General features: G+C 43.8%; 19 protein-coding genes and 5 long non-coding RNA genes across 53 annotated transcripts; 14 read left to right on the forward strand and 10 right to left on the reverse strand.

The window, feature by feature from the left end:
• Nucleotides 1-534: 534 nt before the first annotated feature.
• Nucleotides 535-4,059, forward strand: LOC307226442. The gene is made up of 3 exons (XR_013843424.1): nt 535-736; nt 1,849-2,210; nt 3,874-4,059. It is a non-coding gene; the product is annotated as an uncharacterized lncRNA (long non-coding RNA).
• Nucleotides 4,060-101,390: 97,331 nt separating this feature from the next.
• On the forward strand, nt 101,391-147,821 carry RANBP3L (RAN binding protein 3 like). Of its 6 annotated transcripts, XR_013843353.1 has the most exons (16): nt 101,391-101,901; nt 116,166-116,272; nt 117,945-117,981; nt 119,885-119,962; nt 120,481-120,555; nt 120,733-120,804; nt 122,097-122,230; nt 125,107-125,189; nt 126,601-126,685; nt 127,263-127,359; nt 129,116-129,249; nt 129,595-129,715; nt 131,230-131,372; nt 132,745-132,931; nt 136,649-136,802; nt 143,757-147,821. XR_013843353.1 is itself a non-coding variant. In XM_079994924.1 (15 exons), exons 1-15 carry the CDS (start codon nt 101,697-101,699, stop codon nt 143,798-143,800), a joined length of 1,602 nt encoding a protein of 533 aa, XP_079851050.1. In that variant the 5' UTR covers nt 101,392-101,696; the 3' UTR covers nt 143,801-147,818. The 6 variants fall into 6 exon arrangements, 5 of the variants coding, with proteins under 5 accessions (XP_079851050.1, XP_079851052.1, XP_079851053.1 ...); XM_079994924.1 differs by lacking the exon at nt 136,649-136,802 and having other exon boundaries at nt 101,392-101,901; nt 143,757-147,818; XM_079994925.1 differs by lacking the exon at nt 136,649-136,802 and having other exon boundaries at nt 101,393-101,901; nt 116,166-116,221; nt 143,757-147,817.
• Nucleotides 147,822-153,458: 5,637 nt separating this feature from the next.
• Nucleotides 153,459-178,697, forward strand: NADK2 (NAD kinase 2, mitochondrial). 3 transcript variants are annotated; one of them, XM_079994957.1, is made up of 12 exons: nt 153,459-154,037; nt 162,738-162,826; nt 165,066-165,154; nt 165,596-165,677; nt 166,676-166,759; nt 169,318-169,454; nt 169,809-169,887; nt 171,553-171,696; nt 173,063-173,118; nt 173,215-173,268; nt 173,631-173,754; nt 174,946-178,697. In XM_079994957.1, exons 1-12 carry the CDS (start codon nt 153,594-153,596, stop codon nt 175,082-175,084), a joined length of 1,521 nt encoding a protein of 506 aa, XP_079851083.1. In that variant the 5' UTR covers nt 153,459-153,593; the 3' UTR covers nt 175,085-178,697. The 3 variants fall into 3 exon arrangements, with proteins under 3 accessions (XP_079851083.1, XP_079851084.1, XP_079851085.1); XM_079994958.1 differs by having other exon boundaries at nt 153,460-154,037; nt 171,601-171,696; XM_079994959.1 differs by lacking the exons at nt 153,459-154,037; nt 162,738-162,826 and having other exon boundaries at nt 165,066-165,164.
• Nucleotides 178,698-179,490: 793 nt separating this feature from the next.
• Nucleotides 179,491-199,410, reverse strand: SKP2 (S-phase kinase associated protein 2). 2 transcript variants are annotated; one of them, XM_079995018.1, is made up of 10 exons: nt 199,193-199,410; nt 195,947-196,197; nt 195,394-195,502; nt 194,749-194,892; nt 193,483-193,617; nt 184,863-184,961; nt 183,237-183,364; nt 182,904-182,955; nt 181,428-181,535; nt 179,491-180,419 (listed from the first exon to the last, which is right to left on the reverse strand). In XM_079995018.1, the coding sequence occupies exons 1-10, from the start codon at nt 199,198-199,200 to the stop codon at nt 180,206-180,208; spliced, it is 1,248 nt and encodes a 415-aa protein (XP_079851144.1). In that variant the 5' UTR covers nt 199,201-199,410; the 3' UTR covers nt 179,491-180,205. The 2 variants fall into 2 exon arrangements, with proteins under 2 accessions (XP_079851144.1, XP_079851143.1); XM_079995017.1 differs by having other exon boundaries at nt 195,394-195,505; nt 199,193-199,407.
• Nucleotides 199,411-200,406: 996 nt separating this feature from the next.
• Nucleotides 200,407-226,669, forward strand: LMBRD2 (LMBR1 domain containing 2). Of its 2 annotated transcripts, none has more exons than XM_079994862.1 (18): nt 200,407-200,838; nt 204,821-205,048; nt 206,481-206,569; nt 207,917-208,012; nt 208,421-208,588; nt 209,327-209,537; nt 209,991-210,065; nt 211,084-211,197; nt 211,828-212,011; nt 212,333-212,514; nt 213,341-213,474; nt 215,826-215,931; nt 218,432-218,529; nt 219,878-219,981; nt 220,643-220,689; nt 221,431-221,536; nt 222,457-222,589; nt 222,811-226,669. In XM_079994862.1, exons 2-18 carry the CDS (start codon nt 204,875-204,877, stop codon nt 222,869-222,871), a joined length of 2,082 nt encoding a protein of 693 aa, XP_079850988.1. In that variant the 5' UTR covers nt 200,407-200,838; nt 204,821-204,874; the 3' UTR covers nt 222,872-226,669. The 2 variants fall into 2 exon arrangements, with proteins under 2 accessions (XP_079850988.1, XP_079850989.1); XM_079994863.1 differs by having other exon boundaries at nt 222,460-222,589.
• Nucleotides 226,670-229,540: 2,871 nt separating this feature from the next.
• Nucleotides 229,541-241,919, forward strand: CAPSL (calcyphosine like). The gene is made up of 6 exons (XM_079995144.1): nt 229,541-229,685; nt 232,756-232,801; nt 234,180-234,316; nt 235,932-236,109; nt 238,159-238,368; nt 239,704-241,919. Exons 3-6 carry the CDS (start codon nt 234,180-234,182, stop codon nt 239,803-239,805), a joined length of 627 nt encoding a protein of 208 aa, XP_079851270.1. The 5' UTR covers nt 229,541-229,685; nt 232,756-232,801; the 3' UTR covers nt 239,806-241,919.
• IL7R (interleukin 7 receptor) lies at nt 241,917-266,749 on the reverse strand. 2 transcript variants are annotated; one of them, XM_079994978.1, is made up of 8 exons: nt 266,621-266,749; nt 262,521-262,656; nt 261,864-262,021; nt 259,468-259,619; nt 257,524-257,680; nt 248,115-248,211; nt 246,800-246,875; nt 241,917-244,551 (listed from the first exon to the last, which is right to left on the reverse strand). In XM_079994978.1, the coding sequence occupies exons 1-8, from the start codon at nt 266,712-266,714 to the stop codon at nt 244,057-244,059; spliced, it is 1,365 nt and encodes a 454-aa protein (XP_079851104.1). In that variant the 5' UTR covers nt 266,715-266,749; the 3' UTR covers nt 241,917-244,056. The 2 variants fall into 2 exon arrangements, with proteins under 2 accessions (XP_079851104.1, XP_079851105.1); XM_079994979.1 differs by lacking the exon at nt 266,621-266,749 and having other exon boundaries at nt 262,494-262,596.
• A 9,143-nt stretch (nt 266,750-275,892) lies between these two features.
• On the reverse strand, nt 275,893-370,616 carry SPEF2 (sperm flagellar 2). Of its 4 annotated transcripts, XM_079994657.1 has the most exons (38): nt 370,467-370,616; nt 366,009-366,111; nt 364,439-364,691; nt 358,474-358,644; nt 355,416-355,556; nt 354,967-355,043; nt 352,219-352,417; nt 351,010-351,198; nt 349,600-349,787; nt 347,596-347,767; nt 341,204-341,423; nt 338,958-339,091; nt 335,821-335,917; nt 333,604-333,680; nt 331,236-331,339; nt 329,105-329,358; nt 327,778-327,880; nt 326,275-326,432; nt 324,814-324,975; nt 322,645-322,725; nt 322,162-322,298; nt 321,170-321,297; nt 320,932-321,070; nt 318,708-318,845; nt 315,843-316,003; nt 314,257-314,431; nt 312,282-312,525; nt 309,267-309,386; nt 307,225-307,363; nt 306,368-306,597; nt 298,053-298,159; nt 295,774-295,956; nt 290,202-290,294; nt 288,405-288,584; nt 285,691-285,933; nt 284,017-284,139; nt 276,859-277,009; nt 275,893-276,134 (listed from the first exon to the last, which is right to left on the reverse strand). In XM_079994657.1, the coding sequence occupies exons 1-37, from the start codon at nt 370,522-370,524 to the stop codon at nt 276,908-276,910; spliced, it is 5,583 nt and encodes a 1,860-aa protein (XP_079850783.1). In that variant the 5' UTR covers nt 370,525-370,616; the 3' UTR covers nt 275,893-276,134; nt 276,859-276,907. The 4 variants fall into 4 exon arrangements, with proteins under 4 accessions (XP_079850783.1, XP_079850784.1, XP_079850782.1 ...); XM_079994658.1 differs by lacking the exon at nt 276,859-277,009; XM_079994656.1 differs by lacking the exons at nt 275,893-276,134; nt 276,859-277,009; nt 284,017-284,139; ... (3 more) ...; nt 295,774-295,956; nt 298,053-298,159 and adding exons at nt 301,267-301,719; nt 301,826-301,949; nt 302,045-302,253; nt 302,344-302,561; nt 302,658-303,805 and having other exon boundaries at nt 335,827-335,917.
• On the forward strand, nt 364,936-392,845 carry LOC307226470. The gene is made up of 2 exons (XR_013843457.1): nt 364,936-365,002; nt 392,545-392,845. It is a non-coding gene; the product is annotated as an uncharacterized lncRNA (long non-coding RNA).
• Nucleotides 392,846-399,862: 7,017 nt separating this feature from the next.
• Nucleotides 399,863-517,267, forward strand: PRLR (prolactin receptor). Of its 8 annotated transcripts, XR_013843350.1 has the most exons (15): nt 432,597-432,801; nt 490,970-491,032; nt 496,664-496,792; nt 499,116-499,248; nt 500,282-500,451; nt 501,860-502,029; nt 502,781-502,922; nt 503,426-503,555; nt 503,688-503,857; nt 505,352-505,518; nt 507,104-507,245; nt 508,002-508,101; nt 508,622-508,691; nt 510,004-512,535; nt 512,597-517,267. XR_013843350.1 is itself a non-coding variant. In XM_079994811.1 (14 exons), the coding sequence occupies exons 3-14, from the start codon at nt 496,735-496,737 to the stop codon at nt 511,018-511,020; spliced, it is 2,469 nt and encodes an 822-aa protein (XP_079850937.1). In that variant the 5' UTR covers nt 399,863-399,972; nt 490,970-491,032; nt 496,664-496,734; the 3' UTR covers nt 511,021-517,267. The 8 variants fall into 8 exon arrangements, 7 of the variants coding, with proteins under 7 accessions (XP_079850937.1, XP_079850933.1, XP_079850932.1 ...); XM_079994811.1 differs by lacking the exon at nt 432,597-432,801 and adding an exon at nt 399,863-399,972 and having other exon boundaries at nt 510,004-517,267; XM_079994807.1 differs by lacking the exon at nt 432,597-432,801 and adding an exon at nt 421,644-421,812 and having other exon boundaries at nt 510,004-517,267.
• On the reverse strand, nt 466,561-476,025 carry LOC307226457. The gene is made up of 3 exons (XR_013843442.1): nt 475,937-476,025; nt 473,443-473,522; nt 466,561-466,664 (listed from the first exon to the last, which is right to left on the reverse strand). It is a non-coding gene; the product is annotated as an uncharacterized lncRNA (long non-coding RNA).
• Nucleotides 517,268-519,408: 2,141 nt separating the features above from the next.
• AGXT2 (alanine--glyoxylate aminotransferase 2) lies at nt 519,409-541,104 on the forward strand. Of its 2 annotated transcripts, none has more exons than XM_079994953.1 (14): nt 519,409-519,541; nt 522,503-522,588; nt 523,177-523,361; nt 525,761-525,884; nt 526,538-526,632; nt 528,438-528,531; nt 529,320-529,413; nt 530,924-531,024; nt 533,493-533,585; nt 534,502-534,634; nt 536,154-536,242; nt 537,084-537,233; nt 538,179-538,277; nt 540,793-541,104. In XM_079994953.1, exons 1-14 carry the CDS (start codon nt 519,448-519,450, stop codon nt 540,904-540,906), a joined length of 1,551 nt encoding a protein of 516 aa, XP_079851079.1. In that variant the 5' UTR covers nt 519,409-519,447; the 3' UTR covers nt 540,907-541,104. The 2 variants fall into 2 exon arrangements, with proteins under 2 accessions (XP_079851079.1, XP_079851080.1); XM_079994954.1 differs by lacking the exon at nt 519,409-519,541 and adding an exon at nt 519,967-520,053.
• A 683-nt stretch (nt 541,105-541,787) lies between these two features.
• On the reverse strand, nt 541,788-564,783 carry DNAJC21 (DnaJ heat shock protein family (Hsp40) member C21). Its single transcript, XM_079994920.1, has 12 exons — nt 563,945-564,783; nt 558,998-559,091; nt 558,293-558,416; nt 557,019-557,141; nt 555,088-555,392; nt 552,685-552,830; nt 551,570-551,657; nt 550,917-551,075; nt 549,771-549,810; nt 547,478-547,668; nt 546,267-546,348; nt 541,788-542,217 (listed from the first exon to the last, which is right to left on the reverse strand). Exons 1-12 carry the CDS (start codon nt 564,039-564,041, stop codon nt 542,044-542,046), a joined length of 1,623 nt encoding a protein of 540 aa, XP_079851046.1. The 5' UTR covers nt 564,042-564,783; the 3' UTR covers nt 541,788-542,043.
• Nucleotides 564,784-566,363: 1,580 nt separating this feature from the next.
• BRIX1 (biogenesis of ribosomes BRX1) lies at nt 566,364-576,378 on the reverse strand. The gene is given in 10 exon segments (XM_079995038.1): nt 566,364-566,741; nt 567,654-567,779; nt 569,192-569,293; nt 571,072-571,164; nt 571,166-571,293; nt 571,572-571,621; nt 572,254-572,324; nt 572,889-572,932; nt 573,547-573,658; nt 576,167-576,378. Coding segments are annotated over 10 exon segments (1,161 nt in total). The 5' UTR covers nt 576,332-576,378; the 3' UTR covers nt 566,364-566,471.
• Nucleotides 576,379-577,591: 1,213 nt separating this feature from the next.
• Nucleotides 577,592-581,664, forward strand: RAD1 (RAD1 checkpoint DNA exonuclease). Its single transcript, XM_079995106.1, has 6 exons — nt 577,592-577,692; nt 578,403-578,671; nt 579,107-579,215; nt 579,315-579,573; nt 579,995-580,093; nt 581,244-581,664. The coding sequence occupies exons 2-6, from the start codon at nt 578,474-578,476 to the stop codon at nt 581,425-581,427; spliced, it is 849 nt and encodes a 282-aa protein (XP_079851232.1). The 5' UTR covers nt 577,592-577,692; nt 578,403-578,473; the 3' UTR covers nt 581,428-581,664.
• Nucleotides 581,665-582,095: 431 nt separating this feature from the next.
• Nucleotides 582,096-600,728, reverse strand: TTC23L (tetratricopeptide repeat domain 23 like). 3 transcript variants are annotated; one of them, XM_079995008.1, is made up of 12 exons: nt 599,650-600,728; nt 599,112-599,188; nt 598,331-598,462; nt 595,768-595,918; nt 593,046-593,205; nt 591,484-591,615; nt 590,339-590,516; nt 588,251-588,359; nt 586,512-586,639; nt 584,811-584,960; nt 583,344-583,426; nt 582,096-582,825 (listed from the first exon to the last, which is right to left on the reverse strand). In XM_079995008.1, the coding sequence occupies exons 3-12, from the start codon at nt 598,439-598,441 to the stop codon at nt 582,747-582,749; spliced, it is 1,281 nt and encodes a 426-aa protein (XP_079851134.1). In that variant the 5' UTR covers nt 598,442-598,462; nt 599,112-599,188; nt 599,650-600,728; the 3' UTR covers nt 582,096-582,746. The 3 variants fall into 3 exon arrangements, with proteins under 3 accessions (XP_079851134.1, XP_079851136.1, XP_079851135.1); XM_079995010.1 differs by having other exon boundaries at nt 595,768-595,891; nt 599,650-600,725; XM_079995009.1 differs by lacking the exon at nt 599,112-599,188.
• Nucleotides 600,729-602,925: 2,197 nt separating this feature from the next.
• RAI14 (retinoic acid induced 14) lies at nt 602,926-709,464 on the reverse strand. 4 transcript variants are annotated; one of them, XM_079994760.1, is made up of 18 exons: nt 709,285-709,464; nt 697,265-697,343; nt 645,706-645,836; nt 625,267-625,355; nt 624,114-624,178; nt 622,773-622,830; nt 621,615-621,685; nt 619,772-619,878; nt 617,283-617,461; nt 616,121-616,149; nt 613,861-613,950; nt 613,221-613,307; nt 611,715-611,775; nt 610,346-610,464; nt 608,297-609,835; nt 607,675-607,824; nt 605,705-605,770; nt 602,926-605,442 (listed from the first exon to the last, which is right to left on the reverse strand). In XM_079994760.1, exons 2-18 carry the CDS (start codon nt 697,298-697,300, stop codon nt 605,341-605,343), a joined length of 2,979 nt encoding a protein of 992 aa, XP_079850886.1. In that variant the 5' UTR covers nt 697,301-697,343; nt 709,285-709,464; the 3' UTR covers nt 602,926-605,340. The 4 variants fall into 4 exon arrangements, with proteins under 4 accessions (XP_079850886.1, XP_079850885.1, XP_079850887.1 ...); XM_079994759.1 differs by having other exon boundaries at nt 709,164-709,422; XM_079994761.1 differs by lacking the exon at nt 709,285-709,464 and adding an exon at nt 708,224-708,362.
• On the forward strand, nt 709,378-743,962 carry LOC307226424. Its single transcript, XR_013843405.1, has 3 exons — nt 709,378-709,493; nt 723,698-723,873; nt 743,204-743,962. It is a non-coding gene; the product is annotated as an uncharacterized lncRNA (long non-coding RNA).
• A 4,993-nt stretch (nt 743,963-748,955) lies between these two features.
• C1QTNF3 (C1q and TNF related 3) lies at nt 748,956-767,090 on the forward strand. 4 transcript variants are annotated; one of them, XM_079995082.1, is made up of 6 exons: nt 748,956-749,006; nt 758,765-758,873; nt 761,925-762,079; nt 763,790-763,919; nt 764,659-764,758; nt 765,492-767,090. In XM_079995082.1, the coding sequence occupies exons 1-6, from the start codon at nt 748,971-748,973 to the stop codon at nt 765,649-765,651; spliced, it is 690 nt and encodes a 229-aa protein (XP_079851208.1). In that variant the 5' UTR covers nt 748,956-748,970; the 3' UTR covers nt 765,652-767,090. The 4 variants fall into 4 exon arrangements, with proteins under 4 accessions (XP_079851208.1, XP_079851206.1, XP_079851207.1 ...); XM_079995080.1 differs by lacking the exon at nt 748,956-749,006 and adding an exon at nt 754,000-754,776; XM_079995081.1 differs by lacking the exon at nt 748,956-749,006 and adding an exon at nt 754,005-754,560.
• A 4,666-nt stretch (nt 767,091-771,756) lies between these two features.
• Nucleotides 771,757-784,046, forward strand: AMACR (alpha-methylacyl-CoA racemase). The gene is made up of 5 exons (XM_079995039.1): nt 771,757-772,284; nt 773,951-774,094; nt 775,412-775,572; nt 778,982-779,168; nt 782,550-784,046. Exons 1-5 carry the CDS (start codon nt 772,035-772,037, stop codon nt 782,957-782,959), a joined length of 1,152 nt encoding a protein of 383 aa, XP_079851165.1. The 5' UTR covers nt 771,757-772,034; the 3' UTR covers nt 782,960-784,046.
• Nucleotides 784,047-785,550: 1,504 nt separating this feature from the next.
• Nucleotides 785,551-804,961, forward strand: SLC45A2 (solute carrier family 45 member 2). Its single transcript, XM_079994914.1, has 7 exons — nt 785,551-786,090; nt 789,084-789,260; nt 793,489-793,808; nt 797,263-797,406; nt 799,500-799,623; nt 801,380-801,588; nt 804,705-804,961. Exons 1-7 carry the CDS (start codon nt 785,643-785,645, stop codon nt 804,933-804,935), a joined length of 1,653 nt encoding a protein of 550 aa, XP_079851040.1. The 5' UTR covers nt 785,551-785,642; the 3' UTR covers nt 804,936-804,961.
• A 6,721-nt stretch (nt 804,962-811,682) lies between these two features.
• RXFP3 (relaxin family peptide receptor 3) lies at nt 811,683-816,269 on the reverse strand. Its single transcript, XM_079996215.1, has one exon. It carries the CDS (start codon nt 815,581-815,583, stop codon nt 814,219-814,221), a length of 1,365 nt encoding a protein of 454 aa, XP_079852341.1. The 5' UTR covers nt 815,584-816,269; the 3' UTR covers nt 811,683-814,218.
• Nucleotides 816,270-833,323: 17,054 nt separating this feature from the next.
• On the forward strand, nt 833,324-956,292 carry ADAMTS12 (ADAM metallopeptidase with thrombospondin type 1 motif 12). Its single transcript, XM_079994679.1, has 23 exons — nt 833,324-833,556; nt 835,898-836,259; nt 871,344-871,515; nt 895,663-895,859; nt 898,659-898,742; nt 899,947-900,071; nt 906,998-907,147; nt 909,142-909,285; nt 911,429-911,573; nt 916,419-916,511; nt 918,196-918,341; nt 919,723-919,892; nt 924,791-924,924; nt 930,189-930,309; nt 932,875-933,119; nt 934,081-934,222; nt 936,232-936,358; nt 942,907-943,117; nt 946,047-947,150; nt 948,606-948,758; nt 950,592-950,765; nt 952,866-953,019; nt 955,566-956,292. The coding sequence occupies exons 1-23, from the start codon at nt 833,430-833,432 to the stop codon at nt 955,724-955,726; spliced, it is 4,641 nt and encodes a 1,546-aa protein (XP_079850805.1). The 5' UTR covers nt 833,324-833,429; the 3' UTR covers nt 955,727-956,292.
• Nucleotides 850,800-864,786, reverse strand: LOC307226450. Its single transcript, XR_013843434.1, has 3 exons — nt 864,730-864,786; nt 863,261-863,330; nt 850,800-851,091 (listed from the first exon to the last, which is right to left on the reverse strand). It is a non-coding gene; the product is annotated as an uncharacterized lncRNA (long non-coding RNA).
• Nucleotides 956,293-962,219: the final 5,927 nt, after the last annotated feature.

The raw sequence follows: 962,219 nt of genomic DNA on the forward strand, positions 1-962,219 counted from the left end.
AGCGCCTGATGTTAGCATGAATTTGCAAAAATACACATTTATGGTTACAGAATCAGTAATCACAGCAATCAAGACATATACAAATCATTTGCAGCAATAATTCTAATTTAAGAGTGCTCGTAGCTCAAAGTTGCTGTTGTAGTAATGACTGTTATAGCTACTCTTTAGCATTTGGGCATTTCTTTGGCAGGAGGGGAGATATTGTCTATTGTGGTGAAAGAAACGAGCTCTGAGAAAATATGCAGATTTGGTAGCAAGGGAAAATGCAGCTTCAGGTTTTGAAAACAGGATGCCAGAAAGTCTTACATGCTGTGTATGCAAACTGCATGTATACACATAGCCTAGTCACAATGGCTGAGGTCATTACAAGCCACTCCATTATGTGGTTTTCTATAAAATACCACATTGCTTTAGATTATCCTTGGCAAGTATGCATCCAGAATATGTGGTAGGCAGACTTTTAGAAAATATTCTTGTTATGATAAGGGAGGAAAATAATTCTTTCATGGACCTGGTAGACTAGTCTGTAGGACAGCAAGATCTTGAATGACATCATCATCATAATCATTTACTTATTTACTTACGTACTTACTTACTTACTTACATACTTGTCCCTCACTCATCTGACTCCGTTGCCCCAGCCACTCTGGGTGGCTTCCAACACAATATAAGCACAAGAAAACATCAGACATTAAAAGCTTCCTGAAACATGACAGCCTTCGGATATCTATGGAAGGTCGTATAACTGTTTATCTCTTTGACATCTGACGGGAGGGTGTTCCGCAGGGCAGGTGCCGCTACCAAGAACGCCCTCTGCCTGGTTCCCTGCAACTTCACTTCTCACAATTGAGGGAACAGCCAGGAAGCCTTCAGAACTGGTGTCTGGGCTGAGTGATGGGGGTGGAGATGCTCCTTCAGGTATATCGGCCATTTAGGGCTTTAAAGGTCAGCACCAACACTTTGAATTGTGCTCAGAAACATACTGGGAGCCAGTGTAGGTCTTTTAGGACCAGTGTTATACGGTCCCAGCCCCTGCTCCCAGTCACCAGTCTGGCAGCTGCATTCTGGATTAGTTGTAGTTTCCGAGTCACCTTCAAAGGTAGCCCCATGTAGAGCACATTGCATTTGTCCAAGCGGGAGATAACCAGAACATGTACCACTCTGGTGAGACGGGTAGGTAGGGTCTCAGCTGGCGTACCAGATGGAAATGGTAGGCAGCTGCCCTGGAAACATAATTGACCTGCACTTGGTTCCCCATCTGTGGAAGCCTCTTCCCAGGGAAACTGGCTAAAAATACACCATCAGAGATGCTTCAGTGAAATGCATGCCTTCTTCCACCATAGCAATAGTGAAATTAAGTACGTAAACTCTGAGGAAGAAGCAGAACATGCCTACATTTTATACTGGAAATAGGGAAAAAGTTCTTAGTCGTGCTAAAAGGAAGCGGTGCCAAATCTTCTTGACATGGCGACATCCCGTTCTTAGGAGCGAAATGCAAAATAGCCCTTAGTCTGCTTAATGTACTAAAATTGAAAAGAGCCTATGAGAGATGAGACAGGCACCTTAGAAAACAGAATTTAAAAGGCAAAGCAATGCAGGGGAAACAAGAGACAAGCTCATTAAAAGTGTTCTATGAAAGCTTGGCTCCAGAAAACCCCCGTCTCCATCCAGTCCTGTCTGCCACCCAGTGTTAGCTGAAAACTTGTGATGTGTTGGCAAGTGATCTTTGAGTGAATCCCATTGAGCAGTATTCCGGACTCACTCCATTCCATACGCTGGGAAATTCCCCCTCCCCGCCCATTGAAAGCAGCCATTCATATGACTCAGGTTTCTCTTTCCTTTCTTTAGAACCAGAATTCAACATCATTAACAAGGAGATAGGCCTACATATGGAGAAAGAAGCAGTTGCCAGAGGGGAGACAAGCATTTCCTCTGCATCAGACTGGTTCTTGAATGAGTCAGCAAGCAGAGGATGAACTAGGGTTCCTCACCTCCAGCAAGTTCTCATCAATGGGAAATGTCCAGCTTTCATGCACGGTCTCGATTCCTTTGTTCCATGTGACCCCCATGCCTGGGATTGCGTGGGTGGCAACAGCCAGAGCCAAGCATCAGTTAGATGTGTGGAGGAACCCTTTTGTGGGTTTACTTCTTGACTTCAGGAGAAAGTTTCCCAACCATTGTTTTGCTGAGGAAGCTCTGCTGCACTGCAAGTGAGTCTGAAATGATTGCATTGAGATGCAAATGAAGTTTGCTTTGAATTTCTTTCGAAGAAATTCCACAGAACTGATGTGCAAAAGCTGCGTACCTGTGAATGGGTGGACTGCTAGCCTAGTAGTCATATAGAAAAGCCCTCACTGCAGTAGCTCCCAATTAGCTAAGTACTGCAGACCCCCTGTTTTCCAAAAGCCAAGCCATGGATCCCCTACTTTTGAAAATTTTGATGTCTCTATGGTAGTTTTTAGGGACACAGGTGGCGCTCTGGGTTAAACCACAGAGCCTAGGACTTGCCAATCAGAAGGTCGGAGGTTCAAATCCCCGTGACGGGGTGAGCTCCCATTGCTCAGTCCCAGCTCCTGCCAACCTAGCAGTTCAAAAGCACGTCAAAGTGCAAGTAGATAAATAGGTACCACTCCGGCGGGAAGGTAAACGGCGTTTCCGTGTGCTGCTCTGGTTCGCCAGAAGCGGCTTAGTCTTGCTGGCCACATGACCCGGAAGCTATACTCCGGCTCCCTTGGCCAGTAAAGTGAGATGAGCGCCACAACCCCAGAGCCGGTCATGACTGGACCTAATGGTCAGGGGTCCCTTTACCTTTTTATGGTAGTTTTTGTTATTTGAATGGTGCCACGGACCTCTTGGGTGGGTTATATGGACCCCCTGGGGCCTGTGGACCACCAGTTGGAAACCATTGCCTTATTGCACTCTTGCTCCGGTACAAGGATGTTGGAGAAGCCAGGCTGACAGCTCACATGGCTGGGTGTTGTGAACAAGTGGTCCCCCATGTGGATGCAGCCATTCCGCGCTGAGAGTATATGTACCTGTGTGCATGTACATAAACATCAAATCCAGGGCTGGCATTAGGAAACTGGGATAAGAAACACACAGAGCACATTGTCCAGATGTGTATAGTAAACTTTTAAAAATGGATTAAATGAATGGAAGTAGTGTAGAATAAAGTAAAATGGGCACCAGCGTTAAAAAAATTACAGTCATCGTACAAACTCCAAAGAGGAAGCTTAAAAAATGTCAAAGGTTAGTTCCTTTTGCTTGCTGCAGCAAAGTTCTTGGACACCCTGAGGGTGATAGATGCAAATTTGATCTGAGAGAAGTAGGAGGACATAAAAGACATCTGAATTGCCTATCAGATTTAGGAGATTTATGCAGATCTCAATGAAAGGAACAGAGGAGACCAAGAGTCACCAACTCAGCCTTTCCAGAGTCACAGGGACACTTGTGTCCATGGGAAGGGATTTTTAAAGATCTTCCGCCCTCTCACACTGTTGAGGGAAGGACATTTGGGCATACCCAGTGGTGTAGCGTGGGTTGTCAGCACCCGGGGCAAGGCAAGTAATTTGCGCCCCCTAACCCGTGGATTTGCGCCCCCTAACCCTAACCCCCAGATGTTGCGCCCGGTGCGGCCGGCCCCCCCTGCACCCCCCACGCTACGCCACTGGGCATACCAAAGGGCAACCATATTTCATTTGATTTATTCATCCTGCATTCACACTGTGCTGAAAAATTCTCTTTTGCTGAAAAAAGAAAATGGTTACAAGAGTCATCACAAGGTGCTGGTGAAATTCTCATGGGTGGGATGCAAAGGTTTTTGTCATGCTTATCTTTCTAGACAACAATCCCTGCACTCCCAAAATTCCATAGAAATCATCAAGTGCTTTGAGAATGAGGCAGACAAAATGGAAGCCTCTTTCCCGGAGGAAGAAGATTTCTGAGTAATTGAAGGGCAGATTTTGGCACAGTGCTATCCAATAGGGAGCAACCCGCAAGTCCCAGTTCGGACAACACCTAAAGCCAAACCTTGACTTAGCATGGCGCAGCAGGGAGAAGCAAAGTAGCTGTGAACACCTATTTGGGAGCCTGCCTGTGGCTTGGCCATTGTTGCAGACTACCCACCAGAATTTGTTCTAGTCTAGTGAACTGCCCTTAGATATTGTGATGAATATAAGTCTAATAAACAGATAAATAAAACAAATGGTTTTCTCTGGATTCTTCACATTTTTTGTTGCTGTACCTTTCTGATCCACTCCATCCAAATGATCTCCAGACACATGTGTAGTGCTATTACAAGATCTTGTAATTTCCCATGGCTTATTGCTAGTCTAAACACCCTCTCCCTTTGGGTTTTTTCTCTCACCCCTGTGAGATCGTCTTACTCCATATATCCCCACCAGACCGCTTTGATCTATGGAACTGGCACCATATAATACTTGTTCTGCATTTGGAGGAAATTGATCTTTTCGTGTGGCAGCACCCAGACTTTAGAACTTCCTGCCTATTGACATCAGCAGGTATCATCATTGTATTCATTTCAGCACCCGCTGAAAATATTTCTGGTTGTTGTTGTTTAGTTGTTTAGCCATGTCCGACTCTTCATGACCCCATGGAGCAGAGCACGCCAGGCACTCCTGTCTTCCACTGCCTCCCGCAGTTTGGTCAAACTCATGCTGGTAGCTTCGAGAACACTGTCCAACCATCTCGTCCTCTGTCGTCCCCTTCTCCTTGTGCCCTCCATCTTCCCCAACATCAGGGTCTTTTCCAGGGAGTCTTCTCTTCTCATGAGGTGGCCAAAGTATTAGGCAAGCATACCCAGATATGTAGAATGTTGACATGTGTTTTAATCCGTCTTTTTAAGTCTGCCCTTGATTTTAATTATTTTTTTTGTAAGTTTTATAGTAAATATTTGTTTTTTAACTCTGTTCACCAATACTTACATGGTTTTATTCTATTTGTAAAATGCTTTGAGGCTTTCTTTTTCTCTAACAATCAGGTGGGATTTAAACTTCACGAAATAAACAAATGACTAAATAGCTGGGCCATCTTTTGCTGGTGCATTTCCACAGCGCTTGATTTGCCTGGTCAGATCTGTAATCGTCATTTTTCAGAAGGATGTTGTAAACTCTTGAAACAGTAGCAATGCCATGAAGCATGCAGGACATCCACAGTGGGGAGGGCCCTAGGTCAGGGTCAGTACATTGGCTTCACCTGCAGACATTCTCATCCTCAGTCCCTAGCATCTTTATGGAGGGCTAGGAGTGTTCCCTTCCTGAAACCTTAACTGCTGCCAGTCAGTGGAAACACTACTGAGCCAGATAGACTAAGGCAGTGCCCTGTCTTCCTCTCCTAAAAGGTCTTTGAGTTCCCTTTTCTGAACTTTCTTTTACATTTCTGAACTGTTTTCTAAGCCCTCCAAATCATTTTAGAACTCTTCCATTCGGTCGAGTGCTCGAGATAAGCACCCCAGAGGCTGCAAGGGCATTCACTGCCCGCAGTGGGATATTGCTCCATTAAAACAACTCTCCCATAGCCCTGCAGTTCTCAGAACTCGTCGCTCCATTCGGGCACCTTTAACACAGCACAATGAAAAGGTTTTCTTTCTTTTCCTTTTCCTCTGAAATGCCCATGAACTACTTCCTGCTGAGAGCCCCACGCTCAGGATGCACAGCGGTGTTCAAAAACAGCACGGGAAATTCCATTATGATTTTTTTTTTTTTTTAAGCAGAATAACTCGCTTCTCGTTCGGCAGCAGAGCAGCTGTGTAAATAGAAAAAGTGTTTGCAGGGCACCACATAGTTATTTGGGGGGCTTTCTTTTGAAGGCATGCTGCGGGTCTTGCATGTGAAATCATCCAGACAGGTTCAATAATAAATACATTTAGCATGTTGGCATGTTTGTGTGTGCATAAACCGAGCATAAATTCAATTATATTAGACTAGAGCAGATGTCACTATTATTTCACAGAACTATACCTGTGTTTTAGTAGCAGGAAGGCAGACCAGTGCTACATGTAGCTCAGTATTGTCTGCACAGCTCTCAAGGGTTTCAGGCCAGAAATATTTCCAGCCCTACCTAGTGGACCTACTTGGGACCTTTTTGCATGGAAAGCAAATGCATTGCAGCCCTCCCATGCCGTCTCTCATATTCTTGTAATTACACTTGTAACCAAAGGGAGGACAGAAGAGACGCCATGGTGCATCTGCAGCAGCACAAACAGCAGCAAGAAAAGAAAACACGTCTTTCCCATGTCAGTCTCTACAGCCACAGCAGGCGCTGCAACCTTGTGTCAGGATTTACAATCTCCCTCTTACACCAAGAGACGGCAAGCTGGCACTTTTATAATGTTCAGATTTATCGATATTTACACAGTAGCTCAGTCCGAGCACACAGCTCAGTCTTCATCACTCGATGGGTCAGTTGAGCCCACTGGAGGGTGGGCTCTTTTCCAACAGGATATACACCATCGGATGCTCCTCCTTCTGTGGGCTTGACACCAAACCTGGACTCTGCCCATCCTCCTAGTAGGAGGAGACTCAGGAGCAGATTGTCCAGTTTGCCCCTCCTCCCCTGAGAGCATGTCTGACAGCTGTGGCCCCTCTGCCTGCTTTATGCTGTCCTGGAAATTTATGACCTGCATTCCAGGAAAAGGAGAGGCTCGCTTCACACTCTATGCATGTGAAGAAAGCAAGACTCCATCTCTTTCTGTCTGCCACCCTCCTTTGTCCTCGGAGCCCTCGCTGTCACTCTGGGAAAGAACGTTGCTGACACCTTGCAACAGTTTGACCTCGGCACCAAAGATGCACTCCTCCATTGTCTCCCGAGATAGACGGATGCCAACAATAACATAAAAATAGTCATTGTGAACCACTTTGAGCATGACTTACACTGGGAAGGTAAAGGTAAAGGGTAAAGGGACCCCTGACCATTAAGACCAGTCGTGAACGACTCTGGGGTTGCGGCACTCATTTCGCTTTACTGTCCAAGGGATCTGGCGTTTGTCCACTGACAGCTTCTGGGTCATGTGGCCAGCATGACTAAGCCGCTTCTGTCAAACCAGAGCAGCGAACAGAAATGCTGTTTACCTTCCCGCTGGAGTGGTACCTATTTATCTACTTGCACTTGACATGCTTTCGAACTGCCAGGTTGGCAGGATACACTGGGAAAGCCACATGTAAATAGTGATGATCCTAACTCAAGACATTGCGGGGAATTTACAGGTTGGCTGCACTCAGCGACCTGGTGGGCCAGGAGAGACTTCTGCAGTGGGCGCTGTCAGGAACCTTAGAATGGGTGAGTCATCTGGGGCAGCCTAGCAATATGATGCTCATACATCTCATAGAGGCATTGTCCTTTCCTCAGTTCCAGTGGAGACCACCAGAGGCAGACTTCCATAGCAGATTGGAAATTTAGGAACATGGTAGCTGGTGTGGATTGATCACACTCAACTATTTAAATATACAGTCAGCACAAAAAGGGGGAAACCAGTAGATTGGAAGGTCAGGAAGAAGACAGGCTGGTCAAAGGCACTGTTGTCATGGGGCAGTGGAACGGGGAGGGGGGCAGATGCCAATAACTTTTCTTGCCATGGTTTGCCCTGTACAAAGTTCATCTAGCATTGATAATTGATTCCATGGACTAATGCTTGCTGGTGCAGGATAATCTCCCACTCAGTTCTTTGAGAGATGGGATAATTGCATGTTTAGAAGAGCATCCAAACACTTGCATTGTGGGATGATCACCCTTCACTAATTTCTACAGAGATGCAATTATGCTGGGCCACCCCATTGAAGCCAATCTTTCCTAGCCCTCGTACAACTGTCCTCTCTCGTCTTCTTTGTCTGTAGGCACAGTAGTGAGTCAAATATCCCTCAAATGAATGTGCAATGACTTTGGATAGTCAGTGATGTTTGTTGCCCTGTTCTTGTCTCCTAGCAAAATCACTACTTTGACGTGGAATGTGCCTTCTTTCCAGCATTGGGATGGTTCTGGTGAAACAGACAGATAAACTAATATAACGAGAAGGAATTTATAGACTCCTACAAGTTGTGTAAAATCTACAGCCAGTCCCATTCAGGTTTAATAATTTTTGGTTTTAGAAGAAGTAACTCGGTGATTTTGAGCTGGGGAAATATATTGTCCTAGAATGTGAGCTGTAATTGTATTGTTTCAGTTCAGATTCTGCTTTTTAGCCATTAATCTGCAAGGTGACCATTGCAACAGTGGTCCATTAGAATGAATGGGGAACTGCTCTACCAAACTTAGTCTGCTCTTAATACCACCCCTACCTTCTTACCTACGGGGAGGGAAGGAGGAGAAATTCATTTCAGTACACATTTAAATCTCTCAAATTCATACTTTCCAAAACAATATGCTAACTGAAACAAAGCTGTATTTCCAAATTCACACTTACCCAAATCTGGACTCCCTCCAGTGCAGGTGTCTAAACAAAGAATATTTACAAAAATGCACATGTTAGGGGAGGAAAGTGCATTAAAATGAATATATTAATGAAAATAACATACAAAATTGTGTTATATTAGGGGAAATTGCTTGCAAAAATGTGTACATTAGTCAAAAGTGCGTATTAAGGTGTGTGACAGGAGAATCCACACTAAAAAGCTGATGAATTTTCATCAGGTTTTTTAAAAAAAAAACAAAATAGTCATAAATTGCTGTAAAATGTGCAGAACTGAATTTAAGACTGGAAAATATAAGAAATGGAGAGAACAGAAATTGACAGATTCCCCTTCCCTTATTTGTGATTCTAGTCAACATTGACCTTCTGCTGACAAGACATTAATTTGCCATAGCCTGCTGCTGACATTTGGCCAGTGCAAACTGCATCTACCTGATATGGATCTAGGAATCCCAAGTTTAGGAATTTGGAGTCAGAGTCACTGGGTCTGAGCAAACCATTGCAAGGTTGCTGCCCAGTGTAAACAAGTGTTGTTATACGCTTTATGCCTGCCATTACACAGTTGATGACCCACAAAGCAAAACTCAGTAGAACCTGAAAAACTTGTTTTGTGATATCCTATGTTCTCCATTTGCCAGGAAGAGTAGCCAGAGAAAGGAAGTCACTGGCTTCTTCTTCTCCAGCTTGTGCTGGGCCCTTCCTCCCCTCTCAGAGGCCACTAGAACCAACTGCTCGGCAAGGGAGAAACCATAAAGCAGCCAGTGAGTTAAATTGTTACCATCAGGCTAGTTTTGAAAAGCCACATGGGACCAGGGCCGGTCCTACCATTAGGTGGAGTGAGCCAACTGCGTCAGGCAGCAGATGCTGAGAGTCAGGGAGTGTTAGGGAGGCACTGGGAAACAGAGCTGTGTGTGTCACGTGGTCTGCCCTGCACTTCTTAACATATGCCTCTGCCCTCAGGTATAATGGAGAGTGCTGTCCTGTTGCCAGGGCTGGAGTAAGGCCCAGCTGGGGGTACATTTAGCTTTTGCTTATTCAATAGAGAGGGGCACCATCTTGTCCCAGGCTGGTCCTGCATGGAACATTGTATTGTTTCAGTCATTTGTTATTTGTTTTCATTGATCATATACAAGCTGTTCTGAGAGCTTGTCACCAAAAGGGTTTGGTAAGAAGGGGGAGGGGCTTTGAAATGTTTATAAAATATATTTAAAGCTTAAATAAATTTAAGTCTAAGGAGAGGTTGATGTTTGCTTTTATTTATATTTCCTGGCTGAAGGTCATCTGAGTAAGGGACAACTTCCTTCCATATGAACCTGTGTATGGTCATTAACGTCACATTTGGAAGTTCTTCTCTGGGTCCCTCTCCCTACATTTTCAGTTTAGGTAGGTAAAGAAGACAGGCTCTCATTTGATGGTTGATCCAGCTCTTCTGCCTGCTGCCTGCATCCCACTGTTAAAATACTGGAAACAGAGATGTTCACATATAGATACACCTGTTTGTTTTTGTTTGTTTGTTTGTTTCAAATATGTATAGGTTGTTTTTCTTCAGAAATGATTGCAAAGCCAAATACGAAGATAAAGCAAAAAAGAATGTGTAAAACAATAAAAATTAAATACCGTATGGAAAACATCAAGTGCTATAAATAATGCAATTTATAAAACATCAAACTCCATAATTCAGAATTCCATTCACTCAGCATACTTACTCGATACCCATGTTAACATACAAATAGAGTACTATATAAATGCAAATATTTCACAATAAATTCCATTTGGGGGAGAAGAATGCTGGTTTTAACTGGAGAAAATCCATTTCTTGATCATTCCATCCCTCAATTAATCATGTCATCATACAAATATGCAGAAACCTGGTTTCTATCAGAAGCATCAGAGGGAGGGTGTTCATTCTGTGCAAAATTAGAAAACACCAAGATGAATGCATCGTGTTTAGGACTGAAACCAGTTCAAATCTAAGGGGGAGCTAGTAGCTGCTATTCAATTTGACTTCTGTGAAGAACTATTTAATGGAGATCAGCGGTTACAGGTTGGCATGACCAATGGAGAATGCTAGAAAGTTTTGATTCCAGTATGAAGGCTATTGACAGAGGTTTGATGAAGTTGGATTATGTGATTGAGGAGTAATTTTACTTTGAACACATTGGGTTTTTTGAAAAGTCTGCATCATCTAGATACTAGATGTCCAAAGAAGTTTTGTCTTAATTCCACCTGTAGTAATAAAGGTAAAGGTAAAGGTACCCCTGCCCGTACGGGCCAGTCTTGACAGACTCTGGGGTTGTGCGCCCATCTCACTTAAGAGGCCAGGGGCCAGCGCTGTCCGGAGACACTTCCGGGTCACGTGGCCAGCGTGACATCGCTGCTCTGGCGAGCCAGAGCTGCACACGGAAACGCCGTTTACCTTCCCGCTGGTAAGCGGTCCCTATTTATCTACTTGCACCCGGAGGTGCTTTCGAACTGCTAGGTTGGCAGGCGCTGGGACCGAGCAGCGGGAGCGCACCCCGCCGCAGGGATTCGAACCGCCGACCTTTCGATGGGCAAGTCCTAGGCGCTGAGGCTTTAACCCACAGCGCCACCTGCGTCCCTACCTGTAGTAATACCCACCAACAATGAATTTAGTGAGACTGGGTCTCAAGAACCTTCCACGAAAACCAAGCCAAGTGTGAAATAATATCTACTTGGTACATTCCATAATAAGTTAAGAAAGAAGTTATGGGGCTTCTTGTTTCTATAGCTTTGTATTATGCAGCTTGCACACTTACCTTCCTGGTATATGTAACATGAGTTTTGCAGGCTGACTAACACTGACTGGACCACATTTCTCTAGGCTTTCTCTTTCCCTTACAACTCTGGGCAACATTCTCAGTCCAGCCATTCAGTTTGCGACTGCCTTGGCAGCAATGATTACTTTGTCTGTCCTACTTTTCATCGTTATTACAAGCCCTTTCATCTCAGTTATTGATTGGGCTTTGAATACGAGGGGGTAAATAGTGATGCAACAGGCTGCCAACTTTTTGTCCTGTGTGTGATAAATGACAAGCCTTTACCATTCAGAGGGTCCAAGAACATTTCAGCTGATTTCTCTGCTGATCTTCCACAGCTTTGGAGAAGGAGCTAGATAAAAGTGTAAGAAACAAAGATCCTGGAGAAGCATGTCAGTCTTACAACAACATTGTTGGGTAGGTTAGGCTGAGAGCATCACAGTTGAAGCTAGGGCTGTATTCACACCATATATTAAAAGCACTATGACACCACTTTAAGTGGTCATGGTTTGTATGGAGTGAAGGTGGCCTAGATCTGGATTAGAGATGGTCGGATCTGTTGGTTTCAGTTCTCTCAAGTTTTTCGTTTTCCATTCTTAAATTCTTCTCTACACATTTCTGCTGCAATTTGCTTATTATTATTATTTTAAATCCCCTTTAAAATTCATCAGCAATGTAGTATGAGTTTCTCCTAATAAACACATTTTTTGGTATGCAATTTTGCCTAATATACGCATTTTTGCAAAGCAGTTTTTCTCTAATACCATGCACTTTTAGAAGGTTACTTTCACAAATACATGCATTTCGATGCACACTTTGCCCTTGTGTACACATTCATGTACACATTACTTGGCTGGGGAACCGCGCTGGAAAATTCAGAGAAATGAGACTTTCAAAGGATGGCTGTTGCAGGGATGTGGCCTGTTGCATTCCCAAAAGCTTCTACAGGTCCACTGCTCCTCAACTCAAAGCATTATTAGCCACAAATGCAGCGAAGTGAGAGCAGGACAGTCATTCTCTCTCACCATCTCAACCACAGTTCCTCACTCTGAGGAAGGACCTGGTGTTATGTACCGAGCTGAATTCTAGAACAATAGGATCCAGAATGCAGCAGTCTGATTGGTCCACAGGAGCCAGCCAATCCAGCTCCAGGTGGAAGTGAATCAGCAACCTGATTGGCCTGCAGGAGCAGCCAATCAAGCTCTTGGATGAAGTGAATCAGCAACCTGACTGGTCTGCAGGAGCAGCCAATCAGGTTCTGGAGGAGGTGAATCCGCAACCTGATTGGCCTACAGGAGCAGCCCAGAATTAGCCAATCACGCGGGGTCCATTGTGTAAATAATGTATATATAGCTAGACGTTTTGGGGGAAATTTCATTCATTGCTACAATGAGCTGAATAAAGAGCATGAAATTCACACTTGACTCTGAGTATATTTCAGACCCCTTCCTCAGCATGTGGCATTGAAGGGTGAGGATGACCCTTTGTAGAACTGAAAATGTGGCGGAGACTGCAGTAGCTTTAAGAAATATGATTTATTCAGATTTTTACACCTTCAGTCTACATGGAGGGAGTCCAGATTTCACAGCATGGTCATTTCAAGAGGGACTTGTTCCCCACACCAGATATCCTTTTTTGTTGTGTGCATTCATGATGATTTGTGCTCATGGTGGTATTGGGGTGGTTAGATGTGATCTGACTTCCAATACTATTTCCACCTGAAGAGGTTTGTGGGATGGACATACTGCTTCCGTTCCAATCTGTGCATATCTCATAATATCCTGCTGTGATGACCTGTGAATTTTCATACCGCAAATATTCTGGAGGGAGGATGTTATGATGCTTTCATTGTGCTATAATGCAGGATAGCCCCTCCAGACAACAGTAATGTGATAACACTGACCACATTCACCCTGTACATTTAATAATAATAATAATAATAATAATAATAATAATAATAATATATTATTTATACCCCACCCATCTGGCTGGGTTTCCCCAGCCACTCTGGGCGGCTTCCAACAGAATATTAAAATACAATAGTCTATTAAACATAAGAAGCTTCCCTAAACAGGGCTGCCTTCAGATGTCTTCTAAATGTACTATGATACCATTTTAAACAATCATGGCTTCCACCAGGGAATCCTGGGAGCTGTAGTTCATTAAGGCTGCTGAGAGTACCCAAAGTTCCCAGGGAAAGGGGATTGATTCTAGAAATTGTAACTCTGGCCAAGGAATAGGGGTCTCCTAACAACTCTCAGCACCCTTAAAAAATAGGGCTCCCAGGATTCTTTGGGTGAAACCATTCCAGTTGAAAGTGGTATCACATACCCTCCAACATTTCTCTAATGAAAATAGGGATGTCCCATTCCATAGTGATAATTTTATACCCTATTTATACCTCACACATCTTACTGGGTTGCCCAAGCCACTCTGGGCAGCTTTCAACATATATAAAAACATAGTATAACACTAAACATTAAAAAACAACAACTTCCCTACACAGGATTGCCTTCAGACTGCGTGGGGGTTGGATAATTCCATACCCTCCAACATTTCTCCAATGAAAATAGGGACATCCTAAGGAAAAGTGGGACATTCCAGGATCAAATCAGAAACTGGGGCGGCTTCTTTAAATCAGGGACGTCTCTGGAAAATAGGGACACTTGGAGGGTCTGGTGTCATAGTGCCTTCAATGTATGGTGTGAATGTGGCCATTTGGGAACCATCACAGAACAATTAATAAAGCGGAATTGTGTGTGAATGGTCTGTTCTTACTCCTGTCAGTGACATATTGCAGAATGCACCCCACCCCACAAAAACCCCACCAGTCCTCGAGTGTTGGGTTGAAATAAACGACAGACGAATGACAAGTGTCATATGGGAGGCATCTCTCGAGCATGTCTCGGGGAGTCCCTTTTATTGAATATTACAGCATTTCCACATATGTGCTTGTTGCTGATTGGTTAACACAAATACAATGCAAGGGTTGCATATAGGCATTAATCATCAATAGATTAAAGGTTGGGAAAGGGAACACAGAATTGGACAGGTATGAAAACCTGCTTATTAAACTATTACTAGTGATTGATATAGCAAGCCTTAAAAGAACATAACTATCACATTCCGTAGATGTGGTTAACCATGCATTGAGAACAGGTCAGGGTACGATGTTTCATGAACTCAATGTGAACTAAACATTCTAGGGTGGGTGAGGAAGGAACGCTTCAGCTTAGAGCGGTTTGCCAGAGTCATGTGCAGAAGCAAAACTTCCCATCACTTGAGGGCCCTCTATGTACATGGGATCTGTTCACAGCTTCAGAGAAATATTTGCAGCTTGGGAATGGATACTCCCTCCCACCCTGCCATGTTTAGCTAATGTGTGAAAATAGCTGTGTTGAATGGGCCACCACTCAGTGTGACCTACCCCCCAGGTTGCTGTGTGTGCTAAAGCAAGTAGTATTGCTTTGTGTGCAGTTTTCTTGTGTAGATATTAATTCTGGAAAAATATATTCCCCCCTTTAAAAAGAAAAAATGGGAAAAAAGATGGAGATTCATGGCTTTGGCTTTAAACAGTCAATATTTTTTAATATTTTCATGAGAAGTTTGCTCTTCCATTGAACTTGGTTAGAATCCAGCCATCTCAACAGCTTGAAAAGGGCTCTCAAAAGCAGGCTTTTATGTGTCTTGGATGGGAGAGCATGTTTCTTTTTTAAAAAAAATTCTTTCACTTTTCACTAATGACAGGAATTGCCCATAGGGCGATTCTCAAACCAAATGGAAGCTTCAGTCACATAACTAATTTGTTTACAATTGCTATGGCAACAAGGGGTTGCATGGCAACTATTAATATACTCACACACTCAGAAAATGCACCAACCAAGTGGATTCTTCTTACAACTGTTCAGAGTGAGCTGAAATATTCAGATTTCTAGCTCCAGACAGTTGGAGCTCTGGTTCCCCATTTTGTTCCTAATGTTGTAACCACCTCCTCCTTCTTTTAAAACACTATAAACTTTTTCAATTTGCATTCATGAGCTAACAAACCGTGGTGGCAAACAAATGTAAATATGAGCATTTGCTTTATGCATGGAGTCACAAGAGTTTTGTGTGTCTTTTGCAGGAAATGTGTGTACTTTTTGTGCATTCTGCAATTAAAACACATTGTGCAGAGTTAAACTATGGAATCTGCCCTCACAAGAGACAATGATGGCCACTGACTGGGATGGCTTTAAAACAGGACTAGACAAATTCATAGTGAATAAAAGTATCAATGGTTAAAGGTAAAGGGACCCCTGACCATTAGGTCCAGTCGCAGACGACTCTGAGGTTGCGGCGCTCATCTCCCTTTATTGGCCAAGGGAGCCGGCGTACAGCTTCTGGGTCATGTGGCCATCATGACTAAGCCACTTCTGGCGAACTAGAGCAGTGCACAGAAACACCGTTTACCTTCCCGCTGGAGCGGTACCTATTTATCTACTTGCAATTCATGCTTTTGAACTGCTAGGTTGGCAGGAGCAGGGACCGAACAATGGGAGCTCACCTTGTTGTGGGGATTCGAACTACCAACCTTCTGATTGGCAAGCCCTAGGCTCTGTGTTTCAGACCACAGCGCCACCCGCATCCCTCGTATCAATGGTTACTAGGTATGATAGGTATGTTCTGCCTCCAGCAGGCTCCTCTTATTTTCCTATAATCTTACAATCTGGTAGAAACCCCTCATATTATATGGGGAAATCATTACGTCCTCTAGGGCTGGGATATATATGTTCCGGAGCACTCTTCTACTAAGGTCCCCCCCCCGCAAGCTGTCACCCCCCTTTGCTTGTGTTTCTTGTAACAGACCACTTGCAACACAGTTATGCACTCACCTCATCATGTTCCCTGTTGAGGGTTTTGTTTTTTGTTTTGCTTTTGTTGCCTTTTCATTCATTTCTGCAGGCTATCAGCTTGGCTGGCTGAGTGCCTACTCTGGTTTCATATAATGCATCTTGATCTGCCTCAAGGGAGATCCATAGTAAGTGAGCAGACCCATCGCACAGCTGTTGACTCGACAAAGTGCTGGCTGATTGCCAGTGAGACTGCAAATTCCTGGAAGCTCTGGAGGATGGTCATATAGCACAAAATACAAGCAGATATTCCTGTGAACAAAAAAACCCAAGCCCTTAAACCCTACCCAGAGTCCAGGGCTGTGACACATTTTGTTTCGTGGTGCAGATCATAACTTTGGGGCAGTGGTGGCTGCTGCCAGTTGAGACTGCAGAGAGTAGGTGAAAGACAGAGCTAACTTAAGGGACATGCCCACCATACATTTAAATCACCATAGTACATTTTACACCACCATGGCTCCCCCCAAAGGATTCTGGGAGCTGTAGTTTATTAAGGATGCTCAGAGTTAATAGATGGCCACTACAGTCATACCTCTTGTTACGTTCGGTTCAGGTTACGTTCTTTCAGGATACGTCCCGCGGCGACCCGGAAGTAACAGAACAGGTTACTTCCGGGTTTCGCCAGTTAATAGATGGCCACTACAGTCATACCTCTTGTTACGTTCGGTTCAGGTTATGTTCTTTCAGGATACATCCCGCGGCGACCCGGAAGTAACAGAACGGGTTACTTCCGGGTTTCGCCACTCGCGCATGCGCAGACGCTCAAAATGATGTCACGCGCATGCGCAGAAGCGGCAACTCGCGACCTGTGCAGTCGCGGGTTGCGTTCTGCTCATGTTGCAAAAGGGTCTCCGGAACAGATCCCGTTCGCAACCAGAAGTTCCACTGTATTCTCCTGACAAGGCTACAGTTCCCAGCTGAACTACATCCTAGCAATGACAGGAGCTATCGGTTCTTGCTGGGGCCCTGTCACCAGCAGCGGAGCAAGCCGGTCAGGTCCCTGGGGTGGTGCGTGTGCCCTGCACCAGGGGCAGGGCCAGCCACTCACGGGGTGGGGCGAGTCGGGGCAGGATGCTCTGTGGGGCCTTTGAGGAGTCTGCCTGCCTCCTCCCACTCAACCACCCTACAGCTGGGGGGAGGCAGAGAGTGGACTGCTTGGGGCAGCGCGGAGCCTGCGGGCGCCCAAGCCACCGTGTCACTCCCAGGAGAGATGCTTGGCTTGGGAATGCTGCAGGCTCCATGGTGAGTGCTGGCCACCATTTTGTCACCCCCCTCAGTGGTGACACCCCGACCGCTCCCCCCTTCTTCTGCCCCTGCCTGTCACTTGCCCATCTTCCCTGTGCTGGTGCCAGACCTGTTTTTAATATTAGAATTCAAACTGTGTTCTCCTTGCTCAATCCTCCCCCCCCCCCACACTGTTGTTCCAACATGCATCACCCGTATCTTTCAGTAACAGATAGATTAACTGAATTTAGACTGATGGCAACGTTTTCCAGCGGGCTGAAGGGTGAGGAGAGCTGTCCAAGTGCTGTAGATTCAGTTGAATAAACAGACTGTATGTTTGAAGCTGGTCTGGCAAGTCTCATGAAAAACTGACAAAAGGTATCAGTACTGACATCCTTGACAGGAGAGCTTTGGCAGAAAGATTAAGCCTTTGCACTATTCATGAGTCATTTTATCCCAGCACCTAGGCGAATCTCGGGATCTCCCCTCTACACATTCGTATCTGTTTGCATTTACATACAATGAGCTTTAAGCACAGAAAGAAACTGTAGATTTGTGGCTCCTAATGCAACTGATTTCAGCCCTAGATAACAACAAAAGGACTACTGTGTGTCTGTCGGCGGCCATGCCAGAACTCTTATCACGTGATGGTGTCACATTTCGAAATCTGATAACCAAGAAGCTGTGTGGGCAAATGTTTTACAGTACCTGATCACTGGATACTCCTCCGGTGTTTTGCCGTAAGTTTGACAATGCACTAACACATTCCCCAATGCACCCTTGCACAAGTACAGCTCAGAACAGCAGACAATAAATAGCCCCATAACTTTGTGGTAGTGCTGGTTTATTCTGCCCACCCCCTTCCTAAGTGAGCTGCTCAGACGTTTTATTAGGATCACAACACAAGTCCAAAGAAACCTTGTAAAAACACCAGAATACCACAAAATTGACCAAGAGAGTCTTTTAAAGGGGATGGCCTTGCTTTTATTGTGTTGAGGGCTAATGTTATGTCTCATGCTTAAGAACACATACTTATGCATGCCCTATTGTTTTCAAAGTGGTTTACTCCTAGGAAAGTGTTCACAGTGGGTGGCACTGTAGGGGCGTGGGTGGTGCTGTGGCTTAAACCACAGAGCCTAGGACTTGCTGATCAGAAGGTCAGTGGTTCAAATCCCCATGACGGGGTGAGCTCCCGTTGCTCAGTCCGTGCTCCTGCCAACCTAGCAGTTTGAAAGCACGTCAATGTGCAAGTAGATAAATAGGTACCCCTACAGTGGGAAGGTAAACGGTGTTTCCGTGCGCTGCTCTGGTTCGCCAGAAGCAGCTTAGTCATGCTGGCCACATGACCCGGAAGCTGTATGCCTGCTCCCTTGGCCAATAAAGCGAGATGAGCGCCGCAACCCCAAAGTCGGCCACGACTGGACCTAATGCTCAGGGGTCCCTTTACCTTTTTAAAGTGTTCACAGTTGTACAGAGCTAAGTCATAATCACCGTAGACCCACTGAAATCAATGCACTTTAGAATATAGTCACATATATTTACTTCAGTGGGTTTACTCAGATTATGACTTAGTTTGACACAATGCTATCTTAAGCAGCAGCATCACTGGCGAGGTAAATACTGGCCTGCCTTTCAGGGTTCTTGTAAGAACTGGAGCACAAGGAGCTGTGTAAAGAACTTAGAACAAGAGAAAGTCCTATGCGAATGTTGAGCCCGAATAATGACTTCAGTAATAGAGGGTGCAATGCTAAGCATATCTCTTTGGAAATAGCTCCCACTGAAAGTAAATCCCACTGAAATCGGTGGAGGCTTACTTGTTTATTTTTTACTATATATTTTGGAAATGACCTTGTTTGTCTGTTGCCTATGTATTTGGACACCTCTTAGGATATTGTAACCAAATTTTGCATGTTGGTTCCTGAGATCAAGGAGCAGGCTTTTATCTATGCTTGGACACAACCAGACGCCATTATGAATCAAGATGGTGGGCTGAACTATTCAAAACTACATTGATTTTTCCACTGATTTCAAAACTTCAGTGATTTTTTAAAAAAGAATTTCCAAGCAATAGTTATATGCTGCTGTCTCTGTATTTGAAGCACCTTACATTAAAAACCACATAGTGAAGAGAACTAATATCATGACATATAAATGTAGTTACAAATATGTGCTCTGCAGAGTAAAAAAATAAATGCATGAACATGCAATGATAACAAATCTCACGGATTACCGAGGGATGATAAAACCTAGGCAATTTTTAAAAACAGATTTGTGCAGAACTCGGATATGCATCATAATTATTGGCATAATAAAGCATACACTTAAAAAAATTAAATCAAAATCAGCATGCCATAAGAAGAAAAACAAATTGTGAAAAAAAGTTTGCAAAGTATGTATCATTACTGTTACACAAAAGAGTTGAATGACACTGGTATGTGTGTGTGTATGTATAACTATATTGAGAGTGTAGTTTTGCTAAGAGAGTAGAATCTCATAATTTCCTGTAAACTGTGGTGTCACGGATAAATGGCAACATGAAACCAAGTAAGTAGATTCTTTTAAAATCCATGTCCTTCAGTAAAATGTGTGTTTGGCTTCCCAATTGCTTTCAGATTTTCTTCTAGCTGTTTAAAGGACAATTAGCAGTAAAATACTCCATTCTTAAGGCCACCAATGGATTAAAGATGAAAAACAATTGAAGTTTGTGTTTAGTATGCAGATCAGATAAGCTCAAACTCAAAAGATGGGCATTAGGATTCTGGGCACCTGGTCTTGCCTGGCTGTGAATAGAAAATGGGGTTGAATGTTGCAGTTCAGTCACTCAATTCTGGTAGTTAATCCTCTTTGTAATGGTCGATTTACATGTTAGAAAAATCTAAAAGACAGGAAGTAAAGAGCCTGGCTTTGAATCTTTGTCTTTAGAGTTTCCCTTTTTATTATTATTATTTTATACAAATTTGTGCAAATGAACAGGAATGATACTGATCTGGTGATGTGTGTGTGCTTTAAAAGGGTCACGATCCAGCAAATGTTTGTAAATCACATTGCTTTCAATGGGAGCATTTGCTTAGATCTCTCCAGCTGAAAACAATGGGACAGAAATATGCCCCTTGGACTGGAATGTGCTCATTCCAATTTAAACATGTTTAATTTAAAAATGTTTAATTCATCTGATTTATTCTTAATACATTTTATTTATATTCCACCTTTCCTCAAAGGAGCTCAAAGCAATGTCAGTGGTCTCCTCCACCCCACTTTCCTCACATTAACCCTGTTATGTAGGCTAAGCTGGGAGCCATGATTAGCCCAGGTATATAAATTTAATAATAATAACCATTAGGGCTTTTTTCAGCTGGAAGTCACCGGAACTCAGTTCCAACACTTCTCAGGTGAAGGCCATTGCAATTATAAGAGAACAAAGGAGGTGTTCATGGTGAGTTCCCGCACTTCTTTTTCTAGAAAAATAGCACTAATAATAATAATAAAAATAAAAATATCGGTCGAAGTTAACTCCACTCACAAAATCTGAGCTTTTTGTTTGTTGTTCCCTCCTAGCTTGTTGAGACAAGATGTCTGTTGTTTCTATCTCTCATCATTATTATACCTTTAAATTGTTTCTGCATGAATAAAGCCTTTGAATTCCAGTAAGTGTTAGCGATTACTTCAATCTAATCCACCCAGGATGCAAGATCTCTTAACACACACCCCTGCTATAGATGTAGCTGCATTACAATTCCTATCATCCCTGACCACTGGCCATGCTGTCTGGCACTCATGGAAGTTGGAGGAGTCCAGCAACATCTGAAGGACCACAGGTTCTGTACTGCTGGTTCTTCTACGAATGACAGTAAAAATCAGTACCGGACCAGCTATGTGGTCTTGTTCATACTATAATTTATAATAATAATTTATTACTTATACCCCGCCCATCTGGCCGAGCCTCCCCAGCCACTATGGGCGGCTTCCAACAGGAGATTAAAAATACATTAAAATACATGATAGTCTCAAGATGGCTGAAGACATAGCGTATCATCTCAGTTTGACCAAGTCCCACACATTACCGAATGAAAAGCAATCCAGAGTTTCCTATTACCTGTCAGGGACTGGACTGAACAGGAGGGATGGAAAACGAGCCTTCGGTCTGATTGGCTAATCTCAGAAGAGGAAGAGGAGTGGGAAGTTTCTCCCGCCCTGTCTCTAGCAGTTTCAGGAAGAGAAGGAGACAGGGATGATGTACAGGTGAATGAGGAATTGCCTAGTTACGTGATAGTGGAGGATGAGGAGGGAGAAGTTAGAGAGCAGATAGCAGAGACCTCCCTGAAGACCCTCCTAGTCCAAAGGCTCACAGGTCCCTCTGCATTCAAGAACAGAGAATGCGGACGGATGTGATTCCTGTAACTTCCCATAGGTTTCCAAGATGTTGTTGAAAACTGAAGAGGAGGGACTCTGAGTAGCCAACATCTCCTATGCGTGGAAACCTGGATCTTCTGCCTTGCAGCCAGATGACTGAATAAAAAGCCATAAAATATGAACTGTTTGTTCTTCTTGACTCTGAGGCTACTGGGGGAGGAGAGGATTCTCCATGCTTGACAATGCTATTCATTAAAGTGGAGCATTCTGAATGATATCAGGAAACTCTGGACTGCTTTTGCTGCACTAACATGTGGGACTTGGAGAGTGGAGTCACCCTGTTCCAGATTACCACCACTCCTTCCATTTCACCTTTCCCTAGATTCCCTATGTCACTCAATGTTCCATGCCCACTAAGCATGCTCCGTCTTCACTGGGCTGTTTTGCTCTACTCACCTTTTAGGGTTCCCCTCTAAATTTGGGTGGTCCTTTTTCAACTCTTGAGTTTTGCATCATCCCAAGCCTCTTGTCTTGATGTGTTGCCATTTTGGCTGCATGAGCAGCAGCACTTACTGTACCTCTGAACAGGAGTAGTGAAGACAACATTTTTAAACCTTATTTTCAACCCAGGCACTGAGGTCCAGCTCCGAGGGCTTTCTGGTGGTTCCCTCACTGTGAGAAGTGAAGTTATAGGGAACCAGGGCAGAGGGCCTTCTTGGTAGTGGCACCCGCCCTGTGGAACACCCTCCTATCAGGTGTCAAAGAAATAAACAACTATCTGACGTTTAGAAGACATCTGAAGGCAGCCCTGTTTAGGGAAGTTTTTAATGACTGATGTTTTAATGTATTTTGAATCTTTTGTTGGAAGCCACCCAGAGTGGCTGGGGAAACCCAGTCAGATGGGCAGGGTATAAATAATGAATTATTATTATTATTATTATTATTATTATTATTATTTATTTCAAAATGTAATGCTCTGGTCTTTATATATTTTCTTTGGTCTTCTGTGGTTCCCTATCCACAAGACCTCAGGGTACACAGGAATATAGAAACACAGGAAGCTGCCTTCATTGGAGTTAGATCATTGTTCCATCTAGCTCAACACTGTTTACACTGACTGGCAATGACTCTCCAGGATTTCAAATAGGGTTCTCTCCCAGCCTTACCTGGAGATGCTGGGGATTGAACCTGGAACCATCTGCACCCAAAGCAGATGCCCAACCAGTGAGCTATGGTCCTCTCTCCAATGTAACTATCAGGCTTCAGGGAATCCGATCTTTTCCCCTCACAGCAGGCTGCCATTAAAGATATACAAGAAGCTCTTACCAATGTATTTTATTCAATGTTCACAGAGAGAGACTTAGAAATGTGGCCTCTCTGGGTAATGGTGTTGCTTCGAGTAAAGCCCCACCCTCTCTGTCTCTCCTACTATACGCCATCTCTATGCTGGCTGATCTGTGTTTTCTGCCTCTGAGCTTTCTGTTCTCCTACTTTCAATGCTTGCTGTGTTCTGGGAGAGGGGGAGTCTGGCATGCTTTCCAAACACACTGAGTCTGTAGGCTGTCTCTCGCTGTGGCGTTTGCCCTCCTAGGTGTGTGACATCATACTGGGTCATAAGGAAAGGGTTAACTAAGTATAAAATGATTAACCAATAGGAACCCAAAGGGAGGAGTTAGAGTTGTTAAGAAGTCAGTCGAGAGTTAGAGAAGAGAGAGGGAGGATAAGTCTGTGGGTTGGGCTAGTCTGGTGGGAGAGAGTGAGAAAATTTGTTAAGACGAGTCAGTTAAACAGTTGAGATAATCAGTCAGAAGGTATTAGGAAGGTATAGGCCGGTAAAGAAACTAAGGTTAAGAAACTGAAAAGAAAAATTATCTGAAACCATCAGCTTATTAATTCTTATAAAATAAACTTGTTTATTTGGTTTAATGTTAACAACTGTCTGGACTCAGTGTGTACCCGAAAGTAACGGGTTAGACCGTCAAACGTCTGGGGACACTGTGTGATCGCCACACTCGCCTAGTGCTTTTTCTTCTTCTTCCTGCTCCTCTCCCAGTATATCCCAGCTTCTCCCCTCTGCAGCCTCTGAGCTGTGACCTTCCGCAAACCACTGCTGCAAATCTATATTGTCTCCCTCTTCGCTGGCAGGTTCAGGCTGAGAAGGTGGTATCCACCATTCCGCCCCTTCTCTGCCCAGTCCCTGACAGTAACAGACTTAATAACACCCAGAATTCATATAGTACACATTCAGAACTCAAGGCAATTCTCAGCATAAAACTCTCATAGCAAGTCTTATAACGGTATTCCAGCATTATTATTATTATCACCATACTGCAGAAGTGGAAGGGACAGACTGAGGCTGAAAGATAGTAGACTGCTCTTGGCCACCGAGTGAAATTGAACTGGTGGCCTTCCAGAGAGCAGCTCATTCTCTGAGCTGCCCCTGCCAATATAAAGGCTGCTATTATAAACAATTGAGCAAAAACAATGACACCCTTCCACATTCTGCTCAATTTCCTCCTCATGCTTCATATCCCTTTCTCTTTTGGTCCCCTCTCTAGAGTTTGGCAAGAGACCTGTGCTCCCATCGCCATAGTAACGGCCGGGACATGTGGTACTCCATGTGTGCAGCATCTTTTAAGAAGGGACAGCGTACCATGGGAACATTACTATTCTGCAAATAGTAATGACGGATCCGGATCCGGTGATCCTCTCCAGTAAAAAAAAAGAAAATGGAAAAGCTTAACCAAAGTAACGTGGGAATCTTCCAGAGAGTGCTTCGTTTCAGCAGTGCGACAGAACATTTGCCTGTCTCTGAACACTGGAGAACACCAGTTTGTGTGTTTTGTACACTCTGCCTTTACTACCAGGGGGCAGATGCCTTACCCCACCCTCTAGCTTTACGATACAATAATCTTTATTGTCATTGTCTCATACAGAACAACGAAATTGAAAAAATCTACATCAGACATTCAAAAACTAACAAGCCTACTATCCCAGCTATCCCAGCCTGGTTAGCCCCCTAAAAACTCTGATACCCCATCATTAAATACAATATACTCCCAGAGAAACTACCTTACACTGCGTTTAAAACCAAAATTGCATTTGGATAGCATTTGGAGAGTCTTTCTAAGTCAGCTGCTTGTCAAAAAAAATGCAGGGCACTTCTGGGTTGAGGCATGAAAAATTGGGAAGGTGGCAGCTAGGTACTTATGTCAACAACTTGTGGGTACTTCTGGATGTGAAGTTATTGGACATTTTTATGTAACATACTGACCAGCTTTCTGCTCATTTAAGTTTTGATGTATGCAAAATTATGTTTATTTTTGTGTGTGTGTGTAATCTTGTACCATTGTCATGTTTTATGTTACATTATTCTACCACTGTGTTTAGATAAGACTGAGGTGAATGTTAGTGGGCAGTTCCCTAGACTGGATGGATAGGAAGTGTTCTGCTCTTGATGAGTTACACCCCCTCTGAAGGAGCAGGTATGTACTCCGAAATCCATTGTATGTCGTTTGAGGCACTGGTGGCTTCAGTGGCACAGAGTGCCTTCCATCAGTTGAGCTTTGAAGTTGTTTTGTCATCTCCAGGAGCTGTCCTAGGTCCTGTAGACCAACAGCCTCCAGCCTGTTATTATGCTGTTGTAACCCACCTTGGGACGCAGGTGGCGCTGTGGGTTAAAGCCTCAGCGCCTAGGGCTTGCCGATCGAAAGGTCGGCGGTTCGAATCCCTGCGGCAGGGTGCGCTCCCGCTGCTCAGTCCCAGCGCCTGCCAACCTAGCAGTTCGAAAGCACCTCCGGGTGCAAGTAGATAAATAGGGACCGCTTACCAGCGGGAAGGTAAACGGCGTTTCCGTGTGCGGCTCTGGCTCTGGCTCTGGCCAGAGCAGCGATGTCACGCTGGCCACGTGACCCGGAAGTGTCTCCGGACAGTGCTGGCCCCTGGCCTCTTAAGTGAGATGGGCGCACAACCCCAGAGTCTGTCAAGACTGGCCCGTACGGGCAGGGGTACCTTTACCTTTTTAACCCACCTTAGATCAGGCCGCAACCCGGTAGAGGTTCCCAGGCCATCTGTTGACGAATCGTGCTGTAGACCCCATACTTCTTGAACCTCTTCACTGCATCCTTATCCCCAAATGGTCCAATACTGGAAATTCTTGAGAAAGGTGAGTCGCTTCCACCCCCAGGCCTTGCTCAAAGTCCTACAAGAACCGAACAGTGAGAACTTTTCTAATGTACAGCCTCATTCTGTCTTCATGAGAAAGTGCTCCCACCAATCATCACAACATGGGCATAATGTGCACAAAATACATTTACAAGCAGTGCCAGATTATGCACAAGTTAAATAAGCTACAGTTTAGGGCAGTGGTTCTCAAAGCGTGTGATGTGCTCTACTGGTGTGGCAGGAGACCATGGGATTCAAGGACAATCAAAGAAACATCTAAACATTTCAGAGTAGTATAGTATAATAGCTACACACACACAACCAGAAACAGTATCCACACCGCTCTTCAAGAGCACTGGCTATTCTTCTACATTTCTACATTATATATTGTTGTGAAATGGGATTTTCAACTGTGACAAACATGAAAGTTCAGAAAAGAGAAAGGCTTCTTTGTGTTGATGACGAGATGAAAATTTGTTTGTCTCAAATAAGACCTAATATAAATGAGATTCTCAGCAAAAGCAAGCCCAAACCTCTTTTCGAGTTTTCCTACATACTTAAGGTACAAACATAAGAGACTCGTTTATAACTATATTTTTGAAATGATTCATGTTCTTCTGTAGTGGCATTGTCTTATATTTTCTGAATGTCTCATGATAATATTATGAAGTGTTCTATGTTATAAAACAAGCACTGCTAAGAGTTGTTTCTTTCTGTTTTCCAATATAATTCTTCTCAATTAAAATTCTGGTGTGGCGCGAGCAAAGTTTTATTCTGAAAGTGTGGCCTGGAGGAAAAAGTTTGAGAAGCAGGGGCCTCTAAATACAATTTAAAAAACCTGAATTACAAGTTTTACATACTTGGTACATGGGAAACTGACACTATCCTTTTCATTGACCTTCCTGTTAAAATAAGATACTCTTGGGGGGGGCGTTAATTCTGTGGGTCCTCTTAAAACGTGACATGCCTTAGGGGACTCAGCTAGATCAGCGATCTCAGCGATATAACATTGTGCCACCAGTTGGCACTGTGGAGTCCTGTTTTTCTCTACCTGTTTTCCCTGTTTAAAAGTACAACGCGTTTAACTGAAACGCTTCTTTGATGTGTCTGGATCTAGCAAGGGTTTCAGCATGTTTTAATCCAGCTTTGGTTACTAGGCTTCAAATTAACATGGCAGAGGTGACTTTGGAAGTGGCTTTGTCCTTAGAAATGGCTATTTATTTAAAGGTAATTGTGATTGTGGCGTTTGCCCTCCTAAGTGTGACATCATACTGGGTTCATAGGGAAAGGGTTAACTAATTGTAAAATGTCCAACCAATGGGAACCCAGGGGGCAGAGTTAACTGTGTATAAGGTTTAAGCACAGAGGGATTTTTTGGGAGAGAGTTAGAGGTAGGGTGGAGAAGACAGTCTGGAGTTAGAAGAGATCGATAAGTCTATGGGTTGGGCTAGTCTGGTGTGAGAGAGTGAGAGAATGTGTTAAGAGGAGTCAGTCAAACAGTTGAGATAATCAGTCAGAAGCTATTAGGAAGGTATAGGCCAGTAAGAAACTAAAATTAAGATACTGACAGGAATATTATCGGAGAAACCATAAACTTGTTAATGTCTGTAAAATAAACTCTTTTTTTTGGTTCACTTTTAACAACTGTCTGGACTCAGTGTTTTACCAGAGAGTAACTGGTTGGTGGTTGGGACGCAGGTGGCGCTGTGGGTTAAAGCCTCAGCGCCTAGGACTTGCCAATTGAAAGGTCGGCGGTTCGAATCCCTGCGGCGGGGTGCGCTCCCGCTGCTCGGCCCCAGCGCCTGCCAACCTAGCAGTTCGAAAGCACCTCCGGGTGCAAGTAGATAAATAGGGACCGCTTACCAGCGGGAAGGTAAACGGCGTTTCCGTGTGCGGCTCTGGCTCGCCAGAGCAGCGATGTCACGCTGGCCACGTGACCCGGAAGTGTCTCCGGACAGCGCTGGCCCCTGGCCTCTTAAGTGAGATGGGCGCACAACCCCAGAGTCTGTCAAGACTGGCCCGTACGGGCAGGGGTACCTTTACCTTTTTACCTTTAACTGGTTGGTGGCAGCGGGGAAGCGAGCACAGTGGTGGCACAGGTATCAATAGACCATTAAACGTCCGGGGACCCTGTGTGATCGCCACAGTGATATAGTTTCTGAAGAACAGATTCTTTCTTGGAAGATTTGTCTCACCCACTCCTATCCTCCCCGATTTTTGCCATTTTTTCCTAGATGGATGGCTTAAACAACATCATTCGAACTTCTTCCCTACTGGCAAGAGTTTTGGCCAGACCTTTTGAACCACGCAAGAGAGAAATGTAAGACTGCAGCATACCACTCGGCCTGTAAATAAATCTTGCATCTTTTATTTAATCTTGTTGGGTTCCTGAAGGTAGATTAGGGAGTGCCCAATCCCACGGGACAGTTTGCATTGATACCGAGACGTGGGATTGGAGCCCTGAGAGGTCACTGCGAGGACAAAAAACAATGCCAGCATGCCAGGACGGTGATTCTCATGGATTAAACTTCAAATGAGCCATTCCCTTCAATTATTGCTGAGTGGAAAATGGCTGCAGCTTGTTCTTACATCTGAGAACAAGATCTCATTTGGAGGGAAGAGGCCTGATCAGTGGCATATATTGGCTTGAGATTTTTTTTTGCTGTTGTTACTGTTTTTTTTAAAAAAAATATATTTTATTAAGGGTTTTCTTGGTTTACAGTGTAAGTGTAATGCCTCGTATTTTTTTTCCCCGTGTAACATTTTTACAAATCCATTTCATTTGTTGAGGCATTAGGGGGAGAAGGAAAAAAAAGAAAAAAAAAGAAAGGAGGGTGGAGGGAGGGGAGATGGATGGGGGTGGGGTCGGGTAGCGGTGTTTCTATTATGCTTAATGTATGTAGTTTGGTGTCAGCGTGCTTGTGTTGTTCACTTGTGTTCCTTTGGTGGTGAGAGAGGTTGGGGTTGGCCTAGGATGTGATTGTTTGTTTGTGATTGGCTGTGGTGATCTTTCTTTTCGTGTGTGAGTGAGGTGGGTGGGTGTTTTGGATCAAGTTAGCCATATTGATTTGTATGCTGTTGGTGGATTATTGTCATTGTCCTGTTGGGCTGTGTATGTGATGAAGGGGAGCCATACTGGGGTGAAGGTGTCTTCTTCTGTTTGTCCCCGTGTCAGTTTCAGTTTATTAGTTAATTTTTCTAGTAGGGCTGTTTCCCATACTATTTGGTACCATTGGTCCATGCTTACTCCTGACAGGTCTCTCCAGTGTCTGGTTATGGTGTTTCTGGCTGCTGAAAGTAGGTGGGTTATGAGTTCTTTGTGGTGTAAATGGGCATTGTTGTCTTGGAAGATGTTTAGTAGGGCCAATTCTGGGGTGAAGTCTAATACTTGCTTTGTTATTTTACATATTTCTTGTATGGCTGTTGTCCAGAATAGTTGGATTTTGGGACACTCCCACCACATGTGAAGGTATGTGCCTGTGGAGGTGCACCCTCTCCAGCATTTTGGTGAGGTTCCTGGGTGTATTAGCGCTAGTTTCCTTGGTGTTAGGTACCACCTGTAGGTGAGTTTCAGTGTGAGTTCTTTTCTTTTCGTTGATATGGATTTAAAGGGGGGTTTGGACCACATTCTGGTCCATTGAGTGGGGTTAATCTCATAGCCTATGTCATTCTCCCATTGTTTTTTGATTGCGTCTAGGGGATTTGCGGGATTTTGGAGTAGTATTTTGTATATTGCGGATACCGTCCCTTTACCATTTCCCTTTGTTGTTAGGAGGAGGTTTTCAAAGGTTGTCAGGGGCCTAGTTGCTGCTGATTTTACTGTTGGGTTGTTTAAGAGGGCATGTAGTTGGTGTTGTGTTAACCAGGGCATTTGGGTGTCTTCTAGTTTGTCTTGTATTTCTTGTGTTGACAAGGGTTTGTTATTTTTATAAAAGTCTATTAGGCGATATAAGCCTTTGGTTCGCCAGGTTTTTATCTGGAGGTTTTGTGCTGCATGGTGGAATAATGGGTGGTACGCCAGGGGGATTAGTGGGGATGGGGTTGGGGATAGTTTGCCTATTTGTGTTTTCCATGCTTTGAGCATGGTCTGTGTGTACCTGTTAAGTGTTGTGGGAATTTTCTTTAGTTTGTTTGGGAGGAGTGGGTATGTTGTGGTGCAGGTATTTTCAATTGTGTCCCTCTCTAGGTGTACCCATTGTTTTGTCTCATCTTCTAGTATGTATGGGATTGTATGACGTATTTGGTTGGCAATGTAATATGCTTCTATGTTGGGGATTCCCCATCCTCCTTCTGAGGTGGGGAGGTGCAGGTATTTGGGGCTTATTCTTGGTTTTTTATGTGAGAAGATGAAAGAGTGTAGTTTTCTCTGCCAACTGCGGAGTTGGGTTGAGGGGATCCAGATTGGGAGGGTTTGGAATAGGTAGGTTAGTTTTGGGAGTGTGATCATTTTGATCATGGCTATTTTGTCTGAGAGAGTGAAATTCGTGTTATTCCATCTCTTTAGGTCTTTGTTAATTTGTCGCCACAGGGGCTTGTAGTTGTGGAGGTACAATTTGTTGAGGTTTCTGGTTATTTGTACCCCTAGGTATCTGAACTTGGTGTGGCAGAGTTTTATTTTGGTGACCTTCGTGAGCTCTTTTTGGGTGTGAGGAGGGGTGTTGAAGCACATAGCTTCTGACTTTGTAAAATTTACCTGTAGGCCCGACACCATTGCAAATTTGTTGAGTTCTCTGATTAGGGAGGTTGCTGTGCTTATCGGGTCTGGTGTTGTCACCATTAGGTCATCTGCAAAGAGCCCTAATTTATAGGTTCTGCCTTTTATTTCCACTCCCTTGATGTCTGTGGCTGCTCGGATGCGGATTGCTAAGGGTTCCAGAGCCAGGATAAATAAGAAGGGAGACAGTGGGCATCCTTGTTTCATGCCTCTTTGGATAGCTATAGTATTAGAATCCATATTGTTAATTCTGCATTTTGCTGAGGCTTGGGAGTATATTTGTTTGAGGATTTGTAGGAAGTTGGGGCCAAATTTCATGTTAGTTAGTACTGCTAATATGTATCTCCACTCTAAGCAATCAAAGGCTTTGAGGATGTCTAAGGACATAATTGTCAATGGGAGTTTCGTTGCCTTGCTGTGTTCGATCAGGTTCAGTAGTTTCCTGATGGGGTCTGTTATATTGCGGCCAGGGACAAAGCCAGTCTGGTCTGGGGCTATTAACTTGTGTAGGAAGATTTTTAGGCAGTTGGCCAAGATTGATGTGAATATCTTGTAGTCTTGGTTTATTAATGAGATTGGGCGGTATGATTCTACTTTGAGGCTGTCTTTTAGTGGTTTTGGGATGGAGACTATTTTGGAGTGGGTCCAGGTTTTGGGGATGGGGCCCCCTTTTATGATGTCGTTGAATAGGCGGGTCATGTAGGGCATCAAGGTTTCTTTGAATTTCCTATAGAATTCTGCTGTGAAGCCGTCTGGGCCCTGGGCTTTGTGTGGTTTCAGGTTTTTGAGGACCACATCTATTTCCTCTGGGGTGATAGGGCTGTCCATGGATTCCTGTTCCTCATCAGTTAGGGTAGGCATGGTCAGTCCTGATAGAAATGTTCTGATTTCCTTCTCTGGTGGGTTATGGGAGGTGTATAGGTTGGAGTAGAATTCTGCAAATTCTGAGGCTATTTCTTTAGGGGAGAATGTTATGTTGCCGTCTTTTTTGGTGATGCAGTGTATTCTTGTTTTGAGTGCTTTTTTCCTACATCTATTTGCTAGTAATCTGGAGTTTTCCCCTCCATATTCATAGAAACGTTGTTTAGAATATAGAATGCTGATCATTGATTTCTAGGGAGTCTAGTTCTCTCCTTTTTTGTTCTATAAGTTTGAGGAGTTTTTTAGATCCTGTTTGTTTGTAGCGTGTTGAGAGGGCTGTGATGTCTTGTTCTATTTTGCTAATTTTTGAGGAGGTTTGTTTTTTAAGGAATGTTTTCTCTTTTATGCAAGCTCCTCTGGTGACCGCTTTCATTGTGTCCCATAGGAGGGGGGTTGTTATATTGTCTACATCGTTTTCCTTGAAGTAGTTTTGGAGGGTTTTTGTGAGACTCTCTCTAATTTGTTTGTTTGTAGTTAGGATGGGACTGAAAGACCATGATGGGGTGGTTTGTGTTCCTTCTCCTATTTTAACGATGACTTCTACTGGGGCGTGATTTGTGATTTTAATGTTACCGATGTTTGTTGATTCCACTGAGGGGATCAGACCCTGTGTGAGTAGAATGCTGTCCAGTCTGGACACTGTATCATGACGTCCCGATTGGAATGTATGGCTGATGTCTCCCGGGTTTTGCTCACCCCAAATGTCGTAGAGACTCCTGTTTTTTAGCATTTTTAGTAACTTGTAAGAGTTCCTAGTTGTTAGGGATTTCCTTCGGAGGAAGGTTGCCCATGGGGTTGTAGGGTGGATATCTTTCAGGGATATACCTTTCATATTTAGATTGAGGTCTCCTCCTAGGATTGCTTCCCCTTCAGAGAAGGAGAGGAATTTGTTTAGTGTCTTCTGGAAGAATTCTAATTGTTTCGCGTTTGGGGCATATATGGAGCCAATTGTCAGTTTGATTTTACCATCTAGTGTCCCTTTAGCGAAAATGAATCTGCCTTTTTTGTCCCTGAGGACTGTTGTGGCAGTGAAGTTCAGGTCTCTACTGAGTATTATGGCTACACCGCGAGCTTTCCCTGAGCCTCGTGCGACCCACTGCTGACTGAAGCGGGGGTCGCTCAGGAGTTTGCTGCCTTTGGGTGGGTTGTGTATTTCTTGTAGGAAGGTGATGTGTGGTTTCATGGTGTTTATGTATGAGGTGATGCGTTTTCTTTTGATGGGGTTTCCCAGCCCCCTCACGTTTAATGTAATTGCTTTTAGGTTAGCCATCTTGCTTATCTATTATGTGGGGCGATTCCCTGCCAACCTGTTCGGGTTGTCTTGTGTCTCTCTCTTCGTGTTGTTTAAAGAACCAGTGGGGTTGCGCTGACCTAGGGTGTGGTGGGTGGGGGGCTAATGGGATTAGAGTAAGATTTGGGTTAAAGAGTAGGGGGTAAGTTGTAGAGAGTTTCCTATATGTAGTCATATAGGTGTTTGTTTGGGGTATTTTGGGCCATCTGGCATTTAGCCGGTTGGTCCTAGGTCTCAGCTGGTGTGGAAGGCCGTGTTCAAGGACAGGCCATCCCCCCTGTTGCTGTTGTTACTGTTGAATGGTTTCTTTAAATGTAAAGGTTCATCATTGTTCCACCCAATGTGTATGTCTTTAAGGGGCCAGAGCAAGGTCAAGAGCAAATAATGAGACCCAGTCTTACAGCTGTGAAACATAGCAGGTGCTGCTGAGTTGCATTGATTAAGCTGTGTCAGCAATTGGGTGTAGTATATAAGGAGCAGCACCTAGCTCTCCCATTACCCTGGGGGATGGGTTGGTGGTTGGGTCATGTTTGTTTGTTAATGTATTTAGTGTAAAAGGAGTTTTTGTTTTTCTTATTAAAACCTTGTTTAAGTTATTTTTGAGTCCCTTTTTAATGCATGGTCTCCCCAGCAAGCTCTCTGCAGCGCTAAAGGTAAAGGTAAAGGTAAAGGTACCCCTGCCCGTACGGGCCAGTCTTGACAGACTCTGGGGTTGTGCGCCCATCTCACTTAAGAGGCCAGGGGCCAGCGCTGTCTGGAGACACTTCTGGGTCACGTGGCCAGCGTGACATCGCTGCTCTGGCGAGCCAGAGCCGCACACGGAAACGCCGTTTACCTTCCCGCCGGTAAGCGGTCCCTATTTATCTACTTGCACCCGGAGGTGCTTTCGAACTGCTAGGTTGGCAGGCGCTGGGACCGAGCAGCGGGAGCGCACCCCGCCACAGGGATTCGAACCGCCGACCTTTCGATCGGCAAGTCCTAGGCGCTGAGGCTTTAACCTTTAGCGCCACCTGCGTCCCATCTCTGCAGCGCTACCAGACTGCAAATAGCCAACAGTTACTATTTTCTTTGCTGGCTTAGAGAGAAAAATGGGCATTAAGCAACAACAACAAGAAGAAAGGAAAGTGTTCGATGTACTTGTCATTTTCTCTGGAATCTAAAGGATAGAATAAAGTACTCAGCCTAAATCCCCTGCCAAAATTAGGAAGCAACAAGACACGGAGGCTGTGGGAAGCTCAAAATGTCATTCGGCACCTGGAAACAGAGTTTTGAAGACATGTTTCAGTGCATCACTCTCATGACAGGATTGGTGGCAAGGTATCTGAAGGTGGAAAGAGACTATAGTTGTAAAGTGTGCCCCTGAATTCCAGTTGCTGGAAATCACAAATGAGGAGAATGCTTTTGTTAATTAATCCAGAATGCGGCAGCTAGACTGGTGACTGGGAGTGGCCGCCGGGACCACATAACACCGGTTCTGAGAGATCTGCATTGGCTCCCAGTACGTTTCCAAGCACAATTCAAAGTGTTGGTGCCGACCTTTAAAGCCCTAAACGGCCTCGGTCCTGTATACGTGAAGGAGCGTCTCCACCCCCATTGTTCAGCCCGGACACTGAGGGCCTTCTGGCGGTTCCCTCATTGCGAGAAGTGAGGTTACAGGGAACCAGAGAGAGGGCCTTCTCAGTAGTGGTGCCCACCCTGTGGAACACCCTCCCATCAGATGTGAATAAGCAGCTATCCTATCTTTAAAAGACATCTGAAGGCAGCCCTGTTCAGGGAGGTTTTTAACATTTAATGCTGTATTGTTTTTAATACTTCATTGGGAGCCACCCAGAGTGGCTGGGGATGGGCGGGGTATAAATAATAAATTATTATTATTATTATGCTCAGGTCCTGCTTTTAGGACCACGATGGGCCATTGGCCTGATCCAGCAGGTCTCTTATTACATTCTCCAAGAGAGTTGAAGGTATCGTAACTGATACCGACATACCAAAGGAGCAGAAAATACTTTTTATAAAATAATAATAATAATAATAATTTTTATTTATACCCCGCCCTCCCCAGCCAGAGTTGGGCTCAGGGCGGCTAACACCAGTAAAATTACAGTAAAAACATAATGGGGGGGGGGGAACCAATTTAAAATACAGGTTAAAATGCAATTTAAAATGCAGCCTCATTTTAAAAGTAGCCCATAGATCAAAACCAGAAGGGGAGGGAAACACAAGGGTCAGACTGAGTCCAAACCAAAGGCCAGGAGAAACAGCTCTGTCTTGCAGGCCCTGCGGAAAGATGTCAAGTCCTGCCAGGCCCTAGTCTCTTGTGACAGTGTTCCATCAAGTCGGGGCCAGTACTGAAAAGGCCCTGGCCCTAGTTGAGACCCATCTAACCACCTTGCGACTTGGGACCTCCAAAGTGTTGTCATTTGTGGACCTTATGTATGCAACAACAGCTGCATAGATGCTACTGGCCCAGAGATGGAAAGAAGATGAAGTCCCTACCAGAGAGGAATGGCAAACCAAGCTGATGTCAAAATGGCAAAGCTGACTGGAAAGCTCAGAAACCAAGAAGACAAAAACTTCAAGAAAGACTGGGGGGGGGGGATATGATTTATTTACGAGACCATTGAAAGCAGATGAAACACGAGCAGGATTTTAACAACACTTGTAATGTAACAAACACTATGGACAACATATATATGGATCATGAAATAATATGCAGTTGAAAACACTGACACTAGGATCCATGGAGGGGATGGTGGGAAGTCTGACGATTCAGAGGAATCTCTAAATATGATTATGTATTTGGTATTGTTACAACTTTACTTTTGTAAAATCAAATAATTTTTTTTTAAAAAAGAAGGTATCGTAACTGAAGCACTGCTACCAATGATACATGCATTCATATCGACACTCCCACTTTTGTCTCTTCTCTGTCAAATAGGTTTTGCAGGTTTCTGAAGCAGCAGAAAACCCTGCCAAACCTGTTTGTCCATCTGATATTAGCAGGGTGAGTTAGGTTGGTTTCTATTTCCCTCACTGAGCAGCAAATGCATGTCACAAGACAATGTTTACATTCCACAGTTCAAGTTACTGTTGGATTCCCACGGGAATGGGAGACTGGATGTGACGTACACTGGTTTCCTGTTTCTTTGTTCCGTTGTTTTCTTTGTAAAGAGAAAGTTGCTCTCTGCTCTCACAGAGGCAAGATGTACATTTGTGTGTTCTCTGTATAGATGAGAAATAAAAACTAGCATGTAGCACGATACCTGCTTATCCTTTCGTCTGCGAACTACACTCTGCTATACCAGCTCCAGATGGGCCGGAGCTGGACAAACTAACAAGTTATACAGTGGTACCTTGGGTTACATACGCTTCAGGTTACATACGCTTCAGGTTACAGACTCCGCTAACCCAGAAATAGTGCTTCAGGTTAAGAACTTTGCTTCAGGATGAGAACAGAAATCGGGCTCCGGTGGCACGGCAGCAGCAGGAGGCCCCATTAGCTAAAGTGGTGCTTCAGGTTAAGAACAGTTTCAGGTTAAGTACGGACCTCTGGAACGAATTAAGTACTTAACCTGAGGTACCACTGTATACACAACATGCAACAATGCTGTCAGGAGCGCCTGGATGTGTGGGCTGCTCTCCAAACTGTGTGAACCACCAAACTGCAGGTAGCAGCTTCTTCATTGAGTACTTCCAGGCTGTGGGTGGACCCTGCCGGCCCCCAGAATGGCCACTGGATCCTACTGGGGATCCCCCTTACCATTCCATTTAAGCCTTACTGGAGCAATATGGTCTACCTGAGTTCTGGTGTGCTCCCATATTCTTGGTTATTCTACAAGCCTGCCTCCTGGCTTTCTCCTCGGTCCTAACTTCTGCCTTTTCCTTCAGCCCTGACTTTTAGCTTCCTCTTTGACCCAGCGTTCTGGTTTGTCCTTGGGTTCCAACTTAGTTCTTCAGGCCTGGCGTCTGGCCTTTGGTTCCTGCTCCACCTCAGACTGCAGCCCAACAACAACAACAGCAACAAAATTTATTAGTTATATCCCACCCATCTGGCCAGGCCTCCCCAGCCACTCTGGGCAGCTTCCAACCGGGTATTAAAAACACAATAAAATATCAAACATTAAAAACTTCCCGAAACAGGGCAGCCTTCAGATGTCTTCTAAAAGTCAGATAGTTGTTTATTTCCTTGACATCTGGTGGGAGGGCATTCCACAGGGTGGGCGCCATTACCGAGAAGGCCCTCTGCCTGGTTCTCAAATGCTTCTTTCGTACCATTTCCAGCTCTCTGAAATAACTATGGTCAGCTCTGTCCTTAAGAGAAGAGACCAACAAATGAATAATGAAATGAAGGAACTCTAGACATATGTCAAGAAATCGCTGAGGCACAATGCCGCCACCCCCCATCTCAGGAGTAGGAATTCGAACCCTGTTGCTGAAGGGTTACTGTTCTATTTTCTATACCACCCCTTCCATTTACATTTCCTAATGCTGTTGGATAATTACCGAAATCACACAGAGTACTTAAATGATTAATTGAAAGGATTAAAGGGGGATTACATGTGTTTAAGTTATTAATATATGTAAAGTGCCTGAAGATTTATTATTTTTTTTTAGAAAAAAAGACATATGAAAGTGCTTAGCAAACTGCATCTTATTCTTAGTTACAGGATAAGCAAATAATATGTAACAGTCTCCGAGCTTTTTTCTGCAAGCAAGGGGGATAACATCTCTCCTCACACTTTTTTTTATGTGACACCTGAGATTCTCTTACTGCAAGTTCTGTGCCAGATTCTGCACAAATGCAGCAAACACTCAGTGCAAAGCCTGCATCAGAAATTCAGTTTTATTATCTCAACTCTTCCCCATTTCTTTCCATAATAACAATAAAAAACAATGGTTTGATAATTCTTAATGACACCAGTAGTGTAGCGAAGGGAGAATTCAGGGGAGTGCAGCTTTTGAACATGTTTCTTTTTTTGGAGGGGGGCCCCTCAGTGTTTATGTCATCTGCTGCAGCACCGGGATAACTGATGTATCCTCCCTCCTCTGACAAGGGAATGAGATGATAATGAAGCTTTCAAGTTTGTCTGTGACAGAACAGCAAAGAAGAAACCGGAGAAAGAGGAGAAGAATTAAGCAGAGGCTGGATAAATCTTTCCTTTTCTTTGATAGGGTTCCTACTTCATGCTAGCAATTTAAATACTACTTGAAATACTATTTGCATTTCTAATTTAAAGCTCGAAGTTGCACTTCAGCTGGCTGTCAGGTGTGTGTGCAGGAGCCAGGCCCTGTGACCAATAGGACTCTGCAGGACTAGTCTGTTCTGAAGAGGCAAGGCGTGGCCACACAGGTGAGGTCGATTGGTCACTCACAGCACCTGGTGGCAAGAGCTAGGAAGGGATATAAGGTCAGCATTTCATTTCAGCTCTTTGCCACAGCAACACACTCCCTGCCTTGCTGCGTTTGGGTTCTTGCTTCCTGATCCTTGAACCTCGGCTTCTTGACTCCCTGCTTCTTGATCCTCGGACCCTTGACTTTGTGCCTCCTTGCTTCCTGAACCTTGGCTTCTTGTTTTTTTTTTTTTTAAATAATTTTTATTCGTTTTTCAAACAGATAATAAAAACAAAACAAGACAAACAGAAGAAAAACAAGAAAATCAAAGCACACAAAACAATTAGACCAATATAGCTTCAAAGTCATCATTTCATACCCTTCTTTCTTTTGACTTCCCCATACTTCCCCATCCCTGCATCCTTGTTTAGTGATTCTTTAGCAACCCTTAAGTCAATTATCTTAATTCCCTTTCATAAAGTTTCCTTTAGTTTTTTAGTTACTGCTGCAGTTCTTTACCTCTTACCCCCTGACATCTTAACATTCCTCAATTTTGCAATAGTTTTTGAGATATATTTTAACTGAACCTTGGCTTCTTGACTCCCAGCTCTCTGACCCTCAGACCCTCCAGACTGGCTTCTGGACCTCCTGTTCCTGCTCCCACCCCGCCATCTTGCCTCCGGTCCCGACGTCCTCAGCTGGGACTTCTACCGCCCGTGACCAGACCGTGACACCGGCTGAAGCTCTTTCCTGAAAGCACAGCCTATTTTACAGGTTGCCATATTTCAAAAAGTGAAAACCTTAAGATATAATAATCAAGAGAGCAGGCTAAACCTTTCAAAACTGCACTGATTCAGGACCAAATTTTGCATGATGCTTCCTGAGACCAAGGAGCAGTTTTCCAGCTATGTTTGGATACAGCTGGGACCATTTTGAATCAAGGTGGCAGACTGAACTTTTTAGTTAAAAAAATCAGCTCAGATTTTTTGCCGTTGTTCCTTAGACTTCCTGAGCAATGCCAGATATGAGGTTGCTAGTATATAATGGATCAAATAAGCAGCCATTTTGGACCCTCTCTGGGAACATAGCTATGGGAATTGCCATGATGAACTTAGAAAAGTTGACTAAGCCATTACTGAATGGTACCATTAATATGTGCTACGTTTATTTTGATGGCCAGTATTTCCCCCCCCTCTAGCCTTTTAATGAAACATCTCTGCAGGTATGAACACATTGAGTGCATGGGAGCAGGATCTTGTCTGCTACACCTGCTCGCCATATGCAATCTTTTGCAAGTATCACGTGACCAGAAGACATATTTCCTGTCCATGTGCAGAATTTAAGGAATATAAGCTGCATGGAATTTAAGGAGTATAAGCTGCAGTGGAAGACAGGAGTGCCTGGCGTGCTCTGGTCCATGGGGTCACAAAGAGTCTGACACGACTAAACGACTAAACAACAACAACAAGCTGCATGGATATAAACGGCTGGGTGGAGGAAGCCTATTGCCCAGGGGTCTTCTGCAGGGGTAGGTGGGCTTCAATCTTCCACCAGCAGTTTTTTCTTGAAGCATCTCTTTAAATCTCTGCTATTCAGTCTGGTATTCAGAAATGGTAGCTGAAACCAGATATAGCTGAAGGCTGTGATTTCTGCTGTTTAACCCAATTTAACAGTGGGGATAGAGGATGTTTTGCTTGGGTTATATAAGCCTTCCCTTACCTGGTGCTCACCAGATGTTTTGGATAACAACTCCTATCATCCCTGAGAAATGGTCTTGGGGTTGGTGGAAAGTATAGCCCAAAGTTATCTGGTGCAGTCCAAAGTTAATCATGATAGGTTGGAGTTATTTCACATTATGCATCAAAAAACGAAGATCATGGCCACTGGTCCCATCACCTCCTGGCAAATAGAAAGGGAAGAAATGGAGGCAGTGAGAGATTTTACTTTCTTGGGCTCCATGATCACTGCAGATGGTGACAGCAGCCATGAATTTAAAAGACGCCTGCTTCTTGGGAGAAAAGCAATGACAAACTTAGACAGTATCTTAAAAAGCAGAGACATCATCTTGCCAACAAAGGTCCTTATAGTAAAAGCTATGGTTTTCCCAGTAGTGATGTGTGGAAGTGAGAGCTGGACCATAAAGAAGGCTGATCGCCGAAGAATTGATGCTTTTGAATTCTGGTGCTGGAGGAGACTCTTGAGAGTCCCATGGACTGCAAGAAGATCAAACCTATCCATTCTGAAGGAAATCAGCACTGAGTGCTCACTGGAAGGACAGATCCTGAAGCTGAGGCTCCAATACTTTGGTCACCTCATGAGAAGAGAAGACTCCCTGGAAAAGACCCTGATGTTGGGAAAGACTGAGGGCACAAGCAGAAGGGGACGACAGAGGACGAGATGGTTGGATAGTGTTCTCGAAGCTACCAGCATGAGTTTGACCAAACTATGGGAGGCAGTGGAAGACAGGAGTGCCTGGTGTGCTCTGGTCCATGGGGTCACGAAGAGTCGGACGCGACTAAATGACTAAACAACAACAACATCATTAATCGTGTATTGCAAATTGTTGCTTTCTGCTCTGTCCTTTGGCTAACACAGTTGTTGAATACGTCCCGACTCTTGAATAAAACTTTTAACAATTAGGACCAAAATCAACATTTTTTAAAAAAATCTTTCTGCAGATTTCACTGGCATTCTGGGAAATAAGCACCTCTGGAGCAAAAACTGTGTGCCTTGCAGAATGACTAATTTACTGAGACACTGTGGGACTCTGGGCAGCAAACTCTGCTGAGGGGTAATGAGACAGTCTTTGTCTCTTATGACTAATGATGAAGGCCATTCACAACAAACGTCCCCACTTCAGTTCCGTTCCTGTCACTCACTCACACGCACTCACAGCTCCCCATTTCCTGCCGCTAAAGAATGCAAGGACTCTACAGATAACCATTTGCTGTGCACCAAACAGAGGCACTGGCACTGAAGAGAAAATCTATCAATTTCAGTGTCTCTTTAAGTTCTATTTTTTCCAGTCTTAAATCCAGTTCTTCACATTTCTGCAACAGTATGTGATTTTTATAATTTTTATTTTTAAGAAAATGCTCACGACACTTCTTTGGCATTTTAGTACAGATTTCTCTTAGTAACCACCTTTTCGTATGCAGTTTTGATTAATATACACATTTTGCAAGCCATCTTCTGATAATATAATGCATTTCTGTATGCCATTTACACTAAAATGTCCATTTTTATGCCCACTTTTAACTAAGGTGTACACGCTGAAGGACTGCATCAGAAAATCCGGAGAAGTGGAAATTTTGAAGGAGAGCTGTGTTTCTGTCTGTATTTCTGTTCAAGAAGTGTGAATTAGGGCAAATGGTTAAGACAGATAGTAGAAGACACTTAATGGATCCATTCAATTCTAAACTATTTACAAACTTACCTAATCTTTTATTGCATTATTCCAGGGTCTCAGGCAGAGATCTTACTTCTCCTGTTCTGTGGAGGAGTTCAGACAGTCTTCAAAGGCAGCCCCACATACAACACATGGCGGTATCATGGCAAAATCTGCCATGCCAACTCAATCTCAGCAACTCATTGCTCAGAGAAGCCACTGAGCTCCATACCCACCTATGGGCCAACCAAGCACTTCCTGCATTCCAAATCTGGACTGCCTCTCCAGCTGTCAGAACTGAACTTGCCAGCATACAGGTCTAAGTGCCTGGCATTCTACCCATTCTCTAGCTGGATCTCAAAACAGCTACCTAAACCTGCCATTTATATGCCAATAGCTCTTTTGCATTAGCTGCACCTGCATGGCATGACTGTTTTGCAGAAAGCACACTGGCCAAGATCGCAGAGAAGCGAACCCAAGAAAGGGAATAAGGCCGAGGGGGTTGTTATCAGTTTTGTGGGGGCAAATGAAAGACCATGCAAAAGCCTTTTCCCCATACTTGGCTAACCAAAGTTAGCTTTTCACTCTGTGTTTGTGTGTGTTAACAGAGCAAATATTCATTCAACCTAATTCTCAATGGCTTATTATCAAGCATGTACAATATAGATAAATATGAAATACCTCAGGTCTGGGCTTGCCAAATTTTTGTTCTGCCACCAAGGGAGCAATGCTAAGTATGAGATGCCAGCATAAGTTTTTTGTTGTTAGAGCATTTATTAATTTTCCAATAAAAATATCCAATTAACATATCAAATCATAATCCAATAAAAATAAAAAACTGAAATAAAAAAAGATCAAATTGTCTTCCGAATTGTAATTTTGATTTTACGGCTTCCCACAGTCTCAACCTCGAAGCATATCCAAATCTCAGTCCTGCCTCTCATCGATATTTCCATATCTCGATTTTATCTCTCCAAGGGATGCCAGCATAAGTTAAGTTAAGCTGGCTTAAGTTAAATTGGCATAAAGTAGATCCGAACTCCATTCATAAGTGGGGCTGCTGCTGCCTTAGACTGAGCCTGGCAGAGGGAAAACAAGTTTTTAAAACTGGGTTTGACTTATACCACCCGTTTTGCTGGAACACCCATTTATTCAGGTCTTATTCACATAAATCCCACCTGTGTTGGCTCAGGCATGGCTGAGCTGAGCTGAGCAACTTACAACAGGTATCTCTGGGTGAGAAATATGGCTTCAAGTTACAAGAAAGGAGATTCTGACTAAATGTCAGGAAGAACTTTCTGACTGTAAGAGCTGTTTGACAGTGAAATGGACTCCCTTGAGAGATTGTGGGCTCTCCTTGGGGGGTTTTAAGCAGAAACTGGGTGGCCATCTGTCATGGATTCTTTAGCTGAGATTTCTGCATTGCAGGGGGTTGGACTAGATGACCCTCGGGGTCCCTTCCAACTTTACAATTGCATGATTCTGTGAGTCAGGGTTGGGGATTTGCATCAGCACAGCCTTGCTGAGCCGTGAACCTGCTGGCTGAGATGGAGAGCAGCTATATCCTAACTCCTGGGAGATCTAGGGTTAGAATCACATCCTAAATCTATAAAAGTCCTCACCCTTTTCTGCATGAGGACTCCACTGTGCATGTTGCATAAAGAATACAATTTTGGTAGCATCCAAAGGGGGATTTTCATTTGTCACGAAGCTGCCACGGATGTATTAGGGTTTGCTGTCCCTGGTTTTGCAAAAATCTGTGCACATTATGACCAACTTTGTTTCCTTTATTAGCTAAGGTCAGGAGCTGCCTACTCAAAGAGACAGCCAGAATTATAAATATAGCAAGTGATAAATTTTATGGCTTGCTTTTCAGCCTGGAGGGTGGTTTTTTGTTTTTTGTTTTTTTTTAAGGTCGTGGGTATTGGCAAAAGCCAGGGCTTGGTTAACAGCACATAAGCGCCACCTTCAGGTAAGACAAACTTGAACAAATATAATTTTAAGATTGGTTTATGTGTATGCAGTGGGCAGAGTGTTGAATATGGGAATAAGAGTCCTGGATTTAGGTACACACTAGTCTTTCGGCACTGTGGGTTAAACCACAGAGCCTAGGACTTGCTGATCAGAAGGTCGGCGGTTCAAATCCCCGCGACGGGGTGAGCTCCTGTTGCTTGGTCCCTGTTCGAAAGCACGTCAAAGTGCAAGTAGATAAATAGGCACTGCTCTGGCGGGAAGGTAAACAGCGTTTCCGTGCGCTGCTCTGGTTCGCCAGAAGTGGCTTAGTCATGCTGGCCACATGACCCGGAAGCTGTACGCCGGCTCCCTCAGCCAATAAAGCGAGATGAGCGCCGCAACCCCAGAGTCACGACTGGACCTAATGGTCAGGGGTCCCTTTACCTTTACCTTTTTAGTATTTCATACCTGGGAAAGACCTGTGTGATATCCCCCACCCACATGTCTATGGGTCTCTAAATGTTTCATCAGTGCTGGATTTGGGAGTAGCACCACTAGATTTATGGACCATGTCCAAAGGTATAATTTTATTCTGGGCTCAGCTTGTACAAATAAATTCTAATGTTCAGCAGCCATTTCCCCCCCACATACGTGCAAATACAAAGCATTACCCCAAATGTTGTGAGGGGATAAAATACAAACCAACTTTTTTAAAAGATTGTAAATCTTGGAAAAGGAAAAAAACAAAAAACACTATTGTTAGAGGGATATAGAATACTACAAGCAACAGCTGATGTGAATACCTAAAGTGAATAATATGAACAGCTAATGTGAATCAACCTGTCTTTGAGAGAAAATGCTTATAAGATATTATATCAAACAGGAATTATCTCCCTGTTAGAATTGTGCGTAGGGAAATGTATCCCAATGTTTCTGATTTACATTCAAGATGTGGTGGAAGAGCAGGTACCTTTGCCCACATTTGGTGGGAGTGTACTTTGGTTATAAAATAGTGGCTGGATCTCCCACATATTAGGCATATTAGGTTATGAAATCCAACACAATCCACAACCAGCCCTTTGGGACTAGTAAAAAGAAGAGTTAAAAGAGATCACATGGTGATGGTTATGCACATGCTAGGATAGTCTACTTATTTTTAGCCAAAACATGGGAAATGGCTCTTTTTAACCTATGGAGAAGGAAAATGTAAAATGGCATGCTGATGAATAAGGCCACCAGCTATAAATATTTATGTGAAAAAGGAATGATTGAAAATCTGGACTTTACCCAATTTCAGAACTGACACAAACTTAAAGATTTAGCACCAAGGATATTTTAACAATGTGATGAAATCAAGTAGCTAGTATGGAAACTGTGTTGCGTCCAATACTGCACAAGCAGAAGGCAAGCTGGTGAGATGGACCTTTCCCTTTCTCTGCTTTTCTGTCCCCTGTGCCTTTTGAACAGACTTTCCAGAGAATTTGGGAGAACCTAGCAACTCCATAGGCCATGCCTTACAGGGCTCCAGTGGGGAAGGAAATGGCCATTTCCTTGCAGTCTTGCGTTCCACTGGCAGGCTTGGCTTCCACGTGGATACACTGGGTCAGGATTGAATTTTAAATCACTTTAATTCGATGATCTTGGTTAACATGTTTTGACACTGGTTTCATTCTCTTGAGTTTGGGTGTGTGTGTTTTTACCCTAACGTTTTTGGCAATTTTGCAGGGTGAGCTTAGTGAAAAACTGCCTCCATTGTGCTCCTCTAAAAGACACCTGAGTGTGTGCCCTGGCACAATCCCCAGAATATGCAGCAAGGCCCAGCAGCTTCGCGGCAGGCAAATTGCTGTGGGAAAAGTTCTGTGAAAAGTAGAAAGTTGGATAAGAACCACCATTGAGGGTGTCCGTCTCAAATCATTAAAACTGTAGTGATTGCATGAGAAAACACCGAAGTTCTGTTTTGAGAGCTTGATTTATTGGCTTTATGATAATTTCAGAAGATACAGTGAGTATTTGCAGGATGTTTCAAGAAACTGCAAAATGTGAGATCCATGGCTGGGAAGACCCAGCTTCAGTTCCCCACACAGGAAGGAGGGACACAGAAGGGCCTTGGATGAAGGGCATAAGGTTTGGGTTGGTTCATATGGGGAGAGGCAGTCCTTAAGGTATTGAAGTCCTGAGCCATGTGAGGCTTTGTAAGTCAGCACCAGCACTTTGAACTGGGCCCAAAAATGAACTGGCAGCTAGTGAAGTCGAACCAGGATCTGTGCTATATGCTCAACTCATCCTTAATCCCTTATGCCAGTGTGGTGTAGTGGTTAAGAGTGGTAGATTCGTAATCTGGGGAACCGGGTTTATGTCCCCGCTCCTCCACATGCAGCTGCTGGGTGTCCTTGGGCTAATCACACCTCTCTGAAGTTTCTCAGCCTCACTCACCTCACAGAGTGTTTGTTGTGGGGGAGGAAGGGAAAGGAGAATGTTAGCTGCTTTGAGACTCCTTCAGGTAGTGATAAAGTGGGATATCAAATCCAAACTCTTCTTCTCTTCTTATGTTTGGCTGCATAAAACCTCCCATAACCATACATTGAAAGCACATTGAAAGCACATCAGTTCCCCCAAATGAATCCTTAGAACTGTACTTTACTAAGGGTGCTGGGAACTGTAGCTCTGTGAGGAGTGAATTACAATCCCCAGGATTCCTTAGTGGCGATAATCTGCTTTCAATGTGCTTTCAATGTATGTACGTATGTGTACACAACCAAAAAGACATGCTCAGCTCCTTGAAAGAAGCGCAGAATGTAGCATACAAAATTTTACCCATGTTTTGCTTTCGTTGTAAAGAACAGTTAGCTCTGCTGAGCTGGAATCCTACGTCTCACCAGCATAACGTCAGAGAAATATCCCAGGCATTTTTCTGTGGGGCTGTGAAATAATAAGCAGTTATAATGACTTATGAAATGCTGCGTCCTATGGGGAAATGTCTTTGAACTGCGAACAAGCAGAGCACACTTGGCAGCACAAAAGAGGTTTTAAATATTTCAGCAAACAGGCGCGCACCAGGGAGCAGCTCCTCAAAGGCACCAGCCACTAAAGAGGCAGGCAGCAGGAGGAGGAAAGCCCTCTTCCACGTTGCACAGACAGCGAACATGATTTTTACGGCAAAGCTTTTCATTCGCTTAACAGGTTTGTTTGTTTTTTTCGCTTGCAAAGAGCAGATGACTTAAATTACTGGGGCACCGCTTAGGCGGTTTGTGTTTTTGCAGGTGGTAGGAAGAAAGCAAAGGTTCCAGGCTGAGCTGAAGAAAGCGAAAGATCTTCTTTTCCTCTCTCATGCTGATACTGATTGAAGTTTAAAGGAAGTAGCAAGGAAAGTTCAGAGAAGATGAGCTCAACTGTTATATCAACTGTGATGGTCACTGTATGTTGCATCATTTATTTTTCTATTTTTTTTTATACCTATATCTCATTTTTGCTTGGACAGCTAACATTCATTTCCCCAATGGGCTCCTATGCAGAGACACTAATCTATCCTTGCAGCAATTATGCTTGCCACATTGACTGCTCTGGGCTGTTTTCTGGATGGGTTATACATGTTATTTTTTCTTTTTCTTTCATATTGCATTGCATTGCAGTTTACATAACTTCCTGCCTCTTTCCCCCTTGTTTATATGCAGTTTTATCCCTGCCCCACCATACTCCAGTGTCTTTCTTCTTTCAGCGATAAAAGGTAAAGGTAAAGGTAAAGGTACCCCTGCCCGTACGGGCCAGTCTTGACAGACTCTGGGGTTGTGCGCCCATCTCACTCAAGAGGCCAGGGGCCAGCGCTGTCCGGAGACACTTCCAGGTCACGTGGCCAGCGTGACATCGCTGCTCTGGCCAGAGCCAGAGCCAGAGCCGCACACGGAAACGCCGTTTACCTTCCCGCTGGTAAGCGGTCCCTATTTATCTACTTGCACCCGGAGGTGCTTTCGAACTGCTAGGTTGGCAGGCGCTGGGACCGAGCAGCGGGAGCGTACCCCGCCGCAGGGATTCGAACCGCCGACCTTTCGATCGGCAAGCCCTAGGCGCTGAGGCTTTAACCCACAGCGCCACCTGCGTCCCTCTTTCAGCGATAGGACGCAACATATTCCTGAATTACTACAGGAGGAAATGATGTGAGTGTGCTACACTCAGTGCTCTCTGGTACAGGAGATTCACACTATTTCTGAGATGGGCATTAGTCTAGATTGCACAACTCAATGTCAAGATCTGCAGAGTCCTGGCATCCCGTAAGCCAGTTTAAGTTACTGGTACCTGTGCATGCATACAGTGCATACAGTGGTACCTCGGGTTACAGATGCTTCAGGTTACAGACTTTGCTAACCCAGAAATAGTACCTTGGGTTAAGAACTTTGCTTCAGGATGAGAACAGAAATCACATACTGGTGGTGTGGCGGCAGCGGGAGGTCCCATTAGCTAAAGTGGTACCTCAGGTTAAGAACAGTTTCAGGTTAAGAACGGACCTCCAGAACGAATTAAGTTCTTAACCCCAGGTACCACTGTGCATGTATGTAAAGCAAACAGTGGGCAGTAGAAGAGGAAAGTGATTAACTACATCGGATCACATGACCTCCAAATCACATTGGAATTAGTCTAAATTGCAATATGATGCCCCAGAGGTTCATCAGGTGCTCAAGGTCCAGTTCTGGGCACCACAGTTCAAGAAGGACACTGACAAACTGGAACGTGTCCAGAGGAGGCAAACCAAAATGGTCAAAGGCCTGGAAACGATGCCTTACGAGGAACGGCTAAGGGAGCTGGGCATGTTTAGCCTGGAGAAGAGGAGGTTAAGGGATGATATGATAGCCATGTTCAAATATATAAAAGGATGTCACATAGAGGAGGAAGAAAGGTTGTTTTCTGCTGCTCCAGAGAAGCGGACACGGAGCAATGGATCCAAACTACAAGAAAGAAGATTCCACCTAAACATTAGGAAGAACTTCCTGACAGTAAGAGCTGTTTGACAGTGGAATTTGCTGCCAAGGAGTGTGGTGGAGTCTCCTTCTTTGGAGGTCTTTAAGCAGAGGCTTGACAACCATATGTCAGGAGTGCTCTGATGGTGTTTCCTGCTTGGCAGGGGGTTGGACTCGATGGCCCTTGTGGTCTCTTCCAACTCTATGATTCTATGATTCTATGATTCTAAGGTGGATGATTGCCTGGTACAGGGATTTCTGGTACAGGGATTCCTCCATGGCTGTGAATTTCATGCTCTTTATTCAGCTCATAGTAGCAATGAATGAAACTTTCCCCAAAACGTCTAGCTATATATACATTATTTACATAATTGGCCCCACGTGATTGGCTAATTCTGGGCTGCTCCTGCAGGCCAATCAGGTCGCTGATTCACTTCCACCTGGAGCTGGATTGGGTGGCTTCTGCGGACCAATCAGACTGCTGCATTCTGGATCCTATTGTTCTAGGATCCAGCTCAGTACATAACAATGGCCTAACTTAGAATTTCTCATGTAGCCCCCTCTGTCCTAATTTTCAGCTATCAGGTCAAGTTGCTTTTATTCTTGAAGACGTTTGGTCTGTTGGATGAGGTAGTTTTAAAAAGCCGATCCCCTGTCTTTGTGGTCCCCTCCCCCCCAGCAGCTCCTCTCTCTGAAGTTTTCATGGTGCTATTCATCATTATTTTGTTGAGGTTTTGCCCTCAGTGCTGGACCTCAGTGTCCAGGCAGAATGATGAGGGTGGAGATGCTCCTTCAGATATATTGGACCGAGGCCGTTTAGGGCTTTAAAGGTCAGCACCAACACTTTGAATTGTGCTCGGAAACGTACTGGGAGCTAATGTAGGTCTTTCAAGACCGGTGTTATATGGTCTTGGCGGCCGCTCCCAGTCACAGTGTAGCTGCCGTGTTCTGGATTAGTTGTAGTTTCCGGGTCACCTTCAAAGGTAGCCCCACGTAGAGCACATTGCAGTAGTCCAAGCGGGAGATAACCAGAGCATGCACCACTCTGGTGAGACAGTCTGCAGGCAGATAGGGTCTCAGCCTACGTACCAGATGGAGCTGGTAAACAGCTGCCCTGGATACAGATTTGACCTGTGCCTCCATGGACAGCTGTGAATCCAAAATGACTCCCAGGCTGCGCACCTGGTCCTTCAGGGGCACAGTTACCCCATTCAGGACCAGGGAATCCTCCACACCTGCCCGCCTCCTGTCCCCCAAAAACAGTACTTCTGTCTTGTCAGGATTCAACCTCAATCTGTTTGTTGTTGTTGTTTAGTCGTTTAGTCGTGTCCGACTCTTCGTGACCCCATGGACCAGAGAACGCCAGGCACTCCTGTCCTCCACTGCCCCCCGCAGCTTGGTCAGACTCATGCTGGTAACCTCGAAAACACTATCCAACCATCTCGTCCTCTGTCGCCCCCTTCTCCTTGTGCCCTCCATCTTTCCCAACATCAGGGTCTTCTCCAGGGAGTCTTCTCTTCTCATGAGGTGGCCAAAGTACTGGAGCCTCAGCTTCACAATCTGTCCTTCCAGTGAGCACTCAGGGCTGATTTCCTTCAGAATGGAGAGGTTTGATCTTCTTGCAGTCCATGGGACTCTCAAGAGTCTCCTCCAGCACCATAATTCAAAAGCATCAATTCTTCGGCGATCAGCCTTCTTTATGGTCCAGCTCTCACTTCCATACATCACTACTGGGAAAACCATAGCTTTAACTATACGGACCTTTGTTGGCAAGGTGATGTCTCTACTTCTCAAGATGCTGTCTAGGCCTGTCATTGCCCTTCTCCCAAGAAGCAGGCGTCTTTTAATTTCGTGGCTGCTGTCACCATCTGCAGTGATCATGGAGCCCAAGAAAGTAAAATCTCTCACTGCCTCCATTTCTTCCCCTTCTATTTGCCAGGAGGTGATGGGACCAGTAGCCATGATCTTCGTTTTTTTGATGTTGAGCTTCAGACCATATTTTGCACTCTCCTCTTTCACCCTCAATAAAAGGTTCTTTAATTCCTCCTCACTTTCTGCCATCAAGGTTGTGTCATCTGCATATCTGAGGTTGTTGATATTTCTTCCAGCAATCTTAATTCCGGCTAGGGATTCATCCAGCCCAGCCTTTCGCATGATGAATTCTGCATATAAGTTAAATAAGCAGGGAGACAAAATGCAGCCTTGTCGTACTCCTTTCCCAATTTTGAACCAGTCAGTTGTTCCATATCCAGTTCTAACTGTAGCTTCTTGTCCCACATAGAGATTTCTCAGGAGACAGATGAGGTGATCAGGCACTCCCATTTCTTTAAGAACTTGCCATAGTTTGCCATGGTCGACACAGTCAAAGGCTTTTGCATAGTCAATGAAGCAGAAGTAAATGTCTTTCTGGAACTCTCTAGCTTTCTCCATAATCCAGCGCATGTTTGCAATTTGGTCTCTGGTTCCTCTGCCTCTTCTAAATCCAGCTTGCACTTCTGGGAGTTCTCGGTCCACATACTGCTTGAGCCTTCCTTATAGAATTTTAAGCATAACCTTGCTAGCGTGAGAAATTAGTGCAATTGTGCGATAGTTGGAGCATTCTTTGGCACTGCCCTTCTTTGGGATTGGGATGTAGACTGATCTTCTCCAATCTTCTGGCCACTGCTGAGTTTTCCAAACTTGCTGGCATATTGAGTGTAGCACCTTAACAGCATCATCTTTTAAAATTTTAAATAGTTCAGCTGGAATACCATCACTTCCACTGGCCTTGTTATTTGCAGTGCTTTCTAAGGCCCATTTGACTTCACTCTCCAGGATGTCTGGCTCAAGGTCAGCAACCACACTACCTGGGGTATATGAGACATCTGTTTCTTTCTGGTATAATTCCTCTGTGTATTCTTGCCACCTCTTCTTGATGTCTTCTGCTTCTGTTAGGTCCTTTCCACTTTTGTCCTTTATTATGGAAATCTTTGTACGAAATGTTCCTTTCATATCTCCAATTTTCTTGAACAGATCTCTGGTTCTTCCCATTCTATTGCTTTCCTCTATTTCTTTGCATTGCTTGTTTAAGAAGGTCTTCTTGTCTCTCCTTGCTATTCTTTGGAAATCTGCATTCAATTTCCTGTATGTTTCACGATCTCCCTTGCATTTTGCTTGCCTTCTCTCCCCCGCTATTTGTAAGGCCTCATTGGACAGCCACTTTGCTTTCTTGCATTTCCTTTTCATTGGGATGGTTTTCGTTGCTGCCTCCTGTATAATGTTACGAGCCTCCATCCATAGTTCTTCAGGCACTCTGTCCACCAAATCTAAATCCTTAAACCTGTTCCTCACTTCCACTGTGTATTCATAAGGGATTTGACTTAGATTGTATCTTACCGGCCCAGTGGTTTTTCCTACTTTCTTCAGTTTAAGCTTGAATTTTGCTATAAGAAGCTGATGATCTGAGCCACAGTCAGCTCCAGGTCTTGTTTTTGCTGACTGTATAGAGCTTCTCCATCTTTGGCTGCAGAGAATATAATCAATCTGATTTCGATGCTGCCCATCTGGTGATGTCCATGTGTAGAGTCGTCTCTTGTGTTGTTGGAAAAGCGTGTTTGTGATGACCAGCTTGTTCTCTTGACAGAACTCTATTAGCCTTTGCCCTGCTTCGTTTTGATCTCCAAGGCCAAACTTGCCAGTTGTTCCTTTTATCTCTTGACTCCCTACTTTAGCATTCCAATCCCCTATAATGAGAAGAACATCCTTCTTTGGTGTCACTTCTATAAGGTGTTGTAAGTCTTCATAGAATTGGTCAATTTCAGTTTCTTCAGCACCAGTAGTTGGTGCATAAACTTGGATTACTGTGATGTTAAAAGGTCTGCCTTGGATTCGTATCGAGATCATTCTATCATTTTTGAGATTGCATCCCAGTACAGCTTTTGCCACTCTTTTGTTGACTATGAGGGCCACTCCATTTCTTTTACGGGTTTCTTGCCCACAGTAGTAGATATGATGGTCATCCGAACTGAATTCACCCATTCCCGTCCATTTTAGTTCACTGATGCCCAGGATGTCAATATTTATTCTTGCCATCTCATTTTTGACCACCTCCAACTTACCCATGTTCATGGTTCTTACATTCCAGGTTCCTATGCAATATTTTTCTTTACAGCATTGGACTTTCCTTTCGCTTCCAGGCATATCCGCAACTGAGCGTCCTTTCGGCTTTGGCCCAGCCGCTTCATCAGCTCTGGATCTACTTGTACTTGCCCTCCGCTCTTCCCCAGTAGCATGTTGGACGCCTTCCGACCTGAGGGGCTCATCTTCCAGCGTCATAACTTTTATATGCCTGTTGTCTTTGTCCACGGAGTTTTCTTGGCAGGGATACTGGAGTGGCTTGCCGGTTCCTCCTCCAGGTGGATCACGTTTGGTCAAAACTCTCCACTATGACCTGTTCATCTTGGGTGCCCTGCTCGGCATAGTTCATAGCTTCTCTGAGTTCTTCAAGCCCCTTCGCCACGGCAAGGCAGTGATCCATGAAGGGGCTCAATCTGTTAGCAGCCATCCATCCTCCAACCGCCTCCAGACACTCACACAGGACCTTCACCGCCTCAGGGTAAAAGGTGGGTAATCAGTCATCATCATAATAATACAGGCAGACTCCGCAAAGCATCTGCCACTCATTTTGCTTTTCATAATGGAAGTTGCATCATCCCAAGTTAGCAAGGCGGGCAGCCTTGTCTAGCTGGTAGCATACAATCTTGTCTCAAATTACACAACTGCCAGCAGGTGTCAGTCTTTCCTTTCTGAGTTTTTGAAAAGCTTACCAACTTACTTCCCCAAAGTCTTAGCTGCCTGCATAGAACCTGCATAAAACCAATCAAACAAAATGATTCACATGGTGCCTTCATGACATACCTTCTTATCTCAGGCCTTCGGCTAGCAATCTATAGCCTTTTAAACTGGGGGGGGGGATTGTTTTGTTATTATGTATGCAGTGTTTTTTTCTGGGGGTGGTGGTGGTACGTAGGGGTACACATATCCCTAAACATTTTGTAAATCTTTGTACTTTTGTTCATTTACTGTATTTATTTTTCCCTATTTGAACTATAAAATGGTGATTTTCTTGGGTCAAAATGAGAGTACCCCTAAACATTTTTTTTAGAAAGAAAGCACTGATGCTATCAGTGCTGGATTTATGTATACGCTAAACAAGCTATAGCTTAGGGCCCCACTCTCTTGAGGACCCCCCAAAAAATTAAAGGAAAAAAACCCCTGGATGTACATTTCCAAAATATAAGTTAAAAAACATATAAAATAAAACCTACACACAGTAACAGTGCTTTCTGTTGTGGATGGACCTATTAGGTCCATAAATTACCAAATAGCATATATTCAACACAAAAAACAGCGACAATTTGTTGTTGACCAAAGACAGCTGGACATATAAAGGGCCCCATTACCTTCAGTAGCTTAGGGCTTCATCAAACCTAAATTTGGCCCTGGGTGTTATGCATTCCCCCACCTATACTTTATATGGCCCTGTGATCCTCAGATTAAGGGTGATAAATTTAATTAAAAACCTTATTTTTTGGTGCATCCTAATCCTTTTTCCTTTACTGGGAAACTCCAGGGAGACTTAATTCAGCAGATCCCACCATTTTAGAAACTGGTAGTTGAGAGCAGAGTAAAGGTAAAGGTAAAGGGACCCCTGACCATTAGGTCCATTCGTGACCGACTCTGGGGTTGTGACGTTCATCTTGCTTTATTGGCCGAGGGAGCCGGTGTGGCCAGCATGACTAAGCCGCTTCTGGCAAACCAGAGCAGCGCACGGAAATGCCGTTTACCTTCCCGCCAGAGCGGTACCTATTTATCTACTTGCACTTTTATCTACCTTCCCGCCAGAGCGGTACCTATTTATCTACTTGACGTGCTTTCGAACCGCTAGGTTGGCAGGAGCAGGGACCGAGCAACGGGAGCCCACCCCGTCGCGGGGATTCGAAGCGCCGACCTTCCGATCAGCAAGCCCTAGGCTCAGTGGTTTAGACCACAGCACCACCTGCATCCTTGAGAACAGAGTACTTTTGCCTAAATGCGAGTTCTTCTGCATTTTTGTATGTGTGGCAGGGAGAGGTTTTCTTTAGTTCCTCCAATCTGTGTCACTAAGGGCCAGATATGCAACATATGTCTGAGACCAATGGGTGGCTACTGAAGGCATGTCTTTTCTGGGTCTCTCTTTCATTACAGCATCTGGGCTATGGAACACCTTCCTGGGGGAGATTCATGGGCCCCCATCACCGCCTGCCATCTGGCAATTAGTGTCGACCATCTGCCTCTCCTGGAAGGCTTTTTGACATAAGCCGAACCTGACTATTGTTTGCTGACCTGAATGTGAGCTGATGTCACAGTGGCTGTGGCTGTTATTGCTAATGACATTTTCATTTGCCCATTTGTTTTATAAAGTATTTTATTGGGTTTTAAATCTGCATCAGCCACCTTTGCCTGGGGTATGTGTGCTTTAAGTGGAAAACCTGAATACAATTTTTAAAAATAACAACAACAATATCCTTCATTCTATGATTTTTATTATTTATTAAATTTATATCCTACCTTTCCTCCAAGGAACTCAAAGAGGTACAGTGGTACCTCGGGTTACATACACTTCAGGTTACAGACTCCACTAACCCAGAAATAGTACCTCAGGTTAAGAACTTTGCTTCAGGATGAGAACAGAAATCGTGCTCCATTGGCACAGCGGCAGCAGGAGGCCCCATTAGCTAAAGGGGTGCTTCAGGTTAAGAACAGTTTCAGGTTAAGAACTGACCTCCGGAACGAATTAAGTACTTAACCCGAGGTACCACTGTATTCATGGTTTCTCCCCCACTCCCCATTTTATTCTCAGAACAACTCTTTGAGGTAGGTTAGGCGAAGCTAAGAGACCAGGCGAGTGATTGGCCCAAGGTCACCCAATGAGCTTCATGGCACAGTGGGGATTTGAACCCTGCTCTCCGAGGTCCTAGTCCAACACTCTAACCACTGCACCACACTGTCTCTGTTGCTGATCTCCTCCCCAAAACTTCTGAGCACCACTCACCATCTGAAACATTTGTCTGCTGTACCAGGGCCAGGCCGAACAGGTATTAGTTATCCATAAAAGGTAAAGGTAAAGGAACCCCTGACCATTAGGTCCAGTCGTGACCGACTCTGGGGTTGCGGCGCTCGTATCGCTTTACTGACCGAGGGAGCCGGCGTACAGCTTCCGGGTCATGTGGCCAGCATGACTAAGCTGCTTCTGGCGAACCAGAGCAGTGCATGGAAACGCCGTTTACCTTCCTGCTGGAGTGGTACTTATTTATCTACTTGCACTTTGACGTGCTTTCGAACTGCTAGGTTGGCAGGAGCTGGGACCGAGCAACGGGAGCTCACCCCGTCGCGGGGATTCGAACCACCGACCTTCTGATTGGCAAGTCCTAGGCTCTGTGGTTTAACCCACAGCGCCACCCGCGTCCCATAGAAACAGGGAAAATGAAGGGCAGGGGAGAGTTTCTGAACTGGAAAATTCCGTTTTCCTGGCATCCCACTGGGATTTCTCTTACGTTTTTGCATTTCCTTGATCCTCGTGGACTTATAATTACTACTGCTTAGACTCTAAATCCCAATTAGAGCAAGAATGCCTGTGTGCTGGCAAATGCCCCAGCTTTCCAATTGTCTCTGTGGAGATTCTAGGGATGCCTTCATTCATATCAAACAGGTTTGCAGGCTTTGGTGCATTCTGATGGCATCCTTGCTTGGGTCTGAAAGGCTCCTTTCAAAGATTTACTGAATGCTCCACAATGAATTTCCACAAGCGTGTCCCTAGTTCTTTAATGGGTAGCGGCATTGCTTTATCTATTTGAAACAAAACTTGTAAACTACTCCCAAGGTCTTACCCCAACCATACCTTTCAAGCACTATTGTAACACTTTGTACCATTGTGTGGTTTGTTAAAGGTGCTCAGCACTGTAGCTCTGTGAGGCCAGCACCTTTAAGGAACTACAGGATTCCAAATGACTCTGAGAGTGGTTTAATAGTGTCACATGGAAGATGGAGGAAGCTGGTTTTCTCCTGCTCCTGAAGGCTAGGACCTGAGCCAATGGCTTCAAGTTACAAGAAAGGAGATTCCAACTAAATATCAGGAAGAAGATTCTGGCAGTAAGAGCTGTTCGACAGTGGAACAGGCTCTCTCGGGAGGTTGTGGTTTCTCCTGCCTTGGAGGTTTTTAAGCAGAGGTTGGATGGCCATCTGTCATGGATGTTTGAGTTGAGATTCCTGCATTGCAGGGGGTTGAACTAGATGACCCTCAGGGTCCCTTCCACCTCTACAACTCTTTGTTGTTGTTGTTGTTGTTGTTTAGTCGTTTAGTCGTTTAGTCGTTTCCGACCTTTCGTGACCCCATGGACCAGAGCACGCCAGGCACTCCTGTCTTCCACCGCCACCCCCAGTTCGGTCAGACTCATGCTGGTAGCTTCGAGAACACTGTCCAGCCATCTCATCCTCTGTCGTCCCCTTCTCCTTGTGCCCTCCATCTTTCCCAACATCAGGGACTTTTCCAGGGAGTCTTTTCTTCTCATGAGGTAGCCAAAGTATTGGAGCCTCAGCTTTACGATCTGTCCTTCCAGTGAGCGCTCAGGGCTGATTTCCTTCAGAATGGATAGGTTTGATCTTCTTGCAGTCCATGGGACTCTCAAAAGTCTCCTCCAGCACCATAATTCAAAAGCATCAATTCTTCGGTAATTAGCATTCTTTATGGTGTACAATTCTACAATTCTATGTATGGCAGGGATGTGCCCCAATTTCACTCTGATGGCATTTCTGTTTAGCAGGAGTTCACAGGCAGCATAACAGGAGTCTGCCCATTTGCTTTTTGATCCTATGCAATAAGCCACGATTACCTCTCCACTTCCCCTTCAAATGTGGGTCCACCATGTGCCCTTACTACTTCACTAGTTTGCCTGCCCCACAATGTTTCGGGGCGCTGTTTTTTTTAATTGCTGCAATACATTTAAACAATCTGCAGCACCAATTGTTATTATTATTTCAAAAACACAAATGGCTTGTTTTTAAACTGGAAAATCACTCTGGGGAGATTGCTTTGTGATATCACAAGTTCTTAACCAATCAGCACTCCTGAAAAAAAGCCCCTCCTACTTTGAGGTGGCAGAACTTGTTCACCCTGTGCTTGATCCTCAGAGAAAGATTGTATGTGAGACAACAACATTGGTTTCCGTTGTGGTGTAATACCTGTTTGTGTTTAGCGCAGGTCTAGAATTTCCCTTATGTAATGTACCAGCCCTGCTACCTATTCTGGTTGTTTGAAGATTGCTGTTGTTGATTTATAGGCAGCTCATTTATTCTACTTAGATGTGCTATTATAATATCTATAAGTGACACAGTGGTATACATGCTCACAAGAATATCTGCACTGCCAGTGCCAATTCCCTCCCTCCCTCCCTCCCTTCGGTTATGCCAAAGTGATGGCATGAAGCATTGCCCTTGCTCTTATTTGGCTTGGTGACATCATTACATTGCCAAGCCAATTAGCTATGGGAGGAATTCAATGTCACATTAAGGCGATAATTCTGCCGGGGCAAGCAGATGGTACGATCCTCCCTCACTTCCTTCAGTGTGCTGTTTAAAGGATTCTCCTGGCCCTCCCCAGAGCCAAAATCAAGCGGGAGGGGCACAGAGGGGAGGAATGCCCCATTGCGCAAGCGGTTCCACTGGCTCGGCTTCCTGGCTGATTCCTGCCCTATATGCAGCATTATCACAAGCCAAATCAGAGCAAATCTTGCCCTCAACTCTGCCCACATCATCAGCACCCCCTGGAAAAAACCCTCACTTTGCTGCACACCTTTGTGCCATGGTGTGAGGATAGGAAGCTTCTCCTGCATTTGATCTCGCTGTGACAGCAGCAGAACATTGCCCCCCACATACGTCATAAACTCCATATCATCCTGATCTTTTATTTCCCTTCTCATCCTTCCCCCTCCCCTTTTATGAAGATCACCCGCTCTGAGACCCCACAGCTAATTCTCCCCTGGCCTCCTTACTGGCCCAAGTAGGACCAATTCAGCTAGCTAGCCCTGGGGATTATCTAATTGATTTTTGAATTTTATTGTTATTCATGTTTTTATACTGTATTTTATGCTGCTTTTATAACTAAGTGTTTTAAAGTGTTTTAAATTTGTTGTTAGCTGCCCTGAACCCAGTTTTTGAACCAGGAAGGGTGGGGTATAAATAATTTATTATTATTATTATTATTATTATTATTATTTATTATCATAGTCTGACATGTGGTTTTGAGTCCCTCTGGGCCTGCACCCCTGACGGGTGCTGGTTTCACACACACACACACACACACACACACACCGTGTACGCCTCTGCACATCATGAAGCAAAGGGGAAACAGAAATCCTGCTACGCAGCAAAAGGGAGTGCCGATATCTGCAAAGTACTCTGGGCTTATTATGCAGAGAGGCGTAACTTTGCCAGGGGGTGACTGTGTGTGTGCTGAATCTTCCAGCATGGGGGTCACTGCCTTGGGGTGTACAATGATTTGTTTCTCTGCTGATTCTGGAACGGGGTAGTTCCAGACTCATTTAGGAAAGCATTCTACCTGAAACAGAACTTGTGGCTTTTTTTTTAGAACACGCAAAGCACATTGATTCACCTCCATTCCCACTTGCGTCCCTCACTGTACTAGTGAGATGCAGTCCATCTGGTTAAGTAATAAACAGAACACCCAAATGATCCATCGACAAAGGATATTTCCTATTTTACAGAGGGGAGGACAGCAGCCTGAGAACATAGCAAGCTGTGTGAAAGGGGTGGTCTTCTGCATCCTTCACCCAGGCAGGCACAGCCTCCGCTTCCACCATCTGTAATTCTGCAAATATGTACTTTGTGACCCCATAAAACTCCAGGAAAGCACAAAAACAAAAAGTAGTCAAAAAGCTGAGAAAGATAATGTGACCCAGCATTCCAGGGTGTTTATGTAGAGACCACACACATGCATAGGCACCCTATCTGATGGGTATAGCTTGTTCCACTTACCAAGAAAGCACACAGTGGAAATTTCCACTGCAAGTCACAGCCCATCCCCAGCATTTAACCCTAAACTTCCTGAGCTGTTGCAACTCGAGTGATGGTTGAAAAGCACAACCTTTGCTTTAGTAAAGATAATGATTTGCAACCCATTTTTAATCTAACCTTCGCAGCTGACCAATAATAACATCATTTTTAATTATTTTTTTTTTTTAAAAAAATGAGATGTACCCTTTAGCTGTGATGATCTGAACCAGCTTAGCTACTTTCCACCACTCAGCTCTCCTCCCCGCTGCCATGGTCAAAATTGCTTTATACAGATATAGCTCTTAACTGCAAAAAAAGAAGCTTGTTGGGATTCATCCGGCAAAATAACACAGTGATGATTTTATTGTGAACATGTGTACCACTCTATTATTAACTGATATTATGATCACTGTACTTTGCTACAGCACCATGTATGGCACAGGATAAGAAGATAAAGAACATAAGAAGAGCCAGTGTGGTGTAGTGGTTAACAGCGGTGGACTCGTAATCTGGTGAGCCAGGTTCGCTTCCCCGCTCCTCCACATGCAGCTGCTGGGTGACCTTCGGCTAGTCACACTTCTCTGAAGTCTCTCAGCCTCACTCACCTCACAGAGTGTTTGTTGTGGGGGAGGAGGGGAAAGGAGAATGTTAGTCGCTTTGAGACTCCTTTGGGTAGTGATAAAGCGGGATATCAAATCCAAACTACTACTCTTCTTCTTCTTCTTCTTCTTCTTCTTCTTCTTCTTCTTCTTCTGGATCCAGCCAGTGGTACGTCTAGTTTGGCATCCTGTTCTCATGTGATCTGACCACAAAAAGACTCTCCTACCCTGTGGTTTCCAGAAACTGCTACACAGAAGCATCACTACCTCCAACCATGAAGGCAGAGCATAGCCACCAGCCAACTAGCCATCAATCGCCCTCCCCTCAGGTGCAGACTCTGGCCTTTCCATTTTCAGCAGTGCCCCTTGCCAGTCACCTTCCGTTCTGCTCAATTCACTACATCAGGTGGAGTACAGGGTCAGGTTTAAGGTGCTGGTTTTGACCTTTAAAGCCCTATGCGGCCTAGGACCCATGTACCTAAGGGACTGCCTCCTTGGTATGCCCCACGGAGGACCTTAAGGTCCACAAATGACAACATTTTAGAGGTCCCAAGTCGCAAGGTGGTTGGACTGGTCTCAACCAGGGCCAGGGCCTTTTTAGCCCTGGCCCCGACTTGGTGGAACGCTCTGTCACAAGAGACTAGGGCCCTGCGGGACTTGACATCTTTCCGCAGGGCCTGCAAGACAGAGCTGTTCCACCTGGCCTTTGGTTTGGACTCAGTCTGACCCTTATGTTTCCCCCCCCTTATGGTTTTGATCTATGGGCTATAGTCATACCTCGGGTTACAGCCGCTTCAGGTTGTGTTTTTTCGGGTTACGGACTACCGAAACCCTGAAGTACTGGAACAGGTTAATTCCGGGTTTCAGCGGTCGCAAATGCGAAGAAGCGCTAAATCACGCTTTGCGTGTGCACAGAACTGCTGAATCGCAACCTGCGTGTGTGCAGACGTGCAGACGCGGGTTGTGAATGCTACGAGTTGCGAACGTGCATCCCTCACAGATCACATTCACAACCCGAGTGTCCACTGTATTATTAAAATGAAGCTACATTTTAAATTGTATTTTTAACCTGTATTTTAAATTGGTTCTCCCCTCATTATGTTTTTATTGTAATTTTACTGGTGTTAGCCGCCCTGAGCCCGGCCTTAGCCGGGGAGGGCGGGGTATAAATAAATTATTATTATTATTATTATTATTGGTCTGATCCAGCAGAGATCTTCTAAGTGGAGGCTGATCCATTTGGGCAAATGGGCTGCTCCCCCCACCAACCTCAGTCCTTCCCCAGCCTGCCTCCACCTGCCTGCTTTCTTACTTATTTACAACTAGGCCAGGGGGTGACCCTACATGCCAGATTCCTCCTCCTTAGTCTCAGTGCTGCCCTTGTAGAACTCAGCAGGAAGGAGGGGCACAAAACTAGAACTAGTTTGGATTGCCACTCCTTGGCTCTGGCGCCACCTACTGTTGGCCTCCATGCTTTCTACCCTACCCGTCCCAATGAGGACTGGTCTCATATTCTCATCTAAACTGTTGGGTTCCATAAGAAGCCGTGGTTGTTGTTTATTCAAGTGTTCCAATTATCCCCCGATCAAATCGAAGAGCCAAGAAATTTGTGACGCTCCTTTTCGCTTCTCCCTTATATGAAGCTTTTCATTCAATTAAAATGAATGGACATGCATGGATTAAGCTAGGAGATTAAGCTGGTGGATTAAGCTAGGAGAATGGGCAGGAAAAAACAGCTTTCCACATCACTTTCCCTACCTGGATGTAAATGGGTGCACATATATGGTTCTTCTTCTTCTTCTGCTGCTGCTGTTGATGTTGCATGTTCAGATGATTTTCAAGAAGCCAGTGGTAGTGCTGGCCAGCTGTCTAGTGGTGGGTGGGGCTGGATTTAATCTCCTCCCACTCTCCCAACCCCACCAATTGCCAGTTTCTAGGAAGTTGGTCATCCACCTATTGGCTGTTGCATGCATGCTTGTGTACATAATTGGATAAGGCCAGGGAAGGGTATCCCTTCTCCCATGGCAGAAGTCATTCTCAGCATTCCTTTCATAATCTGGGGAAGGAAGGAAACACTGGCTTGGCAAATCAGATGTATCTCCCCCCCCCCATTCAGTCACACCTTCTCCTTCTCCTCCTTTATCTCATCACATTTCCCTTTTCAGTGCAAATTGTGGTTAGTGTTGTGAGGGGTGGGGTGGGGACCTCTGTTAGCTTCAGTTCACCAAATTCCTGGTTTTTCCAATATTAAATTCAAATCTCCACATTTCTGCAACAATTTGCAATTTACAAAAACCCTCATGAAAACTCATTAGTGTTTTAATGCATTCTAATAAACATATATTTGTATGCAATGCTGACTCATACACATTTCTGCAAAGCAAATATATTTTGTATGTTATTTATAATAATAATAATTTATTATTTATACCCCACCCATCTGGCTGGGTTTCCCCAATGGGTTTCATTCACATGTGCATTTTAATGCACACTACACAAGTATATGCATTTGTGTACACATCAACTGAGTGGAAAACTGCATTACAAAATTCGCAGGAGTGCAAATTTCAAAGTATGGCTGTGTTTTGGCTCATGTATTGTTTCAAAAGGTGTGAATTTGCTAGGTTTGCCTTTAACTGAATTAGATTCCTGTACCATCTCTGGTTGGGACTGCACTGAATTAAATGCTGCCATTCGAAAGCATTTAGGAACATAGGAAGTTGTCTTATATTATTGAGTCAGTCCATTAGCCTATCTAGGTCAGTATTGTCTACACTGATTGGCAGCAGGTCAGAAGGGTTTCAGGCAGAAGTCTCTCCCAGTTCTGCTAGGAGGTGCCAGAGATTGAACTAGGAATCCTTTGCATACAAAGCAGATACCCTACCACTGAGTATGGCCATTGAACACACTGTGTCTTACTTCCAAGTAAACATGCACAGGATTGTACTGTTAATTTCTCAGGCCAAATAGCATGTGCATTGCAATCCATAGATTTGCCATTATTAGGTAAAGGTAAAGGGATCCCTGACCATTAGGTCCAGTCGTGACCGACTCTGGGGTTGTGGCACTCATCTCGCTTTATTGGCTGAGGGAGCCGGCGTACAGCTTCCGGGTCATGTGGCCAGCATGACTAAGCCGCTTCTGGCGAACCAGAGCAGCGCATGGAAACGCCGTTTACCTTCCCGCCGGAGTGGTACCTATTTATCTACTTGCACTTTGACGTGCTTTTGAACTGCTAGGTTGGCAGGAGCAGGGACCGAGCAACAGGAGCTCACCCTGTCGTGGGGATTCAAACCGCCAAGCTTTTGATCAGTAAGTTCTAGGCTGTGTGGTTTAACCCACAGCACCACCCGCGTCCCTTGCCATTTTTACCAAATAATATAATACCATTGGGAGGTTTTTGCTCCCAGAAATATTACTAGCACTTGATGCTTTCTGCAATATAGATTTTATATCCACAGGGTTTCTTGTTTTAGTATGCAGCTGGACACAAAGTGTGATAGGGACAGTATGTACACAATTATATAAGGGCAGAATGTTCTCAGTTTCCATACTTAGAACAAAGTGCATAAAAAATATTAAAAAACCTTTTTAGCCAGAACCTCCTGTGCTGCACCTTCATCTTCAGGCTAGTAAGGTTTCATCACATCCTTGTAAATAACCTTAAATTGCTCAATGTTTGTGCGCACCTGTCAGTTACTGAACTAAGGCAGATAAATAAATGAATCCTTATCATACAGTAGAGAACTACTAACGTATATGAGAAACTGCCACCGATTCAGGGTCCAAGCAAGAAAAAAGCAAAGTACACTTTGTGTCGGTTTGGCTTTTCTTTTAAGTACGGGGTTTCTGATGGAGAAGCTCTGCAGTCGAAAAATCTGCTTTAAAAATACAAAACTCCCAAGCTTTATATTTGCAGACTCAATTTGCACTAGCTGGACACTTGATCCCCTTTGCAAAGTGGAAAGTTACAGGTATGCCCAGCACTTATCAGCCTTCCCAGTGAGATCAGGGAAATAGCATGCCGTGCACCGGCTATTCTTATAAACTTGAGCAAACAAAGCAATCACTTGTAAAATGTTTAGAACTGGGTCAAACTTTTCAGCCAGTGAGCACTGTCCTGGCCCCTCTGCCCTGCGTTTTCTTTTTTTTCTTTTTCTTTCTTTATTTCTGGCATTCACTGAGAATTGGGGGGCGGGGGGAACAGAATCAGGAATTCAGCCAAAGGCAGTACATTTCGGATGAAAATCATGAAAGCAAATTTTTGAACCTTTCCCAGACAAAACGTTTTAACATGGTGGTCGAGGGTGGGGGGAGGGAATCAAGTTGCTTAAACTTCTTAGGGAAAAAATAGCTAAATTCAGAATAGGGTGGGATTGCATTGTTTAAAAAGTATCAATCTCTGTTGTGCAGCTTTGAAAAGATTGAAGGAGGGGTGACTGAGCACCCCTAAAACCAATTGTTTGTTCCTTTCTTTTGAGGATATTACTAAGATAGTAAACAGTCCACACAAGAAGAATTTAGTCTGCTTCAAAATATACTGTACAGAAGTATCTATCAATATAGTTAGCAGAAGCAGCTGTAGAGGACAAAACCCTGCCAGGCTCAGGCAGGCAGGGCAGAGGGTGGTAGACAAGCCTTCCACTAGATTTCTGACAGACCTCCCCTTCACCACATTTCCCCCCACATTGGCTTAGGTTTGGACACAAACTAGTCTGTGAAACCATGGTTTGCTGCAGGTTTTACAAACCATGGTTGTAGTTAAGCACAGTGAACCACTCATTTATTGTTCACATTTCTATCTTCTGCCTTTCTGCAGAACAACCAAGGTTGACATCTGCATTGCACAAACCATGGTTAAGGCAATTTCCTCCAGCCGTTCTGCTTCAAAGGTGACACGCAAGCCTCCATGGTTTCCCCCCTCATGTACGCAACAAGGGAGGCAAGAGTCTTAATAGCACAAGGATGGAAGAATGAGGAAATCCCAACCAAAGAAGAAACTGATGGACTATGTGGAATTGGCGAAATTGAAACACAAACTACTTGATAAGGACAACTGTGACTTTAAAGAAGAATGGGAACCTTTTACAAAGTACTTAAAGAAACAACAAAATGAACTGGACTCCTTGGCAGGTTTTGAATAAACATTCACAAACTCTTTATTGGTAATATATAGATAGATAAGTTAAGAATCTTTACAATTTTATAATATGCAGAGAATAACATGTGTTGGAAAATCAGAGAGAGGAGCTGAGGGAAATCTGGGGGGGGTTTAAGAGGGGGGATTCTTCTTGGGGGGGAGGGGGGAAGATGAAAATGGGGGGGAAATGTGGATGATGTATTTGTGATAAACTGTTATGTTGAAATTCCTAATAAAAAAATATTCAAAAAAGGAAGAAGAAATTTTAACCAAAGTTAGGGAAGAAAAACATCACTGTTAGTACCAGCTGGTTCAGTGGCATGAGTAGGACTGCATTACTGACCTGGCTTCCCAGTGGTGAACACTGGTTACCAAAGAGGAATGGGGAACTTTGGGCAAGGCAGTAGGGAGCTTAGCACGGGGTGGGTGAGGCACATGGGTTGGTTCTGCTGCATCTACACCATGCCAAGCTCCCTGTTGCCTTGCTCCTCTACCTCTCCATAACTGTCTGTGGCACAGCTGAGAAGCCAGCTCAGCTATGGAGTCCCACCCACTCTGGCTGCTACTGGTTAAGTGTTATGGATGCAATAGACCCAGATCCTTTGAGCAGAAACCATCTACAAATGACTCATTCAGTCTTTATGGAGCGCTGAGGACCTTCTGGCAGTTCCCTCACTACGAGAACCAAAGCTACAGGGAACCAGGCAGAGGGCCTTCTCAGTAGTGGCGCCCGCCCTGGGGAATGTCCTCCCATCAGATGTCAAAGAGAAAAATTACTACCATACTTTTAGAAGACATCTGAAGGCAGCCCTGTTCAGGGAATTTTTTAATGTGTGACATTTTAATGTATTTTTAATCTTTGTCGGAAGCTGCCCAGAGTGGCTGGGGAGACCCAGCCAGATGGGCGGGGTACAAATAATAAATTATTATTATTACTATTATTATTATTATTATTATTATTATTATTATTATACTGCTGGTTCCAGGATCTGTACTCTGGTCTCACTGACCAGTTTCATTCCACGTTCTTACAGCAGATCTGGTCAACTTGCAACACACCAAGCCAAACACAAGCCTACCAGCCGAATAGCAGACCACCTGCCATGTATCAATAGCAAGCTTTGGCTGGGTGTCCAGAACGGAAAAGTGTGTATGTGTGTCAAATTCAGGGCAGGCTAACTGGTGGGCTGGTTTTAGGGTAGCCTGACTGCTTTGGCTGCACTGGGTGCAGCGCTGCCACAATCATGCTGTAGAATGGAGCACAAGTGGCTGGGAGTGAATTTTAGCATCACACGGGGTGCTGCTGAAATTTGAGAACCCTAAGTCTGCCGCTGACCGTGTTTGGTTTGGAGGGTCACATGCTGTACAGAATGCCCTGTGGCTGGCAGTGGACAAAACTATCAATTTAGGTTTCTTTCGGTTCCTCATTTTCCCAATCTTATGTTCAGTTCTCCAGATTTCCATGTTTTTGTGAATTAAAACAAAAACTCACCAGCGTTCTAAAGTGCATTTCCCCTGAAACACACATTTCTGTAAGCAATCTTCTGCAATAAAAGGCATTTTCATGGTATTTTTGATAATATATTTCACTTTGTGCATGCTTTCCGCTTAATATATGCATTTTTTTTTGCACTCGTTTGGTCAGAGAAGTGCACCAAAAAATTCAGAGAAGTGCGCATTTAAAGGATAGCTGCATTTCAACCTGTGAATTGTTTTTGGAAAATGTGCTTTAGGTAGGTTTGCATTAAATTGTTTTGCTCTGGAAATGCCAAGCTATTCTTTTGTAGAGAGGCATGGGACTGCTGCCATCCCATCATGCCTCTTTCCTTTTTTGTATTGTTTTTGGTTTTAATGTTTAACAGGATGTGATTTCATTGTGTCCCCTGCCTCTCACATTCCTGGCTGTCAGGAATCTGGAAGATGCACAGTGTCACTGCATGCATGTTGTTTATTTTAATTTACTTACCGAACTAAGTCCTAGTCCAATATTTTAACCACTGCACCACACTGGCTATCAAACTTACAGTGGGAAACAATACAGTGTTTCAATGGGAAGGAACATGGAGAAGAGACTTGGGCTGGAAACAGTCCTGTGTCTTAGAATATCTGGTTTTGCCCCTCTAACCAAAGCAACAACAACAACAACAACCACCGTAATTGGAGTGGCAGGTATAGCTAGGTCTAGAGAAAGTGGTATGTTAGGAATGCTAATGACAGCAATTAAGAATGTGCCAAATATCAAAGGAAATGAGATGATATCTTCATACAGGGCATGAAGTGGGATATGGAGTGAAGGTGTAATTAACCTCTTTGATGTTTACCAGGATGTCTTAATTCTTCTTAGAAGTGATATAGCAGGTTTAGCTACTGGCCTAGAATGCCAGGCCAAATTTGAAAAAGAAAGTTTGATCCAAAACCTACTGGAGAGTAGGTGGGTGGGAGGGAAGGCTCTGGTTATCTGGCTTCCCGACGTAAAGGTTGCTGCCAGTAACCAAGACAGAGAGGGGCAAGGCAATAAGAAGATTGGCAGTGTGCAGGGGTGAGAGGAGTGGGTTGGCTCTGCCGCTGTACCCGCACCGCACTGCCCTTCCAGCACCTTCTATTCCTGGTTACCTGCAATACCTGGAGATGCCAGGATTTGAACCTGAATCTTTTCACATGCAAAGCGTGTGTGCTGGTCCTGGGGGCTAACCAAGAGGTGAGGTCCCAGTCCAGTCTGAGGTCGATGGTGCGGTATGGAGGCTGTCCGTCAAAGCTGTAGCTGGGTCCAAGGCAGGGAGTCGGGTGGGGTCAGGAACTCTGGCAGAAGAGCAGGACAGGGTCAGGCAGGAACAGGCTAGCAATAATGTTCCTCCCGCAACCTGGGACTGGGGCTGGCTGGCTTTTATCTGCCCCGAGGCATAGGGCGGCCCCGGTCCACAGGTGACTTGCATCTCCTGGCCCAGAGGCGAGCACTCCCCCTGCAGGAACTTAGTTCCCTCCGCCTCTCTGCCCTGAGCCTCTGCAGCTCAGGAGAGGCTGGAGGGCTACCGGACCCAGAGGCAACCTGCTCTTCCTCTGACGGGGCTGAGAGTGGAGCACCTGCAGGCAATGGGTCCTCCATCACCTCAGGGGCCAGAGCAGACTCATCTGGTGACTGCACCTGAGGATCCAGCACAGGTGAGGACCCTTCAGGCTCAGGCCCCAGCCCCGGCTCAGCTGGTTCTGGAGGTGGGGACTCCTGTGCAGGCTGGGACTCCTCAGGTTCAGCTCCTGAGTCCGAATCCCAGGCCATCACAGCGTGTGTTCAGCTGCTGAACTATGACTCTTCTGTTTTGCTGGATTTTATACAGGGGAATGACCTTGCAAACCAAACCTACAGGCCATGGAATTTACATGTGTAAAGCTTATGCAAATGTCATCTTCCGTGAATGACTTCTACCAGGCTAAGGTGTCCCATTGACACATTGCCCAAAAGGAGGAAAAGCATCACAAAAAGAGGGTGCAGATTTGCACAAAATTTACCTATGTTAATTTACATGCATGGATGCACATTTATAAACAATTGCTATCATTTAAATGGAAATATATTCACCATTGTGAGGAAGATCGTGACCAGGCGGCCTGCATGCCTGCTCAGTCTGTTGTTCGAGTGCTCACTGTTGAAGGCAGCCTTTCACCAAAGAAGACTCCTTCAAATAGAGGGTTGTCCTCCAAGCTCAAGAGACATAGCCATTCTAATTGAGTCACCTTGGCTGTGGTATAAATGGAAAGATGGCAGGATTTCAATAAAACAAGCAAACAAGTGTTGACTGCTGATGACTCGCATCAAGGCCGCCTCTTCTCTACCATCTTACAGTTCTGGGCCATAGTTCTAGAGGGAGAGAATTCCAGACACACCTTTCTAATATTGGAAAAGGAAGATGTTTTGTGACGTGTGTGTGTGTGTGTGTGTGTGTGTGTGTTTGAATCCCACTGCTTGCATTTCCCTATTTCTCATTCCTATTGAAAACTATCGAACATGAAAGAAAATTCATGGAGGGTGATGTGGCTGCGGTTGTTCTGATTGCCAGGGGAAATGCAAAATTCTCTCACTCCTACTCCTAAGTCCTCAGTGTGGGATGGGTTTTAATAGGTAGGAGAGTTAATTGCAGTTTATCCATCCAGGCACCCACGTATGTGAGTTGAACAGAGTTTAAATCCCCATCCTTAGCAGCAAAATTTAAGCATAGGAATAAGGCTGTGAAGCCTTCTTTTGAACAATACTAACTATGAAGTAAGCTGCTTCCCTGTTTCCTTACCCTGTTTAACAAAGAATCAGACAACAGACTGAAAAGTAAGTTTAAAATACGATTTACTTACTCATAGTCTGGCATTGGTTCTCAGCTACAGTAGCAGTAAAAACTACACAGGTAAAATATATTTGCAATAAAAACAGGCATGAGCTGCAGCAAATGGAGGACATGTCTGCCCCCATCACTGGTCAAAGGAAGGGGCGGGGGAGGAACAGGAAATACTTGGTCGATTCTTTCCGCTCAAGAGAGGAGAGGAAATGACATCACACAGAGCTCTCTCTACCAATTACATTTCTACAGTCTAAGTCTCTGCCTGTCAGCAATACAGCTCTATGATCATTAGCTCCTAAACATATTAACAAGCAAGAATTGTTGGATTTGACTGCAATCTCATCCTTTAGCCCTCTTCTTAACTCAGGAAACTTCTCCCCAGCCATGTTCTCTCCCACGGTTTCTCTCCCATGCCTTGGGCTTTCTCCAGGACACCCTCATTGCCATTCCACACCCTCCTGCTCTTTCGTGCTGCAGTGCTAAAAACTCTTCCTCTCTGTAATGTGGGATGAAAGGGGTGGTGTCTATTCATCCCATATTCCAGAAAAGAAAATACTCAGGGCTCTGGACAAATTGCCCTCTGACGGGTCTAACCTCCTCTTCCTCCTCTGTCAGTGAGGCCTGGTGGTGGAGGGCAGCAGCTTTCCTAAGTAGTAGTAGTTTGGATTTGATATCCTGCTTTATCGCTACCTGAAGGAGTCTCAAAGCGGCTCACAATCTCCTTTCCTTTCCCTTCCTCACCCACAACAAACACTCTGTGAGGTCAGTGAGGCTGAGAGACTTCAGAGAAGTGTGACTAGCCCAAGGTCACCCAGCAGCTGCATGTGGAGGAGCAGGGAAGTGAACCCAGTTCACCAGATTACGAGTCTACCACTCTTAGCCACTATACCACACTGGCTCTAGCTGCCAGTTTAATTTCTCACTCTGACTTGGAATAACACTAAGGTGGGAAATTTAAATGGTGGTTAGATTTAAAGAACAGGCAGGCAGGCATCAGCAGTGGGCCTTGCCCAGGGTGCTGATACCAGCTCTGCAACTATTGCAGAATGGGTAGTAGCGCAGAGCTTGGAGTAGGTAGGAAAGGAACAGAGGTTCACAAGCACAGTAACTGAGCTTGGCTGCAGAGCCAGGTATACTGATGTGTAAAGCCTGAGAAACATTATCCCCAGAAGTCCCCAGTATTCAACCATGAGAGTCATGGATACAGCAGAACCAAGGGTATATCAAGAGATCTATGCTTTGAAGACCTGTACATCGCAATGGTGTGGTTTGGAGTGCAGGTGAACCAACTGAAGACCCTCCCAATGTCAACACCACTGCTAGATCAAGGTAACTTGCTCAATTCCCAGCTAGGAGTTTTGCCTGGCAAAGTGGAGCAGAGTGACAGCTGTGAAGACTGATGGCTCTTTTGAAGCCAGCCAGGATTTTGATAAATGGAAAAATGTGATTGTTGCCCCTCCCCCTCCTTTTTTTTATGTGTAGGTGAGTTTTGCTGATTGACAGCTCTGCTTACCCTCTTGATATCTACGCATGACCCTCACTCCTAATGGAGAACCTTGGCTAAATGATCAAATGGACTTTTCCACCGTGGTTTCTCCCTCTCAAAAATATCAGTGCGGAATGATGAACATTTAAAGCAAGTGATGCTTGTGGGTCTGAGCACATTGCGGCGCATGCATTTTTGCAAGGCAATCTCCCCTAGTTTAACACATGTAGATGCATTTTTCTATGGATTTCTTTGCTGGAGATATAGTCGTACCTTGGGTTACAGACGCTTCAGGTTATGCGATTTTTGGTTGTGCACCGCGCCGAACCCAGAAGTACCAGAATGGGTTACTTCTGGGTTTTGGCGCTCACGCATGCGCAGAAATGCTAAATCATGCTTTGCGCATATGCAGAAGTGCCAAATCGCGACCCATGCATGCGCAGACGTGGCGCTGCGGGTTGCAAAAGTGCCTCCCACGCGGATCACATTCACAACCTGAGGTTCCACTGTATATCAGTATACCACAATGTTTAGCTGGTGGTATATTGTGATGTTGAAAACCAGATATCGCCCAGCCCTGCAGGATAACTGCATTTGGAGAACTTTGCATTTTGAAGGATGGTCTGTGCATTAATCTGCATATTATTTCAATAAGTGTGAATTAGGTAGGTACACCTTTAAATGGAAGTGGGGTCAAATTTCTCTAGCGTTCCAAGTTCTCTGCTCCCATGGAGGTGGGAGAAAAAACAGGCATGGCTTCTCAGCTGATAACTCCATCTGCCCATTTCCTGTGCTGTCCTGTCTTCCACCTCCCTCCCTCACCTTGTGCATTTCCAGATATTGCAGGTGGTGAAGATGACCATATACATTTCTGCTGCTGGGGTACCAGCTTGGGAGGATGGGAAGTGCAAGGTGTGCAGGTGGGCTCAGAAGCAGTAATGGCTGAGGATGCTGCTGAGCCTCTACCCCCAGCATCCACGGCCAGAAGTGGCAGTCTCCCTCTACCCAATGGTAGGGTTGGCCCTGGACTTCAGTGGGACAATACTTCCAGGTAAGTTTATTTCGGAGTTCAGCCTGGCACTTAACCCACCTTTGTATGACAAGCTCAACCTGATTAAATGCCCACTTCCATACAGTTGACAAAGGTACAGTACACAAGCCCTGGACTTCTGTGCAATTGTTAATTTCATATATAATTCTTCCTCCCTCTTTTTCTCTCTCCTCCAGCTGCTTGAACAACCTTCTAGGAATAAAATGGGCAAAGCCAAGACTCATAAAAGCTAAAATTTTAAAATAATAATTCAGGAATAGATTTTAGTTATTTAATCCAAGAAGCCCTTTCTGTGACCTAGTTGTGTGTGAGAGTTTTAAAAGAGTTATTATAAGGACACCAAGTAAATAATCTTTTCAGCTTATGCTGAGTCATAATGTTAACATTCATATCTGAACATTGAATTGATGGTTAATAGGATCTTGATACAGATAATAGGTAAAGGCACAGGTACCCCTGACCATTAGGTCCAGTTGCAGACGACTCTGGGGTTGTACGCTCTTCTTGCTCTATAGGCCGAGGGAGCCGGCGTTTGTCTGCAGACAGCTTCCAGGTCATGTGGCCAGCATGACTAAGCCACTTCTGGTGAACCAAAGTAGCGCACGGAAGCGCCGTTTACCTTCCCACCGGAGCGGTACCTATTTATCTACTTGCACCTTGATGTGCTTTCGAACTGCTAGGTTGGCAGGAGCAGGGACCGAGCAACGGGAGCTCACTCCGTCGCAGGGATTCGAACCACCAACCTTCTGGTCGGCAAGCCCTAGGCTCTGTGGTTTAGAACACAGCGCCACCTGCATCCCTTGATACAGATAATAATCTGCCCCTAATCTAGCACAGGGTTAGAAATGCAAAACTGCCACCAAACTCCATGGGATTTAATTTAATGAGCTGGCTGGGGAGAGCATAGAGGAATGGCTCTTCCAGATAACCTCTTTATTCAGCAGCCATCCTGATTTCCTTGCCCAAAATTTATGTACAGTGGTACCTCAGGTTACATACGCTTCAGGTTACATACACTTCAGGTTACATACGCTTCAGGTTACATACGCTTCAGGTTACAGACTCCGCTAACCCAGAAATTGTGCTTCAGGTTAAGAACTTTGCTTCAGAATGAGAACAGAAATTGTGCTCCGGCGGCGCGGCAGCAGCAGGAGGCCCCATTAGCTAAAGTGGTGCTTCAGGTTAAGAACAGTTTCAGGTTAAGTATGGACCTCCGGAACGAATTAAGTACTTAACCCGAGGTATCACTGTAGTGGTTATGCAGTGGTTAGGCTATGGGCACCTCCAGCTGTTCTGGTTGTTCATTCATGATGATTTGTGAACATGTGATGATATTGTCTGCAAAATGTCCTTTATAAAAAGAGAGACAGAGAGAGAAATGAATTTGTTGCACTAGGGAAATAAAGCCTTTTAATCCGCTTTACTTGCCCAAATCTAAAATTCCAGTATATGCCTGGATCCCTCCTGCAAAATATTGGCAGTCAGGAAGCACCCAAAGACAGAACAAAATGCATCTTTCTTCAACTTCCGGTCGGCGCCAGCGCTGAATGGCGGCTCTCTCCCCGATCTCCGGAGAGAGGGCTGCTTCGCGAGTTCGGGTCTGACCGCTACGGCGAAGCGGGGACCCCTAAAATCACAGGCGCGGAAGCCTGTGAACAAGGAGACTCGGTGGGCACCTTTTGCGCCCCCCTTTACTGCAAAAGAGCCTTTTTAAAGGCTCCGGAGGAGCATCGGGGGATCGTGCGGTGCTGAGAGTCGCTACCCAGCCCGTGAAGTGAAGCCGCGTCGCCATAAGCGGAGAGCGCCGATTCCTTCCTGAAATTTGGACTGAAATTGAAATACCCGTAAGTAGGATTGGGAAACCTACTGGGATCATAAAAAAAGTTTGAAATTTGGCCGAAAACGGGGGGTAAATAAAGGAAGTCTGCCTCCCCCGGTTTGCATGACTTTTAAAGCAATGGAACTGGAGAGCTGTAATTGAAGGAAAAATAACTTTGAACTTTTGAATTACCTAACTTTGGCATTGAACTTTAACTACCCCTCCAGCAAGCAGGAGCAGGGGGGGAAGAAAAGGAAATTTGGCTTAACCTGCGTGAGAGGAAACTTAAGTGATTAATTTCTGCTGTCTCTGACTCTGGGAACGGACTGCCTGGGTGAAGCGCTTTGACAGGAACTGTCTGACAGAACCTGCTGTAAAGTGGAGAGCTTATAGTCATAATTTTTGGGACTTTACAGATACAATCTTTGGAACTTTATAGAAATAAATATTGTTGCGCTCTTTCTCCAAGAGGGCTTTTGGTTTCTTTGTTTCTCCTACTTATTGGATACAATGTACTGCTCCCTCTAGAGGGCTGAAAGGCTACAGTTTGTAACATAGACTGTCAAATAAAAACAAGTCACTGGATTTTTCCATTTAAGAGCTGTTCCTGTGGGAACGACCTTGGGACATGAGTGGTTCCGCAGAAGACATAACAACAAGATCTAAGGCTAAAGCTGCACAAAAGAAAAGAGGCTCAATATCAGGCTTAGCCGGACAGGAGAAAGGAACAAACGTATTCATGGAATCAGTGACTCAAGCATTACTTAAAATAAATGAATCTTTAGAAAATCTGACCAAGCAGAGTACAGAGAATACCAAACAATTGACAGAACTTACAACAAAATTGGACTTGAACACAAAAAGTATTACATCTAACACAGAGACCATAAATAAATTGGTTCAAGAAAACGCTACAATTCGAAAAATTGCAGAAGAGGCTAAAGCCACTGCTGAAAACACACAGGAAAGACTAACACCAGTCTGCAAGAAGTTGGACCAACATGAGGCGGCCTTGTCTTTGTGGGAGATGCAGAGGAAAGAGAGGAATTTGAGATTTAGGTTGGTCCCTGAAAGTGAAGGGGACAACCTAGTGGACTTTCTCACAAAAGAGTTATCAGAATTTTGGCAGGTAAATCCAGAGGGAGACGACTTTAAGATAACAACCGCCTTCAGATTGGGCAGAAGGCAAGGCAGGAAGATCCCAAGGGACTGTCTGATAACTTTGAGATCCAAAGAGGAAAGAGATAAAATTTTAAATTTACATTACCAGAGAACCCTTCAGATCGGAAATGCTACTGTTCAAATATACAAGGACATCCCAAAATACATTTTGGAGGTAAGAAAATATTTTAAGAATCTGGTTGACCTGCTGAAGCAGAATAACATACCTTTCAGGTGGGAATTTCCACAAGGCTTGTCTTTTAATTTCAAAGGAAAAAAAGTCAAAATAAAAACAGTGCAAGATAAAGAACAATTCCTAGACAGATACGAGGAGGACCTTGTGAAAGGAGCCTCTGATTCGACCTCTGAGGCAGACCTTGGAAACTTGACATTTGGACTGAAATCACCTTTGGAAGAAGAACAGCTGCTGGGAGCAACTGGAGGCAACTAACTAAAAATGTCTCTGCAATTTTTAACCTGGAATTGTAATGGGCTCAACCTTCCCAGAAAAAGGCGTGAGGTTTTTCATATTTTGAAAAAAGAACAATTGGATTTGATATGTATACAAGAAACCCACATAACAAGGGCTCACAGAAGACTACTTATAAATAAAAGATTAGGACAGGAATTTATTTCATCAGATAAAGTCAAGAAAAGAGAAGTGGTGATTTATGCAAAGGAAAAATTGGCCCCAAAATTGATTTTTAAAGATGAACATGGAAGAACTGTGGCAATTGAGATACAAATCCAAGGAGAAAAACTTTTGATAGTTGGCATCTATGCACCAAATGAAGGGAAGGCAGAATTTTACAAGAAATTGCATGAGACATTAACGGATTATTTGGATTATAAGGTGATTTTACTAGGAGATATGAACGGCGTCGTCTCTACAAACATGGATAAAGCACAAAGACAGGTGGTCTCTAAGGATGGGAGACTACCTAAGACCTTCTTTGAAATGACTGAAAATATGGATTTGATTGATATCTGGAGAACAAGAAACCCTCTTGAGAGAGAGGGAACATTCTTTTCAGAGGCACAAATGACATGGACAAGAATAGACCAAATATGGATTACTAGTGGAATGGCTCCAAGGATAAAAAAGGTGGAAATCTGTCCAAAGACATGCTCCGACCATAACGCAGTGAAGATGGAAATGAAACTAACAACAGCTGGATCTTTCAGATGGAGAATGAATGACACCCTATTCAGAGAGGTGGAGATTTACAAAAAGGCCCAAAAAACTTTGAAGGACTACTTTGAGATAAATCTGAGGACAGAGGTCGAGAAAAGAGTGATTTGGGACGTAAGTAAGGCCGTGATGCGAGGTTTTCTGATACAACAGAACTCTTTAAAGAGAAAGAAACAAAATGAAAGGAAGAACAAAATTCTGGAAAAAATAAAAGAAGGAGAAAAGAAATTGAGGTCTAAACCAAAGTCTCATGAAATCCTGAGAGAAATTAAATTCTATCAAATGCAATATATGGAATTGATGAACCAGGAGATAGAATGGAAAATTAAGCAAATGAGACAGAGGACATTCGAATCAGCGGATAAATGTGGGAAACTTCTAGCATGGCAATTGAAGAAGAGACAGAAACTAAATACAGTCACAAGCCTGGAGGTGGATGGAAAGAACATTTTTAAACCAAATGAGATTAGTAATTGCTTTCAGATTTATTTCAGGAGACTATACGCACAAGGGCCGGAAAATGAAGGAGATATGGAAGACTTCCTTAAGAAATATGGTTTACAAAAAATTTCGCAACAAAGTATGTTGATCTTAAATGAGAAAATAACAGACCAAGAAGTGGAGGGTGCCATTCAAAATACGCAACTAGGGAAATCTCCAGGACCAGATGGACTAACCTCCAGATATTATAAAGCATTGAAAGAATGGTTAGTACAGCCGCTTAAGGAGGTTTGTAATGAAATATTAGAGGGGAAAAAGGCACCTGAATTGTGGAAAAAAGCTTTCATCACACTTATACCAAAGACTGAAACTGAAAAAAACCAGATCAAGAACTACCGCCCTATATCACTACTTAATGTGGATTACAAAATATTTGCTGACATTTTAGCAAAAAGACTGAAGAGGGTTTTAATGGAGGAGATTCATAAGGACCAGGCAGGCTTTCTCCCAGGAAGACACTTATCAGATAATGTAAGGAACATAATTGATATTATGGAACTGCTAACTGTAAATATTAACACGAAGGCAGTCCTGATTTTTGTGGACGCGGAGAAAGCCTTTGATAATATCTCTTGGAAGTTTATGAAGAAGAATCTCCATGGGATGGGGGTAGGTCAAAGGTTTGAAAATGGTATAGGTGCAATATATTCTGAACAAAAGGCTAAGTTAATAGTAAACAATGTGGTTACTGACGAACTTTCCATAGAAAAAGGGACACGGCAGGGGTGCCCGATATCCCCATTACTTTTTATATCAGTCCTGGAGGTTTTGTTGAACATGATCAGGGGGGACCAGCTGGTAAAAGGAGTTCAGGTCGGAGCTAAACACTATAAATTGAAGGCATTTGCAGATGACCTAGTATTGACTTTACAAGAGCCAGACACTAGTACAAAAAGAGTTTTAGAGTTAATTCAATTTTTTGGTCAGGTGGCAGGATTTAAGTTGAACAAACTAAAAACTAAAGTTCTGGAAAAAAACTTAACAAATGTTGAAAGAGAGAGATTCCAAAATGAAACTGGGTTAGTGGTGGTAAAGAAAGTAAAATACTTGGGGATTAACATGACATCTAAAAATGTGAACTTATTTAAAGACAATTATGATAAATATTGGACAGAGGTAAAGAAAGATCTAGAAATATGGTCGAATTTGAAGCTTTCCTTGTTAGGCCGAATTGCAGCGATCAAAATGAATGTATTGCCTAGAATGTTATTTTTGTTTCAGACATTACAAATTGTGGACAAACTAGATTGTTTCAAGAAGTGGCAGAAAGATATATCTAAATTTATCTGGCAGGGCAAAAAGCCCAGAATAAAATTTAAGATACTTACTGATGCAAAAGAAAGAGGGGGGTTTGCCCTGCCGGATTTGAGACTGTACTATGAATCGGCAGCTTTCTGCTGGTTGAAAGATTGGCTACTTCTTGAGAATGCAGATATTCTGGATTTGGAAGGATTTGATAATAGGTTTGGTTGGCATGCATATTTATGGTATGACAAGGTTAAAGTTCACAAGGGTTTCAAAAACCATATTGTTAGGAAAGCATTATATAATGTTTGGATTCGGTACAAGGATTTGTTGGAAAATAAAACTCCTAGGTGGTTATCACCTATGGAGGCTAAGGAGGTGAAGAAACTTAACATGGAATCCAAATGGCCGAAATATTCTGAAATTTTAGAACAAGAAAGTGGTGAATTTAAACTACAGAGTTTTGAGAAATTAAAGCCCAAGGTGCGAGATTGGCTTCATTATTACCAAATAATGGAAACTTTTAAACAAGACAGGAAAATTGGCTTCCAGGTGGAGAAATCGAAATTGGAAACAGAACTGTTAGAACGCAATACTAAGAATGTATCAAGAATGTACAATTTGTTGCTGAAGTGGAATACAATAGATGAGACAGTTAAATCAGCCATGATTAAATGGGCACAGGACATTGGTCATGACATTATGTTTGATGACTGGGAACAGTTATGGGCCACCGGTATTAAATTCACGGCATGTAATGCCCTAAGAGAAAATATTATGAAAATGATTTACAGGTGGTACATGACCCCAGTCAAACTTGCGAAGATTTATCATCTGCCCAATAACAAATGTTGGAAATGTAATGAGACTGAAGGTACCTTCTTTCACCTTTGGTGGACCTGCCCAAAGATTAAAGCCTTTTGGGAAATGATTTATAATGAAATTAAGAAGGTACTTAAATGTACTTTTCATAAGAAACCAGAGGCATTTCTCTTGGGCATGGTTGGCCAATTGGTGTCAAGGAAGGATAGGACTTTTTTTATGTACGCCACTACAGCAGCAAGGATCCTTCTAGCAAAGTATTGGAAGACACAAGAACTCCCCACACTGGAAGAATGGCAGACGAAAGTGATTGACTTTATGGGATTGGCAGAAATGACTGGCAGAATCCGCGACCAAGAGAAAGAGACAGTGGAGGAAGACTGGAAGAAATTCAAAGCTTATCTTAAGAACTGTTACAATATTGATGAGTGTTAAAATGTCAAGGGGAAGGAAGATGCAGAATTACAGCCGAAAATGTTTGATGATTTAAGGTGAAATTGAGAAAGATAACAAATTTAAATTTAATTGGCTAAAATGGTTGCTGAAAAATTGTAAAATAAGGATGTAAAAAGGGTGAGGTATGGGGAAGTCCGAGAAAGGAGGCTTATGAAAATGAGGTTAAGAACTTATATTTGTGTGTTTGTTTGTATTTTTCGATGTTTTTATGTTGCTGTGGTTGTTTTGTTTTAAAATTGGAAAACTAATAAAAATTATTATAAAAAAACCCAAAATGCATCTTTCTTCTAAAGCAGGATATAACTTTCATCACTAAAACTGGTCCGCGGTACTTTATTTAGATAGGCTATCAGGCTACATTTTGGCATCCTGCTCTCTCAATGTTAAAAAATAAAACTGCTCTCATCGCTTCTGTATTTGGCCAGGCAATAGCTTGTCGGATTATTCTGAACACGTCTGGAAAAAGCTTCCGTTGGTTGAAATCGAGCCAAAGTATGCGTGCCGAGAGAAGCAAATGGCCAGTTGTAAGGTTTTTTGCCAACAGCTTCCTTAGTCAAGCAAATCAAGTGCCACTATTATCAGCACTAGAATCAGATAGCTTGAGATTCTGCTGCCCTTTGAAAAATTTCCCTAAGCTATGACACTGTAGTGGAAAATCCCCAGCTCTTAGGTGGTACAAGAGGAGAAGTAATAATTTACCTGTTGCTGTGTTGTGTACAGTATATATATAAATATATGTGCAGGCTTGCTTTCCAGGTAAGCAGGTTCCCCATGCAGGATTATGGGACTGAGCCAAGAAAAAGTAAGAGCACCCAGAAAGCTTAAAACAAAATGTATGTGGGGGATTCCCTGGTCCTGAATGGGGTAACTGTGCCCCTGAAGGACCAGGTGCGCAACCTGGGAGTCATTTTGGACTCACAGCTGTGTCCAGGGCAGCTGTCCAGGGCAGCTGTCTACCAGCTCCATCTGGTACACAGGCTAAGACCCTACCTGCCCGCGGACTGTCTCACACTTGGATTACTGCAAAGCGCTCTACGTGGGGCTACCTTTGAAGGTGACCCGGAAACTGCAATTAATCCAGAATGCGGCAGCTTGACTGGTGACTGGGAGTGGCCGCCGGGACCACATAACACCGGTTCTGAGAAATCTGCATTGGCTCCCAGTACGTTTCCAAGCACAATTCAAAGTGTTGGTGCCGGCCTTTAAAGCCCTAAACGGCCTCGATCCTGTATACCTGAAGGAGTGTCTCCACCCCCATCGTTCAGCCTGGACACTGAGATCCAGCACCGAGGGCCTTCTGGCGGTTCCCTCATTGCGAGAAGTGAGGTTACAGGGAACCAGACAGAGGGCCTTCTCGGTAGTGGCGGCCACCCTGTGGAACACCCTCCCATCAGATGTGAATAAGCAGCTATCCTATCTTTGAAAGACATCTGAAGGCAGCCCTGTTCAGGGAAGTTTTTAATATTTAACGCTGTACTGTTTTTAACACTTGATTTGGAGCCGCCCAGAGTGGCTGGGGAAACTCAGCCAGATGTTTGGGGTATAAATAATAAATTATTATAATATTATTATTATGTACACATGGAAACATAGGGAGCTGCCTTATGCAGACCACTGACTTCTCTAGCTCAGTACCCTGAACACTGACAGGCAGCAGCTCTCCAGACTTTCAGACATTCCCAATCTCAACTGGAGATTCTGGAAATTAAACTGTGAGGGGGTAAACTATAGATCCCAGGATTGTTTGGAAGTTGGGGTGTGTGTTACACAGTCAGTCAGAACAAGTGAAGGTAGCTGAGGGAGGGCAAGTGAAGGCAATTGAAATAAGCAGACTTTTCCACAGGACTGCTGAAAAAAATCACTAGGGAAAAGGAGCCAGTTGCTGGAAATGTGTTTTTTTAGGGGGAGGGGGGAAATGAAAACTTTTTGCTCAGCCTTTAGAAAAATAACTCATGAAAATAATGTAGATCACATCTATTTTGCTGCCGCTACACTTATTAAGAAATCATAATTATTTGCAGCTTCCCACTGGGTGGCCATAATGGCCACAATGGCTTTTGCTACATATTTTCACTACATAATATTATTTAAAATAAAATAAAATAAAATAATAAACTGAAGCACTTAACTGTCAGAATGACTTCCACTACAGAACAATAGTTTTGTGAGAGAAATGTTGAAGATCCATAAAATACCCATCTCAAGTTCTGAGGGTAATCTGGGGAGAAGGAATGGCTTATTTATCTTCGCAACAACCTTGTGAGGTAGGCTGATGAGCCTAAGAAACAGGTATTGCACAGTATGCCAACCTTGGAGCAGTGAGAAATTCCAGGGGTTCGGAAATGAAGCACAGCGGAGTTTGTGGTGTCTTTATGATATGGTGTATTTACACATATATACAATCTGAGCCTATGATGTTGGGGTTTACAGCATTTGTTGTTGTTGTTTAGTCGTTTAGTCGTGTCCGACTCTTTGTGACCCCATGGACCAGAGCACGCCAGGCACTCCTGTCTTCCACTGCCTCCCGCAGTTTGGTCAAACTCATGCTGGTATACTATTCGAGAATACTATCCAACCAGCTCGTCCTCTATCGTCTCCTTCTCCTTGTGCCCTCCATCTTTCCCAACATCAGGGTCTTTTCCAGGGAGTCTTCTCTTCTCATGAGGTGGCCAAAGTATTGGAGCCTCAGCTTCAGGATCTATCCTTCCAGTGAGCACTCAGGGCTGATTTCCTTCAGAATGGATCTTCTTGTAGTCCATGGGACTCTCAAGAGTCTCCTCCAGCACCATAATTCAAAAGCATCAATTCTTTGGTGATCAGCCTTCTTTATGGTCCAGCTCTCACTTCCATACATTACTACTGGGAAAACCATAGCTTTAACTATACAGACCTTTGTTGGCAATGTGATGTCTCTGCTTTACAGCATAATCACCCCAATAGGCATTTGCTTCTCCCATAGGCACAGCCTTGAATTCAAGTTAACTCTCAAACATTGCTCTCTCTCACTCTTTCTACAGCTCTCTGCTTTCCTTCCAGGTCAGATCACTACAACTCAACAGTTAGAAAAGGACTATGGAACTTTGCTTCAGTATATAATCGCGGCACTGAGACTTCTATATACAAAAAGATGGAAATGACTCGTCATTACCAACAATGAAAGAGTGGTTTTTAAAATCAACGGATTTAGCTGAGACAGAGAAATTGAAATGCTTAATCAAACAAAAGCCATTGTTAACATTTACTAGAGATTGGAAACCTCTCATAGACGTTTTGCATGAAAAAGAAAATGAAATAATGACGTTTGGATTTGAAGATTGAAGATAATGTTTGTTTATAGAAAGTGGTGTTGCTGGGTGTTATATTGGATTAAGTGAATATTGTTTATATATAGTGGGCAGACATCGGAAGTTCTATATTTTCTTAACTGTATTTCTCTCTCTCTCTTTTAATATCTTTTCTACTTCTTATTCTCTCTCTCTCTCTCTCTCTCTCTCTCCCCCCCCCATTCTCTCTATGCTTTTATTTTATTTAGATTAATGCTATGGTTTGGATAAAAAAGGTATTTTATATTAAGCTTTGTATTTCCCTTCATAAACCTCAACAAAATTTACTATAAAAAACTACAACTCAACTCTACACTCAGGCTTTGTCCTTTTAATTATCTGAAAGTTGCAGGAGGGACCCCACCCTTTTGCCATCTCACCCAGAACCTCTTTCCTTTGTTCCCCTTAATGGCTCATCACCCAGGCTCATCACCTCATCAGGAAGCTAGCCTGCCTTATATTTTAACACTTGCTGGATCCAGGGATTAGTGGGGTCTGGCATACAGTTTAACGCCCCAAACGCATCGCTGTGATTAGTGCACAGCTTTCGAATCCAAGTCTCGTATGACACTCTGCTCACTACACCCCACAAGGAAATGCCTTCTGTGTTGGAAACTGCATTTAACGGTTGAAGCGACCCTTAGTAAAAGAGGTCAGAGTTTGATTTAAAAGAAGCCTCGTCTCCCTCCAGAGATACTTAAGAGTGTTATCCAAGATGGGAAAGGAATTCAGAATATGCCACATGCTCATTCACACCCTGGGAAGCTCACTCTGAGTTGCAGGCTTTTTGAAACACACTTTCCAGAAGGAAACATAACCTACAACACAAGGAGATGGGGGCGGCGCAGGATCAGTAAATAAAATGTGTCTCCCTGTAAGGGAACATCAAAAGAAACATGTTTTTGTTTCAAAAGCCGCAGGGATGGTGTAAGTTCGTTGACCTATGTAAACATTTTGCAATGGGGCAAGGTAAGAAAACGATCAGAGTCGTGGAAAGAAAACCTGAATAAAAGCAGAAGCAATTGCTTCAGCAAGCAAAAGGGAATCCTTTTCCAGTACACAGCAATAATGCTTCCTGAAGCGGGTTCTTGCCAACCTAAAAAGGCTGGATCTGCTATTCGCTGTGAGTTTGAGATGTTCTGCCTGTTCACAGATGGCTGGATTATGAGGACGATGATGGATGTCACACCATCTGTGCACATGGCGTTTTGCAGCGTGAAACACGAAAAAGGACAAGTCCCTGTTCCAAGGAACTTACAGTCTAAAGTTTGACAACGGGGACTGGCCAAAGGGAGAGGAAGGCTGGGCAGAGCAAATGCTTAGCATGTAGAATTCCCCAAGGGACATTCCTGGTAGCTCTAGTTTTAAAAAAGGATCAAATGGCATCTGATGCAGAAGGAAAATGCCTCCCCCAGACCCTGGAGAGGTCTTTGGAATGAACTACTATGATTTAACAAAGTTCACCAAATTAGTTCAAAAAGCTCTGAGCTACACTTGAAAGTGATTTCCATAATTTCCAGGTGAACTGAATGTGAATTGAGTTCATCTGGGAGTATGACTTTGAATGGTTTCTGATTCATCTTCCAAGTTCATTCTCTTACATGCGTTTTGAAGTGTAGGTGGGTTCCCACGAGGCAAGACACAACGATGACGGCAAGAACCTTTGTTGAACTACATAACCGGGAAACAGGGGCAAACTGCAACTGCCTATATACATAACTGAAGGCCTAGGCCACTCCTACCTAACTACAAGAAAAAAGATTCCACCTAAACATTAGGAAGAACTTCCTGACAGTAAGAGCTGTTCGACAGTGGAATTTGCTGCCAAGGTGTGTGGTGGAGTCTCCTTCTTTGGAGGTCTTTAAGCAGAGGCTTGACAACCATATGTCAGGAGTGCTCTGATGGTGTTTCCTGCTTGGCAGGGGGTTGGACTCGATGGCCCTTGTGGTCTCTTCCAACTCTATGATTCTATGATTCTATGATTCTATGATTCTACCCCCAACACGATTGGCTGTCTAAACTTCCAAGCTGCAAATCATGACTCAGAGTTCAAGGGCCAATGGCAGAGGCCCAAATGTCCTGAAATGTTCTGTGATTGGACATCATGTATCGAATCAGAACACAGGAGCTCAGAATCCTTAGTCCAGACTCAAGTTCAGGCAACCGCAGACCACTGTATACATAACACGTTCTCTGCTCTGTATGTGTGTGTGTTGATGTTTCGTTAGCCTTCTTAAGTATATTTTAGACTTCAGCACAGCAGGCGGTCACGTTCTGAATGTTGAAAAAGAAATCACTGAGAATGGTTTGGATGAACTTGAATAGAACTGTGAACAAAATGTGAACTGTAAAAGGAGTGACTGTGAACTGGAGTTCGTTCCTCTTTGGACATGTTGAATTTGACTCTGTAAACTCATCCCCAGTGCCTGCTACCCTAAGTTTACCAGATGTCCCCATTTCCCGGGGACAGTCCCTGGATTTACAAATCAGTCCCCTGACAAAATCCATCTATTTAGTAGGAAGCTGAAAAGTGTCCTTGGATTCATTGAAAAAATCTGGTAACCTTATACTACCCTGCCCCATTAAAAACATTCAGAACAGTGGTTTGCATGGCCCACTAAGGAAGACAATAACACAATAAAATTAAACACTGTAACATAAAATTGCACATTTATTCAAAATACAATTAAAACTATTTAGCTTAATTAATTCAATAAAACCAATGAACTTGAGCCAGTGATACAAGCTTTTCAAAATCTGATAGCCATTTACACCTCCAGTGCCCCCCTGCTGCCCCCTGCCTCTTAGCACCCTCCTAGGTAATACTATTGCCCTGCCCAGGGAGTGGTACTCCCTTCTGGAAACAGGGTAAGGATAGCTATGTAGCTTTCCATCAGCACAGTGACACACATAATTATGGAAAATTCCAGTTCTTGTAAGCCGAATGGTTCAGAGGGTGAGCCTTTCACTTTGGGTCCAGAGAGCTTCTAAGCAACAGCCGAATTTTTTGTGTGCAAATCAAAAGACGTCGGGGTGTGCTTCTTTCCCTGCTTTCACTCCCCTTTTAATTCATTTAGAATGTTACTTTATGGAAATTCTGGCTTTGTGTTGGAAAATGCCAAAGTGAGAGCTAAAAATGCTGTACCTTCTATATATATATATCTCAAAAATGTAAGTAAGAGGGTTAATTCTTGCATGGCTACTATTTGGAATGATTTTAGCACATGTTCAGCCTGACCTTATACATAGAATCATAGAACTGTAGAGTTGGAAGGGGCCACGAAGGTCATCTAGTCCAGCCCCCTGCAATGCAGGAATCTTTTGCCCAACATGGGGCTTGAACCCACAACCCAGAGACTAAGAGTCTCATGCTCTACCAAGGCAGATGCATGTTCATTTGGATGTGAGTGCCGCTGAGTTCTGTGGAACCTATAAGTGAATGTGTACAGGAATGTAGTCTTAATCCTGGGGCTAGTTGTGGACATTTAGCTACCCTGGTTAAGTGCAGTACAATCAAAGTGATGCAACCCAGAGTCCCTTTTCGGTGCCCTGGAGGATGCCTGCTACAAGATTATTTATTGCTTTGTTGCCACCCTTAAAGATATTGCTCCCCTGTGTGACTGCTTGCCTTGATTCTGCTCTCACGTTGGCCCTATTTAATTGTAGTCAAGATCAGAACCAAGGCGTTTTTCTCCTTTGTGGGCATAGCTATGTCCTCCAACAGTGCTACACCATAGTCTCTCTCTCTCTCTCTCTCTCTCTCTCTCTCTCTCTCTCTCCCTCTCCCTCTCCCTCTCCCTCTCCCTCTCCCTCTCCCTCTCCCCCCCCCCCCGGCATTTATTGCATGAAGCAGCCACCTCGAATTTGGGCTGGCCCTGCTTGTAATATTCATATAACAAAGTTAGAGCCTTGCTTGATCAAACCACAGCTCCATCTGATCCAGTATCCTGCCTCCAACAGTGGACAGCAAGCAAGGAGCGGGATTTAACTCTTTCCTCCGTTGCCCTGACAAAACCCACCTCTCCCCAGTTGCTATTTGCATGGGGAGGAAAACCGCCATTGGCATCATCTTCAGAAGAGGGGTTTTCTTCAAGTCCATAAGAGTGGGGGGAGATGTTTAAATCTCCTCCCTGCGATTTCAACTATTATCAGCACCCTCCCCTCGCCATTCATTTGGTGCTAGGAGCTTTTTTTAAACCAAACAAATCTGCACATCAAAAGCGAAGACATGTTTATTGCTGCATCCAGTTTGGCCCTGAATGAAAATGTGGTCCCCCCCCCCCTTTTTATTAAAGATTTTCTTGATTTACAAAAGTGTGTGCAATGTCTCTCTCTTGTATATATTTTTTCCCATGTAACATTTTTACAAATCAGTTTCATTTGTCGAGACATTGGGAAGAAAAGGGGGAAAGATGTGGAGAGGGGGGGAAAGATGGGTGGGGATGGGGTCGGGTGGCGATGTTTCTATTTTACTTACTATATGTAGGGTTTGGTGTCAGCGTTGCTTGTGCAGGTTCTTTGCTGTTCACTTGTGTTCCTTTGGTGATGAGAGAGGTTGGGGTTGGCCTAGGGTGTGGTTGTTCATTTGTGGTGGTCTTTGTCTGAATGAAAACGTTTTCAAAAAAGCGCAGTCAAGAGAGTGGCCTTGCCATCGCTCCCCTGAACTTGCCTTTTGGAAGGGAAAGTCCAATGGGTTCAGATTCTAGCCGTGCATCAATCACATGTGTCAATGATGCAGCTAAATATGTTACAAGCACAAGGTCTTGTTTCTTGCTCCTTGTTTGTGTTTGTCCTGGGCTCTCAGAGAACAGACTGAAGCCGCTCTTTCCTCACTGCCACTGGCTCAGGTTCCTGCCTCTGTATGCTGTGTGCTGTTCCCTCTGGTTTCAACAGGCTTCCTCTGGAGAGAGCCCTGGGCATGACCCAAGGTTCAGGAAAGTGTCCCTCTTCTACGTGACTTCACCCATGTCAGGGAGCTGGTTTGTGTTTACAAAACCTCAGGCTGCCGAATGAGTCCATCGTCAGCGACAAGGACTCTCCTTGTACGCTCAAGCAGTAATTGGAGAAACAAGAGGCAGGCAGAGACTGGCTTCCAAACTCCTCTTCAGCATTATTAGATAGAAACAAATCGGACAATGCTGGGTTTGGGGCGGGTACCTGTGACCCCCTGTTTGTGTATCAATTACTCAGTTTGGGGGGCAGTGCAAAAGACAGCGTTCGCAGCACAAAAGAAGTGCAAAATTTTGGCACCAGTTTGGAGTGAATCAGACAATGTTGGATTTGGGGGTGTTAACTGCAAACCCCGGTTTGATGTTTCAGTTACTCAGCTTGGGGGGCTCCACAAAACATACGGCTTGCGGTACCAAATGGTACCAAATGAGAATCCCAAAACTGGGGGTTCCTATTTAATAGAGCTCTACTCTTTCTCTGCCCTAGACATCAGGGGCTCATCATCTGCGTACCTTCTTGGGACGTGTGGGGAACTTGAGACTTGAGCATTTTGAAATATCTCAGGAGTGTTTGTTTGGTGCTTGAAGGCCTTTGGGGCACAGTCCTATTGCACAGAATTGCATAAAATTTACATATCTGCTATACATATATGTATAGATGCATCTGGTCCCCTCTGTAGTAGTAGTAGTAGTAGTAGTAGTAGTAATTTCCCAGCCACTCTGGGCAGCTCTCAGGTGAATATTAAAAACACAACACAGCAATAAATATTAAAAACTTCCCTAAACAGGCTGCCTTCAGATGTCTTTTAAAAGCAATGACAAACCTAGACAGCATCTTAAAAAGCAGAGACATCACCTTGCCGACAAAGGTCCGTATAGTTAAAGCTATGGTTTTCCCAGCAGTGATGCATGGAAGTGAGAGCTGGACCATAAAGAAGGCTGATCGCCGAAGAATTGATGCTTTTGAATTATGGTGCTGGAGGAGACTCTTGAGAGTCCCATGGACTTCAAGAAGATCAAACCGATCCATTCTTAAGGAAATCAGCCCTGAATGCTCACTGGAAGGACAGATCGTGAAGCTGAGGCTCCAATACTTTGGCCACCTCATGAGAAGAGAAGACTCCCTGGAAAAGACCCTGATGTTGGGAAAGATGGAGGGCACAAGGAGAAGGGGGCGACAGAGGACGAGATGGTTGGATAGTGTTTTCGAAGCTACCAGCATGAGTTTGACCAAACTGCGGGAGACAGTGGAAGACAGGAGTGCCTGGCGTGCTCTGGTCCATGGGGTCACGAAGAGTTGGACACGACTAAACGCTTAAACACAAGTTACATATTGCCTTGATGGGAGGGCATTCCACAGGGTGGGTGCCACTACTGAGAAGGCCCTCTGCCTGGTTCCCTGTAACCTCACTTCTCGCAGTGAGGGAACCGCCAGAAGGCCCTCGACATTGAACCTCAGAACGGTGGGGGTGGAGACACTCCTTCAGGTATACTGGGCCGAGGCTGTTTAGGACTTTAAAGGTCAGTGCCAACACTTTAAATTGTGCTCGGAAACGTACTGGGAGCCAATGCAGGTCTCTTAGGACCGGTGTTATATTGTCTCGACGGCCACTCCAAGTCACCTGTCTAGCTGCCGCATTCTGTCCATCCCTTTGAGCCCCCATCCAGGCTGTGCCCCCTCTCCCTAGACCACACCTCTCAGTGTCCCTGCTTTGCACCCCGAGCATTTTTGTCTACCTAGAATATACCCTTGAAATCTGATAATGCTTTTTGCTTGTCCAGATGGAGGATGGAAAGTTGTGCACAAGTGTGTATAGAAACTAGCTATTGCACAAAGCGAACATTTGCATTCACAGCTCCACCCACTTTTTGCCTTTGGCCCCTCCCACCACTGCATGTGGCTCTTGGCAGGCTGCCCAGGAAAGAATACAGCGCTCCGACTGAAAAAAAGTTCCTTTAAAAAGTTTTCTTTTCTTCTCTTTTTTTAATAAGTGACTCTCTTGTGCAAACAGCCACAGAGTACTTTAATCCACTTAAGCTGCACAAACCTAAAGTTTACGTGTGTGCTTGAATCCCTCCCACAAAATACTGACTGTCTGAAAGGTCTCTTCACATTAAGAATGGGCACTGGTAGCGTCTCAGTCAGCCTGCCTGAATTACATTTGCTTGTATTGCCCGGTTCACTTTGTAAACTTAGCTGGAGTTTGCTAGCATCAGAACTAACTGGAGGCGGGGGGTGTTGTTTTTATGATGGTTGAAATGTTCAGGACAGGAGCTGAACTGTCACCGATGTAGGAACAGAGTGTTTCTGAAGAGTATCCAGCATGACCTCAAATGCTTTAGAATCTCTGCATGACCTCAGAATCACTGCAAAACCTCACTGCAGCTTAGAATCTTTGAAAGAGGGGAAAGTAGAAATTAACCATATCCCTGAAACATACCCATTTTTTAAAATAAATAAATAAATAAATAAATAATCTAAAATTCCATTATATTTTCAACCACTCCGATTAAGAGATTTGCTTTTAGCCTTCTTTTCATTTATAAAGCGTACACAAGTCTTTTCAACCATCAGTTCCTCAATGATAAACAATACTGTATATCTATGACATGGTATTCAAACTGTATAACATGAAGACCTTAATGAAATATTTCTGAGACTTTTTGTAAAGTCTTACATTATTGCAAGTTCTCTCAGCTGGAGACAAGCAAATCCTGGAAAAGAATTCAAGTAACAGTGTACAGTACAGTGGTGCCCCGCAAGACGAATGCCTCGCAAGACGAAAAACTCGCTAGACGAAAGAGTTTTCCGTTTTTTGAGGTGCTTCGCAAGACGAATTTCCCTATGGGCTTGCTTTGCAAGACGAAACGTCTTACGAGTTCTTGCGAGTTTGCTTCCTTTTTCTTAAAGCCGCTAAGCCGTTAATAGCTGCTAAGCCGCTAAGCCGCTAATAGCCGTGCTTCGCAAGACGAAAAAACCGCAAGACGAAGAGACCCGCGGAACGAATTATATTCATCTTGCGAGGCACCACTGTACTTCTATATGCAGTTCTCAAACAGGAGAAATATGCATTTGTGGCAGTAGGGGGCTCTGCATGGAAAAGCCTCCAGTTTAGTTTAGTCGTGTACCTCGAACCTCCTACAGTTGAGTAATTGTTGGTATACAGGTGGTGATACTTTCTGTCCTCCTCTCAGGCCTTAACTGACAGGTAAGAGGGTGAATTTGTCTGACAAATTAGTTTCTTTTTTGTAGCCCTATTCCTATTAATGTTCTCCACCACCACAGCGGAATGTTTATCTATAGTTTGGTCAGTAAATTGGTTTTTCTTTCCTCCTCTCAGTAAAATGGTGAGACCAACACCTAGAGTTTGGAAACATTTCCACAGTGCAATTTCTGCTGAGAGCAAAGCTGCAATTTGCACATATTGTGAGAAGAAATATTCTTTTCCAAATGCTACAAGGATGACAAAACACATTCTTGCATGCCAGAGGTGCCCTAAAGACATTAAAAATACTTTATGGAATTAAATGATGAGGACCAGAATGAAAGTGCAAGTAGCTTTTCCTTCCAGAGTTCTAATTCCAGAAACTCTATTTCTGCTGCTGTTTCTTTCTTTTTTTAAAAAAATATTTATTAAGAGTTTAAAGATTACAAAAAGAAAAAAAAGAATTAAACAAATCAATATAATACAATACAAAAACAGAAACAAAAACACTACATAAAACATTAAATTAACAAAACAAAACAAGAACAATTAAAAACACTTCCAATATTTTCAAGCTTATCTTTCATTCACTTGTTTCATTCACTTCCTCACGCCTCCCTTTTTGTTTTCCACTTCAATTAACTGTTTCAGCAACTCCTTTCCATCTTCCTCTGTTTTCTGTCCTGTAATTAATCTTAACATATTCTGACCTTATTTTTCCCCTTTAATACATTAACAGTCTATCTGTACCTAGTTCCTTATAACATTTCTCCCAAAGCCATATAACCTCATTCCACCATTTTTCTAAAGCTCATTAATTTTACAATATTTTTGTAAATAATCTTTAAATTTTTTCCAATCTTCTTCCACCGACTCTTCTCCCTGTTCTCGGATTCTGCCAGTCATTTCCGCCAATTCCATATAGTCCATCAACTTCATCTGCCATTCTTCCCGGGTGGGTAAATCTTGTGTCTTCCAATACTTCACGATGAGTATTCTTGCTGCTGTTGTTGCATACATAAAGAAAGTTCTGTCCTTCTTTGGCACCAATTGGCCGACCATGCCCAGGAGAAAAGCCTCTGGTTTCTTCAGAAAGGTATATTTAAATACCCTTTTCATTTCATTGTAAATCATCTCCCAGAATGTCTTAATCCTTGGGCATGTCCACCAAAGGTGAAAGAATGTACCTTCAGTCTCATTACATTTCCAACATTTATTTTCGGGCAAATGGTAGATTTTTGCAAGCTTGATTGGTGTCATGTACCACCTGTAAATCATTTTCATTAAATTCTCTCTTAGGGCATTACATGCCGTAAATTTCATACCTGTGGTCCATAACTGTTCCCAGTCAGCCATCATTATGTTATTTCTGCTGCTGTTTCTTCACCACCAGCATCTTCACGTAAAGAAGTGTTGCAAGCCACTGCCTCACAAAAACGCACCATACCTTCATTTACAGATAAAATGACACCTGAAAATCAGGAGAAAATTGATCGTGCCCTTGCAAGAGCAATATATGCTTCTGGATCAGCATTGTCAATAACTGAAAATGCATAGTGGCAGGAAGCTTTTAAATTATTGCAGCCATCATATCATTTGCCAAGGAGACATTCCTTGGGCAAGCCCCTTTTGGAATCAGAACATGAGCGTGTGATGGAATCTCTTGCAAGGAAAAATCAGTGAAGCACTATGTCTTGCAGTACTTACAGAGGGGTGGACAAATGTTTGGGGAGAAGGAATCATCAACTTTGTGATAACAACACCTCAACCAGTTTATTATAGAAGCATTGAAACTGAAGAGAACAGACATACTGCAGAGTATATCAGCGGTGAAATATGTGCAGTTTTAGAGAGTATTGAGAGTGGTAAAGTATTTGCTTTGCTGACTGACAATGCACGTAATATGAAAGCTGCATGGGAAATCACAATGGACAAGTACCCACATATTACTGCAATAGGATGTGCATGCCATGGACTAAACTTACTGCTTAGTGACTTCATGAAACTGGACACCCTTCAAAGGATTTATAGAAGAGCTAAAGAAGTTATCAAATATGTAAAAGCTACTCATGTTATCACCACAGTCTTCAAGAAGGAGCAAGCAGAAAAAAAATGCAAAGAATAAAATAGTGACACTGAAGCTCTGTAGTTGGGGTGGAGTGGTGATGTCCTTTGAAAGTTTGCTAAAAAACGAGAAGCTCTTCAAGTAATAACTGAGGATCTAAAAATCCCCAGAAATATAAGGAACACTGTGCTTGATGAGGACGTGTTTTGGGTTCAGCTGCAGAACTCCCTACAGATTTTAACACCATTTTTTTCAGCAATTCATTCATCTGAATCAGACACTGCACTTTTGTCAGAAATTCCTAACCACATGGCTATGATAAAAACATCTGTTTCTGAAAACCTAAGTGCATCTCCACTTACAACTGCTGAAAAAAGTAAAGTGAAAGATTTTATTAAGAAACGGGAAGAATTTTGTTGCCATTCCAATACATGCTGCTGCAAATCAACTGGATCAAAGATTCAAAGCCTGTGGCATAAGTGATACAGCTGCTGCATTTGACTGGATTACGAAACAAGCTGCACACTTAGGACCTGATATTGGAAAAGTACTTTCAAATGTTGCAGAATATAGAACACCTTCAGGGATTTCGGCCAGGAATGCATTCTGGGATTCCGCAAAACATAACCCTCCTGCAACATGGTGGCAAGGTCTCCGCACCACGCAACCTCTGACACCTCTTGCATCTCGCTTACTGCAGATTCCTGCATCTTCTGCTGCATGTGAAAGAATCTGGCCTATGTTTGGTAATATTCATATCAGATCAAGAAACAAACTGACCTGTGAAAGGGAAGAAAAGCTTGTTTCACTCCGTGCAAACCTAAAGTTTTTAAAAGTCCATGAGAAAAATGACAAAGAGGAAGAGGAAGAAGAAATGGAAAATGATAGCAGTAGTTCAGAAAATGAGATAGAATAAACTGCATGTATATGTTGTTTCTTCTGTTTCTTTTCTTTTTTAAGCACCACTCAAAGAGTAGACCTTCTATGGAGTTAAATATTGAGGTAGACCTTAACTTTATTTGCTGTTAGTGCTAAGGGACAAATCTGGTTGTTTTTTTATGTTGATGGTTTCTTGCTTTTCTGTTGCTTTTGAGAGAAAGGGGGGTGGTTACGTGTTTTATTGCGAGCATAATACTTTTATATACAATGTGTTTCACGCAATTTGTAAAACTACTCCATACTGACCTTTTTTCCAATTTTTTCAAAATTTCTATTTTTTCCTGAAAAAACATGGGGGGCGTGGCACATTTTTTTCTCATGGCTTCAAAATTTCCAGAAATGTTTACATCTCTACCTCTACACACACACACACACACACACTGCACCTTTCCCATTCCCTACCCAAAGCTCTTTCCGGTGGTTAATGGATTATGGGATACGGCACAGAGAGCTGCCTTAGATACATGGAGCAGTGAATCAGTGAAAATTGGAAGACCTTCCTTGAACGTTCAAGATCCCACATATCCCAGATCATGGAAGGGGCATGATAACCCCAGCACAACTAAGGACCTTGAAGAGACTGTTGGTCCCTGAAGTGCCTTGTCTAATGACTGCCTTTCCGAGACCCTAATAATCACTTCAACCACATGCTGAGACTTGCCTTGTTCTAAATCTTCTGCTTCCAACTCCAGGAGAAGTAAGGAGAGAACGACAATATATATGTTCTACTATTCCTCCCTTTACTTCTCACCAAAGCTACTCCTCCCGCTAAAGTAAAAGGTAAAGGTACCCCTGCCCGTATGGGCCAGTCTTGACAGACTCTGGGGCTGTGCGCCCATCTCACTTAAGAGGCCAGGGGCCAGCGCTGTCCGGAGACACTTCCGGGTCACGTGGCCAGCGTGACATCGCTGCTCTGGCGAGCCAGAGCCGCACACGGAAACGCCGTTTACCTTCCCGCTGGTAAGCGGTCCCTATTTATCTACTTGCACCCGGAGGTGCTTTTGAACTGCTAGGTTGGCAGGCGCTGGGACCGAGCAGCGGGAGCGCACCCCGCCGCAGGGATTCGAACCGCCGACCTTTCGATCGGCAAGCCCTAGGCGCTGAGGCTTTAACCCACAGCGCCACGTGCGTCCCTCACTCCTCCCGCTAGAGCTCACCAAACCTGTGTGGCTTTCTTGGGCCACCTGGTCACCTGCCAATCTGCTCACCCAAGGTTACCCACCTGCCTGCATCTCCAGTTCCCAGTTGTCATCATGCTGTCGTTTGCAGTGCCCCCTGTCTGTGGCCAAGTGAACTGCCACATGGTGACATTCTTGCATTTTTATTGTATGTAGATAGATATTAGGTAAATATAGAGATTGGAAATTAAAGGGAAGTGTGACTTTTAATTATTTCAGAAGCAGTCTGCATGCCCTCTGCTTTTGAAGAAAGGGGGAAAAGGAAAAAAGGTTTTGGTCTGTTATGAAATTTTATCTACAGTTTTCTCATGTTTTATTTTCTGTTCCCTGCCCTAAAATCTGATATGATGAAAGGCAGTATAAAAATGCTTTAGAAAAATAGGTAAAATAAGAAATGTGCTACAACCTTGTGACAGCCACACAACCCAATTCCACATGGTAATCATAGCAAACATCTAGACTTCTCTTTTGAGAAAACATGCATTATATTTGCATTTCAGGAGAAATAAATGTTTGCAACAGTTAGGTAAATGTGTGTGGGCAGATATGATAATAGAAGTTAGATTAAAATATTATTTATTTATTACTGAATTTGGATCCTGGCTTTTAACTCAAGAATTCCTAGGGCAGTACATAACAATAGACCAGATATGCACACCCACTCACAAAACCAACAATATAAAATAGGAAAAAAAATAAATTACTAACATTGCAGCAACCCAGTTATCAACCCATTCTATATGCCTGAGAAAATGAATGTTGGGAACAACTGAAACTGTGTATGGGGGGAATTCCATAGCTGGGGTGCCACAGTGAAGAAGGCACTGCTCTGTGAACTGTGCATATTGGTGGAACTATGAGCAGATCTCTCCCACAGTTCTTAAGACATAGGCTCACAGGTAAGAGAAGAGGCAGTCCTTCAGATAGTTGAGCCTCAGGGCTTTATAGACCAAGGTCAGCAAATTGTATTAGGCCCAGTAGCAAAAGACAGTTCTGATACAGATAATGGCACATATGCTGTGGCCATGGAAAGCTGGTTACAGTGGTACCTCGGGTTACATACGCTTCAGGTTACAGACTCCACTAACCCAGAAATAGTGCTTCAGGTTAAGAACAGTGCTTCAGGATGAGAACAGAAATCGTGCTCCGGCGGTGCGGCGGCAGCAGGAGGCCCCATTAGCTAAAGTGGTGCTTCAGGTTAAGAACATTTTCAGGTTAAGAACGGACCTCTGGAACGAATTTTCTTTCCTTTTCTGTTCAACTCCACATCAGTCCCCAATGACTACCATAAATCCCTTAGCTTGTAAGGCTACAAGATGTCTCACGGCAGCCAAATATTTGCTGAGAAGGAGCAGCTCCCTTTGTCATGGCCTGCCATTGTGTTGCTTCTATTGTGTTGAGCAGATAATATTGATACCTTGCCTACAAAAACACCTTGCTTTAATCTAAACGACTTTTTGAAATGTCTTTAGGGGCTCCTTATTTAGCTCCATATGTAAGTAAACATGCATACATTCTCCCACCCCAGTCTAGTCTGCACAACACCTCCCCACTTCGTATCCTTTCTTCGCTTTCTTAATTCTCTCTGTACAGTGGTACCTCGGGTTAAGAACTTAATTCGTTATGGAGGTCCGTTCTTAACCTGAAACTGTTCTTAACCTGAGGTGCCACTTTAGCTAATGGGGTCTCCCACTGCCGCCGTGCCACCGCCACACGATTTCTGTTCTAATCCTGAAGCAAAGTTCTTAACCTGAGGTACTATTTATGGGTTAGCAGAGTCTGTAACCTGAAGCGTCTGTAACCTGAGGTACCACTGTAATTCTGTCATCCCTATGCCATGAGTGTGGAGCCTATTGCTCTCAAGGTGTTGTTGGACTTCAGGTCCCATCAGCTCCAGCTAGCATAGCCATTGGTCATGGGTGATGGGACTTGCAGTCCAGAAACATACGGAGGTCTACAGACTCCCCATACTTATTCTATGCTTTCTGTTCTCCCACATCAAGATTTTGGTTATTACCAGCCATTTACACCTGAAACTCGCAGAACAAAGAACCACACCACTTCAAATGCGCAGCAACAGAATGTGGCGATACCTTTCCTAGACTGTATCACATTGGACTGCAGCTGGGTTTTGTACTGTAAATCTCTGGCTATGCAGAAAAATATAATAGGCTTGAACGTAGACAAGGAATTGGGAGCTGTTTTTTGTTTTGCTTTGCTTTTTGCAACTCCTACAGCAGAGCTTTCCAAACTGTGTGTCGCGGCACGTTAGCGTTTCGGTTGCAGTGTGCAGGTGTGTCGCGCAAACGCTCCCTGCTCTCCTCCTGGGGCTGGAAAGGGGTTAGTTTAACCTCTGGCTTGCTAGGAAAACTGAACCACTGTTTCACGAAATGATGCATGTCTAAAAAGCGTGTCACCAACATGAAAAGTTGGGAAAGCTTTGTCCTGCGGCATTTACTGAGCTCTCAGTTGCAGAGGTGCTAGAAGTGGGAGATAGCGTACCACCAGTGAAAAATTCTCCTACAGTTAAGTCCCACCAACTTAGATGTATCTCCAGAATCTGAGCCTGGTACACCTATCAACAGTCTGACAGATGTTGCTGAACTTGCTGAACCAAAGATCATTTCAGGATTACTTGGTCCATTGCCAACCAGCAATGCACCTCCTAACCTTCACCTCGTAACTTAAATAGAAACAGAAGGGGTCCTGGGAGGATGAACCTTCTAGCTAGCAACTGGAGATGCTCGGGTGGAATAATAATAATAATAATAATAATAATAATAATACCATGTTCAGAGGTGTTAAAGGTAAAGGTAAAGGTACCCCTGCCCGTACGGGCCAATCTTGACAGACTCTGGGGTTGTGCACCCATCTCACTTAAGAGGCCAGGGGCCAGCGCTGTCCGGAGACACTTCCGGGTCACGTGGCCAGCGTGACATCGCTGCTCTGGCGAGCCAGAGCCGCACACGGAAACGCCGTTTACCTTCCCGCTGGTAAGCGGTCCCTATTTATCTACTTGCACCCGGAGGTGCTTTCGAACTGCTAGGTTGGCAGGCGCTGGGACCAAGCAGCGGGAGCGCACCCCGCCGCAGGGATTCGAACCGCCGACCTTTCAATCGGCAAGTCCTAGGCGCTGAGGCTTTAACCCACAGCGCCACCTGCGTTCAGAGGTGTTACTAGGTCTTTAACTGACGTAGGGTGCACAAGCCCATGACACAAATTTGCATAAAGGTTTCATGTGCTGGTTTTGTATGCATAGGTGCACATTTAGGCCAATGTTCTGGGGGTGGGGGGCAAATTGTCAGGGCTTCCTCTGAGCCAACAGGATTTTCTGGGCCCCAAAGTTAAGAATGTGGGTGGGTGGGGTCTCACTGGTGTAGCATGTTGCAGTTTGCCCACCTGTCCTGTAAGCATTTTTTTAAAAAAAGTTTTAAAAGGGGGGAAAGGGCAGGAGATCTTGGGCTCAGTGCAAAAGAACCAAGACTTAGGTGTCCTGTGCCCAGACATGGTTCAGCCATTAGGTGGACTGAGGTGGCTGAAGTCCCCAAAGCAGCAGCCTGCCTGCCCCATTGCTCGTGCAGAAGTGGCACCAGTATCAGTTGAAATTGCACAAGCTCTTGCAGCAGGATCACACCCCAAACTGGAGCTGATACTGGTGCTTCTTCTCAGCCTGCAGCAGGGCGAGTGCAGAAGCAGCAGTGGCGGCAGCAGTGGCAGAAACAAGTACAGTGGTGGCAGTGGCAGGGCAAGGCGGCACTTCCCATTTCACCTCAATCAGTGAAGCGGGATGCGCTTGCCCTTGCCTGTGCCACCCCTTAACAATATCCCAGCTGTTATGTACTGAAGTTCTCACCCTGGGCCAGCAGGGGGATACTGTAGATAGTTATGCAAATAAGGGATCGAAAGTGACGTAAGTGACGTTCAGTGATTGGATAGTTTTAGAAAATTGTTACAGTTACGTTGTACTGGAGCTCTATATAAGCAGGCTGACTGAACCCTTCAGTTCAGTTCTGTCCTGGCCTGTGAATAAACAAGAGCTGTTTGAAGAATCGCTGTGTCGTCTGATATGTTCACCCACAACTTAACACCAGCCCTGTTTTTCTTGACCACCGAATTAGTCAGTCTCTCCCATATTTATAGTTATGATTATTTGGCATCTTCCTGGATTCTGATTGCTGGGGTTCCTTTAGGAGAAAGGTAGAAATACAATAAAATAAGTAGGTTTGAAGCTATGTTTCCCTTCTTCCACCAACTTTCTTGCCTAGGTCAATTGTCTTGCTAAATTGTAACATGCGTTTTGTACCCATGGGTTTGTATCCCATGGGTAAGTCCGACTTAGAGCAGACCTGCTGAAATGAATGGACATGATTAAAGCCCATTAATTTCCATGGAGTTATAAGTTAGTTGGAGGCAACCCATAATAACAAATATCTATATCTTGCCCTGTGGCGTTTGCCCATTCTTTGGGGATATGTTTGTATTGGGGGAGAGAAAGGGTTAATAGGTTGATCAATAAGAAAGCCCGGAGGCGGAGCCTACCTGATTTTGAGGCTCAGCCCAGAGGTCTTGACAGTTATTTTGGTTGGTTCTTTTGGGAGGGGAGATAGAGGAGTCAGAGTGAGTTAGGGACAAGACTGAGAGGAAATAGAGTGACAGCATTTCAAATATATTTTAAAAATTGTTTGTGTTTGAAATAAAGTTTAATCTGCATTGTTAACTCTACCTGACTAAGACTCAGTACTTCAATGGGGAACCCTGGGTTTCCCCCCACAAAATTGGTGGCAGCGGAAGAATAAAATAGTGGTGTACAGGTCAATAGTCTGTGAAACAACCAGGGGCTCTGTACGAACGCCACATGCCCTTTCTCGCAAAGGAGCCCAGGATGGCAAACATGAAAGCGATGAAACAATGCAATGAAATATAAAATAGCATATTTAAAAACATGTAAAACAACAGGAATGTTGACTACTTTTCCTGTCAAGACTCAACCTAGCTTTTCCTTGGCTTCCTTTTAGCCGAGGCATCCGTGCTATTTTTCAAAACACACTCGCGTTAAACTGAGCAACCTCAGTAACTGGAGTACCCCTCACTTGTGTGCAAGTAAATATCACTGGGTCAGATTTGGAAGCAATAAATGAGGTGTTGAAAATCAGATGCTTGGTTGGCATCATCTAGATAACCACCCTGCCATTTAGTAAAGCATACAGAGTGGCTGGGGCCTAAATAAAATAACAATAATACTGCTCAAAGTGACAGAGCTTTCCTTTGCTCCTGGAGGAATAAATTGAAATTGGCAATGTTCAAAGCTACTTCAATGTTTATGCCCTTGCATCTTCCTGTTCTGACATCTTCCAGGTGTGGGGAACACCTGGCCTCTAAACCCCAGGTACTGATCCCAGGCCACACCCCTTTCCCAGGCCCCTCCTGCCTCTTCCATTCCACTTTCCCCCAGAAAACTCACGATAAGCTGGCCATGGAAGAAGAGAGGAATCTTTTCCTCCCTGACCCGCTACAGCGGTCTGCTCAGCTGCATCACTTGCGACTGAAATATTCAGTTGCTCCGAATCCAGAGCAAACACAAGAGCTATTCATGCCTTCAAGGGAGCTTCCCCAGAAACAATCCTCCAGCTGAATTGGAGCAAATGTCAATCGGGTTTTCTGTGGATTGGCGTCTGCTGTGATTTATCATGAGTTTTCTGGGGGAGAGTGGTGGGGCAAAGGTAAAACTGCTTGGACCTGTGTCCAGAAAGTGCAGGATAAGTGGGAAACTGCGCTTTCTAGGCATGGTGCAAGAACAAAGTCTGGATCAGCCCATAGATGAAGCAGAACTGTTAGCAATCTGTAAACGTGGTACACTTAGGTGAGTTCTGAGTGTATATTCCTATTATATCTGAAAAATGTTGGAGGGTGTGTACCATATTTTTCGCTCTATAAGACGCACCAGACCACAAGGCGCACCTAGTTTTTGGAGGAGGAAAACAAGAAAAAAAATATTCTGAATCTCAAAAGCCAGAACAGCAAGAGGGATCTCCGCTGCACAGTGAAAGCAACAATCCCTCTTGCTGTTCTGGCTTCTGGGATAGCTGCGCAGCCTGCATTCGCTCCATAAGACGCACACACATTTCCCTTTACTTTTTAGGAGGGAAAAAGTGAGTCTTATAGAGCAAAAAATGAGGTATTTTGTTTTCAGATGTTCCTGTACGTTATTAGCTTTGCCCAAGCCCTCCCTTTTCAGAATGCACAATTATTTTACTATAGTAATTCCAACAAGCAAGGAACCAGGAAACCCTATTAATTTCAAAGGCGTTCCTCTATCAAATCTGCAGCTGAGAGAACAAGAAAGCTGATCTCCCACTTCACCACTGGTAAATCCCGGGCAGAGGAAATCTAAGTCTCCCTACTGGCCCACCCTCTTTATGTTAATCTTCGTGGCTTTACATATCCCCTCCCAGAGTTCTGCCTCTCTCTTAAGTACTCTAGTCTGAGCTGTCAGAAACAGCAAGCGCAGACCTTGCTGAGCGAGCAGCTTGCTCTCCTATGAACTGTGACACTCCCCCAGCCCTTTAAAGTTGCTTTATTATTTTTTAAACGTTCAATTGCAAGAAGCTGCTTTGGGATTCTGGAGAAGGTTGCAGCATCACTGACGACTGCACAAAGTTACATCTGGCCAGCTACTTACTTGGGAAGCTGCAGCTACCGCTTTTAGAGGGCGAGAAAATAAGTCTTATCTTTTCAGTGTTCTGTCAGCTGCATTTGCAAAGCTCTATGGACTTCAGTGATGAGGAATCAGCAAATTCCTGCAAGTAGGGTAAATGACTTGTGTGCAGGAATAGGTGCTTCATGCACGGAGCACAGGTCTCAGTTGTCTCATTTCATCAAAAGAAGAGATCCCAGTGACACATGGACCATGAACCAAGCAGCTGAGGCCACAACGAACATGTACATGTTCCACACACTGGACAACAGTAAACACAAAGATGAAGGTAAGCGTTTTATTTTTTCAATTGTTTAAAATGACTTTTTTCCCCATTGGCAGCTCAAGCCTTGTGTGCTTTCACAAGGCAAATACTTCAATACTTCAATGATGACCATCACAATCAGATTGTGCAGAAATAAATATCATACCTTGTACTCGTAATAAACTATGGAGATTACATATACTAACGTGAACACTATTTGGATTATGGTTATGCTTGCCTACATAGCAAAGCCAAAGTTAAACATTTTTAGAACCCATTTATTCCAGTGATTTAGGGTGAAATCCTGTGCACCTTAACTCAGATTAGAAGAGTATGCTGTGCTCTCATTGCATTGAGGGTGATGGTTTCTTCCTGACTGGAGGTCATGCTTAACTCTTCCATTGAAATCAGTAGGATTTAAAAGTGTTTGATGTTGACTAATTTAGCCCTGTATACTTTTGCAGTTTCATTTATCCAGCAGGGCAACCCTGACTTTCAGTCCTCAAGTTACTTTGAGAGATAGCTTGCTTTATTTATCTATAAATTATATCAATCATCTTTCCACTGAAAAGGTTGTATTTCAGTAACTGAGCACAAACTGTGCACACCAGAAGTACCCAGTTTCAACTGCCAGCATCTCCAGGAAGGGCTAGGGAAAACTTCAGAAACCCATGAAATCTACTGACGGTCAGTACAAATAATACTGTGCTAGATGGACCAGTAATAAGTTGCCACAAGCCACAGGCATGATCTGGTGTAATGGGAATACTCTAAAGATCATGGTTTGCGTATTATGGCTTGCCCAAGGCTACTCAATCAGTTTTATGCCTGAGTGGGGTTTTGACGCTTGACCTTTCACATTCCAGCTCATCTCCACCTGCTGCACCTCTTTAGTTCTTGAAGAAACTACACATGCATTTGCATGATTTGTGTTGCTTCTTCTATTTTTTTTCAGTGAAAGTGATTTTTTTTTAATTAAAAAAAACTTGATCAGTGGACAAGGAATAAAATGGAACCATTGGGAACCTCTAAAGTGCCAGTAGGTTTATGGTTTTGAGTCACCATCTGACCATTGCGACTTTTTCAACAACAATGAGAACTAGATGCCTTAAAAATTGAAACTTGACATTCTTCTGATTCTCTTCTAATTAGGATAATGAGATTAGTAGAGTCTGTTTTTAACAGCCAGAAATACAGTTATCTATATGGAAAGTGCTTAACAATGGAAATTCAAAGAGGACGGATATACGGTACTCTTTTTCTTCAACTCTTCTTCATTTAAACACCTTATGGATTAGCATTGCCCATTTTCTATGAACCCCTCGATCCATTTTGCTATGTCAGGGAAATTGACATTTACTCAGAAGATTCGTCTGCCTCTTCAAATGTTAATCTGTTCTGTTCAGACTGCCATTCTTTCATCATTGCCAAGCACCAACTTCTAATAATAATAATAATTATAATTATAATTATAATTATAATTATAATTATAATTATAATTTATTTATACCCCACCCATCTGGCTGGGTTTATCCAGCCACTCTGGGCGGCTTCCAACAAAATATTAAAATACAGTAATGCATCAAACATTAAAAGCTTCCCTAAACAGGGCTGCCTTCAGATGTCTTCTAAAAGATGTCTTCTAACATGTCCTAGATATTTTGCAGCACATGTGCCCATTGTACTGCTAAATACAGTATGTTTTTTCCTTCTCTTCCACGGTGTTTAGAACAGCATAGGTTGGATATCCACAACAACCCTGTGAGGTAGTTTAGGCAGAGAGATGGTGGTTAGCCCAAAGATACCCAATGGGGTTCACAGATAAGGAAGAATAGCCCAGTTGCACTAAGATGAAAACCAATATAGTGCAGAAGGTAGGGTCTAAGACTAGACACAGAGACACCCAGCATTAAATTTCTCTTGGCTCTGAAGCTCACTGTGATTTGTGCAATGATAGAATATTTTGGCTCCCTAATTGTTTGATGATGCTTGGGACCAAATGCATGGTGCCAATTTTTTCTAGACTTATGGTACCTCATTATAGTATATATTTGAGATCTCTCAGCGTGACATGATAAGCTGCAATGCAAGGTCAAACTTAAAGTCCTAGTGATTCTGTAGATGTCAGAGTCTTCCCTGTTTCATGTCTGGCATGAACTCTGTGATCTAGTGGCCCAGTTTGTGCTGTCAGAGCACCTCTCATTAAATGATGATGTTCTGATGCAGCATCCAAAAATATCTCTGATCGTTAGAAGACGACCTGTTCTCCCAAACACTTCATTAAGCATTGCAGTTGACAGTGTTCGTTGCCTGCCAAGTGTGAATATACTGCAAATTTCATCATATATTGCAGCATATCATGCTGAAGGATCTAAATTCTTTAGTATCGAATTTTTAAAGTATGCTTTAAAAATAATGTCATAGTTGCTCTTCAACCTTCACCTTCCCCAAATGTTGTTGGACTACAACTGCCATCACCCCTAACTTTTGGATTTGATGGCCAGGGATGATGGGAGTTGTAGTGCAACAAAATCTAGGGTACCCCAGGTTGAAGAAGGCTATTTCAAAGCAGCACCAAGCTTCCGAACCCAATAAATGTCCTTTATTTCAGTTGCATTGTACTCCAATCGTTCCATATTTTTGACGTTTTGGTCTAGCAACCCTAAATGTCCCTTACAATATAAGTTTACAATATATGATGTAATCAGTAGTGTAGCCACACATGAATGAGAAGTAATAATAGTCTTTACCTTGTGATAGGTTTAATTACCATCTCTAAAATAAACCCTATTGTCTGTGTCACTACAGGTTTAGGCAAGTCGTGCTTTCAGCTCAAAGGCTTTAGTGAGATTCTTGGCAACAATGTAGGTGTCAGTAAAACGAGCTAAACATATACTATTTCACAAACTACCAGCAGCTAATGCACTAAAATGCCTGAATACCTGCTAAATGTAAAAGCAATCAGAACTCTTTTTGAAAAGGGGATGGCTTCTCTACAAGCTGAATGGGAACGGAACCAAGATGGTTATAAATTGTAATCAATTTATGAGAGTATTTCAAGTTTAGACTGGAAATTAATGAGTAGCTCTGTATTTATTTTATACATATATACCTTACCATTTGATGGCTGTGGCGGCTTACATAAAACCATAAGCACATAAATTAATAGGGGGAAGGGAAATAAACTCAGCAGCAGCAACAGAACACTAAGGTGAAATATATTAAATATTCAATCATCAAAGCAGGCCATGAATACACCGCAACCAGCTTAGTTTCAAAACAGAAATGTTGAAAAGTTTAGTGTTATTTCTTACTATCTTTATTTTAAAAAGATAAAGAAATGCACCAACATTAGACCAAACAAAGTAGCATGCATTGAACAGAATGCTAAATATGGGCTTATCTACACTTCCCCTGCTTTCCCTGGGGGAAAACTGCTCTTTAGCGCTCAGTTTGAGCAAAAGGCAATTCCAGTTTCCCCTAGATTACCATTTGTTCCGATCTATTGCTAAAAAGCAAGTTTCCCCTTGGAAAGGAGTTGGGCAAGTGGAAAACCACCAAGACATGTGCCTAGAAAGCAGTTTATTTTTCCTGACAACCATACACCAGAGCTTCATGAAGGAGATGAAAGAAAACAATGTACTTCTCTGATCCTAAGGCTGTGATCCTATGCACCATGTACACAGAAGCAAGTTCTATTGAAGTGTGTGGCTTATTTCCAAGTAAATGTGTTTATGGGTGGAAAAAAAGATGCTCGATTTTTATCGCATGGCAGGTCTTTTGGAAGTGTCCCCACTTGAAATACCTTTCCTCTGAAAGGTAAGGTCAAGCTCTGAAAAAGCCAGCTCCACATATTTGCATCAGAAGTCAGCTATGGATGATGTTGATTGGTTGGCAGCTGTGATATCCAAAAGCTACCTTTCCGAAGTGAGTGAGTTGGCAAAACTGATGGCTGAATCAGCATTTGATTTGCTGATGCATGTGTCTGTTATTTCATCTGTGAAGCTGCTAGGGAGCCTGTGTCGGTCATTGGGCTGAATGCTTTCCATTTTTTTTGTTTTTGTTTTCAAAATACTGGTCTTTTGGGGAAACCCAGTGGATAAGGCCAGGATAGGTGGAACACTGGAGACGAGGCAAGATTTGGTAGGTTCTGGGTAGAGGTTGGAAGAACCTGGTTGGTCTGGGACAGAACCAGAAAGGAACTTGATAGCTTAGGAGTGGAGGCAGAGTAGGACATTCCATTTGCAAGCTTTCAGCCTCTGATGCTGGTTACCAAACAAAAGACATTGGGAGGGATCCAGTGTAGTTCTAATGAGAAAGTTTTGTCACTGCAAGGATTTCTGCTTGCACGACATTCTCCCCCTCTCCACTCCCTGTGTGCCCCTAAATGTGCTCTAGAGATTCCCTCAACCATCTGGAGCAGATCTGGGGAGCGCCTGGGGTGGCCACAGGGGGGAAAGAGGAGAAAAATTAAATTGTGCAAGTGGAATGGTAAGATTCTGCCCAGATGGCATCGAGGGTGGCCCCTTCCTTACCATAAAAGAGGCAATTCATTGCCAAAAAAAGGGAGACAGATCTGCATAAGATATATGCTAATACGGATGTTTAGGTGCAACTTTATAAATAATTTCTGTAATTAAAATAGCAGTATCTCATCCTAGTTTAATGTATTTTTAACCTTCTGTTGGAAGCCGCCCAGAGAGGCTGGGGAAACCCAGCCAGATGGGAGGGGTAGAAATAAATTATTATTATTATTATTATTATTATTATTATTAGTTCAGGTTGGCTGTCTGCTTGCTCTCCAGGTGTTAAATGTTGATAGGCAACTTACTCCCCCTTCTTATGGCTTTTCAGCTCCAGACTGGACACAACATCCTTTCAAATAGAGGATTTTTTCTCTGTAAAGTATGGCACATGGCGAATCTACCTGGCTTCCAGAAGTGGGAACTGGGGGCTGTTCAACAAAAGACGAGCACAAGTATATAGGCTAAAGGAAATTTTAAATCAGTGGTTAGTTAACCTCTGATCTTAGGGCTCCAAGGTCTAGTGGGGACTTCTTATCCATTCTTCTTTAATCGGCTTTCAGCTCTCCATTACAGTGCTTGAGTTATAGGGGGACATAGATAAGGTAAAGGTAAAGGGACCCCTGACCATTAGGTCCAGTCACGGATGACTTTGGGGTTGTGACGCTCATCTCACTTTATTGGCCAAGGGAACCGGCATACAGCTTCCGGGTCATGTGGCCAGCATGACTAAGCCACTTCTGTCAAACCAGAACAGCGTACGGAAATGCCGTTTACCTTCCCACCAGAGCGGTACCTATTTATCTACTTGCACTTTGACATGCTTTCGAACTGCTAGGTGGGCAGGAGCAGGGACTGAGCAATGGGAGCTCACTCCATTGCGGGGATTCGAACCGCCGACCTTTTGATCGGCAAGCCCTAGGCTCTGTACTTTAACCCACAGCACCACCTGCATCGGGAACACTAAATGAAACCCACTAACTCCATGCCCCATGCAACTTTATTGAAAACAGTAGCTGAGGGGGCCACGTACCACCTTGGCCGCTGTATCATTTAAGCACTGCTCCCTCACCATAGCTGTGTCATGCTAGAGTCTTCAGCCCAATATTCTTGTGAACTGGACCAAATTCATGAACAGCTGCTTCAGTTTAACAAACCCTTAACATGCTCGAACTCCGGCACTGTTCTTACTAACAGCTGGAACGCACACCACGGTCACCCCGAGAGATGCCAAAGAAAGCAGTTTAGCTGCTGTGAGCAACCCCAGCTCTCAATATATAACATATTGTGACACTCAGCCCACGTCTACAAGGAGGACTGTTCAATTTTCTGTTCTTTCGGTTTCTCATTTCCCCAATTGTAAATTCAGATCCACATATTTCTGCAGAAATTTCTATGGTTGCTTTTTTTAAAAAAAAATAATCCTGATGGAAATTCATCAGCATTGTAGTGCAAGTTCCTCGCAAGAAGGTTTTCTTTTGTATTTAGTTTTAACAAATATACACATTTTGCAAACAACGTCCCCTCATACAAATGCATTTGTGTACATTATTTTTACTAATATATGCATTTATATGCACACCACCCCATTACATGCTTTTAGGTATGCAATTCTTAGTTGCAGAACTGCATTGCAAAATTCGTAAAAGTGTGACTCGTGAAGTATGGCTGTGTTTCGATTTGTTTACTGTTTTAGAAAGTGCAGCTTTAGTGCAATCACCTTTAAAGCCAAGGTGAACCAAATTCCATCCCAAATACTGAATAGTTTCAAGGTCAAACAGCACTTATCCTGAGTTTGGTCCCTGTGGAAGGAAGTCACTGGAGGCTTATTAGAATTTTGTAATGTTTACAGATATAGAGGTTGGGTACAAGTGAAGGAATAGCTTAAACCAGGGATGTGGAGCCTATGCTCCTCCAGATGTTGCTTGACCACAACTCCAACCATCCTTGACCATTAGCCATATTGGTTGAGGCTGATGGAAGTTGGGTTTACCGCAGGGTTTCCTAAACTTGGGTCTCCACTTGTTTTTTTAGACTACAACTCCCATCATCCCTATCTAGTAGGACCAGTGGTCAGGGGTGATGGGAACTGTAGTCCAAAAACAGCTGGAGACCCAAGATTGGGAAACCCTGGCTTAGTGCTATGTATAAACCAGGCTAACAAATCACTAATAAAATTAATATAAAACCAAGATAAAACAGCTCATGCCCCCCCCCAAAGCCATGTCTTCCAAACACTTCATAAAATGAAAAGGCGAGGAGGTTTGTTGATGAGCTGCTCTTGGATTGGGAGTTCCATGCCCAAAGTACTGCGAAAATGATCTTTGTTTTTGGGAGAATAGGAATGCAGAGAGAGAGAGTCTGAGTAGCACAGGTGTAAATTGCACTCCTCTTTATTCTCTGCTAAAGCAGCCTTCTCCAGCTTTAGTGGCCCTGATGGGTATTGTAGTTTTAAACAACTTGAGGGCACACGGTTGGGGAAATCTGCAACCAAAGAAAATGTGTTTGCTACAATATATTTATGTAAAGGAAGGAGGAGGAAGAAAAACAACAAGAGCCCTGTTATGCCAGGATTGTTTACAAGGCTGGCTTTATTTACGAGGTCTGGTCTTCTTTTGGCAGAAAGGGGTGGGTTATTCCAGTCCCACCAGCCAGAGGCGGCCCATTTGGCAGGCTTCTGCAGAGACTTTTCCAGCAGCCTCCTGCACTCAAAGTAGCTGGGCTGCTCAGGACTGGAGCAATCCGGTCTCAACCAGTTTTGAAACCAGCCTGCCGAGAGTGTGCGTCCTGCTGTTTTTCAGGAGGAGGAGGAGGACTAGGAGGAGCAGCCCCTGTATCCTTTGCCTCCACCCCTTGCCTTTGCCTCGTTCACTGCCTTTTGCTCCCTATGGGTCCTCGTAGGGCGGAGTGCCTCTGTGAGCGATTGTGCCTGTTTGTGGACGACTCCTGCTTTTGTCAACAGAAGAGATCTAGCCATGTGTCTCTTCTGCCTCCCTTAAAAGCCTGCTGATAGTCTCAGATGAATGCCAAGTGAGCTGGCGCTGTTAGAAGGAGAACAGTCCTTTCTGTTTGCTTCCATCTGTCCCACCATAGTTTCATTCTGCAGCCATCACTAAAGCGCTTTTCTTCTCCCCATGCACATGAGATGTTCTCATTCTGGAACAAAGATTCACTCCAAATGTATATTAAGGCCATGCTTGCTGTAGAAGCTCAGTGGGAGAGCATTTGCTGTGCATGCAGAAGGTTTCTAATTTCAATCCTGGGCATTTCCAGGTATGGCTGGGAGAGACCTATGTCTGAAACGCTGGAGAGCCACCTCCAGCCAGAGTAGACCTCTGGGAGCCAACATGGTGTCCTCTAGATATGGATGGACTGCAGTTCCCATCACCCCCAGCCAGTATGGCCAATGGTTAGGGACGACAGGGATTGTGGTTCAGTGACATCTGGAGGGCAGCAGGTTAGCTACCCCTGGTATAAACAATAGCGAACTAGATGGACCAATAATCTGACTCATTAAAAATCAGCTTCCTGTGTCCCTGTCAGCGAGGTTTAGAAAACAGAAGCAAGCCCAATGGAGAGAAAAATGGCCGGGGGGGGGGGGGGAGAGAGTCTGAATATTTGCATGGGAGAATCAGCTGGCAACACAGTGCATATAGATATAGATGCATTGGACTTGCCTCACTGTTTTGGCCAACTGGGGTCACCTCCTCACATGCTAGGTTGTCTCAAGACTGGGTTGTTGTTGTTTTCTACAGGGTAAAAATGATAAAATTATTTTAGGGTTGCCATATTTCAAAAAGTGAAAATCTGGACACAAAACTGGTTGAACTTTTTTTGGGCAAAGTTGCTTTGCAAAATCTCAAAAAATGCTGATTTTCCTGCACATATTATCGATTTCTGCTGAATCCTGCTTCCAAAGGCTGAATCCTGGCTATGTCCAACCCTATATAACCACGGCAACCCTATATAACCTTGATGCTTTTGTGAGCTCGCGAATGTGGGCTTTAATTATAATATAAAATGTACCGGCAGGTTTGTGCCTGTATGTTTCCTGGCTTGGCCCAAGACTGTTTGCAAATGGTAGTCTTGTTTCCGGTAAAGGTGCACAGTAACCAAAGCCAGCCAACTTAATTTGGCACCTGGGGTTGAAAATTCCACAACGCCTCTCCTTTTCCCTGCCTGTTAAAAAAATATATATACACAATAATAATACTCTAAACAACTAACAGTTTACCGCCATGTTTCAGTTGCTCACACTGTGGTGAGATGTTTTGCATTTCATTCTAAATTAGAGTAATCACGGACCGGATACCATTGTTATCATGCATTCTGGATGATTTGCGCTCATGATGCTACTGGGGTGGTCATACCAGATACTGCTTTCCATATACATTGCACCTGCAGAAATTTTGGGATGGACACACTGCTTCATTTCCAATCGGTGCATATCCCATAGCTTCCTGCTGAGACCCTGCCACGTTTTATACCATAAATCTTTTGGTTCACTTTTGTTCCGCTTTTGTTCTGCTATAGGCAGCAATAAGGAGGTGGCGTTGGGGATGCATGACAGCAGAAAAAAAAATAAAGCAAAATAAATCCACCACTAATGTACTAATGCATTGTGCGAAGAATATGTTGCAGAATCCACCAACAATACACCAGTGGTCTGGAGGGGCCCTGTTTCTATATTTGCACCAATGTGCATGTTAGCATATGAAAATTTAATGTGCCCTCTGTTTTGATATTACATTTCCTTTTGGAAGTAATATATAAGTGGCTACCCTAGACATATGTGTTTCCTCCCACCCACCCTGACTAGAATAAGTCCTTTACTGTTTATAACATACTGTGATATCTTAGTCTCCTGATTTTTCTGCCAGTCAGAAATGTAGCCACTCAGAAACACTCCCTCAGTTCCTCCCAGATCTGAGCTTTCAGCTATTGCAACAGTTTGTTTTCCCCTGCTCCTAATTCTGGCACAGAACATTTCTGATCCTTGCCAGCTTCCTACGGCCTTCCAGCTTTTAGTAAACAGTCATTCTCTCATGGTTGTCCAAAGTGAGTCTGTTATTTGGTTTCCCACATCCTTTTCCCTCCTTCCCTTTATTTTGTTTTGTTTTGCTTTTTGTTAGTGCAATATGTTTTAAAGTCACAAGGCTAAAACGTTTCTGCTTTTCCATGATAAAAGTGGGTGGTCCCATCTAATGCTTGAACTTTAGCCTTCCTAAAGAAAGCAGGAGGAAGAGACCACTGGGAAAGATGATAGAATTTGTTCTTGTTAAAAGAAAACTCTGAATGATGAGGCTAGTAAGCCTTTAAGGTAAGCATGCGGGGGCCTGCCGACTTCTAGATGTTGTCAGACTTCAACTCCCATCATCCCTGAATATCATTCCGTGCTGGTTGGAGGAAACTGGAGTTGGAATCCAACAGCAGCTGGAGGTTCCCTGCGGCTTCCCCATTCTAGTTTTAAGGTTACAGTCAAAGATGAGAAAATTGTAAGGTGTCTGCAATGGGCTGGACACTACTGCCCTCTGCTGAGTTTGAGCAGCACCAGAACTGCTCTAGCCTAAGTAGACACAGTAGAGAAATCTGATTCAGGTCGCGTTTGAAGGAGAGCACGCCGAAGTCACTCTTTGCAAAATAATACACAAACCCTTCAGAACTTCTTCTTCTCTGAAGTTTTGCAAAACAACCAAGTAATGGATCTAAAAATGCACAGGCGCACAGAGCAAGGTGTGCATAAAATTGCACATATTGTTGAAAATACATTATATTAGTATTTTCTACATGTTTTGCTTTGCAAAAAAACTGTGTGTACAGTGGTACCTCGGGTTACGTACTTAATTCATTCCAGAGGTCTGTTTTTAACCTGAAACTGTTCTTAACCTGAAGCACCACTTTAGCTAATGGGGCCTCCTGCTGCCACCGCGCCACCGGAGCACGATTTCTGTTCTCATCCTGAAGCAAAGTTCTTAACCCAAGGTACTATTTCTGGGTTAGTGGAGTCTGTAACCTGAAGCGTATGAAACCTGAAGCATATGTACCCCGAGGTACCACTGTATATTAGGAGAAATTCGCACTAAAATGCATGTGGATTTTTGTGATTTAAAAAAAACAACACAGAGTGATGTGGAAATGCGGAGAACGAAACTTAAAATTGGAAAAAGGATAAAATGAAATGGACATATCCTCCCATTTCTAACCATCTTCGGCTACTTATGTCTACTACTTTAAAAAAAAGAATTAATTTTACTCCAGGTCAAGGTGGTTTGCATATTAGAATGCAAGTTGCTACAGAGAACATAAAAAGGACTGATGTCACAGACATTTGGGTTTAAGAGTCGTACTTCAGGTTTCACCCTGAAGCACCTACATCCTGCTGCAGGATCTTTAAAACTATGTGGGTTGACAAATTGAAGAGGATTCCCTTCATTTGGCTGAGACCAGACAGTATCTGAGAGTGTGTGTATGCATGCAGACTGCCTTATATATTAGATCACGGCAGAAGCACTTGTCATTGGAAGAGCAGATGAGAATGAAAGCTCCCTTCTGATTTTTCAACATATTAATACTAACAAAAACAAAAGCATTTTTAAGACCATAAGATGAGCCTCCCTGGATCAGGCGCCAAAGGCCCAGCTAGTTCAACATCCTTGCCATGCACTTGACACACTGTTCCTGACTCTATGTGGGGTACCTTTGAAGGTGACCCGGAAACTACAACTAATCCAGAATGCGGCAGCTGGACTGGTGACTGGGAGCGGCCGCCAAGACCATATAACACCAGTCCTGAAAGACCTACATTGGCTCCCAGTGTACGTTTCCGAGCACAATTCAATGTGTTGGTGCTGACCTTTAAAGCCCTAAATGGCCTCGGCCCAGCATACCTGAAGGAGTGTCTCCACCTCCATCGTTCAGCCCGGACACTGAGGTCCAGCGCCGAGGGCCTTCTGGCAGTTCCCTCACTGCGAGAAGTGAGGTTACAGGGAACCAGGCAGAGGGCCTTCTTGGGAGTGGCCCACCCTGTAGAATGCCCTCCCATCTGATGTCAAGGAAATAAATAACTATCTGACTTTTAGAAGACATCTGAAGGCAGCCCTGTTTAGGGAAGTTTTTTTATGTTAGATGTTTTATTGTGTCTTTAATATTCTGTTGGGAGCTGTCCAGAGTGGCTGGGGAAAGCCAGCCAGGTGGGCAGAGTATAAATAATAAATTATTATTAAAATTATTATTATTACTCTACCATCTGATGAAATGGGACGTGTGAATGCTACACACAGTTGAGCATGCATAGGCAAATACCAAATGCCTGATTTATTGCTTTCCTGCAGTGCTGTGCATAGTCACTTCCCCATTGGGCTATAATATTATTTCATATGGCATGTTATAATTAACAACCCATTACACATATTTGCAGCTGGTTTTATGAGAACAGAATATATTTGATTGCATAGGTTTTGTAAGGAGGATCCGAGATACTCTGGAGACTATTCATATATGCACACATATACTGTACACTGAAAGATTAAATATATCTTACAAATATTTTTAAACACCCTGGAAAGGAAGTGTCCAATCTGTATTTGGCAACTATTTCAGAATGTTCCAACATTAAATGGTTGTGCTAGCTAAGCCAAGCTCTATATAAAGTTTCTTAACTGTCTGTGTGGTGAATTGATGAATATTTTAATAAGTTTCACTTGAGCAATGCTCATAATAATTTATACAAGCTTGTGGGGTGGCTTCACAAATTATACCTTTGTGGGGTACAGTCAAATCTACCTCTGTTTTTTTAAACATGCGGTTAAGTTATCAATAACTACCTCCACATGCAGAATTCTGCCTCTGTGCAATTTGACTGAGCTGTAATCATTAACAGCTCAGGAGAAATAGTTCATTATTCCTTTTCTTTAAATAGAGTTGCATATATAACCAAACTGTGGTTTGTTTAAAGATGGGTATATGGGCCATAATTGCATCCTTGCTCAGTTTTAACTCTGCCGTTACGTCTATTAAGTTACTTTTAGGAAGATAAAGAGAAGCACCTAAAATTGCTTGCTGTTGATTTGAGAACAACACTTACTATCATTATCATTATTAATTAAATTCGTATTCTGCCCTTCCTCCTGTAGGGGCCCAGGGCAGCAAAAACATTAACTGATACACTTAAAAGCATCTGGAAATAGTTCCAATACAGATGCAGACTGCATTAGACCTGACTAACATTTAACAGGAGAGAATTTCACATGGTAGGTGTCAGGACACTAAAGGCCCAATTCCTATAGTGCATGGGTAGGCAAATTAAGGCCTGGGGCTGGATCCGAGCCAGTCGCCTTCTAAATCTGGCCCACAGACAGTTGGGGAATCAGCGTGTTTTTACATGAGTAGAATGTGTGCTTTTATTTAAAATGCATCTCTGGGTTATTTGTGGGGCATAGGAATTCAATCATATTTTTTCCCAAAATATAGTCCAGCCTCCCACAAGGTCTGAGGGAGTGGATCGGCCCCCTGCTGATAAAGTTTGCTGACCCTTCTATAGTGTGTTGAATGGATCACCTGCTAAAATGGTATCTGCAAAAGGTCCTATAGATGATGTTGAAATAGGATAGTTTTGTATGACATGGAAATCGGACGTTTGTGCAGGCATCCCATGCCGTGGGGTGAGGATGAAATGAGGGTGCATGCATGGGACGCACTCCCAAAGAGAAGCCAGAGACAATGGACTTAGGCTGAAGTGCAGGTTTCCATTGCAAAGGAAACTGGTGGGCCAAGAAACAGCCAAGCGATTAGGTGGATGTATGTTAATGTTGCACAGGTGGGGCAAAGGCACCTTCTTTGAGGCTGAGAGGATGAGCCTCAACTTGCCCTTCAAGATGAACAAGTCGTTGTAAGAGGTGTTTCTGGGTGCTGTTTCCCTGCCACTTTCTGAGGCCCCAGTCAGGCAAATGGCTGAATTGGACCACACATCCTATGTTGAAACAAGGTGATTACAGGGCAACTGGAGCACCCCCTAAGCTGCTCCTGCTACCAGAACCGTCCCTATCATTAGGTAAAGCTCCTACACCTGTTTTGGAGAATAGAAACATCAAAGTACACAACAATAAACACATTTCCCCCCCATCTAGTACAAAGCTGCTTTAGAGAATACAAAGGTAAAAGTAAAAAGGTAAAGGTAAAGGGACCCCTGACCATTAGGTTCAGTCGTGGACGACTCTGGGGTTGCGGTGCTCATCTCACTTTATTGGCCGAGGGAGCCGGCGTACAGCTTCCGGGTCATGTGGCCAGCAGGACTAAGCTGCTTCTGGCGAACCAGAGCAGTGCACGGAAACGCCGTTTACCTTCCCACCGGAGCGGTACCTATTTATCTACTTGCACTTTGACGTGCTTTCGAACTGCTAGGTTGGCAGAAGCAGGGACCGGGCAACAGAAGCTTACCCCGTCGTGGGGATTCGAACCGCCGACCTTCTGAACGGCAAGTCCTAGGCTCTGTGGTTTAACCCACAGCACCACCCGTGACCCAAAGGTAAAAGTACACAACAATAAATACATTTTTTCATCTAGTACAGCTGCATCCCTGAAAGATAACAGAAAAAGCAATGGTGTGGATTTGAAGAGGGCATGGTGTCAAAAGATGAAATATTGCGTTCCCAGAATAGCTGAGTTCTGTCCAGAAATCCCAAATCAACGAAAACATGTTATATTTGTATAGTGCAAAAGGAAACATTATTTGAATTCACACATATGGAGTCTTTCTTCTTTCCCAAGGCAGATCCGTGATTGCACAGCCCATATTTGTTTTCAAGAAGGAACGCCCTTGCAAGGTACGAATGGAAGCCTCCCCTTCTTGCATTTCTCCTGACAACACATCTGGGGTGAGTCAGGGCACAAGGTGGGAGGCGCAGGACCACAGCAGCAGGTCTATGTGGGTTCAGCAGAGAGTCTGCATTCATAGATACATCTGTACGCACCTGGGGCAGATGTGTAATCAGGAATCCTGGAAAACCTGGGTTCCCAGCCATAGTAGTAGAATTTAGAACAGGGGTCAGCAAACTTTTTCAGCAGGGGGGGTGGTCCACTATCCCTCAGAATTTGTGGGGGGCCGGAATATATTTTTGGGGGGGAATGAACAAATTCCTATGCCCCACAAATAACCCAGAGATACATTTTAAATAAAAGGACACATTCTGCTCATGTAAAAACACTAGGCAGGCCCCACAAATAACCCAGAGATGCATTTTAAATAAAAGGACACATTCTACTCGTGTAAAAACATGCTGATTCCCAGACCATCCGTGGGCTGGATTGAGAAGGTGATTGGGCCGCATCCGGCCCACGGGCTTTAGGTTGCCTTCCCCTGGTTTTGAAGTTACAGTGGTACCTCTGGATGCGAACGGGATGCGTTCCGAAGCCCTGTTCACATCCTGAAGCGAACGCAACCCACATCTGCGCGTGTGCGGGTCGCGATTCGCCACTTCCGTGCATTCGCGTGACGTCATTTTGCGCGTCTGTGCATGCACGAGCGGCGAAACCTGGAAGTAATCTGTTCCGTTACTTCCGGGTCGCCATGGAGCATAACCTGAAAACGCTCAACCTGAAGCATATTTAACCTGAGGTATGACTGTACAGTGGTAGATCGGGTTACAGACGCTTCAGGTTACAGACTTCGTTAACCCATAAATAGTACCTTGGGTTAAGAACTTTGTTTCAGGATGAGAACAGAAATTGCGCGGTAGCGGCGCAGAAACAGTGGGAGGCCCTATTAGCTAAAGTGGTGCTTCAGGTTAAGAGCAGTTTCAGGTTAAGAATGGACCTCCGGAATGAATCGAGTTCTTAACCCGAGGTACCACTGTACTCTGAATGCATACAGAGCAACGGTGGGGAATCTCAGGTCTTGGGAGCAAATGCAACCCTCGAGGTCTCTGCCCCCTAGAACACTCCCCTCTCCCCAGCCCATGTCCCCTTGGTGACTGTATTTTACACACTGAGTGTTTTTGTGTGGCTAGAATATGTTGTTAAGCTCTGTTAATGTCTCTTGCTGGTCTGGATGGAGGAGACAGATGAAAGTGTGAGTGCATGTAGAAAATACAGTGGTACCTCGGGTTACAGATGCTTTAGGTTACAGACTCCGCTAACCCAGAAATAGTACCTTGGGTTTAGAACTTTGCTTCAGGATGAGAACAGAAATCGTGTGGCGGCAGCGGGAGGCCCCATTAGCTAAAGTGGTGCTTCAGGCTAAGAACAGTTTCAGGTTAAGAACGGACCTCTGGAACGAATTAAGTTCTTAACCTGAGGTACCACTGTAGTCTGTAGCTAAGAGTCACATTTGTTGCCCTGTCTACTTTTGCCGCTGAGGTGGGGCTGATGAAAATTGATCTCCAACATCATCTGTTCATGATCTAGACTGAGCCTCAGTTTCTGCTATGCATTCTGTTACACATATTTCCAGGGCCGGCAAAAATCAGTGTCCAACTAGGGGTCTCTCTTAAAATAACTGACATCTGGCAATCCTCAACTGAGGGCTGACTACTCTCTCTTTCTGTCCAGAGGCCTGCAGAAGATCCTGTGTGCAAGACTGAAAAAGGTAATCAGGCGGCAAGAATTATCCTAGCTAGGAAATGGGGAAAGCAAAGTGGATTCCAAATAGAAGAGTGGTATAAAGAATTGTGGGATATAGCGATTAATGATAAATTAACGTGTGCTGTCAAAGTAGGAAGGGGAATATGGAAGAGAAATAACTTTGAGGAGATATGGAAACTATTTGTGGAATTTGTATTGTTAAAACAGAGAGGGATCAAACCATCCCAAGAAGTGTTACATTTTTGGAAAATAGGATAATTATGATAAATAATGGCCTTGAAGGTGGGGTGCACATTTTTTTTACTTATTATTATTACTTTATTAAAAATAAAATAATAACAATATATGTATTTTTAATGTAATCATTTATTTTTGTTAAGAAAGCTTCCAACACCAACTGGTTGTAAAGTACATAGTATCATTTTTATTTAGTAAATAGGTATTCACCTTAGTCAACCCAGGGCATCAACATATCACCTAGATTCAATCCTCTGCCTCAGGATTTTTCATGCCAATAAATACCTGAATTGCTTCTGGTTTGGCAGCAAATCTGATATGGCATCAAACCTGAGACTAAGCAGCTACATATATTCTTGTCCCTTTTTTTTTGTAAGTAGGGTCCCTGCACATCCAGCACCTGCATTCCTATGAAAAAATAGCCATATCTACAAAACATGTTTTATTCAGCCTTTTGAATAAATGGCTGTTCTCTGCCCTCTGCAAACCAGGACATGTGATTATCTTAGTCATCGGTGGGATATGGGCAAGATCGGTGGGATCTTGGACAACTTCCTCAACACGCAATAGATTTTAATTATAATTTAATTATTCAAATATAATATACTTGTAACCCTAGGATAATCTACCCTTCTTTAAGGAGAACCCTTGATTTATCAGCCGTCTTCTGACAATCACAAGACAGCCTTATTTATTTATTTACTATTGCATTTATAGTCCATCTTTTTTCCCAAGCTGCTCAAGGTGACATACACGGTTCTCCTGCTCATCATTTAATCCCCACAACAGCCCCACCTCTCTCCACGTAGAGGACTGATCACATAGGTCCTTACCACCTGGGGGAAGTGGCAAGGATCTTTTTTATTTTAAGAATAAATTGTATTAAAGATTTGGGGGGGGGTTTACAAAGCCACATGCTTTGTCTCTTTTTTCAGGTTGTAGCGTCTTTATTGCTTATTTTAATTTTTTTTTGCATTTATTTCCCACCTTTTTCTCCAAGGAGCTCAAGGTCTCATACAGTGGTACCTCAGGTTACATATGCTTCAGGTTACAGACTCCGCTTACCCAGAAATAGTACCTCGGGTTAAGAACTTTGCTTCAGAATGAGAACATAAATCGTGCTCCGGTGGCGCGGCGGCAGCAGGAGGCCCCATTAGCTAAAGTGGTGCTTCAAGTTAAGAACAGTTCCAGGTTAAGAACGGACCTCCGGAATGAATTAAGTACTTAACCCGAGGTACCACTGTACATGGTTCTCATTTAGTCCCCCAAACAGCCCTGTGAGGTATGTTAGGCTGAGAGGCAATGGCTGGCCCAAGGTCACCCGGTGCACCGTGGGAGGATCTGAACCTTGGACTCCCACAGTGGTGTAGCGTGGGTTGTCAGCACCCGGGGCAAGGCAAGTAATTTGCGCCCCCTAACCCATGGATTTGCGCCTCCTAACCCGTGGATTTGCGCCCCCTAACCCTAACCCCCAGATGTTGCACCCGGTGCGGCCGGGCCCCCCTGCACCCCCCACGCTACGCCACTGGTCTCCCAGATCCCAGTCTGACAAGCTAACCACTATGCCACGCTGTGTAGCCTTGGGTTTGATTCCTTTGGGCTGTTGTATTGCTGAGGTTGAAAGGAATTGCAGTGCATGATGATGTGTACTGTGTTTCCCCCCCTTTTAGTTTCCACTGGTTGTTCCAGAAAACGTGCAAGATCTTCGTCTTTTTCTTTTCAAACGTCCGACTCCCAGTCATACAGAGGTATGACTTCTTAGCCCATTTCCCTTTCCAGTACTGAATTGTACATTAAGAGTAAACCCATTATTCTACCAGGTTTCAAATTGTACTCACTCAGTTGGAATTAAATGCTGAACAGCATGTTTTAATTCCCACTGATTTCAAAGGTAGTTAGTTAAGCATAGTTTGAAATGGACTACAGTGGGATGTGAATGGTTGTAGGACAGAAACTGTAAGAATAATCTCATGCTTAGTTCAGCTTTCCCCAACCAAGTGTCCTCCAGATGTTTTGGATAAAATTTCCATCATCCCTGACCACTGGGGATGGTCACCCTGACTGCAGTTGATAGGAGTTGGAATCAAAAATATATGGAAGGTACCAAGTTTGGGAAGTCTGCCTTAGTCTATATATCTGTCAAGTTTTTTTATCAAAGAAACATGGTGCTATAATTGTGTTTACATGCTGGCATAATTACATTTGCTTAAGTTATAAGTGTAAAATACCCTTGGGGAAATTTATGATTTGCTTCTTGTGTTTCCAGAAAATGTTCTTTCCCCCAAAAGAGCAAGATCATCTTCCTTTAACATCCTTCCAACATTTCCACCACCCCAGCCAGGTAAATTAAAGTATGACTACAGAGTGATTTAGTAGGCCGGAATAGTATTATTATTATTATTTTGTCAGTGCTTGAGGGAGTTTTGACTCACTGGTAAAACTCAGTACAAAATAAACAAGAAGAGGAAAGAGGAAAAAAGAAAACCAATTTAGCTAAACACTTTGCACTGTTTTGCAGTAAAGAAGAATAACATATTCATGACCTCAGCGCTACTACAAAAGAACATTGCTGTGAAAGAAACAGAAAAAGGTACAGTTATTACAGTGCAATGGAACCATTGTGGGACGCGGGTGGCGTTGTGGGTTAAACCACAGAGTCTAGGACTTGCCAATCAGAAGTTCAGCGGTTTGAATCCCAGCGACGGGGTGAGCTCCCTTTGCTCGGTCCCTGCTCCTGCCAACCTAGCAGTTCGAAAGCACGTCAAAGTGCAAGTAGATAAATAGGTACCGCTTTAATGGAGCCATTATATGGGGCTATTACACAGGCCCTTTTATATGGACTAGAAGTGAAGGAAATAGAGGGCATTACTATGGAAAAGCCTCTATTGTACATGAAATCCTGCCATGTATGTCACACTGCCCCCTAGCTTGTGGATGATCATGGAACTAGACTGGAAGGAAATTTCTAGGACTTGTAGATTGTGCAGAAAGGGTGTTATGAACCTCATTTAAACCCATTGTTCAGGCATATCATATAACTCAATTTACCATGTATACCACGCGCCCCATTTGTTTTTACATTCATGTGGGATTTTGAAATTTTGCAAAATTTGCTTCGGCTCTAGTGTACAGATGTAAGAGCAAAATATGTTTTTAACCACCTTCCCTCCAAAAATCTAGAAAGTCTTAGGATGGAGTTAGAAGGCACTTCAAGGTCATCTAGTTCAACTGCATGCCCATGCAGGAAACCTCCTACTAGAGCTTCCCTAATAAGTGTCCACCCAGACTCTGCTGAAAACCCTTCAAATTACAGTGGTACCTCGGGTTACATACACTTCAGGTTACAGACTCCGCTAACCCAGAAATAGTGCTTCAGGTTAAGAAATTTGCTTCAGGATAAGAACAGAAATCAGGCTCCGGCAGCGCGGCAGCAGCAGGAGGCCCCATTAGCTAAAGTGGTGCTTCAGGTTAAGGACAGTTTCAGGTTAAGAACGAATTAAGTACTTAACCCGAGGTACCACTGTATGGCAGTGCACAAACCATCAATTTAATTACATTCTCCCCAAATAATCTTGGGGATTGTAGTTTACCCTTCACAGAACTACAATTCCTAGAACTCTTAACAAACTACAGTTCCCATGATTCTTAGCCAGCGTGGACGTGTGATTCAAATATATTGTATATGTATAGCCTCATGATTCTGTGACCTAGCTGCAATGTTCCTAGTGTGAAAATATGACAGAAGTTCAGTTGGCATGACTACCATAATGAAGGATTAGTTTTTCCTTCATTCATGTGACTTTAAGAAACCCTTGTACAAGAAGGGTGTGCAACAAGAAATAACCATTTTTTTAAAATACCTGTTTCTCTCTATTCTGCAAGGTCTTCCTTCAAATGTACAACGGGATGTTTTAAGGCCTGCCATCTTACAACCACCGCAAGTTCCTTTGCACAAACCAGTAGAGAAGATTGAGATTGAAAATGTCCTGGAGGATAAACACGAATCAGACACTGAGGTAAAATATAGCACACATAGGAAGCCTTGTTCCAGACATGGCTCATAATACCTTATGGAAACGGGTTTTTATCTCCCAGATGTCTTGCAAAGAAGTACAAGGACTGGGTACTAGTTCAGTATTGCAATACTCACACATTAGCCACGTGAAGCCATGATGCACCCCTTTAGGGCATGTGGTAGGCAAAGATCTGAAGTGGGAGCTGATGATACTCATGTAGCCCCTTTACTGAAGCTGGACCACAAAAGGGAGTAAAGTTGTATCCTCCTCCTTTTTTTAAGCATCTCCATGCCATTGTTTCTGATCCAGATTGAGGACCACACACTGGCCCTTTGCAAAAGAAAAATGATGGGCAAACCGTGTGATGGATTCCACTTGTAGTTTGGCCTTGAGGCAGATCGTAATAGACAGGCTCGTGCAGCAGATGCAGTTCTTAAAGGCACTTGAACTGGCAGTGGGGGCAGATGACCAACCCAAGCCAAGTACCATATTTTTTGCTCTATAAGACGCACCAGACCATAAGACTCACCTAGTTTTAGGAGGAGGAAAACAAGAAAAAAAAATATTCTGAATCCCAGAAGCCAGAACAGCAAGAGGGATTGCTGCACAGTGAAAGCAGCAATCTCTCTTGCTGTTCTGGCTTCTGGGATAGCTGCGCAGCCTGCATTCGCTCTATAAGACGCACACACATTCCCCCTTAGTTTTTAGGAGGGAAAAAGTGAGTCTTATAGAGCAAAAAATATGGTATTTCCTGAGTTCCATTAAAATAAGGGGACCAGTTTGTGTTCTGGTGTGAATGGCATTTTAAAGCTGTTCTGGCTAGCATTTCATTTATTTTTAATGCCCCTTGTAGTGAAGTTGAGAAATCTTAGCACGTTAAAACTTTGGTTCATGTAGGCGTGAGGAATTGCGGGAGAGTAAAGCTGTGGATTTCTGGGAAACAGAGGTCTGGTCTCCTTAACTGCAGACTCCCTGTCTTTAGAAGTGAGAATCAATTTGCCTCCTGTCTTTGGGAAGGAAGAAGACGTTATCTGATTTGTAAATTCTGACAGTTGGGGAGCTCAGATGTGGAATGGGTGTGAAAAGTCTATCAGGCAATTTATAGCTCAAAAAACCTGGTACGAGTCTGGGAACGAAGGGAGTACCTTTTGATCTCAAGGTTCTTTGAGCATAAACAAAGTTCAGCTGTCTTGGTCTCCTGACAATCAGGAGTTATAGTCCCATCATACAGCCAGTGGTATTTGGTAATTAACCAAAAGAAATGATTGGTCCCTAAACCCCTTCTCCAAGTGGAATCCTCAAGGATAAAAGTTTGAGGAATTGAGATGCAAATTGCAGACCACCATGCCCTGGTGTTTTGCGCCTGAGGGTTCTTGACCAGTGTAATGGGATAAGGGGCTGCTTGTGCGTGAGCGCTAAGACTCTCACAGTTATGTAGTTAGTTTTAAAACTCTCCCTCTCCGCGGATCCATCAGTGCATGGCTGCCTTAATCGCTGGCAGAATCCGTCAGTGGGCGTTTCCTGAATTTTTTCCAGCATAAAAGTTCTTTGACAGAAAGTCTCCTCCTTGATTCTCTACGCAACAGCTTTCTGTGCAGAGTGGGCATTCCAAGGGGAGGTCCTGAGCTCTCCCCACTGGTCTCGCTGGAAGCGTCTCTGAGCCTCACCTCCGACTCTGTCTCCTCCGCCTCCCCTCCTGCTTCCGCGGAAGCTCTCCCTCTCCCCCTGCTGGTTCCCTCCTCAGCATCAGAGGGTCTCCCAGCATCCGATAGCCTCTCCACCACCTTAAGCTCCGATGGCAGTTCCCTGACAACCAGCAAAGAAACTTTGATGACCTGCCATGTTTTGAACTGTTACTTTGTGAGAATGTTTCAGTCAGTTATACTGCGCAACATTTTAATTTTTCTTGTTTGTAACCTTTTACTTGCTGAGTGGCTTTTTCAATAGATTTGGAAAAGGACTTTTGCCTTTTGTATTTTGTGCCTTTTGCTGGAGAAGCTGAACTGGTGCCTGACCACTTGATACACACTACCTGTTGGATTTCTGTCTGCGTCACGGTAAAAGTGACACAGGGTTGGGCAACCTGGTAAATATCGAAGGGGGGGTTCTCCTCCTTGGACCCCATTCAAGGGTTGACCCAGGAAAGGAGGTTGTGGCAGCAGCTTTATACCATTTGGCTTGTGACTTTCAACACCTCGCATCCTCTCCCTCTCCTTGCCACTCCTTCTGGAGTTTGGAGGACTGGTTAAGTAGGGTGGATAGTGATGGCAGATGAAGATGTTAGACTTTTTGGAGCTAACTGACCTGACTGGAAGAATCCGCGATCAGAAAGAAGAGGAATATCAAGAAGATTGGAATAAATTTAAAGACTATTTAGCCAAATATTGTAACATACGATAAGTAGAAGTTAATTGAAAGTATCAAATGGGCCTAGGACTGGAGTAAGAATGAATTGTAAGATACTATGGATTTAGATAATTATGAAAAGAGAAGAAGATTGAAAATTAAAGGTGTCAATTTGATTAGAAAGAGGATATTGGAGAGCTGTTAAAAAAGTGATTCAATGAAACTCAGTAAGGCGGGATTTTAAAAGTCAGTTAACAATGAAAATCAAATTAGGTCTTAAAGTATTAGGTGTTTACATGTTTGTTTTTGTTGCCTTTTTTAGTATTGTAATGTCTTTTTTCTTTATTTGTGTGTTTTATTTGTTATAAACTTGGAAAATTAATTTGAAAATTTGAAAAAAAGGGGGGGGATAGTGGCCCGCAAACACGACACCCCTATGGTAGGGCAACTGAAGGTGCCACTCGCCATATCCAGCGCTGGTGTACGCTTTCAGAAAACAAGAAAAGCCAAATTGGTTTAATTGTTTTTAGGTATCTGGAGACACCTGTTTGTGGGCAGATGACTCAGAAAGGCCACTTCCATCTCTTCACATTTCAGGCCTTCAAACAATAAGGTAAGCTAAATGAAATATTTTTGGGGTGGGAAATGGTTCTGGAAGAAACGAAACATTCACCCCAGTAGCCTACTACTTCTTTTTAAATCTCTTTAATAATAAAGACCCCCTTTGCCAATGGGCCCTGTCCATGATTGTCTGTGTACATTCCTGCCACACTGCCATATATCCACATAATATCAGAAAGCAAAGTCCACACACAAATAGCTATAAATGCATAGGCTGCCCACACCATCAGAAACCCCAAACCCACAGGGGTCCTGATAATATGGAGAACCTACAGGTGTACAATTGCACTGTACACATGAAGACTCCCCTTTTCTGACGTTGCAGTGGTATGTGGGCATCCTGAGCAGAAATATTTGGGGGCAAGATTGGTGGTTCTGGCCCCGATGCGGCTTCCAGGTGTTGACTAAATGCATGGAATTCTGCCTCGTTCTGGATGCTACATGTTATGTGAGTCATTGGCAAACTAGACATTAAGCAAACAGGATGACCAGGATGGCAAACCAAGTCCTACGAGGAGCAGTTGAAAGAGCTGAATACATTTAGCCTGGAGAACAAGGTGATCAAGGGGAGATATGATCATTGTCTTCAATTATCTGGAAGGCTGTCATTGCAGATGGCAGAGCAGACTTGTTCCCTTTTGCTCCAGATGGCGGGACTAGAACTCATGGGTGGAAACAGCAAGGAAGCAGATTTCTGCTGAACATTAGGAGAAACTGTGTAATGGCAAGAACTGTTTGTCTTGGAAGGTGCTGTGCTGTATTTAAGCAGAGGCTGGATGTCCATCTGTCAGGGAAACTCTTGTTGCCAGAGTTCTGCGCTGAGCAAGAGGATTGGACTAGAGGACCTCAGAGGCTATCAGTCTATGGAGGGATCTCTTCTGAACAGCCCAGTTATCATTTCTCTGGCTTTAGAACATCTGGCTTTGAAACTTGGCCACTCTAGCTATTGCCCTAAAGAGGTGTCCTATAAAATCCAAGTGGTTTCAACACGGTCTACTCAAAGTAGTCTGCATTTGTATTGGATTTGATACTTGTATTGATATCCATATTAGAACTGAAATTGATTATATATACATACCTGCTGGTTTTAAAAAATGTTTTATATGTTATTTTTCCTTCTTTTTAAATTGTTTTCGTATTAGCCAAATGTTTTAATGGTTTTTATATATGCAATTGTTTTCCATCTGCTTTAATCACATTCAAGAAATGGATGCCCCATCATAAGCAATTCATAAAATAAATAATAATTGTTGACACTAGACTTTTCTGGCAGGACTCCAGGAAAACAAACAAACACAGATACACATATATGTGAATCAGATTTACTTGTATTCCCCCCCCCCAAAAAAAAAGTTGATTAGGCTTCTTCTCCCCTGACTCGTTCTTTCTTTTTCCTTTTTAAGCAACCAACTACCTGAAGACAGAACTTTCTCAAGCAGTAGGCATTCTGACTTTGTGTTTGGAGAAAATATAGTAGAAAGAGTTTTGGTATGTTTTAAAGATTTTTGTCCCATTCTGGGGAGGGAAAACCATGTAAAATGACTTAGATGAGTCTGTATCCAACGTTCCAATACAGTAATTTCTAAGTTCTGACTTTACCATAGATATACCTTAATTTAGAACAGTTCAAAAAGCTCTCATAATTCTAGTTAAGGCAGGATACTATTCACATTCTGTGCAAAGATTGATATAATGCTTGGCTTAGTACAGTGAACAAATCACACTTTAAAATCAGAGTAAAATGATACCCAATTCAATTTACCTAGGCCAGAATCTAATGTATACCAAGGCTTCTTGTGGAGGAAAATTATCTGCTGGATTATTTTACTACTAAAGTATTTCTAGAATATTTTACTACAGGATGTTTGTAAAAGTTGCACATTATCCTGCTTTATTAAAATCAGGATACTATCATACAAGTATAACCTGCTCCTTGTCTCGTTGCATATTTTACAATGCCATTCATTTTTAAATTGTTAAAAATAAGTAAAATATCAGCATCTGACATGCTCCCAGTTGTAGTTCTGATTTTGTCACTTGTAATGCCTTCCTGAATTTTTTCTAGAGGCCAGCGAAATCCCCAGAGCTGCATTTTGAAAGTGGCAACAATGGAAAAAAATCCACGTCTCCTATAGGTTTTCATACCAGGTCTCTGCAGACAAGTAGGTGATCTTTCTTACCAAATAAATAACATTAACTTGTTAGCATGCAGCTTTCATTTTGCACTTCATGATGTTGTGATTGCATTTGGTAATCCAAGAGAAAAGACCCACTTAATTATGAAGCATAGCCAAAAACACATTTAAAAGCACGTGACTTTCCCCCAAAGAATCCTGGGAAATGTAGTTTCTTTGGGTGAGGTCACATGTGGGATGTGCTTCAAGTTTCTGGTGTGGATTTGCCCTCAGACTGTTCTGCTGTTCAACTCCAGCAGATGTCGGGATCCTATAGCCCTCCAGATGTCGTTGAACTACAACTACATCCCTCGCCACTGGCCATGCTTCCTAGGGCTGATGGGTTTTTTTCTTCAGCAACATCTGGAGGGTCAAAGGTTCTCTACAGGAATCTAGAGTTGAGACCAGTGTTCTTTGCTCCAGCTGGTAGTGACTTTCCAATGACTTTCACATCCCTCACTGCTTGATCCTTTTCAGACTCTAGATGCCGGGGTCTGAGCCTGTGTCCAACTGCATACAAATCATGCTTTCTCTCTCTCAGAACTGAGTGGAAATTTCTCAGATGACATTTTTATCAGAAAATTTCTGAAATCTTTCTTTCCCGCACCCTGAAAAAGGCCACTTTCCAGGATTTTACTTGAACACTCTCCAGCATTTTTGTCAGTGAGGTGGCTGCCATTCACCAGCTCCTCAGAACAATACAGTGGTACCATTGGATACAAACGGGATCCGTTCCGGAGCCCCATTCGTATCTAGAAGCAAACGTAACTAGCGATAGCACGTCTGCACACATGCGCATCGCTTTTCGCCGCTTCTGCGCATGCGCAAGTGGCGAAACCCGAAAGTAACACACTCCGTTACTTCCGGGTTGCCGCGAAGCACAACTCGAATGTGCTCAACCTGAAGTGCATTCAACCCAAGGTATGACGGTACCTTTTCTTCTTTGGCAATCAGATTGTCTTCCATAAACACAGTTTTAACAATGAGTCCAGTCCGTAAGTGACTGTGGAGGTCAATTCTGGATCCACAGGTCCTTCCACAGTGGGGACACTGGTTTCCGGGCGGGACTTGATCACGTTGTGGATTTGCCAAGCGTGCCTTCCTCTTAGCACATTTCTCCCTTGCATCCTGAGTTTGAGTGTCTTCAAAGCCCTTGACACTTTTGGTAAAGGCTGTTCTCCAATTGGAGTGCTTGCAGGCAAGTGTTTCCCAATTGTTGGTGTTTATACTACATTTTTTAGATTTGCCTTGAGACAGTCTTTAAACCTCTTTTGTTGACCACCAGCATTACGCTTTCCATTTTTAAGTTCGGAATAGAGTAGTTGCTTTGGAAGACGATAATCAGGCATCCAGGAACAACACATCAGAATTAGAACAACATATTATTAGAATTAGAATTGCGCTTGGAAACATACTAGGAGCCACTGTAGATCTTTTAGGATTGGTATTATATGGTCCCAGCAGCTGCTTCCAGTCACCAGTCTAGCAGCCACATTCTGGATTGATTGTAGTTTCCGAGTCACCTTGAAAGGTAGCCCCACATAGAGCCCATTGTAGCAGTCCAATCAAGAGATAATCAGAGCATGTACTGCTCTGGTGGGACAATGCTCAGGCAGGTAGGGTCTCAGCCAGCGTACTAGATGGAGGTGGAGGATTCAAAATGGCGGCCAGGCTGCCAATAAAACTGCAAGGTTTTCCTTTCATAGAAACCTGAGGATTTTTCATTATTCTCCTTTCTCTATAGCACCATTTTTTGCCAAGGATACAACACTAGTTGAATCAGCCGCTGCTTATGTATCTAGCAAACCAACACAAAGATATTTATTAGATAAAGTTGCAGTGACTACAGGAGAAGAAGCAGAGCACAATGTCTTACAGGTATATCTTTTCCTAAAAGATTTATTGGTGGGGAATTTCTGTTATATTTGAAAAACAGGCCATGGCCTGGTCTGCACATAACACTAAGCCATGGTTTGTTAAAACAAACCATGAGGTCTGACAGGTGATCAAATAACCCACAGGTTGTTTCTCCAACATTTGTTCTATTTTTCTTTTCAAGTTTTGTGAATAAGCTAAAGTAATCTATTTAATTGCCATTTGTTTTTTAAAAATAAAAACATTTTTATTTAATAGTAAGAATATAAATGACACAGAAGTTTTAGGTTTCTTTAAAAAAATTGTGTATGTCCAAATTGACAATTTTATCAATTTTTCCCATTTTAGATCAACTGCAGGCTCTTTTTATTTAATAAAGTATCGTCATCCTGGATTGAAAGAGGCAGTGGCTCTCTGAGACTTAATGATACATCCAGCAATCAGTGTGGAATGCTGCAGTCAAGACTGAGTAAGAATTAATTTCACCATTAAGTCCTTCTTCCCCATAGGCAATTATCAATGTGGGAAATGTGCAAAGACGAGCAAATTGTATTTACAGCTATAACATATTGCCAAAGGATTTAGAATATAAACGTCACAATCCAGCAGACATTTTATTTGTTTAAATTGGGGGGGTCTCATCCATTTAACTATATGTTAGTCAATTAATCAAATGAGCTCCCATTTAGTAATTGATTTATTAATTGTTCACACTATGCCTTGGGAAGCTTGCATACATCATGGTTTATATATGAGTCAGCTGCAGTATTTTTTATATATATTTTTTTCAAATAGGTAAATAAACACATGCAAGAAACTTACACATACACAAGAAAAAAGACACTCCTTATGCATAGTGCAAACATTAGGTAAAGGTAAAGGTACCCCTGCCCGTACGGGCCAGTCTTGACAGACTCTGGGGTTGTGCGCCCATCTCACTTAAGAGGCCAGGGGCCAGCGCTGTCCGGAGACACTTCCGGGTCACGTGGCCAGCGTGACATCGCTGCTCTGGCGAGCCAGAGCCGCACACGGAAACGCCGTTTACCTTCCCGCTGGTAAGCGGTCCCTATTTATCTACTTGCACCCAGAGGTGCTTTCAAACTGCTAGGTTGGCAGGCGCTGGGACCGAGCAGCGGGAGCGCACCCCGCCGCAGGGATTCGAACCGCCGACCTTTCGATCGGCAAGCCCTAGGCGCTGAGGCTTTAACCCACAGCGCCACCTGCGTCCCTGTGCAAACATTAAACACATACAATTACATACAATTACATATGCAAAAGTTATGAATAAGTTCGTATTGGCAAAATACATTCATTTACAAAATCCTAACCTTTATAAATTTTACAACTTTATTAATGGAGTATCTGAGTCATTTGTTTGAAATTCATTTCTAATACATATTGAATCACATATATTACAAATGAATTGCGTATAAACAACTTGGATACTTCATTAACAAAACTATAACATTTATAAAGGGTAGGTTTTTTAAAAAATGAATGTATTGTGCAGATAGGAACATATTCATCATTTTTGTGTACTTCCTCTTTTAGAGAGAGTCATTTGCAGACATAAAGTTTGGTTTATAGTACACCATCATGTATTCAGACAGGTTATGGAGATATTCAAAACACTGAACATTCTCAAGAAATGGGAGTGTTTGTCACAAATGGTGACTAGTTGAGTTAGACGATTTAGGAATAGTGGATAACTGAGTTTATTTATTCTACTACATTGCATTCCCAGACATCAGATGGGGTGGGGAGATGGGGAATTCCAAACTTCTCATGGTTTTAAAAGCCAGGGTAGCAGGATGCTGGACTCGTTGAGACATTGGCTTGATCTAGCAGACTCTTCTTATGTTCTTAAGTTTCAGAAGTTGAGTAACTTGAGTTTTGCTACCAGATGAAATCTCCTCCATTAAGAAAAGGGGATTTAAATATTATCTGCCTTTCTTTCTAATGTTCCTTTTCTCCTGCTTATAGTAATGCGAAATCATGGGAGCATGAGGCTCATTCTTAACACCAGACTCTGGACTCAGATGATCATAGAAAGAGCAAACCGGAAGAGTCTGTGCATCACAGCTACAGATTTGGAGGACTCTTGTGTCAAGGTGTTTCTAATACAGGTAGAGCCAAGCAGGAGCTGCTGCAGCAAAAATTCCTGAACCTCCCCGCCTCCACCTTCTGCCCTAGCCAGAACAAGAAGCAAGGTTTGGGATGCAGTGGTTGATTTGCTACGCTGCTTCACTGATTCCTGGCCAGATTGTTTTGCTACCTCCACCACTGTCCCTGGCCAGATTGTTTTGCTACCCTCTCAGCTGAGACCTTTCTGTTTCCTTAGCTTTAAAATTTTAATTGCTTCACACTTCTGTTTGCATTTTTGTTGTCTGTAGTTTCATTGCTTTTTGATGACTTGTATCCAAGGTGCTGGTTCCCCAGCACTGCCTGCTGCCACCCCCTACAACAGGGATGCAGAACACCTGACCCTCCAGATGTTGGGGTGTAACTATTATCAGCTCCAGTCAGCAGAGCCCAGTGGTCAAGAAGATAATAGGAGTTGTCCTCTTATCTGGAGGGCGATATCAGGAGGACCACATGTTCCCCATCCATGCCTAAACCTTGTTTTATTGTATTCCAGAAGAGTCTTAGTGAAATCTTACATAGGATGTTTTAACTGTTGCCCCATTTTTGCCATGGGCTAGCTGGATGCAGAGGGGTGGTGGGAGGCTCCAGCTGGGGAACCCCCCAAGGAAACCCCCAGGGGAAGAAAGGTTCAGAGCCAGGGAATTGGTGGTGGGGTGATGATGAGTGGTCAGAGGGAGAAGAGGGAGCAAACTAGGGGGAGGATGAGATGTTGGAAGCTGAAGAGGTAACAAGCTTCAGTGAGTGGGAAGAGGCTGTAGCAGAGAGCAGCCCAGACTCAGAGGCAGAAGAGGAGACTGGCCAGGCGACAGAAGTGAGGCAGGCTGCTGAAGAATCTAGGGAGTCTCCCCCTCCTGGTGTGATCAGCTCCTCTCCCCGCTGGTCTCCTAGAACACGCAGTGGAATGAAGAGGGTAAAGCAATGAGAGGCAAGATGCCGGAATATTAGGTTGCTAGTGAAGGAACCTTAGAGAGCCTTAGAAAGCAGTGGGAAGCCGAGACCTTCAATCCTCACAACTGCTGCATTGGGGCAAGACCTACTGGGAAGAGTTGCTGTGATCGCTAGGCCTGCAGTGTTTTGGTTTCTTTGAATAATGAGTTAACTTCATTGACACCAGTGATTTTGATTGCTGACCTACTGCTGACTCCGATGCCTGACAATTCTACTATGTAAAACCACACCGAGCATTTGAAGGCAGTGCATAAATAACAGAATCACAGAATTGCACAGTTGGAAGGGACACCTGGCACTCCAGTTCCTTTTCAGTAACTTTAGAATCTCTTTGGTGTGCTCAATTTTTCACTGGTCAACTGAAAACAGTACCTAATAGACCTATTTGTCTTGTGCGTTACACAGGCAAGCTCAAAGGATGCAGCTTCTCTATACGCAGCAATCCACCACCGCCTTGTGGCAATGAGGAGCTTTGCTGATCAGGAATGTGATGTAAACCACGTGGAGCAAGAGCCAGATATTCAACCACTGAATTATGACAGTGATGAGGACGAGAATGAAAAAATAACTCAAGTGAGCAGCAACAAATCAGGTGAGCAAAGCTCTCTGCAAGACCAGACAAAGGCTGCATTTTCCATAACCATTATTCAAAGCCATCTACATAAAAAAAATAATGGGGGCTGGCTTTGCTGCAAAGTGAGAAGTAGCTCTGCTGTTCACATTCCTTTCCCAGACCCACAACTTGGTGGGATGTGCATTGCCGGAGGAGAAGGGGGTTATACATGTTATGTACTGATGTTCTCACCCTGGGCCAGCAGGGGGATACTGTAGATAGTTATGCAAATGAAGGATCGAAAGTGATGTTCAGTGATTGGATAGTTTTAGAAAGTTGCAACAGTTACAATTGTTCTGGAGCTCTGTATAAGCAGGTTGACTGAGCTCCTCAGTTCAGTTCTGTTCCAGCTTACAAATAAAGAGCTGCTTTGGAAGAATCGCTGTGTCGTCTGATATGTTCGCCCACAACTTAACAATACACACCCCAATATTTTCTTTTTTCAAAAAAATAGAGGCACAATGAGGTAGTAGAACAGATTGCACTGCCTTCATCACGACTTTGCGAAAACAGAAAACAATAAATGCATCCAGTATTTTATGTCGTTGTGCTATATTGTATTTTTGTTTTGGATTGGAAGCTATTTTGAGTAATATTTTACTAGAAAAATGGGGAATGAATATTAAATCACCCTCTGGGAGTGGAGTGGGAAAATCAATACAAGGTAAAATGAGTCATATTAATTTAAAATCATATGCTTCACTCCTTTCAAGGGGTTAAATCCCGTTGAACCATAGCAGGATTTACTTCTGAGCAAACATGGTTAGGATTTTGCTGCCAATCAAAATAAGGAATGTAAACAGCAGCTACCCCACTTCTGAAAGTTTCCTGCTTCGGAAAAAAATAGGGTGAGTGAGAGATATTCTGAAGCAACTGCTTTTCAAAGTAAATATTAAAAAGGGTTGACTACTTATTGAGCGTTCATTCTGTTTGTGGTTAGACTGAAAGAAATGTCCCATATTTTCTGGTGCATTCCCCCATCAATTTAATTACTGTGAAAAATCTGGTTTTGGAGGAGGAGCTCCAATCCGTTTTAATTGTGCAACCTGAATTTGCTGGTATGTGATGGAATCCTAGCTTCAATATTACTCTTTTCCTTAGAGAAGTCACTAGAAATTGTGAACCTTTGGCACCAGAGGGCATATTGTTCCTCAGGTCTCTGCCTGGCTGGCTCCTACCTGTGGCTTCTTTGCATAGGCCACTGTTGAAGGTTTCCAACCATCTGCCATTTCCTTTCCTTGAGTGAACATTCCACCTGTCCTTGACCTTAAGCTCTCTTTTTAGTAGAATTCATAGCCCACCTTTCTGATCTGCCTCTACCCTGAACTCCTTTTCCATCATCACTTCCTGCTTCCTGCTTGGATAGACTATCTGAGGATGACTCCTTCATAGCTGTCAACGTTTCCCTTTTTTTAAAGGGAAATTCCCTTATTCCGAATAGGATTCCTCGCAAGAAAAGGGAAAAATTGACAGCTATGGACTCCTTTCAACTCTGCCTCTGGTTCTCGCTCCTATTGGTTCCTGAAAGAGAAACAAACCACCATCTCTGCAGGTCCTTTCACGGAGAAGTAGGGATGGAAGGATCTGTCCATTTATGTTCTCTCTGTTTCTAATTTTTCCACTCTTAAATTCACTTCTTCACATTTCTGCAGCAATTTGCCATTTTTAACTCCTCTTGGAAATTCTTCAACATTTTAGTGTCAATTTCTCCTGACAAAGACACTTTTGTATGCAGATTTGACTATTATACACATTTTTGCAAGCATTCCCATGAGGGCACATAACTCAGTGGTAGGGCATCTGCGTTGCATGCAGAAGGTCCCAGGTCCAGTCCCTCACATATCCATGCAGGGCTAAGAAAGACTCATTGCCTGAAGCTCTGGGGAGCTTCTTCCCAGGCAGTGTGGACAGTACTGAGCCATACTGGCTCATTATCTGACTCTGAACACAACAACTTTCTACGTTCCTAAGATAAAACCTAGTTTTTGTCAACGTGAATAGTGTCTGCTGAATGGTTACCATGATTGGATGGTCTTCATAGTTCTCTTGGTGCAGCCAGATGTTACATCAGACATGTGGCTACCACCAAATGTAGCAACTCCTCCTTCATTTTTCCATGTAATGCCAAGCAATACAAAATTTGTGACTTTCCTCATCATTCTTCCATTTCATTGATTGCTGCTGCTGCTCTGAGGGGGCTGAGAATTTCAGAGCACATAATAATGCAGGTTTTGTATTGCTAAGTGTGCTGGTTTCAGTAGCTGCTACACATCTGTTGTACTTGCACAGTGTTGACCTCACTGATGCCACTCCCATTAATTTCATTCTGGTCCTCTTCCTATGTTTCTTTTCGGCGTCTGTTCAGCTTGTGAGGCATGTGCTTGCGCTCGAGCCATAATCTCGCACCGTGGCTCTGGGGATTTGCACCCAAGATGTCCCAACATGCATTATTGTTGTGGAGCAATTTCCATTGGGTCTGATCCCCAAACACACCTGCAATTCCTCAAAAGAGGAAGCATGTGGCTCAAACGAATGATGTAGTTTTTGATACTGATGTGGGAAAGAAGCACATTATTTAAATGGCTTGTGAGCAGTAGCTAAGAAACTGGGGAACAAATCCGGAAGTCCTTGTTTTGAATCTCATCTGTTCCACGAACTGACTAGGCCGCTCTCTCCTAATCTGCAGTATGGGGACAATAAGACTGACAGAGTTTGGGAAGGATTTCAACAAGATGATGCATGTAAATGATTTGAACACATGAAAGCACTAAACAAATGTTAAGTAGAAGTAGTAGCCAGTGGCAGAGTGCATACTTAGCTGAATCTGTGACCTCTCCAGTTAGAGGGGTCCTTGGTAGCAGGATAGGAAAAGACCACTCAGTATAAAAGGACAGCAAAAGACCATTTCATGTGACCACAACATGGTGGTTCTCATGCTACAACAGGAGAAAATATAAAAATGTGTGCTAGAGCAGAGAACTGAGTAGGTGAAAAGAATGGAAGAAGAACTGACTATATCCAAAGATCCTGTCCACTGCACACTGATTTTATGCTATTTTCTGAAGGAAAAATGCATATCTTATGGACCCTCTCTTGGAAGTAAGCCCTATGGATTACAGTGGGACTTACTTCCGGGTAAACATGCATAGGAGTGTGCTGAACCATTGCTTGTGTAAGGAGGGCACAAAAAGACCTGCGATAAACCTGAAGAACCAAACGTTTTTATTTTTAAACTGTGACTATGGTATACTATATACAGCTCACTCTGCCCACCAAACAGCAGCCGCTTCAGTCAGCATTCATGCATAACCTCTCCCCTTCAACTTGTCTGTGTGACTTCCCAGAGGGAGATAATAAAAGGCTGGAATTTATTTGCGAGTTGAAGGTACTCGCCAATCTACGTGCCGACTTGCAAGTTAAACAATCATGTTGACAAGCGAAGGCCTCTGACACAGATTTGGGAAAAACAGCTAAGGGTCAGTGGCCAGTGATGATAACGGAGGCCACAGTCCTTGAGGGACATCCAAACTGTGGTACATACAGTGTTCTTTTCACTGTGATGGACTTCGCAGTGAGGGTGTGTGTGTGTGTGTGTGTGTGTGTGTGTGTGTGTGGTGCATGAGAAAAAATGAGTGAAGTTATATAAACCCTTACAATTCCCTGCAGCCAGTGAGTCCAAATTCCTCTTCCATCCAGGTCCCAGAGATTGCTGACAACCCAGGCCCCATCTGTTATCAAGCAACCTTGGCAGGTCCTCTGACGGCCCCTGCTTTATTTTATTTATCCTGACTATGTCCACCTCAGTCTGCTTATCTTTCATGCCAGCTGATCCTGTTGTAATACTATCAAGGTACGCAGCCCAACCTTTGCTGAGATTTCACTCCAAACACCATTTGCAAAATGTTTCCTGCTGCTCTAAAGTTGCCAGCTTTTGTTATGTTCTGTGTTTTCAGTAGATGCATGGCAGGTAGACATCAGTGGGTGCAGTTTTCCCCATTAATGCATCTCAATGCCAGAAAAAAAGGCACACTTGGTGATTCTGCCTCTATTCATTAGAGATTTTTTTTAAAAAAACCCTCTGTAGATAAAAACTGGGGCAGTGGAGTCATCGAGTGTCACTCTTGCAACTCCACACATACTGTATCAGGGCAAGTTTACATGGCTCTGATTTAATGTATGATGTTATTTTTGCAGTTTGAAAAGGGGCTAATAATAATAATAATAATAATAATAATAATTAGTAATTTTATTATTTATACCTCGTCTATCTGGCTGGGTTTCTCCAGCCACTCTGGGCAGCCTCCAACAGAACACTAAAAACAGAATAAAACTTCAAACATTAAAAACTGCCCTAAACAGGGCTGCCATCATATTTCTTCTAAAAGTCAGATAGTTTTTTATTTCCTTGACATTTGATGGGAGGGCATTCCACAGGGCGGGCACCACTACTGAGAAGGCCCTCTGCCTGGTTCCCTGTAACCTCACTTCTCACAGTAAAGGAACCGCCAGAAGGCCCTTGGCGCTGGACCTCAGTGTCCGGGCTAAACGATGGGGGTGGAGATGCTCCTTCAGGTATACTGGAAGAAATGGGTGGGTACTGCTTGAGCTCCTCTTCATTTTTACTCTTCCAGCCTGTTTACCCAGCTACTACATGCCTGTAATGCCTTTGGAAGACAACTCTGTATTTTCCCTGTATTATTCAGGGACATGCTATGGTAGCCAAAATGGATAAGTTGTTTGGGGGTTGTTGTCCAACTTCCAGAGGGGCAGGTGTGTTAGGCAATTGCCTCAAAAATGGCAAGAGTGCTGAGACACCTGAAAAGCTTACCAGGTATCTTGGGAAATAAGCTTTTGTAGAATTAAGCCAAAATGCTAAATAGAAAGCAAATGTGCAACAGTGGATACAATATTGTACTAGGATTGGGGCGACCCAGATTCAAATCCCCACACAGCCACAAAATTTATTGGGTGGTGCTGGGCTAGTCAATGTTGCTCAAACTAACCAACAACCTAAAATTAATTTGATGATAAAATTGGGGGAGGGGGTAGCTGGGGGCAGAGAAACCCATACATGAGTATGGGGAAATGAGCATGTAAGAAACAAAATGAATATGTACACGATAAGCACAGTGAGCGTACACAACCCTACCTTTAAAACAAAATTAAAAAACTCCTTCCAGTAGCACCTTAAAGACCAACTAAGTTAGTTCTTGGTATGAGCTTTCGTGTGCATGCACACTTCTTCAGATACCCTACCTTTGCTATTCTTTCTTAACAGCTGTAGTGGGAAAGCCAACCATTGTCTGGCTTGGGTCCTGAACAAATAGAATCAAATGTATCCATAAATTTTAGTTTAGCAATTTCATGCAGGAACCCTTTGAAGTTCCTTTGCTAGATAATGTGACCTGCTGGCTAGCAGCAGAATATCCTGGGAGACTAAATATTCCCACCCTTACTTCTGATAGAAGTCATTTTTATTGTTGAGAATGACTTGTAGACGGAAGAATGGCATTGTTTGCAAGTGAAAGCATATATCACATTGAGGAGTAATCCAGTGAGTGAGTTCTGAGGATGCCTCTCATATTGATGTCTCATAATTGTACATCTGAGTGGAAACATTAGTGCAATAAGGGCTATTTTCTAAGTTTGTGGACCACCACATTTTCTTTTGGTTTATAGCTAAAAGAAGCACCACATGAGATGACAATTGAAATCCTCCCAAATTAAAACTCAGCTCCTTGGTTACGATCTGCCGAAGCTATCTGTGTGTATATTTGGGATTGTTTTTGTTCGTGAACAAAAAGAGTCAGGGTTTTCTCTAAGGTTTCCACAGCAGCCCCTTGAGCTGCTGACAAGGCAAGCTGTTTCATTTTAAAATTAAACAGAAAAAAACTCTTCCTCTTCAGCATAATGGCAGGAAACTTCAAAGAAAGCTCTTACTCTTTTTTTTTTCTTTATTAAAGTGCTTTGAGCACCACCTGAAAGTGCACAAACAACCACTACTGATCTAAAAGTTATACAAAGAGAGAGAGAAAGGTAAGAGACGAATGAAGTCTTTGAAAAACTGGCAGGCAAGAATGTTCAACATGCTTGGAGCGCTCAGAATTCCTCTTCGCTTTGTTCTCAAGAGTTCCTTTGTTCCAGTCTGGAAAATTCGCCTTTTACAAGCCCCAAGAGTCTATACTCCTGCTCATTGCTCCATTTACAAAGATACACTATTATTGTCCTTGATTATATCCGGATCTTGTTTTATGCTATATATCTGTAGGTTATACACAAGGGAGATCTGCAACAAAATGTGGCAGTGTGAAATCCTCCTGTTCGGGATACTCCTGGTTTTCCATTTTTCGCCCCCTCCTCCTGGCCAGTCTGCATTCCATATCCATTCAGCATGCTCAACCATTATTGGGTTGTTTGGCTCTTATACCCTAGGGTTTTTCCCAAACATTTTGTACCATTTATAATTTTGGTTTCCCTTGAGCTTGCTGAAATATCCCTCTTGTGTATGGATGTTCCTGTTTTGGCTATCTAAGGGCCAGCATACAGAGAACTGAGTTCTGTTATTACAATAATAGAATTATAGAGCTGTAGCGCTGAAACGGACCACAAGGGTCATCTAGTCCAACCCCCTGTAATGCAGGAATCTTTTATGCCACGTGAATAATAATTATGTGTTTTGTTTGTATTACACTTATTTTTAATAAAGGACCAGAAAAAATAAAGTAAAAATGCAACTACAGTGGTACCTCAGGTTACATATGCTAACCCAGAAATAGTACCTCGGGTTAAGAACTTTGCTTCAGGATGAGAACAGAAATCGGGCTCCGGCAGCACGGCAGCAGCAGAAGGCCCCATTAGCTAAAGTAGTGCTTCAGGTTAAGAACAGTTTCAGGTTTAGTACAGACCTCCTGGACGAATGAGAGGGAGGCTTGGGCACGTTGTCAATCAAAGGCTAATTTGCACATGAATGGCACTTCCCCCCTTGTATCAAATAGCTCCTTTTGAAATGTGAGGTGTTTGGTTTCTTAAAACAAACAAACAAAACAAATCCCTCCTTTGTTGGGGAGGGGAGCCCCCAGTAAAACACTAACTGTGAATCCTTAAAAGCATTTGTTACTTAACCTGAGGTACCACTGTATAACAGAGATCATAATAGACCACTGATACAATTGAAAACAAAGTTGTTCTGTGAGCATAGCAGCAGATGTGTGAGCATGAAACCCTGTGGCTGCAGCTGATAACTCTTGAGATTTTAAAAAAAAATTCTGGTACCTGGGGGGCTCTAATATTATTATTATTATTAATTATTATTATTAATAATTTATTTGTACCCCGCCCATCCGGCTGGGTTTCCCAAGACACTCTGGGCGGCTTCCAACAAAGATTAAAAATACATTAAAATGTCACACATTAAAATCTTCCCTAAACTTCCCTGATGATGACATCCAGGGACTCAGGTCTATGGTGGAGACAGGGAATTAAACCCTGTCATTTCAGGCAGGACTGTGCCAGAGTTCTGCCATTTCTAGCACTGCCCCCTTTCTTTTCTGGCAACTAGCAAAATCCCAGCCATGCCTCTTTCTTCTGATTGGTTGGCAGCCTTATTTCTGATGCCAGTCAAACTAAAGTTGCAATCCTATGCACACAGTGCATAGTAAAAATGTATGGGATTGAGGATTGAGCCACTTTTAAATTAATGGTGGAAGTGAGTTGTTAATCTGGTGAACTGGGTTCGATTCCCCGCTCCTCCACATGCAGCTGCTGGGTGACCTTGGGCTAGTCACACTTCTCTGAAGTCTCTCAGCTCCACTCACCTCACAGAGTGTTTGTTGTGGGGGAGGAAGGGAAAAGAGAATGTTAGCCGCTTTGAGACTCCTTAGGGTAGTGATAAAGCGGAATATCAAATCCAAACTCCTTCTTCTTCTAGTGGAGACTTGGCTGCAAAGGTTGCAAAATAGAGAAAAGGATAAATGATAAATAGCTTTATTAAATAGATAGCTTCAACTGGGCTGCACTGTGATATGCAGGAAAGTTCCATTAATCTGAAAATAGTCATGTATAACAGCTTCTGTATGCTGACCAATGAAAAGTTTATATCCCCCCCCCCCATTGCTAGGTTCCCACAGGAAAAAATAACCAGAACAATGCACTTGTTTATGAAACACTCTTCCTGAAAAGCATAATCAGTAACCCCACACTTCATGTAAGGCTGATGGCATTAAAGAAAAAGAAAATTCCCTGCAGATAAATGACTACTTACACTTCATTTTTCTTTATGTCTTGATTTCAACCAATATCGTGAAGTTATGTTCAGAGCAGATCCACTGAAAGCAGTGGACTCAAGTTAGCATTTTATTTCAGTGACGTGGCTGGAAACTTTCCCTTCCACGAAACGTTGGCATCAGTTGAAACATCTTATTAGATATAGATGTACTCTATGCAATTCTATTTGCTTTCTTTCAATAAATCGATCCCTTAGGCTGTGCTAAAAATGATTAATCAGCTGGTTGCACTACTTCCAAACAAATGATATGTTTAAGAAGGATTGTAAAGAGAGGAAATATATTGAAGGAGAGTCTAGATTCCAGAAAGAAATAATTAATAATGATTATAAGGTATTGTCAAAAATGTACAAAATGTTATTGGAATGGCAAACAAAGGACGAAGAAGTTAAATCAGTTATGATACACTGGGCCAGGGATTTTGGTTATAATATACAGTTAGCAGATTGGGAGAAGGTGTGGAAGGAAAATATGAAATTCACTGCATGCATGACGATAAAGGAAAATATTATGAAAATGGTATACAGATGGTATATCACTCCCGTAAAATTAGCAAAAATGTATAAGACATGTAACAAATGTTGGAAGTGTAAAGAGAGGGAAGGGACATTTTATCATATGTGGTGGGAGTGTAAGAAAGTAAAAGGCTTCTGGGAAATGATATATAATGAGTTGAAAAGGATGTTTAAATACACGTTTGTGAAGAAACCAGAAGCTTTCTTGTTAGGAATTACAGGAAGAGAAATTAATAGAAGTGATTATAAACTTTTTCAATATGCGGTGATTGCGGCAAGAATTTTAATGGCTCAAAAATGGAAACAAGAAGAATTACCAACATTGGAAGAATGGAGACGGAAATTGATGGACTTTGCTGAACTAGATAAACTGACAGGGAAAATTAGATACCAGAAAGATCACAAGTTCACACAGGACTGGAGAAAGTTTACGATTTATCTGGAAAATATTTGTGATGAACAGACAACGCTAGTTGGATTTAAAGAGGCTTTGTGATGAGAAAGGGTATTGCGAGAGGGATAAGAGTTGTAAAGATTTATTAACTGGCAATACAGTTATAAAGGAAATGTGAAATAAATATAAAATTATGAGGATTGTGGAGGGAGCGGGGGGAAGTCCAAAAGAATTTGGCATTATGGTGTATGTGAATGTGTTATTTAAATCTGTAAAAGAAAATTTTTCTAAAAAATTAATAAATAAAAAAAATGATTAATCAGCTCATCCTTCAAAATTAGCTTTCCTTCACCTGAACATAAAAAGAACCCTAATGAATCAAAACATGTCCCATCTAGCTAAGCATCCTGTTATCACAGTGGCCAACCAGAGGCCCATAGGAAATCCACAAGCCCACCCTGAGTGCAATAGCGCTCTTTTCACTTGTGATTCCCAGGAGGTGGTATTTTTCAGGAGTATATTGCTTACAACACTGCAGGTGGTACACAGCCACCTTTGGCTAGTCACCAATAATAGCCTGATCCTTCATTGATTTATCTAACCTCATTTTTAAAGCCATCCAAGTTTGTAAAGATCACTACACCTTGAGGAATGAATCTCGTAGCTGTTTATTTGCATGTTTATTTCACTGTCGGAAATGTATGTCACAAGTTATGAATAAGTTCTCTTCATAGTTTTGGGAATGACGCCATTTGTCCATTTTTTAAAAATATAAATAAGAAAACCATCAATCTTCAATTGCTTTTTTACATTTCAGTCATGCCCACTTTAAGATGCGGTTCCTGAAGGGTTGACTATGAGTCAGTGTGACTCAATAGATGATAGATAGATAGATAGATAGATAGATAGATAGATAGATAGATGATAGATGATAGATGATAGATGATAGATGATAGATGATAGATGATAGATGATAGATAGATATAGATATAGATATAGATATAGATATAGATAGAGATAGAGATAGAGATAGAGATATATAGATATAGATGATATAGATATAGATATACCATGTTCTGCACAAATTAAGAGCCTGTGTGGTGTAGTGGTTAAGAGCAGTAGACTCATAATCTGGTGAACCGGGTTCGTGTCTCCACTCCTCCACATGCAGCTGCTGGGTGACCTTGGGCTAGTCACACTTCTCTGAAAAGGAGATTGGTAAAGGAGATTGTTAGCTGCTTTGAAACTCCTTCGGGTAGTGATAAAGCGGGATATCAAATCCAAACTCCTCTTCTTCTTTTCTCTCAACAGCTGAGGTCAGGAAGAACCTGTTATCATAGGAAAAAGCTGATTGTGCACATTCCAAGCCACATTCCAAACCACTGTGGGGATGGTTTGGTTTAAAGAAACAAACTTTGCAGATTATTTTGGTACTTGTGGTTATCTTGAGATTACCCCAAATGTACTTGTCCTTCTCTCTCGTGAATCAGTGGTGCTGTTTGGGCTGCGTAAGCACAAGCTCTGGAAGTCTCCAAGTGATATTAGCACATATATATGATGTGGTATCAATCGCTTACCATGGAAGTAACCAATCGCTTTCCATTCTTCTCCAGATCATTCTCAGTGGATTCGCCGACAGCCTGTGGTCTGTTCGTGACAACTTGCTACCTCCAATCAAAGTAAAAAAACAACCCAGAAACTTCTTTTTTAAAAAAAAAAAAAATGCCCTAGAAGCTCTTACGACATCAGCATGTGAGGAAATTCTGCACACTTTTTGTATGACTAAGTGGCAAAAACTTTTCAGGGTTGACTTCGCACACAGAGGATACATGAAACAAGCACTTTATGGGTTCCAGTCGTCCTTCCTTTTACTTAAGCAGGAATTAGAGAATGGCCCCAGCTCTTTAAGAATTTTTTAAATAAAAAGACTTCAGTTTTTTGAACAAATGATCTTTAAGGACAATTTAAAAGAAAAAGAGAATCCTAATTGAAGTTCTTTCATCATATTGATGGAATCCATCATTTATCCATGAATTACTGACTGCGTTAATTCCACATAGATTTATCTACACAATGACTGTCCACAAAAATCTATATATAATAAACATAGCTATATAATATTATATACAGCTACATAATAAATATTTTTCTTAGCAATCACAGCATAGCATTCAACAGCTGATATTTGTGCGGAGTTTTTGGCATGGGAAGCTGTTTTAGGGAACTTTCCAGATCCAGAAAAATAGAATATGAATGTAGAAATAGTTGGTTGCAATTGGTTGTGCTATATGCACAAATCTGGTGTGTGTGTGTGTGTGTGTGTGTGTGTGTGCATTCAGCAACCTAGTAATGTATGCACAACAACATACGTAGGGATCCCCCATGTAACCAAAACTTTTGCTCTGGGAACTTTTTTTTTTTTAACTAGGGCGGATAGCAGTCTATTCTGGAATGGGCCAAAAATCTCTAAAATAATTTTGTATAAATGAAAAATAACTAATCTGAGAACTGGATTATTCTACAAGCTTGCAAATTAGCCAGCAACAATTAAGCAACAATTGCACTTAATTGTCATTTTGTTTCCTTAGATATGTAACCATATAAGAAGGTATACATAGCTTGCATGCCATGGATTAAAAATGTAAGAAGAGCCATACAGAATCAGGCCAAAGACCTCTCTAGCCAGCCTATCTATCTTGCTTCCCACAACAGCCAATCAGATGCCTATGGAAAGCCCATAAGCAGTATATAAGCACAATAAACTCCTGTTGTTATTCTCTGGCAAGTGGTGTTCACCCTGGTTCAGTCATAAGGCTAAACTGATGGTTTATTAAGATGTGGCGCTGGGGACGCGGGTGGCGCTTCCTCGGCCAATAAAGCGAGATGAGCGCCGCAACCCCAGAGTCGGCCACGACTGGACCTAATGGTCAGGGGTCCCTTTACCTTTACCTTAGTGTTATGTGGGAACCATGTCTTACACCTGAATCTATGGCTTGTTGTTGGCCTTGGTTTAATAGTGGCTTATGTTACATGGGAACAGCACCCTTCCTTAACCATGGTTTGTTTAACCGTCTCAGGTGCTCACCAAACTATAAAGGCAGGAGACAACAGCAGCTGGAAATGACAAGCTTCTGTGGTTGACGCATGGTAAACTCGTGGTTTGTTAAAACAAACTATGGCTTAGTATTATATACCAACCATGCCAATCATTTGCTTCTTTCGATCTTGGAGATAGCATATAGCAATCATGACTAGTGGCCATTTTATAGCCTTATCCAACCTCTTTGTAAATCCATTTAAACTGGTTGCCACCACCACATCTTGGAGTAGTCAGTTCCATAGTTTAACTATGTGCTTTATGAAGAATTACTTCCTCTCCTCTGTCCTGAATCTCCCACCATTCAGCTTCATTGGATGATTCTGAGTTTTCATATTATTAGAGGGAGAAAATATTTTGTCTGTTTTTTCCATGCCATGCATAACCTTACACACTTTATACCTCATGCCCCACACCCCGGATTTGCCTTTTTCTCATCCAAAAAGCCCCCGACATTGTAACCTTTTCTCACAGAGCAGAGGCCAGATTTTGCATAAATACCATTTTCTGAAAATCATACCTCAAGCTTTCAAAACCAGCAAGAAACAAGACAAATGTTTGCCAACATTAAATATGTAGACAGTTAACTATTTTTCCAATGCAAAGGAACACATCAAAAATGCTTCTGAAATCCTGCTGAAAACTTTGCCTGGTGTGAGGGATATCCTGCTGCCAAAGGTAAAAGCTTCATTATTAACTACATGAACACTTAAAAGCTAGTTTTTGTTTGCAAAGGCTGTATCTGTCAGCCTAGCACATGCAACAGTCCAAAGAGTATTTCCAAAGCTTGTATTGGTATCCATCATTCCACAAGTTGCTGTGTGTTTTTGGAAGAAATATGTTCAGGGCTGTGCTCTCTGTGTGTTTCTAAATGAGCCATGGTTTTCTTGGGTATTGCATTTCCTGTTTGTGGACACCTTTCATATATAAAGTGTTTCATGCAGTGCAACCCTTCTCCTCTTGACTTGGAAGCAGATCCCACTGTGTTCGTTAAATGTGTTCAGGATTGCAACCCCAATATCATCCATGCTGTGTGAGGAATTGAGGCTGCTATTAACAGGAATGTAAGATGCGTGCAAAGGGACGCAGGTGGCGCTGTGGGTTAAAGCCTCAGCGCCTAGGGCTTGCCGATCGAAAGGTCAGCAGTTCGAATCCCTGCGGCGGGGTGCGCTCCCGCTGCTCGGTCCCAGTGCCTGCCAACCTAGCAGTTCGAAAGCACCTCCGGGTGCAAGTAGATAAATAGGGACCGCTTACCAGCGGGAAGGTAAACGGCGTTTCCGTGTGCGGCTCTGGCTCGCCAGAGCAGCGATGTCACGCTGGCCACGTGACCCAGAAGTGTCTCCGGACAGCGCTGGCCCCTGGCCTCTTAAGTGAGATGGGCGCACAACCCCAGAGTCTGTCAAGACTGGCCCGTACGGGCAGGGGTACCTTTACCTTTAAGATGCGTGCAAGCTGGTTATGCTTCCCAGCCACTGGGATAGCTCAGTTGGTAGAGCATGAGACTCTTAATCTCAGGGTTGTGGGTTTGACCCCCACATTGGGCAAAAGATTCCTGCATCACAGGGCATTAGATTAGAAGACCCATGTGTTGCCTTCAAACTCTATAATTCTATGATTCTGTGATTCTACCCACTGATATACATAGATCTTTCCCCAAATAGGAACAGGGGAAGCCTCCTTAGAAATAGCCTGTGGCACTGGAATTAGTACACCGCCATGATTCACAACTAGTTGTCGTCAACAACCCTATCTGCAGTTCAGCAGATTTCTTTACAAGGTGGATTAAGAAGATGGATATGGCCTTCTACCCATGCAGAACTGGGATAGACTGGACTTTAATGGGTCTGTGTATCCTTAGTTCCAAACACATGTTATTTTCTCACTGAAGCCTAATAATAAATCAGTGTAGGTTAACACTGAATAATCTACTTGTACTGGTTGCAGAGGAATGCAAATATTTTACTACTTGCCCCCACACTTTAACTATATGGGAAAAGTTAAAATACTATGCTGAAAGGTCCCTACATGAATGGGATCAGCTTTTATTCTTGACCATCTTATACTTTTTTTAAAAAGTGCTGCTTTAGTACTATTGCATTGTTATGAAGGTCTTTAAAAGGATAACATATACTATTATTCATATACAAGAAGTTAGGAAAGTATTCCATATGCTGTGTTTTGGATATTATTATATAATAAACAGAACAATAAAAAATAACAGTGACAAAATTAAGCCTTGGCTCTTATTTTCAATAAAATATAGCATGTCTATTTTCTGCAATACATCATTTTAAACATTATATGTGGTTCCCCCTGAACTTCCTAAATTGTCAAAGTGACCTGTGAGGGTACTTACTTTTTTACCACCTCAGGCTGAGAAGTTTCCCAACCCTGGTGTAGATAATACTGAACAAGGTGGACCAGATGTCCGAGTCACTATTTTAGCCACTATTCCTAAAAAAAGTCTTTCCCCAATAGACCCTCCTTAGTGAGGTTCACCTAACTCTACTACTGTATTCAACCATCAACTTTCAACCATCAGCTGGTGGCTGAAGAATACTTTTCCTGGCAACCCCAAGATCATTGGATGGAATAAAGTTTTCATCTATAACTGCTTTTTGTTGTTGTTTAGTCGTTTAGTCGTGTCCGACTCTTCGTGACCCCATGGACCAGAGCACGCCAGGCACTTCTGTCTTCCACTGCCTCCCGGAGTTTGGTCAGACTCATGTTTGTAGCTTCGAAGACACTATCCAACCATCTCGTCCTCTGTCGTCCCCTTCTCCTTGTGCCCTCAATCTTTCCCAACATCAGGGTCTTTTCCAGGGAGTCTTCTCTTCTCATGAGATGGCCAAAGTATTGGAGCCTCAGCTTCACGATCTGTCCTTCCAGTGAGCACTCAGGGCTGATTTCCTTAAGAATGGATCGGTTTGTTCTTCTTGCAGTCCATGGGACTCTCAAGAGTCTCCTCCAGCACCATAATTCAAAAGAATCAATTCTTCGGCGATCTGCCTTCTTTATGGTCCAGCTCTCACTTCCATACATCACTACTGGGAAAACCATAGCTTTTACTATACGGACCTTTGTTGGCAAGGTGATGTCTCTACTTTTTAAGATGCTGTCTAGGTTTGTCATTGCTTTCCTCCCAAGAAGCAGGCGTCTCTTAATTTCGTGGCTGCTGTCACCATCTGCAGTGATCATGGAGCCCAAAAAAGTAAAATCTCTCACTGCCTCCATTTCTTCTCCTTCTATTTGCCAGGAGGTGATGGGACCAGTGGCCATGATCTTCGTTTTTTTGATGTTGAGCTTCAGTCCATATTTTGCACTCTCCTCTTTCACCCTCAATAAAAGGTTCTTTAATTCCTCCTCACTTTCTGCCATCAAGGTTGTGTCATCTGCATATCTGAGGTTGTTGATATTTCTTCCGGCAATCTTAATTCCGGCTTCGGATTCATCCAGCCCAGCCTTTCGCATGATGAATTCTGCATATAAGTTCAATAAGCAGGGAGACAATATACAGCCTTGTCGTACTCCTTTCCCAATTTTGAACCAGTCAGTTGTTCCATATCCAGTTCTAACTGTAGCTTCTTGTCCCACATAGAGATTTCTCAGGAGACAGATGAGGTGATCAGGCACTCCCATTTCTTTAAGAACTTGCCATAGTTTGCCATGGTCGACACAGTCAAAGGCTTTTGCATAGTCAATGAAGCAGAAGTAAATGTCTTTCTGGAACTCTCTAGCTTTCTCCATAATCCAGCGCATGTTTGCAATTTGGTCTCTGGTTCCTCTGCCTCTTCTAAATCCAGCTTGCACTTCTGGGAGTTCTCGGTCCACATACTGCTTGAGCCTTCCTTGTAGAATTTTAAGCATAACCTTGCTAGCGTGTGAAATGAGTGAAATTGTGCGGTAGTTGGAGCATTCTTTGGCACTGCCCTTCTTTGGGATTGGGATGTAGACTGATCTTCTCCAATCCTCTGGCCACTGCTGAGTTTTCCAAACTTGCTGGCATATTGAGTGTAGCACCTTAACAGCATCATCTTTTAAAATTTTAAATAGTTCAGCTGGAATACCATCACTTCCACTGGCCTTGTTATTTGCAGTGCTTTCTAAGGCCCATTTGACTTCACTCTCCAGGATGTCTGGCTCAAGGTCAGCAACCCCACTACCTGGGGTGTACGAGATATCCATATCTTTCTGGTATAATTCCTCTGTGTATTCTTGCCACCTCTTCTTGATGTCTTCTGCTTCTGTTAGGTCCTTACCACTTTTGTCCTTTATTATGGTAATCTTTGAACGAAATGTTCCTTTCATATCTCCAATTTTCTTGAACAGATCTCTGGTTCTTCCCATTCTGTTGTTTTCCTCTATTTCTTTGCATTGCTCATTTAAGAAGGCCTTTTTATCTCTCCTTGCTATTTTTTTGGAAATCTGCATTCAATTTCCTGTATCTTTCTCTATCTCCCTCGCATTTTGCTTGCCTTCTCTCCCCCGCTATTTGTAAGGCCTCGTTGGACAGCCACTTTGCTTTCTTGCATTTCCTTTTCATTGGGATGGTTTTCGTTGCTGCCTCCTGTATAATGTTGCGAGCCTCCATCCATAGTTCTTCAGGCACTCTGTCCAGCAGATCTAAATCCTTAAACCTGTTCCTCACTTCCACTGTGTATTCATAAGGGATTTGATTTAGATTGTATCTTACCGGCCCAGTGGTTTTTCCTACTTTCTTCAGTTTAAGCTTGAATTTTGCTATAAGAAGCTGATGATCTGAGCCACAGTCAGCTCCAGGTCTTGTTTTTGCTGACTGTATCGAGCTTCTCCATCTTTGGCTGCAGAGAATATAATCAATCTGATTTCGATGCTGCCCATCTGGTGATGTCCACGTGTAGAGTCATCTCTTGTGTTGTTGGAAAAGTGTGTTTGTGATGACCAGCTTGTTCTCTTGACAGAACTCTATTAGCCTTTGCCCTGCTTCATTTTGCTCTCCAAGGCCAAACTTGCCAGTTGTTCCTTTTATCTCTTGGTTCCCTACTTTAGCATTCCAATCTCCTATAATGAGAAGAACATCCTTCTTTGGTGTCACTTCTATAAGGTGTTGTAAGTCTTCATAGAATTGGTCAATTTCAATTTCTTCCGCACCAGTAGTTGGTGCATAAACTTGGATTACTGTTATGTTAAAAGGTCTGCCTTGGATTCGTATCGAGATCATTCTGTCATTTTTGAGATTGCAACCCAGTACTGCTTTTGCAACTCTTTTGTTGACTATGAGGGCCACTCCATTTCTTTTGCGGGTTTCTTGCCCACAGTAGTAGATATGATGGTCATCCGAACTGAATTCGCCCATTCCCGTCCATTTTAGCTCACTGATGCCCAGGATGTCAATATTTATTCTTGCCATCTCATTTTTGACCACATCCAACCTACCCAGGTTCATGGTTCTTACATTCCAGGTTCCTATGCAATATTTTTCTTTACAGCATTGGACTTTCCTTTCGCTTCCAGGCATATCCGCAACTGAACGTCCTTTCGGCTTTAGCCCAGCCGCTTCATCAGCTCTGGATCTACTTGTACTTGTCCTCCGCTCTTCCCCAGTAGCATGTTGGACGCCTTCCGACCTGAGGGGCTCATCTTCCAGCGTCATAACTTTTATATGCCTGTTGTCTTTGTCCATGGAGTTTTCTTGGCAGGGATACTGGAGTGGCTTGCCGGTTCCTCCTCCAGGTGGATCACGTTTGGTCAAAACTCTCCACTATGACCTGTTCATCTTGGGTGCCCTGCTCGGCATAGTTCATAGCTTCTCTGAGTTCTTCAAGCCCCTTCGCCACGGCAAGGCAGTGATCCATGAAGGGGATAACTGCTTTTAGATGTCTTTAATTGTTATTGGGTTTTTAAAGAGTGCTTTAACTGTTTTAGAATGTTTTTGTTTTCAAATTGTGTATCTGTTTGCTGCCCTGGGCTCCTTGCAGAAGATGGGATATAAACCCAATGTATAACAATACAGTGGTACCTCTGGTTAAGTACTTAATTTGTTCTGGAGGTCCGTTCTTAACCTGAAACTGTTCTCAACCTGAAGCACCATTTTAGCTAATGGGGCCTCCTGCTGCCGCCGCGCCACCGGAGCACGATTTCTGTTCTCATCCTGAAGCAAAGTTCTTAACCCGAGATAATATTTCTGGGTTAGCGGAGTCTGTAACCTGAAGCGTATGTAACCTGAAGCGTATGTAACCCGAGGTACCACTGTACAAGACAGCTTCTTATGTTCCTTTGATGCACCACTAATATGCTTCTGCTTGGGTTCCAAACTCTGGCAGAGTATGGCTGTATTGGAGGCCTCCAGTAGTATAAAACCTGTCACCTGCCCTGCTACTGAGCAACATTTGTCTCATCTCCACCAGCTCATCAGATGACTCTAAGAATGCTCTTGGTAATTTTGAAAAACAGCAACATATTGCTTATGCATTCCAATGGTTAAAACTTGCTTTCCCACCTTGCTGTAATCCCATTTCCTTCCTCTTTCAGTTTTAACAGTGTGTGAAAGTATTCCTTTTTAAAAAAAACACCACACATTAAGATAGATGATCACAGGGATACAGAAAATGAAGGTTAATTGAGCAATCTTCTCCCCTTGGTTTTAAGCCAACGGATCACTTTTTTTGAGCTCCACCTTTGCTTGGTTGATATTTGTTTAACTTCAGTAGGCAGTTTTAAAAAGAATTATGAGCAAATGACCTATGGCATACATTTCTCTTTGCTCCAGAATGTTGGCAGACTCTCTTTTTATCACTGTAACTATGGCAAGTTACAGCTTCAATTTGTTCTGGCCTTTCAGATTGTAAAGTGGCATTTTTCATCCAGCCCGGATTTAGTCACCTTTTAAATCACCGGCAGGGCTGTTGAATGTGTGCTTTGTTTATAGCATGGAAGATATAATTAAACCGAACACATTTTCTGGATTGTAGCCACAATGTTTTTTTTATTTAAAATCAAAGCAGATTTCCATCATGCATCTCTCACAATTTTTATATTACAGGTAGGTAGCCGTGTTGGTCTGCCGTAGTAGAAACAAAATTTTTAAAAAATCCTTCCAGTAGCACCTAGTTGGGTCTCTAAGGTGCTACTGGAATGAATTTTTATATTGTAAAAATAGCTCTTAGGTAGGAAATGTACAGTGCTAATAAACTGAGTACTTGGCTGTTGCTTATGATAAAGGTATACTTTTATTGTGTCTGGAAATATATGTCCATGGGATTAAAAAAAAAAAAGCCAAAACGAGTTTTGTACCCTGTTCCTGCAAGTAACTCATGGTTCCACACACGCTTGCGCACCATCAGCCAATTTGTGTGATAGCACTGCTGGCTCCAACGACCTAGATTTTGCATGGCCTCCAAACTCTTAACAGCCCACCCACCCTAGGCTTGGTGTCTTTCAGTGATCCTTAATGTCGGCCCCTGGTTTTCAGGGCTGGGAGGGATTTGCTCCAATCACAATTGGCTCTGGGTTGTGAGAATCTCCCTTTCTTTCAGTGAACAGCCTCCCTTCTCCGTGTGCGAAGCCCTGCAGAGCTGCTGCCAGTCCGTGCATGCAATACTGTACTGAGTTAGATGATAGACCAAGAGAGATCAATACTTTGTATAAAGGCGGCAGCTTCCTGCAGGAAGGTGGAACCGGCCGCTTTCGCCTCTCCCAATCTTCCCCGCTTTATCCTTTTCCTAACTGCGGAACGTTCTCCCCCGGGCACCGGCGCGCTCTGGGAAAGGGCATTTCCTATTGGTCAAGAGCGGCGGGAGGCGCTCGAGCCCGTTTCGTGCCTCGCGCGGCTATAACGTCCCACAGAGGAGCGAGCAACCAATGGGCGTTTTCTGGATTGGGCGACGGCTGCGCAGGCGCAGAAAGCGAGTCGACGTCGAAGGCCCGTATTGGACCGGCCGGGCTTTAGAACGCGTGGGAGCGCGGTGTTTTACTTCTGTGGCAAAAAAGGGGAGGGGGGAGAGAGAGAGAGAGAGAGAGAGAGAGAGAGAGAGCGCTCGCGGCGCCTGCGCACAGTGTCCTTTCCCTCCCGCTCACCAAGCCCCCCTCCCCTTTACGCCTGCGAGGGTCGGAGCGCTCACGTCGGATGCGTCCGTGCGTCAGGCGGCGCGCGCTGAGCAGGAGGGGGCGGGGCTGTGCGTGCGTGCCTGTGTGTTGCTTTGCCTCACCCCGCCCCCCCCCCCGCCACTTTCCCGAGCGCGCGCGCGCGCCGCGCTGTTGTGGCGCAAAAACCTGAGGCGAGGGAAGGTCGGCGCTCTGTCCCTTCGCCTGCCTCGCGGCTGTGGTGGTTGTGGCGGCCGCGGCGGCTCCAGCAGGAACCCCGCGAGCCCGGGCTATGACCTGCCTCCCGAGCTACCTGAGCGGCGGCAGTCCCTCCGCCGCCCTCCGCGCCTTGCTCAAGCCTTCCCGGAGGCACCAGCCGCCTACCCCGCCGCCGCCTCACAGCCACCTCGCCTTAGCGCCCAGCGCAGCCCGCCTGGCCGCCTCGGTGGCTTCAGCCGCCGCCGCCGCCTTCGCCGCGTCCGGGCTCCCCGCTCAGCCGTTAGCGCTGGCGGGGCGAGGGTCTTCGCCGCCGCCGCCGCCGCCGCCTCCGTCCGCCCCTTCTGCCTCGCAGCGCTGCCTGAGCTCGGATGCTTCCTCGGAGCTCCCTTCGCGGTCGGGAAGCGGCGTCGGGTTCCGCCCGGCCCGGGTGGTGGTGGTGGCCAAGACGACCCGCTACGAGTTCGAGCAGCAGCGGTACCGGTACGCGGGGCTCTCCGAGGAGGACCTCAAGCAGCTGGTGAGTGGAGGTGCTCGGGGGTCGCGTGTTTAAATCTCCCCTTTCGGCCTGCAAATGGGCCGAGATCGTAGAATGGCAGAGTTGGAAGGGAACACTGGGGGTCATCTAGTCCAACCCCCTGCAATGCAGTTGGCCCTTAAGGGGATCGAACCGGCAACCTTGGCGTTATCAGCACCACACACGCACCAACTGAGGTGGGCGACCACCTGGCATAGCTTTCAACTTTTAACTTTTCTTGCGAGGAATCCTATTCAGAATAAGGGAAGTTCCCTTAAAAAAGGGAAACGTTGACAGCTGTGTCAACCGTTATGGCCTTGACTTCCACGGGTGGGAGAAATGCAGGCTATGTATGTGCTGAAAGCGAAAAAGTTGGGAAGAGGTTGTGTCCATACAAGAAAAAGAGGCCATAGATACAAACAGATGTAGCACGTGCTTTCATTGAGCAAGCCCACTTAACTGCATCTGCTTGAATATGGGTTTAGTGCACAAAAGTTTATACCACAATAAGTCTTGGTGTTTGCAGTCCAGTAGGCAGCCTCATCTTTGTGCATGTATAAGCCAGACCTCCCACCCGTGGAAGTCAAGGCCATAACCGTTGACATAGCTGTCAACGTTTCATGTATAAGCCAGACCTTGGGACGCAGGTGGCGCTGTGGGTTAAAGCCTCAGCGCCTAGGACTTGCCGATCGAAAGGTCGGCAGTTCGAATCCCTGCGGCGGGGTGCGCTCCCGCTGCTCAGTCCCAGCGCCTGCCAACCTAGCAGTTCGAAAGCACCTCCGGGTGCAAGTAGATAAATAGGGACCGCTTACCAGCGGGAAGGTAAACGGCGTTTCCGTGTGCGGCTGTGGCTCGCCAGAGCAGCGATGTCACGCTGGCCATGTGACCCGGAAGTGTCTCCGGACAGCGCTGGCCCCTGGCCTCTTAAGTGAGATGGGCGCACAATCTCAGAGTCTGTCAAGACTGGCCCGTACGGGCAGGGGTACCTTTACCTTTACCTTTTTAAGCCAGACCTTGACATGAACACACGCTCTTTCTCTGATAACAAGGTAAGTTAGCACAGGGAGGTGACCGTAGGAGGCAGATACCATACTTAACACCTCAAACAACACCCAATCAACAACTGTTTTATGGTTTGTAGTAGTGGCAATTTGTCAAGCTGGTGTGTGGCTGGGGAGGAGTTCCTTTTTAGTAACAGTATTTGGTGATTGCCTGTTTATTCTACCTACCAACTCAGTATGAAAGAAGCATAAATGTAACGGGGACCACCCAAACTGACTCCCTCCTTATTATAGTGACTGTGTAGTATCAACAGGTATAATTTGAATGAAGCCATCTTCTACTACATCCAGAATGGGAAAGCTGTGGCCCTCCAAATTTGTTGAATTCCAGCTCCATCTGCTCCAACCAGTATGGTCAGATTGTAGTTCAGCAACATCTGAAAGGACACAAGTTCCAGAGCCATGATCTATATGCTTACCATAAATCAGTTTAACTTGAGAAACAAATAAAAATGTGTCTGCCCATTAAGTGTACAAGAATTTGGCAGAGAACACTTTTGGGATGAGTGGTTCAGAGTTCAAATTCCTAACTACCAAAACAATTTGGAGTACCACTCTTGCACCTTTTCCAAGAAGTTCGGGGAGGGCCAAACTTATACAGTCATACCTCGGGTTGAAGTTGCTTTAGGTTGAGCGCTTTCGGGTTGTGCTCTGCGGCGACCTGGAAGTAATGGAATGCATTACTTCCGGGTTTCACCGCTCGCACATGCACAGACTGTCAAAATGACGTCACACGCATGTGCGGAAGTGGCAAATCGTGGCACGTGCAGTCGCAGGTTGCGTTCGCTTCAGGATGCGAACGGGGCTCCAGAATGGATCCCGTTCACATCCTGAGGTACCACTGCATTTGGATATGGTTGCCCATCTTTTCCCCCCTTACAACTTTTTTGGAGGGCATGTGTACAACTGGGGCAGAAAATGAGTTAATATGGAAAAGACCTCATCCTTTTGTTCCTGGTTTTATCTACTCAAGGCTGCATCTGAGGGTTAATAAAACAAAAGAACAAAAAATGACCACAGAATATTAACACTTGTGCAGTTTGGCCTTATGCTGCCATCTATTATTTGGTTAATTGCATACAGATTTATTTATTCCAAGGATATTGTCAACTGTCAGTATTCACAACATTATGATAGTACATCAGCTATTTGCTCTTTGATGCATCTAATAACTTTTACTACTAAGAAAATAGGTGTTTTATCTGGCCAGTGCTTGGGCTTCGAAAGATCAAGACTTTAATACAGAATCACTTGATTAAGGAAGTGGCAGTTATACATGTTTCCACACCCACAGGTTCACATGGCAGTGACTGCTAACACAGATTCATCATGATTATTTACTCTTCAGGAAAGTACCATCTATTTTGGCAGCACTCAGCCCCAGACCAACTACCTAACTTGCAGCCATGTGAGGCTAAAATTATTGGCTCTGAAGGGAAGGCAAGTTTAATGAACTGTTGCATTCTCCTGATGTGTGTATTTCACCCTTCTGCCTTAAATATATACTTTGAGGCTATAAAAGAGATAATTGATCACATAAGTATAGTATATGTAATAAATACATTTACTACCTCATGCCATCTCAGCACACCTCCTCTATAGCAGTCATAGACTACTGTATGCTGCTGACAAAGATTCATTCCACCCACGCAAAATTATATCACAGGCCAGATTCACTATGTTGTTAGCCAGTAATCTGATAATTCCAGCTATATTATCTATAAAGACACAGCTGTTCATCCTGTTTTTTTCCTGATTGACCCACTTTCTGTCTTGCTTCCCCTTTTCATCTAAAGTATTATGTCCTTTCTTTTGTACAGTGAGTCTGTGAGCAGGGCACGAATTATTTTAACAATTTTAGGCACTTTAACAATGATCAGATTGCTAGGGGGAAGGTGGGGTTTACATGTTAGGAAAAGAAATTGAGAGCAGCTTGGTTCATGTCAGTATGCAGAATGAGCTATCAAACTGCTCTAGAGACTCTGTATTCATGAAACTTCCAGCAGTGTCAGCGAGGCTTCCTGGTTCATTCTTTATGAAATATATATTGTTATGACCATTAGGTTTTCTAAATAATATCTTCTGATCAGAATGGATAAAAATGAAGGCTTAAAAATAATAGCTTGTTAGAATTAAATCATAATATGCTAAACTATTATCATATCTCAACACTGAATCAGTGGCCCTCTATTAGGGTTAAAGTGTGCTTTTCTAAGTATCTGAAGAAGCATGGTCAAGCATGATAAACGTCACATAACTAGTCATATACTTTAGCAATGGTTCTCAGGCTCCCCTCCCCCCCCACGGACCATTTGGAAATTGCTGAGAGTCTTTGCAGACCACTTAATGATTTCCCCCTTCCCTGTCTGTTGTAGCAATTGTAATGCACTATGCTAGATGCTGGATGATTTTAATTGTACTTTTACAGACATACTGCAGACCACCTGCACGAAGCTTCGCTGTTTGGGGACTCTTGTACTACACTGTGGACTTGATACTGGGAGCACTAGGATCCAGCCCTTTATTCCCAGGAAACGGCATCCTGTATAATAGGCTAATGCACACTGTTTATAATTAAGTGTGTAAATGTATACACATTTATCTGTCTTTAATAGGCCTAACTTATTTTTTCCTCCTCCCTCCTAATGCTTTCCCCTTTGTGTCTTGTGTTTTACATTCTAAGCCTGGGAACACAGACTGTCTTATCCGTGTGATACTTTTTAAATGAACAGCAGAATCAAAATGTTTAACAAACATGCATAGGATTGCGGAGGTTCATACGCAGTGCCCACCTCGGTGAACAGGCATTTTGTCATATAAAACTGTTCTGCCACGTCATTTGCTAGCAGCTTCTACTGCTTTGAAATTGGAAATTTTAGGTTTTCCAGTTGCTTGACTACTGCCTTTCTGTGAGCTTCAAAACAATTTGTTTCTACAAAATAAGTGGCTTGCTATAGAGCAGTACTCTCACACAGTCATCAGTTACTGGCTGCTATGGAGCCAAGGACTGGCTTCTTTGTAGGAAATATGGTGCCATTAAGCTTGCTCTTGTCAGTCTAGTCTTGCTCTGCTTTTGAGATGGCAGCAGAGGGGATTGTGGTGGCAGCCCTTTAAAGTAGTATAACTCCTCAAATTCTATTCTCTTCAGAGGCTGCCTTGGCTTTGGAAACAGTAGTTCTTAATCAGTGGTATTCATTCTGCTCTGATTCTGCCAGTTGGCAAAATCTCTTAGGCTTTCTTTTCCCACAGCCTTAGAAATTCTCTTACTGATGTGAAACACTTTTGTATATTCAGTTCCCAGCAAAGTAGATACAAAAGTAACTTCTTTGAACACTGTTGTAGTCTTCTTTGCATTATCTTATGAAATGTTTGCCGTATTCATTGTTCTCAGTGGTTTTCTCTTTACATATTTTCCTTATCTTGCATCATACTAACAGAGAAGCACAGAGTTTTTCTTCCTACCTTGCATGTTCCTCATACAATTTCTTAGCCAATTTCGTAGGGGTGTATTTGTTATTTTGTGATGTACTTCTCTTAATGCTTAGCCTCTCAACTGGTTATTGTCAAACATTTCAGTTTTTCTTATTCTAATCATCCCTATCCTTCAATGGACTGTTCTGCTTTGAGGGGTTGCAAGTACCTGGCTTTGTGGCTGTTCAAAAACTTGTTTGAAGCATTTCAAAAAAATTTTTAAAGCACTCTCCCAGCCCTTCTAAATAAACTTTTAGGTGGGAAGGGCTTGCGGTTTTTTTTGCTTGATATATTGGCCAGCCAATCAGTACTGTAAATTGGACTGCAAATCCCATCCTGGTAAGAAGTTCATATATGTAGTGCAAACATAGTGAGTGTGCTTCCATAGCATATTCACCACTGATATTTTTGGTATTTTGATGTATCCCAGAATATCACAGGCTTTTTGCTCTTAAGTTACCTTAGTTCAGTTCTTTGCATATATTGTGATTGGTTTTTTACATTGTGCCCTTTTATCTTGTTAACTTTGCTCAAATAATGTTGCAGACGCAGACCTAATAAGCAAAGAAAAAAGGTGATTTTAAAAAATACGTCTGGAGTCTACACTATGCAAAAGAACAGAGGCTCCATATTTTATTTTATTTGTCTTGGCATGTAGCATCGCTGTAAACTAATATTTTAAAATCTTTGCTAACCTTGCTGATTTGGTTTCTTGCAAATTTTCCACTTGTGTCCCTACTTGAGCATCTTAAAAGCAGAACATGATAGGATAGATTACAGAAAGATTGGAACTCTCTTATAGATCTTTCCTTTCTGGAGTTTGTTTCTGCCAGGACATTCTTAACACTGTGAGTTTACTTTGGTTTGGACATACGCAGTTCATGAAAAAGATTGTGATAATGAGTGTTTACATTGTCTTCTGACAGGACAATCCAACGTTCAGGCTCTTTGAAGACATCATTTTCAAGTGAAGCAATATTTTCACTGAACAAAATTCATTTCATTGTGTGGTTTGTTTGAGAAACTGACCTCTGAAATGACAATCTTTGGAATCTTTGACGTACATGAATTGACTTGATCTTCAAACTATTGTCATGGCAACTCTCTTTAAACAAAGGTGCTGTACCCAAGGTTGTGGAATGTCCTGCCATGTGATGCCCAAAATCTTCCTGACGCAGTGCATTTGGAAGGCACTGAGGCATTGCTCCTGGCGGGTGTAAGTTGTCCACAGCAGCTGGCTCAGCACGCAAGCCTGGTAGACCATCTTGGTATTGGTCATTAGCATCACATTATCACACACCCTTTTTTGTTCAGAATTTTTATGGTCACTAAAATTCTTTTTTAAAACAATTGAGAATGTTGTTGTTTTTTTATAACATTTTACTAATTTTCCAAAAATAAAAACAACAACAGTACAAATTGACTTCCCTCTAGTCCCTTCCTTGGTTCTGTTATTTATCAACATAGTTTCATTGTCAATTTTGCCATTTCAGCATATTCCTTTAATTTAACTTGCCAATCTTCTTTAGTTGGGACGAAAACAATTGAGAATGTAATGTAGTATGTGTTTTACTTCTGTTGGGGTATTCCTGTGGAAGGATTAATTTAGAGATTGGTTCATTTAGTTACATGGTTCCATTTCATTCTCGCCTTGTTTATACAACTCGCTGCTATGTGGCTTTTTGCTCATCTCCCCACTGAGTATAGTGTGATACATTTGCTGGATTTTTAGAGAACATAGATGTGCCATGAAGGAAACAGGTGGTTCTGTTCCTGTCTTTTCAGTTTAGTTCCTGCCCTGGCGTTCATTGTACTCTGTTGCATGTTATACTCTAATGAACACTTACAGAGCTAAGACAAAATTAAGTGGCAGCTTTTCATCCACCTTCCCACAGATCTATGTGCTGTCACTATATGTTTGTAACATGTACAGCTTGTATGTTAAGGATATAACTTACTTTAAACATGCAGTATTGAGAGAATTCGGACAAAATTCTCAGTTTATTCAAGCAAGTATTTGTAAGTAGATTGAAACCTGCTGAGAATTGCAATCAAGTAAACAGGCTGGCAGGCCAAAATTCTGAAGGCTAAGGAGAATTACAATGAAGTGTGCTCACAAAAGATGGTGACGTTCGTAAAAACGAATTTAGGCATATTTTGTTTCCCTCTTATGTAAGCTCAGTGACTTACCGTATTTTTCGCCCCATAGGATGCACTTTTCCCCCTCCAAAAATGAAGGGGAAATGTGTGTGCGTCCTATGGGGCGAATGCAGGCTTTCGCTGAAGCCTGGAGAGCGAGAGGCATCGGTGCGCACCGACCCCTCTCGCTCTCCAGGCTTCAGGAAGCTATCCGCAAGCCTTGCAAGCCCGGTGGGAGTTCCCGCGGGCTCACAAGGCTTGCTGGCAGCAGCCTGCAGACCCGGCGAGTGTCTGCAAGCCTCGCGCGCCCGGCAGGAGCTCCCGCCGAGCGCGCAAGGCTTGGGGCGGCAGCCTGTTGCCCGAAGCACAGGGAACCCTCTGGAGGGCTCCCCGTGCTTCGGGCGAGTGTCTGCAAGCCTTGCGCGCCCGGCAGGAGCTCCCGCCGGGCGCGCGAGGCTTGGGGCGGCAGCATGCCGCCCGAAGCACGCGGAGCCCTCCGGAGGGTGCCCCGTGCTTCGGGCAGGCGTGTGCAAGGCTTGGGGCGGCAGCCGCGGCTGGGGGGGGGAAATAATTTTTTTAAATTCATTCCCCACCCCAAAAAATGAGGTGCGTCCTATGGGCCGGTGCGCCCTATAGGACGAAAAATACGGTACTTGATTTTATTTTATATTTTGTTTTGGATGACACTCAGTGGCACATGAACAGACTTCCTCTTTCCTCCATACATGCTCCTCCAAAATCTGCTCCAGAAGGATGGTGGCTTTTCTGGAGCTGATTTTTCAGGTGCTCAGAATGCTGCAGCGGAGGAGAAAAAGAAGAAGTCATGTTGTGCAAACAGAAATCATTTGTGCAATCTTGCAGGTATCACTGGATGTTTCTCTTTTTTTATTCTTCGATGCATGTGAAACTCCTAACTTTCTACAAGTTTTCTCCCTACTCTCTACAAGTTTTCTTAAGCATTTAGTGGTTTAATTGCTGATGTTTTCCTTATTTTTGATCATTTTGTCACTTTGGGCACTTTTCTAAGAGTTATACTGGGATAAAAATTTACTTAAATATTTTTTTGTGTATATTCAGTGGTCCCCAGAAAGGCTTGCCAGTGGTGGCCAGAAATTTAATTTTCTTACTAGAGGACAAAGACCTCAAAATACACAACCACAGGAGTAAGAACTTTTTAAAAGTTGGCAATATTATAGGTACACAGAGTGCCTCTTTCAGTATGGTGTCATCGTGCTTTTCGTGCAGTATCCTCTTTCCAGGTAGTAGATAGAGAAGTAACAAAGCCAAGCTTCTTTAGTGACTAGAAACAGTTGCCAGTCCGATGCTATAATGCACCATGACAGGAGATACTGCTCCTAATTTGTTCTAAACTGCTGCTCTCATTTCATCCCAATTCAGAACTCTTAGTAAAACTTATTTTAGGTTATATCTTATTATACAGTAGTTGATTGCAGCGTTTGAAATTCACCAGGCGCATTTTGTACCTGGCTATTGACCATTTGTGACCAAATGATCTGGAGGTGCATGCCTCGGATCTTGGCTGTTTTCACACACTAACAACACATCCTATATAATACTATTTGTTATATTTTATCTGCACAATCAGAATGAATTTCAGGAACCAAAAAGTCGTATTGAAAATGTCCCCAAATGGCAACTAGGCATTCCGTTTTGGCAACTATAACCCTGGTTTAAGGAGCCATTTTGCACCTAGCTCATATATTTGAGTTTCTAACACTGGTTGAATGGTATGTCAGAATGCATATGGCTGGTAGAATAGAATTGTATACTGGAACTTTTCATTAAAATGGTAGTGTTCCACATGCTTATATGCAGATTCTGAATTTTGAGCAACATTTAAATACTTTCTCGCTTGCTTGGTTTTAGAGAATAAACCATTTTCATGTTTCTGACAGTTCCAATTTTCCATAAATAAATTTAGTTTTTTCAAGCTTAGCTGTTTACATACTGTTTTCACATGCTTAGAAAATTACTGCCAACTTCATTAGATTTTGATTTTTGTCTTTCACAGCTTGCATTAAAAGGCTCTAACTACAGTGGACTACTGGAGCGACATCGGATTCATACAAAAAATGTGGAGCATGTAGTAGATAGTTTAAGGTAAGGGTATGTATCAATAATAATGATTATAATAAAAATAAATAATATAATAAATAATTTCAGAGAGCAGAGGTTCTAGGAGTTTGGCACATAATTCTAATGCCCAGTATATGAAATTATAATTACTCTGATCCAGTAAACCATGTTTATACATATTTGGGCTGGGCGATATCTGGTTTTCAACATCATGATATATCACCAGCTAAACTTCACAATATACCAATATATCACAATGTCTGAAAAAAGGATGGAGCTGTGTGGAGGCATTGGCAGGCTTCATGGTTTTTCCTGCATCATGGTTTTTGCTGGTGCCTGCTCTTTTGATTTGCTGCACCCTGCAGGAGGCAGGGGAGAGCTGAGCTGGCAGAGTTAATGGGTTGCAGGAGTTGAGAGAAGCATTGGCTGGCTTCACAGTTTTTCCCACATTGTGATTTTTGCATAGCACACATAAACACACACATCATGATTCACGATATATTCCCAGGTTAAAAAGTATGAAATTGATATCAAAATATGGACGGTTTGAGGTGATTTATCATCCAGCCCTAATACATATGAAGGGGACTGTATATATAAAAGAAAGGGAAAACTGACTCTTTGCTTCTATTTCTGTTAGCAGCCCTCTACATTCAGTTTCAGAAGTTTCTCGTAGTTCAGACAAGATAGTTGGGGCATTTTAGTTTAGAGAAAGGCATGTAGGAGGGGACATGATAATGATGTATAAACTTATGATAATGGTGTATAAAATTACACTTGGTGTGGATAAAATGGAGAGAGCAAAATTATTCTTTCCCCATAATACTAGAACTCAGGGACATATAGTGGAGCTGAATATTGGAAGATCCAGGATCAAAAAAAGAAAATACTTCACATAGCACATAGTTAAATCATGGAATTTGCTCCCACAATAGGTTGTGGTTGCCACCAACTTGAATAGCTTTATTTCTATTAATTTATCTAATCCTTTTTAAAAAGCCACCAGTGGATATATTCTACCCCTACTGTATTGCTTTGAATACCATTTTCTGGGAATCGCAGGAGGGGAGAGCGCTGTTGTACTGAGGTTCTGCTTGTGGTCTTCCCATGGCCATCTGTTTGGCTACTGTGAGAACAGAGTCCTGGACCAGAATAGCGTTAGGCTTGATTCCACAGGGCTCTTATTTTCTCTGTTGAAAAAGATGTACAAAGGTTATCTGTATACAGTTCTCTGCATACACAAGTGTCAGTGTGCATTCAAAGCTATTGTTTCATCATTTAACCAAACTGGACAACAGTAGGATATTGTTGAGTTTTTGACTGACCTTGTAATCAGTAGAACATAACCGGCAGTCTCACTTTTGAGTTAGTTTTCAATTGAACAACATAGTAACAACCACAAACTATTTTTGTTTGTTTTTTTCTTTCAACAATACACACACTCATTGATTGTCATAAAACCTCCAAGTGGTTTACACAAAAACCCCTACAATTACTAAAAGATGGTTAGAAGCAGGTGTTTAAAAAGCATTCAAAAGATAATTAAAGTCATCAATAATCTAACTACAATTTTAACTACAGTTTACACTACAGGTTTTGATATATATATGTGCAGGTTTTGCTGACACTAGGTTGAGCTCTTTCTGAATAACAGCCCAAAAACTTTTGATACATAATCCTGTGTTAGTACATCAGATTTAGCAGTGGAAGGTGATGAAAGGGAAGCATTATAGCAAAACCCCTTCTGTGTAAATCAAGAGAAGTTAGCCTGTTGGCCTTGAAGTTGTTGGTCTCCAACTCCCTTCAGCCACAGCAAGCATGGCTGATAGACAGGGAAGGTGGGATGTAGTCTATCAATATCTGGAGTGACACAAGCCAGCTGTTCCTGGTGTAAAATAATTAGAAGTTTTCAGGGAACTGGTAAGTAGAGTTTGATGCAAGTGATAGTTATCTTCCATGGGACTAATAATAATAATATTTTTTTATTTATACCCCGTCCATCTGGCTGGGTTGCCCTGGCCACTCTGGGCGGCTTCCAACACACATGAAAAATCATAATAAAACATCAAACATTAATAGTAACAATCAGATACTATATAAAAAGTCACAATAACCCAATATTCATACTTGTGGTGTGTTTTGCTTCCCTTTCCTGAGGTCATTATCAAAGTTATATAAACTAGCTTTTTAACTTGACAGTTTGCATTCCTTTTAAGCCCTTCAAACCTGACTAATAATCACTTGCATTTCCATAAATCTTCAGGAATGAGAAGATTGAGGTCCGACTTGTGAAGCGCAGAGAATATGATGAAGAGACAGTTCGGTGGGCAGATGCTGTTGTAGCAGCAGGAGGTATTAACTTGTGAGTGGGGATGGGTATTTTGAATTACAACAAACTTGCGGGAATAATTGTTTAGCAATATGAAGAATTGATCAGTTGGCTTATCAATAAATAAGTCTTAACCTGAACTACCAGAGTAAAGTTGATTTAGTGTCAACACACGCAGGGGTCTGGAATGTAACCCTTGCACAAAACACTCATTGCCTGTGTACAAATTATGAAACATTCTGTAGAGGTTGTTACCTAGGCTTTGTGCACCTGTTTTTCTTTTTCTTCAAAGGTATAATTTCCTTATGGCAAATTGAGTTCCGCATCAGAATCTATTTCCACTCTTAATTTTATACAATAATGGTTTAAAAGTTTGAGCACAAAATTCTCTGTACTTGATGCTTCCATTGGAATATTTAAATCTTATGTAAAAGTAATCTGATCTCAAACTATTTTTCATCTAGGTGATGGCACAATGCTTTTGGCAGCCAGTAAGGTGTTGGACCGGTTAAAACCAGTTATTGGAATAAACACAGACCCAGATAGGTGAGCCTAAGACTTACAGATACCTTGTCATATTGTAAACCGCATCATTAAAAGTCTAGTGGCCTGTGAGTGCCATGTGGGGCATTTTCTGTCATTGATATGCATACAGTGACTTCCTTTGCCAGTTTATTATGTACATTATTCACAGTTTTTCCTTATTTCTCACAAAATTGATTGCATATTTGTGACTTCTGCATGGGTATAAATGGTCAAAGTTAGGTAAGAGTAGCATGGACAGAAATTGAATTTTAACTATACTGTCCTGCTAATTTAGGATATATTTTAACTGGGCTATTGTGTAGTATGCTAACTATGACTGTAGATCAGGGATTGCCAGACTGGCGCCCACAGGTGCCATGGTGCCTGCAAAGGTCTCCATTGTTGTCCCCAGGCAGGGCCCTAGCTTTAAACCTCCTACAAAGAAAGTTATAAAGCAAAATGTGCAGGTACACTTCTAAGTGATTTCTGTAAAATGAGCAAGCCTGGCTGCTTCTGCCTGTCAGTGCTTTTAGCGAATGAGTGAAGTCAGAGCAGTGATTGATAAATGAGTTGTTTAGAAAGCCCACAATATGAATCCTTGGGACCCTAAGGAGCTGCTGTTTCCCCCTCCCATTTAACACACTTTCCCTGCTTATTTTCTAGGCAGAATTTCAACAGGTTAATCCTTTTCTCGTGTGGAAACACAATTATGTGAAAGGCTTCACCATGCTTGTACACTCTCTAATTTAGCGTTATGCCCCCATGGCAGCCATTTTGTTGTTTTTAGTTACTTCAATACATGAAAAACAATTGTTGGAAAATAGATTGCCTAGGCATATCTTGCATAGAATGCTGTCTAAAAGTGAAAATTGCCCAGCTAGCTACAATAATGTAATCCAGTATTGTATTACTTATTCCCTTTTTTTAGAATGGGTGAGAGGGAACAGATCTTTGCCTGAAGGAGGTAACAGAATACTGTGATTTCATGCCTTATTCTCGCCTTGTTATGTTATATTCAGATCTGAAGGCCATTTGTGTTTACCTGTACGATATACACACTCATTTCCAGATGCCCTACAGAAACTCTATCGTGGTGAGTTCAGGTAGGTTAGAGCTTACGTATCTCTAGATAGTTGTTTTAAAGAAATGTAATGTTTTGTATTAATACAGCTATAGTAGACCTGAAGACTATTTGTTCCAGCTCTGCATCAATGTGGGAACCAATGTGTCCAAAACAGTACTTAGTGTGATTTGTGGAACAGTCACACATTTCCGTTTTATACAGAATGGCTTGGAACTGGGAGCACAGATTAAAGCCGAAGGAGTTATGCGGATGCAGATTTTTTTTTTAAAATGTTCAGATTCAAGGGGCCACTACACATCCCTAGAATTTATTGAGTCTGCAGTCCATATCAAAGTAGTGCAAAAACATTTATACTCAGCCAGGTCTTGGGCTGATTATTTTATTGTTTTTATCATTTTGTGTTTTTATGTTTTAAACCACTCTGTGATCTTTGAATGAAGGATGGTATATAAATTCAATTATAAATTAAAATGCATTTAAAACATAGAGTGTATACACTTATAGACCTTTCTGTACTAGTACTATAATACTGAATTTGGCCCAGTAGCAGATAAGCAGCAAGTGCAGATCTCACAGATAAGAACTCAGCTGGTAAGTGCCCAGCAGGATTATAGACAATACAGGTCACTGACAAATAAGAGGGAGCTATCAACACACTTAAAGGAAGCCCGGAATTAGCTAAAATACAAAAGAATTGGTGTGTGTGTGTGGTTTAAAACAGCAAGAACAGAAACCCTAAAACAGCCTAAGGAGGACTAAGCATGCTCAGTGATCACAGAATTCCAGGAATCTGTAAAGGCATGCGGGAGTGGAATGGAGCGTGGTGGAGGAGGACATGACTGGAATGCTGAACAGGTCCCTCTTGTAAATAGCTTTAAATGATAGTGAGTTCTTCTTCCCCTTTTCCAGTATTACAGCTCAGTTTGTTCAGGAGGATGGGAAAAGAAAGTGATCCTTCACTTTGTGGTGAGCACCTTGCTAGGCTACCAAGATTTCCTGGTTCACGTGCCTTCTGACAACCTGCATTGATGTTTGAGTGGTCTGGTTCATGTTGAGTTACATGGGAGGATATTCAATCCACTGGTGGAGGAAGAGGGGTGCAGGGGGAGCGCACCGCCCCCGGCAGCGCAATCCCGGTGGGGTGCCATCATGGCTGCCCTCCCGCCTGTGAGCAGCGTGCCATGCCCCCCGGGACGCGCGCCAGCCATGCCCCCGCCTGCTCTCCGACCCCCGGTGCCGGAGCATGAAACTCTGCCACTGATTCATTCCAATCTCTTGGAAACTCAGCTTTTAGTTATGCTGCGTGGACATATTTTAGGAGATCAGCTGAGTAAAACTATAGAGAGATATCTGACACTAATGATTTCATCATAGCTATTGCTGATCGGTGTGCAAGAATCAATACCCGGCAAGGCAAATTTTAGATGTTCATGTTTTGGAACATTTACTGTTGACACACACAATAATAGGCATTTAATTCTGAAGCATAAGATACTGCAGATATCTTTATAGCCAAGGATGGGAAACCTGTGGCCCTCCAAATGCTTCTGGACTCAAACTCCCTCAGCCCTAACCTACATGACCAGTAGCGAAGGCTGATGGGAATTGTAGCCTAGCAACGTTTGGAGGGACACAGATTTCTCATTAACTTTATACCAGTCATAATACCTTCATATAGAATGAATGGGATTGGGTTTTGTTTTTTATCAACTGGTTTCATATGTATAGCTTGAACACCACTACCATAAAACTGGTTAATTAAATAGGGTGACTTTCTGCAATGTGATCTTATAAATGAAGTTGGGACTTGTTTTTGTTTGATGTTACTAAGTTTTGTATGTAATGAAAATCAGTAAAGATAAATATTAAATTTAAAAATAACTTGATCAATAATGATAAATATTAATTTTTTTTAAAAAAAACTTTATTGTTGTGTACAATAAACAGAGGTAGAGATAAGTGATAACCTTTAGGTGATATTATCAGGGACTACCCAGGTTCTCTTTATACCTTTATATTCACCAAAAGAACTTCTCTGTTTCACCTAGGGGCAGAGGCAGAACTGAGTTACAACTAGTTGTTGATTTGAGAGATGGGGAACCCTCCATTTCAGGGTCAGGGAATTTCCAGCTTATGGGCCTAATTAGGCTGGACACTAGTCCTTATTTGGCTCACAAGACTTTCCCTCAGACTTTGCCCACATCTGACAACATACAAACTCCTGGTGGCTTTATAATAATAATAATAATAATAATAATAATAATAATAATAATCTTTATTGTCATTGCCCCCTCTCGGGGACAACGAAAATTACTTGGCTGCTCCATCCAGGGTTTGCTGACAGCTAGCCTGGGATCTCCTGCGCTAAAAAACCTAACCCCTGGAATAGTCTCCGTTGAATGTCTGATAACTTCCCCTACACTGTCTTGTAAGTTTTAGAGTTTAAAAGCTTACATTGTATTTTGTAACATTTTGGTTGGCCCAGTAAAGATTTTTTCTTGAACTATTGATTCATACAGAAAAATTGCCATACATTTCAGTTTGTTTGATTCTTGTGCTATTTTCTCCTTTTTAAAGATGGCAGTGGCGGCAACGAATCCGTTTATATCTTGAAGGGACTGGCATTAACCCTGTCCCTGTTGACTTGCATGAACAGCAGCTGAGTCAAGAACAGCACAGCAGGGCCCATGTTAATGGAAGATTTCAGGATCAAAGTGAGTATAGTTTCAATCCTAAAATATAATCCACTCACTGGTGTGCAATGATCTTTTGTTCAGTCTTGAGATGTGATGTTAATGCTAATCTCAAATATGTAAGAGAAACATGTTCAGAATAGAAGGTAACTTGTCGATTAAGTGCAAGGCCCTCTTCAATAAATGAATAGCCAGACTTTTGTACAATGAGTTCTTTCACATCAAGTGTGTACATCAAGAACCTCTTAATTTTGCTCCTGGTAGTCTTCCATATCTGTGTCTATTCACACAAACCTCTATAATAATCTTACCGTTTTGGTTTCTGGTGATGCTTATCCTGTTAGCCTGTCAGCACTGATTTGCCTATATTTGCAGGGTCTCAGATATCTGAACCACACCTCTTGCCAGTGAGATCATTAAATGAAGTCTTTATTGGAGAATCTCTCTCATCCAGGTATGCTAGAATCATAAGCATTTTTGTTTGGGACTGCTTGTAAACTTCAATATCCATTTTCCCCTTCTGTGTGTGTAATAATATATGCAAATTATTCAGACTTAATTACTGGATCCAAATTATACATTTCTGCAATTTCCCAAATCTGTGAGAAAGCAGCATAGTTCTACATATATATTTTCCTATCATGTTTCAAGAGGACTTATTTGGACACACAAATTTGACTTTGGATTCTTTTCCGGCATGTAGTGTATCATCTTGCATATCAAGCATATGTTATTGAAGTTCTGATCTTCATTGTTTATCACTGACTCCAACCATTTTTTGTAACTGGCTCAAACTGTAAAACAACCTGAAGGGTTATCTAATAGTACACTAACTATTTATCACCCCCCCATTTCCACAGTGTATGACAAGACCTCTCTGCATGTTACTGTCTAAAGCATATAACACCTTGTATGTAATTAGTAAAAATGGGGAAATGATTTTTAATCATAGTGTTCAAAACTGTGACCTATTTCTCTTAACTGCTGACACTTTTTCATCTTTCAGTTCTTCCTTGCTTCATGCTTCCTAACACAGTATGTTTTATGTAGGAAAGGAGAATTGAAGCTTGCTGCTTCCCCTCCCCCCAAAAAAATATTAAGCAGAAGGGCATGGAAGATTGTGGAGATCATTCCTTTTCCCTTGCTGGAAGGGATTAAGCATGGGAGCAATACTACCAGTTCCATCTAATAATGGGGATTATTGAAGAGTTTTGAATGAGCAGGCCCATAAGTGTTTTGTGAGTTGAGAATTTGAGGTGTGTGGAGATGACTGAATGATGATCATGGAATGGGATTGCTTGGTCAAGTGATGGATGAAAAGGTGAATGTTAGGCATGGTAGACATTTTATATTTTATGGGGTGTAAATTTGGGAAGTGTAGTAGGGAAGTGTGGTAGAAATATCTGTTTAGATGCCAAATTGAGTATTAGGTTGTTGGTAGCCAGTTTGATGCTCTTCAGATTCTGTTGGGACTACAGCTCCCCTCATCTCTGACCATAAGCAACGCTTGCTGGGTCTGCTGGGAGTCATTGCCTAACAATATGTGGAAGACATCATGTTGACTAGCCTTGGTTTAAGTAAAATGAATAGTTTGGAAAAGCAAAACTGGGGGTGGAGAACCCATGCTCCACTAGAAGTGTCTGGATTCTAGCTCCCATCCGCTCCAGCCATCATAGTGGAGAAAACTGATGGGAGCTGTAGCCCAGCAGTATTTGGAGGGTCAGAGGTATACAAGTTGCAGGCACAAATTCTATTACTTGCAGTTCAGTCTTAAAATTCCTTTTTGATTTCGATGGCACATACATATGGGTAGAAATTACTAAAGCTGTGTGCACTAATGCTGCAGTGTGGGAAATACTTATACCCTGTCCTATTAACTACAGATGAACCCACAGAATTAAGGTAGAAAATTCTAAAAGGCTTTCAAAATGGCTTGCTATCTTACTAACAATTTGCTGTATTTTTGAAAATTGATGAAAACTTACCAATTACAAATCAACCTTCTTGCTTCATTAAAGAACTGCTGTACTAAATTTAATGTGAAATTTTCAGCCATGTTTGAAATTGCCCTTTTAGATTGGTACATGCCTGATGTGGGGCTGTGTTCTGTCTTATTCAGGGTGAACTATAAGTCCTGCAAACCCAGTTTTAAATTCTCCCTTCATAGGGCCTCTTACTATGAAATATCAGTTGATGGTGGTCCATGGGAGAAACAAAAGAGCTCAGGTCTCAACATATGCACTGGAACAGGATCAAAAGCCTGGTAAGTTTGGTGTAGCCTTAAAATGTTAGTTCTTTGGCTTTTCCAATAGGAGTAATGAGTAAACACATTTTCATAGAAGATTGTTGTACCACCTTGAAGAAATTGAAAACTAGCTCATGAAATGATCAAGTACACTTGAGTTCTATCAAGCTGCAATTCTATACAAACTTGCCTGGAAATTAGATCCATTAAATCCAATGAATCTTAATTTTGAGTTGGCATGTATTGTGTTGAGTTGTTTGGCTTCTGGGTGCCAAGCAGGTTTTTTTTTTCTTTGCAAAGGATGCAACTTCCCCATGCTAAATTGTGGCTTCTTTTGAAATTCCAGCTTCCAAAGCACTTTGTTAATGCAGGACTGGTGGCTACTGTTGTTAGGGAAACAGAAAATGGGATGGTGGTAATTTTAAAAATGGGTATCCAAAGTTATGTGATTCATTAAATTGTGGTTTTAGTCTCTAAATTCTGTAATAATGTTAGAGTGTGCTACATGTGTAGACAAATAACCAATTTGAATGCTAATACATGGTACACCTCTGGGACTGTAGTTCTTCAAAATTAAGGTGAGGATGATTGAATGCTCCCCATGCAACCTAGCAGTTTGAAAGCATGTCCAAGTGCAAGTAGATAAATAGGTACCACTCCGGCGGGAAGATAAACGGCGTTTCTGTGCGCTGCTCAAATTCCTGTTGGGTTGATACTTTCCAGTGTTTAAGAGATTTCAAGTTTAGGGTTTTTTTGAAGTCAGAAGTTGTAGTAAGGGGTTGAAAGGAAATGTTAGTGTTGCTTCCAGTTGACATAAAATCTGTTCCATTGAGGTTATGCAAGTATTTTTTCTCTCCTGCTTTTCAGCTAGAAATTGGCTCCCAGTTTTTAAAATCCTCTACATTTAAGACAATAGAGAATGCTAGAGAAAGGTTTGGGAAGTCTCCCAGCTGGAGCTAGTCCAGGTCCTTAAGAAGTACCTTCTTCCACATAAATACTTCCTGTATCTGAATATTCTGTTCAGAAGCCCTACTCCATGTGTCCCTGCCAAGTGAAAGGAAGCAGGTGGCAACTGGGGAGAAGATCTTCTCCATGGTAGCATCCTAGCTACATTATAGCCTCCAAGAGGGGTCACCTGGCACTTCATCTGTGATCTTTTCAGTGTCAGATGAAGGGCTTTAAAAACAACTTTTAATCTGACCTGCTAATGATTTTATTTATTTATTTTACTGGCACAAAGCTTTTTGGACAGTAAAATTCAGTTTTTGCTGCATTTTAAATGTATCCTAATATTATTCAGTAAGCTACCCAAAGAACATTTGTTGGTGGGCAGCCATATAAAAATACTGTATAATAAAATCCTTGTTTTTATTTCTGTTTGTAGGTCTTTTAATATCAACAAGGTAGCAAATCAGGCTGTGGAAGAAATCCTTAAGATTGGTGAGTTACCAGCACCATAACTATTGACCAGCAAATGCAAAAGATAATTGTATCTAATAGAAGAATTGTGTCTAATTCTTCCTTTTTTTTCAACAGCTAAAAGTTATGAGAGCTTAAGGCTTCCATTGAACAAGGAACTTGTACAGAAAGGTATATTTGACTTTATCATAGTTTCTGAGCTTATGGGCAATATGTTTCCTTTTAACTTTTGCACAGGACTTTGTTTTTCAGAATTGTAGAAATGGACATTATATTATGTATTTAGCTTTCACATCTAATGTTACTCAGTTCTTCGATAGGACAGGCTAGCAGTTTTTTAAATCCTCATAATTAGAGTGAAAATAGAATATGCAGGCAAATATATTTTCACAAATCTTTCAGAATAGGAGTGTAAGTCATTTGTTATTTAAAAAACAAAAGTCTAGCCATTAAAAGCTCAGCTGATTTGAGAACTTACTATTTATTGCTTCACACACGTGCAGAAGCTAATTATCTAATTTGTGTGCTTTCAGTAACAAATGGATATAATGAATCACTACTGTATAGTCCAGAGGAACCCAAGATGTTTTTTAGTATACGAGAACCTATTTCAAACCGCGTTTTTTCAAGTAGTCGACAACGGGGTTTTGCTTCAAAGTAAGTATTGACTGCAGGTGTTTGGTTTAAATTCAAGATTGTGACAAAATATGTAACTACAGTTTTTCAGAGAATAGGAATCCTACTTTCAATCCTGTGATTGAAATGGATTTTTTATTTCATTTTACCATATCATAATCATGGTTCCCAGTTTGACTGACGCTGCTATCCAGTAAGCATCAAGGTGACCCATTGCATCTTTGAAATCGTGAGGAATAAATACTGTTTTAAAAGTTAAATCTAGAGTTTCCTTAACTCATAGTATACCATTCCATGGATCTTTCCTTCCTAATGGTGTTGGCCAGATCTTGTCTTGCTGCATCTATGGAGAAGGCCATTTTAGAGTGGGTAGCTCTGCCTAGCAAGTCTAAAGGCAGGGCTGTTAACATTAGCTTTATCCTATAATCTTGCCTCCCCCCCCAAAAAAAAATATTTTTGCCAGTATTATCTTTCCTTCATTTTAGCTTAGCTATAGAGAAGCAGAAAATACCTTCCTGGTGTTTCTGATGAATAGTTTTTACACCAGGGTTCCCTCCCCTCATCCAAAACACAGAATAGTAATTATATTATTAGATATTAATATGGTTTAATGTTTTAAAGCAGGGATGGGAAGCCTGTGGCCCTCCAGATGTTGTTAGTCTCCTATCAATCCCAGCCAGCATGGCGTGATCTTACTTTGCATTAGTTCAGAGGGACTTTCAGTCTGCAGGTTTAATACTGTTGCTCATCCCAAATGCATGTACATGTATGTGAACCAGTCATGAATCCCTCAACGGTTGGAAGCTTTACTTAATACTGCTTTCCTTTCTATACATCCTGAAGCATTAAGCTTTTCAACAGCCCCCCCCCCCAAAAAAAGTTTAAAGATAAGTTATTAGGAACAAATGCACATTTGTGGAATACGATTCTGACATAGTATCTGTATTTTGCTGTTGGTTAAATTGGGCAGCTGAGTAGGTGTCATTTGACAGATGAGATCTTAAAACTAGCATACCAGTAAATGGATTTTCATTTTTAATTGGTTAAGTAGGTATGACCTGATTTTACTTCCAACAGTGTAGAGATTAATAGTGATAAAATTACTCAAGCATGATTTTTGTAAAATAGTGTATTCCTTCTAGCTCCCATTGTAAATGAAACTGTTTGCTTGATTTGTAGGTCTGTAGTAGTGTTCTTTACATGTATTTTCAGAGTTTGCATTCGCTCTCGTTGCTGGGATGCCTGTATGGTTGTAGATGGAGGAACTTCATTTGAATTTAATGATGGAGCAATAGCGTCAATATTGATCAATACAGAAGATGCACTGCGTACTGTTTTGCTAGACGAATGAAGACAAAGTTTGAACTACTCAAAATTCAAAGAAGGGATGCTGCCTGATTTCAGATGTGAAACTTGCTCTTTCATATAGACAGACATTGGGAAGCAACAATTGAAACTGCTTTTCATTCCTTTTGGATGAGTAATTCTTGGAAAACCAGTGTTTGTGAAGCCAGCAAAATCGTGACTCTTTAAAATCTTAATGAATCTGGCATGATACTTTAAAACCTAAGACAAGGCTTGGAACAAATTGGTGTTAATAAACTGTACAGTTCTGTAGTAGCTATCTAGTACTGATTCTGCAAAATGCCTTGATTCCCCCCTCCCCCATATGTATTTCATTGGTTTCTAAAAGCAATTATGTTAAAAGTAATTAAGCAAAAAGGTTAGGTCAGTTTTTGAATTTAGCTACCCAAAAGTAACCCTTTTGTATACACCCAAGAATTTTACTTTTCTGATTGGTCATGTTTGATTGTAATGGTTTCCATTGCTTTAGTTTTTCTACAGTTCAGTACCATAAACCCAGCATCTTGTGTCTAAGCTTCCCAACCTCACCAGTTTGATGTTGTGCCTACTTTCTATATGAGGAACCTATGGCTTTCCAGATGTTGCTGGACTGCAACTTCCATCAGCCCTGGCTGGGACCAGCAACATCTGGAGGGCCACAGGTTGTCCACCTGTTCAATAGCAAGAATAAAACTCACTTGATATTATCCCCACTACCTGTTGAAAATCTGGCTTGCCAACAGTTTCAGCTGTGTTTTGAAAAATGTGTTATGGTAGAAAGCATATAGTAATGATTTTTGGCACTCGGTCTTGAACTTCCATTTATTTAATTCGGCACTGTCTGGGTTCCTGATTGGGCCTCTAAGTTATGACCCAGGAGAAGACCAGAAGGGAGAAGTTCCTGTGGTCCATGCTGAAGCCCTGTTTTTGCTGGGGGAAGAGCGTGAGCAATGTCATAGCCAAGTGACAAGGCAAATTACAAAGCCTCCCAGCCATGTCAGAAGGATGCTTTTCTGCCATCCCTTCCCGCACAAATAAGTCCCCTGCTTACCAGGGCTAATTAGTGAAAATACATACCATTCCTTTTTAAAATGCAGTTTGTAAGACACTGAATGCTTTATGAAATGGGTACAACGGGGGGGACGGGGACGGACTCCATTTGTGCATTGAGGAAATACTTGGACATTTTGAAAAGTACTCATTTTTCAATGCAGCCTGTATTCAGTGTTTTTTTAAAGGTACATGATTGTGACCAATTTGAGCAAATTTCACATTGCTGGAACTCATGTTCTTTTGCTATGTAGATAAGGCATTACAAACCATAGAACTGTGACTTAGAGCTGACTACTCACCATTGTTTCTTTGAACTAGCCATATGATTATCTGCAAACACGGTATTCAGTAGTGTGTTGTGTAGTTTATTGGTTGATGCTACTAAACCCATGCACAGTGCAGTTTTTTGAGAATACTGCCCAATGCATTCACTGTTTACATTTTAAATAGTGGTAATGAACCCTCGGCGTGAGTCAGGTAAATGATGAGGCCTGTTTAAAGTACACAATAAGAAGTTCAAATAACCTTATGTCTTCAGAACATAACATCAAAAGTTAAAATTCAGAAGCAGTTTTGAAAAGATGGTGTAAGTCTATTTTACAAGGCCACCTTTTAAGAAAAGAAAAAGTGAAGCCATTATACTAGCTCCTTAAACTGCACTGTGAAGAACTTAATAGAGTCTTGAAAGCTCCCACTTAAAATATGCATTGTACAAAATTTCCCATCAGTCAAAGTATCCAGTGATCTGTATTGGTACAGCTGGGGCTTTACAGGTTGTTTGGAAATGTAGTGGGTCCACTGAATTCAGTGGAACCTGCTTCCAGGTAAATCAATTTAAGATGAGGAATAGTAACCACAGAATGTGAAAAGGTGCTGTAATAATTTGAAATGGAGAAAGCTGTGAAATTCGTCCACCGAGATTGCAACTGTTTTATGAACTTCTCAATCTAAATTTTTTAAATGACTAAACTTGGAGCATGATCAACCCACACCATGGGGCTAATGCCTGTACTTGAAAAATTCTGATAAGTCTCACCAGAGCCTTCCCCCACATATGCACATACCCCATGTTTCCTGTGTTCTGTCCCACTGCCAATACACATAAAGTGAAGGGATGGGGAAGCAGGGCTGTGTGGGGATTCTGTACCCATGAGGCAAATAGATCATGGCTCTCAAAATAAAATACTCTATTATCTTCTACTGTGCCAAAGTGATGAAGTCTTTAAAGTGTTTTATATAAAGACAAGTACTTAGGCAAGAAGCTTACAAAGTTGTAAGCAAGGGAAATTGCTTACTCAAACCTATTAGCCAAAAACAATAGTTTAAATGTAATGCAGACCTTCAAACGGAAAAAAGATCAAATGATAGCTGTCCTTCAGGGTGATCTGAAATGTGAATTTGCACAGATGACAAAATAAAATACTATACTATTATTGCACATTTGAAGTGTTCCTGGGTGCCCTCTACTGGTCTTGGTTTGTGACAGGCAAGCATTGTACTAGTTTTTTGAGTGTCTGTGTCAAACATTTATAAAATCATAAGGTGTGGGGTTTTTTGTTTTGTTTTAGTGAGCTTATTGGGGGTTTACCCTGAACTTTATCAACCACTCCTCTTTCAGCCAACCCCCTCCCTAAGCCAAAAAAAATCATTATTATGGGGAGTGGGGATAGTAGCCATTGAAAAGGTACCTGTGGACTTGAGAATGTGGCGGCAGATTATGCTTAGAGCATTTCCTGCTACAAATCATGGGCACTTTCCTGTGTGCGTGGAGGTGCTTTTTGACCTCTTCTCTCCCCTCTAGTTTAAAAAAGAAATCTTTGGAAAGGAGTGCTGCGTGGTATAAGATCAGAAGTAGGACATGAGCCACAATTTGTGTTGAGCCTTGCTTGAAAGAGACTGTACTTTGTGCTAGCGCCACCCTTCCAAATGTTTGCTTGTGAAGTGGATCCACTTACTTTGTTCTGATGACTAGATGCAACAAATCTGGTTCCAAGAAATGGGGAAATACAGGTTACAGTACAGGCTCATCTGTTTCTTCCCCCACCCCCCTTTTGCCCTGCAAAGTAGGATATAGCATGTGAAAGCGGTGTGGGCAGTTGTGGTGTTGGTCCCCTGTTGGACTGCTCTAATTATAACCACCATGGCTATATTTGGTGTGATTAAAAAATACACACACACAAAAATCCAGATCAATCACAGGTCTCACAGCTTAACATGTATTTTGGCTCTAATGGGAACAGGGGGTGAAGAATGTTCATAAAAACAAGACAATCTTTAGAAAGACAATTCAAGCTATTTAAAGACGTATTTCTATATAAATTGTTTGGTGTTAAGGGAGCTGATAAGGCAATTTTATATGTGAAATGTGTGCAAGTATGAAAGCCAACCTATCCCCTCCTAAAATGGTCTAATTCTAGCATCCTGGACTAAAGTGTTCCTGTTAATATTTTAACCAGGATTCCGTATATTACTAAAAAGAAAGGTGTTGATATTTGGTGTTACTGAGAAATAATGTATGAGGTGGATAGCAATTAATGTAATAAAGGTGAGCTGGTGTTTTGGAAGTATTTTATGTGTCTCTGATGCTTGAATACCACTTCAGATGTAAATCTCCAATACTTGTTAGACAGTGTTCTTGGCCATATAGATATAGATACAGATGTAGATATAGATAGAATACTGTCCTTCATCTGTAAATTTCAGAGCAGTTCACATGAAAATACAAGGTAAAAACACAAACCTATGCAGTTCCTTATGAATCCCAATAGCACTGTCTTAAATGTGAAAGTTGCTTTTACTACTGAAATTATGTACTTGTCAGTGCTACTAGTGGGGGGGAAACCACCCCTATAGTGATTCTTCATCAATTGTCAGTATAAAGTATACAATTAAAAGTATTCTACACAGATTGGTCTAGATTGGGGAGAACAAATAGATCTTAAAGAAAATGCTAACACTGCCCACTGCTTTTCAGTTTTACCTCCCACATCTTCGTTATTCATTTTGGAGGCAGGGAAAGAGAGCAGCCACATATCTGTGCAATTGTGGAAGATTTTTTCTTCTATGATGTGATGTTCAACTGCCATCACTGAACACTGACTAAGATTTAAATAGCCCCAGTGTATCTGTGAATTTAGGAAACAGATAAACACATTCTGAGGAATTATAAAGCATATGAAGAGTGAACACAGCACTAACTCCTCTCTCTTAAGAAAGAAGAGCAGTAGTGTTGGCTATTTGACAGCTATTGTACTTCAAAGGATGAGTGAGGAGTGAGCAACATAAATCTCAGTGGTGCTTTGAATAAGAGTTCAGCTAAATGCCTTATTCCAAGCACGAACTTCAAAGTACATATTCAGATTATTGCCAGTAAAGTTTCATCTCACATGGTTTTAAAGGCCTTCCATCATTACTTTCCATTTTATTTTATTTAACAGAGCCTGCTATTCTTTCACCTAAGACTATATTGGGATTCTGTGCACAGTTCTCCTTCAAAGTTGGCTTCAGTTAACTTTCCACACAGAGAAAAAGGTTGAACACAGTAAGAAATGGTAGTGCCAGTTAGAACTACAGACTACCCCCCACTCCCTCCAAATATTCTCTAGCTCAGATCAATATATCATCTCAACCAGAAAAGAGGGGAGAACCTCTGAAAATGGTAGTTTCAAGAACTTGAAGCCACCTTCTTACAAGAGTGCAGTTGTGTGTGAGACCATTGATAAGATTGCCACAGGAGTAGTTTAGCTATAGAGCTGAAACAGTATATAAAATTTTTGAGCATTTTAATATTTAAAAATCACACTTAGCTTGCTTTTCAATAGTGTTTCGAAATGCATGGGGTTCATGTCGCTTAATGTCAACTATTTGTACATAATTAGCAGGTTTTTAATACAGTTCAGCAGAAGTATGATTGACAGCGCTTGCACACAAACTGATTTAAGTCCATTTAGAAAGTTGTGAACTGCAGCACGTGTCACAAAATAAAACAAGATTAAAACACAACCTATGAACTCAACCGTCCTTTGAGGATGCATCACAGCTCGTGGTAGTAGCTAAAAATGTCTTTCAAGCCATTTTAAAAACCAACTGGACTTTTCAAGCTCAGTCTGCATTGGATCCCCCAAATCTGTTCGTTCCTTTTACAGCCAACGGTGGGCCTTGCAATAGGTGTAAAATGGGAGACGTTGATCTTTAGGCGAGGAAGTGTTGCCTTCAAGAGTTGAAGGGAGCTGGCAGTCACTATTCCAAAAACCTGGAGTGTTTTGAGTGTGGCTATGTCACCAAGTTCACTATAACAACAAAAAAAGGAAAGTTAAGTGAACAGAACCACAGGGAACTGGATAATGCAATTCGTTAGATCTGAAATACAGTGGCAGCATGAGCCGTACAGCAAAGGCTGTGCCCCTAACCATCCTTGCCTAAGGTCCATTTTACTACCAGATGACAGAATAGGTTGCATGAGAAGGGGGTTCTTGCCCAAGCAAATGCTTTGCAGTGTTTCTGGAGTTTGTGATCTTGGGGGTTGGATTAAGGGTACAGCAGCACATGTCATACTCTGCCAAAAACAAAGAAAAGACAGGAGGATGGCAAGATACCCCAAACCCACCCTGCTCTGCAGCATCCCCATTCCTTGTAACCAGCTTGGTTAATATATATGTTACTGAGAGGTGAATATTCATTCTCCTCCCCTCTTAAAATGAACAAGCCCCTTAGGCAGAAACCGAGATTTCTGGTTGCCACATAACAGGAGGCGGTTCACAGGTTAGCAAAGCTACAGAAACTCCAACATCCATCTGTCGAACAACATTACTAGGCATGCAAACCAATGAATATGTACCTTGTGGCTTGGGCTTTGCTAACGAAGTGGAAATTTGGAGGACAGCATGCCAACGAGAACTGGGTCCCACTATGCTAAATAATGGCAGAACACACTTATGCACTCCTAACAGGCCTATGGACACCCTTTTATTAACTTGTTACATGTTCCTTAATAACACAGTCTTATACATATCTACTCAGATTTAAGATATAAAACAACTCAGGAAAAGGTGTGGTGCAACAGGCTAGGAAATAAACGTTGGCAGCAAAGATTTAAGGTGACGAGCAGCCCTTTCAATGGTGAGATGTCCCTGATAAGCTAGCACGAAGAGAAAGCGCAAATATTGTGGGAAGCGGGGAGCAGATATGGCTTGCATGAAAGGATGGAGCAGTCTATTTTCACTGGGTATACTCAAAGTAAAATTTAGTTGAATAACACCTTCTGCTTTTATTGACTTGAAGTAGTTAAGATTACTCACAGTAGGGCTGCAGGAGGTATCTGATAGCATCGACTAAGACCCAGGTGTTCAAGAGATGCCAGATGGTGGAAATACTGAAAGCAATCCGGCTTCAACATAACACTGTCACTGTAATAAAAAACAGCAACTGATTTAAGAACTCCAGCCTCTGCATATATAAGCTTGGCAGGCTAGAAGAAGAATAAAGGAACATATTTAGCACAATCATAGTTTTGCAGACTAGTTTCCAGTTATCCCAAGTACTGTACAGAAACTGAATTTATGGAGACTGCTTGGAAGAAGGGAGGTCTATGGGAGCTGACGTTTTATGGAGGGCACTCGATATCACTAAAGGGCAACCTCTCATCCATTTAAAAGGTGGCTTGGAGCAAGTGGGCATCACAAGAAGACACTTCCTATGTCCAAAATAATCCCCATTTAAAAGTTCCTCATGCTGTGTATGCTCTCATGCAGATTTTGGGGAGATGATGGAAATAGGAGATTTCCTTTGGAGAAGAGAGGGTCCACAGTTGCTTTGAGCAGCAAGACTGGCACTCACTGCCTGCTTAGAAACAGTTGTGTTGGCCACCCCTCCCAATCTCACACAGGAACCTGCAGGCATTTGCTTCCCTTCCCCTCCTGCAATGCCAAAGTGTTTTTTTGTGGCCTCACAAATCTGTCTATTCCTTTTTTTAAAAAAAGAAAATTTGAGGGAAAACAGGTTTTTACTTATCACTCCCCATGAGTCCCCTGCTGTAAATCTGGAGAGCTGAAAGGTTTTTGTGAACCCCCCCGATCTGTCACTTTCAAAACAGAATGTTATTTTAAATGTGCACACCCACTTTGACATACAGACCATTGTGGGTTGAACCCCAAGTCCATGCAGCCCTTAGCCTGTTCTACTACTCAGACTTGGTACATGATTTGACTCAAAATACAGTCGTACCTTGGTTGTCAAATGGAATCTGTTCCGGAAGCCCATTCGACTTCCAAAAATGTTCGACAACCAAGGTGTAGCTTCCAATTGGCTGCAGGAGCTTCCTGCACTCAATCAGAAGCCGCGTCGGACGTTGGGCTTCCAAAAAAGTTCGCAAACTGGAGCACTCACTTCTGGGTTTGCGGCGTCCAGGAACCAAAACGTTTGAGCTGCAAGGTGTTCGAGATCCAAGGTACGACTGTAGTACTACTGGGCTGCACCGAAAGTAGCGCTATGTAAACATTCTGTTGGTGCAATGGTTTCTACTTTTGCACAGTGGAACATTCTCCCCCTCTGCGGACTGCATAACCCATAAATTTGTTCTATGGGTTCCCCCAGCCCTCTGGAGCAAATCAGGGGAGGGCACAGGAAAGTCCCATTGCACTAGCAGGAATCCTTGTGTTGATGACCTTGATTTATTCCTTAGCACAGGACTTCAGAGACACAACTATGGGGCTGTGTGTGTGTGTGTGTGTGTGTGTGTGTGTGTGTGTGTGTGTTGTTAACACTCAAATTCTTACCTTAAATCTAAATGGACTAGACTGGAACACCTCTCAGTTAATGTTTTGATATCTGAAATGAAAAGTCAAATGCAATCTGGTCATCACACATCAACAGGCAGTACAGTTTTTGCCTAGAGATAAAAATGTCTTAAAGTTACGCATTTCGATACTCTTGTTTCTGCAGCTGTAGGCATACATTTCATATTATCTTAAAACATTTCTTCTTACAAGTTTGCTTCATTCCCAAAATTTACTGTAATAGAAGACTAGAGTTATTCACACGGCTGGCTTCCAAGTGTGGATGGTAGGTTACTCGAGCAAGCTGGTTTCAAGCCGAAACTGGCCTCTCACCTGGCATCAGTAGATTCTGTCTGTATCCACTCAGGTTCAGCTGTGTTACCGTTGGAGAAATGTGGCTGACTGCTGCTTTCACGTGATCAACTGTGAAGTCACACCAGGCCAAGTTCAGCTCTTCCAACCTGTGTACAAGTTGAGAAAACATTACTTTCAAGACACATGTTCATTTATTATTTGTTTATTATGGTGGGGGGATCTGTGGCCTTCCAGATAGATGTTCTGGACTCCCAACTCCCATCAGGCCCAGCCAGCAATGCCAATGGTCAGGGATGGTGAAAATTGTAATCTAGAAAAAGACTGGAGGGACACAACTTCACTATCCATTTTCTAGGTGCTGGAAAGAAACAAAAACCCAAACGTGATATAAATGGAAATCTTAACTTTTTTTAAAAAAATACACACCCAGGTTTATACAACAAAGTTTATCGATAGAAAGTGTTCCCCACACATAATGAAGGTACACAATTCACTGTCATAAGACATGTTGATGGCCACTAATCTGATGGCTTCAAAAGGACATGAGACAAATTCACGGAGGAGAAAGCTGTCAAGGGCTATTATTCAGGATGGCTTTTCACCTATAGGATCAGAGGCAGCATGTCTCCAAATTGTTGCTTACAAACAAAAGGAGAGGGCTATCACTTTCCTGTCCTGCTTGTGGGCTTTCAGAAGGACCAAGCCTCAACATTTCCAAGGAAGGTTGGGGAGAAACCAGTCTGATATTCTGGACAGCTGCTGCCAGTCAGTGTAGGTAGCATTAATCTAGATGGATAAACTGCCAGGCTATGTATAAAGCTGCCTCCTATGTTCCAGGACACTGTCATGTTGTTAAGGCAAATGAGAATCCCTCTTGCCCCAGTAATACCAGATGTTAAAGCTGCATTTGCTCTTAAGCTTACAGAGAAATGGGCTAATTTGTTCCTACCAATAAGTGGATGAAATGTTCATTGCCAGGAAAGTGAATGAACAAGCCTAATCAGAACTAAGTGTCGACTTTAAAAGACTATTCAGAGCAAACAAGTTGGGTGGGTGTCCTCTTTTCCTTTTTATTATTCTGCTCTTTTTAGATGTTAGCTTTGTTTGGTTTATATTGTATTATATGTTGAAGGCCTTTAATAAAACTGATTTCTTTAAAGGAACAAACAGGTCGAGCAAAAACTAATTTGCAGAAATAAAATTTGCAGAAAACTTTGCAGAAATAAGCAAGAACAGTCTACAGTGGTACCTCAGGTTACATACACTTCAGGTTCCATACGCTTCAGGTTACAGACTCCGCTAACCCAGAAATAGTGCTTTAGGTTAAGAACTTTGCTTCAGGATGAGAATAGAAATCGTGCTCCGGCGGCGTGGTGGCAGCAGGAGGCCCCATTAGCTAAAGTGGTGCTTCAGGTTATGAACAGTTTCAGGTTAAGTACGGGCCTCCGGAACGAATTAAGTACTTAACCCGAGGTACCACTGTATACACAAAACTATTTAACACTCATTTTATGGCTCAGCAGAACGACAGCAGAGTGAAAACAGATTTCTTGGTTAAGAGTTTCTGCAATATCCAGTTTGTCTGCATCATGCCAGTGCTAAATCTACTGTTGCTTCTTGCATAAGTCAATGAACTTTTACTACCTGGGGCAACTGTCCAGCATTGTCTCCAAGGCTTCTGCAGAGAACCCAGAGCATCCAGACAGGTTTAGTCGCACCAAACAGGGGTTGTGTGCTATATTTCTGAAAGGTGAGAAGAAATAAGACATTAAACTGCCTGTGCACAAAGCCAGTCTCCACACCAGCACCTGCGGGAGCAGTAGGGAAAACTGCAAGAGGCTGATGATATACCTTCCAATGTCCACACTGCACTCCTTCACATGGAAACATTTTTAAGCATTAACTACAATGTTCTGATCAGAAGGTTGGTGGTTCGAATCGTGAGCTCCCGTTGCTCGGTCCCTGCTCCTGCCAACCTAGCAGTTCAAAAGTACGTCAAAGTGCAAGTAGATAAATACCGTATTTTTCGTCCCATAGGACGCTCCGTCCCATAGGACGCACATACTTTTTTGTTGGGGGAAATACAGGAAAAAAAATTTTCCTTCATTTCCCCCCCAAAACCAGGTCGGGGAACAGTGGGATGGCGGCGCTGCGCCTCCCCACTGTCCCCCGAGCTTGTGGGGCTGGCCGATGTCTGTCCGGCGCGCGGGGCGCTCTGCTTCAGGGCGCCACGCGCGCCGGGTGGCAGGCTGCTATCCGCAGGGTGGGGAGCCCTGCGGGGAACTCCTGCAGGGCTCCCCATGCTGCGGATGTCTGTCCGGCGCGCGGGGCGCTCTGCTTCAAAGGGCGCCCCGTGCTCCCAGCTGCCGCCCGCAAGCCCTGCGCGCCGGGGTGAGTTCCCCCGGGCGCGCAAGGCTTGCGGACACCTGCGCGAAGCACGGGGCGTCCTCCGGAGGGCGCCCCGTGCTCCCGGCAGCCGCCCGCAAGCTGTGTGCGCCTGGGGGGAGTTCCCCCCGGGCGCGCAAGGCTTGCGGACACCTGCGCGAAGCACGGGGCGTCCTCCAAAGGGCACCCCTTGCTCCGCGCTGCAGGCTGCCGCCCGCAAGCCTTGCACGGCCGGGGGGAGTTCCCCCCAGGCACACACGGCTTGCGGGCGGCAGCCGGGAGCACGGGGCGCCCTCCGGAGGATAGCTTCCTGGAGCCTGGAGAGCGAGAGGTGTCGGTGCGCACCGACGCCTCTCGCTCTCCAAGCTTCAGCGAAAGCCTGCATTCGCCCCATAGGACGCACACACATTTCCCCTTCATTTTTGGAGGGGAAAAAGTGCGTCCTATAGGGCGAAAAATACGGTAGGTACTGCTCCGGCGGGAAGGTAAACGGCGTTTCCGTGTGCTGCTCTTGTTCGCCAGAAGCAGCTTAGTCATGCTGGCCACATGACCTGGAAGCTGTAGGCCAGCTCTCTCGGCCAATAAAGCGATAATGCCCAAGATGGCGGCTGTAACAACTTCTCCTCCGTGAACCCTCCTGGATTACAAACCTTTTATAGCCTTTTATAGCTTTTTATAGCCGTTTTTATAACCGTTTTTATTAGACTTTTAACTATTCTACCTCTGTTAGAAGTTTTAACCATTCTATCTCTACTGTTGGCCAATTAACAAGGATATTCAAACCTTCTGCTGAGAAAGCCTGCTGCTGATTAGAAACGCCGCCTTGAAGACTGGGTATGCCGAGCAGTGGAGGAGGAGTAGCAGAGGAGTTGTGTCCACAAAAGATAAGTTCTCTTTTTATCTCCGTTTACCTCTACTTTTAACCTCCGTAGTCAGTGAGACAGTGACAAATGGGTCATGGCAAGCGACCAAGATCTGCTGAGAAAGGTTGACAGACTCTGGGGTTGTGCTCAGTGAACAATCTCTCCCTTTCATCTCCCCATACACCTCCTAGAACTGGGACTGGGAAGGAAAAACTCAAGGCCTATTTTTATCCAAAAGAGGTTCGGCAGCCGCCCTATCTTCACGAAGCTGGTAATTAGCAGACGGGGAGGTCAGCTACTGGAAGGACGCCGAGCTTTTTATCGATAAAAAGGGAGGAATTGAAGTAGGTACAACCCCAAGAAACACAAGGCAAGTTCAACTCGATAATTACTTAACTGGCTACGCCGTGAGGCTGTTGAATGAGAGAGAAAGTCCTAGTTGAACTCTAAAAGAAACAAGTTATAGTATGAAAGCCTAGGACTAGTACTATTTTCTAACATTTTAAATAACTGATACCTCACAAGCTCCGATGTAAATTGCTGGAGAAACTAACAAGTAAATTGCTGGTAACAAGTAAATTGCTGGAGAAACTAACAAGTTGGAGAGGTTGGAGAGGTTTAGGAGGCAACGTCCACAAATCGGCATTTCTGCTATTGCTTACTCCAGCTTAGAACAAAAAGATAAGTTACCGTCAAGCAAGCAACCCCTACCATATATCCATATATACCCATATACCCACTATGGTCCTCACCAGGAAAAAATACAAGGACCAAGGAATCTTGCCTAATTCACCACAGAGCCCGATGGAGCGTCGAAGGAGACAAAGTAAAATTACCAGCTACTTTCCTCAAAAAGACGCGAGTAAGAGAACTCAGAACGAGAGTATTCTAGATGTAGCTATGCCTTTGCCACTCACAGTGTTGGATTGGTCAACACAGCTAAAGGATTTGCAGACAAACAACAAGTGGTCAAACCATCCAACAAATTTGGCCCAAGAACTCGCCATAGCAGAGAATGCTACAAAGGCTAATACAGCCAACACACCTGATGCTAATCCTTATTTGTCACCGCTGGAACTTGGAAGTAACCTTTCAACCCATTGGTTGAAAGCCAACGACAGCGGAACAGAAATGCGGGGTGATTATCTTCAGGAGCAGATATACCAGATTTCTACGGATCTCCTTAACGTCAAAAAATTTTTAGCGATAACAAACGGGCTTCTCCTGACCCTAGTGGATAATTTCAAACAACATGTGAGCGCTTCAGTCCAGAATACAAATCCCCTAGCCAGCTCGGATCCACCACTCCCCAGCAAATCCCGGAGGAAAAAAGCTGAGCCTAAGATAAAGAAAAGCAAAAATATAAAAAATCTAAGGCGGCTTAAGACAACTCACCGTACCTGCAAAAAATATTGGCAGAAGCTCTTTAACCTTCTTCCATCCCTTTCTACAAGTGGAACAAACAAATCCAACTCAAGTGCTATCAAAGAAACACGTAAAGTAGATACACCCACAAAAGAATTTAAACCAAGTTTTGAAGAATCAACACCGAGCGGGGACAAAGGAACTAATCCATCTACAGTTATACCGCCCCAGAGTCCTCTTATGGCCAGCACAGAATCTGTAGACAGAGGTGAGCTGGCGACCCAAACTATTGAGGGGAACCACTCCTCTCAAGCTCGACAGATGCTGTGGCCCAAAAGAGAATGGAGTTTAGTCCTAATCCCACAAAAGCTTGTCTTTGCTAATTACCCTAAACCGCCTAGATTTTATGCAGGGTCGGACCGTATAGACCACTTTTTGTCCATTATAAGAGGCATTTTACCGGGGATAGTAAAAGCAACTGACATAGCCGCTATAGAGTATCTACATCAAGATGACTGCTCGGTACGAGCACTGATTACCTTTTTAGATCATAATCTGGCCAGCCTTATTTTTAGAGCTAAAAACCTATTCAAAAAAGAAAGAATAGTCCTATTAAGAATATTTGAAAACAGAGCACCTTTAACCTCTCTGATGGGGACCAAGGGCATAGGAATGGAAGTTCACAAAAGGGAAAAAACCAACTACCAAAACCATCAAAACAGAAAGCATAAGTTCCAGCAGGATCATCTCCTTCAAACAGTATCAAATGATAAAAAGGAAGCTCCACATCCAACTGGCATTTGGCCTCCCACGTGTGATAGTGAGGACTCCTTTTTGGAGGAAGAACTCTCGCTGATAAAGCGATTCTGGTCACTGCATCCACCAGCTCAAACTGAGATCCTGAAAAGACTTGATTTACTTCGAAGCAGACTAGAAAAAAAGGATGACCAAGGTGAGACAATGAAGGACCTTCATGTGCAGCCCATATCTCCCAAATGTCTAGTGGATAAGAAGACAGTGGGAGGCACCTTTAAATGCGTAGACGTGGAACTACAATCTGAGCCCCCTGTGATGTACAATAAAGTAAGACCAAATCAAGGTGTGAAATCTCAAAGCTCCTGGCACAGCTATCTTAAATTGTCTCCGAATGAATTAGCTTCCCCCCCAACTCCAAAATCTAGCCCCAAATCACCAAGAAGAGAGGACCACTACACTCTCTCCAAGCAGTCATCCTCGAAAAGAGCCAACGGGTGTGTTTTTTTAGACACCAAAGAATTGCTGGACGTGGTGGTGACATAGACCCAGCTCCCCGAAGGGCCCGGGGCCTAAAAGTGCTGTCTTGGAATATCGCGGGTTGGCACGCCAAGAAAAACACTCAACAATTTTTGTGCTACCTTAAGCAATTTGACATCATCCTCTTTCAGGAGACATGGCAGAATGACCCTATATTTCTCAATGGGTATAACTGCCACTACCTGCCTGCCTCTCCATCTCTAAGGGGCGGCAGATCTAGTGGTGGCCTAGCTTGCTTCATTTCCACGGAGCTGGCGCACTCTCTAACAGCCCTACCCAGCTGCAATTCTTTAGCAACAGCCGCTCTACTTAGCTTCAAGAGAACTACTCTTTTGCTGGTCAATGTTTATATCCCCCCAGGCCAAAAAAACTCCGTGGTCAAGGCTATATGGGCTGAGCTAGAGGCGTTTTTAGAGCCTCTCGAATCTACTTACCCGTCTGCCCTGACTATTGTGTGTGGAGACTTTAATGCTCGCATAGGAACAGATGACAACAGTCTATACACTCACTTCAACCTATTTATGGACCCTGAAGAACTGACGGATATTGGTGCGACACGACTGTCCAAAGATAGCAGAAGTAATTTTTCAGGTCTCTGCTTAGTGCAGGCTGCCAGACGGAGGGAACTGCTGATATTAAACGGCAACATAGAGGGGGATCGCCCCGGGGAATATACCCATTTCTCCAAGGCTGGGGGAAGCGTTATAGATTATATTCTAATCTCAAGATTTGCTCACAGCTTTGTAAGGAAGTTCCTAGTGGGCCACAATACTCTGAGTGATCACCTACCTCTAATTTTAGAGCTTGCAGGTCGGCCTTTTGACTATTCGATTGCCGAGCCACAATATATACCCTCTGTAAATTTGGGTATACCTGCTCCCAAAAGACTCAAATGGTCCCCAATACTGAATGAAAACCTAACCCTCCTTCTTCAGTCAGTGGAGTTAAAGCTTATTCGCTCCGCTATTGTGTCAGGCAATTCAGTAGATGTGATTATGGAACGCTTTAAATTACTTTTGGAAAGACTGAAATCCCATTTAACAACAGTGATACATAGCGCCGCTACAAAAAGGGCAAAGGACGGAGCTAGCTGGTTTGACCTGGAGTCCAGGCAAACAAGGAGACAAATGAGAACTGCCTACCAGAGATATAGGAAATCAGGGACTGCCCCCCTACTTAATGCTTATATTGATCTGAGACGGTTTTACAAACAATTACTAAGGAGAAAGAAACTGGAAGCTGAAAGAGCCGCATGGCACAGTTTGGTTAAGGCATCACACGAGAAAGATACCACTTGCTTTTGGCGAACCATATCTGGTCTACTGGACCAGGAGCGTACTAATTCCATCTGTACAGTGGAACCAATGGAGTGGTTGCGCCATTTTCAATCTGTGTTCTATGACCAGGAAGCCCAACATTACAAATTATGTATTCAATTGGAGGACCTACCTCACTGGCCACCAGTAACTGTTAAGGAAGTTGAGAACTTAATCGCACAATTAAAGAACAACAAGGCCCCAGGGATTGATTACATCCCTGCCGAACTTCTGAAGTCCAACATTGGCTGGTGGGCCCCCCTGCTGGCGTCTCTATTTTCTTGGATCGACTCAACGGGTTTACTTCCAGATGGTTGGACTGAGGCAATAGTTATTCCAATCTACAAAAAAGGACCTACGCCAGACCCGGCGAGCTATAGACCAATCAGCCTTCTGCCTATACCCAGCAAACTATATGCCAAACATCTTTATATTAAGCTAACTAGCTGGCTGGAAACTGAAGCTATTCTAGCGGAAGAGCAAGCGGGTTTCAGGCAAGGCAGATCCACCATAGACCACTGCTTCACCCTAGCCTATTTAATTGATAAATATGCCAAAAAATCCCGCGGGGTGCTATATGCAGCCTTTATCGATCTAAAGGCTGCCTTCGATTCAATTCCACGTGCAAGACTCTGGGATAAATTGAGCACATCAAGTATAGACAAAAGACTATTATTCCTGATCAGCTGTCTATATAAAGACACGGTGCTGCATGTAAGAACTTCGTTAAATGGCCATCTTATAGGACCAGTTCCTGTCAGCAAGGGGGTCAAGCAAGGTTGCATCCTGGCCCCAGTTCTATTTAACTTTTACATCAATGATATGGTTAACTGTTTGTCATCTCCGGACTTCCACGCCCCCAAACTGGCTGACAAATCAATATCAGTACTTTTGTATGCTGATGATGCGATACTCCTATCTCGAACAAGAATAGGCTTAAATAGGCTCATAGGTGAATTTTCAGCATACTGTAGGAGAGAGCAACTGGCAATAAACTATCAGAAAACCAAAATTATGGTTTTTGCAAGGAAACACAGACAGTACAGCTGGAGGATGGATAACCAGACAATTGAACAGGTTAAAGCCTTCAAATATCTGGGTATTGTGTTCCAGTCGACCGGGTCCTGGGATGTCCATCAAAAATGTGCCAAAGAAAAAGCAGCTCAAAGTATTAAGATGCTGTCCCGCTTCTTTTACACAAAGGGGGGCAGATACATCCCAGCAGCCCTTGAAGTTTTTCAAGCAAAACCTTTGGCGCAGTTACTGTATGGGGCACAAATCTGGACGGGGAACCACTGCTCCAGTCTTGAAACTGTTCAGTCTAAATTTCTAAGGCAGATATTCGGCGTCCCCCCCTGTGTTCCAAACGCAGCATTACGACTCGAGGCCTGCCTTCCATCTGTAGAAACTCAGACTTGGCAAAGAACATTCAACTACTGGCTTCGTCTTAATCTAAATCCACCTGGTCTACTGCCTCTAGTAATGCAAGATTCTCACAAAAGCAAGTGGTTCAAAACTGTGCATCAAAAACTCCTTACATGCGGTTTGCATTCACAGTCCCTACTATCAATGGGCCTCATTAAAGCAAAGAGTCTAATTGGCCAGCGCCTGAAAGACATTGAACGGCAAAACAACCTGACCATCTTAAAGAAACTGTGCCCATGGTATACCTACTTTCCCCCTTCTCATTTTGACTCCCCAGCCTCATATTTGTCTAAATTAACCATCCCAAAATACAGACGTGCCTTTACATTGGCTAGATGGGATGTTCTTCCTTCTGCCGTACTCGAAGGTCGTTACCAAAAGACTCCATTTGAAAAACGACTCTGCCCATGTGGAGATGGTAACACGGAAACAGTGTCCCATGTCCTTCTATCTTGCCCTATTTACAAAGACCTAAGGAATGAGATTATTACTCCACTTATTCTCTCCAACCCCGGCCGTTCACCAGACATTACACTGTATCTTCTCTTATCTGATACGGATAGTCAGATAACAGAGAAGGTCGCGAGGTACATCGAGAGAGCTGTGAAATTGAGGGCCACCATCTGAGTGACAGACTTGTTCATCTGACGGACCCCCTTTTGCCTGTTCTTTTCTTCTTTTTATTCCTATTTTTATTTTTATTTTTAATTCTTGTCTAGCTGTGGCCTGTTGGCTTTGCTAATAAAGTTTTGAGAAAGCGAGATGAGTGCCGCAACCCCAGAGTCGGCCACGACTGGACCTAATGGTCAGGGGTCCCTTTACCTTTTTTACAATGTTCTGAAGCCAGAATATTTCCAAAGCCCTCTGCAAGCTGGCAGTTCAGATCTGTGAGTGTGATCTTTCTCTGGCCTGGCAGCTTGCTGGGTACAGAGAAAGGAGCAGGTGAAAAGACAGGGTGCGGAAAGAGGTGCCCATTCACTTTTGGCTCTGACTTCTCCCCTTCTAAAGAGTATCCCTAAGTGAAAGTAGTGCTCAACAGAGAAACAGTTGCCCACCTGTGATATAGGCAAACACTGGTTGATTTCTACATAAGGCAGTTTAGTGCTATAGTAATGAACTATGAGCTTTGAGCTCTCATGCTCTCCACTCTCCTTCATTATTGGGGCACAACAATGAGGAAGAGATGGGAATGTCCTCAAAGGAACTCTTGGTTAAACTATGGTTTCTGATCCTAACTCCTAAACAAACCATAGTTTAAGCTAACTACAATTTCCCAAGCTTGGCTTAGCCTGTTTTTCAAAAATTTGAAAGGTTTTGGCCCTGCAAGATTTTTTGAAACACAGATTTTGGGATCAGTCTGTACACAAGTGAGACAATAAGCCATTATTGCCAAAATGTGTTGGGTACATTCAACAATAAACTATTCCATTGTTTTAGCATCTTTGAAATACATTTCTTCTTCTTTTTGGTCCACATTCTTGTATGCTTCCTGGGTTTTTGGGGCTTTCATCTGTTAACTCTTGTGTGCCTAAAATGCAGCAATCCCAAGAGCACAGATTTATTTGGTAAGGTCTACTTGTGCAAATAGGTTAAAAGATTGGTTTTTTGCCCACTCACTTAATTATATCATCAGAAAGCTCAAGGCCTTCCAAGCTGAGGTTCTGTAGCTCCTGGCACCTGCACAGAATACTTTGGAGATCTCCAACTTTTATTGTACAATTCGACAGGTCTAGATGCTGTACCCGAAGAGGTCTACAAAAGAAAGGGAGAAGCAGGGAGATGGGGAAAGGCAAAATGAGTTTTAGAACGCAATTTAAAAATATAATCAAAAAAGAAGACACACACCCTCTTTTCAATCTGAAGTGGTGTATTCTTCTTGGTAGAATACAGAATCCTGATCTCAGGCCTTCACTAGCTCATTTTGCTGCATAAAGCAATGTGGGGTCCACAATGAAAAGATTCAAAATGAACCACCCAACAAGCTAATGCATATTAATATTGAAATACCATTAATCTAGAAACATCAATTAATGTAGTGCAGTAGTCAGAGTTTGGGACAAAGGCCAGGGAGATTCAAACAGTCCATGAAGCTCCCTGGTGACCTTGGGCCAGTCACTATCTCATCCAACACAAAATGCTACACTGGTTCTCAGTGTCAAAATGTAGACAAGCTCTCTTAAGGCTCCCGGTGTAGTAGAATATAACTACTATTATGGTTTTATGCTATTATAGCCTAGGACCCTTGTACCTTCGGGACCACCTCTCCCAGTATGCCCCACGGAGGACCTTAAGGTCCATAAATAGCAACACCCTAGTGGTCCCGGGCCCTAAGGAAGTCAGATTAGCCTCAACCAGAGCCAGGGCCTTTTCAACACTGGCTCTGGCCTGGTGGAACGCTCTGTCTCATGAGACCAGGGCCCTGCAGGATCTGATTTCTTTCCGCAGGGCCTGTAAGACAGAGTTGTTCTGCCTGGCTTTTGGCTTGGAATTAACTTGATCCCCTCCCCCTCTTTCTTTTTTCCTTTTTCCTTCTGTGACGGAACTCCTACTTGGGGACTTCCCTGGCTTTTTTCTGGCCCACGTAGGACCAGTCTGGATAGTTAGCCTTGGTGAAGACTTGACGTTTTCATCCCCAAAAAAGTTTTTGAGTTTCTGCTGAAATGAGGCTGCATTTTAATGTTGTATTTTAATCTTGTTTTTTAAGTTGTATTTCAATCAATTGTTTTATATTTGGTGTTAGCTGCCCTGAGCCCGGTCTTGGCTGGGGAGGGCGGGGTATAAATAAAAGATGATGATGATGATGATTTTGCAAGAGAGTAGGTAGCACAGGCCTGAATACAAGGCAAGAAAATGGGGGAAAAGGAGGATTTGGAACAGCATTACCTGCTTGTTTTGAACATAGGGTTGCCAACACAGGACCTTGGACAACGGAAGGCAGTTATACCCAATGGCAGCAGATGGCCAATCACACCTGGCCGCAGATTCTTTCCTGCGAGGTCAAGAGTCTGCCAGAGTGACTCGTCAATCCTAAAGGAGGAAAATGGTGGGGTGGTTAGAAAACAAACTGGAAGCTTCGGCAGGTGTTGCCATTAGCAAGCTCTTGAAACTGCATCCTCTTTATATTTACTCAGAAGTTGAGCCTCGTTGTGTCTATTGGGGTTCACTCCCTAGTTTAAGGATTGCAGCCTAATTCTGATAGCAAAGCTCTGGCTTCCTCTTCACTGCTTAAAACTTCTGATGGAAGTAGATCACTGCTCTCCCATTCTGGTTGAGTTCTAGAGTTTTTGTTTGCATACTGAGCACGCCCTCTTTCATGCACTAAAGCAGAGATGGGGAACTTGCGGTTCAACAGATATTCTTGGGTCTCAGCCCCTGCAAGCATTCCCTACTGGCTAGCAGCAATTCCAGTCAGTCACTCTCTACTGACTTGTGTATTATTATTATTATTATTATTATTATTATTATTAGAAAGTTGGGGCATAAATTCAAAAATAAAGAATACGAGTTAAGTATTCAGCCAGCACTTACGAAAGGCGATGCCACCTCCGGCAAACCTGTGGAACTTTCAGCAGATCAGTCAAGGACAGATAGGAGAAAATTCCCAGAAGCAGTTCATCAGGCAATGAATCCCAAGAGACTCCTGTGTGCAGAAGTTTGGGAAAACAGATAACATACATAAAATGTAAATGGGGACACTGTTATTAAGGCTAAAAGCTTTAAAATAAAGACATTTCATACTGTTAAAACACACAAACTGTGAAGTTCTCCTACACTCCTTAGCCTATTTACACACACACACACACACACACACACACACCCAAGGGCTCTGTAAATGTATTTATTTAACAAGATTTATATGCTGCTTAATCTAAAACAGTTGACATAAAACAATATAAAATCTTCCTTTAAAAATAATAAAAACACATACTTAATAATTAAATAATTAAAACATTAGATGTATTGCAATTACCAAAATAGAGAACAACTTCTTTTATTTATTTAGCAAGGTTTGCATCCATTTAATCTTTAACATTACCAATTAGCTATATCTTGAATATGTATTGTTGTTATCGCATTTTACCTGCTCCTGCCTCTCGAAGCAGCCTAGGTCTGCGGGCAATAGTAAATTCCTTTTCCTTTACTTTCTGCCGTTTTGCGGGTGGTCCCACGCACATGAGCAGTTCCTGGGGGGTGTTCTCGTTGCCTAGCTTATCCTTAAGAACAGACACTCCCATGCCCGAGAGCAGCTCCGAAGTCTTGCTGGGATCCCATGCCCATGTGAAACCAGCGCTGACGTTGCTGCCTGAATCTGGAATTTCCTGGAGATGTCTCCTGCAAGAAATAAAAAGGCCCAGACACAGATTGACACACTCTTAGTATCAAGCCATGGTTGCAATTCAGCAGACATGTCAACACAGGCAGAAAAAGGAGCTATAGAGATATCCTCTGGAATTATAGTTTTCTAAAATTGCATGAAAGGGAAATGTGGTCTTCTCCTGGAGGCTAGTGGTCACACATTCCAGCCATGGTGGTCAAATGTTCCAGCCATGGTGGTCAAATTAATCGTAATTTTCTAGGATATGTCTTCTCTTTCGGCATGAGACACAGACATAACTGATGACTAAAGACTTGCTTTCCTCTTCTCTTCTCCTGCCCCCCTCAACAATATATCACAGCTTCTATAACCTACATATAGTAGGGGTATTTAAAATGAGTCATCATAGCATCCTCTTTTTTGCTCTTCAAAATATGGCAATGAGGACTTTACTGCTTGTGCAAACTGGGTGTACCAGAGGGACTGACCGAGATGGTGGTGGGAGCAGATAATAGGGATCCATTTTTTAGAACTGTATGAAACTAGACAGGTCGTTTACACATGTCCTAGACAGCCTGAAAAACTGTTAGGCTGCCTGCTCACCAAAAACACACCAAAAAACAAACCCATTGAATACTGCACAATATGGCATTCAGCTAGCAAGTCAATACAGTGGTGCCTTGCAAGACAAAATTAATTCGTTCCGCGAGTTTTTTCGTCTTGCGAAGCACGGACTTTGGAAAAGCTTCAAAAATCACCAAAGTCTTCAAAAACCTCAAAAAGGGCTACCACACCGCGTGCTATGAGTTGCTCCTCGAAGTGAATGCACGGTTTTAAGAAAAAGGAAACAAGCTTGCAAGACAAAGGAAGCAAACTTGCAAGACGTTTTCGTCTTGCGAAGCAAGCCCATAGGGAAATCCGTCTTGCGAAGCAACTCAAAAAACGAAAAACTCTTTCGTCTTGCGAGTTTTTCGTCTTTCGAGGCATTCGTCTTGCGAGGTACCACTGTAGCTGGACTTGCTTTGAATAGGAGGGAATCACCCTTTTTGCCTTTTGATGACTTGTTTCACATGTCTCAGGAACAGCCCTTGCATTGACTGAGTTGCTGGACAGAACTCACAGATGGATGAGGGAGGGATGTGTTAGTGGTGCAATATGGTCTTTAACCCTGGATGTTTCTGAGTTCAAACCCTGGCATCTCCAGCTAAGGGGACTTCAGGACACAGGACTGAGAAAAGTTTGTGTTTGAGAACTTTGGAGAATTGCTGTCTGTTGCAGTAGAGCAGGGGTCAGCAAACTTTTTCAGCAGGGGGCCAGTCCACTGTCCCTCAGACCTTGGGGGGGGGGGGCAGGACTATATTATGAAAAAAAGTATGAACGAATTCCTATGCCCCACAAATAACTCAGAGAGGCATTTTAAATAAAAACACCAATTCTGCTCATGTAAAAACACAAGGCAGGTCCCACAAATAACCCAGAGGTGCATTTTAAATAAAAGGACACATTCTACTCATGTAAAAACACGCTGGTTCCCAGACCATCCACAGGCCGGATTTAGAAGGCAATTGGGCTGGATCTGGCCCCCGGCCTTAGGTTGCCTACCCATGCAGTAGAGGCTAAAAGGGATGACTCAGTATAAAATAGCATCCCATGCAATTATGCAGTAGGCCTGAGTGCATGAGAACATCCATTTCATTTCACACAGGAGGTAACATATGACAGCACACACCAACATACATGTATGCATGATCCCCATAACATGTAGTCCCTGAAGAAATGGAATCAAGGGTTTGTGCATACAGCTACTGCACAGACACCTTAGACAGGTGTTCTGAGGCCTCTGACACACACATAAAGTATTTTTGTATTGTTACAAAAGTCGGGTGCCTTGCGGTAGCAAGAGCCCATGGGGTTCCAGGCACTCACCCAGGGTTCGTGGTCCTTTGGAGAATTGAGATACGGCAGAGACTGTTGTAGCTTTAAGAAATATGGTTTATTCACCTATTTATACCTTCAGTCTGCATGGAGGGAGTCCAGATCTTACAGCATGGTTATTTCAAGAGAGGCTTGTACCCCAAAGAAGTGCAGCCCTGGAGACCAATCCAAGGCATCTCTCCAAGCCATCCTGCAGCCATCCTGCCCAACATGGATCCCAGCCTTCTTCCCAGAACCACTTGCTCCCTTTTCCCTGTCACCTCAAACACACAGTAACCCTGGCAACCTTCCACCCCCCCTTCACAACTCAGGACAGGGGGGAGGGCAGTTCTCTTGCATTGCCAATGGCCCTCAATAGCCTTGTATTGTTTCTCAATGGCCCTAGCTTGGCCAAGTTGTTTTGCATGAGTTAGCTTAGGTATTCCTTTGCAGTTTAGATTTCTCCTTTCACATCCCAAATCATTAAAATCCTACCATTTATTAATTTCTAGGGTTTAGAGGGTCCCCCACAATCTGTTCCTAATTATTATTATTTTGCTGAGCAGATTCCCATATGCACATTTTCCACTGGTGTGTAAGAAAAGGGGAGAAGGAAAGCATACAGAGCAGCCACACAACCATTAAGCTTTAGGTACAGATAAACATTTCTTGTTGTTTTCTAAAAAACTGACCAAGCTTTGGCACTCAGTGGCAATGCAACAGCTCTGAAGTGTGACCAGTAGCACTCTACGCAGTCTAGCTTTTGTGCACTTGCAGACTGCAGAGAATGACAGGACTTTAAACAGGGATGTTTATGGATGCTATCAATCTAGAGAAGCTAACGTGTTTACAGAAATAGCAGAGTGTGGGCGGGATGGTGCAATCCGCAAATGAATTGTAGCCCGATCCTATGCATACAGGCTTACACTTTGCAGCTGGACTACTCTATCCTGTGTGTGGACGGCTGCAGCCTTTAACTGGAAGAACCTAGCGGAGGAAAGAAAGGCAAAAGCGCGCGCAAGCTGCTTTAAGCTTTCGGCGGGATCTGCTCGCCCTTGATATTTCTCTGCATCCGCTCCCCTACCTATCCGCCTTTACCTGTGCATGGCGCTCGGAAGCGATGATGCACCGAGAGCTGGGATCCCCGATCCCTCCACTTTCCTGGATCCCGCGCCTTGCGCTGCAGAGCCGGTTGCAACACTGATCGCAGCAAAACCCAGGTCCCCGCAGCTCCGGAAATCTCAGCAAGAGAAGCTCGCGCGCTCAACCCGCCCGGGCCAACGTTCTCCCGGCTGCCGCAATGATTTCTGGGAGTTGTAGTACCTTGCGGTGGAAAGAGCTTTGGAACGCATTTCTGCTTTGCTATCTGTTAAAAGGTTAAACCAACAAAACCAATGGGCTGCCATATGCGTCCCTGCTCCGCAGCAACAATAAGGCATGTTTTTTTTTAATATAAATATAAATATGCTCTTGCCACAAAGAATTGATGCTTTTGAATTATGGTGCTGGAGGAGACTCTTGAGAGTCCCATGGACTGCAAGAAGATCAAACCTCTCCATTCTTAAGGAAATCAGCCCTGAGTGCTCACTGGAAGGACAGATCCTGAAGCTGGGACTCCAATACTTTGGCCACCTCATGAGAAGACTCCATGGAAAAGACCCTGATGTTGGGAAAGATGGAGGGCACAAGGAGAAGGGGACGACAGAGGACGAGATGGTTGGACAGTGTTCTCAAAGCTACAAACATGAGTCTGACCAAACTGCGGGAGGCAGTGGAAGACAGGAGTGCCTGGCGTTCTCTGGTCCATGGGGTCACGAAGAGTCGGACACGACTAAACGACTAAACAACAACAAAATGCTCTTGCCATACAGATCTTTAGCTTTTGCTGAAGATGCACTTTTGGCATTCAGCTTGAAAGTAAGGAATAGCAGTGCAGTCTCCCATGCATATCACGCAAGGCTTCCTGCCAGGTTAAATGCTCATAGGATTGCAGCCTCACAGTGCAATCCTATATCTGTAAAGTTGGAAGGCATCCCCAAGGGTCATCTAGTCCAACCCCCTGCAATGCTGGAATATCAACTCAAGCATCTATGACATACGGCCACCCCGTGCACACCTTACAAGCAAGCCACGTTCACTTCAGATGGGGCTTACACTCAAGTAAGCGTGCTTAGGGCTGCTGCAGCCGTAGTAAACGAAATAGGTACGGCATCAACAACAACAGCTTTCGCGATGGCTCCTGGGCATTGTAGTCCTATTACGTAACCGAACGGTCCGTAAGACTCCTTGCGCATGCGCACAGCAGGGGAGCTCCCGCAATGGCTCCTGGGCGTTGTAGTCCCGTGCTGTGAAAGGGTTTTTATTTTTTTCCATGTATATTTGTGTGGGTTGATTTTTTTTTTCTCTCTCTCTCTCTCTCTCCCGTTTACCCATACTTCCTCACGGGCTTGAGGCCGAGTCGTGACGAGAAGGCGGCGGCGACGGCGGCGGCGGCGAGTCATTGGGCGAAACAGGAAATGTCAGGCGCGGCCGTGGCTCTGCCGGCAGCCGGCTTTACTGCTCCGCTGACGAGAGCCGGGCCTGGTGCCTGAGGAGAGGCCGCCGAAAGACGCGGGAGCCTGCTGTGAGGGGAAGCCGCTTCGTCGCGCGGTAACCTGGCGGAGGCCGGAGCCCCGCAAGTGGCTCAGCTGAGAGGCGAGCGGCGGACGATGGAGCCGGGAGAGGCCTCGCCCCGTCAGCGCTGAGTAAGTTCCCCAGGTGGGAAGAGACGTTTCTCCCCAAATTTGGAAAACAGGTGCCACGAGTCTTAAGCGGGACCCGGATTTGCCCCATCCATCATAGCGGCGGAGGCTGCCACCCGCTCAGGCTGCTTTCTCTCTGGGGGTGGGCGGCTTCGGGGCACCGCTGCACTGCCTGGTCTTCGTGGTCCTGTGAATGTGGGCCAGAAAGAGTGAGTCAGGTGTAAAAAACACTGTCGATGAGCTGTGCTTAGGGGAGGGGGGGAGCGTTGTTGTTGTTGTTGTTGTGCATTTTGTGTTTTCAATTTGTACTCTTGTAAATCGCCCTGTGATCTTCAGATTGACTGGTGGTAAAAGGTAAAGGTAAATATAACAACGACAACAACAATAGGTGTATGGCCACTCTAAATTCTGGTAGCGAACATCTGTAAGGTATGTATTGTCTCCTGACAGCCTTTGCAACAGAGAGAACAGTTCTAATAGGTAAAAATGAGGACACACCAGCCACTCTGCAGCAAAATGGGTTGTGCCTCTTGCCTGCTGAATTTCTGAATGCTCCCCCCACCCCGTTTTATGTTGCAAACCGCCCTGTGGACTTAGGATGAAGGGTGAATAGTAATAGTAATAATATATTGTTGGCATCCATCTGTCTTGAGAGACAATGGAGTGCTTCTCCAGGGATGAAGTCAAAACAGCGGCATTATTTTATTTTTATTTATTTTATTTATTGAATTTATGTACCGCCCTATACTCGGAGGTTTCAGGGCGGTTCACAGAAAAGATCACAATATATAAAATCAAAATAAGATCAATAACCTGATAACACCCGCCAATAACCCAATCCCCCCCCCCCCAATTAGCAGCACTTAAGTGACCTCTCTGGGGCACAAGCCTGGGCAGTGTGTACGGAGGTCCTGGGTTGCCCAGAAGACAAGACCCCACTGATCAGCCTCGCTGATGTGGTTCAAATGAAATCAGAGCAAAAAGTTTGGCACCAGCTTCCCACAAGTAGAAAACTAGTGGAGCAGGTATGCAGGGTAAGCTTGAACTTTTATCCATGGTGCTTTTAACTTTTTAGTTGTAGCGGGATACATAATAGCATGATGGATCTCTTAAAAATGACATTTCCTTTATCAGTACTCTGAAATAGCACAGCTTATTCTGCTGCCACACAATCTACTCCCTCGTTCTGTAGCTTGCCTAGGCCAAGCATAGAAGATTGTCCTACAAAGCATTAGGTCAAATTTTAACTTTACCACTTCAGGCACTAGGGGAAGTGGGTCATATTATTTCCCCCGTAGTTCTTCCCATGTAAAAGCTGTCTTTGTGTGCATTGGAGAAAAGCTAACCTAAACATTAGTGAATTTTTAAAGGAGAAGTTCTGGCACAAAGGAGGAGGGAAACGCTCCCTTCGAAAATCCTTTCCCCAGATCAGTGAAACTTAAGGAGCATCTTCTGAAAGGCAAACTTGTGTGAAGGCAGGAAATTGGACATGCATATGAAAAGTGGATAAATATGCCCCTTTGGATTGCTGCCTTGGTCTCATGGAATTTGATGTTTCAGTTTAAACGTTTCATATTGGAAGTCCAGAGGGGACTAAAACAGCCTGATAAATAAAGCTGCCAAAGGTTACTAGCTTGCCCCTTTTCCCTAGTCGATCAAGAGGCTAGTTGCCTGCCTTTTCTTACTGGAGAAGCAGAATCCCCTTCTCCTCAGGCAGTAAATGCAAGCTAGTAAACAAAATTGCCTTCTGTCTGGCCTGCTGGCAGAAGGAGGATGAAGCAATCTGTCTTTTCCTCTGCCAAACAGCTGCTCACGCACTTCTATGGAATTCATGGTTGCCTATAGCTTGGCAGGCTAGTTGTTAAATACAGAACAGAAATAAAAGAATGGGAATAGGTCTAATTTTAGCATTTTTTTCATGTGTGTGTATGATACCCCCTTTTCACAAGCATGGAAAGAATATATACAGGTAAGGAGTGTTGAGATCTTCACCCAGCAATTCAGAAAACTTTCAATCACTTAACCTTCACTGAACACATCCCATTGTGAAGGCTGTTAATATATTTTTAGCATTTTTGCATCACCTTTTCGTTGTGCTGTAAAAATGGTAGAGTAAAAATATGTTACCAGACTTTAATATTTCATGTCCATTCTGCCTTTGTAAACCCAAGTATGCCTTGTTTATATAACTGCAATTTGCAGTCATTGCATAATGACTTAATAAGCTTTGACAGGTGGAAGCAACTTTGGGCTGTTGAAAAATTCGATAAAATGTAAACATTAAAAAGAAACACAAAACCCACTGCAAATCTAAAGCAAATAACAACAGGCAAAAAGTCAGGAACAGAAATCGAAGCATCTTGAAAGACCAAAGGTTTTCTGTCTTGATCAGAATATCACTGGGAAGGGAGCCAAATGGATCTCCTGAAGCATTCTGATACCTGAGCACAGCAACAGGGAAAGCCTTACTACACATTCTTGTCAAATGAGCCTCAGATATTAACAGGATATGTGATAGGGCCTCTTTAGACAATCTCAGAGAGTAAACATGCTACTATGGTGGGAAGCAGTTCTTTAGGTATCCTGGTCTGAAGCTGTTTGGACACCATATTTTAATTATGGAAATTGTCCATAATTGCTTTCTTTGTAACTTCCAGTACTGTTTTCAACCTGCATTACACTTTAGGTGAACTATTTCCCACTCTTTCCGCTCTCATGTATGTCTGCAGTGTTGAAGTTCTGAGTAGGGATGACTAACCTGTGGCCTGTCAGATGTTGTTGGGCTATTATCTCTGGTTGTTGGCCATGTTGGCTGAAGCTGATGAGAGCTGTTATTCAACAACATCTGGGTGGCCACAGGTTAGCCACTCAGGTTTATACAGCATTTTGGGGGCCAACCTGGATATGATGGCAACATTTGGATTTCCACAATCCAAATAAAGCGGTGAGGAATGATTGGAGCACACCACGCTGGGAATTTGAACCCTTGCTTAGCCTATACAACCCTCTTGCTTTTTAGAAAGCCTTTTTCCCTCTAGCTGGGCTATTAAACAGGAAGTAGCCTTGCTGGAAGAAAAACAGCTTAAAAATAAGTGGGTTTGAGTAAGAAACTGGGAGAGAGTGCATGTTCCTTCTGTTCTGCCTTGCTATCATTTAAATTGGCCACTCCTTCAGCTGACAGGGAATTGCAAGGTACTTCACTTATGTGCCCCAAGCCAAGTAGAATAAACATGTACAGAAGGGGACTTCTAGTGATGCTGCTTATTTTCAAACATACTTCCATAGCCAGGGTGAGTGTTTTTAGAGACTTAAATTGCACTTAAAGGCTACTAATGCCATTCTGAAGGAATTATTACTGTTTCGTCATAATGTAAGTGACTTGAAATCAAATTAAAGTGCTGTAAAGCAGCAATGGGGGAGAATTAACAGCCAAGATGCAGATTAAGAGCACAATCATACACATCCCAAAGTCAAATTGGCAAGAGCTATGAGTTAAGCCTAAAAAAAAAAGCACTTTAGATTGTGGTCCAAAACTAAATACTAGGCAAACAATGAAATCTACTGACTGTAAAGGGTTTGGGGATACTTTGATGTATTTATGGCCATCAGCTCTTCATTTCCTTAGCATTTCATCTGAAATGCTACAATATAGCTAGGTTCAAAGTAGACCTGTATTTTGTGGTGGGTGCACACAGTGATGATTAACAGGTACAGAACAAGCCAGGATATTAAGCCATGGTTTGCAGTCGGCTTAATATCTAAAGCTGTTAATCATAATTTTCTGGTTCTGATAAAACAGGGAACTTATTGGTAACGGGAGACTTCAATGTTTGTTTGTGTGAAGGGAGTAGCAAAGTGACTGCATGCATGGCCTTATGGTTCATTCATACCTATTAATCCAAGTTGTGTTCTCAATGCAGCCAGGATGTTTATTGCAAATCATCGACCAGAGAACTTAATTAAACGTTGTTTGTTTTTATTATAGCTATGACATTATTATAGATGAGCTATACGACCTGGTTGGAGTCAACGGACAATAATGAGTGGTGCAGCTTTGGGCATTGAGATAGTAGTTGTCTTCTTTCTGGCATTAATCATACTACATCGGTATGGAGACTTCAAAAAACAGCACAAGCTTGTGATTGTAGCTACCCTACTTGCTTGGCACCTCTGTTTTCTCATAGTATTTATATTGCCTTTGGATGTCACAACGGTAAGGAATTTCATTTTATTTCCCCACTTCGTATGAAAGTTGATTATTATGCATAAAGTGTTCTAGGTAGGAGCGGCAGATTTTCTTTTATTATGTGGCCAGTACTGATGCTTATAAAAAGTTGTATCAAGTTGCATAAAAGCTTTGATTTTCAAAATAATCCTTTGTCAGCAGGCAATATTGGAAACAATTAAAAATAAAAAGTGAGTGAGGATTTGGACATCCACTATATGCCATTGCTCTGTCTAGAATTAAATTTGAGTTTGGCTCCATTTTGATCGTTGGTATTTACAGCCCCCCAGCCCTTTTGTAGCTTGTATGCCACAAAAGTTACAGTGGTTAAAATGAGGCACAACTCACCAGCTTTCCCCAGCCCTACCTCTTTGAAGCTCTCCAGCAGTGTTCATTACCCTCTTTTTGCCAGGACTAATTTGAACTAGCACTAGAGGAGCACAGCTGCTCTCTTGGTCCTAGAAATGCCACTCATGGCCTATAGTAAGGCCTTGACCCATCTTGAGGCCCTCCCCATTCTGACAAGTTGCTTGCATGTAGGAGGTTTCCCCAGCATGAGCATGACTGCTGATGGTTATGATTCACAGTAAACAGGACCGGGTCTGGACATGCAGACCCTTACTCTGCTGCTCTGATCAGTGGATTCCTTCTATGCCAGGCATAGGCAAACTCGGCCCTCCAGATGTTTTGGGACTACAACTCCCATCACCCCTAGCTAACAGGACCAGTGGTCAGGGATGATGGGAATTGTAGTCTCAAAACATCTGGAGGGCCAAGTTTGCCTTTGCCTGTTCTATGCTAATACATGGCTGCATATTAAATACCTGGAAATGGTGCGTTATAAGTAAAGCTAATTTATGTGACCTTATGGTGAAAATGAGTACAGGTGACTCCCCATTTACATGGAGGTTACATTCCGAACCCCCATGCGCATATGCGAAGTCGCGTAAAATGGGGAGTTGCCTGTATCAGCTCAGCTGATGAGTGCAGAAGATCCTTTCCCACCCATCAGCTGTGTGAGAGCCACCCTGTCCCCCTGGCTCTTACGTGTGAGCGGACGGACGTTGTGGCTCTCACACAGTTGATGAGTGGGGAAGCGACTGCTGCTGCGCCACCACACATGTCAGCAGTTAGGTGGGGAAGCCTTCTTGCGAGAAGACCCTCCCCATAGCCTGAAGAGGATGTCCTCTGCGAAAAGTCTCCTTACAAGCTAGGACTCCTCTCCAAGATGTTTCCGGGATCCCAACACTGCATGTGTGCATAGTCACGTGCAAATAGAGCATGCATAAATGGGGAGTTGCCTGTATTAGATTTAAATATGCAACTAAATTAGCAGACTTCTTTATAACCTTCCCCCCACCCAGAAATATCATTTCACTTTTCTCTAATGGCTGACTCTTTTTTTGTTGTTGTCCTCTAGACTATATACAATCGATGCAAGGTTAATCTGAATTCTAGTCCACCTGAAAGTACCACCAGTAATGTTTCATACACTACTCCTGCTCCAAGGTACTTATGTTCTTATGCACAGCAATCTTAAACTACTTCTTTTCTGTGACTAGAAAATGCCTTAGTTACTTTATGAAACAAGTAAAAGATCTACTCTTTTCTAAAGTTCAGTTTCTGTGTGACATGGGCACTCACCAGTATACAAATGAGAAAAGGGTAAACCTCTCATTTTAAAAGGTTTCTATGCATTTTAAAATCTGGTTGTGCTTTAGAAGTTGTATTATTTCAAGTACTGCTCTAACTGGAAAATTTGGATGGGGGGGGGGAAACGTTTAGTCAGAGTATCCCTTCCCTCTTCCCCTGGCTTATTTCCTAACTACCACATCTTAAAGTGGAAAGGTATCACATAGCATTTCACAAATGCCTAAGATTATCTTGGTGTCCTTCTAGGAACAGTCAGTTTGTAGTTTGTGGAGTAGCTGCTGAAAATGCTCTGCACCTAAGAGATCTAGGCGGCAAAATGCCATTCTTAATGATTGTGATGGGATATATAGTGGGGGGAAGGCAGTCTTTATAGCCTGCAAAGCCTTTGGCACATCATTGACATCAGTTGCTTGTAGGTTTAGTTGGCCAGTAAGATTACCTGCAAACCTGTGGGAAGCCAGAGTAGGCACTGGCAGTGGCGTAGCGTGGGGGGTGCAGGGGGGGCCGGCCGCATCGGGCGCAACATCTGGGGTTAGGGTTAGGGGGCGCAAATCCACGGGTTAGGGGGCGCAAATCCACGGGTTAGGGGGCGCAAATCCACGGGTTAGGGGGTGCAAATTACTTGCCTTGCCCCTGGTGCTGACAACCCACGCTACGCCACTGGGCACTGGATCACTGTGAACCAAATTTCTTCTCTGATTCCTCCTCTGCCGTATGACACATGATAGGCATGCATTTTAGGAAGAAGATTGAAGTTAAAGAATCATTGTAAAGTCTGAGTAATCCAAAAGTTATGATGTATAACCCATATTGAGAAGGGTGGAAATTTGCATTCATGTGTGATGATGGAATAATTATAGCCGAGATGTTATTCTGAGCTTCTGCTTGACTCAGAGAGATCAATTTAATTTGCATGTATTGCTTTCATGACTTTTAAATAGTGCCCATTATGTGAATTACTTCGGCCTTTTTAAAAGGGCTTCTATGATTGTTGTTTCTGGGGTTTTTAAAAAAACAAAGCAGCATGGATTTCTGAATATCACAGTGTTCCGTTTCTGACTAATTTGTGATTTTCTGAACAAAATAATTAATGTTACTTTGCAATAACATAATCTTTTTTTGAAACAACTAAACATGACTTTAGGAGGAAAAAACGGTGCTTTCTTCTTTGTTATACGTAAATCTGCCCTTCTTTCTTTACAGAAAACATGAATGTTTCAAACCATGGAGTTATATTCCTGATGGAATCATGCCAATATTTTGGCGGGTGGTATACTGGACATCACAGTTCTTAACATGGTAAGGAACTGGAGAAACTTCTGGAATATTTGAAACAGCTCAAATGAATACATTCAAAGGAACAACATTTTGTTTAGTATTGTTTAATATGTAGTACTAGGTGGCTGACCATTCAGTGTAGAACTTTTGGTTACTTTAATCCAGGGTTAGCCAATCTAGTGCCCTGCAGATGTTGCTGGACTACAGCTCTCAACATCCCTGACCATGCTGGCTGGGGCAGATGGGAGATGTAGTCCATCAGATTTCAGAAGTTATAGCCACTGTTTTTCCAAGGCCTACAGTTATGTTTTGTTTCAGGCATGTTATGCTAACAAATGAATAGTGGAAAAAAACAAAACAAAAAACAAATGAATAGTGGATAGGTAAGATGAAATGGTTTTGTTCATTAATTTTGTTGTTTGTTTCTAGGATTCTGTTACCCTTTATGCAGTCATATGCTAGGTCAGGAGGCTTTTCCATTACTGGAAAGATTAAAACAGCACTAATTGAAAATGCAATCTACTATGGGACATACCTTCTGATATTTGGAGCATTCTTAATATATGTGGCTATAAATCCAAAGTTCAACCTGCAATGGTAAGATTTGCTATACACTTTTATATCTTTATATATTGAAGATTTTGTTTTAGTACAAAGTTGATTTAAATCTATGTCATGGGGTTATATTTAGAGGACATATTTTATGTCACATATAGTGAAATACATATAGTATTTTCATAAAATTGGTTTTTTTCAGAAATTGTCAGACTGGGAACCAAAAGCTAATTTGGGCATTGCCAAAGTTTTGTCACTCCCCTTGCCCCTGAAATTTCATTTCAGTGCTGACGGCATGCTCTGTTTTCAGCAGGGATCGACTCCACTCAGGAGCTCCAATCATGTTTGCAAGTAGAACCAATCTAAGCAGGGCTTGCATTGCCAAATTCAAAGGGTGGCAATTCAAGCCAGAAACAAAAGAACACTCAAAAACGCATTATAAGGCTCCTAATTGTTCCTCTAAGTCTGTGGCCTTACATATGACATGGGTGGGGTATTATTATTATTATTATTATTATTATTATTATTATTATTCAAGTGTGGAGCAGGTGGACACAGCTGGTGGGAAACTATCTCACAGATCAAATCAACAATGATGGCAGGCCTAGTGTGCAAAAGGGTCCCCATCTCTGATTTAATGCTTCACACATAATGAGGGTCATCTGCAAAAGAAATGTGTATCTAAATTAAAAAATAAAGGGGAGAGAGTGAATTTCTATTTTTAAATATATGAGTGAGCTTTGTTTGCATAAAGATCACTAGTACTTATTTCTATGTTAGGAGTCAACTTCAGACAATTGGAATAGCTGCTGCCAACACCTGGGGCCTTTTCCTTTTGGTGCTGCTGTTAGGGTATGGCCTGGTTGAAATTCCACGCTCTCACTGGAATGGAGCAAAGAAAGGTTACCTTCTTATGAAGACTTATTTCAAGGCTGCTAAACTGATGACTGAGAAGGCAGATGCAGAAGAAAACTTGGAGGATATAATGGAGGCAAGTTAATTCTGCAACCTAAGTGTGGATGGTAGATAAGACCCTCATTTGCTTTGGAGATTAAGGTACATTAGAGCAAAAAAGTCACAAAATATCTCAGATTATATCCTATGCTTTGCTTATGCAAGGGGAATTCCCTGCTCCCCGATGGTTTGATATTCCAGTTTGTTTCATAAGCCAAAAGCAGCCAAGTTGTGTCTTCCCCCATCTCCCCCTGCCCATCTTCTCCACCATTTTCTCCACCACTTTTTGCCGCCAGGATGAAATGAAGTCATAAATAAGAATGCATTGCTGGCAGTTTGATAGAAGTCCTACTGCAATCTTATTTTCAAAAATATTTTTAACTTTAGCAGCATTGCATCTTGCTGAATTGCACATGAATTGAAAGTGGTGATGGGGAGTCAACTACACCTTATACTTTTAAAAAGTGTTTCTGGTCTCTCTTTTAAATAGGAGGTTCGCAAAGTTAATGAAAGCTTCAAATACAACCACCCTTTGAGAAAATGTGTGGACACAATATTAAAGAAGGTAACAAATTGATATTTGCAATATTATTGAATATCATGTTTTATCATGGGTAATGAAAATACCACTCAGCATGGCAAGGCTTGTCAGCCTAGTTGCCTGGCCAAGGAGTTTGCTCCCTCCTCTTTCCCTTATGCCATGACATTGTCAGCTTGACTGGCTGGGGTCAGTCCTAAATCAATCAATCAATCATGGTGCAGAAGCAGCAGTAAAGGTAAAGGCACCCCTGACTGTTAGGTCCAGTTGTGGCCGACTCTGGGGTTGCGGCACTCATCTCGCTTTATTGGCCGAGGGAGCCGGCGTACAGCTTCTGGGTCATGTGGTCAACATGACTAAGCCGCTTCTGGAGAACCAGAGCAGTGCACGGAAACGTCGTTTACCTTCCTGCCGGAGCGGTACCTATTTATCGACTTGCACTTTTGATGCACTTTCAAACTGCTAGGTTGGCAGGAGCAGGGACCGAGCAATGGGAGCTCACCCCGTCACGGAGATTCGAACCGCCGACCTTCTGATCGGCAAGTCCTAGGCTCTGTGGTTTAAACCACAGCACCCCCTAGAAGCAGCAGTAGTTTGGGGCAATTGGGATACATGGAAAATGTGTGGAAGAATGGAAGGTAGAGTTTTTAAATTTATTGATTTAATATTCTGTCCCTCTCCCAACAGCTTTTGCAGCAAAAATCAAGTCACAAAAAAGCTGTTGCATCACTGTTACCTGTTACTACCCCATCTCAGCAGCAAACACTTGTAGCCAAGAAGAGTGCTGCAGCACTCATCACAGCAATTTCTCTGGCTGAAATGGTGCTATCCTATAACACACTCTCTTCCGCAGGGAGCTATTCTGGCTCCTGTTGCCACTTTAGAGGGTCAGAAGGAGAAGATGAGAGGCAACCCCTACTCTCTTTCTGGCTGGAAAGTCTTGGCCTAGAAAAAGGAAGGATGTGAGTGTCCTTTCAGGCTAGCTTTGCTGTGGTGATGTGTAGTGCTGTTAATATGTGTTGAGACTATTATCTTTTCATGTCAGTGTCCTGTTGAGTATCAGGAAAGAATGGGTAGGAACATGGATGACTATGAAGACTTTGAAGAAAGGCCCAATACTTATCCGACAGAGAAAAACCTGGCTAAACTTCATAAGCAGGTAACTAGATAGCTTAACTGAAACGTGTATTAAATTTATGTAGAGCTATTCCATTTCTAGGTGAATCCACACGTGCAGACATCTGCAGTCAACTAACGTGGTTTGTATATTCATTCCAAAAGAGTTTGTTTTTCTAATAGAACTGGTGTGTATCTGAACCAATAATTGATTTTTTTTTAATATTTCCAAGGCGGTTGTAAAAACTTGTGCAGAAGTTGCTCAAAGCATGAGAATACTTAGCCTGGATGCTGCAGGGGAGGCAGGAGAAAATTAATAAAAGGCTAATAAATCCAAAAAAAGTTACAGTCTCTGTGTGTTTAATGGCATGTCACAAATTCTACTTTGCAACTTTGGACTGTGAATTCATAAGACGTAACTGGTGGCCATAGACACTGCTGTGCATGGGAAACTGTTTTCAGTTTTAGTTTGGTGTGTGCATTAGTGTGTGGTACATCGCTTTGAGATATATGAGTAAGGCAATAGAATAATAATAAAATGTGCATTTTTAAGGAAGTAGTATTTTCCTCACTTGGTGGAATATTTGAGCCATTTGTTCTGTTTATTTATCTCTCTTCTGCCACCCTGGAACTATTGCCATAGATAATTAGAATGTTGTTTTTGTTTCCGTAGGTAATTTATTCTGTTCAAAGGCATCGTCGTACGCAGGTCCAGTGGAGAATTCTTTTAGAGCAAGCCTTTTACCTGGAGGATGTGGCAAAAAATGAAACCAGTGCAACTCATCAGTTTGTTCATACTTTTCCATCTCAAGAACCTGAAAACAAGATTGCTCGGTATCTTTATACACCAACTGTTGGTAAGTGTTGTTCTTCATATTATAGGATAGAAAATGCTAGGAAACAAATAGGAAAAAATGAAAGTTCGTCACAGCACACTGCCCAGATCACTCCAACCTGCGCCAGCAGCGCACGCACAAGCAGTTACAATAGGCTGCGGGAAAAAAGTATGTCTGTTCATTTCTCCCAACTTAAAGTCCTTTTTCTCATCATAATAGTAGTTATTCATTTCTACAGCGGCTGTTAGAGGAAATGAGCTGCTCTGAAATGATTTTTACATTTCCTTCCCTTGCTATTTCCTCGTTTAATAACCTCTTCAGTAATCGTGTATATTTTTCCAGAGTGGTACTGGGAGTGTCTGCTGAGGCCATGGTTTCACAGAATCCTTGCAATTATTTTGGCCACGTTTTCTATCATTGTCGTATGGTCGGAATGCACGTTCTTCAGCACAAATCCAGTTCTGTCTCTGTTTGCAGTCTTCATAAAACTGGCAGAGAAGAATTACAACTATTTCTACATAGAGGTCAGTTTATCAACTCTTATTGACATTTGGGACTTCTAGAGTAGTTTGCTTGTTTCTTAAATGCTTGTATCTTCTGATCATTTTAGAGTTGGAGTTTGAGAAAGAATGTTTGGAGGGAGCAATTGTGGTGGAGTTCGGGGGATTTTTGTGGGTGGAGTTTGGCTTTTCAGATGGTGTTCCTCACAATATGTGATTTCATGTATATGTGTGGTACAGGAATGTTACCCCCATGTAAGCGAGGAAATGTCTGTACATAGTAATCTCATAGCTGTTTCTTTTGGGCGGAAAAAAGTAGAATGGTCATGCAGCTGATTGGCAGCTGATCCCATTGTACAGGCTTATTCTCACTAACTTTTCTCCATGCAATCAAGTACAGTGACTTGTGACCTTGCAGAGAAATATACAGTTGTACCCTGGAAGTCAAACGAAATCTGTTCCAGAAGTCTGTTCGACTTCCAAAATGTTTGAAAACCAAATCGCAGCTTCTGATTGGCTGCAGGAAGCTCCTGTTCAGGTTCCAAAAGAACATTTGCAAACCAGAACAATCACTTCCGGGTTTGTGGCATTCGGGAGCAAAAATGTCCAAGTTCCAGGGCATTTGGGATCCAAGATACATCTGTAGAAGTATGAATAAGTCCAAAGAGGATGTCATTGTTAGGCCCTTGTTTTGTGCACCATGCAAACAGTGTTATTCACACCTTTGCATTTGCAGTCTGTTCTCATGCTATAACTCTTTGTATAAAGAATGCATGATCAGTTTATAAAGCAGCTAACAAATCAGATTATACTTACCTGACTGTGAATGCAATCTTTGTCTGTTTTGCAGATGGCTTGTTTCTTGACCATCTTTTTCCTCAGTATCTGTGTTTATTCTACTGTCTTCAGGATCCGTGTATTCAACTATTACTATTTAGCTTCTCACCATCAGACGGATGCATATAGTTTGCTTTTCAGTGGCATGTGAGTAGTTAATTAATGCATTTCTTGGATAGCTTTAAATAGTTAGAGGTGAGGCAATGTAAAAATTACACTATAACATACTTAGTTCATAACCCAGGTACATCCAGAGAACACTATCTTCCTTGATTTGGATTCACCTCAAATACAGTGTATCAGTGTTGGGAAGTCTCTTGTCCATTAGCCTAATTAGGTCTGCCAGGCCTTCCCATTTAGCCAATGATACCATTTTGGCCAAGCCACACCCACCTGTCCTACACTAGATGTCATGTATGATGTCAGATGTGAGATAGGTGAAGACACAGCTTCCTGCTAAAAGCAGGATTTGCAGGCGATGCCAATCAACTGATCACCAGGATCCATAAAGTTCCATGGAAAGGAAAATGAGTGTCCTGACCTCAATTAGACATCAGGCCAACTAACCAAATAGATTCCCAGCCCAATATATGAATGCTGATAGTTGGTGACAATTGCATGTTGAACAGATACAAATGTTGGCTACTTTGTTTACTACTAAGCATTGAAAGAATCTATGACAAAGAGTACTCAAAACATGCAATGGGTATACCGTATTTTTCGCCCTATAGGACGCACTTTTCCCCCTCCAAAAATGAAGGGGAAATGTGTGTGCGTCCTATGGGGCGAATGCAGGCTTTCGCTGAAGCCTGGAGAGCAAGAGGGGTCGGTGCGCACCGACCCCTCTCACTCTCCAGGCTTCAGGAGGCTATCCGCAAGTCTTGCAAGCCCGGCGGGAGGTCCCGTGGGCTCGCAAGGCTTGCGGGCAGAAGCCTGCAGCCCAAAAGCTTGGGGGACAGCGGGGAGGCGGAGCGCCGCCACCCCGCTATTCCCGGAGCTGATCTGGAGGCCGGGGGGGGGGGGGAGAAGCAAGCTTGCTTCTCTCCCCCCACCAGCCCCACAAGCTCGGGGGATAGCGGGGAGGCAGAGCGCCACCACCCTGCTATTCCCCGACCTGATCTGGAGGCTGGTGGGGGGGGGGGAGAAGCAAGCTTGCTTCTCTCCCCCCCCCCCCCGCCAGCCCCACAAGCTCGGGGGATACCGGGGAGGCGGAGCGCCACCACCCTGCTATTCCCGGAGCTGATCTGGAGGCTGGCGGGGGGGGGGGAATAGCAAGCTTGCTTCTCTCCCCCCCCCCCCCGCCAGCCCCACAAGCTCGGGGGATAGCGGGGAGGCAGAGCGCCACCACCCTGCTATTCCCCGACCTGATCTGGAGGCTGGTGGGGGGGGGAGAAGCAAGCTTGCTTCTCTCCCCCCCCCCCCCCCGCCAGCCCCACAAGCTCGGGGGATACCGGGGAGGCGGAGCGCCACCACCCTGCTATTCCCGGAGCTGATCTGGAGGCTGGCGGGGGGGGGGGGAATAGCAAGCTTGCTTCTCTCCCCCCCCCCCCCCGCCAGCCCCACAAGCTCGGGGGATAGCGGGGAGGCAGAGCGCCACCACCCTGCTATTCCCCGACCTGATCTGGAGGCTGGTGGGGGGGGGAGAAGCAAGCTTGCTTCTCTCCCCCCCCCCCCCCCCGCCAGCCCCACAAGCTCGGGGGATACCGGGGAGGCGGAGCGCCACCACCCTGCTATTCCCGGAGCTGATCTGGAGGCTGGCGGGGGGGGGGGGAATAGCAAGCTTGCTTCTCTCCCCCCGCCAGCCCCACAAGCTCGGGGGATAGCGGGGAGGCAGAGCGCCACCACCCTGCTATTCCCCGACCTGATCTGGAGGCTGGTGGGGGGGAGAAGCAAGCCCCACAAACTGGGGGATAGTGGGGAGGCGGAGCGCCACCTCCCCGCTATTCCCCAACCTGATCTGGAGGCTAGCGGGGGGGGGGGGGGGAGAAGCAAGCTTGCTTCTCTCCCCCCGCCAGCCCCACAAGCTCGGGGGATAGTGGGGAGGCGGAATGCCACCACCCCGCTATTCCCTGACCTGATCTGGAGGCTGGCGGGGGGGGGGAGAGAAGCAAGCTTGCTTCTCCCCCCCCCCCGCCAGCCCCACAAACTCGGGGGACAGTGGGGCAAGCCGCTGCCCCACGGAGGCTAGAGAGGCTGTCCCTGAAGGCAGAAGAGGGAGACGGAGCGCTCCGTCTCCCTCTTCTAGCTTGGGGATGGCTGCGGAAACCTGGGGGGGAAATAAAAATTTTTTCCTTGATTTCCCCCCCAAAAAACTAGGTGCATCCTATGGGGCGGTGCGTCCTATAGGGCGAAAAATACGGTACATGAAAAATATAGATACAGCTCCTAGATGTTTTGATAGTTAGCATTGGTTGATAAGATCTTAGTAATGTGGAAGGAAGATGGAGATGCCAAATGCAGAAGAAAATGCTTCAGAATTGCCAACTCTTTTCATGCAGGCTGTTTTGCCGTTTGACTCCTCCACTGTGTCTGAATTTCTTGGGCTTGACTCATATGGATTCAACAATTGCAAAGAGTTTAGAACAGCCAACTGCATATACATCTGTAAGTAAACAGAATATGTCTTGTAATGCGTTCCAACAGTAGATGTTAAATGGTGTTCACAGATCAAAGCTGAAAGTGTTTTGCCAAAAATGAAAGTTTCATTGGGTAAGAGTCAACTTTCCAGAAGTGATTTTCTCCCTGTCCTTTCCTGCCTCCTGCGCACACACCCATCCTGCTTTGGAAGGTCTCCCCACTGGGAAAGAAAAGCTTGGAAAATTCCTTTTGCACACGTGGGAGTCCATTGCACAAGAAGAATGCTGCAATTGGATATTGTTGATTTCAGCTCAAGATTTCAACTTTGTTGGGTTTTATCTGACTTCTCTTTTGGCTGCTTTATACCAGATAGAAGCTCATCTTTAGTTCAAATATGTGTACCCGTACGCTGGACCTTGTTTCTGCTAGCAGTAACTGACATATTACGTTACATTACATAATATTACATCCATCCACAGCGAAGCTCTTAAATCGCATTAATCTCAATAGAAGAGGCCCAACTCTTCCACTGAATTAACTGGAAAGAACTTACAGCTACAATCCAAAGCCCAGCCACTGACTTGTGCGGCTTTTTGGAGCAACAGGACCTTGCACACAGCCCTGCTGTACATAGTGGCAGAATGAAATATGGGGCAGTGGGAGGAGGATCTTTGCACCAGCCAGGAGCTGGTGCAGTAATCCACCCAGGTCTTACCACACAAAGGCAGCTGAATAGATCCTGAGCTAGCTCAGCCGCTCTCCACCTCTGGAATGCCACCTGAAAGGATCTCCCAGCGGCACACCTGTCCTGGATAGCATGAGAGAGAGCCCTTTATTAGCAAAGTGATGCTGGCATCACTCCATTGTTAGTGGCTGGCAAGAGGCCAGCAGAGTTGGGTGGAGGAATGCCTACAAACATAAATATAAACACAAACACCAAGTCCAGTGCAATGATTTGGATTGCTCTACCCCTTTTTGTTGTATTTAATTAGGCATCTAGCATAATCATAGATTTCTAGCCTGCCAATTCTTAATAAAAACCAGTGCAATAAAATACTATGTGCAAAATGGCTCCAAGGCAGCTTATCCTTCCTGCTTGAAGGTCAGCCCCCACAAAAGAATGTATTCTAGGTCTAGAGTTCTGTGGTTTGACAGTAACTACCAAAAGCAGTAGTTACCAAAAGCACCTGTGGGACGCAGGTGGCTGTGGGACGCAGGTGGCGCTGTGGGTTAAAGCCTCAGCGCCTAGGGCTTGCCGATCGAAAGGTCGGCGGTTCGAATCCCTGTGGCGGGGTGCGCTCCCGCTGCTCGGTCCCAGCGCCTGCCAACCTAGCAGTTCGAAAGCACCTCCGGGTGCAAGTAGATAAATAGGGACCGCTTACCAGCGGGAAGGTAAACGGCGTTTCCGTGTGCGGCTCTGGCTCGCCAGAGCAGCGATGTCACGCTGGCCACGTGACCCGGAAGTGTCTCCGGACAGCGCTGGCCCCTGGCCTCTTAAGTGAGATGGGCGCACAACCCCAGAGTCTGTCAAGACTGGCCCGTACGGGCAGGGGTACCTTTACCTTTACCTTTACCAAAAGCACCCCTCTGTGCACCTTTGTTGTACACAGCTTGAGTCTAAACTGAATAATGAAATGGCACTTACAGCAGATCAAGGTCATTGCAATGAAATATGCAGCCCTCACCTATTTGAGGCATTGAGTAGTTAGCAGCAGCTCCTTGAACTGCATCGGGACTGCCATGGAAACGGAACATGCCACTTTTCTGCCAACAGGTGGCAGCACAGAGCAAGTTGTTAGATCTGTATCTAAAAGCTATCTGTTAAAAAAGTTGATCACCCACCATGGCCCCCTCCACCCCCCTTTTCTTCCTAATCTAACACTAATGTCTCAACAAATGAAACTGAGCTGTAGAAAATGTAACTTAAAAAAAGAGACATTGCACACACTTTTGCAAACCAAGAAATCTTTAATAAAAAAGGTATTTTTAAAAAATAGTACTTTGAGTTGGTGTATTTAAAATGGGCATCAGACCTCCCATTCCAGTTGATTTTATTGGTACAAGCTCATGAAGAGGTAGACCATAAAACCAACAACCTTGCTGGTTGTCATCTGTGGGAAATTATCATCCAGTTTTGTTCTTTGGTAAGTAGCTGCCAGTAGTACTACAATGTCCCAATTATGGAATTGCACAACAGGTACCAGCATTGTTAGCACTGTTGCGCCAAGTAAAAACATACCTGTTAGCCCAAGCCTTTGAAGGATATTTGTTAGCCTACCATAGCTCTAATTACACTGGCAATCTGGGGTTTTAATTACTGATTTTGTTACTGTTTTGTTTGCTTTTGTTGGCTGTGGATTTAATTTGAAGGGTAACCTGCCCTGTGATTTTCATAGGAAGGATGGAATATATGCATGGTGTATATTAGTACAATATAAGTTCTAATGCCTAAAAGTTGCAGTAACGAAAACACCTGAACAGTGCTCAAAATCGCCATATTAAACCTCTGTTGCTTTTTGCCTTCCAGATTATGGGATCCATGAAAGTGTTGTCCTTCATTGCAGATGGATTTTATATCTATTATCCCATGCTGATTGTCATTCTTTGTGTTGCTACTTACTTTAGGTAAGTAACAAGTAATTCAGATTTATTTTGTTTGTTGGGATATTTGAAATGGCTAGTCCATTCCTTCACCCGTATATTTGGGTGTTTCCAAAAAGGTTGGGAAAACTTAATTAAACAGGTGCCATCCTTGCACAGTAATAGAAATACCAACCTTCTTTGTTAGCATCAACCTTCACATGCTTAGTCACCCATGCTCCTTTGTTTTTGTAACACTGCTTCCAGTTAAGTTCGTTTATGATAGCAGGTTTAGTGTTTACCAGCAGAGTAAGCCTCTTGAGTTAGCGTGGGTAGAAAAAGATAGGATGCAAGACAAATTCATAGTCAGGTAATAAGTGACCAGAATGAATTTGTACCATAGAATTTAGAGCAAGCTATACTCTACCTAGGGACGCGGGTGGCGCTGTGGGTTAAACCACAGAACCTAGGACTTGCCAATCAGAAGGTCGGCGATTTGAATCCCCGCAACGGGGTGAGCTCCCGTTGCTCGGTCCCAGCTCCTGCCAACCTAGCAGTTCGAAAGCACGTCAAAGTGCAAGTAGATAAATAGGTACTGCTCCAGCAGGAAGGTAAACGGCATTTCCGTGCGCTGCTCTGGTTCGCCAGAAGTGGCTTGGTCATGCTGGCCACATGACCCGGAAGCTGTACACCAGCTCCCTCGGCCAATAAAGTGAGATGAGCCCCAGAGTCGGTCACGACTGGACCTAGTGGTCAGAGGTCCTTTTACCTTTACTTTTATACTCTACCTACCCCATAACTGGTGTCCTCTCCCATATTTTACGAATTGTGACTCAAGCAGTTGTATTCTATTGTAGGTATTCATAAGTTGATGATGGCTCTTGGTACAGACACTTCAGCATTAAATGTATTTTAAGGATTTTAAAGGATCTCACCTTTCATTTCTTAATATTTAACTGGACTTCAGATTTCCCCCAAAAAACCCCACAGTTTCCCCACATGCGCCATATATGTTCACTTAATTTATGTTCATTTCCGTTTTAGAAGTGAGAAACAGTTAGGGGATCACATTTCCCAAATCACATTTTTTAGAATTTTGGAGTTGCAAGGAACCCCAAGGATCACCTAGTGCATTTTCATTCATGTTAACATAGGAGTGCCCCCCCTTCATTCATTATATTATTCTTTTTCTGGCTGAGAGAGCAGAGATGGGGTCAGGAAAAAGAAGTCATAAGCTCAGCTGCCGTCCAATCTCACCCTAGGATTGAGGTCAAAACAGTTTTGAAGTCAACCCCCCAAAAAGGCAGTAGGTCACATCTCACCTTGCGGCTGATATCTATGCTTTAATTTTTTGGCAATGGAAATAACTCCCCCCCCCCCCCGCTTTTATCAGTTTAGGAACTCGATGTTTGAATCTTTTGGGATTCCAGCAGTTCATGGGAGACAATGAGATGACTTCGGACTTAATTGATGAAGGAAAAGAGTTAATCAGAAGAGGTAAAAAGAAGGAAAAATATTTTATGGTTTTTTATTTTTTTAACTGTTGTAAGCGACTGTAGGGAAATAGTTGGAAGCTATTACCACTGTCCAAACCATGTCAAGTCAGAAGTGAGTCCTACTGAATTCAATAAAGTTTACTCCCACACAAGCGAGGTTAGGAATGTAACCTAATATGGCACCTAATACTATATATGCACCTCTGCTAGCATCTCTCAAAATTGGGAGAAAAGAAAGATAAACCAACGACTTTTCAGGGCTACTGCAAAATTGAAACATTTTGTGCATGATTGAATTATCTAATTTTGTTAGTCAGGGAAGGAAGACAGGCAGATAATACATTAATGGAAAAATGAGTATATTGTGCACTGGAACTCAAAGGTGCAGGACCATATGAAGCATTAGGTGCAGTTTAGGAAAAAGTGAATTTTATAAAAGTTTCTGTTTTCTCTCTCTCCCCCCCCCCCCCATTTCTCTGATTGTCGTTTTTCACTCTTAAAGTGAAAAAAACAGCAAAAACCACCTAGGACAGAGCATTGTTGTTTGAAATTCTGTAAGTTTATATGAATCCATAGAAATAAGTAAAAAAAAAAAAAGTACAAGTTCAGATTAAATCTACAGAGGAATAAAAAGTAAATGAAAGTATTTTCTCTCTCTTTAGAAAAAAGAAAACGGCAAAGACAGGAAGATGGTGAAAACAGGAGAAGGGTATATATGAACAGCTCATTATTTTTCCCTAGTCAGTAAGAGGCAGCGTCAGAATTGAAACACTGTACAATTACGTGCAGAGTTAAACTTAAAAACCTAAGAGCCCTGATGGCTCAGGCCAGTGTCCTGCCTAGTTCTCACGGTGGCCAAACAGATGTCCATGGAAAGCTTGCAAGCAGGGCCTGAGTGCAACAGTACTCTCTCCAGTTGACACTCCCCATCAACTGGTATTTAGAAGTGTGCAGATTCTGACACTGGAGGTAGAACATAGCCATTGTGGTTTATAGTCATAGGTTGCCTTATCCTCGATGGCATGCCTAGCTTTGTATAAGATCGCTGCCTTGGTTATATTATTTAGGAGTGCAGCAGGTTATTACTGCACATTTGAAACTTGCATTCTGTGTAGAACATCAGTTGCTCACCTTTTGTGGTTTAAAATAAGGCGGTGCTATTTTTTATCAGCTGAAGTTGTGCCCCACAGAGTTCAACCACAGACCTACTTAAGGAACAGGAAAGGCTTTAGACTTGTAGCAGGCAGGTCTACCCCTCTGTTATGCTGGCCAGTCTTTCCACTAATCTCTAATAAGGATCCCGGAGATCTATAAAGATTTCAGAAGATTGGAGAGAGTGATTTAATATTGCAATAAGAATAATTGCCAAACAATATTATTCTGCTATTACATGTGTTAGATGATGTATACAATCTGTTGTATGTGTTTGGTTTGGTTTGTTTTTGACCAGGAGTGGAAAGAACGCTATGGGAACAACCGTGAAGATTCTTCTAGAAACAGAAATGTTCAAGCAGACCAAAAAGAGTCTAGCTTCACAGAGACTAATACAACTAGATGTAAGAGCTTATCTTGTTTGCCATGGCTTTTGCTTAACAGAAGTAGTACTGGTATTATGGTGCTCCTCTATATTTCAGATTTAGGTACTTTCCAGCACTGCAGTAAATTGGGCTGCATCTACTATCCATTGTGTAACCAGCATCCTAGCACTTTAAACAAACATAGCTTCCTCCAAAGAATCCGGGTAACTAGTTTGTAATGGGTACTGAGTCATTAAGAGACCTCTATGCCCCCCCCCCAGCCACAATTCCCTCTTCCTAGGGAACTTTGAGAATTGTTGCTCTATGAGAGAAGTAGAGGTCTCTTAACAACTCTCAGCACCTTTGGAAAGTATAGTTAACGCTATTCTTGGGGGAAGTTTTGACTGTTTAAAGTGGAGTGATACTGCTTTCAATGGATAGCCCAGATAGGGCCATTGCCTGCTAGCTTTTTTCCTCGCTTGTACATTCTGTATTAACGTCATGCAACCGAGACAGGAGCATTTTCACCTCTTTCCTGGCAAATGATCTCTTCTCTTTCTTAAGTGAGAAGTGACCTGCTAGTTCAGTCCTCACCACCTCTTTATTTATCTGAGGATCATGGCTAGTCTTCTGTATTTTGGTTCCGGTCCCGCAATCAGCTATACGTGGATTAGTCTGTCTCCTAGAGATTTTGATGAGACTTGGGTATGAGCAACTTGGAATCAAGTTTGAAAATCATTAAATAAGTTTATGAACCAGTGCTGAGTGCTGCCTTAAAGCCAGTTGATATGCTGTGCTGATTTTGGAAAATACACATTCTCATTTTGAAGAAGAGAAAAAAACTGCTCTTAACCCCTCAAAGCCATTTGCTCTAAGCTTTGGAAACCCTGATGACGTAGTGACAGTACCATTTATTTATGTGTGTGTTTGTTTGTTTAAAAATATTTTTCTTCTTTCAGCAGTAGCTTCTAAGTACACCAGATCAAATGGAAGGAATGAAAGGGACAGAGTTGAGCTTCTTCAAGATGCAGAACCTTTGGACTTTAATGCTGACTCAGTTGGTGAAGATCCTCTCGACTCCGATTCAGGAAGGTGAGAAATTCAGCAATAAATACAAAGGGATCACATAACTATAAATATCTTATTCTTTCTCTCCAGCCATCATTATATTCTAACTTATATTTAGGATCTTTTATAAGGCAAAATCAGAGCATAAATTTTTAGAGATTATAGCTTGTTCTTCCTTTTCAGGTTTCCTAACTTCCAGTTGTTTAACACAGGTTCATCATATAGTTTCTTTATATACTCTACAGGTACCAGCCTGGTGGAAGATACCTGTCGATGTCGCGAAGCAGAATATTTGACGATGTCTAAACCAACAGTCTTGCATCCATTGCTGTGGTGAATGTCCTTTCAGTAATGCATTCTGCAACCAACACGACCTCACTTTACAAACAGAAAACAGAATGTGGGAAATAAGAAACTTTCCCCCTTTAAAAATGCACTTTGTGTAATTAATTGCCCAGTATGTGCTGGGCTAGAGCATTGGCTTCTGAAACTGGAACCACCTCAGCTGTGCCTTGCCCATCTTCTCTGCCTGCTCCTTGAATACCCCCCCCCCCATAATATGGGACTTGTGAGCCATAGGTAGAGAGCAGTATGGCAACAGAGAGAGTGACCCAGAAGGGAAGGATATGAAGGGATTTGGAGGGTGGGAATGGGATGCTAGGCAGTGAGCCATTGGGGGTCAGTCTTATTCTGGGTATGATCTGCTCTGAACTGGAAGACCTTGTGTTGATTTTGCTTAGAATCCTCTGCTGGATTCACTTGTGTGTAGGCAGCCACTGATACAAAAAGGTGTTCTGTTGGGTCTTTTACAATTGAATCAGGGAAATAATTCTCAGTCTGTCAATCGTCACTGTAGATTCAGTTTTAAATAAACAAATGTAGGGCTCAGCTGGAGTTACCATTCTTACATGTTGAAGGTTATTTGGGTTTTCTTTCTGTTCCCTTTCCTTTGTTACCTTTTTCTTTTCTTTTTTTAAGGATGTTGCCCTTTAAAAAAATATCGCAGTGCAGCTGGGTCATTGTAAGTGCAACTTAGTCATAGCTTGATGCAATTGCATGGCCTACCTTCAATTCAAACCATGGGCGTGATGAAAGAAGCCACTCTGGTCAGGTCATAGACTATCATTGACTGGCCTTCACCTCAAGTTTGGGAAAAGCTGGAGAGGTTTAAGGGCAAATCTCTGCAAAATACCTTCATCATCTGGAATGCCTGCACATCAACCATCTGAATCGAGAATGATTTCTGTCAGCCTTATATGCATTTGAATGGTATTAGCATGCATGATAGGAAAGACCCAATAGAATCTTAAATGTTCACTAGCACTGACTTAAATTCATAGATACTGGCACATGCTTAATGAAGAGGAAAAAATATACCAGAGATTTTATGTATAATAGCTGCAGATGAAAATCTATTTCAGCTAAACCACACTTAGTGGCTCTGTCTGTGCAAAGTGTTAATTTCTACTGGAGGCAAAGTCATCACTTCAAAAATAATGCACTGTTCAAATAGTTCTTGAAGTGTATGAAACCGCACCTTTCCTTTTGAAGAAGTGAACTTCTCTGCAGAGTAAGATTCCTTAATAGTGAACAGCACTAGTGGCAACCTAGTTCTTTTGCCTTTTACAAGGAATCCACATTTTCATGATACATGTGCTTTTTGCACTCAGCGCAGATTTCACTGCAAAAGAAAAAATGCTTCCTCTTTCCAAACAGAAATGTCTGTCAGGAAACGCCAGCGAATGCGTTACATAACGAGCTTCATCAGTGCTGGGTGGAAATATGTGACTGTAAATGGGGCTGGAGGAAATAAAAAGCAAATGTCATTTTGAGGGATGTTTGCCAGTATCGTAGGACACCTGGGAATAAGTCCCCTTGAACCCAATAGGGTTTACTTTTTGAGTAGACACATATAGGACTGCACTTGCTTGCTTTCTTAAAATGAAGGCTAATGGTTGGCCGTGACCATATATTGTAAAGCTACGAGGACAGATATCCACTCTTTCTTACCAGCATGCTTCATATATGAGGAGGAGCTTTTTAACTTATTACAAGACCCTTGGGTATTTTAGGAAAGCAAAGGATTTGAGTGCTTTGTATATTGAATAGCATGGCTGTAATCCTGCAGACAGGCTGTTCAAATTCCATTGATTTTTATAGGACTTAAGGAGCCTAATACTGCAGGATTGCAGTCCTTAAACTAGATGTTATTAGGAATGGGTAGACTCTGCTGCTTTCTCCTTCTTCATACCTAAACAAAGAATGTGTGATTCCATACTGAGCATTGCTCCAGTCCTGCCTTGCATCATTGGCTCTTGGCCACGAGGACAAGGCATGACACGTCTATGTGATGTCATGCACAGATGTTACAAGGAACGGAGTGGGGGAACAGTAGTGGTATTTATCCATGTCTCGTATAACATTTTAGTTAAGCGTTTTAGGATTTAGGGTTTTTTGGGGGTGTGTGTGTGCGAAATCAGTGTTAATGTGATTCACAGTAGCTTCAGTGAAGTGTCATTTAAGTAATGCATATGTTGAAAGTGAATGACTGTTGAAAGCATGTTATCTGTCCCTTCAATTAACTGTGATTTCACTTTCATAAATGTTGGAATTCAATCCAATAAATGGTCTGATGCCGAATCCCAGTGCATGCACTTCTTTGAAAATCAGTGGGCTCCTCATATATCCTAAGTTTGTATAATCCATTAAACATGGCACAGAACATATTTTTAAGCTATATTTTTTAATATAAAAAGCCCTAAATGTTTTATTTCTCCAAAACACTGATGGAAAACATAATGGATTATGATATTACAAAGGATTTTCACGTGTTGAAAATGCTGGGACTTTTAATGATGTTGTTAACTAGTGCTAATCATCAAACTGATATGGGGGATATATGAAATATTGCACCAGAGATGTCATTTTTTAATAGTTCATTTCTTTTGAACAAGGGTGTGAAGCCTTTCACCCTCCAGGTGTTGCTGGACAAGCCCCTTCACCCCTGAGCAATAGTTTTGCTACCTGGGGCTGATGCAGATTGTGGACCCATCAACATCTGGAGAGCCACAGGTTCCCCAACTCAACTTTCAACTGATGGAAACATTGTTATAAGAAAACACATGCACTGATACTTCTGAAAGCTCCCTGGTACTTGATTTGGATGATGATGATGATGGGTGAAATGCCAAATTGTAGTTTACCTCTCATGTTTTGGAAGGTAAGCAGAGGTTTACTGGAGATCTTCAAGGTGGGCAAGTCCTTCTGAAACTGGTTGATACGGGATGATTTTCAATACAAGTGAGATGAATTGACATTATCGCGAAACACACTGTGTCTCACTGGAGCTGCCTGGGGCTTGGGGGGGGGGCAGTGATACTAAGGCAGCCCTGTGTCTGAGGTCACTTTCAGAGTGAGGCCAAGGCTGCTTGGGTGATGTCCCTGAGATTTAAACTGCATGATGCTAATATTTCCAAGATTCTAGTGTCTTCCTCTTTATACACCGCTGTGGAACTTCAAACCAAAACCTAAGTTTTGAAAACATTCTTGCTTTTGCTTAGAGCTCTCTATCTACACTGGTGGTAGCAGAACAGGCCACCAAACAGAATAATGCACAGGAATGTAGTTTTTCAAGTCACAGTTTCTAAAAATTCTAGTGGTACTTGGATGTGACTGTGTTGAGATTCTATGGTGGTGTACATATTTGTGATGCTGGCCAATTTTTTTGAACTTGTGATATTTTTCTGGAACCTTACACTTAATGTGTTTATAAGAATTTTTAGATTTCTTGTTTCAACTCAGATAAGCGAGAATACAGTTTTCTTAGCTTCTGCAATCATGCAACACTTGTCTTTGCTACTGTCACTGATTTATTTCCCTGTTAATGCCTCATTCATGGTTAAGGTACATGTTGCTCTCCTATTGGGAACAGGAATAACTGCTATGTAAACAGCATTAGGATTTGGAGTCATGAACAGTGAGATGTATATTTGCTGCCAGTGTATAATTATTTATATCTAACAAGGGATATATGAATCACTATCTTCATAAATTAAAATGTAATGCTGTATATTGGTTGAAATTAAAATTAACTTTATTACATCATGCTTCCCTTGTCAGTGTTTGCTGTGTAATTGTGAAATGCCAGAAAGGTTATCAGGACTGAATACAGAAAATTCAGTAAATTAGGAGAGCATATAGTCTTAAGATGCAATAAGAGTCGTATTCATGAGCAGGATCCATGCACTTTTTTGTTTTTTCCTTAAAAAAAGAAATAGGACGAACATATTTGCTGTCCTAATAAAAAAAAAGGTCCTATTGATAAACCAAATAATATAGATAAATTCAACTTAAGCCCCACCTACATTGCTAATTTGTCTGTTTAAAAAAGAATACAGTGGTACCTTGGTTCTTGAACTTAATCCGTTCTGAAAGTCCGTTCGACTCCCAAAACCGTTCGAAAACCAAGGTGCGGCTTCTGATGGACTGCAGGAGCTTCCTGCACTCAATCAGAAGCTACGGGGGATATTCGGCTTCCGAAAAACATTCGCAAACTGAAACACTTACTTCCAGGTTTGCGTTCAGGAACCAATTTGTTCGGGAGCCAAGCCGTTTGGGAACCAAGGTACCACTGTAGCTGTTTTGAATATCACATTTTTTGCAGTTCGGGTATATAGCTGTCAGTATTCAAAGAGAATCTTTACACAAATATGGATATGCTTGTCATTATTAGCAGGTGTATATATTTCTTCCATTATGACTGGAAGTGTTAAGACAAACTCTTAAAAAATGAGAGTTATTCATCATGCTTCCAAAGAATACCTATCTGAATGTCATTTGTAACATGAATATCTTCTAGACTCCTTAAAGGGAGTGAAAGGCGGGATATCAAATCCAAACTCCTCTTCTTCTTCTTCTAGCATGCTTGCAAGTTGAAGGGTGTTGAAAATATCACCAGACAAATATTGGGTGGTATTCATGTTTTACTCAGTAGACCCACTGAGATTAATGAACGTGACTAAATTTAGGCCAGTAATTTCAATGGTTCTAATCTGAGTAAAACTTTGTTGAATACCAGCCACTGTTCATTCTTACTGCTTATATTTTGGGAGCCAAAGTAATAGTGAAATAAGCATTGTTTTAGGGGAGTAAAGATTCCCATCAAGTCTAACAGGTGATTCAGGTGACAACCTATAATCAATTTTTATTTTTGCTATTCTCATGCTAACATTTCCTTCAAGAATTAAATACTTTAAAAAATGAAAGTATTATTATTATTATTATTATTATTATTTATTACATCTTATTAGTCACTTGTTACCTAAAAGCTTTCCAGAATTCCACTAAAACTTAAAATTATGCATGGCATGGAGACCACGGATAGAGAAGAGTTTTTCTCCCTCATAATGCTAGAAATCATGGGCATGAAAGATTCAGGGTAGTGCAAACTGCAGAACTTGCTCCCACATGTGGCAGTGATGGACACCAATTTGGGTGGCTTTAAAAGAGGATTAGACAAATTCATGGAGGAGAGGGCTGTCAATGGCTATAAATAGCCATAATGGCTGCGTTCTGTGTTCACAGCTGGAGGGAGCAATACTTCTGAATACCAGTTGCTTGAAACCACAGGAGGGGAGATTGCTCTTGAGCTTGAATCCTGCTTGCATGGGCATCTGGTCAGCCATTGTGGGACCAGGACGCTAGACAAATGGGCCATTGACCTGAAGGCTCTTCTTCGGCTCTTAGAGTACCTATATCCACCTCTTAACACTGAAATTTTTAAATACCCTTCCTCTCTCTCCTTGCGCCTGTTGCTTCCCAGGAGTATTCTGCCAGTTGTCAATGTTTCAAGCTCAGTAAATTCTTAAGAATCTGTAGTGTTCCCTTTGCCATACTGGTACCAGCCAAATACAGTCGTACCTTGGAAGTCAAATGGAATCCGTTCCAGAAGTCTGTTCGACTTCCAAACATTCAGAAATCAAAGCTCCTGCAGCCAATTGGAACTGCGGAAGCCCCGTCGGACGTTCGGCTTCCAAAAATAGTTTGCAAACCAGAACAGTCACTTCCAGGTTTGCAGTGTTCAGGAGCCAAAACGTTCGAGAACTAAGCTGTCTGAAAACCAAGGTACGACTGTATATCATTTAAGAAGCTCACTTTCAACTCATTTTTTACATCGCTGAAACTGTTGTGTTTTGCTCTATTGTACTAAATTTGGACTTGTACACACTCGCTACCGACAGACATCCCATGGGAAAGAAAGCACTTCCACGTAAGATATGGAATGTGCTAAGGAGCAGTGTTAAGTTTCTGTACTTCTGTACACTTGTTCAGTCTGATCGCAGTGGATAGATCATTTAAACCTCTCCAGCTCTCTCTGTGCCTGAGCACAATACTACATTTCTTGCAAAAAACACACAAGGGCTTCTGTTCTGCTGCTTTGCCCCTGTGTTTCAGAGAAAGCATTTTCTTCCTGAATACAAAGTGAAGGGAGAGGGCTGGGAGGAGCATCGCAAGCGCAGGAACAATGAAATCCCTGGCAGGTTGCGCTAGGCATTTCACAGCAAGCCATGTCTCCGTGGAAACAAGGTGATAAACTCTAGGCAGGGTAGCATTATGTAAACAAGTAATCTGAGATGGACGGACACTCCCGTCTTCCAGTCACCCTTCGGTGCTCTCCATGGTTCTGCATTAATTACCACAGTCTGTCCAATCAGAAGGGGGAGGTGTAGACCAGGGGCGGGAAGAGATGCTAGGAAGAGACAGGCCCACTTTCCCCAAACTGTACAAGGGAGCGTCTGTAGTTTCAGGTTAGGAGCAACAGGTAACAAAGGTAAATGGTTTTTTTCTTCATTCCTTTATTGATTGGCTCAGGAAGAGTATCCTTTAATTTAGGTTGATATAATCCAGCTTTTCCCTGCTCTTTACTTTTTAAAGATACTGCCTACAGTATTTTAAAAGTTAGTGCATATAGTAGGGTATGCTTCTGGGGCCAGGAAGCTGTTTATATTTACAGAATAAGCTCTGTGAACAAAATTGGAGGAAGAACCGATCTGGCTCTAGCGCTAGGGGAGGAAACCAAGCTGGGTTTGAATGGGACCTCCTCATGTTGCCTTCGGAGTTTGTGAGTGTGCTTATCTCTACTTTTTTTACCACCAAATTATTATTAAACTTCATTGGAATTCTGCTTTTGGGCCCAAAGGCCTCCAAAACAGTGAAGACCAGATTAAAAATACAATAGACAAAACACAATAAAATGCAACAAACAGGCTGTCGAATTAGCAGTAAATAAATATGACCATGTAGTGGGAGATTTATGGCATGTTTTTGGAAATCAATGCACAAGAAAGTACACAGGATTATTCTGTGTAAAGAAAGACGTTTTCCACCTTGCCCATTTCTGCTTCCTCATTTAAGACCAGACTTACTGTCGGGGGACAAAGCAAAGGCAGCTGTTCATCCTGATCGACCATCTGTCTAAATCAGACTTGGCATTCAAAGGGCTGTTGAGTCCAGGGGTTGTGCAGCACTATGTAGAAAGGTGTTTGAAAGAGTTTTGTCACGACTTGGGATTTTCACCATGCCAGTGCAAAAAGAGAGGCTGTGTTGGAACAGTAAAAATAGCTGCAGCCAAGGCCAGCAGCTTCCCACAGGGTTCTTTCGACAAAACAGTTTTGCTTTCTGGCAATAGCCATCTATGTGGTTTCGGCTGTTATATAAGTATTTAAGAAACTGGTGCATAGGACGATGAATCTGGTACTTTTCAACTGGGTTATTAATGCACTGTTCCCAAATCACGGAGATAAGACTCACTTATTTATAGCACGTCATCAGTTCCCTAGATGCTGCCACACCATGCTGACTAATGGTATCAACCAGCGAAGAACTAAGAGCTGGTGCCTCTTTGAGGCAGCTCCTGTATTCCTCAACTATGATTCACTTACGGAATTCACTGCCACAAGATATGCTGATGCCCACTAATATTAGATGGCTTTAAAGAATGGATAAACAGAGGGTCTGTGCTACCCCTTTATTAGCTATGATGACTAAATGGAACATTCATGTTCAATGGCAGCGCCTCTATGGATAACAGATGTTGAAGACAAACATCAGAAGTAAAGGCATGCACAATTGTGCCATATTAAGTGAGATGGCTCATGTAAGGACCTACTTTCTAGAACTTTTTTCTTTTTAGTGCATCTGAGCCAAAACTTAAAGGAGGAATGGCTGACTTACGTATACTTGGAGGCCATGTTATTCCAGTTGTAAGGTAAAGGGACCCCTGGCCATTAGGCCCAGTTGTGACCAACTCTGGGATTGCGGCACTCATCTCGCTTTACTGGCCGAGGGAGCTGGCGTACAGCTTCCGGGTCATGTGGCCAGCATGACTAAGCCGCTTCTGGCGAACCAGAGCAGCGCATGGAAACGCCGTTTACCTTCCCGCCGGAGCGGTACCTATTTATCTACTTGCACTTTGATGCGCTTTCAAACTGCTAGGTTGGCAGGAGCAGGGACCAAGCAATGGGAGCTCACCCCGTCACAGGGATTCGAACCGCCAGCCTTCTGATTGGCAAGTCCTAGGCTCTGTGGTTTAACGCACAGCGCCACCTGCGTCCCTATTCCAGTTGTAGTACTAATCAATTAATTTATATACTACATTTCCTGCAAATTCATCAGTGTTCAAAGCTATGCACATTCTAAAAACAGAAGTATCAGAACCTGAAGGCCATAAGTAGTTTTATTTTATACGCCACACATTTTGAAATGCCTTCATAGGCGGCCATGCTCTTTAATAACGTCTCCACGGAACAACTGACTAGGAAACAAAACTTTAAAAAAGGAAGCAACACCAAGCCTCTCTCACGCAGCTTTTGAAGGTTTCCATTTGAAGAAATATAATAGCTTTCCGTGGCCACTGAAGCTGCCGTCCTATATGTACATGCATGTGGGAGTAAGTCCCACATAATTCATTCTGAATAGACATGTATAGGCAAAGTCAACAAAGACACTGTGACACCAGAAAGACTAACAACAAATTGTTATAGAGGAGGTTCAGTGATAGGGCACATGCATGGCATGCAAAAGTTCCCCTGTTCAGTCCTTAGCATCTTCACTTGAAGAGCGATGGCCAGAGTAGCCAATCTTAGGCCAGATGGACCGAAGGCCTGCCTCGGAATAGGACTACTTCCCATGTTTCTTTCTTAGGGTACAATCCTCACTTGGTGTGGGTTAACGTAGTGGTGGAAGCTGGTCAGGCAGGTTGCTGCACCAATCTGAAGCTAGCATAGTGATTGAACCCAGTTCAGGCCTGATGCTGTCTTGTGATAGCAGTGGGGCCTGCTAGAGATCCAATGGATCCCAGGGCAGCTCAGCTGCTCTCACCCCTACCCCTAAACATCCTATTTCAGGGCTTTCCACTGGCTGCCATCGATCCACCTGCAACTTCAGTGGATGGAAGCAGGATCTTAGCACCAGTGGAATGGTGCTGGCATCAATCTGCAAGTGGAGGCCAGCCAAGCTCAGCAAAGGAACATCTCGGCCCAAATCAACCCCTGACCCCAACGAAAAAGGATGGGGTTGTTGTTAAGTTTCTTAGGTGCAGAAGTGCTTTGGACATTTTTCTTTTCTTTTAAAAATTGCCACAGGATTATATTCACAATCCCTTTGGAAACTACTGTATTTTTCGGTGTATAAGACGCACCCATGTATAGGACACCCCCTACTTTTGGGGACCCCAAATTTAGAAAATGGGCATATGCACTCTCCTTGTATAAGACGCCCCCAGATTTTTTACCTTATTTTAAAGTAAAAAAACCTAGTCTTATACACGGAAAAGTATGGTACTTTCTTTTTAAACATTAAACGTTTTGTCAGAAAAGTCTTGTCCAAGAAACGTATAAAGAAAAAAGAGCAATATAAATATTTTTAAAAATATACAAGAGACAAACGAAAAATGAGACTTCCACAATATGAAAAAGATTGGGCCAAGGAGAAATTAAGCAGAGAGAAATATATGAGGGAGGACCAGGCAGAAGGCCTTCTCAGTAGTGGCGCCCTCCCTGTGGAATGCCCTCCCACCAGATGTCAAGGAAATAAACTACTATCTGACTTTTAGAAGACCTCTGAAGGCAGCCCTGTTATGGGAAGTTTTTAATGTTTGATGTTTTATTGTGTTTTCAATATCCTGTTGGAAGCTGCCCAGAGTGACTGAGGAGGCCCAGCCAGATGGTCGGGGTATAAGTAATAAATTATAATAATAATATTATTATTTGACAAACTTAGAGAGTATGCTGACAATGAGGTTGACATGGACTAGGGACATAGTAAAAAAAGAAAGATTTTTTAAATGTGCTGTGAAAAGAGTCTGTGGAACACAGAAATCCCACATGAAAGTGGGGAAATCAATATTATGTTTTGTTTTGAGTCAGGGTAGAAAACCCCCCTTTCTATTCCCAAATGGTTTGCCCTGGCACCCCTTGTTTGGCCTACTGCCTGAGGTTTTGTGGAGGAGGATGCTCCATCACCAGTGTTGAAGTAAGGTTCAGCTGCCAGTCCAGTCCATTTCTGTTTGGGGGGGGGGCTATCTTAACCTATAAATTATATGTATATATTATTAATTAGCATTTTGGAGAAGATTTCCACTTTTTAAATACTACTTACAGCAGCGTCTTGGGTTTCCAAGTCTAAGATGTGTTGCTACACTGAGGAAAAAATGTGTGCATCATTCAAAACCTAATATGTTTGTACTATGTTCTTAGTAGATCTTTGTATTTCTTCTTAAGGGAAGGTTGAAATTCCAGTTTAGCACAATGACCTTTTGGACTGATACTATCAGAGGGTTGCAAAACCATTTCTGAGAATTCATTAATTGGCTGTTTTGGGGGGGGAAAGAAATCTACATTTCACTGCTAGCTAGTTATAACAGCAGAACATATTTTGCAAACATTCTTGAGTTGTACATACACACCTTGAAGAAATCCTCCTTTTCTTTTCACTCCAACACACACAGAGATTTATATTCTGGATTATTTAGCGAAAGGGAATCTTGGTGATGGATGGGAAAAGATCTATGCCAGATCCGTCCTATGCCAAATGAGAGATTTCCCAAGTGAAGAGTTGCTAAATCATTTAGGCTGCAACATAATGCACAGATTTGGTAATAAGCTTCAGTGAAATATAGGAGGAGTCATTTTCAAGCAAACATTCGGAAGCTCTGGTTGTATACTTTGTAAATTACTATTCACCGAACCTCCGTTGTTGCAGAGACATGGCCAGGTTTGAGGAAGCCGCCCTCCAAGCCTGACAAACGACGCACATAAAATTCTACAAAACTTATACATTCTGGAAAAGTGGCCGAATATTGTGACTGAATCCTTTTCTTCAGTTGACTGACTCACACATTGCATCTCAGAATTCATCCATTGCATTTTTACATTCATCCATTCTGTTTTATTTTTAAAACTCCCCTTGCAAAAGCCTTTGCAACCAGACTCAGATATGTATATGCACTTTTTATGTACGTTTGTGGACATACAAACAGAACATCTTCACTCTAGTAAATGAAGCTCCTTCTTATGAGTACGTTTGCCAACATTTTTGCCATTTTTTTCTCTCCTAGATGCCTGGTACAGCGAGACACGACCGGGAGATGGCAATTCGGGCCAAAAGAGACCTTGCCAAAACTACAGATCCAATCGAGAGACTTCGCCTTCAGTGCCTAGCAAGGGGCTCTGCTGGCATCAAAGGCCTCGCCAGGTAAAATGAGTTCATGAGGTAAATTATTAAACCAGCCCACATTCTTCTGTAGGCCAGGAGATTACTGAAGAACAGCTGGCCTTGCTTAATAGACATTTGGATTTCCGTGTTCTGTTTCAAGAGGCCCTCAAGCACTGATGTTATGAGGCAGCCAAACTGTCAAGAAAGAGAAAATACTTACCTGAACCAGTTGAGGGCTGCAGGGGCCTCATTACACCTGAATTCACTTCACAGCTCATGAACTCACGCAATGTTAAATATAACTGTAGAGTTGGAAGGAACCCAGTGAGTTAGAATAGAATAGAATAGAATCATAGAATAGAATCATAGAGTTGGAAGAGACTACAAGGGCCATCGAGTCCAACCCCCTGCCAAGCAGGAAACACCATCAGAGCACTCCTGACATATGGTTGTCAAGCTTCTGCTTAAAGACCTCCAAAGAAGGAGACTCCACCACACTCCTGGGCAGCAAATTCCACTGTCGAACAGCTCTTACTGTCAGGAAGTTCTTCCTAATGTTTAGGAGGAATCTTTTTTCTTGTAGTTTGGATCCATTGCTCCGTGTCCGCTTCTCTGGAGCAGCAGAAAACAACCTTTCTCCCTCCTCTATGTGACATCCTTTTATATATTTCAACATGGCTATCATATCACCCCTCAACCTCCTCTTCTCCAGGCTAAACATGCCCAGCTCCCTTAGCCGTTCCTCATAAGGCATCATTTCCAGGCCTTTGACCATTTTGGTTGCCCTCCTCTGGACACGTTCCAGTTTGTCAGTGTCCTTCTTGAACTGTGGTGCCCAGAACTGGACACAGTACTCCAGGTGAGGTCTGACCAGAGCAGAATACAGTGGCACTATTACTTCCCTTGATCTAGATGCTATACTCCTATTGATGCAGCCCAGAATTGCATTGGCTTTTTTAGCTGCCGCGTTATCAAGTCCAACCCCCCTGCATTGCAGAAATGGGCTGAAGGCAATGGTAAGAGGGCTTGGAAAATGAGGAATGAGGGAAGGAAAGTCATAGGCCCCTAACAGCATCACTTAGGGCAAAACTATTCAACTGTAGCTTGCAAAAGGCAGCATAAAATGCATGATTGTCAATAACAGCACAGAAGTACTGATGATGAGTTAAAGCAATGAAAGTAGGCGTTTTTTTCTGTAGCAAACTCAAGCAACTGCCTTGAACCTTAGAAATAACATTAACTATTAACTATTTGGGGGACCATAGGACTTGAAGCTGCACATTTCATTTGCAATATCTGAAAACAGAGTCCAGATTTACTTATTGGTATGCTAGTCTTTGGCCGATAGGGCTCCGTGAATGACTTATATACAGTTAGAACAAGGCAGGTCTTTTGTAATCTAAAAGGCATGACACAAAAGGAGAAATAGAGAGGGAGGATGGAATGGAAACAGTTCAGATGAATGCTACACATTTATTTATTTTTACGTAGGAGCTGATTGAGCTGCCCTATTGGATGAAAAAGGATTGTGTTGTTTCTTTTCTCTTGAATGCCTGTGTCCTAACTTCTTGATATCAGTGTCTGCTCTCTATTCCTCTTCCATCCTCTTTTATTTTATTACTCTTTTCTTCAAAGTGGCCCTTCTTTTCTTCAGGGTCTTTCGAATCATGGATGATGACAACAGCAGGACTATCGATTTCAAAGAGTTCTTGAAAGGCCTCAATGATTACGCTGTGATGATTGACAAAGACGAAGCTGAAAAGATCTTCAAGATCTTTGATAAAGATGGGAGTGGAACAATAGACTTTGATGAATTTCTCATAACATTAAGGGTAAGGCTAATTTATTTTATTTTATTTTTAAAAGAAATGCTTTCCGTGTCATAGAAATATAGAACGGTAACTTTAGTGCAAAAAGGTCTTAAAGGTAAAGGTAAAGGGACCCCTGACCATTAGGTCCAATCATGGCCGACTCTGGGGTTGCGGCGCTCATCTCGCTTTATTGGCCGAGGGAGCTGGCGTACAGCTTCCGGGTCATGTGGCCGGCATGACTAAGCCACTTCTGGCGAACCAGAGCAGCGTATGGAAACGCCGTTTACCTTCCCGCCGGAGCAGTACCTATTTATCTACTTGCACTTTGACATACTTTCAAACTGCTAGGTTGGCAGGAGCAGGGACCAAGCAACGGGAGCTCGCCCCATCGCGGGGATTCGAACCGCTAACCTTCTGATCGGCAAGTCCTAGGCTCTGTGGTTTAACCCACAGCACCACCCGCATCTTAAGCAGTGCTTTTTTCTGGTGGGACACAGGGGGGCTCATGCCCCTAAGCATTTTCTGAATCTAAGTTTGGCCTCATTGAGGGGCAGTATTTAAATATAAGCAGGAAAATGAGAGTACCTCTAAACATTTTTTTGGAAAAAGCACTGGTCTTAAGTGTAACAAAAATATAATTTAACCATTGTTTAATAAACAATGGCTTACTGTGATCACCTGGACTCTGTTCAGCAGCTTAACCATGGTTTATTAGTCACAAACAAACCATACACATAGGCCATGGTTTGTTGTTGGCTTATAAACTTTGGTTAATGTTAACAATGGCTTCCCATTGCATGTGAGCCAGGCAGTAGCTACCGTACTGGCCCGAATATAAGCCACACCCGAATATAAATCGCACCTTTAAAATTGGAGGAGGAAAAAAAAAAGGAAAAATACCCAAATATAAGCTGCTCCCTTCCTTGCTGCTCCTGGCTGCATACTGGGGGGGGGGGCTGCGCTGCGTTGGCGGCGGCCTTGGGGGAAGACAGGGACTATGCACAGGGCGGGCGCTGCTTTGCCACACTCCTGGTGCTGTTTGCCATGCTCTCCTGGCTGCATACCGTAAGGTCGCGAATATAAGCCACACTTTAACATTTCACAGTCGGAATTTGGGGGGGGGGGAAGGGAGGCTTAGATTCAGGCCAATATGGTACTATATAAGCTTATGAATTCTATTTTGAAAACCCACCTGCAATGTACCATTTCCTTTTGTGGATGGTGATTCATAAAAAGCTCCGTTGTGGTGAAATGAAACAGACATGAAAGGCCAAAGTAAGTTATATGAAAATACAATCATATGCAGCCCATATTCACTCTGGAGCAGGTCCCAGTATGTTCACTGGCCTTGCTCACTAGTAAGTGTATGTAGGCTAGTAGCCTCAGTATATTAACCAATCCTTTGAAATCTGTTTTAAGCTCCTTTCACATGGTTGTATGCATTCCACCATGCCCTATGTAAATGCCCATACATGAAGGGATGGGGTTCGTTTTGTTAGTTCTGCCTCAAACACTGCTTGGTTGTCATGTGAACAGGATTTTATGCCTGCCCATCTAACTGTATGCAAACTAGCCTCCTTCCGGTGTTACATTTCCCCCCTTGTGGGGGGGAAGTGGGGCTGAGAGTGTCCTCCACAAGTTGGAGGGCAAACCTCTGAACATCCTGTACTCAGGAAGGCTCTCCATACAATTTAAAACCCTGATCACAAATGATTATACCGTAATAAATATATTAGTCTGTGAGGTACCATACAACCATGTTGCTTTTCCTGCAGATGGCAACCCCTCTGATTTTATGAACACAGTTTTCCAATGGTGAATCGGCATTCCTATCCTTTCTATCATTTATCCCAGGTCTATAAAACAGGATATAAGTCCTTTATGATCAAATGGGTCCTGCAACCTTCCTTTTGGTGACCCAAAGCCCTATGAACACATTAAAGGAAATGCAGCCAATCTGCCGATATTTTTATTACAGTAATAGCGTTGGTCGGTACGAAGACCCTGCTGGACATGGGTGATGATCCAATGACTTTACTATGTTCATTTGTTGGTGTTGTTGTTTTAAAGCCTCCCATGTCTAACGCAAGAAAAGAAGTCATCATGCAAGCCTTTCGAAAGCTAGACAAGACCGGGGATGGGATTGTCACCATTGAAGATTTACGAGGAGTCTACAATGCAAAACACCATCCCAAGTACCAGAATGGGGAATGGTCTGAAGAGCAAGTTTTCAGGCTGTTTCTGGATAACTTTGATTCGCCTTATGATAAAGATGGACAGGCAAGTGAAATATTGCAGGTTGACAGAAAGGTGGCGCCTTTGTAACATTTAAGGGTTTTGCTTTAAAGAACAAGACAGCTGGCACAATAATTACACACAGTGCAGAAAATTAGGCATAGCTACTAGCCATGATGGGTGGCGCTGTGGGTTAAAGGGTGGCACTGTGGGTTAAACCACAGTGCCTAGGACTTGCCAACCAGAAGGTTGGCAGTTCAAATCCCGCAATGGGGTGAGCTCCCATTGCTCGGTCCCAGTTCCTGCCAACCTAGCAGTTCTAAAGCACATCAAAGTGCAAGTAGATAAATAGATACCGCTCCGGCAGGAAGGTAAACGGCGTTTCCGTGCGCTGCTCTGGTTCGCCAGAAGCAGCTTAGTCATGCTGGCCACATGACCCGGAAGCTGTACGCCGGCTCCCTCGGCCAATAAAGCGAGATGAGCACCGCAACCCCAGAGTCGTCCATGACTGGACCTAATGGCCAGGGGTCCCTTTACCTTTACCTTTACTAGCCATGATGCAGATGGATGCTGACTGGCTTCTGCATTCCAGTTGCTGGAAACCACAGGAGGAAGCTATTGCTTTCTGGTCCTGCGTGCAGGTTTTTCACAGGGATCTGGCTGGCTGCCGCGAGAACAGGATGCTGGACTAGATGGGCCTGATCCAGCAAGCTCTTCTTATACCCTTGCTCTTTCATGAACATTAGTCGGATGGGGGGGGGGTGGGAATGGGATATGTGAACTCCATGGGGGTTTGACCAGTGAGCAGAAGTGCAGGAGACAACCTTTGTATTTGTACGCCTTAACATGCAAAATTCCTATGGCTTTTACATCCCACTTTTTTTTACCATTATCCTTCAACACAACTGTTTTCTATGTTCCAGTGTTCTGGGACTCTAAGGAGGATCAACGCATCTGCTTGCTCAATGTGCCTTTTTACTAATAAGGCCTTCCATTGCAAATAATAGCTGGATGACCCTCATGAGGTTTTCTTTCCTGTAGGGAAAGGGAAGGAAGGACTCCATAATGGGAATTCCCATCTCATGTTCAGCTCTTTATTTTCTGCTGTCATGGACTCCGCATTTCCCCCTTTCTGTTAAGGTTCCTTCTGAAAACCGGATGCCTTCTAGATGTAGTTGGACTACAACCTCCATTGGCTCCAGACAGGAGGACTCAGTGGTGAGGGATGATGGGAGTTATAGTCCAAAACATCTGGAGGGAAAGGCATCAATACATATTCCATGTGGAGCAATTTCTTTCTTGATTTCTTGTCTGTGGTAAGACAAGGCGAGACAAATGAAGATATTAATTTTTTTCCCCTTTACAATTCCTCTACTTTAGGTTACACCAGAAGAATTTATGAACTATTACGCAGGTGTCAGCGCTTCAATAGACACAGATGTCTACTTCATTGTGATGATGAAAAACGCTTGGAAAATCTGATTTTGTTATTGTAATGCAAAGTGCTGCTGCTGCTGCTGTTGTCATTGTAAACATCTCCTAAGCCTCATCATATACAGGACAGTGCTGCTGTATTTAGAGCAGTAACCAGCTGCACCATTCCTAGGAGTGAATTAGAAGAAGCAATAGCCAAAATTATCACCGCGCCTATTATTTTGGGAAGACTGATCTCACTGAGGAACTGTGCTTTTCGTTTCAGCAAACAGGGATTCCTAATGTAACAAATGTGAACAGGGGTCAGGAGGACAGAAGTACTGCTTGAGTCAGGGATGATAAGCCCTTCCTCCACCTGCTGCTTTTCCTCAACTCCTTTCCTTGCCCCCAGTTTCCTAGCCTCATTACTACCCCCTCAGTCAGGCTCTCAGATCAGTAATAAGAGGGGGAAGCAATATCTGGGGAGGGTTGCAGGAAGAAAAGTGGTGGGTGGGAAAGCATCACACCTGAAATTCCTCCTGTACATTATTCAGCAAACACAAGGTTGGGAATGCTGGGTTGCATCCAATGATGGTTTTGCCTTAGCGCAGGGGCGAGGAAGCTTTTTCACACTCCCCAGGGCCACACTCCCTTCTGGCCAACCTTCCAGGGGGGCCACATGGCAGTGGTGGGTGGAGCCAGAGGCAAAAGTGGGTGGAGCAACAAGTGAAGAAGTTACCTTTGTATGCAGCAGGCTAGAGTCTGCACACACATTCACACAACCCTCTATATCCTCTAGTCCAGGGGTAGGCAACCTAAGGCCCGGGGGCCGGATGTGGCCCATTCGCCTTCTCAATCTGGCCCGCAGATGGTCCAGGAATCAGTGTGTTTTTACAAGAGTAGAATGTGTGCTTTTATTTAAAATGTATCTCTGGGTTATTTGTGGGACATAGGAATTTGTTCATTCCCCCCCAAATATAGTCCCCCCCCACGAGGTCTGAGGGACGGTGGACCGGCCCACAGCTGAAATAGGTTGCTGACCCCTGCTCTAGTTAGACAAACAAGAGGCGTTATCAGAGCTGAAGGACATTTTCATCCAGGCAAAAAACACCTGGGTTGGAAGCAAGCTCAGTGAGGGGTCTGGTCTGAGGAGAGGGGTGTGAGGCCTGGGGAGAATGTGAGGGCCAGATAGAAAAGCTTGGAGGGCTGCATTTGCGGTTCTCCACTCCTGACTTTGTGCATGAACAAGGCCGGCCACTTGAATTTTGTTGATCCCTCATACCTCATCCCTTTCCACTGAAAAGCTGTTCCTGAGGATTGTGGGGGACCCACTTGTCAGCATGGAGACTGATGCACAGGTTTGTGGTAGGTGAGTGGAGGGCAGAACAGTAAAAATGGGGTGCTTCGACTTGTGCAAGCAGAAGTAGGTAAAGGTAAAGGGACCCCTGACCATTAGGTCCAGTCGTGGCCGACTCTGGGATTGTGGCGCTCATCTCACTTTACTGGCTGAAGGAGCCGGCGTACAGCTTCCGGGTCATGTGGCCAGCATGACAAAGCCGCTTCTGGCGAACCAGAGCAGTGCATGGAAATGCCGTTTACCTTCCCGCCGCAGCAGTACCTATTTATCTACTTTCACTTTTATGTGCTTTCAAACTGTTAAATTGGCAGGAGCAGGGACCGAACAAAGGGTCCCCCATCACGGGGATTCGAACCGCTGACCTACTGATCAGCAAGTCCTAGGCTCTGTGGTTTAACCCACAGTGCCACCCGCATCCCTTGCAAGCAGAAGTACTTTCTGCTAAAGCAAAGCCAGTGTTGAAATGCAACCCACTCTGATTGCTGAAGCCACAATTAGTTTCCCCCCAAGAAGATGGGCACCTGAAGTAAAAAAGACGAGTGATGAAATCCTTGCCAGAGTGCATCTTTTGGTTTTTACCTGCCATTTCTCCTTTTGCATATGGAATCTGCTTTGGCTCAGAAATCTATGTGACCCCCTTGCTTCCAAAGTCCCTGGATTTATACAGATTTGTATGGTCCAATATGTCAGCAAAACAATTAAACGGGCTGTTGGTAGGATGACTCATTGCCTTTCAGTGAGGCAGGGAGGAGAGAGAGAAAAACCGCTTCTGGTACTCCTTAGTAATGTCAAGTGCATATGAATTAAAACTGCATTCACTGGGTAACACTGACGCCAAGAGTTTACTTCATTTTCATTTTCAAACATACATAAAAAAAAAAGCAAAACATTTTCAAATGCCTGAGACCTTTTTTCACCAGTAGAAAGATGAGCACATATACATTCTAGCAAATTCTAGCATATCTGTATACGTCCGGGTGCGTCTGTGTGTTTATGTTTATATACACACGCACACAAACACACACATATATATTAGAAGCTGAATGTGCCCCTTCTGGCCCATAAAATCAGAAAGAATATCAATACGCTGCAATAAAAACCACACGGTAATCTTTATATCCAACCCAATACATTTTCAGCAAAATCTTCAGCAGCAGAAACGTATCATCAGTAAACAGCAAATGATTGGAATGTGGCTGAGCAGATACACACTGGATTGCACTGTCAGCCTCCAGGATCCTTGGCTTTGTGAGGAATTAAGCAGCAATTCATGACAGAATTCAAGTTTTAACTGTTGCTACAGTAACAGGCAATGAATTGATAGCTGTATCAACCAGTACATTTAAAATGCACCAGTGAAGTAACATATGTAACCAAGAGTTATTCACACAACACACAATTCATACACAGAATTCATTGCCGAAGTTGTGATGCCAACCACTAAGAACTGTTGCGCTTAGGTTCTGCTTGCAGGCACCTGTTTGGCCACTATGAGAACAACATGATGAACTAGATGGGCCACTGGCCGGATCCATCAGGGCTGTTCTTGTGTTCTTAAGAGGATTAGACAAATTAATAAAGGGCAGATCCATCTATCAGAGATATGTTGATCAGCCAGGAGCCACCTTTGCAATAATAAAAAAATCCTACACAATTCAACAGCATGACATGTGCCAGACCAATTTGGAATAGAGCTGTTAAAAGATCAAAAATATTTCTACTGTCAGCCACTCTTTTCAGGATTACTGGAGAACTGGATTTTTGCAGCAAGGCTAACCCCCCCCCCCAGTGTGTACAAATCATTGGCAGCCTCTCCCACGGAAACCCCATTTTGACGAACGTGCTCTTGTGCAACTTTTCGGCTGTTTCTTCACAAAAGTCAATTGAGGTGGTGGATATAGCCAGTGGGTGTCCTAAAAACTCCAAAGCGGTGCAATCCAGTATTCTGGAGGTGCAAACTTGTCTGGGTTTGATGAAATCTCTGCAAACATCCCAGTGTTTTGTACACATCAATGATTTTAGAATGCAGCCCTTATTCTGGCAAGTCTCCATTGAAAAAACTGACAAAGCACTATTGTAAGTACCTGTTCTTTCCAGAGCATTTTTACTGCGTTGCTCAGAAGAAAATATTTTCAGTGACTCGTGTTTACAGCAACAGGCAACTTGACCTTAGGGAAATAGCTAAATGCAGACATAAGAACACAACAAGACCTGCTGGATCAGGCCCTGTGGCCCATTGATTCCAATATCCTGTTCTGATGAGCCAACCAGGTGCCTGGGGGAAACCTGCAAGCATAACCTGAGCACAAGAAGACTTTCCCCTCCTGGTATTTGGAAGCACTGCTGCCTAAGACTGGAGGCTAGGCTAAAATATAGGTTTTTCAGATCCCACCTGACCTATAGTACTTTTTCATTCAAGAGCTTTGAAGCAGGCGGTGGTTCTGCTGGTGCAGCTTCCCAGTGTTGCTACAATGATGAGAAAACCAGAACCTGTCCCTGACCCACGTCAATTACAAAGCTGAGCAGCAAACTTCAGAGCCAGGGCAAGGCAAGAGATGCCAGCATGGAAAACCAGGTCATGTAATTCAGCCTTGCAAACAAGTCCACAAAAGTTACTAGCCTGGAGAAAGGTTCGAGCCCACCCAGGGATGGCTGCAGGCAGGATTCCTGCATTGAAGGGGGTTGAATTAGATGACCCTCGCAATTCCAACTCTGCAATTCTATGATTCTGTGAAAAGTCGCTTGCTGATGGCTGACAGAAGCTGGACACTGAGGACAAGACTTATTTCCTCGAGCAACCCCCAAGGTTTCCATGCAGGGAGCACTCGCCTGCATGGAATTCCGAGTCACCTATGGTGACCAGGCTAGTGGTTAACTTCAAGACTGGTGTAATCTTCTCACTGATCTGGTCAATGCCCAAAAATGATACTTGGAGAGCCCAATCATGCCATGTGCCAGAACTGCTAGTTTTGAAAATTCCCCTTGTTTTCGAAAAAACTCGCCATTGTGACATAGGCCTCTTCTTTATTTGGAACTGTTACATCTGCGTAAGCTTGAAGACAGTTATCAGACTCAGGTCCCGGCAGGATAGCAGCGGGATTCGTAGAAGAACTGGCATGGTTGAGGAGAGCATCACTACCGCCATCTTGGTCTCCAATACCACCTTTCTCGTATGGATTGGCATTGATTAATGTGTCATCCTCAGGAGCGAGGAGTCTTCTGTCCACATGCTTATCCAGTGTCTCAGCCGGCCACATTCCTTCATATGCCAGAGGCAGTTTCAGCCACCCATGGTTGATATGAACCAGGTTCTTTTGTTCCAGTCCTTTCCCCATCTTTTCTGGAACATCAAAATCCCAGGCAAGCAGCAAACGTTCTGACTTGGCCCGAATGCTATCCACCTTATGGATGGGGACGTATTCCAAACTCTCGGGACTGAAGAAGCTTACTTCGGAATTCTACCGGGATACGGGGATATTTCGTGTGACAGGGGAGGGGTGGGAAGTCAAAAAGAAAAATATAAGTGACTGTTATAGTTTTTTGTGATGTAAATTTGTTAAAACCTTTGAAAAATCTAATAAAAATTAATATGAAAAAGAGAGAGAATGGACTGCACCACTTCAGACTACAGGTGGAGAATGCTACTTCCAGATGTGAAAGCAAAACAAAACTGTGTGCAAATGGAAACTAACATCTCATGGCACAGTGGGCTTTGACTGCTGTATGGATTTATAATTTGTTGGGAGTTTTTAACTTGAAGGAGCAGGTCATTCTACCACCTCAGCATTCTGCCTTCTGAGTCTACGGCATGAGTAGGCCTCTATGGACAGCAGGGCCAGATTAGGTTTGATGAGGCCCTAAGCTGTTGAAGGTAATGGGGCCCTTTATATGTCCCGCTGTCCTTTGTCAACAACAAATTGTCGCTGTTTTTTGTGTTGAATATATGCTATATGGTAATTTATGGACCTAATAGGTATCTTTTTAAAATATATATATATATATATTTGTTAGGAATTTCAACATAACAATTTATCAAAAACATGTCATCCTCATTTCCCCCCTATTTAACCCACCCCCTCCATAAAAGAAACCCCCTCCCCCAGACTTCCCTCAGCCCTTCAGCTCCTCTCTCTGTTTTTTCAGCACAAGTTATTCTCTGCATATTATAAAATTGTAAAGATCCTTAATTTATCTATCTATATGTTACCAATAATAAATTTGTGTATGTTTATTCAAAACCTGCCAATGAGTCCAGTTCATTTTGTTGGACCTAATAGGTATCTAAAGCCATTTCTACATAACAAATAGGAGCCAACACAACACAACACAACACAACACAACACAACACAACACAACACAACACAACACAACACAACAACACAAAACAAAACAAAACAAAACATTGTTGCTGTATGTAGGTTTTATTTGTTTTTCATCTTGTATTTTGGAAATGTGCATCCAGTTTTTTCCCCCTTTAAATTTGTTTGGAGGCTCCCAAGAGAGTGGGGCCCTAAGCTATAGCTTGTTTAGCTTATACGTAAATCCGGCACTGATGGGCCGCCTCAGGCAAGCTGTGTCCTCCCAGCCTGTTCAGAGATCGTAACACTGGCCCTCTTGGCAGATTTACTGCTCAGGGTAAACGAGACTACACTTTGAGTTCTCGGCATGCATTCCACTTAAACAGTTGAAATAAACAATAATCGTTTCTACTGAGAGAACTTCCCAAGTGCTGAGCGGTTCTGGGCCCTCCTCTAGTTCATCCTCAAAATGAACAAGCCATTATTCATTTTCTGTTTCCCACATTTTATGGATAGGAAATGAGGGCTGGGAGAGAGTGACGAAGAAGACCACCCACCCAGTTCAGGGTGAAAGAGCTTCGCAGGCGGTAAATTTCCTATGTGGGAAGTACCACAGCCTGAGAAACCACATGAAACCTCCTCCATTGGAAAGTAAAGGTTTGTGAGACACTTTCCTAGCCCTAAGAGCTCTCCTTTATGGAATCAGAATAAGGGCGTCATTGCTGTGGCTGGGGAAAGGCAAGTCTGTTGATTGTGCTGTCTTTCATTTTCTCATTCTTACATTTCTGCATGTTTGCAACAACAACAACAACAACAAAAACCAACCCTTATGGAAATTCGTCAGCACGTCAGTATGCGTTTCTCCAAATACACACATCTTTTAATCCTAATTTGCTTAATATGCCTGGACTCCAATCAGCCCCAATACAGTGCTTATTGGAAGAGTGAGGCAGTGGAGAGACCAGAGAGTGCAGTGGTTGAACTAATCTTGCACTTCTGCCACTGCACTTCCACCACAGCTGACAGGAAGCCTACCCAGACATGTAGTTTTATTATACATATCAGTTTTAAAACTGCAAATATTATCTACGTTTTGATATATTTCGGATATATTTTGATATATTTTTGATATATTTCTACTTGTTTTTAAAGTTTGATTCCCCCCCCCCATCCATATTTTATATTGTTTTATGTAAATGGCTTGAAAGCTTTCATCAATTAAGAGGTATATGAATCTTTTTGGTTTTTTTTTTAAATATAGCCAATAAAGAAAAGGCAATTTTTACAAGGAAGAAACCTGATAATGGGAGAAAATCTGCCCCAACCCCCATCCTGCCACACAAAACTGCTAAGGACTTGATGGTACTAGTTCTACTATCCTGCAATGAGAAGAGGCAAAAGCACCAACCTTTCTTAGTTTGTGGCAGAGTTTATCCAAAGTTTTCTTGTGGTTAGGGAGGGTGGGCCACACAGCAGGCTTTATTCTGGAAAAAAGAAGAGATAACGCAATAAAGGCAGTGATGATGAACATTCTTACAACATTGCTTGTGTATGAGCCATGAAGAACACCAACAGCCCTCCATGGAAATGTTGTTCCCAGCTTTCTAAATCCATAAAATTCTGTGGCAGTAGAACCTGCTGGGAACATCTTTTGGGCAGCTCCATTGGAGAGTCCCTTTTCCTCAGTGAGGAACATTGCAGGCCTAACCTCTTACTGAATATCTTATTCTATACTGGATTCTACCAATGAAACTTTCAGATGTGGATGGTAAACCCAGTGTCTACAATCCACTGGAGATATATTTTGAGCAAACTCATCCTGGCATGCCACTTTTAGGGATGTTGCACCAGACAGATTGGCGGTTGGATTCTGCTCATTAGACAGTCCCTGGGTTAAAAGTTGGGGATATTTTTGCCAGTGTAGGCTCCCTTGTACCAGTGAAACCCTGGTTATGCCATATCCTAAACCCCTTGTGCATTGCACAGTTAGTGGTTGGACCATCTGTGGAAGTTCTTCCACACAAAACAGTCCAGGCCAGCAGTCAACTATGCCAACCCCCAACTGCTTGCTATGATTTGTCCACCCGTACTAGTATAGGTTAAACCACAGAGCCTAGGACTTGCCGATCAGAAGGTCAATGGTTCAAATCCTTGCGACAGGGTGAGCTCCCGTTGTTCGGTCCCTGCTCCTGCCAACCTAGCAGTTCGAAAGCATGTCAAAGTGGAAGTAGATAAATAGGTACCGCTCCGGCGGGAAGGTAAATGGCATTTCTGTGCGCTGCTCTGGTTCGCCAGAAGTGGCTTAGTCATGCTGGCCACATGACCCGGAAGCTGTCTGCGGACAAACGCCAGCTCCCTCGGCCTATAGAGCGAGATGAGCACGCAACCCCAGAGTCGGTCATGACTGGACCTAATGGTCAGGGGTCCCCTTTACCTTTACCCTTACTAGTATAGGAATTGAGAGCCGGTGCACAAGACCAGCTCCCTATGGTAACACATCTCTTTTGAGAAGCACCTCTCATTACATTTCTGGGTTTGCAGTTATTGTAGCTACAATGAACTTCATGTCTGAAACAGCCGTTAGTTTGTACTGACTCCATGTTTTTCTGCTTTTTGCAACGTCACAACATGGTTTCACAACATGAAGGTTTGCATGGGAGGAAATTCCAGAAGTGAATTGTTTTCTTAGGACCACTCTTTTGATGAAGAGTGTTTAGGATTACCTGTTTTTCCAAAGTATTGGGATCAGAGCGATCAGAGCGAAGAGCGCAATGAAGCATAAAATGGATGCAGTCACCTCTCTAATGTTGCTATTATAATCTGAGGAAACAAAAACCAAACAGGCTTATAGACGGTGATGATGATGACTGAGAACCAAACTAGATATGACACTAAACATGTATGCCAAGGATGTGTGTTTTGAACCAGAACTTATTGCAGGCAACATTACTTCCTGTGCTACCAGCTCTCAGCAGCCAGGCTAGGCCTATAGGGACAAAGGAACTCTCTAGGCTACAGTCGCAGCTTAAGTACTGCCAGCTGACATCACATTAGGTGCTATAAAGTCTTTCCCTCCCAGCTAGTTCCTCAGCTGCCCTCCATACCTGTCCAGTGCCAGACCTCCAACGTGTTCATGTCCTGCCTCAGGTCCTCACTTTATCTAGGCTGAAATAAGACCTCCGTTGTGACCTGTTGCTCTGCTTCTTGGTAGAGCATGAGATTTTTAATCTCAGGGTTGTGGGTTCGAGCCCCAAGTTGGACAAAATATACCTGCTGTTAGGTTGTGGGTTGACATAGCAGACGACACAGCGATTTCTCCAAAGCAGCTCTTTATTTTGTAAACTGGAATAGAACTGACTAGCAAACAGCTCAGCCAGCCTGCTTTTATAGGCAGCCGGCTGTCAACATTGTAGCAACAACAACCCAGAGTTTCCCGCCTAAAATAACTGACGTGGACCTGAGTGAAAACTATCTACAGACCTGAGTGAAAACTATCTACAGTATCCCCCTGCTGGCCCAGGGTGAAACTTCACTACATAACACCCCTCCCCACCGAGATAAGGTGTTAGTTACAATCGTAATGGTTTCCTTATATACAGCACTACGCGTAATGGTTCAATTAGGCACAAAAGCCTATCGGTTACATTTCCCATACTTAGACCAACAGTGATACATGTCCAACAACATAGTCCTTTAAATAAGTTGGGCGCTTGGAAACTCTACCAGACCGCCAGGGACTGGTAGCCAAGTCCGGAGGGCCATACAGTTCCTGCTGAGGCTGTGGTGCGACCCTAGGTGGCGTTGAAACCAAATCCTCTGGATCCGCTGCTGTGGGTGGAGCCTCCGCAAGTGGAGTGGTCTGAGTCTGTGGTAAGTCTGGCAGACCCTCTGAAGTGGCTTGGTTCGGCTCCACGCTGGCAGTTTGCGAGGGAGGTGTAGGTGGAGCCTCGCCATCTGTAAGTGTCTCTTCTGGAGCCACAGGCGCAGTTGGGGGCACCACGGTAGTGTCCAAGTCCCCAACCCTGCGCCTAAGCTGGTCTATGTGCCGGCGCCACAAGCGTCCATCTTCGAGTGCCACCTGGTACGAGCGAGGTCCAGTGACTCCCACTACTGTGGCTGGCACCCAAGGAATGTCCCCCACATAGTTCCGGGCAAAGACCTGGTTTCCTGGGACAAATAACCGTGGTGTGTTGGCACAGCCTGGGGGTTCGGCCACGGCAAAGTCCGGGTGCAGCCGGTCGAGCGGTGACCTGAGGCGGCGGCCCATAAGCAGTTCAGCAGGACTCCGCCCTGTGGCCGCATGAGGGGTGATGTGTTGCACGAACAAGTATTCGGTGACCCGCTCGTGCCAGTCTCCCCGGTCCAGGCGCGCCAGTGCCTCTTTTGCCGAGCGCACCATTCTCTCCGCTTGCCCGTTGCTGGATGGATGAAAGGGTGCCGTTAGGGCATGGCGGATGCCCAGTCCCAAAAGATACCGCTCAAAAGTGCCTGACGTGAACTGCGGTCCGTTGTCGGAGACAAGGACATCTGGACACCCATGCGTCACAAACAGGCCTCGCAGCACCCGGATGATGGCCTCGGTAGTGGTGGAGGGCATCAGGGCCACCTCCAGCCATTTGGAATAGGCGTCCACCACTACCATAAAGGTCCGGCCGTGAAAGGGGCCAGCCAGATCGATGTGCACCCTCGACCAGGGTGTCTTTGGCATCTCCCAGGTGTGTCCCTTACTTGCCGGTGGTGCAGGCCTCGACTCTTGGCACGCTTGACAGGCAGACACCCAGGCAGTGATGGCATCGTCCATATTAGGCCACCAGATGTAACACCGAGCCAACGCCTTCATTTTGACAATTCCCGGGTGGCCAACGTGCAGAGCCTCCAGGACGCACTGACGGAGTCCCTGGGGAATCACGACGCGGTCTCCCCACAGCAGACAGCCCCGATGAGCCGAGAGTTCATGTTGTCTGGTTGCGAAGGGCTGGAGCTCCGATGCAAAAGGCCCTTGTGGCCACCCCCTCCACACCCAGTTGAGCACCCGGCTGATGGTGCAATCCTGGGCAGACGCGGAGGCCACAGTGGCAGCCGATACAGGCGCTGCCGGAAGATCCTCAATCAGGAGGAGCGATGAAGCTGGAGCCGGGTCTTCCACAAATGCTGGAAGAGGGCAACGGCTGAGGGCGTCGGCATGGCCCATCGATTTCCCCGGGCGATGGACGAGCCGGTAGTGGTAGGCAGCCAGGAAAACAGTCCATCGCAGCATGCGTGGCGAGAGGACCGGTGGAGTTGGACGATCACTGGCGAGGAGGCCCAGGAGCGGCTTGTGGTCAGTGATGAGGTCAAAAGTCCTGCCATAGAGGTATTCATGGAACCTCTTCACTCCAGCCACAAGTGCCAGTGCCTCCTTGTCGAGCTGGCTGTAATTCCGTTCCGTCGGAGATAGCGTCCTGGAAAAGTAGGCGAGCGGTGCTTCTCTTCCGTCTGGAAAACGGTGACTAAGGACAGCACCGATGCCAAAAGGTGAGGCGTCGTAGGCAAGGACCAGCGGCCTGGATTCACTGTACTGTACCAGCACACGGTCTGATGAAAGGAGAGCCTTGACCGCGTTGAAGGCCGCCGTCTCCCGATGACCCCAAGCCCAAGGCGTCTTTGTGCTAAGGAGTCGGTGAAGAGGCTCAGCCACTGTGGCTTTGTGGGGCAGGAACATGTTATAAAAGTTCAGCAGCCCCAGGAACGCCTGCAACTCCGTCTTGTTCTTTGGGATGGGGGCCTGCTGGATAGCGCGAATGTTGGATGTGGTCGGGTGGAGGCCGGAGGCGTCGATAAGATAGCCCAGGAACTCTACCTGTGGAACGGCGATCTGGCACTTCTCCCTCTTTACCTTGAGCCCGGCCTCTTGGAACCTGGTCAGCACGGCACGGAGGCGCTCGAACAGCTGCTGGTGTGAGTCTGCGGACACCAAGACATCATCAAAATATGGTACCACGCCCGGAAGCCCTTGCAGGAGATGCTCCATAAGGCTTTGGAAGATGCCAGGAGCCACACTCACCCCGAACTGCAACCGGCGGCAACGGAATGCCCCTCGGTGGGTGACGATCGCCTGGGCTTCAGCAGTGGCATCATCAACGGGCAGTTGTTGATAGGCTTGGGCAAGGTCCAGCTTAGCGAAGACCTTACCCTCACCCAGGGAATGCAGCAGGTGTTGGACAACAGGAACCGGATAAGCGCGCTGCTGAAGTACCTTGTTGATTGTGCACTTGTAGTCAGCGCAGATTCTCACCGACCCGTCTGGCTTGACAGGCGTGACGATGGGGGTTTCCCACTTGGCGTGGTCAACCGGCTCCAAAACTCCTTGGGCGATCAGTTTGTCCAGTTGTTCGTCCACCTTAGCCTTGAGAGCAAAGGGAACCCGGCGTGGCTTTAGCTTGATGGGGGCGACTTGTGGATCAAGGCTAAAGGAGATGGGCGTACCTGTATATTGCCCCAAGGTGCCGTCAAAAACCTCGGCAAAGTCTTTGGCCAGACCCTCAGTCTCTGCGTTAGAGATGTAGTTGATGCCGGTGACTTCCAGGCCGAGGGCATCAAACCAGTCTAGCCCTAGGAGGCTTGGCCGCTGACCTTCGACCACCACCAACCGGAGCAGGCCCGAAAAATCCTTGAAGGCGATCCGGAACCGGCCAACGCCTACCACGGGAATGTCATTTCCCTGGTAGTCTCTCAGGTGTATGCGGTGAGAGTCGAGTTGCCTTTTGGACACTCTGGGTACCAGTCTTTTGATGGTGCTCCAAGACACGATGGACAGGGCAGACCCGGTGTCGATCTCCATGTCACATGGAGCTCCTTCAATGAGCACCGTGACGTTCAGCTTGCGTCGCGTAGGCCAGTCGGTTTGGCCAATCGTGGTTCCAGACGGGCAGTGGCAGTTGGTGAGAGCGAAACAACTTTCCTTGGCAGACTGGAGTGAAGACCTGGACTTGCGAGTCGGTGAAGGGGGGGGTGTCAGACGGAGCCGATCGGCAGACCTTAGCGATGTGGCCCCTTCTGGAACACTTCCTACAGATGGCGTCTCTGAATCGACACTTGGCACGGGAATGGTTGCCTCCGCAGCCGGCACATTCTGGTTGGCCCTTGGACTTCTGTTGGAACTTCCTGCGCTCCCGCTTTGTTTGGTGCACGTCATCGTCTTCACTGGAGGATGCCTCATCACTGCTGGCCTCTTCACGATGCACCGGAACTGGCTTCCTATCAAGACGTGGGCTGCTGGACTTGCGGATCTCCTGGGAGGAGCATTCAGCAGCTTCTGAGGCCACAGCCTCCTCAATGGCTTTTTGTAGCGTGAGGTCTGGCTTGGCGAGGAGACGCCGTTGCAGATGGATGTCCCGGACCCCGCAGATGATTCGATCCATCAGGGCATCGTCTAAGTCTCAGAACTCGCAGTGCATTGCAGCCTGTCACAGGGCGGTAGTGTAGTTGTTGATTGACTCCCCTCTGCCTGGTTCCGGTGGTAGAACGCATGGTGGGCAGCAATCTTGGACGGCTTTGGTGCGTAGTGGTTGCAGAGCTTCTCTTGGATCGTGTCCCACGGTGTTGCCTGGACTGCTTCAGGTGCAACCAATGCTCGGGCCGTCTCAAACACCTCAGGCCCACAGAGGCTGAGGAATAGGCCTCGCTTCCGCTCCTTTGATACTTCTGTCAGCTCGTTGGCTTGGAGGTAGCAGTCGAACCGAGCAAGGTAGGAGTCCCATGATTCAGAGGCTGGCGCAAACGGCGGTAGAGGCACAAGTGAAGCCATGATTCCGATGCCGGCGTGAAGAGCGATTGATGGAACACAGTGCTCTAGCCAGAACAGTCAGCTCTGAATTGGTTCTGTCCAGTGATTTCGCTCAGTGATTTCACTCTGTGATTCAGCTCAGTGATTCAGCTCAGTTCAGAGGCTGGCTGCATCTGGCTGTGCTCTGATGTCCATCTATCCCATCCTCGTCGCCAGTGTGGATACTACCCCTATAGGACCGGGCAAGCAGAGCATAATTACAAATAGCTCAAGAGGCACACCTGCGCCAAAAGGAGAGAAGTCAAAAGTGTAAAATGGTCCGAACTACAGGCTCAAAAATTCTCAGCATATTTCCAACAAGGACTAAAACAAGCATATTCAGGCTTAATCAAGGATTATCATGATTATGACCAAACTCTAAGACTATTCTCGAATCTGTCGGAAGATCTAACGTCTTTTTTCTCTGTCCCGACGCATAAAATAAATCGAACACAAAGGAAGATAGGTGCATTGTGGTTCAACAGTGCTTGTAAACAGGCTAGACAACTTCTTGGTAACATCTACAAAGAGTATAAAGCCTCTGGGGCAACGGTCTTGCCAAAAGAATATTTCCAAGCAAAATCGGCCTACAAGCAAATTCAAAAGGGAGCCAGACTGGAATGGCAAGTGAATCAATGGCGGGCAATTATAGAAGCCTCATCATCTCGGAACTCCAGACAATTTTGGGTCCTGGTAAATAAAAGAACTAAAAGATACCCTTTAACTATTATTCCCGCCCCGGTTTGGGAATCTTATTTAAAAAATTACTTTGCTACAACTGACTGTATCGTTAACACAAGAGACGAATTTCAAGATCAGCTTCCCCTCTGGCCCCCCACCGATCCGGAAGACATCCATGACTTGATCATTAAACTCAAAACAGGGAAAGCGCCTGGGCCAGACCTGATCCCGGCAGAAGCTATAAAATACCATGCGGACTGGTGGGCCAAAGTCCTGGCGACCATCTTCGATGCCGTTAACAACTCTGGAATGATCCCGGAAATATGGAAGGACGCTGTTATCGTTCCAATCCACAAAAAGGGCTCACCAGATGACCCGGGGAATTACAGAAACATCAGTCTGCTCTCAATAGTGGGGAAACTGTATGCCCGCTTCCTGTTGAACAGACTTATCCAATGGGCCGAAGAGAAAAAATTAATTGGGCCCGAACAAGCTGGATTCCGCCCAAAACAGTCAACAATTAATCATATTCTAATTTTACAGCATCTTGCCTGGAAATATTCCACCCCAAAGGGTGGCCAACTCTGTGTGGCATTCATTGACCTAAAGGCAGCATTCGATAGTATCCCCAGGAGCATCCTCTGGGAAAAACTCACCCGCTGGGGCATCGACAGAAGGCTCCTCTGGCTAATAATCAAACTCCATGAGAACTCAGCGGCTAGAGTGAGATTCACCCCGGAGGGTGATCTCACCAATTCAATTCCCATTAACAGAGGTGTCCGACAGGGTTGTATATTGGCTCCACTCCTGTTCAATTTGTTCATAAGCGACATGAGGACTCCCCTAATAGAGGCCCAAGAAAGGATTCATGCACCCCGCCTAGCACTTTATTGCTACCCTTTGTTACTATATGCGGATGACGCAGTCATTCTCTCTTTTTCTAGAGTAGGTCTCAGGAGGGCCTTAAAATTTTTTGGATCATACTGTAACGCAAATTCCCTTACAATTAATTATGGAAAATCTAAGATCCTGATTTTCTCAAAGAGCCGGAAACTCCATAATTGGAGAATTGATGGGAGAGTCATCAAACAAGTCTATAGATTCCAATATTTGGGAGTTTGGTTACAACATAACCTTAGATGGAAGGCCCATGTAGCCTATGTTACAAATAGAGCCAAAGCTATCTCCTTGGCGATCTTGCGATTCTTCTTCACCGATGGGGCCCTTCATATCCCATTGGCGTTGAAAGTCTTCAAGGCCAAGGTGATCCCGACAATTGCTTATGCCATCTCAATTTGGGGGACTTTTTTCAACCTATCTCACCTGGAGGTCATTCAAAATCAGTTTTTAAGAGGGATATTGAAACTGCCCAACTGTGTAAGTAATACAGCGTTACGCATGGAACTTAATACTGTATCCCTGGAAAATGCTCTGTGGAAGCACATACTTTGTCACTGGTTATCTCTATGGCACAATCTCCCAAACTTGTACTTGATACAATGTATGTGGAGAGATGATTTCCAGAGCCCATGGGTAAAAAATTTACAGCTGAAAATTACGGCAATGGGAATCTCCCCATCCAAATTACTAGAGCAGGACATAGTCCCAGCTAAAAGAACAGTAACCTGTAAACTGGAGGAGATGGACTTGAAGCAGAAAATGGTCTTGGGCAATGGTACCTGCTCACCTCTAAATCTTGGTTTATTACCCCTCTTAAGGCTCCCAAACTATTTGAATTCCTTAACTTCCTCAGCTCATAGATATGCCTTTGTAAAGGCAAGATTCAACACCTTCCCATCGAACGTGCTGAGAAATAGATTCTCCAATGGACAGATATCGCTCTTATGTGATTGTAATTGTGGGGCACCGGAATCGTTGCATCACATAATTTTTGACTGTGCTTTTCACTTACCGGCCAGGAGCAAGTTTCTTGCTCAATATCTTAAGGGAATTGCCGATGATACGATTGAAGCCAAACTGAGATATCTACTAATTGATGATGACCCCCTAAGATCACTCATGGTTGCCAGATTCTTGATCAGCGTCCTATCCCTAAAGAAGAGAAACGGTCTCCTGTGTGGCTTGGATAATCCCTTTAAACCATGATCTATGTTTTAGGTGTTATCACCATTGTTTTAAACCATGATCTATGTTTTAGGTGATATCACCATTGATATCCTTGATTAATTTATGAGCAGAGGGCGATGTATAGGTTACAAATTTATTGTAATGTATGATGGTGGTCTTTGTTTTTGTTTTGCTTTGGTTCCTGTTTGTCTTTTGTAAGTTTTGGCGATTTTAAATTTGGAGGTTTAAGTATATTATGTTGGTATGGGAAACTGTCGTGTAACGGGCCAATGGCCGTAATAAAGATCAATCCAATCGTCGCCAGTGTTAGGTTGCGGGTTGACATAGCAGACGACACAGCGATTTCTCCAAAGCAGCTCTTTATTTGTAAGCTGGAATAGAACTGACTAGCAAACAGCTCAGCCGGCCTGCTTTTATAGGCAGCCGGCTGTCAACATTGTAGCACCAACAACCCAGAGTTTCCCGCCTAAAATAACTGACGTGGACCTGAGTGAAAACTATCTACAGACCTGAGTGAAAACTATCTACAGTATCCCCCTGCTGGCCCAGGGTGAAACTTCACTACATAACACCTGCATTGCAGGGGTTTAGACTAGATGCCTCTGGCGGCCAATACGATTCTGCTAGGCCCCAGGCCTAACAATAGAATGTCCCTATTTTCTGAGGAATGTTGGACGTATGTTCAATACTTCATCACCTATCCAATGGTTTTGCCTTTGAAACAGAAACTGCAGGAGGGATCAGGAACCATGCCATTTCCCTGCAAAAAAATGCCCCCTAGAGCTACTCATCTCTGAGGAGAAACTGTGAGAGAATTGTGGTGTAAAATGTCACACTCAATTGCCCCGGCTTTCTACATTCAAGAATAAATCCATATCAGGCACATTCTTGCTCAGGTGCTAATGCTTAAAGCCTTTTGTCTTGATCCAGTGCGACCGCCATTTTGTTGAGGGAGTCTAATGGACCGCATGGCCAACCATCCCATTAGCCACAAGGAGACCATGGTCTCAGGTAGTAGATCTTAGTCAATCTCCGCCAGTGTCTCTACCCACCTACGCTCAGGACTTTCCCATTTTGCCTTGCTGACCTGTTTACCAGGATGGGGGATCAAGGCGTTGGGGAGGTTGGTGCAGTACAGATGCCAGCCTGAGGATGTTGTATTAGCTCCACCACATTTTTTAGGTGCCAGGCCAAAAAAAGTTCCTCTTCTCCCATGCCTTTGGCTAATTAAACAATCTGTGGACTTTTAAACTGTTGGGGTAGGGGTTATTGGACGCTCAGCAACTAGTATTCAGAGGGTGGGAGAACATGGCTACTAGGACCACCGATAGCTTTATCGTCCATGATTTTGTCTAAGCCCCTGAGGTATGGAGATCGGTGATAATTTATGCAACAAGGCTCCCCCCCCCCCCCCGGTCTCAAGCTCCAATCAGAATTTTATGAACTGAACGGCAATGAAGCTCTTTACTGGATGTGTCATTACATTTAACATATATTTGTAATGAGATACTTACACGTGATGCACTTTGGTTTGCAGTGAAGCAAAAGTCTGTACTTACTTTTTGCTGCAGTTTCGAAGGATTTTGAAGAGCTCCATTCACTCCACGTGCCCTTGAAACATTTGCCATTGGGCTTTGACCGGGCTTTCATCTCATATGTTCCCAGCTGAAATTCCTTTGCCAGAAATTTTAATGTCAGGGATTCGGTCTGTCTGGACTAAAAAGGGGGAATAAATTTTTGCTTATCAAAAAGTCAGGAAACAAAAATCGCTTTGAGAACCAGTAGGTTTCCAAGCTTTTGCACATAGTGAAACATTTATTTACCTCAAAGCTTCCTGCCTAAGAGAAGCCTTCTGGCAGTGGGAACAACAGCCCATTCCAAAGCTGATTTATTGGAATCCAGATTATAGGGACGGATGGAAGAGAATTTGATTTGGTCCCCGTATTTATGTGAGCTGACCCCACGTCCTGTATGAGAGAGTGGCTGAGAAAGTGTGGGTTACACCAGCCCTGAAAAATACCCCTGTATTGTTCTACCCATATTATTGAAGGGAATGTGGCATTGAATGTTTTGGTTTTTTTAGAGAAATGCAATGGGGAAAGGGCTGTGAAGTTGGTTGTAGCAGCAGTGCAATGAATGAAGGCCTGGAGGACATGAAGGGAGCCAGGGAAAGAATTCAGGGTTTCAGCAGTGAATCAGAAGACATTGTTTGGATGCCAGTTCCACCCATAGATAGAGCACAGGTCTACCATCTGAGAACCAACAGAGGGACAGACCTGGAATACAAATTTCACAAGGCTTGTTCTAACCAGGCCTTGGCACTGCTCAGTCACAAATAAGTGCTCTGGCGTTCAGTGAATGTGTTTAATGTCATAGCTTTAGAAGCCTTGACTGGAGGGATTTAAGTGGTCCAGTGTATGCTAAAGCAATAGTTAAATTGTAGTTGATTTCAATTTTCACATCTGTAACCCTTCTATGTAATAGCCTCTTTCCCTGATGCTTTAATTGTTTCACGTTGTTGTTGTTTAGTCGTTTAGTCATGTCCGACTCTCACACTTCCATATAATTGTATCCTAATCCCACCCTACCCTGCTTACACCGTTCCTTGTATTTTCCCTTCCCCACAATTAATTTATGTATACAGTGGTACCTCAGTTAAGTACTTAATTCGTTCTGGAGGTCCGTTCTTAACCTGAAACTGTTCTTAACCTGAAGCACCACTTTAGCTAATGGGGCCTTCTGCTGCTGCCGTGCCGCCAGAACACTATTTCTGTTCTTATCCTGAAGCAAAGTTCTTAACCTGAAGCACTATTTCTGAGTTAGCGGAGTCTGTAACCTGAAGCGTATGTAACCCGAGGTACCACTGTAAAGTACTTCTGATTTCCCTTTAATATCATTTGTGGGTTAGGCTTACACCTCTCATAAGCTGAAATACATTTACTGGTTTTCTCCTAGTGTATGTTAAATAATTTTTCCAAATTGATTTCAACCATTTCTACTACCTGCTTACAACTCCCTCACCTACGGGGTTAAATTAAGGAGCCCACTTTCTACATAAATTATTCCACTGTGGATATATAAGGCAGTGGATATTTTTCACAGGTTACATCCAGAGCACACCCACAACCCTATAAACACATAGGGCTAAGGTTCATTGAATTAAATAGGACTTACTCCTGAGCAGTTATACATAATCATCATCGTCATCATTTATTTATCTATTTATTTGTACCCTGCCCTCCCCGGCCGGAGCCAGAGGATTGCATTGCAATTTAGCCACTTTTTTTATTCATTGACAACAATTTGAAAAATTAGCCATGATGACTAACTCCAATCTTGTTTATTATAATGGGAACAAAGTGCAACTAACTTTTTCTGGATCTAACTGCATGTAGCTTTCAACTAAAAGACAGATCTCAAATATTATCTGTTTTTGACACATACAGAACTGAAAATGGAAAGAGCACACTTATGGTCAATTGAAATGACACATTCTTACTCACAGTCCAGTGTTTGTTTTGCTGCCGGTATGCTAGTTCATGCGTTAGATGTCCCTCAAGATACCATCCATTGTGTGGAGTTGAGAAATTAATGAAATACTCATCTGCCTCTTCTTTGTAGATAATTCCTAAGTCAAATGGTGCTTCAGGTTTAACTGTAAATGAGAACATAGAAATCTAAAAAGAATTCTGGTATGGAAGCGGACTGAGAAAGTTCTCTAGTAAGGAGACTTGTTGGAAGATGAAGGTCTTCAGTTGGCACCAAAAAGACAACAGAGATGGCGCCTGTCTAATGTTTAATGGGAGAGAATTCCAAAAGGCACGTACCACAACACCAAAGGCCTGTTTCCTATATTGTGCAGAACAGACCTCCTGATAAGATGGCATTTGCAGGAGGTCCTCACCTGAGGAGTGTTAGTGATCAGTAGGGTGTATGAGGCACGTGGCACTTGTTGGATATTCTGTGTGTGTGAAAGACAACAGAGGAGAAAAAAGAAATAGTTTCAAGAAGCAGCAGAAGGCTGAGATTGTTTTGTTTATGCAAGGACATTTTATGTGGGAGCTGTTCTGTGGACATGTGTAGTGTGACAGGAAGTACCAATAACAATGGTTCTGTGTAACTTGTAACTTGTTGTGAGTCTCTTGCTTGCGCCTTGCAGTGAGAGAAGAAGAGAGACTCTTGTTGGACTCTACGCATGCCTTGACCACAGCAGTGGTGAATGTCTATATATATTTGCTACCAATATGCTTTTATGCCCATCAAGTAATCTGAATCTTCATGGCTTCCATGAGTGTTTGTGGTCTACTGTGTGTACCTTCAACCCTGAAGACGCTTCCAAGGAAGGAGCTGCATTGAGATGTAACTCTGCTGGGTATGGATACTGGCACACACACGCAATGAAAGTGATGCCGGACCCAATCCATCTAAATCATCCATCAGAGGTTGATGGATTGATCCATCAATAATCTTTCAGGTACACATTCACTTGGGAATAAGCCTCAATGAACATAGTGGAACTTATTTCCAGGAAACTCCACAGAGTATGGTGCTTTAAGTTTACCCAACTGTTTGCACCTATTAATCCATATAACTTTATAGGCCTCTTCTGGTAGTATCCTGAACCTCATAAGGCTTGGTTTCCAGACCCTTGATCATCTTAACTGCCAACCTCTGCACACGTTCCAGCTTGTCAATAGCTTTCTTAAATTCTCACTCCCAGAACTGGACACAGTATTCTCTGTGTGGTCTGACCAAGGCAGAACAGAACAGGACTATAACTTCCCTGGATCAATACACTATATGTCTGCTGATGCAGCCTAGGATAGCATTATCCTTTTGCTTTTGTTTTTTTGCTACTGCATCACACTTTTGACTCTTGTGAAACCTGTGGTCTGCTAAGATCCCTAGATCCTTTTCACATGTACTGTTGCTAAGCCAGGTGCCCCCCATCTTATATTTGTGCAGCTGGTCATTCCTGCCTAAGTGTAGAACCTGACATCTGTCCCTATTGAAATTCATTCAGTTAGTTGGGGCCCAGTTTCCCAATCTATTAAGGTCATTTTGAATCCCGATTCTGTTTTCTGCAGCATTACCTACCCCTCCCAGTTTGTTTTCATCTGCAAATTTGATGAGCACCCCCTCAATTCCGTTGTCCAAGTTGTTCAGAAAGCCTTTGAACAACAACTCACCTAGGACAGAATGCTGTGGCACCCCACTTGTCACTTTTTTCCAGGATGACGAGGAACCATTAATGAGCACTCTTTGGGTTGGGTCAACCAGCTGCAAATCTACCTAACAGTTTACCTCTTCCAAGCCCACACTTGACCAGCGTCTTTGCAGGAATATCTTGGGGGACTTTGTCAAAAACCTCACTGAAATCAAGACACATTATGAACACAGCCTTCCCCTGATCCACCAAACTTGTAACTCTAACAATAAAAGAAATGAGATTTGTCTGGCATGACTCATTTTTGAGGAAATCCATACTGGGTCTTAGTCATTCAAAGCAAATCTTTCTGAAGACTGCATATTTCCAGATTTTGTGCAAAGGAGATGGAATGTGAATGTGAATCTACAGCCAACGTTCATGCAACAAGTGGTTATGTGGGACTACATTCAGATATGGCAAAGCCTTGTAGCGTTGGAAGTGACAGTTCTCAACTGGTCATGAGCCTATGGAGTGTTTATTTGTGCTATATGTATTGGCAGTGTGCATCAGGGATCAGGGGAATTATGTGGGCATAATGTGTCTTGATTTCAGTACGGCTTTTGACAAAGTCCCCCATGATATTCTTGTGAACACGCTGGTGAAGTGTGGGCTTGGAAGAGGTAACTGTTAGGTATAAAAATTGCAAACAAGTCTAAATCATGCACATGATAACATTGGGAAGGAGCTCACTGATATCTCTTGCTTTCAAGGTCTGGCATTCCACACATTGCTGTATCGTCGTCACGCTCAAGCAAACTTCCACGGGATTTAATAATTCAACATTTTCGAAAGGACATTTGCCTTGCAGCTGGCTCTCCATTAAGCAACTGGAGGTTTTTTCCCCATACCTGTGAAGGATATTAGGACTGAAATGAAATAGTTGAAGCTTTCAAATGCTATGAAAACATAACAATTTATGACTCTGTTTTTGGAAACTGACAATCAACCTAACGGTCCTAAATATACAGAATAGGAGAGGATTTCAGCACACTCCTTGCACCACAGTGTTGGATGTGGTGTTGGGGAATCTCTTGTTTAGGTAGTTGTCAGGGGATATTTCTCAAGCCTTTTAAATTTTCTTTAAAATGTAAAAATCCCCCAGAGAATCATGTTGCCCCCCCAAAAAGAGGACATGTCCAGGATTTCCCAGACGTATGGCAACACTGCTTCAAACATTATTGCACATCCTTGCGGTAGCATCTAATGCTGGATTAATTCTTCTTGATGAACTGTCAAGATCAAGAAATTCTAAGAAGGTCCACTGGAACATTGAATTATTAAGATAATTTGATTCAGGAATTATTACAGAAAAGTAATCACATTTTAATGCACTGGAAAGCTTCTTACAGAGTAAACTGAGCGTTAGCCTCACTCAGGTTCATCCCAGTCCTCGTGATGTTGCAAAGCAAGATATTTGTATTGATCGCTGGTATTCGAACGACACATGTGAAGTTCATGTCCATTTCGCTTTCTGCACAGGTGCCTGAGGAGAGAAGACTATAAAAGTAACGCTGCGGACTGCAGTCTGACAAGTTGTAAGTACTTCTTAAGGAATGCACTCTGATAATATACCGTTAATATTTTAGTTTTTGAGTTCAGCCTCCCCCTCCCCCTTCTGTTTGCATTCTTTGATGGTCCATGGTTCCATTTTGTATTTACCTTCTTATAGATTTTTTTTGGCAGTGGTGGGAAGCTGAGAAATATCCATTGAGATTGCAGGGGGCCAAGGTTGCCCTCTGACCAGATTGCCTGAATCTGGGCAGAATCACATGTTTGCCTTGAGCCTTTGCTGAGCTAACATGAAATCTTGTGTGCCGGCATCTGTGCTTAACCCTTCCCAGCCCCGCCAAATTCCATGGTATGGGGTGGCGGGAGGGGAGGGCGTTGTTAGCATCCAGCATAGGCACACAGCTGGAGATGGGATTCTGGCATGACTCTTTTTTGAGGAAACCTATACCGGGTCTTAGTCATTCAAAGCAAATCTTTCTGAAGATTCTAAGGAATACAATACATCTTACCCTAGTGGGGGAAACTGGGTGCTTCCTCTGTCTGCTTGCCACCCCTGGGGCTAATTTCAAGGTGCCTCCTGTTCTCGCTTCTTATGCTTCTTTATGTTCAAACCAGACTTGGACTGGACAGCCCTTCGGGTAAATCTAAATCCCCTGACAGTCCTTCAGCTAAAGGACAATCCTCTGTTACAGCCTACCTTTGTGCCCTCCAGATGTTCTGGACTGCAATTTCCATCATCCCCAGTCAGCATGGCCGATTGCTACAGATGATAGGAATTGTAGTCTAAAACATCTGGAGGGCGCCAGCTTGGGGTAGGATGCGGGGTGCCTGGCCACTTCTCTCTTAGTCAACGTGTTCCCTCTAGAAGAGGCACTTGAGAGTAGCAAGGGAACTTTCAACAACAGATCTTTTTTTCAATGACTCATTGTCATTGCACTACACCTTTCGTTTGCATGTTTCCTAGAACGATTGCACAGCACTGTTGATCATCTTTTAATTCACAGCATTAACAAGTTCAGTACCACATGGTAAAGACGTGTGAGAGGTGTCAGGTTCCTTACCTCTAATTTAATTTGAAAGCTTTGAGAAAGGGGTGGAGAACCTGAGGCCCTTCTGATGTGGTTGGGCTACACTTCCCATCATCCCTGACCATTAGCTAAGCTGTCCAGGGCTGAAGAGAGCTGTAGTCTGATGGGACTTTGGCTCCCACAGGGTCCCCACCTTTGCTGGATAAGTGCTATGGTGACCACTGAGGACTGATATCAGTGGAAGGTGGTATTTTGGCCAAAGCAGCATGGTAAGCAGGTCTCAGGTTATGATAGTGGCATTGCTTGTTAAAAGGAAGCAGGTAAGACCTCAGCCAGAGAGGTCCCTTGAGAGTTGCAGCCAGTGGGAATGGGAGAGAAAGTTGATTTTGTTTGCATTTGAATGAGAAATAACTTAATTCGGACTTCTAGAACCAATAGGTGAACCAAAACACAAATATCCTTTGAAAGTCACACTTCCTTGAATTTTGCAATGCTCCTCTTCAACCAATATGCGCAAAAGTGCAAGTAGTAAGAAAATGTGAGCATTAAAATGGATATATTTCATAAAAAGTGCATACAGGTCATATATTATTTTAAAATGCACTATATTAGGTGAAACTGCTTGCACAAAGTTGTATCAAAACTGCATAGAAAAATGTGTTCATCAGGAGCACTAAAAATGCTGATGAATGTTCGTGAGGATTTTTTTTTTTTTAAAGCAACAATGACAAATAATTGACAAATTTCTTCAGGAATGTGGAGAAATCAAATTTAGAAAGGAAAAATTAGAAACAGGGCAATATCAAAGCGGATAGACTCATCCACCCATAGCTGGTATACACAACACCAGGCTACATCAGCCTATAGTACACTTCATGACAAATCAAGGGCAACTCACCAGTTGTAGCATAGCATGACACACAAGAAAAGGAGGATTTGGTGTTCAGGCCAAGTTGTACCAGGACCAACAGCCTTAGCAAGGGATGAGAACATCTGTACCTCCTTGGGCCAAACTAGACACAATGTCCGTCTAAATTGGGCCTAGAGTTTGCCACCTTCTTAGTTGCCCTTATGCAGATGATGTAAAACAACAAATAGTTGGTGTGGGGCCAAGATGGATTGGGACAGCGGAGGTGGGTGGGAAGGAGATACAAGCAGGGTTGGGGAACTTGCATCCCTCCAGTTGGGTTTATGGCTGGGGCTAATGGCAGCTGGGGTCCAATGACATGTGGTGAGCCAGAGGAACCCCACCCCCAAGTTAAGCCTCCATCTCCACACCCAATCCAGCTCAGACTCCCCTGCACCAGCTATTTTCTTGCAAAATAAATAAATAAGTGTAACGGCATTTTTTTAAAAAAAACCACCACATTTAGTTTGGCCCTTTGATATAACTATCATAGATACAAGGAGATCTGTACTCATTTGCCCCTGGTTAAAAAGCAGAGACATCACCTTGCCAACAAAGGTCCATATAGTTAAAGCTATGGTTTTCCCAGTAGTGATGTATGGAAGTGAGAGCTGGACCATAAAGAAGGCTGATCGCCGAAGAATTGATGCTTTTGAATTATGATGCTGGAGGAGACTCTTGAGAGTCCCATGGACTGCAAGAAGATCAAACCTCTCCATTCTGAAGGAAATCAGCCCTGAGTGCTCACTGGAAGGACAGATCCTGAAGCTGAGGCTCCAATACTTTGGCCACCTCATGAGAAGAGAAAACTCCCTAGAAAAGACCCTGATGTTGGGAAAGATGGAGGGCACAAGGAGAAGGGGACGACAGAGGAGAAGATGGTTGGACAGGGTTCTCGAAGCTACCAGCATGAGTTTGACCAAACTGCGGGAGGCAGTGGAAGACAACAGTCTTAACAAGGTTGACATGAATTCAGGTTATCAAGGAGGTTAAATAAAGTCATGGGAATTTTGGCTGCCACTAATTCTTTCCTGTGGCCCTCCAGAATCCCATCACCCCTGAGCCTTGGCCATGTTGGCTGGAGCTGATGGGAGCTCAAGTCCAATTAAACCTATGAGGCTGCAGGTTCCTGACTCTTTAGAAAGGTTGGTCTGACTAGGCAGCTTTTCAGCTAGAAGGCTGGAGCTTTCTATGAATGCTTATTCATGAAGTGCCGAACTCTGGTCTTTTCTGGCTGAACTCCAGGGTAAAACAAGTACCAGAAGGCTTGTTCACATTTTACACTGAACACAAATGTCTCTACACATGGACCACTGTTTGGGTAAAAGAGTGTACCCATGTTTATTTGCACAGCTTGACTTTTGCGCTGGGATTGTATATTTGCTGAATGTCAGTGTGTGAACACCATGAAAGTTATACTGTCAAGGAGGGAAAAAACTGTGTGCCCTATTTGTTGGGGATTAGAGGGTTTTGCCCCAAATCTGACCACTCTGTGGCAGCTTGGCATAGCCAAATATACCATTGGCAGGGCTCCCCCCAACTGGAACTCACAGGAACTCAGTTCCGGCACCTCTCAGGTGGGTACCATTGGCATTATAAAGATAACAAGGGAGGCGTTCATGGTGAGTTCCGACACCTCTTTTTCCAGAAAAATAGCACTGACCATTGGGATAAGTTACAGCTTAAGATACAAAATTCGTTAATGGTTACATTTTGGGTGACTGGATTCCTTTCCTTCCCACTGGGGTGGAAGTCCAGGCCCCACCAATTAGAATGAGCAGGGGGGCTACCAAGTGGGGCAGGAATGGCATACTAGAGTGAAGTCATACACACAACTTTCTAGAGTAGGGATGGAGGAAGCAATCCAAGTCCATCCACATTTAAAGGTGAACCCACCGAATTCATAGTTTCCAGAGCAACATGGAAACTGAAACACCGCCATCCTCTGAATTTTGAATTTCGGAATTATTCCGTGCTTTAGAGAAAAGCATGAGATGACTCACCAGAGCCTGAATAGTCTTCCAGGCCACTTTCAGCAGCAACGGCAGGAAGAAGAATGAAGAAGAAAGCACACAGCGCCGGGCTTGCAACGGCCATCCTGACTTCACATTCTTCTCTCCCCTGTTTCTGTGAAAGAGAGACAAAGGCGGAGAAACAGCTTTGCTTGCTATTTTATATCCTCGCTCTTAGAGAGAAGCCTTTGATAATGCAAACCACAGGCAGGGGGAAACATAAACACAGAGACAAGTGGGCACAGAGCGAAACAGGAAACCAAGGAGTGTGTTCTTGTAGAGGGAAATCAGATGAAAAGATACCACCACAGTCTACAGATTCACGCCCGTAGTTTTAGCATCACCTCCTGGTTCTGCACTAGAGGCAGATCATAAATTCCAGGGTCAGGCAGGAGCGGAGCTAAGTTCTGCAGCGTAGGTCAATGGATGCACTGGCAAATAAATAAATAAATAGTTGCATTTAAAGGTGCATTTAAGGGGTAATTCTGTTGATTTTTTTTTTAACACCCACATTTATTTAGCCTTCTGTAACTTTCCAAAATCACAGCTGCTGAGAAATATTGCTGCATAAGCAAAGCAGTTTCTCCCACTTGAACGCTCTTGTCCTCTGATAATTCATTGCCCAACTGCATTGGTATCTTAAGAAAGAAAGTTTAAATAGGAATAAAAAAGTGGTCCAAAGATAGAAAGAACATCAGCAGAATCCTCAGAAACCAGACCAATATTCTTCTTTCATTTTTTTTAGGTCTGGTCTTGGAGTTAATAAATAAATAAATAAATAAATAAATAAACAAACAAACAAACAAACAAACAAACAAACAAACAAACAAACAAACAAACCTTGCCCACTCTGGGCAGCTCCCAACAGAATAAAAAAAAATACGATAAAACATCAAACATCAAAAACTTCCCTAAACAGGGTTGCCTTCAGATGTCTTCTAAAAGTCAGAGTGTTCTTTATTTCCTTGACATCTGGTGGGAGGGTGTTCCCCAGGGTGGGTGCCACTACCGAGAAGGTCCTCTGCCTGGTTCCCTGTAACTTTACTTCTTGCAGTGTGGGAACTGCCAGAAGGCCCTTGGAGCTGGACCTCAGTGTCCAGGCTGAACGATGGGGGTGGAGACGCTCCTTGAAGTGTACTGGGCTGAGGCCATTTAGGGCTTTAAAGGTCAGCACCAACACTTTGAATTGTGCTTGGAAACATAATGGGAGCCAATGTAGGTCTTTCAGGACTGGTGTTATATGGTCTCGGCGGCCGCTCCCACTCACCAGTCTAGCTGCTGCATTCTGGATTAATTGCAGTTTCCAAGTCACCTTCAAAGGTAGCCCCACATAGAGCACATTGCAGTAGTCCAAGCGGGAGATAACTAGAGCATGCACCACTTGGGCAAGACAGTCCGCGGGCAGGTAGGGTCTCAGCCTGCGTACCAGGTGGAGCTGGTAGACAGCTGCCCTGGACACAGAATTAACCTGTGCCTCCATGGACAGCTGTGAGTCCAAAATGACTCCCAGGCTGCACACCTGGTACTTCAGGGGCAGAGTTACCCCATTCAAGACCAGGAAGTCCTCCACACCCACCCGCTCCCTGTCCCCCCAAAACAGTACTTCTGTCTTGTCAAGATTTAACCTCAAACTGTTAGCAGCCATCCATCCTCCAACCGCCTCCAGGCACTCACACAGGACCTTCACCGTCTTCACTGGTTCTGATTTAAAAGAAAGGTAGAGCTGGACATCATCTGCATACTGATGAACACCCAGCCCAAACCCCCTGATGATCTCTCCCAGCGGCTTCATATAGATATTAAAAAGCATGGGAAAGAGGGCAGAACCCTGAGGCACCCTACAAGTGAGAGACCAGGGATCCAAACACTCACCGCCCAACACCACTTTCTGGAGACGGCCCCTTAAGAACAGAATGCAAACTATACAATAAACCAGGGGTCAGCAACCTAAGGCCCATGGGCCACAAGCAGCCCATGGGAGTCATTTAACTGGCCCATGAGCTGCCTCCGAACTGAGCCGCCTACTCAGTGAGTCCCCACACGGTGCGCTAAACCAGTGCAGTGCGGTGCAGGGACTCGCTTGTGTGGTGCTGGAAATTGTGTCTGCGCATGTGCAGACGCCAGAAATTGTGTTTACGCATGCACAGACGCTGGGAATCGCATCTGTGCAGACACAGATACCGGAAAACTAAAACCTCAGTGCAGTGTTTACAATCAATGTAGTTTTGAAAGGTTCTGTCCACCATTTATTTTATTTTATTTTATTTTTATTAAGGGTTTTCTTGTTTTACAGTGTAAGTGTAATGCCTCGTATTCCCCCCCCCCCATGTAACATTTTTACAAATCCATTTCATTTGTTGAGGCATTAGGGGGAGAAGAAAAAAGAAAAAGAAAAAAAAAGAAAGGGGGGTGGAGGGAGCGGAGATGGATGGGGGTGGGGTCGGGTAGCGGTGTTTCTATTATGCTTAATGTATGTAGTTTGGTGTCAGCGTGCTTGTGTTGTTCACTTGTGTTCCTTTGGTGGTGAGAGAGGTTGGGGTTGGCCTAGGATGTGATTGTTTGTTTGTGATTGGCTGTGGTGATCTTTGTTTTCGTGTGTGAGTGAGGTGGGTGGGTGTTTTGGATCAGGTTAGCCATATTGATTTGTATGCTGTTGGTGGATTATTGTCATTGTCCTGTTGGGCTGTGTATGTGATAAAGGGGAGCCATACCGGGGTGAAGGTGTCTTCTTCTGTTTGTCCCCGTGTCAGTTTCAGTTTATTAGTTAATTTTTCTAGTAGGGCTGTTTCCCATACTGTTTGGTACCATTGGTCCATGCTTACTCCTGACAGGTCTCTCCAGTGTCTGGTTATGGTGTTTCTGGCTGCTGAAAGTAGGTGGGTTATGAGTTCTTTGTGGTGTAAATGGGCATTGTTGCCATTTTGATTCAAAATGGCATTGAATTGTATCCAAATATAGACAAAAAGCCATCCCTCGATCTCAGGAACCACTGTGCAAAAATTATGAGATATCCAAATGCAAAGTGAACAAGCAAGTTTCCAAAACAGTCTATAGTGGCCAGTAACCAACCCAAGGGCGCCCAGTGAGCTTCATGGCTGCGGGGTGGGGATTTGAACTCTGGTATCCCAGGTCCTGGTGTGAAACTCTAACTGATACATCACACATAAAGGTAAAGGGTAAAGGGACCCCTGACCATTAGGTCCAGTCGAGGCTGACTCTGGGGTTGAGGCGCTCATCTCACTTTATTGGCCAAGAGAGCCAGCGTACAGCTTCCGGGTCATGTGGCCAGCATGACTAAGCCACTTCTGGTGAACCAGAGCAGCGCATGGAAACGCCGTTTACCTTCACGCTGGAGCGGTACCCATTTATCTACTTGCACTTTGACGTGCTTTCGAACTGCTAGGTTGGCAGGAGCAGGGACCGAGCAACGGGAGCTCACCCCGTCGCGGGGATTCAAGCTGCTGACCTTCTGATCAGCAAGCCCTAGGCTCTGTGGTTTAATCCACAGTGCCACCCGCGTCCTCACACCACACATAGAAAGCTATAAAAGCTATAGAAAGCTGTCATCAAGTTTGGGGGGAGGAATGGGATTTTTTTTTTTGTCCAGGGAAAGCTTTCCTACCACCACTTTCTGCTGCAGACGAGTGTTCAAAGATACAACTTTCCACCTGTGCATTAACTTGAAGTGCTGCAGTTCAAGAGAAGTGTGGCCACTTAATCACATGTAACTATAAAGTGAATCGCTGACTCCCAGAAAGGAGACAACGAGCAGCCTAAAGATGAGAAAGGAACCATAACACTATGAGTATAAGGAGTCTGGGTGCCACCGCAGAGACAGAGGACTTTCCCAAGGAAATTCTCGTACGTGGAAGCATCTCCTATGTCAGCTCCTATTAGGTAGTTTTGGTTCTCCATTTACTGCGTCAAGAATTGGTGGGTTTGGGGTTAGCTGCTGTCAGTCTCCCCCCTCCCAAATGTATGGTGCTCTCAGTATGGAAATAAATCTAGATGGGCATCACTTCACAGACATTTCTTCCTGTTTTGCAGTTAATACTGGTGCCCAGGGAAGGGGTTTTCCAAGCATAGGGAAACCAATATGGTAGAAGCTTGTTGCCTTTGTCTTTGGTGCAAACATGTCTGGATCTGTGATTTAAAACTGGCAGAGAATACCTCTTGCTAAGGATAACTGCCTTAACATGGCGCTTTTGTCTCTTGCATGCAGTTCTGCTGAAATTACCCCACATGCTTAATAATGTCGCACACACCACCCTCTTCATCTTTCCTGATGATTTAAAGGTAAAGAGACCCCGGTCCAGTCGTGACCGACTCTGGGATTATGGCGCTCATCTCGCTTTATTGGCCAAGAAAGCCGGCGTACAGCTTCCGGGTCATGTGGCCAGCATGACTAAGCCGCTTCTGGCGAACCAGAGCAGCGCATGGAAACGCCGTTTACCTTCCCGCCGGAGTGGTACCTATTTATCTACTTGCACTCTGATGTGCTTTCGAACTGCTAGGTTGGTAGGAGCAGGGACCGAGCAACGGGAACTCACCCCATTGCGGGGATTTGAACTGCCAACCTTCTGATCAGCAAGCCCTAGGCTCTGGGGTTTAACCCACAGCGCCACCCGTGTCCCGATGATTTATTCACATGCAAAAGCGAAATATGAAAGCAAAGCCCATAGACTGGGTAGAAAGCTGAAGAGTGAGATAGGAAAGGAGAGATCCTGAAGACATGGGGGAGGGGAGTTGGGGGAGGAGTCTTAGGGTGATGGTGGATGAAAACAGAGAGAAACAATGGGCAGGGAGAAGAAATGAACATAGCTGGTGAGGTGAGGTGTGCTGACTTCTGCACATTGACTTAAAATAATTCTGAAGACTCCTAGTTACCTGAAATGCCTCTAAGAAAACTGGTGCTCTCTGCCTCCCTGCCCCCTTAGCCGATGAAATGCATGCTGAGGAACGAATTCTGCTCTACATGAGAAACATATAAGCCACAGTCACTCGCTTTTACCCTGCACTCGTCTGTATAATGTTGCTAATAAGCGCCAGTGGTTCTTTTGGTAAGGCAATTGTAAACAAAAGTATCAACCACAGACAAGTGTGTCACATTCTGTGCGTGCACTCGCACACATAAAGACACACACACACACACACACACACACACACACACACACCTATAAGCAGTCTTAAAGCTGGGCTGGCAGATATTAAAATTAGATAGATGTTATGGGTGACAGAGAAAAACAAGCTGTACTTTGTTTCAGATGCCCTGAAGTTTGAGAATGAAACTTTTTCAGAACTTTGATTCACTTATCTGAGGACAGTGCTACAAAGCTACACTATGCTCCATGTAGTTTTCTGATTCTCTTTTTTAGATTTAACCTGCCACCCCCCAAACAACAACAATGAAGTCACTGTGGAAGACAGGAAGAGGGACTTTCTGCTTGCGCCATTTCCCAACTGCATGTCATTCTTCCTGGGGAAAAGATACACAGGTAAAATCCACGGCGGGAAGGCACTTTTCAATGGGAAAATAGCATATATCATTGTTTTTTGTTTTATTATTCATCAGTTGGATTTCTTACCTGCCCTTTGTCATAAGGTCCCAGGGCGTGTTACGACAATGCAAAAATTCAATATTAAAATCAATTAAAACAATTTGCTATCAGATTAGGGTGGGCCCTGAAAGAGATGAATCTCAGGTGTCAAAGGCCTGTTGTGTGCAACTTCAGCACAGAGCATAAGCTATACAGTGATGATGCCAGACACACCTTTGCAGGGAAAGATTATTCAGTGGAATCAGAAGTATATACAAGGTGTGCTTCTGGCCTGTAAACCTGCCATCAAGTTTAGCAGGCAGGAAAGGAGGGCTGCATAGTCAAGGAAAGGCATCTTCTCCCCGCTCCTGCTGCGATCAGCTCCTCTCCCCCATCGTCTTCCAGAGCATGCAGAGAAATGAAGAATGTGGAGCAAAGAGAGACAAGGTGATGGAGCCTTGGGCTGCTGGGGAAGGAACTGGGGAAGGAGCTTTAGAGAGCAATGGGAAGGTGGAGACCTTCAGCCTTGCGTCATTGGAGCCAGACCTACTGAGAAGAGTTGCTGTGATTTGTTTTGTTTCTTTGAATAAAGAGTTGACTTCATTGACATCAGCTGCTTTATTGTTTTATTGCTGACCCTACACATGACTCCAGCTCCTGAGAGTGACATCAAGGGTAGAGCTCAGTCCAGCTGGCTGCAGGAGTCTGCTTCAGAATGCACTGGTGATGCTGGCCTCTGTTGCTAGCAGGATTGGGCCTTCCACTTGGTCAGCTGAGAGTGCAATCCTGGTGGCTGCATTGGTCTGAAGACCCTTTGCCCGACCCCTGCTGGTCAACTTTGACAGGTGGCTGGGAACACCCAGCTTTTGGTCACCTGATGTCAGCATGATGCCAGGTGGTTGACAGGTGGATGTCCCACAAACCTGTCCAAGTTGGCATGGGTGTGTGATAAAGATCTGGCCCATCATGTCAGAAAGGTTCCTTCACGTGAATTTAAGATGGGGGGAAATGAGAAACAGAGAGAAATTGAAATTCACCCATCCCTAGTAGAGTGTCAGGACCAGAACCAGGAAGATCACAGGGTTGTTGTGAGGATAAAATGTGTGTGTGTGGGGGGGGGGACCATATACAGTGGTACCTCGGGTTAAGAACTTAATTCATTCTGGAGGTCCGTTCTTAACCTGAAATTGTTCTTAACCTGAGGTACCACTTTAGGTAATGGGGCCTCCCGCTGCTGCCTCGCCGCTGGAGCACGATTTCTGTTCTCATCCTGAAGCAAAGTTCTTAACCCGAGGTACTATTTCTGGGTTAGCCTGAAGCGTATGTAACCTGAAGCATCTGTAACCCAAGGTACCACTGTACAGCAACTTGAGCTCCTGAGAGGAATTACAGGATATAAATATAATTTAAAATAAAATAAAAACTATACATTGCTTTATAAAAATGGATTATTGCCAGTGTTAAAAATGAGAGGACTGGTGATGGCAGAAGAAAGCAAGGAAGCGGGAAGAGCAGGAAACTTGTTTCATGCACAGCCAGAGTCAGAGGACAACAATTTCTAGTTATATCTGATGAAAATTAGGTCACTGTATGGCTACGAACTGCCACATCGCAGCCACATTCAGAATGAGGACAACATTTATCTACCATTTCAGATCTGAATTAGGTCATCTTATGGCTGAGACTTGTTACACCCTTAGATCAAAGTAGGCCAGTCTGTACCTGTCCCGCTTTCAAGCTAGAGCAAGGAATCTAGTAGCATTTATAAGAAGGTTGAAGTTCTGGTGCAAGCCTGAATTAGAGCAAAATTTAATAAAACACCAGGTCTTCTAGTTCTGGAAGTGTGTGTGGAAGGAAAAATGAGGGAGCCCAGGCCAGGTTTTTTGCTGTGGTCCTCTTGAGGAAATTGGGGTCACATTTGAACAGGAGCCTTCTGGATCAATGGCCTTTTTAGTTCAGGATTTGGGTTTCACAGTGTTCAACCAGAAGCCTACAGGAAGCCCATGAGGAGGGTGTGAGTGCAATAACTTACTTATTTTTTTTTTTTTTTAGAAACCCTGCACAATTTGAAGGCAATGAGAGGTGTCACTTCCAGCATTTCTAATTTGATGGTTTAAAGCAAATATGAGTGTGGTGAAGTTCTGAAGATGGTCTGGGAGTCTTGGCTTAGGGGTACAGCTGAATGAAGCAGAATGGAGAACAATGTGGTTTCTGCCCCAATTTAAAGCCATAAATGACAAACCATGGGGTGAAATCCAGTAGTGTCCATCTATCATCTGAATGGACACTGAATGGATTCATTTAGTCTGAACCAATCCGATCTGAGCTTGGGTGAGAGTTCTCCCATTAGTACCCACAGTAAAATAAAAAGCTGTTGGACATACAAAGAAAATTGCATTAAAAAACAAACCCATGAGGATAAATATAACCTTCTGAATTTGATCTTCACCTTTGAAACAAAAAGAGAATCACAGGGCAGGGCCAAATCAGCAAGACGATTACTAAATCATTGCAAAAACAGATACTTTTCTCATTTAAACACTGAAGATGGAGGAAAGCTGGGTTCAGGGGACAAGCTGGGCTCAAAAACACAGAACACAGACGTGGATGATGCGAGTTTTAATATCCATCTGTTATGCGCAAAGTGTGGCTGACCCAACAACCAGTGCAAGCAGTTTGGTTTCACCCTTCCACTCTCCACAAGTGGGGCCCAACTCCGAGAAACCACTTTTGTGGTTTTTCTGCCACCTTTTGGATAAAAACTAAAGGTTATGGTATTTTAGAATACTGGGTGGTCCTAAGTGAATACCTCCCCCCTCTTCTTCATTTTGACTGTAGCAGAAAGACACGGCTTCAGGCACCAGGCCTGCTGGCAGACCAACTCTGTGTTACAAAGATGTTTGCAAACATGGCATGTGGACTGGCAACATTAACCCCGCCGTCTGGGAATCCCTTGCAGATGATCACAGTAAGAAAGTAAGTCAGGTTGTGCATCTATAGCAATGACCAGAGGAGGAATGACTGCTGGGAGGACCGCAGAGAGAAGAAACGCCATGGCGCATCTGCAGCAACACAACTGGATGCCTTCATCTGCCCCAGCTGCAACAAATCATGTCTCTCCTGCACTCTACAACCACAACAGGTGCTGCAACTGTCCAACAGCTTGACCTCACCTACAAAGGCACCCTCCTCCATTATCTCCTGAGACAGACAGATGCCAACTGGTATGACAGAGGTGGGCTTTTTCACTAGTGGCATCGGTGTTGTGAAACGCTACCAAATTGGTATTGGCAGACAAGCATTCCCTTGATCTCCGGGCTTGAGCCTCCTGTTTTAATTGCTTTTTTGGGCAACGTTTTAAATGTTATACTGTTTTAGCTGGCATGTTTATTGTACTTTTTGATAAATGTGAATGTTTATTTTAACGTTTTGATGAAATGGTTTCATTGGGTGGCTATATATTTAAAATTGTTCTTACGCTTTTAATGGCAAGCAACCCAGTGGTATATAAAGCAGTAACTATTACTCTTACAAATACTAATGACTCATTAGGAAGCCAGGCTTCCTTGCAGCTCCCCACTAATAATAATAATAATAATAATAATAATAATAATAATAATATTTTTTTTTATTTATATCCTGACAAAGCCGGGATCACCTGGGTTTTTTATCATTGCATAACATGTGAAATGGCTCTGGCCACGAGCGTTTAAGATCACGTTAGCATTGTATTGCTGAAATAGACTTTTATTTAAAATAGAGTGAATACAAAACATTACTATGCTAATTGAAGTAAAGAATTCCACAACAGAGCAAGGATCAACCCCCAAAATTCAGGAAAGCATTTGGAAATGCTTTTGTTGTATTAGAGAGCCTCCCCACCCCATAATATTTTAACTTGGGATGACAGCGGTATCTCCATCACTTGGATGTGCTTGTTCCGCTGTCTGCAGCATCAATTTAAAATCCTACAGGAATAAGAAAAGATAAGTTAGAAGGAAGTCGCTATACAGCCAGCTGACTGCTGAAGGTTACTGAAGTAGGTCCTCTTATTCAGCAATCAAAAATAGACATGCTGATCTACATAAAGAATAGATAATACTTAACTAATACTTAACACTCAGTCTAATACTTAACTAATACTTAACACACAGACTAATACTTAACTAATACTTAACACTCAGGCTAATACTTAACTAATGGAAAACTAGCAAAAAAGTTTCCTCTATGGTAGGAAACTTAGTATTGGAGTAAGGATCCCTGGAATACACCTAAGAGGTATTTGAAAACTTTTCAAATAATGCTAGCAACATATAAATTATTAAAGTAACATGGCTGCACCCCTTTTACAAAATTAGAAGTTATCAACATTCTCTATTACCAAAAACGATTTGGGTAATACAGAATGGTTATTGGTACAGAATTATACACACATACCGTAGTACCCCAAGGACACAAATCACCTTACTCCAAATACTATGTAAAGGCTTACAACTAGAAAAGTAGTTATGAATCAGAGTTATAAGATTCTATTTTATCTAGCTTCTATATTACCTGAATTCCAAACCAACACACATTTCCTCCACCAATAATATTAATTTCACGATGTCACAATTTTGTACGTTCACGATGTCGAAACAAAACAAAACAGAAACAGGCTGTTGTGTGCAACAAACCAGCCAATAACTCTACCTTTGTTAGTTCATATTTTAGAAGCTGTTACTTGTGAGGGTAAATCCTATTATTTGCCCCCCTTGAGCACAGCCATCAGTGTGCTCCATCTGCTCCACCTTGCCAGATTGAGCTTGGGCCATGTGGGCATTCCAGTTGGCCCGTAAATTGTCTGTAAAAAAACAAACAGGTAAACAAAAGGAAAAAAAACCAACCAACCAAAACTCCTCCTGGGGGTGGTAGTTGCTGGATCCAACCACTTTCTCTGGGTGCACATGATGAGCACAGGGTGGGCTCCAGTGGAGAATTGCACAGGCCGATAAAATAACAATGACCGCTCCCCGCCTAAAACAGGGGGCGCCCTTTGCGTGGACGCGCACAGCCCCTGGATCTGGAGCAGCTCCAACAGCATAGGCTTGGCTTTGCCTTCCCTCAGGTGGGATACCTGGAGGTCTCCGCCTACCTCAGTCAGTTGTCCAATGCCACCTGGGGGAAGCGTTGCCAAGGAGACCAGGCCAGGTAGGGGAGGGATTACCTGCCCACACAATAGAGGGAGGATCTTACCTGGGAATCCTCACTTCGCTCCAGACTTCTCCCACCCTACCCACCCTCAGTTAATGTCTTCTTTTGCAGGTTAACTTTTCTTCATAGGTTTTGCAGGTTAACTTTTCTTCACAGGTATGCGGGCGCTGCTACGTTAAGGTCGCTGTCAAAGGGCCGGAAAGGAATTTCCCTGCATTGGCAGGTTTTGACTTTCCCGTAGCAAAACGTCACAACTTTGGCGGTATCAGGCCTATTAATCAGGTATCCTTTAGTCCATCTTCCTCTTTGTGGCACCGATACCAGGGTTCCCCGTTAAAGGGGCTTCTGAAGGGAGGGTTTGACCGTACGCCGAAAGGTCGTCATTGCTCTCCCCTGCGGCGGCGGCGTAACAGGGGCGGCTATCTCTGCTTGAACATATGTTCTCCAGAGCTGGCCCATTCCCCCCCCACACACACACACTGGATAACCCTGATGCTCCCTAGGTTCCCGGCTGGGGACTGGGGAGGGAGAACGCCCAATGCCTGAGCCAAGGTCTACCCACATTTGAAATTTAATAAAGTTGTGGCCAATTTAATCCCATAGCACGTTGTCTTGAGTCGTTATTCCACATGACGGGGGGGGGGGGCCGCGCGGAATCTGGGGACTCTGCCTGTCCACGCAATGCACATGAATCGCAGAAGGGGGTGGCCACAAAGGCGGCGGGATGGAAAGTGGAGAAGGAACCTGGCCTGGAGCACGAGGTCAAGCTCCATTGCTGGGCGCTGGGAGGCCTGGCCTGCCAAAAACGTTGGTGTGGGTTTGAAAATTCAAGGGGGAGGCTGAGTAGAAAGAGGCAAAGGATGCAGCAGGCTGGCTTGTGTGTCAGGAGCCATGTTCATGGAATGGGGAGGGAAGGGATGTAGGCTTAGATCTTGGGAACGGAAAGGGGAACAACTGCTCTAAGAGGGCTACAGCACTGCCTCTGCCTGGGTATTATTATTTATTATTATTATTATTATTATTATTATTATTATTATTCTCTTACTATAAAAAAATCTAAAGGAATAGTCTTAGAGAATCTGTTCAACCTACACCCCAGCTGATGCTATTATCAATGTTTGACAGCAGAAATGAGGAAATAAAACTGAAGCCACTATTATTATTTTTATTAGTGCCTTTGGAATGAACTACCATGGTTCAGAAGTGGAAGAACCAACACTGGGAATATAGCTATACAGGAAATGCTTACATGGCATGTAAGACTTGTCTGGTAGGACTAAGCCAGAAGCCTTTTGGGCAGTTTGGCAAGATATTTTTGAAGTTATGAATACAGCATGGCTGCCACACTCCTTGACAGCAGCCTAGGCAGATATCTGGAATATGTAAAAATGATATGATTTTTGCAGAGTTATATTGATGCACACCCCACCTTTCCCCTTCTTTTTAGCTCGTTTCCTGTGTTTGTTTGTGAAGTATAAGATATACTAGTCACTTATATTTTTTATATCTACTATCCATCAATATGTGATTCAATAGTTCTCCCTATTGTGTTTTGTTTTCTAAACTATGTGCAAAATTAAAGAAAAGTCTTGAAGCAACTTACAATTGTAAAAAGAAAAGAAAAGCATACACCCACAAGAATGGAAAACAAACACCCAAAGGCATAAAACAACATTACTGACTGTAAGTGCTCATCCCACAATATTATAAACAAGGATAAATGCTACCCTACCCTGCATGATGAACACCAAACAGGCAGGGTCATCATAGAATATGATCCCAGTGCAGTGGAGGGGGGGGGAAAATGTCCTGGGTAAACAGGAACGTCTCAGCCTGGTGCCTGGAAGTTGATAATGATGGTGCCAGGAAGACTTTTCTAGGGAGAGGATCCCACAATGGAGGAGCCACCACTGAAAAGGCCCGTTCACATGTTGCCGTTCTCCATAACTCGTTGGAGGGGACACACCAAAGGCAAGGTCTAGGTATAAACTGGAGGCTGCCCATCTGTCCCTAGTACTATGCACCTTGAGTTGCTGGCAAGGGAGAAGAACCACTTGCTGCTTTATCTCAGGGAGCAAAATTTGTTGGGCAAGCCCTGAAAAGAGAGGATGGCTTTGTGGATGCAAGAGCAAAGGAAAAGAGCAGAGGAAGAGGGGCGTGGATGTATCTGGGTGACAAATCGAAAGCTCCGGAGTCTATTGTACACTGAGTGAGTGGAACAGAAAGAACTGGGCATGTGAACTGTGTGCGTGTGTTTGTCATGCAGCACCATAGAAATTTGCTAGAAATGATACAAAAGAGTACAACTGATTTCTTACTAACCCTTCATCAGATGTGTGCCCTGGGCAAGCTTATCGCCCAGGCGATTTTGCACACCAATATCTATTAATCAGTACCTGCACAAGAAATTCTACTTCTGACACACAGAAAGAACAGAACAGTGAATGCTCTCTCTCTCTCTCTCTCTCTCTCTCTCTCTCTCTCTCTCTCTGTTGTGACTCAGAACTGAGAGGAACTGATTTCAAAGAAAAATGCCACTTCAAGGAACTGCCCCTTAAGAACGAGGAATTGCAACAACCTTCAGAGTGACTCACAGCTCCCAGAAGGAAGGGATTAAGAAATTTCCACGAGACCTGTTGTTTCTCCCCACTCAGCTCCAGGGAACCCTGGGGAGGGGATACTTGGAGGGCTTATCAGGAGTGCCTCAACGTTCAGCAGTAAGAGGACACGCTTCCCTGAGTTGTATCTCCGTATCAAGATGAAAGCAGTATCATTAAAAGAAGAGTGATGCCATTAACCAAGGGCTGAAATAGAACTATCTATTGTATTCAAAGTTAGTCCTGCTCAGAGTGGACCCATTCAAATTAATGTCCACAACTAGTTTAAGTTCCTTAATTTCAACAGATCTACTCTGAGTAGGACCAAATTTGGATGCAACCCTATTTTGCTTATACTTGTGGGTTGTGACTTGATTTAGAAGTGGGTTGTACCAGGGGGTACCAAACCATTTCCATTTTTAAAAAATGGGGGGGGGGAGAGTGTTGGAGAAACAGAAAGAGAAGTGAAGTTACAGGGAACCAGGCAGGGGGTCTTCTCAGTAGTGGCACCCACACTGTGGAATGTCCTCCCATCATATGTCAAAGAGGTAAACAACTACCTGACTTTTAGAAGGCATCTGAAGGGAGCCCTGTATCGGGTGTTTTTTTTAATGTGTGATGTTTTATTGTGTTTTTTAATATTCTGTTGGGAGCCACCCAAAGTGGCTGGGGAAACCCATCCAGATGGAAGGGTTATTATTATTATTATTATTATTATTATTATTATTATTAACATTGATATTGTTGTTGTTGTTGTTGTTGTAATACAGGGTTCACCCACACTTCCACTTGTCCCATGCCTAGAAAGTATGGGTCCAAGTGGTTTTCCATTTGTTTTACACTTTCTAGGCAAGATTCTGAGTGGTTTTGAACTTGTCCCACTGCTTTCCTCGGGAATACCCACTCTTTAGGCAATAAATCGTCTCAGGTGTCAATCCGGAGAAATCCCAATTGATGTTTGCTCTGGTTCTGCAGTAAAGATGGAGTTTCCCAGGGGTAAAGTGGAGGGGCAAGGGCAAGTCTGGATGAGCCCATAGATATACCCAGTGATTGCAGCAGAAATGCCGCACTCCATCTATAGAAGCGTTTCACTCCAGCTATAGAAGCGTTTCATGCTGCTTAGATCCCATGCAAAAACTCTGCATTCATAGCACTGTAGTTACTAGTAAATGAAGCAAATGGTACTAATAACACAAAAGGAAAATGTTAGCCAATGGAGGGCTGTAAATCATTATCAGTTCAAGAGACAGATACATACAATCAACATTTCATTAGCTTATCTTCCAAACCCCAATAAATAGCCACATTAGTGAAAAACCAGACTTGCCCTGCTGTGAAATCTCAAACAATTAAACTTGCTTAAATACAATTATTTGACTGTACTATACAGGATACACTTGATTCCTTAGAAACCAAAGAGGTTTGTGCCATTATTGCAAAATGATCTGGAACACAGATATATAACAAGGAAGGTCTGTTGTACTGACCAACGCAATGGAGAGAGAAAAAAGTATTAAAAGTTGAACTACAAGTGACCAGCTGTCTTGAATTGCATCTGGTGTGCAATAATGACGAATGATAAAAAGAATGAGTTGTATCCAATGAAGCAATTGTGTAATATGGACAATCTAAGAATTTGCATGTACAGGAAAATTGTATACAATATTTGTATATTGTATATTCTGTTGGAAGCTGCCCAGAGTGGCTGGATTAACCCACTCAGATGGGTGGGATACAAAAAAATTATCATCACCACCAGCATTACTACCACTAATAATTATAAACTGCATGGTTAACTAGTTTAGAATCCTTTGTCTCTATACTTAAAAGCCTGCACAGACTGTGACACACCAAAGCAAAAAGTAGCCCAACATGGGGCTTGATGCACCTCCTAGTTTACTTTTCCTCAGTCGGTGCTAGTTTCTCTGGGATGCTGTGCACCCAGGGGCAGGGCCACGGGGGTGAGGCGAGCATCCCAGGGGTGCGCTGCCTATGGGGGCAGGGCGAGCTGCCCATGGGGGGTGGAGTGAGGTGCCCATGGCGGACTGCTTCCTGGGCGAGGAGGGAGGGAGCTGTGCCACCTTGCCGGCGGCCTTTCTCCCTTCCCTCTTCCTTTTGACAGCTCGGGAGAGGCCCCCACCCCAGGAAACAGCCCGGGAGCAGGTGGCAATGGCTTGCTGCCTGCCCGCAGCTCCCAAGCCTTCCCCGAGCTGTCAAAACAAAGGGGGAAGGGAGGAAGGCCGCCGGCAACGCAGCGCAGCTCCGCCCCTTCCCCGACGGCTCGGGGTAGGCTTGGGAGTCATGGGCAGGCAGTGTACTGAATGTCACCCCCTTCAGTGATGACACCTGGGTCAGACTGCTCCCACCGCCCCCTTCCTCTGCCCCTGCTCTTCCTCTGCCCACCTAAGACTCCATTTCCCACCTTCCTCTGCTGTTTCCCTGCATCTACCTTGGACGATAAGCCCTTTGGGGTGGAAGCAAGTCATGCTTGCCCTCTGCAAAGTGCCATGCACATAGATAGCAATATTCAATATGGGGTAATAAATAGTTGTGGTGCCAGCCCGGGACTTCAAAAGCCTGGGATCTGCCAAGCCCCAGGCCAGCCAGCAAGGCCTCAACTACATCGCTTCTAGGCTGGGTCACAAGCTGCGAAGTCTTGCTTAGAAGCAAGCACTTCATCCACAAAGGAGCAACATGTGCCATTACTCAGCAACATGTCGCTGCTTTCTCCTCTGGTTCCATATCAGCTTCACAAGTGGAGATGTTGCCGCTTTATAAACCACACCCGTTAGCTTCTGCTCCTTTTATCTCACAAGTGATCTCAGAATAACACAGCTCTATGGGGCTTGTTTTCGTGCACTTTTATTCTTCTTGAAAAGAAACCTCTGTTTTGTTTTGTTTTTGCATTGCTGTTTATTCGATGAGTCTTGGGAGAGGCGGGTGCAGAATCCCTATCACCTTGGAACCTGATGTAAAGACATTCAACCTTGAACCTGACTGCCAGCATGCAGGACTAGTTGCAGGCTTTGGGGCTATCTAGGATGAAGTGTTCTCAACACTTTGTCATAGTGGGCTTCCTCAACTTAAAGAAAACCCTTGATCCCTCCCAAGCTCAAGGACACCAAAACAATATAAAGAAATAACTTGTTAAATTGACACCATTTATCAGCAGTAAGTATAAGGAGATACAGAGTGAGGAAGGTGGAGGTTGGTTCATAGCTTCCTGTTCCATATATCATGCATGCAAAATTTGGAGATGATGTAGGGTTCCCTAGCAGCTGTCCTCTTCAAGGCTATTTTAAATATCTTCTAGAAGCAGCAAGGGATGAAATGTTATGTTATGGGGGAGGGAGATACATATATTGATCTCCAGTCCTCATGAAAGTAGAGATGAATGTCCAGTGGGTGAATATGCATCTCCATCTTTGATGAGAAAGTGTGTGGGAAAAGGACATGTTTCTTTGTATGTGTGTTTCCAGAATACATCCAATGACCATCAAGTAGTAATGACTCCAAATGAGAAGATTCTGGCCTCCCCTTCCCTGACCGAGACCTTTTCTCCTGTTTTGGGAAATTCTGGACACCCTCTGCAAAAATATTTGTGGTTTTTAAATGCCACATTTGCCCTCGTTGCCATTTAATTTAACTGAGCAGCGATAACTCATATGAATGTTGTCAATGATGGCACAACGCTATTATCTGATAAGATGGTATCAAGAATGGTACAAGTGCTGATTACGACCGTCAGCTACGCAGAAGGTCAGTAAGGGCAAATGAGGAAGCGGAGGAGGGCCGATGGCACTGAGAAACAACAACCAAGGGAACAAATGGGCCACCAAACCATGTGCCAATTTTGAGTTGCCTGTTGCAGAACATTCAGCATAGCCCCAGTAAATGCCCTCTCTTCCCTGTTCCAAGCAAAACGGTTGTTACAGTTGTATATAGAGACTCTGTAAATGAAGAGGTCTGTTTTCACTTCACAGCACTTTGTATTTCCTGAATGCAAAAAAAGACGAGACATTCCGGATCCCTGTGTACTTACAGGGAAATAGATACTTACGTGAAGCTTGTACTGCTGGTAGCTGTTAATCAAGTCTTGAATGAAGGGGTGCTGCAAAAGAAGCGCCACTGGGATGGGCGTCAGATCTTCGGAGCCAAGATCCCGGTATACCTTAATGAAATGCTTCAAGGGAACATACAAACGGCACACTGTATTAGGAATGTGTAGCCATTTGGAAAGCAACAATCAGAATCAGCTCACCTAGTGGGACAGAGCCTCAACGCTGGCTTCCTGGCAGCAGCATTGCTGTAGATTACCAGCAAGGGGAAGAACAAGGCAATGGGGAGATTGGGCACACTGATAGGACCACCAGATTGGCTGTGATGGCAAGCTGCCAGCCCTGATCTCCCTACTACCCTCCCTCCTAGGAAGTCACTGTGATGCTGGGCAAACCATTTCTGCAAGGCAGAGATGGACATCCTTTATGGCCACGGGGACTGCTCTGTTCTACTGACAGTGGCCTGGGGGGCTGTGACTCTATTTTGCTATGCAACGGTTGGGCAGTCAGGCTCCATGAAATATTTAACAACTATAGAGAGTGCTTCAAATGTCTAACACTTGGCCATGAGGATGGTCATAAGGATGGTAACTGCTTCACAAGCATTATCCCAGTGCTCTTTACAATAGGTCCGTTAGGTCCTTAGCATTATCCCCATGCTGCAGGTGGGAGTCTGAGGCTGTGGCTTGCCTGTGCTCAAGTTCAGGGAACTGGTAACTTCCAGTCTCACAATGCTAGCTGCTATACTGTACACTCAGATCAAAGGCCATTGCATGAGACATCCGTGGAGAGAGACAACTTTTTTCAGGGCACATTTAACTGTGCTATTTTCCTTAAAAGTAAAACTGAGGAAACTCTCTTACCAAATCTTGATTTAAGTTGGTAGACTAAAGTCTATTTGTTTATTTAATTTACACCCCGCCCTTTCTCACAAATCAGCCTGAGGGGCTTCCAGCTGGCTGTCCATGGTGAGCGTTTGACAACCTGATACTTAGAACTCTGTGTAATCTTACATGACACACACACACACACACACACACACACACACACACACACACTGGTTTGTGTAGTTTTCCTATATTTATGGATCTCCCCATCTCTGGAGGTCCCAAGAGAGCCCTAGCCTGGTCATATTTCAGAAGCAGCAGAAGGTCGTTTTGACTGGGCTGCTATTGGTTGACGAAAGTTAAGCAATCCTGCTTAATCTTTAAAACTGTAATAAGTGTCACGGTAACTGCAATGAGCTTCTGGACGAGAGTAGGTAAAGGTAAAGGTAAAGGTACCCCTGCCCGTATGGGCCAGTCTTGACAGACTCTGGGGTTGTGCGCCCATCTCACTTAAGAGGCCAGGGGCCAGCGCTGTCCGGAGACACTTCCGGGTCACGTGGCCAGCGTGACAAAGCTGCATCTGGCGAGCGAGAGCCGCACACGGAAACGCCGTTTACCTTCCCGCTGGTAAGCGGTCCCTATTTATCTACTTGCACCCGGAGGTGCTTTCGAACTGCTAGGTTGGCAGGCGCTGGGACCGAGCAGCGGGAGCGCACCCCGCTGCAGGGATTCGAACCGCCGACCTTTCGATCGGCAAGCCCTAGGCGCTGAGGCTTTAACCCACAGCGCCACCTAGTAGGACACTAGATTAATTAAACAAGCAATGGAACCTTTCGCTAGTTAACCAACCTCGTAAGTATCCTCTGGTTTCATATAACCACTAAATCTGTGGTTGTCGGCAGCTTTGTTTGTTTCATGCTGAAACACTTTGAGTAGTGTATCCAGAGAAATGTTTCCTTCGTTGGTGAAAGACTCAGCTTCCTCTTCTTTTTCCTTCTCTTCTTCTTCCTCTTCACCTTCCTCAGCAGCCTCATCCTCTTCCTGCTCATCCTGTCCGTCACTTGTTATCAGCTGCTCAGATGAAGGAACATACTGGGGATGGAAAGTATGACAGATTGGAATAGCTCGCTAATGATCAGATGATTAAGCTTGGTGGCCACTAAGGGAGGAAGGAACTGTCAATTTCAGTTCTCTCTGTTTCTCATTTTTCTAATCTTAAATTCAGTTTGCCACCTTCTGCTACAATTCGTGATAGCCTTCATAAAAATTCATTAGAATTTTATGCAAATCTCTCCTATTAACAAGGTTTTATAAGGAGTTTTGGCTAATGTGCACATTTTGGGAGCAATTTCCCCTGATATAATTAATTTTTGCATGCCTTTTTCACTAACATATAATTTTTTTCACGAAATATACATATTTCCCCCTGATATACTGTATTTTTCGCCCTATAGGACGCACCATCCCATAAGGCGCACCTAGTTTTTTGGGGGGGAAATGAAGGGAACAAAATTATTTTCCCCCAGGCGCAGGGCTGGGGCGGGGGAAGCCCAAGCTTCCCCCGACCCCAGCCCCCAGAACAGGCAACTCTCCGCAAGCCGCGGGAGCCCAGCGCCGGGCTCCCGCGCCTTGCGGAAAGCTGCACAAAGCCTGGGCGCGCTGAGCTCAGCGCGCCCAGGCTTCGGCATGCAGGCAACTCTCCGTAAGCCGTGGTAGCCCAGCGCAGGCTCCCACGGCTTGCGGAGAGCTGCGCGAAGCCTGGAGAGCGAGAGGGGTCGGTGCGCACCGACCCCTCTCGCTCTCCAGGCTTCAGCGAAAGCCTGCATTCGCCCCATAGGACGCACACACATTTCCCCTTCATTTTTGGAGGGGAAAACGTGTGTCCTATAGGGTGAAAAATACGGTATGCATTTTCATAAATATTGCGTGTTTGTAGAGCTGCATTGCAAAATTCAGACAAGTGTGAATTTGTAATGCCAGGGTCTAATTCACTTCTTTAGGGAGGACATTCAAGACTGGCACCATCACTAGAAATCTATACTAGTTTTAAAATGGTTTAACTGGTGAGGATCCCAAGAACTGTAGTTTTGTAAGTTTGTTGGGAAGTCTATTGAGAAAAGCTTAGCCTGCATTGCAGAACTGAGATTCTCACCAGTTCCTGAAGAAAGGCATGTACTCTATTATACTAATCTGATTAGAAATATCAGGCTGAACCATCCCTTCCTCCTAATTATATATAGTGGAAACTCTTCTTCTTCTTCTTCTTCTTCTTCTTCTTCTTCTTCTTCTTCTTCTTCATTATTATTATTATTAATCACCCACCCTTCACCCTAAGGTCCCAGGGCGATTACAACATGAAAATACAATATAAAAACCAATTTAAAACAATTTGCAACCACAAAAAATAGATTGGTCCATGTGTGTGTGTGTGTGTGTTTGTGTGTTCACCATTTTCCAGAAGCTATACAATGAAAGTGCTGGATGCACCTCTTTGCAGAGTTCTACAATTTAGGGGCTGCCACAGGGAATATTATCTCCTGGAAAGTCTCCCCCAACCCTCTGAGGGTGGAGGAACTACCAAGAGGCCCCCCCTCTGCCAATCTTAGCACCCAATAAGGTCTGTAGGGAGGGAGGCAGTTTTCAGATATTGGAGGCCTAAACTGTTTAAGGCTTCAAACACTAACGTGAACACCTTGAATTAGGCCTGGAAGTGAACTGGCAGCCAGTGTGGCTGTTTTAAAACAGAGGTTATGTGACATCTAAAAGAGATCTAAATGCAACCCTAGCCAGTAGTGTAGCTGCTTCATTGTGGAGCAGTTGACATTTCTCAGCAGAAGAGATGTCCGCATCATGCCATGGCCTTCAGACACATGTAGTGGGATTCTGAAAGGCATCAAAAGCACTTTAGTAACTGTTAGTGAGGAATATGGCGTCAACTTCTGCCACCAGGACGTCATTATTTGTTTCTTCTTCCACACCCTTTTCTTCTTTTCTTCTATATTACTGAAATAGTACAATTTCATTATCCAAGAAAGAGTATTAAAAAAATAAAAAACATCAGAGGAAAGCAGTAATTAAAGAGGCTCTTTATCAACAATGCTACTGCCACATGCCGCAGGAAAAGACCAAAGAGTGGCAGAGCTTGCAAGCAGATTTTAATTAAAGGCATTTACGGCCCTGAAAAGCCTCCACAGCACTTTACCAGTCCACAATGGACAGGCTGACTGAACAAACTGCATTTCAATTTTCTAACAAGTGGAGAAAGGGCGGGACTGCACAGGAATCATCAGGATGCAATGGCATCAGCAATAACACCATCTTGATTCTCTAGAGAAAGTGAGTGAGCAGAAGATGGCAACTCCAGACTGAGGTGTAAGTTTGGAAACAACACAGAACAGAAAGGGTGATTAAGTGAAAAATGCAGAATTAGCATTCTCATTTCAGTTTGGTGCAGTCAGTGTAGACTGAAATGAAAACAATGTAACAGCCCAGCGTTAAGGAATAAGAAATTCAATCGTCACCAGCAAATGCTAAATTATTGTCAAGATCAACAGCACATTTACCCGTTGGGGAAGAGGAGGGAGTTCCTGCTTTTCCCTGTGAATATGTGTCCCTGTTGCGACACTTAGGGCCCGATAGACACCATTGACAGAATCAGGATCGGATGCAAAATAAAGGAGCATCTCCGTGTAGTTTAGCTGAGGAGGGTCTTTTTCAGGATCAGCAAATAAAGAAAAGAAAAACTGTAAAAGAAACATGCTTCAGTTAATTGATATAGAGGATATTGTATGAGAATAATCTATGCAATGTCCGAACCACTTTGCAAGTCTTTCAGCAATGAGGAACATCTCTGCACTGGGAACACTTTGTGTGGTTGTAATGTGCATGTGGGACGCAGGTGGCGCTGTGGGTTAAAGCCTCAGCGCCTAGGGCTTGCCGATCGAAAGGTCGGCGGTTCGAATCCCTGCGGCGGGGTGCGCTCCCGCTGCTCGGTCCCAGCGCCTGCCAACCTAGCAGTTCGAAAGCACCTCCGGGTGCAAGTAGATAAATAGGGACCGCTTACCAGCGGGAAGGTAAACGGCGTTTCCGTGTGCGGCTCTGGCTCTGGCTCTGGCCAGAGCAGCGATGTCACGCTGGCCACGTGACCCGGAAGTGTCTCCGGACAGCGCTGGCCCCTGGCCTCTTAAGTGAGATGGGCGCACAACCCCAGAGTCTGTGAAGACTGGCCCGTACGGGCAGGGGTACCTTTACCTTTACCTTTTAATGTGCATGTAGTGATTTGCAGCAATTTTGCGTTGGGTGTTTTCATACTGAAGTCCACTTTCCATTCAGGTGGGGCAATGTGGTTGCCACTGCAACCAGGAATGTATAAAAAATTAAGGGGGGAAATTCTGCAACAAATCTTAAAATGTCTGGCCATATGGCTGGCTTAGCTTTCTGCCTGTATGGCTGGGCTACCTTGTGTGTTAGTTCTGTCAGTTTTGTGTTATACAATTACACAAAGAACAAAGGAACCACATCACTATTCGATCGAAGTCTGTACTGTACTGGCACCAGCTCTCTGGGGTCTCAGACAGGTTTCCTAGATCCTGCAGGGGACAGCAGGGGTTTTACCTCGCACATTCTGACTGCAAGACGTATGCTCTACCACTGAGTTATGGCCCTTCCTAACCAATGGGCAGTCTTTTTTATTTTTTGAGAAACAAAGTGTGAAAATATAGGATAGAAGGCCCTTTGATCCTCTCCAGGGCTTTGTGTGTCAGACATGTAGGTTGTCAATTCAGGAAAGAACTTGGAATCAAAACCCAATATGCATCCCAGACAGTGCAAACTATTACCCTCAGATAAGAAGCTGATTAAAAACAGATTTAAGCCTCACAGATGTGAAATATAGTCCGTCATTTTTTTGAGAAAAATATTTTCCCAGAGGTAAGTTTGCAATGCTCTCAGGAAGCCAATCCTGATGAAGGATCTCACAGCTCGGCAGAAAAAAAGGGCCACCTTCGTTGTGCTTCTTACAGTGAACAGATTATTATTATTTTGGTGGCAAGAGGTGTACATATAAGTTAAATACCACCGCCTGACCAGAATGGAGAAGGCAAATGGTTCAGTGATTGAGCACTCATTTTACATGTAGAACGTCCCAGGTTGAATTCATAGTATCTCCAGATAACAGACCCAGGACATTTCTGCCTGAGATCTTGGATGGTGGCAAAGTTCAGCTTTTTTTTGGGGGGGGGGGTGGCAAAATTGTTGAGCTTTTTTTAAATTGAGATTTCCCGGACATTGAAATGGCTGGTCTTAACTGTGCTTAACTTCAGTTTGGCTTGCAGCCTGTGATTATTATTTTTTACACTTACTTTTATAAGGTGCTCCTGGCGGTTAAATGGAAAAGGTTCTGTGGGGCTTTCTGGAACGGGTAAATCTTCACTGCCTTTAAACCACAGACCGACCTGGAATGACAGAACCATACAGTTGAAAGGGACTGTGTAGGTCAACTAGCCCAAACTGCTTGATTACTGCAGGATCCACAATGCAAAAGGCAAAAACTATAAGCATCCCTGAGAAATGTCTTTTCAACCTCTGTTCAGATATCTCCAGCAAAGGATAACCCACCACCAAATACCAAGGTAGTCTGTTCCACTGCTGAACAACTCTTACAATTATGACGTTTCGCTGAACGTTTAGCCAAATCTGCTTCTCTGCTAACCTGTTGGTTCCAGTCATGTTCTCTGGAGCAACTAAGAACAAGTCTTGTCTACCATGCGGCAGCTCTTCAGATATTTAAATACAACTACCATTCCTTATTCCATCTTAATATCTTTCCTCATAGGACTTGATTTCTATACTTCTCACCATTCTGGACATAAAATGTTCTATCCAACATGGAACAACTTTTACAAGTTTCAACAGAATTTCCCCTGGTGTTGCCAGGGTGCATGAAAGGGAGGAGAAGTTCTGTTGTGTTTACAGATGTTGTTCTGCATGTGCAATGATTTACTTGGATACAACCCAAAGAACGGTTATTATTCATGACCCTCTTTGGACAATTTAAGAACTTAATATAAAAGTCCAGGAGGATCCAATCAAAGGCCCATTTAGTCTAGTATCCTGTTTCCCAAAGTAACCAGATACCTCCAGGAAATCTGCAGGCTGAGTTTCAAGGCAATAGCTTGCTTTTAACTGCTATTGAGTATTAAGGCTTATTAGGCAGATATGGAGGCACTGCTGTTGCTAAGGTCATACAGTCACTTAATCATTGTTGCTAATGACTACCATGCCAATCTCTCTCAAGGCTCATCTGTTCAACTCTAGAATAGATATATATCCTTTGAGTGCAGTGATATATAATTGATTTTATGATTAATTTTTTAAACATGTTTGTGTGCACAGATCTATAACTGTGTGTGATGGGACAATGAGCTACTTGTGCGTAACAGGGTTAGTCCCTCGGAGTTTGCTTAACGTAGCAAAGCTCTGCCTTGAGCAGAGCCCTTGGACATGGCTCCGTCAGTCACTGGTAGAATCCGACAGTGGGCGCTTGCGGAAACGTTTCCAGCATAAAAGCTGCTTGACGGAAACGCATCTCCTAGATTCCCTGCGTGACAGCTTCCGGCGAGGGGTGGGGGTCGCTAAAGGGGGCCTTGATACCTCCTCACTGTTCTCACTGGAAGTGTCCCAGAGCCTCCCCTCCGACTTCCTCTCCCTTGAAGCTCCTGCTCCCCCCCTACTGGTTCCCTCTTCTGCTGCTGAGTCTCTTCTATCCTCCTGGAGCCCTTCCACCACCTGTTCTTCCGATGGCAGTTTCCTGACACTGTGTGTGTGTATATGTGTGTTAATACACATGCACATTCCTTTTCTGGTGCAGGTATTTATCAAAACCAACATGTAACAGCAGGATATATTCCAGGGAGGGGAAAACTGTACTTAAAAAGGCAGCAAAAATTGATTTCCATGCTAGGTCACATACAGCAACAGCAAGACTTCAGTGACTCATTAAATGAAACATTCTTATGTTTCAAAATGTGAGTCAGTCATTCTGGTTCTAGAAGCAAATCAGGGAAAAAAATCAACAGCTGAGGAGGATAAAAAGAAAGTTGCAGTGGCTGGTTTTAGATGAAATGGGGCCACTTCTTCATCTACTACTCATCCAGCAGTAATCTGCAGACAGACCTCCTTGCACAGAGGCCTAGGGAGGATGCCTGACCCAGGATGCAAGCCGGTTACCATAAGAGGAAAACTAAGCCTTAGCGGCTGTTATTGAAGAATGTTTAGGCACGCTATATTATCAGCCATCTAAATCTCGTCATGATTGCTGGTGCAGTTCTGAAGAATGTTAGAGCAGAACAGGCAACATTCTGAACAGTGAGCCAATGGAGCATGTACACAAAGTGCTCTTGCTGTCTCTCAGACTACAAGTTTTAGAATGTAGTGGTTGTGCACATGTATGTATGTATGTATGTATGTATGACTGCAATGATGTCTTGCAAGTTTCTTAGTTTTGTTGGCATTTCCTAGGCATGAGGCAAGAAGAGCTGACTGTACTAGCTGACTGGCAACAGGAGGGAGGGGCTCACACCATAGTAAGAAGAGACCAGGTCCCCCTGTGTTATTGGGGGGTGGTGTATGAGAGAAAAGCACAAAAGAAAGCACTTGTACAGGAAACTCTGGGGTACAAACTTTGACAAGACACCATTCACACAATTTGCAGTTGCATGAATGACTTTTTAAAAATCATCCTGAATCCTTGTGTTGGACAGTGGGAAACTGTAATCTCTTGCTGTGTTCCCAATTAAGGTCTCTCTAGCTCCCTTCTTGCCCTGCTATTATGATTGGAGGGAAAGTTCCCATTGGAGTGAATTATAGCTCAGTCCTAAATGCAAGTAGCAAGCATAGGAGGTTCAATACAGATCAAGACTGCAACAGGAGGTGAAGGGTTAGGGCCCTCCCTGCCCCCCACACCAAAGTCCCAACTTGGATCTGGGCTTCCGCTGTTGCAATTTGCTTTCAAAAAGCCCTCCACACAACTGCTAATTGTGTGAATTGCATTCTCTTCTAGCTTGGCCCTGCAATGCACAGTTCAAGAGGCAGGAGAGCGGTATGGCGCTCTACGTGACATGCTCACTGAAGAACTGTGTCCCAGAGTGCTTTCCTTCCACCATGCGTATACTGTGCAGATTGTGGCCACCAAAATGTGGCATCAGGAAGGGCGGGCAATCATCACTCATCAGGGATGTTGAAACCTCCATGGAAATTGAAGCCAATGCTGTTGATGCGTTCTGGAGCCTGTAAAACTTATGTGAGTAAATGAGCTAGGCATCTGGTTTCCAGAGCACATAGAAGGACTAGCTCTAGATCCCAGGGCAAGGAACAGTGTGTAGAGCATCTGGAATCCATCTCCCATCAGCCCCAGCCGACATGGCCTGCAGTCAGGGATGATGGGAGTGCTAGTCCAGCAACATCTGGGATGTGTGCTTCAGATTTCCTTTCCTTCCTCTAAGTGGAGAAAGCTTTTTCTTTAGCATCTCCCCCTGCGTTACCCCAACATGCCTCTCAACTATACCCATATTCTGTAGTTTCTTCTTCCACTGTCCTCTTCACACCCAACTTTTGCCTTGTGTTGCCTGGACTACAGAGTAGTTGTGGAAAAGCTATGTCCATACATGCTATATTGTCAACTATGGCTATGAACACAAATCAGGTATGCATTGGGCAATAGGCTTAATCAAAGGGACCTAAAGAAGCTGAAGGGTACAAATCAACCCTATTTTTCAAAGCAGACATGGGGATTTGGGGCCCTGTTGCAAGCTTGTCCTAGGCCCAGAAACTGTGATTCGTCACTGGCTGCAGCAGTGGAGCTGAAGGGGGCATCATGGAGGCATTTTTGCAAATGGTGTGTGCCCACTCATTCCTGTATCATGTTCATTTAGAAGTTTTGCAGTGTTTCAGACTTCTCTGACCCAAGAAATGAATGTTTACACCACAGGAAAAGATGCGTCTGCTTGGTATAACACTTTCAAGTCTCTGAAAAGAAAACCTGACTACAGTTTGTCTCCAGCATCAATCTGTTCTATGGTGAAAACGAAAGCAGTTGACTTGAAAGCTACTTATGTCAGAAGGGTTCTTTGCAAGTCTATAGATGATACTTAACATGGGAGGCAAAACCCAAGTCCACATCTTCAGTATATAAAAACAGATTCTTTTTTTTTGTCAATATCATCTGGGAACAGAAGCACCACAACTCCATTCAAAGCCCCAGTAAGCTAGAAAACCCAGTTCATATTATTTTAGCCTCATGGACTTCTGTGGGATTTCAACTGGGAAGTAACCAAATTTTATGGGTGGATTTAGATTTTTTAAAAAACCTTTTTGCTCAAAAACAACATCACTTACACATTTTTCTTGTTTCACTCAGATTTACCAGCCCAAAGATCAGAGAACTGATACCAGATACTGAACCAAAGGATGTTCTACCTAGCTTCCTGTGTTGATTCTGGAGCTGTTGGTATGTTTTTAGTCTCTTTGCTGCTGAGCAAAATACCACAACTCTGCGTAGGTGGGTGAAATATTGAGAGCAGCATCTCTTTGTGGTTTTTCCATCCTTAGTGGCGACTGTTTCTTTTCCTTTTTCTGGTGAAATGTGTTGCCACATGATGGGGGTTTGCTTTTCCTTTTTCTAGTGAAAAGTTGCCTTTGTACTGCCATTGAACAATGGCAGCAGAGAGCAGCAAACACAGGCATGAGCCATTAGCTGCCCAGGGTTGGCACCTAGGAAGTTGAGTGCAGAAAGGTGGGGGAGCAGGAGACAGGACTTAGCATCTCATCTGTCCCTCCAGACCCACTTTTCCGCTAAGCTGTTCCCTCCCATGGGTCAAAAGATCTTGGGAGAAGATGCAGGAATTAGCCTTTTGGGATGACTATGATACATCTTACAAGGAATGCAATAATGCTCCTCACTCCCGGGAATGCAAAACCAACCTATTTGTTATAAATTACTACAGTGCTAGGATGATAGGTACTCTACAGAACCCTACCCCAGCCACATCATGCACTTCTGAAGGAAAGGCAAGGGAGCACCACATGAAACTGACCTAAAATAATTTGGTATGAAATGTTTAATTTGAAGTAATTTAATTTATGAAATGTTTTGAAGCTGACATGCACTTCTGATTCGTTTCACGCACACATGCCAGCCTATGTCATTTCTGAACCACATGCCACTTTTACAACACAGTCCTATGCATGTCTACTTGGAAAGAAGTCTCACTGTGTTCAGAGAGGCTTGCTCTGAAGTTGGTACACTGGCCTTATAGTTAGGACATAGGGTGGATGGGCCTGTGTTGGCGAAAATGAAATTAAAAACCACATTGGTGCATGAATGACGAGGGGCAGAAGGAGCTGCCAGTTTTGGTTCTCTCCACTTCTCATTTTTACTATCTTAAGTTTAGTTCTCCACATTTCTGAAACAATTTGTGTTTTTTTTAAAAAAAATCCTCATGAAACTTCATTAGCACTTTAGAGCAAATTTCTTCCAAAAAAACACATTTCTGTATGCAGCTTTGACTAATGTCCACATCTTTGCAAACAATGTCTCCTAACAGAATGCATTTTGCTATGCTATTTTCACCAATACCTTGATATTTTTGCACATTTCCCCCTGGTGTATGCATGTCTGTGAACACTGTGTGCTTGTAGCATGGCACTGCAAAATTCAGATAAGAGCGAGTTTTGAAGGAAGCCCGTGATTTGGCTTCCATATTGTGAAAATTTGGTAAACTGGGCTTTAAATGTGAACGGAACTGAATTTTCCCTCCACCCCAAATCAGGGCTTGTGGCCCACAGGGTGTGAAGACTGGCTGGCTGCTTGTCCCAGTGGTTTCATTGGGACTCACAGCCACAAAAATAGAACTTGAGAGAAGAAAGAATTGGGACCTGATCATATTCTTCCTCTGTGACAAAGCCCGATCCATCTACATCCACATCCTGGAATCTCTGCAGCGTTTCAAGAAGCTCCGTCACTGAGGGCAGAGGCCAAGGCTGGGAAGCTGCTTGCAAGAATATACGCCAGTCTACAGTGTCTGAGTCCACTGTTAGCGCTGCTGCCAGGCCCTGCAACTGTAACATCCAAAAATACACAAGTTTACTTAACACAGTAAAAGTAAGTGGAATGGGTAACTAAGGGCAGGGCCATTTTATGGACTGTGTATCTTATACAGTGGTGCCCCGCTAGATGAAAGGGTTTTCCGTTTTGGAGGCGCTTCGCAAAACGAATTTCCCTATGGGCTTGCTTCGCAAGACAAAATGTCTTGCGAGTTTTTCCGACTTTCCCCCCCTTTCCCCCTTTTTCTAAGCTGCTAAGCTGCTTATCAGCTGATCCGCTAAGCTGATAAGCCACTAAAAGCCACTAAGCCGCTAATAGCGCTAATCCACTAAGCCGTCAATGGGCTCGCTTCGCAAGACGAAAAAACCGCTAGACGAAGAGAATCGCGGAACGGATTCTTTTCGTCTTGCGAGGCACCACTGTACAGACAGAAGAATCCTTTGGCTTCAAAATCACTGACTGCTCCCCAAACAGAAAGCTGAGACTGGGCAGAAATATAGTCCATGACATCAATTGCAGGGAACTTTTTTCAAAAGAGACATTTTAATGCCTCGTCTCAACACAGGACTTCTGCTTTGTGACACGAGACAGTGCTCCAGCAGAAAGCAAGGTAGAATTTGAATGCAGACATGTATTTGAAGCTGGTTGGCTGACTGAACTCAAAGAGTGCTCACTAAAGGTTCCTTGTCATCCTGGAGAAAGTGATGAGGGGTGCCACAGGGTTCTGTTCTGGGCTCGTTGTTGTTCACCGTCTTTATAAATGACGGATGAAGGAATTGAGGGGATGATCAAATTTGCAGGTGACACCAAACCGGGAGGGGTAGCTAATGCTGCAGAAGACAGAATCAGGATTCAGGATGACCCTTAGAAAATTGGAGAATTGGGCCAAAACTGACAAAATGAATTCTGAAGAAGGATGTTGACAAGCTGCAAAGTGTGCAGGGGAGCTTGACCAAGATGATCAAGGGTCTGGAAACCAAGCCTTATGAGGAATGGTTGAGGGAGCTGGGTATGTTTAGCCTGGAAAACAGGAGACTGAGAGGAGATACAATAGCCATCTTCAAATATCTAAAGGGCTGCCAAAATAGAAGATGGGGTAAGCTTGTTTTCTCCTGCTCCAGAGGGTAGGACCAAAACCAATAGATTCAAGTTACAGGAAAGGAGATTCCGACGAAACATCGGGAGGAACTTTATGGTGGCAAGAGTTGTTTGACAGCAGAATGGGCTCCCACGAGAAGTTGTGGACTCTCCTTCCTTGAGGGTTTTTAAGCAGAGGTTGAATGGCCATCTGTCATGTATGCTTTAGCTGAGGTTTATGCTATGCAGTGGATTGGACTAGTATGACCCTTGGGTCCTTTCCAATTCTATGATTTCAACAAGCCTCCTCAATTTTGCCTACAAGTATTGGATTTTGGGAGGAATAAATTTTCAGCAGCTACAACAAATTGACATGGCAGCCAGGAACATATCTTTGCAGATAACAAGCTGGGTTTATTCACTAGTACTGTTGTGTCAACGCCTGCCAACCTAGCAGTTCGAAAGCACCTCCAGGTGCAAGTAGATAAATAGGGACCGCTTACCAGCGGGAAGGTAAACGGCGTTTCCGTGTGCGGCTCTGGCTCGCCAGATGCAGCTTTGTCATGCTGGCCACGTGACCCGGAAGTGTCTCCGGACAGCACTGGCCCCTGGCCTCTTAAGTGAGATGGGCGCACAACCCCAGAGTCTGTCAAGACTGGCCCGTACGGGCAGGGGTACCTTTACCTTTACCTTTACTGTTGTGTACCTGATCAATTTCGTAAACAAAAGAGATGTATGCAGTGCAATCTGTTTTGCTTCCATAGTCATTCTTTTTATGCTAACTACATTTTATTGTTTTGTGGATGGCTAATATAGTTACATTTAAAAATGTTTTTGCTGTATTTTACCTCTTTCTTTTTTAATCGTAAGGCCATTAGCCCCCAAAGGCTATAAATTCTATAATAAAGACACGTATCCTATTCTAGCAATGTAAGCATCCATTTAAAATTGTAAGCATCTCAATTGTACATCTAGTCAACACAGCAAATGACTGTCAAAAATCACAGGAATAGCGGACACAGTGAGCACTCACATCATAAATGGAGAGGTGTAGCCAAGCATCAGGAAGCGAGTTTGAGCCAAGATTCAAAGTAATCAAGTCATAAACAATGTCAATGAATGTTTTGCTTGGTATTAAACCTAGACAAATGACAAAAGAAAAGAAAAGTATCACATTGGGACTGATATGAACAGTTTAAAATCTGTCATAATCTTAAAATCTGACTTTTCCTGATGAGGCATATCACATCTACCTCTCGTTTTTATCTCCTAATTACACAAAGACTGTAATTGCACATTGTAAATGTAGTTGCATGGCTTTTTTGTCAAAAATTCTATGTGTATCCATACATGCTGTACAATTTACTCAATAATAATACAATAAGAAACTGAAAGTACAATCCTATGCATGTTTACTCAGGAGTAAGCCCCAGTGTGTCAATGAACATTCACTGTGTCTAAGATTCTAATTTCTTTTTCTTTTTCTTAAGAACTGCAGGATAATTGGTTCTTAAAATCAGATAGGAAAATGTATGTATAGCACTGTGCAAATTAATTTGAGTCTTTCCCGACTTTGTAACGCAAACAAGCAGTTTTTTCTTTGTTTTTGTTTTGCCTGATCCATTGCAGAGGTACGAAGCTAATGATGGGAACTTGTATGAAATGCAGCCATGCTTAAAGGCAAATCCTGTGCACAGCTATTTGGAGAGTAGGCCATGCTGAATACATTGCCATTGACTTCCGACTTCCAATCAGGCATTTGTAGGATTGAGCTGCTTGCCTGGGTGTTTTTTTTCTTATAGGCACCTGAGACAGTACTTGAACTGCAGAATGTGCAGCTTATGAAAATCGCATTATTCTGCATTGTGGGTGACCATTTGGGGAAGGCCCACAGCTCTGTGATAGATCATCTGCTTTGCATGAAGAAGGTCCCAGGTTCTGCCAGTTAGTGCAGACAATTCTGAGCAAAATGGTCTTGGCTTGTGACCTAGCAAGTTGAATATAGTCTGCTAGTTAGATACTGCAGCCAGCAGCCTATGTTTTGTCATGAGCCCAGGGGGTTTGTTGTAGTGGCTAGAGAGCCAGCCTAACTCCAGGGAGAACTGGGCTCAAATTCCATTCAACTATGAAGCTGACTTGAGTGACATTGGGCCAGTCTTAGCTTAACCCACCACACAGGGTGGATTAAAGCGGAAGGAGGCCTTGACCTCCTTGTAGGAAAAGTGGGATATACATGAAATAAAGTTGGGGGAGATCTGATCCAAATTAGGCAAGTTGTCATTTCATATGATTAAAGCTGAAAGCCGGCAATGTGTACAGTGGATCCTTAGAGGAAGTATGAGATGTCTGCAGAGGAATCCAAGCTGCTACAAGTAAATAATGTAACCTTATTTCTATTTCTATTTCTTTTAAAAGAGAAGCTCCCATGCAGCACAGCTTTTAGAAACTACGGATAGACGCTTAAGCCAAGCAGTTTATAGAATAACAACTTAAGAATTATAATAGCGGATTTCCATCCAATGCAAAAAGCACCTTCAGGAGAGGTCATTTCCTCCAGTCCACAGTAAGGAGGGAAAGGGTGGTTGTAAGTTTCAGTACATGCCAAATGCTGCATGTACCCACCCACTTGATCTATGTGCACAATGACACATTTGAGTATGTGAATATCTGAAATGCTGGTTGATTCCTAAATGACAAAGGTTTGATTTCATGAGAGAGAAATGATAATGAGTTGGTACTATTACTGTCATCCACAAAAATGTCATACATTTGACAAAGTGTTAAAAGTATGCATTTTTTAAATTATAAATTTTAAGAATGTATTTCTCTACAGTCATTTGACTACAGTGCATCTAAGTGGAAACCAGTATTTGTATGGACGTTCACTATGCGAGAAAGGTCGAAAAACAGAGGTATGGGGGCACCCAAGCAATTTGTGCCCCATGGGTTCCTCCCTGTCTTCTTAGCTACCTCTGCCAAGTAGTGACTATGGAGGGGAAAGGGAAATGGGTTTGTTCCTTTACTGCTGCTAGATAATGCACAATGACCTCTTGGGCCATGACTACTTTTAGCAAGCTCTACATTGGTCAACCAGTTAATCAAGCTACGCATGCATTCAAAAGTAGTGGCGTTCTACATCTATGGTTGCAGCTATTGAATCTGAAAGCATCAAGGTACAAGAGATGATGCTGTGATACCTTCTAGAATCAGGAACATTTAAGATGTCTTATCCGCAGGTGATATCCTTGATGTGTAAAGGAGGCAATATCCTCAACTTATTTTTACTACAAAGATATTTCATTCTGCATGTTTCTGCTGGTACTGAAAGTCTCATCTCTTCTTTTCTCTTGTTATTTTGCAGATAAGAAAAATTAAGTGTCTTGGCATCCTTTGTAGTTAGGCGTTTGATAAAAAGTGTTCTCTTCCATTGCTGGTTTTTAATCCAGTTAAACACTAAGTAGAACAGTTGCAACAATTAAGAATGAAGAAATGCATGAATGAATACTGTGACTCTTTGGAACAATTTTGGAAGTCCAAATTATTGAGGGAATCAACCCTTATTTCCCTCCCACAGGCAATTATTTTTACATGTCAAATCTCCAGAAGAATGAAAATGAACAGGAAATCAGATGTCAGGAAAAACAGTACAAATAATTGCTTATCCATAATAACCATAACAGGGATAAAATAATTTCTGTAATACAATACAGGATAAACAGTCATTTCAAATTATTGTTTTCATTGTTCAGTATCTAGCCAGAATCATAATGTTCCTAAACACTTGCTATAAATATATTGGAAAATTCCAAGCACTTAGAAAGACAGTGATAAATTAAAATCAATTTAATTGCAGCTTAACAGAAAGAAGGAAGACTATGAAGTTCCATCAAGGAGTCAAGAGCGTACACTTCAATTTATAAAAACGAACCACACACACATATATAGACAAAAATGATACTTGATAATTTCATATGTCAATCCAATACCACATATTTCAAAAGAAATACCTGATAAGCATATTCTGACAATACCTAGCAATTTGATAAGAAATATATACAGCTTTTCCAAAAGACATACTTCTTATTTCTCTCCCTTCCCATCTCAATGTATGTGTTAGTTTCATGACACATTATATGTGCTCTTAGATGTTTCATTATAATCAAGCAGTATATAAATTTTGGTTGAATAAATAAATAAAAATTGTCCAGTAAATAGTTACCAAAGAAAAAAGAAAAAGGAAAGGAAAAGTCAACGCACATTATTAAAAATATTTGAGGAGACAGCTGGAGAGAGTGTTTCACATCTAATAGCTTCCAAATGAGCTTTCCCTTTCCCTTTCCCTTTCCCATTCAGAGTCAGATGAACAATCTGGTGTCTCAGGGTTGACCACACCCTGCTCAGCCTGTAGTCTCCTATTCCTTTGTGAGGAAATATTCCACAACTGGATAGCCTTTTGGGGGTCAAACTTCTTGATATCTGGGGAATTCATCAGAATGACCATGCGATCGGTCATGCTTTCAAACACCAGCTTAGAACGTAGCCTCATCATTGTAAGTTTCATCTGAGAGAAGCCTCGTGCTGCCTCGTCAGAACTGGCAGGTAGCGTTAAGACAAGATCTACCAGCGTCAAGATGTTTGGATATTTATGAGAATAATCTGTGTTCACTGCTTCCCACGTCAATCTCCGGATGCTCTGATATCTAAAAAGGATAACAACTGTTACTAAATGTGTTTTGCCCCCTGACATATTCAGAAAATGTGTTTGAATTTCATGTCCTGCTTGTTATTTATAGGTATTTATTATACCTATTATACAGCTCGGCTTTTAACATGTTCCATTCGGTCTCTACTTGGTAAACCTTCACGCTGGCACATTCCAGGACCGGCTCATAATACTTCGTCAAGACAGACACTTCCACTTCACCAAATTCTGCAAGAGGTTGAATATTAATTTTAAGAGCAAACAAACCACCCATGCATTTCGGAAAGAAACAATCCCTTTGGCTGTAGTCTGGTTTTCTGTACCTGGTTCGATTTTGTCTGGCCACAGCTTAAAACTTCCAATAGCGCTTGCTCTCAAAACATCTTCGCTAGCATCACAGAAGCAATCGCGCAGCTGCTTCAAAAGATTGTTTATTAATTCTATCCGGATGGCTGATATGTCACCATTCCCTACAAGCTGGTGACCATGAAAATGTGTGATGGCTTCCACCAGACGCTCCCTTGGCCCCGATCTGAAAAAATATTACATTTAACAAATGTACTGTGTGCCTTTGATTTGGATACATCCAGTTAATATACAGTTTTGGTTAAGCATATACAACCTTGCTCGATACATTTGGAGTGTTTCCAGTGTTGACTGGCTTGTTGCGAACACATCTGCGATGGAAGAGTTCTGATCCTGGACAACGCGGGAGAGGATGTTGAGGACGTTAATGACATCAAGCAAAAAGTGAGAAAACTTGACAATGTCTGTTTTCAGAAGAAGCTTTAAGAGGTCTTTGGCTTTCTGGTGATCTGAGGAACATGGTTCTTCTTCTACCTAGATGCAAGAAAAAGAAGTCAGTAGAGCAATGACCAAACGCAGTTTTTCACTTATTATTTCTTCAAATCATGCTTGGTTTTAAAGAGCCTTTACCTTACTCATGTGTAGGACAAATGCTGGGTATCCTTTCAGAAGGATCCGAAGAGCTGTCTGTAGGCGAAGAAGCCATTGGGAGCCACCAATTCGAGAAGGAATGGATGTTCTCAGGTTGAGATCTTCATAGACCAACTTGAGGTTGTTCTTGTTCAGTGGAGAGTTATAATAGTAGTACATATTTTGCAAGAGCTCTGTTAGAATGGTGTATAGTTGGGTGCTCTTCAGTGCTGCCTTGTAAGCTATTTCAAGGTGATGCACGAGGCAATGCACACTCTGAACACATGGCTGGATTTCTTTTAACAGTTTAGCTACCCCATTGCTTTGTCCAACCATAATGTCTCCACCACCACTTCCAAAGCCAACAAGTTTTCTTGCCCAGTCTTGGCTTGGCAAATTGAGCTGCAAACTGGTCTGTAATGTTTGCACAATGGCATTCTTCACAGCAGCTGCATCAGGTTTGTCTACTGACTGAACTCCAACAATCTGGCAGTGGATCTTCCCTTGGAGTGCAAAACGTACGTACACCAGGGCAGCTTCTCTTATTGTGCTGTCTGTAACGCCATCACTAATGAGTGAGAAGAACTTGCATTTTTCTAATTTCTCTTTCAAGGCTCTTCGTTCCACTTCAGCAATGAAATGAATAAAGATCCTTGCTGCCTTGTCATTTCTAAATATGGAACCAATATCCACTCCTTTCATATCATCCAGTTTACACATCCAGTCCAGGTCTGTGATGGGGCGTCCAGTTTTGGCAATGGCGTGGCATGTTCTGAAAAGGTTTTCTATTCTTCCTAAGGTTGTTTTGCTCATGCTCTTTAACATCTGCTCAGTGGTAGCTGTGTCTGGGACAGAGCCACTGGCTGCTTCCATACAGGTAGCCCATGCATGAGCTTCACTGTTGTGGTGGTCGTTGACTAAGTCAAGTACAAAGTCATCAGTCCCAGAACAAAAATTGTGTGTTTTCTCCCCTAAATCCACGTTATGTTTCCGACACAAAGCACAGTACATAGTGCCCCTCTCAATGTCATGTTTTAGCCAAGGGTACTTTGACAGCCATATTTGTTGAAACTGGTGATTCTTTCCTGGTTGTTTTTGGATGCCTGGAGTTATATTCTTGCTTTTAAATTGTTTCAGTGCTGCTATGGCTATAAATATTTTAAATATAACTCAGTATTAGGATGCATTATTATTGTGGTTGCACACAACTAAAGATAGGCATGAATAAGTAGCCTAAGTGGCTAAGATCACATACTTGGAAGTAAGTCACAGACAGACACATTACCAAACCTATGAATATGAACCTCAACAACTCATTAGGTTCACCTTAAAAATGAGGCAAGCACTAAAACCTCCAAATTCTTCTCCGGCTCAGGTTTTAACCTCAACTGCAGAATTCCCTTCTACCCATATGACTGCTGATCCAGTAGCAAAAGCAACACAGCCAGGAACTCTCCCTTTCCCTCCTCCTATCTCTGTTCCACCTCTTCCCTACCCTATACCTTGAACACTGGGGAGTGCAATTTTCACAGATTGCTAGACAACGTTAGTTGCTCACAGGAACTACATCCCTCAGCATTCCAGGTGTCAGGGATGGTAGGGAAGAAGAAAGGAAGGAAAAGAGGTGAGGCTAGGAAGAACAAGATCCCACCCCCCATTTTGCTGCTGTGGTGGAGGTTGGTGCAGGGGAGAGAGAGCACTCCCTCCACCATTTCTGAAGCAGCAGCAGTCATCAGCTAATGGTGTTTGAAGACTGCAGGAGAGTAGCTGGTGCTCTTCAGTGCTGCCTTTTTAAGACAATGCACCAGACAATGCACCTTTGAACACATGGCTGGATTTCCTTTAATACCTTAGCCACTCTATTGGTTTGTCCAACCATAATGTCTCCACCATTTCAAACTCTCAGAAAAAGACAATTTCCCAAGCACTCTCCACTTTTGCTCATAAGTACCGATTCCAATCCAAATCAATCCTGGGGGCAGGAGGAGTTAATCGACTCCACTGCAAACAAGTCCACCCAATTCTAATTTAAAGTGTGTTCAGTATCAAACTGAAAACCAACGGCAAAGCAAAAAAACCAAGAGTATTGATTGCTGCAACTGTGCTCTGTAAGAGGCCAGAAGGGTTAACTTTCCTAGGCAATGGAAATGTCCTAAGAGAAAAAACTTTATTAAGATAGCCAATGTTCCACTTAATGCCATTTTCTTTCCTATAGGAAGAATCTGTAACAAGGCCGTTGGCCTCTTAAGCAAATCTGGGTGCTTTCCATGTTGCTAGCTAAGCTTCTCTGTATGATCTAATCTTCCTTTTGTGGCTAAAAGTACTCTGAAGCCACAGATATTGGTTGATTCTGAGTCAAAATACTATTTGGTACACAGAATGTAAGTTTCCTTCTACCGTTTCCCTTTTTTCTGCTGACTTCCTATATGATACTATTCAGCAAAGCTCTACAAATCCTTTCTGCTTGTTCATGCAGTACTTTTGAAGGGGTCTGCAAAGGCATATAGTGTTCTTACATATAAAAATGTCAGAAGATCTCTTATTCCTAGTTTAGATGGTACAACAGTGTATTACACCCTGTATCAAGTCGGAGGCAAGCAAGGAGGAGAAGGACCTCTATGAAAATAAATCTAGAGCTGAGATTATATCAACAGGGCTTGGCGTGGGGAGCGGCAAGGCTGTCTTTGACCGATACTAAATATCTACCCCCTGATAGCTTTAGGCTGGGCCAGATACAAACAAGGACAAGGCTCCTGAACTTTTTAATAGTTGAGTGGAAGAGGGAATTTTCAGCAGGTGCATCTTGCATGGTGAACTATAGCTACAGAAATCCCCCCTTCCTCACAACTATCAAAATGTGCAGAACACCTGTCCACTTTTGCATCTGGCTACTTCAGATAGCACAGGTGGCGCTGTGGGTTAAACTCCCAAGTAAACATGTACAGCAGGGGTTGCCAAACTTCTTGGTCCTGTGGGCACATTTGCAAAGTGGATAAACTGATGTGAGTGCAACATGCAGCCCACAACTCTCCCCTCCTCAACTGTAATACTGCTGCCCCAATTGCTCCCAGTGCCACAAACAGACTGTAAAAAGTCTTATATTGGGCTAAGGAAGGAATCTTTCCAGAGTAATTTAAGAAGGAGGATAGCCAGAGGATGGGACATTGTAGACACCAGGGAAAGCCCCACATCGGTGACCCATGATGTAGAGCAGGCTTCCTCAAACTCGGCCCTCCAGATATTTTTGGCCTACAACTCCCATGATCCCTAGCTACCAGGACCAGTGGTCAGGGATGATGTAGTCTCAAAACATCTGGAGGGCAAGTTTGAGGAAGCCTGATGTATAGGAGAGGACTGTTGATGTATGAGGTAACCTGCATGGCTCATGAGTGTTTTGACGCTGCACTTAGTTATAATTGAAAGAAGCATTTCCATATACTGGAACACACCATTGAAAGAAGTTCCAGAATTACTGCTAGCAGGGATATAAAACTGTTAGTAGCTTTATATCTCAAGTCAGTATTTAATGGCAGAGATCATCTTGTTATTGATCGCTGTTAAGCCACTCTGTGTGTAAGCCTTGGTGTGTGTGTGTGTGTGTGTGTGTGTGTGTGTGTGTGTGTGAAGAACAGGATACAAATACTTTGGGGAAATAAACAATAAATAAATAACTTTTTGAAAACAACCGTATGTAGGAGGTGATTTCTTACCTTTAGGTGCCACCTGCAGAAACTGCTTATGAAGCGTGCTAAGCTGCGAAATAGTTAAAGTACCATTTGTAGGCATTTCGACCGATGGAGGACGAGGTGGAGGAAGAGGATCTGGAAAGACTTTGACATCACCGTTAATGTAAAACTCTACACCTTCCAGAACTAATTCATACTGGATCTTGGTAGAGGTTTCGATGTGGTGGCGGGCAACCTCGGTTAATTTGTCGACACTGTAAGGATACACATTTAAGAAACAGTGGCAGAGGGGTTAAAAAGCTTCAGCAGGAGCAGCTTGTCTGGTGTGACACAGAGCCACAGCAATAGCTTCTCTGCAGAAATGTTGCTTATTGAGAGAAGAAGGGGGAGCAGTGAGGTGGTGGCAGATGCCAGGCAAGGGCACCAAACTGGCCTTGAGTTGATTACAGGTGAAATCCCAGAAACATGGAAAGAGGCCTATATTACAGTAATCCCAAAACAAGATTCAGATTTGCTGCAAATTAAAAACTATAGGCCTATTTCTCTGTTAAACAATGATTACAAGTTGTTTGCAAACGTATTAGCTAACAGATTGAAAAATATACTAAATGAGTATATACATCAAGATCAGGCAGGGTTTCTTCCATGTAGACAAATGAAGGAGAATATAAGGAATATTTTGAATATAATAGAATACCCAGATTGGCCTTGAGTGCGCCTCTGTGCAACTCTAACCTGAACACCACCTCACCTGCTCCTGTAGAGGCTTGCTCGAAATTCCTCTTTCCTCCTAAAACCTCCCACATTACCTCGGGGTCCCTTCCAAATCTACAGTTCAATGATTCCATTATTCTAATGCTTTCATCAAAATTAACCATTACCTTGCCATTTCAGCCAAGAACCTCTCCCCAAGCCATTTTTCCATATTCCTGTATGTTACTTCTGCTTTCGTTTGCAGATCTTCGGTGAAGGCGAGTGCTTTGGCTTTCAACAGCTCAAGCCGAGATTTTGCAGCCTCCGCTGTTTTAAGAAATTGTTTAAGAACAAGTAAGAATACAAACACTGTTTTACAGGTCTGGCAATCAAGCGTTAGGTTTAGGCATTATTTGGGAAACTGGCAGTCTGATCTGATGGGTCTACAAAAGCTGGGTTGCTCCAAGTAAGAGTCCTGTGAAGAACAGAAGAGACTTGCTGGTGAGACTGAAAGCTAATCTTTTCCAGCAGCCTATTTCCACTGCAGCCAACCAGATGCCTATAGGGAGCCCTAAGCAAGACTTAGACATCATAGCTGTCTCCCACAGTTGTTCCCCAGTATTCTAGGGCAGTGTTTCCCAACCTTTGGTCTCCAGCTGTTTATGGACTACAATTCCCATCATCCCTGACCACTGGGTCTTGCTAGCTAGGGATGATGGGAGTTGTAGTCCAAAAACAGCTAGAGGCCAAAGGTTGGGAAACACTGTTCTAGGGCACAATGCTTTGGATCCTGTAGATAGTACCGTATTTTTCGCTCTATAACACGCACCAGACCATAACACGCACATAGTTTTTAGAGGAGGAAAACAAGAAAAAAAATATTCTAAACGAAATAGTGGATATATGATTTTTGTGGTTCATGCTGTGGCCACAGACATGTGATCTGACAGTGAGTTTGGAGTAGCCCAATGCAAAAATCCTGAGGATCCATGTGGATCCATGCTTTGTAACCACAGAGGAGGGAAGGAAGGGGAACCATGGATCCTCTGCTCACGACTGCAGCAGATCCCCCCTGCCACTCGCAGGCATTCACTTCATAACACACACAGACATTTCCCCTTACTTTCTAGGAGGAAAAAAGTGAGTGTTATGGTGCAAAAATTCGGTATATTTCCATCATTAGTGACAAGCAGCCACGGACAGCCTTAACAACCAGGAATTTGTCTAATCTGTATTATTATTTTATTATATTATTTTAAACAAAGTAATAATAATAAATAAATAGAAAGTGAGGAATCTGTCTTTTAAAATATTTTATCTGGGAGCTCTCAGTTTCTGCTGCTTACTCCATGGCCAGCAGGCCCCCCACTAATCTGCTTTTAAAGTCACCTAAATTGCTCCACAATTGTGTAATGGTCTCACCCCATAAGTTTAATAGGCACTAACACGGCTGACATTCCAGCGCCAGATTAAAATGTGTTAGCTGGGCTTGCGCAGGATGCTAGTTTCACTGCTTTACTGTTGTGGCTTTATGTTGGAATAATTTTTTTAATTATTCTATATACTTTACTTCTCATTTTGTTGGCTTGCTGCTGCTTTAAATAATTCCACCATGAGGTCATCCAGTGAATGGTGGGTTAAAATTGTCTTAATAATTGGATAAACGTATTTGTGGCCATTCACTTCTACTAGTTGTCTGCCTTGAAGCTACTACCAAAATTAGTTTCCCTTAATCGTTGTAAGTTAATTAGTTAGCATTATATTGTAATACCTAAACATTGCAAGTGTGATGTGAAACCATGGGTTGAAATGGTTTTGCAAACCATGGATTTCATTATCGATGCTTAAATATTTCAGCTGCAGCAAGAAAACCATGGTTATGGTGGTTTTCCCTGCCCCCACAGTTTCTCAGGTAACAAGGCGATAACAAGCAAGTTTATCCAATGTCATATTATATACACCTTCCTGGGGGAAGGCCTAGTTTAGCAACCTGCAACACGGTTTCACTAGGTTTCAAATCTTATCCAGGGTTATGGCAGTAAATAATGGATAGTGTTAAAAATGGTTAAGCGTAATGCCCACAACACGTTCAAGCAAATGCTGCTGTAGCATTTTGAATATTGAAAGCAATCTGTGGTCTTTCTTTCCCACTATTTTCCAGCTTAAGCATTCCCTAAATTGCAAATGTGGAGCTGTTTCTGAATTTACCTGATTGAAATTTAATGCATACCTTCATGTTCCAGCGCAGCAAAATATTCCTGCTTCATTTTAAGCCTCAGTTCTAGCTTCTTCAGTTCCTCCGGGGATAAAGGAATTGGTGTTGGCGTTGGCTCTGGTGGAGAATGAGAGGCTGCAAGGAGAAGCACGTATTTTTACAAATTTCTGTATGCATAATGCTTACACTACTGTTAGCCTAACTGGGCATTTCACAAAATGAACGCAACTCAAAATGTAGGTAAAACTGAACTTGTCAACATTTCAGAAACAGGATCTGAAATTAGAGGCAACAAGTGACAGCTTCACTTGATCATTATGTAGTGTGGCATAGCAATCGCAGCATCAGACTGGGACTGGGGAGACCTGGGTTCAAATCCCCATCCAACCACGAGGCTTCCTGGGTGGCCCAGGGTCTTTCTCAGGCTCCCACCCTCACATGGTGATGGTGAGGATAAAAGGAAGGGTGAGGGGTAACGATACATGCCTTCTTGAGCTCTTTGGACAAAACTCAAGCTATAAATTTAATAAACAAACAATGCTTGGAAAGCATTTCAGGACAGTTACATCATGCAACCAGCACACTCAGGTGCTTCCGAAACTTACTGCATGACCTACTCACATGTAGGACCTACCTGAGTGCAGATATCTGGTTGTCCCCTGGTAAGGTAGGTTAGGAGGAAATATGGTAAATGGCTCAAGGTTGCCCTAGCAATTTTGATATTCCAAGAATGAACCTTATTTCTTCATTTTACAATAGTATAACCACTATTCAACCATGACAGTTCTCAAAGTATGCCATAACAACATATGAGTGGCATTCAAGTACGTTTTACTCAGAGTAGACACACTGAAATTAGTGAACATGACTGAGGTCCATTCATTCCAATAGGTTTGCCCTGACTAAAACTTGATTGAATACAACCCAACAAATCATATATCAAGGAAGGTGATGTTGCCTTAATTTTTGAAGCTGCCTCTCTTCAAAACATCAGGTGTTGTCAGCATCAAACAAACCTGGTCTAATATCCAGCGGCTGTGTCTCTTCAGAAGGGCTAACTAAGGCAGCAAAAGGGAGCTACTGTGGGATTTCAGATGCTTTTCAGAGTCCTCTTCCAGTCTACCTGCTGGTCTGGCTATTCTGGGCAGATGGAATCAATGGATCCCAGGCCTCAGAACTCTCAGGATCAGTGGCTATTGGCACCACTTGGGAGGGGGGACATCAGCTCCCTTGCAGTGGCGCTGCTGCCTCTCTAGATGTGCAGCACTGGTCATAAGGGGAATAACACCCATCTCTGAAATAGAGCGCTGGGCTTATGACCTTTTCATCAATGCAGACCTTCCTCCCCTGGGCTGATGTCCAACCACCATCGTCCTGGGCTTCCCTTCTTCCTTGAAATGGTCCTTGGCAAACCTCTCTCCCTGATTCCCCAGGTGTTTCTGCTGCCCTTACTGCTGCTGCTTTGGTCAGATGACATGGATGCCCATTTGGGAAGCAGCACAGCTCAATGGTTTCCATGCCAAAGGTTCCAGGGTCAAACCCTGGCATCTCCAGATAGGCCCTGTCTGACATCGTAAAGAGCTAGATGGACAAATGGTTTGACTCTGTATACCACAACAGTGTAACATGACAAGATAAAGGTAAAGGGACCCCTGACCATTAGGTCCAGTCGTGACCGACTCTGGGGTTGCGGCGCTCATCTCGCTTTACTGGCAGAGGGAGCCGGCATACAGCTTCCAGGTCATGTGGCCAGCATGACTAAGCCGCTTCTGGCAAACCAGAGCAGCGCACGGAAACGCCGTTTACCTTCCTGCTGGAGCAGTACCTATTTATCTACTTGCACTTTGACGTGCTTTCAAACTGCTAGGTTGGCAGGAGCAGGAACCGAGCAACGGAAGCTCACCCCGTCACGGAGATTCGAACCGCCGACCTTCTGATCGGCAAGTCCTAGGCTCTGTGGTTTAACCCACAGCACCACCCATGTCCCATAATATGACAAGATACAAAATGCCAAAATACCAAACAGCGTTCATCTATAACATCAAGTGTCAAATGCTGCCTTTTTGGCTTTGCTTTTTGAACTGTAAGACTTCTCTCTGACAACAGACCAGGAAAGATCTTTGGGTACAGTCTAATTTAGGAGTGGGGAACCTGCGACCCTTCAGAAGTTACTGTTTATTACATTTGTATGCTGTTTTTCAGCCACAGTGAGCTTACAACCAATCGTTAATAATACACAGGGAAAATTGACAGCCATAATAAAACCATGCATTAAGCAATACATCTCCTATGTATACTGTATTCCAATACAGTAGTGAAGCATAGTTAGAGCTTGCAGATTACCTTAATTTTAGATGTCCTTTCTAGACCAGAACCTGACTGTTTAGTTGTTGGACTCCAACTCCCATCTGTCCCTGTCAGCATGGCGAATGGTTGGGGATTGTGCAGGGGCGCAGCTAGCTGCTCTGGCACCTGGAACGGCGGGGGCGGGGCGATCCACCCAAGGGGATGATCCACCCATGGGGTGATCCACCCACGGGGGCGGGGTGATCCGTGTATGGGGCGCTGCGGCATGCTGCCCACAGAGGCCGCCTGGCAGACGCAAGCCTCACACTGCCAATTCGGGCAGCGTGGGGCCCCAAGCCACCGCATCACTCCCAGGAGAGACGTGTGGCTCGGGCACACTGCAGGCCAGGCCCCACGGTGAGTGCCTCCCCCTGTGGTGTGCCATTTTGCCAACCCCCTCAAGGATGACACCCAGGGTGGACCACACCACTTGCACCCCCTTTCCTACACCCCTGGGATTGTGGGAGTTGTAGTCCAGCAACATGTGAGCAGCCACAGGTTCCCTGTCCCTGAACTAACTCCTGAAAAGGGGGACCAATGTGTGTATAGGCTCCAGTAAGGGTTATACATTAACTCCCCTCCTCTGTTTTGCTGGGCATGTAAAAAAAATTTTTTAAAAAAATGATCAAACACAATTGTATTAATCCATAACCCCCTCTCTCTTTTACCTTGCATCTCATTTACCTTTCTTTTTTCCTTTCTTGCCTTTGGCATCTTTGCCTTCCTTTCCTTTGGCATCTTTCCCTCCTTTCCCTCCTTTGGCATCCTTTCCACCTTTGGCTTCCTTTCCTCCTTTCCCTTTTTTCCCTTTCCCTTCTTTCCCCTTCTTTTCTGCTTGGGAAGATTTTTGGCGCTCTTTTTCTTTCATTTCTTGCTGAAGTCGTTCTTTTTCTTCCTCCGCCTCTTTTGCTTGTATTTCAGCTGTAACCTTAATTTTAAAGGGTCACACTTAAGTAAAAAAGCAGCAAGAGTATTTTGAACAAAACGATCGTTGTTTCATGATTGTCAATAACCAGCATGTCATTATGAAACAGACCACTTAACATTATAAACTATTACTTCTCTATAGGTTGGGATCCAGAGATCATGCAGTGGCTTCTGAACTTTCTCCTTCCAGTCCCCAAGTTGCTCCAGGTGGTTGGTGGGAATCTAATAGAACTGCTCCCATACTCTTTTTCTGCTCTTACAACATTCTAGAAAGGCACGGGCTGTAGCATGAGGCCTTCAACCACAGAATGAATGGGCAGATACTGGAGACGCCCCCTTGAAATAAGAGAAGAGCCTTCTGCTCATGTAAGGGATGAAACCCATAGGGATTATATAAGAACTGCCTCTCCCCATATAAACCAACTCAACTCTCTGCTCATAATCTGAGGTCCTTCTTCATGTGCCTCCTCCATGTGAGGTTCGGAGGGTGGCAACACGAGAACGGGGCCTTTTCTGCAGTGGCTCCCCGTTGTGGGTCCCTCCTCAGGGAGGTTTGCCTGGTGCCTTCATTATATATATTTAAGTGCCTCTTCAATCAGGCCTTTGGCTGATTAATATTCTACAGCCTTTTAAATGTGTTTGTGGGAGAGGGGGCTATTGTTTTGTTGTTTTTGTTTTAACGACAGATTTGTGGTTTTATCTTGTATTTTTGTCTTGTGAATCACCCTGAGATATTTTGATGAAGGGTGGTATATGAACCTAATAAATAAATAAAATAAATAAGACAGACCATCCGTCACAAATGCACATTATCTAGATTATGGATGATCTGCCGGCTTTGTGGACTCCAACTCCCATAATCTCTGTCCTTTGGCAGTGTTGGCTGAGGCTGATGGGAGCCGGAGTCCAATAAATATTTGGGGCATATTTGGCTATCCCTTACCTAAATAAGAAACAGAGAAACATACAGTACAGGGCATGGATACAGACTTGCTCTTCCATGAATGGAAGCGTCTTCAATCCAGTGGGGGCTCCTGCTGATGGTGAGAGTGGGGAGAGAAGACCGGCTTTTGCTGTTTATACTTGCGCTGCTTTGAAAGGCTCACCAACCTTCTGCATATTTTCGAAGAGGTGCATGGGGCTTCAAGGGGAATCAGTGAAAATGGCCTCCCCTTCCCCTTCTGCCAGTGAGAGTATCCTCTCAGCAGCATTCCACTCATGGGATCTCTGCAGCCAAGTAAAAAATCATTTATGTATGATTTAGGGGGGGGGGGGATAACTACAGCTGTTCCGTGATGAATTTGACTTTCACACTGTTTCATCATGTAAGTAACTGATCAAATTTCAAAGAATTTTTTTATCACCAAATTCTCTATAGAGATGCTTTTTTGAGATATTGAAGGGATTCTCTGAATAGTGCTAGCACATTTATATAATAGGTAAGAATGCCCAATTAAAACTGTGAAAATTCGCACAAATCAGAATTTCTGTCTTCAGGGGAATCCTTAAAGAGAGAACACTGCAGTAATCTTGCACTGGAGTCAGCAAAACATTTATCAGGATGCTTCCAAATTGCCTCCATGGTCGGAGGCAGGATGCCCAATGTTGGAAATTGCAGAATTTCCTGAGTGCGGGTTTCCTACAGGCCTGATCCAGCAAGCTCTTTTTACATTCTTAATGGCTGTATCCAGATCTCTGTTTGAACTCTTTTAATACTTGTGGCTTTTCTTACCATGTTGGATATTGTGGCTACAATATTGTGCCACATCTCAGTAATCTGTTTTTCTTCTGGGGCAAAATTAAAGATTATGCTTTCAGAAAACACATCATCCTTGATCTTGACTGGAATTGCTTTCATCTTGTCCTTTGGTTCTGGAGAAGCAGCTCTGTGAACACTCAGAGGAATTCTTAAAACAGAAAGAGAGAGAATGAGAGAGAGAGAGAGAGAGGCAACAGATTTACTTCTGCATTTCTCAAAACTTAAACTTGTATATTTGCTCTGTAAGAGAATATTTCTGTTCATTATAAAGGTCTCATACAAAAAAATACAAGCTGGTTCCCATGCAGGCCTCTTGTTTACATTCTGCATAGAAATGGTGCATGGGACAAACCTCAAGTTTCAACATTCTCCCATTATGTGTAGGACATTTAGTATAAACCAAGGCACATAGATGGGTGAAGTCCCTGCCAAATTATCTATCCCTTTCCTCTTTTTTTAAAGCGGATGGATAGTGACCCATACTCATCTATGTAAGGTTTACACTCAACATCCTGCCTGTACTGTTGGAGGTGATTTGGGAAGGAACCCAAATCTTACTCTCGTTCCCTGATGGCACTTGTAAAACCTAGGTCATATCTGCATCTTACATTGAAAGAAGTTTTATACCGCGTTAAACAGTCATGGCTTCCCCCAAAGAATCCTGGAAACTGTAAGGGTTCTGAGAGGTATTAGGAGACTCCCTATGCCCCTCACAAAGCTACAGTTCCCAGAGTGGCATAACAACCAATCCCTCCTTCCAGGGAACTCATGCCACGGGGGGAAAGAGAGGGCAGCAAGAGAGAGATGACCCTTGGCTTGCAAGGTGAGAGATCTGAGCTTAGGGAAAGGTGTCTGCTTGGTAATCTGTCTTTATGCAAGCATTTGCACAAGCACCTGTGTTCATTTGGTGATCTAATCCGGGTTTGAATTTGCACTTTAGCAACCCGGTGAGTGTCCAGGAGCAAAGCATAGGTATTTTGTGTGTTTGTGAATGTGCACACACCTCACTGCATTGTGCATGAGTGTGCAGTGTGCATATATTCATGATAGGTGGAGAGGGTAAGTATAGGATGCATGCGCCTGCCCTCTCTCCAGACTTTTAATTCTTATGAATTCACAGTTATTGATTCATTCAGTTATTTGATTACACAAAGAGTGTAACTATTTACTTCACTACAACCATAATACCTAACGCTGTCACCTTTAATTTTTCTCACAGGTGTACTATCAGAACATAAGAAGCCACTTTACACAAGATCAGACCAATGGTCCATCTAGCTCACTGTTGCTTGCTCTGACCAGCAACAACAGCTCTCCAAGGTATTGACCAGAAGTATTTACCAATATCTGCTATCTAAGATTCCTTTTTGCAACTGCAAATGCCAGAGATTAAACCTGGAATCTTTTGAATGAGAGGTGTGGGGTTGACTACTGTTGACTATTTACACTTCCCCATTCATGCGCATAGCTTACTCTATTCCCAAATCAGTTATATTCTCCATTCCTTCCTCCTCCCCCCACATTCAGTGATTATTACAATACCACAATTTTAAATGTACATTCTAGTCTTGGCCTCTTCCATGGGTTGTTCTTTATCAGTTAGATCTATCAGAGGTATTCTGGCAAACTCATTGCTGGTCTCCGTTGGAATTTTGCCTTCCATCCCTCTATAGTAGTCATGCAAAAGCCTCTTGGTATCCTGGAAACGGTCCAGTTCGTTCTTCATGATATACCAGGAAAACAAAACAAGAAATTATTCAAGTATTTCCTGACACCTTATCTCCACAAAGCAGTTCCTAAAACATCAAAATGCTATAGTGGGGGGAGGGGGGAGGGGGATAGATTCTAAGAATGGACCCAATATTTAAATAATTTTAGGACCAAGCATACTAAAGACACAAATGAGGATAAACCACGAGTGTGCAGCAGCCACATATTTCCACCCTTTCACTTGTAACTTCAAAGTGTTATGTGATGCAATGATATCCCATTATGTGTTTTTTCACAACTGGATTTTATGGGGCAAATTTGAGGAAGAGATATGGGGGTATTGCTTTTCCTTCTCTAGCTTGAGCCAAAGAATCCTAATGTTCTCTTTAACAACAACCAAGAAAGTCCTTCGCTATGCTACGCATACCAGAACTATACAGTTGTAACTGTTGCATTCCTTCCCCCAGAAACTTGAGGAACTTTTGGAAACTGTGGTTGAGGGTTTCTTCAAAAGACTGTACTCTCCTATCCCTATCCCTTTGCTTCTCATTGCCCATGTTAATTCTCCCCACCATCAATCTAAAACATGCCTTGTTGTGCACTGACTTTAACCAGGGTTACTGCTAACCAGGGTTTGCTACTAACCCCACTTGCAGCCACCTTCAAACCCTGGTGAGGAACGAACCCTAGTTTGTGCTAATCAAGGTTGGCATGGGGGAAACCTAATGACTAGCCATGGTTGGAACTTAGCAGAGGGTGGAGAGGCAAATCTGAATGTGAAAGGGGAGAGCATGTGCAATCTGTTGGCCTGCTCCCATTCTCTTACCTCAGGTTAAGGGCCAGGTAGCAAAGGATAACTGCAATGGCCCTAGAAGTCACTCTTCTGCTCAGAAAAAAGAGGGCCAAACGATGTGCCATGCTGGCCCATTCACACAGAGGAATATAGGAAGCTGCATTATGCTGAGTTGACCATTGGTCCATCTAACTCAGTATTGTCCACACTGACAGCCAGGGGCTCTCCAGGAATTCAGGCAGGGTTCCCTCCCAGTCTTAACTGGAGATGCTGGGGACTGAACCTAGGACCTTCTGCATGCAAAGCAGACGCTCTACCACTGAGCTATGATCTTCCCCACATATAAACGTGATACTGGCCCATTCACATATGTGTCTGTCCCATTCACATATAAAGCAGGAGGTGGATCTGCTTGTAAAAGCAGAGCAAATGGGAGGTGCTGAACCCTTCTTCCTCCTATGTTTTATGTTCCCTGTTGCTCCACTTTTTCTCCCTTCCTTGTTTATTTCTGCTCTCATAGCTGAAAATGGAGGAGGACGTAGAGCCGTTGAGATAAAGCACAGCAAGCAGGTTCAGCTCCCTTTCCCAATATGTTCTTTTTCCTGCTTTTTATGCAAATGGGTCTCAAATGTGAATGGTGGCCCTGTAAGGTCTGCTTTGGCCCTACATCACATTTATGCAAACTCCTTACTTTCAGTCTATAAATATGCTTAAATGAGCAGTTGTGCCAGGCGGATTTTGGCAAGTTCAGAGCATCTCTTCCTTCAAAGTGCAGGCAAGAAGCATTATGCACCTGTCATACTTTTGATTTATTATTAGAACAGAAGCCTCTAAATATATAACTGAAAAGCAAAAATGGTGCTGTGTTTTCATGGGAAAATTCACAAAGCCACAGTCTCAAAGGTGTGTGTGTCGGGAGGGGGGAACCCCAAACCAATCAACATGAGTGTTGCTATCCAATTGTGAAGAAAAGCACACCAGGTCAAAGGTTTAGGCCTCGTGCTCTTTAGCTCTATTGTCAGATCCGTCTACTGCCAAGCCAGAGGGTCAAGTCCTGGGATCATGGCAAGGCTAGACAAAGTGAAGCAAAAGCAAGACAAGGGCAAAGCAAAGGAAGGCAGAGCAAAATGAGAAAGAACTGAGCCAAAAGCTACGAACCAGCAACCAGTTTGGCCTTGCACTACATAGAATGAATTCTGGAATGCAAGCTGATTTGCACAGCGATGATGATCTGAATTTCATTTCCCAACTTTTTTTCTTTTTGGTAAACTGCTTGGAGACTTATAAGCTAAGTGCAACACAAATTTTGTTAAATAAACAAACCAGTCTCAAGCTGCATAAACACTGATGCATGAATACAAATGCTAGGGAATTCTGATGAAAGCAGAAATGGCATCGGAGATTGCTGGTGTTTGCTTCCCATGTCCAGAAAGGAAGCCAATCCAGTGAATGCAATTGGTATTTGCCACTGTTGTTGCTTTCAGTCCCCAAACAATACCTAATTGATTGCATTTCAATACCTAACTGATTGCATTTCCCCCACTTTTGCACTAAAATGAATGGGGTGGAATAAGATAGTAATGTTTTGCTACAGTGGACAGTGGACAGGAAGACAAACTGTAGATGAATGGAAACGATGCTGCATATGACAAACATAGGCAGAATGGGAGAAGATGCCTTCTTACATCCCTAGAGCTGGATCCAGCAGCACAATGAGAATACAAGCAATGAGCAGCTTACCAGACCTTAACTCTTCAATTTGCACAGCAGAGGATGCTGCTCGTAGCCATAGAGTAGCTAAATATGTTTCGCTAATGGCCTAGTTAGGTTATAGCTTCAAAACACACATCAGTGTAAAAGTCAGCCCCTCCCCCATTTAGACTATTAAAAAAAATACACCAACAACATAATATTGCTAGACCTGCATAAGTGAAAAGATGTGGTTCATCAGAAGTGCCAATCGGTCTGGCAGCCAGCCATCACTCATGATATCATTGCGCTCTTGCTCAGCTTCATCCCTCCTGTTTTCACAGATATCCCACAGACGATCTCTTAGGTCCTGAAAAGATGAAAAATGAAAAGTACCCAAACATCAAAAATGCTTTGCCAAAACACAACAGAAATAAAAATGACAGTTAAGTGCATGTTTGATATTTAGTTCCAGTTCACACATCAGTTTCTAAATGAGGCCCCACACCAGGGTTAGCCAATAGGGTGCCCTCCAGTGAGAGCCAGTGTGGTGTAGTGGTTAAGAGAGGTAGACTCGTAATCTGGGGAACCGGATTCGCATCTCCGCTCCTCCACATGCAGCTGCTGGGTGACCTTGGGCTAGTCACACTTCTTTGAAGTCTCTCAGCCCAACTCACCTCACAGAGTTTTTGTTGTGGGGGAGGAAGGGAAAGGAGAATGTTAGCGGCTTTAAGACTCCTTCGGGTAATGATAAACCGGGATATCAAATCCAAACTCTTCTTCTTCTTCTCCTCCAGGTGTTGTCGTGGGCAGTCTTTGGCCTTCCAGATGTTGCTGAACTACAACTCCCATCAACCCCAGCAAGCATGGCCAATGGTCAGGGGTGGTGGGAGTTGTAGTTTAGCAACATCTGGAGGGCCAAAGGCTTCCCACACTTGCCATAAATAGTGACATTACTATGGCAGTTTGTTGCGATCTATTGAAAACGTGTCTTAAAACAGGAACTTTCTCAGTAAATAATGAAGCTATGCCAGTTTGGAATAAGATTATTATACTGTTGTCTCTCGTTTCATAAACATGTAGCCTGTAAATTTTCATATCACTGCACATTTGTATAACTTAGTTTCCCATTCAGATATTGATGGATGTGACTTTTATCTTAATGGCTTTCATCTCAGTGGTTTATGAATAAGGGCTGAGAATTTTTTTCTTCTTAAGAAAAAGCAGGTGCCTTCTACCACAAGAAGCAAAAATATCCCCCTGAACCAAACCAAGCTTCAGGTTTTACTCCTTTTAAGCCACTCAGTTTTCCATTACTCTATTGCCTGAGTCACTGAGCTGCCAGAGAAGAGGATACCATAAATTTCTCTTCCCAGTAACTTAAACAGGTGTTGTGGTCAGCAGCCACATTAGCTATGTGCCTTTGGAGATAAGCTTTGGGTATGTCATGTGGTAGGGCTGGATTTCTAGTCCCGATTCTCTTGCTATTTAATTTCAAGTTAAAGTCTCACACTTCCTCAGTATTGCAATGTAAGCTCTCATGCACCTAACGTCTAATCATCTGACGTGACGATTTCATGCCTGTCTTGCAAACAGCAAAAATGCACTGATGGAAATGACACAGCCAAGTCAAATTTCTAAAAGTATACTGAAAATGGCATTTGCTCTTGTGCCACAAGAACTTTTGCATCTATGCATGCAGACTCTTAGGCAAAAGGTGCACAGCAAGAGTGGGAAACCTGTGGCCCTCCAGATATTGGACTACAACTCCCATTATCTCTGACCATTCTCCATTCTGGCTGGTGCTGACGGGAGCCGGAGCCCAATAACTGCTGGAGTACTACAGGTTCTCCACCCCAGTGTACAGGCATCCCAGATATATCACACCAAAGTCAGGAGATGAGCCTCAAATATTTCCTCTTCCTACTGGAGAGCCGCAGTGCTCCTCTGATTGTAGGACACCTTTCCCAGGTGAACTCAAATGCAGCCATTCTTTGATATTCACATGCAGTTTTCCAGGCAAAAAGAAGCCTCCAAAAATGTGCATATTGTGGGGAAAGTATACATAAAAATGCATATATTAATAAAAATAATGTACAATGCATTCTAATAATTATACTATGCAATGCATTATCGTATTCAGCAAAATTGCATACAAAAATGGATGCATTAGAAGAAATACACACTAAAATGCTTGCAAACTGGTTTTTACAATCCTCAAAAAAAAAACTGATGCAGGAATGTGTCCAATTGAAATTCAGATAGGGAAAGTGAGAAACTGAGCAAAATTGAAATTGACAGATTTGCCTGTTCTCTATCCGATAAAACACCAGAGACTTCAAGAGTTAGGCTCTTGAGAATTACAGTCTGTTTTCTCTGCACTCTCGTTTACTTCAGGGCAAGATCCAGATTGACAAAGCTCAGCAAGTGATCTAACACTTTCAGATGCCACTTACTGTAACCCTTTGATGCAGCTCCTCTTTCGTTTCATCGTCTTCCCACAGGTCATCAGCCACTGAGTTATAATCGGCTTGCCACTGAGTCACAAACTCTTGCTTGTGGTCGGGGCGTGTTAAGAATTCCCTGAAATGATTTCTGTGCACAACAAAATGAGAAGAAGCCAAAGGTTCAATAAATGAAAGATAGTGGCAGGAACAGTGCATATCATTGAGTCATAAAATCCCCCTGGCTTACCTAGCATGTGACAGATAATGAATGATGACATGCTGTTCACCTCTGAGGCATCGAAGTGTGGCTTTGATGTTATTCTTATAGGTTTTCTCCACCGTTTCCCAATAAGGAACTAAAAATTCAGGCACCTCCTGTTAAGGTTTAAAAGACATTGGTTTTATGTGCCAACCAATGGGCTGCCTAACTAAAATGCTGTCAGGAAGGGGGTATATTAAGTTATTGCACCGTATTCTACCTTTTTATTTTATTTTCTTCTCTTACCTCAACTTCCATGCCTTCTTGCCATGTCATTGCTGATCCTATGCTTGACACAGCCACCCTCTTGGCAAGAGCCAGTGTCATGCTATAGGCAAAGTGTTATGAATGGAAAGGGAATGCCCTCATTTCAAATCTCCAAGCTCACTGGGTGGCCTTCAGCCAATTTCTGTCTTTCAGTAAACTATCTCAAATGGTGTTGTGGAGGATATATGTGCAAACGACTTGGAAATTGGGCAGGATGATACTAATAACAATCCTTTTACTTATCTTGCACTTTTAAAATTCCTCCTCCTAACTCAAATCCTTAACCACCATGGATGGGATTCATCTAACAAGCCTCATCTTGTGCAATGGGGCTTTCTCCACAACACCCCCCCCCCAAACTGGCCCAGGGGGAGCCAGGAGAACCCCCAGAAAAACACACAGGGGGAGGAAAGGGGAATCGTTCCATCTGACAAGCTGAAATGTTTATGCTGACAGAACATCTGTTGTAGCATGACATTAAATCCAACCCAATAACTTTGCTTTAAGACTTTTCTTGCCTTCTACAGTGACCTGTGGGGAGGCTGCAGTGCATATGACTCAAGAACTGGCCAGCCAGTTTTGCAAAAAAAAACTTTTCCATTTTATGTTTACCATGGCATTGGAAGCCATTCAAAACATCAAGGCAAAGGTGAGGGTGGGGAAGGAAGGAAGGAAGACCACCATAATGCAATGCTGATTTTGGACTGCCATACTTGAGGAAGTGGCTCATCGACGTAAACCCATTCATCTGATCCTGGTTTAATTCGAGGTAGCTCTATAGGAGGGGGAGGCGGTACATCTTCAGCTGCAGCTGGAGCAGTCTTCCCTTTCTCTTTCCCTCGTGGAGTGCCTTAAATATAAACACACCGTTAACATTTGGGAAAGTATTTTACCTAGGACTACTTTAATAGGTTGTGAGTAACAAACATTGGTTGATTTCCCTGAATGCCTTTGACTGATGGACATTTTATGAGTATATTATATATCATTCAAGGTGCCCTATAGTATATATCAGGGAAAGGTCAGGCTTCAGGTTTGAGAATGTCTTCCCTTTGCCAACCAAAATGTTTCCCCTGCCTAATCAAAACTTGCCAAGATGCTTTTGGAGGAAGAGGAGAAGGTGAAAGTGAAATCAGCTGTCATTTGTGGCTGTCAGCAAAAGAGTGCTGTAAAAATTAAATAAATCCGTACTTTACCTGGTTTACCTTCTTTTCCTTTGTCTCCTTTATCTTTCTTTCCTTTTTTACCCTTCTTAGGCGACTCTCCTGGGGGGGACTCTGTAGAGAAATTCCATATGTATCAGACAAACATTCTGGCACATGTTAACTGAGCCACGTCAGTGCAGAACCACACTTCTTTGCAGGGGTGGAGAGGGATGGGAGAAGGGTTTGTTTGGAAGTGGAAACCCCCATGCTCTGGCTTTGAAAACACGATGGTAGCCATTATGAGCCAAGACCAACTTCAAATTTCACCTTCGCTTGTGATGCTCAGCTTCTCTCACCTGCCTGCTTCCCTCCCACTGTCTGCTTTTCACACTTTTACAAACTGCAGGAGGGTGATGGTGACGGAGGGACAGCAGCTACTGCAGCTAAGGTTGAAGGCTGCTTCTAAGCTACTTCAGCACATGTGAACTCTAAAAAGTGTGGCTTTCTCTCTCCTCCCCCTATTCCTCATTGAGCAAGAGGAATAGAAAGCTGTAGTCCCCCACCCCAGGGTAACCCAAGGGCTGTTAATCCCTAGCCAGGGGTGGGGAACATGTGGCTTTTCAGCTGCTATTGAACTCTCAATTCCCATCAGCCCCTGCCAACATGGTAAATGACCAGGGATGGTGGGAATTGTAGTCCAACAGCATGTGGAGGAACATAGGAATAAAAGAAGCTTCCTAACTGGTCCATCCAGCTCATTATTGTCTGCACTGACTCTAGGGGTTCTGGAAGGGACATGCCCAACCCTAGCTGCAGATGCCAGGGATTCAATCTGGGATCTCCTGCATACAAAGGAGATGCTCTACCACTGGGTTATGGCCCTTTCCATAGGACCACAGGTTGTCCCCAACTTCCTTCAGTCCTAAGGAGTTCCTTACTCTGAAGTGAAGACTGCTGAGCATGTTCAGAGCATGCATTGGTAACTTGGGAAATTGCAGGTCTTTATTTTGAAACTCCACTCCCCAAAGTTCCTTTTGAGAATGGAATGTCTGTGCATGCTCAGAAGGCTTTTGCAAGTCTCCTGTAAGACCATTTCTCCTCCTCCCCAGCCACCACTTCAGAAATTTGATGTGTTTGAGAAAGTGTGTGCATATGCAGCTGTTTCAACTCACAGCTCCGGCACACATTTAGCGTTCCAGATCTCTAAACATGGTTATGAGATCAGGAGCAGGCTGTGAGATTAAGGGCACCTTTGCCTCTTTCACAACCATCTGCTCCGAAACTTCCCACAATGCCTTAATTAGAGGTTACATCTGCCCCAACTTTCACAAGGGTTAACAATAACCGGGGTCTGAAAGCAGAGCATGATGCTAATTTGCAAACCCTGGTTAAGAGGTAATCTTGTCAGGGCTGGTGCAGATGTAGCTCTAGAGCTGAGCCAAAGGTTCTCAGCAGAACCTTCGCCCTTAATAATGGAGAAGGCATTTCCCACAAAATCACACCATTCCCCTAACTAAGGCTGTTGGGGTGGGGGTAGGGAAGGCCAGTGGGAAGAGGCACAAGAGAAGGCAGGGGTTGGGGGGGGCAGGAGGAAATGTATTGGCAGCTCACTCCAAACCTCTTAGTCACAGTAAGAGATCAGGAAAGTGTCAGCCATAACAGGCCACAAAAAACATTGTCCATGCTCAAGCATATCACACACTTGGCTACAGCAGGGAAAGTCATTCACATGGATTTGGTCCAATGGCTACTTACATGTGAACTGCTTGTTTCTGCTCAGCTTAATTATAGAAAGAGATACCCAACTAACTTATACTGAGAGCAAACCTGCTGAAATCGATGTAAAACACTTGCAGAATAAATGTCGCTAGACTTACAGAATCTCTTTTGGTTTTCCCGAAAATTCATCGATTTCTACTCCAAGCATGACTTAAGATTTTGCACCTGTGCTTGTTATATCTGTGACACTTAGAGCCTGTTTGTTGCACATACAAGAAGTTATTAACAGACCAGTCACATGATCTAGAAGGTCAGTGGAGGTAAAATATTACATCAGTTCAAGTAGAGATCACTAAACCTTCATCCGCCATGAAATCCTTCACAGTCTTTTGCTTAGGAAGGAACAGTTTGTCACTTTTTTAAAAAAAGTGTTCTCAGCTCATTTTATGGTTCCTGAATTCATGATTGATTTACAGTGTATTTATATGATTCGCCACCAACCTTTAGGTGCCACAGGTGGCGGCTCCAGCACTTCTGGAGAAGGAGCGGGGGCTGGTTCCTCCACCTTTTCTACCGTAACTGCTGGAACCTCTTCTTGTGGCAAAGGCTTGGCAGCTTCTAGCGCTTGCAGTCTTTCAGCCTCTCTTTTTTCCTCTTCTTTTCCTTCAGCAGCAAAACACATACAAATCAACAACAAACCCGTACATCTTTATCTCTCTGCCACATTGTTGGTACACAACTTGAGAAAGTTATTCCCCAGGATGTCGAAGGCAATGGATACAATGCATAAACTCCAAGGATTTGCTCACTGCTAGATTACTGCAATGCACTCCACCACAGGGCTGCCCTTGAAGATGGTCTGGAAGCTGGGATGGAATGCAGCCGCCCATTCATTAAGCAGGGCAACAGAGTGGGATTGCGTCACACTGAATCCGAATGCATTGTGGGATCTCTGGCAATTCAAGTTTTGGGGGTTAATATTGAAAGCCCTGAGTGTCTTGAGGTGTAGTTACTTGCAAGAGCCCCTTCCCTAATACCCGATGGCTTGAGTTTTAAGATACAGGGGGGAGAATTGCTCAATTTGCAATGGTAACAGACTCAGCCTTCTTTGTGGTGGCTTCATGGAACTCCCTCTTGATGGAGTTGTGCTTGTCTGCAGCACTGACATCCTTCCACCAACATTTAAAAGCACCCTTGTTTATTCATGCCTTTGGTGAGGGGGAAATGGTGTGTGAATAACCAGTTGATTTTTCCTGCTGCATGGGTATTGTGTATTTAACACTTTTTAATCAATCAATCAATCAATCAATCAATCAATCAATCAATCATCTTGGTACACCTTGCTTGAATCAAATAATGAACTATTTATAGGGATGGGTGAATCTTTCAATTTCAGTTCTTCTTAACTTCTCCATTCTTCTAATCTTAAGTTAAATTCTCCAAATTTCTACATCAATTTGCATTTTTAAAAAAGTCTTCATGAAACTCTGTCAGTGAATTTCTCCTAACGTACACATTTTTGTACGCAATTTTGCTTAATAATTTTGGCAAAGCAATCTTCCCTAGCATAATTCATCCTTGTTTCCTTTTCACTAATATATCTATTTTATGTGCACTCCATCCTAGGATATGCATTTTTGTGTATATTGCTTGGCGAACTGTGGTGCAAAATTCAGAGAAAAGCAGCTGTGTTTCAGTTCACTTACTGTTTCAGAAACAGCAAATTAGGTGGGCTTGCCTTTAAATGCAAACTGATTTGAATTTCTTCTCTGCCCCCAGCTAGTTATATCCCAAAGGTCTGGGGAAGTAAAGATATGAGGGAAGGGTATTCATTGCCAGACTGTGGACTATTTCTTTATCCCATTACATGAAAAAAATTCAGCCAGATTATTGGAAGCCTTTAAATATGTAAATATTTGTATTTGTAAACATTCATCTAAGCACTGGAATAGCATTACTTACTTTTATTTTGGATTTTAACAATTTCTTCCGTTATAATTTCTTTTACCCTTTGACACATCAGATTCTCCTCTGTCTCTGCATTGACCTTTATTAATATATTTTGCTGCTCAGAATACCAGTTTTCTAGCTTGGGCCATGTCTCCAGGAAACCTATAATTCTGTGAAATCAGAATCACACACAAATCAGGTCTTAGAGAAGCTTTCAAAATCCCAAAATAAAAAATAAATAAAAACGACTTAATGCCTATTGATAGTCCCAGCAGAATGTCCCTAAAACACTGGTGAAATGGCATATTATCAGATTCCTCATCTGGTATTTATCTACTAGTTCTGTGGATTCTGATGCTCATCCAGGAAGTTGGGCCAAGTACAATTTCTCTGCCTGGGAGCTTCACGGCTGAGTGTGGACTTCAAGCTGGTTCTCTCTAGTCCTAGTCTGATACTTTGCTCACTATACCACACAGGGGCTGTTTACTCATTTTGTTCCATGGGCAAGAGAGGAGGCAAAGTGTCAAGCCAAAATAACAAGCAATTTAAGCAGCTGGGCAAATTTGGGAGCAGGGCAAGGTGGCGAGGGTGGATTACGTCTGCCGTGGAGAAAGTAGAACCTAGCACCATCCAATGAAGCTGAATATTGGACAATTTGGGACAGGCAAAAGGAAGTGCTTCTTCACACAGCACAGTTAAATAATGGCAGGGATAGTCACTGTGGTGCCTGATAGAAGTTTTCAGACTAGAATTCCCATAATTTGCGGCTACTGGCCATAATGGCAAGGGCTGACTAGCACTGATGGGAGCTGTGGTCCAACAACTTATGGAGGGCACCATGTTGACTACAGGGATGCGGGTGGTGCTGTGGGTTAAACCACAGAGCCTAGGACTTGCCAATCAGAAGGTTGGCAGTTCGAATCCCCGCAACAGGGTGAGCTCCTGTTGTTTGGTCCCTGCTCCTGCCAACCTAGCAGTTCAAAAGCACGTCAAAGTGCAAGTAGATAAATAGGTACCACTCCGGCGGGAAGGTAAACAGTGTTTCTGTGCACTGCTCTGGTTCACCAGAAGCGGCTTAGTCATGCTGGCCACATGACCTGGAAGCTGTATGCCGGCTCCCTCGGCCTATAGAGCGAGATGAGCGCCGCAACCCCAGAGTCGGTCACAACTGGACCTAATGGTCAGGGGTCCCTTTACCTTTACCTTTATGTTGACTACCCCTGAACTATAGGATCCACTCCCACGTGTTCTGTGATAGCCATTATCTTAGGTGGCTATAAAAGACTGTATAAATTTGTGGAGGATAGGGCTATGTTCCACCACTAGTGTCTAAGGAAATATGCCTCAGTATACCAGTTGAGGAGACTCATAACTGAGGTGGTCCTACAGCACTTAGGTCCTGCCTTCAGGCTTCCCACAGGTCTCTAGTTGGCAGCTGTGAAAACAGGATGTTACACTAAATGGACCTTTAGTCTAAATCTGACAGGACTCTCATATTGACTGTAACTGACTCACCTGTGCTGCATCTGGCTCCTCACAGAATCATCTTTTTCTGCGTCATGGAATTGAACTTCTGAAACTTGATCACCTTCTCCTAGCCTGCCTTGATGGGAGTCGGCTGTTCAGCAAAATATATAAAAAATAAGAATTTTGGGAAGGAAATTTCCAGGGAGAATGCTTTGATAGTACACGGTTTAAGGCAAGAGTGGGGGAACTTTTTCAGACAAAACTAGCTTACTGAGGAACGTTGATGAGCAAGGTATTGGCATGCTGGGGGGAGGGGACACACACACCAGTGTTTACAAAAGAGCAGGGGGGGGGGAGAAAGAAAGAAAGCTTAAAGCAGGAATGAGGAACCTTATTTACCTCAAGAGCAACATTCCCTTGTAAGCAACATCTCACAAGCAGTGGTGGGTGAGGCTAGAGACAAAAGTGGGAGCAATAGATGTGACTCTTAGAATGGATTATGTCAGGGGTCAGCAACGTGCGGCCCACGGAGGCCATTTAACTGGCCCACAAGCCACCCCAAAACTGAGCTGCCTGCTCAGTGAGTCCCGGCGCACTGTGCTAAACCGGTGCAGGGACTTGCTTCCACAGCGTCAGAAATCGCATCTGCGCAGACGCCGAAAATCATGGGCGCGAAGGATCTCCACGGGACCGATCTGGCCCAGGCAAAGTAAACCTTGCTGACCCCTGGATTATGTTCCAGCTGTGTAATGGGGTGGGGGGGAGACCCTAGGTGGGGATAAATTGAGTGTATTGAAAGAATGCATGGCTGGCTGGCTGGCACAATGAACAGGACACTCTTTTTGAGATGTGAGGATACCCCGCAACATTTGTTACAGGTCCCACTGGGAGGTAAGATTTTTGGAGTGCATTTGCTGTCTGTTCCAGTGGTTCACAAACTTCCCACGCACTCCCCACAAACAGAGGAGGAGCTAGCTGCTGCAGCACCTGGAGCGGTGCACATGTTGTGCACCCGGGGACGGGGCTAGCATCCCGGGGGGTGCCACCTGCGCTGAGCATCCCGGGGGAGTGATGCAGTGATGTCACACACACACCCCGGGATGACACCTGACGCGGGCTGCACTTACCGCACCCCCCTTCCTCCGCCAGTGCCCACAGATGACTTGAAAATTGGTGAGGGTCTTGGTGGATCCATAAGAATATCTAATGCCATGGATGTGCCATCTCCGGTCTTCAACCACAAATCTACAGACAAAGCCGTAACCACAAATGCATAGGCAATAGGCCATTGTGCAATAGTAGCAATTAACACAGTTATGTGAATCTGTCAGGACGGGTTTGTGCCTTAATTGCATGCATTGAACTTTAAACTTACACTTGACAAATGCCACCCGGTTCAGGACAGTGTCGTCTGAAACTTCAAGCAACATAGCAAAGTCAAGAGCAGGTGGGTGCACAGGTGGCTCTTTTAGAGCCGATGGATCTGGAACCAACACAGGTTTAAAGTTTTTAGCCATTGCTTCTGTCTGGTCAGGATCTCGCCTTGTCAGTGCCTTTTCAAGCAGTTTGGCCTGATTCAGTGTCATCGGAAATCCATCCAAGATCCAGCCGCTTTCTGGTGGCAGTCGGCTAAAGGAAAAGCAGAACCAAAGTTGAGCACATTCGGAAGATTATAACCATTGTTCCAGCACTCAAATAATTTTCCTCTGCAGTTATTAGATCCTAGAAGGGGCAGATTTAAATATTTCAAAAGAGTTCTAGAAGAATATGGACTGAAATAAAGATGTCTGAAAAGAAAAGGTGGGGAAGGAGAAAGAACATTTCAGCTGAGCCAAGGCTAAAAACAAACCACATGGAAAGACTACTGTTTTCTGCTGCGTGGTCTCCTGAACTGATTTTCATTCCATGAACACAGATGCCAAACACCCAAATCAACTTCTTTGTCGACTCAGCATTGCCATATTTGTAGTGCTAGTCCAAATTTCTCTTTTGGGGAGTCTAATAGATTAGAAGAAATCTAATCTAGCAAAGTCTTTTGAATGGCTGGTGTACATACAAAGGCAGAGCAGATTACATCTCGTGCATAGAAAACTGCCTTCTATCAGGTCCGATTATTGGCCCAACTAGCCCAAACGAGGGTGCCTGCTATGGCTTGTGCTCCCCATGCACAGCATGGTCAGCAGGTGATTCTTCACCAGGCCAAGATAACTGAAGAGTACAATCAACTATACACTTCAGTTACATTCACAAGATGATGAAAACATATTCTTGTGTCTCACACCAAGTGAGGGAATTGAACGTGAGAAGGTGGCAAAGGCTATTTTTACTGTAGTCCATTGGCTATAACATTTTATACTTCGTATTCCTTAGAAATATGACCATTAAACCAAATGAAGTAAGGCTACGCTATACCCTGTTCCCTGAAAAGGGGTGTTACTAGGGTTACAAATAGACCATCCCCATATGAACATTGCACACCTTGCAGGTAGACTAGAAGCTGGAGGCAGGGGTGGTGGTTAAGCAGCCTCTTACCACCAACACCCACTAGCAACCTCCCATGACTGCTTTTCAGAATGCCTTTTTAACCCATTACATACTCCGGCTAGCATGGTTCTTTCAAACTCTATGATTCCATGACATAGCTTCTCCAAGAGCACTAATAGTTAACCCCTGAACATATATAAAGCACATTGGCTTCATTGTACAGGTACAAGAAACTGAAAGGGGTATTTAAAGGTCTTGTACCTGAACAACTTGTGATCTGCAAAGCTGAATGGATCCCTCTAGGTACTCAGTAAACCTTTTGTTCTGGTTGCTTACTAGGGATGGCAAGCACCTAGGGGTGTTGTCAGGTACCTAGAAGGCCGCAATATTGGGCTGAAGGATTGCATTTGTCTTTGTGGGTCACATATTGTGCATCTCTGTGCTAAAAAGACTCCACAAGATAGGCTCGACTACAGCTTTTGCCTATCAGAAAATAAAAATAACATAGGAATAAAAATCTAATAAATCAAGCTTGTTCAAAAATCACTGGCTGTGGTGTCTGCAATGCCCTAAAACCTCTTCACAGAAAAAAAAACCCCTGTCTAAATAGACAAGAAAAACCCCAAGAGAAAATCAAGAAAAAATTATAAACTGCATGGATTATAATACAATGGACCCTTTCCTGGTATTTATACCAAGTATTTCAGGTCTGCTAAATATCATGTAGAATTTTGCATGGATACATGCTCCTAACTTTTATTTTAAGGGGCATAGGGAAAGATGAAAGCTATTCAGTGAGCATTAACTGTAATGCTTTCTGATCTATATGTGCATGGCAAATAAGGTTGCTCTTCCTGGGGTGATGAATAGCATCTCCCTCTAGAAATAGGCTCAATTATTTTAATGAGTGGTTATTACCAGAGCAATTTACTCTTCATCGTAATGATGGCAAAGCCTGACCCTAACAACAGACACATTTAACCACATTCAAATAGAGTCATGCAGAGTCATCTATTCCATACCTAATAGCCTCCACCATGATGCCAACTAGCAATTCATCCGGAATGCTTTTTCCTTTCTTTAATAAGCTCTCTGCTGCTGCACCAAGCTGAGCGCGAATCGAAAGCTGTGGAATTTTATGGGAGAAATTTAAACAAGGAGAGGAAACCTTGGCAATTGTACATTAATTTGATTAGAGGAATAGAACCACACCTATTTGTAACTGAAGTTCTCTAACTTCAATAGAGAGCAAGACATTTGGCCAAGACAGACCAGCCTGATGTCACTGAGGTTATTTATAAACAACTTAAGGCCAAACTATATCTGTTCCTATGGTTTGGACTTGCGTGACTGATTTTACTTTTGAAAATAGCTTGTGAGGTGGGGTGGGGGGGCCAAAGCAGGAAAACTGCATGGGGAGGAGCTTAGACACTTTGACTCAGTTTTGATTCCTAGTCAGAATTGTTCCTGCCCTGCTCTTTCTATTCCCAGTCAGAAAAAATGTCCCCACTGACTGTATAAATCAGGGGTCAGCAACCTTTTTCAGCCATGGGCTGGTCCACTGTCCCTCAGACCTTGTGGGGGGGCCAGACTATATTTGGGGGGGGGGTGAACGAATTCCTATGGCCCACAAATAACCCAGAGATGCATTTTAAATAAAAGCACACATTCCACTCATGTAAAAACATCAGGCAGGCCCCACAAATAACCCAAAGGTGCATTTTAAATAAAAGGACACATTCCACTCATGTAAAAACACGCTGATTCCTGGACTGTCCGTGGGCCAGATTGAGAAGGCGATTGGGCTGCATCCGGCCCCCGGGCCTTAGGTTGCCTACCCCTGGTATAACTCCATGTTGTCCCAGGCCAGCCACTGACTATCCTCTACAAGAAAGGCTATAAAGACTTCATGTTAAGGCTGGAACTTTGTCTAGGAAATGATAGGTCTTTCATTGCTCTCCGCTTGTTTCCTGGTCCCAAACCATTAGCTCAGCACCCCTGGTTTGGTTCCTACCCCTGGCTCAACTTCTGGCACCCATTCAATGACCATCTCCAGCTCACCTGAAAACAAAAATTATATGAAAACCAAGGGTGAAGCTACATGTGAGGTCAATCACATGTTTTGCCCATGAGCGCAGGACTTTTCTTTTACAAATGGCCCGCACTGGAACCCTGGCTGAGGAGGAGGGTAGACAGGCTTCAACCTTTTGCCCCTCACTGCAGTTCAAATCCATATCTCCCCCATTTAAATCTCCACTATTTACCTGGGGAGAAGCTCCCATTAGCGTCAATGAAACTGTCAATGGAAACATATGATTAAGGCTGGGATCAAAAGTGCTACTTAGGCTGAAATGGCTTGCGATAGCAAAATATAGTTGTTTTTCATATTTGAGCAGGAAAACAGTGCATGAGGGATTTTGAAATGTAAGTGGGTGGGACAACCCATCTGCCAAGCACATGTCACAGAATGACACCATGTGATTGACAGGTGGGTAGTCATGCTAGCCTAAGGGGGTAGGACTAGATAAAGATCTTGCCCATGAGCCAAAAAAATTGCCCAGCCCTGACCTGGAGAAATGGACAATTAAAGGATGAGATACTGGTGAGTTCAGATATTCAGAAAACTCTCAGAAAGATTCTGGGTTAATTTGCTCTACCAGGGATGCAACCCGAGAACTTGGCACAGAGGTAGCGAACCTGTGGGCATCCCCATTTGGCCTATGAGGCCATTTCTTCCAGGCCACACCCTCCTATCCTGCACCCGATGTCATATATGTGTGGGTAAAGCCCCTTTCAAGATGAAGGGCACTTTAGGAAAGGCTTCTGAAAACAAATTTATGTGCACTATTGCTGAGCTACAGTCCCCAGCATAGTCAGCAAAACCAAGAAGGGTAGTGGTAAATTGTTGGGTGTTTTTTTGTTTTATAAATGAAACACTTGTTGAGACTAAAAAAACTAGTTTTATTTGAGAGTGCTTTTTGCAGAGGTATTGCCTCCTGAGGTATTCACACTCAATCCCACAACTGAGTAAACAGAATTTGCAGGGATTTGTAGAACCTCAAAAACCTGCAGGGGGACAAATGAATGAGCCAAAACAAATTGCGTTTACACCACAGGCAATTTCTTTGCTCCCCATTTCTCCAACAAGATTGAAGTAGTTAATGCTGTAATAAAACACAGCATAAAACAAACATACTACTCCCAAAAAGCCCCACTCCAGATTCAAATGAATACTGTAAATAAACAATACCTGATCATTCAACAAATTCCAGCAGCACAAATGTAACACAGAAGTGAGCCAGCAAAAATCTAAAGTCATGGATTTGTCAGGCTCAACCTTGTTATCTATATAGAAAGGATTTTTTTAATTAAAAAAAATCAAGTGCATACTTTGGATAGGTCATCCTCAACATCACTCATCTTCTCTTGTTCAATCATTTGAACGGAAGTTGATTGTTCCACAGGTTCTAGGAACAGCAAAATGAGTACAATTTTTAGATGACATTTATAGTATTAGCAATAGTCCGTCAAACAAGCATTCACTGTGCTAGAACCTTACAATAGCCATGGGAAAAGGTCCCTTCAATAATTTTGCCAACAAAATCAATCCATTTCTCCAAAGTATGCTATAAAACCAAAGCCTTCTTCTGCATGACCTTATCTTCCAGCAATTAATGTGGAATTGACACTTATTTGCAGTTTGGGGCAGTCCCTCATAATCACCTTTGATACTTTGGTAAAAAGGAAATTAATAAATCATTTGAATAAAGCAGCTAAAATTCAGAGCCCCACAAATATTTTGCTTTTTGTGGAAGTGTGATGTTCTGGAGTGAGAATCCTCTCCAACCTACTCCACTGTCCTGAACGAGGTGTTTTGTAATATGGCTGCTGGTGTAAATGGTACACTTTTCCTCTTCACCTCACAAGTCTGTCCTTATGTGATGACTCATTATAAGCTACCCTAACTATTTTACAATCTTTCTTTCGTTTTACTTTTATGCCTGGGGTACTGCATTACTGAGTTACTGCATCATTGGTACAGCCTCTTTCCTTCCCTCGGGCAGCAAAATGTTTTGGTTGGTCCTGCGATGACCACACTTGGAAGATAACCCACTTTGGAAGCCTGAAGAACTGGGTGACCAGTTGCATCAGGAAGACTCACACATTCCTGCTCAAGACCCTCCACAATCACTGCCAGTTGAAGCCCAAACCCGAAGGTACAATGTAAGTCTGGCAGCATGGGACATTGCATCTATGGGTCCCAGAAGGAAGATCCACAAGCATAGCCAGGTAAGCATTAAAACTGCGACTTGCTGCCTAGCAGTTCCAGTTAATGGCTGGACAGCTCCCCGCTGTTTTGCCAATGCTGCTGGACAGCTCCACAAACACAGAAGAAAAGCAGGTAATCCAAGCCACATTGCAGCTACTTTTTCCCCTGCTTGTACGTTTTGCTCTTCCTTTTTTGCCAGGTACTGACAAACAACCCCTGTCAGCATGCCCATTGCAATGGGTCTGGCACCTGTAATTCATCATAAACTATGCCCACTCAGATGTACTCCCAGTTCTATTCCTTTTCTTCGTTCTGCCCTGTGCCCCAGATGCTAGTGTCAGAGAAAGGGTAGTGGGCCCTGGGGGTGCCTGCCTGCCACACTGCAGTCTCAGTCAGTTGACAGTTATTGTCTCTTCCCAGGGAGCCTGGGATTTGCAGTTCCTTGAAGAGCTGATGCTTTGACTCTCAAACTGGGAGCTTTTCTCAGCACCTTCCAAACCCTAGAATTCTTACTGGGAAGCCATCAGAAATAATTAACAGTGGTATATAATCAACAAGATATTGATGGTGGGAATATACACACCAAATGATAAAAAGGCAGACTTCTATCAAAAATTGGAAGGTAAATTATTAGATTACAGTGAGGAAAAAGTTATAATAATGGGAGACCTAAACAGAGACTCCGGCTACCATTCTAGGTAGCCTTTTGTCCACCCAGAACGGTGGCATTCTAGATAGTTTTTTGTCCACCTATGTTGCATGTTATTTCCACTACAAACTGGCATTGATTATATACCACTGTTAATTGTTCTTTGTTATGTGTTTATGTTGTAAATAAATTTAATAAAAAAACTACCTAGAATGCCATGAAGAGATGGATTGGGAAGTCCGGGGATGCTAGATAATGATGAATACTGTATGATGCATATATAAGCTGTAAAAATGCATGCACAAAATAGTAATAGTAATAATAATAATAATAATAATAATAATAATAAACAAAACAAAAAACAAAACATGCAACAGCTCTGCACCAAAAGGGCTGTTGCAAAGGCAGAACTCTAAGGTGAAAGGAACAGGAATTGATCCAAAATCTCTTGTAAGGAGTTGTAGCAACTGCTAGAGGCAAGGAAACAGTTTGAAACGCGGGGACATTATCGTTATCATCATTTTTTTGTGATCAACAAACCAGAAATAAGACAAAAATATAAAACCACGAAAAGCACTGTAATGTTAAGTACAGAGCAAAATGCAAGGCGAGCTTGTTTTGTTTTTGCCATCTGATTTCAGTGAGATTTAACAATGATTTAAATCTTAACGGAGATTTTTATTTTTACCTTTAGCTTCATCGACCTCAGGTGTCTCATCGACTTTCACATCCTGTAGTAAGTCATATGCTAATGTTATTGAAGCCCTGGAAGCTGCCTTCAGGACCTTTTTGATAAAACAAGCAAACTCTCCATTAGCTTTTTATTTTCCTATTGTGACACAGGAGTAGGTATTTGGGAGGGTGTTTAAAAGGAATAAATAAATAAATTTAATATAATACTCTAAACCAGACTTTCTCAACAGTGGGTCCCCAGATGTTGTTGAACTAGAACTCTCATCATCCCTAGTGAGAAGGGCCAGCAGTCAGGGATGATGGGAGTTGTAGTCCAAAAACATCTGGGGACCCAATATTGAGAAAGGCTGCTCTAAACAGGAGGCACAAATAGATAACTGAAAGCACCAGACTTCAAGAACATACATGGAGCCCCTCTTTAGATTACTGCATACATTATTTCACTTACTTCAAAATGTGGCCTCTGTCCCAAAGCCCTGCCCTGACAACACCACTGACTCCACAAACACAACAAGAGACCAGCCAGATCGGATCAAAATTCCATCTTGTGCAGCAATTGGCTTCCCACACTGGCTAGAGGGGGGAAGCTCACAAGCAGGGCACAAAGGAAGCAGACCTCCCCTGTTAGTTGTCCTGAGCATCAAGCATGCTGCTTCTGGGCATAATTGCCATGACTAAGAGCTGCCTGTGGGACGCAGGTGGCGCTGTGGGTTAAAGCCTCAGTGCCTAGGACTTGCCGATCGAAAGGTCAGCGGTTCGAATCCCTGCGGCGGGGTGCGCTCCCGCTGCTCGGTCCCAGCGCCTGCCAACCTAGCAGTTTGAAAGCACCTCCGGGTGCAAGTAGATAAATAGGGACCGCTTACCAGCGGGAAGGTAAACGGCGTTTCCGTGTGCGGCTCTGGCTCTGGCTCTGGCTCTGGCCAGAGCAGCGATGTCACGCTGGCCACGTGACCCGGAAGTGTCTCCGGACAGCGCTGGCCCCTGGCCTCTTAAGTGAGATGGGCGCACAACCCCAGAGTCTGTCAAGACTGGCCCGTACGGGCAGGGGTACCTTTACCTTTACCTTTAAGAGCTGCCTATAGAACTGACTTCCAAGAATTTGCCTCATTCTCTTACAAAGCAGCACAACCCTAACTACATTGGTACCTCGCGTTACATACGCTTCAGGTTACAGACTCTGCTACCTCAGAAATAGTGCTTCAGGTTAAGTACTTTGCTTCAGGATGAGAACAGAAATTGTGTTCCAGCGGCGCGGCAGCAGCAGGAGGCCCCATTAGCTAAAGTGGTGCTTCACGTTAAGAACAGTTTCAGGTTAAGTACGGACCTCCGGAACGAATTAAGTACTTAAACTGAGGTACCACTGTATATGTGCTCAGAAGTATTAGTCCTGTTGAAACCAAATGGTGCTCACTCCCACCTAAGTGGAGTTAAGCTTCAATCCTAAATTGGTGACCAGCATCAAGCAATTTCTGTTCCATTCCATACATTATGTGTTGTGTGAAAAAGCACTTCCTTTTTGATATCCTGAAGCTTCTGTTTATCAGTATCACAGGGTGACCATCAGTCCCGGCATAAGGAGACAAATGTCTCTAGGTGCTGTTTTTAATTCTATACATCTCTACCGTGTCCTGCTTTGTTTGTCTGATACTCTTCAGCTTTGCTGCATATTGAAGGTACTGCAAACCCCATCTTAGTTTTGGTTGTCCTTTTCTGTTGGAGTTTCTTCGCTTTATTTCTACATTTCCAGCTCTCAGGTGGTAAGAGCTGTTCGACAGTGGAACGGACTATCTCAGAAGGTGGCGGACTTGGCCATTTGGATGCTCATCCTTCAGGGATTCTTAAGCAGCAATTTCTGCATTGCAGAGGGTTGGACTGGATGACCCTTGGGGTCCCTTCCAGTTCTACAATCATATGATTCTATGAATAACTTTCTTGCACTGAGAACTACATACAGAATTGTTGTACGGAGGATTCAAAACAGGACCACATGATAGATTTCTACTGCAAAAGGCCATTTAGCCTCAGAAGGAAAGGAATTACAAATAATTTTGCAGAAGCAAGTGAATAAGAATCCCTCTCCATTTCCCCAGAGAAACCAGGCAGTTCCCACCTATCATGCTCCCATTATATAGATGGAAGCTGACCATTGTCATAGCGCAGAGGTTGCTGGTCAGACAGAACTACTGGATCCTTTTCTACAACATCCCTTGCTTTAGTGACATATGTAAACAAGAGGGGACCAAAGATTTGTATGGTTGTTAGAAATGTGCTTTAGCTCCAGGAAGTTGTTTGCTTCTCTGCATGATTAAGTTACTTAATAGCGGTTGCCATTAAATTTATTCTGTGTCTGATTATAGCTATTTTGTTTTACTGGATTCTGGTGTTGTATTTGATTGTACAGTGGTGCCTCGCAAGACGAAAGGAATCCGTTCCGCGATTCTCTTCGTCTAGCGGTTTTTTCGTCTTGCGAAGCAAGCCCATTGACGGCTTAGCGCTATTAGCGGTTTAGCGGCTTTTAGCGGCTTATCGGCTTAGTGGATAAGCGGCTTAGCGGCTTAGAAAAAGGGGGGGGAAGGGGGAAAAAAACGCAGGAACTCGCAAGACATTTTCGTCTTGCGAAGCAAGCCCATAGGAAATTCGTTTTGCGAAGCACCTCCAAAACGGAAAACTCTTTCGTCTAGCGAGTGTTCCGTCTTGCGAGGCATTCGTCTTGCGGGGCACCACTGTATAGTATTGGTGTGGGTGGGTGGGTTTTTATATTTTTATTGCTCAGTGAATCAACCTGAAAATTTAGTTTATGAGGGGGAGTAATAAATTTAACAAGCAAATAAATAATAAATACTGCCACCATGCATTAAAGTCACCTGAACCCATGTGCCCTGCTATATATCCCATCATCCCTGACCATTGGTGATACTGGCTAAGGCTGATGGGAGTAGGAGTGCAAAAACATCTGAAGGGTCAGAAATTTCTTATCCCTGCCTTAGAGAGCCATATGCTAACTTCCCACCTCCTCCTGAGAATTGAATGGTGCCACTACAGACTGATATAGCAAACACCCTTTTGGAAGAAGCACTAATTCAATTAGGCAGCAGTTTATTGCTCTACAACAAACAATTTTTAAAGACTTACTTCAATCTGATTCCTAGTAGGCACTTCCAATTCAGCTTGAAGAGGACTAAAATCATTTCCTGGCTCATTCTCATTGGAGGCCCGGATTGCCTCTGTGATCAATTTATCAATTGACATCACCTGAATATTGCAAACTGACACAGAGAGAACCCAGCTGATATAGGCTTAGATTTTAGAACACCAGAAGAGAACACTAGTGAATAAGGACACCAGAGGATTCTGATACAGACAGAGAAGGAAACAGAAACTGCTGCTGTTAGTGTGTTTGTCTGTGGTCAGGTATGGAAATCAGTCAAGCAAATACAATCAGGATTTTTCATCGAAGGATATGCAATCAATGAACCCTTTTAAACACAGTTTTGACATTTCCTTTACACTGAAATGAATGTAAGCTACATAAGCTAACATAAACATAAGTTAGGTGACTCATTTTAGATAGCGGACAACAAGATAGATAACACAGCATTTGGTGGAAAAGTAGATACTGTTGAATAGAATAGAAACTGCTGCTTTTTTACATCCATACTATTCAACAGTATCACATGAATTCTATGTGGTTTTATCAAAAGCAGCACAGAGATTCTCTTAAGGAATCCTCACTCGCTCCTGATGGAGACATTCTTGGCCACTGTGTTCTAAGTTATTCTCCATTGATGGACCTGAACCTATAAACATGCTCTGGGGAGTTGTAGAGCACATGCTTTGAATGACCAAGGCCTCAGATATAAACCTTGGCCTCTCTTGCCATTTTAATGTCAGGGTGCTGGGGAAATACAAAACCCCTTCCTTAGAGAGCTACTGTCAGTACAGATGAAACAAGAAAAAGATAAACCAGAGGTCTGGTTCAGTATAAGGCAGCTGTGGAGACCCAGAACATAGATCTTCAGTTCATAAGTGACTGTTGGGATAATGCACTATTAGGATATTCGAAGCACATCTGCATGTCATGATGATAAGTCACAAATCGTGGCTTACCATGCATGAACAAATCACTTCCACTCTGAGCTGCCCTGCTGCTCCTGGCTCATGCTGGGTGGAAACTAGGGAGAGACAAATTTGGCAACTTTGGTTTCTTCCCATTTCCTATTTTCCCCATCTTAAATTCAGTTCTCAACATTAGTGTGTGATGTTCTTTTTTGCATTTATGAAAAATGCAAAATGCAAAATGAAAATTCACCACTATTTTACTGTGAATTTCTTTTAATACACCCATTTTTTGTATGAGCTTTTGCCTACAATACACATTTTTGCGAAGCAGTGCCTCCTAATCAAATGCATTTTTGCATGTTAATTTCACTAAATCTTGTACGTATATATGTATTTCTTGGCTGGTGAAACCAAGCAAAATCTGGAGAAGTGCAAATTTCAAAGGATGGATGTGTTTCAATACGCACATTGTTTCAGAAAGTACAAATTGCATACATTTGCCTCTAAATGCAAACGGAATACCATTTCTCCCATATCCCTAGTGAAAACAAACCACAAACTAGGAATAATTGTTTGCTTTGCTCCCAAGGAACTGTGGTATACAGTCAAGATTTGTCTTTGACTTACTGATTATGCTTCATTAGAACAAAACCAACCATGAGCTAAGCCACAGATTATGGCTTGCTTCTCCCCAAAGTGAGCAGGGAGGAGCAAAACAGCCCAGCCCTTTCATATGCAAACTGGATTTGGGAGTAATAGTAGTTTCATTTTTCTCATCAATGACTTAATTCTGCTCTTTTTAGTGGCTCCTAACGGGTGGCGCTGTGCATTAAACCATAGAGCCTAGGACTTGCTGATCAGAAGGTTGGTGGTTCGAATCCCCGCGACAGGGTGAGCTCCCGTTGCTTGGTCTCTGCTCCTGCCAACCTAGCAGTTCGAAAGCACGTCAAAGTGCAAGTAGATAAATAGGTACCGCTCCAGTGGGAAGGTAAACGGCATTTCTGTGTGCTGCTCTGGTTTGCCAGAAGTGGCTTACTCATGCTGGCCACATGACCCGGAAGCTGTACGCCGGCTCTCTCAGCCAATAAAGCGAGATGAGTGCCGCAACCTCAGAGTCGGCCACGACTGGACCTAATGGTCAGGGGTCCCTTTACCTTTAAGTGCAGTTAACTTTCCTTGGACTGTGCTTACCAAGTCAAATTATGCTTTACTGTATCTCATTAATTTTTGCTGGGAGTTGGCCACAAAGAAAGCATGAATGCAAAAATGAATCAAGTCAGTAAGTAGGAAGAAGGATGTGGAGGAAGCAACAGCCCTACCTTCTTCCAAGAACTTTAAGCAGGTGCTTTTCCCACTGAAGTGTTTTCCCAAAATGCACCCCTTGATAGGAAATGGGGACAATACAGGTGGAGGCGGTTCCGGCTCCGGAGGATAGAAGAGTCCCAACAGTCTATGAATGATATAGCCCAGTATTGGGTTACCCGGTGGAGGTTTATTTGCTCTGATATCTTCAGGTGGGTACCACTCCTCAATCATTTTCTGTAACAAGACAAATTACAAAATAAAACTCTGCACATTTTCCATCCAGTGCTGCAGTAAAAGAAAAAAGTGGGGTACCGATTAAGATTGCAATTCTAGACACACCTATGTGGAAATGAGACCCACTGAACCAGAGATAACTTCCATCCAAGTAAATATATACAAGCTGGGGCTGATAAAGTTTTAGAGGTCTCCCTATATGCAAATTAGGATGACGGTTTACAGCAATACATGGCTAACTTGTACCCTCCTCCAGTGGGACTGATAGCAACTTTGTGGTGTGCAGGTAGGTAACACAGATTATAGACAAATTGGGAATGGAGGATTCAACCCTTCACTCCCCATTGTTCCCTCCTTAATCAAATTAGCAAAAACCTCAACAGAAACATGGTTCTTTGAATAAGTCTGCAAAGAAAAATTTGGAGATCCAGTCACAGAATTTCTGCCTCATGTGTTCTGGACCCTCAGGCTATTAAAAATGTGGTCCTGCAACTAGATATTGAAATCATGTGCCTGATTCTCTTCCTGTTAGAGTCACTAGCGCGCACACACACACACACACAATACAGGCAACAGCTAAATAGTTCTATGCTTTGGTCTCTAAAACCCAAGTGATGCCTCTGACGTATGATTGTCTAACAATCTATTTTAATTGTAACTCCTTTTGAAGGATGAACTACTTGTACTCAGATATACTAGATGGTGAATATGAAGTTACTGTTTCCTACATCTAAACTGATGAAGATTCAATACGAATACAATTTTTGATTTCAACAAGCATAGGAAAGCACATGACTTTACAATCCATGACCACATTTCAGGGGGTGAACATGAAATAAAGTAAAAAACCTACTTCATCAAATGCATAAATTGTTGTCCTAAGCTGGCAGGCATATATTCACATGGGTGTAGTGGAGGGAAATGCAAGCAGTGAAGTCAGTAGAAATGAATGAAAAATATTGATTATTTCCTTTCCCCTCTGAATTTACTGATTTTTTTCTTTCTTTCTGCATCCAGACACACATCTACATAGCTAACAACTTAAGATACTAGTTCATGCATTTATTGAAGCAGACTCTAATCCAAGGGTAGTCAATGTGGTGCTCTCCTGATGTTTTTGGATTACATATCCCATCATCCCTGACCATTGGCCACAGTATTTAGGCAGATTAAAGTTGGCTTTAATAATATCTGGAGAGCACCATGTTGGCCATCTCAACCATTATAAAAGGTAAAGGTAAAGGTACCCCTGCCCGTACGGGCCAGTCTTGACAGACTCTGGGGTTGTGCGCCCATCTCACTTAAGAGGCCAGGGGCCAGCGCTGTCCGGAGACACTTCCGGGTCACGTGGCCAGCGTGACATTGCTGCTCTGGCGAGCCAGAGCCGCACACGGAAACGCCGTTTACCTTCCCGCTGGTAAGCGGTCCCTATTTATCTACTTGCACCCGGAGGTGCTTTCGAACTGCTAGGTTGGCAGGCGCTGGGACCGAGCAGCGGGAGCGCACCCCGCCGCAGGGATTCGAACCGCCGACCTTTCGATCGGCAAGTCCTAGGCGTGAGGCTTTAACCCACAGCGCCACCTGCGTCCCTCAACCATTATAGCTTATGCTATTAATAATTGTTACTTTCCCCCCTGGAACAGACTAACATGGCCACCCCTCTGGAAATGGGGTGGGGGGGAGACATGGAGGGTGAGCTCTCTACCATAACTTCAAGACACATGTTGACAGTATCTTGCTTTTCAGTTCCCTTAGAAGGCTTATTTTACTAAACTGTATACACAGGCTAAAAGGCCCCACTTTCAGTTTTCATGCCCGACCAGTTCATCCATAACATTTCTGATTCTCCAAACCATTGTTTGCCTAAAACAACAAATTATAATGTTGTGCTTTCCCTTCAAGCCAGGATTGGAAACCAGCTTCGAACTGTAGTTTCTAATAGTGATTTGATAAAGGTAAAGGTAAAGGTACCCCTGCCCATACGGGCCAGTCTTGACAGACTCTGGGGTTGTGCGCCCATCTCACTTAAGAGGCCAGGGGCCAGCGCTGTCCGGAGACACTTCCGGGTCACGTGGCCAGCGTGACATCGCTGCTCTGGCCAGAGCCAGAGCCAGAGCCATTGCCACACACAGAAACGCCGTTTACCTTCCCGCTGGTAAGCGGTCCCTATTTATCTACTTGCACCCGGAGGTGCTTTCGAACTGCTAGGTTGGCAGGCGCTGGGACCGAGCAGCGGGAGCGCACCCCGCCGCAGGGATTCGAACCGCCGACCTTTCGATCGGCAAGCCCTAGGCGCTGAGGCTTTAACCCACAGCGCCACCTGCGTCCCTAAGTGATTTGATAGACAAGTTTAAAATCATAGTTTGCTGGTTCTAAAGAAAAGGCAAACTGTATTTTACCCAAAACAGGAGTAACTATTTGACTTTGAGTATATGGAAAGAAGAGGGGGGAGTATGACGAAAGAGAGTCCTCTTCATAGCCTGCTTCCCCTCACTGTGTGCTGACGTTGGTCTAAAAACCTGGCTTGTATTAAGCCAGAATGCATCTCAACTGGGAAACTCTACCTTAATGTCAGTTAACAAATCAAAGTAACGCCCTATTTTCTTGGCTGTTAGCCTACGCTATGCCACAATTCCCAGGTCTGGATGTAACTGGGAATTTTGGCTGAATACAAGCCAGGATCTTTGTGGCAAAGCTGGTGCACAACAGCTGGAGAAGGAGGAAGAGTGTGTGGAGAAGCATATCAACCAGCAATGAGTCACCGTTTCCTGGTTGAGATGGCATGGAGATCTTCCACACTGGGCCATTATCTTGTCCATATTGTACAACTCTGTGGTTTCTTCTTCTGCACACATCAGAGTTGTAGCTTGCCTTATCGTAACCTGAGAAAGCCACTTACTTTCTCAAAGCAATTCAAGGCAAGGTTTTAGGTAAGTGAACTCACCGCTTATCTCCTCGGCTGAGACTGGGAAAGGAGAAGAGCTATTGGAGACAGAGGATGATGGAAAGGAGCATCTGCGGGAGGCAGACAAGGGTGTGTTTTCATAGGACATCTCCTCTGCTCCCAGTGTGTGCCTAAGTACACAACTGGAAGCATGGGAACCAGAACTTCAGAGGTGAAATGCTATAATGTGGAATGGGTTCTCCCCATGTCCAGATCACATGCTTTCATGAAACTCTACAACTGGTGAGCAGTCCATACCTACTTGCATCTGTCATACAAAGAGGCAATGAGACATTGTTGAGTGTGCCCTGTCATTGTGGAGTTTGCATGTCTCAAGGGCATTGAATGGAACTCCCCAAAAATTCTAAAAAAGGAGGTATTTCCATTCAGAGCAGCTGCTGAAGCTGAAAGAATGGAACAAGCACATTTACCTTGGAAACAAAGAATCAATAAAAAGGATAGAAGAGCTGACATAAAGTGCATAAGAGCTCCAAGACTGAACTACATCAGGGATGGGGAGCTTCCAGATGTTGCTGGACTCCATCTCTCATCAGTTCCAGAAAGCATGGCCAATGGACAGAGATAGTAGTTGTAGACCCACCAACATCTGGAGGGCCAAGGTTTCCCATCCCTGATCTACAGCATTCCAAGTTCTAGGGTGATGAGGTGGAGAAAAAGAGTCAAGAGCTGTGTTTGAGGTGACAGCTGGTCTGTGTCCAATATGCTACCCTTAACTGTAGACTAAATGGACCACTGGCCTGACTATGTAAAATGAGATTTATATACATCTTAGTGAAATAACTCTGCATAATACAGCAAAAAATAACACAGCCATCAGGGTCATCCTGCAGATTAGGAGCTTAAGCAAAATAATGAATCAGGGCAGTAGGCCTGTAGAAACTAGTTGCTGGGGAACATAAATAGGAGATTGCTCTTGCAGGCATATCCAGTGTGTGCTTCCTGCAGGAATTCTGGTTGTCCACTATGGAAACAGAATGCTAACTGGGCCTTTGGATTGATCCATCCAGCAGAGCTCCTCTTATGTTACATTATGAAACTGCTTTTGGAGAAAAAGATGTAACTGAATACAAAATTTAAAGTGCAGCAAAAACTAAAATAGCAGCACTAAAAGAATATCAAGTTTAAATAACAGTTTAAGACCATAATTTTTTCTTTTAAAACTGCAGATTAATTAGGCACCAGGTCTGAGTGCCTCTTGCAGTCTTTCTTCTTCAGATTCGGTCACTAAAATTTGGCTTCAAAACTTGTAAGTATACAGTCTGTGGTATCAAGATTACACATGGCACAAAACCACACTTTTATTTCAGCAGAACACTCTTATTTGATAAGGGCTATAAACACATTCTGTGATGTACGGCACAGCTGTACAACAGGACAGAAACACAGAGTTAGGTTATTGACCCAGTGTAACTTAGAATTTTCTGTGCTAAGGAGCAGCAGCTCTCTGTGACTGCAGACTGGAGTCTTCCCCACCCGGAGATGCCAAAGATGGAATCTAGAACCTTTGCCATGCAAAGCATGAGCTCTTCCAATGAGCTACAGTCCTTCTCCACTTATAGGAAGAGTTGTTGGCCTTCAACTTCCATCAGCCCCAGACGGTTTGGCCAATAGCCAGGGATGATGGTAGTTGTAGTCAAACAACATCAAGAGGGCCACATCCCTCCCTCAATAGACATTTGGAGAAACATATTTGACTACAAGAGCGGTTTCACAGTGGAACCAGCTATCTAGAGGGGTGGTTGGCTCTCCCCCACTGGAGATCTTTAAGCAGAGATTGTTGAGGATGCTCAAACCCTGGAATTTCTTACACCAATAAGGGGCTTGGTCTCTAGCCCAACTCTATGGGTAGTATTCAACTAAGTTTTACTCAATGTAGACGGATTAGGCTGAACCTAGTTGTGTTCACTAATTTCAATGGGTCTGCTATGAGTAAAACTTAGCTCAATTGCCACCTTATGATTCTATGACCATAGTGTACTGGTATCATAAGGACTGAGCTTAAATCTACAAGCCAAACACATTGAAAATAAAGGGAATGTACCACTTGATTTCTGTGGGGCAATTTAATGATAGCCAACACTACTGTGGTGTTGATGTTAAGTGAAGAGAACAGTCTTTGTTCTTCAAAGGAAATCCCTGTTCAGATATACAACCTATTATGAACAACAACTTTCACTTACATGTCTTAAAACCTAAAAGAAAGAACTAACATGCTTTGTGTTGTTGAGGCAGTCATCACACAAACTCCTAATGAAGACTTACTACTTAGTAGAAAATAAAATGTACCAAAATAAATTGGTTCAGGATGTGGGCACAAAGAGAACATATAAATGTGGTATTAGTTTCCCAAACAAGATTTTAAAAAAACCCTCTATTACACACAGAGACTATTTTCAAAGATGGTACTGCATAGACTCAAATAAGCTAGTAGATCCAAACCCAGAAAAAAAAAGGTTATTTTCTCCCTCAATGCAGCCAAATTGATAACAATGGCATTTGGAGATTGACTGTATTTTGAAAAAAAATTGTATCATAAGATACATATATTCAGAGTTCAATTATATAATCATAGTCCACTTTTGAAACTAAGGAGAGAAAGAAACATTATGTACTTAGCTATAATTTCTCTTCTTAAGATTCCTGCATAGAGATGATAATGATAAAAGCTCTTTCTCAGAATTGCCTTATATAAAAAGTAATGATATTGAAATAAGCTGATCTCAAAATACCAGGAATCTGACTAGAAAAAACTAATCCACCTTTTTATCAGATACCAATTCTGTTGTATGAAATAAGACTACTCATTCTGTGACAGACGTGGCGTTTATTTCACATTAGATTTTCTGGACTCCTTTATGTTACATTTTCTAGCACAGTGGAATGTACTACAGTTTAACTTCTGCTGAAATAACAGCTATGTAACTCACTTCTCACAAATGTGTGGTGATCCTGCATATTGAGGTTACTGCATTTGTGTGTCAAACAGCAAAACAGTTGATGACAGCACAGCCTTCCAAAATGGCAACAATTCAAAGTATTGCCTAGTCCCAGAAAGACAGATTATTTAGTACATTTAACTACATGGGCTAAACTAATATAAACTACTATATGAAATCTATGCAGCATCATGGACAAAAGGTGGCAGTCATGAGCAATGATTTTAACGAGCTGCATTTTCTTCCACTAGGCCATGTCAGTTGGGAGTACCTTATATTCATCATAATCTTTTTCATCTAGTAAATTCATTTTGTCCAGTTCTACTAATTGTCCTGGAGTTGGTTCATCTGGCAAAGGCATTTCAATCTCAGCTTGCTCATAAATCGGTTTTCCTTTTAAGAATAGCTCTTTCCAGTCACGCATCAGCTTTATTGGGATTAAGCTGAGGAAATCAAGCAAATATATATACATATATATTAATAAATCTGTGGTCAGATCGATTAAAGCATGCTTTCTAAGAATTACATGGCTCAATAGCAACATCAAATAGGCAACGCAAAGAAAGAATAAATTAAAATATGAACTACAGTGGTACCTCGGGTTAAGTACTTAATTCGTTCCAGAGGTCCGTTCTTAACCTGAAACTGTTCTTAACCTGAAGCACCACTTTAGCTAATAGGCCCTCCCGCTGCCGCCACCGCGCAATTTCTGTTCTCATCCTGAAGCAAAGTTCTTAACCCGAGGTACTATTTCTGGGTTAGCGGAGTCTGTAACCTCAAGCGTATGTAACCTGAAGCGTATGTAACCCGAGATACCACTGTACTCTGAATAGAACAGAATTCAACGTGGTTCCCATTTATTACCAAGCCAAAGTGAGTACGCACAGGCATGCATTGACACACTTCACTCCTCCTTTAGTTTTCCTGCTGCCAATGCTTCCTGGAGCTGAGCCATGCTTTGGCTTAGCATTACATGTGAATCTAGGCTCATGGTCTGCCGTTCACAGACAAACCATGAGTGGCAGCAAGCCAAGAACAAACCTTGACAAGACAAACCACAAGCCCAGGTTCAGATGTAATGCTAAACTAAACCCATGTGTTCTCTGTGGCTAGGAATGCTTCTTATCAGTTCTGTCTGGTTTGCCAGTTCCTAGAAAGGAGTAGCTCATGTGTTGATAACCTAGAGGCTGGATTACTCCAAAAAGGCTCTATGTGGGGCTGCCCTTGGGCCTGGTTTGGAAGCTCTGGTTGGTGCGGAATGAAGAAGCAAAAGTGCTGATGGGGGAACATGGCTGACAACATGAGACACCATTGTAGAAAACATCTGCACTGGCCCAACTGCAGCCAAGCAAGATTCAACGATGTGCATTAAGGACTTTTAATTAATTCAAGCCCTGAACAACTCAGGGTCTCTTACAGACTGCATGAACCATTATATCCCACCTTGATCACTGAGATCATCTGCAGGAGTGTCATTCACTGTCCTCCAAATTGGCGAGACTCATTTGACAGCAACAAGAAACTGAGCCTCTAGTGTCATTGGCCTAGTCTTCTGGAAGACTCTGCCGATAAAGTTTCAGAAGGAACCTTCTGTTTGAACTTTAAAGAACCTGTTGAAAACTTCCCTATGCTGCCATGCTTACACTGACAATGAACATATGACCTTCTGAAACAGCTGATTTTAAAATGTGTATATATGGTTTTTATTGTATGGTTCAATGTATGTTTGTGGTAAACCTCTGTGATATGTACATTTTAAAATAAATAAACAGGAGATAAGCTTGCAAAATGGCTTTCTCTTTACTATTATCCAAACTATTATGAGAAACATGAACTGCTTAACAAAGAAAGAGTAAATCACAAAGTAACAAATATACTGGTTTCTTACATAATTAAATGTACAGGATATTTTTTTCTTTTTTAAAAATTAAATGACTAATGATATCACTTAGGTCAATGATGGCGAATCTGTAGCCCTCCAGATGTTGCTGGACTCCAACTCCCATCTGCCCCAGTCAGCTTGGCCAATGGTGAGGGATGGTGGGAGATGAAGTCCAAAAGGATCTGGATCTGGTTACCCAACCTGAATTAGTGTTTGGACTTGGTTGCAGATTGTTCTGCCTGTGGCTTCTTGGCTGCTTTACTGTCCAAACTCTTGGGGCTCCTAATGAAGAACGATCTATTTCTGCAGCTTTGGAATGAGTGTCAAACATTTACTTTCCCCAGTTCAGTGGGGGTAAACCAAGCCAAGTCCCGCCAGAATAAAACAACTTACTTGTTTGTCAGCGTTCGATATTCTCCTATTTTAGTTGATAAGTCAATGATTTGCTCAACCACTTCCCAACAAATTGAATAGTGCTTCGTATAGCGATCTTCAGCTCTTTTGGCAGCAAGCATTGCATGCAGCTGTTTTTCTTTCAGGGCCTGTTCCTCCTGCTCAATTTTCTCTTGCTTCGCAAGAGCCTAAAAGGAGTTGGGTAAAAAAAGTAAGCAGAATGTCATGCAAATTTCAAGATCCCTGGCCACAGTCCAAAATCCATGTGACTTCCTTCCACTGCAAACATTTTCTCTCTTAATGCCTAATTTGAGGAGTGCTGCAGAATTTCAGTGGCTGTGGGTTTGAGCAGCTTACTTTATCACTGTGAGATGGCCAAGTGTGGTGTGATGCATTAGTGACTAGCACAGCGGGGCCGGATTGCTGACCTGTTTTCCCAACACTGCACATTGCTGCTAATTACTGTTAGGGAAAAGGGGAGGGGCAAGCCAATAGGGAACTCAGGGAGAAGCCTGGGCTGTTTGTTTGCCTGCACAGTGATGACTAGAAGCCAACACATACAAACACAGTACAGTGAAAACTCTAGTTATGTACTTAATTCGTTCCGGAGGTCTGTTCTTAACCTGAAACTGTTCTTAACCTGAAGCACCACTTTAGCTAATGGGGCCTCCTGCTGTTGCCGCGCTGCCGGAGCACGATTTCTGTTCTCATCCTGTAGCAAAGTTCTTAACCTGAAGCACTATCTCTGGGTTAGCGGAGTCTGTAACCTGAAGCGTATGTAACCCAAGGTACCATTGTACTGCTATGTGCACTCTGTAAATTAGCCGTAACCCCTACATGGGACAAATCTCCACCTGGCAGCACAATATGAATGCATTCACATCCACAGTGCACACCATTCTCAGCACTTTCAAGCTGCATTAGAATGCAACCAAACCTAACACTTAGTATGCATATATGCTACAACAGCTCATGCTTGCAAAAAAGATAAATAAACGGCTTTGCTGTATTATTATTATTATTATTATTATTATTATTATTATTATTATTATTATTTTGTTCTGGCCTTGCATCCTCTAATTATGGCAGTAGACTAAGAAAATAATGTTCTGGCCAGGCTTACAAAGTTGCTTCCCAGCCTAAGGGAAACTGGTATATATTGGAGGAGTTGATAACCTTCCGCTTCCACCAAGCACTAAGATTCAGCCATTTTCTGTGTCCTTCTATTCTGCTGATTACGTGGGTTTCTTTGGCAACAAGTTGGAGCCCTTTAACCATATACCTCCAAAGCAGCTTGAAGGCAAATTCAAGTCGGAATAAATGCAATGGCAAATGTAAGAGACAAGACAGACCAAGAGGTTCCTTTTTTAAAAAAAGAAGATGATGGAGGAGAAAATAATGAATGTTTACCTCCTCTCTGTCAAGAGCTTCTTGGAATTCTTTGAGCCGTCTCTCTTCAAACTGCTTTTCTCTGTAAATCCTGTTCTGCCACATCACTTCTTTCTCGTGCCGCACGTGCAGCAGTTGCACAGCGATCCTCCGCTCTTGCTGGGATTGTCTCATTAGCCGGTTGATGAGCTGCTCTTCTCTATATGCCTCCTGAAATAAAATTAAAAAGCAACCTACGGTAGTATGCTTAACTACTTCCACCCCTTGCTATGTATGAAAAAAGCAAAAGAACAAACTGAAAATCCACGGTAGGGCCTAAATTCACTTACTTGCGAGTAAACTCAATTGAACTGAGTGGGACCTGCTTCCAAGTAATCACGCATAACTTTGCACTGCCCATTAGATTACTAAGTGCTAAGTAGGAGCCCCTGCATGTAGTCTGAAAACTGCTACAACTGCTGCCCTTTGAAGTTTCAGCATCATGTCAGCTTTTTTTTGCTACCATTTTGCTCAACATCAAGCCTGATGAGGAGCTCTGAAGAACAAGAAGGCTTGTTTGCAGTTTTGGTTGGACTCCATAAAAACTATGGCTGTCAAGGATGCTTCCCAGCCAAAGGAATACACACAGCAGGTAGTTAACTCTTTATTGTCAAATATAGTGTTGTTTCTACAGCTCTGGATGCTTACACACACTATTCCCAGGTTTGCGCTCTATGGAGCAGTTGCAGCAACAGGGGGCCAGTCCCCATCCACCAGCTTACGTATCTTCCCCCGACCGGCTGCGCACAAGCAGCCAGAGACTATGCCTGCGTGCAAACTTCCTCTGTTCATCCCTTTTCAATCCCCTCCTGGTTTTGGGAGACAGTGGAGCAGGAGAGGGTGGGGAAGCACCTGGCCCTTCATTTGCCTGGCCTGCCTCTCCCTCCTCTTCTGATGCATCCTGTGCTCCATCCTGCAGCTCTGAGGCTTCCCCACCTTCCAACTCTTGCCTCTTGGCTGGTACGGTTCCCCACAAATCAATGACCCCCCACTCCCAAGTCAGACTCCAGCCCCCTTTCCTGGTGCAAACTTGTCAGTGTCCTGCCAGTCCCTGAAAATGCCCAACTACAAATTTTCCTCCACTAATGGGCCTCACTATGATAGTTGTGTATCTTAGCACAAACTGATAACTCGCTGCCACTTTGTCAGTGTGTAACCCAAGAATCTGAGAAAGCAGTACATCTAACTCACTTCTTGTGCTTCATGGGCTATCAGTTGCTCCCTTAACATCTTCCGTCGTCTTTTCTCCCGTTGTTCGCGGGCAAAGGTATCCTCCTCAAGACGTTTCTGAATTTTCCTGATATATTCATCATCTGAGTAGGTGTTCAACAGGTCAGTGATGGCTGGAGTTGTATCCATTTCCTGTGAAGGCACTGCCGAATGCACCATGCTAAAATAATAATTGGGGGCATCAGGTGTTATATAAATATCTATATAAGGCACAAAGGAACTGCCACCAATCTGTCTCGTCAAATGTTGTGACTATTGTCAATGATTTTCACAGTGCTGTCAATCCTTGCACAGAGCTTTATAGAGTTGCATAGAGTTTGTGTGTGGAATCAGAGCATTTCAGGAAGCACCTCTCCACTTTTGCAGCTTCAGCCTCCTATGGCTCTCCAGCGCCATCTTGCCCCCATAATGCCTTGCTCTGAGGAAGGGTTCTATGTCACAGATGTGGCGCCCTTCTTCAGAAGGGAGGCACTTTGAGGTGAGAAGACCCAGGAGACCTATAGGAATGCCGCAACCACTTTGCGATGGTGGCAGAAACTGTTTAAAGAAAGGAGGAGCAACTGTTTTTTACTTACATGCTTCTATCTTCCTCCAAAGTCTTTAGGACTTTAAAGTTCTGGGTGTTAGGACATAGTTCCATTCCACCTTAAAAGGTAAAGGCATGACTGTTGTGTGTCACATGCCTGTTTACTTCCAGCACAGTCTGCTGGGAACTTCCATTTTGTATACTGCTTTTGTATTGCTAATTAGCGTGCTTGGTAGCTTCAGAAGGCTACTGAGGCTCGAGTCACTGATTGTTTGATGCTGTTCCGGGAACCGGTGATCGCCCGGCTGCCGGCCGGTGGCTGGAGCCAGCTGGGGGCCTGCCTGATGCCCCCGTCTCCCTGGCAGTATTCCAACACTGGGAGCCTGGGCTCTCTCTATTTTACTTCCCTACCACCCTTTCGAAAGTGCTAAAAGGAGAACATTCAACAAAATGCTGAAGGCAGCTGCTGTCCCATGGTGCTCAAGCGTGAAACTATATGTGATGCTAATCATGTGTCTGGCCTTTACACGCTTGGGGTTTTTTGTTTACTATGTAGGGGATGTGCTGGGTGAGGGGTGAGGACACACAATCCAGATTGGAACAACCATGAAGTGGGCGGGTAGGTGATGGAGGGAAGAGAGGGCATTTAGCTCTTTGACTATTTCATACAGTTTCTGGCTCTTATAGATGATTCAGGGGTTTTTTGGATTTTAATTTTAATTGTTTAATTCTTTTTGGAAATTGTCCTGGGAATATGACCAAAGGGCAGTATATAAAAAAGAAGATCAGCATAGCTCCCCTATGATCCATTTGCTGCACTTGAACATGTATAGAACCTGAACTGCTGGTGCATAAAATCTATTGGCAGAACAGCTTTTTAAAAAGTATATTTAGGGGAAAGGCATTTACTGTTGAAGTTCAGGATACGTCATCACTAAGGGATGCTACTGAAAATGGCTCAGACTTCCAAATGGAAGAGAGGGTTAGGATTAGGCAATGAAAGTGGATGGAGTGATCCAACGGAGCACACATGGTATAATAAGACTTTCAGAAAGCTTTTGATAAAATCACTGGCCGAAGACTCCTGAGTAAGTTTAATAGTCATGGGATAAAAGGACAGGTCGTCTTATGCATCAGTAAATGCTTAAATAGCAGGAATTAGAGAGCAGGTTCTGACAGTGGAAGGATGTAACAGCTGAGTTCTCTCAGTGTTCAGTATTGATCTCTGGAGTAAGGGGTGAGCAATTAAGCAACTAACTTTGTTCATAATAATAAATTGCTCAGGGTGACAAGAACAGAAAAGGATTGCAGAGAGCTTGAGAAGGTTCTCTCCAAACTGGCTGAATGGTCAGTAAAATGCCAAATGCAATTCACTGTAAGCAAGTGTAATGTGATGTACCATACATTGGGACAAACTGTCCTAACTTCACATATATCCTAATGGGGTCTGAACTGGTGAGAGACTGGCCATGAAGAAAATATTGGGATCTTGGTGAAAATGGTGAACCAGAGTGTGGCAGCTGTGAAAGATGCAAATTCCACATCGGTGATCATTAGGAAAGGAACTGAAAATAATATTTCCAATTATAGTTAGTGCACTTGGAATACAGTTCTGGTCAACACACCTAAAAAAAAAAAAAATGTTGTTGGGCTGGAAAAGGTTCAGAAAATGGCAACCAAAATTATCATGAAGCTAGAACAACTCCCCTTTGAGAAAGGAAACAGCAATTGGGAGTTTTAATTTACAAAAAAGGTAAGTAATGGGTGTAGCAGGATATCTGGCGTGGAGAAAGTGGACAGAAAGGTTTTCATTTGAAGTCCTACAATTGCTTTAGGAACCCCAAGACACTCTGGAGTGGAAATATATACCAAGATTCTTAAACTGTATATATCACTCCAATAGCACGTGAAAAAGCATGCGTATAATAAACCACAAGTCAATATAAAGTACTTCCAACAAAAAATTAAAACGAAGAAGGCAATGTTTCCAGCAAGCAGAATTTAATGTCAATGCAGTAACTTCCGACACATTTTATCTGCCCATCTGCATGACAAGCTATTTGCCTAGAAAGAATGCTTATTAACCAGGTGACTGGCAGCTTCAAGACTGGGAGACCCTCACTTGCTTCAGTTTCCACATGGAACAGCAAGTCTACCCAGAAGTCACTTGTTCCAAACATTACCTCTCAGTGAGCCTGGTAGGCATACCACTCTCTTTCTTCATCTGCTTTTCAAACTTCTTAATTTCTGCATAGGTGATCTGAAAAATAAGTAGGCACATCTGAATCTCCTTCCTTTTGTTCAATACCCTGCAACACAGGGGAGGCATTTTCTTCAGCTCAAAGGCCACACACCTTCAGGGTCCCCAAGCCCCTTCCCAAGAGCTATTCTACCAGAATTCCACGTACACATACATGCAGACATTCTTCAGACATCATGATACACAATGGATTATTAATTCCATAGAAACATAACTGATAATTCTACAAATACTTTTCCCCCTCCAAATCTCATTAAGCAAACTTTGTTTCCAAGTGGAGGCATTTGGGATGCAGTGCCAGAGCAATGAATACTTAGTGCATTTCTCTGCCTATGATTTTTTAATTTCCAGTTCTAAAAGTTCAGAACTTACCTCTGCTTCCTTCCTCCTTCTCATAATCTTTTGGTCTTCAATTGCCTTGACGGGGCGCTGCAGTACTGGTTTGGGAATCTGGATAATTGCTGCTTGAATTTTAGCCATTATTTCATGCTGCCTTCGATTTTCTACCATTTTCTAAATATCCAATGAGAAGGTAATGAGCTATTTAAAACTGGCTACTGACTGTTAAGTAAGTATTAATTACCCACAAAGCGCTATCATTTTAGAGTAACTTTCTGCCCACACAAAGGTCACAAACATATTACAAAATTGGGAGGAATAAATAATGGGAGCTTTTTTGTTTTTTAAAAAAAAACAAAGCAAAAAGAAAATGAGATATTATGAGAAGTTAAAGGCCTTGTAATCACTATAAACAGCATCTCAAATAAGTTCGCCATTTCTTACCATTTGGCATTTGTTTCATGTTGGACCCCTGGACAGTTAAGTCCAGTCAAAGGCGACTATGGGGTTGTGACGTTCATCTTGCTTTCAGGCCAAGGGAGCCGGCATTTGTCCGCAGACAGCTTTCCGGGTCGTGTGGCCAGCATGACTAAACCGCTTCTGGTGCAATGGAACAATTTGACGGAAACAAGAGTGCATGGAAACACCGTTTACCTTCCCACCACTGCAGTACCTATTTTTCTGCTTGCACTGGTATGCTTTCAAACTGCTAGGTTGGCAGGAGCTGGGACAGAGCAACGGGAGCTGACCCCATCATGGGGATTCAGACCGCTGACCTTCTGATCAGCAAGCCCAAGAGGCTCAGTGGTTTAGACCACAGTGCCACCCGTGTCCCTATTTGTTACATAAGAACATAGGAAACTCCCTTATACGGAATCAGACCACTGGTCTATCTAGCTCAGTACTGTCTGCACTGACTGGCAGTGGCTCTCTAGGATATGGGGCAGGAGTCTCTCCCAGCCCTACCTGGAGATGCTGGGAATGGAACCTTGGACCTTCTAAATGCAAAGCAGATGTTTTACTAATGAGCATCCCCAGGGGTGGCTTCTCTTCAAGCAAATGATGGGCCGCAGGGTAGTGCAAGTCACACAGAGCCCTGCCTCCTGTTTGTCAAGTGCTACCCAGACTGCGATAGGACATCCTACCATGTCACACAGGAGGAACTTGCTGCTGGATGTGGGATGGCACATTCCTCACAACCTACACGATTTTCACACTTGGTGGCAGTATGCAGCATCCTCAGGCAATCACCAGGGTCTGAGTGCCCTAGTCTTAACACAGGGCCCACTGTTAGCTGACAGCTACTTTGTACTCCTCAGGTGAGACAGCTTGGAGAAAACTGAAAATGGTGGCTCTAAGCTGCCCATAATAATGGCAGCTATACCTACACAGGGGGCCCCACAAGCTAGCACTTTGGCACATGCCCCCTCAAAACCTGGTGCCGGTCCTATTTACTTTAATAATCACAGAGTAACAAGCTGAACAGCTATAATGAAGATGTAATTGAAAAGTAGTCTGCAACCTCATGCAAGTGCACTGGAAGTGTGACTCAGCATAAGTTGAAAAATTGTTATTTATAAAAACACCTTTTTAAATTTCCCATAGAAACTGCAGCTAAATAACATGATTTATCACAGCAGGATTCATTTTCTAATGTTCAGAAGTCAAGCTTCAGGCTAAAACCTATTTCAGGAATCGTGAAATGTTGCATTGGAAATAGCCTCCCCTGTCAGTGTTCAAAGTAGCAGGGGTGGGGGGTGGAGCGACTGAAAGCCTAAACCCAATTGCTTTGGACTGGTGTCTTATTCCAAATGATGATGCCCTAGATCAAACTGTTATTGAGGCATATTGTTAAGTAAATGATTCAAATAAAATGGGAGTAGGTAAAGAGTTTTTGCATGGATGTGCAAAGCTTGAAAAGTGTGTGTGGGGGGGGGGATGGTATTTGACCAAAGGTAAAAAAACCCACCCAAATTCAGGAAGAAGACTTATGCCTAGAAGCAACTTTCCACACTCGCAACCACTGCAGATATGTATCTCCACCCCACCGGTCATTTGTGCCCCATTAAACTGACTGAATGTGTCTTTTGACACCCAAAGAGATGCATATCCCCACTCAGGGCAATCAGTTGTTCCATATGATCATTTGCTGAGGAACATAACTGGATTTCAAACAAAAATGCAACACAATGGAATTCAGTATAACATTTTGCTTCTTTTGCAAAAATGGCAACAGACCACATTCTTGACCTCCCACTGAAGTCTACCTACAGCCACTGCCAACGTGATTGCCAATAAGATTTAGTGCAAATTTATCCAGGAAATGTTGGCCTTGGGTGGAAAAAGGTTTGCCCACCCCTGTTCTGGAGTCAGTTGCTTTAATATGTTCTGCACGAGACTGCTCTTGAAGGCAAAATGGAAGTTAACAGTGTTGCATGCTGCAGCTTGTGTCCCTCCTATTGGGAGACAATAACCTATTCAGCCAGCTTTGCAAGAACTGCATTAGTTGCCAATTTGCTGCCAGGGTAAATGCAAGGCACTGGTGCAGTCTAGGATTCATATACTTCAAAAGCAACCTGAATCCCATTCCCAAGCACTGGAATGACACTCCAGCATCACCTTCAGCAATATACAAATGAAACTAAGGGATCGTCTACACTTTTACTTGTCCTGTGCCTGGAAAGCATGGGTCCAAGAGGTTTTATGCTTGTCCCATGCTTTCTAGGCACGAGCCCCATTGGTTTTGCCTTTAACCCACTACTTTCCCCTAGAAAACACACTCTTTAGTGCTAAATCGGAACAAACTGCAATCCTCCGAAAACCCAATTGCTTTCCGCTCCGATTCAGCGCTATACTACAGGCTTTGTGGGGCAAACGGAACCAGTTCTAGCTGAATTAAATGAAAACACTACAATTTAATTCCATTAGCTTTCTATTATATATACAACACAATCCTCATTTACTTAGAAATAATTCCCATTGTGTTTGATACGGCTGGCAGGAAAATTCATAGGCTTAAGCATAAAACAATGCACAAACATTTCCTGCAGCTTTGAGGTTTTTATAAAAAAAAATTAAATAGGCTTCTCACATTTTCAAATTGTTCAACGATTTTTTCCGCCTGTATTTTCTTTGCTTGCTGTTGCTCCACAAACTGTATCCGAGCTATCTGACTTTCGAGGTCCTTGGCTTTGCTGTGAAAGTTGTCTGAAATCTGCTGCAGGGTCAAGTCTACCTGACGCGGCACTAGACATTTAAGGCGCTGAAATGAGAAGATTTTCCAAAAGATTTGAAGAAATCTTTATATACCGCATTGAGTCATAGTAAACTCCTTATACTTAGACATAACTTTTTCTCCATCTAACCAAGCATTGCCTACTCTGACTGGCAGCAGATCTCTAAGTTCTCAGGCAAAGAAAAGTTCTTCACATCCCCTCCTGCCAGCTTCTTTTAACTAGAGATACCAGGGCCTGAATTACATGCAAGGCAAATGCTCTACCTCTAAGCCCTGGTCAAATTAGGACAGCTTTTTACATGTCTGAAACATAGTTTATCTTGGCCTAGTTTTGGATAAAAGGTAAAGGGACCCCTGACCATTAGTTCCAGTTGTGGCCGACTCTGGGGTTGCGGCGCTCATCTCACTTTATTGGCCGAGGGAGCTGGCGTACAGCTTCCGGGTCATGTGGCCAGCATGACCAAGCTGCTTCTGGTGAACCAGAGCAGCACACGGAAACGCCGTTTACCTTCCCACCGGTATTTATCTACTTGCACTTTGACGTGCTTTCGAACTGCTAGGTGGGCAGGAGCAGGGACCGAGCAACGGGAGCTCACCCCGTCGCGGCGATTCGAACCACTGACCTTCTGTTCAGCAAGTCCTAGCCTCTGTGGTTTAACCCACAGCGTCACCTGCGTCCCTTAACTCACAGCTACAGGGATGAGTGAATCCATTGATTTCAGTTTCTCCTTTTTCCAAACTTCAGTTCTCCACATTTCCACATCAGTTTGCATTTTTTTTTAAATAAAAAAGGGAGGGGCTTGTGAAAATTCACCAGCATCTTAGTGTGAATTTCTCCTAATATATGCATGTTTGTATGCAATTTCCCCAAATGTACACATTTTCCATTATATAACACCTTTTAGTATGTGCAGTTAATATATGCATTTTTAATACACAGTCTACCCTAAAATCTGCATTTTTTTACACATTACTTTGCCTAAGAACTGTACTGCAAAAATTCAGAGGAGTGGAATTTTTAAAGGATGGCTGCATCTCCACATTGTTTAAGAAAGTGTGAACTGGGTAGGTTTACCTTTAAATGTGAATCAAGTCAAATTTCTCCCCCATCCCTAATACTGTTTGCTGTATTTCATAGTTTTGCAGAGCTAGCAATGTCCAGATTAACAGCATCCACTGCCAGCCAATATGGTCCAAGCACTATTGTTTGTAATCTGCAGAACTAAAGGTGGTAGCCACCACCTTTGATTTCTGCTAAATCAGCGAATCTGCTAAGTCTTACTCTTTTTTTAACTGGCAGCCATGGTGATGACAGCAATAGAAAAAATTAACTGTGCTTGGAAATATTTGCTGCTTCTCAGTGACAGTCGTATGAGATTTTGACATCTTGGATGACAATATGATTAGAAGGAAATTTCATGCCATAAGCATAATGTGCTGTTAAGGAATGTGAAGAAGACGACAGCCTTGGTGCCCAAACATACATGGAATCATGGCATTACTGAGCTGTTTTGGAAAGCAAGCACTGGAATGCATCAGGGCGCACATACTCTAGGTGGAGAAGAAGTAAGGGTTCCAGTTATGCTTAGATTATTGTAATCCGCAATCGACATTTTATGTAAGCTCACCTACATAAGTAATTACATTGATATAAAAGATGGGAAATTCCATCTTCCAGATACAGTTCCTGTTCAATATAAAAGGTGCTTCACGGAATAATTTTCACTCTCTGCTTGCTCCCTATTCAACTCTGCTTAGCATGCTTTTGCCCAGCTGCAGGCCTGGATGAGTAGCTCTTCCAAAATGTAAATATGTGAGAGAATTTAGAAATTCAATTTCACAACTAGTTGGGCTAGAGGAAGTTAGAAGGTGGCCAAATCCTTAGGACATTTAAAAGCTATTTTTTCTAAAAGTATTACATTGCTATATTGCATTACACTGATTTATTTTATTCCTATTTCCTCATATCACCATTTGCTATATGAAGATTATAATATTTCTCCAATGAAGCACCGTACACCAACAAACAGATTGATTTGCTTCAGTTTTTATCTGTTTCCCTGGGATGCTATTGAGCAAATGATTAGATAATTCAATTAATGTTGGTGCATTGACCAGGAATGGGTGGTTAAGTAAGCACTGATTGCTGATCAGCGCTTCGGCTTAGCTACTAGCTGAGGCTACACACACACCTAAAGCTGCTGGATCAGGTTAGAAACCCTGAGCACTGCCCTGAAAAGACTCAATATGGAGGCCAAATGGCCGAAATATTGGGAGATATTAGAACAAGAAGGAGATAAATTGAAATTGCAGAGTTTTGAGAAATTAAAAGACAAAGTGCGAGATTGGCTTCATTATTATCAAATAAGAGAGGCCTATAATGCGGACAGAAAATTGGGCTTCCAGGTGGAAAAATCGAAGTTGGAAACAGAATTGTTAGAACCTAAAACTAAGATTCTTTCAAGAATGTATAACTTGCTGTTGAAATGGAATACTCAGGATGAAACAGTTAAATCAGCTATGATTAAATGGGCACAGGACATTGGTCATAACATTATGTTTGCTGACTGGGAAAAGTTGTGGACCACCGGTATGAAGTTTACGGCATGTAATGCCTTAAGAGAAAGTATTATGAAAATGATTTATAGGTGGTACATGACCCCAGTCAAGCTTGCTAAAATTTATCACCTGCCTGATAACAAGTGTTGGAAATGCAAAGAAACTGAGGGTACATTCTTTCATCTTTGGTGGACGTGCCCGAAGATTAAGGCTTTCTGGGAGATGATATATAATGAACTGAAAAAGGTATTTAAATATACCTTCTCTAAGAAACCAGAGGCCTTTCTCTTGGGCATAGTCGGCCAATTGGTGTTAAAGAAAGATAGAACGTTTTTTATGTATGCGACAACAGCAGCAAGAATACTCATTGCAAAGTACTGGAAAACACAAGATTTGCCCACCTTGGAAGAATGGCAGATGCAAGTAATAGACTACATGGAATTGGCAGAAATGACTGGCAGAATCCGAGACCTGGGAGAAGAAGCGGTGGAAGAGGACTGGAAGATGTTTAAGAACTATTTGCAGAAACACTGTAAAGTGTACGAATGCTAAAATGATGTTGGATATGAAATAATATGGCATCAGTGGTACAGTGTTAAAAAATATGTAAAAAATGTAATAGAAAAAGGGTGGAAAAATAAGGTTATATTATGTCAAAGTAAACAATATGTTAAAGGTGTTTACTTATAAGGAGGAAAGATTGGAGACATAATAGAAGTGATTACAATAGCCAGAAATGAGTTTTGAAGAAAGGTAAGGATTTGCTGTATCTGATTGGACAAAGAGGAATACAAAAAAGGGAGGCGTGAGGAGGTCAAGAAAGAAAGTTTTGTAAACATGAGTCTGAAAACTGGAGTTTTTGTTCTTAACCTTTTCTTTTCTTTTTACTTTTTTATTTGGTGTACTGTTTTTGCTGTTTTGTGTTGCTTTGATGTTTCTTTTGTTTTTGGGAAAAGAAATAAATATATTATTAAAAAAAAAATAGAAACCCTGAGCACTACACCTATTTGTGGACATGGCTCCAGAGCGGGGCACATGCATGAATGCCTGCTTCTACACATGAATTCTCCCTTGCTAGCTCAAGGCTACATTTTTTCAGAAAGCTTTGTCAACTATCCATCAATCTGATGAAAGTATCTGTTAAATTATTGTTTAGTGAAGCAGCTCAGATCAACGTAAATGAAATACTTCATGAAGCAAAACCAGGGAGCATAAAAGCCAATGATTTTTTAAAAAAATAAATTAAAAAATCATTTTTTATTATTTAAATCAGATTTTTTAAAATATAAATTTATTTTTTTATTTAAATTGGATTTAAAAAAAAAATCTTTCTAAAGATAGTTTTCTATTTAAGTTGTATTATAGTCCAAAGGCCATTAGGAAATAAGGATTTGTTTTGGTTTTCACGTGTGCTGGAAATCAGTCTAAGTTTAAAAAAAATGTTTAACCACATCAGTTAACAAACATGGAGACAATATTTACAATCAGATGAAGGTTTCATTTTTGGAATAATAAATCTTCAAAGTTGTTTTTACAGTTATGTCAAAAATTACTGATTTGTTTATACTATTAGAAAAACATAGACAGATAATTATGAAATAATTGTGAGGTTTAGTAAGTTAAGTGTTTATATTTGGACAACTTTTCTCCTGTACTTTATTGGAAGGAGAAAAATAATCATTTCCTTAATAACAATTTAAACAATTTTTTAAACTAAAACAATAACATTATAGCATATAAGATTATACCAGCAGGAATGCCTTTCTGTAAAAAAAGAAAAAGTGATTTACCGTCAAAAATGAAGGGGAAATGTGTGTGCGTCCTATGGAGCGAAGACGCCATAGCCCTGCGATCCTCTCCCGGCAGAAGAGGTGACGCGCGGCTATGGAAGGAGCCTCTATAGCCGCGGGTCACCTCTTCAGCCAGGAGAGCGCGTGCGGGGCTAAAGAAGCCCCGCGCGACCCTCTCCCGGCTGGAGAGGTGACGCGCGGCTATGGCTGGAGCCTCTATAGCCGCGCGTCACCTCTCCAGCCGGGAGAGCGCGCGCAGGGCTAAAGAAGCCATAGCCCCGTGACCCTCTCCCAGCTGGAGAGGTGACGCGCGGCTATGGCAGGAGCCTCTATAGCCGCATGCCACCTCTCCAGCTGGGAGAGCGCATGAGGGGCTTAAGAAGCCATAGCCCCTCGACCCTCTCCCAGCTGGAGAGGTGACGCACGACTATGGCAGCAGCCTCTCCGCTGTGCCTTTCCGCTGCTCCCTGACCTGCTCTTTGGGGCTGGTGGTGGGCTTCCCCCGCCAGCCCCAAAGAGCAGGTCGAAAGGAACCTGAAGCCTGGAGAGCGAGAGGGGTCGGTGCACACCGACCCCTCTCGCTGTCCAGGCTTCCAAGGTAGCCGCCTGAATGGCACCTTGTTTTAGAGTGGGAAAACAAGAGGGGGGAAATTCCCCCCCTCTATCCGCAGCGCCTCCTGCCGCTTCGCTGAAGGGGCGCTGGGCAGAGAGGGGGAGATTTTTTTTTCTTGTTCTCCCCCCTCTAAAACAAGGTGCGTGCTATTGTCCGGTTCGTCCTATGGTGCGAAAAATACGGTAAATCAAGTCTTACTGACTAGTGGTTTAAATCGTGTTTTAAATCGATTTGATTTAAATCAAACCCACCCTGAGCAAAACTAAATCAAAGAGAAGGTTTGCAAGTGAAAAGGAATGCCAGCTACCTCAGTGTAGATTTGGCCTGAAATATGTAGCTAATTTAAAGTTATTCTTGCCCTTATGGTAGTACAGCCAGCTTATACAGAGTGAGGATGTATGTGTGAGGATGGAACATATGTTCTGAAAGATTTACAGCTCTGATCTCCTTATTTAGCCTTCTGGGCCTTTTGCCCAGTTTCAGCTTGCCAAGATAGAAACCAGGAACGAATGGCCAAAGCTATTTGTTGTGAGTCTGAAAATGCAAGGAACTATGCAGATACCTGATGGGACACTGTGAAGCAAAGAGATCAGAGAGTTCTTAAAGTGGCTATTAGTTTGGTGAAAGCGAATTTAGAGTAACTCTAGAGCAGAGGTAGCCAATATGTGTCTTGAAAGTGGTGCTGGACTACAACTCCCATCAATTAAGTCCCTGCAATATTCAGTATACAAAACAGAAATTTGGTTTACAGGAATTGTATTTTGATCTCTCGTGTCATAGGTATATATCTGACAGGTATAGTCACATGTGATGTTCTGCTTCTCTATTGGGAAAGGTGTTCTTATCTCAACAAGCTCACCTCTCGATACATTTCAGTTCCCACGCTCTTGAGCTTTGCGGGAGCTGAGGCTCTCATTGCATCCATGGCAACTCCAGTGAGTCCTGCTTTTTTCTTTTTCTCTAGAGCCACATACAATTGGTAGATCAGTTTGGTGGCAGCTCCATGCTGCTCTGTCATGATGTTTCGGGCCACATTCTGGTCAAACTGCACGCCCAGGAGTTGAAGGGTGGGCTCCATGCGAGAAAAGTTGTTAAGTTTCGCACTGGCAAGCCTGAAAACGTAAACAGACTCTGCAATTATATATAAGGTTCTGTTTCCTTCGAAATGTGAAGATCTTCCCAAAAACTGATCCCAAAGCCCAGCATTCTTCAATAAGCATGTTCATTTATAGAGAGATAGAGCTAAACAAAATTATCATTAGGAACAGATCAAAACGTTTGGGTGACCACATTTTGAAACCTAAAGATTTTGAGCATATGAAACTGCCTTGTACTGAATCAAACTATTGGTCCATTTACAAGGTAATCCAATTTTGTCTACTCAGAAGTAAGTCCTACTGAATCAAATGAGGCTTGCTCCCAGGTAAGTGGGATTAGGGTTGCAGCCTTACCCCAACATTAATTACTCTGGCCACCATTCTCCAAGGTCTAAGGCAGAGATGTGGCCTAACCCTGATACATTAAATAGGTTTTTAAATTAGAGATACCTGAGTTGGACCCCAGGACCTTCTACATGGAAAGCATGCACTCACTGAGCTATGGAACCCATCCCAGTTCCTTATCGTATCTGTCTGGGTTTTGATAAGTTTTCTTGGGAGCATGGAAATCATCATTCAACAAGTATATATAGCAGGCATACGGGGAAGTGCTGGATGAAATATGTAAACATGGCTACATCCTTCCTCTCCTTTTCCAAGGACTGTTGGCCAAACACCATTAGTCACCTTTTAGCAATAAACAATATCCCTATTCAGGCATTTGTTTCTGAATGCATGAAGGGGCCTGCAGAAATATGCTGGCCCCACCACCTCTACACTAAAGTGTATGGCAGCAACATACCTTCCCATCTCCAGAATTGGAAACTCTGTGTGAATATATGGCCTTGAGATTGAGTCAATCACGTGTCAGCTGGGAGGCACATGCTGTCATCAAGGGGGAGGGGCTAACCCATGCATACCTGCAGACCCCCATATGCCTTCAGTATTCCTAAGCTGAGTCAGGTGGGAAACTGCATTTTACACCAGCTGTCATCTTAATCTATTTGGACTGGCATTGGCAATCAGGGTTGTCAGGCAGATGTCTAAGTCTTATGTCAAACATCCATGGTCCCTTGGCCCTCCTGGTCTTTCTCCTTTCTGCCACTGCCTGCTCTCTAGCTATCTTCAAGTACACAAGCAGAGGCAGGAACATGGAGGAGCAGTGATGCAGATTGGTCCCAGAGGGAGAAAGCTAATGCAGCGTCAGTGGCAACAGGCAAGGAGGTAGGATTCCCCTTCCGAGGGCGCCTTGCTTAAGCCCCCTACCCCAGGACTTGGAGCCACCACTTACTACGTTAACCATCTGGTGTTGTATATATACCATCTACTAACCTGCTTTGCGAAAACTGAGCAAAGTCATCCTGGAGTTCAAACTTGTTGAGAAGTTCTCCGATGAGGTATCCTGAAGAAAACTCCTGGGCAAAAGACTCCATTTCTGGTTTATTTTTAAAGAGAAAAAGGAAAGGTTTTTTCCCCTCCATTTGTTCAGACCTAAGGGCTGATTCATATGTTACCACCGTAAAGTGCCAGTAACTTTCCTGTGACTTCCTCCCATGCAGTTGCAGTTACATCCAGATCAGAAGCGGCTAACCGGTGGCCCTCAATATGTTGCTGAGCTACAACTACCATCTTCCCTGACCACTGACCATGCTGGAAGGGGACATATCAGAGTTGGAGTCCAACAACACCTGGAAGACCACAGGTTTCCTACCTCTGATCTACACAGAGAAGTCAACATTGCCTTTTCTCAGGCCAGGTTTCAGCTAGCATGGGATGAAACCACATGATCCACCTCACCAAGGTGCTTCCACCATCTAAATCAGGCCTGTACCTGCATGAGCTACCAAGTCTATTACCCACACATTGTGGCCTGTGAAGCACTTAATGACACCCCCCATTTTTTTCCAGGCCCAGGCAGGCGGCATAAAGGATAGGGTGGTTATCAACCCCTGATGGGTCACTGACTTGGTGTACCACAGATTGCACAGATATGCTCTGGGGATTACTGAAACTTGTGCAGGCCTGCTCTAGAAGCCTTAATGCATGAATTGGCCCTAATGAAACAAATTTTAAAAATGAAGAGTTGCTCCCAACTAAGTAATATTCAGCATGTGTTTGTGGGAAGGGTTCATTGGTTTGTTTTTGTTTTATTATGTATTTTGTGTTCTCATTTTGTATTTTTATGTTGTAAACCACCCTGTGATCTTCAGATGAAGGGTGGTATACAAAATTAATAAATAATAATAAATAAAATATACCGGTACTCATTCAAGCCAATTGACTTCAGTCACAACCAATTATTTCAATGGGTCTACTTTGAGTATTATTTAGTTGGCTTCAACCTACAGTAAATTATTAAAACAGCAGCAGTTCTCTATTGCCTCTTTTAAGTTCTAACTTAAAAGTAAGCTGTAATAATTTCTTAAATTCTCTGCGTTTCAAGATGCTTCTTCTTCTGGGAAGAGTAAGACAACCCCAACTTGCAATATGAAGAAGCCTTGAGATACAATGGTAATTTGAGAGTTTATAATCGCCTCTCCCACAACCTAAAGAGCTCTAGAAATCTGGTAGTTCAGCCTCTCATTAGAGGCATTTCATCTCTCTGTGTGGATGATATTTTTCTCTGGAGGAAAGCCATTTGTAGATCAAATAGTAGGAACAACGGGATAAACATATATCTACAAGGACTGTCTGTACTCCAGAGTCCTTATTAATTGAGGAAATTCGACAGATTTGTGTCCCTTGAAACTGCAGAAGAGTCTCTGGTGATGGAAATCATTGCCACATGGGAGCTTAAGAGGTGTGTTGTGTAACTCAGAATGAACACCATCCACTGCTTTCCTAGGACTGCCCAAAAATGTGGAGGTAGTAATGTAAAGTAGACAGGTCACAAAACACAAGGTTATTTGGGAAGCTGCTACCTATTTTTTTAAAAAAATAATAATTATGAGTTTGAATCAATTAGAACTGATTCAATCAATCAGAAGTGCATTGATTTGCACATGAACAAACTGAAGAAGAAAACACATTTGCAACTTCTTTTTTGATAATGCTTGCATGCGTCACAGCAGGTGCTCTCAGGGGAAGAGGCATTCCTTTGTGTATGAGCAAAGAGAAGATCACACCTGCTACCCACAGTTTTTGTAAGGCTGCACTAAAATAACTAAATAATATTTTTCCAGCTATCTTCTGCCCAATAAGTCAGTCAAAAGGTTCTTGAGCCAAATAACTTGAGTTGGCAGCCTTCTTTATTTTGAACAGAGCGCTCAGGAATGTAGGATTGCCAACCTAGAGAAAAGGTCCAAGGAAACAAGGAAAGAAATAGCCCCTGCTCCCCGTCCCACCCTGCTGCTCTGCCTTTCCCAACTTGCCACGGAAGCAGGAGGATGGATAACAAAGAGGGGGAGCAGTGGGAGATAGATGACCAAAGCAGTTACAACCTTCTATGGACCTGTTAATAATATAATTTGCAGTGATGGGAAACCCATGGCGCTCCAGATTTATTGGAGTTCAATTCCCATCAACCCCAGCCAAGGGTCAGGGATGATGGGAACTGCAGTCTAGCAACATCTGGTGGGCTGCAGGTCCACCCATTCCTAGGTTAGAAAACAGTCCCTCCCTCAAATACGGTGCTATATAGGGTCTCTAGTTCTTTTAACAAAACCACACTGAGGCGATGATATGTCTTTTTGCACATTCTGGATGAGCAAACGATCATTACGGTGTGGAAAACACCAGCCATTCTGTTCATGCAACCCAATGTACAATTCAGGAGTGGGGCTTTCCTGGGCTGCATCATAGTTACATGGAAACAAGGGAACTTCTATATGTCTTGTCTGGCGTTACAAGTTCAAATTAGGAGAAGCTGCTTGTTGACATATTACAACTCTTACTGCTCTCCATAAAGTATTACTGTCATTTCATTTTTAACCAAAGCCTGGTCTCCCTTGATTTCATTGCATTTTTTCCAAATGTACCATATCTAAAAACAAATCCCTCTGATCATTCTAGACTCCCAGAATTGATACAAATGCTCACAAAACATTTCAAAATCCCCAGTGTTTCAAGACCCCCGTTTCAAAATCAAGGAAGACAACCAAGCTGGATGGAATCCCTCCAAGTGCCATACAGGTTATTTGCTACTATTAGTTATTACTATTGACACTTAATATTACTGCCTCCCCTGGCTAAACCCATCCCACTCCCACCAATCCTGTTTGGGCATATTGGTACTCTAGCACAGTTATTAACATCAGTAATAACTTTTTTGTTACTTGGGTGAAAGCTATTTCCACCAACAGAATAGCTGCTCCTCGTGCAATTCTGTCATGCAAAGGCAGTCAGAAAGGTGAGTCTTCCTGGTACCTATTTTTCAGTGAAGGAAAAATGAGAACTACTAATGCAAGCACTTTAAACTTAAAGCAGTTTGATCATACTGTCTGTTTTGAATGGGCTCATGCTGTTTAAATTTGCTTGTTTGTATGCTGCATTAGTCTTTTGTTGTTGTTGCTGAAGCACTTTTGTTTGTTTGTTTGTTTGTTTGTTTCTTACTACTCTGCTACCTGCCCTGGGTATATAAATACCCACACTGCATCTGTAAGAATGCAATGGTTTAGTGCGACAGTGCTGAAACTTTGTAACTCCCTGCCTATAGACACCTTCCCTGTACTGTATGCTTTTTGCTGCCTGCCAAAAATATTTTTATTTATACACGTCTATCCAGATGTTTTAGGGGACGCAGGTGGCGCTGTGGGTTAAAGCCTCAGCGCCTAGGGCTTGCCGATCGAAAGGTCGGCAGTTTGAATCCCTGCGGCGGGGTGCGCTCCCACTGCTCGGTCCCAGCGCCTGCCAACCTAGCAGTTCGAAAGCACCTCCGGGTGCAAGTAGATAAATAGGGACCGCTTACCAGCGGGAAGGTAAACGGCGTTTCCGTGTGCGGCTCTGGCTCGCCAGAGCAGCGATGTCACGCTGGCCACGTGACCCGGAAGTGTCTCCGGACAGCGCTGGCCCCTGGCCTCTTAAGTGAGATGGGCGCACAACCCCAGAGTCTGTCAAGACTGGCCCGTACGGGCAGGGGTACCTTTACCTTTACCTTTTATCCAGATGTTTAGAAAGCTGGTGTGAGTTTTAATTCATTTTAGTCTAACCTATGCATGTTTTTTTTAATTGCGTCTGTCTCCCCCCCCCCCCCTTTTATTGCTAATTGGTAATTTTTTTATTGGCAATTTTATTGTTTTATCTCTCTTGTAAACCACTTTGAGGTTTCCACCCACCCACCCCATACCATACCATCAAGCGGTTAGCAGATTTCATGAAACAGAGAAATATGTAGAATCTGCAATAACCAGGGGTAGCTCAGCCGGTAGCGCATGAGACTCCCATTTCAGGTTTGTGGGTTCGAGCCCCACATTGGGCATTACATTAGGGAGGCAAGGCGTTAATGTCATGTTTAGATGTAAACTCCTGCACTGCAGCAGGTCGGACTAGATGACCCGCATGGCTCCCCTTCTATGAAATGTCTGTGGGGGAAGCAAATGAATCTGCAGCAAAACCGTGCTCCTGAGCATGTGCAAAGCGCCATTTCTCTCACGAGGGACTAAACAACAAGAAGAAAAGTCTCCACGCGTCTAGGGTTGGAGGGGAATCTGGTTTATGGAGGGGGGCGAAGTTCCCTCAGGCGAGCCGAAATGAAGCGCCCGCCCGCCTGAGAGGGACACGGGAAGCCGGAGCCGCGCACCTCCCGGGGCTTCCCCGCCCGCCTTAGCCCTGCAAGGAGGCTCCCGCACTCACTCACTGCCCGCGAGAGCTTCACTTCTCGGTTCAGCCAATCGCACAGGATGTCCGTCATGGCCGCGAGCGGTCCCGGCTCCTCGCCCGACTGGGCTCGAGGCCGCCTGGAGCGCAGCTCCGCGTCCCGTCACCATGGCGACCCGCTCGGCCGGGAGGAGCGAGGGCGCGCGTGCGCAGCGGGGAGTCGGGAAAGGCGTCGCTTAGCGGCGCCGAAAACATTTCCCGCCAACTGGCTGTTTAAAGGGACGAGCCTTTGGGCCGAGAGCGCATGCGCGATTGGATGGCATGTGCGCGCGAGGGCGGGACGAGTGAAGCTCCTTGATTGATTGATTTAGTTACTTTAATTTCGAGTGCGGTGGGGTCAGTTCTGGAGCACGAATTGCTTTTGCGTATATTTATTATAATTTATATTTATATTATATATATATATATTGTTGTTGTTTAGTCATTTAGTCGTGTCCGACTCTTTGTGACCCCATGGACCAGAGCACGCCAGGCACTCCTGTCTTCCACTGCTTCCCACAGTTTGGTCAAACTCATGTTTGTAGCTTCAAGAACACTGTCCAACCATCTCGTCCTCTGTCGTCCCCTTCTCCTTGTGCCCTCAATCTTTTCCAACATCAGGGTCTTTTCCAGGGAGTCTTCTCTTCTTATGAGGTAGCCAAAATATTGGAGCCTCAGCTTCAGGATCTGTCCTTCCAGTGAGCACTCAGGGCTGATTTCCTTAAGAATGGAGAGGTTTGATCTTCTTGCAGTCCATGGGACTCTCAAGAGTCTCCTCCAGCACCATAATTCAAAAGCATCAATTCTTCGGTGATCAGCCTTCTTTATGGTCCAGCTCTCACTTCCATACATCACTACTGGGAAAACCATAGCTTTAACTATACAGACGTTTGTTGACATGGTGATGTCTCTGTTTTAGTTACTTTAATTTCGAGTGCGGTGGGGTCAGTCCTAGAGCACGAATTGCTTTTGCGCATATATATATATATATATATATATATATAATATTAGTCTATCCTAATATATATTATAATGTAGCACCCTGCTTGTGGTTAACGCTTAGCTGGAATGAAATATTCAACGCAGCAATAGAGAAATTAAAATAGTAATTTATTTGTCAGACAAATAAATATGAGGCACAGTGGTATATGGTTACCAAGCTCTGGCCTGGCCTCTTGCCATTCTGGCCAGCACTTATATTTCCTTAATCCAGCCCCCTTGCTCCTCCTGTGGCTGCCTCTGTCCAATCAGCCTGGTTAAAATTCCTATTGGCTGTTTGCTAGAACCAATCACAAAAGATACACCCATTTCCTCTTGCCTTTTATGGAAAATAAAAAGCTATATATTCTTCTATCTATAAATGACAAATAAGTAGTAATATATCTTACATGTGTCTCAACAAGGAATCTTAATTACCAGCTCACCTCTTGCCCTCCTTGCCCTATTGCCTTCCAAAACAGATAATTAATCTTGAATTTTTATCTTATGCATGTCAAGGATTGAGTTCACATCAACATTGAGAGATCTCCTTCATTTGAAGGTTTCTAAACAAAAGGCCTGACAACCATATATCAGGAGTGCTCGATTGGCGTCTTCTGTCTGGCAAGGGGCTTGGCTGGTGCCTGACTTAATTTCAGGATAGTTACAACTCTTACAACTATATGAAATAAGAATCTAGCATTTCTTAAATCCTTTGCATAATTATATTTAAACTAATATATTTAATACATAAACAACCTTTTAAAAGGAAAAGAAATCTTAAAAGGATCTTAGTTTAAGAAAGAAACAGCTTTAGAAAAAGTCTTCCCAGAAAATGTTCTCTTTCTGCCAGCTAGATGCTTTTTCACTGCTCTTGACCTTCTTAACCTTAGGAAGAAGATATGGCTCATTTTACTATTTATCCACCCTTAATTTGTAGGGTCAGTGTAACCTTGGCTGTCAGCCTGTAATTCCCTTTTTATGACTTTGAGAATTGTTTTCTGCTATAAATCAGGGGGGCCCCTTGTCTAGGAGTAAAAATATCTTGCCAAGGTTTTTAGGCAACTGGTCTTCTGCCTGGCATGAAACAGAACATTTTTAAACTCATTCTTAAAATACAAGCCCTGATTAAACATATAAGCTTTAATAAAAATGCAAGCTTATGATTAGATGCCTCAATAATACATATTATAATATATATTAGTCTATACAGTATTATAATATTATACACACACACACACACATATATATAATATAAAAGTATACACACACACACACACACACACACACACACATCTATCTATCTATTTATCTATCTATCCACCTGTGAGCACGTATGGACTTGGACTGTGCAGAGCCGGCAGGAAGAATCCTGGACAACAGCAAACCGAAAGAACGAGTCTAGGGAGCAACCATGTTTGCATTTGCAACTGCCAAGGGAATGCAAACAAAGTTGGTTTAACGAAGAGAATGGTAATTTGCTCAGGCGCCTGGGAATATATTCCGGTACTTGATGTCAGAAACTACATAATAGAAATTGGCTGGGAGGCAGAAGCATATCCAGGCTGAGAACTGTTTTCAGGAGAATATTGCTCTCACACTATCCTTTCCCCGATATCAGAGGTTGTTTTGGGGGTACAGATAGACTTGATTCTAGGAGCATGTAAGGAATGGTTAAACTTCGCTCAGGTGGAAAGAAAAGGCTACAAAGAAGCAGCGTCTCTTATACTGTTCTGTGGAAGATTTCTGTGTGTCTGTGTTACATCTATATATAGATGCAGAGATATATCACTAATGGGTGAGGGTGAATCATATCATTTTGCTTAATGCATCTTATTCAGTTTTGTTAAGAGAAACTATTGACTATAACTTTCTTGCTTAAGCATTGCCTAACAACTTGCATTCTGAATCCTGGATCCTGATGGCTCTTCGCTAAAATATATCTAAATATACTATCAGCATTAATGGCCCCTCAATATTCTCTTTATTGTGCATGTATGATAATTTGTGCTTATGATGGTATCAAGTTGGCTATCTAATTGGTGCATGCCCTGCAGCTTTGGGGTGTATCTCAGGCACTTTTTGTACCACAAATGTTTCTTCTGGGTGGATTTTTGTTTTTTTTTTTTTTTGTTTTTTGGTACCACTTTTGTTGTGCTATAGCACAAGGAGCCACATTTTTGCTCTCTGGAGGGCCTAACAATGGGGAAGCATCTCGGAACAACTAATAAAGTGGGATAGTGTGTAGATAAATCTGCACTATTATTGCATCAATGGCATGTTGCATAATATTGTGTGTGTGTGTGTGCGCACACACACACACACAGAGACAGAGAGTCTGGAGGGGTCCTAAGTGTTCTAACAATGTGTTTTTCGCTTGGTAGTTATAGGTGGAACTATAAAGGATATGCTAAATTATCTGTAGTATCAATACACTCTGTATGTTGCATGCTGTCATTGCACCGTGTCTTACTCCACCAGTAGAGGAGCAGGGAAGGGGAAAGGTCCCACATGATGTCATCACAACACAGGTTAATTTGATGCTGCAGGGAAGGAGAGCTCATCAACACATAAGGTTGTTTTTAATGGTAGCTCTATATCTTGTGTGCAATTTTACCTACAGGGTTGCCATGAAGAAATTTTGGTTCATCAAATGTCTTGGAATCTATAGTATTGTTGAAGCTAAGTATTTGTGGAGTTTATTATATTCTGGGCTGCTGGAAATCCCATTTAACTGTTCTGCATTTTCTGAAGAAAAGGGATGAGAGAGGGGTTAAAAAATAAATAAATTCCTGCTTGCATGTAGCTATTGCTAAGTGCACTACACAGCTTCATGGGGGAGAGAATCAATAGACATTAAGAAGCATGATCTGCAGTCTGAAAGACTTCTGGAAATAAGTATTACTGAAGTCAGTTTACTATCTCTGAGTAAATTTGGTTAAGATTGGATTTATGTTGTAACAAACATAATAGAAAGGATGGGCTGGGGCTGGGGGTTGAAGTGATGTTAATACGATAATTGAGGGCTGGATTCTGACCTACTGGCATATGTCAGCTTGCTTGTGTTATGTCTTGTGTTATGTCCTGGTACAATAGAAGTAGCTGGAAATATTGCCGTGCCTGTTGTTGTTTAAAACAAAACAAATATTGACTTACTGGGCTATGCCAGGGATAGATCCAGGGCAGGTGGGAACAGGACAAAACCTAGGGAATCAGATATGAACTTAGGGAAGATTGATGGTTCAGGTGTGGAATTAAGGTCGCACCTAGTGTTTCAAGGGTAAAGCCCTGGGTCTGGCAAAATTTGGTGTGCCTCTGTGTGTGTGTTACTTCACTGTATTGGTTATCTGGCAGAGCATGGTTTATTTTTTAAATACTTACTGTTGGTACCCCTAGGTCTTCTCCCTGAAAATGTGGCTACGGGAGCTGGGTATGAAAAGTGAATTGTTTACTGACCTCCATCACAGGGATAGATTGTTTATTATAGACACTGAATGGTCCTGAGGATGATTTAATGGAAATTATTTTCAGCTTTCAGCCTGGTACACAGAAGAGCAGAAGACAGAGTTTGGTGCTTCAAAAACCATTATAAATTCAATCTTGCAAGTTGGTGGGTTGGGCAGAGAATTTGATGAAGATGATGCAAATAGTAACTACTTTCTATTTGTTAGGGCTTTTGCAATAATAACTGCTTTGTGTTTATAGGGCTTTTGCCCAATTCTACTCAAGGTTTTGGGCTTGGCTCACAAATGGTACAACTGTCTCTTACTCAAGGCTGGAGTGTTTCCCAGAGCCTAGTCCATTTCTATTCATTAGTCACTTGGAGGCAATGAATATTAACCAGCCCATGTAGAAAATCCCAGTTTCTGCTAGATGCTTATGCTAGTGCTCTGATGATAAATGTCCTCTAATTTTTCAAAAGCTTTCCCCCCTGTGAAAGAGGCTTCCATTTTTCTGCTTTTTTCTCAAAGCCCTTTAGAATTTCCTTAGCTGGACCAATGGTCTCTGACTCTGTACAAGGCAGAATTATATGCAATCCCAACGTAAAAGTATTTCAGAACATTGTACAACTGCAGCTTTTGATATACCACATTTAACTTGTTAATGCAACAGGCAAGAATCTGGCAGTGTTTGCTTCAGCACAGAGCTGCAGAACTAAGAAGCACAACTTTTCCTGAGATGTTCAGAGACCTTCAGGAACTCCAACTCCCATCAGCCCCAGTCAGCATGGCCAAGGGTCAGGAAGTATGGGAACTGAAGTCCAAGTATATTTAGAGGGCTGCAGATTCCCCATCCCTGGGCTCAATACATATATTATGAGAAGATTCAGTTCTACCCACCTTTTGGCATAGAGCTAATCCAGATATTGCTATCAAGCTAACCTCCACAAATAACTGCTGCTGTGACCTTCCACAACTTCTGATGGTAACTGAAATACGGAAAAAATACAAACATCTGCCAGAGCTCGAAAAATCATTTTTGTGTCACATTTGTAGGGTGTTGAGTGGATTAGGGGGTTATAAGCATAAGAGGATGAGCAAAGAATTGCGGAAACCATTTAGGGGAATCTGCAGTGGCACAGAAGAAAGAAACCTAATAACAGCGTGCTTTCCATATGTCTACAAACAAAAGTATTGTGAAACAAAATTGATGTCTCCCCATTACACTTTTGCAAGTTTTTACTTGCATTCCATCCCAAAGTACTGTTTAAGGTTGGAAAGTTCGAGGGATTTATGGCAGAGGGAAAGGTTACCAGTTCACTGAAATGTTAGCAGTGCCAGTTTTTAAACAATGTTCATTGTTTGACGTTTGTTCTCTCTCTAAGTTGTAGGTATTGAGTGCCAAATAGCAATTTGGAGAGTCCAGCTTGCTTCCAAGTGCCTTCCTCCACATCTCCCCATGAAGTCCAAGTAACATTTTGGCATGCATGGGGGAATTCAAAGGAGTGGTGGTATTTAAAAGCTGTTCCTTGCAGCAAGAGATTGCGTATTTGTACATTTATAACAAGGATGGGGGAACCTGTGGCCCTCCACAAGGTTGTTGGACTCCATCTCCCATCAGCCCCAGCTGGCATGGCCAACGGCCAGCATGATAGGAATTGTAGTCCAGCAATATCTGAATGACCACATGTTCCTCATCCATGGTTTATAAAATGTATTTGTTGCCCAAGTAGATCATAAAAGAAAGTTTAACCCATGTTCTGTGCCCAGCATGCTAGCGATGAAATGCTGGATTTTCCTGTCTCTTGCAAGTCACAGAAATGGAATGTGTAATACCTAAAGTAATACATTTTCTATTAGCTCCTGTAATTATTTTGTCTTTTTGGATCAGACACATAACATCATTAGTCATAAGAAACAATGTAATGAGGTTTTTAAAAAATCCTTCCAAACTAATTATTTTACATGAATGACATTTTCTAACTTCTAGTTACAGTTTTGATGGGCTGATTATAACCTGAGGGGAAAACTTGCCATCCTTTGCATTTCTTCCTGGGTTACGTGTGCAATTCATCACAGGCAAGCAATTCTCCTAAGGCTCAGAGCTGCCTGCCCAAATGCTCACATGGCTTGGGATCTTTGCTCAAGTTGCTTATATACCTTGTCCTCTTTTATAGGCTGCTTTCCTGTAAGCCCTGGGCTGTTTGCAGAAGGTACAATAACACTTGAAAGATGACAAAACTAAGGGGGGGGGGGAGCTAGAAAAGCTAAGAACAATAAATTACATTATCAAAATAAAATAGAAAACAGGCACCCACACTTCCAAATTGCTCAGCACAGCTCATTAGCCAACCAGTGGCTGCAAACCATGATGGGTGCCAAGTTGAACTTTTTGTGTGGTTTATTGATGTAAATCATGGCATCAGTGAAGCTGGCATGAGTATATAAAATGATTATGATCTATTTTATCCCATTATGACCTATTTCAACCTTGGTACTGGTTCTTACCTTAAACATGACCTGGAAGACATGTGTAAATATCCTGACGTCTTAGTACCTAAAGTAACAATCAGTCCACTAATCCTGCATTACCAGTAAAGTTTAATTATCACCTTTAGGAAACAATGGGATTCTGCACAATGGAAACTTCTTCCCAAAAGTCATGATTAAGGAAGCATATAAGACAACCAGTTAGTCTTGTAGGTATTGTTAACTTTCATATGAAAGGCGCCAATTTCTAATCCCTGACCTTATGGATATAACGTCAAGGGGAGATACACATAGCCATAACACAGGCACATTTAACACCAGTAAAAAGCCCTAAGCCTCTTGCACAGCGTAGCTAAATGTGTGGGTTGTGGACACACTTGTGGGTTCTGACATACACCTTGTAAGAGTGTGTGTCGGGGCTATAAACTCACCAGATGCCTCTGGCCATGTTGCTACCCTGATCTTGACCGTATCTCCTGCCTCTGCTCACTGGAGCCTCATCTTCCTTTCTTGGTACCCAACTACTGGCCTGATAGGGGCACACCTTTGTCCCTGTCTCTGCTTGGCTCTGCTAAGCTTATCAGCTCATATTTGCACCACAACCCACAACTTCAACCGACCATGTATACTTTAGCCTCTTAAAGCCTCCTCCCTGCACCTCTTTTTGGTGCTTTACCAAAGCACCAGAGAGGTTGAGTGGTACAATTCCTGCACCTCCAAGTGTCCCTGTTTTCCAGGGACATTTACAGAAGCCGTCCTGGTTCCTGATTTGATCCCAGAATGTCCCATTTTTCCTATTTCCATCAGACAAAAGTTGGAGGGTAGGTAATGCCACCTTCACACACCTCCTCTTTCTGTAACTTTGTGTGATCTCTGCAATGTGCTTCCACCCCTAGGGTGGATCCATTTTACAATGGCAGCGACAAAGCCTTGTTACTTTCGTAATTGCAGCCTCGAGCCAAGGACTGCCTTTGCTTTGGCACAGAAGCACCCTTGGGTAGGATGAAAGCCCATATGTTCCTCTAGAAACAAAAAGTGCTGCTTCACAGGCAGTGAATAATTTCATCAATGTTTTGACAGCTATAATTCTTCACTGACTCTGTGCCAAGCCCATGCCCATTTTAGCAGAGCAAAGCAGCAGCAGTGGACAGATTTCCTCACTGGGGCAGCAGGAGGCACTCTTGCAAGTTGGTGGCTCTGTCCACAGCAGAGCTGTAGCCCTCTATTTGAATGGTCGACCCTTAGAGGCTGAGGAATCAAATTGGTTTCCAGACAGCACTGCACTTTTCCCCAGCTGACAGATCTAGCAATGCTGTCAAAGCTCAGGAAAGATGATGAATAATGCCAATAAGCATTCTGACCCAGTGCAGATTCTGCATTCTAACTGACCAAGCAATGCCTACTTTTTTTGTTGTTTAGTCATTTAGTCGTGTCCAACTCTTCATGACCCCATGGACCAGAGCACGCCAAGCACTCCTGTCTTCCACTGCCTCCCGCAGTTTGGTCAAACTCATGCTGGTAGCTTTGAGAACACTGTCCAACCATCTCGTCCTCTGTCGTCCCCTTCTCCTTGTGCCCTCCATCTTTCCCAACATCAGGGTCTTTTCCAGGGAGTCTTCTCTTCTCATGAGGTGGCCAAAGTATTGGAGTCTCAGCTTCAAGATCTGTCCTTCCAGTGAGCACTCAGGGCTGATTTCCTTAAGAATGGATAGGTTTGATCTTCTTGCAGTCCATGGGACTTTCAAGAGTCTGCTCCAGCACCTTCACAGATCACTGCCTTGCCATGGCGAAGGGGCTTGAATAACTCAGAGAAGCTATGAGCTATGCTGTGCAGGGCCACCCAAGATGGACAGGTCATAGTGGAGAGTTTTGACCAAACGTGATCCACCTGGAGCAGGAACCGGCAAGCCACTCCAGTATCCCTGCCAAGAAAACTCCATGGACAAAGGGCTACTTTAAGCCTCCTTTAATCTTGCTAGCAGACTTTAAAACCAGCATAACCACAATAAGTATTTTAGAAATTGATTGTCAATGCAGAAAAATATTTGTGTGCTCTTTTCTCTCTTGCTATGCCCCAGTCCCCCGTCCCCCCGTTGGCAGTTTAGCATTTATGAAACTACTCATAGTTAAAATGCCCCAATTTACCTCCCTTGCTTTTCTTTAGGACCTGCTTTACTTGATTCAAGTGTTCTAAGAAATGGCACAGTGGCAGCTTCACTTTGGCTGTGTGTGTGCATTCTGGGTGGGCAGAGTCTGTTATTAAATTGTCCTTAGTTGTTTTATGTAGAAAGGTTGGCTCCACATTCTAAAAACAAGGGATAGTAAGTCCTTGCAGTCTAATGCAGCAATGCCCATAACACTGCAGACTTGGGAAGTGAAATTGCTTTTGAGGGAATGGACTGAATCCCCCAGAGATCATTAGTCTTACCGAAATTAGTTTTGCTTCCTTCTTCAGTGTTCATCTCCCAAGATGAAACCTCCAAATTTCCCACAAAGGTTCACTTTAACAGATCCATAAAGCTCTGAGTGTGACTTTGGGCTCTTTCAGCTGGGCATTTATTCTGATTTGCTTCCAGAAAGCTTATGCAAAGGTAAGACTACATTTGATCTTCACTGATCATTCGTTCCAGTTTGCTTGCAGAGCAGTCATACAACAATCAGCCTTCATCCTGCATCCATTCTGATTTCACTGTAGAGTGTTTATATGACTTCCCATGAGAAATGGGAAAAATTCATAGAATCATAGAATCATAGAATCATAGAGTTGGAAGAGACCACAAGGGCCATCGAGTCCAACCCCCTACCAAGCAGGAAACACCATCAGAGCACTCCTGACATATGGTTGTCAAGCCTCTGCTTAAAGACCTCCAAAGAAGGAGACTCCACCACACTCCTTGGCAGCAAATTCCACTGTCGAACAGCTCTTACTGTCAGGAAGTTCTTCCTAATGTTTAGGTGGAATCTTCTTTCTTGTAGTTTGGAACCATTGCTCCGTGTCTGCTTCTCTGGAGCAGCAGAAAACAACCTTTCTCCCTCCTCTATGTGACATCCTTTTATATATTTGAACATGGCTATCATATCACCCCTTAACCTCCTCTTCTCCAGGCTAAACATGCCCAGCTCCCTTAGCCGTTCCTCATAAGGCATCATTTCCAGACCTTTGACCATTTTGGTTGCCCTCCTCTGGACACGTTCCAGTTTGTCAGTGTCCTTCTTGAACTGTGGTGCCCAGAACTGGACACAGTACTCCAGGTGAGGTCTGACCAGAGCAGAATACAGTGGCACTATTACTTCCCTTGATCTAGATGCTATACTCCTATTGATGCAGCCCAGAATTGCATTGGCTTTTTTAGCTGCCGCGTCACACTGTTGGCTCATGTCAAGTTTGTGGTCAACCAAGACTCCTAGATCCTTTTCACATGTACTGCTCTCAAGCCAGGTGTCCCCCATCTTGTATTTGTGCCTCTCATTTTAACTCAGTTCACATTTCAACTCAGTTCACATTCAAAAATGAATATAGTCACACTTCCTGAAACAATGCGTCAACCAAATGGCAGCCAACCTTCAAAAGTTGCACTTCAATGAATTTATTTTGCAGTGCAGTTCTCCAGATATATAATATGAAAAAAAAACCTTATACACTAGGGTAAAGTGTGCATATAAATGCATATATCCATGAAAATGCATGAAAAAATGTCTATATTGGGCAGAATTGCATAACAATTGTGTACATTATGAGCAATCCACACTAAAATGCTGGTGAAATTTCATGAGGATTTGTTTTACAAAAACCTGGGAAACTGACATGGAAATGTGGAGAACTGTAAAATTGGAATAATGAGAAATGAAGAGGAACCAAAATGGAAAAATCCCCCTACCCCCTATTTCCCATCATTCATCCCACTCATTTCACTCCATCACTTTCCTAGGTGCATAAAGCAGAACTTTCCAAACTCTTCATGCTGGCAACACTTTTTAGAGATGCATCATTTTGCGACACAGCAATTAAGTTTTACTAGCAAACTGGAGGTTAACCCTTTTCCAGCCTTGGGCAGAGCGCAGGGAGCATTTGCGCAACACACCTACACACTGCAACTAACGTGTCACGACACACAGTTTGGAAAGCTCTGGCATAAAGTATGGTATTTTTTAAAGGTGGGTTTTTTGCACTAGGTCAACAGAGTGCTGCAATCCATTTGATTAACACAAAGCTACATTTCTTGGCATGGGCTTGAATCCTTCCAACAAAATACTGTCTGTCAAACCTAACCCAAACTACTGAAATACCTGCTCACCTTTGGAACTTCTTATTTTATCCTCTATTTAAATGTTATGGCAGGTTTGATGCTGCTCTGTGTACCACCTGCATATCACCCCAGGCCTCTGACTAAGGCAGTTAAATGTCACAATAATATAAAGAATGCATATTTCATTGAAATGCTACCTTGGCAGAGATGAGCTGCTGAATATATTTCCCCTGCCCCACGTTTTGGATTCCCGTGGTATGTCAGCCTTGTCACTAGGCATAGAAAATGGATTCATCAATGTTGTTGTTTTTTAAAAAAATAATATTTATTACTTTTAAAACTTACAAAAAGGAAAAAGAAGAAAAGAGACAAAAAGAAAAAAAGAAAAAAAACAAGAAAGGGAAAAAACAATACAATACAATATATAAACAATACAAAACACAACATTAACCTAAACAAAACAAAACAAAAACAATTTAAAAACATACATTATACCATTTCAGTAGTCTATCTTTCATACCCTTGTTTCATCGACCTCCTCTCACCTCCCTTTTTGTAGTCCACTTCTATTAATTGTTTCAGCAATTCCTTTCCATCTTTCTCTATTTTCTGTCATATAAATATCTTAACTTATTTTTACCCTTATTTTCCATTAATGCTATAATGCTTATTTATGCTTAACTCCTTATAACATTTCAACTAAAGCCATAAGATTCCATTCCAACATTTTTCTAACACTCAGTAATTTTATAATATTTCTATTTCTGAAAATAAACTTTAAAACTTCTTTTCCAATCTTCTTCCACCATCTCTTCTCCCTGGTCTCGGCTACTGCCAGTCATTCGTCAATTCCAAATAGTCTATCAACCTGGTGATCTTCTGTCCTAGGCTCTTAACTCTTTTCCAAGTCCCTTCTGCAGGTCTTCTTCATATTTATACATGCACTTTACTTTGTCTTCTACTGATCTTGTTCTTATTTTCCTTCCTTTGATACTGAAGAGCAGATCTCGGGGAAGCTCCAACCTAGCAATGCTTTTATTCCTTCTCAACAGGTCAACCAAATCTCCATGGTTAAATCTAAAATCCATAAGGTATTTCAGGACATGTTTCAAAATTCCTCCAAATCCAAGGGCCCCCACAGCTCCAATCTCCTCACGACCCAAGTCCAAATCCCAAAAGTCTATCCAACTTTCCTTCTCCAGTCCGGGCAAGGCTCCAATCCTCAAAATCTGACTTTTTCTAAATTCAATCATGAAAGGCCTCAACTTATAGTCCTCAATTTGCCTCTGCAAGGCTTGGGCTCCCACTTGTATTACTTTAGGTTCAACAACAGCAACTTTCTCCTTCGTCTTATCGACAATTTGCCCTGTCAAAGTAGATTCCTGTGTCAGATCCTGAATAATTTCTGTATTGATGTTCACTTTATGTCCCAAATTAGTCACTTTTTGTCCCAAGTTAGTCACTTTTTGTCCCAAGTTATCAATTTTAGTAGTCATAACATCTGTCTTCTTGTGGAGTTGTTCCAACGAGTGACTTATCTTGCATAATGCAATCACTAAAGCTTCTTCTGTCGACATTCTCAAATAGTCCAAGGTCAGTCCCTGATTCTCACAGTCTCTTATCTTGCAGCTGGTTCCCCCAGCTGAGCTCTTATAACAGTTTCAAAGGCTCCCTCTAGAGGGAAACAATTTCTATTTGTATCAATCCTTTTAAGCACAGTTCAAACAGTAAATATAGTTTCAATTTTCAGTTACTTTTCCTCCTTTTTAAACGCAGAAGAGGACAATGGAAACAATATATTTCTCTTATTTAGCTAACTGTCAAGATACGTTCTGTTCACAGCCAAGGAACTTCAAAACGTCAAATCTTACTGACAGCCCCTTTCCAGGTTCAGAGCAGTGATGATTTAATTTTCAACACTCTCCCCTGCAGGCTTGCACGATCCAAAATTTCCCCCCTCTTCTCCTGCTTCCAAGGGGGGTTTAATAGTTTCAATCGATGGAAGTTTAATCCTTTACGGAAGACTTTCCAAGACTTTAGCTTGCAGCCTCTTTGCTTCAGTCTATTTACAAAAGGGGAAGGCGGACTTCCTGTTTTAAACCTCCCCGTTTCGATGCCAAATTAAGACGTTTAAAAATCCAATTTTCCGTTCTACTCACGGGTAGTTGTTTTAAGATCAAATTGTCCACAGGAAAAAGTCAGCGCTCTCCAACAACAGCTATGCGGCTTCACTCCGTGAAAGAAGCAATCAATTCGAAGCACCGCGCCACTCACCCCACGTCGCTCTGGATCCCCGAAACCGGGTCTCCCCGCGAGTAGGTGCAAAAGGTGCCAGCCGAATCCCAGGTTCACAGGCTTCTCCCGCCTGTGATTTTTATTGGCTCTACGCCTTCGCCGTGGCGGCCAGACCCTGTTTCCACGGAGTAAATTCCTCCCAATCAGAGGAATTCCGCCATTGCCAGAGGCACTAACCCGGAAGTGATGGATTCATCAATGTTTGCAGCTGGATGCACTTAGACTTGCACGGCAGCAATTACACAATAACATCTCCCATTCATATATTTTATATTGCAAGCTGTCATTAGTTTGGCAAGAGAATGTTGCTGCAAGTCACACACAACTCTGATTGTTATGCTTCAGTACAGCATTTCTGTAGAGCATTGCAGACCCAGCTTCTATTAAGCCAAGAGCAGTTCCAAGACAGAAAGAATTGGTCTCCTAGTGGTGGGACAGGAAAGCTGAAAATATAATGTCAATATAGTTTGCATCTGGCAACCGATGTGCCCCTTTGGTTTCAGATAGTACATGGGTAAAGGTAAAGGTACCCCTGACCATTAGGTCCAGTCGTGGCCGACTCTGGGGTTGCAGCGCTCATCTCGCTTTACTGGCCAAGGGAGCCGGTGTACAGCTTCCGGGTCATGTGGCCAGCATGACTAAGCCGCTTCTGGCAAACTGGAGCAGTGCACGGAAACGCCGTTTACCTTCCCACCAGAGCGATACCTATTTATCTACTTGCACTTTGACGTGCTTTCGAACTGCTAGGTTGGCAGGAGCAGGGACCGAACAATGGGAGCTCACCCTGTTGCGGGGATTTGAACCGCCGACCTTCTGAATGGCAAGCCCTAGGCTCTGTGGTTTAACCCACAGTGCCACCCGCGTCCCAGTACATGGGTAGCTGAGTCTGAAAAGCCCAGGACACAAATTTCCATGGCCCTCTAGCAGCTATGGTCACTCTTTTACTAGAAGTAATATATTTATCTTCACAAAACACCAAGCCAGCATGACTTCTTGAAAGATGCTGCTGGATAGAGGAAGAAAGGGCCAAAGGAAAACCAATTTTAGCTAAAGCTTGTAAGAAAGAGAGAACAGGCCAGAGAATGAACCTTCTCTGTGTGTTCCCTAATATAAAATCCTTCTAATTTCAAATTATCAGCCACACTCTCTGATTGGTTCTCTTTATTTTCATCCCCTAAATAATTTTGCTAATCATTTTAAAAAACAGTCCTCCATTAATTTATTACTTGCATCAAGATTTGGGATCTTATTTCTTCTTCGTCCTTTAATTGCAGCAGAGATACCTTTAGTTTTCAAAATTGAGTCATAAATATTACCCAAGCCAGGAAGAGAAAACTTGACACTGTTTGGGTCAAATGAGGCCTTTGTATCTCACCTTTCTTCCAGGGCACTCAAGATGGTGTATGCTGCTCTTCCTCTGCCCGATTTATCTTCACAACAATTCTGTGCAGAAGATCAGGCTAAGAGACTGTGTCTGGCTGAAGGTCAACCAGTGACCTTCATAGCTGAATAGAGATTTGAACCCTGATCTCCCAGATTCTAGTCCACTCACTATACTACACAGCTTCTCACTGGAGTTATCACTCAGTACTTTTGCATGCCAATCACTACCTTCCAGTAGATGCTAACCATTTTATGCTCTCATTAATATTTACTTAAACATTCAAGTTTTGACGCTGTCATCTGGAATAATTATGGAAAACTCCTTTAGGGTAGTGCTGATGTCTCAAGTAATTAGTACAAGTTTTGCATTGATTTTAAAATGAAAGGTCAGTGAACTTCTGAGGGATGCTGTTTCATTAGATCCATTGGCAGTACCAAATGGAGCTGAAACAGGGGAGCATTTGAGTGCCAAAACCCATCACTATAACCTTTATGCAATAATGGATGGTTCTGCTTCAGATATGGCAATAGGAATTGCTTTAAACTTGAAGCCAGTTACTTCCTGAGTGCAAATAGCAAATCAATGTGTTACTTTATAATTCTCTGACTAGCCGGTTTCCCCATTGCAGTCCTAATTAAGGCTGTAACGATCAATGTGAAAAAGGAACAACATAGATGAATTGCTGAAGCGTTTTACAGTCTCTACAACCAACCAGACTTCATGTGTCTTCAGCTAGTGTCATCACCATGGTTGAAAATGCACTTAGCACTTCTTGTATTTACTCTGGCTTGTTGTTGTTTTCTATACACTTTACATACATTTTAAAAAACAGTTACCAAACAGAAAGTTGTCTTCTGAGACGAACACATGTACACATGTGGGGCTACCTTTGAAGGTGACCCGGAAACTGCAATTAATCCAGAATGCAGCAGCTAGACTGGTGACTGGGAGTGGCCGCCGGGACCACATAACACCGGTTCTGAGAGATCTGCATTGGGTCCCAGTACGTTTCTGAGCACAATTCAAAGTGTTGGTGTTGACCTCTAAAGCCCTAAACGGCCTCGGTCCTATATACCTGAAGGAGCGTCTCCATCCCTATCGTTCACCCTGGACACTGAGATCCAACGCCGAGGGCCTTCTGGCGGTTCCCTCATTGTGAGAAGTGAGGTTACAGGGAACCAGACAGAGGGCCTTCCCGGTAGTGGCGCCCACCCTGTGGAACACCCTCCCTGCAGATGTGAAGGAAATAAGCAGCTATCCTAGCTTTAAAAGACATCTGAAGGGAAGTTTTTAATATTTAATGCTGTATTGTTTTTAACACTTGATTGGGAGCCGCCCAGAGTGGCTGAGGAAACCCAGCCAGATGGGAGGGGAATAAATAATAATTTTTTTTTTTTATTATTATTATTATTATTATTATTATTATTATTACTACTACAGTCTTGTATGCAGCCATCCACATGGCATCAAAACAAACCGGGGGGGGGGGGATTTTGTTACAAATTCAGCTCACATCCACATACAGTGGTACCTTGGGTTAAAAACTTAATTCGTTCTGGAGGTCTGTTCTTAACCTGAAACTGTTCTTAACCTGAAGCACCACTTTAGCTAATGGGGCCTCCCGCTGCTGCTGCACTGCCACTGCACGATTTATGTTCTCATCCTGAAGCAAAGTTCTTAACCCGAGGTAATATTTCTGGGTTAACGGAGTCTGTAACCTGAAGCATATGTAACCTGAAGCGTATGTAACCCGAGGTACCACTGTACTTCAATGTAAAGTGTTAAGATAATTTCTCCATAGTAGCTGTTGCAACTGAGGTGGAAGGGAGATTACTGTACATAAGGTAAAGGTAAAGGTACCCCTGCCCATACGGGCCAGTCTTGACAGACTCTGGGGTTGTGCGCCCATCTCACTTAAGAGGCCAGGGGCCAGCGCTGTCCGGAGACACTTCCGGGTCACGTGGCCAGCGTGACATCACTGCTCTGGCGAGCCAGAGTCGCACACGGAAACGCCGTTTACCTTCCCGCCAGTAAGCGGTCCCTATTTATCTACTTGCACCCGGAGGTGCTTTCGAACTGCTAGGTTGGCAGGCGCTGGGACCGAGCAGCGGGAGCGCACCCCGCCGCAGGGATTCGAACCGCCGACCTTTCGATCGGCAAGCCCTAGGCGCTGAGGCTTTAACCCACAGCGCCACCTAAATGGAGACTATGCGGAGTCAAATCCATCTTTCTTTGTTATTTCTCTTATCAACCTTCGATGGTGAGTTAAACATTCCATAAGTGTCGTATTCCACACATATTGGGTCCATGTTTCTGGGATGTTTCCTCCTTCTGCAACCAGCTCCCCTCCTCCCTAGAGTCTCCGAGAAATGCAGACAAATGAAAAGAGCAGAGCAGAGGTTGCTTGTGTGCAGACACAGTCTACAACTGCTTGGGGAAAACCCTGGAGACGAGGGGACTTCTACGGACAGCTATGGGCAGGCAGGGACCTTCAATCCTTGCAACTGCCTCATTGGGGCAAAACCTACTGGGAAGAGAAAACATTCCAGTACATTGTTTACCAGGCAAATATGTTTTAATGTTATTTTCCTGGGCAGTTGGGCAACACCAATCCGACATTATATTGTGCTGCTAAATCTGATACTGTGGTTTCATTATTATATTTTCTTACTTGCCTGTAAATTGCTTCAGGAAGTCAATAAACCTAACCTAACCTTATATAATGAATGTCCTTGATGCAGCAGTTCCTGTTATTAGCTCAGGGCAGTTCACCTCAAGTAACTTTTAGATCCAGAACATACAGTTTTGGTGAAACACTAGTTCAGGGAAACAAGTTTCTTTCGTGTATTTATCACCTAAAACTATATTGCAGGAGAACTCAGTTTTGAACACTAAATGCATTACTCTACAGAACCATTTTACCCCAGGGTGTAGCAGTTAGCATTACAAGAAACAGCTAAAATATATTTGTTCATGATGAGACTGGAAAGGTTTACTGCAGCTCCTATTTCTTATAAGTCCCCCAATCCCCTAAGTGGTACAGAGCTAGAATGTTGCTCTGAATGAAGTATTCTGTCCCATACATATTTAGCCAGAAGTAAATCTTATTGGGGACGTGGGTGGCGCTGTGGTCTAAACCAGTGAACCTAGGGCTTGCCAATCGGAAGGTCGGCAGTTCAAATCCCTGCGACGGGGTGAGCTCCAGTTGCTTGGTCCCAGCTCCTGCCCACCTAGCAGTTCGAAAGCACGTCAAAGTGCAAGTAGATAAATAGGTACCGCTCCGGCGGGAAGGTAAACGGTGTTTACGTGCACTGCTCTGGTTTCACCAGAAGTGGCTTAGTCATGACCTGGAAAAACTGTCTGCAGACAAATGCTGGCTCCCTTGGCCAGTAAAGCGAGATAAGCGCTGCAACTCCAGAGTCGTTCACAACTGGACTTAACCGTCAGGGATCCTTTACCTTTACCTTTTAAAATCTTATTGAGCTAGGGATGGGTTTCTTTCCATTTCTTAAATCTTTCCATATCCGCTTGCATTAAAAAAAAATAATCCACCGGTTACTTTCTCCTAACATATACACTTTAGCAGGCAGTTCCCCCTAATATACACATTTTTGCAAAACAATTTCCCTTGCTATAATGCATTTTTTATTATTTTCATTATATTGGGTTGGAAGTTACAGTACAAGCATATTATGTGGTAACCACACAATCTGCCTCCTTCCTCCTCTTCTGCATTACTTCATAGAGCTTCAGCCTTGAGGTCAAGCTACGTTGTATGGGTACATTCCACAGAGGAAAAGGGATGGAGTTAGGCACATGTTTTCTGTTTGCAGCAATTGCCCCAAGTCTAAAGTAATGTCTAGTTTTGTAATTACAGCACTGGCATCTCAGACATTTTTTCTGTCTGAGCCCAGAGGCTAGTGAGAGTGCGAGGCAAATCTCCTTAGCTCCAGCAAAACTGGTGATGACCTCCTGCCAAACTTATTGTGCTGACCTTATCATGGCTGTAAGGATATTCTCAGCCTTGCCTGCTGTAGCCAGATTCTTTTGTGGCAGAATGCCTGGCCTCCACTTTCTTTTTCTTTTTTTTAAAATAATATTTATTAAAGTTTCAAAAACGTTACAGAAGTGAAAAAGAAAAAGAAAAAAAATACAAAATACAGAAAAATAAAAACAATTAAAAACATTTCAATCTTTCCATGTATTGTCTTTCATTTACTTGTTTCTCTGACCTCCTCACACCTCCCTTTTTTGTATTCTAATTCAATTAGCAGTTTCAGCAAATCCTTACCTATTAATTAACCCAGCAAATCCTTTCCATCTTTCAGCATATTCTGTTATTCAATTTGCGTTACTTTATTTAACCTTATCTTACCGTAAAATACCTTAAAGCTTAAAACTTAATGCTTATTTATACATAACTCCTTATATCATTTCTTCTAAAGCCAGACAGTTTCATTCCAACATTTTCCCTAATATTCATTAATTTTACACTAGTTCCCAAAATAAAAATTTTTCTTTATAAACTCTTCCAATTCTCATCCAACGTCCCTTCTTCCTGGTCTCGGGTTATGTCAGTCCTTACTGTCCATTCCATCTAGTCCATCAACCTGGTAGTCTTATGTCCGAGGCTCTTAAATCTCTTCCATGCCTGGCTTCCACTTTCTGCCTTAGCCCATAATATTTAATCTGTGGAACTGATCTTAGACCTAGAGGAAAGGAGAAGCAAATTCACCTAGACTCCCCAATCCTACAAAAGCAGGAACGGCCATGAAACTGCCACCAGTCCTACAGATTGGGCTGAGCACGCCTATGGCCCTTAGAACTCAAAGGCTTCCACTGCCAAACTTGATGGTGACAGAAGGCCCAGTCTCTGTTTTTCATAAACCCAAACGGCTGACGGTGGAATAATATAGATAGCCTGTTTATGAAAATGAACAGGTCATATCCTGAGCTTGCACACAACTCTCGCAGGAAAGTTGATATAAACTTACATTTCCTTATATATTTAGTATCAGCCATCAGTTCCTGGCTTAAAGGAGGGGGGGGCTTCCTCTGACCTAAACAAGGAAAATTATCATTTTTAATTTGACAAACTGGAAAATTGGATTCAAAGAGGAAATTACAATGCAGATAAATATGTTTTTCCTGGAACATTGCCAGATGGTGGCATAAGTTGATTTTCAAGGGTTTTAGCAAATATACTGCTCAGCTTCAATGGGAGGGGGGTGATGGTATCAAGCAGCACTTTAAGCAAGTTTCTTCCAGATCCTGGTCGTATGCAGTTAAGCACTAAAACCATATATTTATCATAGAGACTAACAAAACAGGAATTTTAATTTCTTATAGTAAGACATTTCAGCTTGCACCTTCATCAGTTCAGTTTGCGCCTCTGATAAAAACGATGCTGTTCCCAAGGTGTTTGTTACACAGCTTTGAGGATGGAAATCTCAGAAGGCCTTCATTCTCGGAAGCTAAGTGATGTTTGCACTGCCATCTAGGCTGAGGCCATGTGGTGTTAATGTGTCCATTGTGTGCATCCAGTTCTCCCTTTGTTTTGTTTTGTTTACTAACATTGTTGGATCTCTTGGCATCTCTGAAACAATTATTAATAAGTCCAACAGGCTGTCGTTCTCAGAATTAAAGTGATTGGCAACCAGCTGTTCCACTTTCTCTGCCTCTTGCAAGAAACATGCTTGTTCAACATAGATCACATATACTATTATTTTCCTTTTTTGTGCTGTATCTGTTCTTCCAACAAATAAGAAAGCTGGGAGAGGATGAGCTAATCACCCAATTTCAAGTAATTTGGAAGGTTTTATGTAGCAAGCCCTCCTTGTCACAAAATATCATGTCACGGCTGGTTAGGACTTCAGGCAGCCTTTCCTAATGGAGCAATTTTGTTTTGCATAAATGTTTGTCCTCCACCTCAAGGATAAAAAGATTAGGAACATGACATATGGGCTTAATTACACAGTGTAATTTCAGAAATCCATGTTCTGAAACCTGATTCTTAATCCTGTTAGCAGTAGTAGATGTAGTGGATTTTGTCAGGGTAAAATGAGGTATCTTTGTTTCTCCAGCTTTGCGAGGTTTTAAAATGAAATCATGGTTAATTTATTTATGGAGCATAATTGTACAGTGTAAGCACTCAGAAAACTGAAGCTGTATAGAATATCCTGGCAGTATTCAACTACTGTGCTTTGTTAGTGCAAAGATTTCCATTTGTGCAATGGGACATACCGTTCTACTCCCCCTGTGCATGTCCTGTGTCCCCCCCCAAAAAAAAATCTGTTCCAGTGCAAGGAGGATTAGATACAGGAGTTTCTGTTAGAGCAGTCAAGAAAGAAACTTACCAACAGTGCAAAGCAGGCTTGAATTCATTGAAATGAAGACTTACACTGGGGGAAATATCCCAGTGGTAGGATGAGTAAGCGTCCCTGTTACATATAATTGGCAAAGGGGGGCGGGGAGAGACTTCATAGTAAGAGGAGAAAGGTCAAACATGGCTGAAGGGGTCTAGTAGATTGGGACGAAGCATATAATTTAGATGTCAAGGAGCTATCAACAAACCAGTTCATCCACAGGGCAGGCACACACACACACACACAGAGAAGGCACGGAATGCAATTAGCTTTTTATTAGCAGAAAACAACAACATAGCAATGTCCCTGGTTTGTCTTAATGAAGGCGTTGCTGAAGCAAAGCTCTAGGCACAACGTTCCCTCTCTAGACTTTCACTCTGCATCCCTCCTGAGCAGATGAAGGCTGCATCAAGGGAGAGAGCTCCTCTTCTGGGCCTGTCTGGTGCATTGCTCAGCAATGTGTAGGACCCTCCTCAAGAGGGGGGCGGGTCTGAGGGGGAAGAGAGTCAGCAGGACTGAGATTGTCTGCACGCACACTGTGACTCTCAGCTTCTAATTCAGTCCTGGAAGGCCCTCCTCCTAACATATCCCAGATGGATTTCACCAGCCCTGTGTTGGCAACCTGGCCACCATTTTTCATCCTTCACCTGGACGGGACATCATTCTGGGGCATTGCAAAGAGGAAATTGTGGCCGTCACAAAAAATAGGATGAAGATTCTTTGGAGAAAGTTCTATAAAGTGGCCTTCTTTTCCTATCGGTGTGAGAAAAAGAATATGCTCAGTTTTTCTCAGAAAAACATCTTCTGAGAAGTATCTATTTTCAATGCACATCTTACTGGAAATTATCTTGTCATATTTGTTCCATTCTTTTCCAGGTTCCAGAACATCTGCATATTACATCTTGCCTTACCCTGGAATGATTTAGAAGCAGAAAAACAAAGGGGAGAACTGGAATGACTACATTCATTAATCCTGCCCTTCAGCAACTTCGGTGCAGATTATGGGGTAGCTAGTCACGCCATACCTTGCTCTCGCTCTGTAATGCCGTGCTTATCTATTCAGGTTCAAGCTACAAATTGGATTAAATTATTGTAAGTCACAAACACGTTCATATTTGATTTCACACTTGGACCAAGCCTCATTATGTGTGGAGTATAAACCTACTCCATAAATGCAGCCTGTTTTAAGAAGATGGGGTTATATGTGTGTTTTTTTCAGACAGCCCAATTCAGCTTTGGACTACTTTTATCATGTACTGTTTTTGTTGTGCTTAATTAAACAGTCGTACTGAATTCACTGGGGCTTCTTTGCACACAATAGGGGCCTTCTTCAGCACTCTTAAGTTCTGTCGCTGGGATGGAGCCACCTGTGGCAGCCCCTCACCTGACCTTCTCACATTGAGCAGGAAATACTTTTGCTATGAATTGGGCTGGTGGGAGTCTAGAGGGCACCAGATCAATTGTTGTTGTTGTTGTTGTTGTTGTTGTTGTTGTTTAGTCGTTTAGTCATGTCCGACTCTTCATGACCCCATGGACCAGAGCACGCCAGGCACTCCTGCCTTCCAGTGCCTCCTGCAGTTTTTCAAACTCATGTTTGTAGCTTCAAGAACACTGTCCAACCATCTTGTCTTCTGTCGTCCCCTTCTCCTTGTGCCCTCAATCTTTCCCAATGTCAGGGTCTTTTCCAGGGAGTCTTCTCTTCTCATGAGGTGGCCAAAGTATTGGAGCCTCAGCTTCATGATCTGTCCTTCCAGTGAGCACTCAGGGTTGATTTCCTTCAGAATGGAGAGGTTTGATCTTCTTGCAGTCCATGGGACTCTCAAGAATCTCCTCCAGCACCATAACTCAAAAGCATCAATTCTTCGGTGATCAGCCTTCTTGATGGTCCAGCTCTCACTTCCATGCATCACTACTGGGAAAACCGTAGCTTTAACTAAACAGACCTTTGTTGGCAAGGTGATGTCTCTGCTTTTTAAGATGCTGTTTAAGTTTGTCATTGCTTTTCTCCCAAGAAGCAGGTGTCTTTTAATTTCGTGACTACTGTAGTTTCCTTAAATCTCAACTGAGATTAACTGTCAGTAGGTTCAGGGTTGACAAGTCCCCTGGCCACTAGCCTACGGGGAATAAATAAAGGAATAAGCAATTACAGGAGTGGGAGAGAAGCAGTCAACGGGAAGTCTATATGCAGGGAGGAAAGGCTTATCTCTTCTCTCCCCCATCATGATCTGGAGACCAGCCCTGCTCCTTTCCTTGTCACAAGGAGTCTTGGGGCAGGGGAGAATCCCCACAGGGACTTTTTCAAAGGCTTCTAATGCCCACTGCCCTCCCAGTAAGGATCAGGCCTTACCTGTAATTTCTTTAGGATAAACAAAGTGTATGCTATGGATTAAGTGAATGTTTAGTTCAGTCCTTAGCTCAACCTCTTTGTCCTGGCGGTGTGACTGCATTTGGTTTCTTTCTGAAGTGTTACGTTGTGTGGGCATAAAGTGTTCTGCAAACATGATGATCCTCAGCTGGCTTGATGTTCTGTGCTATAAATCAGGCCCCCATGCTTACCATACATACATTCTTTCCAGGCACTGTAGCCTACAAAACTCCAGGCTCCTGTTTGCAACCACACAACTGGTACTTAAGCTGTCACATATTTTACACAGCTGGTTCTAAAAACATGGCAGTGAACTAGTTGCCATTTTTATTATTAAACCTATAAACTGAGACTGAGATCTTGCAGCATCTATACCTTAGAAGAGGGTCCTAGCTTATGTCTGTCTTTCTGCTTGAGTTGTAAAGGGACTCTAATGTTATTCACTATCTTCTTCTTCTTTGGCGATCACTCATAGCCGAGTAAGATTGTCTTCCATAAACACAGTTTTAACAATGAGTCCATAGTGACAGTGGAGAAAATATTCACTATATCCTGAGCTAGGCTGATACTGTCCAGATATTAAAGATCTTTATCTGATCCCAATCTGGTAGCAAGAACCTGTGTGTCAACTCTGTCTTATTAGTTGGTATGCTTATTTAAAAACACACCCAAGGCATTTAATGCTGTCAGGTTATATTTTGTAGCCGGCGTCTTGGGGGCTGTGTTTTGCTGAATGAAGTCTTTTGCTGAATGGAAGAACATAAAGTTCCGTGGAGCTGGAAGTGCTTGTTTCTTTTGTAGATTTTAATGAAACTAGAAATGCCAGTTTTATGGAACAGGAATCTTCTGAAATATAGTATATATAAAAATTGATCACTCAGAAAGGTTTACTCTTCCATGCTGAGTACATGTCTGTCCTCATGGACCTGAGGGAGAACCTTACAGTCTCTTCTGTTGACTTTTTGGTTATAAATACACACATCAAGACAGGATTGTGAACAATCCAGTTCTCCATCCAAGGGCACAATATGTTTACTTCTTTCCCTTTTAAACTTCAGTGTTACCTTTTCACACTGTCACATGGGTAATTAGAGACGTGAACAAGTGATTCTATGATTCTAAGTAAATATATCTGTGGGAGAGGCTAGAAACAACTTTCAGCTGCTGAAGAAAAAGGAGTAGAATAAGCAGCATATCATCTATGGCAACTTTTGGAACTTACAGTGGTACCTCAGGTTACACACGCTTCAGGTTACATACGCTTCAGGTTACACACTCCACTAACCCAGAAATAGTGCTTCAGGTTAAGAACTTTGCTTCAGGATAAGAACAGAAATTGGGCTCCGGCGGCGCGGCAGCAGCAGGAGGCCCCATTAGCTAAAGTGGTGCTTCAGGTTATGAACAGTTTCAGGTTAAGAATGAACCTCCGGAATGAATGAAGTACTTAACCCGAGGTACCACTGTAATGAGGGGTGTTGCTTAGAACACCCCACTTTCCTTCGTGCTTTGAGTAACACCCATGTTGCTAACGATTAGCATACTTAGGAAGTATTCAATGCTTGTCCTGCTCAGAGTAGACCCATTGAGGTTAATGGATATGACTAACTTGGGTTCATTAATTCCAGTGGACTAGTGTTGAATACAACCCTTAATATCATACTTTATTTATACATATAGATATAGGATGGATCTACACACATGAAAAGCCACTATAAATAAGTCAGAAATTAAATCGTTATAACAAAGGGGGGGAAAGCTTTGTAAAAATTGCATAGAATTTTTTTTGCTCTCTGGTGCCATCTGGTGTTGCATGTTTATAACGCATTCAAAGTATTGATTTTTTTACTAATGTAGCTGAGTCCATAGATAGCTATACGACAGAGGGGTGGATTCAAATTTGTACTGTGCTGCTTATTCTATCAAGAGTAGCATTTTTTGGCTTGCCAGATGGAACAAACCCCCCCCCCTTCTTCCCCCATACACAGTTCCAGGGGTTCTCCCAATCTCCCCAAGCCAATTTTGGGGTGCATGCAGGGGGGGAGAGGGGAGAAAGCCCCTTTGCACAAGCAGAAGTTCCTGCGTGGGGCTTTTGCTGATAAATCTCACCCCTATTTTGTAACTAAATTGAAGTTTGCACCTTCGGATGTTATAGCTGGCAGCCTTCAACAGATTCGTTGCAGTAGGCAGTGTTTGAAATTGATCAAAGTGGTTTTGGGGGGAAAAGGAAAGCAGACATACACAATATCAACCTAGACTGTGTTTCTAACAGTGCTAAATAAGAAGGATAAATGGCAATCTCTAATTTGATGCTTTTAGTTTTGAGAGCTGTTACAATGAAGTATAATTAGGGCAATGAAACTGAATTTGGAATGACAACGGGGGGAAGCTGTGGATATGATAATGTAACGAGAAAATGCTTGCAACTTGGGGCTTGGATCACATGGCATTTGAGATGATGCTAACAATAGGGCGATATGGATACTGCAAAACACATTCAGATAACATTTAAATCCTGGACCAATGATAAGCCAGAAATGAATGCAGGGTCTGTAAACACAATTTCCACTTAAAGATTGCAAGTTTGACTGCTATATACACTTAGCTGAGATTACCAGTCCTTCCCCGCTGGACTTTAGAAGAACTTGCTGAATCAGGCCAAAGTCTCATCCAGCCACAGCATCCTGTTCTCACAGTTGCTAACCGGATGCCTGTGGCAAACTCAAGGGCAAGACCTGAGGGCAACACCATGCTTGCCTTTCTGCGGTTTTCAGAAGCATACTGCCTCTGACTGTGGTGGCAGAGCATTACTTCAACAGACTTACTTCCGAGTATATATGCACAACCAGTAGTGATGTATGGAAGTGAGAGCTGGACCATAAAGAAGGCTGATCGCCAAAGAACTGATGCTTTTGAATTATGGTGCTGGAGGAGACTCTTGAGAGTCCCATGGACTGCAAGAAGATCAAACCTATCCATTCTTAAGGCAATCAGCCCTGAGCGCTCACTGGAAGGACAGATCCTGAAGCTGAGGCTCCAATACTTTGGCCGCCTCATGAGAAGAGAAGACTCCCTGGAAAAGACCCTGATGTTGGGAAAGATTGAGGGCACAAGGAGAAGGGGACAACAGAGGACGAGATGGTTGGATAGTGTTCTCAAAGCTACCAGCATGAGTTTGACCAAACTGCGGGAGGCAGTGGAAGACAGGAGTGCCTGGCATGCTCTGGTCCATGGGGTCACGAAGAGTCGGACACGACTAAATGACTAAACAACAACAACAAGTAGCCACCATCAGGACTTTTTGCAGTGGATTATGCTGGATGTGTGTCTGTTCAGAATCTATTGCTGCCCATTAGTTTCATTGGGTAGCCGCCAGGCCTTAATATAATGAGAGATGGATAATTTTTTCTCCCTATCCACAGTTTTAGAAATATATAACCTTTGATGTCATTTGTCTGTAATTATTTGCTCTATTTTTGTCATGTTGCTCCAATTTATTTTTGTGCTATGCATTGCATCCTATCTTTTTCTATGATTTGGCAGATGCACTTGCTTAGAGAAATCTTAAATCCTAGCAGGGCCTAATTACTGCTCTCACAGTCATGGCTGAGCAGCAATATGGGGAAAGAAATGTCACAGCTTCTGTAACAGAAACCTGTTACCTCAAAACGCTTCTGCCAGTGTCCCTGTGTTTTGATGCAAAATGGATATTCCTTTATCTCAGGATAATTAGCATAATTGTTAGTTAATTGTGGCACTTGAGGTGGGCAACAAAAGTAAAATGTATAACTAGTTAAAAAAGAAGATAAAACAACATCTAGTTAACACATGATAACATATTTAGGCTATAATCCTATGAGCATTCCATGGGCCATAGGATGGTATGAAAGAGACATAGCTCAGTGTCTCAGGTATAGCATCTGCTTAGCATTCAGAAGGTTCCAGGTTCTCGGTAGTTCCACCATCTCAGCAGTTCCAGGAGAGGGGTGGTCCAAGAGCTGGCATTCTCATACCCTCCAACATCTCACTGATCGATATTGGGATGCTAGTCTTTTGCTCCCGAGTTCTTGTGGGACTCACATCAGAGTGCCGGACCAAGAAATGGGACATCCAATCAGAAGCTGAGGTGGCTTCTGTAATTCCAGGATGTCCCACTGAACTTATGATGGTTGAGGGGGTATGCATTCTCTGTGGCAGCCCCAAAGTTGTAGAATTCTCTCCCCACCTTTGCTATACGGTTTTTGGTGAATGCTGAGGATGCACCCTGACCTTTGACCCCTGAGAGGTGTGTTTTCAGGATTCACTCTATTCCTGAGACTGTAATTTCTTTAGGTAAAGGGACCCCTGACCATTAGGTCCAGTCGTGGCGGACTCTGGGGTTGTGGCACTCATCTTGCTTTTGTATAGCTTCCGGGTCATGTGGCCAGCATGACTAAGCCACTTCTGGTGAACCAGAGCAGTGCATGGAAATGTCGTTTACCTTCCTGCCAATTTATCTACTTGCACTTTGATGTGCTTTCAAACTGCTAGGTTGGCAGGGGCAAGGACTGAGCAATGGCAGCTCACCCCATCGCGGGGATTCGAACCACCGACCTTCTGATCGGCAAGTCCTAGGCTCTGTGGTTTAACCCACAGCACCACCTGCATCCCTTGTAATTTGTTTAAACTGATTTTAATACTGAATTTTAAATTGTCTGAACAGACGGGGTGGGCCTACAGGAAGCCTGAAAGTAGGACCTAAGTGCTCTTCCCTATTTGTGATTCCCAAAACTGTTTCTGATAGTGGAGGGAGGACATAGCCTAAAATGGAAGACTTGAGTCTAGGCCACCATGTCTTGACATTTCACGTTTCCTCACTCTCACCCTCAGCAGTCAATGATATGGAGCTGAGGATAGGGGACCACTCAACTGCTGTGATGTCCATGATGCCAGGTAAGCTCTACTACAGAAGAAAAGAGAGGAACTAGACCACCATCACCGTCACTATTTTCCAGGCTGCAATCTCAAGGACACTTGTTTGAAAAATAAGTAAAGGTAAAGGTACCCCTGCCTCTACGGGCCAGTCGTGTCCGACTCTAGGGTTGTGCGCCCATCTCACTTAAGAGGCCGGGGGCCAGCGCTGTCCGGAGACACTTCCGGGTCACGTGGCCAGCGTGACGAAGCTGCTCTGGTGAGCCAGCACCAGTGCAGCACACGGAAACGCTGTTTACCTTCCCGCTAGAAAGCGGTACCTATTTATCTACTTGCACTTAGGGGTGCTTTCGAACTGCTAGGTGGGCAGGAGCTGGGACCGAAAGACGGGAGCTCACCCCACCGCGGGGATTCGAACCGCCGACCATACGATCAGCAAGTCCTAGACACTGAGGTTTTACCACCCGTTTGAAAAATAAGTTCCTTTCAAATAAACGGGTCGTCAGAGCAATTGTCAATACTACTGGCCTGGGACTGATGCGTTTGCTTCCCTGTGTTTACTAATGAATTTGCAATGCATTTCCCAGGCAAATAAGACACAAATAATTTCCAGAATGGGAAGGGGGAAAACCAATGAGTAAAAGATTCTCTACAGAGAGAGTGAGAGTGCAGGCAGATGTACACATAAATCATAAAGTAGTAAGTAGGGGTTTTTTTATGTTGACATCAAACCTTGACATCACATGTGGCCAAGGATGCTGTAGCAACTGCAACTGCGTTGTCAAGGAAACAGCCCTGTGCTAAGCAGGCAAGACCAATGAGGATTAAGCATTGCTAGATTCTAGCTAAGCCTCAGTGACCTTATCAGAGCACAACACAATCTATCTGGCATGTACTATGCAGGTATCCCTCTGGAAGGTGAAGGTATCTGCAAACTAGACAAACAACCTTGTGCTGTGTACTTAACTGAAATGTTGAAGGTGGATTATTCAAACAGTTGACTCGTTTCCCAGCTGAGATGGACACTTTCTGTAAGTAAGACAAGTGTTATGAATGACCGGTTATTGTTAAGAAAATTAAAGGTGCGGTAATGGGTGATGACTGAAAATGTTGTTTAGGAAAGTGTTGGCAGCGTTGTTTTTAGAATGCAAGTTTTTAAAAACTTTATGAAGCAGTTGTGATAAACTTAGGATGAACCAGCGCCTCCCAGCCAGAGAGAGCCAGCAATGTTTTCAGCCATGGAATCCGAAAACAGTCAAGTCAGAACAGGAAAGCATAGAAGAGCGCAGAAAGGCAGCTGAGTCAACCAGCCTCACTTTTCCTTTAAGTAAGCAGTTCATTCTTAAATATTGACTGGTGCTTTGCATTTGCGGTGCTGAAATAATAAGCTTACACCCCACTGGGTGACACAAGTTTATTTTATCAGGAGATTGACAGGTCGTTTTGGGAGAGAAGGCACCGATATACCAAACTCAGCCATTGTACCCTAATATGCACAAAAGAGAATATCATGTTGGAGGGGTGGGTGTGGAAAGATATGCAGAGAAGTATTTTTGGTATTGAAATAACGACACAGTGCACAAGCACTGACTTCGCCTGCCTTTACTCTTTTGCTTTCTTTCTTGTTTCAAATGCTCCCTTGCGACGCAACATGCCTGGTATGTCTAAAAGCATCACAGAGGCATCTGTAACTCTGCAGATTATGAACTCTCAGTCTTTGTCCACCCTCGTGTGTTTATATCTGGGAGAAGCAGCAATTCATCTGGACATAAAACCCAAACATACTTTTATAGGCTGCATGATCCTCCAAGAATGTTAGCGCTTAGCTATTCGTAATTTGCTTAATACAGAGGGTGGAAGGGATTGGCTGAAAGCCAGTAGGGAAACTATAATCAGCCACACTCTAGTTGCTTACGATGTGAGCATGCTTAGCACAATCCAGCCAAAGTTAAGCGCTTTCAAGTCTGGAAGAGTTAAGCTGCAATCCACTAACCCGGGAGTAAGCACTGTTAAACGCCATTGACAGCTGATATGATTGGGAAATGCTAGAGATTGGTTGGGTCGTATCCATTGTGATACTGTTTGTTGATTCCTCTTCTGTTAAATTTAATAAAAGCTAAAAATGCCCTTGTACCAATGATGAGGGTACAAAAGCAATATTAATTGGTAAAAAAAAGTAAATATGAATTTGGTGGGGTGGGAAAAGAAAAGAGTACAATCCTAGCGAAAGATGTGAAAAAGAATTCTAGAATGGAAGAAAAGGATTTTGTTAAAAAGCACCGGGGTGTGGAAAGCTTGGCATGTGCTTTGAAAAATCAGTCTTGAAATATGAACTTGCACATGTAGCTCTGCGAGGCGTCTCCTAACAACTCTCAGTGCCCTTCAGAAACTACAGTTCCCAGAATTCTTTGGGGGAAGCCACGACTGTTTAAAGCAGTATCATAGCTCTTTAAATGGTGTAAATGAGATGATAATAGTACATGTTGCTTTTATTGTAATTATTTGTACGGTTTGATAGATTTTATATATGTTTATAGTTGTACTTCTAACAGTGCCTAATTGTTTTGGGTTTTTAAAAAAAATTATTGCTTTTTCTATGTTGTTAGTGGTTTGCATTTTTATGTTAGCCTCCTTGAGTGCTGTCAGGGAAAATGATGGGGTACAAATAAATATATCATAATAATGGTGATGATAATAAATACGGTGTTTTTAAGAGAAACAAGCTTCTGCAGGGTTCCTTCTGTTTTTAATTCCAGATCATTTTCCACATTACAAGTTCATGACCTCCCGATATCTGGATTTTTTGGCTGTGTGCCTAATGCACATTAACTAGCTCTAACTCCCTGGCGCGGTGGATCCTGTTAGCTTACTTCAATCATTCTTAATCCCAGTTGCAGTGTGTAAAACTCACAATCCCTCCCAGCAGAACATGCTACTCTCATAATTTTTCTTTACCCACAGGGCTCTTGCCACATCCTTCCTGTCCCTCATTTTATTATTTGTTTTATTTATTTAAGCTATTTACAAGGTGGGGGGCATTTTTCAGGTAACCCCCTCCCAAAGGCTGCCTTCACATGGCAGTTTATCTCATTTCCCAAACTGTTTATTTCTGCATTATATTTGAGTTTTCACGTAACATAAAAGCAACTTCTGGCAATCTAGTGGAAGTTTAACGCTCATTTCCACGTTAATTGCTTCCAGAAAAGAAAAGGGGAGAAAACACCAGTTTGTATTTTATTTTTTTTAAATATTTATTTTGGTTTTATGTAATAAAACAGATATTACAATCAAACAAAACAACAGAAAAATACAATAAAAAACAACATAATCCAACAGAGATAAAAAACACAGTATGAAAACATATAACAGAAAAAGTAAAAAAGAACAGAAATTGAAGAAAGATTAGTTTTTGAATTCTTATCTTTACAACCCTCTTTCCTGACTTCCTCACATCTCCCTTTCCTGCATTCCCCTTTGCTCAATCAAATTTAGCAGCTCCTTACCCTCTTTCAAATCTTAATCAATATTATACATTCCAACCTATTATGTCTTCTATTTTCCCTTTTCTTTTTAAATACATTCTTGCATATTCTTTATAACTTAATCCCTTATATCCTTTGTTTAGTTTCGACATGATTTTACTCTGGTCTTACCCTTTTTTCTTAAAACATTTTTGCATATTTCTTTTTACTATGTCACTGATGTAACCCCATTATCCCAGAACATTATGGGAGTAAAGTGATGAAATTTTGAGGTAGTGCCCTTTCTTTCCACTTGCTTGGGTGACTCATGGGGAAAACAGAAGCACAAGTGTGTGGAGGGGGGGGGGACTTGTGATGCTATCTGATGGCGTTTGTTGTTCTGTCATACCAAGCCCACTGTTGTCGGTGAAATTTAGCACAAGATACTGGCTGATCGCCGAAGAATTGATGCTTTTGAATTATGGTGCTGGAGGAGACTCTTGAGAGTCCCATGGACTGCAAGAAGATCAAATGTATCCATTCTGAAGGAAATTAGCCCTGAGTGCTCACTGGAAGGACAGATTGTGAAGCTGAGGCTCCAGTACTTTGGCCACCTCATGAGAAGAGAAGACTCCCTGGAGAAGACCCTGATGTTGGGAAAGATGGAGGGCACAAGGAGAAGGGGACGACAGAGGATGAGATGGTTGGATAGTGTTTTCGAGGTTACCAGCATGAGTCTGACCAAGCTGCGGGGGGCAGTGGAGGACAGGAGTGCCTGGCGTTCTCTGGTCCATGGGGTCACGAAGAGTCGGACACGACTAAACGACTAAACAACAACAACAACAACTGGTGAAATTTGGCACAGTAGAGTGGTACCTCTGGTTGTGAACGGGATCTGTTCTGGAGCCCCGTTCGCAACATGAGCAAACGCAACCCGCGATTCGCCGCTTCTGCACATGTGCGTGACGTCATTTTGCGCGTCTGCGCATCCGCGAGCAGTGAATCCCGGAAGTAACCCTTTCCGGTACTTCCGGGTTGCCGTGGGACACGACCTGAAAGCGCGCAACCTGAAGCAAACATAACAAGAGGTATGACTGTATGTTGGTGTATCAGTCAAAAAGCCACAGTTTCACACAAAGTGGATTTATTTTAATCAAATTCATACAGGCGAGTCCCATTTCCGTGAGGGTTAGGTTCCCGGGTCCTGCATGTATGCGTGAATTTGCGTATAATGAAAATGCCATTGTGTTCATTGGCCAGTGGGATTTCCCGGATACCCACCCCCTTTCCACCCTTTTTTATTTTATTTGCCAAGCACATAAAGCTGAATGTGCACAAGTTGAACCCATGTGGGGGGGGGAGGGGAGGATGCCTGTAGTTTTATTATAAAAGAACATGTAAAGACACAAGCTCTAAGACTTTATTAAGCACAGTGGGTGATTGTGCAGGGGGGATTAGTTTCTAAATTGTATTAATGTAACTTATGGATCTATGGAACCCCTTAAAAAGATACGGGAACTGTTGCTGTTGTTTAGTCGTTTAGTCGTGTCCGACTCTTCGTGACCCCATGGACCAGAGCACACCAGGCACTCCTGTCTTCCACTGCCTCCCGCAGTTTGGTCAAACTCATGCTGGTAGCTTCGAGAACACTATCCAACCATCTCGTCCTCTGTCGTCCCCTTCTCCTTGTGCCCTCCATCTTTCCCAACATCAGGGTCTTTTCCAGGGAGTCTTCTCTTATCATGAGGTCAAAGGCCTGGAAACGATGCCTTATGAGGAACGGCTAAGGGAGCTGGGCATGTTTAGCCTGGAGAAGAGGAGGTTAAGGGGTGATATGATAGCCATGTTCAAAGGATGTCACATAGAGGAGGGAGATAGGTTGTTTTCTGCTGCTCCAGAGAAGCGGACACGGAGCAATGGTTCCAAACTACAAGAAAGAAGATTCCACCTAAACATTAGGAAGAACTTCCTGGCAGTAAGAGCTGTTTGACAGTGGAATTTGCTGCCAAGGAGTGTGGTGGAGTCTCCTTCTTTGGAGGTCTTTAAGCAGAGGCTTGACAACCATATGTCAGGAGTGCTCTAATGGTGTTTCCTGCTTGGCAGGGGGTTGGACTCGATGGCCCTTGTGGTATCTTCCAACTCTATGATTCTATGATTCTAGGTGGCCAAAGTACTGGAGCCTCAGCTTCACGATCTGTCCTTCCAGTGAGCACTCAGGGCTGATTTCCTTCAAAATGGAGAGGTTTGATCTTCTTGCAGTCCATGGGACTCTCAAGAGTCTCCTCCAGCACCATAATTCAAAAGCATCAATTCTTTGGCGATCAGCCTTCTTTATGGTTGCCTTTGTCCACAGAATTTTCTTGGCAGGGATACTGGAGTGACTTGCCGGTTTCTGCTCCAGGTGGATCATGTTTAGTCAAAATTCTCCACTATGACCTGTCCATCTTGGGTGGCCCTACACAGCATAGCTCATAGCTTCTCTGAGTTATTCAAGCCCCTTCGCCACAACAAGGCAGTGATCCATGAAGATATACTAGATATACACAAATTCTTTCCAAGGACTAGAATGAAATTTGGAAATTGCAACCCTTAAAATCTGCTTCCAGTGTTCTTAGGGGAAACTCATTAGCATTATTACACAGATGGTACTGTACTCCTTTGCAAATGTCAAAAATGTTCTGTTCTAATCTATATCATTTAATTGGTGGGGGGGGGTGCAATAAAAGTGGGACATGTTATCATTTATGGTGGGAATGTCAGTTTGTGCAAGATTTTTGGGATTTAATTTTAACAGAAAGGATTAAAAAAACTAAAGAAACTATTGTTTGTTGTTCAACATTAATGTTACTGAATATTTTTGATGATACCAATGTAAATGTCAAAAGAATTGGTCTACTCTTATATAGGATCTTAGCAGCACAAATGGTACTTGCAACTCAGCCCAAAATCTTACACGGGATGCTTGGTATCACTTATTCTGGGATATAGCTATAATGGAGAAAATCACACATAATTTGAGATCTTGACAAGGACTAGCCTCTCCAAACATTTTTAATACGCTTTGGCATTCCTTTATGACATATACAGTGGAACCATAAAGGTAAAGGTAAAGGTACCCCTGCCCGTACGGGCCAGTCTTGACAGACTCTGGGGTTGTGCGCCCATCTCACTTAAGAAGCCAGGGGCCAGCGCTGTCCGGAGACACTTCCGGGTCACGTGGCCAGCGTGACATCGCTGCTCTGGCGAGCCAGAGCCGCACACGGAAACGCCGTTTACCTTCCCGCTGGTAAGCGGTCCCTATTTATCTACTTGCACCCGGAGGTGCTTTCGAACTGCTAGGTTGGCAGGCGCTGGGACCGAGCAGCGGGAGTGCACCCCGCCGCAGGGATTCGAACCGCCGACCTTTCGATCGGCAAGTCCTAGGCGCTGAGGCTTTAACCCACAGCGCCACCTGCGTCTATGTGGAACCATAGACAACCCTTGTCACAAGACTGGCAAATCTAGAACTATACTTGCCAAACTTATAAAGTTGATAATCTATACTTGGACGTTGTTATTTTAATTCATGTGCAACTACTCGTTCAACGTGCCTGTTTTATAGTTTTGTTTCTCATCTTTTAATGTTTGTCTGTTGTTATAATTGTGTTCTCCATTTTATATACATTATAAAATGGTGTGTTTTTTAAAAAAGCCACTGGTACTGCAGTGCAAAAGGAACATTAGAAAATGAGACAGAGGCGCTAGCATTACAATCAGGAATATGAATGCAGTATTTCCCAATATGCACCCAAACTGTGTAAGAGCTGGAAAAAGGATTGCGGAAGGCAAGGAGAGAGATTCTGATATGTGGATGATAATCAGCTTAGCTGATTGTCCATACTTGAAAAAGAGTCCAAAACAGCTTCAGTTTAATCAGCATGAGCACCATCAAACAAGTCCCCCATGACAGACAGTAAGCTGCATTTAGTTAATTTTAAGTGGTGTGCTAGGTGCTGTACAGAGCTTAGAAACAGTAGCCTTGATGTCTGCGGTATAGATGTTACCAAGCCATCTATTTTTAGATTCTGGCTGTCTGGCTGTAGTCCAGGGTCATTTGTATTTACAGGCTAAACCCTCTTTCAAAAGATTTGCATAGGAAAACAGGTTGCGTTTTTAAGTCAGCGCACAGTTTTAAAAACCAACAACCGCCCCGTGCTAAAAAGGTTTTGCCTAGTGAACTGAGGTTCACTGGTTACACTTGAAAGTTTATGCTTTCTATCTGCATTTCAGGTTGTGATAGGGAGTTTTCAGATGCTTGGAAACTCTCTGAACGATGGTGGTGACAGGCTGATCTTTATTAAACCAGAAGGGTCCCCATCTTGTTTTGTCGATGGTACAAAAGCAATAGGCTATTGTTGTCTGTTTTTGATAGAAGACCTTCAAGCAACTGCAGTGCTGGCAAATCCTGTGGGCACAAACCGCCTAAAAGCATATTAAGCAGAGAGTCTCATCTGCTTTCTGTAATTGCATGAAATGTTTTCCCCTTTTTGCATATTTAAAGTGCCCACGATTCCCAAGAAAATTATGTTTGTAGCTGCTCATTAAGTCTGGCATGAACTCTGATGCATGTTTTCTCCTCTACATAGTTCTTCTGCATTTGGGCTGAGATCCTCAGCATGTTCGTTTGGCAGTACATTCCATGCAAAAGCAAAACGGTTCCAAAATAAATGTGTTTGGGGTCAGAGTGCCAGAACGACCTGCCTTTCTTTTTATTTGAGACCTCAGATCCCAGAGATTTGAAAATTAATTTTGGCACTTTTTGACTGTTACAAATAACATTTTCTCATGAGTTGTTTTTTTTTTTAAATAAATTTTTTATTAAGGTTTTAAAGATTACAGAAAGAAAAAAGAAAATAATAACAATCAAGGAGAAAAAATGAAAAAACAATACATATATTTTAAAAAATCATCAAAAACCATAAAACAGAAGAAAAAAACAAAAAATAAAAAAATAAAAAAGTCAAACCTGTACATCACTTGCTTACATCACTTATTTCCTTGACCTCCTCACACCTCCCATTTTTGTATTCTAATTCAATTTGTTATTTCAGCAAATCATTCCAACCTTATTTTTATCTTAATAATTTGTCCTAATATACTATAATTTTACATTCTCTCTTTCACCAACTCATTTTTACTTAATCCTTTATGTCGTTTGTACTAAAACCACATAATTTTCTTTTCCCAACATCTTTCTAACAATCCTTAATTTTGCAATATTTTTGAAGATAAACTTTGAATTTTTTCCAATCTTCTTCCACCGACTCTTCTCCTTGGTCCCGGATTCTGCCAGTCATCTCAGCCAGTTCCATGTACTCCATCACCTTCATCTGCCATTCTTCCCGGGTTCTCATGAGTCCCCCCCCCCCCCCATTAGAGATGTGCAAAATTTTCATCCATGAAAATTCAGAGGTGAAGAAGGAGCTTCAAATGATAGAAAACCTTTCTAGCCTCCTGTCTTTAAAAAAAAGCTCTTTACCATTTGTTTACCGCTGCTTATTTCCCTGCTCTGTATACTGAAGCATATTGGACTCCACACTGCAGGAAGACACTGTCTAATACAGATAAATGCTGGAAGTGTAATGTTGAGAATTTTTATACATTTAAAAATCTTTTTCTTTTTCTTTTTCCAGTTCTCCTTTATCCCCTTACTTATTCCTTTCCTTTGTCAAATTAGCCAGTAAAAAAACAAATGAAGTGGTGGGGGCTAGGCCTATACCACTCCTTCAATGGGGACCCCACAAGGGATACCCCTATTTGATGTAGGGCAGACATGCCCAAGACATCGATCGCGATTGATGAGTCGATTCTGGGACTGATATTGGTTGCTCTGCACTGTGCTCTTGAGGGTTAGAGCTCCAGCAGTGGGGTGAGGGGAATTTGGTGGAGGGGGAAGGCGGGAAATGAAAAGCTGTGTCTGCCCACCCGCTAGTTCAAATGCAAAGAAAGGAATGAGAAAGGAGCCTCACCCCTGCACAAACAATGAGGAAGGCAAAGAACAAAACACATGGGGGGGGCCCTTAGCGCTCCATGAGTTTGAGCAAGGGAAAGGCTTTAATGCAACAAGGTTTTAAAGCTGTGATTTAAAGCAACAGTAGGGGAAAGACGGAGAAGCCCAGCACACTCTGACCAGCTCCTCAGATCTGTGTAAACTAATATAAAAATATAGTTTGACCTTTCTCACTTGTTTAGTTACTTGTCCATCTAACAACTATTTGGATCTGTCATGATGATATCCAAACATAACTACTGTATCTGTGAAACAGAGATCTATCTATCTATCATCTATCTATCTACAGTGGTACCTCGGGTTACATACGCTTCAGGTTACATTCGTTTCAGGTTACAGACTCGGCTAACCCAGAAATAGTACCTCGGGTTAAGAACTTTGCTTCAGGATGAGAACAGAAATCGTGCTCCGGCGGCGCAGCAGCAGTAGGAGGCCCCATTAGCTAAAGTGATGCTTCAGGTTAAGAACAGTTTCAGCTTAAGAACGGACCTCCGGAACAAATTAAGTACATAACCAGAGGTACCACTGTATCTATTGATCTGTCTTAAATGACTTCAGAGGGTGGTAGATCACTGCCAGTTTTTGATATTGGATTGTAGATCACAGCCTACTCAAAGTTGGACATGCCTGATGTGGGTCATAGGCCACTCCCTGAAAGATGTGATTTCCTTGTTTAGGGAAGCGTTTAATGTTTAACAGACCACAGTATTTTAATACTTTGTTGGAAGCCGCCCAGAGTGGCTGGGGAAACCCAGCCAGATGGGCGGGGTATGTATATATGTATGTATAAATAAATAAATATGATTATGATTATGATTATTATCCTTTGATACACTTCCAGCAGACGGACTGGAGTGGGATAGCAATGCCTTAACCCAATGCCTACGCCAAACTGTTCACTACTTTAACCAATAATAGTTGTGCCCCAATAGGCCAGTGTGTGCATATTCATTTCTCCAGGGAAGTGTGGGGTCATGGGGCCTTGGCATGCAACTGAACTTGGGAAAATTAGAAAGTGGGAGAAATGGAAACTAACGCATTTGCTCATCCCTACATCCAAAAAGACCTCATTTTTGAGTCTGACCAACTCAAGAACCAGTTTGAAAAAGTGGTAGAAGCAGGGATTGATTCTCTGCACTCCTGGTGAAAAGCTCATGAGAGTTGCAGTGCTCATCTCCAGCATCAAACCCTTTAAAAAAAATGTATTGAAGCTGCAGCTGCTTCAATGAGCTTCTTCCAGCTTCATTTTCTGACTGCCTGAGACCATTGAGGATTCACAAAATGACTCCTGCTGATTTGCACAAGTATAAATGAGATGAGAATGGAGACCTCTTATTTTGGAAGCCCAGAAAATAGAAGGAGCCATAAATTGCTTGTTTTGTACTGGGAAGACTGTGAAAACTACGCCTCTCAGATTTCATGTTCAATCCATTTTTGACTTTGAAGAACTTCTTTTGTGCTGCTGCTCCTGTTTTTTCTTCTGCTGCTGAAGATTATAGATGAGGCACAATTAAGGGCTCCAGTGTATAGAGCTGCTGCCAAGCCACTGCTGCTTTTGATGTATAGATGTTCTGATCTTAGATCCCTCAAGCATTATGTCTGTCTTCTGTACCATTCTTGTGTATGAAGGATGGGATTTCTTGGCACTGTTGACAGCGTGGTATAGACTAGTCTCCTGGGTAATTGCTTTTAAATTGCAACCCAGATGTGTATATCTTTCAGTGCTTTTGTTCAAGATCTAAAAGGGGGGAAAACACATTTGCCTTCTGTACACAGCTATTGGCAAGGCCCTAACACTACACCCACAAATAGCCAATATTCTGGGGAATTAGTAGGAATGTATGGATGTGGAAATAGCCCTGTTGCGTCTGGAAGCATCAATTTTTTTTCTTTCTCCAAGCAGAATGTTCTGTACAGCAAGGGTGGCCTTTACCATGAATTAGGAAAAAACTACACTGTACGTCAGCAGCATAGAACATTGGCTAGGAAAATGCGTCGTGCAATGAGAGTTGCAGAATGGGTGCTTTATTGGGGTTTAAAATGAATAATAATAAATATGGTTTTTAAAATAGCCTGCTCCCGTAGTTATGTCACTGTGTTGCTGAAAGGTTTTTTGTGGCCCCTTAAGTCCCCTGTTGGGACGCGGGTGGCGCTGTGGGTAAAACCTCAGCGCCTAGGACTTGCCAATCGCATGGTCGGCGTTTCGAATCCCCACGGCGGGGTGCACTCCCATCGTTCGGTCCCAGAGCCTGCCAACCTAGCAGTTCGAAAGCACCTAAATAGGGACCGCTTACCAGCGGGAAGGTAAACGGTGTTCCGTGTGCTGCGCTGGCTCACCAGATGCAGCTTGTCACGCTGGCCACGTGACCCAGAAGTATCTGCGGACAGCGCTGGCTCCCGGCCTATAGAGTGAGATGAGCGCACAACCCTAGAGTCTGGCAAGACTGGCCCGTACGGGCAGGGGTACCTTTAAGTCCCCTGTACACTCTATCTATCTATCTATCTATCTATCTATCTATGGGCTACTCTAGTAGATACTCTGCTGTGACTCAGTGGTTTTCAATGCCATCTAAGCTAGTGTCCATCAACACATTTTGTATACCAGATTTCATAAGTCGATTATGCATTGTGCAAAGAAAGTGCCAAACTTCCTTTTCTTCATCCTGAACCTCTCACCGACCAACCTGATAGGGTAACCCTAAGTTCTAGAATTTTAAGAAGAGGAGGGAAAACAAAGCTTAATAAAAATAATAATAGCCCTCCCATCTGGCTGAGTTTCCCCAGCCATTCTGGGTGGCTCCCAATCAAGTGTTAAAAACAACACAGCATTAAATATTAAAAACTTCCCTAAACAGGGCTGCCTTCAGATGTCTTTTAAAAATAGGATAGCTGCTTATTTCCTTGACATCTGATTGGAGGGCGTTCCACAGGATGGGCACCACTACCGAGAAGGCCCTCTGTCTGGTTCCCTGTAACCTCACTTCTCGCAGGGAGGGAACTGCCAGAAGGCCCTCGACGCTGGAGCTCAGTGTCCGGGCTGAATGATGGGAGTGGAGACGCTCCTCCATCTTTTTCACTCCAGTAAGTGTTTCTTTTGTGAGGGAGATCTGTTGTGTGATGAATTTTAATGGGTAGGAGAGGGCATATTAACTGCAATTTATTTCTCTTGGCACCCACGTATGTGGGTGCAGCAGAGTTTCAAAATCCCATCCTTGGCAACAAAATTAAAAGCATAGGAATTGGGCTATAAAACCTTGTTTTGAGCAAGTCCAGTTATGAAGTAAGCTGGCTTTCCTCTTCCTACCCTGCTCACGAAAGAATCAGGCAACAACTTGTAAAGTAAGTTTTAAACTAAGATTTGCTTACTTTATAATCATGCATTGGTTCACAGCAATTGCAGCAGTAAAAACTATGAAGGCAAAATACTTATACTGTAAATGTAAGTACCTAAAGCTGGAGCAAGTGGATGCATGTCTGCATCCAACGCTGGTGAAAGGAAGAGAGGAAGAAGCAGGAAATACTATATGCTCCTTCCTCTCTAGGAGAGGAGGGGAAATGACATCACACCAAGCCCTCTCTACCCATTGTATTTCTATGGTCTGAGTAGCTGCCTGTCAGCAACACAGCTCTGAGCGCTTAGCCCGTTCTTGTGCTAACTAGCAAGAAAATGCATTTGTTAGGTTTGGCTGCTAATCTCCCACATAAGGCTCATCATATGGCTGAAGATATGGGGAGAAACAGGAAGTAGAAATACCCTGCACTTCCTGTTTCTTGTGCTCTGAAGTGAAACTTTCACGTATAATATAACTTATAAAATATGAGATTTTCACAAAAACATGAGACCTCTTAGAATTTTAGAGACTTTAGAGGTCAGGATTGCCAGAGTGGCACCCCATGGCACTCTAATTCTTGATACCCAGAAAGTTCAGAGTTTGTGTCAATATTCCTTACATCCCTGCATTCATTGTCTGTCTGTGCAAATGGGGGGGGGATCTGCAGCACTTTTCTCCTTCATTTCATGCAGTGTGGGTGGCATGTAACTCACCTATTACACCAGGACTGGCCCAAAATATTTTGCTGCTTCAGGCAGAGCAACAAATGACACACACACACACACACACACACACACACACACACACACCCCGTCTGCAAGTCATGGTGCATAGTATCCTAAGTCATCCTAGTTACTTTGGCAGCTGAGGTAGAAAAATCCCTTTGCATCTCCCTGTTTGCAGTGAATTAAATAATACCCATCAATTTGCTACCTTTTGATCTCACCATAAATCAGCTGCTTGGGGCAGCTGCCCCACTCTAGCCAGAGAGCAGTTGCTGGACTGGAGTGTTGAGTGTTTTCATCCTTGGTGTTGAAATTGTTACTTTGGACGCACTTCTCATCTGCAAGAGGGAATTCATAAATACTGGAGAAAGAGGTTCAGGTTGATGAGGAAGATTTGGAAGGCTGCATGGCAAAGTCTCTGGAATGGCTTTTCATTAACAATATATGCCCAATTACATCCAAAGACCTCTCCTCAAACGGAACGTATAATTGCAAACGCTCGCTAAATAATGCATGATGGCTTACCATAATGAAGAATCCATCATTTCTTTTCTACATCTTTGGAGGGTCTGTAATTAAGCTGGCCTGCCAAACATTTCCATCTTTGCACCTTTCAAAGAAAATTATATATGCAATGCTCAATAGGGAAATTGTGACATATGTAAAATAAAAATAAAAATCAGCCCTTTAATAGAAAGTGAAAGTTGGTCCCCCTTCTTCTAAAGGAACTGAATTGTATGAATGTTTTCCGAATACAAAACAAAATAAAGCACAGTCGTTCATGTTGTATGCTTATTATATATGTCATATTTAGCACTTTAATTCTCCTTCTGCTGTATCATCTTTTCACAGCTATATTACCTGTTATATTTGATCCTGCTGATCTTTCTTTAAAATTTCCCCAAAATGTCTGTCAAGAGCTGTAGGAAATTGCGACTGCAAAATCATTAAATGACTGTGATGTGTAGCCACGCTCTGTAATTGCATAGTGTTTTTAGTTACCGAAATATTTCTGTGCACTCCACCTGGGCTGTTCAGGTTGTGAACTCAAAACAGAAGGTGCCTTGTGATGGTATAAAGCTGGTGTCCCACAACCATTTGCAGTCCGAGGAAACATTTACAGTAGATATCAAAGAAACTGTCATGGGCACTACAAAAAAGAAGAAAACTCTGTAGTGCTTCCAACCACCCCTCAAAACGACTCACACACACACAAAAGGAAAAAAATGCAGGCAAAATAAACAAATCAGACAAATTGCACCATAAACAAGCAACCTCCCCAAACCCTCTAGAAATGTCCCCCCCTCTTCTTCTTCTTCTTCTTCTTCTTCTTCTTCTTCTTCTTCTTCTTCTTCTTGGTATTGGACATTAGCACCGCATTCTCCCATACCGTTTTGGAGAGGCTAACATCCCCAAGTCCTGACAAAAAATAGTTAATGTAACCTTACATTGGGGGGAGCCAACAAGCTGGCTTGACGCCAACAACTCCCCTCAGTTCCAGTGAGTAGGGCCAATGGTCAGAGATGCTGGGAGTTCTGATCAACAACATCGGGAGGGCCCCACATTGGCTGTCCCTGAAATGCATGTGAATAACCATTTCACAATCTACCACTGGAATTAGACATATCAAAATTATGTAACTCATTTCCCAGCGGTATTATGTAAGTCATTACATAAAGACTGGCTTTCTCCTTGTTGCCCTTCTGCCAGCAGGTGAAGGACTTCCTTGGGAACAAGCTTTTGGGAACTGACTGTTTTTAATGAAAGTGCTGGTGCCATGATGGATGAGCCATATGTTTTAATAGAACACATTTGTTGTTTAGTCGTGTCCGACTCTTCGTGACCCCATGGACCAGAGCACGTCAGGCACTCCTGTCTTCCACTGCCTCCCGCAGTTGGGTCAAACTCATGGTGGTAGCTTCAAGAACACTATCCAACTATCTCGTCCTCTGTCATCCCCTTCTCCTTGTGCCCTCCATCTTTCCCGACAGCAGGGTCTTTTCCAGGGAGTCTTCTCTTCTTATGATGTAGCCAAAGTATTGGAGCCTCATCTTCAGGATCCGTCCTTCCAGTGAGCACTCAGGGCTGATTTCCTTCAGAATGGATACATTTGATCTTCTTGCAGTCCATGGGACTCTCAAGAGTCTCCTCCAACACCGTAATTCAAAAGCATCAATTCTTCGGCAATCAGCCTTCTTTATGGTCCAGCTCTCACTTCCATACATCACTACTGGGAAATCCGTAGCTTTAACTATACGGACCTTTCTTGGCAAAGTGATGCCTCTGCTTTTTGCTCCCCCCCCCCCCAGCATAACCCCTCAAAAAAAAAGAAAGAAAGGAAATGTGCCTCTTTTTTAAACACACATCCTGATGAAAGCTTTGCTTTCCCTTTAAAAAATAAAATGAAAAATCAATGAAAACAATCTTTTGCTTCAAATGGGTGAGGTGGAGAGGGGTGGGAAGAAGACAGGCAAACAGAGGTGTAGTTGGAGGGACAGACATTTCTGGCAGATCACAGGGTGAGTATCGGCTCTCTCTCCTTACACAGCGTTGTAGAACTGCATCAGTGAAAACACTCAACACACCCACATTCTGACTCAGAGCTTCAACATTTGCCGGAGGGCACTTCACACCCCATGCCCAGGGGCAGTATATCTCTGAATAACAGAGGCTGTGGACAAACTAGAGTGGATGGCCATTGCCTGTGAAGTAATGCACCAGATGGTGCCTTCCTCCTGTGCTAGGTTAAGTCCTGCTGCACCACTCAGATATCAATCCTTGTCTCTGCCTGGCCCCCTAATTTCTGCCGCCTGAAGCAGCATGCTTCCCTTTGCTTCACAGTACAGCTGCTGCTCCTTCATGTTCCAGTTCAATACTGTCAGCACTGACAGGGCTGAACATTAGCAGCCGTACATGGAAACTGAACCTGGGACCATTTGCATGCAAAATTTGTGCTTTGAGCTTTGACTGTGGATTTTTTTTCATGTACAGTGGACGCTCGGGTTGCGAACGTGATCCGTGCGGGATGCACGTTCACAACCCGCAGCGTTCACAACCTTCAGCAGTGCATTTGCGCACACACGGGTTGTGATTCAGCACTTTTGCGCATGCGCAAGGCGAATTTAGTGCTTCTGTGCATGCATGAAACCCGGAATAATAATAATAATAATAATAATAATAATAATAATAATAATAATTTATTATTTATACCCCGCCCATCTGGCTGGGCCTCCCCAGCCACTCTGGGCGGCTTCCATAAAAACCAAAAATACAGTAAAATATTTCTTCTTAATGTCAGGTAGTTGTTTATCGCTTTGACATCTGCTGGAAGGGCGTTCCACAGGGCGGGGGCCACTACCGAGAAGGCCCTTTGCCTGGTTCCCTATAGCTTTGCTTCTCGCAATGAGGGAACCGCCAGAAGGCCCTCGGCGCTGGACCTCAGCATCCGGGCAGAATGATGGAGGTGGAGACGCTCCTTCAGGTATACTGGACCGAGGCTGTTTAGGGCTTTAAAGGTCAGCATCAACACTTTGAATTGTGCTCGGAAACATACTGGGAGCCAATGTAGGTCTTTCAAGACCGGTGTTATATGGTCTCGGCGGCCGCTCCCAGTCACCAGTCTAGCTGCCACATTCTGGATTAGTTGTAGTTTCTGAGTCACCTTCAAAGGTAGCCCCACGTAGAGTGCATTGCAGTAGTCCAAGCGGGAGATAACTAGAGCGTGCACCACTCTGGCGTGACAGTCCGCGGGCAGGTAGGGTCTCAGCCTGCGTACCAGGTGGAGTTGGTAGACAGCTGCCCTGGACACAGATTTGACCTGTGCCTCCATGGACAGCTGTGAGTCCAAAATGACTCCCAGGCTGCGCACCTGGTCCTTCAGGGGCACAGTTACCCCATTCAGGACCAGGGAATCCTCCACACCTGCCCGCCTCCTGTCCCCCCAAAACAGTACTTCTGTCTTGTCAGGATTCAACCTCAATCTGTTAGCCGCCATCCATCCTCCAACCGCCTCCAGACACTCACACAGGACCTTCACCGCCCTCACTGGTTCTGATTTAAAAGAGAGGTAGGTAACCCATTCCAGTACTTCTGGGTTTCAGTGGGTCCGTAACGCAAAAAAACGCAACCTGAAGCATCTGTAACCCGAGGTATGACTGTAGACTGACATAGCAACCTTTGCTGGTTGTGAATCCAGAGGCTAAAACAGGGAAGACAAAAAAATTTGAGGGATTGTGCAGTTATTTCATTGACACAGATTTTCCTTACAGGTGGGCCAAATTTTACATCATGTTAGTCATGCAGCCCTGCCCTTAAATGCAGGGTTTTGTGGGGTTTTGTTTTTGTTTTTGCAAATAACTAGAGAAAGGAGCCCGGTTCATATTATGACCAACAAATGGAGGGAGGTGAGTCTTTACCAGATTGCCCCCTCAACCTGTCACTGAAACAAAATGCACCCCCCCTTTTGGGGGGAGTTCAAATGACCTGCTTAACTGCTTACCCCTATTCCTCATCCAACAACAACATGCCTTGGCAAATGTATGTAAAGGTGTAACTATTAATCCTACTTGTCTTTGTGCAACAATCAAGATCCAACACTCAGATACAAAGTGTTTCTTAGCTAGGCCGAATAAGAAAACATGTAACTATCCGTACTGCAAAATGATCCTTTGCTACAAAGCGCTTTCCCAGAGAACAGGTGTTTATCTAGAGATTGTTAAAGAATTAAATGTAAGATCAGTGGATAAGGTAAAATCAGTTACCGTACCCTTTCAGCACTCTGCAATTTTAGATACTCCCAAATGGTGTGAACCAATTCGGAAAGTTTACATAAACAGAGTTAGATCCATGAAAGAGGCTTGGCAAAATTAGGACTAAGGCTAAACCAAGACAGAAGTAGGTCATGGAAAATACGCACAATCAAGTCAAGGAGCAGAGAAGTGTATGCAGAGGCTGCAGGAGGCCCAGAGACAAATAATATTAGGATCGGGAATTTGCAAAATGTCGAAGACTAAGGTGTAGCAGGGTAAACAGATGCCAAGATCCAAGGACAGTAAGAACAAGGAGACCCAGGAATAGGAAGTGGGGAGACATCTGATTTAAAAGCAAACCTACCTGACCCACGGGACGCGGGTGGCGCTGTGGGTTAAACCACAGAGCCTAGGGGTGAGCTCCTGTTGCTTGGTCCCTGCTCCTGCCAACCTAGCAGTTCGAAAGCACATCAAAGTGCAAGTAGATAAATAGGTACCACTCCGGCGGGAAGGTAAACAGCGTTTCCGTGTGCTGCTCTGGTTCGCCAGAAGCGGCTTAGTCATGCTGGCCACATGACCCAGAAGCTGTACGCCGGCTCCCTCGGCCAATAAAGCGAGATGAGCGCCGCAACCCCATAGTCAGCCACGACTGGACCTTTACCTTACCCAACCCACACTATCTGAAACAATATGCGAAACAAAGCACAGCCACCCAAACTTTGCACAGTGCTCCAAACTTTGCAATGCCGTTCTCCTGCCAAGCAGTGTCTTGCAAAAATGCGTGTACTAGGCTGAAGTCTGTATAACAAGGCAGGTCTCTGTGAAAATAACATACAGAAATGCAGTACAGTATAGTCAGAAAAATATGTGTTGTGAAATGTGCATATAGGGCAGAATAGCAGGCCAAGGCTCTGCAAAGAAAACTGACCTAATTTGGCTTCATTGAGTTTCACACACCTGGTAGGCTAGCTTTTGCAGGTAAGGGTGTGTTGTGTGGAGTTTCATAAGCAGGTCATCCAGGAGTCCTGAGAATCCTTGAATTTGTTTGGTACCATCTGTGGTTTAGCAGCTTCCAGCCGGGTCAAGCTCTTCCTGTTCCCTTCCAACAACCACCCCTCATAACCTTAACACTGTTCCAATGTTATTGGCAGGGCTGGGCTCAGAAAATCCACATAATTTCATGGGCATCCACACGTGCTTCTGGAATTCATGTAAAAACTTGTTCCACAGATAGATTTACTCCTCAGTTACTGGCACAGCATGCGAAGCCTGAGGAGCTGTAATGTTTATGAATGTACTGTCACTCTCACTCTTACATAACCTGAAATTGGCGTTGATCGTTGTTTTAATCCCTTTACCTCTCCCATTTGCAAGCTGTTCTGCATCATTCTTTGCTTAACCAAATTTAATATTTACACATTGCTTGGTGAAGTTGGCCACCTCATGAGAAGAGAAGACTCCCTGGAGAAGACCCTGATGTTGGGAAAGATGGAGGGCACAAGGAGAAGGGGGCGACAGAGGACGAGATGGTTGGATAGTGTTTTCGAGGTTACCAGCATGAGTCTGACCAAGCTGCGGGGGGCAGTGGAGGACAGGAGTGCCTGGCGTTCTCTGGTCCATGGGGTCACGAAGAGTCGGACACGACTAAACGACTAAACAACAACAACAACAATAAGCATGCAGGAATAAAGTGACGTTTTAGGGTCACCTGGTTTTGGCGCCATGTGTGAATGTGTGATTGCACATCAAACGGACACCGTGTATCAGTCGTTGCCTGTATACAAGTATTTTTCATGGAAGATCAGCTGTTTACCTTGCCTTGATTCTGATTGGGGTTTTTTTTTGGGGGGGGGGGTATTCAACACTGCATCAAACAATTGTCCCATGCTTTCTAATGCATTTCCCTTGCATTATCTAAAAACCTCAATTGTTGACGGGAAGCGAGTTCAACTTTAATTTTGCAGCCTGAATTTGCCAGTATGTGAATGAAATCTGGAAGCGCCCTGTGATCTCCACGCTTCCATTCCACAGCCCCAGAGGTAATACATATTTCCCCTCTTTCCCCCCTACTGTGCATGAAGATCCCACTAAATCAGAAGTGCTTACTGAATTTCTGTCTGAGTGGATACATGTTCTAGTCCAGGCATAGGCAAACTCAGCCCTCCAGCTGTTTTGGGACTACAACTCCCATCATCCCTAGCGAACAGGACCAGTGGTTGGGGATGATGGGAGTTGTAGTCCCAAAACATCTGGAGGGCCGAGTTTACCTTATGCCTGTTCTAGTAGTTCATTCCTTTTTTAATTAAGTTTTGCTATTTGGCTTTAAAAAGCAGAACAACATGCTTTTAACAAAACATTTAATGTCACTGACATAGCTTGGGGTGTGACAACAAAGGCTCTGCATTGCTCAAGGAATCCATAGGTTGTGTGGGTGCACATTGTTTAATACCTGTTTCTGTCTTCTGGACATGAGTGATTGGTGTTCTTTAGCATCCATCTGATACTACAGTATGAAGAGCGAAAACACTTTCACCGTAAGATATACTGCTGCCTCTCACCTGCCAATTTGTGCAGCCCTAAAAGAAAAAATAAATTACATCCTGAGCATGATGATTACTTTCTTTGCACTACAATTTTCCAGAAGAACACTTTTTACACTGTAAACACCAAGAATATTTTCCAGACCTTGAAGAGCAGAAAAGCTTGCATTGTCTTGTACAATGGAATATTTACCTTCTCAAAATGTCTGCTGTTCTTTCTGTGCGGGTTTAATTATTGAGACTGGCAGTGAGCGCTTTTTTTAAAAAAAACTAATTTAAATGGCTTAATGATTCTTCAGTAGAAAGGAGAGATACTTGAAGGCAAGTCTGTCTGGCACATATGAAGTTTTCAGTCTCTTTCTCTTTTCTCTTACTGCAAAGTAGGCTGGGGTAAGCACATGCGCCGCCGCCCCCCACTTTCCCTCTAGTCATACAATCATATTATTGTAGAGTTGGAAAGGACCATGAGGGTCATCTAGTCCAACCCCCTACAGTGCTGGAATCTTTTGTGCAATGAGGGCCTCAAACCCATGACCTTCAGATGAAGAGTCTCATGCTCTGCCAGCTGAGCCAGTCACTTAATTGGGAACTGGGAAGAAATTGCCCGTGTCATCTGGATTGGTCAAGGATGCACATGTTTTGTTATGTTTCCTGGGGTAATACCTATGAGTTTATGCAGTCCACAACTGTCACAACTTGAGCAGGTAGTATTCGATGGGGCCTATTCACTTCCAAACCCTATTCAGGGTATTTGTCTTTAAAGCACCAACCAGTTTGGGATCTAAATCTCTGAAGGAATACCTTTATCAGCGTTCCCATTCCTTATGACTGGGCTGGGGAAATCTTTGGCTTTCCAGGTGATGCTGGACTACAACTCTCAGGATCCCTAACCATTGGCCATGCTGGCTGGGGTTGATGGGTATTCATCCAGAGGGCCAAAGATTCCCCAGCGCTGCCTTAAGATATTCAGAAGTGGCATTGTCTCCATCTCGGGATACCATTTTGTTTTTAGCTGCCTCTGTTTTGTTCTGAGGGACGCGGGTGGCACTGTGGGTTAAACCACTGAGCCTAGGGCTTGCTGACCAAAAGGTCGGCGGTTCGAATCCATGTGACGGAGTGAGCTCCTGTTACTCGGTCCCTGCTCCTGCCAACCTAGCAGTTCGAAAGCACGTCAAAAGTGCAAGTAGATAAATAGGTACCACTCCGGCGGGAAGGTAAACGGCATTACCATGTACTGCTCTGGTTTGCCAGAAGCGGCTTAGTCATGCTGGCCACATGACCTGGAAGCTGTACGCCGGCTCCCTCTGCCAATAAAGCGAGATGAGCGCCGCAACCCCAGAGTCGGCCATGACTGGACCTAATGGTCAGGGGTCCCTTTACCTTTATTTTGTTCTGATGTAGCATTTGTCTATATTATGCATTGTACCCTGCCCTGGTATCTACATAGATTAAATGAAGTTTATAAATATACTTCATAGAGGAGGTGAAGGCACACTTGTCAGTGATAAGAGACACAGAAGTTGTATGAAGACTAACAGGCATGAGCAAGTGCTGGAAAATGGGTATCATGCTTGTTCTTCAACTAAGAATTCACCTCACGGAGTTACAATTTTCAGAGTTCCCTGGGGGTCATGAACTGGCAGGATGACAGGGAGAAGGAAGAGGGCCCCCTGTCCCCATGAACACGGTGGGCTCTGAGGCGTAGGGAGTAGCTGGAGGGGTGTGATTCCTCAGCTGGAGTAGACTTGGAACAGGTGAGAGTCACAGGCCTCATCAAGCCCAGATGCTGCAATCAGCATGCAAAGTACAAAAGGGAAGCAGAGCTGAATTGCTGCTCAACTGCCCATGTTGACAGACCTTGGCTTGGGTGCTCCTGGACCTCTACAGGAGTTTGCTTTGGGTTTGACTCTGGACAGTATCTTGGCAGCTGGACTTCAGACTTGGCCTACTTGGATTGACCCTGGACTGTGTTTCCTGACCTTTGGACTTTGCTTGCATCTTTGAACTTGCCACCAGGTAGGCCAGGAGTTTGGGGCACTGGGAAGGTGACTGACTATTAAACTACTCTGAGAATTGTAGCTCTGTGAGTCTCTGAAACTCGCTTGGCACCCTTAACAACTTAGATTTTCCAGGATTCTTGGAGGGAAGCCATGACTATTAAAGTGTCTTAAATGTATATTTTGGGTGTGAACTGAATAATCCATAAGTATCAATGCCTTTTCAGTCTATTGGGCATAGATATCCTTAACTGTATAAGGAACTGGTCACCTACAGGACCACATTTTTGGCATATACCTTTTTCCATGCAAGATAATTCAAGGTTACTACTGTTTTTATAATCCAGGTGGTTTGCATCTGGAAAATGTGCTTATTGCAATCATTTTAAGTCAGTGCCTGCTGTTGCTTTTAGATGTACTTGATCTATTGGAATAGGGAAGATAAGCAATAAGGTTTTGTCTTTCTGGGACAGAATCATCCCCAGGGACTCTGGGCTGCTTTCCACATTAATCTCCATGCTGGGAGAGGTTACTTCTATGTTGGGAAGAAAATGTTATTTCTGTGTTAGGGGAAGCAAGTTGTTTACATATTTGTATTCTGTTGGGTGTGGTTGTTGTTGACCCATTACAGGACCACCTTGGTGGTGGCTCTCCTTTGTGGTATGCCCTTCCTGGTGACTTGCATTTGTCTCCCTCATTAATGTTCTGGAGGAATTTAAAACATCACTGTTTAAATAGGCATTTGATGGCTGGAAGATACTCTTCTCAGCAATCTTGAAATTGCTACCTTTGAGAGTATGCCATTGTTTAGACCAGTGGTTCCCAAACTTCTTGGTGCCACTGTCAAACATTAACAATTAATTGCACATTTATTCAAAATCCAATTAAAACTATTTGGTTTATTTAATTCAACAAAACTGATATCATTTATACCTCCACTGCCCCCCCTCCAATAATCCCACAACCTCTCTTTGGGAACCACTGTTTCAGACACATTAGATATTTTAAATATGCTTTATCTTATTTTATTTTTAATTGCATTGTTGTATCACTTATGTGTTTGCTGCCCTGGGCTACTTAGGGAGGAAAAGCAAGGCATTTCATTAATCTATTCCACATTCTCCCATCTCTCCTGAGTTTGCTAGCAGAAGCAGCAAGGTCCTGCAAAGTCTGCAATGTTTTTCCTATCCAGTAGCTTAACAATCATTATTGCAGGGGGAGCTGAGCTCTTGCAAGGCGCCGGGCTTGGTCTGACATTGCAGGTTTTACAGTGCTATTAATTTCCAAATATTATGTCAGCAGCTAAAGGAATTCTCTGAATCGCAGAACTTAGATTCATGTATCCGTAGAAGGTGTCAATTTAAATTCCTAACTTTTTCAAACTTAAATTAAACTTTATTTCTTCATCAATGTGAGTGCATTTTTGCCTAATATCCGCATTTTTGTATGCACTTTTTGGGTCAAAGAACTGCATGGCAGCATTTGAAGGGGGGTGCATTTCAATAGCTGTGTTTTAAGTCTACATATTTGTTTGGGAAACAGGAATGTCTTGCCCATTCCTTTCTTCCAAGGGTGCCAACCTGAATAAAATATGAAGGGCTAGGTAAGCCCTGCCCCACATAATCGATCACAAGATGGGGTGCGTGCACACCATCTAAATGACAATGACAATCAACTTCAGTGGGGTCCAGCCCCCTCAAATATTTTATGGGGGGCCAAAGAGACCTCAGGCCCTAGGAGTTGGCTCCAATGTTTTCTTCATCACCATTGAAGAAAATTCAGTAAAGCAATAATAACTTTATTAACTAATTTTGTGAACCTGGTCGGAACTAAGATCTGGTTCCCACTTCCAAAATGGATCAGCTTTAAATCAGCTGTAAAAGCTGTCATTGTGACGATGGGCAGCAGGAGTGCCAACCTGGCCCTGCGATTGTGGGTGCCATGCAGCGTGCATGGCCCTGGTCCCAAAATTTGTGGGTGCCTAGCCCTTTCATGGGGAATTTTGTGGGTGCTTGGGCACCCAGGGCCCCAGGGAATTGGCACCTAGGATGGACAGACTGAGGAAAACTTATTTGAAAAGCATGTGGAGTTTAGTATCCTTGCATGACCCAAAATCCCAAATCTTGTGAAGCAGAAACTAAAAAAAAAAAAAAAAAAGTCAGAAGAGTTATTCTCATGAATGGTAACATCGTGCCATGTTCTGAGGACAGATGGTTACAACGGTAACAAGATTAGCTGCTTACTCAGCATCTGCTAAAATAAGTATTTACCACACACATCTGCCGCCCGACAATTTAGCCTAAATCCCAAGCCGGCTGAAAATGGTCAGGCACACAAGTAATCGCAAGAATTTTTATTTAAGCCACTGTTCGTTTTTAAAAGAAAACCCTTCTGTTTGTTTACTTATACAAAGTATGAAGGTTAGTGGGTGAACCTGAGCCATTTTCTAGGCCTACCCTACCTCACAAGGTTGTTATGAGGATAAGATGAGGAGGTGGGGAACCATGCACACCATGTTGAGATTCTTAGGAGGAAAGGGGGTGTAAATACAATGAATGAATACAACATATTATGTTGTGATGGAGGGACGTGGGTGGCACTGTGGGTTAAACCACAGAGCCTAGGACTGTCAAAGTGCAAGTAGATAAATAGGTACCACTCCAGCGGGGAAGGTAAACGGTGTTTCCGTGCACTGCTCTGCTTCGCCAGAAGCGGCTTAGTCATGCTGGCCACATGACCTGGGAGCTGTACGCCGGCTCCCTCGGCCAATAAAGTGAGATGAGCGCCGGACCCCCAGAGTCGGCCACGACTGGACCAGGGGTCCCTTTACCTTTTATGCTATAATGGACATGCAGCCACAGGTACTATGGAACATATGAACTGCCTTAAATACCTGCTGCTTTCAAGTGTGGCTGGCTGCATTTCACCACAAACGGGCAGAAACCTTCAGACGAAAGCCTCTCCTAGCTCTTGCTCTCCCAATGAATTATGTTCCTCCTCCAAGATCCATCGTGGGACTTAAGTGGTCTCCCTTGCAGTCTCTAATCGAGGCATTAACTAGGATGGCTACATCAAGTGCTCTTATCCATTCTTTTGTCCCAAAGACAGCAACACTGCAATATTTCATAAACCTCCTCCCTAGCTTTGTTTTGGGAAAGTATTGTTTTATGAAACGCTTTCAGATCTGGTGGAGAAAACGCTTCTTTATTGCTGGGAAAATGGCCAGCAGTGAGTGCCTTTATGGATATATATTCCCCCCCCCCCATTATATCTGTAATAAATGAAAAGATGTCCTTGGTTAGGTAATAAAAAGCCCAATAGGGATGCCAAAGTGATTATACAACTTGTTTTCTTCTTCATCACATCAGACGGCTGTTTGCTAGAGGATTCTCTAACACAGTGCAAACATGTACAAAGAGCAGTGGAATGGAATCAAGTATAACTCTGGCTTATTTCAAGTTTGTGTCTGGGATGAAAACATTCTGCAGACGAGAAAGTGTATCTCCCTTCTGCTTTTCAGTCAGAAGGATGGGCAGAACTGCCGCTTTTTCCACCAGAAAAAGAGCAATGGGACTGGGTTTTGTGTCCAGATTCCACCAAGTCCTCTAGGTTGCTTTCCAGAATCCAGTCAACTCCTGGAAAGTGATGGGGAAATTCCTTGAAAAGTGTGGAATAAATGAATGATTAATGGAAAGATGAATAAACACTCTGTAAACAAATCAAGATGAGTGCAGAATGAATGTCCATTGTGGTACACGCTCTCCACAAATGAAACTGTTCAATAAGAACAGAATATTGCTACATGTCACCCCAATCTTCACAGCATTGTGAGATTCTAGGGGTTACAAGCACTTACCCAGGATTTGTGTTTCCTTTTGGGCACGAGGGACAGCAGAGACTGTGGTGTCTTTATGATATATGATTTATTTACACATTTTCTTCTTTGGCAATCACTTGTAGCCGAGCAAGATTGTCTTCCACAAACACGATTTTAAAAGTGAATCTGTAAGTGACTATGGAGGCCAATTCTGGATCCACACGTCCTTCCACAGTGGGGACATAGGTTTCCGAGTGGGAGTTGATCATGGTGAGGGTTTGCCAAGCGTGCCTTCCTCTTGGCGCGTTTCTCCCTTTCGTCCTGAGTTCGAGCCTCTTCAAAGCCCACCACGCCTTTGGTAAAGGCTGTTCTCCAATTGGAGCACTCACAGGCCAGTGTTTCCCAGTTGTCAGTATTTATACTACATTTTTTAAGATTTGCCTTGAGACAGTCTTTGAACCTCTTTTGTTGACCACCAGCATTATGCTTACCATTTTTAAGTTGGGAATAGAGAAGTTGCTTTGGAAGATAATCAGGCATCCGCACAACATGACCGGTCCAACGAAGTTGATGTTGAAGAATCATTGCTTTGATCTCTGCTTCTTCCAGTACATTGTAGTGTCTTTATGATATACAATTTATTTACACATATATACAAGCCGAACCTGTGATGGAGAGGTTCCCAGCATGACACTCCAAGAGGTCCTTTGCTTCTCTCATGGTGCAGCAGCCTTAGATCCAAAACAGAAATCAGCCACGTTGTCTGTCTCCTTTTACAGCCTGTCAGTTTTGCTAGTACATCACTGTCAACTGCCATCCTAACATTTCACACACACACCCCGCCGCAAACTCTCTTGATCAGGGGTACTCAAACTTTTTTCAAAGAGGGCCAGATTTGATGAAGTGAACATGAGTGAGGGCCAACCGAAGTTGAGCCTTTTTTTTTAGGATTGAAGTTGTTGAGCTTTAAGTTGCTGAGCTTTTTTTTTAAGGATTTTACCCCAGGACATATATTGCCACGGGGGCTGGATTAAATCGACCGATTGGCAGGATTAGGCCCCCAAAACAGATTTTGGACATGCCTACTCTAGGGGAAGGAGGGGTTCACACCCTTCTGCGCAGAGCAACTGCTTTTTAATTGCCCACCTGCCTGCCTCTGTTGGGAGAACAAAGCCTTATGATGGCCAAGTCATTAACCTAATGACCCACACTCAGTGAGAAATCCCCCGGATGGCTTGGCTTGTATTTTTAACACAAGCACTGGATCCAGGGGTTCAGTGCTTGACACAGTTTAACTCTTCTAACCTTTATTAATTCTAACTTTTATTGGACCCAGGAATTTAGGGTGCCTTGCACCCCACTAACTTATAACAATATAAAATCTAACCCCTGAGTAAGCTTTGTGCCAGCAAATCAAGGTGAATGCCTGGTGGAAGAGTGTTGGAGATCTCAAAAGCTTGCCACATTTTTAATTGATCCTAATAAAGGTATTGCCCAGTTGTGGATTGTGGAGTTGCTGTCATTTTTTCAGCATGGACCAAGAATAACTTGATGATCTGTTCCTCTTCCCAGAGAACTCAGGGAATTGTAGCTTTGTGAGATGAATAAAGGAGTCTCCTAGGAACTCTCAGCACCCTTAACGAACTACAGTTCCCAGGATTTGGGGGGGGGGGCTTTAAATGGATGTTTCAGCATGACTGTTTCAGCATTTTTCATTTCTCTCTTGGAAAGAAACTATTTTTACCCCTATCATGAGCACTTTTATTAGGTGCTAATATTAAGAACAACAACAAAAATCTAGGAAGGAGGATTTCTTCTGATTGACAGAAATAGGCTTTGCTGGAGATAAACCAGGAACAAGAATCTCCAGCTGCCCCTTTTCACATCTGAGCATGTTTTTGAATTTCATAGGTCACCTACCAGGAAGCTTAAATGTACATGCCAGTTTCAAGTAGAGATTGGGCAGGGGGAAGACATTGGATGGATCTTATCGTGATTTGCATGTTCTGAAGTGGTCCAGGAATCGAGACACAGCTATCCTTCAGAATTCACATTTCTCCAAATGCTGCAGTGCAATTCTCTGTGCATGTACTGAGTACCAAAATAATAATAATAATGCATCAAGTGATATGGAAATGTGAGGAATTGAAATTAAGGTTGAAAAAATGCAAACCTGAAGGAAACCAAAATGGACAGATTTCCCTATCTCATGCTGCTTCTTAACACCACAGTGGTGTTTGGGTCAGTCGATTCTTAGGGTGACCAGTTCACATGCTGCAAAAAGTGGAAAGCACACGTACAAGGACAGCTATCCTGGGGCTCCTCCAGATGACTAGTTTATTGAGCATTCACCCCAATTGTCTTGTGTAAAGTTTAAGCAGAGTTTATTTATTGCAGGAAGCTTTGTGCAAGCAAATTGGGGTGAATGTTCAATAAACGGCCTCGGTCCAGTATATCTGAAGGAGCGTCTCCACCCCCATCGTTCTACCCGAACACTGAGGTCCAGCGCTGAGGGCCTTCTGGCAGTTCCCCCACTGAGAGAAGCCAAGTTACAGGGAACCAGGCAGAGAGCCTTCTCGGTAGTGGCGCCCGCCCTATGGAACGCCCTCCCACCAGATGTCAAAGAGAACAACAACTACCAGACTTTCAGAAGACATCTGAAGGCAGCCCTGTTTGTTGTTGTTGTTGTTTAGTTGGTTAGTCGTGTCCGACTCTTCATGACCCCATGGACCAGAGCACGCCAGGCACTCCTGTCTTCCACTGCCTCCCGCAGTTTGGTCAGACTCATGTTTGTAGCTTCGAGAACACCATCCAACCATCTCGTCCTGTGTCGTCCCCTTCTCCTTGTGCCCTCCATCTTTCCCAACATCAGGGTCTTTTCCAGGGTGTCTTCTCTTCTCATGAGGTAGCCAAAGTATTGGAGCCTTGGCTTCAGGATCTGTCCTTCCAGTGAGCACTCAGGGCTGATTTCCTTAAGAATGGATTCGTTTGATCATCCCTGTTTAGGGAAGCTTTTAATGTTTGATGCGTTACGGTATTTTAATATTTTGTTGGAAGCCTCCCAGAGTGGCTAGGGCAGACCAGCCAGATGGGCGGGATATAAATAAATTATTATTGTTATTGTTATTATTATTATTATTATTATTATTATTATTAAACAAGTCAACTTGGTGATCTGAATGCTCTTCATTGAACATTTGTTCAGATTTCTTTGCAGGGAGGTTATATGGCAATGAGTATTCATCTTGATTTGCTTGCACAGATAGTTAAGCAATTTCTCACTAGACATTTATCCTAGAGTTTTTGGTGTATTACCCTGTCACTTTTCTTACTGCAAAAGGTTTATTGTTTGTTTGTTTTTAAAGTGGCATTGTTGTGCTAGAGCAGGCACCCCCAAACTCGGCCCTCCAATTCCCATCATCCCTGACCACTGGTCCTGTTAGTTAGGGATGATGGGAGTTGTAGTCCCAAAACATCTGGACGGCCAAGTTTGGGGGTGCCTGTGCTAGAGCATTTTAATCTACAGCAAGCCCCGGGCACATTTTTTGAGAGGGCACAATGAGGCGCCCCCCATGACAGGCTCCCTCACTGAGGGAAGCCTTACCCAGTCTAGCCTTCAGGGTTGGAGCAGTGGTGGCAGCTGTGCCTTCTCCTTAGGGCAGCCCATCTCAATACTCCAAGTATTAATTCAACTCCTATTAGATCCAGCACCCATTAGACCCAGGAATTTAAGGGAATCAAGGCCCCCATAAACTCATAACATTACACCTTCCTAAAAACCACACATCTGTCCCAGGTGTGCAAAACACAATTGCAGCTTCCTTGTAGAAAATGGACACAGTTTAGCAAAAGCATTAAAACACACATTATAAAAAACGGATAATAAAACACCATTAAACTTTTGACCTAATAACAACACATGGCCAGCTTATCAGGTGTAGTTTTGCAACGTTCTCAGGCAGGAGTTGCAGTGTTGCAAGTCACTGCAGCAGCTCTTTTGCTATTCATCTCTCTTGGTCCTACATACACCATGACAGCACTCCGGGCTTCCCCCCTTAAACACCTCCGCTAAATGCCCTCACAAAAGCCCCTGTTTACAAGTTCTGCTCACAAGCTCCCAGGGCCAATCAGATCTTTTCTGCGGTTCTGTTTTAATGATTGTTGCATTGTATTTCATAATGATTTGATTGTATTTTGTGTACCATTTATTTATTTATTTATTTATTTATTTATTCCCATCGTTATAAAACCATTAATACACAATCTCTACAAATCAATGCAAGTCATTGCTAATTTCTGATTGCAGCATCAAGCACAGAGATCAAGGAGGAGACTCCTTGACTAGTATCTATTATGTCCTTAAGTTAACCATGTGTTATAGATTGCTAGTTAAATGGAAGCCATCTTGTGGTTTTGTTTTTAATTAAAAGATGCAGTATAAATATGTTTTCAAGGTAGGGTGGGATTTTTTTTAAAAAAATGCAATGAATTGATCAATTAAAACTAAAGTTCATAGGACGGAAGAGCGTAGGGGTAGCACTGGGCAAATGTGAGCCAATACACTTGTGGTTACTTAGGGTACAATTCTGTCCCTTAGTGTTGATGTTTTGGGAGGGAAATAAGGATGGGACATAGGTTAGGGCCCCACCAGCCTCCATGCCCAGAAGGGAGAGTCTTTGGTATTGATGGGACTCTACCATGATGGGGGAGCAACAACTGTCACAGGTTCTGCTGCTGGTAGCTGGCAGAAAGAGTTGGTGTGCGGACCCTGGAGGCTTCAGAACGACAGGGGAAAGGAGCACCTGAGAGCCATTTTTGTCTCAGTTCATTCAAAAATGATCTCATTTTTGAAAACATAAAGCCTGATTGTCACCCAGATGTGTTTCACACCTTAAACAGAGCACAGAGGTTAGCGAAGGCGTGAGAAAGATCTGAGTAACAACCAGGCTTTAGATTATCAAAGATGAGGATCAATCACTGCTTCTTTATCCCACGTTCCTAAGTGTTAGCCAATATATGCAGCACCAATTCCTTCTGCAACCTCCATCTTAGAATGGAGTCTAAATGCAAATCTTAGGACTGTAGCATCCAGCCTAATTTTTGCACTGTTTTCTTTTTTCCTCATCCCCCTCCCTTTGCTTTGTGTACCGCCTAACCTGATAATATCTTTACTTAAATATTTATAATCTGCACTTTCATAAAATATACCAAGGCAGCATGCAACATACAAGACATCATAAAACCAATATTTATAAGACATAATCTAAAACATCAATAAAGCATCTGTAAATACTGGTCAGCTAAAAGACATCTGAAGAGGTTCCTGCCGAATCTTTGCTGGCAGGGAGTTCTATGGGGCAGGGCCTGCCATGCTAAAGACCTGGCCCCTAATGGAAGTCAACCGAACCCCAGAGGCATGGGGAACCACCAGAAGTGCCCCATTGTTAGGAGCAAGCCTGCAATAAATCACACTGTGCAAGCTGGAGTTAACGCTTTATTAGCAAAAATATGTTCTGCACAGTAGTGTCAGGCCTAATGAAAAAAAGCAACTCATTTCTGGTAGGTCTTGTCCGCATGAAGCAGGTGCTAAGACTGAAGGTTCCCACCTCCCCACAGCTGCCTAAGCCCCCTCCTCTCTGTGGTTTTCCCAAGCAATCTGAGACTGCATCTGAACACGGCCAACCTCTCCTTTGCCCTTTTCATGCCTCTTCTGGTTCTGGGAGACAAGACAGGAGGGGAACTGGTCACAGCAGGAGGGGGAGACATCTATGGCATTTCACCAGCCTGACTCATCTCTGCCTCTTGGCCTCTCTCCTGCCAACCTCTTGCTTCAGCTTCTGCCTCTGGTTCTGAACTTCTCCGTACCACAGGCTCTCCCTTCTCACTAAGTCTTGTTACTCCTTCAGCTTCCTCTACCACCTTCCAGTCTTCTTCCTCTTCTCCCTGTGACCACTCATCTTTGTCCCACCACCAATCCCTGGCCTCTGGGCCTTTTCCCCTTGGTGGTTCCCCAGCTGGTTCCTCCCACCATTCCAGTCCATAGCACCCAGCAAAGGATCTCTGTGATTGAGGTGGAGTATGAGAGATCAGCTGATCCTTAGGCCCAAATTATTTAGGGTTTTGTGAATTAACACAAGAACCTTGAACCTGGGCCAGTAGTTTCTGATAGACAGTTCTGGAGAACCAAAAAGCTCACCCACTGATTTGTTACAATTAGGTTGGTCCTACTAATAAAGGTATTATATAGCTGTGGATTTAGCTCCTTTTTCATAATTCTTGGTTGCAAGGAGAGAATCTTCCATGTATACACTTGTATGTGCACATAATATTATTTCAGACTTGCTAATGAACAGGGATTGGAGCGTTAACGTCCTCTGATCCTGCTCCCTTCTTTTCACACTTCTCTATAGGTTCCATGACATCCATATCTGAAAATGGCTACTAGGATACACAATTCTGCTACCTGGGTGAACAAAACTTACCTGATTATCCTGGCAAAAATTCTGTCCAGTGTTGACAGCTGTGGCTGTTTTTCCCCCTCACTGACAGAGTCTCTGCCCAGCCTCTTCAGATAAATTCTAGCCCTGTTCCTTTCACATCAGTGCAAAATGGCACACAAATCACTGTCAGCCCCTTTCAGATTCGAAAGGCTTTGCTATTTCTCATGTGTATGATTTTTCCTGCCGTGCATAGGGACGTCTGCAAGCCCTTTGTAGGGAAAGTACATTGACGGCGAATTTAAAAGCATACACACAAGTTTCTCTTATGCGCTTGGACATAAACACAGGCACCTTAAAAATGTAAATCTGAGGCTGAAAATATGTCTCCATTGCTACATCCATGTAATCTGTCCTCTGTAACCTTGTAAAGCTGTCAGTCTCAGGACATTTAGCATAGTGAAGAAAATCATTGTTTTGCCTGCAGCAAGGAACATTAATGTTGCAATCCTGGCTCCTCCTCCATTTCCCACCGAGATGATTGGCTGAATATCTAAGGCTCTAAGCTCCAAACTGTACAGATTTTCTCATTCTGCCTGTGGCCGTGCTCCTTTCGCTTCTCCTGCGTCTTGCTTTCTCTCTGGATTTACTGAATCAGTTGAAAACTATCTTACCAACACTGGGTTTTAATTTTCCCCGTTCAGGAAGACTTTCCCGAGCTGGCATGGATCGACCTAGACTTTGTTACTCGAGTGTGAGTACTGTGGTTTTAACCTAGTCTTACAGCTGGTCTGTTCCTTTAAATAGAGAGTTTGCCTTTTAAATGTACGTGCAATATAACATGGTCTGTAATTTTACTGACAGAGCAAGGGAAGCTCTTTGTACCTTCATAACACGAATATCAAAGTGTTATGAAACAGCACGGAGTGTGTGTGATCGTCGGCAGCTGGTTAAGGAGCTAATCGTTTGCTAGTTTGGTGAGCTCTGCTAAAAACGGCAGAAAGCAAGGACCTGTTGCTTGAACTGTTTGTGTAATAATTTGTGAGGCTGCATTGACTTCAGTCGTTTGGGAGGCATTTCTGGGTGGTTGTTATTTTTTCTTTAAAAAAACCACATTGTGCCTGTAGGCATCTCGTGATGCCACTCACCTTCTCCACCCCATATGGGTGTCACTTGAACTTGCTGAAACTGCCTTCATGACCTCAGACTTAACAACCGATGAAAATAAGTTGGAGGTGAAAAACACACAGCTCCTCCAAAGGTACATGGGGAACCAACAGCCGCTTTTCACCTCCCCAGTCTGCCCGAAAATTGCAGTCGTCATCAGAGACCTTCCTCCATGTCTCCCCACCTTCTGAGTAGTGACTAGAGAGTGGACCTTTCTGGCCATGGTCCAAGGAATCTACCTCTGCAGATATTTGGGGGACAGGCACAAACCTTTCAGTTTTTCCTGGGCATTCAAGCTACTCTGGAACGCCCTATCTATGGATCAAATGTGCCAGGTCCTAGGGGCCAAGTCACTTCCCCTCCATGTTGTTTTTTTTTTTTTTTTGAGGGGGCTGGGCCCCCTCAATGCTCAGAGGGTGTTCGGCTCCGCCCCCTGGCTCCTTGTGTGACATCACAATGTTGCATTGCGCCCCCTCAATCATCTTAAGAAGATGGCCTCTGCTAGGAATACTTCCAATTCTGCTTAAGTTTTGATGGCCGCCGTAGGCAAATCATTTATAGCTTGCAGTTCTTTCAGTCTTAAGATTGCTGCACCCATGGTTTTTCCCACACACAGAGGCGTGAAGGAGAAAAAGTGTTGGATGCTTGTGTGCATGTCTAATATCATTCATGAAGATACACAGGGAGATACTGATAGACATGCAGACCATTCCTCTGTATCACTTGGAAGGACAGTATCAGTTGAAAATGAATTTTTAGGAAGTTTAAAAACATTCCGGTTTACTTGGGCACCTGATGGCTGAAAATCCTCAGATTATTAGTTCATAGTAGGCGATTGATTTTAGGAAAACTATTTTAATTGTATTGTTTTAGTATGCTTGTCACCCTGGGCTCATTTGAGGGAAGGTGCAGGGTATAAGTTCAAGAAAGAAATACTGCTATTATAATGCAATTTTCTCCCAGAGCATTTTCTGAGCATATTGTTACAACGAAAGGTAGTTCAGCAAACATCTGGCAGGTACCACATTACAGCTCCCATCACCCCAATGGTCAGGGATGATTGCATCTGAAGTCCAACAATATTTGGGGGGCATCACCATTGGCTGCCCCTGCTCTAAATGATGGATGTGCTCCATAAGGTTTGTGGATGGATGTGGGTGTTTGTATGCACACTAGGAATACCCAGACTTCAGTGATTTGTATGTAAGCTTTGAAAAAAGGGAGATAACAGTTCTTACTTAGCTTCAGAGTCCCGCCTTTACTAATATTGTTTCAGGTGATTGGTTTTCTGTTTGAGGTTTCTTTTCCATGTTTCTGCATTAGAACAGTTTCCCTGGGGCCTGGAAAACTTCAGATTTGATTAGATCTCCTTTGAAACATTGTAGCTGAAAAGCCAGATAGAAATGCTGCGATCAATTAAATTAAATTAAATCAAATCAAATCTAAGATGGGACTTTTGCTTACTTTCAAATTACTTGCATTATGGAGTCTTCTTGTTTTTTTTTTTAAAGAGGTGATATAATGATAATATGATAAGTAAGTTTGATTTAGAATGATTAAATTGAACTTTCGTTACACTAGGGGGAATTTTTTATGGCATATCAGTTGCAATGTAGGAAGGTAATAATGACATGGACTGGGCATTTCCACAAGAGATTTAAAAATGCATCTGAGCCTCTCTTGTACTGTTCTAGGTGTGAGTGTTACTGTGGGGTGGAAGAGACGAGGAATATTGGGTGTGTGATCCAGTCAATATGTATCTAACTTTGTGGTGCAGGCATTCTAGATCAATTGGCATGAATCTGATTTAAATCTCATCTGTAGGCAAGGGAAGATTGCTTTAAGGCAGGCATAGGCAAACCCGGCCCTCCATATGTTTTGGGACTACAATTCCCATCATCCCTGACCACTGGTCCTGTTAGCTAGGGATCATGGGAGTTGTAAGCCAAAAACATCTGGAGGGCCGAGTTTGCCTATGCCTTTTTTAGGGCTCCTTAACACAACCTGCTTATTGTGCATGCATCCTGATTTACTAGCTCAAAGCTCATGCAGAGGTTAGACTGTGTCTAGACTTTACTGAGCATTTGTTCTGATTTGATTGTGGCGAGGTTCCGCAGGGATGGTTAGACATCCTGATTTGCAAGTCTGATGGTTATACATTTTCTCATTAACCATCCATTCATCCTACACTTTTCTGTGTTCTTCCTCAACACTTTCTTAACCACAAAGAATCCATGTCTGTCTTTTTTCAAAAGTGGATTTGTTCTGCTAGGGCGACAAAGCACTTTATTCCACGTTAATTGTGCCAACCTACCATAAATTTCGGGACGCAGGTGGCGCTGTGGGTTAAAGCCTCAGCGCCTAGGACTTGCCGATCGAAAGGTCGGCGGTTCGAATCCCTGCGGCGGGGTGCGCTCCCGCTGCTCGGTCCCAGCGCCTGCCAACCTAGCAGTTCGAAAGCACCTCCGGGTGCAAGTAGATAAATAGGGACCGCTTACCAGCGGGAAGGTAAACGGTGTTTCCGTGTGCGGCTCTGGCTCGCCAGAGCAGCGATGTCACGCTGGCCACGTGACCCGGAAGTGTCTCCGGACAGCGCTGGCCCCTGGCTTCTTAAGTGAGATGGGCGCACAACCCCAGAGTCTGTCAAGACTGGCCCGTACGGGCAGGGGTACCTTTACCTTTACCTTTACCATAAATTTCCAGCACGTGCTTCCTTGAATGCCTCCTGTGAAATGCTGTCTGCCTGGGGGTGACCTTAGAGGACGTCAATGCAATGCTTCCAATTGTACCTTCCTTCAATTGCAGTGTTTTGACAAGTTGCAAGGAACAGCAGCTGGGGAAAGGGGTTGCGGGGGGAATGTGGCGGGTGCGGGAAGGGTTGAGCACCCTTCTTCCCACTGGCTGCTTTCCCCCTGCAAATCGCTTTCTGCCTCGCCCTGACCACCATGGCTTTGCAACTGTCCCCAAGCCTGTGTCTATTTGCTCCTATCAAAGAGGTGTTCGAAAATATATGCGTCGCATCAGTGCACTCTGGAGACAGTGGTGGGATTAGCGGCAGGTCCCTGTTGAGTGCATCAGATGAGAAATGTGGATTGTCTAAACCACTGAGCCTCTTGGGCTTGCCGATCAGAAGGTCGGCGGTTCAAATCCCCATGAGAGTGAACTACCATTGTTCTGTTCCAGCTCCTACCAACCTAGCAGTTCGAAAGCACATCAAAGTGCAAGTAGATAAATAGGTACCACTCCGGTGGGAAGTTAAACGGCATTTCTTTGTGCTTCTCTGGTTTCGGTGTTCCGTTGTGCCAGAAGCGGCTTAGTCATGCTGGCCACTTGACCCGGAAAAACTGTCTGTGGACAAACGTCGGCTCCCTTGGCCAGTAAAGCCAGATGAGTGCCGCAACCCTAGAATAGTCTGTGACTGGACTTAACTGTCAGGGGTCCTTTACCTTTTTTTTTTTAATGTATGAAATGGCCCTTAGGGAATCAGATGCAATTGTGTGATGCACAGGATTGCTGCAGCCTATCACTTGCTGGATAGCATTGCAGGGGGTTGGGGTGTGTATGAGTCTGCAATGTCTCTTCCTGCCCTGCCCTGTCCTGCCATTCATAGTCTGTGTTATGAGATGTCTTCAGGGGATGGGAAGAGTAACTCTCACCGCCACCATTTGTGCCTCTGATGTTCATTACTTCTGCAATTCGTATATCAGCTCTGTAAGGTAGGTCACTGATATTATTCCCATATTGCAGATGGGAGAGCTAGTACTGAGGCTGAAACATAGTGCCTTGCCTAAGGATAGTGGCAGAAGTCAGAGTTAAGCTGGATTTCCTGTGCCACAAAGTTGCTGCTATGCTGCACAAGGGCTGCAGGGAGCTGATGCATTTGGGCCCACCTCAATCTTTTGTTTTTTCTGAGGAGCCAGCCCCCCTCCCCCATTATTTTAAATTTTGTTTTTATTAAATATTTAATTGGGTTACAAAAGTACATAAGGCATCTGTTTTCCGTTCATAGAATCCTTTCTACAGATCAGTTATATTTGATGTGAGACATTAATGTTTCAAACAGTATAAGGCTTGGGGGAGAAGAGAGGTGTGGGGAGAGAGAAGGGGGTGAGGGGGAATAGTATATGGTGTATGTCAAAGGTTTCGGTGTCCGCGTCATGTGGGTAGGTTCTTTTTCTATTCATTTGTTTTCATTGGCGTTAAGAGAAGTTGGGGACCCAGGACCTGGTTGCTTGCCTTCAGTTGACTGCAGTGTGTGAGAAGGAGGGGTTGTTGGGTCAAGTTAGCTATATCAATGCTGGGTTGCTGTGGGTTCCTGTTGTCGTCTTGTTGGGCTGTGTATGCAGTAAAGAGGAATCCTCTTGTATGGGTCCCCTTGCTTGTTTCAATGTGTTGATTAGCTTTTCTAGTAGGGCTGTTTACCATACAGTTTGGTACTGGTGGTCCATGTTCACTCCTAACTGGTCCCTCCAGTGTCTGATTATGATGCTCCTGGCTGCTGAAAGCAGGTTGCTTATGAGTACATTGCAGTGTGAGTGTGCATTATGGTCTTTGGAAATATTCAGTAGAGCCCCTCCTGCATCGTTGAGGCTGAATACAGAGCCATTGCACATACGACTTCAGGGCACTGTGTGGGGACCCCTCAATATTCTTGGGACTATGGCGTTTGTGATGCCGCGCAAGTTATTGAGCAATGTGAAACTGCATGATGACACCAAACATGCATCATGCACGTGTGAATCAGGCATACATCATGTGTAGGCAGCCCCACTATCATCTTCTCCACAGGCAAGCCTCCAAGTTGCAGAATATCACGAGACTCTTTCAGCCTTGTTTTGAGAGATGAGTCCCCTAGTGCGGAGACACTCCCTTTCTCCAGGGCAGAAGAGTGGATTGCCTACACCACACAAACAAGTCTAAGCAGTGAGCAATATCTGGCATGTAAATGTGCAATGAATGCCATCACCTACCATGTGTTTCAAGCTGGCACTGCTGCCAGATCAAACTGATACCTAGATGAGCCACGGGCATCCTATATGTGGTTTATCACACTCATTTAAAATGAGTTCATCTGAGGATTTGGAGCTGCAGGTCCTGCAACCAGTTGATTATAGGACTTGAAGGGAACGGATTGAAGGAGCTGGGTTGAATGGGAAGGTAAAAGTATTTCCATTTTTTGTTTTTATGTACACATGGGCTGGAAATGTTGCTGTTGTTTTGATGTTAAATGTATTACCTGCCATTCACCACCAGGTTAAGATTACCGTATTTTTCGCTCCATAAGATGCACTTTTTTCCTCCTAAAAAGTAAGGGGAAATGTGTATTTGTCTTATGGAGCGAATGGCGCTGCACTGCTCTCCCTCTCTGTGCAGCGCCCCTTCAGCGAAGCGGGAGGAGAAACGGAGCCCCTTCTGTTTCTCCTCCTGCTTCGCTGGAGAGGCGCTGCACAGAGAGGGCCACCTTAACCTCACTGGGTTGTTGTGAGGTTGTTGTGTGATAGCCCTTATTTAGCCTCCTGAGCAACTTGACAAAGAGACAGGAGAACATTATTCTTGTTTTCCCTCTTCAATCAGTCTTGGATTCCATCACTGCCCAAACCATGTGCCTCTGTCTCTCCAAACGGCCAGATGATCCCATTTTTTTTCCTGGGGCTTTCTGTGAGAGAATGAAATCCAAGCACTGATGCCTGTTAAAATGCTTCTCCTGTTCACTTGCAAAATCAAGCTTTTGAAAAGAGGCTCTACAGAAATAAAAGATTCAGAATATTTTTCTTGTTTTCCTCCTCTAAAAACTAGGTGCGTCTTATGGTCGGGCGCATCTTATACAGCAAGAAATACAGTAGTTTAGATCTCACAGATGTAGAACTTGGAAGTGGGGAAGTACCGTTCCATTTTGGAGATGGCAAAGTGCTGGTCTCGGTGGAATATTTGCTTCCGAAGGATACTTCCAGACTGTTGCTGTGTTTGGGTGGAGTTCAGTCACATACCAGCAAATTTAGGTTGTGCAATTAAAGCTGGTTTCAAGCTCTTGCACAACAAAACTGCCCAAAAGGTGAGACTTTTTGCAATAAGGAAGGTGATGAGGAAAATGCACCGGAAAGTGGGAAATAAAGTAGCTTTGACTCAACGTCTTCTAAACTCCCCACAAACAAATCAGGATGAATTCTCAATGAACAGGTCACCTGGAAGCAACCCAAGTGTCTCTGGGAATCAGGCGGTAGCCACCTTGAGGGAGCTATCCCCAACAAATGTGAAATGTACCCCTCTTCTATATAGAATGCCTCTGGCTTGGTATAGCTGAAACACTATGTTTCTGAAAACCATATCTCTGCCCAACAGATACGGTTTTGCCTTAAGGCAAAATAGTACATACTCCATATTACTCTTTTCCTTCTCCATTCTTAAGTGTGCCTTTGTTGTGCCCTGCAGCACAGCAAGGCCCCACCAGAGCGTAAGGCAGGGCAAATTTCAGACAGGAGGCAAATCGCAGTGCAAAGAATCATGCTGCGTTCTGGGGGATGCGGAGCTGTGAAGTTGCTTGGGCAAGTCACAAGCTGAAACGGAGCCTTTCTATGGTAGCAGGTGCAGTCTAATGGTTCGCACCACCTGTCCTGGGAGATGCCGCTCTACTGAAAAGTGAGCATCCTTCTCCAGTAACCTTCTACTGCAACTAAGCAGGAAAGCCTCAGGTCTTCCTTCTGCAGTGGAGTCATCTGAGTCAGATGATGGCAGTACCACATTATCCAGCTGGGGGGGGTGGAGATGGTCTTGCATGCCTTTCCCCTTCCACTTCAGAGTCCTCCCCTTCCTCCCCGTAATATCTTAGAATTGTAGAGTTGGAAGGGACCATGAGGGTCATGCATGAATCTTTTTTCCCAGTCTGGGGCTCAAACCCAAGGCCCTGAGATTAAGAGCCTCATGCTCTACTGACTGAGCTAGATGAGGGGATATTACTCCAGGGTCATGGCAGCCTTCTTGGCACAACAAGCGCAGCATGTTCCCTTGTCTGGCTGCCTGTTTGACAGGGTCTTTAAGTGCTCTCCAGCATGGGATCCCTTCGTTTTCATTGGAACAACTTACATCCTTTGTCACAGATGGGTGAGCTGGCACTTTTGTGTAATAAAGAGATTTTGCTGGAAGGAGTCCAGCACAGTGGATGAGCTAGATTGCTCTGCTTCTGGATGGCCTGTTTTTCCCATTAATTACGGGCCAATCAGTTTATGCAAAATATGAAAACATTGGCTGGCAAGGAATTGCTCTGCTCTTCCACCTCACTGCTAACAATATTGACTCTGACTGTCAAGAAGACAAATCCCTTACAGGAATCTTCCATAATTAAGGCTATATATTTCTTTAGTTTAACGATCTACTGGATCGGCACTAGGGACAGAGGAATCTCTCGATTTCACTTCTCCTAGTTTCTCACTTTTCCAGTCTTAAATCCAGGTCTCCACATTTCTGCGTCAGTTTGCATTTTTAAATTCATCAGTATTTTAGTGCAAAATTCATTTGATACACATTTTGTTGCAAACAATATTTCCTAATGCATTTCCATTAAGATGCACATTCTTGTACACATTACTTTGTTGGAGAACTGCACCAAAAAATTTGGAGAAGTGCATGTTTTATTTTTTTTAAGGAGAGCTGTGTTTTGGTCCACTGTTTTGGAAAGCACAAATTAGGCAGGTTTACATTAAAATCATACCCAAACCAAATTTCTACCCCATTTGCTAGTCAACACTAAGAGGCCCTTCCTATATTTATGTCAGGATCCATACCACTTATTTTCTCCCAGTTCTGATAAGAGTATGGTAATGGCTGCAGAGGAAATGAAGAAAGATCAGAAAGATTGCAGGAAGTCGGTAGATCAGTCTGACTTTTTAACCGGAAGGAGTATGAAAATCAGGAAATTGTAAAGAGTTGAGGCCTGAAAGAAGGATGAACTGTGTCCTTATGTTGAAGCTTGTGGATATATGATCAACTTGGGGCATTACAAAATACAATTAAGAATTTTGAAATGTATTTCACCACATAATCTCAAATACAGCTTTGCTGCTAATTATACTGGGGTATATTTGTCTTTTTCCCTTTTAGAGGTTCTAATATATTTTGACTAAGAACTCCTAAACTGCCTCCTGAACTAAAGAACTAAAACTGCCGGCCAGAGGGCCTCCTGCCTTCCCCTGGAGCCCCATAAAGGAGCCTTTTGTTTTAAATAAACACTGCCAATACCAATTTATCACTGCTGTTGATGAAAGAGACATTTGGCTCAGTTCACAAACCAGTTAGGCAGAAGCATTTGAGTTCAAGCCAGATTAATTACATCTGTTGACTTCAAGTGATGATATTGCCACTGTATTTTGGACAGCCCAGCATATGAGGCAGACCAAATCATTTTCAGCCCCAAAACAAGAGGACAAAACTAGGTAGCCTCCCAGAACTTCCCCACTGTTGATGTGATATCGGATCAGATTCGGTGGGGGGAACGGGAGCAAACAAAGGAAATTCAGGAATTGCTCCTTCCACTTCTGTTCGCAATAACTTCTAATGCTGGTTTTTCATTCAGAAAACACCAGTTGAGATGCTATCCATGTATCTCCTACATGTTGTCTAGTTTAACTTGTTTGAGGATTAAGTGCTCCGGCAGCTTGTTAGCATCCTTTGCCATCCTATTGTGATGATCACTGAACTCCCACCAGTCTGATTTGCTCGCTCCATGTCAGGCAGGTGTGGCTAATAATCCCTGTGGCTCTTCAGATGTCCCTGAACTACAACTCCCATCAGCCTCAACCAGCTTGGCCAGCCATCCTATTAGGAGGCTTGTTCCTCATTGTTTTATTTACTATTGCTGCATTTTACTCCCAAGAAGAGCCACGTGTCAGATTCCCCCCCCCCACCGCCTCAGGTGTTAAAACGATTTAGCTAACCTTGTGCACCATTTGACCTGGACCTTGGACAGAGAAACCATCTCTGCTTTTCTGCTTCTGGCAGCATAATGTTCTTGGCTTGGCTTGGACTCGCAGGGTGGCGCAGGTCTAACCAAACACCGAAAGATACTAATACAGGTTGGTCATTCACATTTTCACTCACAATAAGCTGCACTGAGTGCAGTAGAGCCAGCTTCCTAGTACATGTGCTTAGGACTGAGCAGCTTATAGAGCAGGCATGGCCAAACGTGGCCCTCCAGTTGTTTTGGGACTACAGTTCCCATCATCCCTGACATCTGGTCCTGTTAGCTAGGGATGATGGGAGTTGTAGTCCCAAAACAGCTAGAGGGCCATGTTTGGCCATGCCTGCTGTAGAGCTTTTTGCTTGATTTGATTTTGAGCAAGGCAAATACAGTAGTTACTCTAGACTTTGGGGGGAATCTAGATATCTTTCGTGGAGAAAGCATTTCTGTGATCTGGAAATGTAGGCAAGAAAATCGCATTCCTTTGCAATTTACTATTATTTATGTATCATTATTATTTATTAAATTCGTATACTGCCGTATAATTGTAGACTTCAGTACAGTTCACAACATAAAATCACAATATAAAAAAGAAAACATATTATGAAACCAAAAACAAACCAATAAACCTCCCCTTCCACATTTTAAAACCCTCCCCACTCCATAATTCTACTAGTGAGTGGAGTGTTAATGCCTCAAGCACCTATTGGATGATGCCTGTGATGTCACAGATGATCGGTGCTATAAACATCCGCTCACATTTAAATACCTGTGCTATATTACAGCAGGGATGGGTAACCTGTGGTCCTCCAGATGTTGCTGAACTCCATCAACCCCAGCCAGCCAATGGTCAGGAATGATGGGAGCTGGAGTCCAGTAATATCTGGAGGACCACTAATTTCCCATCTCTATTTTACAGGTTTAAATACTCCACCACTAGCACACTGCAATGTGCTGGTATCCTCTCTCAGAGTGGGAAGGTACTGTGTTAGCTGGATCAATGTGGCAGCATCTGGCCTGATCACCACTATGCAAAGGAACCTCCAGTGATGGAGGCCAGAAGCTACCAAGCAGCTATCAGGTGACTCAGGGGGCAGTAATGCCCTACTTAATCCTGTAAATCCTCAGATTTGTGCCTGGCTCGTTCTGAGTATCTTGGTACTAGAGAGGGGATCTGACTGTTCTCCGGCTGGGCCCACTCACTCATCTGTTTATCTACGGACTTGCCCAGTGGTGGAAGGAGTCTCTCTGGCACATGGGGTGGTGCAAACCGCCCATAGGGGAAGGGCGAACTGTCCATAGGGAGGGATGGGGAGCACGGCGCCCATTCCCGCTCCCCTCTTTTTTTGCTCGCCTGCCTCTCCCACCCTCTCCCCTGCCTGCCTGCCTCCTCCATGTGGGAGTGCGGGGTAACAGTGCCCCCCATGACTCCTAACCCAGGGGGTGAGGCAATCATACCTGGGGGGCCCCACGATCTGGCCAGGCGACCAGGCCAGGGGATGCATTCTGACCTGGTGGCCAGGCTGGGAGGTGCGCCCCGCTGCAGTGGCCAGGCTACGGGTGAGATCTGGCTTGGCCACGATCGGACTCGGTTGGGATTTTGTCACACACATCCCTCAGGGATGGCACCTTCCCCACTGCCTCTGTACTTGCCTGCTTACTCAAAACTCGCCTCTGGACCGCTAACTTTGACAGTGCTTGCTCTGCAGTAGGAAAAGCTGGGCTTTATGACTGGGCTGATCTTGATTTGTGATGGGTAATTTGGAACTCTCCCAAGCAGCTTTCAAAAGTCAAATGGGTGCATGTATTTTCCTAGAATTTGATTTATCACATGTTTCTGCTTTTCAGAAATTATAAAAGATGAGAAAGATTAGCTACAGTGGAGAGACTTCTAGAGAAGTCTGGCCTTTGTATTCAAGCCAGATGAGCTGCCTTAAAAGGCAAATAGCCCTGGGGTAATTATGGAAATGGGATGCGGGTTAAACCACAGAGCCTAGGACTTGCCGATCAGAAGGTCGGTGGTTTGAATCCCCGTGACAGGGTGAGCTCCCGTTGCTCAGTCCCTGCTCCTGCCAACCTAGCAGTTTGAAAGCACACCAAAGTGCAAGTAGATAAATAGGTACTGCTCCGGCGGGAAGGTAAACGGCATTTCCATGCGCTGCTCTGGTTCTCCAGAAGTGGCTTGGTCATGCTGGCCACATGACCCGGAAGCTGTAGGCCGGCTCCCTCGGCCAATAAAGCGAGATGAACACCGCAACCCCAGAGTCGGCCACGACTGGACCTAATGGTCAGGGGTCCCTTTACCTTTACCTAATTATGGAAATGTATATATGGGGAGGTGCAGAAATGAAGACCAAACTACCTATGCAGATTGGTCCTCAGCCCCCTTGGAGCATCTGGTTTGTGTCTAAAATAGTGCTAGGTCTGCTTCTACAATGGAACTTCCACAACCCTTGATGGGACAGCCCAGATTTACAGAAGCCATCTTGGTTTCTGATTTGATCCCAGAATGTCCCTCTTTTCCTTAGGACGTCCCTATTTTCATCGGAGAAATGTTGGAGGGTGTGGAGTTATCTGACTCGTGAGCCATCTGAAGGCAGCCCTGTATAGGGAAGTTCTTTCAGTTATTTTTAATCCGATCAGAATATCAAAGAAAGAAGTATTTGTGTGATACTATAGCAATTTTACTACAGAATGCAGTACAAAAATCAATATGTCTTGGTTCTACTGCCCACTTGGAGATAATAAAGCTCTCTCTCTCTTACACACACATCTTTAGGATATTTTAGGAAGGAACATAAGGGAAGGATCTTTAGTTCTTGTACCAGTGAGTCAGGCATGCAGTAATATTGCCATTTTGTTGACACATCCATACATGTTCAGCCTTGTTAACCTTTAGAGGAACATGAGGAAGCTGTTGAAACGACAAGAAAAATGTATACACTGTTGGCATTTGTCTGCAAAATGAGTTTGTAAGCTTTAAAAGGTCTTGCTGGCTCCAGTCCAAAGTACTTTGTGCTCCTACATTTGTAGTATTTTGAAGTCCATTTAGTGGCTCTGCAAGGTTGTATGGGCAAAGTGAATGACAGCTGTAGCTCTTTAAGAGAGGCCAGATTGTGAATTAGAGTTAGAAACTAGCACCAATAATAATAGTAGTAATAATAAAATTTATTATTATTATTATTATTATTATTGTTGTTGTTGTTGTTGTTGTTGTTGTTGTTGTTATTATTATTATTAATTTATTAATAATACCCTGCCCATCTGGCTGGGCTTCCCCAGCCACTCTGGGCGGCTCCCAACAAAATATTAAAATACATTACATTAAAATACAAACATTAAACATTAAAAGCTTCCCTAAAGATTCTACTTAGAATGTAGAAGGTCTCAACCTTAGTGCTAGGGAAACTTCTGATACTCTCCTAATCAGAATTTCCTCCTTGATTTGGGAGTTCTGAATGAACTGGGTTTGTTAGAATAATAGAGTTAGATGGGACCTCAAATGTTACCAGGTCTAACCCCACATCTTCTCTGATGGATGCCCTTCTAGTTTCCACTGTCAAATCAAATTAACTCCATCTGTTTGACAGTCCTTCAAATATTTTTCATTTATTTCATTTAAAAATATTTATATGCCATAATATAGAGAGCTATTATTGTAAACTGCTTTGTTTTTTTAATAAGAAAAACACATACAAATTAAACCAGAGACCATCAATTAAAGACCATCAATCATAGAAAGATGTGTTATTAGTTGCTTAGAGAAGCTGGGTAGAATAAAAAAGTGTTCAGCCTGTGTTTTAAAGATTGAAAGAGAAGGCACCTGCTGAATCTCTCTTGGCAGGGTATTCCATGACAGTGGGCAGAAAAATGATTTGAAAATTGTTAGCTTTTGTCTCTTAATCATCTCTTCTCTAGGCTAAATATACGCTGTATGAAACTTGGTCTACCGAACCGAACCAATACTTTAGAAAGCCTCCATAGTTCTGTTTTCTCTCTCTTCATTTCTGAGAGAGTGTACGCACATTTTATTTTAGACTCAATGAAGCACACATTTCTTCTATATAATCCACAAACAATCTAGATCTATTGCATATTTGTTGCCCCCTGAAAAGTGCTTCTTGAGAAACGAGTTCCATTCCAAAAATGAAAGGTCGTTGACGATTGATTTTCGCATTGCCCCACTGCATATCCAATTGGGAAAAAAGTTGGCCGTCCCATCAGTGGGAGTTGTATCCTCCCCTGCCCAATGCCATTGTGGGTGAGCATTTATCAAGATGGTTATCATCACTTCCTCCTTCCCTCAGCTGGGGCAGGTGCAGGAAGGAAAAGGCTTGCATAACCTAATCAAGGGGAAGGTTTTCAAATGTGTATCAAGTGACTACACCCATCCTAATGTACAGCAGCAGGATCTAGGATCAATCTAGATTGAAAACAACATGCTGAGGACAAACATGAATGATGCCAGAATGAGGAAAAACTACATTTCTGTGCTACAAGCAGGTTAGTGTGAAATATTTTGTGTGGTATAGACTGCTGTGAGAGACCTGTGGTTCAGCAGGGCCAGTTTTGGGGTGACTTCCAATACATGTTTGGTTGTTTTGCTTATTTCTTGCAAGAAAATCTGTAATAATTTATTTAATTTTTAAAGCAAACTTGATGAGAGTATTTACAAGCTTGAAGGCTTGAGGGAAGTCAGAAGAGAGGAACGTTAATGTTAAAGGCTTGAATAGCTTCCCCCTTAAAATCAGTGTGGAGCAGGAGCTGGATTGCACTCCGTAAGTTTGCAATACTTAGCATATGGGGAAAACTTGAAAGGAATGAGTGATGCTTAGAGTGGGAAAACAGAAAATTGAGACACTATTTGCAGCATCAATCATTCAGCTAGCGAGATGCAAAACACACATTCTTGTCTTTTTATCATCTTGCAGATAGGCTCCTGTTTGGCTAATTATTTCCCTGAGGTGGGAAGAGACACTTTGATTTGTGGTGACTCATAACATGATGAACGATGGCAGAAGCTTATTCACACTCTTGGAGTATCAAATGATAGCTGCAGTTACCGTATGAATAACACCTTTAATGGTATAGCTATAAGGGACTGCGCGGGACGCAGGTGGCGCTGTGGGTTAAAGCCTCAGCGCCTAGGACTTGCCGATCGAAAGGTCGGCGGTTCGAATCCCTGCGGCGGGGTGCGCTCCCGCTGCTCGGTCCCAGCGCCTGCCAACCTAGCAGTTCGAAAGCACCCCCGGGTGCAAGTAGATAAATAGGGACCGCTTACCAGCGGGAAGGTAAATGGCGTTTCCGTGTGCGGCTCTGGCTCGCCAGAGCAGCTTCGTCACGCTGGCCACGTGACCCGGAAGTGTCTCCGGACAGCGCTGGCCCCTGGCCTCTTAAGTGAGATGGGCGCACAACCCCAGAGTCTGTCAAGACTGGCTCGTACGGGCAGGGGTAGCTTTACCTTTTATAAGGGACTGCCTTCTGCCATAGCCCATCTTGGCTGTTTACACAGGCTCTCCTCACACTTGGAGCTGAGTGACATTGAAGTACAGTCATTAACACAGTCCTTTTACGATCATAATTTTGAATGCTGCTCAGTGCAAAAAAAATAAAAAGCCCAGCATCTCCTATCATATAAAAAACAAATCTAGCAAGGTCCTAAGCAAAGATAGTGATGGGACACCTGCCTAGAGTGGACATCAAACAGCATGTCATTCTGCAACAGTTTGGAAGAATCAAATCAGTTGTCAGTGTAGGATAACAAGCCTTGTATATCCAAAATGCTTAAGTCTAATTAACACATGAAGGGGTTAATGCCATAGAGTAAGTTGTCCTGCCTGGCTTAACTAAGATTACTCTCCCTCATCTTGGGAGGAATGAAGTCAAGCCTATTGTTTCTCTCAGTCTGCCATGTGAACTCTGGGTGTAAAGAGGTCTGGGCTGGTTGCTCCAAGCTCTCAGACCACACGAGGTTAAGACAGAATCCTTCTGCCTGATATGCTGGCACTGGGAGTTATGGATGGTGGTGGAACATTCAAAGAGGGTGATGGATCCTGCATGGATATGCTGCCTTCTTCTGGCATAATGTTCTGGTGGCATAACTCCCAGAACTCCCACCTGCGATTGGCAATAGTTTAACTTGGGAGTCGAGACTTCTAGTCAGGGCAAGTCCTGTGAGAAGAGCCAAAGAGGATGATTGCCTAACTCCTTTGAGATGTGCTGTGTTTGTGCCACATCTTCTGTGGGTGCTGATTTTGATTGACAAATCCTGTGGATAGTTACAACTTGGTAACATGCAGAGTGGCCCTCTATGCACTGGCTGCAAAAAAAATTAGGAAAAGGGAGCTAGATCAAATCACTGAGTTGTTTTGGCGATACAAAGGTTTAATCTGAAATCAAACTAAATTTAAGCCTGTTGGTTTCTCTGGTATCTTCTCTTACATAATGGATGTCAGCTTATTATGGATGCTTGTTTTGTATTTTATTAATATTATTGCTACAAGTTTGTCATGGCCTTTGGCTAGAGCAATAAACTACTGAAATGAACTACAAGTGAAGCTCCACTGAACTGGCAACAGAGAAAAGAAATGGCTTGCAGTTTCAGGTAATGTTGAGTGACATTCACAATAGCTGTGCAAACTTGAATAGCAATGAGAACTGAGTCAGCTTTTGGGAACTATTGCGAAAAGGTGTGTGTGCGCGCGCACCTCTGTATGTGTTTAAATGCAATTAAGCAGGTTCACAGTTGATTACATAAGAAGAAACACTGCCAGTTTTTCATACCTGCAGTAGCTAATTGTAACTCCATTCCATTTTTTTTATATATATTGACTTGGCAAACTTTGAAACACTTTGATCCAACATCAATTTTCTCTTTTTTTAATGCATAAGATTTGTTCTTACAAACACATAATAAAAATATTGTTTCTTGGCACATGGATGATTAGAAAGGAGGTGTGTTTCCTCAAAAAAGAAAAGAAAAACCCACCATTTACAAAGGCACTTGGACAAGCACAGAAGTACACACTAACTGCATTACATTTGCATTCTGTACAGTGCTATACTCTTTGCTCAGAGGATAATTTTCCCAGACAGTTGAAGGTGGTTTTGAAGATGGGTTGCAGCTTGTGGTGTATGTATATTTTTTCTCAACTTTTGCCTTTGATAAACAGATATTTATTGTCTCAAAACCTGCCTCGCCTGTTTAGCTACAGTGGCAGTCAGATCAAAGATGTGCTCTGTCATTTTTTTCTGAGCCAAGTACTGTATTGCAAAATTCAGAGATATGCAAAAATCTTAGCATAATTATGTTCCCAACCACACATTAGTCCAAGGGGGTCAGTTTGCTTTGAAGTTCACAGAAACTGAAGTCTTCAATCCTTGACATAGGTGACCCTTTGCTCCTCTGCAAATGGCTTAGGTTCAGATTTGATTCTGCAGGGGCATTATATAAAGGCCTATTTTGACATGAAGTGGTATATTAAATCATTGTCATCTCTTTCTTCCTTGAGCCTTTTAAGAACCCAGTGACTGGAGGTCAAACTTGCATCATTTTCCTGCCTCAAAGAGTTGTCTTTTCCTTGATCGTTAATGGAAATAGCCACACGTGGGTTCATCTGTGTGGATCTAGAAGAGGCCCTTAAAGGAACAATTAAGAAAAGAGCTGTGAAACTGCATGAGATGAAAAATCCAAAACAACAGCTAAAGCCTATGACAGAGTAATAAACAAGTAAAGGATTTGAAACAATGAAGTGCCCAGGTGCTCCAAAGACAGTGTTCAAAAGACTAATCTACCCGAATATAAACACTGCCTTGGAAGCACATCAACTTTATAACCAGCACTTTTTCTGCTTGAGAATAACAAACGAACAAAAAAACCCTTCCTTTCATCTCCCTTACAAACTAATGTAGCAAATGCTATCAGTATGGAATTGGCAGAGGTCTGCTTAGTTTTTACCTTTTTTACTGGCAGAGCAACTAAAGAGAACTAAAAAGAAAAGCACAGTTGGGATATTGCAGGATAATGCTAAATTATAAGTGTCCATAGTGCTTTCTGTTGACTAAATAGCATAACCATATCATGTATCCTCTTAAAGGCTTTGATTAACACGTTTTTGGATTCAAGTGATGCACCTAGTTTCAAAAATGCCACCGGCATGAAGTTTCCTTGTCGGATGGTGCCAGTGGAGACTTATATTTTAAAAGCTGACTAATTAATGTGAAGTAATTAGGATACTGTTGAATTTTTCATTGGAAGTCCCTTCTCACAGGTTCCACATCATGCTTCATGTTCATATCACAGTTCAAAATGTTGCAAATACAACTAGGTGATGCAGGTGAAGTACCGTATTTTTAGCTCTATAAGACTCACTTTTTCCCTCCTGAAAAGTAAGGGGAAATGTGTGTGCGTCTTATGGAGCAAATGCAGGCTGCACAGCTATCCCAGAAGCCAGAACAGCAAGAGGGATTGCTACTTTCACTGCGCAGCGATCCCTCTTGCTGTTCTGGCTTCTGAGATTCAGAATTTTTTCTTTTCTTGTTTTCCTCCTCCAAAAATTAGGTGCGTCTTGTGGTCTGGTGCATCTTATAGAGCGAAAAATACGGTAATTGTTGCAACAGCATAACCCTGTAAGGTAATTATTATACTCATATTGCAGAGAGGGAAACCGAGGTCAGTGAGCACCACAATTTGAACCAGGGACATTCATAGCTCAGCCTCCATACACATTTAAAGCACATGACTTCCCTCAAAGAACCATGGAAACTGTAGTTTACCCTTGCAGATCTATAGTTCCCAGCACAGTTCTTAGTGGACTACAGTTCTCAGGATTCCTTGGGGCAAGTTGTATGCTTTGAACGTAAGGTGTGTACTCAGACTCAGTCTCTTAGCCACTGTGCCAAACCTGCAGCACATTCCTTTGTGGCATCTGTTAGCAGCTTTGTTTCCCATTTGGGGAGAAATGGGCTGTGAATATTTGAACTACATCAGCAATTAAGTACTGACGACAGCTTCACACTTCAACAGAGTTGTGAACACATCGCTGACAAGTTTCCACACATTAAATTGGCTGATCTTCAGGAAAACAGCTGATGAACAGCCCACTTCTGGTGTCGTTTTACAGGTGCTGAATGGTTAAACTTTTTCGGACTGGTTCCATTTAAAGGCGACCTTATCTTATTTGCACTTTTTAAAACAACACAAGAACTAAAACACAACGGCCCTCCAGAATTCTGCAGCTCTCTGACTTTGGCAGTGCTTTTCTCCAGCCAAGTAATGGGTACTAAAATGCACATACTATACCTTAAAATGTGTAATGAAAACAAAATAATATATAGGAAATGCATTATATTTGGGGGTGTTTTTTTTGCAAAAATGCATGCATTCAGCAAAATTGTCCATAATCAATGTATGTAGTAGTGGTGTTAATAATAATAATAATAATAATAATAATAATAATAATAATGTAATAGAAGAAATCTGTGCTGAAGTGATGATGAATTTTCATGAGGACTTGGGTTTAAAAACAACAACCACAAACTGATGTATTTAAGATTGGGAAAATGAAAAACTGAAATTGACAGATTTACTCCTCCCATCCCTGACACTTGACCATCCTAGCTGGGCCTGGAACCTATAGGACTTGGAGTTCAGCAACATCTGAAAGGATACAAGTTCCCTACCCCTGGCCCTAAAGCATTATCCAGACCTTACAATTCCTTGTATGCTCACCTCTGCAGCAGAAAATGCTCCATGCTCAAGGAGCACAACTGAATCTTGGCATTCTCAAAAAAGAGATGTTCTCAAACAACATGCTACACTAAACAATGAGCACTTGTTCTTAAAACTTTAAATGGCAGCCAGTTTGGTGGAGGAGGGTTGATCAGGGTCTGGTGTATAGGGTTAACCCTTTCCCCAATGCCAAATTATTGACCCCAAGCTCCCTACTCTTCCCCCAAAGCCACTATCTGACACAAGGCAAAACTACGCACTCAACTTAACAAGCAGTTAGGCCATAAGCTCTGACACAAATTTATTGCCCCTTTTTGTTATTGTATCACTCCCTCCTCTCAGTTTAGCAGGAGTTGGGTCTGACAATGTGGAAGAACATTTCCAACATCACGTGCACTGATACAGTGCTTGTTATTAACTTTGAACTCCAAGAACTTTAAAAAAAACTTTTGACGTTCTCAGAGGCATTGCTCTACATTCCTCCACTAAGTGAAGTAAGGCAGCTAGACACCAGAGACACATAGCTGTCAACGTTTTCCCTTTTTTAAGGAAAATTCCTTTATTCCGAATAGGATTCCTCGCAAGAAAAGGGAAAAGTTGACAGCTATGCAGAGACACCTTGTGCGTGAAAATTCTGTCCAAGAGGGCATCATCCCTTGGCACAACCCTTTTTTTTGGGGGGGGGGGTTTGAGGTAAACTTTCTAATTTGCCTGGGACTTTTAGTTTTGCTTTCAATTTTATGTTCGGTTTGTAACTCTCTGCAGAAATGCTTTTTGTTGCGCTTTCATGTTTCACGATGTGCAGCAGGTATGGGAAACTTTTTGGTTCCTCATACCTATCGGGAAATAGCCTCACAGGTCAGATCCTGATAGGTATGTGGAACCTATTGGCACGTGGTCAAGTCAATCACATGCCATCGTTATTCCATCACACAGTCAACAGGTGGGTGGCTTTGCCAGTCTCGGCTTAAAAGGAGAGTGTTTGGGGACTTGCAAAGCCTGTAAGACAGCCGCACACTCCTGTTTCAGCCTGAAATGGGGGTACAGGGGGCTGGCTGCCTTTAAGCACTTCTCAAAAGTGCTCTTTGAAGTATCTGTCTTCCTCTTACATTTAAAGGAGAAGGGTGGTGGCTGCCTCAAGCAACACTCCTCCTTTAAGAGTCCTGCAGATAAGCAGGTGCTTTTGGAAAGACTGATTATCTCCTCTCCCAATCACCTGGTTGGGAGATGAAGAAAGCAGCTGCCTTTGGGAAGGTCACCTGCGTGTGGGAGAGTCCTGTATGCAGGCAATCTTCCCTCAAAGGCAGCTGCTTCCAAAACAGGCAGCTTCCTTTGGCAGTGGGTGCCTGTTCCCGGGGGTGGGGAACAGGTGTGCACAGACAAATGGAGCCCTGGGTGAGCTGGTGCTGCTATCAGCTGTTGATTTCAGAAGCTGGAAGGGAATGCAAGGGACACTCCAAAGAGCAGGGCAGGGAGCAGCCTCCACTGAATGGAAGCCGCTTCCCCCTGCTTGAGCAAGGTTGCACTCCTGCAGCCCATCAGGTGATGGGCAGATGGGATTGTGCTTTGCTCCTGCAAGGGAACAATCAGGAGACGATGCTAAGCTCCTGGTTGTTTCTTTGTTGTTGTTTTTAAGAATATTTATTAAGATTTTACAAAATCATAAATACAAAAATACATAGTAAAACAAGAAAAAAAGAAAAAACTCTCAGAGAAATAGAAAAAATAGAAAAAAGAAAGTTAAAAAACAAATCCATTTTTTATAACCTTAAACTCATTAACTTATTTCTTTGACTTCCTCACACCTCCCCTTTTTGTATTCCCATTAAAATATTCAAATCAGCAAATCCTTACCCTCTTCCGTTTATCTTAACTCTGGATCTTAACATATTGTAACTCTATAATTTCACCAAATTTTTAATTCATTTTTGCATGCTCTTTTTAACTTTGTCGCTAATGCCACTTATTTTCAGTCCAACATCATTTTAACATTCATTAATTTTACAGTGTTTCTGCAAATAATCTTTAAATTTCTTCCAATCTTCTTCCACCAACTCTTCTCCCAGGTCTCGGATTCTGCCAGTCATTTCTGCTAATTCCATATAGTCCATCACCTTCATCTGCCACTCTTCCAGGGTGGGTAGATCTTGTGTCTTCCAATACTTTGCAATAAGTATTCTTGCTGCCGTTGTTGCATACATAAAGAAAGTTCTATCCTTTTTTGGCACCAATTGGCCGACCATGCCCAGGAGAAAGGCCTCTGGTTTCTTCAAGAAGGTATACTTAAATACCTTTTTCATTTCATTATAAATCATCTCCCAGAAAGCCTTAATCTTTGGGCACGTCCACCAAAGGTGAAAGAATGTACCTTCATTCTCTTTACATTTCCAACATTTATTATCGGGCAAATGGTAAATTTTTGCAAGTCCTTTCTTTGAAACCCCGGCCTAACCCATCACACACCTGACATTGTAAAATCATAGAATTGTAGAGTTGGAAGGGACCCTGAAGATCCTCTAGTCCGACCCCCCCGCAATGCAGGAATCACTCATCCAATGTGGGGCTCAGACCCACAACCTTGAGATTGTAGGGTGGGCAGGCATGGTATCTCCTAGACTGTCTGGCAGGCCAAATAGGGGGGCATGACAGGCCAATATTGGCCCACAGCTGGAGTTTTCCCACCTTGATGTAAGCTATTCTGAGAGAGTGGCTAATCAAAGTCTGAAATTAAAATGCATGGAGAAAACCATTTGCACATGAGTGCTCCCATGCTCATAAGCAGTCTCTTGTGTGCAACGATCTTTGGCACAGATTTAAATTGGCTCCTACTCCTTAAGGTAAAGGTAAAGGTAAAGGTACCCCTGCCCGTACGGGCCAGTCTTGACAGACTCTGGGGTTGTGCGCCCATCTCACTTAAGAGGCCAGGGGCCAGCGCTGTCCGGAGACACTTCCGGGTCACGTGGCCAGCGTGACATCGCTGCTCTGGCGAGCCAGAGCCGCACACGGAAACGCCGTTCACCTTCCCGCTGGTAAGCGGTCCCTATTTATCTACTTGCACCCGGAGGTGCTTTCGAACTGCTAGGTTGGCAGGCGCTGGGACCGAGCAGCGGGAGCGCACCCCGCCGCGGGGATTCGAACCGCCGACCTTTCGATCGGCAAGTCCTAGGCGCTGAGGCTTTAACCCACAGCGCCACCTGCGTCCCTACTCCTTACTCAACACCAATTGTTTTCATTTGTGCCCACAGGATTTGTGCCTTATCTAAGAATGTAATAATATTGTGGGTTGAAGGGCACTGGTGGGCAATATCTGGGATAGTTTAGGTGTACTTTAGTCTGCTTTCCTCACAACAAGTGGAGAGGTCTCTTGAGGTTGCAAAGCACAGCACTTGCTCTCCTCTCTATTCAAATCTCCCTTTGTGTAGAGATTTTCAAAGGGGATACAAGACAAATCTGAAGAATCATGAATTGTGCAGACTGTTTATGTTAGCCAGATTTCATATGTTTCCCTCGATGATAGTGAGAGGAAGATATTTAGCTCTCCCAGAATCAGAGCGTCTCTGCAAATGTAGTAAACAGGAACCTGACACTTTGGAGCATATTTTCCTTTCTTGTGATTTTGGCATTTATGCCAGAAGACAATTATTAGAGGCCTTACAACTCAATAGGCTGATTTCTATGCTACCAATGGTTCAGGACCTGCTTTCGGACATAAATGATCAAATTACTTTAATAGTGGCTGAATTTTTGAGTGCTGTCCATGTAGAAAGATTGGGCCATTATAAAGAGATTTAGTGGCTCTTAACTGATCAGTGATGTGGTAGTGTTGTATTGTATTATTTATGCAAATTGATTTTCTCTGGAGTTAAAGATCTGATTGGGACAAACCTTGTGACGCTGAGCTCGTAGTTTGCACAATTTGTATACGGTGTCTGTTTGATAATGTGTTGTTTGCGATGCCAAATAAAGGATATTTGATTGAACAAGTGGAGAGGTATTGAACTAGGGCACAGGGAAGGCTGCAGCTTAATGACTGAGGAAGAGGCATGGGCTTTAGAAGACCCCATAAAACTTGAACTGCAGCATTGATCAAGTTGAAGTCAGGGCCGTCTTTACCCGGGGGTGCAAGAGGCGCAGGGCACCTGGGCATCAAATTCTGGGGGGCACCAGGTGCCCGCTGCTGAAGCCGCCTAAGCTCTTAACTATCTACCTGTTATCATCAATACTTATAAGTTTAAATGTGGTGGTGTGGCTGGCGTGCAACTTCTGTGGCCTATGCTTTTGTAACCTCTAGGTTGGACTTGTGTGATGCATTATATGTGGGGTTACCTCTGAAGACAGTTTGGAAACTTCAGCAGGTGCAAAATTTAAATGGCCAGATTGTTCACCGGGACAAGATGGTTCGAGCATATAACACCAGACCTGGCTCAACTGCGCTGGCTGACAATTAGTTCCCAGGTTTCAAGTCCTCACAGACCTTATGAAAATGTCAAGGACTGAACCTGGGATTGACACTCTATCTTGGAGCTGCAGCCCTTCATACAAATCCTGAAGGTCAGGACATGGTATAGTATTAGGATTTTTTAGACAAAGTGAAATTTCCCTTCTTTCTTTAAACATTTTTTTTTATTAAAGATTGGTTTACAACAGTATGTGCAATGTCTCTTTTTCTTCAAGTTACATTTTCTGCAGATCAGTTTCATTTGTTGAGACATTAGTGTTACATTAGGAAGAAAAGGGGGGAAGAGGTGGAAGGGCCATGGTGGGATGGGGTTGGGTGGCGATATTTCTATTTTACTTAATGTATGTGTAGGGTTTTGTGTCAGCGTCGCTTGTGCAGGTTCTCTTTACTATTCGCTTGTGTTTCTTTGGTGGTGAGAGTGGTTGGGGTTGGCCTAGGGTGTGGCTGGTTGGTTGGTTGGTTACTTGTGATTGGCTTGTTTTCATGTGTGAGTGGGATGGGTGGATGTTTTTGAATCAGGTTAGCCATATTGATTTGTATGCTGTTGGTGGATTCTTGTCGTTCTCTTGTTGGGCTGTGTATGTGATAAAAGGGAGCCATACAGGGTGAAGGCGTCTTCTTCCATTTGTCCCCGTGTCAGTTTCAGTTTATTGGTTAGTTCTTCTAATAAGGCTATTTCCCATACTATTTGGTACTGTTGGTCTATGCTTACTCCTGACAGGTCTCTCCAGTATCTGGCTATGGTGTTTCTGGCTGCTTTTAGGTGGGTTATGAGTTCTTTGTGATGTGAGTGGGCATTGTTGACTTGGAAGATCTTGTAATCTCCCTTCTTATTTATAAAAAATAATAAAAAAAAAATCCTTCCAGTAGCACCTTAAAGACCAACTAAGTTAGTTCTTGGTATGAGCTTTCGTGTGCATGCACACTTCTTCAGATACACTGAAGCAGAAGTCACCAGACCCTTCTATATAGTGAGAAGGTGGGGAGGGGTATTACTCAGAAGGGTGGTGGGATTGGGTGATTGGCAGATAGTTGTGATGAGCCTGTTGACGACTCTTAATGACTGCAATAGGTCTTACAGGAAAAAACAAGGGGTGAGAAGGTGAAAAATGGCTTTGTCATGTATAATGAGATAAGAATCCAATGTCTTTGTTCAGACCAGGTCTCTCCATGGTTTTAAGTTTGGTAATAAGTTGCAATTCAGCAGCTTATACATATACATACTATATTCATTGCTATAGCAACTGCTAGATATATGTGTTTTATTGAAAGCAAAAACCACGCCCTTAGATTTTATTGTTTTAGACTTGCTTGGGTTTTCTTTTTTAAAACAAAATAACCCCTCGATATTCTTGTAATACACTTTCAAAATTCAACTAGTTTGTTAGTTTTGAAAGCATATGCCACAAGGATGATGGCGAAAGAAGAATAAGCACATCAGTTTGGAAATGGATACGTGCTTCAGTGTAACTTGTACCTAATAACTGTTTTGTGCCTTGATTTGTGATGGCCCAGTGCAAAGTCAAAACAGGCAGGCAGTTCTGCCATTCACGCCTTGCATGCCGTCATTAAAAGCAGGAAAGAACAGGCCTGAGGCATATGTTCTCTGTGGTTTGCTAACAGAGAATGCCTCTAGTTCAGCTATAGTGGTTGCTATCACTTAAGCACATCCCGTTTTAAATACAGATTAAGGCTAAAGTCCTAATTCCGATTAGGAAGTCACTCCCATTGACCCTGGCTGAACTTGCTTGAAAATAATCATGCATACAGTTGGGGTACAGATCTTAGTTTAAACCCTATTTAGAAGTGTCCACTTCTGGGAGTTAGTGGCAAAAATAATCAAAATAAATTTGACAAGCTGATTTCTCTTTCCACAAGACCCCTAACTTGAAACTCTAGTCTTACTCAACAGAAAGAGGTTTTCACAGTTACTTTGCATTTTATATGGGTGTTACTGTTGGTTTTAGGGTGTCCACTCTCTTTTAATAGAGATTTCACTGGGCTTGAATACAGCTCCATCCAGCCTGGAAGGTTGTCAGATGGAGCTTGCCTTGAAATCTTGCTAAAGTCTTCAATATTTCCAAGATGAAAATTAGCCTCAGTCGCCATCTTCGTGCCATTCACACATTCAGGCCATTTCACATTTTTATTGGCTGGAAATGACATCACACACATCATTGCCCAATACAGTGGTACCTCTGGTTACATACTTAATTCGCTCCGGAGGTCCGTTCTTAACCTGAAACTGTTCTTAACCTGAAGTACCACTTTAGCTAATGGGGCTTCCTGCTGCTGCTGCCGGAGCACGATTTCTGTTCTCATCCTGAAGCAAAGTTCTTAACCTGAGGTACTATTTCTGGGTTAGCGGAGTCTGTAACCTGAAGCGTATGTAACCTGAAGCGTATGTAACCCGAGGTACCACTGCACATGCAGCACGGCAAAGTAGCCAGGATGCTTTCCAGTGTGCTGAGCATACAGACAGTTGCGTGTGTTGCAAGACGGCAGAATTTTATCTGACACACATTAAATTACCTTGAATGTAAGGACTCTTGCTTGTCCAGCATCCGGTTCTCATCATGGGCATAGGTAAACACTGTGCACTTGTGTGTCTGTGCATGAGAGAGGGCAACTAAGGCTCACTCAAAAGAGGCATATGACTAATGGTTGCAAGAGCCTTGCAAAACTGTTGCCATGAATGGGAAGCAGGGCAGTACTAAAGAGATGCTGTTAAAGGGGCCTTTATAAACCTGGAGCAATTCATGAGGCTTGCCATTTGAACCCAAATGGGCCTCTGCCATAAAGATCTCAGAGAAATGGTGGATCTCTGAATCCACCTCTTTCCACCTCTCAGGAATGTACAAGACTCCTACGATGGGAGAATGACTAGAAGCCTACGTGTGATAGCACTTATGCCCACTGTGGACCTCAAAGTTGTTGCTAACTTCCATCAGCCACCTGATGTTGCATCACTCAGCAGCTCCAAGAGCAACTCCACATTGTCCTGGCTTCTCCCACAAGCAAGACCTGAGCGCAAGGGCATTCTCCACACTTGGGATTCCCAGGAACTGGATTCAGAAGCATATTGGAGGTGGAACACCTCAGAAACAAGGAAAGGGAGGAAGAAGCTCAGTGAAGCGTCAGAAGCAAGCACATGTTTGTTTTGCTGATAGTCACCAAAAATTAGGCTAGTGGGGGGAAATAGGCAAGGAAAGAATCCCACAACTGTGATCGCTGCCATGAGAAGATATACCAGTAGTTCTGTGTCAGTCTAGTCTCTGATGGCGGAAACACAAGACCTAATTGGGTCAGTTTGAGTACAGGCTTCCTTCATCAACAAATTAGATGCTATGCTTCTTATGTGGTTTGCTATTCTACATTTCCTTCACAAATAGTTGGTGCAGTCTGTGTGTACAAGAGAGAGAGCTGAATTGGTACTGTATTGTTGCAGAAAAGGGCTTTAACCCGTTGCCCCTCCATGGTCCTGATCCATGTGTTTCCATTAGCACCATTTGGCAGAATATTGTAATAGGTGCTAGAATTTAATTCAGGTTTGGGGTGTCAAAGCTAATTTCCGTGGAGGTGAAAGCCAGACTCGTATGTGTATTTAAGACAGACCCAGTCCCAGTGTGTTTTTAAGCCGTGTGCTAGACTTTGCTAATCCCTTAATTAAGCTAAATGTCAAAAGCCAGAACCGTTAGCATGACAAAGGACGGAAGGGCAAATCTCCCATTTGCAAACAAGTGGATTTCCTCCCTCTTTCATTTGAGTTTAGTTCATAATAACAATGCCACTATTTTAGAATCATAGAGTTGGAAGAGACCACAAGGGCCATCAAGTCCAACCCCCTGCCAAGCAGGAAACACCATCAGAGCACTCCTGACATATGGTTGTCAAGCCTCTGCTTAAAGACCTCCAAAGAAGGAGACTCCACCACACTCCTTGGCAGCAAATTCCACTGTCAAACAGCTCTTACTGTCAGGAAGTTCTTCCTAATGTTTAAGTGGAATCTTCTTTCTTCTCCAAGATGAAGAGGAACCATTGATGAACACCCTTTGGGTTCGGTCAGTCAGCCAGTTACAAATCCACTGAGTGGTAGCATGGTCAAGACCACATTTTACCAGCTTCTTTACAAGAATATCATGGTGCACCTTATCAGATGCCTTGCTGAAATCAAGGTAGGCTACATCCACTGCGTTCCCTTCATCTACCAGGCTTGTAATTCTGTCAAAAAACGAGACCAGGTTAGTCTGACATGACTTATTTTTCAGAAATCCATGCTGACTATTGGTGGTCACAGCATTCCCTTCTAGGTGCTCACAGACTGTTTGCTTAATGATCTGCTCCAGAATCTTCCCTGGTATTGATGTCAGACTGACTGGGCGGTAATTATTTGGGTCCTCTCTTTTCCCCTTTTTGGAAATAGGGACAACATTTGCCCTCCTCCAGTCTGCCAGGACTTCGCCTGTTCTCCAGGAATTCTCAAAGATGACTGCCAGTGGTTCTGAGATCACATCTGCCAGTTCTTTTAATACTCTTGGATGCAGTTCATCTGGCCCTGGAGATACATCTAAACTAGCCAAGTATTCTTATACTATCTCCTTAGTTATTCTGGGCTGCGTTTCCTCTGCTGAATCATTTGCTCCAAATTCTTCAGGTCGGGCATTGTTTTCTTTATCGGAGAAGACTGAGGTAAAGAAGGCATTGAGGAGTTCAGCCCTTTCTGTGTCCCCTGTTTGCATTTCACCATCTTCTCCTCTGAGTGACCCCACTGTTTCTTTGTTCTTCCTTTTGCTACAAACATACCCATAAAAGCCTTTTTTGTTGCTTTTAACCTCTCTAGCAAGCCTGAGTTCATTCTGTGCTTTAGCTTTTCTGACTTTGTGTCTACACGTGCTGGCTATTTGTTTGAATTCCTCTTTGGTGGTTTCCCCCCTTTTCCATTTTTTTTTGTACACATCCTTTTTAAATCTTAACTCAGTTAAAAGTTCTTTAGATAGCCACCCTGGCTTCTTTAGGCACCTTCCATGTTTCCGTCTCATTGGTATTGTCTGAAGTTGTGCTTTTACTATCTCCCTCTTAACAAACTCCCAGCCATCATGAACTCCCTTTCCTTTTAGTATTACTGTCCATGGGATCTCACCCAGCACTTCCCTAAGTTTTATGAAGTCGGCTTTCTTAAAGTCAAGAAATTGAGTCCTAGTATGCTTGGCTGCTCCTTTCCGCTGTATAGTAAACTTCAGAAGAGCATGATCACTCGCGCCTAATGATCCTTCCACTTCTACCCCACTAACCAGGTCATCAACCTTGGTTAGGCCAGATCTAAAATGGCTGTTCCTCTTGATGCTTCTCCCACTTTCTGGACAACGAAGTTGTCTGCAAGGCCAGTGAGGAATCTGTTTGACCTTATGCTCTTGGCTGAGTTTGACATCCAGCAAATATCTGGGTAATTGAAGTCCCCCATTACTACTATCTCCCTTCCTTTTGCATGCTTGGCCATCTGTTCCAGGAAGGCATCATCTATGTCCTCCGTTTGGCTTGGGGATCTATAGTAAACTCCCACAATGAGGTCACTGTTATTCTTCTCTCCCTTAATTTTGACCCAAATGCTCTCTCTTTGGCTTTGAGGTTCTAAATCTTGGATCTCTTCACAGGTATACACATCCCTGACATATAACGCAACTCCTCCTCCTTTCTTGTCTGGCCTGTTTCTCTGAAATAGATTGTATCCCTTTTAGGTAGGTTAGAATTGAGAACGGCAGTTAAGAGTTAAGCAACAGAGTTACTGGAGCAGGCTGGAAAAACAGTCAAAAAGCAGGATGCTTATGTCTGTTTTGAAACCAATGCGGTGGCTATGGGAGAAGCCAGAACCTCTTGTGGGGGGGGGGTGTTAATGCTGTGAACCCCTCAGTTGCGGGCTTAGGTTGTATATATGCGTAAATAAACAATATATCATAAAGACACCACGGTCTCTACTGTGCCTCATTTCCAAAAGGAAACACAGACCCTCGCAAGGACATCTGCAGCTCCTGGAATCTCGCACAGCTCATAAATTGCAGTGGCATATAAAAATATTTTGGGGAAACTGTGGAAAGAGGCTTGGCCCAGTCCTTATATGCAAAATATTGGGCTGCACATTTAGTACGGGTTAAGAACTTAATTTGTTCTGGAGGTCCGTTCTTAACCTGAAACTGCTCTTAACCTGAAGCACCACTTTAGCTCATGGGGCCTCCTGCTGCTGCCGTGTGATTTCTGTTCTCATCCTGAAGCAAAGTTCTTAATATTTCTGGGTTAGGAGAGTCTGTAACCTGAAGCATCTGTAACCCGAGGTACCACAGTAGTTACTTTAGTTTAGATATGTTTTAAATCCAACTCCCATCAGTCCCAGCCAGCATGACTAATGGAGCGTCTTGTGTGCAAATTGAAATGTTGACACAGATTAGATTAGAGGAAGGGGCACCAGGGAGTGGGTGTGCAGTTCCACCCATCCTTGCGTGGGTTCAACTAACCTGGGTGAGAGCCAGATGGCTGCCAGGAACAATATAGCCATGCAACTAACAGGCAGCCATTTGTTTCTACATTCTTTTATGGTTCTGCCAGTGAATGGTTTCATTGTCTCATTGTGGGTTTTGCAATATATTTTTATTGGAGCAATAGCAATAATTGGTGGCAGTGGTTTGGTGATTGAGTAGGAGATATTGGAGTGACTTGAGGTGGAATAGAATGGGGTGAGTGATATTGAAGGAGTCGTAGATTGGCTGGATGGAGAGGAGTGGTGGGAGGAACCAGCTGGGCCAGGGCAAGAAGGCTCTGAGGTAGGGATTGGTGGTGGGGCAATGATGAGTGAGAAGAGGGAGGAGGAGGAGGCGTCAGAAGCTGAAGAGGCAACAGGGTTTAGTGACCAGGAAGAGAGCAGTCCAGACTCAAAGGCGGGAGAGGAGAGGGACCAGGCGACAGATATGAGGCAGGTTGCTGAAGAATCTAGGGAATCTTCCTCATCTGCTGCGACCAGCTCCCCTCTCTACTGGTCTCCCAGAATATACAGAGAAATGAAGAGAAATGATGAGAGACAAGATGATGGAGCCTTAGGCTGCTGGGGAAGGAACCAAGGAAGGCTCCTTGGAGAGAGGTGGGAAGGTGGGGACCTTCGTCCTTGCAGCTGCCTCATTGGGGCAAGACATACTGGGAAGAGTTGCTGTGACCACTAGGCCTGTTTTCATTTCTCTGAATAAAGCGTTAACTTCACTAGCTCCAGTGTTTTTCTTTATTGCTGACCTACTCCTGACAAGTAGATACTGTATGATTTGTGTAAATAAGACAGAATGTGGGTGCAATGTACATGTGTTTTGGGGTGAATCTTGTATATTGTGAATCAGGATGTCCCTTGGCAAGAGGGAAGCTGGAGAAGGAAGGAATCCTTGACTTTTAAGATGTTTTCAAAATATACTGCTATATTTTTGTTTTTTGGGGGATTTTATTGTTTTATATTGCATTGCAAATTTTAGTTTTCAGTTTCATTATTTTGTAAACTGCTGAGAGTTATTAAGTATGAAGCAGTAGATAAATATACTAAACCAACCAAGAAGCAAACAATGGTCAGGGGAGTTGCCCAGAAACATCTGTAGAGCTACAGGTTCCCCTTACCTCTTTTAAATAGAAGTTTATTGTATAAGTTCCTATAAAATTGTTTTGCACATACTTTTGGGTTTTTTTAATCAGTTGTGACTTCAGTCCAATTTTTCGCTCTTGCCATTTCCAGCAGAAGAGAGCTGAGCACATTTTTTTAATTCTCTCACACATCCAAAACAATAGTACTTACATGCATTTAACTTTGGCTGGGACCCACCATTTCCATGAAGCTTGTTACTTAGCCTGGATGGAACCAGCAATGAAACCTGGATGAATAAACCGTGTCTTGGCCAGAGTTCCCTTTGTGGGAAGTGCCAGGCTGATAAAGATCAAGGCTGCCGAGACAACCTCAGGAATTGGAGGTGTGCCTTGGGTAAACTTGAGCATCCAGTTTGAACAGCCACAGTCATGAGTTGGCTGACCCATCAAGATCTTTCAGGCCACAGCATTTTTGAAAGGATACTTTTCACTTAACCCGTACACCTTTCTGACGCTACAGGAGATGCTATCAGCTGCTCCAGATTCCAGGACTGCTGTGTCAAAAGCGAGCACAAAAGGTTCTCCACTCTGCCCAATCTGATAAACACCAGATCTTGCAATGATGCATGTCTGTGATCATATTAAAGTTTGGTTTTCATTTTTGGGGCATCAGTCCCTGGGCTTACTCTGAGGTGAGGTGATGTCAGCCTGTCCACCTGGCAACTGGGAATATGGAGACTAAAGACCCCTAACCCTAAAGAGGGTTGTGAATGGGGGTGTCAGTTGCAGCAATGGGGTGTGCCAGACAAGGGCTGCTGGGGCTTTGGATGTTTCCCACACAGCCTTTCACAGCCCTTTGGAAGCCATAAAGGGAATTTTACAAGCATGCTGTAAAAAGTGCACGTCTCACCCAGGTGAGCAAAATGAGAAAGTGAGCACATGTCCTTACAAATGTACTAAGATAATAAAACAAGGAAATAAAGCAGGTGAGGAACAGATTACTACAGTCATAAAAACAACCACGGGTTTTTCTTTCAATAAATCATGTACCAGGGAGGCAGTTCAAGGACAGAAGTGTGAAATAAATACTGAAGGAAGGCAAAGAGGTGGTTGAGAGGTGTACAGCTGGATCCTAAATATGTGTACTTGGAACTCAGTGGAGCTTTCTTCTATGGGACTCTGTTGTCACTCATTCAAAGGCCTGAGTAAACAAATGTTCAATTCTCATTTAAATAAGTCAACTGTGGGGACAACTTGAATGATCCCTGGGAGAGAGTTTCACAAGTGTGTCTCTGTGTAGATAATATATAACATGTAACCTAAACACAGAGGGGGGGGGGGTTGGATCATAAAAATTATTTAAAATCTCACCCTTGGCTCCTAAGGGAAGGGAGGACAGGATAAAAATCATGTGAGTGAATGAATTAATGAAATGTTTATACTATTATAATGTACTGTATGTGGGGCAGCCCTTGAAGACTGTTTGAAGATGCAGCTAGTGCAGAATGAAGCCACCATGTCTTATTGTAACCATATAACACTGACAAAATTAAAAAATTCCTTCCAGTAGCACCTTAAAGACCAACTAAGTTAGTTCTAGGTATGAGCTTTCGTGTGCATGCACACTTCTTCAGATACTTCTTCAGATACTTCAGATTCGTATCTGAAGAAGTGTGCATGCACACGAAAGCTCATACCTAGAACTAACTTAGTTGGTCTTTAAGGTGCTACTGGAAGGAATTTTTTTATTTTGTCTTGACTATGGCAGACCAACACGGCTACCTATCTGTACATATAACACTGGTTTTATAAGAGTTTTGCTGGTTGCCTGTGTGCTAGCGAGCCCACTTCAAGGTGCTGCTGTTGGCATATAAAACCCGTAACAACTTCTGAACATAAAAAGAGCCTGGTGGATCAGGTCATCTCATCCCATACCATACCCTGTCCTTATGGTAGCCACCCAAATACCCATGGGAAGCCCACAAGCAGATTCTGAGCACAACAGCACACACCCCACTTGTGATTCCCAGAAATTTAGGTGCCTCCTGCCTCTGACTGAGGATGGAGAAGATACCCATTATGGCTAGTAACCACTGACTGGGACCCAAATACTTGAAGAAAAGCCTCTCCGTATATTAACTTGCTCAGGTCCTAAGTCAGGCAAGAGAGCTCTTTCTGGAGGTCCCCATCAGTAACCTTGAGTGGTGCCTTGACATAGGACCTTGTCTAGTATAAATCTGCCACTGAACTGGTTTGCGTATCTTGCAGACTGAGTAAACATGGCCCACAGTTGGGGGTTTGGGGGAGGACGTTTAAAGATGAAAAGCAACCTCTGATGCTGCTCTCAGGAGTGGAACAGCACTAGTTAACTTTCCTCTCCAGATTTTGTTAGCTCAAAATCAACCCACCTCCACGGCTAGTTTTCAGCCTATGAAGAAAAGATAGAAGTTCCCACATCTTACAGAATCTCCCTTAAAAAGAGAATCGGTTTTTTAAAAAAAATTAAAAAATCCAATATTATGTGGTCCATTAAAACATTTAAAGAAGCTCTGAAAGACAACATAATTGATTGTTTATACAATATCATCCCACACAGTCCTGTTTGTTTTCCCCATTCTGGCATTTTGCAAGGAGTTGTCATTTATGCCGAATCTTCTGCTAGAGAACTTTTGTGTGCTAATTAGAATAATTCAGATTCCTCTCACACTATCAAACGGAAAATAAAAGGGTGGTTGAACAACACTTCTTAGCAGCCACAGTCGGATGTAATTTGATTGCATTCCCACCTGCCCCCATCACTCTAGCCTAAACCTCCCATAATTATGCAAGCAAAATATCCATTTTTCACGGACATAACTTGTATTGTCAGGTTGCCTTTAATGTCTTTAGTTAATGGGTGCTGTAAAGCACGTTGTCATTCTGTCTACATTCTGTGAGTAAGATCCGTGATTAAGAGCTCCTCTACATACTGTATTTTTTGCTCTATAAGACTCACTTTTTCCCTCCCAAAAAGTAAGGGGAAATGTGTGTGCGTCTTATGGAGTGAGTATAGGCTGCGCAGCTATCCGAGAAGCCAGAACAACAAAAGGGATTGCTGCGCAGCAATCCCTCTTGCTGTTCTGGCTTCTGAAATTCAGAATATTATTTTTTCTTGTTTTCCTCCTCCAAAAACTAGGTGCGTCTTATGGTCTGGTGCGTCTTATAGACCGAAAAATACGGTAATCAGGACTGCCAGGTGGGGAACCACCTGCTTGAAATTTCCTCCCCATTGCAAAGACCTTGCCTGCAGAATACTAGTTCTCACCCACTGCTGTCCAATTCGTACATGTTTTCTAAGAGGGTCATTATTTTCTTTCTTACTTACCTATTTACATCGGGGAGCACTCAACCTATAACTTAAAAAGGGTAAAAGGACCCCTGACCATTAGGTCTAGTTGTGACCGACTCTGGGGTTGAGGTGCTCATCTCGCTTTATTGGCCAAGGGAGCCGCGTACAGCTTCCGGGTCATGTGGCCAGCATGACTAAGCCGCTTCTGGAGAACCAGAGCAGTGCACAGAAACGCCGTTTACCTTTCCGCCGGAGTGGTACCTATTTATCTACTTGCACTTTGACGTGCTTTCGAACTGCTAGGTGGGCAGGAGCAGGGACCGAGCAACGGGAGCTCACCCCGTCGTGGGGATTCAAACCGCCGACCTTCTGATTGGCAAGTCCTAGGCTCTGTGGTTTAACCCACAGCGCCACCCTCGTCCCTGCTAACCTATAACTTACCCACCAGAAATATTACAGCCCTGGACTCTCAGCAGAAACTAGTTACAAAAGAAGAGCCTTGCTGGATCAGCTCAATGACCTATCTAGTTTAGTATCGACTGCAAGAACACTCTTGCCTCTCCTGCAGTTTCCAGCAACTGATATTCAGAGGCATTGCTGCCTCTCACCATGAAGGTGGAACATAGTCATCATGGCTAGTAATCATAGGAGCCAACTTCTATGGACCGAGGACCCTTCAAACCCCCCCCCCAATAAAATATTTGTGGGGGGCCAACCCTCCTCCCAAGTTTATGGGCATTCCCATTCAAATGGTGTGTGCCTGTTGCATCTTGTGATTGATTATGCAGGCCAGGGCTTACCTGCCCCCCCCCCAATATTTCAATGACTACTAGTAGTCATTGATTTTTTCATTCCCCCCCCCCAACAACCAAAACCCCCAGGCGGCTGATACATTGGGTATACATAATCAATAATAACATATTCAAATCAACCATATGTACAATTCTGTATACCTTAACATTCCTCCCTCCACAAGGTTTATTTAACTTTTAACATTTTAATTGCCCCAAATTGTTCAAACCTGCCCAAATAATTCAATATCTTCTCAAACCAATCCTCCTCCTCCTCACTGACCTTAAACCCTTTCATTTTATGTATCTTCACAGTTAGATATTGTAAGATTATGATATTATTCATTTTTCCCCTCCATTGGTTCACCCTTAGCTCTTCTGCATTTTCCCAATTACTCACTATAACCTGTCTGGTGTGTGCCTGCTGCATCTTGTGAATAGTTATGCAGGGCAGGGCTTACCTCCCCACCCCCTGATATTTTATTCAAGTTGGCACTGCTACTAGTAGTCATTAATAACCTTTGCCTCCATGAATTTGCCTAGTCCTCTTTTAAAAGCCATCAGTCATCCCTGTGCTGCCACAGTTGGATCATGGAACATGTTCATTCGATTTAGTCGTTTTGATACACGCAAGGGATACAGCTCCGCAAACACTCAAGTTGGTTCTTCCACTCTTAGCTTTTGCCTCAAACTTCGTACTATTTTTCTTTTGCCTTCCAAGATAACATACATTCCAAAACAACTGTAGCTGCTCTTCTGTAGAGTGACTTGGTATCTGAGTAGATCAATACCTTTGGAGCACTGTCATTGCTGGGTAAAGGTAAAGGTAAAGGGACCCCTGACCATTAGGTCCAGTCGTGACTGGCTCTGGGGTTGCGGCACTCATCTCGCTTTATTGGCCGGCGTTTGTCCACAGACAGCTTCCGGGTCATGTGGCCAGCATGACCAAGCTGCTTCTGGCGGACCAGAGCAGTGCACGGAAACGCTGTTTACCTTCCTGCCAGAGTGGTACCTATTTATCTACTTGCACTTTGATGTGCTTTCGAACTGCTAGGTTGGCAGGAGCAGGGACCGAGCAAATGGGAGCTCACCCTGTCACAGGGATTCGAACCGCTGACCTTCTGATCGGCAAGTCCTAGGCTCTGTGGTTTAACCCACAGCGCCACCCACGTGCCTTCATTGCTGTGATGCAGCTCTAATTGGGCATTCAACATTATCTAGGTTCTAGATCATGTGGGGAACCTACAAATGTAGTGTATGCTCCCCTCTTCAGGTCTTCACCTTAACACATGGGAAGCCGGGTGTGAGATGTGATACGGGGAGGGCCATCAAATGCAGCCTCGCTTTCCCTTTCACACAACCACAGCCATAAACACCCAAACAGCATATATCTTGCTTATTATTGCTGGACTAGAACCAGTAGGTTAGAGAAGCAAATTTTGGCGAAACATGAGCCGAAACCACCTGACATTAAGGACACAGCAGGCTACCTGTGAACACTCCTATGCTGGGGGTATTTAAGCAGAGGACAGGCAGCGTCACCTGTCAGAAATGCTGTAGTTATAGCCATACATTGCAGGTCCTGTACTGAGCAAGGAAGAAGAAGAAGAGGAGGACACGGGTGGCGCTGTGGGTAAAAGCCTCAGTGCCTAGGGCTTGCCGATCGAAAGGTCGGCGGTTCGAATCCCCGCGGCGGGGTGCGCTCCCGCTGCTCGGTCCCAGCGCCTGCCAACCTAGCAGTTCGAAAGCACCCCCGGGTGCAAGTAGATAAATAGGGACCGCTTACTGATGGGAAGGTAAACGGCGTTTCCGTGTGCTGCGCTGGCTCACCAGATGCAGCTTTGTCACGCTGGCCACATGACCCGGAAGTGTCTGCGGACAGCGCTGGCCCCCGGCCTCTTGAGTGAGATGGGCGCACAACCCCAGAGTCTGTCAAGACTGGCCCGTACGGGCAGGGGTACCTTTACCTTTACCTTTTAGGGAGTCTCAAAGCGGCTAACATTCTCCTTTCCCTTCCTTCCCCACAACAAACACTCTGAGGTGAGTGGGGCTGAGAGACTTCAGAGAAGTGTGACTAGCCCAAGGTCACCCAGCAGCTGCATGTGGAGCAGTGGAGACGCGAACCCAGATTGTGAGACTACCGCTCTTAACCACTGCACCACACTGGCTCCCAGTGTGAGAGATTCGGCAGGAGGCTTGGCTGGGCCATCTTAAGCATATCCAGCGCTGTGGTGCAACGATTCCTCCACCCCCCCCCCTTTCCCAGAGTTGTGGACCTTTTTTGAGGGGGGAACCCCAAAGTTATTGACCTTTTTAAGGGAGCTGACACCACGCTCACACATTATCTCTAACAAGCCCTTAGAACAAATGGAAATGAAATGGCAGAAGAAAATGTAATGAAGTCCTCAGATCCAAAGCAAGACTCATTCAAGACTCAGCAGTTCTTTTAATTCATCCTCATGATTCAAATCACTACATATCAAAAAGTTAAAGCAATCACCAGTTTATGTCTTTATTAATTTATTTAAAGAACAATGGACAATGGAGTTCCTGGCCAATTTGTGTTTAAGTACAAAGCTGACGTTTTCAAATATTGTGGGGGTGGGTATAAGCAGTGACACCCTGAACCTAAAAAGGACCCAAAACTTGGGTCACAAAGGGCTGCAACCCTAACTGCACTTACCTGAGAGTAAGCCCTGCTGAATCTAATATGACCTTGTTTCTGAGTAGACAGTAGGACTGCAGCAAGAAACACAGTTGGGAATTAGGGCTTCCTGTTTTAAGTCTCAACCAGAGGAAAATATAATATTGGAGATTGGGGGGAGGGGGCTGATGAGAGACCAAAAACCACAGGTAGCAAGACAAGGCACACTTTCTGGGGAGCGAGGACTGCAGAGGGACCATAGTTGGGTTGTGTGTGTGTGTGTTTCAGAAAAACGTAGAATTGGAAGGGACCCTGCGGGTCATCTAGCCCAACCCCCTGCAATGCTTTTTAGCTTGCATTGGTCTCAAAAACCTTCAGTGCCTTTTTTTTTTTAACTTGGATAGGCAATTAACAGGCTTGTTTCACAAATAACGCAGGTGGCGCTGTGGGTTAAAGCCTCAGCGCCTAGGGCTTGCCGATCGAAAGGTCGGCGGTTCGAATCCCTGCGGCGGGGTGCGCTCCCGCTGCTCGGTCCCAGCGCCTGCCAACCTAGCAGTTCGAAAGCACCTCCGGGTGCAAGTAGATAAATAGGGACCGCTTACCAGCGGGAAGGTAAACGGCGTTTCCGTGTGCGGCTCTGGCTCGCCAGAGCAGCGATGTCACGCTGGCCACGTGACCCGGAAGTGTCTCCGGACAGCGCTGGCCCCTGGCCTCTTAAGTGAGATGGGCGCACAACCCCAGAGTCTGTCAAGACTGGCCCGTACGGGCAGGGGTACCTTTACCTTTACCTTTACCTTCACAAATAAGGGAGAAGGAGCATTGCTGGCTTGGTTTGCTTTGCCTTTGTTCTAGTTTTTAGCATGCGCTTAGCACCGTAGTTTCAGGCTGTGAGCCCCCTGATATCTATGGGTGGAGGGCAGTAGTAGTAGTACTAGTAGCAGTAGTAGTAGTACAGTGGTACCTCGGGTTAACTACTTAATTCGTTCTGGAAGTCCGTTCTTAACCTGAAACTGTTCTTAACCTGAAGCACCACTTTAGCTAATGGGGCCTCCTGCTGCCGCTGCGTGATTTTTGTTCTCATCCTGAAGCAAAGTTCTTAACCCAAGGTACTATTTCTGGGTTAGCAGAGCCTGTAACCTGAAGCAAATGTAACCTGAAGTGTCTGTAACCCGAGGTACCACTGTAGTAGTAGTAGTAGTAGTAGTAATTAATGGTGATGATATTTTTTGCAGGGCTTGGAGTGAGTGGGTGATGGCCAGCTGCTGGGATGAATGGGGTTGGTGCTAAATTATCTGGCGTGCTTTACAACCCCTAGGGACCTTGTTGGTGGGGTAGGGGGGCGGAGAAGGAGCCCACCCCTGAGGAAGAAGAAGAAGAGTGAAGGAAGGAGGCTTCCCTTCCCTGGGATAGAGTTGCCCGTAACATTAAACACAGGGCATGATTCCAGGGAGACAGAGAAACCAGGGCAGCAGCTACTGCTACTCACGGCTTAGGCTAGATGTAGCTGAACAGGACGGGCAAGGGCACCCTGTAAGCAGGGCTGCAAACCCAGCACGGAGGCTCCGCAGGCTGGCTAGAGGTGGAATAAGGGGGCAAGTTGAGGGGCGCCTCCCTCCTCCTCCTCCTCCTCCTTCTCCTCCTCCTCCTCCTCCTCCTCCTTCTTCTTCCCTCCTCCTCGCGCTCTGCTTCCCCCTCACCATTGCTTGCCTCCCTCTTCCCACAGGGTGGGCGGGTGAAAGAGAGCGCTGCACGCCTGCCAGCCATATGGTTGGCAAGGCGCAGCTGGCAGGTGCAGGGAAAGGGGAGGCCACCGGCAAAGCCGCACCTCTCCCCCACTCACTGGGGCGCCCCTGAGAGGCCAGCGCCCTGGCGCAACAAACCACTAAGCCCTATGGGAAAGACGCTTCTGAAGGTTGGGCTAGAGGACATCCAAGGTCCTAAAATTAAGTCACCGCCTTCCTAATCATTTGAGACAGGACTGTACTACTATAATACTCACTTTATGAAAGGGGAAGTGAGTCACAGAGATACTGAGTGGCTTGCCCAAAGGACAATTAAGGTTTGTGTGTCAGGATTATGAAAGCTTTGCACATATGGATCATTCCCATACTACCATTAAGGGGTTAAAAAAATCGCTAAAAGCAGAAACATGCAAATTAATGCCTATAAAATCCAGAATGATGCACAGAAAGGCCAGATTTTCCAGACAGGCATGGCAGAGATAGAAATAGAGATAGTTGTATTTAAGCCCATGGGAAGAGGAGGAGGAGGAAGAGTTTGTATTTGATATCCTGCTTTATCACTACCCGAAGGAGTCTCAAAGCGGCTAACATTCTCCTTTCCCTTCCTCCCCCACAACAAACACTCTGTGAGGTGAGTGGGGCTGAGAGACTTCAGTGAAGTGTGACTAGCCCAAGGTCACCCAGCAGCTGCATGTGGAGGAGCGGGGAAGCGAACCCAGTTCACCAGATTACGAGTCTACTGCTCTTAACCACTACACCACACTGGAAGCACACCTGTTTGGGATTTTGGCCCATATTTCTGGTTTGTGTTCCTCCAAAGTGCTCAGAGCAACTTATGTCTGATTTGAAGGAAGCAGAACAGACGGGACCGGACGCAAGGTGAGACGACTGCCTCAGGCGGCTGGATCCACAGGAGCGGCAGGTCCCAATGTAGATCGTTATTCCTGCCCCATTGTTCTTGATATAGATCTTCACTCACCCATTCTTCCCTGGCTGGAAGATCTGGGCGATCTGCTGTTTTGTGGTTCACCTCAGGTGCCAAAATGTCTTGGGCCAGCCCTGAGAACAGAAAGAAGACAGGCTCCGGTGATATAAAGAAATAAGATGTTCTTTTAGCTCAATTTCTTTTCAAGCTAAAGCTCCTTGGTCAGGAGTTATAAACAAAGATGATGGTAATTTATTTTTATCTTTTTTAAAATACTCTGTTCTACCAATCTTGGGTGGAATCTACAAACATGTTTAAAATGCTGTGAAAAATGCTTTTTTAAAAAATTGTTTTGAAAAATGCATTGAATCTGCTCCAGCTCACAGTTAACGTTTAGTGTCACAATTGTATACTGCACTTTACAACACATTCAAAGTGTTTTATTTGCAGCTGTATGACTGGGTCCTGGGTGCTTTTTCCTTCTTCCTCAGGCATCGGCAAACTCCAGCCCTCCAGATGTTTTGAGACTACAACTCCCATCATGCCTAGCTAACAGGATGATGGGAATTGTAGTCCTAAACATCTGGAGGGCCGGAGTTTGCCTATGCCTGCTCTTCCTGCTCACTCCTGGGAAGCCCCATCTAGACAACTGATGAGAACTGGTTTCTTGCAGCAAAACTGCATCATATTTCTTCCAATCTTTCTCTGGCAGTGGTGGAGCATGTCTTCGTGGTGCCCAGGGGGCGAGAGCATGTGTGCATGCCAGGAAGGCAGGGTGCACCAGCCCAGCCCTCGCCACCAGTGTGACCAGCCTCTCAGATGATCCCAGCCTCTCAGAGCGGCTCGGGGAGGGTGGCATGAGAAGCACGCAACAGCCATGCACCCTCTGATCTCAGCCTCGCCCTCACTTTGCGAAGATGGAATCAAAGGCTGCATGGCTATTGCATCCTCCTCATGCTGTCCTGTCATCAGGCGATGTGAGGAGAATGCAGCAGGGCAGGCATGTGCCATTCAAATCCATCTGATTTGAAGGATACATGTGTCAGGCATCAGAGGATCCAACCCCCCACGATAGGTTGCCAGGATAAGGAAGGTTGTCTTACCCAGGCATAGGCAAACTCGGCCTTCCAGATGTTTTGGGACTACAACTCCCATGATCCCTAGCTAAGAGGACCAGTGGTCAGGGATGATGGGAATTGTAGTTCCAAAAATATCTGGAGGGCCGAGTTTGCCTATGCCTGTTCTTACCAATGCTTTTTATTCAATATTCACAGAGAGAGGCTTGGGAATGTGGCCTCTCGGAATTATGGTATTGCTCCAAGTGAGTCTCCATTCCCTCCCTCTCTCCCATTATGCATCATCACAACAGTTGCTGAGATGTGCCTTCTGCCTCTGAGCTCTCTGCTCTCCTACTTTCAATGCCCTCTGGGGTCTGGGAGAGGGGGGTCTGGAACGCTTTCTAAAGACACTGTGTCCTCCTCCTCTCCCATTAACTTTCTCCCTCATCTGCCTCTGAGCTGTGATCTCCCTCAAACCCCTGTTGTCATTCTGAACAGGAAGGGTCAGGCTGGGTTGGCAGTCTCCACCATTCCTCCCCTGCCCAGTCCCTGACCTCGTGCTCCTGACCCCCTACCAGCCCCAAGCTGCTTTCTGTGGGATCGGACTTGCAAAGCAGTACAGTGGTACCTCGGGTTAAGAACTTAATTAAGGTCCGTTCTTTGTTTTTTTAAAAATATATATATTTAATTTTCCACAATCATAACAAATATCACATAATAGAACAACAAACAAGGGGGGGGAATACATCAAAGAAAGAAAAACAATACAAAAGACCCCATCCTACCCACCACAATACTAAAAAAATAAAGACAAACTTAGTCCTTTAAAAACCCAACCTTAATTACACGTTGACTTCCTCTATTCCCTCCCTTCTGAATTTCCTTGTGTCTGCATGTAACAGCTTTCCAATATCATTCTTAAACATATTTCCAACTGTTATCTATCATACTCACTTTTCTTACCATCTAAATCACATTTATATGATTACATCCTAATTTAGTCCTAGGCCTATTTGGTACTTTCAAGGGACTTCTAGTTATTTATATTATAATATTTATTCAAATAGTCCTTAAATTTCTTCCAGTCTTCTTGATATTCCTCTTCTTTCTGGTCACTGATTCTTCCAGTCAGGTCAGCTAGCTCCAAAAAATCCATCATCTTCATCTGCCAGGCTGAGGTCCGTTCTTAACCTGAAACTGTTCTTAACCTGAGGTACCACTTTAGCTAATGGGGCCTCCCACTGCCACCGCGCCGCTGCTGCGCAATTTCTGTTCTCATCCTGAAGCAAAGTTCTTAACCTGAGGTACTATTTCTGGGTTAGTGGAGTCTGTAACCTGAAGCGTTTGTAACCTGAGGTAGCACTGTATGGGGCTGGCAGGGCCAGCATGAGGAGCAAAACGCGCCCTCGATAAACATGTTATGAGGCAACAACCCCCCTTGCCCCACCCACTCAGAAATCCCATCATCCCTGAGCACTGGCCATGCTTGCTGTAGCTGATAGGAGCTGGAGTCTGAAGCATGTGGAAGTCTTCCTGTTGTCTACCCTGCTTCTAGAGACATCTGTTTTGCTGCAATTAGAAACAGCATGCTGGAGGTTGAGGTCTGCTCCAAACAAGGCAATTTGTATGTTATCAAATTATACATTAAGTGGCTCAGAAAGCCAGACCAGACCAATAAAATAATTTGTGAGGTTGCCACCAACATGTGGTGCAGCATCACGTGTTGGTACTGAGTGATATTTGCTCTTTCTGTTGAAAGGAGATGCAAGTTTGACAACAGCAACATAAAAAAACCCCCCACTAATGAGTTGTTTACAGTCTGAATTTAGAAGAAGCAGTCTAAGGTGATGAGCAATTGCTGAGGATAATTTGGTAACTGCCTTCTACATTTCTTGGAACTGAAGGCTTCTTCCTTCTTCCTGGAAGGATTATTTTCTTGCAAGCATCCTTTCCACACATGTAACAAAGCCAAACATGGAAAGATGCTATCTTTGTCACTTCTGCAGTGTGGCTGCCAGAATCGCCGCTTGGTGGTTCCATCTTGCCTGCCCTGTGACTCTGGGCTAATGGCTTTCCATGGTTTGTTTAGAGTGCTTTTCCACATTCCTTTCAGAAAATGAGGCTTTGTTTGGCTTTGTTGCTGCGTCCTTGTGTATTAGAGTCTTAGAGATGACATTGTATTGGAAAAGAAATTCTTCATTTAAAAGAGCGGTTCATCAAGCTATGGGAATCAGCAACTATAAGTAAAAAAATGAACAAACTTGGATTTTTATAGACGAGGCGAAGAAAGAAGGGAATTAGTCAGCCTGAGCAAAAATGCTAAGGTTTGGCTTAGCATGTTGTCCAAACCCAAGTTTTGGGTTAAGCTCTCTGCTCCTCATCCAAGAGCTGTAATCAAAAACAAACCTAGATTGTAGCTTGTGGTCCATGAGGCGGGAGCATAACCATGAGCCTCAGATTAGACATTTGCCTCCCCACCCATAAGAAATAAATAAATAGAGCTTATATTTACAGGGAGAGAATGGCAAAAATAAAATAAATGGCATTGCAAGCTGATGGTCAAAAGTGGTTGAAGCAAAGGGACGAGTGCAACCAGTTTAGCAAACATTTTTTAAAGACGATCTTTTCCCTCTGTTTTTAACTCAAAGAATCACCTTTTTTAAAAAAATGGACCTGCGTTTAATTTCCAATTTACTTAAAGAATTGGAAAATTAATGAGTGAGAGGAGTCTGTTACTTAGGTGCCAGTTATGTTACAGGTTGTGATGGATCTAAATTAGCCAGTAGTACTCGAACCAATGGCTTCAAGTTACACAAAAGGGGATCCCAAGTAAACATTAGGAAGAACTTTGAGGCATTAAGAGCTGTTCAACAGTGGAATGGACTCTCTCAGGAGGTTGTGGATTCTCCTTCAGTGGAGGTTTTTAAGCAGAGGTTGGATGGTCATCTGTTTCGGACGCTTTGGCTGAGTAGGGCTGCCATATTTCAAACATTTCCAGCTTCATATAATCAGTTCTGTGATCCTGTGACTTTCCACCATTCCAGAATATCATGCACTGTGTGAAGGGCTTCTGTGGAATTGAATAACTTCAGTCATTCCTGTTGTGGTCTGCTTGGGAAACTCTGATTTATTGTAAGATTAACCTTTGCAAAAGATGTGTTGCATCTCCTTAGTGGGGGTTGGATTAAGTCATCTATGAGCTTCATTCTAGATGTCTTAATCTGTGGAAACATTCTGTTTACTGCATCTGTGGACATCATGTCTAATTTCCATGAAAATCTTTGCTCAATGCTGGTCTGTTAATGTATTGCCAACCAGTTGTATAATCCAAGACTATTAAGCAGAAGGGATGCCTGCCATGAATCTCTTCCTATTTCCTAGTAAAGGTTTTTCATTTGCACCGCCACTTTCCCCAGGAAAACCCACTGTTTACTGCTGAATCGGAACAATCTGCAGGTATTTGTTCCAGTTCAATTGTAAACAGTGGGTTTTCCTAGTGAAAAGCTGTGGGACAAGTGGAAATGTGGGTGAACTCTAAGTTTGCACTTTGCATACTTTTATTATATCACCATAAAACTGGGAAGGTAAAGGAGAGAATAGCAAAACTGGGTCAGTCTGCTCTGGCGTGAAATTGCTTGGCCAATTATATATAAAATCTTCCCCGTATACCTAGAAGAGGTTAGAAGAAAGTATCTCATACCCTCCAACATCCTGCTGATGTTAGGGTTCTAGTTTTTTGGTCTAGCCCCGTCATTCATCTTTTGGCCCAAAACATAGCCTTTTGATTTGGCGTCGTATCACAAGATGAAAAAACAGAACATTCTGGGATCCAATGAGAAGTCAAGATGGCTTCCGTAATCCCAAGGTGTCCCACTCAAATCAAGACTGTTTAGCGGTATGGTATTTCGTCCCACCCACCCCTTCTTATTCCCTACCAGTTCATTCAGTTTGCATATTTGGCAGTAGTTGTTATTAGCTGGGCCTGTTCCCACAAGTTAATGAACCTGAGGTAAAAACCACGACATTCTCAGGAAAATGGACTCACCCTAGATGACCTGTCAATGTATGCATTGTAATCCTTGAGTTAGAAGGAATTACCATTGACAAAACCGTGAGTTATTTCTACTTGACATCTCTTGGGAAACTTTGATTCCTTTTGTCTTTTCTTGGACAAAAAAATGGAGTTTCACAATATTTATTTGACTGTATTCAGTGTGACTCAGTATACATATGACAAAGAAGGCAACGGGCAAGACAGGGCCAAGACTGCGCTATAAGGAACTGTTGGAGTTGAGATAGGAGTTTATCCAGGAAGTCAGACCTGAAGGAGTTTTTGGAAATGTAGAGGGTCAGGGCTAACATGCTGCCCAGCCAATGACTCAGTAGAACAGGATCTCTTTTACAGAAACTCCCCCTGTCCAGTCTAGATGGGCAGGTCCTTTCCAAAGACACAGGAACAAACTGCATGTTTACAGGGTCAGCTGTACCCCAGGTGGAGAAATTGAGCAGCAGGGAACACAATTACAGTGGTATCTTTGATTACAAACTTAATTCATTCCGGAGGTCTGTTCTTAACCCAAAACTGTTCTTAACCTGAGGTGCACTTTAGCTAATAGGGCCTCCCACTGCCGGCGTGCGATTTCTGTTCTCATCCTGGGGCAAAATTCGCAACCAGGAGCCACAACTTCCGGGTTAGTGGAGTTTGTAACCTGAAGCGTTTGTAACCGAAGTGTTGGTAACCCGAGGTACCACTGTAATTACTGTTCCACGAGTTTTATGTATCATAATCTTGTAAACTGCTTTGAGGTTTTTCTTTACAATCGTGTAGTGTATCAATTTAATGAACTAAATAAGAGAAATAATTAGCACACAAACAACTTAACATATAAATCTCAGTCAGCATAAAGACATATCACAGTTGGAATAAGTATCATAAGTAAGATTAATGGAATAAGAAACATCCATACTTGGGGGGGGGATGTTTGGCACAATTACCATAAATATATACTATCCTTAATTTCCACTCATTTTTCATTTTAAAAAGCTTGTTATATTATTCTCTTATGAGATCTGAAAGAGAAAAGAATGTTTTATTCTCTCTTAATCCAATAAACTCAGTTGCTTCAGACATCTTGGCGAACAGACTGTATGTATTATCATGCAATTGCTAGATTTCTTGCCTGGATCACCCTGAGGTAAGTGGAACAGCAGAGAACAGGGCCAGTTTAATTCCCACAATGAAATTTGTTTAGGGCTGTGTCCACATGGGGGCAAAATCCCACAAACAGGTCATTTAGATTTGATTTTTTTGTTTTCATTTTTGGCTGTTGACAAATACCTTGGGTATGGTCTTTTCTCCTACCCGTCAATCACAGTTAGCTTACAGTATTAATTTTTCCCCACAGCCCTGATATGCTAGATCTGTAATAATAAAAACCAAAGAGGGTTGCTTAGTTCACTGACTGGGTGTGCATGTGCCAAGACAAATTAAGATAACTCCTTTATCCTAGCCTTCTTCAACTGACGTTCAATTTCGATTTAAAGCACCTCAGGATTTGAATGTGGGGAGGAGAATACATTCAGTCCCGAACCTCTATTTGTCTTGTTTTTCAAACCTCTTCTAGAGTTCCCGGCAGCACTGGAGAGAAAAAGCAAGAGATTTCAATGCCGCTTCCTGCCGCACAGAGATGCTTGCCTCTTCCTTATGTTTTTTTCTCTTTCAACTATCATCGGACAGCCCTGCTCAGCAAGGAAGAGGCAAGGAAACTCTCAGAGAAGCTGGGGGAAACAGTGAGAAGAGGCTCAGCAATCAGGACCAATGTGACTCCCATTCCCATCTCAGCAATGCACCCAAGTTCTGTGGTGTTTGCAGTTGAAATTGAACGTCAGTTGGAGAAATCGGGGGGAGAGGAATTATCTTAATCTGCAGAATGTTTGACACAAACATAACATCACCACCCCACACACTCAGAGCATCAAGCAGACCCAAACATTTGTTTTTATTATTACAAGTCTTGCATAAATCTGCTCATGCAAAGAGCAAACAGAAATAAGGGTGTAGCAACAGAGGTTGCTCATTGAAGCATCACCCACCAGAAAGTGCTTCCACAGCACTGGACTGTCCACAGGCAATTTCAAATTAAATGAAGGAACTATATTGGCAGCAGTGTCATGCAGATGCTGCAGAAAATATCTTAGCACAAGCAGCGCAAAGTCCACAGAAAACTGCTGTGTGGATACACTTTATTTGATTTTTTAAAAAAATAATCCATGATTTGGTTGCTGCCATAGTTCATTGCTTCCCACTAGCCCAAAGGTAGTTATTGTTATTTTTGTAACTTCTTGTTCCTCTCAGTCCACAGTTTTCACAAAGAATATCATGATCTGTTCTGCTTTTGGTAAAAGCAAGCCCTCTTTCAGGAAGGCTCCTGGAAGCATGATATTTCCACATGAATTACAGATTCATCACATCTGTTCTGGAGTGTCTTTTAAGAAGGTCCCTCTGGAGCCTAGCTGCCTTGTTTACAGGAAATTCAATTACAGGTGAAGTTGTGTCTGCATCAACAGCATAATTAGAATTCAGCTGAGGCTGCAGAATAATTCAGCTAAGGGTGAACTTCTGCACACCTTACCCGGGGAGGAAGTCCCATTGTACACAGTGGGACTTGATTCTGTGGGTAGATCTATGCATGAAGGTAGATGCAGGGTAGCTCAGTTGGTAGAGCATGAGACTCTCAGGGTTGTGGGTTTGAGCCCTGCACTGGGCAAAAAGATTCCCTCATCGCAGGGGGTTGGACTGGGTGATCTTTGTGGTCCCTTCCAATTTTACAAGTCTATGATTAGATATGAGCATGTAACAAACCCTCATGGACACCTCTTCCAGGAGCCCTTCCATATGTCCTTTTTATTGTGCACCCATTATTATTTGTGCTCATGATGCTATTAGGGCCCAATTCCAATGCCATTTACGCCTGCTAATGTTGTGTGGTGTATACCCTTTAAAGTCCTGCTGAAATCTGATAACTTTTTGCACCAGGTTATTTGAAGAATTGTCTTGGGGAGGTTGACAAGATCTTTTTCTAAGTCACTGCCCTTGGAATATTGTCACTTTAATTTAGTCTTCAGCACATTTTTCCGCTTCATACCGCATGACAGAATCTCTGTCTGCTGTGTCTTCCATTATCTCTCCCTGTGGAATTTTGACACTTTAATCCAGTCTTCAGCACATTTTTTTTTAAAGTTCTTATTTTTTTCCCATTTCTTTTTATTGAATTTCACTTGGATAACCAAAAAAGAAAACAAATCAACAATTTCAAAAGAGATATCCAAACATAACATAAAAATAACATCAGTTTCCGTTACAATTCTCTGTTTTCGTACTTAAATCTTTATATCTTTAAATCTTTAAATCTTCTCTACACACCTGTTGACCTCCATCCCTCCCGATTTCGGGCTTCTTAATAAAAATACTATCTTTTTCCTGCAGCTGATAATTGTTAATGGCTTACACATCATAAGATCTATATCAAACCTGCTATAGTTTTTAAGTTTCTATAGTTCCCTTCAATGTATACCTTAAATTTATTCCAGTCACTAATAAACTTTGTCAGTCTTCAGCACATTTTTCATGCTGTCTCCTGCTTTGGCAGGGTTGCTAGTGAAGTGCTTGTATTAAATTATCAAATCATATGTCAGCAATGTTCACAGAGGCCCCAGGGAGGAAATCAGTAGTCTTCACCTCTGTTTTTAATTAACTGCAGGTTGCCATGACACCTGAACCTGGCCGAACAGTGTTTGACCTTAATTAACTATTATTTATTGGAACTTCAGACCTTGGGTTATGAAGCCACCTTGTTAATATTACCATAGTTAATATTAACCACAGTTTAGGGTGTGTACATATTGCTGAACTCTGATTTATCAAGAAATGCTTCCAACCCCATCACAGAAGGAGAGGGGAGGTGGTTGTCATGCAAGATTAAGCTAGCTGCAGCTTGTTCCTATACATAAACCATGGTGTATTACTGTAGCCAAATGCAGCTGTATGCTTTCCCAGTCTGAAATAAAACTTGGATGTCAAAATAGCTTTTATTTGACTTAATAATAAAGGAGGTGCGCAGCCAGGGGAGGAACGCCTGCCACTGAGAACAGAATATAGGCTCTTTAAACCAGGGATTACACACAAGCAGCTGACCTTTTCATGTGATATAAAAGTATTTTTTATTGTAAAAACTGAACCCACACCTCTAATTTCCTTGCATGACTGCCTCCTCACCAGTTTTAGTTTCAGAGTTTAGCAAAGTTGCCTTTTATAGCTATGTGTTCTATTACCTATCTGGAATTGTGCCCAGGCTAGTCTCATAGACTTTGGGACTTAGGAAACAAAAGGATACCTTTCAATTTTAATGGCCGTTGCTGTAATCCCTCTACATAAATTACTGCAAGAAACTATGTTGATAAGTAGATAGTGCTTGTTATTCAGAGCAACTCTCAAACATTTTGCTGGTGCTTGTAGCTTAATGGAGGTGTGACCTATGATTGAGCACAGCGGGTTCTTCACAAAGGCCCAATAATGCTCAGTCAGGTGGAGGGAGCTGGTTCAGTGCTCATTTAAAGATGAATCTACTTAATTCACCCTTCCTGAAACAATATGTGAACTGAAACAGGGTCATCCTTTGAAATTCAGACCTCTGAATTTTGCAACACAGTTCTCCAACAAAGTAGTACGTAACAAATTGTATGCATTGTGGGAAAGTGCACATATTCATGAAAAGAATGTCAAAAAATACATTATATGTGATTGCTTGCAATGATTGTGGATTTTACAAAAATCACATATGAGGAGAAATTTGCAGTAAACTGCTGGAGACTTTTCATGGCGACTTTTTCAAAAAAAGAAAATGAATTTGCAAACAGATGTGGAACTGTGGGGAAATGAGCTTCAGGTTGGGAAAATGTGAACTGTTGAGAAACTACAGATTCACGTGTCCTTCATCAGGTATAGTTTGGCCGTGAATTTATGCTTCATCTTTTTCAAAATGCAACTGCAGAGGAGGTTGCATTCTGAAGCAGAAGGCTGTTATAGGCCAAGGAGGAACCCAACTCCTTTTTTCCCAAAAAAAAATTTTTATTGGTTTTCACAAAATTATAAACAGACAAACAAACAAACAAAAATCATAACCTTATTAAAATTACACTTATTAACATTGTTCAGTGACTTCCTCGCTTCCCCTTGGTTGAATTTCAATGCATATCCTTTTAACAGTTTTCCAAATCAGAGTTCTTATAAACTTAGTCACTTAACATCATTCTATCTTTTCAGTTCGGCATTAAACATATTAATTCATCACTTAACTTATGTAGAATCCTAAGCTGATCTAGTATCTGCAAGCTATTTCGAATTAATTTAACTTAACGTATTTAACTAAATAATCATTAAATTTTGTCCATTCTTCCTGATACTCCTCCTCCTTCTGGTCACGGACTCTTCCGGTTGGGTCGGCTAGCTCTGAAAAATCCATCATTTTCATTTGCCATTCTTCGACCGTTGGTAATTCTTGGGTTTTCCACTTTTTAGCTAGTAAAATTCGAGCAGCAGTTGGGGCATACAAAAATAATTTAACATCTTTCTTGGCCAATTCCAGACCCGTTATTCCAAGAAGAAAGGTTTCTGGTTTCTTTATAAATGTATATTTCAACATTTTTTTCAATTCATTATAAATCTTTTCCCAGAAGTCTTTCACCTTGGGGCAGGTCCACCAACTCCTTTCCCCAGAGCAGCTTTTTTAAAAAACCCTCCTCTTTCAAATTGTTTCTACCCATATTGGCCTTTCCATTTAAGATTACAGCCTCTTGTAATCTGACTGTTAGGAACAATCTGCATGTCACAAAAGCATCACATATAACTCCCAGGGGATGTGTTCATTTTGTAGGCACCTGTATTCATTCAGATATTCAGCTGTGATTTACTGTGGCCTTTGGCTACAACTATGCATTTTACTTGAACCCATAACTGGAGAGGAGAGCCTTTCCCACTAGCACTATTTTCTGTGTCCTTTAGACTTTGGCCTCACCAATCGCTATGGCAAAGTTTATAAAACTTCCATAAACACCTTCTCAACCAAAGTTCATTGAGTATATTTGCTGGGTTGAGGTTTGAGTTCAAAGGGAGAAACGTCTCAGCAGTAAGTCCTGAGGAGTAAATGGAATGAGTCGTGGACACTCACTCATGCAAGAGTGATTTGCTGTTATTCTTCACATTACTGAAAAGACCACAAGCCAGACCACTGAACCTGCTTAAAAAGCAAACTTGAAACTTTGGATTTCTCCATTCTACTATAATTCATTTTCTCCTTTGGTCTCTTTAGTTCCTAGAGGAAATTTAAGAGGAAGCACATCACACAACATGATGGAATTTGCTACCATGAGATGTAGTTGGTGACAGCTACCAGCTTAGATAGCTTTGAAAGATGATTCAATAACATCATGGCAGATAAGACTATGAATGGCTGCTAGTCATGGTGATTTTATAACCTCCAGTGTCATGATGGCTGTATCGTCTCCAGTTTTAGAGGTCATATGCCTCTGAATTTCAATTGCTGGGGATCACAGGCTGCTTATTGAAGCATCTTTTTTTAAAAAAACAAACAACTGGATCAGAAATTTGTTAAATATAAATAAACCTTGTAATGTCTGGTTTGTTCTCAGGCAACTACAAAAGTACGACTGTGGAGACTATGAAATGAATATCACTTTATTTGTTTGGTATTTTGCCTGACCTTTACCATATGGCCCCAGAAAAGATTGCAACAATAGAACACACAGTTATGAAACAGTGAAAACCAAAGAACAAGGAAATTGTAAAAACAATTAAAAAAAAAAGTGCTGTGTCTCAAACAACTAAAACTATTCCACATTTAAAAACGATGCAAAAACTTGAAAACAATTGCATATATAAAAAGTTAAAAAAATAGTTCCATATATATAGTCCAGTACAGATGCAGACTGGGATAAATATCTCCACTTACAAGGTTTCTTAAAAGAGGAAGATCTTCAGCAGCTGCCAAAAAGTCAACAGAGACGACAGCTGTCTAATGTGTAGTGGGAAGGGATTCCAAAAGGCAGATGAGCCCACACTAAAAGCCCAATTCCTATGTCATACAGAACAGACCTCCAGATGAGATGGAGAGTGCCGTGATCAACTGAGTATATGAGGGTTACAGATAGGTAGCCGTGTTGGTCTGCCATAGTCAAAACAAAATAAAAAAATTCCTTCCAGTAGCACCTCAAAGACCAACTAAGTTAGTTCATGGTATGAGCTTTCGTGTGCATGCACACTTCTTCAGATACACTGAAACAGAAGTCACCAGACCCTTCTATATAGTGAGAAGGTGGGGAGGGGTATTACTCAGAGGGGTGGTGGGATTGGGTGATTGGCAGATAGCTGTGATGAGCCTGTTGACGACTCTTAACGACTGCAATAGGTCTTACAGGAAAAAGCAAGGGGTGAGGAGGTGAAAAATGGCTTTGTCATGTATAATGAGATAAGATTCTTATCTGGTGACTTCTGTTTTTTTTTAATCTGGTGACTTCTGAATTTTTTTATTTTGTTTTGAGTATATGAGGGGTGAGACAATATTTTAGGTATCCTGGTCCTAAGCTACACCAGACTTGTACACCAGTACCAGCACTCCTCCTAAGCAATCCTTAAATATATAATAGCCCCTCTATAGGAGTTTGAGCTTGGCAACTTCTTAGATGAAGCTTCTTTTAAAAACCGAAACATCCACCTCCCCTTCAAATGGTCTGGTGGTCGCTTAATTCAGTACTGCTGAAGAACAGCTCTCTTGTTGTTGCAGAACTGCAAGCCTGAAGCATAATTGGACTGGATTTAATTTGTTAATAGCAAAATAGAGGGAGGCTTTCATACAGAGATCCACTTAAGGGAGGGAATGTTTGAGCAAACAGCAGTCAGATGTGCCTGGTGGCTGTTGCTAAGAACTGGGCATGTTTGCGCTTGTAAAAGGGCACCTGGTCTTTCACAGCCTACCTTCTCTCTCTTTCCCCCTCCCTTGCAATATTTTCTCAGTCCTCTGGATCTAATCTAAAGTTTATGAGGCTGGGCATGGCAGGAGGTCATTGTGCAAAAATGGCTTTTTAATAGCCGGCAGGAATAGCTGGCCATTTATGGCTCTGTTTGCTGCAAGTTGGCATTAGACAGCTAAATTATGCAAATGCATCCCCAGCAGAACCGAACATGCAAATTGCACACGACTTACAATATTATTCAGTTGTGTAAGTTGCCCCCACTGAGGCAGCTCTGTTCCTTACTGCAAAATAATGCAGTAAGAGGAAGGGGAGAAGAAAATGTATCTTAACTATTTTTGTGAGGTTTTTATTGTAAAAAAAAAAGAGAAAGGCATAGTAAACTTTCTCAGGCGATACAGTCATACCTCAGGTTAAAGTTGCTTCAGGTTGAGTGTTTTCGGGTTGAGCTCTGCAGTGACCCAGAAGTAACGGAACGCGTTACTTCTGTGTTTTGCCACTTGCGCATGTGCAGATGCTCAAAATGACGTCACGTGCATGCGCAGAAGTGGCGAATCACGACCCGTGCAAGCACAGACGTGGGTTGCGTTCACTTCAGGATGCGAAGGGGTTCTGGAACAGATCCTGTTCGCATCCAGAGGTACCACTGTAGACTTCTTTGCCGGACACTGAGCTGGAACTAAGAAAAGTGAGGTGGGAAAAGTCAGTTAAAAGCTAGCCAAAGGGGAAAAGGCATTCTGAAGTTCTTAATCACAGCAAGTTACCTTATACCATTAGTCCATCTAGCTCAATATTGTCCACACTGATTGACAGCAACACTCCAGGTTTCCCCAGCCCTACCTGGAGATCCTATGATGTACTATGAACAAGGCAGATGCTCTACCACTAAGCTACAGCCCTTTCTTACCCTTTTAAATGGTCAAACTAGTACAACAACAACAACAACAACAATATTATTTATACCCCACCCATCTGGCTGGGTTTCCCCAGCCACTCTGGACAGCTTCCAACAGGACACTAAAATACAATAACCTATTAAACATTAAAAGCTTTCCTAAACAGGGCTGCCTTCAGATGTCTTCTAGAGGTTTAGTAGTTATTTTTCTCTTTGACATCTGGTGGGAGGGCGTTCCACAGGGTGGGTGCCACTACCAAGAAGGCCCTCTGCCTGGTTCCCTGTAACTTGCCTTCTTGCAGTGAGGGAACCGCCAAAAGGCCCTCGGAGCTGGACCTCAGTGTCCGGGCAGAACGATGGAGGTGGAGACGCTCCTTCAGGTATACTGGACCGAGGCCGTTTAGGACTTTAAAGGTCAGCACCAACACTTTGAATTGTGCTCGGAAACACAAGGAACAGTATGGTGGGTGTAGGGCAGAGATTGGTCCAAGGATTCCTTGACCAACTACATTCATGCCCAGTTATGTCACCCCCTGCCTGCAGAGCTGGCAGCCTCTCACCCTTTTGCGAACACGCTCCCATGTGAAGTGTTCCCTCAGCTTCCCCTCTCCTTGGGAGTCCTCTCAGCAGCCACCCTTGGTCTCTGAGCATCAGAGGAGGGAGAGAAGGAAAGGGGCAGAGGCCAGTGTTGCCCACGGCACCCCTGACTATCATTCAAGGCACCCCAGGGTGCCACAGCACACTGGTTGAAAACCACTGGTGTAGGGTGCACCTGTTGCTGCTTCCTTTGCCTTGTTGCCTCTTCAGCTTCCCTCACCTTCTTCTCCCAGTCTTCTCCCTTTTCTCCCCCTGACCACTCATCGTCATCCCACCACCAATCCCCTGGCTCTGAGCCGTCTTCCCTTGGGGGTTCTCCAGCAGCTACATGCCACCAGCCCATGACAACAGGAATCTGAACTAGATAGGTCACTGGCCTGATCCAGGAGGGTTTTCTTATGTCCCTAAGTTGTTTTTCTGACCTCTGTATCACATAATCTTTCAGCTCAGGCTACATAAGGTGAGATTGCACAAGCTTTTGTCATAACATAAACACAGCTTATCATATTCCATTTTTATTGCATCTACTATACACAAAGAGGCTCGCTGCACACACAAGACTTGCACGCACAAGGTGCTTCTGTCAACTAACCTGGTTTCGCAGTGTGTTGTACTTTTGGGGCGAAAAGCTGGATTTCTTATCCTTATCACCAAGTTTATTGCAGCGGTGCTAAACACACTGTGATCTGGTAACTTATTCTTTGAGTTCCCCAACCCTGGCCTTATATGGTTTGCGTAGAGTGTCTGGGGTGGTTGTAAAAACTCATCTTGATATGAATAATGTTCTAGTGTAATGGCTGAAAGATCTCAGCTGTTTCCCAATGCACTCTTTGCCCTTTCTCTAGCCACTGACCCTTGCACTGGTAACTTACTCGTGCATGGAAAAGGAGAGAAGGGTTATCGCTTCAAGGGGGGTGTAGGTCATAGGAAAAAAGAGGTCAGCAGAGAGCTGTCATTTTCTGAGCACTGGGAGGAGAGAGTTCCCCTGTGACCCCCAAACTTGAAGTAGCCTGTTGCTGTAGACCAGTGTTTCTCAATCTTGAGTCCCCAGTTGTTGTTGGACTACAACTCCCACCATCTCTGACCACTGGATCTGCTAGCTAGGAATGATGGGAGTTGTAGTCTAACAACAGCTGGGGACCCAAGGTTGAAAAACACTGCTGTAGACCAACATAGTGCCTTTCACAAATACCAGCTGTGGAAACAGATCAGGGAGCAGTTCTTGCTATGACAAGTGGCCATTGCCATAGAATGAATGGGGGTAGGTGTGTTTCCTAACCCAACCTGTGCATTAATTGCTTGCTGCATGGTAACTATAACTTTGCACCTGACAAGGACTCGGCTGGGCAGGGGGTGGCACACTGAGCCTTCCGGTGCGCATGAGCCCTCTAGAGGACAGGAGAGTGCACTGCATTGGAAGTGAAATGGGATTAAGGCTACAAGTCCTTGCATGTGTGTGTGTTAAGTGGAATCTTTGTGTAATAAAAGAACAGTGAAAATTGTAAGCCATGGCCATGTGAATACTCAGTTGCATTCATGAGCCAGCAATATATCTATACAGTAGTACCTCGGGTTAAGTACTTAATTCGTTTCAGAGGTCCGTTCTTAACCTGAAACTGTTCTTAACTTGAAGCACCACTTTAGCTAATGGGGCCTCCTGCTGCCGCCGCGCCACCGGAACACGATTTCTGTTCTCATCCTGAAGCAAAGTTCTTAACCCGAGGTACTATTTCTGGGTTAGCCGAGTCTGTAACCTGAAGCGTCTGTAACCTGAAGCGTATGTAACCCGAGGTACCACTGTACAGTGGTACCTCAGGTTACATACGCTTCAGGTTACAGACTCCGCTAACCCAGAAATATTACCTCGGGTTAAGAACTTTGCTTCAGGATGAGAACAGAAATCGTGCAGTGGCAGCAGGAGGCCCCATTAGCTAAAGTGGTGCTTCAGGTTAAGAACAGTTTCAGGTTAAGAACAGACCTCCAGAACGAATTAAGCACTTAACCTGAAATACCACTGTATTTATTTTGCTCCATTTTCCATTCATTTCTAATCTCTAGGGCCATTTCCAGACTGTCACTGTTTTCGGACAGGACTTCATCCCATACTAGCAAATTCAAGTTGCACAATGAAATCTCTGGTGCAAGAAACCCGCTTCCTCCAAAGAGCAGACTTTTTGCAATAAGGAAAGTGACAGGAAAAGGCACCGAGAAGCATGGGACAATTACTGCTTTGACGCGTCAGCATGTAGGAGTGAATGCTCATCAAATAGCCATTGTCACCTAACTTCCCTCCCATCACATCAGGATGAATGCTCAATAAACATATTTTCTGGGAGTGCCCTATATCTGTCTGTCTATCTAATTATGTCATTTCAAATGACGCTTTGCAAATCTTCGCCATTTGCAATCAATGTGACTATTGTGAAATGGGGAAACCCAGCCAGATGGGAGGAGTATAAATAATAAAATAATTGTTGTTGTTGTTGTTAAGTCCTCTAAGTGATCTTCACATATGGTTTGTGCCAGAAAAGTCTGAGTGAATTCAATAGGAATGTTCAGAAATATCTGGATTGTAAATTTTATGGTCCCTGTGTTTTGTATATAAAATGAAATTGCCTTTCATAAAGTCAAGGAGCTAGAATGCACACATAAATCTCACAGTTTCCTCTGTTTCAGTTTTTCTCTTCTCTTCCATTATAAAGAGGAAACTAAACAAAATATAGTGCAATACAGTATCTGTCTACTCAGAAGTAAGCTCCAGTGAGGGTCCTGGGGCTTACTCCTAGTAAATTAGTGTAGGATTGCAGCCTTGGGGTGTTTTTGTTTTCCTCTAAGAGACAAATCATTGCACATCATAAATCAACAAAGCTTTATATAAGCCCATGGAGTTTCTCCCCTGCCACCAGTCCCATCTACTTTTGAAAAGAAAATGAAGTTCTTTGACTTAAACATAAATATTCAAAAAGCTTTCCCTCCTCCTTTCTAGGTAGTCATCTGATTTGGCAGGCCCCCCATGAAAAATCTGAAGATGAACAAGCACATTAATCCGGTAAGTAGGCTGGTTTCTTATGTATTAGTGATGGACACTATTTGCATAAGTACAGAATGATGCCTTGGTCATACATTTGCACGGTAGAGTCTTTATACAAAGAACGCTTGTATGCACTCATGAAATGCGGAAATAGCCAGACATATCACCCCACTGACTTCTGTAGCATGGGGATTGAGATGCACATGTTGAGATCACCTGAGAATCAATTCATTCATTATCAGCTTTGGAGGACTGTTTTATCTGCCTCTTGTCCCTGATGTGCATGCATATATATATATATATATATATATATATATAGCAAAAAGGCAAAAAGAAAAAAAATACATGAAATTGTAATACAAAATATGAGTATATAAGTAATGCAATTATGCAAACTAATGTAAAATTAGTAACACAACTTTATATTTTTTAATAAATGCATTCCAAATACCATTGTATTTATTTATACACAATCTCTAAAAGCAATCCGTTTGTCTATTGCAAGAGTTGTCATATATTCTATCCATTGCTCAAAGGGTGCCATAGTATTATCTTTCCAGCAAATCAATACCAGTCTTTTGCCAGAAGTTAGGGCGTGGAGAGTCTATCTATGCTGACCCACTGTCAAACGATGTATTTAAGTGATCAACACCACTATCTCATTGCAGCTCTAAATGAGGAGGAATATACACTTCCTGGTTTAGTATCAATGCTGAACAAAACAGGTGAAGATTGTGCAACATTGACCTTCCTGATGTACGCCATTTCTAGTCATTTCTAGTCATCGAACGAAAATTCAGATTTATAGGTAGCAGTCATTGCCAGTGGTCATTGAGGCAGATAGGGTAGAAGACAGGGAGGTCACCAGTAGGTGGCGCCTGAGGAACAACAACTCCTCTTAATTTTGTCTCCTTCTCTCTGTTGAGTTCTACAAAGGCAGTGCTGAGACTGATGAGGAGGAAGCTGACTAAGGGAGGGGAAAGAAACTCAAGCAATGCTTTAGTCTAACTTAGTTTAGTTTAGTTTTATATCACCCTTTATCCAAAGATCCCAAGATTAATTAACAAGCAACTTGTGGCCCCGGTTTCCTGTGAAGAACAAATTCACTTTTCCCACCCAATACTGCTTTTAATTGCAGCCTAGTTATATTGTTCCATAGCACTGAATGGAAGCCATTAAGAATTACACCTACTCATTTTTAAATAGCCCAGCCCATTTATCCATATTCCATTTCTTGATTATGTCACAGTGTGAAACAGGGATGCAACAAAGACACAGAACTCAGGAATGAATGGAACGCTAAGTACCAAGCAAGGGCACGCCGACACTGGCACTTGTCCCATGCCAATAACAACAACAACAACAACAACAACGACATACTGCCCATCTGACTGGGTTGCCCCACCACTCTGGGTGGCTTTCAACAGATATCAAAACATTTTAAAAAAAATTAAACCTTAAAAAAAACCTTCCCTCTACAGAGGAAGGACGGGGCCAAGCCTTTGGACTAGATCCTTCCAACTCTGCAATTCTATGAGTTTCCAATGACCATCCTGCCTCCAACTGTGGAGGTAGATCATAGCCATCGTGGTTGGGAGTTAAACCTTCTCTCCCCGCCTGCATTGGCCCCGGTCCAGATACCACCACCACCCTTTTTTAAATGTATTTAAAAACTGTTGTTGCTGTAAATCAGGGGTCAGCAAACTTTTTCAGCAGGGGGCCAGTCCACTGTCCCTCAGGCCTTGTGGGGGGCTGGACTATATTTTGGGGGGAAGTATGAACGCATTCCAATGCCCCACAAATAACCCAGAGAATTCATAGCTGTCAACGTTTTCCTTTTCTTAAGTGAAATTCCCTTATTCCAAATAGGATTCCTCACAAGAAAAGGGAAAAGTTGACAGCTATGCCAGAGATCCATTTCTAATAAAAACACACATTCTACTCATGTAAAAACACCAGGCAGGCCCCACAAATAACCCAGAGATGCCTTTTAAATAAAAGGACACATTCTACTCATGTAAAAACACACTGATTCCTGGACGGTCCGTGGGCCGGATTGAGAAGGCGATTGGGCCGGATCCAGCCCCCGGGCCTTAGTTTGCCTACTCATGCTGTAAATGTTGCACTTAAAGAGGCGTGTTTTGAGGAGAGACTTGAAGAAGGAGGGAGACATGGAGAGAGGCTGAGAGACATACTAAGCAGTTGTCTGTGGGTGGAATTAGTTTTTGGAGTGGGCTCTTTGTTCTCCAACAACTTCCACTTTAAGAAAATAAATACCGAGAGGTGGGACACTAAGAGATTTGGAAAGTGACTAATACAATGTTCAGGAACATACGACTGAATTTGAAAGCAAAGAGACAATTAGCAAATGGAAATTAAAGACACTAAGTGCTCAAATAGAAAAAACACACACAGTACAGAATAGTGCTATTGAAAAGAACTGTAATTGCACAGGGAAGTTATTAGTGCCTAATATATGCATGATTCAAAGTATCATCCCACAGACCACTTATTGCATGATTGCGTTATCTTGTCTGTGTTTTCAAGTCGGCCTGATTCAAATTAAAAGGAATAAATCAGGAACAGAGGCTTCCCTGCTGGGAAGTGGAAAGTAGCCTTCTAGACTCTAAGGGGCCTTCTCTTTTAATTAAATGGGAAAGGAAGAGCTGTGCATAACCGAAGCAATTATAGTGTGCTGGTCCTGGGGGCTAACCAAGAGGCGAGGTCTGAGTCCAGTCCGAAGTTGAGGATGTGGAATGGAGGCTGTCCGTCAAAGCTGAAGCTGGGTCCAAGGCAGGGAGTTGGGTGGGGTCAGGAACTCTGGCAGAAGAGCAGGACAGGGTGCAGGCAGGAACAGGCTAGCAACAACGTTCCTCCCACAACCTGGGACTGGGGTTGACTAGCTTTTATCTGCCCCAAGGCATAGGGCAGCCCCGATCCTCTGGTGACTCACCTCTCCCGGCCCAGAGGCGAGCACTCCCCCTGCAGGAACTTAGTTCCCTCTGGCTCTCTGCCCTGAGCCTCTGCAGCTCAGGAGAGGCTGGAGGGTTACCGGACCCAGAGGCAACCTGCTCTTCCTCTGACGGGGCTGAGAGTGGAGCACCTGCAGGCAATGGGTCCTCCATCACCTCAGAGGCCAGAGCAGACTCAGCTGGTGCCTGCACCTGAGGATCCAGCACAGGTGAGGACCCTTCAGGCTCAGGCCCCAACCCCGGCTCAGCTGGTTCTGGAGGCGGGGACTCCTGTGCAGGCTGGGATTCCTCAGGTTCAACCTCTGAGTCCGAATCCCAGGCCATCACATATAGACAAAAACCTCTACAGCCCAATATGTTGCAAAAAGCTGTGTTTGCTCAGTGGGTTGTGTCACCAGTGCACATACTCCTTGTTGTCTTGGTGGAGCCTGGTACTTGTGGGAATGGTCATGCCCGATTTTCTAACTACAGACGATTCGGGAACTCTAGCCCACTCTGTTGTTTTTGCTTATGAAGCATCCGAATGCCACCCAGGTCCAATGAAATCTAAAATGGCACCCCTGCTTCCAGGGATTGTTTGTGAAGACTTGCCCAGCAGAAACCCGAGTTCCTGTCTTCTGTGTCTGTGAGCAAAGGGAAGGGCAAGGAAGACAGTGGAAGGAAAGGAGCAGAAGAATCAAATCAACTGCCCTTGCACATATTGAGTAGAATGTAGATTGTGCTTGCCTCAAATGTTGTGGCACCTATTAGATACCACATACAACACCACCGGCAATGCACAATATACAACTTTTTCCTACCCATCTCCACTTTCCTGGGGGTACACCATGTTGTTTTTAAAAATGTGTGTTTGTGTGTGTGTGTGTGTGCTGTATCTGGATAAGGCTTAATGGGAGGCCATAACAGTTTGGCTCTCATCTGGAAAATGGTAGGAAGGAAAGGGTTAAGGCACCCTTCCCAGTGCCATGGTTCTGATACAAATGCAGGGTGACACTGAGGGTCTGGTCTTCTACAAAAAATAAAGAGATAGAAGATGAGAGCATGGATTTCCATGAGCTCATTATGTCAGCTCATGGCAAAGGGAGAAGAATGCCTCTCTGGTCTTCAGACACCTTTCCTGAAAGCGTTGGATTCAGTTGTGGATATCAGTCCGGAATCTTTCACAGATGCAAGGAATTAATCAAGCTTCTCTACAATCCCTTGTGACTTGTTAATGTTAGGGGAGGGAATAAGGTACTTGCTTGATCAGTACTTCAGAGAAAAGAAAATTGAACTTTCTCTAAGTGCTACGAGGAAAATGTGAGACAGTTCATAAATTAACTGTGGCTTGCTGATGACTGCCTTGGAAGAGAGGAGAGAATAGCTAAGGGGAACCAAAGCTGTAGTTGTTACCAACAAATTTATATAGTAAGTTTCAAAATAAAGAACAAATCTAATTCAGAGGCCTTTGCCAAAGTTCTCCAAATTCTACACCAGTCAATAAATTCCATTTAGACTTCCATGTAAGTGTAATCATTCAGCTTTATATCAATTTTAATGGTCTCCAAAGCTACACCCTTGGGCTTGGAGCCCAACTACCCCTTATGAATGAAAGAGTTCCTCCTGCTTTTGAGAAGAGACTGGGATACAGAGAAGACACCTGCTAGAGCTGCAGCAATAAAACTGTTAGCACATTTGCAAAGCTAAGCAGGTTCTGGTATGGTTTCAGATAGGATGGGAGACCATGCGTTGAGATTCCTGCACTGGAGGGGGTTGGGTGAGATGACCCTCAGGGTCCCTTGCAACAATACAATTCTATGGTTCTAGAGCGGGGTGGCCTTTTTCACCCATCTCTGCTTTTCTCCAGAAACCACCTGGACCAGCTCTCATAAGAACCTATAGAACTGCTTCTATACTAAGTCAGACCTTTGGCCTACCTGGCTCAATATTGTCCACACTGACTGGCAGTGGGTGGCTTTCCAGGATTTCAGGCAAAGAACATTCACTGGAGATGCCAGCGATGGAACCTGGGACCTTCTGCATGCAAAACAGAATCGCCTTTCCCCTGTTATCCTGCTCCAAAGGATCCCACTGTAGCAGAATTTTTAGGTGCAAAGGGGGTTCAGGAGTGGAGGGATGTAAAAAAAGGCCACTCTCCTTTCACTAGTAGAAGCATCCCTTAATGCAACTCTGCTCATGGGATACACTTGGCAGCTTCCATTCATATTATTATTTATTTATTTATTTATTTATTATATACCACCTTCATCTGAAGATCTCAGTGTGGTTCATAGGAGTAATACGCAGTTTAGAAATTAACCAATGAACTATTTTGCTCATTTAAAAACAACAACAACTTTTGCCTTCCTACAAGAAAATGGATTGTCTATGACTAGTAAAGTTGGACTGTGCATTTAACCTGGTCTTTGTGCCTCTCTAATTCAGCCCTGGAGTCTCCTAATATCTGGCTGGATTTGATGATATTGAACAGAATCTTCCACCTTCATTTTCTAGAGCTAGCGATTCTGTCTAAAACACAAGCATTATGAATTGTTGGGGGACACCAGGGTGTGTGAAAACGATTCATTGGCCAAAAACATTATAAAATGAATGTGTGCCATCAAGAAACTTTAGTAAATGTAGCTGGTTTATTATTATTATTATTATTATTATTATTATTATTATTATTATTTCCTAGTGAGCTTTCCTTCCTTCCTGGAGGTGGTGGAAGAGGAAAAGGAGGAAGGTGAGGCCGACTTGAGGCTAGAGATGTCACCATCAGGTGCACTGATTCTGCTGCTTGCTCTAAACACATGGATTGTTAACGGTGAGCATTCAAAACATCCTTTACCTTTTCAAAACTTAAAATCGGGAAAGCGTGCTTGGGGATCCTGCCATCTTCCATTCTGTGGGCATGGCCAAGCCAGCGTAAACATCATGTGGGCTTGGGAGAGCACATATTTGTTGGAAAAGCCGTCCTGCCATGTGATACCCAAAATTTTCTTCATCCAACACATGTGGAAGATGTTGGGGCATGGCTCCTGATGGTTTTAAGTTGCCCATGGCTCACTTCCATAAAGCAGTGTGCTCAACACACAAAACTGTTTGAGAGCCAGCGTGGTGTAGTGGTTAAGAGCAGTAGACTTGTAATCTGGTGAACTGGGTTCGCGTCTTCACTCCTCCACATGCAGCTGCTGGGTGACCTTGGGCTAGTCACACTTCTCTGAAGTCTCTCAGCCTCACTCACCTCACAGAGTGTTTGTTGTAGGGGAGGAAGGGAAAGGAGAATGTTAGCCGCTTTGAGACTCCTTCGGGTAGTGATAAAGCGGGATATCAAATCCAAACTCCTCCTCCTCCTCTTCTTCTTCTTCTTCTTCTTGGTATTGGACATTAGCATCACATTCTCCCATGTTGTTTTGGAGAGGCTAACCTCCCCAAGTCCTGACAAAAATAATTAATGTAACATTACTTCAGGGAGAGCCAACAAGCTGGCTTGACACCAACAAATCCCCTCAGTTCAGAGAGTAGGGCCAATGGTCAGAGATGCTGGGAGTTCTGATCAACAACATCGGGAGGGCCCCACATTGGCTGTCCCTGATATGCATGTGAATAACCATTTCACAATCTACCATTACATAAAAATATGTAACTGAAATACCCAGCGGTATTATGTAAGCCATTACATATAGACTGGCTTTCTCCTTGTTGCCCTTCTGCCAGCAGGTGAAGGACTTCCTTGTTCAAACAAGCTTTTGGGAACTGACTGATTTTAATGAAAGAGCTGGTGCCATGATGGATGAGCCATATGTTTTAATATAACACATTTGTTATTGTTTAGTCGTTTAGTCGTGTCCAACTCTTCGTGACCCCATGGACCAGAGCACGTCAAGCACTCCTGTCTTCCACTGCCTCCCGCAGTTGGGTCAAACTCATGCTGGTAGCTTCGAGAACACGGTCCAACCATCTCGTCCTCTGTCATCCCCTTCTCCTTGTGCCCTCCATCTTTCCCAACATCAGGGTCTTCTCCAGGGAGTCTTCTCTTCTCATGAGGTGGCCAAAGTATTGGCGCCTCAGCTTCAGGATCTGTCCTTCCAGTGAGCACTTAGGGCTGATTTCCTTCAGAATGGATAGGTTTGATCTTATTGCAGTCCATGGGGCTCTCAGGAGTCTCCTCCAGCACCATAATTCAAAAGCATCAATTCTTTGGCGATCGGCCTTCCATATGTTCTATTAATGTTTAACTGCTTCTTAATGATTGCTTTTTCTATGTTTTTAGCTGTTTGCCACCTTGAGTCCCTGTCAGGGGAAAAGGTAGAATATAAATTTAAAAAAAATATTTTTATGGGTGAAGACTCACTTCTAACAATCTATCATTTGGGGACTTGAGTGGTAAATATGAGCCTTGTCTGCTCTGATAGAGTTAAATCCCCAATAACCACTTTCCTGTTCCTGTAGTGTGCCTTGTAAGAGCCCTAATGGATGACTATCTGATCCAGCATTTTGTTTTCTGATGTGGCCACAGCCAGATGCCTCTGAATAGCCTACAAGCAGGGTGTGACCGCTATAGCCCTCTCTGATGCCTGACATTTGGTGGGTGGCTCTTGGGGGTTGCAGTGGTAGCCCTGAGATATGGCAAGCTATTCAAGAAGAAGAAGAAGAAGAAGAAGAAGAAGAAGAAGAAGAAGAAGAGGAGAAGAGTTTGGATTTGATATCCCGCTTTATCACTACCCGAAGGAGTCTTAAAGCGGCTAACATTCTCCTTTCCCTTCCTCCCCCACAACAAAAACTCTGTGAGGTGAGTGAGGCTGAGATACTTCAAAGAAGTGTGACTAGCCCAAGGTCACCCAGCAGCTGCATGTGGAGGAGCGGAGACGCGGACCCAATTCCCCAGATTACGAGTCTATCGCTCTTAACCACTACACCACACTGGCTCTCACCACCCAGTGAGCTTTAACTTGAGTCTTTCTGATGTGCACTCAGTTCTTTGACCATAATACTGCACTGCAGTGGTTCTCTCCAAAAACAGAGGGAGGAAAATAGAGCCTCAGAACCACCATCGCTGTCGAAAACAGACTTAAACCACGACTCTAGGCCCTTATCTGCTCAGAGCCCCTGTGATGATAATTTAATTTGTGATTGCATTTCCTCAGGTCAGTCACTTCCTGGAAAGCCGACAGTAAGGAGTTGCCGAACTTCAGGAAATGAAACATTTACTTGCTGGTGGAAAGCTGATTCAGATGGTGGACTTCCTACAAATTACACTCTGCTGTATAGCACAGAAGGGTATGGAAATGTTTTGGGGTTTTTTTTTTAAGTCATTTGTTGTTCCTTGCACAGATTCAAGAGAGGAAGACAACACATTCCCAGTTACAAGGTGAAGTGATGAGTAACTGTGCCACCTTCTTCCCTCTGAGATCTTTATTGAGGTTCTGGGGTTAATCTGTTTTCCAAGAACTGCAAATAATGCATGTTTTGCTGGAGTCCTACTGCTTTAGGTGTAATCAAGGGTGTCCTCAGCTTGAATTGAGATACAACTTGCCCTTTCCCATATTACTTTCAGCCGACCAAAGACATGTTGTGTAGCCAATTACAGCTCCTTGACAAGCATATTGGTACATATTCAGAAAAGGGCAACGGAAATTATTGAGGGGCTGGAGCAACTTCCCAGTGGAAAGAGGTTACAGCCTTTGGAGCTTTTAGTTTAGACGAAAATGTGAGTAAGGGGGCATGACAGAGGTGCATAAAATAGTGCCAAATAATTTGGTATATAAGCCACTTCATATTTGGTCACTTTTCTTTGGCTCCTTCAGATGACCTCCCTCAAAAAACCAAACATGGTTCAATCACAGGTATATCTTTAGCCACTCCTGCAATGAAGACCAATGCATATTTATTTTCTGCATATTTGTTAAGAAGCCCAGGGTACAGTTTACTGTTCTTATTTAACAAAATTTTATATACCACTTAATTAACGCCCCCCCCCCGCCCTGTGCCCCATGATAGACTCCCAATTCAGATTGTGTAATTTACTTTTTTTAAGCCATTCACGCAACTGCCAACATTTCACACCAAACCCGAGGGAAGGTCAGCTATTGCCTTTGTGCTCTCCTTATGGGTTTTCTGAAAGAACCTGTCTGGCTATTGTCCAATTGACTAAACTAAATTAATCCCCACTGACTCCAGGTTATGCATTTGCAATGGTGAGTTTATTAAGCTGAATCTGACTAGTGGGTTGAGTATTTGCACTTGTTCTTACTTGTTCTGTTGAGTGTGGACAGGTCCTTATTAACTACTATTTTAAATTATTTTATTTCAGAGGAAAGCATGCCTTTGAATGTCCAGACTATAAAACCGGGGGGGCCAGTTCATGTTATTTTGATAAGAGCGTCACCAGACTTTGGAAAACGTACAATATCACAGTGAAGGCTACCAATGACATGGGAAGTAATGTCTCTGACCCTCATTTTGTGGATGTTCAAAACCTAGGTAAGGGGGGAGGGCAGGAAGCCACATGGAAACACAACTTTCCACTCTACTCTAAAGCAACACTTTGGGGCAGGGGGTGGATGGGGACTGACTGATTCATCAGTACCATGATCTTTTCAAACATTTTCCAAACCTAGAGGCCAACGGTGTTTTGAGGAAATGCCATATTGAAACAAGTTAGTTGTTAGTGTAGTTTAACATCAGAAGAGGGAAGACTATGGGACCTAGATGATTTCCTGATCTAGAACTAATTCAGTGTGTCAGATAGGCTAGATAATTCACATCTTCTAAGTACCAAGTTTGGTTCCTGACCTCTTTGGCTAAAAAGCCTGTTGGAAAGTAGTGCAGGGCAAGATCTCAGTTTGAAATTCTGGAGATCTCTTGCCATTCTAGATAGAAAGTACTAGGGATGGGGAAAGAAGTTCAGCCCAGACACTGAGGTCCAGCTCATGGGGCCTCTGGGAGATTTCCTCATTGCAAGAAGTGAAACCGGGGGGGGGGGCAGCCTCAGTAGTTATGCCCGCCATGTGAAACACCCTCCCGCCAGATGTCAAAGAAATAAACAAATATATGACTTTCTGTAGACATCTGAAGGCAGCCCTGTTTCAGGAAGTTTTTAGAGTTTGATGTTCCGATGAGTTCCTTTATATTCTGTTGGAAGCCACTCAGAGTGGCTAGGGCAACCCAGTCAGATGGGTGGGCTACGTGCAATAAATCACCATCATCATCATTCACTTCACATTTAAAGACAAATTCACACTTCCTGAAACAAGGAAAGAACCGAAACACAGCCATCCTTTGAAATTCACCCTTCTCTGAATTTTGCAATGCAGCCATGGTTTATACACACACACACACAGAGAGAGAGAGAGAGAGAGAGAGAGAGCATTGTATTAGGGGATATTGCTTTGGAAATGTGTATTCTTAGACAAAATTGCATGCTAAATGGTACATTAGGAGAAATTGGCACTAAAATCCAATGAATTTTCATGAGGACTTTAAGAACAAACAAACCACAAAGTGGTGGTGGAGAACCAAAACGTAACAATGGAAAAATCAGAAACTGAGAGAAACCAAAGGTGACATATTTCCCCATCCCTAGATAGTACTGGCCTAGACAAACTATCAGTCTAACTCGGGAAAGGTTAACCAGATGTTGTTGGACTCCAATCCCATCTTCCCTGACCGCTGGCCATTCTGACTGGGGCTTTTCAGATTTGGAGTTCAATGCCATCTGGAGAACTATAAGCTCCCTGTGCCTGTATGTCAATATGCAGCAGCTCCTTGTACATATTCTCCCTGTTGTCTCATGATTTGATTCTATTAGTTCACATACAGAATAGCCAAAATAGGTGTCCTAGGCAGAAGAAGAAAACAATACTGACATATGAATGTTTCCTTTGTATAGCTGAAGTCGGTCCTCCCACAGACCTGTCTCTGGAAGTCAAACAGCTGAAAGAGAGAACGTATGTGTGGGCAAAATGGTTGCCACCTCGATCGGTTGATGATGATGGAACAAGAGGTCAAATATGCAACTATGAATTGCGATTGAGGCCTACAGGGGAGAAAGAATGGGAGGTAAGTGAGTTCCATTCTTTCATTCACAAGCATCTTATAATAGGAGAGAGAGAGGCAGGTGCTGTTGCTGTTCCCTTATTTACAAAAGAGGCCCTGAAACACAGTGGCTAGTGGAAGTATGCCATAAGCAAAGCAAGACTTTAAAAACCGACATGTACATTTAATTACAGTGGTAACTCGGGTCACATACGCTTCAGGTTACATATGCTTCAGGTTGCACACTCCGCTAACCCAGAAATAGTGCTTCAGGTTAAGAACTTTGCTTCAGGATAAGAACAGAAATCGGGCTCTGGCGGCGCGGCGGCAGCAGGAGGCCCCATTAGCTAAAGTGGTGCTTCAGGTCAAGAACAGTTTCAGGTTAAGAACGGACCTCCGGAACAAATTGAGTACTTAACCCGAGGTACCACCGTACACCCATCAAGTTTATCCAGATGCACCGAACTGGACATCTTCAATCCAGACTCTCCAGACATACAGTGGTGCCCCGCAAGACGAATGCCTTGCAAGACGAATGCCTTGCAAGACGAAAGGGTTTTCCGTTTTTCGAGGTGCTTCGCAAGACGAATTTCCCTATGGGCTTGCTTCACAAGACGAAAACGTCTTGTCTTAAAAAGACTAGGACTTCTGGAATCACAGATGTTACAGTGCCAACTGCCCAGTGTGCCAAAGATTTCTGCTTGTATAGAGGCATCCTTGAAAACCTGTATGCTCTACAATTCTCTTAGTTTCCCTTGTCTTTACTGCTTCCCAGACTCGTTTTGTTGGAGAGCAAACACAGTATGAAATATCCCAGCTGCACCCAGCAGTGAAATATACTTTTCAGGTTCGCTGTATAACAGAGCATAGTGAAAGGAGTGAATGGAGCCCGGAAACTTACCTCCAGCTCCACAGTGGTGAGTCAATCATTCATCATTTTTTTCTGTTTTGAAAGGCCAAATAAGGTAGTAAGAACACGAGAAGAACCCTCCTGGATCAGAGCAATACCCCATCTAGTCTAGAACCCTGTTCTCACAGTCACCAACCAGATGCCCATTGTGAGAAGCCTGCAAAGCAGAACTTGAGAGCAACAACTCTCTCCCTACTTGCAGTTCCCGGAGGCAGAACTAGAATCAAATGTATTAGAATGGCAAAGAAGTAGATTTTGGCTAAGCATTAGGCAACTTCCTAATGGTAACACCTGGTAGTCAGTGAAACAGACTGCCCTAGGAGATGGTGGGCTCTCCATCATAGCAGGTGTTGAAGCAGATTCTGGACATCCATCTGTTGGAGTTTTCCCTAGTTGCATCCTGCATTGTAGGTCCTGAATTAGCAGGACGTTGGACCAAATGACCTCTGTGACCCCTTTGTGACTCTGACCCTATTGGCCTAAAGGACTTGTCTATCTCTTCCTTTCCAGGCCAACCTCCTGGGAAACCAGAGTTAATAAGATGTCGCTCACCTGAGAAAGAAACCTTTACTTGCTGGTGGAAGCCCAGTTCCAATGGAGGCCTGCCGAGCAATTACACTCTGTTCTATAACAAGGAAGGGTAAGGCGTTACAAATGGCTTTACGGTTGTCTCAGCCTGCATCTCTGAGAGGAGGTGGATTCTTTTCTAAGTGATGTGTAATGAGAATGCTGTGTTTGTATTTCCTTCTCAATCTTGTCTTCTGTTTTTCAGAGACAAGGCATACTATGAATGCCCGGACTACACAACAGCGGGACCCAACTCCTGTCATTTTGATAAAAAACATACTTCGCTTTGGATGACATACAACTTTACCATAACAGCGACTAATGAGATGGGGAGTATTTCATCTCAGCCATATTATGTGGATGTGGCTAACATAGGTATGTGGTGCAAGCATAAGTGTGCAAGGCAAGCCTGGGTGTGGGGGGCGGGAATCCCAATAGTCCTAAGAGTTGTGACCCAGAATTCTATATGCATCTTATATACCATCAGCTAAATATGACCAGTCATGTGTCTTGATAAGGGATAGGGGAGAATATTTGTTTGCATTTTAATGAGAAACTATCCAGTTTGCTCTTCATAAACCCAAACGCACAGCTATGCTTTGAAATTTGCACTGCTCTGAATTTTGCAATGCATTTTTCTGACAAAGCAAAAGTGTATATACTAGGCAAAAGTGAGCATAAAAATATACCTATTGAGTAAAAAAAAAAAGCATAAAATACATATGCTAGTTGTCAGGGGATTGCCATCGGAACAGGGAAGGGAGGCAGAGGAGCAGTTGGTTGGGATACAGGGAACCTCCGAAAATCCTGAGAAGCAGTTCCTCTTCCTTCAGTGGGGAAAGCCACACCTCCAGTGGGGAAGAGGGGAAGGGACCAGAGGATGCTGCTGGGAGCCTCAGAACCGCCCCTCGTCAGTCTGAGGGTGGGAAAAGCCACGCCTCCCAGGTAAAGGAGGGGAAAGGGCTAGAGGATGCTGCTGGGAGCCTCAGCACCGCCCCTTGTCAGTCTGAGGGTGGGAAAAGCCACACCTCCCAGGTAAAGGAGGGGAAAGGGCTAGAGGCTGCTGCTGGGAGCCTCAGCAAAGCTCTTGGCCAAGCTTGCCAGGAGGGAAGCATGCCTCTTCCATCGCCCACCTTGCGCAGAGGTGTAAAATGCAAAGAAGGAAGGAAAAGGCTGGGGGTGACTAAGCTCTTATGTTGGGGGAGGACCCGGAAATGACCCTTCCTGGATTCTGCTAGTGATTGAGGCAGACATGAACTTGTGGTTCTGCACACTAAATAAAACCTGTAAAAGACAGGTCAGAGTCCTGACTGGTTACTCACAAGCAACCACATTGTCATCTGACACTAGTGAAAATAGTATACAAAATTGCATTATATTAAGACAAACTGCTTGCAAAAATGTGTGCATTAGCCAGAACTGCATACAAAAATGTGTTTATTAGGAGGAATTCACACTAAAATTCTGATAAATGTTTATGAAGATAAAAAGAAAGAAAGCTGCTCTTGATGTGAGATAGTTGAAATGTGCCTCTGTTTCCATCTATGAAAAAGGGCATGAATTTAATAAATAATCATATTCTCTTTTCTTGTACCAAGACCTTTTAAAACAAACTCTAGGCCTTCACTGTTTTAATGACATTTTAAACAAAACCCATGCTCTCATTCTTGCCACAGTATGCTTTTAAACTGAGCTTTCTCCGCTGTCGAGAAATTTTTGCAGTTGCTTTTTGCTGTTTAAAGCTCTTGTACTTTGCATTTTAAAGTATTGTGATTATATCTGCTGTCTAAGCCTCCGTAAAGGATTGGATTGATGGCCGTCCATATACATTTGATCAATAAATATTCTCTCATCCTTCTTTTTTTCCAGTTCAGCCAGACCCTCCCGAAAACCTCTCCCTGGAATTTGAGAAAAAAGTATATGGAAAATATCTGTTGTTAAACTGGTCTCCACCTTCTCTGGGTGACATCAGATCTGGTTGGCTAACCCTCGAATATGAGTTACATATCAAGCCTGAAGGGGGACAAGAATGGGAGGTGAGAATGGTGAAAGCTCTTGAGCCACTTCCAGATGGTGATGTGTAGATTTGCCAGTTTCAGCCCTCTCAGCTTCTCGTTTTCCCAATTCTAAATCCAGTTCTCCACATTTCTACAGCCATTTCCAATAGATAAATCCTCATGAACATCCACCAGCATTTTAATGTGAATTTATCCCAACAAACACGTTTTTGACAGCAGCTTCAGCTAACATACACACAGTTCTGCAAGCCATTTCTCCGTAAAATGATGCACTCTTGTATGCTGCTTTTAATAACATGTTCATTTTTACCCACACTTCCCCTTAATATATACGTTTTTGTAAACACTGGCTGGAAGAGTGCATCGCAACATTCAGATTAGTGTGAACTTCAAAGGATGGTTAAGTTTCAGCTCTCTTGGGGTTTCACAAAGTGTGGATTTGCGCGTCGAGACCCTGAAACCACCCCCTCATTGAAGAATAACACACACAATGACACAGCTATTAGGTTAATGTTATTGGGCAAAATTTGGCCACAACTATTGATTAAAGAATGGGAGTGGTATTCACTTAGGCTTTGAATGGACCCAACTATATCTAGCTCCTGTCCGTTGTGCAGGGAGCCCAATAAGGGTAAGCCACCAGAAGGGGGAGCCCCATCGATGCATACGAACTCGAGCTCCCCCAGGTGTTTCCGTCGGGGTCGTGTCATGGCCCTAGCCCCACCCCGGCCTTCGGTCAAGATCCATACCCCTGGATTCCTTTAATGGAATATCCTTAAGCTTGGAGGGGCAGGTGATGGCCACACCTCCCTTCCCCCCTCAAACAAGAGCCTAAAGGCTCGCCGCCAAATACCCTCACACCTGTAACCAATGCCTCAAGCCCTCTGCAATATCGGCCAACCAGATATCATTCCCCCAATCAGAAATGTGTATGCCATCATCACGAAATAGTGCCACCTTGCTGTAACCTACGGTGGGTGCTCAATCACCCAGCCACCCAACATGTGCACCCTCTGTGCCATGGAACGATTCAAGCGAGCCAAGAGGAAGCCCTCCAGCTCGCGCCTCAGCTTAAATGGTCCCGCCACACCCCTGGCAGCCAGCGGATTGGCTGGCCGGTTGCTGACGCTGCCGGGATCCCCCAGACAATGCGGGACTTCGTCCCCCGCCCCCGGAGGAGAGTGGGTGGCCACGCGGTCCACCGCAACTCCTCCCCACGGTGAAGTGGAATGGACTTGGCAGATATGCCTTTACATGTGAACTGAATTGGACGTTGCCCCCACCCCTATCTCCTGACAACCTGTTTAATGAGCATTTGCCCTCGTTTGCTTACAGAGAGGTGTATAATGTTGTGCCCAAGCAATTTTTCTCCAACACTTCCCATTGCATTTTCCTTATCACACACAGCCTAACGGGGGGGGGGGGGATTGAAGGTATGTTGTGCAAGAATGCCAAATCAACCTTAATTGTGCAACCAGTTGATCTCATCTGAAAATAGTGGCTGCCTGGAAGCATCTTTAGGAGTACCCAAATGCTCTGTGTTTCAGAAACAGTATCTGAGAAAACAGAGTCATGGATGTCTGTGTTCTTCTTATCTTTCCAGAAAATATTTGTTGGTCAGAGAACAACATATAAGATGTTCAGTGTAAATCCAGGAGAAAGGTATGTTGCAAAAGTTCGCTGCAGATCAGATCATGGAACGTGGAGCGACTGGAGCCCTGAAAGTTTTATAAAACTCCGAAAAGGTGAGGACAACTGCTGGGAGTGACCTTTCGTTAATTAACCCCTTTCGTTAATTAGAAAGCCTAGTTGAGGAGTTTGTTATTCATATCCTGCTTTTCTATTTAGAATAAAAATAAAATCCCCCATCACAAAAGAAAACACAGTTCAATGACAACAGCAACACAATGAAACAAGGATAGGGCTGACATGTGATGAAGCTGGTGCTAGACGTGTGCGTCTTACAAAACATTGCCTGGCGGTCTGCTTTGGGAAATCTGGGCAAGTTCAGCTGACAACTTGGTAAACATATTAGCTGTGTGAGTTCCAGACTGCTAGTGCAGGGGGAGCCAAAATGGTGTCTTCCAGAAGTTTTGGACTACAACTCCCATCATGCCTGACCAGCGGCCATGTTGACTAGGGATGGGGGGAATTGGCATTTGCAACATCTGTATCCATGTTGACTGCCCTTGAACTAAATGAAGTTGGCTGTATGCAAAAGAAGGCAAGGCTTCTATACCTTTATTTGTGTAGAAAGGAGACTTTACGCAGGTACAGCTTGTCGTGTAAACTACGCTTGCTGAAACTCCCTTCTGAAATCTCACCACTGAGCTCACTGGGCGATTTTATGCTCATCACGGCATTACAGACTGATCTACCCTCCAGGGTTGTTGTGGGAGTAAAATAGTAGAGATGCCACCTGCCCTAAGCTACCGGTAATAATGTTTTGAAATGAACTCTTAACTGCACAAAATTTAATCCCTTCTTATTTTCTCTCTTAGAGTTCAGACTGAAAGATATGCTTGTTTGGATCTTCGTGGCTTTTTTATCATTTGTCGTATGTTTGATCATGATCTGGACACTGGCTTTGAAAAAAATTAAGTAAGTTGCTACTTCTGACATTGTAGTGTATTAAAAAAAGAAAACAAGCAAATTTATTGCCACAGCATGGGGTTAAAGGGATGGAAAGCCTTCTCCATACATTGTGGTCACAGCTGTGATTCTTCTTCCATCTCCTCCACCAACTGCTATTTAAATTTTAGAAAAGCAGACATGTTAAATGCAAACATGCATTTAATACATCATCTAGCTGGGGTTATGCATAGTGGAACTGTGTGTGAAGCTTGCTGCCAGTGCTCTATTCTGACAATACAAAAATACAAAAAACAAGGTTTCTACGTGTAGAAATCATGTTCACTTAAAAGACCACTCTACGGACAAGTGAAATCAGTTTATTGGAACATCCTGTGGGTCCCCTCTTTACAGCCATGGATATTTGTTTTTCCAGCAGGCAAGGTTTTCTGTATGCTCAATCTATCAGAAGAAAATCAAACCTAGTACGAAACCAAATGATTTCCATCATTTCTTTATTCCAACCCCTTCCCTCTTTCTTGTTTTTCAGCATGGTGGCTTGCCTTCTACCACCAGTCCCAGGACCAAAGATAAAAGGCTTTGATGCCCAGCTACTAGAAGTAAGTGTTTGGGCACTTAGAGAAGTTTTGCACTCTTTTTTGTCTTGCATTTTCTTAGAGGGGGTAAAAGAAAATGCCTCATTGGAAGCCTTTAACAACTTTAACCTGTTAACACTTCTGCTGATGCCAGTGGCGTAGCGTGGGGGGTGCAGGGGGCCGGCCGCACCAGGCGCAACATCTGGGGGTTAGGGTTAGGGGGCGCAAATCCACGGGTTAGGGGGCGCAAATTTCTTGCCTTGCCCCGGGTGCTGACAACCCACGCTACGCCACAGGCTGATGCTAATCTGCTTGAATTCAGTACAATAATATCCAAACGCAACATGATGACCAAGTACAACAATGCGATGTCAATATAAACTCTTTGTATAATCTATACAGAACACTGAACAATATGAAATAGGCACTCTCTTGAAAACCAAATAAACATAAATCTTCTAAATCTCAAAGTCACAGAATATGACACTCTTGATGGATTCTCTTGAAAACATAGAACCAACTAAACACAAGTCTTATAGGTCTCTGAAAGTCTTTGTGAGCTATGCAAGTCTCTGAAAGAAGCAATGAGTCAGATATCTGGAGTAAACAAGCTTAAAGCTTTGTTTTATAATGTCCAACGCTGCCGAAGTGGTCCGCAAACAGACGTAGTGAACAGTGATTCTGGATATACCAACTGTTTTGTGGAATTCTTCTTCAGCATAGCAGTAGGATAAAGAAATGCTTCAAAAACTGCAATTGAATTATTGAAACAATGACCTGCATATACATGGTAACTCAAATTATTAGAAACTATATGCAAGAACTATAATATCAATTCAATATGAAATAAAACCAAAAGCACATACCCCATCTATATGGTGAATGGAATTGTATGAACAATTGCTATGGAGCAGTGGTCATAAAATTATGTAACCACTGCTACTGACTGCATGTTGCAAGAAACTTAAAAAGCCGACCCCAGGGGGTGCTCATAACAAGGTTATTTCAGAGATTTAGAAGATTTCTGTTTATTTGGTTTTGCAGAGAGTGCCTATTTCATATATTTCATATTGTTCAATGTTCTGTATAGATTATATAAAGAGTTTATATTGACATCGCATTGTTGTACTTGGTCATCGTGTTGCCTTTGGATATTACTGATATTTGCTTGTAACACAGGGGTTTAATTGAATTCAGATCAAAGCATGCATCATTGTTGTTGTTGAGTGCTCTGTACCACATCTTTCTCCTTTGCGTTTTCAGACATAATCAGGTACATAATGCAAATATTATAGTTATTATATTATATTTCCCCCTGTATGTTTCTTCACATCAGGCAGGGAAAATGGAAGAATTGCTGAGTGCTCTTGGCTGCCAGGGATTCCCTCCAACACCAGGCTATGAGGACCTGCTGGTAGAATTTTTGGAGATAGATGGCAGTGAAGACCAGCAGCTAATGCCATGCACCGAAAAGAGCCACCCCAATAAAAATGTGAAGCTGGCGCACCAGGAAACAGACAGCGACTCGGGAAGAGGAAGCTGTGAGAGCCCTTCTCTGTTGACAGAGAAGCGCAAGGAAGCCCAAAACCCACTCTTGGAATTGAAAACACCAGATACCTATGGGGTGCAAAACGCTCATAGGAACAGCATGCAGGAGTCACCAAAGGGGGGCGCTGAAGGTCAGCTCCCCTGGATTAACAGTGGTGAACCTAGGCCATCCACGTGGTGTGGAGATCAGCTCCCTAGCTGTCAGACTTCTAAATGTTCCTACCATGACACAATGAGTGTATGTAAAAAGGCGGTCAGTGCCATGAATATAAACAGGAAGGGGAGTGAGGAAGGAAAGTGTTGTTCGCAATATCCTGAACTCGTTGAGACTCTTGGCGAAAGAAAACCAGCCAAATTGGAGAAAGCAGCGGATCTACTCTCAAATGCTCAGCACAGCCAAGCGGGGTTGTGGCTACTCCCACCAGAAAGGCCGCCATTCTCGTCTACAAAACCCGCAGATTACGTGGAAGTTCACAAAGTCAACCACGATGGAGCTCTGGCTGTACTACCAAAGCAGAAAGAAACTGTAGGCAAAAAGGAAAGGCCTTTTGTCCCTGGGGACACGAATGAATACACCAAGGTTTCAACCGTTGTATCCAACCATATTCTGGTGCTGTTCCCAGATCCCAAAGCGGAGGCTTTGCCTTCCTTTCAGGAGCCACTGAAAGAGCTCGCCCAGAGTTGTCAGCAGAGCCAAGCAGAATTAAATTTCAGCTACTGTCTCACAGGTCCAAGCACCTGCAAAGTACAGACTGGCGGGCTAGACTACATGGATCCAAATAATTTTATGTGTCCCTTTAACTGAAAAGTTAGCCATCCTTCTACAGGTAACAACACTACAAGTAAAATAAACAGTGCTGGCACAAAACTGCTCACATGTCTGGTTTAGCTCAGTTGTAGCTCATGCCTTCTTTCGCTTTATAGCCAATCACTTAAGAACATGCTGGTTGCAGATCAATTTTTCCCCCTACCTGTGATTTTTAGTTCTTTTTGTGAAGAGTGATTTACAGAAAAGTAAAAGTTTGTGGCATCGTTTTGAAAACACAAGCATCCATTTCTAGTAATACATTCCAAAAAAACAAGGAGGGGTTTGTGTGTTGATGTTTCAAAAGCAACCCTGAGATCATCACCAAATGATGCTGGTTAAGAAACACAGGCTGAGCTTATAAAATATTGTCCAAAAAATTATATTGGTAATCAGACTCTTGAACAACACTGGTAGTGTCCAACCTGTTTTTGGCAACTGTGTGTCACACAATGCTAGTACAATATATGAGACGGTGTCTGCTGCAGTGTGTGGACTACAGTATGAACAACCCATCATACCTAATTTGTGTACAGGTCCTTGAGTTTGTTGAGCCATTGTGCGCATGTCAGGGACTGGCAGGACGCTGATGAGTGTGCGCCGGGGGAAGCGAGGCTGGAGTCTGGCTCAGGAGAGAGGGCCAGTGATTTGTGGGGAACTGTGCTGGACAGAAGGCAAGAGTTGGAGGCAGGGGAAGTTTCAGGTGGCGCACAGGATTGGGTTGGAAGGAGAGGAGGAAGAGGCAGGTCAGGCAAGTGAAAGGCCAGGTGCTTCCCCACCACTGTCTCCCAGATCCAGGAGGGGACTGAAGAGGGATGAGCAGAGGATAGGCATAGTCTATAGCTGCATGCATGCAGCGTTTTGGGGGAAAGTACATAAACTGGTGGAGGTGGAGTGGTCCCCCTGTTGCTGCAACTTCTTCTTAGAGCCAGTATGGTGTAGTGGTTAAGAGCGGTGGACTCGTAATCTGGTGAACCGGGTTCGCGTCTCCGCTCCTCCACATGCAGCTGCTGGGTGACCTTGGGCTAGTCACACTTCTCTGAAGTCTCCCAGCCCCACTCACCTCACAGAGTGTTTGTTGTGGGGGAGGAAGGGAAAGGAGATTGTTAGCCGCTTTGAGACTCCTTTGGGTAGTGATAAAGCGGGATATCAAATCCAAACTCTTCTTCTTCTTCATAGACCATGGACCTGGGAACAACCGCCTAGACACTAAATTGGCGTGGGAGGTATTCAGAGCCATAGAAATGACTGTGTTATGTTTGACGACAAAGAGATAACTATTGGCTGTGTGCATTTCCTTGATTGGGGAGTGCCCTGAACAGAACAGGCAGGAGAAATGGGCAGGCCTCACTCTGTGCCATAGCTAAGCCCAAGAGCATTCCTGTCCAGACTGTCTCAGTCCCCTACAGTCTGTGCTGCTTGTGGCATCTGTGCTGAAGCTGGCTCCAGCTTTGAGGGAGCCCTCATCATGGAGGTTGCTGGTGGGCCTTTACAGATGTATGTTGGGGGGTTGGGGTTGGGGAGCTCCTCTCCTCTTTATTTCCACCAGACACAAAGAGTGTGCAAGGCCCACAAGGAGGAGGCAGTGTTCCACCAATGAGTACCATTCTCATCACCCACAGAGCAACATAGCAATGCTGGGCCTGATCTGTGCCATAGGCTGGACAACTGAAAATGACATACTTTGTGGTTGCCTGAGGAAAACTAGCCAAATATATCAAATTCAATGAAAAGTAAATGCACAAATGAAAAACTTAAAGGATTGCATTATTATTCCATTTTTTGGCACTAGCAAAAAATCAATCAAAATTATTTCATGTTCTGCAATGTATTTTAAATAAGTTTTAAAGGCTAGTACAGTTTTTATAATATATTTTTCTTAGCCTTTTCTTTTTCTTTCTTTTAAAAACTCACTTTTCAGGATGTTAAAAATCATGTGTGTGTGTGTGAGTGAGTGAGTGAGAGAGAGAGAGATCTAATATATTGAAGGCATTAGCCAGAGTTATCTTTTTTTACATGCTTTTCTGCTTTTAGTGCAGCAATTGGGAATCTGTGGTTCTCTGGATATTGCCAAACTCTTGATTCCCGTCAGCCCCTACCAGCACGGCCAATGGTCAGGGATGACATGAGTTGGAGTCCTACAATTTCTGGAGGGACACTGGCTTCCCGCTCCTCTTTTACTGTGATGAATTATTTGCTGTGCAAGTTCCTCCAAGTTCAAAAGAAACTCCATTAGCACCGGTAGCATTACTTACAAGTATTCCAACATTTAGGGGAGAGGAGAAATCTAAACGAATCATAGCATTGTAGAAACATAGAATTGTAGAGTTGGAAGGGACCCTGAGGATCAGGTTGTAGCCCAGCCCCTTGCAATGCAGGAATCTCAACTAAAGCATCCATAACAGGTGGCTATCCAACCTCTGCTTAAAAACCTGCAAGGAAGGAGAGTCATCGACCTTCAGAGAGAGTCCATTCCACTGTTGAACAGCTCTTACTGTCAGAAAGTTCTTCCTGATGTTTTAGTTGGAATGTCCTTTCTTGTAACTTGAATCCATTGGTTTGGGTCCTATCCTCTGGAGCACCACAAAACAAGCTTGCTCCATCTTCCGTGAGACAGACCTTGAGATATCTGATGATGGCTATCAAATCTCCTCTCTGTCTTTTCATGTACTACTGGCAAGCCAGGTATCTCCACCTTATATTTGTGCAGCAGGTTCTTCCTGCCTAAGTGTACATTTGTCCACTTGCAATTTGTCAATTTGTAATTCATCCCAGTTTGGTGTCATCTGCAAATTTGATGAACATCCCCACAATACCTTCATCCAAGTATATTTTTAAGTAGACAATGTTAAGACTTGCAGTTCACTAAAGGTCCTGTTGAAATAGACAAATTTATTCAATATGGCACACAAAGGTTTAGCAAACAGGTACCTCCCAGCTCCTGCCCACCTAGCAGTTCAAAAGCACGTCAAGTGCAAGTAGATAAATAGGTACCACTCCGGCGGGAAGGTAAATGGCGTTTCCATGCGCTGCTCTGGTTCTCCAGAAGTGGCTGTCATGCTGTCTGCGGACAAACACTGGCAAGATGAGCGCGCAACCCCAGAGTCGTTCATGACTGGACCTAACGGTCAGGGGTACCTTTACCTCCCTTTGAACTATACATTTTATATAAATAAAATATCTACTTTAATTCTGCACTATTGCTGACAGTTGCATTTGTGCTTTTTACATTTTTAATAAGGCAGGCAATTAATTTATATAACTAGCAGAAACTTATAAGAGGCCCTGCACAAATATTTCTATGTCATTTTCTGGATTAAAATACTGTAATAATCTTCGGAGTTAATGATATGCTGTGGTTACTGGGGGCACACACCCTTCCAAATTTTTGGAGTATGCTATTTGTGGTGCGATATGATGTTTTTGTTATTTTTGACACTTTATTCATATATCAAATTTGCACCCCCAGCAGACTGGTACTGAAGTAGCAAATTCTGTCCTAACTTTGTTAACATGCTTTTGTGTAACTTTGTTAAAGCTACACATGCCTCGTTTTGTTGTCGTTCATACATGTAATGACCATTGGTTAAAACTCCATCGGCAGCTTTTTCTATGGTGACTATTCTGTAGAAACAGTTCGAGTTGATAGAGTTTAAGTCACTTCCTTTGGCTGCAACCCTAAGCGCATTTATTGATAAGTGAGTCCCATGGAACTCAGAGATGTATTTCTACCTAGTAAATGTGTTGTTTTTTTATTGAGTTGAAATAACGTGAATGTTGTGGAGGAAAACCAAAGTAACCTAAACCAGCTAAATAAATTTCTGCTGAAAAGCCATAAAGTCGTGTTACAATCAAGACAGCTGTGAAAGCACAAGGTTCCCCCCCCCCATAGGCAAATCTACCTCAGGTTTTCTTTTCCCACTAAGAGAGAGAATGAGAAAGACGATGATATGTCAAATTGCCAATTACTGTATTTTAAAAGGAGCAAATTGAGCCCTTCACAATCACTTTGATGTTTAAGGTGGATGATTTTTTTAAATAGTTTGTCACGCATCCATGACAAGCTTGTGTACGTATGTAGCACTCTTCAGACATTATTCGTGCTTTCCCAACTTGCATATATTTACTAATGTAACTTGAAACTTTGGAACTCTACTTTTTCAAACCGGAATCCATTCTTTGTGTGCGCGCACATTAATTGAGCAATTGTTTCAGCTCCACAATTGGCTGAGGTATGCAGATAATGTCTCGAATTGGGGGGCTGGCAACTGACATTGCTAATGGTGGTCAATCTGGTGGTGTTGAGCTGTGTACAAATGAAACTAGTCTACGGCAGGGTCACCAGCCAGCTGATATTTTATTGGTGCAAGATTGCATGAGAGGAGTTTCCATATTATTTCTTGCTTCATGTGACTCTTCACAACCTACCAGATTGCACCCATAACTCAAGCAGGTTTCTCACTGCCTCCACCACTCAGCTGCCTCAGGCCTATCAAGGTCTGTCCAGGGTCCATCCCTTGCTTGCCAACCAAATTTTGCCAAGGCTCTGATTCCTTGACCCCATCCAAGGGGCAGGAGAACCCTACGGAAAATGTGTTTTTTTAAAAAAACATTGACACATTTGTTTGAAGTGCTTGGAGCATGATCCTATATGCAAAACAAATAAGAAAAGAAATGAAAGATTAATCTCCCCTTATGGGCATGCAAGGTTAGACTCTTGGTCACAGAAATAACAATAACAGTAATTTTATTATTTGCACCCTGCTCATCTGGCTGGGTTGCCAGAAAACAAAATGCTTGCTTCCTATTGTGCAAAGGGGGTGTTCTCTCTCTTTCCATGTTCTGATGCTGCTAAAGTAACAGTTTTCAACATGTGAGACTAAAATCAGTCCATAATGTGAACAGAGTACCTGCATCACATTGAGAAGGTCTGTACAGCTTGGATGACCCACCAAATCAAAAACAGCTTAAATCACACAAATTGTGCACAGTGGGATGCCAGGCAAATCTCTTGTTTTTTGAATTCTTTATTTGGGCTTGGTGGGTCACAGCTTGCAAAGACCAGGCTGGTACTGCTTAGTTGTTGCAAGTGATCCAAAAGTCCCTTTCCCCCAAATAATTGGAATTGTTACTCAGTTGCTGAAGGGTAGCAGCACATTCTTTTTAGGCTCAAGGCTGTGTTTTCTGTTGTAGGAAAAATTGCATTTTTCCACCACTCAGGAAATTGCATTTTCCCATCCCTCGATATTTTGTTAACCTTGTGACTTCTAATTCAACTCTTAGTAGTAAATGGAAAGCCATGAGTGGGTCCTAACCTTACAGATTTCTGGACAGGCATTTTTATTATTGATACTTTGTTTTCTCCTCCCCCATATTGGAGTAAAGCCTTTGAATCTGTTTTGATTCTTTCTCTATTGCTAAGACATGTCTAGTGATGTGCAACTGGGACCTGACCGCATGCCTTGCAGCCTTTTATTCTTGCTCACTTTCACATTTAAATTGCAGCTTTATTTTATTAAATGCTACTTCTAGATGAAGTGAGAAGTAAATACTGTATTACGGATGAATGCTAAAGACCTACATTTTCCTAGATTTTTTTTGTAGCTCACAAAGACCTGTGGATGTATTCTTAAGCTATAGTTTAAAAAGTCACATTTATAAATCCTTTTAAATGTACTGAATTACGCACACTCTTGCACACTTCTTCATTTAGAGAAGTCTGACCGTCTCTGGTCAAACTTATACATCACTAGCCTGCTCAGTTTTACAATGGCTAGTCTAGTGGAGACATTTTAATTAATCTAGTATTTGCTTTCTATTTCACAGATCTAGAAATATTCCAGATCACACATGTTAGTTTTCTTTTTGTGGGTGACTTGAACCTCCTGTTTTATGGGCTAAAGAATAAACATAGGACAGTGGTATTTTTAAAAAACCTGCAATTAATATATTGTTTGCAGAACACTGGTACAAAACAAAATGCTCAGGAATCTTTTCTTGTTTGTTAAATGTGTTTGGAGGACAAATTGTTTAGCTGAATGTGAATGGGGGAAGTTTGCTTCAATTAAGTTATTACAATAATGTCTACCACTGGTTTTGTTTTCATGATCAATATTGTTGCTGTGTCATGTACTTTTCTCTGATAAACTTGTCCATTGTTTCCACTGCTGTTCTCTTTCTGCTAGTTTTGATTTCTTTTCTGTTACTATCCAACAAAATGTATTAAACTGTTTCTTGAGCAAAAATGTGGAAGTGTTCTCCGCCCAACGTAAATTAAGGATTTTTTAGGGAAATGGCCAAGATACTTAGATCTTGTGGCTTGTGCCTAAACTTTGGTTCTGTTCTTAAAACATTGCAAATCCTTGGTTCAATATAAAGCTTAGATTTCTGAGTAAAATCTGGGACAATGAGAAATCATTTCTCTCTTTCTCAGTTAATTGCTAGCAGCCACAACATTTACTGCACCTGCTACATTATCTGGGACCCGTGTCTCAAGGCCAAAGGTTTGAAAGTAACTTCTGCCTTCAAAATGGACAGGTGCCATAGCTGTCAACTTTCAGATTTGAAAATAAGGGATCAGCAGCCTCACCTGTCCCGGTGACAGTCTACAGGATATCTAACAATCCGGGACAGCAGTGGGAAACAGCGCTGGAATAAGGGAATTTCCTGTAAAAAAAGGGAAGGTTGACAGCTATGACAGGTGCTAATCTGGGTTTTGGGTCAGGCTTGAACCAGGATCTGGTGGCAGTGTTCAGCAGTCAAAAACTAGAGCTTCCTTACAGGTACAACCTCCTAAGATTGTAAAGGGACACTATTTTCTATTTACTACTTACTATTTAGTCCAGTTTGGTGAGTTTGACCAAACTCTGGGAGGCAGTGGAAGACAGGAGTACCTGGTGTGCTCTGGTCCATGGGGTCATGAAGAGTCGGACACGCCTAACAACTAAACAACAACAACAACAATTTAGTCCAGCCTTCACCAACCTGGTTCTCTATAGATGTTTGGAACCAAACTCCCATCAACCCCAGCCTATACAAAACTTGTAGTCTAAAACATAAGCATTTTGATGAAGGGTGATTTAGCCTACTCACACACAAGCACCCCTGTCCTCTCCCAAATCAATCTATACAATCCAGACAACTATTACACAACTGTTGAACCATTTCTTGAAGATTATTCATGGCCTGTTGGTCTTCCTCTAGAAGAGCCACCAGCGCAGTGTCGCCTTGTATGGTTTGGAATCCAGACTAGGAGAAGGGTTCAGCCATGTCAGTGTTCTGGAATGGCCAAAGAATAAAGGAGGGGAGACAAAGGAAAGGCAGCAGTTTTGAACTGAAGATGTAGGACAGGCATAGGCAAACTCGGCCCTCCAGATGTTTGGGGACTACAACTCCCATCATCCCGGACCACTGGACCTGTTAGCTAGGGATGATGGGAGTTGTAGTGCCAAAACATCTGGAGGGCCGAGTTTGCCTATGCCTGACGTAGGAGATCCGAGGTCTTCATTAATGCTCCATATTCAAAAGTAGCATCTCTCCAGTTTTGTAACAGGTCATCTGGGCTTCCAGCAAAACACTCAACTAAGTAGCTTATATTTTGGATTCAAGCACATACTGGAAATTCAGGTCCATGCAATCAAACTGGTTGAAATCCCTCAGTTGCTGCTGTAACACAAGTAATCAACTTTTTAAAAAACAACCTCAGGTTTTTGTGGTTAGGGTGATGGGGAAATGCATTGAAAAGTGTGGATTGAATTAATGATTTGCCAGGAAGAATGCTCCTCACAAACAAATCAGAACAAATGCTCAATAAAGAGCGGACATAGTCTAACCTCCGTGCAAGCTTTGCACAACCAAATCCGGATCAATGCTTAATAAACAGGAAATCTGTAATGCATGGCCTTCAGTCAGTGCATTGGGATCCAATACCAGGTCATGTCCTGATTTAAAGTGGCTGCAGCTGTAACATTAACAAGCATAAGCTAACAAACATACAGATGATGCATAAGTAAAGGCAAAGAGGAATCCCATTACCCCCAGGTCCTTTGCTCCCAGTCAACTCTTGGCTTGCTCATTTCTGCCTTGCCTTCCAAACTGTTTCTCATACACACTTGGAATGAATGAGAAGGGAAGGGATTGCAGGTCAGCCTTTAACAAGCAAGCCTTGGGGGTTAACACTCTGCACGTGCTCAGAGAAGTTTAGGCAGGCACACGCCCTCAGTGCGAAGTTCCTTCTCAGTTAATCCTGGACTTCTCAAAACCAGGCTTCTGAGGGAAGGCCGGACTCCCACTTGACCGCGGCCTCAATCCACCCCTGCCAGCGGGGGGCGGCGGCCGCTGCTCGGCTGCCATTGGTGGCGCGCGCGGACCTTAAAGTCCACCTCGCCCTCGGCGGCCTGTTGTTTCGGAGCGAGCGAGAGAGGGAGGATGGTGGCGGCTCGGCTCCGAGGGGCGCTCCTGGGCCAGAAGCCCCGCCTGGCCTGGCTCTGGGTGGGAAACAGGCCCGGCGCGGCGGGGGGAGGTAAGGGGCGGCGTCGGGGAGCGGGAAAGGCTGGAGGGGCTGCGGGGGTGGGTGGGAACGGCACCCTCTGGCACAGCCGGAGAGCGGAGCTTTGCTCGCGCCCCAGCCCAGGAGCTTTTCTCGTTCCTTGGGGGGAAGCGAGGGCGCGCCTCTGAGGGCGTGCAGAGCGCGCTCCCTCCCAATAGCCATCCTTCGCGCGGCGGCTTTTCACAGCGGAAAGGATTCGCACCGCCATGCAACGACGCCTTTCTTTCCCTCTCAGATAAGTGCGCGGAGGTCGCTCTCCAGACCCGCCCTCGCGCAGCAGCGCTCTTTGGCGTCGTCTGGGAAGCGGAGGAGCCGCGGGAAGCGCCTCAGGCCGCCATAGAGCGTGGCTTTTGTTACCACACCTGCAAAGACACCTCTCCTCTCCCCTTCAATGCGTACCGGCCAGGAGAGCCTCGAATTCCTGCCGGCAGGGCCGTTTGCACCCCCGCTGCCCCGCTAGGGAAGGTGGCTGCCGAAGCCGACAGGTAGAAGGAGGTTTGGAGCCGGCGGTATGGAGAACGCGCTTTTCCGCAGGCGGGCAGAGCCGGTTAATCTGCGGAACTCGCTGCCTCAGGAGGGACTGAGGGTCGGGACATGCGCCCGCTGCCTTAAATGCTGCTAAACCCTCAGCGCGTTTACTGGGAAGTGAAAACGTGGCTGTATTGAGGAACCGCTTAGAGATCTTTTTTGAAATATTAAGCGGTATATAAATGCTCGGTATATATTCAGTGAGACTTGCCCCCAGGTGTGTTTTTTTTTGGGGGGGGGGCAGATGCAAAAGAAGACGGAACTCGCTTGCCTTTAACAGCCTTGTGGAATAAGCATTTTCAGCAGGTGCTGAAATTCCCTCTTCTTCACAACTTATTAAAAGGTGCAGAAGCCCTGTCTTCTTTTGCACCTGGCCTGCTTTACTCTCAAGTTAATGTGCATTGGAGAATCATGGAACTGTAGGCATGGACGGGACCCCGAGGATCCTCCAGTCCAACCCCTGCAATAGGGGAATGTTTTGCCCAACCTGGGGCTCAAACCCATGACTCTGAGATTAACAGTTTCATGCTCTGCTGACTGAGCTATCCCAACTGAATTCAACATTACAGTTCATGGAGGATGCATAGATATACCTATCAACCAAAGCTAGTAGGTATGATGGTTGACTGAAACCTCCATGTTCAGAACCAACATCCCCTTCATTACCAGATGTTGGGGGCAGGGCAACGACAGGAGTGTGGGATTTGGACCGGTGGGATTTGGGGGTGGCGATGTGGGTTAAACCACAGAGCCTAGGGCTTGCCGATCAGAAGGTCAGCGGTTCGAATCCCTGTGACAGGGTGAGCTCCCGTTGCTCGGTCCCTGCTTCTGCCAACCTAGCAGTTCAAAAGCACATCAAATTGCAAGTAGATAAATAGGTACCGCTCCGGCAGGAAGGTAAACAGCATTTCCGTGCGCTGCTCTGGTTCGCCAGAAGCAGCTTAGTCATGCTGGCCACATGACCCGGAAGCTGTACGCCGGCTCCCTCGGCCAATAAAGCAAGATGAGCGCCGCAACCCGAGTCGTCCACAACTGGACCTAATGGGGTCTGGACCTTTATCAGAACTCCTGCTTCTCTGAAGCACTAGGAGGTCCAGCTCCAAGAGCCTTCTGGCAGTTCCCGTACTGCAAGAAGTGAGGTTACAGGGAACCAGGCAGAGGGCCTTCTCTATAGTGGCACCCGCCCTGTGGAACGCCCTCCCACCAGATGTCAAGGCAGTAAACAACTATCTGACTTTTAGAAGACATCTGAAGGCAGCCCTGTTTAGGGAGGTTTTTAATGTTTGATGCTTTGCCATTTTTTAAAGTGCTGTAAGCCTCCCAGAGTGGCTGAGGATACCCAGCCAGATGGGTGGGGATATTAATAATAATAATAATAATAATAATAATAATAATAATAAATTTTATTTATATCCCGCCCTCCCCAGCCGAAGCCGGGCTCAGGGCGGCTAACAACATTAAAACAGTATGACATTATAAAAATGAATTAAAATCAAAATTGATCAAAATTAATAATAATAATAATAATAATAATACACCCCACAGTTTCACTTTCTTTTTTACATTTTGCTTTTCCATGAAAACAACAGATCAGAATTAAATGGGAAAATAAAATGGGGCAGCATTTTGATAAGGAAGATGGCATGTGAATGCTGCGCAAAACTTGTGTGCCTGAGCGGCACAAACTGAATTAAAGAATTCACATTGCCATCTAAACCTTTCAGTCCAGAGCTTAAAATTACCTCACTGGACCCCTGCCCAAAGAGGTGGCATTTTTATAATGTGCATATTTGTAAAATTTGCAGGAGCTGCTGCTCTGCATATCTAATGTACATCTCATCCCCTGACAACACTCCAAGCATACAAACTGCACCTGCTTTTCCAGCCCACCCTGGTCTGCTGCAAGAAGGGAAAGAAGCAATTTTAGGGCCACCTTAGAGGACTCATTCCACTTAAGGCCAAAAGCACTGTGTGCACAGGATCATTCTGGTCCACATTGATTTGTGTTAGAACTGGTTTCCCCAGCCTTGTTCCCTCCAGATGTTTTTGGCCTGCCATTCCCATCCTCCTTGAGCACTGGCCATGCTGACAGGGGCTGATGGGAGAGGGAGTCTAATAACATCTGTAGACAGGGGAAGTCTGTGCTAGAAGAATAGTTCCTGATGCCAGTGTGGTACAGTGGGTGGGGTATTACACTTTGGACTTTGGTTCCAATCCTTGCTCAAGCGTAACACTTACCGTGACTTTAGGCCAGCCACTGACTTTCTGCCAAGCCTGATTCACAGTATCTCAGCAGAAAAATGTTAAAGCTGCTTGTCACATGACACTGGAATAAAATTAAATTTCACTTCAGAAGGTTGCACTGATATGTGTGGATAATCCTAACGATTTGCATTTTTTAATTAGAGGTATACAGGCAACAGAAGCTGCAAAACTCTTGCCGCCTGCAATCAAAAATGCCTCCTTGTGGCTTTTTACCTGAAAAATATGACGTAAGTGTGTGAGTTGCTAGTCCTGTTTGTGGGTGGATAGGGTTTGGAGGGCTTTGCTGTGTTGCTAGTTCTCAGCAAGGTTCTGTGCACAATGCACAGGCAGAGGATGCTTAATGCAGGCTAACTGTACAATCTTATATGTGCCTACTTAGAAACAAGTCCCACTGAGTTCAAAGGGGCTTACATTCCCACATAGGTGTGCAGCCAGTGATGTGAGTTTTCTGGGAAGTTTCAAATTGGAAAATTCAGTTTGCATTGGAAATTTGTCTTGATGCCTAGTAGCATGTTTATTTTGCTTGTATTTAGTAAACCAAGCAAAAAACTTTGAAACAGGCATCCATTTAGTGTTACTAATGAACATATGAAACATATATTTTTTTTTAAGTGGTTGTATTTTATATGTGGCTCTATTTCCTCAGTGGCTCAGGAAGTGTTTGGGGCACTTTCTACCCAGCCCAGATTAGCAGACAGATATTTCAAAGCTGTACTATGTTGATACAATCGGATTACTCAACTGATTATGATGGGGGTCAGGTCTCTACAATGGAAATAAATCTACAAATGCCTTTTTGTGCATCCTGCTTGCAGTCTTATCCTTATGAGCAGATGCTGAAGATCCGCAAGCAGAATGTGTCTCCCTCCTTGCTCACTTACTACAAGAAGCCACTGCTTATCCATCAGGGGCATATGCAGTGGGTGTTTGACTTGGAAGGACGTCGGTACCTTGATCTCTTTGCTGGAATTGCCACTGTTAGTGTTGGTCACTGCCACCCGTAAGTATGTGGTTAATCCCACCATCTAATAATCTGCAAAATTCCTTTAGCATGGTTACAGACCATGGGTAACAAGGGCTTATCCACACTTAACTTTTGCCCCACACTTTCTAAGCACAGGTAAGCCTTTCCCAGTCCATGTTTGAGCACTTCCCCCTCCCCTCCGCTTTCCCAATGGAAACCTGCTCTTTAATGCTGAATCGGAACAAACAGCAATTCAGGTTTTCTGCAGATGGACATGAGCATTAAAGAGTGGGCTTTCATGTGGGACATGAAAAGCACAGATTTGTGCCTAGAAAGTGCAAAGGAAAATTAGTATGAATGAGCCCTGAGGCAAGCTGCAAGCAAGCTGGGAATTTGCTTGGGTGCCACAGTGAATCTGGGCAGGTAGAGATGTCACAACTGCTCTTGTTACCATTGGCTTACCTACTCTGATGTCACAGAGGTGTACTGAGTAATTTTTGTTTAGTGGTGCCATGTAAATGTTGCCTTTCAAAAGGCAACCTTGTCCATGCTAATCAGTTTGAAGCTCTTCCATGAAAACTGACAGGTGATCCTTGCTGCTTATCACTTGTTACAGCTCTTGGGTGTGTTATGCATTACACAGAATTGTCACAGGTGACACTTCTTGCATTTCATGGCCGTTCAGCCCCACGGTTGGTAGTTTTTCTCCTTATACATGCATGTGGATCAGGAGTCGGGGACCTTTGGCACTGCAGGTGTTAAAATCATAGAACTGTAGAGTTGGAAGGCATGCCGAGGGTCATCTAGGTCAACCCCCTGCAATGCAGGAATCTCAACTAAAGCACCCATGACAGACGCCCATCCAACCTTCCCTTAAGAACCTCCAATGGAGTCAGTTCCACTGTCAAACAGATCTTACCAAGCTATATAACTGTAACTCCCATCGCTCGTACCAAGTATGGCCAATGGCCAGGAATGATGGGAATTGTCATCCAGCAACAGCTGGAGGACCAAAGGTTTGCAGTGCAATCCTAACTATATCTAGCCAGAAGCAAGCTTTAGCTGTAACTCCACCTTATCGCTGGGTTCTGCTTTTGCAATCGATTGTCACATTACTTCCTAGGATGACCTCTTCGTTGTGGCTCAGGGTGATGCTGGGTTTGGGTAAGCTGTGATCCACAAAGGTTTCGCAATGAGAAGAGTTGCTGGAAACAGAAGACATCACCCCAGTTGTCACTCTAGACTTGCTTTTTATGGGCAGGTAATTCCTCAGGCTGCCCACAGCTGTGTCCCATTCAGCTGCACTTTCTTCACCCAGTTCCAGGTACAGCAGGTTTGTTGAGTCTCCCTGGGATTGTGCCCTCTGTTTCTAACAACTCTTCTCATTGCGAGACCTTTGTGGATCACCGCTTACCCAAACCCAGCATCACCCTGAGCCACAACGAAGAGGTCACCCTGACCAATGACGATCAATTACAAAAGCAATGCCACTGCCGTGAGGTTCTATTTCCAAAAGTATGGAGTCGCGAAGCCTGTTCAGCTCATCCAGAACAATGGAACTCTTGCCAAGTTCTCCATCAGCAACGCAGCCTGGGAGCACTCAGGAAGTTACAGCTGCACATACAGCACCCTACCAGATTGCTTTACCATCTCAGAAGCAAGCTTTGTGCATCTGATGAAGCAAACTCTTGTCCATGAAATACTTCAGCTCAATATGATGCTACTGTTTGTTGGTATTGCATTTTTAAAGTTTCTGTATTGCACAGTGTTTCCTGGGTTGTTTATAAAAGGGCATAACAGCAACAGTTTCAAAGACCAGATTCTGTAGTTATGCTACGACAGATGAGCTCTGTGACTTTGCAGCAACATGTTGCTTATGTATCTGTTTATTGGGCTAAACTGTAGCCAACTAATATTTTGGTGCAATGCCATATCCACTTTATTTCATTACTTACTTACTGTAATGTATCACTTTTCATCCCGAGTGACCTCAAAACAGTTTACGCATAAACATGATACTATGGGAAAAAATTACAGAGCACAGTAACAGTAATGTAGCAATAACAGAAGCACAAAACAGTAATTCAAAACAAGCTTAAGGCTCAACAACATTCCAACCTGTCTCAGAAAGCTAGAGAAACCAAATTTAAGCATCTTGTGCCTAAAGTGGCTGCTAACATACCCAAGGAAGAAATGACAATTAAAAAACAAACATAATATTATTAACTAACATATTAACAAATAATAACAATCACAATAAATACAGAAAATAGTCTGTGCAACATATATAAAGCAATACAGATTGCCAACCGAATTTAAAAGCATGAAACTAAACTAAGTTTGCTATTAAAGTGTGTATGTGGGGTGTTGATATATCAAAAACAAATTGGATCAAAGCCTTAAATCATCACATATTTTTTTCCAAACACACACAGGAAGGTAACGGCAGCTGCCCAGAAACAGCTTGGTCGTTTGTGGCACACAAGCAGCCTCTATGCACACGCAGCAATCCAGGAATATGGAGAGAAACTGGCCACGTTGCTTCCAGCTCCCTTAAAGGTATGCTGAGTTGTACAGGGAGAAAATTCAGTTCGAAATGTGTGGGTTACGGTGATGCTCTGAGAGCTAGGAGGGTGAGTCAGGGATGTAATTCCATTCCCCCCATGAAAGTATATATATATTTCAGAAGATATAGTGCAGGCATAATCAAACTCGGCACTCTGGATGTTTTGGGACTACAATTCCGATCATCCCTGACCACTGGTCCTGCTAGCTAGGGATCATGGGAGTTGTAGGCCAAAAAAAACATCCAGAGGGCCGAGTTTGCCTATGCCTGAAATAGTGGAATTATAACCCTTGGGTGGTATTTAACTAAATAATTGCAAGAACAGAAGACTTCCAAATGCACAGGGGTTTTTCCTACCCCTCCTGCCCCTGCATGCACCATAGACAATTCCCAAATCTACTCCAGAGGTTTGAGGGAAACCCCAGAACAGATTCAGGCAGCACACAGAGGGAGTGGCGGGGGAAAGTCCCATTGCGCAAGTAGAAGCCGTTCTCCTCCTGGAACGGAGTACTTAAAGCTGCATTGAATACAATCCATGGTGTTTGCACTCTGCCAGATTGTTAACTGTGCATCAGAATAGATTTACACTTAACTTTGCTTCTCTTCTCCCTAAATCTGCATTCTGACGAATATATCTTTGTTCTAGGTGATTTTCCTAACCAACAGTGGTTCGGAAGCCAATGACCTTGCCATGTTAATGGCAAGGGTTTTTACACGCAACTTTGACATCATTGGATTGAGGTAGCTATCACACCTTGTATATTAGTTGTTTGTTCTTATTTCATAAAATCCATGCACTGCTTGGTTGTAAGGAAACCTCAAAGTGATTTACACAAAGAATAAAACAATAAAATTATTGGTTAAAACAGTTAAAGGCAACAATTCAAAACATTAAAAAAGTAAAATCAGAAATAAAATAAAAACAGATTAAAACACATGTCAACATTCTAGATATCTGGGTATATTGTGATCTGCTTTTATGTTCCATATAGGGGTGAGCAGATTTCCTTGTTCCATAACTAGTTTGGAGATATTTATGTCCAGATGTTCCTATCTGCCATCTTCTGCTGCAATTTTATCTTTAATTCCCCTGAAACAAAGTACTGTTCGATCATGTATCTTCATCTATTTTTTCTAGAGTGTGTTGTGTTACTGGCTGACAATTCCGTTTTAAAACAGATTACTGGTCAACAGCCCAGAATGGTCCTCTAAATGGGACCTAATGTTTAGGATTCTTTGATTTTACTGAAAATTCACGCTTTCTTCTGGCATGCCTTGGAATAGTGTGATTCATACGTAAGTGAAAGAGGGGGTCTTGTGCCCATCCAGGATGCCAAAGGCTGCTGAACTAGCACAAACCCTGAACTGATCAGAGTCCCTCTAAGTTCAGCATGAAACATGGAGCAGGTGACGTGATCTCTTACTTGGCCAAAACATGTTTTGAAACTCTTGAGTGTGAGCTCTTGAGTTGCATGGAACTCTTCCTGAACCACCGGTGTTCAAAGTAAGAAAATCAAGATAAAAAGATGTTAAATGCCCAGGTTGATGCTACTTAAAAACATAAGAAAGGCACTACTGGATTAGGCCAGTGGTCCATCTTGTCCAGCATCTTGCTTTCACAGTGGCCAACTAAATGCCTATAAGCAAAACTTGAGTGCAAGAACACTCCCTCCTCTTGGTGTTTCGAGCAGCTGTATTTCAGAAACATACTTCCTCAAATGATGGAGGAAAAACATATCCACCGTGGTTAGTAAACACTTATAGCCATTTCCTCTATGAATCTTCCTAATCCTCATTGCAAGTCATCCAGGTTGGTGGCCAGTGCTGCCTCTTGTGGAATCTCATTCCATAATTTATGCTCTGTGTCGGGATGTATATAATCTTCCAACATTCAGATTCATTGGATGTTCCCAAGTTCTAGTGTTATGAAGGATGGAGAGAAAAACTTTCCTTCATCCACTTTCTCTATACAGTGGTACCTCGGGTTGCATACACTTCAAGTTACATACGCTCCAGGTTACAGACTCCGCTAACCCAGAAATAGTGCTTCAGGTTAAGAACTTTGCTTCAGGATGAGAACAGAAATCGTGCGGCGGCGGCGTAACAGCAGTGGGATGCCCCATTAGCTAAAGTGGTGCTTTAGGTTAAGAACAGTTTCAGGTTAAGTACGGACCTCCGGAACGAATTAAGTACTTAACCTGAGGTACCACTGTAGATGATTCCAAGCGCAATAGGCAACATTTTGCAATGCAAATTTATGCTTGCTAGTGCTTGCTAGTTGCTAGTGCAAACTTAGCAATTTTGTGTATTTAACATTTATCCTTTTCAGATCAGTTTGGTAAAGACAAACCACTGAGAAGCCAGAAGGGTTTTCTGTTACCGTAATTGTTAGCTCTGAGTATTGGTTGCTGAAGACGGTTTCTGTGCAGTTCAGAAGCTTGCCTTTCTTTTAATTATTCTTGTTTCTTTCATATTTGTAAAGACAGTCACAGGGAGATTAATCAGAAGGGCTTGAAAGTAGTTGTGGTGGTGTGTTTTTTCTACAGAGGAGGCTACCACGGGAGCAGTGCTTACACAATGGGCTTGTCATCTATTGGATGTTACAAACATGGACTTGCCAATGGGCTTGGCTGCCAAAAGGTGAGGTTCTTGCTGCTTCCCTCCTCATTCGTTGCACAACAAACATCTTGCTTGCTTGACTTTTCCTAAATCTCCCTATGTGATGCTACTCTTCAGGTTGGTCCAGAGGCTGCCAATCTGCTATGGGCCAAGCTCAAAGTATTGGCACTGACATATAAGGCCACAAATAGCTCAGGACCAGGTTGTTTATCCATCCAGTGGATTAATGCGGTCTGCAGGAGAGTTTCTCTGCCATAGGTCTCTATGTTGTATTTTTATTTTAAGATATCTGCTGCTTTCTGTGTTGTTTTTCACTGTCTTTTAGCTGCTTTATTGTGTCTAGTACATTGCCTTGAGATGTGTGTGTGTGTATGTGTGGAAGGCTATAAATAATTTAAAAAATAGAATACTAGACACTTTAATACAGTGTTTTCACTCTGGTAACAGGGAAGAGAATTATACCTCCTCTCCCCTTTTTAAATCAAGCCTACATTCTGTAGGTATAGTATAGCAATGGGAAGTCTTCTGAGTTGCTCCAAGTTTTACAAAATGCACAATGAGAAATTTGCTCCATTTTCAATCAAAGACAATACAGTTGGGTTGGTTCTAAATACAGGTACCTTTTGATCACTTTTTTATGAAGAGTGAACTTTCTGCTGGTGGCCAAAATGTTTTGTATCTATGAATTTAGGCTGTACCAGCATTTTGATGAGTGCATATCTCAGATCAAAATGTGAAAAATAGCATAAAAACCTGACATAGCCAGTTAATCCCGTTGCAACACCTATATCTCTGTTGTGCTTTTTCAGACTATGCTGCCTGACATTTTTCGTGGTCCCTGGGGGGGAAGCCATTGTCGAGATTCTCCAGTGCAAACCATTCGAAAATGCACCTGTTCTGCAGGTTGTTTCAATGAGAGAGGCCTTGATTTTCAGAGGTGAAAGAGAATGACACCATGGTGGTTCAGTGCAGTAAACTAGATATGCCTTGGGCAGATGGACACCTGCAACCCTCTCATACACAGCCAGGCCATTAGTTCTGACAGCAGTTCTGCAAGGCAAATATCCTTTTAACTGTGGGTGTAGATTGAATTTGGCACCTCCTGCATGTAAAGTATATCTCTCAGATATGATGGTAAAGGGACCCCTGACCATTAGGTCCAGTCGTGGACGACTCTGGGGTTGTGGCGTTCATCTTGCTTTATTGGCTGAGGGAGCTGGCATACAGGTTCCAGGTCATGTGGCCAGCATGACTAAGCCGCTTCTGGTGAACCAGAGCAGCACACAGAAACACCGTTTACCTTCCCGCTGGAGCGGTACCTATTTATCTACTTGCACTTTGACTTGCTTTCGAACTGCTAGGTTGGCAGGAGCAGGGACCGAGCAATGGGAGCTCACCCTATTGCGGGGATTCGAACTGCCGATCTTCTGATCGGCAAGCCCTAGGCTCTGTGGTTTAACTCACAGCGCCACCTGTGTCCCAAGATATGATTGTATTGACAGTGAAATCCAGACCTGAGAGCCGCTGGGATAAGTGAGTTTGGAATGGGTGGGTCTTGGGCTGAAGCTGAGCCACAGCTACTGCAACGCAACTCCCTCATCTCATCTTTGCTAGGGATGTGCCAGTGTAACTCTCTAGGCCACCTCAGCCAGCACAAGACCCCTCCAAAGGGGGCATCCTGGGGGCAGGGCAAGTTGAAATTTATAGCATCATCAAGCTCTCTGTCATAATTCCTTTTAAACTGCTGCTCTTTGCTAAATGTTTCATGCTGAGAACTGGGCACTTTGGAGAGCTGCCCTGAGGATAAAGGGGTGCTGGTGGACTGGGATTAAGTGTGAACAGTTGGCAAATGTGGATGGTGGCCAAACTCCCCCGATCCAATTCCAGTTGCGCTTTTAAAAGGTGCAAGTGGGACCTGTGAAATGGGACTTCCTTCCAGGTATGTGTGTACACAGTCTGAGTTTGCTACTGCAAATTATGGATAGGACATATATCAAATGGCTAATTAGATTTGGAAACAAGCTCATTTATGTGCAGTATATTTCCTCTAGGAGTAATAACAGCTCTAGCTTTTGCCCCACTTGTTTTAGCTGCAGTCCTGTGAGTAATCTCTATTCAGCTCAATGGGATTTACTTCTGAGCAGGCAGGCATAGGACTCTGCTGCTAGAGCTGAAAGTTGGAAATAGAAGGGGAAATGGATGACATATGAATCTTTGTATTCAGATTACATGCATTCTGCCAGCCTCTGAAGTATGGGTAATTAGATGCGGGTGGTTGGACCAACATAGGTTATTTAGATGTTACCAAAATGCATGGTGGATATTTTATTTTTATAAAAGCAGCATTAGAAGCCACCCTTGGCCTCTATTGCATGTGAACGTTTTGTTCTCCCTCCCCATCCTCTCGATACAGGCTCTTGCCATGCAAAAGACCAGTATATTGAGCAGCTCAAAGACACTCTCACGACTTGTGTTCCAAAGGCCATAGCTGGATTTATTGCTGAGCCAATTCAAGTAAGTGATTCCCTTTGTAGTAATAGCATGCTAGGTCAGTTGTTTGGTTTGCACATAAGCCATGGTTTGTTTAGCCAAAGTGTTTTGTAACGGGCAAACCCAGCCCAGCAGAGTAACCATGTTTTTTTTCTGCCAGCAAACCAAGATGGTTTGTAGTTGGCTGACAAACCAAGGCTTGTTTTGTCTATGGTTTCTTATGTCCAAACAGCCTTGCTTAATTTATGGTTACCAGATTTTTTTCAATGAATCCGGGGACATATTTTTTTTTATTTGTTTTGAAGCTGAGTAGCAACAGGGAGTCAGTAGTGGGGATGGTGAGGCAAAAGACCCTGGGCCCAAGCGCACATGCATATTGTATAAAGGTGCAAAGCCCTTCTTTCGCACCCTGTGAAACATAAATGTGCAGAGTTTTTAAAGAACTGGGCAATGGTGCATGGCCCGCCCATGACTCCCGAGCCTTCCCCGATCTCCTGCCCGCTTCCCCCTTTGTTTTGACAGATCGGGGGAGGCTTGGGAGTTGCGGGTGGGTGGCCGTTGCCCAGGAGGGGTGCAAGGGCAGTGGTTTCTTCCAAGCAACGTGCAAAGCCCTTCTTTCGTACCCTGTGAAACATAAATGCACAGAGTTTTTAAAAAACTGGGCAACGGCCGCGCACCCGCAACTCCCAAGCCTCCCCCGATCAGTCAAAACAAAGGGGAAAGGGGACAGGAGATCTGTACTGCTGGACATTCTCGGTTCCCCTTTGGCAGTGGCAGCAGCAGTCTCAGCAGCCCAGAGTCAGCCTGGTAGCACAGTTGGTTCTGGCTGGCTTCAGGAGCTGCTTGCTGCCATGGCACCCGCCATTTTTCCTCGCTGGAAGTTCCAGCAAGGAAAAATGGTGGGTGCCACGGCAGCAGGCAGCAAGCAGCTCTTGAAGCCAGCCAGAACCAACTGTGCTACCAGGTTGGCTCTGGGCTGCTGAGGTTGCTGCTGCCATGTTTCCCGGGGACAGATTTGCAAATCCGGGGATTGTCCCCGGAAACCAGGGACATCTGGTAACCCTAGCTTTAACTATGGTTTGTTTGACCTGTCGCCTTCCTGCTCCTTAGTATCAGCCTTGTCCTTTGTGGAAGTCAACAGGGTGGGGGAGGAGGGGGAGGACCAAACTAGAATTTCTTGGCTCTGCCTATGACTGATTCTGGTTCCACCAACTGTTTGAATTCCTGCCTTTTGTCCTACGGGCACAAGCCACCACTGGCTGCAACCAAATGCCCCTCTTAAAGCACGATTTAAAGTAAATGTAAAGTAAAACTCTGACACAAGTGAAAACATGCATCCTTTTGCGTCCGTGTTTTGCTGCATAGAATAGTGGCAAGTTTGTTGTATGGTTGAAGCATGCTCTGCTACAAGTCTGGAGGCTTGGATTTTGTTGATTGCTCCCTAAAAAAATTCTCCTGAGGGGTGGGGGACCACCTGGAACAGAACGGAATATGATGCTGAGAGCAGTGGTTCCTGGGGGAGAGTATCAGTGGAAATCAGGTGCTCCAACCTTGCACAAGTGGAAACACATTTTCACTAAGGTGGAGCTGCTTTGTTGTTTAGTCGTTTAGTCGTGTCCGACTCTTCGTGACCCCATGGACCAGAGAACGCCAGGCACTCCTGTCCTCCACTGCCCCCCGCAGCTTGGTCAGACTCATGCTGGTAACCTCGAAAACACTATCCAACCATCTCGTCCTCTGTCGCCCCCTTCTCCTTGTGCCCTCCATCTTTCCCAACATCAGGGTCTTCTCCAGGGAGTCTTATCTTCTCATAAGGTGGCCAAAGTACTGGAGCCTCAGCTTCACAATCTGTCCTTCCAGTGAGCACTCAGGGCTGATTTCCTTCAGAATGGAGAGGTTTGATCTTCTTGCAGTCCATGGGACTCTCAAGAGTCTCCTCCAGCACCATAATTCAAAAGCATCAATTCTTCGGCGATCAGCCTTCTTTATGGTCCAGCTCTCACTTCCATACATCACTACTGGGAAATACATAGCTTTAACTATACGGACCTTTGTTGGCAAGGTGATGTCTCTACTTCTCAAGATGCTGTCTAGGCCTGTCATTGCCCTTCTCCCAAGAAGCTTTTAATTTCGTGGCTGCTGTCACCATCTGCAGTGATCATGGAGCCCAAGAAAGTAAAATCTCTCACTGCCTCCATTTCTTCCCCTTCTATTTGCCAGGAGGTGATGGGACCAGTAGCCATGATCTTCTTTTTTTGATGTTGAGCTTCAGACCATATTTTGCACTCTCCTCTTTCACCCTCAATAAAAGGTTCTTTAATTCCTTTAATTCCTCCTCACTTTCTGCCATCAAGGTTGTGTCATCTGCATATCTGAGGTTGTTGATATTTCTTCCGGCAATCTTAATTCCGGCTAGGGATTCATCCAGCCCAGGATGGAGCTGCTATTGGCCACTAAACCAGTGTCTTTTTGTGTGTGTGTGCTTTTGGCAGGGTGTCAATGGAACAGTTCAGTACCCCAAGGGATTCCTGAAAGAGGCTTTTCAGCTGGTGCGTGAAAAAGGTGGTGTATGCATCGCAGATGAAGTGAGTACTTGAACTTAACTTCCCCTATCCAAAGATTTATACACATCTGTTTTTGAAAAAAAACATATTGTGAAGTACATAGGAGTTACCTAGAATTATACATATTCCTTTATTTCCATGGGAAATAACTTGGTGCATGAGAGAGTGAAGGGTGTGTGATCGTGTGGGAACCCGGCCCCACCCATACGGGAGCAAAGTTCCTGACACTTTTCCTCTGGAATAATGCAGCCTTTGGTCCCAAAAAAGGTTGGATAAAACGGATTAGGCAGCTTGGGTATCTTCTCAGTGAGTAAAGTTTTTCTCCCTCTCATATAACACTAGAACCAGTGGATATCCAACAAAGCTGAATGTTGGAAAATTCAGGGCAGATAAAAGAAAGTCCTTCTTCATGCAGCACATAGTTAAACTATGGAACTCACTGCCACAGGATGCAGTAATGGCAACCAGCTTGGATAACTTTTAAAGAGAAGTAGATGAATTTGTGGAGAGAGAAAAATATCAGTGGCTACTTAGCACAGCTGCCACAGTTGGAGGCAGTAATGCTCCTGAATACCTGTTGCTGGAAACAACAAGAGAGGAGAGTGCTCTTGTGCCAAAATCCACATTGCAAGTTTCTCAAATCTATCTGGTTGGCTGCTGGCTTGATCCAACAGCCTCTTCCATTTTGCAGCATGCACCCTGGTATACACAGTTTCGTGTGAGCCTTGCATGCAGATACACAGTATATGTGACCCAGTTGCAGAGGATTCCTACAAACTGGTATGTGTGGTGAAATAACTGTGCTCATCACCTGTGGCAACGCACACACTGTCTACAGAAATGTTATCTGTGAAAGAAATCTGTATTGTGTGAACTACAAGCCCAAAACATATGAAGCAACTTGTTTTTAAATAAAAAAATTCTTTGTTCTTTGAAGGTTCAGACGGGGTTTGGTCGAACAGGCAGCCATTTCTGGGGATTTGAAGGACACGATGTGGTTCCTGACATTGTCACCATGGCAAAGGGAATTGGCAATGGGTTTCCAATGGGAGCTGTTGTCAGTACAACAGGTGCAAATGACTTTCATACTACAGATGTTAAAGTCTTGAATAATTGGGGTTTTAACAGGGCTCTCATGGCTGTTTGGTGAGAACGGACCTTTGCTTCTATGCTTTGTCTAGGGCAGTGGTTCCCAATTCTCACCGCCTATGGACCACTTCAGAATTGCTGAGGGTCTTGGCGGACCACTTAACAATTTTCCCGCCTGTTGTAGGAATTGTAATGTGCTTTGCAATATGCCAGAGGAATTTTTAATTGTAATTTTATTGCTTCTTTTATTTCTTATGTTGCATTTTAATGTAAGAAATAAAAGAAGCAATAGAGATACAGTGGTGCCCCACAAGACGAATGCCTCGCAAGACGAAAAACCCGCTAGACGAAAGGGTTTTCCGTTTTGGAGGTGCTTCGCAAGACGAATTTCCCTATGGGCTTGCTTCGCAAGACGAAAATGTCTTGCGAGTTTTTCCGACTCCCCCCCCCCCTTTTTCTAAGCCGCTTATCCGCTAAGCCGCTAATGGGCTTGCTTCGCAAGACGAAAAAACCACTAGACGAAGAGACTCGCGGAACGGATTCTTTTTGTCTTGCGAGGCACCACTGTACGACTAAAAATGCAGACATACCATTGGCAGGAATGAGACAGCAGTAAATCACACTGAGCAAGCTGAATTTAACTCTTTATTAGCAAAAACAGGATCTGCACCGGGGTGGGTGGGTAAGTCCTAATTAGCACAGCAACACATCACTAGTAGGTCTTGCCCCCATAAAGCAGTTGCAGAGACTGAAGGTCCCCGCCTCCCCATAGCTACCTAAGCCCCCTCCTTTCTGTGGTTTTCCCAAGCAATCTGAGACTGTGCCTGCTTGACGCTAACTTCTCCCTGCCCTTTTCATGCCTCTCCCGGTCCTGGGAGACCAGATGGGAGGGGAGCTTGTCACTGCAGGAGGGGGAGACATCTGTACCTTTTCACCAGTATGACTTATCTCTGCCTCTTGGTCTCCCTCCTCTGCTGCTTCCACTTCTGATTCTGGGCTTCTCTCTGCCACAGACACCCCCAGCATACTAAGCCCTGCTGCCTCTTCAGCTTCTGACACCACCTCCTCCCAGTCCTCTTCCTCGGGCCACATCATCATCCTATCACGAATCCCCGGGCTCTGTGCCTTCATCCCTTGGGATCCCCAGCTGGTTCCTCCCACCATTCCTCTGCATCCAACTGGTCCATGACAACCACAGACCACCTGGATGAAGCTCAGTCCATGAACCACAGTTTGGGAACCCTTGCTCTAGAGCAGCGGTTCTCAACCTGTGGGTCCCCAGATGTTGGTGGACTACAACTCCCATCATCCTTGAGCTCTGGCCTTGCTAGCTAGGGGTGATGGGAGTTGTAGTCCAACAACATCTGGGGACCCACAGGTTGAGAAAGGCTGCTCTAGAGCATCAGCAGCTGCCTTTAATCATTTACTATAATGTTTCACGGCTACCTATCTGTAAGTATAATGTTTCAGTTATGAATACTAGCATGCTTTGTTTTTCAGAGATTGCAGAAGCCTTGGCTCAAACTCTACATTTCAACACATTTGGAGGAAATCCTGTGGCCTGTGCAGTTGGGTCTGCAGTTTTGGATGTAAGAAAATGACTGTGACTTGCATCTTTATCTGTGGGGGACTGTAGCATATACGCCATGAGTCTTTCATCTTAACACTGCAGGACACCACCATCCTTAGGTTCTTCCAGACTGTCTCTATGTTTTAGGTAAAGGTAAAGGGACCCCTGACCATTAGGTCCCGTTGTGACCGACTCTGGGGTTGTGGCGCTCATCTCGCTTTATTGGCCGAGGGTGTACAGCTTCCGGGTCATGTGGCCAGCATGACTAAGCCGCTTCTGGCAAACCAGAGCAGGACACGGGAACGTCGTTTACCTTCCCACCAGAGTGGTACCTATTTATCTACTTGCACTTTGACGTGCTTTCGAACTTCTAGGTTGGCAAGAGCAGGGACCGAGCAATGGGATCTCACCCCCGTCGCGGGGATTCGAACCAAATGACCTTCTGAGTGGCAAATCCTAGGCTCTGTGGTTTAACCCACAGCACCACCCACGTCCCCTATGTTTTAGGGAGGGATTTAATCACATTCTGGCAAATTCAGGAAGTGCCGTTAATATATTGTGCAACAAACTTCTTTCTCTAGCAGATCAGATCTTTTGCAGCAAGCGATGGGAAAATGCTCTGGAAACTGTGGGAGGACACTTGATGCAACAACGTCTAGGCTCCCTGTCCTTGTCTCATTTCCCCCTGGTATATTTAAGACAGGGTTATCCGTATGTTCTGTGCAGCAGTTATTTACACTCATAGTAGTGGTGTATCAGATTAACTCCACATGCTGTTGCTTTCTTTAGAGTTAAGAAGGGCCTGGCCAACGGTATTTCAGAGTATTTGGTGATTTCCTGCATGGCTTTTGTGTTCTCAGGCAATAGCAGAAGACGGCTTGCAGAAAAACAGCGAGGAGGTGGGGACTCACCTCCTCTTAGAGCTGGCTAAGCTGCGCAATGAGTTTGAAATAGTCGGAGATGTCCGTGGCAAAGGACTTATGATTGGAATAGAGATGGTCAAGAATAAGGTCAGGAAGACGCTTTGCGGGCCTGGAACGGTCTCTATCATGGTATAAGCAGCCTCAACTTATAGATCCATCTTAACTCTTGGGCTGTCACCACTAAAGGCCTACTATGGAGGCCACTAAAAATCACCCTCCAATTAATTGCATGGGCCTTCTCAGTGCCAGAGCTGCACTTTGTGGTTGGCAGACACTGATACCGGGGTTTGAAATTTGCCCACAGCTTTTATTGTTTACACATTACAAATGATTCGTGAGTTGGAGATGTGGCAACTCATAGAATCATAGTGGGAAGAGACCCTAAGGATGCAGGGATATTTAGCTGTCCTATTCAGGGATCAAACCTGCAACCTTGGCATTATCAGCATCACACTCTAGCCAACTGAGCTACCTAGTTGTGCCTCTTCTTGCCTTGGTTTTGCCCAAGGAATATCTGGCTCTCTATGCCTTGTTTCATGTTCTACGTTGAGTTTCCTATGCTGTTGAAGCCTTGCGTCTCCCTGTGCAGACAGGCTAAGAGTTTGTCTCTTTTCTAGACGCTGCCCATATCTACAGTCCCTCCACACTCCACAGCTGCTAGCTAGATTACGGTAATGCTCTCTGTGTGGGGCTTCCATCACACTTGATCCGGGAGCCGCAGGTAGTGCAGAATGCTGCAGCCCGATTGCTGACAGGAGCGGGGCCTTGTCAGGCTTAGGGCACTGACAATTTAACAGCTTCTATCATGAATGGTTTAAAATGAGGAATCAAATCAGGAAGACGGAAAAGACTTTGTTCTCTCTCAGCGACAGGAAGCCTTTGTCACCACCCAGATTTAAAACTTAAGTCCAGTGCCACCTAGTGGCTAAACTTAATAATGGCATAATCGATGCGAGTTCACTTCTGTTTGTGAGTTTCGGTTAAAAGAACCAGGAGAGGTGGAAGAAAACTAAGCTAACTTTTTCTCCACAGGAGACTCGTCAGCCACTTCCAGTTGAAGAGATAAACCAAATCATGGAAGATTGCAAAGATATGGGAGTGCTGATTGGGCGGGGAGGAATGTTTTTTCAGGTATTCTTATATATATGAGATATATAAATCTGAGATATGTATTAGATTATGGTTACCAGACGTCCCCAGTAGAAAATAGAGGTGTGCTTGACTCTACAAAACATGGAGAGGAAAAAACCATTATTTTTTTTAGATGGGATGGGAGTTGTTGAACAACTGCATGCTTGCAGGTCATAGTTAGTTTTTGAATTTGTGGACCCTAAATTCAGGAAAACTGTCATATCAGGGCAGACTCTATGTCCATCAAGCCCAGTATTGTCTGACTGGAAGCTGTTTTCCAGGGTCTCGGGCAAAAGCCTTTCCAAGAACCACGTGCCTGATCCTTCCAACTGGAAAGGCCAGGGATTCAACTTGTTACTTCCTGCCTGAAAAGCAGGAGCACATCAATCTGATTTTGCCAAGCAGAATTAAGGTCCACTCTGCTGGTGATTCAGGATTTGCTCAATGGCTGCATTTCCTTGGGGGCGGTTTGGTGTTCAGAATAAACACCTAAGAGCTGCCTACAGGATACAACCAAGGCCCATTCAGCATGTCCATCAAAGCCCTGCTCCCGGTAACTCATAAGGAGGGCAGGCAGGCAGATTTAACCTGGAAGTGAGCCCCATTGAATTCAACAGGCTTTACTTCGGAATAGATAACGTAGCTCCTTGAGAATGCCACTATTCTGCAGCAATTAAGGTTTGTGGTTTAAAGCGTTCTCTGTTCCCCTAGTGCAAGAGATCTGCTTTTGGAAAAGGATTGGGACTTTTTGCAGTCTGGAAGCAGTGGAGAAAGGCATTGGGAAGATACAGTGGTACCTCGGGTTAAGAACTTAATTTGTTCTGGAGGTCTGTACTTAACCTGAGGTACCACTTTAGCTAATGGGGCCTCCTGCTGCCACTGTGTGATTTCTGTTCTCATCCTGAAGCAAAGTTCTTAACCCGAGGTACTATTTCTGGGTTAGCGGAGTCTGTAACCTGAAGCATCTGTAACCCGAGGTACCATTGTATATGAACTCACCATAGGTCAGATTGCCCCAGCAAGCTCACCCCTTCCCCCTCTTTGCCCAGAGTTCTCTTAACAGCTCTGCTTAGCAAGAATTTCCCAGAGCTGTGCACTGGTAAAGTTAGAAATACTAGGTAACTGCAAGCTACATTAATAATGTGATTAGCATTCATGGTGCTACAGCATCAGTGGAGGGGGAATTGAAGCCACAGTCTTAGTAAATAAAATGACCCCTGTGTGGGAATTAGCAGTAGGGGGCTAAGGAAAGCATCCCCACCCCCTGCAGTGCTAATTGACGTGTGTGTGTGTGTGTGTGTGTAAGATGGCAGGTGGGGAGAGAAAGCTTTGAATTTCCTCTCCCCCCATACTGTGCTGCTGATGACTATCCCCACAACCTAGCATTTTATTTTTCCAAACTGCAGTGGCATGGTCGCCAATCAAAGCATTAACATAATGTGCAGTTAGGCCCTTGTGAGGCACTGTGTAGCAGCTGCCCAAAATAAATTGTTTAAAAGGCAGCAGTTAGGTGGCATGTTTTTTTCATGCAAAAGGGTTCAATTGCCAACTAGGGATGGGGAAAGATTTTTGCCTGAAACTCTGGGAAGCTTGTTGCCAGTCAGTGGAGACAGCACTGGCCTAGATCTGACTTCAAAACAACATCCTAGGCTCCCTCTCTCTCCTGTGTTTCCTGATTTCAGCCATTTCATTTATTACTGAATCCAGCTCTCTACCGTATTTTCAGCTCCAAAAGACGCACCAGACCATAAAGCGCACCTAGTTTTGGGAGGAGGAAAACAAGAAAAAATTATTCTGAATCCCAGAAGCCAGAACACCAAGAGGGCTCTGGCTTCTGGGATACCGTGTGGCTGTTCTGGCTTCTGGGATAGCTGCGCCAAGCCTCTTCAGGGCAGTGGGATGAAGGCTCCCCCTGCCCAAAGAGGCTGCGCAGGGCTAAGGCAGAAGCCAGGACAGGCACATCTCTGAAGGGCCGCTGCGCAGTTCTCCCTCTCTGAGAGGGAGAACTGCGCAGTGCCCCTTCAGCTAAGCTGGAGAAGGAACAGGAGACCCTTCTGTCCCTCCTCTGGCTTCGCAGGACAGGGACGTCGCTGAAGGGGCGCTGCGCAGTTCAGTGAAGCTGGTTCTCCTTCTGTTCCTCCTCCGGCTTCACAGGACAGGCGCTGCACAGAGAAGGAGAGCTGCGCAGTGCCCCTTTAGCGAAGTGGGAGGAGGAACGGAAGGGGCTCTGTTCCTCCTCTCGCTTCACTGAAGGGGTGCTGCGCAGCTCTCCCTCTCTGCGCAGCGCCATTCGCTCCATAAGACGCACTCACATTTCCCCTTACTTTTTAGGAGGAAAAAAGTGTGTCTTATGGAGCGAAAAATACGGTATATAGTGGCTTCCTCCCCACCCCTTTTTGTAGCAACTCCGATTTCGTAACCACAGTGTGTATCCAGATATTTCTTTTTTATTGCCAATTTGATGTGAGCTGTTCCGGTTTCCCCCTCCTCATTTTGGCTTCTTCCTCTTCCCAAGACGTTTAGAATCAAACCTCCACTGTGCATCACTAAGGAAGATGCAGACTTCGCCCTGGGAGTTTTCCATGCCGCTTTAACAAGACACAGGGAAAGAACAGCAAAGGCAAAATAAGCGCCCCGTTTGCTGTCATGCTGAAGAACAAACATCCCTGAGATTGAACTGCCGCAGCTGGCAAATTGCAACTGGTTGACGCGTTTATCATAGCAGCCCATTTGCTGCGCCAACTTGTGCCATCTGAAGACTCGGTAGTTGCAGCAAGCCCCCTGAGCAACGAGATTTATGGTTTGTATAAATCATCAGATGACCCAGTTTTTTTGGTCTTTCGATTTCCGTAAACGTATGTCAAGCTGCTTTGGTTTTATTTGAGATTCTCTGTGCTTTATAGATATATTTGTATATAGATGCCTGTAGTATAGAAGTGAAATAACAGTAACGCTGCTACCAGTCCTTAGAATGTGAATGACAGCTGTCCTCCTTTATGCAGATGGGGGGGGGCATCCAATGGGTACCTGTCCATTGGGGCCCCCATTCATTTTGTGGATTCAAGCAGTGCCTGTGTGGCTTCCCAGTCAGAAGCCGGGCAGCCAATGGTTTTAACACCCTTTAAAAACAGCTCTCACCAATGTGGTGCCATCCAGATGTTTTGAACCCCCATCAGCTGGCAGGAGTTTCTAGTCTAAAACCTCTGGGGTGCACCAGGCTGGCAGAAGCCAATTTTAAACTGTAAATGGCATGGCTGGAACTCACCCCCCATGTTTGCAAGAGCCAAATCAGGACCAGAATCCACTTTCCCACATCTTATTAATATAGCCCAGTTCTGAATGGTGTATAAGGATGGGTGAGTCAAGGAAATGCTTAGAACAGCATGCACTAAAAATGGACTGCAGTGTACAGTAAAATAATTTATTGCTTCTTCCTGTACATGGCTTTCCTTACAAGTAAGGAAGATCCTCTTTGTATGAATGGTGTAGCTGTGCTTTTTTGGGGGGGGAGGGGAGGGAGAGGTGTTACAAAATGTTAGCGCAATTGAGGCATCGATTTTAAAGGAGGACGGGTTTTTTTGTGGGGGCAGAACACCCAACAACATGGAACAATTTAAACAATGCGCTAGCACAGTGTTACGGGGCTAGGTGTTTCTGACCCTGTTTAATTCATGGTGCAAATCTTGCGCCTCCTTGGGGTAAGCGAGGGGCCTTTGCCACGGTGGCCCCGTAAACCGGTCAGGAGTTCCTCTTGCACAAAGCCCTGTTATCTGTTCCGCCTCTTTTCCTTTTTGCTCCTGCTGCTGCTGTTGCTGACGGCTCCGTTCATGGCCGGCGCTTGGACTGCTTTGGCGTGGCCCGTAGCTTTTAAATGTTCGAAGAGCTTATTCCGCGATTGGAACTCGCAGCTGCAGGTAACACACTGGAGGGATGCTTCGTGCTGGCAGTGGGGGAGAAGAAGATTTGTTCTTTAGATTCTTTAGATTCTTTAGATTCTTTATTGTCATTACACAAGTGCAACATTGCACAAGTGCAACGAAATTGGATGCCATCCCTTAAAAACAACAAAAGCAAAACAACAACAACAACCAAACAAACCACATTCCAGCCACACCCACACCCACACCCATCAAACTCCCAGGTCACACTATCGAGTTACAGCATTTAAAAAGGCCACAGCTCTTGGATAGAAACTATTTTTCAGTCTATTTGTCCTTGACTTGATGTTTCTATATCTCCTGCCAGAAGGCAGTAGTGCAAACAGACTGTATCCCGGGTGAGATGCATCCTGCAGGATGTTGTTTGCTTTCCTAAGACAACGGGAACCGTACAGTTCTTCCAAAGATGGGAGAGGATGACCAATAATCCTTTGGGCTGTGGTTATGACCTTCTGGAGCACCTTCCTCTTCCTAGCTGTACAACTGGAGAACCAGGCACAAATACAGTATGTGAGAATGCTCTCTATGGAGCCTCGGTAGAAGGACACCAGCAGTCTCTCACTCAGATTGTTCTTCTTTAAAAGTCTGAGGAAATAAATTCTCTGCTGGGCCTTCTTCACCAGAGCAGTGGTATTTGCGCTCCAAGTCATGCCCTGATCGATAGTCACTCCCAAAAACCTGAATTCCGCCACCCTCTCCACCCGTTCCCCTTTGATATACAAGGGCTGAATGTCCGCCTTTTTTTTCCTGTAATCCACCACCAATTCCTTGGTCTTAGCCGTATTAAGAGCCAGATTGTTCTCTCCACACCAAACACAAAGCCGCTCCACCTCGTCCCGATAGGCGGACTCATCCCCTCCTGAAATGAGCCCCACCACCGTAGTGTCATCAGCAAACTTGATGATTTTGTTGCTGGGATAGATGGCTGTACAATCATACGTATAGAGAGTATAGAGCAGGGGACTCAACACACAACCCTGTGGTGAGCCGGTGTTAAGGCTAAGGGCTGTGGACATATGTGACCCCACTCTAACCCTCTGAGAACGTTCTGACAAAAAATCCAAAACCCAGAGACAGGTGGAGTTGGAGAGTCCAATCGCCTCTAGCTTGGACACCAGTCTATGGGGGAGGATAGTGTTAAAAGCAGAGCTAAAATCCACAAACAGCAGCCTCACATAACTCCCCGGCTGCTCCAGATGGGACAGAGCAGCATGGAGAGTGATAGTGATAGCGTCTTCCGTGGATCTATTTGCCCTGTATGCAAACTGGTAGTTGTCAAAAGTTGATGGAAGACAGGAAATTATATGACGGCGCACCAGTTTCTCAAAACACTTCATGATGATTGGAGTCAGTGCAACTGGTCTGTAGTCGTTCAAACTACTGATTGTAGATTTTTTAGGCAGAGGAACAATAGTTGACGACTTCAGGCAGGGTGGGACAATAGACTGGTGTAAGGACTTGTTGAAGATCTTAGTAAAGACCTTCGCCAGCTGATCCGCACAGCCCTTCAACACCTTTCCCGTGATGCCATCAGGTCCAGCAGCCTTCCTCGGATTCACCATCCTCAATACCTGTCTCACCTCATGCTCCTCTACAGTGAATGAGGGGCCCCTATGGGCTGGTGGCTGTAATACCGGCGTCTCAGGTGGCTCCTTCTCGAAGCGAGCAAAGAAAAAGTTAAGCTCCTCCGCCAGCAAAGGGTCACCATCGACAGCACCAAGGTTAGGTTTGTAGTTGGTAATATGCTGAATCCCCTGCCACATCTTTCTTGTGTTGTTACTCCTTAAATTATCCTCAATCCTCTGCCTATAGACCAGTTTTGCCCGTCGAATACCCCTCTTCAAGTTTGCTCTTGCCACACTGTAAAGCTGCACCTCGCCCGACCTGAAAGCCCTATTCCTTTCCCGCAACAGGCACTGGACCTCTCTATTCATCCAGGGTTTCTGATTGGGATAAAACCGGATGGATTTATTTACTGTGACAGTGTCTGTGCAGTGATTGATATAGCACAGAACTGCCGCCGTGTGCTCCTCCAGGTCTGAACGATCGAAAATATCCCAATTGGTTCTCTCAAAACAGTCCTGCAGCTGGTGGATAGCGCCTTCAGGCCAGATTTTAACAGTCCTTGATATTGTGGGAGCCCGTTTCCTGAGTGGGATATATGCTGGTACCAGGAACAGAGACATATGGTCGGACTGGCCCAAATGTGGCAGCTGTAAGGCCCTATAGCCGTGATTTACATTCGAATAAACTTTATCCAGTGTCTTGTCCCCCCTTGTGGGACATTTCACATGCTGATAGAGCGTTGGGAGCACTGTTTTAAGTTCAACATGATTGAAGTCTCCCGCAATGATGTGCACAGCTTCAGGATGCTTGTCTTGCTGGCTGCTGATAAGGCTCTGCAGGCATCCCAGAGCCAAGTTGGCATTGGCATCTGGTGGCACGTACACACCAGTTAGCATAACAGCTGTAAACTCCCTAGGGAGATAGGCTGGTCTGCATTTAACAGCCACATATTCCAAATCCGGTGAACAGTAACTGCCCACGGTCTTAGAATTATTGGACCAGCATTTGTTCACATATACACACAGCCCCCCTCCTTTGGTTTTTCCGAAGTCCATGCCTCGGTCATGACGATGTACCACACAGCCTTCCAACTGAATAGCCGTGTCTGGTATGGACGGTTGAAGCCATGTCTCAATGACAAATAAGACGCAGCAATCTTTTACGAGACTGTTCTTTGCTGCCAGCAGCCTCAATTCATCCATCTTGTTGGCAAGAGATCTCACATTAGCAAGAAATATGCTAGGGAGTGGTGGTTTAGATGGACTCCTCTGCAATCTTACCAGGACGCCGGCCCGACAACCCCGCCTTTGCCTCCTGTCTCTACGCCGCCTTCGCCTCCTCCCTGGAGGCATAGTAATCCATGGAGAGCCCGGTGGCCTGGCTACTCCCACAGGAGCGTTATCTGGGCGAAAATAATCAGCTCTCACAGCTTGTTCACACTGTAACCCGACCTTCAGAAGTTCCTGCCTGCTATAAATCTTTCTTGCCCGGCCAAACATACTCAGAACAAGTAAAAATAATGAAAACAAAACACTGAAAACAAAACAAAACGCTGAAAACAAAAGGAGAGCACTGAGCCGCAGCGTCTCTGCGCGCCGCCATTAAAGACATTTGTGAGACTGCCTTGCCTGCAGACGGCACAAATGTTTAACTTCGCCTTACAAGGGCAGAGCCACAGCACATATTTAGAGCCCGTGACTTCCTCCAAATAATCATGGGAAAGCTAGTTCTCCCATGGAAGGCGTACAATTCCTTGTATTCTTAAACTACAGCTGCCAGGATTTTGGTGTGTGTGTGTGTGTGTGTGTGTGTGTGTGAAGCCATGTACTTCAAATTTTCAGGATGGGTCCGCCACAAAGTTTTTCTAGTGCTGTTTTGTTTCCCCTTCTTATAATATGTACAATTTTTTAGTGAAACATTTCAACATACAATAAAAACCAAACTAACCTAAAGAAAACAAGAGAAAAAGAAAATACAGAGCCCTTTATCAGGCAGATCTTAAGCCAGGCATAGGGAAACTAAGGGCTGGATCCAACCTACGGATGGTCTGGGAATCAGCGTGTTTTTACATGAATAGAATGTGACTTTTTATTTAAAATGCATCTCTGGGTTATTTGTGGGGCATAGGAATTCATCATTCCCCCCCCCCCCCCGCCCAACAAGGTCTGAGGGACAGCAAACCGGCCCCCTGCTGTAAAGGTTTGCTGACCCCTGCTCCAGATGTTTTGGGAGTACAATTCCCATCATCCCTGACCACTGGGCCTGTTGGCTATGGGAGTTGTAGTCCCAGAACATCTGGCGGGCCAAGTTTGCCTATGCCTGTCTTAACCCTTATCTCTCACAGAAGGAGGTGGACCCTCTGACCAGGGAGCTTCCCTTCTCCCTGCCTCCCGCCCTGGGAGATCTGGCCTTCCCTGCCTCTCACACAGCTTGGGGCTGACAGAGGTGGTAAAAAAAGATGCACATCTAAAGCGCTTCTACATACCATTGCTTGATGCTCTGAAGATCCTCTTACAGCAGAGCTTTTCTTTGTGTCTTTTGTTTTCTTCCCTTTTGCTTTCATATTGCTAGAAGAAGAAAAAGAAGAGGCATTTTCTTCCTCTGCACTGCCGTCTCTGAGCACCCTGGTCAGCCACAGCCAAGGAAGTTAAATTAACAGGAACGGCACATGCAAGGATTCAAGGTCTTTGAAACTAGCATTAAAAAAAAAAAATCCTTTGCAGAATGTTCTTAAAAATGATCCCGTTATACCAGGGGATAGAGCACCAGCAACTCTCTAGCCCAGTGGCTCCCAAACCTTTTTTTTTTTTTTTTGGCCCACCAACCCATTGCTTCCAAACTCATCGCCAATGCCCCCCACCCTATAAAAAGAACTATTCATTTCATGGCTAACTAAGGAAGGTAACACCACAATAAAATTAAAAATAGTGACGATTAATTGCACATTCACTCAAAATCCAGTTAATAAAACTAAATAGTTTTATTAACTGAACAAAACTGATTACCTTAAGGTCTGTGGAATGCTCTCCCCAGAGAGGCTCACCTGGCACCATCATTAAACATTCTTCTTTAATGCCTTTGGCCATTAAATAATCTACAGCCTGTTAAAGCTGGTGTATGTGTGTGTCGGGGGAGGGAACTGTTATGATTATGTTGTCTATTATTATGCTCTGTATTATGCTCCGCAAAATGTGTTCTTAATGTTGTACACCGCCCTGAAATCTTTTGATAAAGGGCAATATATAAATGGAATAAATAATAACAGCAGCACGTGCTTTTCAAAGTCTGATAGTCATTTTACACCTTTTGTGCTCCTCGTAGGCATGTCCAAAGTCAGTTTCGCAGGTCTAATTTGGCCCCCTCTGGCAGTTTATTTCCTGGGGTAAAATCCTTTAAAAAGCTCAAGAACTCTGGTCGGCCCTCACTTTATCAAATCTGGCCCTCTTTGAAAAAACTTTGGACACCCCTGCAAGGGGCTACACTGTCCACTTTGGGAACCAATGTCCTGGATGTCCTCAGGCTACACCCCCCACACCATTCCTGAATGCTGGTAGGGGCTGTTGGAAAATGGAGTCCCAACAACATCCAGAGCGACACAGCTTCCCACGCACCTGTATGATTTGAATTGCACCACAAAGGATTCAAACCGCATTGCAGATTGCTGCATTCAACATCCCCACAACTTTAAGCACTTACCTTTTCACCTCTGCTTTGGGCTCTGTGGTGGGCTCTGCAGTTTCCCCAGTGCTTGCATCTTCCAGGTTGTGGCTTTGGCTGACGTTTCCCACTTCGTCAGTCTCGCTGCTCTGCTTGGTGCTACTGGCCTGCGTAGATGACTCGGCTGGGGGCTCCCCTGGGCTTCTGTCGCTGGGAGGGTCTTCCTGCACCTGTTTGAACAAGAGAAGCATTCGTGACACCCAAGAGAAATGTGCAGACACACCAGAGAAATCCATATTCTAAGATCTAGGCAGGATCTACATTGATCTGTAAAAACATTATTAAATTTAACGTTATGTAACTCTCAATGCAGTTTTCCATTGTCGAAGGCTGGCTGCTCTACAGCGCCCTCTGGTGTCACATTTTAATAATGTGCTTTTAACGTTATAAGCGACCAGTGTAGATCCGTCCCTGGAGCAGTGAAAAGGAAACCTGTGCCCCCCACCCCCAGATCAGGGGTGGGGGGGTCCTTTTCAGACCAAGGGCCTCATTCCTTCCTGACTAACCGTCTTGGAGCCACCTGCCAGAGGCAAAAGTGAGCAGAGCAATAAATGCGAAATGTTACCATTGTACAAAAGGCAACTTTTTCCACCCGCACTCATTCATCTCTAGCCCAGGCAAGTAGGAGGCACAATCAGAGTCCAATGACACATTCCAGCTAGGCAAAAACACTCAAGGAGGGTAAAAAGCAGGACTGGTGTGGGGTGTGACTCAGGAAGGCATGCAGCCGGGGACCAGATATGAGATTCCTGGGCAGGCCACAGGCCTGAGGTTCTCCCACCCCTGTTCTAGATGCTGCCAGGGTATGGGGTGTTAGGGCAGGGGTAGTACCTGTGGTCTCCACCCTGAACTCAGCTCTCACCTGTAGCCCCCAGAGCTGTGGTTCTCAACCTGTGGGTCCCCAGATGTTGTTGGACTACAACGCCTATCATCCCTGAGCTCTGGCCTTGCTAGCTAGGGGTGATGGGAGTTGTAGTTCAACAACATCTGGGGACCCACAGGTTGAGGAAGGCTGTCCTAGAGGCTGTCAACATGTGACAGCAGCCACACTCTGGTAAACACTTTTGAGTGGCCAGCGGCAATTCTATCAAGGGCACAATCTACTGAGGATTCAGGCCAATCACAAATGCAGGCTTGCCAGAAACACGAGGGTTCAGAACTGGTTCTGCAGTCAACTTCTCCTAGGGAATGCTGGAAAGCCAAGGGTTTGGTCCAGAACTCCCTGTACCTGAGCAAGCAACAATTCCCATCATTCTTTGCAGGAAGAAGGCACTGCTGCGAGGTTACTCCCTTATCTGCCCCAAGTGAATCACCCTTCCCTGAACCAACACTCCTCTCATCTGAGAAACCAGGAGCTGCAGTCAGAAGGGAAAGGAGAGGGTGGGTCACCCCCATGGCTATTTAAACACTCCAGGGAAGGAGCAGGGCAGGAGGGAGAGCAGCCAGGAGCAGCAGGGACCTTAGGAAACTGAACTCTGGAAACAGAGAGGGCCCAAGGCAAGCCATTCCTTTAACCTAGGAATGATGGAACTACGGTTCCCTTTTTTTCCTCCTTAAAAAAGAGCTCTGCTTCGTCCTTGCCTGCCCTCTGGTGGACACTGGAGGGAGTGCAGCAACTTGAAGTCACCTGGCAGCCAAAGGGGTTTTCTACAGCCCTGGCCCATCCGCTCCCCCTCTTCAATTGTGGTCCTCACTGGCTTAAGGGCCCTCAAAAGATGACCCCCACAGGGAATTGGCAGCCCCATCCCCCCCAGGCTTGGATGCTGTCAAGGCCCAGTCTTCATCATGTGTTAAGAGCCATAATGAGAGAAATGGTATCATTCAGGTTGCCTTCAACTGCAGATCTACCAACAGAAGCCAACGTAAGAATATAAGAGCCGAAGAATATAAGAAGAGTGCTGTTGGACAAGATGGACCATTGGCCTGATCAAGCAGATCCTTCTTATGTTCTCATGTGCTCATAGCCTTAGCCGTTTCCTACTGCCAGTGTGGTACAGTACTTAAAAGAGTGTTGGACTAGGACCTGGGAAACCAGGGTTCAAGTCCTCCCTCAATCTTGAAGTTCCCTGGGAGACCTTGGGCCAGTCACTGCCTCTGTTGTGGGGATTAACCATGCACGCCACATAATTGAACACATAAACTGAAAGAACAATTTGCACTCAAGGCATCTGCAGTGGTGTAACTCAAGAGTGAATGCAGCCATTGCTGGTGGAGATTATACAACACAAAACATGCAGCAGGAATTCACACCAAAAAATAAAATAAATCTTACCATCATTGGTTTTTGTTTCTTTCTCTGCTTCTTTGAGAGCCTGTAAAAACAAAGTATTAAGATGTCAGTACTGCTCATTTTGGGACGCGGGTGGTGCTGTGGGTTAAACCACAGAGGCGATCAGAAGGTCGGCGGTTCGAATCCCCGCGACGGGGTGAGCTCCCGTTGCTCGGTCCCTGCTCCTGCCAACCTAGCAGTAGATAAATAGGTACCGCTCCAGCGGGAAGGTAGTGTTTCTGTGCACTGCTCTGGTTCACCAGAAGCGGCTTAGTCATGCTGGCCACATGACCCGGAAGCCATACGCCAGCTCCCTCGGCCAATAAAGCGAGATGAGCACCGCAACCCCAGAGTCGGCCACGACTGGACCGAATGGCCAGGGGTCCCTTTACCTTTACTTTACTGCTCATTTTAATTTTTTTTTTCTGGTAAAGGAAGCACTATTTAACATGATTATTGTCATTGTTATTATTAATTGAATTTGTATACCGCCCTATACCCGTAGATATCAGGGTGGTTCACAACATAAAACCACAATTAAAAAAACCCAAAATACGTAATAAAAATAAGAACAAAAACAACCCATTAATCGTCCCTTCCACAACACATTTAAAAGGGCATCAGACACCCAAAGGCCTGGTTAAAGAGGAATGTTTTTGTCTGGGGGCCTTAAGGTTACAAAAACCAGTACTGAGATGGCCACTGCTCTCAGACGCACAATCTAGACAGACACGACACACGAGGGAAAAGGACCCAGAGGGAGGAGGAAAAAGCAAGTGCTTAAGTAAGAGCCATTCACTTTTATGGTCATGAACATGGGACCACTATTCAAGCAGGAGACAATCTTGCTCCATGCTTTTTTGTGACCCCAAACATGCTCCCACCTGCCTAGCAGTGGCATTAAATACATTGATTTTTACAATATCCCATTACCAAAGGAGCTTTTACAGTAACAGCTGAGGGACATAGGAAGCTGCCTTATATTGAGTCAGGCCACTGGCCCATCTAGTTCAGTGCTGCATCCACTGACTGGCAGCAGCTCTCCAGGATTTCAGATAGGACATCTCTCCCTCCTTGGGATTGAACCTGGGAGATTTTGCATGCAAAGTAGATGCTCTGCCACATCTTTCCCCATCTTGTAATAAATACTTCTGTTTGGGTAGTTCTTCTGTCTCCTCTTCCTCGTCAGCATTCAGTTCATTCTCATCAGCCGCAGCAACAGAAAATCCCTCCTCTTCCTCCTCCAGTTGTTGCCGCAACAAGGCTACCATCTCTCTGTGCTTCTTGGACTTTTCGTGGTTCTTCATGCTGCAAAGAGTTGTCAGAGAGGAGTTAGGAAGAGAGCAGCTGGGCTTGAACAGCCTGGCAACTGCAGAAGTGGATTAAACACAGGCACACTTGGGACAAACGCCTTGGAAATCAATGCAACTTTCTTCCAAGAAAGTCTGAGACACATGACAAGCAAAGGGTCTATATCAGGGGTCAGCAAACTTTTTCAGCAGGGGGCCAGTCCACTGTCCCTCAGACCTTGTGGGGGGCCGGACTATATTTTTGGGGGGGAAATGAACGAATTCCTGTGCCCCACAAATAACCCAGAGATGCATTTAAAATAAAAGGACACATTCTACTCAGGTAAAAACACGCTAATTCCCGGACCATCTGCGGGCCGGATTTAGAAGGCGATTGGGCCACATCCGGCCCCCGGGCTTTACTTTGCCTACTCATGGTCTATATATTCCCCCAGGAAAGCCAGTTTTCTTTTCAGGGGGTGTCAAGGGGGTTAGAAAAAGAGAGAAACTCACGCCTTATCGGTCTTAAAGGATTTATCACAAGCAGGGCAGTAGAGATCATCATAAAAGTCAGCCTCGTCAGTCTCTTCACTCAATTTATCTGAAAGAGGTAAGTAACGGCAGAAGAACCTGAAATGACTCAAGTAAAGATACTTGGAACCATATTTCTACGCTTGATTACTCAGGGCTAAGTCCTAACGAGTGGCATTAATAGGGGTTACATTTTGAACTGAAGCCTTACAAGTGAGTGATAGAGTCACGCCTAGTCAAAAAGAAATCCCATTTGGCCTGTAATCCTATGCACAGTTATTTTTTATTTATTTCCTTATAGCATTGAAATCCCAAGCTTTTTCTCCACAGAGCTCAAGGTGGCAACTACAATTCTCCTCATTTAACCACCACAACAACCCTACCAGGTAGATTACGCTGAGAGGCAGCGACTGGCCCAGTGTCCCCCAGTAGTTTCATGGTCAAATGGGGATTTGAACCCTGGTCTCCCAGATCCTTGTCCAACACGCTAATCCAGGCATAGGCAAACTTGGCCCTCCAGATGTTTTGGGACTACAACTCCCATCATCCCTGACCACTGGTCCTGTTAGCTAGGGATGATGGGAGTTGTAGTCCCAAAACAGCTGGAGGGCCAAGTTTGCCTACGCCTGCTCTAATCTCTCTTGGGAATAAATACCACTGGATTTCAGTTACACTACAGCAACACACTTGAGTATTTGTGCTGTCTTAAACTACAGCTGCTTCTTTGCTTAAAAGACCCGATGAACTGATTTGCTAACGTTCATATATTGCCGTTTTCACTGCACAAGAAGCCTGCAACTCATGCACATTTAATTCATGCACATTTGAAATTAAAAGGGGGAAGGAAAAAAATACTTTCGCAATCCCACCTGTCATTGGACCCAAAGTGCTTTGACTATACACAATTTTGGTTCCAGGCGTAATCCCCGGAACGTATCCCCAGTGTAATTTACGATCTTCCTGTATTTGTTGCAAACTGCAAGTTGACGCGAAAACCTCTGGCTGCTTGGCAAGTCCCCTAGTCTGGAACCCAGCAGAAAACACTGGCAGGTTTACCCAGCTCTGCCATTAGTGGCAAACTGCAATCTCTCCCTTACCATCTTTTGACTCCTGCTCCTCCTCCTTCTCTCCTTCATCGGAACCATCTCCAAACTCCTTTTCGTACTGGGCTTCCATCTGCTGCAGTTCTCGCTCCAGATCGGACATGACAATCCAGCTCTGCTCCTTATACTGCTCCACCAGCCTTTGAAAGGAGAAGGTTTGATTTGTGTGACATGCTTGGCTATCAAAATGGCCTCACCAGCAAAGAACTCTCAAATCTCCCAAACAGATGAAACAGGGGCAGACTCGGGAAAATATGGTGCCTTGAGCAAGGACAAAATTTGGTGCTTCCTTCCACAACAAATATTTCTTGTTTTCACAATAATTCCATTTGGGTGTAGTTACTTCCCCAGGGACGCAGGTGGCGCTGTGGGTTAAACCACAGAGCCTAGGACTTGCCTATCAGAAGGTTGGCGGTTCGAATCCCCGCAACGGGGTGAGCTCCTGTTGCTCGGTCCCTGCTCCTGCCAACCTAGCAGTTTGAAAGCACGTCAAAGTGCAAGTAGATAAATAGGTACCACTCCGGCGGGAAGGTAAACGGCGTTTCTGTGCACTGCTCTGGTTCGCCAGAAGTGGCTTAGTCATGCTGGCCACATGACCCGGAAGCTGTACGCCGGCTCCCTTGGCCAATAAAGCAAGATGAGCGCCACAACCCCAGAGTTGGTCACGACTTGACCTAATGGTCAGGGGTCCCTTTACCTTTAACTTCCCCACCCCCACCCCCAGTAGGTAGCCTTACCAATATAGGCATTGCCCCAAATCCAGTGCTGAGATGAAGGGACAGAATAATTTAAGAAGGATGTTGACAAGCTGGAAAGTGTGCAGAAGAGGGCAACCAAGATGACCAAGGCTCTGGAAACTACCGTACTTTTTCATGTATAACACGCCCCCGTGTATAAGACGCCCCCTATTTTTGAGGATTCCAAATTAAGAAAATGGGGGGGGGGTGGATTGCCCCATGTATAAGACAACCCTCCCCTTTTCTTAAGATATTTTTAAAAGAAAAATACCTAGTCTTATACATAGGAAAGTATGGTAAGTCTTATGAGGAGCGGTTCAAGGAGCTGGGCATATTTAGCCTGGAAAAGAGGAAACTGGGTGGAGATTGGATAGCTATCTTCAAATATCTTAAAGACTGTCACATGGAAGAAGGAGCAACAGTTTGCTTTCTCCTGCCCTGGAGGGTAGGGCTCGAACCAATGGATTCAAGTTACAAGAAAGGAGTTTCCGACTAAACATCAGGAAGAAGTTTCTGACCGTTAAGAGCTGTTTGACTCCGTTGGAAAGTTGTGGGCTCTCTTCCCTTGGAGGTTTTTAAGCAGAGGTTGGGTGGCCGCCTGTCATGGCTGCTTTAGCTGAGATTCCTGCATCGCAAGGGGGTAGGACAAGGTCCCTTCCAACTCTACAGTTCTCTGATTTTAGGAGTCCCTGAACCGTTCAGAGAACATGAGGGCACAGTGGTAAGAGTCTCTGTCCTCAGGGCTGGTGTCCAGCATCAATGGACAGCCACCTAGGTCCACACCACCACAGAGGCCCACTGCGCATGCTCAGAGGCTCTGCTCCCCTTGCTGCTGCTCCCCTCCGCACTTCCTGCCTGACACCCCCCCCCCCACTCACAGCAAGAACGCAAGCAGTGACAAGAGTGAGCAGACCAAGCAGATGTGGGGAAGAAGAAGAGTTTGGATTTGATATCCTGCTTTATCACTACCCGAAGGAGTCTCAAAGCGGCTAACATTCTCCTTTCCCCTCCTCCCCCACAACAAACACTCTGTGAGGTGAGTGGGGCTGGGAGACTTCAGAGAAGTGTGACTGGCCCAAGGTCACCCAGCAGCTGCATGTGGAGGAGCGGGGAAGCGAACCCGGTTCACCAGATTACGAGTCCACCGCTCTTAACCACTCCACCACAGGGAAGCTGTGGTGCTCCAAAGTTTCTGGACTCCAACTCCCATTGGCTTCAGCCAGCACGGCCAATAGCCAGGCATGATGGGAGTTGAGGTTCACAACAATCTGGAGCCCCGCAGCTTCTCCATCCTTACGTCAAGTTCCCTTTCTGGGCAGTGGTGAGGATTAGGGGAAACAAACAGGCCATGGTAAGTTCATCTTGCCCAAGCCCACCCCGCAAAAAACATGGGAGCCAGCACTGTGCCCTTCCCTATGTCTCCCCCTGCAAACAGACAACTGCATTTCAGGAAGGAAACTTCCAGCCTCGCCTCTGCTTTGACGTGATAGTTTTCTACAGGCAGGGATGGATTAATTTTTTTGTTATGCATTGCAAAGGGTGGTGCTCTTTTATGGATCCTTCCCTATTTGGCTGTCGCAATCTGCAAAGGACCAGGATATATACCATGAAAATAAATAAATCAGCTACAGGCTCTCGGCTAAGAGAAAGCTTCCCATACTTTGCTTGCTTCAGTTTCTGCTTCCGGCGCAGCTCCTCTGCCTTCTTTGCTTTCTCGGCGTTCTGCTCTTCCAGAAGCTTCCGGTGCGCCTGAACCCGCTTGTCCCTCTTCCGGATGAAGGCCACCAGCTCGCGGACCAGCTCGTTGCGCTCCCGCCTGGCTTTGTCGCGCGTCTTCTTGTTCTCCTTCTCCATCGCTCGCTTCTCCCAGCGGTTGGAGGCTTGCCTGGTGTCATACTCTTCCTTCCAGGCAAAATTCTTCCGGGTGCAGAAACTCTGCCAGTATCCATAGAAGGGGTGAACGACCTACTTGGGAGGAGAGGGGAGAGAGAGCACAGAAGGAAGGATCAACAATTAAGTACCTTTCAAAATCAGTCCTTTAAAGGGACGATTTACAACCCCTTTTGGACAGGAAGGACTTGGCCACAGTAAGCCATGGCCTAGCAACTGACAGGCTGGATTGCTGCAATGTGCTCTACATGGGGCTGCCCTTGAAGATCAACTCAGAAATTCCAAAACTGGCCCAAAATGCAGCGGCCAGATTAGTGGCAGGGTACCTTTCAGATTTCACATAGGTTCTGTTTCCAAACAGCTGCCCTGGCTGTCAGTTTGTTTCCAGGCCTGATTCAAGATGCTCACATTAGAGTTTGAAGACCTACATGACAAAGGCCCCCAAAAGACATGGAAGACGACCTCCTTCCCTACAGACTCTCTCGGGTATCAGGATCAGAAGAGGGGGCCCTCTACTCCACGGAGGTGTCGTGGTAGATCTTAATGTGTTCATACAGAATGGCTCACCATAGGAGCCTAGATCACCAGTCTAGATTTCTGGAAAGAAATCTAGACTACATAATACCAGTGTCAGATGGGAGTGGTGGTTGCTCGTGAGTAACCAGTCAGGACTCTGACCTGTCTTTTACAGGTTTTGTTTTGGTGCAAAACTATTTACAGTGCAGAACCACAAGTTCATGTCTGCCTCAGTGGCTAGCAGAATCCGGGAGTGGTCGTTTATGGGTCCTCCCCCAACATAAGAGCTTAGTCACCCCCAGCCTTTTCCTTCCTTCTTTGCGTTTTACATCTCTACGCAAGGTGGGCGACGGAAAAGGCGTGCTTCCCTCCTGGCCAGCTTGGCCAAGAGCTTTGCTGAGGCTCCCAGCAGCAGCCTCTAGCCCTTTCCCCTCCTTTACCTGGGAGGTGTGGCTTTCCCCACCCTCAGACTGACAACGTGCGACGTTGGGGCTCCCAGCAGCATCCTCTGCTCCCTTCCCCTCTTCCCCACTGGAGGTGTGGCTTTCCCCATCGCAGGAAGAGGAACTGCTTCTCAGGATTTTCAGAGATCCCTGTATCCCAACTGCCCCTCTGCCTCCCTTCCCTGTTCTGATGGCGGTCCCCTGACAACCAGTATTTGGGGGCGATTTAGCAGCAAACAAAACTACAGGAGCACCACGCAAAAAACTGTGTTACAAATCAATTAGTCCTCCACTGCAGGGTTTTGGTTGAGATGACACTTGCGGTCCCTTTTCCAACCCTACAGTTCTATGAGCCGATGAATCTACAGTGCAATCCTATATATGTCTACTTGGAAGTAAGCTCCACTGAGTTCAGTGGGACTTACACCCAGGTAGGTGTGTACAGATCGTGAAGCTGAGGCTCCGATACTTTGGCCACCTCATGAGAAGAGAAGACTCCCCGGAAAAGACCCTGATGTCGGGAAAGATGGAGGGCACAAGGAGAAGGGGACGACAGAGGACGAGACGGTTGGACAGTGTTCTCGAAGCTACCAGCATGAGTTTGACCAAACTGCGGGAGGCAGTGGAAGACAGGAGTGCCTGGTGTGCTCTCTGGTCCAGGGGGTCACGAAGAGTCGGACACGACTAAACGACTAAACAACAACAACAAGGTGTGTACAGGACTGCAGCCTTGGCTTCTTACCGTGTCAAAGTCACTCAGGGAGTCTCCAAAACTTGGAAATTCTTCAGCATCTTCCTCCGGCATGGATTCCATTTCTTCCTTCGCAATCATTTCGAAGACGTGCCGATACACCGCGAAGAAGCCCTGAAAGAGATCGCAGAGAGAGAAGGCAGGGCTCAGGTGACTAAACGGAAGTGATGGTGTGTGGGAAGAACTGTTCAGGTTTCCCAGCTTCCGATACACAATTCAACTGTTGGGCTGGTTTGTAACCATCCCCCGTTAAGGTGCATTCAGATGTGAGGAATATCCTGTTAGTTTCCCAGATTAGTTTGTTTTCTAATGTTCCTGTCACACTGCAGGACGTGTTGCATTATGGAAATGTGACTTTTTAACCAACATATGGGCATGTCGTTCTAAATTTTGCTCACAGCAGTGGGTACCAACATCATCGGACATTGTCGTTACTCCCTCCCACCCCCCGATTTCTGCACACGACACATGCTTCTGTTCCTCCAGGAAAGAGCTGGACGCTGGTATACCCCACCCCACCCCCCAATTGAATCGCTTTGCTCCCACGATTTTCTGGATCAATGAGGCTGCAAATTAGTGATTTAGTTCTCTGGGTAACTATAACCTATGCATAAGGGAGGGAGGTATCTCTGGACTTGGAGGAATGCCATGGTTTGCAGAAGCACCCAAAAAAATATTTTGTGGGTGGAATCTAAGAAGAGAAGGGGGAAGAAAGAGCTCTGTGAGCTCAGCAGCCACAGACACCTGTTGGCTGACAAAACATAAGATCAAAAGCACATATTGTTATAGGAATGTATTAGATAAAACGTTAAAGAAATATACAATAATAAGAGTACATTCATTTGTAAAAAAAGGGGGGGGATATACGGCGGGAAAGACGGGAAGTCCAATGTGTTGGTATGTATATGATTTTGGAAAAGTTTTTGTTTCTTTCTTTTTTCCTTTAATTTTTTCTTTCTTTTTCAGGTATATAAAATTTGTATATAATCTTTGTATAAATGTTGGAAAGTATATTATAATAAGCCTTGTAATGTAGTATGACAATGTTTACCGATGCATTCTAAGAATGTTAAAAAATAAATAATATGCAAAAAAAAAGATAAAACAAATAAAAGGGATCTTGAGACGGGAAACAGAGTGTAATATCTTGAAAACAGCAAGGCTGGCTGGTATTGTGGACAGGAATCTACCACAGTGCAACAACGTCTGTTACAGGTCTCACTGGACACTGCCTAACTTCCATGGTTCTCTTCGTGTTGAGTTACCTTCTCATCATCTCCGTAGCCAGAGTAACAGGTAACGGTGAAATATTGGAAGATGTCCAGGCTGTCATCTTGGTATTCTCCATCGACGCCCCCTTTCAGCAAAGCTTCCCTGTGATTGTCGTACCTAAGAAGAAGAACAGAAAGCAAAGCCTGAAGCTTTTCAAATTAATGAGCTTTAGAAAAATGGTGGAATGAAGTTATATGGCTTTGGCAGAAATGTTATAAGGAACTAGGTACAGATAGATTGTTAATGTATTAAAGGGAAAAAAAATAAGGTTAGAATATGTTAAGATTAATTACAGGACAGAAAACAGAGGAAGATGGAAAGGAATTGCTGAAACAGTTAATTGAAGTGGAATACAAAAAGGGAGGCGTGAGGAAGTCAATGAAACAAGTGAATGAAAGCTAAGATTGAAAATATTGGAAGTGTTTTTAATTGTTTTTGTTTTGTTTTGTTAATTCAATGTTTTACGTAGTGTTTTTGTATTGTATTATATTGATTTGTTTTTAAAAAATTTCTTTCTTTTTGTAATCTTTAAACTCTCAATAAATATTATTTTTTTTAAAAAAAGAAGCTTTTCAATGCAGAATGAAAGAAAATCACCATTCTTCTTTAAATCCCAGGGCATTGGCTTAGACTATCATAGGCGGCTGAGTGGGGACTCGGACTGCAACCATCCAGGAGAGGAGATGGCAAAGGCTTACCAGGCTCTTTCTTGGGGATCGCTCAGGACGTCGTACGCAGCTTGGATCAGCTTGAACTGCTCAGCCGCTTCTTCAGCGTTTTCGAGGTTCTTATCTGCAGAGACACAGCAGAGGGATTTAAGCAACACGGCCAGGTTGAAATCAGGGAAGAACAGGAATGCTCCAGTGACATGGCAGGAAGTAAATTCTGCGGGCGCAGAATGCTGTGTGGCGAGGTCCTTGCCGCGGGATCACATTCACCCAGTGCTTTACCAACTGCACTGGCTCCTGGTAGAGTACAGGGTCAGGTTTAAGGTGCTGGTTTTGACCTTTAAAGCCCTATGCGGCCTAGGACCCACATACCTAAGGGACCGCCTCTCCTGGCAGGCCCTGCGGAGGACCTTAAGGCCCACAAATAACAACACTTTGGAGGTCCCAAGTCGCAAGGTGGTTAGGTTGGTCTCAGCTACGGCCAGGGCCTTTTCAGTACTGGCCCCGACTTAGTGGAATGCTCTGTCACAAGAGACTAGGGTCCAGCGGGACTTGACATCTTTCCACAGAGCCTGCAAGACAGAGCTGTTCTGCCTGGCCTTTGGTTTGGACTCAGTCTGACCCTTATGTTTCCCTCCCTTTACGGTTTTGATCTATAGGCTACTTTTAAAAAGAGGCTGCATTTTAAATTGCATTTTATCCTGTATTTTAAATTGGTTCCCCCCCCCCCATTATGTTTTTACTGTAATTTTACTGGTGTTAGCCGCCCTGAGCCTGGCTCTGGCTGGGTATAAATCAAATTTATTATTATTAAATATATTAAACCAGCCAAAATAATTTACAGCAAGATGAACAGGGTGGGTCCAAAAAATACAGGGTTTCATCCAATATTAGTTTCCCTCAGAGTAAGCCCACTGAAATTAATAGGCACAACTTACAGAATCACAGAACTGTAGAGCCTGAAGGGACCACGAGGGTCATCCAGTCTGACCCCTGCAATGCAGGAATCTTTTGTCCGACGTGGAGCTTGAACCCACGACCCTCAAATTGAGAGCCTCATGCTCTTCTGACTGGTGCCACCGTTCCATTTCAATGGATCTACTTTGAGGAGATTGAGCGTTGGCTACAATTCATGTAACTCAGGTGTTTAAGATATGGGTAGAGAGACGAGTCTTCAGCATACAGAGAAAGTGATATAATCCAGGTGTCAAGGGCACCTCTGTGGGGAGGGGATTCCACAGCTTAGGGGAAGTCTTAAGGGAAAGGGGGGGTCTTTCAGGTTTTAGGGACGTATGTGAGCCCCTTGAACTGAGCCCAGAAACAAACGGAAAACCAGTGCAGCTGTTTTGAAAGAGCCACGCAGGTTTTGAATGACACATCAGCCAGTAATCCAGCTGCTGCGTTTTGGATCCTTTTAGAAGTTTCTTTTCTTTCTTTTTTTACATTTTTATTGGGTTTTATAACACATCATTTCCAACAATCATATAACATAACTTCTTATCTTATACAATGTTTTAGACTTCCGTCAACACCTCTGATGATTTTCCATTCTTTATCACTTATTCTGCATTTCTTAATTTCTCTATTACTCTATTACCGAGGGCCTTCTGGCGGTTCCCTCATTGCGAGAAGTGAGGCTACAGGGAACCAGACAGAGGGCCTTCTCGGTAGTGGCACCCGCCCTGTGGAACGCCCTCCCATCAGATGTCAAAGAGATAAACAATTACCTGACATTCAGAAGACATCTTAAGGCAGCCCTGTTTAGGGAAGTTTTTAATATGTAACGCTGTACTGTTTTTAACAGTTGATTGGGAGCCGCCCAGAGTGGCTGGGGAAACTCAGTCAGATGGGCGGGGTATAAACAATAAATTATTATTATTATTATCATCATCATCATCATCATCATCATTAACTAATAATTCTCCTCATAGTCTTTCTTGCAATATTTCAGATAGTCCTCCTTACAAAACTTCTTGCAGTCCTACTAGCGTAATCTGTTCATTACAATTACTTTTCAAATAGTTCGTATATTTACTCCAGTCTTCTAAGAATCTCTGGTCCCGCAGGTTTCAAATCCTTCCTGTTAATTTATCCAGTTCTGCACAGTCCATCAATTTCATCCACCATTCTTCTTTCGTCGGTAATTCTTCTGGATCCTTTTAGAAGTTTCAGAATCATCTCCAAGTAAGGTGGCCAAGTATCTCTGGCCAAAAGGGGCCATAGCTGGTGAACCAGGCAGAACTGGAAATGCATTGCTAGATTCAGAAAACTGTAGAGTTTTGACCCCAAAGGTCATTTAGTCCAAGCCCCTGCGATGCAGGAATCTCAGCTATAAAGCATGCAAGACAGATGGCCACCCAACCTCTGCTTAAAAACCTCCATGGAAGGAGAGTCCACCAACTTGGGAGGGAGTTGAACAGCTTAGTGTCAGAAAGTTCTTCCTGATGTTTAGTCGGAATCTCCTTTCTTGTAAATTGAATCCATTGGTTTGAGTCCTACCCTCCAGGGCAGGAGAAAACAAGCTTTCCCCATCTTCTATGTGACAGCCCTTTAGATATTTGAAGATGGCTATCATGCCTGCTCTCAGTCTCCTCTTTTCCAGGCTATACCTATCCAAGTCCTTCAACCGTTCCTCCTATGCCTTGGATTCCAGACCCTTAATCAGGCACCCCCAAACTTGGCCCTCCAGCTGTTTTGGGACTACAACTCCCATCATCCCTAGCTAACAGGACCAGTGGCCAGGGGTGATGGGAATTGTAGTCCCCAAAAAGAGCTGGAGGGCCAAGTTCGGGGATGCCTGCCCTTAATCATTCCTAGCCATCAAGGACAGTTATTCATCCTTATCGATCACCACGAGATGTGCTTTCAAGAAGGAAGACATAAAAGATGCCACATGGAACATGCCTTAAAACATTGAAGAGCTCCCATATCAGTCAGGCAGTCTTCCAAAGCCACTGAGCATACAAGTCCTCATTGGGCTGTTTTTGGGGTGTCCCCCCCCCCACAACGTTGGTGGTTTTGTGCTTCTGCAATGTTTGGGGCTCCTGTTGCTGATGCCTCCCTGAACTCAATAATAATAATAATAATAATAATAATAATAATAATAATAATAATTTTATTTATATCCTGCCCTCCCCAGCCGAAGCCGGGCTCAGGGCGGCTAGCAATAATCAAATAATCAAACAATCAAATAATCACACATTCTAAAATTATTTCATTATAAAAATTAATTAAAATCAAATTAATGGCAACCAATTAAGCAAAATTCTGTGCAGGTTGCCAGAGGAGGGAGTCAGGCTGCGCCCTGACCAAAGGCCTGGTGGAACAACTCTGTCTTGCAGGCCCTGCGGAAAGATGTCAGGTCCCGCAGGGCCCTAGTCTCTTGTGACAGAGCGTTCCACCAGATTGGAGCCACAGCCGAGAAGGCCCTGGCTCTAGTTGAGGCCAGCCTAACCTCTCTGAGGCCTGGGACCTTGAGGATGTTATTATTTGCAGACCGTAGGTTTCTCTGTGGGGCATACCAGGAGAGGCGGTCCCGTAGGTACAAGGGTCCTAGGCCGTATAGGGCTTTAAAGGGATCTATTTCTGAGTAAACATGTATAGGATCGTGTTGTCAGAGGTTGCTCATAGAAAGCGCACTCCATAGCATTTGTGCTGCCAGCCACAGTTATTATGACCTCACTAAAACAATTAAAAAACTATGTAGAGACACCCTTCCTGTGTTTGGATAATGCAAGAGCACAACAAAGCAAAGCAATATGGTTGGCATCCAGTGCCAGTCATTCTTAGAGTACATGCACTGAAATCAATGGTCTATTCTGAGTACAGTATAACTAATATATTAGTTGGCTATTCAATATATCTAATATATTGGACAAAAACAGCTGAGAATTCTTTAGCACATTTAAAGGCTAATAAATTGGTTATGGTGCAGGTTTTTGCCATAATAAATTTGTTATTCTTTAACAGGAGTCTTTGCTCTTTTTTATTACAACGGACTAACAAAGCTACCTTCTGGAAATATATTGAATGATGGCTTATTAATTGTTTATTTTATATTTTACATCAAACTACCATTTTCCGTTCTAAGCCCCTCTGCAGACAGTAAGAGGGTCAAAAAGCAGGATATTAAGCTAGCAAGAATTAATAACTAATCAGGTGTTGGATTAGGAATACAGCTTCATTCTAGGCTACCAACTTTAATTTAATATTAGTCATGATATAGAGGCACCAAGTCTGTAGCCCTCACTATTGTCACGGTTGATGTTGTTAAGCAGAGTATGCAATGATTTTGCACTGAAAAGTGTAAGACACTTGATTTTCATTTTAACAGAACTGCTAGGTGCAGCTATTAAACAAACTTATAGAGCAGTCGCCTATACTACATCTCAGAGGTAAACTCTTTTTTTTTTACTGCCCCTTACTCCCAGGTGCATAGGATCAAGTCCTGACTAAAAGAAGTTTAGTCTCAGGCAATAGGAAAGAAATGCTGCACGCTGTTTCTCTCTCTCAGAGCTTCATTTCTTTCCAGATTGGGGTGGGGGACACATCCCAGAGGCCAGGTAGGTCCCACGAGGTCAGGCAGAAACAACCTTGACCCCCCCCCCCAAGCGACAGGCCTGGCTGTAACTGACGCCAGTACAGCTGCCACACAACCCAATTACCGCCTTTGTAATAATTCGATCGTTCAGTGTGGCAGCACCTGCCCTTTGGAACTCCCTGCCTAGTGATATCCGGTTTAGTATATTAACTTCTCTGTGTTTCAATGTATTGTAACGCGCGCGCCCCCGCTCCCATTTTATGGTTTTATCTTTTTGCAAACGGCTCTGAGGTTTTGATATATATATATATATTAAAAAAACAACACCCCAGAACCAAGCGGTGTGTGTGTGTGTGTGAGAGAGAGAGAGAGAGAGAGAGCGAGAGCGAGAGCGAGAGAGAGAGAGAGAGAGAGAGAGAGAAGTAAATAATAAATACCTGGATGCCAACGTAACGCCAGCCTCCGGTAGGCTCGCTTCAGGTCTTCGTCGGAGGCGTCGCGCTTCACCCCCAGCACCTCGTAGTGGCACTTCATCCTGGGAGGCGCCTGCGGGACTCAGCGCCACTCAGCAGAAGGCGAAGCAGAGCGTTCTGGGGAGCCCTCCTGGGCCGGCACCCTCGTGCTGAGGGCACCGAGAGACGCAGCCGGCGAGAGGAGAGGAGGGACCGGAAGGAGCGGAGGAGCCATACAGGAGACCAAAGCCACTTCCCGCTGCCGGGTTGGGAGGCGGAGCTGACGACGGATCTAAGCGGCAGATGGGGATCAGCTGGAGTCAGCGCCGGGGATGCTGCTTGGATGGAAGGGAAGCTGGCGCAGCGCTGAGCGGAGAAGCTTTTGGTGGCGGGCAGAACTCTCGGCACGCGGAAGTTCCGAAGCGGCGGATACCGCTTTGATGTTGATAGAACGCCGGAAACCCGAACGTTCCAGCGCTATGGCGGCGTCAGAACGCCCAAGACGCGAAAGTTCCGGAGCAGCGGAGGCTCCTTTGATGTTAATTGAACGCCGGAAACCTGAACGTTCCACAGCTATGTAGGGGAGGCTGCCCGTAGGTGTGCGCGCTAAAGCTACAAACGCCCCCGGGGTAGGTAGAGGAGGGAGAGCTCTTAGGAACACCGTTGACGCTAAAAAGCGAGTGAGAACGATTGTTTCGTAATGTTTTGTTTCTCCACTTTTTCCAAATAACTATCTCCTTGCGGCGGCTCAGGTCGATTTGTTCTTTAAAGACACTAAGAGGCCAATAAAAACAAGCGATATTTTGTAGTTTTGCGAAATTGCGGCTCTTTTTTTGGGGGGGGGGGCAGTAAGAAGCAAGCTGCCGCGTGCAGACGTTATTTTGCTCAGAAATCAGCAAGAGGTGAGGTCGTGCAAGCGGGGTGAGCTTATTTGCTCCCAGCAGTGAATACATAGTAGACATAATGTAAAAAGTTCCATTTTTATAGCGAGAGGCTAGAAGACAGCAGTGAGTCCCTTTTTGCAGTGCACTAGAAATGTGCTGTTTGAAAAAACAACCCAGAGCCAAACCAGTGTGATACCAAACAGCAGGGCAAGGTACTCGAGACTGCAGTTCCTGTCTTGCACCACCCACAAAGGTCCCATGCATGACCTTGGAACAGCTATTATCTCTGAGCCCAGCCTATCCTGCAGGCTTGTCAAAAGGTAGAACTGGGTGACTGCAAGTGCAGCACACTAAGCTGTTCTTTAGAGGAATAACAGAATATTAATATGCATTATTTGGTCTCATCCAAACACCTTTATACCATTGTCATGTATGTCATGGTTCCCACCCCAAGAATCCTGAGAACTATAGTTCATGGGTGCTTAGTTTTTAGGAGACCCCTATGAGCTACAGTCCCAAAGAATTGAAGGGTATAAGAGTTCTCACAGTGGCCAGTCAGATGCCCATGTGGCCTTCAAGCTGGACATGGGCGCAACAACACTCTGCCCACTTTCAGTTGCCAGCAACTGGTATTCAGAGACGTGTTGTTGAACATGAATTTGTCTAATTCTCCTTCAAAGCCGTCCAAGATGGTAGTTATCACTGCCCCCTGTGGAAGTGAGTTCCATACCCTAACTATGTGCTGCATAAAGTAAAGGCAAAGGGACCCTGACCACTAAGTCCAGTGGTGACCGACTCTGGGGTTGCGACGCTCGTCTCGCTTTATTGGCTGAGGGCGCCGGCGTACAGCTTCCGGGTCATGTGGCCAGCATGACTAAGCCGCTTCTGGCGAACCAGAGCAGTGCACGGAAACGCCATTTACCTTCCCACCGGAGTGGTACCTTTTTATCTACTTGCACTTTGACGTGCTTTCGAACTGCTAGGTTGGCAGGAGCAGGGACTGAGCAGCGGGAGCTCACCCCATCACGGGGATTCGAACCGCTGACCTTCTGATCGGCAAGTCCTAGGCTCTGTGGTTTAACCCACAGCGCCACCCGTAAAAAACACCAAAAACTACCTTCCTGATAGGTTATGGGTACAGGATTCTGCACAACACTACTGCATATGGCACTAATGGAGAATAGCAGTGGGCTGACACACAAGCCGGCTGCTGGAAGAGTGTAAGAGGTACTTTGAACTACCTTTCTGCTGTTGCCTTTTATCACAAGGACATTAAAAAGCATCTAACCAAAATAAGAGCATGTCTTCAAGTTTTCTTAATGTACAATGTTCTCCTGACTTGGCTGCAGCTTTTTTCAGAAAACCGGTCCAGGTGGATATTTGGTTTGTCCCAGTCAGTGAGTTCCTGTTGAACGAGCGCAGAGATACTGCTACCCTTCTCCACACATCACCTTTTCTTTAAGTGTTTTAGGGCACCATCAGAAATGTTACTTGGGAGATATTACAAAACTAGCCCATAATCAATGATGCAGACATTGTTTATAAAGTTACTGTACACAAACCGGTTACAAAAAAAGTAGTAAAAGCTGTTTAAATGGTTGTATTATTGAGTCCCCTTTTTAAATGTTTTAGACTCCAATTCCACCAAGTTTTCTCTTCAGCTTCCTTGAGCGCTGATGTAGTTTGTTTTTCTTTTTCTTCTTCAAGCTCATTTTAGGCTCCGGCTTCACTAGTTGTATATCCTCGGGCTTTTCCTCAGCTGGCGTTTCAAAAACAACTTCTGTTGGATCTTCAGGAATCAGCGGCTTCTCTTCCTTCTTCTTCAGTTTCTGCAGCTCTTTCAATTGTTGTTTCTCTCTGAATTTAGCAGCTGTGGCTAATCTTATTGCCCGGCGATGCTGGAAGCGGAAGAATACAATTAGAATAGCTACACCAAAATACAAGTGTTGGAGCTACAAGAGGAGACCAAATCTGCGAGGAAGCTGCCTGGTGCCGTTGGACCACTGGCCCATGTAAGCTCAGAGCTCTGTACATTAACTGACAGCAGCTCTCCAAGGTTTTGGAAAGGATTTCCCTCATGCCCTGCCCAGATGCGCTCACAATTTAATCTGGCACCTCCCATATGCAAAGCATAAACCACAGCCCCTCACTATATCCATTCTGCAACCAATATATTTTAATAGGTTAGCGTTAGTGGTTGCTGAACATTCGCAGCAACTCCAGTTAGCCATACAACTTAGAAACCACTGTCTGGACTTAGAATCATAGAACTGCAGAATTGGAAGGGACCACCTACAATGCAGAAATCTTTTGCCCAACGTGAGGCTTGAACCCACGACCCTGAGATTAAGAGTCTCATGCTCTACCGACTGAGCCATCCGCAGAGCTAACGTTCTGCTGCATGAGGCAAAGAAGCAGATAATGAAACACCAGTGCAGCATCACACAGTACTGCATTGTCTTAAGCCTTTTGCCCTGATGCAGTTTCACTGCCTCAACCCTTGCACCAACTTTTTTGTTTTGGAAGAGGGGGCATAGCAAGTGCAGTAAAGCCCACAGCAACTAAGTCAAAGCTGGCCTTTGTACTCCAGAGGCAACACAAGCCTGAGGCCAAAAGTCATCACAGAATACTAACTAGTGGGGTGGTTATTTAAAGCCTTCTGCTGAGAACCCAGTGGATTAGACTGTTGTGGGTGGAGAGAGTTACTAACAACATTTTACTAAAAGATCACATTAATAGCATTGTCACAGTAAGCAGAGGCATCAGCCAACTGAAGAATGTAGGCTTTAGAGTGTTAAAAATAGTATTACCATATTTGGAGACTGGTAATGAGGATTTTCATACAGGGTTGGTCCTCCGAAGCTGCCCTGGAAGATCTTGATAAGGTTTAAGACAAAGCGCGGCCCAATTTCTACCAGGGCTCCATCTTCTATTATCTGCAGAGTGGCAAACATTTGATATTTCAATGCAAAATAACCCTTTTTCTACCATACAGGTGCACAACTGCCGAAGGCACCTAAAAGGCACCTTAAAATACCCAATATTGGTGCAAGATCCCCTCTAGCTGTGTTATATAGCAGCTTAATGGCTTTTGTGTCCTCAGACACTCCAGTGGACCGAATCAACCTAAGCTGACCCTGATAATAAAAATGGGCTAGAATATGGAGATTGTTTATGGGAAGTAAGAGCATCTTAGCTGCCACTAAAGCCACAGCTTGCACAAACATAAGGGTTGCCTCTTTTTGTTTCAGAATGGAATTGTGTCCTTTTTGTAAACCTGTAAACTTTTGCTCTTCATAGGAACAGTCTGAGTACAACCAACACGCATGTAGGACTGAAGAACAGGAGCCCATGGAAAATAAAAAGGAGGCATGATGAGTGTGGCTTCCTTACTACGTAGCCTGTGGAATACTGAAGTCCTTCCACAACCCCTAAACACTCTTTCGACTATTGACCAGATATCACTCATGACTTAAGTGTGTGTTTCTTCATTCTACGGCCTCAAGGACATGCAGTTAAACTCTTGAATGATAAATTGATTCTCAGAGTTTTAAGGGAAATAATAGGCACTTGTGAAAGTGCTAAATGTGATCCATAATCAAGTGATCTAAAATCAATGTGCCTGCCACATGCACAAGTTCTGCATTGTGGAAGTTACCCTTTATGTGTCAAGCTAAGTTACTAGCAAACCCATCTTAAAATGTCTTATATTAGGAGAGAGGTATATTCTAATCCGCTATGGTTAAATATGCGAACAAGTCTAATAAACCCTCAGATTTTCATGCTCCTTCCTTCTCTCTTTCAGTGTAACTATGAGATTAAAAACAAGATCAAAAGCTTCCGATGAGCCATGGTTTAATGTTACATTCATACTCCAAACTATGCCTATCTTTACAATAGTTTATTGAAAGGAGGCCACTTCATAAACCAGGGTTGGCTTGTTTCAGTAAAACGACTGTTAGGACTAACCACAGTCTTTTCAAGTTTGGACAAAATGACAAACTAGTTAGTCAAATATTTACTGAAAGATTCCAACCTGTTTGCAGGTAGGTTCCTCACCTAGGCTTGTTTCTACAATGATCAACCATAGCTTAATATTTATTCTCAACACAGGCTGTGTCACACAAGCCATTAGCAAACCTGTTTTTGCTCTGTTATATCACTTCATCTGCTTTACTAAGGAATATTTTTAAAAATATAAATGCTAATTTGTGCCAGGCAAAATGAGTTCAAGAAAATGTTCACATAGCATTTTTCAGTTTAAGATATTGCATATAGATCCCAGGCAGCGGGGTGGTCAGGGGTGTTTTGATTACATCATCCCACGGGCAAAGCATAGGTAAATTACCTGGTAATTTCGAAACCAAATCCTCTTGTCTGTTATGGAGAATGTGAAGACGTGATCTACAAAAGGCTGGCTTTTGGGATGATACAGAGGAGTACCAAAAATCTGGCAGAGTGAAAAACGACAACTTTTTAAAGCAATCCATATGATCAAAAGATTCAGCACAATTCTGGGTGAGCACTGCATAGCTCACTCTGTGTGGCGCTAACACAATTTGTTTACCACACAATCAGGCTATAAGGTGCTCTGCTGTCATAGATTACATCTGTGTTGTATTATACGTAATTTGGTCATTCTTGGTTTTTGTCACAGAATGGCTACAGCCTTTGCATCAACAGGCTTATATCGCAATGCAGTGGCACTGGAAGGGCAAAGTAGCAATCGGAGCAGACATCTGAACCATGCTGGTGGAAATGGAGGTGAAACTTCTACCTAGCTTGGTCAACTGGACTATTTTTAAGTGCCAATCCTCCATTTTGGAACTGTACTTATGGACCAAGCCTTCCAAAGAGTAATGTGAATGATTAGCATGCAGCTCAGCTTGAAGCACAAACATGAATACTGGAAGAACTGGAGGCAGAGATTTATCCAACACGTTGAAAAGTATATTTTCCGTGATCAGCTTAGTGCTGTTTGTCTGCTGGCACCAGCGTTAGATTTAAAGAGTGACAACTTAGAAGCCTGTAGCTCTTTTCTATCGAAAGAACATTGCTGAGGATTGTGGGAGAGAAACACTGAATAATGTCATTCACTAAATGGATTACAGGTGATTTGCAACTTACGCACATTTAACTAGTCCGCAAAAAAATAAAAAGTGGGCAGAAAAGGGGTGGGTGTCCGTAAAAACTTTGGCAATCCCTCCCCCCATTGCACCCCAATGTGTTATGACTCTGCAATTTTGTCTTTATGTGTATGAGAACGTATGAGAGCCACCTGCATAAGCCTAATGGCAGGCACTGCCTTACCACTAATATTTTAAGTACCGTATTTTTCGCTCTATAAGACACACCAGACCATAAGACGAACCTAGTTTTTGGAAGAGGAAAACAAGAAAAAAAAATTCTGAATCCCAGAAGCCAGGACAGCAAGCGGGATCGCTGCACAGTGGGATGCGCTGTCCTGTCTTATGGGATAGCCTCTCCCGGGCAAGGGGAGCCTTCATCCCCTGCTCAGGAGAAGCTGCGCGCGGCTAAGGCTCCCCCAAGAGCCGCGCTCCCTTTACAGAGTGCACAGGGTGTGTGTGCGGCTCTTGGGGGCTTTTCCCCGAGGGGCAGCTCTTCTCCCTCCTGGGGAAAAGCCCCCAAGAGCCACACACACGCTCTACGCGGCTCTTTAAAGGGAGCGCTGAGCAGAGCCTCCTGCCTGCATTCGCTCCATAAGACACACACACATTTCCCCTTACTTTTTAGGAGGGGGGAAGTGCGTCTTATAGAGTGAAAAATACGGTAGCTGTAGGAGACTTTCAGGCTTAAAAGTGAGGTTTACAATGTTTTAAATAAATGCCACCCTGCTTCTCTCCATCTCTCTTCAACTACTCTTGGAACAAAACAAAAAAACATTCGCATGCAAAACCCACAGCCCCTTCAACCACAGCACCAGCTAAGAAATGTGTACTGGCTCAAGAGAGTTTCAGCACTGCTGGGTTGATTCCAACTCGGTTCTCCTCAGAGCAGACTCAATGAAAACAATGAACCCCAAGTTAGTCATTGATGTCAATGGGTTTACTCTGAGCAAACTCAGTTGGCTATGACCTACCGATCTGAGGAACCCACAAGTTGCCATTGCCACATCAAGGTGCACGAGGATCATGCTATCCTATGGCAAAAAAGCACCTGCTATTTTAAAAATGGGAGAATTAACTTATAACACTGCCATATTCTGACCTGAATGAACAGCTCTTTCAGCACAGCATAATGTGGCTCCTGGTCGAAAGTCTGTGGGAAGAAAGTCAGTATTTTAGAAATCGGCAAAAAAAATATTGATTGTAAGATAACAGAAGGTAATATGGTATCCTAAGAGATTGATACTCGCCTTATCAAAAGACAGAATGGGCCGGGAGCCTCTCAAACAATTCCCAGTCATTTTCAGCTCGGCCAGAGTGTGAACTGCAGTGATATTAAGTAGAGCTATGTCAAGTCAAGATTTTATTGTTCAACAACAACAAAAACATTTTCAAATGTTAAAACAGAAGCAGAACAGCAGTGATTGAAGTATGTAATATTAACATCTTCCAGACATTAAGCCAGTCAGTCAGGTCAGTCTTTAATGTTTTAACCATAGGTTACAACAGAAGACCAGATGTGTGTCTTTGTAGGATCATTCAGGAAGGAGTAAAAACAAGCCAACAGCAATCAAAGACATTCAATCACATATCTGAACTTACTATTCTGTACTAGAAACTTTGCTGATGGTCCATGGGGAGCATTTGAAAGCCTGAAATAGACAAGATGGAAAGAAAGAAATCCCCAATTGAAGTTATGCTTGAAACATTAGAGTGGCTGAGTATCAGTGATGTTAATGGGGTGTTACACACAAAATTCCTATCCAGCAAGAATAGCTTGAAAATCTTGCAAATAAGAACTCATCTGGTTAAGAGGGAACTGTCCCCAGGTGCCCTGGTAAGCCCCTGCCTAGTTTCTCTGAGTTTATTGGGTCTTGACAATGTCACAGGAGAGTGCTCCAGACTGGGAAACCAGAGATTTTCGTTCATATCCAAACTTTTGCCTGTCAGGTAAAGAACAGCACCCAACTTGTTGCATGGAACAGGGCAGAGGACAAAGAAAGTGATAAAAGGGCCTGGGTGTGTCTTGCCAATTTTCTACTGCTGGTACAAGTGGATTATGTTATTATTTCCCCCTAATAATTTGTCATTCCCATCCCCCCCAGTAGTTTACAGAACCTATAATTTACAGAATAATAAATAGTTTCCAGAAGCCCATTCAAGAATGGTGGCCTGGAAACCCAAATGATGAGAATATTCCTACCTATCTACTTTGCACTTATCTACGGATGTCGGAAATTAGAACACACAGGGAAAATATATTCTGATTTAAAGTTTTTCTCACCACACATAAAGATCCTGCTTCTTCTTTGCTTCAAAAAATATGCATTTATTGCAATTTTTCATTTCGCAGACCTGCATGAAGCACAAAAAGTAGTTCCGTAATCTGAAACATTGTAGTTTTTCCTGTGTAAATCAAAAGTTTCTTTTTCCTAAGTATAGTTATAGCAATTTGGAAACTGAATACATGAGCAGGGACAATTGTGCCGGCTGCGAGTTGGAAGGCGCTTGCAGCAGGAAGCCTGTTTATAGGTGTGGAGGCCTCCAGCACAATGCAAAACCCTATAAACACAAGGAGCATACACAATTAAAAGACACCTCACTGCAGACAGTCTCCCTCCAACTCATGGAGGGCAATGGGGATAAACCAACAGGGTCATTCCCACTCTCCCTGCTCCAGTGTTCTGGCTCCAGATTACTGTAATGCCTGAACAGGAGCACTTTCTGCACAGTGCCATGAGAGTCAATCAAAGGAGATACAGTTCACTTGCACTGTTCTAAACATGAAATTATTTATTGTTACACCTTGAGAAAGCAGCCACTGAGGTACCAAGTTTTGGGTTAATAGCTGGATTCAAATCCCCAAAGCCAGGACATATAATGGTTAGTCTTAGGCAAAACAGGGGTGTCATAACTTACCTCATTAATTACAAACAGCTTATCTTTCCTGTCCATTTTAGTGTCTGGAAAACAAATGAAATTAAACAATGTATGTGTAACGATCGCCAAAACATCCTGCTAAGTAATTTCACCTACACTTCTTAGAACTCTTTGAAATTACTGATAAAAGTTGCTCTGGTCCAGCCGAGTTCTGCACATGTATCCCTACCTCAGACACTAGATGTAAGCAAGCACTGTGCCCAAGGATTCCTCTTCCCAATCCAGCAGCTAAGGTTGTATGCACAGAGTACTAAATTTTGCCTTAAAAAAAATAATCTGCCTATCAGCAGATCACCAATATAATTCTGCTTTTGAAGGTGGCTTGATATATGCACTCCCAACAGCTGGATTGGAAGAAAAGCAGCACACACCAACTTAGGATGAAGAGGACCTGTATCAATATGCTGCTTATCACAACTTTTACTACAACAGAAAAACGTTAAGGTAAGAAACTTTACACAGCTAGAAAACAGTAATGCTTAACTACAGTATAATTATTACATTCATTTTCCTTCACATACCAGTGTTTTTGATAAGCCGGTCGTTGTTGTTATTTAGATTTGGACAGTTCTACATGAGTAGAAACAGCAAACTTTTTAAAACAAGACACAGAAGACAGGTAAAATTAAAAAAATACCTGCTTTAGCATGGGGCATCATTGTTCTTAAGTCTTTCATGAGATGCCTTGTCCTAAAATTGATTCCTCTGGAAGAGAAAATGAGAACTCTCTCTTTGTTTTTCCATTTGCCCTGAAAGACAAAAGTATTAATGAGAAGGGAACAATCAACAACAGATTACCTCAATAATTAATTCTCTGGATAGTTTTGGGGATGTCACAGCTGCAGTTATTAGTCTATAAAATGGGAGCAGTGAAGCTGATACTTTTGGGCAAAAGCCATTTTAACACAGAAAACTCTTCTTCAGAAAACAGCCCATTCATTACATTCCCAATATGTTTCAAAAGCCTATGTGTTGTATGACCTGATATTCGCAGGATCGCACAGACTACTAAAAGCTGACCACCACAGCTGTTTTTAACATTTCATAGAATTTATACACTTGACTGAAAAAAAAAAAATACCCCACTCATCGAGAAAAATTCACAACCCTGTTTTAAAGGTAAGGTAAAGGTACCCCTAGGGATGCGGGTGGCGCTGTGGGTAAAAGCCTCAGCGACTAGGGCTTGCCGATCGAAAGGTCGGCGGTTCGAATCCCCGTGGTGGGGTGCGCTCCTGCTGCTCGGTCCCAGCGCCTGCCAACCTAGCAGTTCGAAAGCACCCCCGGGTGCAAGTAGATAAATAGGGACCACTTACTGGCGGGAAGGTAAACGGCGTTTCCGTGTGCTGCGCTGGCTCGCCAGATGCAGCTTTGTCACGCTGGCCACGTGACCCGGAAGTGTCTCCGGACAGCGCTGGCCCCCGGCCTCTTGAGTGAGATGGGCGCACAACCCCAGAGTCTGTCAAGACTGGCCCGTACGGGCAGGGGTACCTTTACCTTTACCTTTAAAGGTACCCCTGCCCATACGGGCCAGTCTTGACAGACTCTGGGGTTGTGCGCCCATCTCACTCAAGAGGCCGGGGGCCAGCGCTGTCCGGAGACACTTCCGGGTCACGTGGCCAGCGTGACATCGCTGCTCTGGCGAGCCAGAGCCACACACGGAAACGCCGTTTACCTTCCCGCTGGTAAGCGGTCCCTATTTATCTACTTGCACCCGGAGGTGCTTTCGAACTGCTAGGTTGGCAGGCGCTGGGACTGAGCAGCGGGAGCGCACCCCGCCGCAGGGATTCGAACCGCCGACCTTTCGATCGGCAAGTCCTAGGCGCTGAGGCTTTAACCCACAGCGCCACCTGCGTCCCTGTTTTAGAAACATGCAAAAGTTAAATGCTAAAACATTTCTAAGCATCTGGCTAAGCCTTGTCTGAACAGGAATGTTTTCAACAGGCGCTGGAGTGCGGCAAAGGCCCCTGCATGGATCTCAATATGCGAGGAGTTCTGAAGGGCGGGCGCCGCTGTACCAAACAACCGAGTCCTTGAAGAACCAGCGAACTTAAGACCCCATTTGCAAAGTGACATTATTATGTCGCCCAGTCCCACCGATCGAAGTGTGTGTGTGTGTGTGTGTGCAAGGAGATCTTGTGGGTAAATTGACGAAGGCAGCAGGCCAGAAACGAAGCCCCATGGAACTCAGTGGAGCTCACTGACGAGCAAACACGCTCAGGGCTGCGCTGGAAAAAGACCCCTGTTGTCTAAGAAGCAGCGGGAGGGGGATGGATGGCAGCTAACAGAGGTTGAATCCTGACAAGACAGAAGTACTGTTTTTGGGGGTCAGGAGACGGGTGGGTGTGGAGGACCCTCTGGTCCTGAATGGGGTAAGTGTGCCCCTAAAGGACCAGGTGCGCAGCCTGGGAGTCATTTTGGACTCACAGATGTCCATGGAGGCACAGGTCAATTCTGTGTCCAGGGCAGCTGTTTATCAGCTCCATCTGGTACGCAGGCTGAGACCCTATTTGCCTGCGGACTGTCTTGCCAGAGTGGTGCATGCTCTGGTTATCTCTCGCTTGGACTACTGCAATGCGCTCTATGTGGGGCCACCTTTGAAGGTGACCGGAAACTACAACTAATCCAGAATGCGGCAGCTAGAATGGTGACTGGGAGCGGCCACCGAGACCATATAACACCAGTCCTGATAGACCTACACTGGCTCCCAGTACGTTTCTGAGCACAATTCAAAGTGTTGGCGCTGACCTTTAAAGCCCTAAATGGCCTCGGTCCAGTATACCTGAAGGAGCGTCTCCACCCCCATCATTCTGCCTGGACGCTGAGGTCCAGCTCCGAGGGCCTTCTGGCGGTTCCCTCGCTACAAGAAGCCAAGTTGCAGAGAACCAGGCAGAGGGCCTTCTCGGTAGTGGCGCCCGCCCTGTGGAACGCCCTCCCATCAGATGTCAAAGAGAAAAATTACTACCAAACTTTTAGAAGACATCTAAAGGCAGCCCTGTTTAGGGAAGTTTTTAATGTTTAGTAGGTTATTGCATTTTAGTGTTTTGTTGGAAGCTGCCCAGATTGGCTGGGGAAACCCAGCCAGATGGGCGGGGTAGAAATAATAATATTTTTATTTTTATTTTTATTATTATTATTCTATGCTCAGGGGCACCTTTGTTCCACGAGGAGCACAGCCGCCACGCACCCCGCGCGGCCAAGCCAAGGTCTGCGGGGTCGGCAGCCCAGCGCCCCGCTTGTCCCCCTCGTACTCTCCTCACCTGCGAGACCGGGGCCGGGACGACGTGCTCATCCGGCCCCGGGGTGGCCTCAGCGGACGGGCCTTGGCCATCGCCCTCTGCCCTCGGAGCTCTCTTGGCGCGTTTCCTCCTCGGCTCTGCCGGGGCTCCCTTGCCAGCTCCACGCTGCCTCTTGGCTGCAGCCATCTTCGCACGCTCAAAGCGCCGCCGGAAGTCGCACCAACCGGAAGTCGGCTTCCCCCCCCTCTTAGCCTCTCTAGGATTTTCCGAGAAGCGGAAGTAGGAGAGCCTGCTCCGCTCGAAACACACACGCGCACATACTTCCGGGTTGAGAGTTATTTTTTATTTATTTCGTTTCGTAGAATTTATACACCGTTTGATTGTTTAAAAAAAAAACCACCTCAAAAAAAAGAAAGCAGTAAAAACCGAGGGGAAATTCTCAGCCCTACTTTAAAAACGCACATAAGTTAAAATAACTAAAAGAGGTTAAAATAATCTGTTTTCTAAGCATCTGGGCCAGGCTTGTCTGAACAGGAATAATAGAATCAAACAACTGTAGAACTGGAAGGGTCTTCCAAGTTCGACCTCCTGCAGTGCAGGATTATCTCGCAGCTTTGCCTTTATCAGACCACGCTCTAACAAGCAAGTACAGTGGTACCTCGTGTTACATACGCTTCAGGTTACAGACGCCGCTAACCCAGAAATTGTACCTCGGGTTACGAACTTTGCTTCAGGATGAGAACAGAAATCGCGCAGCGGCAGCGGGAGGCCCCATTAGCTAAAGTGGTACCTCAGGTTAAGATCAGTTTCAGGTTAAGAGCAGAACGAATTAAGTTCTTAACCCGAGGTATCACTGTACAGTGGAGGCGGCTGCTTGATACCAATAGGCACGAAACAAGACAAACTCCTTTCTTTTGCTACAGATAGGTAGCCGTGTTGGTCTGCCATAGTCAAAACAAAACAAAACAAAAAAATTCCTTCCAGTAGCACCTTAAAGACCAACTAAGTTAGTTCTTGGTATGAGCTTTCGTGTGCATGCACACATGCACACTTCTTCACTTCTTTTGCTGTTACGCTTTGTTTACAAAAGATTAATGAGTCAGGAAGTGTCATATCCCTATAACGAAGCGTGCTACTCTGCTGTTTCCAATCTCTATACTGCAACGGTGCAAAGGATGGAAGGGTCTCCCCATAGAGATATCAGTGTACAGAGTGATCCCCCGACTTGTGCCCATTGCTGATAGCGAGTTCCGATTTTTTTTTTAGTGGGCGTTCACACATAGCGTCGCATCCAACTAACACTTCGCTTGCCAGCGATTGGTCGAGTTGAGAACGGAAGCTGTGGTCACGACGTGTCGTAAAGCATTCGGATCTTAAATAGCTATAGCTGATTGGCCGGTCTCTTGAAGCGGGATAGGGCGGCTTACGCCTCGTTAGGTATGTTTAGCTGTGCTGGACGTGCAAGTGCAGTCTGCACCTGTTGGGTTTCTGCCTGTCGCATGGAGAAATTGCACCGGTTGGGTTTCTGCCTGCTGTGTTGCTCTTAAGTGCGTGTGACGTTGCGGGGTGAGGAAGGGGGATCTTTTTGCTTGCTGGGTGAGAGGATGGAGAAAACCCTGAGGATGTCTAAAGGGCATTAATGGTTTTGTAGCAGCTGAATATCTTTTTTTAATAATATTTTTATTAGGAATTTCAACACCATAATTTTAACAAAAATACATCATCCACATTGTTCCCCCCCATTTCCCCTCCCCCCCCCCGTGAGTATATGCTCACCCTCCCATTCCCTCCCCCCGACTTCCCTCAGCTCCTATCTCTGGTTTCTCAACCTATGTTTTTATCTGCATGTTATGAAATTGTAAAGATCCTCAGTTTATCTATCTATATATTACCAATAAAGATTTTGTGAATGTTTATTCAAAAAGTAGCAACTGAATATCTTATCACAGGTAGACATACAACTTTAGTAAGATATAGAGAAAATAATGTCAGGCAGAGTAGCATGATAAGATGTGGTTTAGTTCCTCTGCTTGTACTGCAGCCAGAGGCATAATAGGACTGGATTTAAATATGTTACTTTTAGCTAAAATTGGATCTTGTCAAGCACAAATGTCAAGCTGATTATTCAGTTGTGTCCTCTAGTGCAGCACAGAGAATCTACCCAAGTATATTAATGCAATTGTTACTTAATGATATTTAAGTTGCATTTATTAGAAGCACTTTCAATTTACTCAAAATGTTATTTGGCCTTCTGCAGGTCTCCTTTGGGATTTGTTCTTGTTTCTGCCCTTGGAGGAGGAGGCATTGGGTGGGTGACAGATCCCAGCCATGCCCCTTTCAACCCAAGGGGAAACCCAAGGTGAAGAGCAGAATGTGCTGGTTGCAAGTCTTGACAATGTCAGAAACCTCTCCACCATCCTGAAAGCTGTTCATTTTAAAGATCATGCCACCTGCTTCGCAACTGCAAATGGACTGAAGGTCACAGTGGAAAATGCCAAGTCTCTGCAAGCCAATGCTTTTATTCAGGTTAGATTGCAACAGTTTCTTTCATTTTATTGTACATAGGCTTTAATTTTGCTGGAAGAAGTAAATAAACATGTTAGATAACTTATGACACTTCAAAAAGAGAAAGAAGTATTATGAAAGACTAAAAGAATCTTGCTGTTATTTCTCAGAGACATTTCTCTCTGTGTGCGAGAATATTTGAAAGCATGCCATTGTCCCAATGTGGCAATGTATGTCTTCTACAAGTTAGCATCTCCTGCTTGCTTCTTACTACTCTTATAATATAAAGCTCTATTCTCTTTAATTTTTGCCTTGCCACACTGAATTGATTTAAAAGGGCACATCATGTTGCCAGTTTGTCAAGGCTTAGTTCAATTCAGTGATAGGGGTTGCATTTTGTAACAGTGCAACAGTTTCATCTTTTTGTCTTCAGTTTTCTGTCTTTCTAATTTACAGGCAGGGGTTTTCCAAGAATTTACGGTACAAGAAGAATCTGTGATGTTCAGAATCAATCTAGCTGTCCTTCTAGACTGCTTGACCATATTTGGGACAAGTTCTTTGTCAGGTATTGCCTGTGTGTGTGTTTTAATGGGTTATGTAGACAAGATGGACAGGTAATAAATTGAATAACTGTAATAAAGACACCTTTCTTTCCTCATCGCAGGCACTCAGACAGCCCTCCGGATGTGCTATCGGGGTTATGGTTACCCTTTGACGCTTTTCCTGGAGGACGGTGGTGTGGTGACTGTATGCAAAATCAACACTCAGGAACCAGAAGAGATCCTCGATTTTGATTTCTGCAGCACAAATGTTGTGAATAAGATCATCCTGCAGTCAGAGGGGCTCCGAGAGGCATTTTCCGAACTAGATATGTCCAGTGAAGTATTGCAGATTACCGTATCTCTAGAAAAGTCTAATTTGAGGTACTAGGAATAACTATCCTAGTTTGATAGTCAATGACTGCATGTATTGTGACTGTGATTTCGAATGCACTACAAGTTTCTGGCATAAATATATCCCTCTTTAGGGCAGAGCCATAGCTCAGTGGTTAAGCACATATGCATTCACATTGCCTGGCATCTGAAAAGGATCTCAGAGTGGCAGGGGGGAGGAAGATTTATTCCTGGGAATTTGAAAAGCAACAGTCCATTAGAATGGACAGTATTGGCCAAATTGATTGACAGTTTCATGGTACAAGACACATGTCTTATGTGAGATCTGGGATGGTCTTGGGATTTGAATTTGACTTTGATTTGGGAGACCTGTGTTCATGCCTGACATCTATCACAAACTTAACTGCGAGTTTGAGGGTAGCTATTGCATTTTTCCCATTTTCTCTTTCAGACTCTCCACTTTTGGGAATGCTGGAAGCACACATCTAGACTACCCTAAAGATTCAGACTTAATTGAAGCCTTTCACTGTAACCAAAGCCAGACAAACAGGTGAGCTGGAGTAGCCCATACAATAACCATTTGGTGTGACTGGTCCTGTTCTTACCACTCAAGTTCAAATACCAATCACATGGTTGCTTAGTTGCATTAACTAAGCTGCATGTACTCTGCCAGAAAGGTTATACAGTGGTACCTCAGTTTATGAACTTAATTCGTTCTTAAACCGAGGCGTGCTTTCCCTAATGAGGCTCCCGCCGCCGGTGCCTTTGCGTTCAGATTCCGTTCTTAAACCGAGGTAAAGTTTGCAAACTGGTACACTACTTCTGGTTTTGTGGAGTTCGTAAACCGAATTGTTCGTAAACAGGACTGTTCTTAAACCAAGATACCACTGTACTGTAGCTTGAAGACAGATCACTCATGGGAAAACATCTCAAGTCAATATAGATAATTGACAGTGCCCTCTGACCATGCTGATTGTACTCAGTCATTAGGAATTTAACCCCAACTCAGGGAACTAGGTCAGCAAATCTGTTGATGGTGTAGTGTGAGGGGCAAATACACTTTTATTGATTATAATAGAATTGATCTTAGATATACAGATAAACAAATATATATATACTAATACACATGCACACACAAGAAGGAAATGCATAAATATTGTATTTGAGTGAAATTGTTTCCAAATTGCTCATTATTTTCAATAAATAAGTTCTCTAGTTCCTTTGCCTTGCTCACTATTATAATATTAGTCACCTGTAACCACGTGGGCCAATTCCCATAACCTTATTATCCCATCATCCAGGAAGTGAGTGAATTCTACCCTGCTCCCCAATTACAGTGGTGCCTCGCAAGACGAAAAGAATCCATTCCGCGAGTCTCTTCGTCTTGCGGTTTTTTCGTCTTGCGAAGCAACCCTATTAGCGGATTAGCGCTGTTTACCTTCCCGCTGGTAAGCGGTCCCTATTTATCTACTTGCACCCAGAGGTGCTTTCGAACTGCTAGGTTGGCAGGCGCTGGGACCGAGCAGCGGGACCGCACCCCGCTGCAGGGATTCGAACCGCCGACCTTTCGATCGGCAAGTCCTAGGCGCTGAGGCTTTAACCCACAGCGCCACCTGCGTCCCGTCTGATAACTGGCAGCAACCTATTAGCAACTATTTTGTCTTCATACTTCATCTTGTCTTCCTCCTATTTCTTTACAGATATAAGATTGCATTACTCAAGCCATCAACTAAAGCACTAGTTTTATCCTGCAAGGTGTCTATTCGAACAGATAACAGAGGCTTTCTCTCACTGCAATACATGATCAGGAACGAAGATGGACAGATCTGCTTTGTAGAGTTTTACTGTTGCCCTGATGAGGACATAACTGAAGCAGAGATTTAGCTGTGAAGTACAAACTGTTATTTTGTTCCCCCTTTATTAAAAGCCATATTGGATGCTCAGCTGTAAAACAATGAATGGAAGCTTGGACAACCAGTTGTGAGATTTACTTACCTCTGTTTTAGAGGCAAAATCTATTGCGATGGACTATTTGGCCTCTTGGCATGTTTGGAAAGAGTCATTGTATATGGTGAAGCTTTTTTGGCAAGAAATATAGAATGACCATTCTGATGTCTTTCATTGGAAACAGTACTTATCACAGAGGGATGCAACTTTTCCTAATTGTTAAGTAAAGGTAAAGGTACCCCTGCCCGTACGGGCCAGTCTTGACAGACTCTGGGGTTGTGCGCCCATCTCACTTAAGAGGCCAGGGGCCAGCGCTGTCCGGAGACACTTCCGGGTCACGTGGCCAGCGTGACATCGCGGCTCTGGCAAGCCAGAGCCGCACACGGAAACGCCGTTTACCTTCCCGCTGGTAAGCGGTCCCTATTTATCTACTTGCACCCGGAGGTGCTTTCAAACTGCTAGGTTGGCAGGCGCTGGGACCGAGCAACGGGAGCGCACCCCGCCGCAGGGATTCGAACCGCCGACCTTTCGATCGGCAAGTCCTAGGCGCTGAGGCTTTAACCCACAGCGCCACCTGCGTCCCTATTCCTAATTGTTACCCTAAGCATATTTTATGTGCCCTGTGGAAGTTGGGCAGGGGATCAGAAGCTGGCAATTTCTGGGAGGTGTACAGCTGATTTCCCCAACCTGTGGCCTTTCAGATGTTGCTGGATTACAGCTCCCATTATCCCTGACCATTGACCATGCTGGCTGGGACTTACATTGGCTGTGACCTAGAAACAAGGAGGCACACTTGACAATATTTCTGTCAATAGGCAATATTTCTGGATCTAGTACATGACTATACATTTGGGCCTTGATTTCCCTCCTATTCACATGTTACACATTAATTCATTGGCTTCCTAGTCACAACCTTACTTGATGTCGGGGAAACAGTGTCCCCAGAAATCTTCAAAACTGTCCTTCATATATCCCCCCTGTACTCCTTCACTGTTGTGGGCAGGAAGAAGGAACATTAAAAAACGCACATATAGGACTATGCTTGGAGGACCTGGATCATTTTCTTGTGTTAGGGCTCTCTGAATGCCCATTCCATTTAAGAGCAGCACCAGAGCAAAGCATCTTTCCATGTACAATTAATATTCACAATTGGGCTACAGGCTGTGACATAATTAGCTAATAACCTGATTGTTGCTTTTCTCACGGTGCATTAGGGATATATTTCCTTGTTTCCAGTGACTAGTCTTGCCGTTTGTCTAGAGATCAGGGATTGAGCAGCATAGCAGTGTCTCTCTCTTCTGTTTCATGTTGGTCCCTTCATGTACAGCAGGAACCCTGCAGAAAAGCAGGAGAAGTTTTTCTTCTCCCAACAGTTTTTCATACCTAATGTAAAAATCATTTTTAGTTGAGGGAAAAAAACTTGCATTTGGCAAGACACAATTGCTATCTTGCAAATTCTGAGCTGTCCAGGCTAACCTGAAGAAAATAAAAATATTTCTTCAAAGGACAATTGTGCTACTAAACATGTGCTGTTAAGCTCTCATTTATTTACTTTATATTTATTGTTATGGTTGTAAGTTGTTTTTAATAATAGGATTCAAATATGTTTATAATATAAAGGCTGTTCTTGGAGCATATTTAAACAGAGGCTTAGACAAATCCACCCTTTGTGGCAAGTGTGGTTCCGCTCTCTGCTGAGTGGCCAGCCATCTTCTCAAATTTGAAGAGGCAAAGGTAGGCAGAGATCTCCTGGCAGCCACACTCTGAAACCCAGATTTGAAGCCTAGACATTCTGTTGTTTGTGATTTTTCCTGCAACCTCCATAGTGCATCCTAACTCCTGATGAAACTTACATCTTCAGCATGTCCAGGAGCTCTCGTATCTTTTTCGATTTCCTGTGACGGGAGCCATAGATAGCAACCTGGATCTGTTCACACTACATGGATGTAATAATAATAATAATAATAATAATAATAATAATAATAATAATAATTTATTATTTGTACCCCGCCCATCTGGCTGGGTTTCCCCAGCCACTCTGGGCGGCTTCTAACAGAGATGTAAAATACACTAAAATGTCACATATTAAAAACTTCCCTGAACAGGGCAGCCTTCAGATGTTTTCTGAATGTCAGGTAGTTGTCCATCGCCTTGACATCCGATGGGAGGGCATTCCACAGGGCGGGCGCCACCACCGAGAAGGCCCTCTGCCTGGTTCCCTGTAACTTGGCTTCTCGCAGTGAGGGAACCGCCAGAAGGCCCTCGGAGCTGGACCTCAGTGTCCGGGCAGACCGATGGGGGAGGAGACGCTCCTTCAGGACCGAGGCCATTTAGGGCTTTAAAGGTCAGCACCAACACTTTGAATTGTGCTCGGAAACGTACTGGGAGCCAATGTAGGTCTTTCAAGACCGGTGTTATGTAAAGTGGAAGAGGCCATTATTTCCTTTTCGTTATTCTGTTCATCCCAGTGTGTACAGCAGACAGCATTGTTTCCTAGTGTAGGTTAAAGTAAAACAATCTGGAAAATGCACCTGCTCTGACCTAAGTGTGGTTAAGAGGCTATCTTACTAACACAGTTGGTCTTCCTGTAGCTTCCTCTTTAGGACAAGGTGTGGTGGTGCCTCATGGGCTGAGTTAATCATTAGAACCTAGGTGCAGGCCTGGGCCCTGGAATTTTACAACATGAATGGGGAACTTATGGTGTTCCAGCTGTTGCTGAACTGTAACTCCCACCATCTTTGACCACTGGCTGTGCTGGCTGGGTCTGATGGGAGTTGGAGCCCAACTATATCTGGAGGGTCACAGGTTCCCCCTACCTGCTTTACAACAGATTCCCCCCCCCCAAAATATATATATATATATATATATATATATATATATATATATATATATTCATAGCTCTTTAGCAGCTGTTCAGTAACTGGGCAATGTATCAGTTCCTTTGGATTCCATTGCCCAGCCCAGAATCTGTGATGATCAGGGTAGGGATGGAATCTCTCAGAAATCAGTTGGTTCCTATGTAAGGGTTTATGGACAGCACTTCCCCAGCTTGGGGTTTCCAAATGTCATTGGACTCCAAAAATCTAAGCCAGAACTGGCCAATGGTCATGGGTGATAGGAGTTATAGTAATCCAACAACAGCTAGAAAGCACCCAGTTGTGGGAGGCTTACTTAGGAGATCATTTTAATTGTTTGGGCCCTATCCCTTGAAAATATAGTATCTACCTTCTATAGGGAATTTTCACCCTTTTTATGTAGAAAAAGAGCTGCCTTCAATTAAACCTGCAGCGTGATTGCACAAAAACATGGTAACTGATTACCTTACTGAGCAGCTGAAAGGCCTCCCTTATCTTCATCTCTGCTAGGCAGATGCAGCCCATAATATACAATCTTTCAATTGCTTGTTCATTAAAATCACTGCAGGGATCAGGCTGAGATATAAATGACTCTTTGAGTAAGTCATAGGCCTGCTGAATAAGAAAAAGAATCCATTTCAATGTCTTAATTGCTATATAACAAGAATATATCAATTATCTCTGGAGGGTGCCATGTTGTGTTAGGGGTGTGTACACATACACACACACAGTGTTAAGGAGAAACTGTTTCCATTCCCTTAATGAAATAACACCCATTTCTGAACCAACTTAATGATCTGGAAATTCAGCACTGTTGATTTACTGCTGGATCTCAGCAATAGAAATTCAGCAAGGCTGCATTCCTTTACCCAGTTACCACCATTGAACTCAATGTGACTGAGTAAACAAGTATAGGATTGCACTGTTGGTTCTATTTTCTTATGAGGTAAGCTTTGGTTTTATTATAAGATGGACTGATCTATAAAGACACGAGGACCTTATACTGTCATAGTGCTGAATGACTTAAAATCAGATTCATACATAAGACCAAGCTGTCATGGCAATAGGAACTAGGTAACTTTGGCTAGTATTTGCCGCCTTACATTCTCCTCTGGGTTGTTTCTGTCTATCGCTCTCTCACGCGCACGCTCTCTCTCTCTCTCTCTCTCTCTCTCTCTCTCTCACACACACACACACCGAAAAGAGAGAGATGTCTGTGGAATGTATCTTGCCACCCTGTAGACATCCAAAATAAATTTATCAGCCAAAAAGGCAGCAGCACAAAATTTCAATTCACTTCAGGCATCAAAAAATCCCATGCTGTCCCTGCTTGGCACCAGGAAAGTAGCAGGCAGGGATGAGGACAGGGTGGCTGTGGACATGACTCTATTGGAAAGGCTGTCTAGTTTAAACATTAAGAAGGGAGAGCAGGAGGGGCCTTGAGTTTGCAGATACCTAGATGCGTAATCAAGTCCCCTGTTCACAGTCTTCTCCATTATGGTGAAAAGTAGTGGGGTTTTTGTCTAATTGATTTATAGCAGTTATTTCTAAATTTGCACCTATAAATTACCATCTTTTTGTAAAGCACTTTGAGGCTTTTTACAACCAAGTGGTGTATAAATTTTATGAAATAAATAAACATGCTATTTTAATGTAAATCAATGTCCTCTTTTATTGTTGGTGTGTTTCCTCTTTTCTAGCAATGCGTAAGTGGCCACCCTAGAGACACAGGTGGAGCTAGCTGCTCCAGCACCCAGAGTGGCGCACATGCTGTGCACTCGGGGGTGGGGCTAGCCACCTGCAGGGGCGGGGCAAGCATCCCAGGGGGCGGGGCAGCGGTGTCACCCCCCTCAGGGATGACACCCAGGTCAGACTGCACCCCCCACACCCCCTTCTTCCGCCTGTGCCTAGAGAGAGAAATGGTGTCACTCCAGAGATCGCTGGACTTCAACTCCCATCAGCCCCCGCTAGAACAGCTGATAGCACCAGGGATGATGGGAGTTTCAGGCTGAACAATATCTGGAGGGACACAGGTTTCCCATCCTTGGTCTAGGCAATCCACACTCCCCTGCAAGCTGGTAATGGTATCAGCTGAACACACCCACCCTTATGTGCTCTTTTTCAGCTGAAAGGCTTACACCTGTGTCCCACTGGAACTGCTGTTACCTTTCTTTTCCCTACTCGCCCAAGCCATTTACTGAAGTCTTCCAGGGCACTGATTGTCCGAGAATGGTTCGTCCCCAGTGCTGACTTGTAGGCCTCAAGACTCTCACAGAAGTACATTTCAGCAGCCTCTAGAAAAACGAGCAGTATAATATGTTTTAATGTGTGACATTTTAATGTATTTTTAATCTTTGTTGAAAGCCACCCAGAGTGGCTGGGGAAACCCAGCCAGATGGGCAGGGTAGAAATAATAAATGATGATGATGATGATGATGATGATGTTACAGACAAAAGTCCAGTGCTGGGGTGATGAGTCAATAATCACACCAGGGAGGTAAAAGAGGATTTATTCAGACTGCAGTAAGAAGGTACAGGAGAATCAAGTTCCAAATCCTGCATGTCTTTTCACAGCGTGCTCCAACATTTTATACAGTTTAATTACATGAATTAATACAATGATTCTATTGGCAATCAGTATTTAGTGTAAGCAGTCCCTGTGGCAATCTACTACTTTTTTTGGTCTCTCATCTTGCAAAGCCAGCAGTTACAGCTTCTTAGTAAACAGGTTAAGGGATGACGGGACTTCTTGTCAGTTTTAGCTTAGTTTGTTGGTCAGTACACTTTGGGGAAACTGGGAGAGGTGCAAAGGGCAAGATCTAAATTTGTACAAGATGGGGTGTCAGGATGTTAGCAGCTTTTTACCAATTTCCCACCTATTCATTGTAGTGTTATTTTGAGGTGGAAAAGTTGCAGAGAAGGCTAACGTTATGCCTGTGTTGATTTGAGCTAATGCCTATTACAGACAAAATGGAGTCTCTCTGGTTCTTAGTACATGTTCCCATCAAGTGAAATGCACCTTTTTAATGAATAAGTGTATGATTTGTTCCATCTCGGTTCATTCATCCTGAAGGACTAACCATTTAAAAACCAGCTCAGGGAGCTGTTTCAAGCTATTATAAGAACTTGTGGGCTATATGTTGGGTTATTTCTTATCTCCTAAGCAGCAGCAAACTAAATTCTAGCTACATCCTTTCAGCATGAGCTGTAAAACAGCTTATAAGCATAAGAGGAGTTCCAACTCTCAGTGATAGAGAATATGCTTTGTGGGTTGAAGGAGCTGGATTAAATTCTTGTCAACCCTAGTTAAATTAATCCAAATAGGAGATTTGGGAAAGAGGGAGGCAGGAAGGTCCAACGTCCAGGGTCCCACTCAGTAGAGTGAAGAAGAGGGTCCCTAAAGGCAGAAGAACTGGTTTAGGACACGGGTGAAGTAAGTGAAGAAAAATGCATTCTCAGCTGTGGCTGAAAAATCATTGTCCAGAGTCCAAACCATCTGTGCTCTAGCTAGAAAAGGCAGCTGTGGACTGGGTGATGAACTGGTCTCTAGTACAAGACAGCTTGATGGCAGTGGGGTTGGAAAAGGAACATCATAGATAAGAACATAAGATCAACCCTGCTGGGTCCGATGCAAGGGTCCTACTGATACAGCATCCTGCTTTCAACTGTGACAACCTCTGGGCAGCCCACAAACAAGGGCCTGAAAGCAATAACCACCTGTCATTACTTGTTACAAATCCTGTTTTATGAATTGCTGGAAGGCACATTCTGAAGCAGAATTCTTGGCATCTCACTGAGCTACAGTTCCCAGGATTCCTTGGCAACGTGGAAGTTTAAATGGCATAAAGTGATATGCAACATGCACTGCAAAGGAAAGAACTTACATATCCATCCCAGTGCCTTACCTGCATGTTTTTCTTCTCCAGTTGCAGCATAAGCCTTCCCCAGTAACCATGCTGTTGAGGCAACTTCGGCACTGGATTTCTTGTAGAGAGCTAGTGACATGGAGTGGGCCTGCCAGGAAGAGATGGACACGGTGTGTTCACATCATAGCAGCTGTGCTATCTGGAGCTCTGAATGAACAATTTCATTTATGCCCTGAAATATCCGGGCAGCCAAATCCTCTAAGAGCCTATAGTCCTACTCACAATCCTAAACTGAGGGTCCCAGATCTAACCCATGCTCTGTATCTCTCCCAACAGCATAGCTAGGGATGGAGAGCATGAACAACTCCTGTGAATGCAGCCCCACATAAGAGGCAAGCTGTTTACTGCAAACCAACAAAAAAAACCCCTGGAAAACCACTCCTGCGTTGGCCAGCATGCAAAGCTGCCTAATTATGACTCTAGTACTCTAGAGGCAGTGTGGTGTAGTGGTTAGAATGTTTGGCTAGGATCTGGAAGACCAGGATTCAAGTCTCCACTAAGCCATGAATAGGGCTGCCATACATTCCGATTTTCCCGGACACAGCCGGGAAACAGGCTTGAAAATAGCGTCTGGGCAGATTTTCTCTGAATCGGCAAAATATCCAGGAAATCCTGTACGTATGGTAAGTAGGGTGGTTTGTTTGTTTTTAACAACTTTGTCCAGATTTTCACTTTGGGGAGTATGGCAACCCTAGCCATGAAGCTGACTTGGGGTTGTCACTGTCTTTCAATCTGATTTTTGAGAGGATAACATGGAGTGAGGGAGAATCATGTATGCCTTAGAGGAAAGATGGGATATAAATATAATAATAAACAAATAAAAATAAAGAGAGTATGGCCCTGGTAGCCATGTCATCAAATCCAGTGTTGTCAGCAGCTTATCCCTCTCCCCCAAAGCAAACCTTTTCTAGTGCCTGGAAATGTAAGGACCAGCAAATGTGCTAAAATGAAAGCATCACTGTAGCATTTCTGTGTACAACATTCGTTCAGGCATTCATTCAATATTCGTTCATTTAACGTTCAGACATGCAAGCACTCAGTTGCTGTTTACTGTGGGTGATAAACCAAGAATACAATGGTACCTCAGGTTATATATGCTTCAGGTTACATATGCTTCAGGTTACAGACTCAGCTAACCCAGAAATAGTACCTCGGGTTAAGAACTTTGCATCAGGATGAGAACAGAAATCGCGTGGTGGCGGCAGCAGCAGGAGGCCCCATTAGCTAAAGTGGTGCTTCAGGTTAAGAACAGTTTCAGGTTAAGAACGGACCTCTGGAATGAATTAAGTACTTAACCCGAGGTACCACTGTAAATAAAATGGAGAATTATTGCCACACTGCGATCACAGAATTACTCCGTTTGAAAGCAGACAGTGTTTCCAACGGCTGACCGTGACACCTAAAGTGGTCCCATAATCTCAAGACAGTCTTCCCCAACCTGGTGCCTTCTAGATGATTTAGACTCCAACTCCCATCAGCCCCAACAAGCATGGCCAATGGTCAAGGATGGTGGGAATTGCAGTCCAAAACACCTGGAGGGCACCAGGTTGCAGAGAACTGCCATAAGGTAATTGCAGGGTATCTGCAGGTTAAGAGATTGGAAGTGTTCGGATGCTGAGCCCCATTTGGGCAACCTGCATCCATAAGAAGAGCCTGCTGGATCAGGCCAATGGGCCATTTAGTCCAGCTTCCTGTTCTCACAGTGGCCAACAAGGTGCTTGTGGGAAACCCTCAAGCTGAACTTGAGCCCAGATGCTGTCAATAACAGAGGGGATTATTATAAATATATGAATATGATGGTGCAATAGTAGTTTTTACAGCACAACCCTTTACCTGTCTTCTCAAATGAATGTACACCTTATATTTTAGGTAAACCACGGAGAGGTTTTGAGGATTCAGCAATACATAAATCTTATTAAATAAAAAAAATAAAATAAAGGTAAGCCTTTGCTTACTCCCAGTGATTTGGGTATAAGATTGAGGTTTAATACACATGTCACCTGGTAGCTCTATAAAGTCAAAACCACAAACTCAGTTTACATGCTGGACTGTTATGAGGTTCCTTGCCTGTAACAAATACCCCATGGATTTTTCATGGTTTCCCTTTGCTTGCTCAGTTTGGGCTATCTTCTGATAGAGGTTTATCAGTTCTGGAGACATCTTTCCTTCGGCTGAAATTACAGCATCAATTGCCTTCTCAAAATGCCTGGCTGCCAACTCTAACTTGTTTTGCTGCAAACTTGCCCTAGAAGGCAGAACAGAGTAATTAGATCTAAAAGTCCACAATTTTTTAAAAGTGAAAATATAAAATATTTGTTTGTTTAGCGTTCTTGTATACCGCTTTTCATAAAAAAGCAATTTTAAAAAGGAATATCAGTAAGAGGTACAAAAACAACAAAAACACAATTTAAAAACAACTGTATAATAGATGTAACAATATCTGACTTTCTTTGTACTTGAGAATATGAATCAAATTCTGCTCTCAGAATACAACTTTCTACTCTTGGAAAACAGTTTTCTAGTGGCAAATTCTATCACTGAAAAGCACCAGTAGGTAGCAGCAATAATAGTGCTGACCACCAGACAGCAGTGTAAAAATTGCACATGCATGTGTGTTACCATCTAAAAGAGGTGCCACTGCTCTCCCCAAACACTTGCTGCTAAAGGATCAGGCCGGTGCCTTCACAGTTAGACATGTGGGGGCAAAGTCTGGATTTTGGCCTGGGCACAGGACCTGGATTCTTGACTGCAGGAAGCCACATATAAGACTGCAAAGTCCTTTTGATGGCAGGAACATCTCCATCTAGGAAGAGGAGTCCCAGCACACATGCACATTCATTAGCAGTGCAATGCCAAACACATGCCCTCTGAGTTCAAGAGAACTTGCTACCCTGTAACTAAGTATAGGATCAGTTACAGATAGGTAGCCGTGTTGGTCTGCCATAGTCAAAACAAAAAAAATTCCTTCCAGTAGCACCTTAAAGACCAACTAAGTTAGTTCTTGGTATGAGCTTTCGTATGAGCTTTTTCGTGTGTATCTGAAGAAGTGTGCATGCACACGAAAGCTCATACCAAGAACTAACTTAGTTGGTCTTTAAGGTGCTACTGGAAGGAATTTTTTTGTTTTAAGTATAGGATTGCAGCCTAGATTTGTGATTTAAGTCGTTCAGTAAATAGCTGTACCCTTATCAGGCCACTGGTCTTTCGTTTACCTGCCCAGTGCTGCAAGAAGGTCTCTCTCAGATACTTTAAGTTCAGGAGTCTGGGTCCCTCTCCAATCCATCCCTCTCAGTTCTTCCATAATCCTTTCAGCTTTCTGCAGATTGCAGTAGGATTCTTTGCCAGTAGAAAGGTCAAGGAAAAGCAGTGAGGCTACTCAAGATTTTTTTTTTAAAATCCACTAAAATCAACACAGACAAAAAGCTGCAACATTGTGTGGAACAGGAGCAAAGAACCTTTTTGGCTCTGCCATGCAGATTCTTATCAGGTCCTAGGCATGTGGGCCAAATATGACAGGTGGGTGAGGCTCCCTGGAGTCTGGAGTATCATCAGTTACCTTACCTGGAGTCTGGAGTATCATCAGTTGGGCATTTTTCTGCTTGGGTAGTAATGAACCATGGGACAAGGCAGTTGCTGATCTCTAATGGCAGCACACTATTCAAGAAATCCAGAGACTAAGCTAGCTCTACACATTGCAGGGCCCTGAAAGGCTACGTGTTCATCACAAATGCCAGTTGGGTTGACTTCATGGATGCTGGCAATGAACTCTGGGTGACGTGCTTCCTGTGAGAATCCAGAGAGCTGGCACCAGACACTGTGGTGCCTGAAGTAGAAAAACTAAGTGTCACCCATTCCTAATAACTGACATGAGGCCCAAGCCCCATTCAAATACATGGCAGCTGCACAGGAGCAACAATGTGCTCTTGCACAGCTCTGGTTGGTTTCAATGGTGCTTGGTCAGAAGAATGTCTGCCACATTCATTCCCTGCTTGCTGGCCACATAGCTAGTAAAGGTAAAGGGTAAAGGGACCCCTGACCTTTAGGTCCAGTTGTGACCAACTCTGCGGTTGTGGCGCTCATCTTGCTTTATTGGCCGAGGGAGCCGGCGTTTGTCCACAGACAGCTTCCGGATCATGAGGCCAGCATAACTAAGCCGCTTCTGGCGAACCAGAGCAGCGCACGGAAACACTGTCTACCTTCCCACCAGAGTGGTACCTATTTATCTACTTGCACTTTGATGAGCTTTCGAACTGCTAGGTTGGCAGGAGCAGGGACCGAGCAATGGGAGCTCACCCTGTCACGGGGATTTGAACCGCCGACCTTCTGATCGGCAAGTCCTAGGCTCTGTGGTTTAACCCACAGCGCCACCCATGTCCCTAAATCAGGTCTCCCAGCATACAGCCTTTCTTGCCAGTTGCACTGATCCAGTCTCAGCCTCTACATATGCTGCACCCTCTTGACTCCAGCAAGGAATGGGTGTATGAAAACCTGCACCCATGTTGGGCTGCGGTGACAGTGTATGAACACAAAGCTCGGAGGGTTTTTTTTTTTTTAGAGAGATTCCTATTTATTTACTAAACTTAATATGCCTCATTTGTATCTCTCCCTTCTTATAAGGTGCTCATAGCAGTGTTTTAGTCTCACAGCAACCTTGCAAGATAGACCGAGAGGCTGACTTTTCTATGCACTTCTGGTGAGCTTCATAGCTGAACGGAGTTGCTTTGTTATTTTGCCTCCGAATCCCCTTATTCTGATCATTGCATTGCAAGGATATTTTTTCTGCATCAAATACGATACACCCAAAGTATAGTAGATTGTCACAAGCATGCTCAGAAACTCTCCTTTTTCATCTGAAGATGCTGGAGGGGCACCTCCACCTGCAAATATGGTGCATTTGGCTGAATTTGCATGGTGCATAGCCTGAATGGGAAGACCTGGGGAAAATAATAAGATGACTTTAACCACATAGAATGACGTGTTCACTAATCTGCACTACATACAAGCACTTCAAGCAAAAATGTTCTCATAAACCAGGGACAGAGAACCTAGATGTTGCTTAGTTCCATTCATGTTTGTGGGAGTTATAGTTTGACGATGTCTGAATGGCCACAGTTGCCCTGTCCCCACCACAAACAATTAATGGACTTGAGAAAAGAAACTGGTTGCTAAAAGCTTTTGTGCATGCAGCTGCAACTGAACATTTATATATGGGAAGAAAGGAAAATATGCCGATGCAAGCCCTAAATTGAGAATGATGAATAAATACACATTTCCAACTCAGTCTCCACCAAGAAATGATCTATGATATCAACTATCAGTCATAAAAATTGAAGAAAAGAACAGCAGCTGCAAAATGAGTGCTCCATGATGACTAAAACTGTGATCCCATCTCGCCTTGGAGGCAGATCATCTTATTGTCCTATGAATACACATATCAGCTCCTTCAAAACCTCTTTTTTTGTAAACTGCTTTGAGGTCACTATTACAATCTGGCAGTGTACAAATTTTATGAAATGAATGAATGGATGGATAAAGCAAAGTGGTAGATGAGGAGGGTGACGGACAGAAGGGTTGGATCCTCTAGCTGCAAATTTGCACTTTGTTGTGAAAGTGGAAAAGCGTCTTGTGGCACCTTAAAGACTGCCTGATTTATTACGGATGGAGAAAAGTTGTTCTCCATTGCTCATGACCCTGAAACTTATGGGCATCCATTGAAGATGAATGTTAAAAGGTTCGTGACCATCAAAAGAAAGAACTTCTTCACACAGAGCATAGCTGAACTATAAGAGATGCTACTGCCAACCTGAATGGCTTCAAAAGATGATTAGGCAAATTCATTGAGGATAAGACTATCCAAAGTTACTAGTCACAATGGCTGTGTTCCACCTCCACTGTCAGAAGGCGCAGAATAATGAAGAAGAAGAGTTTGGATTTGATATCCCGCTTTATCAATGAAGGAACATTCTTTCACCTCTGGTGGACGTGCCCTAGAGTGAAGGCCTTCTGGGAAATGATATATAATGAGTTGAAAAAGGTATTTAAGTATACTTTCCCTAAGAAACCAGAAGCTTTTCTCCTGGGTATTGTCGGCCAGAGGGTGATAAAGAAGGACAGAACTTTTTTCCTGTATGCAACAACAGCAGCAAGGATACTCATCGCCAAGCATTGGAAAACTCGAGATCTACCCACACTGGAAGAATGGCAGATGCAACTGATAGACTATATGGAACTGGCTGAGATGACCGGCAGAATCCGAGACCTGGGAGAGGAAAGGGTTGAAGAAGACTGGAAGAAATTTAGAATTTATTTACAAAAATATTGTAATTTGGTTGAATGTTAAGAAGGATGCCAGACTATAAATAATTGAGCACCACTAAAATAGATGTAATCTGGATGACAAGTGTGATGGAGGGAAACATAAACCTTTGGGAGAACTATTAGACTAAATTAAATGAACGGGATTTAAGAATGTAAACAAGATGATAAATTGCTGGTAAAAGTTTATAATGATGTAAGTGGGAGCGGGAGACGTGAGGGAGTCCAAAGAAGCTTTGAAAATATGTTATGATACATGTTATATTGTTTATTATTTTTGCATTTTGTATTTAAAAAACCTTAATAAATATTAAAAAAAAAGATATCCCGCTTTATCACTACCCTAAGGAGTCTCAAAGCAGCTAACATTCTCATTTCCCTTCTTCCCCCACAACAAACACTCTGTGAAGTGAGTGAGGCTGAGAGACTTCAGAAAAGTGTGACTAGCCCAAGGTCACCCAGCAGCTGCATGTAGAGGAGCTGAGACGCAAACCCAGTTCACCAGATTACGAGACTACCGCTCTTAACCACTATACCACCACCAGTTGCTGGAAACCACAGGGGGGAGAGTACTTTTGCACTCGAGTCATTCCCATAGGTATCTGCTTGGCCACTAGACTAGATGTCCCATGGACCTGATCCAGAAGACTCTTCTGCTCTTACTGTGCCACAAGAAGTCTGTTAGTCTTTTGACATGTTAAAGACTCCTTGTTGCTTTTGCAGCAGCAGATCAACACAGCCATCCTTCTGTAGTTTGTGATGAAATAATTAAGTGACCAGCAGTTAGAATCAACTTTTTTTTTTTTTTTTGGAAAATTATTTTCATTTGATTTTACAAATTCATTCACACTCAAAATCACAAATAATAAAAATTACACAAGATACTCCCAAATCTCTAGACTTCCCTTCTCCCCGCCATGGGTACTTTAGTTAATCTTTTTAACTGCACAAATCCTCCTAATTTTTCAGTCCTCCATTGTATCCAAAAAATAAGTCTGTATCCTGTTTTGGAATCAGTGTAATGTATGCCTCTTTCCAAGATTCTGGCAATTTCCCTGTGTTTAGTATTCCATTCATTACATCCGTAAGTGGTTGTGCCAGAAAATTTTGTATATCCTTAGTGTTTTCCTTCCCCAAACTGACATGTGTATCTTATCATTATTACATACTAGCTTTTTTACCTTGAAGGGTAAGGTAACCATGAGCAAGATTAGTGAGTGCCTCTGCCAACTTCCAGTGCCCATTTCCATAGACAATTCTCGCCAGAGCTGTACATTGAACCAGTTCCCTGCAGGCTTTATGTGCCTGGAGAAAACACACACACAAGATTTGCTGTAAAAAAGGAAGAAATTTTCCAATCTGCCTGCTTCTTGCTTCTGTATCTCAGGGCCATTCCCTGACATCTCCAGTTAAATAATAATAATAATCAGGTAGCTGGTGAGGTAAAATAACTGTGCCAGAGACCATAAAGCAGGGAGGATGAAACCTTTTTTAACTTGAGGTCCACTTTTTCTTCTAGGCACATGTTCCAGTGGCCAGAGGCAAAAGTGGGCAGAGCAAAGAATATTAGTATTTTACAAGTGCTACATCATGCCCACACTGCATATATAAGTACGTGATCGTTTAGTACAGCAGCACCAACACTTTGGAACTCCTTGCCTATTGATATCAGGCTGACACCTTCTTTTCAGCGTCTGCTGAAGATGTTCTTATTTAGACAATCCCACCCAGTCATTTAGAAAGCTTGTATGAGTTTTAACTTGCTGTAGTCTGTTCTACTGCGGTTTTAACTTTCTGTATCCTTTAAAATAAAAATTGTAAACTAAAAAAATAGTTATAATTTGATTGCTTTATCTTTTACAAAAAATATAAAGCAATCAGTTTTTCCCCTGGTAATATATAAATTTTATGAAATAAATAACTATTACTGTCAGAGCTGCCTCCAGGTCCCAGCTCACAGAGGACCAACGCTAGGCTGTAGTTATGTACAAAAGTCTTTTTTGAGATTCAGTCTCCATTTTAAAGCCGCAGCGTGCAGCTCTACGTCCTGACCTTAGACCGGCGAAGTCCTGTCTGAGTCTCCTCCCCCTCCACACCAGTTTAAGACTCTCGCTTTGCTCCACCTCTTCCTAAATTCCTTTCTCCTCTGGGCCCTCCTGCCCGCTAGGGTCTCATCCTTCCTGGACTCCTCTGACGCTGACCCTGACGATTCTTGCCCCTCCTTCCGGCGGGCTTTAGGACCTGGTTCCCTATCCGGGCTACCTTCTGTGCCGCTCGCCTGTACCTTTGAACTTGGCGCGCGCGCCCAGCCTGCAACTTTCCTCTTAACCGTTAACTCGCTCTCCGATGGAGGCGTGGTCCACCCTGACTCATCTTCTCTCGCTGGTGGTGCATATGTGGGCTCTGACACCTGGGACTCCTCCCCCCCACTACGCTCTGGTGGGGAAGCTGGTCCTGATTTGCAACTGCTGCTCTGGGAGTCCCCGCTGGCCCCTTGCTTCTGGGGTGTCCCCCTTGGGTCGCCCCTTGCCCTGCCCATCGGCGCCCCCTTCTGTGAATCTTCCGATTCGCTGGAGAGGCTCATGGAATCTATCGGGCTGCTGTCATATTCTCCTACGCTGCCCTCGGATTGCTCCCCCTCGCTTTCCATCTCCTCTCCTCCCTGCGCTCCCGCTGAGTCCCTGACAATTACGTTTGTACTGTAATAGTTATGCACACTCACACTTCCTTCTCTACCCTCCATCCAGGCAATCAAGGAGGTTTATCAGCGTTCAAGGACATTCTGTAGCCATGCATAGAAAGGAGAGCTGGTGAGGGGCATGGCCTGAGGAGAAGGGGTGTGTCTGGGAAGAGTCCTGGAGGCCACATATAGGGGCCTAAGGGCCACATTCAGTCCTCTCTGCCCTAGAAAGCCACTGCTGCTTGGAGTAGCCTAGGGCTGGGGAACGTGTGACTGCCACCCGCCTTCCCCAGATGCTGCTGCATTACAACTTCCATCAGCCCCTGCCAGCATGGCCAATAGTAAAGGGAGATGATGGGAGTTGTAGTCCAGCAGCATCTGGCAGAGAGGGAACCCCTGGAGCAGGAAACGCTGGGCTAGATGGACAAATATACTGACCTCGAAAAGGCAGCTTCTCTGAATTTGTGTTTCCCTTCTTTACATATGCCAGATAACCCTTGGCAGGGTTATTGCATATTTTACATGGCTGTTTATTTGTATATATTTTAATTTTTTATATATGGATGTTTTATGGTGGCCTATATTTGTAATGCCAAATAAAGGTTTGGCAAAGTAAGCTAAATATATATATAGATACAGACAGCGCTTTTTTCTGGGGGGGGGAGGGGGACACGGGGGATGCATACCCCTAAACATTTTGTGAATCTAAGTTTGGCCTCATTGAGGCGCAGTATTTCAATATGAGTAGGAAAATGAGAGTACTCCTAAACATTTTTTTTTAATAGGAAAAAAGCACTGGATCCAGATATAATGTTATAGCATAAAGCCTACTTTCATGTCCATATATTGCAGGTTTACCCTACCCTTCCTTCTAAGCAGCTCAGGTCAGCATACATGATTCTCCCCTCTCTTTCTTTTCTTCCCTACAACAACCCTGTGAGGTCGGTTAGACTGAGAGATTGTGGCTAGCTACAGGTCACCCAATCCGCCACAATTAATCCTATATGCACCCATTAATTTCCAGTAGTATTCAGGCATGAAAGGAAACAAAAGGATAAGATTACCTCTTTTTCTTCGGCAAACCTTTCTGCCCTTTCTTGCGCTTGCATTAACTTGGTTGCTGGTGTAGCCAGAAGCTCGGACCACATTTCGTTTTCTTCACGGTCGCTGCTCATTTCATCTGAGCACAGCTTTTCCTTTGAGTTTTAAAAGGTTATAAAGCAGGTGTCAGCAGCTGGCAGCCTTGGGATCAAACCTGGCCCTCTTTGGGGGCAGGGGGCACTGCCTTGGATCCATGGCTAGCACTCTAAAGCATGGCTGTGATCATGAGGCTTGTCTCTTAGGGAGAGCTTATCATGCAGTAGATACCTACATTTTATAAAGGGCCCTACAGAAAACAGAACTAGCTGCTGACCTGGGTTGTAAAGCCAGCATCAGCAATAATAATAACAACAATTCCCTTCCTTGGTTACCATTAAAACACAGAACTAGGATTTAGGCAAGCAGTAAAAATTTGCTATATTTGGCAATTTTTCACTTGGTGATTGAGAGGTGTGTTCTAATCTGTTGTTGGCATCTGTCTGTCTTGAGAGACAATGGAGTACACTTCCAAGGGGGAAGTCAAACCACTGGAGAATCACAGCGCCTGTTGTGCATGCAGAGACTGGTAACTCATAATTGCTGCATCCCATGTTGTTTTTACTGCATTAGCAGCACTGAAATTACTTCCCTAGACGCCAGCTTGGGCAATGTGTATGGAGGACTTGGGCTGCCCAGATGACAAAACCCCTCCCTAATCATAGCTTTCAACTTTCAGATTTGAAAATAAGGGATCAGCAGCCTCACCTGTCCTGGGGACAGTCTACGGGATATCTAACAATCGGAGATAGCAGCGGGAAACGGCGCTGGAATAAGGTAATTTTCTGCAAAAAAGAGGGAAGGTTGACAGCTATGTCCCTAATATGTATTATTATTATTACTATTACTATTATTTTGCAGTTAGCAATGGCACGATGGAAATTGCTGGAGCTGTTCACAGCCTGCCGTGTGAAACTGACTCCACAGTTTGCATTGCGTGCAAGGGCGATGACTTGCGAATGAGGGAGTTGTGTAGTTTTGAGGTAAAGCTGCTTTTAACAAACAGGCAGGCTGTGGCGTGACATTATGTACACTGTTATTTCTCTCTCTCTCTCCAAACCTCCAATTCTCCCTTCTCAGCTTTGCTTTCCCCCCTCACCTTCCTCCCCCCTAAAATACGCCCAACTAAATACATCACAGGTCTAAAGGGTTTTTGTCATACCCTCGGAGCTGACAGATGAAACAAAATTAATCTAAAATGGTTCACGGCAGCAAAGGTATCAGCTAGCCGAGAGCCATTGCCTACCTCAGAGCAAGGCAGTGGATCTGGAACTCAGTGGAGAGGAACTTTCCCACCCTGCACTTGATTTTGCCTCGCAGGTTTACATTAAGCACACATAGAAATATGGCATTGGGAATCAGGTTCTTTTGGGTGGAGACCTTAGTTCCTTTTCTGTAAAGGATTGTTTTGTCTGTGTGTGAAAGCAGTGTCTCTCCCCAAGCTGTCACTAGGGCGACAATGTGTTGCCCCAGTTGTCCTGGTGACTGAAAAACAACCTTTGGCCTTTAGATGGAGCCATTTTTCTTTTTTTTCTTTTTTTTCACCAGGATGGAAAGCTCAGTAACAACTGAGGGGTTTTAGGAGGCTTATAATTAAAACGCTGCAGGCCCACTCTCCACATTTAAATCCTCAAAGACTGAGAGTCAGATTGTGCGCCAGCTCTGGGCTGCATTCAGACAGCACCTTGTCCTGTTATCCTCACGTTTCCTTCCCTGATCGTTTCTCTGTGTTGTGGGATCTCTTACAGGACATAAAAGGCACTTCTGGAAACCTGGTGGGACTTAGTGGAAATTTAGCATGAATTTGAGTGTTGTTTCCAGAAAGCAAATGTGTTTGCAATCCTATTAGCTCGGAAAGTTTTGTGTTCGAGTGTTGCATTGTAATTTCATGGTGACAACCATTGGGGCACACAGTTCTTTTCCACAATTTAAAATTCTAAATGGCCACAGCTTTGTAATGTAACAGGCACTGCAGTGTAAAAGAAAGCTTTAGAAATCAAGGCAGAAGTGCCAGCGTTATTACCAGGAAAACTTAACAACAAACCCCACATCTCAATGCAGCAGCTCTAGTGAGCTTTGTGGGTGAGCTGAAGTCCAGGCCCAGATTCTACAGTCCCAACACTTTATCACATTCACACCTGAACGTTTGGGTCAGTATAATACCACTTTTTAAAAAGCCATGGCCTTCCCCAAATAATCTTGGGAACTGTAATTCATTAAGGGTGCTGAGAGTTGTGAGGAGACCCTTATTCTCCTCACAGGCCTACAATTCCCAGAGTTCCCAAGGAAGGGGAAACCACCTGGGAATGTCCTATTCTGTTTTACAGCTCAAAAGTGTGTGTGTGTGTGTGTGTGTGTGTGTGTGTGTGTGTGTGTTTGTGTATGTATGTATACACACCCACTCCATCTAATCTCTGTGTGTATACACATCCACACTAAACAGGAAAGCTAGTGCCGTGTTTTTCAACCACGGTTCCGCGGCACACTAGTGTGCCGCGAGATGTTGCCTGGTGTGCTGTGGGAAAAATTGAAAAATTCGAAAGATTTAAAAATAAAGTATTTTATAATTTTTCATATTTCTGTTTACTTACTATTTCATAATAAAGTAATTATAAAATACTTTCTTTGTGTTTATTTGATTCCTATTCAAGAGAATTACTTTATATATAGTCAATATAGGCACAGAGTTAATTTTTTTAACATTTTCTAATGGTAGTGTGCCTCGTGATTTTTTTCATGAAACAAGTGTGCCTTTGCCCAAAAAAGGTTGAAAAACACTTGAGCTAGTGTGTAAAGTGTGTAGTTGGTGGGCAGGCTCCTTGCTTGGCATCAAGCAGACCTCTGCGCCTATGTGCAGGACCTGTACTCACAGGTGCCGCCATTTTAATTATACTGCTGTGCCCCAGATGTGCTTATGACAAGGTCTAATGGCGCCAGCAATACAGGCCCGTGAGACTGTAATTTTGCTCAGTGTTGCCACTGGGCTGCCATCTAAGTCCCGTACTATTAAATAGATTAATATCAATAAATTAAATATTAAATAATTATTAAATATTTAATACATGACACTTATGGCCTCCCAAAGGTGATGAGCAGCACAGAGTGGCATCTGAACTCACTGGGGCTGCCATCTTAGTTATCAAAGTTCTTTGCTCTACTGTATGACAAACTTGTGGCAATAGTATTAATTAAATAATATAGAGCATGCATCCGCCCCAAAAGCCAACATCCACGATGTGAGAGAAGATACCAGAGACACCAACAAGCTTACATCTAAGCTTGATTTCAGATTCAACCCCTGAATCACCACAGCATAGCCATTTTATCCAACTCCATTTCCCATTTTAATTATGCCCTCCTATTTCAGGAGAGGGGCCAGTATGGTGCTGGTGATTTAAGTGTGCCCTATGGGGGCTCGACTCCACTCTACACCATTGTGGCACCCAACTGCCTGCCCTGATCCTCCCTTAGTCCAGCTGAGCTGTGGGTGTTGTGATTGTCAATGGTGGGCCCTAGCATTTACCCCAGGTGCGTTGCACACTTACACCAGGTCTGCTTCAGAAGGCTGGGTGTGCAAAGAGAACCCAAGGAATGGCCTCTTCAAAGCAACAGCTTTGAAAAGGCCAGTTCCAGGCTAGCAATCCTTCGGAAAGAAATTTAAAAACAAAACTACTGATTATCACATCGTCATCCTACAAATCCATGGAGCAACTGCACTTGGAATAGTGTGCCTAGTTCTGGTCGCCTCACATCAAAACCAAAATTGTCAAGGGAGTGGAGAAAGGTTACAAGATTTGAGGCTTATTGTTTGGAGAAAAGTTAAGAGGAGACGTGACAGAGGTCAATAAAATAATGCATGGCATGAACAAAGTAGAAAGGAAGTTTTTCTCCCTCTCACATGGACTTCCAGTGAAGATGGTGGATTTAAGACAAGCAAAAGAAAGTGCTTCCTCATACAGCACACAAACTATGCAATTTGCTCCCACTAGAGGCAAAGATGGCCACCAACTTGGGTGGCTTTCAAAGAGGATTCAACAAAATTCATGGAAGATAAGGCTATGTTCTCTCCCCACTGTCAGAGGGAGTGTGCGTCTGAACACCCATTGCTGGAAGCTGCAGAAGGGGCGAGAGGTGGTGTGTTCAGGTTGCAGGCTTCCCATGGGCATCTAGCTTATACCACTGTGATAACAGGATGATTGCCCTGATCCATCATGGTCTTCTTATGTTCTTTAAATATTTGAGTTTCTCCCCTTGGGTTCACTACAATGTCCCAATCGCCGATATATTTTGGAAAGTGGTCCGTCTGTTTGCTGTGCATTCAGACACCTCTTAACGGTTTCTGACATCAAAGAGCAGTTTTTCATCTATGGTTGGATATAATTGGACACCTGTTTGAGTTCAGATGGCGGACCGAATCTTTCAAACTGCAGTTTGTTTGGTTTTTTTGGTTTCTTAGAATTCCCGAACAAAACTTATTACAAGGCTGCTAGTACAAGTGTATTAGACAAAAATAAGAGGCAGATTTTTAAAAAAGAAAAAAAAAGAAACTGTTTATTTGCGGAATGAAACGTTTGTAAAATTACATACAAAGGACAATCACTAAGCTATAGTGTACAATTTCCAATGTTCCACAATGATAATCATAATAAATATACATAACAAAACAAGGTAAAAGCTAAGGTTTTTGTCAGGCAACCTACAAAACGGTTCCTCAAGTTTTATACTTGGCAGCATTTCTTGGCATATTTTAGACCTGTTATTTTTATTTTTATTTTTGTAAGTACTGCAGCAAAACTTTCACATTTCTTTGGAACGTTTAAAAAAAGGTATCTAACTATGAAATATTGTCCAAATTAATAGGTATTAGTTAAACCAAGGAGACTCAAATAATAATAATATTAATAATATAAAGACCTAGAAGATCCTATGCTCTTAATCCATTTAAATTTGGCTGCTGTATAAAATGGTAGGCTACTATTTAATGCAGCCTTGAGTCCCTAGGTGCTGGAAGACTACAACCCTCATTATCCACAGCTAATATGGCAAGGATCGTGGATGATGGGAATTGTAGTCCAACCACACCTGTAGCCCCAGGGAAGGCTAATTTAGCACATGATAAATGTGGTAGTCCCTCAGGCACTGAGTAAATTGCCTACCTATAGACTTCACTTATTGTAGAGCTCTGGGAATTTCTGCAGCAGACGATAGGAGTAAAACCATGCTGTAAGTTGAAGACACATGACAATCAAAATGGTTATTCCCTTTAGGTACAATGTAAGTTGCTTAGGCTTCTGGGTCTCTCTGACACACAAAACCGCTGTTGTAGCACACGTATGGTATTCCCAATTCTTCTTAAAGGCTTTAAAGAAGGCCCCCCTGATTCTTATAGGAGTGCTCTTGCAAACTGATTTAAAACCTGAAAAACTGCTATTTATGTGCAGGTCTCCAACAACAACAAAATCCCCCAGAAAGCTGCAATTCTCATGGTAGGCTGGGAGATGCCAAAGCAGTCATGCTGGTTTAAGCCTGGTTTTGAAAGCAGTTTACAACATGAATCTGGTGTGAAAATGGCTGGTGAAATAGGATAATCACACAGTATACTTATTAAAAAAAAATCAAAAATCAAGAGACACACACTATTGCTGGACCCATTCTATCCATACCTGAGTGTATATCACATACAGAGTTATAAGTGTTATCTTTTTCTGCTAAAGGATTTGTAGGCATGAAAGCAATTTGCAGGAGCACTCCTATGTCATACAGATGTTACTGCTCTTGAAAATGAAAAACGCAAGGTTTCTCTGTGCTTCTTGGTGTTACAACATTTGGCAAGAAAGCTAGTAATTCCTCTTTTGTACGGTATTTGGGCAGTTCTGCTTCAACAGAGCCTTTTCCCAGGGGATTGGGATACCTCTGCTGCATTTTACAACAGCTGGGCGAAGGGGGAGAGAGACGGAGAAAAAGGCCACCGCCTAAATCGTTTGGTATTAAAGGCTACTGCAGAAAAACAGAAAGAAGTAGTAGTGTTAAATAGGCAAATGGCTTTAATTACAAAAAGACATTTCTAAATTTGAGGGCCAGTAAAAATATATTGTAGAGGAGATCTTTTACAAAAGTGAGGTTAGGAACTGTGAGACAACAGCGCTCACTGTAAACATCATTGAGTTCATTCGGATCCCTTGTTTGTAGTTTGGAACGCTGCGTTTTCTTCCTCCTGAGCTCCATAGCCAATAGCACTGCAAGGATTTGCATAGATAGCTTGACCTACTGTTTGATAAAGAAACTGGGGTTTTAGCAGAATTAGCCGTGTTCTAAATTCATTAACCTGAAAGTTTATGCTTTATGTTATCGAGTTAGTAAACATCACTGGTCTTGTAGTATGTACATGCCGTGGGCCCTGTCTTATCAAGGAGGCACCCCCTGCCACACCTTTCAATTAACAAGGCCAAAGGAATATCAAAATCCAAGTTGCATCTACTGTTATCCTGGACGTCGGAGGGTCTTAAAACCTATGAACCGGTTTGTTTCCCCCTCTTTAGATAACCAAGAACTGAAAAATCCATCGCTTCCCCCACCTCCAGAAGATGCACTTATTCATATCCAAAATGCAACACTGCAAGCCGAGACTTCCAACGGCTTGCACCAAAGGAAGCAATGAGCCACTTTCTAATACTGTAGGTCAGACTTTGACCACCCCTGATTTAAAGTAATGGCAATTTACAGAGAGTTGTACGTTTCTGTTCCAATACACAAAAATAGCACTCTGGGAACTTTAGGTTGGGGGCAAGGGGAATATATGACAACACATTAGCTCATAATACATAAAAATAAAGAAATAAGGGTGGCAGAGACATGTGACAGCTCCCTCCTGGGGTTGGGGGGGGGGTGCCAATCAAATCTCATTTTAAGGCGAGTCTCAATCTCTAGAGCAGCACCATTAGGGATCGGCAAAAATCGTTTCACTTTTCTTTTGCGATTGACTCTTGCACATTGTTAAGATCTGTTTGAGCACTTTCTGGACGTCCTCATCCATTTGGCCCTAGAAAGAAACGGAGGATAAAAATATATTAGCGGCCTGTTCATAACATCAGGGGTGGGGGAGCAGGCTGGGAAAGGATGACTTTAAGAGGTGCTCGTGACATGTGCCATGTTACAAGACACCCTCACTCACACAGGAGGGAATGCCTTCAAGAGGTTGCACTGGCTGGAGTGTATGCACACACTACCTATTTGCTTTAGTAATATACAGATATAATCTACTGAGTTCTTTAAGCAGGTGAGGGCAATGAAGGCTCTCTTACCTGCACAGCATACAGCAGATGTGTCCTGTAAACAGAGACTATCTCCTGGTGTTGCTTCTTTGTTTCCTGTAAACAAAGGTAGAGAGTGAACACGCAGGTACTCTTATCACACACTACATTGTTAAAGGAGTGGGGGGTTAGTTTTAGGGCAAAGGGGTGCTGGTTGCTGTAATCCAGAACACAGCGTTGATTCACAGCTGTTCAAGTGGTGGCAAACTTTTGCGTCCAAACCGGTGGGATAAAATACACTTTGTGTGGTGATAGCTCTATGGTCCATTCTCTATCGCAAATAGTACAGCTGTTTCCCCTTCTGAAGCTTCCCTTAGGCTTGGTGTTTTAGAATACAAATCCCATAAACAGTAACAAGCAGGGATGTGCTGCTAGGAGTTGTAGTTCAATGCATCTAGAGGGTACCAGGTTTTCAAAGGCTGCCACAGCTACGCTCTGCTCCTACAAAGGGTTCCAAACTTACCTAAGGTGAAGCAGCTCCATCCATCCCATTCCACTCCTCTGCTGCAAAACATCCTCATCTAAGGGATATCACACGACTACAACACAATACAGGGATTTGGCCCAGTATACCTGAAGGAGCATCTGCACCGCTCATTGTTCAGCCCAGACACTGAGGTCCAGCTTCTGGCACCTGCCCTGTGTCACGCCCTCCCATCAGATGTCAAGGAAATAAACAACTATCTGACTTTTAGAAGACATCAGAAGGCAGCCCAGTTTTTAATGTTTGCTGTTTTACTGTGGTTTTATAATTGTTGGAAGCCGCCCAGAGTGCCTGGGGCAACCCAGTCAGATAGGCAGCAAACACACACACACACACACACACACAGTTTGACCACTCTATATATCTATTTACTATACTTTCCCCCCACTTTCCTCCAAGGAGCTCAAGGTGGAGTACAATGTCAGCTCTCTTTTTACCTTCACAAGGAGATTGGGCTGACTGAGCATTTCTGGCCCATCCTCACTAAGCGAACTTCATGGCTGCCTTATCTGAACCTGGGTCCCCCAAGTCTTAGTCCAGCACTCTTAACCACGACACCACATTGCCTCTCTAGAGCAAACTCTACATATGGACCCCATGCATTCCTGGTGTGATTTCCTTGCCTCTAATCCACCAAGTTGGGTATCAAGGCAGGAACCCAGCACAAGAGAAGGAAACTGCAGTAGCAGCAGCAACAGCAACTCAATACTTCTGTTGCAAATTGTTTCAATTAGATAGGGGGCCAGTGTGGGGCGGAGGCTTAATGTCCTAGATATTGTTCAGTGTTTCTCAAACTGGGGTACCCAGCTGTTGTCGGACTACAACTCCCATCATCCCTGCCCACTGATCCTGCTAACTAGGGATGATGGGAATTGTAGTCCAACAACAGCACTGTTGTGCGGTGGTTACGAGTGTTGGACTAGGGCTTGTGAGACCATGGTTCAAATCCCCACTCAGCTATGAAGCTCACTGGGGGGACCTTGGGTCAATCACGACCTCTCAGCCTGACCTACCTCACAGGGATGTTGTGTGGATTAAATGAGGAGTCAGGGCACAGTGGGGGACCATGTGTGCCACCTTGAGCTCCTTGGAGAAAAGGGTGGGATATAAATGCAATGAACAAATAAGCTTAGAATATTCCCTGAAATGCTGCTTGCTCAGAGAACACATAAAACCTTATGGAATCTGGCAGTCGTGCCATGAAACAACACCACATTATACTGTAGATATAGTAACCAGGGTCTACTATGCACTCACACTCAATTTACATTGCTATAATGGGTCTACATTCTCAGAAATGCACTCCAAAAATTATACATACAAGTGATTATTTTTGGGGGGTGGGGATACGAGGGTGAAACCTCTGCATCACTTTGAACGACTAAAAAAATAGATCACACCCATCCCCATCTCCTGTCAAACCTTGGCAAATGCAGAGAGCTACTTATTTGCACAATTACATAATCTATAAACTTACAGTCAGCTGGTTCTGTAGTTGCTTGACTTGTTGTTGCAACAGCTCCAGCTGTTGGCTTTGTCTCTTGGGTGTGCCAGTTGAATAGGAAAGTTGGGACAGGCTGTTCAGTGCTTCCTTCAATTTACTAACTTCCTTTGTCATGTCCATTATCTGGTATGGGAGGAAAGAAGAGGGGACAGCATGCTAAAGGATGGAAGAAAACACAACTTCCCAAAAGCATTTGGCTGAGAGATCTTACTTAATGCCAACCATAAGTTAGTTTGTTGCTTCAACCCTGGTAAATGATTTCAAACATGCAGTGAAACTGGCCAGAAGGCATGTTTAAGGAGACACTGGTGAGACCAACTCATGCTTGGAGTAGACCCCTTGAAATCAAGGGAATTAAGCCCACTGACTTCAATGAGTCTACTCCACACTGAATATTTTGCCTTTTTGGGTTTGTGGGCTTTAGTCTTTTAGCCTCAGTTTGCCTTCTGTGAATAGGGTGCTTTGTGACCAACTACACAGCACCACAAGTATAAGTGGGCATACCTCTGCATGGCAACTGTTTTTGATCTGTGACGCTTTCTTATTGTTCCAAATGTGCTCACCCCACCCCCCAAAAGACTGAGGATCTACCAACCTTCCTATCTTTATCCTCTTCTAGTTTCGAGGAACTCTCAGAGGCCTTTTTCATTTCAAGCAGCTCTTCTTGAGCTTGATGGTACTGATGAAGCAGTCTTTTGACTTCCTGTTCCTTGGCTTCCAGGAGAGTCCGGAGGCTCTCTTTATCCCCTTTCACTTGTGAGATTTCCTTCATCAAATGAGCAAGATCCGCAGACAGGTTTTCCCTCTCTTTTGTCAAGTCCTTCACTTTGGACAGCATGGAGTTGACTTCTCCCTCTGAAGTAGACCGCAGCTCTTCATACAATGCCCTGGGCACCATAGCTTCGCACACAGCGGCTTCTTCTTCCAAGAGCTCCCTCTGCAGTCGCTGCACCTCGCTTTCCTTGTGCAGAATCTGCATTTTGAGCTCGCCAATTTCTTCTTCCATTTCCTTCAGCGAAGCCCTGAGAGCAGTGACCACCTGGAGATGCTCCGTTATGGAGACAGAGTTCTTCTTCTGGGAATCAACCAGGTTCTGGAGCTGGGTTGCTTCGCTCAACACTTTCGCATACTGGGCCTTCATTTCCAACAGGGCGCCCTCGGCTTGCTCTCTCTGCAAGGCGGTGACCTCCATCAACTTCTCATGTTCCTTCAGAGGGATGCATCCTGAATCGGCATCCTCTGCAACACCTCTTTTCTTGCAATCTTCGAGTTCCGCCTGGGCTTCTTTGTACAGCTGAGAGAGCTTGCTGACCTGCCTGTTCAACTCGGTGATCATTTGGTTCTTTGCATCTCTCATCTCCTCAGCTTCCTCATTATGCCCAGACTCCATCTGGCATCTCAGCTTCTCTTGGAGCTTCCTGATCTCCTCCTGTCCCTCCTTGTACCTCTCAATCAGAAGCGCCTTCTCCTGGTTGATGTTCTCAATAACCAAGCAATAGGAGCTCCTCATCTCCTCGCATTCTTCTGCTGACATCGTGCCGGCCGCATCCCTCTCTCTCTCCGCCAGCTTCTCCTCCAGCTCTCTCACTTTCGCTCGGAGCCTCTCGCCCTCTTCTTGCACCTTCTGCAGTTCTTCCTTCAGCGCCTCGACTTCCTCACACGTGGCTCTGAGCTCCTGCAGGTCCGCCTCTTTGCTTTCGGAAGCCACCAGGCCTAGCTTCATCTGCCTCTGAACGTGCAGGACTTCCTTCATCGCTTCTTCGTACTTGCTTTGGGTTTCTCTCAGTTTCTGGTTGAGGTCGGAGCCATTTTCGGAAATGTCAGAGCTGTTCAGCAAGCAAAGGGTATCCAGTGTTCCAGACTGAAGCTGCGTCTCCAAATGCCGCCTCTTCGCTTCTGAGCTGTCCAGCCTCTTTTGCACCTCCTTTAAGTTGTCTTGCAGCTGTCTGATTTTCACTTCGTTACTGCTCGCCTCTTCCTGAGCTTGTGCTAAGCTCAGCGAAGAGCAGCTGATCTCCTGAGCCGCTGCTGCCGAGCTCTCACTTAGCCTGTCCGTTGAGTGATCAAACTCCGCACAGGTGGAACGAGAAGAATCCAGTGTTGCATCCAGGTCTTCTGTCTTGAGTGCGCGTGCCTGTAGAGACAGCAGATGGCAGTATTTAAACAACTACTTTTTTTTGTAAACTCTTATTGTCTTTTCTCATAATAACTTATCCTTTTTGCAGAGATTCGAGAAATAGAGAGGGCTGCAACAGGAACAAATTAACAGAACGAAATAAGATTGCATGCATGCATCCATTTCCAGGAGAGCACTTGCATCTTTCAAAGATTGCAGATTTGATTCCAATGTCATATAATGAATTCCAAACCCTCCTCCCTCATCTCTCAAGCAAAGCCCTCTTTGGGTATTCTTTTCTCCATGCAACTAACATGAACACTGTACAGAGAGAAAGCAGGGCTGTCAGGCATGCATTTTATGCTGTGAACTGCCCTGAGATCTATGGATGAAGGGCGGCATACATATTTAATAAATAAAAATAATTGGGGCATGTCTACATGGAGGAGATCTGCATGAGCTGGAGCCTTCTGCAAACATGCCCCCAATGTGTTATTGTTCAGTGCCATGGATGGTGCTAATACATACCTGTAATTTTTCCTGCAGTTTCTTATTATGCAAGGTCAAAGATGCAATTTTTGCTTGTAACAGTAAAAGCAAGTCTTGCTGGTCTGTTTCTGAACTTACATCCAATAAACTATCAGCACCTTTAAAAAGTGAAACGGAAGGGGGGGAGAGGGAATACAATACAATTTATCATTCTAGGCTTTCAGTCAACACATGGTTAAGCAAATCTGGAAATGGAAGGGAAGGGGGGGGCAAAAAAAGAAAGCAAAGGAATGTCTCTACTTGCTAGTCGCTTTTTTTGTGAACTAGCCTGCAAATTTTCAAGTTAACTATTGGACTAGGGATGGAGAACCTTTTCCCATTCTCTTGTGGTATTCTGTTATGGGTTACATGCTGGCCGTGGGTGGGGCTCCCCCTTCTCCCTCCCTGCCCAACGGTTGCTACTGAAAAGGATCTCTTGCAGAGAATGAGCTACAGGCTCACAGCTGTGTCATTCTAGGTCTTCTATGGTGAAAATCCCATGGACAATGGAAGTTAGCCTGGTAAATCAGTTTCAGACCAGAACAGCCAATAATACCTCCAGAGATGTGCACCTGATTGTGGAGGCGCTTGTCTATGGAAACTTACGACTCTTGTGCCAAAGGACACACTGATTGAGTGATTGATTGATTGATTGATTGATTGATCAAACAAACAAACAAACAAACACAAACATCTTTGACACTGAGAAGGTCACCTGTGTCAAGCAACTTATGAATTTTCAAGTAGATGTTATTTATCCACCTGCTTGGGAAAACATTGGGGCATGAAATTGCTGGGTAGGGGTTGGTGGTTGGCACTGGATGGAGTTGCTTGGCTGCTGTTTTGTTTATGCTGGGGCTGATCTTAAATGGAGGTTTTTAACATTGTTAACTGCCTGGAGCCTTTGGTAAAGGCAAGCATAAATATTTTAAATAAATGGCGTTTCTACCCCCTCCTTCTTCCAAGGAACTCAGGATGTTTGATCCTGACACCAATCCTGTAATCTTGGTTAGAATATGAGTGTGTGCATGAATGGCTGAGTCCAATGCCCCTAATAGTTAAGCAGGTGTTCCAAGCGGGACCCCCTGGTCCAAAAAAAATTGCTACTTTTGTACATACTACACTATGCGTAGATTTTTAGAAAGATGGCGGAGCCTCCTTCCATGGAAATTTCAAGGCAAGGTGGGTCAAGATGTTGCCAAGCATGCTGAATTTTACAATCCTAGCATAACAACTCATGATGCCAAATGGCAACTTTCTATGAGAGAAGGCACCTTTTTTTGGTTGGTTGGTTGGTAGGTTGTTTGGTGTGGGTGAGTAAGGAAGGAGAAAGTGACAGGCCAGCCAAAACATCTGTCTTACACCATACCTGCAGTACTATCGCTCATCCCATCCTTGCCATCAGAGTGAATGGCACTGATATCTTCCTGCTGAAATGCAAAATACGTAAACATTTGTTTAAAGAGAGGGCTAACAACATGGCACTCTTCATCAAAAAGCACAAATACTTGCACATCAAAATCACGTCCCCCTGTGAAGTAACGGCCAATGCATTTTAGTCAGGAACTGTCACAACTGGAGCTTTTCCAGCTTTTGTGATAGTTAAAAGGCAGGTGTTTGATTAAAAGCAAGCAAATACAATTGCCCATCAAATGTGAACTTAATGGGATGTATTCAACTGAATTCAACTGTACACCCACCACTGGCCCTAAGTTAGTCATGCATATTAGTTTCAATAGTTATCCTGAACACAAGATGCTCAGGGCATTGAAACTAGCCTGGTGGAACATGAGCATCCAGTGCAGATGTTTCAGCAGAGGTATCACATGCTATTGGCTGTCTGCCTCCATCAACAGTCTAGTGGTGACATTCTGCACCAGCTGGAGTTTCCAGACCAGGCCCAAGGGCAGCCCCACATAGAACGCATTGCAGTAGTGCAGTCTGGAGGTTACCAATGTTTGGACTACAGCGGCCAGGTTAATCCCAATCCAGAAATGGAAGTAAAAGGTACTCTTCATCCCTAGCTGACAAAAGGCACGTCTATTGCTTAAACAACTGGCACGTTCTTTGGTTTCAAGAAAACCACTGGCGGCCTAACAACACAGGTGTTGGGAACCAACACAATTGTCTTTTATTAAACAACAGTACTTTTAGGGGAGAGGATTATTCTTTTATTTTTGTCAGGACCACAGCATGGGGGGAAAGAGGGAAGCTTCCCCCTGCTGATGTGCTGCAGCCCTAATCTTAACTGCTTCCCCACAACTGATATATAATAATAATAATAATAATAATAATAATAATAATAATAATACTTTTATTTGTATCCTGTCCTCCCCAGCCGAGACTGGGCTCAGGGCGGCTAACATCAAATATATAACATTGGTATGAAATCAAACAATAATTAAATTACCTCCTAAAACAAGTCAGGATCGAATTAAAATCTAATTAGATGGCTTTCCGCAGGATTAGGGTTGGGAACAGTAAATGTACATCAGGCCCAACTGTTTACGCTGTTCTTATATGGGCCTGTGAGAATGCTGGGAGGCCTCTTTCATACTAGTTCTTATACAAAATGTGAAGGGGAGTCAGGCTGAGCTCTGACCAAACGCCTGGCGGAACAACTCCATCTTACAGGCCCTGTGGAAAGGACATCAAAAAAGCAAGACGCAACTCCCAACAATACATTTCACATCGCAACCCCCTGGGTTTTACCTATTTCCAGCTACACTTCCATTTGGAGAGCTTTAGGTCACAGTTGTGAAGCTTTGCCCTCCTTCCTTGGGGTGATGAAATCTTTTTGTCCCCTTAAGCAACTCACTACAAACACAAAGGGTTTACATTTAGCCAGAAGCAAGAGTTGAAAAATGGAGTATACCTTGGATCCGTGCTCAGCAAATGAAGGCTGGCCTTTCCCAGACACTGGGGTTGAAGTTGTTGAATGTGGAGAGGACAGGTCGCTAAGCTGCAAAAGATGAATGCATTTCAGAGACACAAACTGCCTCTTGCTAGCAGAAGTCATGGCTCTCTGTTAGTTCAATACAAGCAAGACAACACAGAAGTTGTCTTTAGCCAGCGGCAGCCATGCAGTCAGACAATCGCCCAAGCAACGGCTCAGTTTAATATTAAACTTCTTGTTAAGACGCTACGAGCTCCTCATGTGCAAAGCTGGTTTGCATCCGTCCAGGGGGAATCTTAAAGCCGATTGTTAAAAAGCAAGACTGTCACAGAGTTTAATGCGTGTAGCACCTTTATAAGCTCCACCGCTCTAAACTTAGGATCTGGTCATATTCCCAACGGCCCTCCTGTGAAGCGTAACCAAGATGGGTTTTCAAACAACAGACCGTCCTATTTCTATCCTTATGAGAATTCGCCCATGATACATGAGACGCGCATTTTAAAAAAAGGATTTGCACAAAGCAAATTTAACCAGCTCTATTCCCGACAGGACATTCCTCACCCGCCCAGCCCCGTCTAGACATTGCAAATGTGTTCAAGTTGGACTTTAGCTCTTTTACCTGGATAGGACTGACAGGAGGTGGTGGTGGGGCTTTGCGTTTTTTTGGAGTTCCACTTCTTTCAGAACTTAATCTACAGACTTGGTCATGCTGGAAGTGTCACAGGCCAGAAAAGGGAGGTCTGTTAGTTTGGTTAGTAAGGTCTGCGTTAAAAAAAAGTTCTTATTTTTTTTCCTTTTAAGGTACAAGAGATTTTTATTCTTTTAAAGCACATTCATGCCTCAACTCATTCAAAAGTACTTCCTCTATATGCAGGGATACTGCACATGCTCGACCCTGAGCTCACCATGCCCCATTTTGCAACATGCTTCATTACATTAGATGGAGTGAATAAAGCGAACCCTTTCCCATGGAGCAGTGATCTCAAAATGCACTGCTCTTCACAGCCTCAAGCAATTTGCTAACATTTCTCCTAAACGCCTTTCTTTTCCCCCAGGGAGAGAGAGTTTTCCTTTTCCTTTTCCTTTACTTCTATTCCAGGGTCATAAATTGCTCAGAGCAGTGGCAAGGAATCTGTCACCCTCCAAATGTGGGACTACAACTCCCATCAGCCCCAGCAGGCATGGTCCAAAGGTCAGGGATGATGGGAGTCACTGTCCCTGGTTTAGGGGCCTTTTAGACCTGCCCCCAAACTATTTTTTTTGCAACAAGTAAACACCCTGTGAATGTCAAAATCATCTGCACCAGCCACTTTCCTTCTCTACTTCTTGATTTGCCTGCATGCCACCCAGATCATCACCCAGATCATCTGGGTTTCCCTCTGGCACAGTCATGAAATCAGAAACTTTCGCTTCCAATTTCAATTAGCCACAGTGACTCATTAGAGCCAAACCAGAAGCTACGGTTAATCTTAACTATGGCTTACAGAAGAGTTAGGGTAAGGCTAGAGTTGCTGGACTCCAACTCCCATCAGCCATGGCCAGCATGGTCATAGATCAGGGATGGTGGGAGTTGTAATCCATCTGGAGAGCTATGGGTGCCTTATCCCTGTTTTGGGGAAATCAGCTAGCACTGTGCAAACGATGGGCTGAAATTGACTTATTTCCCTACGCCATAATTAAATTTAACAACAGATTGTCCTATTTCAGATGTAACCAGTATTTGAAGTTAATTTTTTTAAATAACGGAATCAAAGGCTTTTGAACTGCTCCTCATGGCTGTGTCAGAAGAAGGGAGAGGAGTTGCTCATAAGCTCAAGGATTGTTCATGTAATGCCAAACCACAGTTTAACATTACAGTGGTGCCTTGCAAGACGAAAAGAATCCGTTCCGCGAGTCTCTTCATCTAGCGGTTTTTTCGTCTTGCGAGGCAAGCCCATTGACGGCTTAGCGGATTAGCATTATTAGCGGCTTTTAGCGGCTTATCAGATAAGCGGCTTAGCGGCTTAGAAAAAGGGGGGGAAGGGGAAAAACCCGCAGGAACTCGCAAGACATTTTCGTCTTGCGAAGCAAGCCCATAGGAAATTCATTTTGCGAAGCACCTCCAAAACGGAAAACTCTTTCGTCTAGCGAGTTTTCCGTCTTGCGAGGCATTCGTCTTGCGGGGCACCACTGTATGTCCAAATGAAACCAGTGTGAGCCTGTTTCTTCTGAAAGTGAGTCAGTTTCCCACGTCTACCATTAGCCCCTAGTCTACCATTGGACCTGCTGCTCTGACACAAGGCTGTGTGTTAATAGCAGCCACAGAGTAGTTGGTGAGCAAACAGCCCATGGTGCTGGGGGGAAGAGGCTGTAATGCTTCACTGTGCCATTTACCCACCAATCAAAATTGCTCCATGGTGGAAAACATGCAGGTACCTTATGAATGTCTGCAGATTTACCCTTCTGGGCAAAGCAACTTTGGATTGGAGGGGGATATTCAGGAAAATGGTGCACAGAAAAGCATTAAACCTTCTCCTTCCAGTACTTCAAGCCTCAACTGATTTGCAACTGCTCCATAACTATTAACTTATTTTAAGGAAATGCTGGAGATTCCCATCACAGACATGTCATAACATAGTGAGTTCTGCCCTGTCCTTACAAAGGATATGGGAACATTTGGGTTAGAGATAAGAGGAGACAGCTATCTCACCAATACCATACAGATATCAATGAAAGGGAACTACCTATGAGTTTATTATAACTGCATATGCTTCTGGAATCACTTAACAAAACAAATCACTTCCATTATTACTTTCTAAGCCTTTGTTTCTTTTTTTCAGAGCTCGAGGCTAATTGTTATTATGGTAATAAAGCATTTCTGATTCTTTCTTCCTTTTTACCTGCTTTGGCTTTGTTGGTGACTTGACATCTGTAGATGAAAAAACAAAACATTGCCTTTTAATTGAAAACCTGAGATATCTTCTTTCTGCTTAAGAAATTTCCATTCGGATCCTAAACTAACAGCTGTTTAGGAAGCAGGCCCCTTTCTTCATATGGATTCAGATGCAAATAAGAATACTTGAGATCATAGGCTGGGAACCGGGCATTTCCTAAGGACTAATCAGTAGAAGTCAATGCATCTTTGAAGCCTAGCCTTCTTTCCCGCGACAGGTTGAGCTCCCGTTGCTTGGTCCCAGCTCCTGCCAACTGAGCAGTTCGAAAGCACGTCAAAGTGCAAGTAGATAAATAGGTACCGCTCCGGCGGGAAGGTAAACGGTATTTCCGTGCGCTGCTCTGGTTTGCCAGAAGTGGCTTAGTCATGCTGGCCACATGACCCGGAAGCTGTATGCCGGCTCCCTTGGCCAATAAAATCAGATGAGCACCGCAGCCCGAGTCGTCTGCGACTGGATCTAATGGTCAGGGGTCCTTTTACCTTTAATCAGCCAAAGCCAATGCATCTTTGGAGCCTAGCCTTCTTTCCACAATGTAATAATCTTTTTCGTGCACAGAGAGACACAAGGGCACTTTCAAACAAGCAACCCACTTTGGACAGAGCCAAGATAGCACATTCCTCTGCCAGTCCAAAGACCAGGCTGTGTGCCAAGCTCAGTGCTCGAAGCAGCTCTACCAAAGGTGGTAAAACAGAGACTAGGAGAATGGACAGAGTAGCTCAGCTGGTAAAGCATGAGACTCTTAATCTCAGAGTCGTGGGTTTGAGCCCCATGGTGGGCAAAAGATTCCTGCATGGCAGGGGGTTGGATTAATGACTCTTGTGGTCCCTTCTAACTCTACAATTCTTTGCGTCAGCATCCTCTCTTCTGGCATAGACAGTCCAGAAAGTTTGAGTAAGAACCTCATGCCTCCCCAGGTAACCCCTACAGCAGGGCTGGGGAATATGTGCCTGCCCCCAAACATGTTGATGGACTCCAACTCCCATCATCCCCAGCCAGCATGGCCTATAATCAGGGATCACATAGTCCAATATCGTCGGGGGGTGGGGCTACAGGTTCCCATCTTTATCATAGGGAACCCTACCACATAATTGAAGAAGTGTAGACATACCAGCATCTTGAACAATTTTCAACTGAAGGAGATTCTGAATCCCTGTATTTTCAGAGACTGCAGCATAATGCAGTGCATTGTGTCCAAGCGCATCCACCAGGTTTATGTCTGCACCTTTTCGGACGAGGACTTCTGCAATGCTGAGGTTTCCTGCTTCGCACACCAGCATCAGAGCCGTCCTAGAGCAAGTTGGCAAACAGAGAATATAAGGAAGAGCCAAAGGCATGAGATTAGCAAAGCAATAACACCCCCCTGAAGATACTGATGTTATAAATATGATATTGGGAACTGCTAAATATGTAACAGGATGAAATCCAGACTGGAGGGTGTTGAGGAAGTCTTTTAGCAATGTAAATACACCAGGGAATAAGAAGAAAAATTTCTTCTTTTATTTTGTGTGTTTTTATTGCTGTTAAGTTTTTATGTTGTGTCGAATGTAATGTTTTTCTTTTGTGTTTTTGTCTATGTGTTATAAGAGAAAACTAATAAATTTTTTTTTGGGGGGGGAATTTATTTTCCCCTCAAATAATAATAATAATAATAATAATAATAATAATAATAAATAATAATAACACCCCCTGAAGGTTGTGAGTTTGTGGCTCATTTGTTATCCTACAGGAGACGAGTGCCTACAGGTTCAAGTAGAAGAAGAAGATTGGACAGTCAAGTTGAGTCCAGGAAGTGAAAAAAGCTGACAGGCATTCCTCTGATAAGATGACACTTTGCTACTCCTGCAGAAAGTTATGGTCATCGTGTCATCAACAAAATTTGTCCTGACTTGAATTTACAGCATATCTATAACTTGATCTACAGTAAGAGTTCACTGCAAGACAGGGGAGGCACCTGAGAGTGAACCAATAAAGCTTTCCCTAAGAGGTTGAGCCATTTATGCATGCTGCAAAGGGCTGGCTGAGGTCAAGTCCCATCTAGCCCAGCATCCAGCAAACGGATGCCTAAGGGAAGCCTGTAAACAGGACCTGAGTGCAATGGCACTCTGCCCAGTTTTGGCTCCCAGCAACTGGTATTCAGAAGCATACTTTCTTTTTTTTTAAATAAAATTTTTATTAATTTCCAAATTTTTTAACATAAACAAAAACAACATAAAAACAAACATAAAAAATCATATTTTCTTAACCTTATTTCCATAGCCCTCTTTTCCCGGACTTCCCCGTACCTTTCCCTTTTTGCATCCTTAATTATAAGCCATTATTCAGCAACCCTTCTTAACCAATTAAATATAAATTCATTCTCTTTTTCAATTCCACCCTAAAATTAAACACAATTTCCCGCTGCAATTCTACGTCTTCTTTTCCCTCAGCATTTTAGCACTCCTCAATTTTATAATAGTTCTTAAGATACATCTTAAATTTCTTCCAATCTTCTTCCACAGTCTCTTTCTCTTGGTTGCGGATTCTGCCGGTCATTTCTGCCAATCCCATAAAGTCAATCACTTTCGCCTGCCATTCCTCCAGCGTGGGTAGCTCTTGTGTCTTCCAATACTTTGCTAGAAGAATCCTTGCTGCCGTAGTAGCATACAAAAAGAAATTCTTATCCTTCTTCGGCACCAACTGGCCGACCATACCCAAGAGAAATGCCTCTGGTTTCTTGTTAAAGGTGCACTTAAGCACTTTCTTAATTTCATTATAAATCATTTCCCAGAAGGCTTTAATCTTTGGGCAGGTCCACCAAAGGTGGAAAAAGGTACCTTCAGTCTCTTTACATTTCCAACATTCATTATTGGGCAAATGATAAATCTTCGCAAGCTTGACTGGGGTCATGTACCACCTGTAAATCATTTTCATAATGTTTTCTCGTAAGGCATTGCATGCCATGAATTTAATACCTGTGGTCCATAACTGCTCCCAGTCAGCAAACATAATGTCACAGAAGCATACTTTCTCCAACAGTAGAGATATGACATAGCCAGCCACTACTGATCGCCTTACTGAAAATGAATTTGTAGGACAGATGTATCTGGCAGACAAGATCCTCTGTTGACCATATAGCCACACAGAATTCTGCTTGACCCAAATTTTGCCAGAAGAGCTTTTTTTTTTTTAGCAGCAGCCTGTGTCAACCCAGTCTAGAATTTTGTATCTCACTGTAACCTGACTCTGTATGGGGAAGAGGCATAATGAGTGCTCGCAAGCAGGGGAAAACATCAAAAAGGATACAGCTTTGACAACTTTATTAGGCTGTGCCTCGAGATGTCAAACGCTGCAAAACAGCTTCTCTGAAAGTCACGGAGAAATCGGGTGACTTTAGAAGAACCAGAAAAACATGTCATCGCTTGCATGGCTTTTTGTTAGCTTTCAAGCTAATAAATATAAGCAAGAAGTTCAGTGACAGCTTAATTGGACCTTAATTGGATCCACAACATAAGATATTTAGCGGTGAAGAATCTAAAATCTGATCTCGGATTAGGAGGAAATCCTTAGACCCGATTAACGCTGAAAAAGTTTGTGAGTACTAAGTAAGTTTATTTGTACCTTCCATTTTTGTCTCTGGAATTGATGTCTGCGCCATGCTCCAGAAGGTATTTGGTTACTTCAGTGTGGCCATTTTGTACAGCCAGTAACAAAGGTATATTCCCATCCTAGTTTTTTTAAAAAATAAAAGAGATTAAACACTATCAGTTATTCAGTAGATTTAAAAAAGATTAACTTCAGAGAATGTAACCCTTATGTGAAAACAGGTCCCTGTGTGCAGTGCAACCTCTTTAACAGGTGCTCAAAATCTTGCTGTCTAAGGGTCAATAGACAACAGCTAGCCATGCAGCAATGCATGTAAAACCCACTGCATTACCTTTGCTGAGTTCTGAGCTCCCTTTACTCATAGACTCAACACAGCACCTATAAGCCCTTTGCTGCTTTCAGGATCAGAGTACAGTGGTACCTCGGTTTACAAACTTAATCTGTTCCGGAAGTCCGTTCTTAAACCGAAACCGTTCTTAAACCGAGGCACCCTTTCCCTGCCGCCTTTGCCCTTCCACCGTTCAGATACTGTTCTTAGACCGAGGTAAAGTTCTCAGTCTAAGTAGAGGAAGAAACCTGTTTACAATTCTAAAGGAATCTTTAAAAATAAAAGTAGGTAAATAGGGGGAATTTGAAATGCTTAAGAAATTATGTAAGGATGTAAGGAAGTCAATTGGGGGAAGGGGGAGTGTCAAAGACTCGAGAGAGTCAAAATATATGTGATGACAAGTGAAAATGTTAATTGCTTGGTTTTTAAAATGAAATTCAATAAATATTATAATAGACCAAGTTAAAGTTCTCAAACCAGGACACTATTTCCAGTTTTGTGGAGTTTGTAAACCGAATCGTTCTTAAACCAAACTGTTCTTAAACCGAGGTACCACTGTATATCATTCAAAGCACTTAACAAACCAAAACTCTAATGTCACTGAACAAGGGATGGCCAGGAACCAAAATACCAAAGCAAAGCTAAGATGAGACTTTGGTAAGTGTTAATCTTTGTGCACAATGGGATGTGCGTGGAGGAAATGGGAGAAGCCAGCTACATATGGCTCCCTCCCTACTGAGCTGTTTCCACTCAAGCTCAAGGTTACTTGCTTTCCTCACAGGAAGGCGGTCACATGGAAGACGGAACAAGCTTGTTTTCTCCTGCTCCAGAGGGTAGGGCTCAAACCAATGGCTTCAAGCTACAAGGAAGGAGATGCAACAAAACATCGGGAAGAACTTTCTGGCAGTAAGAATTGTTTGACAGTGGAATGGTCTTCTTCGGGAAGCTGTGGACTCTCCTTCCTTGGAGGTTTTTAAGCAGAGGTTGGCTGGCCATCTGTCATGGTTACTTTAGCTGAGATTCCTGTATTGCAGGGGTTGAACTAGATTACATTTGGGGTCCCTTCTAACTCTACAATTCAATGATTCCAAACAGTGTAATAAACATTAGGCATGCACACCTGCCATACTTTTGAGTACTGGTGCAGAATCAGAGAGCGATATAAAAGACTCGTTCATACCTTATATGGGAGATAAATTTGCTACTTATTCACTGCACGTTTCTGGCTAGCACTGTCATGTCTGAATAGGAAATGATATATGTGGGGACATGTGGAGGGGGTTGCAACTGAGCAAAGTGCTCTGGCTCATGTAAATGTGCTGATCGGGCCTGCCACTCAGACATCACGCGTGCTAACTGGAAGAAATACAGTGAACGAAGAAGAAACTCATTTGCTGCAGACAAGAGGGAATCTGCCCTGCTTAGAAGATTTAAAAACGAGGTTTCAGAAACTGAAGTACACTGCATAGCTTTTAAGGTTTTTTTGTTTTTTTAACCCACTAAGTTATCCATGAGATAATGATTACGTACCACATCTTTGACATTAATTGGACACTTGTGTTCACACAGGAGCTGAGCTACTTGAAGGCAGCCACAAGCAGCTAAAAGAAGAAGAAAATGAGAGTTGCAAAATTAGAGCAAGAGCAAACACAATAAGGAGTCCCATAGCACCTTAAATACTCTGTTGTGGCATAAGCTATCATGGACTATGCTGTAATAAGTTGTTTTAGCTATTCAAGGAACTGTGAGATTAGTTGTTCAAAACTCCTGCAGGGTCCATACTACTGGAGAGACTTTTCCAGCCTTGCTGAAATCACGCGAAACCACATTTCTGCCACCCCTATATAACCAGTGGCCCTCCAGCAGAAGTTTGGCTGCAGGTGCTCTAGACTACAACATCCAGCAGCTTGGCCAATGGCCAGGGGAGATGGGGGTTGTAGTCCTACAACATCTGCAGGGCACCAGCTTGGAGAAGGCTGATATCCTGTCTCCAACAATATCCTGTCTTCATCCTGTCTCCAACAATGACCAACTAGAATTTCCTGAAAAGCAGTGTATAAGAGGGAGGGAGGGAGGGAGGGAGGGAGGGAGGGTGGAAGGGAGGGAGGAAGGAAGGGCCAACCATCTACTCTTAATTATTATGCACTTTAAGAAAGACTGCCCTTGAAGAAGGCCTGACTAGTGAGAATGCAGCTGCAAGAGTATTTCTAGCTGATATCATACAAGACCAGTTCTGCAGTGTCTGTACTGGCTACCTATGTATTAACTGGGCTCAATTCAAAGTAATAACATTAACCTAAAAAGCCCTGAAGGGTTTGGGGCCTAGATACTGGGCAAGATTTAGTTGCTGCATGTGTAGAATGAGGTCTGCTTGTGCAGTGGGGTGTTTCCTCCTCTCCCCCCACTGCACTTCCTAAATCTGCTCGGGGGAAAGGGGAACACTGTAACAAGAAGGGTGAGTAGAGGGTGGGGAGACGTCCCATTGCCTGAGTGGGGCAGGGGAGGCTGATTACAATCTCCCTGATGAACATAGCTCATCACAGAGAGGCCTGGAGCTCATCACACAGGGACCCTACTTGTGCCCCCCTTATGGAACTCCCATTGTGAAGGCATGGATTGTGTAGGGTGGACCTAACAAGGTCAAGGGGGGTATGGGAATATGAAAGAGAGAGGGAGTAGAAATATTACCTGCATAGTGTAAAGCTGTCTTCCCAGAGCTATCAGTGCTCTCTGGTGGACATTTAGACTGTAGGATGGCAAAAACAAGTCTTTTAGCAAGGCATGGAGCAAAAAGCATTTTGAAGTTCATTGCTATTTGGGGGGAGGGGGGAATACTTTTGTGGAATACGAAGAAAATTTAGAGAGCTACCTAGAGCCTTCTTTAAAGACTGGCGAAAAAGTAAAATGAAGGTTCATGGACCCAGGTTTCATTTGGGGTTGTATCCAACAACGATGTCCTGCTCACACAAACATTTCTTCTTCCCTGCCTCCTCCTCCTCCCGCATATGACTGTGAGAGTTAGGGAATACCCAGAACTGATTTTTGGGTTTCGGAGGAGGAGGAAAGTCTTTGCACGATGACAACAACTGTCTTGGAGACACCCCTTGGTGGGTGATCAAGGCCACATGATAGCAGTTTGGGGCAGTTTGTCCTTGACTGGTTAAAATAAAAGTACATGCAAAGGGGGGGGAAAGGGATATGAACAATTATATGAAATGTATTCCACCTGTTTTTTGAAATCAAATGGCCTTCCTTAAACATAATAGTTTGTTAAATTAATCCATATGGATCCCTAAAAGAGGTAAGGGAAAAAAATCATTGGAACTATTTCTACAGGTAGATTACTAGAGGAATTTTGAGTAGACACACAGATACACCACTCAATAATTCATTTAACAGGCACTACCAAATCCAGCCATGGACAAATTGGACAAGAAGTATTTTTAGTTGGCAGATTTCAGTGCCTCCCGCAACAAAAATGGGTTTTATTTGGGCAACTGCAGCTCTTACATTTGCCAAAGCAATTCTCTCGGATGTTACAGATTAAGTGTATATCATATTTGACCACTAATGACCAGATCATAACAATAAGAACCATACTCCAGAACTGGTGTCACAGCACCACATCACTAGTTTTCATTATGTTGAAGTGCAGGGGAAAGTGGCTGGAAGGAACATAGCTTGGTGGCAACATCTACCTTGCATGCAGAAGATTCCAGGTTCAATCCCAGGCATCTTCCAGGTAGGACTGGAAATTTTCCTTTCCCGAAACCCTGGATAGCTGTTGCCAGTCCATATAGACAATTCTGAACTAGATGGGCAAAAGTTCTCAGTATACGCCTGTTTATTTGGGCAACACAGGTTAAGAATCTACTCACATTCCTGGGCACAAAGAAGTCCTTAAATATCAACTGTTCTGTACTCTTATGTGCTATTAAGGTGATTGCTTTAAAAGAGAACTTGGAAGCATGCTAGTGTTTATCAGAACTTCAGAAGTGGCAGTGAAGAGAAGCAGAAAATATACTTCACCTGAAGGAGCCTCTTGACACAATCAGGGTGGCTGTTCTTGGCTGCAAGGTGCAATGCACTGTGCCCTGCACAAATGGGAAATGATTTCAAATACTCCAAGAATTGTGAAGCACACTATTATACATGAAGTGATCCTCTGGACTTGGAACACCATGAAACAGGTTCACTGCGAGAGGATGTCCCTCTCCAGACTTGAAGAACCTGCTTTGTTCCGTGTTAAACGTATTGATGCAATACAGAGTGGTCCACAGTGGGTATATACTGGTACTCCCCCCACCCCAAGTTAAGTGCAAATCCAGGTAAAGCTGCGGGCGGCAAATATACTTGCCAAAGTAATTTTGTATTTGGCTTAAGTCAAGGATGGAGAACTGGATCCAGCCAGTGGAGTGGATTCTTACCTCTCCACCCCACCCCACAACATGCAGCCAACTGACAGTCAAGTCGCCTGGCATTGTGGGTCTTGTTCCTGCAAACGTTTTCAAGCACAATTCAAAGTCTTGGTGCTGACCTTTAAAGCCCTGAACGGCCTTTGGCCCTGTATACCTGAAGGAGCGCCTGTACCTTCAAATCCCTTTTAGGTGCAGCTATGTCTTTGCCCACCTCACCACCTGACATCACATATGGCCCATTTCCCAACCATTGGCTTAAGCCCTTGCCTGTAAACTCTATACATATTGACATTAAGATGCTCTTCAGGGGTTCCATAGCTGCCTGGATCAAAAAGCCAGCTCGGCTTAGTCTATAGATGCGGACGAAATGATACACTGGGTTTTCAATACATGTGGAGTATTGAACAAACTAAAAGTGCCCGATTTCACAAGGTGTGCACTGCGCAACTGTGAATCCAGCACAAAAAGACAGAGAAGGGGGGACACAGCACAGAAGTAGGTGGCTCACACTGCGGGAACTATCATCTCAGATGCAGCGTCCAACATTTCAAATTAAACTGAAGAGGTTGGAGAGATCACAAGGCTTGGGGGTACTGCAGACAGCCCTGGGCAAGACGATTCAGCATAAGACATCTGCACATGCTCATTTGTAAGCAGAGCATGAAAAAAAGCCTATTTACATATGTCGTGAAAGCTCAAAAACAGCAACAAAAACAAAGGGGAGCAAAGGGGTGGGGAACCCCCCCCCCCCCGAGTTTGGGTACCTGTCCCATCTTGTGCTGTTACATCCACACCATGAGTCATCATAATCCTGAGGCATTCTGCCTGCCCTTTGGAGGCAGCCAGGTGGAAGCTGAAAGAGAGAGAGAAAGATTGCAACTCATCTGGTTCAATTCCATTATCTCCAGCTCAGTTGGCATTACTCCACTGTAAGCAAAAAGGAACTGGTAGGTTAAATTTCCTGTAGATCGCAGTTAATATGTGCCTTCAGGAGAAATTAATGTCTTTGGAATTTTCTACATTTCTACCCCACCTTTCCTGCTAAGAACTTAAGGCAGCATGCTCACCACTGCTCTGTAAGGTAGGCTGGGTTGAGGGATAGTATGACAGACCCAAGATCACTCAGTGAGCTTCAGAAAAGAGACAGGATTTGACCTTGGCTTCCTCAGAGAGCTACATTGAAAGAACATTAAACACACATTTACTGCATTTATATTACATTCCCCCCCCCCCAAGTAGTTCAAGGTGGTGTACATGGCTCTCTCCCTCCTTATTTAATCCTTACAACAAACCTGTGAGATAGGTTAGGCTAAGAGACAGAGACTTGCCCAAAGTCACCCAGTGAGTTTCATGACCAAGTGGCGATTTGAACGCTGATATCCTAGGTCCTAAGGATTGCCACCTTAAGTTCAGTGTCCTGGTGGACTGAACTGTTCTCCATCTAAGAAGTTGTTTGTGGTGGTGGTTTCTTCTTCTTCTTCTTCTTCTTCTTCTTCTTCTTCTTCTTCTTCTTCTTCTTCTTCTTCTTCCATCACTCATAGCTGAGTAAAATTGTCTTCCATGAACATGGTATTAACAGTGAGTCCGTAAGTGACTGTGGAGGTCAATTCTGGATCCTCACGTCCTTCCACAGTGGAGACATAGGTTTCAGGACAGGAGCTGATCACGGTGAGGGTTTGCCAAACATGCCTTCCTCTTAGGACATTTGTCCCTTTCGTCCTGAGTTCGAGCATCTTCAAAGTCCATAACACCTTTGGTAAAGGCTGTTCTCGAATTGGAGCACTCACAGGCCAGTGTTACCCAATTGTCTGTGTTTATACTACATTTTTTAAGATTTGCCTTGAGAGAGCCTTTAAACCTCTTTTGTTGACCACCAGCATTACGCTTTCCATTTTTAAGTTCAGAATAGAGTAGTTGCTTTGGAAGACAATACATGGAAGGCATCTGAACAACACGACCAGTCCAACCAAGTTGATGTTGAAGAATTATTGCTTTGACACTGGTGATCTTTGCATCTTCCAGTATACTGGCATTAGTTCGCCTGTCTTCCCAAGTGATGTGTAAAAATTTTCGGAGACACCATTGTTGGAATTTTTCAAGGAGTCGGAGATGGCGTTTAGAAGTGATTCATGTTTCACAAGCATACAGTAAGGTTGGTAGTACAATAGCTTTGTAAACAAGCATTTTGGTTTCTCTGTGAATGTCCCAGTCTTCAAACACTTTGCACTTCAATCAGGAGAAAGCTACACTCGCAGAGCTCAGGTAATGCTGGATTTTGGCATCAGTGTTGGCCCTTGTGGAAAGATAACTGCCCAGGCAGGAGAAGTGATCAACTCTTTCCAGCGTTACATCACTGAGTTGGATTTGTGGTGCTGCAGAGGGGTTTTGTGCTTGTAGGTGCAGCACTTTGGTTTTTTGGATGTTGAGCGATAGGCCAAGCTTTTCGTAAGCTTCTCTGAAGATATTTAAGATGGTCACCCAAGGCGGTAAGGTCAAAGGGGAGGAGCTAAACACCTAAGTTTATTAACAGTACTATTTACATCCCCCATCCCAATTTTAGCTGGCTTTGCCGCTGCAGCAGATAATGACCAAATCAAGTATTTTAAAATAAACTAAGTCTTTAAAAAGGCAAATCGTTCAAGAAGTTCCGTTAGAGCCCACTGAGAGAACACATTTTTGGACGACAAATCTATTTACAAATAACTAAGAACTAAAACTTGCTTACCAAGGCACCAATGAATTTAACTTTATAAACAGTTTGTTCCCAGGAAATGTTCTCTAAACTATGTGTACATGGTTGGACTGGGAAGAGGCAACGTTCTAGCCAACAGTTTGGCTCCTAACTTAGTTAGGAGATAGCATGATGTAAACATTCAAATAAAACTAAATCCATAACACTCAAATAAGTTTACAAAAATAAAGAGATACTTGGGTAGAAACGTGCGAACCACACTTCTGGTGTGTATACATTTTAACAGTATTTGTAATAATTAAAACACTTGGAGGAACGAGTTGGCTAAAGTGATGGTGACATTGATGACATTGAACTTTGTGGCCATTAAACTTTGTGGCCTTTGCTTGCATAAGAAATCTGTGCCACAATACACTTTACTTGTAACGGTTTGATTTTCGTCTTAGAGACAAACAGAAAAAGTCTTCACTGAGAGCTGCATATAAGCACCCAGTCTCTTCTAGGTGGTGTCAAATAAAATCACTTTCTGGGAGAACACATGCTCTTCATCCAGAAGGCAAGACTGGACAGCACAGTTATCCTGCAACACTACCTACCTATTTCAATAAATAAAAGCAATTAAAACTGAATACATAAAAAGCAGACTCCCCCCCCCCCTTTTGGAATGCGGGAACGACAAAGGATTTGTGCCTTTGACAATATGGGATCATTCAAGAACACAGTATATGCAATTCAAAGCACAAGAAAAGTGCCTGTTCTATTCTGGGAACACATTTAGATATATTTATTTGCAGTGGCGTTGTCTGCAGTACATTCTGAACTCTTTGCACATTGTCTAGAGGCTTGTTTTGAGTGAAAACATCCCTCTCCAATGCAAACTATTTGCACCCCCTTTTTCCTGGGGTGTACGTCCAGTCGCTTTCAAAACAGCATGGCTCCCTTGCCAACAACCCCTTGGTGATTTATGGCTTCCCGGTGGACTAAATGCCTTTGCCCAAACAAACAAAATTGTTGAAATAAGGATGAAATTATATTAGGGCCTCTCTGGTAGCGGCGACAAACGTAAAGAAACCAGAGGCTCCGAACATGGATTTCTTTAGGCTGCCTATCATTGCTTTTAACCACAACTAGGCATCTATCAAGAGATACTCCCTTCCTCAGCTGCTGTGCAGGAGAGGCTGTGATTTTTATGCGCATGGGATTTCGAGTTGAGGAAAAGAACACAATCCTTCCACTTCCTTCCTTGTTCCAAACTCAAGGAGTTCTTTCGTTCCTCCAGCTCCCACCTCAACGAAGCCAAACACATTCCAGCTGCAAAGTGAAAGAACCTTGCCTCAGCCACTTTCAGCAGATGTGATTAAATTTGAAGCCATCTCTTAGGACCAGTTTGCACATGGATGCTCACCGTTCACTGACCACAGCAACAAACCTTGGCTCGCAGATGCGCTATGAGTCATTGTAGCTTCCCCACCAGAGAAAGAACTTCAGTTTGGACTCAATACCTTTTCACGGGACACCGTGTGCATGTTAGTGTGAGGGCCTTCAAGTGATGAGCACGCGTGGATGTAGAAGCACTCAGAAGCTTGAGGGGGCGTTATGTTTCTGGCCGCAACACAAGACTTTTGCAGCACAGGTGATCCTTATGGAAATGGGCACATAAGGAGTCAGGAAGAAAACTTTTTATACTTTTACGATATGATAAACTACGATAATCTTTATTGTCATTGTCCCATACAGAACAACGAAATTGGAAAATCTACATAAGACATTCAAAACCCAACAAGCCTGCTATCCCAACCTGGTTAGCCCCCTAAAAACTCTGATACCCCATTTTTAAATACAATATACTCCCATACAGACTCCTTACAATGCATTTAAAACCAAAATCGCATTGGGTAGAAACTGTTTCTCAGGTGGCTAGTCCTAGTCTTTATAACCCTGTACCTTCTTCCAGAAGGCAAAAGCTGAAAGAAATCATTTCCAGGGTGCGCACTATTCTGCGCTATTTCTGCAGCTTTCTTATGATACCTGGAAGCATAGATTTGATCCAAGGTGGGAAGAATGCACCCAATTATTCTCTCCGCAGTCTTTACAACCCTGGACAGCATTGTTTTTCCCCTGACTGTGAAGGTGACTGGCAGACAAGACGCAAGTAAGGAATCTTGGGAAGGGGGCAGAGATAAGCCTAGAGATAAGCATACACCCCTTGCTAATAAAAGCAGTAATAGCAATGGCTACAAATTTGTGGAGGATAAGGGCTGCTGATGGCTACTAATCCTAGTGGCTGTGTTCCATCTCCACTGTCAGGCAGTACACTTTTGAATACCAGTTGATGGAAACCAGAGGAAAGGAGAATGTTCTGAGGAGCACATAGTGTAGGAAGGATCCTTCCAGCAGACCATGATGGGAAGACTCATTGCAAACAAACAAGGGGAGGAATGGTTATTAAAACGACAAGACTTAGCTGAGATGGCAAAACTGACATGTTCAATCAAGTCGTTGTCAACATTTACTAGATTGGAAACCTCTCAGACTTTTTGTGTTGAAAAGAAAAAGAGGAGAAGATGGTGAAATGCAAACAGGGGACACAGAAAGGGCTGAACTCCTCAATGCCTTCTTTGCCTCAGTCTTCTCCAATAAAGAAAACAATGCCCGACCTGAAGAATTTGGAGCAAATGATTCAGCAGAGGAAACGCAGCCCAGAATAACTAAGGAGATACTACAAGAATACTTGGCTAGTTTAGATGTATCTCCAGGGCCAGATGAACTGCATCCAAGAGTATTAAAAGAACTGGCAGATGTGATCTCAGAACCACTGGCAGTCATCTTTGAGAATTCCTGGAGAACAGGCGAAGTCCCGGCAGACTGGAGGAGGGCAAATGTTGTCCCTATTTTCAAAAAGGGGAAAAGAGAGGACCCAAATAATTACCGCCCAGTCAGTCTGACATCAATACCAAGGAAGATTCTGGAGCAGATCATTAAGCAAACAGTTTGTGAGCACCTAGAAAGGAATACTGTTATCACCAATAGTCAGCATGGATTTCTGAAAAATAAGTCGTGTCAGACTAACCTGATCTCGTTTTTTGACAGAATTACAAGCCTGGTAGATGAAGGGAACGCAGTGGATGTAGCCTACCTTGATTTCAGCAAGGCATTTGACAAGGTGCCCCATGATATTCTTGTAAAGAAGCTGGTAAAATGCGGTCTTGACTATGCTACCACTCAGTGGATTTGTAACTGGCTGACTGACCGAACCCAAAGGGTGCTCATCAATGGTTCCTCTTCATCCTGGAGAAGAGTGACTAGTGGGGTGGCACAGGGTTCTGTCTTGGGCCCGGTCTTATTCAACATCTTTATCAACGACTTGGATGATGGACTCAAGGGCATCCTGATCAAATTTGCAGATGACACCAAACTGGGAGGGGTGGCTAACACCCCAGAGGACAGGATCACACTTCAAAATGACTTTGACAGATTAGAGAACTGGGCCAAAACAAACAAGATGAATTTTAATAGGGAGAAATGTAAAGTATTACACTTGGGCAAAAAAAATGAGAGGCACAAATACAAGATGGGTGACACCTGGCTTGAGAGCAGTACATGTGAAAAGGATCTAGGAGTCTTGGTTGACCACAAACTTGACATGAGCCAACAGTGTGACGCGGCAGCTAAAAAAGCCAATGCAATTCTGGGCTGCATCAATAGGAGTATTGCATCTAGATCAAGGGAAGTAATAGTGCCACTGTATTCTGCTCTGGTCAGACCTCACCTGGAGTACTGTGTCCAGTTTTGGGCACCACAGTTCAAGAAGGACACTGACAAACTGGAACGTGTCCAGAGGAGGGCAACCAAAATGGTCAAAGGCCTGGAAATGATGCCTTATGAGGAACGGCTAAGGGAGCTGGGCATGTTTAGCCTGGAGAAGAGGAGGTTGAGGGGTGATATGATAGCCATGTTCAAATATATAAAAGGATGTCACATAGAGGAGGGAGAAAGGTTGTTTACTGCTGCTCCAGAGAAGCGGACACGGAGCAATGGTTCCAAACTACAAGAAAAAAGATTCCACCTAAACATTAGGAAGAACTTCCTGACAGTAAGAGCTGTTTGACAGTGGAATTTGCTGCCAAGGAGTGTGGTGGAGTCTCCTTCTTTGGAGGTCTTTAAGCAGAGGCTTGACAACCATATGTCAGGAGTGCTCTGATGGTGTTTCCTGCTTGGCAGGGGTTGGACTCGATGGCCCTTGTGGTCTCTTCCAACTCTATGATTCTATGATTCTATGATTCTATGAAATGGTATTTGGGTTTGAAGGTTGACGATAACGTTGGTTATCTATAGAAAGTGGTCATCCTGGGTGTTTTACTGGAGTGGATGAGTTGAATAATGCTGACTGACAAAGAATCGAAAGTTCTTTAGTTTCTTAACTTTTTTTATTTCTCTCTCTTTAATCTTTCTTCTAGCTCTATTTCTCTTTCTTCCTCCCTTCTTTTTTTGATGGATCTATGTTTTTATTTTATCTAGATTAATATTTCAGTCTGAACAAAAAAAGATACTTTCTTTTGAAAATCTAATAAAATTTATCCCCCCCCAAAAAAAAAGAGAGAGAAAGTGGCCTTAAAGTGAGTCAGATCAATGGTCCATTTTGTTTAGTGCTGTCTATGTTGCCTAGGAAAGATAGAAATTGGGCTTCAAACTCAAATCTTTGTTTCTGATCCTCTTTTGCTTTTCTGCACCATAGTTAAGAGAAGGGACGCGGGTGGCACTGTGGGTTAAACCACAGAGCCTAGGGCTTGCCGATCAGAAGATCGGCGGTTCGAATCCCCACGACGGGGTGAGCTCCCGTTGCTCGGTCCCTGCTCCTGCCAACCTAGCAGTTCGAAAGCACATCAAAGTGCAAGTAGATAAATAGGTACCGCTCCGGTGGGAAGGTAAATGGTGTTTCCGTGCGCTGCTCTGGTTTGCCAGAAGCAGCTTAGTCATGCTGGCCACATGACCCGGAAGCTGTACGCCGGCTCCCTCGGCCAATAAAGCGAGATGAGCGCCGCAACCCCAGTTGGTCATGACTGGACCTAATGGTCAGGGGTCCCTTTACCTACCAAAGTTAAGACTAACCACAGTAGCAGGTTTAGAAGTAACAAGGCATGATTTGTATAAAATCGAATCAGAATCTTCCAGTTTCCTTCCCATGGCCATGCTGACATTTGTTCATGTAAAGCTAAACCGTAGTTTAGCATTACATTTGAACCAAGTCAGTTTGTGGAACTAAGTACAGTACTGATGGAGACCATTCTTCTTTGCTAAGAACTCATCTGGCTAAAGTGCAACCTTTTTTAACGTAACATTGGGGAAGTAACACCTTATGTCCATGCAGCTGAACAAATTTTCACACCATTTTAAGGGTTTCTCATTCCCAGCTCCATTTAGCCTCCTGAATTCTGCTGTGAAGCTGATGGAAAAATAGGCCTAGTGAATTTTTAAATGTTTAAAAAACGCCAACAGCTCAAGCACTCCTTGAGCAGCTTGCTCCTAGCCAAAGCCTCTCTCAAGAAGCTGGAATGAAACATCAGCACCAACATGCAGTAGTTTTGTTACTTTGATCTACAAAGAGAACTGAAATAAACCACTTAAGCTAATCATGGAAGTTACTCGTTTTTTTACTCAACTACCTCCGCAAGAACTGAGTGCATGTGCTGACACACCACATCAAATAGAAACAGGCACCATTAATAAAAAAGAGAAATTATGCCCCCCCCCACTCCAGTCACTTAAGAGGCTCCAGATAGGGTTAAAGGGTGTAACTCATTTTTCTATACTTTGTTTAAAAAATATAGCGGGCAGATTTTAGATTATGTAGCAGACATTAAGCAGAGTTAGAACTTCATTATCTTATTTTTTTAAAAAAAACAACAAAAACAACCACCCTAAAACAGACATTAAAATCAAGTGTGGTCTAGCACGTGTTTGTGTTTGTGTGTTAACCCTTCCCTCAACCATTGCAGTCCTGAAACACACACACACACACACACACACACACAGCAATGGGTAAAATTGTTCCTTTGGAACCAATGGGAGGTTTTGTTCCTCTTGCTCTTCGCAGTGTGTGTGTGTGTGTGTGTGATATATTAAAGATAGTGACGGGGAGGGGAGGGTAAAAGCTCCCCTCCATACAAACTGTGATCCCTGTCCAGACTGCTCCCCAAATACACTTCAGTGCCTAGTTTTAGCAATTGTGGCAAGCCACACATTTTGCTTGGCCCTTAAACAATTCCTTGAGTCCCACTCCCTCTACAGAACCCCCTGAGAGGAATGAACGAGTGAGGCAAAGGATGCAAGTATTCTTTTGCACCTGCAGTCCCCAAACTGAGCTAGAATAATCTCCCCAAAATTTCTCACAGCCAGCGGAGGAGGATTTAGGAACGTTTCAGGCATTAATCTGTCCACAGGGGTGGAGAAGTATTTAAGATTCCTAGAAGCCAGTACAGTATCCCCTTTAAAGGTCCCCATCCTTTTTATAGCCCTGAAATTAACTCTATGGCAAGCACAGGACTTCAAGCTGATTTCTGGTAGACAATCCTGCAAGGTCAGCAGATTGCAGTGTTTGGTTTCAGTAGCTGGGCCTCACCCTAGATGGGAATGGAGCATCCAGCTTCTTCATTTGCAGCCCCCAGTTGAGAGAGAGAGAGAGAGATTCCTTCTTCCCATCCTGTTGCTTCCCTCCCCCTGACCCCAGGTAGACTTGGGATACTGGTTCTCCCTGTCATGACAATAGAATTGGTTCAGCAGACACCCTCAATGGTTTCCAACTTGGATCTGGAACTGTACTTCCCAAAACCTCCAGAAGATGGAGTTGGTGAATGGGTAGGAAAATAGCTTTAAAAACTAGGCTGGCAAGTAAATTTTGAGGGCTATGTTTTGACTTGAGCAAGGGCTTAAAATGGCCTGCCACAGTGGCTCTTACCACCTTCTCCCTTGGGAGCCAAGACTTGGGCAGAGGGCTCTTTACGCCTCTCCATGGCGAATCGAACAGCAACCAAAGTTTTGGCAGGAGGGCTGGTAGTATGACATATTCTGCTAATGCCTGAATGCGGTACATTCCTGCATTGCTCATGCAATTCAATCGTCCTAGTGTGATTGCTTGAGTGCTCACTGGAAGGACAGATTGTGAAGCTGAGGCTCCAGTACTTTGGCCACCTCATGAGAAGAGAAGACTCCCTGGAGAAGACCCTGATGTTGGGAAAGATGGAGGGCACAAGGAGAAGGGGGCGACAGAGGACGAGATGGTTGGATAGTGTTTTCGAGGTTACCAGCATGAGTCTGACCAAGCTGCGGGGGGCAGTGGAGGACAGGAGTGCCTGGCGTTCTCTGGTCCATGGGGTCACGAAGAGTCGGACACGACTAAACGACTAAACAACAACAACAAGTGTGATTGCTGCAGAAACTCAGATAAATAAGCTAGGCACTAAATGGCTCCTTATACCTAACTTACAGTGGCCAAAATGAAATATCTAGTTGCCATTTGGGGGCAAGATGGCTCCAAAGTCTTATTTTTCAAATGATGGGTTGACCAACGGCCAATGGCCACTTTTTAAAATTGCTAATTAATTATTATTTTTTGAAAATTTTAATGTCTGTAAACTGCCGTGTGTGTGTGTGTGTGTGTGTATCTACAAATTCTGTTAAGAGAAATCAAGTATTTTAACATATTTTCACAGATTGTCAGGAATACCTGTTTGGTAGCCACATCTTCCTACACAATCCTTGGTTTATTAAAGAGGCATGATTTAACTACTTTTTTACTTTCCCACTATTCTGGAGATGAACAAAAAGGGGATGAAGTAAAAAACCAATTGACTTTGTGCTTAAGGAAACAATCATACAGTCAAGGTTTTTTTTTTAAAAAAAAAACACCCCAAAACACATATGCATTATGATGAAATTAGGGCATGAACTACTTTCTGGACCTGACTTGCCTTAGGTAAAGAAACCTGACCTTCTCTTTAACAATTTTAACTAGCAAGAGATCAGCTTGTTGAGTGATCTTTTTTTTAAACCAAGAACATGCTTTATCAGAAAGGGCAACTCTGTTGTCACGCTCATTCCAACTTAAAAGCTATTCATCAAATGATCCGAGCTTGTAAAAAAAAAAAAAAAAAAAAGGGAGTAGAATAATGCTACAGGACGAAACAAAAACCCACACCCTTTTAGGGAGTTTCAGAGTTTTAATCAGATAAAGTTATAAATACAATTGTCAGTCAAAACAGCAATTATAACATTTCTTGAATTTAGTTTGAAATCTTTGGCAGAGACCCACAAAGGCTATGTATAAAACACCTTTTTTAGAGACTATCTGTTCCTCGATGCCTCGTAGGGGTGTATGCAACAAAGTCATCTAGTTTGTGCAACAACTTCTGCTTCAACTCCATCTCCCTCCACCCATCACACACTCTAAATCTGTCCTGGGACCCCCTCCAACCCTTGAAAGCAAATTTGAGGGAGATGCAGGGGCATGCAAAGATTACTGACAGGCCAAAGACACCCAGTAAGTTTCATGACAGAGTTTCATTAATAGGTAGCAGCCTGCTTCAACTTTAGTTCTCTTTTGCAGCGTTGTAAATAGAAATTGAGGGACGCAGGTGGCGCTGTGGGTAAAAGCCTCAGCGCCTAGGGCTTGCCGATCGAAAGGTCGGCGGTTCGAATCCCTGCGGCGGGGTGCGCTCCCGTCGTTCGGTCCCAGCGCCTGCCAACCTAGCAGTTCGAAAGCACCTCCGGGTGCAAGTAGATAAATAGGGACCGCTTACCAGCGGGAAGGTAAACGGCGTTTCCGTGTGCGGCTCTGGCTCTGGCCAGAGCAGCGATGTCACGCTGGCCACGTGACCCGGAAGTGTCTCCGGACAGCGCTGGCCCCTGGCCTCTTAAGTGAGATGGGCGCACAACCCCAGAGTCTGTCAAGACTGGCCCGTACGGGCAGGGGTACCTTTACCTTTACCTTAAATAGAAATGATTCTGCAGTTGAACGCAAGAGGCATCTGTTGAAGCTTCTTTGGTTTTCCTATTTACCAGTGCAAGGAATTTAAGAGTGCGAGAGGAGCCTGTGAGATCTGGCCAGTGGTTCATGTGGTCAAGCATCTTGGTCTCACTGTGGCCAAACAGACGCTGATAGCAGGACCTGAGCCCATCAAGTGGCTTACGGCAATTTACTCACTAGTACTGAATGTTCCTTACAGTGAAAAACATTTATTGTTTCTTCATATATTTTGGTTCAGCAACATCTGTCTATGCTGCACTCAGACCAGAGAGCACCAGAATAGAATAGCAAGCCCAAGATTACTCAGAAGCCTCAACCAAGTAGAACTTTTTTTCTAATAGCTAATCTAGGCGGCCGTTACAGAATAGTTATTTATACAACCAATTGAAACAGGTAGTTTATATCCAAGTTCAGAATAAAAGCCACAAGTTTTGTATTACATTGGTACCTCGGGTTACATACGCTTCAGGTTACATACGCTTCAGGTTACAGACTCTGCTCACCCAGAAATAGTGCTTCAGGTTAAGAACTTTGCTTCAGGATAAGAACAGAAATCGTGCTCCGGCGGCGCAGCAGCAGCAGGAGGCCCCATTAGCTAAAGTGGTCTTCAGGTTAAGAACAGTTTCAGGTTAAGAACAGACGTCCGGAACGAATTAAGTACTTAACCTGAGGTACCACTGTAGTTATTCATACTGTTACTCAATTTATATCATACCCTTTTCCTGAAACAGCAAACAGATCAAATAGTATTATTATTTTGCAAAAAAAACCAGTTAAAGACATTCTCGGAACTAACCATTTCAGGGTGGCCAGGAATAGCATCTTTTGGCCATTGGAACCCTGGGTAAACAAAATGTTTTAGAATTCTTCCTGAAAGTCCACTGAGGGAGACTGACAAATCTCACCAGAAGGTGAGAAGGCCCTGTCACGAGTCACACCAACTAGGCCAGGGCTGAAGTTGGTTAACCTTGAAAAATTTTAAGGAGGGTCCCTTGCTGTAGAAGATCAGACTATTATATATATATATATATATATATATATATATAAACACTTCACCACATGCTGCACACCCCTGGGGCACATCTCTACACACATCAGCTTGACACAGCACAACTGGAGTAGGAGGAAATGAGCATAAGCAGGAAAGCAGTTGAGGTGACAATGAGTGAGAAACAAATTCCTATTCTTGAAGGTTAAAAATCCCCCCAGGGCTGGGTCTGAATGCTAATAAACCTGTTCGATTAGTGACAAAGCCTGTCTCCCTCTCGCCCCTCAAAAGCAGCTTCTCAGTCAATGAAAGGCTCCAGAGATTAGCAACACAACCAAGAACCTAAGAAGAGCTCTGTTGGATCAGGCCAAAGGAACATCTAATCCAGCATCGTGTTCGCAAGGTGGCCAGCCAAAGGATTATGGGAAGCTGGGAAGAAGAAGCTTCCCCTCTTGCATTCCACAGCAACTGGTATTTGGAGCCACCTTGCCTCCTATGCTGGAGGGTAATACAGAGTCATGCTGCAGCATCTTTGGAGAAAGCAGTGAGGCAGAATCCATGTGGACACAGCAACAGAAATGCAGGGAGGGTGTCAAGGGCAGAAGGAAAGGGTTAAACCCTGTGCTTCCCAAACAACTGTGGCCCAGATTAAAATGCGGGGGGGGGAGTGGGGAATGACTGCTATTATTCATTATTTAAAATGCAGCAGTCAGTGGCATATGGAGCAGCTCTCCGGGCAGGAGTTTATACAAGACCTTCCTGGAAGTGTTGTGGTTTGAACCCAGGACCTTCCTGCAAAGCAAGGCATGTGCTGCATCACAGGATTATGGCTCTTCTGCCAAACTATCCAAACATCCAAGCTGCTCCGAGAGCCTTTTTGGCTGATGAGCAGGGTAAAAAGGTAAAGTGACCTCTGACCATTAGGTTCAGTCGTGGCCAACTCTGGGGTTGTGGCACTCATCTCACTTTATTGGCCAAGGGAGCCGGCGTACAGCTTCCGGGTCATGTGGCCAGCATGACTAAGCCACTTCTGGTGAACCAGAGCAGCGCATGGAAACGCCGTTTACCTTCCCGCCGGAGCGGTACCTATTTATCTACTTGCACTTTGACGTGCTTTCGAACTGCTAGGTGGGCAGGAGAAGGGACTGAGCAGCGGGTGCTCACCCCGTCGCGGAGATTTGAACCGCCAACCTTCTGATCGGCAAGTCCTAGGCTCTGTGGTTTAACCCACAGTGCCACCCACGTCCCTGATGAGCAGGGTACAAATGCTCTAAATATCTTGCTCCCTCTTATTCCTGTGTCCTACTGCACCCACACAATTTTAAGTCTGTAAACCAAAGTTTTACCCACCTCCTACAAAATTACCTTAGCTAACCTTCCCAGGTAGTTTCAACTATGTCATCAATCATTGAGAGCAACTTCTGCCAGTATCATGAATTCACTGCAATTATCATGCTTTTCCAAGGTGTATCTTGTTCTAACCTCAGCTGAACCACTACCACCTCCCCTTCTGGTGGTAGGAGGAGGATCTGATGCGTGTAAAGACAAATGTCCTCAGGCATATTTCTGCGCCTCTTGGGAGAAAAAAACCCAAGGAAGTAAGTCACAACAAATGTTTAAATACTTTTGTGAAAAGCCTTTCTAGTCTATGCACAGAGATCAGTTACATCGTTTAGTTGCTGCTTGCTTGGCATTCGTGAAAACTGCTTAGCATTTGTGAAAACCCCAAACTTGGAATCAGGACTCCAGTTTCTCTAAGGCCAGTGAAAACAACATGTGCTGCATAAAAAAACTATAGGTAAGAGAATGACCTGGGAAGGGCATGTTCCACATAATCACGTCAATCATACTTTTATTATTGATTTAAAGGAATTTCTGTTACTACACCTTTATCCAAAAGGGTGCATATAAACATTTTAAAATCGTATAATCCACAAAACAACATAAAAAGCACAACGTAAATCATTAAGCAAAAAAGATAATCCAACTGAATGGAAGGGGAAAAAACCACTCAACCACCTGTTTCAACTATCTAGGAAAATAAAGACTTTTTAAACTTGGTGCCAGGAGGAATACAGCATAGATGCCAGGCATATCTCTTTTGGGAGAGCATCACCAAGGACTCCCTGTCTGAGCTGCTTCAGGTCGTGGCGGATTTTCTCCTGGAGACACCTAGTTTGGTTGTCCTAGGAGATTTTAACATCCATGCCGACACGACCTTACAAGGGGCTGCTCGGGACTTCGTGGAAAGCATGGCCTCCATGGGGCTGTCCCTGAATAAGTTTGGCCCAACTCATAGTCATGGACATGCCTTAGACCTGGTGTTCACCTCTAGTGACGTGGGTGATCTGACACTAAGTAAAAGTGAAACAAAAGAAGTGCCATGGTCAGATCACTTCCTGGTGCAACTGGACTTCTCCGCGACCCTTCCCCTCTGCAGGGAGGTGGGACCAATTCGGATGGTCCGCCCCCGCCACTTAATGGATCCAAATGGTTTCCAGAGAGTGGTAGGGGATGCTTTATCCCATGTTGATGGCCTTTCAGCTGATTCCCTGGTGGCCCGCTGGAATGCGGAGTTAACCAGGGCTATCGACTGTCTGGCTCCGAAGCGCCCTCTCCGATTGCATGGAGCCCGGACAGCTCCGTGGTTTTCTTCGGAGCTGAGGGCGATGAAACAATCGCTGAGACGGCTAGAGTGTCGGTGGCAAAAAACTCACTCCGAATCTGACCGGACACAGGTTAGAGCTCAATGTCGAGCCTACCAAGTGGCGATAGCGACGGCGAAGAAGACTTTCTTCACCGCCTCTATTGCATCTGCAGAAAATAGTAGCAGGAGACTCTTTCAGGTGGTTCGTAATTTAACAGAACCACCTTTACCACCGGGGCCTTGTAAAGACCCCAAGATCTCCTGCAACGATTTTGCAAAGTTTTTTGCAGATAAAATCACTCATATTCGGAAGGAGCTAGACACCACCGTGGGAGCAGTGCCGGGGTGGGAGAGTGCTAGAGCTCTGTCTGGTCAAGTTGCATGGAATCAATTTCAATCCGTTACCCCCCGAGGATGTGGACAGGCTGCTTGGACGCGTGAAACCAACCACCTGTCTCCTGGATCCTTGCCCATCCTGGCTAATAAAAGCAAGCCGGGAAGGGCTGGGCGATGGGCTCTGCGGGGTGGTGAATGCTTCCCTCTGTGAGGGAACATTCCCAAATCCGCTGAAAGAGGCGGTCATTAAACCGCTTCTTAAAAAACCATCTTTAGACCCGGCCAGTATGGCCAACTATCGCCCAGTCTCAAATCTTCCTTTCTTGGGCAAGGTGATTGAGCGCGTGGTTGCTGAACAACTCCAGGCACGCCTGGAGGATGCGGACCATTTGGATCCCTTCCAATCGGGATTCAGGCCTCATCATGGGACTGAAACTGCCTTGGTCGCGCTGGTTGATGATCTCCGGCGAGCTAGGGACAAAGGTGAGAGTTGTTTCCTAGTTCTGCTGGATCTCTCAGCGGCCTTTGATACAATCGACCATAACATCCTTCTGGACCGTCTAGAGGGGCTGGGAGCTGGGGGCACTGTTATACAGTGGTTTCGCTCCTTCCTCCTGGGCCGTATTCAGAAAGTGGTGGTGGGGGATGAGTGTTCAGACCCCTGGGCCCTCACTTGTGGGGTGCCTCAAGGTTCCGTCCTCTCCCCCATGCTCTTTAACATCTATATGAAGCCGCTGGGAGAGATCATCAGGGGGTTTGGACTGGGTGTTCATCAATATGCAGATGATACCCAGCTCTACCTCCCTTTCAAATCAGAACCAGTGAAGGCGGTGAAGGTCCTGTGTGAGTGCCTGGAGGCGGTTGGAGGATGGATGGCGGCTAATGGATTGAGGTTGAATCCTGACAAGACAGAAGTACTGTTTTTGGGGGACAGGGGGTGGGCTGGTGTGGAGGACTCCCTGGTCCTGAATAGGGTAACTGTGCCCCTGAAGGACCAGGTGCGCAGCCTGGGAGTCATTTTGGACTCACAGCTGTCCATGGAGGCGCAGGTCAATTCTGTGTCCAGGGCAGCTGTCTACCAACTCCACCTGGTACGCAGGCTGAGACCCTACCTGCCTGCGGACTGTCTCGCCAGAGTGGTGCATGCTCTAGTTATCTCCCGCTTGGACTACTGCAATGCGCTCTACGTGGGGCTACCTTTGAAGGTGACTCGGAAACTACAACTAATCCAGAATGCGGCAGCTAGACTGGTGACTGGGGGCGGCCGCCGAGACCACATAACACCGGTCTTGAAAGACCTACATTGGCTCCCAGTACGTTTCCGAGCACAATTCAAAGTGCTGGTGTTGACCTTTAAAGCCCTAAACGGCCTCGGCCCAGTATACCTGAAGGAGCATCTCCACCTCCATCGTTCTGCCCGGACGCTGAGGTCCAGTGCCGAGGGCCTTCTGGCGGTTCCCTCATTGCGAGAAGCAAAGCTACAGGGAACCAGGCAGAGGGCCTTCTCGGTCGTGGCGCCTGCCCTGTGGAACGCCCTCCCATCAGATGTCAAAGCAATAAATAACTACCTGACATTCAGAAGACATCTTAAGGCAGCCCTGTTCAGGGAAGTTTTTAATCTGTGATATTTTAGTGTATTTTTGGTTTTTATGGAAGCCGCCCAGAGTGGCTGGGGAGACCCAGCCAGATGGGTGGGGTACAAATAATAAATTATTATTATTATTATTATTATTATTATTATTATTATTATTATTATTATCCCAGAGTCAGGGAGAGAGGGCTGCCACAGAGCAGGCCCTCCCTTTTGTATAAGCATAACGTATTTCCTCCATGAACCAGAGCAGGAAAGGATTCAGCCTTACAGGAATGGCAACATTTGTGTGGAATCTGACAACGAAAAAGCAGAAACACTTCCACACTAGTAGCTAAAATATGTGAGCAAATGTCGTGTAGTAGTTAGAGTGATGGACTAGGACCTGGAAGACCAGGGTTCAAATCCCCACTCGGGCATGAAACCCACTGGATGACTCTCACACACTGCTATTGTGAGGATAAGACAGGAGAAACACATTGAGCTTCTTGGAGGGAAGCAGAGAAAAAAATAAAATATGTGAACTGGGCTAGAGAGCCTGCCAGCCTGCATATGTTTTATTAGTAGTTCTTATCTCAGATGATCCAAGCAATCTCAGAACTGAGTACATATGTGGTGTTTTCCCCTCCTAAACGGAGAATTTTCTTATATGAAAAGGAAACAAACAATATTCACAAGCAATAGCAGTTCCTACTTCTCTCAATATCTCACCTATTCTACCAGGTTTGGACTATGATGGTAACAAGCCAGATAGAGCAAAGTTAGCATGAGTGCAGTGCAAAGGATAAACTCCTGTTTTAGCATCAGGGAAGGCTCTTGGAAACAGGGCAATGTTGATATGTTTCAGTCACCAGTTCCATTACAATAAAAATACAAAAAACCTATCCCACTGGGAGAATTAGTTGCATAACAGACTTTGTCGCTGTATTTTGGTCTTTGTGTCACCTCCAGACTAATTATGTAAACACACACACCAGGAAGCGAGTTGGTTAAGGGATCGATAAATCATTCATCCATGGCTACATCGTAAAATGAGGCTGCACAGATCTAAGGCTGGGAATATCAGCTAAGGCATCTCTAAGGGCAACTATGCAGCAAAAATGAACTTTGCTCTTTGACCTCTTTTATAGCTCTGTGAGACAGATCATTATCAGGGGCCCCTACCTGTCAATCACCTGATATCAGAATGATGGCGGGTGCAAGGTGCTTTGAAGTCCCACAGCCAGGTCCTCAAAGCACCTTGAAAGGCGATCCTAAACCAAGTTTCTTCCTTTTGTTTTAGCAGGAGATTCTGATGCAAACCCAGGTAACCACTGTTTCCTGGTTAAAAACTGATCATGTAATGCATCATTTTCCAGCTGAGGAAGTCTGAAGAAACATGCTCTCTTGGGATTTATTAAGGCTGAAGAATCTAATCTCAGTAAAGAAGTGTGTGCATGCAGCTAAAATACACAGGGCACTTAAATTTCATGTGCTTGAGTGATTTTGGGAACCCAACCGATGGTATCCAATATTAGTCCTGCTCACAGTCAAATGAATAAATGCAGATAACTTAGGTCCATTGATTTCAATAGGTCTACTCTGAGTAAAACTTAGTTGGCTACAGCCCACTCAAATTCTTCCCCCTCCCCCCAAAAAAGGGATACAGATCCTTTTAATGCCATATTTAAGATGCTACGGAAGAGGATTCTGTTCAGGTCACTTGCAGACAACACCATCGTTCCGTTTCTTTATCCAGCGTGGTGTAGTGGTTAAGAGCGGTGGACTCGTAATCTGGTGAACTGGGTTCGCTTCCCTGCTCCTCCACATGCAGCTGCTGTGTGACCTTGGGCTAGTCATACTTCTCTGAAGTCTCTCAGCCTCACTCACCTCACAGAGTGTTTGTTGTGGGGGAGGAAGAGAAAGAAGACTGGTAGCCGCTTTGAGACTCCTTAAGGGGAGTTAAAGGTGGCATATCAAGTCCAAACTCTTCATCCAAACAGAAAACGCTGCTGAACAGAACTAGCAGAGCAAGCAAGAAGCCAAGCGTGTGGCTCCATAAACAAAGCCTGGAGGGCTGTGCTTTTCAGCTTCATAGTGTGCAAGAAACTGCCCAGGAGTCAGTCACTCTCTCTATGAATGGCTCTTCCTCTCCCAATCTGCCCACATTTTAAAAAGCTTTTGTTTTTTCAAGGGACGTGAACCATTAAGCTATTTCTCAACTGTCCAGAAAATTGATTCTCTCTGTGACTATAAAAGATTAATGCCAAAAATCTTGTGCTTCTATTTAAAGAAAAAGAAAAAGGCATGGCAAACTCTGCATGAGACATCAGAACTTGAATTGGAACAGGAAACATATACAAATACCTTTGAGGTTTCTGGTGTGGGACCCACGGCCCTCCAGATCCTCTTTGACTACAAGTGAGACCATCCCTAACCACTGGCCATACTGGCTGAGGTTGATGGAGTCCACACACACACACACACACACACAGAGAGAGAGAGGGGGGGGGAAGGAAAGACCTCAGGTTCCCTGTCCCTGTCTAGACTTGTGTAGTAATATTTTTTTAGAAAGGTGCCTATCCTTTACTGCATTATTCCACACAAATAGATTATAGGGTTTCCTACGCGTGACAATAGCATGTCTAAACCATGCCTGTCCCAATTCACGGGTACAAAAGGATAGAAATCAGGGTGCAATTTTTGCACAAAATTTTTGCACAAAAATGACAGTTTGTCAAGAAACACTGAACTCTCTCCTGTCCACAATTCCTTCTCCCTAGCTATTTCTCTCCAAACTTGAGGACACTTGGCAATACTGGACCACAGGCAGACAAAAATTGTCTTGATAGGACACACTATGGAAGAAAGCAGAAGACGGACAGACAGACACCTTGGCGTACATCATTTGCAGAGCCCTCACTTTACAAGTTATTAGGGCAGACCTGCATTTAATTTAGAACCAATTATGTGATGGGTTGTTTGGCCCATAGAAAAACAGGAGTGCTCTTTCTGAACCAATCTCCTAATCAGTGTTAGCAATTTGGGGGCATGGGTCCCTTAACCACAACTCCTGCACAAATTTCTCCTCCTTTCCTCGGTTTGATTAAACCAGTGCATTACATCTGCATCAGCACCAAGGTTCATGCCAAGTAGAACTGCCTTCCTAAGCAGGACTTTGCACTAAAGATTTGTATAATGGTATTATGACACGCAACTTTTTTATTTTCAGCTCCTTCCCTAACAACCCCTAGCATGGCATTTGCCTTTTTCACAGCTGGCACACACTGGGTCGACATCTTCGTTGAGCTATCTATGATGGAACTCTTTAAGGCACCAGCTGCATTGTGCTTAAAAGGCAATCTTGATGAAACCTGGGAAAACCCAGGGTTTGAGAAGTACCAGGCAGAACAAATCTGATGCAGCAGCAGGAATAGACAAGTGATTTTCAGCATGCTCCAAAGGGCCTTGCATGGGTGTAAATGTCACTGAGTTGAGATTAACATCAGCGCAAGGGCCATTGGTAGAACATTTAGCAACAGCTGAAGAAACTGCCACTGCACTGATACAGCATGTAAGCATGGAGCAAAGCACACTTTGAATCAATTTATTCTTTTAACATGGGGTGTCTGCTGGGTGCAGGTGGAAAATTTGATTTAACAAAAACCTTGGACACTCATAGTAAACACGCTGCATGGCTGATTTCTACAGGAAATGCACCGTACTTTGATTTAAAACAGTGGTGCCTGACACAAGACATAATTATTCCAGCAATGAAATAAAATAAAAGTGTTTGCAAATGAATTGGGTATAGCAGTGCTAGGATCTGGATGACCCACTGGCGTGAAGCACTAACTCACAATATTACAAGTTCCCAACAAACAGGAATTTTATTTATTTATTGGGTACGGAATAAAAAATGGTTGCCGTCTTAGCTAAGCTACTTACGCAGTCTTGCCCTCACTGTCGTGTTTGGTGGCGTTGGCTCCCTTTTTACCCAGCAGTGATGCCACTTTCTCTGCGTCGCCATGCTCCACAGCCTGCAGCAGTCGGTCATCATTCTTATTCCACTCATTGGTCTGGAGAAGGAAGGGGAGAGAGAGGGGGGAAGGAAAGAAACAGCTCACTAGAAAGAAACACTAGGATGCGCCTTTGTTTCCCTTAAAACCAGTACATTAGCTTGTGAAGGAAAACACACCTTTTCTCCACAAAGAGGGCTATGAACAATCTATAATGGACCATTCTAGGTACAAGAACGTCACACAAGACCTTGCACAAAACAGAGCCACTGCACACACACACTTTGGTTGGATTGCATTCATTTGTCCTCTGCATAGTAATGTGGCTGCTCCCTCTCGCAATGGGTGCTCCCCTTTGTCAAATTTTTATTTCCGTCTCCACAGGAACATAGGAAGTTGCCTTACACAGAGGTGGACCATTGTACTAGCTAACTCAGTATTGTCTACACTGATTGGCAGAAACCTGCTAGGGCTTTAGGCAGGGGACATTCCCACATGCGAGAGATTGAACCTGAGATGCAAAACAGATGCTCTACCACTGAACTGAAGCCCTTTCCCATCCTCAGTTTACACCAGTGGTGTCCAAACTTTTTTCAAAGAGGGCCAAATTTGATGAAGTGAAGGGCCGTGAGGGCTGACCAAAGGGCCAACCAAAGTCGTTAACCTTTTTTTAGGATTGAAGTTGTTGAGTTTTTTTAGGATTTTACCCCAGGAAATTAACTGTCACAGGGGCTGGATTGAACCAACCAGCGGGCCGGATTACGCCCCTAAAACAGACTTTGGACATGCCTGGTTTACATGGAACTCAAGGAGGCATATATGGAGCTCCCAGATATTTGTCATCTCAAGCCTTGACCAAACCCAGACCTGCTCAGCTTCACCCAAGGATAATGCATTATGTTCCCTCTCACCATGTGCCCTGGGCCTTAAGGACCTAAACAGCTCCCTACACTTCAGACCATTTTAGGCACCTGAAAATGGTCTCTGGCCCATAGAAGCTTACAATGCCATGATATATTTGTTAGCCTCTAAAGGTAGCACAGGACTACGGATAAAGTGATCAACCCTTGTAGAAGGTGCAGTGGTGCGATCTCTCATATTGTGGTACACTAGCGCACTAGGTAAAGGTAAAGGTACCCCTGCCCGTACGGGCCAGTCTTGACAGACTCTGGGGTTGTGCGCCCATCTCACTCAAGAGGCCAGGGGCCAGCGCTGTCCGGAGACACTTCCGGGTCACGTGGCCAGCGTGACAAAGCTGCATCTGGCGAGCCAGCGCAGCACACGGAAACGCCGTTTACCTTCCCGCTAGACATTAGCGCACTACTGCAACTCAAAAAGCAATGCCTGCATTCTGCCTTGTGCAGCAGAGCCCTTAAGAAATTGGCTGCAAAGGACTGCTAGGAAGGAGACTTCACATGTAGTCTCACCCATAATAAACTGGTCCTCACTGAAAAACAAAATGTGGGGATGCATTTGCTTGGAAGTATCTTCCCCATCAAAAACATGCAGAAAGCCCCACTGAAACTTTGGACACAGCTATGTGCTCTGAAACCTAGTACGTTAAAGCTGCAGATAGCAGGTAAAGCAACTCTTTCACATGCATAGAATTCACAAATATTTACAGTAATATTCCCTCCATCGCCAAGGAAGACAATGCTGTTTGACAGCTTGAGCTAACACAACGAAGGAAGGGAGTTGCCTCCGGTACTAATGAACTGCGGACACTGCTGCAGCTGCAAGCCAAGCTTGCATCACTGCTTCACGATCCAAGCCAAGAACTTAAAATGAAAAATAAACTTGGAACAAGCTACCATAACCCAGCTGCTGAAATTCAGCTTGGATTTTTGCTCCATTTGCTAGTCCCCATGCAAGTGGGGAGTTCTCTGCAGGCATTCACACTAACCCTATTTGGGCATTTCCTCACACGCAAGGGGAGAGCACATAGGAGTCCACGCTGCCAGCTTCATCACTGTCCACATTCTGAGAAAGTGAACTTCAGCGGCACACTGCCTTTTCTACCCATGAAGGCTCCCCCCCCCCCACTATTCTGAACCCTGGATGATCAGGGTTCTAAATCATGGGAGGACGCTCCCAACAAGTAGAGGCTGCAGAAATTTGCTTTCCTAAAACATGGAAAGCAGTGAAGCCAGGGACAAAGAACCTGGCAGATATGCAGAGGCAACAGGCTTGTGTTCCAAAGGAAGGAGAAAACTGTGTGTGTGTGTGTGTGTGTGTGTGTGTGTGTGTGGCTTTTCAACAACAACAACAACAACTCCCCCCAAACCCTCTTTTTATAGCCCTCACACACCAATGCTTTGTTCAGCACGGGAACACCAGTTCACAAAACAACAGATGAATTCTGCTCTGAAAGCAAAAGCTGCATCCTAAGCAACCTTGAATTTCAACATGGAAGCAGTTAAATAAAGCAGCAATTCACCGTGAAGACATAAAGGGGGGCATTTGCTGTGACTGCTTAAAAGCATCTGCATTGGATTAAGTCCACGAAAGCTTATGTCATAATAAATGTGCTAGTCTTTAAGGTGTCACAAGAAACCGTTGTTCTTACTTAAAAGCAGTTTTAAGTAAAAAGGTGATTGCAGGCATGTTTATTACAATTGTATCCCACCCTTTCTCCAAGGAACTCACGGCAGATTAGGAGGCGTTATTCCATTTCATAATAAATCCTACCCAAACCCCTGTGAAAAGCGTTAGGTTGAGAAAATGCAAGCAGATGAAGAACAAAGCTGAACTGATCTGAATCAAGGTTTCCCTTCTCAGAGTTCAGCGCATTATCCATTACTGGATCCTCAACCAACTTTGGCTAGTAAAATCCAAAGGACCTCTAACTTCATGCCCAACAGGAACCATAAATCCATTTGCCAAGATCCCCAACTTGTGCAGAGCAAGAGAAAGGGGGTCACCCTCTTACTCAGAATCATTCTCATAGCCTAGAGTCCTCACAGCCTAGTGCAAGTCTGTCTTTGTGACAGTCTTTTAGACTCTCATCTATCTGGTTTTGACCTCCTCAATTCTTGGCACAAAGCAATCAGCTTCAGAGAGAACTCAAGCAAACTTGCAAGTGCTTGCATTCACACGTCCACATTCTGGCACACCACGGCTAACATTACACTTCTTTCATTTGGCCTTTCCTACAATAGTTGCACATTTAAGCATGTATTTATGCAGAGTAGTCTGTAATTACAGCTTAACAGCACTATTTTTCTTCCACCTGTATGGGAAGCTGAGAACCACTTGCATTCAATGGTCATTTTACTTTAGACCATATATAGCAAAACAACAAAGACAAAGCAACGAAACATGACAAGGTCTAAAGCAGCATGGCCACCTTAATGGTCAAAAACTCTTGGTCATTTACACTTGTCCTGTGCCTAGAAAGCATAGGTCCAAGTAGCTTGGCCTTTCCCCCAGTAAACCTGCTCTTCAGCACTAATTCAGAACAAATGTCAATCTGCAGAAAACCCAATTGCTGTTTGTTCTAACTCAGTGCTAAACCATGGACTTTCCCAGTGGAAAGCAGTGGGGCAAACGGAAGTGTGGTTGAGCCCTTTTTGTTAACTACCAATGGCAAGAAACTGGCTATATAATGGCCTTAGCTCCTTGGAATAGCTGACTATGGTCAAATATATTGTCCATTAATAGATTACCATTTGATGGTCAAATGATTGGCATCCTAGCCGTAATGCTCTCACTTCCAGAGGTGCAGCCCCCAGAAAAACGAGATATATGAATTTTACAGTTTAAGTTAAACTAAAGGCTACACACCAAAGGATCTCGAGTAGGGATCAACAAACAGAACGCTGTCACCCCATTACAGAAAAGCAGGTCTTGCCACTTTGCACCTCATCCAAGTTGTCATTTGACAACCATTTACCACTGGACTTCGCTCCCTTCAATATTAACTGACTTCTGGAGCAGAAGGAATGCAGTAGCAATGATACACAAACAGCACTCAAATGCAGTTGCAAAATTCTTTAACACCAGCAAGGGTGTGATTTAAAAAACAGTAAGATCCAAGGACCTTAAAAAGTGACCTCAGTATGAAAACTTTATATTTCCAGGATTACATTTTTGTTGCAAAGGAACTCAAGACTACTAGTCCATCTAGTTCAATATTCTCTGCATCAGCTTTCCCTAACCTGATTCCCAACAGGTGTTTTGATTACAGCTCCCAAACTCTTGACCACTGGCCATGCTGGCTGGGACGGATGGGAGCTGTAGTTCAAAACAGTTGGGTGAGGCTAATCTACACTGACTGAGGATGGCTCCCCAAGGCTACAGATGAGCACCCTTCTCATTTTTATCTGGAGATGCTAGGGACTGTACCTGGGCCCTTCTGCATGCAGAGCATGTGCTCTACCACTGAGCAATAGTTGTATGTGCATACATAGCAAACTGAAAAGATGGCTTATAGTGCATACCGCTAATTTTTCAACCCAAGCTTCCGAGGCAAAATTGAGTCAGGAGAAGGAGCAACCAACAGTAGAGGCCACATAGGGTATGAGGGCCTCCCACTAAACACAGAAATATCCTTAAATTACCATATATAATAATTTTGTTGTATGTGACAGATATAAAAATAACTTTGGTTTGTTTTTACTTTTTTCTCTGCCAGAAACGTGCCAAGTATAGAGCCCGGTCGCCTCTCCTAATTCAAAGAGACACGTAGTGGGAATTTCCTGGAGACCAAGACATGCACTGAGAGTGTCATCAGTGAAGAGCTTCCTACCACTTTTGCCATGCATGTTAATTAGGAGAGGGATCCTAAATGTATTTTGCACAATGGCCCAGAAGTATGGCCACCACTGGCAACAAATTCTGTAATTGCTCTCACGTAAAACTGGTTAAAGGGAGGAGGAAGACGTTACTATGGAATCACCAAACCATCTCAATGGATTTTATTTTTTTTAAGGCATGTGATGTAGTGGCTAGCATGCTGGGACTTTGAGCCAGGGCCAAATTCCTGACTAGGTCAATTGCAGGAACATAAGGGCCCTGTTGTATCAGAACAAGGGCCTATCGAGTTCAGGATTTTGCTCCCACCATGATTAGTCAACCAGGTGCCTACAGAAAACTGAAAGCGAGGCATGAATGCAATAGCACTCTCCCACTCATGTTCCTCCGCAACTGGCATTCAGAGGCATTGCTGCTTCTGATTGCTGGAGGTAATATATAACCATCGTTACTAGCAGTCACTGATAGCCTTATCCTCCATGCATTTGTCTAATCCCATTTTAGAGCTGTCCAAGTCAGCAACTAGCACTACATCTTTGGGTAGTGAATTCCACAGTTTAACTAGGTGCTGTGTAAAGACATGCTTCCTTCTGCTTGTTTTGAAACTCCCACCCCTTCCGCTTAATTGGATGGCCCCGGGTTCTAGCCTTAGGAGGGAGGGAGAGAAAAGCTTCCTATGCTACCTTCTTCACACCTTATATAATTTTCGACACATCAATCTCCTCCCCACCCTCCACTCACCCTTTTCTAAGAAGCCTCAAATGTTGCAGCCTTTCCTTACAAGAGAGAGATGCTCTAGCCCAGGGGTCAGCAAACTTTTTCAGCAGGGGGCCGGACCACTGTCCTTCAGACCTTGTGGGGGGCCAGACTATATTTTGAAGAAAAAAATGAACGAATTCCTATGCCCCACAAATAACCCAGAGATGCATTTTAAATAAAAGCACACATTCTACTCATGTAAAAACACCAGGCAGGCCCCACAAATAACCCAGAGATGCATTTTAAATAAAAGCACACATTCTACTCGTGTAAAAACACGCTGATTCCTGGACCGTCCATGGGCTGGATTTAGAAGGCAATTGGGCCAGATCTGGCCCCTGGGCCTTAGTTTGCCCACCCATGCTCTAGTCTCCTGGTCATTTCGGCTGCCCTTTTCTAGTGCCACAATATCCTTTTTGGAGGTGCAATGACCAGACCAAGTGTGACACTCACCCCCAAATATTTGTGTAAGGGCAGTGCGTTATTGGCAGTTCTATTTGCAATGCCTTTTCTAATGACATCCAACAAGGAATTTGCCTTTTCCATAGCTGTTGCACACTACATCACACACAAAACTGCTTTCTCAGGGTAGCTGTAAAAGATAAATAAAAGTAGTGGTGAAGAGCATGCACTCTGAATTCCTTGGAGAAGGGTCAGGATTAAAAAAAAAAAGGTGTTCATAATCTTACATGCACATACTCCCCACATTAAAGAACCTCCCTATATTCTATTAGGTGCATTCCACCCACCTTAAACATATATCCTGTCCTTCTTCCACAATGGAACCCAAGGTGGTATATATAACCTTCCCAACCTCATCCAGACACTGACCAGACCCACACCTGCTTAGCTTCAGCAAGGTGGTGGCCTCATGTACCTTCATTCCACACCCTGGGACCAGAGCATGGAGTGCTCACTGTAGCAGTATTACAGGGACTTGCAATAAATATTTCCTTGAGACAGGTTCTGCTGAGCTGCAATTTGAAATGTCCTGATGATGGTTTCAACAGAGAAAACGCCCCTTTTCCAGAAGATTGATTAAAACCAATGCTTTGAAAATAAGGATTGCCAGGTGGTTATGGAATAAAGGTAAAGGTAAAGGTACCCCTGCCCGTACGGGCCAGTCTTGACAGACTCTGGGGTTGTGCGCCCATCTCACTTAAGAGGCCAGGGGCCAGCGCTGTCCGGAGACACTTCCGGGTCACGTGGCCAGCGTGACATCGCTGCTCTGGCCAGAGCCAGAGCCAGAGCCAGAGCCGCACACGGAAACGCCGTTTACCTTCCCGCTAGTAAGCGGTCCCTATTTATCTACTTGCACCCGAGGGTGCTTTCGAACTGCTAGGTTGGCAGGCGCTGGGACCGAACGACGGGAGCGCACCCCGCCGCAGGGATTCGAACCGCTGACCTTTCGATCGGTAAGCCCTAGGCGCTGAGGCTTTTACCCACAGTGCCACCTGCGTCCCGGTTATGGAATAGTCTTGATTAAAAATTTATCTAACCTGATCTTGGGGAAGTGAGCAGGACTTGGTAACACTACCACATCAATTAGCTCTTCCAAAGCATTTGAGATTTGCAGGTAGCAAAACAGCACTAACAATTAATTAGCTAACGGCAGTGTTAAGGAGAAATGACTGCTGGGAGGAGTGCAGAGAGAAGAAAAGCCATGGTGCATCTGCACCTGCAAAACCGGACACCTTCATCTGCCACAGTCTCTCCCTTATGGGTCTCTACAGTCACAGCAGGCGATGTAGCTCTTCAATGGTTAGACTTCACCCTTGAAAGCACAATCTTCCATTGTCTCCCAAGACAGATGCCAACCAAACCATAAAAACCAATGTAGGAAGCAATATATGATTCCTCCCACCTGCTCAGCCTGTCCAGTACTAAATCATGAAATCGACTTGCATTGCTACATGTCTTAAAAAGCCACCAACAGACTTGGTAGTCTCCAACACAGATTGGAAGAAGGTGAATCACAGCCTACTAGCCAATTTCTGGTGGACTACCTAGTGTACAGGATGGCAAAGTGGTACTTCATTTTCAGACTACAACTCCCATTATCCCCAATATTTGGCCATGTTGGCTGGAGCTGATGGGAATTGGAGTCCATCAACATCTGGAAGGCTACAGATTCCTCATCCCTAAATTCTTGCAAATAATGCACAACAGTGATCTGATCTGATCCAGACAGGAACTTATATTTCCAAACTCAAGATCACTCAGGAAAGTGATCTATACCTTTGCTGCTCAAAGGTTAAAAGCATGAACTCTTGCTTTGTAAATTTAAAACACACATCAGTGAAACAAGATTATTTTAGTTCATGAAATAGACTTCTCAAGGCCTGCGTCAATCCACACCTGCTGTAAGATTTGACTTAAGCTGAACACTGTAAATGCTGTACAGTGGTACATTGGTTTAAGAACAGCTTAGTTTATGAACAACTTAGATTAAGAATGCTGCAAACCTGGAAGTAGGTGTTTTGGCTTGTGAACTTTGCCTTGGAAGAAGAACATGTTGAGTGTGTTCCATTTGTAAATTGAGTCCCCTGCTGCTATGGGAAAGCATGCTTTGCTTTAAGAACAGACTTCCGGAACAGATTAAGTTCGTAAACCAAGGTACAACTGTACTCTGTTCTATCCGAAGAGGCAAAGATTAGAAGGAATGTGCCTACAAAGGAAAACTTCCTCAAAATATGAGTTATGGAAATGAGACTGTCCCAAAACAAACTTTTTGGCAGAAAAGCAGCATGTACTCCAAGTTCTACTCAAGTTGCTGTTTAGGCTTTTTTTGTTGTTTTTTTGTTAGTTAAACAATTTTAAAAGCTTAAATTGCATGCTTAAAAGGGTGCTATAGACATTAACTTTTGCTGCATGGAAAAGGTCAAGACCTCTTATAAATAATTAACTGTTGTCAACAAAATGGAGTGTGGGGAGAATGGGGAGAGATAATCTCTTCCAGTTGTAGAAAAGCCTATATATAGATTTGAAACGCACACATACAGATCATTATTCATATCTCAGCCTTTAGTGCTTGCTCTGGAAAGGATCTTTTCCCATCTTAAGCCTCAGCTAAAACACTGAAATAAAGCTACATGGCTAATGACTGTGTGCTAAATAAGCAAATGTTCAGCCACCTAACCAACCAGGGCAACTGAGGCAGATTCTTGATAGAATAATGAAAAATCTCAGCTTGTATAGAATAAGATGGCTCTCCAAGGTTCATCATTACAGAGAGGATCATCAAGTCTATCAAAGGAGAAAGGAAGAATGGGGATTTGCCTAGAAAGGACTCAAAATATTCGGGTGTGGCAATTTGATGTCCCACTTATTGAAGCTGCTCTTCCAAATGACCTGTGACCAGCTAGGGTTGTGCATGATGGTTACCCAAGAACACAGAAGTCAGTATGTGCTGCAACATTCAGAACTCTGTGCTTCCATTAAAAAACAACAATGAATAAATTTTCTAGCCCTCAAGGCACCATTCTCCCAAAGCTCTCGGTTTCAGCTTACTCTCAAAACCACCATCATTTCCTTAAACTGCCCATAGAGATAGTAAGAAACTTTCCATACAAGAATACACACACAAGTGAATTGTGTCCTAAGGCATTTGCGAAGCAGATCCTCCTCAGAGCACAGTTCAAAATTATCAATATTTTGCTTGTGAACCATTAAGCCTGTAACAATTGTGGCTTTAAAATTCCGAGCATTCACGAGGGCTAGAACCATTCTCCCTTTAAAAGAAACTTTTCCATTGGCAATTAAAAACTGTAAGAAATCCTTTATTTTTTGTTGTTTTTTTAAAAAAGAAATGTCCTGACAACCCTAATCCGCTCCCATCACACACCCCGCCCCACAACAACACCCCAACGTGTGCAGAATTAAGAACCACAGCAGAAAGAGCAATGCTAAGACAAAGTGGGCCCATGTTCTCAGGCCAAGAGCGGAAACCGATGTCTAAATCATTGGCAGCATGCAGCTAGCGTGTTGGCAAGATGACAGGCTGCCTCTCATTGTTCAACAAACCTGCAAGTCAGCAATAAAATGACCAGTGATTTATTGCCTGTACTTCTCAAGAGAGGACAAGAGCAATTACCGTCACCACATGCAGCCCATCTATCTCAATACATCAGAAGGTAATTAAGAAAAAAAGGGTGTGTTTGTGTGTGTGTGTGTGTGTGTGTGTGAGAGAGAGAGAGAGAGAGAGAGAGAGAAATGTTCACAAAGAAGGAAACACTCTGTATATCTTAACACTTGCATACGTATGTGTGGGTGTGTCTAAAGGATTTTGTAGAGACCAATTGACAGTCGCTCATTTCAAGAGTTCTCTTTTCTCTGGAAGTACCTCCTGCGTTACATCAGTGTTTTGATCTTGCTTTGAAACAGGGGAACAGAATCTGTGCATCTTTGGGTGTTGTTGGACACCCACTTCTATCAGCTACAGACAGCACTGGACAATCATTAGGAATGATGGGAGTTCAGCAGCATGTGGAAGCAACGCCTGCCCTATAGGCTTGGAATAGGAGTAAAAAGGTAAAGGTACCCCTGCCCGTACGGGCCAGTCTTGACAGACTCTGGGGTAGTGCGCCCATCTCACTTAAGAGGCCAGGGGCCAGCGCTGTCCGGAGACACTTCCGGGTCACGTGGCCAGCGTGATATCGCTGCTATGGCGAGCCAGAGCCGCACACGGAAACGCCGTTTACCTTCCCGCTGGTAAGCGGTCCCTATTTATCTACTTGCACCCGGAGGTGCTTTCGAACTGCTAGGTTGGCAGGCGCTGGGACCGAGCAGCGGGAGCGCACCCTGCCGCAGGGATTCGAACCGCCGACCTTTCGATCGGCAAGCCCTAGGCGCTGAGGCTTTAACCCACAGCGCCACCTGCGTCCCTGGAATAGGAGTACACCTGCTTAATTCAGTAAATGCTGGCACATGTACAAACCGAGAAGCTGTATAGGAAACACTGGAAGTCTGCCACGTGCATGCAAAGAGGTTCTCTAGTAGCAGTTTTAAGAACTTTTAAAATCCATCACTTAGCTGATGGGTCTCAAAACTCTCTGGGGGGAATTCCCTGCATGCAAAAACAGGCTCCAGGGGATTAAGCGGACCAGTAGTGGGTCCAACGGTCAAGTAGGCGGTTCTGTACATGCTGTAGAGGGAAGTGAGGGGCAGATGGGGCTCATCAACCTGGGAAGGTAACCCTTGCAGGAGAAGGAAACCTCAGCTTCCTTGCAGGGTATCTTTGCAAGTAGAAAAGTAAGAAGTGGAGTCCCTAAGACGGTTGGATGGTGTCTTGTATGCCTCCTTCTAGCAACTCCTGCAGCCAAGCTGGTGCCAAACATCTTGCTCTGCTTTCTATTGGACCACATCAGTGAGGCCAAGAGGGGGAACACGTCATCTGGGCGGCCCAGGACTTCCATACACACTGGTCAGGCTTCCACCCTGGGGAGGTCACTTTGATGCTGCTAATGCAGCCATGTGACTTCACCCCCAGAGCTGTACTCCATTGTCTCTCAAGACAGATGGATGCCAATAATTAGAACGCTCCCATAATACTGATAAGGCTTACACTGCATTTTGCTACCGGCCCAGGTTCTGTTTTGTCCCAAATGATGATCAGGTATCTCCTGATTGCTGGGCAAAATCCCATCCTCCTTGCTGAGAAAAAGTTTTGATTCTCGCAGACGACTATCTCTGAAATGGCCCACTCAAAGGGAGCATGAAACACAGTGCTGTGCAACTGCTGTACTGTCAGGCATTGGTGTTTCGGCTCAATGAAGGCTGGGGATTCAGTCCTCCAACTCCACTGGGCAAGATTTTTAAAACCACAAATATTTGCTCTTTAGCATTCTTGATTCTCCAGGCCTTTCTCAACACTTACCTTAAGTGGTTCACAGACCACACAACTAAACTTAGCAGAAGAAGCTAAAAGTCACTTTGAAATTAGATCATGAATATGACTGGCTAAAATCTTGTTTTGATACTCTTTGGTTGAAAACAGACCACCTCCGTATCAACTTCCATAAATGAGAAATATGAAATGCAGACATATGAAAACCTTCAGGGCACTTGCAATTCAGCAGTCCCTTCACGTGACCCATTTGCACAAGCAACCCAACACAATTTTTCAGGCCAATAATAATTTGTTACTAGTTCTGAGCATAGAGTTGCTCCACATGAGAGAACTTTTACATCCAAATACTATCTACATTTTGCAAGTTATTCTTCACATTGAGGTGTAAAATTACATGCAGGTCCTGCTAGCCAAATGCTCATGAGAAAATTCACTTATCCAAACATGAGAAATTAGTACTCAAATTTCGCTATACACTCCACAGATTCAGATATCTAAACAGCTGAAAGTGCATGTAATAACAAATCAGCAGCCTGTAAAAAGCCTAACTTTTTGTGTTTTGTTGGTCTGTGGCAGCTGTTTTGCCAGAAACCTTGGGTGGGAGGGTGGGAAATCATACAAGAGAGCATTTTCTTTCTTTCCTTGTTTGGCTTTTGCAAGGTTTCAGAGAGTTTTCCTGAGGGGTTCCCCCCCACCATTTTGGGGTCAAAATTCAGTGGATGGGAATGCATTAGAAATCTCCCCAGAGGAATCAATGGAAATGGTAGACTTATTATGTGAACGCTCACCTAACAAATGATTTCCTGAGGATGCATTGTGTTCGGATAGCAAGACCTCCGTGTACATAGATCTGACAATTCACAGGATCAGGTAGCAATTGATGTGGAAGACCTCTGCCTGAAAGGCTGGAGAGTGACTGTCTAAGCTTGTATTTTCCAATTTACATTGATTTTTCTTTGTGTGTGTCCCCCCTTCTCTTTGTTGTTCTCTGCAAATGTTTGAAAACCAATAAATCCCCAAGGCAAACAGCCAGGATACACTTTTTCTTATTTGGTTGCATGCATTTTCAAAGTAGCAGAAGTCTGGAAAAGCCCTTAAAAAGAAACCCCTGAATTTCATGGTTTTAAACGTAGCCCTAAAATTATAATTTGGCTTTTTGCAGCAGAAAACAATGGGCCCCTGTGTGCAGCTAAGCCAAGTATGAGCAATTCTCTGGAATCTGGGTGTATTTTTTCCCACCTCTTCATTCAGCAACAAGAAAAAACCTATTCCCAGAAGCCATGTATTGTTGATGTACCTCTTAGCTGACTAGTTACCATCCAGTCTTCTAGGACAATTTAATTATAAAAGGAAATTCCTTTTGCATTCCTAAAGACACAAACACAGAAGTGAACACAATATGATGGACGTCTGAGATGTAGACAATGAGATAGGTGATTCACAATCTAATTAGCAATGCAAGTACTTGCTTTTAAAAAAAGAATTATCAAGATGACAAGTGCCGGAGATAGTAGCTTTGCACCTATCCACTCAGCCAAACACAAATTATCTGGACTAATTCAGCCTCTTTAGGTAGACTAAAAGTTTGAAGATACCACGAAATCTCGTCCTCCACGACTCAAACCAAAGCAGATTCCTCACAACCAGTAATGAAGGGCAGAACATTTTTCACATAAAATTTTCTGTTTCATAAGCTCATTAACAACAATGAATGGATTCCAACTGAAAACACAATTATTGTTAGGCAGCCTTGGCAGTTAGGTTTTTAGTTTTGTTCACAATATACAAATAAAATAGACATGCTAAACAGGACCTAGGGCATCAGAAAATATGTCAATGCAAATCTTCCTAAAGATTCCTGTCCAGTCTGCACTGCAATTGCTGCAATCCTGCATTATAAGGGGGGAAGAGGAGGAGGAACCCCACGTGTAATATGTAGCTCTGCCATCAAAGCACCAGTAGGAAGACCATTACATGAGGAACTCCAACCTGAGAAGCTTCTTTTCTCTCAAACATCCTACACCCACAGCCTTCAACCTTTTAAGACCCAAAGCCCACCTTTTGCCCAAATCTCTAATCGGAAAGCCACTTTTAATTACAAATGTATGTACCTTGCTCCTCTCCTTCTGGCATGCATTGTTCTTCCCTTCCTAATCTCTCCCTCCCTCCCTTCCCCCCCTCTCTCCCCTCTCTACCTATTATGCTTTCTCTTACAAAAAGAAAATGGTGGTGCAGCCACTGGCAAGATGAACCCTACCTTGATGGGGTGAAGAACCTTCTGATGAAGAACAGCTTTTAAAGAGAACTTGTGAAGAACAAGGAACAAAAAGTGTTCAGGAGGTACAGCTGTTAGTACCTCTCTTCAAACCCAACATCCCAATCCCATTCAGGACTTCTCTTCTGCCTTTTCCTTCCTGGGTTAGCACAAGAGGTGACAGCTCACCACTGTGAGAAAGTAGCAACTGCTCTGAACAAAGCAAAGGTGGGTTCCATCACATCTCCAAAAGATGAAGCAACTGCAAGAGGATTGGTTTAGAAATTGGTTATCATGTTCCCTGATACAGCATCCAACAGGGATAGCTCAGTTGGTAGAGCATGAGACTCTTAATCTCAGGGTTGTGGGTTTGAGCCCCATGTTGGACAAAAGATTCTTGCAATGGATTAGATGACTTGTGGTCCCTTTCCAATTCTGTGATTACATGATCTGTGTTCCTCTTCAGGGGCAGCCACTCATTTATCTACCCAGTTAAGACTAGTGTACTGGTATACTGTATTTCATTCTCCAGGGAATGTTTTCTCCATCCTTCAAGGATTTTCTTTCAGGGTGCCCATGCCACAAGTCTTTGGGGGCCACTAACCCACCTCTCTCCCTCTCTACCACCTCTTCCGTCTACCATCTTGCTCCCCACCTAATGCTGGGGGAGACCCAGATTGCTTGTTGCGTGAAATTAGCCACTGAGCCACATGCAAATGCCAAGCTTCAGATCCCCCATCCCTGCTCTAGCAAAGTTGCTACCCAATAAAGTAAATTAATGTAAAAAATAAAAATAGCTGCTGTCTTCAAAGTGTAATCAATATTCAATACTGCAAAATAATGCTTTCCTTTGTCTGTTTTATTATTGAGTACATGCTGAGTGGTTTCCCCGAAGAACGCAGATGTTCCAAAAGCACCAGGAAATCCAATAACCAATTTGAAAATAAACCCTCTTGCACCTATTGACTTTTCTCCACTAGTTAGCCCCCTACCCCAACACCAATGACAATAAATTTCACTGATTATACAACAGCACCATCTGTGCTTTAGTGCAACATAAGCAAATGTATGCAAACTTACAAAGCTGCCTGGACCACTGGACCCCTTAAGCCTAGCAATGTCTAACCCCTCAAGTGGCAATGGCTATCCAGGGATTCAAGCAAAGGAGGCCATCTCCGGGCCTGAAAAATCATTAGGCGTGTCTAGGAGTTAGAATATGGCATGAAAAGTGCAACACCATCCATTTGTACCCTGCTGTTCCTTTCAACAAAAGAAGCCAAAGGTTGCTTTGCAAGACAACACCAAAAGGCAAACAATATGAAACACTGAACAATATTATTTGATGCTGCTACAATGAACCGAGAGCTTTTCAATTCAATATTTATTAAAATAATAGTTCCATTTAGTGATTGTTGTTGGCATCTGCCTGTCTTGAGAGACAACAGAGGAGTGAAGTCAATCCACTGTGTTAGCAGCACTGAAGTGACCACACCAGGGATCAAACCTGGGCAGTGTGTATGGAGGTCCTGGGCTGCGCCCAGCCAAGACCACCTTCTTGGTCTTGCTGATGTGGTGGTTCAAAGGAAAGCAGAGCAATGTGTTTGGGACTAGCTTGGCTAAAGGAGTTGTTGGAAGTGAGAGTACAAGGCACCATCCATTGGCTACCCTCAGTTGGTTTAGCATTCAAGTTGAAGCCATTCCCTGGGTATGGCCACTGTCACATGCTGACAGCTGCTGGAAGCTACAGGTGAAAACTGAGTGCAGGGTGGGGGAGCAAAGGTGGACAAACTATCACAGAAGGAGCATGACACGTCCCTCACCAGACGTACTACTCCTCCACTAACACCTTTGTGATAATCTATACAGAATTCATAAACATGTTCCGCCACTGAGCCAGTGTTCAAAATTAGTCAGCCACATTTTGCACCTGGCTATCAACCACTTGAGAATTATATCAGTTATATTTTAATCTGCGCAATCAGAATGAATTTCAGGAACCAAAATGCTTTCCCTGTGCAGCCTGAGCAGGAGCAGTCACCATTAAGAAAAAGAGGTTGGAACAGGCCAATATATTTGTAGACTGTCCCTGGATCAAGTGACTTTTCTTCTTTTAAGTTCTCAAAGCTTTTAACCTAGCTCAAGGTTGTCATCTGAACTAGCCAGATGTTTAACTGAGAATCAATCACAGTCAATCCATCATTTGAAAAATAAGACTTGAGAGCCTGCAAACTGATCCCTGCCCTGAGAATTTTACAATCTAAAATGTGGCAGTGGAGGAAACAAAAAGCAGAGGGAAGAGACAAGGCAAAGGTAACAATGGGTGGGTTTCAAGCACACACATACTTTGGGCTTGTTTTCCACTGGGGAAAATGCAATTTGGGCATTAGGTTCACTCTTGCCAAAGTTGCCAGTGACAATTGTCACAATTTACAGCAATCATGTGCCCAGGTTGCTTTCTTCCCAGGCTAAGCTTCTTATTATCTGAGTCCTTCTTGCTGTAAGTGAGTTACTGTTTTGAACAGTTTCCAGGAACAGATGGGCGAAGGGAGTGACTAATTTAGGGCTTCCCACTCAAAAAATTACTTCGTAAAGTGCACTTCTCAGAAAGAAATGAGGAGTTTTTATTAGGAAAAACATACCACACTGAAAGAACTGATTCTGAAGAAGCTTTCAGCAGCCTGCCATTGCCTTAAATCAGAAGTCTCTCCCCCCACCACCTTCCACCTTCCAACTTCATACTTATGAAGAGGCACGAAACCCACAGGTTTTCCCCATAATAATGCTATTATTTTATCCAGTATTTGCTTTAAACAGGTTGCATGTTCTGACCAATACAAATGGATAGTGTCTACTGTGCTCTAAGAGTTAGTTTTCTTCTGTTATGTTTCATAATCTTTAGAAGATCCATGTGTAATCCTCCCAAAACCAGGAGATGGGGCAGATGACTCAACCATATGGCAGAGGTCCATTAAAATGCTGCACTGTAATCATAAAATATGCAATGTAGTCAGTGGCCTCAAGAGACAAGAAAGGCGTCAGATATATGTGACATGGACAAGTATTCCTGGAAGCCAGCTGCCTAGCTATTTTTAAAAAGGTATTGCACAAATAGGCATGCTGCATTTTAAAGACGTCCTAAATCCAAAACAAACATTTTGAGGACTGATCTTGGAATACAGAAGAAAGAAAGGCAAAGAATTCTGCATGAAGCACAAGTACCACAAATTAATTAATCAGTGTCTCATTCCACATCTGCCCATTTTGTTGCCTTTCTACAGCACTCTGCCCATATTAGGGAGAGTCGCTCTCTCCAAAGCATCACACTTTTAACGCAAACTGGATGCATCATCTCCCTTGCTGGTAACACCAATTTTGAGTGTTAAAATGCAGAAAGCAAGCCTTTGAGTCTTACAAAAGAACTCTTTCATAGGTGCAAATATTCAGACACACACACACAGCCCAGAAAACATTGTGGGAGGATTCTGTGTGACTCAGAGGCACTTCAAAACTCTCCCCCCACCACCACATTTGATTAATATACTCTCAGGCAGATAATGCTGGGTCCTCCTCAGCCTAATGTGCACACATATGTACCCCGACACCTTTCAAAGTGTAAGTACATGAGAGTTCTCTGCTAATCCTTCCTTACAGCTTTCTTCTGAACTGGTAGCCCACCGCCAGTGGCATAGCGTGGCTTGCTAGCACCTGGGGCAAGGCAAGTATCCTCAAAATCACGAGCCAATAGGCAGGAACGAAGGGGCAATAGCTCCATGACCTACCCAAGTGGCAGCTGCAGTCCCATGAGCATTTAGCATGGTGGAGAGCAGGATAGGCTGTTGCCCAAATCTGCCTCTGCCCACCCATGCAAACACTGGGCAAATTTTCTGTGAGATGGGAAGGTTGCATTTTTATTATTACTACTTTTTTTCTTTTGAAATTTTGCACCCCAACCCTCCGTGTGGCACTGCCCCTGCTACACCACTGCACCGCTAAAATGCCTAGATAGGTGAGGAAGGGTCAACTTGCACTGAGAGCCAGTGTGGTGTAGTGGTCAAGAGCGGTAGACTTGTAATCTGGTGAACCGAGTTCACGTCTCCGCTCCTCCACATGCAGCTGCTGGGTGACCTTGGGCTAGTCACACTTCTCTGAAGTCTCCCAGCCCCACTCACCTCACAGAGTGTTTGTTGTGGGGAGGAAGGGAAAGGAGATTGTTAGCCGCTTTGAGACTCCTTCGGGTAGTGATAAAGCGGGATATCAAATCCAAACTCCTCCTCCTCCTCCTCCTCCTCTTCTTCCCATGCTCGGTCATGTGGAGACCTCTCTGCCTCGCATGACTGCTGGGTGATGTGACGACCTCTCTGCCCCCAACCCCAGTAACATGTCTACTTTTTTCTTTTTGCTGCAGCTTTCCAAATTGGTGGGGTCTTGTGGGGAGGGGCATGGGGGTCAAAATTAGGCACAAAGGCTGATGCATGGTCACACCATTTTGACAGGCCTGGTAAGGTCAGATGCTGCAAAGCACCCTCTTCCTATAAGTTAGTAAGGCACTGCCATGCAAAAGGATAGCACTGAAAGGCAAGCAGTAGCGAACCGTCTCATAGAATCCTAAATCTGTAGAGCTGGAAGGGGCCACAAGGGTCATCAAGTCCCACCCCCCTGCAGTGCAGGAATCTTTTGGCCAATGAGGGGTTCAAACCCATGACCCTGAGGGACAGGATTCCACCCCACAAGATCAAAGTGCTCAAAAGCAGCATGGAAGGGAGCAGACACCCCTTTCAACAAGAAATGTGTTGGATGATGAAACACTAAACATTAGCACCATGTGGAGGTGAGGCAGGTATTTCGGAGTGACAATGCAACCCACATTCATATGCCACAATACAAGGTGTGTCATTCTTGTGACTTCACTGCTTTCTAAAAATTAGCAGGACAATATTATTTGACTGTATCCACAATGCAACCCTTGTCTCTATCTCCCTACCTAATAATCATCTGTCTCTCCCTGGTTCACCCCAGCTTGATTCTCCATACAGAAATAAAATAAAGTGTTGGGAAGGGAAGGAGGCTATTATCAGAACTGCAGCCGACAATAATAAAACTTGCAAATGAATTCCAGGGATGCAAGCTTTCTGCTCCAACCCCACCTTCGATCATTTTTCTTGGTATTATTTTGTTTAAAGTATAGTGACTTCCAGGTCAGGGATGGAATGTCTCAGCAGACCAAGATATCCCCTGGATGTTTCATGTCCCCACTGTTAAGTGTTCGGTTTGCACTCGCTCATTCTCCTAAGTCTCCTGCTTGGACCTCATATATAGGCACTACCAAAAGCCAAAAGTCTGGAGGGGTATCAGTGTTGTGAGGGACCAAACACAGGTGTATGAAACCACAGTGCAGCTGGTGGTACACTTGTGTGCATTTGTTAAGTGTGCTTGGGGCAGTGTCTAAGCAAGGACAGGCCTCCCGCCAAAGTCCTGTTGATGGCACAAATGTATATCCTTCCTCCTCTCTAATCAAAACACTCAGGGTGTTGCAATATAGGTTCCCTGGCTTTAATTGTGGGATAAGGAACCTTAAGCTTTGAACTCAACTTGCTTGTTGGAAAAGCAACAAATATTAAAACGAATCAAAGCCCATAGCAGGCCCAGGGGGCAAATGTGACCCTTTGGGACTCTATCTGAGGCTTGGAACTCTTGCCAGGCACCCCTTCTCTCCTCTGAACACCTGCCCTCACCCTCCTCAAATGATTTTTGCCTGGCTGGAATGTGTCCCTGAACTCTGATAAGGGCACTTCCTTGCTAGAGGATAGAGGTAGTTAGGCGAGTGCCTACTGTAAATAAGTGGCATTTATGTTCATTGTTCTGCCCATTTTTGCCTCTGGTCCCATCCACCAGGGACACGTGGTCCCTAGGTGGTGGTCAAATATGAGAATGTGGACCTCAGATCGAAAAAAGTTATCCACCTGTTTTACCTTTTGAAGCAGGTTCCTTGCCCCCCAGCTATCCAGCGGGAGATTGATATGAGATCCCACACATCCTAACACTGCATTCTGGCCTCCATAGCAAATTGGTAGGCTTGAGGAACCGTCACAGGTAATGCAGAGGTCAGCTGGAGGGCAGGCCCAGATAATTCTGCCTTCGTTGCCAGAAGTTAAACGCAGACGGAACAAGAGTACAATTAATGCGGCCCCAAGACCCGTGATTGCTAGTAACAAATAAAATATGAAAGAGACTTAAACACAAACAGAAGGAAATGTCTCACAGATATGTGGAAATCTGTCACTGCCAGAAGCATCATACACCTGAAACCTTTTTTTAAAAAAAAAAAGAAAAAAAGAAAAACAAAAAAAAGGAAGGATTGAATAAAAGCATCTGAAGGACAATGCTTATTGGTGAAAATCGTATGGCTATTACTTAGTGTTTCAGGTCATGAGCTACTGGAGGTTTGAAACAAATAAGAGTGTTCCCTCTAGGAAAAATGTACTGAAAAATATTCATTTTCCAATCCAATCTGACTTTAGCAGATAATGCATTGGCTCTACTTTGGAGGCTGAGCAACCTTGCAAAAAGTACCCTAAAGAAGTAGTGCACTACTGCTGTTAATATGAAAAGTGAAGCCGCCTCTTCTTGCCCACTTCTGTCTATTAACAGCAGCAACTGACCCTAAGAATCCAGCTGCTCACATGCATACAGTACTGAGTAAACAGCAGCAAGTTTCTACTAGCACTTGCACAACTTTGCACCAAAGGCCAATATACAGTAACAGTGTTGCGTCATTACAGGTACCAGCATATACCATAGTACCTACTACCTAAAAGCACTATTAATATAAGAAACCAAAACAGGTTTTCCCACTGAAAGGGATAAAGCATTGTGACATATCATTAGCAGAGCAGATCTGATGGTTGCCGTTTAGTTGCAAAATCACCCCCAGGATGTTCACGGAGGACAGCAAAGTTGCTAATAAGGGTGGAAGCTAAGACATTGTGACATGTGCACTGCAAAACCGCTACAAGTTCAGTCCCAAGTACTTTGATTTGCCTACAGTATATGCCAGTTATCTGCTGAACTAAGGAAGTGACAGTATGTAGCTTAGCAACTCTTCCAGAGGATCTCTATGCTACAGACTGAAACCAACTTAACAGTAACCTCCTCCCTGGTCAACCCTAAAGCACACCTAGTTTTGTGAGGGATGATGGGAAGATTCTGCACAGGTGGATCAGCTGAGGCTTGAGATGAGAAAGAAGGCAGTACCTATGAGCCAAACTCTCTTCCTGAGCAGGTTACCACCCTTGATCTCACAGGGCTTTGTTTCAAGTCTCTGGGCCTGAAGCCCAATAGACTGTTGTTGTTGTTGTTGTTTAGTCGTGTCCAACTCTTCGTGACCCCATGGACCAGAGCACACCAGGCACTCCTGTCTTCCACTGCCTCCCGCAGTTTGGTCAGACTCATGTTTGTAGCTTCGAGAACACTGTCCAACCATCTCGTCCTCGGTCGTCCCCTTCTCCTTGTGCCCTAAATCTTTCCCAACATCAGGGTCTTTTCCAGGTAGTTTTCTCTTCTCACGAGGTGGCCAAAGTATTGGAGCCTCAGCTTCACAATCTGTCCTTCCAGTGAGCACTCAGGGCTGATTTCCTTAAGAATGGAGAGGTTTGATCTTCTTGCAGTCCATGGGACTCTCAAGAGTCTCCTCCAGCACCATAATTCAAAAGCATCAATTCTTCGGCGATCAGCCTTCTTTATAGTCCAGCTCTCACTTCCATACATCGCTACTGGGAAAACCATAGCTTTAACTATATGGACCTTTGTTGACAAGGTGATGTCTGAGCCTTCTACAATTACCGTATTTTTTGCTCCATAAGACGCACCAGACCACAAGACGCACCTAGTTTTTGGAGGAGGAAAACAAGAAAAAAATTATTCTGAATCTCAGAAACCAGAACAGCATGAGGGATCGCTGCGCAGTGAAAGCAGCAATCCCTCTTGCTGTTCTGGCTTCTGGGATAGTTGTGCAGCCTGCATTCGCTCCATAAGATGCACACAGATTTCCCCTTACTTTTTAGGAGGGAAAAAGTGAGTCTTATAGAGCAAAAAATACGGTAAGCAGTGATATCTGCTGCAACACCCCAGTGTCAAAGGGAAAATGCTGAAACATGTGCCAGGGTTCCACCCTTAATTCTATCTTCCTGGCATGTGCCGATTTGTTGTATGTTGCCATTTGCCATTTGTTGTATGTTGCGCCATCTCCTGTGTTCACCATAGCAAGCTGAATGCAAACATGGTTTTTGTCAAATCCGTTAACTGGCCCTTAGGGAACCAGGGAGCCAAGAGTTTGGAACAGGAAGAGCACAGGTGAAGGATTCAATTAATTTGCAGTAAATCAGGAGATCTGTATTTATAACTGAGATTTCAATGCAAGTTCTGCCACGCTAGAAAACCAACCTTTAGGTCTTTACTTCAGGGCCTTTGCCTTTTCTTGTCCTGCTCACACAACAAGTAAGTCTGAGAATTAGCAAAGGGAGTTGCACTATTCCACTGTTTGGAACCAGAACCCATAAATTGGCAGAAGACTTTAAATCAAGCCATCTTGTAAACAGCAGACAACTGAAATGTACAAATCACAGGCATTTTCTGGAAACAAAATAGCTCATTAACAGCTTCTCTGGCTTTCTTTTTGTATTCCAGGGTCCTTTTTAAAGTGAATATGTATATAACGCATGCCTTTGAAGAGGCTTTTCCCAAACAGTCAATGTCAAAACAGGAAGATGCAAGTGGAAGATGGATGACAGCCAGTCTCACTGAGCTTTTATCAACCCTCAGCATACATCCTGACATTATATAAAATGACATTACTGGAAGCACTGAAGATACAGCCAGTTCCACTGGTAGCTACTACAGCTTATGGCTAAGTGCACCGAATGCAATAGGGAATTGTGTTTCAGATGAAATATATTATGGGGTTTAAACATGCTTGCAAATAACAGCTGCATTGAGAAAACTTTCAAGAACATCACTGACAATCTCAGCCCCATATACCAGTAAAGACTTATGAGCAGCTCATGTACCCACCAGACCATTAAAAATTCTTCCTGCATTTACAAAGAATCTATTTTCCCCCCATTCGCCACCCCAAAAATAATCTGAAAGGTGTCACACTGAGTTTTCTTTTACATTTTCTTTCAACAAACAAGAGTAAGCATGAGAAGTTATTAGTTCAGTGGGAATTTTGTTGTGTAATAACTGTTGCTAGCTCTGCACCGCTGTGCATAGATGGGGCTATAAAAATCTGCCTAAATCACATCAGTGCAGCCATGATCTCTCCTTCCCAGAGAGAGGAATGGGAAGAAATGAGATAATTTAAAACAAGGATGGGGAACCTCCAGGTGTGGTTGGATTCCCAACTTCCATCAGCTCAAGCCAGCATGGCCAAAGGCCAGGAATAATGGGAATGTAGTTCAGCAACATCTGAAGGGCCACAGGTTTCCAGCCTCTGTTTAGAACATGTGTCGGCCTTCATTGGAATTTTCAGCCCAATCCTATATAAGAATTAGATGAAACCTGCAGAGACTCACAGGCAGTGTTTGAAACTCAGATATATAGATCATTCAGCTAATTAGAGCATGGTGCTGATAAATGCCAAGGTTGCAGGTTTGATCCTCATATGGGACAGTTGCATATTTCCACATTGCAGGGGATTGGACTAGACGATTCTCAGGATCCCTTCTAACTCTACAATTCTATGAGTCTATGATATAAGCCAACTGCAAAATGGCATCTTAAACCTAGGTGACTGTCTTCACAGTGGAATGTCTAGGGGGCTTTTTCTGCAGTGAAGTTGTTGATGATTTCATTTCTATACAGCTTTATATTTTAAAGAAAAATCTCAGAGTGGTTCACAACACGTTAAAACATCAAATAGAACAGATTCAAGCTTCAAGGAAAGTATTTCAGATCCTTCTCAAAGTAACATTTTGCTCTCCCCATATTTACCTACTTAATTTACAGAGCTGCCCCACAGCAGAAGTATTCTAGGCAACCACTTTGGTGGTGTAGTGGTTAGAGTGTCGGACTAAGACCTGGGAGATCCAGTCCCCACTCGGTCATGAAGCTCACTGGGTAACCTTCTCACAATCTCTTAACCTACCCCAAAGGGTCATTGTAGGGATTAACTAAGGAGGGGGGGTGAACCATGTACTCTTTGGAGAGAAAAAGGGTGGGATATAAATGCAGTAAGCAAGCTCCTCTGTTTGGCTGCTTAAGAAAGCTGGAGGGTCCAGCCAGATGGAAATATTAGTTGCCATCCCGGCATCCAAAGATCTCCACATAGTCACAATTGGACCCAAGCCAGTCTCAATATGTGCCTGGCAACTGGGGAATTTCTAACACTGCTCCCAGTTAAGGGCCTTTTCACACAGCTGCTGAATGTACAGCAGACACTGTATAAATGTCATAGGAGCTGTGATAGGCAGCTGGTGGTGTGAATCCACCATCAGGTGCAGACCTCAGTCTGGTACCCTCCAGTTACACTGGATTTCATCAGCGCCAGCTAGCATGGCCCAAGTTCAGGGAGGATGGGAGCTGTAGTCTAAAACATCAGGAAGGCACCAGGCTGGGGGAAACTGCTCTTTGGCAACTTTCAATGTAAATGTTCCCAGACTGACTTGCACAATAAAAGCAGCCAATCTATACGAACCTTTAAAAAGGTTGGCATGCCACTGCAAATGCTTGAAAAGGGTGTTTTGAGGTGGCATGCCAAAAGCCAAGCCCCATTTCTGGCAACGTATGTATACAACTGCCTCACTCCAAGATTCAACATGCACATACTTCTCCAAGCAAATGCCTACCACATGCCCAGAGAGTCATGTGAAAAAGCTCCAAGCGCCCTTTGGCTTAGGTCAAAAGAAAAGAAAAAGAAGGGGAACTAGCTTTCAATTTAAAGCAAATCTACTTTTATGCACAACAGCCAATATTGGCCGGAGAAGGACTCACGTTATGCTCTGGGGCAAAGAAGGGGTGGAAAAAAAATGAAAGATGAAAATTCAATTTATTTGCCTCCCAGAGCCACTGCATTTGCGGACGTGAGGATGGGAGAATTTATACACACACTAGGGAGTATCCTCAGACTCAGAATCGTTTGCTAGATGCTATTTTAAATGCTCTTGGGGACGAGAAGCATAAATCCCCATCAACGTTCATAAATCCTCTCATTCCCTAGTTGGGAATCAATAAGCCAAAAGTCACTGGGTCAAGAGGAACCAAATGTTGCTGTACATAAGAGGTTACATATGTCCTTAATTCCATGTGCATAAACAACTCACTTGTTGAGATAAGGGACCAGGGGCCAGTATCCTAGCATTGCTTTTTGGTTACAGAATGACCTTCACTTGCAGATCATTCATTGCCTTCCACAGGCGACAATGGAGCCTGGCTAGGCACACGATTCTCTGGATTGCAGCCAAGGTTTTATGCCTTAAATACAAAGGATTCGTTTCTCTGGTTTCCAGTATCACAGAACGGCCAAAAGTAGTCTTCGTTAAGAGTAGGGCTCACCCTCTCCTGCATGTGGGCCACTGAAGAGTTCCTTATTAGAAACATACCCAAATGTTTCTGGCATGTTTGTAATGGAATCCGTGCCATTGGTTTCCACTTCCTGCCAGGAGCAAATTCCTGCATAGAAGGAATTCAAGAACAGAGCTGGCCACAATACCTATTAAGTGGTACGTTGCCTTAGCCAGCACCACACACACACACCAGATGCACAAGAGGTCATTCTGAGTTGCACCAGGCATCTGGGAAGACCAGAGAGACATTCTGAGACATAGATGCTGCCTGAAACTTCCCGGCGTGAGCTGAACGAGTTATCCCCACCCCCCTCAAATGCAATGAAATCTGAAGTAGTCATAGAACAACGTATTATGCAAAGGCCAGAATCCAGCGAATTTGGGGAGGGCCTGCAGCTCAGTGTCAGAGCCTCAGCTTTGAATGCAGAAGGTTCTAATTTCAAATCTCAGCATCCCAAGAGAGAACCCACTGGGAGAAATCTTGGAGAGCTGCTGCCAGTCAGTGTAGACAATACTGAGCTAGACAGACCTATGGTCTGATGTAGCATAGGAAGCTGCCTTATACTGCTGGTTTAGGCCTCTATGGAGGCGCAGATTACAGCTATAACAAAGGCGGCATTTTTTCATCTCCGCCAAGCTAAGCAGTTGGCCCCTTATCTCTCTCGCCCTGACCTAGCCACTGTGATCTATGCGACGGTCACCTCCAGACTGGATTATTGTAACTCGGTCTACGTGGGGCTGCCCTCGAGACTGACCCAGAAACTCCAGCGGGTGCAGAATGCCGCAGCGAGACTCCTTATGGGGTCTTCGCTGCGAGATCACATTAATCCGGTACTATACCGGCTGCACTGGCTCCCGGTGGAGTACAGGATCAGGTTTAAGGTGCTGGTTTTAACCTTTAAAGCCCTATACGGCCTAGGACCCTCGTACCTACGGGACCGCCTCTCCTGGTATGCCCCACAGAGAAACCTACAGTCTGCAAATAATAACATCCTCAAGGTCCCAGGCCTCAGAGAGGTTAGGCTGGCCTCAACTAGAGCCAGGGCCTTCTCGGCTGCGGCTCCAATCTGGTGGAACGCTCTGTCACAAGAGACTAGGGCCCTGCGGGACCTGACATCTTTCCGCAGGGCCTGCAAGACAGAGTTGTTCCACCAGGCCTTTGGTCAGGGTGCAGCCTGACTCCCTCCTCTGGCAACCTGCACAGAATCTTGCTTAATCGGTTGCCATTAATTTGATTTTAATTAATTTTTATAATGAAATATTTTTAGAATGTGTGATTATTTGATTGTTTGATTATTTGATTATTGTTAGCCGCCCTGAGCCCGGCTTCGGCTGGGGAGGGCGGGATATAAATAAAATTTATTATTATTATTATTATTATTATTATTATTATTATTATTATTAGATTAGCTGAAAGCTTTATGCTGTGGGTGGGTGACATTCCTCAAAGGACAGCGCATTGGGCTGGAAGTGGAGGGTGAGCCAAATGTACAGGGCATTTGCTGCCTTCCACTGCCCTCTGCCTCTGTGCCACCCCATCTCTCTGTCCATGTGTGGCAATATTCAGAAGATGGCAATAAATTAGTAAGGGGCTTCATGTTGCCCCCAGGCGACATGTCCCCTACCACTGGTTTATGCTCACCCAGTGGAGTTTAAGTTTCTTCCTTTAAGCAGCAACAACTTGTCCCATTTTGTGCTTGGGAAATGGCTTTTGGCACGTGTACGTACACACACACACACACACACAGCCAGTTTTAAAAGCAGTTTGCCATCCAGCACATTGGGCTGTTTGGGAGAAAAACCCAGTTATAATGTGAAGCTTTTTGGGCTCACAGAATAAGCTCCACAATTCTTTGGATCCTGGCCACCATTTCTTTGCCAAATCCTTCCACAAAATTCAGAGTAGGTGTAGCAATTATTCAAATGTCCTTAGATCGCCCATACTTTGCCACCTCCCTGAAGTCCTTCCCCCCAGATCTATCTTGGCAACTTAGCTTTCCTTCAATTATTCTGGTGTCTCCCTTCCCCTCCCAGCTTTCTTTCAGTTAACAACATTAAAACATTTCAGGGCCTGATGTCATAAAGTAAGCATCTGACCTTGACTGCAGACTCCCAAGAGTTTTGCATGCTATTGAAACTCAAGACAGCTAACGTAGATTATCATTGTAGGTGTTGGGTTACAAGGCTGGAGCCCCTTTGCTTCTCAAATATTTACGGCTGTACAAATGAAACTTACTTTAGTGAACACTGGTGCTCAACATTATGAAGGCTTGGCCAGTGAACTCTGGAAACCAGACCAGCATAAAATAGATCCAGCACACCCAGACACATCATCACTTTACCTACTAGACACAAATCTCTTCTGCATTGCTCCAAAGCAAACAATCCTAACTATTTCAACTATCACAAAGTAACCTGCAACTCTGATGGCACTTCACACTGTATCCTAGGTCGATCTTTAAACTAGGGTTGTTGCTGAGCCAACTCCTTTCAGCTCCAGCCAGCATGGCCAATGACCATGGGTTGGTGAAGGTTGACAATCCAGCAACATGCAAGTGCCACAGTTGCCCCATCATTACTTTAAAATTTTTGGGTATGTGTGTTGCCCGTCCATTTGATTTTTCAAGCTTGGATTGAAAATGGTCAGGTTTTATCCCAGGAGACTAAGGTTTATTTTATAGGGTTTTGGGTCCTGCCATTCAGGATTTGGCAAGGTCTTATTTTAATAGGATTGTTTAACTGTGTATTTTAATTCTGGTGTATTTTAAATTATTCTCTATTTTAACTATGTTGCACAATCTATTTCATCCATCTAGGCATCAAGCCAGTGGTGGCTGGTGTCCATTGGGTCTGGTAGGGCCGGCCAGTGGTAGGCACAGCCAAAGTCAGCCAAGCAGAGCCAATACTTTCTAATTTTGTTCCCTTCCCTGAGTTACACTAAGACCAAAGAAGGATAGTGACTCGCAGTGCCATCCCCTGGATTGGTTGTAAATTAAGATGGCAGGCAAATGGGGTCTGGCTGAGGTCAGGTTGACTTTTTGTGGAGCGGTACCCCATTTGTCGGGGACGCAGGTGGCGCTATGGGTTAAACCACAGAGCCTAGGACTTGCCGATCAGAAGGTCGGTGGTTCGAAACCCTGAAATGGGGTGAGCTCCCGTTGCTCGGTCCCTGCTCCTGCCAACCTAGCAGTTCGAAAGCACGTCAGAGTGCATGTAGATAAATAGGTACCGCACCAGCGGGAAGGTAAACGGTGTTTCCGTGCGCTGCTCTGGTTCACCAGAAGCGGCTTAGTCATGCTGGCCACATGACCTGGAAGCTGTACACCGGCTCCCTCGGCCAATAAAGCGAGATGAGCGCCACAACCCCAGAGTCGGTCACAAATAGACCTACTGGTCAGGGGTCCCTTTACCTTTACCCCATTTGTCTCAACTGACCAGCCTCCACTGTATTACAAAGTATATAAATTTGTCCTTAGATCAGCCTGGGACCTGGTGGCAATATCAGGAAAGCAGGAGGAGAATGTTTCAGGCTGCCAGGACATGCGGTATTCTGACCTTAAGGTGGCCATTCTTCAAAAGAACTTCAAAGGGAAACTCCAGCAGAAAAAGGACCAAATTACAATTTATCAAGCAATTCAGTTCTAAGGGATTCCCCCCCCCCCCCAGTCACACTGTGTGCGCTAATTAACTAGCAAATGAAAGGATGTTTGTGTTATCGCTGAAGCTGCCTTGTCAATTGGTCACTGTAACTATTTTGCTTTCAGGATAATTTCCACACACACACACACCCTCAACATTCAATTTTGGTCTGCTCTCATCTCACTACTTTACATTCTCCCAGCACATCTGAATACTGTATATGCTTGCCAATGTAGGCTTACACATCATGGCATCTGATGAAGTGGACTGTGGTCCATGAAAGCTTATGGTGCAATAAATATGTTGGGTGTTTAATATGCCACAAGTCGCTTTTGTTATCTTCGCTTTAACCCAGTTTATGGAAATTATTGTTCTCTGTCAGCAGAACCCTCTTCAAGTATGGAATAAGAGTGCACAGCTTTGCCTCCAGAAACTGAAAGGCAGTAAGAAGCCACTGAACTGGCAAGGCGTGGTAGGAATAAATAAGAGTCAGAGCTCCTGAGTCACTCGGTCAATAGAGCAGGACCTTCTGCTTGTTATGTTTCAGGCCACAAAGTCCAAGTCCCCACACAGCTCCAGCAACTAAGCTCGAGGCCATGAGTGGGAAGCTATGTCCTTCAGGTACAACTTTACAACTGACCACTCGCTGCTCCAGCCTGGCCTTGACAGGTATTAAACCTGTTGCTATGTCAAAATATTTTAGATGGAAGGTAACCACTGGGTTGCTTTTGGAATGCAAACCACATATGTGCATTTCGGAGAGGATTAGGACACTACAGTGTAATCTACGTATCCTACTGCTATGTAAGTTACTGCAGCTTTGTTTGAAGCTTCCCTGGAACATCACCAAAGTAACTATAGAGATGCTGATCACCCAGGCTTATGACCTCAGCCCCCTTGCTATAGTGTGAGATAAGGTGTGACTCATGCTGTCAAGAAAAGAAAATTTACATCTTCCATCCCCTATTGCAGGAGCCAGCAACCTTTTCCAGCCGTGGGCCGGTCCACCATCCCTCAGACCATGTGGTGGGCCGGACTATTTTTTTTGGGGGGGGGATGAATGAATTCCTATGCCCCACAAATACCCCAGAAATGCATTTTAAATAAAAGCACACATTCTACTCATGTAAAAACCACGCTGATTCCTGAACCGTCCGTGGACCGGATTGAGAAGGCGATTGGGCCACAGGTTGCCTACCCTTGCCCTATTGCGACCTGTACATTTTCTGCCAGTATATCATTACTGGTGAGGCTATCAGTACTGTGGCCAATCTACCAAGCAGCTTCATTCTTCTCAGGCAGCTGCATTAGTTTAGGGTAGAATAGAACATCAAGGTACATTCCTGGCAAGGCTAAAGTAATGTGACTAAGGGCACACTCTTTGGGAACACAGTCATTACCAAGAGACTCTGGGGTTGTCGAAAGCTGTGCGATGAAAGAATCCTTGCATATGTGACCCAAGAAACCATAACAGATGTTGACTTTGATTAGTGTTACTTGATTGTGCAGAGAACACTATAGTGACACCTAGTAACAAGTATAAGCATTGCAACACATGTTAACACAATGACCCAGAAAAAAATGTTACTATGCCCAGCTCTTTGTATTTTTCTTTATAAAATCTAATGAATTTTTCTTTAAAAAAATACATATAGGCCCAGCTATAGAGAAGAACCAAATTAATTGTGGGCATGTTTTAAAAATACAATACATAATACATACATAATAAATAATACATAATACATAATACAACCACTTGTATAGACCATGTAGGTTCACCCTAAGACAAGCTTCCTCAAACTTGGTCCTCCAGATGTTTTTGGCCTACAACTCCCATGATCCCTAGCTAGCAGGACTAGTGGTCAGGGATGATGGGAATTGTAGTCTCAAAACATCTGGAGGGCTGAGGTTGAGGAAGACTGCCCTAAGAGAATGGCAAAAGGAAGCTCATGTTTTGTGCAATTCAAAAACCTAACTCCAACACAACAGGGCTCTTAAGAACTACTAAGATAATGTTTGTAAAGCACTTTGGTTTTTTTAAAATAAGCACTACATAAGTGTATTAGTGTCATACCTCATGTTATGTCCACTTCATGTTACGTTCTTTCAGGTTATGTCCCGCGGCAACCTGGAAGTACCGGAAAGGGTTACTTCCGGGTTTTGCCGCTCGCACATGCGCAGAAGCGCAAAATGACGTCATGCGCAGAAGCGGCGAATCGCAACCCGCGTGTGCGCAAATGCGCCGCTGCAGGTTGTGCTCTTTTCATGTTGTGAACGAGCCTCCGGAATGGATCCCGTTCGCAACCAGAGGTACCACTGTATTAATAACACATTTTTTTTTTAAGCAAAGGACATGTCCCCATGGTATATTCCAGATCTACAAAGGAACTTGAAGTAAGAATCGCCTGAGAAATGAAGTACTCTCCCTTGCCCCCACCAAACAACAACTGAGGGCGAGAAGAACATTTTGCAGGTTACACAACCCACGCGCTGGGCCAACAACTGGCGACACTAGACCAAGTTAACACAACAAAATCCAGACGCTGGAGACCCAGACAGACAAAACACTTAAACAGGAAAAGTTTATTTCCCGGCCTTAATGCCAGAGCCACCCTTAATCCTCATTTGAGCTCCAAAAGAGATGTCCAGGTTTTAGAAACTCCAGTTTTACAAAACTCACTTTCCCACTGTCCTTTGAAGCTCTGTTTCTATTTCAGTTGAGGAGAGCTCAGCTTTGCCTTCAAACATCTCTTTTCCACAGGGAGATGTTTACTTTCTGAGATATTTGGAAACCTCACGCAAGACCCCTGATATCCAACCATTTATTAACGAATCCCGACACTTTGCACAAAAATATTTTAATTTAAAGAACCCTCTCGGCAAATCAGAACCTGCTACGCAGGATTCCCATAAATTGTAGCCTCTCAGATTTGGCATGGAAATCTGTAAGCAGCCTTTCAAATTCCCAGGGTTTAGGGTTAGTATTGCTTTGTGATGGAAGAATCAGTGCCCCTAAGGAGATTATTCTTGAGAAGGGAGACCAGTTGCTGTTGTTAAAAGGCAGAGAGAAATGAAAAGGGAATGTTAAACATGAGATCCTGCTGCATAAATGTTACTTTGGGAAATCACAATGCTCTTCTCATTTTTATAAATAAAGATTAATTCTAAATCCTGATTAAATACTTTGTTTAGTTAATGCCATGTTCTTCTCATAAATCATGGACATATGCCCAAAGCAAGACTTCCTACTTCAGAGCTTGGCCTGCTCACCCAAATACTTTGAAAATCCAATCAAAATTCTTCCTTAAAGTGCAGTTACCAGGGGTGATTTAGTTACAGGTAGATAGCCATGTTGGTCTGCCGTAGTCAAAACAAAAGAAAAAAATTCCTTCCAGTAGCACCTTGTTGTTGTTTAGTCGTTTAGTCATGTCCGACTCTTCGTGATCCCATGGACCAGAACACGCCAGGCACTCCTGTCTTCCACTGCCTCCCGCAGTTTGGTCAAACTCATGCTGGTAGCTTCGAGAACACTGTCCAACCATCTCATCCTCTGTTGTCCCCTTCTCCTTATGCCCTCCATATTTCCCAACATCAGGGTCTTTTCCAGGGAGTCTTCTCTTCTCATGATGTAGCCAAAGTATTGGAGCTTCACGATCTGTCCTTCCAGTGAGCACTCAGGGCTGATTTCCTTCAGAATGGAGAGGTTTGATATTCTTGCAGTCCACGGGACTGTCAAGAGTCTCCTCCAACACCACAATTCAAAAACATAATTTCTACGGCAGTCAGCCTTCTTTATGGTCCAGCTCTCACTTCCATACATCACTACCTTAGAGACCAACTCAGTTTGTTATTGGTATGAGCTTTCGTGGACATGCACACTTCTTCAGATACACTGAAACAGAAGTCACCAGACCCTTATAGTGAGAGGGTGGGGAGGGGTATTACTCAGAAGGGTGGTGGGAATGAGTGATTGGCTGATAGGTGTGGTAAACCTGTTGAGGACTGTTAACGGCTGCAATTGGTCTTACAGGAAAAAGCAAGGGGTGATTGTTAGAGGGAGAGCAGGGAGGCAAACTGTGGGTCTTTGGCCCTTGATCTCGTTCTTCCCTCCTATTTCAAAAATGTTAGGGTATTTTTTAAAGTTTGTGCTGTGCGTGTACTGGTGAGGCACCAGCCACGCACTTCCTAATTTGCTCCAAAATCTAAATTTGCATCTATTTGTTTAAATTGGCATATGAAAAATTTGCCTTCGCTGTATTCCTTTCCATGAGTGTCTGCTTAAAACATTTTTGTTTAGATAACCCTATCCAGATGTTTAAATCTCTTTTCAGTTTACTGCTGATTTTAATCACTTTTAAATGTTTTTAATTACTTGTTTTTAACTGTATTTATTGATAATTTTAATATTTATTTTGAACCACTTAAGAGGTTTTGTTACAATCAAGTGTAAGTAGAAATAAAATACAGTACAAAAATCATGGGATAGTACCATGAGTACGCCACACATGGCTTGGGGAACTGCAGTTTACAGTGGTGCCTCGCAAGATGAAATTAATCCGTTCCGTGAGGCTCTTCGTATAGCGGTTTTTTCGTCTTGCGAAGCAAGCCCATTGACAGCTTAGCGGATTAGCGCTATTAGCGGTTTAGCGGCTTTTAGCGATCAGCTGTTAAGCGGCTTAGCAGCGGATCAGCTGATAAGCGGCTTAGCGGCTTAGGAAAAGGGGGGAAAAAGGGGGGGAACCGCAGGAACTCGCAAGACATTTTCGTCTTGCGAAGCAAGCCCATAGGGAAATTCGTTTTGCGAAGCGCCTCCAAAACGGAAAACACTTTCGTCTAGCGGGTTTTCCGTCTTGCGAGGCGTTCGTCTTGCGGGGCACCACTGTATTTCTCAAGAATTGCAATTCCCAGAACCCCTAACAAACTACAATTCCCAGGATTCTTTGAGGGTAGGGAAAGTGCTTTAAATATATGGCATGCCTTAAGAAACTTTCTAACTTCTAGGAGCATTGTGAAGCCCACACCCAGGAACAGATCCAAAAATGGCATCAAAACAACTTGCTTCTGTGCCACCCAAACTACATTAAATGCAGCTAGCACTAGTTGTACACACTGGCTGGCTGTTGTTATATAATCTATGCAATGAACCTTTGTCCTAGATATGCATGCCAAAGGGCATACATTCCTTTCTTTATTTTCATTGAAAAGAGGCGGGGGCAGCAGAGATGACAATCTGGGAGGGATAACACTGCTAAAATTATTGGGTTGTGTGCAACTGCCCCCCTCAAACCTGCCACTGCTTTTTCCAATCAATCTGGACAGTATCCAAAAGCAAGAATTTGGACTTTTAGATGTTGTTTTGCCTCCTTCTCTAGGCTGAACATTGATTTAAATTGTTTCCATGTTTGCAAAATGCAGTTCACACCTCATATTTGCATAAGCCTAGGAAGAGGGAAGCAAAGCATTTCATTTGTCTTATTTCTCAACTAAGAGAGCAGATCTGCTTTGGTTTGGGTGGGGTGGGGAGGGGAATTAATAGGAGCTTTGATTTTCCCCTAGAGACGAGGTCACAGACTAGGCCATTTCCTGTCTGCAGCCAGGCTTGCTCGCTTCTGCAGACATGTGTCTTATGACAAAAAGGCCCGATTCATTTCAAAGATAGGGTCGCCGCAATCATAGCATAGACAGACCACATTCTTTCCATTCTTGCTTTCTGCTTGATCATTACAGATTATTAAAAAGAACATATTTGAGAAAGATAGATAACATTTCAGCGGTTTTGGGGTTACCCACACCTGAAATCCCTTGCAAGCTGAAAAGAGAGGCTAATTTGGGAAGCTTGGCTGAGCTCTGATCACATAAGGATGAAAAGAGAGGTTGTGTTAATAGAATCATAGGGTTGGAAGAGATCCTAAGGATCATCTAGTCCAGTGTTTCCCAAACTTGGGTCTCCAGCTGTTTCTGGACTACAGTTCCCATCAAACCTGACCACTGGTTCATGTGGGCTGCTCTTACTTGGATCAGACCCAAGGCGTATTCCCTGTTATGGGTCAACCAGGTACCTATGGGAAGCCTATAAGCAGAAGCTGAGAGCAAAAAAACTCTCCACACTTGTGATTCCCAGCCAATGGTATTCAGAGCCATACTGCCTCCATCAGTGAAAGTAGAACTTAACCATTATTACTAGTAGCCATTGAAAGCCTTGTCCTCCATGAATTTGTCGAATCCTCCTTGAAAGCCATCACTTACTTCTTGTGGGAGCAAATGTACTGTGTGATGAAGTACTTTCTTTTGCCTGCCCTAAACCTTTTCAGCTCTGCAAAACAAAAACCCAAATACTGCACTGTAATGTGCAACTTATGCAAACAATATGCAGTTAGACCGTTTTTTAACAGTTCATTCCTGGGCTAGTAATGTTATTAGCTAAATCTGACTTTTGATTTTGCATGGAATATCTTTACAACTGCATGCAAGAAGCACATGCAGATCAAAGGCAGAACAAGGCAACACAAAACGGGGCAGATAGCTAACAAGCACTTTAAACTCCATTTCCTTAGATTAAACCCAGTTGGAACACTGTGTTGCCTTTGCAAGGGAGAAAAGCACAGGGGAAGAGTTCTCATTCAATATGGGAACCCCGAGCAACTAGTTTCAACTTCGGCTTTGCAAGAAGTGTAGGAACCCACCCACACGACAAGCCTCTCCAGAGCTAAATCTGGAAGTTTACTATAAAAGTCATTAAGTAATATTTGAAAGATAGGAGCATTCAACTGTTCTATTTTAAGGCAGCTCTCCCTGAAGTTACTATTCTAAAAGGAATTATTCTGAGACCATGTCAAAGGGAAGAGGCAATTTAACATTTCAAGGATAACTATGAATTATGGCAAGGTCAAGTAGCATGATTCACTGTTAAGAGTCAAACACACAGAGAGACTCAATATTTAACTATTCTAAGTTTCCATGCATGGAAATTCCCTGGTATGCAGAGGAAAAATACATAACAGCTGAACAATTGCATTCCTGTGTTACCAGAAAGGAGATGGGGTGTGGAATTGAGAAATGTCAAATTTTCAACAGCAACCTTAACTCGTAAGTTCTCCTTCCAAATGACAGGAAAAACTATTTCAGGGTAACTTGGGTTCTAGGCATTCCGCACAGTGTTTGAAGGCTGCATAATCTAAACTGAGGATAAACTTTAGGGTTCTAATCTTTTAAATAAAATTATAGTCTTCAAGTTTCAAATAACGCCCTTCCCCCAAATAATTATCAATTTGGATACTGCTATATATTACTCTGCAGAGCCTACAAGCTGAGCAAGGTCAAATAGGGGGTGGGCTGCCCTCCTCAAGCAACACAATGGAAAGTGGGCTATGTAGGTTACCCCCTAAAAGCCCATCTGTAAATACACTTAACAGGCTACATCTGCACACATGTCCGCCATTAAAACTATGGCAACAAGTAAACACAGCTCTAAACCATCATTCGCCGGCTGCTTTGAGCCTCACTGAAATTCAGTGCTTAGCAGCCATAAATTGCCAGAAAGCTTTAATTGAAGGCGTTAGCCAAGCTAAATATTGCTAGAAACAAAAGCTATAATGACCTCTTGACAATTGTAACATGCTAGCTATGCTTTCACCAAAGCAGGCTAAAATAAGAGCCACTCCAGTTAAAATAAAAAGTTAAGTAGGCTTGAATGTTGTTGTTTTTAACAGCACCAACAATGGTTTTGTTCTAATCTAGCAGATGTATATAATCACGCCTTATTAGTTAAAAATTGAAGCTTTATATAGAAATCTGATTTTCTGCATTTACACACCAACCTATTTTTATTTTCTGCCAATAACTTGATGAATTACCACAAGGAAGTTGCCTTTTCCAAGGCCAGAGCAAGCTTGGCACAGGACTCACTCCTACAGGAATTTGAATGTGAAGCCCTGTCCAACACCTATTGTAGCATAGCAGCAGGGTGCAATGCTATCCTTTTCTTCCGTTTGTCATCCTTGGCTAACAGGGAGAAACACAAAAGAGACAGGCCTAGCAGAAAACACACAGTGATAAGCTGTTTGCACCAGTGCTAAAAGTAGGACAGGAAAACCAGCTGGTTAGCAAAATGTCAACAGCCTAAAGGCGATATAGACAAGAATGGGGGCAGAGGGGGGCAGCAGTAGATGCCCATTACAGCTAGCATTAGAACAACGGTTCAAAGGGGCAACCCACTTATATTGATGTCACTTGCAGAATGCCTCTCATTATAATGGACAGGATAACTGCATAGATGGCCCTAGTCATCCATTAGCATTCTCTCACGGAGAATAACCTCCTGAGAAGCCCATGGCTCCCCAGAACAGGCTGGAGGACATGGTCTTCACACCAAGGAAAACTGCTTACAGCAGGCCCCATCTCCAAGACTTACTGTGGGAAGGGTTTTAATGGGAGGGAGAGGATATTGTAATCACAAATTATCTGTCCAGGTGCCCACATGTGTGTGTTAAGCAGAGTTTCAAAATCCCATGCTTAACAAATCCCAGCTATGAAGCAAGCTGACTCTTTCTCTTACCCTGCTTAACAAAAAAAACCAAGCAATAAACTAGGAATTAAGTTGAAAAATATAATAATTTCCTTACTTTGTATCTTGCATTGGTTTGCAGCAATAGCGGCAGTAAAAACTATGCAGGCAAAATACTTATATTTACAGTATAGTCTATTTTTTTTTTTAAATAAAATTTTTATTAATTTCCAAATTTTTTAACATAAACAAAAACAACATAAAAACAAACACAAAAACTCATATTTTCTTAACCTTATTTCCATAACCCTCTTTTCCCGGACTTCCCCATACCTTTCCCTTTTTGCATCCTTAATTTTAAACCATTATTCAGCAACCCTTCTTAACCAATTAAATGTAAATTCATTCTCTTTTTCAATTCCACCCTAAAATTAAACACAATTTTCCGCTGCAATTCTACGTCTTCTTTTCCCTCAGCATTTTAGCACTCCTCAATTTTATAATAATTCTTAAGATACATCTTAAATTTCTTCCAATCTTCTTCCACAGTCTCTTTCTCTTGGTCGCGGATTCTGCCGGTCATTTCTGCCAATCCCATAAAGTCAATCACTTTCGCCTGCCATTCCTCCAGCGTGGGTAGCTCTTGTGTCTTCCAATACTTTGCTAGAAGAATCCTTGCTGCCGTAGTAGCGTACAAAAAGAAATTCTTATCCTTCTTCGGCACCAACTGGCCGACCATACCCAAGAGAAATGCCTCTGGTTTCTTGTTAAAGGTGCACTTAAGCACTTTCTTAATTTCATTATAAATCATTTCCCAGAAGGCCTTAATCTTTGGGCAGGTCCACCAAAGGTGGAAAAAGGTACCTTCAGTCTCTTTACATTTCCAACATTTGTTATTGGGCAAATGATAAATCTTCGCAAGCTTGACTGGGGTCATGTACCACCTGTAAATCATTTTCATAATGTTTTCTCGTAAGGCATTACATGCCGTGAATTTAATACCTGTGGTCCATAACTGCTCCCGGTCAGCAAACATAATGTCATGACCTATGTCCTGTGCCCATTTAACCATAGCAGACTTCACTGTCTCATCTAATGTATTCCACTTCAACAGCAAGTTATACATTCTTGATAAATTCTTAGTATTGGGTTCTAACAGTTCTGTTTCTAGTTTCGATTTCTCCACCTGGAAACCAATTTTCCTGTCTTGTTTGTAGGCCTCCATTATTTGAAAATAATGGAGCCAATCTCGTACCTTGGACTTTATTTTCTCATAACTTTGTAATTTAAGTTTACCACCTTCTTGTTCTAAAATTTCAGAATATTTCGGCCAATTAGTTCTCATATTAAGTTTCTTTACCTCCTTGGCCGCCATAGGTGAGAGTATAGTCTACAGCTGGAGCAAACGGGTGCATATTTGCATCCAACGCTGTTCAAAGGAAGAGACAAGAACAGGAAGTACTATATGCTCTTTCCTGCAGGAGAGGAGGTGAAATGACGTAACACAGAGCCCACTCTACAAACTGCTTTTCTATGGTCTGAGTATCTGCCTATTTGCAATACAGCTCTGTAGCATTTGCCCCTTCTTATGCTAGCTAGCAAGAATATGCACATGTTAGGTTTAACTGTTAATCTTCCACAGTTACATCTTCCAGGCATAAGCAATGGAAGGGCAAGGGTGCAGATCTAGAAGACATCTTACAACCTTCCATTCCTACCATGGAACACTAGAAGCAACCTGGTGCCAAATCACACCTCTGGGTCTATCTAGCTCAGTACTGTTAGCATGGTGGGTGCCTGCTTCCCAGGGGGCTCTCCCAGCCCTACCTGGAGATGCCAGGGATTGAACCTGGAACCTTCTGCATGCAGGGCATGTGCCCGACTTCTGAGCTATGGCCCTTCCACATGCAACAATGGGGATCCAGTGGGGCTCCTAATGTTATTCGGACTCCGACTTCCATCAGCTCCCGCCAGCATGGTTAATGGTCAGGAGAAATGGGTGTTATAACACCAGCAATGTCTTGAGGGCCACAGTAAAGTAAGGGGCAGGCAACATTTTAGACCTGCAGGTTGTGTTCAGCCCATCAACATCTCCCCAAACGATGGGCTTGTAGAAACAAAGAAACCATGAGTAGATGCATGTTTCTGTAAAAATGCCAGACTCAACAGCAGTCCTATTCTTTTAAGCAAATCAAAAGTTGCAGGCTTCGTAGTTTCAGTGCATTGTTAACATACCAAGTTGCCTCAAAAAAAACCAGCAAAGGCTAAATACGACTCAGAATGAAAACCAGACATTTTTCTCAAGAGACCTACAAAACTTGGGGGGTGGGGAAGTCATATAACAGCACAAAAAAGCAAAACAAAGCAAAATCCTGGCACTTTCAGGGATTCAATATGTTTATTTAGCATTTGAAACTCCCAAACGGGAAAGAGATCTCAGTCTCTGTCTTGCATGGACTGCTGACAATCGCACAATCACAGGTAGTGGTAGGTGATGGTCGTGGTAGGCAGCAGTCTGTCCAAAATAGGAACACAGAACTGTGTACAGTATCCCTCATAAGAAGACCTCTGGCTATTAATGTAATTATAGCTCATTTCTGCAGCTTACTTACTTACTTATCAAACCTTTATTAGGCATTATGCAGGTAAAACCATAAAAGGAAAATAACATATAAAAGCCTTGAGATATATATAAAAAAGCAGGAGTTGGCTACATACAAATATAAATATATACATATAGAATCAGTGGTTTTCCTTGTTAACCTGCTCCTTGGAGGACTGCTGCCAAAAACTCGGCTACCCCCGCCGTTACCCTTTGGTCAGCGTCGGATAGGTAGAGTCCCACACATTCAGCTTGCTGGGGTTCCAGACCACCCGAAAGGGGGGACAGCACGCGTTGACGGAGCGTACTGTACAATGGGCAATGAAAGAGGATATGCTCTACAGTGTCCGGGACATTCATAGAACATCTGCAGAATCTCTTGCTTCTGGGAATGTTTTGATATCTTCCCCGGACAAATGCTGAGGGAAAAACATTCAAACGGGCCAGCATAAAAGCCCTACGTTGGGCTGGGATTATTAATTTAGAGACGTAATTGGCTCTGCAATCTAAGATATTTAAATCGTAGAATCTGGGGGAGCAAATTTTGTTTACAGCTGCCATAATATTTTGTCTCTCGACATCCTTTAGTCTAGTTAGGATATTATGGAGAATGTATTGCTCATTAGAATTGTACAGGAGCTCCAGCTCGATGCCTAAAGATTCAATTTTTTTTTCAAGGTGCTGATACCATCTTGATTTATAAGGGTCTTTGAGCAAATCAGCGAGCAGACTTGATGGAGGGCAGCGAAAATGGCAGCGTAACCAATACTTTATTGAGGTGGACCATGCCCAGTATTCCATTGTGTGTATGCCTATTTCTGCACACATTGTTTCATATTTGATCATAAGAGGGAGTCCAAGAATACGTCTCAAAAAGCTGGAGTGAATCTTTTTTATATCACTGTTATATGCTTGGACCCATAGCGGGATACCATAGAATATCTGGGATTGCACTTTTGCTTGAAATATCTGATTGGCCGCAGGAATAAATTGATTACCTTTCTGATAATAAAAACGGGCAACTGCTGATGAGATGCACTTTGCCTGTTTTATGGCATTTGTGCGATGGGTTGCCCACCCTAAGTTGCTCTGGAATAAGATTCCCAGATATCTATGGATTTTCACTTGTTGGATTTCTTGCCCTCTTATTTTCCATTTCTCTAATTTCCAACCATTCGAGAAGACCAAAATTTTTGTCTTCTCATAATTTATAGAGAGTTTGTTACATTCGCAGTAAAGGATCAGTGAAGATATAAGACGTTTCAGACCCAAGCTCGTTAGTGATAGTAAGACAGCATCGTCTGCGTATAATAAGAGAGGAACTGGTTTCTGATTGAGTTTAGGGGCATGTGATTCTATTTTTTGAAGGTAATCTGGCAAGTCTGATAAAAATAAATTAAATAGAAAGGGGGCAAGAATACACCCTTGTTTTACCCCTTTCGAGTTTGGGATGTCTGAAGAGAGGTGACCTTTGGTGTTAAGTTTGACTTGACAGGTATTGGAAGAATGTAGATTTTGCATTAGAATCAATAAGCGCTGATCAATTTTTAATTCTGTGAGTTTCCTCCACAACTTTGGGCGGTCAATTGAGTCGAATGCACCACGAAAATCTACAAAAGCAGCGTATATCTTAGATTGCCTTTGGGATCTGTATTTTTCAACCAGATGCATAAGTGTAAGACAGTGGTCTAGAGTAGAGCAACCTTTGGAGAAACCTATTTGTTCTTTCCCTGGTAAATTTAGATTTTTCATCCAGGTAAGAAGTTTAGATAAGAGGTGCTTAGCGTAGATTTTCCCTATCACTGATAGTAGGCTTATCGGTCTATAATTCCTTGGTTCTTTTGGGTCGCCATTTTTAAAGATTGGAATAATTATTGATCTTAACCATATCTCAGGTATGGTCCCATATTTATCTATAAGAGTAAACAATTGAGCTAAGGGTTCTGCCCACCAATCTATATAGGTCTTAAATAGTTCTATTGGTAGACCGTCTGGCCCAGGAGATTTCCCCGATTTGAAGTTTTTAACTATCTCTCTAATTTCCTCTTCCTCTACCCTTGGCCACTCCTGGAGTTTATTAATTTTATTTTTAATGGTTTCATTTCCTTTAAGTTCACCGTGTAGATTGTTAAATACAGATGTAAAGTATTGGGACCATTTGGATTCTGCAATTGGTGGCAGAGTTAGTTGATTTTCGGCTTTCAGTCCTCCGTACACTAGGCTCCAGAACGCTTTGTTGTTTTTACTCTGAATTGAGTCGAATAATTGTAGCCATTTTTGGGTTGCGTATTTCTGTTTCTTTTCGGCCAGAATATAATGGTATTTTCTTTTTTCATCAAGATAAGAGGGCTCTAGTTTAGTGCGATTATTTTTAAATGTTTGGCGCAGTTTTCTTTTTAGCTGGAAACATTCATCATCAAACCAAGGGCTAGCGCTATATTTAAGTTCCCAAACTTTAGGTGGAATACTAAGCTCTACAAGCATTTGGAAGATTTCATTATAAATTTTAGGAATATCACAGTAGGAATTAGTGGTCTTTAAGTTGAATAATACTTGTTTTCTCAGGTTAGCTGTAAGTTTATGCCCCACTTCTGCACTCATTTCCTGGGACCATTTTAATTGGGTCATTTGTTTGTATTGAGAAGGTTCTATGATATTGTGCTCAGTTATTTTGGTTTCGTCCTTTAAGCTAATAGACAGCAATAATGGCTGATGATCGCTTTCAGTGCGCGTTCCAATTTTGAGGTCCATGATCGAATTTATAATATTATAAGGGACAAGAATATAGTCGATGACACTGCATCCTCGGGGGGAGAAGTATGTAAACTCCCCGCTTCTATCGCCATTTGTTGAACCGTTCACAATCTGCAAATTAAAGTTGTTACATAATTCAAGTAGGCGTAAGCCTTCGTTGTTAACAACCCTGTCTCTGGAGAATCGTCCTATTTTCAGGGCATGTGCGATATCATTATCAGTATTCCAATTTAGTTTGCTACATAGTTGTTCATTGTTGGTTCCCACTCTGGCATTAAAATCACCTGCTATTATCAGTGAGGCATTTGGGTATTTATCGGACAGATTTTCTATATAAAAGGTTAGTTGTGACCAATTTTCACTACTGATGTTGTTTTTGGTTGGGGGGATATAGACATTTACAAGTAGCAAAGAGTCTTTTTTTTGGGTTAAAAGTAGAGCTTGTGCAAGTGGTAAACATATTTCTAGTTGCTTGATTTCAAACCCTAAGTTGTCTTTGATCATACAACAGAACCCTGCTTTCGGCCGGCCCTTCGTGTTTGTTTTCAATGCGGGTTTCATATAGGAGATGAATCCGTTAATTTTAATATCTCTAGTTGACCATGTTTCTTGTAGGAGTATTAGTTCAAAATCCTTAAAGAAGTTCGTTAGGTCTGGGTCTCCGTCTTTGTTTCCCCACCCTGCGATATTCCAGGACAACAGGCGTAGGATCCGTTTTTGGGTTGGTGGCTGGTTGACAGCATTTAGTCATTCTAGTTCTGTCATTAAGTCCAGCGAGGAATTTTTTCTTGTGCAGATACAGCCATTTGTCACTGCTTTCGGTGGGGGACGTAATGGTGGATCTTTTAGATTCTTTTTTAAAGTGCGGGAAATTAGAATTTCCTCCCTTTCTTGATTTTCTTCCTTAACTGTTCCTTGTTCCTGAGAGATTTCTGTGGTTGGTGGGCTATTATGGACAGTAGGACTGTTTTTAGTCTCTACTTCCATTTCTTTGGCCTCATTAGGTGTTGAGCTCGGTGTGTCAGGTCTGTTGGAGGTCATCTTTTGTTCGGCAAAGTTAGAGTCCTTTGTGGTACTTAAATAAGGGGTACCTATTTCGTTTGGAGCTAGTATTTGATATCTCAGCCAGGAGTTTGTAGTCTCATTACTGGAGTTTTTCCTTGCCGTTTCATATTCTAAAGGCGGCTGGATTTGTAGCTCTGCATCTATACATTTGAAAGTTCCATTTGCAGCTCTCTTTTTGACTATGCATTTTGGGGAAAAGGCTGGCAAGTGTAAAGTTTGATTGTGTATTGTATCTACTGCATTTTGTTGACCTTGTTGGTGAATTTCGGTCAATCTGGCCTGTAGTTTCGTCAATTTACTGAGTATGTTTATTTGTTCTTTATCTGGTAGCTTGGCAAAATTACTCAGCAGATCTTCTTCTTCTGGGACTGTCCAGTCTATTGTGTCAAGGGCGAGGTTGTTATTTGATGCTACAGTCGCATGGTTTGGGAGCTTGGATTTTTCTTGCGTAATTTTCCGGGTAGCTGACTGCGGTTTCTCCCATCTACTGGGTTCTTCCACGGGGGTAGGGGAGATGTCGGCTTCTGGTGGAATGGCCTTGTTCATCTTATTCTGTCTTTTAGATGCAAACAATGGTCTGGGTGATATATCTTCAAAATGTCGGCGCGGAAAAATTCCTTTCTGGGCTAAATGAGCCTTTACCCTTAAGATTTTAGTTGGGATTCTATGACTACCAAATCTTAGTAGTACTTTTTTGGAATATCCGTCGTTAGTGAGCCTCTTGACTGCTTTTAAGTCAATGCTTCCGCCCTCAGAACCAAGGAGCAGATTTAGATGGTGTCTGGCCCAGAAAGATGACTCCCAGTAAGGTAGGGGTCCTCTATATGGAAAAATGTGGAGAACAATCTCACATGGCCTCAGTATCAGGTTGATTGAGTGAGGGGGGCTTCCTCTGATTTTTGACTGATTTAGAGGTATAAATTTGTATTTGTTCTGTTTATTTCCAGGGGTTGTTAAGGATGGCAAAAAGGGAGTGAGTTGCCTCCTTTCATCTGGGTTATCCAGCTTCTTGGAGATGTTTTGTAATTGTTCAAAGATTTTTTGAACTGTTTGAGCAGTCAATAGGCAGCATTCCTCCAGCAGCTCCACCTTTCTATCAATTAGTGCTTGTGCCTCGGTTATGGGAGTAGTAGCCTTGTCCTCATTTACTCCTAGGGATATCTCTTCAATTGTCTTTCCATGTAAGGAGTTGAGGAAGGTTTTGGGAGGAGATACGTGCTGTTTTTGAGGTAGCAGGTAATTATCTAGATTACTCTGTTTAAAACCAGAGGGCTCTGTGTCAGTTTCTATATCAAGGCACCTGGGTCTTTTGCCTCTTCTCATTACTAGATTCTTAAATCAATGAGATCAGACTTCTAAATAGAATGATAAAGTGCTAAAGTTCTCTGGTCACAATCTCGTTCAATTCTCATTCGGTCCTAGCTGGACTGCTGCGAGGTAAGTAACGAGTAACTGGGAGGGAGTGCCTTAGTGCTCGAGAGGGAATGTCTGAGAGCCTTCGTTAAAACTTCTTTAACTTCATTAAGTCCCGGCACCGAGGAGGATAAGATAAGATAAAATGTTCAAACGCACAGCGAAATAATGAAAGGAAATAGAATCCAAAAGGGAGGAGAGCCGGCAACATTTAGTTAAAAGATCTCTTTGAGCTCCGATAAGAGCGTCTTACCTCGGCGCCATCTTGAAACAACAGCTTACATCAATGTACATGCCAATTCACCATGCAAAATAAGAAAGGAGCAGGCCCCTGACCCAAGGAGTTTAGGACTCCAACTCTCATCAGCTGCAGCCAGTATGGTCAATAGACAGGGATGATGGGAACTGTGGCCCAACAACATCTAGCGAGCACTGGGTTAGGGGAAGACTGTTGTAAATGTTGATGACAGGGAGAGGAGAGAATGGGATGGATGTAAGGAAATGGGAAAAGATAAAGAAAGAGCACAGAAATAGCCCATGGTCCAGCACAGAATTACGTGTATTCAAGTCCAATGACTTCAACGTACATAAAGCATGACTACATCCATGCTAGACTGCTTTGAAAAGAGCCTATGATGGACCAACCCAAGGGTTTATCTAGTTGAAGGATAGTCAATGTGGTACCAGACAGATGCTCTGGACTGCAACTCCCGTCAGCACCAGCCAACATGGCCATTAATCTGAGAGAACAGGAATTGTAGTCTGCCGGCTACCATGTTGGCTATCTCTGACCTCAGCACTGTGTGTGCCAGCAATGGCCAGCCCTGCTGTCCTAGGAAGCACACAAGCAACGCAGGATGAACAGCCCTCGATGGAGGTTTGCTACTGGCACCTGGCAACAACAGTATTACCACCTAATTAACAGTATTACCACCTAATTAAAAGAATAAATTCAGGACAAATATAAGAAACATCTGTTTGCGGATTTTGCTGCCGCAGGGTGTGGTGATAGCTACAAATTCAGATGGCTTCTAAGGAGGATTGGACAACTTAATAACAGGGAGGTTTATCAGTAGCTTTGAGATTATTATTTTTGTAGAAGTTAATAAACAATGACAAAAATAACCCTCTAGGTTCAGAGACAGAACTTAATCTCAGGGTTGTGGGTTCAAGACCCACCTTGGGCAAACGATTCCTGTGTCGCAGGGTGTTGGACTAGATGATCCTTGTGGTCCCTTCCAACTCTACAGTTCTATGGTCACTGAACACCAATTGATTGGGGAGCAATTATGGTCTGCAACCCCTTTTTATGGGCTTCCCAGAAGCTTTCGGCTGCCAGTGGGATGAGGCTGGTCTACATGGAGCTTTGGTCAGATTCATCAGGACTTGTGTTCTTTCAGCAGGGCCACTCCTACCATTGGGTAGGACAGAACAGCCACCTCAAGGCAGCAGCAGCCCCTTGATCCCTCCAGAAGTCCACAGCCATCTTCAGACTCCTAAGTCAGCAGCCCCAGGTGCCCCCTAAGCTACCCTGCTACCCTCAGGTGTAGAGGACTCCACCCCATTGCCAGCACTGAAGCAAGATCTAGTGGTAGAGCATGTTATCTGTATGCAGGAGGTCCTTGGTTCAATCAGTTTTCCAGATGTTTCTGGACTACAATTTCCATCATCCTTGACCACTGACCATCCTGGTTGGGGCTTCTGGGAGTTGAAGTCCAACAACTTCATACTGCAAAATGCCCTGTGATCTTTGGATGAAAGGTGGTATACAAGTTTAATAAATAACAACAATAATACCCAGTATCTCCAGGGGAGAGACAGACCAGCATATGCCCACAAAGAACTGCTGCCTGTCTGTGTGGGCAATAATGAGCTAAATGGAGCAATGGTCTAACTTGGCATAAGCAGTGCTTCTGGCGAACCAGAGCAGCGCATGGAAACGCCGTTTACCTTCCCGCCAGAGCGGTACCTATTTATCTACTTGCACTTTGACGTGCTTTCGAACTGCTAGGTTGGCAGGAGCAGGGACCAATCAACGGGAGCTCACCCCGTCGCAGGGATTCAAACCGCCGACCTTCTGATCGGCAAATCCTAGGCTCAGTGGTTTAACCCACAGTGCCACCCGCGTCCCTTTTCCCTGCTGTGTTAAGATACCTTAAATATATCTGTGTTAGATACATTAAAGATATGTAACACAGCAGGGAGACAACTATGCAATTTAGAAGAAAAAACACTTAAAAGGAAAAAAAATTGTGTTGCTAAAGACACAGCCCATCCTTGGGAGGGCCAATCTGAGAACTGTATGCTGTACTTTTTAACTACTCTGCATGAACAAGTTTTAAAATAACCGTGCCTTAACCTGACTTGAATCAACTGATTAGTGAATTGCTTTCAATCCCATTTTGCCTTCACTGACAATAGAGTTTCTACAGGCTTTGTTTCAGGACAGACACAGCCAGCCTCCTCTAGCCCCTTCTGTTCTCTATTCTAGGAGTACAAATTTAGCTTGACTCCATGGAATGAGGATCCTTAAGGCCAGGAGCTATTTTAATAAATCAAGCCCAACCTCCTGTAAACAAAAACAATGGAATTTATCCTGGTTGGATTAAAAGGAAGTCTTTTATAAGAGGTGTCGATAAGATCAGAGCAAGCTGTCCTTCAGACTCCTACTTACAAGTTAAGCCTGGAGAGAGCAAAAGCATTTGTTTCGCCTACATGACAAATAATGTTTTTCTTCCTTCTACTACCCATCAGTTAAAAAGTGGTCATTTAAAAAAATTCTTTGCAGAAACAGAGCTTCCATCTGTTAAGCAGAGTGTGCCATTTTATTAGCTAATTCTCTTGGAGCCGAGTGCAATGGGTTTTTTTTTTTTAAACACAACAAGTTTCCTTCCATGTGGATGACAGTGACCATGCCAGGGGTGCCCAGTATAGTGCCAATGTCATTGGACTCCAACTCTCAACAACCCAGCATGGTCAATGATCAGAGATGGTGGGTGTTTTAGTACAACAGCTGCAGGGCACCATGTTCGCTACCCCTGCCATCGATTGAACCAAGACTAGGGTTGCCACACTTTTGGCAGGACATTTTAGCGATGCTTCCGACTACAGTATTCCAGATATTCTAAGTATTTCAGTATTCTGTATACAGTATTCCAGTACTCTAAGCAATATTGCCTCCGTCAAAGAACACCCACCCCTCTGCATGTTACTAGAACAGGGCTGACATTTTTCATTCATCGCCCACAGTGGTAATTGTTAAAGCGGTGATGAGTAAGCAACGCCCTCTCAAGGCACTTTTGCCATTTTCAGATTCCGAATCGGTGTTTCTCCTGCAAAAGAATACAGTGGTGAACTGGAGTTGTAGAACTCGCCATTGGAAAGCAACGTGAAAAGGATCAGAAACAAGGAGGCAGGTTCACTGTATTTTTCAGCTCAAGATTTTGAAATTCAGCAAGGGGGCAGAGGCTTCTTCGCCCTCCCTACCCAACCTCAACTGGATTGAGCTTGCTTGATTTATTTATTTACTGAAGCAATGGCACCTGAATCCCTACTTGCGATGCAGCGGTGTGTACCAACAACAGCCGCACGGATTCAGACTGCCAGAGCAGACAGAAAAGATGTGGCTCACTCAAGGATTGTGTGAGTTGGGCCTTGCTTGCTTTTCTTAAGGGTTTTATAAGCATAACTAGTGGGACCTGCAATAAAATGTCGCAATGTGCAGTGCTCCTGTTCCAGTCAGCCAAACATGCCCCCCTCCACAATATTCCATTCACCCTCCTGCCCCCTTTTCCATTCCCCACCCATTGTCAGTCAGTGCAAAGATTCTTCACTGAGCTGCTCTGCAAACCTTGCTGTTCCCCTCTGCCAATACTTCACAGGCCAACATTTATTATTTATTGCATTTGTATCTCACCTCTCCTCCAAGGTATTCAAGGCAGCGTACATGGTTCTTTCTTCCTCCTTTTACCTCACGACAACCCTGAGGGGTTGGTGAGAGAGTGTGATCGGTCCAAGCTAAGCAGGGATTTTCTGAAGGCAAGAGAATCTTGGGGCTCTAAGATGCTTGAGAGCCATAGTGGAAGGTAGAAGCTCCCACAATAACGTGCAAGTAAAATTAGCTGCCATTGTTGTTTACACCCGATGAACTGCTCCATATCAAACAAGCAGTCTGCTGCTTCATTAAAAAGGCAGTGTGAGCAGCTGGTACCTAGAGTGTGAAACTACTGATGAGGACTGAACATATGCCTGCATCTTGCCAAATCAGCAATGCACTCAGCAATACATATCTGTATTATGCTAGCACACCTCTGTAGCTGCTATCAGGTGAGCGGAAAATTATACTGCAAGACAGCAGGCCCATGTACAGAGACCGCTCACTCACTCTCTCTTCTACCCTCAAAGGACCACTAGGCTATCTGAGAAGACATACTGTATGTGTCCCTGGTTCAACACTGAGCTGAAGGCATGCATGCCTAAAGAGAGACATTCAGACAGGTGCCGTTGGCTACCAGCAAGTCAAGCTATATTTGTGGATCTGACCATCTTCCTCCAGAACGGCCATTGGACCTACAAAGGCAGAATCGAGCAATGCACAAACTCTGTCTGATATAGTAGCATTACGGACTTTCTGCAAAAAGCTGCCTGATACTGAGTCAGACCACTGGTCCATCTAGCTCAGAACCACCCTGTGGTCTTCGGATAAAGGACAGTACACAATTTTAAGAAATAATAACAGAGTGTTTATGCCTATTAAGCCACAAACACATTTCAGCCCTTGTGATCGCCGCAAAGACGTAGCAGCACCCCAGCCGTTGAGTCTGTAAATCCATTTCCCAGAAGTAGCTTAGGAGGGTTTGAATTAACAAGCTTATTACAAAACCCAACATGAGGCTTTATAGCAACTGAATCATGGCAATCGTTCCACAGCTGCTCTGAAGCAGCGGAGTTAGCTGAAGGTAGCCGATGATATTTGCTATAGGCATCGTTCTAAGTGTAGGGAGAAATTTTAAAACATAAAAAAAAAAAATCAATGATATCTAATTACCCATCATTATAAAGCTCTGAAGTGTGAGCTTTTTCTATATATAAAAAAAAGCAGGGTTAAATTGGCTCCAAGTACATGTAATACACACACATATAAAGGTTTTGACTTGCTGTTGAGACCTGTTTAATTAGATAGCACTCCAGTAAATCAAAAAGCTCTTTGAATGAAGCCTACATCATACTACTTTTCTCTTTTCTGGAATGACGTCAAACCAGTTAAGTAAAGGATAGGCTTAATCTTAAAATTTTGCTGAGCAGGTAAAAACCACTGGGAAATACTAGAGTGAGCAGAATAATGCCAGGGAAAAAAATCAGCTTCAATCTTCTTATCCATTTGAAGAAAAAAAAAGCCACAAATCCTCCCATCATGTCACTTCTATCCCATCCTTTACACATAGAACACATTTTGTCCCTTCCTTAATTCCATCCCAGGTTATATTCCCTGAAAGGATGAAACACACATATAGCAACCAAACACCATTGCACAGAAACTATCCTAGCAGGGTGCAATTAATCCCCAAAATGGTTAATGCAATACTGGCTTAACATCGTTAGACATCGTTTCATCCAAAGGAGAATGTGGCAAATGCAAGCTTCATATAGATTCACCCATCAACAAGCAATAATTGTCTGCAAGAGGTCCCTGTCAAGTGTACATCTGAAAAAGACTTGCGTGTGAAATGGCCTTTCCCTAGTCTCAACCTAAGATTCTCTAATCATTAAAGTCAAGAATTGGAAGGAAAAGCTGAACCAACCAAAGATAGCATATACACACACACACACACACACACACACACACACACACACTGATATTAATAGGTTGCTGCTACTGTTATTATAAACTATCCTAAAATATGACTGAATGTCAATACAGAAACATTTATTCAAAACCTGCAGTGTGTGCATTTATTTCTGTGGTGTCATCAGTGTGCATGGGTGCATGACAGAGTACAAGTATGTATTTTTAATGTTTCATTTGTTGTTTATGACTGCTTTTGTTATGTATTTCCTCCATATTTTCCATGGCGCAAGATGCCTTGAGCATCATCAGAACTGCAGAAAGGCAGCATACAAAGAACATTATGTACATCTTATGTTAAAGTGACTCAGTAAACACCACGCAAGAACAGAAACAATTCTGAGTCCTACGGTTCTCTTCTGCTACATTTCACAAGCATTACCATTTCCGCCCTCGTAGTTCATTAACTTAACGGCTTTATCATGGTGGGACTGAAGGAATGCTTCCACAATACTAACTAATATGAGTCAGCCACAGTGAGCTGCCGAATACTTACATCGCTCTTCCTAAACTTTGCTTTCAAGCTCTTCATGCTTATTCCATTCAAAGTTCTAAACCTTATGCGTCTTCAACACCTAAACAAAAAGGAGAGAGGAAAATAAGTTCCATTATACGTTCCATATACATGCAGCAGGCATCAGCAACACACTCTTTAAACTGCAGCATATGGGTAGATTCTGAACAAAAGATGCTGTCTCATAAATATCTGTGAAATCCCTCTATGAAGCAGCACTGGTGGGCATAGTAAGTACAGAAGAGCACCAAGAACGCCTTTGCAATCCGTTCCCCAGGCACTTGCCGCCCTGATCCTTAGATTGCAAGGAAAGCACTTCTGAAAACTGAAAGGAAGAGAGGTTTCCCAAACTGTGAACCGCCAGTGCTCCATAAGCTTCAGTCAGGTAATCTGCTATGTGTCTGTGGATCTGTGGTTCAAGTTGGGATATGCGTATCCATTGCACTGAATAGTCATATCGATTCTGAATTGTATTTTTTGTTACTTCTTTTAGTTCTTATTACAATTTGAATTCTGTGGAATTTCAATTGCTATAACAGGCAGAAAAATAACTAAGTCTACCTGAAGGAGCGTCTCCACCCCCATTGTTCTGCCCAGACACTGAGGTCCAGCGCCGAGGGCCTTCTGGCGGTTCCCTCACTGCGAGAAGCTAAGCTACAGGGAACCAGGTAGAGGGCCTTCTTGGTAGTGGCGCCTGCCCTGTGGAACGCCCTCCCATCAGATGTCAAAGAGATAAACAACTACATGACATTTAGAAGACCTCTGAAGGCAGCTCTGTTCAGGGAAGTTTTTAACATGTGACATTTTAATGTATTTTTAATCTTTGCTGGAAGCCGCCCAGAGTGGCTAGGTAGACCCAGCCAGATGGGCGGGGTACAAATAATAAATTATTATTATTATTATTATTATTATTATTAGGTGGTCCACTAAGATCCTCAACAAGTTCCAAGAGGTCCGTGGAAGAGGAGGAATGTTTGGGAACCACTGGCTTGGAAGCCCAATCCCTCCAAAGCAAGAATCCCACTGGGAGGGCAGTGGGAGCCACAGAAATGTTGTGCAGTACTGTGACACTACACAAGATTATCTTGCCATTCACTGACTCCATACGAGTGGTCAGAAACAGCAATCTCCAATGTTTGCACAACTTGCCAATTTCAGTTGCAGATTGAATTTTATACAACGGATACCAAGGAACCACTGTGAACTTAGATGTGGGGAAGGGGGTGAGAATGGAAAAAAGACATGAGTTGTTGCCCATTAAAATAAAAAGAATTACTGCCTAATAAGGGGACAAACAGCCCCCAATGATTGACTGGAGAACTGAGGCCAACCTAAGCTCTTTGATGTGCATGACACAGGTGTTCACACCTACAGTTAAAATGTGACTCTTCCCAGGGCCTCAAACCAGTGATGGCTGTGGCGAAAGCAACAGGTGCGACTCTTACTTTTGTACAGTGGGGTACATTCCAGCCATACAAAATTCAGAGGTTTATACACACACATCTCTCTCTATCCAGGAAAGCAAGAGGCATTATTGCTGAACAGGACACATTACAGCCAGGCAACAGCATGGGGTGCAGGGAGGAGCGGCGCCTCCAGGTCCCCCAGCCCTGACCCAAAACATGTAGCATAAGAAACACCTGTGCAGGTCTTCAGAAACTAAGGGATGCCCAAGTCTGCTGAGTCATCCTTAAGTAGTTACACTGCCGGAAAGACAGCGTCATTGCAGAGTCAGAAATACACACACACACACACACAAACACACCCCACAGAAGTTGCATTTAAGTGTAAACCTCCACGTCAAAAGAATAAGGGAGTGCATTGTGCAACCTTGCAAATGCCTTTGCTGAGAGGTTATTCCCGTTCCTCCATCAAAAATAAAACGCCACATTAAGTTAAACACACCAGTACCAGTCAAGTGCCACTTGGCAAAGAAACCCCTTATTCATGAACAGCAAAGCTAACAAGGATAATTCAGTGAAACTAAAAACCCAGTAAACTTCTTGTGCTGCTGCTTCTTTAAAGGAGCCTCTAAAAGGAGAAAGAAACTTAAAAATATGAAAGCTGGGAGTGAGGGTGGGGTGGGGGGTAAAAGACTGGAGACTGGATGCATGCTGAATTCTCAGGAATGGTTTACACATGCATGTACTGTACATAACTGGATTTCCTCTACACTTGGGATGTCCTGTTGCTGAATATGCAAAGTGACAAGACCAAGAGGCAGAAACCACAAGCCCTTTTCTGGTGTTCATGTTAAGTGTTCAGCATGCAAAGGGGGCTTGCAAGGGCAAGCGCTAACTTTGGACCCCCCTCCAGAGCCATTTCTATCAGACTCCAACCTACGCAGGGAAAGCAGGGCACCTGACACAGAAAGCTCTGGAGAGTTTTGGAGCTACTGGCAGGAAGTCAATGTGGTGCAGTGGCTAGGACCAGAGAGATCTAGATACAAAATGGGGGTGGTCCCCACAACCCTTCACAGACTTTCTCCTTGGATCAAATGAAAAATAAAATAAAATAAAGCAGCCCTGAAATGTTTCAAGAGTGTCTTGATGTGCTGCTTTGAAAACTAATGTGGCTTGACCAAATTGTGAATTTGTAAATAGGGAGCAAATGTTGCTCTCCAGGACTGTCTATCCACCACTACCCCAAGACTCTCCCAAGTCCACACCCCTCACTGGCTCTGGCTCTGTGCCCTCCTTGAGTACATGCCCGAAAAGTGTGCTGCAATAATGCCTCCTGCTTGCCTGCATGGGAAGGAGGACAGAGATATGTCTATGATGTTGGTAACTCTGCCTTTTCCCTGACTGGAATGTAACCAAAAGGAAAGAGTCACATCCTGTCCGCACCTACATTTGCCCCTGCCCACACCCATCAGTGGCATGCAGCCCCCAAAACGTTATCCAGGAGGGAAAGCAGCCTTCAGGCTGAAAAACATTCCCCACCCCTGTTGTGGATGGATAAATAGTAGTAGTAATAGTAATTTATCATTTGTACCCTGCCCATCTGGCTGGGCCTCCTGAGCCACTCTGGGCGGCTTCCAACAAAGATTAAAAATACATTAAAATGTCACATGTTAAAAACTTTCCTGAACAGGGCTGCCTTCAAAGGTCTTCTAAATGTCAGGTAGTTGTTTATCTCTTTGACATCTGATGGGAGGGCGTTCCACAGGGCTGGTGCCACTACCAAGAAGGCCCTCTGCCTGGTTCCCTGTAGCTTAGCTTCTTGCAGTGAGGGAACCACCAGAAGGCCCTTGGCGCTGGACCTCAGTGTCTTGGCAGAACAATGGGGGTGGAGATGTTCCTTCAGGTATACTGGGCCGAGGCACTTTAGGGCTTTAAAGGTCAACACCAACACTTTGAATTGCGCTCGGAAACATACTGCAAGAGTCACCTGCATTGCTGTGATAAAGCTAAGCGGGATCCAGTATGGTTTCAAATTGGATGGGGGACTGCAGATTGAGATTTCTGCACTGCAGGGAATTGGAATTAAGATGATCCTTGGAGTCCCTCCCAACTCTACAGTTCCATGATTCGTAAGTCTCTAGTACTTTTCCCTCTTGAAAGAAAAACTGACTCTGCACTGGCTGCCTTTGGCTCTTACTGCTCTGGCATGACCAAGAAACAGAACCCAGCATGCAGCACCAAGAGCTACCTTGCTTTTCATAGCTCAAGATCACTAGGAACAAGGTTAGCCCTTCCTCCTGTGGTCTTCCTCAAGGGCATCAATTTTCTGCCTCCCATATAAATGAATGGTTTCCATTCATTCCTAAGGGTGGAAAGTAGCCCCACAAAAAGCCCTTACACTGCATGTGAACTGCTAGTCATAAGCTGCGGATTTTGTTAGTCAAATAGAAGAGGGTTGGATTCCCAAGCTCAAGAAAACAGATATGACCTGGACATTTTCCTGTTATCCTCCTAATGCAGAGACAACAAAAACATTCAAGGTTAGAATGAGTGCTTCATTATTCCCATGATCTTCCAGCTCTAGAAGACAGACAATAATGGACAGCTCTCTGTGTATGCATTAGTGAGATATGCTCCTAAAGAATTCAATTCTGCCGGTATTAAGAGAGAGATCAGATCAGTGTATTAAGCCTTGCAGAACCAGGGCAAATCCACATTTGCCAAAGAAAATGAAATAATCCTGAATGTTCAAAGAACTACAAAACACAGGAATAGCTACAGCAATTAATCAAGAGGTACTTCTGCAGACTGAAAAGAAGGTCAACACCAACATCATTACACTTTGGTCAATTTAATAAAGCACATGCAACTTCAGAGGAAAGGAGTAAATGCAGTATTATGTACAGAAATCAATTGACCCTCTCACAACAAAATCAAAACAACAGTTTTGTTGTTTGCTTCAGTTTTTAAAAATGCACCAAAACCACACTAACTTCTCCTACCAAAAGCGACTAAAACACATTGCGCTTTAAAAAAAAAGAGAAAAAAGCATGGAATACACTTCCCTCTAGGAAAAAGCATAAACTCCATTCTGCAGTGGAACAGATTTGTATGCAAAACTAACAAGCACATGACTGTCATGCTTTTTCTTCAAAGAAAAGTCCAGTAGACAAGAAATGTACAAGGGTTTGAAGCAACCCTTAGCGCAGAGCTTTCCAAACTTTTCATGTTGGTGACACACATTTTAGACATGCATCATTTCGTGACACAGTAATTTAGTTCTACATCATTTCACAACACAGTAATTCAGTTTTACTAGCAAACCAGAGGTTAAACTAACTGCTTTCCAATCCTGGAAGGAGTGTGCTGAACGTTCACGCGACACACCTACGCACTGCAGCCAACACTAGCATGTCATGACATACAGTTAGGAAAGCTCTGCCTTAGCAGATCAGTGTCCTAAGATGGTTGTTAACAGAAGCCTCCGCAAAGAAGCAACCCTAAAATGAACTATAGTGAAGTCTCATTAAGCCAGGTAGTTACTGGGTATAGGATGGGGTGAAGCGGAGCAATGTTTAAAAGATACACCTAACCAAATGCCCAGGAACAAATGTAGTGTGTCCACAGAGGTTACAGCACACAGCAGTTGCTCTTATTCTGTTTAGGAAAGTACTTTCACAAATTTCCATATGTATATCCAATGAATACTGCATGTACAACTGTACCCTCTCATGTGGCAGGTAGTGACACAGGCACATCATCACTGCAGAGAAGGAGAAGGGGGTGCCTCTTCCCTGCCAAACAGTTGATGGGATCGACTGTAACCATTTTAGAAGTGTTCTGTGGTGACAGCTTCAGGTGGCCTGGGCACACTCCTTTGTACAATGGGTGGGAGACAACTAATACGTTCAGTCGGCACACCGCTTGTGCAACAGAACATTACCTCCCCTCTCCTCAGGCACCCCATGCCCTCACCAAATCTGCTCCAGAGGGTTGGGGGCTCAGAACAGTTTAAGGAACATGGGTGGGGGGAGTTTTATTGCACAAGCAGAAATCCTTGCACTGATGGGACACGGTATGTAGTGCCACACTGGAGACAAGCCACTGTGTACAACAGGGCTCATACTGTATTCTAGCTATAGAGATTAATTTGCTCACATTTCTTATTAATTTAAACTAGCATAAAACAGAGGATCTTCACAACTGGCTCCTATGGGTGGGGAAACCATAGCCCTCCAGATCTACAGGAGAGCCACTGACATTCACAGTTTAGACAATGCTAAGCTAGGTAACACTGTGGTTTGATCTGGTATAAGGCAGCTATAAGGACAGATCGTGAAGCTGAGGCTCCAATACTTTGGCCACCTCATGAGAAGAGAAGACTCCCTGGAAAAGACCCTGATGTTGGGAAAGATGGAGGGCACAAGGAGGAGGGGACGACAGAGGACGAGGTGGTTGGACCGTGTTCTTGAAGCTACAAACATGAGTCTGACCAAACTGCGGGAGGCAGTGGAAGACAGGAGTGCCTGCCGTGCTCTGGTCCATGGGGTCACGAAGAGTCGGACACGACTAAATGACTAAGCAGCAACAAGGCAGCTTTCATATATTCCTACAGGAACTGCTGGATTACAATTCCCATCAGCTCCAGACAGCAGGTCTAATGGTCAGAGGTGACACTGTCAGTTCCTTCAGGGAAGATCCACACAACATTTTGGAAAGGGCCTGCCAGACACATGATGCAAGCCCTTTGCAGGCACTGCACGACCCATCTCAAGGGGCTGGTAGGATCTCTGTCCTCTTCTAGTTCCCTTCACAAGCAGTTTTATCATGCTGGCTAGTTTATGAAAGCCACCTTTTGGAAGTACTATAATAATACATTTGAAATTCCAATTCTAGACAATTCATTCAACAATGAGTGCTTATTTGCTTCCTTAACTTAGTGGAGCGGGTGGCACACCACCTGCATCAATTTTCTGTGTCACCAATGGGGGGGGGGAGTTTTTCCAAAGAGAGTGTCAACTCACTCAGTTAACACAAGGAAAAGCCAACTATCCCCCCTTGCAAAAGGTCAGAGTAAGAATTCTTCCAGAGATCTGCCTTCCCCTCCAGCACAGCTTCTCCTTTAGCTTCATAAAACGTTAACTCTTTTTCTGAGCCACTAACCCAGTTTTTATCTTCAGATATAAGTTCTGCTGACAGACTGGGCTGCTCCATCAATTAGCCACAGGCTCACTCTTGCACTGCCTGAGATTACTCTACTGACAACCTGAATATCCAGCCTTGTCCAATCCATCACACAGCCACCCTCCAGTCAAACGAAAGAAACATTCAACCAAAACCTATAAAGTATACTTTATAGTCAGCCATTGCTCATTTTCACCTTAAGACTGCGCAGTACCTAAGGGAGGAAGGTAGACCTTGCTGCTTTTTCTCAGCCATTTGCTATCCACTTTGTACTATTAAATGATTATCTACTTTATTTGTGTTTGTTATTTCAGACAATGTTCAAAATCCCCCAGGCGCCAGGAATGTTTTGCCACTGGCGTGGGTCCAATCGTGACCACATGGAGATCTCTAGATGCCAGGCTGGTGGTTGACTTTGCCATCTGGCTGGCCCCTCCACCTTTCTTGAACACGTAAGCAGAATTGCATTTATAGCCCACCCTTTGGTCCACCCCCTCCTCACTTAATCCCCACAATAACCCTGTGAGGTAAGTTAAGAGGCTGTGACTGGCCCAAGGTCACCCAGTGAGCTTCAAGACTGAGTGGGGATTCGAACCCTGATCTCCCAGGTCCTAGTTCAACACTCTAACCACCACACCAGCTCCCTAGAGCACTTCTGCTATGGGGCAGCACTATAAATTAAGTAGGTAGATAAATATGGGGGAACAATATGTCACTTCAAGAAGGAGCTGAAATAGTTTTCTTTGAAGCTTGAATGTTTCATTTGATGTTTTAATGGGTTGCAAACTACTATGAGATGATCTATAATGAAATGAAAAAGGTATTTAAGAATATGTAAGAATTGATTAATATCAGATGAAAATTTGAAGTCAGAATATGTGGGGATAAACAATTAAGGGTAAATTAAGAGGGTATGAATTTGCTGAACAAATTTTTAAATGGAATACAAAAAAGGAAGGTGTGAGGAAGTCATGAAAATAAGTAAATGAACAGTAAGATATTAGAAAGAGGGATTTTTATTTATTTTTATTTTTTCTACTTATGTTAAACTTTGGTTTTTGTATCTTTTTTGTGTGCTCTTTGTTCACTGTTTATTGTTTTGTAACTTTTTCTTTTTTAAAAACTTAATAAATATTATTTAAAAAAAGGCAAACTACTATGAGATTTTTTAAAAGTATAAAGTTGTATAGAAATTATTATAAATAATAACTGTCCAGACTCCTTGGAAACCTCTGATATCAGCTCTCCTGCCTGCTAAGCTCATTAGAGTTAGTTCTGTCTTCTGGAGCAGTAGAAAGCAAGACTACTTTTTTTTTTCTTTTTAAGTATCCTGCAGTCCAGAGATGGGGAACCTGTGGTCCTACAGATGTTGCTGGACGAACTCCATCCTTCCTGGCCATCAGTTATGCCAGCCAGGTCTGATGGGAGTTGGGAATTCATGCCTTTCTCCATCCCTCTTGCAGACCACAATTCTCACCCAAGTACACAGCTTGGACACAGACGCTTAAGATCCATCACTGAGTCTTGCAACCCACCTTGCCAAGGGGAAGAAAGGCTGAAAATCAGCAATAAATTGAAGGCATTTCTGCAAACCCAACTGAAGCAGGAGTCAAGGGGCCACATCTAGCCCACAGGCCCCCAATGTATAGGCTCAAGCTGAGGAAATCAAATTATCTGCATCATTCAAATGCCACAGCCCCCGCCTCACACAGCTTTCATGGAGCCAATTAGCTATCATAATGAACCACAGGTTTCACCTTGACTATTGAATCATGAGTATGCCTCAAGGATGATGTACCAGAACCAAATTAACATTTCCACGGCAGGGGATCCAGCTATTTTAACTCTCTCTAGTGCATGAAACCCCTGCGTCTCTTTCCTAGCAACTGATAGCTTTGTCAGTGATTGGGAGCAGTCCCAGAACAGAGGATTCACTACTTAGCAGGCTGCATCCTTACTATCTGTCTTTTTACATTATTCTAAAAGAAGGCTGGGGAAGTTCAGGCCCAGAGGTCACATGCAGCCCTCTCCCCAGGTCACCACACTCACTGGCCCTACTGGGCACTCCAGGTGTTTTTGCAGAGTTAAAAAACGTTCTTGAATTCTGCTAACACTTCTTGTTTGTTTGGATGGAGCAAAGAGAGAGGTGTATGCCTAGCCCACTGCCCTGAGTGACAGTGGTGAGCCCTCAAAGTGAAAAGATGTCCCCACCCCTGTTCAAAATTATGCATCTTAATAGCATGTACGTCAGTAAATCAGTACACTGCAGGGTTTGTATTTAGCAACAGTTTGTACTAGTACTCCATTGAAGTTTGCTTTTTAAAATGTATCCATTTAGAGAAGTGTTTCAATAATAAGCAGTGGCCTGAGCACCAATATGTCAAGTGGAAAGGAAATATGGGTGAAGTGCAACAGTTTCTCCCTACCAGAAATAAACTTTACACACACACACACCAGAAGTTACAAGGACCTATTTTGTCTGGCATATGGTTATTCCAAGATCAATGGCAGCTATTAGAAGCCTTGCTCCATTCACAATATTCTTGCAAATGTGCTACTCCCTTTTAGCCTCACTGTCATTTTAAAGTGCTACATTTGCCAACCATGAAGTACAATATCTGGCTCAGCACCAAAGTGCAAGGTGAAAGGATGGTTGAAAGCCATCCAATCAAGCGTCCTTGTTCCTTTGTATTCCACCGATCATCAAGAATCTGGCTGCCTGTGCAAAATCTTATATGCACTTTCAATGGGTTCTAGCAGCCAGAAGGCAGCAAGTGCTTTCTCTTGCACCTTCTGATGGATGCATTTACATGGTGCTGCCATACTTATAGGGAATATAGCTATGCAAGCATGCTCATTTTAAAGTAATGGAAGAAGATAGGTTATGCTTACATATGAAGGCAGCAAACACTAAGTTTTTATTTAACAAACAATACAAAATGTACAGCTAGACTCAGATCATGAAGTTCTCAGATACCACAGTAACCTTTGGATTCAACATCTACAGGATAAGTTCCACATGGAATTACTTAATGGGCCTTTTTACACATTACATGCTTAGGTGTACACTTGGAAAAATACAGTGCGGGAAAGTGATAAAAAGCTTTCTGAAAATATCTGTGTTATAATGTCTGAGTGCAATTGGCCTCACCCTACTTGGTGCAAATCCAGGTTACTTAACACAATGTGTAAAAAGAGACTCCTACCCCTCCAATCATAACAGCCCACAATGCAATGGCTAATTTGAGTTACAACCTGCAACAAATCCCCCCAAACTTTCACTGATGACACTCAAATCTTGATCAAGTGATGCCGCCTTTGAAATAAATCTATTCTAATGCACAGGAAGGGCCATAACTCAGTGACAGAGCATCTGTTTTGCATGCAAAAAGTCGCAGGTTGAATCCTTGGCTTCTCTAGGTAAAGTTGGGAATGTCTTCTGAAATTTTTGAGAGCCGCTACCAGTACTTGGCTAATTAGACCAGTAGTTCAACAACTTCATATGTACCTGTTGCAGGAAAGGGGAACCTGTGGCCCTCCATATGTTGGTAGATTCCAACTCTCATCAGCCCTAACCAGCTTGACCAAAGGCCAAGGACGGTGGAGTTGATGTCCAATAGCTCAGTCGGTAGAGCATGAGAATCTTAATCTGAGGTTGATGGGTTTGAGCCCCACCTTGGGCAGTGCAGGGGGACTGGACTAGATGACCCTCTTGGCCCCTTCCAACTCTACAATTCTGATTCTCAGCATCTGAAAGATTGCAGGTTAGCCACCACTAACTAGGGCAAAGCCACTCTGCAATCAAAAGTTGCAGGTGTTGCCAGTTTATAAATACAACCCTGAAAGAGAAAAAAAACTACTTCTGTACTTCTTTATCCAAGAATGGCATTTTTTAACATTTCCCACCAGGCAAGTAAAGACAGAAATAGATTCTCACACCTTACTGGCACAGCCCACAGCATGTTATGAGCTAGAGTACAAGGGTAGATTTTCATGGATGTTAATGGTTCCCATCATTTCATATGTAGAACCTTTTCATTATCCAGTAAATTATGCTACCGACGCATCAGTGTGGAACTGGTACACATGGGTAAAATCTCCCTTTTAAAAAACACACAAACAAGTTCACCACATTAGAAATTTAAGCATAAGTACCTTGAAAAGGATAAATCCCCTTAGGAGGTGTGAAAAATCCACCAGCTTACCCTGAGCATATCCCTCCAATGGGATCTTTTCTTCCACTCTCAAAAAAATTAAATAAAATCCTGCTTTGAGGATACCTTGGCAGCAGGAGGGAAACCCAAAGATTTTGATTTCTTTAGCCTTTTCAGCTTACCCAGTGATTATGACTCACATGTAAGCTGTGGAGCTGTCAACTTTCCAAAGCCCTGGTGGGTCTAGACCACAGCAATGAACACTTATGGGATGGAGGGGGAGAGGAGCCAAGAGGTCTTCCCCCTAAAGGTTGCGCTGAGGCGGTCTTTGGAAGGAAAACGCACTGGAGGGGACAGGTTCGGCTTTGTGCTGTCTGCTTGTGGGGAAAAGAAAGAAAGAAAGAAAGAAAGAAAGAAAGAAAGAAAAGCTCTTTTCCTTCTTGGGACAGAAGGTGTCATTTCCCATCTTTCCCCCCCCCCCCGGAGGAACTTTTTCTCAAAGGAAAAAAAAAGGGGCCTCCCATCTACCATACAACAGAAACCAAAAGCTGATTTGAATCATAAGGAGAGAAAGAAAAGGAGCACCTATAAAACAACCCCCGCCCGTCCAGCAATCACTTCGTGGGCGTGTAATCGGCTTCTCTATCCTCCAAACAAGCCCGTTTAAACTTCAGGGACCCCAAACTGCAAGGAAACGAACTGAGGGGGGAGCATTTCCCATTCCCGGACCCTTCTCCAGAGGGACCGCTTATCCTCTCTGTTACTCTCTCTTATTCCCTTGAAGCAGACCCAAGGGGAACCACCCCCCCCGTTGAAACGCACCCCGAAACACGCGCTCCCCCCCCCCCGCTCGCTTTCCATCCCAAACCTTTCCCGAAGGGAGGGCGAGACAATGCTCCCATTCATAGCGCCCCCGTCTCCCTCCTCCTTGGTGCCCCCCAGCCGAGCTGCCGCGACCGGGCTCCGCGCAACAAAAGGAGAAAAGGCGCAAGGAGGGGAGGCGAGAGACCCAGGCAACCTCGAAGCGCGGGGAGAGAGAGAGAGAAGGGTTCGCCTGGGAAGGGCGGCTTCCCAAAGGAGCAGAGACGTGAGGGGAGGAGCAGGAGAAAAGTTGGAGCCGGGCGCGCACGCTGCACTCACCCCATAGAGGCTCCCCCTCTGCCCGGCCGGCTGGCTGGCTGGCTGGCTGGCGGGCGGGCGCGCGCCCCGGCTGCGAGAGCAGAACCGGCCCAAGACACAAAAGTTGCCTTTTCGCCCCCACCTCGAGAAACAACGGAGAGCGGCTCCGCGGCGTTGCAAGCGCCACGACGGGGCGGGTGGAGGAGGAATTACATCACCACGCGCCCACGTGAACGCTGCAAATGAAGGCGCCGCCGCCGCCGCTTATGTTGCTGCTGCTGCTGCCGCTGCCCAGCCTCGAGGGATCGACTCGCGGCGCCGGCTCTGGGGCAAGAACCCAACATTCTGGAGGTGGGTCACGTGGGAAGGGTTCTTCTCCCCGCCTCTCCCCCCCCCCTCAGCCAATAACCGCGCGTTCAGCTTGCGCGGCTCCCGGCCTCGCGTGGTTGCTCTCTAGCGCCCCTGGAGGCGGAGGCTCGCGGGGCTTTACCTCCGAGTAGACTCACCGAGCAGGATTGGGGGCTCTATGGGTGTTATATCGCCGCAGCTTAGGGTTTTTCACCTTCCGCTGCAGTGCCCTCCAGAAGAACTACTTACTCCAGAGTAAAAAAAAAAAGAGGAAAATATGTGCTGAAAATTAATAAATATTAAATCCGCGGGAAGCTATAAGATTATAGTTGCATTGTTGCTTGGGAGTAAGATCCGCCTGAGTAAATAGGGACAAGAGTTTGGTTGCACAGGGATAATCCCATGCAGGAGTCTCCACTTACCGGGACTGGCTTCCAAGCAAACATTCTTAGGATCACTTGGCAATATAAGCCCCTTATTTGGTAGTAATTCCCATTTAAATCAACAGGGCTTACTTCTGAGTACACATGCTTAGGATCAGGCTTAGAGAAGCTTGCGATGCCATTGAGGTGATGTGTTTTGTTTTATTTGGAACAACAGACAAGCGGTATGTTCCATAGTTGACAAGAGGTTTGAGGTTTGTTTGCTTTGTACAGTACTTGTAAGGTTGTGATCCTGTGCACACTTAAGTCACACCCTCACAGTACACTTAAATCACATAGCTTCCCCCCAAAGATTCCTGGGAGCTGTAGTTCACCCTCACAGAACTACAATTCCCAGTACAGTGGTACCTTGGGTTAAGTACTTAATTAATTCTGGAGGTCCGTTCTTAACCTGAAACTGTTCTTAACCTGAAGCACCACTTTAGCTAATGGGGCCTCCCGCTGCTGCTGTGCGATTTCTGTTCTCATCCTGAAGCAAAGTTCTTAACCCGAGGTACTATTTCTGGGTTAGCGGAGTCTGTAACCTGAAGCGTATGTAACCCGAGGTACCGCTGTACCCTTCAGTTGCCAGGATTCTCTGGGAGGAAGTCATGTTCTGTAAATATATGGTGTGGGTACAGGGCTGCAATCCTACACACATTTATATGCAAGTCCAATGGAATCAATGTGGCTTACTTCTAATTAGAGCACTGCGAAACACCCACACACAACTACCCTTCATCATTATAGATTCTAGAGCACAGGATTGGACTATAAGGCGACAGCGTTATGCACACTTTTGTGGGATGTGGAACATCAAAGTGCCACTTGCTTCCACCTAAGCAGAACAGGAATAGTTTTCCTTTTTGTAAACCAGGTTGAAAGAGGATTTAACTGTGATCTTCTCTCAACCACACTGGCTGCTTAGAGGCTTCCAGGCAAGGGAACCTTCGTTACATCCCAGATGGTCAGGTTCCAACATGCTCTTCTCCCAAGCGGTGAGAAAATCAAGGGATGCAGCGCTTACCTAGTTTGGGTTTCGTTTGGAAGCCAGTCCCTGGGATCTAACTGGCATTCTGGAATAGTTGCGTTTATTTATAAATATACACAGACAACCAAATCCACTGCCCCACATCATATCCCATGGAAAGGCAACCCACCGCGCAACAGCAGTTGTCTTACAGAGTTTCACCCTGCCCGTCAATTTCTGTATTAAGCCCCCATCAACTGTGTGCACTACAAAGACCTACTGCTGGCTATAACTTCCAACAAGTCTCTTCTGCAGGAACTGCAAATACCAAGTTATGTTCCACAGAAAAGCAACTGACAGATGTACTATAATATCCCGATAGACTCACTGCATGCTCCTCCTCACGTTAGAAACCACAGCTCTGACAAATCCTTTATTTTTAACATTTCGTTATGGAAACGCTGGACTCATCGACTGCTTATTCCGCAAGCCCTCAAGTGTCTCCCACGGGACGTGCCTAGATATCTTCCCAATCTGCCATTTGTATAGTGTGCTTGTGGAGGAAAGCATTCGATGGTCTAATCAGTGAGAACTTCCTCCAGACAACCATGTGGTGATCAGAGTAACCACAATCACTGTACTACAGTGACCACACTCCAGTATCAGGGGAAGTGCACTTACACAATCACTCTGTATATTACACAGCAACCTTTTGCTCAAGCCCACAAGAAGCTAAACACAAAAGCCTACAATCCTCTCTTCCTAGAAACTGTTATCCTTTGGCATACTCTCTCTGAGCACTGAGGTTCTATATAGACCATATTTCTCCTAGAAACATGTCCCCCCAGTCTGCTGTTAAAAGAAATGGAAAAACACAGGAGATTCAATTATGGATCTCCAAAGTCCTGTATAGTTTAGCCTTCGTTTCCCCTGTTCATTAGGATGCAGTGTTTTCACTTCCTCACCTTCTATAAACAGGTGTGTTACATTCATATTAAACATCTGAGAACCACCCACCCTCTATTTTTTCAGCGCTGCTGCAAGCAGGCTCTGTGCTGTAGGCTGCAATTTTGCACGAGGACAGAAATGCACACAATTTGGTTACTGGGTGCAGAATCCAGTGACAGAACTTGGCTTTTTAAAAGAACAACGAACACACAAAAACAATTTATTTCTCCCAGTTTGGGCAGCAAAGACAGTGCACGGGAAATAGCTTGTAAAATTCCTTGGGAGATGTTCGAAGCCAGAGGTGCCCCAGCAGCATTTTTTCAGGGGTTGGAGTTCAGCGCCATCCATGAACCTCTTTCCCTGTCCCCAAAGCAGACATGAGCTGCAATCCTATGCATACCTCTTTAGGAGGAATCTCCGCTGAAATTAATGGAACATACTTCTTGAGTAACCATGCTGCAAATTATGCAAAATAGTCAAATATATCAAAACACTTAATTTGCATAAATTCCACTGGTTGCAGAATTTGAGTCACCTTGGTGCAAAATCCTAGGGTTATTTTTAGCTCACACAGTCGTGTAGTGGTTAAGAGCAGTAGATCCGTAATCTGGGGAACCGGGTTCGTGTCTCCACTCCTCCACATGCAGCTGCTGGGTGACCTTGGGCCAGTCATACTTCTCTGAAGTCTCTCAGCCCCACTCACCTCACAGAGTGTTTGTTGTGGGGGAGGAAGGGAAAGGAGAATGTTAGCCGCTTTGAGACTCCTTAGGGTAGTGATAAAGCGGAATATCAAATCCAAACTCTTCTTCTTCTTCTGACTGCAACCATGTAGCAAACAAAATGGTACTCCAAATACAAAAGGGAAACCACTGATTGATATTGGAGGATTATGCTAATTTCTCTTTTTCCCATATAGGTAAAGGGACCCCTGACCATTAGGTCCAGTCTTGACCGACTCTGGGGGAGCCAGCGTACAGCTTCCGGGTCATGTGGCCAGAGAACCAGAGCAGCACATACTGTAGTCCTAAATTTATATATTGTGCTGTTGGAATGGTTCAGAACTTTCAGTTGCTCAGTTTGCAGTTTGTAGTCTGATTTCTGTGAAGTAAGGAAAAGTTGCCAGTTTGGATTGGATTGAAATCACAAATATTATAAGAATTGGAAAACTCAAGATCTACCCACACTGGAAGAGTGGCAGATGCAGCTGATGGACTATATGCAACTGGCCGAGATGACTGGTAGAATCCGAGACCTGGGAGAGGAGAGGGTTGAGGAGGACTGGAGGAAATTCAAGATTTATTTACAAAAATATTGTAATTTGGTTGAATGTTAAGAAGGATGCTAGATCATAAATAACTGCCCACCACTGAATTAGATCTGAATTTGACGATAAGTGAGATTAAGGAAAATATAATTTTTTTGGAGAATTGCTAGATTTTATTTAAATGAGCGGAGATAAGAATGCAAACAAGTAGGTAATTTGCTTGGAAAATTTTTTGTAACAATGTAAGTGGGAGCGGGAGATGTGAGGGAGTCCAAAGAAGTGACGAAATTATGTTATGATATAAGTAATGTCGTTTATTAATTATGCATTTGTATTCAAAAAGCTTTAATAAATATGTATTAAAAAGAAAAAAGAAATCACAAATATTATTTACAGGGTAGACCAATGACTGTAAAGGCATTCCACAATTTAGCTAAGGGACAGTGAGCTGCCCAGAGGCAAAGTGTCTGAAGGGTGCAGGTTAGGATGGGTCAAATATAAAGAAATGTGAAGGAAAGATTGGTGGAAAAGGAAGCTGTGGTACAGAGCAGAGGAAACTCTGGCATGAAAGGAGAGAGAGTGGACTCTCAACATGGGCGTAGCCAGGACTTTTGTTGGGGGAGCAGAACCAACGTGATTGGTCAGTTAGTTAAGTACAGTGGTACCTCGGGTTACATACGCTTCAGGTTACATACGCTTCAGGTTACAGACTCTGTTAAACCAGAAAGAGTGCTTCAGGTTAAGAACAGAAATCGTGTTCTGGCGGCGCGGCGGCAGCAGGAGGCCCCTTTGGCTAAAGTGGTGCTTCAGGTTAAGAACAGTTTCAGGTTAAGAACGGACCTCTGGAACGAATTAAGTACTTAACCTGAGGTACCACTGTATGTCTGTTGTTCTACTTGATCGGGGGGGGGGCAGATACCCCTCTGCCCCAGTCTGGCTACGCCTATGACTCTCAAGGAAGTTCTCAGTGCTTAAGTTCAGCGGGAGGGTGAGGGGTTTTCTCCTGAGGAGACTGGTTTGAAAACAAAATGGAGTCTGAAGGAAGTGGGACAAAGTAAGAGGTTCAAGTAAAGCAGGAAACCGAGGAGATAAAGTAAAGGGAAGGCACATAGCTCAATAAGTGAGAAGCCAAGGAGAAAACAGCTCCTGGGGCAAAGCTTTGCAGAAGGCCCATCAAAAGGAGCTGCTTTTTATGAGAGGAAGGAAATGAGCCAGCAATGGAGGAAGCTCAGGAGGTAGTGGTCAGAGAGCTGCTCCATCTAGATTTGAGATCCTGACGGGGAGTTTGCCTGTTGTGGTTCCTGCTGTCACTGCAAAACTGTGACATACAATCCAGAGGAAGGAGAAAAGGTCGAGAAGCAGTGGGTGGCGGTAGGACTAAGTTTCGCATCTGCACAATTCTTTGGCTGTAGGCTCTGAGTAATACTGTGTAACTCCACCAGGTCCTAAGAAGTATGAGATTTGTAATAGCCCATACAAAATTGAGAAACGCTCTGAAACTCCTTTGTTGCAGAGCATTTGAGGGAAGCACTCATGCCTGTATCATGTGAGTAATGATGTTAATGCCAGGAACAACACAAAAATCATTTGCGATAAGTGCACAGCAACAATGGAACCAAAGTGGGGGTGAGAGTAAACCATCAGGCCTGTAAGTAAACTTTCTCTTGCAGGTTTCTTGAAGAAGAACAATAGGTAAGGATTAGCAAGACAAGCCATTCATCTTTGGTTTAAAATAATAATTCCTGAACGACCAGTCCAGCAAGAGAGTTTAGGATTAAACAACGAAGCAGATAAGTTGTGCAAGATCCTGCCCTCTTTTGCAAACATGTTCTAGAACGAGCTGCGATTTGTTTCTTGCTATCTGGCCAAAAAAGGAAAACCGGGAGTTAGAAACAACAAAGAAAGGAATAAAGGAATAACAAATAAGCCTAGTTCTGCAATCAGAATAAGAACCAGGTCCGTCCTGGTTGGCAAAACACCTACAAAAAGTAAAAAGGAATTGTTAAGGGGAGGGGGGGTAAGTTTATTTTATTTTTGAAAATCACAGGATTTGAGAGCATGGGAGGGGATTCTCGGTGGATCCTTTTGGAGACAGATGAAAACCAAGGGTTCTTCCACATTGTCTTTATAGTTGTCTAGTTCTGCCTCCAGGTTTTAAGCAAGATGGTCTCAGTGGCACCCACTTCTTCTTTTCATCACGGTAGTCCCCGCTGGCAGTGCCCATTCACTTGCCTTCCCTTTGTGGGCTCAACTCACACAGCTGTCCAGAGGAAGAGGGCAAGGCTTGTGAAGAATGCTGCCCTATTGCCTCACCCTTGTTGCTCCTACCAACTGCATGCCCAGTGTCAGGAGTGCGTGCAGGAGCCAGGCCCTGTGACCAATAGGGCTTTGCAGGACTGGGGCCTTCCTAAGTTTGTTCTGGAGAGGCAAAGCACGGCCACACAGGTGAGACCACTTGGTAACTCACTGCACACCTGGTGGCAAGAGCTGGGAAGGGATATAAGGTCAGGATTTCCCTTCGGCTCTTTGCCACAGCAACTCGTTTCCTGCCTTGCTGTGTTTGGCTTCTTGCTTCTTGACCCTTGGACCCTTGACTTTGTGACTCCCTGCTTCCTGATCCTCGGACCCCTGACTTCTGGACTCTCGTTCCTGCCATAGCTGTCAAGTGTCCCTTATTCCAGTGCCATGTCCCTTAAATGATGTCCCTTAAATGTCCCTTAAATGATGTCCCTTAAATTTCAAAGGAAGCAGCTCCTCTCCCTCCCTCCCTGCCGGCCAGGGAGGAGGGAGGCTCCAACTGTGTTGCTCACCCAATAAGAAGTCTAAGAACGACTGGGGGGTGGAGCTTGCATGCCTTGTGTGTGGCTAGTTAATGCAAGCTGAGGGGTTTTTTAAATGCTGGACGCCATTTTGTTGCACGTGCTGCTGCAAACTTTGCAGTGCAAAGCCAGGCCGGGGAGCAATCTTAAGTTGAGGCTGCATAGGCCTTGTGGTGCATGTGATTCAGATTCTATTCAGTTGAACCTCTGGTTACAAAGTTGGCTGGACAGTGTTCTCGAAGCTACCAGCATGAGTTTGACCAGACTGCAGGAGGACAGGAAGACTGGGAGTGCCTGGAACAGGTGAGGCTGCAGGTCCCTTATTTTCAAGGCTGCTGGTCCCTTATTTTCAAATCTGTAAGTTGACAGCTATGGTTCCTGCTCCCAACCTGCCATCTTGCCCCCAGTCCCGATGTCCTCAGCTGGGACTTCGACCGCCCGTAAACCGGACTGTGACACACAGAGATGGCAGGTGAATTAAGCAGTGACAGTACAGCTGAGGGGCAGGATGGAGCAACAAGGCCTGGAGTGTCTGGGGGTCAACAGGGGTCTCCTGCAGAGGTGTGGGCCTTGGCATGATGATGCCTGCATCTGGCACCAGACTTGTGGATGCATCACATAAAATGAGAGCCACCAATTCCGCTGGGTCAGGGAGGGCTTTGCTTACACTGAGGCCCTAACAAATGCCTGGTCATGCCTCCTTACTTCTGTAGCTGGTTATACATTTGCAAGAAGCAACGCTTTCATAGCTGGATTACATTTTATGGCATCTGACCCGAGACCTCTTCTCATTCTACTACTTCCTTTCAAGCACTTTTACAGCTTTGTCCTAATCGCTTATGCTCAGGAGAACATCTTTCAGATTTCAATGTGATAAGAGGGTAGTATCACACATGATTAGCTTTTCCACACCAACTGATGGATTCAAGTTACAAGAAAGAAGATTGCTACTAAACATCAGGGGGAATGTTCTGACAGTAAGAGCTGTTCAATGGTGGGACAGGACTCCCTTGGGAGGTTGTGTGCTCTCCTTCCTTGGAGATTTTTAAGCAGAGGTTGGGTGGCCATCTACCATGGATGTTTTGGTTGAGATTCCTGTATGCAGGTGGTTGGACTAGACTACCCTTGGGTATTGAAATATACTCAGAGTCAAGAGTGGATTTCATGCTCTTTATTCAGCTCATAGTGGTGAGGAGGGAATGAAAGTCCCCTCAAAGTATCTGCTTTATATAAATTATTTACACAATGGGCTCCACGTGATTGGCTAATTCCGGAATTCTCCTGTAGGCCAATCAGGTTGTGGATTCACTTCTATCTGGAGCTGGATTGGGTGGCTCCTGTGGACCAATCATACTGCTGCATTGTTCTAGGACCAATCAGACTGCTGCATTCTGAATCCTATTGTTCTAGGACCAATCAGACTGCTGCATTTTGGATCCTATTGTTCTAGGACCAATCAGACTGCTGCAGTTTGGATCCTATTCAACTCAGTACATAACAGGTATCCCTTCAAATTCTACGGTTTTTTTATTCTGTGGTTTCAAGGCAAGAAGAACCTCTAACCTTCAAGGTAATAGATGGACGTGCTTTAAAAATCTGTGCACACTTTGCTGGAACTGAAAGTGCTAGCCTATCCAATGTCCAGAGGCACTGAAAGCATTTTGTAATGAACGGGAATTCTCTTAGACATAGACATAGAATTGTAGCGTTGGAAGCGACCCCAAGGCTGTTCTAGAATTTTTCGCTCAACGTGGGGTTTGAACCGACGACCCTGAGATTAAGAGTCTCATGCTCTATTGACTGAGCTATCCTTCAGTTTTCTAAAGGAGTCTGCTGGGCTGAGTGTGGAATCAGTGAAAGTTGGAGATTGCTTTAGAGGAGGAAAAACGGGACTGAAAACAAGAACAATCACTCCCACTAACTAGCTCGCCGTTCCCATATTTATCAAAGGACAACCATCTTCACACAACACAAATCTACTCAGCGAGACCCTCCTAGTGAAGCCAAGATACCAAACGACCCTTTGTGTGAGGCTTTAAAGATGAACGCAATTTCCGAGGAAAGGACTTGCATGAATCTCTGCCAGTCGCAGGGAATCCTCCCTCTTCTCCATAGCAACCGGGCTCCCTTAGAAACTGGCATGCCATTTCTGGCTGCAAATTATTACCCTTCGGTGGAGGGAACAGCATCCGTGTGGGGATAAGATGCTGCAATTTTTAAATTCCACAGGGAGCTCCTGGCTGAGATCAATTGGATCCGGAGAACCTTGCCACAGAGAGTGTTGGCTCTCTGAGTGGCTACCTACGGCCTGCACATTCATCTTCTCCCAGGCATTCGGCTAATTAAACAATCTGTGGCCTTTTAAGCTGTGGGGCCGGGTTTATTGCTTTTGCTATTATTATTTATTAAATGTGTATACCGTCTTTCATCTGAAGATCCCTGGGCGGTTCAGAACTACATTATGTATTTTTGTGCTTTAATATTATAAACCGCCCTGTGATCCTCAGGTAAAGGGCAGTATAAGGTAAAGGGACCCCTGACCATTAGGTCCAGTTGTGACCGACTCTGGGGTTGCGGCGCTCGTATCGCTTTACTGACCGAGGGAGCCGGCGTACAGCTTCCGGGTCATGGGGCCAGCATGACTAAGCCGCTTCTGGCGAACCAGAGAAGCGCACGGAAACGCCATTTACCTTCTACTTGCACTTTGACGTGCTTTTGAACTGCTAGGTTGGCAGGAGAAAGGGCAGTATAGAAAATAACTAACTAACTAACTAACTAACATAGGGCTGCCAGGAGTTGGTCCAGAGGTAATACTTTGTCTCTTTAACTCTAATACACCAAGAAGCTGGGCGGCCTCTGTCCCTGACATCTTGTTATCCCATTGGTCCTTTCACCCAAGCTCCTCCTTCACCTGTTGGAGAAAGACAGACATTACCATTGACCCGTGACAGGGCAGGCAAAAGTACCAGGAGAGCCACTGGATGGGAGGGGAAGCAGCTGCCCACATTCTCAATGCCTTCAGACCAGGGATGGGGGGAAATTTCAATTCAGTTCACATTTAAAGGCAAAGCTACCAAGCCTGCTGTTTCCAGAATAGTATGCACACTTCAGCACAACCGCCCTTTGAAATTCACACCACTCTGAATTTTGCAGGCAAGTTCTCCAGCTAAGTAAGGTTTACAAAAATTGCATATACTGTGGTAAACTGTTTGAGTCTCCTCCTTGTTTTAGCTGCAGCAGACTAGCATGGCTACGCCTCTAAAAGATATTACAAAAATATCCTATGGATGCACCCTATGCATGTTTACTTGGGAATTAAACTGAAATTAGTAATTCTTACTTCTACTAAGTATGAATAGGGTGGGCAAGAGTAAATATGCATAAGGTTGGTTGGTAAGTCCATACAAACTTAATAATAATAATAATAATAATAATAATAGAAACATTCTGTCTAGTAACCCTGGGCCTTCCAATTATTTGAGGAAGAAGAAATGCAAAATAGTATGATGGGCATCAAGATTTGCCCTGGTATAGCCTTCTCCACATGGTCTAATTTAAAAGACATTTCTGGCACACACATACATGAACACACACATATGCAATATACCAGATGCTTAATGGCTCCTATAAATCTGAGCACATAGTGCCTCTCAGTTCATGGCACACCAATTACATGAAATAGCGGCTGTATATAGACCCAGATTCTTTTGCACACTGCCGCAGACCAACATTTGTGTGAGTGTGTTTGCAAATCTATACAAAGTGACCACTTCACATGACCACCCATGAGGCGGGGAATTAATAACCCCAATTTAGTCATGTACATTCATTTCAATGGGTCTACTCTGAGTAAAATTGCATTGACTACCAGCCTAATCTTCCTTTCCCCACTTCCTTAGATTTCAGGCGTGGATGTATTTGTATTGCTGTTATGATTGACAATTATTTTCTTTTAATAGTTATGCCAGAAATGCTAGGCAGGGTGTGGGGGATTCTTAACCTTTGGCTAACATCCAAATAGCATCAGTTTACGATCTGATGTATCTTTTCTCTGAGGACAACATTTAGCCCTCGCAGGGAGATGGGGCCGGTAATCCAATACCCTTCTCCGCTCTCATCCTAATGCTTATTCCAAAGCATGTTTCATTCTTAAATTATCTTCAAAGCATACAGAGCCGTAGGGAAATAAAAGGAGAATATCGTGCTCTCTCCAAGAAACACATTAAACCTAAATCTCCACTAGACCCATCATAAGAATTAAGCATCAGAGCAAACTCCCCTCAAGAAAGCTTAAGGAGTTACATACAAAATTCCAGGTTCTGCTTGGGAGGAAAAAGTCACATTGGTAGATGATCTCACAACAATTCTAGCACAGTAGAATTGTGTTGCACAGTATCATATAACATAGATGAATATGAGGGTTACTTAGGAAGCTGTCTTCCACCATTGGTCCATCCAGTTCATTACTGACAACACTGACTGACAGCACTCTCCAGGATTTCAGACCTAGAGTCCCTTGTGCCCTCGGCAAGAAGCTGTATCAGCAACACCACCCATCCTACTCCACTCTGCTGAAAATTTCACTTTACCACAGGGCAAGAAGGATGGGACCTTCTCCCATGTTTGATCTTGCTGCAACAGCAGTGGTGTCACACATATATGCGCCATACATTCCATAGTCTGATAGGTGCTTTTTGTGCCCCTGCCCAGAGCCAATTTCGCCAGCCCCTAGGGTCTTTCCCAGTCCTACTTGAAGATGCTAGTGGAGATTGACCATTTGTCTACAAAGCATTTGTGCCGCCACTGAGCTATGAACCTTCCCTGTCTGAGCTTCTGGATGCAGATGGGACTGCATATTCCCATTGGGGCTGACAGATGGTGCATCAAAGTCACTCCAGATGATCTAATTTTGGGTGCCTGGTAGGGTGGCAAAGAGCATTATATGGGGTACAAAAATTTCATCCATGCTACATAGGACCTTAGCATAGTGCTGGATGAGCAGGAAGTATTTTGGAGGGGCACCCACTACCCCTTGGAGCAATCCTTGTGTTGTGCAATGGCCATGTGCTGGATCTTGGCACATACAATGGAACCTTGGTTCCCGAACAGCTTAGATGCTGAACAAATCCGCTCCCGAACACCGCAAACCCATAAATAATTGCTTCGGTTTGCAAATGTTCTTTGGAAGTCAAACATCCGGCATGACTTCTGAGGCTTCTGAGTGGCTGCAGCAGCTTCCTGAAGCTGTGCCTTGGTTTTTGAACCGTTTTGGGAGTCAAATGGACTCCCGGAATGTATTAAGTTTCACTGTATGTGGTCAAGTGTCATGGACTGGCTGGAGGCAGAGAAGTGGTTGGAGGGCACCAGCTGGGGAACCTCCAAGGGATTAAGGCTCAGTACCAGGGGAATGGTGGTGGGACGACTGTGAGTGGTCAGGGGGAGAAGAGGGAGCAGACCTGGAGGAGGAGGTGTCAGAAGCTGAAGAGGGAACAGGGTTTAGTGAGCAGGAAGATTCTGTGGCAGAGAGCAGTCCAGACTCAAAGGCAGGAGAGGAGGGGAGCAGGAGACAGAAATGAGGCAGGCTGCTGAAGAATCTAGGGAGCCCCATCTGCTGCTTCCCTCCCCTCTGGTCTCCTAGAACATGCTGAGAAATGAAAAGAGTGGAGCAACAAGAAACAAGACGTTGGAGCCTTGGGCTGCTGGGGAAGGAACTGGGGAGGAGCCATTACTTCTGGTGCCAATGTTACCATCTGTATGTACAGTGGTGCCTCGCAAGACGAAATCAATGAGGCTCTTCATATAGCGGTTTTTTCGTCTAGCAAAGCAAGCCCATTGACAGCTTAGCGGATTAGCGCTATTATCAGTTTAGCGGCTTTTAGCGGATCAGCTGATAAGCGGCTTAGCGGCTTAGGAAAAGGGGGGGAAGGGGGGGAAAACCGCAGGAACTCGCAAGACATTTTGTCTTGCGAAGCAAGCCCATAGGGAAATTTGTTTTGCGAAGCGCCTCCAAAACGGAAAACCCTTTTGTCTAGCGGGTTTTCCGTCTTGCGAGGTGTTCGTCTTGCGGGGCACCACTGTATCTGTTTAATTGACTGGAATTATCTGTCCCTCTCCCAAATCAATGTTGAAAGGCCTATGGTCTTTAAATTATTCTGATGTTTCTCATACCAGCATCTTCCATTTAAAAGAATAAACATACCCCACCCCCAAAGATACCATCAACAACAGAAGCAGCTTATCCAAAATGTTGCTAAGAGGAAAAAGTTGTTCTCATTTCTACTGAAGACCACACAGCTTGCTTTCATTATAGGCTAGAGAGAGGTATAAAGAGGTGGGCAAATGGAACTCCGAGCCTCATTCTTTTTCCATTTTCTGGGAGGATTATGTATATCGCATGTCCAGAAGCATTACAGGAAAATATCAAAGGGCTAGAAAGTGGGATGCTATCCAAGATGGAGCCTTTGCATTTAAAATAGGACCTGGGGGACATCTGCACTTATATCTGAGGACAGATATAAACCTTATGTAATCCTTCTCCATCCATGAGGCTCTGCATAAGTCATTTTGCAAATAGGCATGTAATTGCAACCAGTTATGCCAAAAGGACAGGAAAGGCTTTTCTCCTGTGTGCAGAGCAGTGGTGTAGAGGCAAATTCAGAGGTGCAGGCTCCCTTCATGAGAGTCACATTCACTCCCCCTTCTCAGATTATAATTAGGGGTGCATTACGACTGATTCAATGCAGATCATCATGTGTTGCCTATTTTCTGTGTACGTACATGGGCAAATGATTTGGAGTGCTCTGATATCTTATTTCAGAGGGACTTAAGCTGACCTCGAAGTTCCATTGCGCTTAACAGAACTTGCGCACAGAAAGCACCTTGTCTTTTCAGTGTTCCTGAGAAATAAAGTAAGCAATAAAATACAATTAAAAATCAATACGAACGGTTCATGCGATGGGCATGCCATCTCCCGTCTTCAAACCACAAATCCAGACATGTCATGGACCACAGTTTATTTAGATAACAAACAAACAAACAAACAAAAAATGCACACTAATTGCATTTACTCCAAAACATCACATCTAGTTTGGTCCTGATAATGGTTAAGATGAAGTCGGGTGGGGTGACTCGGATGGCTAGTTTTTATGGAGTCTGTTTCCACTGGAAAAGAGAAAGCCCTGGCTTGGGTGTTGTCACAATAGTCTGTTTATTTGCAAAGGAATACCTAAATAGCGCAGATATTATGGGAGCTATAAAAACTAGCACAGAAGCAGGTTGTCCAAGCCTCAAAAGCAACAATGGCACCCTGGAATCTTACATTTATTAATTTGTTTTTGTCAATTAATTTTCTATACTGTCCTTCATCCGAGGATCCCAGGGCGGTTTACAATATAAACACAGCAGCCTTCACATTTATTGTGTTGTTGCTTCTTGTGAGCCAGTTGTCCTAACACAGGGCTATACAAGGTTGTGACACACAAAGCTGAATGCTGCCTAGGGCAGATGGATGAAGCGGCCTGCTTTCTCTCCCCGCTCTACCTTCTCAGTCAGCAAAAACAGTGCGTTTCCTAAGCTCCTGAGCAGTCGCTATCCACTGCTGGCAGGGGGCTGGATTCCATTTTGCAGGTTACCATTTGTGGAAGCCTGCCTCAACATAAGTTTTTTATTAATTTGCCATAAAAGCAGGGACGGCAGCTCCGTACAGAGAAAGGAACATTTCTCATGCTGCTATCTCTCGGATTCCACAGATCAGCTCTAATCGATAATGTCTTTTATTTCTCTAGGATGGGTTCCATAAAAACGGGATTAGACGAGGAATTCTCAGCATTGCAACTGATCGCACTGGACAATCCCTTAAAAAAAAAATGACGCCTAATGCCTAAAATGCCTTGTCTGAAGGCAGCCCTCTATTCCATCGAGGCTATAAATCTAACAGCTAAGGAACCCATTTGAATGCCAGGTACTGTATACACATTTAATTAAGCTCGATTACACTAACAATTCACTTCACTGATCAGGCTGTATCCTGGAGCATATACCAGAGGAACCCTTGCACTAAAGCTTTTCGTTGTGATCCAAATTGAATATTTCTGCAAAAGTCTGTGTGATTCTTTTTTTTGGGGGGGGGGTGTTCAGTATTTTGCGGTGCTTGAGAATCAGATGACATGCATTCAACAACTGCTTTTATCATTCCAGTAGCACCTTAAAGACCAACTAAGTTAGTTCTTGGTATGAGCTTTCGTGTGCATGCACACTTCTTCAGATACACAGATACACACTTCTTCAGATACACTGTGTATCTGAAGAAGTGTGCATGCACACGAAAGCTCATACCAAGAACTAACTTAGTTGGTCTTTAAGGTGCTACTGGAAGGAATTTTTTTTGTTTTGACTATGGCAGACCAACACGGCTACCTATCTGTAACTGCTTTTATCATGTAAAATCTTTCTCTTCCCCATTCCTTTGTCTTTCATATCTTTTTTTTGTCTCTTTCCACCGCCAGCTTTTGAGTCTGTACTTCATTGCCCACATTCCCCCCCCCCCGTAGCTATTTCCAGAGCCACCCCACACTGCTTATCTCTTTTGTTAGGCAGAAGGCATTAATCAATTAATCGGTATGATTAATTAGGTAACGACAGATTAAAATGGCTTCCCTTTGTCTCCCTTTGGCAATTCCTTTGGTGCCAACCAATGTTTTTTCTTTTGCTCTCTCTTTTCCCTACATGCAGAGCAGTGCTTTTTGGGTGCTTCCAGATAACCTGCTTATTGAGCGTTCAGCCTGATTTGTTTGTGGGGAGGTTAGATGATGTTGTGTCAAAACAAGCACACTTTCCAATGCATTTCCCCACTCACTTTCCTTACCAGAAAAAGCCTGATCTTTGGGGAAGGTGGGTTTGCTGTGCAAGATCTCCCAATCAACTTTAATTGAACAACCTGCTTTTGCAACTGAGTACCACTCAAAAAAGGGGGGGCGTGGGTGGCACTGTGGGTTAAACACAGGGCCTAGGACTTGCCGATTAGAAGGTCGGCGGTTCGAATCCCCGCGACGGGGTGAGCTCCCGTTGCTTGGTCCCTGCTCCTGCCAACCTAGCAGTTCGAAAGCACGGCAAAGTGCAAGTAGATAAATAGGTACCGCTCCAGCGGGAAGGTAAACGGTGTTTCCGTGCGCTGCTCTGGTTCGCCAGAAGTGGCTTAGTCATGCTGGCCACATGACCCAGAAGCTGTACGCTGGCTCCCTCGGCGAGTAAAGTGAGATGAGCGCCGCAACCCCAGAGTCGCTCACAACTGGATCTAATGGTCAGGGGTCCCTTTACCTTTACCAATCAAAAATAATGACAATCTGGAAATGCCCTTAGTAACTGGAATGATAACATGGAAAGCTAATATCCATCACTGCACATAATTTTGTAAGTTGCCAGACTAGACAACGTAGCAGAGATCTGTGATTGGGTCTCCTGCCTCTTTACATGTTGGTCAGTGTCAGCTGTAGAACAAAAATGAGGGGTGGGGGGCATCCTAACTCAGTCCCCTTTTATCTTGCCAGTAAAAACCTCCACCATCCTGAAGCAACTGGTTTCCCCAATAGGGAAACTGAACATATTCAGGATGTGTGCACATTATGTTTTCCCCAGTGGGGCGGAGAGGAAGGAACCTTTTGCTCCCCCTAAATAAAAATAAATAAAAATACATGGTTAACGGAGGTTCTGTCCCCCCCAACAAAAACCCTGCCTACACCCATGATCAGGAAGGTGATCAGGAAAATTACAGGAGTCAGGGGTAAGCATTCCTCCCCCAGAGTCATGTTCCTGGCCTGAATTATAACCCCTGCTCTTGCTATTGGTCAACACTTAAAGAAACAGGGACTCTGGGTACCAATCTCTGTTGGATTGCCTACTTTGGCCCTAGAATGAAATACAACTAGCCAAAGCATAAAAGAAAACATTGCACTTTTTGTTGGGCTTCCAGGACAGGGCTCTATATCCCTGCCACTATATCCATACCCCCACTTCCTGCACACAAATATCCCTGGCCACAGGATTGTTCAGTGTTCATTAGGGACAGGGTTTCCTCCACTGAACACCCACAAGCAGTTCATTGCTAAGCCACCAGTTGGGCCTAAGCTGAGGACTTACACCTCCCCATGTAACCTACCAACCCCTCAAGTTCCTTCCCAGCACCTTTTCACCACTGGGCTTTGGCTCAACCAGAGCTCTAGCCCCACAACTGAACTTCTAACAACCACATCTCCCCAACACCTTCCCTTCCGCCTCAGTTGTAAGGACCTCGTGCATATTCAACCGTCAACAGCTGCCTCTCTTCTCAGCTGTTCCTTATCCAACTCGTCTCCCACCCATTCTCCACCAGAAAGCCCTGCTGACCAGGGTCCGGCTCCTGCAGCCACACAGGAAGGAAGCCCAGGGGACAGTGAGGTGGTTCTTCCCACTTTTCCATGCATAACGTAGTGCACAGGGCGTTTTGTTATATTACGTTTACGGTTAAACAGTTTGCTGCCATGACCATTTATTTCTAGGCAAACCTGACCTTTTTGTTAGGCGCTGGAATTCATTAATAGCCCCTTCCCCCTAGAAAGCAACAACCCCTTTAAAAAGAATCCTTATCCAAGCAGTCATGCAGAATCATTCATGGTGATTAGCTTGTGGGCTGCAAATGATTTATTAGATCTAATAAGGCAAGCCACATGTAGATGCTTGTAGGGCAAAAGGGAGGTTGGATTGCATAGATCTTACACAAGCAATGAGACTCAGGCCAGCATTGCAACGCTGGTGAATTATGGCATTATCAGATTGGAATTGTGTTGTGTAATGCAAAAAATGCAAAATGGGTTTCTCATAGATTTAAAAGGCAATATTAACGCATCTCTAGAAACTATCTTAAAAGCTCCTGCTGTATTGATGGTTCAAAATCCTTTCTTTGCCTCTGTGTGTATGTGTGTGGTGTAAAAATAGTACTGACAAGTTTTTAGAAAGCTTTCTTTGAGTTTCTGGAAAAGCTGTTTTAAAATCTCTCTCTTCACTTGGTAAAAAAGAAACCCCAGTTCCCCGAGGAGTTAAAGTGAACAATCGATCAGGAAAATCCTATCCCAACTGCATCAGTCATCATCTATAGGCAAAATATTAGACCTGTAAGAGGATAATGTCCCACTTGGGTCTCTCCTAGTAGGGACTGGTCCATTAGGGCAAATGGGGTGCTGCCCCATTAACCTCAGTCTGCCTTCAACCAGCCCCCAGTTGCCCACCTGCCTGCCTGCCAACCAATCCAGGGGGGTGGCATTGCCTGTCATTCTCCTCCTCAATCTCAGTGTTACCTGTATAGGCGTCAACCGGGAGGAGGATGGGGACAAAAATAGAATTAGCTGGCTCCACCTGTGATTGGCTGTGGCTCTACCTACTATTTGACCTTTGCCCTACCAGTCTCATGACTGTCCTAAATGTGCTTGGAGCCATTACTTACCCCTAGGAAATCCATTCACAATTCCAGTGTATTAAAAGCCTATGTTTCACTTTAAGGTTAGCAGATGGGAAAGCGCCAGGGGTAGAGAGACAGCAGCAAAGTGGGAAAGGATCAGCACCTCTTACGTGTCCCCCCTTGGTCTTAAAAGCCACCCACCCCCTGCTTTATGCATGATTGGGGGAGTCTAGATTTCAATGCCACAATCTAGTTTGGACCTGGAGTTTCTGTTCCAACATTTTATGAGTACCCAGGCACCTTCTTCCTTCTTCATATTGGACCTAGCTGTGATGACTTTCACATTGTGTCGCTAACTTTGGGAGTGTTTGTCTTGGCTTTTAAAGCAGCTAGTTCTTCATTTCCTGGCAGGGTCTTGATTGTCCCAAACTTACTTCCTTGAATCAAGCAGTATAGTCCACTGGATAGAACTGGATTTGGAGCTGAGAGCTTCACACGCAAGGTGCCCCTCTCTCTGCGGCTCAACGTGTGATTTCTGACAAGTCTTTCTCAACTTAATTATTTCATCTCTAAAATGGAAACAATATTGGGGGCTGGGTGGGTGTTTATAAACAGCTTAACTGCCAAAGTGGCTTCGAAGTGGTTCACAAGTATGAAACTAAATTCTCTCTCTCAACATGTAATTAAAATACACAATAAAACAATGTCAATTAAAAAAAAATAAACATCAAGTAAAATGGACAGCAAGACAAGTCCATTAAAACATAAGTGAAACAGTCAAAACAGCAATTAAAACAGGAGATTCAAGTCAGGAGATCAGGTGAATCCTTGTGCACCTACTACACACAATCTTTTGAACATTATTGTGAAACCTGGCTTTTATTATTCCTATTTTATATACAGTGGTACCTTGGTTCTCAAACGCCTTGGTACTCAAACGCCTTGGTTCCCAAATGCCAAAAAAACCGGAAGTAAGTGTTCTGGTTTTCAAATGTTTTTCGGAAGCCAAACATCTGATGCAGTTGTTGGCTATTATTTCCAGGGCGCCTGCACCAATCAGAAGCTGCACCTTGGTTTTCGAACATTTTAGAAGTCAAACGGATTTCCAGAACAGATTAAGTTTGGCGCTTTTGTTTTTGCTATTTATTTTGCTTTTTTTGTTCTGGAGGCTTTTTTGGTTAATTTGTTTTTGTGACTGTGTGGAACCCAGTTCAGCTACTGATTGATTGATTTATTGTGTGAATGCGGAAATGGATAAAAGTCCCTCATCCAAAGAATGACTATCATCAGTGCAGGTAAGAAAATAATAATAATTTTAATTTTTATCATCTGCAATACTGTCTTATTTATTTTATAGTACAGTACATTAAATATTGCTTTCATTTTATGGATCAATGGTCTCGTTAGATAGTAAAATTCATGTTAAATTGCTGTTTTGGGGGGTTATTTTTAAAAGTCTGTAACGGATTAATCCGTTTTGCATTACTTTCTATGGGAAAGCGTGCCTTGGTTTTCCAATGCTTTGGTTTTGGAACAGATTAAGTTTGAGAACCAAAGTACCACTGTATAGGGTAACTGAGGCCAAAGGCACTTTGCTATAATAGGGTAGGTGACTAATGTTACTTTTTTTGGCACATCACTTACTTTGCTTCAGATAGATTTCTAGTCTACTTGGGGCCTCAAAAACCCAGATGTTTTCCTCTGTTGATGCACTAGTCCAAACTAGCCACAATAATGTGAAATCCTGATAAGGAAGGTGGGGAGGCTCGGCTGCTGCTGTTGTGAAAATAGCCTTGCTGCAAGGGAAAGCTGTATGTGCTTTAAAAAAATATATATCCCAGATGCTCTAACATTAAAGAGAAGAAACCTCTTACCAAAGGCAGCACACATGACTTCCCAAGTATCCTGTAGCATAACTCAAGGGCAGCTAATGTAAGATAGTATGTGTCAGCCCAGAGTTGCACTGCCAGATCCTCTGCAATGTTTTTTTTTTTTTTTTTTAGCATGCAATATGAGAGCTGTCGCGGGTGGCGCTGTGGGTTAAACCACAGAGCCTAGGACTTGCCGATCAGAAGGTCGGTGGTTCGAATCACCGTGACGGGGTGAGCTCCCGTTGCTCGGTCCCTGCTCCTAGCAGTTCAAAAGCACAGCAAAGTGCAAGTAGATAAATAGGTACCAGTCTGGCGGAAAGGTAAACGGCGTTTCCGTGTGCTGCTCTGGTTCGCCAGAAGCAGCTTAGTCATGCTGGCCACATGAGCCAGAAGCTGTCTGCGGACAAACGTCGGCTCCCTCGGCCTATAGAGCGAGATGAGCGTGCAACCCCAGAGTCGGTCACGACTGGACCTAATGGTCAGGGTTCCCTTTATGAGAGCTGTATCTTGGGGTCCCCTGAATTGTTTGAAAGGATTCTGGTGCACCCTTTAGATGCACAGTGTTGCACATCAGCAAGTTGAGAGGAGTTCCTCTATACAATCACAAGAAGTGTCCTGTGGGTGCCTAGATTGCATCCTGCCTCCATTTCCCTTGGCCACCTTGAACCAGAGGGCGAGCTGCTGCCCTTACAAAAACAAATCACACCTCCAGCAATTGCTTGGAATGCTTGTGCGGTCAAGCTGGCCTTGCGCACATCCTGTTAACTGACCCACAAAGCTCCCTGGAATGTTTCCAAGTTTCTTAAGGGAACAGACATATTGTGGGTAATGTTATCAGATTGAATTTGTCCCAAATGAAACAGAAATGAAAAGCAAGGGACGCTGCCGGCATCTCCACTGAGTTGTGAGAGCAGGGCAGGGGAGGGAGAGATTTCAGCAACCAGCAGTGTCGGCCTAATTGTGTTTAGGCGATTCTCTGGCCACACTGAAAGTCCTGACCTGCTGGTGAAACAGGAAGCCTGCATTCCATAAGGTCCAGAGAAACAACCGAAAGATTTGTGCACCAGGCCAAACATCTAATCTGATGTATTCAGAATCCCAGAGCACAGTATTTAAAGGCAATTATGAGATATGTCCAAAAATGAGCCCAAATAATTATTAGATGTGCAAGGGCTGCAAGAACATGGACATACCCCGCAACTGTTCTGGTTTAAGCGGAACATCCCAGATCACAGAAGCCACTTCTGGCTTCTGGAAGGTCCTGTTTAAGACTGGCACCCTGGTGTGAGTCAGTGTGCCTTTGCTTTGGAGATTGTCAAAGGTTCGTGCCAAAGTGCCTCTGGGAGGCTGTGCTGACCACCACGGGAGGCTGTGGCAGAGGCAGGAGAAGATGCAAAGGAAAAGCAAGCGAGCAAGTGACAGGGATGGTGGGATGGTGCTGGGATTTCTCCTTCTGAAATGTTGCAGGCTATGGATTGAAAGTGGCATTTAAGCACCTCTTTACCTGGCCCAATGGGGACGCGGGTGGCGCTGTGGGTAAAAGCCTCAGCGCCTAGGGCTTGCCGATCAAAAGGTCAGCAGTTCGAATCCCCGCGGCGGGGTGCGCTCCCGCTGCTCGGTCCCAGCGCCTGCCAACCTAGCAGTTCGAAAGCACCCACGGGTGCAAGTAGATAAATAGGGACCGCTTACTGGCGGGAAGGTAAATGGCGTTTCCGTGTGCGGCTCTGGCTCGCCAGAGCAGCGATGTCACGCTGGCCACGTGACCCGGAAGTGTCTCCGGACAGCGCTGGCCCTCGGCCTCTTGAGTGAGATGGGCGCACAACCCCAGAGTCTGTCAAGACTGGCCCGTACGGGCAGGGGTACCTTTACCTTTACCTTTTACCTGGCCCAATGCTAATGCCAGTGCTGCACAGCTTGTCATCTACAGAGGTGAACATGAATCCCCCCACTGGTCCAGGTAGGTCATTGCAAGCGTTGTCGCTTTACTCCTAACAAGCACAACAAAAGCAGAGCAGCCTCCCACACCACAGCATATTTGTGGGATAAAAGGTGACCGGATTTCAGCAGCAATTTACAGAATAGGTGCTGGTGGGAAATGTCTGCCCCTGAACTTTAACAGGGGCAAGCAGCATTGAAAGCTGAATCACGTGTAACCTCCCTATGCAATTGTGAGCATATATCGCTATAAATGCACAATAAGGATGGAGCGACAGCACTGAAGTAGACATCTGCAATACAGAGGGAAGACCCATCCAGTCTAAAAGGCAAAAAAGGTTCTGTTGCTTCAAGACCTGGGACTTTTGCAGGCGTGCGGCTTTAAGGTCGCCAGCTGGCTCCACCACAAGAGAGGAAATGGGAAGAGTGTCTGCAAGAAACTTGCAGAGAAGCAGACTGCGTAGTTTTACACTGGTATTCAGTGGTCAGAACGTCTGTCAAATCCATTTGATTTGGAAAACACAAACAGCAAAGACATTCCAAGGGACCTGCAGGAAGCAATGGGTTCATCAGCATATCATTAAATGTGAGCTCACACACAGCCAGGGCACCCTTCTTTGCAGTCAGTTCATGGCAGACACTATCGCTGTCACCAAAGTACAATCAAACTGGGATTTCATTGGAGATTTTCAGCCCCTTTGAAAATGGGTTACTATCCGGAAAAAGCTGGCAGACTTATCCAAGGCATTCTTTTTCATTGGAAAGTGGTTGAGCTTCTCTGACGCCATGCTGAGAGGGATTCTGTATTCTCATGATGCTTTCCTCCCTGCAATATTTTAAAGTTTTCATGCTGCAAATAAGTCTTGCGGAATCACGTGATAATCTTTCTGCCAAGACTACAAGCTGCATGATGCAGTGTGACTGCGACGGGTACAATGCACACGCAGCCATGACTTGAAGTAAAGGTAAAGGGACCCCTGACCATTAGGTCCAGTTGTGACCGAATCTGGGGTTGCGGCGCTCATCTCGCTTTATTGGCCGAGGGAGCGGGCGTACAGCTTCCGGGTCATGTGGCCAGCATGACTAAGCTGCTTCTGGCAAACCAGAGCAGCACATGGAAACGCCGTTTACCTTCCCGCCGGAGTGGTACCTATTTATCTACTTGCACTTTGACATGCTTTCGAACTGCTAGGTGGGCAGGAGCTGGGACCGAACAACGGGAGCTCACCCGCTTGCAGGGATTCGAACTGCCGACCTTCTGATCGGCAAGTCCTAGGCCCTGTGGTTTAACCCACAGCACCACCCGTGTCCCTCATGACTTGAAGTAATAAGTCATTAATATTGACAGATTGGCAGCACAAGTGGCAATGGTTGTCATTTCCCCATGAAAATCTGCATAGGAAAAAAATGATTTGAAATAGATTCCTCTGCACACAGATGTCATACATCCCTGGTGGGCAGAGGGAGGGCAAGAATCTCTCCCTCAAGCCCCTTCTCTCTCCCCTGCTCCCTGTATCTCTTATCTTCATCAATCTCCCTCTTTCCGTCAATATATAGACAGTGGAACTTCCCAAGGGAAGGACAGCACTAGAATTTGCTGATGCAGGATATACTGTGGCTGACAGATGTGGAGGAATCCCTGAAGCATCAGTCAGCATTGCCCAGAAACCACAGTCCAAAGTTGGAGGATGCTTGTATAAGGAACATCACTCTGGAGCAGAGTAGCAATTAACTCTCAAGCCAATAGTACAGCAGCCACCCATTATCTCTCCCTAGAGATTAGAGATGGCTTCTCACTTCACAGTATACATTCACATGGTCTAGGCCAAAGCCAGCCATCATTCCAGGCTAAAGAACGAGCATGTGTTTCTAAAGAAAACAAACAAGAAAGGGTGGTAACCTCCGCAATTATTGCACAATTCCCTCTGGTCAGAGGCTCGGCTAAACATTTACATTTTAGCCAGAGGAAGAACCGCACTTGATTTCCTTGTGGATAAAATACACATCCTAATTACACACTTCCTTGGGAGAAGGAGCCATCCAAATCATCTGAACGTGCTTTCTGGCTGGGAAGCCTTATATGGGAAGCTGCCTGATCCTGGCTCAGACCATTAATCTATTTAGCTCAGTAGTGTCTACACAGATTGGCAGTGGCTCTCCAGGGTTTTGGGCAGGCATCTCCCAGCCCGCCCTGGAGATGCCAGGGACTGAACCTGGAACACAGTGGCGTAGCGTGGGCTGTCAGCACCCGAGGCAAGGCAAGTAATTTGCACCCCCTAACCCGTGGATTTGCGCCCCCTAACCCGTGGATTTGCGCCCCCTAACCCATGGATTTGCGCCCCCTAACCCTAACCCCCAGATGTTCCACCCGGTGCGGCCGGCCCCCCCTGCACCCCCCACGCTACGCCACTGCTGGAACATGATGCATGCAAAGCAGATCCTCAGCAGATACCCCTGCTAGTATGCTCTAGCTGGGTGCAGGAGTTCTATTCAAATCATAGGGGGGGGGCTAGTTCTTTTGTTGACTCTAGTGGGAGTTTTCCAACTAATGCCACACTTTTTGCAGGAGTGAGAAACATACCTTCATCGGAAGTGGGACTTGCCCTCAATAAAGCATTGGGTTCTGACTAAGATCTGCTTCCCTGCCCGCCACCCTTCCCTTATGCTGGTTTGGGTTTTGCTAGCATACACCATATCTGCAGCACCCTCCTGCCAGCCGAGGAGTATTGCTGAATCAGTTTTTCCTGCAAGTCTTGCATTGTACTCCACCAATCCATGGGGAGTTGGAACAATCCTATCCTCAAGTCTGTATCTGTCAGGGGCTGGCTGGCCGATGAGGAGTGGTGGGAGGTTTCAGCTGGAGAGCCCCCTAGGGAAACCTCAGAAGACGAAGGTTCAGAGCCGGGGGTGGGGGGTGGGGGGTGGGGGGTGGGGTGGGACACAGGTCAGAGGATGAAGGGAGGTGGGGCAGAATGGTAGCATGCTGAACAAGCAACAGACTTGAGTAAGAGAGAGGAAGAAGGGGCAGAAAGCACTGCAGACCTAGGACAGCTGAGGAGGAGGTGGTGTCTGAGCCTGAATAGACGCACAGGAGCCTGCCAGTCCTACTGTATTCCGCCCCCATCCTTCCTTATCTCCAAGGACATGGAGAGATATGTATGTAGCAGAGCAAAGAGTACAGAGAGCACAGAGAGCCCCTCCCCAATGGTTGGGGAGGAAACGTAGGTGGAAGTGGGAGGCACAGTTCTGGCAACTGCTTTCCTGGGGCCAGTCTTGCCATAGGTTTATCTGCTTGTATTCTGTTTCCTTGAATAAAGAATCAACTTTACTGCTTGTATCTGAATCTTCATGCTGACCTACAGCTGAACCAGCCCTGACAATATCCCATGTAACGACAGGATAGAAACTTCTGTTCATACATCCCTGTTTCTTTCTTCTAGGGCTTGTTCTGAATGAACTAGACTTTAGGTCTCATTCAGGTGTGACATCGGATGTGAGGACTGCAGAAAAGTGACGGCCTTATTGGTCAGTCATTGAACCCAAACTCTGCTTTAGCCCTTGTGAAACTGAATGCTGATCTAGACGCTCCCCTTATACATAAGGGCTTAACTGCCATGCTGTTTACTGCTGCCTGTTTAGAGATTGCCTCTCATTGGAAAGACTCCAAAGATCCATCTCTGATGGGATGGGAAGGGAAAATTTGGGATCTGGCTCTTCCTGAGCATTTGATGCAACACAGAAAGGGTGTCAGAGGCCAAACTAAACACGATCATTTTGACAAGGTATGGTTCCCATATATCAGCTATGTAAACAGAAGTGATGTTAATGTCAGACCTCCAACCACTCATGCTTACTTATGGTGAGGTTTTGTCACGGATAGTTGACATCTTGGCAAAGTATTCAATGACTTAGTTATTTGACAGTCTCCCAGCTCCACTTTTTTATCTTATATGTGACCAATGTATACATGTAACACCCTACAGGTTTTGTTGGTGTTTATTAATGTCATTTTACTATAAAACCAATAAAACTTTGTAAAAAGGTAAATAAAGCAGCCTCAAATTTCTGATACCATTTTTGTGATACCATTCCACGCTCCCCTTATACATAAGGGCGTGGGAAGCCAGGACTCAAGTATCAAGTCCATGGTGAGATCTGTGAGCAACAGGTGACCTCAGTGCAATGTATTGTTGCCCCCTCCAATTATCACTTACTAAACACATTTTGGAAAGTCTTCATTGTGTGGATGCTGCCACATTGTCAGTATTTTGCATGTGGGATTCAAGTGCATACCAGAAGTTTAGGCTTGCACAATTAAAGTGGACCAAAGGACTCTGTCATCCCAGGACGACAAATCCACTCACACACCCCCCATTACTTTTAGTGGTTCAGAAATGCACTACAAATCGTGAGATGAACAAATGATTGCAGAGGGTTTTACCAGGCTTCTCTTTAATCAAATCTCCGGAAGATCTAGAGGAATGCTTCTTGCCCTATAACCATCCCATAAACAAAGAGCACATGCTCAGTAAAGACTGGACAGAGTATTAACAACCTTGTAAGCTTTGTGCAAGAAAATCGGGATGAATGATGCATGGGTCAACAGGCGATCCAAAGGAGCGCAGGGATACTTTCTTTCAGGGAATCTAACAGCTCGTGCAAAGAGGGAGAGTAGGTCCAAACATGTGACCTTTCAGTAATTTTATACCACATATCAGGACTTTTGCCAGTCAATCCAGTCAATCCTACTTCTAGTTTTTGGAACTAATGTAGCCAACATTTCAAATTACCACAAGAATATATTCACTGAGATCTGCAAGGTTGCATAGCAGAAAAGGAAGCACCAAAGAGAAACATTATGCAAACAAAAGCCCATGTCTTGGTCCTATGTGAGGAACAAGAGACTTGCAATGTCTGAAATCAATAAAGTCCTAAATCGAGCTAATCAAGTAATTGTTTCAGAGAAGGGAACTGGTGGATTGGTTTGGATAGTTTAAAGCAGTTCATTTCCCTTGTGGTAAATCACAACATAGTGAAAAGGATCATGTAGCAAATTACTGCACTGGAAATAGAGGTTACAGTAATTAATGCATACCATTGTAACTCTTGATTAAAGAGGTCCTTTTACAACAAGCCGTGTCTGCACAACTTGTCTGGCTCATACCAAGGACAGCAGTATAATAAAAAAACAAAACAAAACAGTATTTCTGTTAATGCTAACATGCAGAAATGTGTTTCCAAAAAGGTTTCCTTTGCCAAGCAGGGAAGGGGTGGGTGGGATGTATTTCACTGAACAGAAATTATTCTCTCCTAGGCCCAGCCAACAAGATTTTGGATCACTTCCAGATGGAATCTGGACTTTGAAGCAACAATATCCCTGTTGAGAGCACATTGTATATCATAAGGTATTTAGCCAAAAGGGCATGGAAATGTAATTCATAGCCTCAAGTGCACTCAAGTTCAAAGAAGGTGGTTTTGTGAGTTCTTCTCCCCCCCCCCCCATTTGTTTTCCCTTAATGTAACCAACACGTTTTCAAGAATGAGATATAATAACAGCATGAATACAAGCACTGATTGAGGTCCTAGATTTTAGGAGATATAGCGTAGGAGCCTCTAAGAAACAGCAACATCTGTGACCCTGTTCATACTCTAGACAAAATGGGCACAATCAACATGTGGTGGAGCAGCAGGATCACACCTGTTAATTCTGATCCTAACCCTGCCTTGCCTCCGCGCATTGGAAACAACGTACAAACAACGCATGTGCATGTAGTGCTCAAAATATTTTAGTTCATGTATAGTTTCAGAAAGTGCGGATTTGATAGGTTCAGCTATAAATACAAATCAAATTGAATGTCTCCTCCATCCCTAGGCTAGATGGGCAAATATAATATAATGCAACTTCCTACATGTTTCCAGTGATGCCAACCGAAAGTACAGGTTTTAATGTTTAAAGCCCTCCGGAAGGATCACCTCCTTCCACGTATATTTTCCCAGACCTCATGGTCATAATTGGAGGCCCCTGTTTGAACGTCCATGACTAGATTCAGAGGGTGGCTGCTTGCAAGAGAATCTAGTCTGTGGTTTGTCCTGCAGAACACCCTCCCAAGAGAAGCTCTCCTTTTCAGTGCTAGGTGAAGACTTCCAAAGGGTGTTTAAGAACTTTTAAGAGGCTTTTAAGGCGTTGACAGTTCTGAATTTTTGCAAGTTTTAACTCTGCTTGTTGTGTTGTGAGTAGTACTGGTTAATTTTAAGCTCTTCTGCCATTTGGTTTTATGCCACATTTGTATTTTTGTCATTTTGTGTTCCTTATGTCAATTTCAGAAGAGAGAATTTTGATTATGGGGTGGTTTAGAAATATTGTGAATAAATACGTAAAGGGCCTTTAATCCCAGCCAATGTACTCAACAATTGTTTTCATGAGAAAGGAGGTACAGAGAGGAACCGAGAGGAGCCAGTCCAGTGATGGCCATTAGCCAACAGCAGCAGGATTTGACACATGTATTTCCAGCTGCAAAAGGAACCGCAAGAGCAAACTGGTGCTCCACACGAATATTCCCAGGCTGAAAACTTCCCTTCAGGATCTGGAGCTGCCTGTGTAAAAGGGAAAAGGGAAGCCTCTGGTTTCCCATCTGTGCCCTGGACAGATGATCAAAGGCTGGCACTGGTGTTGACAATCTGGTGATGAGGCTTTGGATGAAGCTTTCCACTGTGGGGGAACAAACAGAAATGCCAGGCCCCTCCTGTGGTATTTTGCTGTGCCAGTGCAGAACTCCCATAAGGGAGGGAAAAGCCTTAGGAGGAGAAGTGTATGTGTGTTGGGGCTTGGTGCAACTCCTGCAGCCAAGCTCTTTGTTCGCCGCAGTGCTGCCACCGCTTCGTGTGGTGTTTGCAACCACTCAAGTAGTGCTCCAGAAGGTGCTGAACTCCAGTTCCCATCACCCCTGACCACTGGCCATGCTGTCTGGGGCTGAAGGGACCTGGAGTCCAACAATACCTGGAGTGCTGCAGGTTTCCCCATTTTTGGACTAAAGATTCATGTAGGAGTTGTGTAAAGCAAAGGCCTTTTTATGAAGCAAGAAAAACAGAAGAGAAAGGAAGAACTTCAGATGCTAAACATGTAGTTTATTATAAACCCAGTGTCTTTTCACAGCAGTATTTAAGAGTTACGCAGTATTCCTTCAGCATGTTGCTGAAGAACTGTTGCTAAAAACATGCTCCTGAAGAAAGAATTTTCCAAAATTCATTGGGCTTATAATAATCTGCACCTGGAGTTCTTTCTCTTCCATGGTGCCACACCAGTTTTGTGGCTATTTTTCTACCCTTAGTAAACAAGCCTTCCCCCAAATGCCTCACTCTCTGTCTCCCTCCTGCCTTGGTGCTGTCTGCATGGTCAAGGACTCAGCTAGACTGGTAAAGAAAAAGTGAATTATATGCATTGTATATGCCAAATAATAAGGGATGCGGGTGGCGCTGTGGGTTAAACCACAGAGCCTAGGACTCACCAATCAGAAGGTCAGCGGTTCAAATCCCCGCAACAGGGTGAGCTCCCCTGCTCCTGCCAACCTAGCAGTTCTAAAGCACGTCAAAGTGCAAGTAGATAAATAGTTACCACTCCAGCGGGAAGGTAAATAGTGTTTCCGTGCGCTGCTCTGGTTTGCCAGAAGCGGCTTAGTCATGCTGGCCACATGACCTGGAAGCTGTACGCTGGCTCCCTCGGCCAATAAAGTGAGATGAGCGTCGCAACCCCAGAGTCAGTCACGACTGGACCTAATGGTCAGGGGTCCCTTTACCTTTATATGCCATATAACATTGTGCCACCAGATGGCGATGTGGAATCCTGTTTTTCTCTACCTGTTTTCCCTGTTTAAAATTACAATGCTTTAAACTGAAACGCTCCTTTGTTGTGTCTAGATCCAGCCCAAGTCACTGAGTTTTTCTCCCTGCCTGCTACTTCCACAACTGTCCTGTCTAATTCCACATACACAGAGGGAAAGCAAGTCACCAGGGAAAGAACTGCCCACGTGCGTTGTTGTACCTATTATATTAATTTGTGGGTAGCTTTCCACATGAGTCTCGAGCCAATTCAAAACAACTAAAAATAGCTTTAAAAACAATACCAAACCCACCCCCTCCAGCAAGTAAGATATACAGAATAAATACTTAAGCTGGAAAAGCTGGTAGGATTAAAAAAAAATGTCTCAAATTGTTTCCAGAAAGGACAAATCTCAACAGGGATGCTGTTTTCCAGAATGGAGGTGGCAGCAGAACTGCTGACAGAAACCCTATACTAAGAAGTAAACTGTCTGGGGAATCTGTGCCCCTTTCCGGTGTTATTGGACTATACCCACCAGCCCTCGCCCAGTGGTCGAGGTATCACCTGAGTTGTGCCACATATGGAGGACCACAGTTTCCCCATCCTTTAGAACCTCCTCGTGACTTCCTGACATTGAGGGACTCCACAAAGGACCATCCTTCACAGGGACAATATGTAGGTGGCACACACTTTCCACCTGAGAACGCAGGTGAGTTGAGCAGGGTAGGATGGTGTTCACAAAGCCAGTACAGCTCTGGAGGGCTCACATAAGCCAAGCCTCATAATACAGGCCTTGACAGGCAGCAAGCAAGCTTGTCAGCGCCTTTGTCTCGCTCCGCAAATGGTCACTGCTTTGTTCCTTCACCCCTCTGCACTGATGCAGGACGTACGCTGGGGACAGGCCAAACGTCTTCCTCTGAGCTACTTCTAGGATGCAATTTTACCATTTCAGATCTCGCCTTAATCTTGTTTGCACTCCTCTTAGATACCATTCCACTGGATTATCTCCATGGTGATTCTTTAACCATCTGGTCTCCTTTTGTCATTTGCCGTGGATTATTTTAGGGTTTGAAGAAGCATTTCTAAATGAGAAGTGTGAGGGGGTGTGTGCTTAAAATAGACCCCACTCTCAGATTGTCTCTTACATTTCTCTACTCCTCTTTCCTCTTACTCTAGGAGAAACAATGTCAAAACAAATTAAAAATGCCACAAATAAAAAGAGAACTGGCATTTTCAGCAAACCATTTGCCGTCCTTTCCAGTTCCTTTCCCCCCCTAGCACACCCTCCACAGGCTTTTCATAATAAAGCAAGCCTCATGTTGCCATCTTTTAAACTCGCCTTGCTCCTGTGCCTTTCAGAGCAGCCTGACACACAGGAATTGAAGTGATGCCAGGGCTTTTTTCCAGCTGGAACTCAATTCTGGCACCTCTCAGTTGGGCACCATTGCCATGATAAGAGAACAATAGAGGTGTTTGTGGTGAGTTCTGGCACCTCGGTTTCTAGAAAAATAGCACTGAGCAACCCTATTCTTGGCATGAAGACATGATGCATTTCTGCTGTTAAATCGGTCAGGCTGTTGTTAAAAGGCACAGGAGCATGCCCAGTAAAAAAGGTGGTAAGACTGCTTATCAAAGACTGCAAATAATGTGTACTCTATCCCACATATAGGGACACGGGTGGCGCTGTGCGTTAAACCACAGAGCCTAGGACTTGCCAATCAGAAGGTCGGCGGTTCGAATCCCCGCGATGGGGTGAGCTCCTGTTGCTCGGTCCCTGCTCCTGCCAACCTAGCAGTTCGAAAGCATGTCAAAGTGAAAGTAGATAAATAGGTACCACTCTGGTGGGAAGGTAAATGGCGTTTCCATGCTCTGGTTTGCCAGAAGCAGCTTGGTCATGCTGGCCACATGACCCGGAAGCTGTACGCCGGCTCCCTCGGCCAATAAAGCGAGATGAGCGCCGCAACCCCAGAGTCAGTCACGACTGGACCTAATGGTCAGGGGTCCCTTTACCTTTACCTATCCCACATATTCCTTTTGTCCATGGCATAAGTTTCACTCATCCTTCTCTCTTGGGGTGAACTGGCACTGTCGTCCATATGCAAGCCAAGAATTTTGTGGCTCAGCTCCATCCTGCCTGTCTCTATAACGTTTTATTTTCCCACATGCAAGCACCTCCTGGTATAGAAAAAATATATGAAATGCCTCCCTCTGGCTTCTTATTTGGATTCTGGCAGCAACTGAGGATGGGGAGGGCACCATAATTCAAAACCTCAGTCTCCCCTGCTCCACCCCTTCCTTCCCCCATGCCAGTACTCTCCTAGAAAAGACAGCAGGGCTGGATCTAGACACATCAAAGAAGCGTTTCAGTCTAAAGCATTGCAAATTTAAACAAGGAAAACAGGTAGAGAAAAACAGGAGTCCACGTCGCCATCTATTGGCACAATGTTATATCGCACATACAACACATACAAATTGATTTTTCTTTACCAGTCTAGCTGAGTCCCAGTTTACATGCAAGTATTAATAGCTACTTTAGGAAGTAATTTACATTGATTTCAATGGAGATTACTCCAAACAAACAGGCCTAGGTTCTCAGTGTTAATTACTAGTTGCTGTTGTTGTTGTTTAGTCGTTTAGTCGTGTCCGACTCTTCGTGACCCCATTACTAGAGCAGACAACAAATCGAGCACATATTTCCCCTGTGGTTAGGGATGGGGAAGAATTTTGATAAAGTTCATACTTAAAGGTGAATGTTCTAAATTCACAGTTTCTGAGACAATGCACAAACTGCAGTTTGAAATTTGCACCTCTCTGAATTTTGCAATGTGGTTCTCCAGCAGAGTAATGTGTACAAAAACACACAGACTGAGGCAAAAGGTGCATATATCAGTGAATATATCACAAACATGCATTATATTAGGGAAATGTGTTTTGGCAAAGGGTGTATATTAGGCAACACTGCATACAAAATGAGCTTTTTAACCGAAAAAAGAGAAACAGAAAGAACTGAAATTGACAGATCCATCCATCCCCACCTCTGGTGGTCCCATTTATATTTGGTAAGGGCAATATCCAAGCAAATTAAAACATTTTTAAGGATGCAGTCCCATGCACACCTATGAGACACTTCTCTCAAATTCAGAGGGATCTACACCTGAGCACATATGCATGGGATCAGGCTACAAGTTCAGCTGATTTCCGGGGAAGAAAGGTAAGCACATATTTTATTTTCCCATTGAAATCCATTGGGTCAACACCCTTAACAAACTATGGGATTCATGGAAGCCATGAGTGTTAAAGTGGTATAGTGTTTTATAAATGTGTGGTGTGGATGTGACCTGTATGCTGAGTAGAGCCAGAACGAAATGCATTTGGGTAAGGATGTTTTTCTTTTGAACAGCTAGTGCATCTTTTGCTAAAATGTAGAAGCACACAGAAAACTACAGCCACAGAGTTGCTATGACCACCTTATCTGGTCTTCCCCCTCACTCCTCCTTTTTGCCACATCTCCCGGTATAAAAACCTATGACAATCCAGGAGATGGGATTTTGCCTCTCCAAGAGTATGACTATACTTACTGCCCTGATGCAAAACCAAGAACTCAGCTTGTTAGGTCTATGTGTCAGAGGTAAAGGACAGAAAATGTAAACCCACCATCCCATTCCTAGTACTGGCTTTGCATCTGGGGACAGGGCTTTAAAAAGTGGAGTAAATTTTGGAAAACTACACTGTAGTGATTATAGCAATCATGAGCAATAGAGAATGCAAGCTCCAGTGGTGATTACAGCTACATCACATTGCAATTTATACTGTGAATTTACTGAGCAATTATCCATGATTCTAATCCAAGAGACAATTACATGTCCCAGCATGGAGCTTGGTTAGAAATGAATCTAATACAGTGGTACTTCGGGTTACAACACCTCGGGTTACAAACACTTCAGGCTACAGACTCCGCAACCCAGAAATAGTACCTGGGATTAAGAACTTTACCTCAAGATGAGAACAGAAATTGCACGGTGGCAGCAGGAGGCCCCATTAGCTAAAGTGGTACCTCAGGTTAAGAACGGACCTCCGGAATGAATTAAGTTCGTAACCAGAGGTACCACTGTACAAGTGGTCGCCGGTTATTTGCTTTCAGGCAGATTTACTGCTGATATTTAGGCATGACTGCCCTCTAGTGGAACTTGCTTTCTTTCTCAAGCCATAAAAATCTGCTCTCTGTCTCCTTAACTTGCAGGGAACTGTGCATCAGGTATACCACTGTGGTAACTGTGAGAAGAGGATATTGAATTAGTTGGACCTTTGGCCTTATCCAGCTGGACTCTTCTGGTGATAAGGACTGAGAGCCCTAAATATTAAAGAAGTCCTTGGAGCAGGACGCTGGAGGATTTTGGTCTGCCTCGAAAAGGTACAATGAGGAGCGAGTGATTTATCTCTTTTCCTCCATACATAAAGAATCATAGACTTGTAGAGCTGGAAGGGACCCTGAGAATAATCTAGTCCAACTCCCTGCATTGCAGGGATATGCAGCTGTCTCGTATGAGGATTGAACCTGTGACCTTGGACTGTCTTCTTAATATCCTCTCCCATCAAACTAGCAACAATTCTTCAGGCTTTTTGGAAAAGTATATTTAAACATCTTTTTAAGAAGACAGACCAAAGACTATATTTGTATGCGACGACAGCAGCTAGAGTTTTGATAGCCCAAAAGTGGAAAACACAGGAGATACTGACTGTAAAGGAGTGGCAGACAAAGTTGTTTGAGTATGCAGAAATGGCAAAACTGACACACAGAATTCACAGTCAGGAGGAGACGAAGTACCAAAAAGAATGGAGTAAATTTATGGTTTATATAAGTGAGAACTGTAGAAATTTGAAGACGTTAGCAGGACTGAAGTAAATCTTATGTCATGGTGTAATCTTTAACTAATGAAACTGTGAACTAAAGATTGGAATAAGAAAACTTGTTGAAGGGAAGGAGGGAATTCAATGGCTCTACAGACGGCTCTACATGTAATAAGACTTGATGTTTTTGCTTGTTGGTGTTGGTGTATTTAAAATGAAAACTCAATAAAAAGCATATATAAAAAAAGAACCTGTGACCTTGGCGTTATGAGCACCAAGCTCCAACCAACTGAGCTATTTAGTATTAGACAGTTAACTGGATTAACTGTTTGGTGACACCCTCCCACCTCCTCCCATGTAGGTTTGTGTCTGTCGAAAATATATTGTATACCCTAGTTGGATTCCATTTTTAGATTTGCTGAAAGGAAATGTTTTGGAGAAGCAAGGAAATGTTTTGGAGACTTTTTAGAAACTTCTGACTGATGCGCCTGGTATACAAGGGGGTTGTACAATATCTGCACCAAGAGCAATATACAGGATCTGTGTCATAGGTACGGAGTATTATTTCTATCGACAGGAGTATTGCAAAATGTGAGGAGTGCGTGTAAACAGGAGGAGATTGTTTTGATTAAACAAGCAATATGTATTTTACTAATTTGGAATTCTTCAAAAGCATCGGTAGGTTATTTGTATGGACACACAAGCTATGTTAATAATACAGTGGTGCCTCGCAAGACGAAATTAATTCGTTCCGCGAGTCTCTTCGTCTTGCGGTTTTTTCGACTTGCGAAGCACGGCTATTAGCGGCTTAGCGGCTTAGAAAAAGGAAAAAAAGGAAAAAAACTCTGCAAGAACTCGCAAGACGTTTTCGTCTTGCGAAGCAAGCCCATAGGGAAATTCGTCTTGTGAAGCACCTCAAAAGACGGAAAACTCTTTCGTCTAGCGAGTTTTTCGTCTTGCAAGGCATTCGTCTTGCGGGGCACCACTGTATGAGACAAGGAAAGCAGATGCTAAAGATGAAAAAGACTTTAGATCCACAACAGCAAGAAACATTGAAATCAAAGAGGTCAGCACATATGGAGTGCAATGAAGCTGTCCAAAGAAAGACAGAAACACACATCTCTTTTCAGCACAGAGAACAGCCACCAAGTCAAGCTTGTGCTGCCAGCTCTGCACCACAGCGCCCCCTCCTGGCACAACTGTGAGTCAGTATGCACCGAACATCAGATGAGCCTGAAACCTGCTCTGACTCTCTCTTCCTTTGTCTCTTTCGCCCAGAGAGCAGCCACCAAGTCAAGCTTTGTCTGTCTCTCTGCTGCTGACTAGAAAAAGCTCAGGGGAAAGTGCACACACAGATCCCCTGCTTTCACAAATAATGCACTCACATTTCCCATTTGTTTAGTCGTTTAGTCGTGTCCGACTCTTCGTGACCCCATGGACCAGAGCACGCCAGGCACTCCTGTCTTCCACTGCCTCCCGCAGTTTGGTCAGACTCATGCTGGTGGCTTCAAGAACACTGTCCAACCACCTCGTCCTCTGTCGTTCCCTTCTCCTTGTGCCCTCCATATTTCCCAACATCAGGGTCTTTTCCAGGGAGTCTTCTCTTCTCATGAGGTGGCCAAAGTATTGGAGCCTCAGCTTCACGATCTGTCCTTCCAGTGAGCACTCAGGGCTGATTTCCTTCAGAATGGATAGGTTTGATCTTCTTGCAGTCCATGGGACCCTCAAGTCTCCTCCAGCACCAGAATTCAAAAGCATCAATTCTTTGGTGACCGGCCTTCTTTATGGTCCAGCTCTCACTTCCTAATAGAATCATAGAATTGAGTTGGAAGGGACCATGAGGGACATCTAGTCCAACCCCCTGCAATGCAGAAATCTTTTGCCCAATGTGGGGCTTGTAGTAGCCCTGTGTTTGTATGTGTGCACACTATCCATTTAAAAATCACAATATTTTTTGGCTTCTTCCATTTCCTGGGCACTGCTGGCTCTCCCTGCCACTTGATCAATAATGCCAGGGCCCTGGCTCCTCTTCCTTGGAATAGGCTGCATTTAGTGGCACGCTGCAAAGTCTGCCCTTTTTTTTGTATACCACTGTAATGTGCACCACGCAAAACTGTTGCTGAACTACATGACTAGAAAGGAATGCACACAAGTCCGGATTTCTTCAACCTAACACTTGAATTGCCCTCATGGCCGTGACCTGGCAAGAATCCTATTTTAAATCAGTTCTTTTCCCAGGAAACAATTTAAACAGACTCGCTCAGCAAACAGATGGCAACCGAAAAAGCTGACACAAGGTGGACATTCCACAGCTGCTGCCTGTTTGAGACTTGTGACAAATAATTTTCAGGCAGAAGCATGTTTTAATGAGAAAAGGGACAAATTCTGCAGGCATATGGTCCGATTCTAGGAGTTGCTACACTGATGAAGCGGTGCACCGAGGCCTGGATTAACCATTAAGCAAAACAAGCATGCTTAGGACATCAAGGCAAGGGAGCACCACAGAAATTTTCCATTGCCAGATTTTTAATATTAATGGTCATAAATTGCTCTGCTGAGTATTCGTTTTCTTGGCTGAGGTATATTAAAAATCCCAACAGAACAACTATGCAACAAGGCTGGCTGGGTGCTTTATCTTTTCTAAGTATAGAAGCTGGTGTATTACATAAAGTTAGTTTTGAGGATCTGATATAAGACTTTGCCACTAGAAAAAGTAGGAGAAAAAAATTCAAGTAATAAAGTGGAAGTATACAAAAATAAACATTACTGTCCATCTTACAGTAGGTTTTGTTTCATTCCAAAAAATAAAAATTTATTTTATGGTTTAAAGGTAAAGGTACCCCTGCCCGTACGGGCCACTCTTGCCAGACTCTAGGGTTGTGCGCTCATCTCACTCTATAGGCCGGGAGCCAGCGCTGTCCGCAGACACTTCCGGGTCACATGGCCAGCGTGACAAGCTGCATCTGCCGAGCCAGCGCAGCACACGGAACACCGTTTACCTTCCCGCTGGTAAGCGGTCCCTATTTATCTACTTGCACCCAGGGATGCTTTCGAACTGCTAGGTTGGCAGGCACTGGGACCGAACGACGGGAGCGCACCACGCCGTGGGGATTCGAACCGCCGACCATGCGATCGGCAAGTCCTAGGCGCTGAGGTTTTACCCACAGCGCCACCCGCGTCCCGCATTTTATGGTTTACTATTGTTTATATTTTGAATCCGATATATATGGGGGCACCAAAGCCTTTTAAGTGCTTAGGGCCTCTAAAGGTCTTAATCCAGCCCTGGGTGCACACAATGCAATGCTGTAGCTGTGGTTTAAAGGAGACAAGTCTATCCCTTTGCTTAGTGCTTAGATGCTTTCCCAGCCCTTTGATGATGGTGCCTGCATGGCTGTTTCTCCCACGGTCCTTACTAAACTGACTTCTGACTCAAGCACCATTGCTTAGCTGTAGTGGGGGTGGAAAGGATAAGGGCAGTCTTTTTCTTTCTGGTAGGAGTTTCCTGGGAAAATATTTCAGGTGTAGGAAGATGCCAGTCACCTATAACTCAAGAAGAGACATGCCCGGTTTAAGTTATAGGAGGTCATGACTAGGGAGCCTAATTGGCTAAATCTTTGAAGTTCCAACATCAGCAAAGAACAGCTAGGGAAGAAGGGTGTGTGTGTGTGTGTGTGTGTGTGTGTTTAGTATGTGGTATTTTTTTTTGTCAAGTTAGTAATATGGGCAAGAATTATTATACAAAAGTTGCTTGGAGCAGCCCACAAAATATCAGTCCGCCAATATTAGTAAATCACCGTGACACGCTCTTTTAAGCCAAAGTTGAAGGCCTGATTCATTTACACAACCGCTTGGGAGCCCCTTCCCTGTTGCTTGGTGCCACAACACTCCAACAATGCATATGGAGAAACTTTGAGAGTGAGATAAGTGACCTAGCATCTTTCCATGCAAGCATCAACCTTAAACCATAATTTAAAATAAACTGTGGTTCAAGAAGAGTTTGGATTTGATATCCCGCTTTATCACTACCCGAAGGAGTCTCAAAGCGGCTAACATTCTCCTTTCTCTTCCTCCCCCACGACAAACACTCTGTGAGGTGAGTGAGGCGGAGAGACTTCAGAGAAGTGTGACTGGCCCAAGGTCACCCAGCAGCTGCATGTGGAGGAGCGGGGAAGCGAACCTGGTTCACCAGATTACAAGTTTACCACTCTTAACCACTACACCACACTGGTTGAACCTTCCCTGCTCCTTTCTATGCCATATTTGGGAGGAAACAACACAGAGTTTGGGTCATTGTGATGTGTGAACACATTGTTGTGGCTTCGTTATCTCCAAATAAACCACCAGTGGAAGCCAAAGTTTCTTTTTGGCTTACATTTTGAGTTTTGCATGTCATGATGAGCCAGATTCTAGCTTGTTTCCTTCACTGGATGACACAGTCAGGAGCATTAATCATCATTGATTATGAACTATGGTTTATCATTGTGTGTTGCCTACAAGAGAAACCACTGAAGGATTGGCGTATCTTCTTAATATCTTTTTATTTGCAAATATACTTGTGAAACATATTGGAAGCCAGCAGACTTCTAAAGAAGGCAGCATAACCAATGGTCCTGCAACAGATTCCTAAAGAACAACAGTATCTTGCATCTGCACCACCACTACTAACACCGGGGCGGCGGGGGACGGGGGGACGGGATGTCCCAGCTGTCTGACTCACTCCTTGTTCAAAATCAGACTGCAACTGCTTTCTGTTCTACCACACGTATAGGCAGAAACTGGTCTCAGAGCCCAACCTGCAGGTAGACTGCCCATTCAGGAAATGTCTCCTAATAAATCAACCAATCATCCTTGACCAAGCAGCCAGCTTAGCAAAATATGGCCAACTTTTTCTTGATCGGCAGTTCCGTTGAGCTATATCTGATGCAATAGAAAAAGTTAATTTACCAGCACGCAGCCTTGTTTGCTTTGGCTTTTTCAGGCATTTCAGGCAACTTTCTGAGAAGGAGCTCTGGTGTAACTCATTGGATTTTGTCCCATAATCTGTGGCTTGGATAGTTTCAGGAAGGAACTGAGGAAATTTGCTGTTTGGAAAACCAGGTGTCTGCCCAACAGCCTCCTATTAACCAGGAATCTCCAAGGCTCTGTATTTTGGAAATGTCATGATTATAGATTGCAGAACTGCTGGATTTGAACAGGTTTGCTATCCATCTGCCTTTCTTTCCAGGTCCTGCCCCCATTTCCTTCCCAGCAGTTTGACACATTAAATTTAGCAGACAAAGATTTTCCTGGTATGAAGCTAGAATGATAGAGAACATTTCACTTGATCAACTGGTGCATATCAGACTGATGCAAAAGGCAGAGTACCAGAACTACTTAAAAAGCTGCAACCTGACAAGGCGCTTTGAGAATTTTTATTGTGTAAAACAGCTGATAAATGTAATCAGCAGCAGAAGCAGCAACCTTAGGTTTGAAAATCTGTTGACCTCTGGTGACAGGAGTGGTGAGAGAGAAAACTAAAGCACTGACACCTATTGATCAAACTACAGTATATTAGATTTGCACACACACATAAAAACCTGAAAAGTCATTGCTTCCCTACTAAAGAGGTAGAAACTAATAATTTTTCTGGTCTTGGGTTCAGATTGCTGTAAACATCTGGTAAAATTTGATCAGGAGGTTTAAAATTTTATGTTCCCTTTCCCACAATCACATTACTAAAGATCAGAAACAACCGAACACATGTTTATGGGAAGGCTAACCACATTTTGCAGATGGTACAGAGAAATGTTCAGGAAGTATAAAATTAATAATAATAATTATAATATTGCTGAGCTGTGCGAAAGCCTAAACAGCCTAGCCAATGCTTTTATGCTCCCCTCTCCAGGTTCACATAATTACCGTTAATTTGTTATCAATAATGTATTTATTGATAAAAACACATTTTTTAAAAAAAGAAAAAGCCAAGAATGGCTCATTTCATTACAGTGGTACCTCGGGTTAAGTACTTAATTCGTTCCGGAGGTCCGTACTTAACCTGAAACTGTTCTTAACCTGAAGCACCACTTTAGCTAATGGGGCCTCCTGCTGCCACTGCGCCGGCGCTGCACGATTTCTGTTCTCATCCTGAAGCAAAGTTCTTAACCTGAAGCATTATTTCTAGGTTAGCAGAGTCTGTAACCTGAAGCATATGTAACCTGAAGCATATGTAACCTGAGGTACCACTGTATATGGATATAGAATTTCACTGGAAGGAAGTCAATTTTAAATCTATCCCAGGGCAGAAGTCACAATTACCCACAGAAATAAATGGGGAGATTTAACCAACATCTATCCAATCTGGAAGTTTCATCCAAACTTTTCTATCTTTGTGGCTAAAATAATGTCCGTCTTTCTGTGTGTCCTAGAATTCCCTCTTCCTTCTGCAGCTTATTTCTTATAGAGGCAATAGTTTAAGAGTCACAATCCCATATGTTTTAAACAAAAACAGAACTCAAAATTAAAATGTCACTCTACTGCCTGATAGCTTCCTTTCTGTTAGTCAATTTGTTTGGGTTTTTCTCTTAATCACTTGGGAGACCCAAGGGGTTGTTTTGGTTGGTCATCCTGTTGGCTGGGTCAAGGTTGGGACCTGGTAATTTAGGGTGGGTAGGGAATTAGGATTTGGCAGATTTTGGTGTAGTAGAGAGAAGAGAGCTGGCTTCAGGTTGAAGCTGTACAGAGCAATGTATCTTCTGGTGAACCACCCCATATATTGGTGGACTGTGACATGCTCACCTGGCAATAGCACCGGACAGTAGCAGTGCTTCAGGAAGTACTGGGTGCCCGTGAGCTGCCATTTTAACTTTCTAAAGTACCCCATATAAATAAAATAAACTCCTAGAGGAAACACAACCCTGAATGAGTGCTGGAAACCCCTGGAATTTTGCTGCTGCTCAGCAGAGATTGAGGTGGCATGTAACAATAATTAGGGTGCAAGGAACATCACAGCCTTTGTGTCAAAATCATGCTTATTTCAGATTCTGCTCAAGCAAGCATTCCACGAAACCATACCTTCTTTGATTTCGTCTTCCCCTTCCCCGTTTATGTGTGCTATGAATGGGCATTACTCATCTGGAAACGTTTTGCACTTTAATGCCACAGGAAACTCCAGAACAGCATTTGGCAAGCTGTTAAATTGCTATCACCAGCTGAAAACAGCAGTGCTGTCCCTGCGTTTGCTGAATCAAATTGTTAAGTGCCAAGAGGATTCATGTTTTCTCTGACTCATCCATATGTCTATGACCTCCTGGGGTTTAACTATTGGCTACCAAGAACATCCAGTTCCTACTAAGAAATGGGGGGAGGAGAATAATGAGATGGTCATAGCTCCTAAAATCTGAATTTCTTTGTAACTAGTACTTCATACTGCTATTTACAGAGAATTGCAACTTAAGAACTTAACATAGAGCCCTGCTGTATCAAACCAAGACATCTCTCTTACCTAACATCCTGTTTCCCACAATGTTCAACCAGATGCCTCCAAGAAGCATAGCTGTCAACCGTCCCTTATTTGGCGGGAAAGTCCCTTATCCCAGTGCTGTGTCCCGCTGCTGTCCCTTATTGATGATGTCCCTTAAATTTCCCAGGTTTCAAAGGAAGCAGCTCCTCTCCCTCCCTCCCTGCCAGCCAGGGAGGAGGGAGGCTCCAACTGTGTTGCTTGGCTGCGTTGCTTGGCTGCGTTGCTCACCTAATAAGGAGTCTAAGAACGACTGGGGGGTGGAGCTTGCATGCCTTGTGCCGATCAAATCGGCTGCGTTGCCTGGGGACTCGCCTTTGCTCAACGCTTCCCAGCAGAGAGGTGACTGTGGTTTTCCTTGCTGCATCCCCTTTGCTGGGTTGCTGCGCTGTGGGAACCACCGCTTGAGGCTTCGTTTGGCTGCTGGCTGGGCTTTCTGCCTTTGGCTCGGAGGGGCTCAGAAGTTGAACATACCTGTGCTCTGAAAATCCCATATTTTGGCTGCTGATCCCTTATTTTCAAATCTGTAAGGTGACAGCTATGCCAAGAAGCCCAGAAGAAGGCAATAGCTCTCTCCCGCTGTTGCTTCCCCATGGCAGCCCTATTCTCCATGAATTTGTCTAATTACCTTTGAAAGCCATTTAAGTTGGTGGCCTTCACGTCTTGTGGTAGTGAATTCTCTACAGTAGTTTTGACTGTGCTGTGTGAAGAAGGGCTTCCTTTATCTGTCCTGAATCTCCCAGAACTCAGCTTCGAACGGATCTGCATGGCTGCAGACATTTTACAAAAACAGCAATTCCCTTTAAGCCGCTTTTCCCCCTGGCCTTTTTCATTGCAAATTATCTCCCCAAAATCAATTTCTCTTGCAACTTCATGCACGATAGGCAAACCAGCCAGCTAGGTAGCTTTCACTTCTTTTAGTTGCCTTTGATTAATTTCATTTTCACTGAGCTGTCCAACATGACTCCAAGATCCCTGTCCTGGTCAGTTGCCACCAGTTCAGATTACATCATATAAAGCACTACTTTTAAAAGAAAAATAGCTTATTGAAAATGCATATTGATATTGTGACTATATGCAAATTCATTTAATTAACCAAGAAAACACAAGACAGGATAGTTACAGAGGAACAGCAGCAGCTTTTCCTTGAGTAAACTTGGTTTTTTGCATGCAATCAAATGCTTTTACATTAATTTTATCAGTTATTGTATCAGTGTGTTAGGGGCATGCTAACAGCTCCATCCTATGCATGTTTATTCAATGGTAGGTTCTATGCCATATGGCAGGTATGTCCAACAGGTGAGGGAAGAGACTCCATCAGGCAAAGCCTCCTTCCACCTGCCTTGCCCCACCCTCTAGTCTCTGCTTCTCAATTTGTATTGTATTATGTACTGTGGTTTGCCATTGTTTTATTGATTATAGTTTAGAAATTATTTATTGTAACTGTTGAGTGTATTTCTGTTTAACTGTTATATGTTGATATTATTATTTTATACTATTCTAATCATTGTTGAATGTTACTTTTTGATGTAGGTTTCTTATTTTAAAGTTTTGTTTTATTATCACATTTTTGTATTGCATTAGATTGTTTTAAGATGTACATTTTTTGTTTCTTCAGCTTGCAAACTGTGTTGAGTATTGTAAGATAGAAAGACGGTATACAAATTAAAAACGATGATGATGATCCTGGTAGATCTCTGGCCCCTCAGTGATCTCTCTCTCCTCCCCCCAACAAAGCTCAACAACTTTGCCTTTCCCAAAAGAGATCAACAACTGTGGCTGCTTTAAAAAAAGTGGCAATGGATAGATCACTGCCAGTTTATTATACTGTGAGTAGATTGCAGTCTATTGGGAGTTGGACGTCCCTGCCATATGGCATTACACAAGATATTTCTAAAGAGCTGAGCCACTGTGTATTCCCTTCTATCTCTCACCCACTCTGTATATATGACATTTGACTTTGGCCATCCAGCTCCAGAGAAGATCAAGGCAGATGATACCTCTAATCTATAGGCATGTTGTTCTCCAATGAAAACCCTCTATTTTGTAAAATGACTTGAAGTTGGAAATATTTTCTGGAGGGTCTCTTGTATTTTTAGTATCCTAGATGTTTATTTGTGGGTAAGTTCAAAGGAACATTAAAATGAGATTGTGAAGTGCCCCAAAAGCATCTCTCTAAATTGAATAAATGGACAAAATGTGGTTCAGTGTAAGTACAGATTACAATCATGGGGTAATTTTATAGGGACATGATCATTTATAAACCTGAAACATGCTTCTTAAGTTCATGTTCATTTATCTTTTCTTGGCAGGAAAATTGAATTTGGTTTGGCAACAGCCTCTGGAAAAACTTCAGAAATTAGAGGCGGGGGGAGATGTTTAAGCGGAAAGCTCAAGCTTTGCTCTGGGAACTGGGACTCAATATGAGCCTGAATTCAACTGTCTGTTTTCAGCCTCCAGTTTCCCAGTCTCCACCCGCAACTAGCACACAAGCAAACATTTGACTGCTCTAAAGGGAGTAAGTGTACTAAGATTCAACCAGCAAGTCATAATCATGGGCAAAAATCTCCCCTTGTGCTTTTGTTTCCTAATTGCCAGTACATTAATATATTTTTTTTCAGAATGAACAGATAGTGTTTTGTGTATGTGTGTGTGTTTCTGGCCAACGGCTGGAGGACTCTATCCAAAGTCCAGAAGACCTTTTAAAAGTCTGAATTCCCAGCTTTTCCATGTCTAATCAAGGAGCTTAAAACATTTGCCACATGTTCTTCATTTCCATCTAATTTCATCACACTAAAGTGAAAACATGCCAAAAATGGAGGAAAAAGGAGCAACATTTGTCAGTGCCCCCAAATAGGAACCACAGCTGCCCATTAAATACAGTGGCCATTTCCAGCATACAAATCAATTTTCCCTGCAGTGGGGGGATGCGGTGAATAATGACTGGGTTGTTTAAGGAAGCATGACCGATTTGGGATGAAGGTTCCTGCCACTCTGACATTTTCATAGTATAATTTATTGCACACAGCATATAAAGCTGCGGTAACCAAGTCTTCTTGCCAGGCTTAATAGTGGGGAATAGCCTGAAAGACCACATCACGGCAACGGCAGATCTTTCCCTTGTTAAAAGGCACTTGAACTCCTGAGACCTTGCTATGTTGAATAGTATGGCATCCAAGGATTTCCTCAATTGGAGTCTCCTGGCTTTGCTTCTGTTGCTTCGCTTTTGCCTGTGCCAAGATGAAGACACGGAGGTGAGCAGAAGATATAATAACCCAGTGGCCAAAGTCTTGCAAAGTCACCACCAGACTGGTCAAAAAGGTTCCAGCAGCAGGGAATTGTTCAGACAGCGGAGTCGACTTGTTGAGTGGACGGTTGAGAATGATGATGGTAATAGCCCTTCTCCTGACCAAAATGCCTTGAAACCAGAGGTAGATGATGTAGCACAGACTACCTCAAACAGAGTCCAGGTACTCTGAATTAATATTCTACGACATATAGAAAGTTAATGAATGGGATTTTGTTTTGCTATATGAGACAACCAGCACTACTTTTTAAAGAAGTGGTTTATTGAAAATGCATACTCAAACTGTGACTATTTGTGCAAATTTGTTTAATTAATCAAGCAAGCGTAAGACAGGATAGTTACAGAGGATTTCCAGCAGTTTTTCATTCAGAGTAAACTTTGTCTTTTGCATGCAATCAAATGCCTTTACATTAATTTTCTCATTCATTGTATCAGGGTATTTTGAACATGCTAACAGTCCCATCCTATGCATGTTTATTCAGAGGTTGGTCCTACTGAGTTCAGTGGATCTTACTCCCCAGCCTAGTGTGACTGCAGCCTAAGGCTGCAATCCAGTCAAAATTAAGTGCTCCTAATTCCCACTGAAATGAATAAGGCTTGCATAACTTTGGCTATATCAAACTACAGTTTTATTGGAAATCCAGGGTATAAAAGTTCCTATTCATTCAATATGCAAATTCTGTACAATGTGCAAGCATTTGAATTCTTTATCAACCATGTCAGACTTAAATGAAATATTGTATAATTCTGGGGGGTAAATATATTCTTCAGGAGTTTGCAATGCATTTTATATGTTATATAATTAAGGCTGCAATCCTATACACACTTAATAGAAAGTAAGCCCTGTTGAAAATGGAGCTTGATCCTGAGTAGCCCTTTATAGGATTGCTGTGTAAGAGTGGTGAAGGAAAACCAAAAGGCTGATGGACCGGTGATTTTTAACACAGAGAAAATTGTTCAGTTAGTATGAGATTATTTAACATGTTCTTGACTCCATCCTCAACTCAGTCAGCCTTGCATTAGAGATATATTTTCTATGTTTCACTATTATTAATTGCTATTATGATTCATCTGACTTTCATTTAAGATGACCAATGCAACTAAAATTGGCTTTAAAATATGATCTCTAGTTCAAGTGAGCAGTAGGTTAGACAGTTTAACACTGTGCACATATAAATATACTTTATTTATATAGATACATACTGATTATTTTCTTTTAAGTGTTATTTAATTACTGAGAAACTTGCTTATTTATCAAATGGGGGGGGGGAATCCTCAAAGTGGTGAACAGTAAGACATACATATTGTTTTAAAAATTATAACAATGAAGCCTGCACAGTGACACAATAATCAGAAACGTTTATTTCATCCAGCAGGAGAAATTAAAACAGGGATAAGGTTCCTGCAGTCTTCTGGACCTCAGCTCCTATCACCCCTAACAATTGAAAATAGTCACTGGTGCTGATGGGAGTTGGAGCCCAACAGCATCAACCCCTATCCCTGGATTAAAGTATACCACCATAGACTTCTTAGCATTTTTAATGCATTTTTAAAGGAAAAATTAACAGCACATATTTAAGGATTGACCTCATGAATTTAGTTGATCTCAGACCTCCGTAAATGCAGAACCACTACCTGTACTCAAAACATTCTATTATCTGTTGAAGCCAGTCCAGCTTCTAATGGAAGTGATATCTGCAACAAAGTCTGAGGCAAGGAGGTTTGAATGCTTTTGCCACGTTTGGAATAGTACTTGCAAGAGCTATAATATCAGTTTGTATGGACCATGAAGTCAACCAAGAGGGTAAAAATCTGGATACTTCACAACCGGATTTAACCGAAGCAAAAGAGCTTTCTAAAGTAAAACTGACTTTAGCTCCATTGATGTCAATGGTACCGCAATGTCTTCAATCCAAATACTTTGACTTAATTGGATTGTGGATTGAGATATGTTTTGGGAAAACCTCTATGGGAGAAGAGCCACATGTGATCGAATATTAAGAGGAAGGAAATGCGCCTGCCCTGTGGAACGCCCTCCCATCAGATGTCAAAGCAATAAATAACTACCTGACATTCAGAAGACATCTTAAGGCAGCCCTGTTCAGGGAAGTTTTTAATCTGTGATATTTTAGTGTATTTTTGGTTTTTATGGAAGCTGCCCAGAGTGGCTGGGGAGACCCAGCCAGATGGGCGGGGTACAAATAATAAATTATTATTATTATTATTATTATTATTATTATTATTATTCAGAGGAAGGGCAGGGAAAGGGTTAACCACCCCATGCACTTCTCTACAAAAAGGACTTTTGGGCTGCACTTGCATGTATTATGTACTATGGCCCTAATATAGATGGTAAGAAAGACATGGCAGCAAATATTCTAATTCTTCCAGATTCTGCCCTTGGCTCCTCAGGCTAACTTATAAGGCAAGAAGCTAATGACTGGTTGTTTTCAGGCCTCCTGACATGTTTGTATCTGTACTGATTAGTGGAACTGCCTGCGCAAATATTAATGACCAACTGAAGGATTTTCAGATAGCAAATACAGACAAGTAATTAACAAAGGAAGCTGTTGTTCAACACATGGAGATTAGTTCAGATAAGTGCAACAAGGCAAGCAGATTAGAAAACACACATGCCTTGCATCAGTTTCGAATGTGCTTTTCTCAGCAGAAGCTGGGAACCAATCCCTTCCCAACAGCTGTTCCCATGTATTTTGCTTAAAAAAAGAAAAGGCTTTCACCCTTCAGTACTGGTCACCATGCATAGCACTTGACTATCTCTACCCAAGTGCAAACTGTCAATTTAAAATCCAAGCTTAAGTTCAAATTTCATGGCTGCTCCATCTGGTGCAACGGTGTCCGCATCTGCTCTGATTGAACACAGAAAAATTGTTCAAGGAATGCATGCTCATGAAATTTATATTGGGTTCCGGCAGATCCCAGTTATTACCTATATTTCCTACACACAAATACACACCTCCTTTGAGCATTTAGCAGTGTCTGTATCATAGAATGGTAGAGTTGGAAGGGACTGCAAGAGTCATCTAGCCAAAACCGTCTACAGCGCAGTGTTCTTTTGCACAATGCGGAGCTCACAACCCCAAGATTAAGAGATTAAGGTTAAGAGTCTCATGCTCTACCGACTGTGCTATTACATGCAAGAATGCATTTTTATTTATTACTATAAGATACCACCAGATATCAAACTTTTGTGACTAAAAGAAGGTGGGGTTTCAGGTTTTTAAAAAACGATTCCATCTTCTTTCTGACACACAGGAGGCAATGCTTCTTCCAAGATGATGCCTGTTACAACAGATTTATCATGTAAAAAGAAAGAAAGCACACTTCTTGCTTTAAAAGGGGGGGTTATATACAGATTTATGGAAATTTAACTGATAGATCCATTGATTAATAAACTTAAGCTCAAATGATTAATTACAATTTCTTCGATTGGGTTGCAGCACTATAGTTTTCTAATCATTTATTTACAGATATGTAAAGTTGACAAGCATTCTAATATATTTCCATAATGTAATTTATAACTGCTGATCTTACTTGTACTTTGAAAAATAGGCCAACTCGTCTTCAATTTCTGACTTTTTATAAGTAACTTTAATGTATTTTATGTATATTTTATATTTTTATAATTAAGCAGTATACAAATCCTGTAAAATAAAAAATGTATGTGTGTGTATGTATGTGTGTGTGTACACACACACAGACACACACAGTGAGCAGGCAGCAAATAGTAAGCATGGATGCAAGAAGGTCCAGTTTCACAGCAGTATCAATCAGTCCATTAAGCTGCTTCCACTTATTTGTAAATGTTCCCAACCAAGTCCATCTCTTTGGGCCAATTCTTAAAGTACTCTCTCTAGCACTTCTGCTGCACATATATTTTTGCTGAGATGTGGATTTCCACTATAGATTATTGACAAAGAACCTGACAGGCCAATCACTGATGGCCTGAAAGGAAACAGCTTACAACAGAAGAACCGAGAAAGGCAGGTCTATCTATTTGGCACACACAAAATAACATGGCTGTAGCAATATACATGTGGGAGATTAGTACCTTGTTGTATGTGTGCCTCTATGTGCAGCAGTGGATATATTCTATAAAATGTTTTTGTTCCTGAATTTTGTATTGGCAGACTATACACAGTGGACCTCAAAGCCCACCAGAATGTGGCTGCCGGGGGGATTTTGGATTTCGGGGTTATCAAGGCCCACCAGGGCCCCCTGGGCCTGCTGGAATGCCAGGTAAAGAAAATTAGAGTTTAAGTTGCATAAATGTTAGTGCTTCAGGTTGTTGGAGGGCTGCTAAGATAACAGCAGGCATACTGTGTTGCACTATGCTCCTACCAAACTCCTAGACTCCGATGGAACTGGAAGGTCTGGTACAGTGATAGACCTTGCCTTGTTCTTTTCCTTATCCACCTCCTCAGCTCATTCCTGCAGTCCCTATGCCAGATGCATGCTTGGGAAAGTGGGTCGGGAGTTTTCGTTTGCATTGTCTTGCTAACAACCATGCAGCTCTGGCCCTAAAAGCTCAGTTTATGCAACAGCGAGTGTTTGCACAACATGCAAGTAGCAACCAGACTGTTCTTCTGTCCCTCTCCCCCGCCCACACCACAAGCCATTGGCAGCAGCAGTAGGTCTGACATCCTGGCCATATAGTGCAGCAGACTTTCTTTAGCTCTTTGTTGGTACTTTAGCAATAAGAATTTCCAGTAATAAAAGTATGACATAGTTGCATAAAAGTGCTTCTATAAGCAGCTTTGGATGGCAAAAAAAGAAGAAGTACAAATTGCGTGGTTCCTTTGGTATAAACCAACAGTGATGAATAGAGCTTATTATGTGAACCAGCCACCAACTTTTCATTCCATAAAAGTGTGGTATATGATTTCAGCCATAAGCACAGAAATGTCCAATGATGACTGAAGTGGCATGGGATTTGGCGACCTAATAAAGGATGGTGTAATTTTTTAGATTATACAATGCATTAACTTAAAAAGCAGTACATACAATCCCTTCAATCTGGTATCTCAACATAGAAAATGATGTGCATCTTAATGTAATTAATCATGAACTTCAAAGAACATGCAACTAAAAAGGATATGGGTTGTATCCAGTGGTGTCCCTTGCATTAGTCGAAGTTTCTTTGATTCCAGAGAGGTCCTCATCAGTGGAAGGAAGTGATTTTCACTTATTCCTTCTCTCTATGTGCTCCCACCTTCGGCTCTAGATGAACTTTGGAAGAACATCATGGAAGGTGGTGATGGGACTATAGCGGGAAGGGGAAATTGATGAAAATTGTCTCCCTTCCTGTTAAGCTGATAGAAGTGTCTTCCAAAAACACAAGGGATACCATTTGCTATAACCCTTTATTTTCAGTTCCACATACAAGTTTTAAACATTTTTCATGTTATTTAATTTAAAGACTATCAATTTGGTTCAAGTTGTCTCAGTACCTGATCATTACTGTAGCCAAGGGGTGAGGAACCTTTGGCTTCTGGTCCAAATTTGGTCCTCCAGGCCTCTTCATTTGACTCACAAAGTCATTTCCCTCAAAACCACAACCTCCTGCCCCACACCTGATGCTATATGTAATATGAAGTATGGGGTAGGTTGAAGCGCAGCAGATCCCTTCAGAAAGCAGGATTAAACTCCAGGAGCATCGCCTGCATATCAGATGATGTTTGGAGTTAAATCATGGTTGGCTGCTGTTTCCCCCACCCCTGCAGGACAACTTTGAGAGATATGGCCCTCTAGGTCAAAAGGATTCCCCATTCTTTCTCTAGCCATTGTTACAGTCTTTTCAGAAGCAACTGACTGATTAAATTTATCCCAGAAATTGTATCCCACATATGGGACTGATGCTGAAAGTTGGAACTGTCTGAATCTCAGCAGTGTTATTTTTTAGTCTCTCTCATGCAGACTTCTGTGGAACCATCAGGTCTCTGGAACAAGTCCAGAAAGGCCCCTGCTCCATGTTCTCTCTCTCACTATACCCAGGCTTAGGCCTATTGCGCCAATGGTGGCCAATGATGTTATCAGCCCACAGTATGCTAGGCCTTGAGGCTTACTAACATATGAGATATACTCGTATTTTTCGCTCTATAACACGCACCCGACCATAACACGCACATAGTTTTTAGAGGAGGAAAACAAGAAAAAAAAAATATTCTAAACGAAACAGCAGGTGTATGATTTTTGTGGTTCATGCTGTGGCCACAGACATGTGATCTGACGGTGAGTTTGGGGTAGCCCAATGCAAAGATCCTGAGGATCCATGTGGATCCATGCTTTGTAACCACGTTTTTGCACCACTGCAGCCCCAGGCAACAGTGGGTGCGTGATTTTTTTTGGTGCAAGCTGTAGCCATGGACATGCTATGTGATCTGATGGTGAATTTGGGGTGACCCAGTGCAAAAATCCTGAGGATCCATGTGGATCCGTGCTTTGTAACCATGTTTTAAGTGGGGAGGGAAGGAAAAGCACCCAAGGGACAAGGAACACGCGTGGGGTGGGTGGAAAAGGATGCTGTTAATAATGCAGAAGAGGGGTATAAGAGGAGAAGGCTCCTCTCCTCTCCCGCTTTGCTCCTTTAAAGAAGCAGGCTCTCTGTCCCTCTCTCCTCCCCACTCAGTGGCTCTTCTCCCGCTTTGCTGTTTCAAAGCAAGCCACGGAGAAGGGAAGGAAGGGGAACCATTGATCCTCTGCTCACAACTGCAGCAGATTCCCCCGCCATCCATAGGCATTCGCTCCATAACATGCACAGACATTTCCCCTTACTTTCTAGGAGGAAAAAAGTGTTATGGTGCAAAAAATACAGTAATCATGAAGATATGGTTTGTTTCCAGGGGATTCACCCATTGCTAAACAAGGAGAGCTTCCATCATTGCTGTTTTATATGTGGTCGAGAAAATGTTTACTTTCTTGTAATATCATGAGTGAAGGGATTAGGAACCTGAGGCCTCAGGTGTTGTTGGAATGGATGGCTTAAGTGGGTGTTGCTCTCATGCTTCATGCTGGTTTCTGTTGCTGCTCTACATTTCCTCCCACACAGACCCTAATAAAACACGCTCTTCTAGCCATGCAGTTTCTTCTCAGTGCCCAACCTGCTTTTCTACTTCTTAGAAATCAGAAAATTGAACACATGAACAAGTGTCTTGAGGTGGATCACTGTTAAATCATTTGTTCTAGACAAAAGAGTAGAAAATGAAATTGGGAGGGGTGGCGCTTTTAACCAAGAAACTTTAAACCACACACACACACACACACACACAAAATCCCTTTATTTGTTTTAAGGAAACCATGGAAACAATGGAAATAATGGTGCACCTGGCACTGAAGGAGCAAAAGGTGACAAAGGTGACAAGGGAGACATTGGACTGAGAGGAGAGCGGGGCCACCATGGACCGAAGGGAGAAAAGGGTTACCCTGGCATCCCTCCAGAACTTCAGGTAAACTTCCTTAGAAACATCAATGGGGTTGCATCCAGAGTGGTCATTTGCCAAAACTCCAATATAGTTGGTGTATGCCTAATTTTTGAGAGGAGGCTAGTCCACAGGGTTAGGTGCCACCACTTAACAATACGTGTGAAAGGACATGAACTGGATCCATACCATTCTGTCTAGCGGCAATCTTTTCTGGAGAGTGGAAAAAGTCTCCACAAATAGTATCCTTTCACCAATACTGGCAGTCCACACTTCACAGATCATATATTTGCTTAATGAGCTGAGATATGATCTCCTCCTTTCTGAGAGAAATGACAACCAACCTAGAAGTTTCCAGTTAACTATAGTTTCCTAAGTTGTCAGAACCAGCAAACTCTTGTTAACACTTTGGAACAAGCCAGTAAGTCATCGTTTGAAGTTGGTTTAATATTCTGGTTTGTTTTGAATCTGTTAACCAGTTTCTTGATTCTGATAAGACAGGAAACTATAAACAGCTGGGGAATCCTGTTTTTTTTTCCCCTGGCTTGCATGAACAGACTGTGTAAATGGCTATAAGGTTTGTTCATTTCTTATCTATTAAGCCAAAACATAACAGTCTGAAAGCAGCCATAGTAGGAACAAAAAAGGAATTCAGTTTTTAGTAATTCAGAATGACAGTACTAGAGAAATCTATGTGATGAAAATGGGAAATATTGCTCTTTGAGGTCCTTTTTTTTTTTTTACTTTCTATACTGCAAAAAGATTTTGCAGAATTCACTGAGCCCTCCTCTGTCATTCCAATAGCCAACTTAAATAATGCAGATAAATTAAATGGAATCAGTTGTATTTTGCTTAACTAATTTGTAAAAGTTAAAATTTTAGACATTTTAGCATATTTTTCTTGTCCCTCCATAATTAATGTTAAGGTTTTATTTTAATGGCTTATGCCAAAATGCTGTTATGTAGACAAAAGCCACATTTTGTGAGGATGCTCTGCGCTAAAAGCATTTTTTTAAAAGTCTACACCCCCCCCCCAAAAAAAGCTGAATGTTGCAACTTTAAAAAACAAACAAACCATGCTTATTAGGTAGACTTGCACAATTTATTATGTGCTGAAGCCCCACTTCCAGGGCAGGCCAGTCTTCTACAATGTTGACTTAGAAGTCCTACATATGCTCAAGTAAGTTTATCTAGAACTGTAGACTTCATTGGGCACCTAAGATGCCCCCAGGCATTGCCTCTGTAATTCCTAGTCCTTAAAAATGAGAAAGTCAATTTTATGCTCAACAGATGTATTCTGCGATTTTTCAGTTCTTGCACAAAACTGAAGACAACTCAGGTCTTCATTTCTTCCTGCTTCCTCATAACTGTTCAGTGGCTGAGATGGCACTTGATGCAGAAATTTCCCCCCGCCCCCGGGGACCGAGTCACTACAGTGATTTTTGTGTTAAAGTGAAATTTCAAACCAAGCTGTTTACCCTGCAGTCACGTGTCCACATGTCTCATTTTCTGCACATGAATAGTTCTGTTCTTACATAAACCAATGAGACTTTTATCACTACAGTTTGCTGAGAGCTGGCCTAGGTCCTAAATGTACATTTAGGAAATTAAAGCAAATATGTCTCAAACCAAAGTGGGGAAGAAGCCCATAAGGAACAGACTGAGCCAACCATGCCTTCCAATTTGTCTTTGTCCTACTTGGTAACTACTGCTTAAACATAAGCTGTATTTGTATAGGTTGCGTTTATGGCTTCAATGGCAACCCATTTCAGTAACCAGAACAGTGGAATAATCTTCAGTAGTGTTGAAACCAACGTTGGAAATTTTTTTGACGTGATGACTGGTCGATTTGGAGCACCCGTGAATGGCAAGTATAAAGCAGATTCTATAGAAATATCAGCCAGACTTCTTAATACAGTGGTACGTCAGGTTAAGTACTTAATTCGTTCCAGGGGTCCGTACTTAACCTGAAACTGTTCTTAACCTGAAGCACCACTTTAGTTAATGGGGCCTCCTGCTGCTGCCGCACCGCCGGAGCACAATTTCTGTTCTCATCCTGAAGCAAAGTTCTTAACCCGAAGCACTATTTCTGGGTTAGCGGAGTCTGTAACCTGAAGCGTATGTAACCTGAAGCATATGTAACCCGAGGTACCACTGTACTGGCTTGATTACGGTCAGAATTGTACATACCATGGAAATTGATCTTACTGAACTAAGAGGGTCTTCTGAGCAATTATGCATACAATTGGAATTGACATGGGGTGCGTTATTTTCTGAGGAAAGTAGAGCAAATGCAATTTACACCTCTAACAATATATTATGGATCACTGATTCACCCAATATTCCATTTTTTATTTTGATTGAAGTCATTGTGGCTTCACAGAATTCAGAAAATTAGGCAAGGATACAGGTTTCAGAGAGGGATTGGTATGCAAGGAATCAAAACCAGTTTCTTAGTAGTTAGTACCCATGTTTTCTTGGAAGTGGACATATGCAGAAACACTTTGTATGTTACATTCTTTGCCAGGGCAGTAACTTGTGTAAGAATTGTCTCATCTGAACTATTTTGTATAAAGAATTTAATCAGTTATATGATCGTTTTTCAGGAGTGTATTTCTTCACCTTCAACATGATGAAGCATGAGGATGTGGAGGAAGTATACGTTTATTTAATGCACAATGGCAATACAGTTTTCAGCTTATACAGGTGAGTTGACTGGCATTTCTGGACTTCGTACACTTCCAAATTTTTGTCCAGTGGGATAGCACATACTTGGCTTTCAAAGTCCCACATTCAGTCAGGTTGCAGGCGATGTACAAGACCTTGGTAGGAGAGCTGAGGCCACAAAGAACAGCCAGCCATGAGCTAAATTGACAATATAACCTGGTGTATGGCTGCCTATTTTGGAAAATGGCAGGTTTGCCCTTAAATCAGGCACCCCCAAACTTGGCCCTCCAGATGTTTTGGGACTAAAACTCCCATCATCCCTAGCTAACAGGACCAGTGGTCAGGGATGATGGGAAATGTAGTCCCAAAACATCTGGAGGACTGAGTTTGGGGATGCTTGCCTTAAATCAACTTGCTTATATTCTATTTGAATAAGATTGCAGCTGGAACTTTACATTACTAGGCAATTAATGCTCCTAAACACCTAACCTGCTGCTTCAGTGCTGCAAAGCAATGCTAGGAAAGGGGGATTACAGATGAACAGTGGGACTCAGTGGGATACTGGGTCCTGAACACCCCCAATAAGTTTTTAAATTTTTCTCCCACCTTTCATAAGTTCCTAGGGTATGTTACAAATGAAACAAACGGCTTGATTAAAATAACAGAATCAGTAAAATCAATAAACTTGACTCCTATTTCCACAGTGGAGGATTGGTTCAAAATAATAATGTGCAGATAGAAAGTTGACCTGTTGTCTTCTCTTTATTCTTAGCTATGAATCAAAAGGTAAAACTGACTCATCAAGCAATAGCGCAGTGCTTAAACTTGCCAAGGGAGATGAAGTTTGGCTGCGGATGGGCAATGGAGCACTCCATGGGGATCATCAACGCTTTTCCACTTTTGCAGGGTTTCTTCTTTTTGAAACCAAATAGACTTAACATTTTAAGACAGATTTTGCTCTTTGCTTTCTCTATCCTTTGGAACAACATGGTAACGTACTTCAGGGCCCTTTTTGAAACCAGTATGCTGGGGTCTAAATCTATGAAGCGGTATGAGAATGGTTAGGCCTGCTTCCTTATGGGTTTGTTGTTGTTGTTTTACCACACTACCTTGCTATGGCCCTGATGCCACTGAAATATGAAATCCTATTCCAGATAGCTGAATGCTGTGATGATTACAGCCTTTGGCCCCAATCAATGTGGCTTCACGCTTGTATGGATTTGTTCAGCATACAGGCCTGTGGGTTTACTTTCTTCTTTCAAATTGATTCAGAAGTCATTGGGAACTTCATGTGTGCTTCTGAGCTCCTTCATCCATAACAAAAAATCAGAAGCACACCTAGTCTGCGCACAGCACCACATCCAGTATGGAAATAGATATGGAAGTGCATATACATAGCTGTTCCATAATAAATTTATAACAACATGACCTCTGAATTGTTAAAATTAGTTGCTTACTGGTGCATCCACTTTAGGAAGAATAATAGTTTAGAATTTTTGCCTTCTTTGTCCTTATAAATGCTCAAATCTTGATTTGTATGCTTTGGGTGATCTACAACTAAATTAAACTGAATTGTCTATAAAGTGATTTACTCATCCTGTATGAATGGTTAGGTATGTTGGATAAATTCAAGTACTTTTACTTAATGGAGTTTGTAGAATGGAGAATATACTATTTTTTACTACGTAGGCTTGTTTAGTTTGCACGAATGAAAATCTTCATGTTTTAAGGTATATCAGCAATTTTTTTGCATGCTTTAAAAAACAGAATCAATTTGTCATTAGTTCTTATTAAAGTATTTTGACCATAGTTCTTAGTAGAATGAAACAAGTTTGAATTTTTTGTCATGAATGTGTTTATTTGCTTATTTTGTAAACTGATCACTTACTAATTAAAGACCACTTTGGACAAATCTCTTGCATGCAACATTAAAATTATTTTCTCTCATAAGGTGGGATATAGATTTTAGGAGCTTAAGGTGACATACTTTGTTCTCCCCCAACTCATATTATCATCAGGGCAGCTTTTTGAGGTAGGTTAGGCTAAGATATGGTGACTGAACCAAGGTCACCGAGTGGATTTCATGGCTGAGTGGGGACTTGAACCCTGGTCTTTCCAGGTCCAACACTCTAACCAGTACAGTGGTACCTCGGGTTAAGAACTTAATTCGTTCCGGAGGTCCGTTCTTAACCTGAAACTGTTCTTAGTCTGAAGCACCACTTTAGCTAATGGGGCATCCCACTGCCGCCGGAGCATGATTTCTGTTCTCATCCTGAAGCAAAGTTCTTAACCCGAGGTACTATTTCTGGGTTAGCGGAGTCTGTAACCTGAAGCATCTGTAACCTGAAACGTATGTAACCCAAGGTACCACTGTATACCATACTGCTTCCTCAGTACACTGAAAATCGAGAAGGCCGAATGAATAACCCCTATTGGATTTTTCAGAACCCTTAGGAATGGTTGCAAGATTAGAAAGAACCAGGATACTCCAGCTGAGCTCTGGGGAAGAACTTAAGCACAAAAAATACATTGTCAGTGCAACATAACCTTAAAGAAAAGTTAATACAGTTTGTTCCATGTTACTATTACCTATATTTCTACAAGCAGGTTCTTAAGAAGTGTCATGCTGTGTGCAATGGCATGATGTGAATATACACTGGCGATTCTCATACAGGTGTATCTTTTGTTGTAGTAGTGTGAGCTTCTATAGAAACCAGGTTTTTTTGTTTATTTCACATGAAATGCTCCCGAGACAAAGCCGGTAATTTTGCTTAAGCTGCCTTGCAGAATGTATTCCCTGTTATCACAGCTTGTTTTTCGAAATAATTTGAACGTTTTGAATGTCAAGGAAGATGGGGGAAAGGAAGGAAAAAAATCTAACACAATTACGCCTGCTTCAAAGAAATTATATGCTTATCTGCCATCTGCAGGAGAGAACCTCCAAATAAAATAGCAATCTAATGAAGAACCAGAAATGCAAATGCTCTGGTCTCTTCCTTTGATTATTCATTGTCTAGAAACATAAAAGGCAGCTTTAGCATTGTAAATGTTCTTCAGCAAGCATACTGTACTATAAAGCTGGGTCTAATGCCAATACTTCAAAATATTGATTGGGCCCAATGGGCCGTTGGATGAAGAGATCTAGTACGTCATCTGTTAGGCGGGGTGGCTGAGCAGCCTCAACAAAGCCCCATTGCTTCTCTGACTCACAAGGACAGCTGCTTTGGGCTTTGACTTGCAAGCCACAAGGGTGTTCCCCATTTCCACACATTTCACTGAGGTCTGGAATGTACCCACACACCCCAGTAAATGGGGAGTTGCCTGTAATAACATTTCCAAGGAACACCACTCCATCCAGTGCATGCTTCCTCAGAAGCAAGTTCCTCAGAAGCAATAATTCTAAGACCGTGGGCAGTTACTGTTCACCGGATTTGGAATATGTGGCTGTTAAATGCAGACCAGCCTATCTCCCTAGGGAGTTTACAGCTGTTATGCTAACTGGTGTGTACGTGCCACCAGATGCCAATGCCAACTTGGCTCTGGGATGCCTGCAGAGCCTTATCAGCAGCCAGCAAGACAAGCATCCTGAAGCTGTGCACATCATTGCGGGAGACTTCAATCATGTTGAACTTAAAACAGTGCTCCCAACGCTCTATCAGCATGTGAAATGTCCCACAAGGGGGGACAAGACACTGGATAAAGTTTATTCGAATGTAAATCACGGCTATAGGGCCTTACAGCTGCCACATTTGGGCCAGTCCGACCATATGTCTCTGTTCCTGGTACCAGCATATATCCCACTCAGGAAACGGGCTCCCACAATATCAAGGACTGTTAAAATCTGGCCTGAAGGCGCTATCCACCAGCTGCAGGACTGTTTTGAGAGAACCAATTGGGATATTTTCGATCGTTCAGACCTGGAGGAGCACACGGCGGCAGTTCTGTGCTATATCAATCACTGCACAGACACTGTCACAGTAAATAAATCCATCCGGTTTTATCCCAATCAGAAACCCTGGATGAATAGAGAGGTCCAGTGCCTGTTGCGGGAAAGGAATAGGGCTTTCAGGTCGGGCGAGGTGCAGCTTTACAGTGTGGCAAGAGCAAACTTGAAGAGGGGTATTCGACGGGCAAAACTGGTCTATAGGCAGAGGATTGAGGATAATTTAAGGAGTAACAACACAAGACAGATGTGGCAGGGGATTCAGCATATTACCAACTACAAACCTAACCTTGGTGCTGTCGATGGTGACCCTTTGCTGGCGGAGGAGCTTAACTTTTTCTTTGCTCGCTTCGAGAAGGAGCCACCTGAGACGCCGGTATTACAGCCACCAGCCCATAGGGGCCCCTCATTCACTGTAGAGGAGCATGAGGTGAGACAGGTATTGAGGATGGTGAATCCGAGGAAGGCTGCTGGACCTGATGGCATCACGGGAAAGGTGTTGAAGGGCTGTGCGGATCAGCTGGCGAAGGTCTTTACTAAGATCTTCAACAAGTCCTTACACCAGTCTATTGTCCCACCCTGCCTGAAGTCGTCAACTATTGTTCCTCTGCCTAAAAAATCTACAATCAGTAGTTTGAACGACTACAGACCAGTTGCACTGACTCCAATCATCATGAAGTGTTTTGAGAAACTGGTGCGCCGTCATATAATTTCCTGTCTTCCATCAACTTTTGACAACTACCAGTTTGCATACAGGGCAAATAGATCCACGGAAGACGCTATCACTATCACTCTCCATGCTGCTCTGTCCCATCTGGAGCAGCCGGGGAGTTATGTGAGGCTGCTGTTTGTGGATTTTAGCTCTGCTTTTAACACTATCCTCCCCCATAGACTGGTGTCCAAGCTAGAGGCGATTGGACTCTCCAACTCCACCTGTCTCTGGGTTTTGGATTTTTTGTCAGAACGTTCTCAGAGGGTTAGAGTGGGGTCACATATGTCCACAGCCCTTAGCCTTAACACCGGCTCACCACAGGGTTGTGTGTTGAGTCCCCTGCTCTATACTCTCTATACGTATGATTGTACAGCCATCTATCCCAGCAACAAAATCATCAAGTTTGCTGATGACACTACGGTGGTGGGGCTCATTTCAGGAGGGGATGAGTCCGCCTATCGGGACGAGGTGGAGCGGCTTTGTGTTTGGTGTGGAGAGAACAATCTGGCTCTTAATACGGCTAAGACCAAGGAATTGGTGGTGGATTACAGGAAAAAAAAGGCGGACATTCAGCCCTTGTATATCAAAGGGGAACGGGTGGAGAGGGTGGCGGAATTCAGGTTTTTGGGAGTGACTATCGATCAGGGCATGACTTGGAGCGCAAATACCACTGCTCTGGTGAAGAAGGCCCAGCAGAGAATTTATTTCCTCAGACTTTTAAAGAAGAACAATCTGAGTGAGAGACTGCTGGTGTCCTTCTACCGAGGCTCCATAGAGAGCATTCTCACATACTGTATTTGTGCCTGGTTCTCCAGTTGTACAGCTAGGAAGAGGAAGGTGCTCCAGAAGGTCATAACCACAGCCCAAAGGATTATTGGTCATCCTCTCCCATCTTTGGAAGAACTGTACGGTTCCCGTTGTCTTAGGAAAGCAAACAACATCCTGCAGGATGCATCTCACCCGGGATACAGTCTGTTTGCACTACTGCCTTCTGGCAGGAGATATAGAAACATCAAGTCAAGGACAAATAGACTGAAAAATAGTTTCTATCCAAGAGCTGTGGCCTTTTTAAATGCTGTAACTCGATAGTGTGACCTGGGAGTTTGATGGGTGTGGGTGTGGGTGTGGCTGGAATGTGGTTTGTTTGGTTGTTGTTGTTGTTTTGCTTTTGTTGTTTTTAAGGGATGGCATCCAATTTCGTTGCACTTGTGCAATGTTGCACTTGTGTAATGACAATAAAGAATCTATCTATCTATCTTCCTCAGAAGCAAGTCCCACAGAGCTCAACGAAGCTTACCTTATTCCCTAGTAAGCTTTATTTAGGATTGCACCCTCACAGCTTGGCCCTGTGTGCGCTGGGTGGGGGACATGGGACAGGGCCTTCTCAGTGGCTGCTCCCAGATTCTGGAGAAGCTCCTTCCCTAGAGAAGCTAGACTGGCTCCTTCCTTGCTGTCCTTCCTCTGGCAAGGGAAGACTTGTTCCAACAGGCTTCAGAGAACTGGCTTTTACTGAAAGGGCTGCTGCCATGCAGTTTTTATTGCAGTTCTTCATATGGTCTTAACAGATGTTATGTACCATATACAGTGGTACCTCGGGTTAAGTACTTAATTCGTTCCGGAGGTCCATTCTTAACCTGAAGCACCACTTTAGCTAATGGAGCCTCCTGCTGCTGCGCCGCCAGAGCACGATTTCTGTTCTCATCCTGAAGCAAAGTTCTTAACCCGAGGTACTATTTCTGGGTTAGCAGAGTCTGTAACCTGAAGCGTCTGTAACCTCAGTCCAGTATATCTGAAGGAGCATCTCCACCCTCATTGTTCTACCTGGATACTGAGGTCCAGCTCTGAGGGCCTTCTGGCCGTTCTCTCACTGTGAGAAGCTAAGTTACAGGGAAGGAAGCAGAGGGCCTTCTCGGTAGTGGCGCCCGCCCTGTGGAACGCCCTCCCACCAGATGTCAAAGAGGAAAATTACCACCAAACTTTTAGAAGACATCTAAAGGCAGCCCTGTTTAGGGAAGCTTTTAACGTTTGATGTATTGCAGTATTTTAATATTTTTTTGGAAGCCGCCCAGAGTGGCTGGGGAAGCCCAGCCAGATGGGCGGGGTATAAATAACAAATTATTATTATTATTATTACCTGAAGCGTATGTAACCCGAGGTACCACTGTATAGCTTTACTTCTATCCAGGCTTAATTGGTTTTTAGTGAAGTTTCCCCACCTTACGTTTTTAGCTGTTCTTGTTTTTCTGTGAAAGCCATTTTGAGGGGAAAAGGTGTAGCAATAATAAGGCCTAGCTTATTATTATTATTATTATTATTATTATTATTATTATTATCCATGGGGCTTTCCTCTTAATGGTACACACAGGGCAATGCCTTTCAATCACGCTCACTTCTTTAGTGCCATGGACCGGGCCCTACTGAAAACACGTTGACTCTGACAGGAATCCCCACTGAGCTGAACGGGGCTTGCTTCTTGGCAAGGCCGCCGCCGCGCAGGATCGTATCCTCGGCTTGCTGCAGGCACCGGCCGGATTAACCTTCGGAGCCGCCGCCGGGAGCTCAGCCCTCCGGAGGGCGAGGAGGAGGAGGCGCCAAATGCGACTCGGCTGGGGGCCTGAGCAGAGGGAGAGGCAGGCTGCCTGCCTCCTTTTCTCTCGGCCATGGCGCTGCGCGGAGTGAGGGTGCTGGAAATGGCGGGCCTGGCGCCGGCGCCTCTCTGCGGCCTCATCCTGGCCGACTTCGGGGCGGAGGTGGTGCGGGTGGACCGCTCTCCCCGCGCGGCCGTGTCGTCCGACGTGCAGGGCCGCGGCAAGCGCTCCCTGGCGCTCGACCTCAAGCAGCCCCGGGGCGCCGAGACGCTGAGGCGGCTCTGCCAGAAGGCGGATGTGCTCATCGAGCCCTTCAGACCAGGTGCCGAACCGCTTGTGGGGCGCGAAGGGCCAGTGGGGAAATGGGGGGGGGGGGGGTGTTGGTGTCTCCCCTCGCAGTAGGGCGAAGGCTGTGGGGCGGGAGGCAGTTGCCGCTTCGTAGTAGGACGTGAAGTGTTGGTAGCGAGGTGGGGATGAGGCAGCCTCATGAGGGTGCACCCCAAAAACTGGGTGGGCGCGGGTTGGACTCCATCTCCCAGCCGCCCCAGCTAAGCGTGGCCGACGCTCAAGGATTCTGGGAGTTGTAGTCCAGCGACCTTCTGGCGGGGCCGCAGTTAACTCTTGCTTGTCGTAGGGGGGGAAAGGGCAAGCGGAGGTATTTTTGTCCTGACAGCTATTCGCAAATAGTTGTTGCCTTTTGCCGCTTCCCGCCCCCCTCACACACATCCCCGCCTTCAGTTTGTGTGGCGACGCTTCTCTGCCTTCCCACGGCAAAATTTCATACGCACCCCCTAAATGTAGGTGTTTATCGATATGGCTTGTAGATAAAAAAACAACAACAAGCAGACAGAATAAATAGCTGTGTAAAGTGCGAGATGGGCATTTTTGTACCTGTTTGCAATTCAATACGTGGAAGGTAGTTTTTTTAAAAAAATAAACCCATGAAAAAAGAATGTGCGCTTTTTTAAAAAAAGTAGCAGCTCAAGTTAATTTTATTATCTGCGCCCACAGTTTGGATTTGAGATTCAGCTGCAGGATGTGTGTGGTTTTGCTCACAGGAGCAGTGTAATACTTAGCACAGACACATTTGAACAATCACAAGCAACTACTTTCACAAATGGAAAATGTCATGGTGCATTTTCCTTCCTCCCACCCCCCATTCACAGAGGTGAATCTTCTGTGTTTGTGTTTCAGGTGTTAATTAAATACTGCATTTTTATCTGCACTGACACGGGTTGCTCACTGGAGTAGAGCAGAGCTGGCCCACCCATAATGCAAGGTGAGGTGACTACCTCAGGTGGCAGGATCCAAGGGGCAGTGGATCCCAATGTAGATCTTTATCCCCCACTTGTTCCTGATGTAGACTCACCTCTTCTACCCTGGTGGGGAGGAGGCACCATTCCCCAAAATTCCCATTTTCCCAAAAATTTTAAAACACAAACTAGCCATACAGAATATTCCATTAAAGAGAGATCAGAAAATGGAACAGGCTACTCAAAAATTATCATGTAACAATTCTGCCTTCGTATTCAATATGTGTATTGACGAGAACCTGCTCGCCATCAGTAATAATCAGCCTCACACAAAGATGGGTTGAAGAAATCTGACTGCTCCAGGAGCTGCTGCAGCCAAACATTTATTGTGTGTAGCCACAAAGATACAAATACCAAGAAAGCAACTTTTCCCTCAGCCGGCAGATAAGGACAATGCCATGCCATCACACCAGGCCACGTAGTCGATCAGGCTATGCTACGTGGACCAATCATCGGGACAGCATGAGCTGTCCACGCGTTATTCATGCTCCAAGCGATGCCTTCTGCTATGGAATCACCTTGCAATAATAAACTTTCGCCCATGCTCTTATGTACAAACAACCATTTTCCCACAGTGTATACCTTCACACTCTGTATAATACTATTTATACATTCACATATGTTGATCTGCTTATTATTTTAAGTAGAGTTGACTTATTTTATCTTCTTCTTCAGGTGTCATGGAAAAACTTGGTCTTGGCCCAGATATCGTCCTCCAGGACAATCCCAAACTCATCTATGCTAGGCTGACGGGATTTGGACAGTTAGGAAAATATGCCAAGTTGGCAGGTCATGATATCAACTACTTGGCTGTGTCAGGTACATTTTGTGACTTACCGGTAATTTCTTTTTTAAAAAACAGCAATCTTATATTAAATAATAATTAACTTGAAATAGATTTGTGGTTAATATAGTTAGCATTAATTAGGAGGCTGTAGGGTACAAATTTTGTTGCTCGGTCCCTGCTCCTGCCAACCTAACAGTTCGAAAGCACGTCAAAGTGCAAGTAGATAAATAGGTACCGCTCCGACGGGAAGGTAAACGGCGTTTCCGTGCGCTGCTCTGGTTCGCCAGAAGCGGCTTAGTCATGCTGGCCACATGACCTGGAAACTGTACGCTGGCTCCCTCGGCCAATAAAGTGAGATGAGCACCGCAACCCCAGAGTCGGCCACGACTGGACCTAATGGTCAGGGGTCCCTTTACCCTTTACCTAGGGTACAAATGGGTGGTTGGGGTACAAATAAAATTATTATTATGCAGACGTGCCTGGTTGTAATTCATTAATGTTCATTTTTTTGCATTTGGTCAATCATTTATTTTTATTTGGATAGTAAACCAAGGCTACAGTTCAACATCAGCCTTTAGGGTGTTTTACTTTTGTTTTGCTGGGAAGAGCATACCTATAGACTATGCTGCAGAGTCCAACTGTTTTGAGATTCACAGTAATTTCTGTGCATGTTTACTTGTGATACTTTTATAATGTGATACTTGTGATACTTAGATATTTCTTTGAAATAATAAGTGGTATATAAATTACCTAAATTAATAAATGAAAGAAATGGTTGTTAACTCTTCCTGACCTAAGATGGTTTGGGCTCCAATCCACACTTACCTGGGAATATATCCTATTGAACACAGGGGACTTATTCCCAAGTAAACTTTCATTGGATTGCACTGCTGAACAGCAATGGTATATTTCAGTAGATTATGTGAAATATAGTAATAATGCTATCATGGAAATAATATTATTTACTGAAAAAATACTTGAAACTTATTGATTACAAAGCAAACCATAGTTATTTATCAATCAGAGAAAATGTTTCTATATTAGGAATTCCTCAGTGGGTATTTCAATGCAAAGGACTTAGTTATAATTCCCACCTCTTTTCAATGAAAGGCTTATACAGGTGTTTGTTGCTAAAAACCATCTTGAAGACCTGGCAAGCATTTTCCCCAGATGTCTCTTTGCAAAGCCTCCACCCCAGTACAATGCATTCAACAGCTTAAGAACATAATTGGAGATTGTTAGAAAATTGATGACTATACATATCTGTGTTTAGAAGACATTCATATGGCTCTCATAACTGGGGAAACTGATTTCATTATTATTTTGTGTATATCTATTATTGTATATAGGTGTTTTGTCAAAACTTGGCAGAAAAGATGAAAATCCTTATGCTCCTATCAATCTTCTGGCTGATTTTGCTGGTGGCGGTGTTATGTGTGCAATGGGCATCATTATGGCACTCTATGAACGTACAAAATCCGGCAAAGGGCAAGTCATTGATGCAAGTATGGTAAGCTGAAGAAAACAAAACAAGTTACAGACTGTTAAAGATAGGGCATGTGGAACTGTATGTACTTTAAGACCAGCACATCAGTCCACAAAACCCTTTTTTGATCCAGTTCTTATTGCTCTGTTGTGTGTATGATTTGCACCCCCTTTGAACACAGCCGTCAGATTCTCTGGGTGAGATAAGCAGACCCAGATCAGCTGGATATGGGGATTTCCTTTGTTAAATCTAGCTAATTACTTGGTTATCTCTTCTCTTGATTTATCGTTGCATCAAATTATTTTAGCATCAGATTACCGTAATTCATATTTATTCAACAGCTGGGTCTCTGCTCATGCTTTCATTACAGGTACTTCTGTAGGTAACATAGCTACAATAGTGTGCTGTGGATAGAAGCTAGCAGTTCTAATTCCATCTGAAATGCTCTTTCTGGCACTTGCTCAACATTAATCTTTGTTTGCTAATTTCTCAATGGGGCAAAGGGCATGGAAGCTTCCACAACTGTAGAAATAGTGAATAATCCCAGGTGCTGATGTTTGTATCTTCTTTAACACATTATCATATTGCATATATTTTGGCAGCTACAAACATTTCTACGATACGATATCTTTATTGTCATTGTCCCTTGCGGAACAATGAAATTGTATCTAAGCAAGCTGCCCTGCCATTAGATATGTGATCCTGAGGAGTTTGGATTTTATATTATTTGTATTGTTGATCTTTCTTTTCTTTTGGTTTATTGCTGTATGCAGCTTTAGACAAGAATTACCCAGAACAGCAGCCTTAAAATGTTTTACATTAAATAATAAATAAACACATTATATTATATAGCTGTGGCTGGATATATGGGGCTCAGCCCTATAATTCACGCAGATGTTTTCAAGGTAGAGGAGGAAAAGAAGTAATGAGAAGAATGGCAGGCATGTTCATCCATGAACAGAGTTGGTCAATAATTATCCAAAACACATTTTTAAAATTGGAACTACAGTGGACCCTCCGGATACAAACTTAATTTGTTCCCGGGGGTCCGTCTGCACCCCAGAAATTACGTAAATAGAGGCATGCTTCTGTCCACACGCATGGCGCGATTGAGCGCTTCTGCCCTTGTGCGCACAACGAAACCCGGAAGTATACACTTCTGGGTTTGCCGTGGCCGTAAGCTGAAGATTCCGTATCCAGAGGGATATATAAGTAGACGTATGACTGTACAATAATTTAATTTCAAATATTTTACATATTAAAAAGAAAAAGTACATTGTAATGTACTTGTGTGGGTGGGGAGGGGGGAATTGAAACTATGAAGTTATTAATGAATTTCAGGATCAGAAATGTGTTTGTGAGCAACTCTGGACTGGTTGGAATGTCGGATCTGCATAAGATGATCATCAGGCATCCTTGACAAGATTATATAACCTCTAGCAGTTCACCTCCCACATGCTTACGACATTCTTATTGGCTAAGGAAGGCTGTTGAACATACAATGAGCAGGAGGGGGGAGAGGGGAAAGGAAGAGCAGATGATCCTGTTTTGCAACTTTGCTATTTCAAAAAATCCCTACTCTCACCATCTTGTATTTCTGTGCTACATCGCTATGTTTTTTTGGGTAGAAATAGAGGTGTATTTTTAGCTATCAGGGTTCCACTTGCTTCATCCACATGGTGAGAGTAAGTCACAGAATCATAGAATTGGGAGGGGTTCTTAGGGTCATCTAATCCAACGCCCTGCAATGAAAGAATATCAACTAAAGCATCCGTGATAGATCCACCCAAAAATTCAAGTGAAGGAGAGTCCACCACCTTCTAAGGAAGTTTGTTCTACTGTTGAACAGCTCTTACGACCAGAAAGTTCTTCCTGATGTTTAGTCAGAATCTTCTTTCTATTAACTTGAATCCATTGGTTTGGGTCCTACCCTCCATACTGCAGAGCTTTCCAAACTGTGTGCCGGGACACGTTAGAGTGTCGGCTGCAGTGTGTAGGTGTGTCACGCAAACACTCCCTGTGCTCCTCCCGAGGCTGGAAAGGGGTTAGTTTAACCTCCAGTTTGCTAGTAAAACTGAATTCCTGTGTCACAAAATGCTGTATGTCTAAAAAGTGTGTTACCAACATGAAAAGTTTGGAAAGCTCTGTTCCAGAGCAATAGAAAACAAGCTTGCTTCCTCTTCCACGTGACAGCCCTTTAGATTTTTGAAGTTGCCTATCATATCCCCTCTCAGTCTCCTCTTTAAACATACCCAACTCCCTCAACCATTCCTCATAAGTTGGAACACATTGTGATCCTTTAATAGATGTCCTGTTTGACCGACAACTGAGTCTGAATCTTACTGGCTGTCCAGCCTGAACCCACACTAGGGAAGTTTGGGTAGTGATGATAAAGCTTCTGGTTCCAGATGATGCTGTAGATTGTAGACCATCCAAGGCATTTTAAGAACTGGGAGAATGAAACAGGTAGCACAGAATATTCACAGGCATTCTGCTTTGAAGGAAATAAGACATCACTTCGTGTCTGTAACATAAACTTGGGCTGATTTTATTTTCTTTATTTGTAAATAGCAAAACTGGACCAAATCAGCTGAAAGATAAAAACAATAAATGTACTGCTAATTGCAAAACAATATAATGTTAAAACGAGCAAATTGTTAAACAATTAAAAAACCAATCAAAGCTAATCTGGAAAAAACCTCAAATAATTCCTTAAATCAGGGCTATGGAACCTTTTTGGGTTAGTGGACCAAATCATCTGGCCCCACCCCATAAACCAAATCTGATACATGAATGGGACTACCCTCTTGTTGAAGTTCCTTGTGTAGTGCTTCCCAAGCACCGGACAGCTGGTTGTTGGGCGCCTGGGAACTGTAGTGCAAGGGGCTGTCCCAGCCCTGTGCTCAGCAAAGCTCCAAGAACAAGACTCAGCTTTTGAAAATGTTTATTTTAAAATGTAAAATTGGAAAGTTAATAAAAATGGGGCGTGGGGGGGGGGGGAGAGACTCTGCTTTCTGCAGTTATAAACTACAGGGTTGGGAAACTTGTGGCTTTGCCAGTGTTGCTGGACTCAAATTCCCACCACACCTAGCCAGCATGGCCAACAGTCAGGAATGATGAGAGTTGTGGGCCAACCACTCCCAGAGGACCACAGGTTCCTCACCCCATCCCTGCATTGAAGCATTTGCCAAGGCCAAGGATTTAGTGACATCCAAAGTAGGAAACATAATTTTGGACTATCTAGCAAGACTAGAATTAATATTACCAAACAGTGGGCAGCAATGTAAAAACTAATGAGAGGTGTTTTGGTTTTTTGTCAGCTTAGGGTGTTATTACCTAAGTCAGAATACCTAGCAGAAAAATATTTTCACTCTTACTAATATTTTTCCCCACAAAACGTTAAAATATTTTTTAATTTTTTTTTGTCTTCAAGGTAGAAGGCACAGCATACCTGAGCTCTTTTCTGTGGAAATCACAGAGCATTGGCCTTTGGAACAGATCTCGTGGGGAGAACCTCCTGGACAGTGGTGCCCCTTTTTATGAAACCTATAAGACTAAAGATGGGAAATTCATGGCTGTTGGTGCTCTTGAACCACAATTCTATAAGCAGTTCATCAGTGGTAAGTTAATCTACAAGTGGTGTGTTTTTAAAGGAGGAAGGGAGGAAGTTTTGGGGTGCCATCTGTTTTGAGCAAATATTCAAAAATTAGTAGTACTGTAGCATTTAAAGATGCAAAGTAATTTGAAGATTTATCTCCATTGTCTGTACAACAAATATTCCCATTTTACAGATGGAAGAACCAAGTGCTATAGCCAATGAAGTAGCTCTGTTAACACAAGGATTTCTGTTTGTGCATCATATCTTTGCCTCCATCTCTTCTCCCTGTGTGCCTCCACACCCTCCCCAAATCTGCTCCGGAGAGTTGGAGGGAAATCCAGCATAGATTTTGGGGTTGGTGAAGTGATAGGAGAGGGAGGGCAAGTTCCATTGTGCAGCCAGAATTCCTTGTGCTAATGGAACTACTTGGGGCTTGAAAGACTTAAGATTTCCCAAAGGCCACCTAGTGAATTTATTGCAGCGCTGTTAGTTCAGCTTCAAGCCCTAGAATGTTTTTTTTTTAATCTGTTGAACTACTTTGGTTAAGTTTCTAGTTTTTCAGGTGAGAGCTTTATCTAGCTTTATTTCATCAGTGATTAACCTATTTGTTGCATCAGATCAGCAAATGTTCAACCGTCCTGCAAAACCAGATTTGCTGACAGAGCAAAATGACAAGTCATTTGCTACATTGTGCGCACAGAGAATATTTGCTAATGGGTACAGTGAAGTTCTCAATTGGTTTCTATCTACATAAAAGTCTAAGCTTTTTTTTGTGAGTTTACAAGGATTGGCAGCTGAGCAGAGAATATGGACTGGGAGAAGCCCAATACACCAAACTGAAATGAGTTCATCTGCATGCACCCTCCTCTGGAAGGAAACAATACCAGATTTCTACTAGAGTACGCAGTCAGAGTGACTCAGTTTGAGGATTTCTATTACAGATATTAATATCCAGCGCACCGTACCATAAAGATGAAAAATGCTCTTAAAAGGAAACAATGTAGATCTAATGCAAGTTCCATCTGTCACAAATTGGCATTGAGTCTTACTAAAATACACATTTAGATCTGGGGCTAGCATTACTCCAGGATGTTTGCTTTCATAACGAAAACTGATAGTTTACATCAGTATTCCAGCGTCTGGTGCCCCATTTCCTTTCTCTCCCAAATCTGATGCTAAATTGGAATGCTTGGTCACCCCATCTCATTTGTCTTGTCCCTTTGACACTCAACTTTCATTCATCATTCCTTTTATCATGGAACTGTTTTGTATTTTTAGTCTTGAATGAGGCTGCTGTTCCTTTTAGTAACTGGGTATATTACTCAGTATAGTAGGCATAGGACAAACTTTTCTAATAATTGTTTTAATCTGAAGCCAAGAGACTTGGCATAGCACAATATTTTCCTTTGTCATATTTTTGGATTGTACGGAAGTGTTGAAATCTTTAAATAAATATGAAGTTGCTGCTGTCTACAAGTTGAAGGCAAGGGTGGGAAGAGACATGATCACTAATATTTGATTTACTTACTTAAAATGTTATGTCTCACCTTTCCATTGAAAAAAACATTTCCAATGTGGTATCAAATCAGTATAAAAGCATAGTAACATAACAATGCAATCATGGCGCCAATAAAACAATAGCTGCTGAAGATTACATAGTCAATAACTGCATAATGGGGTAATCATATTCATATAGCTTCATGTAGGGCATGTTATCTTATTTAAATCTAATAAAATGAATTTAGAACATTAAAGCTCTCAACTTTAATATCCACATATAAAAAACTAGTTCCTTGGGTTTCAGTTATTTCCTGGGCTATAATATATATCCATGGATATCATTTCCTGTTAACGGCTTGTTTTCTGTTCAGTAAAGCAGTAAAATTGAATGGTATGGAAATGTACCCTGAAGTTTTATTATAGACTAGGTTCCTTTTCCTTCCAGAGACCCCATACTTGCTGTAGGAGGACAGCTGTGCAAAACCCATAGCACACCCTTCTATTAACAATATGGATTGTTGCAACACCAAGCCTGAAAAATAAGAACCAATAGGGCATGTTTGAAATTTGCACAGAGGCAAAAGCCAAAGTTTGAAGCCCAATAAGTGCCTGTTTTCTCTAACCCTCTTCTCTTGCTGCTATAGTTCTCTCTCTGTCATATATATCTTTTAGCTATTGTTGTGTTCTCATTTCAGTAAGGGAAAATTCAGAATAGAATCCTAATGAATTCTCTTCTTGGGGATATTTTTAAAAAATACTGCTGCTGATTTGATACAGCTACTGTAAAACATTTCCTGTACTCTTCCAACTAGTTATGTTTGAGATAAAGAACTCCTAGGTGAAATCTGCACACATATAAAAATTGCTGTGAATATGCTTTTTTAAAAAAAATTTTGAAAAATGCATTGAATTTTGCATAGCTCGCTGTTGCCATCTAATGTCATATTTGTATATTGCACTTTACAACACATTTTAAATGTTTTATTTGCAGCCGCATAACTGAGTCCCTAAATTGATTTGTTAACACGTTCCAAGGGTTGAATTGGAGTACGAAGGTTAAAAGAAAGTCAACAAACACTGCCAAGTTAGGGTCTCTTGCTTTGCCTTTTATCCTTGGATATAGTAATATGTGTAGAATAGAGTAAGTTGCTTTCTGCTGAGTCAAATCAAAGGCCCATCTAGCTTAGCCTATTCTGTCTTGCCTGTTCTTTCTGGTAGCAGCTCTCTACAGTCTCTAGGACAGGTCTTCCCAATCTTTTCCTACCTGATCCTTTTTAATGGAGTTGCTGAGTAATGAACCTAGGACCTTCTGTGTGCAGAGCAGCAGCTACATCTCTAAATAAGTGATCACACAGACAGTATCAGAATTCTTGTGGCATAAGCATTCATTGGCCAGTAAGATTTATCTACTGTATCATCTTGAAGCTAGTAACATTAAATTTGGCCTACAAGCATTCATGACACAATTAATGAATTCATTTCTAAGATGCCGCAAGGCTCTCTGTTTCTGCTGCTATAGACTCTCACGGTTACACTTTTGAAAAAGCAGAGCTCATTTCTGGTGGATATATCTGCAGTTTCCCAGAGGAACACTGTGATATGTGGATGAACCAAGATGTTCAGGTAGACTGGCTGAAACAACCTAGTGTTCCTTCTCTGGTTTGAGATGCACTGTCAAGATAATGGTTGCTTAAGTAAGTTTGTGCATTGGCTCAACCCTGGGGATATGCATGTTTAACTGTAAACATGAGGTGTGTAGCTATAACCTGTTTTAGACATATCCTGTAGCCATCTCTTTAACCTTTGGCCTTTATACTGTTCCTGGTTGTTAGTAATAAATACAACTTTTGGCAAATCTCTGGGAATTAAATTGACCCATTTTATTTTATTTTTATCTCTTCAGGTCTGGGGCTAGATGATTCTAATCTCCCTGGTCAGATGAGTTTCTCTGACTGGCCTGCAATGAAGAACACGTTTGCAGATTTATTTTCAAAGAAGACCCAAGCAGAATGGTGTGAAATCTTTGATGACGTGGATGCTTGTGTGACACCAGTCTTGGCTTTTGATGCTGCTGCCTCACATCCACACAATAAAGAACGTGGTTCTTTTCTTAAAAATGACCAGGAGGAGATAAGTCCTCGACCGGCTCCACTTCTTTCTCGGACCCCAGCTACTCCTTCTTCCAAAAGGGATCCGTTTATAGGAGAGCACACTGAAGATATCCTCCTGGACTATGGCTTTTCCAAGGAAGAAATTTCACAGCTCCATTCTCTTAAAGTAATTGAATTCAATAAGCCAAAATCCAACTTATAGTAACTTCACAAATCAAAAGAGTCCCACACACTGGCAGGTTATATTTTTATCCCAATTTGTACAGTATTCTTAGCAGGGAGACATGTTTCAAATTATCCTTTTCATTTTCTTTTCAAGAGGATGCTTTGAACGATAGTGAAATTCACAGTATCATGCAGCTAGCTAGACTTGGAAGAAGCTCGTTTCCTCCCTTCCTGCCAATGCCCCTTGAGAGCCATACATGTAAGCTGTGAGAAATGAAGCACTAGCCAGAAAAGATGTACACTGATCCATGTGGATCTTCATGCAGTGCTGGCACTGAGAATCACACTATTGCAAATAAAGGATCTGCTTGTCCCAGTGTCCTGCAAAGTGGGGGGGGGGGGCTAATGTTGGTCTGTGTATTGGTCGCATGAAGAAATTATTAATGCCAAGTCGAGGCAGATTTTCCAGCTGTGTAAAGAATAAATAAAAACAGAACTGTGCTTCCTTAAAAATTACACCCTGAAAGTATTTTCAGAACTGCCTTAAAGGTTTTTACTCACACTGCAGGGATTAAAAATCTCCATTGCTTTCTTCAGTAAGCTTATTCCAGAAAGCAGGTACTGTGATTTTCAAAACAATGTGCCTGTGGAGTAGAGGAAAAAGAGGACATTATTCTCGCCGTACAAGAGAGCCTTGGGTGTTTAAGGGATGTGGGCATTCATCAGTTTTTACCTCCTCGAGATTTTATGCTTACATAGAATGACAAATGAAGCACACAAAAAGTAACTTCCTTTATGTTAGCATTTGCTATAAGAATATGATTGAATTGTAATGTCGTTAAGTAATTTTATTATTTTAATTAATGATGCAAGGGAAGGATTGTAGTTATGCTAATCTGGTTTTACCTCTTTGATTTTGCGTTTGCAATTTGTTGAGTCATTTTGTTGTGGTTGAATGCCAAAAAAAGCATATTAAAATTAATTGAATGTTCTGTAAGTTAACTATCAGGATGTTGCAATCCTTTAGTCTCTTTTTAATATACTGTAATTATCTAAAGACAAGTGCTTTTCATAACATGTGCAAATGCCTTTTCTTACAAATAAAAATGTAAAATTAATCCCCAGCAAGGAAACTGGATTTTATTATTATTTCAGAATATGAAATGCTTGCATCTAAAGCTTGACCATTATTTCAGAAGAATTCCAAGGGTGATATCCCAGGTAAGTCATACTTGGAGTTACTTAAGTCATTTGGCTTCATTTGGTCCACACTGACTAATATTAGATATCTCCCATAGTAAATAAGGGGGTGAGGAGTGCCTTGAAAAACTCTTTGATACTGTTTGCTGATACTGAGGTAGGTGCTGGTTCATTATGGCAGAGGCTTATGATGGCTTTTAATGACTGTTTATATAAAAATCTATGGGCTTAGATGGAATGCAGCAAGCAAAGGTAGGGGACCCCAAACCTTAACACCCATTTGCAAACTGATTTTCACACTGCCTTTCTGGCAATTACCAATAAGTCACATGCTCTCCTGTCACCTTCAATGACTATTACACTACTCAGTAGTGTAGCACAATGGAAGTCTGTTTCTCTACCCATTTACTGTGGAGTAAGCCTGAGTTCATACTTCTGAGCAGTTGCGTGTAGGACTGCAGTTTTGCGCTGCGGAGTGCCTACCATTACTCTGCAAAGCAAGCCACTCTTCTGCTTTATACTTCCAAGTTGCATGATGGTGGCTTGGTTAAAGCTCACAATAAGTGCTTGGTAGAGATGGGATCTGATCTCGGGTATTCCATACCCAAGACGTCCTTGTCTTGATTTTTGGTCTGCCCATCTTACTTAAGTGGTGAGTCAGCCCTCTAGCCAGAGTTCATATTACTTCTGTGCTTTGTCTAGCAGTTGGCTTATTCTTAATCCTTGGTAAATGCTAAAACAGTAGTAATTAATGAAATTTTTAGAGTCTCATCAGCACAAAAGTGGAATCACAAAGCTGGATAGGATAATTTGGAAAGAAATACAATTCCTTTACATTCATTGGCCGGAATGCTAAGTGACACAGGGTTAGAATGCTGCCTGTACATTTTACTTTTATTTTCTTGTACGGAAGACATAGACTTTCACTGCTTTACACGAGATCTGGATGGGAGGGGGAGAGAGCCTGAACATTCTTTGGGAACACAAGCCCTAGGAAGCATGAAAGCCAAACTTCAAAGCACACAGGATTAAATACCACAAGGAAGGATTGCCAGCCTCCTGCCATTTCTTCCTCCAGACTATCTTAAAAGCAGTTCTGCTCTGCAAACAACTTGTTGCCTGAAATGAAACCATGGAAAGGATACTCTTCCTTGCAACATGCAAAAAAAGTGGCTGATGCACCAGTATCTTCCGACTATTAACTTTTGCCTTCCGACTAACTTTGGCTTTGGGCATGTGAGCATAGTATACACACATGATCCACATTCCCCCCCCCCCTTTCTCTGAGATAATCCTCCAGTCATAGCTGAGAACTCCCCAGCGAGCCAGGCGCTCTAATTGTGCTAATCTTCCGCTGCAGACACACACAAGACGCACACTCCCCCCTACACTCCCCCCTTGTGCAACTTGTGATTCCAGAGAGCCCTGAAAAGTATGTGCGTGCCCCTCCTCCAGCTCCTTCTCCTACCGGCTGACCCGAGATCCATGCCTGGCAGAGCACGCTCCCAGAAAGCAGCCCGATGACTCTAACCAGGCAGGATTTCGGTGGGACGCTTCCGCGCCCCTGTGAGTTGGGCATCGCCAGCATGGAGTGCAGCAGCAGCAAAGAGGAAACCATGCTGCAGTCCTTGGCAGCTGGAGAGCCCTTCAGGCCCGTGGAGCCCCCGAAGAAGGCAACGGGGAGGTTGGTGATGCACAGCATGGCCATGTTCGGCCGAGAGTTCTGCTACGCCGTGGAGGCGGCCTTTGTCACACCTGTGCTGCTCAGCGTGGGCCTCCCCAAAAGCCTTTATAGCCTCGTCTGGCTCATAAGCCCCATCCTTGGTTTTGTGCTGCAGCCTGTGGTTGGCTCGGCCAGTGACCACTGCAATTCAGCCTGGGGCAAACGGAGACCTTACATCCTGGTCCTGGGCATTATGATGTTGGTAGGGATGGCTCTGTACCTCAATGGAGAGACAGTTGTCTCAGGTGAGTAACTGAACACTTTGTTGAGCCGTGCAAAATGCACCCTTGTGAATCTGAAGATAAGGGTGGGTGGGTGGGACAGTGGATTCCCCTCCCACCCCCGAGTGAAAATGCAAGCTTTCTCAACAAGTTTGGGTTATGTGTCTGTGAAGGACTAGCTAGCACTGTGAAAATTAACTAATGTGCTAAATAAAAGACCTCTTGCACTACAGGGCTGAACCTTGTGTTTGAAGGAGGCTCAGACACAAATGCTGTCTGTATTCTGCATGCATGTTTGATACGACTGTTGCTGCCACAGTCGCCTCTTTCCAGTCACAGACAGGTTCCCGGAGTAAAGAAAATAGGCAAAGAGCTAATTTCATTTTGAGATAAATCATTTTAATGATTGGTTATTTCATGAAAAAGTTGAACTATGCTGTGATTCAATGATGCAGAGGCTAAACTGGCAGAAAGTTACAACAACAACAACTATAATAATAATAATGGACAGTGTCTGTGAAGCACTTCAATCTCCCAATTAATAAAACATGCTCTTATTGATTGTTCAAGTACTTCACATACACCAGCATGGTGTGGTGGTTATAGTGTTGGACTAGGACCTGGGAGACCAGGGTTCAAACCCCAATGCAGCTATGAAGCTCATTGGGTGACCTTAGGCCAATCAATCTTGGCCTAGCCTACCTCACAGGGTTCTTGTGAAGATAATATTGGAAGGAAGAGAAGTTTGTAGGCCACCTTGAACTCCTTGGGGGAAAGGTGGGACAAAAATGCAATAAATAAACATCAGTAATCCCTAAATTTAAGGTGCTTACAGCAGAGGCACTTAACAACAGGTTTTATTAGAATCATAGAGCAGAAAGGGATCTCAAAGGCCATCCAGTCCAACCCTTGCCAATACATCCCTGATGTGGTGGCTGGATGACCACCTCTTTTGAGCTAGTCTGCTCCATTCTCAGGAAGCTCTTCCTAATGTTTAGTCAGAAACCCCTTTCTTGTAATTTGAGTCCATTAACTGTGGTCTTGCCTTCTGAAGGAACATAAAGCAAATTTGCTCCACCATCTGTGTGGCATCCCCTCAGATATATAAAGATTGCTTTCATATTGTCTCTTAGTTAATCTCTTCTCCATGCCCAGCTCCATCAACCTAGCTTCATAGGACTTGGTCTCTAAAACCCTCCCCATCTTTGTCCCCCTCCTCTATGGAGCCACTCTAGTTACTCGATAGCCTTCTCAAACTGCAGTGGCCATGTAAATAAAACAAGCAGCTGTGGGTGCTTATTTTACCACAATTAAGGACCAATTCACGACACATTCTGACACATTCTTTAGAGGCTTTCGAAATGAGGAGCTTCCTGCAATAATCTTGTGAGGTTCAGCAGTCAAGATGAATGGGCTGTTATAACGGGCTTTGAAACTTCTTTGAAAGTGCTCTGGTAGATTAGAAATCCAATAGATTTTTGACGCTGTTAACCCTACATCCCTAGCCACTGACTCAGTAGTCATCCTGCAGAAACAACAGGGAATTCAAGAATGGAGGTGTTGCAATACAATTTCCAAAGTGCTTGGGTCTTGCATTTAAATTGCCTTTGTCCCATTGCAATCAGTTGAGTTAAATGGATTTTCCCCAAGTGCATTAATACAAACTAAAGTGGTTCAAAGCCAGCTATTCCCTTCCAGTGTGTGATAAGAGTCTGTTGTAGAAAATAAAATATAATCAGGTACCCAGTGAAGCCTTTGGTGTGTCCTGGCTCAACACATAAATCAACTTTGACTGTGTGATTTCGGCTGCCAGCTTGCCGCCCCGAGATTGCGACTTCTGCATTACCCAGCGAAGCAGAAGACTTAATGGCCTCCACTGCTCCAGACATCTTCCCTCTGTCCTTTTGTTATTGCCCTTTCTCATCCAGGTGTATCACACAGAAAGTGGAGCGAGGGAGTGATGGGTGAAAGGACCAGACCAGAGGGGTGGAATACGTTTGGGAAAGAAAAGCTGCAATGGTTGAGTCCCCAGCTTTGTTGGCCATAAGTACATTGATATAGTTGCCCTAACTGGAACCGAGCATTCCCATTCATGCAACCAAATACTGGAAATCCTGCAGTGGTTTCAGGGGCAAGCTATGGAGTAGGGCTGATGCACATCATTCATGAGCTGGTACATATAATGACTTGGGATGATTAAGGATGACAAATGGGGGGGGAGGGTCATTTTACAGGGAACCAGGCAGAGGGCCTTCTCGGTAGTGGCACCCGCCCTGTGGAACACCCTCCCACCAGATGTCAAAGAGAAAAACAACTCCCAGACTTTTAGAAGACATCTGAAGGCAGCCCTGTTTAGGGAAGCTTTTAATGTTTAATATACTATTGTATTTTAATATTCTGTTGGAAGCTGCCCAGAGTGGCTGGGGAAACCCAGCCAGATGGGCGGAGTATAAATAACAAATTATTATTATTATTTTGGGTGTGGGGGAGTGAAAACTCCTGGAGGGCAGAGGCAGAAACACAGATGCCAAAGAAGCAGCCTACACTCCAACATTTCTCAGATGAAAATGTCCCTATTTTCATCTGAGGAATGTTGGAGGGTACGCAACTGGTACTTAGAGGCATACTGCCTTTGACAGTGCTGTGTAAGAGGAGTGAAATCTCCCCTCCTGCACCTTACCTTCTCCCAGTCAGTTGCTCCAGTCAAACATCTCTGTTCCTAGGTCCCTTCTGAAAGAGACTGGCACAGCCAGCCGCAAGGAGGTCAGGTACGAGTGGGTGGGGGTCCATTTTAGAATCTGCTGACACATCTAATGCAGAAAAAAAAGGTGACAATTGCTGCAATCTTAGAACAATCACAGATTGAGAAGCCCCCAGCATTCCTTTTAGAGATTTCCTGTGCAAGCGATGGCTCTTGTGAGCGAAGAAAGCAACAGAAAATTGCAGCCGCATTGGCCCTCAGTACTCCATGGTGTCTAGGAAACGGCTGTAAAGTGAACCAATTTCTTCTTTTGCAGCTTTGGTTGCAGACAGAGGCACCCAGAGGACTTGGGCTATAGTTATCACCATGCTGGGAGTGGTGCTCTTTGATTTTGCTGCTGACTTCATTGATGGTCCCATCAAGGCCTATTTATTTGACGTCTGCTCTCACCAGGACAAGGAGAAAGGGCTTCATTATCATGCCCTCCTGACAGGTAAAACTCATAGCACCTGAACGATTCTCTTTCCCCTCCCTTTAATCATATGAGGGAGAGAGAAAGGTGGCAGCTGCCTGGAGTTCCTTCCTGTCTTCCCATGCTTAAGCTTCTTGAACAAGTTGGTCATCTGATGCAGTGCTTCAGTAACAAGCATTGTTTAACAGGTCATCTTGTGACCGCTGTAGCTGCTACAGAGAGGATCTGGAGGAACAGCTTCTTTTGAAAGAAGTAACATCCTACAATTAAAATTGAAGCCAAACAAGCAAGAATTTCTTCCTGCTTTCGGCATGTATTGGGTTGTTATACTGTTCTGTTTTTGCATATTTGTACAGTGGTACCTCGGGTTAAGTACTTAATTCATTCCGGAGGTCCGTTCTTAACCTGAAACTGTTGTTAACCTGAAGCACCACTTTAGCTAATAGGGCCTCCTGCTACCGCTGCGCCGCCAGAGCACGATTTCTGTTCTCATCCTGAAGCAAAGTTCTTAACCTGAAGCACTATTTCTGGGTTAGCGGAGTCTGTAACCTGAAGCGTATGTAACCTGAAGTGTATGTAACCCGAGGTACCACTGTATTTTCCACAATGGGAACTGAAACCCAGCAAAGGGCCAGAGAAGATACAACAGCACAAGCTTTTTAGACCTGAATTGTAAACTCCTAGCCACATTGACCATTGAAAGTGAGTCCCAATGGGCTTAGTAAAATTTACATCTCAGGAAACTAGATGTGGACTCTGCTGCATATTTAAATACTGTTTAGAAGAGTGTGGTTGTCCCATCCTCTCCCCACTCACCCCCAGTGTCTGATGGGAAATAAATTTTGCTGCCATGCCTTTTGATAGTGCTGCTATCACATGCTATGCAGAGTTTATTTTGCATTTAGATGTTACAAATCTGCTTATTATGCCATGCAAATCATCAAGATATACAAAAGAGATGCCAAGAAGTTTGGGACGGTGTGCACATTGTACATTTAAAGCACAGAATACCTGCCCAAGAATCCTGGCAACTGTAGCTGCAATTCCCAGCACTCTTAACAAGCTACAGATCCCAGAACTCTGTAGGGAAAGTTATGTGCTTAAAGAATGTACGGTGCTGGGTATTTGGCTTCTTTGGTTTAGTATCTTTAGCCCTTCAAAGAAGAATAAATATGATTATATTAGGTCCTCAAGATGTTGGACCCTTAATAAATATGAATGTTCTCTTTTTAACTGATCAGTATTTATTGATGTTTTGCTGGTGCTTCTATGGATACTGTTGTTGATTTTATTATTATATGTTGGACACCATCTTGATATTTTTTTAAAATAACAGTGTGGATTTTAAATAGATAAATAATTCTGGGCTTAAAGATTCCTGCATTACAGGGGCTGGACTAGATCACTATTGCGGTCCCTTCCAGCTACAAGGCTTTGTTTCTATATTTCTATCCTATTTTGCTAGGGATGGGGGGGGGGGTATTTGATTTTGTGTGCATAGTAATGTGAAAACTACCTAATTGGTACTAATTCTCCAAACAAACACATAGGAATTTTCTTGCAAAGTGTGTATGTTGGTCCAAACTGCATACAAAAATGTGTTTGTTGGGAGAACTTTGCACTGAAATGCGGGTGAATTTTCATGAGGAGTTAACAAATAACAGTTTGCAAATTGCTACGGAAATGTGGAGATCTGAATTTAAGATGGGAAATACAAGAAACTGAGTGGAACCAAAATAGACAAATTCATCCATCCTAGTCCTTGACCATTGTCCCTACTGGCTGGAGATGATGGGTGTCTAAACTCAACAAACTGAAGGCTTCAGGGAAAAACTTCAGGGAAGTTTTTAATATTTAATGCTGTATTGTTTTTAATACTTGATTGGGAGCCGCCCAGAGTGGCTGGGGAAACTCAGCCAGATGGGCAGGGTATAAATAATAAATTATTATTATTATTATTACAACATCTGGAACATAGCTGTCAACTTTCAGATTTGAAAATAAGGGATCAGTAGCCTTGAAAATAAGGGATCAGCAGCCTCACCTGTCCTGGGGACAGTCTACGGGATATCTAACAATCCGGGATAGCAGCAGGAAACAGCGGGAAACAGCGCTGGAATAAGGGAATTTCCCGCAAAAAAAAGGGAAGGTTGACAGCTATGAAGGTCACAGGCTCCCCACCAGAGCGTATGGGCTCCTTCTACCCACAGAGGGAGAATCTGTGATGTTGGGCTGTAACTCCCATCTTACTTATCAAAACCTTTATTAGGCATTATGCAGGTAAAACCATAAAAGGAAAATAACATATAAAAGCCTTGAGATATATATAAAAAGGCAGGAGTTGGCTACATACAAATATAAATATATACATATAGAATCAGTGGTTTTCCTTGTTAACCTGCTCCTTGGAGGACTGCTGCCAAAAACTCGGCTACCCCCGCCGTTACCCTTTGGTCAGCGTCGGATAGGTAGAGTCCCACACATTCAGCTTGCTGGGGTTCCAGACCACCCGAAAGGGGGGACAGCACGCGTTGACGGAGCGTACTGTACAATGGGCAATGAAAGAGGATATGCTCTACAGTGTCCGGGACATTCATAGAACATCTGCAGAATCTCTTGCTTCTGGGAATGTTTTGATATCTTCCCCAGACAAATGCTGAGGGAAAAACATTCAAACGGGCCAGTAACTCCCATCACCTCCATCATTGATCTGTTCCCTCTAATATATAGCCTTGCTCTGAGCCAGGAGGTTCTCCCCACAACGCCCAGTCCTTATTGACTCATTATGGCTGCTGCTCTCCTCACCTTCCATCCCATCTCACTCTTCTGCTTGTTACCACTTGAATTCTCCATGATCTGGCCTGGCTGCATGCTCTTTACTCCTTTCCCTCCAGGGTCAATAGTATTTTCATGATTTGGGGGTGGGGTGGGGAAGGTCATGAAAGAAAAGGCATTCTTTCCTCCCAGCTTGGAATATTTTTCCAGAAACTTTCTCCCCACCATAAATGAGAGTTTTTATTTCCTCAAATCCAGCATCTCTTACGAGGTCACATCCAGAGTGACACTGGATGGTGGTGAGAGATGGAAGGAAGTTCCATGTGATTCAAATGCCTGCCGACCACACCGCCACTAAACAAAGAGAAGGTTGTGTTGCCTTGCAGTCCGAGTGACGTCAGCCCCTAGCAGTTACTTAATTTGTGGGTTATATACATAGATTTGGCCTTTATATTATATTGCATATCCTGCTAACCATAGTATTTGTGGGTGCATTTTAGAAGCACTTGCAAATGCATGGTAAACGTTACACTGACAATTTCCCATGAAGCAAGCTGTTACTAGAATCTATAGCATCATAACGTTAACATAGCAAGGGTCCTTTTCCAGTCCTAGGGCCACATTCTTTTCTGGGTAGCCTCCCAGGGGCCACGTCACAGTGGTGGGCAGGGCAATGAGTGTATATTTTACTTTTGTACATCAGACTACATTCTACACTCACTCACATGCTGTCAGCAATAAATCACAGTGTGTCCGTGAAGTTAACTCTTAATTCAAGGAAGCAGGTTGACTCAGGGAGTCAGGCCTAGTGAGCACAGCATCCCAGTAGATCTTGCTCCTATGAGGCAGTTGTAAGGACTGAAGGGCCCCACTTCCCCAAGGTTCACTACATTTCCTCCTCCCCCAGGTTCTTTGCAAGCAGAGAGTTATTCACCTTGTCTGCCTTTGCTCCTCCCTCTCTGTACCTCTTCTGGTTCTGGGAGCTGGACACGCCTGCTTTCTTCAGCAACCTGCCTCATCTCTGTCTCCTGGCCCTCTTCCTCTCCAGCCTCTGCTTCTGGACTGCTCTCTGCCACAGCCTCTTCCTGCTCACTAAACCTTGTTACCTATTCAGCTTCCAACACCACTTCCTCCCAGTTGGCTCCCTCTTCTTCCTCTGACCACTCATCTTTGTCCCACCCCTATCAACAACCAACAACAAATAGCTTCCCTCCCACAAACACTTTTAAAAGCCATACATTGTTCATTCAGCAAAGGCCTGGTTATAGAAAAAGGCCTGGCACCTAGAGATTTATAGTGAAGGTGCCAGGTGAGGCTCCCTGGGAAAAGCATTCCACAATTGGGAAGCCACCACAGAAAAGGCCTGTTCTCATGTTGCCACTCTCTGGATCTCTCTTGGCAGGGGCACACAAATAACATGACATGTTGATGTTAAATACGATTCTACTGTCTTTATTTTTCTGTTCTTTCTTAGGTCTAGGAGGGGCCCTTGGCTACCTCACAGGTGCCATCGATTGGGGGCATACCGTCTTGGGGAAATATTTGGGATCAGAATTCCAGGTGATGTTCTTTTATGCTGCTCTTGTGTTCCTGATCTGCCTTACTGTACACTTGTGCAGTATTCCTGAAACTTCTCTCGCTGACAAGGTAGAATCCGAAGCCCTGCTGAAAGCAGCTGAGCCCTATCCGTATGGTTCCATAGGAAAAGTCAAGAATGGTTATTTTAACAGCGGATATAATGAAATACGGGTTTTATCTCGGCAAGGGAAGCCCACCCTCAAAGAAGACATTCAGGTAATTGTGCCTTTTTTAGATTGCCATCTTTGCCTTTAATTCTAATATGTTTGACATGGTAACCCTGGACCCTCACATGAATTGGAAAGTGATGTAATCAATTTGGAGGATCAGGTTATCCAAAATAAAAATGGAGGCCAGACATGGGGCTGGGTCCTGACTAAGTAAGTTGTGCCTAGTTCCCACTGAAATCAAAAGAACTTCAGTTAAGTCATGACTAACTTGCCCTGTCTGTTTCAATGGGACCTAAGTTCAACTAACTTAGTCTGGTTCCAACACATAATATTTATGAATGGCCTATTTCCTATACTTTGGGCATGATCTTAAAAAGTTAGTTATGACGGAGGCTACAATCTTATACAGTACTCACTTATCTAGGAATAAGCCCCATTGAACTCAGTGGGACTTATGAGTACGCAAGCAGGGGAATGCATTGTAGGCTCTGTTAAAGGCAATGAAATTGAACAGGTGGTCCAGACAAACATCACATTACTTTTAGTGGAACTTAACTTTCACTGGACTGTTCCCCTTGGATATAATCATTAAATTACCCCAGATTACACTGAGATACTAAGCATCTGGTATGGTGGTTCCTCCCTTCTGACTTGGTGCAGAAATAAGAAATATTGGGCGGGATTCACCTGATCAGCCTTTTTGGTGGAAGGACTTTCACTTGTGCAATTGGGCTCCCACTCCCCCTGCACCTCCCCAAATTGGCTTGAAGGTCAGGAGGACTCCCAGAACAGCATGCAAGGAGAAGCTGGAATGCTTGCACTGATGGAATGATTACAAGAGTGCAATATTGAATTCCAAACGTCGATCTCTGTGTGACTGTTATCTGACAGGCTCTTCATGAAATAAGACCTATTGTGTCACACTAATTAATATTCTGTGGTCCCCTGTGAATGAAACCCACAGTCTGCGGGCTCCCACTTTGTTTGGTGAGGCTTATAAAGGTAAAGGTAAAGGACCCCTGACCATTAGGTCTAGTCATGGGCGACTCTGGGGTTGCGGTGCTCATCTCGCTTTACTGGCCGAGGGAGCCGGTGTACAGCTTCCGGGTCATGTGACCAGCACGACTAAGCCGCTTCTGGTGAACCAGAGCAGCGCACGGAAACGCCGTTTACCTTCTCGCCAGAGTGGTACCTATTTATCTACTTGCACTTTGACGTGCTTTCGAACTTCTAGGTTGGCAGGAGCAGGGACCAAGCAACGGGAGCTCACCCCGTTGTGGGGATTCGAACTGCCGACCTTCTGATCAGCAAGCCCTAGGCTTTGTGGTTTAACCCACAGCGCCATCCACTTACTCCCTGATAAATGTGCACAGGATTGTAGCCAGAGTCTGGAGAAAATGAAACGTTAACATGTACCTTGTTTCCTAAAGATATATGAAGAGTCTGATAAGCAGATAATTTTGCATCTAAATCTGAAAATGGCCATGAGTCACCCATGTAAAAACTGACATAACTTTGGCCAGAATCTTCCGAAGTATTTGTTTTCAAGTGAAGTTGATCTGCATGAATATTTGGTAGCAAGTTGATATATTTTGAAGCCAGTGGGGCTTACATTCTGCTCCTTTGATCACAGCTGTGTTGTGCCAACCTTGTGCCAACAAGGAAGGTTTTTTCTTAGGATTGTGCCAATCTTGTTCTGGGATCTGTAGATGTGTTTTACATCACTGGCAATATATACCATGGCGAGCCACTGCTAATCAGAATTCAATGTACTAGGCTGGATAGATCAATGGTCTGACACTGTTGCTCTTGTGTCTGCTAATCAGTTTCACATCCAAACAAAAATGCATTCAAGGAAATTAAGTGAAATTGATTTATTTATTTTTTGGCATTTGTTTATTTCAAGCCTGTTTACCCTACTATTTAGGTGGAAATGCTTCCAGAGTGATTCAGGGCTCCTCTAGACAATCTATTTATCCAGCCTTCATCTTGATTTATATGCACAAAGTTTATGCATTGGTTAGACTATGCCCAGACTTCCTTGAACATTTGTTCTCATTTGTTTATGGGGCAGTTATACGACAATGAGCAGTCAACATGATATCCTTGTGGGGTGTTTGCATGTCTTCCTGTTAATCATTTGCTCAGCCCTCACATTTCAGTGCATTTCCCTGTCACTTTCCTAACTGCAAAAAGTTGTTAAAAAACAGATTTGCTGGATGAGGACAGGTAGGCGTATAAGGAGCAAAAGCATTGCAAGCAACCAGTGTGAACAAAGTAGCCCAAAATTGAATAAGGAAGACTTGATATCCAAATGCACACCAGCTGGATCTGATAATTCAGATAGAAGTGAGCCTTGAGTTGTTGGTTTAGCTAAAACCCCAGCTATCTGATATTTCTAGAGAAAGTGCATTCCTTGTTTCTTTAGCTTTTTAGCTGTCAGCCAGAGGCAATTCCTGTGGGGTGAGATGTCTTGTTTCACCTTGCCAACCATTCAAAACAGTCTTATGAAAGTTGCTTTCATGTGCTGGTTTATTTTCATGCAAGGCATCCACTCCCACAAACTTCTGCATCATCCATCAGTATCTGGAGAGACAGTGGTGTTACTTTTTATTAATAATTCATCTAATAAATTTATATTCCAGTAGCATCTACCTTGAGGCAGCTAGGGCTCCCAGGTGGTCTCCTATCCAGGCACAAGACCTGACCTAGACCTCCTTAGCTTCAGCTGCACCATCCGCCCACAGACCATGCCCTGAGAATAGTCCTCTTTTAAGAATATGGCCCATTGGCCCATCTAACCCAGTATCCTTTTCATGCAGTCACTCACCAGATGCTTAGGGGTAGCCTGTAAGCTGGACATGAGCACAACAGCACTCTGCCCACCTGTGATTCCCACCATACAGTATTCAGAGACATACTGCTTCTGACACAGGCAGTTAGAACATAGCCTAGATCTTCATGAATTTGTCTAATCCTCTTTTAAAGTCACCCAAGCTGGTGGCCATCATCCTGTGGGAGCAATTTCCATAGTTTAACTAGGTGCTGCATGAAGTTCTGTGTTTTATCTGTACTGAATCTTCCAACATTTAGCTTCATTGGTGTTATGTACTGAAGTTCTCACCCTGGGCCAGCAGGGGGATACTGTAGATAGTTATGCAAATGAAGGATCGAAAGTGATGTTCAGTGATTGGATAGTTTTAGAAAGTTGCTACAGTAACGTTGTACTGGAGCTCTATATAAGCAGGCTGACTGAGCACTTCTGCTCAGTTCTGTTCTGGCCTCTGAATAAACAAGAGCTGTTTGAAGAATCGCTGTGTTGTCTGATATGTTCACCCACAACTTAACAATTGGGTGTGCACAAGTTCTAGTGTTATGAGAGAGGAAGAGAAGGGGGGCAAGAGAGCTGAGAAACTGAAGAGTGGAGAGGCGGGGGGGGGGAAATCCTCCAGTCTGTTGGGAGCCTTTTCAATGAAACGTTGGAACATCCTTCCTTTCAGGTTCAGAAGCAGATGACCATTAAGTCCCTCCTAAAAGCACTCCTAAGCATGCCTTCCCACTACCGCTTCTTGTGTGTGAGCCATCTGATGGGATGGACAGCTTTCCTTTCCAACATGCTCTTCTTCACCGATTTCATGGGACAGGTACGGAAAAGTAGCCATCTTTCCTCTGGGCAAATTCAATTTTTAGGATTTAACTTTCATTCGCTTGCTTATGCAGCCTGATGGCAGATTTCAACAGTTGTCAACATCAAGAACAGGGAAATTAGATTTCCAAGAACAAAAAGTATTCTTCATAGAACTGGGTCCATTGGGTAGCTGGATTTTTCATCTTTTACTTTTTGAAAAAGGTTTCTGCTGTTGAATCTACTGCAGTCTCCAAAATATGAAAATAGCAGTCATAAAAACACAAAGGTTTCCATTTGTGTTCTAAATGTTTGATTCCCCTTCATCTCACTCTTGAATTCTGTAGAACTGACAATCATACCATACATTTTTAAATTTGAAACAAGAAGGCAAGAACAAAGATATTGGAGATATACTTCAGAGGTCCAGACTATGAGAAGCCCGAAAAAAATTAATAATTAATAATTTGGATTGTAGTTTGGTTGTTTTTTATTTTAGTTTATTGTTTTTAATTGGATTATAATTGGATTATGATTATGATTTGATGGATACGTTAATTGGCTGTTTTCTATTGGAAAATTAATAAAAATGATTTAAAAATAAATAAATTAGAAACTAGCAGTTAATTCTTTTGTTTACCACATTAATGTATGTGGCATTTGCAAAAGAAATAAACCTGACATTTCAGGCTCTCTGTTTGATGCTATTCAGACTTGTATGTGGGTTTTTCAAGTCTGATCCTTCCCACTTGCTAGTGGAGGTTGTCACTGCACTGGCGCTACTAAGGACGGGATAACCACTGAGACCATCTTGGCTGTGAGTCCTGGAAGACCTGCTCCCTGCCTTGCAGGCCTTTTCCCACCTGGGTTGTTGCTTTTAATTTTCCTTATGTTTATTTTGGAGCTTATGATTTATGTGGAAATTGTTCAATTTCTTTTTTTGATGTACTTTTTGATGTCTTGCTGATTGTTTATGACTGCTTTTGCTATGTCTGTAGTGGTGTAATTTTGTACATGTTGTAAGCTGCCTTGAGCATGGTTTTAACTTTGGAAAGCCAAACATAGTCTGCCCCACAAGCGAGGATTGGAAACCATGTTCAAGCTGAAGTTTACAATCCTGGTTTTCAGGCAAGAGAGTAAGCAGTGAGTTGTATCCCACGTTAAAGGTAAAGGGACCCCTGACCATTAGGTCCAGTCGTGACCGACTCTGGGGTTGCGCGCTCATCTTGCTCTATAGGCCGAGGGAGCCGGCGTTTGTCTGCAGACAGCTTCCGGGTCATGTGGCCAGCATGACTAAACCGCTTCTGGCGACTAAACCGCTTCTCGCTTTATTGGCCGAGGGAGCCGGCATACAGCTTCTGGGTCATGTGGCCAGCATGACTAAGCCACTTCTGGCGAACCAGAGCAGCACACGGAAACACCATTTACCTTCCCACCGGAGCGGTACCTATTGATCTACTTGCACTTTGACGTGCTTTCGAACTGCTAGGTTAGCAGGAGCAGGGACCGAGCAACGGGAGCTCACCCCGTCGCAGGGATTCGAACCGCCGACCTTCTGATTGGCAAATCCTAGGCTCTGTGGTTTAACCCACAGTGCCACCCATGTCCCACATTAGTCCTACTCAAAATCAACCCATTGAAATGAATGGGCGTGTCTAACATAGGTCCATTAATTTAAATAGGTCTGCTGTGAGTACCGTTATGTCTTAGTTGGATACAGCCCTATGACTTAGCAGGAACTGGGACCACATGTTTCTTTTGTGAGGGGAGAAAGAGGGAAAAGGAAATTCATGAGCCCCAGGTTAGTTATTGCAATGCCAAGCCATGGTTGGTGTGAAAAGACATAGAGTAGCATTGTGCTGCTGGAAAGCCTGTCTGAAACAGAAGCCAGACCACAATACTATCAATTCTTGGCCCTGCGCTATTGGCAGAAAATTGGCTGACAATACATATCACCATCACCATCATAATTAAAGTCACCAACATCAAATAAACACAGATGCAGTCCTGCGCACATTTGCTTGGAAGCCAGTATTTTGTGTCCTGTTTTATTTAGAGGCATGATTACCAGCACAGCTTGTTCTTATTCTTTTCTATTTTGGCACACTGCAGATTGTATTCAATGGTGATCCTTATGCACCTCATAACTCCACAGCGTACCTAACCTACGAAAGGGGAGTAGAGATCGGGTGCTGGGGGATGTGTATCAACGCCATCTCTTCCTCGCTTTATTCCTGTGAGTACTACCAACAAATGGATCACTTGCGATCTGACCAAAATAAAACGTGCATTCATACAGGCAGGGCATTTCGCCTACATTCTCTATGTGACCATACAACAACTTTGTAAGGTTGATCGATACTATTTATGCCCATATTACAGAAAGAAAGTTGAGGCTGTGAGAATGGTGGTTTGTGCCAAGGCTTCCTGGTGATGCCATGACAGAAGCAAGGTTCAGAAACAGGGCTTTATGGTAGAGCTCATGCTCTACAACCATGTCAGCTAATAATATAAAGGTAAAGGGACCCCTGACCATTAGGTCCAGTCGTGACCGACTCTGGGGTTGCGGCGTTCATCTCGCTTTATTGGCCGAGGGAACCGGCGTTTGTCCACAGACAGCTTCCGGGTAATGTGGCCAGCATGACTAAGCTGCTTCTGGCAAACCAGAGCAGTGCACAGAAATGCCGTTTACCTTCCCGCCAGAGTGGTACCTATTTATCTACTTGCACTTTGCCGTGCTTCCGAACTGCTAGGTTGGCAGGAGAATAATATACTGACAATATTTTTATAACACTGTACAATGCTACCTCTGGTTAAGTACTTAATTTGTTCCGGAGGTCCATTCTTAACCTGAAACTGTTCTTAACCTGAAGCACCACTTTAGCTAATCGGGCCTGCCGCTGCCGCCACGCGATTTCTGTTCTCATCCTGAAGCAAAGTTCTTAACCCGAGGTACTATTTTTGGGTTAGTGGAGTCTGTAACCTGAAGCGTCTGTAAGCTGAAGTGTATGTAACCCGAGGTACCACTGTACTGTTTCAAAATTCATAAACAGAAGACATATAATATGTGCATGGAGTCACAAATTAATAAGAATCAAATATATTGTCCATGAACAGGAATGGTAGGAGTGGTAAGTCTCTGAAATAGAGGCAGAATGCCTTTCCACAGTCAATATCCTACAAATGTGAGATGATAAACATCACAATAGGGTGCTCCAAGCACAGTGGCAGACAGCAAATAAATGTTCCATGAACAGGAATGGTAGGAGTATAAGGTATAAGGTAGTTTCAAGCTTCCTTCATTGGTATGCGTGGTAAGACCCAGAGAGTAGTCTAGAGGTGGGAAATCAAGTTTTTAGCTGCCGAAACAGATTTCATATGCAAGCTCCTTGGAGGAAGCGAGGTACAATTAGTAAGATTCTGTCAACAGCTTCACTTTGAAGGAAGGTAATATTATTTTCAGAGATATTGCAGACGTTTCACACTCCAGTTTGATCTACATTAAACAATACATAAAGGTAAAGGTAAAGGTACCCCTGCCCGTACGGGCCAGTCTTGACAGACTCTGGGGTTGTGCGCCCATCTCACTTAAGAGGCCAGGGGCCAGCGCTGTCCGGAGACACTTCCGGGTCACGTGGCCAGCGTGACATCGCTGCTCTGGCCAGAGCCAGAGCCGCACACGGAAACGCCATTTACCTTCCCGCTGGTAAGCGGTCCCTATTTATCTACTTGCACCCGGAGGTGCTTTCGAACTGCTAGGTTGGCAGGCGCTGGGACCGAGCAGCGGGAGCGCACCCCGCCGCAGGGATTCGAACCGCCGACCTTTCGATCGGCAAGCCCTAGGCGCTGAGGCTTTTACCCACAGCGCCACCTGCGTCCCTATTAAACAATACATAAACCTTGCTAAATAAAATAATGTTCAGCAATGTTTCCAATGGTTTCCTTTTAGACAGAAATCCCCCACCCCTTTCCCAATCTTTTTCTTCCAACAGATTTGCAGAAAGCGCTTCTGCCTTACATTGGATTAAAGGGACTTTACTTCATTGGATACCTGCTTTTTGGGCTAGGCACTGGCTTCATTGGGCTCTTTCCCAAGGTGTATTCGACTTTGGCCCTCTGTTCCCTCTTCGGCGTAATGTCCAGCACATTATACACAGTGCCATTCAACCTCATTGCTGATTATCACAAGGAGGAGGAAGAGGTAAGTTAGAAGGGATGGTTGTTGTCAGATCCTTTCCTATAGCATCCTTGTTACAACGCCCGTGCCTTTCCCTCCCCACTCCTTTTCTGGATGTTACGCAAGAAGTGAGTGCAGAAGTCGACAGCCAGGTTGCCTCTCTTTATTGCTCACACCTTGAAAGTCAGCTGACGGCACCTGAGCCCTGCTTTTCTAGACTTTCTGCTTAAAATCTCAGGGGAAAATAAATAGAGCTAAAAGCCAGTGGAGTAGGCCTTAAAAAGGTAAAGGGGACCCCTGACTATTAGGTCCAGTCGTGATCGACTCTGGGGTTGCGGCGCTCATCTCGCTTTATTGGCCGAGGGAGCCAGCGTACAGCTTCCGGGTCATGCAGCCAGCATGACTAAGCCGTTACCTTCCCGCCAGAGCGGTACCTATTTATCTACTTGCACTCTGACGTGCTTTCGAACTGCTAGGTTGGCAGGAGCAGGGACCAAGCAATGGGAGCTCACCCCTTCACGGGGATTCAAACCGCCGACCTTCTGATCAGCAAGTCCTAGGCTCTGTGGTTTAACCCACAGCGCCACCCGCGTAGGGATTAAATCTGCACACACTGATTTAGACCAGTGTTTTGCACACAGTATTCTTTGCTCACAATATTTTGTTGCAACGTCATCCACGGAATGGGATGAAAATAATACCACCAAGAATTACATTTTATTGGCTATGACGGCCTGGATCAGCAAATGTTCTGAAGGCAAGGCAGGATGCTCAAGAAGCAGAGCTTCATTATAGAAGTCAAGGCTGAACACATCTCAGCCTCTTGAGTTAGCTTCATGATCAGAAGAAGCTGCGGAGGCTGAACTTTTTCAAGGATGTTAGATTTTGTGTGGTTTAGAGGACTTGAGAGTTCATCAAGTGGAAAGCACTGCAAGCCCGATGTTTCATCCTTTGGTTGTGGGAAATTGCAGTCAAACTAACGTGCTAGTTAGTGCATGACGGGGTTAAGACCAGAGAGGACTGTTCCTAAACTCAGCTGGGTCATCCCCCCCCCAACCTTCATGAGGGAGAAAGTGAAACTTATTTGATTTCCTTTTCTCACTCTTTCCGTGCCATGTAACAGACCAGAATGCATTATGTTCTGTATATTGCACCTGTGTTCTCTTTGCTACTGTATGGAACAATGCATGAACCAGACTTTTGGACTTAGTAAGTAAAATTTTTTAAACTTACTTAACCGTATGTGGTCTGCTCATTGCAAGAAGGGTAGAGAGAGGGGGCAAGCACTGTATTTATTTTTTTTAAATCATTTTTATTCATTTTTCAAACACATAATAAAAACAACACACAAAACAAAAACTCAAAACACAAAAGAGAAACATACAAAACATTTAGACAAATATAACTTCAAAATTGTATTTTCATACACCTTCTTTCCTTCGACTTCCCCATACCTCCCCATCCCTGCATCCTTGTTTTATGGTTCTTTAGCAACCCTTTGGTCAATTTATCTTGATTCCCTTTCATTAAATTTCCTTTACTTTTTTAGTTACAGCTGTAATTCTCTGTTTCTTACCCCTTGACATCTTAGCATTCCTCAATTTTACAACAGTTTTTAAGGTATATTTTAAATTTCTTCCAGTCCTCTTCCACTGTCTCCTTCCCCTGGTCACGGATTCTGCCCGTCAGGGGGCAAGCACTGTAAGCAAACTAAACAGGATATGAAAAGGGTCTAACAACCTGTATTCCATGTTATAATGCTGCTTAACTCTGAGAGTGTTTTTAACTCTACCAGGGTCTGTCTCCCGCTGGAGAGGGCACTCAGCTAATATTTTTTTAATTACCTACATGGGGCTCATAGCTACTTTCCTCCCACATACTAGTGAAATTCATTTTTCATAGAAAAAAGTCTTGGTAACCTTAGCTTGTCACGATACATTTGCAGACATTTGATAACTAACTTCTTTGCTGAACTTTACGCCCTCCTGTTAACATAAGGCAACACAGTGGTCAGAAAACTGGGGAGATCTGGATTTACATTTGCACTGAGCTATGAAATTCACTGATTGATCCTGGACCAGTCGCCATCTCTCAATCTAATCTATTTCCCAGGGTTGTTGTGGGATAAAATGAAGAGTGGGGCGGGGAACTGTATATGTTTAATTTTATTCCCAGAAATTAGAACTCTCTCTCTCTCTCTCTCTCTCTCTCTCTCTCTCTCTCTCTCACACACACACACACACACGTTCCTTTATTTCCCTAGAGGAAAGGCAGGATATAATTGTAAAAAATATTTTTAAAAATATGTATTTGATATGATGGCACTAGAAAAGTAGTTCAATTGCATGCTCTGTTAATAAAAGAGTTTTTATCTCCAACTTTCTAAGGGTAATTATGGTTCAGCAAATAAGATAGTGTATCATTCATGACAAGCCCAGACCATCACAAACCCATTTTATTTAATTATTTATGAAAAATGCACTTCACATTGACCTTGCAATGCTTTTAATTTATCATTCAGAAAGCACCCTTGTTCCCTGTTAAGTGTGAATTGGATGACTCTTCAGTCAAGTGCCATGGATTTCAATGTAAGCTAGTAGGGAAACATCGTACTTCAAAGGAGTTTTCGATTTACTCCCCCAAAGCCCGGAGGACACAGCATTTAACAGAACCTTATGAACTGTCCATGGAACACAAGGCAGAGTTTAACAGCTGTGCAGTCTAGCAAGTGGGGGGAAGTTTTAGCAAGAACTTCAAGAGAAATCCCCTTTCAAAATCAATGAAGCCAATTGCCAATTTCTGTAAGGAAGTTGATTCCGGGAAAGGCTAGGTACATTCTACCAGCTTGAGTAGGGTTTCAGAGTATGTGCAGAGTTCCTTGCCAGTCATATGGTCCGTGCAACTGTTCCCTAGTCTGTGTGGTTCCAGCAGCCCAGAGGCTGTTTCACAAAACTGGGAGGACACCAGAGCTTTAAATCATGCCACTTATCGTGGGCACAAGAACAAAGTCTTGCCTTGCCTGCTCATCAAGACTGTGTAGTATTCGAACAGCTGAGATTCATGCAGTGAAACGATCAGCGCAGGATTGTATGGTCGGCTGTGCCTTGTTTGATGGAGTTCCTATATCTGCTTGCTTTCAGGGCCAGACCGGAGGACAAGCCGGAGAGCACAAACGAGGAAAAGGTGTGGACTGCGCTGCCCTCACTTGCATGGTCCAGCTGGCGCAGATCATTGTTGGGGTGGGCCTGGGCTTTCTGGTGAGCGCTGCTGGGAGCGTGGTGGTAGTGGTGATCTCTGCCTCTGCAATCGCTTTACTAGGCTGCTGCTTTGTAGCGTTCTTTGTTCGGTACGTGGAAGAGAACAATAAATAGTCAAAGCTTGGGAGAAGCTGCTGTCTTTGACAAAGGGAGAAACACGGTGGTTCTCTGGTTGCTGTACCCACACTAGTTATTTCTGTAGCAAGTTTTTGCTTTGTGTGTTTTCTGGGAATATTTGAGGCCACTAGTTCTCCCACACAGTTTAGGCGGATCTACACTGTGGACTTAAACTGGTTTAAAGGGCATCCCTTCTCAGCGAATCACGTGTGCTATTTCTGTGATGAGGACTGCAGACCTCAAACTAATTCCCTCCATGCATAGTCTTCTTCTTTTTAAGCAAACAAAAATCCTAGAGTTCAGCTAGTGTGTTTTTCACTTTTCAGAATCAGAGTGCATATCCAGGCGCTCTTAGACAGCATCCAAAAGGGGGCTTAATAATTCAAATGGATTGTTCAGATTCATAGCTGTCAACGTTTCCCTTTTTTTAAGGGTAATTCCCTTATTCCGAATAGGATTCCTTGTAAGAATAGGGAAAAGTTGACAGCTGTGTTCAGATTTCACAAACAGGGAGAAATGTGGACTAGTAGAGGGGTGTCCCAAGCTGTGGTCCATGGCATATCTGTGGATTTGTGGTTGAACATGTGAGTTGGCACATCCATCGTTTTTAATCGAATTTTACTTGCTTCTTATTTCTTATACTGCATTTTCTTGTAATACAATTTGAGTTCTATGGAATTCAATAAAAGACAATAGATAAGAAATAAAGGAAGCAACGACGATACAATTAAAAATCACACAGCATCTAGCACAGCACATTGCTGTTGCTACAACAGACAGAAAAATCATTAAATGGTTTGCCAAGATCCTCAGCCATTTTAAAGTGGGGTTTTTTTAGGGGGGGTTCAGGAACCACTGGGCTGGCATTTTGATGCCAACAATGCCATGTGGACCCTGGAAAATGGTTGTGCTGATTCCACGCTTGGGGTGTGGGCTACTGGTCTAGTGTGGTGACAGCAAAGGGCTAAAACATTTCTGATGCTAGAGATCTCTGAATGGATTTTCCTATTTATTTGTTTATTTATTTATTTATTTATTTATTTATTTATTTATTTATTTTGTATTTTATAAAGCCAGGGCCCTTGTTTTCACTTGAGCAGCAATGGTGAGAAAGGGTTTTGTCATTCTTTCCGTGCACCACACCCCAGCTATCGCTATTTGCCCTCCTAGGAAAAAAATACAGGCACAATGGATGATAACTTATATCAGAAAGAGTTAAACACCCTCTCCCTTAGCACAACTGCTCTGATAAAAAGTAGAACATCCCCACCATGCCTGCTTTAATTTTAATGTATTTATTTTTAAAACTTCAGTCATGAGCTACCCATATTATTTCTGTCTTTGCCTTAAAAAGTGTAACCCTGGAAGTCTCCAGTCCAAGTCAAGCTTTGAAATCACCACAGTGAAAGGGAAGTATGGAAAAATCTTGTGAATGTTGAGGTTATCTAGCCGTTTTAAAGAATTCGTTTTAAAGACCAAGTGGAAAATATCAGAAAAAAATTGTCATGAGGGCTTTCCTCGGGGTGGAGGGAGATGTAAATGGGGCACATTTACATCTGTGGTATAAAAAAGGTATAACATTTGGACATTTGCTGAAGGCATTCAGTCAGATTAGACATTTACTGGTGAATGTCGCACATTGACCAATACATATAAACAGTCTCTTGGTGATGTCTTGGAAGATGCCTATATTGATCAAATTTTTGACACATACCATAACACACACACAAAGTGACAGGGCTTCCATCAAGATAGGACTCTCTGGACTTTTGGCCTGAAAACTGTTTTGGCTGTTAGGACTCAGCCTCTCAAGAGAATGCAGAAATAACGTAGAATGTTTCTGACCAAGTGCAGAGAGCATACCTTCATCATTAGGTCAGTACAGTTGCCTCATACACCCTTAAGATTAGGGCAGGGTTTCCAGACAAACTTGGTAGCTCTCTGGATACAAATGAACCTCTGTCAGGATGTATTAAACCACAGATAGTATAAAAACAGATCCAAGGCACGGAGTCTGAATCCTGACTCCCTAGTGGGAACTGAATTGGTTCCATTGCTTTCCTGCACATTCAGAATTACTCCCTAATGTTAGAAACCTCACACTCCTTTCAACATCTTTGAAAAAAAGTTTCTCTTTAGAAATGCTCTTGACAGTCTATCCCAAAACACACAGGCTTCCCTTCTGAAAAAACATGACCTAAAATGTAAAAATGCCTTCTACTAAATTAAATGCCAGTCCTCCCACCAAAATCAATCTACTGCGACAGGATTTTTATTTCTTTTTATTTTTGTCCATACATACAAACTCGCCCCCACCCCCCGCCACCCTTCAGCTTTTGAAAAATGATAGGCATTCAGCAACTGCACTCAAGTGACAATTATTTTAAGCCTTCCAGGAACGGTATAATTCAGCTCCCATTTCAGCACCTACTGAAGCGATTTGTGGAAAAGCAGAAATGAAAAAAGGGCTGGTGATTATATCTAACAGCAAAGTGTGCTTGGTGCAGTCAACCTATATCTAGATTCTGGCTGTTCATATTTTAGACCAGGGTTTTCCTAAACTTAGGTATCCAGCTGTTTTTGGACTACAACTCCCCTCATCCCTAGCTAGCAAGACTAGTGGTCAGGGATGAGGGGAACTGTAGTCCAAAAACACTGCTTTAGACCAAGAGTGGCTTTGCCATGGCCCTCCAGATGTTATCTCTGACAACTGGCCATGCTGGCTGGGGTTGATGACATCTGGAGTCCAATCACATCTGGAGGGCCACAGGTTTTCCCCACCCCCAGTTTAGATTATCTGTCACTCAAGCAACAAATTATTATTATTATTATTATTATTATTATTATTATTATTATTAATACCCCGCCCATTTGTCTGGTTTCCCCAGCCACTCTGGGTGGCTTCCAACTGAATATTAAAAACAATACAGCATCAGACATTAAAAACTTCCCAAACAGGGCCACCTTCAGTTGTCTTTTAAAAGTAAAATAGTCATTTATTGCCTTGACATCTGCTGGGAGGGCGTTCCACAGGGCAGGCGCCACTACAGAGAAGGCCCTCTGCCTGGTTCCCTGTAACCTCACTTCTTCCAGCGAGGGAACTGCCAGAAGGCCCTTGGCCCTGGATCTCAGTGTCCGGGCTGGATCCGGGGCTGGATCCAGGAGACGCTCCTTCAGGTATACAGGACTGAGGCTGTTTAGGGCTTTAAAGATCAGCACCAACACTTTGAATTGTGCTTGGAAACATATTGGGAGCCAATGAAGATCTTTCAGGACTGGTGTTATATGGTCTCAGCGGCCACTCCTAGTCACCAGTCTAGCTGCCGCATTCTGGATTAATTGCAGTTTCCGAGTCACCTTCAAAGGTAGCCCCACATAGAGCGCATTGCAGTAGTCCAAGCAGGAGATAACTAGAGTATGCACCACTCTGGCAAGGCAGTCTGCGGGCAGGTAGGGTCTCAGCCTGCATACCAGATGGAGCTGGTAAACAGCTGCCCTGGCCACAGAATTAACCTGTGCCTCCATGGACAGCTGTGAGTCCAAAATCACTCCCAGGCTGCGCACCTGGTCCTTCAGGGGCACAGTTACCCCATTCAGGATCAGGGAATCCTGTCCCCCAAGAACAGTACTTCTGTCTTGTCAAGATTCAACCTCAATCCGTTAGCTGCCACCCATCCTCCAACCACCTCCAGACACTCACACAGGACCTTCACCACCTTCACTGGTTCTGATTTGAAAGAAAGGTAGAGCTGGGCATCATCCGCATATTGATGAACACCCAACCCAAACCCCCTGATGATCTCTCCCAGTGGCTGTATGTAGATGTTAAAAAGCATGGGGGAGAGGACGGAACCCTGAGGCACCCCACATATTATACTATATAATATATATCTTCTAGTACAGAGAAGTATCTTCCTTTGCCTGCCACCAGCTAAACCACTCTGAGGGGTGCGAGCAGGAAGCTGCCTTATCTCAAGCCAAACCATCTTGTTCAGAACTGTCTTCACTGGCTGGAAGCAGCTCTCCAGGGTCTCAGGCAAGAGTGTGTCTCAACCCTACCTGGAGATGCTGGGGACTGAACCTGGGACCACCTGTGTGCAAAGCAGATGTTCTACCACTGAGCTACAGCCTTTTCCCAACCTAGCAGACCTAGGAGTGGCAGAATAAGGGACTTCTGCAGGTAGCAAGTCAATAGAAGGCGCAACTGTGAGGACAGGGGGTGTCAGAATGCCAAGGTGACTTGAAGGAAGTGGATGGTGGGGGAAAGAGAGCAGGGGCAGAAAAGAGGAGCTGGGGAAAGGAGGACAGGAAGCAGGAAGGTGGTAGGGTTAAAGGTAAAGGTAAAGGTAAAGGGACCCCTGACCATTAGGTCCAGTCGTGACTGACTCTGGGGTTGCGATGCTTATCTCGCTTTATTGGCCAAGGGAGCCGGCGTACAGCTTCCAGGTCATGTGACCAGCATGACTAAGCCGCTTTCTGGTGAACCAGAGCAGCACACGGTAACGCCATTTACCTTCCCGCTGGAGCGGTACCTATTCATCTACTTTCTGTTGCGGGGATTCGAACCGCCGACCTTCTGATTGGCAAGTCCTAGGCTCTGTGGTTTAACCCACAGCGCCACCTGCATCCCTGTGGTAGGGTTAGGGAGGGAGATATAGGAGTTTGAATGAGGTGGGAAATTAAGAATGATAGCATTTTGTCATGACTTTGAATGGGAGTGCTATCAGGGCAGGACTTTGGGGCAGATGTGCAAGGGTCCTTGAGTAGGAGCCCCCCTAAACAGCACATCTGTCTTACCACATTCTGAAGCAAATGAAAACATATACATTACCCTCCAGAAGACTACTTAGTCTGGAGCCCACCCACCCACTTCCAAATGAGCCCAGAATCTAACTTTTACGATAACTGGTCGATGTCAGCTGAGTCAGTAGGTGAGCAATAGACACATCCATAGCAATTCAACTCTGTTGCTAGGTGAATATTCCCCCCAAATTACTTAGCATGTATTTAGTGCTTGGAATTGTTTCAAGCACTTCCTATACATTGTGATCCTTGCTACAACCCTGTAAGTTGGGACATATTGGGGGTGGGGGATCAAATTGCTAAGGCAATTATTCCATAGTGCAAACGCTTCTGCTTGGGCAACAGAATCGTCTCCCCTTCTCTTTCCCCTGGCCAACATGCCCCCCCCCAAAAAAAATCTATTCAAGGGGCTGCCTCAGATTTGAGAAGGATGCATGCAGGCGAAGGAGAACTGAGCTAGGATAGTTCACTTGGTAGAGCATGAGACTCTTACTCTCAGGGTTGTGGGTTTGAGCCCCACGTTGGGCAAAAGATTCCTGCATTGTAGGGGGCGGACTAGATGACTCTTCCAATTCTCAGATTCTCTGAGAGAGAGGAAAGTCCCATTGCACAAGTGGAAATTCTTGCACCAATGGGACTCGTTAGGGGAATACCACCCATTCATATTGCATGCAATGTGGGAGAAGGAAGGAAAATGGCTTGCTTATGGCCATCTAATGCATCTATGGCAGAAGCTAGGTTACCAGAGCCATAACTCAGTGGTACAGCACATACTTTGGATGCAAAGGGTTCCCATTTCAATCCCTGGGCATTTCAAGGTAGGGTTGCAAAAACACCCCATCTGAAACCCCAAAGAGCTGTGGCCAGCAAGCGGAGGGAATCCTGTGCTAGATGGACTTTGTTACAAGACAGGATCCTTCATTCATTTCAAAAGGTTTGCTTTGGTCTGCAGCCCAAAAAACTCACTGTTGCGTGGGGCCGCAATGGCGCAAAAATGTGGTTACTAAGCATGGATCCACATGGATGCTCAGGATTTTTGCATTGGGTCACCCCAAATTCACCATCAGATCACATAGCATGTCCATGGCTATAGCCTGCACCAAAAAAATCACGCACCCACTGTTGCCTGGGGCCGTAATGGCACAAAAACGTGGTTACAAAGCATGGATCCACATGGATTCTCAGGATTTTTGCATTGGGCTACCCCAAACTCACTGTCAAATCACATGTCTGTGGCCACAGCATAAACCACAAAAATCATACATCCACTGTTTCATTCAGAATATTTTTTTCTTGTTTTCCTCCTCTAAAAATGAGGTGCGTCTTATAGTCAGGTGCGTCTTATGAAGCAAAAAATACAGTAGCAATGCTTGCATCGTATTTGCCAATGGGGTAGAAGTGTTCTTTGCAGTTATGACACTTGAAGGCAGGTGACTGAAAGAGCGGTAGACTCTTCTCTTTGTGCTAATGTGATGGTAGCATAGATTCTAGCATGAATGCAGTGGACAGCGGAGGAGAGAGATTTGCCTGCCACACACATAATACCTCTGTTGCTGGGGAGCAAAAGGAGAACCAACCATTTACCCCTCCCCATTTTCTATTTTTTTTTCTTGTTTAAGAAAGTCAATGTGTACTCTTGAAACCAAAGAGGCATGCCCAGCTTTGCAACTAAGCAGAGTTAATGAAATGTTAGGTGTTTGCAGTAGGAGAATGCTTGCCTGGTTCGTGTGTTTGGTTTTTGAAATTCAAATGGACAACACAAGCATCTGAGAAGTGCCCTAATTCTAGAACAGTCAGTTATGTGCACAAAGGCACACACACCAACACAAGAGAGATACTTGAAGTTTAAGTATCTTTCCGCTGAGCAGAGGGATTGATTCTTTCCAGGCAATGCTTAGCTGCAGACAAGGCTTTACGAAGTAACAAGAGTGCTCTATGTAATATGCATATGGTGGTTTAATAATCTACAGATAACAAGGTTCATACTTTCGATACAGAATTTTTAAAATACAAAACATTTTGCCTTGAAACATCCTTTTTCCCCAGACCCAGAACATCACCCCAGGTTTTTAGTTCACATTAATTTCCAGGAATCGCACGCTCCCACATTGCAACAAGCAGTCTTTGGTGCAATCCCAGCCCTTGTGTGTGAACATGGTGTTGCTACAGTAGTAGCCATGGAGAATGGAGCACTCCATAGAAATCAAAACTGGAGAGAATTATCTCTCTGCATGGGGGTAAATGGTGGCAAAGAATGTAAGAGCTGAAGTTTTGAAAACAGGGAGTCAGGAGAAGGAGGAAATCTGGTCACCTGTGGTTCAAGTGTGAAGTCCAAGACTTTTAGGTAGTGAATGAGTCTTGGGTAGAAATTTTGCCACCAGGTATACTGGAGAGAGAATCTTTCCAGAAGCTGGTCAAGAAAAGGGCAATTACTTCAAATGTTAAATATTTCCATGAAGGGCAGATCAACCAACATGATTAGTCATTACAGCCAAATAGAACTTCCATGTGCAGTGGCAGTGTACCACCAAATATCAAACACTGGTAGCAAACAGCAGGAAAGGGGTTTTGCCTCTTATGGGACATGTTCCTTGCCACTGTTGGAACCAGGATGCTGCCCCCAAAGGAGCTTTTTCCTGTTCTGGAATCCAGACTTGGCAGGAAAAGCCTGTTGTATGTCAGCTCCTGGATCTTTTACAACCTTCCTCACAAAATGAGTTTGCACCACCATCTGGTCTCAACCACCCACCTTGGCAGCACAGCTTAAATTTTTTATCATGCTCTTTTGAAATCCCAGATATCCTCTGCTAGTTCGCAAACTGAATCATCTCTCAGAAAAAAGGGTATGTTTGTGCTATATTTCCAGGAGGAGCCATTTCCAGGAGAACAGCCATATTAGTCTGATGCAGCAAAAAAACCAGAACAAAAACACACCAGAAAAGAAACTTGTGGCACCTTGAACACAACTGCACTGGTTAAGCATATGAATGGACTAAGGTTCATTCATCAGATGCGTCCAAAACTACAACCCTGCTTCCTCTTGTTCCCTCTCCCTTTGAATCAAAGGTTCACACCAGGATTAGAGCAAGATATGCCACAGACCTGTTATCTCTTTCCCTCTCATCTTCAACCGTCCCCTTAAGAACACAGATCCCAATATGGGCACTCGGAACATGGAACATACTTAGAACATCAGTCCTGGAGAAGTCCCTGAGAAACCTTGTTTCATCTCCACAGGAACTGAACCCTCTGAGGGCCCTTCCTCTATAGACAAGTCTCTCACCCCCCAACAAGATGTAATAGTCAGCCAAATCCCCCTCCCATAAGGTACAGGAACTCCATCTTCCTGATTCCTGTAAAACCAGAAAGTCCCCAGGAATGGATTTACATACCTTGCTTCCCCTGGACCAGTCCAGAAACTCACTACCTTAAGACAACTCCTTCTGCAGTCATGGGGAAGCACTACTACAGAGCTGGCTCTTCCATTAGGCAGAGTGAAGCAGCCGCCCCAGGTGTGGTTGCTGGAGGAGAGAAGAGTGCACCCCTTAAGCTAGCTAGTCTACTGCCCTCCATTGTGGTGAAGACCACTATCCCATCATCACCAGCATTGAAGTAAAATTCAACTGCCAATCTGGCCAAGTTCAGTATATAGAACTAGGGGTTGGGATGAAGGATCTTGTCCTTTGCACCCTGCAGCAAACTGTATTGGGCTGGTCCTGATTTCCTAAATGCTACACACACACCTTTATTTGGGTAAAGGGTGGGAGAGCATCTGCCTTGCATATAGAAAGTCCCTGGTTCGGTCTCCAGGCAGGGCAGGGAATGTCGTCTGCAGCCCTGGATAAATGCTGCCCATCAGCAGAGACAATACTGAGACAGATGGACCACTGGTCTGACTCAGCTCCCTATGGTCCCGTTGCCTGAATTATGGAACAGCCCTACACACATTTCCTATGGGATGTGAGTGGCGCTGTGGTCTAAACCACGGAGCCTCTTGGGGTTGCCAGTCGGAAGGTCGGCGGTTCGAATCTGCATGACGGGGTGAGTTCCCGTTGCTCTGTCCCAGCTCCTACCAACCTAGCAGTTCGAAAGCACACTAGTGCAAGTACATAAATAGGTACCGCTGCAGCAGGAAGGTAAACGGAGTTTCCGTGTGCTCTGGTTTCCATCACCGTGTTCCGTTGCACCAGAAGCAGTTTAGTCCTGCTGGCCACATGACCCAGAAAGCTGTCTGTGGACAAATGCCGGCTCCCTCGGCCTGAAAGCGAGATGAGCGCCGCAACCCCATAGTCGCCTTTGGCTGGACTGAACCATACCTTTTTTTACACATTTCCCTCCCCCCTTTGGGAATGGAAGAATCCAAGGAGCACATTGCTTGGCTCCCCCACTCCACCAAGATGGGGTGCGCTCCAAAACAGACCCTGACTTGTTGACTCTGGAGATTGGAAACATCACAGCCTCACTCAGCCCCTTAAGCTTATAAATGCAGTTCGGCCGAGGTGGTGGTGGGCAAGAAGTCAGAGCGGCTACTGTAGACCACCACCCCGGGGGGATATGAGATGATGTCAGGCAAGCTGACTGCTGCAGGAGCAGCTGGAGCAGCAGAAACAGCTCTGGGGTCAATGGGCATCAAGGTGTGCAAGGCTTGCTCCTCATGCTCGGGCTTGGTGGTGGCAGTGAAGGGGCGCATGGCCGTGAGCGAAGGCGAAGTGATCCGCCACAGCAACTTCTTGAGGGCCTTGCGGAACTCCCTGCGCATCAGGCAGTAGAAGATGGGGTTGAGGCAGCTGTTGGAGTAGGCCAGGCAGATGGTGACAGGGAACAGGTAGGTCTGGGAGAAGAAGTAGGCATTGCTGAAGGGCAGCACGTTGAGCTTGATGAAAATGCCCCAGATGGTGAGCGCCTGGTTGGGAAGCCAGCAAAGGAAAAAGGAGAGCACCACAATGGTCACCGATTTCGTCACCTTGGACCGGCGCTTGGTGCTGGGACCGCAGGAGCTGGTGCCCATGTGCCTGTCACTGATGAAGCGCACCAGCAACAAGTAGCAGAGGGTGATGATGCCCAGGGGCAAGAGGAAGCCCAGCAACACCTTCTGGGCATGGTACAGCCCCAGCCAGAAGGGGGTATTGTTGCCTTGGCTGTCGGGGAACTTGACCAGACAGAACTCCTCCTCTGTGTAGATGGTGGAGGTGGTGGAGTAGATGCCAGTGGGCAGGGAAGCCAGGATGGCCACCAGCCAGATGAGGACACACAGCCACTTGGCCGAAGTGCATCCCCCACAAAGTCCGCCGGGCCTTTTGCTCTTCAGGGCAGAGGCCACTGAGTGGTAGCGGGCCACGCTCATGGCTGTGAGGAAGAAGACGCTGGCGTACATGCTCACCGTGGTCACGTAGGAGAGGATCTTGCACATGGCGTTGCCAAAGAGCCAGGTGAAGTCCAGGGCATTCTCCACCGCCCAGAAGGGCAGGGTCAGCACAAACTGGAAGTCAGTGGCGGCCAGGCAGGTCACAAAGAGGTTGATGGAGGACTTGTTCCAGCCTTGCTTGCTTTTCATCAGGTAGAGCACGAGGAGGTTCCCCACCAGCCCCAGGGCACAAACCACGGAGTAGATGGTGGAGATGAAGACCCTCAGGACAAGCGAGCCGCTGCCTTGCGGCCCATCGGCTCGCTCCAGGTGGACGAGGCTCCTCCAGAGCTCCTGCAGGGACGCGTTGCTCCGGTTGCTCGACAGCCTCTCCTCGAGGAAGCTGGAGAAGAAGGAGCCCAGCGAGTCTCCGGGCTCCACGTCCTTCATGCTGGCGGCCAGGGAGCAGTAGCTGTAGTCACACGGGGCATCCATCATCCCATGGCAGACGGGAGCTTCGGCCCGTCTCTGCCCCACCGACCGAGCTGGAAGGCAACGAGGGCGGCTCCTACAAAAGTCCCGGGCGAGGATCCTGCAGAGAACTTTTCACAAGGAGGAAGGGGCGCTGCCGGCCGGGTCTGCCTTCTGCTAAACTCACATGGACGAGGCGGCAGGAGAGATCGCGTTGCCAAACGACCAGCACCGATCCAAAGGCGGTTGCAAAATAAGCTTTTCAGATCCAAAGGCGGCGGGCAGATAGACCCCCCAAAAAATGCATTCGCTAGGAAGTGACCCAGTCGCTGCTCTGACTTTGTTGGGTGATCTCCAGAAAGCAACCCCGCTTGCCGGCTGCACAGAAGGAGCTGGGATAGGAATCGGGTTTCGGATTGGGCACGGCGTCTCGCTGGTCTTTGGAAGCAGAGCCTCTCCGGATCCTTCTGATCTGGCCGCAACTGCCGCCCGAGTGCTGCCTTCCTCTCCTGTGCAGTCATTCATATACAGCGCTGCCTTTCTGCCCCCGCTGCTTGCCCTTCAGAGTGCGCGCGCAGCTACGCGCCCGGGGAGCTCTCCAAGGTTCCGAAAAGGTAGCGCCAGCTGCGCCCGCCTCTGTCCCGCTTCTTACCCCGCAGCAGCCAAATTAAGTGGCACTGCTGAAATATCTGACTGACAGAACTTTTTATTTTTGACGCCGGCATGCCAACAGTGTGCTTTCCTTCCTTCCTTCCTTCCTTCCTTCCTTCCTTCCTTCCTTCCTTTCCTTTTCACTGATATTCTGCATGAAAACCATCACCATCATGGGCAACGCACAGATCCTTGCGTTCAAACAAAGCCAGTGTTTGTATTTTAATCTGTAAATTTAATATAGAAACCTCCACGGGTTCTTGCTTTCAACAGAGCGCGTGTTCCTGCTTTGAGAAAATCTTTTCCATACTTGTGGGGTGGGGCCCGTTTCCCTATGCTGCAAATAGGAAGGGGGCGGGGGAGAGAAACAATCAACTTCTCCCGTGTTTGCCTATTGCAGACACGTGTCTTCCAATATCGCTTTTTAAATTATGTCTCCTATTTTGTAACCTCATGAGCATGCAGTATGATTTACCCCGGATTTTAACATGGAGTGACAAAGGACTCTGCAAAATTAAAGAGAAACGGGGGGAACTGGGGTTTTCATCTAGGCATGTGCAGAACTCCTCCTTTACCACGGCCACTAGGTAATCACAAGCAGCCCTGGGGACACTTTGATCAGGCAGCAGGTATGATAGCTTGAACCGTGGTACATTTTACTTACATTCAGTATTTTAAAAATATGTTTAAAAACTGGTCAGAGCTCTTAAGTGTATTACCTTTTAAAGTTTTAAAATAACCAAAAAATCCACCCCACCCCCTCGAAGACAATATAAAAGCAATAGGCTGGATCCAGACTAAGGCTGCAATCCTAACCCCTTTTACCAGGGAGTAAGCCCATTGAATTCAGTAGGACTTCTGGGTAGACATGGTTAGGATTGCACTGTTAGCTGTGCTTGGAGTAGACCGCTGAAACCAGCGTGGCTTGAGTTAATTCCATGGATTTCTAAGGATGGCTAACTATGGCTCTCAGAATCCACCCTATACAACAAACAGCCAGCCAAATCCAAAACCAGCCAGAATAGGTGTGCCTTGCAACCTTTTCTGAAGGCAGTTCTATATAGAGGACCCCATGCAGGTTCCATGGAGTCCCTTGCTGAAACAGTGGTCCCAGATCTTCCTGAGAGTAGGTCTCATGTCTTCCACAGAGGCTGTGCTCTCTCCCCTGTCTCCAGGGTTAAAGCAGATGTCTACAGGGGATAGCTCAGTTGGTTAGAGCATGGTGCTGATAATGCCAAGGTTGCAGGTTCCTTCCCCGTATGGGACGGATGCATATTCCTGCATTACAGAGGGTTGGACTAGATGACCCTTGTGGTCCCTTCCAGCTCTACAGTTATATGATTCTATAATTCTCTCTGGTGGCACAGCAGCTCTGGATTGCCCTTCCAAGTGTAGGACCAACATTATTATAGTTTAAGTGAAGTCATGCCTGTTCTATCAGGCTTCAGGCCCGCTGCACTATGATTAGGGTTTGGATGATCAGATTGTTTTTATCAGTGCTGCTGTTTATTAACCTTTGTCAATTGATATTTGTACTGCACTTGTTTTATCAGGCTTTTAAGCATTATATATAACCTTCCATGGACACTAATGGTGGCGAAGGAGGTAAGACATGGTTTGAACAATATAAAATTGAATATACAGTGGTACTTCGGGTTAAGAACTTAATTCGTTCTGGAGGTCCATTCTTAACCTGAAACTGTTCTTAACCTTAACTTTAGCTAATGGGGCCTTGCGCTGCCGCCACGCCGCCATCACACAATTTCTGTTCTCATCCTGAAGCAAAGTTCTTAACCCGAGGTACTATTTCTGTGTTAGCGGAGTCTGTAACCTGAAGCATCTGTAACCTGAAGGATATGTAACCCGAGGTACCACTGTATAAATATAAAATCGAATATATAAATATATAAAAGCCAGTAACTGGGACCAGAAGCCGACTGGCCGTTGGTATGGATGATGGAGCAGAGAAGACAATATTCACACCTTCTAATATGTCTAAGGAGCTAGGCAAACACTTTTTGCCCTTGCTGCCGAGGGCTATGGCACTGTGTTTTGCTCACTGACTGTCTCCATCCTGACCCATTTCCCAGTGAGCAATAAAAACTCAGAAATGTTCTTCTCCCTACTCATTGATGATGGCAGTGATGATGATCAAGCATCTAAGCAACTACATTCAGTCCTGGCTAATGACACTATTCAAGCAGGGGGAGATTAATAAAATGGTAATGATCATAACTATTATCAGTGGAACAATGTGATGGTGATTGATAGTGCTTTAACGATTATAGACCACAAGAGCAGCAGGCTGGGCATTCTGGCATGCTTAAGGACTGTTAGGAGGGATCGCTGAAGTTAAAAGCATCAATCCAATAGTCTCTTTTCTACAGCAGTCAGATCTTCAAAAGGGAACTCTGGCTGTTGTTTCAGCATGACCCACTAGAGGTCGCAGGAGTAAAGGGAAGCAAATCCACCACATTCTTCCTTCCCATAGCACCAGAGACTGATAGGAAGGTTACAGTTTTGCCACTGCTGCTGAGTTGGAAAGCCCTGATATACACAATTCATTGCTGGTACACTTGAAAGTACAAGGAAGGTTGTGAACAGCGGGTGTTCGGCATCAAGTCTTTATCCAACTTTCCCAAAGAGTCTTCCAGCTGGTCATAGATTTCTTTGCACAATAAAAATAAACGCCCCACTGACTTATATGTATTTCATTCATTTATTAATTTTATATACCGCCCTTCATCCGAAGACCACGGTGCAGCTTACAATAGAAAAACACAAAAATATATGCTGTAATAAAAAACTAAAACACAGTTTAAATAGTGGGGTAGGAGAGCTGGGGGGGATTCACATCTGGCAACCAATGAGCGAGCCCATTTGGTTTCAGATAGTAGATGGATAAAGGTAAAGGTAAAGGGATCCCTGACCATTAGGTCCAGTCGTGGCCGACTCTGGGGTTGCGGCGCTCATCTCGCTTTATTGGCCGAGGGAGCTGGTGTACAGCTTCTGGGTCATGTGGCCAGCATGACTAAGCCGCTTCTGGTGAACCAGAGCAGCGCACGGAAACGCCGTTTACCTTCCCGCCAGAGCAGTACCTATTTATCTACTTGCACTTTGACGTGCTTTCGAACTGCTAGGTTGGCAGGAGCAGGGACCGAGCAACGGGAGCTCACCCCATCACGGGGATTCGAACTGCTGACCTTCTGATTGGCAAGTCCTAGGCTCTGTGGTTTAACCCACAGCGCCACCCGCATCCCTAGTACATGGGTACATGACCCTCTAACAGCTATGGTGACTCATTTACCAGAAGTAATGTATTTTGTGTTAACTCTAGAATGGTTACTTGATTCTGACCAAACTAAGCCACCTAGAGCACAATACACAACTGGAAATTCCATTTAAGTCTGGCCACTTTAGCAAAACCAGTCAGTTCTTCTTGCAAGGCTGCAGCTGTGTCCAGAGGACAACGGGTGGCTGGTCATCATAATGTTGTTGGCACAAAGGGCCTTCCATTAATATTTGGGATCAGCCAAGGATGAATAGCTAAGGATATCAATCGCTATGAGCCACAATGGCTATGTTCTACCTACACCATCTGAGACAGTGTGGCTGGGAATTACAGGTGAGCAGGGTGCTACTGCACTCATGTCCAACTTGCAGGCATCCCACAGGCATCTGCTTGGCCACTGTGAGAGCAGGATACTAGACTAGATGGACCACTGGCCTGATCCAGCAGGCTGGTCTTAGGTTCAAGTTGTAATATAAACAGAAAAGGGGATAAGACCTGTTCTGTCCCACGCAAAATCGGGATTTGTTCCACATTGAGACCGTTAACTCTAATCTTGCTTTTGAAGATGAATGCTTTACTAAAATAAATAATTTTGGGGTCAAATTTCATTTTCGTCAATACTCTGATTAAGATTGCCCCCACTCTAGGCAGTCAAAGGCCTTCAATATATCTAGAACAAATGATTGCCAGAGGAGAGCCTGATCTTTTGCTAAAATCAATATTTAATAATTTGCATATTGGATTAGCTATATTTCTGCAGCGGACAAAGCAGGCCTGTTCTAGATCAGTTAGCCTGCCCAGAAACTTAGGATTCATATTTGAATGAATGGATTTAATTGCTTGGAAAGTGAATCAGATTTACAGTCCTGTTTCAAACCGCGCACTAGCTATGAACAGATGTGCTCTACCTGGTGTACTTTGTTGGTCTTCCATCTGCTAGTATTATCACACAGCTGAATACTTTCCAAGCTTTGCAAACAGAGCACCCTCTCCTGTATGAGTTGGAGGAGAGAGTTGCAATCTTTACAACTGAAAAAGTATCATTAGCGTAGAATGTTAATATGCATTATGGGGGGTAGCAATGTCAATGATTCTTGAGTAATAACTGAAGTAATTATCAAGTCTATAGTGCACTGAATAAGCAAGAGGCGGCTATTACAGCTTAGCATGACAGTCTGAGGACTCTCCAGCCACTTGCAATAAAATTAAAGCATTATTACGACTGAGAATTGTGCCTTCATAACAGGGAACTTGAGTGCTTGTAGCTTCTTGTCCTGTTTCCTCCTTAATATACTTCTTTTCAAAGGCTTTCTCTGTTAACATGGAAAAGAAAACGTTTATTATCACATTACACAATGAAGTAGACCAGCCAGAAAAGTTATTACAGGCTAGCAAAAAGAAAATTAAAAAAAAAAAGCCTTTTAAAAGTTGGTTGGTAAAAGAGGGGTGGATTTTCCCATCCATCTACAAATATGCATTGTTTCCATACTGCCAATGGATGAAAGGTCTTGCTTTCTTTCGCAGCCAGAACAGAAATACAGTGGGCTAGGCTGGTGGATGAGGGATAGATCTTTCATTTTTCCATCATTCACCCATCACTAGTCTGCTTGGTTCCAACACTGGCGTTTCTCTCTGCAGATATGGAAGCCAGGCAGGCTGGTGGAGGAGGAACAGGGCAACCAGTCTGAAGGGAATTCCATTCACTCACTTACACTCAAGGAGATGGTGGCAACCAGGCTAGTAGTTAAATGCAAGGCTGGGTTTGCAACAGACCAAAGGATTGTAATTTGTTTAGTCTCACTTGTGTGTTTGTTGTGGGTGCTGCTTTGCAGAGCATTCCTGAAGATAAAATTTCCTTTTGCCTTCCATGAATGTGAGTGCTATAATTTCATTAATTACAAAGAAGCTATCTTGGGCATATTTAATTAGATAATTCCCAAAATGCTCTTCTTTTCTTTTCTTTTCTTTTCTTTTCTTTTCTTTTCTTTTCTTTTCTTTTCTTTTCATGATTTCACAAGTGAATAATTATTTGAAAATCGCCATCATGTTGCTAAACGTATGCACAAATGGTTTGAGAGCACTCGTCACAGAAGTAGCTCCTTTCATTTCCCCCAACATAAAGATATAAATCAAGCTATTTTGAAAATAATGAAAGCCGAATGGATTCATCTAGCTGCTGGACGTAAACTTAATCCAATGGCTCTTGCTTTTCGAGTGCTGTTTTACAGTTAACAAATCTTGTACTACAAGGACCAGAGGGTAAATCATGAGGGCACCATGAGAAGTTAGCCAGGAACCTTCTAATCATCACTTTGCTTATTATAGTGAGCAGTGCTGTTTTTCTAGGAAAAAATGGTCCAGGAACTCACCAGCTGAAAAAAGCCCTGATAGTGAGCCACAAAGTTGCAGAACGGCCAGGAATAGAGCAGGGTTCAGTGTGATTTCCCTGCTCCAAGCAGCTTATTGGTTCCCCCAGACTCAGTTTGTGCTTTCAGTTTCCAGCATATTGACCTGACAGTGGCTCCTATATTGCCTGTACAGTATCCAGCACTTCTGGGTGGATGAAGACTTTGATTATAACCAGGTATGGGGGAACGAAGCTGCCCCCTGAGGTGGTGTTGGAGTCTAGCACCCACCACCCTGATTTTTGGGCATGCTAGCTGGGGCTGATGGGAGTTGGAGTCCAACAATGTCTGGAAGACCAAAGATTCCTCACCCCTGGTTTGTTTCTTTCTTTCTTTCTTTCTTTCTTTCTTTCTTTCTTTCTTTTCTATACCGCTATACAGTGGTACTTAATTCATTCTGGAGTTCAGTTCTTGACCTGAAACTGTTCTTAACCTGAAGCACCACGTTAGCTAATGGGGCCTCCTGCCTCTGCCACGCCGTCAGAGTACAATTTCTGTTCTCATCCTGAAGCAAAGTTCTTAACCTGAAGCACTATTTCTGGGTTAGCGGAGTCTGTAACCTGAAGCGTATGTAACCCGAGGTACCACTGTATATTTTTAAGAAAAATCTCAAAGCAGTTTACAGCATATTAAATCAATAAAACATACCATATTTTTCACTCTATAAGACGCGCCAGACCATAAGACGCACCTAGTTTTTGGAGGAAAACAAGAAAAAAAAAAAATTCTGAATCTCAGAAGCCAGAACAGCAAGAGGGATCTCTGCGCAGTGAAAGCAGCAATCCCTCTTGCTGTTCTGGCTTCTGGGATAGCTGCGCAGCCTGCATTCACTCCATCAGACGCACACACATTTCCCCTTAGGTTTTAGGAGGGAAAAAGTGAGTCTTATAGAGCAAAAAATACGGTAAATAAAACAATCTGAAGAAAGTCAAATATAGAGTATACAGTCAAAGCAACATAACAGAAAACTAAAATATTATCTTAAAAATTTCAAAATAAAACATTGCAAAGTTTAAGTCCTAATAGTGGGTGTTGTTGTCTCAAATCATTCTTCCTATGTGGTGGTTGGCCCCTACTGGTCATGATTCCTGGACAACTTGTCCCAGCCCACTGCGCTCCAGTGAAACCTAGAAAGGACCAAAGGAGACTTGATGTCCTGTATCGTGGAGGAAATTTCATCAGAAGTTACTTGAGTTCTGAGGGTGAGAAAAGCTGAACCTGCTGCATCCCCCCCCCATCCAATTATACAATGAAAGATTTAACAACCCCATTGTATCTCGTTTCCACATGATCTGACCGCTTACATTGTTAGTTTTAGGCAGTAGGCTAGTCCAAAAGGCAGGGGAAGCTCAAAACTCTACAAACTAGGGAATAGGAAATGGGGAGAAATACAAGCAGATAAGCAAATGGGGAGTCCGGGAGTAACTTCAGAGTTATTCAAATGGTTGAAGGCTCATGAAGCCACTGCCTTTCTGAAGCTGAGCAGCTCTAGGTCTGGTCAATGCCTGGATGGGTGGCTGCCTGGGCACACACTACCTATGCATAGCTGTCAACGTTTCCCTTTTTAAAAGGGAAATTCCCTTATTTCGAATAGGATTCCTCGCAAGAAAAGGGAAGAGTTGACAGCTATGTAGCTATGGCTGCAAACAGGGAAATCATATATAAAAAGCAAAATGAATATAACTAGCTGCCTCGCACCCCATGTTTCTCAGGAATTTTTAACCCCCACCCACCAGTAAAACCCAGTGCAATTTTGAAATCAGCAGTTAAAAGCAGTGCTGCTTCTAAGGAGCTTCTGCACCTTTAACAGATGTGTACTACAAGGGAATTAAAGATGCAATAATTAAAGATGCAGGAGCCCCCTGCCCTCTTTGGCGCATGACTCAAAAATATCAATTATGACTTAATCAAATATAACATCTTGTCTTTAAGGAATTCTTTAAAATAATACATGTCAGAAATGGAAGGTTTGAGGTTCTGATATATTTTCTTTACCAATGTAAGCCCAATACAGGTAAGGACGTGCATGTGTTTACTCTTTTTTAAATGTTTCATTCTCAGAGAAAGAAATCAATTATGTGGAAAGCACAATGATTCAGAACTCCCCCTCCCCCAAAGTATTTATGTAGACAGCATCTGCTTCAGCTACTATGATAATAACCATAATAAACAGCTTTCTTCATTAAAAGGAAGCTTAGAAAAGAAATGAGAAACAGCAGGAATCCTTCAGGGTGAACAGAATGAAAAACTATCATTTTCCATACACATTTGTCAGAAACATTTTGAAAATTAATTGGGGTGAGTGGAGTGGAGGAGGAGATAGAAAATGGAATTTGATTCCCTGGGACATCTTATTCAAGTCAATAGACCACAACATTCAGCAAATGCAAAATAGGGAGAATTTGAGAGCTGTTTTGGAGCATAATGATGAAATATTGTTTCCAGTTTTCAAGGCTGCTATCCTAAGCATGCTAACCGAGGAGTAAGGGTAACTGAACACAGTGGGATTTACTTCTGAGTAAACATGTGTTGGTACAAACCTCAAAACAACTAAGCCTTTCGAGAACCAAGGTACCACTGTATTTTTAAGGTCATTGGTGCTGGATTATTTATTTTCCATTGCCCACCATGGAAAAAAAGTCAATTGTTTTAGCAGGACTCAAAATACTGAATCCTGGCATCTGCAAGGGGGAGGCATAATGTACCTTAAAAGGCTGCAGAGCGTCAAATGCATCTCAAATTCTTATTGTGAAGCCTCTTTCCACACTATTAAAGCAACAGAAGGAGAAGTCATATGGGAAACAGATTTTTCTGAAATGTCTGGGTTACTGCAAGCAGATTCAGGAAAAATCTGCCCAGCAGGGATCTGTAGCAGAGGGTGAAAGGAAGGAAGATTAGTGAAGTCATTGTGGAATCTACTAGTTTTGGCTTAAGGAGTTCAAGGCTGCTGTAGATTAGTTAACAACAGCAGTGTAATTATGCAACTTTAGATTCTGGAGTTAATGATCTTACAGAGACCCCTCTCCTTAGATGGTAATGTGAATTTCTTCACTTACTTAAGAATGCAGTAACATCTGGAGCATTGCTCTATCCGAACGCCTCACATACCATCAACGACTAATCAAAGGCATCTCCAAAAAAGGATACCTTTTTGACAAAATTTGGTCTCCTTTCCCCCCCTCATATATTGAGGAAGAACAGGATGTTTTAATGCCATCTTAACCAGAGAGGTGTCTGTGGGGGGAATATATGAACTGAAAATGTCTAGTAAACCCAGATTGGTAGCTGGGTTCCTAACTGAGGGTATTTGGCCAGCCAACATGACAGTGATGAGGGATTGAGGACTGGAGTGATCATTCTGTGATATTATGGCAGTGGACAAAGCTGTTTTGTGACTTTTGAATGAATTAATGAATGAATGAATGAATGCGGATAGAATAAGCCACCATGATGCATTGGGGGGGGGGCAGGGATAGTCTAAAAGAGAGGGGGTATGAGAAAATCCAGAATGCAGGGGGAAGTGTGGGAAGGCACATTTGGAGGTGAATGTCATATGGACAATGGAGAATTAATGGAGTTGCAGGAAACTTACTATCTCCATTAAATAACAGTATGGATGAGCCTTTGATAGGTGGAGATCCTTTTGGAACTGGGTCTCTCTCTCTCTCTCTCTCTCTCTCTCTCCCTCCCTCCCTCCCTCCCTCCCTCCCTCTCTCTCTCTCTCCACCTCCCCAGACTGAAAGTGAGCTGTGTGCATGCGGTAGAGAGAGAAAGGGACTGCAAAGGATACCGGCAGCCTTGGAACTGGGATGGAAACAGAAAGAGACCTGACTTGCTTTCTGGAAGAATTCAAAAATATGGCTTGGGTGTTCCTGCTCCCCCTGCCCCACCCTCCCCAATCTGATGGAGAACAAGATCCATTGGAGTGTAAATGCTATGAACCTTCCAGTCTGCACAGATGCACAGCCTTGACATTGACATCACAGTTTGCTTCAGCACAACCTTCCTACAGCTTTTACAGGGTATCATCTGTTAGATGCATGCCCACTTGCAGATTCACTGAGAAGATTGGATTTGTTCAGGTTCCAGCCAGCTTGGAACAGAAGTCGTGCAATTTTGTTCACCATCTCCTTCCCCGAGACTTCTCCCTGGTTCTGGCTAGAAAGATCAGATAGCAGGTGGTGAGAGAGATTTTCTCATGAGTGGGGAAGGGCAAAGGTGTCGTATTCCTTTGCTTCCCTTTTCGCTTCGTGGCACACATTCCAAACCAGGATGTCAAGGTATTAGGAGCTAGAACTGCCCCATTCCTTTGTCCTTGACTCGCCCCCCGCCCCCCGCCCCCAGCCCCACCATCTTTTCCACGTCCATCTCCTCAGCTGACACCACAAATGCTCTGGAGGCTCACAGGTCCCTGGTCAGGCTATTCTTGTAAATCTTTTATTGTTGCTGTCACAAATTCGTATATATCTGTGTGTCTAGGGATTCCTACAAGTATTGTACGTAGAAACCTCCACATTTATTTTTGGGTGGCTCCATTTTGTTGTTGTTGTTTTAAAAGGTATTTTTATTAATCAAATTCAACATGACAAATTATCAAACAGTATAATCACATACATTACTTCCCCCCCTTTTTTCCCTACCCCCTTCCATCCCTCCCCCCCACCCACCAGGGACTTTCCTCAGCTCCTCTGATTTCTTTACACATATTAGTCTCTGCATGTTATAAAGTTATACATTTCCTTACCTTATCTATGTATCATATTATCAAGCAATAAATTTGTGTATGTTTATTCAAACCCTGCCAAGGAGTCCAGTTCATTTTGCTGTCTTTTTAAAGTCACAGTTGTCCTTGTCTGGCAGTTTATATGTCAATTTAGCCAACTCTGCTTAGCTCCTCAATTTTTCTTGCCACTGTTCTTTCGTTGGGATTTCTTCATTCTTCCATCCTTGTGCTATCTAGATTCTTGCCGCTCTTGTAGCATACATAAATAAATTCTTTGTTTTTCTTGGCAGGTCTTGTCCTACAATCCCTAAGAAAAATGCTTCTAGGTTTTTTTTACAAATGTCATTTTAAACATTTTTTTCAATTCATTGTATATCATTTCCCTTTTTTTTAAACTTCTCTACCTTCCCACCACATATGATAAAAAGTCCCTTCTTTTTCTTTAAATTTGACAAATGTTTTATACATTTTTGCTATCTGTACTGGTGTAATATACCATCTATACACCATTTTCATATAATTTTCTTTCAAAAGAGAGCAATCTGTAAATTTCAAATTTACTTTGGGTGGCTCCATTTTGCTTCCCAACAGACAGGTACTCATCCACTCAGATTCACTATTAGAGGGAATGCATGACCTTGCAGTGCTCGCTATGTGCACGTGAAATACACAATGAAAAAAACCGCTCCTTGGCATGTGGCTCCTGCAGAGGATTTTGTTTTACACCCCCTCATTCAGCGACCTGGAGCCAGAGCTGTAGCTTAGCACAAACTAGGCAAAAGCTTCTATAGCTCCTGATGAAGATTTTGAGATTATTCCTTAGAAGGCATGAATATCCCTCAGCAATGTTCAAGCTGGTTAAATTCTGCATTTCTCTCAATCTTGCCACTTCGTTACTTGCCCCAAACCTCTTCTATTTAGAGAATGAGGCTGCACTGCTATGCCTGCTTATCTGGGAGCAGGGGTGCCAACCTGAATAAAATATTTTGGGAGGGGGGCAGGAAAGTCCCACCATGCATAATCAGTCACAAGACACAACACACACACACCATTTGAATGGCAGTGCCTATCAACTTTGGGGAGGAGCACAGCCCCCTCAAATATTTTATTGGGGGCAAAGGGACCGTGGGCCCTAGGAATTGGCTCCATGCAGGATTACTGGAATATACTTGGAGTCAAGAGTGGATTTCATGCTCTTTATTCAGCTCATAGTGGTGAGGAGGAATGGAAGTTCCCCCACAATATCTGCTTTATATACATTATTTACACAATGGGCTGCACGTGATTGGCTAATTCCAGGATTCTCCTGTAGGCCAATCAGGGAGTGGATTCACTTCCACCTGGAGCTGGATTGGGTGGCTCCTGCGGACCAATCATACTGCTGCATTGTTCTAGGACCAATCAGACTGCTGCATTCTGAATCCTATTGTTCTAGGACCAATGAGACTGCTGCATTTTGGATCCTATTGTTCTAGGACCAATGAGACTGCTGCATTTTGGATCCTATTGTTCTAGGACCAATCAGACTGCTGCATTTTGGATTCTATTGTTCTAGGACCAATCAGACTGCTGCATTTTGGATCCTATTGTTCTAGGACCAATCAGACTGCTGCATTTTGGATCCTATTGTTCTAGGACCAATCAGACTGCTGCATTTTGGATCCTATTGTTCTAGGACCAATCAGACTGCTGCATTTTGGATCCTATTGTTCTAGGACCAATCAGACTGCTGCATTTTGGATCCTACTCAACTCAGTACATAACAATTACCCAGCAGGAAAGCTAAACCTGCACTTTGGCTCCCGACAAAGCAAGGGTCACCCCCTAAAAAGTGAGGGGTGGTTTTTTTGTAAAAATGTGATATTTGATATCATAGAATTGTAGAATTGGAAGGGACTTTGAGCCCAACTCCCCGCAATGCAGGAATATGCAACTATCCCATATAGGGATCAAACCTGCAACCTTGGCATGATCAGCACCACGCTCTAACCAACTGAACTGGAAATGTCTTTTGTCTGCACTCTAGAGAGCTGCCACCTGCCAGTTGACACCAGACTTCACCACCCTGGTGACCTCTAGATACTTTGGACCACAACTTCCAACAGCCCCAGGCAGCAACTCAGGTGGGAGCTGTACTCCAAAACCAAATGAGGGCAGGAGGTTGACGAAGACAGAGAGGCAATAGTGAGCTAGGTAGAGGAATGGCTTCATTTGGTATAAGGAATCGTCTTATGCTAGCTTCCATGGGACCAACCACATTCAAAGGGGCTGCAAGTTTGCCGCTTGCACAGATCTCTTTATCATGCAGCAGGAGCATTGGGAGCACGAAAAGAGGGCATGTTTCCCCATGTGTCCACTTTAGCTTTCAATCCTGTAAACTAAAAGCACGCAGGGCTGCTAATTAGATTTCCCTGGAACTGATGGTTTCTGCTGTTTCTCAGCTTGGAAAAATGGAGCATGTCCAAGATTCCCGTGGGATCCTCTGACAGTGCCCTGAAAGGCTCAAAGGCTAAACGAGATATTGAGCAGGGACTTCTCACTGCTTGTCAAAAAAAGAAGAAGACTTGTCCAAAATAATGCTCATCCCTGACTGAAAACTTGTTTCATGTCACCCTTGGGCAACTTCATTCCCTTGCCATATGGCCACACCATCTGCAAAGCCCATTAAGGTACAATGACCCTAACACAGAAGGCTGCCTTAAACCCTTTCGTCCATCTAGTTTAGTATTGTTTACACTGACTGGCAGCTCCTCTCCAGGGGTTTCAGACTTTGTGTGTTCTACCTAGGGACCTCGGAGATCTGGGCCTTGAAGGTGAGTTGGAAGGATATAAGTGTAAGTCACTGTAACACGTCAATCCGAAGCATTTTAATAAGAGCCTATGGTCTGAAGCTCAACATAAAAAAAACCAAAAAACGAAGATCATGGCCACTGGTCCCATCACCTCCCGGCAAATAGAAGGGGAAGAAATGGAGGCAGTGATAGATTTTACTTTCTTGGGCTCCATGATCGCTGCAGATGGTGACAGCAGCCACGAAATTAAATGACGCCTGCTTCTTGGGAGAAAAAGCAATGACAAACCGCTTAAAAAGTAGAGACATCACCTTACCAACAAAGGTCCGTATAGTTAAAGCCATGGTTTTCCCAGTAGTGGTGTATGGAAGTGAGAGCTGGACCATAAAGAAGGCTGATCACTGAAGAATTGATGCTTTTGAATTATGGTGCTGGAGGAGACTCTTGAGAGTCCCATAGACTGCAAGAAGATCAAACCTCTCCATTCTGAAGGAAATCAGCCCTGAGTGCTCACTGGAAGGACAGATCCTGAAGCTGAGGCTCCAATACTTTGGCCACCTCGTGAGAAGAGAAGACTCCCTGGAAAAGACCCTGATGTTGGGAAAGATGGAGGGCACAAGGAGAAGGGGACGACAGAGGACGAGATGGTTGGATAGTGTTCTCGAAGCTACCAGCATGAGTTTGACCCAACTGCGGGAGGCAGTGGAAGACAGGAGTGCCTGGCGTGTTGTGGTCCATGGGGTCACAAAGAGTCGGACACGACTAAACGACTAAACAACAACAACAGGCTACCTCTCAGACTTCTTGTGACGATAAAACAACAGAGAAATGGACAAATGTGTTGCCTCACTGGAGGAAACTCAACAGGTGGAGTTCCTATTTTGTTTTTTTAATTATATTGTACCTCACCTTTCCATTTACCGTGAAACTCTCTGGGTACCTCCCTCACACCCATCACTGCACTGGGGGGGGGGAGGCACCTCTTGACTTTCCTCCCAGCATGCAGATCTTCCAACAGGTAGGAATTAAACAAGTTCAGTTTTCCCTATATCACCAAATCTCTGTGCCACAGAAAGTTGTGCCTGTTCCAGAACAGGCAGAAATCCAACTAGTGATAGAGCCTCGGCACTTTCTTTTTTTACAGCTGTATGACAGGCCAACATCCACCAAGTGCAGCTTTTCCTGCTTTCTGCAGTCAATCAGAAGCCGTGCTTTGGTTTTTGAACATTTTGGAAGTTGAACGGACTTCCAGAATGGATTCCATTTGACTTCCAAGATACGACTGTATGTGTTTTCTCCCTTCCCCCTCTCTTTCCTCCCCACCCTCTTGCTTCCCCTTTTCATCTCCGGCACTGCATCCACCCCCTTTCATCCACCCCTTTCCTAATTTTCAGTATTTATGGGATTTAGTTCCGGGGTGAGCTACATTGCTGCCTTCTGTGGAACAAGCTCTAAAGACATACTTTTCTTCAGAGTGGCGTTTAGACATTAAAATATGAGCTGTTGGGTTAGGAGAGTTGGGCCATGTATCCAACGATTGGGCCGTGCGCCCAATGCTGGTTTTAAAATGCCCTAGCCTATGTCTGAGTTCAATGGGGTTCAATCATTTTCATGTTGCGCTCCATTGATTGTAGTTGGTGTAGTTGCCTAATGGAAGGGTGGCTTAAAAGGTTCCCTCCAAATGATGCAAATTGTAATTCACACCAGCTCCCATCAGCATGAACAAAAGGTGGAGCTTTTTTGCTTCAGTGCTGAAGGTAACTGGCAAGAGAGTGTGATGGATGTGCCTCGTGGCTGGTATACAGAGGATCAAGAGTGGAATAATTAATGGTATCTCAGGGTTGGTAGGAAACTACAAGGAGAGAAGGAGAAAGCAGCAGTTCGGAAGCATCTAGCCAAGAGCTGCTTCATCGTCAGTTTCCACTTTTAAAGTAGTCTCCAGCAGCTTGCTAATGAGAGCAGGTCAATAATATGAGGTAAAATGATTTTCTTAGCCCTTGAGAAATTCCCCTTTCTCAACCCCGACATCTTGCTTTTAATACCATTTGTCAGAGTGTTTCGCTTAAGCCATTAAATAGTTATTAGAGAAATTGGGGACTGATAATAAGCTTCTGGCAAGATGTTCTTGGAAAGATGTTCTTATCGTCTGCAAATTGGCACCAGCCTCTTGGTTTTTTTCGCCTACCTCGTAGCAATCGTCACAACTTTCTCGGTATTTGGCGGTTAGGCATTGGAACGTGTCACAACTTTCACAACTTTCTCGGTATTTGGCGGTTAGGCATTGGAACGTGTTGTTGGTGTATGGAAGGGGAAGGTGTGGCCATCGCCTGCACCTTCAATTTTTGGGTATTCCGTTAAAGGAATCCGGCGGTCGGGATCCTGTCCAATGCCCTGTGTGGCTGGGGGCCATGGCACGACCCCCAGTGACATCAGGGGAGAGCTTATAGTTGTATTTGCATCAACAGGCTCCCCCTACTGGTGGTTAACCCCCGTCTGACTCACCCCTCTCCGAGTGGGTGGAGTCAACATTTGCTGTTGTCCAATGCCTAAGCCAATACCTCTCACATGCTGTAATCAATCAAGTTGTGGCCTTTTCTCGCCCATTAACCTAATATACTGTGTCCACATGTTTTTATTATTCCCAAGCGGGGGACAGGTCCTCGAATCACAATAAACATGTTCCAGATCATTCAAAACCTGCATTGTCTCCCATGCCCTTTCACCCTGCCCTGTTCAAAGTATCCATTCACCATGAAAATATATACGAAGAATGAAGTGTTATGTCAGCTTTTGGGGAGGCGGTGTTCATAGAAATTAAATTAATAACAAAAAAGAACCGATACCAGTCCCCTCGCTAACATTACTGGGGATATGAACAACACATTGGATAAAGGATTGGCTCAATGTTTGTTTTTAGGAGCCAGGATGATTAATGTAAGAAAGGGCAAATATTCAGAGGGGTTAAATAAGAATTCATCGTACAGTCAAATCTGGTCCATTGCTATTGCTGAAAATTTATCTGAAAATTCATGGTTTAGTAAAAGGCAAACAAAGAAGGATTTGTTTTCAATCATGTGGCTATATATATATATTATAAATGATGTCCTCTATTACATCTCATGGCAGCAGACCTTGTCCCTGGAATGAGGGCCACAAGGCATGATCTGGAAGCAGCATTCTTTAATACCAGCTGTGGTTCTTTCGTTGTGAGAAAATTGCACTCTGCACATGCTCAAAGGCATTTTCTCTTATGTAGAATCATTGTGTTCCACTGAGTCTTCGCATTGTCTAAATCCTGGCTAAAATTAAACCCCGGTTGTAGTTGCTTGGGTACACAGCTGGACATCAGAATAGTGGATCACTTCGCTCGGTTGTGAATTGTTCTGGAGTCAGAACATGCCGTTATCATATAAATGGTATTTTTTCACTTGGGCACTGAAACCCGCACCTCCCTCGCTCATGCTCTTTGTGCAAATGCCTTTCTATTTTCCAGCCCACGTTAAAACATTCTGGGCAATGCAGAAAGTGCCTGATGGCTGAAATCCTATGCCCACTTTCCCAGGAGTAAGATTTGCGCAACTCCGTGGCACTTCCTCCTGGGTACATATGCTTAGTGTTTTGTGGGGAAGAGGAACCTGCCTGTCTTATTCACTTTGGATTCCTCCAAACCCAAGTAACCCAGGAGCCAGCAGATAGATGAACAAGCAGAGAAGGTTTTCTTATGTCTCCCAGTTCCACTACATGCTCATCTCTGTGCAAAAGCGGGATTCCCTAGAAACCGCTTCCTCGCTCCACCACCACCCTCCTTCCCACTCTCTCCAGAAACCAGACACCAAGACTCCTAAGCACTCCCCTTTTCAGGAAAAGCCTCTCTGCCTTTCTCTCCGAGAATTTTCTTTTCTCTCCCCGCTCTCTTTGTGCATTAATTTCCACAGCCCTTGGCCATGCAACTTGACCGCTTTCTTTCAACTAGGCATTGAAAGAGGCGCTCAGTTTCCTGCAAATAAAACATGCCATGTATTCAGAGAAACTGGCTCGCCAATGTTTCCTTCTGGGTCCACTTCCTTAATATCCAGGCGTTGTGCTATGGTAGGAATCCTCCACCGGGCAGATTTGTCTTTCCAGACAAGAGGCAAGGTCAGTCGATTCTCTTGTTTTTAATTAAAGCGGCTCTTGCATTTAGCGTTTGACAACGTGGCATCTCTCTCTTCCCCTCTCCACATTCCTAATCTTGTTGTAGAAAAGAAGGGCCTCGCCTGTAAGCAAAACCTTTTGTACGAATAAGCTTTAGCCACTTCAACATTTGCAGATCTTCATGACTTTACGATTTTATTTTATTTTAAAAGAAAACTTTAATGCCGTTTTGTAAACCGTTCCCAGCTCAAGCCGAGCATCTTCCCAGGCACACTCTGAACATGCTGTGAGCGGCTGTTCGCAGCCCCACAAAGAACAAGGCTGGCAAGCTAAAACCAGCGACGAGCAATGGCAAGATTTCTTGCAAACAGACAGCTTGCAACGCTTCACCCCTGCCCGAGCAGTTACAAAACGGGTGGCAGGCGAGTGTGGATTATTTGTCCTGAGATGGACTGCTGCCTCCCTCCAGCAGTAACTGAGGGTGGCTGGTTTTGAAAACTCCTTTAACAAACCGGCTATTGCTGCCCTTTTAATGTCCACAGTTCAAAGAATTGTAGAGTTGGAATGTAATCTCCTTCAATGCAGGGATTTTCTGTTCCAAGTGGGGCTCTCAAACAAATATCAAGTATCTTAATTCTGCCTGTACCATCACTCCCCTTCCTATTACTCAAAAGAAAGACAGAAATGTAATGTCATTTGGTAGCTACAGGGGCATTTGGTGAGGTTACAGGGAACCAGGCAGAGGGCCTTCTCGGTAGTGGCGCCCGCCCTGTGGAACACCATCCCATCAGATGTGAAGGAAATAAGTAGCTATTTTATCTTTAAAAGACATCTGCTTTGGGATGTCCCTAAGGCAGCCCTGTTTAGGGAAGTTTTTAATATTCAGTGCTGTATTGTTTTTAACACTCGATTGGAAGCCACCCAGAGTGGCTGGGGAAACTCAGCCAGATGGGCGGGGTATAAATAATAAATTATTATTATTATTATTATTATTATTATTATTATTATTATTACTACTACTACTGCATAAGAACACAGCATATGACTGGGGAGGGTGGATTCATATGGAAGGACCCTGTCATTTAGGGCCACCCTACAAGGGGGAAAAAACACCTGAGTTATTGTGCATCAAACAAATTTGCATTGTCTTCTGCTTTTTGTTCCTAACCTGTTTTCTTTTGTGGAATATGTGGAGCTATGCTGATATTAGACTTGATTTCTGACATTTTCACAGGCACTGCTTATCCAGGCATGTCCAAAGTCTGTTTTGGGGGCCTAATCCGGCCCCTACCGGTCAGTTTAATTTAAAAAAAAGCTCAATAACTTCAACAACTTTGGTCATCAAATCCGGCCCTCTTTGAAAAAGATTTGGGCACCCCTGGATGCCGTTCCAAGCTGTCAGGGACTGGGCAGAGTAGGAATGGTGGAAAAGAAGACAGTTCAGAATTACAACACGGGTTTGAGGGGAGGTCACAGCTCAGAGGAAGATGAGGGGGAAAACCTGGGAAATAATGGGAGAGGAGGAAGAAGATGCACTAGAGATGCGACAGCTGACAGACACAGCGTCTTTAGAAAGCATTCCAGGCCCCACCTCTCCCAGAACCCAGCGAGCATTGAAAGTAAGAGAGCAAAGAGCTTAGAGGCAGAGGGCACTTCTCAGCACCTGTAGTGAGGACGCATGAAGGGAAAGAGGGAGAGGGTGGAGACTCACTCGGGGCAACGCCATTATTCCAAGAGGCTTCATTTCCAAGCCTCTCTCTGTGCACATTGAATAAAAAGCAGCTGCTAAGGACTTTTCCTTGTCTTATTGAGTTCCTGGCAACATGCCACGGGGGGGGGGGGGGGGAGGGAATTGGATCCTCTGCTGCCTGACACAAACCACAGGGGCTAGAAATTTAATTTTTTAAAAGGAAGCAAGCTGAGATCCTCTCAAGTTGCTGGATTCTGCCAGTTCTCCAATTCGTAGATATTTTTCCACCGGTGCAAAATTGTGAAAGGCACACAACATACCATGTGCAACTTAAAGCCAAAGCTGATGTGATGGGAGGGGTCTATTCTAGGAATGTGGAAAGCGTAGCCCTCCAGATATCGTTGCATCCTAACTCCCATCAGCCCCACCAGCATAGCCAGCAGTCAAGAATGGAGGGAGCTGCAGTCCAGTAGCCTCTGGATGGCCACAGGTTCCTTATCCCTGCTGTTTTCCTCATTCTCTCATGGAACTAGAAGTCCTTCCTCGCTTAGCACATAGTTAAACTATGGAACTCACTGCCACCAACTTGGATGGCTTTAAAAGAGGGTTGGGCAAAGGTGAAAAGCTAATTTTTCTGCTCCTTTTCTCCCCTAGATAATTTTATCAAAACGTTGCAAGACTACCAAGTGGTAAGCCCAGCCAAAGTCGATGCAGCCGGGCAGTTTCTGTCTTACAATTTGCACCACCATGCTTCCACTGTCAGAAGGAAAAGAGACACCAGGAGGAAGGACAGTCAAGTGTATTATAAGATTAAGCACAAAGACAAGGACCTGTTCTTTAACTTAACCCTCCATCAAGGATTACTGTCCAATAATTATATTCTGGAAAGGCGATCTGGCAACTATTCCCGTGCAAAGATGGTTCAGCGTTTGGAAACTTCGTGCCACCTGACTGGGACAGTCTTGCAGCCAGATTTCAAAACTGGGAAGGCAGCAATCAGCACTTGCAATGAACTAGTAAGTGACCGTTACCATGAAATATTTATTGTTATTGGTAATTTCAGGTATTCACAAACCAAAAGCTTCTGGTCCAAATTCAAGAGTTATGCTTCAGGGTGTGGAAGGCAAGATCAATGTTCAGATCTCTTTGCGGGTTGTTTTAATTCATGGCTAAGAATATGGATTAAGGACCTCTGTGGCTTGAGCTGCCCATAAACTGATATGACTAATTTACCCTGAAGGGAGTTCACAACTCACCTTACATGCCATGATAGAAGCTGTGCAAAGCTTGAGCAATTGCATAGTAAATGATGTTTGCATAACAGTTGCATGGTATGTGATAAACAGTTACGTATTTGGTGGTGGCGCTGTGGGTAAAAGCCTCAGCGCCTAGGGCTTACCGATCGAAAGGTCGGCGGTTCGAATCCCTGCGGCGGGGTGCGCTCCCGCTGCTCGGTCCCAGCACCTGCCAACCTAGCAGCTCGAAAGCACCTCCGGGTGCAAGTAGATAAATGGGGACCGCTTACCAGCGGGAAGGTAAACGGCGTTTCCGTGTGCGGCTCTGGCTCGCCAGAGCAGCGATGTCACGCTGGCCACGTGACCCGGAAGTGTCTCCGGACAGCGCTGGCCCCTGGCCTCTTAAGTGAGATGGGCGCACAACCCCAGAGTCTGTCAAGACTGGCCCGTACGGGCAGGGGTACCTTTACCTTTACCTTATTTGGTGGTGAGAATTAAGAAGATAAGGAACCTTGGGGTCCAATTCCATCCATAAGTCCATTTCCCCAAACCATGCCCACCTGTGAATCAGGTGACATCATGCAGATGGATAAGTGATGTCAGCTGACAGGCAGAGGTTCAGTTCTGCATTGGCTGTGGCTGCCAGTTCTCCAAAGGCAGCAGCCACATACAGACAGAAGGATTTACCCCCATCCCCCACCTGTTAAGAATTCTGCAGAGAGTTCAGTCCTACTCAGTGCTGCTTCACTGTCTCCCCACCACACCTGTGGGCCAACTTTGACGTAGGACTGGGATCAGATGATTGACAGGTGGTTAGTTCTTCCAGCCTATCAAAGTTGGTCCACTGGGTTGCAGGGAGATAAAGATCTGGCCGACCAGACCAGGTTTCCCCTGCTCCTGGCCTATGGGAAATCCACATGTAGAACATGAATAGCCCCCTCGGATTGGCCAAGCAGAATCCCTAAACCTAGGAAGTATTGGATTTTTGGCCAGGCCCCCTAATCATGAAAAGAAAGAGAAGGCGTTAGCAGGCTTGCTGTAGTATGCAGAATACATGCCCTGAGTGTGTCCTCAAACCTCCCAGCTATCTTACAACTGCAGATCCAGCTAGGCCAATGTAAACATGTGTGGGACAGCCCCCTGCTCCCACCCCATCAGTGCGGAATGAAAATTCCTTCCTTGGAAACATTACAGGCCTGCAAAATATCCTTTGACTGTTCAGAAACAACGTCGATTGCATGCAGCAGGCCTGGTATAGATACAAATGAAAGACTTTCATTTCAGCACATGAAAGAATAATGAAAACTATTTCCTTACATTTCCTTACATGTGCTGTGCAAATGTGACTATAGGAATATTTACATAGTCAAGGAGGCAGAGATTTAAGCCTTAGTGCTTGCCCTTGCTAGTTATATGTTGGTCCCATGCCGCGTTGTATTTTGTATTTCTAAAGGACTGCAAACCGCCCACAGAACTCAGGTGGGTGGGGTGGCATAGGCATATAATGAATATGTCTGTAACTTGTGTACCCAAGAATTCAATTCAGAGAGAAGATGTGAGAGCTCATCAAATGCATGGTTCTAGTAAATGAACAACTGCTGTTTTGTTTGTTTGATTTCTTTGGTAAATAGCGTTTCAATATTTTTTCAAAAACAAAATGTTTTTCTGCTTAGCAAAACAATGTACATCAAAGTGCTACAGTAATTGTGTCTTGGAAAACTAGCTAGTGTGAGGCTGTTTTCAAGGTAATACTTGCCTTCTGTGCCGGACAATTGCAGACAACAACCCACTTACAATAAGATTTTTAATGTTAATGAGTGTGTATGTGTGTGTTATCTGTGCAATTAGACCTGCAGCCTTACACACTGAAGGGGGAGGAAACCACTGAACACAATCAGTGCTGGATTTAGGTTTGATGAGGCCCTAAGCTACTGAAGTTAATTGGGCCCTTTATATGTCCAGCTGTCCTTTGTCAACAACAAATTGTGACTGTTTTTTGTGTTGAATATTTGCTATATGGTAATTTATGGACCTAATAGGTATCTAAAGCCATTTGCACATAACAAAATATGTATTTTATCAAAGTACAGCAGTACCTCGGGTTAAGTACTTAATTCGTTCTGGAGGTCCGTTCTTAACCTGAAACTGTTCTTAACTGTTCTTAAGCACCACTTTAGCTAATGGGGACTCCTGCTGCTGCCGCGCCGCTGGAGCACGATTTCTGTTCTCATCCTGAAGCAAAGTTCTTAACCTGAAGCACTATTTCTGGGTTAGCGGAGTCTGTAACCTGAAGCATATGTAACCTGAAGCGTACGTAACCTGAGGTATCACTGTAATTGTTGAACTGAAATACAATTAAGAAGAAGTATATTAATGTTGTTGTTTAGTCGTTTAGTCGTGTCCGACTCTTCGTGACCTCATGGACCAGAGCAAGCAAGGCACTCCTGTCTTCCACTGCCTCCCGCAGTTTGGTCAGACTCATGTTTGTAGATTCGAGAACACTGTGCAACCATCTCGTCCTCTGTCGTCCCCTTCTCCTTGTGCCCTCCATCTTTCCCAACACCAGGGTCTTTTCCAGGGAGTCTTCTCTTCTCATGAGGTGGCCAAAGTATTGGAGCCTCAGCTTCACGATCTGTCCTTCCAGTGAGCACTCAGGGCTAATTTCCTTAAGAATGGATGCGTTTGATCTTCTTGCAGTCCATGGGACTCTCAAGAGTCTCCTCCAGCACCATAATTCAAAAGCATCAATTCTTCGGTGATCAGCCTTCTGATCGTATATTAATAGTGAAATTCAATTAAGAAGAAGTATATTAATAGTGAAATAATTATTAAGTTCTAACTTAAAATGATTTTTTATTCATAACAAACTTAATAATGCAAACACATTGGCATTTGGCAATAACAAAAGTTCCTTTACAAACACAATTTACAAAGACTCATAATGAGCAAACCAGTGATATTTTAGGGAGCAGGCTAGCAGGTGGGGCCCATTACTTACCTCATAGGAGCCTCCACAACACAAAACACTGTTGCTGTGTGTAGGTTTTATTTTATTTGTTTTTTATCTTATATTTTGGAAATGTACATCCAGGTTTTTTCCCCTTTAATTTTTTGGGGGCCCCCCAAGAGAGGGGGCCCTAAGCTATACTTTATTTAGCTTATACATAAATCCGGCACTGACACGATGCATCTTATTTCTGTATAAAAATACTGAATGCTACCTTCAGCTCTTCTAAAGGCAGTTTGTTGTGAAACCTGATGCTGTTGGTGGAGATGTTTCCTTCTAAAGGCTAATCGCTCTCCATTTTCACAGATGGATAAACACGGGAAAAGTGATTCATTCTCTGTGGCAAAGGTCACATTCTCCGCCTCTCGGAATATTGCGCCTTTCAGTCGCTGACAGAAATGTATCTTAGTAGAATACAAAGACAAGCACAAAAATAAGGAAAGCATAAGTGCCACTGAATCCAAAAATAATATCATTTCATGTTCCCCCACCCTTAGAGAGGAAGGAAGCTGCCCTGGGCTCCTTTGAGAGGGAGGGTGGGATATAAATTTAATAAACAAGCAAGCCATCAAACAAATAAAGCTTAGGGCAGCCTTTGCAACATCGGTTTCATTTGGAAGAGAGAACAGGGAAATCTTAGTGGAATATTGTTACCAATCTGTCATTATAAAACAAGCAAGACCTGCAGCAAAATTTGCAATGTGAAGTGTTGCTTTTCAGGGTTTCTAGCACTCACTAACTTGCCAACAAAGGTCCATATAGTTAAAGCTATGGTTTTCCCAGTATTGATGTATGGAAGTGATGTATGGAAGTGAGAACTGGAACACCAAGAAGGCTGATCGCCAAAGAATTGATGCTTTTGAATTATGGTGCTGGAGGAGACTCTTGAGAGTCCCATGGACTGCGAGAAGATCAAACCTCTCCATTCTGAAGGAAATCAGCCCTGAGTGCTCACTGGAAGGACAGATCGTGAAGCTGAGGCTCCAATACTTTGGCCACCTCATGAGATGAGAAGACTCCCTGGAAAAGACCCTGATGTTGGGAAAGATGGAGGGCACAAGGAGAAGGGCACGACAGAGGACAAGATGGTTGGACAGTGTTCTCAAAGCTACCAGCATGAGTTTGACCAGAAGTGCCTGGCGTGCTCTGGTCCATGGGGTCACGAAGAGTCGGACATGACTAAATGACTAAACAACAACAACAAGCACTCACTAACATGCTGACTCATGTTCATGAGGATTGAAAAATAATAATAATAATCATGAATTGCTGTGGAAATGTGGAGAACTGCATTAAGATTGGAAAAAAAGAGAGAGAAGCACAGACAACTGAAATTGATAGATTTGTCCATTTTTGGTTCAGCAGGTTGCACATAGCTCCTTACTGCGTTTATCCGAGCAACAATCCTACAAGGCCTTTATGCTGAGGAAACATGACTGACCCGAGGTCAGTCCTTTATTACTGAGCAAAATTTGAACCGCAATCTCTCCATTCTAAATGCACACTGGCTTTTCTCCAGTAGACCCCTGATTCCATTGTCTATATGGGAATTGCAATTCCTATGATTCTATTAATGGTTCGTGTCATTCCTTCACATGGGTACAGGATTCCACTGTGGGAATAACTGAATGGATGAAATAACAGTAAGAAGAGACTGGCGGCTAAGTGGAGAAAATGAGCAAAGTCATGGTGGACAAGGCTGCCCAAATGCTCCCGTACCAATGAATTGAATGAGTAACATAATCCAAAGGATAGCCATGAATAACTGACTTGTATGTTGCCCATTTTGCTGTCTGCATAGAGAAGGAACTCTCCTTTCATTAGCCGTACAGTGGAAACATTATCATCAAGGATCAGTTTACAAATTCAGTAAGAAAATGCTTGGCATAGCAAGCTGTTCAATTGCTGCCAAAAGCATGGAATGACAGAAACCTTCGACACTTGCCAGGGCAAGCACAATATAGAGAAATCCCCCCCCCCTTCTTGCTTCTCTCCCCCCACCCAGCCTAAATATGATCTATTTGTCATTGTAGCCCATTCCTGATTCTGAAGTTCTTTGTACCTCATGCTATAGAAATGCGGACTTCCTGCCAGCAATTCCCTTTCTCACAACTCTGTTGCCAGATGTATACCTGCCAACATTCAAAATCTATACATCTCAAACTCTTCTCCCTGTACTCTACAAATTCCTCTCCTGGCTTGTCCGACAGTTTTGGAAGTCCACATGTCTCAACCAATGCTGGACCTAAAGCCAGAGGAATTCTATATTTTCACTCCTTCTATGTGCACAATAAAAACAAACTGACAGAGTGTGTCTGTGTGTGTGTGTGTGTGTGTGTGTATATATACACACACACACACACACACACACACATATACAGTGGACGCTCGCGTTGTGATTCGGCACTTCTGTGCATGTGCATTTAGTGCTTCTGTGCATGCGCGACCGCCAAAACCCAGAAGTAACCCGTTCCGGTACTTCTGGGTTTCGGCGGTCCGCAACCTGAAACGTCTGTAACCCGAGGTATGACTCTGTGTGTGTGTTTGAGAGAGAGAGAGAGAGAGAGAGAGAGAGAGAGAGAGAGAGAATACACACACACACACACACACACACACACACACACACACACATATATACACATATACATACACATGCGCACACACACACAAAGGTAGACTCCAAATTCTGCAGTTAGGCGATAACCTTTAATTTGACCAAACAGATTTTCACAAAATAATGGCAAGCTTCCAAGTTCCTCAGAGCTCCCACTCAGGTAATATTTTACACAAAACAGGGTGTGTGAGGAATGCCCCCCCAATAGCCTAGTTATAATAACTGTACAGTGACAAAGCATTGCTTGAAGTGTGATCTAGTCAATTTATGGAACATTAATTGTATAATGGTAGAAATGGTTTTATTGCTGTTAGAGTTCTTACGAGTGGTTTATATTGTCTTTAGAGTTTGTATCTTATCAAATTCTCCCCTTATTGGGCACTGCTTTGATAGTTTCTTTACTCAGCCCCAACGTGGAGGTTGCAGCCTGACTACTGGTATCAGATAACATCTCAGATACTGGGATAAGGGAGCAGTGATTGATCTGTATTTTTGAAAATATGGTTGTTACTCAGAACTGTCCCATGCCGTAAGCTAAACACACAGGTTCCTAGTTAGGCAGAGAGAAGAAGAAAAGATAAACGTGGCACTAGGGATGGGTGAATGTGACAGTTTTAGTTTCTCACTTTTCCAGTCTTTCGTTCAGTTTCCCACATTTCCACATCAGTTTTTGATCATCATCATCACTGAAAAACTCCCTCTGGACTGTAAGAAAGGAGAGTGAGAGAGGCCTTGAAGTTACCCACCAACAGTTAGTGGCTGAACAGAAGTCTGAGCAAGTAGACACATAGTTCCTCTGACCACAGTTGCCCCCACTATGATGTGTTGTATTTCTGTTTAAATTCTAGTAACTATTTATAAACCTTGCAATATATATAAAGGTAAAGGTAAAGGACCCCTGGATGACTAAGTCCAGTCAAAGGTGACTGTGGAGTTGCGGCGCTCATCTCGCCTTCAGGCTGAGGGAGTCGGCGTTTGTCCACAGACAGCTTTCCAGGTCATGTGGCCAGCATGACTAAACCGCTTCTGGCACAACAGAACACCATGGCAGAAACCAGAGCACACAGAAACACCATTTACCTTCCCACCACAGCAGTACCTATTTATCTACTTGCACTGGTGTGCTTTCGAACTGCTAGGTTGGCAGGAGCTGGGACAGAACAACAGGAGCTCACCCTGTCGCAGGGATTTGAACCACCGACCTTCTGATCAGCAAGCCCAAGAGACTCAGTGGTTTTGACCACAGCGTGGATAAATGTAGGCAACAATCAGTGTGTGTGTGTGTGTGTGTGTGTGTGTGTGTGTGTATATATATATATATATATATATATATATATATATATATGCCCTCCTTTTTTTAGCTTCTTGAAGGCAATGTGGGGAACAAATGAACAACCAAGCATTCCTTAACAAAAAGGATTCCTTCTGGAGTGTTTTCAATTATGGGGAGAGAGAATGAGCTGGAAGGTTAGCTTGCGATGCAAATGTAACGTGATAGTCATTTGCATGCAGTTTCCATCTCAGCATGGGATAAACAGCACAGTTTTCAGTACAGCCCCCTCCCACTTTTTTGATTTACTGAGAAATCTTTGTGTCAATCTGTTGCTCTCTAAGCCTTTCCTGCCTTCATAGAGAGGAACTCTCTAATCATCCTGTCACATTTATACACCCACCTTCCTCTCAGCAATGACAGGTGTGTTGAGCTTCTCACTGATGGAAGGGAAGACTATGGCAACAGTAAATGCTGACAGTTTCTATGACTCTCACATAGCTCTAAGGCAGGCATTCAGGGTCTAATTCTGAATCTGAAACAATCCTTCCCAACGCCAATAAAAAAATCCTGGTTATCTTCATGTACACGGCCTCCTTGCCAACTATCTTGGTTAATTCATAGGTCGCTGTGTGTCCTCAATAGCTCTGAGGACAAAATTTTATGGTCTTACAGGTGTCATATTAAATAATCAAATCCTGAGCATGTTTCTGTAGTGTAAGGACAGGGGTGTGATTTGAGTGTCATTGTCATCAGGGAGTTCAGAAGTGGATACCATACAGCAGAAAAGTATGTGCTTGTCTATATCTATTGCTGCTGTTATTTTTGCTTTTGCATTAAAAAATATAAGTGATTATATGAATGGACCTTTGGATGGAAGTCATCCAGGTCCCATGGAAAGGGAGGAAAGAGGGAGAGATAAGAGAAGCTCAAGTCCCAGAGAAACAGAACCGTGTGTTCTTCTTGGTTCCTTTTCCAATAGCCTTTTGGGCAGCTGGATAGCTCAGCTGTCTGGAATCCTTTGCTTATAAATTCTGAGCTGTCTTGGATATTTAAATGAGCGAAGAACACTGAGCATGGTGTTCTTATGGAGATGAAACATAAATACATTTTAGGAACATGTCAGGGAACTGCCATCAGGGCCAGAGGGAGAGAGCGGGCTCCAGAGGGATTCCAGAGAGCATCCCGGGATGGGGAGAGGCAGCCCATCTTCTGGGGAAGGGAATCAGCATAGCACCAGTGGAGAAGGGGGGCAGATGGGGGAATCGGCGAGGTGGCTCCATGACTCCTCGCCGGAGACCAGTGGGGAGAGTAAGGGTCCTCCGCTGTCCACACCCTCCCTGCGCAGAAGGCTTCCGCGCAGGGAGAGTAGGCGGAGACTAGGCGTCAAAGAGCTTCTTTGCTGGAAGAAGTTCAAGAAACGCCCACTGACGGATTCTGCCAGCAATTGAGACAGCCATGGGCGAGTGGCTGTCCGGACAGAAAAGGTTCACTCAAGCAACCCAGCCAGGTGTGGCGCCGGTTTACGCACGAGCAACCCCTAGAACCATTACAGGAACATGTAAGGCAGGGCTATCAAAGGATGATTCACTGCAGCCTTCCCAAACTGGTGTCCTGTGGATGTTTTGGACTATCACTCCCATCGTCCCTGATCACCGATTATCTGACTGGAGGGTGATAGGAGTTATTTATTGCCTGGGATTTCTGTTTGGTGCATTGACACTTTGCTGTAAAATAACCTAGAGGTGCCTAATCTTATCAAGGGCCATATTCAGTCCTGAAAAACCCACTGGGGACCATAAACCACACACACTCTCATGTGCACACACACAGGAAGGTACACAGATCGCCCAGCGCTCCTGGGTGCTCCATTTTAAAAGATCACTCAGTGAGGCTTCCTCTTCTTCTAGGCCAGTGTAATGGCTGGATTCCTGTGTTGATCCACTATTGATAATTCCAGCCCCAAACTTCTCATCATTTCCCTCCATAACCGCCCCCAAGTAGAGACTAGATGTTTCATTAAAACATGAAGGGAAGGGAAATGGGAGGGGGAGAGGTAAAAGACAGGTGAAGAAAAGCAGGCAGCAGAAAGAAAGAGGGAAGAGATGTTCCATCCTCTTCTGGTACCCACCACTGGCACATGGCTCTAGACAGATTATATCTATGGGAATTACATCCCCTGGCAGAAGAAAGGTTCACCACCTCTAGACTGATATGTAGCTTGTTTTTCCTTAATTGACTTTATCACCATCATCATCTTCATCATTTTTTATTGGTATGCCACCTTTCCACAGTTAAAAAAACAACGCTCAAGGCGGCTTACAGCATAACAAGATTTACACAATTACAAAAATCATAAACAATAAATAAACCACATAAAAAATGCACAACCAAATGGGAAACAATTTCCACATAAATCAAAATATAAAACTAAGAATACAGAATTAATATCACAGTTTAAAATGACATAGGTAAAAATAACAGCAATTTAAACAAAAACAAAAACAAAACAAAATGGAGCCCTCTCTGCCCAGCAGCAGCAGTGGCAGCAGTCCTTTATAGAGCCAATCAGGCCCTGCCCTAGACTAGGTGTTGAGTGGCAGGACTGGGGCCCTCAGGCGCTGAGCAGGCGAGTCCTCCTGGGTGGTAGCCGCCGCCGCAGCAGTTCTTATAGCCTGTCAGGCCCCACCCTGGGCCAGGTGGTGAGTGGCAGGACTGGGGCCCTCAGGCATTTGGGGGATGGATTCTTACTGTGGAGGCAGCATGTGGGAAGGGGGTGTTTCTGGCGCAATGGGTTAGTGCTCCTGTCTGTTAACCAGAAGGCTGGTGGTTCAAGCCTACCCAGGGATAGCTGTGGGCAAGATCCCTGCACTGCGGGGATCTGGACTAGATGAATCTCTGGGTCCCTTCCAACTTACAATTCTGTGATTCTGTATTCATTTTCCCCACCCCCAACTGGAACAGAGGTGGGGAATATGGGTTTCTTGAAACCGGGAAGGCTGATTTCTCTTCTGAAGGCAGTCGGGGAGTGAAGAGGCAGGTCTCCCCCACCCACACGAAGTGGGTGCCTTTCCACTAAGAACACCCCCACATGCACCTGCAGTTAATGAAGGGAAAGCAAGACATGCATGCTGAGGTTAGCAACAAAGAATATAGTCTAAGAAGAAACGGAAAGCAGAGTTTCGCCGAGTGCGAAACGGAAGCAATGCCCTTCCGGTGCACGTCTTTGCTGGAGACAAAAAGACCAAGCGCTGGGAGGCCCAGCAAGTCAAGCACACCAAATGCAGGAACCGTGGGAAAGCAAGGTTGGAAACCATGCCAGTGCTAAGGGAAGGCATTTGTTTACAAGCACGGTCCTGGCCTTTCACAGCCATTTATGCAGATGAAGGAGCCAACTCATGCAGTGGCATCATTAGTCACGGTTCACGGGCTGTCCTCAAAAGGGTCAGAGCAGAAATAATGCACGCTAAGGGAAATGGACCCAGCAGCCACTGGGGAAGAACCAGTTTAGGAACGAGCCATCATCTTTAGCAATTGGGTGATGCTGCGTCCATTGCCGGGCTGGATCACTTTGGACTATAAGTGGACAATTAAGGGAAGGGCCATAGCTGAGTGCAAGAGTGCATGCTTTGTGTGCAGAAGGTCGTAAGTTCAATTCCTGGCATCTCCAATTAAAAACGATGAAGTAAGATATGAGTTTCTGGGGAGCACAAGTAGGGGAGAGTGCCATGAAACTCATGTTCTGCTTCCAATTGGGGCATCTCATTGGCTACTGTGAGAACAGGATACCGGAATAGATGATCCAGGAGGGCTCTTCTGTTCTTGTGCTCAGACAGAATTATTTCCTCACCGTAATCCTGCTCTTTGTTGTAGGTTTTGAACCAACTTTGAGGGGGGGGGGGAACCTAGTTATGAATACAGTTGTGACTGTATTATAACTTAGCATGCTTAAGAGCTGAGAAGAACAGCTTGCACACAATAAAAGCATTAATTCAAATTGCTCTCTTTCCAAGTATAATCACATGCTGGGTTTTTTGTTTTGTTTTTTGTTTTGGGTGCTCTCCACTTCATCAAACACTTTTTGTTAATGACGTGGAACCGTCACGTTGCAGAACAGCTAATTTGCATAACTTGTTTGCTCTTAATTTCATGTGTTGCCTTTCATTTCCTGACAGGTCTTTGTGTCCTAAGTTTTTTAAACAAACAAACAAACAAACAAACAAATTGCAATTTCTTTAAATGAGAATGTAGCCTAGGAGAGGCTGTGGCCATGTTTTTGTCTGCATTTTATCCTGAGTCTCAACAGGCAGCTGCCTATGGAAATTAACTCCCTGTGGAAATCAATGCATAATCATAAGTCCATTTATACCACTGTGCAAACTCAAACCTCTCTCCTTCCTCTCTCCCTCTTCTTTGGCGATCACTCATAGCGGAGTAAGATTGTCTTCCATAAAATCTTACATAAACACGGTTTAACCGTGAGTCCGTAAGTGACTGTGGAGGTCAATTCTAGATCCACACGTCCTTCCACAGTGAGGACATAATTTTCCATGGTGAGCATTTGCCAAACATGCCTTCCTCTTAGTGTGTTTCTCCCTTTCATCCTGAGTTTGAGCGTCTTCAGAACTCATGACACCTTTGGTAAAGGCTGTTCTCCAATTGGAGCGCTTGCAGGCCAGTGTTTCCCAGTTGTCAGTGTTTATACTACGTTTTTTTAGATTTGCCCTGAGTCTTTGAACCTCTTTTGTTGACCACCAGCATTATGCTGTGTGACACGGCAGCTAAAAAAGCCAATGCAATTCTGGGCTACATCAATAGGAGTATAGCATCTAGATCAAGGGAAGTGATAGCGCCACTGTATTCTGCTCTGGTCAGACCTCATCTGGAGTACTGTGTCCAGTTCTGGGCACCACAGTTCAAGAAGGACACTGACAAACTGGAACATGTCCAGAGGAGGGCAACCAAAATGGTCAAAGGCCTGGAAACGATGCCTTATGAGGAACGGCTAAGGGAGCTGGGCATGTTTAGCCTGGAGAAGAGGAGGTTAAGGGGTGATATGATAGCCATGTTCAAATATATAAAAGGATGTCACATAGAGGAGGGAGAAAGGTTGTTTTCTGCTGCTCCAGAGAAGCGGACACGGAGCAATGGTTCCAAACTACAAGAAAGAAGATTCCACCTAAACATTAGGAAGAACTTCCTGACAGTAAGAGTTGTTCGACAGTGGAATTTGCTGCCAAGGAGTGTGGTGGAGTCTCCTTCTTTGGAGGTCTTTAAGCAGAGGCTTGACAACCATATGTCAGGAGTGCTCTGATGGTGTTTCCTGCTTGGCAGGGGGTTGGACTCGATGGCCCTTGTGGTCTCTTCCAACTCTATGATTCTATGATTCTATGATTCTATGCTTTCCATTTTTAAGTTCAGAATAGAGTAGTTGCTTTGGAAGATGATAATCAGGTATCCGCCCAACATAACCGGTCCAACAAAGTTGATGTTGAAGAATCATTGCTTCGACACTGGTGATCTTTGCTTATTCCAGTACACTGGCATTTGTTCGCCTGTCTTCCCAAGTGATGTGTAAATTTTTTCGGAGACACCTTCCACCCCTGTGAAGAGACCTTGGACAGGAGCAGTTCAGTATGTCTCATCTTGAAATGTCTCATTTTAAACCCTGAGACTTGTCACTGAGTTCTGATTTAAGGCCATTTTTTCCAGGATATCTTTTCTTTTTGGGGTGGTGGTGGTGGTGGTGTGTGTGGGTGTTTGTGTATGTGTGTGGATGTTGTTTAGACATGAACATATCATTGCTCTAACTTTGCCCAAGCAGGATGGGCTGTCAAGCTGAGCTCTGCTGGGACTTCATTTCAGAAGGCTGTATGTCAAAATAACTTGTGAAGGTTCTGTCTTTTGAGCACGGCTGTCCTGCAAAGCAGATTGCCAGTTATTCAGCCTGTAATTGCATTGCCCTGAAATCCCAGAAGAACTTCAGAATGTTCAGGGGTTTCTTGTTTTCTCCAGTAACATATAGCTTCAATAACCTGCTTCAGTCCTTTGGGGATGTATATTCTGCACAAAATTTACCCTCCTGCCTTTACTATCAGGTTTTCAGACCTGGCTCATGTCTTGCCAGTTGGGAGTGAAGGAAAGAGGGCAAGGGCAAGGGAAAGCTGCATGAAACAAGGTGAGGCTAAGGCTTGCTTAGGGCAGAGAACAGCAGTGATTTAAGTCCCTGGATGACACAGCATCCTTTGGGTGACTGAGTGCATTTTACCAGCAGCAGAGGCGAATGACTGCTTTACACAGTATGTGTGTGAAAGGTAACTGCAGTCTGCCTTCATCTTAGGCAAATTTAGTGTCTGCCTCAAGCTTTATCTTTATTATTTATTTTCTATCCTGCCTTTCTATGGGACACGGGTGGCGCTGTGGGTTAAACAACAGAGCCTAGGCCTTGCCGATCAGAAGGTCGGCGGTTCAAATCCCCGCGACGGGGTGAGCTCCCATTGCTCGGTCCCTGCTCCTGCCAACCTAGCAGTTCGAAAGCATGTCAAAGTGCAAGTAGATAAATAGGTACCACTCTGGCGCGAAGGTAAACTGCGTTTCCGTGTGCTGCTCTGGTTTGCCAGAAGCGGCTTAGTCATGCTGGCCACATGACCTGGAAGCTGTACGCCGGCTCCCTCTGCCAATAAAGTGAGATGAACGCCGCAACCCCAGAGTCGGTCACGACTGGACCTAATGGTCAGGGTTCCCTTTACCTTTACCTTTATCCTGCCTTTCTACTTACCAAAGTAGTGCTCAAGAAGGCTAACAGCATTCAAACTACGTACAGCAAAACCATCAGCAAAGTGAAACAGCAGAGAGCAGATCTAAAACAGACTCATCCTAGAATGCCAAAATTAAGGGCAAGACCACCTGAACAAAATGTTCTGACTCTGATAAAACAGTAAAAGTATTTAAAGGGAACACAAATGCAACCCTGGAACTAAAAGTACCAAGCATTAAAAAACAACAACAACACAACCACAAACCACCATCAACTAGTTTCCAAATCCACAAGTTATCTCCAAGTGTGTCTTTTATAGTTAGTTAATATGTTATTTCCCCTGTAAATAAAAGTGAACTCTGGGGAAGGAGAGGGAACGGGCAGACATTAGGAAAACTGAGAAGGAGGTTTAGGATGGTAGACACCTGTTTTAGGCATTGGTTAAACCGCAGGAGCAGTTCTGTAAGAGATTAAAAGTTACAATTTATAAACATCTGGAACGTAACATGACATGACCCACTTCACTATATACTTGTCACGAACAGAAGAACAATATTTGTTTTAAACTCATTTAAAATATTTTATTTTTAAGTTGCTGCAGCCCACTCTGGGACAACATGGATTGGTGTTGTTATATAAGCTCTGGTGATCCACTGGGAAGGATTGGGGGTCTTCTGCTTCCTGGCACTCAGGATTCTGATGCAGCCTTTGTGTGTCCCTCCATCTTGCTCTTCCTCCTTCTAGCATCATATCCAGTTGCTTATGCCTCTGTAGCTGATTGCCCAAAGTGCTTACTCTGCAGGAATGTCAATCACTGAATTGCTTGCAGTAAATATGCTTTTCTGGTTTAAGAAGGCTGTGATTTTTCCAGGGCTCATTTTCTCAGTCAGTCGCCCAGCAGTAATGGTTTTGTTCATAGAGATGTGTCATGGCTTTCCCCTGTGCCCCACCAGCCATTGTGCTTCCTGGAAGGCATTTTGTGAGGGCAAGGTTATACAGGATGTGGCATCAGCTCACAAACAAAATAATTGCTGTGCAATAAACTAGATGTTAAAGGTTATTGGCCTAAGTGTAAACCAACAGACACTGTTACAATGCATGTGTCTTTACCCAAATGCATATCCGTAACACATAATCATATAATAATAATAATTTTTTATTTATACCCCACCCACCTGACTGAGTTTCCCCAGCCACTCTGGGCGGCTTCCAATCGAATGCTAAAAACAATACAGCATTAAATATTAAAAACTTCCACGCACCCTTACCAAGAAGTTTAGGACCTTTTGCTAGACATGTGTTTGTTATGAATATGTGTTTACCCCCCGTCTCATGCCCACAAGGAGTTCTCACACAAAATAATGAAAGAAATGTTGGTTTATTACACAAAAAGGAAACGACAGAATATGGTAGCTCTCCCCAACCTGATGTTCTCAATGTGCTCTGGACTCAAACACCCATCAGCCCCCAGCCAGCATTCACAATGGTCAGAGTTGCAGGTCAAGGTATCGCGCTCCCCAGACCCCAACCCAAGATAAATAAAGACCGCAACTTTATTGAATACAGATGGAAGAGGTTTGGCTTGGGCATGTGGCAATCAAATACTTCTGGCCTGCCCAGCGGAAGTGACACATAGGTCAATCCAGGCGGGGTTTCCTAAGACTTATATCAAATAGGGTGCCCCCCACAGGGACTGCCATCTGGGGGAGTGCCTTCAGCCCAGGCTCCACCTGGGCACACGGACATGACCACAGGTGCGGGCCATTTAAATGGGCAGGGGGCGGACACAAGGGATGCCTTCTCCATCCCTCAGCTCCACCCCCTGGCCTAACCCACGTCCAGGCCTGCATCCCTGTTATGTACTGAGTTGAATAGGATCCAAAAGGCAGCAGTCTGATTGGTCCTAGAACAATAGGATCCAAAAGGCAGCAGTCTGATTGGTCCTAGAATAATAGGATTCAGAATGCACCAGTCTGATTGGTCCTAGAACAATACAGCAGTATGATTGGTCCACAGGAGCCACCCAATCCAGCTCCAGGTGGAAGTGAATCCGCAACCTGATTGGCCCACGGGAGAATCCCACAATTAGCCAATCACGTGCGGCCCATCGTGTAAATAATCTATATAAAGCAGATATTTGGGGGGAACTTTCATTCCTCACTACTATGAGCTGAATAAAGAGCATGAAATCCACACTCGACTCTGAGTATATTTCAGTCCCCATTCACCAAAACTGGGGTGCAGGCCAAGATCCAGCTCCTGATAAGTGGCATGGGCTTACGCCCACACGACCAATCAGGAAAGGGCTCTGATGACAGGATTTCCTTGTCAGGGCCCAGTGATGCCTCTGCCATCCCGTAACACCGCCCCACTGAAACGGGTGAGCAAAGCTGTAGTCCAACCATAACTGGAGGGCCGCAGGTTCCCTCCAATCTATGCTTCAAAAGAAGACCAGGAGACTACCAGGAAAGGCTTAAGGGATTTAAACGGAGAATACTTGAGACTTCACAGAGTGCCTTGCTTATAAAGACTGTGTCTTTTTTTTTTTTTTTATAATAATTTTTATTAATTTCCACACATATAATAAAGAACAATGTAAAACAGTATCACATCATACTCCTCGGTTCTTACCCTTCTTTCTTTGACTTCCCCATACCTCCCCATCCCTGCATCCTTGTTTAATAATTCTTTAGCAACCCTTGAGTCCATTATCTTAGTTCCCTTTCATAAAAATTTCTTAAGTTTTTTGATTTACTGCTGCAATTCTTTACTTCTTACCCCCTGACATCCTAACATTCCTCAATTTTGCAATTATTTTTAAGATATATTTTGAAGTTCTTCCAGTCCTCTTCCACTGTCTCTTTCCCCTGGTCCCGGATTCTGCCCGTCATCTCGGCGAGTCCCATAAAGTCAATCACCTTTGTTTGCCATTCTTCCAGAGTAGGTAGTTCTTGCGTCTTCCAATACTTTGCCAGTAGAATTCTTGCTGCTGTAGTAGCATACATAAAGAAAGTCCTATCCTTCCTTGACACCACTTGGCCCACCATGCCCAAGAGGAAAGCCTCTGGTTTCTTAGGAAAAGTCCACTTAAGGACCTTCTTAATTTCATTATAGATCATTTCCCAGAAAGCTTTGACCTTTGGGCAGGTCCACCAAAGGTGGTAGAAAGTGCCTTCAGTCTCATTACATTTCCAACACTTATTATTAGGCAAGTGATAAATTTTTGCAAGCTTGACTGGGGTCATGTACCATCGGTAGATCATTTTCATAATATTTTCTCTTAATGCATTACATGCAGTAAATTTAATACCGGTGGTCCATAACTGTTCCCAGTCAGCAAACATAATATCATGACCGATATCTTGTGCCCATTTAATCATAGCTGATTTCACCGTTTCATCCTGTGTATTCCATTTTAGCAGCAAGTTATACATTTTTGATAGGTTCTTAGTATTGGATTCCAACAGTTCTGTTTCTAATTTTGACTTCTCTTTCTGAAATCCTATTTTCCTGTCCTGTTTAAATGTCTCATTTATCTGATGGTAATGCAGCCAATCTCGAACCTTAGGCTTTAGTTTCTCATAACTCTGAAGTTTCACCCTTTCACCATCATATTCTAAAATTTCATGATATTTTGGCCATTTAGAATCCATATTAAGCTTTTTTACTTCCCTAGCTTCCATTGGTGACACCCACCTGGGGGTTTTACTTTCCAGCAGATCTTTATATCTAACCCAAACATTATACAATGCTTTCCTTACAATATGGTTTTTAAAACTTTTATACACCTTTACCTTGTCATACCATAAGTATGCATGCCAACCAAAGTTATTGTCATACCCTTCCAGATCCAAAATGTCAGTGTTCTCAAGAAGTAGCCAGTGTTTCAACCAGCAGAAAGCTGCCGATTCATAATAAAGTCTTAAGTCCGGCAGGGCAAACCCCCCTCTATCCTTTGCATCAGTTAAAATCTTAAATTTAATTCTGGGCTTTTTGCCCTGCCAGACAAATTTTGATATATCTTTCTGCCACTTCTTGAAACATTCCATCTTGTCCACAATCTGCAGCGTCTGGAATAAAAACAACATTCTAGGCAATACATTCATCTTAATGGTAGCGATTCGGCCTAACAAGGAAAGTTTCAACCTTGACCATATTTCCAAATCCTTTTTAACTTCTGACCAACATTTTTCATAATTGTCCTTAAATAAGTTCACGTTCTTGGATGTTAAGTTTACCCCCAGGTATTTTACCCTTTTTGTTATTTCCAAACCTGTTTCATTCTGAAAACTCTCTCTTTCTTCCATTGTTAAATTTTTTTGCAACACTTTCGTTTTTTGTCTATTCAATTTAAAACCTGCTACTCGACCAAATATATCAATTAATTCTAATACTCTTTTGGTACTGGTGTCTGGCTGTTGCAAAGTCAATACTAGATCATCTGCGAATGCTCTTAATTTATAATGTCTAACTCCGACCTGAACTCCTTTAACCAACTGGTCCTTTCTAATCATATTTAACAATACCTCCAGGACTGATATAAAAAGCAAAGGGGATATTGGGCAACCCTGTCGTGTACCTTTTTCTATAGATATTTCTTCTGTTACCACATTATTTACAATTAATTTGGCCTTTTGTTGAGAATATATTGCACCTATACCGTTTTCAAAACCTTGGCCTACCCCCATCCCTTGGAGATTCTTTTTCATAAAAGTCCAACAAATGTTGTCAAAGGCTTTCTCCGCATCCACAAAAATCAAAACTGCTTTCCTATTAATGTCAACGTCCAACATCTCCAAAATATCTATAATGTTTCTCACATTGTCTGACATATGTCTACCTGGGAGAAAGCCTGTTTGGTCCTTATGAATCTCTTCTGCTAAAACTCTTTTCAATCTTTTTGCCAAAATGTCTGCAAAAATTTTGTAATCCACATTGAGTAAGGATATAGGGCGGTAGTTTTTAACCTGGTTCTTCTCAGTCTCTGTTTTCGGTATAAGTGAGATGAAAGCCTCTTTCCACGATTCAGGTGCCTTTTTCCCCTTCAAAATTTCATTGCAGACTTCCTTCAATGGTTGTGTCAACCATTCTTTCAACATTTTGTAGTATTTGGCCGTCAGGCCATCTGGTCCTGGTGATTTTCCCAATTTCATATTTTGAATGGCACCCTCTATTTCTTGTTCTGTTATTTCCTCATTTAAGATCCTTTTACTTTGTTCTGAAATTTTTGGTAAACCATATTTTCTGATGAATTCTTCTATTTCTTGCTCGTTAATTGGCCCTTGTGCATACAATTTCTTAAAGAAGCTTTGAAAACAATTGTTGATCTCATTGGGTTTATGGATAATTTTTCCATCCATTTCTAAACTTGTTACAGTATTCATTTTCTGCCTTTTTTTCAATTGCCATGACAGAAGTTTCCCACATTTATCCGCCGATTCAAAAGTTCTTTGTCTCATTTGCCTTATCTTCCATTCTATTTGTTGGTTCATAAGCTCCATATACTGCATCTGATAGAACTTTATTTCTCTCAAGATCTCATGGGATTTTGGTTTAGACCTCAACTTCTTCTCTCCTTCTTTTATTTTTTCTAAAAATTTTTCCTTCTTCTCATTTTGTTGCTTCCTCTTAATAGAATTTTGTTGAATCAGGAAACCTCGCATCACGGCTTTGCTTGCGTCCCAAATTATTCTTTTTTCCACATCTGTTTTCCTGTTGATCTCAAAATAGTCTTTTAATGTTTTAAGGGCCTTCTTGTGGATCTCTTCATCCTTAAATAGGGTGTCATTCATTCTCCATCTAAAGGATCCAGTTGTTGTTAGTTTCATCTCCATCTTCACCGCATTATGGTCGGAGCACGTTTTTGGGCATATTTCTACTTTTTTTGTTCTTGACGCCAGACTGCTAGAAATCCAGATTTGGTCTATTCTTGTCCATGTCATTTTTGCTTCAGAGAAGAAAGTTCCCTCTCTCTCTAGAGGGTTCTTTATTCTCCAAATATCAATCAAGTCCATTGTTTCAGTCATTTCGAAAAAGATCTTTGGTAGTCTCCCTTCTTTTGAAATCACTTGTCTCTGTGCTTTGTCCATGTTTGTTGAGACAACTCCATTCATGTCTCCCATCATTAGGATTTTATAATCTAAAAAGTCAACTAATGTCTCATGCAACTTCCTAAAGAATTCGGCCTTCCCTTCATTTGGGGCATAAATTCCCACAATTAATATCTTTTCTCCTTGAATTTGTATTTCAATTGCCAGGTATCTTCCTTGATCATCTTTAAATATCAATTTTGGAGCCCACTTTTCCTTTGCGTAGATCACCACACCTCTTTTCTTTACTTTGTCTGATGAGATAAATTCTTGACCAAGTCTCTTATTTATCAGTAATTTCCTATGTATCCTGGCAATATGGGTTTCTTGCAAACATATTATGTCTAATTGTTCTTTCTTCAAAATATGAAAAACCTGTCTTCTTTTCCGAGGAAGGTTCAAACCGTTACAGTTCCAACTAAGGAGTTGCAGAGACATTTTGTATTTAGGTAGCTGTTCCTCCAACTGCTCCAAGCTTCTGCTCTTCCTCTGATGGTGGTAGTGAAAGTCCAAATGACAAATTTGCTATATCAGGTGGTTCCCTCTCCTCCACAGTTCCTTTCTGCAGATCCTCCAGGTACTTCTCCAAAAATTGTTCTTTGTCCTGAATTGTTTTTATTTTAATCTTCCTTCCTTTGAAGTTAAAGGACAATCCTTGTGGAAACTCCCATCTGAATGGTATAGTGTTTTTCTTCAGCAGGTCTGCTAGGCTTTTGTAATATGTTCTCACCTCTAAAATGTATTTAGGAATGTCCTTAAAAATCTGTATCTGACAATTTTGGATCACCAATGCCTTTTGATAATGCAGATTCAATATTCTATCTCTTTCTTCTTTTGATCTCAGTGTAATTAGACAGTCCCTTGGTTTTTTATCCTGCTTTCTACCCAGTCGAAAGGCTGATATTATCTCAAGTTCCTCGTCTTCCTCCCATTCCTCCTGCCAAAAAGTTATGATGTTCTCTGTAAGAAATTTCACAAGGTTGTCCCCTTCCCCTTCAGGCACCAATCTAAATTTTAAATTCTTCTCTTTACGTTGAAGTTCCAGTAAGGAGAGGGCTGCATCATGCTCATTCACTTTTTTAATAATAGGCCCAAACTTTTCCCTTGTCTCTTCAGCCGTTGTTTTTGCACTTTCTGCAATCTTTCGTGTTTCTGAATTTTCCTGAATTAATCTATTTATAGAATCTGTGTTAGATTTAACACTAGCTGTATTCACATCCAGCCTTGTTGTCAACTCTGTTAATTTTTTAGAATTCTCTGTCGATAGCTTTGTCAATGCTTCCAGGGATTGATTTATTTTAAGTAGTGCCTGAGTCATAGGATCCATAGAAGCTGGTGTTTTTTCCTGCACAGCTGCAGTTCCTGATATAGAGCCCCTTTTCTTCTGAGATTGTTTTGCTTTCTGCCTTGTTACTATCTCTTCTGTAGGGGCACTCATATCCTCAAGGTCGTTTTCACAGAGTTGATTCCCAAGTGGAAAATCCCACTGTTACTTTTCCAAGTGCAACAGTTTCACATAGAACCCTCTAGAGGGAGCAAAGACTGTGTCTTTTAATTTGGTTTAGGCTGAGGAGAGGCCATAACTGAGTAGCATCTCGGTCTTGTTTAAGCTGCAAACCATCTTATAAGCAATTTACTAGGATACATTAATCATAGGTGCTTGACATGCTCTGAAGCAGACGTGTAATTCCACCTTGCGGTAAGATCTTGCTTCAATTCTATTTGGAACCTAATCAGCTGTTTGATGCTGCAATGAAACCTATTTGGGGAGGAAACAGGAACCTACATTTCATTTCATTTCACAAAACTGAAATACCTTCATTTTCAATTTAAAAGTTTCTGTGTTTTTTATTATTATTAAAGTGGCACACAAGTTTGCTTTATAAGACATATTCATTACCCACACTCTTGGCTTTAAGAAACAAACTCAATAAACTTTGCTACACTCTGGGCAAACTGAATCATTAGCAGCAGCATCATTTAAACCATCGGACTCAGCAGCAGTTAGACCTACATCACACTGCATCAGTTTAGGAAGGAATGGCCTTTTAAGAGTCAAGGGGAATGATCATTTCATTTATGAGGAGTCACTGTCACAGTCACTGTGCTGTTGATGTGCTCAGGAGGATACTGTTCTGCTGATCTTTGGGAAGGCTTGGAGTAGGCGAGAACAAATAACAGTCGTTTTGCATTCCTGATTGACATCTTTCTTTGCAGGGGGTCAAAGGATCACACAGTGTGTCTGAATTCCCTGTCAGATTTCCCCATAGGAAATGGCTTAAAAGGACAGGTAGATGACAACCTTGCAGTGACTGTCTTGTCTTTCTTTTTAATTTATATCCTTTCCCTTCCCCCAAAAAGAACTGCATGGGGTTATTCTGTTTCATCCTCTCACCAGTGAGGCAGGTTAGGTTGAGATACAGTGGCTGCTTCCAAAGGACCTGTTTATTTAGCATTCATCCTGATTGGTTTGCAGGGAAGTGAGATGACACCAGCTATTCCTCAAGCACTCATTCTGATTTGTTTGCAGGGAGGTTAGATGAGGCCGTGTCAAACGAGTGTTCTTCTACACTTCTTCATTCACTTTTCCATCACGTTCCTTATAGCAAAAACTCTGGTCTTTGGGGGAAGTGGGCTTGTTGTGCAAGAGCTCCAGATCAGCTTTAGCTGTGCAGCCTGAATTTGCTGGCATGTGATTGAATCCCACCTGAAAATAGCCACAGTCTGGAAACACCCAGTAACTTGTGCATTGTCACCTACAGCCAGGATGGCCAGATGTGAAAACTGGGCTCCCAGACCTTTAATAGTTGTGTAGAAGATGGAAATTCAGTAAATTAAATTTGCAGGAGGCCTGCCATCTTTTGCATTTTGTCACTGTAGATAGGGCCAAAGTGCACATTGGGTGAGAGATCCATGTTTGCCATCATTTCAAAATCTAGAATCCAGCTGTACTGTGTGTCGGAGGTTCCGTACGACGGAGCTGAAATAGCTCTCTTCCACGTCGTATCTTCAGAATCCAGCAGGCTCTCCTCCTCCGACGGTGATTAACGACCTAAGCCTTTGATGATGATGCTTTAGGCATGCTCCCATTATGCAGAGTATACAAACAGCAGAAGGAGCTGAGAAATGTGTGCTACATCGCTACGTTTATTTCTAACTATGAGGACAGAAAAGAAAAGCATCTGCTATCTGTGAGAGTCAGTGAACAACTGGAACAAAGAAAAAGGAAACCAGTAACTTCAACATCTGTCTCCCGTGAGACTTCCAACAGTCTGGAATGTAAACAGAGTCTTGTGACTCCAAAAACTGCACAGTGGCATAACAGAAATCTAACTGTGTGTGTGTGTGTGTGTGTGTGTGTGTGTGTGTATTGAGAGCTTGCCATTTGTACCAAACTGCCTTGGGAAGATGTTCAACTGGATAGTTCAGTTGGTAGAGCATGATACTCTTAATTTCAGAATAATGAATTCAAGCCCTACAGTCGGCCAAAAGATGGCATTGCAAATGGTAGGTCTAGATGGCTCTCATGGTTCCTTGCACCTCTACAATTCTATGATTATCCATACGATCTTTTCCTAATAAAAAATCGCTTCTCAAGCTGCTTGTTTTCCCCACAGGTTAAACTGCTGAGTACAAAAAAAAAAAAGAAGAAGAAGAAGAAGCTATGTAATTTAAATGAAGGTATTTTACCTGTGCATTTGCAGACATTGGTTGCGTATTGATTTCTTATCATGAGAATATGGTGTAATTTTGACAGACGTTCTTTGTTGCATTGTGGCAGAGGCAGCCGTATCAGAGAAGGGTGTGTGTGTGTGTTAAGGACTGAGGTTTCTTCTCTCTCTCTCTCTGCCTGTTGAACACTGTAATCTCGATAATTGGAGACTCTGTTCCATTTTCTAGGAAAAAACATGTATTTCTTCTTTTGTAAATGGTATTGGCTGCATGATTGTCCGTGCTGGCTCTGGTGCTTGTTTAGATGCTTCTGTAAGCAAAGAAACGAGGTTTTCAAGAGCTTCCTTTTTCGAATAGCTAAAATGTCATTTGGGCTTTTGTTGCTGTCGTCATTGCCATAGAACCTAATTAAGTTAAATATGAAAGAACAGAAGAAACTGCTTTATACTAGGTCAGATTAATGGTCCACTTAGTCCATTCTTGTCTACTTTGACTGGTGGTGGCTCTTCAGCACCTAAGTCCAGCAGAGATCTTTCCCATCACCTGGCACCTGGTTTGCTCAAGTGAAGGTAAGGGATTAGATCTGGTGTCTTAAGCTTGCAAAGCTCACTGGTCTCTTACTGGTCCTGCTTTCTGTTGATTAAGATTGCAGTTCCTTAGGCTTCAGCATCTTGGAGATGAGGGAAACATACAAAGTCTAAGCCTTAAAATTCCCTGTACCTACCAAAAGGTTAGCTGCTGCATTTTCCAAGGTCAGACCTATCATGCTGTAAACATTCATTGAAAAAGAGAGAGACAATGGGGTTGGGGTGGCAGAAAGAGAGAAAGGAGGTTGACTCCCTCCCCCCATGGCTCTCGTCCCACTCACCACTGGCTTGAGCCACATCTACGTACATGCAGGTCCTGAGAGATCCCCCCCCCCCCGAAATATATGTTGTTGTTGTTTAGTCATTTAGTCGTGTCCGACTCTTCGTGACCCCATGGGCCAGAGCACGCCAGGCACTCCTGTCTTCCACTGCCTCCCGCAGTTGGGTCAAACTCATGCTGGTAGCTTCGAGAACACTATCCAACCATCTTGTCCTCTGTCGTCCCCTTCTCCTTGTGCCCTCCATCTTTCCCAACATCAGGGTCTTTTCCAGGGAGTTTTCTCTTCTCATGAGGTGGCCAAAGTATTGGAGCCTCAGCTTCACGATCTGTCCTTCCAGTGAGCACTCAGGGCTGATTTCCTGAAGAATGGAGAGGTTTGATCTTCTTGCAGTCCATGGGACGCTCAAGAGTCTCCTCCAGCACCATAATTCAAAAGCATCAATTCTTCGGCGATCGGCCATCTTTATGGTCCAGCTCTCACTTCCATACATCACTACTGGGAAAACCATAGCTTTAACTATACAGACCTTTGTTGGCAAGGTGATGTCTCTGCTTTTTAAGATGCTGTGTAGATTTGTCATTGCTTTTCTCCCAAGAAGCAGGTGTCTTTTAATTTCGTGACTGCTGCCACCATCTGTAGTGATCATGAAGCCAAAGAAAGTAAAATCTCTCACTGCCTCCATTTCTTCCCCTTCTATTTGCCAGGAGGTGATGGGCCCAGTGGGCATGATCTTCGTTTTTTTTTGATGTTGAGCTTCAGACCATATTTTGCGCTCTCCTCTTTCACCCTCATTAGAAGCCCATACACACACACACGCGCACACACACAGAGAACAATTAAAAATAAATCCCATTAATAGATTTTCTTAAACAAGCAACCTGATCAGATTTTGATTATATTCCTGCCTATTATTCTGCATCATCTTGCAATATTCCATCTTGCATATCTTTATTCTCCCCGTAAAACCCATGATTAATTTTACAGATATCTCACTATGTTTTCAAATATCATGTGCCTCTTATGAAACAGACAGATGCACACCACAAATCATCAAATCATTATTACTCCCAGAAAGCAATATTACTAAGAGTGTGCATTGGCTATGCACGTATCGCAACTTAGGAGGTGAATTGGGCTGATTCGGGGAAAGCTGTCATGATTCCAATTCAGATCATGCCTGTGAATTTCAACCAATTCTTTCAGAAAATGAAAAACTTGTTGACTTTTCCTTTGTTTTTTAAAAAATTAAACTTTAGAGGTGCTCTGCTTAAAAAAAAGCCTTGGGTGTATCTGACTACGATTTGTAGCCATTTCAAAATATTCCATTATAGCGATGGATAGGCTTTGTTTTTTAACAGGCCTAATCTCGTCTCAAACAAAGAGTTAGAAAGGTACAGAGTGGATCTGAAAGAAATCAGGGTGTTTCCCAAAGCTGCAGATTCAGATACAAATCCAATTTTGTGGCTGATGCACACCCCTAATTTTAAACCCCAGATGAATTCTTGTATATCCTTTCATACTAGCTGGATTAATCTTGTCCCAGTGCATAGGAGAACAAAAGTGACTTTCATAAAAGGAAAAGATCATTTACTTGCTCACGAAGCCAAGGACAACTTCTAGGGCATATAAAATTCCTTTCCCCACCCTCTATGGATATACATAACTTCAGACTGGTTCTTTCGCCACCCAATTCCCTATGTTTAGAATATGATTAGGACAAAACAAGAGAGAAAATTTCTCATCACAAGCCTTTCAGAAATAGACAAAGGAACCATTGATCTCACAATATGCAAACCACCTAATCTTTTTACATGAGATGCAACCTTGAAAAGATAAAAATGTATAAATTAGAGCTGTTTCTAAATGCAGCAGAGAATATAACCCTCTGTTGCAATTCAAGAACTCTTAAGAAACTCGAAGTGTAAGCAGCTAAGAATTCAGTGTAATCCGGTTTACTGTGTGGCTTGAGACACAGGGCAGTTAAGTTGAACAATTATATTGTACGGGTGATATCCAACATCAGTTATACTCAGAATTGACCCATTCAGATCAATGGACTGAAAGTTGGCTGTCACCCTATGTCTTCAGCTGCTTTTCCTGGGACATTAGCCAGAATAGTTATGACAGTCCAACTCCACCCATCATTCCTGGTGGTATGTATCTCTGAGTAGAGTCTTGGATTTTGTTCTAGAAAATGTCCCAAGACAGATATCTCAAGGAACCTTCGGTCCAATTCAGCTGAAGTCAGTTACTTTTAGGTCCAACTGATTTCAATGGGAAAGCAGAAGCTTAACACGCTCATTAAAATCAACAGGACTTGACAGTGCTTAAAGTTGACGGAGTCAGCTATATGGTCCTTTCCCTGCTTCTAATAATACTTATTTGCAAAGGGGGGGGGGGGACACAAAGTGTCCCATTACACCTCCCCCCTATCTCCTACTGTTCTGTTGTGTACATGTACTGTAAAGAACATCATAAAAGTGACTCTATGGAGCGTAAGTTCACCTGGGGAGGTTCTGTGCTCCACCCTAGGTGGGTCTGACTTGAACCATTAGCTTCAGCCTCTATGGATATGCTGTAGGTCAACATCAGAAGAGGGCCCTGTTTATCTCCAGAAGCTTACTTGACCAGCCCTACTCATTGCTCTTATGCCAGGGGATCCTACTGAAGATGAACACTTTCAGGTCCCATCACAATAATATAAGAAATATGCTGTTGGACCAGACCAAAGGTTTATCTGGTCCAGCTTCTATTCTGTTAGTGACCAACCAGGTGCCTTTGGGATGGCTACAAGGAGAACAACAGTGCAGTAGCACTCTCTTGAACATATTTCCCAGCAACTGGTAATTCAGAGCAATTCTGTCTGTGATACTGGACGTAATGTGTAGCCACTGATATCCTTATCCTCCATGAATTGACTAAACCCTTTTTAAAGTTATCTAGGTTGGTGGCCATTATGACCTCCCATGGGAGGAAATGTCATATTGTAACCATGAACTGTGTGTACTTTTTTTTTTTTTTTGTCTATCCCAAATTGTCTACCACTGGTTGGGTCCTGGGTTTATGGCAGATGGAGGGAGAACTTCACTTTCTCTATTACACTATGCATAATTTTATACACCTGTAGCATGTTCCTTCCTTGCTCTCCTTGACATTTGCCTAAGCAACAGTCCCTCCTTGCATTCCTGCTTTTAGCTTGGAAGTGGCTCTGAAATAGACCAAGCCAACCTGTTTCCTTAGATTGGCATCATTCACTGGGGGTGCTGCTTGTCTTTCCTTAAACAGCCTGGGCAGTTTGATTTGTGTGCTGCTCCCTGCAAGGCTAGCATTCTGTTGAACCTGAAGATTGCTCCCAAATAGTCTGCGACGTTAAGATAACCTGCCTTGCCTAGGAGTGACAAGAAAACTTGGAGCTGCGGAAGGAACAGCAGAATTATATCCCCAAAATTGGGATGGGGGCGGGAATGGACATTCTCTGGCTGACAATGATTTATTGGAGATTCTAATAAAGATCTGAACAAAGAGCAAGAGTTCATACAAAATGGGGGAAATGCTTTTGTTAAAATGATGGCCCATGTAGAGCTGTAATTCTTATGGAAATAACTTCACTTTCCTGAATAACATGGGCTCTATCAGCAGCTGCAGGTAAGCGTCAACGCTGATTAGAAAGCTGTTTGGTTATTCCACTGAGGCACTTGCATACAACTCAAAAAATCTGCCCGATTTGTCAAACCCTTAGCGACCCCTGTAGCTTGCCAAAACTGGCATTTGTCCTTGTCTCCAACAATTTCATTGGCCTTGCCATCCACAACATTTCCCCGAAGCACAAACAGCTAGGAGGGTGCTTTGTCAACCTTTCTTTCCGAGCAGAATGGATTTCTGCACTGACTGCGCAATCTCCTACGTGGAAATGCCTACGTTATGCGGAATGGCTGCCTACAGGTCTCACCACTCAGCACATCACAAGTGCTCACCCAAAATGCGCAAGACGTTTTGATGCCTGGAGGAAGGGCATCAGCAGGAGGGCATCCGCCTTGCATGCGGAAGGTCCCAGGTTCAGTTCAGCTGGGAGAGAACACTGCCTGAAAACCTGGTGTGCTGGTCTGGGGGGGCGGTTACCGTGCGGCGTGGTCTGAGTCCGGTCCTGGGTCGAGGGTATGGAGGTGTCCGTCAAGGGCAAAGCGGGGTCCAAGGCAAGGAGCCGGGTGTGGTCAGGAACTCTGGAAGAGCAGGACAGGGTGCTGCCAGGAACAGGTTTCCAACGACGTTGCTCCTGCAACCTGGGACTGGGCTGACTTGCCTTTATCTCCTCTGAGGCATAGGGCGGTCCCGGTCCACAGGTGACTCGCCTCTCCTGGCCTTAAGGCGAGCACTCCTTTGAGAACTCAGTTCCCTCTGCCTCTCTGCCCTGAGCCTCTGCAGCTCCCGAGAGGCTGGAGGGTTACTGGACCCAGAGGCAACCTCAGCTTCCCCTGACAGGGCTGGGAGAGGAGCATCTGCAGGCAATGGGTCCTCAATCACCTCCGGAGCCAGAGCGGATTTAGCTGGTGTCTGCTCCTGAGGATCCGGCACAGGTGAGGGCCCTTCAGGTTCAAGCCCGTGCCCCGGCTCAGCCAGCCCTAGAGGCGGGGACTCCTGTGCAGGCTGGGTTTCCTCAGGTTCAGCCTCTGAATCGGATCCCCAGGCCATCACACCTGGAGAGCTGCTTCCAATCCGTGTGGACAAAACTGTGCTAGAGGGACCAGTGGTGTGACTGTCTGAGCTATTGTCCTCCTTGGGCTGGGTGGGCTTAGAACAGTGTACCTGTGCTGGGTTCTGGGATTTTGTGATAACAAAGCTGTGCTTCCACCTATGGAGGAAACACCATAAGCTGATCTCTTCCTTCAGAAATCTCAGGTAAATGCTGCCTCTGTACGTTCTCACCACTCTGGAATATAGGAAACCTGGGAATGTGCTCATACCAACTTTGGTCCATCTAGTTCAATATTTTTACTGATCAGGATTTTGGACAGAGGATTTTCCCAGCCTTACCTGGAGATACTGGGGATTGAATCTGGGACCTTATGGATGCCAAACAGATGCTTTACCAGTGAACTACAGGACTTTTGGTTATCATCAAGTCCTCTCCGCACCACCGATGAGTCCCGGGCTGACCAGGCCTTCCCTGGCTGCTATTTATGGAATAAAAAGCATGCTCATTAATTTCATTCATGCAATTAACATCACATCTAGTATGGCCCGAAGTGTTAGGGTACAACGTGCACAACATAATGTGCTGTACAGTGTTTCCTTTAATGCTGAGTGATCTCTTCTCAAACTCTGCAGCTGGCCCTTCTGGAAAAAGCAGGCTCTGCAGTTTGTGAAGTTATTGGTTTCATATACCGGCTCGCCTCCCTTTTTCCTCCTTGGTGATAATCAGGAGAAGAGGCAAGCTGTATGTAGCTCCAGCCTGGTGCTGTCAGTGTGCCCATAACATTCTTATGGAAAGCGCAGCAGATTGTGCAGCTGTTTCTTTCCAGCACCTGGGAAATGGAGCAAACTGCAATCATAAAGTCAGAAACAAACCCTTTTCTCACAAGCCCAGCGATTAAATTTGTGGCTGGCAGGATGATGGATAGCGACAGAGAAAGATTTCTTCCTCCCTAAATTTACTTGTCACCCAAGACTATTTTTTTTGGCAACTGAGGCAGAAAATGCAAACGGTGCTTCTTTGCAGAAATCTAATTAAATGCCCCAAAATTTGCATCCCTTAAGAGTGTACCAGTTATGTCAACTGAGACTGAGCAAGTGTAGAAGGAATCAGAAACCACCCTGTAGCCATCCAGGCAACTCCTTCTGCACTATGGCTAAAATGGCTTAGTTTACAGAGGATAGTTCTCTGTTCGAAGGGCTGCCCAGTCAGTCCTGTTTAAAGATAAAGAGTTGTAAGAAGGGAGACCAAGGGCCTGGAAGTTGCCCATCAGCAGTTCACATCTAGGCAGCAGACACAATCTTCCCTGCTAGGATGAGATTTTATTTCTATTTAAATTACACTAATGACTTCTAAGTGCACATCTATACATATTAATTAGCAGGACACATGCACAAAGGAACAGTAAGAGGGGGGGGAGGCAAATGGAATCATGGGGCACTTTGGCTGTTTTCCTTTTCCTTTTGTGAAAATAAATATTCTTAGAGGTGGGAAGAGGACAGTGGCCCTGACTTTGCCAACTTTAAGTGCTGTCAAGTCCTTAAAGAGACTTAAGTACTTGCTTTCCAGTTGAAATCAGTGGGACTTAACTTTAGGTGCATTGGGCCCCCTCAAGAAACCCAGAAAGTCTTACTGAGGTTTCCAGACTGTTTTCAAAGGCAGCCCCACACCCAATGCACTGCAGTAGTCTACAGGTGATCAAAACATTGCAAAGCAAAGGCTGCTTCTTTCTATGAGGAGATGAATGGCACATCCATCACTTGAGTATCTAGTAACAAGGATGGATCTAGGACACAGGTGGGCAGCCTGGGGACTGCACATGGTCCCTGGCCTCACCTGGCCTTGATATTTTATGATATGATATCACATACAGCCATATCTCAATAAACAAAAGCAAACAAACAAATGAGATTCTAATCTGAGATGGCTGTGATGTCATGGACAGGCTGGATACAGAGGAGTGAAGGGAGGCACCAGTGGGGAACCCCCAGGGTGGTGGGACAATGATGAGCAGTAAAAGGGAGAAGAGGGAGCAAACTGTGGGGAGGAGATGTCAGAAGCAGAAGAGGTAACAGGGTTTAGTAAGAAATGTTTGTGTGTGGCAGATAGAAGCCAGGAACCAGAATTAGAAGTGGAAGCAGGAGAGGAGGGAGTTAACTTCCCTGATGCAGTGTGATTTATTGCTGACCTTCTCCTGACTCCCACCCCGACACATGGTGAAAACTGAGCTGGGGCATGTATGTGTCTTTATTCTTGCCACCCTTGGCTCCTTGGGGAGGAAGGATGGGATATAAATTTGATAAATGAAATTATAATCTGATCATTTAGATGCGTTAATCCAGGACACTTTTGTCTCTGGCTCCACCCATCACTGGCAAGCAGCCCCCAGATTGATTATCTCTGAAGGAATATGACCCTTGATTGCCCCCCCCCCCAATGATCTAGCTAGAAGCACCTCCCGACAGTGTTTTTGATAGAAGCCACTTTCCCATGGTGAGCTATACCCAAAGTGGCTATTACTGAAAAGCAAAACACAGAACAGAATAGAACACTGCAACAAATAATCTATAGGCTTAAATGAGTAAGCCCACAGTAAAATGAAAGTTTACAGACCACAAGGTTTCAGCTGGTCTTACTGGGCCCCATGGAGACTCAGCTGCCTGTTTAAAATACAGTTCAGAGGAGAGGGGTCTTCTTACCAGCCTAGATGATTAACTATCAGCTCCCCCACCTCTCCTCAAGAGGAGACTGGCAGCAGCAAAAGGGAAATGCTGGACCAGACATTGATGGTGAGTCCACTTTCCCAGTAGCCTCCCAGAAGTTCCAGCTGCTTTTGAGCTGAAAATATGGGAATTAACTCCATGTTGGATGATATAACTTGCATACTTCTTTCACTTCAAAAAAAAAGCTTGAAAAATTAATCAGTGGTTGTTTCCGTTTCTCCTTTTCCCTTGCTGTTTTGGATTCTGCCAAGCTTGCCATGTCAATCAAACCTGCAACTTCTTCCTTTTTTAGTTTTATTATGTTCTGAGGTTCTTAATTTTTAATAAGAGGACAAGTTGTACAGAGTCATAACAACCTGTAAAAATGCAACGTGATGGTTGCTTTGTAAAGTCAAGGAAATGTCTGCAGTACAGTCTGCCCTGAAGTAGCAGGGTAAGTAAATGCTTGAGTAGGCAAATAATTAAAACGCTCATCCGTTCCATGCCAACTCTCACATTTCAGGCTGTAGAGATCCTGGAGGACAGTACAGTAGCTAATGAATACATCATAAGAACCATACGCAGAGTCAACAGATGTCTCAGTGAAGTGGGAACGTGTCTGCACAAATTGTACAAACAACTTTGGTGAGCCGGGGAGGTGGGGGTAGGCAATTGGTACACAAAAAGGGAAAGGATAGGTAGCTGCTAACACTGGCTATACGGTAAGTGGTTTTTTCCTGCCTAACACAGGGCAGAACAACTTAGCAAACAGATGTTTACAATCCCATGTGTGCAGGAATAGTTCAAATACAGGGTGCAGTATCTTTGAGTGCAATTCACCTTTTCTGTGCCTGCTGATTCTCCTCTGCAAACAAACCCCTGCATTACCCTCCAGATGGATTTGCTTCTGGTTTCAGAGAACAATGGGAAAGACAGTAATAACCTGGTGGAGCATTTAAGTGGGGGAAACCAGCCGCAAGGGATAGGGATGGGTACCCTGCCCCTCCCCCAGCCAAGGAAGACACATGCCTCATAGTTAAGTCTTTAGTGACAAAGAAGCACTTGCAGTGGTTCCAGATACACGCACACACAGGGGCCGCAACTCATAGGGATTGAGGTGACTTCAGCCCCCCTAAAATTGATGGGCAGCTTGTGTTGCCACTGCTACAATGCCTGCCAGTCTACTGGCGCCAGGCCTGCCAAGCTGCCGGCAGACCTGCTAGGCTGCCAGTGCCAGTGTACTTCAGGAAGCTGGTGTCAGAAATGTGCTTCCAGAAGTGTGGCCACAGTGGCTCACTGCGGTTGCACGAGCTGGGAATGTGGTAGCTCCTCCTCTTCCTCCTGCCATGGAGGGGAAGCAGCCCTTGGCCTGCGGTAGTGGTAGGAAGAGGAGGAGGAGCCGCCACCAGCCACAGGAGCCAAGCTGCCAGGCGATGCCCAGATGCCCCATGCAACAGCATCGTGTCCGGGCATTGTGCCCGACACACACTTCTACCTCTAGCCTAGAAGTGACACACACACAGCTGGTCCCACCATGGTGAGATATAGAATATCTCCATTTAAATCATCATCATTCTTTGTAAATTGGCATCTGCACATTTTAATATGCTCTGCCACACAGTTTCCCACATTGCTTTACCAGATCATAAAGAGGCATGATTTGCTAGATGCACATTTTCTCCCTGCAGCTGGGCGACTTTTGCCAGGATGAAAATGCGAGATGTTCTGCATGCTGGGAGAGTGGAACTGCCCCCAAGCCCAGCCTAGTCCAGCTCCCCCTGAAAAGAACTCCAGCTGAACTCTAGACAATCAGGGCAACAATAGCAGCTGGCATTTTGAAAGCTGTGTCATGCATTTTTATTACTTTAATGTGCTTAGGAAGAATTGAATTGCCCTTTTGCGTCTTAATGTCTTTATTCAAGGGTTGGGGCTGGATTGGGTTGGGGGGGGGACTGTAGCATGTCAACAGACTAGTGGAAAAGTGATTTCCCTGATGTTTTTATAGAAAACCGTCCAACATGGGCCTGGAACAGGAGAGTCTTGCCGACTGCTGTGACTCATCCTAGCCTAGGAATGGTTGATAAGATTGGAAGAAGTGCAATTGTTGGTTTTTTAAATCTTAGAGTCATGCAAATACGGGTAAAAAAAGGTGAAATTCGTCAGATAAAATCTAGGGGCAGGGAGGTAAAGCTAGTTATGATTCAACATAAATGACATAAGAAACAATTCACACATGGTGTTTTAACTGCTGTTGGTTCAGTGTATTTGGTCCATCTTGACATCTGTCAGTGATATGTTAGAATTGCTTCACACGTCAAAAAGCTGGTGATTTTGGAAAAAAAATATCCACATTTTGTTCTTACTTTGCCTTCACATCAAATACCATACGTCTTCCTGTAGGTGGTGTGCAAAATTTTGACTGAATGGTGAATGATTCAGGCAGCAAAAGGGTAATTAATAAGGCAGCTCAGCACTAATACACCATAATATATTGGGGTTAGCACAGATCTTTTGGACTACATCTGCTATCAGCACCAGCTAGCATGGTGAATGGTTAAGGGTGATTGGAGTGATAGTTCATTACACTGGCTACCCCAGCCATAAAGGGTATGGAAAATAATGTGTTATATCCTTGCTAAATGAGTAAACTATCGCACAGGTACACTCCAACTTAGATTTGCAATGAAGTGCAATATTTATATGAGAATACAGCCCCAAAGATTGAACATCAGAAATCCTGCTAATCCACCTAGAGCCAAGATGGAAGTTCTTTTTCGTTCACAGAATATCTTCTTTGTCCAAAAGTGGGGGCTTGAGCAGGGGCTCACCGCCTTACTCACCTTTTTCACTGATGACACTATGTGTTTTGGGGCAGAGGTGGCCGTGTCACCACACCCCTCAGAAACTCTTTCCAGTTGCTAGGCAACTTTTTTTGTTTTAACCCAAGTGAAGTTTGCTCCACAAGGTCAGGTTATGCTTTCTCCTCTGTCTAGTTGCCAAAATTCCCACCCACCTTTCTACGTGAAACAAAAGGTGGAAAAATCAAGAGAGACTTGCAAAAGACAGTATTGTATTTTCACATCGTTGGGAGCTTTCGGTGAAGGGTGGATAATAAATAATGTAATGTAATGGTTCTATGTATTCTCTCTCTCTCTCTCTCTCTCTCTCTCTCTCTCTCTCTCTCCCCCCTTCTCAGGCTGGATACTTCCAGCTGCCTGATGGAGATTACTTCATTGAACCGGTGAAGAAATATCAGTCAGGAGAAGGCCCTTACGCCCATATAGTCTACAAGGCAAATGTCTTTCAGAAAGCTTTGCGGAAACGACGAGGCACCCGTTTGAAGAAGGAACAGACTTGTGGAGTGAATGGTACACATTCAAACCTTTTTATTTTAATGCCTTTTCATTCAATAACCCAATCCTAAATATCTTATCTGGAGATAAACCTGTCCCCAAGGATGTTTCATGAAGCATCCGGCAAAAATACTCTAAAAATCTGGACTATTTTGAAACCAGTCATAGTTTCCCTCAGAGAATCCTGGGGGTGATAGTTTGGCAACAGTTGTGAGGAGTCAGAGTTCAGTTTTATGCGACTTTGACAGTTAAGGACGTTTTAGATTAGTTAATGTAGATCAGGACTGGGGACCCTGTGGCCTTCCTGATGGAGGGACTCCAGTTCCCACCAGCCCCTGCCCAGAATGGCCAGTGTTCAGAAATTATGGAAGTTGTCGTCCCATCCCTTATATAGATATAAAATGTGCCAGAAGTGATATGAGGAGTGCCTGAAAGAAAGTCACCAAGTACAACAGGTTTCTTCCTATGGTTTTGTCCCATATTCTGTGGTATAGTGGGGCAAATGGACTAGAGACTAGGAACATCAGGGTAATTAAAAGTCCGTGGGAAGTGAGTGAGATGATAGTAAGGCTTTTGTGCTTGCTTGTAACAGATTAGCATATGAAAAGTCAGAGAATGTGGGGGGAAATTATGCAAGGCTAGATACTTCTTTCCTTTTCTTTGATGAGGTCCCCACTTCACACTAGCCCTTTAAAAGAAAACACTTCATTGCAATGCTGTTCACAATTCTAATTCAAAGTGAAAGGTTGCTTTTTAACTGGCTGAAAATCTTTCGTTAAAGCTCAGTATTTTCTAAAAGTTGATACTATTGTGTCAGAACTAAGGGCTGTTGAGTTGAATGGAGTTTATTCCCAGGAAACTATGCACAGGGTTGCAGCCATGCTGATCCTAATAAACTGGATATTAAGCTACTTACTGCTGCTCTTTGGTGTGCATGTATAGGGCTTGGCTACGGGAGCTGTCACAATAAGCTCCTGCACTTCAAAGCATGCAGTACCCCTGTAGGCCAAACAGGACCACAGTTAGATTGGCCCTCAGGGTCCCCTCCTGCCCATGAGCTCATTGGTGGGGAACAGCAGAAGGGGAAGGGCTTTGATGCCCTGCAAAGCATAGGTGACTTAAGGCCAGCCAGTGTTTCTCAGCCTGACCTACCTCACAAGGTTGTTGTGAGGATCAAATGGGAAGAAGGAAAACCAAGTACACCATCTTGAGTGCCTTGGAATAAAGGTGGGATATAAATGAAAAAGGTGGGACGTGGGTGGCACTGTGGGTTAAACCACAGAGCCTAGGACTTGCCGATCAGAAGGTTGGCGGTTCGAATCACCGCGATGGGGTGAGCTCCCGTTGCTCGGTCCCTGCTCCTGCCAACCTAGCAGTTCGAAAGCACGTCAAAGTGCAAGTAGATAAATAGGTACCACTCTGGCGGGAAGGTAAACGGCATTTCCGTGCGTTGCTCTGGTTCGCCAGAAGTGGCTTAGTCCTGCTGGCCACATGACCCCGAAGCTGTACGCCGGCTCTCTCGGCCAATAAAGTGAGATGAGCGCCACAACCCCAGAGTCGGTCACGACTGGACCTAATGGTCAGGGATCCCTTTACCTTTACCCAATAAATGAAAAATAAATAAAGCAGCTCTTACCTTTGTAAGAGGATCAAATGTGTTCCTTGAAAATATGTAAGAAGCTCTGATGCATCTCGCAGTTGCATATATACCATTTTCAGGATGCCATCACATTTTGAAGTTTGAGGATTTTGGATAGTCACTTGCAGCTGAGGTGCATATTGAACTTTTGTTTTCTGTTGGGGTTCTTTTTTTGCAAGGTTACTGAGTCCTCCCTCCCCACCTTTGCACAAGCTGAACAAGTAAAGGGTATTTCAGAGCTGTCGTTGCTTGATAAACTCTACGGCACTTTGTGACACACACATGGAGTTACTGAAATCCCGTGTGTCCGGGATTGTGTGTCTGTGCATATGTCAAGGGGGTGTTGTGTGATTGTATGTGGTTCTGGCCCCACCCAACAATGCCTTCTACTGTAGTAATGGCTGTCAGCAGTCCCAAAAAGGTTCCCCAACCCTGCATGACACCATTGTGGGCTATGCCGTTTGTGCTCTGGATAAATATCAACAGAATCGTAATCACCTGCTGTGGGGTTCCAGACATTCTGAATTAAAATTCAGGGAATTCCAAGCATACTGAATTAGCATGCCTGATGTGCCCCAAATCCTCTCCCTGGAAATGATTTAAGAAAGGGGTAGGTCTGTATGCAAGCTAAAGAAAAAAACAGGAGGTGATCATGCATGAGAGGATATTCTTTCTTTTTCTAAAATAACTGGAGATAAACAATAACAAGCATGCATAAGGCAATGTCTGGAACACTAGGTTTTTCTGTGCAGAATGGGCTCGGCAGCTCATGAACCATTGACTTTTGATGTCCTTTTGCTCACATTCTGAAAAGTTCATCTTGCATTTCCTGAGATAATTATCTAGTTTTCGTGGTTACTGGGGCCTGCTTTGAATGGACATTTTCGGAATTGCTAAAGCATAAGGAAATGAGATTCACAAAAAGCCACCTAAATTATTATAATTTTTTTTAAACCAAAACTCCTGTGCGACTTCATTAGAATATGCTAGGCTGTGGTTTGCTTTCTCCCCTGCTCATGAAAATGATATGAGAAATTGAGTCAGTTACTTGAAAGCTAAATGCCCAAGTGGAACAAATATGCCTACCGATTAAGAAATATTGAATTGTGTTAAATGTGTGCTCCACACAGCTCTCTCTCTCTTTTTAGCTAGGATCTCCAGAGAGTGAGCCAGATTGAGACCACAATGGGTATGTGAATGTGGAGTGTGTGCCCCAGCCTTTCCCTCCTGCACCAGAAATTGTCCCTGAAGGGAGCCGTAAATGCCACCTTGAGCTCCTTGGAGAAAAAGCTGAGATACCTCAGTTGGTTAAAGCATGTTGCTGACAATGTCAAGGTTGCAGGTTTGATCCTCGTAAGGGACAGTTTCATATTCCTGCATTGCAGGGGGTTGGACTTGATGATCCTCAGGGTCCCTTCCAGCTCTCTGAGATTCCATGAGATAAGTACAAGAAATCAAGAGCTATTAAATAATATTATTCCAAGTACACCCATGGGCCCCAAACGTTTGGCGACCCCTGTATCTTTAAACCAGACTTTAAGTAGCACATGTGGCCACCCTCTGTCAAAGGAAGACAAAGCAGAAGGATGGAAGAGGTATCCCAGTTGCTTCCCATAATAAGGATGGAAGAAGCATTCCTGTTGTGTATCCAGTCATCTGTCGCACCATCCATGGTGTGGTGCATTTTTGGAGAGTTTGGAGCTCTGTTCCGGCATATTTGTGGTATGGTTTAGCTAGGCAGCGGTTCTCAACCTGTGGGTCCCCAGATGTTGTTGGAATACAACTCCCATCATCCCTGAGCTCTGGCCTTGCTAACTAGGGGTGATGGGAGTTGTAGTTCAACAACATCTGGGGATCCACAGGTTGAGAAAGGCTGAGCTAGAGGCTCTTCTGTTTTCTGCCCCCCTCCCATCCTACCAAGGGACGCAGGTGGCGCTGTGGGTTAAAGCCTCAGCGCCTAGGACTTGCCGATCGAAAGGTCAGCAGTTCGAATCCCTGCGGCGGGGTGCGCTCCCGCTGCTCGGTCCCAGCGCCTGCCAACCTAGCAGTTCGAAAGCACCTCCGGGTGCAAGTAGATAAATAGGGACCGCTTACCAGCGGGAAGGTAAACGGCGTTTCCGTGTGCGGCTCTGGCTCGCCAGAGCAGCGATGTCACGCTGGCCACGTGACCTGGAAGTGTCTCCGGACAGCGCTGGCCCCTGGCCTCTTGAGTGAGATGGGCGCACAACCCCAGAGTCTGTCAAGACTGGCCCGTATGGGCAGGGGTACCTTTACCTTTACCTTTACCCATCCTACCATGCTTGAATTGATAGCACAAAACTCAGCCACAACCTTAAAAAGTTGGCTGGGGAAAGTAGAAGAGTGGTATGCACAGTTCAACACACTAGATATTGTCTGTGCCGTAAGGCTATTATGCTCCTGTATTTGAGGTCATTTATTCAAATGCAGGCACTTTGTCATTGAAGAAGGGAAAATCACAAAGCTCCAGTCACCCTTGTGTGCGAAAATGAGTAGTTTACACAAACTATTAGAAAATAAGTTATTATCATCAAGAAGGATTCTTCATGTGTTAAGTGGGCTGATTCATATTGGTGTGATTCAAACCTAGCCTCCATCAAAAATGAGTTGTCTACACAAATTACTACTAGGCCTACACAATGTAGGAAGAGCAACAACATGCCCTTTGCCGAGTGCTTAGGTAAGGCAAAGTGTCAAAATTCTGGGTTTTCTGGTTCATTCCATATTATGGTGTCTATAACCATTATGCAATTTCTTTTTTAATGGGGAAGTGAATGAAGAGTTCAGGTATAGAGCTGGAAGCCAGCAGAAGTTATATTTGTGGTTTGTTTGTTTTTGTTAATGATGGGGATGTGTAAAATCGAACAATGAAACTTGTGAATCTCAGGCCTCTTAAATGTCCCAGATTATCTAGCAGGGAGGTCTGTTACACAAATGAATTCAAAGGCAGAAGATTCACCAGCATCACCTGCAGGTTAAAAATTGTCCCCATCCTCACCCTCTGCCCCTGCACAGTCCTCTCTTGTCTCTTCACTCAGTATACAGTAGGTTGCTCAACCTTGAAATTCAAATCTCCTGGTATCTTGAGAAGGAAGGCTTGGAGTGCACGGACCCCATGATCCCCACTTAATGGCTCAGCAGTCTGCTTGTCAGTCAAGGCAGGAGATAGCTCTTAATCTGCATGCAGGCACTGCGTTCACACTTGAGTGGTTCATGCCCTATGCATTTACACAGTTCAGAAAGTGCTTAGCTTTCCAGGGTGTACCTCATTGATGGAGTGGGGATGTCTGAGATGATCTCAGGGTCCAGGTAGGATCACATGACTTTTTCCTCCCTGCTTCCTTCCTCCGTCCTGAGCACCTCAATGTCAGGAACGTGGCCTCCCAGAGTGCAGGGGATGAGTTAGACTCAGAGACTGAACTAAGTGAACAAGGGTCCGACTCTGCAGATGAGAACTGGCTGACAGCATTGGGAGAGGGCAGCTCGACCCCCCTTCCCAGGGAAGACTCTATTAGCTCCCAAGAGGAGGAGGAGTTGGAAAGCAGCCAGAGCATTGCTAGGCAACCAGCGGATAAGCAGAGGTCTGAGTCTGTGTCAAGTCAGTGGGGAATAGGGGGGAGGTCAACCTTTTAGTCCCCGTTCTAGGTGTTTGGATAAAATCAGAAGGCAGCGGAAGGGCAAGAGGGGAAAGGCAGGAGTCTGGTGTCCTTCCTGCTGTGGGAAAGGCAAAACTTCAGACAGACCAACAGACGTAAATGCGAGCAGGTGAGAAGCCGGGTTCTGGATGTGTCTTTTTGTAAATAAACATACATAAAATTGCCGGAGAGTCATTAATTCTTATTGAGGCTTGCTTGCCTGCCAGAGATCATTACACTCAATCTCAAAAGATAAAGTGGCACAGTAGAGAAGGAGTGCAGCTCTAGAACATTTCCAACCACACAAGCAAGAGCAATGATGTCATCTGCTGGATTGAGGCTGTCGGGTGTAATTGTGAGAAATAAGCAAGGAGGGCTGTCAGAGAATGGGGAAAACAATCAAGCCACAATCCTCCTCTTTAATAGAGGTTCCTGTTCCATGTCTGCAGTTTAAATGGTTACACTGCTCTGCAAGATGGTTTGGAATTGTAATGGAAAGGCAAAGGTTGTGCTTTAGTTCAGGGGTGTAGCATGGGGGGGGGTGCCAGATGTTGGTTTCTGCTCTCTTCACTGTGCAGCGAAGTGCTTGTCACGAGGCAATGTTTACATTCCAGTCAGAGTTGCTGTTGGAGTTTCTTACGGGAAAGGAGACTGGATGTGACGTACACTGGTTTCCTGTTTTTCACAGTGTTCTCTCCGTGCTTTAGAGGAGAGAGGATGCTTTCTCTGCTCCGGCAGAGGCAAGATGTTTTTCTGTAATCTACCAGCTTTGAAGTGTAAATAAAGTAATATAGAGTATGTGGCACGTACTCCTCATCATTCCGCTGTGCTTGGGACATTGCAAATTCCACACCAGAGAGGCTGTGGGACTGGGCACAGATTTTTGAGGGGGTGCTCCTCTCCCGGGCCTTGAAGGAACCAAAGTCTGTGGAGATGAGCTTAGCTATTACGCCACCACATATCTTAAACCAGGTTTGAAACAGATTTAAATTTGTAGTGCAGATACCTCACAGCCTCTCACAAATGAGGACAACAGTCCACAAACCCTACCATCCTAGGCCCAGGGGGCTCAGAGGACCCACGGCAAATCCTGCCTCCGATTTATGAAACACTTTCTTGTTATTTTCCTCCTTGTACGTGATCTAATAAAAACCCCTCATCATCCAAGTTGTCCTGAAATTGGCATTGGACCAAATCTGCAGCAGACAGGACACGCAATTCTTTTTTCAAATCATTTCCACCCTCCCCTAGCTAAGACTCCCCAGCTCCTTTGGGTCAAATTCCTTCTGAATTAGTCATGGACAAAATTAGTGAAGGCCAGCTGTTTCACCCTAATTGCCTGGGGAAGTGGAAGTTTTGTCACTCAGTGTAGTTGGGCTCCACTTCCTTCTTTAAAAAAAAAAAATGTTCTCTTGCCAAGATAAACATTAAAAATGGCAAACTGGTCTGCCGAGTCTCACTTGGAAGGAAAAGAGATGGTCATCATCTGTAAGGAGGATAATCAGTAACTGTATATCTTTATCCCAGTCCAAATTCTCGGGAATGTTTGCAGAAACCTTTTCACCCAACAGGAATGGGGTCAAGTCCCAGAGCTCTACAACCAGTGGTGAAGTGATCTGGGGTCAAAGACCTTTGACTGTTTCTGCAGCAGGGTCCCTGCAGGGCCCCTGTCTCCACTGTCTTTGAGTTGCTCAGTCAGCATGAAAGGGAAAACATGCTTAGCCAAAGCTAAGCATGTCGGAAAACTGAAACACATTTATGTTTCAAGCGAATGGTGTGAAAGTTCTGTTATGTACAATGGTGTGTCATGGGAACTTCATGGAAAACACAACTTAGTCACTCCAAAAGAATATATTTGCCTATATATTTGTAGCTCTCGCTGAAAGGAAGCACATGCAGATGTCCATTAATTGTACAATCTATCCCTTATTATCACATGATTGTACAATGATAAGGTTATTGTATCATCTTAGAAGGGGCATGGCAGTGACTATCAGACAGAATGCCATTTACTTTGGCATCTGGTCCCTGGAAGGTTGCCCAGAAGGAAACCTGGCTCTCAGGCTGAAATAGGTTCCCCTTTCCTGGCCTAGAGTATCAATACATCAACATCCATATTTCTTAAATTTCTAATAGCTGAAGCACATTGTTTGGGGAGTTCATCCTATGTGCTTCTGCAGGAGCTTCTGTGCTCAGATCAGTGTTGGGGTTGAGCGATTGGCTGCACACTGAAGTGAGCCAGGGGCTGAGAACCAGAAGCTGGGGGGACAAAGTCAGCAGTCAAGCACACAAAGGGCCAAGGCAGGAGCAAGGATAAGGATGAACCAAGAGAAAGTGTTCAGGAGTAAGCCGGGAGTCCCAAAAATTCTTTAGGAAAAGGTGCTAGGCATGTTGTTGTTGTTTAGTCATTTAGTCGTGTCCGACTCTTCGTGACCCCATGGACCAGAGCACGCCAGGCACTCCTGTCTTCCACTGCCTCCCGCAGTTTGGTCAGACTCATGTTTGTAGCTTCAAGAACACTGTCCAACCATCTCGTCCTCTGTCGTCCCCTTCTCCTTGTGCCCTCCATCTTTCCCAACATCAGGGTCTTTTCCAGGGAGTCTTCTCTTCTCACGAGGTGGCCAAAGTATTGGAGCCTCAGCTTCAGGATCTGTCCTTCCAGTGAGCACTCAGGGCTGATTTCCTTCAGAATGGAGAGGTTTGATCTTCTTGCAGTCCATGGGACTCTCAAGAGTCTCCTCCAGCACCATAATTCAAAAGCATCAATTCTTCGGCGATCAGCCTTCTTTATGGTCCAGCTCTCACCTCCATACATCACTACTGGAATGGGGGATCCCAAAACCAGTGGGCATGCAATGCTGGCTTTTTCAGGTAGCATGGATGTGTGGGATGTGGTGATCTCTTATTTGAATGTTTGGTATGTGTAATGGTTCATTTCAGGCATAGAAACACATTGTATGAGTCTGTTACCATGATGCTGTTCCCTCTGCACATGTTCAATCTAGCCAAATCATGTCTGCAACGAGCTAAGGAACCCAAAGGTTTTTCTCCCCCACTCTAGGCAGTGGGAGAAGGTGTTGTGCGAGTTGTTAAAAAGGAACCTGATTACAAGTCTCTGGGAAATTAATGAGTGTACAGTTCGCAATATTTTCTACTCCATTCAGTCATCACCACCTTCATTATCACATTGTGAGAAGAAAGCAGGATGTTCCTTGAAATTAAGAAGATGATAGCATGTTGGAAATTAGGAGTGCCAGCATTTGGGATGCATTTTCATCATTGCTGTTTTCTTTGCAAGATTACGAGTTTGATTAGCTGCGCAGAAGCTCTGTCATCTTCGTGAAAATTGTTACAATACGCATATGAGTTCCCTATACAATTTCAGCTTTCGCTGGAACAATATTGAAACGACTTTAATTATTCTTCCTTGCAAGTATTATCTTTCCCCACCATTTCTCCCTTACTGTTTGAAAGTGCAGTGAGTGAAAGATTTGCCACAAACTCCTGTCACATCCACACCATACATCCAAACCACTCTTATACCACTTTAACCACCCTGCAGAATGCTGGGAATTGTAGTTTGTTCAAGGTGCTGGGAACTGTGGACTTGTGACGTCAGAACCCTTAACAAACTTCAGTTCCCAGCATTCTTTGGGGGAAGCCATGACTCTTAAAGTGGTATAAGAGTGCTTTCAAAGAATCATAGAGTTGGAAGGGACCCCCAAAAGTTTTGTAGTCCAATCACCTGCAATGCAGGAATCTCAAGCATCCATGACAGATGGATTTGATATCCCACTTTATCACTACCCGAAGGAGTCTCAAAGAGGCTAACATTCTCCTTTCCCTTCCTCCCCCACAACAAACACTCTGTGAGGTGAGTGGGGCTGGGAGACTTCAGAGAAGTGTGACTGGCCCAAGGTCACCCAGCAGCTGCATGTGGAGGAGCGGAGACGCGAACCCAGTTCACCAGATTACGAGTCCACTGCTCTTAACCACTACACCACAAGGGCCATCCAACCTCTGCTTAAAAACCTCCAAGGAAGGAGAACCCACAACCTCCTGAGGGAGCCCGTTCCATTGTCTAACAGCTGTTACTGACAGAAAGTTTTTCCTGAATCCATTGGTTCAGGTCCTAGCCTCTGGAGTAGGAGAAAACAAGCTTGCTCCATCTTCCATGAGACAATCCTTGAGATTTGAAGATAGCTATCTTATCTCCTCTCGGTGTCCTCTTTTCCAGGCTAAACATAGCCACCTCCCTCAACCGTTCCTCATAAGGCTTGGTTTCCAGACCCTTGATCATTTTGGTTGCCCTCCTCTGCACACATTCCAGCTTGTCAATGTCCTCAGATTTCTCTGCAGGTTTTAGAACTTATTTTGGTTTCATGGTATCACTCTGCTGGATTTTGTTAGGTTTATAGCTGTTGTTTCTGTGCTTTTATCTTTTTTTAAAGCTTTTTATAATAATTGTACGATTGATGGTACAGCACCCTGGAACTTTCATACTGAAGGGCAGATTGTAAGTGATCGTAATAATCATCATTATTATATCACACCATGCTGGCTTATATAAAAGAACTCTGCAGAATGGTTTGCATAATAACACAGGAGGAGGGGAATGCAGAATCTAGTTAAATAACCATTTTGCTTCCCTAAAAGATACATTACTTTACTGGAGGCAATATGTTTCTGAATTCCAGTTGTGGGAATCATCAGTTCTGTTGTTCTTAGGTTCTGCTTTTGGGCCTTCCATAGACATGTAGTTAGCCACTGTAAGAACAGCATGCTGAATGTCCCCTCTGCATGAAATATATATTTAACTTTGTGGTGTTTTGCCTTCAACATATTCTTCCAATCTTACCTTGCTCGCTGGCCATTCCATGCTTTAAAGCTGTGCCTATGTTCCTGATATATCAGAGCAAAAGATAAGCGATTTGCTAAACCATGTGTATGTGTGTATCGTAAATATCTGAGCAGGCGCCATTTTCCGTTTTAAACACCCTTACAGCACCACCTGACTGCAGGAATGAAATGGAATGTGCTTCTGCTACTATGGAACTAAAAATATTAGGCCAGATTCAACTAACGTATTGCACACCAGCAGAAGCCAGAGCAATGGGACGCCGTCCCCCCTACACAAGAGTAACTGTAAACTTCTGCAGAAATGAAGGAAGAGGGAAACTAGTGAAGTTATCCATAGAGCTGTAGGGATGACTTTTGTAGATGAGTACATTACAAACTGGGACGCAGGTGGCACTGTGGTCTAAACCACTGAGCCTAGGGCTTGCCATTCAGAAGGTCAGTGGTTCGGACTTCCGGTCGGCGCCAGCGCTTAATGGCGGTCCGAGCCTCAAGCTCCGAGGCAGGACTGCTTCGCTAGTTCGGGTCTTACCCGCTACGGCAAGCGGGGGACCCCTAAAATCACAGGCGCGGAGCCTGTGAACAAAGGAGATTCGGTGGGCACCTTTTGCGCCCCCCGGCACTGTGAAGGAGCCTTTTTAAAGGCTTCTGAGCGGCATCGGGGTAAGCGCGGTGCTGAGAGTCGTCACCCAGCTAGCGGAGTGAAGCCGCGTCGCCATTAACGGAGAGCGCCGATTCCTTCCTGTAACTGGAAATTGACTACAACACCCGTGAGTAAGATCGGAAATTGACGGGACATTAAAATAAGAAATTTGGCTGAAAACGGGAAAGGCATAAATTAAGGAAGTCTGCCTCCCCGGAGGTGCAGGAGAAACAAAGCAACGAAAAATCAAGCTGCATTTGAAGGGAACTTTCCTTTTTTTTAAGCTGTCAAACTGACATCGGACTAAATTTCCCCCCCGACAGGCAGGAGAAGGGGGGAAGGGATTGAGACATTCTTAACCTGCTGTAAAATTACTGGGAAAATAAGACCCTCCACTGTCAAACCCCCCCTAGGACGGGCTGCCCAAACAAGACACCGGGATGAACTGTCAAACTGTCAAACTTTCTAAAGTGGGGGCTTGTTTGTAACAAAGTTACTGGAACTTAGATTTCACCCTGTTGCATTTTGGTTGCATAGAAGACAGAGACTTTGTGGTCTGGACATTGGAGTTTAATGGCTACTGTTATACTTTCCTGCTTCTTTCTCTTTTCCCTGCCATTTGGATACAATTGAATGCTCCCTCTAGAGGGTCTTAAGTGAAACTGTTGCATCAGGAGAAGCAACAGTGGGATTTTCCACTTGGAAACTAACTCTGTGAAAACGACCTTGAGGATATGAGTGGCCCTACAGAAGAGATAGTAACAAGGCAGAAAGCAAAACAATTCCAGAAGAAAAGGGGCTCTATATCAGGAACTGCACCAGCTGCACAGGAAAAAACAGCAGCTTCTATGGATCCTATGACACAGGTGCTCCTTAAAATAAATCAATCTCTGGAAGCACTGACAAAGCTATCGACAGAGAACTCCAAAAAATTAACAGAATTGACAACAAGACTAGATGCTAATACAGCTAGTGTAAAATCTAACACAGATTCTATAAATAGATTAATCCAGGAGAGTGCTGAAACACGAAAGATTGCAGAAAGTGCAAAAACTACGGCTGAAGAGACAAGGGAAAAGTTTGGGTCTATTATTAAGAAAGTTAATGAGCATGATGCAGCCCTCTCCTTATTGGAACTTCAGAGGAAAGAGAAGAATCTAAAACTTAGATTGGTTCCTGAAGGGGAAGGGGAAAATCTTGTGGAATTCCTTACAGAGAATTTTGCAGCCTTTTGGCATGAGGAATGGGCGGAAGATGAAGAATTTGAGATAACAACAGCCTTTCGGCTGGGCAGGAGGCAGGACAAGAAACCAAGGGATTGTCTAATTACACTGAGATCAAAAGAAGAAAGAGATAGAATATTGAACTTGCATTATCAAAAGGCACTGGTGATCCAAAACTGTCAGATACAGATTTTTAGGGACATCCCCAAATATATTTTAGAGGTGAGGACCTACTATAAGAACCTAGCAGACCTGCTGAAGAAAAATACCATACCATTCAGATGGGAGTTCCCACAAGGACTATCCTTTAACTTTAAAGGAAGAAAGATCAAAATAAAAACAATTCAGGACAAAGAACAATTTCTGGAGAGATACCTGGAGGATTTGCAGAAAGGAACTGCAGAGGAGAAAGAACCACCTGATATAGCAAATCTATCATTTGGACTTTTACCACCACCATCGGAGGAAGAACAGAAGCTTGGAGCAGTTGGAGGAACAGCTACCTAAACACAAAATGTCTCTGCAACTTCTTAGTTGGAACTGTAATGGCTTGAACCTTCCTCGAAAAAGACGACAAGTTTTTCACATCTTGAAGAGAGAACAATTAGATATAATATGTTTGCAAGAAACCCATATTGCCAGGATAAACAGGAAATTATTGACAAATAAGAGACTTGGTCAAGAATTTATTTCATCAGACAAAGTGAAGAAAAGAGGTGTGGTGATCTATGCAAAGGAAAAATTGGCCCCAAAATTGATATTTAAAGATGAACAAGGAAGATACCTGGCAATTGAAATACAAATTCAAGGAGAAAAAATCCTGATTGTTGGAGTATATGCCCCAAATGAGGGGAAGGCCGAATTCTTTAAGAAGTTGCATGAGACACTAGTTGATTTCATAGACTATAAAATCGTAATGATGGGGGATATGAATGGAGTTGTCTCAACAAACATGGATAAGGCACAGAGACAAGTGATCTCAAAAGAAGGGAGACTACCAAAGATCTTTTTTGAAATGACTGAAACTCTGGACTTGATTGATATTTGGAGAACAAGGAATCCTCTAGAGAGAGAGGGAACTTTCTTCTCTGAGGCAAAAATGACATGGACAAGAATAGACCAAATTTGGATTTCTAGTAGTCTGGCGTCAAGAACAAAAAAAGTAGAAATATGCCCAAAAACTTGCTCCGACCATAATGCGGTGAAGATGGAGATGAAACTAACAACAACTGGATCCTTTAGATGGAGAATGAATGACACCCTATTTAAGGATGAAGAGATCCATAAGAAGGCCCTTAAAACATTAAAAGATTATTTCGAGATTAACAGGAAAACAGATGTGGAGAAAAGAATAATTTGGGACGCAAGCAAAGCCGTGATGCGAGGTTTCCTAATTCAACAGAACTCTATAAAGAGGAAGCAACAAAATGAGAGGAAGGAAAAAATCCTAGAAAAAATAAAAGAAGGAGAGAAGAAATTGAGGTCCAAACCAAAGTCTCATGAGATTCTGAGAGAAATAAAGTTTTATCAGATGCAGTACATGGAGCTCATGAACCAACAAATAGAATGGAAGATAAAGCAAATGAGACAAAGAACCTTCGAATCAGCGGACAAGTGTGGGAAACTTCTGTCATGGCAATTGAAGAAAAGGCAGAAAATGAACACGGTAACCAGTTTAGAAATGGATGGGAAAATTATCCACAAACCTAATGAGATAAACAATTGCTTTCAAAGCTTTTTTAAGAAATTGTATGCACAAGGGCCAATTAATGAACAAGAAATAGAAGAATTCATCAGAAAATACGGCTTACCAAAAATTCCAGAACAAAGTAAAAGGACTCTAAATGAGGAAATAACAGAACAAGAAATAGAGGGTGCCATTCAAAATATGAAATTGGGAAAATCACCAGGACCAGATGGCCTGACGGCTAAATACTACAAGATGCTGAAAGATTGTTTAATACAACATTGAAGGAAGTTTGCAATGAAATCCTGAAGGGGAAAAAGGCACCTGAATCGTGGAAAGAGGCTTTTATCTCACTTATACCGAAGACAGAAGCTGAGAAGAACCAGGTTAGAAACTACCGCCCCATATCTTTGCTCAATGTGGATTTCAAAATTTTTGCAGACATTTTGGCAAAAAGATTGAAAAGAGTGTTGATAGAGGAGATTCATAAGGACCAAACAGGCTTTCTCCCAGGGAGATATATGTCAGACAATGTGAGGAACATTATAGACATTTTAGAATTGCTAGATGTTGACATTAACAGGAAAGCAGTCCTGATTTTTGTAGACGCGGAGAAAGCCTTTGACAATATCTGCTGGACTTTTATGAAAAAAAATCTCCAAGGGATGGGGGTAGGCCAAGGTTTTGAAAACGGTATAGGTGCAATATATTCTCAACAAAAGGCCAAGCTTATTGTAAACAATGTGGTTACAGAAGAAATACCTATAGAAAAAGGTACACGGCAGGGATGCCCAATATCCCCTTTGCTTTTTATATCAGTCCTGGAGGTTTTGTTAAACATGATTAGAAAGGACCAGTTGGTTAAAGGAGTTCAGGTCGGAGTTAGACATTACAAGTTAAGAGCATTTGCAGATGACCTAGTATTGACTTTGCAACAGCCAGACACTAGTACTAAAAGAGTATTAGAATTAATTGAAATATTTGGTCGAGTAGCAGGTTTTAAATTGAACAAACAAAAAACGAAAGTGTTGGAAAAAAACTTAACAATGGAAGAAAGAGAGAGTTTTCAGAATGAAACAGGCCTGGAAATAACAAAAAGGGTAAAATACCTGGGGTTAAACTTAACATCCAAGAATGTGAATTTATTTAAGGATAATTATGAAAAAACTTGGGCAGAGGTTAAGAAAGATCTGGAAATATGGTCAAGGTTGAAACTTTCCTTGTTAGGCCGAATTGCTACTATTAAGATGAATGTATTGCCTAGAATGCTGTTTTTATTTCAGACGTTACAGATTTTGGACAGGATGGATTGTTTCAAGAAGTGGCAGAAAGACATATCAAAATTTGTCTGGCAGGGCAAAAAGCCCAGAATTAAATTTAAGATTTTAACTGATGTAAAGGATAGAGGGGGGTTTGCTCTGCCGGACTTAAGACTTTACTATGAATCGGCAGCTTTCTGCTGGTTGAAACACTGGCTACTTCTTGAGAACACTGACATTTTGGACCTGGAAGGGTACGACAATAGTTTTGGTTGGCATGCATATTTATGGTATGACAAGGTAAAGGTGTACAAAAGTTTTAAAAACCATATTGTGAGGAAAGCATTGTATAACGTTTGGATTAGATATAAAGATCTGCTGGAAAGTAAAACCCCTAGGTGGGTGTCACCAATGGAAGCAAGGGAAGTAAAAAAGCTTAATATGGACTCTAAATGGCCAAAATATCATGAAATTTTAGAATATGATGGTGAAAGGGTGAAACTTCAGAGTTATGAGAAACTAAAGCCTAAGGTTCGAGATTGGATGCATTATCATCAGATAAATGAGACATTTAAACAGGACAGAAAAATAGGATTTCAGAAAGAGAAGTCAAAATTAGAAACAGAACTGTTGGAACCCAATACTAAGAATTTATCAAAAATGTATAACTTGCTGTTGAAATGGAATACACAGGATGAAACGGTGAAATCAGCTATGATTAAATGGGCACAAGATATCGGTCATGATATTATGTTTGCTGACTGGGAACAGTTATGGACCACCGGTATTAAATTTACTGCATGTAATGCTTTAAAAGAAAATATTATGAAAATGATCTATCGGTGGTACATGACCCCAGTCAAGCTTGCAAAAATTTATCATTTGCCTAACAATAAGTGTTGGAAATGTAATGAGACTGAAGGCACTTTTTACCACCTTTGGTGGACCTGCCCAAAGATTAAAGCTTTCTGGGAAATGATCTAGAATGAAATTAAGAAGGTCCTTAGGTGGACTTTTCCTAAGAAACCAGAGGCTTTTCTCTTGGGCATGGTTGGCCAATTGGTGTTAAAGAAGGATAGGATTTTCTTTATGTATGCCACCACAGCAGCAAGAATTCTACTGGCAAAGTATTGGAAGACGCAAGAACTACCTACTCTGGAAGAATGGCAAACAAAGGTGATTGACTTTATGGGACTGGCCGAGATGACGGGCAGAATCCGTGACCAGGGGAAAGAGACAGTGGAAGAGGACTGGAAGAAATTTAAAATATATCTCAAGAACAATTGTAAAATTGACGAATGTTAAGATGTCAGGGGGTAAGAGGTAAAGAAATTGCAGCAGTAATCAAAAAAAAAACTAAAGGAACTTTTATGAAAGGGAATTAAGATAATGGACCTAAGGGTTGCTAAAGAATCACTAAACAAGAATGCAGGGATGGGGAGGTATGGGGAAGTCAAAAGAAAGAAGGGTATGAAACGATCAGTTGGAAATTATGTTGTTTTGTGGTACTTTTGTAATCTGTTTGAAAAACGAATAAAAATTATTATAAAAAAAAAAAAAACAGAAGGTCAGTGGTTCGAATCCCCGCGACGGGGTGAGCTCCTGTTGTTCAGTCCCAGCTCATGCCAACCTAGCAGTTCAAAAGCACATCAAGTGCAAGTAGATAAATAGGTACCGCTGTGGCGGGAAGGTAAACGGCGTTTCCGTGCACTGCTCTGGTTCGCCAGAAGTGGCTTAGTCATGCTGGCCACATGACCCAGAAGCTGTCTGCAGACAAACGCCGGCTCTCTCAGCCAGTAAAGCGAGATGAGCACTGCAACCCCAGAGTCGTCCGTGACTGGACTTAACGGTCAGCGGTCCCTTTACCTTTACCTTTTACATTATAAAAAGGGCTTCTTTTCTGTGGCAGCTGAAGAGACAGTCATTCCGGAATCCTGTTCCAAAAAGGGGAGGGAAATGAGCCAGTGACCGCTCTCTCCCATCTGTTGTTATCTCTGCACTAAAGTCCAGTGATTCAGCTTCGTTCCATATGTTGCACACATGGCGTTGTATCCCAAGACAGGGGCACTTCTGCCCACTGGTTTTCTCTTCCAAACTGGTTTCCAGAATAACGTTTCAGGTTTCAGAGGAGATGGTTGCACACTCTCTGAGACTGCCTTGAATACAGCTATGCCCTGTTCGCTTATAAAGTTGCCTAGTGTTGTGTTCGCCACAGTAGGCTGCTCAACACTTCAAGAGTTTTCCTTCCCAAATGCCTTTTGTCGGCGATGTGTCTACATGGCAGTGCTGCCGTTTTGTATGTATGTGTGCTTGCTTCTTTGTTTTAAAGCCCAGATTTGGAGCCATGGAAGCGTTTTAGGAAGTGGACTGCAAGCTATGAAAAGCCTCATCAATTTTGTCAGGCTACACAGAGATAAATTCATGCACGCTGTGATTACAATGGGACAAGGAGAAAAGGCACCAAATGTTGCAGTGCGGGCAGGATCCCGACCTCGCCATCCCTTCCTTCCCCTGGTCTGCCATGTCCTTCCCACCCACCCCCCAACCAAATAAAGGTAAAGGTAAAGGGACCCCTAACCATTAGGTCCAGTCATGACCGACTCTGGGGTTGCGGCTCTCATCTAGCTTTATTGGCCGTGGGAGCCAGCATACAGCTTCCGGGTCATGTGGCTAGCATGACTAAGCCGCTTCTGGCGAACCAGAGCAGCGCATGGAAATGCCGTTTACCTTCCCGCCAGAGTGGTACCTATTTATCTACTTGCACTTTGACGTGCTTTCGAACTGCTAGGTTGGCAGGAGCAGGGACCGAGCAACGGGAGCTCACCCCGTTGCGGTGATTCGAACCACCAACCTTCTGATCGGCAAGTCCTAGGCTCTATGGTTTAACCCACAGCGCCACCCGTGTCCCAAACCCAATAGCCAGTCAGTAATCTCTGACCCCTTTGTCTTCCTCCATTTGTTTATTTGTTTGTTTATACATACCGTTGCACATTTTGGGAGTTCTCATAAGCCTGCCAATACATCTGGTCACTTCAGCATTATAAATTTGAAAGCGCTCTTATACCACTTTAAGAGTCATGGCTTCCACCAAAGAATCCTGGGATATGAAGTATAGTTTATTAAGGGTTTCCTAACAACACTCAGCAGCCTTAACAAACTACACAAACTGCCCTTAACAAACGGCAGCTGACGCAGTGCTGTGCTCTTACCTTTCTGTAGTAGGCTGGTTCCTACACACAGCGCAGTGTCCCTATTTTCTAGGGACAGTCCCAGATTTACAGGAGCTGTCCCAGTTTCTGTTTTGATCCTGGAATGTCCCTATTTCCTTAGGACATCCCTATTTTCACCGGAGAAATGTTGGAGGGTATGGAGTTATGTGACCTCCAAGCTAAGGAGATAAGTAACTATACAACCTTTGAAAGACATCTGAAGGCAGCCCTGTATATAGGGAAGTTTAAAAAAAATAATAATGTTTTGTTATGTTTTTATATTTGTTGCAAGCCGCCCAGAGTGGCTGGGGAAACCCAGTCAGATGGGCAGCGTTTAAATAATAAAATTATTTCTATTGTTGTAATGGAATCAGAAATGTTGCAGGAGGGTATTGCATTCCCCTTTCTGTTCTCCATCTGGGCAAGCAAGAAGCATTATCAGAGTTCAATGACAAAGGCAGTCAAAAGCACACAAGAGGGGAGCTCTACTGGGCTGGGGAGGGGTGTGACCAGACAGAGACCAGTCCCAGGGGCCAAACAGAGATGCACGGAGGCTTGTATTCAGGTTCTGAATGCACTGAGGTTCCCCAGCCCTTTAGTACACTAACTTAGCTTGATTTATTAAATGTGAGAAACCAGGGGCAAAGGCTGGGGGGGGCGGGAATCTGTAGAAATCACTGCCATAAAACTATGATTCCCTTCTCCAATTTGGAAAAGTGCTCGCACGCAGGCCTGAAGGCAGCCACCTTGCAGATAAAACTAACGAGCCCTTATTTTTATTTTAAAAAATCAACTTCATTATTAAAGGAATATGAACAGTTCCCCTTCATCACCAGATGGCTGCTTAATTGCAATGCTGATATACAATAGCTACCACATGCCCAGCTCACTGCATTGTATAAGCCCTGAGATATGTGCAATTTGTGTTTCCAAATTTGGCCCTTGGCCACACAGTCTCAGTTCAGCTCTACGCTGTATGGAAAACCATGTGGCAGTTGGAAACCATTATAGGCAATTGATCTTGGAGCACTGACTCATTGGGCAATATGTTAAAATGATTTGGATTCTAAATAACTCCCGGTGACCCCTGCTGCAAAATATGGCAAATGGGTGGTCATGTGGGGAAGAGGTGGCCGTCTGGAGTGTTAGAAGCTTTCAGCAGACTTAAAAACACCCCCAGGTTTAACATTTAGCATTTGGCAAATGATCCCAGCCCTGAAGCCAAACGCTGTAGTCATCAAGATACCTCCTACATAGTATTTCCAAGAGCTTCAGAGGCTCTGCTCCAGGCTAAACAATTTGACAATCGTGGACCACATTTTTTTTACAATATTTTGCCAGGAGCACAGAAGTTCTTAGCAGCTGGTGGTAGTTGTTCAGGATATTTAAGTTTCGGTCCTGCGCCTACCTAATTGGGAGTAAGTCTCAGTAACCTAAGGTAACAGTGGAAGGAATTCTACATAGTTCACAGTTCAACATAGTTCCCTCTCCGCCTTATGCTAGTCTATGACCACAATAAAGATTTGATGAAGAGGATACATAAAAAGAGGCAATAAAAAATGATGCATGGTATGGAGAAAGGCAATAGAAGTTTTTCTCCCTGTGGGTCCCCAGATGTTGTTGGACTACAACTCCCATCATCCCTGAGCTCTGGCCTTGCTAGCTAGGGGTGATGGGAATTGTAGTTCAACACCATCTGGGGTGATGCTATGACCTGTTGGCTACGCAAATAAAGTCTATATCTATCTATCTATCTATCACCATCTGGGGACCCACAGGTTGAGGAAGGCTGGTAGAGTTATGTAGACATCGATCCAAACTGAGTGTTGGAAGAATCAGGCAGACAAAAAGAAGTACTTTCCCATACTGTGCATTGTTAAACTCTCCCAGGAGGCAGTGAAGGCCGCCATCTTGGATGGCTTGAAAAGAGAGTTAGACAGATTCGTGGAGAGCAAGGCTATCAACTGCTACCATGGCTATGTTCTACCCCTAAGGTCAGAGGCAGTGTGCATCTGAATACCAGTTTCTGTATTCCTTTGCACTCACATCCCACTTGCAGGTTTCTCACAAGCGTCTGGTCGGGAACTGTGAGAACAAAATGCTGGACTGGATGAACCCATGGCCTGATCCAGCAGGCTCCTCTGATGTTCTTCTGATGTCACATAGAGGCTGGGCAGCACAGGGTCCTGAGACCCTGTGATGGTTTTGGCTGGCCAGCTATGGGGTCACTAAACCTCACCCCTTCACATACAGTGGGCACTTATGTGTTGTCCAAATTAAAATTCTTCAAGAAGAAAAGAGGACCAATTAGGACTCCGATTTGCATGAAACTTGAATATGCCAGTTTAAATGTATAGATACAAATTTAGAAATTGATTGCTAATGTAGAAATAGAATACATTTCACCACAGTGAGGGGAAGACTGTGATAAGTTGGGCTGTGTGCCTGTTCAGTTTCCTGTCCAAATGCTGTTGTTGGGTTACTGTGAAGGCCCCTGATTTTCCTTGCAAGGGTTATTTACTGTTAAATTGGGCATTGGACAGTTTAAACTATTTCTAAATAGAGAACAGTCCTGTGTAAAGTGAGGCACATAGCCATCCTCCCTAACAAAGGGTTTTGGGGAAGTAAATAGAACAAAATTATGCTAGATGGAGTTTAATGTGAGTTTAAAGCACTCAGGTTTTTTTTTAATTATTAAAACAATATTAAAGTTAAACACTATTGCGTACTCTATTTAAAAAAAGGCCTGTTTATTTACCTCCTGCATTTCTCAGTCAATGATGCTCATTATTAAGCATTTATTTATTAGTTACTATGACAGCATGACCTGTCCTCTTGGCATTGTTGATGACTCTGTCAGCAAGAAGTCGCTTTGAAAATAAAGCGCACTGGCTGCAACTTCCATGGGTTCTTTTGCCTTAGGGAAATTAAGTCACAAGATTCCAGTGCCCCAGTTCTGAGATTAATGGGGTGTAAGAGAGTAAATTTCAGTAGGCCAAGAGCAGCAGAAATTGGGAGAATCGGCTTTGCTTTTAGTCTCACAGGTGGTTCTGTGTCTATGTTCACATTAGTGGTTTGAAACAAAGCGAGGCCGTCTCCCTTATTCTCACATTGCTGTGTAGACCAATGGGCAAGGATCTCTTCGCTCAGTGCCCACCACTTGATTTGTTCCCCCCACCATCAAATGCCAAGTCACTGAAAGTGTCGTGTGTGTGGCATGTGCAACAGCTGCCTGAAATGTATACATCTCAGCTTGACTGTGACTTCCTTTTTCAAATCAGAAGGAAGCTGGTTTGAGGGGAAAGCATCCAACAGAATTTCTGAAGAAGCAAGTGGATACCTACAGATTGTGGCTTATGTCATATGTACTCATCTTCAAACACCACCGGTGGAGTCAGCTGTGATTTGGACTCAGCCTCAGTGTAATTAATTTGAAGAGACCCCAAGGCCCTCTTGTCCAATTCAGACATTTTGTTACTTTAGCTGAATTGCCACGGAACAAGTACAAAGTTCTTTCTCCCCTTCTTCCAACCGAGGGACAAAGGCTGTCTGAGTAAAGTACAGTCATACCTCGGGTTAAGAACTTAATTCGTTCTGGAGGTCTGTTCTTAACCTAAACCTGTTCTTAACCTGAAGCACCACTTTAGCTAATGGGGCCTCCCGCTGCCACCGCACCACCGCCGTGCGATTTCTGTTCTCATCCTGAAGCAAAGTTCTTAACCTGAGGTACTATTTCTGTGTTAGCAGAGTCTGTAACCTGAAGCATCTGTAACCTGAAGCGTCTGTAACCCGAGGTACCACTGTAGTTCTCATTTTTGAATGGAGACAGCCTGTGCTTTTAAAAAGTTGTCAGTAAGCTATAACGTGTCTCCACACATGCAAAACTTTCCCTCTCTGTTGAGAAGCAAGTTCATAAAAAACTAATGCTACTGATTACAGCTCCCTCCATGAAGTACACCATCCTTTGTTTAGAAAAAGAAAAAAGAAGCCCCAGATGCTTTTCTGAAAAGGAGCCTTGGGAGAATTCTAAGGTTTGCAGAAATAGGGGAAAAAAATCTTAGAAAATGCCTGATAAAGGGTAGAAAACCTCTACAACAACACTAGTGTAGCTCAGGCTTGAAGGTGTTCATCTTGCAGCTTCCAGCAGCAGCTGCAGGCTTTCTGTTAGAAATACTTCTGGCTTACTGAAACTGTAGGCCCACTTCTGACACCGTGTTGCATCCCTTGGGTTTGGGAAGGGTACTCCCAAACCTTCCAATGGGTCTGTTATAATACTAAGAAGGAGGCAGGAAAGCTTCAGTAGTAGTATCTATTTGTGAAAAACAGATCGAGAACTCGGCATAGCAGCCAGTGGGCAAGACTAAGGTTCCAACTAGCCCCCACTCAGCTGTAAAGGGAACCACACCCAAAGCAGGGAGGGGAGTTTCAATTGCAGACCAGGCATTAATCTTAAAGAGACAGGCCACACACACTATACCTAGGACTGAGAATGTGGAGTGACCACAAAACACTAGCTATTGGTGTGGGCCAAGGTGGTGGGAAACAGTTATTTGTTTTGGATTATATAGCTCTGGGTTTCCTGTATCAAGTTGAGAGGGTAGACTAGATGACATATTAGACACATGGACACACACCAATTTTGTGATTGTATGAAAAAAGTGTGGCTTAATGTTGCTTTCCAGCAGTAACTTCATGATTATATTGTCTCTGGAATGAAAGATTCAATTTATGTTACTTTGCAAATTATGTGATGTTATGTCTTTTTAAGAATATGCAACACTAATGAGAAAAAAAGGGTACAAAATGAAATATTTGATCGGGCAGAATTGACATTAAAGATCATTAAACCATTACATGGTTACAAGTTGCCATTAGAAATCTTATTATGACTGATCACAGGGACTTTTTGTTCTACAGCTTATACGTGCTAAGTCAAAGCTGTTCCTAATGCAAAATATGATTGCTATCAATTACATCTAAATGTTGTGGATGAAGTTGGTATGTGTGCTTTTAAAAATAAGCCCCTATTGAAACCACAGAGGCTATTTTAAACATGTGATTTCAGAACTGGGGGGGGGGGGGATCTACAGGCCTTTCCAGAGGCTGTAATTTACAGGATAATAACTGGAACAATCACTGTCTAAAGCAGAACAAAATAAAAAAATTCCTTCTAGTAGCACCTTAAAGACCAACTAAGTTAGTTCTTGGTATGAGCTTTCGTGTGCATGCACACTTCTTCAGATACACATGCACACGAAAGCTCATACCAAGAACTAACTTAGTTGGTCTTTAAGGTGTTACTAGAAGGATTTTTTTTATTTTGTTTTTACTATGGCAGACCAACACGGCTACCTATCTCTAACTGTCTAAAGCAGGTATTGCTCCAGCAAGGGCTTCCTATGGGGCACTGTGGGGCAATGCAGTTTCCCAGCTCTCAAGCCACAATTTGAGTAGTTCTTAAATTGAATCTAGAGGCAACCTATGGTTCCTGGTGCATTTTCAGACAGAAAAGACAGAAATCTTGTCCAAGTTTCCAGCAGATGCTGAATAGATAAGACTGCTCTTCAGTTTCACATTTTGGAATGATATTTTGGTGTTTTTCTGCTTTTGGACAGGTTTTGTGCTCAAATATGCATAGTAGGGATGGAGAACCTGTAGCCCTCCAGATGTTGTTGGACTACAACTCCCATCATTCCTGATGATTGGCCAAGCAGGGTGGGATGGATGGGCGCTGGAGTCCAACAATATATGGAGGGCCAAAGAGTCCCTATCCCTGGTTGATGGAAAGATACCCCAGCATTTTGAAAGTCCTTTCTAAAACACAAATGCCAGTTGTCTGCTCTGAAATGCCAGGCATTCCCAGAAAGTACTCCATTTATTTTTTGGAGCTCTTTTTCTCCAAGCGAAGGGCAAACGCGCCCATTTCTTTCTGTAACATAACAGTTTGCCTACATGGGAAAGAAGGTCAATGCATTTTGTCTTCCATTTTCAGAAACGTTGAGCTTTTTCCAACAGCAAGAGCTTCGTAGGGAGAAATGGGAGAGGAACCAGGTGACGGGGAAAGCCATCTCCCGCCGTTCTGTCAGCAAAGAACGATGGGTGGAGACGTTGGTGGTTGCTGACAGCAAGATGATTGAATACCACGGAAGTGAGAATGTGGAATCCTATATCCTCACTATCATAAACATGGTATGTAATGTACAGAATGCGGAAGCGAAAGTGTTAACTGGGTCCACACAGTATGAGCACATAGCCCTGGTCCTTTCTTGCATTTGCTGGCTTCTGGACCCAACTCAAAGGGCTGGCTTTAACAATAAAGCATTATATGGCTTGGGACCATGATATCTCTAAAGCAGAACTCCCCAGCTGTTACGTTCCCAATGTTGTTGGACTCCAGTTCCCATCATCCCCAGCCTTCATAGCTGACAACCAGGGATGGTGGGAGTTGTAGCTGGGGAAGGTAGGCTTTTGGCTATAAGTTCAAAGTCCACCCTTATTGACAATTAACTAGGGACTGGCAGGCTTCCCGGGGCAATGAGCGTTCGACCGAGCGACTCCTCCAGTTGAGTCCTCCAACATGTTTAATGGCCTGAGCCTCTGATAAGACTCCAAGCGCGTTCCCCCATTACGCAGAGTATCCAGCACATGGAAGGACGAGAAATATGAGCTACATGCTAGGAGTTTGATTACTAAGCTATGCAGACAGAAAAAATACATCCTCTCTCTGTGAGAGCAGAGAGCAACTAAAAAACAAAGGAACAGGAAACCAGTAACATCACATCCATCTCCCGTCTTCCATGAGACTTCCAACAGTCTGGAATGCAAAACAGAGTCTTGTGACTTCAAGAGCACTGCACAGTGGCAACACACAGAAACCAACATCGGGGTCCCAATCAGGTTGGGAAAAGCTGAGCTAAAAGAAGGCTTCTTCCCATATGTCCTCAACTTATTGAGGCAGGCTGTCCTTCAAGGGCTCCCTCTAAAGGAAATTTAGAGGATTGCCAGAAGGGAGAGGGGTTTTCTCCCCCTAATGCCTCGCCCCCAAATCTGTGGAATGATCTCCCTTCTTCCTGGCACCATATCTTTTTTGTGGGGAGGGAACTATAGCTCAGCAGTAGAACATATGCTTTCAAAGCATCACAGGATCGTGACAAAGATTATTGAAGCCCAATTTATGGCCTGGTTCAGATATAAGAGTGCCAGACTGATAACTTGTTTTATCTCTGGTTGTGAGCCAGTCGGTGGGCAGGATGTGAAAACCCTGTTAATGTGTCCTGTCACTGGTATTTTCCTTCAATGGACAAATGTCCCACGTGTCTAATGGATTACTTGACCTTGACTATCCCTGTCTCACATGAAGTGAAGATTGCCTGAACTAGCTCTGACAGGAACGCAGCCAAGAGCCCTTAGTAATTAATCCCTTTTCAATGCAATGCATGAATGCTAACAAAATGTCATAACTCATGGTTAGAACTTCCTTGTCATAAAAGAAATGAATAAGGCAGAATCGGCGTTCAACTACACAGGGGCACTTCCAAATATAATTAATGGGGTTCTGATATGTTTCGATTTTGATTGTGTATGAATTGTGTGTTGGAGGCAAAAAGCAGCCTTAAAAAATTAAAAAAATCTTTTAAAATAAAGTCAGCAATTAAAGCAGGGATGAGGACCTGTGACCTTCCAGGTTGAACTACGACACCCATCACCCCAGATCATTGGATGCTGTCTGGGGGCTGATGGGAACTGGAGTCCATTAGAGCATGTTGCTGCTAACACCAAGGTTGCAGGTTCGATCTCTGTATGGGACAGCTGCATATTCCTGCATAGGACAAGATTATCCTCAGGGTCCCTTCCAACGCTACAATAATATGATTCTATACCAGGAGGGCCACAGATTCCACATGCCTGGGTTAAACAATTGAGAACAAGCTGCTACAAGCTCCCCCTTGATTTCTGCCATTGAGACGGATAATGCTAGAATGCTTGTTCATACAGCTACACTGCCCTCTGCAGTAGATTCCAGAATGTATTGTAGTTCTGACTGAATCAAGTGTAAGCGAATATTCCAGATGGCATTGGGGGCAGCGGTGACCCAGGAAAGGTTTGTTCCATCCAGTTTCTGCAAAGGCTAATTCTGGAACAGGGGAACAACCCCTAGCATAGTCTGTCAGATGTTCATCTGATCCAAGTGGTCACTGGGTGGACCTCAGTAATATGCGGCATGGTCAAAAGTGCCTGTCCTAAAAAACACAGTACATTCCACAAGCAGTGTTAGAAACTGGGGTAGAGAAACTAGGAGCCAAATGGCTTCTGGGACCTGGGTTGTGGGCACCAAAACAGAATGTCTAGTCACCACTGAGGGGGCAGCAACACTTTCTATTTATTATTTTGATAAGCATGTATTAATATGCAATTCACATGTGACGCATTGTCAAGATCACATTTTTAGTAGAAATCGTTAATACATGTTTAATTTGGTGTTTACAATAAAAAATATTGGTACCATACTTTGGTTTTCAAAACACTCCACTCTTTATTGTTAAACTCCTTAACTTATTGCCTATCCTTAACATTAACTTCGAGGCTTCAAAGCAAATACATTTCAGGAATCCTTGAGTGTGAGCCAGGTGCAAAAAATGGCACCCAGACTTTTTGATGTCCTCACAGATGGATCATCTTTAGGCGCGAAATGTGCCTGGAGCCCTACTAATTTCGAACCCTGCCCACAAGTATGTATGGAATGAGGCAGTCCCTCAAGCACCTGGTCACAAGTTCTTTGGGACTTGGTTACCACCAGCAAGAAGACCTTAAAGCTGGTCTGCTATCATACTATATATAGGCAAAGACCTATATTTTGTTACTCTGTGCAGTGCCAGACATATCTCTGATGGTGCTATGGAAATAGATCATCATCATCGGGGTGGTGGGGGCGTGGATATTGCTGCAGAAAATGAATTAATCAACTTTATATTTTCTGGCTTTGCCCAGGTGTCTGGCTTGTTCCATGATCCAAGCATTGGCAATGCAATTCATATTGTGCTGGTTCGACTGATTCTTCTAGAGGAAGAGGAGGTAAGACCCGCCCACTTAACAATTATGCATTGCATTGACTTTCTTCTTAAGGAAGAAAGTTTTTGATAGACTTCAGAGAAGGGGAAGGAAGCCAGACAAAAGCAGGCTTTTTCAGTGGCGGCACTGGTGTTCTAGAAGGCCACTGGACATGCAAGCATTATGGGATGCCACCAGTGCTGTGGAAAGTTGTTCTATTGTTCTATCGATGTTCCAACAGCTGGACAAATAGGTCTTTACCATGAGTGTCTACTGTACTGCTGCTCTTGTGTATTGGACTTTTAAAAAATTATCTTTAGTGTATATTGCCTTGAGATGGTTATTTGGAAGATGATTAATAAATCAGTGATCATGATGACAATGGTGATGATAATTTAATTATAAATGTATATATTTTAAATGTTGTGTAATTGTGTTAAGTGTGGTGAACTGCTTCTCTTTCAATGATGATGATGAGGTAATACTACTACTACAACTACTAGTACTGCTACTACTAATAATAAATGTTTTTCACATGACTTTCAAGGTGATTCCCTATTCCGTGATTGAGAACTTGAGGCCCTCCAGATGTTTTTGGACTCTAAATCCCATCAGCCCTAGCCTCATGGCCAATGGTCAGGGATTATTGGAGTTTTAGCTTAAAAATATGTATGTGTTTGTTTTCCTCAGAGCTTGACCCTGGAGAGGAAAGATTTGGATTGATTAGGGAACAATGTTTCCAAATTGGTTCCAAGTTGTTCTCAGCATGTTCGAAGGCATTCTGAAAAATTGTGCTACAAGATTGCGTAGCTGCTAAGAATGTTCCATCTTTCTTAACCCTAGAATTGTGCTTCAATTTTTCTCTGATTTAGGGATAATTGTTGTTTCAAAACAGAAAACAAAGGGGAACATTTTTGTTTGACAACTTATTTAAGCTCTTCTGGTGTGTGGGATTTTTTTAAAAGAGTTGTGAAGGCCTCTTAATCTGCTGTTTTGCTCTTTTTGTATTTTTTGGGGTATTCTTTTTCCATTGTTTTCCAAATGACAACAGTTTTATCCCAACTTTCTGGACTCCGTAAACAGCTATCATAATTACGTCTCTCGCTTCACGCAAAAGCACCATTTGTTACATCTAAATTACCTTACTGAGCTTGATAATTAATGTAGATGCTATTAGGGTTCTAGCAGTATAATTACCGGTATATATTTTTTATTTCCCTCTCTTTAGAAAGGGCTGAAAATAGTTCACCACGCAGACAAGACCTTAGCCAGCTTTTGTAAATGGCAAAAGAGTATCAATCCCAAAACTGATGCCAACCCACTGCACCATGATGTGGCCGTCCTTCTTACCAGGTAAGAGGATACTGTGCCAGAGACACCATGTTTGATTTCGTTTTTTTAAACTATTATTACTTCAGTAAGAGAGGAGACCAAATAAATTTCAGTAACAGGGTAAGATTCTCAGTAAGGCTTAAATGCTCACCATAGAATTATTATTTTTATAGGCTTGGAAGTTAGATGAGTCAAGGGTTAATAAAGGCCAGTCCTATCATTAGGTAGAGTGAGGAATCTGCCTCAGGTGGCAGTTGCTGGGGTGGTGGTGAGATGGTGGAGGACACAACAGTGTGTGCCATGAAGCATCTCCTTCACCACTAAGCTGTTAGCCTGTTGCTTTTAGTTACAGCAGAGGAAACCCAGCCAGATGGGCAGGGTTTAAATAAATTGTGATGATGATGATGATGATGATGTCTACCCAGTTGGCTTCTGCACATGTCATGGGAGGGCACCATCTTGTTCTTCCCCTCGGGCAACAATATCCACCCTCCCTTCCCTACAGGTGGGTGGGGTTTGCGGCACCAAGCGGGGGTTCACCTGGATGGGTGCTTCCCACCTGCTTGGTTGGCCTTTGACTCACCCTCGGCCAGGGAGGACAATGGATGGCCGGCTGGGGATGGGGCTAAGGCCAAAGAAAAGAGACTGACCCTTTTGACCAAGCTTCCCAAGTGGCGGCGTTTGCAGGGCCTGTTAAAGGGCAAAAACTGGGAGTCCCTGGCCCTAGAGCAGTGACATGTAGGTCAAACTCCCAGGCTGAGGTTAGTGGAAGGGCATGCTGTGTAAGTTTGTGCTTTGCAGTCCCCTCTCACTGCACCTCACCTGCCTGCATATCCTCAGCCAGACGGGCTGAGAGGGTTACCTGCCAAGGCCTGTGCCAAGTTTCCCACTTCTGAAGCTCAATAAAGCTGTGGCCAATCTGAACCCATACTCTGGTCTCTTGTCTCATTCTTTGGGCGGAAGGGGTAGGCACCAAAGACAGGGTTTAGCACATGTGCCCACAAAATATATTGGGCTGGCCCAGTGACTTTTGGAGATGAATAGCCCAGGAAGTATCTCTTTTGTTAAGGAAATTACAGGGAAATGGCCCAGAATGACTAGGAAACTGGGCTGGGTACCACTCTTTCCCTACTCATCTCCAGAACTATCTCACCATCCAGAAGCAGGAAGCAGATAGCAGTGGTTTGGATTCTCATTTTACTCCCATAGAGTTCACATCCACAGGAAAGGGATTATCGGCTTCCTCCTTCCCTGTGTAGCCCCCTGCACCTCCTGAAGATGTGTGCCTGGGGTTGGGGGACTTTGGGGAATGGTGTGAAATATGACACGTGGCATCCAGGTGGAGGGAAGAGTTGAGAGAAATCAAAGCACTTTCGTGAATGGAGGAGCACCATAGGATGCAAGCCAGCTTCCCCTTACCTTGCACTCTCCAAATGTTATAACTCCCATAACCTCTGACCACTGGCCATGCTGGCTGAGACTGATGGAAGTGCAGATCATGTCATTTGAAGGGTGCCAAGTTTGGAACAGGTCATCTAAGACAACATATCTAAGGTCCTATTAGTTCTACATGTTACTTCGCTTCGTTCTGTTGTCCTTCCGGCTTTATGCCAGTTAGGAGTTCAGTTTCATTTGGTCTTCTGTTTCAATCCTGCCTGACCTTTGCTTGCTTTCTCTCCAGTGAAAAAGAGACTTGAATGCACATGAGAGTCAGTGTGGAGTAGTGGTTAAAGTGTTGGACTAGGACCTGGGAGGCTAGGATTCGAATCCCCACTTGGCCCCATTGGGGCCAGTCACTGGCTGTCAACCCAAGTTTCCTCACAAGAGTTGTTGTGGGAATTAAAAGACCAGCATCCTGTTGCATGTCAAGGTCCCCAAGCCACCCCAAATAAAACACAATTCACACAGAATTTTTGTTTACGGTTTTTGGCATAATTTTGGCCACAACTTTATTAAAATACTAAAAATGTGAGTGGTTGCTTAGGCATTGCTTGCAACTATCTGACCCCACACGGGGACAGACTGACATTTGCACGCCCGCAAAGTCAGAAAGGGGAAACATTTTGGGGAGAGTGATGGAGCTGGGTACTATGCCCCCACCTCTCCCCAAATGCTCCTAGGGGCTCTTGCGTGGCCCTGGCCCCTTGACAGGGGTATGGACAAAAGCATGGCGAGCCCCTGGATTCCTTTAATGGAATACCCTTGCAGCAGCAGCATTGGAGGGGCAGGCACAGCAAATCCATACCCCTCCACCAACCAATTCACAAAACCAATTCCTAACCACAACCTTACAAGTTGTGACGATTTGCTACACAGTAGGCAAAAACCAAATGGCACCAAGCCAATCAGCTAAATGGACAAAATTCCTACCGGGCCCCTGCCCCAAAAGCAGATGACCCCATGACAGGCCTAGCAAGGTCAAGTGAAAAACCCTAAATATAGGGAGGGTGGGCGGGTGATCCGATGCGCGCAGCGAGAAGAGGAAGCGCAATACTGCGCGCAGGGAATATGTAGAGAAGCTGCTGAATTGCAACTTATTACCAAACTTAATACCATGGAGAGACCTGGTCTGAACAAAGACATTGGATTCTTATCTCATTATACATGACAAAGCCATTTTTCACCTTCTCACCCCTTGCTTTTTCCTGTAAGACCTATTGCAGTCGTTAAGAGTCGTCAACAGGCTCATCACAGCTATCTGCCAATCACCCAATCCCACCACCCTTCTGAGTAATACCCCTCCCCACCTTCTCACTATATAGAAGGGTCTGGTGACTTCTGTTTCAGTGTATCTGAAGAAGTGTGCATGCACACGAAAGCTCATACCAAGAACTAACTTAGTTGGTCTTTAAGGTGCTACTGGAAGGAATTTTTTTATTTTGTTATGCCTAACAAAGGTAGACATACAATGGTACCTCGGGTTAAGAACTTAATTCGTTCCAGAGGTCTGTTCTTAACCTGAAACTGTTCTTAACCTGAAGCACCACTTTAGCTAATGGGGCCTCCTGCTGCTGCAGTGCCACCAGAGCACGATTTCTGTTCTCATCCTGAAGCAAAGTTCTTAACCTGAAGCACTATTTCTGGGTTAGTGGAGTCTGTAACCTGAAGCATATGTAACCTGAAGCATATGTAACCTGAGGTACCACTGTAGTGTCTCTGTTTTCAGTTCATAGAGTCCTTTCTATAGGTCAGTTCCATCTGGTTTGAGACGCTGCTATTATAGGCATTGTGAGGTTGTGGTGGGGGAGGTGGGGGGAAGAGAAAGGGGATAGAGACATTTCCTTCTTTTGCATAGTGCATATGCAGAGATTTTTTTGTGACGGCATCACGTGGATAGGTTCTTTATCTGTTCATTTATTTATTTTCATTGGCGGTGTGAGAGATTGGGGAGCCTAGTTGGTTGCATTTGGTTGGTTGCAGTGAGTTTTGTTTGGAGGGGGTTGGAGTCAAATTAGCCATATTGATTGGGGTGCTGTCAAGGAGGATTATGTTGTTATCTTGTTGATCCATGTTCACTCCTGAAAGGTCCCTCCAGTAAATCTTGCCTCTGCTATGAACTCACCTTTTGCAAGCTGTTCACCCTCAGCCTCACCCTACCACCATCCTTATTTTATTTTATTTTATTTTTTATTTGTACCCCACCCAGGTTATTCCAGACTCAGCCAGATTTCTGTCCTCGAACCTTGACTTTTGAGGTATCCATCCTTATATCCATCTAAGCACACACTTTTAAAGCCACTGACTAGTACAATCACAATGCTGATGCTTTCATTCAACCCCAACATTCCCATTTATTCTAATTAACTGCTCATGTAATAAGCTACTCATAATGCTAATCACGCTAAATCGTACTCAGAAGCATTTTTATGAGCAAAACTAAACAGAACAAAGCACAAACACTTTTGGAAACACACAAAGCCCTTTCCAAACAGAACAAAACACAAAAGCAAATATTTTTGGTCCTTACCGCTATTGTCTGCTTGCTAAAAATCACAAGCCCTTCATTGCTTTCCCAAGAACAGCGCTCGTTAAACGATAATTGCATGCTTGTGAATACTGCCATAATGATCAGAAATCTGTGACCTTGTTTGCTCGGGTTTTAATTTTACTTTTTAGACAGTGCCATGTGCTGCTCACATTTCTCATTTAGAGAATTATGATTCAGCATCTGAACACAATTTACGCTAAAAAGTGGCAGTGCTCAGAATTAAAAGAAAGATCAAACTGGACCACATACTGCACTAGCCGGAGGAACATAAGGAGCTTGAACAAACACAGAAAGAGAAGGAGGAAGTGTGTTTAAATCAGGGATGGGGAACCTGTACCATTCCAGATGTTGTTGGGCATCATCCCCAGTCAGCATAGCCAGTGGTCAGAAATGATGGAAGTTGGAGTCCAGCAACATCTGGAATGATTCAGGTTCCCCACGCAATGTTTCCAAACTTGGGTCTCCAGCAGCTTTTGGACTACAATTTCCATCATCCCTGACCATTGGTCCTGCTAGCTAGGGATGATGGGAGTTGTAGTCCCAAAACTGCTGGAGACCCAAGTTTGGGAAACCCTGGGCGGAATCTAAAAGGTACCCCTGCCCGTACGGGCCAGTCGTGTCCGACTCTAGGGTTGCGCGTTCATCTCGCTCGAGAGGCCAGGAGCCAGTGCTGTCCGGAGACACTTCCGGGTCACGTGGCCAGCGTGACTAAGCGGCATCTGGCGAGCCGGCACCAGCGCCGCACACGGAAACGCCATTTACCTTCCCTCTATAAAGCGGTACCTATTTATCTACTTGCACTTAGGGGTGCTTTCGAACTGCTAGGTGGGCAGGAGCTGGGACCGAACAACGGGAGCTCACCCCGCCGCGGGGATTCGAACCACCGATCTTGCGATCAGCAAGTCCTAGGCACTGAGGTTTTACCCACAGCGCCACCCGCGTCTACACACATGTAAAACCATTCTGAAAATGCTTTTTTTTAAAGCGTTTTTAAAAATACATTGAATTTTCCATAAGGCTCACCATTGACTATCTAGTATCACATTGTATATTGCACTTAAAACAAACTTAAAACATTTTATTTGCAGCTGTATAGCTGAGTCCTTTGTTTAGAGTTTGGTCATTGCATGTTGAATATATGTGGACACCCATGCCGTTTTAGTTTCATTTGTATATTTAATATACTCAGTTATACATTCAGTTATATGTTCTGGGCTCATTTGTGTGCACAAATGGCTTTCTTTATCATTCTTTAGCAAACATGGAAGAAACCAGAAGTCAGCTTCAGGCTTTTGAGTTTAAGGCTTTAGATAAGTGAATGGATAAATAGGAAGTTGCATGATAAATAAAAGAATGACAAAGTTGTCCAACTAGCTTGATATGCTTGATATAGAACCTAAAATCAATTTCAGTGACATAACATGCAAAACCAAAGCATCCTTCTTCACGTCATCAATCAGTGGGGGTGTTGGGCTTTCTCAGATTTCATATATACAACAGGATGGTCTTTTGTAGCACATTATTGGCCTCTGGAAATAGCTTTCAAGAATTGTAAAAAGAAGCAATCATTTTTTCCTGGGTCACAGTCAGACAGGACTGAGGGGGAAATGTCCCTTTGTGTATTCTAAAAAAACTCTTGATCTATGTTGAAGTTTCGTGGGAGGGATTTGATCGCATACTGGCAAATTCAGGTTGCACAGTTAAAGCTGATGTGGCGCTCTTGCACAGCTTAGCACAAACACAAAGTGACAGGAGAACGCATTGAAAAGTGTGGGATAATTGCTTGGTATAACCTCTCTGCAAACAACTCAGAATGAATATTCAAATTGATAGTCAACTTTGTGCAAAAAAATCAGGATGAATGCTCAGAAACAATCTATGTGCTTTTCTAGCCTTGCGGGAAGGAAGGAAAGAGTTGGTGGCAGAGAAGTGTGTGTGTGTGTGTGTGTGTGTGTGTGTGTGTGTGTGTGTGTGTGTGTTTAAGGGACATTGGGAGAGGGGTTTCAGGCTTTGCTCTGTTGCAATTTGTTTAATGGACAAGGGGTTGTTTAATGGACAAGGGGAGTCTGCTGCTCCCCTTAAGATGAGACAATACTTCTGCTTCAGATATGTAATAAGCTTTCTTGTGCAGTCTTTGTCAGTATTTATTGCTTCTCAGGGTCTGAAAACGGTGCAACTTACTTCCGAGCAGGGATGGGGGAAGAATTCAGTTCAGCTTGCATTTCTAAAACATTATGAGAACTGAGCACAACCGTTCTTCAAAGTCTGCACTTCTCCAGATTTTGTATTGCAGTTCTCCTGTCAAGTACCGTGTACAAAATGCTTGTGCTAGGGGGAAGTGTGTGTCAGAATGCATAGGTAAAGGTAAAGGGACCCCTGACCATTAGGTCCAGTCGTGGCCGACTCTGGTTTTGCGGCGCTCATTTTGCTTTATTGGCTGATGGAGCTGGCGTACATGTGGCCAGCATGACTAAGCCGCTTCTGGCGAACCAGAGCAGTGCACGGAAACGCCGTTTACCTTCCTGCCAGAGCGGTACCTATTTATCTGCTTGCACTTTGACGTGCTTTCGAACTGCTAGGTTGGCAGGAGCAGGGACCGAGCAACAGGAGCTCACCCTGTCGTGGGGATTCAAACCGCCAACCTTCTGATCGGCAAGTCCTAGGCTCTGTGGTTTAACCCACAGCACCACCCGTGTCGTAAGAGTGCATATGTTAGTGAAAATAACACAGACAATTGCGTTATAGAAGGGTAGATTGCTTGACAAATGTGTCCATTAAGGGAAAAAATGCACAAAATGTTGATGAGTTTTTATGAGGGCTTTAAAAAATATTCACAAACCGATGTGGAGAACTGAACAGTGGAGAGATGAGGAACACCCATCCCTGCTTCCGAGACTGAGCATACACAGGATCATGCTACAAAGTTCTTTTTATTTCACGTATTTTGCTTTGCTCTCAGGAAGGACATTTGTGCTGGCATGAATCGTCCATGCGAAACCTTAGGCCTGTCCCATCTCTCTGGAATGTGCCAGCCTCATCGCAGCTGCAACATCAATGAAGACTCTGGCCTGCCTTTGGCATTCACAATTGCACATGAACTTGGACACAGGTATGAAAACTCTGGGAGTCTAGAGGACATCAAGTCACAGGATTAACCAGAACCGAAATAGCTTAGGAAGCTCTTACATTCTGAGGACAAAGTATCAGAACTTTGTGATGGTTGTAGCAAGGAGGTCTAAGCTCACTATAATGCGTCAATACGAACAGCAGAAACCTAAAGGCAGGCACTCACATATGTTTCGAGATTTTTATGTTGATAAAATAAACATTGCGGCAGAAAAATGTTTTACTTCTACCTGTGCAATTTGGCCAACACTGCAGCACTTTTTGTGTATCTCTCAAAGTAAAAAAGGCTAGTGACCTGCCTAGCTTTAAATCTTCCAGAAGATGCTTGGATGAGCTTTTCTTTGTGTATCTTGAATCAGTCCAATGTCTGCATGCTCTGTTTGTAATTCAGAAAATAGCTTCTTAGAAACGGAACTGTTAGCATTGTAAGCAATTTGTTGTTTGCACTGTTCTATTCATGCACTTTGAAAAATTCAAGTAAAGATGCAAGCAAGAACAAACAAAAATTAACAGCCAATAATTGCATTCACTTCCAACCTAACTTTGAACTTCTTTCAGCATCAACTGAGTGAATATTTATCTTTGGCACTAAGGCATTTGCTGGTATCTTTCTCTGACTGGGGCTGATAGGAGTTGAAATCCAATAACAACCTCTGGATGGCCACAGGCTTCCCACCTTTGCCATGATGGCAGAGGGATGTCACCACAATGGTTGGCATCCACGTCTGGCCCAATTGCACAAGCAACCCAAACAGGCTTTTGCACAATCTTATTTCAGGGGTGCCAGTAAAGCACTATGCAGTTGAATAGCTTCATCCCAAGATTCCCTGCAACGCTGGGCATGTATGCTGGGCTACATACAGAATCATTCTTGAGTTTCCTGCAGCTGTGCATAACCCAAGAGATGTCTCTTTTGACATCCTCTATGACCAGGGCCAGCCCTACCATTAGGCAAAGCGACCTTAGGTGGTAGATGTTTTGGAGCAGCAGTGACAGCTCCTTAGCCATTCCTTTTAAGCCCCCTGCCAATTCTCATCTCTTAGGGGACAGATGTGTTAGCAGCCAGCAGCAGTTATACTTAGCTGATTGCAGCTTCTGGGAGCTCGTGACCCGGAGCTAGTAACCAGGATTTGTAAAGAGGGAAATTTGCAAGGGCATTTAGTGGGGGAGTTTGAGGGGAAGCCCAGAGGACTTTCTCACAGTGTGCAGGACCAAGAGACATGGAAGGTGAGGGAGCTGCTGCAGTGACTTGCAACACCTCTGTTTTCCTGCTGGAGAACGTGCAGCAGTACACCTGTGGCAAGTGTAGACTGGTTGCCTTGCTGAAAGTGAAAGGTGCGGCAATTTGAGGCCCACCTTAACGCCCTTCGAGCTACAGGACTAAATGTGGAATTTCTCGATGGATCTAAGTGGACTATGCTGGAACAGCGACACAGGTGGGGTGCCCCTACAGAGGAGGAAGATTGTCCATTGCATGAGATGAACCCCTGGAGGAACGTGACACACCATCTTGTCATTTGTCAGTCAGCAAAATTATTTGTCTATGACATTGCCAGGGCTTATTGGAGCCCTCAGATTTTGCAGTGTAGCTAATGGGAGCAGTGGGGGAGGTGAGACAAATGTCCCGGGCTGACCCTATTGGTGCCTTTCACCCCAAATCCTAGACACTTTTATTTTGGCTAGATGTCACCCACAGTTGGTGACTGGAAGGCAGGTCTTAACGAAACCAAATTTCCAGCATGCACAGAAATATGGCATAAAAATGCTGACTTCTTTCACAGCGCTGTTCATCTTTTGGAATATTCTGCTATGAACCTTCGCCCAGGCCAGTCAGATAACAGACTTTACACTACCTGATAACCAGAAGCAATTCCCCAGCATATTTTCTGCAGCACTTGAGGTTATTTGTAGATAAGATATTCTGGTTTTTGAAGTTTCCCTGACAGCATCTTGCACCTGGATTTGTTTCTCTCCCAGTTTTGGTATTCAGCATGATGGAAAGGAAAATGACTGTGAGCCAGTGGGAAGGAGACCATATATCATGTCTCGGCAGTTGCAGTACGACCCCAGTCCTCTCATCTGGTCCAGATGCAGCAAGGAATATGTCACACGCTTCCTAGAGTGAGTCAATATGACAGTTTTGCTACAGGGAAATGGAACGCATTAAACAAAATCCTTATCGCCATTGCCTTTGAGGATATTGCAGTTATTTTTTTTAAAAACTCCATTACATTGGGTGAGTTTGGGCATCATGCTAAACCATAGCTATTTTTAAAACTCCATTACACTGGGTGAGTTTGGGCATCATGCTAGACCATAGTTTAGCATGAGAACAACAAGCTGTGGTAAGCCTTGGGATCAAATAGCATGACAAGCTGTTGTTAATGGAAAGGGGAAGTGAGAAGCTTCCAAACTCCTCCTCATTGCTCTACTGGAGAAGGAAAGGAAAGCACAGCAACCTGAGACTCACTGTACCTTGCTTCCATAGTTTATTGTGACATCTGACAATCACCATAAGCACAACCACTGATTGCAAAGCAAGCACAAGGGTTAACAGGAGCTAGGTTACCTTCTGACTAGGTGCCCCAATTGATTACACTGGTAAATTGATGTAGATTATAGAATCATAGAATTGTAGAGTTGGAAGATACCTCAGGGGTCATCTAGTCCAACCCCCTGCAGTGCAGGACTTGCTGACAGATGAAGATGGATCTTTGGACACCATACTTGTTATTAGCCAAAATGCCCAGAAATAGTGGGAAGAGCATTTTAACCATATACAGTGGTACCTCTGGTTAAGTACTTAATTTGTTCTGGAGGTCTGTTCTTAACCTGAAACTGTTCTTAAACTGATGCACCACTTTAGCTAATGGGGCCTCCAATTCCCGCTGCGCCACCAGAGCACGATTTCTGTTCTCATCCTGAAGCAAAGTTCTTAACCCGAGTTACTATTTCTGGGTTAGCGGAGTCTGTAACCTGAAGCTTATGTAACCTGAAGCGTATGTAACCCGAGGTACCACTGTATACAATTATTCTGGTGAGGGTTCAGTGATCAGGTGTTTACCAGCAATTTTTCCTGATCAAAGATACCAGCCACCACATAGCCCCCAGTTTCAGAGGATGAAGTTAGAAAGTTTATTCAGAGTCTTCCTAATAATAAGGTAAAGATATGACACCCCCAAAATCTGTAACAAACTATTAACTGATGGGCTCCTGTACTTGCAGAGCTCTAAAATAAAGAATAATAATAAATATTTGGAAGTAAATTCTGTTAGAATCCTGGAGTAACATTAATGTTTCTTATTGCTAAACGCATTATTACTGGGGAGCATGTAAGGAAAAAGCAACACAAGGAAGTGCGTTTTATCTTAGTGTATTTCAAAGATGTATAGAAAAGGTTCCAAAGGAAAAACAACATTTGTGACATCCCCATTGCCCTGGAGCAGGGAAGCTGGGGCTTGTGTGCATCTACACTGCCAGGAGCATAAGACTGGCGGTGGCAGTTCCACTAGTGCAACCTCATGGCTCCAGCTTCGCCAGTATCCCACCCTAGCCCCACCCAGATAAGCAGCAGTAACTGCCATGTCAGGCAGGTGTCTCTACTTCCACCCATCTGTTTCTACTATGTAACTGGAGATTATGGTGACTGAACATTCATCTTCTGGGAACTACAGATCTGTGGTCCCTCTGCATGAAGTCTTGAGTGGAGGAGAGATAACTTGATACGGAGATGCTATTTTCAGCAGCCATCTTAGGTTTCTTACAGCATTTTGTTCTTCCCTGGGTGTATGAAGACTGCCAATTGCCTTTTCTCCAAGCTAAAATATGCCCATATTCTTCAGCTTTCTTTTTTTATATGCCATTCATCTCAAACTATTGATTGTCGTCATTTTTCTGAATCATCTTGTTAGAGGTTTAGCTTATCATGTTCTTCCTGGAAATTTAGCGAGCAAAACAGGATACTGTGATCAAGCTGGTGTCTTGAACAGCAATGAATAGGACAGTATTTTCGCCTCCTACACACAGTTGCACATAGTGCTTCTATGAAAATATCCTAATATAGCGAGCACTGGCAGTCTTGTCTGCGGGGAGTCCTCTCAACTCACTTTCCCGTTTTCCCATCCTTCCACCATTGGGGTAAGGGAGAGGTGAAGGAGATGCTGCTTCACCACAGTTGCCACACCACGAGAAGCAGGTGTCAGTATTGTGTGTTTTTTTAAATCCTCCACAAATGCTAATACTTAATCTTACACCTCATATTTAGCCGAGGATGGGGCTTCTGCCTGGATGATGTACCCAAGAAGAAAGATCTAAAGCCCCCTTTCATTGCACCTGGAGTGATTTATGACGTGCACCACCAATGCCAGTTGCAATATGGACCCAATGCAACATTCTGCGATCAAGTGGATGTAAGTTCAGTGTTGCTTCTCTCCCAACACCCCACGTTTTATTTCAAGATGGCAACATTAATCATCTGAACCTAACTGAGAAATGGAGGAGGAAGGAGGTTGTGACAACAACCTGTATTGCAGATATAAATATTGTGCAGCTTGTAGCAATAGGATTTGCAACTGAATACCTTACTTGTGTGATCTAAAGTTAAACACCTTTTGACAGTGTAGCAGCTGCATTCTCAGTTAATTATCAATCCATTAGGCACTCAGAGAGCTTTACAATACTTCAATGGTGTTTCCCAGTTAGCAATACACATACAGGCATATACAGAGTTATTTCCATGTCCATGTACAATTAAACCATTATACTTAACCACCTTCAAGTGGGAGACACAATTCAATTCGCTGGTATACTACAGATAGAAGGATGCTTAAAAAGAAGCTCACCATGCTCTGAATGTACTTTGCGTTCTTTTTTTGGGTTGCATCTCTATTCACCATCTCTACTGTTTGATGGTGCCCACGATGTCACTGGTTCTAGCAGCTTTCTAGGTCTCTTCAATGTAGCAGGGTTGAGCCTGTTGTTGTTGTTGACATGCTGGCAATGAGTGGGGCCAGAGACAAAAGCATTTTTAGCTTTGAAGGATTGCATAGCACTCTCTTTCTCTTAGTCCCACCTCATGTATCTCTCACTCCCTGTCTCTTTCTTTTTCCTGCTCATCTCTCTTTCTTTCTTTCTCTCTCTCTCTCCCGCACACACAATAGAAGAGGAAGTGATTCCCAAACAAGGTGGTCTGGAGGGCAAGTGCAGGACCTAAGCATCCAGAGGGCCACATGAAATTAGGACAGGTGCCACAGGTTCCTCACCACTGTTTTCATGGAATGGAAAGAGGACCATTTCCTCTGTTTATTTTTATTACATTTATATCCCACCTTCCCTTCATGCTGGAATTGAGCACTGACACATCCAGGGGTTTGTAGGTGGTCTTCCACAGGCACTTGACCAAACCTCATCCTGCTCTGCTTCATTAGAGTTGTGCCATGTGTCTTCAGGCAACGCCCTAGCACTTTATATTTTCTATTTCACCATGTAGGGGGGTGTATTTGTCTCCCATTGATTGTGAGAGCTCTTGCTCTTAAAATGCCAGACTCTTAGACAGTGACAGGGCATTTAATAGAAGTCTTTTTTTAAAAAAATAATATTTATTAAGATTTTGGAAATTACAAAAAGAAAAAAGAAATGTTAAACATAGAAAAACAGAGACAAAAACAAAAACACTACATAAAACATTAAATTAACCAAACAAAACAAAAACAATTAAAAACACTTTCAATATTTTCGATCTTAACTTTCATACACTTGTTTCATTGACTACCTCAACGCCTCCCTTTTTGTATTCCACTTCAATTAACTATTTCAGCAAGTCCTTTCCATCTTCATCTATTTTCTGTCTTATAATTAATTTTAACATATTGTAACCTAGTTTTTTCCCCTTTTAATGCACTAACAATCTATCTATACCTAGTTCCTTCTAACATTTCTGCCAAAGCCATATAACTTTATTCCACCTTTTTTCTAAAGCTCCTTAATTTTACAGTATTTCTGTAAATAATCTTTAATTTTTTTCCAATCTTCCTCCACCGACTCTTCTCCCTGGTCTCGGATTCTGCCAGTCATTTCCGCCAGTTCCATATAGTCCATCATAACAGAAGTCTTACTTTCTCTTGCACAGTAGACCAAAGGGAATCCCATCCAGGCAAAACTAGTCCTAAGTTTGGTCTCTGTAGCTCAATCGTGGGACTAGATTTGTACTGTGTACGCATTTGATATAGACTCACAGCAACATACAATCTGTCAGATGGCTATAACTGGCAGTGAAGTCAGATCAGCAAAATTCTGGAGGAAATCATCAAACAGGCTTTCTCCATGGTTACTAAACCCACGAGGCACAGCAGGCACAATCCTAGAAAGATATGTGCTCGGCTGAGAGGGAAGGGGAGGAGTAATTCTACAGCCAATGATGCTTCTGTTGCAGATATGAAAATACTTAACTGGGGGGTGTTGTAAAACTGACGCATGGTTTTCTCATCCTGTCATGCATGTGCCTGCAGTGGAAACATAAAAGACGCCTTTAGTTATATGTGCAATTCCTCCCACCCCATTCCCCATGCCCACATAGTTTACAAAGATTGCTGCCAGCATGAGGTTTTTTATATTTGTACAATCTTGAGTCAGATAAAGTGCAGTGGGGCAGATGGGCTTTCAATCAATGCCCACATGTATGACATCATTTGAGTGACACACGATTTACCAGTCTCTTCAAGGCTTGATAAACTGTTGGGTTATATACATAGCAGACCAGTGGGGTCAACTCTATACCAAAGCTGAGTCCCAATTGTGGTGAAATTGTTTGGCTTCTCCTAACTGTGAAAAATATATTCTTCAAATTGTCCAGTGACTTTGTCATTGTTAGAGGCGCACATTAATTCTGTAACAAATGAAGAATTGAACCAAATTATCCCGTTTTCCCTGTGGAAGTGCAGCTGACTTCAATCTTTTTCTTTCTCCAGATGCCCTGAATGGTGTGTTGACCCAGGGCATTTGGGGGGGGGGCAAGGTTTCTTGTAGCAGCTGCCATCCCTGCTCTCCAAGAACGTTCCAGAGTGGGAGAACTTCTGGGTATCTGGGAAAGAAAATGGCGACCACCAGGAAAATGAAATGGAGGGGAGGTGGGAAACTCATGAGCACTGGGGCCAAATTGAATGCAACGAATGGACAGCAAAGGAACATGAATGTCCCATAACGAAAACCGAAATGAAATGGATCATTATTTATTATACTAGTTTATACACTGCTTACCTGTAACTTGTTTTTAAAGAAGTCAGAGCAGTGTACAACATAAAACTACATTTGACATGAAAACAATATAAATAGTGCATGCAGCTAGGGTCACACTTCAGGGAACAAATGGGAAAAAGCCTTAAGCGAGTGACTGAAGCTTAACCCAGTTGGCATTTGCCTGATATTGCTGGGAAGTGATCAGGCAGGAACATACAGGGTAAAGCAGTCCCTGAGATAACACAATCCCAAGTTGTTGAGGGATTTGTACACTAACAATGAACCTTGATTGCTGGTCATCCTCACAGTACAGAGGAGCATTGGCCTTGTTCATAAGTGGGATGGAAGACTGAGGAAGATGAGGGAGCTGCATGCAGAGTCACAGTGGATTTCAGCTGTGACTTAGGAGGGCAGACTTCAATGTGCAGTTGGGTTTTCCTGTCTATGTTTCTGTATTTGTCTTACCAGACTACGAACATCAAATTGCATAGAAAAGTTGCTTTAGAATATTGGCTTTCAAACACTCTTAACAGGGAGCCCTTTCTATATTGATTTATCTGACAAGGACCCCCTGCATGATTTGTTTTGCATTTTTGTTCTCCGGCTTCCAGGAATATTTGGCAGTGAATTAAAACTGCACACCAGCAAGAGGAAAACAGTAAAGCTTCTAGTGTGTGTCGTGGGGGGAGGGGTGAACCCAACTATAGACATCTCTAACTTATGTATTCCCATAGCTCCAAAGTCCCAGAATCCCCTGCAATGTGCAGAGGATGTGAGTTTCATGGCAGATGCTCAAATGAGTCATCGTGGCAAATGGGTCAGTGTGAAAAGTACTGTATGCCCTGAAGGTAGAAAATCTGAAAAACTCTGCTCATACTGTATGCTTCCTTTTGCTCTTTATTCTAATTATTCCATTGCATTTCCTATGCTTTAAAGCAAATAATTTCCTTAACTGGCATTGTGTGCATAATGGATGAGTTATTGTTGTTGAGGTTTATTCAACTTAATAGTCACTTGTCACCTGAATGTCTCCAAGTGACTTACGGTAAAGAAAAATATACAACTCATAATACCATAGGGGGAAGAATCATGTAGTTGTAAGCCCTTGACGATACACCTTTCAGAAAAATAAGTCCTTTAGCTCTTTGCTGTTTACCTCATTCCCAACAGACATGAGTTCCATTGGCGTAACTGTGCTTTTTATACAAAGAGTAGTTGAGAGCAGTGTCAGCTCACAGCTCCAAAAACTACCAAATGTCGAAATTCATATTCTTGGCAAATGATAACTTTCACAAAAATGATACTTATTTTTTATTTCCCAAAAAAACTAATGGGCACTAATACTGGCTCCTGACTCAACCCATCCCGTTTTTGAGAGGGTTAATTGGGCAAGAAAGGTTTGCTTTCTCCTTCAAAACCAATGAAATGCAAGTGTCTGTGTGGGTCCCCAATGTCCCAGGGGGTAGTAGCTGGTGCTTGACAGGAAATGAGGTTTATCCATTTCCTGTCTTCCATGACTAGAACTAACTGCAGAGTTTTGACTACTGGGAGTAGGGTAAAGCGCTACGGTTTAAGTAATAATTTTACTGATTTAGGAAGCATGATCGACAACGAGGGTTGAGAGCCTAAGGCTAGGTAATAATGAAGTTAAAATTCAGCTGCATTCTGCAGAATTTGGTTAGGTAGTTGATGAGTAAGTAAAACCTCACTCAAGGTTATTCCACTGGATCTCATTATTTTCCTCAATTCTTCCTACTTGCTGTAGCCAGCCTGGTGTCCTCCAGATGTTGTGGACTACAACTCCCATCATCCTTGGCTATTGGTGATGCTTGCTGGGGCTGATAGGAATTGCCATCCACAACATCTGGAGAGCACCACATTGGCGACGCCTGTGAGCATGAAGTCAAGCCTCTGAAAGACAACCCAAGCTGAAACAGCCCTCTCAAAAAAAACCAAAAACCCCACAATTCCCTAAAGTCTCAATTGTTTTTTCTTTACAACATTTGAGGTTGTCGTTGCAGAATATTTGCCAGACATTGTGGTGCTTTGTGAAAGGTTCCTGCCGGTCGAAACTGGATGCTGCGGCAGATGGAACGAGATGCGGTGAAAATAAGGTATCTGTCACAAGGAGAGACCAGGATGGGAAATTATGACTTTGGTACCCGACTTTCTTTATGCTGCAAGATGCAAAACAAAGTGTCATCCTTATAAAACATCTTTCATTTGCTCCATTTTGCATTCGGTCCCATTCATATTGTTGCCTTTCACTCTGAAAGGCTAACCATATCAGATGGTTTTTTCATTAAGTTATCATCTTACAACTGCATTTATATCCCCAATCTGGAAGGCAAGGAAATTGCCTTCTTTTCAAATCAATGCCAGCTCCTTCAGCATCAGGGAGTTTGCATGCCTAGCTCCCGCAGATCAAATGAAAGATATACTTTTGGAGTTTCTCCATTTCACTGACAGCTAGATGACCTTCCTCTGAGCAAAGCAGAGCTGAGTCTCTAACCAAGCAAGATCCCAGTAGTTGGGATAGTTCATTATTCTGAAATGTGTCCTGTTTTTCCAGGTGCTTGATTTGCAGCTCCCATCACCTTCCCCAATTCACGGACTCATTACCTTAACAAGCTCCCTGCTTCTTCAGAATACCCAAGCCTGCTCAGTGTCTCTAAGCAGGCTTATGGCTCAGGACTGATGACATGTCATTTCTATGGAGTGATTCAGACATAACACCAAACCAGAAACACAGTTTGCTGTCGCACTGAAACCCAGCAAATGGTGGTTTGCTCAAACCTGGATTAAACTGTGGCAGAGTATTCTCAGGATCTAGTTATGTTTTCATTGTACATGTAAATGTTAATAATAATAATAATTTGTTTAAGACATGCATACTATTTTTTTTTTTAATGGGGCAACTTCTGTCTTACCCTGAACTGTAGGACTATGTGATTTTGTTTTGTTTTGCAAAAGTCTTTAACACCCTTTTGCCTGATGAAAACGTCTGAAGAAGGTACATGTGACATCAAAGACCTCCGGATTTTTCATTTTTTAATGAAATTTTCTTGTGCTAATAAAGTACGTGTATAGAATAAGTTCAAACTTGGACATAATTGCTGTAATTTAAATAGAAATATAATACATCCCACCATAGTAAGGAAGTCTATAACTAGGTGATTCTGTGTGAGTCTGATATTGTGGGGTGAACTTTTTATGAGCTCCCACTTCCTTTAACCCAATTTGGACTAGACAACATTTCACATACAAGACTTCTCCAGACAGAGGACTGTTCTTTGTAAAGTTGACAGGTAAGCCCTCTACACAGGGGAAGGGTTTAACCTTTTGTTCTTGTGCCAATTCCCAAGTGCAAATCTCCACTCACCACCCCCAAAGCTGCTATTGACTGTGGAGGGGGAGACTTAGAAACACAATGCAAGTTCCCTGTGCGATTCAAAACAGCTCTGGCAGGGCAATTTAAATTGGGGATTTGGTAGTGAGGCACAGAGCTAAACCCTTTTCCCCTGCACCCAGCCTCAGTCTGAATTGGGCCCCTCTGTGCTGGGTTTGCAGAAAAGAAAAGTAAAAGTCTAGACTTAAGAGATTCTCTTGCTTCATATATGCAGCTGGCCCTGGCTTAGAAAGGTCTACAATGTCAACTGAAAGTCACAAAAGCAGGAAGGTGATCTCTCTCGTAACACCAGTCTCCAGCAAGCTACTATGAAAGAAATGTGTTGCAGTGTCAATAGTGTGTTTGGGGTTTTTTTCTTGACCCATTGTGTTTGCTGCTTTCTTGTTAAGTGGTGCTTAACGGGTGAATGCATAACCGTAGGCAAGAGCCCCGAAGCAGTGAACGGTGCATGGGGTTCGTGGTCATCGTGGTCGCACTGCACACGGACCTGTGGGGCTGGAATCCAGACTGCGGAGAGACAGTGCACTAGCCCAGAGTAAGTCTCACGCCTGGCGGTTTGCTTAACGTTCGATGTTTCAAAATCTTGAAACCTAAACAGCTTGGATGTAGGGCCTTGTCAGTGGTGGCACCCACCCTGTGGAATGCCCTCCCATCAGATGTCAAGGAAATAAACTGACTTTTAGAAGACTTTTAGAAGACTTTTAGAAGACTTTTTAGAAGAAGGCAGCCCTGTTTAGGGAAGTTTTTAATGTGTGGTGTTTTATTCTGTTTTTATTCTGTTGGCAGCCGCCCAGAGTGGCTGGGAAAACCCAGCCAGATGAGTGGGGTATAAATAAAAAAATATTATTAAAATTATTATTATTATATCTAAAGCAAGGGTTGTTGTTGTTGTTGTTCAGTCATTTAGTCGTGTCTGACTCTTCGTGACCCCATGGACCAGAGCACGCCAGGCACTTCTTTCTTCCACTGCCTCCCGCAGTTTGGTTAAACTCATGCTGGTAGCTTTGAGAACACTATCCAACCATCTCGTCCTCTGTCATCCCCTTCTCCTTGTGCCCTCCATCTTTCCCAACATCAGGTTCTTTTCCAGGGAGTCTTCTCTTCTCATGAGGTGGCCAAAGTACTGGAGTCTCAGTTTCACGATCTGTCCTTCCAGTGAGCACTCAGGGCTGATTTCCTTCAGAATGGAGAGGTTTGATCTTCTTGCAGTCCCTGGGACTCTCAAGAGTCTCCTCCAGCACCATAATTCAAAAGCATCAATTCTTCGGCAATCAGCCTTCTTTATGGTCCAGCTCTCACTGCAAGGGTTGGCAGACTTCAAACATTGCAAGACGATCTACTTTGGGCATGTGTGGCTTTTCTGAAAATGTGTCTGGAAGGCCCTAGGTTTACCATCCCTGGATTAGAGTGTCAGACTCGGACATGGAAGGCCCAGGTTTAGATCCACACACAGCATTACTAACCCTCTTAGCTTAATCTACCTCACAGGGTTGTTATGAAGATTAAATATGAGGAGGGAACCTACGAACGCCGCTGTGAGCTGCTTGAAGGAAAGGCAGGATATAAATGTTGTTAAGCTGTGGGCGAACATATCAGACGACACAGCGATTCTTCCAAAGCAGCTCTTTATTTGTAAGCCGGAACAGAACTGAACTGAGGAGCTCAGTCAGCCTGCTTATATAGAGCTCCACTAGAATGCAACAGTAACCATTTTCTGTAACTAGCCAATCACTGAACGTCACTTTTGATCCTTCATTTGCATACAAACTATCCAATCACTGAACGTCACTTTCGATCTTTCATTTGCATAACTATCTACAGTATCCCCCTGCTGGCCCAGGGTGAGAACTTCAGTACATAACAAATGTACGTAATAAATAAACTCTTGTTTTCGAAACCCCTTTTGTCACTTCCAGGCCACAGTTTGGAGGGAAGTACTGCACAGGGGAGAGGAAGCGCTATCGCATGTGTAACATCAAGCTGTGCCCCAGAGCCTCACCAAACTTCCGTCAAATGCAGTGCAGTGAATTTGATACGGTTGCCTACAAAAATAAGTTCTACACGTGGATTCCAGTGTACAACACAGGTAAGGTTAAAATAAGTTGCACGACTCCTGTTTATTGAACTTTTGCTTTTTCCCTGCGGGTTTCACTTTTGTTTTAAGCACTGTATTATTTTGATTGACAGGTTGCTTTGCAGATTGTAGTGTGAACCACTTTGTGAAAACCTGTGGTAGAAAGCAGTCTGCAAATTTTTTGGAAATAAATGAAGAAAATATTTTTTTAATACCCATTATTGATAATGAATTTTTCATGTCATCTGGTAATGCTTTTACATTTGGATTTTGACCGTAAAACATTTGGATTTTGATAGTAAAACATCAAATGTTAAAAACTTCCCTATACAGGGCTGCCTTGAGATGTCTTCTAAAAGTCAGGTAGTTGTTTCTTTCCTTAGAGTTCCTATGCCTAATTTTTCTTTCGTTTGATACACAATGGGGAACTGCACAGAGTTCTTCGGACTCCTGCTGTTAAGAGTTGTTAATCTGGTTCTGATCTGCACAGATAAGGAAGACTTGCTATCTGCATCTGTGTAGCATTAGATCACCATTTAAATGAAAAGAGATTAGTATTGTCTCTCAAGTCCACACTATACACTGAAAGCACTATTAGTGTCTGCATCCCAGAATTTATTCCAGAGTACTCTGCAAAGCACCAGGGTTCCACAGTGAATTTGCATGCGTTCCTTTTGTTGTTGTTTAGTCGTTTAGTCATGTCCGACTCTTCGTGACTCCATGGACCAGAGCACGCCAGGCACTTCTGTCTTCCACTGCCTCCTGCAGTTTGGTCAAACTCATGCTGGAAGCTTCAAGAACACTATCCAACCATCCCGTCCTCTGTCATCCCCTTCTCCTTGTGCCCTCCATCTTTCCCAACATCAGGGTCTTTTCCAGGGAGTCTTCTCTTCTTATGAGGTGGCCAAAGTATTGGAGTCTCAGCTTCAGGATCTGTCCTTCCAGTGAGCACTCAGAGCTGATTTCCTTCAGAATGGATAGGTTTGATCTTCTTGCAGTCCATGGGACTCTCAAGAGTCTCCTCCAGCACCATAATTCAAAAGCATCAATTCTTCGGCAATCAGCCTTCTTTATGGTCCAGCTCTCACTTCCATACATCATTACTGGGAAAACCATAGCTTTAACTATACGGAGCTTTGTTGGCAAGCTGATATCTCTGCTTTTTAAGATGCTGTCTTAGCAAATAAGTAAATTGAAAAGGTTCTCTGAAGCCAGAAAGAGAGGGAAACTATTGCTCTGTTAATTCTGAGATCCAAGCATCTTGTTGATAGTGCCTGCAGCAGTCACTCAAAATTCCAAATGTGTCCACACACCTAAAAAAAGGTTGATCACCCCTGCCCTATGATCACTGAATACTTTGCATACATCCCAACATTTAAATGTCTGATTAAGTGATTAGCTTCACTTTGTACTAGCACTGGATAGCGCAAGAAATTGCTGGATTTAATTACATTACACATATTTTCATGCTGCTCTAACTTCTGTATTGCAACTGCTGACACTTTAAAAACTACTTACTTATCAGAGAAGAAATGTCCCACAATTTTATATTACAGACCTAGACTCCCCTTCTTAAAAAAAATAAATATTTAATGCCTTGCGGGGAAACTGAGGGAAAAAGTATTTTTTGGAGGAAGTTCTTGTAGCTGAAAGTTTGCTACTTTCACAGGAGGAATGTTGAAGCATTGCGCATTTGCAGGTGTTGATTCATTCAAATATGTGCAATGTTTAAAGAATGATAATTAAAGCTAATTATCATGATGATTAAAGATAATTATCATGACAATTAAAGATAATTATCATGACAATTAAAGCTAAGCCCAGTCAAAGCCTGGAGTACCAGGTAACCTTCTCTGCAATTCCTGTAGGAAGCAAGGGCATAATACCAGCATGCCAAATCCATATAATTGTCTATTGACTAGTGTTGAGGCTGATCTAAAACACGCCCAGCCCGTTGACACAAAAAAGTCCAGTTTGTTTCCTGCTCTCTTCAGTGATTTCCACCGCTGCTCTTCAAAGCGGGGAAAACAGGCAGCAGTTTTTAAATTGTTTAGTCTGCTCCCGTCAGTAATTGTCCTCCCACCACTTTCTTTTCTATGTTTGATTGCCGCAAAAATAAACCTCATACGCATTGTAAATGCCACACATTTTCATTTAATAAGTACACTGCTGGGAATGAACAGGAGGAGATCGTTTCTGAAGGCGTTTACAGAAATCTGTAAATATGGCAAGCTCTTATGGCCATTTTGGGAGCTGGCACAATGCCTTCTTTATCTAAAGTGGCTGGCACGGGGCTCATCCAAACTTACCTTTTGCCCCACACAGGTCTGCACTTTACCTATCCACAATTTCTTTATGTATCCGAGCACTTTCTTCTCTTCTCTTTTCTCTTTTGCCCCACTGCTTTCCCCAGGAAAACCTGCTCTTCGACACCGAATCAAAACAAACAGCAATTCAGGTTTTCTGTGGGTTGCCATTTGCTCCGATTCAGCAGTAAAGAGCAGGTTTTCTCAGGGAAAGTGCCAGGGCAAAAAGAAAAGCACTCACACAGAGACCTGGAAAGCTCAGATCTGTTCCGAGAAATGTGGAGCAAAGGTAAGCATGGGTGAGCCCTGGCAGTGACTCTCCAGAGGCAGGGTTCTCTCCCAGCCCTACCCCAAAGGCAGTAGCCCAAGTCAGGAATAGATCAGCCATTAAAAAAAAACAACTAGTGTCAGTGAAGTTAATTCTTTATTCAAAGAAACTAAGACAGTGCGAGCTTAGTGAACATGGCAACCCTTCCCAGTAGGTCTTGCCCCAATGAGGCAGTTGCCACTTCCCACCTCTCTCTAAGGCTCCTTCCCCCGTTCCTTCCCCAGCAGACTAAGGCTCCATCGTCTTGTTTCTCTTTGCTGCGCCTTCTTCATACCTCTGTATGTTCTGGGAGACCAGTGGAGAGGGGAGCTGGTTGCAGCAGGAGGGGGAGGGTCCCTGGATTCTTCAGCAGCCAGCCTCCACCCTGCCTCCTGACCTCCCTCTGAGTCTGGACTGCCCTCCGACACATCCTCTTCCTGCTCACTAAGCCTTGTCACTTCTTCTACTTCTGACACCTCCTCCTCCCTCTTCTCCATCTGACCACACATTGTAATCTGTCAGGGGCTGGTCTGAATCAGAAGATGGGGGTATGCAATGGCAGGAAGATCAGCTTCTAACAGAAGAGGAGGGGGAATACCCCCCCCCCATTTTCAGAGTCCCACGCAGCAGAGAGACAGGCAGATTCCGAGATTGTACAATTGAGACAGGAACTGTCCAGCTTTGAGATAGTAGCTAAGCAACAGGAGGGAGGGAGGCAGCCAGGCGATACATCAATCGAGAATAGGGGAGGGGGCTCCCTCCTTCCCCCAAACTAGGAAGTATGTGTCAGGAGCTCGTCCTACACTCGAGTAGGACCCTGGTAGAGACAAATGCCTGACTGGCATGTTCTTTCCCTTCTGGTCGTTTGTTCAGGAGCTTCAAAAGCTTTCTTCAGCCCAAACATCACAGCACCCGATGCCAACAGGCATCGGCACACTTAGGGATCCACAGAGTGTTTATAGTTTGCGTAACAGAACTCAGCAACTCAGCATTTTGGCTAATCTACTTTATTTACATATAAACACACACGGAGCACTGCAACATGGCTCCCTCTCTCTCTAGCATCAGACAGCAAAGAAAAAGAACAAAGGACAATAGTCCCACTTCACGGCACACAGTAAAACAAACACCCTGTCTCCGTCACTTCCCACTCTGTGGAATCAAAACATACACCATCATGTGAAAGACAACAATCCCATGACTGCAATCATGGAGCAGGAATTCTAACAGTATGAGTGTGTCAGAGAACAAAGGAGAAGCAAGAGGGGAGGGACTTCCCATCGGCGTGCTTCTTGCTGCAGAAGTGGGGGGGGGGAGGAGGAATCAGAGTGAGCCACTCCAATCCTTGCAGAGAGATGCCGATCTGTATTCGCAACATGATACTGTAATAAAAAGACTATAAATCTGTTGGAGATTCATTCCCCGTGTCTGCAGTCATGGGATTGTTGTCTATCACATGACGGGGTATGTTTTCATTCCACAGTGTGGAAAGTGACAGAGACAGGATGTTTTGGTATTACTATGTTCCGTGAAGTGGGATTATTGTCCTTTGTTCTTTCTCTCTTTGCTGTCTGCTGAGAAAGATGAAGGAGCTAAAGCAGAATGCTCCAAGTGTATTATATGTAAATAAATGTAGATTAGCCAAAATGCTGAGCTACTGAGTTCTGTTATGCAAACTGCAAATACTCTGTGGATCCCTAAGTGTGCTGATGTCTCCAAGGCATCAGTCGCTGTGATGTTTGGGTTGGAGAAAGCTTTTGAAGCTCCCGAACGATCGACCAGGAGGGAGAGAGCATGCCAGTCAGGCATGTGTCTCTACCAAAGTCATACACAAGAGTAGGACGCTGCTAACAAAATCAACCAGATACTTGTTCATTCTTATCAGTGAGCTACCAGGAGGGAGAGGGGAATTCCTGTACTTGACATCATCTTACCACCAACCCCCAGGCTCTGAGCATTTTCGCCCTGGGGATTCCCCACTGGTGCCTCCACCACTCCTCTGCATCAAGCCAGTCCATGACACTTGATGTGCCTGGGATTGAACTTGCGACCTTCTGCATGCAAACCAAGTGTTCTGCCCCTGAGCTCTGGCCCATGCAGGATGATTGTAGCAATGATCCCTCTAGAATGTGCTGCTCTCAGATTTCTGCCGCAAGTGTCTCTTAATGGGAGGCAGTGTCTTACTGTCACCTGTTGCCAAGCTACTTACTTTTTACTTTTCATTTTATACCTGCACCACAACCTTGCAGTCGTGTGTGTCTATAGTAACTGATATAACTTTGGGGGTTTCCCTTCAGCTAATCCTTGTGAGCTACAATGCCGTCCTACGAACAACCACTTTTCAGAGAAAATGCTTGACGCTGTCATTGACGGTACGCCTTGCTTTGAAGGAAACAACAGCAGAGACGTCTGTGTTAATGGCATGTGTAAGGTATTGGGTATGTTTCCTTCTTTGAACACTTCATGGGACTACAGATTTCCAGGCCTCAAAGGGCCATCAGAGTCATAGTCTTAAATCCCTGTGCTGTTCTTTACGTTTGGGATCATTTTAACAAGATATATCCTCAAAACTCATATTCCATGTTTTGAGGGTTGGCAAGAAGATTGGTGAGGCCTAAGAGTTGGGGGCTGGTTAGAATGGGGAAGGGGTTGGGGGCTCATGGATACGGGGTTGATATTGGGGCTGCATTCTGAATTAACTGGGGTTTCCAAATAATCTACAAAGGCATCATTACATTAGTTTACCCTGCGTATCCCAGATTACTTGTTTGTTTACTATTTGTACTTATAGCCAGCCCTTCCCCAAATGTTCCCAGAATGGGTTACAAAGATGCCACAATTAAAGCAAGTACAATTTTGTATTAAAATAATAGAATAACACCACAAAGCAACCAATAACAACATAACAAAATGGCACCACAAAACAGCAGTGCACAGCAACACAACAGGAGGACAAATATCCACTCAGCCAAAAGGCTAAGTCGAGAGAACATGATATTGATGTGTTTCCTGTTAGTCAGGAATTTGAGAAATAACCACTACTGTAATAAACAGTTGGGTCTGTTTGCAAGTTTTCAGTGTAAACTGCCTTGAGCAGTAACAGCACCGCATGGTCAGTCCGCTTTTCCTTATCCCGGAAATCCATCAGGGGCTAGATTTGGTGGAAATTGGCCTTCAGCAATGGTAGTTACAAAATATTCCTAGGCTGGGCATGAAAAGAGCTATTCTCATATGATCCCAGGCAACAGCTTTGATAATGGCCCAGCTAAGCAAGTCTTTTTATCAATTGTCACTGCTGAGCCACTATGACCTTTGAAGATTCACTCATCGCTACAGATGATGACTGCTCCAAGTTACAAGAAGAAAAGGTTCCAATCTGTTTTTCCCCCCAGTGAAGATGCCCTGACACATCTCTTTGGAAGGCTCTTCATAGGGCAACACTAATTTTGTTCTGTTTGGCACCGTTCTGGGGCGTTGTGCTCTGGAAAATGTTCAAGAAGCCAAAAGCGTTTTTGTTCTAATAGAATTTCAATAGCAGCTTGCTCAAGATCCCTTGAAATAAATGAATTTGATATTTGGGTGAGTCAATAAGCCACATAAACTATTAATCCAAGTTAAACTGGATGGCTTTAAAAGAGGGTCAGGCAAATTAATGGAGGATAACACTAACATTGGCTGCTAGACATGATATCTACGCTCTGCCTCCACGGTCAGAGAAAGTCATGCTTCTGAATAACAGTCGCTGGAAGCCATAGGAAGTTAGAATGCTCTTGTGCTCTGGTCCTGGTTTCCCACACATATCTGGCTGCCCACTGTGAGAACAGAATACTACACCAGAGGCCTGATCCAACAGGCTCGTTCTATGTTCTTACAAGAACCGGTTAGTCAAACCAAAATGCCCAAACCGGAATGTTTATTCGGCTTTACGCCCATCATGAAACACAACACAACACAACAAAACAAATCAAATAAAACAGCGGACTCGTACAAGCCACAAGTAGTATAACACAGTTCACAACTCACAAGGACAAATATTAGCCATTCATAAGAAAAGTTTAAGATTAAGATTAAAATTAAAAAAGTTTTGCCCTACACTAAAATCAATATCTGATGTCGTTATAGAAAATTCTTATAACTATCAATAATCAGCTAACATTCCATTCCGTCTCTTGTACGAGAGGACGGCTGTTAGGAATTTAGCAACCTGTAGGGTAATATAAGGATCCACATCTTGAAGAACCCAGGCAAGCTGTAGGTCTACTGGTTTGTCAGCCATAGGCTGGATTATGGAGTTTAGTATACTAGCACGGACTGAACTGTACAAAGGGCAGATAAATATAACATGATGTAGAGATTCAGATGTTTTCATTTCACAAGCACACATTGAAGGGACTTGGCCCTTAGTGAATCTATGTCTCAGCACGTTTGTTGGAAAGACATTAAACCTAGCTCTAATGAAGGCATATCGGTGAGACGCGGCCATAAGCGATGTTAAGTAGGACGGAGTGCGGTAGATAGGGGTTATACCGAAATTTAACGGCGAGCAGGCTCCACCACCAGCTACGAAATTTTGGTATAGCTCCGCATCATCCAGCCTTTGATTTATACACCTTTTTGCCACATTTAGATCCAGTTTGAGCAATTCAGTGGGCGAGTCAATAAATACGAACCACTTGCGTTTGCCAGCCAACAGTATCAGGGGCATTGTTAAGCACATGGAAACACTTGGGACACACAATCCCATAACAAGGATTTGTGAGTATGTGTGCATGAATTTGGCCATATTTATAGTTCCACAGGGACGCGGGTGGCGCTGTGGGTTAACCACAGAGCCTAGGACTTGCCGATCAGAAGGTTGGTGGTTCGAATCCCCGTGATGGGGTGAGCTTCCATTGCTCAGTCCCTGCTCCTGCCAACCTAGCAGTTCAAAAGCACGTCAAAGTGCAAGTAGATAAATAGGTACCAGTCTGGCAGGAAGGTAAACGGTGTTTCCGTGCGCTGCTCTGGTTCGCCAGAAGTGGCTTAGTCATGCTGGCCACATGACCCGGAAGCTGTATGCTGGCTCCCTCGGCCAATAAAGTGAGATGAGCACTGCAACCCCAAAGTCGGTCATGACTGGACCTAATGGTCAGGGATCCCTTTACTTTTACCTTTTTATAGTTCCACAGGGTGGTTCTTAATTTTCACATATATTTAAGGGTCTTCCAAGATGGCGTCTGTCGGCTGCCTCACACAATGCCAGCTGATTAAGAAGTTGCAAGTAGTTATACAAGTGTCTTTGAGGTCCATAAAAATTGCCCTTTGGTGTCTGCTGCAGAACTGGTGATTAAGAAGTATCAGCGTTTTAATGGGCAGGGCCAGTTGCTGAGCTCCAGGGAACAAAAGGACGTTTTGTCAAGTGTCAAAAGGAATGATAAACATGTTCCCTACTGATAGTCATTCAACCTGCCACAAATGCAGTTTGATAGCATCAAGATGTACAGATATGGAAATGTTACAGCTGGAAATGAAAACGCATTCAGAATACAGGTGGAGATACGGAGAGATAGCATAGAGCAGTAGTTTACCATCCTTTTTCTTTTCTTCTATTTATGGCTCTTTTTGCATCCCCTCACATTATCCAGGTAGCTGGGGCAGAAAAATGCAGTTGTTATAAGTTACAGTTGAGAAGGGAGGAAATCCTCTTTACCTTTTGTGAAGGCTGCTTCAGGGCCAAACTAGATGTCATGTGTTTGTCACATGTTTCGCTCCTGAATGCAATATTTTTCTTTCACAGGGGTTGGGGGGGTCCATATCTGGACCCTGGTGGTGAGATGGGAAAGCAGCCTTAGGGAGTTCCATTCTAATGAGGGGAAATGACATCAGAATCCCCCTGATGAATCAGGCCAGTGGCCTATCTAGTTTTCCCAGTGACCAACCAGTGGACTGCAGGAAACTTGCAATCAAGGTCTGAGTGCCAGAGCACTCTCTCCCTCTGAAGCCTCAAGCCACTGGTATTTAGAAGCAAATTATCAAAACCGTATGGGCATATGTATAATATCCAGAAGCTTACTGCCTCCAACAGTGGAGGGAGAACATAGTCATCATCAGTGCTTTTTTTCTAAAAAAAATGTTTAGGGGTACTCTCAGTTTCCTACTCATATAGAAATACTGCCCCTCAATGAGGCCAAACTTAGATTCGCAAATTGTTTAGGGGTATGCGTACCCCTATGTGTCAGTACACCTTTCAACCGATGTGCAGCGACTGGGCTCAACAACTGGTTCTGCCCCGACTGGGCTAGGCGACTGGAGCACTTTCAGAGACCTTCCAGTCTTGGAAAACAGGTTCCAGTGCACTGGACCCACAACTGTGCATTGTGAGCACCAGACTCAGCAGAGTATAAATAACGCGGAAGCTAGCTGTGAAGCATAACTCCTTTTATTTCTAATAGCTACTACAAACTAAAGAACTAGTGGCTTGCCTGAGTGTTACAGCTCCCACTCAGCCATCTAGTCACTACATAGATAACACTCTCTCCACACACAGAGTCAGGCAGTCAGTCGGGAGCGGAACAGTAGAAGAGCAGTTTCCGCCCCCTCCTTTCTCAAAACATCAGATCAGGAGATTCTTGCAATGGGAGGGGTGAAAATATCAATACTGCGTCCCCCCAGAAAAAAAGCACTGGCCATCATGGTTAGCAGCCACGGATACCCCTATATTCCATGGTCTAATCTTCTTTTAAAGCCACCACTGTCCCCTGTAGGAGCAAGTTCCTTAGTTTAACTATCTGCTGTGTGAAGGACTTAAAAGCCCCAAATGCTGCAACCCATCCTTTTAGAGGTGTTGCTCCAGGATCTTGATCATTTGGGTTACCCTCTGCTAAATCCTTTGGGACGCAGGTGGTGCTGTGGGTTAAACCACAGAGCCTAGGGCTTGCCGATCAGAAGGTCAGCGGTTCAAATTCCCTCGATGGGGTGAGCTTCTGTTGCTCGGTCCCTGCTCCTGCCAACCTAGCAGTTCGAAAGCACATCAAAGTGCAAGTAGATAAATAGGTACCACTCTGGTGGGAAGGTAAACGGCATTTCCGTGCACTGCTTTAGTTTGCCAGAAGCGGCTTAGTCATGCTGGCCACATGACCCGGAAGCTGTACGCCGGCTCCCTTGGCCAGTAAAGCGAGATGAGTGCCCCAACCCCAGAGTCGGTCACGACTGGACCTAATGGTCAGGGGTCCCTTTACCTTTACCTCCTGAATCTTTTCCCAATCCACAATACCTGGCTAAGGTCCCAATCCAGAGCAGCAGCACCCACTGCATGTCAGCTATATGCGGAAGAAAAATATTGCACTGAAATGCAAATCAGATGACCATGATAATGTGTAATTTCTTCCTGAGTTACTGTCTTTAGATGGCTACAGGTGAAGCCATGTTTTGAGTAAAACTGGAGGGAGTCAAGGTTAGACTAATGGGCTTCTTCCTTTGTAACTGAAGCCTTGTTGCTCTGCAGCCTGGAAAGGTCAGCTGGACTCTAAAGATGCTTCAAATTGGCTTTGACCTGCAGAAAATACCCGTCACATGGACACACCTTAAGACATGGGAGCTGCAGAATGATGCAAATAGCAAAATAGTCTCTGGCAGGCATTTGCTGATTGGTTAGTGTTGATCCCATAATGCATGCAACCTATATTCTGGAAAAAAAACAACCATGTCTTCCTTCAGACCATCGGTTGTGATTATGAGATGGATTCCAATGCCACGGAAGATCAATGTGGAGTTTGCCTGGGAGATGGATCCTCTTGTCAGACTGTGAAGATAGCCTTCAACCAAAGTGAAGGAGCAGGTGAATAATGCCTTTCCCCCCGCAGTGTTTTTCTGCAGCAATTTCAATGAGCAATGATGCTTGCTGACAAAACATACTCTGAGACACTAACACTCTGTCACCAAAGGAGAGAAAACGAACCTGTAGAATTAATTGGGGGATGTGAAGCAATACTGAATGCAATATCTCCTTTATTAAGGAGGGTGTATTGAATCCACTTGGATCAATAGGGCGATAAATATGATTGCTAGGTTGCAAAGGACTGGACTGCATGACTCAGCCTCTTTGAGTACATAGGTACAATTTCCAGAGGGGTAGCCATGACAATCTATTACAGGGAAAATTGCAGCCTTTGGCACCTGAGAATTCACCCCCTTGTGCCTTAATTCTCAGCAGTCTGTGACTTAGTATTAAAGCCTCTTCCTGTGTTCCTTGGACTGTGTTGCAAGCGGATTTATTGTGGCATAAGCATTGGCGAACTATTCTGAGAAGTAGACGCTAGTCCGCAAAAGCTAACGCCACGATAAATCTCTTCATCTCTACAATATCACGTTTTATTAATTTTTTTACCTTGTGAAAAGTTTCTTTTGTATCTTTACAAGAACTTTCAGGGGTTTTTTTTCCTTTCAAGACCTTGGAGCTGGGGAAGAGAGGGAGAGTGAACAGAAACATTTGAGAAGTGGCGCTATAGGGAAAAACTTTTCATCAAACCAGAAGCATATCTCTATCTTTTGTTTAATTTTCTCAGATTATGTTAGACTTTTATTCTTGCCTGTGGTTACATGGAAAGGAGAGCCGAATGTTAATGATTTCAATTTTATCATGCTGGACACCTTGTTTTATCTGTGAGTTTCCGGCAGCTTTAAAGTTCTGCAGATCCAGCCTTGCTGTGTGAATCCATGTTGCGATCACAGTCAGAGGCTGTACTTAGGCTTTAAAGACCTTGGCCATATTGAAGACAAACCTCTGAGCCAAAAGTATGTGTGCAGGCTCCCACCCATTGCAAATGTAGGTCTGAAAGGCTATTCTGTCGGAATGTCATAATAAGGTAATAACGGAGATAAATCATTGATCTAAAGCTGCCTGCAAAATTTAGTACATCTGCTGCTCTTTGATAATCCTTTCATTTAAAAAAACTGCTGGAGGAGCACCTTCTTCTCTATTTTCTAATCAGCTGAATCCTGCAGCAAAGGTTTTCTGCTGAGGACACAGTGTATCTTGATTTCACTAAGGCTTTCGACAAAGTGCACCATGATATTCTTGCGGTGATGCTAGTAAAATGTAGGCTGGGCAAATAATAGCTGGTTGACTGACCCAACCCAACGAGTGCTCACTTAATGGTTCCTCATCATCCTGGACAAGTTGGGTGCCGCAGAGTTCTGTTCTGGGTCCGTTGTTGTTCAACGTCTTTATAAATAACTTGGATGAAGGAATTGAGAAACGTTTGAAAAAAGCTGTGCCTAGTTAATCCCTCTGGTACAGCCCATGATTAACAGTGCTGAGCCAAGACATTTTGCCATCTCAGGCAAAGGACAAGATGCCCTTGCCCTTTCGTGTACAGGAATGGCAACTGATTCTCACTTCAACACTAGGCTGGCATGGGGAGTGAGACACAGACAGGAGCCAGCTTGCGGAGGCAGTGAAGTGGGTCTGGTTGAGGAGGCCATTTCCCACAATGTTCTGGGGTAGCAGCTGTAGCTGGGTAAGTAGTGGTCATCAGTGGTGTAGCATGGGTTGCCAGTGCCCGGGGCCACGCAGAGGAAGGAGTTGGGAGGAAGGGGAATTCACACAGGAATTCCACTTTCAGGATGGGGGCCCAATGCAACATGGTTGCATTTCTAGACCTCCAACACACACACACACACACACACACACACACCGCAGAGTGTCTTTTCCTTCAGAACTATTTTCTTCATTCATATGCAGATTTCATACTCATGCATTATTTATAAAAACCACCTGAAAAGTGCATTGCTTTGCAGAAACGAAAATGAGCTGGTCGATACCCAGAAACTCATCACCTCAAGCAAGAGGTTGCCGGGGGCGGGGGGGGCACTTGGAGGGGAGGGGGGAGGAAATGAAAGTGGGTGGGATTAAATTTATGCTGCTTTAATGAAGTAATTAATGGATATTCATGCAATTAAACAACTAAGACTTTTTTAAAAAAATCAAGTGATAGCGGGAAAATTAGACTCAGTTGTTTCGGAGGCCTTTTCAGTGATAATTTGTTCAAAATATTAAACCTGACTAGGCAAGATAAGAAGTACCCAATTATGCTGCAAACCTCTAGCTGCGTACCTGGAAATCAGACCTACCAAACTCAATAGAACACATGTGATTAATGTGCTGTTATGGAATGTTCACATCAGATTTGTCCAAGAGCAGTAATTTGGAATTAAACTGTAGTTTAGTTAGTGTGCTGCTAATTGTGGCTCTGTGAGGGATAAACAATAGTTCCCAGGGTTTGGGGTGAAAACTTGCAGTGTGTGTTAAATGTGCTCTAGCTGTATGCCTTAGATGTGACCTAGGCACAGTGCATTAATATTCTATTGTTAAAACTGGTGAATGTTGCTTCTTCCCCCATAGGGTATGTTGATATTGGCCTAATTCCAAAAGGCGCAAGGAACATCAAGGTGCTGGAAGTGGCAGAAGCTGGGAATTTCCTTGCGCTACGGAGTGAGGACCCAGGAAAGTATTACCTAAATGGAGGGTTTATTATCCAATGGAATGGAGACTACAAAGTGGCAGGAACGATATTTCAATATGGAAGAAAGGGCGACCTGGAAAACCTCACTGCTGCTGGACCCACAAATGAATCGTTGTGGCTACAGGTAGGGGAACGTGTCATATGTGCAAGTGGCTTTGGGAAATTGCTGGGAGGTTTGGACTGGGCAGCTTTTACAAATCTGTACCCTCTAAACGTTATTGGACCCCTGTCCTCATCAGCCCCAGCCAGCAGGAGTCAGGGAGGGAGGAGAAATTCTAAGGCTTGATTTCCAGACCCTTGATCATCTTGCCCTCCTCTGCACACACTCCAGCTTGCCAACACCCTTCTTAAATTGTGGTGCCCAGAATTGGACACAGTACTCCAGGTGTGGTCTGATCAAGGCAGAATACAGCGGTACTATTACTTCCCTTGATCTGGACACTAGACTTCTTTCTGTTGATGCAGCCTAGAATATCATTAGCTTTTCTTGCTAGGACTCCTCTTCTCCAGGGTTTTTCCCACGCAGTCTCAGACGGTGTCTGTGCTCAACCACCCTCTACTTTGCTCATTTCATTTCTCCATGAGTTCTAGGAGACCAGGGGGAAAGGGAGCTGGTCACAGCAGGAGGGGGAGATTCCCTGGTTTCTTCAGCAGCCTGGTTTCTTCTCCACTCTGCCTCTTGGCCACCCTCCCCTCAGCCTCTGGAGTCAGAGTCTGAACTGCTCTTGGCCACAGTCTCTTCCTGTTCATTAAACCCTGCTGCTGTCACCTCCTCTCAGTCTATTCATTCTCCCTCTGGCCACTCATTGTCATCCCACCACCAACCCCCTGGCTTGGAGCCATCTTCCCTCTTCCCCGAAGGCTTCCCTAGGCGTTTCTGTGGCTGGTACCTCCCGCCACTCCTCTGCATCCAGCCAGTCCATGGCCAAAAATGATGCCTTCTTCCGTCCCTAGTCAGGTATGATGGAAGATGCATTCTAGCAATACCTGGAAGGTGCTTTAGAACATACCTAAGCTTTCTTGCTTTCTCCATTTGTTTGCTTGGAACCGTTTTGTGACCAAAATTGACAGTTGTTTCTTCTTAGCTCCTTTTTCAGGAAAATAACCCTGGAGTGAAATATGAATATACTGTCCGTAAAGGCTGGAGCTCTGAGAATGATGTGGAAGAGCCAGAGTATTTTTGGCGATATGGAAGCTGGACAAGTTGCAGTGTGACTTGTGGGAGAGGTAACAACATTAGTGCTGCCACCCTCCTCTCTCTGCTAGCTGCTTTGGCGTTAATTATCTTAACAGCGTGTTTCATCAAGGAACAAATCAGAAGCTGGCAAACTGAGTTTTATTAACACTTACTTTGAGCCATGTGCCCTGGGACATGCTGAATTTTTCAACTTTCAAATTCCAGAAAAAAGAGGGCTGCTAACTAGCTGTCACATGACTTGGGAATCCAAAAGGCATTTTGGTTAAATTAATATAATTTAGTTTGTCTTGGTAAGTAAAATGTTTATAAAATTGCAGAGAAATCATTAAAAATAATTACCAAGTACTTGTATTTATCCATCCATGCATCCATTTAGCATTGCCTAACATTTTCAAAGGGTAAAATTAAAATTATTTGGTTTTCCAAAAGCTGTTTATGTGCCTCTTCATCAAACCAAGCCAAATGTCTGTCGGCAAAATTAGCAGATTTGAATTTCATAGAATCATAGAGTTGGAAGAGACCACAAGGGTCACCGAGTCCAACCCCCTGCCAAGCAGGAAACACCATCAGAGCACTCCTGACATATGGTTGTCAAGCCTCTGCTTAAAGACCTTCAAAGAAGGAGACTCCACCACACTCCTTGGCAGCAAATTCCACTGTCGAACAGCTCTTACTGTCAGGAAGTTCTTTCTCACACCCAAAGCCATATTTTTAAGACCCTTCCAGATGTTGGACTACAGTTCCCATCATCCCTGACCATTACTCATGCATGCTGATTGTAGTTGAAATCCAACAACATCTGGAGTACCATCAGTTCCTCACCCCTGTGACAGATAGAAGTGAGCACTGCATTAGAGTTGACATCTTCTTTTTTTATTGACAGAGGCTCTGTGCAGGATGGGACAAAATTCTACCAGGACAGCTTTTCCTGACACGGTGCTTTAGAAAGCTCCCCCTGTTGAATTTTTGTCTGTTGTATAGTTGTTAAAAATGAAGAGACTTTGGGAAGAAGGAAAAATGACACCCTGAACCGAAGATTTTCAGGCTTCTGTAGGCTATGTAGCAAATGTCCAAATTTGTCAAAATGTTCCCCGGGGGGCTGGGCTGTGGATGCAGCCATTGTTCAGATCTGCAATTCCTGAGCTGTTCAGTTCCATTTTATTGATGTACCACTGCACTAATCTTGCTTGATCCTAGGCATGGTACTCACCCTCACTTCCTAGTCAATTCGTAAAGATAATTGCTTAACTACCCTAAAGGAAATCGCTTAATGTCATGTTAGGTTGCACAGCTGATTAAGACAAGTCGTGGTTTTCTGCTCTCAGATAAATTAATGAATAAACAATTAGCTGCTTGCCTGCTTCATGAGTACACTGAAAATTGGGCATTGCTTGGTGTTTCTGAGGGTCATGGATCTGATCAGAGAACAGCCCGAGGCTGCTGGAGATGCTGTGGTCGCATCCTGCATTGTAGATTCCGCAGTGAGCAAAGGGGCCAGACTGGATGACCAGCAACCCAGCTCTAAAATTCTTTTTTTTTTTTTTAAATTTTTTATTAAATTTTGACATAAATATATTTCACAAACATACAAAAGACAAAATGAAAAAGAAAAAACAGAGAAAGAGAAAAAAAACAAACAAACAAAACATGAAATACATACAACTTTGATGACATTGATCGACTTCCCTTTATCTCGATTTCGGAAATTATTATCTTGTTTATCTATCTGCTGTGTCTATTCCTTAATAAAACTTTTTACGTAGTAAGCGTTATCTCATGCCTACTGTGATTTCTATAAGTACATATGTGTTTCTGATCAACATTTTAATTTTCCCCTTGTCTCTATTTCCATATATATCCTAAATTTATCCCATTCATTGTTAAATTTTGCAAATTTTGCAAATTTATCCCATTCATTGTTAAATTTTAAGAAATCAAAGAAGTGCAAAAACCCAGCTCTAAAATTCTATGATGGCTCTTCTCTTCGAATCCAGGCATTGCCTCTGAATGCAGCACGTGTCTCCTTCCTTTCTCGTAGGTTTCCAACAGCAGACGGCCCACTGTGTGAGAAAAGGGAGAGGTGTGGTGAAAAACCTGTTTTGTGATCTCGAAACACAGCCCAGTGAGAAACAAAAGAAATGCATGGAAAGGGACTGTCCACCAAGGTAGGGTGTGTGTGTGTGTGTGTGTGTGTAATTTAGAGGAATATACTCATGGGTAAAGATGGCAACGAACAGCAGTCTGTCAGAAGAAATGTAGGCCAAACAACATTGTGATAGGTAGACAGATGATAGAAGAAAGGACACATTTTAAAAAGAACTAATAAAACAGCTTCAGAAATGAATGACATTCAACTGATAGCATAGTGAATAAGAGGACAATGCGTCAACCAGCATCCTCTGTCCCAATTTCATTTCAGTGACAGGCCTGCTATGTAGACAGCCCTCTAAGGCAGGGATGGAAGAACATATGACTCTCCAGAGATTGGGCTCCATCATTCCTGACCATTGGCCATACTAGCTTGTGGGGTGATGGAAGTTGGAGCCCAACCATGCCTTGATGCTCACAGGTCCCCGCCTCTGCTGTAAAGCAAACCACCATCTCTAACCCCCCCTTTCCGTTTCTGCAACGCACCCTGCCTTAAGGAGCAGCTGTCAGTGAACACTCAGAAAAGGCACCATTTAAGTGCTTGGTATTAGCCATCTTCTGTCACAATTCCCCAGGTGTTTACAAGGAAACACCTGTTGACTTACACCTGACCTATCCCACTAGCCTGGACAGGAGAGGTGTTGTCAGCCAGCTGAGAGGTTAACAGGTTGTGTTTGGGGAAGCTGTGATGTGTTTTTAACACTCGATTGGGAGCCGCCCAGAGTGGCTGGGGAAACTCAGCCAGGTAGGTGGGGTATAAATAATATATTATTATTATTATTATTATTATTATTATTATTATTATTATTTAGCTGAGGAGAGAAGCATCTACGGTCCCCTTTCCCTTAGGAAACACAGTAAGGGGGGAAAAGGTCTTTCAGTGCACAGTGATGGGCAGTTTTGACAACACTGGTCACTCGACAAACCCTCTCCGCCTGCCCTGTTATTTACAGCATGTTTGAGCATCGAAGGGTCTGGTTGGCAAAGCGAGTCATGTGACAAGTTTCCATTTTGGTGTGCATCTTGATAGCAATAATATCTAATGATTCCAGAGAAAATATGGTATATGTGAGTTTATGAAAAGGCCAACTCCTGAGACTCATGGCAGCTGTTTTAAATTCTTGACTGACATGACGAACCTACCTAAATGTGGGCCATATTAGAAGGGACACTAAATATGCAGTTTGCTGTTGCCTTTTACTTTTTAAATGCCCATAGGAGGTGTGGGGGGACTTTAATTGGGATAATGGTGCATGGGGACTTTAAAAACAACAACACTCTCCTCCTTCCCCTGCTGTGGTCTTGATGAAAATCACACCTCCATCACTACTTTTAGTCTCAGTGTGCTATCAGCCTCAGCTGCAACCAAAATGAACACTTTCCTCCTGGAGCTCAGAGGAGATTTCCGTGAGTGGGTGCGAATGAGAATTCCTCTCCTTGCCCCCTGCTATTAGCAATTATGAAACAAAAGCTGCAAGAGCAAAGGCGCATTTAGCATCATTTCACAAACCCCATTGAATTCAATGGTCAGTGAATATAGGATTGCTACCTGAAATCTATTGGTTTGGGGATCACCCAAGAAATCATCATTTAACCATGCTAGCAGGTGGCACTGGGATGTGGGTGGTGCTGTGGGACTTGCCGATTGGGAGGTCGGTGGTTCAAATCCCCGCGACAGGGTGAGCTCCCATTGCTCAGTCCCAGCTCCTGCCAACCTAGCAGTTCGAAAGCATGTCAAAGTGCAAGTAGATAAATAGGTACCACTCCAGTGGGAAGGTAAGCAGTGTTTCCGTGCGCTGCTCTGGTTCACCAGAAGTGGCTTAGTCATGCTGGCCACATGACCTGGAAGCTGTACGCCGGCTCCCTCGGCCAATAAAGTGAGATGAGCGTCGCAACCCAGAGTCGGTCACGACTGGACCTAATGGTCAGGGGTCCCTTTACCTTTAAGCAGGTGGCATGTTTTGAACTTTGTCATAATGTTGAGCCCAGAAGTGGCTTCTTTAGCTAAGAACATTCCTCCTAACTAACCTTGCTTTGCATCTGTCAGCAATTAATTTTATGACATATCCCGCTGATTTTACAGTTGAAACACTGATCATCAGTTAGGGAAATTGCCACTTTTCATGCCTCCTTAGTAGCTATGCATACCAGTGTGACCAGAAGAGAAATGACCGCTGGAAGGAGCGTAGAAGGAAAAACTCACTGCTGCATCTGCACCAGCAAAACCAGACACCTTCATCTCCCCCAGCTGCAATAAAACATGTCTCTCCTGTACTGGTCTCTACAGCAGATGCTGTAACTCTCCAATGGCTTGACTTTACCCTCAATGGCACACCCTTCCATCTTCTCCCAAGATATATCGATGCTGACAATAATAAGCAATAACATCTCCGATGTCTTGGACACCCCATGTAAATAATTTTGTAAAGTATCTGAACCACACAATGCAATGATTCCTCAGGTCTAATTACTAGGAAGCCAGCTGACAGCATAATCCGATCTGATAACTAATGGCCTCTCTTAATATCTGAGCGTAAGCCAGAGGCTCAGAGGAATTTTGTGGTTAGATTAAAAAGAGTGCTAGAGTCACCAAGGAAACTACATGTTTGCTCAGAAGTAAGCCCCACTAAATTAAATCAGATTCATTCTTAAGTCTCAACCCACTGGATTTTTTGACCCACAGTTTTCAGTGAATGGGGCTTGTGTGGCAACACAGTTCCCTTTCACTGGCTCCCTTTGGGATGTGAAGTATAACATTTGTGGGCCCATGGGGGGGGGATGCACAGGCAGCAAATGAATCCCAGGAGAGATGTGTTGGGTTCAAATTAGGTCACAGCAGTGGCGTAGCGTGGGTTGTCAGCACCCGGGGCAAGGCAAGTAATTTGCGCCCCTAACCCTGGATTTGCGCCCCCTACCCCTACCCCTAACCCCCAGATGTTGTGCCCGGTGCGGCCGGCCCCCCCTGCACCCCCCACGCTACGCCACTGGGTCACAGCCATATGGATTACAGACAAAATAGGTTTGGCGTAGGCACTGGACATGTATCCCACAGTCAACCAACCTACCTGCTGGTTGATAGACAGTTGCGGTTGACCATAGGCATCCCCCATGGAACAAACCACTTCCAGCAGACTCCAGTGGCAGGGGGTGCTGTAGCCCTTCAGCCCCCAAGCTGGACAGGAAGCATCACTTCCCAATATACCTTAAGGGGATACCCCTATGGAACAGGCAGTGAGCTTTCCCACCATCTATCCCCACTAAGAAAGTAATGTAATTATATACATACTATTCACAGACTAAAAATCCCCCAACAATAGCAAATACTGCTGCTATTATTATTATTACTACTACTACTACTACTACTACTACTACTACACAGAGCCTAGGGCTTGCCGATCAGAAGGTCGGCGGTTTGAATCCCTGCAACAGGGTGAGCTCCCGTTGCTCAGTCCCTGCTCCTGCCAACCTAGCAGTTCGAAAGCACATCAGAGTGCAAGTAGATAAATAGGTACCAGTCTGGCGGGAAAGTAAACGGCGTTTCCGTGCACTGCTCTGGTTCACCAGAAGCGGCTTAGTCATGCTGGCCACATGACCTGGAAGCTGTCTGCGGACAAACACCAGCTCCCTTGGCCTATAGAGCGAGATGAGCACCGCAACCCCAGAGTCATCCGCGACTGGACCTAACAGTCCGGGGTCCCTTTACCTTTACTACTACTACTACTAATATTAATCTGATTTCCTTTCCTGATCTGTGATGAACACAGAAATTTTTGTAATTTCCACTCCTGTTTCCATTTCTAATGGCATTCTCCAGTGTCCCTAATTGCTTGGCAGAAAACATAATCTAAGACGCCTCTGTCCTTTTTGATCAATTTATTAAGAAACTACTACTTCTCCTTTGCTGTGCTTTGATATTTAGCAATGCTGTGGGCTGGGGCGATCAATATGTAATTTCCCAAAGGTGTTTGCTTTTGAACAAATAAGTGAAAATCTAAGATTTCAGACGAAAGTCAGTACTGTCACTGTTTTCCAGCAATGCTACTCCTATCCTCTGGACAACGGCAACGGCAGATGTGCAGTCAGTGGGGATTAAAGGGCTTACCAGCTCCAAGTTAATATATGGGGAGGATTATGTAGGCTTCCTAGAAAATGTCAAAGGTGTAGACTACAGTAATTAAACAAGTATGCAAAGGACCACGTTTTGTTTCCCATCGCCAGCCGCCCATCATTCAGAAATTGTTTGTCCAAGTGAGACAGAGAGTTTGTTAATACGTAAGTTTCTAAACATTGGTTTTCTTTTCTCTGAAGGTTGTTGTGTTTGTTTGTTTTTTTAAATAGAAGCACAGAAACAGAAAATATAACTGGGCACCTGCTCCCAATTAATCAGACACCAGGTCCTCTTCAAAGCAGCTCTTCTGTCATATAGGATGAGGACTGTAGCCTGACTTGCTAACTGAAGTAGTGCTGAAGTCTTGCGCTAGCAAATTGGTGCAAACACACACACTGGGTTGTGCTTTGCATGCCATTTTCAGAATGTGTTAGAGGAGGCATACAACCTCCATTCTGAATAGCAACCATCCATGCAGAAGTAATCACGGGAGCTTGTTTGATACATAACGGGGTGGAGGGGAGTTCCAAAGGATAGAAGCCACTATGCTAAAGGCCCGTTTCCTACATTGTATATCACATACTTCCTGTTGCGATGGTATCTACAGGAGGCCCTCTCTTGCAGATCTGCAGCGATCAGATGGATGTATAATGGTTGCAATGACCTTCTAATGTTGGTTCTTGGGTTTGTTTATAGGAAATACTTCTCTACCACCACATTGTGTAACATCAAGGTGGTGTACAACAATTAAGCATACAGCATCCTTAAAAACAATTCAGGTCATCATTAAAGTGGCTGGCTAATTAATTGAAACAGCTGCAAAGGCTTGTCAGCATAACAAGTTCTTCTAGAGAGGCCCCAAAGTCAAAAGTAAGGATCCATGGAAGAGTGTTCCATGTTGTCAGGGACTCAGCGGGAGCGCAGGGAGGGGAGGAGATGGAGAGCGAGGGGGAGCAATCCGAGGGCAGCGTAGGAGAAGATGACAGCAGCCCGAGAGATTCCATGAGCCTCTTCAGCGAATCGGAAGATTCACAGAAGGGGGCGCCTATGGCCAGGGCAAGGGGGGACCCAAGGGGGACACCCCAGAAGCAAGGGGCCAGCGGGGACTCCCAGAGCAGCAGTTGGAAATCAGGATCAGCTTCCCCACCAGAGCGTAGTGGGGGGGAGGAGTCCCAGATATCAGGGCCAACGTATTCACCACCAGCGAGAGAAGATGAGTCAGGGTTGGCCACGCCTCCATCGGAGAGCAAGGGAACGGTCAAGAGGAAGGTTGCTGGCTGGGCGCGCGCGCCAAGTTCAAATGTACAGGCGAGCGGCACAGCAGGTAGCCCGGATAGGGAACCAGGTCCTAAAGCCCGCCGGAAGGAGGGGGAAGAATCAGGGGGGTCAGCGTCAGAAGAGTCCAGAAAGGATGAAACCCCAGTGGGCAGGAGGGCCCAGAGGAGAAAGGAACTTAGGAAGAGGTGGAGCAAGGCGAGAGTCTTAAACTGGTGTGGAAGGGGCGGAGACTCAGACGGGACTTCGCCGGTCTAGGCTTTAAGACGTAGAGCTGCGCGCTGCGGCTTTGAAATGGAAACTAAACCTCAATAAAGACTTTTGTACATAACGACAGTCTGGCGTTGGTCCTCTGTGACCTGGGACCTAGAGGCAGCTCTGACACATGTCATGGGACCTGTGGTGCTAAACGCCTGACTTCTGGTGGAGGCCAGCTGGCCGCTGTAACTCTCTGTAATTAGATCTTTGCTCCCATCTCTAAAATGGGTATAATAAGGGTCTGTTTCCAGGTGTGGTTATTGTGAGTGTGAACATGATAAAGGTAAAGGTAAAGGGATCCCTGACCATTAGGTCCAGTTGTGGCCGACTCTGGGGTTGCAGCACTCATCTCACTTCATTAGCCGAGGGAGCCAGTGTACAGCTTCCGGGTCCTGTGGCCAGCATGACTAAGCTGCTTCTGGCAAACCAGAGCAGCATACAGAAACACCATTTACCTTTCCGCTGGAGTGGTACCTATTTATCTACTTGCACTTTGATGTGCTTTCGAACTGCTAGGTTGGCAGGAGCAGGGACCGAGCAATGGGAGCTCACGTCGCAGGGATTCGAACCGCTGACCTTCTGATCAGCAAGTCCTAGGCTCTGTGGTTTAACCCACAGCACCAACGTCACAAATAAAATATGCTAGGTGCATGATAGACAATAATGAAATCCAGGCAACTAATGTTTTAGGTGAGACCGATATGTGCGCAATTGTGATCCTGCACAAATTGGGGTTGCTTGTACTTCTGCTGAGCTGATATGCAGTTTCCCTTAACCCAGAGGAGGAAAAGTTGCAAGCCTGGAACATAACATTTAAACAATATACTCTTCTCAAAGTTTCCTTTGTATTACTAACGTTCATTCTCTGGTTTAGCATGCATGCCCTTTTTGATGTTCCCTAATTCTTTTTGTTTTGCTCTGAAGATGGTGGGCAGGAGAATGGCAGAAGTGTTCAACCTCCTGTGGCCCAGCAGGAGAGAAGAAACGGACCGTCCTTTGCATCCAGACGGTGGGATTGGATGAGCAAGCTTTGCCTGCTGAGAAGTGCAAACATCTGCTGAAACCAAAGGCTTACCTTTCATGTAACAGAGATGTCCTGTGCCCATCAGACTGGACCGTAAGCAATTGGACTGAGGTACGTTCTCAACACACTGTAGTTGTATGTGTTACATGCTCAGACCTCGGTCTTTTCTTAAAGATCTCAGAGCAGCGTACATATCCCAGTGATGCCTCATTCTTGGTGCAGCTTCAGCAAAAGGAATGCATTGTGTGCCTTCCAGACCATTTTCATGGCCTATGAAAAGACCTATTTGTCTATTGCCCTTGAACAGCGGTATGAACAAACAAGCCACAAAGTCTTCCATTAACCATTGTTTCCCATTTTCTCTAAACCAGGAAACTGTGGTTATCCTTTCTGGAACAATCCAAGATATTACACCATGTTTTGAAGCTGATTTGATATCTTGGTTTGTTCCAAAGCAGCTAGCTGCAATTTCCCAGTTTGGAGGAAATGGGGAAACTGCTGTTAAACCAGCAAAGTGGGAGATGAGTAAAAGGCTTGATCATCATCTTGACTCATTAAGATGAGATGTAACTTTCCGAACGAAGAGAAATGAGGCCGGGGAGAGGCTGACGCTGCAGCATCAAGGCTGCTGGACACGCCCCCCCACGGCACCTGGTTGGACGGCCACCGGGGGTGTGTGAGCGCCAGCCAGGTGAGCTAGAGGCAGGGGGCTACGCCCCCTGCTAGGGGCGGTGTTCAGGCTCCCGCCCACAACCACTCCCCTCTCTTTCAGGGAGGAGAGTCTTTGTGGTTAATGGAAAACTTTCTGTTGCCTCCTGCCCTATAGAATAAATAAATAAGTAAGTAAAATTAAAACTCTGTGCTTATAAGAACCGTTTACTTCCCTTTGACTGTGGAATGTCAGGTTTTGCAGGCTCCCATCATTGCAAAATCTTGGTTTGATTTTGCTGTGGTTAGTTACTAGCAGGTGCATAACAGGTGTGTTGCTTCTGCCCTCAGTTCCTTCAAGCTGTTTTCTCCCACCCTCCTGCAAAGAATTAAACTGAAGGATGAGATTGGATTTGTGTACCAAAGTTCCTCTGTTGCCCATTTTGTACGCCCCATCAACTCCCTCTGCTTTCTGTACAAATGAAAACGTGACGCTACTGTTAATTGAATTAAACATGGGTTTGATTTCAGCTAATTTTGTTGATGAAGCATAAAGCCTGTATGAATTACTGTACTCTGCTTTCAACAGAGTCCCAGTTGTCTGTGGGGCAGGTTTGCATATGAAGCAACAGTTTGTGTCTGCTAAAAAGTAGTGCAACCTGCCCCCCCCCCCGCCCGGAGCAGCATAGACAAGATAGCAAAATGGACACCAAAGATCATAGGGGTTGCTGGGCAAGTTAAAATCCTGCTTCATTATGCAATGTTTTGTTTTTCAATGTGGCTAATGAAAAGACAGATAACGGCTTATTCACAAGCTTAGTGCAGTCCGCATGTGGAACTGTCTGAGACTGTGGCACTTTTTCTCTTTTTAAATTTCTTTTATTGAAACTTTTCAACACGCAATACAATAAAAGCCAAACTAATATAAATAAAAGGGGGGGGGACATAATACGTACAGTGGTACCTCTGGTTGCGAATGGGATCCGTTCTGGAGGCCCGTTCGCAACATGAAAAGCCCGCAACCTGAAGTGCCATATCTGCGCAGGTGCACAGCGTGATTTGGTCTTGTGCGCATGCGCGAAGCCTGATTTAGCACTACTGTGCATGTGCGAGCAGCGAAACCCAGAAGTAACCCTTTCCGGTACTTCCGGGTCGCCGCGGGACGCATGCTGAAAAAACGTAACATGAAGCAAACGTAACATGTGGTATGACTGTATAACAAACACACAAGAAAGACAACACAGAAAAAGCGGTAGAATAAAAAGTAACAAAGTCCTCTATCCAAGGTGCATCTTTGTTAAAGTTTGTGGGTCGTAAATCCTTTGACCCACTGAGTCTGCTGCAACAGCCCTGCAATAAATTTGATTTATTGCCACTCCGACAAACTCCAATGGTGCCCACACACTTCCACACGCTGCCTCTCTTCTCAGTTCCTGGATAATAGCAGAGTTCACACGCAGCGTAAAATGGCTTGTCTGTTTCTTTGTGGTGTCTTCAATAACTCAGTTCAACACCAGTGCTTCTATTCTATCACTCTTTATTTAGAAGCATAACAAACAGAGAAGAAAGCCTACAGAATCTAGCTGCGGCTTGCAGCTTTCTGCCTCTAACAAAAAACGAGAAACTACCTTGCTCACATTCTCAGACAGACTGCTCTCCAGAGAGAGCTCAGCCCCCACAGAGCACAGATCAAAGGAAAATGCCCGGGTCATGTGGGCAGTGCACCCAGTGAATCAGAAAGCTTCCTGGAGTGTTAACTCTTGACTGTCCAGAACCACAACAATCTTAACCCTTGACCCCCCACAAAAGGTGGTGGACCTTCCCAGCTCTCACTGGGCAGCTTTCCCTTTCTTCTCCCAGCCTCCTACCCTGGGAGATCTTCCTTTCCCTGCCTCTCACAAAGGGTCCTTCATCATCTGTCCATTACCTTCTGTGTGGAACCTCATTAACTGAGTAGAGGACATCAAAAAAACAGAACAAAACGTGAGTATATGTAGAGTTAACAGAAGGGGGGGAAGCTAGAAATCAAATCAAATATGAACAAGAATAAAGATAGAAGATAGAAATAAGGAGGACTTCCAGTTCTTCATCTACCAATTATGTAAATAAAGATTACGGTATTCTTCAATCCCAGGCATCTTAAGTTCCTTCATTATTCTTGCCACACAAAAAGTCTCTTCGATTGTTACTCTCTCTAAAGGTCAAGCATAGTCTTTCTCTGGTCCAAAATGGTGGCACTTTCTCAAAGGGTTGTAGACACAAGACCAAATAAAGCCACTGAACTCTGCTTACGGGTGTCAGGACCGGCTGGGTCTGTGCAAGTATGCATGTATGCAAGTGTACAAGGTGAGAATTGGGTGAGATATCTGAAGAAATGTTATTTATTTTTCAGTGTACGGTGACCTGTGGTGGAGGTATACGGACACGTAGCGTCACCTGTACCAAGAACAATGGAGAACCATGTGATGTTTCAAAGAGGCCCCATTCTAAAGCTCTGTGTGGCCTCCAGCAGTGTCCATACTCCAGAAGACTGCTGATACCTAATTTCGAACTGCATGGTGGAAAGATAATCAGGAGAACTGGAACAGATCCCAGAAAAGGCCCTGGGGTCAACTGGCCAACTACCAAACCAAGTCCAAGAATCCTTACCACAACAAAAGGACTTGAGCCCAGAAATGTTACTTTGATGCCTACATCCTTAAGCATTGCAAACTCTTCCCAAAAAGAAAATTTGGATGTAAAAATATTACAAAGTAATTCCAGTGGGTCAGACATTCCTAAAAATTATTCCTATGTATTTAGTGATGGCAGCTTACTGCAAAATAGTACTTTCGGGCCTGTTACAAATAATTCAGGTGTTTTGAATTCTACAAATGTGGGGAACATATCCCCCATAATACCATACAATTATTCAGACATTGGCTTTATAAACAGGGACTCCTTTACTAATCCCAAGTCGTCGGCTGTAACCCCAAGGTATTTAACGGAAGAATCTAGTACAGTGTCTAACGGTACAGATGGAGAAACAAAAAATAAATCCCAGAGCAAATGGCCAATGAAAGGTTCTCCTACTACCATCACTGATGGTAATACATCAAGCAACTTGCCGACAGATTATCATGCAGACAGTTTTAGACACATTTCTGTTACTCCGGTAGCAGAGGTAGGAATTTCCATGACAACGATAGGTCTCGGAGGCCTTATTGTTCAAATAAATACACCTGCAAATACAACATCAGATCCTGTCACAGTACAACCAGCGGTGTTAAATGATACTTCAAGAGACAGGTCTGCAGATAGAACAAAACCAACATCCTCTGTGGATGAGGCACCTACTTATGCCACAGAAGGTCCATTTCTGCAGGATACTGACATGCCAACGACCTGGGATGAAGCTTCCAAGAGAATTTTGTTGAATGACTCTGAGCCAGAACATCCAATGGAGTCCAGGAACTCACCCAATGATGCCTCCTGGTTGGTGGGGAACTGGAGTGAGGTGAGTCTTGAGATTTCATCCTGTTGACTATAGTCACTTCGCTGCTGCCTTTATCATTATTTCAGCTCCATTCCTAATGAAAGCAATTATCTTTGCACAGTGTCTATAAACCAGCCTTTAAAGGCAGAGGGCTTTCTCAGTAGTGGTGCCCACCCTGTGGAACGCCCTCCCATCAGATGTCAAGGAAATAAACAACGATCTGACTTTTAGAAGACATCTGAAGGCAGCCCTGTTTAGGGAAGTTTTTAATGTTTGGTGTTTTATTGTATTTTTAATATTTTGTTGGAAGCCACCCAGAGTGGCTGGGGAAACCCAGCCAGATGGGTGGGGTATAAATAATAAATTATTATTATTTCTATTACTGTCATCATCATCATTATCATTTGGGCTTCTGCAGGCCCATTTTATCATTCATTCAAGATGTGGTTGAACTGATAGAAATGTGAGGAGGCTGTGGTTTCATACAGTAGCAATTAAATCCCAAGGCATAAATGTGTTGCTCTGCTTCAGGTGTGGGGAACCCTTTCCCCTTCTGATGTTGCTGAACTACAACTCCCATGATACTTAGACATTGGCCATGCTTGATGGGAGCTATGATCGCTCGCCTGCAATTTTTCTCATATTGACTGTTTGCACCAGCCAGCCAATTCTTTGGCTGCCAGCTTTTAGTTATGTATTTTGTTTTGTGGTATATGCCAAAAGCAGCTGGGGGGTGCGGTGAAATGAGCTTCTTTCCCTATTTACTCTCTGCTTTCCTGGGCTGCAGATGAAGTGCTAGATTTGCATAGTTACAGGTAGGTAGCTGTGCTCCAAAGGTAAAGGTAAAGGGACCCCTGACCATTAGGTCCAGTTGTGGCCGACTCTGGGGTTGCGGCGCTCATCTCGCTTTATTGGCCGAGGGAGCCGGCGTACAGCTTCCGGATCTTGTGGCCAGCGTGACTAAGCCGCTTCTGGCGAACCAGAGCAGCGCACGGAAACGCCGTTTACCTTCCCGCCAGAGCAGTACCTATTTATCTACTTGCACTTTGACGTGCTTTCAAACTGCTAGGTTGGCAGGAGCAGGGAGGGAGCAACGGGAGCTCACCCCATCGTGGGGATTCGAACCGCGACCTTCTAATCAGCAAGTCCTAGGCTCCGTGGTTTAACCCACAGCGCCACCCATGTCCCTGGTCTGCTCTAGTCAAAACAAAATAAAAAAATTCCTTCCAGTAGCACCTTAGAGACCAACTAAGTTTGTTCTAGGTATGAGCTTTCGTGTGCATGCACACTTCTTCAGATACACACTGTATCTGAAGAAGTGTGCATGCACACGAAAGCGCATACCTAGAACAAACTTAGTTGGTCTCTAAGGTGCTACTGGAAGGAATTTTTTTTATTTTGCTAGATTTGCATCTTAGCAATGCGATTAAAAACATCAAGTCTCAAAAGCTCTTTATTTCTGTTTTGTTTTTGCAGTGCTCCACCACGTGTGGTGTAGGGGCATTTTGGAGAGTGGTGGAATGCAGCACCAAGAATGAATCCGATTGCCGGCACATGAGAAAGCCTGATCCAGCAAGGAGGTGTTACATGCGCCCTTGTGCCCAGTGGAAAGCAGAGGACTGGAGCGAAGTAATGGTGCTTTGGAAACAAGTCTTTCCAGTTTCCAGGGTCTTTGAAAATTATTGTGATGTTAGCTAATCTGGCTTTTAGAACTGGAAGGGGCTTCAAGGTGGCAAACTGTCCGACTCGAATTCAGAGAACCCAAATTGCTGACAAGTTCCTGGTTGTATGGTGCTCTTTGCTAAAAGCATTAACAAAAACCGGCAAGTAATTTTGTGCAAATCCATATTGCAGCCTTGCTTTATCCCAGACAAATCCCAGCTTTTCGGGGCCAATGTGAGTGATGCTTATATCATTAAGGAATAAAGTGGAAAGGGAGGCTTAATCAAAAAAGATTGCAGGTCAGGATCATGAATCCAATTACGCATCTAATTTTGATACAGATGCTTTTCTGTAACAGCAGCCCCCATCATACCAATTATTTTTAAATGGACTCACTTTCTTATGAGCAAAAAAAAAAATGTATATAAAAAATACCATTTTCTTGATTATTCAAATTGCAGCTGTTTTTCTCATCATAAAACATTGCTTATTATTATTATTCCAGGAAGCTGGTCAAAGGCACTATCTGATTATGACAAGCCAGGAATATTAAGTGTGGAAACTTTGGTAGTCTACTTTCTGAGGCAGGATCAGTGTTGTTGAAAGAACTGAAAAGTTTCCCTTCCTTGGTCCTTGATCTAAGTTTTGGGCCCCATATCATATTTTCCTTTTTCAGTCTCACAGAGGTGGGGGCTGGATAAAAATCCAACGGGAAGAGAGATATCGCCCAAAACATTTTTTTTAGAGGAAGTTGCCTTTCATATGAAATAAAAAAACAATGAACAGGGTGGTGATACAATGACTACTGCAATGTAGTCTATTGCATCTGCAGTTGTTTAAGATAAAACCTATTGGGGAAAGAAACTACCGTATTTTTCTGTGTATAAGACTATGTTTTCCCCCAATTTTTCAAAGTTTAAAATTGGGGGTCGTCTTATATACGGCATGTTTAAAATATTTATTTCTTAATTTTGGGCTCAAAAAATAGAGGTCATCCTATACATGGGGGTATCTTATAGATGAAAAAATACGGTACTTTTGCCATTTTTATGGACGTTTATTGTTTTATTTTAGGGACATTTATTGTCGCCAGTGCAAATAGATAAATAGGTACCACTGCGGCGGGAACGTAAACAACGTTTCTGTGCGCTCTGGTTTCCATCACGGTGTCCCATTGTGCCAGAAGCGGTTGAGTCATGCTGGCCACATAACCTGGAAAGCTGTCTGCAGACAAACGCCGGCTCCCTTGGCCTGAAAGCGAGATGAGCACCGCAACCCCATAGTCGTCTTTGACTGGACTTAATGGTCCAGGGGTCCTTTATCTTTTACTTTACTCCTGATAGTGTGGGAAACCCATTGCAGATTCCCTTGTAGTTTACAGTAGAAGAGCAATGGCTGGATATTGCTAGAAGCTGCCTGTCTGGAAGCAGCCTGCGAGATGGTAACCGGCCCAAGTTCACTTGGGGAACTTCATGCAACTTCATGCCAATTGGGGATTTTGAATATTTCTCTTGGAAGGGTTGTACTGCTTACCTGGCTTCCTAACACTGCCTGTTATTGAGATGTGCCCACCATTGTGCCAGCACTGCGCTGCCCTCCCTGCTACCTCACCCTGTTGGTAAGCAGCAGTGACCCCAACATTGGGAAACCAGGGAAGCAGAACAATTGCTACTGGATTTGGACCTAAGTTTCCCTGCACTTCCTCCATCACACTAGGCCTGTAGTGCAGTTGCCTGCAGATCCCTGCCAGGGCTCTCTGACACTACAGAGACCATCTCCTTCTTCTCCTTTTTTCTTCAGTGCTCCTCCAGCTGCGGAGGTGGTTTCAAGACCCGCAGTGTCCTTTGCCTTGATGTTCGTAGCAACAGAACCCTGAGGCCGTTTCACTGCCAGTTTGCAGGACGCAAGCCACAGCTGAACATCAGCTGTAACATAGAGCCCTGCTATGAGTGGCGGGTGGAGCCCTGGAAGGAGGTAGGTTGCCTCTACGGCAAGCTATTAGGCTGAATTATTAACTGCTAATTAGGGCCACCACCTTGCCAACAAAGGTCCGTATAGTTAAAGCTATGGTTTTCCCAGTAGTGATGTATGGAAGTGAGAGCTGGATCATAAAGAAGGCTGATCGCCGAAGAATTGATGCTTTTGAATTATGGTGCTGGAGGAGACTCTTGAGAGTCCCATGGACTGCAAGAAGATCAAACGTATCCATTCATAAGGAAATCAGCCCTGAGTGCTCACTGGAAGGACAGATCCTGAAGCTGAGGTTCCAATACTTTGGCCACATCATGAGAAGAGAAGACTCCCTGGAAAAGACCCTGATGTTGGGAAAGATGGAGGGCAGAAGGAGAAGGGGACAACAGAGGACGAGATGGTTGGATAGTGTTTTCGAAGCTACCAACATGAGTTTGACCAAACTGCAAGAGGCAGTGGAAGACAGGAATGCCTGGCGTGCTCGGGTCCATGGGGTCAGGAAGAGTCAGACATAACTAAACAACAACAACAAGGGCCACCACTGTGATGTGCCGCAACATTATGTGCATTTAATCTCAGCAGAAGGTGCACAGCTATCACCGAATAGCTCTTCAGTTCCTCTTGGGGCAACCAGCTCATTTTTGACCTATAGCTGCCTGAGCCACAGCTTGAGTTTTCCAGAGCTGCCACCCCCAACAGCTCAACAACCCATCAACCCCAGGCTTGCGTGGCACCAGTGGTATTGCCACCAACCTTTTAAAACCGCCATGCTTATATAAGAGGCAGGAGAGATGAAAAGAGCCAGCCAGATTTGGAAGGCTGGCCAGATGAAAAAGGGCCTGTACTGTTTGAAAAAAGAAATTTAGCATGTACAACTTCATACCCCAACACTGAGAAAGAAATGATCATGACCGTGAATGGGGCATGATGGATCATTTTGCCCCTCCCCTGCAAGCTTCCCCCCCCCTCCCAAATGAAGAAGGCGCCTTCCTTCCACCACATCCAATGCAGAAATGCAGACGACTAACCTCTTAGCAGGCCAGTAATTTCTTTTTGCATGCCAGTATTTTTTTGTAGGCAACTTAAACTGCTGGAATATGCACAGTTTGCAGATCTAACGTGTAGAACAAGAGAACAAGAAGAACATTCCTTTAAAGAAGATTGGAATATGTTTATTGAATATATGGTGGGAAATTTTGTACACTTGAAAACGCTGGCAGCATTAAGATAAATTCAACAGTATAAATAAGTTTTGATAGAAGTAATAATGGATTACTGAATGGTTTAGTTTATATAAAAGCTGCAGGGATTTATGCTATGTAAAATGAACCACAGAAAGAGAAGAAGGGAAGTCATTGATATTTTAAGGTTGTATAACTGCCACTGGGCCCCATCTGATAGATGATATTTTTGTCTTAAAACAGTATTATCTGTAAAACTCATCTTCCTCATCTTTCAGTTGGTCCAGAGTCAAAACAGTTGCTCCTATCCAGTTTTTCCATATTACCATCCTTTCAGTAATTTTTAATACAGTATAGGATTTCCCTACAAGGTGACTTTGGCATGCGAGTATGGGTCAAGTTTATTTTTATTAGACAATATGTTCCATATCTTCCTAACTGACTTAGTTGTTTCTAGAGTCACCTGAGATTTCAAGTATTTTGATCCTAGTATTGACCAGCCCACCAAAGCTGCTGTATAGGCATATTCTAAGGTGCCCACATCAGAAAATTATTACCAACAGTGAGTTTCCAGTATTTAATACATGACAGTAAATAAGCATAATGATATAGTTCCAAGTTTGGAATTCCGAAACCGCCATTTAAAATTTTTAACTGCATTCTCAGCAAGGATATTCTCGGTGTTGTTGAGCCCCAAAGGCATTTCCTAAGCAGGGAGTTTATCTTTTGGAAATATGATCCTGATATAAAAACTGAAAGTCCTCTCCGTAAGATGTGTTCTTAAAGATGTACACTGCCCGGGAATCTTTTGATAAATATAAATTGAACAAATAAAATAATAATGGTACATTAATTGTTGCAACCTCCCCTGGGACCTCATGGTAAAATAACAACCACCACAGTAATGCAAAATGTCTTCCAGTGTACTGTTTCACGCGGAGGAGGCATTCAGCAAAGAGTGGTGAAGTGTGTCAACGTGGAAGACAACACCGCTCATGCCCAGAGCCACTGTGAGCAGAAGTCCAAGCCTGTGGGTTCTCGGAAATGCAACCTTCGAGAATACGTTGGTAGCAGAGGTGGGTGTCTCTCAACAGCAACAAATACAAAGGAGCCGCCTTCCACACAACCAGCTGCTGCTTCATTTGCTCAGTCCCTGTTTAGCTGACAAATATCTCAAGGACTGCATCTTAAGACCTGGGTCAACACCACTGAACAATAGCTAGGTGAACGTCGACCGTATATCAGTTTCAATTCCCAAGAGAGGTTCAGAAGGGTGCAGAAGGGCTGTCCCCTTGTCTCCGGACCAAAACTGATTTGAAATTTAAATGCCTGCCATTGCTCTATTGTGGCACTGACACGGGTCTTAGGGTCATACTACAGACTAATGAGGAATAATAATTAGAGCTGTGGAATGATGGTGTTCTTACTGAAAACGGGGGGTGGGGGACACAGAAATCACTTTTTACTGTAACGTCAAAGATGCTCCTGAACCTGGCTATTAAGGGGCTCGAACAATGCAGACATGATTAGACTAGCAAGCATGATCATCACAGTTCATGAACCAAAGCAGGATTCTTCAGATGCATGGTTTTCTGGATAAAAAAACTGCAGGCATGAATCAGGTATTCATCGGCACATTTGATTAGGTGGAAATGTTATCTGTCTGCGGCCCAATGCTTTCAGTGGATGCATGCATAACATGACTGTGAATCTTCTATCCACCATCTGATACAACTAGTCAGACAGGAATGCAAGTCTTCCAGGAGAAGCGTGCCTTAGCTGAGCGGCAGAACACATGATCTTTATGCAGAAGGTCCTTGGTTCAATCTCTGTTTTCTTCCAGTAGGGCTGAGAAAGACTCCTGGCTGAAACCCCGGAGTCACTGCCTGACAGTTTAGACCAGGGTTTCCCAAACTGGGGTCCCCGGCTATTGTTGGACTACAGCTCCCATCATCCCTAGCTAGCAGGACCAGCGGTCAGGGATGGTGGGAATTGTAGTCCAAAGACAGCTGGAGAGCCAAGTTTGAGAAACTCTGGTTTAGATAAGGCTAGAGGTAGAGGTAGGATCAGTGAGAGGCAGCTTCCTAGAGCTGGATCAGGGCAAACATACAGAAGGGAAGAAGTCAAGAAAAACTCTACAATGACTTTCTAGAAAATATTGCTCATTTTTGTATAGACATATGGTATGCACGAATGCTCAGATAATGCTGATATATGCTCCATACTTATTGTATTTTTAGATATGTGGGATATACATAAGTCCATATGTTGATCTCCCTCATTTTTCTACATCTGATGACTAAGGTCCTTGTTTCTTTTTCCTTATGCAATGCCTTACCAAAGTAAAATCTACAAAAAGAAGCACGTTTGGTTCTATAGTACATATAATTGTGTCACAATTCTGTGGGGGGTGGGGTGCTTCGACCTGTCCCCGTCCCCCCGTCCCCCCGTAGAACACATGTGCATATTGGTAAAACACCACGCATCCTTCCCCCATCCCCTCCAGAGCTTCCCCCACAAAAATCCACTCTTTAAAGGTGAATTGGAGCAAACAGCAATCCACTGAGAACATGAATTGACGTTCTTTCCGTTTGAGCAGTAAAGAGCAGGTCGCCATAGGGAAAGCTCAGGGGTACACACACACACAGAGAGAGAGACAGAGAGAGAGAGAGAGAGAGAGTGCTTGGACATGGAACTTTAAAGTGCAAACCTATGCCTGGAAAGAGAGGGGCAACAGGTGAGCCAAGGATTGAACTTAGGACGTTCTGTGTGCAAAACTGTGCAAAACAGATGCTCTACCACTGAGCTCTGGTCCACGGGGTCGCGAAGAGTCGGACACGACTAAACAACTAAACAACAGCCACTGAGCTACAGCCCCGACCCACCCAATCACTATAGTCAGTGACTAAAACTTTGGTCAGGGCAGGGATGGGGAGCCTGCAACTCTCCAAATAACGTTGGATGACAGATCCCTTCATCCCTAACTGTTGCCGTGCTAGCTAGAGCTGATGGGAGTCTGACAACCTCTAGAGAGGTTTGGAGGGTGGCAACATGAGAACGGGTCTTCTCTGCAGTGGCTCCCCATCTGTGGAATGATCTCCCCAGGGAAGTTCGCCTGGAGCCTTCATTATACACCTTTAGGTGCCAGACAAAACATTCCTCTTTAACCAGGCCTTTGGTTGTTCCGATTTACATCCTATGCCCTTTTAAAATGTGTGTGTGTGTTTTTGGGGGGTATTGGGTTCCTGTTTTTCTTTTTATTAGGTACTTTATGGTTTTATATCTTGATTTTATTCTGTGAACTGCCCTGAGACCCCTGTGTTTAGGGCAGTATATAAATTCAATAAAAAATATAAATAATAGTGTGCCACAAGTTCACCACCAGTGCTTTCAGTGATTAACAGCAGACTTAGACTGCAACCCTAAGCACACTTCCTAGGACGAGAAGCCCCAGTGAACACTGTGAGGCTTACTTCCAAGCAAGCAAACATATGGTTGTGCTGTCAATTTCTTTCCTTCTGCCTCTCTCTGATGTCCTATAGCGTTGTCCTAACTCTGTAGGCACCAAAAGCTACTGCTGTTTCCTTTTACGAATGTGTGTGGGTGTGTTTCTTCACTACAGGTTTGCCTTGCGGCAAGGACAGACTGTCGGCGAATTTCTGTGAGAAAGTGAGGGATCTTGGGAAATGTTCCATGCTATCGGTGAGAAATCAGTGCTGCGCCACTTGCAAGATACCCGGGGATGCTAACGCAACAGGACCTCGAAAAGCGACCCATGCCTGAAACTGCATGACTGAGAACTAGGACTGCTAAATCAGAATGTGAAACCGAAGAACGTGATCCAACAGGGGATAGGGAAGCTGTAGCATCCCAGAGGCCGCTGGGCGCCTGCCCCAGCCAGCATGGCCAAAGGTCAGGACTGATGGGAGTTGTAGTCCAAAGCCGAAAAGCCAAAACCTAGTGGGGTGGAGCTGCAATGCTAGCTTCCCAGCAGTGGTGGCGCTGTGGCTTACCAAGTGGGAGAGGGACATGGCAGCAAAGAGGGCAGGGCTGTGCAGGCACCAGGATGCTAGCACTGTAACTCTGCCCCAGCAGATGAGCCATAACTGCCTGAAGGGCCACAGTTTCCCCACTCCTGCTAGAGAGCTACACTGCCACTCCCGCCATGGAGCTATAATGCAGTGGATTTGAACCGTCTCCAAATCCAAAGATCGCCTGAACCCTTTGTCCTGATTTGCAACGTCAGGTTCACTTATTGTACTGTCTGTTCTGCATTATATGCTTTTCACCTTCACTGTTTATTTCCCTCTTTCCGGCCTCCTTCCCTCTGCTTTTCCCACCTCTCTTTAAAAAAATCACACACCAAAAATGCTGGAAGTGCCAGAGTTGTCATCATAATCTTGCTCACAGAACACCTATGAACCCAGTTATTTTTCCATAACTTGCCACCTTGTTAATTCTGGAGTTCCATGTGGGGAGATTAAGCCTCAAAGGGAAGTTTGGAAAATAAAGGCATCAAAACAAACCTACCTTACCCGGAGATCATTGGAAATCCTGTCCAGGGTGAGGTTTGTCATGTTCTTGTTACCTGTACAGCAGCTTAATCGACACATATACCTCTAAGGGACTTGAGCAATTTTTGTTTTGGTCTTTAAATATGGTGCTATTATACCATCACGGTGCTAAAACTTGCATGGTGCCTAAAAACGTCTGTAGAATGGGCTGAAAGATGTATTTCTAAATCTAAACCTGCTCTGGAAATTATCCTTTGGGCAAGGCGTTGCTGTGCAATGCCTGCCATATTGCTTTTTTGAGAGTTACGTGATGTATTTTTCTAAAGCGGCTTCAGTTTGTAAAGTACAGAATGTTTTATAACCCCTCGTGAGAATAAAAAGTATATCTGCTTCTTTGATGCTGGAAAGAGTTGTAATTGGGTTTCTGCATGAAAGGGCATCTGTATGCGTGAGACCGAGGTTAGATGTGCTCAAACAAGATGCAGATAGATGGCCACTTTGAATGACACCGTCACGTGAAGGCTGCCGTGTGCAGAAAGTGGCATGGATGCCAGCTGCTGGAGTTGAGCCCTTCTGCATTCCTGCGTTGAGAAGACCCGGTTCCCTAAAGCTATCTGTATAATAATATTTCACATTTATGTAGTGTCCTGTAGTGTCACCTTGGCCATCAGGGGTATCATGTACAGTGGTACCTCGGGTTAAATACTTAATTCATTCTGGAGGTCCGTTCTTAACCTGAAATTGTTCTTAACCTGAAGCACCACTTTAGCGAATGGGGCCTCCTGCTGCTGCCGCCGCACTATTTCTGTTCTCATCCTGAAGCAAAATTCTTAACCCAAGATACTATTTCTGGGTGAGCGGAGTCTGTAACCTGAAGCGTATGTAGCCCGAGGTACCACTGTATATAGTTTTCACCCAGGTCCACATCAGTTAATTAAGGCGGGAAACCCTGGGTTGTTGTTGTTACAGTGTTGACAGCCGGCTGCCTATAAAAGCAGGCCGGCTGAGCTGTTTGCTGTTGAGTTTAGTTCCAGCTTACTTATAAAGAACTACTTGGAGAAATCTGTGTCGTCTGCTATGTCCACCCACTACTTAATACTGGCGACGAAGGTGGGATCGGATGGACATCAGAGCACAGCCAGATTTTGACACTCACTGAGTGGAATAACTGAGCTGAAACACTGAGCGAAATCACTGAACAGAAAGGCATGGGCAGGGAATGAACAGGTAACTGCCTCTCCCCTTCCCCATCACTAGCTGCTGATTCTCTTCCCCTTGGCAACAGGCCCCCACAATTTGAGATCCCTGAATTGCAATGAGTTGGACTAGATGAAGCTTCTTCTACAGGTCTATGATTCTATGATTCTAACCCACTGGGGATCATCCTCTCCCCATTCTGCATTTACACATACACACACACACCTTGTTCCTCTTCCTCCTGGTTCTGCCAGCCACTGGTCTGGCATGCAGTACTTTCAAGGGTTCAAAGCATGTGTTGCCTAGCTGCCAAGAACCCTGTAAGGTAAGCCAATGTTTTTTGGTTTTTTTAAAAGGAGCAAATACAGCCATGACAAAAAAAAAGATGATTTTTAAAAGAGACAGTTGTACAGATGTCCAAAGTGTTCCTCAGTGAGTGCCTAACAAATTTAAACTTCTCCTCCCGGCACCATCCTCTTTTCTATGCATGTACAAAGCTTTTCATGTCTAGTGTGGAACTGGAAGCTTTTCCAACAATGCAACCTTGGAGGTCCTGGCTCTCAGCAACCTACCGAGCAACCTAAAATTGTCCTCCAGGACCTCAAAGCCACATATCCCCACGTCCTTGGTGTTCACATGCACCAGGAGTGCCGACCAGCACTATCTACCAGGCTGTGTGCCATTCTAAGACTTCATGGGCGTTGAACGCTGCAAGGAGCTTCAAAGTGCTTCTGCTATTTTTATTGCGCGCAGAATCAATAGCATCACACGGACTCTCCAGCCTGCTGCGTTTGCCTGGAGTGAACTTCTTCACCAGGCTGAACAAAAAAGGAACAATTGGTGTTTCTCGAAATGGTATATTGTTTAGGTGCAGCTGGCAATGTTAACTGTTATTATTATCCACCCTTGCTCTCCAACTGAGGATTGTTCATTCTCTCCTCTTGCAAAGTGCAAGGCTAGGACAAATCTGTCTATTGGAAGAGGATGTTTTGCTCAAGCAAGCATCCCACTGGGTCCCTCTCAGCATCTTTCCTTATGGGCAAATGGCCTGTTACGTTGCACTTGCAGACCTGATGCCCCGTGGCACCTTTTCCTGCTGGAGGAAAGGTGTTTTGAAAGGGGAAGGGGGGACCTAACCAGGGCCGGATGTAGGTTTGATGAGGCCCTAAGCTATTGAAGGTAATGGGGCCCTTGATATGTCCAGCTGTCCTTTGTCAACAACAAATTGTCGCTGTTTTTTGTGTTGAATATATGCTACATGGTAATTTATGGACCTAATAGGTATCTAAAGCCATTTGCACATGTTGCCATGCAACTAGTCCATGTAGAATGTAGGTGCCCTATATATAGAAATGAGCAAACCAGTGATATTTTAGGGAGCAGGCTAGCAGGTGGGGCCCATTACTTACATCATAGGAGCCTACCCACCACAAAAAACTGTTGCTGTATGTAGGTTTTATTTTATTTTATTTTTATCTTATATTTTGGAAATGTACATCCAGTTTTGTTTTCCTTTAAATTTTTTTGGAGGCCCCCAAGAGAGTGGGGCCCTAAGCTATAGCTTGTTTAGCTTATACGTAAATCCGGCACTTAAGCCTTCCCTTGCCATCCTGTTTCATCTGATTTCCAAAGTGGTTTAACCATTTGGAAGGGTTCTGGAATTCTGGATATTGTAGCTCTGGGAGCGGAATAGGTGGTCTTCTAGCAACTCTCGGGACCCTTAACAAGCTACGGCACCCAGAGTTCTTTGGTGGAAGCCATGGCTGTTTAAGGTGGCATCATGGAGCTTTCAATGTAGGGTGTGAATGTGGCCAGTGTTTTTATTTAAAAGCAGCAGCAACAACAACAAACAACAACACCTAGTCAGGCTCAACCCCCTCACTCTATTCTCCAGGAATCATCTCTAAACACCCATCCACCTCCACTTCTCATAAGTAAATGTTTCTAAATTACTGCAATCTATCTACTGAATCATAGAACTGTAGAGTTGGGAGGGACTGTGAGGGTCATCTAGTCCAGCGCCCCCTGAAATGCAGGAATCTTTCACCCAACAGGGGGCTCGAATCCTTAACCCTGAGATTAATAATCTCATGCAGCAGGTGGGCATTTTGTCCTTTGCTTCAGACAGTGAGGTGTCTTGGCTCAGCCTTGATAATTGAGAACAAAATATCCAAGTCAGTGGAAATGAGTTGATCTGTAAATTATAGCACAAAGGAATGGCTAGGTGAGCTTACCCTGTGCAGATAGTTCTCGGGTCAGGAGGAACAAACTAACCATATACACAAGGTGAGCTCACCGAGTAATTGCAATTGACAAAGTAATTGAAGCGAGAATTTCCTGCAGAGGTGAGTGCGAGGGGGGAGCAGATGTGGGTCTGGAGGCAGAGGAGTGAGCACAGTGCCCTGTCAACTGTACTTAAATAAAGCTGCTCGTGTTTGAAGGTACCTGAAGTGCCTGGAGTCTGTTTCTAGGAAAGGCAGATCTGCTGGGCTCCCACACACACCCTGGCTGCTGGAGAGGGACAGCCTCTCATGGCCAAAGTTGCCTCTTTTATTACAAGTGTTCTGTATACTGTGGTTGTTTTTTGTAATGGAATTGAGATTGGGATATGCTGAGACCACCCCTTGGTTTAACACACATGGGCTTGAGCTTGATGCAAGCCAGGAGGACACACCCTAATATTTATTAATTGTTATTATTATTATTGCCACCCAGCTGGCTGGGTTGCCCCACTCTGGGCAACTTCCAACACATATAAAAACACAATGAAACATCAGACATTAAAAACCTCCCGATACAGGGCTGCTTTCAGATGTCTTCTAAAAGTTGTATAGTTACTTATCTCCTTGACATCTGATGGGAGGGCGTTCAACAGGGAGGGTGCCACTACCAAGAAGGCCCTCTGCCTGGTTCCTTGTAACTTCACTTCTTGCAGTGAGGGAACCGCCAGAAGCAGCTATGGGAAGCCCATTATACCAGTAATTTTGCTTGCCATCGGTTGTTTTCCTCTCCATTTTTTTTCCTGCCAGAATTGTGCTGCCATCTGTTGGCCAGAAAAACAAGTGAAGGGCAAGCCAGGTTTAAGATCTGCTAGAACACACAGGAACACACAGCCCCAACAGCATTGGATGCATGTTTTGTCTCTTCCCAACTTTCATGAAATCTAGTCCAGTACCTGCCAGAACGCAAATGATGTGAAGCAGAAAGGCACTAGCTTCCCTTCCGGCACCTGTATTTCATAAGCTGGAGCCAGTTGGGTGAGATGCAGTTTGATTTAGGAGTCATTGCCACGCAGCACACGGCTGCTGTTGAGAAACTGGGCTTGGGTGATTACAGATCAGCACTATCCGGCAATGCGCCACCTCTAAATGACCTTGAAGGCAACCCCAGAGGTACCAAAATTTTCAAATGAGATGCAGATGCCTCGTATATCAAAGCCAGTTGTCAGCTGGCTCACTTAAATGAAAACTGCAGAGATTTATGCTGTGTTAGGCGATATATTGAAATTGTGTCTACATCTAAAGACACCCACCCATCCCGAGGAATGCGTTAACAACAACTGGTTTTCTTTTTCTTCTCCTCTTCAATCTTATCAACACTTCTCAAGGAAGAATACCCAGTCATCTGGCTGTCCATCCACAACCCTTCAGCTGCAGAAAATTAATTTTTTTCCTGGCATGCTCCAGTTGCTCAAGTTATCTGTCTTACAGACTACACAAGTCTACTAGCACACGATTTTGTGAAGCGCCGACATATTCATATTCTTTCAGCCTTAGTCCTGGTTCTGTAATGAGGACAAAACAGGCCCGCAGGAATCACAACTATTGATTGTATTTCCTGCATCAACCCTTCTATCAGCTCAGTTGCAAGTGAATGAGACAAAATACCACATTTTTAAGCTCCCTCACTGAAACATTTTGTTTTGGAAAAGCCTGCTGGTTCTGCTGAGATTGTGCAGTAGGGCTGTAACTCAGGGATAAACTATTTTATAGCTTGTTGTTTATGCCAAGATAGCACTGGTAAAAGGATGTGTTTGAAGCAGCTTCAGCAATTTTAGTAAAGAAGAGCTGCAGGAAACTGTTCTTGTTGAATAAAGTTTAACTACAGGAGAAAGTTTTATGGGCGTAATACTTTTTCGTAATACTAATTACAGACCAGGGCCCTGAAACCAATTTGCAGCATGATTACATCCCAGTGGTTCAATGGGGCATATCATCTTCTAAGTAGCATTAGTTGGGCATTAGTGTTTAAAGTCAGAAAACCTATAATCCTCAAAATGGCCAATTGACATTAAGAGGAGCATTCACAAAATCACTTAAGTGTCCAAAGTGTATTTGAATTATCAGGTTCGATAGAAATTTTCTCTAATTTGTCACCTTTTGCTTTTCATTCATGTGTGTTCCATTTACGTACTTCCCAATGACACGTGATGGATAATCCTACTTCCTCCCCATTTCTTTCTGCCACGTGTGTTGTGTTTTGTTAAGCTGTATGTCTGCAAATAGGGCCATGCCTATTAATTTTTGTATCGCAAACAATACGATATAGGTGCAGTATAAATAATA

The sequence above is a fragment of the Podarcis cretensis genome (assembly GCF_951804945.1).
Source record: "Podarcis cretensis genome assembly, chromosome: 11".
Lineage (NCBI taxonomy): Eukaryota > Metazoa > Chordata > Lepidosauria > Squamata > Lacertidae > Podarcis > Podarcis cretensis.

Coding starts and splice junctions, on each gene's coding strand:
- RANBP3L (XM_079994924.1), top strand. CDS start 101,697: ATGAGGAATCAGCAAATTCCTGCAAGTAGGGTAAATGACTTGTGTGCA. Junction 120,805..122,096: donor TGTGAAAGAAACAGAAAAAG/GTACAGTTATTA, acceptor CTATTCTGCAAG/GTCTTCCTTCAAATGTACAA. Junction 132,932..143,756: donor AGTGAGCAGCAACAAATCAG/GTGAGCAAAGCT, acceptor ATTCTTCTCCAG/ATCATTCTCAGTGGATTCGC.
- NADK2 (XM_079994957.1), top strand. CDS start 153,594: ATGACCTGCCTCCCGAGCTACCTGAGCGGCGGCAGTCCCTCCGCCGCC. Junction 162,827..165,065: donor CATGTAGTAGATAGTTTAAG/GTAAGGGTATGT, acceptor ATAAATCTTCAG/GAATGAGAAGATTGAGGTCC. Junction 169,455..169,808: donor TGGAAGATTTCAGGATCAAA/GTGAGTATAGTT, acceptor CTATATTTGCAG/GGTCTCAGATATCTGAACCA.
- SKP2 (XM_079995017.1), bottom strand. Junction 194,893..195,393: donor CGGAGGTGGCATCGCCTTTC/GTAAGTGCTGGC, acceptor TTCCTCCTTTAG/GATTGACGAGTCACTCTGGC. Junction 181,536..182,903: donor CTAGTCCATTTAGATTTAAG/GTAAGAATTTGA, acceptor TTTTTATTACAG/TGACAGTGTTATGTTGAAGC.
- LMBRD2 (XM_079994862.1), top strand. CDS start 204,875: ATGAGTGGTGCAGCTTTGGGCATTGAGATAGTAGTTGTCTTCTTTCTG. Junction 206,570..207,916: donor TACACTACTCCTGCTCCAAG/GTACTTATGTTC, acceptor CTTTCTTTACAG/AAAACATGAATGTTTCAAAC. Junction 212,515..213,340: donor ACAACTATTTCTACATAGAG/GTCAGTTTATCA, acceptor TCTGTTTTGCAG/ATGGCTTGTTTCTTGACCAT.
- CAPSL (XM_079995144.1), top strand. CDS start 234,180: ATGCCTGGTACAGCGAGACACGACCGGGAGATGGCAATTCGGGCCAAA. Junction 236,110..238,158: donor AATTTCTCATAACATTAAGG/GTAAGGCTAATT, acceptor GTTGTTTTAAAG/CCTCCCATGTCTAACGCAAG. Junction 238,369..239,703: donor CTTATGATAAAGATGGACAG/GCAAGTGAAATA, acceptor CCTCTACTTTAG/GTTACACCAGAAGAATTTAT.
- IL7R (XM_079994978.1), bottom strand. CDS start 266,714: ATGGCCGTTGCAAGCCCGGCGCTGTGTGCTTTCTTCTTCATTCTTCTT. Junction 262,022..262,520: donor GCTAACGCTCAGTTTACTCT/GTAAGAAGCTTT, acceptor TATCCTTCACAG/GTATGGGGAAAAAACCTCCA. Junction 246,876..248,114: donor CCAATACTTTGGAAAAACAG/GTAATCCTAAAC, acceptor TCTTTTTTCCAG/AATAAAGCCTGCTGTGTGGC.
- SPEF2 (XM_079994655.1), bottom strand. CDS start 370,524: ATGACGGACATCCTGTGCGATTGGCTGAACCGAGAAGTGAAGCTCTCG. Junction 321,298..322,161: donor TCGATGAGCCACTTCCTCAA/GTATGGCAGTCC, acceptor AAACCTTAACAG/GAGGTGCCTGAATTTTTAGT. Junction 309,387..312,281: donor CAAGAAAGGAAAAAAGAAAG/GTAAATGAGATG, acceptor TTCTCCTTGCAG/CCTCTCATTCTCCACCAGAG.
- PRLR (XM_079994811.1), top strand. CDS start 496,735: ATGTCACCATCAGGTGCACTGATTCTGCTGCTTGCTCTAAACACATGG. Junction 499,249..500,281: donor CTGCTGTATAGCACAGAAGG/GTATGGAAATGT, acceptor ATTTTATTTCAG/AGGAAAGCATGCCTTTGAAT. Junction 505,519..507,103: donor AAGGGGGACAAGAATGGGAG/GTGAGAATGGTG, acceptor TTATCTTTCCAG/AAAATATTTGTTGGTCAGAG.
- AGXT2 (XM_079994953.1), top strand. CDS start 519,448: ATGGTGGCGGCTCGGCTCCGAGGGGCGCTCCTGGGCCAGAAGCCCCGC. Junction 526,633..528,437: donor TTTGACATCATTGGATTGAG/GTAGCTATCACA, acceptor TTTTTTCTACAG/AGGAGGCTACCACGGGAGCA. Junction 538,278..540,792: donor GGGGAGGAATGTTTTTTCAG/GTATTCTTATAT, acceptor CCTCTTCCCAAG/ACGTTTAGAATCAAACCTCC.
- DNAJC21 (XM_079994920.1), bottom strand. CDS start 564,041: ATGAAGTGCCACTACGAGGTGCTGGGGGTGAAGCGCGACGCCTCCGAC. Junction 555,393..557,018: donor CCCTGAGTGACTTTGACACG/GTAAGAAGCCAA, acceptor CCTCCCAAGTAG/GTCGTTCACCCCTTCTATGG. Junction 551,658..552,684: donor GGAGCAGGAGTCAAAAGATG/GTAAGGGAGAGA, acceptor TACCTCTTTCAG/ATAAATTGAGTGAAGAGACT.
- RAD1 (XM_079995106.1), top strand. CDS start 578,474: ATGCCCCTTTCAACCCAAGGGGAAACCCAAGGTGAAGAGCAGAATGTG. Junction 579,216..579,314: donor TGGGACAAGTTCTTTGTCAG/GTATTGCCTGTG, acceptor TCCTCATCGCAG/GCACTCAGACAGCCCTCCGG. Junction 579,574..579,994: donor CTAGAAAAGTCTAATTTGAG/GTACTAGGAATA, acceptor TTTCTCTTTCAG/ACTCTCCACTTTTGGGAATG.
- TTC23L (XM_079995009.1), bottom strand. CDS start 598,441: ATGAGCAGCGACCGTGAAGAAAACGAAATGTGGTCCGAGCTTCTGGCT. Junction 591,616..593,045: donor TCGTATTTGATGCAGAAAAA/ATATCCTTGCAA, acceptor TGACCTTTCTAC/TGGCAAAGAATCCTACTGCA. Junction 584,961..586,511: donor GGCGAGTAGGGAAAAGAAAG/GTAACAGCAGTT, acceptor TTTCTTATTCAG/CAGGCCTATGACTTACTCAA.
- RAI14 (XM_079994760.1), bottom strand. CDS start 697,300: ATGAAGAGCTTGAAAGCAAAGTTTAGGAAGAGCGAT. Junction 624,179..625,266: donor AACAGCACAAGATGGGACAG/GTACCCAAACTC, acceptor CCATTTGTGCAG/GGCACAGTGCATTGCACCTT. Junction 609,836..610,345: donor AACTGCAGGAAAAATTACAG/GTATGTATTAGC, acceptor CTGTCTCTACAG/GCACGCGCACTCAAGACAGA.
- C1QTNF3 (XM_079995080.1), top strand. CDS start 754,462: ATGTTGAATAGTATGGCATCCAAGGATTTCCTCAATTGGAGTCTCCTG. Junction 754,777..758,764: donor CTACCTCAAACAGAGTCCAG/GTACTCTGAATT, acceptor TTGTATTGGCAG/ACTATACACAGTGGACCTCA. Junction 764,759..765,491: donor ACAGTTTTCAGCTTATACAG/GTGAGTTGACTG, acceptor CTTTATTCTTAG/CTATGAATCAAAAGGTAAAA.
- AMACR (XM_079995039.1), top strand. CDS start 772,035: ATGGCGCTGCGCGGAGTGAGGGTGCTGGAAATGGCGGGCCTGGCGCCG. Junction 772,285..773,950: donor CATCGAGCCCTTCAGACCAG/GTGCCGAACCGC, acceptor CTTCTTCTTCAG/GTGTCATGGAAAAACTTGGT. Junction 779,169..782,549: donor CTATAAGCAGTTCATCAGTG/GTAAGTTAATCT, acceptor TTATCTCTTCAG/GTCTGGGGCTAGATGATTCT.
- SLC45A2 (XM_079994914.1), top strand. CDS start 785,643: ATGACTCTAACCAGGCAGGATTTCGGTGGGACGCTTCCGCGCCCCTGT. Junction 797,407..799,499: donor TCACCGATTTCATGGGACAG/GTACGGAAAAGT, acceptor GGCACACTGCAG/ATTGTATTCAATGGTGATCC. Junction 801,589..804,704: donor ATCACAAGGAGGAGGAAGAG/GTAAGTTAGAAG, acceptor GCTTGCTTTCAG/GGCCAGACCGGAGGACAAGC.
- RXFP3 (XM_079996215.1), bottom strand. CDS start 815,583: ATGATGGATGCCCCGTGTGACTACAGCTACTGCTCCCTGGCCGCCAGC.
- ADAMTS12 (XM_079994679.1), top strand. CDS start 833,430: ATGCCATGTATTCAGAGAAACTGGCTCGCCAATGTTTCCTTCTGGGTC. Junction 836,260..871,343: donor TCAGCACTTGCAATGAACTA/GTAAGTGACCGT, acceptor CCCCCTTCTCAG/GCTGGATACTTCCAGCTGCC. Junction 943,118..946,046: donor CCGTAAGCAATTGGACTGAG/GTACGTTCTCAA, acceptor TTTATTTTTCAG/TGTACGGTGACCTGTGGTGG.